General features: G+C 41.1%; 4 protein-coding genes, 1 long non-coding RNA gene and 1 pseudogene across 10 annotated transcripts; 3 read left to right on the top strand and 3 right to left on the bottom strand.

Moving 5' to 3' along the window:
* Positions 1-50,594: 50,594 nt before the first annotated feature.
* Positions 50,595-74,893, bottom strand: MSL3 (MSL complex subunit 3). Of its 4 annotated transcripts, none has more exons than XM_071213151.1 (13): positions 74,765-74,893; positions 72,890-72,972; positions 72,401-72,496; positions 72,004-72,104; positions 71,354-71,442; positions 70,692-70,814; positions 70,046-70,206; positions 67,189-67,347; positions 65,342-65,604; positions 61,249-61,358; positions 57,167-57,266; positions 56,324-56,408; positions 50,595-51,102 (listed from the first exon to the last, which is right to left on the bottom strand). In XM_071213151.1, the coding sequence occupies exons 6-13, from the start codon at positions 70,779-70,781 to the stop codon at positions 51,003-51,005; spliced, it is 1,068 nt and encodes a 355-aa protein (XP_071069252.1). In that variant the 5' UTR covers positions 70,782-70,814; positions 71,354-71,442; positions 72,004-72,104; positions 72,401-72,496; positions 72,890-72,972; positions 74,765-74,893; the 3' UTR covers positions 50,595-51,002. The 4 variants fall into 4 exon arrangements, with proteins under 4 accessions (XP_071069252.1, XP_058148130.1, XP_058148129.1 ...); XM_058292147.2 differs by lacking the exon at positions 74,765-74,893 and adding an exon at positions 74,390-74,551; XM_058292146.2 differs by lacking the exon at positions 74,765-74,893 and adding an exon at positions 73,543-73,695.
* Positions 74,894-113,818: 38,925 nt separating this feature from the next.
* On the top strand, positions 113,819-173,159 carry LOC131277286 (uncharacterized). The gene is made up of 3 exons (XR_009184467.1): positions 113,819-113,905; positions 168,207-168,298; positions 172,119-173,159. It is a non-coding gene; the product is annotated as an uncharacterized lncRNA (long non-coding RNA).
* Positions 173,160-225,442: 52,283 nt separating this feature from the next.
* On the top strand, positions 225,443-760,653 carry ARHGAP6 (Rho GTPase activating protein 6). Of its 2 annotated transcripts, none has more exons than XM_058291579.2 (13): positions 225,443-226,943; positions 646,366-646,525; positions 686,340-686,411; positions 697,279-697,535; positions 699,914-700,109; positions 716,872-716,927; positions 719,500-719,650; positions 720,672-720,820; positions 729,422-729,601; positions 740,530-740,627; positions 752,641-752,906; positions 756,169-756,249; positions 758,641-760,653. In XM_058291579.2, exons 1-13 carry the CDS (start codon positions 226,377-226,379, stop codon positions 759,300-759,302), a joined length of 2,895 nt encoding a protein of 964 aa, XP_058147562.1. In that variant the 5' UTR covers positions 225,443-226,376; the 3' UTR covers positions 759,303-760,653. The 2 variants fall into 2 exon arrangements, with proteins under 2 accessions (XP_058147562.1, XP_058147563.1); XM_058291580.2 differs by lacking the exon at positions 225,443-226,943 and adding an exon at positions 474,925-475,157.
* Positions 544,229-545,450, top strand: LOC139438036 (ribosome production factor 1 pseudogene; annotated as a pseudogene).
* On the bottom strand, positions 602,400-608,698 carry AMELX (amelogenin X-linked). Its single transcript, XM_058291582.1, has 6 exons — positions 608,660-608,698; positions 607,667-607,732; positions 605,740-605,787; positions 604,213-604,254; positions 603,531-603,944; positions 602,400-602,611 (listed from the first exon to the last, which is right to left on the bottom strand). Exons 2-6 carry the CDS (start codon positions 607,718-607,720, stop codon positions 602,606-602,608), a joined length of 564 nt encoding a protein of 187 aa, XP_058147565.1. The 5' UTR covers positions 607,721-607,732; positions 608,660-608,698; the 3' UTR covers positions 602,400-602,605.
* Positions 760,654-769,312: 8,659 nt separating the features above from the next.
* On the bottom strand, positions 769,313-781,022 carry HCCS (holocytochrome c synthase). Of its 2 annotated transcripts, none has more exons than XM_058290946.1 (7): positions 780,926-781,022; positions 780,171-780,328; positions 777,400-777,551; positions 774,370-774,518; positions 773,694-773,813; positions 771,420-771,506; positions 769,313-770,827 (listed from the first exon to the last, which is right to left on the bottom strand). In XM_058290946.1, the coding sequence occupies exons 2-7, from the start codon at positions 780,280-780,282 to the stop codon at positions 770,629-770,631; spliced, it is 819 nt and encodes a 272-aa protein (XP_058146929.1). In that variant the 5' UTR covers positions 780,283-780,328; positions 780,926-781,022; the 3' UTR covers positions 769,313-770,628. The 2 variants fall into 2 exon arrangements, with proteins under 2 accessions (XP_058146929.1, XP_058146928.1); XM_058290945.1 differs by having other exon boundaries at positions 780,886-781,016.
* Between the last annotated feature and the right edge of the window lie 48,566 nt (positions 781,023-829,588).

Genomic DNA, 829,588 nt, shown 5'->3' with positions numbered 1-829,588 from the left:
AAGTCACATCTATAAGCTTTTAATGTCCAGAAGGAGAATATGGGATAGACACAAAATGTTAAAACTATCCACACAATTACAGGAATTCCTCTCTGAAGAATTAGGAAGATTTCCAACAACGTGCTTCTGTGTCTAGTGCTTTAATACCCAGAAGAAAATTTAATACTGATGACATAAGAATTCAATCCAAGGCATAACACAAAGGAGTGTGTGGTACAAATATTATCTTAAATATGAGATCACCAAGATAATGGGAAAAACCACATATGTTCTCAGGAGCCCTTGGTCAGTGTGAGGAGTTGTTATTTAGGAGAAAGTAAGGATGTAGAGACACCCAGACTGAGGTTCAACCAAGGAGGATATATTAGGTATCTCTCCCTGTATAGCAATTACTGCAAAGGTTAGGGGCTTAAAATAGCAAACATTTATGGTCTTACAGTTTCCGTGTATCAGGAACTTGGGAGCCGCTTTGCTGCGTGGTCCTGGCTCAGGGTCTTTTCTGAGATTGCAGCCATGATGCCGGCTGGGCTGCAGCCATCTGAAGGCTTTGGTGGAGCCGGACGATCTGTTTTCAAGAGAGCTTATATGGTAGACAAGCTAATGCTGCCTCTTGGCAGGAGGCCTAAGTCCCTGGCCTCATGGGCCTTAACAAGAGGGCTGCTTTGGTGTCCTTACCACCTGGCAGCTCTGCCTTCCCTCAGCAAGGGATGCAAGAGCGAGCAAGGGCCTAAATGACGGGGTAGGAAGTCTTACAGATGGCTTCCTCTACTAGAAAAATGAATGAGCTGGAAAAAGAGATTGGAACTAACAAGGTGATAACCCGGGAACCAGACTGGACACTGAGAACAACTACGGGAGTGCCAGAAGAAGCCAGAGACTACAGAGAATTCCGTTTTTGAAAGTGAAAGCCGGGATCCGCCACCAGTCTGCTTTCTCCAGCTGCAAAAAAAGACCCAGATTCTGAGAGCAGACAGCTGGGACCAGGGCAGGCAGAGAACAACAGGGCCTCCAAAAATTGGCGGTGGGGGTCCCGGTGGGCCTGGGAAATCTCTGCAGGCCCAGCGCTGACTCGGCCAATGGCCTGTTTAGGCCCTCGGGGCAGCAGTAGCTTCCGCTTCCGGCTTCGGGCAGCCTACCAGCATCCACCGGAAGCGGAAGAGCCCATGCACTTTTGTTGGGGGCGGTTTTCATTCTTTTGTGCTTGGGTGTTTCCCAGTCTGGCAGATTCCTGCGGGTCCAGTGCGGATGCTAGCTTTGGTTTCAGCCCTCTGGGTAGCAGCAACTTCTGCCCTTACACAAGCATCTATTTGGGAGTGTTTTGGTCTGGTGGATTCTTTTTGGTCTAGCAGATCCCTGAGGGACGAACCTGCCCGCTGCCCGGGTTTCTGCGTGGACAGCAGCAGCTTCTGGCTTGCCACCATTATATAGAGACTAGGAGAGTCTTTACCCGAACAATGGAAGTCAGAATAGTGTTTGCTTCATAGGTCACTGGGTGGAGTTGAGGAGTTGTTACTTCCTTATCTTTTTAAAAGTGACAGACAACAACAACAACAAAAACCACTTCTTGTTAGTATGGCAAGGTATTCCAAAGACTCAAACTCATTATTTCTGAACCTTTTTACATTCTTATATCAAGACCTGAATCATATTCCTTGGGTAGCTTGTGACCGCTTTAAAGTCGCAAGACTGAAATAGCAAATGTTAGTAAGTGTTTTTGCTACTTCGTCATATCAGCCTTTGCATGCAAAAAAAATATTTAAAATTACTTTGATATATTAAAAAAAGATGTTTGTCTATTAAAGAGAACTATCTCCTTAATTAATGAGCTTCATGTTTTCATTCAAGCAGTTACGGCATCTCCAAATATGTTGGGTTACCTCCTTAGGTGATGATTGGACGCTTTTTCCAGTTTCCTAAAAAGAAGTCCAGTCCTCAGCGACTGTGAGATTCTCCTGTGCAACAGTGAAGAAACACACTAGGTGCTCTTTATAACCACCACATTACACTCTCCAAATGGGGTGCTCTCCCAGCCCAACTCCCATATAACCAAATTCTCAAGTCTGCTCATGGAAACCTGGAAAACCACCCCCCAAACCTAAATGATTAAGTTTTAAATTTCTTAGGCTCAAAAAGATACCTCCTAGTCCTCTAGCTCTAATGACCTTTGAACTTATGTGATCCCTGTCCTCTTTTCATATGCTTACTATTTAGTCAGTAGACAATGAATTGTAAAGAATAGAAGGAGGGGCAACAGTTAGGATACTATTTCAGCAGTGCAGATGAAGTATGACAGAAATTTGGAGGTGGGTGAGATTACTGGAGATAGGCAAATGTGGAGAGATCACGATATGTTCTTGAGGTAACCTTGACTGAGCTTGATGATGGATTGTAACTGTTGGAAGGATGACATGAAGGAAGGAATAGTGCCTAGTTACTTGCAACCAGGTGGCTGGTGCTGCTGTTTGCCAAGGTGAGAGAAAGTGGGGTGCTTCTAGAATGTCCTTTTAAACACTGTAAGGTTGAGATGGCCCTTCCCTTAGATAATCAAATGGTGATGTGATATTGCAAATTTAAGCCTGGAGGGCTGGGGAAAAGTCTTGGCTGGAGGTATAAAGTTGCAAGTCAGCATATAGGCAGTAAGTGAAACCAGGAAACTGGGTAAAGTCTCCTCTGGAGTTAGTATAGAGAAAGGAGCCTGGGAGGCCTCCAACCATCCCATGGAGCGGTATTTATCTCCAGAGAAAGATTTTTTTTGTAAGATGAAGCATTAGTAGTTTTACAGACAAGATGGAATTTGGAGGTTCCTGGGCTGGGGGAGAGAGGCAACAGAATGCACTCTGAGGTCAAGACAAAATTCTGGAGTCTTTTTTTTTCATCAAGCAGTCCAGCTCTTCAGCTTTATTTACCAAAACACAGACAAGATTTAGGTTATCCTCTGTTACATATATCTGCTGCCTGGATCCAAGAGAAAAGGCTTACTCCCCTTTATGATTTAAGCCACAACTTAATGCCCATAGTAGACACTGTATACTTTCAAGTAAGCAGGAACATTCTCACTATCCAAAGCTCTGAATGCAGGCAGTTTTCTATCCCAAGAATTGATAATTTGGATTTCTTGCATCCAGTATCCATGTGGAATCTAAGCCCCGTTGATATAGATGTGGAGTGGACACAAGCATTCCAGGGTCCACAGGATGGAGGAATAGAGTATGGATTAGAGTGAACTTACTGATATTCTATTCATGAACTATTATGATTAGTAATAGAAGAAAATGTGGCATTGGTGTGGAGAAAGTGGCCATGGTGGCTGCTGGGTGTGGGGAATGGGAGGAAGAGATGTGATGTGGGAGCGTTTTCAGGACTCGGAGTTGTCCTGGGTGGTGCTGTGGGGACAGTTACCAGACATCGTATGTCCTCCCATGGTCCACTGGGTGGACTATGGGAGAGTGTGGGCTATGATGTGGACCATTGACCATGAGGTACAGCGGTGCTCAGAGATGTATTCATCAAATGCAATGAATGTCTCATGATGATGGAGGAGGTTGTTGTTATGGGGGGAGGAGTGGGATGAGGGGGGTGGGGGGTATATGGGGACCTCATTTTTTTAATATAACATTAAAAAAATAAAAAAATAAAAAAATAACGATTTTGATTCAAAATGATCTAATAGTCAATGAATGAACCCCTATTTGGTTTTTTTAGCCATGTCATTCGTGTGGGTAAAAATTATTTCAGAAAATTACATTTGATTATCAAGAATGTATCCTTGCTTCTCCAATTATGTTTGCTACCCCTGATATGTCAGAGGTGATGCATAAATCTTTGGTGAAGGGAGGAAACAGGGAGGGAGGCAGGTGGGAGGGAAGGAAGAAGCATTTCCATCTGTAAACAACTCTGAAGTTTCTGCTTGGAAATAGAGATGTAGGTCATCTATAACAGCTGGCCTTGCTGCTAATAAAAACCATCCTCAGCACCTCTTTGAGGGTTCACCATGTGCCACTTACAAAAGAAAAGGACTGATGAGTTCTGCATAGAAGCTAAGGAAAGAGATTTCCAAAACCCTAACTATTTCTAGAGACAATATGCCATTGATAAGAAATTATTTCAATTTGTAAAATGCATCTGTGAAAAAGAAATGCATGTAAAAACCTGCATGTTCTTTTGTTAGCAAGACTGAATTCAGTTAGATAATCTTTCCCATATTATTACAATGTGAGTTTTATGTTAATTAGCAAGCTCTCCCAACAGAATGAAAGGCAGCTGATTTTCTAATTCACTTGCTTACTAATGCAGGCTTGCAATTTAATAGGCCACTATGAATAACTTATTTTTAGGACATAACTTTTGGAGGCCATTATTTTCACAAAGAGGTAGAAATTGCTTTTCATGTCCCTTACAAATCTGTGTATAAGTAGTAAATAAGAAATAACTTCACAGGATCATAGACCTAAACAGAAAAGCAAAAGCTATAAAATTTCTCAAGTAAAGCACAGGAAAATATTTTCCTGACCTTGCTTTAGGCAAGTAATTCTTTAAACAGGACCCAAAAGGCATTGACCATAAAATTAGAAGTGATAAATTGGACTTCATAAAAATTAAAAACTTCTGCTCACCAAAAGTTGCCATTAAAGAAATGAAAAGGCAAGTCATACACCATGACCATATTTGCAATACTTAATCCATGACTAAATACATGAATCCAGATGATAAAAGGAACTCCTACAAATCAATAATAAAAAGACAAACAACTTAATTTTTAAAAATTTTAAAATAGTTTGAGAGTGGTTGAGATGGAAAAGTTTATGCTGTGTATGTTTCCAGAATTCAAAAAATAAAAGGTGACTAAAGAGATAACAGCAAATAAAAGCAATTCATGATCCCTGGAAGGAGCTAATAATGGAGGAGAAAATGCCCAAGAGGACATTATTGGGACATAGGAAAAAACTGGAACAGAGACCAAAAGCTTTATATCAATGTTAAACTTCATGAACTTGATAACTATCCTTCAGGTGGTTACATAAGTAAATATCCTTGTTCATATGAAATGTACATGTTCAAGAAGCATGATGTATACTATCTACTCTCAAATGTTAAGAAAAATAGACAGATAGATAGATAGATAGATAGATAGATAGATAGATAGATAGATGTTAAAAGTTAATCTGGGTATCTGTGGGGGCATATGTTGGAGTTCTCTGTATGATGTTTATATTATTTTTGCAACTGTCTTGTAAGTTTGAAATGATTTCAAAATAAAATGTTAAAGAAAATGGTACTTGAAAAGGCACTTAAGAAATAAGATGTACTGATGGCCAAAACAAACATGAAAAGATGCTCAGCATAATTAGTCATCAGGAAATATGACTTAATACTACAATGAGATACTAATATAAACCCAATAGAATGGTTAAAATTAAAAGATTGGCATAACCAGATGTTAGCTAGGGACTAACTGGAACTCACACATTGTTGGTAGAGGTATAAAATGGTGCAACAATTTGGAAAAGAGTTTGACAGTTTCTTATAAAGTTTCCATGCACTTACCATATGACCCAGCATTTCCATTCTTAGGTATTTACCTGGCTGGCCATAAACCTATAGACTAGGTCCCTCTGATGTTCAGTGGGCGCTTATAACCAAAAAATGAAGCTGGCCACTCCATATAATAAAATGGTTACCATTTATTAAGGAACTTAAAGACTGGGAAGCTGGTCCTGGGTGGCTGCATTATGTTTAGAGTACTGCTCCACACTGCCCAGCGGGCTACAGAGATTTACATAGGACAAGAACAAAGAAGGCGCAGAGCCAAGTTGGGATTTGCAACTTTCTTTGAAATTACTAATCTGTAGCAGGGGTAGTTTAGTTCAGATAGCTATCATGCTTAGGAATGTGCATATGCATTTTATGAAGCATTTACAGAGGGGTTTTTTTTGTCTTATCTAAGAACTTATGGCTTCTCTGGTTTGTGGCCTTATATTACCCTATGTAAATGAAAGCATTACAGGGAAAGATTTGCATGTAAATGTTCATAGCATTTATTTATGGTGGCCAAAAACTGGAAACTACCCAAATTTCCATTAGCAAGTGAAAGGATAATTAATTGTGATATATTCCTGTAATAGTGTATTACTTAGCAATAAAAAGGAACAAATTATCGATACATGCAACAACATGAATGAATCTCAAAATCATTGTGTTGAGTGAACAAAGCCAAACTCAAAAGCCAGACACAATATATTGTTTGATTCTCTTTACATGAAACTCTAGAACAAGCAAAGCTTCTGTAGTGGAGAAATCAAATGAATGGTTTCCTGGAGTTGAGAGTGGGAAAGTAGAGGGTGGGCTTTGACTGGAAAGGGACATGAGGGAATTTTGTGAGGAGAAAAATATGTTCTATTTCTTTGTTCTGGTGATGGTCGCATGGATGTATAACATTGTGAAAACTCAATAAACTGTGCACTGAAGATCTTTGCATTTTGCTGCCTGCAAGTTATGCCTAAATAGAAGTTTCTTCTTCACATGTAACACACATTGGTTGCTTCCATGTTTTCCCATTCATAAGAAATTTTCCAGAATTTTTACAAAACAGTTGAAATTTTAGAGCATAAATTAGATTTTTTCAAAGGCTCTAAACAGAGCAATATCTTTAAGAAATTGTGACAACAGTTCTAACACTAGGTTACTTATATTTACCATATATAAAAGAGGCAGAATATAATAAGTTAATATTCTCTACTGTGTTTCTGTGGGCTGTGATAGCATGGCGATTATAAGCATGCATGGGCACATAGAGAAGAGCAAAGAGCATTCTTTATAGTTCGCCTATACATTTCAGGAACACGTATACTCATCAATATAATTTCACTGGCCCCAGACCATATGGCATCTTACACAAGAGTTTCTTCATGACGGGGTGCAGCTCTCAGTAGTCTGTTGCAGGGACTTTTGGGCCAGGTGGCTGTGGTTTCCTTCTAAGCCTCTGCAGTGATCACCTTGGTCAATCCTAACAAGTTTCTAGGCCAACAAGGGCAAAACTAAGTGGATATCCAAGGACAGCTGGGATGACTTTCAGCAGCCTGTGGGGGCACTCTCTTACTTCCAGAAAGATTCTTTTATTTTCGTTCCGTCCCTTCTCTCTAGAGCTGTGGTGTATGTCTGTGGACTGTGGATTGAAGGACAATCTGAGTGATATGCAAGGAGTCATTCTTACAATGGTTCCTCCATTCTGGCCTATCCCAAACTTCCTATCCATACTGGACTCAGAAGTATGGAGTCTTGAACCTCTCCCTACTCCACCTCTGCCCCTCTGGGCCTGCTCTTTGAACTTCAAGGTGTTTGAAACTCAGTTGGTTCCTCCTTGGACTTGGACCTCAATAGATGTCTGGCTCTCAGCATCCCTGGTTCCCCCTGCAGATCACAACCCCCGATGCAGTTTCTGGACCATCACCAAAGAGGCCAGTCCTGCCCGTCTTTGTACCACCACTCATTACTACAGATTTGTTCCTGATGTAGATTGAGAAATGATGTTTACTGAGTACTAATATTCTGATAAGAAAGCTAAATATTTGAGAATTACTTAAACAACTCAAAGATTAGCAGGTTAACATAACCACAGATTTATAATTCAGATTTTCATATTTTGTAAATGTAGTTTAAAAACTTCCCACCTTACTTAACATTTAGGGCAGGCAGATTGCACAGGAATTTTGATACAACGAAATCTTTTTTTTCTCAATTTGGTAGTTGGAGGTATGGACCTGAGTGGAGCTTTTCTTTGAAATGCTGTAATTCCAAACACACAAACTCTATTACAAGAAAATAATAGATTTTCATAAATTAGAAACTAGATTGGGAAAATGACAAATTTTTCTATTATCTAAGAAAAGTATTTTCTTTCACATACATTTATTGACCCTGAACTAACTCACTATCTAAAAATAAAGAGGGCTTGTTTTGATCTACTGCCCATATATCTACATGAAGGAACCAACCTTAGTGTATAGCCTCTTTATAGACTGAAATAAAAAAAGAAATATCTTCAGCAAAATTAAGTATGCATCACACATGAATACACTGATGTCAAAGAGAAACTTAGACAATCTAAGGAAACTCTTTTGTCCAAGGCTAAAATGCAACAGACTGAAGTTCAATTTAGAAGGCTAGAACTATAATCTATTGTTTTTCACCCTAGCTACTGCTCTGTTAAAATGGAAGATGTGGCTAATCAATTACAACAGCTCAAATGGAATATTGCATAGCTTGCAGTCTCTGAAGCTTAAAAGAAAATCCGTTTACAAAAATTCAGAGATACATCAAAATGACAAGGGGAATAAAAGTTCGTTCTTTTTCAATTAACACCAGCAATCATTTTAGAAAGCTGTAACATCCTTACTCCCCTTTTTCTCACCTCCTCTAACGTCATCCAATTTGACCATAAACATGTCCTGGAAATAGAATTGATGGGATGTTTACAAAACAGACATTTTCAAGGGATGCTAATAATATATTTAAACCTTAAGATCTACTTTTCCAAAGGTACATAAATTACAAGTGACAGAATACAAGGCACACAAGAATGCATTAAAATATACACCACGGAGCAGACGAAATTGCAGAGGTGTTGAACACCCATTATATGATAGCAAGTTCCCAAATTTCTCCCAAATAATTAATATTCTTTCACTCTGCCAAACTAAGCAATATCTGTTTCAAAATTGGCTCAGAGAGATAAATATATTTCACCCTACCCAGAAGCAAAGGGGGTAGAAGACACAAGAATATTCAAAATACTATCTTCTTATGAATGATTAAATGAAAGAAGGAAGGAATGTGTGTGTGTCTTAACAATGATGATGTGTTTTTTCTTAATTTCCTCACAAATGAACTCTGCTTGCATCTCCCAATGGTGAGTACCCTCAACAGTAGACTCTGGTTTGCCAGTGTACAGAGGACTGGTGTTGTTGATACTTCGTTCTTCCTATCTCTTTTCTTCTTTGATTATCTACACGGACATACCCTCCTCATACTAAATACAAGTTTTTGACCTAAAACTGTTCACCCAGCACACAGCAGGAAGACTATTCTTCTGATAGCTCATCCACAGTTTCACTAGCACCACTCTTTAAGTCAGTGGTTCTCAACTGGCTGTTGAACAAACACCAAGGCCGTTTAACAATGTCTAGAAACATTTTTGATTGCTCCAACTGGAGGCGGGGTGAATGCAGAGGGATGCTACCAGCATCTAATGGGTAGAATCCAGGGACAAAGGTAAATATTTTACAATTCACAGGACAGTCCCCCACAACAAAGAAAGATCTAGTCCAAAATGTCAATAGTGCTGATATTAAGGAACCCTGCACTAAAATTAGCTATAACTAATTAGGTATAACTAGGTCTACTGTGTGATTGGCTGAGTACTAAGCAATTTTATTTTTGGATCTCAGATGCAGACGGTTGAATTAATCAAACTCCTTGGTTCTTGACACATCTCATCATTGGACTTTACAAGGTCTTATTTTATTTAATCCCACTCTCCACTCCACCATGCTAATGTATTTGATGGGTATCCTTTTATTTGTACATGTCCTGGTAAAACATTTAGTGATGTGTTTGTGTACATGCATTTTATGTTACATACATGGTACTGGGCTCTAAACCCATATCATTTTGTTTCTTACTTTTTTCCAAGGCACTGTTTTTAAGATCTATCCATGGTGATGTGTGCAAATTTGGCATGTTTCTTTTTCATTGTTAAGAGATATTCCAGAGTGTGCTTTCATCAGCCCCCTGCCCGTAGTGGTGTTTCCAACACTCTACTACTGTAAATACTGCCATGATGAACATCCTCCTAAATGTCCTTTACATATCTTTGTGAGAATTTCCCTGAGACATATACTTAGGAGAGAGATTTCTCAGCAATTTTTCAGATATTATGACAATTGCTCTTCATGCGATTATTTGAGATAGGCACTGAACCCAGCTGCCTGGTCCCAGACCAACATGCTGAGGGAACAGGGAGCTAAAGATTAAAAAGTCATCTGGAGATGGAGGGAAGGTTGGTGACCTATCGTTATTTTCACATATCCGCAAATTGAATCATGTTTAGGGTCTTCAGAACTGGATTTGGTCCATGTCTCTTTGAACCTAAAAAGGCATAATGGGATTAGTAGGCTAGTGGAAAAAACCCTGGCCTGGAGACCCAGAGACCCAGGTCTACTCCCAGCATTGTTATTGAAGAGCTGATCTTCTCTGGGTCTCACTGGACTTCCCTGGGAAAGAGGTGACTTTTCAGATTATGTTCCTATCAGCTCTAAGAGTCAGTGAAGGTCCTTCAAGGGCCATTCCAGATGAGGGATGTTTGAGAATGGAAGCTCTAGCACCGACCCACATTGACAATTTGGTCAATTTTCTATACTTACATCATTTGTGAGAATTCAACTTTTTACAAAAAAGGGTTCCAATGCGAAGGAATGATTTTGAAAATGAGTGATCATGATGACTTCAAGACTCTTTTTAGCACTAGACATCCCTTGCTTCTATGACTCACTCCTCTTGATCCTCAAGATCTGGCTTCCCTTAGTTTTCTCTTCTCATATAAACAAGGAAATTGAATGAGGACTCATGCTACAATGGGCAGGGCTGACTTCTCCATTAGGCTTGATCAGCACAGTCTCCAGAACTCACAATTCATTTAGAAACCCACAGAAATGTTTTAATTTTCTTTTTTTTTTAATCACAGGAAAAAGGAATACAATAATAATGAATCCAACCTGGATCATATTTGTCTTTATATCAACATATTTATAAAGCTACAATTAAATATATATAAATGAATATACAATTAAATATATAAAATGGAGGAAGGGGCCCATGGAAGCAAAAGTACCTGGGGCCCATAAAGTTCTCATGAGGCCTGGTAGTGGGAAACCCGTGGTCTATAGACACACACAGACCAGGGCTCAGATCCCTGCTTGTCCCTTATTTGCAGCATGTTCTTTTATTTATTTATTTATTTTTATCTTTTTTTTTTAAGATACCTAGATCACACAAAATGTTATATTAAAAAAATAAGAGGTTCCTATATATCACCATTCCAGGGTCCTCAGGATGGAGGAATAAAATGTGGATAAGAGTGGACTTACTGGTATTCTGCTGCAGAATTATTGTGGTTCTAGCAATAGAAGAAATGATATCATTGATGTGGAGATCGTGACCACAGGCATTGCTGGGGACAGGGATAGGGAGGAAAAGGTGTGATATGGGGGCATTTTCAGGACTTGGAGTTGTCCTGGATGATATTGCAGGGACAGATGCTGGACATTCTATATCCTGCTATAACCCACTGAATGGACTGGGAGAAAGTATAAACTACAACATAAACTATAATCCATGCTGCGTAGCAGTGCTCCAAATGTACTCATCAAAGGCCGCATGTTCTTTATCTCTCCATGTCTGTCTCCTCCTCAGGGAATTGAGGATACACATTCCTCCCCAGCCCATCAGGTGCTAAACAATGGTGGATTCCTCTCCTTTCCCTTCCTCTTTGCACAAACTCTCAACCAGATCGCAGAGGTGAATGTTTTCAGAGGCACTGACACAAGGTTTGCTCCATGTCCTGACCTCAAAGCTTCTAAAATCCCCTGCTTTTGTTCTCTCCATAGGAGGGATTAAACACAATTCATTTAATGGTCTTATAATTGCCACTTGCTTCTCTGTGGAAAAACCCCAATTTTGACTAAAATAAACTAAGGTAAATGAAGGAGCTATGGCCTGGACCTCACCCTTTCTCATTTTTATCCCTAAGAATTGAGAGGTAGCAAGACCTGACAATATAAATAGTATTAGCAGAATGTGCGATTTGTTTGACCACAAAGCCCTGTCCCTGGAAAAAGGTGCACATGAATCCAGTTTTCAAAAATTGGGTTGTGCTTACCTACCAAAAACACACAAAAACTTTCACATTTAAATATGATTATTTGCTGTCTAAATTTTAAAATAAGACTATAACATTAGCTAAACCACTCCAAATTAAGAACATACTACAAACAAAGCAGAATTAATAGGATGCTTTAAAGGTGTGGAGGAAAGATGGAGAACTCTGTTTGGAAGTGAACAAGAATACAAAATTCACTGTAGAAACAATGGGGAATGTGTGTATATATATCTGTATGTTTGTACACACACCCACACCCACATATATTTTTGTATGTATATTGGTATGTGTGTGAGTATAAATCAACTAGAAGGAAATTGGGATACAAAAGTGACCCCAGGAGCCCAGTCCCAGCTAGTCCACCTGGACCAAAAGATGGCTGGGATCATAGTTTATGTACAAAGGATGCTTCTAACCCTTGTCCTCCCAGTGAGAGAGACCTCAACTGAACTCAGCTTCCCATAGGTCCATTGGTTCCTCTTCTCCAACAAGAAAAGGGTATAGGTTCCCATGGATGCAAAGTCCTCAGGTCCTGAGCCACTGGCATTTCTAGACCAGCCCTGCAAAGAACTGGCACCCCAATCCGGACTGCCCAGGCCTCTCATCTCTTGCTGACCCTATCTTGTAAGTTTACCCTTTCCTTCCAGGCCCTACTCCTTAAACCATACTGCGTAATGTACTGTTTATCCCAAACCCTGATCACTACCTGTAAACAGCCAAAGGAATTGCCTGGCGAGACAGAAGGAAGCTGAAATACCAGTGGTGATCATGCCTGAGTGATGGGACTATAGACCATATCTAGTTCCTTCCTTCTACTTTTCTGACTTTGCCACTCTTAGAAATAAGGGGAAGGGGATAGCTATTCTTTAAACTGAACTTGAAATCACCACATAGTAACCCCTCCAAAGAAACAAATCTACTTGGTGCTTTGGTCTGGAATTAACTACTGGTGCCTAACAGATGTAATCTATGAGATACTGATTTTAAAGGAAATCTGATCTCTGCCCCAAATTTATCACCCTAAAATTTGCTAAAAGAGAAATTAGTCCATGTCTGTTTATTTTAGAGGAGGAAAGACTGCCACAAAAGATAATTTCTTATAAAATGTCTTGTTGCCTCTTTACAAGGATGCTTCCTCCAGGACTTTCAGGGAAAGCTATTCTTATGAGAAATAATAAATCAAGCTAAATGAAATATGGCCTAAAAAAGGATTTACACTTGCATTTACGAGAATGGATAGTGGCAGTAGATGAATCAAAGTCACCTCATTTTATTCATAGTTCTAACAAGGGTGGTTATCTGGTTTCCCAGCCTATAGGAAATAAATGCTGTGAAATAGGAGAGGATGGAGAAAGATGGTTTGGAGAAGCAGACTACAGGGCCAGCAGCGGTGAGCACACACAACTGCCTGCCTGGCCCCAAGGGGAAGAAAGAAGACAGATAAAGAGATAATTTTTAAGCATATATTTAAAAAATTTAAAAATTAATGCAGTGTCATTGGACCAGGTAAATAAAGAGTGCTGTGTGTTCTTGTTTTATTTTAAGAATAGCACCTGGCACATAGTAGGCACTTTGTAAATCTTGGCTGAATGACTATTGAATGGATAAGTAACACAAAGCTCCAACAAGGGATGCAGTGAAACGACCACATAAACATTGTTGGTGCTGGAGGAAACTATTTTTTCTTCTGAAAATAACTTAGAAAAAAGTATTGAGCCTTAAAAATGTCCATAATCTTGGATCGAGCAATTGTATTTCTTAGGTATCTGACCTAAAGAAATAGTCCTAAAATTAGAAAAAGGCTTTACAAGATAGTTCCAATTGAGAGGCTATTAGCAGTAACATTGAAGTCAAATTTTCAACTAAGAGGAATCATTAAACTTTAATTGAATATTACACAACCAGTAAAACATGACATTCAGGACAATATGTAAAAATATTCTTTAAATCTTTAAGTTCTTTAAATTTATCTATCTATCCATCTATCTATATATGCACATATATGTACATATGTGGGTATATGTATAAATATGTACCCAAAACATATATATATTATTATTATAATCCTGCTTTAAAAGATGATGGATTATTTCCTATAGCAACTTTACTTCAGAGTTATCAAATAGTTGTTGAGATAAAGTTTCTCTTTAAAAAAACATCCCAGCTAGTAAATGAATACTGAATGAAGAAATTAGAACACAGAATTAGTTATCTTTGCTGAGTAACCAATTACCCCAGAATGTAGAGGTTTAAAGCAACACAGCTTCCATCAGCTGAGAATTCAGGAATGGCTTAGTGGGTGGTTTCGACTGGGCATCTCAGCCAAGGTTGCGGTCAAGATGTCAGCCAGGGGTGCAGTCATCCAAAGGCTTGGCTTCCCAGCTCACTCACACAGCAGTTGGCAGGAGGCCTCAGTTTCTCTCTACATGGCCCTCATGACATGGCTGCTAGCTTTGCCCAGAGCAAGAGTGAGAGCAAGAGCAAGCAAGGTGGGGGGGGGGGACTACGCTGTCTTTTATGGCTTAACCTCCAAAGTGATATCCTATCCCTTCCACCACATTCTATTGGTCACACAGACCAACCCTGAAACCATGGAGGAGGACGTTACACAAGAGCATGAATACCAGGAGTCAGGGACCACTGGGGGCTGTCTTGGAAGCTGGCTACCTTAAACACCATTTTGCAAGCCCTAATGAATGAATGGATCTAGGTTATGATCACCAAGGGCTGCTGACATCACAAGAGAGACAACCATATGTGAGGTGCCACTTGACATAAGCAACAATAGCAGCTAGGAAGTAGTCTTGCCAAAAAAAAAGTTGTACTTCAATCCAACTAAGCCTCTGGTTCTATCTACTAATGCACAGGAACTAGCGAGGACAAAGGAAAATGTTATGGTCTATGTGTATGCAATTAGCAAGATCCATACTGTGAGCAATTGTACAAGACAAAAGAACTAATTCCTTAAAAAATAAATTGCAAGGAAAGGACAAAAAAGGGGAGGGAGGGAATACCTAAAGATTAATAGACTAAGGGATAGATCAACAATTGCAATGTTTGAGCATTATTTCAATCCTGATCTGAATAAACATTTTGTGAAAAATAAACTATGCATGCAAACATAAAAAAGGGGAAATTTAAATGGACATAAATATAAAATACAACACACTGGCACCAGGGAGCCAAGAGTGCCTACAACTACAAGTAGAATTGTATCCACCATCCATATGGAATCTAAGCCCCCTCTCGATATAGAGGTGGAGTAACATAACCATCCCAGGGTCCACAGGATGGAGGAATAGAGTATGGATTAGAGTGGACTTACTGATATTCTACTATGAAACTATTGTGATTAGTAATGGAAGAAATTGTAGCACTGATATGGAGAAAGTAGCGACGGTAGCTGCTGAGGGCAGGGAGAGAGAAGAAGAGATATGATGTGGGGGCATTTTCAGGACTTGGAGTTGTCCTGGGTGGTACTGCAGGGACAGTTGCTGGACATTGTGTGTTCTGCCATGGCCCACTGGGTGGTCTGGGGGAGAGTGTAAACTACAATGTAAACCTTTATCCATGTGGTACAGCAGTGCTCCAAAATGTATTCACCAAATGCAATGAATGTCCTATGATGATGAAAGAGGTTGTTGATGTGGGAGGAGTGGGATGAGGGCTGTGGGGATATGTGAGGACCTCTTATATTTTTTGAATGTAACATTTAAAAAATAGATAGAAAAAAGAATTTTAAAAAATACAATATACTTAAATCATTCATTTTAAGAGGAGAAATATTCCTACAGATGCTGATATCTTAAGAAGGCATTATAGTGTGAATAAATGTTCATTTATCCATGCATTTAGCAAATGCTGATTGAGTACCTTAATTGTAACAAGGCATGTAGTAATCATCCTGAGTCTAAATAAGAAAGGTTATATTATGCTTGATACCCAATGTTCAAGAAGACAGAAAAATACAAGCTGCATTTTTGAAAATTGGTATAAAAATGACTGAGCCTCAATTATCTAAATTTGATGTTAAGTAAATCTGCATATCTTTCTTTAAGTGTTTACTTTTATAACATATATTTAATTTTTTTTCACCATTTTACCTTGATGATTAACATGCTTACCCTAATCCTTCAAGCTTTTAGTGGCAGAGTAGATCTATCTACTTTCCTTTGGTGTGATGAGATATTCTTATTTCCATAGCACTTTAAAAAATTGAGATATGTGCTGGTTTGAGTCTTCTATGGACCCCAGAAAATCCTGTTCTTAAAGAAAACCCATTCTCGTGCCTGTAAATCCATTGTAGATGGGACCTTTTGATTGGATTCAGTTAAGAGATCTTTTGATTAGATCTCTTTTGATTAGATTGCTTCAGTTAAGGGCCTTTGATTAGATTGTGGGACCCAGCTGTGGCTCTTAATCCTCTTACTGGAGTCCTTTATAAACGGAGGAATAAAAACTTCAGATACAGAAAAATGCAGGGACAGAAAAAACTCCAAGAGGCTGAGAGTGATGTCCTGGGAACTGGAGACTGGAATGAGCAGAGCACAGAAGCACAGAAGGAGGCCCCCAAGAGCTGAAAGAGATGAGGCCCAGAGGAGAGGGGTGAGATGAGCCTTGGGCCTGATGGCCCACAGCTGAGCTCAGGGAGAAAACATCATCAGATGTTGCCTCCATGTGCCTGATCGCCCACAGCTGCAACTAAATGAAAAAGCCTTTTTTTTAAAGAGGTACCAGAGATTGAACCCAGGACCTCATACATGCAAAGCAGCTGCTCAACCACTGAGCTACACCCGCTCCTCTCAACATATCTTGATGATGCCTTGATTTGGATACTTCCAAGACCTCAGAACTATAAGTTTTTAACCTAATAAATTCCCTTTATAAAATCCAATCCATTTCTGGTACATTGCTCCCAGCAGTTTTTAGCAAACTGAAACAAGATATAATTCACATACCATAAAATTCACCCCTTTAAAGTGTACAGTTCAGTGGAGTTTTAGGTATATTCACAGATGTGTGCAAACATCATCACAATAAACTTTAGAACATTTTCATCACCCTCAAAAAAGAAATCCCACATCCGTTATCACCCATTCCACATCCTCCAATCCCCAGGCCCTGGCAATAACTAATCTACCTTCTCTCTCTTTGCGTTTGTCTATCCTGGAAATTTCATATATATAGAATCACAAAATATATGGCCTTTTGTATCTGACTTCTTTCATTTGTATAATATTTTCGAGGGTCATCCATGTTGGAGCATGTATGTGAGGACTTCATTCCTTTTATTGAGGAATACTATTTCATTGTGTGACTACACCATGTTTTAGTTATCATTCTGAAGTGGAGGGACATTTGGGTTGTTTCCACCTTTCAGCTATTATGAATAATTTTGCTATGAACATCTGTGCATGAGTCTTATTCTAAACACGTGTTTTCATTTCCCTTGGGTATGTACCTCAGAGTGGAATTGCTGGGTCACATAATTCCATGTTTAATTTTTTGAGGAACTGCTTTTATCAATCCCACATCTTATCCATGCATACCTACTCTCCTTGGTCACATGACCAACCCTGAACCAGTCACTGTGCATGGTCTAGGGTATAGAAAGAGAGATCTGGCTAGTCCATGTCCAGTGCCAGACCCTGGAGCTGGAGAAGAGGATGCCGTCCCCTCATGCAAGCCGCTGGGAGTGGGTGTAGGGAAAGGAGGTAGTCCCCCCACCCCAGCAGGAAATGTGGGGAAGGGGAAGCAAAGAAGGGAACAAAAAGCAAAATTGTCTGCTACACCGGTTTTCCATGAGTACAGCTCTAGCCAACGCAAATCAATCACAAACTGAGAATCTGGGACTTTGCACAATAGTTTGCCCATAGTCAAAATCATTTTTAATTTTATTTTAAATGACTTCAGAAGCAATACTTCTCATTGCAAGAAATGTGTAAAACAAGGAAAAGCATGAAGAAGAAAGTTTACCTCTCACAATTCCGAGCTAACCATGGTGAAAATTTCAGTGAATTTTTTCAGTCCTGTTTCTATGCATATATAAAAATGCACATATACAAAATAAGTATTTATTGACCAGTATCTATTTGCTAACAACAATTTAACTGGCTCCCTGTTTACAAGTAATTCATTAGTTTGTAAAAGCCAGACTATTCCATCAGGTTGACTTTTTAAAATGCCTGATCTCTCTCTATTTTCCTGAATTATGTTGACATCATAGCTATTATTACCTAATATTTATACTTCATTTTGTTCAACTTTTAAAACGTTTTTTCTTTTTAAACATACTTTTCACAAGATATATCAGGAATTTACTTCAAAATAATATGAGAAGTGGGTGAAAAGATGGATCAAACAGGATGAAACAAGATTGGCTATGAGTCAATAATGGTTAAAGCTGGTCATCATATCTGGGGCTCAATATTCTACCAGGTAAACATAAGTATATATTTAAAATTTTCTGCAATGTTTAAAAATAAATAGATAAATTGATAAATGACTATCATAGACTTAAGGCAAGTTTTTAAAAGTCACTGAATTTGTATTTTTCATTTGCCCTGAAAAAGTATTATACCATCCTCTTCTGCCACAGGACATGAAATATATTTCCTTAGATGGACAAATGATCTCTTTTTCCTTTGTTCAAGAGGCACCTGGAATATATACATTTTGTTTTAAGAGTCAATGTGGAAGGAAATTCTTTGTTAGAGCAATGAACAGGGAATATTACAGATCATGTAGCGACGCCCAAGTTAAAACACTTAATTTAATGCAATTTAGGACAGACTCCATCTTGACAAACTGGCTACAGAACCAACTATGAAAAATGGTGCTGTGATCCAAGGGGCTCTGGGATGAACTATTTATCAGCTTGGTCACTGAGAAGCCCGTTAGGAACCATTGGCCTTGAAAGCATGTAACATTGCTTGGGCTGACTGGAGGCAAAGCCCCAATTCTAGTAAGTCCCTGGCAAAAATGATATGATGGCCACTAATTACTAGGGACTATTTGTGTAACAGTGTCTTAAATAATTCAATATTTTAAGGTGACTAAAATATGCTCAGATGCCCTTTGGCTGACTTGCTTCAAGTATACAATTTAATCATCAACACTGGAAAACACATTTCTCATCAAGTCATAACATTTGCATGCCTGGTGAAAAGCCAATTTTGTAGAGCACCACACGAAAAGATATTAGATTTGGTTCATTTAGATGTAGAAAATTGGGGAAGCAGGAGAGGATCCTCAGGAAAAGAGTATCCTTCTAAAGAGTATTATTTACAAAGAGATATTGAAGTTAAAATAATCAGTTTAGAATAGAAGTAGGAACAGTCTGTTGGGAGAACAATTTCTCAAATATATATACATTACAAAATGCCTATGGAAAGCGTATGGATGTTTCTATGAAGGAAACTGGGTTGAAAAGTGAATGGCATGTTGTAAACTATTCATTTTCCCATTGCAAAGACCCGGATCCTTCTGAATAGCAATTTACCCAGGAAATGGAAATGAGATAACTGTCATTGCTAGGTCTTCAACAACCTCATTACCGATACTGGCACAGTACTTTGTGGCTTTTAGGAAGCAGAGGAAAAGGGGTGTTCTTTTTCACAGTGGAGCCTTTACTGTCCTCCAAGCCTTGACTCGCCAGCAGCAGCCGCCAGCCTCACAAACGTGGTCGATGCCGTGATATTGGCATCTATAAAGAAGATGCTTCACCAGGTGAGAGAAAAGGAACTAGGACAAGAATCAAAGGAAAGGATTCCCAAAGAAGCTTTGGAGAAACTCACCCAAAGGTGTAAAAAAGAGCCAATCAGCAGGCTGGTTGATCAAACAGAACAATATTAGTGCATCATTGTGGGCTGACTTCCCTCAAGGAAGCTGAAAAGAAAAATGGCTCCTTGCAAACAAACAAGAGATGCTGCTGGTGTGCTGGGTTCTAGAAGCCTCTACCCAGCAAGTTGGAGAGGAAGAGCTGGCCCTTGGGATGAGTGCTCAGGGTTGAAGGGGAAATCTCGAAATGAAACACAAGAGAAGCATCCATTTGAAAGGACCAAAGAAGACAAAAGCCCTTCCAATTTTATTTATTTTTGTTTTTATTTTATTTTTGGGACAGTTCCTGCAGTCTCAGAGGGCCACAGGAGGCGAGAGGAGGGATTTTTTAGAAGCCCTTTGTGGCAGGAGTCGGGCAAGGTTAGGCAACAACTGCTCTTCTAGGAATGTCTGGTTTTCACCCTAAAGCACTACCTGCTTTGTCTGCTTGAAGCAGAAAAGAGAGAAGTTGAACAAATCCCTTCTCGCTTACAAAGCAGGCCCTCAGTAAAAGCGATTCTCCAGGAAGGTGTGGGTTTTCTCGCAGTCCCCTGGGCACACAAACCTCCAAACCTCTGCTGAACCTTCCCAGGGGGCAGAGGCCTGCAGCTCTGCCTGAGGCGCCCGCCCTCTGCCGGCTATCGGGTCGTGTGGTGCCAGCCTGGCCCAGGTGGCCGGCTGGAAAACATGAGGACGCAACCCCCCCCCCCCCCCCAATAAAAAAGGGCCGCCTAGCTCTTACAGACTGTTAGTAACTGTCATTCAATAGCTGAGAAAAACCAAGACCGGAGGGAGCAATGTGAGAAAGCACTTCTATTCTGGTGTCTCATTTGCAACTACAAAATAAAATATGACCTCATAAAGCACTAATGTACCGCTGATGAAATAGGAGATGTTAAGGATAGGCAGAAAAGTGCAGAGGTCAAAAAAATCATTAACTACGAAAAAGTGGTCAAGAGGGTTTTGAAATCATGTCTTTCCTTTGGCTTCATTATTAACAACTCAAAGAGTCGGCGTCAGGGAACATAAAGCTGGTAAATGTGTTTTGAAAGCAGCAACAACTCCAATGTTTATCTTTCGCTTTCCAAATAGGATTTCGCATTATGAAATGTCCTTTGTCCCAGGACATTAAGTAATTTCACAGACCCTAAAAGGCAATGATGGTAATCAAGTAAGGAGAAACGATGTGCCTCCCTGCACCGTTCTCAAGTAATAAACCTATTCAATACGTGTTGCTTTACGCTATTACTATGGGGTGATGTTAATGATAAAAAATAACAAGCACAAGCTCACTATTTGTCCATTTTTATATTACCTTGAGCTAGTTTCAGACAGCTTATATGGACGTTTTTAGAATCTGAAAGCTCATCCTTACCTAATTAATTTAGAATCTATTTTTTTTTAAAGATTTATTTATTTATTTAATTCCCCCCCCCCTCCCCTGGTTGTCTGTTCTCTGTGTCTATTTGCTGCATCTTGTTTCTTTGTCCGCTTCTGTTGTCGTCAGCGGCACGGGAAGTGTGGGCGGCGCCATTCCTGGGCAGGCTGCTCTTTCTTTTTCACGCTGGGCGGCTTTCCTCACGGGCGCACTCCTTGCGCGTGGGGGCTCCCCCACGCGGGGGACACCCTTGCGTGGCACGGCACTCCTTGCACGCATCAGCACTGCGCATGGCCAGCTCTACACGGGTCAAGGAGGCCCGGGGTTTGAACCGCGGACCTCCCATATGGTAGACGGACGCCCTAACCACTGGGCCAAAGTCCGTTTCCCTAGAATCTATTTAGAATACAGGAAAAACACAATTTCTCCAAACCAGGTATCAGCAAAATCCAGCCCACTGGCCAAATCCTGCCCACCACCTGATTTGTAAAAGTTTTACTGGCTCATGGCTGTGCCTGTTCCTTTCATGCTACTACAGCAGAAAAGGGCAGTTGCAAAAGACTGTATAGCCTGCAAAGGGAGAACATTATTTACTACCTGGCCCTAACTTAGAGAAAATTTTGCCATTCTGTGCACTGGACATTTAAATATTTATCCTCGGGAAGCGGACTTGGCCCAGTGGTTAGGGCGTCCGTCTACCACATGGGGGATCCGCAGTTCAAACCCTGGGCCTCCTTGACCTGTATGGAGCTAGCCCATGCTCAGTGCTGATACGTGCAAGGAGTGCCTGCCACGCAGGGGTATCCCCCGCGTAGGGGAGCCCCACGCACAAGGAGTGCGCCCCGTAAGGAGAGCCGCCCAGCGTAAAAGAAAGTGCAGCCTGCCCAGGAATGGCGCCGCACACACGGAGAGCTGACACAACAAGATGACGCAACAAAAAGAAACACAGATTCCCATGCCGCTGATAAGGATGGAAGCGGTCTCAGAAGAACACACAGTGAATGGACACAGAGAGCAGACAACTGGGCGGGGGGGTAAGGGGAGAGAAATAAATAAAAAATAAATCTTTGAAAAAATTTTAAAAAATAAACATTTATTCTCACTGTTCCTATGGCACAATAAATAGTAGATATGTAAAATTTCCAAATATATTGTATTTTCCTGAAGGACATTAATGAGGTTTACCTTAAGTTTTGATAGTCTGTCTGCAAATATGACTGCCAAGGAGTCCTCCTGTCCCTGTGTTCCATGACACTCTCGCCATGAAGCAGAGTCCATTTTCCCTCCTCCTGAATCTGGGGCAGCCCCGTGATTTGCTTTGACAGTAGAACATGGCAGAGGAGGCCTGGCAGGTTCTGCTTTTGCTCTTGGAGCCCTGAGTCACCATGTGGAAAGTTTGTCTGCCCGGCTGGGGCGAGAGGTCCAGGCAGTTCCCAGGCATTCCAGGCACTGCCAAGGGGCCAGTCTGGACAGTGAAGCCATCTTGGACATCCCAGCCCCTGCTGAGCTCCAGCTGAATGCAGCTAAGGAAACCACAGCAAACACCACCTGCAGCTGCCTAGCTGAGTCTAGCCAACACGCAAGGTTGCGAGAAAAAATCATTGCTCTTTTAATCCACCAAGCTTTGTCATGATGCAACAATAGATTAACTCAACATAAGGTTCTGATGCTCCGTTTAGTATTTAAAAGCTTATTTTAGGATATTTTAAAGCAATTCGAAAACAAGCCAACTCCATCTTCTTTCATATATTAAAAGCAAGAAATAGGGTTCCATTATGATGGCAGTGTGAACAGATAGGATGCAAAATGCCTCTCCTAAACTGCACGCAGGACATGGAGAATTGCCTACGAAAGTAAAATCATTTGGTAACAGCAATAAGATAGAAAATATAACCATTCTCTACACTTTGGAAAGATGCGCTTAAAAATATCCATCTTCTCTGTGGTCAGTGTTTTCAGAATCTGATCTTTCCCCCCGCTACTTGCCTTGTGAAAAAGAAAATAGGTCAGGATAAAAAGACATCACTGAATCCCAGAACAGAGTTGTTGAATTTAAGTCTGCTGATGACAGGTGACTTGTAATTGACTAATGATATAAGGATCAAAGTTGATAAATACTCCCAGAAAAGGGGGGGGAAAGGTCAAGGAGAGAAATAATGAGAGAAGAAGTTGATGCAGATATGAAAAAAAAGTCTCCTTGGATTCACAGAAACTTGGGACAGGAGATCTGATTCCACAGGGTATGTATGGGTAAGGAGGCTTGGAAATTTTTATTTAAATCTCAAAGAACAGCGTGACCTCAACTAACCCCTGTAATGTAAATGACCCAAAGAGAAAACTAGAAGGAAAAGCTCTGAAATATGATGGATGGTGACCTGCTGTGGTGCTGGGATGAGGGATGTTTTTTCCTTCCTTTTATTGGGGCTTTGGGGTTCTAGTTTGCAGTTCATTTATCTTTTTGTTTTTTGTTCTGAAAATGTTAGTATGTCTGTTTTTTTAAAAATAAATGGGGGTTGATTGGTTCAAAAATAATAATAAAGGGGAAGCAGATGTGGCTCGACTGATAGAGAATCTGTCTACCATATGGAGGGTCCAGGGTTTGAGCCCCAGAGCCTCCTGACCCATGTGGTGAGCTGGCCCACGCGCAGTGCTGCCGCATGCAAGAGTGTTGTGCCACGCGGGGGTGCCCCTGTGTAGGAATGCCCCACACACAAGGAGTACACCCTGCAAGGAGAGCCACCCTGTGTGAAAAAAACACAGCCTGCCCAGGAATGGTACCATACACACAGAGAGGTGACACAGCAAGATGACGCAACAAAAAAGAGACACAGTTTCCCAGTGCCGCCAGATAATGCAAGCAGACGCAGAAGAACACACAGTGAATGGACACAGAGAGCAGACAACAGAGGGAAAGGGGAGAGAAACAAATAAATCTTTAAAAAATAATAACAATAAAGCACTATCTTAAACATTATTAGAATATATTTTAAATCTAATCTACAGAGCATGAAGGAAATGATAATCAAAGCAAAAAAGTAAATATATTGGAAAACAGAAAATATGGCCATTAGAGGTTTCTCCTTTACAAGGTTTATAATGATTAACTGATCACAAGGTTTACAATGATTAACAAATAGTGATTGCTTTCCTGTGACTTAGAGCAGCCCCCCCCCATGCAGAGACTACGTGCTCAGATACAGCTAATTTCCTCACAAGAATAGACAAAGGAGCCACATGGCATCACCAACCCCTCCCGCACCCCTAGAATTCACTGCCCCTAGCCCACAGCCCCCCAGCCACCCCTGTTGGCCCTCAGGTCTTACCCAAGCCCCAACCCCCTCCCACTGACTAAGCATGTTCCCATCTACAGATGTAATGTATAAATTCATGACTGCCTCTGCCAGGGGCAGGTTGAAGTCTCTCTCCAGACCCTCACCATGCCAGCAGGGGGGCTGAAGTCTAATCTTCAGACCCCTTCCTTTGGGACAGCTTCCCAATAAACTTTCTGCTTGCAATCATCAGTCTCCATGTCCCAGTGAGCGCTGTTTTTCTCTAAAAATAGGATTATTTATAAATCCTAGAGAAAACTTCTTGAAAAAAAGAAAATATATAGGAGACCATCTTTGCCAAATACAATCAATAAAAATGGAGGAAAATGCCCATTAAATAAATTATGGGTATTAAAATGGACATAACAGCTACTTACAAAACCTTTTGAAACTGTTAAGAAATAACTAGGCATGCACCATTGTAATATAGTTGAAAATCTACATCAAAGTCAGCAAACATTATCTGTAAAAGGCCAAATGAATATTTAGGCTTTGCAGGCCGTAAGTTATCTGTCACAACCAATCAACCTATCATTAGAGCATGAAAGTTGCCACAGACAATGCATGAAGCAATGGGCATGGCTGTATGCCAATAAAACTTTATTTATAAAAGGAGACATTGGGCTGGATTTTGCCCTAGATGAAAAGACTTAGCAGGGCTTCTCCCTGAAAAAGTTGCAGTAACGTAGAGATGGTGAATTAAGAGTGTCTCTCAAATGTTAGGATATTTTGTTAATTTGGGGACATCTAATGCGATCATACAGGCACGAAGTACAAATTCAAGCCTAGCTCAAAAGGGCAACCTTCCCTGAAGTGATAGAACCTGGGCCCATTTTCTCTCATGTTCTCTTATCCCCTAAAATTTGACCTCCCCCTACAATCCCACAATCAGCATGCAACCTTCCCCAATGTTATAAAGAGCCAGAGCTATTATCTTTTTCTCCTGGAAACCTGACATTCTCACCTACAGCATTCCTAATTAGACACCACTAAATAAACACTTTGATTCTGGTTGCTCAGAATCCATACACACACCCCTCAATATTTCATGTTTTATATTAAGACAACTAAAGTGTCATAAATCCCAGAGGGAAAATGAAAACTGTATCGTTGCCTGCCTGTACTCATAAGGAGTCAATTTCCAGGAAATAACTCAGATCCAGTCTTGGGATAAGGAAAACTCTAGACTATGGGAAGCTGTCATCCTAAAAGCTTTTGAGCAAGGGAACTATGACTCCAGGTCTTGGAGAAAGTATTAATTAGAATGAGGGACTCCCATCAGGGCTCAAAAGGAGAACAAATACATAAACCTAGGCTCACAGTGAGTGGGTGGGGAGAAATAAATACATAAAATAAACCTTTGAAAATTTTCTGGAGGTAAAACCTGGGAACATACATTCCCTGATGATTCTGATGTAAAGTGCCCTGGGGTTCACATATGAGAACCGCTGAATTAAATAGTTAAATGTAAAAACAGATTAAACATCAATAAAAATTAGGCAATTAATAACAACAACTGCATGGGAGGCTTTCTATAAGCATTTTCACCCATAATCAATGAGAGCATAAATCACAATAATTCGTCTGGAAAGTAAGCTGGCAGCGGAGAAATGCATTTTGCAGAGTCCCATCTTCAGAAAAACAGAGCAAGGCAGAACAGTAGACTTGGAGCTGAAAGACAGCTTAAAAACTGGCAAAACCTGATACCTCTTTATAAAATTTCCCTCAAGTGTACAAAATATGCTGGATTTTTCAAAAACCAGAGGCTTGATTCCAAAAATCTTAAAGGACAAAACTAAAAAAACCTAATATCAGATGTTCTCTTTAGAGAGATTTCTGGAAAGAAGCAGAATTTTGTCATATTAACGTTATTATTTTACTACTAATTGTTATGAGTTTATGATCAGTCAAAAGCTTGGAAGTTTTCAGGCCAGTTTTTCCATAGTTTTATATCTCTTTCTCATTTCTTCTACCCAAAATTCATGATATAGTATTCCTTCTACAAACCAGAAATTCTTATAGCCAGTTATAGGAATTTAAAACTAAGAGCATCTACTCTATAGAAGAGCTATAATGTTACCTGACACGAATCGAAGAACCTCATCAATTCTCAGACATGGTTACAAATTGAAAGCATTAGGGTGATGTTGACATCATTCTATTATTGTCAGCTGGTCTGAACAGAACCCAAAGGACAGAAGGTACACGCAGAAGAACATTTATTTTGAGAACAGACTTCTTGTGTGCTAATTCACTTTTGACAAAGGATGTGTAAAATCGAAGAGCACTTAGCCACTTAGTGGTTAAGCAACAAGGGTAATTTGCTCCTGTTCACAGAGGAAACATTTTTGACCAGGTCCAGCATGGTGAAAAAGGACGATTTTTAAAAATTGTACATCTCAAGCAATTTATGAAATATTTCAAATGAATAAAAGTTATAAAGAATACCATAAGGAACACCCATGTACGTAGCCCCACCCAGAATAAGAAGGAAATCATTACCAATGTAATTGAAGCCCTCTGTCTACCTCTTCCCAGTTGAATCCCCTTCTGTCCACTCCCTCATCCCCCCTTAACTGTTACTCTGAATATTGTGCAGTACTTTGTCCTTCCCATGTAAGGGTTTTCATACACTTCAAACACACGTAGGGGGTTTTGTATACTCTTGGTACATTTGCGTATAGTAGTGTTTTGAAGCTTTTTTTTAATTTAAAAATTTACAAACACTCTATACCCATCAAGCAACAACTCCCCCCGTCCCCTTTCTCCTTGCACCTCATTCCATGGTAACCTCTAATCTACTTTCTGTCTCTATGATTTTGCTGTTTCTAGATATTTCATGTAAGTGAAATCATACAGTATTTGTCCTCAGGTGCCCTGCTTATTTCACTCAGCGTAATGCTTTCAAGGTTCATCCCTGCTGCAGCAGGTCTCAGAACTTCATTCCTTCTTATGGCCAAATAACATTCTCCTGGGTGTCTGTACTACATTTTGTTTATCCCTTTACCTGTTGATGGATACCTTCTGGCTATTGTGAATAATGCTTCCATGAACATCAATGTACAAGTGTCTGTTTGAGTCCCAGTTTTCAATTTCTTTGGGCATACACTTAGGAGTGGATTTGCTAGGTCATGTGGTAATTCCATGTTTAACTTTCTGAGGAGCCACCATACTGCTTCCCACAGTGGCTGCACCTTTTCACCATTTTACATTCCCACCAACAATGCACCAGAGTTTCAATTTAGTACAATTAGAATAATCTTTCATCAATTATATTTTTTAAAAAGGCACCACACTTAAGCTAAGTGTTAATAATAAGGGGGTATATGGGAACTCTGCATTTTCTGCTTGATTTTTTTGTAAACCTACAACTTCTGTAACAAACATTTTTTAATTTTGAAAAGAAGAAAACAGGCAGGAAAAAAAAGTATATGGGTCAACTGGGTGATTCTGCTAACTTGACTAGGCTTGGCTGGTATATGTCGCTGTGGTTTGCTGGTGGATAAACTGGAGGTTTGCTAGTTTAACATGGTTTCACTCATGTGTGATATAGTTGGCTGGTTGTTGGCTGGGGTGAGGAGAATAGCTGGGACACTTGTTTCTTATCATCCAGCAGGTTAGTCCAGGCTTGTTCACATTGCAGCAATGTTCCAAGGAAGAGAATGGAATGGAGTCATTTTTGCCATATTTTCTTGGCCAAATCAAGTCAAAACACCAGATGAAATTCAAGGGGAGAGGACTGATAAGAGAAACTGCAAGTTCACATTTCAAAGGTCAGGGATGTAGAGGGAGAGGGGGTGCAGATTTAGAAATATTTTACAATCAGTTTCCCATTCAATGGCATCTTAGGGAGAACTAAATTAATGAAGAATTTCAGTACCATAACTGGTTAATAATTAATTACATAAAATATTAAAGATCAAATGAAATATCATATACCAAAGAAAATCTTACTAGACTTCCCCTCCAGTAAGTGTTTTTTTTAGTTTATGTATTTTTTTGTCTTTATTTTTTTAATGTTAAATTAAAAAAAATATGAGGTCCCCATATACCCGCCACCGCCCTCACCCCACTACTCCCCCCATAACAACAACCTCCTCCATCATCATGAGACATTCATTGCATTTGGTGAATACTTCTCTGAGCACTGCTGTACCGCATGGTCAGTGGTCCACACCATAGCCCACACTCTCCCACAGTCCCCCCAGTGGGCCATGGGAGGACATACAATGTCCAGTAACTGTCCCTGCAGCACCACCCAGGACAAATGCAAGTACAGAAAATGCCTCCACATTTCATCTCTTCCTCCCATTCCCCACACCCAGCAGCCACCATGGCCATTTTCTCCACACCAATGCAACATTTTCTTTGATTACTAATCACAATAGTTCATGAATAGAATATCAGTAAGTCTACTCTAATCCATACTCTATTTCTCCATCCTGTGGACCTTAGAATGGTTGTGTCCACTCCACATTGATATCAAGAGGGGGCTTAGATTCCACATGGATGCTGGATGCAATTCTCCTGCTTTCAGTTGTAGCACTCTTGGCTCCTTGGTGTGGTGGTTGAACTTCTTCGCCTCCATGTTAGCTGAGTGGGGTAAGTCCAATAAACCAGATTGTAGGAGTTGCAAGTCTTTTGAGGCTCAGGGCCTGGCTATCACATGGTCAGTCCAGAGATTCTGGTCCCCTGGGTATACACTAAACCCCAGCACCAACTACAGTTCTGGTAGAAATAACAGGAGAGGCTTGTGGACAAAGATCACATCTGAGTCCAGCTCCATCACACAGAAACACAAACTCCAAAGTAGGGCAAACTGACATGGCACTGAACTCTATCTGCCATGACCGTAGAACCTGTGGGTCTCTGTAGCCCTAAGAAGAACAAATACCTGGGGTTGTATCTACTTTATCTGTCTCTGAGACTCTGCTCAGGTGTGTCTGATAACCTCCAGACTCTTTTTTAGAGACTCATAGCCATATAAACTCATTTGTACTTTTCATTTCCCCCTTTGATTCAGGTCAAAAAGCATTTTTAATTCCTGGTATTATATGTAGACTGAGATATTTTCCTGGTCCGAATTGACCCTTTTATTCAAGGTCATTTTCTAGTTACATCATCAGCTGGTACTTGGCAGTAATCCTTCAGCACCAGGAAGGCTCATCCCCAGGAGTCATGTCCCATGCTGGGGGGAAGGCAACACATTTACACGCTGAGTTTGGCTTCGAGACTGGCCACATTTGAGCAACACAGAGGCTCTCAGGAGGTAACTCTTAGACACCCTGCAGCTCTAGGCCTTGTTCTTATTTCAGGTGCACAGGCTTACAAGCATAGTCATTAGTATCAAGGCCTCATTGTTGGACCTTCCTTCTTTTTTGGTCTTTGCCGTTGCACTTGGGAGATTGTTGCTTTTCCTTTAGGGACTGTGATAGAGTTCCCCTGGCTAGGAACTCAGCACTCCCTCTGTTGGTGTTTTTAATTGTAACCACTATGAAAATATCCAAACATTTTTATGTACCCTGGATACATGCCCTGTAGAACTCCCTGCCAACCATGTGTCCCCTGTCAATAACATCCCACACCAGTATTCCTCCCCTGCCATTGTTGAACCTCTCTGTGATCCAAAACTTCTTCAAAATTGAAGCCTAATATATTGCCAGGTTCCATTAATAGTAAAATGGAATATAGTAATGACTTTAAAGGTTAGATATAGAATACATATTAATTTAGAAAAATTAAGGTAAAAATAAATTGGGGTATCAAAAAATTTAAAAATGCAAAAGCTTTGTTTTTGATGTTTTGCCTTCCATCACTGCACTAAGTGTTGTGCTCTATGCAAATTGGCAAGGCAACTTCTTCCATCTTTTCCTCAGTGTCTACGTCCTTTCTTTCTTTTTCTTTTACTTTTCCTAATTATTAAGCTTATCTTCACAAAAGTTTTGGATCACAGTAATTCATATATACAATACACAGTACCCCCACATATCCAAAATAAAACCCCTTTCCCTTCCACAGAAATAATCTTTATACATATTCATACTATATTTACTGAAACTGATGTACAGATATTGAGACAATATCTTTATATTTTTTATTTTTTATTCATTTTTTTAAATATTACATTAAAAAAATATGAGGTCCCCATTCACCCCCAACCCCCCACCCCACCACTCCCCCCACAGCAACACTCTCCCCCATCAACATTACACATCCATTGCATTTGGTGAATACATCTCTGGGCATCGCTGCACCTCATAGTCAATGGTCCACACCATAGCCCACACTCTCCCACAGTCCATCCAGTGGGCCAGGGGAGGATCTACAATGTCCGGTAATTGTCCCTGCAGCACCACCCAGGACAACTCCAAGTCCCGAAAATGCCTCCACATCTCATCTCTTCCTCCCATTTCCCACACCCAGCAGCAACCATGGCCACTTTTTCCACACCAATGCCACATTTTCTTCGATTATTAACCACAATAGTTCATGAATAGAATATATATCAGTAAGTCCACTCTAATCCTTACTGTATTCCTCCGTCCTGTGGACCTTGGATTGGTTGTGTCCATTCCAGATCTATGCCAAGAGAGGGCTTAGAAGAATATCCATGTCTACATAAAATACCATGACTTTAAAATGCTGTTTGACCTAAAGTAAGGGGGAAATGGAAAGGAGAAATGAGTTTATATGGCTACGAGTTTCTAAAAAAGAGTCTGGAGGCTGGCAGAAGGATTGCCCTCATGCACAACTGAGCAGAGTCAGAGAGACAGATAAAGCAGATACAACCCCCAGATATTGGTTCCTTTGAGGGCTAAAGAGACCCATGGGAGTTATGGTCATGGCCGATGAGGTTAACTACCAGGGCAGATGGCCCCTCTTTGGAAATGGTGTTTATGTGTGATGAATCTGGACTCAGATGGGATCTTCCTTCATAAGACTTTCATACTAATGTGCTGGCGGTGCAGTTAATGTTGGGGTTTAAGATATATTTAGGGGATTTGAATCTCTGGACTGACAATGTGATAGCCAGGTCCTGAGCCTCAACAGACTCCAGCACCTACAATCTGATCTATTGGACTTACCACACTCAGCTAAGATGGAGTTGAAGAAGGACAACCACCACACCATGGAGCCTAGAGTGATTACAACTGAAAATGGGAGGATTGCATCCAGCATCCAGGTGGAATCTGAGCCTCCTCTTGACATAGAGGTGCAATGGACACAACCAATCCAATGTCCACATAGAAGAGGTGGCATTGGATTGGGAAAAGTGGACATGGTGGACGATGGGTATGGGGAAAGGCAGGAAGAGATGAGAGGTGGAGGCGTCTTTGGGACATGGAGCTGCCCTGGATGGTGCTTCAGAGGTAATCACCGGACATTGTAAATCCTCACAGGGCCCACTGGATGGAATGGAGGAGAGTATGGGCCATGATGTGAACCATTGTCTATGAGGTGCAGAGGTGCCCAAAGATGTACTTACCAAATCCAATGGATGTGTCATGATGATGGGAACGAGTGTTGTTGGGGGGGGAGAGGGGGGGTGGGGGGGTGGGGTTGAATGGGACCTCACATATATATTTTTAATGTAATATTATTACAAAGTCAATAAAAAAAAAAGATGACGCAAAAAAAAAAAAAAAAAAAAAAGAAAGGGCTTAGATTCCACATGGATGCTGGATGCAATCCTCCTGCTTTCAGTTGTAGGCACTTTTGGCTCCATGGTGTGGCAGTTTACATTATTCAACTTCATGTTAGCTGAGTGGGGTAAGTCCAATAAATCAGAGTGTAGAAGCTGGAGTCTGTTGAGGCTCAGGGCCTATCTCTCATATGGTCAGTCCAGAGATTCAGGTCCCCTGGGTATACACTAAACCCCAGTACCAACTACAATTCTGGTAAAGTAACAGGAAAGGTTTGTAGAAAGAGATCACATCTGAGTCCAGCTCCATCATGCAGAAACACCAACTCCAAAGAAGGGCCAACTGACATGGCAGTGAACTCCATCTGCCATGACCATAAAACCTGTCAGTCTCTTTAGCCCTCAGAAGAACCAACACCTGGGGTTATATCTACTTTATCTGTCTCTGAGACTCTGCTCAGGTGTGCACAAGGGCAACCCCTCTGATAACCTCCAGACTCTTTTTTAGAGACTCATAGGCATATAAACTCATTTGTCCTTTCCATTTCCCCCTTTGATTCAGGTCAAAAAGCATGTTTAACTCCTGTTATTATATGTAGACAGGGATATTCTGCTGGTCCGAGTTGACCCCTTTATTCAAGGTATTTTCTAGTTACGTAATCACCTGGTACTTGGTAGTGATCCCTTGGCACCAGGGAGCCTCATCCCCGGGAGTCATGTCCCACGCTGGGGGGAAGGCAGTACATTTACATGCTGAGTTTGGCCTCGAGACTGGCCACATTTGAGTAACACGGAGGCTGTCAGGAGGGAACTCTTAGGCACACTGCTGCTCTAGGCCTTGTTCTTATGTCAGGTGCACAGGCTCACAAGCATAGTCATCAGTATCAAGGGCTCACTGTTGGACGCTCATTCCTTCCTGGTCTTTGCTGTCACACCCGGGGGACTGCCGCTGCTCCCCTAGGGACCGTGACAGAGCGCCCCAGCCAGGAACCCAGCATCCTCCCAGCTGTTGTTTTTAATTGTTTCCACTATGAATATATCCAAACATTTCCATGCACCCCAGACACATGCCCTGTATAACTCCCTGTCAACCATATGTCCCCTGTCAATAACATCCCATACCAGTATTCCTCTGCTGCCATTGTTGAACCACTCTGTGATCTAAAACTTCCTGAAAAGTGAAGCCCAATATAATGCCAAGTTCCCTTAATAGTAAAATGGAATATAGCAATGAGTTTAAAGGTTATAGAATACATATTAGTTTGGAGAAATTCTACATCTTATCTTTTTCTTTTCTTTTTTCTAATTATTAAGCTTATCTTCACAAGAGTTTTAGATCACAGTAATTCATATATACAATATACAGTACTCCCACATATCCAATATAAAACCTTTTCCTTTCCACAGCAATAATCTTTTAACATATTCATACCATATTTACTGAAACTGATGTACAGATATTGAGACAATAGCTTTCAAACAAGGTAACATTTGTGTTTACATTGTGGTTTATACTTTAGGCTATACAATTTTCTAAATTTTTAGTTATCCTATGTATTACATTATGATTTACATTATTAGACTATCGGCCCCTATATGTTTTTGGTGTAATATTACATGTTTTATATCCATCCTTGTGTATTCTTGTGAAACACTTCTATTGCCCTCACAGTTACGTTGATTCCATCTATTCAATATCTATTTCCCCCTCCCCTTAGGGCCCACAGTGACAGACAATCTTCATTTCTTGAAGAGCCATGTTCAGAGATATTTGCAACAGTGTTGAGGGCTTGACATGCTCAACTGCCCTAATGCCCTGGGAGCCACCATTTCTCTTGTGATATACAGTTCCCTCTATTTGATGGCATCACTCCTCCCCAGGATGTGGGTATACCTTCTCTCTCATTATATGGGTCTCTACCCAATGATATAACCCACTCTGGAAAATGAGCATTCACATATTCCCTAGGAGTCTGTCCTACATCAGATTATCCCCTTTAAGTATCTTAAACAGGTAACTTTCCTTATTATATTTTGAAAAGGTTTTCTTAGCATTATACTCTCAACGAACACCTGACAATCTCCTATGTCCGTTTGTTGCCCCACCCTCCCCCCAATTTCTTGGGCAATATTACCCATCTTCCAATCCCTAGCCCCCCTCAAGCCTGCAAAGCCCCACCCAAATGCCCCCATTTTATCCCTTCCTTGTACACATAGTTACCTCCAGCTTATCATAGATTTCACCCATGTAGATGTCAGCTTACATCCTGCCTCTACCCCCTGATTTCCTGTAAGCCTATCATCCAGTCTCTGGCTCTCTGAGGCAGCTTGGTTTACTTATTTCATATCATTGAGGTCATGTAGTATTTGTCCTTCAATGCCTGGGTTGCTTCACTCAACATAAGGTTCTCAAGATTCATCCATGTTATCACGTGTGTTTGCAGTGTATTTGTTCTTAAAGCCGAGTAGTATTCCATTGTATGCACATATCACATTTTATTTATCCATTCATCTGTTGATGGGCATTTGGGCTGATCCCAGCTTTTGGCAATAGTGAACAATGCTGCTATGAACATTGGTGTGCATATATCGGTTTGTGTCCTTGTTTTCAGTTCTGCTGGGTATATACCCAGCAGTGGAATTGCTGGGTCATATGGCAAATCTATGGTTAGTTTTTTGAGAAACTGCCAAACTGTCCTCCAGAATGGTTGGATCCTTCTGCATTCCCACCAGCAGTGGATGAGTGTTCCCATTTCTCCACATCCTCTCCAGCATTTGTATTCTTCTGTTTTTTTCATAGCTGCCAATCTTCTGGGAGTAAGATGGTATCTCATTGTAGTTTTGATTTGCATTTCCCTGATAGCTAGAGATTTGGAGCATTTTTTCATGTGCTTTTTAGCCATTTTTATTTCTTCTTTGGAGAAGTGCTTGTTTAAATCTTTTTCCCATTTTTTAAATGGGTTGCTTATCTTTTTTATTTTCAAGATAAAGGAGTTCTTTATATATGCAAGTTATAAGTCTCTTTTCCAATATATGGTTACCAAATATTTTCTCCCATTGTGTAGGCTCCCTTTTAACTTTCTTGACAAACTCCTTTGAGGTGCAGAAGGCTTTAATTTTGAGGAGGTCCCATTTATCTATTAGTTCTTTTGCTGCTCGTGCTTTTGGTGTGACGTTCATGAAGCCATTTCCTATTACAAGGTCTTGTAGATGTTTCCCTACACTGCTTTCCAAAGTTTTTATGGTCTTGGCTCTTATATTTAGGTCTTTGATCCATCTTGAGTTGATCTTTGTATAAGGTGTGAGATGGTAGTCCTCTTTCATTCTTTTACATATGGATATCCAGTTATCCAGGCACCATTTGTTGAATAGGCCATTCTCTCCCAGTTGAGAGGGTTTGGTGGCTTTATCGAATATTATATGACTGTATAAATGAGGTTCTTTATCCGAACTTTCAATTCGATTCCATTGGTCTGTGTGTCTCTCCTTATGCCAATACCATGCTGTTTTCACTACTGTAGCTTTGTAGTATGTTTTGAAGTCAGGTAGTGTGATTCCTCCAATTTCATTTTTCTTTTTCAATATGTCTTTGGCTATTCAGGGCCTCTTTCTTTTCCAAATAAATTTCATAGTTAGTTTTTCTAGTTCCTTGAAGAATGCTGTGGTGATTTTTATTGGGATTGCATTGAATGTGTAGACCAGTTTTGGTAGGCTAGACATCTTAATAATATTCAGTCTTCCTGTCCATGAACAGGGAATATTCTTCCATTTATTTAGGTCTTCTTTGATTTCCTTGAACAGTGTTGTGTAGTTCTCTGTGTATAAGTTTTTTACATCTTTAGTTAAATGTATTCCTAGGTATTCGATTTTTTCATTTACTATTGTAAATGGTATTTGTTTCTTGATTTCCTCCTGATCTTGCTCATTATTGGTGTACAGAAAAGCTACTGATTTTTGCACATTGATCTTATAACCTGTGACTTTACTAAACTCATTTATGAGTTCTAGAAGCTTTGTTGTAGACCTTTCAGGGTTTTCTATGTATAGGATCATGTCATCTGCGAATAATGAAATTTTGACTTCTTCCTTTCCAATTTGAATGCCTTTTATATCTGGTTCTTGCCTCAGTGCTCGAGCAAGTACTTCTAAGAAAATGTTAAATAGAAGGGGAGAGAGTAGGCATCCTTGTCTTGTTCCTGATCTTAGAGGGAAGGATTTTAGGATTTCACCATTGTAAATGATGTTGGCTGTGGGTTTTTCATATATACTCTTTATCATGTTCAAAAAATTTCCTTGTATTCTGATCTTTTGGAGTGTTTTTATCAAGAAAGGGTGCTGTATTTTGTCAAATGCTTTTTCTGCATCTATAGATATAATCATGTGATTTTTTCCTTCAGTCTGTTTATATGGTGTATTACATTGATTTTCTTATGTTGAAACATCCTTGCATAGCTGGAATGAATCCCACTTGGTTGTGGTGTATAATTCGTTTAATGTGTTGTTGAATTCGAATAGCAAGTATTTTGTTCAGTATTTTTGCACCTAGGTTCATTAGAGAAATTGGTCTGTAATTTTCCTTTCTTATGGTATCTTTGTTTGACTTTGGTACTAGGGTAATGTTGGCATCATAGAATGAGTTAGGCAATGTTTCTTCTGTTTCAATTTTTTGGAAGAGTTTCAGCAAGATTGGCATTAGTTCTTTCCAGAATGTTTTGCAGAATTCACCTGTGAAGCTGTCTGGCCCTGGGCTCTTCTTAGTTGGGAGGATTTTAATGACTGATTCTATCTCTTTACTTGTGATTGGTTTGTTGAGATTGTCAGTTTCTTCTTTTGCCAATATAGGCTGCTTATGTATTTCTAGGAATTAGTCCATTTCCTCTGAATTGTCATTTTTGTTGGAATATAGCTTTTCAAAGTATCCTCTTATGATAGTCTTTATTTCTGTGGAGTCACTGGTGATATCTCCTTTCTCATTTCTTATTTTGTGTATTTGCATCTTCTCTCTTTTTTTCTTTGTTAGTCTAGCTAAGGGTTTGTCAATTTTATTGATCTTCTCAAAGAACCAGCTCTTGGTCTTGTTTATTTTTTCAAGTGCTTTTTTATTTTCTATTTCATTTAGTTCTGCTCTTATTTTTGTTATTTCTTTCTTTCTTCTTCCTGTGTGGTTACTTTGTTGTTTTTTTTACTAATTCCTCCAAATGTGCAGTTAGTTCTTCAAATTTTGCTCTTTCTTCTTTTTTGATGTATGAATTTATGGCTATAAATTTCCCTCTCAGTACTGCTTTTGCTGCATCCCATAAGTTTTGGTATTTTGTGTTATCATTTTCATTAGTTTCAAGGTAGTTATTAATTTCTTTTGAGATTTCCTCTTTGACTCACTGTTTTTCTAAGAGTGTGCTGTTTAATTTCCATATCTTGGTGTGAAATCTGAGCCTCTGGCCCTTGCAGATTTCCAGCTTCACTCCACTGTGGTCAGAGATATTATTTTGTACGATTTCGATATTTCTGAATTCATTGAGCCTTTCTTTGTGGCCTAGCATATGGTCTATCTTGGAGAATGATCCATGTGCACTTGAGAAAAATGTATATCCTGCTGTATTCAGGTGTAATGATCTGTATATGTCTATTAGGTCCAGCTCCTCTAATATACTGTTCAAAGTTTTTGTTTCTTTATTGATTCTCTTTTGAGATGTTCTATCCAAAGTTGATAGTGGTGTATTAAAGTCTCCCAGTATAATTTAGAGGCATGTATTCTTTCACTTAGCTTTTCCAGTGTTTGCCTCATGTATTTGGAGGCACCCTTGTTAGAAGCATAAATATTTATGATTGTTCGTTCTTCTTGAAAGATTATCCCTTTCACTAATATGTCATAACCATCTTTGTCTTTCCCAATTGTTTCGCATTTAAAGTCTATTTTGTCTGATATTAATATAGCTACTCCTGCCTTTTTTTGGTTATTGTTTGCTTGTAAGATTGTTTTCCAGCCAATCACTTTCAACCTCCTTGAGTTCCTGGGTCTAAGATATGTTTCTTGTAGACAGCATATAGATGGGTCATATTTCCTTACCCAATCTTCCAGTCTGAATCTTTTGACAGGTGAGTTTAATCCATTGACATTCAGTGTTATTACTTTCAAGGAATTATTTATGTGAGCCATATTTTGTTTGGACTTGTGTTTGTCATATTTTGTTTTTTCCCTTCTCTTTTTGTCTTTTTTGTTGCTTTACACTCTCCTCCATCTCTGCCTCTCCTGTTTTTTTTTTCTTTCTTCCTGCAGCACTCTCTTTAGTGTTTCTTGAAGGGCAGGGTTCTTGTTGGCATACTCTTTTAATTTCTGTTTATCTGTGAATATTTTAAACTCTCTATCACTTTTGAATGCTAGCTTAGCTAGGTAGAGTATTCTTGGTTGGAAATTTTTTTCTTTTAGTACCTTGACTATATCATACCACTGCCTTCTTGCCTCCATGGTTTCAGATGAGAAATCATCATTTAATCTTATGGAGCCTTCCTTGTATGTGATGGTTCTCTTTTCTCTTGCTGCTTTTAGAATTTTCTCTTTGTCTTAAGCATTGGATAATTTGACAAGTATATGTCTTGGGGTAGGCCTGTTGGGATTTATGGTGTTTGGGGTGTGTTGTGCTTCCTGGTCATGTACATCCATCTCTCTCAGTAGATTTGGGAAGTTTTCAGCCATTATTTCCTCCAACACCCCTTCTGTTCCCTTTCCCTTCTCTTCTCCTTCTGGGATGCCTATAATACGTATGTTTGTGCATTTTGCATTGTCATTCAGGTCCCTAAGTCCCAGCTAGATTTTTCCTATCTTTTTATCTATCAGTTCTACTATCTGTTTGATTTCAGATGTACTGTCTTCCACATCACTAATTCTCTCCTCCGCCTCTTCTAATCTGCTCTAATTTGCTGAGAGTGTATTTTTGATTTCTTGAACTGTGGTGTTCATCACCATCATATCTGTTATCTTTTTGTGTATGTCTGCAATTTCCTCTCCAAGTATTTTCTTCATATTGTTAATCTCTTCCTTTACTTCATTAAGTTGGTCTCTGATATTTGCTTTGAGATCGTTAATTACTTGTCCAATGTTCTGCTCCTCTTCCTGGTTTTAAGTTTGTTCATTGGATTCAGCCATGTTTTCCTGATTATTGGTTTGGTTTATAGTTTTTGTTACTGTCTGGTCATCATTTTATCTTATGGGTTTAATCAGTTTATTAGCTTCTTTGTCTATTCTTGGGAATTAATTAGTTGTTGTTCATGCTTACGTGTTATATCTTCTCTATGTCACTTTGTTCTTCTTACTCTATTTTCTTGTTGCTGGCTAAGTTCACTTTGAAGGAAAATATTAAGGCTAGGGAAAGCAAAATGAGTAAGAAAAGAAAAAATATAAAGTAGTACGGGTAATAAATGTTAACAGAGCAACAATGTGAGAGCTAAGAGAATGGATATTAGACTCATGTAAGTTGTGTAGAGTTATAGCAGTAAGTAGCGTACTTATAATGAGATAGTCAACTGAATATGGGGAGGAATATATTATGAATTAAAAGGCCAGTGTTTTCATGAGAGAGGGAAAGAGAAAAGAAAGACAATAATATCAAGAATAGATAAAAGACAGAAAACAGAACAAAGGTATTAGAAATAAAATGTCAGACAATTTGGGGGCCAAAGAAAGGGAGGTGGGATGTAAGAGAAACAGTAGATGATGGATGATAGAAAGCTGTAGGGTAAAGGGGATAGTGTAGGTGGCCAAAATCAATACACACCGAAAAGAGGAAATGGAGGATGAGGAAACACAGCAAATGTGAAGCGCTCCCTGCAGCACCTATTATATGAAGAAAATAAAATAAAAAAGAAGAAAAAGAGAGAAAAGAAAAAAAAGAGAAGAGAAAAAAGAGGGGGCAAAGAAAAGGGCGTGGGGGGGGGCAAGGAAGAAAAAGAGAAAGAGAAAAAAAAACCTAAATAAATGAATAAAGGACCTTGGGGGATAAAACGGGAGAAAAGACCAGGAGACAATGCAATATTAGCAACCACGACAAAAACAAAAAACAAACAAAAAAGAACCAATGTTTCACACTAGGAATCCTCTTTGCAGTTAAATACTATGCTTAGGGATCTGACCTTCCCCCTTTCTCCCTTCCTCACTTCTCTCTCTCCCAGGGCAGCAGGAAAGTTGCCTGATAGGTACAGTAGGAGATTCAAGTAGGTCCTTGTTGAACCAACTCAACACAGAAGACTATCGCTCTTTATTTCCAGCGTGAGAGCACCCACACCACACCAGAAACCCCAAATATGCTATTGGAAGCTTGGATAGCATGTCCTACAGTCCCTCCTTCTTAGGTGTGCTAGGGGAGGTCTAATTGATTTTCTGACTCCACCTTCTCCCAGACCAAGTTTCCTATCCCAGGACGTTTAGGAAAATTGGGCTTTCTCAGCAGATTCACCTCTCCTTTCTTCCCAGACTCTCCCCAAGTTAGCTCGTATACTCCTCCAAGCTCAAGGAGAGAGAGAAAAACAAAAGAAAACAAAAACAACAACAAAAAACGCAGAGGGCTAGGGTAATCAAGGACCTCAGACAGACCTCAGGGCGTGGTGGATTTGGGCATGGGAAGTCTGTGATATTGCAGACTCAAGGTGTGTGAGTCTCTGGAGCGTGGGCCACGAGGGTTTAGGGGACACAGACCTGGGAACCACGCATCCAGTTAACACGGGGCCTGGGAACACCACAGCACAACACAACCTTCAGGGATCGCAGCGGCCGGGCCGCCAGCCCTAGGCGGAGGGGTCCCGCCCACTGTGTCAGAAACCCAGAATTCCACCTCTTGCAAGAATCTCTTCTGTCACTGTCTCACTAAATTGACATCCAGACACTTCCTGCCCTACAAGCCCCCGAAACAACCTGCTCAGGGTTTGGGAACACTGCAGCACAACAAAGATCAGTTTATGTACTTTTTGATCACATTTTAACAGCCTTTATCTTCTGACACTAAGAAGTCTGTTTTCATATAACTCACAAATCATCTCATCCAAAATTATTTTCTGGATAATAATGGACAACTAATGGAGGCTGGCAACATGAAATTGTCTCAAAAGTCACCTTTACAATAGTGAAGACTGAGGAGCCAATAGAACCTGCCGGCTGGTGTAATTTATAAACTTCGTGCCAAAGGAGATCTCCAAAATGACTTGTTAAATCATTCCACTGAAGGCTGTAAAAAAATGTACAAATCAATCGAAAAACAAGGCTGAGCACTTTCTACCCATGATTTTCACTACCATCTGGATTAAGATTGATGTTGCAAAGAAATCCCAAAGCATGAAAACTTGTAAAGATTAACTTGGCTTTAGTTTGTATACTTCTTAACAAATCATTTTATTTTTGCTGTCACTAACCTCTGTTTATTAACATTTTGTTTATATCACAATATCAGTATACCCATGTTCCTTATGTCCTCTCTGTCAGGCAGAGGGATTTGGAAGCCAAAGAAGTTTGAAGATTTATTAACCCATTTGCTTACAAAGGAAATTGTACAGCACTGGATTTTCTGGCTTTCAGGTGAAATGGGAAGTCAGAAAGGTATAGAAAAGGAACCTTGGCCTGTCTTGGGCAATGATGCATGAAAGAAACTCAGCTGAGGTATTAGATTAAATAGCCTTTCAACTCCTGGAAATGGGTTTTCATGGTGCATTTTTCTTGAGTTTTAGGCACACTAAATTCCCTCCTTTAAAATTGAGATTTAATTCATGTACAATAAAAACACACCCTATGAAAGTGTACAAATCAGGGGTTTTTAGTATATTCACAGAGTTGTAACCATCACCACTAATTCCAGAACATTTCTATTCCACCAAAGAAACCCCAAACCTATTAGTAATCAGTTCCAAATCCCCCTTCCCATGTCTCCTGACAACCACTAGTCTACTCTGTGTCTCAAGATATGCCTATTTTGGGCTTCTTATGTAAAGGGATTCATAGAATATGTGGTCTTTCGTGTCTGGTTTTTACAAATTCCTTTTGATGTGTGAAAGAACATATGAACCTGATGCCACTGATTATTGGGGATGCCTCTTCTCTCCATCCACCTGGAGGCCAGTTACAGCCTGGCAACACATCCCCATTGTTTTAGCTTGCTAAAAGCTGCCAAAAGCAATATACCAGAAATGCATTGGCTTTTACAATGGGGATTTATTAACTTATAAGCTTACAGTTCCAAGGCTGAGAAAAATATCCAAATCAAAGCATCAGGTGACGTTCTCTCCCCACAGACCCGCTGCTGGAGATCCTGGACTCCTTTGTCAAATGCAAAGCCACATGGCGGCATCTCCCTTCTCCTCTGGGTCTCACTGCTTTCAGCTTCCTGGTTTCCGTGGCTTTCTCTCTGCGGCTCCCTCAATCTGTGTTCATGTGTTCATCCTGTTTATAAAGGACTCCAGTAAGAAGATCAAGAATCACCTCGGGTCATGCCTTACTGAAGTACTGGAATCAAAAGGAAGGTCCCACCTACTGTAGGTTTACACCCCCAGGGGTGGATTAGCTGGAAGGACAGGATGTCTTCCCAGACCCACAAAAGCTTTAACTACCACACCCATGAAATCTCAAAAACACAAATCCATCTCCTCCATCTAAACTTGACCATCTCAATTTGTGGTAATTTTTTTTAACAACAGCCGTAGAACATTTCTAAAGACTCCAAAATGTGAAAGTGCCATAATTTGGGCACAATTGGAAATGACATTCACTCCTCTACACATGCCTTAACAGGACCCAGATCCCTTAAAACAGGCCATCCCCTCCCTTTTTTCCTGGGAGTCACTATAAACCAGTTGGCCAGTTATAGTTACTGTGCACTCTGCCAAACGCTTCCTTTCTGCCTTAGAGGAGGAGGATAAGGGAGACGAGGAGGAGGAGGAGGAGATGGTAGAGAAAGGAAGAGGGGCTGACTTGGAAGCTCCCTGACTTGTCCTCTCAGTGTGCAGGAGAACGTCAGCACCTGTACCACGTGCTACCTCCAGATGCTCCCCTGCTTGAGACTTCAAGGAGCCAGAGGAGTGTGAGCTGTGTGTCACCTTAATCATCTGGGACCCCCAAAGAGCTCTGCTTTGAGCTGAGTCTCAGAGCCCTCAGCTTCCTCCCTTCAACTTTGGCCCAGATTAGAAAGTCCTTCGGGAAACAGATCCACTAGTTGCAGGCTCTCAGCTCTCCATGGAGTCAGACAGGACAGATTCCATGCCATGTCCTCCCTCCCTCTACTCCTCCTATGTTCTCTCCTCCCCCCCAAGCCTCTTCTCCCAGAAACCAGCCCAAAATGAGCCCATTACATTTCAGTAGATGCACCCACACCCCAGCACAGGGTGGGGTGGGGGAGACTGAGAGAAAACCAGTGTCTAGGCCGGTGGCCTCTGGGCCCCTACTTGGATCGAAAGGCTTTGAAAACTGGGGCAGGGGACAGTAGAGGAAATCAACTATTACTTAATGATATAAACATGCACTTTCCTGATTTAATAAGTAAATAATTACAGATAAGGCTAATGTTCCCTTTGACCAAATCCCATCACAGTCCTTACCCCATATCCCAGAAGTAACTACTGATATGAATTTGGTATATGTCCTTTCTCACATTTTGTGTATATAAATAAGTTAGTCTTTGGGTCTAATTCTGCTATTTCTTTCTGTACTATCTTTTTTTTAAGTATAAAATTTGGTGACTTAAAGTTTTTTTATTAGCTTTTTAAAAAAGATGCATGGATCACACTAAATGTTACATTAAAAAATATGAGGTTCCCATATACCCCATTCCCCACACCCCCACTCCTTCCACATCAACAACTTCTTTCATTAGTGTGGTACATTCATTGAATTTGAGGAGTACATTTTGGAGCATTGCCACACAGCTTGGATTATAGTTTATGTTGTAGTTTGCACTCTCTCCCAGTCCATTCAGTGGGTTATGGCAGGATATATACTGTCTTGCCTCTGTCCCTGCAATATCAAGGACAACTCCAAGTTCCAAAAATGCCCCAATATCACACCTCTTTTTCCCTCTCCTTGCTTTCAGCAACTCTCGTGGCCAAAGTCTCCACATCAATGATATAATTTCTTCCATTGCTAGAGTCACTATATTTCTGTACTGTCGTTTGATGACTATAACTTTATAGTATGACATATTGACGTCTCATGGGAATACCCCTTTTTTCTTACCTTTTCTCTTAATGATTTTTACACATTTGTATTCCCGTATGAGTAAATGGCCCTTTGTCTTTTTAACATTTTTTTTTTTACTGTGAAGAGTCCCCCCACCCCACCCCAATGTTTATAATTTTACATGGGCTCTATTCTGTTACTGTTTGCCTGGTAAATATTTTTCCATTTCCTTATTTTCAACTTTCCCTGTGTCATTTTCTTTTCATGTATCTCTTTTTTTTTTTTTTTTTTTTTTTTTTTTTAAAAGATTTATTTATTTATTTAATTTCCCCCCCTCCCCTGGTTGTCTGTTCTTGGTGTCTATTTGTTGCATCTTGTTTCTTTGTCCGCTTCTGTTGTCGTCAGCGGCACGGGAAGTGTGGGCGGCGCCATTCCTGGGCAGGCTGCACTTTCTTTTCACGCTGGGCGGCTTTCCTCACGGGCGCACTCCTTGCGCGTGGGGCTCCCCCACGCGGGGGACACCCCTGCGTGGCACGGCACTCCCTGCGCGCATCAGCACTGCGCATGGCCAGCTCCACACGGGTCGAGGAGGCCCGGGGTTTGAACCGCGGACCTCCCATATGGTAGACGGACGCCCTAACCACTGGGCCAAAGTCCGTTTCCCTCATGTATCTCTTATAAACAGCATAAAGCTGGATTTTGGGCATAAAATCTGAAAATCTCTTTTAATAATTTCCATTGAAAATAAGATATAGGAAAAGGGACAAAATAATTATCATGGTAACCATGCCTGAAGAGACTCCTTGCCAGGTCTGTTCCCCTGCTTCTAGAAATTAAGCAGAGAATTAGCAAGCAAGCCCAGAAATGACCGATAAACTCAGCTCTTACAGCTGCTGAGAACCACAGAATGCCAGGTGCACAGTCTTGTCACACTCAACTCTGCAGTGTTTGGCCCAGGATGGAAGGCTATTATGACTTAGTATTGGAAGCTCATACAGTGGAGAGTCCTTAAGGGTGTGGCTGAGTCTGAAGTGATGGGAGATACTCAGTCTTTTTTTTTTTAAGATTTATTTATCCCAACCCCCTTGTTGCTTGCGTTCACCATCTGCTCTCTGTGTCCATCTGCTGTGTGCTGTGTCTGCTTGTCTTCTCTTTAGGAGGCACCAGGAACTGAACCTGGGACTTCCCATGTGGGAGAGAGGCATGCAATCACTTGAGCCACCTCAGCTCCCTGCTTTGTTGTGTCTCTCATTGTCTTTCCTCTTTGTGTCTCATTGTTGTGTCATCTTGTTGTGTCGGCTTGCCACACCTGCCTATCGCTGTCTTGCTTGTCTTATCCAGGAGGCACTGGGAACCAAACCTAGGACCTCCCATGTGGTATGCAGGAGCCTAATCACTTGAGCCACATCTGCTTCCCTGACTCTCAGACTTGACAACTGTTTCTGGGCAGAAAGTCTAAGTCTGAAATTGCTTTTACTCAGTGTTTTAAAGATATTTTTCATCACTGTCTTTTTTTAAAAAGTTTTAAAAATTAAAGTTAATAGATTACAAAAAACATTACATTAAAAAACGTAAGAGGTTCCCATATAACCCACTCCCCACCCCCCTATCCCTATCATTTCCGTAAAATTTTTTTTTAAAGATATATACATTTCAAAAAATGTTACATTAAAAAACATACAAGGTTCCCGTATACCCCCCACCTCTCCATCATCACTGTCTTTTGCACTTGGGGTTGTTGGTAAGAAAGTTGATGTGTTTCTTTTCTTCTAAAATTGACTCTCTGACCTCAGGCTATCTCAGAGCATTTACCACATGTGTCCTAGTAGCCTTCCCCAATTTTATTTCCCATCCCCATTGCCCTCCGGACCTACAACTCCCATCTTATGTCTCAAGAGTATTATTCTCTCCCCATCCCCACATTACTACTACTTTTGTTCAGTTGACAATCTCACAATGGGTCTCCTTTCCTTTCTCTTCCTAACCCATTCTCCACACTGTGATCAAGGTTCCAAAATCACAAACCTAATTATGTCATCCTTTAAATTCACTGTGCCCAGGATAACATGCTGGGCCTTAACTTGGTCTGCTGGTTCTCTATGATCTCTCACCCCACCAAACCTTTACCTCTCTGACCTCTGGAGCACCTCTGTGCTCCAGTCTCACTAGCCTCCTTGCTGTTTCTGAGCATGTGTAGAACACTCCTACCTCAGGCCTTTGCCCTGGCTCTTCCCTCTGCCTGGAATGCTCTCCCCCAGATATGCCTTACTTCAGATTTGTGCTCAAACGTCACCTTATCAGTGAGTGAGGCATCTCCATAGGACCACAGGACTTCTATAACTACTTAAGTATTTTGACCTTGCAAATAAGGTCTATAAACCAGTAATAGATTCACTGACATTCAGATTAAATACTGTTAACTTCAGTAGGAAAATAACAAAGGTAAAAATCATTTGATGATAAAAGTGCAAGACCCCACTGTTGTGTCCATTTAAGTAAATCAAGTTAGTCCAATGAAATCAGTAACTATGAGCAGAAATTATTTAATACCTGGAAATTATTTCATGGTAGTAACACAAAAAGGATTAGGATAATGGAGAAAGTAAAAAGTTTGTAGAGGGAAACGGACTTTGGCCCAGTGGTTAGGGCGTCCGTCTATCACATGGGAGGCCCGCAGTTCAAACCCCCCGGGCCTCCTTGACCCGTGTGGAGCTGGCCCATGCGCAGTGCTGATGCGCGCAAGGAGTGCCGTGCCACGCGGGGGTGTCCCCCGCGTAGGGGAGCCCCACGCGCAAGGAGTGCACTCATAAGGAGAGCGGCCCAGCGCAAAAGAGCAGCCTGCCGAGGAATGGCGCAGCCCACACTTCCCGTGCCGCTGACAACAACAGAAGCGGACAAAGAAAAAAGACGCAGCAAATAGACACAGAGAACAGACAACCGGGGGAGGGGAGGGGAATTAAATAAATAAATTTTAAAAAAAATAGTTGAAAAGGAAATTAGAACATTAAAAAAAAAACGTTTGTAGAAAACGATTCCAATCTTTCCCCTATTCCTACCTTCTACCCTTTGCCCAATAAGCCTTGCTTGTTTGTCTTGCCTCAACTTGGAAAAAATGGGTGGTGGTGGGGGGGAAGGCTTTAGATGTCAGTTTGAATTGTCTTTGTTTCTAACTAGTCTGAATTCTAACTCCTTGCTTTATAATGTATAATACCTTCCTTAGGCAGTTGTCCTGAGAACAAAAGGATATAATCAAGAAAGCACTAGCACAGTAGAATATTTCCATTTACCTTCCCCAGTTTTTCATATCCTATTCACTCAAACAAATCCTCTAACATATCTATTCAAATAGTGGTCCAAGGACCAGCAGCATAGCATGCTGGGAGCTTACTAGAAATGTAGACTCTGAGGCCCCTCCCCAGCCCTGCTGAATCAGAGCCCAAATTTTAACAGGATCGTACACTGAAGTGTGAGAAGTGCTGTCCTATAATGTCTCCATGATTTCCAACAACCTGTTAAACATAAGAAAACTTGCTTATTCACTCATATATAGTCGTTTCCATTGCGAGCAAGGAAAGATTCATCTATTTTCAATGCCATGTGCAAACTGGATGACTTCCTATTTGATGTGCTGTGAACATGCAGAAGGAATGAAGCTAGCTAAGCACATTACCCCAGGCCTTGCAGATGATTGATTCATTTGGGACTTACGTTCTCGTTAGTCAGGTGCTTCCCTATTTACACCATCAGAGGGACATCTGAGGCAAAGGAATGGCCATTTATACATTGTTTGAGTTTAGAAAATGTAGTCCAAGGAACAGAGAAGTAGAGCATCCTTTTTACTTGAAGTACATAAAAATGACACAATTCAATGAGCTTAAGTATGCAACTTCTAAGGAATTGTCCCAACATCTGGAAGAATGTGTTTCAAGCATAAGACTAGGTAAGGTTAAGCAGGCAGGAGGCAAAAAATGGTGTTTCTCCAATTGCAGCACTTTTCAAAAAAATAAACTGGTTTATTGAGGAGCCTCATCTCATTGGGATGTAAACACGATTTCCTCCCCCAAGGTACTGCTTTCAAAGTAATGTTTGGAAACCCCTTTCCCAACAGATATGGAGTCCCTTAACATCTTGGACAGATTGCAAAACTGGTGAAACCTTTTAATGATCAAACCTACTTAAATGGACATTCACAAACCAGTTAAAGTAGAATTACATGTTACTTTTTGGATAATGGGAAAGTTAATTTTGAAAATTACCACCGTATTTGGTTATAATTTTGCATATTGAGAGCTGGTTAAAGTAACACACTTTCTTAATATAGAACTTAATTTAGTTAAAACAACGATGATTTATACCTGAGAAATCATCTTAACTGTATTTTCCCAGCAAGGACCATATCTTATTCTTCCTCCTATTCCTAACACCTAACAGTCTTTGGCACCACAGTAGGTTGCTGTCAATCAATGTTCAGAAAATCTTAGCTTTGAAAAGTTAAATCTTAAAGGGAAAAGGCTACAGAGCTATTAAAAAATGGTGTCAAAATAGGGTAATTGCACTTACTCAAATGTTTATATAGAATTGATAGGTAATGACAAATGTTAACTTCCTAAATTTTCTTTTACTTACTTTGTGTATACTGTATCCTAGAATGATTTATCATTTATTCCCATTTAGATGTATTTTTTTGGTTCCCCCATTTCCTTTCAAAGTCCTAGTACAAAGACCCAATATAGAAGCTACTGAAATATTATTTACAATACACCTTTAAATGACTACTAAAAGGAAAAATCAATGCAACGAATGTGATACTTACAAAATGCAAGGTTTGGCACATTGGAAAAGTAACAATTTGAAGTAAAAATTTAAAATCAATGAAAGGTGGATAACTTGAAATTTTTAGGATTGTCTATACGTTTAAATCAAATTTTTAATCTAAGAAATTAGAAGATTTATTAATATATTGAAATAAAGAGATAACAGCTAGAAGAAAAATTAGTATTTAAATCAACTTAAACAGCACATAATCAGTTAGGGAAATGATTTAAAAATATCTTTGGAGTAAGAAAATAATTTTTATTGGAAAGGAATTTTAACCCCAAGGCATGAAAGCAATATAAATGTTCAGACAGTCTATACTATTTTCACTGGGAATTTCTGACGAGTAAATTCATATAAGGGGTAATTTTTTCTATTCTTTCCTTTTTTTTCTTCTGGCTAAACTTTTTCAAATCAGAGCACACCATGGCTCACTAAATTTAAGAAAACATTCTATAAACCAAATGGAGATGAAACCCAGTATGAACCAGAATGATTCTTTAGTGTAGACACCAAAAACCCGAATCTTACAAAGTAACTGAGTAAACATAAGATGAAGCCTGTCCAGGAGATTTAGAGGTCGTGATTCTCGCTAGCCATTTATGCAGAAGTCACGTTTATGGAACTATATGAAGATTAAATTTAAAAATCCCTGTGACCCTCATTGTTCACAGCCCAGTGGTCTTTGGAAGTTAACTGAACAATGAGGACTGTGGTTAATATCACAAACACAAGGACATCCTTTTATGAACTAGAACAAATGTACATTACTATTACAAGTGGTAAAACTATGGTGATGCATGGGAAAAATACAATTAATGTAACTTACGGACTATAGTTAACAGCAATATTGTAATACTCTCACACCAATGTCAAAGAGGGTACTATATCAACACTAAGGGCCAAAAGAGGGGGGTATGGGATTTTTTTCTTTTGGACTAAGGAAAACAGTCAAATATTTACTGAGGTGATGGCTGTACAATTCTGTGATGAAAGTGAGAGCTACTGAGTGTATACTTTGGATAGACTGTACAAGGCATGGGACTGTATAACACAGTGAGCCACGTGGTGGGTGATGGACTGTGGTTAACAGTACAAATAGGAAGGAGTGTTCTCTCATGAAGTACAACAAAAGTACAATGCTATTAAATGGTGTTAATAACGGGGGTGGATGGAAAAAATATACCAAATGTACAATATAGACCATAGAAAGTAGTCAAAGTCTGATCATATTCTTTCATAATCGGAAACAAATGCTCTACAGTATAAGGTGATGGTGGAGGGGTGATGTATGGGAATTCTGAACATCATGGACGATTGCTTTGTAAGCTCACAACTTCTTTAATAAAAAGGTTCAAAGGTAAACCAAAACAAAATAGTCATGCATCAAGAGATTACCTCAGTGTTTCCCTGTTATAAAGAGAGAGGACAAGAGCAGACTGAAAACTTTCCTGGTTCTCTAAAACGAGATAGGCAAACCCCTTACTTAGATAAAATAATATTTACAGAAAGGAAACCGAAACAAGTAAAAGTATCGTTGCCGATCTCAAAAAGATGGACAGCACTTTATTTAGACGAACAAAAGTAAGGTTTAACAGAAAGGGAACCTTAAGCAAATGCATAGTTATACATTTTCTTTTTGCCATCAATACCAATTCCCTCTAAAATACTTTGTGACCAAATCTGCAATTTCCAAGTAAAACTAAAATTTAAGAGTTTTTCAGCCTCAGAAAAATGAAAGTTCGCAAAAAAAAAAACTGTTGTATAATGTAAACAACTAAAAAATGTGTTTATTGCTAACAAATAACGGCAACTTCTACTCTTATTTGAAACAGCCTCAAGTATGTCCACTTTCATGACCCCACTGTCTTGTTAGTTCTTCACCTGCAATCTAGAGTGCAAAGCTGGATGAGAAACTGTTCTTACAGAAGTCAAGAGTTTTAATAAATTGCCCTGGGATTCTTGGTGCTGTAGTGTGCCTCACAGGCAGCAACATAAGCAGACTCTGGGAAGAAGTCGTCATGGTATTCTGCTAAAAACCTGAAAAAAAGAAAAAAAAAAAAGGTCCCAGTGATTATCTTACCAAGGACTAAATGCCATTTGGCCAAATATTAACTTCCAACTAACATTTCAACTCTTTTTGTCATTAGGATGAAAGAAATGAATATAATCTTGATTTGTATATACTGATTACTTTGATTGCACATATCTGGCTTCCATGGTAATTAATATTTCATCTAAATCCTTTCATTATCATCAGGTGTACTGAACCTTGATTACATAAATGTTTTTTTTTTTTTTCATTCAAAACATTTTTTTTTTATTATTATTATTTTTTATTTTTAATTTTTTTATTTTTTATTGACTTTGTAATAATATTACATTAAAAATATATATGTGAGGTCCCATTCAACCCCACCCCCCCACCCCCCCTCTCCGCCCCCCCCAACAACACTTGTTCCCATCATCATGACACATCCATTGGATTTGGTAAGTACATCTTTGGGCACCTCTGCACCTCATATACATTGGTTCACATCATGGCCCATACTCTCCTCTATTCCATCATGTAGGCCCTGTGAGGATTTACAGTGTCCGGTGATTACCTCTGAAGCACCATCCAGGGCAGCTCCATGTCCCGAAGACGCCTCCACCTCTCATCTCTTCCTGCCTTTCCCCATACCCTTTGTCCATTATGTCCACTTTTCCCAATCCAATGCCACCTCTTCTATGTGGACACTGGATTGGTTGTGTCCATTGCACCTTTATGTCAAGAGGAGGCTCAGATTCCACCTGGATGCTGGATGCAATCCTCCCAATAAATGTTTTTTTTGTGGGAAAAAACCCCTCAGTTATTATGTCTACATTTTCCTGTGTTTAAAATACACTATAAAAAAGGACAAATTATAAACTTAATGATGTCACTTAAGAAATTCACAATCCTAATGTGGGTTAAGTTAAACCAAAATTGAATGGAACAACTAGTACTATCATTTTGTATCCTAATATGCCATGCCAAGATTCTACAGTGCCAACTTAACAGTACCAAAACTCATATAAAGAAGACTAACTTATGTCTAAAGATGGATGTCAAAATGTGGTTGGTCCTTCAAGAGTCTGCAATATCCAGATGATATTCTGACACTGAAATTTCAACTGATTTTGCCATGGAGCTAAAATATTCTCTCAAACATGCAATATTAATTAATTGGGTAAATGGTTTTAGGTTTGTTTCCCAGGCTACTTCCATCATGACCAAATTGTTCCTAAAAATTAAGGACAAACCTCTGCAATACCTTCCCTCAGTAAAAACTGAGTTAAAATTCATTCAAAAGCTAAGTCTTTTTCTTCTTTGATTGTACCCTTTCTAGAGTGATTATTGTCTACTGTCTCCATAGTTGACTTCTTTTGATACCTCAAAAAAATTTCTTAGATCTTTCAAAGTTGCTTCCGAAACCCTAAATTCTGTATTTTGTACCTGACATACGTTAAAATCAGCAGGCTTTTCTGTTCTAAGTTAGAGGTGTCTCTTTACATTTTCTTGTACTATCTGATTTCAGTTTACAAAATTCTATGCCAAATAGGTTGCTGTTTTTTGTTTTATTTTGTTTTTGAGGGAGAAGTATGTGGTATTCTTTAATCTGTTTCCAATAAAATGTTCTGAAATCTAATTCCATTCATGGATACTTTATTAATGCTTATATGGAAGTATCTTTTAGAACTACAAGACCAATTCCTCTGGCTGTGGTGCTGTCCATTCTGTGTAAATCCTACTCAATTAGGTCTTATAGGGTAGGGGCTTGACAAGAGGAAAAAAGTACCCATTAAGGAGAAAGAAAAACAAGGTTAGATACATAGGGTGAGACGGACGATGCCAAGGAGAGGAACTGGTTAAAAGACATCTGGGATGGGAGAGCTGAAGAAAGTTGTACCAAAGGTCTAACCCAGGCTGGGACACATAGCTTGGGCCAGAGGGAAGAGCCTCATGTCACCAAGACTAGAAAGGCAGCAGGCAGAGATGGAGGCCCTGAGGACAGAGGACAGCTGGGCAAAGAGGAGTGATTCATACAAGGAGGTTTGCTACGAAAAGCAGGAGGCAGAGATGGCTTAGAGGAATGTGAATGCAGGTGCTTACAAGATGGCAGATCCTCTGAGAAAGAGGAAGTTGTTAAGTCAGCACTAACTGAGTGATGATGGTAGCAGTAGGAGAAAGTGAATTTCATTCATAACAGGGAGATAAAAGAGGGAACTTTGGGGGAGTGGATGTAGCTCAAGTGGTTGAGCACCTGCTTCCCACGTATGAGGTTCCAGGTTCACTCCCCAGTACCTATTTAAAAAAAAAAAAGGGAACTTGTGGTCACTATTCAGGATAACTGTTGGCTAAAAGTACCAAATTACTTTTTATTAAAAAAACAAAACAATTTTTATACAAACCTATGCCATTGGGAGGTAAGGGAATACAGAACAGCAAAATTCTGAAACCTAGTAAGAAGCAAAACTATAAAACCTAAAAACTGGTGGAGGCATCTTCGGGACATGGAGCTGCCCTGGATGGTGCTTCAGAGGTAATCACCGGACATTGTAAATCCTCACAGGGCCTACATGATGGAATAGAGGAGAGTATGGGCCATGATGTGAACCAATGTATATGAGGTGCAGAGGTGCCCAAAGATGTACTTACCAAATCCAATGGATGTGTCATGATGATGGGAACGAGTGTTGTTGGGGGGGGGAGAGGGGGGGTGGGGGGGTGGGGTTGAATGGGACCTCACATATATATTTTTAATGTAATATTATTACAAAGTCAATAAAAAATAAAAAAATTAAAAAAAAAAAAAAAAAAAAACCTAAAAACTAATTACAAGTTCTAGTAATTAAACAAGGTCCTAGAATATTAAATGAAGTGTCATAACTTTAGTAGAGGTGCTTTAAGATTAACACACATCCCCAAGAAAAAAACTGAGACCAGTTCCCAAAATGGATACATAGAAGTACTTAAAAGAATATAATTTCACCTTCTTGGAAATCATACATGGGAAGCAGATTTGGCTCAACTGATAGAGCATCCAGCTACCATATGGGAGATCCAGGGTTCAAACCCAGGACCTCCTGACCTATGTAGTGAGCTGGCCCATGCGCAGTGCTAATGCGCACAAGGAGTGCCGTGCGCATAGGGAAATTCCACACGCAAGGAGCATGCCCCTCAAGGAGAGCCGCCCCATGTGAAAAAAGTGCAGCCTGCCCAGGAGTGGCACTGCACACATGGAGAGCTGACGCAACAAAAAAGAGACACAGATTCCTGGTGCCGCAGACAAAGAACACACAGCAAATGGACACAGAGCAGACAACAGGGGTGGGGGTGGGGTGCGGGCGGGGAAGGGGAGAGAGGTAAATAAAAAATAAATCTTTAAAAAAATACAAGAAAAACTAAAACAAGTTACATGTAAATTTCCATAGACACTGTAAACAGCTGCATAAATCTTAAAATTCACTAGCAAAAATACAATACAAACATGCTCTGGTCTACATTCTATCTGCAGGGATTATATCAGAACACAAAGGCTGTCAAACTGTGTGAATATCACGTTATTACAAAACTGAAAAGCCAAGGATATGTACCCATATAAACCAAGTAACACTGTCCTTCCCTGTCTGTCCTCATGTTGAATAAGAGCTAGGATACTTTTGTCATGAGAAATACTAAAATCTATAGGGGCAAAAATTTTGCAAAATGTGTTTGGAGAAAATAGGACACTGCAATTTGCAAGAGGCACAATGAAAACAAGTATCCTCCTATATAGCAATTATTTACGTAAGTTTTACTTTAAGAACCTGGTGAGTATTGAAAACAGGGTCCTTAAATGGTTAAGTTATAAGGCATCTATGAATTGTGACATAATCCTATCATATAATTACAATGACTGGCTTTGTCATGTGAAGAAAGCGATACTTTTCTCTGACTTAATGTCAGAACATACTGGTGGACACTTATCTTAAAAATCAATGCCAAAATCTACCCATGAAATAATAATACTGAAGTTAATTTATATATATGCAACAAGAGTCCAATACTTAAGGTACTCCCAAATAAAAAATGTAAAACTAAGTATTAATCCCAATTATTTCTACTCTAGAAAATTTTCTGTTGCACAGTTACCCAACTGGATTCTTCCAGTGACTTAAAAAATTCCTCTCAGGGCTAAAGAGACCCATGGGAGTTAAGGTCATGGCCGATGGGGTTAACTACCAGGGCAGATGGCCCCTCTTTGGAAATGGTGTTTATGTGTGATGAATCTCGACTCAGATGGGATCTCCCTTCATAAGACTTTCATGCTAATGTGCTGGAGGTGCAGTTAATGTTGGGGTTTAAGATATATTTAGGGGATTTGAATCTCTGGACTGACAATGTGATAGCCAGATCCTGAGCCTCAACAGACTCCAGCACCTACAATCTGATTTATTGGACTTACCACACTCAGCTAAGATGGAGGTGAAGAAGGACAACCACCACACCATGGAGCCTAGAGTGATTACAACTGAAAATGGGAGGATTGCATCCAGCATCCAGGTGGAATCTGAGCCTCCTCTTGACATAAAGGTGCAATGGACACAACCAATCCAGTGTCCACATAGAAGAGGTGGCATTGGATTGGGAAAAGTGGACATAATGGACAAAGGGTATGGGGAAAGGCAGGAAGAGATGAGAGGTGGAGGCGTCTTCGGGACATGGAGCTGCCCTGGATGGTGCTTCAGAGGTAATCACCGGACATTGTAAATCCTCACAGGGCCTACATGATGGAATAGAGGAGAGTATGGGCCATGATGTGAACCAATGTATATGAGGTGCAGAGGTGCCCAGAGATGTACTTACCAAATCCAATGGATGTGTCATGATGATGGGAACGAGTGTTGTTGGGGGGGGGGGGGAGAGGGGGGGTGGGGGGGTGGGGTTGAATGGGACCTCACATATATATTTTTAATGTAATATTATTACAAAGTCAATAAAAAATAAAAAAATTAATTAAAAAAAAAAAATTCCTCTCAGTACAATGAAAGCCCTTGACTTAGAAACCAGATAAATTATGGGGGAAAGAATACCAAAAACACCCCTCCATTACAATTACGGTTAGAAGCAACCATACTTAGGATAACACTGCTACTTTTAAAATATCACAGAGCTACCTTCCACATTTGTTAAACAGGATTAGAAAAGTCACATATAAAACAGCAGAGGCACTTTTTGATGAATTAATACAAATACCTCAGAAAGAGATCAAAGTGCTTCAGTAAAGCCTTCAGATTCTTCTCAGAAAAGGACATCTTTCCAAGGATTTCTGGAAGCTTGACTGAATTTAAAAAAAGAGGCAAAACAATTTATAATCGTTAGAATCTGACAATGGATAGGACATGTTCAAGGATGATCTATTCCCTTTTCATTCTTATTGGAACCAACAGTGACACCCACAACAAAACAAAAGCAAAAATTCTTAGCAATCAAAGAATGTAGTAGTACAAATATTCAAAACCCAATTTGTGGAAGCGGATGTGGCTCAACTGATAGAGTGTCCATCTACCATATAGGAGGTCCACGGTTTGGTACCCAGGGCCTCCTGGCCCGTGTGGTGAGCTGGCCCACACACAGAGCTGCCATGGGCAAGGAGTGCCTGCCATGCAGGGGTGCCCCCCCCGCACAAGGAGTGTGCCCTGCAAGGAGAGCCACCCTGTGTGAAAAAAGTGCAGCCCGCCCAGGAGTGGTGCCACACACATGGAGACCTGACACAGCAAGATGACACAACGAAGAGAGAGACAGATTCCTGGTACTGCCTGAGAAGAATGTAAGCGGACCCAGAAAAACACACAGCAAATGGACACAGAAAGCAGACAATGGGGGAGGGGGTAGAAAAATAAATCTTAAAAAAAAAAACATCAAAAAAATCCAATTTGTATAAATTGAAGAGGTCAATTTTCATTGAATTTTCTTAGACCCCAAAATTTCCATATTAGTTAGATACAGTCAAAACCACAAGATGTACATGAGTTAATGAGTGTTAAAAACACAACACAACAAACAATACATTGAGGAAAGCAGGACCCAGTTTCTTACCGAACAAGCGCAGCAGATGTTGTGACCCATAAATGTAGGAGGGTGGAGGTGGCTGGTCACTCGGGGGGTAATTGTCAGGCATGAGTTTCCAGGAGAGGACCTGGAAAAAGCACCGATTGAATGCTTTTGCTATTTACTTCTTAACACTCCATTACCTACGACCTCAATATCTGGAATCCTTGCAGGAGCACATGGGATTGAACATTCTTGGGCTGGCAGACAGACATCACTAATCAAGTGCCATGTTTCCAACCCCAGGCTTACAATCTCTCTGCTCCTCAGGAGAACTTCACAGATGGGTCAGGAAATGGGAGGAAATTGGTAACAACAATTCTATTAGTTTGCCCCTTACTTTGTAATGATGCACTTTCTGTGTCTAAGGACACAGAACAGCATGGTGTGTTACACTTAAAGAGGATCAAGTTACAAAATAGTTAAGTGCAATACTTGTGAAAAATATATACACAAGGATGTGTATAATTACTAGGCAAACGCACAAACTGCCAAGGTGGTTCCATATGACTCCATGCTAGAGGTCCTAGCTTCAGCCCTTCTCCTCATCAACTCAATACTCTTACATAGACTCCCCCATTCCCATCCTTCTGTGCTGTGAGAGCTCTGGGGCAGGGATACAGTGTCAGCATCTTTACATCATCTACCATACTTACTCCAGTGCACACAGCTGAAGTTCAGGAACTGCTTTGAAAGTAATACTCAAAGTGAACACACAGAAATTTGCTATCATCAGATGCAATGAATCACACACACATGTGCAAAAGCAGATCATTTGGCTAGTTAGCAAGTGAGTCTACTTCACTCAGTCTTGCATTTCAATAGTTTATAAGCTTTTGTTTATCAAAGATACATTTTATGCGGAAAAACTATAGGCTTATAGTGAAGGAATTCTCAAAGGAGGTATACATGGGTATCACCTATAGTTCTTAAATGGAAATATACATGTACAGACCCTCTCCTTATCAGTGGTGCATGGGATTGGTATTGGGAGAAAGAGCCATGGTGAACTGGATGCACAGCCCTGGTTAAGAAACACTGACGATTATGATGTTGGTGGTGGACTTGGCCCAGTGGTTAGGGCATCCGTCTACCACAGGGGAGGTCCGTGGTTCAAACCCCGGGCCTCCTTGACCCGTGTGGAGCTGGCCCATGTGCAGTGCTGATGTGCGCAAGGAGTGGCCTGCCACGCAGGGGTGTCCCCCGCGTAGGGGAGCCCCACGCGCAAGGAGTGAGCCCCGGAAGGAGAGCTGCCCATCGCGAAAGAAAGTGCAGCCTGCCCAGGAATGGTGCCGCACACACACAGAGCTGACACAACAAGATCACGCAACAAAAAGAAACACAGATTCCTGTGCCGCTGACAACAACAGAAGCGGACAAAGATGACACAGCAGATAGACACAGAGAACAGACAACCAGGGTGGGCAGGGGGGAGAAATAAATAAATAAATAAATCTTAAAAAAAAAAAACAAAACATTCATGTAGAGGCACTTAATGTGGGAATTCACTAAGGTCCCAGGAGTCACTGTGAAGGGCCTTCTAAACACCTGGTTTTACCAAAAATTCTACTTTTCACTACAGCTTGCAGCTATGCCTATAACCACCAGATGGCAAGCTCGCACAGCTGCCCATACTGGGACCAGCCATTGAACGTTCAGATGCCTTTTTAAAGAAACATGACTCCCCATAAATAATAAACCTTGCTGTGCCTTGTCTGAAAAAAAAAGGGAATGTTAGGGACTGCTTGTACTGGGAATTTCCTAATCTCCGTCTAGTATCATCAGAACACAATTGAGCTTTCTAGCTTCTACATCAGGGGTCAGCTGCTACCACCGCCTCCCCCCACGCTCCCCCACCTGCTGCCCAAATACTTCCTGAAGTCTGAGCACTAAAAATGTTTTTTTCCTTTTTTAATGGTTAGAAAAAACCCAAAAGAATATTTCATGACAGTTAAGAATCAGATGACATATGCTTACTACTGTTCCAGAATGGATTTTTACTGGCACTTAGCAATGACAATCCATTTATGTATCATCCTGCTGTTTCCCTGCTACAATAGAACATTTGAGTACTCCTGAAAGACAGACTGTATGGGACACAAAGCTGAAAATAGTTACTATCTGGTCCTTTACAGAGTCTGCCAATCCGTTTCTCATGATCAAATAAACACTCTGCCTAGAAAACTATCTTGTCAGATCCTACCCATCTTATAGAAACAACTACATCCTCGCTCCTATGTGAAATTTACAGAATTTCCCAATGGAAGAAGACATCTTCTGAACCGCTGAACACACCCACCCGCAGCACTTAACTGGTTCTTACAGTTTTAAAATTTGAATGAACCAAGAGATTACACTGATACAAAATGATACTGGTTTACTTTTTTGATATAATTTTTTGGATCTTTGGAGATACACATGTCATCTTCCCAACTAAATTAGAATTCAAAAATCCAAGGGGGTTGGGGTCATAGATAGATGGCTAGTCCCCCAATTACTTTTGTGCAACAAACAGCCCCAGGAAGGGTAAGTGACTTGCCCCAAGTCCTGCATGGAGGATGCCCGCCAGTGAGAGCCAGAACTTGCTGTCAACCCTGCTCATCCACCACACCCCCTGGACTTTGAGCAGTCTGTTTGCCCCATTAAGCTCTCTGCTTTGTTTTCCTCTTGTACTCCTTGCTCTCAGGCAGAGCTCTTTCTTCCCAATAGGAGGATACAACCCCAACTGGAGAGCCTATACAGGGTCAGAACCAAACCCTAGGCCCCACTCCTCTGTGTCACCATCCTTGACCCAGCATGCTAGGCTAGCCCCACAGGGTTCCAGGCCCCTTGGGCCAAGGACTGTGTTGAAGGGAAGAGAGAAAATCTACTTAAAACTTTAACCCCTGCCTTACCACCTACAGATGCACACTATCAAGTACACAGTTATTTACTGAACAAAATGCTCAAAACTGTACTTTTGCTATCTATTAAAAAGATTACATTTCTAATAAAGGCTGTATGGTTATGCAATAACACAAACGGTCTGGATTCCTCTAGATTGTTTCAAATAAGCAAATGCTCCAATAAGAAACTGGGAAGAATATGTTATAAAGCAAAGACTAAAGGCATCGGTAAGACAGATGTGCCATGTATTACCCTGGGACCCTGGGCATATTTCACAACATCATGAGTCTCAGTTTCCTCATCTATAAAATGGAACCTGGCAAGGTCACTGTTCTCAAGGATTAGAGGTAATTTGGGTTACATATCTGGCACAATATGTGGCATATGGTATGTCTGCAAAAGAGACAACTAGTAGTACTACTGCTAATCATAAAGGAGAAAAAAAAATCTAAAGAAGAGGTGAGCAAAGGGCATTCACAGGCCAAACCTACCCATCCAGTGCCTGTTTTGTTCTATCCCACAAGAATGATTTTTCTATTCCTAAACGGTTGGGGGAAAGAATAATATTAACAAACACATGAAAATTTTGCAACATTGAAATTTCAGTGTCCATAAATAAAGCTTTATGGGAACCCAGCACTCCCATTCATTTACATCAGGGGTTTTTAACCTTTCCTGTTCCACGAACCTCTTTCCCAGCCAGGTGAAATGAATACACTCGTAAGGGAAGGAGATGCTAGATTTCATTTAGAGGTCAGAGGACATAAATGTTGAATTTCTTCAATTCAGGCTCATAGACCCCCTAATTTACATACTGCTTATGGTGCTTTTTGGAATTGAGCAATCTTGACCTTATGGTCTAAAAAGCCTAAAACATTTATCCTCTGGCCTACTGCGGAAAGTTTGCCAACACCTGTTCTCCAATATGAAAATAATGACATTTCAATGATTGCACTTATTCAAAATGAAAGATGATTACAAGTGTAGGGCTGAAACCCTAACAATTTTCTCATTTTAGAAACCAAAAACACAATGTTAAATATAATCACAGGAACGAGTTTGTTAATACTTATAGCAAAAACAACATTATACTTCAACAAACCTTTATTTCCTCCTACAGAACTTAAGCAACTACAAAATGGTTAAGGAATTATTGGGGATGAACATCAACACTAACTCTTTACCTCATTTATTTCATTATTTCTTCTCCCTTCAAAGCCAGCAAACACGGCACTCCCTTCCTTGTTAGGAGTCAGAGGAATAGGTGATGACGATCTGCTATGTACAGGAGTCTCTTTAAAAGAAAAACATTATTATTCACCTGTGAATTATATAGCTACTAAATTAAAGACTGCTGTCAGGACCAATATAAACTGCAGAGCACAAACCTAAAACTGGTTTGCAGAAATTTTAAATTTTTAACAGTATTTTTCCATCATAAAAAATCGTATATAGAATGTTATACAGGGGGGGAAAAGGAATGAAGTACTGATTCATGCTACAACATTATGCTAATCAAGAGAAGCCAGATACAAAAGGACAAGTATTATATAATTCCACTTTTAGGACAATATGAGAAGAGGCAAATCCAGAGAGACAGAAAGTAGATTAGTGGCTGCATAGAGCTGGGGAAAGGCTAATGGGTACAGATCTCTTTTTTGGGGTATTGAAAATGTTCTAGAATTGACAGTTATATAACTATACAAATAATAAAATTCTCTGAATTGTATTATTTAAATGGGTGAACTTCTTGGTATGTGGATTATATCTCAATAAAACTGTTTAAAAAAAGATAGCCCCTGACTTTTTTAGTACTTGTTTATTCAAAGGGCATTTTTAAAGGTATGCCTTTTTTTTTTTTTAGCTCTTCCCTGCTGAACCTCCCCAATCTTCTTTCAATCAACAAATACTTATTAAGCACCTATAACTCTGTGCCAAAGGCTGAGCTGGAGATGGAGGTGAAACCACCACCAAGCCAGTCCTTTCTCTCCATGAACTCATGAGTCAGGGACAAAATTTACACAAGTGAACAGGCTATTCAACAGAGCACACCACTGTTAGGAAAGCTTTGGGAGTTTAAAAGAGGCTTCCTGGCTAGGATGACCTTTTTGCACTAAAGGGTAGAACCATGTAACACTGAGCACCATATATTTTATTTGTGCACATGGTCCTAAATGTAAAGTGGAAAAACAGTAATGACAGGGATTAATTAGTACAGGTTAATCAGCCATATTTCAATTAAATTGGGAAAATACCTGATTAACGTGTATCAAGATAGCTGAGGTAAGTATCTGAAGTAACTGTATCCAATTTAATGGCATTTATTGTTTTAGCATAAATGGGTTTTTAATTTTGAGGTTCAGGAATATACTACATTTCTTTCCATTGAAAAGGACAGTTAATTACTTTTTTGACTTACAAAAATTTGTCCATGAGGAGCTTTTCAGGGATATTTAGCCTTGTGGGGTATGTCACCCCTTGATTCTTAGCCCTACCTGGGCACTATGAGGTTTTGCTTTCTAAAAATTGTGAACTTGGTTTTGAAGGACTTGATAACAACAGGCTCTGTGTCTATAAGGCTTTGAGATAGAAGACCCACACTTCCAGGAGAAGACCCAATTGGCTCCTCTCTCTAGGAGTGAGAGTAGGTAGGAACCACCACCTAACAGGGCCTTATCCAGTACTTCCTAGAGCAGGGGCTCTTAACCTGTTTTGTTCCATGGACCCCTTTGCCAGTCAGGTGAAAACCATGGACCCTTTATTAAGTTCACACTATACTGTGTTATTTAAGAAATATATCACACCTGCACCAACATGTCCCCACAAGAAGAGTGATTTTTTGAATTTCAATTCAAGCTCATGGATCCCTTAAGAACCCCAGTCCTAGAGACTTTCTTCTGCCCTCTCAATGAGCATTTGGGAAGTCCTGATTCCTCCAGTTAAAACACTGCCTTCAGGTCTCACACACCCTACCTGCTCCCTCCCCATTTCCTGACCAGTACTGACTGTGGCTTTTGAGTGTGTGGACCGTATTTTGGCCTAAACCCAGAAGTAAAGTATTGCACAGCTTAAGCAGGCCATGCTGGCTGATGGGGCATCTGGGGGACATACCAGAATACGTAAATCCCTTCATCCTCTTTTGGGGAAAAGATGCAAATTAGGCTTACAGTTAGCATTAGGGATGGCAAATTGTCTGGGTCCATATCCAGCAAAGGTGACCAAAGAACCACACGGGATGGACTCTGCAACAAGACTTCCCGGATTCAAATCCCAACTCCACCTCTGATGCAGAACCCCGGGCAAGGCACACAAGCTTGCTGTTCAAGGTAATGCACCTCTCCTCTACCACATAGAACTGCTGTGACAATTAAATGAGGTAACAATGTACATAAAGCTCTCAGATCAGGGAAACTGCTCCTGGTAAACACTCCAACACAAAGATGGATGAGAGCCCATAAGCGGTACGAAAGCACCCCCAAGATCCAGTCCTGGCCTACTCTGGATGTGTCACACAGCCTCATCTCCTCTGTATGTCAGAAACAACAACACAAGATCTTCCACATGTTCATGAGGAGATACAATTGAAATCAGAGTGAAAGCACTTTGTAAATTAAAAAGGGCAAAGCAAAAATATTTCTTCAGTCTAGTATTAGTTAACATTCTTCTATTACTCTCCTGTTTAAGAACTGAGTTTCTCCTGCCCATAGGTCAAATATAAGCTTCCTTGGGATACTACTCTATTGCCTTCCAGCAGTCAGTCCCACTTCACCTGACTCCATTTCTCAGCATTTCCAAACACAGGCCCCTTATCAAAGTTGGTCTTTCAAACCCTGCTTCCTAGAATGCTCTTCCACTCCAATCCAAGTCTTGAACTTCTCCCAACACCTAGTCACAAATCCTTTTCCTTCATGAAGTCTACCTTAGTCCATGGGTCAGCAAAGTAGGGTCTGGGGGCAAATCTGACCCATTGTCTGGCTTTTGAAAAGAAAGTTTTATTGGAACACAATCACTGGTATTCATTTATGCATTGTCTATAGATCCTTTTGTGCTTCAACAACAGAGCTGAGTCATTGCGACAGAAACCATATGGCCTGCATATTCAAAATATTTACTATCTGGTCCTTTACAGAAAAAGCTTGCCAACTCTTAGCCTAGTCCATCAGTCTATATACTGAACTGTAATTTTCAATTCTGAACATCTTAAGAATTATATATATAAATGAATTAGTCTCTAATTCATTTTATCTTGATATATTTTGACTTCCCCAATTAGCTCTCTAATAGGGAGCCAAAATGTCTTCTATTTATCTTTGAAAACTATAATTCTAGGCAAACACAAATTAATGGTTATTGACTTGAAATTCTGATTTAGACTAATATAAAATTGGAGAATTTGGAAGATAGGAAATAGTTCATTCCTTTATACCTTTTACAAAGTTATAAACTGAATATTACTGGCTTATAAGTTTTATATTATAGCAAACAAATCTTACACATATTTTGCAAATAATAGTAAACACATAACGTATCTACTTTTTCAAAAAGTAACAGCTCAAAATCAAGGTGAGCAAATATGATGGAGTCTGGCTGAGGCTGAGATGACATAAAAAGGGACAATGGGGATCTGATCATTCTCACTTTATTTCAGAAGGGAACTCTCAAATCAAAATTTAGAATGAACATTGAGACATTACAAAAAAGAATGCCAAATGACCTATTAAGAATAAAATCCATTAAGGGGTGCTCATTTTGAAATAATCATAAGAATTTTCTACATAAAACAAAAGATTCTAATAATTTAGCTTGCTCAAAAGAATCAACAGACTGATGGTTAAAATAAAGCCTGGGGGAATGATGTGGTTCAAGAAGTTGGGTGCCCACCTCCCATATGGGAGGTTCCAGGTTCAGTTTCTGACGCCTTCTAAAGAAGATGAGCTGACAAGTGGACACAATGAGCAGAGACAACAAGCAGAAACAGTGAGCAGATAGACAAGGGAGCTGTTTGGGGGGAGGGAGGAAAAAAATTGGAACAGTCAAATCCTGGCTCCACCATTTCTTCACTATGTGTGACCTTGCCCAGCCCAATTACCTCATCTTTCTATGATTCAGTTTCCTCTTCTGCAAAGTGGGGACATAACAGTACTTTGGGCATATTAGGAGACTCACAGACATTGGACATGCACAAACATAAACTGAACACAGTGCCTAGCAGAGTAAACAGAAAAGAGAGGTCAGCCCTCTGTGGCATAGTTTTCCCAAAACCCATAGGAAACCTACTCTTTTCCAGGTGCAGGAACAGCTTGGGCATGGTGGCAGATGAGTCTGGATGCCGGCGCTTGGGCTGAGGTGATGCACTACTCTCAGAAAGCCTGTCACAGCTGGAGGTATGACGTGTAGACCGCCTCAGAGACTGTAATGCTTCTGGCTCAGCTTTGCGCCTTTTGGGTGTGGCTGGTTCGCCTGTGGTAGGCTGACTCTCAGTGGATTGTGGAGTGGACGGATTCAACAAAGGTGGGCTTGGAGACAGCTCCTCCTGGTTCCTGTGAAGTAGAGGGGTGAGCTTACACACAAAGCCATATCCACAGAGCTTCTGCAAAACATGGAAGTGTTATTCAGTGACTTCCTTAAGATAGAACAGGAAACAAACGACTCTAGGAGAATTATAAATCTGTAACTCAAGTAAGTACCATGACAAATATTTTCTTAATATAGATTAACTAAATATATAAAGTCATAGCAATTCTCTCAATTTCCCTAAGAGGTACATAGCTTTAAGACCGTGATGCCCACTTTATATTTCTTAGAACAGTGGTTCTTAATTGGGCACCATTTTGCCTTGTGAGGGGACAGCCAACAATACCTGCAAATAATTTTGGTTGTCACAACTGGGGAGGTATTACAAGCATCTAGAGGGCAGAGTCCAGGTTTGCTGCTAAACATCCTACAATGTAGAGGACCACCACAAAGAATTACACAGTCCAAAAATGTCAAGAGTCCAGGTTGAGAAACTCTGGCCCAGAGAATAAGAGATTAATATACAATTTCATGAAAATGTAACTACTGGTAGAACTAGGAAAAAACCCCACAAGCATCAAGGGAGCTTTGTTCAGCACACAGGCGTCCTCCCTGGACATTCAGAACCTCAAGGTTGGAAATACGGCATGTGGACCTCAAAACAGGTCCCTAGTGGTTCCTACAGGTCTATACCTGAGGTGAAACCAACTGTGGAAAGGAAAGAGACAGAGAAACCAAATCCAAGAAGGGCTGAGAAGACTGTCATAAAGCAGACAGTGGACCACGAGAGACAGCGCCTTGAAGGGAAGGGAGAAGGGGAGAGAGGAGAAAGGTGGCCAACACAAGGTGCAGTGTGTAGCGAGTGGCAAGTTACTAGTACCTTGGAGAAAACACTTTGGTCAAGGGGTAGGGGCAAAATAAAGCCAGATGGTTAGGGGATAGACAGACAGATAGACAGACATACAGATAAATAGATAGATAGATGAGAGTAGAGTGAGAGTGATAGGACAGTAGCTTATCAGCGATGAAGGGTAAAAACAAGTTCGGGGACTCCCCTTACCACCCAAACAGCAGCAATTTAAGCATGCTCGTTCACTAAGGGAAGAAAGTGGTGATGTGTCAAGAGGGAGGGAACTAACCTTTACTGAAGGCCAACTGTGGCTGGCTCTTTATCAACAGTCTCACTTAACGAAACCAACTGTGGAGGCATATTCATTCCATTGTGCAGATGCAGGAGGAGGAGGCTGAGAAGTAACCTCCCAAGTCCTACCAATAGTAAGTGAGGGAGCTAAATTCAAACCTACAACATCTGCCTGTATTCTCTTCACCCTACCTCACTATTTTCAGGAAGATGGGGATGGCTGTTCAGAATCCAACCTAAATTCTCTACATTAGTCTTCAGTTGGTAAATCTTTCAGAGCCATTTAAAAGGAAATGAAGACTTAGCATACCTTAGAAAGAAGAAAATCGTAAGTATTGATACCTATCAATCTTTTACCTTACTCCATACATGTTTGCACCATAGCATTAGATTAAAATCTTCAAAAAAAAATAATGTAATTGTATGACTGCTAAAGTCTGATGGTCAGACTGCAGGCTTTCTAACTTACCTGGTTGTGTTTGTGGCACTTTCCTTAATTGGAAGGAAAAATTTTGACGAAGTCACCTTTTTATACTGAGCTTGTTCATATGGATAGAGCAAAACCAATGGGAGACTGTAATCAAAGGTTATTCTTAATCCATCAACCATCTCCTTACAAAGGTCAACGCTAGCAGAAATAAGAGGAAAAGATTAGCAATGCATAACTAGTAATAGTTATGTACCTTTCAAAATTTCACAATGAAGTACAGTTGTAGTAAGATACAGTTTCAAACTTAAACACACTATATATTACACACATGTAAAGAACAAAATGAATGTGTCAAGGCTAAGAGTTAAAACAGGGAAATACAGCTACAACATAAAGTGCAGAAGGTGCACTAGTAATTTCAATTTACCATACTCAACACAAATACATTACATGCCAAGTGAAGAGTCCATGTAGGATGTATTCCAGGTGACAAAGCTACAATCCCTGAACTGAAGGGCAGCTGACCTCAATGAATTCTTAGTATCTGTTTTAACTCTAATAATCTACTTTTCTGATTCTACTTCAGGTAGGCTGTACATACAAAGCAGCATATTAGGACGATTACTCTGAATGTAATAAAGAGCTGTTTGAAAAACAAGCTTTGATAAAATTCTCCTCACCCACTTTAGTGCTTCTCAGGATAAAGCTATAGCCCTAAATAATATCACTTACAACCTGGTCTCAGGCCTGAGATAGTAGACACTTTAATGCATCCAGACCAGATAGCTAAATATTTATTATTTCGAAAAAGGGAAAACACTTTGAAAAGTGAGAAGAGCTTCTAGTATCATCAAATTGTATCTTCCAGATCTACCTGTGACAGCATCTGGTTTTTAAACAATTAAACTAGAATGCTTTCCTCAAGAAGAACATGAAGTTATTAAGGTCAAGGTTACAGGTTGTAGTCACAAGAAAATAACCCTGGCCTATCTCAAAAATTCATGCACATAGTTACAAGGATGGGGGACAGAGAGCTAAACGATTAGCAAAAATCCATTACTACAACTATAGAGGAAAATGGCTTTAGAATAAATTTGATGAGAGAGACTCAGGGCCTAACTGGGAAAAAAAAACTCAAAAAAGATCAACTGAAGGATATAAAACAAGAACTGAATATAATAAAAAGGCAAACCACATCTTAAATGGGAAGGCGTATCCAAAGTACAATCCTCCCCCAAAAGCACTATATATGTTAATATGATTTCGACAAGAGTCTCTGTCTCTGAGATTTGAGGGGTCAAGTGGACACGATTATTTTAAAGTTCTTAAGGAAGAATAAATGTCCAAAGATAACCAAGGAAATCATGAAAGAGAGGACTTTTCATTACCAGTAATCAAAGATGAAAAGACTCGCCTCAGAGGAATTTAAGAGTCCCATGAGGAGGTATTTTAATTCATTGGGAAATGATCATATGGTTTTCAATAAATTGTGCTGGCATAATTGACTATCCAGATTAATAAAAACAAATTCGCTTCTATATCACACATATGAAAGTAAATTACAAATGAATAATGATTTAAATGATTTAAAGATGAAAGAAAATTGAACCTAAAAGAGAACATAAGAGAAAGCCCAGATGCTGATAAAGAAAAAAGAACCACACATTTTCCTATAGGAAAGGATTAAAATTGTGGTTATTAAGATTTGCCACAGCCTTTGGGAAAAAATATGCCAGTGCTATTTATAACAACATATTTATTTGATCCACGAATCACACCCACATCTGGCCTTCCAATAGAAAAATGATTGACTAAATGGAGCGTCAGCAAACCATTTCTGTAAAGGGCCAGATAATAAATATTTTAGACTTTGTGGGCCATATAGTTTCTGTGGAAACTCCTCAACTCTGCACTTATAGTGAAAGCAGCCACAAATAACATGTAAGCAAATGGCTGTGTTCCCATAAAACTTTACAAAAATAGGCAGCAGACAGGATTTGGCCCATGGGGCACAGTTTGCCATTACCTCAATTAAACCATAGGACAGCCATACCATGGAATATTATAATGAAAAACTACATAGAGATCCATACAATGAATTTGAGAGTTTTCATTGCCCTGTTAAACAAGTTGCAAACAAATATAGTAGAAACCTATTTTCAAAAAAGTGATGTGATAATATATGTATATTTAAAACACCCTACACTTCTAATTATATGATTGTGGAAAAAGGTATGAAAAACTCTACTCCAGGCTGTTTTTAGTTACTAAGGGGGAGGGGGGAGACAAAATTTTAAAAAAACTACACAAAAGACAAAGTAAAATAAAGAAAAAAAATATTGCATAATATTAAATGAAGACAGAAAATACCATTTTATCTTGTATTTTATATATATATATATATATACTGAATATAAAGACTACAAAGTGTCAAAGGCAAATGAAAACTTATATTTTGGTTTGTCTACAGGACAGACCTATGCATAATCTTTAAGATTTCTGTTACTTATAAATAGTGTCTATAATACAGTTATTAAAAAAAAAAAAACAACCATTGACAGTGTGGGCAGTTTTCTAACACAGATCAGGTTAAGCATGCTCTTAGGTTTTGGTTTGGTGCACTTAGGAAAAGAGTAAACTCTCTAAGCCCAAGTTTTCTCATGTATAAAATAAAGAGCAGTGAGTCTAAATTACTCCCAAAGTCTCTTGTAACTGGATATACTTTCTAATCCTCCATTCTCTGAGCTCATGAGCTAAAAGATGAAAATATGGAAAATGATGAGAATTTGTAAAATGAATTCAAAATAAATGAAATGGAGAAAACTGCCACCTGTTTAACTGAAGTCACTTCTCAAATATGCTGAGAACCACAAAATGCAAAACATCCTGTACTTACTTCTTCTCTGCTGGGATATAGTGTACATTCATGTTGGCGTGAGACATGGTGTGATGGTGACGAGGCCTTTCATTGGCTGAAAAGGCTGCATTGATAGCAAAATGCTTCACATAGGATTCCAAAATAGTTATGATGTTGGTTTGGCATGGCAATTTCACTAACTGGCAAAACAACAAAAACAGATGTGATGTATACGTATCATCTAAACCATTTACGCCAAGAAAAAGTGGCTATGTCTACACCAACTTTTAAACTCAATGATAAAAGTCAATTCTGTTCAAGTAGAAGCTCTCAGAGAAGTATGTCCTGATATTCTTTGATTTTTGTTTCCTATTGATTGTTAGTATTAAGTTTTCAAATAAATGGAAGCAGTGGTTCTCAATCTTAGCAACCCATTAGAATGACCTGGGAACTTCTAAAACATACCCACTGCTGGCCCACACCTCAGATCACTTAAGTCATAATCTCTTGGTAGAAGCACAGGCATCAGGATTTTAGAAAGCTTCCTAGAGGATTCTAATAGGTGGCCAGGGCTGAGAACTGTTAGCTTTAATCAGCACAACAGAGTACTTTAAAACTTGCAATTGCAAAATATGGCTGACAGCTCTACAACAAGCCTATCTTTTAGAAGTTCTTCTTGTTATACCCGTTTCCTCCTGTTAATGTAGTAACAATCATCTTCAAGCTTTTTCTTCAGAACTTCGGGGATATCTATAGTTATTGTTCTTTCTTCCATTTCTCTTTTTGTGTGCAGCTCTAGTTCTTCTTTCTGCAACATCATAATTCCATTTTTAACAATTTATCACAGTAGAAGAGTCTATACCCAAAGAAATACTAACAAAATGCCTAGTTTGACACAAACCCAGTGAAGCCTCAACACCTACAATACTAATTATACCATATGTTGTATTGAAAGGCACATTAAGGACCAAAAGTTAACTTGAAGGCAATAAGCATATTTCAAATGATTATTTTTCTTTTCCCTGTTTATGAATGGGTTTTACATTAACTTTGGAGGCAAACAGAATCTTCTGGTAAGATTCTGAGATACCCCAGTTAAAAATTAATAATTATAAAAATAAAGTTCAAGACTTCATTGGAAAGAAAGGGGCAACATTACAACCTATAGACACAGCTTCTGGGTACAAAAAGCCAATGAAAGTACTCAGGGTAACTATAAATAAGTGGTGCTTTTCCTTAAATGTCAAGTAAAAATTTATATTATCTAGGAAAAAATGTATTTTTTAGAAAATTATTTACCACTAAAGTATATACTACAAAGAAAGTGTTTTTACAAAAACTTTATACCACTTCAGTCTTTTCTTCAATATCACTTTCTTCACTTCTTATTCCCGCATCTGTTTCTTCACTACTGTCAGCAGAGGAACTGCTTATTGCTATACAAAACAAAAACAGCAGGCAAACCTGCATTATATACTTCCCTAACCCTTACACTGACAAATCTTTAGATATAGTTTACATCCTACTGGTAGTAATAAACTGCAATCCTATATAAACTTCAAATGCTGAAAACGCTGTTATCCTTAAAATAGGAATTTAACCTTATAAATATACCAATTTCAATGGATGCAAATTTCACACAAGCTAATGATCTGTATATATTCAGTCAACAAGATTCTCTGGTTCTGTTATATTCCGAAGTTGGGCCAAGGCCCAGGAGGTACCAAGGTGAACACATAAGAATGTACCTGTGAGGTGTTATAAGACACTGGCTGTGAAGGCAATAGCAATGAACAGGACTCTGATGAGATCTTAGAATAATACTGAGTACTACTTGAAAAGTCAAAGACTGAGGGGGGGATGGGGCACAATTGTTACACATAATGAGCTTAAGAAGTTTCCTTTCCTATAAATTCACTGAATCCTCCCATCAGCCCTGACATCAAAAGACAAGGTGAAAGTTCTTTAGTCAAACAAACTGAAGTCTAGCCACTCACAGTTTTCAGCATTTTCATCTTTTTCTTCAATGGGGAGGCTTTTTAAGACACAGTCAACACCAGGCAACCTACAGCGCTTCTTCTTTCTTCCTTTTCTTCTCCTTCAAAAGATAAATAAAACTTGAGATTGACTGCTAAGCGTCTTGAGATCAAATACAAGCTACAATATACTTCTTAAATGAAAAATAAACTTTAGAATAAAATTGTAATCTACATTTCAAAATATTATACAATAACTATTCTGAATCTGCTGCATTTACAACAAAATAGAAATACTTGTTATCTACATTTCAGAGTGTAAAATTACTTAGTAAGCCATATTTATACCACTTTATTAATTATATATAAACAATTCTAAACACAAATACAATTATTTGTAACTTTTTCAGGTTCTTACAGGCGAGCTACAGCTTTTCTTGCCAATTTACGCTGTAATCTTCGGTTTTCATCTGTGTCAGGAAGCACATGATCTTCAGCTGCCCACCTGTCCCAGCTAATCAAACAAAAAAGGGAAACAAAGTAAAATTTAGTATTTAAGTTTGATCTTGAAATAAATTCTAAAAGTATGGTCACAGGAACAGAAGTGTCCCAGAATTACTTACGTGTTAGGAAATTATTTAAATATTTTAAAATAAAAAACAGGATGCAAATAAACTAAAAAAGTTACTCAATCCAGTAGAAAAGACTGAAGTTCCTAGAATTACCCACAGAGAATCCAATTAACATCGAGTTAAAAAGGCTCATTCCTTAGTAAAGGGAAGCTTGATAACAAAGCAAAAACAGGAAATGAAAGTTTTCAAGTGTTTCTAAAACTTAAAAGAAACTTGCAATGCCTCTTCACTGCAAAGATGATCAATATTCAGTTTGCTTTAACAAGTACACTCACCTTCTGTTCCAACCATTAAAATGGATCAGATATTCAGGGATCTTTCTTCCTTTTTCGTCTTTCCCAACAATAACATCGACAATCTGAAACCAGGAAAAATTGCTCACAAATGATAGACCATATAGAATATCGGAAGCGAAATCAGGAAAACTAGTTCATAGTGCTTTTTTTCAAAAACAGGAAAGCATTCTCTCCTTTTTTAGACTGAGAGCTGGGTTGAAACATTTTCAATTCCATTTTTTTTTCCCTGAGTGGATGCCTCAAAATAGGAAGCATCCGTCCAACGTCCCCTTGATTGGTCTCTGAGTTCGAGACGGGGTGAAGCTTCTGTAGCCATTGGTCGGTGAAACTGTCATTGAGGAGAGTCCGGGCCAGAGAAGAGAACTGCATCTCTGCGGCGTCTGGGAGTTGTAGTCCCCGGTCAGGAAATTCCTCCATACCCCCTAAACCCTGAAGTGTCTCCAGAACGACGCTCGAGGGAAAACGATGCCCCCTTAACCCCTGGGGAGAAGTAGAGTCGGGGATGGTGAGGAGGGAAAAGGGAGAGACCAGAGACAGGGGCTGCAGATAAAGGGTCCGTGTGGAACACACACAGCCCAGGGGTCGTGGGGGGACCCCGAGGGACAGTGCCGCCTAGGTATCCAAAGACGCACCCGAGGCCGCACTTTGCCCGGCCGCCAGCGACTTCGCCCATATGACCGGAGTGTCTGGGGCCAGCTCCACCCCCTAGGCACTGAGCCGCTCATTTCTTAGTCCTCTGGAGAGAGTTGCATTCTCCCTCCCTCCTGGAATACCCGAGTAGCTGCAGGGTGGGATTGAGCTCCCCTGGCCTGAGGTGAACGGGCCCGGGGCGCCTTTCGACTCAAGCCTGCCTCAGACCCCTTAAATCTTTCGAGGAATAAACAGGCAAGGGCTGAAAAGCACGGAGGGGCGAAGGCAAGGGGCCTCATTGCCCTCGAAGTAGAAGCACGGCCTACGGGACAGGTCACGCTCAGTCACGTCTGGGGTGCCAAGACGGGATGTCGCGAATAAGCGGCCAGCGCGGGACAGCCGGTGTCAGGACCTGAGTCCGTCGGTCACGGCGTCCCAGAGGCGGCCCTCGCGCTAGGACGCGCAGGACGAGGAGCGAGTTAAAGCGCAGGGCCAGGCCCACCGGCTACAGGCCTGCCCGACGCGTGCCCCGCGCTGGCGTCCCGTGCGAAAACCGACGCCGCGCTCCCGGCGTCGCAACACCTCACGCGCGAGGCCCCCGACGGCGCGTGCGCAGCCCCGCGCGCCGAGCGGAAGCGGAAACGGAAGCGCCCCGTCCCCGACTCCCGCAGGCGGGGCCCCGCGAGCGCCCCCTGCCGCCCCCTGCCCCGCGCAGGCTGAGGAGCGCGGGGAGCTGGCGCCCCCGCCTCGCGCTACCCGCGCGCGCGGCGCCCCAGGGGCCGCCGCCCGCGCCCGCCTCCAGGCCCCGGCCCCGCCCGCGCCTCCTCCCCGCCCGGCCCGCGGCGGCACCTTGGCATCGTACAGCACTCGCGCCTTGGTGGGGTCCGGCTCGAAGCACAGCACTTTCTCCCCCGAGTGGAATTGGAATTTCATGCCCTCCCTCGAGCTCATCTGCTCATCGTGGCGGAGGGAGCGAGTCCAGGCCGGGCGGGGCGCAGCGCGGTGGGGGCGGGGAGGGTGGGGGCGGGGAGGTGCGGCGCCGCGGCCCGGGGACAGCGGAGGGGGCGGGGCCGTGGCGCCGCTCCCGCCGCCCCTCCCCCGGCCCCCTCGGCCCCGCCCCCTCCCGCCCCACGCCGCCCCACGCCACCGCGGGGGCCTCGGACCGGCCGGGCGCGCGCTCACGGCCCTTCCCGCCCCCAGGTCCCCGGCGGGAGCGCGCCCTACCCGCACGTTCCCACCGGGGGTCCGGGACGCGGTGCGGGCGAGGAGCGCGACCCCCAGACGAAGTCGTCCCGCAATCGTCCCCACCCCTCTGGACGGACAGGCAGTGACGCGGGGTGCGGGAAAGTCCCCGCGTCTGCCAGACCGCGCCTACGTGCGCGCGCGGGCACCACGCAGGGCACGCTCTCCCCGCCCGGGGGCGCGCTCTCTACACGCGGGGACCGCGACCCCTCCTGCAGGGCGGCGCTCTCTCCGCCCGGGGGCGCGCTAACCACATGCTGGGCCCGCCCGGCTTCCTCCCGGGGGCGCGCTCCCCAGACCTCGGGGCCCTCTCTCCCGTCCCGGGGGCGAGCTCTCCGCTCCCCGTGGACGCGCGCTCTCCACCGAGGGCGCGCTCTCTGCGGCCCGGGGAAGGCGCCTTTGCGCGCTGGCTGGCGGGGCCGCGCGGCGAGGGTGCAGAACGGCCCCCGTCCTCCAAGAGCACCCCGGCAAGCGCCCTGGCGAGCCAGGCAGACCCGGAGCGAAACGCACGCGCAGCCACCTCCGCTTTAGCAGAGCCGCGCGCCGCCGGGAGTCGGGGCGCGCGGAGGACGCGCAGCTGAGTGGGGTCGAGGCGCGCAGTTGTTTGGGGCGCAGGAGAGGTGCCTTCCAAGCAGTGACGAGAGAACGCCGGCGCCCAAGCAGACCCAGAGGCCCTAGTGCTGGGCGCAGGCGGTGGGAGGCGAGGCGGGCGGCTCCTTCCCAGGTCCTTCACATCTTAGGGCTCAGCGTCCCGCAGTTTCACATTCCCAGGCGCCGAAGGTCTCTATCTTCTCCGGTAGCTTGACAACTCCCTAAAGGCGGGAAGCACTGCTGAGGCCAGCACTAGCACCGCGCCTGCACATTTAGGGCATGCTCAGGAACTGAGATGGACGAATGACAAGTGACTGGAGACTCCTCTGGAAGGGCAAACAGTCTTTGGACAGCGTGCAAAGTGGATGCAGGCAGGCTGGCAAGCCAGCTTCGAGGCTGACCTACGGCCCTAGCTGATCATTGCATTTGTAGTGAACTGCCAGTTCATCCTCTGCTCTTTCTCGCCTCCGGAAAATGCACTTGCCTTCCCTTCCCTACTTCCCCTTCAACGGCTTCCTGGTAAGCATCCGACACTTCTCCGCTTGATCATTACCAGGAGAAAACGCTCAGGCCTCCCAAGAGCGGGTCAGATACCCCTCCCGTATTCCCTCCCAGCCCTCCACTTACCCTTTTCTTGCATTACTCCTCTGTGGTAGAATTGCTTATTTGCAAAATGCCTCATTAACATGGGAAACGCCTGGAAGCTGGACGGTCTCATCTAGTACATTCGTTGTATACTCATGCCATATAATAAATACTTTTTAAATGATTGAATGAACAAATTACAGATTTATGAAATAGAATCCACCAACCTCAGAGACCAATTGGTGATGAAAGGGAAAGAGGAATCTTGGAAGATACCAGGGTGTTTTTGCCCAAGGAGTTAGGTGACTGATTTGGTAGTTCCGTTGGCCAGAAGAAGGGTTATGGGAGGAGGGACAGGTTGGAGGAAAGTGGCCAAATAATGACATGTGTCTGAGGTAATACACTGGAGAAGCCAGGACTGAAACAGTGAATCCTCCCCAGGGCCTCTGGCAAGAGTGATGATTTATCTGCGATGAGGAAAAGAGGCGAATGGCTGGGGGAGCTCTGGGCCTCAGGTAATTTGTTAGTAATGTGTAACCTTAATTGCAGTAATAGATAGCCTATTTGTTCTTGCCCAGAGATGGAAAGTTCTGCTCCAGGCTCCCTTCAGCAACAAGATTTTAGATGATTTCTTTTGTGTCTCTTTGTCATTGAGTATGTCTTCCCCTGCCCCCATCCTCCTCAAAAGCTCCAGAAGTGCAAAAGACTTCAGGAGCCTAAAAGCCACACATCCCACAAATGGTAGTACCTTTGCAGCCCTCCTCCGGATTAGGATCCCCATCTGGAATTCAGGTGGCATATCGGTTCCCTCTCACCCCTGCCTGCCACATTCGGAGAGGGCAGCAGTGTAAAGTTAACAGAGCCCCCTCTCTGGGATCCAGTCCTGCGCTTGTCACTTCCTAGCTTGTGACATGGACAGTCATTAGCCTCTGTTTCCTCACATTTGAAATGAAGCTAATAGTGGTCCCTACCTCAGGAGGTCGTTTGCGCATTATCTATTCAATATCCATGACTGGCACATCATAAATGCTCATTAAACGTTTACTGTTCACAGTTGCCATGTCTCATTCATTTCTCTTGTCCCCATTTCCATTCATTCAACAAATATTTGAGTCTCCTTGTGTGCTAGACGCACAGATATATATGTAAAACAAGCCACAGCAATTTATAATTTTTGTTAAAGTCTGTTTGGGCAACAAAGTAGTTCCAAATCCGGGAGGAACGTAAGGAACTCCATCGCCGGAGGGGAAGGGGAAGCTTAAAATAAGGCAAAGACGGAAGCAAGTGAGGACTATTTTCTGATTGGCTTGCAAAGTGAGGTCTATTTTCTGATTGGCTCGCTAAGTGAGGACTATTTCCTGATTGGTTCGCTGAGCTGCATTGCCTTATGGGGCGATTTCCAGGGCCAAGCCCTACCCTCAGGGGTTTATTCCTGGTTGGCCCAGGTGAAAGCTCCATCTTCCAGGCCCACAGGCATCTCCCAAGATTCCATCTTGCTGCTCTGGTAAGGGATTGGTCCGATGTAAAAGGCCTCCTCCATTATTATTATTATTTAAACAGTTTTAGTTACACACTAGCTTATCCATCCAGATATTTTATTTTAACCTGTACTTTACTCCTGGCCTCAAGGGGGACACACATAGAGGAGACACAAAATGCTTACTTCTCCCTGGGGCTTTCCTCTTCCTCAAGGGGTGTTCTTGTGTGCACGGGGTTGTGGGTAAGGCCCGCAGCCATCTTGGCACCACGAGGCTGGCCTCGCTGTAGTCCTGCAGCTGACAGAGCAGAGCAGAAAGGTAGGGCCAGCTCCCGGGTGCCAAGCTCTAGGCCCCTTCCGGTGTGACAGAATAGATCCCTGCTTTATTTAGCCACTTTTAGTGATTTCAAGCCCCCCAAACATCAGGGTCGCTTTGTAGAGAGTTTAGATATTGGCATTTAGAATGATCTGGACTGCTAATGGGGGTGAGAAGGTGTTCTGCGGCAGACAGGGTGCCACTTCCCGTGGTTAGCTGCATTTGAAATAGTACTTCACGTGTATTCAGTGTCCATTAGGCTTCAGGGATGAAGGGTGGACTGCATGGCCATCGGTGATGTAATATCTCTAGGAATCTATATGTTATATTAGAAATAAGCTTTAAATGAACTTCTGATGTAACCCATTTATAAACTAGAAGCAACCTCTGACCTTACAACTTCAACTAGAGCTATTTTGCTTTGTCTTAGGTAATATGCAAACATACATTTCAAGAATGTGTATTGCGTTTATTATATTCTGATACAAAGTCATAGGTTACCCTTTTACAAAATTTGCAGTGCGTCTTAATTCTCCTCAGTGCTTCTCTAGTCAAGTGGGGGTGGCCGTCTTTGTTTCTTGGCTCCGCCCCTGGCTTTTCAAATGATGAAATTCCAAGGTAAAACCAAGCTCATTACACTGCGGTTGATTAGGAGGAAAGAGTTCCATACTAATACTGGCAATATCCTCCATTCTGGAATTGCAGAAGTTGGGTTTAGTGCTCATTGCAGGGAGGAAGAGGAACACACATGATGGGAACTCTGGGTGCATCTCAGTGATGGGGTGGTAGTCTTATCATAGGACTGGGCTTGCCTTAGGTGATTTGGAAGAGGGGTTAAGGAAGCAGGGTTTTCCTCTGGATTGGGTGCTGTCAGGAAGAGGGGATAAATTTATGATTTGGTATATGAATAAATTTTATCTAGGAGGAACGAGGACTAGACGAACCAAAGCTGAAGTCCCCCCCCTCCCATGACTCCCTCTTCTCTCTACTCGTTACATCTGTTTGTTGTCTTCTCCTCTTTAGGAGGCACCAGGAACCACCCCCCCCCAGAACATCTGGGGGTGGGTACCCAACTTCTTGAGCCACATCTGCTCCTTCCTCATTGCATCTGCTCGTTGTGTCTGCTCATCTTCTTTAGGAGGTACTGGGAACTGGACCCAGGACCTCTCATGTGGGAGGCGGGTGCCCAACTTCTTGAGCTACATCCCTCCCAAGCTGAAGTTTTAATTGATAAAGAAGCAGCCCTCATAATTACCCGGAGAAGAGAATGTTTCGTATTTTGTGGTTTGGACCATGTTTATGTTTTGTTTGAGCATCTATGTGATTACAGAGTGATCTTGATTTTTTTCTGGATCCATCATAATCAGAGAGTGGCCTTGTCTGATGTTCCATGAAATTGTTCAAGGCCAACTGGCAATTACACAGGCTCATCTGGGAGTACCCACTGGCTCCTGTGTGTCAGGGACTGCTTTCGCTTCCTCAATAATTAAGGTTTATAGAGTGCTTCTTCTGAACTAGGCCATGGGTCATGCAGTTTACATATGCTCATTTAATCATTACCTTAGCCTGGAGGTAGTATTCTGGTAATCCTCATTTAACATATGAAGAAACTAGGATGGGGGAGTGGATTTAGGTCAGTGGTTGAGTGCCTGCTTCCCATGTGTGGGGTCCTGGGTTCAGTCCCCAGTACCACCTTTTTTGTTTGTTTGTTTGTTTGTTTTTTGGAACATTAATTTTTTATTGTATGTTTTGAGGATTCGTAGATCACAAAAGATGTTACATTAAAAAATATAAGAGGTTCCCACATACCCCTCGCCCTCCCCACTCCTCCCACATCAACAACCTTCTTCATCATTGCAGCACATCCATTGCATTGGTGAACTGGTGAATACATCTTGGAGCACTGCTGCACCACATGGATTATAGTTCACATTGTAGTTTATACTCTTCCCCAGTATATTCATTTTTAATCTCACCCATTGTGAATTTCATTTCCATAAACTCTGTTACTTTTCTTTGCAGGCTTTCGAATTTTTCTTTTTGCTCACCCAGTGTCTTCCTTCCTTTATTTATTTTTTCTTTTTTTTAAATTAAAGTTAATAGATCACAAGGAACGTTGCATTAAAAAACATTAAAAAAAAAACAAAAAATATAAGAGGTTCCCATATAACCCACTCCCCATCCCCCTACCTCATTATTTTTGTAAATTGTATTTTTTTAAAGATTTATTTATTTATTCATTTCTCTCCCCTTCCCCCCCACCCCGGTTGTCTGTTCTCTGTGTCTATTGACTGCGTGTTCTTCTTTGTCCGCTTCTGTTGTTGTCAGCGGCACAGGAATCTGTGTCTCTTTTTGTTGCATCATCTTATTGTGTCAGCTCTCCGTGTGTGTGGCACCACTCCTGGGCAGGCTGCACTTTCTTTCGCGCTGGGTGGCTCTCCTTATGGGGTGACTTCTTGCGCGGGGGGCTCCCCTACGCGGGGGACACCCCTGTGTGGCACAGCACTCCTTGTGCGCATCAGCACTGCCCATGGGCCAGCTCCACACGGGTCAAGGAGGCCCGGGGTTTGAACCGTGGACCTCCCATGTGGTAGATGGACACCATAACCACTGAGCCAAGTCTGCTTCCTATGTAAATTGTATTTTTTTGAAGATATATACATCACACAAAATAATGTTACACTAAAAAATATAAGAGGTTCCCATATACCTCCCACCCCCATCTATACTACCACCTTAAAACAAAACAAAACAAAAAACTAGGACCTGCATTGCTAAGTGACAGGCCTAAGGTTGGTGTGTGAGTTCAGGTTGCCCACTGCCATGTGGTTTTGTGCGGAAGTATGGGCTCTGAAACTCAAAGGCTCAAGTCACTGTCTCTTTATGACTAGCAAGGGTATGGATGTATGGGATGCCTCTCTTAGATTAGAAGCCCATCACAAGCCAGAATCAAATGATAGCACACCAATGTTTTGAAGCCATTTAAAATTATATGGTAGAAAAGTACATGGAAAAACTGCTAACGATTTATTAATAATTATGACAACAGAAGCCCATTACAAAACAGGATTTAGAACACTTTGGGAGCCTTTTAAACATGTGGTTTAGACCCACTGAATCAAAATATCTGAGGGTAATTCAGACTGTAATGCCGATCTAAGAGTTTGAACTTACTGTATAAGCTAATCCTAGTGTTTGGTGGAGGAGAGAGGCAATGCAGACTTTCCTGCTGTATGATAGGAACATGAATGGCCAAACTCAGCATATAATTGGATTCTGACTAATTCAGAGCTGTGAGAGATAGTTATTTAACATTCTGCTTCTCTTGAGACTATACCTAAGTAGGAGCAGTTGGTGTTTTTGAATATGGTGAAGACGATCATTTTCATTCATTGGCAAGTATGGATAAAGCCATTGTTTGCACAAGATTTGTCCTTGGTGACAAGCCCCCAAAATAAGTTTTGGCCCTCAGCCTTCTTATTTGAAATTAAATGTTTGAAGCACAGGCTCCCTCCCTGTACCAGGACAGATAATAATGGCAGCTATTTATCAAATGGTTACATGTCATGTTTTCATTTGTCATTTCATGTAGCCCCATAAATAATCCATTGAAGTAGGTATTATTATCCTGACTTAAAGACAGAAAAACTGAGGCTTCAAGGCGGTAGGGAACTTGCCCAAGATGGCACATCAATCAATATCAGAACCGCACTGTGTTTTCCAACCTGATTCCAGTTCCTGTTACTTTCTCAGTTTACTTGCTAATTATCCCAAAGGATTTTGGAAGCTTTGAAAAGGCTGGTAAAACTCTAAAGTGGTTTTAAATATCTGTCTTTGTAATGTTGTATAATCTATGCTCTCTGCACCTGTGATATATCAAATTAGCACTAGTGCAGAGAATACTATTTGCATAACAAAAGGACACTGACCTTGCAGGGAAACAATCATTTCATTCTTTATGATATTGAGTCATATTAGCTACAATAGTCAGATTAGAAGTGTATCCTTACAAGAATTCCAGAATACTTTACAGGAAAGAGTTTTATGAAATTTGACTTAATAAAAACAATAATTAGAGTCTCCAAATTCCAACGCCTGTGAAATAGTAAAGCACATTTGAAGTTTGGTGTAAGAATTTTAAAGGAAGCATTGAATTTTTTGGAGAGCTTTCGTGTATGTTAGTTTTATTTAACAACTCTTCTAAAAAACTAAGTTGTTTGAAGAAATAGAACCAAAGTTAGGGTATTACACCAAGGTTGTTACTGGTAACAACATTGTGATAGGTCAAAGTAATTGTACAGTTCATTAAAGGAAGCAGTGAATGTCTTATTCACCTGCAATTTGCTTTACCTGAGGTTCAGATGTTTTTTCTTAGTAAAATGACCATACTTTGACTGATTTCATATAAAAATGGCTTTGTATTATGAATGATAAAACCACTTCTATTAATTGTATATTGCACATTATTGGTGAACCTTGACTGGGCAACCAAATTTATATCAAGTTGCGACTTTTGCTGTAAACCATTTTCTGAAAATTGTTTGTTTCTCAGATCATTTGTTTTAACATTCCAGTCAGTGAAAATTGAAAGCAGTGTTCTTGATTTGATCATGTTTGAAAAATGGCTTTCTAGCCCTCATAATTAATTTGTATTTTTAAGTTTTTAAGGAAGGAGTGGTAAAGAGAATGAATCTACTTGAGTATTATTAGCTTTCAGTTCTCACAGGAATCATGGCTATATGTATGCCCCCTCTTTACTCAAATGTATAATTAACATTTATAAGATGTCCTGTCAACATTGTTTTTAAAACAGGGTCTCATGAAGAAAATACCGCAGGAGTCAGTTGTTAATGGATCATGAAAGAAATGGACTTAATAGCCAAAGTAAAAATTACTCACCCGGATTAGCTTTCCTTATACTTGTGTTGCATATAATAAAACCTAGACTAAGCATGGCAAATTCAAACTCTGAAACAGGGATTCTGTTCTGAAACAGGGACCCCTAAGAGGTCCATGGAAAGATTTCAGGGGGTCCATGAGCTTGAATTGAAAAAAATCAACTTATTATTATCTTTATTTTCTCTAACTTCTAACTGAAACCTAACACTTCTGTCACTTAGGAATATATGCAATAAATAAATTACGGTAGTATTCACTTCACCTGGTGGGCAAAGGGGTCCATGGAACAAAAAAGCTTAAGAACCCCTGCTGTAAAGTATCTTAAAATAATTTCCGTATCCCATTTTCAGACATTGTTTACTGCACATACAGTCATTTTGAAACTTGCAAACCTTTAGGGGATGTTCAGTGACAGATGTGATTCAGGCCCCAATCTTTTTCTGCATCTACACAATCCTCCCCAGTAAGATTTATCCTCTCCTTTATAGCACTTTATAGCACTGATTCTGAGGTATTATCAGATCCTTTTTCCACCCAAAAGATTGGACTCTCATCATCACCGTTGCTTGGATTGTGACAGGGACTGTGTTTAGTCTGCCTTGCAGGAGTTACCATTATCCTTCTTCTGGTAACAGGCCTTCCCCATAGCCACAGGTTAGGCATGTGGCCCAGGTCTGACCCAACATAATATCTCATCTTTCTACCAAGGTGACGGGGCAAAAGACGATCACTTTGGTGGGGTGCAGGGTTAGTAAGAATCCCTCCCTGGAGTTGCTACTTGGACATGGGAACGAAGCAACTCAAGTGGATAGGAAGTGGCTAAATTGGGCCTGGGGTAGCACCTTCTCCACTCTGTGGAGAGGACAGTCAGCAGTAACAATGTATGAAACTAATCCACAAAGAGAAGCAGAAAGAAGTTGTTGAAGTTCCCATGGATAAAGCTTCCTGGGGGTGGTAGTCCCTGAATTCTTAGATTCTGCAGCTTTTTCTTAGATCCAATGAGCCACCCAGCTATCATGGCAATAAATTCTTTTTTCTTTAACTTGAGCTAGTTTCAGGTGGGTTTCTGTGTCACTTGCAATGAAGAGTCCTGAGAAATGTAATAGCTGACACACTGAGCACCTAGTGACATGGCCACTATTTTGAATGGAAAGAAAACAGGTAACTGAGCCTGTTTAGTTGAGAAATATTTTTAACAAGGTTTGAACCATAAAGGGTTCCTCAATATTTGTACCAAATTAAAATTTTCAGTTTATTGGTACCCAATAAAAGTGTAATAATGACAAATATTTGTGATCAGTGTCTTCATCTTATCCCCGGTTTGCAGTTAGTCAGGATTGTGTGTACTGTTCCATTGTGTGTGGGTTTGTTGCAATAGGAGGCTAGAAATAATGGTGAAAGACCAATTCTCAAATGGGAACAGAAAGATTACAGAATTGGTTACAGTGGGAAAATAGTTTGTCTGGTTTTCTTTACTCAATACTTGGCCCCGCTGTATTGGAAGAATTTAGTAACTGTTCATTCTCTACCTACCCAGGAAGGGCAATGGTTGAACTTATCTCTACTGACAGCATCTAGAATTATTTGGGCCTACATAAATACATAGCTGAAAGAAGTTGGACTCTAATTAATGTGAGAGACGGTCAGACCTGACAAGCCTAGTTCTTAATAATGGTGCTCCCCCGGAGTCTTATCTTAACCCTATCTATGGGGTCTACTGTAACCTGTGAAACCATGTGACTCCCCACATCTTTGCTCTCCTCCAGACTTCTCCCAAGTGTCAAGACTGCCATTACTAAAATAGAAAAAACAAAAGAAACAAAGGGGAGAAAAACCCATGTGATGCAAAAGAAAGAAAAAGGGAGGCAAAAACAGAAAAAACAACAAAAAAAAGACTGCCATTGCTAAACAGCCTGCTTGCCTTGTACCTGGGTGCAATGGGGTTGAATAGTATCCTTCAAAAAGATATGCTAAAGTCCCATCCCTCAGAATGTGACCTTATTTGGAAATAGGATCATTGTAAATGTCATTAGTTAAGATGAGGTCCTCCTGGAGTAGGTAGGCCCTTAATGAAATCTGACCAGTGTCCTCAGAAGAGGTAGAGACACAGACTTCAAAGATACAGAGGGAAGATGGTCATGGGAAGACATGAGGCAGAGATTGGAGCTATGCTGCCACAGGCCAATAAACACCTGGAGCCACCAGGAGCTAGGGAGAAACAAGGAAGGATTCTTCCCTCGAACTTTCAGAGGGAGCATGACTCTGCCAACACCTTGGTATTGGTCCTCCAGCCTCTAGAACTGTGAGAGAATCAATTCCTGTTTTGTTTTTTTAAAATTTTATTTCCCTCTCCCCTTGCAGTTGCTTGCTTCTGCTCTCTGTGTCCATTCACTGCATGCTCTTCTGTATCCTTACTTGTCTCCCTTCTTATGTTGTGTCACCTTGCTGAGTCGGCTCTCCATGGGTCTGCGGGCGGGACGGTGCTCCACGGCATGTGGGTGAGCCTGCCTTCACAAGGAGGCCCCGGGACATGAACCCAGGGCCTCCCATATGGTAGACGGGAGCTCATTTGATTTTTCCACAGCTGCTTCCCCAGTTCCTGTTCGATGAAGCCACACAGTTTGTGGTAATTTATTATGGCAACCCAAGGGAGCAAATATATATTCCATGGAATACCAAAAGTTTCTCAAATGTATCAGATTCAAAATGGAATTCATCATCTTTCATCCTAACTCTCCTGCTGCATCTGAGTGATTCTCAGTGGCTGTATCACCAACCACCTGATCGTTTAAGCCGTAGAGCCACATACCATTTGTTCACTCCTCCTCTTCCTCACCCCTAGTGTTCTACCAGTTCTACTTTCTGATCAGCTCTTATAGTTTGGAGGTATTTTTGACACTTCCATTCTCTCAGCCTTGTCTGTAATTCCTCTCTTAGACCCAGCTCCTAAATAGCATCCCAATGCATTCATTTTCTATACCATCTCTACTGCCACTACCCTGGTTGAAGCCACTATCACTGTTCTCCGGATTAGGGCAGTAACCTAATTGGAGAGAGGTTCTGCATGCAATCTGTTCTCTGTGGGGGGTGGAGGTGGACCGTTTGAAGTGTAAATCTTCCCCGATACTCTACTGCTTTAAAAAAAAAAAAGGACTTGGATTGCAAGACACTGCAGTCTGGCCAAGGCCTTTCTCACACCACTCCCCTCCTCATGTTCCCTATGTCATCTACAATGATCTCTTCCCAGAGAATTTCCTTTCTGGAATGTCCTTTTTTGCACCCCATTGCCTGGTGAACTCAGAGTCCCAAGCTTCAGAAAGATGTTTCATTTCTACCTTAAATTTCATACAAGTGCAGCTCACTGATGAGATTTAACATGTGCCACAAATCCTAGCTGCACAAGACTATGGTAAATGTAGTTTTTAGTCTTCTAATCCCTTGTGATACAGGGTAGGAAAAAAACAGAGGGTGAGAAAGGATGCTAGCACTTATATCAGACATTTATATTGCTTGCTACCTTTTGTTATTACAATCCTGTGGGGAATATCTTTGTGTACACTACATTTCCCACATATGCAAGAATTAAGGAGGATAAATTCCTAGAAATCATACTGTTGTTCTAAGGGAGTATGTGCCTACTCTCAAGCAGGCCCTGCGGGCAGCCGGTACACTCACCCCCTCCCGCAACGCAACGTGCTTGGCCCGCTCCCGCCTCCACCGTGCCTTCTCCAGCCAGGGCCAGAGCAGGGCTTACAACAAAAATGGTGCAGCCAGCTCAGGATAAGGAGGAAGAGCTGCTGCCGCCTGGCCTGAAACAAGACAATTTCCCCATCACTGAGTCTCCGCTGTTTCCTGGCATACATTCCCATCATGCCTGAACTCCCTGGGAAGCCATCCTCCAGGAAGCAAGGAGCTTCCCCTACGGAACTGAAATCGAGGCCTGGGTGTTTACCCTGCACAGGACTCTGTGCGCACGACCAGCGACGGGCCAGGGGCTTCTATGAGCATGCTCATGGGCATTTGAGAACTGGGCAGCAGTCTTGAAGATAGCATTGGCATTCCCAGTGTGAATTCCTGGTGCCAGAGGGAGCAGAGCAGACTTTCTTCTCAAAGAATTGAGGTTGGACTCATGCAAAGAGGTTTCCTTTGTTTTACCTGACTTGGAAATCTTCCAAGATAGAGGTGACTGCCTGAGAGGAATTTTTCAAAAATATTTAAAGGCAAATATATTAGTCACTGTCGCCTAGGGCAAGGAATAACAGTTGAGACAAACAGTAGCAGACAACAAAAAGTATGGGAAGAAAGGTTAGGGATCTTAAAACTTTGCAGAATAAGGGCTCTTAAAAGCTCCCCACTTACTTTTGTGACTCTAAAAGGCCATATGCATACTGAGAGTGGGGCACATGCTGAGAAAAGACCTGAGAAGGTCCTAATTCCTCACCTTTTACTGACCTTCATGCTTAGCATCAGCAGCAAATAAAGGCTAAGGTAGCTGTGCCCAAACACACAGAGCCCACTGACAAAAGATTGGGAGGTTTTTAATTGTTCTTGCTCTTGTTTTTCAGTCCCAGGTCTTTTAAAGAGATTGTTAAATCACTAACTGATCACTAAGCTAACCAGAGACATATTGCAAAGAATAGGGACTTTACAATATTAGTTCTGAAAAGTCAGTAAACAAACAACAGCCATCACAAAAGTCAGCAAAAACAAGGAGGGAAAAGAATCTCATTCCGGAGTTTACACATTTGTAATATTCAGAAGGTCCAGTTTTCAACAAAGAATTACAAGGCAGGCAAATAGGAAAGTATGGGCTGTATTGGGGAAAAAAGAAAATAGAAACTCTCCCTGTGAAACCCCAGCCATTAGAATCAGAACATGATGTCTCATGCCATAATTGCAGACATGATCATAGAGCTAAAGGAAAGCTTGGAAAATGATAGAAAGGAACTCAGAGAATTGCTCCATATATAGCTGTAATTTGTAACAATTAACAGGAGTGGTGGGGAATGGATGCATGTAAGAGTAGTTTTTTGTGTAACAGGCAGCAGTGGAGAAATTGAACAATTAAAATATGGCCTAGAAAGCAAATGGCAGCCTAACTCCTTTACATTAGATGTAAATCATTTAAACTCTAATTAAAAGGCAGAATGGATTAAAGAAACCATGAGTCAACTATTCCTGTGTACAAGAGACTCACTTTAGCACCAAAGACATAAGTATATTGAAAGTGAGAAAATGAAAAAAAGATACTCTATGCCAACTTTTGAAAGAGAACTGGAGTGGCCATACTAATATAAGACAAGAAAACCTTAAGGCAAAAATTGGTGTAAGAGATAAAGAAGGACATTATATATTGATAAAAGTGGCAAGCCATCAAAAAGATAAAACACTTATCAACATATATGTACCTACCAGCAGAATCCCAACATATATAGGTGAAGGGCAAAATAACAACTGTGACTGGAGACTTCACCCAACTGTCTGTTGCACAGACCAACTGGACAAAAGATAAACCAAGAAAGAGAAGACTTGAATAGCATATAAACCAAATAGACCTAACATAGAACAATTTACCCAATAACAGCAGAATAAACATTTTTCTCAGTCCACATGGAAAATTCTCCTGGATAGATAATGGTAGGCCACAAAATATGTCATTTGATTTTTTTTATCCCCTCTGCTTGTGGCTTTTTTTTTTTTGGCATGCTGTCTGCTCTCTGTGTCTGTTCACTGTACTCTCTTCTGTGTTTTTTGCTTGTCTCCCTTTTTGTTGGATCACCTTGCTGAGTCAGCTCTCCATGGCATTCGTGGGCCGGGTGGCACTCCTCAGCACTTGCTTGCGGGCTGAGCAGCACTTGGTGCCTGGGCCAGCGGCTCTCTGCAGTGTGCGGGTGAGCCTGCCTTCACAAGGAGGCCCCAGGACACGAACCCAGGGCCTCCCATATGGTAGACAGGAGCCCAACTGATTGAGCCACAGCTGCTTCCCTGTCATTAGATTTTAAAAGACTGAAATAATACAAAGTATTTTCTCTGGCCACAATGGAATGAAATTAAAAATCAATGGAAACTTGAAAAATATGTGGAAGTTAGAAAACATACTCTTAACCAATGCATCAAAGAAATTAGTAAATGTTTGCAGGTGAGTGGAAATGAAAACAAAACATACCAAAACTAATGGGATGAAGGAAAAGAAGTGCTCAGAGGGAAATTTACAGCTCTCCTTACATTAAAGAATGATCTCAAACCAATAACCTAACCTTCCACTTTGATGAATTAGAAAAAGAAGAGAAAACTCAAAGCAGAAGGAAGGAAATAAAGCTTAGAGTGGAGATAAGTGAAATAGGAAAGCAATAGACTCAATAAAACAAAATAGACAAACTTTTATCTAGACTGACCAAGAACAAAACTCAAATTTTTAAAATCAGCAATGTGCAAACAATACTACCAATGTTTACAGGATTTTAAAAGGATTATATAGAAAATGCAATGAACAACTGTATGCCAACAAATTAGGTAACCTGGACAAAATGGATAAATTCCTAGAAACAAACTGTCAAAATTGACTCAAAAAGAATAAGAAAAATCTTCCAACAACAAAAATGTCCAGGACCAGATGGCTTTACTGGTTAATCTGTCAAATACTTTTTTTAAAAAATCAATCTTAAACTCTGCCAAAAAAAAAATAGAGGGAATGCTTCCTAACTTGTTCTCTGAAGCCCATATTACCCTAATACCAAAGATGGCACAAGAAAGGAAAACTATAGACCAGTATTGCTAGCAAGTATGTGTATAAAAATCCTCAACACAATGAGCACATAGGAAACTGAATTGAGTAGAATATTAAAAGGATTACTATACACCATGACTAAGTAATTCCAATCTGAAGTATATACCCAAGAGAATTAAAATTAAAAAGTTGTACACAAATGTATGTAGCAGCAGTTTTCACAATAGCCAAAAAGTAGGAACAACCAAAATGTGCATTAACTAATGAATGGATAAACAATATGGCATATCCATACAAAAGGTTATTCAGCAATAAGTAGGTATGATTTATTGATACATGCTACAACATGGAACCTTGAAAACATGTTATGTGAAAGAATACAGGGAAGCAGAGGTGGTTCAAGTGAGTGGGCTTCCGCCTACCATATGGGAGGACCCACGTCTGATCCTTGGGGCCTCCTGGTAAAAAAAAGAAAAAAGGCATGCCCGTGCTGCGAGCTGTGCAGCAAGATGATGATGCAACAGAAAGAGAGACAAAGGGGAGAGTCAAGGCGAACCGCAACAGAAACTAGGATGCAACTGACAGGGAACCTTTCTCCACATCGGAGGCCCCCAGGATTGAATCCCAGTGAATCCTAGAGGAAACAATGAACAGAAGACAAAAAGAGAAACAGACACAGCGAATGGACAGAGATAGCAAAAATGTCAGGATGGGGTGGAGGGGGAGAGAAAAAAAAGACACAATATGAAAGGCCACATGTAGGATTTCATTTATATCAATTGTCAAGAATAGGCAAATCCATAGACACTGAAAGCAGATTAGTAGTTGCCAGGGGCTGGGAAGAGGGGTAATGGTATGTGACTGGTAGGTATAGCAGTTTGATATTATTGATGAATTCCAAAAAGAAATATGGGATTATGTTGTTTGTAAACTGGTCTTTCCTCTGGGCATATAAGATTATATTGGATTCAGAGGATTACTTGATTACTTGTGTCAGTAGGGCATTGAGTACTGCTCCTTGGTGGGCGGAGACTCACAGATAAAAGGCATGGCAAGGGACAGAGTTGAGGGTTTTTGATGTTGGAGTTTTGATGTTGGAGTTTGATGCTGAATTCTTAAACCACAGCTCCAGGAAGTAAGCTCACAGATAAAAGAGAAGCTAGCCCCAGGAAGAAGCAAGCCCCGGGAAGAAAGGAACCTTGAACCCAGAGAAAAGCAAGATCCTGGAAGGGAGGAACCCAGAAAGCCTGAACCCTCACAGCCATTGGCAGCCATCTTGCTCCAACATGTGAAAATAGACTTTGGTGAGGGAAGTAACTTATCCTTTATGGCCTGGTATCTGTAAGCTCCTACCCCAAATAAATACCCTTTATAAAATCCAACCAATTCCTGGTATTTTTTTTTTTAAGATTTATTTTTATTTATTTCTCTCTCCTTCCCCCCTGTTGTCTGATCTCTGTCCATTCACTATGTGTTCTGTATCCGCTTGCATCCTTGTCATGCGGCACTGAGAGACTGTCACTTTTTTGTTGTTTTTGTTGTTGCATCATCTTGCTGTGTCAGCTCTCTGTGTGTGCAGCACCTCTCCTGGGCAGGCTGTGCTTTTTTCACACAGGGTGGCCATCCCTGCAGGGTGCTTTCCTCGTTCGTGGGACTCCCCTATGCAGAGGACACCCTGGTGTGGCCTGGCACTGCTTGCGCACAGGCAGCACTGCATGTGGGCCAGCTCACCACATGGGTCAGGAGGCCCTGGGTATCGAACCCTGGACCCTCCATATGGTAGGCAGATGCTCTGTCAGTTGAGCGACAGCTGCTTCCCAATTTCTGGTATTTTGCATCAGCACCCCTTTGGCTGACTAATACAGTAGGCATGGGGTTCCTTTTTCGAGGTGATGAAAATGTTCCGTAATTAGTAGTGATGGCTGTACAACGTTGAGAATGTGCTGAAAGTCACTGAATTATACACTTTAAATTAGTTAAAATGGTGAGTTTTATGTTATGTGAATTATACCTCAATAAAAAGTATTTCTCCTCAAAAAAAGAGTATGGGCCTTTAAAATTTTGTTAAGTATTGACATATTACTAGAGCATCTAAAACAGTGTGGTCTTTGGATCAGCAGTCTTAGCACCACCTCAGAGCTGGCTAGAAAGGCCAAATCTCAGGACCTACTCTCAACCTGCAGAACCAGAATCTGCATTTTAACAAGATCTCCAGGTGATTGGTTTGCACATTGCAGTTTGATTAGTATTGGGCTAGAGATTGTACACATTGCATTCCCATTAGCAATGTGTATATGGTATTCTACCCCCTACCTTTACTAAGACTCAGTCTTCTTGATATTTGTCAAATTAATATTATTAATATTATTATAAAGTTGAACATTGTTTTAGAGATTATTTTCTGTCAACTTGCTCTTCACATCTGTTGGGTTATTGATCTTTTTATTATCAACTTAAAAATGCTTTTATAATAAGAGAATTAGCCTTTTGTCTTTGATATGAATTGCCAGTACTTTTTCCCACTTCGTCATTTGCCATTTTTTTAAATTGACTTAAAAATAATTTTTTTATCCCCCCCTTGCGGCTTTTGTGTGTGTGTGTGTGTGCAGTCTGCTCTCTGTGTCCATTTGCTGTACGTTCTTCTGTGTCTGTATTTATTTATCCTACCCGCCTCCCCCCCTTTGTGGCTTGCTTGCTGTCTGCTCTATCTGTCCATTTGCTGCAGGATCTTCTGTGTTCTTGCTTGTCTCCCTTCTTTTTGTTGTGTCACTTTGCTGAGTCGGCTCTCTGTGGCGTCTGTGGGCTGGGTGGCACTCCACAGCAGAGTCTGTAGGCTGAGCAGAGCTCCATGGCATGTGGGCAAGCCTGCCTTCACAAGGAGGCCCCAGGACTTGAACCCAGGGCCTCCCATATGGTAGAAGGGAGCTCATCTGATTGAGCCACAGCCGCTTCCCATGCCATTTGGTTTTATGGTTTCATATCCACAAAGAACACACAAACATGTGCATGCACACACATACACACATATTTCTATTTTGTTGAATTTATTAGTGTTTTTTTGGTTTATATTTGGAAAGGTCTTTCCCACTTAAAGATTATTCTTAAAATTCTCCCATATTTTCGTTTGTAATGATCAAATCTTTAGTCCATCAAGAATGTATTTTGGGGAAGTGGACTTGGCCCAGTGGTTAGGGCGTCCGTCTACCACATGGGAGGTCCACGGTTCAAACCCTGGGCCTCCTTGACCCGTGTGGAGCTGGCCCACGCGCAGTGCTGATGCACGCAAGGAGTGCCCTGCCACGCAGGGGTGTCCCCGTGTAGGGAAGCCCCATGTGCAAGGAGTGCGCCCTGTAGGGAGAGCTGCCCAGCATGAAAGTTCAGCCTGCCCAGGAATGGCGCTGCACACACGGAGAGCTGATGCAGCAAGATGACACAACAAAAAGAGACATAGATTCCTGTGCCGCTGACAACAACAGAAGCGGACAAAAGAAGAACACACAGCAAATGGACACAGAGAACAGACAGCTGGGGTGGGGGGAGGGGGAAGGGGAGAGAAATAAATAAAAAATAAATCTTTAAAAAAAAATAATGTATTTTGGTGAGAGGTGTGAGGTGAGGCTCCAACTGAATATATTCGCCAGATGACTACATATCAGAGATTCTTAACCTAGAATCCATGAATATCTAGAGTACTCAAACCCCCTGAGATTGCATGTGGAGTTGTGTGTGAATTTGCATTTTTCTGAATCAAAGATACAAGCCGTTTGTTAGATCCTTTTTAAAAAGCAGTTTTATTGAGATATAGTCACATACCTTATAATCCATCCAAAGTGTACAATCAATGGCTTTTAGTATAATCACAGTGTGTTAGATTCTTAAGAAAGATTAAAAACCATTGCTCTATGCCATTTCCCATGAATTAATATGGCTTCATTTGCTTTTTGTATCTTTATTACCTCCATGTCTCCAGTTAGATTCCTCTCTTGACCCCCAGGCTTGTGCCTAGCACAGTGGTTTAATAACTAGTTCTGGAATGAGACTCTCTTGTTTGAGTCTCAGATTTTCCTTGACCATATTATTTTATTCTCTCTGCCAGTTTTCCCCTCAGTAAAAAATGGAATTAATATTGTACTTACTTCAGATGTTAGCTGAGACAGTTTACATGGGATAAAATGTATAAATGCTGGGACATGGTAACCACTCCATATACCTTCACTACTCTTCTAGCCAAACATTGGATATCACCATGTAGAAGAGCTCAGGATCTTCCAGCTTACAGTTGGCCCAAACTGAACTCTTGGGTCTTTCAACTCATAAGTGATGCCTAGAATTCTTTAATTGTTCTTCCTGCCCCTAGCCCTTTGCACTTTCCAGGATTTATGTTTGGAGCATCTTTTCCATTATTTGCTTGGCCTCTCTCCTATGAACTCTTGGTATGTAGTATGTTGAATAATGCCCACCCCAAAGAAGTCCACATCCTAAGCCTCAAGACTTTGGTAATGTGATTAAGTTAAGGATATTACACGGAACTTTTCCTAGATTATGTGGTGGGTCCATGGTACAAGGGTCCTTGTATGAGGGAAGCAAAATGGTAGTAGAAAAAGGGGACGGAATGATGGAAACAGAAATTAGAGTGGTGAACTTTTTAAAATTTATTGAAGTATATCACTTATACATAAACATACAAAATTATAAGTGTATAAAAATTGTTGTGAACTTACAAAACAAACATATATAACATCATACAGGAAGCTCATAACTCACCCTACCACAAATAACTTGCATTGTTAAACCTTTTTAACTAATGATTAAAGAGCATTCTCAAAATATTACTACTAACCAAAGTATTTTCCCCCAACCAACACTATTATTATTATCTTTGTATCATGTATATATGAACATACATAAACAATTAAGTGTATAGTAAAAGTTTTAAACTTGCAAAGCAAACATGCATAACATCATACAGGGGCCGCATACATCAACCCTCCACCAACACCTTGCATTGTCATGAGACATTTGTTATAAATTATGAAAGAATATTGTCAAAATCTTACTACTAATCATAGTCCTTATCTTATATGTGGTGTGTTTTTCTTCCAACCCACACTATTATTATTTTTTAAATATATTTTTTATGACAGAAGTTGTAAACCTATAAAACAATCATGCACATGTGCGGAATTCCCAAGCAACACCCTTCCATCAAAATACAGCACTGTGGAGGAACATTTGCTACAAATGAGATAATATCATCTGATTGTTACCATGTCCATAGTGTATATTTGGCTCACATTTACCATAATGCATCATCAACACAGTACATCTTTCGCTTAGATGCTGGAGTATTATATTATTACTGCTAACTACCATCAGTACTTCACTCCAGCTGTGTTTTTACCATGCTTCTCCACATTCCCAACACCCTGCAGTAGGGACGTGCGTTTGCTCTAGCTCACAAAGGACACTCTTGGCATCTGTACAATCAACCACAATTCTCATCCACCTCTTGGTTTACTGTGCTGTTCAGTTCCTAGATTATTCTCTAGCATTCTGTCAATTGGCATTTATGTACCTAGACTACCATTTTCAGCCACATGCACATTTATAAACCAGCTATTATTCTCTGTGTGTTACCATCCACTCTATACATTTCCACACTTTTACAGTAAAGCTAATGAAAACTTCTACATACACTAAACATCACTAATCAATCTCAGTCCTCTTATTTCCTTTAAGAGTCCACCACTTACCACTGGGTCTTGAAGGTATTTTGCTATAATTTCTTCTAGAAGTTTTATGCTTTTTGTTCTTTTTTTAAAGTTTTTGATCCATTTTGAGTTAATTTTTGGATAAGTTGTGAGATAGGGGTCCTCTTTCCTTCTTTTATCTATGGATATGCAATTCTTTCAGCACCATTTTTTTTTCAGCACCATTTGTTGAATGGCCTGTTCTGCCTAAGCTGTGTGGGTTTGCCAGGCTAGTCAAAAATCACTTGACCATACATGCGAGGGTCTGTTTCTGAACCATCAGTTTGGTTCCATTGGTCTATGTGTCTGTCTTTATGCCAGTACAATGCTGTTTTTACCACCATAGCTAGGTAATATGATTTAAAGTCTGGAGATGAGGGTTCTCTTTTCCTTTTTATGATGTTTCTGGCTATTCATGACCCCTTACCCTTCCAAATAAATTTGATGACTGTGTTTTCAATTATTTTTTTAAATGCTGGTCGATTTTTTAAAAATCAGGATTGCATTGAATCTGTATATCAATTTGAGTAGGATTGACATCTTAATGATATTTAGTCTTCTAATCTATGATCATGGAATGTTCTTCCAGTTATTTAGGGCTTTACTGATTTCTTTTAACATTGAGTTGTTGTTTTCTGAACGTAAGTGCTTTACATCGTTGGTTAAGTTTATTCCTGACTATCTGAGTTTTATCTGTCATATTTTATTTTCACCACTCTTTTGACACTTTTAGTTACTTTTATTGATATAATCTTCATTTCTAGACTCTCTTCCAGGCCTCTTTCTCTTGTCTTTTTTTTTCAGGCTCTAGTATACCCTTTAGTATTTGCTGAAAATCTGATCTCTTGCTTAGACATTCTCTCAGTTTCTGTTTATCTGTGAATATTCTAATCTCGCCTTCATTTTTGAAAGACAGTCTTGCTGGATTCTTGGCTGGAAGTTTTTCTCTTGTGGTATCTTAAATATATCAGACCACTGTCTTCTTGCCTTCATGGTTTCTGGTGAGAAATCAGCACTTAATCTTATTGGGTATCCCTTATATGTTATGCATTGCTTTTCTCTTGCTTTTCTCAGAATTCTCTCTTTGTCTTTGGCCTTTGACATTCTGATGAGTATGTGTCTTGGAGTTGGTCTGTTCATATTTTTCTGGATGGGATTACATTGTGCTTCTTGGACATGGATATCTATGTCCTTCAATAGGGTTGGGAAATTTTCTACCATTGTTTCTTGAAATACTCCTTCTTCCTCTTTTCCCGCCTCTTCCCCTTCTGGGATACCCATGACACGTATGTTTGCACATCTTTTGCTGTCATTTAGTTCCCCGAGACCCTGTTCAATTTTTTTCCATTCTTTTCTTCACCTGTTCTTTTGTATGTTCACTTTTCAGTGGCCATTTCTTCAAGCTCACCAATCCTTTCTTCCGCCTCCTCAAATCTGCTATTATATGATTCCAGTGTTTTTTAAATTTCATTTATTGCACCTTTCATTCCCATAAGACTTACTATTTTTCTGTGTATGCTTTCAAATTCTTCTTTGTGCTCATCCAGTGTCGTCTTAATATCCTTAATCTCTTTAGCCTTCTCATGAATTTATTAAGGAGATTTGTTTGAACATCTATGATTAGTTGTCTCAACTCCTTTATGGCATCTGGAGGTTTACCTTGTTCCTTTAACTGGGCCATTGCTTCCTGTTTCTTGGTGTGGATTGTAATTTTTGTTGGTGTCTTGGCATCTGATACTAGAGTATTTATTCTGGGTGCAGTTTTTTCTCTTTAGTTTAGGGCTTCCTTCCTTTTCCCCCTTTCTGGTTGTGCAATAGGAGCCAAGGTTGTAATTGGTGCTATAAGCTGTGGAGGCTCAAGCTGCCCTCATTTCGCCAGGGACCAATGAAGCTACGCCAAACTTTTTCCTTTGCCAGGAGTAGGGACAGAGTCACAGCTGTGTGGAATAATCCAAGTTGTGCAGGTCTAGACTGTAAGTTGCCCAGAGAGACTGGTGAAGCTTCACGCCCCTTTCTCCCCTGCCTGGGGTGGGAAGTGGAGCTGCAGGTGTGGACAGCAGTGTATGCAGTGCGGGTCTAAGATGACCGCCATTGTTCCGGTAGACTTCCAATTTTCAGTCTGTGCCAACCAAAGGTACCTGTAGTTACCTAGATAGGCTGGTACAGGGTCTGCCAGCCTCCTCCCTGCCAGAGGTAGGACTAAAGCCTAGTCTAGGTCTGCAGACCAGACTGGGTGAAAGAAACTGATTCTTTCCTGTATTAGTCTGCCAAAAGGGGTGCTGATGCAAAATACCAGAAATTGGTTGGTTTTAATAAAGGGTGTTTTGGGGTAGGAGCTTGCAGTTACCAGGCCATAAAGCCTAAGTTACTTTCCTCACCAAAGTCTATTTCTACATGTTGGAGCAAGATGGCTGCTGACATCTGTGAGGGTTCAAGTTTTCTGGGTTTTTCTGGGCTTAGCTCCTTTGTTTCCTCTACAAGGTCAGCTATAGACTATGAGGCATTCTAGGCTTTGCCTCTCTCCACAAGGTCAGCTGTAGACTATCAGGCGAACAGCTCTATCTATTTCCCTGGGGCTCCAGCTTAAGACTTCAGCATCAAACTCTAACATCAGAAACCTTCTACTCTGTCCTTTCCATGCCTTTTATCTGTGAGTCCCCACACACCAAATTGTGGGGACTCAACACCCTAATGACATGGCCCAGTCAAAGCCCTAATCATAACTCAATCATGCCCAGGTACAGACTGGATTACAAACATAATCCAATATCTATTTTTGGGATTCATAACCATATCCCAACTGCTACACTACTGTCACTGTGATTTCCCATCCTGGCTTCCCCTCAGGTTGGGGGCAAAGTCAAAATGTCAACCACTGACCTCTGTCCGACTTGGACTGATTCATACCCCAGTTGTTCCTAAGGTTATACCTTAGCCAGCCGAGTTTACCAATCAGTAAGCAAAATCGGCAGCCAACAGTCTCTTCCTCCCCTGTTTTTGAGAAAAGGAGCTTCCATTTCCAGCCACAGAATCGCTCCTGGAGCAGTTTGTGCCGCCAGAGTAGGATAATTACTGGCCTCTGCAGCTTGGCCGGTAATTTCCTGGAGATCTGATGCAGGTCCCCACAGCTTCCTCCCTGCCGGAGGTGGGACTGGGGCCTAGGCTAGAGCTGCAATCTGACCTGGATGGAGAGAAGCCAGTCCCCACCAGCACTGGGATCTTCAGTCCACCCCACTGCCCCTCATGCCAGGCGCAGAGTTAAGATGGCGGCTCCTGGCCTCTTTCTACTTGGAAAGGCTCAAACTTTAGCTTTTCTTAGGATTATACTTTAGCCCGCAGAATTTACTCATCAGTAGCTGAAGTTGGTGCCCAACCCTCTCTTCCTTCCCTGTTTTTGGGAAGTGGAGCTTTGAATTCCAGCCATGGAACAGTTCCTGAGGCAGCTTGTGCCTCCTGTGGAGATGGGTACCAGCCTCCATGGCGTGGAGTGCTCTCTGTGTCTTTTGACATACGACACTTTTCTGTGAACACTCAATGTTCCAGTGGTGTCCTATATTTAATATATGGAGAATCTGAAAGCAAGAATTCCCAGGCAAAAGGGAATAATACAATTTCTTACTAGTGAGGTATGCTCAAAGGTAAGGAAACAGAGGGCATTAGAGAACTGCCACTGAGTTTAACTTGGAAAAAAAGGGAGCGATACTCTAGCCAAGATGAGTTTGACTTTAGGCCTCCAACCCCTGCAACTGGGTACCTAGTATAGGTTGGCCCCATGCCATCTAAATATCTCTGTTCTAAAGCCTACCCTAAAATAGTGTGGCTGTGATGGGATGGTCAGACATCCAGACTCTAGCAAGGCAGAACTCTACAATCAGGGTTAGCTGGTAACTCCAGCCCATAGCTGCTCGAAGGAATCTACAGGGGTAAAAATGACAAAGTCAGTATAGGCTTTGGGAAAGGAGAATCTCAGGCAACATTTAGTTCTGGATGTATCCCATCTTACCCTGATTATCTCTTTGCTTCAAGCTAGAGAGATCTACCATTCTCTCTAACCAGGGAAAGCATTTTGTAGAAGGTATGGACAGAGTGACAATATTAGCCAAGCCAGGTGTATTTTAGTATTTGGCAAGATGCAAATAGGAACAGAAATTGCTAGAAGGATGTTGAAGAGTCTGAAATGCCCGAGAACAGGCATCACCTCTGTGGCGGGCCTGGGACTGAACACAGGGGCCAAGAATATCAAAGGAGACTTTTAATGGAGCCATATGTTTGACTGTCTTACAATGAGAATGCATTTATGTAGTCACATAATTAAAATAGATTTGCAAAGAAAGTGTTTATACTGTTGAAGCTGAAAGTTGATGAGCTACAGGCAAAGAGACTGAGAACTTCTCCATTCATGAATCGACCCAGATAAAAGGATGCAAATGACTTGACATGGACCTGCGTAATCAGCCTGGTTGTGGATTAGCAAGGAAAGGAGAAACATATGACATTCAGATGGTGAAAGAGGAAGAATTCAGAGCAGAATCAGAGCAGATTGTGAATTTCCAGAGGGAAGAATCTCTTATTCAACTTTGTTCCCCTTGTCCTAGTCAGTGCTGGTTCCTTGTAGTTGTGTTTGTACCCAAATGATTGCTGGTTTCCTGACTGACTAGATAAGCAAATAGACAGATGGCACAATTCCATCCACACCTAGCTAAGTTTTCACATATCCCTAGAGAGAAAGGATGGATAATCAGTACTACTTGGAATTTTATAGACTTTGTGGCCCCTGCATGTCTATTACTATTGCATACTGGTTTTCTACTCACTTCCTGGAACAGAATAAGGATTCTCAATGAACCCTTTTGTTCCTTTCATAAAAGCCTACTTTAAAAGAAATGTCAGTTATCCCGACTCTAACCCTAGTGAAAAATATAGAAAAATCTGAAAAATATCAAATACAAAGCAAGGCGTAGCAAAAGAACTCAACAGATTACTTGATAAAGACAATGAGAAAGTATTTTGCATGTGGTAGCACTCTATGCAATGCGATCTGTAATTATGGTCACTCAGTCTCACGTGACTTGCCAGCGCTCTTGGTTCCTAGACCTGAGTTGATGAACTGTTGTTCTTGGTGGTTCCAGTTTCTGCAGCAGGGTCAATTGTCCCATACAACCCTCAATTCTGCTCCCCATAGGCAGCTTCTGCTTCCTTTCAAGGAGTCCTTCTTCACCAGTGTCATCAATTTAAAAAGATGGTGAAGCTTCTTGCAATGCCCATCAGCATATGGTGATCCTAAGTTGACTGAAATGAATAGAATTGAAAGATAGAAAAAGACACAATGAGACTCCAGACTCTGTCATTAATTGTGTGTTTGTATCAAATAATTAAAGGGCCCTATAAGAATGTGCATGGTTACTTGAGAATTTTAAATACTTTGCTATCAGTGATCAACACCTTCAGCTTGAATTGACTCATTAGGTTTTCTATGTAGTTACTTAGAGTGGTGTTGAGAAAATGAGGTAATAAATACGTAAGTATTGATAGTGGGGACCAGGAAAGGATTGTCCAAAACAGGAATAGCAAATTCAAGGCATGCATGCTTGCCTTTTCCTCTTCCCACCCCCATGGCAATCATCGGTTTCTTCTCAGCCTAGGCCGGATAGAGACTTAGAATCCTTCTCAATACAAGGCTCCAGGAAACAACTATGGATTTGTTGGTATTGGAAGAGTTGAAACCTATTGGTCTTATCTGGCCTAAAATATGAGGAAGAGTGCCATGTCCAGGAGGGTATAGGATTACCACACTGGAGGAAGGTAGGCAGGGGCAACAGGAAGAGGTCGAACTGCTGATGACCAAATGGATGATTTTCTTTCCATATGCATCGAACTGAAGAGCAACCCCTATCAAAATTTAATTTTCATAGGAATCAACAGGGGGTCTTGTTAAAATGTACATTCTGTTTCAGTAGGTCTATATTCTTTATTTCTTTAAAAAAATTCTTTTTGTATTCTTTATTTCTAACAAGCTCATAAGTGATACTGAAGCAGCTGATCCAAGGATCACCTTTGAGTAGTGAGGATGGAGAGTTACTTAATGAGAATGAAACATGTCTTGGGCATGGGACTCTGCTCTTTCCTCTCTGCTGGTAGAGATGGGAGACAGGAGTAGGAGTTAGAACACCCAGTCCAAATTTGGATCTGCCACTTATTTGGTGACTTCAGTCTTGGACACTCATTGCCCTTCTCTGTAAGTGGGAACAAAAACACTTAACTCATGGGATGATCATGAGAATCAACTAGATGATGAATGTATGGTATTTGGTAATGCTACTTAACTCTGAACCAGCCACGTTCAATAGTAATATCCAAGAAGACACAGAAGCTCCATCTGTGTACCACCAAAATGTCCAGAAGGAAAAATTATATCATTTTCCAGATGGCTGTCGACATGATGCCAAACAACCAGATATTTGGAACATGTTCAGAACATATTTGACAAGCATCTTTCTCCCTTTCAGATGGGGGTTTTAGCCTCAAAAAGACAGAGGATGGGGGGTTTTAAGTAAAAAGATGTAATCTATCTAACCTCACTGGCTCTTTTGTATACTTTGGAGCAGCTTACAGACAAATTGGAAAACGGTAATGCATGCAACATGGATAATCTCAATTTTCAGAAAGCCTTTGATACTGTTCCATGTAGTGGGCTGCTTAAACTGAAGACAGCAGGAATTCTTGATGGAACTCTGGGAAAAATGAGAAACTGGCTTGAGAACAAAACAAAAAGTTCAGAATGAAACAGAATGGAAAATAGATAGAAGATGGGGTTACATTAAAGGGTGGGAGAGGACATTTTGATATTGCAGTTGTTATGGTTACATAGGTTGACAGACAAGTTGGAGCATATAGTTGGTGATTAGGACTGTAGCAGCATGCTTGACAGTGACATGAACTCTAAATGGCAATATCGTAACATTACAAGAATGGCGTATTAACTAGACTAGGAAGACAGTTAAGGATGCTTGAAATGATAAGAAACCAGTTCTGATTTGTTAGTAAAAATATCATGCAGCCATAGCACAAGACTTTTAGTAGAAGTTTTATATTTTGAATTAGTTATATTCATAAAAACCCCAAGGAAATAAGAAATGCATATTCTTTTAAATCATTGGTTCTCAAGCAGGGGCAATCCCTACCCCGGGGGACATTTGGCCATGCCTGTAGACATTTTTGGTTGTCAAAACTGGGAGGTAGGGTGCTACTGGCATCTAGAGGATAGAGGCTGGGGTTGTTGCTTAACATTGTACACAGGCACAAGACAGCTCCCCACAACACGAAAGTACCATCCACAAATATCAGTAGTGCTGAGGCTGAGAAACCCTGGTCTAAACCATTGCACCCTTAATTATGTACAGGAGGGGAAACTTCATCATCAGGTAAATTTTTCCTATACAAAACATTTCTCTGAGAAGTAAATATCATTTGTGTAATAAAGTATTCATTATTGCTCAATGATAATATGGTGCTCTAAAACTAGAAACTGCCTAGGAGAAGGGATAGAAGGACAGCAGAGAAATTTGAGAAGAAAGCGATAACAGGAGAGAACAGAAAACAAAGACGCTTACCCTCTTCTGGGAAGTGTCACTGACCCCCCCCCCCCACGTTCCCTTCCCTGTCATTCTTCGTTCTGCTCAGTTCACGTCAAATGAATGGTCTGCAGTTTGCTACAGAACAAGATCTGTGAAAACCCTCCATTCCAATCTGGCACACAGATGTTTGAATCTACATATGCCAGCTGGTCTTGCAGACATCATTTCCTTTTAGAGAAAAAAATAGGCCCAATGAGAGAATGAGGAAGGTAGTTGGAAAAAAGAATTTAAAAACTTTTAAAAATATATGAGTTCTTAAAAAAATTTTTTTTCATTACTTTCTGGAATAGAAATCAGAGAGACAAGTAACTCTTCTGGGTTTTTCTGCAGGTACATTTAAAAAAAAAGTGGAGCTTTCGATAACTGCTTTCTAGGGCTAAGCTATCATATGGTATGTCTGCCTTGGTTTCAGGAGTTTGGGAGAGGTTGTCAGCTCTACCTCTTGCCACCTCAAAAGGATAGCCTGTTTTTCAGAAATTTTGTCACCTGTTGTGGCACCACATTCCTTGCAAATGTTCCTCCTTCAACAACTTTCTCAGCTAATTATTTATTACTTAACATGGAATATGAGCAAGAATAGAACACAGCTTGGGAGTTGAGGAGAAGCAAGAGAAACAATCTGGCTGAGAATAGATAGCAGAAAAAGCTTCTTGATTGACAATTTCCTCATAATTGAGACTTTGTAAGAAGGCAGGGCACTGAATCATTCAAAATTACCTCTAATTCAATGGAAAACAAAATATACTTGTGACAAGTCCTTGACTATCAAAATGGGACCTGTTGATCTTTGTTTAATTCTATTTACAAAATTGTAATATACAGCCCAGGAACCTCGTCTGGTGTCTTACAATGAAAGAGTTCATCAAAAAGGGGTGAATTATATTAAATACTGGCATGCTGAAACATCAAAGTCCTGCAAAAGCAAGCATAGCCGAGAATCCTTGAAGCAACTGCAAGAGAACTATAGTTGTACAACTAAACCCCTTGACATGTACAGATGTTCACACAGATGGTATTGCCTTGAGTTTCAGCACAATTCCAGTCATTCTTGGCTGAAATATGTAGAAAGATTAATTGATAGACCCCTGTAAATTTATTTCTTGAATTGGTTTGTGAGATGTGTATGGGTGCATAAACACAAACCCTGACATACCTTAACAGCTGAATTTGAGCATTGCTTTAATCCCTTTCTTCATTTTTTGATTAGTGTTATGAAGTTAATGGACTCATAGGTACATATTTAATATGTTAAGGAAAACACATTTCACATTATTTTACCTGTGGATCCCAGCTCTTTACTGAAAAATCTATACCTTTGTTCTTAAGTGGGAAGGAATAAAGAGACAGTGATGAATCCATGCCACCACTTATCCTCAACTGACCTCTTGGTGACAGGTCAGTAAAAACATCTCTGTACATAAAGGTGAGGGCATCTTATATATATTTAATATACCAAAAATTGTTCTCAAAGTTGATAGGTGGTCAGAGTTTATACCAGCCACTAACACTGAGCTGCCAAGATTCTGATAGGAACTAGTCTGTCTTACAAACATGTCATATAGTTTTATCAGTGTAATAGAGGTGGCCAATTGAGGGGTCCTCAGTGATGGTTTCTCATTGCTCCTCTAAATACTTGTGATCTGTTTAGAAATCCATTTTGCATATGAACAAGCTTTGGGGCCATTTTCAATCACCACTAAGGCTCCATTTGTTTGATCTTTTGGCTGTTTTTGTCATTTACTTTTGAATGCTTAAGGAGGTAATGAGTAGCACTGATAATATAGGAACTTCCCAAATAAAAGTAGTAGATTGCTGCTCATTTTGCATATGGTGATTATCAAATTACATTTTGGTCATATGTCATCATCGTCGTGAAGCATCATTTAAGTTTTAGCATGTGGAGAAAAAATTAACTTTCCACATGTGAGGGAATGACTCATGACTTTTAGAGTCAACCAGGCAAAGGAAATACAGAAGAAAATAGAGAATTGCTGATTTCCAATAGCTTAATAAGGAGAATAAATATTTATTTTATGCATTGGTCTATACCCACAATAGCCAGTTTTTAAAATGTGCTGCTGGCACTAATGCTTACTAAATTTTTTTGAAGTTAATGCATATGTTCTGAAGAAAAAAATATCAGGGATCCACACCTGCATTATTCTCTAATGCGTTGTATTCTTAGACAAAGTCAAATTAAGCCCATCATCGTTATTAAGCACTTACTATGTGTGAAGTCCTGAGCTAGATCTTAGAGGGGACAAAAATCTCTTAAGAAAGGATCTGTAGCCTTAGGGAAACCATATTAATAATGGTGGAGAGAAGACATAAGTTTGGAGAAGTTAAATAGTGATAAAATGTTTTACTTATACACCAAAATATTAATAGAAGATGTTGTCAGAGACAAGTACAGCTAATACTTGTTGTGATAGGCAGAATCCACCCCCCACAAAGATGTCCACATCCACATCCTAATGTCTGGAATCTGTGAATGTGTTATCTCATGGTAAAGGGATTTTTTAGGTGTGATTAAGTTAGGCATTTTGAAATGGGAGATTATCCTGGATTATCCTGGTGGGCCCAAAGTAATCACAAGGGTACTGATAGGAGGGAGACAGGGGCATCAGAGTCAGCGAAGGAGCTGTGATGATGGAAACAGATTAGAGCAAGTTGGGGCCAGGAGACAAGGAATTCAGGTGGCCTCTAGAACCTGGAAGTGGCCATGTAGTGGTTTGAAGCTGCATGTACCCCTGAAAGACATGTTCTTAAATTTCATCCCTTCCTGCGGGTGTGGACCCATTGTAAGTAGAACATTTTGACAAGGCTACTTCAGTTAAGGTGTGGCCCACTTTATTCAGGATGGGTCTTACTCCTTTTACTGGAGTCTTTTATAAAGCAGAATGGAAATTCTTTATAAGTGGAATGAATGGAGAGAGAGAGAGGGAGAGAGCGAGCCAACCATGGGAGCAAGCAGCTGAAATCAATAGAACTCAAAAGAGAAGGAAAGACCAGGAGACGCCGCCATGTGGCAGAGCCGAGGATTGCTGGCAATCAGTCAGGGCTTCGGGAAGAAAGCACCGCCTTGATGATGCCTTGATTTGGACATTCTCACAGCCTCCAACTGTAAACTAATAAATTACATCTGTTTAAAGCCAACCCATTTCATGTTTATCTGCTTTGAACAGCCTAGGAAACTTAAACAGGCCAGGAAAGAGAGTCTCTACTAGAGCCTCCGAATGGAATGCACTCCTGCTGGCCCATTTTGTACTTCTGACCTCCAGAACATTAAGATCATAAATTTGTATTGTTTTAAGCCACTGTGTTTGTGGTAATTTGTTAAGCAGCCATAGAAAACTGATGCAGTAGATACAATTCACCTCATTTCAGTGGGTCCCAAAGTCCACAGCTACCAAAGGGGGGAGATGAGACTAAATCAATATTCCAACATCCCCAATTAATGCCCTTGATAATGAAATTTCTAAAGATGCTATTATCAGAGAAGAGGAAAGGAGTAGAGAAAAGTCAGCAGAAGTGCAGAAGAAAGGAGATGGAAAGTGCTGGTCAGTTTCTCTCTCTGGGCTTCTGCTAGTTGATTTGCAAAATGAGGAACAAATGCAATGTGATTTTTCAGGGCTTCTCCAGTTCTAACCTTACATGACCTCCATATCCCCTACTCTGATTGGTGGACCTCGGTAATGTTTTGGGTCTCCTGAAATTATTGTCAGTTCTGAGCCAGTGTTATAATTCCTGAAATGTGTGATCATTTCCTTTACCCCAATGCATAGTAACCCTGGCAAAAGGCTGTAATCCCTTTGGGGAAGGCTGGGAAGAATATTAACAATATAAAATTTTGGCAGTGTTGCATGGTCCTTCCCAAAGGGTTCCAGTCTTTCCTTCAGTCACGGGCTTCTGGGTCTGTAAACTCTCAAGTTTGGGAATTGATTGAGGGGATGTGACTTTCTGTTTTTGTGATTCAAGATAGACTTTTGTTCACCTGACCTAGAACTCTCCAGCTTATACAGATTAAGTAAGAATTTAGTATATTGCCCAACTATTTCATTTCTAGGCACCCCATGATCAACTAGCTAGCACTGTGGGTCTCTGTAAGCCAGACTATTCTGATTACTATTTCGACTCTATTGTTCATTGTGGTAGCCATGTCTACCTTGTCTGGTGATTAAGTGCTGCCAGTTATCTCCTGTGAACCTGGGTTTGATCATCCCCTTTGTGTTTAAGGATCCAAGTTCAATGGCAGCAGTCCCCGCAGTAGCATCTGACCTACAGAGAAGAGTAATCACCAAGATTTTAAGGGATGAGGGAGCTGCTCTCACAAAATTATTCCTTACATTCTTGGTGAAAGGTGAAAAGTGTGTGCTCTGGACATTCCTGGGGTGGGTGAGCATGTCTTAAAATGATAAATCCACTCTAATATTCTAAACCTTTGCATCCTCTCATCTATATTTTACCAGGGCAGTTCTGATATTTCAACTTCAGGCAGTGGAGGCCACCTTTTGGCCCGTGCTTCAGCCAGCCACCCAAACTGTTAGAGCTCTCTCTAAACCCTTGAGTTACAACATCAAATCCAGAATCTCTGCTTAGTGGATCCATATCAATAAATTCAGCCTGATCCAACTTTGTTCCTCCTCCCATTATTTCACACCTTCAATATCCATTCCCACACATATTCCCCTGATTTCTTTATATAAATTAGGAAAGCATTTAGTTCTTTTGGGGTGTAATATTACCTCCTTATGGGTCACATTTTATACCTCACCTTTCAGGGACTGTTGGTACATCATTCTTTATAGATCTGGGGGAATAAAAGGGATGGTGGGGGAGGGTCATAAGAAAAATTATCAGTGTCTTGCAAACCAACTACCCCATGGCATTCCTTTACAGTTTCATCTGGTGAAAGAGTTAATCTCTTCAGGAGAAGGTGTGAGGGCTGTTTTTTCAGGGAAAGCAGTTACAGGCTTATCAGGGACAGCGGGGTTACTCTCTTGAGATGGAGGCAGGATGGCCAACTCCTTGAGGCAAACTGGAGACTGGGTGGCTGATTCTTTAGGGCAAGCCATTGCAGTTTATCTGGAAAAGAAGACTCAGCAGAATCTCAGGTTTTCATTGCCCCCACTGTTATTATTATTAGCCCATATGTCCCCATTCCAATATTCAGGATCCCATTCCTTTCCTTTCCAATTAATGTCTTCACTTTAACAGCAGGCACCCTGCAAGGTTGGGAATTCCAATTATGTTATAATTTAGCCACTCATGCATTGAGACTATGGGCCAGTTTTTCAGAAATCTCAAATGTGCATCTATAAGAAATAAGAGTTTCTTTCAGGGCATACATAGAAACTTTCATATCCTTCATGTGGCACTTGAACTGGGAATTTGAAGCCTTGAGCTCATCCCTTTCTTTAACAACTATATCCAACATATTTAGAAACAACCAGCAAACATCATTATTCTTTTTAACTCTATAAAACTCTGTTAAGGTATCAAATAAACTGTCACCCAAAGTCATGCCTCTTAAAAGCATTTGAGTAGTGGTAGCAAGTATCCAGTGGTGATATTTTGTGTATCTCTATTGCATTTTCATGCCATGGACTATCAGTGCCATCTTGATCATTGGTAATACAGTCAATTAATGCCTTTTTAATCTAATAAGTTTAGAGAACTAATTCCCCAAACCCTAGATCCATCTTAGAAATCTCCTCCTTAAGATTCTGTTTCTCAAGAACCACTCTCCCTACCATGATCTCTATTAGGGTTCACCAGAGAAACAACTGACAGAATATATATGTGTGTATTTATATAAATATTAAGGGAATTAGGAATTGGATCACATGACCACAGGGATTGGCAAGTCCAAATTCCATAAGGCAGCCTGCAGGTTGGGAACTTGGATGAAGGTTTTGATCAATTCCCCAGGAGAAGCTGGCTGGTTGAAATAGAGATAGAAATTCTTCCTTCTGAATACTAAAATATCAGTTCTTCTTTTAAGGCCTTCAAGTGATTGGTTGAGACTTCTCACATTACTGAAAACAGTCTCCTTTGTTAGATTGTAAATATAGATTAGCCATAGATGCAATCAACTGATTAATGATTTAAATCCACAAAATTCCCTCACAGTAACAATCAGGCCAATGCTTGCTTGATCAAACAAGCTGGCACATGAACTTACCATCAGAAGGAGTAAACGAATACATATTTGAAAAGCTTTTAAAATAGTGCCTGAATATTTGTCAAGTAAATAAACAAGACTCTTTTATTACTTCGCACTGACTTTCAAGACTCTGTCACCAAGTGAGATCTAGGTCTCCTCAAGTCCAGCAGAATTAATCCTAGACACAATCATCTAAACATTTCAGTAATCTCTCATAAATTGCCCTGTGCTGATGAGAAGATAATGACTGTCGTTTCCCAAAGTTAAGGAGAAATAGTGTTTCTGACAGAAAATGGAAGGCACCCTTACAAAGGAGACTACCGAAGGTCTGCATTTATAGCTAGAGGTAGTGGTTCTCTTCCCAAAGAGACCAGCATCGTCCACATCACTGAGAAGGTGGTTAGAAATGCAAATGCTCTGGCATATCCCCAGATACGCCAAATTAGCCATTTGGGGGTGGGTCCTACATTCTGGGCTTTAGTCTCCCAGGTAGTTGTGGGATGACTGAACAGTTGAGAACCACAGGTTTAGGAAAACTACAAAGGAAATTTCAGTACCCTGGGACTGGAGAAAGTGTGATGCTGCTAGTACCCCTGAAGAGGGGTTGGAGGGAATGGTTTCCTGATCCTGGTGGCTAGGAGGTTGAGTGGAGATGGTCACCTGACTGGGGTTGCCATCTTTAGTGGGACATGGCCAGACTAGCAACCCTGTAGAATTGAATCCAAGGAAATAAGTGCTCCCATCCTCCTTTGATTGCTTAGACTATGCTTTGTATTGAACAAATTCAGCTGCCAGAGGGCAAAGAAACCTCTTGGGAGAATTTGCACAGTCATCCTTAGGAAGAAAGCAGAGTGCAGTAGAGTGGAAAATGATTTGGAGAGGCAAACAAAGGATATCCAGCAAAGGTCATCAACATGTCTATGTAATACACCCCCTGAAAAAAGTCTCCCCAGAGAATCAGCAAATAAAAGGGCAAATCCCATTTGCTTAGAACTCTGGAGGACAGTAGAGCATGAAAAAGGACTCCACAACTGCTAAACTGAAGGAAAAAAAAAAGATCAGGTAGGAAATTTCCATCCCAGACCCGCCCGTCTATACCCCCCCCACACTCAGTCCTCTGCAGCTTGGGAGTCATTCAGAGGCAGCAGCCCAGGTCCCTCCTGCCTCAGAGGGAGACTGTAGAGCTGCTCACAGCAGCAAGTAAGAACCCCACACATACTCAGGCACAGGGAGTCAAGTCAGCAGAGACCTGGGGTGGACCACAAGCTTCTTAGTCATGCTGCATACAGAAGGGCCCCCCGGGAAGGGAAGGAAAGGGAAGAGGAGGGGAGGGGAGGGGAGGGGAAGGGGAAAGGGAAAGGAAAGGGAAAGGAAACAGTGGAATAACTGTTGGCAAGAAGTGTGCGGGAAGGGAGACAGTGGAATAACTGTTGGCAAGAAGTGTGCTCAATCAATTCAGTTTGTGTTGTCTAGGCTGCTCAAACATAAAACAGACTTTCCTGGAGTGACCCGCCTTTCTGGATTGATCTCACCTGGCTCCCTGGGGTGGGATACCCTAACAGGGCCGAAAAGCCTCACAGAAAAAAAGGGGGGTGTTTAAAGTGAATTGCTGTAAGACATGACAGGTACCAGAACTGAAAAGTGTAAGGAGAAGTGGGCACTAAGTGAGGGAGAGGATTTAAACAAATCATAGGTGCTGGGGAGAAAATTCTGCACAAAAACAAACAGAACAGGGAAGCAACTGTGGCTCAATCACTTGGGCTCCTCTCTACCATAAGGGAGGCCCTGGGTTCGCATCCCGGGGCCTCTTTGTGAAGGCAGGCTCTCTCGCACACTGCGAGCCAACTAAGCAAGGTGATGTGACAAAAAACGGAGACAAGCAAAAACACAGAAGAGTGCGCAGCAAATGGATACAGAAGCTTTTTGCTTGTCTTCCTTTTTTTTGTTGCATCACCTTGCAGAGTCAGCAGGTGTTGGAGAGGATGTGGAGAAATAGGAATACTCATTAATTGCTGTTGGGAATGTGAAGTGGTGCAGTTGCTGTGGAAGACAGTTTGGTGGTTCCTTAGGAAGCTAAGTATAGAACTTCCATATGCCCCAGTGTGGTATTTTGAGACTGTATGTTCTTAAAACTGGGCTATTCTTGTATGTGTGAACCTATTGTGAGTGGGAGGTTTTGATTAGGTTACTTCAGTTAAGGGCCTTTTGATTAGGTTACTTCCATTAAGGCTTGGCCCAGGGTCAGTCTTAGGTCTTAATCCTCTAACTGGAGTCTTTTATAAATGGTATGAATGCTGAGAGAAATACACAGAAACAGAGAGAAACCCAGGGAAGCCAGAAACCTTGAAAGCAATGAAACCCAGAAGAGAAGGGAGAGACTAGCAGATGCTGCTGTGTGCCTTGCCATGTGACAGAGGAGTCCTGGATTGCCACCAGCCAATCTTCTGGGAGAAAGCATCAACTGATGATGTTTTGATTTGAATATTTTCATGGTCTCAGAACTGTAAGTTTGTAAGCTAATAAATCCCCATTGTAAAAGCCACCTCTTTTCCAGTATATTGCATTCTGGCAATGTGGCAGTTTGATATTATTTATGAATTCCAAAAATAGATATCAGATTGTGTTTGTAAACTGGTGTGTTCCTCTGGGCGTATTAGATTTTTATTAGATTCAGAGGTTTTACTTTTATTAAATCAAGATTAGGGCTTTTATTTGACCATGTCATTAGAGTGACTTGAGTTGAGTACCCCCCCCCACCTTGTGAGCTATATAAACGGGTGCACAATCAAAGATGGAAGTAAATACATTGAGAAGGAGAACACAGAGTTTAGTTTGGGATGCTGGAGCCCCCGGGAGAGAGCCAAGCTGTTTGCCTAATAGTTTGCAAATGAAGAGACCAGAGCCCTGAAGAGCTGAGAAAGCCTGGAAAGAAACAGGCCCAGGGGAGAGAGACAAGTCTTATGCTAGCTCACAGCTGAGATCAGAAGAAACTGGGACCACGGAGCCTTAGGGGGAAGAGGAAGGCTGAATCCTTGCAGAGACCAGCAGCCATCTTGCTTTAACACATGGCAACAGACTTTGGTGAGGGAAGTAGCTTACTTTATATGGTCTTGTGATAAATAAATACCCTTTATAAAAGCCAACAGATTTCTGGTATTTTGCATCAGCACCCCTTTGGCTGACTAATACAGGCACCTTACCAAACTAAAACACCCAGCAATCCTGCTACTAGGTATATACCTAGAATTGAAAGCAGGGTCTTGAACAGGTATTTTCACACCAATGTTCATAATAACATTATTCACAATTGACAAAAGATGGAAGCAACCCAAGCGCCCATCACAGATGAATGGATAAATAAATAAAATGTGGTATATACTTACAATGGAATAATACTCAGCTGTAAAAAATAATGAAGTTCTGGCTCATGTGACAATGCAGATGAATCTTGAAGACATGATGCTGAGTGAAATAAGAGACACAAAATGACAATTTTTTTGTGATCTCACTGATATAAAATAATTATAATAAACTCGTGTTATAATCTAGAATATAGGTTACCAGTGGACGGATTGGGGGTAGAGAATGGAGAATTAGTGCTTAATTTGTACAGGATTTCTATTTAGGTTGATGATTAAGTTTTAGAAATAGATGGTGGTGATGGTAGCACATTATTGTGAGTGCAGTAAGCAGTGCTGAATTATATATGTGAATGTGGTTAAAAGGGGATAGTTTAGGTTGTATATATGTTGCTAGAATAAAAATGGAAGTATAAAACAAGACTGTATAACACAGTAAATCCTATTGTAAATGATGCACTGTATATATATGGACTATAGTACTTGGATTTATAGTACAAGAATGTTTTTCATTAATTATAACAATTGTATGACTATAACAGAAGGCGTTAATAATAAGGTGGTATATGGGAAAAATACCCCTAATGTATGTTAATTGTTATGGACTATAGTTAATAGCACAATTTTAATATTCTTTCATTTGTAACAAAGTTATCACACTAATGCAAAGTGTCAACAATAGGGCTGTATATGGGAACGCTTTATTTTTTACGTAATTTTTCAGTGAACCTGAAGCTCATCTGATGAAAAAAAATTTAAAATTTCTCCCCCACCAAATGTATACAGTACACATATGCAGCAGGTATCCTCTGCAGTCATTCTGAAGTAAGGCAGTTAATAGGAAAGTTTCTAGGCTAAACCAGGCATCACAAATTATGGCCCACTGGCCAAATCTCACCTGCTGTCGGTTTTTTGATAAGGCCCACAAGCTAAGATATGTTTCTTTTTATATTTTTTAATGGTTGAATCAAATCAAAAGGTATGACATTCAAATTTCAGTGTTCATGAACATACTTATTGGACACAGCCATACCCATTTGTGTACATAATGTCCATGGCTGCTGTTATTCTACGAAGGCAGAGTTGCATAGTAGTCCCAGGTACCAGATGACCTGCAAGTCGAAAATATTTGCTATCTGGCCTTCTATGGAAAAGGTTTGCTGTGCTAGATCATCGCATTGAAATCATTGCCTTTTGTGGAAGTATACTTTGAATGAAGTACACTGCACAACTGTGTGTCAAAATTCTCTGCTGATGAAAAACCAGAGCACCTAAGATAAAAAAAGAAAGCCACAATGGCCAGTTCCTTGAAACCAAGAGCAATGCTTTGAGGAAGCATTTGAAAACTCCCCCAGTTTTACAATGTTGCCTATCATATCCTTAGAAAACTTGCCTTTATCTACTGTGGCCACTAGATGGTGACTCCAGCAATGGTTCAATTGTTACATCAGCATTTACTTATACAGATGTCTTTGCACATAATTTAAAAACAACACTTTATGAACAGTATGAACTTAGATATCAGCTACATCCTGTCAAACTCTGAATATCTTTGGTGCAGAAAGAGGCTGGGGTCCGAAGCTTAGGTTTTCACAAGATGAGAGCATCCCAGGATTAAGGTATGCTTGGTCTAAGGTCGTGGTCCCAAAATGTAACATGCAAAGAATTCCCTAGAATACTTGCTAAAAAGGCCCATCTCCAGGCCACACTGATAGACTGCTTTTGCTTTTTACTGACACTTCATTTGATTTCCATGCAGGTGATCTGATTTAAAGATTTTAAGACACTTATCTAGGGAGATTTCTTGCCATAAGTCCTAACTAGAAGGGTGGTCAGTTATCCAAATGAAAAGTCCCATGGAGTACAGTGAACTTGGGATCCACTTTATGGGCAGAGGTCCAAATTTGTGGTCAAGAGTGGAGGCCCAGTGGCAAAAACCCCCTCTCGATTTCAGCGCCCAGCAAGAGGTGCAGATAGGATTGGTATAGCCCCAACCAAATGGAATGGTCCTCAGGAAGGGCTCCTGTGGATTTCTGTGGGCTGGGGCATAACTTAGGGAGATGCTGGCATGGCTGATGACCTCTTTATGAAGAGAGGCAGCTAGACCCATCCTAGACCCCCTGAGGCTCTCCTATCAGACATAGTTAGGACTGGCCCAGGGGTAGCTGAGGCTAAGCTGGCAGTCAGAATGATGAAATTCCTTTAACTCTTTGGCATGAGAAAGACAAGAAAGAAACTTCCTGATAGTGTTTCTTTTGTGATCTTATGGTGGCTCTGCTCTCTTAATTAACTGATTGAAAAGAATATGTGCCTCCCTAAAAATATGTAATCTTTTGTAACAAACTGGAGAGTAAATGCTGAAATTTGTACATCTCACATTGGTCAATCTTCTAAAGTGGTTCTCTTTTCTTTTCCAAGTGTAATATTTAAAATCAGCTCCCAAAACATAGATAGACCCTTTTAAACATTTGGTCTGAAACAGTTAAAAATTATTTTTGTTTGCAGCACACTAGATTTTCTGTGTTTGAACCACTATGAAGAACCATACAGGTGCTTGTTTTAATTTGCTTGTGCATGGCTGCTCAAGCAAATACCATGAAACGGGCTAGGTAGAACAATGGGAATTTTTCTTTTTTTGCTTATGTTGTTGTTGTTGTTTTCTTTTTGTTCTCTCTTTAACAATGGATATTTATTTGCTCATGGTTTGAGGCTGGGAAAAAGTCTAAATCAAGGGTTCTTAACCTTTTTTGTTCTACGGACCCTTTTGCTAGTCATGTGAAAACCACAGACCCCTTACTAAGTCCATACTATACTGTGTATTATTAATAAATATATCACACCCACACCCAGCATGTCCCCACAATAATAATGTTTTTTTGGATTTAAATTCAAGCTCACGGATCCCTTGTTGAGAACCCCTGGTCTAAATCAAGGTATCATCAAGGTGATGCTTTCTTCCCCAAGACTTGCATTCTGGAGCTGGCTGCCAGTGTTTCTTGGTCCTTAGCTTGTCATATGGCAAGGCTCATGGTGGCATCTCTTGATCTCTCCCTTCTCTTCCAGGTTCTATTGATTTCAGCTTCTTTGCTTCCTGTGGCTTTCTATCTCTATCTGTCTGAATTTCATTCTGTTTATAAAGGACTCCAATAATAGGATTAGGACCCATTCTGATTGTCCTAGGCCATGCCTTAACTTACAATGTGTTCACACCCACAGTAATGGATTAAATTTAAGAACATGTTTTTTTGGGGGTACCACAGTGCTTAAAAATGCTTATTAAATGAAGGACTAGAAGAAAGAGTAACATTTGATTTTAAAAGGAACAAAATCCACCATTTTTCTTGTCCTCGTGCTTTCTTTTAGTGTCATTTCTTTTAACATTATAAGAAGAGAGAAGACTACTTGACTCTACCACTCACTTCTTGTTTCATAACTCCTAGGTCTTTATTTCTAGCTTTGTCCTCTCTAAATTTTCGGTTGCCTCCTGGATGTTTTCACAAACATGCCCAAAATGAAAGTCAGCAAAACTAAACTCACCATTTTCTCCCTCCAACAGTCTCATCTCTTAGGATCACCACCATTTTTCTGGTTTACCACACACACACAAATATTGCGCCATCTTTACCTCTCCCCTCTCTCTCATCCACTGCAGCGCACTCCTTATCGTGCACCAACTTGACAAAGCTAGGACAGAGTTTCCCAGCATTCCTTTTTGTATTTAGTTCTAGGTAGTGTTGGCCACCTAAGAGGTGGTAGTGGCCACACAAAGTATCTTGTGTGCAATTTGGAAAATGGAAGTGAAGCAGGGGTGGAGAGAGGTCATATCTTGTACATGCTAAAGACTGGTGCAGAGCTCCAGGTACTGGGGAAGCTGTAGCATGTTGTCCTTGATCTGCTTCCTCCTGTAGTCAGAAGGGGGCAGCATATGAACCACAGCTCCTCCAGTTCTTGCCAAATGCCCCCCTCAGCTTCCCTGAAGCCTGGGCCAAGTGCACGGACAGTTGGCTCTGTTATAAGACCACCACCTTCACAAACAGCATTGAGCTCTCCTTGTGCGCTGTCATCTCACACAGTTGCATAAAACTTAACCCCCATAAATGCATCCTTATTCTCTATCCCTTATAACAGTTCTCTGATTGAACTCTTGCTGTTGCAGATGATCTTACTACTCAGGAAGTTCTATAGGACTTTTTGATTCCTTATATCTGCTCATAATCTCAACTGCCTTTGACACTACTCCATTTCAGAATCTCCTCCCTGGGTCTGGATTTCTTTAGGAGCTTCCTTCCTGGGCCCCTGCTACCTCTGCCTCGAAGGTCAATCATCTCTCCTGACCCTGCTGGACTATTTGGGTCTGAAAAACTTCTGTGTCTCACCAGATTCATTCTAAATGTGTTTGGCTTTCCAGGCCTTTTATAATTTGCCCCTTACATATACTTTCTTACACATTTATTACTGCACATGTATGGGCCAGTTTCATTACTTCTCTGAGCCTTGGTTTCCTTAGCTATAAAATTGGGACATTAATGGTGTCCACTTCAGAGGGTGGTTGTGAGCATGAAATGAGTTCATATACGTGGCATGCTTAGAAGACTGCCTGCCTGCCTCTGAGAAAATGCTTTGTAGGAACTAGTTATTAGTATGTGTAGCAGTTTGATATTGTTTATGAATTCCAAAAATAGATACGGATTATGTTTGTAAACTGGTTTGTTCCTCTGGGTGTATTAGATTATATTGGATTCAGAGGTTTCACTTTTACTTGATTAAATAATGATTGAGACTTTGACTGGGACCCTTCAGTAGGACATTGAGTCCCTGTCCCCTTGGTGGGTGAGGACTCACAGAGAAACCACACCGCAGAGAAGGGAGTTTGGAGTTTTGATCCTGGATCCTGGGAAGTAAATACATAGAGAAGCAGATACATGAGGAAGGAAGGTTCAATTGGATACAGCAGAAGCCGCGGAAAGAGAGACAAACCGTTTGCCTAATAGTCTACAGCTGGCCTTGCTTAGAGAGCAGAGGAGCTGAGCCAAAAGAGAAAGGAGCCCCTGAAAGAGGTTCATTTGCAGATGTTGGCAGTCATCTTGCTCCAACAAGTGGCAACACACTTTGGTGAGAGAAGTAACTTATACTTTATGGCCTGGTAACTGGAAACCTCTACCCCAAATAAATACCCTTTATAAAAACCAACTGATTTCTGATATTTTGCATCAGCACCCCTTTGGCCGACTAACACAGTATTACTCCAGTCACATAGACGACTAACTCCCAAAAAGTCCAGGCTTTGCTTTTGTGCCTTGACTCATGTTGAACAACTGTATCCCCTCAAGAGATAAAATGACATGGATCAAGAAGAAGCAATTTAGATGGAGGAAGGAGCAACAGAGCATTTGTTGGGTCTGTGTCAGACATGTCAGATATATTAACCTGCCAAGTCTAGAATTCCCTCCTAGCTGGCCACACCCACACACAGCAATCTGATGGAGAATCAGTGGTGGCCTGTTCTTAGTACAGATGTGGCCACCTGGAAGGAGCTGAGGTGGTCCAAGGATGAAGGGTGGAGCCTCAATAGATTGGGAGTCCCATGAGGTACCCTGGGGTAAAGGCTTTACCCAGTAGGGTGATAGTAACCAACTAACCCACTGTGAATATCTCCCAGGGAATCTGGTGGGAGAATTCAGCAAGCACTGGCTGGTCAGGACATGTAGAAAATGGAGCAGACAGAAGCCAACAGAGGTGCCACAAGGGAAATGCCTTGGGAGTCATGGAGAGACAGAGACGCAGGACCTGAAAGCAGCCTGGGGGCATGGGCAGATGAACACTTCTATCCCAATACTGTTCATTACCTCTTACAATAAATCCTCCTTTTTGGAAGGAAGTCAGGAGGCTCTCTGTTCTTACAACTACAGAAGGCTAAATACACAGGATCATTTTCAAGAAGTTCAAGGAAGAGATGGAGAAAGACATGCACTGAGACATAACTGCCTCTCTGAGGAAGCCTGAATGAGGCCAGTGAAATCACAGCAATAGTGCCTTGTTTGGGCAAACCAGTTCCCCTTCCCTTTATGCCACCTTCGGCGGTGCTTCCTTCAGTAAATATAAAGCAGAAATGCATGCGAATCAAAGGCAGGCAGAACATGTGGACCCAGGGAATTTTTTGTTGGTTTGTTTTTTGAGGTACTGGGGCTAGGGATTGAACCTGGGACTGGGACCTCGTATGTGGAAGCCAGTGTTCGACCACTGAGCCATATTGGCTCCCCTGAGTTAGTTTTTTCATTTGTTTTCTTGTTTTTTTTGTTGTTGTTGTTGTTGTTGCTTGTTTGTTTTAGGAGGCACCAGAAACTGAACCCAGGACCTCCCATGTGGGAGACAGGTGCTCAACCACTTGAGCCACATCCACACTCCCCCAGGGAGTTTTTTTTTTTATGATGAATTGTGTTTCTTTATTATTTTTTTTTATTGACTTTGTAATAATATTACATCAAAAATATATATGTGAGGTCCCATTCAACCCCACTCCCCCACCCCCCCTCCCCCCCCAAAACACTTGTTCCCATCATCATGACACATCCATTGGATTTGGTAAGTACATCTTTGGGCACCTCTGCACCTCATAGTCAATGGTCCACATCATGGCCCATACTCTCCTCCATTCCATCCAGTGGGCCCTGTGAGGATTTACAATGTCCGGTGATTGCCTCTGAAGCACCATCCAGGGCAGCTCCATGTCCCAAAGACACCTCCACCTCTCATCTCTTCCTGCCTTTCCCCATACCCATCGTCCACCATGTCCACTTTTCTCAATCCAATACCACCTCTTCTATGTGGACATTGGATTGGTTGTGTCCATTGCACCTCTATGTCAAGAGGAGGCTCAAATTCCACATGGATGCTGGATGCAATCCTCCCATTTTCAGTTGTAATCACTCTAGGCTCCATGGTGTGGTGATTGTCCTTCTTCAACTCCATCTTAGCTGAGTGTGGTAAGTCCAGTAAATCAGATTGTAGGTGCTGGAGTCTGTTGAGGCTCAGGACCTGGCTATCACATTGTCAGTCCAGAGATTCAAATCCCCTAAATATATCTTAAATCCCAACGTTAACTGCACCTCCAGCACATTAGCATGAAAGTCTTATGAAGGGAGATCCCATCTGAGTCCAGATTCATCACACATAAACACCATTTCCAATGAGGGGCCATCTGCCCTGGTAGTTAACCCCATCGGCCATGGCCATAACTCTCATGGGTCTCTTTAGCCTTCAAAGGAACCAATATCTGGGGGTTGTATCTGCTTTATCTGTCTCTCTGACTCTGCTCAGTTGTGCATGAGGGCAATCCTTCTGCCAGCCTCCAGACTCTTTTTTAGAAACTCGTAGCCATATAAACTCATTTCTCCTTTCCATTTCCCCCTTACTTTAGGTCAAACAGCATTTTAAAGTCATGTTATTTTATGTAGACATGGATATTCTGCTGATCCGCATTGAACCTTCCATATAAGGTCCTTTTCCAGTTGCATCATCAGTTAGTATTTGATAGTGGTCCCTCGTTGCCAGGGAGGCTCGTCCCCGGGTGTCATGTCCCACGCTGGAGGGAAGGCATTGCATTTACATGCTGAGTTTGGCTTCGAGACTGGCCACATTTGAGTAACATGAAGGCTGACAGGAGGAAATTCCCAGGCACAATGTTGCTCTAGGCCTTGTTCTTGTTTTAGGTTTATCAGCTCACAAGCATAGTCATTAGCATCAGGGGCTCACTGTTGAACCCTCACTCCCTCCAGGTCCCCGCCGCTGTACCTGGGAGACTGTCGCTGCTCCCCTAGGGACCGCGACAGAGCACCACTGGCCAGGAACCCAGTACCCCCCCTGCTGTGGTTTTTAATTGTTGCCACTATGAGTATATCCAATCATTACGATGCCCCCTGGATATATGTTCTGTACAGCTCCCTGTCAGCCATATATCACCTGTCATTGGTATCCCATACCAGTATCCCTCCATTGCCATTGTTGAGACACTCTGTGGTCCAGAGCTCCCCGAAATTTGAAGCCCAATATAATGTCATGGTCCCTTACTAGGGAATGGCATATAGCGATGGGTTTAAAGGATAGATAAAGAACTTGGATAAAGTTAGATAAAGAACTTAGATAAAGAATGTTGACTTGAAAAAATTCCACATCCTATCCTTTTTTTTTTTCCCCCCCCCTAATTATTCAGCATTTCTTCACAGGAGTCCTAGACCACAGCAATGCATATATATAATATACAGCACTCCCATACATCCACCACAAAACCTTTTTCCTTCCACAGCGATACTCTTACACCCTATTCACATCATATTTACTTAAGGTGATGTACAGAGTCTGAGATATTAGCTTTCTAACAAGGTAATATCTGTGCTTACATTATGGTGCATACTTTAGGATACACAGTTCTTTACATTTTTAGTTATCCTATGTTTTACATTATGGTTTACATTATCAGTCTGTCATCTCCTATATGTTATGGTGTAATATTACATGTTTTATATCCATCCTTGTGTACTCTCAAAAAACTCCTCTCTTGCCCCCCTTTTACTTTGGTTCCACACATTTAACGTCCATTTTCCCTTCCACCTTGGTGCCCACAGTGACAGCCAACCTCCGTTTCCTGAGGAGCCACTTCCAGAAATAGATGGAATAGTGTTCAGGGCCTAACTTGCTCAACTGCCCCAATGCCCTGGGAGCCACCCTTTCTCTCGAGGGATACAGTTCCCTCTATTTGGTGGCATTAGTCCTCCCCAGGATGTGGGTCCACCCCCACTCTCACTACTTGGGATTCTACCCCATGGTGTCACACACTCTGGCAGAATGAGCATTTAGGCATTCCCCAGGAGCCTGTCCTGCATCAGACCCTCCCCTCCGAGCATTCTAAACAGGTAACCCTCTTTATTATATTTTGATATGATTTTCTCGGCATTTTACTCTCCACCACCTCCTGACCCTCTCCTGTGTTCGTATGCTCCCCCTCCCTCCCCCCACTTTTGGGCAACGTTACCCAACCATCCCTCCCCAGCCACCCTCAAACCCGTAAAGCCCCAACCAAAGGCAACCCCTTGCCCCCATTTTATCTCTTCTTTGTGTTCATACTTACCACCACCTCGTCTTAAATTCCACCCCTGCAGACATCGGCTCATATCCTTCCTCCACCCTCCGATTTCCTGTAAGCCTATCGTTCAGTCTCTTGCTATCTAGGACAGCTTGTTTATTTCATATCATTGAGGTCATGTAGTATTTGTCCTTCAATGTCTGGGTTGCTTCACTCAACATAAGGTTCTCAAGATTCATCCATGTTATCACATGTGTTTGTAGTGTGTTTGTTCTTACAGCCGAGTAGTATTCCATTGTGTGTATATACCACATTTTATTGATCCACTCATCTGTTGATGGGCATTTGGGTTGATTCCAACTTTTGGCAATAGTGAACAATGCTGCTATGAACATTGGTGTACATATATCGGTTTGTGTCCTTGTTTTCAGTTCTGCTGGGTATATACCCAGCAGTGGTATTGCTGGGTCATATGGCAAATCTATGGCTAGTTTTTTGAGAAACCGCCATACTGTCCTCCAGAATGGTTGGATCCTTCCGCATTCCCACCAGCAGTGGATGAGTGTTCCCCTTCCTTCATATCCCCAGGGAGTTTTGATTATGAGTATTCCATAGTTGATGTTGCTATTTGCAAAGTCTTTTTTTTCCCCAACCTGCTTTTAAATAACTTTATTCATTATGGCAGGATGGCAATGTGTCCAGCAAGCACATGTGCTCCCCTTCCATCATGTGGCATGGTTGCTTCAAGGCAGCTTTCCAGCCAGTCTCTCCATTTTCTAGCTGCCCTTGCTTCCAGGTATGACTATGGCTGGTTCTCATTAATGGAATGGGGATAGAATTGAGGTTGGTTGGTTCTAGGGCTGGATCGTCAGAGAGACTATGCCTTTTCTAGTCTCTTCTCCCTGGGGCAGAGGGTCTTAAGAGATGATAGGTTTCCATGGAGAAAAACTACCTGCCCAGCAACCAGAAATATCCACATTAGTCTACTATGATACTGAGAACTAAACATCTTTTTTTGTTTAACCATTGATTAAGTGGTTTATTTGTTATAGCAGCGAGCATCACCCTAACTAATACACTCAAAAGGTATTATTGGTTTTCTTTTCAATATCTTCTCATGGGAGTTGATATTCTGCTAAATGTACCTTTAAATTCCAATATGGCACAACACAGTAAACCCTAAGTTAAGCCATGTACTATAATTAATAGTACAATTATAAAATTGTGCTTTTATCAATTGTGACAAATGTTCCATACCAATGCAAGGTGTTAATGGTGGTAAAAGGGAATCCTGTATTTTACAAATGATTGTTCTATACATCCAGAACTTCTCTAATAAAAAATTTTAAAACTCAATATGATGTTAAAACAATAAAAGGAGAGCAAAACAATATGATAATATCCCAACTTTATACTATGCTTCTTCCTCCAATGCCAAAAGTGCTTATATATTCCAGATATATCAGTTTTATTAGTCATTTAATTAAAACAACTAAAGTTGTTTCTTAACTTTATTTTGCCATTAATGGAGTAACTCAAGGATTTTATATTGCATAAATAAGGAGAAGATTAAAGAGATGGAGGAGGCAATGTGTTCTTCAAAGGTCACTTTATTTTCATTCATCATTCCAACATTATGTGGTCCTACTCCAGTTTTTGGAAGAGAATGCAAAGATGTTTTAATTTCCAAATGCACAGACTTTCAGCCAAACATCTTCATTATGTCCCTCTTTGTTAAATCCTTTTGGATCAGATGTCTCTGGTGATTAGTTCTGGTACTGTCCATGTTTCAGGATCTCAAGAAGAACCTGAGGACACTTAAGAGACTTCTCAGGAGAAAAGACAACCTCACACTGTATAGAGATTTCAGAATAAAACACTCTTATCAAAAATTTGGAGATGGCAGAGATCTTTATAAGGGAATATTTTATGGTTTCAATAGATCTTCTAGCAGAGCTTCTCTACTTGGGGTGATTCAGCTCCCAGGGGACATTTGACCATGTCTGGAGACATTTTTTGGTTGTTACAGCTTGGAAGAAGTGCTACTGTCATCAGTGGATAGAGATCAGGCATACCGCTAAACATTGACAATGCACAGGTCAGCCTCCCACCAAAGAATTATCTGGTCCCAAATGTAAATCACACTGAGGTGGAGAAACTCTGACCTAGAGAAACACAAGTGAAAGTAATTCATATTTAGGTATGCCTTTGATGGCGTTTTCTTCCTTTACAATGCTGAAGGTTCAAACAATAATATTGAGAATAATAAGAATGATATTGACTTTCACTAAGATCTGAATATGTGCCAAGCATTATGATAACTAGTTTATATAATAGCAGAGAATGATTTACAAGTTCTCAAATCTAAGCTTTGTTTTTGAGGCAAAAATTACAGATGACAGTCTGGAAAATAGAAAATTAGAGAAAATTTTTGAAAAATTTAATTTGAAAGTTAATTTAAAAATCAAAGAAACACCGAATAAGCCACTAAAGCAGCAAATGTGAGTGCTACTGATTTTAGATAGGATAAAGAAAAAAACACTTTATTAAGAATAATACTATGCAAACATGAACAAGTCAAGACTGTTATATCATTTTGAAGAAGAGTTAGTCTTATGAGAAAATATGCATGATACAACGTTGAAAAAATTCAGCTACAAAACTTAAGGAAAATATTATTTCAATTCATAGCTATGCTTTTTAGATGAGTGAATACACTGACAAAAATATTGAAAAGTAAAAAAAAAAAATGCTTTCATGGAATACACCCAGAGTCCTCTGTTTTTGAGATTAGTTTCTTCTTCCCTGTTTCTTTTATTGCGTAACTTTTCTACAAAGAGCATGTAGTATGCACTACAAAGAGAGGAAGGGAGAAAATTAACGGGAGGGAAGAGAGAAACCAAATCTCCTTGGACAGAAACTCTTTTAATACCATCAGTGAACAAAGACATGCTTTACATTGAACTATTTATGAGTGTTGTTGGCCACATTCATTCATTGTATGGAATAGCTGTGGCCAGAGAAATTAGCCTCTTTTAGAATTTAAGTAAATCTGAGCAAAACATGACTAGTTTAATCAAATATACATTTGAAGTCTTCATTTCCTTGCATTGTGTTTATTTCTGTTGGGTTTGCTCTTGAAAACACATGAAAAAGGGAGACACAAACATTTCAAGATTATGATAGAAACATTTCAAATATTCATTGGTAGTTGGCAAAATAGAAAAAAATGGGAAAGAAAACTTTTACATTTTTAATATTTGTGTTTAATGCTTCCTTCACTTTGCTAATGAATCTGAAAACTGATTGTTGGGAAAAATTCCTTCCCACTTTCACCTACCACTTTTTTTTTCTGTTTGAGTGCTTTTACAACTCAGACTTCCTAGTGCTCTGGCTTCCAACCACAGTAGCCTAAAGGAAATAATATGAAGTGGTTAATTAAGGACAACAGCTCAGTAGTTGAGCTTCATAGTTGAAAATCCAGCAAGGACTATTCAGATTCAGGAATACTCTGTTTGGTAACAATTATAGATTAAAAGACCAATGACTCTGGCCCAAATATAGAAAGTCTTCCCAAAGATGAGAAATCATTACTCCCAAAATGAAGCTGACAAGGTTTTGACAACTAGCTATAAATTTCATATTGAGTTAAAAGATAGGCTATTCCACTTAAACTATGATCATAGTTGGGACAGATATATTAGGAGTCTACCAGGTACAAAAGAAACAGTTCATGTTTCCTGGGTGGAGGTGAATGCCAGATTAAAGATGTGGATGCCATGACTTAATTGAAAGGTACTCTGAAATATCAGCTGAAGGCTTACAAAGACTGGCAATTGCTTACTGGAGAGTGAGCTCCTCTACTTTACTGTTTGTTTGCTTGCTTGATTTTAATACTTTCAGTTAAAAAGAATGCTTTAGAAAACATAAATGTTACATAAAAAAATATAGGGGATTTCCATAAGCCCCATTCTGTACGCCTCCCACACTTTCCCACATTAATAACATCCTTTATTAGTGTGGTATACTTGTTAAACTTGATGAATACATATTGGAACATTGCCACTAAGTGTGGATTACAGTTTACATTCTATTCTGCACAATTTTCTAAGTTATCACAAAATATATAATGGTCTGTATCCATCATTGCAGCATCATTCAGGAGAATTCCAATGTCCCAAAAATGCCCCTATATTACACATATTTTTCCCTCTCCCTCCCCTCAGAACCTCCAGTGGCCATTGCCTCCACATCAAAGATAAAAGTCTTCCATTTCTAGAATAACAGTGTCTTTAGTAGAATACCAGTCTACTCTAGTCCATCATTCATTCCCCAATCCTGAGGATTCTAGGATGGTGATACCCACTCTACCTCTAATAGAGGGGGCTTAGATCCCATGGGGCAGGTTGATGGAACTATCTTGCTTGCAGTTGCAGACTCTCTCTGTTCCTTGGAATGGTTGTTGTCTACCTTCATCTCCTTGTTAGTTGTCCTCGGTGAGTCCAATGAACTGGAGAGTAGGTATTGCAATGCTGTTGAGATTCAGGGCCCAATTGGCACATGGAGGGCCCAAAGATTTAAGTCTCTTGGACATATACCTATAAAGTCTAGTACTAGGTTCAACTAGAAGGGACAGAAGAGCCATGTGTAGGGAAACCACAAATGAGTCCAACTCTGTCACACGGGGGAGTGTACATTATGTCCGTCATCACTGTAAGATCTGTTGTTTTGTATGTACAGTGACGTTTTCTTCTATATATTTCCCCAGTGTCTCATTTTTTTTCATTTTATCTTCAAAGAGCTTTAGGTTATAGGAAAGTCACGTACAGAGTATAGGGGATTGCCATATACCCAACATCTTCCCCCTTTTCCCCTCTCCCCTATTAATACCATTTTACATATGGATGGTACATTTGTTACAATTGATGTACAAATCTTGAAGCATTGCTGCTAACCATGATCAATGGTTTACATTTTGGGCCATACACTTTGATAAATTTTGATGAACTTTAAAACGGCCTGTATCCATTATCGCAAGATCATGTAGAACAATTCTAATGCCCTAAAAATGCTCTATGTTTTGTCTATTCTATTCTTCCCTCCTCTTCCCCTTGTGACCTATGGTCACCACTAAGTTTCACTTTTTGAAGAATAGGATTCATAGCTACTTGCAACAATATTGAGGGCTTGACATATCAGTCTGTTTTCTTTCATTAGGCACTGCCTATGTTCTCAAGAGACTCTTGCCCCTCTATCTGAGAATATAGCAGGACTCCCCAAGAAGAGAGTTCAATATTATCGTGTTTTTTGTGAGGGTCTTCATCCACTGATATAATATACTATGCTTGATAGATTTTTAAAAAAATTATATTTAAAAAGTAGAAAACCTTGGTGTCTCACATGCTCACATGTATCTTCTAATTTGTTCTTTGCTTGCTTTATGACTATAAATTTCTAGAGTTGCCCGGGTCTCTTTTTAATGCCTCTTGGGTTTTGATTTAATAGCAGTTAAACATGTGTGTTTTGTGTTAGTTCTCTAGATAATTTTAGAATCATCCTCCTGAAGTCCTGAGAGGTTTGGCCACTTGCTTCCTTAAGTGATAGTGGCACTGAATTCTTCCCTGAAGCCAGGGCCCCCTCCACTAAGGATAAGTCTCTTACTATGTCCTTCCACTCTCAGTGGTTCCCAGCTCTCAATGCACCCTCATGAGGTAGCTAAGGCCATGGTGCCCTGCACCCACAGCTTGCCTGTAGCTGAGTGCTCCCTTGAACAGAGCCCTTATTCCGAAGGAAGCTGGAAATGACAGGTCGGGAGAACTTGATATTCCAAGATCTAAGCCAGGACTACGGTAATATTCTAGTCATATAAATGACCTTAGACTTTCCCTTTCAATCATGGAATACCCATATATTAGCACTGCTTGCTATAAACACTGATGTGCTTTCACCATTTCTATTCATTTCCAAAGATTTACAAACAACTTTTTACCATTCTGCACAGATTAACCCTCAGCTTTCCATTCTCTATAATCATTCTCATTCTATTTTCTGGTGCCCTATATTTTAGTTATTAACTCCATGAGTTTCACAATAAACTTAGTTCATAATAATGCAGTCATACAGTATTTGTCCTTTTGTGTCTGGTTGCTTTACTCAACATAATGTCTTCCAGGTTGCTCCATGTCATCACATGTTTCACGACTTCATTTCTTCTTATAGCTGCATAATATTTCATCGTATGTATATACCACAATTTGTTTATCCACTTATCAGTTGATTTTTAACTTTTACTTTTAAATGGATTCACAGGAAGTTGCAAAGAACTATACAGAAGTCCCTTGTACCTTGCACCCAGTGTGGTGGACTGAGTAGTGGTCCCCCAAATCCATGTCCCCTGAACCTCAGAGGGGGACCTTATGGGAAGTAGGGTCTTTGCAGATGTGCTTAGTTAAGATGAGGTCATAGTGGATTAGTGTAGGCTCTAAATTCAGTGACTGGTGTCCTTAGAAGGAGAGGAGAGAACACAGAGAGCACAGAGGAGAAGGCCATGTAAAAGAGGCAGAGATTGGAGTGACACAGCTACAAGCACAGGAGTGCCAAGGATTGCTGGCATCTACCAGAAGCTAGGAAGAGGCAGAGCAGGATTGTTCCCTAGAGCTTTCAGAGGGAGCATGGCTCTGAGGCCTTCATTTCAGCCTTCCAGACTCCAGAAGTGTGAGAAAACAAATTTCTGTTGTTTTAAGTCCCTGGATTTGTGGTACTTTGTAACAGCAGACACAGGAAACTAATATACCCAGTTGTCCTCAATGGTAACAACTTACATAATTATGGTATGATAACATAACCCATGAATTGACATTGGTCCAATTCTCAGAGATTATTCAGATTTCACCAGTTTGTACATGCACTCGTGTGTGTGTGTGTGTAGATCTATGCCATTTTATCATGTGTAGCTTTATGTCACCACCAAGACAATCAAGATACAAGGGTCCTTGTGTATCATCACAAGGATCCTTTGTATTACTTCTTTATAGATATACCCATCTTCTACTTTTCATTCAAAAAAATATTCAAGGACTATTTATTGAGCATGTGGTATGTCCCGGGCACTGCTGTATGCCTTAGGGATATACCAGTGAACCAACAGACAAGGACCTTCACTCTTACAAGAGCACACTTTTAATTCTCTTCAAATGTGCAACATTTTAGATCCAGTGGTAAGCGTGGTACCTGGAAAATGATAGACATCTAAGGAATATGTTCTGAGTGAATGGAATTTAAAATGTATGCCTATCTACATGGAGGGAGAAGCAGCTGTAAAGAATAAGAATGGATCCAGTCCTAGTCTTGTTTATAATGAATTTCCCTGTTTCTTTTTGTTTGTTTTGCAGTAGTTTCAACTGTTTGTTTTTTTTTTCTTTATTTTTAAAGAAGCTTTAGATTACATAAATGTTACATTGAAATAGAGGGGATTCCCATATACCTCACTTCCTCCCCCATCTCCTCGTTTTTAGTTTGTGTTGCTTAGAAGAATACCTAAGACAAGCATTCAAGGACAAGACATTTATTTATAACCAGATGCACTGAAGGTGAGTGGGGGATGAGGCAGGGAAGGACAGGCCACCAATAAGGTGTGCATTGCCAAGCAAGTTCCCACCATGGACAACTGGAGCTGGGGAATTCTGGGAGTCAGAGTGCTACCCAGGCCTCAGGGTTATCCCACCTGAGGGGTAAGGGTAAGGGAGCTGGGGTATTTTCCCACCAATCCTGATGGTCATTGGTTGAGGGCTGCTGGGGAAGAAGTTATTTTAGTGACCAGAAGCCCTCAGGCACAGAAATGCAGGCCCTGGCTATTGGAAGTGGGCCCAGTATACCTTGGTGTGCACTGATGCAAGGGTATGGGGAAAGTGTCTGCTGGACTCAGTGTGAGTCCTAACAATGTTGGTGATCGATGAGGTTCAGTCCACTCAACACTTTTGGAAAATATGACCAAAGATGGTGCCAGTCTGAGCCTGGAAGGGGCAGCATAAGTAATTTGGAAGGCTGAGTGGTACAGATCAGTAGACCCTGGAGAAGGCAAGAGCACAAGACAGTGCCAGCCAGAGAGAGTCCTTTGTAAACTAATCTCAGAAGTGACGTCTCATCATCTTTGCCATATTCACTTGGTTAGAAGAAAGTCACTAGGTCTATCCCACAGTCCCTAGACTGTGGGGATTACGCAAAGGTATGGAGATCAGGAAATGGCATGCTTGGGAGCCATTTCAGCAGCAGCCTACCACATATCCCATAACCAGAAGAATCGCATGATCCAGCCCCCACCACCTCTCTAGCAACATCAACCCTTTGCTCTCTGCTCTAGCCCTGCAGGCCGACTTCTATTTTTGTCCCTTGAACACCCCAAGGTAGTTCCTGCTTCAAGGCCTTTGCTGTTGCTATTCCTTGAACCATTTCCCCTCTCATTGTGCCTCTTCACATCCTGCATCTTTGCCATCCTTCAGGTCTGAGCTCTAGACTTAAAACCTCAGGGAGGCCCTCACTGACCTTCCACTTTGGCACCCTTCTACCCCTTCAATCACTCTCTGTTGATTTCTTTCATAGAATCTACCACTGTTTAGAATTATCTTACTCTTTCATAGTCTTGTTTATTATATGTCTCCTTTCAGTAGATGTAAGCTTCTCAAGGACAGGAACTGTGTCTCATTTACCACTTTATCCCCAGTTTCTACAACAGTGCCTGGACAGGGTAGGGGATTCAATGCATGTTTGTTGAAAGAAGATGAATGCATGAATTTTAGAAGCTCAACAAATGTTGGTTAATGTTTTCATATGGTACAGGGAAAATATTGTGTGTTTAGTAGATATATGTATCAACATTGATCCTATTCCCAAGTGGCATTTAGAATTTTTAAGGCATCTGTCACTGAGAATCATCTGTTACTGAGCTCTAAAATCAGGAATTCAGGATATTCATGTGTAGAATATTTAACTTTGTAATTGTAAAAGCTGATATAATTTCATAATTAAAATTTGTATAACTTTGTTCCTAAGCAGGACTTTTTCTTTCCTTAAACATGGACTTAAATATTACAAAGCTACAACTATTAAAGTATTGTATCTCACCCCCAAGCCCACTCTTCCCTACTCTTCTCTAGGGTGTTGGGGCTGAGATTCTGCAAAGTTCATTTCTCTTTTGTCACTTGCCTCCCTGTTAGGTTTGGCCAAAAGGCAGGCTGCAGGGAATCTGTGAGGCTGGAGAAGGCAGAAGGAACTTGCCCTCCCTGTTCGCTTCTTAGAGCTGTCAGTATTACCCCAGCATCATCTCTTTACCTTCGCAGTGGCCATTGTTTTAAGTTTGCAGGTTTTCTTTTCTAAAAAATATTTTTTTGAATATGGCCAACAGTGACTCCTTTTCTGAGCTCTGAGGGCCTGCGTCCTGGCTCCATGGGGCCCTTTCTCTGTTCTTCTAGACTCTGTTCCCTCTGCCCTAGAGTGGGAGCTGCTTTGTGAAGTTCCTAATTCTGCCTTTCCTCAGTGATCCCTTTTTGTCTCTTCAGTCCTTAGTACCTGATTAAAAAATTCCATATAATAAATTTACTCTGTTAAAATACCTGGTGTAATTTTCATTTTCCTGACTGGACTCTTAGTGAAAAACTAAGCTTTTTATAAAAGATCATCACAGTATAGTTGTTTATCCTGCTCTGAAATATGAAGAAGTGTGAAAAACTTGTCAACCCTGCTTGAACTTTGTTTCTTAAAAAACAAAACAACCATAAAATTAATGAGACAGCAGGTAAAGCTCCAGATATTGTCATTTATAGTCTGCTATTTTATACTTGACATCCTCAGGCTGAATTAAAATAGTGGCACATGCATGGATTACATTTTATTTTCCCTATGAAAACCTTTGGAAGTGTTCCCTGGTCAGTCAGGTTTTGGTGAAATATTCCTGTTCCCTTTCAGATTTATCAAGTCCAACTTAAGGTTCATGAGAGATGGGTGGGAAATGGATGTGGCTCAACTGATAGAACATCTGTCTACCGTATGGAGGGTCTAGGGTTCGATCCCCAGGACCTCCCGACCAGTGTGGTGAGCTGGCCCATGCGCAGTGCTGCTGCGCAAGGAGTGCCGCGTGATGCAGAAGCGCCCCCACGTAAGGGTGCCCCATGCACAAGGTGTGCGCCCCACAAGGAGAGCCGCCCAGTGTGAAAAAAGTGCAGCCTGCCCAGGAGTGGCACTGCACACACAGAGAGCTGATACAGCAAGATGATGCAACAAAAAAGAGAGACTCAGTTTCCCAGGGCCGCCTGATAATGTAAGCAGATGCAGAAGAAATACAGCAAATGCACACAGAGAGCAGACAATGGGGGGAAAGGGGAGAGAAATAAAATAAATCTAGGGAAGCGGACTTGGCCCAGTGGTTAGGGTGTCTGTCTACCACATGGGAGGTCCGCAGTTCAAACCACAGGCCTCCTTGACCCATGTGGAGCTGGCCCACGCGCAGTGCTGATGTGCACAAAGAGTGCCGTGCCATGCAGGTGTGTCCCCTGTGTAGGGGAGCCCCACGTGCAAGCAGTGCACCCCGTAAGGAGAGCCACCCAGTGTGAAAGAAAGTGCAGCCTGCCCAAGAGTGGTGCCACACTCATGGAGAGCTGACACAGCAAGATGACGCAACAAAAAGAAACACAGATTCCTGTGCCACTGACAACAACAGAAACAGACAAAGAACACACAGCAAATAGACACAGAGAACAGACAACTGGGATGGGGGCGGGGGGAAGAAGGGGAGAGAAATAAATAAATAAATAAAAATAAATCTAAAAAGCATATATATATATAAATATATATGTATGTATATATATATAAACAAAACATAAGAGATGGGTGGCCATTATATTTATATAATATAATCATTATTATGTTCTACATCACTGTGTACCCAACTTCCCTTCTCTATTATCTAGAGTGACCAGACACAAAATAAAAACTCACTATCCTCAGGGAATAACCCAGTTCTACTCCTGGACATCAGGACTTTGGAAGGAAGTACTTAGGAAGGCCTGTGAAAGTCTCAACTCTTTCTAGAAGAGGCACCATGATGCAGTAGCGTAAATATTGGTGGATCCTCCAAGTAGAGCATCATGCTCTGTTCTTTAGTTTTCCCACACATAAAATAGACAAAATGAGGCAATTGGAATAAAGATGACCTTGAAGTAACTTCCAACGCTGACTCTTCTAAGCTGTGATACCTTAACTCAAAATGCTTTGATCATTTTACGTTTTGCTGGAGTAATAGGGGAGTAATTTGGAGCCTACTGTCTGACTGACTCATGATGACTGGAAGGACAGTTAGGTGAAGAGAAAATTCGGCATAATGGCATTGAGTAAACAGAAAGAAGAAGGCATAGAATGGCTTTCTCTCAAAGACATAATACAGGAACCAAGTATTGCCTCAGAAAATTCATTTGGACAGATGTCCACTGTTCCAGAGCCTTTTGGTAAGCCCAAAGCCTGGGCTCTGCAGCTATACCTACACTGGCTTTGAAGATTTGTTTCTCTGAATGCAACTTCTTGTAAACACGGCCCATGCCTTCAAGGACCTCATAGCCTGGGTGGGAAAGAGTTATAATTAAATAACTACATGATGTAATACATGTCCTAATAGACACAGATGTAGGAGCAACTCATTACATCTGCAGGGGTGGTGAGTTTCAGCCAAGGAAGTGGGGGATTGTTGAGAGAAAGAGCAGTGTGAACTAGAGGTCAGAGGGAGGGATGTGGGGAATTATATGACCAGTCTGGGGGAATGCTCGGTGGGGAATTGGTTGGATGGGCAGCCTGGGAAGAGAGGGCAGGGTATACAAGATTGTTCCTGGTGGAAATGTGGACTGTTTGGAGAACTTAGGTGCCATGTTAAAGAGGAGGGTTTATTTCAAAGGCAATGGGGAGCCATTGGATGATTTTAAACAGGGAATTGACATGAACAGGTATGTACTTTAGGAATAGAAATAAGAGGATGGACTAGAGGAGATAAGGATTTGAGGCTGTCTGGGACACAAGTGAAGAGCCATCTCCTTGTCCAGCACTCAAAGCTGGGAAAAGTGGAGATTACTTTTCATTTGACACTCAGACAACTGAAAGAAAGCTCCTTGACCAAATGAGAAATAGAAATAGGGGGTGGGGCAATTTCACCTTCTCTCTTGTCCCCAGTGTCCCTCTCCCCATCACTTCCTCATCATGCCTTACACATACTAGGCATTCAACAAGTATTTGTTGAATGATTTCCTTAATTAGTCCAACCTTCTTCCATTGCCATTCTGGCATCTTGTTTTTAAAGGGGAAATATTGTTATTTTAGTTTTAATTGTAGCATTTGGATTTTCTATGGATGATACGGATAATTCATGACATAAATGAAAATATTGACTTGTCAGGAATAGGAGATAGTCTTCCCTCTTCTTTTTTGACATTCACTTTAACATTCTAATTAAATGTAAAAACCAGAAATGACTCAGTGGGAGGTTTTTATTACCATGAGTATGGCAATGCCCAAATTTGCCCTCAATGGAAGACAAGAGCAATTCAGTGGTGAGCTTTTTTCTTTTTCTTCACAAAAGGTAGCATTCTATGTACCATGTTAGGTGCCTTGTGTTTTTCACTCAATGGTATACACTGATCATCTTTCCACATTGGAACATAGAGTACTTCCTGACCCTTGGATTTCCAGCTGCATAGTATTCCATTGGTGGAAGTATTTAATTTATTTAATCAGTTCCTTGCTTTATCTAATTTTTAAAATATGAAGACACAGTTTACTAGAATTTCAAAATGTTAGTGGATAAAAAACACACATACAACTCTCACACATGATTTCGAATATCTTGGCCCATGGAATGAATAGAGGAAAGAAATTTAATTTTAGTTTTCAAACTAATCTTTTACAGAAGACTGTAGAAAACTCATTTTAAATCAAAACAGTACCAGTTAAAGAAAAAGCTCAATAGGCATAGAGAAATTATTTTTCAATATTTTAAATGAAGATATATTTCTTATTAAATATATTAAAAATTCAAATAATTTAATGGTGCTAATTCTGTAATTTATTGTTAAATAGTAAAAAAACAAAAACGTTATGTGTGGGGAATGACTGTAGTTCAAGTGGCTGAGTGCCTGCTTCCCATGTACGAGATCCCAAATTTGGTACCCATTACCTTTTAAACGAAAAAACCGACTCTCATTGGGGAGTGTATGTAGCTCAGTGGCTGAGTAATTGCTTCCCATGTATGAGGTCCTGGGTTCAATCCCCAGTACCTCCTAAAAACAAAACAAAACAAAACAAAATAACTCTCACGTGATAGCAGATTTATTTTATGATGCCTTACTCAAAGTTATCCTGGAATTATTTGAAGATTTTGAGGTATAAGCATCAACTTTTGAAAATAAGCCAGGAGGTGTTGTCAGCAAATGAGATTCTTTTCTCTTCATTTCCAAAAAAGTACTGCCTTTGGATCATTTGTCCATTTAGAAATTATACCCTGTTGTGAAGGAAATAAGAAAATGTGGGGAGAAATTATTAAATTAGATGACTGGCCAGAAAGAACAATGGCTTAGTTTCCCAGGCTGCTATGACAAATACCACACAAAGGTTGGCTTAACAATAGGAATTGATTGGCTTATGGTTTGGAAGCCTGGAAATCCAGCATCAAGGCATCAGCAAGGTTGTGCTTTCTCCCCAAAGTCTGCAGAGTTCTGCTGATGGCTGGCTGCAGTCCTTGGGCTTTTTGGCTTGCATCTCTGCGTCCTGTCACATGGCCATCTCTCCCTGTCCTTGTGTCTGCTCTTCTGGTTTCTGCTGACTTCTGACTTCTCGCTCTTCTTTATAAGGCCTCCAGTAATATGGATGAAGATCCACCCTGATTCACTTGGCCACCCCTTGACTAATGATTACATCTTCTAAAAGGCCTATTCACAAATGGGTTCAAATCCACGGAAATGTGGATTAAGATTAAGAACATAGCATTCATTGAAGTACATAATTCAGTCTTACCGCAATCAGTTTGGATGTTTGCTAGGTAGTTATTAATGATTCAGCCAAGCTAACAGTGGTTTTTGAGAATATTATCTGTAGTAAAAGAATACATTTCCCAAAGAGATAATGGGTGAGATAGGGCTTTTGACAGGTGAATCTTTCAAAATCTCATTTAATACCTGTTAGTTGTATTCCATTCATTGTACATTAGGAAATTTTGAGCCCAAATATGGCATCTATGACTTTTAAAGTATATCTGATAATCATCAAAATAGTCTCATTTATAATCAATCGTGATTTTTAAAAGGAATCAATTTTATTACTTTTCCATCCATGGCTTGGGAAGTTGTTTATGAGAATTATTTTCCCTTGTGTTCTTTGAAAGGAAATGTATTTTCTTTCCCTGGTCTATAAGGTAACACCACCAATCATAAGACAGTTCCTCTTCCATTGCTGCACCACCGTAAACTGCTTCCTCAGGCCCTTATCACTGTACCTTCCAACTGTTAATTATCTAATTCAATCTATTATTCAACTAATATCTTGTAAAAGTCTATTATAAGAAAAGCCCATTAAATTGCTTTGTATACATGTAGTGTAGCAAAACAGAAACACACCAGAATTTAAATTGCATATTAAACTAATACTGTGAAATACAGCAATATAAGAGGAGAAGGTGAATGTAGGTAGAACATACTTGATTACCTAGTACATGGAATAAAGAGATGCTGTGGGCATTCAGAGAAGAGCAAGGGTAGGAGTAATTGGGGCAACTTTACAGGGAAGGAAAGAGGCCTATAGGCCATGGGCAGAATTTGGGTGGGAAGAGGGGAGGTGTCGCCATGAAATGTGGGACACTCAGCAAAAAAACCTAGGTGCTGAGGAATTCTAAGACCTCTGTGGGCATCAGTAACAGGGCAAGTGTGGCTGGGCTCAAAGTCAAAGGAGGCGAAAGATCAAGCCTGGGAAATTGAGGTTGGAGTCAGCCTGTGGAAGGTCTTGAATAGGAAGATAAGGAATATTTTGGAGTTTATCTTCTCAATAGTGGAAATGAGTCAGTCATTTGCCAACTAGTTATGGCAATGGCGCCAGCTTGCTGTCTTGCTTGTCTTCTCCAGGAGGCACTGGGAATCAAATCCAGGACCCCCCCATGTGGTAGGCGGGAGCTCAATTGCTTGAGCCACATCTGCTTCCCATAGAGCTTTTGATCCAAGTAGAAAAGTTAACAATTCAAGGCAATGTGTGACCGACCCAACATCAACAGGATGTTTCATTTCTTGTCATTGTTCATGCTGTTGCTCCTGAAGGGGCCAAGGCTTTTGGGGAAAGGCCAGGAGGCCCACTATTGGGTCTCCCCTCAGTCTGTAGCATGTTTGTGAATGTCCAGGCCTTCCCCCACGGTCATTTCCACTGAACACAGTCATTCTTTTTGAAAAGGAAAAATAAATATGCCCTAACACTTATCTAGTTCAGTTTGTGTTTTCATAGGTTATGTGAATCACTACCACTTTAGATTTGCACAAACGAGGCCCCCTGACCAGATGTGCAAAGCCATGCCAACAGTACAGTCAGCAGGACTGCCTGTGAATATCAAGGAAAATGAGTGGGTCAGATAAGAAACATCTCTTGGTCTTTGTGCCAGAAAACAACAGCACAAGCTTAGAATTCTGGCTGAGGATTTCCGAAGCAAGTCGATTTCATCATGTTGGTGGTTGCTTCTTTATCCTTAACAGCTTTAGTTTTTCATCTGAATTAAGTGTGTGCCTATAATTTGCCATTTAAAATGTTAACTCCCCTTCTCCTCCATATTTTCCCATCCTGTTCTTGTCCCCCAGAAACCTTTGATCTTCCTAATCTCCTAAACTCTGCCCACAGATTCAGACATTAGCAGTTCATTCCACTGGTCCCTCACCATTAACCCACATCTTCCCTCCCTTCAATAGTCGTAATCACTTTCTGGTTCCTTTCAACCTATAGCCCAGGGGTTCTTAACCAGGGGTCCAGGAGCTTGAATTGAAATTCAAAAAACATTATTCTTGTGGGGACATGTTGGTGCAGGTGTGATATATTTCTTAAATAATATACAGTAGAGTGTGAACTTAGTAAGGGGTCCCTGGTTTTCACCTGACTGGCAAAAGGGTCCATGGAACAAAAAAGGCCAAGAGTACCTGCTATAGCCAAAGGATCAATATATTATAGCAGAATGATAGTAGGCTGTGAAGTTAGGAGGACCTAGGTTCAAAAAACAGCTCTGCCTGGAAGGCTATATGTATCACTTCACTTTTTAAAGCCTCATTTCCTCACCTCTACCATATGGATTGATAATTTAATGTCTATAATGATTGTTATGAGATTTATTTATTTATTTTAATTTTTTTCTCTCCCTTCCCTCCCCCCTCCTCAGTTTTCTGCTCTCTCTGTCCATTCACTGTGTGTTCTTTTGTGTCTACTTCTATTCTCGTCAGTGGCACCGGGAATCTGTATCTCTTTTTGTTGCATCATCTTGCTGCATCAGCTCTCCATGTGTGCGGCACCACTCCTGGGCAGGCTACACTTTATTTTGCACTAGGCAGCTCTCCTTACGGGGTGCACTCCTAGTGTGTGGGGCTCCCCTACACAGGGGACACCCCTGCGTGGCAGGGCACTCCTTGCGCACATCAGCACTGTACATGGGCCAGCTCCACACGGGTCAAGGAGGCCCGGGGTTTAAACCTTGGACCTCCCATGTGGTAGGTGGATGCTCTATCTGTTGAGCCAAGTTTGCTTCCCTGTTATGAGATTTAAATGAAAGAATGACTATAAACTGTGGCTAATATATGTTAAAAATGCCTGCCACATGGAAGGTGGTGTACAGACAGAAGTTTGAATTAAACCCGTGTGCTCCTTTTTTCCCCAGTTACTTTTTTTTTTTTTTTTTTTAGCTGTCAGGGGCTGAGTGTGAACCCCGGACCTCTTATGTGGTAAGCTGGCACTCAACCACTGAGCCACATTGCCTGGTTTCCTATGTTCCAGAGTTGGTTTTTTGTTTGTTTGTTTTGCCTATTGTTGTTTTTTTTCAGGAGTCACTGGGAAATGAACGCAGGACCTCCCATGTGGGAGGCAGGTGCTCAACTGCTTGAGCCACATCTACCCCCTTTGATGTTACTTTTTGCATGGGAAAAGTACTATTATTATATATGTGTACATATAGCATATTTTCCTTTCTTTGTTTCCATAATGTAGTAGAACCATGATTTTCAAGCATACAGATAACTTATGGATCTTGTTAAAATGTAGATTTTGATTCATGGAGTCTGAGGTGGGGCCTGAGAGTCTACATTTCTAATAAGCTCCCTAGTGATCCTGAGGCTGCTGGTCCATAGACCACAGTTTGAGTGACAGAGTTTTAGAAGGAAAGTTCACTAGTATAACAGGAATGCATTTGACCACATGTTAACAGAATCCCAGTTAAGGGTGTCTTGTTGGGATTTATTCTCACATATCCAGAAGCCTAGAGGTGGATAGGCGGCTACTAGTAGCATCAGTTTTGTGTCTCCATGATGTCAAGGCCAGCATCTCTGCAATTCTCTTGGCTTTCCCTCATGCTTGTTGGTGAGTGGCCACAAAAAGGATGTTGTAATTTCAGAACTGATGTTCACATTCAAGGCAGGAAGAAGGGAGGAGGAGCATGCCAACTGTCCTCTTTTAGCAGAAGAACTTATGTTATACTGAATCATCTTGCTGTCATGTGACCAACACTTCACCCCAGGGCAGGCTGGGAAAATGAGCCTTCTGAGAAGAAGTGGAGAGTGGGTATTGAGTAGGCAAGTAATACAGTCTGCTCTATCTAGGTTTATTCTACCTATGCTAAATAATTTTCTTAAAAATTTCTTCCAGTCCCCTACCTTATAATATATGCTTAAAAGATATGGAGTACCTTTAGAAGATTTACTTTACTGTCCCAATGGATCAATGCTTTTCACAGCTCTTATGTCATACAAGATTAATATGATCTTCATTATTATGCAAAATAAACTTGTGACTTAATGAAGCCAGAGTTCAACGCTTTAAGAAAACTTTCCAATTCTTTCTGAACACAGATCACATCTCTTCATCTAACATAATTTGGGCTCTTAAATAAAATAATTTGCATTCAGTTAGATTGCAGGGAAGGAATTAGATGTCCAGAATAATAGGTCAAAGGGAACATGGGAATGTTAATTCCCTGGCTATAAATAGAAGACAAGTGATACACAGTAAACACAGATGAAAATTAAGTTCAAAAGGCATGCCTAAAATAGACTTTTGCAAATGGGGCTTCTTAGGAGGAATTCTAATAGTAAAAATAACTTTAGCTCCTTTTTAAAAAAACTAATATGCATGGTACAGTAATATAACTAATGACAAATTAGTTGATGTCTAATTCTTGAATAGAAATAATTCTTAATAAAAAAATGCAGATTTTACTTTACAAGAAAGTTGAACAAACTGGAAATGTGAGAAAGAAACAAAATTCATATCGCATAGAGAAAAATTAGAGATCAATCATACAATCAGATTTAAGTTATCCAAAATTATATGGACATTTTCACAAACTTTTCTTAAAAAATTAGCCAGTCAGTGTGCATGAGATCTTTAAATAGTCAACTAGAGGCTATACATTAAAATTTTAAGTCAACAAAATTACCTCCATGTCCCAAGACACTATGAACCAAATCAAAACAAAACCCATTTGCAGAGATGTTATGGAGTGGGAGCAAGGACACACATTTGGCTTGAGAAGAACTTGGCTTTGAAATTAGCTTCTGTCACCTGCCTCAACCATCTGACCCCAGACAATTCAATTACCCCCTCTGGCAACAGTGACCACCTAAGATTGTTCTGAGGATTATAAGAGGGGATGTAGTAAGGTTTCAGATACACAGTGGGCCATCAAAAATGTTCTTCTTTCCCCCTGTGCACCTTCCAGAGAACACCCATTCTGCTTTCTTTTGTGGCTTCGTTTTTTTGATAATAGAATATCAGAAAGGTGCTTCCAGGTAAAGCATAGTAGGGAAGAGCAGAGATCCTAGCCAGGCAATTCCATTATTTTAAAGTATGGTAAATCCCCAGGACATCGGAGAGAAGGACTAATATGCTACCAAACGGCAAATGTCAATTGTTTTCCAATTGTTTTCCAATTCTCCACTATTTCATCATTTGGAAGTCTCAGTGTTTATCACACTTAGGGATAGTGCACAATATTAAGAACTGGTGTGTTCCATAGGCCAGATTAGGTTCCATGACAGCTTGTTTCACTTCAGATTTTGTTAAGTAAGATCTTTTAAAAATTCATGGCAATTAGTGTCTTAGGAAGTTTTACAGCAGGCAGAACTTGGAGAGCAAAGATGATTTTCAGAGAAAGTAGGTGCACCCACACTGCAGAAATGAGAAGCAGCTGCCTATTTGATTTTGGAGGGGATCAAATATGACACATTCACTATTATAGCAATATTGAAAAGGCTATTTCTTCTTCTGGGACTTAAGTGATCATCCTTGCCGGGTGTTCCTAAAGTTATAAAAATGATTGGTCATATTCCTGATACAGGATTAAAGCAGGCAGGGGATGGAGGTGAGGCCAATTAATTCATTAGAACTAATATGCCTGTAATTAAGTCTTTGGAGATTTCCAGGGACTTAAAAAATGTTCAAGACATCAAATAGAACTTATGGGCTCAAAAATACAAAACAAATCTGTGAAATAGAAATGAATAAATGTTTAATTATATGTCTACAAAGCCTAACACTATGTCAAATTCAATAATTAATGAATTTAGTATCCATAAGCATTTCATAACACTTGAAACCATCTGTAGGCTATATTTTCTCACTTGGCAAGAGCTAGTGAGTATGCATGATGATTTGAGAAATTGTGATCGATTCATAAATCAAAAGTTACTTGTAGCCAGACATCATAAAGCATAATTATAAAATCCCTTAAGAATTGTATAGTAATGAGGCACATCTCACTCTGCAGCATGCCTGTGGGCCAAGCCTCGGCCATGTACTTTTCTCATTTTTTTTGTTTCTTAATAAACTCTTTACTCCCTTTTGCCTAAAACAAAACAAAACCAAATTAACCATATGAATTATGCTTCTTATGGATGTGGGTTTAATATATTTTGTATAATGTAGAATATAGACTCCAAAAGTAAGAGAGCATAGGGCTAGAGCAGACTTAGACCAACCTTGGTGGGAAAAACATGGTATGTATTAAAAAGTATGACCTGGTGAGCACCCAGCTTGAGGAAATTCCTGTAACTGAGTAAATAAAGCATTATTTGATATACAGGTATTGCAGCTATTGGCCGAAGACATCTCTAAATTCTATGTTTCAATGAAAAAAGTAGTCATCCATAAAATCCACTCTCATCACTTCTGTTCTCTGTCCAAAGTCCTTACTGATCACATATTCTAAGACTTTTCAAATATGAAATTCTATGATTGGCTTTCATGGAAGGTCATAATTGGTCCAGTTCTCTACACCAATCAGACTTAGTGTTTTGTCTCCTAAGAAACGACTTGTGCTCTTTCCCAAGGCCTTTCTAAATGAATTCTTTTCTTGAAATGATATCCTTTCTACTTAAACATTCATTTGTGAGTTCATTTGGCATGTATTGAACTTACTTTGTATCAGGCATTGTACTGGGCTTTGGAAACTGGAAGGAGAGTCATTCATGGTCCCTGTCTCAGAGAACTAAGAACCTGTCACATTACTACGCAAAGTGTGACCTTAGGACCAGTGGCAGCAACAACAATGCCTTCCCCTTACAGAAATGCAGAATCTCAGTCCCCACCCCAGACCTATTCAACCACAATGAGCACTTGACCAAGATTCCCATGTGATTCATGTGCACATCAAAGTTTGAGAAGTGCTGCAGTGTAAGCCATGGTGGGCACGTAAATAGCTAACGATTAAAAGAACAGTACATTATACAGTAGATGAGTGTACTATTCAAGTGCTACTCTTTGGGCTTAGCTTCTCCCTCTCCTATGAAGCCATTCCAGTCCAACCCAGTTCATGATTCCCATCTCTGAACTTCTACAGTGCAGCTTTACTCCTATCCACCTTAGTTCTTAATCATACACCTTTCCCTCCTTTGCTGTTGTTTTAGGCATGCAGTGCTCTTCTTCCCTAATGGAATTTTCATTTACCAAGAGAAGAAGCATACCCCATGAAAGCAACTGGTATTTGCTGTATCTATACAATTAGTAAATACTTTTGCTTCATCATCTTAGTGCACCTTCTAAGATAATGTAGGCTTCACCTGCTGAGGAGTCTAGAGCAAGTACCAGCGGATACTGATTAGATTGGGACTACTTACCCATGTGAATGAAAATGAATTGAACTCAGATATTTCTCCAACTACCTACAACTGCTGTCATGCAGCCATGAGCAACTATCCAAGCAAACACATGCCAGGCCTTTGGGAGTGCAATTTATTGGGGAAAAGTCAAGGAAGCAGAAGCAATTGCTGATGAGCAGGTCCCCAGTGCCCCATCACACTTGCGGGCAGGGCATGGCAATCTGGCAGAAACAGACATCAGACCCTAGGAGAGGAGAATAATAGAATGGGAAGAAACTGTAAACAACCCAAAGGACTAGAAAAAAGGACTAGAAAAAAGGAAAACTGAGAAAAGGGAATAAAAGGAAAAGCGGGTCAAAGGAAAAGCATAAAATAATATGGAAAAATGAACCCAAATAGTTTTGTAATCACAATCATTGTTACTCAGCTAAACTCTTTACTTGAAAAGCAGTGATCAGAAGCCTGAATTTTAAAAAACTTCATAAGTTATATTATTTACAAGAAACATATCTAAAACAAAAAAACACAGAAATGTTGAAAGACAGATGATTGGAAAAATTATACCAGACAGATATTAACCAAAAGAAAGTTGATATATTTATAGTACTATCAGACAAAACAGACTTTAAAGTAAAATATATTACTAACAGGGTCATTAGTTTTTTTTGAAGATTTATTTATTTATTTTCCCCCTTCCCTGCCTCCTGCCCTGCTGTTTTTGCTGTCTGTGTTGTCTTCTCGTTTTCTCTCCTCTAGATTTCACTGGGATTCGATCCTGGAAACTTCTGATGGAGAGAGGCATTCCCTGTCAATTGTGCCACCTCAGTTCCTGGTTTCTGCTTTACTTCACCTTGACTCTCCCCTTGTCTCTCTTTTGATGCATCATGATCTTGCTGCATGACTCGCTTGCGCAGGCACTGGCTCACCACACGGGCACTCGTGCGGCCACTGGCTCACCACATGGGCACTTGGGTGGGCACTGGCTTACCATGCGGGCACATTTTCTCTTCTTTTTTTACCAGGAGGCCCCAGGGATGGAACCCAGGTCCTCCCATATGGTAGGTGGAGGGTCTATCACTTGAGACACATCCACTTCCCATAACAGGGTCATTAGATATTAATAAAAGGTTTGATGCATCAGAAACTTGGAGATTTTAAATCTTGTATTACCTAATAACATAGTGCCAAAATATATAAAGCAAATATTGATAGAATTATAAGGAGAAATAGGAGATTTAGATTTAGAGCATGGGCAGCTTTTTCATGGGAGAGGTTGGGAGGCAGACTACATGGCGCAGATGGAGGTGCAAGCATAGATTTAGTGCTGAGACAGTAAGGGTGGAGTCTTCTGATTTTCATGATGAGATAGGAAAAAGGGCACAGCTGAGAATGAGGAGGGCAGACAGGGAGCCAGTGACTTGTCCTGCAGAGCACTGTGACTGATTTATTTTTAAACTTTATTTCAACTTCCAAAAATAAATTATCAGACAAAAGCAACTTAACAAATTATGGAAGCATTACTTTAAAAAATCCTGTCCAGGCACATTTATCTTATTTAATCCTAAAAACAAACTCAATTGTTTCTCCAGTGTTTTGAAAAATGAATAAATGAGCGCAGATTGGTTAAATGACATGGCTAAGGTCTCCTTGTTAATGAAAGTTCTAAGTTGACATTGGAGGCCCTTTATTTTAAAAAGTTTCATATATTTTAAGCAGTGACAATATGGTAGGAGGTAGGGCCTCATCTCCATAGTTGATTATGCTGGAAAACTCACTCAGCTGACAGGTTTTTTAATAAAAGAAAATCAGAGTACCTTACTCAGAGTAATTGCTCGTTTGTTTGTTGGACTGTGGAAACAAACTCATAAACCCATTTAATACTTCACTTGTATTCTATAAATGGTAGCTATTTTAGCAATTTTTAAATTCTTTAATGTCTCTTAAAGAAAACATATGTTTCCTATCCTCAAGAACTTATTTCTTGATGATCCAATAAAGAAAAATAGAAATAGACTGGGGTGAGCATTGTGATCTTTATTTTATTATTTAAGTTTTAGTACCTGAGTTAAATTTAAAGAAATTGCACACACATATAATGATCATAAAAAATTCAACATAGTCCAATAGGAAGATCAATCCCTATATTCTTCATCATGAGTTTTTTCTGTGCTTATCTTCCCAGAAGAGGGTGACATGTTGCCAATGGATTGCATTGAATAGGCTGGGAACTGGAGGTTTAATTTTCCTCATACTGTACTGGAACAATCAGATTTATCTATTTCAGTTCATATCACCATTGTTCCTTTCCAAATGCTTTATAGTAAAAAAATGTTTTGTGCCTTTGGAATGTGACTGTTTAAATTGAGTGGAAAACAGCCCATTTATTAGTCACTTGAAGATTATGGCATCATGAGGTTTGTGTGGTGAAAGAATGCACAGATCACCACGTGACTACACACTCAGCATGGAAACTGATTTGTCCAAGTACTGTATGTACATTGGTAGGGATAAACATTTGTATCCTGTCTTCCTCTTTATACAGCCAATAGCTCACAGAACAGTGCTTTTCCATTTGGATTTCATCATTTATTTTGTTTATCACTTCCTGATCCTTTCCCACAGGACAACTCCAAACTGATGACTCAGATTTCAAAAGCCACTCAACAGGTCAAAGATAAAGTTATTTTTCTTCTCTAACCAGCCCCCTCGTTCTTGTTTTGCTTTTACATAAGTGATGTTGAGCTGCACCACACCACACACACACCACCACCACTACCACCATCACTGCCAACAACAAAATATCAGCATCCTCTTTGCAACTTGTCCTTTCATCTGCCAATACAGTGCCCCACTTTTTTTCATATTTAGCCCAAAGTCAGGAATTTTTGCATACAGAAAAATATACCTTTTGACCTCTTGTTATTCCTACATAGAATAATTGGCATCATTAAACAATAAGAATAAGCCAGGTTACTAAGATCAGCTGAGGTTTGGGTTCTAAACTCTACTCATGTTGATCAAGTCTCAACATGAGCTAGGTTTAGAACAGCCATTTTCTTTTCAAGCCTTTTTCCATTGGTCACTCACCTGCTGTTGAAGGCATGTTATACAGCTCTATAACCTATGGCTTGCAAACAGTTCCCTAGAAAAATCTAACAAATAAGGCATTATCAGTAATAGCTCATGAAAAGACTTCAGGGTAAGTAAGTACATTTGGAAGAGTTAGTTTTTAACACAGGTTGAACCATTACTAGCTAAATAAAAATTATTGTTCTCTTTGTCTAAAAAGAAGTAATTTTGAAGTTTTTTTCAAAAATTAAGTTATCATATTTTAGAAATATTTGCCTTCACTCTAAACTATAGGACATACTAACTATAAATTGTGTCAAAATACCAATCCTATTTAACAGATCCAGATGTGCCATGTCACATAAAAGTGAGGGTTTTCTTTACTTATGTTGGCAGATAATGGAACCAGGTGAACCTTGCATTAGGGCCCTCAAAAGTAGTTAACAGTTTCTCTTCCATGAAAGCAAGAAGGAGATTTTGAGGGCAACTCTCCTGCATGGGGACCCTTTGTCCCTTGAAACCTAAGTCTTAGGCTCTTTCTGGGTGACCTCTATCTGACCCCCATTGTCCAGAGACGAAATGGGAGTGAGGGAAATGTCCAGTAGTTCAGAAGGCCCAGGTTATATTATTGGCCATGGGTCCCCCAGAGACTGGGTGATTGTGCACATACACATGTATGGCCAGTTAAGTGACTTGCCATGGGTCCCATGATAAAGGCTAGGAGACAACACTTGGGAGATTTCAGTGGGTGGGTAGGCCATTTCTCTTTCTAAGCCCCCTCCTCTTTTTGCTAATTCCAATCCAGTGGCTGCAGGCTTCTGACAATAGGGAGCATGTCAATGTTCTGCTGACAGTGTTCACCCATGAGCTTGAGTCCCCTCTATTTGTTTAATGTATTAAATATTTTTGGGGAAATTGGTCTCTTGTAAGGTACAGTCCCTTCTGCTTGCTCTCCTCACAGCCCTCCCTGGAGGTGCATCAGTATTGTTATCTTGTTATTCTGATAAGGAAGCAGGGCCTGGAGGAGTGGAGTGGCCTGTTTGGGATCACACAGCAAGTCCCAGGCAGGGCAGGAATTAGAATCTTCTGCCCATCCCTTGGCCTGTTCTACATCACTGCCCTCTGAAGTGATCCACCACCTGGTCTTTGGATTCAAGAATAAGACATCACACCATGAAGACAACTGTTCTGCTGCCCTAGAAACCCCACTGATTTATGGTACCAAAATTTAGATATTTCGCACTCATATAGTTTTTATTTTCATTATTTAGACCTTACATGCACAGCTGAGTTACTGATATCCCTCAGTGTATAATATATCATCACTTATAATACAATAGCCACTTAAAAACTGTTCTTATTTTCCCCCTTTATTTTCCTCTTGCCATAACAGGTTCAACATACCTCTTTAGATATGAACATACCCTGAAAAGTCCTTATCCACAGTTTGTTATTATCAGTCCAGGCAATGTGTCTCTCTTGTAATATTTTGTTCCTTTTCTTCTTTGCTCTGTATCCTATCACCTTAGGTATACATCCTAAATTGGCTAATGTATTTCTTTGGATGAGAATGTATCCTGGAAACATATTCATTGCTGTGTTGCATTTTATATTTATGATTTTACTCTATATAACTGCTATTGTATTTTAGATCTCTTTCTATTTCTTACTGTTTTACTTAACCTTATGCTTTTAAGATCAGTCTATTTTTATATATTTTTCAGTTATTTGACTCTGACCACTGCTTATGTTTCTATCTTATGCTTTTACCACATTTCACTGGTTTATTCCCTTAATGATAGATAACACTTATTTGGATTTCCTAATTCATTTTGTGGTAACATTCGTCTATGGTTTGAAATAGTGATCCAACATAGTTTTCTTCATAAATTCCTGTTTTCCCAACATTATCCAGTAAAAATTGTTTCCATTAGTTTTGAATGAAATAAATCAGGATCCTTGGGAAGTGGACTTGGCCCAATGGATAGGGTGTCCGCTTACCACATGGGAGGTCCGTGGTTCAAACCCCAGGCCTCCTTGACCCGTGTGGAGCTGGCCTATGCGCAGTGCTGATGCGCACAAGGAGAGCTGTGCCAAGCAGGGGTGTCCCCCGCGTAGGGGAGCCCCACGCAGAAGGAGTGCTCCCCGTAAGGAGAGCCGCCCAGCGTGAAAAGAAAGTGCAGCCTGCCCAGGAGTGGTGCCACACACACGGAGAGCTGACACAAGATGATGCAACAAAAAGAAACACAGATTCCTGGTGCCGCTGATAAGGATAGAAGCAGTCACAGAACACACAGTGAATGGACACAGAGAGCAGACAACTGGGGGCAGGAGGAAAGGGGAGAGAAAAAAATTCAGGATCCTTTCTCATCCCTTATTTTAAGGAGATATAAGTTGAAATTAATTTAAAAAGCTTAAAATAGTATTTTTAATATCTTCTTCTCTTTCTTTTTTATGGCTTACCAAGCCTACGCCTATTCAATTTAATTCAACAAATATTTATCAAGCATCCACTCACAGCTAAATACCATGTTGAATCTCAGGGAAATCCCAATAGATTATAGCCAATGTTCCCTTGTACTCTACAGTCTAGTAGGGGAGCTTCAGCCACATGAAATAATGAAGGTAAGTACTAAAGGCTATGTGAGCCAACAGGGAAGAATTAATAGAAGTGACATTTAAGCTGGACCCTGGCTCTTGAAGCAGGTGTGTTAGACATTTTAAAGAAAGGTATGTCACATTCCAAAAAGAGGAAAAATCATCTTTAAGATACCAGGGTGTGCAAGGAGAAGGTGTATTTTAATAGCAGCCTGGGGATGTCATTAAGAGCATGATAGGGGGTGAGAGTGGAATGGTAAGCTAGGGCCAGTTTGTGACTGGTTAAGACCACATGTACTTCTAAGAGCTGGTGATGGTCACTGTGATGCTTAACTGGTGGAATGTCATGATAAAATTTAAACTTTGAAACAAAACTCTGGTGGGCAGGTGAATGGCAATAAAATGGGAAAGAGAGTGACGTCATGGAGACAAAGTTAGGAGGCTCTAATCATAGTTCCTCAGGTGAGATGATGAGGGCCTGGTCCAAGGCAATGGCAGTGGTGATGCAGAGGAGGGGATGGGTTGAAGAGGTATCCAAGAAACAAAATTAATTTGTAAACTACCAATGTCTCTGAAAGATGAGCCAGAAGGCCTCTGGACTGATGGTTTTGATATGTCAGATTTTTATTTTGTTTAACATGACCATGGCCTAAGAAGAAAACAGTAGTGTGTTTAAGAGCTACGGTTGTGTATGTATGGTAGGCGACACAATTCCGGAAAATAACTCCTCTTATTTATAGGAAAACATTTAATGGGCCTTTGGGCTTTCAAAGGCCATGTCCCTGGACCTAGTCACAGATCAGAGTATGAGAAAGATGGAGCGACCAACTTTGTGCTCTGAGAGAAATGGAGTTAACATCTTAGAAGTGAGGGAAGAGAAAAGAGGCAATAAAGTGATGTCTAAGAGAGTCAGTAAGTGATTCCTCAATGGCAGCTATAGCTGAGGAACTTCAGAATGGTATTAATACCCAATTTTAAGACATTTCTGGGACTATGTGGCAATTCCTCTCCATTTTTTTCTACCTTTGGTAGACGTTGTTATACACTATGACACTTACTTTCATTGTATCTTGCTGATGAAGAATTGTCTGTGTCCATCCAACGTGGGGGAAAATGGTTTGGGGACATAGGTAGCAAGAAGCTAGGAGAAGTAACTGAAGATGGGTTGTAATCAGAAGTCCTAGTAAGGACTAGCAGGTGTCACCAGTACATTATAAAGAGTCCCAGAAATCCTTAAAGATTGGAATGGGACTAGGGCTGGGGTAAATGAAAGAGACCCTGGATTAAAGTTACTTTATTTGAATGTCCAAGGAAAGGGTAACCAAGAAGGTCAGAAGATTTGGGGCTCTCCAGTTACACATAACCAAACCATGTAGACCAGAACCCAAGACACAGACTCTAAACCCCAGCTCAGAGTAACTTTCATGGAGTTATTTATTATGTGACCTCAGTTTCCTCATTGTCTGGAAGAGATGGATTACACCAAGTCCAAGATAGCTTCCAGTTCTAAAATTCTGTCATTTCAAACTAGTCTGGTTGTTTTCATTTTTGTTCCACCATATTTATACATGACTGTCAAATGTGTTTTTTGGTGTTTTCTTTCTCCTGTCTTCTTTGATGCTTTTATTTCACTTTGATGGGGCATTATGCTTACTTAACACCCCAAATCTTCAATCAGATTTTTTTTAGCAACAGCAGAAAAGGAAAGAGTGAGTCTTGTTCTTTTAAATCTAAAAATGGTTTCAAGTGTTCACTTTGTAGCTGGAGGGTGGTCTAACTCTCCTTTTGCCTGTGGTGGCCCTGCTTTCTGTGCTGGTCAGGGCCTTGTGAGTCTAGAATACAGAGCATCCTTACCCGCTCAGTTCCATCTTAGGTTCACCAGACTATTCATGACCATCCTGAAATTCCTCAGCACCTTTGTAAGCTGACCCCTTATTCCACCTCAGGTCCTTTGGGGCGACTGCTTTTTATCCCCCCAAACTGTGTACTTGATATTGCCCTCAGAATAACTTTTACTATGAAGAATAACTCTTTTCTTACTGTGCCAGAAATAAGTAATATGTACAATTTTTATTTTCTAAAAACAGACAAAAAGTAGAGGGAAATGATTCACTTTTCCTTTTTTTTTAGCCAGTGATAGAAAGAAACTATGGTTTTATTTAACGTCCATAATTCCCATTAGTAGTACTATTCCCTAGAATGCAGCCATCACTGTATGTGCCCTAATGGGGGTAAGAAGGACCACTGGAAATAGGAACATGTCTGGTCAAAATTTAACGTCCAAATCAATCCACTTGCACCCCAAACCTACAGTTTGGAGCATTTGAATGAATTCTAAAAAGACTAAATTAATGAGCATGGCACACTCAATAAGGAATAGGTTTGTGTTGATCTGTGCAAGTGTGAACTTCTGCGAACCAAGGGAGGCTGTTGGTTGTGTACTTGGAGGAACACTCAAGGGAGCTGGGTGTCAAGAGCCTTTGTGACTTGCTTCTTAGGTTTCATGCATCTGACTCTCAGCCACAGGCATGAGAGGAATATAATTATTGGCAGAACAGTATACCTTTAACCGAGATTTATGCTAATTCCCTGTAGGGAAGGAGCCCTTAGGAGGAAGGGCATTTGACTTGTGCATATGCCTTTGATTTTTTTTCTTTGGCAGTGCTTATCCCAGCATTCTGAGCAGACTTTATATTTTCTGTAACATAATATGCTAAAGCTTGACCTGCTTAATGGGGAAATGGTAGTTAAATGAGCAATTTTCTTTGAAACCTGCTTAGGTGTCTTCCGACCTTTGTCAGAAATCACTTGATATTTATCTTTCTTGTTGAGAACAAAGGGTGAAATTTTAAAGTGTCTGCATTGAAGACCACTGACATAGTTCAGTAAAGAGAAATTATTTCCATTTTTTAAAAAACGTTCTGAAAATATTATATATGGAAGAAAGTTAGGTAGGAAGATTTATAATATCTAAGCTGTGTGTATGTGAATATTCTGAAAGACAATTGGGGCACATTAAGGATTATTATTTAGAAGAGAAATCCATTCTGATTTTTTCCTCTAAATAACCTAGCGGCCTAGAAGGAAATCTGTAAGAAATTACTGTAGTGAAACAATTATTTTGTTCTGTTCCTTTGCCAAAATTTAGTATGATTTCATTCAGAGTATTCTCTTTGGCAAAAAAAAAAACAACTTTGGCATTAAAATATGTCCAAGGAAATAAAATTCATCGTATGTAAATTGCTTACTGCGTATTCAAGTCGGAGGGGTGAGGAAACTCAGCAAGTAGGTAGAACGATAGAAGCAAGGAGCATAAGAAACGAAGAAACTGAATAAACTAAAAGAGTGGTATTAGCTTGAAAATATCTTTTCCAAAATATGAAGAATAATAAAACAGCTCTTTTACATTCTGCCAAAACAGTTTTGAGTTAACGAGAAGTCTGGCTCCAACAAGGACCACCAGACTAGAAGCTAAAGATAGTGCTAAGAACACATTGGTTCACCCAGCTCACATTCTTGTGGCAGCCCAGTAACAAAGGGAAAGCTTTATGGGATCTTTTATGTTGTTGTCAGAAATGGATGTAGGTCTTAGTGTTGAGGGCAAAGCTCATTTTCTTATATATCCTAAGATCACTGGTGCAGATCTTTTGTGGACAAATATATAAATATTTGGGTTTATTTCTGAGAATAGTCCTGCTCTTCTCCATGCCAAGCGTTACTTATATTTTCCACAGAATGAATGTATTCAACTTCAAAAGCGGTACCATTCACCAGAAAAGTTTCCATAAAATCACAAATGGACTCTTAGAAAGTCCCAGTAAGAGAGAAAGGCAGGGTGGTTCCCAGAGGAAAAAAAACCCTCAGTCCCTATAATGCATTGTTGTATAAATGCTATGCTCTGCAGGAAAAAAAAATTGCATCACCATCATGGAGTTAATCAACTTTCTGAATTCAGTTTCATTTCAGAAAAAGAAAAAAAAACTGGTGGAAATTTCTATCACAGAATTTTTCCAGGAATTGTAAAAAATTCTAAAAAATAAATGGAAATATTATAACCAGTTGCTCTTTATAAACAGAAACACTTGGAAAGAAAAAAAGTTGGATTATAAATGATCGGCCCTCAAAAGTACTTCCTGCTTTTTATCAGCTGATAAAGCTATCCAGACTTGGAAGAAAGAGTGCTGGGTGTAATTGTGCTTATTAATTTAACAGATGCTTCTACAGTGTTCACTGTGTGTCAGACGTGATTCTAAGCATTTTGCAAGAATTAGCTCTTGGAATTCCAGTAATAACCCAGGAGCAAAGACTGCTATTGCCCCCATTTTACAAGAGAGGAAATGGAGGCACAGAGCTGTAAGCAGCAGAGCTGGAATTCAAATTCAGCTGTGATTCCAGCAGCCATGCCCCTCGCAGATGATGGATGGTGACCTTTGATGAAGGCAAACAAAGCAAACTGTCTGGCACTGCAGTATTCACCAGTCAGCAATGCTAGTAACACAGGAAACTAGAGAGCTTTCTCGTTTGTCATCTCTCATTCTATCCCTCCTTCCTGAGCAGATGCAAGCTCCTTTGCAACCTGTCAGCCCACAATTTCTGACCTCCCCCCATCCTTATTTCCCTCTCTTCCCTTGTTTCTAAGGCCAAGAGCCCAGTTGGGTAGGACAGAAAACAGTCGGGATTGGAGGAGGAAAATCTCTCAGTTGCTTTCCCCCTCCCCGCTGTTTCTCTTTGTTGTAGAGGGCTATCTTCCTAGGGCAGGGGAAGCAACCATGCATTTATCTCTCAGTCTGCTAGACAGTTTGGGCTCAAGAGCCTAACCTTAGGGCTCATCCACTGATATGCATGAACTTTATGTGGTCCAGGAGCCAGTATCTTAATTTTGCTTGCTTCAGTCCTGCTTTTTAAAAGCATTCTTATATGACATCCCTGTGGTGATACAATTCCCAGAATTTCATTTAAAAAGCTCCTATTTTTTTAATGTGAATTAGTCAAATAACTGCCCAGCCCTCCTATTTAATTCCCCTTGTGGTCTCTCTATGGAAATAATGAGGCAAAAGACTTAGAAATTGTGTTCTACAAATTATCCTTCAAAGCCTAACAAGTAATGAAAGTTCTGTACTGAAGCCTGATTTGGTAAGACACATACTTCTTTTTTTTTTTTAACACTAGAGTGAAACAATTCTTTAAAATGCTGCTATGGCATCTGACATTTACCTAGCGCTTAGTGTGAAGGAGTGAGTGAACACAGATGTCAGATATGTTAGTGTGCTTTTATCGCTGTCCTCCCCATCAGACTAGCAAGCTAAAGGGCTGCAGGCATTTGGAGATTCGACCAAAAATAACCTGGTTGGTTGGGGTCAGGAGTAGTCTCTTGAATCTTGGAGTCATGCTTACTTAGTACCTTTACTAAGTTCTCGTGTACATTTGTGCCAAGAAATCATAACTTTGGGGGTGGTTTTTACAGCCCAAGGTGAAATAGTCTAGAAAATACCAGAAATGATTTAGGCAGATAGACAATTCAGTTTGCGTTCATAGAGATCTCTGTCATCTATTTCCACAAAAATAGATACTCCCATTGAATATTTGTTTATTTTCCTTCCCCAAAATAGAGTATTTTATTTCCCCCTTGAGTATCGAGACAATTGTAGCTCTGTTGACCTGGCCTCAGAAAACTGGAGAAGATCCTGACTTCTATTTCATCATTGGTTTCTGGATCTTGTCAAGTCTTATATTTATTTAAAAGATGATATATTATGAGATCAATGTACTCTGAGCACCAAATTTAGGATTTTGTGAAAGAAAAAAAAGCACAAGGGCAAAGGTTTGCAAAACCTAATATGAAGAGAAATGTTTGCATAGGGTTTTTTAGGAATTAAGGAAAACATGGGAGGTTATTTAAACACTGCCCCTGCAGGGTTGTGAACTCAACTAGCAGCAGTGTTTGAATGCATGAGAACTAGAAAGTGAATGTGTCCTTAAAGACAAATGTAATGCAGAAAGATAGCCAAGGGCATACGTGCCCAAACTGTATTCAGTTCTGAAACAGTATTTCGAGTGTAAGTGAAGTATTTTTACAAAGGTGACTTTTTAAAAATCAGAGTACTGTTGTTGTTTGTTTGTTTTTTTCAGAATGATTATAGATCTGTGGGTTGAATTGAAACACCTGCCTTTTTAAACATAAGAGCCACTGGCTTAACCCAAGGCAAGTGATTTTTTGAAATCTGCAACAGGTCTCTTAAAAGAGAAGCCAGACTTTTTTTTTCTCAAAAGGACAGCAAAGTGAAGCTTTGTGAAACCTTCAGGGTTATTAAGGCTCACCCGTTAAGTTGTCCTTGGTTGCTCAGGGCATTTAGGGTTACTGCCATTCACCTTTTGAATTACTGTCTTAGCCTGAGTCCCTATGTGCAAGCAGAAATCAAATTGACTGCCTCTTCCTCAGAGAGGTCTTTTCCTACAGCTGTAGCTAAAGCAACCCACTTGTTCCTCTATTTTACATTCTTTACAGCACCTATCAGTTCTTCAAATGATGTATTTACCTGTTTTTGTGTTTGTCATGTGCCTTTACTCACAGCTCAGTAAGCTCTTTGAAGGCCGGGATGCTTTCTTTCCTGCTTACTGTTATATTGCAGGACTTCAGAGAATTCCTGGTGCACAATGGTTACTCAATTAGTATTTGTTTTTGTTTTTGTTTTTTTTAAAAGATTTATTTATTTATTTAATTTCCCCCCCTCCCCTGGTTGTCTGTTCTTGGTGTCTGTTTGCTGCGTCTTATTTCTTTGTCCGCTTCTGTTGTCAGCGGCACGGGAAGTGTGGGCGGCGCCATTCCTGGGCAGGCTGCACTTTCTTTTCACGCTGGGCGGCTTTCCTCACGGGCGCACTCCTTGTGCGTGGGGCTCCCCCATGCGGGGGACACCCTTGCGTGGCACGGCACTCCTTGCGCGCATCAGTGCTGCGCATGGGCCAGCTCCACACGGGTCGAGGAGGCCCGGGGTTTGAACCGCGGACCTCCCATATGGTAGACGGACGCCCTAACCGCTGGGCCAAAGTCCGTTTCCCTCAATTAGTATTTGTTGACTGACTAAGAGTATAAAGCCATGAGCACCCATTTTGGGGTGAAGTATCTCACCAGATGCTTAAATAAGAATTTTTATTTATTTATTTATTTTTTATTGACTTTGTAATAATATTACATTAAAAATATATATATATGAGGTCCCATTGAACCCTACCACCCCCACCCCACCTCTCCCCCCCCCCAGCAACACTCCTTCCCATCATCATGACACATCCATTGCATTTGGCAAGTACATCTTTGGGCACCTATGCACCTCATGGTCAATTGTCCACATCATGGCCCATACTCTCCCCCATTCCATCCAGTGGGCCCTGTGAGGATTTACAATGTCCGGTGATTGCCCCTGAAGCACCATCCAGGGCAGCTCCATGTCCCAAAGACGCCTCCACCTCTCATCTCTTCCTGCCTTTCCCCATACCCATCAGCCATCATGTCCACTTTTCTCAATCCAATGCCACCTTTTCTATGTGGACATTGGATTGGTTGTGTCCATTGCACCTCTATGTCAAGAGGAGGCTCAGATTCCACATGGATGCTGGATGCAATCCTCCCACATTCAGTTGTAATCACTCTAGGCTCCATGGTGTGGTGGTTGTCCTTCTTCAACTCCATCTTAGCTGAGTGTGGTGAGCCCAATAAGTCAGATTGTAGGTGCTGGAGTCTGTTGAGGCTCAGGACCTGGCTATCACATTGTCAGTCCAGAGATTCAAATCCCCTAAATATATCTTAAACCCCGACACTAACTGCACCTCCAGCACATTAGCATGAAAGTCTTATGAAGAGAGATCCCATCTGAGTCCAGATTCATCACACATAAACACCAGTTCCAAAGAAGGGCCAATCAGACCTGGTAGTTAACCCCATCGGCCATGACCATAACTCCCATGGGTCTCTTTAGCCCTCGAAGGAACCGATATCTGGGGGTTGTATCTGCTTTATCTGTCTCTCAGACTCTGCTCAGTTGTGCATAAGGGCAATCCTTCTGACAGCCTCCAGACTCTTTTTTAGAGACTCATAGCCATATAAACTCATTTCTCCTTTCCATTTCCCCCTTACATTAGGTCAAACAGCATTTTAAAGTCATGTTATTTTATGTAGACAGGGATATTCCGCTGATCCGCGTTGAACCTTCCGTATAAGGTCACTTAAATAAGAATTTAAAGTCCAAACCTACCTACAGAAAACAGTTGCATTTAGTTTAGGTTGGTCAAGATACCTGTGCCAAAATTTCTCTTTCTCCAGGAAGGTCAAATATGAAAATCAGTATTTCAAAGGTGTACTGTGGTTGCCAAATAAAAGGGGATTAGATCCTGCAAGCAGTTTCACATACTTCAACAATAGAACCTAAAAGCTGGCCAGCAAATGGAGCAGAAAAGATCTTTCTCAACAGCATGCCCCTTTCACGTGGCTTTCATTCTTATCAAATGAAGGTTCCATTGTGTCCTATGCTTGCCTTTAGAATGTTAAGGGTGTTCTGCATTAAGCTAATAATTTGAGTTCCTAGAAGAAAAAGAAACTGGCTGACCATGGACTCAATCTTCTCAAAGAAAGGCCCCAAATAGTCCTCAAGGCCCTAGTCTGTCCAGGGCTGCAGAAGGAGGCTTGAGGTTACCATTATCAATTACTCCATTCCTCCAGGGTGGTTTGGAATTGTTTTATCTGGCCCTCTCCTTTCCAGTGTTTTTAATTTGCCTTTTAAAACAACAGCCAATGTCAAATCAGGACACCAAAGCAATCTGTGAAAACAAATGCTTATCTTGTTGGAAATCAGTAATAATAAATCCATCTGGCTCCTCCTTAGAAGTCCATAGCCCTGGATTTGGTCAATCATCTGAGAAGCCTTTAATTTTCCTTTGAAAGCTCTTCTTTCTAGCAAGATGCTGACTCAAACAAGCAATCTCCTTATCATTGTAATTATTTTTCCACTAAATTTAAAATGAACATCAAAGACATCTTTATATTTTGGAAATATACTCAGTTCTCAATTGGCAGTGACGAGGGATGCATTGACAAACATATCAAGAGATGGATTTCGAAACTAGTTTTAGCTAAACATATTCACCTTATCTCCCAGCAGATTTCTCTGTAGACTTTAAATAAACATATATAACTCATCACTACTCAGCTAAATTGAGCTACAATGAACTGAGCTGGAAATGGGTGAATTTTATGGCCTGTGAAGATATTAAGAAAAGTGAACCAAACTGAGTGAATCGATGTCACAGACGCAACTCAGAATAGCATTATGCAGAGTGACTTTTATGTGATAGATGGCAGGAGTTCTAATTCCAACAATCTCTCATTCGTTTAAATGAATGCCTAGCTTGTGTAAGGCATTATGGAATATTCTGGAGATAAAATAGGAATAGAATCCAGTGTGTGATATCGTGCCACATCACTTAACATTTCTGGGCCATAGCCTTCTCCATTTCTAAACTAAATGGACTAGAAGTCATACTTCTCCTACTTCGATGAGTCTTGTTACTGCTGGAGGTGCTGACAGGTATAAGGGGGGGGGCATAGAGCCACGTACATTCTGAATGCTTAATAAACTGCCTCATCAATAAAAGATACTATGTGGCAACAATTAAAAACCACAGTAGGGGGGGTACTGGGTTCCTGGCCAGTGGTGCTCTGTCGTGGTCCCTAGGGGAGCAGCGACAGTCTCCCAGGTACAGTGGTGGGGACCGGGAGGGAGTGAGGGTTCAACAGTGAGCCCCTGATACTAATGACTATGCTTGTGAGCTGATAAACCCAAAATAATAACAAGGCCTAGAGCAACTTTGTGCCTGGGAATTCCCTTCTGTCAGCCTTCATGTTACTCAAATGTGGCCAGTCTCGAAGCCAAACTCAGCATGTAAATGCAATGCCTTCCCCCCAGCGTGGGACATGACACCCGGGGATGAGCCTCCCTGGCAACGAGGGACCACTATCAACTACCAACTGATGATGCAACTGGAAAATGACCTTATATGGAAGGTTCAATGCGGATCAGCAGAATATCCATGTCTACATAAAATACCATGACTTTAAAATGCTGTTTGACCTAAAGTAAGGGGGAAATGGAAAGGAGAAATGAGTTTATATGGCTACGAGTTTCTAAAAAAGAGTCTGGAGGCTGGCAGAAGGTTTGCCCTCATGCACAACTGAGCAGAGTCAGAGAGACAGATAAAGCAGATACAACCCCCAGATATTGGTTCCTTTGAGGGCTAAAGAGACCCATGGGAGTTATGGTCATGGCCGATGGGGTTAACTACCAGGGCAGATGGCCCCTCTTTGGAAATGGTGTTTATGTGTGATGAATCTGGACTCAGATGGGATCTCCCTTCATAAGACTTTCATGCTAATGTGCTGGAGGTGCAGTTAATGTTGGGGTTTAAGATATATTTAGGGGATTTGAATCTCTGGACTGACAATGTGATAGCCAGATTCTGAGCCTCAACAGACTCCAGCACCTACAATCTGATTTATTGGACTTACCACACTCAGCTAAGATGGAGGTGAAGAAGGACAACCACCACACCATGGAGCCTAGAGTGATTACAACTGAAAATGGGAGGATTGCATCCAGCATCCAGGTGGAATCTGAGCCTCCTCTTGACATAAAGGTGCAATGGACACAACCAATCCAGTGTCCACATAGAAGAGGTGGCATTGGATTGGGAAAAGTGGACATAATGGACAAAGGGTATGGGGAAAGGCAGGAAGAGATGAGAGGTGGAGGCGTCTTCGGGACATGGAGCTGCCCTGGATGGTGCTTCAGAGGTAATCACCGGACATTGTAAATCCTCACAGGGCCTACATGATGGAATAGAGGAGAGTATGGGCCATGATGTGAACCAATGTATATGAGGTGCAGAGGTGCCCAAAGATGTACTTACCAAATCCAATGGATGTGTCATGATGATGGGAACGAGTGTTGTTGGGGGGGGGGAGAGGGGGGGTGGGGGGGTGGGGTTGAATGGGACCTCACATATATATTTTTAATGTAATATTATTACAAAGTCAATAAAAAATAAAAAAATTAAAAAAAATAAAATAAAAGATACTATGGCTGCCTTTTTTTTTTTAAGATTTATTTATTTTATTTAATTCCCCCCCTCCCCCGGTTGTCTATTCTCTGTGTTTATTTGCTGCTCCTTGTTTCTTTGTCCGCTTCTGTTGTCGTCAGCAGCACAGGAAGTGTGGGCGGCGCCATTCCTGGGCAGGCTGCACTTTCTTTCGCGCTGGGCGGCTCTCCCTAAGGGGTGTACTCCTTGCACGTGGGGCTCCCCTACGCGGGGGACACCCCTGCGTGGCACGGCACTCCTTGCGCGCATCAGCACTGCACATGGCCAGCTCCACACGGGTCAAGGAGGCCCGGGGTTTGAACCGCGGACCTCTCATGTAGTAGATGGATGCCCTAACCACTGGGCCAAGTCCGTTTCCCTGCTTTTTTTTTTTAATTTAAGACTTTTGAAAAAAAGTTTACAGTCAAATCAAAGTTGATTATTTCATCAAATTAGGCTCTCAGTTTAAAATTATTTTTTCTTTATTTTTTTAAAAGATTTTATTTTTTAAAATTTATTTCTCTCCCCCTCCCCCCAGTTGTCTGCTTTCTGTGTCCATTCGCTGTGTGTTCTTCTGTGTCTGCTTATATTGTCAGTGGCACCGGGAATCTGTGTCTCTTTTTTTTGCGTTATCTTGCTGTGTCAGCTCTCTCTGTGTGCGGCCCCACTCCTGGGCAGGCTGCCCTTTTTTCACACAGGGCAGCTTTCCTTATAGGGTGCACTCCTTGCACCTGGGGTTCCCCTACACAGGGGACACCCCTGTATGGCATGGCACTCTGCGCACATCAGCACTGCACGTGGGCCAGCTCACCCCACAGGTCAGGAGGCCCTGGGTTTGAACCTTGGACCTCCCATGTGGTAGGTGGATGCTCTATTCATTGAGCCAAATCTGTTTCCCATATTTTCTTTTTCTTAATGATCCAGGTTGGATCATGTGTTTGTGCCAAATAGGACCTTTCTTGGCCCTCCCCTTTACCTGATAAATCTCCATTGAGAAAGACAACATTTGCTCCATTTGGAAATGCCCCCAAGTATCATCTGGCTTGAATGCACTGACTTTCCATTGATGAAAACTTATTTGGACAAAATGGAAGTATTCTGAATAATAAAAGGGAATTTAGGAAGAGCAACTTCTCGCAATCTTGGAATCCAATTTATCAGGATTGCCCACCACCTCCCTCCCCATTTTGTAGATATCAAGAATTTGATGTACTTACTGCCACCCTAAGGACATCAGGCAAACCATAAAGGGTGAGTAAAAGCCTTTTATACAACTTTATATTCCGCACTCATGAATCAAACTAAACACAAATTGAATACGTCTTTTATAAGACTACTGTGTCCAATTTGGGGCCTGACAACTTAAGAGGAATATGTAGTATGTGAAAAACCCCCAAAAGAATATATTTAAAGCACTGGACAGTGAGACCAGAAAATAAAATTGTAAAGATTTACTCTGGAGGAAAGAAGGTTAGAACTCTTTTAATAAGTGAAAACATGCACACAAAACCCGGAGCTGAGACTGCCCAATTCCCATCTGCACTCAGAAAATAAGAAGGGCAAGTACATGACATTTCTGTTTGTTTTATGCTGCCTATGATATTTTAGCTTTGTTACCCAGATTGAAGAAGTGTAGTGGGCAGCAGAAAGGTTTTGACATTGGTCAGGCCTGGGTATAAAGCAGTTATTATAAAAATGGAAATAAGAATATTAACCTCACAGCAATGTTGTGAAGAAACCCTGTATGTACAGTTCTTGGCACAGAATAGGTGTCAGGGAAATGTTAAGCTCTCTTTCCCGGCTCTCTGATCCCCCACCCCGACACTCCCAGTTCTGGCCCTGTGGGCTGAAAGAATGTGAATGGAGAGATTAGTATTGACTTTTTAGTTGTCATACATTTTCCATTGAAAACATGCAAAAAATATCGAGTTAAGGTAGTGTATTTGCTGATGCCATCATTTACCAACTAACTTCAGCAAATCCAGGTTCCACCATTTACTAGCTCGCTTAGGCAAGTTAATAACCTCTCAGTTGCATAGTTCCTTTATTTGGACAATGAAGATAATAAGAACTACATCACTGAGTTGTGAGAATTAAATAAAATCACCCTTGTAAAGAACTTGGCACATGATTTAGTGTATATTAAGGGTTAGCTATTATTAGTATTACTACTATTGCTATTAAGTATTAGATTTTATGATGATATGTACACTAGATAAGTCTAGGCAAGCTGCCCTATGTGCATTATTCCTACACCTACACATCATGCTAATAAATTTTAATAACTTTAACAGTTATTTTGTGTTTCTCTGTGCCAGGAAAAGTGCTAACTAAATTTTTTACATCTTATAGTTATTAATCTCATACATCAGAGGAGGAAGCTGAACCTTTGAAGAATTAAATAACTTTACCCAGGGTTGATTGTGCTCTTGCTTGCTCTCTCTCACACATAAACACACACATGCATGCATGCACACCCTGCCTAGGACTTGAATTTGAAGATGTCTGACTCAAAGGCTGTGTGTTTAGTGAAGTATCAGCAGTCTTAATAAATGGACAGTATCTTCATTGCTCTCTTTAGTCCTGTCCTCCACAGTGAGTCAAATCAACAAAGGTACCTCCCACAGATGCCCCAGGATAACTGAGCTTCCTGAGACACAGGAGAAAAGAGCTGGCAAGGACCTGCAGAGCCAAGTGTCATAGGAGGTGGCTGAGGCTGAGGTTGATTTATGGTCATTGATTTAGCCCTTACTCTTAAGTGATATGAGCTATTCTAGCACTAGGACTACAATAGGAAACCAAACAGTGATGACTCACACTTCATGAAACATACGGTCTTGGGGATGTTAGATATTGAACATATATAGATACACTAATAAATACCATATAATTACCATTTTGATAAGTGATATGCTGGTGGGAAAGTTTCAAGTCAAAGAATGTATAACACGAGACCTAATTTATCCAGGGTAGGAGGAGTCAGGAGAGTTGCTCAGCAGAGTGACAGTGAAGCCAGGACCTGAAACATGAGACAGGGTTTACTTTGCATAAGGTTAGGTGACTAGGCTAGTTAGTGGCCAAGCCTTGTACTGAAGGTTAGATCTGTGATTCTTTTTTTTTTTAATTGATTTTGTAAAAATATTACATTTGTGATTCTTATTCCTGGGGTTTTCCCACTGCCCCGTAAACCTTCAGCAACTTCTAACAGTTTGCATCTGCCAACTCCACAATGCTGCTTTATGAAGCCATATCTGTTTAAAAGGGCGAAAGTCCCTTAAATTTAGTTCCCTGGTCCACAACCTGCTTATTAAAATCCTTTTAGTGTCTTATTTTCATTCCTGTATCTGTAAGTGGGGGTGGGGGTTCGTTGGTATGTTTCTAATCTGTGTCACACCCCAGAGCAATGGACTGTGAAAAATACCCAAGGAATTCTCAGTAACTCCTACAAGCAGCAAGTGAAAGGCATGCAGTTACGAACTTGGGCAGTTCTACTTTTTAAACTGGGTCACTCTAGGTTTCTCGAGAGAAAACCATACTAAGCGTTGGTTCTAGATGTGCACCAAGCAGTTTTATCAGCTCCCATATGTCATTTTAAAGGCATTTCTCTCTGCCTGTGTTATGAGCCTGTCCTGGAACTTGGGCTCATGCTATCTCAGGTGTGTGCTCAGCCAGTTTAATGCAGAGGGGATTAAACACCAAAAAAGGCAAACTACAGCCTCCCAGCCCTGGGGATTTGATTGTCTCTTTCTGGCTAGAGCCTGTGATACGCTTCTCTGCTTGCTGCTGCTGAGCTTTTCTTTAATAGATTTTAGTTTTAGAGCAGTTTTTAGATTTATAGAAAAATTGCACACAGAGTTCCCATATACCCCTCTCCCCCACTCCCTGCACACAGTTTCCCCTATTATTAACATCTTGTACATGTCTTACAATCAGTGAACCAATATTGATACATTATTATTAACTGAAGTCTGTCTTGGCATTAGGGCTTCCTCTTTGTATTGTACCATTAGTTCTATGGGTTTTCAAAAATGCATGTCATGTGCTCACTATCACAGCATCATACAGAATAGTTTCACTGTCCCCAAAACGCCCTGTGCTCCACCTATTCATCCCTTCCCCCTCCCATGAACCATTGACAACCACTGATTTTTTTTACTGTTCTTCTAGTTTTGCTTTTTCCAGAATGTCAGATAGTTGGACTCATAGAGTGTATGTAGCTTCTTTCCCTTAGCAATATGCATTTAAGGATCTTCCTTGTCTTTTCATTACTTGATAGCTCATTTCTTTTAATTGATGAATAAAAGTCCATTGTATGGCTGTATCACTGTTTATACATTCCACTTAACTTTTGAAAAACATCTCGGTTGTATTCAATTTTTGGCAGTCATGAATAAAACTGCTGTTTTAGTCTGATGGGCTGCTGAAAACAATATACTAGAAATGGGTTGGCTTTTACAGTGGTGATTTATTAGCTTACAAGCTCACAGTTCTGAGGCCATGAAATGTCCAGATCAAGGCATTATCAGGTGATGCCAGGTGATGCTTTATCTCCAAAGACCAGCTGCCAGTAATCCTGGACTCCTCTGTCACATGGTAAGGCACATGGCAGTGCCTGCTGGTCTTTCCCTTCTCTTCCAGGTTTTGTTGCTTCAGCTTCTTGCTTCCATGACTTTCTATCTCTCTCTCTCTGTATTCATCCCATTTATAAAGGACTCCAGTAAGAGGATTATGACCCACACTGGGCTATGCCCTAACTGAAGTAACCTAATCAAAAGGCCCTACTTATAATAGGTTTATTTCTACGGGAATGGATTAACTCTAAGAAGATAATTTTCTGGGGTGCATTCAGCTTCAAACCTTCATGGCTACTAACGATATTTGTAGGTTTCTGTGTAAACACAGTTTCAGTTCATTTGGGTAAATACCTAGGATTGCAATTTCTGGATCGTATGGTAAGCCTGTGTTTAATTTTGTAAGAAACTGCCTGATTGCCTTCCAAAGTGGCTGGCATATGATGTTGAGCAGCTTTTTTTTGAGTTAATTTTTTTATTTTTAAAGCTTTAGATTACATAAATGTTACATAAAAAATATAGGGAATTTCTGTATACCCCCTTCCCCTACACATACTTTCCCCTATTAACAACATTTTTGATTAGTATGGTACATTTGTTACAATTGATGAACACATATTGAAGCACTGCTACTAACCATGGACTATAGTTTACATTATAGTGTACACTTTACACTGCGCAATTTTACAGGTTTTGACAAAATGTATAACGGCCTGTATCCATCATTGCAGTGTCATGCAGGCAATTCCAATGTCCCCAAAGTACCCCATGTTATGCAGAACAATTGCAATGTTCCCAAAGTACTCCATGTTACACCTGTTCTTCCCTCTCCTGCCCCTCAGAACCTCTGGTGGTCACTGCCTTTGTATCAATGATACAAGTTCTTCCATTGCTAGAAGTCTACTTAAGTCCATAGTTGCACTCCCCACTTACATTTGTTCATTCCTCAATCTTGAGTATTTTGGGATGGTTGATGCCCACCCAGTTTCTGACTGAGAGGGGACTTACATCCCATGGGGAAGATGGATGGAACTGTCTTGCTTGCAATTGTAGATAATCTCTGTTTTTTTGGGATTGGCATTGTATACCATCATCTTTTTATTAGATGTCCTGGGCAAGTCCAATGAACTGGAAAGTAGGTGTTGCAACTCTTGCTGAAATTCATGGCTCAACTGCCATATGAGTAGACCAAAGATTTAAGTCTCTGGGAGATATATTTAACAAGTATAGTGCTAATTATAGGTTCAAATAAAAGGGGCAGAAGTATCATGTGTAGGGAAATCGTAAATGATTTAACTTTGTTACATTGGGGAGCATATATTCCAAAGGTAAGGCCCACTGACAGGGTGCCGAATTCCTGAGATTGTCTGCCCTGCCTATAGTGTCTGGATGTCTCTAGAGCCCTTAGAAACCCCGTTGTTTGAAACACTGTTTTCAATGATATCCTGCTGAGACGTGCATAAACGTAACCTCTGGAATGACCTCCTGACTCAGTTTGAAGTCTCTTAGCCATATAAACTCATTTGTCTTTACCCTTTCCCCCGTTCAGTCAAGGTCTTTTTGTAGTTGCATTGCTAGTTGGTGCTTGGTAATTAGTAATCCCTCAGTGCCAGGAAGGTTCATACCTGGGAGTCATGTCCTATGCTGGGGGGAAGGGAATGCATTTATATGCTGAGTTTGGCTTAGTGAGAGGCCACATTTGAGCAATGAGGAAGGAGCCTACTAAACTGAATGAAGATCCTGTTTTCCAAAATCACATACCCCCTAAAAATAACACCTCAGACCATCCTCAAATTAAAGTTCTATTGGTCCCTAACACTAACCCCTTACCCTTAGCCTTTCCGTCTCACCCCTTGCAAAATTGTATAAATACAGGTGCTAAAATTCCCAACAGTGGGCTGAAGTCTCTGTCTTCGGACCCCTTCCTGTTGGATTTTCTAAATAAATCCTTACCTGCAGTTGCTGGTCTCTGTGTCCTAATTGTCTCGCACCATCACCCTAACTTTTTGGTGCCAGAACCTGGTATCTGGGAAGAGGAGACTGCCCCCATTATACCAGGCTACCTGGGAAACAGTGAGCAGTGGTAGAAGTGGTAGCTCACTTGGGCTTACTCCCAGATCCTGGTTGGTAAGCTTGTTGCCTGATCTTGGAAAGAGGAAGCAGTGGGCAGTGGCAGCTTACCAAGGCTTACTCCTCGATCCTGATCATGCACCTCTGTGTCCTAGCCTCCTTTTCACCCTTTCCCAGAACTCCCCAGAGACTTTTTGGATTGTGCTGAGACCAGCAGATTGGTGAGAGACCTACCCTTGCTGCAGCTGTAGCTCCATCAAACACTGGACTCTAATTATCAGCTGGATGAGTTGAGGGAATTCTCCTCTGGAGGATCCTGTTCTTTCTCCCATTGTTTTAAACAACTCTGCAAATCTTAGCTACGTCAGTGATTCTCTCCATTTTGTGGACCATGACAGGCACCTGATCTGCATCCCTAGAAGCCCCTCAGGAATCAGAGATATCAGAGACATCTGATCCTGAGTGAGGACTTCCTGCTGATAACGTTCTCTGACTAATTTGGGTTTTCCCAGCTTGCTCAGTTAACCTTCAAGATTCCCTAACCCCATCCCAGCTTCCAAAAATGGCAAACACTCCTTCGGCTTCTCTGAAAACTACACTGCTGGGCTGCCTTCTCCAGAATCTTAAAACCTTATATACTGAAGGAGATATCAGACCCAAAAACTTATCTACTGTTCTGCTGGAACATGGTACCTTTGACACACAGATCCTTAGAGATCTGGGAGACTTCATCCAACGCAACGGCAAGTGGCTAGAGGTCCCTTACATTCAGGTTTTCCTATTCCTCTATAACCACCCTTCCCTCTGTCAGTCGTGTTCCTCTTACCAAATCCTATTGCTCCATTAGAAACCTCCTCACAAAACAGGCCCACCTAAAGACTTCCAATTTTGATTCATCCAAACATGCACCCCCTCTTCCGTATCATCCACCAGCATCCCCTTCTGAGCCTTCAACCTCACCCTACTCAGACTCTCTGCTTCCACCCCCTCTCTCTGCTCCTACCTCCATTTCTCCTCCTCATACTCATTTCTGAGGATTGCCTCCCTTCACCCCACAAGCTGAGCCACCCTCCGCCCCCCTACTTGCCCTTAGGAAAGTGGTGGGAGCTGAAGGAATCATCTGAGTACGAGTTCCTTTCTCAATCTCAGATCTTAGATAGAACAATTAGGCTCCTTTTCAGAAAACCCTGCTGTATTCATTAAAGCATTCCAACACCTTACTTGCTCTTATGATCTCACATATCCATGTCTTAATAACTTCCTCTACCACCCCCGAAGAAAAAAAGCTGCATTTGGGCCACAGCCACTGCCTTTGCTGATTCCTTACACACACAGGACCTCCTTGACATCCTCCTGGCACTGACATAGTTCCTACAGCCTCCCCTCCATGGGAATATCAGGTAGGCTCTAGAGATTTCGATCACATGGCACACATTCTAACCTATGTTAATAGAAGGCATGAGAAAGGCAGCCCTCAAAGCAGTAAATTATGGCAAAAGCAAAGTAATTTCCCCAAATCAGATGGAACCCCGCTGCTTTTATGAACAGATTAACTGAATCACTCCTCAAATACAAATTTAGATCCCAGATTCTGAATCCAGATGACTATACCTACACATCCACTTCATCACTCAGGCATACCCGGATATCAGAAAAAAACTGCAAAAACGGAAAGAGGGCCCTCATATCCCTCAGAAAAATGTAATTAAAGCAGCCTTCAAGGTCTTACCAATAGAGAGCAGGAAGCCAAATTAGAAAAACACAAACCAGGTCAGGCTAAAGCCTCCCTCCTTGCTGCTGCCCTAAAACTCAATTCTTGAAAACCCTATCCCTCTTCTTCTTTGCGGCCACCACCCGGACCCTGCTTAAAATATGGGAAGGAAGGACACTGGGCATGCACATGCCCTAATCCAAGACCCCTGCTGGAGTCTTGTCCAGTGTGCTGGCATAAAGGCCTTTGGAAGTCAGATTGTCCTGAAAACCCTGTTTCCAGAAAAATCCCTCTAACACAACTTACCAGCCTAGAATCTAAATCATCTTCCTTTCCTGATCTATTTAGAATAACAACAGAAGACTGACAGTTCCTGGGTTTGAAAAGGCCTTGCATCTCCATCAGTAAGTCCGAAACAAGGGTTATCATCAAGGTTAGAGGTAAGCTGATCTCCTTTTTAATTGACACAGGGGCCACATATTCAGTCCTTTCAGAACATTTAGGACCTTTAACATCTTCCTCAATCTCTATTGTGGGATTTGACAGTATTCCTTCCTCTCCTTTAATCACACACCCCCTTCCTTACACAGTAGAGAAAATCACATGTTCTCACACCAATTCCTAGTTATACCATCCTGCCTCTCCCCACTCTTAGGATGAGACATTTTGTCCAAACTGCACTCCTCTATTTCCTTTTCACTACCCTTCCCCCAAGCTAGCTTCCTTCTCCTTTTGTCACCAGCCCCAGCCTTAACCTCTACTTCCCCTCCTACTGATATCCTCCTATCTTACAACAGGAAGTAACCTCCCAAGTCTGGAACACTGACTCTCCCTCAATAGCCTCACACCACTCCCCTGTGAAAATTACCCTGAGAGACAGCTCTTTTTCCATCAACATTCCCCAATATCCTCTCTCCCTCAGTGCCAAATGCAGACTTAAACTCACCATTGACAAACTGTTTGCCGGGTTGCTTTGCCCCACTAACTCCCCATTTTGCATGCCTATCCTATCTGTGCAAAAATCAAATGGCAGCTATCATCTAGTACAAGACCTGAGAGCTATCAGCCAGGAAACCCAGCCTATAGTCCCCTTAGTCCCCAAACCACACATTACACAGTAATAGACCTCAAAGGTGCCTTTTTCACAATCCTCCTAAGTGAAAATTCTCAAAACATCTTTGCTTTTACATGGACAGACCGAGATGACACCCTAAACCCTATACAACTAACTTGGACCGGTCTTCCTTAGGGTTACAGAGATAGCCCCCATATATTTGGTAAGCACTACATCAAGACCTCTCTGCTCTAAACCTTCCCTCAAGTATTCTTCTCCAGTATGTGGATGATCTTCTACTCTGCAGTCCTTCTTATCCATTTCTATCTCTAATACTGTTAACCTTACTCAATTTTCTTGGAGAAAAAGGTTATTGGGTATCTCTTAACAAAGGACAGTTTTTCAAAACAGAAGTTACTCACCTAGGGCTCTTACTGTTGTCCACTCATAAATATATTACAACAGAATGAATTCCATTCATCCAAAATTACACCCTACCTCAAACAAAACTGTCCTCTTATCTTTTCTGGGTTTTGTTAACTTCTTTAGGCTCTGGGTTCCTAATTTTTGTCCCATATCCAAACCCCTTTAACAAGCTGCCTCTGGAAACCCTCATGAACCTCTAGAAAACCCATGAAACCTTTCACGTCCTTTCAACCAACTCAAAAAAGCTCTTTTACCAGCTCCTGCCTTAGCCCTCCCTGATCCCTCCAAACCTTTTTCTCTTTACATAGATGCCCAACAAGGCTATGCAGTAGGACTACTAACACAACCACAAGGACCAGATGACCACACTATTGCTTACTTCTCAAAACAGTTAGACTGTGCCACTCTGTGTTGGCCTACTTGCCTTAAGACCCTCACCGCTGCAACCCTTCTCATACAGGAAAGCTTTAAATTTACTCCTATCTTACACCTTGATGTTTTCCCCTCTCATTCCCTTTTTCCCCTTCTTGCACACCAGGCTATAGGCTCCATCTCATCTACTCAATTACAAACTGTCTGTATTAGTCAGCCAAAGGGGTGCTGCTGCAAAATACCAGAAACTGGTTGGCTTTTATAAAGGGTATTTATTTGGGGTAGGAGCTTACAGATACCAGGCCATAAGCATAAGTTACTTCCCTCACCAAAGTCTGTTGCCACGTGTTGGAGCAAGATGGCTGCCGATGCCTGCCAGGGTTCAGGCTTCCTGGATTCCTCCCTTCCAGGGTCTTGCTTCTCTCTCGGTTCAGAGTTCCTCTTCCTGGGGCTTGCTTCTCTTTCCTCTGTGAGCTTACTCCCCAGGGCTCCAGCTTAAAACTTCAACATCAAACTCCAACATCAAAATGTCTCAACTCTTTTCTTTGCAATGCCTTTTATCTGTGATTCCCTAACCACCAAGGGGTGAACACTCGATGCCCTAATGATGTGGCCCAATCAAAGCCCTAATTACAACTTAATCACGCTAAGGTACAGACCAGATTACAAACATAATCCAATATCTATTTCTGGAATTCATAACCATATCAAACTGCTACATTCTCCATGCTACTCTATTACAAAATCCTGGTGTCTTCCTACACTGATGTTCATCCCTTAATCCTGCCACCCTACTTCCTAAAAAAACCTCCCCTTCAAACTCCTGTAACTGTCTCGAAGTTCTGGATCTTTTCCTGCAACCACTTCCTAATATCTCTGACAACCCACTCTCCACCCAGACCACACATGGTTCATGGATGGAAGTTCCATAAAAACTAATGGTACCACTCAGGCACTGACGTAATTGAATCTGGCCCACTTTCCCCAGGAACTACCTCTCAACAAGCTGAACTTAATAGAGCTCTGATTAGAGGCAAAGACCAGACTCTCAACATTTACACATATTCCAAATATTCTTACCACATCATACATTCACACATCCCTATTTGGAAAGAAAAGGTTTTCCTGACTTCTAACGGTTCCTCAATAGTAAACAAAAATCTTATTTTACAACTGCTTCCGGCTGCTTCACTCCCCATGTGTGTAGCCATCCTTCACTGCAAAGGATGTCAAAAATTACAAACCCCAATAGCCAGAGCAAACCACAAAACTGACATTGAAGCGAAAACCCAAGCTATGAACACTTACCTGTCCTTACACCAAGTCAATACCCTCATTCTTTTAGCCCTTCCTTTTCCAGCTCCCCTCTACTCTTCTGATGAAGCCTCTGAATATTCACAAGAAGGGGCAGTTCAAATAGAAGTTTGGTTTGTTAAAGATGGCAAGGTCTTATTATCAGAATCTGAAGCACATAACATCCTCACTACTCTGCATAACCAATATCACCTTGGAAGTAAAGCACTCTCCCGTCTCTTATCCAACTCCCTAACTTACACTCATCTCTCAAAGACACTAAGATAAATCATCAAAAATTGTACAATTTGCCGTCAAACCAACACACAAGGAGTCCACTACCCCTTACCCTTTAAAACACACTAATATGGAGGATCAGCCCCGGGGCAAGATTGGCAAATAGAATTTACTCACATGCCCCCAGTAAAAAAGATCAAATATCTTCTAGTGTTGGTAGATACCTTTTCAGGATGGGTTGAAGCTTTCCCTACAACATCAGAGCATGCTGATGCTGTTATTCAGATAATATTAAAGGAAATCTTCCCAAGATTTGGACTCCCCACTTCATTATAGTCAGATAACGGACCCTCTTGTTTCACAAATCACACAAGGGATCACAAGTTTAGGAATACATTGGAAACTGCATATTCCTTACAGACCAAAGTCATCAGGAAAAGTAGAGAGAATGAACAGGCTAATAAAACATTTAACTGTATTAACCATGCAAGTACAAATCCCTTGGACCAAGTTACTACTCTTAGCCCTATTAAAAATTCACACAGTGCCCCAAAAATCACATTTTCTGAGCCCTTTTGAAATAATATATGCGCAGCCTTTTCTACTTTCAAATGTTCCCCCTCAACAGTCTGATTTTGACCAGGCCATCATTGAACTCACATAAACATGCTCCTTCCTTCAGCAACTGGCAGATTCTACTCTCCCAACACAGAAAACCCAGTGCCTACTTTACCTGTAAGTCCTGGTGACTGGATATACCTCAAGACACTACATCCTGAACCTGTGACTCCAGTGTGGACAGGCCTCTTCCTTGTCCCTTTAGCACCAACAACTGCAGCAAGGCTCTTAAACCATCCTTCCTCGGTACACTTTTCCAGGTTGAAACCAGTGCCACGTCTGCCAGATTCCTCCATCCCCAGCCCTGACGTCGTGAACCAGCCCGACCAACTGAACTCTTCAGATAAGTATTTCTGTGAACCTCCTAAAGAAACCCAACAGTCATGTCTCACGATGCTGAAACCTTCTGTGGAATTGTGTTGGAATATCTTTCTTACTTCGATGATGCAGAAGTCATTACCCTTAACGAATATTTAGATATTATCTGGGATCTCTGGCTACAGGGAGATTTTTCTGACTTCCTGCCTGAAGAAATCATGCTCTACTCTTTTATCACTTCTACTTTCCTTTTCCCTCAATGATGAATCTTTTATACTCCCTCCTCATATGCTGCCTCACCATGTTCACTTTACAGACCACCCCGTACTATCACCTAACATATACTATCCAATCTATAGCTTCAGTTACTAACCACTCCAATTGCTGGATTTGTCCCGAACACACTCATGCTGAAACCGTCTCCCTATTAGCATTCCCGCTTAGTCCTGAAGCCCTAATATGCATCCTCCCTCAATACACTGGTTTTGGAGGCTGCTGGGTTACTACTTCCCCTCCATGTTTGCCTGAATGTGAAGATATTCTCATTTTCTGACAGGCTTTAAACTATTCACAAAAGGAAGACAATTTACATTCTATTGGAATAATCATTACCCTCATGAGTAAACCCTTCTTATGCTTTAAATACATCTCATCTCAATCCTATGCAACTAACTTGGGACACATCTCTTCTCACTCTTGTAATCACACTATAATTTTCAATACAACCTCCTTAACTTGGCAAACCAATTGAAAAATCACTAGAAAACACCTCAGTTCTACATGCTTATGTAATGACAGCAGTATTAACCAAACAAAACTACCTAAATTTATCAAAGAAAAACAAAAAACTAGTGAGGACGTCTTGTGTTTCAATAGTTCTAACCAGAAGAAAGAACTATTTTGAATTGGTATTCAATCTGGACAACTATATGACTCTGTTCGGTCAAAAGCTAAAAAGAATCCAAAAAACCTCTTTACCTTTCTATTCAGAAATCTTTTATGCCAAACCGATCTCACTTACATCCCATCCAAATCATACTATTCTCCACTCTGTGTTAATGTGGTATATGGTGGTACCCAAATGTTCCAGGTCCCCAGTCATCCCAAGGCTTACTTTATCCCTTCTAGTTCCTCCATTGCTTTAACCCTGGCAGGAACAGAATTTTCCTCTCTTTGGGGGTAACTCAGCATACTTAGTTTTGTCAGTAGTCTGGAGAGGAACCTGTACTGTTGTATCTGTAACTCTCAGCACTAGAATCCTCCAACCACAAGACATGGTCACCTCCAGCTTAATCCCCAGTCTTGGCTCCTTCCTTGAAACCTCACTCTGCCCAAAATGCGAATGCAGATAAAGATACTTTTTCGGTGGTCCAGAGTTTAGTTATCATGCCCACAATAACCCGATCCTAGAAAAACCCAGAATAGGGCATACTATCTTCCGGAGCCTTTTCTGGTCTGCTGGAATTCCTCTCCTGGAATGAGCTATTTTAAACATCTCCTTACAGCTACAACTATCCTAGAATGCAACAGTACAAGCAATTAATAATCAACAAATGGAAATCAATAGCCTAGCCTCAGTAGTCATTCAAAATCGAAGAGCTCCTGATGTTCTTACTGCTGTAGACAGAGGCACGCGTGCTATCATTAATGAAACATGTTGCTTCTACAAAAATAAGACTGGACAAGTAGAACAAAACCTAAAAGTCCTAAAGGAAAACATTGAAATTATTCATAACAAGAGATGGAAATTACGGAAGCCAGTCCTGGTTCTCCTCTTTTCTCTTATATTTTTCTTTACCTTTAAAAACTATATTAATGCCCCTAATAACCCCACTAATTATTTTTCTCCTTCTCATATGTGGCCCCTGTCTCCTACAGCTCCTTACCCGATTTATCCACCGGATTGTTCACACAATCACCCAAGAATATATAAATGCGGCCTTCCTGTTATGAGAGCAACAATCAATATCCACTTCAGAATACAAGACCCCACCAGCTGAGCTGCATGAGAAGGAAACCCCCCTACAGCCCCTGACAGCAGGAAGCAGTCAGAATGAGTCGACACCCCCTTTCCTCCACCCTTCATGTGCAAGCACAGCTGCCCACTCTAATGCCTACTTTTATTTTTTGTTATAACCTAAACCCGAGAATGACAGGACTAGGCCCCATCCCTAGCCCCAGCCTGGATAATGGCCATGACTTGCAAAAATTGCAAGTTAATTATTAACCTGCCCCATTGTGCAAGTGTGACCAGCTGTTAACTCAGAAGTAGCCTACTAACCTGGACAGAGATCCTGTTTCCAAAACCATATACCACCATCCCCTAAAAATAACCCTCAGACTATCCCCAAACTAGTGTTAGTCCCCAACACTAACCCCTTACACTTAGTCCTTCCTCTGAACCCTCACAAAGTTGTATAAATAACATTGCTAAAGTTCTCAACTATGGATTGAAATCTCTATTCCTTCCTGTTGGATTTTCTCAATAAACTGTTGACTGCAGTTGCTGGTCTCCATGTCCCAATTGTTTCACACCATCACCCCAACACCTAAAGCACCTGTTTGGGGGCCCCACACCAGAAGAACATCCTGCAACATCCTTGAAAGAATGAAAGGAGGAAACTGCCCATTTGAAGAGAAGATTCATAATTAGACACTCCATGCCACGGAAGCCAGTGCCCATCCTCCACTGGAGGCACAAGCTGCCTCAGGAGCTGTTCCAGAGCTGGGATTGGAAGCTCTACTTCCCAAAAACGGGGGAGGAAGAGAAGGTTGGTCACCACCTTCAGCTACTGATTAGTAAAGTCAGCGGACTAAAGTATAATCCTAAGAACAGCTAAAGTTTGAACTTGTCCAAGTCAGAAATAGGCTAGTAGCTGCCATATTAACTCTGTGCCCCGCATGAGGGGAAGCAGGGGAACTGAAAATCACAGTACTGGTAGGGACTGGTTTCTTTACATCCAGATCAGATTGCAGTCTAGCATAAGCCCCAGCCCTAACTCCCACAAGGAGAAAGCTGGATGGACCAGCATCAGCCTCTCTGGGAAAACACAGGCCTCACCATGGAGGCCAGTGATCATCCTACTATGGCAGCACAAGTCACCTCAGAAGCTGTTCTGTGGCTGGAAGTAGAAGCTCCATTTCCCAAAAATGGCGGAGGGAGAGAAGGTTAGCCACCAACTAGAGCTATTGATTACTAAATTTGACTGACTGAAATATAACCCTAAGAACAGCTAAAGTTTGAACTGTCTGGGTCAGAAAGAGGCCAGAAGCCACCATTTTGACTCCTCTCCTGGCATGAGGGGAAGCTGGACTGACTGAAAAATCACAGTGCTGGTAGGGACAAGCTTCTTTCACCCAGATTGGACTGTAGCCCTAGCCTAGACTTCAGCCCCACCCCTAGCAGGGAGGAGGCTGGCAGGCCCTGAACCAGCCTATCCAGGTAACTGCAGGTACATACAGCTGGCACAGGCTAAATAGTTGGAAGTCTACTGGGGTATATTAGCCAAAGGGGTGCTGATGCAAAATGCCAGAGATCTGCTGGGTGTTATAAAGGGTATTTATTTGGGATAGGAGCTTACAGTTACCAGGCCATAAAGCATAAGGTACTTCCCTCACCAAAGTGTATTTCCAAGTGTTGGAGCAAGATGGCTGCTGACATCTGCAAGGGTTCAGACTTTCTGGGTTCCTCTGGGCTCAGCCCCTCTGTTTCCTCCACAAAGTCAGCTGTAGACTTATGAGATTCTCTAGGTTTACGTCTTTCCACAAGGTCAGCTGTAGACTATCAGGTGAATGACTCTGTCTCTTTCCATGGGGCTCCAGCTTCAGCATCAAACTCCAACATCAAGACTCCAACATCAGAAACCTCAACTCTGCTCTTTGCCATGCTTTTTATCTGTGAGTCCCCACTCACCAAAGGGTGGGGACTGAATGTCCTAATCATAACTCAGTCATGCCCAGGTACAGATCAGATTACAAGATTAATCCAATATCTATTTTTGGAATTCATAACCATATCAAACTGCTACACTGGGGTAACGGCTGTCATTTTGAACCCACATGGCATAGACTGCTGCCCACATCTGCAGCTCCATTCCCACCCCAGGCAGGGGAAGAAGGGGCATGAAGCTTCATCAGTCTCTCTGGGTAACAAGAGTCTAGGCCTGCATGACTTGGACTATTACACATGGCTGTGGTTCTGTCCCTACCCCTGGCAAAGGAGAAAGGTGGGAGAAACTTCATCTGTCCCTTGGGCAATGCAAGTAGCTTTAGCTTCCATAACTTATAGCACCAGCTATATTCTCAGCTCTTACTACACACCAGCAAAGGAGAAAGGGTTAGAAAGCCCTAAATTAAACCAAAAAACTACACCCTGTATAAATACATCTAGTAAGCCAGATGCCAAGACACCAATAAAGAACTACAATCCATATGAAGAAACAGGAATATATGGCCCAGTTAAAGGAACAAGGTAAGTCTCCAGATGACATAAAGGAGTTGAGACAACTAATCATAGATGTTCAAACCAATATCCTTAATAAATTCAATGAGATGTCTAAAGAGATTAAGAGATTTGGATGAGCACAAAAAAGAATTTGAAAGCATCTTAGAAAAATAGCAGATCTTATGGGCAAGAAAGGCACTATAAATGAAATTAAAAATACACTAGAGGCATATAAAAGCAGATTTTAGGAGGCAGAAAAAAGTATTGATGGGAAGTGGATTTGGCTCAATGGATAGAGCATCTGCCTACCACATGGGAGGTCCAGGGTTCAAACCCAGGGCCTACTGACCCATGGAATGAGCTGGCCCACGAGCAGTGCTGATATGCACAAGGAGTGCCATGCCACACTGTGGTGTCCCCTGCATAGGGGAGCCCCACACGCAAGGAGTGCACCCCGTAAGGAGAGCCGCCCGGTGTGAAAAAATTGCAGCCTGCCCAACAGTGATGCCGCACACATGGAGAGATGACGCAGCAAGATGAGGCAACAAAAAGAGACACAGATTCCCAAGGCCGCTGACAAGAATACAAGTGGATACAGAAGAACACACAGTGAATGGACACAGAGAGCAGACAACTGGGGGGGAGGGGAGAGATAAATAAAAAATAAATCTTAAAAAAAAGTATTGGTAAGCTTGAAGAAATGGCCACCAAAAGTGAACATACAAAAGAGCAGATGAAGAAAAGAATAGAAAAAATTAAACAAGGTCTCAAGGAACTAAATGACAGCAAGAGATGTGTAAAAGTATGTGTCATGGGTGACCCAGAAGGGGAATAGAAGGGAAAAGGGGCAGAAGGAATATTTGAAGAAAGAATGGTAGAAAATTTCCCAACCCTACTGAGGGACATAGATATCCATGTCCAAGAAGCACAATGTACTCCCATCTGAATAAATCCAAATAGACCAACTCCGAGTAAAATAGTAATCAGAATGTCAAATGCCAAAGACAAAAAATTCTGAGAGCAGGAGAAAAGCAATGCATATAAGGGATACCCAATAAGATTAAATGCTGATTTCTCATCAGAAACCTTGGAGTAAGAAGACAGTGGTATGATATATTTAAGATACTGCAACAGAAAAACTGCCAGCCAAGAATCTTATATCCAGCAAGATTGTCTTTCAAATATGAGGGTAAGTTTAAAATCTTCACAGATAAACAGAAACTGAGATTTTCTAACCAAGATAGCAGCTTTATAGGAAATACTAAAGGGTGTGCTACACTCTGAAAAGAAAAGACAGGAGAGAGAGGCTTGGAAGAGAGTCTAGAAATGAAGATTATATCAGTATAAGTAACTAAAAGTGTCAAAAGAGTGCTGAAAATAAAAAATGACAGGTAAAACCCAAAGGTCAAAATGGGTGAAATAAGAACTGCCTTTACAGTAAAAAACATTGAACACTAATGGATTAAATTACCTAATCAAAAGACACACACTGGCAGAATGGATAAAAAATATGAGCCACCTATATGCTGTCTGCCAGAGACTTACCTTAGACCCAAGGATACCAACAGATTAAAAATGAAAGGCTGGAAAAAGATATTCCACCCATTGAGCAACACCACCACCAACAAAAGTCAGAGTACCTGTACGTATATTAGATGAAATAGACTTTAAAAGACACAAGTAATGTATAATCTGAGGAGGAAGTCAGGGGAAAAAATTTCCATTTACAGTAGAGACTAAAAGAATCAAATAATTAGGAATAAACTTAACCAATGATGTAAAGCACTTGTATTCAGAAAACTACAACTCATTGTTAAAAGAAAGTTTTGAAAGATCTAATAATTGGAAGATCATTCCATGCTCACAGATTGGAAGACTAAATATCATTAAGATGTCAATTCCACCCAAATTGATATACAGATTCAATACATTCCCTATACATTCCCAATAAAAATTCCACCAGCATTTTAAAAATAAATGGAAAACATGATTATCAAATTTATTTGGAAGGGTAAGCTGTCCCAAATAGCCAGAAACATCTAAAAAGGAAAGGTGAAGTTGGAGGAGGACTCTCACTTCTGGACTTTAAATCATATTACCTAGCTACAGTGGTAAAAACAAAACAAAACAAAAAACAAAGCAAAAAAGAAAAAACCAAAATGGCATGGTAGGCATGAAGATAGACACATAGACCAGTGGAATTGAATTGATAGTTAAGAGACAGACCCTCACTTCTATGGTCAAGTGATTTTTGACAAGCCTGTCAAACCCACCCAGCTCGGGCAGAGAAGTCCATTCAACAAATGGTACTGAAAGAACTGGATATCCATAGCCAAAAGAGGGAAAGAGAACCCTTCTGTCACACCTTATACAAAATTAACTCAAAATGTTATCAAAAACCTAAATATAAAAGCAAGAAGCATACAGCTTCTAGAAGAAAATGGAGGAAAATATCTTCAAGACCTGGTGGTAGGTGGTGGATTCTTAGAGGAGATAAGACTATGACTGAGATGGACTACTGAAGTTTAATGTACATCAAAGTTTTAATTAACATTTTTTGTAAAAGTGTGGAAATGTACAGAGTTGATGGTAACACATTATAGTGAGTGCCAGCTGCTTTATAAATCAGAATGTGGCTGAACTGGATAGTCTAGGGATGTAAATGCCAATTGAAAGAAAACTAGAGAATAATCTAGGGACTGAAGAACACAGTAAACCCAGAGGTGGATGAGAACTGTGGTTGATGGTACAGGTGCAAGAGTGTCCTTTGTGAGCTAGAGCAGATGTACATCACTATTGCAGGGTGGTGGGAATGTGGAGAAGCATGGGAAAAATACAACTGGAGTAAACTGTGGACTGTGGTTAATAGTAATAATGTAATATTCATGCATCTAAGCCAAAGATGTACTGTGTTGATAATGGCAGAGTATGGAAAAGGTGTACCAAATGTACACAATGGACCTGGTAATAGTCTCATTTTATTATAACCTGTAACAAATGTTCCACCATGGTGTGGTGTGTTGATAAAGGGGTGTTGTATGGGGATATTGCTCATGTGCATGATTGTTTTGTAAGTTTACAACTTCTGTCATAGAGATATATTTTTAAAATAATAATAGGGGGTTTGGGGGAAATACGCAAATATAAGGTAAGGACTATAGTTAGTAGTAAGATTTTGATGATATTCTTTCATCATTTGTAGCAGGTGTCTCAGAACAATGCAAGGTGTTGGTAGTAAGTTGATGTATGGGACCCCTGTATGATGTTATGCTTGTTTGCTTTGTAAGTTCACAACTTTCACTATACGTATTATCCATGTTCATATATAAATGACATGAAAATAATAGTAATAGGGAAGTGGATGTGGCTCACCTGATAGAGCATCCACCTACCATATGGAGGGTCCAGGGTTCAATACTCAGGGCCTCCTGACCTGTGTGGTGAGCTAGCCCACGTTCAGTGCTGCCACGCACAAGGAGTGCCATGCCACACAGGGGCACCCCTGCATAGGAGTGCCCCACGTGCAAGGACTGCACCCTGCAAGGAGAGCCATCCCACGTGAAAAAAAGCACAGCCTGCCCAGGAGTGGTGCCGCACACAGAGAGAGCTGAAGCAGCAAAATGGCACAACAAAAAGAGACATAGTTTCCCAGTGCCACCTGACAATAAAAGCAGACGCAGAAGAACACATAGCTAATGGACACAGAGCAGACAACAGGGCGGAAAGGGAAAGAAATAAATAAAAATGAATATTTAAAAAAAAAAAGAAACCAAAAGACAACCCAAGGGATGATAGAAAATACCTGATAAAGATAAAGAACTCTACAACTCAACAATAAAAAATAATAATAAAAATAATAGGTGTATGGGAGGAAAATACACCAAATATAAGATATTTTGTTGGTAGTAATATTTTGAGAATGCTCTTTAATCATTAGTTAAAAACATTTCACAACAATGCAAAGTATTGTTGGTAGATTGAGGTATGATGTCTCTGTGTGATGTTATTTATGTTTCTTTTGTAAGTTCACAGCTATTACCCTACACTTACTGCTTATGTATGTTTAATATGTGTGATATACTTCAATAAATTTAAAAAATTAATCAAGCCAACAAAATAACACAATACAATAAAAGAAAGTGAAATAATGATATTTTTAAAATAACAAAATACAAAAAATTGAAAATAAATTTGCAATAATAAAATATATAAATTTTTAAAAATTTGACATTATGTCTTTCATCACTGTAAGATCTATTGTCTTGTTTTTACAGTGACATTTTCTTCTGTTTATCCCTCAGTGTATTTTTTTTTTCATTTTGTCTACATAGAAGCTTTAGGTTACAGAAAAGTGACGTACAGAATATAGGGGATTGCCATATACCCAAAATCCTCCCCCTTTCTCCTTTTCTCCTATTAATAAAATTTTACAGGTAAATGGTACATTTGTTACAACTGAAGTTCAAATATTGAAACATTGCTACTAACCATGGTCAATGATTTACATTTTGGGCCATACACTTTTATAAATTATTGATGAAATTTTACACGGCCTGTATCCACCATTGCAAGATCATGTAGAACACTTCCATCACCCCCAAAATGCTCCCTGTTCCATCTATTCTATTTCTTCCTCCCCCTCCCTTTGGGACCCATGGCAACCACCAGGCTTCACTTCTTGAAGGACAAGATTCATAGTTACTTGCAACAACACTGAGGCCTTGACACACTGGTCTGTCCTCCCCTTTTAGGTACTGCCTATGCTCTTGAGAGACCACTGCCCCTTTATTTAAGAACATAGCAGGCCTCCCCATGATGGGAGTCCAACACCTTCCCGCTCCTTATGTGGGTCTCCACCCACTTATAGAACACACTGTGACAAGATGAACACTCACATACTCCCTAGAAGTCTGCTTCAGGTGTGCCCTGTCTGCATACCCCCCACATTCAACGCCCTAAACCAGTAACCCTCCCCTGCTATATTTGCCAAAAGAACAATTCCATTGTTGTAGTATCAACAGCATACCTGCAAATCCCGTTTTCACTTGCTCCAACTTCCCCCAGTTCTATGGACAGTCCAACCTACACTCCCCATGCTAACACCCTCACAAACCAGCACTGCTTAACCCAGTAGCATCACTGCACCACTGTCATGCCCATCCATTACACAACTACACCCACCTTATCATAGATTTTGCCTATATTGAGTATCAGCTCACCACCATTTAATCCATTTCTGTCTTCTGATAATCTATCTTCCAAACTCTGTGAGTCTGCTCAATTTGCTTGAACAATGTCAGTGAGATCATGCAGTATTTGCCCTTCAGTGAATGGCTGACTTCATTAAACATAAAATCTTCAAAATTCATCCATCTTCTCCCTTCTGTTAATACTGCCTTTCTTCTTATAGCTGAATATTATTCCATTGTCTGAGTATATCACAATTTGCTTATCCATTCATCTATTGATGGACACTTGGGTTGCTTCTAACTTTTGGCAATAGTGAATAATGCCACTATGAACACTGGTGTGCAAATATCTGTTTGTGTACCTGCTTTCAGTTCTTCAGAGTATATACCAAGAATTGAGATTGCTGAATCATATGGCAGTTCTATAAACTAGCTTCCTGAGAAACTACTAAACTGTCCTCCACAATGGCTGCACCATTCTACATTACAACTAGCAGTGGATAAGTGTTCTCTTCCTCCATTTCCTCTCCAACGCTTGTAGTCTTCTGTGTTTTTTTTAATAGCCGCCAGTCTAATGGGTGTAAGATGATATCTCATTGTAGTTTTGATTTGCATTTCCCTAATAGCTAGTGATGTTGAGCTTCTTTTCATGAGTTTTTTGCCACTTGTATTTCTTCTTTGGAGGAGCATCTATTCAAATCACTTGCCCATTTTTTACATGAGTCATTTGTCTTTTTAATTTTTTTTAACAAATCAATTTTTTAATAAAGCATAAATCCATCCAAAGTGTACAATCAATGGTATTCGCTGTAGTTACATATTTGTGCATTCATCACTTCATTCTTAAAGCACTTTCATTATTCCAATAATTATAATAATAAACAAAAAAAAAACCCACAAAACTCATCAACTCTCAGTTTTTCTGTTTCCCCTGCCATAAATAGCTGCTATTCTTTCTTTTATTCTTTTTTCTTTAATTTTTTTGTCTTTATTTATTTTTTTAATATTACATTAAAAAAATATGAGGTCCCCATATACCCCTCACCCCCCTCACCCCACTCCTCCCCCATAACAACAGTCTCCTCCATCATCATGAAACTTTCATTGCATTTGGTGAATACAACTCTGAGCACTGCTGCACCTCATGGTCAATGGTCCACATCATAGCCCACACTCTCCCACAGTCCACCCAGTGGGCCATGGGAGGATGTACAATGTCCAGTAACTATCCCTGCAGCACCACCCAGGACAATTCCAAGTCCCAAAAACGCCCCCACCTCTCATCTCTTCCTCCCACTCCCTACCCCCAGCAGCCCCCATGGCCACTTTCTCCGCACCAGTGCCACATTTTCTTCAATTACTAATTACAATAGTTCATTTCTTTATATATGCTGGATATTAGACCCCTATCAGATATATGGTACCAAATATTTTCTCCCATTGAGAAGGCTGCCTTTTCACTTTTCTTGAACAAATTTCTTTGAAGCACAAAAGTTTTTAATTTTGAAGAGGCCCCATATATGTATTTTTCCTATTGCTGCTCATGCATTGAGTATAAAGTTCATGAAACCATAATACAAGATCCTGTAGATGCTTCCCTACATTATCTTCCAAGATCTTTATGGTCTTGGCTCTTATATTTAGATATTCGATCCATCTTGAGTTAATTTTTATATAAAGTGTGAGATAGTGTTCTTCTCACATTCTTTTGGATATGGATATCCAGTTCTCCAAATACCATTTGTTGAAGAGGCCATTCTCTCCCAGTTGAATGGGCTTAGTGGCCTTGTTGAATATCAGTTGATTGTGTATGTGAGGATCTATATCAGAACTCTCAATTCAGTTCCATTGGTCAGTATGTCTATCCTTGTGCCAATACCATGCAGTTTTGACGATTGTAATTTTGTAGTATGTTTTAAAACCAAGTAGTGTGATTCCGCAGATTTCATTCTTTTTCAATATGTCTTCAGCAATTTGGGGCCCGTTGCCCTTCCAAGTAAATTTATTTTTTTTAAAGATTTATTTTTCATTTATTTCTCTCCCCTTCCCCAACCCCCCCTCCCCCCAGTTGTCTGCTCTCTGTGTCCATTCGCTGTGTGTTCTTCTCTGTCCACTTGTGTATTCTTGTCAGAGGCATTCAGAATCCATGTCTCATTTTGTTGCATCATCTTGCTGCTTCAGCTCTCCGTGTGTGCTGTGCCACTCCTGGGCAGGCTGCACTTTTTTCACACTGGGCAGCTATCCTTATGGGGCACACTCCTTGCCCATGGGGCTCCCCTACGTGGGGGACACCCCTGTGTGGCACAGCACTCCTTGCATGCATCAGCACTGCGCATGGGCCAGCTCATCACACGGGTCAGGAGGCCCTGGGTTTGAACCTTGGACCTCCCATGTGGTAGGCGGACGCCCTATCCATTGGGCCAAATCCGCTTCCCCCAAGTAAATTGCATATACCTTTTCCAATCCAGTAAATAATGCTGTGGTAATTTTTATTGGGATCATGTAAAATTTGTAAATCAGTTTGAATAGGCTAGGCATCCTAATGATGTTTAGTCTTCCTATCCATGAACAGGGAATATTCTTCCATTTATTTAGGTGTTCTTTGATTTCCTTTAACAGTGTTGTGTAGTTTTCTACATACAAGTTGTTTACATTGTTAGTTAAATGCAATCCTAGGAATTTGTTTCTTTTAGTTGCTGTTTTTTTCTTGATTTCCTCCTCAGATTGCTCATTATTAGTGTACAAAAATGCTACTGATTTTTGCACTTTCATCCTATAACCTGCCACTTTACTGAATTCACTTATAAGCTCTAGAAGCTTTGTTGTCAATTTCTCAGGGCTTTCTATGTATAGGATCATGTCATTTGCAAATAGTGAAATTTTTACTTCCTTTCCAATTTGGATGCCTTTTTAATTTTTACTTTTTAAAATTTTTCTATTGTTCTTTATTTTTTAAAGATACATAGATCAGACAAAATGTTACATTAAAAAATATAAGAGGTTCCCATATACTCCAATCCTCACCTCCCCTACTCCTCCCACATCAACAATCTCCTTCATCGGTGTGGCACATTCATTGCATTTGGTGAATACATTTTGGAGGACTGCTATGCCACATGGACTGTTGTTTACACTGTAGTCTACACTGTCCCCAGTCCACCTAGTGGGCCATGGCAGGACATACAATGTAGTGCATCTGTCCCCTCAATACCATTCAGGACAATCGAAGATGGCTTTTACATCTTTTCTTACCTAAGTGCTCAAGCATGTACTTCTAACACAATGTTAAATCAGAGTCATGAAAGTGGGCATCTTTGACTTGTTCCATATCTTAGAGGGAAAGCATTTCAGATTTCATGATTGAATATGATATTAACTGTGGGTTTTTCACATATACTCTTTATCATGTTCAGGAAGTTTCCTTGTATTCCTATCTTTTGAAGAGTTTTTATCAGGAAAGGATGCTTTCTTTTGTTGAATGCTTTTTCTGAACCTATAGAGATGATCATGTTATTTTTTTCTTTTGGTCTGTGGTATATTGTGTATTACATTGATTGGATTTCTTATATTGAACCATCCTTGCATACCAAGGATGAAACCTACTTGGTCATGGTTTATAACTCATTTGATGTGTTGTTGAATATGATTAGCAAGTATTTTGTTGAGGATTATATCATGTAGGTTCATTAGAGAGCTTGGTCTATAGTTTTCCTTTCTTGTGGCATCTTTGTTTGGCTTTGGTATTAGGGTGATATTGGCATCATAGAATGAGTTAGGCAATGTTCCCTCCAGTTCTACTTTTTGGAAGAGTTTAAACAGGATTGGTGTTAGTTCTTTCTGGAATGTTTGATAGAATACAGCTGTGAAGCCATCCTGGGCTCTTCTTAGTTGAGAGGTTTTTGATGATTAATTCTATCTCATTACTTGTGATTGGTCTGTTGAGATCATCAATTTCTTCTTTCATCAATGTAGGCTGCTTGTGTGTTTCTAGGAATTTGTCTATTCCTCTAAATTATCCATCTTGTTGGCATACTATTTTTCAGAGCATCCTTTTTTGATACTCTTTATTTTTGTTGGGACAGTTGTGATATCCCATTCCTCATTTTTTATTTTATGTATTTGCATCTTCTCTCCTTTTTTCTTTGTTAGTCTAGCTAAATGTTTGTCAATTTATTAATCTTTTCAACAAGTTGTTTTGTTTATTTTTTCTAGTTCTTTCTTATTTTCAATTTCATTTAGCTCTGCTCTAATCTTGTTATTTCCTTCTTTCTACTTGCTTCAGGGTAGTTTGATATTCTTTTTCTAATTCCTACAGGTGTGCAGTTAGGTCTCTAAGTGCTTTCTTCTTTTTTAATATAGGCATTTATGGCTATGAATTTCCCTGTCAGCACTGCTTTTGCTGCATCCCTTAGGTTTTGATATGTTGCTTTGTCATTTTCATTCATTTCAAAGTAGTTACTGATTTATTTTGCAATTTCTTCCTTGACCCACTGATTATCTAAAGTGTGTTGTTTAACTTACATATCTTTGTGCCTAATTTGCTTTTCTGCCCCTTACTTATTTCCAGCTTCATTCCATTGTGGTGAGAGAAATTACATCATATAATTTCAGTCTTTCTGAATTTATTGAAAGTTGTTCTGTGGCCTAGCATGTGGTCTATCCTGGAGAATGATCCATGTGCACTCGAGAAGAAAATGTATCCCACTGTATTTGGGTGTAATGTTCTGTATTTGTCTATTAGGTCCAGATCCTGTAATGTATTATTCAAGGCCTCTGTTTCTTTATTGTTCCCCTGTCAAGATGTTCTGTCTAATGGTGATAATGGTGTATTAAAGTCCCCCAATATAATTTTAGAGTCATCTATTTCTCCACTTAGTTTTTCCAACATTGACCTCATATATTTTGAGGTGCCTTGGTTAGGTGCATAAATGTTTATACTTGTTCATTCTTCTTGGTGGATTTCCCCTTTTATTAATATATGGTGTCCTTCTTTGTCTTTTCAATAGTTTTGCATTTAAAGTCTATTTTGTATGATATTAGTATAGGTACTCCTTCCCTTTTCTGATTATTGTTTGCATGTAAAATTGTTTTTCAACCACTCACTTTCAGCCTCCTTGTGTCCTTGGGTCTAAGGAGAGTTTCTTGTAGATAGCATATAGATGGGTCATATTTCCTTATCCATTCTGTCAATCTGTGTTTCTTGATTGAAGAGTTTAATACATTAACATTCAATGTTATTACTGTCAAGGAATTACTTATATTAGCCATATTTCCTTTATTTTATGTATGCAATTGTTTTTAATTCTCTTCTTATCTTTTTAGCTATTCTTACACTCTCTTCCAAAACTCTGTTTTTTCTTAATTTCTGTTTATCTGTGAATACTTGGAACTCTCTTTCATTTTTGAATGAAGCTTTGCTTTATAGAGAATTCTTGGCTGTAAACCGTTTTCTTCTAGCACCTTAACAATGTCATACCACTGCCTTCTTGACTCCATGGTTGCAGGTGAGAAATCAGGACTTAATCTTATCAAGCTTCCCTTGTATGGGCTGGATCTCTTTTCTCTTGCTGCTTTCAGTATTCTCTCTTTGTCTTGAGCATTAGGCAATTTGACAAATATATGTCTTGTGGTAGGCCTGTTAGGATTTATACTGTTTAGGGTGCACTGGACTTCCTGGACATGTACGTCTATGTCTTTCAATAGAGTTTGGGAATATTTTCAGCCATTATTTCCTCCAACACTCCTTCTGCCTCCTTTCCCTTCTCTTTTTCCTTCTCTTATCCCTCTGGGATGCCTATAATATGTATGTTTGTGCATTTCATGTTGTCATTCAAATCCCTAAGTACCCGCTGGATATCTTCTATCTTTTTATCTATTTTACTATCTGTCTTATTTCAGCTGTACTGTTTTCTGCACCACTGATTCTTTTCTCTGCCTGTTCAAATCTGCTCTTATGTACTTCCAGTGTATTTTTTATTTCTTGCATTGTGCCATTCATCACCATCAGGTCCATTATCTTTTTATATATTTACAGTTTCTTCAGTATGTTCCTCCAATGTTTTCTTAATATCCTTTATCTCTTCCTTCCCTAAGTTGATTCATAATATTTGTTTGGACTTCCTTGATTACTTGTTCCACATTCTGCATTTCCCCCTGTTTTTTTAGTTTGTTCTTTAGAGTGGGCCATGTCTTCCTGTTCCTTAGTATGGCTTGTAATTTTTTGTTGGTATCTAAGCATCTGTTTATCTTGATGAGCTTATTTGATTGGTTATTTTCTCTTTCTATTCTAGAGTTTTATTTTGTTTTTTCTTTGTGTGTGGTAAGGTTAATTTTTTAAAAAAGATTTTTAGAAATTAATTTCTCTCCCCTTTCCCCCACCCAGTTGTCTACTCTCTGTGTTCATTTGCTGTGTGTTCTTCTGTGACCACTTCTATCCTTATCAGTGGCACCAGGTATCTGTGTTTCTTTTTGTTGCATCATCTTGTTGTGTCAGCTGTCCGTGTGTGCAGCACCATTCTTGGGCAGGCTGCACTTTCTTGCTGGCTGGGCGGCTCTCCTTACAGGGCATGTTCCTTATGCGTGGGGTTCCCCTACCGGGGGACACCCCTGCATGGCAGGGCACTCCTTGTACGCATGAGTGCTGTGCATGGGCCAGCTCCACACGGGTCAAGGAGGCCCGGGATTTGAACCATGGACCTCCCATGTAGTAGGCGGACACCCTATCCATTGGGCCAAGTCACTTCCCAGGTTAATTTTTGATACTTGGTTCTTCTTATTTTATATCCTTGCAGTTGTCTCTGTTCCCTTGAAAAAAATATTAGGACCAGAGAAGAGGAAAGCAATAAGCAGAGACAAAGGATAATAGTAATAATAATACAAAAAAGGTAGAAAAGGAACCATACAAGAGCTACGAAGCTAAGTAATATGAGTAAAAAATCATAAAAAATACCAAGTAATAATAATATAAAGAGGTGGAATAGAAAAAATATAAAACTGGAAACAAAATAGAAAAAAATTGAATGAATTATAAGTCCAGACAGATGAGTAGAAAAAAATAAAGAAAAAAAATAGAATGAATTAAAACGCTGGACAGATGAGAGGATTCTAGAAGGAGAAAAAAAGAGAGAGAGAGAAAAAGAAAAAATGAAGACCAAACAGGAAGTGGTGGAATGAAAGAAAAGCAACTGAAGTCAAAAGACAGAAAAATGAAGGAAAGAAGAGAAATAAAGTGTGTTGAAAACATAAGTGAAAGAAAAAAAAAAGAAACAAAGGGAAACGAACAAACAAGAAAGAAAACAGCAAGAAATAAACAACCTAGGAAAAACAGGCTTCCCTCTCAGGTTCCCAGGGATCTTCTCGGGCTGCTGGAGCTCATCGATTAATCACACTGTGGCATGCCCTTTGCAGGTGAGGTATCCAGTTTTAGCGAATAAAAGAAAGGGGAAAAATCCCAAAAAACCTGTAAAACAAAACAATAGAAAATCAGTCTTTAAGTTCTATATCTTAAGGTGCTAGCTGTGTACTTTCTCTCTCCCTGGATCCCTTCTCTCAGGAGGTACTGGGACTCAAACTAGGGACCTTCTACATGCAAGGTAGGAATTTTCCCCCTCTGTTACCACAGCTCTATAGGCCAAATGGGCTTTGGAAACTTATCTGGCTCTTCCTTTCCCCATTTCCCTTAGATGAGTTGGACTTCTAACAGTGTTCAGGGGTCAGGCTAATTAAGTTCCTGTCTCCACCCACTCCCTGACCAAGTTCCTTTCTCCCAGGGTGGCTGGGTATGATAGCCTGCCTGAGCAGATTCCCCCTCCATTCTCCCCGGGGCCATGTCAGTGCTTGTTGGTATCCTCCTCAGCTTCAAAGAGGGCACAGGTGGCTAAACGCACAGAAAGGAAACCACCCCTTGCCAGGCCCTCCTTCTTCCCAGGGGTTCCACAAGGCTATTTGCCTTGAGGGTAGTGTTGACATGCCCACTGTTTCCAGTCACAGGTGGGAGCAACACACGGTTTTCCCTTGGGCTCTTTATCTCTTTGTCCTCCTCTCTCCTGAAAGCTGCCCTGCAGCCTCCTGCTCTGTGGATTCCCAAAACAGCTCACTCTGGTTGGCCCCTATCCCCTCTCTGCCATTGTTTGTGGAATAGCTCAGCAGTACCCACCTACATTGATGCTATTTTCCCAGAACCTCCTCCTGAGCTTCTTTTCATGTGCGTTTTAGCCATTTATATTTCTTCTTTGGAAAAGTGTCTATTCAAATCTCTTGTCCTTTTTAAAAAGGGGTTGTTTGTCTTTTTATTTTCAAGATGTAGGATTTCTTTTTATATGCTGGATATTAGGCCCTTATATGTTCTCCCATTGAGTAGGCTGCCTTTTCACTTTCCTGACAAAATCCTTCAATGTGCAACAGTTCTTAATTTTGAGGAGGTCTTATTTATCTGTTTTATATTTTGTTGCTCGTGCTTTGGATATAAAGTTTATGAAACCATTTCCTACTACAAGATCTCATAAATGTTTTGCTACATTATCTTCTAGGAGCTTTATGGTCTTGGCTCTTATATTTAGTTTTTGATCCATCTTGAGTTAATTTTTATACAGGGCATGAGATGGTGATCCTCTCTCATTCTTTTGGATATGGATATCCAGTTTTGAGCAGCTTTTCATATGGCGATTTGCCATTTGTATATCTTCTTTGGTGAAGTGTCTGTTCAGCTATTTTTTCCATTTGAAATTGAATTGTTTTCTTATTGTTGAGTTTTAAGAGTTTTTTATATTTTTTAGATATGTCCTTTATCAAACATGTTTTTCAAGTATTTTCTCCCAGTCAAGGTTTTCTCTTTTCATCCTCTTAAATGCTGATGAATTTAAAAAACCAAGCTCCAAACATGTTTCACTGAACAAATGTACAGAAAGACAGAATTTTTCCAAGGGGAAATGGGGACTCCATCCTAAAGGGGGACTGGGGTCATACATGGGACCTACCTGACAATGATGACACCATGCTTAGCACCTAGGCAGGATGACCAATCGATTGCACTCTTCTTTCTTTGAAATGAAGCACTGGCAAGCATTCATTACCCATTTTCCTGCCTTATTTAAAAATTTCTGAGGTTCCTTTTCGCTGCATGAAGTCCTTGGCTCTGGGAATTATTGAATTGTTTGAAAGAATGAGAGCCAAGTTGTGCATGCTATGCTTAAGAAACAGAAAGCTCTGCTCTCTCTCCACCCCTGCCCTCTTCCTTTCTTTCTTCTTTCCTTCCTTTTGTCCTGCCATTCCTTTGTACCTCTGTCCCTCCGTTTCTGTATTGACTGAAGGCACAATCCAGCCATTACACGGTGCAAAATTCTGGTTGTCAATGCTCATCACACATTAAGAAAAGCAGTGCAGGAGGTGATGGGAATGCTCTGTATCTTGATTTTAGAGTTGTTCATTTACAAAACAATCATGCATACCATATAGGATTCCCATACATTACCCTACCACCAACATTTTACATTGTTTTGACATATTTGTTACAAATGGTGAAAGAACATAATCATAATATTACCACTGTCTATAGTCCATAGCTTATATTTGGTGTGTTTCCCCTGCAAACCATCCTACTATTAACACCATGTATTAAAATTGTATATTTCTTATAGTTCATAAGAGAACATTCTCATACTTGTACTGTTAACCACAGTCCATCATTTACCATGGGGTTCACTGTGATATATAGTCCCCTGCATTGTTAAGTCCATTCAAAGTGCATTCTCAGTGGCTCTCATTTTCATCACAGAGTTGTGCTGTTACCAGCTCAGTCCAATTCAGAATGTTCTCATTACCCCAAAAGGAAAAATCCCTTTCCCCCTTATAAACCACATTATTGACTCTTGGCATTGATATAGTACTGTCTTTGCCATTGCTGTAAAAATATTACAATATTGCTGTTTACTAGAGTCTATGCCTTATATTAGTTGTATTTTTCCATGTATCTGTATATTCTTAACACCTTGTAATAGAGGAACATTACAATAATGTTTGTACTATTAACCATAATTATAATCCACCACCAAAATCACTATGTTATACAGACCCTAGGTTATCCTCTATCTTTCTTTTGATTGAAATAAACCTCCCTAGATTACCTCCATTATACTCACTATAATGTGTTACCATCTACTGTATCCATTTCCCCACACTTACAATCCACTTTATTAAACAGTCTACGTATGTTCAGGATCATCTCCTCTTCTCAACCCACATTCTGTCTCCTAGTAACCTATACTCTAGAGCAGGGGTTCTTAACCTTTTTTGTTCCACAGAACCCTTTGCCAGTCAGGCGAAAACCACAGACCCCTTACTAAGTCCATGCTCTACTGTGTATTATTTAATAAATATATCACACCCACACCAACACGTCCCCACAAGAATAATGTTTTTTTGAATTTCAATTCAAGCTCATGAGCCCCTTGTTAAGAACCCCTGCTCTAGAGTCCATCAGTTTACTCATTGTTTTTAGATCATATTAGAAAGACAGTATAATATTTGTTGCTTTGTGTCTGGCTTATTTCACTCAACATAATGTCCTCAAGGTTCAACCATGTTGTCATATGCATCCTTCATTTCTTTATTCTTCATTTCTTCTTACAGCTTGCTAGTATTCCATTATGTATATATAGCACATTTTGTTTCTCTTGATGGATACATGGGTTGTTTCCTTATTTTAGCAATTGCAAATAATACCGCAATGAACATCGTTGTGCAAATGTCAGTTTGTGTTCTTGCTTTCACTTCTTCTGAATATATTCCTAGTAGTGGAATTGCTGGATAATATGGCAGTTATTTAGCCTCCCGAGGAACTTTCAAACTGTCGTCCAAGGAGGCTGCACCATTTTACATTGCCACCAACAGTGAAGGACTGTTCTGATTTCTCTACATGGAGAAGTGATTCCAGCACTTGCAGTTTTCTTAACTTTTCCTTTTATTTTATTTTTTAAATAATGGCCATTCTGTAAGGCATGAAATGATATATCATTGTAGTTTTGATTTTCCTTTCCCTAACACCTGTCGATGTTGAGCATCTTTTCATATGCTTTTTGGACCATTTATATTTCTTCTTTGGAAAAATGTCTGTTCAAGTCTTTTGCCCATTTCTTATTGGGTTGCTTGTCCTTTTATTGCTGAGTCAGTGTACATACAGGACAACAGATCTTACAGTGATGAAAACCAAAATGTCAAAAAAAATTTTTTAACATTTTTTCATTATCCCAGATTTTTTTAATTAAAAAAAAATTTGTATTTTATTCAAAATACAAATTTTGTAATTTATTGTATTTTACTTTAAAAACTATCATTATTATTTCATTTTCTTATTAGTTGTATTACTTGGCTATTTTATTGGCTTCATTTTTTAAGAAGTTTTGGATCACAGAAGGGTTAAAACTGTGGCAGGGTTGGATTATTGATGCAGGGTGTCAGTTATGGGGGATACATGGGAGGAAGTTTAACTAGGTATATGCGTAAGTCATATAAATGTATTCATATATTCGTGGGGCATTGTCATGGTTGGTAAAGATTCACACAATAACTGAAAGAATATTGAATTCCCATCCTGAGGAGCACTGCCTCATTCTCTAATGGAGCAGCAAGAATCCTCCAAGTACAGGGGCAATGACTAGTGAAGGAGGATGGTCCATTGACAGGTCCTTGATATTGATGACTATGCTTATGAACCATTACTCTTGAAATGGAAACTTAACCTAGTATTATAGGGCGCTTAAGAGTTACTTCCCGAGAGCCTCCTGTTGCTCAAATGTGGCCTCTCTCTAAGCCAAACTCAGCATATAAATGCAATAACATCCCCCCAGTGTGGGACATGACTCCCAGGTATGAGCCTCCCTGACATCGAGGGATTACTACCAAGTACCAATTAACTGCTACTGGAAAAAGACCTTGACCAAAAGGGGGAAAAGGTAAAGACAAATTAGTTTATATGGTTAAGAGACTTCAAAGTGAGTCAGGAGGTCACTTCAGAGGTCACATCTTGGCAGGATCTCACTGACAACCAAAGTAGATAGCCCAAACAGCAGAGCTTCTGAGGGCTCTGGAGACTTCTAGACACTATAGTCAGGGTAGATAGCTCAGGAGTTTGGTGCCTTGCTAGTGGGCCCTACTTTAGAATTTATGCTTCCCAGTGTGACAGAGTTAGACTCAGTTGTGGCTTCCCTACACATAACTCTACTCTCCCTTCTATTTGAAACTATAATTAGTACTAGAGTTGGTAAGTGTACGTCCAAGAGACTTATATCTTTGGCCTGTCCATGTGCCAGCTGAGCCCTGAATCTCAACTGAGTTGCAACACCTACTCTCCAGTTCATAGACTCACTCAGGACAACTAACAAGAAGGAGATGATGGACAAGAGAGTCTACAACTTCAAGCAAGAGAGTCCTATCCATCAGACATGTGGGATCAAAGCCTCCTCTCAATTAGAGGTGAAGTGGACATCACCATCCCAGAATCCTCAGAATTGGGGAATGAACTATGGACTTACTGGTATTATACTATAGACTTGTTTTGATTCTACCAATGGAAGAAATTATATAATTGATGTGGAGGCTGTGGCCACTGGAGGTTCTGAGGGTAGGGAGAGGAAAAATAGGTATAATATGGGGGCATTTTTGGGACTTGGGAATCATCCTGAATGACATTGCAATGACAGATACAGGCCATTATATATCTTGATATAACCTACAGAATTGTGTGGGAGAGAGTGTAAACTATGATGTAAATTTTAATCCATGATAAGTGGCAGTGCTCCAAAATGTGTTCATCAATTGCAATGAATGTACTGCACTAATGAAGGATGTTATTAATATGGGCCAATGTGGGAGATGTGGGGAGTGGGGCATGTGGGAGACACCTATTTTTTTATGTAACATTTATATAATCTATCTTTTAAAAAATAAAAATATGAAATAAATTTTATTGAAGCATATCATTCATACATGAACATACATAAACAATAAGTGTATAGTAAAAGCTGCAGTTGCCCTGAGACGCAGAGGAAACACACCTCCTTTCCTATCCTATTGGGGTGTGGTGATGGAGCCCCAGGTATCTGACTATTCAATCTGTGTTGAGTGAATGTACCTGCAGTTACCCAAAGAGGCTGGTGCAGATGCCGCCAGCTTCCTCCCTGCCAGAGGTGGGGCTGAAGCCTAAGCTAGGGCTGTATCCTGATATGGGTGTAAAGAAGCCCGTCCCTACCAGCACTGTGATTTTCAATCAGCCCTGCTTCCCCTCATACCAGGGTCAGAGTCAAAATGGCAGCTACTGGCCTCTTTCTGACTTGGACAGGTTCAAACTTTAGCTGTTCTTAGGGTTCTACTTTAGCCAGCTAAAGTTACTCATCTGTAGCTGAAGTTGGTGGCCTACTATGTCTTCCTCCCCTGTTTTTGGGAAATGGAGCTTCCAACTCCAGCCACAGACTAGCTCCTGAGGGGGTTTGCACTGCTAGAGTGAGATGATCACTGGACTCCATGGCTTGGCCAGTAATTTCCTGGAGAGGCTGGAGCAGGTCCCCCCAACTACTTCCCTACCAGAGGTGGGGCTGGGGCTTATGCTAGAGCTGCAATTTGATCTGGATGGAAAGAAGCCTGTCCCTACAAACGCTGTGATTTGCAGTCCACCCAGATTGCCCTCTTGCAGGGGGCAGAGTTAAAATCCCAGCTCCCGGCCTCTTTCTGACTTGGACAGGTTCAAACTTTAGCTGTTCTTAGGATTATACTTTAGTCCACCGAATTTGCTAATCAGTAGTTGAAGGTGGTGCCCAGTCATCTCTCCCTACCCCGATTTTTGGAAGTGGAGCTTCCAGTTCCAACTGCAGAATAGCTCCCAAGGTGCTTTTGCCTCCAGTAGAGGATGGGTACTGGCCTCTGTGGTGTGGAGTGTTCTACTTATGAATCTTCTCTTCAAATGGGCAGTCTCCTCATTCCATTCTTTTAAAGATGTTGCAGGATGCTCTTCTGGTCCCCTGGAGCCCCCAAACACGTGCTCTAGAGAGCTCTGGGTGATTTCTAACTGCCCTGTAGCATGAGCTGATTCTAGGAGCTCCTTATTCTGCCACCACCTTACTGGTTGTTCAGTTGGGAAATTTTTGATTACTGATTCAATCTCTTTAAATTTGATTGGTTTATTGGGTTATTTTATTTCTTGTAGTGTCAGTATAGGTTGATTGTGAATTTTTGGGAATTTGTCCTTTTCATCCTGGTGGTCTAGTTGGTTGGCATACAGTTTCTCATAACATGCTCTCATGATCCTTTTCATTTCTGTGGGGTCAGTCATAACTTTCCTCTTTCATTTCTGATTTTATTAGTTTGCATTTTCTCTTTTTCTTTGCTAGTCTAGTTAAGACTTTGTCAATTTATTTATTTATTTTTCTAGATGAGGGATTTTTTAAAAAAAGATGCATAGATTACACAAAATGATATATTAAAAAATATGAAGTTCCCATATACCACACTCTCCATCCCCTCCCACTCCCCCTATATCAACAACCTCTTTCATCAGTGTGGCACATACATTGTATTTGGTGAATACATTTTGGAGCACTGCTACACAGCATAGATTATAGTTTGCATTGTAATTTACACTCTCCTCCAGTCCATTCAGTGGATTGTGGCAGGATATATAATGTCCTGCATCTGTCCCTGCCATATCATTCAGGACAACTCCCAGTACCCGAAAATGCCCCCATATCACACCTCTTCTTCCCTCTCCCTGCTCTCAGCAAACCCAAACCCGTGGCCACTGTCATCATATCAGTGGTACAATTTCTTCCATTGCTAGAGACACAATATTTCTATAGTAGAATATCAGTAAGTCCACTTTAATCCATATTTTTTTCCTCCATTCTGAGGACCCTGGGATGGCGATGTCCACTCCACATTTAAATAGAGAGGGACCTTAGATCCCACATGGCTGTTGGATGCAATTCTCCTGCTTGCAGCTGTAGACTCTCTTGGTTCCCTGGTGTGGTGGTTGATCATTCTGACCTCCCTGTTACCTGACCTGGGTAAGTCCAATGAACTGGAGAGTAGGTGTTGCAACTCTGCTGAGGCTCAGGGCCCAGCTGGCACATGGACAGTCCAGACATTCAAGTCTCCTGAGCATATACCAACCCCAGTGCCAACCATAGGTTCAGTAGAAGTGACAGAAAAGGCATGTGTAGAGAGGTTACATTTGAGTCCAACTCCATCACACTCAGGAGTACAAGGCACTGAACTCCAGAGCCAGCTGCCATAACCATAGGACCTGGGTGTCTCCATAGCCCTCAGGAGCACCTCTACCTAGGGTTGTATCTACTTTGGCTGTCTCTGGAATCCTGCTAAGATGTGCATAAGTGCTACCCCTCTGATCATCTCCCAACTCATTTTGAAGTCTCTTGGCCATATAAACTCATTTGTCTTTACCATTTCCCCCTTTTATTCAAGGTCTTTTTCTAGTTGCATCACCAGCTGGTGCTTGGTAGTAATCCCTTAGTAGCAGGGAGGCTTATCCCTGGGAGTCCTGTCCCACACTGGTGGAAAGGTAATGCATTTATGTGCTGAGTTTGACTTAAAAAGTGGCCACATTTGAGCAACATGTATGCTCTCAGGACCTAACTCTCAGGCACCCTGCAGCTCTAGGCCTAGTTGAAATTTCAAGCCCACAGGCTCATAAGCATAGTCCTTAGTATCAAGGGCCCATCATTGGACCATCCTTCTTCACTGGTCTTTGCTTTTGCACTTAGGGGATTGTTGCTGTTCCAGTGGGGAATGCAGCAGAGCTCCCCAGGATGGTAAATGAGCACTCCCTCAGTTTTTGTGTGTAATTCTACCCACTATGACAATACCCAACAAACATGCATATCTATATACCCTATATGCATGCCCTGGAGAACTCCCTCCCATTCATGCATCCCCCATCAATGACATCCCATACCAGTGCTCCTCCCCTGCCATAGTTGAACCCCTCTGTGATCCAAAACTTCTTCAAAAATGAAGCCTACTATATTGCCAAATTCAATTAGTAGGAAAATGAAATAGTAATGACAGTTTTAAAGATAAGAAATAGAAAACATAATAATTGAGAAAAAGTAAAATAAATTTTAAAAAATTGGGGTATTAAAAAATGAAAAATATCCTAAAATTTTCTTTTGATGTTTTGCCTTTCATCACTGCAATAGATGTTGCCCAGTATGTACAGTGGCAGGGCAATCTCTTCCATTTCTTCCTCAGTGTCTACATCCTTTTTCTTTTTAATTTTTTTTATTATGTCTTCTAAAAAGTTTTAGGTTACAGTAAAGTCACATATAGAGTATAAGGGACTTCCATATACCCAACATCAAACTCTTTTCCCCCTTCCCCAGCAATGATCTTTTTACATGTGGATATTACATTTGCTACAACTGATGTACAGATATTGAAACATAACTACTAACCATGGTTCCATTAGGGTTTACATTATGGTCTATATTTTGGACTGCACACTTTTATATATTTTGGTGAAATTTAACATGGCCTGTATCCATTGTTACATGAGTTTGTAAACATTTCCATTGACCCCCAATTACCCCCTCTTCCATCTATTCTATTCCTCTCTCGCTCTCCCCTCGGGGCCCACAGTGACAACGAAGCTTCACTGCTTGAAGGGTAAGATTCATAGATATTGTAACAATGCTAAGGGCTTGACACACTAGTCTGTCCTCCTTCATTGGGAGCCACCCATGCTCTCAAGAGTCACTCTCCCCTCTGTTTGAGAACATCAGACCTCCCCAGGATGGGGGTACAACACTTTTCCACTCATTGTATGGGTCTCCACCCACTGATATAACACACTATGACAAGATGAGCACTCACACACTCCCTAGATGACTGCCTCAGGTGCACCCTGTGCCAGATACCCCACATCAAACACCTTAAACCAGTAACCCTTCTTTATTATATTTTCTAAAGAGTTTTCTCAGCATTATAGTTTCGACCACATACCTGATAATGTCCTGTGTTCACCTGCTTTCTCCCAATCCTCCCCCCAATTCCATGGACCATCTATCCCATCCTCCTAACCTTAGCCCGCCTCAAGCCTGCAAAGCCCCACCCAATACTATTGCTATGCCCCTGTCTTATTCCTTCAGTGTACAACTACTTACCTCCACTTTATCACAGATTTCGCCCTTGTCAGTGTCAGCTCACAACCTTCCTCTGTCCCCCTATTTCCTGTAAGTCTACTAGTCTCTAGCTCCATGAGACAGCTTGATTTGCTTAATTCATATCAGAGAGGTCATGTAGTATTTGCCCTTCAATGCCTGACTTGCTTCACTCAATATAAGGTCCTCAAGATTTATCCATGTTATCCCATGGATTAGTACTGTACTCCTTCTTACAGCTGAGTAGTATTTCATTGTATGTATATACCACATTTTGTTTATCCATTCATCTGTTGATGGGCATTTGGGTTGATTCCAACTTTTGGGAATAGTGAATAATGCCACTATGAACAATGGTGTGCATATATATATCCTTGTTTTCAGTTTTTCTGGGTATATACCCAGCAGTGGAATTGCTGGGTCATATGGAAAATCTATAGCTAGTTTTTTGAGGAACTGCCAAACTGTCCTCCACAATGGCTGAATCCTTCTACATTCCCTCCAGCAGTGGATGAGGGTTCCCATTCCTCCACATCCTCTCCAACACTTATAGTCCTGTTTTTTTAATAGCCACCAGTCTAATGGGTGTAAGATGGTATCTCATTGTAGTTTTGATTTGCATTTCCCTAATAGCTAGTGATATTGAGCATCTTTTCATGTGCTTTTTAGCCACTTGTATTTCTTCTTTGGAGAAGCATCTGTTTAAATCTCTTGCCCATTTTTTAAATGTGTTGTCTTTTTATTTTTGAGATATAGGATTTCTTTATATATGCTGGGTATTAGGCTCCTAGCAGATAAATGGTTACCAAATATTTTCTCCCATTCAGTAGACTGTCTTTTCACTTTCTTGATAAACTCCTTTGAGATGCAAACAGCTTTAATTTTGAGGAGGTTTCATTTATCTGCTTTTTCTCTCGTAGCTCCTGCTTTGGGTGTGAAGTTCATGAAGCCATTTCCTATTACAAGGTCCTGTAGATGCTTTCCTACATAGTCTTCCAAGGTCTTCATGGTCTTGGCTCTTATATTTAGATTTTTGATCCATTTTGAGTTGATTTTTGTGTAAGGTATGAGATGGTATTCTTTTCTCATTCTTTTGCATATGGATATCCAGTTCTCCAAGCACCATTTGTTGAATAGGCCATTCTCTCCCAGTTGAGTGGGCTTGGTGGCCTTGTTGAGTATCAGATGACTGTATATATGAGGGTATATATCAGGACTCTCAGTTTGGTTCCATTGGTCAATATGTCTATCTTTGTGCCAATACCATGCTGTTTTGACTACTATAGCTTTGTAGTATATTTTAAAGTCAGGTAGTGTGATTCCTCCAATTTCATTTTCCTTTTTCAATATGTATTTGGTTATTTGGGACCTCTTTCCCTTCCCTATAAATTTCATAGTTACTTTTGCCAGTCCATTAAAAAATGCTGTGTTGATTTTTATTGGGACTGCATTAAATCTGTATATCAGTTTGGGTAGGATAGATGTCTTAGTGATATTTAGTTTTCCTATTCATGAACAGGGAATATTCTTCCATTTATTTAAGTCTTTGATTTCCTTTAACAATGTTGTGTAATTTTCTGTGTATAAGTCTTTTATATCTTTAGTTAAATTTATTCCTAGGCATTTGATTTTTTAATTTACTATTGTAAGTGGTATTTTTTCTTGATTTCCTCCTCAGATTGCTCATTATTTGTGTACAGAAATGCTACTGATTTTTGCGCCTTGATTTTTAAAAAGAGATTTATTTCTCTCCCCGTTTCCCCCCCCCCCAGTAGCTTGCTCTCTGTGTCCAGTCGCTGTGTTCTTCTGTGACCACTTCTATCCTTATCAGCGGCCCCAGGAATCTGTGTTTCTTTTTGTTGTGTCATCTTGTTGTGTCAGCTCTCTGTATGTGTGCAGTGCCATTCTTGGGCAGGCTGCACTTCCTTTCGTGCTGGGTGGCTTTCCTTATAGGGCACACTCCTTGTGTGTGGGGTTTCCCTACATGGGGGACACCCCTGCATGGCAGGGCACTCCTTGAGCATATCAGCACTGTGCATGAGCCAGCTCCACACAGGTCAAGGAGGCCTGGGGTTTGAACCATGGACCTCCCATGTGGTAGGTGGACACCCTATCCATTGGGCCAAGTCCATTTCCCTCGCCTTGGTTTTATAACCTCCAACATTACTGAATTCATTTATAAGTTCTAGAAGCTTTGTTGTAGATTTCTCAGGGCTTTCTATGTATAGGATCATGTGGTCTGCAAATAGTGAAATATTGACTTCTTCCTCTCCAATTTGGATGCCTTTTATATCTGTTTCTTGCCTCAATGCTCAAGTGAGTACTTCTAACACAGTGTTAAATAGGAGGGGTGATAGTGGGCATACTTGTCTTGTTCCATATCTTAGAGGGAAAGATTTCAGGATTTCACCATTGTAAATGATGTTAGTTGTGGGCTTTTCGTATATACACTTTGTCAAGTTCAGAAAGTTTCCTTCTATTCCTACCTTTTGCAGTGTTTTTTATCAGGAAAGGGTGCTGTATTTTGTTAAATGCTTTTTCTGCATCTACAGATATGATTGTGTGATTTTTTTCTTTTGCATCTGATTATGTGATGTATTACATTGATTGATTTTCTTATGTTGAGCCATCCTTGCATAACAGAGATGAAACCAACTTGGTCATGGTGTATAATTCATTTGATGTGTCATCAAATACAAATAGCAAGGATTTTGTTGAGGATTTTATCATCTAGGTTCATTAAAGAGATTGGTCTGTAATTTTCCTTTCTTTTGGTGTCTTTGTTTGGCTTTGGTATTAGGGTAATGTTGGCATCATAGAATGAGTTATTTCAATTTTTTGAAAGAGTTTAAGCAAAATAGGTGTTAGTTATTTCTGGAATGTTTTGTAGAATTCACTTGTGAAGCCATCTGGCCCAGGGCTCTTTTTAGTTGGGAGGTTTTTAATGACTTATTCTATCTCTTTACTTGTGATTGGTTTGTTGAGATCATCAGTTTCTTCTTTTGGCAATGTCGGCTGCTTATGTGTTTCTAGGAATTTGTCCATTTTTGTTGGAGATTTGGACCCAAAGCGTATCAGGAATGAAAGAAAGTGAAAGAAAAAAAAAGAAAGAATGAGGGAGCTGGGGTCAGGGGGTCTGTGAGTAATAACTCCTCAGACAACTTTATTGTTTACAAGGGGCTCTCTATATACCCCAGTGTACGTGCCAATAAGCAGGTACACGTACCCTACGTGCCAATAAGCAGTAACACAGCATACATGACATCAAGCAGCAACACATATTAACTATCAGCATTACCCATAGTCTAAGAAATTTTTAAAAAATCTTATCTCAAGGTATAAAGTCTAAGTGTTCTATTCACTACAAAAGGTATGTGCTCATCTTTTCTTTCAGCCTTTAACAGCTTCATCCCATGTACTGGGAACTCTTAATTACCACATTCCTTAGGTTGCAAGTGTAGCCATGGATACAGCACATCTCTCCTTGTGAGGCCACTGTGCCTCAGTTTCCAACATCTCCCCCTTTTTGTTTTAGTCAAGGTGATCATGCCTGTCTTAGGTTGCCCTCCTCTGAGAGTCTTACCCGTCATTGACTACCGGCCAAGCTCTTTGACTTGGGGAAATTATTGAAGTGCTTTTGCTAGCACCAGATTATTTGCATGTCCCACGGCTGTTACACTTTGCAATTTTCTTCGAAAGCACTGTCCGGCACAGGCGAGAATCATGAGCAACAGAACAAATATGATTAGCCCTATTCCTAAAACTGACAGGAAATGCTGTGATTTCCACCAATTAACTGGATTAAATTTTGTAATATGTGAAATCCTATCTGAGAAAATACCCTTATCATTGGCTACATGAATTTGATTTTGAGACATTTCTATTTTTTTCCTTTGTCATTCCATTATTTCCAGAGAGATATTACTTTTATGGCCTAATAAATGATTCTTAATTTTTTCCATACTATATCTGATGAATTATAGGCAAGAGGAGTAATACAAAAGTTGCTTTCATTCCAATCACATGTCAATCCCCTTAACAAGTTTAAATTATACAATTGATCTCTAATATGCAAAACAGCAGATTCTAAATCATTAACCTGATTATTTAACTGTTCATCAATGTGCTCTTGGTTATGCCACAAATCACTAGCATTTTTATGCCAATCATGCATGTATTGTTGAGTCTGTACTTTCATGTAAAGCTACCATAGCAGTAGCAGCAGCTATAATGTTTCCAATCAGTCCCAAAATGCTTATAATAAGCAGTCCAATAAAGCAGTTAGTCTGTTTTTAAGAATTCTCATGCAGCAATAATTGACTTTCAGAAGACTGCCAAATCTGCATCATCCTAACCGGTATCCAGATGCATTTTCTTCTTCTGGCCATTGCGATTGTTTCTTCATCCAGTTATGAAAACAGATGGATCTCCAACACAGGTTTTAAAATGCTATGTTTAAGGGTCAAATACTGTCCTGTCTTATTTATATTTCCTAGCTATTCATAAGAAGGGGCAATTCCAAGAAATATTTTCCACAAATTCTTTTGCAGGTTATGACTATGAGTGCCATTAGTCCAAGGGGCTGGTATCCATTCTCCTTTGTAATGTTAGCATAAGGAGAGACAGCACACAGGCCCAAAGTCCAAAAGTCCATAGGCAGACACAAGCTGCAAGTCACAGTTCCAGAATTTGTAAAGTTAATGTGATGCATGGCAGCAATTGCCACAAGTCATCTGAGGGCTCATTCCTCTCAAGAGCAGGAGGGATCTGATGTCAGTCATTGGAGTAAGCATGAAGGTACTTATGGGGGATGTCTATGAGCTGTTGGCGAGTAACAGGCAGCTGGAACTGCTGGGCTAGGCACCACAAGGTTTGGTACTCACGATGTTTGCCTTTTCAGTGGAGCCACTCTGCCTTTTCTCAGGTTTCAGTGGTAGGGCCCTGGATCTTCACAAAGGCATCTGCGTCAACAGTCGTAAAAGGGATGTTAGTGGAGCGGGCAGGGACATGACAGTCACCTGTTACTACTAGCAGGTATCCCAGTGTTTTTTCATCAGTTTGAAGGTGATTTACAGCAGTTCATCTTTTCTGTTTTGCTTTTAGTGTTTGCAATCACTCCTGGATAGGGATGGCAGTCTTTAGTTTAATATTTGAGTTAAATGAGGGATGAAAGATTTTTAGCACTTCAACATTATTACAAACTCTATTAACATGAGAAAACATTGCATTCCATCAGTTATAACAGAGGGCATAATTTTATCCCACCCAACCAAACCACATTTAGGAATTTGATAGAGCAGCAGGGACTTTGCAACCTGTCCCAATTGTTTGCTTAATTCAGGCTCTTAAAATAAGATAATGTCTCTGATGTTTCTTTTCATTCTGAAAAAAGGATTACTGGGTAACATAATGTCATCAGTAGAGTTTTAGCCACAGATTTCTTCTACACAGGTAGATTATTATCACCATGCCAGGACAGATGGTTGGGCTATGCACACAGCCTTGGGGAAGCACTGCAAAATTCCATTGTTGGGTTTTCCGTAGGTAGGAAAATGCAGGCTGTCTTGACTTTCCTAAGGAAATACTAAAGAAAGTCTTAGCACATTTTAAAACAAAGTGATAGTGACATAGTTGGATATTAATTTTTTTTTGCAACAAACAAGCAATATTTGGGACTGCTGCATACTACAGTGTTGTTATTTTAATTTATGATAAGAGGTTGTTTCTGTGACATACACCTTTTTATGATAATTAAAACCATAATTAACCAAATTATACTTCTGTTTAATATTATGCTGAAATGTTGGTAAATTTATACACTCTTAGGTACTCATTTGAAACTTTTACTCATACAACTTTAATTAACAGGGGGTTAAAAAATCTTGTTAATTTTATAACACTTTTAAACACTCTCTACTTAACTTACAACATATTAAATGAACTTAGCTGTTACTTTAATTTTTCTTTCAAGGTAAAAGAACAAATCTCTTGTAATTAGTTTGAATAAAAAGATACTTTTCACGATTTGATTTTTAGAAAGCAGGTTAGAACATTATGTTCCTTTAAAAGAGATAAGACCTTTTCTTCCCTGAACACTGAGGAAATGATGAGGTTAAAGCACAAGAAGCTGTTTTGATAAAATAGACTTTCTTCGTATACTGATTATTCAGGAAACTTACTAAAACAGACTAATGACTTGAGAGACTGAAAAAGGACAAAGTTTTTATCTTTGCATTAGTATACTATTTGATAATAAACCTTTTAAAACTTTATAGACAGACCCATCAAATCTTACTCCACTTAAATCATAAAAATTTCTTTTCCATGAACCTTCTACACTTTCAGTATTCATTAAGGTTTTGACCCACATTTTACTCTTTCCCAATAATCAATCATTTTATCTTAGGACAAAATCATCTCCTGTTTCCTTAACAATAAAAACACATTCCATATATCCTACATATTAAGTTACCAGGCAAACTTCTTACTACATGAAATTGCCATCAACACTAAACAAGCTTGTTAAAATAATGAACTTTTCTTCACTTTAAATACTTAGTAGCATGTAATACCAGAAACAGTCCCCTAGAGGCAAGTTGGCAGGGGAGACTGGCTGCCAACAAGTTTTCCTGTTATAAAATTACCTTTTATTGGTAGTATTATCAATTCAGGTTTTGTTTAATAATGACTTTTTGGAATTAGCCATTTAAATACCTTAATTTAAACAATGCTTTATTAAAATTCTTATAAGTATTTAAACCATATAGACTATAATTATATTATTTTAAGACAAATTTTACCTTCACAGAACACATTTCCTTACTTAAAGTTACCACAATACCTTCTACAACTTGCCACATGCATTTGAGTTCCAAGAGTTTATGAAAATTAGCCATCCTACTTTAGGACAAAACACACCTTTTAGAAAAAACTTATTAAATTTCAGTCAGCATTCCCACAAACTTTTAACCTTTAATATTCATTTAAGTTTTACCTCCTTCATTTTATCCTATGAAGAAAAATAAACTATTCATTTCAATCTAGGCAAGAACTACTTTTTATGAAAAAAACTTATAGTAATTTTGTTAATCAAGACTTACAATTTTTATCATTGTAGATATCTTATTAACATTTAAACTTATGTATTAATATAAGTGCTTATTTAATTTTTGGCCATTTGAATAGAGCTCTTTTAAAAATTTTTACTTATTAATTTATATTACCATCCAGAGGTATCAAAATATACACTGCCATTGAACAAACAGACAAACACAAAACAATTACAACACATTAACAGAAACTTATAGTTTACAGTTGACTCATAATTCTTACTTTCTTGGTATAGCTGCTTTTAAGTCCTCTGTTATATCACATCTTAGATTTTACTTTTTAAGATTTCTTCTGGAATCCATGTTGCCTATAAGATGCAAGCTTGTGCTTGGAAACATTTTTATTAGTTATCAGCCATCAGTTAAGATAATTTGAGCAGTATAAATGTAGTTAAGTTCTTATTTAGCAGTTTAGACAGACCGTTAACACACATTTTTGGGTTACTACTCTGTAAGATTATACTGAGCACCTCAAGCTCCTGTTCTTGTTCCAATTTACTTCTTTTCATTTCAAATTTACTTATGGACTTAGGAAATATAATAATTTCATCTTTCTCTCCTTCAGACCGTAAAGGATCTAAAGCTGCCACTACATGGTGGCATAAAGCCCATACTGATAATGGAATGAATTCCCTTTTTTGATATGCTCTTCATAAAGCTTTCATTACACATCTCCGTTGTTTCAAATTTAAAACATTATGCCCCTGAGGCTGAAGCCAGCAACAATGCTTTTGTATTAAAGCAAACAATTCTAGTAATTCATAGTTTTTTACAGGCACCCCATTAACTTTCAGTAAAGTTTCTAACACTTGCGAATATGCTTCCACACATACCATTTGATTACCCATTACCCTGATGACTTTGCGGAAAATGTTTCTTACTTAAAAGAAGACTTGAGTCACACTGCTTTGGATATCACAAGACTCTCAATGAGGTCTTTTCTGCGGTTCCTGATACTAATTTGGAAGACTCACTAACTTCTTCAGGCCCCACATTGGGTGCCAGATGGTGGAGATTTGGACCCAAAGGGTATCAGGAATGAAAGAAAGTGAAAGAAAGAAAAAGAAAAAATAAGAGAGCTGGGGTCAGGGGGTCTGTGAGTAATAACTCCTCAGACAGCTTTATTGTTTACAAGGGGCTCTCTATATACCCCAATGTACATGACAATAAGCAGGTACACGTAGCCTACATGCCAATAAGCAGTAACAGCATACATGACATCAAGCAGCAACACATATTAACTATCAGCATTACCCACAGTCTAAGGAATTTTTAAAAAATCTTATCTCAAGGTACAAAGTCTAAGTATTCTATTCACTACAAAAGGTATGTACTCATCTTTTCTTTCAGCCTTTAACAGCTTCATCCCATGTACTGGGAACTCTTAATTACCGCATTCCTTACGTTGCAAGCATAGTCCATGGAGACAGCACTAGCATGGAGACAGCACGTCTCTCTTTGTGAGGCCACTGTGCCTCAGTTTCCAACACATTTCCTCTAAATTGTCCTTCTTGTTGGCAGATAGTTTTTCAAAATATCCTATTATGAGACTCTTTATTTCTGTGGGGTCAGTGGTGATATCCCCTTTCTCATTTTTTATTTTGTGTATTTGCATCTTATCTCTTTTTTTTTTCTTAGTCTAGCTAAGGATTTGTCAATTTTATTGATCTTCCCAAAGAACCAGCTCTTTGTTTTGTTTATTTTTTCTAGTGCTTTCTTATTTTCTATTTCATTTAGTTCCACTTTGATCTTTGTTATTTCTTTCTTCTTCCTTTGGGGTTTGTTTGTTGTTTCTTTACTAATTCCTCCAAATGTGCAGTTAGTTCTTCAATTTTAGCTCTTTCTTCTTTTTTATATATAAATTAATGACTAGAAATTTCCCTCCCAGTACAGCTTTTGCAGCATCCCATAAGTTTTGTTGTGTTGTGTCACCATTTTCATTAGTTTCAAGGTAGTTACTGATTTCTTCTGAGATTTCCTTCTTCACCCACTGTTTATCTAAGAATGTGTTGTTTAACTTACATATCTTTTTTCCTAATCTGGTTCTCCAGTCCTTGCAAATTTCCAGCTTCATTCCACTGTGGTCAGATAAATTATTTTGTATGAATTCAATCTTTCTGAATTCATTGAAACTTTCTCTGCGGCATAGCATGTGGTCTATCTTGGAGAATGATCCATGTGCACTTGAGAAAAATGTATATCCTTCTGTATTTGGTTGTAGTGGTCTGTATATGTCTATTAGGTCCAGAAGTCTAATATATTATTCAAAATCTTTGTTTCTTTTTTTATTCTTTGTTGAGATGTTCTGTCTAATGGCAATAATGGTGTATTAAAGTCCCCATTATAACTGTAGAGGCATTTATTCCTCAACTTAATCTTTCCAGTGTTTGCCTCATGTAATTTGAGGCACCCTGGTTGGGTGCATAAGTGTTTATGAATGTTCTTTCTTCTTGAAAGATTACCCCTTCTACTAATATGTAGTGTCCATCTTTGTCTCTTACAATAGGTTTGCATTTAAAATCTATTTTGTCTGATATTAGTATAGCTACTCCTGCCCTTTTTTGGTTATTGTTTGCATGTAAGATTTTTTTTCCAGCCATTCACTTTCAACCTCCTTGAATACCTGGGTCTAAGGTGAGTTTCTTGTAGACAGCATATAGATGGGTCATATTTCCTTATCCATTCTGCCTTTCTGTGTCTCTTGACTGGTGAGTTTAATCCACTAATATTCAGTGTTATTACACTCAAGGAATTACTTACATTCGCCATATTTTCTTTGGATTTGTGTATGTCGTATGTTGTTTTTATTTCTTTTTGTCCTTTTAGTTGTTCTTACACTCTCCTCCAACTCTGTCTCTCCTGTTTTTTTCTTTCAACCTGCAGAACTCCCTTTAATATTTCTTGAAGGGCAGGTTTATTATTGGCATTCTCTCTTAGTTTCTGTTGTCTGTGAATATTTTGAACTCTCCATCATTTTTGAATGCCAGCTTTGCTGGATAGAGTATTCTTGGCTGGAAATTTTTTTTCTTTTACTACCTTGACTATATCATACCACTACCTTCTTGCCTCCATGGTCTCAGTTGAGAAATCAGCATTAAATCTTATTGAGCTTCCCTTGTATATGATGGTTCTCTTTTCTCTTGCTGTTTTTAGTATTTTCTCTTTGTCTTGAGTATTGGATAATTTGACAAGTATATGTCTTCAAGTAGTCCTGTTGGGATTTATATTGCTTTGGGTGTGCTGTGCTTTCTGGACATGTGCATCTATCTCTCTCAATAGGTTTGGGAAATTTTCCATCATTATTTCCTCCAACACCCCTTCTGTTCCCTTTCCCTTCTCTTCTCCTTCTGGGATGCCTATAATTCCTATGTTTGTGCATTTTGCATTGTCATTAGATCCCTAAGTCCCTGCTAGATTTTTTGTATCTTTTTATCTATCAATTCTACTCCCTGTTTGATTTCAGATGTACTGTCTTCCACATCACTAATCCTTTCCTCTGCCTGTTCAAATCTTCTGTTATTTGCTGAGAGTGTATTTTTTATTTCTTGGATTGTGCCATTCATCCACCATCATATCTGTTAACTCTTTAAATATGTTTATTCTTTCTTCATTGTGCTCTCCAAGTGTTTTCTAAATATCCTCAATCTCTTCCTTCACTACATTAAGTTGGTCCATGATATTTATTTGGACAGCTTTAATTAGTTGCTTGATGTTCTGCTCCTCTTCCTGGTGTTTAGTTTGTTCATTGGACTGGAATATGTCTCCCTGATTATTCAAGTGGTTTGCATTTTTTTGTTGCTTTATAGTCATCATTTTATCTTGATGGATTTGTTCAGTTGATTAGCTTCTCCCTTTAGTCTCAGGTTTTATTTATTTCCTCTTTTCTATATGTGTGTTAAGAGTTCTCTTTGACGCTTTGTTCTTCTAATCTGCTTACTTGTTGTTGTCTAAGTTCCCTTGAAGGAAAAAGTTTATGGCCAGGGAAAGCAAAAGAGGTAAGAAAAGAAAAAGTATAATGGTACTATTGATAGTAAATGTTAGCAGAAGAACCATGTAAGACCTAGGAGAATGAATATTAAACTCATGTAAGCAGTATAGAATTATAGGAATAAAAAAGTGGATCATCTACAATGAAATGGGAAACTGAATATGGAGAAGAATATAGTATGAATTAAAAGGTGAGCATGATGAGAAGAGAGAGAAAGAGAAAAGAAAGGACAATAATAGAGTTAATAAAGGATGGAAAATAAAAGTGTTAGAAATAAAAAGCCAGAAAAATTAGGGTCTAAACAAAGAGAGGTGGAATGTAAGAAGAACAGAAGGTGGAAGATAGAAAGATGTAGGAAGGGATAGTGTTGGTAGCCAAAATCACTACACATGGAAAAGAGGAATTTGAGGAAGATGAAACACAGCAAACAGGAAACAAGCCAGCAGCACCTAATTTTTAAAAAAAGTGTGTGTGTGTGGGATAAATAGGAAGGAAAAAAAAGAAAACAATAAAACAGACAAACCCACAGGCAAAGAGTCAACCACCAAACATTAAGAAAAACCAGACCTCCTTCTTAGGCCCCTGTGGAGCTTGTCAGGTTGCTGATGTTTATCATCAATTACCCTGCAGATTTCTATCTGCAGATATTGAAGTGGGTTTTAGTGAATAAACTAAGTTAAATTATATAACAAAAGTAACCTTTTTTTTTGGAAAAATAAGAGACCCAAGGGAAGCTAATGCAAGGATAATGTCTATGTTTTCCCTGTCCTGAAGTATCAGCTAGATGTTTATAGCCCAGTGGGTCACTACTCTCAGAGAAGCTGGGAACTGAACTAGAGACCTTCCACATTTAAGTCTGAATCTCCTCCACTAAGCTAAACTTTCTTTCTGGGTTGATTTGCTCTTCAAAAAAGTCCCTTTTTCTGGGCAGGATCAAGTCTTTGCAGATGGATACACTGCTAATTAGGAATCTGTCCTTCCCTAGCCCCCCTCTTTTTTTCCTAACTGCTTTCTCTCCCAGGGCAACAGGAAGCCTGTGTGTGAGTACTCTTTTTAAGTTCAAATGGGACCCTGGTGTATTAACTCACCACAGTAAATAATGACTCTCAAACTCTTTGAGAGAGAGCACCCACATCTTGCTGGGAATGCTAAATATGCTCTTGGAAGCCTATTAAGTACTTCATACTGTTCCCCTCCCTTAGGTATATTGCACAGGAATAGTTAATTGCCTGACACCACCTTGCCCCAGACCAATTGTCCCTACCCCAGGGAGGTTAGGTAAATCAGCCTGCCTCAGCAGATTTGCCTACCCACCTTCCTGATTTCTCCTCAAGCCAGCTGGTATGCTCCTCAAAGCTCAAAAAAGTGGGTCCAGACAATTGAACCCACACTCATAGGACCCCTCTCCACCCTTCACCAGAACCCTCCCACTCTTCCAGTTTGTCTCCAGGGGCTGTGTGACCAGCAATGTTTGGGGAATGCCAAGGCTTCCTGACCTGGGGTAGGGGCTTAGCTGTGAAGCCTCAAGCACTAGAAACTCATGGTTTTAATTTGAGGTATCACTCTTTTTATCACACTCTCTCCAGATCAATGTCCTGAAGCCTCCTGCTTTGTGGGTTCCCAAAACAGCTCACTCAGGCAGGATTTGTCCCCACTCAGCCGTTTTTTTTGTAGAAGAGATGATGTGGATGCACTTACTCTGATACCATCTTGCCCCTCCCTCTCCAAGTTTGTCAATTTTATTGATCTTCTCAAAGAACCAGTTGTTGATTTTCTGGATTTTCTCTAATGTTTTTTTTTGTTGTCAATTTCATTTATTTCTGCTCTAATTTTTATCAATTCTTTCCTTCTGCTTGCTTTGGGAATGGATTGATCATCTTTTTCTATTTTCTCCAGTTGTTCAATTAGATCTTTGATTTTAGATCTTTCTTCTTTTTTAATACAGGAACTTGGGGCTCTAAATTTCCATCTCAGCACTGACTTTCCTGTATCCTATAAATTTTGATATGTTGTGTTCTCATTTTCATTCATCTCTGAATATTTACTAATTTCCATTACACTTTCTTCTTTTACCCACTGATTGTTTAGGAGTGTGTTGTTCAGCCTCCATATGTTTGTGAATTTTCCCCTTTCCCATTTAGTAATGATTTCCAATTTCATTCCATTATAAATTATACAAAAGAGGTTCTTTGTATAATTTTAATCTTTTTATATTTATTGAGATGTGTCTTGTGACCTAACATGTGATCTATCCTGGAGAAAGATCCATGAGCACTTGAGAAGAATGTATAACCCACTGGTTTGAGATACAGTGTTCTGTATATGCCTGTTAGGTCTAGCTCCTTTATCATATTGTTCAAGGTTTTTGTTTCCTTTCTGTTCTCTCTATTCATTCTATCTAATGATGTGAGTGGTGTGCTGAAGTCTCCAACTATTATTGTAGAGATGTCTCTTTCTCCTTTCAGTTTTGCCATAGTTTGCCTCATGTATTTTGGGGTACCCTGGTTAGGTTCATAGACATTTATGACTTTATTTCTTCCTGGTGGATTGTGCATTTTATTAATATATAATGGCCTTCTGTATCTCTTACAACTTTTTTTGCATTTAAAGTCTGTTTGGTCTGTTACTAGTATAACTACACCTGCTCTTTTTTGGTTACTGTTTCCTTGGTGTATTTTTTCCCCATCCTTTCACTTTCAGTCATTTTATATCACTTTTTCTAAGGTGAGTCTCTTGTAGGCAGCATAGGGTTGAGTCATGTTTTGTTTTGTTTTTAATTCATTCTGTCATCCTATATCTTTTGATTGAGGAGTTTAATCCAATTACATTTAATGATATTACTGTAAATGCATTAGTTAAGTTTACCATTTTATTCTCTTATTTTCATATATCCTACCTAATTTTCATCTTTTTGTTCTTTTGGTTATCCTTTCTGCTATTCTTGGCTTCTACATTATCCTCTAAACCTCTCTCTCCTGTCTTTTTCTTTCAGGCTGTAAGGCTCTCTTAAATATTTCCTGCAAAGGCAGATTCTTTATTACAAACTCTCCTAGTTTCTGGGGTTTTTTTGTGTGAGTGTGAATATTAAACTCACCTTCATATTTGAATGACAATTTTGCCAGATAAAGTATTCTCAGCTGGTAATTTTTCTCTTTCAGTGTTCTATTTGTATCATACCACTGTCTTCTTGCCTCCATGGTTTCTCATGAGAAATCTGCACTAAGCATCTCTTTTATATGATGGGTTTTTTTCTTCCTTGCTGCTCTCAGAATTTTCTCCTTGTCTTTGATGTTCTGAGTAGTATGTTTCTTGTAGTAGGTCTATTCAGATTTATTGTGTTTGGGGTATGCTGCACTTCTTGGACATGCAAGTTTATGTCTTAAATGACTGTTGAGAAATTTCCATCCATTATTTCCTCAAATACTCTTTCTGCCCCTTTTCCCTTCTCTTCTTCCTCTGGAACTCACATGACATATATTTTCTTGCATTTTGTGTTATCATTCAACTCTCTGAGTGCCTGGTCAATTTTTTCCATGCTTTTCATTCTCTGTTCATTTTTCTCTTCAATTTCAGCTGTTCTGTCATCTGTATCACTTATTCTTTATTCTATCACTTTGAGTCTGCTATTGTATGACTCTAATGTGTTTTTTATCTCACTTATCATGTCTTTCATTTCCATGAGCTCAATTGCTTTTCTACTTAGGTTTTCATGTTGTTTTTGTGCTCACTCAGTGTCTTCTTGATAGGCTTTCTCTCTTTAGCCATACTGTCTTTCAACTGATTAATTTGATTTTGGAAATTTGTATGACTCTCATTGATTAGTTGTCTCAAATCCTGTGTTTCATCTAGGTCTTTGATATATTACCTTTTTTTTCAAGGTCCTGGGGCCAGGAATTGGACCCCAGACCTCGTATGTGGGAAGCTGGCACTCAGCCACTGAGCCACATTGGCTCTCCTGAGTTGATTTTTTCATTTGTTTGCTTATGTTTTGCCTTGTTTTTAGGAGGCACTGGGAACTGAACCCAGGACCTCCCATATGGTAGATGCTCAACCACTTGAGCCACATCTGCTCTCTGATACATTCCTTTGCTTGGGCCATTTCTTCCATTTTCTTAGTATTGTTTGCCATTTTTTTTGCTGATTTCTTGGCATCTGATTATGATGGTAAGTTTACTTGTTGCTCAATTTTTCTCTCTTTTTAAGGGATTTAGTGGTGGGAGACTATACTATTGCTGTGTGTGATTCTTGATTCAACTTGTTCTAGGTGTTTAGGATTATCCCTATTAGCTGCTCAAACCTGGGTCCTGGACCCCGTAATGGGTTGCAGACCCACTTCCAAGGGCCTTGGGGAGGGAGGCTGTAAAGGCCAGAAAATGCCTCTCTTACTTATTTACTTTTATTTCCCTCACATTCACTTCCTTGGTTGACCAGTAGATGGTGCTCTCTGGCACGCCTCTCAGTTCAAAGCCTGGTCAGAATGTCTTTGCTGCAACACTTACTGGATTGATGTGCGGAAGTTCCTGCCTGGAGGCCAAGATCCTTACAAACAAACTTTCTCAGAGATAGTTCTCCAACTTTTACTGGCATTCCCCTTTTTTACTGGGTAAGAAATAATTTCATTCCCTTCTGCATTGTCAACAACCAGACTTGGTCAGTAGGAACGGCATTTGAGAGGGTTGGATCTCTTTAGTTCTCCTGCTGGCTCCCAAGGCAAACAATAGCATGGCTCCTTCCAGCCTGGGAGGGCTTGTGGGACACAGCAGACCAAATGATTTAGTCAAAGGCTGAATCAGTCTTAAGTCATGCCCCTTTCTCTCCCATTTCCTGGGGACAGGGATCCCTGGGACCCCCTTTGTCTGTAGCCACAGGCTCAATGCTGGAGAATTCAGTGCTTTCTCCTTGTAGGTTGGGTGAGGGGCACTAGCAGCTATAGTTGCAGTCTACTCACAGTTTTAATGTCGAGGTTCCTTTACTGATCCTCTCTTCTGGGTGGTGTGTAGCCTTCTTCTGGTGTCCTACACCCTAGAACTTTTTTTCCCAGGCCATTTCTGCCTGTCCTCTAGCTATTTTTACCTGAGAGGAGAGAGTCCTTTGTCTTTCTAATCTGCCATGTTCCAGGAAGTTCTTGCCCAACTCCTTCACAAGGAGGCCCTGGGATGCGAACCCATATGGTAGACGGGAACCCAGTCGTTTGAGCCACATCTGCTTCCCTCCTCTAACATATTTTTAATCTCATCCATTGTGTCTTTCATTCCCATAAGCTCTGTTACTTTTCTTTGCAGGCTTTTAAATTATTCTTCATGCTCACCCAATGTCTTCTTTTATTTTTTTTAATTTCTCTCCCCTTCCCTACCCCCCACCCTGGTTGTCTGCATTCTGTGTCCATTTGCTGTGTGTTCTTCTGAGACCACTTCTATCCTTATCAGTGGCACTGGGAATCTGTCTTTCTTTTTGTTGCATCATCTTGTTGTGTCAGCTCTCCGTGTGTGTAGTGCCATTCCTGGGCAGGCTGCACTTTCTTTCATGCTGGGTGGCTCTCCTTACGGGGTGCACTCCTTTTGCATGGGGCTCCCCTACAAAGGGGACATCCCTGCATGGCACGGCATGATACTCTTTATCTCTTTATCCATATTTTCCTTCAACTCCTTAAATTGATTTTAGGAAATTTGTGTGATTATCATTGATTTGTTGTTATAAATCCTGTGTCTCACCAAGATTTCTGGTTTACTCCTTTGGCTGGGTCATCTCTTCCTGTTTCTTAGTATGGCTTGTAATTTTTTGCTGATATCTAGGCATCTGATTATGTTCCTGGATTTTCTCTGATAGTCAATTTCTCTCTTGCCTTGTTGTTGTGTTTCATGGCAATTTTTAAAAAAGATTTATTTATTTTTATTTATTTCTCTCCCCTTCCCCCACCCCCAGTTGTCTGCTCTCTGTATCAATTTGTTGTGTGTTCTTCTGTGTCCACTTGCATTCCTGTCAGCAGCACCCAGAATCTGTGTCTCATTTTGTTGCATCATCTTGCTGTGTCAGCTCTCCGTGTGTACAGTGCCATTCCTGGGCAGGCTGCACTTTTTTCGCACTGTGCGGCTCTCCTTACGGGGCGCAGTCCTTGTGCATGGGGCTCCCCTACGCGGGGACATCACTGCATGGCACAGCACTCCCTGAGCGCATCAGCACTGTGCATGGGCCAGCTCCACACGGGTCAAGGAGGCCTGGGTTTGAACCTTGGACCTCCCATGTGGTAGGTGGATGCCCTATCTGTTGGGCCAAATCCACTTCCCTCATGTCAATTTTTAATTTTTGGTTCAACTTATTCTAAGTCTTTATAATTGCCCAGTTCAAGTTATTAAAAATAGGGCCAGATACCTACTAATGGGGCACAGATCAGATCCAAGGTGTCTCAGATATGAGATTCCAAAAAGGGGTTTTTCTTCCTGCAGTTTTCTGGCCTTCCAGCAGGTGGCACTCTTTTGCGAATGGTTCCACGGAGGTGTCACTTTCATCCACCACTCACAGGTTTTTCTGGTCTGGCCACAGCTGAGATTCAAAGCAGACTCTGCTGGCCAACCTCACTGAAGAGAAATTACCCTCTGCCCTACACTGCACCCTTCCTCTTGGGGAGGAAGACTTCTGTTGCTCTCTCAGTTGACTGCAATTTTCCACTGGTTTCATCCAGGCTGTTCACCTTGAGGGTGAGGGATGAATGCCATTCCTGGTCGTGGGGGCTAGTAACTTATGATTTTCATTTTGGCTTATTTTCTCTCTGTCCTTTGCCCTCCTGGAAAATGTGTAGTGTGCTCATGGTCCGCAGCTTCCTTGGGTACTTTTTTGCCCTTCCTCCATTGTTTTTGTAAGGGGGTTAAGTCCTGCCTACCTACTCTGATGATATCTTTCAGAAGTCCCCAATTTTGGTTTTATCTTGGTCATGGGTATATGCAGCTATGAAAACTCACTGATACAGTTCATTGTATGTAAATTGCTCCTCAGTGAAGTTGATAAAAGAAATCTATACCTGAGACAAAATAACAGTCACTTTTTTCCTCCTCCTTCCATACCCCACCCCATTTTGTCCCTTCAGAAAAGGTGATAGGAATTCTATTCAGTAAGAAGAATGAAAATTCTGGGGGCAAAATGAAAATTTCAGTGATGAACTCCACATTATTTAGTGACTTTTAATGTTGAGAAATGTTTAGATTATTAAAAAATTCTAAATTAATAAATGAAACATTTACTTAAATTGTTTATATTATTACATATTTTGAAATTATTTCTAAAACACATGGTATGGGGAAGTTTCTAAAACCAGTTTAAGTAACTAGTACAGCTGATCCATATATCAGTTTCAGATAAACTTTATGTATTTTGGGACTTTAACTGCATTTTCACCCAGAGGTACAGAGGAAAGTAAAACTAAGGAAGAAAGGAATGCCACTGACATATAGTGTGTGTTCAAAATCTTTATGTAGACACATTTTGAATTTAGTTTGCAGTTAATTTTATGTTACTAAAAATCTCTTGAGATCAAGTTTCAAGACCCAAAACCCAAGTGATGATAGTCATACATTTAGGACTTGATGCTGGAAGGAGTCTTTCAATTGTCACAGATAACAATTGTTTGCTTTGCGAGGGTTCTGTGGAACCCTGCTAAATACACTCACATTGCAATTTAGTGTAAGACTTCTATGCTACCTTGCTTCTGGCCTGCCCCCCTATCTTGGGTACCATGTAAACAAAACGATTGACATGCAGACATACTATACTCATACCAGCTCAAGAGATAAACATATAGGAAGCGGAATTGGCCTAGTGGTTAGGGCGTCGGTCTACCACATGGGAGGTCCGCGGTTCAAACCCCGGGCCTCCCTGACCCGTGTGGAGCTGGCCCATGCGCAGTGCTGATGCGCGCAAGGAGTGCCGTGCCACACAGGGGTGTCCCTGCATAGGGGAGCCCCATGCGCAAGGAGTGTGCCCTGTAAGGAGAGCCGCCCAGCGCAAAAGAAAGTGCAGCCTGCCCAAGAATGATGCCGCCCACACAGAGAGCTGACACAACAAAATGATGCAACAAAAAGAAACAGATTCCCATGCCGCTGACAACAACAGAAGCGGACAAAGAAGATGCAGCAAATAGACACAGAGAACAGACAACCCGGGGTGGGGTGGAGAGAAGGGGAGAGAAATAAATAAAATAAATCTTTTTTTAAAAAAAGAGAGATAAACATATAAATGGAAGCACTGAAAAACATGCCCATGCAAAACACTTGCTTTAAAAGTCTAGGAGAAGAGAAACATGAAGCCTGAGAAAACATAAAATATGTTTCTAGTATTAGCACAGAAAACAAGAAAGAACAGACTATGTTGCAAGTGGCAAAAGTGATGCAATTGACATTTTTCTTACTTTTTTTCCTTCCAGAAAGCACTGAAAATGAGAGCTTTCTGCAGCTACTTGTCACTGACTAGAGTACTAATTCCAGAGAACATAAACACCAATTCTTGTTTACTACAAAGTTGAAGACCTTTATGTGCTCAAGATTTTACACTTGTAAATGAAGAGATTCTAGGTTCTTCTAGGGGTCAGTAACATATGGGCTCAGTTCTAATGAATGCTAAGGCATTGATATTCAAATACTATATTTGGTATTGCCTAAATAATCTTTAAATTTAGCATAGAAAACTTGGTAATTTCAGAAGCAAAACAAGTTACAAACAGAATATTTTCATTTTCTATAAAAGGATATAAGTATTGCAGAGATTACTTTTGATGAGATAAGAGATAGCATCACCCCCACACACACACAGACACATAAACATACACATACATTAAAAAATTAGATTTAAGTTTTCCTCTTCATCAACTCTGTCAACATTTCTGAATCTCTGCCTCTGGTGACTCAGAGTTCTGACCCCACATTATCACCAACTATTTGCTTATTTGTTTGAGTCTAGACTTTCAAATTTCTCCTCTTCTAATCATTTCCAATCCTGTAGAACTGTAGTGCTGTTTGGCTTAATGAGATGCCATTGTTTATCACCATAGCAGAAAACTATATAGTGAACACTTCTGCACCAAACAAAGCAAATTTTCCAAGATATATGAAACCAGTACTCCAAATTTAGGGTAGTTGCCTCACACCAACAGTGTTTGTGGGACCTCTTGGAAAGACAAATGATAATAGGCCCTTTAAACTGTCAACAACTATAAACCACAATGGTAGGCAACTTCTAAGATGGTGTGCAATAACCCCCACCTCCTGACATTTATCTGCTGTGTAATCCTCTCCCCTTGACTGTCAGCTGGACCTAAGGACTTACTTCTAATGAATAGAATATGACAAAAATGATGGACATTACTTTCAAGATTAACTTATAATGAAAAGACTCTAGTTTCTGTCTTGCTCATTTCCTCTGACTTTCTCACTTGCTTGTTCCGATGTAAGCTAGTTGCCGTGTTTAAGCTGCTCTATGGAGATGTGCACTTAGCAAGAAATTGAGGGAGGTCTCTGGCCAACAACCAGTGAAGAACTGAAGCTGTCAGCCCAATAACCTTGAGGAACTGAATATTTCCAACTACCCCAGTTCTGAGCAATATGAAAGCAATTCAAAATATTGAGCCAAGAAACTTGCCAATTGGTGTAGAAATGTAATTAAAGACAAAAATTTCCTATGCTCTGCTCTGAATATAGAGAATCCCAAATTGTCATTCATTTAACTAAAAAAAATGCCCCAGTTTGAAAGGACATGTTCATATTGTTTAGTTGGTGTTACCCCCTCACAAGCACTTGGAGATAGTGGCAAAGATCCCAGCTATGATCATTCACTTAGTTGACTATGGGTCTCTGTCAAATAAGTTTAGGCAAATGATTTATTTGCCAATTAGAAAGGTTTGAATTGCTCTTTTGGGCGTCAGGCCAGGTGAACTGACATCAGAGATGATCTTTCAATATATCTGATTTAATAAAGTTCTCCCTGAAATGCCCTGTGTTAAACGTGCTGTGTGTATTAGGTCCTTTAACCTTGTCTACAACCTTTGAAGTAGACATGAGTTTGTACATGGAGAACTGAGAATGAGAGCTGTGAAATAATGTGTCGCAGGTCACACGGTTAGATCAGCAATCAACAGATTGAAATCCACCCAGAAAGGGTCCCAAGGCATCTCCAAATTGAATGGCTTCTTAATCTGCAATTCTATTCCTATAAGAATTTGAATATTAGCTTTACCATTTAACCTGGGGCTGATCTGTGGGATTCTAATAGTCTTGGTTTTCATCATCTATAAAATTAAGGGTTGATTAATGCCAGATATTTGTGTGTGAGAGAGTATTGATTTGGATAATGCATGCAGGGTTTCAGTATAGTGCCTGGCACATAGTAAGTTCCAAGGAGTGTGGGTGATTGCTATATTATTATGATTAAAGGGTCAGGACGAAGCTTTTTGAGTAGGCAATCTTGTGTACAACACTAAATTCAGGTTAGCAAGAGGTATAAGCCCCGTTCAGTATTGTTTTCCCTCTAGTATCAATGTACAGATTTTTTCCCCTGATTATCTCTCTTAGCATTATAATATTAAATTTTTGTCTAAAACAGATAATAAAACTTCTGTGTTAGTCTTTTCACATCATAGTACCAATTAGGGCACAAGCTCTCAGATACCCTTATATCTTGAACTCATATGATTTCACCTTCCATAGAATAACCATGAAAACATTCCCATCTTCGGAAAATGATCTCTGTTCCTCACCATAAGTTGGTGTTTAGGAGCGCAAGTATTTGATACTCCTACTCATATGGAGATATTCTGAGACTCTATGTTTACTTCCAATGACATATGTCAATTGTGGTTACTTTTTTTTATTTTTAAAGCAGCTTTAGATTACATAAATGTTTCATAAAAAATATAGGAGATTCTCATATGTCCCACCCTCTCTCCCTCCCACACTTTCTCACATTAACAACATCCTTCATTAGTGTGGTACATTTGTTACAATGGATGAATACACATTGAAGCATTGCTACTAACCATGAACTATAGTTTACATTATAGTTTACACTCTGTCCCGCACAATTTTGTAGGTTGTGCCAAAATGTATAATGGCCTGTATCCGTCATTGCCATGACATGTAGGACAAATCCAATGTCCCCAAAATGCCCCCAAGTTGCACCTATTCTTCCCTCTTCCTCCCCTCGAACCTCTGGTGGCCACTACCTTTATATTATATCAATGATAAAAGTTATTCCATTGCTAGAATAATAATAAGTCTTTAATAGAATAATAATAAGTCCACTTTAGTCTATTGTTCATTCCCCAATCTTGAGGATTTGGGGATGCTGAGGCCCACTCTGCTTCTAATTGAGAGGGGTCTTAGATCCATGGGGCAGATGGACGGGACTATCTTGCTTGCAGTTGCAGGCACTCTCTGTTCCTTGGGATGGGCGATGTCCATCATCATCTCCTTGTTACTTGTCCTGGGTGAGTCCAACGAACTGGAGAGTAGGTGTTGCAACACTGCTAAGATTCAGTGGTCAACTGGCACATGGACAGACCAAAGATTTATGGCTCTGAGACATATATTTGACAAGTATAGTGCTAATTAGAGGTCAATTGTAATTTAAGTGCCTGAGCATTTGCATACTAGGGAGATTCTAGAATACAAATGTAAAGAAACATTGTTAGTTTAGCTGCAAAAAATCCATAGTTTACAATCAAGAAGTAGTTTAAGCATAGGGCAATCTGACTGTTTAATAAAATTAGTATTCTTCAGTTCTGTAAAAATTCTCCACACATGTCTTGTATATTCCACAATCACACAGATTAAAATGGACCCCCATCCCATTCATGTTTCAGGAGCTTGAATGCAGAACTCTTGACTTCTTCTATGGGAAAGTGAGATGCTGTGAACTATTTACCGCAGATACTGCTAAGAATGTAGAAATGCTATCAGAGGGATCACAATAAGGTTGAGAGACATGGGCAGGATGAAACAAAAACCAGTGATGCTGACTGAGATTTTGAAGCCAATCAGATATAAGTCTGAAATATTATATGGCAGTCAATCAGAAAGGTTAATGTGATTTGGGACTATATAAGCAATGGGATTTTATAACAAACAGGGGCAAAATAAGATGCCCTAACCTGGAATATTGGACCTCAGAAATGAAAAGAAATAAGCAAACTGGAGGGATTCCAGAGAAGATCATCTACAAAGATGGTTTTTAAAGCAAAATATGAACTTTATAGTGTAGCCAAACCACAAAGTCAGACCCAAGGCTCATGATAAAAATCTACAAATAACTCGAGGGTCTTACACATTAAGGGTAAAAAGGAGTTTTGGCTGGAGATATGAAAAGACACCATGGGATAAAGTTAAGAAAAGGGAAACTTAGTCTAAGCATCAGAATACATCTTTTGATAGTAAGATGCATGTTTGTAGAACAGTCTCTCAAGGAAATAGAAAACTGATGAGTTTTCTAGGAGCCCGGATAAGATACCTTGATGTCAGACCAAGGATTCTAGTACGTTCATTAGAATATTCCTGTGCCATGACAAGATGGAATAGATATTGTGAGTTACTTTTTTGTTCTATCCTGAATTTTTAGGATAACTATGATGGGTAATGGATAACCAACAGACTATTTTGCCCTTTAATAAAAGCTATCCTAAGGCTTTGATTAACTTAGACCCTGAGAAAAAGAAAACACAATAAACAAATATGGACACACTACATTTCAATAGCCAATGCCCTGATAAAGGAGCAAAGCCTTAGGCACCCAGTTCTGAATGTACATACATGTAAAGCCATTTATTTCTAGACCATCAGTTATACTGCTTCTGAAGCTAGGTGATGAACTGTAAGAAGGAATTTGGGGATCATTTTAGTGAAACCAAACAGTTTTGAAGTTTGTAAATGAAACCCATAGATCTTCCTTAATCAAGTTTGTCATAATATGGCAGTCAATCAGAAAGGCCAATGTCAGGTGGCTCTATATACGCAAAGGCATTGTTATGTAACAAGAGTAAACCAGGATGCCCTAACCTGGAGTGAAAGAATATGCCATAAGCCACAATGTCTGCAGTATAAATCTAATAGCAACTAGGTTGAAAAGCAGAATAGTTTAAAAATGTAAAAAATAAATAATTTTCGTACAATTTTTTTCTGTCCAGAAGAGCCATTACATTTTCCTCTGTCATTTAAAAACACACATACTTAACCCTGATTTTTAAAAAGTAGCCTGAGCTTAATGAGTATTTAAACCAATTTATTCATTGTTCACCACTGTGAGGCAACTCCAGACTAATGGAGGGTCAGGACCCCTTGGGAACAAGATGATGAATTAACTGGCACATGTCTGTTCCCTGCCCTGAGTACCAATAGAAGAGTCCCTCTGCTCATTGGTTCTCCAACATCCATGACCAAGAATGAATGGCTACCTGCTGGTGGGCATGCATATTAGCCCTACATGACCCTGGCAAGGTTGTACTTTCTTTAAAAAAAAATATTTTCTATTTTTATTTTAAAGATACTGAGGTTACATAACTGTTACATAAAAATATAGGGGATCCCCATATGCCCTGCTTCCTACATCGCCTACATTTTCCCCTAGTAACGACTTCCTTAGTGGGGTACATTTGTTATAATTGACGAAAACATTTTGGAAAGGTTACTTTCAACGCATGTTCCTCATATGGGCTTAAAGAAATTGAATGTATATAAATCGTAAATTACATTTGCTCAATCACCTTGAGTTGCAAGTGGTTCTGTGAAGTGAAACTTTGTTAACCATCTACCCCAAATGCCAAAATCCAGCTAGGCATAACCAATCCCATGTAACATTATCCAAATACTAGCGACATTAGGTGATTTTATCACTTGACAAGTTACAAGGTATTGTTATTAAAGAACAGGCTGGCAAAACCTGCCCACCTTTACTTCCCTTGTGGCTTGTTTGAAAAGGGAAGAAAACAAGAGTCAACAGTCCCTCAAATGTAAACAGCTCTCTGAACTGCTTACAGTGCCTCTTAACAGCACACCTGATTGGTAGCCACTGAAAGTACTTAACGGGGTCAGGGAAGAAGAGGGAGGCAAGAAGACATGAACCCAGGTGAGTGCAATGGGAAGCTTGAAACTCCTTGTGTTCAGCCGAGGGATGGCTCAGAAGCTACTGGAAGGAACTCCCTGGGTGCAGTCTTTCCCCGCACCTTTACAAAAACTTGTATACCAGAGACACTGGAGTTCCAAGCCCTTTGGAGAGGCATCGAATTCTCCTTCCTTGGATTTCATGACGTGCCTCCTCCTACATAGTCCACGATGAGTAAACTTTTTAAAAAGTCAAAGTAAATTAATAGCCCCGCCCCCCAAGAATTTCAAAGGGAATATTTGAGAAGTCTTCCAAAATCAAATATGGACAAACCTGATATATACGTAAGGCGAATATTTGCGTCAAACACCTATATTTAGAAGCTTCAGGGAAAAAATTTTCCCCATTAATAAAAGAAAGAGCGAAGGCAAGTCACCTTTGCGTTTGTGTTACATTCTTTTTATCTTGCCATGGAAAAAGAGGACACGCAAAATAAGCAGGGATTTCCCAAATCCTGTCTCCCCGCTTGCTGAGATGGTGGAAAGATGAATTGCAAAACGTAAACGTCAGGTCAAAAAGCTCTCCCAAAGGGCGGCGAGATATTGGCCTTCCTAGTCCCCTGGGGTCGGACAGTCGCGGGAGAAACTGCATCCCCACTCGTCGTCTCCAAGCAGAGAACTGGAGCTCGCGAGCGATTTCCAGCTTCCCAGGAATGCGGCTGCGGCGCGCTGCGCCCAGAGGCGTCCCAGAGCCCACCCGGGACTCAGATGGCTGGGAAGCCCCAGGCCCGACGCTGCGCGGGGAGCCTGCCCCCTGCCAGGCCTCGCTCCACCTCGTGGCCTCGCTCCACCTCGTGGCCACACTTGCCAGGGCCCTTATTTGAGACCACCTTCCCCCCTCCCCCCCAACCCCGCCTTATTCGGCCACAGCATTTGATCTTTCCCTAGATCTGCAGCCCGGGCAGAGTTTGAACTGAGTCTCCATCCTTACTCTTTTAAAACAAAATCGGGGGGGGGGGGGGGGGGGGGGTGCAGGAGATTTAACTCCTACTACAGGGCAACCGTCCTGGGCTGCCTATCTGACATCAGTGGGTGGGGTGCAATCTGACACTTCCCTTCCTTTCCAGAAACGTGAGTGGAGCTGGCGCCCAGACCCCTCGATCTGGGGGAGGAGGAACGGGGGCGAAGGCCCGCACTTCCGTCATCGCGACTTGCTCCCCAGGCGACGCAGCCTTCGCGCGCGCCTCCTGGGCCCGGCGCCTAGAAAACTCCTCCACGCTGGGCTTTCTGCGGCTCCTTGCTCCGCCCCGGCTGTCCTCCAGCTCCACGCGTCCTGGCCACCTTCTTCCCGCGAGCGCCTAGCGTGAGCGGACTGGGACGGCTCCCGCGCCCCCCTCCCCCCAGGGTCCAAGGCGGGGCCGCGACTGTCCAAAGTGTCCCTCCTCGGCGGGGCGTGCGTCCCCGCCCCCGGGCTTCTCTCCTTAACTGCCTGCCCCGGCTGCGCGACGAGCGCCGAGTGCAGCCGCGGCCACCTAGCTCTAGGCAAGCCGTGGGCGCAGCGCGCCCTCCGTCCCCGCTCGGCCGCGGCCAGGGCGCCCGCGGGAAGCCGGCCCTGGGGGACCGCCCCTGCGCCTCGCCAGGCGGAACCGCGGGTGGCGGCGGAAAGCGAAGGCGCGGCGAGGGCTCCCGGGCGCCCAGCTCGAGCGTCGGAGGGAGCCCTGCTCGCGGCGGGCCGAGCTTGGCGCGCGCTCGGGGCGCACGCCCAGCCCGCCTCCTCCCCAGCCCTCGGGACCGTCTTCGGGCCGCGAGGAGGAGCCTGCTGGAGACTTCGAGGCTGTCCCGAGCCAGCGAGCCAGAGCGCGGCGGCTCCCGCCACGACTGGGAAGGGGGAGTGGCGCTGGCAGCCTGGTGCTGGGAACCGATCGAGCGCCTGACCGTCCTCCTCCTTCTGCCTTCCCCTCTTCCCAATTTGGGCTCGGGGGAAGCTTCTAGCAGCCGCGGGAGACCCCCGGGCCCCCTTTCCTCGAAGGCTGGCCATGGCTCTGCTTCTGCCCTCGCCGGGGCCCTTGAAGCGCGCTGGTGGCGCGTGAGCCGGGGACTGCCCTCCACCGCCCTTGGCGAGCCAGCGAGCCGACCCCGCCTAGCAGTGCCGTCCGAGCCCCCTGCCTTCCAGGCGCGAGACAGCCAGTGTTCCGGGAGGGCCACAGCGGTGGCCCTCGAGCCCAGCTCCGCCGAGATGTCCGCGCAGAGCCTGCTGCACAGTGTCTTCTCCTGCTCCTCGCCCGCCTCGGCCAAGGGCTTCTCCAAGAAGAAGCTGCGCCAGACCCGCAGCCTGGACCCGGCCCTGATGGGCCGCTCCGGGGGCGAGGTGGGCGCCGACGGCGAGCCCGGCGGGGCCGCGGGGAGCGGCGCTCGGGGGCCCGCAGGGGGCCGCCTCTGCTCCCCGCCGCCCCTGGGCGAGGGTCCTGGCCCCCGCGCGGCGTCTTCGCTCCGGGGCCCGCCCCCCAGGTCCCTCTGCTCGTCCTTCTCCACACCTAGCACCCCGCAGAAGTCGCCGTCCGGCAGCTTCCACTTTGACTACGACGTCCCCCTGTTTCGCGGTAGCCTCAAGAAAAGCATGGCCTGGGACTTGCCTTCGGTGCTGACCGGGCCGGGCAGTGGCCGCAGCGCGGCGAGCATCCTCTGCTCCTCCGGGGGAGGCCCCAATGGCATCTTTGCTTCTCCAAGGAGGTGGCTCCAGCAGAGAAGGTTCCAGCCGGCATCCAACAATCGCAGCCACTCCTACATCGTGTGGAAGTCCAAGGTAGGCACCAGCACCGCCCGTTCTGGAGCCCCAAAGCTGGACGCCTGGCCAATTCCGGGGGTTGTCTTTATCCCATCACGTTTACAGAGGCAGGGGACCCGCTGACGGGCTTCCGTGGTGTGCCTGTCCCCCTTGGGACGTTAAATGGTGCCTGGAAATGGGACAGTCCCTAGCGGCCACCAGCTTGTGTGCCTTTGTGGTTCTTCTTGGCTCCTTTTTGGAGCAGTGATTGGAGCTGGACGGAGAGAAGGTGTTGTGGTTTTGGGTTTGTGCTGCGGGCAATTTCAAAGGGTCATCCTATCCCTTCACCCCTTGTTGATAGTTTTGGGGAGCACAAATGGCCTATTTCTATGCTGTTTGTAAGGACTGAAGGAAACATGTTTTGAAATGTCTGTCCACTGGCTGTTCTTACAGGAAATTCTGGAACATTATTCTGGAGGGTGTTGTGAACAGTGCTTGTGTTTGTGAGTTTGTGTAACAGAGGGGAGTAACTACTAAAATTCTCTAGTATTGATCTCTTCTTTACCCTACCACTACAAAGTCCAATTGCAGAAATCTGTGGTACTAAGTACTGGCCTAATGGATAAAAAGAAAAAAAAAATTCTCTTGAGGGGTAGGAAAGATCCTGGAAACATATCAACATCCCACCAAGGACTTTAGCGAAATACAGGTAAAAAGGAAATTGATAATTAAGAGCGCGTATCTTGGTACCTCTGGCTAATAATGGCCAATAGAGCTATTGGGAAACTGATTCCTGGGTATTTAGAAAGATCGGTGCCTTTGGAGAATAAACAGCAGTTGTCAAAACTAACAGCTCCCATCCTCAGTTCACAAACTCTGTATGTTTGCCTTAAATCTGTTCCATAAGGGAAGGGCGATTCAATCAGTTGTAATTAAATATTTTAAAGTACAGTTCGTATTACAGAAATGTAATAAGATACCATGTAATTGTTTGAGATTAAGGCTAAATAAAGGAAACACAACCAAGAAAAACAGCTTGAAAATAGCATCCAAGATCATACTTAGTTCTGTTAACATGAGTTAAATATTAGCTTTTAGCATTTTAATAGAGAGCCTTAAAAATCAACATAATTTATTAGAAACATTAGTATCACATGTTAATAAACTGTGAGTTACTGTGGTAGAGTAACTGCTCCTGTTTGGTGGGGAGTATGGATTACCCATTTTCTTGAAGAAGATAGGCTGTAAAAGAAAAGTCCAGGCAGAGAGCAAGAGCTTACCTCCAAACCACAGAATTTGGCATTAGAAAGATGATCAAAACTCAAATCGTTGAGCTTCTCTTGAGCTCCAGCAAAGACTGGATACCTGTGTTCTTTTGGAGTTCCCATTATCAGCTGCATCTGTTGGAATTGAGAGAAAGAGGGAAATGCAAAAGCAAGCCAAATTCTTGGATTAGCTAGCCACTGATATTCACATTTAAAACCAATGACATCCTTAAAAATGCCCCTGCTTTTCTTAGCAACCACACATGCCTGGATTATTTTATGTGGATGCTGTTCATTGCTGTTAGGATCAAAAGGCATTCGACTGTAGATGGTCCCAACTGGTAGAAAATTTTCTCATTATCCATTCGAATCACGTAGTCAATGGACAAGTATCTGAACTGCAGCAATACTGGGTGGCTTCTTGACTGTTCCGTGTAGTGCTTGTATAGTCTACACAGAGGTCACCTACCATGACTCTCATTTTTTTGCAATGGTTAAAGCTAAGAACATAGCCATATGGCAAAAGAACACAATTTTTTCCCCATAAAATGTATATGTACACGTGTGCATGTGTGTATCAGAAATCCGTTTTTGCTTGAGACAGACATGGAGTGATTAGATGGGATCCTGGTGTGTAGGACCAAGGCTGGTTTTATTTAGTAGAGGGCCAGGTATCCTAACATAACCCCTGGGTCTGGAATTTAAGGGCCTGGATTACCTTTCAAAGGTTTTAACGCTCTGGAATCCTCTCACAAGCCAAGGGAATTCATCCTATGGGACGCGGCTTGTCCTCACCGGCAGGCAAGCTGGATCCTTTGTCTGAAAAGAGAATCTTTACTAACGACGTCAAAAGTCCAGCAGATGAGCATTCTTGCAAGGTTACTTATAGGCCCTAGGGGGAGATATGGTTCGCGCACGTTTGGGTTTCGGACTTTTCCTGGTTGCTCTCGCTCAGGGTTTCTCAGCCTCCACACGCTAGACATTTGATGCTGGCTAGTTCTCTATTGTGGGGGACTTCCCTGTGCACTGGAGGATGTTGAGCAGCATTTCGGGCTTCTATCCACCAGACGCCAATAGATTCCCCCTCCCCCATTGGGACAACCAAGAATATCTCCAGACCTTGCTGAATGCCCCCTGGGGAACAAGATTGTCCAGGGTGAGAACCACTGCTCTAGTGAAGTTGAATGTAGCACCTCGTGCTGGCATCTAGCAAGTACCCGCAGCAGTTTTCAGGTGGCATCAAATTTCCCTGGGGCCTTTGTCCTATTCCCAGGCCACAAGGACCCTTCTTGAGTCTTGCCTGCAGACTCCATGTACCCCTTCTGGTTTGCACACATTCTGTTTCTCTTCCATTGGGTCCACAGGAAAGCCTGAGCATTGACCTTCAGGTTTAGCCAGGGACAGATCACATCAATTTCAGCTTAGTTCTTTGGGCAGATTCTCTGGTCATAAATGAAATTGTTCCTATAACGGCTCCTGCTCCTGAGAAATGGCCTATACTTAGGAGTTATTAGACAAAGTCAGCTATGACTCCCTTCATATTTGCTCCCTCTGTGTTTTGAGGTTGCTGTTACAAAATCTGATTTGTGGGCATCCTGTGTAGAATTATCTACTGAGTTAAAAAAAAAAGGTGGGGGGTAGATGACAAGGGCTTAAATGGTGCCTGATGGTGGAATTGGTACATGTCCCTCGACTTGTATTCTTAGCAGTTGAGCTCTGTGCCTGACTCTGATTACAGGTAGGGGAATAAGGGGTTCTCCTAGTTCTCGTGGATGGGACCTGGGGTTATATGTGTCACTGACCTGGAGTTTGCCAGCTTCTGTGACCCATACTTAGAGTGATTTCTAACTACCTGTGACTTCCATACTTTTCTTCATTTCACAAGAATTTCCTGGGCATAAGCAGATCTCTTGGTGCCAGGAATGCTAAAATGTAACCAGCTCTGAAAGAGCTGCAGGTCTAAGGAGGGAGATGGATGAGTCGCCCGATAGGTACAGGGCAGAGGGATCAGAGAGAGGGATGAATCGCTGTGTTTTGGGGGAGTCTTGGAAGGCTTCACTGAACAGGCAACATTTAAACTGAATCATGAAGGAGGAGAAGAGGGGGAGTGATTTCTCAATAGAAGCCAAGGGCTTGGATATGCAAAGGCACAGAAGTGTTGATGGGACTAAATTTCCAGTGAAGAGGATTTAGAGGGCCTTACGCCTGGTAATCTGTTGGCAGGGAAGGTTAGGACACCAGGACACCTGTAGCAACCAAATGACTTTTTAATGTAGTAACCTAATGAAACCAAAAATCGGACCCATTTGGGGGGGTACCTCTGTGGACAGATGAAAATGGCAGTGGGGCCAAAGCACATTCCACATCCTCCAAGCCACCCCTTGGCACCACCACTGTGGAGGGGTGACAGGTTGTAGAGTGATTTTGAAGTGAGAAGTGTGATGGGCCTGGTGCATAGAATGTTTCTCGTTGTATCTCGGATGATAGTGTGATGTATATATCTTAAAAAAAAAGAAGGGTATATGGGAGAAGGGTATATGGGAACTTCTTCTGTTTTTTAATGTTTTTTAATGTAACGTTCTTTGTGATTTATTACTTTTAATAAAGTGTAAAAAAATAAAACAAATCACAACTGTTTAAAATAAATAAATAAGGTATCTACCTCATAGTGTAATTGCAAGGATTAAATAAGGTATTTCAAATAAAGCACTTAGAGCAGTGCTTGTTCCATAGTAAATATTTAAATGTTGATTACTGCTATCATTTAATTAAAATACTATCTCATTTTCACTTAAAAAAAAAGGTAGGGTATTGTTCATTATGAAGACTCCCACTGTTCTCTTCTCAGAGGTTTGGCCTCTATATTCTCTAGAGCTGTAGTTCTCAACCTGGGGCCGATTTTGCCTCCCAGGAGACATTTAGCAATGTCTGAAGATAGTTTTGGTTGTCAAAACTAGATGGAGGGGAATGGTGTATTAGTTTCCTATTGCTGCTATGATGTATTACACGAACAGATCTCACTGGGCCTAAATCTAGGTGTTGGCAAGGCTGCATTCATTCTGGAGGCTCTAGGGAGAATGTTTGCCTTTTCCAGCAGTCTTCTTTGTCCATTTTCAAAGCCACTGCATCTCTCTGGCCCTTCTTCTATAGTCACAGCTCCCTCGGACTCTCTTAAGGACCCTTGTGATGACATTGGGCCCATCTGGATAATCCAGGATCATCTGTCCATCTGAAGGGCAGTTGATCAGCAGACTTAATTCCATTTTCAACCTTAATTCCCCTTTGTTATGAAACCCAACCAAATTCACAGACGTTTGACAATGTCTGGAGGTATTTTTGGTTGTCACGATTGGAGGGGGATGTGCTACTGACATCCAATAGGTAGAGCCTGGGATGCTGCTAAACCTCCTACAATGCACAGGACGGCTCCTGCCACCAAGAATTATCTTGCACAAAATATCAATAATGCTGAGGTTGAAAAACTCTGTTTTTAGCAGATATGTGCTACTCTAGTCAGGAAATTGAATTTTAGGCTTTGCTTTCCACTTCCATTTTTCCCTCGTGCTTGTGGCTTTACCTGCATCATTTTCTTTTTCTTTCCTGGTATATGTCAAACAAGGCATTGAATCAGAAGAAAATGCCCATTATAAAGGTATTCAGGATAGGAAAAAAATGTGGGATGTCTAAATATATCTGTAGGGAAAAATTAAATGCTCAATATATAATGATGGAAACTGGAATTAAAATTTAAAATGTCAGAGAGGAGTATGTGATTAAAAATAGAGGCTAACCCATATCACCAGAGGAAATAATTAGAGTAAGACCTCTTCAAACAGGAAATTGACAAAGGACGTTTTATAAGGAATTATCTCTGAAATCAGCATAATGCCATAAGAGTTTATAAATTTGGAAAGTAATCATTCAACTTTCATTTCTAACAGTATCTCTCTGTTAGAATTCCTTTCTAAGTTAATTTTTAAAAACGTAAATAGGGAATAATGTAAATATAGCTTCCTTTCAGATGCCTTGAAGTTGAGCTTTCACCAGCATTTGGGATTTGAGGTTTGGAAAGAGCAAATTTTAGCCCCAGGAAGGGCCTCGGGTAGCATCTAACTCCAGCTTCTTATTTTGGAGTTAAAGAGAAAGACAGGGAAGGTTACATACCCCGCCCAGACTCTGACAACAAGCTGAGGGTAGGATCAACCTTGACAGCCACTCTTCTCGACTGCCAGTATAAACTGCCAAACTTCTGAAAGAGTAAGCTACATTTGCCGTGTCTACTTCCACTTCTCCAACAAGCACCTCAAACCTTGGAAATCTCTTTTCTGTCCCCTTTACGTACTGAAACAATTCCCTCAAAGGCCTCCAGCTTTGGAGACTCTTCTTAGCTCTCCTTCAGCTGGACCTCTGAGCAACATTAAAACACTGCTCCCCTCCACACCACCTCGTCCACAACACACATAGAAGCCTCACCTGGCTGGGCATCTCCCATGTTGCCTGCTTCTTCATCTCTAATGTCTCTACCTATTTCTTTGACTTGTCTTTGTCCATCTGTCCCCCATGGTTCTGTATTTTTCTGGCAAAGCTTTCTCCTTTAATTATCTCATTCACTTTCGTGACTCTAGCCATCACCTCTCTAGGTGAGACTTCTAACTCTGTTTCTAGCTGGGATCTTGTACTTGAGTACCTGACATAGATTTCTGATTTACTTTTAAGTGTTTTCTCCTGGATGGCCCCTGTTCTTCAAATTCTCCATGTCTGAAACAGAAGGAATCAGCCCCCTTTCCTCTGAACATGTTTCATTTTGTGTATTCCTTGTTTTGGTTGGTGTCCCTGTTCTTCCACTTACTTAGGTTTACCATGCGAGAGAAGTCTTTAGTTCTTCTCTTTTCCAATAAGTTATCAAATCCTGTTGTGTTTACTTCTAATTTTCTCCAATCTAGAATGGATTGTGAAGCAGAATGTATCTGAGTTCTTACATCTCTCCAGCTCTTTATTCTCATTGCCACTGCCTACTTTGGGTCCTCATTTGCTATGGACTCCTGCTTGGTACCCTGTCTTTAGTTTCTCCCTCTTCCTATCTGGCTTATAGACTGTATACTCCAAAGACAGATTTTTCTTTTCTTTTTCTTTCTTTCTTTATTTTTTATTGTCTTTTAAAAAAAGATACATAGATCACACAAAATGTTACATTAAAAAACATAAGAGGTTCCCATATACCCCCCACCCCAACCCCCACTCCTCCCACATCAACCACCTCTTTCATCATCGTGGCACATTCATTGCATTTGGTGAACACATTCTGGAGCACTGCTGCACCACATGGGTAATAGTTTGCATTGTAGTTGACACTCTCCCCCAGTTCAATCAGTGCGTTATGGCAGGATATATAATGTCCTGCATCTGTCCCTGCAATACCATATGGGACAACTCCATGTCCTGAAAATGCCCCCATATTGTACCTCTTCTTCCCTCTCCCTGCCCTCAGCAACACCCATGGCCACTGTCTCCAGTGGTACAATTTCTTCCATTGCTAGAGTCACAATAGTTCTAGAGTAGAATACCAGTAAATCCACTCTAATACATATTTTATTCCTTCATCCTGTGGTCCCTGGGATGGTGATGTCCACTCCACCTCTAAATCGAGAGGGGGCTTAGATCCCACATGCCTGATGGATGGGATTCTACTGGTTGAAGTTGTAGACTCTTTCGGTTCCCTGGTATAGTAGTTGACCACCCTCACCTCCCTGTTAGCTTTTAAAATTTTCTCCTGGGAAGCCGATGTGGCTCAGCTGATAGAGCATTTGTCTATCATGTGGAGGGTCCAGGGCTCAATCCCCAGGGCCTCCTGACCCTAGTGGTGAGCTGGCTCATGTGCAGTGCTGCTGTTCACAGGGAGTGCTGTGCCATGCAGAGGCACCCCCGTGTAGGGATGCCCCACTCGCAAGGAGAGCTGTCCCAAGTGAAAAAAGGCACAGCCTGCCCAGGAGTGGTGCCACACCCAGAGAGAGCTGACGCAGGAAGATGATGCAACAGAAAAGAGATGTAGTTTCCCAGTGCTGTCAGATAATGCAGGCTGACGCAGAAGAACACACAGCAAATGGACACAGAGAGCAGACAACGGTGGGGGGGGGGGGAAGGGCACAGAAATAAATAAAACAAATCTTAAAAAAAATTTTTCTCTTCTGCTTTTTGTGTACAATAATTTATATTTCTACTTAATTTTTAAAAAAGATATATTTATTTCTCTCCCCTCCCCCCTCCCCTGGGTTGTCTGTTCTCTGTGTCTATTTGCTGCGTCTTTGTCCGCTTCTGTTGTTGTCAGCGGCACGGGAATCTGTGTTTCTTTTTGTTGCGTCATCTTCTTGTGTCAGCTCTCCATGTGTGTGGCGCCATTCCTGGGCAGGCTGCGTGTTCTTTCGTGCTGGGCGGCTCTCCTTATGGGGCGCACTCCCTGCGCGTGGGGCTCCCCTATGTGGGGGACACCCCTGCGTGGCAGGGCACTCCTTGCGCACATCAGCACTGTGCATGGGCCAGCTCCACACGGGTCAAGAAGGCCCGAGGTTTGAACCGTGGACCTCCCATGTGGTGGGCGGACGCCCTAACCGCTGGGCCAAGTTGGCTTTCCCTACTTAATTTTTTAATGCTGTCTTTCCCTTAGTTTACAGGATTGGATAAACCATTCATTCATTTTTTTTTAATCAGATTTTTTAATGTCTTTTTTAAAAAAGATACATAGATGACAGAAAATGTTACATTAGATTCCCATATACTCCCCTCCCCACCCCCCTACCCCCACTCCTCCCCTATCAACAACCTCTTTCCTCATTGTGGCACATTGATTGCATTTGGTGAATACATTTTGGAGCACTGCTGCACCACATGGATTATAGTTTACATTGTAGATTACACTCTCCCCCAGTCCATTCAGTGGGTTATGGCAGGATATATAATGCAGAGACAGAATTTTAATCAGGTTAATCCCTGACCAAAAACCTTTGATTGGTCCCAGTGTGTACAGAATGAAATCCAAACTCATTAGCTAGTCATTTCAAAATCTTAGACAATATAATCTTAGCCTCCCCCCCATCCCCACTGTCCCAGGAACTCTAGTCCAGCAAAGCCAAACTGGCCACTCAGGCAGGCATCGAATTTGTATTGAGTGCCAGCTATTCAGTTGACACTAGTGATGCAATGGTGAGCTAACAGGCATGGCCCTGCAAGGTGCTTACAGTCTTATGCAAACAATAATTTCAGATAAATAAATCACTTCACGTATTCAGAATGCTGTGGAGAAAAGTACATTGTTCTGTATTCATACTGTCACGTATGACAGGAGGGCTGCAGTAGACAGACTACTGGCCCCCAAAGAGGCCTGTGTCCTAACCCCCAGCACCCATGAATATGGTGCTCTACAGGGTGAAAGGTAATTTGCAGCTGTAATTAAGTTAAGGGTCCTGAAATGGCAAGATGATCCTGGATTATCCATGTGGGCTGCTAGGAACTTTTATATACAAGTTTATGTGCAGGTGTATGTTTTCCTCTCTCTTGGGCATATAGCTAGGAGTAGAATTCCTGGGTCATATGGTGACTAGAATTTTTTTCAGAAACCACCAAACTCTTTTCCCCAGAGACTGTGCAATTTTACATTCCCGCCAGCAATGGGCTCCACTTTCTCCACGTCCTGGCTGACATGTACTATCTCTCTTTTTGATCATAGCTATCATAGTGGGTATGAAGCAGTATCTTATTGTACGTTAGATGTACATTTCCCTAATATTTAATGAAAATATCCTTCTTAACTCTATCAGTTACCACAATAACTAATTTCATGTTTTCACACGTTACATTCAAAGCCTTTTGGACATCTTGCACCACATTTGCGATCATTGTCTCACTGTATTTATGACAACCAATGGCTCAGATGGGATGCAGTAAACTTTAGAAGATGTTAGGCCCTAATGACACATCTCTGGGATCTTGGAGAGCCACTGCTAACATGTAGCCTCCCTCAGTTATTGATTGGATTCTGATATGAACTGAAACATGTGTTCACACGAAAATTGTACAAGAACATTCGTAGCAGCATTATTCATACTAACTAAAAAGTGAAGACAACCGAATGTCCATCAACCAATGAGTGGACACACAAAATGTGAAAAATTCATACAATAGAATATTATTTGGAAATAAAAAATAATGAAGTACCGATGTATGCTACAATATGGATTAATCTTGAAAACATGATGCAGAGTGAAAGAAGCCAGTCACAAAGAATCACATTTTGTAGGATTGCGTTTATATAAAAAATGTCTGGAGTCGGCAAATCCATAGAGACAGAAACTAAACTAGTGCTTTGCCAGGGCTGGGGCCAAGGAGGAATGGAGCATGACTGCTAATGGGTACACTGTTTCTTTTTGGGATAATGAAAATATTCTGGAATTAGTGGTGATGGTTGCATTACCTAGTGAATATACTAAAAAGCACAGAATTGTACACTCTAATAGGATGAATTTTAAGATATGTGAATTCTACCTAAATTTTTAAAAAGAGTGATGTTCATTCCTTTTAGAAAATATACAGGGTATTGTTGCTATATCGTCTTTTCAATAACATAAAAATAAATGAGTTCCAAGATTTGTGCAGCAGGCCCAGTCCTAATGTATTTTACCTGCTGTCTTTGAAGATTCAACAAAGGAGGTAGTAATGCTCTGGCAGACTCAGTGGAGGAGTCAATGGCCAGCCCTGGGAGTTTTTGAGATTAGTTACTGTGGAAATCCTCTGTCCTGATTGTTGTGCTTTAGAAGCAAGCACAGAGAAGCTATTACAAAGAACATTTTTCAGAATAGGCAGAGATTTTACAAATAGTTACAAAGTTGAAAAATTGCCTGGTCATATCACAGCAGAGCTATTAAATACCCAAAGATTTTCAGGAGCCATTAGAACTAAGAGTGATTTGAGAAACCACCTATTAAGTGATGTGCTGATGGATCTAAGAGGAGAAAGCTAAACCTGGAAATTACCCATGTCCTTGGAGAAATTGGAAGCAAATTGAATTGTGTGGCCTCGTGCCTTTATTTCTGTAGACCAGGAGAACTCATGGGAACAGGGGACTTATTACACCTACAGGAGCTCAAGTGTGAGTAAGAAAAGCATAGGACCAGTTCTTAGCTTGCCCCTCTGGTAGCTTCACGTCTCAGAGGTTGAGAAGCAATTAGGCAAGCTGATATTCTGAGATCCAGATGTGGATGGAGAATGGGAACAAAAAGGCTAGGTGCCAGTAGCCATGCCCAGCCCCCTTGGGGTTTATTACAACAAGGCTTCTGATATAGGTAATAATTTGGTTCAAGGAAGTCCTGACTGGGTCACCAGGTTTTCTGGCTTTTAAGTAAAGTAGAATTCTGCTGAAATGCGAACTGCCGATTGTTTCCTTGCTCACTTATTTCAGTTGAACCACAATTGACAGGGGATGATAATACTGTAAGCAAAATAACAATTTATATTTGTAGAATGCTCACCAGTTTTCTGTTATTCCATTCCTGTGGGGTGAGAGATGAGGACACTAACACTCAGATTGAGGGAGTGAGACTTAATTGGACAGGCAATCAAACATGTTGTTTAGAGCTAGACTCTGAACCAGACTATCTGGATTCAGATTCCAGCTCTGCCTTGTGCCCTTGAACAAGTTACCAAACATCTTGGTACCTCAGTTTCCTCATCGATCAAATGGGGATAATTAAAATGCCTACCTCAAAGAATTTTTGTGAGCATTTCTTGACTTAATATCTGTAAATTTTTGGCAAGTGCCCAGCTCGTGGGAAGTATGAAAAAGTACTAAAGAGGGCAATGTTAAATAAAATTGAAGATGTGCCCATGTCATACAGCTAGGAGGCAACATAGGACTTGAACCAAAGTATTAATTTAGTCAAAAATATTTACTGTGTACCCACTGTTTGTGCCAGGAACTTCGGTCTTTCTACCATGGCAGTCAAAGAGAGCTTAGGGAGATCAACAATGAATAAGTAAGCCCAGCAGGGTTGGAAAACAGCAGAAGGCAATTGGAAATTTATTTTGCAAGCTGTTAAGTAAAGTATAGATTTCATGATAGACATTCAAACAGCAGACTGGCAATCTAGGCGTTTTGGCCTAGTGACTTGGAACATAGGAATTTGCCAGACTTGCACTGAGGATTTGGTGTAACCCAAGACATGCCAGCAGGCCAAGGGGCAGCCTTCATTTCAACATACCAGTCACAGTAACTTCATTGCATCACACATTTTTGGTTTATGGAATACTTAGATGTTTGGGAACTGATTATCCCCCAGTGTGGTCCTCGATCTCAAGCAGGTAAATGGCAGTGTGCTTTCTCACTTCAAGCCTGGTGTTCTTCTCACTACTTCTTACTACCACTATTGTGTGAGACCAAGTTGACTGCTTTTCATGACCCATATCCTCAAGATCTTTCCAAGGTAACAAAGAAACATCACTAAATTGAGATGATGCCATCTATACTCATATGAATTTATTGCTCAAAGACTATCTGTAAGTCATAGAATGATGTCAGCATTCTATGAACAAAATAGAATCTTAGGTGGCAAAGTTCCTGGAAAGTCTTCATTCTAATCCAGACATCCATGTGATATTTACACCCTATCTATGGCCCCCACTTCCCCAAATGGAGACCTTCATAGTTCTGCCTCTAAATTATAATGGAAATAACAAATTCTTCTTGAATTTGTGTTAAAAACCTATCTCCCTGGGACTTTCATCAAGTTACAGATAAATTATGGCTCTCCTATTCTACAGATTATCACCAAAATGGCATTATTATTGCCAGTAAGGAAGTATGGGTGGCTTTCTGAGAGTTAACACAAACATTTGGCCATGTTTTCTTCTTGGCAGGTAAGAATTGTGAATAGATCAAACCAAAATGGAAGAATAGTTTACAAGACCCAAAGACATCTTGTAAAGTACTTATAGAAATCCAGGATTAGAATACACTGTCCTGAGGGTCTTACTGTGGCCCCTATGAGTCAGAATTCTTTCCTTCATAATTTATAAGAGAGTTCAAGGACAGGTGAGGTTTCCATATTATATCTCAGAGTATTGCTCTGGGGCTTTCCCAAAGCCCCCAAAGAGGCATGCTGAATCTGGGCTTCTAATGTTAATATAATATCAATTAATGAGGCTGTCAGAATGTGTTTGTTAAAATGCCAAAGAAACAAGTGTGAAAGGGGATATGGAGATGGTACACTGACTTGAAGGTCAAGAAGTTTGAGATGAGTAGTCCCAGACTAACTCCAGAAGCTGTGCATCATGAACTCAGCAAATGTCTTTCCACTCTGCTGTGAAGATGATGCTTTTATCTTTCATTTTATGTTGTCCCTGTGATTATATTGGAAATATATAACTTTTTCTCATATAGCTAAAAGCGCACTGTTAATGCGTTATGAAAATGATCAGATAGATTAAGTTCTTGTGCAGATTCTTTTAGCTGAAATTGGTTGTTCAGAGTTACATAATAACAATAAATGTAAAGAGTTCATTTCTCTTTGAGATCTTATTCTGAGTTGTGGTTCTCCCTGGTGGAAAGAGATGCAGGAGAGCTAGTGGACTGTGATTGTTTGCTTTGCCTTTCCTCATCTACAAATAGCCCTTTATAGAAAATGTGTAAAAGTCTGTATTTTACTTTCCTCAGAAGGTATCATTTCTGACTTATGTAAAGACATTCCAAGTTGTACTCTCAAAGAATAATAGAATTTATACTCCAAATCGTGTATTTTTGTGTTTTTTTCCCCCTAATTTTTGGTAAAGATGCAGTTACTATGGAGTTACGTCTGGGAAAGATACATGTTGCACATATAAACATTCATTGAGTAAACCTAAAACTGTTCTACAACAAAGTTTATTGTAAAAAAAGTTCATTGAGTTAAAAAGTTTAATTGTCAAGGGGATTATTAACTTAGTATACCTACAGTGATTGCCTCTGATTCATTAATTCTGTTTTTTCTATGCAACATTTTTATAGCAGAGAAAGGTTAGTTTTTAATTTAATTTTGGAAGACTTCTGGCAGAGTTAATTATATTATGAATTAATGTAATTTCATAATCCCCTTCCTATCTCTATCCCTATCCCTATCTCTATCCCTATCCCTATCCCTAACCCTAGACCTAGCTTTAGCCCTAGCCTTCTCTATCTCTGTCTCTACCTATCTCTATTTCTATCTCTATCTCTATCTCTAGCTCTAGCTCTAGGCCCTAGCCCTAGCCCTAACCCTAACCCTAGCCCTAGCCCTAGCCCTATCTCTATCTCTAGCCCTAGCCTTGTCTCTACCTATTTCTATCTCTAGCCCTCTCCCTAGCCCTAGCCCTATCTCTATCTCTACCTATCTCTATCTCTATCTCTAGCCCTAGCCCTAGCCCTGTCTCTACCTATCTCTATCTCTAGCCCTAGCCCTATCTCTATCTCTACCTATCTCTAGCTCTAGCCCTAGCCCTAGCCCTATCTCTAGCTCTACCTATCTCTATCTCTAGCTCTAGCCCTAGCCCTAGTCCTAGCCCTAGCTCTAGCCCTAGCCCTCTCCATCTCCATCTCCATCTTTATCTCTATCTCCATCTCTATCTCTATCCCTATCTCTATCCCTATTCTACCCCCCCCATCTATCCAACTCTTAATGTCATTATAACATCTTGTTTTACAAATAAAAAAATGGTTGGCCATTACCATATATAATTGGAGCAATGCAGAGAAATCATTTTTGGAAAATTAAAGTTTTTAAAACTCCTTGAAAAAACATAGAAGGGGCAAAATTTCACTTCTACCAGATGCAGAGTCTGGGTTCATGCAGTTTGAGAGGTGATCCCAGGAAGCAGGAATGAAGAAAATGGGAGAATGAAATGGCAAAGGAGGAAACACCATTGTAAGGCTGGATCATGGGTGTCACAACCGTGGGTACTAAGGTCCACTGAGGTTCCACCAGGACAAAGGGAAAGTGTATAGAATGCCTTTCAGAATAATCTACCTGCTTTTTGGTTATCTACTGCTACATAACAAACCACCACCAAATTTAGTGGCATAAATCTGTGGGTCAGGAATTAGGTCAGGGTTCAGTTGAGCAGTTCTGCCCCACGTGGCATCAGTTGCACTCAAACATTTGGTTGCTTTCAGCTGGTGTCTGGGTTGGCTGGAAGATGGAGAATATCTTTACTTGCAGGTCTGGTGCCTCGGTGCTCCTCCATGTAGCTGCTGTCTCTCCAGTTGGCTAGCTTGGGCTTCCTCACTGTATGTTGGTCTCAAGGTATGTAATCAAAGCAAGTCACAGGGCCAGCCCCAATTCAAGCGCAGGGGAAATAGATTCCATCTCTTGATGGGAGAAACAAAAAGGTACCCGTGGCCTTCTTTAATCCACCACAAGCTAAAATATGGGAAGCCAAAGAACAGGACAGACAACAACTATGTAAAAAACTTTCTATTCTGAAATAGTTTTAGATTTACAGAAGAGTAGCAAAGATAGTACAGAGGGTTTCCATATACCCTTTGCCCAGCATCCTGTAATGTTACCATCTTAGATAACTGTGGTACACTTATCAAAACTAAGGCAAGGGAAATGGATATGGCTCAACCAGTTGGGCTCCCGTCTACCATATAGGAGGTCCAGGGTTCAATGCCCAGGGTCTCCTGGTGAAGACAAGTTGGCCCGTGTGGTGAGGGGGCCCACGCAGAGTGCCAGTCCATGCAGGAGTGCTGCCCTGCACAGGAGTGCCACCCTGCACAGGAGTTCTGGACATCACGGAGAGCTGGTGCAGCAACAAAGAGACACAGAGGAGAGGAAATAAGAGACGTAGCAGAACAGTGAGCTGAGGTAGCACAAGAGAATTATTGCCTCTCTCCCACTCCAGAAGGTCCCAGGATCAGTTCCTGGCATCACCTAATGAGAATACAAGTAGACACAGAAGAACACACAGCAAATGGACACAGAGAGCAGACAACGAGGGGGGGGGGGTGGAGAAATAAATAAATCTTTAAAAAAAACAACTAAGGCATAAACCTTGATAACAATACTTTTGTTTGAAATACGGAACTTTCTCAGTTTTCACCAGTTTTCCCATGTATGCCCTCTTTCTAGTCCAGGATCCAATTCAGGAGTCATGCTCTATTTAGTTGGCACGTCTCCTTAGTCTCCTGCAATCAGTCGTTCTTTGTCTCTTATAATCTTGCCACTTTGGAAAAGTACCAGTCAGATATTTTGTAGAATGCCCTCAATTTGGTTTTGTCTGGTGTTTTCTCATGATTAGCATGAATTGGGGCATTTTGTGAAAGAATACATGCAACATCATTTGAACACAAAACGTCACTTTTGTTTATCTACATTAGTAGAGTAGAATGTGTCTATTAATGGCTTTTGCTTTCACCAGCCACATCCTCCTGTCCTGTCTGTGAGGTAGCATGATCATTTGCTTGTTGGGCAGATGCAGTTTTGAAGGTAGAAATGGTGGCTAGGGGACTAAAGAGAGCCCCCTCGTGATAGTGGCCTCTCTACAACAACCTACTGACTGGACTGGCCACGTTCTTGTTCTGCATGAGAATCTACAGCTACACTTCTTTTCTTGTAATTTGGATTTGCCCATACTTCTTCCCCATCACATGCAAAGCTCTCATAGGCTGATGCTTTGCTTGTACTTCTAGCTACCCTGGGTCATCAACAAGCATCTCTTTGCGTGTTGCATTTGTTGGTGTGTGAGGCAGGGAGAAATCCAAGATCTAAATGCCGTTCGTCATTCTCCTGTCAGAGGGGGGAGGAAGAGCTGGGTTTTGAGTAAATATTCATCTACAGAAGCAGCATTCCTTTGTCCTTGTTCTATGCTTACTTCTCTCTTGTTAACAGTACTAGAATAAACACAATTCTACCAAAATATTAGCAGTGTGTGCTGTTCTCTTTCACTTGCCAAGATTGTTTGATAATAAATACCATTGGAAAAAATACCATTGGCCAGCATCCTTGCAATTACATTAATATTCCTAGAGCAGAAAGGATGGATTTGGGAGGTACTTTGCAAAGAGAAGCAAAGTATGTCTGGTTTGTAATGCATTCCTTGAATATAATGATATTGTTACCTTTGAGCTTGATTTTAATTTAAATGTTTCCCTCAGTTGACAATAGTTAATGTCATGTTTTTCCTACAATATTCATAATTATCTTTTAGAAGGTGTATCTGACATAATGTATCTTTTAAAATTGAGTGATACTGATGAAGCAGATGATTGTACTGTGTTTCTGTGCTAGGAATCTGTAGATTAAACTAATTATTTTTGTCAAAATTAATTTTAGTCAAATGGAGAAATGGATTTCCCCCTCACAATTTTGTTCCCTTGGCTAATAGCATAGCTTATTATAATTTCACCTGTTGCTTCTATACTTTAGAGGTCCAAATTTTTATCTCCTGTCCCAGCTAAATCCTAGTCCCATATTTCTACTTGCCTACAGGATGTTTCTCCTGGTAGGTTCCACCATCACTTCAAACTTTAATTGTTTAAAATAATAGGTGATGCATTCCCTCAATATCAGAAAATGAAACAAGTGAATGAACAAACCACAACCAGCTCTTTCTCTAAACTATCTTTTCTTATGTGACAACTCTTTTCACAACCTTGGAGCCTTGAAGATGTTTTTATTGTTCTTCTCTTTTATATTCTGTATTCAAAAGGCCACCAAGGGGAAACGGACTTTGGCCCAGTGGTTAGGGCGTCCGTCTACCACATGGGAGGTCCGCGGTTCAAGCCCCGGGCCTCCTTGACCCATGTGGAGCTGGCCCATGCGCAGTGCTGATGCGCGCAAGGAGTGCCACGCCACGCAGGGTGTCCCCCGCGTAGGGGAGCCCCACGCGCAAGTAGTGCTCCCCGTAAGGAGAGCCGCCCAGCACGAAAGAAAGAGCAGCCTGCCCAGGAATGGCGCCGCCCACACTTCCCGTGCCGCTGACGACAACAGAAGCGGACAAAGAAACAAGAAACAAGACGCAGCAAAAAGACACAGAAAACAGACAACCGGGGGAGGGGAGGGGAATTAAATAAATAAAAATAAATCTTTAAAAAAAAAAAAAGGCCACCAAGACATCCTATTCATCTTCCTTTGAAATATTCATATTTCTCCTTTTCTGTCTGTTTATCTTGGCACTGACCCTCGTTTCTTGTGCTGGGTGTACTAACTGGTTTCTCAGTTGATGGGTTCTCCTCATCTTAATTCATACTCTCCACTGATATCATCATGTGACTTCCTGTTATGAAGTCCCTGTTAGCATCTAGACAAAATTTTAGCTGTCATGCAAACCTGACATACAGTCATATTCCTATCACCAGTCATTCTCCAGCAGGTCTCCTTTGTTCCCACTCCTTATTCTCCTCTTTTCTAACTGCAAGCTGCTTCTTCACCCTTCCCCTCACCCTGAATGCCACCTTCTCTTAGCTTTATCCAAATCTAGAACACGTCAAAGACCCAGTTCAAATTCCACAGTCATTCTCTGAGCTCTAAAAACCAAACAAAAGAAAGCACCCAAGTAATTTATTTGAAAAGAAATTCAAAAAAGGTAAAATAAATGTGGTTTGTTTAATTCCTGAGAGAATGACAGAAAATGAAATTGTTTCCCAGCTAAGTCCTGACAGGATCTATGGAGGAGGATAATTGAGAATTGCTGAAAACCTGGGTAGCCACTTAATATGGTCAGAGGAAAGTTTTTCTTGTTTAGAACTGAAGTGATTTCTCATCCCCACCCCCCAAAACCACTGTGAATGAGATGTATAGAGTATTTCATAGCTCATAGAAACATCAGAGACAGAAAATTTTTAGATGTTTTTCTTTGGGGATACAGGTCTAAGAATTTTTTTTATTAGAGAAGTTGTGAGCTTACAAAACAATCATGCATAATGTGTGGAATTCCCATACAACACCCCTCCACCAATACTTTACATTGTTGTGGAACATTTGTTACAGGGTATGAAAGAACATGATCACATTATTACCACTATCTATCGTCTATAACATACACTTGGTATATTTTTCCATACACCCCCTATTATTAACATTTGGTTTTATGAATTTTAACACGTACAGATTTGTGTAACCACCACTACAATCAGGATACAGAATTATTCCACCACTCTAAACATCTCCTTCAGATTGCCCCTTTATAGTTCTACTCTGCCCCCCCTGGTAATCACTGATCTGCTCTTTATCACTATAGTTTTGTCTTTTCAAGAATGTCATATAAATGGTATCATATACTATGTAATTTTTTGGGACTGACATCCTTCATGCAACATAATGCCATTGTGATTCATCCAAGTTGCGTGTATCTATAGTTTGTTCCTTTTTATTGCTGAGAAGTATTCCATGGTATGGATGTACTGCAATTTGTTTATCCATTTTGCCCATTAAAGAACATTTGGTTTGTTTCCAGTTTAGGACAATTATGAATACAGCTGTTATGAATATTTGTATACAGGTTTCTGTGTGAACCTGAGTTTTCATTTTGCTAGGGTAAATTCCCAGGGGTAGGATTGCTGGGTCATATGATAAGTGTAAACTTAACTTTGTGAGAAACTGCCAAACCTTGTTCCACAGTGGCTTTACCATTTTACATTCCCATCACCAACACGTGAGAATTCCAGTTGCTCTGTGTATTAGTCAGCCAAAGGGGTGCTGATGCAAAGTACCAGAACTCTGTTGGCTTTTGTAAAGGGTATTTATTTGGGATGGAAGCTTACAGTTACCAAGCTCTAAAGAGTCCAACTCAAGGTACCATAAGAGGTACTTTCTCACCCAAAGTCTGTTGCCACATCTTGATGCAAGATAGGGGGTGATGTCTGCAAGTGTTCAGCCTTCCTCCTTCCTCTTAAGGTTCCGTGGTTCCAGGTTCTTCTAATCTCAGCTGTAGCCTGGCATAAGGTTCGCATCACTCTCCCCAGGGCTCGTTTCTTTCTGGACTCAGCTGCTCTGGTCTCTCCACAAGGTCAGCTGTAGACTATCAGGCTCATCTCTCTTCCCTTGGCTGTGCCTATGGAGCGCTCTCTCTTCCTGCTTATCTGCATCTGTGTATTTACTTCCCGGGGCTCCAGCATCAAAACTAAAACTTCTCTGCTGTGTCATTTTCTGCTGCGGTCAAAGCAAAGCCCTAACCATAACTTAATCAAACAAAAATGAAACCTCTGGATATAATACAATCTAATGTGTCCAGAGGAACAAACCAGTTTACAAACATAATCCAATATCCATATTTGGAATTCATAAATAATACCAAACGGCCACTCTCTGCATCCTTTTCAACACTTGATATTGTTAGTGGTTTCTTTTTTAGCCATTCTAATAGCCGTGTAGTGGTATCTCATTGTGATTTGGATTGGCATTTGCCTAATGGCTAATGATGATGAACATTAATAAGAGAAAAATCTTCCTAGGTTTCTCCAGATAAGAGCATAATGAAGGCATCCATTTCCTAGCAAGGGCAGAGGCATCTAAGTTTTGGAGTTTGCAGTGGCTATAAGGTTGAGTTCCTGGAGAGAATAGCATCTGTCTGGTGACAATGTGTATATTAGTCAGCCAAAGGGCTGCCAATGCAAAGTACCAGAAATCTGTTGTCTTTTATAAAGGGTATTTATTTGGGATAAGAGCTTACAGTTACAAGGCCCTAAAGAGTCCAACTTAAGGTTGCTTTCTCACCAATGTCAGTTGCCATGTATTGAAGCAAGATGGTCCCTGATCTCTGGCTGGTCTCTCCTTCCCCTCTGGGCTTCCTCTTCCTCTTGAGACTCCATGGGCCCAGCCTCTTGAGACTTCATGTTTAAGTGATCCTGTAGTCCTCTCTCTCCTGACATAGGCCTTGTTTCTTTTCAGGCCTTCTATCAGTCTCAGCTGTTCTGCTGTCTTCTCAAGGTCAGTTGTAAACTATCTCGGGAATTGCTTATCTCTACAGGGGCTTTAGCTGTTTGAGCCTTCTCCTTTCTGTCACATGACAGGATCAAAACTGACAGAGCTCTCTCTTACAGTGCCTGTATGTGTGAGTGTCTGTTTATATCAGACCCAATAAGGTGGTGGGGACTCAACCTGAGACACACCCACTGACATAGTCAAATCAAAAGGCCTAATCTTAACGGGTAATCTAATTAAAGGCACCTCAGCTTAATTTAATACAGTCAAAGGGTATCACACCCAGAGGAATAGATTAGTTTACAAACATAATATCTCTCTTTTGGGGGATTCATAAAATAATCTCAAACTGCCACAGGGTGGTTGCAGAAAAGTTGAGTTTAGAGGCATCATAGACATCAGAAGCTTGAGTGGGCCATATGAAGTTTACTTACTAGGTTAGTTTCATGATTTCATTTTGGGAATTGCTCCCAGAAGCTTGGTTTCTAGCCACTTAATGATTCTGTTAGCTGCACAGTATTCTCTTCACCCTTTTCAGATTAGCTGGAGTTAGCATCTAGGACCTATGCTACAACAATAAAGCAGTATAACAAACAACTATAAGCACTGATAGCTTATAACAATAAATACTTCTCTGCACAAGGGTCTGTGGTTCAAGCACAGTAAATCTATTGATCTGGGTAGAAGTTGGTCAATCTAGGCTGGGCTTGCTCATGCATACGCAGACAGCTAATGTGTCAGCAAGGAATAATTCATCTCTCTTCCCTGTAGTGCCTCATCCTCCAGCAGGCTAGCCCGGGCTTGTATTCCTGGTGGATGCAGTGCTGTAAGAGATGGAGAAGAAGCCACAAGGCTACTTGAAGTATATCCTGGAAGACGCCACACCATCACTTCTGCTGCTGATAATTGGTCTAGTCACAAGGCCAGCCCAGATTCAAGGAGTGGGGACATAGTTTCCACCTATTGACAGAAGTTGCTGCCATTTTGCAAAGAGCTTGGGCAAGAGGGAAAGGTGGAGAAATGGGGCCAGGTCTGCAATAATTCTACTTCATATATAAGTGACTAGAAATTTTTAAGTGACTGTGTATAAAAACAGAATCTAGAGGGAAATACATCAAAATATTAAATTGTAATACCTCTTGGTGAGTTTACATTTCCCTTTTATATTTTTCCAATTTTCTATAATAAACAGGTATTACATGTGTAAATTAAACACTAGTTTTAAAAATTTTTTACAAAGTATGTTGGGGAATAGAAGGAGTGGTTTCTTCTGTCTGTGAAGGAGGGACTAATATCTTCCCCCAAAAGCAAGAATTGTAAATAGCAGTCTAGAATTTAAAAAAAAAGTTCAACACTGTATTTTTGGATGGGAACCTCTGATTTTTTACCCAACCTTAGGAGTTCTTATAGTCTAAAATAGCGATCTACCAAGAAGTAAGAACGTAGAAGAGGAAAAATTGTAGTGTTAGCCTCTTAAATTTGAGGAGACTGGAATCATGCAGGGGAAGGAACCCTACACTGTGGACTTTGCGGGTGGTTTGATGTTGACTGGCTTGGGGAATCAAGGATGGGCCAGTGTCTACAGAAAGCTGCTTTTCTTCCCCACTGCTTTCTGACAAATCTCAATGTGTTCTTTTTTTTAAATTTTTTTATTTTTATTTTTTTTTATTGACTTTGTAATAATATTACATTAAAAATATATATATATGTGAGGTCCCATTCAACCCCACCCCCCCACCCCCCCTCTCCCCCCCCAACAACACTCGTTCCCATCATCATGACACATCCATTGGATTTGGTAAGTACATCTTTGGGCACCTCTGCACCTCATAGACAATGGTCCACATCATGGCCCATACTCTCCTCCATTCCATCCAGTGTGCCCTGTGAGGATTTACAATGTCCGGTGAGTCCCTCTGAGGCACCATCCAGGGCAGCTCCATGTCCCAAAGACGCCTCCACCTCTCATCTCTTCCTGCCTTTCCCCATACCCATCGTCCACCATGTCCACTTTTCCCAATCCAATGCCACCTCTTCTATGTGGACATTGGATTGGTTGTGTCCATTGCACCTCTATGTCAAGAGGAGGCTCAGATTCTACATGGATGCTGGATGCAATCCTCCCATTTTCAGTTGTAATCACTCTAGGCTCCATGGTGTGGTGATTGTCCTTCTTCAACTCCATCTTAGCTGAGTGTGGTAAGTCCAATAAATCAGATTGTAGGTGCTGGAGTCTGTTGAGGCTCAGGACCTGGCTATCACATTGTCAGTCCAGAGATTCAAATCCCCTAAATATATCTTAAACCCCAACATTAACTGCACCTCCAGCACATTAGCATGAAAGTCTTATGAAGAGAGATCCCATCTGAGTCCAGATTCATCACACATAAACACCATTTCCAAAGAGGGGCCATCTGCCCTGGTAGTTAACCCCATCGGCCATGACCATAACTCTCATGGGTCTCTTTAGCCTTCAAAGGAACCAATATCTGGGGGTTGTATCTGCTTTATCTGTCTCTCTGACTCTGCTCAGTTGTGCATGAGGGCAATCCTTCTGCCAGCCTCCAGACTCTTTTTTAGAAATTCGTAGCCATATAAACTCATTTCTCCTTTTCATTTCCCCCTTACTTTAGGTCAAACAGCATTTTAAAGTCATGTTATTTTATGTAGACATGGATATTCTGCTGATCCGCATTGAACCTTCCGTATAAGGTCCTTTTCCAGTTGCATCATCAGTTGGTAGTTGATAGTGGTCCCTCGTTGCCAGGGAGGCTCATCCCCGGGTGTCATGTCCCACGCTGGAGGGAAGGCATTGCATTTACATGCTGAGTTTGGCTTCGAGACTGGCCACTCAATGTGTTCTTAACAAAATCAAAAGCATGGAAAAATATAGGAGAACCCATTTGTTAAATAGATTTTAGTTATAGTCATTATTCCCTTTAACTTAAAAAAATGATTTTATTCGACTTTAATGACATGCCATACAATTCACCCATTTAAAGTGTATGATTCAGTGTTTTTCAGTATATTCACAGGGTTGTGAAAACATCCCCACAGTCTAGTTTTAGAACATTGTTCCTCCCCACCCCCCACCAAAGAAACCCAGCATCCATTAGCAGTGACTTTCCGTCCTCCCCTTTCTCTCCAGACCCTGGTAACTACTAATGTACTTTATGTCTCTGATGGATGATTTGCCTATTCTGGACATTTCCTATCAATGGAATCAGGTAATATGTCACCCTTTGTGACTGGCTTCCTTCACTTAGCCTAGTGTTTTTAAGGTTCATCCATGTTGTAGCATGTATCAGTACTTTTTTCAATTGTGTTGCACAGTAGTATTCCCTTGTATGGCTAGAACACACTTTGCTAATCCATTCGTCAGTTGATGGACATTTGGGTTGTACCCACCTTTTTGCTATTGCCAATAATGTTGCGATGAACATTTGCATAAAGTCTTCCTGTGACCATGTTTCTCAGTTCTCTGGGGTATTTTCTAGGAGTGGAATTTCTGGATACACTGAGGTTTGAACAAATTCATCAGTAGGCTTGTTTGGAAAATAAATAGTTGATTTTGCTGGGGCATATCATATTTTGGCCTAACCAAGGTGTGGCCATAAGGCATGTAACCAGGAAACATCTTCTGAAGAGAGTTCCTGCCAAACGGCTCTACAGGTGCCTTTAAGGGATGGCATCAAAGCTGGAATAAATGTCCAGCATCTTCAGGTGCTATTTTTCAAGTGGTTTTAGATGGCTACTGCTTGTTTCTAATATGTATTACATACTGAAAAGTTAAAAGTTCCATTTAGTGTTGAATATATAGTGTATTGCATTTAGTTGGTATTGACATATGTAAACACATGGATAGAACAAGATTAAGTGGTGCATACCCATGGCCTGAAAATAAGTAAATCATAGACTAATCGTTGGCCTGTGAGCAATGTACAAGAAGTCCGGCCTGTCAAACAGTGTGTGTTACTTAATTTTTTGAAATTATATTTTTCCATAGGGAGAAAAAGCATGATGAGTAAAAAAAAGATGAGGAAGCAAGCAATTCTGTCAAGCTTTTGCTAGAATGATATGATTGATAATTACATGCAGCTGAACAGAAACAACATGGGCATGCTTAGAATTTACTAAAGTAGTATCTATGCTTTCCTCCCTGTGGGCTGTTGAAATTCTTTAGCCTAAGTGTGTTGGAACAAGGAGAATATTGCTTTTTCCTCACTGAAGCTATTCAAGCATGCAGAATGGACGTCTTGTTGAAATGTCCCAAAAGTTGTGAAAATATTTATAATGTGCAGATCAGCTTATTTACATCCAGTGATTTAAATGCATGCTGTATTTTGTTTTTATTTTTTCTCTCAAGTTTTGCCATATCTCTATGAGCAAATTTATTGCATCACCTGTTACTTTATCACAATGGCATGTGTAATGTGGACTTCTTCAGGCTGAAAGTCTGATATGCCGTTCAGCATATCACAACTAAAAGGTTCTTCCTCTTAATGTTGAGGCTTAGAGGTACGTACCCTAAGGTTGTAGGTAAGTCCCAGGCTCCTTGCTGCTATTGCTAAGGACAAAAGAAATACTTTTGGACAAACTTCTCTCCTCTTTGGGCAATCTTTTGGGAACCACAAATGCTCCCCTTCTTCTACAGGAGAAAATAGATTTTACTTTCTCCACTCCTGGCAAGTGTCGCTTTGGCAAGCCTTTGTTGTCACTGTTAATTCAGGGGCACTGCAGATTTGAAGGATTCGGTGAATGCCAAAGAGTCCAATTTTGACTAATATTTCCCCTGGAGCAAAATATGTCTCTTACACTGTGATCCTTTGTGAAATCAGATAAGAAGGGGACCACTTGTCCCAAGGAATCTTTGTCTTCTCCCTGTACTTTCTCCCACATGCCTGCCAGGAAAACAACATGATGAATCAGTCCCTCAAGACCAGCAAGTATTCCTTAACTATGTGAGACCTGCCACTGTGGAAAGCCTTGTGACATAAAACCACTTAGCCTTCATAGAGCTTACAATTTTAGTTGGATAGTATGCAGGAAAAAATATAGAATAACATACCAGTACTGAGTTCGTGTAAAACTGTATGGGGATGCCTGACAAGTTCATCTAAATTTAGAGAAGGGAGGATTTGGGGTGTTTGGGAATGATCAAAGAAGGCCTCATAGAGAGCGGGGAGGGGCCCTTGAACTGCCTCTGGAAGTGGACTAAATTCCAATACGTGGACGTGTACAGACTCTTCTAGGTGTTTGAGGTCAAGGCAGCAACATGAGCAATAACTTGGAGAGATAAACAACCTTAAACAACAATCCCAAGGAAGAAGCCATCACTGGGGCGGGGGGGGGGGGGGTGTACGATGGCGTCCTAGTTATAGGATAAAGCCTCCCAACCCCTGAGTGCGTTTTTAACCATCCGAGCAAACCTATTTTCTGACATATTCTTGTTTGTCCCTTCACTTGCTTCTTTACAGAATGAGGTCCTTTCAGGTGAGGGCAGTGCTGTTTTTCACGAAGTTTGCACTGATGTATTCAATTTCTAAAATGCCATGAGTTTGGAAGAAAACCAATGCAGAGAAGATTCTCCTTTGATGCAGTGAAAAAAATGAGTAGTTGGGGTTTTTTGTTATATTCAGATGCGAAGCCAAACACAGACGTAAGCCTAGAATATAAGGCAGACACCAAGTTTGTGTTTTCTTGAGCAATGGATGTGGAATCAACAACTTCAGCCCCATGAAAGAGCCGTGAGGGTGAACTGGGGAGTGCAACCTTCGTGTTGGTTCCCCCAGGCCATTGCTCTTATGTCTCTATGACATTTTCTTAGCCTTTATAATGAAGGAAGCAGAAGCTTTTCAAAAAATATTACTGTGAGGAAGCATGTTGAATAAGATGGCACAGAGAGGATCCCTGCCTTTCTTAGCATCAGCCGTCATCCGAATATGGACTTTTCTCTGGCACAAAATCATAGCTGTAGGATGACCATCTTGCTTACTAAAACTCTCTTTAAACTTCAGTAAAAATTGGCCTAAATGTTAAAGGAGGCTTTAAAAGTGTTGCGTGGTGCTCATCTGCTTTTTATTTTTATTTTTTTATTAAAATTATTTATTTTTAAAAATTACATTAAAAAAATATGAGGTCCCAATCAACCCCACCGCCCCCACCCCCCACTCCCCCCACAGCAACACTCTCTCCCATCATCGTGACACATCCATTGCACCCGGTAAGTACATCTCTAAACATCACTGCACCCCGTAGTCAATGGTCCACATCATAGCCCACACTCTCCCACGTTCCATGCAGTGGGCCCTGGGGGGATCTACAATGTCCCGTAATTGTCCGTGAAGCACCACCCAGGACAACTCCACGTCCCGAAAACGCCTCCACATCTCATCTCTTCCTCCCATTCCCCAAACCCAGCAGCCACCATGGCTACCCTTCCCACACCCATTCCACATTTTCTCTGTGGACATTGGATTGGTTGTGTCCATTGCACATCTATGTCAAGTGGGGGCTTAGATTCCACATGGATACTGGATGCACTCCTCCTGCTTTCAGTTGTAGACACTCTAGGCTCCATGGTGTGGTGGTTGACCTTCTTCGACTCCATGTTAGCTGAGTGGGGTAAGTCCAATAAATCAAAGTGTAGGAGCTGAAGTCTGTTGAGGCTCTGGGCCTGGGTGTCATATTATCAGTCCAGAGATTCAAATCCCCTAAATATATCTTAAACCCCAGCACCAACTACAATTCCAATAAAGTAGCATACAAGTCTTGTGAAAAGAGATCCCCTCTGAGAGCAGATGGATGATCTCCCTCTCTCGTACTCTCGAAATTTATATACCAAGAACAAGCCCTCTGAAAGTTTACTATTAAACCACACTGCAGTTGTCTAGTCTGGAAGAAATATTTTAAAATAATCTGCACTCCTTTTATCATCTGTCCCAATGTCCCTCTTTTTGGTCCCAGACATTTCTTTCTGCTTCTTTCCACTCCTGCTACCTTGTTCTCTTACCCTTTCGTATTCCTTAGACTCTGTGTTTCCATTCATGATTTTTGGCAGTCAGAAGTACCTCCAGATGAGACTGTCAATTCATGCTTCCTGAAACCTCTAATTTCCAGATTAGCTAAATTATGAACTTTCCCGTTTGTAAGTGTGGCATTCCTCTGCAGCCTAACATTTCTCTAAAAATAGTGTTCATTATCCATTATTAGGTCTTATTCGTAATAATGTACAAAATTAGTACTTTCTCCCTTTCTTTCTTACTAGCTAATAAACTTTTAAGTTTTTAAATTTAAGGTTTTGAATTAATAATTAGACTGACGCTATGTATGGTTTTTCTTTTATCTGGTAGAAAGTGACATTTCCTTCTTTGGGGTTTGGAATCCACAGTGGGTTTTGTATAGGGTGAAGTAATTTGGCCCTGTATTCTCTGCATGCCAGCATACTCCTTGTTCTCAGGCCAGACACCAGGAATAATTACTGTTGCAACTGAAAACAAATGCTTTTAATGGAGGGTGTAGAAGGAATTTTAGATTGCAATAAATACTAAAAATGTCTAAACAGTTCAGCCATGCCGGATATGTGTTATGTAGACAACTTCTCTAAATGCCTGATGTCGGATTATTTGCGCATAGAGCCTAAACATTATTTCAAGCTTCATTTTTCACAGTGTGCTGACCTACAAACAACTTTCAAAGATTTGGGGCTGGCTGATTTACCTCAGCCCCCTGAGTTTGCATTGCCTCCATCTATATTTTTCGGTATTTCACTTGCTCTTTCTTGGCTTTACCATTTTCTTCAGTCCAACTATAAATGTTGTGTCATGTGCTCAGAATTTATTTTACATGTGATTAGATATTCCCAGGTACCGAATCCCCAAGAAGAGTCTCTTCTACCCACTTGCTGTTTCTTCTGGTGCTGTTTGTTTGCAGTTTGTTTTCAAAAGGCAGCTTGCCATTATATGTCAAACTTGTGCTGTTAGTTGTCACCATCTGCTCAGCCCTCTGTTTTGTTTCCTTGATGGAAGAAAAAATAGAACTTCTCCTCATTACATTAAAAAATTGCCATCCTTTTATCTCTGACCATGTTATTTTGATAGGTAAACAATCTAATTGTATTATTGAGCATCCTTTCTCTTATATATTTCTCTGTAAGGAGAAATTCATCACAATTTATTGCCTGAAATGGATGAAATTACATTGATGAAATTACTCAAACATTAATTTCAAATTGTCCCCAAAGAGTCATTTTATTTAAACCAGTCAGCCAGGTAATTAGGAAGATTTTTAAATGCCAAAAAAAGACATTATCAAGATTCATACTTATTACATCGACAACTTCACAAAACAGTGTAAAAAAATCACTGAAAAATTTAATTAGATTTGGGAAGAACTTGGGAAGCAACTATTCAAACTCAGTGAAGTGACTTTTGTGCTTTTCATATAGAGAGACTTGTGTTCAAACCCTATTATAAAGTGATTTTTTATCTTTGTTTTCTATTAGTGTATTAGGTTTTTTTCTCGAATTGGAGCTCACATAATAAAACTGATGTTTTTTGCCTCCATACAATATTAGAGGAATAGTCAAAATGGAATGAAAGTGAAAACAAAATTTATAATAAAACTTTTTGTAAAAGTTTTCAAATTGTTAAAATTAATTGATGCAGTCTTAGAAAATCCTTAGAAAATGGGCAGGATTTTGTGTCAAATAATGTTCTTGCTACCTTTGGCCAGATTTTAATGGAATTGCCCTAAACATAAGTTTACCATTTCAACTCTTCTGTTTGAGGTTTGCTGCCAACCACAGTCAGATTATGATAAAATCCATCATGTGCCATATAACGAATGCTATGCAACAAGGGTTATTTTTTGTTTATTTTTAAATAATGGCTTTTCAGAAGAAAATGTATCTTGAAACTATAATAATTGAATAAATTATATGTTCCTGTTGGGTCAAGTTTTCTGTTTAAATTTACAGCTTACATGTTTATAAGTAAGGCAATACCTTGAGGGAACATTTTTATCCGAAGGTAGTTCAACTTTCATTTTATAGGACCTTTTCATTTCACCTTGTACAAAGTCAAATTATGCAAATATTTTAATAAGATGGGTCCTGCCCTTTTTTGGTTATTATTTGTCTGTAAGATTGTTTTCCAGCCATTCACTTTCACCCTCCCTGAATCCCTGGGTTTCTTGTAGACAGCATATAGATGGCTCATATTTCCTTATCCAATATTTCGGTCTGAGTCTCTTGACAGGTGAGTTTAATCCATTGACATTCAGTGTTATTAGTTTCAAGGAATTACTTATTTTAACCATATTTTCTTTGGATTTCTGTTTGTCATATTTTGTTTGAATTTTTCTTTTTTTTTCCTTTTTAGTTGTCCTTACATGCTCCTCCAAATTTGTCTCTCCTGTTTTTTTCTTTCGTCTTGCAGAACTCCCTTTAGTATTTCTTGAAGAGCAGGATTCTTGTTTGCATACTCTCTTAGTTTCTGTTTATCTGTGAATATTTTGAACTCTCCATCATTTTTAAATGCTAGTTTAGCTGGATGTAGTAACAAAGAAGACTTTGTATTTTATAGAACAAAGAACACTCTGTTCTTATTCTATTTCCTTGTTGTTGGCTAAGTTTACTTGAAGGAAAATATTAGGGCAAGAGAAAGCAACAGGTGTAAGAAAAGAAAAAAGATAATAGTAGTATTGATAGTAAATGTTAGCAGAAGAACCATGTGAGATCTATGAGAATGGATAGTAGACTCATGTAGGTTGTGTAGAGTTATAACAGTAAGAAAAGTGGAGTACCTATAATGAGACAGTAAACTGAAGGTGGGGAGGAATATAGTATGAATTAAAAGACCAGTGTGGTCAGGATAGAGGGGAAGAGAAAAGAAAGGACAATAATATAGAGAGTGAATAAAAGACAAAAAACAGTAGAAAGGTATTAGAAATAAAAAGTCAGAAAAAATAGGGGCCAAACAAAGAGAGGTGGACTGTAAGAGAAACAATAAATGATGGAGGATAGAAAGATGTAGAGGAAAGGGGATAGCATTGGTAGCCAAAATCAGTACACACAGAAAAGTAGAAATCAAGGATGAGGAAACACAGCAAATGTGAAGTGCTCACTGCAGCACGTAATATAAAAAATATAAAGAAGCAAAAGAAAGAAAAAAAAGGATAAAAGGGGGAAAGCAAGAAAGAAAAAGAAGAAAAGAAAAAGAAGAAAGGGCCTTGGGGGGATAAAGAGGAAGGAAAAACAAGAAAACAAACCAACAAAAAAGACCAGACAAAGTTTCAAGCAAGGAATCTCTTTGCAGTTAAATAAAATGCTTAGGAGTCTGACCTTCCCCCTTTCTCCCTTTCTCAATTCCTTCTCTCCCAGGGCAGCAGGAAAGCCGTGTGAGGTGTCCAGTAGGAGATTCAAGTGGGTCCTTGGTGTACCAAATCACCAGAGGAAACAATGTCTCTTAATTTCCAAAGAGAGAGCACCCACACCTCACCAGGAACCCCAGATATGCTATTGGAAGCTTTGAAAACACGTCCTACAGTCCCTCTCCCTTAGGTGTGCTACAGGAAGGCGAATTGATTTTGACTCCACTTCCTCCCAGACTAAGTTTCCTATCCTAGGGTTTCTCGGCAGATTCTCCTCTCCTTTCTTCCCAGGCTCTCCCCAAGCCAGCTAGTATGCATCTCCAAGCTAAGAAAAAAAAAGGTGGGGGGACCAGAAAATTGAACCTACACTCATTTGACCCCTCTGCACCTCCCACCAAAACCCTCTGACTCACGGAGACAGTCTAAAACCAGAGGGCTAGAGTAATCCCGTACCTCATGGAGCACTGGATTCGGGAGAGGGAAGTCCAGGATATTGCGGCCTCGGGGTATGTGGGTCTGTGGAACGTGGGCTATAGGGGCTTAGGGGTCATGGACCTGGGGACCACGCATCTGGAGAACATGGAGCTTGGGAACGCGGCCGCTCTACCGACAGTTCAGGGAATGCTGCGGCTGCCAGCCCTGGGGGGAAGGGTCCCACCTCCCCACAGCTTCTGACCTCAGTGCTAGAAACCCACAATCTGTAGCAGTCTCTCCAAATCAATGTCCAAACACCTCTTGCCTTGCAAGCTCCAGAAACAGCCCACTCCGGCATGATTCCAACCCTACTCCTAAGGATTTATTAAAGAGGATTAAACAGACTTTTTTTCTAATTATGAAAGTCATATATGCTCATTATAAAAAGAAAATCTCATAGAATACCCTAAGGTGCAGAGACAAAAACTAAAGCTCACCCATAATCCTTTATCTTTGAAATAATTACTTGGGATCTTGTGGCATATTTCCTGGCAGTAGTTTTTCTTTGTGTTTGTATATTATATAGTTGTATAAATGTATATTTATTAGTGTGGTAGGCAATCTCTGGGAGGGCCCCCAGTGTGTCTTCTGGTATTCACAACCTCGTCTAATTCCCTCCCTGTGAGTACCTCACTACTAACCGTAGAATACGGAAACGTTGAGGGGATGTCATGTCCATGATTAGTTCAGAACAGATTGTGAATTTCATCTTGCTGATAGACTGTCTCTTGCTGACTTGGATGAAGAAATCTGCCTTGCTGGAGAAGCCCACATGGTGAGGAATTGTGGGCAGCTTTGGTTCAACAGCCAGCAAGGAGCTGAGGCCCTCAGTTCCAGAAGCCTTGAGGAACTGAATCCTGCCAACAACCACGTGAGTGAGCTTGGGAGTCCCTCCCCAGTAAAGCCTCCAGATGAGACCCCAGCCTTAGCAGACATCTTGATTGCAGCCTTGTGAGTTCCTGAGCAGAGGACCCAGCTAAGCGAGGCCCATATTCCTGACCCACAAAACCTGTGAGGTAACAAATGTGTGTTGTTTACGCTGCTAAGTTTTGAGGTAATTTGTTATGCCGAAGTAGAGCACTAATACAATTAAAGAAGGTCTTATTTATGGCTTTATTGTGTTTTTTTACTTAAAATTCTCTTCTAAAAAATCCTTCATGTCAGAAAGAATTATTGAAAATGTCATGTTTTTATGGCTGTAAAGAATCACATATTATGGATGTGTCACATTTGAATTATCCCTATATTGCTGACTACAGTATCACTAAGTACTGGCTGCTGTACATAATGAACATCCTTGCACATCCATCTTTCACTACACATCTTATTCCATTAAGGTTCATTGCTTAAATAGGCATTAATGATTCAAAGGATATGATTAATATTCAGGATTTAGGAATATTGCCAAATTACTGAAAGACTAGGCCATTTTACATGTCTGAATATTTCACTGTACCCCTGTCAATACAGAATAGTTCTTGTTTTAAATTAGCCAAATTGAGGAATAGAATCTATTTGTTATTATAATTTTTTATTTCTCTCATTATATTTCCATATGATTATTAGTTGACTAAAGCTCACTAAACATTTAAATAAAAATAGTTAGCTAAGTATGTAGCTTAAACCATGAGATCTACAAATAAATATATCCATGTGAATTTGTTTTTAAGTGAACATTTATCAAGTGCTTCTTATGTGCTTTACAGATATTAACTGATTTGAGCTTCATGACAGCTGTCAGGCAGAAACCACAATAATCCCTACTTTACTGCAAATAGGCAAAGAGCAACTTGTTGAAGGCAGCACAGCTAGCACCTGACAGAGCTGGGAGATGGAACCTGGCCCAAACAGGAAGTTGCATCAGTTCACTAGCCTGTACAGGAGGTGTTCCCATTCCTTCCTTATAGAGCAGTAAAATGAAACCCAGCGCATCATACCTAGTGAGTGATTCAAGAGCATACAGCTGGTCAATACTGAGCTTTGGAACTCAAAGCTGGTCTGTCCAACCCCTTTCAACTCCACATTTCCTGTGAGGAATGCACACACAAAGCAGGTGCTCGTGAGAGTAGGTAATGGCCGTGGCAGTAGAAGGGGGGGGATGCCAAGTGGGAGGATGCTAGGAATGACCCAGCATGGCAGGTCCTGGGCGTCTACCCGGTGGCCTGACCCTTTGGAAGAAGATGAGGAGAAAGGGTGGGGGAAAGTGGAGAGAAGAAGGGGACTGGGGAAAGTTGGACTAATTTAAAGGGAACCTGCTCACAAGCAAGCTTATAATAGTTTCTGCAAAGACACCCATGGCATTGGGACTGAGAATATATACTGGCACACTGCCAATACTATAAAGGACAAAAACCATCACAGGCATGTTTGTCCAGGTAGCCACAGCTGTCACCAGCAATGATTAGACAATTGTACATACCTTAGGTTGGGTTCTCCCAGAAGCAGACTCGGAGCCAAGGGTTTGGGTGCTAGCAATTTAGGAAGGAAGGACTCCAAGGAGAAGCCAGCCCAGGAGCAGGATAGGAATGGGGAAAAAGCCAAGCAAGTATGCAATGTGGGGGACAAGTACCAGACTCAGCCTGATCCCATGGGCACTCAGGAGGGTAAATTACACCTCAGCGTTTGTCCCACTGTGAGGTAGGGCCGCTGGGATTTTATACTCTTACACCAGACAGTCAGTGGTGAAGGGTCCCAGGCTCTTCTGGCTTGGGCGAGCTGGCTCTATCATCCAAGTGCACAGGGGCCAGCTGCTAGCAGCAAAGCATAAAAAAGCCAGGGGCTGGGCACAAAGCTGCTAAAGGGGATCAGTGGGCATCACTGGGCACCAGCATTCTCCACCACAGCATGTTTGAACTACGTACAGCGATGCAATGTATCAAGAGTACAAATCATATCCACCTAAATACTGTTTCCGTACATTTGTGAAAACTGGCAGTCATAATGTACCAGTCAGAAGTAGAAGTTACATTAAGTTCTTTACACTGTGACCCTTTATGCAGAATCTGTGGGAGTTAGAATTAGTGTAATTAAAAACACAACTTTCTAGGGGGGGAAGTAAAGGAGAGGACAAATAATCCCAAGTCTCCAACTTAGAGAGTTAATGTGCAAGTCAAATTGGAGCTTTGCAAATGATAATTATGAAGCTATGCTTGGTGCATTTCAATTCTCTGCCCCCAAAGGCAGGTTTTAATCAAGTCATGGAAGTAGTAATCCCAAAGACTTTTCTAACAGCAGGATAGTAAACTGTTATGTACTATTTAATATATTAGGAAGGGAAATACGTCTTTCCAGTTGTCATCACCGTACAACACACTTCAATAATTAAGCTGAAACCAGAAGAAAGTTGTTTTCTCTTCCTGTTGTTCTCTTTGCCTAATGTCTTTGCTAGTATATGTAGGTGTTCGCTCAGCTGATCCCTCTCCGGCAGCAAACGTGTGCACCCTTCAAGTGTTCCCAAACTCCACAAAGAGAGTGGCTTGACAGCAACACTTCATTTCTGGGTAAAATATTAAATATTATATATTTTTAATCCTTGCCATGGGATCATTGGGGGAACATCTAGGTCATTTTAAATGCAGTTACTTCTGAGACATTAAAATACCCCAGGTCTTAAAACTCTGCTTGCTCTATACCAGGGGTTGGCAAACTATGACCCACAGCCAAATCCAGCCTTTGTTTTTGTACTGCCTTTAGCTGAGAGTCGTTTTTACATCTTTATGTGGTTAAAAAAGAATAAAAAGAAGAATATTTGGTGACACGTGAAAATTAGATGAACTTCAAAGTTCAGTGTGCATAAATGAAGTTTTATTGGCACACTGCCACACCCATTTGTTTACACATTGTCCCTGCTGTCTTTGCACCCCACCACTAGAGCTGAGCAGTTGAGACAGAGACCATATGGCCCTCAAAGCCTAGAATAGGTACTCTTCGACCTTTGGCAGAAAACATTTGCCGATTCCTGCTTTAGACTTTTGGACCTCTGCTTGCCCACACTTTTAGAACACATGTGACATGGGGAATCATGCTTTGGAGACATTGTGAAAATCCATTTTCCCTTTGTAAGGAAGAGTTGATTGTAGTTCATTTTTATGGGCATGTTGCTTAAAGACATAATGTGAGCGCTTTTATTTAAACCGTATGCATATTTGAAACGAGAGTTAGAATTCCAGAGGCCTGAATTGTCTGAAGTATTATCTCTGTTCCTTGTATATGACTGACTCATCCATCCTTGGTTCGGAGGCAATCATCAACTCTCTTTAATTTCTCTCTTTCTGGCATTTAAAAATTGTAGGGCCTGTCAGTACAATGGGTCCTTTCATTGTTATTTCACTTCTTCTCAACAACCCTATTAGTAAATTTTATTCTTCAATTTTAATGATGAGGAAATGGGCCAAAAAGAAACAGAAAAAAGGTGACATTATTTGCCTAACATCATGTAGCTAATCAAAGGTTGCTCTAGGATCCACACCTTAATCCTAAACTTAATTTAATTTAATTTAATTCTAAGCTTTGCTCAGAATTTAATTTAATTCTAAGCTTTGCTCAGAGTATTTTATCTTATTGCCAAAGGATGGGTGTTATTAAAATGGATTAGAAATCTTTTTTTTTTTTAGGAGTACTGGGGATTGAACCCAGGACCTCATTCATGGGAAGGAGGCACTCAACCAAGCTACATCCACTCCCAGAAATCTTTTTTAACTCATGGATTGTATTTTAACGCCTCACCTGCATGTCCAAATCAAGAAGAATATCTATGTGTTCATCTGTCTTTATAGCCATCCACTCATCTATCTGTCCCACCTCTGCTCTAACTCTCATTCACCATTAACTCAAGCACCAAATATTTACTGAGCACCTAGTTCATGCCAGCCATCTTGCCAACTGCACTAAGCATTAGGCATACAATTTTGAACAGAAGAGACATGGTCTGCCCTCATAGAAGTTACAGTCCTTTTTCACCTTGCCAGAGCCGCAGAGGATGAATTTTATTTGCCCACAGATTTGTTGAGTCCAGACATCACCATTACATGTGGGCTCAAATGTCTACACAGTTCACAGTCTGCCCTTTCAGAATCCACTTGATGTGGACTTCTTGCATGTTTCATTTTTCTAGATAGTCTAAAGAGTGGAATGAATCTGTTATAATTTGATTTTTATTTTTGAAGCATGAGAAATATATGAGACCTTCCCTTTTTGTGGTTAACTAAATGTAACACTTTAGATAAGTATTTCCTTCCAAGCTACCAAACACATGCCAAAATCTACTAATAACAATATAGAGAGAGTTTGAAAATATTTGGTTATATATTATTCTTGATATTTCCAAAATATTTCATAAAAGTATGATACTTCACGCTTTGAGGGAACAGAAGCTTGCAGGAGGTGATTAATAAATTTGACCTCTAAGGGTGCACAGACACACAAACACACGCACGCACACACACAGGTTGGTGGAGCCTCAAATTCTTTTCAGAAAACTGCTGGTGAAAATTGCAAGTGCCATGTAGCTGCTGGGAGAAGTATGTTTTGGTAGTAATTACTGGTTAGGCTCTGTAAATTTTTTCTTTTGGACTTCTGGCAGCTTCTCAAAAATTGCCTTGAAGAATTGTATTTTGTAAGTTAAGAGCAGAAGCTATTATTAGCTGTGTGTTTGTGGTTGCAACATGAGGTCAATTTTGGCAGGGAACCCTTAAGGGTGTGTGAAGGCAAACCTCAGCCCAGCCATCCACTGCCTCTTGGTGCCTTGGGAATCAGCTTATTCCTGGGTGCAGGAGGAATGGTTTTACCTTCTGGTTTGTGGGAGCATGTGTTTTAATAATGGAATGCAGCTTTTGAGAGCTAGGAATGACTTGTGGTGAATTGTATTTGGAGTCCAGTGTCCTAATGAGGATATACATATATATGAATCTATGTATATATGCATATATGTGTGTACATATTATGTTCAATATCATGTCATATTCGCAACTGATTAATTATGTCAGGGGTCATGTTGGTCTTGTTCACTCTTGTATCCCGCACTCCAAGTACAGTGCTTGGCATAAATAATAAATATTTGTTGAATGAATGTATGAGTAACTATGTTAGAAATGACAACAAAGGGCAAGTTTAGAAAGATTACAGACATATGTTGAATTGAAAATTTAGAAGTTTGTAGTCAGAGAACCTTAGTAGGTCAACCACTACCAAATAATGGAAACTATCCAAGGTAAGGTGACTGTGTCATGAATGGCACCATTGGAATAAATAAGGTGTTCTCTGAGCAAATTGAGGAAGTAGTGAGGTTAGGGATGCACTAGAATTGAAGTAACTAAAGATAAAGACAGAAGAAGGCGGTGGAGATGGAGGAGAGTAGGAAAGTATCCTCCTTTCCTATCTCTTGGGATGAATTTACCAATTTCACATAAATGTATAAAGATCTAAGACTTGCAGGACCCCTCTCCAGTGTGTGCATACACACACACACACAATAGCATCTGAGATCATCATGTGAAAATAGTAATAATTACTCATTGTAGGCAGAAAACCAAAATTAGCCATGGTTGGAAGCTACATCATTGCTTCCTGCTAATTACAAAGCAGGATCTATTTCTATGCCTCTGAAATATTTAAATGGAGAAAGACAATTCAGTTTTGTCAAAATATTCCTATACCTATTTTGTGAAAAGGCCTAGTATTAGTTAGGAAAGAGTTGATCAGTCCATTGCCTGCCAGGTTTGATGGAATAGCTCTTTGGTGGCTTGCACAGAGGCTTTCTAGAGAAAGTGCTTATCACTTCCAGTTACCCGTATACAATTTTGTATGGTTAGAATCTCTTATTCTCTGATGACCTGTTTTGCCGTAGAATAACCCAGAAGAGAACATAGCCTTGCCTCCATTTGTGCTCGTGCAAAATATACAAAGAATGTAGCTATTTTAAAAGGAAGCTTTCAGTGAGAATTCCTTTAAATCCCCAACAGTAGATAATAATGCAGTTCCTTTTGTACAGATTCACTTACACCTTTTCCTGAATCAGAAGATGATGTTGGGGGACAGTTGTCTTTCAAATATAGCAGTAATATAATTTTCTCTGTAGTTTTCAAATGATTGTCTGGGAAATCATTTTGTGATTTCTATTTCAGAAGCTTAACCATGACAATGGAATCATAAATATTTTCCTCTGTGTCAGACATTTTAGTTGATGGTCAGAGTCACCTAGTACATTTTGTCTTCCTCTAAAATCTCAAATATTACATAAGCCAACCCTTTTCAAGTCTGTGGCTTAATAAAGAAGTGGAGAGCAGTGTATTTTATTGCAAATAAAATGGCTCATCTTTGTTTCATTTTTCTCTCTAATTTATAGTGACATTCACTAATTTTTTTTATATTACATTGTTAAAGGAAGTTTACTTATCAGTTTAAAAATAAAAACAAAAGGCAGCAAGTTGATTAGAAGACTAAGGTTTAAGATTTGGATTTCATGGAAGCAGGGAAACTTTTATTCTAAATGGTTCGTGTGTCTGAAGACAAGAAGGTCACAAGCGCTGCAGTCTCTGAACTCCATAGGTGAAGTCATTTCTATGATGACAATAACCATCATTTACTGAGCTTCTTATTTATCAGGCCAGGTACTGAGTGAATTAGATCAGTTAATGCAGGTAGTCATCCCACTTACCCTATGTAATAATATTAATACTTCCCTTTTACAGATGAGGAAACCGAGGCCCAGAGATTAGGTAATGTGACTAAAGTCACACAACCAATAATTGGCAATCACATAACCAATAATTGGCAGAGTCGAGACTTTCATCTAGGTCTGTGTTCCTAATCACTTTGACCTAATTACAGTGTCGCTACTATTGTGTTATTATTCATTCCCTTGTGAACAACCAGTATACCTGAAAACCCTGGAATGATTAGCAATAGTTGATTTGAAAGTCTACTAAGCAGAGGTCACCCAGTACAGTCCAGCTTCAAGCCTAGAGCCTGGATTTAGCCCCTCATATTAAGTAGAGGACTTTTTATCCCCCTGGCTCCCACTGCCTGATTTGGGGCACAGCACGTGGCAGGTTGTGTCTCTAGCACACATTCATCTCTACTGGTCCCTGGTAAAGTTTATTTTAGTTCGTATTCTGGCATTGTCTTTTAAATTTCATTTATCACAGCCACATGTTTGGGGTAAGGAAGGCGCCACATAGCATGAACTTAAAACTCTTTCTTGACCAGAAGTCATGGAAGGAAGTTTTTAAAAAACCTTGATTGTTTTTCATTGCTCTTGTTGATATAGTGTCATCTTATATTATTACCTTCCTGCCCCAACTTGACTATCCTTTTGCTGCTGGTGGTGATGCTTCTGTTTCTACTTCTGCTTCTTGTATTTTTAATGAAAAGCCTGCATAAAACGGCTTCATTTTAAGCTAAATTTTGTTTTTGGAATATTTCTCAGAAAGACTGAAATTTCTAGACGTTTTCGAATAACCTATACAGACATCTCTGTATGACTATGTATTATTTCTGGGGGACTGAGCACAGGCATTGCATGTCACAAATCAGAAGACTGAAGCGATTGTCCTTCAAAGTAAGGTGTAAAGCAAAGCAAGGTGCCTGCAAGTTACAATGCAGAATAGCGAAGTCTGCGAAGGAGAAGGAAGAGGGCAGTAGGAGGTTTAGACCTTGCTGGAAAATTTTCAGGAATGAAGCTAAATGCAGCCAAGCTGGAACCTACCCCAGCCCTTTCTCCCCATGTTAAAGTTAGTTAACTCAGTTCCAGTGCCTATTTATAGTTAAGCCTTGGTTTTGACTAATGATATTGGAGAGGGATAGGAAAAGGGGGAAGGGACTGCGAGGAAGAAGGGAGGTGGCAAAGCTGCTGAAGCTGATCTGTTGATCTGTTGTTTGGACCATACACCTCATCACACACAGATTTCTGGCCAAACGTAATAGAAATTATTTTTGTTAAAGGGCAGTAATCCTTTTCAACATTTTCACTACGAGCCACGTGAAGACATGAAATCCCTAAACACTAAATAAACTACAATAAACTATAGGACAAATCATGCTGCTCTTTTTCATTGAGTCACCTGCCATGCCTTGCTGAGGATGAAACCTAGGCTTTAAATTCCTTTACACATTGTATTTTTCTACTTTAGTAAATCTGAAATTTCTAAGACAAGCCTATATTAATGTTTAACCATAGGTGTTTTCTTTTTTTTCTTTTTTTTTTTTTTAAGCTCAAAAGAACTTTTGGGCCACCCAACTGGTTCAATACTCTAAGACTGTAGTGGAGAAAACCAAGATTTGAGAGCCCAAGGAACAATTTAAAGTTGCCCAGAACCTTGGTTGCGGAACAGGGACTAGATCCCTTGTCTTCCCCACCCCCAGTCCAAGGCCCTTGCTACTTCTGCCCAAAAAAGAGTCAATTTTAATTTTGGTAGCTAGCCATAAATACTTTTCTGGTTGACTTATGTTCTCTGCTTTTCAAGTTGGAGATAGATTAAAGTTTATAGTTCTCATAAATTAGCTTAGTTACTAAGGAGATTAGTGTGTTATTAATCTCTCCTATTTTATTTTTCTTTTTTACTAAAGCCCACCTTCCATGAAAAGTGATAGGATCCAAAGGATTAACCCTAGCTATCCACTCACTCCCAGAGGTCTGTGAACAGCGCTGGTCTTTAAATAAAGATGTTGGCCCGGTAATCACATGAGTTTAAATGTTATAGGAATGCAGAGGGACTTACAGTGACCATGCTTCTACTTCCACTTTGGTGTTTAGAGAAATGCCTTCCTCATCTATGTAACGTGTTGTTTGCTCAAAGCAATTTGCTTTTATACAGGCAATCTCAATTGCCCAGGTTGGGCAATGCCCATGCACTTAACTATCTATGAGGCAGGGCATTGTGTACGGAGAAAATCTTTTATATATATATTACTCCTTTGCCTCCTCCTCTTTTACACTTCAGTGATTTCTACCTGTGGCATCAGAAATGTTGTACAAATCAATGTAACCATGCATGGGCCCTATTCAATTTACAACAACACATGAGGTAAAATAGTTTTAGGGAATGCATTGTATCATAATTGTGGAGATAGTATAGAACCCCAGAATATATCAGTTATCAGTGAGTGTCTTAAAACTTAGTCATATTGATTTCTACTTCCTAACCTGGAATCATGTATTTTGGTAATCTTCAGTTTTGAAGGAAAGCAGATGTGCAACATAACCCACCTGAATGTATGTATAATGTCGCATTAGTTTCCTCTTGCTCCTATAACCAGAATTACCAGAAATTTTGTGACTTAAAACAACACACATTTATTATCTTACAGTTCTTGAGATTAGAAGTCCAAAATGGGTGTCCTTGGGCTAAAATCAAGGTATCTATCAGTAGTGCTACATTCTTTCTGTAGACCCAAAGGGAAAATCCATACCTTTGCCTTTTCAGCTCATAGGAGCCATCTGCACTCCTTGGTTTGTGGCCCCTTCCTCGATCTTGAAAGCCAGCACTGTAGCATATTCCAGTTTTTCTCTGACTCTGCTTCCATCACCCTATCTCCTTCTTTTACTCTACTCTCCTGCTCGCCAGCCTCCCTCTCTCCCTTATAAGGAGCTCACCCAGATAATCCGGGATCATCTCCCAATCTCCAAACCCTTAACTTAATCACATCTTCAAAGTCCCTTTTTCCATGTAAGGTAACATATTCTCAGGTTCTGGTGATTAGACTTTGGGAGGGGCATCATTTTGTCTGTCACAAATGCATATGGAATTTGGAGATTGCTTTGGAATAGCCTGTTCTCATGCTATTTTGCATAATGAATATGATATATACTGTTTCTACAAGTTATTTTCTTAGCAGTAATGTCTATAGCACTGATGTCCAAAGGAATATAATGCAAGCCACAGATGCAAGCTGTGATGGTTAGGCTATTTTGTCAACTCAGCCAGGCAATTGTGCCCAGTTGTTTGGTCAGGCAAGCACTGGGCTAACTGTAATACAAGGGCATTTATGGACTTCAGTCACTGTAGTAGTTTGATATGGTTATCAATCCCAAAAATAGATATTGGATTATTCTTGTAATCTGATCTGTACCTGGGCATGATTGAGTTATGATTAGGGCATGGCATAAAAGGCATGGCAAAGAACAGAGTTGAGGGTTTTCTGATGTTGGAGTTTTACCAATCCAATGTCCGCATAGAAGAGGTGGCATTGGATTGGGAAAAGTGGACATGGTGGCTGATGAGTATGGGGAAAGGCAGGAAGAGATGAGAGGTGGAGGCGTCTTTGGGACATGGAGCTGCCCTGGATGGTGCTTCAGAGGCAATCACCGGCCATTGTAAATCCTCACAGGGCCCACTGGATGGAATGGAGGAGAGTATGGGCCATGATGTGGACGATTGACTATGAGGTGCAGAGGTGCCCAAAGATGTACTTACCAAATCCAATGGATGTGTCATGATGATGGGAACGAGTGTTGCTGGGGGGGGGGGGGAGAGGTGGGGTGGGGGGGTTGGGTTGAATGGGACCTCACATATATATTTTTAATGTAATATTATTACAAAGTCAATAAAAAAAAAAAAGACTTAAGCTGGAGCCCCAGGAAGTCAGCACGCAGAGGAAAGAGAAGCAAGCCCCAGGAAGAAAGGTACCTTGAACCCAGAGAAAAGCAAGCCCCAGGAGCGTAGGAACCCAGGAAGCCTGAACCCTGGTAGACGTCGGCAGCCATCTTGCTCCAAATAGACTTTGGTGAGGGAAGTAACTTATGCTTTATGGCCTGGTAACTGTAAGCTCCTACCCCAAATAAATACCCTTTATCAAAACCAACCAATTTCTGGTATATTGCATCAGCGCCCCTTTGGCTGACTAATACAGTCACCATTGACTTTACTGCAGTGGTAAATCATAGATAGCTGGTTATAATTATATCAACTAGGGAGATTGCCATCAGCAGTGAGTGATGCTTAACCCAATCAGTTGAATGCCTTAAAAGGGGAAGTGATTCCAGCATAGAGAATTTCCCAGCTCGTCTTTGGACAGCCAACATCTTCCAGAACTTGTCAAGAAACTTCATTGGACTTTAATTGCAGCCCCGTTGCATCCTGTTTGCAGAACCTGGACTCGTGCATCTCCATGGCTGCATGAGAGACTGTTATAGAACCGCATACTATTGACAGATATCTCTTGTTGATTCTGCTTCCCTAGAGAACCTTGACTAATACACAAGCCAAATGAGAATTTGAAATTTTCTAGTAGCCACATTAAAGGAAGCAAAAAAAAAAAAAAACCCAAAAACCATCTGAACTTAATTTTAATTGTATATTTCATTTACCTCAATGATCCAAAATATTATCATGTCAAAATGCAATCAATATAAAAATATTAAAGTGGTAATTTATATGCTTTATATCATACAAAGTCTTCAAAATCCAGACTGTATTTTATATTTACAGCCTATCCACTACAGAGTAGACATGTTTCTTGTGCTCAACAGCTGCATATGGCTTGTGGCTCTCAATTCGGAAAGTACAGCTCTGTGGCCAAAGTTTTTATAGCTCCCTACTCATTTAAGAGCCAGGTTGTCTCTTCAAAGAAATGTGATATGATGGCTAACGTATTGGATTAGACCAGTGTTTCTCAACCTCTGCACTGATGACATTTTGGACTGGATAACTCTTATTGGAGTGGGGGTGGGGCTGCCCTGTACATTGTAGAATGTTTAGGGGCCTCCTTGGCCTCCATCCACCAGATATGAGAAACCCCTTCCCCCAAGTTGTGACAAAATTGTCTACAGACCTTGAGAACCAATGGACTAGGCATAGACTTGGGTTTGGGTTCTATTCTCCATACATTACTCTGTGACCTTGAGGGATCCATTTGAACTTGTTAAATTGTTTCATCCTCTTTAAAATTAGTAAAGTAGTATCTAGGCTGTCTGAGTCCAACAAAGTAAAGTGTACATGAAACAACACTGTAAAGTGTAGGTACTCTTCAAGAGCATTACTCACATTTTATTTATGTTTAGCACTTGGGTTTAGATACATCTATGTCCATGCTGATGTCTTTTCTCATACTATTTGACTTATTTTACTTTTTGTATTCCTTTTTTCTTTACTAGAGAATTTGTGGGTTTACAGAATAGTCATGCGTAAAATACAGGATTTCCATATACCATCCCACCACCAACACCTTGCATTGGTGTGGAACATTTGGTACGATTGATGATAGAGCATTTGTATAATTGTACTGTTAAATAAAGTCCATGATTTAACTTAGGCTTCACTGTGTGAGTAGAGTAGTTCCATGGATTTTAAAAAAATTTTTATTCTGTTACCATATATATAATCTATCATTTCTCCTTTTAATCACATTCAGTGTGTTTCAGTGCTGTTAATTGTGTTCACAATGCTCTTCTACCATTACCACCATCTGTTACCAAAACATTTCCATCATGCTAAATAGGAACCCTGTACATTTTAAGCCTTAACCTCTGTATTAGTCAACCAAAGGGGTGCTTATGCAAAATACCAGAAATCTATTGGCTTTTATAAAGGGTATTTATTTGGGGTAGAAGCTTACAGTTACCAGGCCATAAGGCATAAGTTGCTTTCCTCACCAAGGTCTTTTGGCACGTGTTGGAACAAGATGACTGCCGACACTCAGCCTTCCTCTTCCTCTTAAGGCTCCATGGTCCTAGCTTCTTCCAATATTAGCTGTAGGCTGGGATAAGTATCGTCTCTCTCCCGGGGCTCATTTCTCTCAGGGCTCAGCTGCTCTGCTCTCTTCCATGTTTTTACTTCCTAGGCTCCAGCTCAAAACTCCAACCTCCCTTCTCTGCAGTTTGGTTTCTCTGTGAGTCCCCACTGGGAACTCAACATCCTACTGATGTGGCCCAATCAAAGCTTTAATCATTATTTAATCAAGTAAAAGTGAAACCCTGAATCCAATATAATCTAAAATTCCCAGAGGAGCAGACCAGTTTATAAACATAATCCAATATCTATTTTTGGAATTCATAAACAATATCAAACTGCTACAACCTCCTATTCCCTAAAACCAGCCATCTCCTGGTAACCTTTATTCTAGATTCTGACCCTATGACTTTGTTTCCTCTAATTGTTTCAAATCGGTGAGATTATACAATATTTGTCCTTTTGTGTCTGATTTATTTCATTCAATATGTTGTCTTCAAGGGTAATCCATGTTGTCGCATGTATAAGTACTCCATTCCTTTTTATGGCTGAATAATATTCCACTGTATGTATATACCACATTTTATTTATCCATTCTTTGGTTGATGGACACTTGGGTTGCTTCCATCTTTTGGCAATTTTGAATAATTCTGCTATGAACATTGGTGTGCAAATATCTGTTTGATTCCCTGCTTTTAATTCTTTTGGGTATTCCCTAGTAATGGGATTACTGAGTCATATGGTATTTCTATACTTAGCTTTCTGAGGAACTGAAAAATGTCTTGAATGGTGGCTGTATCATTTTACATTTCTACCAACAGTGAGTGAAGTTGCCCATTTCTCTGCATCCTCTCCAACACTTGTTATTTTCCACTTTCACATTAGTAGCCATTGGAATAGGTGTGAAATGGTATCTCATTGTGGTTTTTATTTGCATTTCCCTGATGGCTAATGATGTTGAGCATCTTTTCATGTGCTTTCTGGCCATTTGTATATCTTCTTTGGATAAATGTTAAAGTTTTTGTCCATTTTTTAATTGGGCTGTTTGTCTTTTCATTCTTAAGTTGAAGGATTTCTTTATAAATATTGGATATTAATCCTTTATTGGATATGTGGTTTCCATATATTTTCTCCCATTGTATAGGATGTCTCTTTACTTTCATGATAAAGCCCTTTGAAGAACAAAAGTTTTTTTTATTTTGATGAGATACTATTTATCTGCATTTTTTTTTTCTTTTGTTCCTTGTGCTTTGGGTGTAAAGTCTAAGAAACTATTGCCTAACACAAGGTCCCTAAGATGCTTCCCTACATTTTTTTCTAGGAATTTGATAGTTCTATTTGTTACATTGATGTCTTAGATCCATTTTGAGTTGATTTTTGTATATAGTATGAGGTAGGGGTCCTCCTTTTACTTGTAAGTGGAAATCCAGTTTTCCCAGCTCCATTTGTTGAAGAGACTGTTCTTTCCCAATTGAGTGATCCTTCACACCTTGTCAAAAATGAGTTGGCCATAAATGTGAGGGTTAATTTCTGAACTCTCAATTCTATTCCATTGGTTTTTGTGTCTGTCCTTGTGCCAATACCATGCTGTTTTGATTACTATGGATTTGTACTATGTTTTAAGATCAGGAAATGTGAGTCCTCCAACTTCATTCTTCTTTTTCAAGGTGGCAGACTTGGCCCAGTGGTTAGGGCATCCGTCTACCACATGGGAGGTCCATGGTCCAAACCCCGGGCCTCCTTGACCTGTGTGGAGCTGGCCCATGTGCAGTGCTGATGCGCACAAGGAGTGCCATGCCACGCAGGGGTGTTCCCCGCGTAGGGGAGCCCCACGCACAAGGAGTGCACCCCATAAGGAAAGCTGCCCAGTGCAAAAGGAAGTGCAGCCTGCCCAGGAATGGTGCTGCACACACGGAGAGCTGACACAACAAGATGATGCAACAAAAAGACACACAGATTCCCATGCTGCTGACAACAACAGAAGTGGACAAAGAAGACGACACAGCAAATAGACTCAGAGAACAGACAACCAGGGTGGGGGGTGGTGCAGGGAGAGAAATAAATAAATAAATCTTTAAAAAGAAAAAAGATGGCTTTTATTACATGGGGCACTTATCCTTCCATAAAAATTTGATGGGTTTTTCCATTTTTCATGTGGTTTTGTCCATTATGGTAATATGGTATATTACCTTAATTGATATTTTTGTGTTGAACCAATCTTGCATACAACGGATAAATCCCATTTGATGATAATATATAATGCTTTTAATATGCTGTTGGATTTGGGTTGGTAGTATTTTCTTGAGGATTTTTGCATCTATATCCATAAGAGATATTGATCTGTAGTTTTCTTTTCTTGCAGTATCTTTATCTAGATTTGTATGGGGGTTGGCCTCATGGAATGAGTTTGGGATTGTTCCCTTCTCTTTAATTTTTTTGGAAGAGTTTGAGCGGAATTGGAGTTAAGACTTCTTGAAATGTTTGGTAGAATTCCCCTGTGAAATCATGTGGTCCTGGGCTTTTTTTTTTTGTTGGGAGTTTTTTTTTTAATTAGAGAAGTTGTTAATTTACAGAAATTTCATATAAAAAATACAATTTTCGCATGTTACCTTCACCCATTATTGACACTCTCCATTAGTGTGGTACTTTGTTAATACTGATGAAACAATATTAAAATATTACTGTTAAATATAGTTAATAGTTAACATTAGGTGTATTTTCCCCATATACTACCCTATTATTAACACCTTATAATAATGTCATTCATTTGTTTTAGTTTAGGAAAGAACATTCTTAGAGGAGGTTTTTGATTACTGATTCAACCTCTTTTCTAGTAACTTGTTTGCTGAGATTTTCTATTCTTGATATTGTAGGTAGTTTGTGTGTTTCTAAGATTTATCCATTTCATCTAGGTTATCTACTTTATTGTAATACACATGTTCATGGTATCCACTTATAGCCCTTTTTGTTTCAATGGGGTGTTGGTAGTAATGTCCCTCTTTCCATTTCTAATTTTCATTACTGTGTCTGATCTCTTTTTTTCTTTGTCAGTCTAACTAAAGGTTTACTGATTTTATTGATTTTTTTCAAAGAACCAACTTTTGGTTTTGTTGATTCTCCCTATTGTTTTTTTTTTCTATTTATCTCCACTGTAATCTTTATTTCCTTCCTTCTGCTTGCTTTGGGTTTAGTTTGCTCTTCTTTTTCTAGTTCTTCCAGTTTTGGGGTAAGGTCTCTGATTGAAGTCTTTCTTCTTTTTTAATGTAAGCATTTAGAGCCGTAAATTTCCCTCTCAGCACTGCATCCCATAAGTTTTGATATGTTGTATTTTCATTTTCATTTGCCTCAAGATGTTTCCTAATTTCTATTCTGATTTCCTTTTTAACCCATAGGTTTGTTTAAGAGTATGTTGTTTTAATTTCCACATATTTGTGAATATTTCATTTCTTCCTTTGTTATTGATTTCTAGCTTCATTCCATTGTGGTCAGAGAATATATAATAGATTGTATGATTTCAATATTTCTGAATTTACTGAGACTAATTTTGTGACCCAATATATCATCTATCCTGGAGAATGATTCAGGAGCACTAAAGAAGAATGTATTCTATTTTTGTTGGGTGCAGTGTTCTATTAGGTTCAATTAGTGTGGTGTATCATTCAAGTCCTCTACTTCCTTATTCATCTTCCGACTAGATGTTCTATCCATTATTGAGAGTGGTGTGTTAAAGTCTCCTATTATTAATGTAGAACCATCAATTTCTTTATTCAAATATGTCAATATTTGCTTCATATATTTTGGGACTCTGCAACCACATGCATATATATTTATAATTGTTACATCTTCCTGTTGAATTGTCCCCTTTATCAGTATATAATGACCATCTTTGTCCCTCAAACCTGTTTTTGACTTAAAGTCTATTTTATCAATATTAGTATAGCTACCCTAGCTTTCTTTTGGTTACTGCTTGCATGGTATACATGTTTTCCCATCCTTTTACTGTCAATGTAATTGTATCTTTGACTTTAAGATGAGTCTCTTGCAGAGAGCACATAGTTGAGCTATGCTTTTTTATCCATTCTGTAAATCTCTGCCTTTTGACTGGAGAGTTTAATCTGTTTACATTTCAACTCACTACTAATAATACAAAGTTTTCTTCTATTGTTTTGCTATTTAGCTTTTGTAAATATTATACCTTTGTTTGTCCCTAACTTCTGTTAAAGTTACTTTTGTATTTATTTGCTTTTTTATGTTGTACCATATTGAGTGCCTTCTCATTTCTATCTGGATATATTTTTCATTGGTTCCCCTTGTGGTTACCACAGGGTTAAAAGTTAACATTCTAAATAGATAACAATTTATTGGGTTTGATACCAACTCAACTTCAGTAGCATGTACCTATACTTTTCCTATACCTCTCTGTCCCCCCACCAACTTTTTATACTTGTTACCACTTATATCTTTGTACATTGTATGTCTGAAATTCCTAGATTTATCATTACTTTTTATGCATGAGCATTTTAGTACCTGTAGGAAATAAATGGAGTTAAATACCAAACAATACAGTTCAATAATACCAGCATTTATAATTACCCAAATAGTTACCCTTATTGTAGGTTTTTATTTCTTTATGCTGTTTTGAACCACTGTCTAGTGTATGTTCATTTCATTCTGCAGAACTCCCTTTGGCATTACTTGTAGGGCAGGTCTAGTGGTGATGAACTCCCTTAGCTTTTGTTTATCTGCGAATGTCTTAATCTCACCCTCGTATTTGAAAGCAAGTCTTGCCAGATACATAATTCTTGGTTGACAGTTGTTTTCCTTTAGCACTTTAAATATTTCAGCCCACTGCCTTCTTGCCGCCATGGTTTCTCATGACAAATTGGCACTGAATATTATTGGGACTCCCTTATATGTAACACATTGCTTTATTCTTGCAGTTTTCAGAACTTTCTCCTTGTCCTTTGCATTTAATCATATAGTCAATATATGATGGCATGTATTTTTCTTTATGTTTATCCTATTTGGTGTTCTCTGAGCTTTTTGGATGTGTATATTCACATCTTTTGCTAAGTTTGGGAAGTTCTCTGTCAGGAAGGTCTGCCCAAGATGAATGCACTATGCAGGGTTTTCCTTAGTCTTTGTGAGCCTCTGTCTTTTCCTGGACTTTTGCTTATTTTAGAGTTCCCTTGTTTACAGGAGTTTGGTTGTCCCCTCTGTTTTCCAGAGGACAGACCTCTCCTCTCCTAGGTATCTGAAGCTCTCAGGATTTTGTTCCAGACTGTCCGGCTCTATTTTTTACATTCTTTACATTGTTTCACCCTACTTTTGCCTGGAGGGCAAATTCTGGGTGGAGGTTCACCCTGGGGAGGACTTTCCCAGCCAAACTAGTGCTGGAAACCCATGCAGGGGGCGCAGACTGTCTCAAAGTGCCCTGTGAAGTGGGTCAGGAGGGGTGCCAAAAACTTCTCTGATGGCTCAATAAAGCCAAGCTTTCCTGGCCTGCTCAGCAAATGCAGCCCTTCAGCTGTTCTTCCCCCGCAGCCCTGAAGAAGCATTGGGTCTTTAAATCTCCACCGATTCTGCCTCTGTCCAGGGAGAGTTGAAACAATAGCTGCCATCAGAGCTGGGTCTCATTGATCTGAGTATACTAATCTAAAATCGTGATCAGTGATCAACCATGCACACCCTGGTTCTTGGTAAGAGGAGTTTTCTGTCATTTTCTGTCACCAGCGAACTAGTCAGGGACTGGAGTCTGTGGCAGCCTGCCACAAGATTGAGGAATAGGCTCTTGTGGCCACTGTGTAGAGAGAACTGTTTACAGTTCTTTATTATAATTTACCCTTCTTTTCCTCCCGCTCTTCCCTGGATGCCGTACAGTGTTCTTCTGGCCTCTGGAATTTCAAAATAGTTGTTTCGGACAGTTCCTGCTTGTTTAATAGTTGTTTTGGTAGAAGGACCGAGTCCTGGAGCTCCCTACTCTGCCATCTTTCCCAGAAGTTCCTTGACTTATTATTATTTTTAAAATATTTTTTTTTACCTTTTAAAAGATACTTAGATAACATATGTGTTACATAAAAAATATAGGGGATTCCCATCTGCCCTGCTCCCTATGCCTTCCACATTTTCCCACATTAACAACATCCTACATTAGCGTGGTACATTTGTTACAGTTGATGAACACTTTTGGAGTATTGCCACTAAGCATGGATTATAATTTACATTGTAGTTTACAGTCTCTCCCACACAGTTTTGTAAGTTATGACCAGATATATAATGGCTTGTATTTGTCATTCAGGACAATTCCTAAGTCTCCAAAATGCCCCCATATTACACCTGTTTTTCCCTCTCCCTCCCCTCAGAAACTCCAGTTACCACTGCCTCCACATCAATGATAAAAGATCTTCCATTGCTAAGAATCACAATAAGTCTATCCTAGAATACCAGTAAGTCTACTCTAGTCCATCATTCAATCCCCAAACCTGAGGATTCTAGGGTGGTGATGCCCACTCCACCTCTAATTGACGTATTTTTAAAATGCTCTATTTATAACAATAAGATTATAACTTGGATAGAGTATTGAGGTGTTTTATTTTCCTGGGTGTTGGTGCTAGTGAGAGCACAAGAATAACTAGAACTTGGTCTTTTCAGTGAGGAGACCCAACATTGAAACAATTGGGAATTACTTTGTGGTCTTCTGTTGTCTCATAGGGTGCAGATCTTGTAAAGATCTTGTAAAGATGTTCCGTAAAGTACTTTGATCGATTTAATATTTATTGAATACTTGCTACTTCCAGGAACAATGATAGGTCCTTGGAGTACAAAAGGGAATGAGGCAAGGTTCTACCCCTTAGATTCATTATGAGAATAATAGGCAGAAAAGGCATATAAACTAGTACAGTATTCAGATGGAAGTGGTGCTTGCAAAAGTCGGGAAACTGTAAAGAGAAGGTGTAGATTGCAAAACAGACAGTAGATTTGGGGAAAGAGGGTGCAAATGTAGAAGTATGTGGACTAGTTCACTCTTCGTGGAAATAGAGCAAAGCATGGAGGAAAGAGATTGAGAAAAGGTAAGTGGGATCATAGTCTCCCTGGGAAAGGTGGTCCTCTTCTGCAAAAAGCAATTCTCAGGGGCAAGGGCCAACTGGGAATTATTAACAGCCAGCCTGCACACAGCTCTGTGTACATAAAAAGAGTTTTGTTTGCCTGAATCAAGAATCTATTTCCATCCTCTTGGTGGTGATACCACCCCATTGAAAATGTATATGCTACACCCTTCACTTTCACAGATCTTTGTGTTCTTTGTCCTTGCTTCTCTTGAACCATAATGTTTTGCATACTCATTTCGTGTTTCAGGAACTGCCCTGAAAACAATTCCCTTTTTGAATCTTTAGAGAGAATGTGGGAGTTGGAGTTTCCAGGAAGCATAGGGTCAATGATCCTGCTGGAGTGTGGTGTGTCTTCCCTGCATGTCCTTGATATCAGACTTGAGGTGGAGGCAGCTGCAGAAGCCATGGAGAAGGTCTCATTTGCTGAGGTTGAAGTGTGGGGAAGTGGGTGCTGCCAGCAAAGTTGCCTACCTTCCAGTGGACTAACCATGTGTGCCCATGCAGCACACGCTGGGTGCAGCACAATGAAGGCCTAAAGACCCAAACCTTTATGTTTCTTGCCAAGTGCTCCAGGCTTCATCTGTGGTTATTAGAAACAGACCCAGTAAGGTTCAAAATAGAAATAGAAACTTATTGTCTATTTTGCTGTTTTTCTTTGTGCATGGAGCTCTCCCAGGAATTTGGTGGTATGGTGTGAGGGGTAGATGACAAACAGGATTTAGTGCAAATCCATCAAATAACATGAAACATTGACTATTCCTAACAGAATGATTCCATTCCCTCTTTTCACTGAATGACAACTTGACCACAAACTGCGGTCCCAGAATTATGTTGGGACTGACACTCAAATGACTTACAGTTTGAGTACAGATAAATGCCCATGAAGTAACGTTGTATGAAACTCCCCAAATTTGTCCATTATCATTTGCTGTAAGGACTTCCGGGAAGATGGAGGCTTAGAGAGAAAGAGGATCGATCACTTCTTTCCCAGGAAAAATAGCTAGAGGACAGGTGGATATTATCTGAGGAATGCTCTGGGGCTCAAAACACTGGAACTAGAAACAAAACTAGGAGAGTTCATAAACTAGAAATCAGCTTTGCTGGAAACACTAAAGGGAGTGCTACAGCCAGAAAAGAAAAGAGAAGAGAGGCTTGGAGGAGAGTATAGAACTGAAAATTATCAGAAAGAGTCCACAAATGTAAAAAAATGAACAAAAATAAGGTAGGACATATGAAAGCCAAAGGATAAAATGGTTGAAGTAATGCCTTTACAGTAATAACGTTTAATGTTAATGGATTAAATTCCCAATCAAAAGACATAGGCTGAAAGAATGGATAAGGAAACATGAGCCATTTATATGCTTTCTGCAAGAGACTTACCTTAGACCAGGGGTTCTTAACCAGGGGCCATGGACCCCCGAAGGGGTTCATGGAAAGATTTCAGGTGTCTGAGAGCTTGAATTGAAAATAATTAACTTATTATCTTTATTTTCTCTGATCTCTAACTGAAATCTAGCATTTCCTTCACTTGTGAATGTATGCAATAAATAAATTACAATAGTAGTCATTTTACCTGACTGGCAGAGGGGTGCATGGAACCAAAAAGGTTAAGAACCACTGTCTTAAACCCAAGGATACAAACATAATGAAGGCGAAATGTTGGGAAAAGATATTTCATGCAAATCATAGCCAAAAGAAAGCAGGGGAAGCTATCCTGGTGTCAGACAAAACAGACTTTAAATGCAAAAATTGATAAGAGATGCAGAAAGTCATTATATATTAATAAAATGGAAAATACACCAAGAAGGAGTAACAGTTGTAAATATCTATGCAACTAATGAGGTGCCCCAAAATACATGAGGCAAACTCTGGTAAAACTGAAGGGAGAAATAGATATCTCTACAATAATAGTTGGAGACCTCAACACACTACTCATGTCAATAGATAGAACAACTAGATAGAAGATCAGTAAGGAAACAGAACTTGAACAAAACGATAAATGAGCTGGATCTGACAGACATATACAGAACATTGCATCACAGAGTGGCAGGTTATACATTCTTCTCAAATGCTCATGGAACTTTCTCTAGGATATAGACCACATGTTATGCCACAATACGGCTGTCAGTAAATTTTAAGAAGATTGAAATTGTATAAAACACCTTCTCTGATCATAATGGAATGAAGGTAGAAGTCAATAATAGGCAGGAAAGGGGAAATTTTGCAAATATAGAGGCTAAACAACATACTCCTAAACAATCAGTAGGTCAAAGAAGAAATTACAAGAGAAATTAGTCGCTATCTTGAGTCAAATGAAAACAAGAACACAACTTATCAAAACTTATGGGAGATGGAGGACTTGGCCCAGTGGTTAGGGTGTCTGTCTACCACATGGGAGGTCCGCGGTTCAAACCCCAGGCCTCCTTGACCCATGTGCAGCTGGCCCACGCACGGTGCTGATACGTGCAAGGAGTGCCCTGCCACGCAGGGGTGTCCCCCGCATAGGGGAGCCCCATGTGAAAGGAGTGCACCCCTTAAGGAGAGCCGCCCAGCACGAAAGAAAGTGCAGCCTGCCCAGGAGTGGTGCTGCACACACGGAGAGCTGACACAACAAGATGACACAGCAAAAAGAAACACAGATTCCAGTGCCACTGACAACAACAGAAGTAGATGAATAAGACGCAGCAAATAGACACAGAACAGACAACTGAGGTGGGGGGGGTGAAGGGGAGAGAAATAAATAAATAAATAAATCTATATTTTAAAAAAAGAGAGAGCAAACATATCTGAAAAAGAAAACTTATGGGATACAGAGAAGTCAGTGCTGAGATGGAAATGTATAGCTCTAAATGCCTATATTAAAAAAAGAAGAAAGAGCTAAAATCAAGGATCTAACTTAACTGGAGAAAGTAGAAAAAGAAGAGCAAACCAATCCCAAAGCAGGCAGAAAGAGAGAAATAACAAAGATTAGTGCAGAAATAAATGAAACTGAGAACAACAATAACAAAAAACAATAGAAATCAACAAAAACAAAAGCTTGTTTTTTGCGAAAATAATAAAATCATCGAACACTTACCAAGACTGACAAAGAAAATGGGAGAAGATGCAAATAAATAAAATTGGGATTAAAGGGGGGACATTATGACTGATCCCACAGAAATAAAAAGGATTATAAGAGGATATTGTGAGAAGATGTATGCCAAGAAATTAGACAACCTAGATGAAATGGATAAATTCCTAGAAATGCACAAACAACCTACATTGACTCTATAAGATATACAGGAACTCAACAAAACAATCACAAGTAAAGAAATTCAATCAGTCATTGAACATCTTCCAACAAACAAAAGTCCAGGACCAGATGGCTTCACAGGTGAATTCTACTAAACATTTCGAGATTAATTAATACCAATCCTGTTTAAACTCTTCAAAAAAGAGAAAAGGAGGGAAAATTACCCACCACATTTTATGAAGCCAGCATTACCCTAATACCAAAGCCAGATAAAGATACTCAAAAAAAAAAAAAAAGTTACAGGCCAATCTCTCTAATGAACATAGATGCAAAAACTCTCAACAAAATACTTGCAAATCGAATCCAACAGCATATTAAAATAGTTTTACATTCATGATCAAGTGGGTTTTATTCCTGGTATGCAAGTGTGGTTCAACATAAGAAAATCAATGATCATAATACACCCCATTAACAAAAAAGGGGGAAAAAACCACATGATCATCTTGATTGATGCACAAAAGGCACTCAACAAAATCCAGCATCCTTTATTGATAAAAACACTTCAAAAGATAGGTATAGAAGGGAAGTTCCTCAACATAATAAAGGGCATATATGAAAATCCCACAGCCAACATTGTACTCAATGTGCAGCAGTTGAAAGCTTTTCCTCTTAAGATCAGAAACAAAACAAGGATGCCCACTGTCACTACGGTTATTATTTCTTTTCAAAGATTTATTTATTTATTTATTTATTTTCCCCCCTTGCCCTCCTCCTGCCCTGCTGGTTTTTTGTTTTTGTTTTTTCTGTCTGTGTTGTCTTCTTTTCTCATTTTCTTTCCTCTAGGATTCACTGGGATTCGATCCTGGAGACCAATTGACAATTGCACCACCTCAGTTTCTGGTTTTTGCTGTGCTTCACCTTGACTCTCCCCTTGTCTCTCTTTTGATGCATCATCATCTTCCTGTGTGACTCACTTGCATGGGCACTGGCTCACCACACAGGCACTTGCATGGGTACTCATGTAGGCACTGGCTCACAATGTGGGCACTCGTGCAGGCACTGACTTGCCATGTGGGCACTCTTTCTCTTCTTTTTTTCACCAGGAGGCCCCACGGATCGAACCCAGGTCCTCTCATATGGTAGGCGGAAGCTCTATCACTTGAGCCACATCTGCTTCCCGTACCACTGTTATTTAACATTGTGCTAGAAGTTCTACCTAGAGCAATTAGGCAAGAAAAAGAAATAAAAGGCATCCATTTGGAAAAGAGGAAGTAAAACTCACTATTCATAGATGACATGCTCCTATATTTAGAAAATTATGAAATAGCTATAACAAAGCTATTAAAAGTAATAAATGAGTTCATCAAAGTGGTGGGATACAAGATAAACATGCAAAAATTTCTGTACACTACTAATGAGCAAGCTGAGGAGGAAATTAAGAAAAAATTCCACATACAATAACAACAAAAAGACTCAAATAACTAGGAATTAATCTAACCAGGAATGTAAAGGATCTGTATTCAGAATGCTACAAAACAGTGCTAAAAGAAATCAAAGAAAACCTAAACAAATGGAAAGATATTCCATTTTCATGGATGGGAAGACTAAACTTGGTGAAGATGTCAATTCTACCCAAATTGATTTATAGCTTCAATGCAATACTTTTCAAAATTCAGAAATAGAATTAGAAATCCTACAAAATTTACAGAAATAGAAGTCAATTGCCAAATTTATTTGGAAAGGAAAAGTGTCCTGGATAGCTGAAAATATCTTAAAAAGAAGAGCAAAGTTGGAGGATTCACACTTCCTGATCTTGAAGTGTATTATAAGGCTACAGTGGTCAACAGCATGGTATTTTTTTAAATTTAATTTAATTTAACTTTTTAAAGATTATTTTATTTATTTCTCTCCCCTCCCCCCTGCCCCGGTTGCCTGTTTTCTGTGTCTATTTGCTACGTCTTCTTTGTCTGCTTCTGTTGTTGTCAGCGGCACAGGAATCTGTTTCTTTTGGTTGTGTCATCTTGTTGTGACAACTCTCCATGTGTGCGGCACCATTCCTGGGCAGGCTGCACTTTCTTTCGTGCTGGGTGGCTTTCCTTACAGGGTGCACTTCTTGCGCGTGGGGCTCCCCTATGCGGGGGACACCCCTGTGTGGCAGGGCACTCCTTGTGCGCATCAGCACTGTGCATGGGCCAGCTGCACATGGGTCAAGGAGGCCCGGGGTTTGAACTGCGGACCTCCCATGTGGTAGACAGACGCCCTAACCACTGGGCCAAGTCTGCCACCAACAGCATGGTATTGGCATAAAGATAGACTCCTTGATCAATGGAATCAAATGTAAAGTTCAGAAATAGATTCTCACCTCTATGGTCCACTGATTTTTTAAAAAGATTTGTTTCTTTATTTATCCTCCCCCTCCCCATTGTCTGTTCTCTGTGTCCATTCGCTGTGCTTTCTTCTGTGTCTGCTTGTCTTCTCTTTGGGCAGCACTGGGAACTGATCCTTGGACCTTCCAGAGTGGGAGAGAGGTGCTCAATCTTGTGTGCCACCTCAGCTCTATGATCTGCTGTGTCTTTTATTGTCTCTTCTCTGTGTCTCTTTTTGTTTCATCATCTTGCTGCACCAGCTCTCTGCTCAGGTCAGCTTGCTGCACAGGCCAACACTCCTGCATGAGCCAGCACTCTGCTCAGGCCTGCTCACTACATAGGCCAGTACTCTGTGTAGGCCAGCTCTCTGCTTGGGCCAGATTGCCATGCAGGCAAGCTTGTGTTCACCAGGAGGCCCAGGAAATCGAACTCTGGACCTCCTGTATGATAGATGGGAGCCCATTCGCTGAACCACATTCACTTCCTGTCGACTGATTTTTGATAAGCCTACCAAGTTGACTTTTCTGGGATGGAACAGTCTCTTCAACAAATGGTACTGAGAGAACTTGGTATCCGTAATCAAAAGCACAAAGAAGGAACCCCATCTCACTTCCTATACAAGACTCAACTCAAAATGGATAAAGGTCTAACCATAAAAGCTAGAACCTTAAAACTCCTAGAAGATAATGAAGGGAAATATCTATGAGACCTTTAGTCATTGGGAGTCTCTTAAACTTTGCACTTAAAGCAGGAGCAACAAAAGAAAAAATAGTTAAATGGGACCTCCTCTGAATTAAACACTTCTGCATCTGAAAGGACTTTGTAAAGAAGGTAAAAAAGGCAACCCACTCAGCGCAAAAAATATTTGGAAATCACACATCTGAGAAGGATTTAATGCCCATGATATACAAAGAGATCCTATACCTCAACAATAAAAAGACAAATGACCCTATTAAAAAATAGGCAAAAGACCTGAATAGACATTTTTCTAAAGAAGAAATACAAATGGCAAAACACACATGAAGATATGTTCAACACCACTGACTATTAGGGAATACAAATTGAGCTACAATGAGATATCATTTCACACCTACTAGAATGGTCACTATTAACAAAACAGAAAACTATAAGCATTGGAAAGAATGTGAAGAGATAGGAACACTTATTCCCTGCTGGTGGGAATGTAGAATGGTACAGCCACTGTGGAAGTTTGTTTGGTGGTTCCTAAGAAGTGAGATATCAATCTACCATGTGATTTGGCAATACCACTACTAGGTATGTACCCAGAAGAACTGAGAACAGGGACACGAACAGACCTGCACACCGATGTTCATAGTGATGTTATTCACAAATGCCAAAAGATAGAAACAACTCAGGTGTCCATGAACTGACGAACAAACAAACTGTAAGTACACACGATGGAATGCTATGCAACTGTAAGAAGAAATGAAGTCATGAAGCGCATGACAATGTGGGTCAACCTGGAGCACATTATTTTGAGTGAAGCAATCCAGGCACAAAAGGACAAATATTGTATGATTTCTCTATTTTGAGCTAACTATAATGAGCAAACTCATGGAGTTAATATCTAGAATAGAATTCACCAGAGAATAGAATGTGGTTAGAGAATGGAAAGCTGAGGCTTAATCTGTGCAGAACTGGTAAAAAAGTTGTTTGGAAATGTTTGGAAATGAATAGAAATGGTGAAAGCACAATTTAGGATCTATAATTAGTAGCACTAACATATGGGTATGATAGTGGTTTTTTTCATGTGTTTTTTTTTTGAGTAGTGAAAATGCTCTAATATTGATTGAAGTAATGAATGCACAGCTCAGTGATTATACCAAATGCCACTGATCATCCACTTTAGATAAATTATATGGTTTATGAACAGCAACAACAAGTTATTTGTGGTGGGGTGATGTATGTGAGGCCTGTACAATGATGTGCATGTTTGTTTCATAAGTTCATAAGTTTTACTACACACATTATGTAGTAGTTAAGGTTCTCGTTATTAGTAACCTAAGCCAGTCCAAAGTAGGTAAGGATATTTTGTAAAATTATACAGGGATGTCCACAGATCCCAAGAGCAGGGATGAAACCAGATTTCAGGAAAAGCCTAGAACCTAAAATTAGAATTCTACATGTACTATTCTAGACTTTCTCATTGCTATGCATCTGTTTTATTCATCTTTCACTCTTCACCTTCCTTCTGAGTTTCCAAGTTCCCTCAGTGGCCAAAAAGTAACCTCCCCTCAGAGGTTCTATCAAATGGGCCGCACTGCCCACAGAACCTGATAGTAGCCTTCATCCCTAGAGATAATATTAATAGCAATGTCTTGTTGGCTCCTGAAGGTGTCTGTGACAGGCACCCATCACTTGTTTTTTGACCTGGGTCGAACCATTCAATTTAAGGAAATTATAGGTATTTTAAATAATGGACACATAGTGTGTAAAGAATGTCTTTTTTTTAAAGCATCTGTATCTGGTAGCTCAGTTGGTTGGTACATAACCAGGGAGTATTATCCTGGTTTGAGTTTACTTTCTTGACTGTATATTTCATTATTAGTCCTGACCAAACTTCTTATGAATACCTGCTATGGAACCAAAAGGGAGTGAGTGAGAATGCAGAAGGGTTTTCCAGGGTTATAGTGTTACCAAAAGAGCAAAACTGAAACAGCAGTCTGTATAGGTCATGGGTTACGGTAGACAGCCCTCCGTGAGAGCCATTCTTTCTTCCCATCCCAAGGGATGGGCCCCAACAGACATTTGTTGTTTGTGTAGTGATAGCCAATTGGATCTGAAGAGGACACCTGACCCGAGCTGATCACTCTCTTTTTCTCTTCTTAACTTTAGGATTGGAGCTGGGAGACCTTAGTTTGGGCACCTACAATGTGCCAGAAGCTAGGGGGTGGATGTGCAGTGCTGAACAGAAGAGAGGTTTTGTTCCCCTAAAGCTGGCGTGTTGACAGGCAGTTTAGGTTCCACCATGTGCAGTCCAGCAGCTGCATGGAATCATGATGATTTCTGCTTCCTCCTGGGGCCAACCGTACTGTATCTTTCCAATGACTGTTTTTGGAGGATTAAGCTAGTTTGAAGTGAATTTGTATTCCTTACAACCAAAAGTGTAAGTTCATATCTCTCTATATGAAATGTTTTTGATTATATTATTGTACTCCTTGATTAGCCTCCATCTTTTTCTGCAGGTACAGACCTCGTCTGGTTTAAGAACTTTTCTGTCCCCTATCTTATTTGATGCCCCCAAGTACTTAGTGGAATGGTATGAAGAAAAGAGTCCAATTTGGGGGAAATCCAAGAAAACTTGATGGTAGAAGTAGCCTTGAAGATTGAAAAAGTCTTAAGTGGAAATGGGAGGTGGAGAGTGAAAGAGGATGTTGTCAAGAGGGGTTTTATGAAATTTAATTATGCTTGTTCATTTTTAGTTGAGAATAATCAATGCATTGCTTTTGGAAGGTGTATTAGTCAGGGTCCTGTAGGGAAACAGAGTCAACAGGAGGTATCTGTAAATAGTATGAGATTTTATGAGTCTCTCACGTGACTGTGGGGATGTACAAGTCCAGGTTCCACAGGCAGGCTGGAACCAGGGGCTCCAATGAAAATCCAATGAAGATCCTTGATAAGTTTCTGGGAGACATTGCTGTCCAAAGAAATTCTCTCTGAATGCTGAAAATTGGATAAAATGGCACTCATTGCTGATAGCAATCTCCCTGGCTGATCATAGATGTAATCAGCCACCTATGCAGTAAACTCACTGATGACTAAAGACTATAAATGCCCTTGTATTGCAATTAGCCCAGTGCTTTCTTGACCAGACAACTGGGCACAATTACCTGGCCAAGTTGACACATTAGCCTAACCATCACAGAAGGGTTTTCCTTAGCTGTTGAGTGAATGTCAGGTAGATAAATATAAACAATTGGATCCTTACTAGGGCCTAACTGATTCTAGCCTTGGGAAGATGAGTTTTAGCAACTACATCTTTCACCTAATGGGAACAATCCTGTTGTTCTGCATCATGCCCTATATCCAGAGCAATGTATGATGGATAACTTCTTCTCATTGTTGTATTTAGAAATTTATTTACACTCTGACTTCTTGCTGTTTCTCTTAAAGCTTCAATTTTAGTCCCTCATAAGGCTTTGAATGTATCTTCTATAATATTATGAGTTCTAATTATTTGTGCCCTTTATTTGTTAGAAAAGTTGCATTGTAGGGTCCTAGCTTTAGGGATATTCCCTCTTTAGGCTATCGTGGATGATATGAAAACAATCTGATGGAAAAAATATGTACAAAGAATTAAAACATAAAAACTTGTACTCAAATGTTCATAGCAGCATTATTCATAACAGCCAAAAAGTAGAAACAAGCTAAGTGAACATCAACTGGTAAATGAATAATTAAAATGTGGTCTATCCATACAATGGACAATTATTCAGCCATGAAAAGGAGGGTTCTGATACATGCTGCAACATGAATGAACCTTGAAAGCATTATGCTAAATGAAAGAAGGCAGACACAAAAGATTACATTTTGTTTGATTCCATTTGTACAAAATGGCCAATACAGGGAAATCCACAGAGACAGAAAATAGATAAGTGGTTTCCAGGAGCTGTGGGGAGGTAGGGGTAGGGTGTAGAGTGACTTCTATTGGGTATGAAGTTTCTTTCTGCAATGATGAAAGTGTTCTAAAATTGTGACAATGGTTGCAACATACTAAAAACCATTGAACTGTACACTTGAGATTGGTGATTTGTATGGTATGTGAAGTATATATCAATACAGCTGTGAAAAATTAAAGGCATATTTCTGTGTGCGTGCATATATATGTTTCTAGTGTAGATATACTTCCATCAATATGCCATGTTTCAGATTTTGGCAAGGGCAGCAAAAAGCATTGGCACTGGAGGAATTCAGAATTTGTGTAAGAATTTGGGACTCTACCATTGGCAGTGTGAATTCCACCTTCCAAAGCCTCAGTTTCTCATCTGATAAATGGTTATAAGATAACCATCTTTGCATGGTTCTCATAAGAAGTAAATGAAATAATGTATGCAAGCCATTTGGGACAATATCTGTCATATGGGATGCTCTTGTAAAAAGTAATGATGGAGGTGGTGATGATAGCGGTGGAGGTAGTGCTGCTGACAATGAAAAGGAGGAGTAGCCCCATGGTTGCACTTTTTGTCAAAGGGACTTTGACAGTTTGAAACTTTTTGTGGATCCCAGAAAAGGTCATGTTCTTGAAGCTAATCCATTTCTGTGGGTGTGGTACCTTTTGATTGTGCTGGATTCAGTTGGGGGCCTTTGATTGGATTACACAAGTGAGGGATGACCCAGGTTGGGTCTTGTGCCCTGCCGTGTGCCTTCTCCTCAACCTCCCCGCTCCTCCTCAACCTCCAACCCCTTCTGCTTCTCCTCCTCTTCCTCCTCTCCTCCAGTCGTCTTCCTCTAACTACTTCTAGTTCCCACCTCAGGGATCTGCTTTCTCCTCCTCTTCCTCTTCCTCCTTCTTTTGTCTGCCTGAGGGCTTCTTCTACCATCCCAGGAGCTTGTTTTTCTGCCTGCAACCCAGAAGTGCCGAGGAGGGTTAATACCCCCCCAGGGACAACCCTCCACCAGAGGCGGATGGAAGTAAATAGAAAAATGCTGCATTGCCCTTCTCTCCAGTGGCTGATTCTGAAGCATGTTCTTTGTGGTTTCTCAGAGGGTCCGCACCTGTCCACAGCTGGCCCACACTCATGAATGCACCATTCATTGGCTTCTTTCTTCTCTGCCTCACCTTCTCCACTCCCTCCGTTGGACTTCTTGAGATCATCCTCACATAAACTACCTGAATCCACATCCCTCTCAGGGTCTTCTTCTGGTGGAGCCCAAACTAAGATAGTAAGTTTATAAGTACAAAAACTAAGGCTCTGAGAATTTGAGGAATTTTCCCAGAGCCCACTAGGCAGAAATAATGGTGTGCCAGGTTTGCAATCCAGCTCTATCTGGCCATGGGCATTCTGCCTTCCAGATGTCACAGTGACTATTATTACAGGCCAGGAGTCTCTTTCTAAAGTACCATAGAATCTGCCATTCAGGAAGCTACATAGGTGTCCAGCTGTGCCCTGGGGTGGCAGACTACACAGCAGAAATGACCTGAAGTCAGCATGACTCATAACCAGATTTCCAGCTCCAAAGCTTGTGTGCCTTTTCCTTGGACCCCATGCTTCTCCTTGATAGTTATGATGTTGGTGATGATGATGATGATAATAATGTTGATGATGGTGACAAAGGTTTGGTGAACACCGTTTCACTAGACCTTTATTTTGAGCCAAGCAGTAGGCATGGTACTCATACTTAATACATTCCACTATCCAATTTTATAGAAAAGCAAAAAATGACATCTTTTACAGTTTTGAACCCTAAAATGTATCAGGACCATGATTTTCTCATTGATAGTATTGTTCTATTACTTCAATTTGTTGGCATTTGTAGGAAGAGTATAGTTTCAGCCACTGTACTCACACAGTCCTGCCACTTTGGCATGGTTGTCCTTTACTTCCTCTAGAGTTGTAGCTGTGAAATATCACTTGGTAACACTGAAATATATTTATGAAATGGTAATAAATAGCAGATTATTGAACACCAAGCTTATATTTTTTCCAGGAAGGAGGGCAAAATATTTTTAAATAATAGTCTTTTTTATCCCCAAGTAACAATTACATTCAGATTGCTGATTTAATTCTTAAGTCAGTGTTTTTGAGGCAGATACACTAAGGTGAACCAAAGTACGATTATTTCCCCTTAATTCCCTTTATAGAATGTAGTGTCGCTGAGCTGTTAAGCTTTTGCTCTGGTTCACTCAAAACATTGTTGAAAGAAGCCAGAAGATTGCAAGATATTTGTTGGCCCAGCATTTTGGCTGCAATTAAACATAAATTTAAAGTAGAATATAAGGTCGCTGTGACACACTATACTTTTATACATGCCCTAATTTAACAGTAACCAAGCAGCTAGGAATAAGAACTAGCTTACATTCCTTAGTGGCTATTTAAAAATATGTATTTAAAAAGAATGGTGGTGATCTTAAATCTCAAACGTAACCTCAAATTGTCAGTTACTTTGCCTGCAATTCTAATTCTGTTGACTTCATGAATTTTTCTGCTGGCAACTCAAACATCACCTGACCTGTGTCTGAACGTTGATTAGTTAATGGTGGGAATATCTTCCTCATTTGCTTTAAACAAATAAAAGGCGTGGAATCAACTACTGTGCTGTAATCATCACCAGCAATCTCTCCTTTTATAGCCACTCATTTCTAGATCCATCTCTTGCAGTGAACTCTGGACCGAAAATGATGCATATGAATGAGCTCCATAAACTTACCATGCGAGTCGCGCTTGGGCCATGTCAGTGGACCTCCATGGATATTATTATTTAAGTTGGTGGAAATCATGATAAGGGAGATGAGATTCTTCACAAGGCAGCATTAAATCCAGGAAGAGGTGAGAATTGTCAATTGTCCTGACCCAAAGGAGCAAAAAAGCATAGTCTGCCAGCAACATGTTTATACAGATTATTATACATTCTGTCTCTAAGTAACAGCTAAGCATTAAAAGCCAATAATGAAGATGGCTTCCAGTATTTTAAATAAAATAGAGAAAACTCATAGGCACTCTGGATATAGTTCATAAATTAACAACTGTAAGAACAAATGTCTCACTAAATCAAATTAATGGTTACTGAGGGAGAAATATTTGAGCATCTTATGGGAAAGGGGAAGAGCAAAGGAAATAAGAAACAGATTGGAGAGAATTAAGCTTTGAACTGAGTTGATTTCACAATGCAGCATGTTTAATCACAACATTTTGAGCAACATTTATGTTCTGCTAAGTGGTCTTCCTAACATATTTAAGCATTTAAACTACTCTTGCTGTTCGGTTTCATTTGACGTGAAAGTGAACCTAAGTTAAATGACTAAATTTACATATTGGGTCCAGCTGGAATTTTAAGATTTTTAAAAAGTAAAACTGAATCTCAAGAGATCGAAAAATAATTTGAGAACTACTATAATTCACACTAATAGGATGTTCCCACTGTACTTTATGCGACATGTTCCTGAGATTATGCCTAAGGGAGACCCTGGCCACTGATTTCAGTTTCACTTTAACAAATGATGTGATCTCATCAGGATCCATTCATCCACTGATCCTGTGTTCTACAGGGATTGCTAAGAACCCGGGATCTGCATGGGCAACACTTGTTCTCAAAGAGATCCTAGAACATGCACGCACTATTAATAGTATAACATAGAAGGAAGAGAGCCTTCTAGGGGCTTTCAGAACTAGAGAGTGTAGCATAGAGCTTAATAAAAATGCAAGGCCACCCTTTGAGACTCATCACAAGGAAATTCGCTAAGTGTAGCATCTCTAACCTTGTAAATCTTTGTTAGTTCTCTTGCTTCGTTAGAGAACTTGGATAAAGCTAAACCACTTCCTGTCCATTGTTTGATGTCACATTCAAACAAAGGCACATCTGACCAACTCCGAAATTGAAAAGCATCTTAAATCTTTGCTGCAGGCTTCTTTAAAGTGAAATTGAATTGCATGACACGTGGAAAACATTCCATAAATCTACAATGTTCTTAATTCCTAAATTATACTCATCATAGCATGGTAACTGCCTTCAGATAAATTTTTCTCTCCTCCCTACTATCTTCTTCCCTGCCCTCTCCTCCTTTTCCTCTGACTACTCAGCCTATTCAGGATCTTGTATCTCTCTGAGCACCATCTCCCCCATTTTCTTTCTGGATCTATCCTTTTCTCCCTGGATTGGGGTTGCTCTTGGCTCTGATCTAGATCAAGCTCTCTTCTTTGGGCTTCTTTCAGTTCTTGTTTCTACGCTTTACACAAATCAGTATAGACAATGGCCAGAACCTATCCTTTCCAAGCAAGAAGCGCTCCATCCTCTCAGGGATTGTGAGGATGCTGTGAGTACTCAAACGTTATTATGATTTTTGCCCCATCACATTAGCTACATGGAATATTTCCTGGAGAAATCCTCAGTACTTTTAGGATAACAGGAGCAAAACAGCAGCTCTTGCAGTTGAAAGTTACAGCGAGGCATTTAACAGAAAGGATGTTGTCTCCAAATGCCTGCCTAGCCCCCATTTGGCAGTAGAATCCTATCAGTTTTGTTTGGGGGAAGTGTCCAGAGAGGTGTGGCTCAAGTACCACAGGCTGCTTAGCTGCTGCCACCACTGTGCACTCGCCCTGTACTTTCTCTCCAGCTGCCTTTCTCACTTCCTGCAAAGCCACTTGGTGAGGCCTCTGTTGTGTCCAGCTGATCCAGCAGCAGGCCTTTTCCTGAGAGAAGAAATAGGGGAAGACCCAGACAGGACTGCCCCAAGCCACCGTACAGTGGGGCCACTTGAGTGTTTGAAGAGAGAGGCATTAATCGGCAGGGTGGTCCGTCTAAAAGCGTTTATTAGGGCAGTTTAGAGAGAGCCTCAGCTACCCTGTGACAGATAGTGAGACTGGCAAGAAGTTCACTGGAGTCTGTCCACACCTATGGCAGCCATTCTACAGGTCACATATGTCTGGGGAACAAAGGTGGCTGAATGCTAGGGACTTGCGTGCAAGTTTTGGGAAAACATCTTGGTGTATGGTCTTTTCTCAAAGCCAGATTGCCTGGGGTGGGCAGCTTTAAGGGTTATAGAGCCAAAGCTCAGGAGATTCCAGGGAGTTATGGGAGGAATGCCTGGGGAGAGGGACAGGCAGGGTTGAGGTCAGGCATTGGCTAGGTAGGAGATGTCACGTTTCACACAGCCTCATTCCAACCCCTGCCCCGTTGCAGAATGCCAGTGTCTCTACTGGATGCTCCCAAATTTCCAGTCCCTTGCATGCCAGCAGTCTGCTGGTTTCCATGAAGAAGGAGGGCAGAGTGAATGGCACCCCAGCTCTAAGCCAGGCTTTATCCTTTTGACCTGTGGTTTACGTGCTCATGTGCACATCATCTCATGGAAATGTAAGGGCCCTCACCCGAGAACGTGAACCCAATCCTAGGGACCAAATTGAGAACCTTCCCCCTTTCTCCTCTTCTCTCCTCCTGTCCCCTGGGCACAATCACAGACTCTTCTCTCACCCCCCAGTTATCTAGCATAGGTTCCCAAGCAGATTGGAAATACCAACTGTAGTAGATACTGTGGTACTCCACCCAGGTTCCTCTTCAAGGGTAATCCGCTATCCCCCAGCTGCTGGAAATGTTGTCTGCTGATCACAGCTGTGCCCCTCTCTGAAATTGCCCTTGGCCCCAGGAAACTGCCTTTCTCAAGGTTATGCTCCCTCTGAGAGGGTCATCTGAGGCCAGCAACTGGCTGATTAGGAGATACAAATGTCTCTGGCCTTCTTTGCTCAATTTGGGATGACTGAAGATCTACCCCAGCTCCAGAGCTCCCTGGAGGCTTTGCTCAGGCCTCCGTTGTAAAAGCATTACCCGCTGCCACCTCCCTCTGCCTGATCCTACCTTCCTCACTTCTTTCTGGGAGTGTCTCCCGAGAGGACTCCCTAATAAACATTCTATGGGCAACTCCCCGCCTCAGAGTCTATTTCCAGAGAACATGATCTAAGATCCCAGGGATGCTGCAATTTGGTGAGGGAGGGGGTCTTGGAGGAAGCTCCACATAGGCCAGGTTTGAGCCCCATCAAACAGTCAATTATAGCTGCATCCTGCATTAAGCATGCAGATTTCCTTCGGACACTGAGAATTTCTGGATGTTTGTAGAACCCAGCCTCCTGACTCCTAACTGAAACTTGGAGCAGCTTTGTGATTTAAGTGCTCAAGTTTCCCACTCTTGGACAACTCCGTGAATAAGCCATTCATTTCTGCTCTCCCCATGAAACTGCTCCTCACCCAAATGTATTTTGAGTGTTCAAGTTGTGTTCTTTTGGGGCCATAGTGATGAGGTCCTTGCATAGTGTGATAACTTAGGTTGTGTACTCAATTCTTCTCTCCCTCCCTATGTAATATGATCTTGCAGTCACTCGAGTGGGCAGAGTATATTTTCTTATCCCACTGATATTGAACTTGGCCATATGACTTGCTTTAGCCATTGGAAGGTTAGTGAATGTAACACACGTAAAGGTCTTACATCTGCTTGCATGGGACAGGGCAGCAGCTCTGGCTTTAAAGGGCCTTCATTTGATAGTAATCAGGCCCATTCAATCTCCATTTGCCTGTGGGGTGGGGTAGGGTGGGGGGATGGCTTCTGGTGTCAAGAGTGTATCTGAATGCTCTGGATTTCTGATTCCTACTGCCACCCTGTGAACTTTGGGAAATTATCGCAGTAATCCCAATTGGTTAGACTTATTTTAACATGAAAGAACTTTGTTTAGCAGCCAGAGTTGCTGATCCAAAGTAAGAAGTTGGAAACATATTCTAGGAAAACATTTTTTTCTTGATTTTAATCTCAAATTGGGCAATGGGGAGATATAACAAAACAAAGGAAATGAACATCATAATCTTAAGTGTGTTTCCTCAATCTGAGTCTTTGCCAAATGAGGACAATGTTCACATCAAATATTCACCTCTACAGATCCTCTAAATCTAAACTGCATTTGCTGTTTCCCAGGATAAACATTTATACTCTCATCAGATTAAATTGCTTGAAAATTGATTTAGGAATTTCACAACTTCTACTCGAGTTTAAAGACCATTTTGAGAGACACTAAGAGTGGGATGGCCTGGTTTCCTCGGTGTTAATTTTCAGGACAGGAGCCAGTTGCTGTGAGGATTAGATGAGGCAGATCTCAGCCTGACCCATACTTTCAACTCAACAAATACTGACCTTTTGGTTAGTGTTTTTAATGGCTTCATCTCTTTAAAAATTTTAAATATTTTTCATCTCATTTTTGATTTGCTATACTCCTTCATCCTGTTAACTCAGGTGAATATAATAGAGAGTACTCATACAGACCAGAAAAGTGCACCTTTAAGAAGATTTTGTTTTTTATGTGTCAGTCTATGTACAGTACGCACAATCCTGTTTTCTTCTTCAAGGATAAATTCCATTATTTTTCTTGATACATTTTTTTCAGAAATGCAATCCATCTTTCCCCACTATGTGAATAAGAAAAAGAAATGTCCTGTTAAGAAATCACAAATGACCACTTGTATTAGAGACACAGAAGCCACAGACACTTGAATGCACCAAGTGTGATGCATTTAAAGAATCCCCCTGTACTCGCACATATACACACAAACTCTATTAACTTGGCAGCTCCCACCCCCAAAATTTGTAAGCCAAAGCAGCAATTGACTGAGAGTAGAACACATTCCAGAGCATTATTTTGTACCTTGTTTTGTGTGAGAAACAAAAAAAACTTTCACATAGAAGCTCAATTAAAAAAAAACTTCACATGAACAGGTATGGAATGTACTAATCTATAGATTCTTTTAATATGAGTTGCATTTGCTATTTCCAAGGATAAAAATAATTCTCTCCGTGGATTAAGTTGCCTGAGAACTGACTTAAGAGTTTCACAAGTCCAGCTCAGGGTTTAAACGCCTTATGAGGGCCACAGCCAGCAGGATGGGTTCTAGACAACTTGGGTGTTAATTTCCAGGGTAGATGCTTCATGCCATATTTCAGAACCACAATCATGTTCTCATTCATTTCTTGAGAGCATAAATCCAATCGAAGCTATGATGGATGTGGGTAATGACAATCTCTATGACTTGAGAATAATTATAAAGAAAGGTGGGCCATTTCAGTGGTACTGTCTTTGGAAAAGTTTCATGCCTTATTGCTTTATTAATTTAATTTAATTTTATTTCCCTCTCTACCTTGTGGCTTGCTTGCTGTCTGCTCTCAGTGTTCATTTGCTGTGCATTCTTCTGTGTATCTGTATTTATTTTTTACTTATTTCTGCCCTTCCTGCTTATGGTTTACTTGTTTGTCTGCTCTCTGTGTCCATTCCCTGCGTGCTCTTCTGTGTTTTTACTTGTCTCCCTTTTTGTTGCGTCACCTTGTTGAGTCGATTCTCCGTGGCGCTTGCGGGCTGGGCGGCACTCTGTGGCACTTGCAGGGTGGTGGCTCTCTGTGGCTTGTGGGCAAGCCTGCTTTCACAAGGAGGCCCCAGGATGCGAACCCAGGGCCTCGCATATGGTAGACAGGAGCCAACTGATTGAGCCATAGCCACGTTCCCTCTGTTGCTTTTTGTTCTTACACATGCCATGATTTTCGGGGTAGAGCGTGAGTCCACAAACACTCAGGTCAATTGAACTAACCATCCACAGTGGGAAGGGTCCTCAACTTGGAGTTGGAAGACTTGTGTCTGAATCCTGATGCTAATGCTTGCACTTATCCACTCTGATTTGTAGTCTATTCTGATGTCAGTTGGGAATGATGGTAACTCACCACGTAGAAGTTTAGTGAAGCTCAAAGGTAGATGATGAGTGTAGAGATTTAGCACGGACCTAGCAGATAAGTAAACCTGAAGGTTTGTATGGTTGTTACCTCTTTTAGCTGTGTCACTTCTCACCCCCTTCCTAGATTTGGGCAGTATCCATTGTGTCAGTCGTGATGGAAAGCAGATTCTCATCTCCTTATGTGGGAGGATAAGGTCAAAGGTATTTCCTCTTCCACCTGCAGTTGGGCAGAACAAGGGCATGCAGCCTCGACTTAGCCAATCAGATACTTCCACCTGAGCTTGGAACCTTCAGTGAGGAATGTAAAACCAAGAGACCTTGAGAATGGTGGCAGAGTGGAGTAGCCACTGGGTTCTGAGACAGTGGCCCTGCATAAGGGATGTGGTGGTATTTGGGGTGGACACATTTATTACCCAGCCTCCCTTCATTCCTGTGCATTTTTGGACCCTGACTCCCCAGAGCACACTGATCTTTTTTTCAATAGATTCCCTTTCTTATTAAGTTAGAGTCAGATTTCTGCTCCTTGCAACCAAGAATCCTGATAAATACCCAGGCATATGTTTTGTTTGATAAACTCTAAAGCACGTTACCAAGTTGAGGTATTACTATTTTCTTGTTGATATATATCATGATCTAAGGAACAAATTAGAAATACATAAGAAGGATCCAAGATAAGGCTTTGTTTTTGAAGTGTTAGTTACATTTTAATGTTATAGCAAAATGTCTAGTTGTGGGCAATATTTATGATGTCCACATATGTGATATAAATATCCCAGGTTTTTTTTGCCACTTTCCATCAACTCTTTTTTTTTTTTAAGATTTATTTTTATTTATTTAATTCCCCTCCCCTCCCCCGGTTGTCCGTTTTCCGTGTCTCCTTGCTGCGTCTTGTTTCTTTGTCCGCTTCTGTTGTCGTCAGCGGCACGGGAAGTGTGGGTGGTGCCATTCCTCGGCAGGCTGCTCCCTCCTTCGCGCTGGGCGGCTCTCCTTATGGGTGCACTCCTTGTGCGTGGGGCTCCCCCACGCGGGGGACACCCCTGTGTAGCAGGGCACTCCTTGCGTGCATCAGCACTGCGCATGGGCCAGCTCCACACGGGTCAAGGAGGCCTGGGGCTTGAACCGCGGACCTCCCATGTGGTAGACGGACGCCCTAACCACTGGGCCAAAGTCCATTTCCCTCCATCAACTCTTGAACTCGCTGCATTTAGAGTTTTTGATCAGCACCCTGACCACACCTCAACACACATAGCACCACTAAGACCAACAAAACCCCAAAGTTACTATGATTTTTTTAAAAACTTTAAATTTTCAGTCTTTATCTTCTTATTTATTCTCCTCCTTTGATCATTTTTTCTTGATTTCTTTCACATGCTTTCCTTGCTCTTGTTGCCTCAGATGTTGGAATAGCTCCAAGTTCTACTGTTCTCAGGGTTCACATTCTCCTTGGGCATCTTTTCAACCGTCATGGTCTGCCAACATCTGTAATTGGCGGAAACTGCTCTGTACTCTAAGCTCCAAGAGGGCAGGGGCACTTCTTTCTTTGTACTCAGTGCTGCAGATCTTTTCTGGCTAACACAATGCCTGGCACAGAGTGAACATTTAACATATCTTTGTGGAATTAATTTTGTTTCATATTCTGCTGATAGCAAGTCTTTTATCTTTAGTACTCTTGAGTTCCTGCTCAAGAGTTTAGTGCTCTTGAGTTCCTAATCAATAACACGCACAGCATATCTCTACTTGGATACCCCAGAGGCCTTAAATGCAGCACATTAAAAGAATTCAGTGGGGATGTTCCCTGCCTGCACCACTGTGCCCTGAACAGTGACCAGTGCAGCCACCTGGGCTCTCGAAACAGACACCTAAGAATCTCCCTTTTTGTGATTCTTTACCCTCAAATAATTGATGACATTTTCTTGATTATCATTTTTAAAGTCCCCAAATCCATCCCCTCTCTCCTACTCTACCACCTGGTCCTGGCATCAAGCTTGCTCTACTTCTCTTTTGGATACTTCTAGCAGCTTCCCACCTAATGGGCCTCCCCTCTAACTTACTCAACTCCCAGCTCCTGCTCCTGTCCCTCTCTCCAAACAAACTTGTTCCTACTTGTTCTTCAAGACTTACGTCAATCAGTCACTGGGAGTGATCTCTGACTCCCTTCGTAGGGGTTGCAGCTCTTCATAGCAGATGCTGTTGTTGTCTCTTGGAATTTGCTATTCCCGTGCACCCTGACTCTTTGGCTTCCACCTCCCAGTCCATGCTACTCTACCTCTCTGGATGTTGCAAGCTGCGTGGGCTTGCACCCTCAACCTATAACTGGTGGGCATTGGGCTAGAAATATGCCAGCTTTCCTAGCCTTGTTGGGATAACTCTGAGGCGTGTTCTACACCATCTCCCAGAGGTCTCCAGTAGGACTGAACACCAGTTGCTCACATTGGTGATCTGCTTTAGTGGCTTCCCTCTCTTCCTTATCTCGCTTCACACTCTTCTACTAGTGTCTCCTGGGAAGGCCTCCAGAACAAAGTACATGCACTCAAATACTTTCCCTCTACCCATAACAGGGGCTGGATATTGTGGAAGACTTTGAGAGACAGTGTTGGACACTCCTCAGAGTTATCCCACCTAAGGGCAAGGAGGTTGATATATTTACCAACCAACATTACATTTGCCATTGGTAAAGCCTGCTTCCAGGGGCATTAACTTTCTGGTATTTCCAGCTTGCCCTGTGCAAGGACTTCTTGCTCCTTCAGCCAGAAAAAGCCTTCAGGCAGAGAGTTCCAGCTGTTCCCAGTAGGTAGCCTTCAGCAGGTAGAATGAAGGTCATGGTGGGACATCAAAAATATCTGCTGTACAAGTTGAAATTTTATAAAAGATTTTGTTATATTGCTTAAACACTGAGGTTTCTCCTATTTGTTCCTGGTCCCAGTGTCTAGGAAATAGAATGCAAGTTTTTTTTTTTTTCATATTAAACAAAGAGAGCATCTGGTTCTTTGGCAATCTGGTCGAACTGGTGCGTTATTGTCCAGATATGCTCTGGGCTTCTTATGTGGTCAAAATTACAACTGGAGGATTTTTCTTTCTGGATAAGATTTTCCTTTGGCTTGCCTTGGATTACCAGGAATTCATGCATGGGCAGCATCCTGAACCTGTTGTTCTTGTCAGACAGCTCTTGTGAGTAGAGCATGGTGTCTTGGCTCTCACTCCAGAGCCACTCTAAGGGCTATCAAAAATCTACATGGTATTGCAGGGACAGATGCAGGACGTTATATATCCTGCCATAACCCACTGAGTGGACTGGGAGAGAGTGTAAACTACAACCTAAACTATAATCTATGCTGTGCCTTATGCACACCTGAGCAGAGTCTCAGAGACAGAGAAAGTAGATACAACCCCAGATATTGGTCCTTTTGAGGGCTAAAGAGACCCACAGGTTCTATGGTTATGGCAGATGGGGTTCACTGCTGTGCCAGTTGGCCCTTCTTTGGAGCTGGTGTTTCTGCGTGATGGAGCTGGACTCAGATGGGATCTCTTTTCACAAGACTTTCATGCTACTTTACTGGAATTATAGTTGGTGCTGGGGCTTAAGATATATCTAGGGGATTTGAATCTCTGGACTGACATATGATAGCCAGGCCCTGACCTCAACAGACTTCAGCTCCTACACTCTGATTTATTGGACTTACTCCACTCAGCTAACATGGAGTTGAAGAATGTCAACCACCACACCACGGAGCCTAGATTGCCTACAACTAAAAGCAGGAGGATTGCATCCAATATCCATGTGGAATCTAAACCCCCTCTTGACATAGATGTGGAATGGACACAACCAAGCCAAGGTCCACAGGAAGGAGGAATACAGTAAGGATCAGAGTGGACTTAATGATATTCTATTCATGAACTATTATGGTTAATAATCGAGAAAATGTGGCATTGATGTGGAAAAAGTGGCCATGGTGGCTGCTGGGTGCAGGGAATGGGAGGAAGAGAAGAGATGTGGAGGCATTCTCGGGACTTGGAGTTGTCCTGGGTGGTGCCCCAGGGACAATTGCCGGATGTTGTATGTCCTCCCATGGCCCACTGGATGAAACGTGGGAAAGTGTGGGCTATGGTGTGGAACACGGGACATGGGGTGCAGCGATGCCCGGAGATGTACTCACCAGATGCAATGGATGTGACATGATGATGGGGGAGAGTGTTATTGTGGGGGGAGTGGTGAGGTGGGGGAGGTGGGGGCGAATGGGGACCTCATATTTTTTTCACGTAATATCTTTTAAAAAAATGAATAAATTGAGTAGAATTTGAAAAAATACTCCATGCTGTGTAGCAGTGCTCTAAAAATGTACTCATCAAATGCAATGAATGTGCCACAAGGATGAAAGAAGTTGTCGATGTGGGAGGAGTGGGGGGTGTGGGAGTGGGGTATATGGGAACCTCTTATATTTTTTAATGTAACATTTTGTGTGATCTATGTATCTTTAAAAAAAAAGATAATAAAAAATATGAAAAAAAAACCTACATGGAACTACTACAGATTTACACAACATCTTCTGACACCAAGACTTCAGTAACTCAATCGATTCAGTTCTGACTCCACCCAAAGTTAGGCCAGACCCCACAGGTTAGGGATATCCACTACAAGATTCCCCTTCCATTCCCCTTCAGGTACTGGACTCAAGTTCATAGGCCCAGGCCACCAGCACATCTAACCAATTGGCTACCAATTTGGGGGTTTTCACCCCACACCTTGGGTTTGATATTCACTCATAGAACTCTTTGAAAGTGTTGTCCTTATGATTATAGCTTTATTTTAGTAAAAAGATACAAATTAGAAGAAACCACAAGAAGAGGGCCATAGGGCAAGGTCTGAGAAAGTCTCAAGCACAAACCTCGACATCTACTCCATGTGAAGTCAGAAGGCGCCACCCTCCAGGCACAGAGATTCATTTTCTCAATCACAGAAGCTCATCGGGTCTTCAAGTGTCCTGAGTTGATATGGGGTCTAATCATGTAGGCATAATGGATAGACTTAGTGTCCATGTGGTTGAGCTAATCTGCAGCCCCTCTCCCCTCCCAGAGGTCAATATGATGAGGCCTGAAACCCCAACCCCCTGATCACCTGGTTGGTCTTTCTGGTGGGGCCAGCCCCTACCCTAAAGCTTCACGTGTGACTGTCCCCTTCCTGTCATGAGGGTGTGAACTATCAGGTGTGGTTCTGGGCCCACCCTGAACAGCACAAGATACTCCTATCACAGGAAATTCCTAATTTCTGAGGTTTTCTCCCCAGAAACTGGGGACAAAGATCAGCCAGTTTTTCACTATGGTACAGGCTTTCACCTATGAGATAATTTCCAGAAAAAAGCTGACCCAGAATGCAGGGCACTTCATCAGTGAAGACCCAGTGTCATTACAAATGGCTATTTCAGCCCCATTCACTTTCACCATTCTTTATTTTGTACAAATGGAAACATTGGTTTTGAAATCATGCATTTGGTTGTTTGACTGTTTCCTAAATGGAAACTATTTTTGTGGAATATAAGCATGGTAATGTAAGGTGCTGTTCCATGTAGGTGTTTGTCAATTTAGGAGTCCATGTATAAGACAACTGAATTCATCTTCTCCCCCAACTCCCCCCACAAAGACATGTTTGAGTCCTAACCCCCAGTCCTGTGGGTGTAAATTCATTTTTAAATAATATCTTCAAAAATCCTATTAAGATGAGGTCAAACTGAATCAGGGTGGGCCTTAATCTGGTATGACTGGAGTCCTGATAAGCAAAGGAAATTTGGACATAGAAGTACAAATTACAGGAGGAAACAGAGACAGAAAGAGATAGATGGCCACGTGATTGTCAGCAAGCCACCACCAGAATGCTACAAACTTGTGGTATTTGTCATAGCAGCCCTGGCAGACATTTCAATGTCAGTTTTGACCCTTCTCATATGTTCGCACCTCACATCCAATCTGTTATTAAGAAATATCTCACCTGCTTGTTAACCATCCTTCCAGTCTCCTCCTCTGCATCCTTTTTGTCCTATGATAGATCTTAACGCCATCTTCTCACTTGTGACAGACTCATGACTACACTCCTTGCCTTCAATCTGACCCATGTTTTGTAGTTTGAGTGGCTTTTTAAAAATGAAAATCTAGGGAAACGGACTTTGGCCCAGTGGTTAGGGCGTCTGTCTACCATATGGGAGGTCCCCGGTTCAAGCCCCGGGCCTCCTTGACCCGTGTGGAGCTGGCCCATGCGCAGAGCTGATGCGCGCAAGGAGTGCCCTGCCACGCAGTGGTATCCCCCGCGTAGGGGAGCCCATGCGCAAGGAGTGCACCCATAAGAAGAGCCGCCCAGCGCAAAGGAGGGAGCAGCCTGCCGAGGAATGGCGCCGCCCACACTTCCGTGCCGCTGACGACAACAGAAGCGGACAAAGAAACAAGACGCAGCAAAAAAAGACACAGAAAACAGACAACCGGGGGAGGGCAGGGGAATTAAATAAATAAAAAATAAAATCTTTAAAAAAAAAAATGAAAATCTAAACAGCCACTCCCTGGTGCAAACACTTTGATGGCTCCCCATTGCTCTTAGACTCAAGTCTAAATTCTTTGACCTTGTTTGTAAGGCCCTCCTAGATCCGTATGCCATCCACCTTTTTATTTTATCACCAGTCCCCAGCCATGTGTCCCCTCCCAAAATTCTATCTCATGCATAATAAACTCTTTGAATATGCCTTGTGGTCTCGCAATTAAACGTCTTAACATACATTCTTCCCTTTGGCTGGAACGTTATTGCTTAGTTTAGATGGCTGGTGTTTGTTAAGAGCCAAGTTTGAGCCCTGACCTGCTGTCAGTTTTTGATTAAAAATGTTGATTTTGGCTTTTCTCTTTATATTAACAGTGATAAACTCCATAATTCCTTATAGCTTACAGAATGATATTTGCTTATCCCATGGGGATTCAACATAATTTTGAATGGAACATATTTGACAAAGGAAAAAGTGTAGATTCAGTACCCTACTATCACCACCAAGATAAAAGGGGTAGAAAAGATGTTAATCAGCTATATTTTTAAAAAAGATTTATTTATTTAATTATTTCCCCCCTTCCCCTCTCCTTCCCCTTGCCCTGCTGTTTTTGCTGTCTGTGTCCATTCGTTGTGTGGTCTTCTGTATCTTTTTCTCTTTTTGTCTTCTCTTCTCATTTTTTTCTCTTCTGGGATTCACTGGGATTTGATCCTGGAGACCTCTGATGTGGAGAGAGGTTTCCTGTCAGCTGCACCACCATAGATCCTAGTTACTGACTCTCCCCTTCGTCTCTCTTTTGTTGCGTCATCATCTTGCTGCATGACTCACTTGCACAGGCACTGGCTCACCACGTGGGCACTTGCGCAGGCACTTGGCTCACCATGCAGGCATTCACATGGGCACTCAGCTCGCTGTGCAGGCACTTGTTTCACCACACAGGCACTAGCTTGCCATGCAGGCACGCTTTCTCTTCTTTTTCACCAGGAGCCCCAGGGATCGAACCTGGGTCCTCCCATATGGTAGGTGGAGGCCCTATCACTTGAAACACATCTGCTTCCATTACTCAGCTATATTAACTGGCCATAAACTTCAATCCTGCTCAAGTATTTCTCTGTGGTCAGGGATAAACCGTTGACTCAGTTAACAAAGGTTTTCCTTGCTCCACCTTATTCTTAAAAAGCTATTCACATTTTGGCTTTGAACAGCTCTTTTTCCCTTCATATCTAGGTGGCCAGAACCTCATACACCCTTTTGTCTATTTTTAAGTATGCGGCAACTTAGGATGAATTCGTAGAAAATCACTGTTTTTGAAATGGCTGCTTAGAAATCCAGTGAGACGATGATGGAAGAGTTTGTTGATATGGGAGGGGTGGCGTGGGTGGGGTGGGGGTTATATGGGGACCTCATATTTTTTGAATATAACATTTAAAAGAAAATAAATAGAGAAAGAAATCCAGTGAGAGATATGTGCAGTTGAAATTAGTCAAAAATATTTTTGAGTAAACATTGTGCTTAAAGCCTTCTGTTAAGTCTGTGAAAGATACAGATAAGATCACAATTTACATCAGAGTTTATAGGGTGACCAGTTGTCCTGGTTTGCCTGGACCTGAGGGGGTTTCTGAGACCCAGGGCTTTGAGTGGTAAAACCAGAAAATCTTGGGAAAACAGATAAGTTGGTTTCCCTAGCTATACGTCCAAATATAGGTTAAAAGCATGAGCTCTTTTATGGCAAGTTCCACACAATTCGTTTTAACAAACAATTAAATGCTTTATGACATTCTTGGATCAGATAGGCAGAGAGAATGGTTTATCAAGATGCTCATAATCCAGGAAAATTGTGAGAAACCATAAACAGTAGGCAAGAAACTAGTTTGCCTGAGCAAGACAATACCTGTAGTCAGGACAGCAGAGAATTAAGTGGACGCCAAACTGTGAGCACACTTCAAATATCCCAAGCCTGGAGGCCAGATCTTATTCTCTAAGACCTGTTTGCTATTCGATGAATTTGAGTAGAATTACAGTATAAGAAAAGTGATGTTTTGGGGACTGTAGTCAGCATTTTTTTGATACTTCATTTTTAAGAGAATGGATAGATTGACAGGGAATTGCATTCATCAAGAAGACAATGTCATATTGAGCTTCATTTTTTTCATTTTGTAAACAAAATAAATATTCACAAATTTGTTCTTCTTAAACAACTTATGAATGATACTACAAGTTATATTGAAAACTACAGGTGTGCTTTATTTTATGACAGCTTTGTGAACAATCCAGACTTATGTATACAGAAAATTAGAAGGTTATTGCATGTATAAAAAAGGTATTTTCCTTTCCTAAATTAAATAGTATTTTAAATTATATTTTCAATAGTTTTAAAAATGTTTAATATGTTAATTAAATATAACCATTGACTTATATAGCTATCATTAGTAGTTGAGATGATGAAAAATTGGGGGAATTGTGGTCCAGGCATGCTCTGCTCTTGCCATCTTGGGATTCTGAATAATTTTTGAACAAGGGTTCTCCGTTTTCGTTTTGCCCTGGGCCCCACCAATTTCACAGCTGACCCTGGCCAAGGCACTAGGCAAATGGGGCATAGAGAACTAATGGCATCCTGTGGGATAATTTTTCTCCTTTCACTCCTTTTTACTCCTGCTAGTTCTGGATAATTCTGCAGGTCACTCTATGAGGACCAAGGGTCACATTTATACTCTTCAAGGAGTAATCACAGGAACAGGAGATTTTGCAGGAGCAATCAATTTTAGAGGATTAGAGGACAAATAAATGCTCCAGTGGTAGTGGTGTTCCTGAGAAATAATGTCAAGAAAGCACGGGCCCATGTGGGAATTCTTATTCTGAAATTTTCTTCAGGCTTTTTTGTTTCCAAGTTAGTTCACAGTATCTACAGGGGTTGCCAGATCTAATCAAGTGGTCATTCATTGAATATTCCAAGGAAATGAATTTTCAGAAAGCAACTAGCCAGTGAGATATAGTCAGTATACCTTCTTAGATCCCAGAGAGTAAAGTTATTTTGCATGCCAAACTTTTGCAATTAGCAGTATCACATCTGGGGTCTGTCAGAAATGAAAGGTGAAAATATACTCAAAAAGAATGCTGGTCAACAGTGAGGACCATCTTCTACCTACCTGGTAATTCATCAGAGGCCCTTTAAACCAACCATCCTTCTCCCGTAGTGTACCCACCCCCCATCAACTGGTTCCATTGAGGAGATTATATCTTGCCTTCTGTGCCATTTTGGATCTTCGTTCTCTCTTCTTTAGAGAAAACACCAATTGTATCTTTTTTTGCCTTTTGTCCATATTTTATAGAATGTATCAGAAATACTGTTAACCTTTATTATGTACAGCATATCGATCATATCATTAATATATTTTGTTTTTGTATATATTTTATACTATTTTCTAAAATATTTTATTCTTTTTCCTGCTTATGTAATTAAAACTTACTTGTTATAGATGCCACCCATGCTCCCCCATATCTCTTGCATCTCCATACTGGTTTTGTGCATTCTGGTTCCTGCTTTCATTCCCAGTAGCAGCACATGTGTCTCTTTGATGGTGGGCCACCACGAGGCTGTCAGAACAGACTTTGCTGGTACACAAAGATCCACAAATTCCTGGGAATTGATGTTTCCTGCATGGCAGCCTTCTACCAACGATAGGCTGATGGTGTGGGGAGATGTGTGGGGTGGTGATGTAAGTATTCCCAGATCAGAAGACTCTGCCATGGGATGCACATTGTCTCCACAGCTCCCCCACTGCGGGACTGAGTTGTTGAGTGGAGCTCTTTGCCTTGAAACTGCAATTTGGCCTGGCCTCCTCTTCTCTGTCTTCCACTTTCATATTCTGCTCTGGTTTTTCCTGGGAACATTTCCTATGAATCACTTTTACCCAATTCTTCACCTCAGGTCTGCTTCTGGGGAACTTAGCATAAGACTCAGCCTACCTAGAAAATTTGCAAATCATTTTAAGGGTTAAAAAACAGTTAAAGTCACATACCTTTCTCCCACCTCAAGGTACCCACTGTCGTCTTATTCTATGAATTTTTAAAAACTTTATTGAAACACATTTTTGCATATCATATAATTCACCCTTTTCAAGTGTATAAAATTCAGGCTTTTTTCCAAACATTTGCTAGGTTTTCCATCCATTGCCACAAGACAGTTTTAGAATATTTTAGTCATCCCAGTAAGATTCATCACACCTATTTAAATACGATGTGACTCTTCATTCTCCTCTGCCCCAGCTCCAAGCAACCACTAATCTACTTTCTACCTCTATGGATTTGCCCATTCTAGACATTTCATATAAACTAAATCATATAATCCTTGGTCTCTTATGTCTGGCTTAATTTAGCATGTTTTAGATTTGTCCATGCTGTATCAGTTCTTAATTCCTTTTTATTGCCAAATAACATTCCATTGTATTTTTTTTTTAAAGATTTATTTATTTATTTAATATCCCCCCCTCCCCTGGTTGTCTGTTCTTGGTGTCTATTTGCTGCGTCTTGTTTCTTTGTCCGCTTCTGTTGTCGTCAGCGGCACGGGAAGTGTGGGCGGCGCCATTCCTGGGCAGGCTGCTCTTTCTTTTCACGCTGGGCGGCTTTCCTCACGGGCGCACTCCTTGTGCGTGGGGCTCCCCCACGCGGGGGACACCCTTGCGTGGCACGGCACTCCTTGCGCGCATCAGCGCTGCGCATGGCCAGCTCCACACGGGTCAAGGAGGCCCGGGGTTTGAACCGCGGACCTCCCATATGGTAGACGGACACCCTAACCACTGGGCCAAAGTCCGTTTCCCTCCATTGTATTTTATACCACATTTTGTTAAACCATTCATCAGTTGATAGACATTTGGGTTGTTTCCACTCTTTGGACTCTTATGAATAATGCTGCCATGAACATTCGTGTACAAATCTTTGTGTGGACATATGTTTTCATTTCTCCTAGGTGTATAAATAGGAGTGGAATTGCTGGGCTATATGGTAACTCTGTTTATCTGTTTGAGGAACTAGCAGATTATTTTCTAGCACCATTTTACCATCCTACTGACAATTTACAAGGAGTCCAGTTTCTCTATGTCCTCGCCAACACTTGTTATTATATGTCTTGTTTTTATTATAGCCATCCTAGTGGGTGTGAAGCTATGTCTCCTTGTGGTTTGAATTTATGTTCCTCTAATGGCTAATGATGTTCAGCATCTTTGCATGTGCTCCTGTGAATTTTAACATAATTGAGATTTACTATGCATCTGATGTTGTATTCTGCTTCTTTCACTTACTAAGAAGACAAAAGTGTCCTCCTATGTCATAAAATTGTGTGTGAACATATTAAATTATGGGAAAGGATTCCAATATATGGATGTGCCAAATTTCAAGTCATTTCTTCTTAGTATTTGACTTCAGTTGTTTCCTCAGTCTTTCAAATCAAATGATTCCACTTTCATTAAGTTATTTGCATTCATTTATTGATTCATTTGTTTAAGCATTCAGCAAATGTTTTCTGAGTACTTCTCGTGCCAAGCATTGGCTTGATGTTGTAGAAATATATGGTCTTCTTCTCTAAACCAAAAATCATGGTGTGATGTGACAACGACATAAGTACTGATACAGATGGTCATAGAAAAGAGGGTATACAAAGTCTTATAGTCTTGTAATTGACCTCTGAGAGACTATATCCATTGTAGAATTATGATCTAGATTTCCCTCAAAGCTGAATAAATTTATTTAACCTCATTATCAGTATAGTATATTTAAAAATATCACATTCCCATTCAGGGCCATAAAAACTTCAGAACATAAAATCTGGGTCTCCTCTTATTCTATCTTTCTTCACCCCACGCTTCTCTTTCTCATTTCTCTCTCAGCTCCTCTGTTTCTTCATATATAAGGTTGATACTGAATAGCATGCCTCATTAGTCTTGTCTTTTCTTTTTTCTTCTCAATAGGTGAAAGTGCCCAATTACCTTTGAGATTTTGAAAGGAGTGTGTGTGAGTCTGTCTCACTGCCGAGTTTTAGGCTCATGTCCAATGTTCTCAGAAGCTAGCGATAAGGTTCGCACAGATGAAGGGGGACTTGGGAAGTGTGGGCAGAAGTTTTTGCAATGAGGTAAATTGTCTGCGTGCCTCTTAATGAGCCATCACCACATGAGCGGGCCGCTCTGGATCTTGTCACACTCCTGCAGCAGCCTTGGCCCTTCAAACCCGCCTATCAGGTTCCCCATTAGATAATTTCGTCCAGACTCAGCATTTCAGCAGATAGTCACTAAAAGCCTTCTCTCCTTCCCTCAGAAAAGCTCCTTGTTTTTATAGAAAACAAGAAGCACTTGCTGATATACTTCTCAAAGGCAAGCTTTCCAAGTGAGTATATTTTCCCAGGCTTTTTATAGTTTAATCTACTCTCAAACTTCTAGAAACAAAGTATTCCTCTTTCTATGCTGTCTTCTGCCTTATATACATGTATGAGAAGCTGTAAAAAACGGTTTTATGTTTGATTTATAAAGGTTCTTCATTATCGAAAAGTATAGTAGAACACATCAATATAAATTCCAGTGCAGCAGATGGATATATCGTACCACTCCTATAGCTATTAACAATACAATTAGACAAAACAATATGTTATGGGATTATTTTTTATTAACAGCTTTAGGGATATCTAATTCACATACCATAAAATTCATCATTTTAAAATATATAATTTAGTGGGTTTTAGCATATTCACAGAGTTGTACAACCATCATCACTATCTAGTTTCAGAACACTTTCATCACCCTAAAAGGAAACCCTGTAACCATTAGCAGTCACTCCCCATTTCTCTCCAGCACCCCAGACCCTGGCAAATACTAATCTACTTTCTGTCTCTATGATTTCCCTAGTTGGGACATTTCATATAAACGCAATCCTACAAAATGCGATCTTATATGTCTGGCTTCTTTCACTTAGTGTATGTTTTCAAGGTTCATCCATGTTGTATAATGAATTAGAACATCATTCCTTTTTAGTGCTGAATAATCTTCCATTGTAGGAATATACCACATTTTATGTATCCATTTACCAGTTGATGGACGTTTGGTTTGTTTCCGCTTTTCGGCTATTATGACTATTGCTGCTATGGACATTCATATACAAATTTTTGTTTGGACATATGCTTTGATTTTTTTGAATGTATACCTAGAATAGAATAGCTGGCTAACTCTATATTTAACCTTGTGAGGAATTGCCAGACTATTTCCCAAAGCAGATGCACCATTTTATATTCGCTTCAAGCAGTGTATATTAGGGTTCCCATTTCTCCATATCATTGCCAACACTCATTATTATCTTTTTTGATCTTAGCTGTTTTTGTGCATGTGAAGTGGCATCTCATTATGGTTTTGATTTGCATTTCTCTGATGGCTAAGGATGTTGAAGATATTTCTTGTGCTTATTGGCTACTTGTATTATCTTCTTTGAAGAATTGTCTGTTAATTAATATCCTTTGCCCATTTTTAATTGGACCATTTGGTTGCTTATTTTTATTATTGAGTTGTAATAGTTCTTTATATATTCTCTATGCTAATTCTTCATAAAATATATAGTTTGAAAATGTTTCTACCATTCTATGGATTGTCTTTTCACTTTCTTGAAACTCTTTGGTGTCCTTTGAAGCACCAAAACTTTAATTTTTGATGATGTTCAGTTTATATCTATTTTTATTTTATTTATTTTTTTAAGATTTATTTTATTTATTTCTCTCCCCTCCCCCCAGTTGTCTGTTCTCTGTGTCCATTTGCTGCGTGCTCTTGTTTTTGTCCGCTTCTGTTGTTGTCAGCGGCATGGGAATTTGTGTTTCTTTTTGTTGCGTCATCTTGTTGTGTCAGCTCTCCGTGTGTGCGGCGCCATTCCTGGGCAGGCTGCACTTTCTTTCACGCTGGGCGGCTCTCCTTACGGGGTGCACTCCTTGCGCATGGGGCTCCCCTATGCGGGGGACACCCCTGTGTGGCACGGCACTCCTTGCGCACATCAGCAATGCGTGTGGGCCAGCTCCAGACAGGTCAAGGAGGCCTGGGGTTTGAACCGCGGACCTCCCATATGGTAGACGGACGCCCTGACCACTGGGCCAAGTCCGCTTCCCTATTTTTATTTTTACTTGTGCTTTTGGTGTCATCCAAAGTTACAAAGATTAGCACCTATGTTTCAATGTAAGAATTTTATAGTTTCAGCCCCTACATTTAGTTCTGTGATCAATTTTGAGTTAATTTTTGTATATGGTGTGAGGTATAGGTCCAGCTTCATTCTTTTGCATGTATGTATCCAGTGTTCCCTGCAATATTTGTTGTGAGGACTCTTTTTTCCTCCATTTAATTGTCTTGTCATTCTTGTTGAAAATCAATTAACTGGGAAGTGGACATGGCTCAACTGAGAGAGCATCCATCTACCATATGGAGGGTCCAGGGTTTGAGCCCCAGGGCCTCCTGACCCGTGTAGTAAGCTGGCCCACGCACAGTGTTGCTGTGTGCAGAGAGTGCTGTGCCACTCAGGGGCACCTCTGTGTAGGGGCGCCCCACTCACAAGGTGCGTGCCCCACAAGGAGAGCCGCCCCAAGTGAAAAAAAGTGCAGCCTGCCCGGGAGTGGCGCCACACCCAGAGAGAGCTGACGCAGGAAGATGATGCAACAAAAATAAGATGTAATTTCCCAGTGCTGCAGGATAATGCAGGCTGACGCAGAAGAACACACAGCGAATGGATACAGAGAGCAGACAACGGGGGAAAAGGAAGAGAAATAAATAAAATAAATCTTTAAAAAAAAAGAAAATCAATTAACTGTAAATACAAGGGCTTATTTCCAGATTCCCAGTTCTATTCTATTGATCTATATGTCTATCCTTATGCCAGTAGAGTGTCTGTTTTAATATTTAAATTAAATGAACTTAAATTGGCCAAAATTGAAAATTCATTTTCTTACTCATGTCTAACATGTCAAAGATTCAATACCCAATGGCTAGCAGCTGCCATATTAGATAGTCTAGGAGCATAATACCTTGTCCAGCTCAGTTAATCTGTTTGTATTTTTTAATTCGATTAATGACTGACTCCTTCCCAGTAGAATATTTTAAGGCCATTACATGTTCTGAATTTTATGTGTCCCACTGCTTCTGCTTAACTTGGAATACTCTTTATAATTACTGAGTAGCACTCCTTAATGCTGAATCTGTTGCAGAAATGAAAATATGTTGATTTTGTGGATTTCTTTGGTGAATAATTATCATCAAATGGAAACAGGACTACCACTAATGTAATGATTACAGGTGTAATATAAAAGTATAAAACCCAATATAAATTTAAAAGTAACGTGTTTGGTATGCCATGTAGAGAATCATGGATGTCAAAGAGAAAGAAATTCTAGATACATACTTGTGTATATATATATATGCACAGAGGAGAATCTAAAGGAAGATTCCAAGACAAGATCAGTTAAAGCACCCCAAAAGCTAGAGCCAGCAATAAAGAAGAGTGAGACTGAAATGGAGGAATAGAAGTTAGGAATGCGGTTATAAGGGAAAGTAATTGCCATGGTTCTGAGCCATCAATCCCCAATAACGTTAAAACAGGAATAGAATCTGGGGTATTTTCTCTCTTTAAGAAAAGATTGAGCTGTGACTCTCCCATCGGGTCAGCTGGGGGAAGAGGTCTGCTAGGAATGTTTGGCAGGTCACATATGCTGTTGAGGGACTGGAAAAGTCAACCTTTCAGCAAAAATGGATTTTCTGAAAAGAATTAACTCCTTAATGTCCTACAAGGTGGAGAGAACTGTAAAAATCTCTGGACCACATGGAAAAAGCAAAGTGACACAAGTTAGCGATATTTAATAGAATGAATCTTTACAGTATGACAATTTCAGTGGCATGAATTTTTCTGTATATTATACCCCTTTCCCTGATTTCCCAAGTGATGTGTTCATTTTAGAAAGGATTTTTTCCATTGTTAAAAATTCATGTGATTTTTATGGATGTGTTTTTTAAAAATATATTTATTTATTTCCACCCCCCACCCCCACCGCCGCCCTTTGTCTGCTCTCTGTGTCCATTGGCTGTGTGTTCTTCTGTGTCTGCTTGTATTCTCATTAGGCAGCTCCAGGAACCAATCCTGGGACCTTCCAGAGTGGGAGAGAAGTGATCTTTCTCTTGTGCCACCACAGCACCCTGTTCTGCTACGTCTTCTTATTGTCTCTCTTCTGTGTCTCTTCTTGTGTCATCTTGCTGCACCAGCTCTCCACATTAACCAGTACTCCTGTGCGGGACGGCTTTCCTGCATGGGGTGGCATTCCCATGTGGGCCGGCCCTCTGCGTGGGCCAGCTCGGCACACGAGCCAGCTTGCCTTCACCAGAAGGCCCTGGGCATCGAACCCTGGACCTCTTATATGGAAGACAGGAGCCCAACTGCTTGAGCCACATCCGCTTCCCTATGGATGTGTTTTTACATTTATGGATTTATCCTTGAAATGTTATAGTTTTCAGATTTTGAGGCAGACACACCCATTACTCAGGTCCCAGACCTCCTGGCTTCTGTATCTGTTTCTGCTCATTCTTAAAGGAGTCTGAGAAGGCTTTACTTCTGGGGTGAATTCAACATTTTGGGAAATAGTGGCTTTACACTTTTTAGCTTAGGCAAATCTTTAAGCTGCCTGGACTACCAGTTCCTGATCTACAAACGTATATCCTCATCAAGTTGCAAAATTACTGTGAGTTTAAGAGAGGCCACGGTACATAGTATGCTCAATACTTCATAGTACTCTTGGGTCTTCTCATTCCTTGTATGGCTTGTTTTTTGTTGTTGTTGTTGCTTTTAAACCCTTCTTGCCCAAGGGAAATTGTATACGAGTTTTTCCACTGAGCTCAGAACTCTACAAACTGGCTTTTGTGGGGTTGTTGCCCTTTCTCTCCACATCCACACCCTCCCTTTCTCCTTCCTCCCTCTCTCGTAAATATATATTTAACAGTTTTACCTTAATACAATCTTGTAATAATAACAAATTCAAAGAAAATAAATATAAAGTGAAAGGCCTCACTCTTTACCTTTACCCATCTCTACAATCCTTCCCCTCCTCAGAGGGAAACATTGTTTAGAATTTGGTGAGTATCTGTACATCCCCATTTTCTATGAGTTTACATACCTACATTTGCACATACATATTTAAAACAAACAGGGGTCTTTCTGCAGGACTCTTCTGCAGCTTGCTTTTTGTCTTCTTACACTATACAATGGGAAAACTTTTGGAGATAGTCTATCATCATGCTTCCCTCTTTTCAAGACTTGCACCATATTCCATAGTGTGGATGGATTGTCATTAATTAGCCATTATGCTGTAGGATACTTAGATTGGCACCATTTGTTCTCTAGTTCCAATAATGCAGAGAAAACATACATGTCTTCATGGAAACGTGTATGAGTATTTCTGGAAGGTAGCTTCTTAGAAGTAGAATTGCTGGGCCAAAAGAAAAACATCCAAATAAGGGATTGTAATAATTTTATATTTCTACCTAGAGTGTAGAAATCAACAATATAGAAATCAGCAACAGTGGACATGATCAGTCATCTAATGGCAAAAATAGAAAAAAGAGATTTTATCATTTCTGTTTGTGTTTCCCTGAAGTGGGCTTTTACTTTTATGAAACAGATCATTTATATGACTTATTTTGTGAGTTGTCTGTTTGAATTCTTTGCCCCTTTTTTCCCAATTAAGCTGTTTGTTTTGTGTATTATTAATTCCCAGGAGTGCTTTACATATTCTAGATATTAAGCTCTTATCTATTATTAATTATATGTCATAAATATTTTCTTCCATTCTGATTCTAGTTTTTTGTATTTGGTTTTTGGAGGATTTTGTGATATAAACATTTATAATGTAATAATTAAAAAAATTTTTTAAATGTAATAATTTTATTAAAATGTATTGATATGTTGTCAGTCTTTTCCTTTAAGTCTTCTCAGGCTTGTGACTTTCTTGGTAAGGTTTCTCAAGGCAAAGTTTAAAAAAATGCTGTTCTATACTTTTATCACAGTATTTTATATTTTTGCTTTTAATATTTAGCTCTTTAATCACTCTGGAAATTATTTTTATGAACCTTATTTTACTTTTCCACTAAATGATCTCACCCTCTTGAACTCCCACTGATTTAGAATGGCAACTTTACCATATATGAAATTGCCATGGATTTGTGAAGTATATGAGTCCAGTTCTGGATTGACTGTTTTGTTCCAGCTAACTTAGGTCTACTTCTTTGCCTAAAGAATGCCATTTCAATCACAGAACTTGGTGGTATTTTCAGTGTCTGGAAGGGCAAGTCCTCTCTCATGGTTCATTTTTCTTTACTATTATTAACTTTCTTGGTTATTGTGGCACCTCTCCTCTTTCAGGTCAAATCTGATCTCCCCATAAAGAATCCTAGTGGAATATTGGAGAAGCCTTCATTAAATTTATGAATGACCTTGGAGAATTGACATCTTTCCAATACTGAGGGTTTTTTAATTTAATTTTCTTTTAATTACCAAGAATCATTATATACCTTTCTGTGGACTCTGGTGTTCTTTCATGTCTTTCAGCTGAATTTTATATATTTTTTTCTCATACAGACCCAGCACATTTCTTGTTAATTTTATTCTTCAGTACTTTGCAGATCTTTTTTTGGGTTGTTTCTTGGTTTATTTTTGCTTATCAGCTGAAATCTGTTTTTCCAATATGTTTAAATCTGATTATAGATGGTACATAGAGAATCTATTAACCTGTATGTTGGGCTTGTATCTGGTGACTTTATTGCTTTCTTATGAGTTCTAATAAACTTTAAATTGCAGACTTGGTTTGTAGAAGGAAATCATTTATTTGACACTAATGACACTTTAACATAGTCTTTTCCCATATATATAGCTCCTTTTTATCTTCTCATTTTATTGTATTGATGAGAACTTCTGGTAGGATGTTGAATGTGGGCCTTTCTGCCTTGCTCCTGAGTTTAATGGGACCACTTCCAACTTTCTATTATTAAATAGGAAGGTTCTTTTGTTTCTTGATAGATGTGTGTACCAACTTTAGGTAGTTTCCCTCTATCCTGACTTATTTATATTTTTCTTTTAATCTGGAATGCCTTTGAAATTTTGTGAAACATTTTAGTATCGGTTGAGATAATCATGTTTTCCCCCTCCTTTAATATAAAAAGATGAACATTTCATTAATAGCTTCCCTAATATTGAGCTTCCTTGAATTCCTGGGATAAACCCTACTTGATCATGATTTATTTTCATGTAGTTCTTTATTTACTTAGTTTTAAAATTATTCTCCATTAAAATAGTACTTGTTGTCTGAGAGTTTAAATACCAAAATATCCAATGAGCTGTGAAGTTCTTTGCAATTATAGTAAGGAATGCAAATGCATTAGTTGGCTATACTGCACACTGTTACTTTCTGAATAATTTCATTCCTTGTAAACATGAGCAATAAGGATTTGATCATAACAGAAGGGTTACTTCTTGACTGTGAAGGCCATTTTTTCCTGATAATACATCTGGTGTGTAATATTTTGTATATTTAATCAACCTGTTCAAGTTCACCATCATTGCAGCAGAGCATCACTTATTGTCAAAACCCTTTTCTGAACCTACAGAACGTATTACAGTGGTGAAATTAGCTTGGTATCAATACAGTGCATTAATCATTTCCCAGTAATCTCTTGTTGCAAAGGCTATAGCTTTTTCTTCCATCAGTTTTATCTTTGAGGGCAATTAATATGGTATAGTAATTGAGAATGTGAACTCTGATACCAGACTGGTTTCACAATTCCAGCCCTGACATTAACTCCCCATGAATACTTTAATTCCTCTGTTTCATCCTTTGTAAAATGACACTATTGAAACTGACATATGGGTCATTGTGAATATTAAATGGGTAAATGTAAAGCACTTAAAATAGTACCTGGCACATGGTAAGTATTATATATGTAGTATCTATGATTTTAAATAATTATCAAGTCAGAATTATGAATTTGACAAGAGTTTTTGGTTCAGATGACAGTGTCTTAGGATCACACAGGAAATATATTTGTTTCTTATATATGACTCATGGAAACATATCCCATGTGAAATTTGACCAGTCGTTTATTCATTCAAGGCATACCTGGAAATAGGCAGTTTTGCAATTAAAAACAAAAGGGCTGGCAGATTTTGCCAAAATATTTTGCATTTTGAAAAATTCAGAGGGATGATGTTGAAGCTGATTATCCAAATGAGCCAAGCTGTCTACTGGTAGAAAGAGAAAATCATTTGACTTTGGCCAACTATAGTCAACAAGCAATAGAACATGTAGAATGTTGAGTTATGAGTGGCAAGGAATTTCACCCCTCTCCTTGCTCCTTATGGATCTCTTTTACTGTCTATTTGTTGACTAGGGCAGTTGACAATTAGCAAAGATATATTAGAAAGAGAGAGAGAGAGAGAGATTGAGTGCAGGCTCTGCTCCCATACTCCCTGGGTTCAAATCTGAACTGCATCATTGTTCTTCAGCCAGTTGACCTTGGGTACATTCCCAATGCCTCAGTTTTCTCATCTGTAAAATGGTGATGATAATAGTAATCACCTCACAGAGCTGTGGTGAGGATTACAAGGGAAAATCCCTGTGCTGGAGAAACAAAGGATCTGGCATAGACAGTGTGCTAATCAGTGACTACTCATTTGGCACAAAGCAGGGTTTTTTTTCACAAGTTTTCTTGTGAAAGTCATCTGATAAGTCATCATAGCTTCAAATAGGCCACAAGCCACACATGAACATTTGTGGGGGAGCTCACTGCTCCTTTCCACTGAATGCTTATTCTCTGCTTGACCAATTTTGCTCACACTTGACTGCACACAAATCACCTGGGCACCTGGTTGAAATGCAGATTCTGCTGTACTAGAGCCAGTGTAGGCCCGAGAGTCTGCATTTCCCACAAGCTCCCAGTTGGTGCTGCTGGTTCATGACACTCTGCTTAAAATGCTTTGCACTTGGCTTATTATTGATCATTCAGAACAGTCAGGTGAAGAGGGAAAAATGAAACCTTTATTTTTGTCTACTTTCCTTGCTTTACCAGCCAAAATGGAACTATTAGGGAACGTAATCTGTTCTTACTACTTATCAGTGAGACCATACAATATCTGTCCTTTTGTGTCTGGCTCATTTCACGCAATTACATAATGTCTTCAAGGTTCATCCATGTTGCCATATGCATCCCAGGTTCATTTCTTCTTACAGTTGAATAGTATTACATCATATGTATATACCACATCTTGTTTATCCATTCATCGGTTGACAGGCACATAGGTTGTTTCCATCTTTTCGCAATTGTGAATAATGCTGCTATGAACATTGGTGTGCGAATATCGGTTCAAGTCCTTGTTTTCAATTCTCCTGAATATATACCTAGTAGCTGGGTTACTGGATCCTAATGGTAGTTCTGTATTTAGCTTCCTGAGGAACCACCAAACTGTCTTCCACAGATGCTGCACCATTTTACACTCCCAACAACAGTTAAGAAGTGTTCCTATTTCTCTCCATCCTCTCCAGCACTTACAGTTTTATATATATATATAAATATATATATATATAAAATGGCCATTCTGTAAGTCATGAAATGACATCTCCTTGCATTTTTGATCTGCATCTCCCTAATAGCTAGTAATATTGAGCATCTGTTCATGTGGTTTTGGCCATTTGTATTTCCTCTTTGGAAAATGTTATTCAGGTCTTTCGTCCTTTTTTAAATTGCATTGCTTGTCTTTTTATCGTTGAGTTGTGTGATCTTTTTATTTGACATGGAAATCAAACCCTTATGGAATATGTGGTTTCCAAAAATTTTCTCCCATTGTATCGGTGAGACCATACAATATTTGTTGTTTTGTGTCTGGCTTATTTCACTCAACATAACATCCTCAAGGTTCATCAATGTTGTCATATGCATACCAAGTTTATTTCTTCTTACAGCTGAGTAGTATTCCATCAGCTGACTTTTTACCTTCTTAACAAAGTTAATTGAGGCACAAAGTGTTTAATTTTGAGGAGGTCCCATTTGTCTCTTTTTCTTTCATTGTTCATGCTTTGGGTAAAAGGTTTAAGAAACCACCACCTAACACGAGATCTTGAAGATGTTTCCTACATTTTCTTCTAAGAGTTTTATGGTTTAAGTTTTATATTTAGGTCCCTGATCCATTTTGACTTAATTTTTGTATGAAGTGTGAGATAGGGGCTTCTTTCATTCTTTTGGATATGGATATTCAGTTCTCCTAGCACCATTTGCTGAATAGACTGTTCTGACCCAGCTGGGTGGGTTTGACAGCCTCATCAAAAATCACTTGACCATAGATATGAGGGTCTGTTTCTGAACTCCCAATTTGATTCCATAGGTTAATCTATTTTTATGCCCTTACCATGCTGTTTTTACCACTGTAGCTAAGTAATATGCTTTAAAGTCAGGAAGTGAGAGTCAAAGTTGGAGGGCTCTCATTTCATTTTTGAGGGGATGTTTATGGCCTTTAATGAGTTGTAGCAGTGGTTAATGTTAGTGGCAGTGGCTGGTGGTATAATTCAGAGGCGCTGCCTGCTCTGTTGTTGTGACTTTAGAGTGGAAAATATGAGCCCAGAAACGATTTCTGTGGGAATGCACATAAATAGTTACCGCCCATAATGGACTTGTCAACGCCGCCTTCTCCTCTGCCCTTCCTTAGGAGAGATTTTGTGTCCTGACTCAGTTTCGAATGAGCGTTTCAAAAGCGCTGAGTCCCATACCTTTTACAGTAAAATATTTGCCCAGATGAAGTCATCTTCCTTGGAATTTGAGATTTTCCTCTGAAAATATGGCCAAGCCCAGAAGCTGTGAAAATATCATAATAACTCATCTAGAGATACCTTCTGGGAAACTGGAACAGCTGGGGATTTTCTTGGGTATAAATTCTGGAAAGTTGGGCATGCTGAAGATCTCTGTCCTCAGATAAGTGGTCCTTAGGGAATTTGCTATAATCCAAGGTGAGAAGGACTATGGGAAATGGCTCCATAGAGAAAATTATTTAATCAAGGTCTATTTCCTGGGACACTTCAATAATTAATATTTATTGTGCACTCAGTGATAAAATTGAAAAATATTTACTCTAAGATAATGGGACTATAGTTTTCAATTTAACTTAATAATGTTGTCGTTTATAACTTTATACTAGATTAATACTATTGTATTACTATACAGGTAATACTATGAGGCTTAGGAATTGTTACCTTCTCTTTCTCTCTTAGCTCAGAAGGCAAGTATAGATATTTAGTAATCTGTTCTTGAATTATTTTCCCCAAGTGAGCCCATGATTGTCCAAATGTTTCTCTAAAGAAAGTTCCCTTGAATAAGAGCAGCTTCTTTGGTCACAAAAGCAAAAAAGATATTCCTTGTATACAGTTAGCGTTGAAGTGATAATCCTTCATTTCTGAAATAACATTCTCTTATTTAGACATGGGATCTTCATAGTGCTCTCCATGTGCTGTGGGCCTTGGGGGGATGTGCCCGTGACTGGCAACTGGGACCCTGTAGCCTCATCTCTCCTGAGCACAGCAGTTCTGCTTTTACATCTTTTTTCAACCTGGAATCCTCCACTTTTTTAGCTGCTATTTTAAAAGTATTAAAATTTCCCTATTCTCTTTCCTTTCTCATCCTTTCTTCTCCCTTCCCTCTCCCCCCTTCCCCTCCTTTTCCCTCCCTTTCCCCTTCCCTTCCCCTCCCTTTTTGTTGTGAGTCCTCCTCCATGCTAGCCAGGCATTAAGACATATGTGATCCCTCAAGATGATGATTATGATGTGGTCTCTCAAGATGTACATAGACTGGTGATTATAATGGAGGAAATGCAGGTTTGAGCAGAAAGAGAGTGAGTTCCATTTTGGCAGTGTTGAGTGTTTAGGGCTAGGGAACCACATAAGCTGAGATGCCCCAGAGGCAGCTGTAGAGTTGAGAAGTGAGGTTAAGAGCTAGAGATAAAAATATTTAGTACCCTTGATTGGTGGCCTAAATATAACAAAATGATTGCAATGGAGATAAATGAAAATTCTTAAAGATAAATGCAGAATAACCACCTTATAAATATGTGAAGGAATTTAACTTAACAAGATAAAATTACATTTAGATGTTTTAACTGACAGTAGGTTGGCAATAGAAACTAACTCGAAGAGGTAATTTCCAAAAATAAATAAATAAATAAATGTTTTCTTGGAGCCAATTAATAGAAGCATAGCATCTAGAATTAGGAAGGTGCTGTAGTCCTGCTGTATTTTAGGCTGATCAAGACTACAACCCAAATAATGCATTCAGTTCTGGGCACCACTGAAAGATCGAGGTGGGGAAATATAATTCTGTAAGCAGAGACTAATCAGAATGTTGACAGGTTTAGAAAGCATGACTTATGGTTGAAGAAACTGTGGGGAGCTGAGCTTAGATAGAGCAAGCTAGCAGAGTTTTAAAAATTTTCGATAAAAGACTATTTTTTCCTGTTTATAAAATGCTGTGAAATATGCATGGGGACTTACTTTAATTCTTAAAAAAATATTGAGGTAACATATATAAAACAAGACTTCCCATATGAATCATTTTAAGTATACACTAAGGTGGTGTTAATTATATTCACAGTGTTGTGCTGCCATTGCCACCATCCATTACCAAAATATTTTTCATGACCTCAAACAGAAACTCTCTACTAATAAGCAATAATTCCTCTTTTCCCCCTCCCTCTGGTCCCTGGTAACCTCTAATTTACTTTCTATCACTTTGACTTTGCTTATTCTAGATAGTTCAAGTAGAATCCTACAATATTTGTCTTTTGCATCTGGCTTATTTCACTCAACATAATGCTATCAAGGTACATCCATATTGTTGCATATATCAGAACTTCATTCCTTTTTATGGCCAAATAATATTCATGTGTATATATATACCACACTTTGTTTATACTCTTATGGGTGATTAATATCCCATTGTTTGTATGTAACACGTTTTGTTTATCCATTCTTCTGTTTTGGGGCACTTGTTTTGCTTCCACTTTTGATCTTTTGGCGATTGTGAGTAGCACGGCTATGAACATCAGCATGCAAATATCTGTTCAAGTCCCTGCTTTCTTTTTTTTTTTAATTATTTATTTATTTTTTAAAATTACATTAAAAAAATATGAGATCCCATTCAACCCCACCACCCCCACCCCCCGCTCCCCCCACAGCAACACTCTCTCCCATCATCGTGACACATCCATTGCACCTGGTAAGTACATCTCTGAGCATCACTGCACCCCATAGTCAATGGTCCACATCATAGCCCACACTCCCCCACGTTCCATCCAGTGCAAGTCCCTGCTTTCAGTACTTTTGGATTTATACCTAGAAATAGGATTTCTGGGTCATATGGCAATTCTATGTTTAGCTTATTGAGGAAACCCCAAACTGTTTTCCACAGTGACTGCACCATTTTACAGTCCCACCAACACTGCCTGAGGAGTCCCTTGTCAACACTTGTTGTTTTCACTTTTTAAATACATCCTACTGGGTGTGAAGTGTCATCTCATTGTGGCCTTGATTTGCATTTCTCTGATGACTAATGATGTTGAGCATCTTTTCTCTCTTTTTGTGTGTGTCTTTGTTTATTTATTTTTTAATGTTACATTAAAAAAAATGAGGTCCCCATATATCCCCCCACCCCTCTCACCCTACTCCTCCCTCAACAACAACCTCCTCTATCATCATGGGACACTCACTGCACTCGGTGAACACATCTCTCAGCACTGGTGCACGACATGGTCAATAGTCTATATTTAAGTTTACACTCTCCCCCAGTCCACCCAGTGGGCCATGGGAGGACACACAACGTCCAGTAACTGTCCCTGCAGTACCACCCTGGACAATCCAAGTCCTGAAAATGCCCCCACATCACATCTCTTTTTCCCACTCCCCACCCCTAGCAGCCATCATGGCCTCTTTGTCCACCTCAATGCCACATTTACTTCTATCACTAATCACACCAATTCCAGAATAGAGCATCAGCAAATCCACTCCAATCCATACTCCACTCCTCCATTCTGTGGACCCTGGGATGGCTATGTCCACTCCACCTCTGTATCAAGAGAGTGCTTAGATTCCACTTGGATGATGGATGCAGTTCTCCTGTTTGCAGTTGTAGGCCCTCTTGGCTCCCTGGTGTGGTGGTTGACCTTCTTCACCTCCCTGTTAGCTGGCTGGGGTAAGTCCAATAAACCAGAGTATAGGATTTGCAAGTCTTTTGAGGCTCAGGGCCTGGCTATCACATGGACAGTCCAGAGATTCAGGTCCCCTGAGTATACACTAAACCCCAGTGCCAACCACAGGTCTGGTTAAAGTGACAGGAGAGGCTCGTGAACAAAGATCACATCTGAGTCCAACTCCATCACGCTCAGGAACACAAACTCCAAAGTAGGGCCAACTGACATGGCACTGAAGTCCATTTGCCATGACCATAGAACCTGTGGGTCTCTGTAGCCCTCACGAGAACCAATACCTGCGGTTGTATCTACTTTACCTGTCTCTGGGACTCTGTTGAAGTGTGCGTAAGGACGACCGCTCTGATGACCTCCTGGCTCTTTTTTGGAGACTCATAGCCATATCAACTCATTTGTCCTTTCCATTTCCCCCTTTTATTTAAGGTCAAAAAACATTTTTAACTCCTGATATTACATGTAGGCTGAGATATTCTGCTGGTCTGAGTTGACCCTTTTATTCAAGGCCATTCTCCAGCCACATCATCAGCTGGTACTTGGTAGTAATCCCTCCGTCCCAGGAGTCGTGTCCCACGCTGGGGGGAAGGCAATGCATTTACATGCTCAGTTTGGCTTCGAGACTGGCCCATTTGAGCAACATGGAGGCTACCAGGAGGTAGCTCAGGCACCCTGCATGAGCATCTTTTCTTATGCCTGTTGACCATTTGAGGATCTTCACTGGAGACTAACCATTTAATATTTGTGGAGGACTGACTTGAGCATCAAGTGAATGACACTTAGCAGGGATGGTGAAGAGAAGATGAAAAAACTGGATGGGAGGGTGGGCCAGATGGCCTAAAAGACTCTTTTTTAGTTTCTGTGATTTGGTGGCTTAAAGCAGAGGTCAGCAAACTATGGCCCATAGGCCAACTCTGCCAGTTGCCTGCTATTGTAAATAAAATTTCATTGGAACATGGCTCTGCCCATTCATTTACATATGGTCTATAGCTACTTTTGACTTGCAAAGGCAGAATTGAGTTAGTTGCAACAGAGAATTCTGGCCTACAAAGCCAAAAATATTTACTCTGTGGCCTTTTACGAAAAAGTTGACTGACCTCTGGCTTAAAGGGTTACATCTCCTAGAGTGTTTGCCATTTAATAAAGAACAACGCTTCAGATCAAAGGAAGGAATACTTCTTCCTGCACTTGTAGCAAGTGGGAAATGGGGGGCAGCCTTAGAAGAGGAAGTCTCATAGTAATTATGTAAATTATACTGTAGAGCAGGAGATGGCAAATATTTTCTCTAAAGGGCCAGAGAGTGAATATTTCAACTTTGCATGTCATACTCAATTCTGCCATTGTATTGAGAAAGCAGCCATAGAAAATGTGTACACGAATGTATGTGGATGTGTTCCAATAAGACTCTATTTATGGTGACTGTAAGTGGAATTTCATAAAATTTTAAAGTGTCATATTATCCTTCTTTTGACATTTTTTCAACCATTTATAGATGTAAAAAGCATTCATAGCTTGTGGGATATAGAAAAATAGGTGGCGAGCTAGATTTGGCCTGTGGGCTGAGGTTTTCAGGTTTCTGCTCTATAGGCTTCTGTTCTACCAAATGGCCACTTATTACACATAAAGTTACACTTAGGTATATGATCTTGGCCATGTTTGTCAGGAAAATATTAATACCCACATCAAAGGGCTGCCTCGCTAACTTGCATTTCTTTGGCCTCTTTTGTTCCTGTGTTTTCCAGTTTCTCCTCCTGTGCTAAACAGAATAATGATCCCCCAAAGACATCCACCTCCAAATCTTGAATATATAACTTTACATGGCAAAAGAGACTCAGCAGATATGATTCTGTTAAGGATCTTGAGATGGGGAGATTATTTTGGGCCCAATGTAATCACCAGCATCCTCCTACGTGAAAGAGGGAGGCAGTAAAGTCAGAGTCAGAGAAGGAGATATGACATAGAAGTAGTGTCAGAGAGAGATTTGAAGATGCTACCCTGCCATCTTTGATGACAGAGGAAGAGACCCTGAGCCAAGAAATGCAGGTGACCTCTAGAATTTGGGGAATTCAAGGCAACACATTCTCCCCTAGATATCCTGGAAGGAACACAGCCCTGCTGGCTCAGTGATTTCTACCCAGAAAGACCCATTTTGGACTTCTGATCCTTATAAGATGATACATTTGTGTTGTTTTAAGCCACTATGTTTGTGGCAAGAGAAACATATTTAGGAGAATATACCTAAATAAACTACTCGTGCTTGGGCCTTTGCTTCAGTGTCTGCTTCTAGGGGTTCCCAAATCGAGACACTCCCAAATCTGGCCATATATGCTTATTTCTATCACAGCTAAAATATCCATGTTTTTTCAGTTGTTCAGTGAGCAGTTAGTTATTGTATACTTCTACAGGCTAGATGCTATTCTAAGGCTTGTCACAAAGCTGAAATGAACTCAGTCCTTACCTGCATGGAGCTTACAGTCTAACATGGGGAATAATAAATGCCACCAATAATTCTATCATGTGCTGTATACTATTGAATGCTTTTCTTCCCAGTAGTCATATAACCGTAAGTATTTATTGAACATCCACTGTGAGCCTTGGTCAGAGGAAGTGTATATAAACATATTATAAGCTATAGTTATGGCCCACAAAAATAAGCAAATTCTCAAATTTTTTGTCAATTATAGTAGCACCCTAGAAGAGGCCAATATCGTTTTGTCAGTAAAAAAAATGAGAACAAGAAGTCCTAAGTGAAAACAATGCAAGGATCCCATTTTAGGGAAACTGAAGTCTTAAGCTCACTCTCTAGATTCCCTTAAAAAGAATGGAGAGTTTGTTTTGTTCCCAAGGAAATTCACTGTTGCTTAGCTCCTGAGCCATCAGCACATTAAAAAAATTATAATTTACTGCAGCATTTGGCTGTGAAATGCACTGGAAGAAATGTGAAGTCAGATACACAAGATATGAGTTCAAATTCTGATTTTTCTGTCACTTCATCAAGTCATGAGATATCAGGTGAAAATTTAACTGCTCTGAACTGCGTCTGTTAAATAGTAACAGGCATGGAAACTTCTAAAATCAGTCAACTGGTAGAGGACAGCACACACTAACATTCAAAGCCTTTCTCTATTTCATATTGTTGGGATTCTAGAAGCAGTCCACCTTTTCTAGTCTTTTAGGATCAAATTCTGGAATCCCTCTTCCTTTCATTTCTGCTTGCAAAATGGCCAAATATTCTGCCATGTTCACATTTTCTTGCAACCCCTTGCTAAATGCAATCAAGAATAGCCAACATATGCCAATACTTCCATTTTAAAGATGCTGGGTTCAAAGGTGTGTGGTCTGCCTTCCCGGTTACCATAGAGGAACATTTCAGCAAGTGTTTTTCTCCTACCTGATATGAGTCACATTCTTCCTAGCCTCTGGTATTTATTTCCTCTCTGCCAGTTACCATATATATTAGGTATATATATATATATATATATATCTGCAATTCCATATATATTAGGTCTGGCTTATAGCAGCATCTCACTTTAAGTTTCAGATTTCTCTGCTAGGATAGGCTAATTGTTGCAACAAAATACTAATTGCTGGAAGAAGCAATCTGAACATTTCCATGGCTAAACACAACAAATGTTAATTTTCTTGTTTGCATTGGAATCGAATCAGTTGTTTGGAGAGCAGCCTTCTATGTGGGACCCATTCAAGGATTCAATCTCCTTCCATCTTTAGGCACCTCTATGTTCAACCTGTTTGCTCCATGGAATAGCACATGAAATAATGGTGGAGCTCATGAGTCTGACCTGGAGGTGACCTGCATCCATGGACCAAAAATGGTCCCATGGCCCCATCCTAAGTGCAAGAGAGGTAGGGAAATGTGGACCCTGGCTCAACAGCCACTTGCCTGCCAGGGGGCCTTGGTAACCAGTTAGCCATATCAGCCTCCCAGCACTTGCCTCAAAAAGTTGCTAGGTGGGTTAAAAATGGAAAATGGATGTGGGACTTCCTTTTATACTAAAAGGTGTAGTATGAATGTGAGGAATTGTTTCCCTCAAAGAAGCACTTTTACCATTATGATTTGGGTTCTCCTGATAGAACATACATTTCAGCATGGAATAAGTTAGTGGGATTAAGTGGGCTTGAACCCTAATCACCAGATCGTAACATTGTTCTTATGGGAAAATGCCTTTCCATTTCCCAACCCCTGGCCTAAAACAGCTCTTGGAATTTATTTCATGTTAGTAGCTTCCTGTATTAGTTTTGTGTAGTGAATACTCAGTTTGATTTAACTTCCACTTTGTCATAGGTCAATTCAAATTTATGTTTGGTCTGTGGTATTATGCCAATTTCATGTCTTGTCTTTGTTGAAGTGGAACTGCCCCCTGAACTTGACTTGCACAGTCATTAGTGACATTTATTGACTGCCTACTGTGTATCAGGTTAATGCTAGGCACACTAAGCACATTGTCATTTTAATTGTTTTGGTAACTCTGCAAGGTATGGATTATTGCCTCCATTTTATGATTCAGGAATCAAACTCAGAGAGAATCACTGTATTAGTTTTTTATTGCTGCTTTACAAATTACTACAAATTTATTGGCTGCATTCCTTTCTAGGGGCTCTTGAGGGAGAATCCACTTTCAAGCTCATTTGGCTTGAGGACTGAATTCAATTCTTTGTGGTTGTAGGACTAAGGTCCCCATTTCCATAACAGGTGTTTGCCAGGGGTCAATCTCACCTTCTATAAGTTACACCCACATTCCTTAGCTCATGGTCACTACATCTTCAAAGCCAGCAATGGTGTGAAATCATTCTCATACTTTCAATCTTTCTGAATTTTTTTGCCCTGTCTCTCTGACTTCCTCTTCTGCTTTTTAAAGGGCTCATGTGATTAGAGCAGGCCCACCAGATAATCTCCATATCTTAACGTTAAGTAACATGGGGCTTTAATAACACCTGCAAAATCCCTTTGTAGCAGTTCCTAGATTAGTGTTTGATTGAATGGTCAGGGAACCAGATTGTTGGGGGGTATCTTTAATTTCTGCCTACCACAGTAACTAAGTTGCCTGAATCCATACCACTAGATCATAGTGAAGCAAGGATTTGAACCCTGATCCATCTGGCATCAACGTCTATGCCTTTTCCACCTACCAGGCTGATCCTCTATGAAAGCAGGTGGTAGATAATACCCAAAGAGAATGTCCTAGAAGGAAAGCCCATCCCCAATTCCTAATCTGGAGACACATAATTTTAAAAAGTGTTATAGGCATATGGGTCTGCGGTTCAGCCAAGATGGCACAGAGTAAGATGCCCCAAGTTTCCATTCCTCCACAGAAACTTTGAACAACTAGCAAAAGCAGCCAGAGACAGCCTCCTCAAAACTCTGGAAAATATTTAAATGGTTTCAGTAACTTAGTGGGTACCTAATCAAGAAAACACAGCACTGAAAATGGTAAGAGAAACTTGTAACACTCTTGGTCACCCTTCCCCTATATCCTTTCCAGTACAGTGTGGGGTAGGCCTGAACTCCCATTGTGGGTCCCTGGCCTTGCTCTGGAGGGAGCAGAGTAACTCCTATGTGCACACTGGGGTCCCTATATGTTGGTGTCAATTTATTGGGTGGCAGCCTGAAAGACTGAACCAGGCTACTCATCTCTATCTTGCCCTCCCAGAACTCACCTTTCAGGCAGAAGCAGCTTATCCACAGCTAAAGCAGTGTAAGAAGCAATTAAATCAGAATTGCCTGGGCAAAAGATTACCTGCTTTGGCTTTAAGACATTCAGTGGAGCACCTGGGAGTAGGAAAAAGACTATTGCATAGGGAGTAGAAAGGACATTTGGATTCCTGTAAATGGGGGTAGGGGGATCTAAGGCTACAGGAGAGACCGAGTCCAGGATAAGACATAGGCTCAGAAAAGACAGAAAGCATCCAACACTATTGCCTCAGGCTGATCTTCTTGATAGTAGGACTAAACTCTGAAGGAGAGCTCCAGCCAATGCAGAGCTGATTTGAAAATCTGTGAAAGGTGTGTTTTGCATTTGTTTGTTTATTTTTGTTAACTCCTGGCACTCAAAGAAATCTCTGTCATATCACTAGCTGGATACAAACTTCAGGAACAGAGAGCTCAGGGACTAAACCCCACAATCAACCCTTTAAAATATTAAAACACACAGTGTGCAACAAAAGATTACAAGACTTATGGAAAAATATACCAAATATATGCTATGGACCATAGTTATTAGTAGTAGTCTGATCAAATTCTTTCATAATCTGTAACAAGTTTTCCACAATAACTTAAGGTGTTGGTGGAAGGGTGATATATGGGGATTCTTCACATTATGCACGATTGCTTTGTAAGCTCACAACTCCTTTAATAAAAAATACAATTGAAAGATTACAAAACTAACACAGAAACAGGAAGTGATGGCCCGTGCAAAGAAACAAGATAAAAATTCATGCACTATCAATGAAGAAGAAAGGATGTTGGACATACCAGACAGAGACATTAAAAAAATGATCTTCCATATGCTCAAGGAGATTACAGCAAACGTGGAGAAAGAACTAAATGCTATCAGGAAAACTGTAAATGAGCAATATGAGAATATGAATAAAGAGATAGAAAATTTAAAAAGGAATCTAAACAGTAATATTGGAGACAAAGACTACAATAACTGAAATGAAAAATTCCTTAGAGGATTTCAACAGTAGAGTGGAGCTAAAAGAAGATAGAATCAATCAACTAGAATACAAGATAATAGATATGATGTAGGTTGAGGACCAGGAAAAAAAAGAATGAAAAAAAAAAGACGGAGTCTGTGAGACCTGTCAGCTCCATCAAGCTTGTCAATATATGCATTAATGGAAATCCTAGGAGGAGAAGAAAGAGAAAAAGTGACAGAAGGAATACTCAAAGAATGAATGCAAAAGATTTACCAAATTTAACAAAAGACATGAATATACACGTTCAAGAACTCCATTGAACCCCAAACAGGATAAAATTGAAGAGAACCTCATCCAGACACATAATAGTCAAATGGCAAGGACAAGGAGAACCTTCCAAAAGCTGCAATAGAAAAGCAATGTGTTATGTACAAGACAGCCCAATAAAATTAGGTGCCAGTTTCTCATGAGGAACCATGGAGGCATGAAGGCAGTTGGATGAAATATTTAAAGTGCTGAAAGAAAGCAATTGCCAATAAAGAATTTTATAGCCAGGGAGACTGTATTTCAAAAACGTGGGAGAGATTAAGAAATCTCCACATAAACAAAAGCTGAGAGAGTTTATCACCACAAGACTTGCCCTACAGGCGATGCTGAAGGGAGTTTTTCAGAGTGAAAGAAAAGGACACTAGGCATTAAATTGAAGCAATATAAAGCAATAAAGATCTTTGGTAAAGGTAACCATATGGGTAATTATAAATGACAGTAATATTGTATTGCATTTTTAGTATTTAATGCACTTTTACCTCTTACAGATTCTAAAATGTGAAAGCATAAAAAGTAATGTTTTCTTTTTTAATGTAAGCATGTAGGCTTATAAATTTCCCTCTCTTCACTGCCATCACTGCATCCCATAAGTTTCTGAATTTTTGTGTTATCAATTTTATTCATCTTAAGGTATTTACTGATTTCCCTTGCAATTTCTTCTTTGACCCACTGGTTGTTTAAGAGTGTTATTTACCTTCCATATATTTGTGGGTTTCCAGTTCTCTGCCTGTTTTTTGATTTCCAGTTTCATTCCATTATGGTCAGAAAGGTGCTCTGTATGATTTCAATCTTTCTCAATTTTATTGAGACTTGTTTTGTGACCCATTATGTGATCTATCCTGGAGAATGATCCATGTTCATTTGAGAAGAATGTATACCCTGGTGCTTTAGCATGCAATGTTCTGTATATATCTGCTCAGTCTAGTTCATTTATCATATTATTCAAGTTCTCTATTTCCTTATTGTTCTTCCATCTTGATGTTCTATCTATTGATGAGAGTGGTGTATTGAAGTCTCCAACTATTACTGTAAAGGTGTCATTTTTCTCCCTTTAGTTTTCCCTGTGTTTGCCTCCTGTATTTTGGGGCTCCGTGGTTAGGTACATAAATATTTATGATTGCTTTTTCTTCTGGGTGAATTACTTAAATATTTTTTGGTTACAATTTACATAGAATATGTTCTTACACTACAAGGTGTTAAGAATGTGGTGATATATGGGAAAATACAGCTAATGTATTTTATAGACTATAGTTAAGAACAATATTGTAATGTTTCTGTAGCAAAAGCAAAATTGGTACTATATTAATGCTAAAAGAAAGAAATTGGGGTTTGGTTTTGTGAGATATGGGTGAAATTAAGCATTTTTCATCATCTTCATCTTTTCATTAATAAGGAGACCTTCACTATGTCATTTAAGTAATCTGTGTTCATCTGTGTATCTTTCTGAACACTAAAGAACAATTGAGTTAGTAGTTGGAGTTTGATGAGATAAAAGTCCCTGAACAGAATTTTTAGGAGTAATGCATTCATAACTTGTTGAGCAGCCTCTTTGTCTATATAGTAGATCTTTTGTGATATATCTGACTGCTCCCTTTCACATTTCAGTTTTTGTATATATTTTAAGTATGTTCTTTGTGGTTACCCTGGAGTTTATATTACACAACCTGCATCTATATCCTACTAATTTTTAAAGATACCCACATAGCTTTAATACCATACACCTTCTCTGCTCCCACATCCCTCTGTTTCCCCTCTTTATTTTGTTTTTGTCTCATTTTATCACTTATACTTTCAAGCCACTTAGTATGGCTTGTAATTTTTTGATGATATCTAGGCATCTGATTATCTTGATGGTTAACTCTTAAGGTCTGTTTCTCCCTCTTGTCTAGGATTTTATTGTTGTTTGATTTGTGTTAAAGCTCATCTTTGATGCTTGGTCCAACTTATTTTAGATCTTTAGAGTAGCCCGTGTTTAGCTGTTCATATTTTTTCTGCTCTTCTCTATCTGATTCTTGCCATGGATATGCAGTCTAAGTTTTTTTCTGTGCAACTGTTTCATCTCCAGGTGAGAACTTCCTTTCCTCTTTTCCTTCTCCAGGGTTATTTATCTGTTCTGTTTGGTTTTGTGCATACTTTTCTCTCCAGATCCTATGATTTGTTTAGATTCTCTCCGTCACTCAGTGCCCCATTTTCTTTATACTTTTTAGTTTTGAGACCTATCCTACTGTACAGAAGTTCAGTTTTAGCCCCTTTTAAATTTTTTCTCTGAGGCTTTTCTGCCTCTGGTTATTTCCCCATTAGGCTTTCCCACTCCAGGAAGCCAGATGGGGTCAATCTAGAAAGGTAGGTCACTCCAGAAAAGTTCAGTTTTCCTTTGCATGCTGCTGAAACTGTATTGTGTTAGGGCACAGCAGTTCTTAGCAGCCTTTCTATCATGGTCTCTCCCCACCTAGGCCATTTTGTATGTAGCACTCTGTAATAGCTTGTGTTCCTCCCTGGGTTTCTACATACTTAGGTCCCTGTAGATGGATATGTGTGGAGTTCTAACTCACTGCTGCAAGTTTACCATCTCAGTGTTCGATTGGAGGGAGCTGGGATATGCTCCCTCTGTGTGACTCCCAAGCTGTTGGGACTAGTGAGGGGAAGGGAATGAAGACCAACCAGCATCTGGGATGGAATTCTCCTACCTGAGATTTTTCTGTTTCTCCAAATCAGCATTTGTGGAGTCCTTCTATGGTCTCTACTGTCCTCTAGAGTTCTAAGCAAGTGGAGTTTGTCCTTTCATTCCCTAAATCTCCTGGGGTGGCTTTTTCAGGGGATGACATCACCTCTCAGTCTTTCTTGAGATTTAGTTTTACGGTAAGTTTGTCTAACGAATACTGTCAATGTATCCCCATTTTTCCTCAGCATTCACCCAATACCTGAAAGGATGATTACTTAGAATACCTAGAACTTTGTATCTGAGGGCTTTGTTTTTAAGAAAGGGAAGTGCTGGGGAATTAATGACTTCAGAAGCAGCCCTCAACAATTGATGAATGAGAAGTTTCCTAATCCCTCAATCAGGACACTGCTGAAGCATGTTCTGTACAGTCTCCTGGCATTCTCCAATGGGATCGTGCTACAGTTGCCCACAACAGAAACTTATTTGATAAAACACCCTTGTTGCTTTCCTTCCCTTCTCTATCTTGCCTCCCAAATAAACTACTTACACTTGAATCCTTGTCTTGAGGTCTATTTGTAGGGGAACCCAAACCATGACTCTGTGTTACAAACTTTGCAATTCAATATGTTTAGAGAAATCTTAAGGTAATTCAGAGATTTGTTCATGCAATGCTGTTGATTGGTGTTGTCACCAAGTGCTCTAATGCAAACGCTTTGGGTGGGCCAAACTGCATTGGGGATGGATGTGCACTGATGTGTATGCCTGTGATGTTGTAGACATTGTTATTGCTCTTGGGGTTGTTCTGAGTAAAGCTTTTTGAAATTGTGTTTTCCCACAAGTTCCACAAATGTTTCCACATTTTCAAAATTGTTTGAGCATGCTCTAAGCCATAACTCTGAAAGTCAAACAGTTTTGGCTAGTGATATTATTCTTAAATAAACAAATCTTTTTTGTTTTGTTTTTAATTTTGGATTTTGTCATGCTTTGCAATCATTTTCTTCTCTAAAGGCTTAACTTCCTTTGACTAGTGCTTTGCATAATGCTCATGGATATATTTCATAGACATTTTTATATGAATATGATTGCAATGAATCTTTTCTCTTAGTACTTTACATTCTCAAGTTCTTATTCACATAATATTTCGTTTATCCTCACAAAAACCCTGAATAATAGTATTATCATCAGAGTTTAATGAAGGAGGAAACCAAGTCCCAGAGAGTTTGAGTTTCTATTTAGCATGCTCAACTCATGTGCTTAATGAAGAGAATGTAATCTTCAAGGGAAACAGGGTGTATATTAACAAAACTGTAGGAAGTAGGGAGTTTATTAGGGGTGACTGGATACAGATCCCAGCAATGGCCATAGATGGTAACTTCTTTTAGGTTTGTAAATTTACTATGTTGTTATGTAGGGGAGAAAAGCAGGACTAGCAAACACTCTTCTATAAAATTAACATTAGTGAGTTAGATGGTAAATAAGTCTTTTCCCAGGTGCTGTTCTCACCTTCCAGAATATTGCCTTCACTGTTGCTGTTAGTCTCCCCTGGCTTATCAGCACCATTAAAACTATATAGTCCATCTTTCCTGTGTCACTAACCAGACAGCCTTTACCTGTTCCTGGGGTGAAAAGAAAGTACATCACTATTTCAAGTATCAACCTTGGCTTTTGAGGTCATTTTCAAAGTTAGTAGACTGTTCCATCAAGGAACTAGAATCTCACCTCTGGTATCCAACTTTTAGTCAGGGTCCCCACTGACAGTTTCCACCCCTGTTGTAGAGGTCAATCTGATTTCCTGAGCCTTCAGCTCTTGTCTGCGCTGCTCCTGTGGAGCCCAGGCAATCCCGTTGGTCCTTCTACCAGCAGTGTACCCAAGTTTTGACTAAGTCATTCTGTGCCAACCAGGATTGTGTTGGGAAACTAGAAAACTGGAATATATTTCAAAAGGAAGTAGAATACTGGGAGTTTAAGGATCGGTAGAGAATAGAAAAGGGCTACATCTAGCATTTGAGAAAGTAGGAAGATTGTAACTGCAAGAAAACATCATGGATGATGGCAGTTGCTTGCTTCACAAGGAAATACCTGGCAACACCTCACACTGGTTTTCTACTGGAGCTTATACACCTGCCTGCCACCACCATAATGGAGCCACCACCAAACTGGCTTCAGCTTCCCTTCTGCCTTGGGAATGTGTTTGATTTGTGTGGTCTCACCCTGAACTGGGATGCAGGGAGTCTTGAAAATGTAGGGATACAGGGAAAAGTATGAAAGAGAGAAAATGGTATTGAGTGACCAACTGATAGTTCAGCACACTCCTGTGTTTAGAAATTTTCTGAAATTGATTAGTGATTCTGGGGTACCCAACTAAGAGAATGTTATTCCTTTAAAACCAAAGGTGCTGAGAAAAACATTTCTGATCTGAGAGGAGCCAATAGAAATAAGAGAGAAATAGCAACTGGGGACATCACGACCGCCCACATTAAAATTCAGTAATAGTTGTTATAGTTGTTGATGTGAAATACAAAGAGACTAGGACCTATTCTTCCAACAGAGCTGCCAGGAAAATTGCACACCCTTATATCCATGTCTTGTTCTGACTATATCTTGCTTGTATTCTGACATTTCCTTACTTTCTGGTAAAATATTTATGGACTTCAATCAGCTGACTATGTGTCTGCTCTACTTCTGTGTGCCAAGGGCCGAGTCTTTGGCTAATTCTTCTTTTCCAGAGATAAGCCATGGACAAGTCTAAGCCGAGGGGGCTGTCCTTGGATAGCTGCTCCATTGCACCAGTCCTACAGGGCATGGGACCTGGCAAGGAATACTTGAACCATGGTTGGAATTGTTTTTAATGGAATATTCTAATTGTCATCTAGTGTAAAACATTTCCTTACAGAAGCTTCTGCTTTTGGCCTGGATACAACACGAGAAGGCTGAGGCATCCGTGAAAGTGACCTAATATTATAAAAAATGTTACTGCATGTTGCAAGTCACAAAATCTGATTTATTCTCCATAGAATGTTAGTAGTCAGTTTTTTTTTCCATTGCAATGTAAAACAGGTTTTTCCCTTTCTGTTTTATCTTTTTATTTTGAAATACTTTCAAACTTAACAGGACAGTTACAAAAATAATACAAATCCCATACAGAGACTCCAACATACCCTTACTCCCCCAGATACCAAGACACACCCATTTTAGGGTTTTGCCACATTTGCCATATCATCCTATCTATCCATCCATTTTCTGAACACTTAAGTAAAGGTTGTACACATCATGCTCCTTGAGCACTTAATACTTCCATTTACATTTCCTAAAAACAAGCATATTCACTTATGTGCAGTTTGCAAATTCAGGACATTAAAAATTGATATAAAGCTTACAGTCTGTATTCCAAATTTCCATATATCCCAATAATACCCTTTTGAATCTTTTCTCCTCCCTTGATAGATCCTATCCAGGAACATGTATTGCATTTAATTGTCATTGCCTCTTAGTTGCTCTTTAAAAAAAAAAGAATTGTGGGACAATATATACAACATAAATTTTCCCATCTCAACCATTCCCAAGCATGCATTTCAGTGAGATGAATCACATTCGTGATACTAAGATACCCTCAACAACTTACATTACTAGAACTTTTCCATCTTCTCAAACAGAAACCCTACACCCATTCTGCCTGCTGTCCCCACCCCCAGCCCTGGCAACCTGTGCTCTAATTTCTGTCTCTATGAACTTGCATGTTCTCTGATAGTTTCTTTGGAGTTATCAGGGGGATTAAATTTAGTATCCTAAATCTATAACACTCTTGTTTGCTTTTTCAACAGTGCACACAGACTAGGTACACTATGACTGTTACTTCAAACATTTAGCTGTTTTCTTGACCTTTCATAAATGTGTTTCTGCCTGTTCTTGTTTTTCAAAGCTTCTGTAGGAGGACACAGCCCAGAAGCATCTTTGAATGGGTCAGCAGTCCTGGGAAAATGTTTATATTTTGTAAAATAGTTTTTGAATATTTTTATTAGGTTTTGTGAAGGAATTTTACTCTATTTAGCTTAACCAGTAGTAAATATCAAACTATGATATATTTTCTGTCAGGGACACATATGGCAGGGAGAGTGAAGTAGAGATGAGATGTGGGGGCATTTTCGGGACTTGGAGCTGTCCTGAATGATATTTCAGGGACAGATGCTGGACATTATATATCCTGCCATAACCCACTGAAAGGCCTGGGGGGAGAGTGTAAACTATAATGTAAACTATAATCGATGCGGTGCAGCCGTGCTCCAAAATGTATCCACCAAATGCAATGAATGTGCCACGATGATGAAAGAGGTTGTTGATGGGGGAGGAGTGGGGGTGGGTGGGAAGTGGGGTATATGGGAACCTCTTTTATTTTTAATGTAACTTTTTTGTAATTTATGTATCTTTTAAAAAAAGACTATTTATATAAAAAATAAATAAAAATAAAGAAAATATATATTTAAAAAAGAGAGCACATTATAAAACCAGTTTTCATAGATAACTCAAAATAAAAGTATTCTAATAAGTACTTAGGGACCCTCACTGTAATCTAACAAAAATATTAACTTTACATTATCTTACTATCTTGATATCTAATACCTTTGATCTTTTTCTTATAGGAAATTTGTATTGGAATTCTAATTAATATTATTTTGAAGACTTAAAAAAATATTCTGCTTGGAGTATACTTCATAGAGAAATATCCTATACTGAAATTTTGTTTCTTTGATAATGATTAGCAAGCATACAGAAAGTTATACTAATTATATAGTAATGAAAATATTAAAATTTAAGATTATTTTCCAAAGCAGACCTAGTTAATTAATTGGAACCTGTGATTTTCATCTGAATATATTGGAAATCTCCCTTAGTTGCATGGAATCTTAGTTTATTGTCTCTCCTTGTTGCCTATCATTTTATTTTCTTTCTTCCAATACAGGCATTTTTTGCCCTTGTATGAATTTTTCTGGTGGCAATAATAAGATTGGTAACATGTCAAAAGTGATTTATAAGAGAGTAGATTTGGAGCTGCATCTGATTCTTTTTTTTTTTTATTGACTTTGTAATAATATTACATTAAAAATATATATGTGAGGTCCCATTCAACCCCACCCCCCCCACCCCCCCTCTCCCCCCCCAACAACACTCGTTCCCATCATCATGACACATCCATTGGATTTGGTAAGTACATCTTTGGGCACCTCTGCACCTCATAGACAATGGTCCACATCATGGCCCATACTCTCCTCCATTCCATCCAGTGGGCCCTGTGAGGATCCACGATGTCCGGTGATCACCCCCGAGGCGCCATCCAGGGCAGCTCCACGTCCCAAATACGCCCCCACCTCTCATGGCCTTTAACATGATGCCTTAGATCCTTCAACTGATAAAAAGATGATAAATTAAAACCAAGAAAACTTGAAGTCATGTTACTGAAAATAACTTTGATAATAATGTCAAAGGGTATCATGTTTCAGTATAAGAGAAACTAAGAATACCTGTAGTTTTTGACCCAGTTTTTAATTGCTGGAGAAATGTTAATTTATGCCTGTTTCATTTACACTTTTTACATTGTGATTTGAGATTAATAACTGATAAGTATAATCAAGTTCCTAGTTTGTATAAATGATGAGTATATGGTAAGTATGTTTATAATCTTATATATGTATTGTTCTCATTCATGGGAACATTTTTCTGTATAATCAGTGGATGTATACTTATATGTGTGTGCATGCATGTGAGAGAAAGAAAAGGGCTTATGCTTCCAAATGAATTTGCTCCCAATTATATAAAATCTGTGGGCTTTTGTAAAATTGAAAATTAGCCAAAACTAACAGTAATACTCAGTTTTGTCAGGACACATTTTAGTAATATATGCTCTCTTCACCACAGCATTTATATGTCTGAAATTCTTTATTATTATTAAATTATTGTGAACTAGGTACTTCTATGATTTTTTTTGCATTCTTCTACGTCTGTATTTATTTTATTTTATTCCCCCTCCCCCCTTGTGGCTTGCTTGCTGTCTGCTCTCTGTGTCCATTCGCTGTGCGCGCTTCTGTATTTTTTTTTGCTTACCTCCCTTTTTTGTTGTGTCACCTTGCTGAGTCTGCTCTCTGTGGCTCCTGCAGGCCGGGTGGCACTCTGCAGCATGCAGGCGAGCCTGCCTTCACAAGGAGGCCCCGGGATGTGAACCCAGGGCTTCCTATATGGTAGATGGGAGCCCAACTAATTGAGCTACAGCCACTTCCCTTCTATGATTTTTTTTGTGTGGCACATTCATTGCATTTATTTACTTATTTTCTTTTTTTCTTCATTATTTTCTTTTACATGTTACATTAAAAAAATATGAGATCCTCATATACCCCCCAACCCCCCTACCCCACTCCTCCCACATCAACAACCTCTTCCATCATCATGGCACATTCACTGCACCTGGTGAATACATTTGGGAGCACTGCATTTTTTAATATATGAAATATACCAATTCTTGGTTCTCTTAATTCTTCTTGGTGAATTAATTTCTTCCAGGAATTGTTATATTGAAATGGCTTATTTCAAATTATGAATTCATTAAAATAGTTTGTTTTCTTTTGAGTTTTCTAATAAAACAGTCTTTTCTTTCTTCCTTTAGACTTTTGCTCAATGTCTTTTTAAGAAATGATATAAATTTGTGGTTACTTGTGTGCATATTTTAAAATAACTTTTACTTGTTGTGGTTTTTCTCCAATAGCAGAAATTAGTCAGTCCCATATATGTAGCACAGAAATTTCACAATCAGGCAATTAAATTAGAAATATGGCAGCTGGCATCTTTTCAAAGTAGTAAAGTTCCAAAAATAGAAAGTGAATCAAATGAACATAATGGCATTCACTTTTTCAGGGTGGCGTGAGTTTGCAAAAGGCTTGGATAATTAGATTTGCTTATTCTCAAAATAGCCAGAACCTTGAGGGACATTGTATTTCAAAGGTGGGAGCCACAGGAAAGGTCATTTTTGGTATGTGAGTGGCAAATAAGAAGAGATTTCATTTCCAAATCACCTAGGATAGTACATGCTACTCCATTTCAAGATTTTAAACTAAATCTCATAAGGAAGTTCTTGTGTGTGTGTGTATGTGGTGGTGGTAGGGCTCAGAAAGAGAGTTACTATACATTCCATGAAGGTGGAATTTTAGTTGTTTTTAAACTCTTTCTCTATCTTTTTAGTTTTTATGTTGTTTATATCTTCCTACTATTAAAATAATAATATAGTTATTTCCATTTTGAGAAAGAAACAACTCCAAATAATATTCCTATTGTGTGGGATCATTGACTCTAAGCTTCATGTTTTTTTCAATACATCAATTAGATGAGAGCATGCTTTAAAAAATATACATGGCCATTTTATGAATAAATGAACAAGTATGCCATTTCCATTACAAACTGCTTGACTTGGTGTTTCACAGACTCCTTATGTGGATCTGAGGGCAATTCGCAAAAATTCTATGAAAGTTTCAATGTTTTGAAAGACAGTATTTATCTTCCATAACTTCGGCATGCTGTTGTAATGAATCTAGTCACATTCCACACACACACCTTTTAATTAATCCCCCCAGTGTGGCTGGTGTTCATTTTGTTGTTGTTGTTGAGGTCAGGGCCAGTCCCAGGGTGATGGATTTTTTGTGTCACCCTTGCTTCCTTGCCTTGCCTGGGAGCTCCTGCTCTTTTTCTTTCAATCAAGGGTTGACAAATGCTTTCTGTGAGGATCAAACAGTAAATATTTTAGGCTTTGCAGGCCATATGGTGTCTGTCACAGCTACTTAAGCCTGCCATTGTATTGTGAGAGCAGTCATGGATAATGCGTATATTGGTACACTTGATAGTGTTCCACAGGTTCCTCAGACTCTGTTCACTTTTCTTTCTTCTTTCTTCTTTCTGCTCCTCAGGCTTGATGAATTCAATTATCTTATTTTCAAGTTCACAGATTCTTTCTTTTCTCTGCTCCAATCTGCTCTTGAACCCCACTAGGGAATTTTTAATTTCTGTTGCTGTGGTCTTCAGTTCTGTTTGTTTCCTTTCCATCACTTCCCTCTCTTTATAGATATTCTCTTTGTATTCATCTGTCCTTTTTTTCTGAGTTTGTTTAGTTCTTTGTCCCTGTTTTCCTTTAGCTCTTTGAGCAGGTTTAGGGCCATTTTTTAAAAGTCTTTGTTTGGAATGTCCCACATCTGTTCCTCCTCGTGATGGTTTTCTAACCCTTTATTCTCCTCCATTTCCTGGGCCATGGCTTCCAGTTTCTTTATATGTATGGTAAACTTTTGTTGAAACTTAGGATCAGGCAATTTAGGGCAATACTGTCATAGCACTTAGCAGTGTGCCTGACCTACAGCAAGTGCTTTAGAGATAGTGCTTGATTGGTTGGTGTGTCGTTTTATGAAAATTTGCTCCTGAGAATAAGGAGACTGGTAAAAACACGAAAAATTTAATAAAGACATTGGTATTAAAAAAGACTTAAATGAAAAATACATGACTTTAAGAACATGTTTTTTTCAATGTTAAAAGAACTTTTTAAGGTGGTTCTTTGACTTCTTTTTTATGCGGAGTAAACTTGAATGAGAAAATTTTCTAATGGATAAGTTTTAAACTATGCTTCCTTATGCTATTACTCTGAAATTTTGTTTCCTGCCTTTATGGATTCTCAGTCTCATTTGTAAACTTAGAATCACCCCCAAAACTGGATATGGTGATATATCGCATGTGCATTAAAGCCATTTGTTTTTAGATGGTAAGTGCATCTTCTTGCAAAAGAATATCATCCCTGTGATGTCCACTTTTTTTTTTTTTTTTGAGATACCAGGGATTGAACCCTGGATCTCATATGTGGGAAGCCAGTGCTCAACCACAAAACTACATCGGCTTTCCTGAGTTGTTTTTATTTGTTTGTTTGTTTTCATTTGTTTTGCTTGTTGTTTTTTGTGTTTTTGTTTCTAGGAGGCACCGGGACTGATCCTGGGACCTCCCATATGGAAAGTGGGTACTCAACCACTTCAGCCACATCTGCTCCCCTGATGTCCACTTTTGAATGCCTCCCATAGACTTTTTCCTCAATCTCACGCTTGTCAGGAGTTCTAGGTATCACTAACAGTACTTCCCTTTTCATCACACAGGACTTCATGCTTTTGAATTATTTAAAGTTCTAGATCAGGGATTGGCCAGCTAAAGCCTGCTGGCCAAATGCAGCCCACCACTTGTTTCTTTTTCTTTTAAGAGGTACTGGAGATTGAACCCAGGACCTTGAACATGGGAAGCAGGCGCTCAACCACTGAGCTACATCTGCTCCCCATTGAAAGTTGGGTTTTTTTCATTTGTTTGTTTTGTTTTCAGAAGGTACTGGAGATCAAACCCAGGACCTTGTACATGGGAAGCAGGCACTCAACCATTTGAGCTACATCTGCTTCCCCCACCACTTGTTTACTTAAGTAAAATTTTATTGGAACACAGCTGTATCCACTTGTTTATGTATTGTCTAGGGAATGCTTTTATACTACAACAGTAGACAGGCATAGTGGTGACAGAGACTGTGGGGCCTGCAAAGCTGAAAATATTTACTATCTGCCTCTTTATAGAAAAAGTTTGCTGGCTTCTCTTTCAGATGGCAGTATTCCTTTCCCAGCTTTGAGAATCTGTGGTCCCTTCTCTGAAGTTGAGAGTATCTGATCTTATTTTTCAGGACTGAGACCTTGCAGTCTGCCTGTTTCTTAGGTTTTTTTTAAAAGATTTATTTTATTTTATTTTATTCTATTTTATTATTTATTTCTCTCCCCTTCCCCACTGTGTCTGCTCTCTGTGTCCATTCACTGTGTGTTCTTCTGCATCCACTTGCATTGTCAGGTGGCACTGGGAAACTGCATCGCTTTTTTGTTGCATCATCTTGCTGGGTCAGCTCTCCGTGTGTGCGGTGCCACTCCTGGACAGACTGTACTTTTTTTCATGTAGGGCAGCTCCCCTTGAGGGGTGCACTCCTTGTGCATGGGGCACCCCTACATGGGGGCGCTCCTGCGTGGCATGGCACTCCTTGTGCCCAGCAGCACTGTGCTTGGGCCAGCTCCACATGGGTCAGGAGGCCCTGAGATTGAACCTGGGACCTTCCATATGGTAGATGGATGCTCTGTCAGTTGAGCCATGTCCGCTTCCCTGTTTCTTAGTTTTTAAAGAATGGGCCAGGCTGATTGGTTGATTTTTCTTTTCATCATAGTGAATTCCATGTGTGGTCATTCAGGAGATAGTTATAGAACACCTGCTATGTTCAATCCTGGGACTATGAAGACAAATAAGATATGTTTGTTATATAAAATCGTCAAGCCTAGTGGTGGAGATATAAATAAATCATTGATTACAGTCAGTAATAGAGGTGTGAAGGGACTGCTATGGAGGGGGAGCCATCCATGTTGTTCTAGAGGACAAAAAAGCCTTTCCAATGTGGGAAGGTAAAGCTTGAGCTAGGTTTTGAAGGATGAATAGGAGTTGGACAAAGAAGGAAGAAGAAGGCATTCCAGGGAAGCAGAGAGTACACTTAGCATGTGCAAACGTGCTGAGGCCTCAAACTGCTTTAAATGGGCTGAGGTAATGGAAGAAGAGGTGAGAGAGAAAGAAAGGGGCCTGATCATGATGGACCAAAGACGTTGGTAATGCAAGAGTAAAATGAAACCACTGCCTCTACGCTCCCTACCACCACCTGCCACCAGGGGGCCGTGACCTAGAAATTGCTGGCCATGAATGACTGCTCTTCGGGAGGTACTGGTGCCATCTCTGACCTCTTCAAAGGAAGGGAGGATGAAGATCTGATACTTCAGTTGAAAAGTAGCTGTGGCCAGAGCAGCCAAGTTGCGGGTGGCAGAATGACACGTCCCAGCAAATCTCAAAAGCGGCTCATCTGGAGGTAGAGGGAGTCTACATGACTCTAGGTGTCTCCAAGGGGTTAGCATCTTCTTGGAACTGAGGAACAATTCTCCTTTTCAAACTCCAGCTGCAGCTCTTGATCTTAAGAGGGCAACTAGAGTTGATAAAGTCGTCATTGCCCTCTGTAGCCCAGTTCAAGTTAAAACCAAGAAAGGAGAAAAAAAAAATCGAATCAAGTCCATGCCTTGCCAAGAAGAGTTGTTTGATTTTTTATTTGCATCCTGGATGTTCCTTGGAAAAGAACATGACAATTGGCAATGTCCCAATGCCTGTTGACAATCCTTCGACATTGTTTTCCATTTCCATTGCCTCACTCACTCGGCACAAGGCCTCTCATAAGCTTTCCAGTTAACAATGAGGCCCAGATGTTAGAGATAAACCACAGGCTTTAGGGGGAAAGCTAAGACCTGCTGGCTAAAACCAGCCCACCACTTGTTTTTATAAGTAAAGCAAACACCAATGGTAAATAATGCCAGGAGGTCATGCTGTGGCCCCACCTAATGTGCCATGGTGGTCAGGCTGCATCATTCCCCTAGACAGAGACTTTGAAGTTTAATTTTGGCAGCAAATACCATGGAGCATACCGGCTTGAGCATGGGAGCTCCAGCCTAGTAAGCGCAGGTGATGGTCCTGTTGCATTTTTCTCTTGGTGGTTTGAGTGTGTGTTATGGTGAGTCTATTTGCCATTTCTGTCTGGGGTGTCCTGGAAAAACTGTTCCCAGTGTGGGTCATCTCTCATCCATCCAAGCCTTTGGGGGCCACATTCGCTTTAGGGATACGTTTAGAGTTAAGATTTATTCAGAAGCAAGCCTGGGTTTGATTAGCAGTTTGTAGGTTAGAAATTTCCCTTTCCAGCAAAGTGATCCAAAATTCCCATTTCATGTTGTTGGCACCTATAAATACTTCTCTAGTGAAGGGTGTCTTCATGTCACCTACTACAGGGACGGTTTGGGGATGATATTCCTTGTGCTTGCAGGGTTTTCCATGACAATTAACACTGAGATGAATCACCAGGCATATCTTTGGAAAAAGGCCATATGCCTCCTTTTTCTAAAGGATTATTCCGGAAATGACATTGTTCCTGCTTTTGTTCCTATATCATAACTATTCATTCCTCTTGTGGAATGTTTTTTCCATGTGTCTTTTTCCATATATATTTTTGCATTTCAAAAACACGAAGAAGAAGGAGTTGAATTTCAAGGGATTGCCTTGGCTCTGAGGATAAAACTGGCAGCCTGTCGGTGCCATTTGTGGTCCTTTCTAGCTCGTCGTGTTTTATTTCTGTCGGAGCATTGGACTGCTATCTTTCTCATGATGAGCAAGCTGATATTCATGCTGCATTCTATTCATAGCTGTCTAACTGTCTCTGACAGGGCAATTTCAAAACTTTTGATCTACTTCCAGAAAAGACTTTTACAAGGGTTGTAGGATTTAGAGAGGGAGCTGTGAACTGAGTAACAGGTATGAACTTCTTGAAAGGAGGAAAACACCAAACACCAACATCTCTTCCCCTTCCTCCGCCTCTTCTCCTCCTCACTTTCTTTTAGCAAAGCTTGGTTGGCAGCACCTTTTTGATTTCCTTTTTATTACAAGAGCAGCTTTGCCCTCTTCAATAGCAAGGTCCTTGGGTAGAAGAATTTATTATTGTTTGGGGAGAAGGAGCAGGAAAACCGCTTAGTTCAACAAAAATTTCATGAGCACCTACTTATGTGCCAGACACTCAGCAAGTTATTGGTGGTACAGACATGCATAAGACGTGATCCCTAGCTTTGGGATTTTCAGCACCTTTTAGGGAGACAGTCATATAAACAGAAAACTTCTGTATAAGATAGGAAGTAATAAACAGGATATTTTAGAGGCACTGAAGACTGTGGAAGCAAAGTCATTTCTCCATGTGGAGAAGAAATGTCGACCCTTAAATTAAATTCCTGAAATTAAGAGCAGCCCTAGAATCATACCATAAGACAACTACAGTTAGTTATCCTAATAGTAACTGATAACCTGTCCTGGAGGAACTCCTTTCCTTCTGTCCTCAAAGAGTCTCACCTCTTGGGAGATCTAAAAGAAGGAACTGTAAGTTTAGAGGGGGTCATGCTGATCTTTTTGAGAAACTATTATCCACAGAGAATGGGCCTGTTGCAGAAAGCTGCCCGGTTGGGTGCTGGCTGGTCAGATCGTCTGTGCCATGGTATGGTTCAGGTTGGCTGATTTGCATTCACATGGGCACTGGCCTCTGGGGCCTTGCTCATAACTCAGATCACCTTGCAAGCCCTAGTAGCTGCATGGAGGCAGATATGCCCGCAACTCTGACCTCATATGCCCATCTTTCATGGAAAGAAAGGCGTTGGCATTTTGGCCCACAGCGGGGCAAAGTGTGCTGAGTACCAACGTACATAGTAACCATATTTGGAGAATAATGATGCTGATGGTCATTGTGATGGTGATAATGGTGATGAATGTGGGGGTCATGATGGTGATGGTATGGTAATGATGATGGTGATCTGATGGGTGGTGATGGTGGTGAAGGTGTTGATGCTGCTGATTATGATGGCGATGATGAGGTGATGGTGATGGCGGTGCTGCTGCTGGTGGTCTTGATGATAAGGTTATTTAATAACAATAAGGTAGGGACTGTTTCTTTGTTATCCTTGTATGCCTAGTATCTGGTAGAGTAGGCAATTCATAAAGTTAATTGAAGTATGGCATGAGCTGCCAGTTTCCTCTTAAAACCTAACTTAGAGCCTGCCACCCATCTTGCTCAACACCCTCCCATGGCCTTCTCCTTTATCAACATGCTGTCCACTTGTCTTTCCTTGGCCTGTGTACTCTGGTTTTCTTCTCCCATGCCTCTGACCTCAACTCTTTTCACTCCCTGGAGACACTGGCTTCTTTGCTTTCCTTGAAGCACCCATACACAAGTCCTTCTCAGGATCTCTGCACATGCTCTTCCTTCTGCTTAGAATGCTTTTCCCCAAAATATCAATTTGGCTTACCCCTTTACTTTTCTCAAATCTCTGCTCAAATATTATCTGCTTGGATAGGCTTTCCCTGACTACTGTGTATAAAAGAGCATCTCCCCTGCCTTCCTCCCATGCCCCTTTATCTGGTTTTATTTCTCTTTGTCATATTTACATATTATGCATGATTTATGTATGTATTTATTTACTACCTATCTCTCCCCTACTCCGGCCCCACTGAATCTAAGTTACATGAGGGCAAATGCTTTTTTTTCACAGCCATTTCCCCAGAACCTAGAACAGTACACAGTACATAGGCACAACTCTTAAAATATTGTTGAAGAATTTGAAATGAATGAATGAGTGAATGAATGAACAAACTAATTTACTTCTAACATCAGAGGACGTGTTTTACATACTGGCTTGTATTTCTAGATACCTTTCTGAGTTTGTCCTTAATCTCACCCTCTGGGTTGTATGAGTCCCTTCAAAACAGACCCCATCAGAAACTTTTTGGTTTCCCAAATGGAGACCAGCACAGACTCATTCACACTGTAGTTGCTCAATAAATGCTTATTTATTGATAGATTGTTTAAATGAACCAGTTTGGAAGGATTAGCCTTCTTCCCTTGGTGTGCCTCACCACCTTCTTCAGTCACCTTGTTTTCCTTCGTGCACTTTGACTTATCATCAGACAGTTTTTTCAATGTAGACATCTATGGGAGGAGGAGATTACACAAACACGTTTGTGTCTTCATTCTCATGTAGACATGGTGGATTTTGGCTTAATTTTGTATTATTCATACCACCACCACCACGACCAACTACCAGGAAGGCTAAAAAAGCCAGAATGTATTTTTTTCTATTTTTGAGGAAATGAAAAAGCAAATTCCTACTTTCAAAGGACTGAACTGGATGATATTAAATGCAAATTCTAACTGATTATATTTAGGCACAGAATCAGATTTTTGCCAGGATTTTTTGCATTTTTAGTACCTTGTGAATCTAGTACATTATCACTAACTTGGTGCCCTGGAAATATTTTTCTGAAGTGGTTAAACCCAGATTGATACTCATACTGGATTCTGTATCGCTGCCTCCCTTACCCCAAGGAGCTTGGCCCGCTACTTGCCAATTGAAGCTGGCCTGGTACTTGCTGACACATTTTTTCAAGAACTAGTTGTGCAACACATGTTGATATTTTCTGTTCTTCTTCCTTTCCTTATTAATCCATTTGGCTCCTTGCTCTTTCCCTGGCTCCCCTCTTCCCCCTCCCCACTTGGCTTTTTGGAAACCATTATCTGCTTTAGTAAGTCCAATGGTGAATTGCCCCAAGGGTGAAAAAGCTCTGCATTTCTAATGGGAAATGACTGTTTCTGGTATTTCTTAGGGGTTTTATTCTGTTCCAAGCAAGTTTTGTTATTGTTGTTGTTCAAGATTGGATTTTTCAAGCCTGATTCATCATAAATAAAGCTTTCATTTTTAAGAATTCCTCATATCCTTCTTCAGAAAACATTATTCTCAGCTAATAATTATCATTTTCATTAGTAGCATTGTCGTAACTTAACAAATAAACTTCCCCTGGTTTTGATTCCACCCACAATATCTTCTCTTATAGCTCATCTTCTGAAACATGAAACTCTGGTGTTAGTTAAAGGAATCCATTCTCTTCTTTCTCAAATCTTTTAACTCTGAATCTAGATACAGCACAGCTTCACCTGATTAGGATGAAAGGTTCTAATGATGGCATTTTCTAATTTACTGAGAATTAACCTGTCAATGACATGGTGAGAAGCCAGCTTTGGTTCCACAGTTGGTTCCACAGTTGAACTTTTGATGACTCTCTCTCAGTTTAGCTCATGGTTTCCATCCTGACCTTGTACCCCTCATCTAGACCCACATTCCATTTCACAAACCACCCTGCCCATTTGGGCAAACTCAGGTTATCCTGATGTTGTCCATGCCATTTGTCTCAGTCCCTTCTTCCTTATTTTAACCATTTTACCAGCTCCTTTATCTTGCTTCTCCCCGCCTCCCCCCCCCCCATTTTTATAAGTTGTTATGTGTTTTTCTGGATTTCTTCACTCCCCTCCCCTAAGGAATTTGTCTTGGACAAACTCTAGTGGCTCCCCTATATTCAGATCAAGTTGTTGGATGTACCACCTACATCTAGCCATCCCTTGGCCAATCAGTCCAACTGCCAACAGGCCACCTACCAGCATATAAACTAAGGGGGGAATTTAACAAGAAAATAGATTTCATCCCTTGATGAATATTGGGATAGCCTCGTAGGTGATTTTTCTCATGGCTAGTCTCTACCTTCTTTGATTAAGTCAATGTACAATTATTTGAATCACCTTTCTAATAAGTAATCTGAAAATGCAATTTGCTGCTCTAAATCCATCAAGGCCCCTCTGTCCATTGCTCATTCAATGAGTGCAAATTCCTCAGTCAGACGTTTCATCTTCATATACCTGCTAGAGCTCCAAAACAGTGGTTCTCAACCCTCATTGCACACCGAAATCACCTGGAGGGCTTTACAAATTACTGTTGCCTGCCCCTCCCCCACAGATTGTGATTTAATTGGTCTGGGGTGTGGTCCACTCATCAGGATTTTTAAAAGCTCCCTAAGTCAGTCTAATGTTCATCCTGAGTTGAGAACTTCCTTTTAAGAAGGAGTCTAGTATGTACCTTAATTGCTTTATTCAAATGCTGATTCTGATTCCCTAGGTCTGGGACCTGCTGAGATTCTGCATTTCTAAGTAGCTCCCAGGTGATGCCAGTGCTGCAGGTCCCTGCACCACACTTTGAGTAGCAGGGTGGTAAAGTGAGCTTTCTCTGGTCTATGACCCTTTTTTCCTATCTGCATTTCTCCAAAGTTTAGTGTGGACACTCTCAGCAAATGTTCGAAAAACCAAATTCAGTTTCAACCTACCCCCAACTTTCCAGCCTCTTTCTCTGCATATTGAAGTCCGCATCCACTTAGGCCTTCTCTTTTGGAAATGTATTTCTTTTTATTTATTTATTTTTTTAATTGACTTTGTAATAATATTACATTAAAAATATATATATATGAGGTCCCATTCAACCCCACCACCCCCACCCCACCTCTCCCCCCCCCCAGCAACACTCATTCCCATCATCATGACACATCCATTGCATTTGGTAAGTACATCTCTGGGCACCTCTGCACCTCATGGTCAATGGTCCACATCATGGCCCATACTCTCCCCCATTCCATCCATTGGGCCCTGTGAGGATTTACAATGTCCGGTGATTGCCCCTGAAGCACCATCCAGGGCAGCTCCATGTCCCAAAGACGCCTCCACCTCTCATCTCTTCCTGCCTTGTATTTCTAACCACAACCAGATGGCCAACATTTTATTCATTCACTCATTCGACTAACATTGCCTAAGTGTGCCCTCGATGGCATTCAGTGGTCAATAAAATGTGATTCCTGCCCTCAAGCTCAGAGGTCAGTGAAGGGGGTTACCCTCTAGGGTAGTGCTTTTTAAATTATCAGTACTAATGTTACTGAATTTGTCTAGGTTCTTGGCTCTGCAGCAGAAATGAATTTCAAGAGCATACCATGAGTTAGGCAAGTAATTTATTCAGGTAGGGAGGGAAGAGAGATGGGAGAAAATAACAAAGCAGGGGTCCCAGGTAGAGAGGATGGGGCTGAAAAGGGGTAAATAGGGTGATTTACAGGCTACAATTCCCTATTATAGGTTATAAATGCCTAGGTTTTACTTGCATGGCCACGGGGCAGAGGGAAAACGGCAAGAAAGGTGTGCAGGAGCAGGGATGGTCCACAGGCCAGAGAGTGGAGAGGGAGAGGGCATTTAGACCTCATGTTTGGCTTTTTGAACTGTTAATTTTTCCACCCCCTTTGCTAATGGCAGGGGAGGGGTTCCAGCTGTTTGCTGCTTTGATTGATTACCCCACCCAGCAATCCCCAATGAGGGCCCAATGATAAAGTCCTTGGGGAATATCCAGGTTTTCTCCTGGCTTCCAGAAGCAGTCTTTGTTCTGGATAGGATAGCAGGATCTTGTGTGCATGTGGGGGTTCTCCAGCAGCCATCTTGGGGTTATTGCTGTCCATGTGAACTCTGCCAGGGTCCAGACCCATTCATTGATTCCCTATCTTACTAGCCTGCTTCATTAAAAGGCCAGTTTTTTTTTTTACCCCAATTGTTTTAATTTTGTAAAATATAAAATTAAGCACCTGGGTGTCTCAGCAATATCAAATTGCTATAAAAGTTTTTAAACAAGGATTCTCAAATTCACTACTTGTCATGGGAAGGCAATGAACAGTTGTCCGACTGCCACTGGTCTGTATACCACACTCTGAGTATCTCTGTTCTAGGGCCTTGCTTGTCAAAGTGGGGACCATGGACCAGCAGGATCAGTGACCCTGGGCAGCTTGTAAGAAATGCTGAAACTCAGGGCCCCACTCAAGACCCACTGAATCAGAATTTGCCTTTCAACAAGACCCGAAGGTGATTTGAGTACAAAGCACAGCTCCACGGCAGTGCCTCTCCCCGCCCCCAGCCCCGGCTGCATATTAGACTCACCTAGGAGTTGAAAAATTCCACTGCCCAAAATGTAATCCAGGCAAATGAAATCAAACTCTCTGGGGTGGCCCCCAGGCATCAGTATTTTGTGGAGCTCCCCAGGTGACCCCCGTGTGCAGCCCAGGGTGGGAACCAGTGCTGAGTGCACCAGGGTGAGTCCAGAATTCCTAAAGCCCCAGAGAATGGCCAATCTGTTCATCTAACTCTCACCATCAGCCTAGGTTCCCATGTACTTATTTATCACTCCTTTCTCTTTGCTTAGCACACTCAAGACCAAATCCGGGTTATTGTTTGGTGGGCATTGCCGGGAGGACTGTTGGATACATGGTTCTCCATCTTTCATTGAATAACAATTCGTGAAATTGTTATTCAGGGGCTTTGTCACTTTGGGGTGGAGCCCAGCAGTGGGCCTGTCATTGCTGGTTACCTGACACATAGCCATTCTCTTCCTCCTCCTTCCTAAGGTCACAGTGTGTCTCTCAGAAAAGTGTCTGGAAACACCAGATGCTCTCCTTGTCGGCCTCCCTTGTAGTTCTCAGATGGCCCTGTGGCTGCATTCTGGCCAATAAAACATAAGGAGATTCTACTGGGACACCTTCTCCCTGTTAAAAAGAGGAACATAAGGAATGCTGTTAGGGGTCCACTGTAATGCTTGCTCATGTGGACCTTTTAGTGTCTCAGTTTCTACTCCTGTAAACTCAGGATTGCTAGTGGTTCATCAGAGAGAAGGGACTGGATTGTATTGCCAGATCTCTTTATAGAACAGACCCTGTTTAGAAACACTCTATCATCTTACTTCGAGTGGAGGCCAAGGACCCTCAGCATCAGCCCCACTTGGGAGATCGTTAGAAATGCAGACTCCCAGGCTGCATCCTAGACCTGTGGAGTCTGCAAGATCCCAGGTGATTCTTAGGCCCGTGACAGTTTGAGAAGTGATGATTTTGTAAGAGATAAAATTTTCCCTCGAACCCCATTTCAATTCCCTCCTCTGCTTCCACTTGCGTGGAAGAAGGGCTTGTCACAAAGGGAAGAGCACATTCTTCACTTGGGAATTCAAACAGCCGTTTCCACACTGTAGTGGAAGCACTGTGCGATATGTCACTTTGGAAAGCCACTACCTAGATGCCATCATGTGGAGCCATTAGCTATTTTTAGGTTTTCTTGACAGGCCAGATTTTCTGATGTCCAAATAGTCCCAGAGGACATGAAGCCAAGCCATCCTGGATTTTCTTGTAACCCTTACTCTTCCAAAAATGTCTTGGGTGCTTACTCTAGAGTTCAACCCTCTTTTACTGACTGGAAAAGCTTGTGTACTTACTATGATCCAGTTACTAGGTTGTCCTTTTCCCCTTCTTATTTCCAAAGACATGTCATGCATTTCCTGAGACTGTTTTACTAGAGAAATGGAACCAGAAATCCATTCAATGTGTATAACATTGGATGGTCACCCCAACCCCAAAACTTTCTTGGGTTTCTTGAGGTAAGGAGGAACATTGGGTGTAAACCTGGAAAAGAGAAGTGGTGGTGGAGGGTGGAATTTGGTCATTTTTTAGGGAAGTTTGGAAGCTGCTGGGAAGTGTTTACCAAATAAGCTGGCAGCCGCCTGAGACAGTTCATCGAGATGGAAAGAGTGCCTGTGGGAAATAAAACAAAGAGCAACGTGTGAGCCATCAAGGGGGGGGGGGGAAGAGAAAAGAAAACCTGTCAGGGAAGAAGAAAATTAGTAAATTCCTTAAGACTAATGGAATTAGCTGAAAGTGGTTTCCAAATGCACATCCATAACACTTGCTTTGCAACCTTCTGAACACCAGACAGCACTCTGGTGGAATTCCAGAAAGAACAGATGTGAGTTTGGGCTTAACATTGCCCTAATCCTCACTCTGTTATTACACGTTATAGTATTTTGGAGATAGAGATAGTAAAGATTCTTGCCACTGTAATCAAATTCTGCCCAGAATGATGATCAAAAGGCTCATTGAGTGGGTTGAGCCCAAAACCCAGCAGCTTTGGGGCCATCTCCTACTCTCCAGTTCCTCAGGCCTGCCCTCGACAATTAACATAACAATGGTGGACCAACTCCATCCCAAAAGCAAAAAGTGCAAGCAAAACAATTCCATTCCACCACCCCCTAATACCTCTGTCCCTTTACAGTCTGAAACAGTCTGAGCGGACATCATCCCAAATCCCTCAAAAGTGAGGGATGAACAAAAATGCAGTGTGTGGGGCATGGTGACCAAAGCAGATTTATTGTTATTGTAGTTATTACCTTGTGTTAACTGAGCATTTTGTGACATTGATATAACAAATTTTTAAAATTTAAACAAAGCTTATTAGATGGAGAAAGACATGTGTATACAGTTAGCAATCTTTTATTGCAAACCCAATAAGTCCAGGCATTAGGAATATAACTACAAATAAAATATTGTTCCAGCGTAAAAATCAAAGACCCAAACTATCTATAAATCAGGATTTTTCACAGAAAACAATGAAATAACCTTTAAATCATAGTTCATGTCAATTCTCCCTGTAGGAGAAGGCTCATTTTTCATATTTTCTTTAATATTTTGAAGGCAGGACTTCAAAAAGAATGAAAAACAGAAGGTCAGCTTCAGGGCAAATTGCAATGGCTCCATTCTTGTATGTGCAAATGGCATCACCGGTATTCACCTTCCTAAATTGTAAATTCTTGCACCCTTTCACAAACACATAGTCTATAATTATTTTGTTCCACTTTACTTTCTTGAACTAGGAGGAAACATACCATAGATGGTAAATACCCGTTGTCTGTTCTCTGTGTCCATTCGCTGTGTGCTCGATACTCTGTGAATAATAAAATGACTGCTTTTTGGAGTCTTTACCTTGAGTTGACATTGGCCGACCTTTTTTTTTCTTCTTTGTTTTTTTTAAATGTTACATTAAAAAAATATGAGGTCCCCATATACCCCCACCCCCCTTATCCTACTCCTCCCACATCAACAACCTCTTTCATCAGTGTGGCACATTCATTGCATTTGGTGAATACATTTTGGAGCACTGCTGGACCACATGGATAGTGGTTTACTTTGTAGTTTACACTCTCCCCCAGTCCACCCAGTGGGCCATGGCAGGACATACAATGTCCGGCATCTGTCCCTGCATTACCACCCAGGACAACTTCAAGTCCTGAAAATACCCCCACATCATATCTCTTCTTCCCTCTCCCTACCCTCAGCAGCTACCGTGGCCACTTTCTCCACATCAGTGCTACAATTTCTTCCATTACTAATCACAGTAGTTCCAGAGTAGAACACTAGTAAGCCCACTCTAATCCATACTCTATTCCTCCATCCCGTGGACCCTGGGATGGTTATGTCCACTCCCCATCTATATCAAGAGGGGGCTTAGATTCCACATGGATAATGGATGCAATTCTTCTGCTTGCAGTTGTAGGCACTCTTGGTTCCCTGGTGTGGTGGTTGACCTTCTTCATCTCCCTGTCAGCTGGCCAGGGTAAATCCAAGAAACCAGAGGGTATAAGCTGCAAGTCTGCTGAGGCCCAGGGCCTGGCCTTCACATGGACAGTTCAGAGATTCAGGTCTCCTGAGTATATACCAACCCAAACACCAACCATGGGTCTGGTAAAAGTAACAGGAGAAGCATGTGTAGAAAGGTCATATCTGAGTCCAACTCCATCACACTAAGAAACATAAACTCCAAAGTAGGGCCAACTGACATGGCCCTAAACTCCAGAGCATCTGCCATGACCATAGAACCTGTGGATCAGCTCATGCCTTCTTCTGAGCAAATCTCTGAACTAAACACTATTTTCTCCCCGCATTAGAGTTGTTCAGGCTAAGGTTTAAGGCATACTTTTCTGCAAATCTCAGCTGGAAATAAAGGTTAGAGCCAGCGTGTCTGCCTGACTTACATGTTGCTCAGGCTTCTGTTTTGCATGGGCCTTTTGTAATTGCCAAGAATCACCTCTTGTATCACGTAGAACTCCCCACCCTCTTCATTTTATAGATGAGGAAATCAGAGAAGGAAAGGCATTTGCCCGGGTGGCATAGCTAGCTGTTGTGTGAGGTGAGTTAAACCTGAGAAGTTACCTAGTCCTATAATGTGATGCATTTCCAACTGAACTGGAAATGTAACCATGAACTATCTAATTTTTTTTTTGCGGGGGGAGGGTTGGTAAACGAGATTCAGAACAATGAGATCATTTCTTCCAAGTTTTTGTTTGTTTGTTTGAGATAATGTGTTTTAGTTTTTGCCAAGTAACATCAACCCTATTGGAAAACTTGCATTATATAAGCCTGGCATAAAGTATTTCATTTCCTCTATTTGTTGAAATGTTTAATCTTCTTACCACTGGGTGCTAGTAGGCTGGGTTCTGAAAGGCTGATGGAGAATTAGTTTATGCACAAGACATAAATCATACAATTCGAGTGACCAAGATTTCAGAGTGAAATTAATTTCCACCAGAGAACTGATGATACTGGAGTTGACCCTTGCTTGAAGCAAATCAACAAGAAGGATGTTGGAGTGAACTCCATTAAGAAGAAGGCCTCAACAAACATAATAAAGACTTAAAAAGAGTCTTGTTCTGAGTGTCAGATTTTTCTGCCTTGGAAGTAAAGTGGTTATGGAGCCTATTTCAAAATGACAGGTAGAACCCAGCTTTTAGGGTTGGTTGAAATCTTGGTCGTATTTTAAAGACCACTCAGATTTTTGGCCTGGTTTAAACATTTGTCACCTTGCCCCCACATATGGCAAATTTGTAGCTTGTGACTAAAGTCTAGCCAACAGATCATTCCCCGTACTTGGATTTTAAGCTTTTATATATGTTGCTTTCTCCTAAATAAACAATAGATCAATGTAGATCCTGTAGTCATGTATTTATGTTTATCATTTCATTCATTACTTTTCTTCATCTCTTACTAAGCATTAGCCATTGCAAGGACAATGCAACTTTCATAGTTGTATGTTTCAACTCTTAAGGCTTCATAATCGTCCCACATAACTGAAAGTATTTGAACCAACCGAGATAAATATGAGGAAAGGACTGCTGGGAGTCCAAGGCTGGTGGTACTCTAAATTATCAGTTACATTTGAGAGGTTTTTAGGGTTAAGGAGATTTCCTTTTGTCTCATGCTTTGAAAGTTGGTAAGCCATCTACAGCAAGAATATATTTTCAGCTGCATTGCTCTGTTCCTTGGGGAAACTTGACTTTAAGGAGACATTTCAGAAATGAATCAAATTAACCAAAATGAGCACTAGAACTTAAAACTCTTTCCTCTTTTTCTACACACACACACACACACACACACACACAATTATTTACAGAGTTTCTGAGCCATGCATGTAGCATACTATAGAATAGTACAGGCTTTGGGGTCAGACAATCTCAGGTCTTGACTCAGCTTTGTCACTCATTTGTTGACAAAGACAGCCTCCCTCCATCTTGTGAGCCACAAAGAGGGGAGAATGATACTCACCTCTTGGAGTCGTTAGGATTTAGTGAGATGCTTTGAGCAAAATCCTTTCACTTCATTGTCAGTCAATGGCAGTGGTTAGTCCTGTATTCTAAACTAGGGTTTCTCAATTTCAGCACTATTGATATTTGAGGCTAATCAATTCTTTGTTGTGGGGACCACGCTGTGCATTGTGGGAGGTTCAGCAGCACCCCAGAGCTCTTCCCACTAGATACGAGGAGCATTCCCCTACTTGTGACAACAAAACATGTCTCCAGATGTGGTCAAATTTCCCCTGGGAGGTAATATCTCGCCTAGTTGAGAACCACTGTTCTAAAATTAGAAAAAAATCACCCCCTTTTTAACATGAATCAAGCCACTAAGGACATTTGAACTGAGAAGCTGCCCAGAGCAGATGCTTTTAGGGGTTTCCTTAGGAGCCCCGAGGGTCTTCTCTCTAGATTTCCTGCCCTTCTGAAGTCCTGTTCGGATCTGCAGACTGCCATCTTTGGGTCAATTCTACCAGCTTCATTTCTCAGGTCATTGCTTCAGCTCTCATTTGAAACCCAGGTAGTGAAAGCCATTCCTTTTATTACCCCCAGATATGATATGTTCTTTCTACCTGCAAGAGGCCCATCCCATCCTGTATCCTAAGGTGCCTACATGTTGACTTATAGTCAAGAAGGTGGTTGCTTCAAAGATTAATGTGTGCCAGCTGATGCATGGGGCGGCAGCACCAGCCCCTGATTGTCAAATCTAGAGGGTTCTCTAACTTTGCATCTCAGAATCAGACTCTTCATCCTCAAGGTAGACTCTTTGCATCTCCGAATCAGACTCTTCATCCACACCAGTCTTAAGGTCGTGTGTGAGAGATGACAGATTGTGTGTACTGGGGGTAGGGGTGACAGGGAAGACGAGAGGAGCAAACAAACTCATGTTCAGGGAATGGAGTCAGTTCTCAGGCTTCCCAGGGTGCTTTTCTGAAGGCCAGTCCTGAACTCAGGCCTGAGGTCCAGCAGATAGCTTCAACGAGGGGATTGGAGATGGGGTGGGAATTATCTGTCCACAAGCCATGGAATGTTTCTTCCATCCCTTCCCTCCTCCCCCTGCCCATTCTTCCTCCTCTGATACCATCGGCATGAGGACTGGCTTCCAGCAAATGAGATGACTGAAATAGGATTTATTTGAGCTGAGCTGTCTTCTCCCTTGGGGAGAGCTGAAAAAAAAAAAAGAATGACTTGCCCCACCATTCTCTACAGCTCCAGAAAACAAACACAGCCTTAATCTAAGTAGGAAGATGCAAACACAACCTTAGTACGTAGACATTGTTTGCAAAAAGTTGTTTCATTCCCATTCCAGTGCATGGCACTGAAATGCCTTCCATTCAGCTCAACAGACATTTTGAAAACCAAACACTTATATGGCATTTTCAGTGAATTTTATAAATATTGACCAACTTAATCCTCATATCAACCCAATGCAGTTGGTGATATTATTATTATTACCATCCCCATTTCTCTGATAAGAAGACTGAGGTGCAGAGAGGTTAAGGAACTTGCCTACAGTCATGCAGCTAACAAGTGACAGTGCCAAGACTCAAATTTTTGAGCACCTACTAGATGTAACATGTCCTGGGTTACAAAGACAAGGAAAAAGTCTGTGGTTTTGTGGGGGAGACCTCTAAATGGTGAATCCTGTGACAGGGTGGCAAGTGCTGCTGGCACTCAGGAGAGGGCACAGTTAGACACTGCTTAGAAACTGCTTAGGCCTGTGCCACAAACTGCAACTCTTCTGCCCTGGCTGGTCCATGGCAGCTGTTTGGGTTCCCACTGACATGGCTTGTTGTGAGTGTAACAGATGACTTGCATGTTGTTCATAAATTGCAACCCAGAGAAACAACAGTTTGCAGAAAACAGTCCTGTTTATAAACTGTTCCCAACACCCTACCTACGATTGCTCTGTTCTGTCCTTATTTGAAAGATCACTTTGCCCTCATTTAAAGAAATGACTTCCTGTAGAATGGTCCATGTGTTCTCTTGGGGCCATCCTGGTGCCAGGGAGCCAACTCACTGGTGGAAAGCCATGGGTGGTGGGTGGGAGCTAGTCTTCTTTGGAGGTCTCAGAAAGGGGTGGAATGCTCTTTCATTCTGGAGGACATCACAATGACTGGTCTTCTGGGGGAGGAAAGACAGTCACCTGTCACATAGATAATCTAACTTGGAAACCTCCCCAGCCTCCCAAAGGTGACCACTTGCCACGATTGTTGATAAGAGGATTCTCGAACTGGGTGAGAGAAAAGGAGGAAATTTGAGGTCTCCTGTATCTTTGGGACCCCTCCTCTTCCTACCAGCTGCTCTCTCAAACAATACTATTGGCCTCATGGTGAATTTCCTAATTTAATTCTTTAAAATATTGCACTTTTCCATTCCCCCCCCTCCAGATACCCAATACGCTTAGAGCTAACTGGTCTTCTGGCTAGCTATCTCTATTTTTTTTTAAAAAAGATTTATTTTTTATTTATTTCTCTCCCTGCCCCCAGTTGTCTGCTCCCTGTGTCCATTTGCTGTGTGTTCTTCTGTGACCACGTCTATCCTTATCAGTGGCACCGGGAATGTGTGTTTCTTTTTGTTGCATCATCTTGTTGTGCCAGGTCTCCGTGTGGGCAGCGCCATTCTTGGGCACGCTGCACTTTCTTTCGCACTGGGCGGCTCTCCTTACGGGGCGCACTCCTTGCGCGGGGGGCTCCCCTACGCGGGGGACACCCCTGCATGGCACAGCACTCCTTGCACGCATCAGCCCTGCGCATGGGCCACCTGCACACGGGTCAAGGAGGCCCGGGGTTTGAACCGTGGACCTCCCATATGGTAGACGGATGCCCTAACCACTGGGCCAAGTTCGCTTCCCTATTAAGCTTGTTGATTTTCAGTCAGCGCAGGTTTAGAAGATTTGCTGTAGGGCTGAGAAAGGGGGGGAGGGGGGCATGAAAACATGGGCGCCGTGATTGGAAAGGCTGTGTTCTTCCCAGTGAGGGTCAAGTCACCTTCTTCTTTGTCTCTCCAACACCTAAAACATTGCCTGGCAACAGTGGCAGTTGGACACTCCACGAACATTTACTGAATGAGGGTATTCCCTGATGGAAGAACCTTTAGGCTGGCTCAGCGGAGGCCGTGTGGGCTGGGTCTCTGTGAAACATTTCCTGAGAAGATGGAAAGAAAACACTGACCTCCACGTGTCCGAGTTGGTGCCTGTTGGGTCACTACGGGGTCAGCTGTTCAGGAGGGTGGGAAGCTCTGCACAATCACGGGGAAATGACCTTTCTTGGAATCAATGGAATAGTTTTAAGTTGAATTCATAGTAGTGAAACAAAGCTTTCATGTCATCCTGCCAAGAGACTACAGGGCCTTATTTCCAAGCCTTCTAAATTTGCATGTGATGAGTAAAGCAGCTGTCTCATTTTGACCCCTTTCTTAGATAGTTGAATGGTAAATTGAAGGACCCGTATCTGTGTTTCACAACTGGGGCAAATTTGTTTCCCAGAGGGCATTTGGTAATGTCTGAAGACATTTTTGGTTGTCACATCTGAGGGGTGAGTGCTATTGGCATCTAGAAGTTGGAGGCCAAAAATGCTGTTACACCTCCTTCAAGTCACTGGACAGTCCCAAACATCCTACAGTCTACAGGCCGGGGTGCCATTGAGAAACCCTGATCTACTCTTAGCTAATAATGGTTGAGTTTCAAGGAATCTATGCTAAAAATCATGCCTAGAATAGTAAAAGATGGAGAAAATGATTGTTTAAAAATGAACTACTTAAAAATTTTAAAAGTTAGAAACATTTCTTGAAAAACCAACTTGTTTCCATCTACTGAAGTCTTAATTTTGAGACTACACATAGCTCTCTCTATGAGGCATTTCTTATTTTGTTGTTATTGTACACAGACAAAGTAAATTCTTTATCAAATAGGAAAAAACTAACAAAATATTGAGGTTCTCCTGAAATCTTGCTAAAGAAAAAAATGTCCTGGGTCTCTTTTCTGGACATTTGATTTGGGGGGGGTGCACAACTTGATTTGCTCTTCTCCTAGAGAAAGCTTTGATTGGGAGATGCTCAGCTATGAAGGGCTAGATAAAGCAAAGAGAAATATAGTTCAAGGTATGAATGTCCCTTTTCATTACCAGACTGATGAGCATATATTGACAAGGAGAAAGGCCTCTTCTGTTATGAGGGATTCTAGAATAATTGCCCTTGTCCAGGCCTTTAAAGTGGCTTCTTTACCAAAGTTCTCAATGTATGGTCCAAAGAACACTTGGGAGTTTCTGAGATTCAGGGGTTCTGTGAAGTCAAAATTATTTTTATAATAATACTAAGACCTTATTTGTCTTCTACACTCTCATTCTCTCATGAGTATACAGTGGAGTTTTCCAGAAGCCACCTGCTATGTGATGATGTCATCAGCCTGAGAACTAATGGAATGTGTGATTAATGTATTTTTGAGATTTACAACTTTCTCAGTTTTCATTTCTAATTCAATAAAAAGCAATAGATAAAACCTGCATAAACAAAAGCATTTGGGGCCCTCAATAATTTTACAAGTATAAAGGGGTCCTGAGGCCAGAGTATTTTGAGAAGCAATGATTTAATGAATGATGGAGAAAGTGAAACAGTTTAAACAAAAGTTCAGGACTCAGGATACTTCAAATTCCATGGCAAGAGACAGCACCGTGGAAGCAAAAAGCCCTGGAATTATGTGCCAGGGCTTGGAAGAACTAGAAGCAATTGTTCCTGAGTTGATGTTTCAAATCCAATGTCTAACTCAGGGTTTTGCAACCCAGTGCTGTTGACATTTTGGACAGGAGAAATCTTTGTTGTGGGGGCTGCCCCGTGTACTGTAGGATGTTGAGCAGTATCTCTGGCCTCTACCTACTAGATGCCAGTAGCCACCTCCAGTTGTGACAATGAAGATCATCTCTGGACGTTGCCGAATGTTCCCTGGGCAGGGGCAAATCGCCCCCCAGTTGAGGACCTCTATCTCTTAAGGTAGATTTTGTTTCATTGTCACAGACCACTTCTGTGTCCATCCCATCTTTCCAGTGTTTAATCATGTTGTCCACACTGAACTGTATGGGAGGCTGTAATCCTTATTCTGGGTGGGTATATACCAGCTAAATATTGAATCCCCTATTACTGTGGCAGAAATTGAGAACAGGTATTGGAGGTCAGCTCCAAGTCTCCATCATGCATGGAAAGAGAACCTATGTCTGAAATGTTTGTGATTGTGATAGAACATTCTTTTTTTTTTTTTTTAGGAGGAAAATGTTCTTTTTTATTCTTTCTTTTTTTTATTGATTTTGTAAAATTCAGTCTTTTTTAATAGTAGCCATTTTAGTGAGTGTGAAATGGTATTTCATTGTGGTATTGATTTGCATTTCCCTAATAGATAACGATGAGCATGTTTTCAATCTTTTGCCCCTTTTTTTCTGTATTTTTTTATTGATTTTGTAAAAATATTACATTAAAAAAAATATGAGGTCCCATTCAACCCCACCACCCCCACCGCACCCCTCCCCCCCCCAGCAACATTCACTCCCATCATCATGACACATCCATTGCATTTGGTAAGTACATCTCTGGGCATCTCTGCACCTCATGGTCATTGGTCCACATCATGGCCCACACTCTCCCCCATTCCATCCAGTGGGCCCTGGGAGGATTTACAATGTCCGGTGATTGCCCCTGAAGCACCATCCAGGGCAACTCCAAGTCCCAAAGGCACCTCCACATCTCATCTCTTCCTGCCATTCCCCATACCCATCAGCCACCATGTCCACTTTTCCCACTCCAATGCCACCTTTTCTCTGTGGACCTTGGATTGGTTGTGTCTGTTGCACCTCTATGTCAAGAGGAGCCTCAGATTCCACATGGATAGTGGATGCAATCCTCCTGCTTTCAGTTGTAGGCACTCTAGGCTCCATGGTGTGGTGGTTGTCCTTCTTCAACTCCATCTTAGCTGAGTGAGGTGAGTCCAATAAATCAGATTATAGGAGCTGGAGTCTGTTGAGGCTCAGGGCCTGGCTATCATATTGTCAGTCCACAGATTCAAATCCCCTAAATATAATGTGATAGAACATTCTGTCCACCCTAGAAAACCAAAAGCAACAGTCAATTGGATTTTACTGAAGCACTGATGTATAGAAATTTGGAGTCTTTTCTATTGAGAAATTTCTAATTGGTAATTTTATTTTTGCAAAATCCTGTTTTGCTATTATTTAGGAGAGTTCAGGCCTACGATTTATCTTTGGTAGATATTGCACACTACCAACTCCAATACCAGAGACATACAGACAAAACTGTTTGGGCTCTTTGCTTTGTCCTAGTCACATTTCTGTCCAAAAATAGGGTTTTCTTTTGTGCGTATTTTCACATGAGTTAAATTTTTTCCAGTCCTCATTAAGGATTTATCTCTCACTTAATGGTTATTTGCCACAAAGAAACAGAATTTTCTCTTCTAATGAAACTTGACATGTCTTGGGTGGAAATCTTGCAGAAGCAGGCCCTGAGTTAAGGGTCTGCATTCAAGAGATTTAGTTGGGCAATACAAGTGGAGGCATAGAAGCATGAGACAGGGAAGGGGGGCATCTGATACAGGGTGCAGTATCACCAGCAGCTTTCCCATTTGGCCGATGGGACACAAGCCCATTAGGGAACCCTGGGAGCCCAATGTAGAACACATCTCAGAGCTATCCCACTTGAGACAAGGATGCTAAGGTATTTACCCTCCGACTCCCATGCACCATTTGCTGAGGCCTGCATCCAGGAACACTAGCTTCTCGGCACTTCTGCTCTGTCATGTGTGCTCTGGCAAAGAGAGAGCTGTGAGGCCCAGAGCTGCAGAGATGTGCGGTAGGACGTCATCAGCGAGGACTGGAACACTGAGTACCGGGAGGATGCAAAGGAGCACCGACAGCCTCTGCTCCACCCTGCACTCTGGCTCGCGGGCGCCCCTCACTCGCCAGGCTCTGGCCCCTCAGCCTCGCTGCAGGGGATGCTGTGGATGATTATGGGTAGGACGAGGAAGAGCCGCTGAAACAGGACCTGAAAGGGATGCTGACAAAATCCTTGTGTAACGAATACATGATGAGCAAATTGCATCAAGTCGAGGGTCAGGAGGACACAAACTTTCACAAAAGCATGAAGGGAACTTACAAGGGCCATAGAATTATACATTTTAAAATTTAAATTCTAGCCCAAAGGAGATGTGCAGAGTGACAAAGGAAAATTGAGATTTATTTTTCTGTTGTTTGACTTGAACCTATCACAGATTTATCCTCGCCTGTATGTCGATTAGGGCCATCTTTGCATCATACCTGCTGTCAGTTGTAAGCCAGACGATCATTTCTGAGCTTCTGGAATGCAGCCCCAGAATCAGTGCCTGCTTCAACACAGATGGGCATGGAGATGGGAAGGTGGGTGATTGCAGATGTGAAGGCAGGCTCACTGGGGGCTACATATTTCGGCAGGGAAGCTCATTATTTTCACCGTAAGGAAACCAGACAGCCTCACGTCAGTACCAAGTGTTTGTCTGCAGATCTTGGGTCTTGGTTGACTCCATATTATTTGCAGAACATCACTTTACAGTTGCTGACCCCTGACATAGGAGATATAAGCAATTTGCCCATAAGCTGTAAGCCTGACTGCCTGGAGTCTCCAGGTGGGGCCATTGGCCATCAGAGAGCAGAGGGACTACATAAAGATATACTGAATTCTAAGGGCCATGGGGGTGGGGGAAGGGTCAGAAATATGCAGGAAATGGCCCTTGCACAAGGATGACACGCAAATTCATGAAGCGTTCCATATTTTTGTGCCGCTGACAACAACAGAAGCAGACAAAGAAGACGCAGCAATTAGACACAGAGAACAGACAATGGGGGGGGGAGGGGGAGAGAAATAAATAAATAAATAAATCTTTTTAAAAAATGTTTTTAAAAAAAGAACAGATTATTAAAAAAAAAAGAAAGAAATATGCTGGAAGGAGGGTGGCAAATTTCAGGTTGTGTTTTAGGCCTGCAAGGGTGGCAGTGGCCTGATGTAGAAGGACTAGAGAGAAGCACAGCTTGTTTAAAATTGATTTCTTCATACCATACAGCTAGGAAAAAAGCATACTTAGAGAAACAGCTCCAGTCTATAGTTGAACATATAAAAATAATTGGATTTATGGGGATAGAGGGAAAGGGGAAGAAAATAAGATATCAGTATATAAAAATGCCATTACAAGATGCTGTCCCTGTACTGTCCACTGCACCTGCGCCTGACCGCACTTAGGAACCGAGCCCTGGCAAAAGCAGTCGGTCCAAACTGAGATGTGCTGCCAGGGTTAAATACACCATACACCATATTTCAAAGGCTAATGTGAAAAAAGAGAGTGAAATAGGCCGGTGATCATTTTTATATGGATTACATGTTGAAATGATCATCTCTTGGATCTACTGGATTGAACAGGTTATAGTTGCAAATTTAATTTCACATGTTTCTTTTAACTTTTTTAACATGACTACTAGAAAATTTTGAATTACGCAGTGGCTCTCATTTGTGGCCCGCCTTTTATTTCGATTGGGCAGGGCTGCCCTAGACCCTGTCCTAGTCCAGTGGTTCTCAATGGGAGCACATTGCCCCCCCAGGGGACAAATGGCAATGTTTGAACACGTTTCTGTTTGTTCCAGCTGGTGTTGGGGGTGCTGCTGCCACCTAGTGGGTGGTGGCCGGGGATGCGGCTAAACATCTTAAATGCGGTGCAGGGAGCCGCCCACCACAAGGAGTGATCTCACCCCAAAAGCCACTAGGGCCTTGGCCAAGACATCCTGCCCTATGGATGGCTGTTGGGTGCTGGGAGACCCAAGAGGGGGCTGTAGGAGTAGCATAGATGTGAAAGTGTTGAGAAATTTCCCTAGAATGGAGTCAGTGGGGTTAGAAAATCATCCTTTTTTCCCTTTCCCTCTGCCAACTGCCAGGCAGTACATCCAGCACCTTCTATTGATAGTGTCTTATTTAACACCATGACTGCGCTGGTGAGGTGAGCGGTATCTTCATTTCACCCCTCGAAGTTGCTGCCGTTCAAAGGGCTCAGGGAACTTGGCTCAGCCATTGCAGTTAGGAAGTGGGGAGCCAGATTGGAATCATAAATTCGTTGCCAACGGCATGTGTGCCTTGTCCACCACGTGGGCAGGGGCTAGAACCGGTAGATAAGGTTCCGGTCACCGAGCCCATTTCTGTCTTTCCATTGACTGGGCCACTCCCCTAATTGCTTTCCAGACTTGACCCCTTCGATCCTCCAATTCTTTCTCCAGAGCAGAGTGCTCTTTCTAAGAAACCACAACCTTTCAATAGTTCTCTACCCTCAGGATGCAGTCCTCACTCAGTCATAGCCTAGAAACTGTGATGCAAAATGTAACAAATGTTCGTGAAGGCTGCACTACCTCTTTGGAGAGAAGTGGGCTAAGATCAAAACATGATTGCGACATGTTACATGTTAATGGCCGTCGCTGCATTTCGATGTCAGGGTCAGGGACATCTCTTTCCTCTGCAATCAAAGATTTTAGTCAGCACTGTGCTTGTGTGGAGTAGACCTGTGACCACACCCGAGAGTTAGGGAATTATCAAGCCAGTAATAAGTTTATTGAAATGAGAAAACTTCAATTTGGGGGTTAGATAGGAAGATTTATGTATTTGTTTTACTTTAAGTAGTCGGTTCTTCAGAGGGATCTTTTTCTGGATCTCCAGCAAAAATAGTGAATATACAGTAGACAGCAATAAATACCAGTTTAATTAAATTGAAAACCTCGGGATGATCCTGCAATAGTACAGTTTTAAAAGTGTAATGGCTCCAAAGCGCCACCTAGTGGGAAAGAGATGATATATTCACAAGGTGTTTTAGAGTTGAAAATTTGTTCTCTTCATAGTGGTAGCCCAACCCAACTGAAGACGCGAGAAATGCAAAGTATAAATGACATCTCTTTAAAAGTATGCATTATTAAATATTCTTTGTTCAGTTTACCTGACTTAGTCTCATTCGTCTGCCTGCCCCCCACTCCCTGTCCTGGGTATCAAATAAAAAGAAATAAATCTTTGTATTAGTGGGGATAAGCCTACGTTCTTGTATTAGTCAGCCAAAGGGGTGCTGATGCAAAATACCAGAAATTGGTTGGTTTTTATAAAGGGTATTTATTTGGGGTAGGAGCTTACAGATACCAGGCCATAAAGCATAAGTTACTTCCCTCACCAAAGTCTATTTCCATGTGTTGGAGCAAGATGGCTGCTCACGTCTGCAGGGGTTCAGATTTCCTGGGTTCCTCTCTTCCCAGGGCTTGCATCTTTCTGGGCTTAGGGTTCCTCTCTCCCCAGGCCTCCAGCTTAAGGCTTCAGCATCAAACTCGAACATCAAAACTCCAACATCAAAAACCCCCTTCAACTCTGTCCTTTGCCATGTCTTTTATCTGTGAGTCCTCACCCACCGAGAGGTGGGGATTCAGTGCCCTACTGAGTTCAATATAATCTAATATGCCCAGAGGAAAAGATCAGTTTACAAACATAATCCACTATTTATTTTTGGAATTCATCAATAATATCAAACTGCTGCAGTCCTGAAACAGGTGAACCCAGCAATCTGAGAGGGAAAACAAAATGAAAGCTTATTTCTCCCATACATACCAATGGGCATTGAAACCTTACTGGGAGTGATTCAAGGACCCAGACCCCTCCCATCTTGCAGCTCTGTAGTCTTCTAAGGCAGAGATCAACAGACTTTCTTTGAAAATGAACAGAGAGTAAATATTTTAGGCTCTATGTCACAATTACTCAACTCTGCCATGGTGGTATGAAAGCATCCTTAAGAAAATATGCCAATGAATGGGTGTGACTGAGTTCCAGTAAAACTTCATATATGGAAACTGAAATTTGAATTTCATCTGATTTTCACATATCATGAAATATTCTTCTTTTGCATTTTTTTTGGCCCTTTAAAAATGTAAAAACCATACTAAGCTCATGGGCCATACAAAAACAGGCAGAAAACCCAGTCAGGGATAAGAAGCAATAAAGTTGAGCATCATTCTGATTATAGAAACAGTTATGGAGAGATGGACATGAATTGCTTGAAGAGCAAGAACATTTACTGACTCTGTTAGCTATGCCAGATGCTGTATATTCAAGGGCTGAGCAATTTCTTATGAAGAGACTTTAAATATTCAGAAATGGAAAGATCAGCGAGAGTTAGAAGAGAGTCTCCTGGACTAAGGTTGTGTAGGACTTAGGGAGAAGAAGACTTTGGAACAGGGAGGACCCAAGGGGTACTTAGATTGTGGTGACAAGTTGGCTACTTCTTAACTGCTAATTAACTTCAGTTTTGACAGGTAGTCGATCTCAGAAAGAGTATCTACAAATTCTAACTATCTCTTGCAATGTACATAGTCTGATATTTTAACAATTAAGATGAACCAGTTTTGTCAGTTGTATTTTATTTGGATAACAGATTGATTGAGCCAGACATGGTGTTGGGGTGGCAGACATTGTCTCTGCCCTCAGGGTGCCAGTCTCATGGGAAATTAAAGCAGCTAGTGAGTAATTACAAATGTACCAAGTGATAGAGTACAAAGAGCAGAGGCCTTTCCTTTAGTTGAGATCGAAAATGGGCCCCAGGAAAAGGAGATGATGAAAGCATCCCAGGAAAAAGGAACTGAATAAATGAAACCCCAGAGCAGGGAAACACTGTGAGTTGGAGGAACTAAAAGAAGTTACAGATGGCTGGAACTTTGAGAACTAGGGGAGAGTGGCAGGCTTTAATGGTAGAGAGATAGACAGATCTTGGAGGCTGGTATGCTGTGTTAAGAAATTGGGATGTAGGCCACGAAGGCAATGAGAAGACACTTGTGCAGAGAAGTGATGGGATATTTCTCGTGATTAAAGAAAGTGTGGAGAAAAAAACTGGGAGGTGTATTGGTCAGCCAAAGGGGTGCTGATGCAAAATACTAGAAATTGGTTGGTTTTTATAAAGGGTATTTATTTGGGGTAGGAGCTTACAGATACTAGCCCATAAAGCATAAGTTACTTCCCTCATCAAAGTCTATTTTCACATGTTGGAGCAAGATAGCTGCCGACATCTGGGAGGGTTCAGGCTTCCTGGGTTCCTCCCTTCCTGGGGCTGGCTTCTCTTTCCTCTGTGTGCTTACTTTCTGGGGCTCCAGTTTAAGGCTTCAGCATCAAACTCCAACATCAAAAATCCTCAACTCTGTCCTTTTCCATGCCTTTTATCTGTGAGTTCCCACCCACCAAGGGGCAGGGACTGAATGCCCTACTGGCACAAGAGGTTTACCTGATTACTTAATCAAGCAAACCTCTGAATCCAATATAATCTAATATGCCCAGAGGAAAAGATCAGTTTACAAACATAAGCCAATATTTCTTTTTGAAATTCATCAATAATATCAAACTGCTACAGGAGGGGAGAAAGACTCGCTGAAGAGAGACTAGTTAAGAGGCAGGGGTGATGGTAGCCAGGTCTAAGGTGGTGACGACAGGCCAAAAAGGTTTAATATTTTCTCTCTGTCCTCATCTATCTTTGCATATAAGAGCAGCCCTGAGCAAAACCCCCAAATACTGTGTGGTGGTGTCCCATTTTGGATTAGCAATTTAGGGATGGCTAGAGTCTTGATAATTTAACAGCATGTTTGCCTTTTTAACAAATGTAATAAAAGCTTTACTTTTGGAATTAAATTGCCATCTTTAAATTACCAATATTGGGTGTTGCACTGGTAACTGACTGTCCAAAAAACAAAGAAGAAACCCCTGATTTGTAGCTTTTGGCATTTTCAGCCGTGTGAATATCCCTATCATGTTCAATTTCAAGGTACCAACTCTTTAACCACTGACTTGCAAAAACCGCATCTGTTTGACAGTTTCCTCCCACAATATTGCAATATAACCCAAGATTGGAACAGAAAGAGTAAATGTGAAAATAAATAGCCACCAGAAAACGCACATCACTATGAAAATTTGCAGTGCATTGACCTTACCTTCATCATTGCTTAAAAAAAGTCGTCCAAAGAGACAGTGAAATCTACAAAGAAATAATTCAATTAAAAGCACAACACATGTATATTATTGGACATTTACCTTTGCAGTATGAGACATCTGTATTTAGGAAACATCATAGTTTGTCCCAAGAATCTTGCATGTGTGACAGCCTTACATTTGGAATATTAAAGAGCCCTTTGTCATGGCTTTCTTAGGGCAAAAGAAAGGTTTACACAGTGGTGAAATCATCTCTCTATTTCCTGTAAAACAGGGTGTATATAAGCTCGAAAAATCCATCTGTCACCCCTACCAGCATAGTGGAAAACAAGCAAGCCTTCGAGGCCCTGCTCACTGTAGCCCTGATGCTTGCTGTGCTTCCCCAAGGTAAATGATGTGCATACACTCACCTGGGGAGTTTTATCAGCATTGCCCTGGAGCAAGAGAATCTGCGTTGTTTTTCTTGTCTGTGATGCTGAGGTTGCTGTTGAGTGACCATGCTTTGAATAGCAAGAGTTAGAGTACTGTGCTTAGACAGGCAAAATCGGTTTTTTAATCTCAGTAATCTTATATCCAATTGACTTTAATGGGCGACACCCATTAAAGCTGTCTGGTTCTTGGGCAAAGAGGGAGAATAGGAGTGTGACTAGAAGCTCAAGGCCTGGGAGATAGCTAACACCGAGCGTCTTTTTTTTTTTCCCCTGAGAAAAAGCAATTTGATCTTTTCTTTGCCTTCCTCACACTGCCTTGTAGGGTTTTGAAAGGGTGGGGTGTGGGGTATATAGGGACCTCTTATATTTTTTAATGTAACATTTTTTGTGATCCATGTATCTTTGAAAAAAAGACAATTAAAAATTTTAAGAAATAAATTAATTAAAAAATAAAAATAAAAAGAACAACTATCTAGGAAAAAAAAAAAGCCCAGACCAACTTAATACTCCTGCAATGGACAGAGAGAATTAATGATACTGCTCTGATATTCCTGGTTATGTTTACTTTGCCACATTTGAAAAAGAAAAACTATTTTTGCTTTGTTGTGCTATTATCCTCTGGAATGAGCATTTTAAATATTTCTCATATTTATGCATTTTCACTGGTTACTGTAATCTACAGTAGTTTAGATCTTTTTCAAAAATGAATTTCACTGCATCATTATCACTGTCTTTTTTCTATGATAATTAACCCACTCTTGACAGAGTACTTAGGATGTTTTTAGTTGAAATGTAGGCATCTTCAGAAGTGCAGGAAAACCTAATAGAGTTTGGCATTAATTTTTGGAGAGGGATTTTCTCTTGCTGTTCATCTAAGCATGTTTGCCAATGACTAATGATATCCACTGACTTTAAAAATAAGTTCTAACCAATATATAATGTGACCAGCAGCTATCATATACTCAGCACATGAGATGAATGAAGACATGATCCTAGTAGGTACAACTTGTGTATGGATATAAGATAGTCTTGGCATACTGTAGACTAGAACTGAATGGAAAAGTAAGTATAAGGTGGGTTCCATCTGAAGAGAGAATGAAATGAAAACAGAAGATATTCCTGTATATTTAGATAATTTTGGATTATAACCATTTTAAAGCAAAAAATGGCAAACAAACAGGAATTGAATATGTGGTGCAGTTCATGTTTTAAAATAAATCTTCTAGCACAAAAAGGAACCCTTGTTATTAAGCCTACTTTGAAAAACTGAATGTAAAGTATATCCAGGAAAGAAAGAGGAATCTGTGTGATGGGAGGGATGGAGGATGGATGGTATGGGGCATCCTAGATTAACTAAAGAATCCCAATTTTATTTCGTGTTATTTTTCACCTTGCCAGGAGAGGGCAGGCAGTACCCTGACTTGGCAAATTAAACTTCCATGTTTGCACCTACCATTTCCAGAAAGTATTGTGATACACAGTGTTTTCTTTTTAAATCGCTCCATTCTGTTGATCATAATTGGAAGCTTAGTGTATAAAAAGGACCCTGAATCAGGAATCAATCAAACAAACAAACCTGCCTTTAGAACACCCTTCGCTAGATGTTAGTAATTCTTTGACTATGGGGCAAATTGGTGAACATTCTAGATTTCACTATCTGCAAAATATACGTAGTAACACCAGACCTGCCTCCTCAAAGGGTGGCAAATAATTAATGGAGTAATGCTTGAGAAACACTGTATTTTTCATTCATCCATTTACTTTTCCTGTCAATGCATTTACCTCTTAATATGTCACAGGGCTGCGTGCAGAAATACAAAGATGAGTACCACTCAGACTGCCTTTGAATAATTCATTTATAATGAATAAAAACACACACCTGACTATGAGTTAGGACAGTTGTGCTATAACTGAACTGCCAATGAGGTGGTGGGCCAGCAAGGCTTGGTGTGAGTGCCTCACTACTTCTAGCCCTCACCTGCTGACCTGACTGCAATTACTCTGCCCTTCACTCACTCCCCAACAACATGAGGCTCCCAGCTGTTCTTCAGACTCAACAAGGTCACTGTATCTTTGGGGATTTGTATTTGCTATTCCTTCTGCCTGGTCCATGCGTACCTTAGTTATGCCACACAGCTCACTCTTATTTTCTTTTAGATCTCTGCTTACTTGTTTGATCTTTAGAGAGGCCACCCTGAGCACATTATCTCAATAACATCTCAGGCACTCTCTATTCCACTCTCTTTCAGGGACAACTGAGAATTAAGACATCATTCCCTAAGGCACACATTGTGTGTAATGAATTAACTTCCCTTATATATCCAGAATGGTAAGAGTTGGACACTGTCTTTGGGAGAGCTGAAAAAATCATCTCTCAAATCCTTTTTTTCTGTTCTATGGTTGAGATGAAGGAACCACGTTGAATCTGTGCTTTCCTTTTCTTTATAACACTTATCAACTACCAGACATTCTATTATGAATATATCCTTTCATTCGTTTTTCTCCCCTTTTTCAATTAGAACACAAGCCCCAAAAAGATACAAACTATGGTTTGTTCATTGTTGTGTCTCCAGCACCTAGAACAGTGCCTGGTACATGGTAGGGACTGCAATATACCTTTGTTGGATGAATGGATGAATGAGTGATTTAGTGAGTCAGTGAGTGAATGTTGAGAAAGCACTCAAGAGATAGCTCTTGATTTGGGTCTATTTATTAATATAGTTTTAAATTTGTTTCTTTTCCCCTTTTCCCCATTTGAGAGTGCTATATCCAGTTGTTACAGATCTACAATGAGGTAAACAAAGCAAGCAAGAGTAGGCATTTAGAAAATTTTATAGAAATTTGACATCACAATTGTATGCCCATTGGATCTAGCGAAAATGAGTGTTTATACTGTATTCTTTTTTCATTTTTTAGTAATTTATTTTTATTCAGTTTTACAAAAGTCTAAGTCTGCAATGGATTGAAAATAGAAAAGCAAAACCTGGTCTTTCACTACGGTATTAAAGAAGCACTGCTTAGAGCATGGTTTGTGGACTGCCTTTATTCACACCTAGTCAGAATTCCAGAGGACACTACAAATCAGCTTGGGGTCCACTAGACTTAAGCTTCATGTGGCAGTGCCTGTTAATTGTGTTAAGAGCTAACATTTATGGAACACGTACGATGCTCCAGACATCATGCTAAAGACTCAACAGATTTTCTTTGGAGCAAGAGACTGAGGAAAGTAAAAGTAGATATGACTGGGTAATATCAGAAGCACAGATGTTTCTTGGTCTGTGCCAAACTTCTTTCAGGGATATTTTACTATAGAAAGTCTAGAATGTTAGCCACTCCATTGATAGTTATGTTGATTTGGACATTGATTTTCTTTCATTAGTAGATTGATTATAGTAATTTTCAAGAATTTAAACCATCAAGCTTAGACATAGGTGCAGGTAAGGTTCAAAGTATCAGATTCTTTGTACTTTTATTTGTTTGTTTATGTCTCGAAGACTTGGTGGAGAAACTCAAAGTTGAACAGAGCCTTTGGCTTGTACCAGAGACAAAGCCATTAGCATCTAGATCCTGTGCTTTGTCTCATGAAGAGCCTTCTGTAATTGGTTCTAGGTGGGCTGGGGGCCGTCTGGTTAAGGAAGCCCTGGAATTCACAGCTTCATTTCCCATGTGGTCTAATCAAAGCATCCGAAGAATCTACATTCTGTAGATTAAAAGGAAAGGCAACTTCTTACATAGTTTTCTGTGTTTGAAAACCTTGTGGACCTGCTAGGCAACCCTGCTAGTAAAACGCAGGCAGTGAAATGTGAGGATCAGCAGAGCCTACGTCATTCCCAGGCTGACTCAGATGTGTGCCTGAATGGAATGGGAAGATGTGCCCTAGATAAGCTAGACTTCAATCATGCTGTTCCATCTCACTGTGCTGTAAGGTTAGCAAATATTTCATGTAAACGTGTCCCAGAAAGACACAAACAACACTGTCTATCTGTAAAAGAAATAGCTCAATAAGCCACCTCTTCTCAAACAAGGCTTCAGAATTTGGGGTCCTGGTTCTGCAGTGCTTCCTCATCCAAGGATATGACTCTTTCTACTGAGCCTCCTGAAAGAAATCCAGCAACACTTAATAAAATCTTTAATAGAAATTATGAACTGAAGTAAAACTCATATCCAAAAATCCCAAAGGCTTTTGTGCCTCATGATCACACATATTCATCTAATATAGAATTGCCAGATTTAGCACAGGGAAATATAGGATGCCCAGCTGAATCTGAATTTCAGATAAACAAGGGTTTTTTAGTATAAGTGTATCCCATGCCACATTTGGTATTTAGTTATAAGTATGTACCATGAACTACTTTGGAAAAGATCACAATTGACAATGAACTTGTGAATTCCAGGGTTTCTCAAAAACATACTGCCCCCATCCCATCTAAAACCATGCAATTTTTGGGTTATACTTATACTAAAAACAGTCCTTATTTATCTGATATTCAAATTTACCTGGGTGGTCTGTATTTTTCCTGGCACTAATCTAGTGTCATTCATAAGAAGATGTGGGACTAGGTGAAAAGATGCAGTAGAAGAGCAGTTAAGCTGTCATGTATTGAGTATTCACTGGCTACCAGGTTCTGAATTGAGAGCCTTATACATGTATCTCATTTAAACTTCACAACACTCATAAATATTCATATCATTTAAAATAAAACTCCCCTGCAATGATTGGTTTAGAGAGCAAAACGGGTGCCCGCAGGTTTTCTCCCAGAAGAGGAAGCTGGTGCTTCCGTCCTCTCCCACCGTCTTTAGGGTGCTTGTTAATCAGGAATTCAGCAGGACCCTGTTGGACCATCCTGGCTAGCTTCTCCCACCTCCCCCATAAGGGTTCAGATCTCTGCTTTTTCCTCGTGGAGGCCCTGAGACCCTTCTGCACCCCCAGTCGTGATGTCGTGGAGCCCAGGGCAGGAGTCATCAAGGGCCTGCCGGCCTGCCTTGCTCTGCCCACCAGAGCCGCTCCCCACTTCCTCGCAGATCCCAAGTTGAGGGAGTGGTGTCCGGGCAGGGAAGGTCAATGTCATTGACAGTTTGCCAATTGGAGGCTCCCAGAAGTGCTGCCTCATGTGTTGGTTAGGAGGGCTGCCCCGCCCCACCCCTGGGGAGCACCTCTCTATCTCCCAGGGTTGTCAGGCTCAGGGCCCTCTAATCATGGGTTGGTGCAGGGGCCCTGGCTGCTCTAGCTAAACCCACCTTCCTTGCCCTTTGGGTGGGCTGACTCTGAGTCCAGCCCTGCACAGTCTTCCAGAGATCCCCAGCAGGACTGAGCCCCAGTTGCCCACTGCGGTTACCTGCTCATGAATGTACTCTACAGTGACCACCTGCTCTTCCCTGGCTCACTTCTTCCTCCCCTCCCAGTGCATCCTGGCACCTTGCCCCAGTTCAATGACTTGCATTCAAATTCTTGTCTCACTGTCTGCTTCTGGGAGAAACCAATGTTAAGATGTGGACTGAGATTTCTCAGATTTTAGAACTCTGCCCTACATACCAATACTAGAAAAGGATAGCCCTCGGATTTCTTTTTCTGAGGGCTACTCTGTGCTTTGAGAATAAGTGCAGCCTTTTCAGAGTGAGTAGGTTGGTGAGCCTGGTTAGTATCAATTCTTGACAGAGGGGCCCATCTAGTTACTAACAACATGTGTAAATAGAGCCTGATGTCAATTAATTATTCTTGGGTAGGTTTTTTTCCTCTCTAAATTTTGGTCATTGTAAATTAAAGAATTGACAGATCATTATATACAGTACATGGTGAATAATTGCTATCCTTTAGTCCCTCTCTCCTAGCATCTCTTTTTGGGCATGTTCTTTTAAACTAAGATAAATTAGATATTTCTTTTAGTGAGTAAGTCATCGAATAATAAACAGAACAACATATCCACTCTGCAAATGACCTCAGTCTCATGCCAGGCAAGTAGAATTGGCCGGGAGTTAGGAGCCTTGATTGTTGTATGACCTTGGGAAAGTCCTGTAATGTCTTGCAGTCCTCTTTTCCTCAGAGACCAGATGATTTCTAAGAATCCAGTCACCCATACATCTATGATCCCTTCCAACAGTATAAGTCCTAGTGTAATAGCAGATTTGAAAGGGATCCTTAATCATGGGCAGACTTCAACATTTCAAGATTCTCTCTTCAGTGACCCCTAAAAAGAGATATGAGTGCAGCATCTTGAATGCCTGTGAAGATGGGTATATTGGTGAAGGTAGGCTAGATCAGTGATCCTCAACCAGGGTAATTTTATTCTGCAGGTGAGATTTGGCAATGTCTGGAGACGTTTTTGATTGTCACAATTGGGGGTGTGTGTAAGTGGCATCTAGTGGCTAGAGATGCTGCTAAACCACCCCTAATGCACACGACAGGCCCCCACAACCAAGAATTACCTGGCCCAAAATGTCAATAGTGCTAAGGTTGAGAAACCCTAGACCAAAGCATCTGTTGGCTCAATACAATAGAGATTTATTTCTTACATATATAGCAGTCAAGAGTAGTTCAAGCAGCAAATTGAAGAGATGTGGTGTCCATAGGAAAAGTCCATGACCTGTGATGTTTTCCCCAGGGTAACTGATGAATTTCTCTAACTATTAATGAAAATTGCAAAGACAAGAGGAAAAATTGGTTTAGGTTGGTGTGTGGATGACTGAGTGAGATAGATGATGATGGTTTCTGATTGGACAGTTCTGAGTTTAAGGTATTTGGGGGAAGGATATTATCCTGAAGGTGCCAAACCAAACTCATGGGTTTGGAGCTTAGGAGAAGGATGAGAGCATTTGGACACTCTCCTCATAGACATCAGAGTTGAGTCTGTGGAAGTGGATAAAATTCAGGATAGTGAAGAAAACAGAAAGAGAAGATAAGCCCCAAAGTAGCATTTGGTGGGTTCAATTGTGTTATTAGCCCCAATTCATCACCCATTCCTGCATCCACATCTCTTTTTCATGTAGACTTTCTGTGCACTAAAGGGTAGAGTCTAATTCCCTGTGCTCTGGTTTGTTATGGCCAATAGAAAAAGGTGAAAATGATTGAGCCTAAGAAATCTTGTACATGTCTGCTTGCTCAGTTGAGATCTTGAAGAAGAGCACACCTGAGCTTGTCCAGATGGAGGATGAACAGCACAGGGAGCAGTGCCGACTTTTGAGCAGCCAGCCTTAGTCTATCCAGAGACTCAGGAGCTAACTCAGTGCCTATTGTTATATTTGTGTGCCTCTGAGATTCTGTGATTTCCTGGTTGTTTTTATAGTGTGGATTCGGAGTTCTGGAGAAAGGACTGGGGGTAGGCATTGAAGATCATCTTCCTAGAAATGATAGCTGAAGATGTGAAAGCTGATAGAAGCCCTGCTTGGGACTATCACCTGGGAATGCCTACATTTAAGGTTCTAGAGGAAGAACCAGAGAAGGTCACAGCGAAAAGGGCTAGAGTGCAAAAGGAGAGGACAAGGCTAGCATAGATTTTGGACTCAGGAAACCTCCAAGTCATGTCTTTACCACTTTCTAACAGTGCGACCTTGAGCAAAGTATTTAAACTCCCAGGACCTCATGTGTAAAATGGAGGAAAAGAAGAAGACCTATCTTGAAGATTACCGGGAAGAATAAAGAAACTTACCATATAACCTAATAAATCTAATCTAATAGAATGCTTGGAAAATGTTAGCTATTATCTAAGAAGCATACAATAATTACAATAACTAACACATGCATACTCAGGGTCAGATATCCGAAAGGTCTTTTAAGTAAAAAACAGTCCTTTTCCAAATCAAAGACAAAAACATTTCAGTGAAAGGAAACATGTGAAATATAACTTGTGGGAAACAATGGGTGCTAAACTAGATTCTCAAATGGTGAGTACTAGATCTGAGATATAGTAAATGCTCAATAAATGCTTTTGCAAATGAAAACGTGTGAGTGTCGAGTGAGTTCTGAGTTCCTCCAGAAACAGGTTTGGAAATCACCGCCCTAGACTGAGATGACACTTTGAGAGTCTGTGTCTGCTCATGGACAGTCAACTTTAACAGGATAATTGTTGGTTTCCATGGGGATTTCATTTGTGGGGGTTGCCTGGCAATGCAAAGACTCATGGGATCTTTTGACTCTGTTGCAGTCTTCATTTCTTGTTTTAGAACTATCAGTAAAATTTCATGAGTTATATGAGGTTTTGAGATAAAACTCAACTAAACTTTAGAGAGTGTTTTGAGCCAATGAATTGTTTACTGCTGGTAGAGGGGAACAGATCTCTTCCAGCATTAAGTTGTATGAATCATTTATAATAAACAAGAAAATGATTTTGTGCCCACGACAATGACAAATTTGGTCTTTTTAATACAAAATATGTTTTAAAAGAAAAAATAACAAAAGAGAAACATTTAGAAGGCAAGTGCCCAAACATTATTTTTAAAGATATAATTTACCATGTTCTGTATTTTCAGCCAAGTTCTTAAATGTGACCAAGAGTGTTAAGGGGAACTCTTGGTTGTTAAAAAAAAGGTGGGGGTAGGCATGTTTTTATCCCTCAATAAATTTATAATATATATTTCTACTCAAACTGATTTGAAGAAGTCAAAATAAAGCTCCTCAGTATGATAGTGTGCTTGGCCCAGGGCCTTGGATATGACTGCATCAGAGTACAGCTTTTTCTTCTTCGTTAAAGAATTAGTAGAAGGTTTTGTAGTTATTTTGGAAACTTCTCTGTCCTTTTAGTGACCTATAAACCAGCATTTTATTTTCTGACAGATATCATCTTCTTACCATGTAAAACATGGGTCCTGCTTTTAAGGAAATTATAATAGGACAGGAAAAAGGGATCTGAAGCAATAGGAGGCAATCTAGGATGGCATGGATCCCACCATTCTCTTTCAGATTCATGGCAGACATCACTAATTGAGCACAACACACTGCTGCTGACCCCGTATACAGCCTCACCTTTTCAACGCCATGCTCCAGGCAGCTTCTTTCAATCAGTTATAGTTTGCCTGTGAGATGAAACCAATATTTTGGCCCATATTAGATAACTTTATGGTTCCAGGAGTTTTTAGAAGGGAGAAATCAATGAGAAATCCCCCACCATCAAAGAAATCCTCATGAGAGTGACGGGTAGGAGCACATACACAGAGATGGAAATGTATGTGGTGTGTATGTGTAAGTGTGTACAGTGCATAAGCAAATGGGAAGAGGGCAATATTCAGGCAACTCGCTTGTTGTATTGAGTGGTAATTTTAAAGAGCACTGGAAAGCAAGAGTGAGTCAAATTAAGAAGATATTGAAAATCATCTAGAAAACTTTGGGTTTTTATGGTAAAAATGGAGAACTGTTTGATATACTAGAAGAGAGAAATCTGTGCAAACTAAATGGATCAGCATTAGGGCATATTAAGCAGTAGAGGTCAGTGTGGTTCCTAACAAAGGTGATTTTGTTGCAACCTCCTAGTAAATCATAATCTCCTTGAAGGTAGCCTTGAGTGCCTTGCCTACATTCCAGCAGGAATAAATGGATATATGGGAAGAGAGAAAGTGAGAACAAAATATGTGTGTGTATAATGGTATTATATTGTTTGTGTGTTTTGCTGGGGGTTCCTGGAGGAGGAAATGATGATTTAAGATTTAGAACTTGATGAAGCTTCAGTAAATATTAATGAAATTTAAAAATGGTTAAATATTCATACAGAGTTGGACCCAAAGTACTTAGATAAGGATGTACCATCAACGCTGCAGTTTTGGAGGTAATCATTGGTTGAATGAATTTCACTGCTATATCCCTAGAGCTTGCTTCCCTGTCTAGCACAGAATAGATGATGAAGAATAGTTTGTCAAAGGCATGGATCAATGTATATTTGAATATTAGAAATGAGAAAAAGAATAATTTTCCCTCCCATTAGAATGGTGGAAGAAATTATATTTATATGTCTGTGTGTCAGTTGGTTGTTGATGCATAACACACTGCCCCAAAATTCCATGGCTTAAAACAATAAGCATTCATTATTGGTCACATGTGCATGAATCAGCTAGATGGTCCTTTTGTCTCAGCTGGACTCTTTCATGCATCTGTCATCTGCTGTGGGCCCTGTAGTTTACTCTGCTGATCTTGGCTGGTTCTCTCACATGTTTGGAAGTTGGCTGGCTGTAGGCTGATCTAGGTTGTCATGGCTGGGCAACTGGACTCCTTTCCATATGGTTTCTCATCTTCCATCAGACTCTTCTGGTTTTTTTTCATGGTGGGGTCAAGGATCCATGAATGGAAGCCCTCAAGATCCTTTAAGGGCTAGGGCCAAAACTGAAGTGCCATCATTTCTGCCACATTCTGTAGCCAAAGTAAGTCACAGGCCCAACTCCTATTCAAGAGTTGGGAAATAGGTCCATCTCTTCATAAGAGTATTTGTAGAATGATATTGCAGAGGATGTGGATTCAGAGAGGCGAATTGGCACTATCAACAAAATCAATGTACCACAGACTAGAAGGAGGCTGCCATGTAGTGTGAAAAGAGAACTAAGCTTGATGTGTCCACTTTTGAGCATCCTAAACTCCAGGGCAATTAATGATGTTCCCCAAATAATTTCAAGGACATTCATTATTATTCTTCATTAGTGAAGATTTAATTTTTATTTTAATTTCAAAAGCCTGTCTAGTATATTCCCTATACTTAAACAACCAGCAGACTAAAATAATCTCCTGTGTTAGATCCTGGCTTAATTTGCCCTAAATGCATCCTAACCATTTTCATGTCATGGCACATAGAGGAAATAATTGTAGATTTGTGGCACACAAGGGTAAAAGGACAATGCTGCTTGCAGCTGGGGGGACTAGCATTGGGAGATGTTGTCCCCATGTCCCATCTGGCTGCCTGAGGAATGAATTGATCACCATCTCCACCAGCAGAGTGGGCTGCTTAGGATGTTCTGTGATGGATCAAAATATCAACGGATCCAGTGAATCCCTCAGGTTGCTTGCAGGTTCAGGCATAGAAGCTGGCCTGTGGACAGCCAGTCTCATGCACTTTCCATAAGACCATGTTGTCTTCACAGATATATCCCGATCAACACCTATTTATCAAGTACCCGCTGTGTGTATGGCAATGGGCAAGGCACTGGTTGTGGGGGGGATATAGCAGATGTATAAAGCAGGGTCCCAGACCTCCCAGGGGTTAAGGAGGGAACTCTCATGCTCCCACTTCTGTCTCCTCTCTGGGAACAGCATCGTCTGCTATCCAATCTAATGCAATGTAAGGAAACAAGAGCCGATGTCTTCTGGAGGTGCAAGGGTTACATAGGTGTCTTCTTCCTCTCTTTTAGTCACTGCGTTTGGACACAAAGTAATCCACCAAAGTATAGGAAAAATCAAGAATTTACTCAAAAATCTATGGCACTGTGAGGCACTATGAGGCTTATATAGTCCATTCTAATGGATCCTTTGATTCTATACTTTTGTGTTATTTTAAAAAGTGATACAATTATTACTAATTATTTACTGTTTTATTGTAAGGGGAAAACTTCTTACATCTTGATGCACAGCAAACCACTTTTCTCATCTTCCATCAGACTTTCAAGCAGGGTTGACAAACGTTTTCTGTACAGGGCCAGATAGTAAATATTTCCAGCTTTGTGGGCCACGTGGTCTCTGATGCACCTCCTCAACTCTGCCGTCATGGTGTGTCACAAAATAATCTTTTCTTCTTCTTCTTCTAGTCCTTTAAAATTTAAAAGCCATAATTAGCTCACTGGTGGCTGAGTGAGTGGTGACCGGATTTGTCATGCAGACCATAACTGCCATCTCCTGGTTTAAAACAACTGCCATTATCACTCAACAGTCTTCAGCCATTGTAGGTTTGGACCCAGGTAATTCTGCTTCAGGTTCTGGATCCAATTGGTCTTGGCATCTCATGGAGGTAGAGGCCAACCCAATATGTTCATTCTGGGTCCCAAGCTGAGTGGCAGCTGCTACCCTGGGGAGGCTCTTTTCAAGCCCACGGCAGACACATAAGAAATCAAGGCCACCAGGTGATTAGCTGCATCATGTCAGCCAACATTCCATTGGCCAGAGCAAGTCGTGTGCCAGATCCAGAGTCAACAGGCAGAGAAATATATCCTTTAGGGGAGGAACTACAATGGGTGTTGATTCAGGGAGGGGTAAAACACTGGGGCCATTAGTGTAATATTTCACCCTCACCTTCCCTTTCCTTTACTGAAAAATTTAGTAATCTCTGTCTTACTTTTCCTCAAACCTTTTTCAAGACAGGAAAAGAAGGGAATTAAATAATCCATCTTAGATTTATTTTTTTCAGGAGAGAATAGCTTCCTACAACTATTGCTCTTAGTCATTTGCAGAAAAATGCCATTTATAATTTTGCCCTCATTTGATATCTCTTTTACGGGAAAGTACACATGACTGGGCATTCCAGGGCTTAATCTGATATGCTAAAGGTCAGCCGAATGTTTTCCGTGAGAGAATTCCGCACCATCAACTGCTGTCTGTGAATATCCTTTGTTTAGCATCTGAAGGTTCCTTGTTGCCCAAGAGGTCCACTCGTTTCGCACACAGGGAGGTGAGAGGAGTTTATTCCTGGAAGTGGGGCCCATGAAAGCACTGGACCCTTTCCTAACGATGGCTCTGCTCACGTCAGCCACAGAGCACTGTTTAACATAGCTTTTCTTGCCTTTAGCCACATTCTTTCCACTTCACCATTTGTTGATGCAACTTTTAACACAGGACAGAGTGTCTTATGTTTTTCTAACCTTTCTCACTTTCTGGATTTCTTTTCTGATAACCTTCTGGATTTTAGACTTATGACTTGAAATTCCTGAATAGAACATTTCTCAAAACAACTCTTCTTTTTTTTTTTCAAGCATGCACCCTGAATTTTCAAGGTAATAAATCAATGAACAGTCATCTCCCTGCAGGGAAACATCAGGAAAGACTGAGAATGGACACAGTCCACCTGCCAGGTGGGAGGATGGGGCAGAGTGGGGAGGGGCACTTAGCTTTTGCAGAACCTCAGCGCTTGCATCTGAAAATAGTGGATGATCTCGAAGTCACTTCCAATTCTAAATGCATGTGATTCTGAGGTTCCACAAATAGCCCAAAACCAGAGTGCTGCATAGTATGTGACGTATTTTTCCAAAGGTATTCCTATTTCCTAGACTTAGGCTATATTATATGTTGGACTAAAAAATTATTTTTGAGTCCCAGACTCCCTGCTTCTTGTCTAACTACATTCCTCCCTGGTTCTAGGTACAAAAATCTCAAATTTTATTTTGTTTAGTTGAGTAAGATGGCATGAGACTTTGAGGAGCTCTTTAATATATAATGAGTGGCAAAGAAATAATTTTGGGAAACAGTCACAGCATGGAGAAGTCTGTTAACGGGCATTGTAGGGGATGAGATATGTTGATTTAAAAGCTCTCATGGAGTTATGATCCATACTGTAAGTAGATCCCTGCTTTGCAGAGGATTCGAATCGAAAGCATAAACTATCTCTCAAACTCAGATGCATATAATTGAATTTTTTCTTGATGATTCCAATGCCGTGGGATGTCATGGTTATCACTATGCTGGCAAACCATGGAGGTTCTTGTAAATAGAGATAACTGGATGACAAAATGCCAAATCATGATGAGAGCAGCCTACTGTTTGCATGTGTGATGTGTGTGTCTTTGTGTGTATGTGTAATAACATGAGTTGGCTGGGACATGGGGCATATTTGGAATTTCAGCAGTATTTGCTGTCAGTGAAGATGATGGGAAGCTGAGATGTGAAGGGATGGTTTCTGAGAAAATGATAATAAACAGGTTATATTTCCAAGTCCAGGGGCCACGGCAAGTACTGGAGACACATGGGGGAGACCAGCTAGTGGAGAGGAATGCATGTCCTGCATAAGAACAGCCAGTCCCTGGGGGAAGTGAGACAGGCAGGCTAGCAGGACATGAGTGAAGTGCCTGCAGCTGGATCATGGCTCCATTCCTAGAAGGAAACATCAAGACAAACTTAAGGTGGAAATCCTATAGCCTTGGTGGGGGTGAGTGACTACTTGGGTTGGGGAATGGGGCAAGCCTGCACATCTGAGATCACCAGGGAATCTAATACCCAATAGCCCCCCAGGGTTGCATGACAAAGTACAAGACACCTAGTTAAATTTTAATTTCAGAAGTACAAGAATTTTTTTCAGTATAAGTATGTCCCAAATATTGTATGAGACACACTTACACTAAAAATGTCATTGCTTAGCTGAAATTAAAATTGAACTGTGGGTCCTGTATTGTATTCACTAAATCTGGCAACCCTACCTACCCATCCCCATACTAGGTAAACACCTTGTACTTATCTATTTATTTGGTGATTCCTTCATTTAGCAACTGCCTCCCCTACTAGACACCAAGCTCCATGAGGGTGGTTTGATTATTGACATATCTCCAGGGCAAGCATGTAGGAGGGTTTGACATTATTGATGAATTCCAAAAATAAATATTGGATTATGTTTGTAAACTGATCCCCTCTGAGCATATTAGATTATATTGGATTCAGAAGTATACTTGATTAAGTAATCAGGTAAACCTCTTGTGCAAGTAGGGTGTTTGATGCCCACCCCTTGGTGGGTGGGGACTCATGGATAAAAGGCATGGCAAAAGACAGAGTTGTGCATTCTTAATGTTGGAGTTTTGATGTTGGAGTTTGATGCTGAAGCCTTAAGCTGGAGCCCCGGGAAGTAAGCTCACAGAGGAAACAGAAGCAAGCCTCAGAAAGCGAGGAACGCTGAGCTCAGGAAAAAGAAGCCTGAGGAAGGGAGGAACTCTGGAAGCCTGAACCCTCATAGGCATTGGCAGCCATCTTGCTCCAACACGTGGAAATAAGACTGATGAGGGAAGTAACTTAGGCTTTATGGCCTGGTATCTGTAAGCTCCTAACCCAAATAAATACCCTTAATAAAAACCAACCAATTTCTGGTATTTTGCATCAGTACCCCTTTGGCTGACTAATATAGAGGAATTCAGGAAATATTTGTTGAATGAGTGAATACTAACCTTATTAGCAATGGGAATTAATTGCACGGCCCACTGGATGGTCTCTGCAACTTCTGGCAAAACTGCTCCATAATAAGGGCCAGAGCCTACAGAGGGTTTTGTCAGTAGCAGCATCTCCAGAGAATTGGCAAAGGGTCAAGGCAGGGGCTGAAATTGCCCTTACTTTATCGTCATTCTCATTGTTAAATAAATTCTCTTAAGCAAACTGTGTTGACATAGCACTGGAAATGTCGCATTCTAGAACAAATCTAGCGCAAGAATCTTTTCCTTTTTGATCTGGATCATTTTTACAGCTCCGACTGTGGTCAGACTCCTTTTTTAATTTCAAAAACGTCAAGAGAGGCAGCAGGGAGGCTGAGAGTGGAGGTGCTGGGGGCAGCTTGCCCAGGGAGATTGGGTCATTGCTTTCCTTCCAACTGGCTGTATGAGCTGTCAGGTTGCTTGAGTTCTCTGAGCCTTGTCTGTAAAATGGGGGGAATGATCACATCGCTCTCCTAAGATTGTTGTGTGGAAATGAGTGAATATTTGTAAAGCTCCTACCCCAGTGTCCAACGTACAGTGAGGCTAATCTCTTTGTTTGCCAAATAAAATAAAAATGAGTGCCAAGAGCTATACAAATGCATTCATAAAAAAGGTGAAGGGAGCGAACATTTGGGGTTTACATGGTAACATGCATGTGGGGTAAGAGGGGGTTCTGTGCAAACATTGCTATTTCTCCCACCAAGACTGGACTCGGTGGAAACATGAGAGAGGCAAGGTAGGGGTGGGGGCAGGTGGTGCAGACATCTGGGTCGTAGCTCTGCCTTTGCCACTGGCTGCCTGTGAGCCAGCAAGTCACCTACCCTCTCTGAGATCTACTTCCTCATCTGTCTAGAAACAGTTTGACTAGATCTCTATCGTGGTTTGTTCCAGGACTGGAAAAGGAAGTTCTTTTGTGATCCTAAAAGCACATTGGTTCTTGTTGGTTATGGCTGAAAAGAAAGGCTCTTACTTAAATGGCAGGCAAGTAATAAATGATCCCAGCTATTTCAAGGGGTAGTGAAAGGGGAGAATGAGAGAAAATCTAAAGAGGTGCTGGTACCTGAAAGCTTGAAGTAATTTTTCAAAGATGGTTTCTGTGCTGAGCATTGGGCACTGGAGAGAATAATTTGTAAATCTTCAGAATTTGTCTAAGGGCATCTTTGTGACTACTCTTGAGAGAAGACTTCCTAACAGAACTCTGTGTATTCAAACAGTTGAAGACTGGGGAAATGGTGGCCACCCACAGAGAGTGAAAGAACTTGGCCTGGAGACATTTTGAAGGGTGATTGGGTAACACTCCTGCTCATTCCATGCCAGCCTGCTGCCTTTTATGGTGGCATTTGCTGGGGGGCCTTCCAGCTGCAGGACTTCCTGAGGATTCGTGGGTCTTCTGGGTGACTCCCCAGGCTGTGGCTGCAGTGGTAGGACACCTGGTGGCTCAGGTGGGTTAGATGGCATGGTCGTCCATGCTTCATTCAGATGCGGAAGTGAGCAGCAGAAAGGGGTACCTAGACCAGGGTCACTTAACCAAATCACTACAAACATTTGGGGGCTGGACAATTCTTTATGTCCTAGGGACTCTCCTATGCATTGTGTGGTATTGAGCAACATCCCTGGTTTCTACCCACTGGATGCCAGTAGCACCCCCCCCCAACCCCAGTTGTGACAACCAAAACTGTCTCCAGTTATCACCAAATGTCTCCTGGGGTGCACAGTTGCCCCCCACTTGTGAAGTGCTGCTCTAAACTGAGACCTGCTCTATCATTAAGTGGCAGAATGACTTTAGGGTCTCTCTTCAACCTTGTGCCTTCTGGCTAAGCCAGCCAATTGGTGTGCATGTGTGTTTCTCATTTAGTTAAAGACCTACTTCTTCATCATCACTCAGTGCTGCTGAAGGATGTGGCTGTTTTTCAATTTTTTAATGAATACTTTGGATTGCATCTTGTTTAATAGCAACTTGGTGAGCAAGTTTAGGGATGGGGACTTAAAATAGACATATTTATTTATACATTTAAGACAACGGTTCAGTTCTCAACTGGGGATGATTGTGTCCCCCAGGGAACACTTGACTATGTCTGCAGACACTTCTGGTGGTCGCACCTGGGAGAGAGGGGAGTTGCTACTGGCCTATGGTGGATAGAGGCCAGGGATGCTGCAAAAATCTTACAACAAAGAACTATCCAGCCCCAGTTGTCAACAGTGCCAAGTTTCAGAAACCCTGATTTAAGGTATATGTTCTACCTTTTTTCCATAGACTATGAGCAGGTGAAGAAATTAAACATAATAAAAGGGGGCAATTAGCAATAAAACTGGAACTGCAATTTAATAAAAGGAGCAGAAACATAAATGTCCCTGGGGGCCTGAAGGGACTTAATCATTAAAATTGAACAGTGATTGAATTCTGAATTTCCTAACAAATGAGAAACAAAGAAATGAAGAAACAGCTCTTGGCTTCCCCAAAGCAAGCCTTAATTTATACGTTTATCAAAAAACAAAGATAACTTGTATTTTCCCTGGCACTGAATTCAAAGAGGAATTTGTCTCATGGCTTTATATATGTAACATTGTATAATAGAACAGAGATTTCCAACTGTGGTTTTGCAAAAGACACAAATTGTGTGTCTCTGTGTATGCACATGGGCAAATGGATGTTTCTGGTCTTGATCCTTTACTAAAAAACAAAAATAACAGAGGGCATGACATTAGGTCTTGTGAAATTAAAGGCATTTCTTTGAGGAGCTGAACTAATATGATTCAGTGACTGCCCTTGCTTGTGATCTAACAAATAAAGGGTGGAGTCTCTAAGGATCCAAGAAGGAGAGATGGGTGATATTTCCATCAGACTCTGGGAATCTCTCTCTGCCTTATCAAATATCTTCTTTGAGAGTCTTTGGCAAAGACTCAAAGTAATCAACTCATGGTGGAATTTTCTGATGAGCTCCCAAAGCGCCTGGGCTCATCTAATAGTGTTTATTATTGGTCTCCTTTGGATCAGCCAGTGTGTTAGGCTTTGGACCCCCAAAGAAGATTAAAATTTAGTCCCTGCCCTCAAGTAGCAAAGAGTCTAGCCCAGGCAGGAAGATATATAAATAGTTACGAATAGTATTCATTGGAGAAGGGTGAGCAGTATACCATGAGAACTCAGAGGAGGAAGAGATTCATTCTGTCCTGGGGCCTTAGGGAAAGGTTTGGTGAGGAAGTGGAATTGGACCTGTGTGGGTTATTGAAGAAGTTCTCATGGGCATAATTTGTAAATTTTTATTGATGTAGAGCACACAGGCAGAAAAGTGTACAAATAATAATTTACACCTCTACCCATTTTCACAAAATGGACCCATCCTTATAGCCAGCATCCAGGTAAAGATAAAGAATATCACCATAAACTGAACCCCAGAAAACCCTCCTGCCCCCTCTCCAGGTACTCTCTGCCACACCCACCATAGTTCACCACTGCCCTGACTTCTAATCACATAGATCAGGTTTGCCTGTTTTTGAACCTTATATTAATATAAATGTAATCACACATTACGTATTATTTTGCATTGGACTTTTTGTAAAAGATTTATTTTATTTAATTTATCTCCCCCCCACCACCAGATTGCTGCATGTAGTTGTAATTCACTCATTTTCATTGCTGTGTAGTAGTCTCTTGTATGAATATACTATAGTTCGTTTATCCTACCGTTGAATAACATTGTGATTGTTCCAAGTTTGGGGCTATAACAAGTCATGCTTCTATGTACATTCTTGTACACATTTTTTAGTGAACATAGTTACATATCGCCATGCCTATATTCCTAGAAATGGAATTGCTGAGGCTTTGAGCATGCGTGTGTGTTAGATATGTGTGTGTTCAGCCTTAGTTTCCAACCCAATTGTACAAATTTACTATTTCATTGATAATGCATTAGAGCAGGAGGCTTCAAACTATGGCCCATGTGCCCATTTTTGTAAATAAAGTTTAATGGGAACACAGTTGTGTCTATTTTCTATGCCTGCTTTCATGCCAGTGCCATGTGAGTCGTCACAACAGAGACCATATGGCCCACCAAGCCAAAAGTATTTACTTTCTGCTTCTTTATAGAAGGTTTCTGGTTCCTTGCCACCACTTGCACTCTCTGTGCTTTCATGTTAGCTGTTCTTATGGCTGTTTCATAGTAACATGTTATGGTATTAGCATGCACTTTCCTTGACATCTTCATATACATTAGATTTGAGGCTTACAGGACAGAGCTGCCACTGCTTGGTTGAACATTGAAGCCAACTTGAGGTTTTGCACACCACCACCCCCCCAACCCAAATAGATTTGATTATTTTGTGTGATTTTTCTAAATGGCATGCTAATAATTTCATTTTGAAATAAATACTTCTTCTTGCTTCTTTTTTTTCTCCCCCTCCATCCCCTGTTGTTTGGCTCTCTGTGTCCATTCACTGTGTGACCTTCTGTGTCTGTTTCTTTTTGTCTTCTCTTCTCATTTTCTCTTCCAGCCTTCATCAGGATTTGATCCCGGAGATCTCTGATGTAGAAGAGAGTTTCCCTGTCGCTTGTGCCACCTCAGTTCCTGATTTCTGTTGCATCTCACCTTGACTCTCCTCTGTGTGTCTCTCTTGTTGTGTCATCATCTTGCTGCATTGCTTGCTGTGCAGGCATGCCTTTACCAGGAGGCCCCGGGGATCAAACCCAGGTCCTCCCATGTGGTAGATGGAAACCCAATCACTTGAGCCACATCCTCCTTCCTTTTCTTGCTTCTGAATATTAGGTTTGGGGACTTAAGGAAGAGCTTTAAAAACATGCTTTGGAAAAGGGTAGTTTGTTCTCAATGCGATGCAGAGTGGAAGCAAGTTAGTGAGCTGCTTGGGAGAAGTACAGACAGAGTGGGAGCCTCCACTGGTTGATGAGGTGGGAAGATGATAGAGGGTCTTGGGAGGTGCTTTCCAAACAAAGGAAGGACCCAATAAACATTTATCAATTAAATAATCGTAGGAAAAGGTGAGCCAGGTGACTCTTAATGCCTTTTTGAGTTCTTTCATTCTATCAATTCCCAGAGAAGTTTTTACATATGACTAGACACTTTTATCCCTTTCTTAGATACCCTCCTGTGCTAAAGACTTTGTGAAGAAATAGCAATACTCTTCTAATAAGAAAAATAAGTGTGGTATATTGAATTATGTATGCCAGTTTAGAAATGTTCCTCTTAATTTGCATTACTATGTGTGTGGACCATTGTAAACAAGACCTCTGGAAGATGTTATTTTTAGTTAAGACAAGGCCCCACTGAATGAGGGTGGCTCTTAATCCATATTGCTGGAGGCCTTATAAAGAGAAGAAAGCGGAAACCAGAAGTTGGAAAAGGCCACATAGGAAGAAGCCGAAAGTCAGCAGAAACCGGAAGAGCCAAGGAAAGGTGAGGTATCCCCATGTGATAGGAGGCAGAGCGCAAGCCAGGGAGAAGCCCAAGGGTTGCCAGCAACCAGGACCAGAACGCTACAAACTCCTGGAAAAAGCAAGCCTTGCCGATATCTTGATTTTGGACTCTTAATCTCAAAACCATGAGCCAATAAATTCCTGTTGTTTAAATTAACCCACTGTGTGGTATTTGTCACAGCAGCCTAACAAACTAAGACAATAAGCAAATAATCAAAATAATCCACAACAAGTCAGGCATCTGAATCTGTCTTTAAGAAGAAAGCTGGTGTGGAAACACATAAAACTGCAGAATACAGCTCAAAAAGTTCTCGCGCCTCGAGATTGTTTCCAGCTGAAGTCACACTTGGCAAAACCAGATGCCTCAGAATGTAAAGATGGCCCTTGTCCAGGGGCAGACCTCTGTGTGGCTCTTTCCTCTTTCCATTTGCATCCAGCAGCGCCTGGGAGAGGCTGGGCTGAGTGCCTTCAGGCATAAGAATGAGATGGAAGAAAATGAGAGAGCATTACCACCGGGAGGAGAGGTCAGAGAACCTGGAGCCGAGGGTAGCAAGGAGATGTAAGAAACTGAAGCATTTTATAAATACCTAAAAGCCAGGGAAACCTTTTGCCCTCTGGACAAAGAATTACTGGGGAAAAATTCTGAGGATCTATGAAGGGAGAATCTTGAAGGGAAAATGAGAGGGAGACTATGGAGACGCCATTTTAAGAAAGGAAAGGAATGGAGAAGCACTGAACTACTATTTTGAAGATAAATGAATTATATAGGAAAAAAAAGTCCTTTGTTGTGCTTAGAAGGAAGAAAAACCAGGCTTGCTTGCTGAAGTTGAGAAAACAGTTTCATCAACGTAAACTTTGCAAATATTTTCAGATCCAACGCATGACTGAGGCCCTGAATTTAACTGTAAACACCAAGATTATGTCTACACACAAAAGTTGGCTTGACTCAGGGTATTAGAGACGGGTGTAGGGGGGTTTAAGTCAATAAAACGTATTTTTAAAGTGCCAAGTACCTGGTTTGTCTGCATGTTTTTGTTTTCATTTGTTTTGGCATCCTGTAGGCACAGCCTGAGAGTATTACAACAGAAGCGTCTCATTCCAGGATGTTGTTTTAATTTCTGGGCCAGGGAAAGGGAGAAGAGCTTTCCTAGATATAACTTAGTAGACAGGTGCCCCAGGTCCTTAAAATCTTTATCTGAAGATGCCTGAGAACCCACTTCATTGCAACTTAGTTTATTCATTCTAAAATGCTTCCCAGAGAATGGCCCTTTACAAAATGGTTTCAAAACATGGAGTCACCTTTTCTTTGTGTGCATAATTGCTTTATTTCAACAGCAACAAAATAGTCTTTGAGGACTGGGAATGTCTTATCCTTTCTAAATTCCTCCTCCTTCAAAGTAGGAGAAAGAGGGTCTTATGACCACTAGTCTGAGGAGATACACATCTATGGCAGAAAAAACAGGGTTTTGAATATGGGCTACCCCAAAAGTCTTCAAAGTAGGCACTCCACATTGCAGGCCGATGTGTGATAGAATTGCTTTCCACTAGGCAGCCCTGTCCTGCTTCCAGGAAAAGGGCAGAGGGATTTGATGGGTGATGAATCTCTGGTATTTTGCTCCACTCCATTGGACCCACCTGCTGATACGTGTATAAACCCAAACAAATAAACACTTTAAATAGAGCAATAAATGCATCTCACATTAGCATTATTAATTTAATGTAGCAGATGATTTAATTTTGCTAAAAGGATGATGAAATTATGCTAGAAAAAACAGAAGACTTGTGTCCAATTCCATGCTTTGATTTCAACAGTGCAAATCTATAAAATGTTTGTTTAAGAATGCTGTAAAAATGGTATTAATAAGTACAGTATATATTTTTTGATTAGTTCAAGATAATCAAAATGCATTCAACCAAAATGAATCACCCTCAAATGTCAATGCTAATGAGAAGCACATAATAATTCTTTAAATCTGTCTCATTTATTTGAATATAAAGTTAGCACAATGGCTTTTTTTTTGGAATCTCATAAGAGCAAATTATAACAATAAACCTTATAGTGAGCAGTATTTCATTATTATGCTAACAAAATATTATAAGTACAGAAAGAGAGGATCTACACCAGAAATCTCCCTGTCTATCAGTCAGGCTGCTTTTGGCTACAAGTAACTGTGTATGTGATTAAACAGTAAGGACACTTGTTATCTCACATAGGTATTATATTAGTTATCTATTAGTATGTAACAAATTTCCAAAAACTTAGTGGCTTAAAACATCACACAATTATTGTCTTAGCTTAGCTGCTTCCAATGCTTCCTGGCCTTTCACAAGGTGACAACCAAGGTCTCAGTCAGGGCTGGGCTCTCATCTGAAGACTCAGCTGGGGAAGGATCTTCCAAGCCCACTCTGGTTATTGGATGAACTCTGTTTCTCCAGGGCTCTTTGACTGAGGGCCTCACTTCCTCATTGGCTGTTGGCTGAACACCACCCTCAGATCCTTGCCACATGGGCCTCTCCAACATGGCTTTTTACTTCAGCAAATTATGCAAGCTGAGAAGGCAAGAGAGAGTCTGTTAGCAAGACAAAAGTGGCAGTCTTATGGAGCCTAATTGTAAGAGTGACAACTCATCACCTTTGCTGTATTCTTTTGATTAGAAGCATGTCACTAGGCCAGTCCATCCTCAAGGGGAGGGAATTATTCAAAGGCATAAATACCAGGAAGAGTGTTGGGGGCTACCACAAAGTCAGCATACCAGAAGCTACACCTGCAGCAGCATCCCAAGGTCAGTTCAGGGACTCAGGGACACCAAGCACTCAAAGGTTGTTTATCTCTCTGTCCTGGGTCGGGGATGTCTCCCTCCACATTGGTGGCTATGCTGTATGCAGATAGAGACACACCCAAGCGAAGGATGGAGGACATCTCCACCTTTGTTATTTTCAATGAAAATCTTTCCTGGCAGTCCCCTGGTGGACTTCCCCTCAGATTTTATGGGTCAGGATGGGTCATTTCCTGTATCCAAGTGTGAAGGAGACTGGGGAGGTGAGGGCAAATATCTGGCATTTTTGTCCTTAGTGGGAAGTTGGTCTCTGACAGCAAGGAAGAGGCAGGGGGAGCAGGAACTGGGGACTGCCTGTTGGGGAGGCAGCCAAAAGTATCTATCAAAGACTGAGGGACAGGCCCTTTTGGGTGCATATATCTGTACTACCCTGTGTCATTTGATGACTGAATTCCCACCTCTTTGTTCTCCTTGCTTGAATTTTTTTTTAGATAGTGTGTTATGATGTCATTGAATCTTTACTTGGCTCAAATATCATTGTACAAACAAATGCAAATATAGATTCTGAAGCTGCCCAAAGTTCTCTATTGTGAGGATTATTTTTAGTCCAATGTTTCCTAAATAAGTTAAAATTATTAAATTAGTTATAAACTCCTTGTGCTCATAATTCTTAACTTTTAATTGCCTATTATTATTATTTTTACTTCATCACACAAAAATGACTGGCTCTGTCATGAGCCATTGCCTTCCAGTTCTCTAAGTTACTTCTGTGGGACACTCAAAGATAATGAGTAATATAAAAACAAGCTGTCAGTTGGGCCTTTTATGACCCTCAATTCTTAACTCTTCAAGAAAAGTCCCCAGATAGGTGCATGAAGGGTGGGTTGGTGACAAACCACACGATGTGAAAGGGCAGCCTGTATCATCAGAGCAGAGGCCTGTGATCTGAAACTATGAGGCTTCCAGACCATCTGGTGAGTCACTCAAAATCCAGTGAGCATCTTCCACAGCCCACCTAGCCGACTGCCAAGAGTCTGTAAGTATCCACACCTCTTGGTAGCCCCATTGCAAAGTTTGCTCTTGATGGTCTGACCTCAAGTGAATAAGCTTCTATTGATCCCTTTCAAATAGTATCTCATTTATGAGTCCCATTTGCCTTGACCTTCAGAGTCCTGATGCTGTAATCTCCCTTAATTACTGTAATGCTCAGCATTATGTCAGCCACAACTTTGTTGAGCATGTCCAAGCATATTAACTGACTGAGCTGATACATGGTTACATCCCAAAAGGTCTGGCCATTTTGTGGAATGTTAAAAGAAAACCATGTTAGAGGGAACGCAGTGCCTTTTATTAATTCATTTAATGAAGTGGTTCTCAACTGGGGCAGGAAGGAGGATTTCCCCATCAGAGGCCACATGGCAATGTCTGGTAGCATTTTTGGGTGTCTGCTGCTACTGTCGTCTAGTGGATAGAGGCCAAGATGCTGCTAAACATTCTACACTGCACAGGGTGGTCCCTCGGCAACAAAGAATTGTCTGGGCCCCAAATGTCAATAATGCCGAGGTTGAGAACTATTGATTTAACTTAAGAAATGATGCCCAGTTTTGCATGGGAACTCTTACACAGCCTCCTGCCAATTTGAACTTGATTTCCATGAAATAATTTAAGTTTGAATGTATAGCTCAGTTCTTGTCATTTTCCTCACATCATCGTTCCAAGTCTCTATTGAGCAATTCTTTGAATTATTTCATCTGGACGCCATGGCTGAACCCTCTCCAGCTTGTCTGGGGTCCAGACACCCTCAGGAGCCTGGCCCTTTGCTCCATACCCCAAGTCATTAGCAGCTGAGAACACAAACACAGTCATACCAAGGAATAGCTAGGTAAGGAAGTTGCCACTCAGGGACACTTGCCACCATATTTGCTAGACTCTAAACGCTACTGTCAGGACTGTAAATAATCTCCGATTGCCCCATGACCCTGCGACACTGTCTACAGATGCAGAGCACTGGTCAGAAGCATCTGTTGGCTAGGCCTTGTTCGCAGGACTGACCGGAGCATTTGGGATGGGCTGCTGACCAGGGGTTCAAATGCATTGCCCTTTTAATCTACCCAATAATTCCCATCCCCAACTCCATGTTGATTCCCCAGAAATAACTGCTGTTGGCAGTCTGTTAAAGATCCTTGCAGACACATTCAGTGCATATACAGATACATATATTGTGTATCACCTCATAGCCTAGCACTGCCTCCCTCTGTCTGTCTCTGTCTCTTTCTTTCTCTCCTCTCTTAACGTAAATGTGACTAAATTACTCAAAAACTTTCTTTAATCTCAGACATTTTCCAGTTAGTACTGGAATGCCTACTTTTTCAACAACTATATTAACTTGACTGCATGGATGATGTATTCTTTACTCTCTTGAGTTAAGTGTATAACTTTTCCTCCATCAGGTTGCCTTTTTGAGACTTTCTGCCTGCTTAATTGTTGATTTAATGCTCAGCCCATAGAAGAGCTGGCCAATATATGTTAGTGCTTTTTGAATGACTGACCGGGGTTTCCTTTTTAGTCGCCCCTTTTCTCGTCTAAAAATTTGCATTCTGATAGAGAATGTTTGGTTTGTAATTTTCCAAAACTATATATGAAGGAATTGTTCATTTGTTCTGTCTGTAATTTCACAGTTAAGTGACAAGGGTAATTAAGACAATACACTGCTCATTGTATTCGATTTTCCAAGAACTCGAGACAAGTCTAAATTCCTCTGAAGTCTGGAGCTGGCTTGCTTTTTCACTGTTGACATTCTTCAGAAGAGGCTGCATGGGTGGGTGAAGAATAAGACGATGCCCATTTTGGTTCCGACCTATTGGCTGCTTCATTCCCACTCTACACTGTTCATCTTTGGCAATACATGTGTAGAAAAATCTATCTGATCTTTTTATCATGCCCTAATATTGAGAGATTATTGAGTGGTTTGTATTGTGTCAAGTTGAGTTTAAGTAAAACAATTTTGCTATGATTTCCTTCTGCCTCCCTCTCACTATTTGTAAAGCAACAAGAAAATGAAAAAAAGTTGGTAATAATTGAGGAGTTTCTGGGCTTGGGTTTTCTAATGACTATGAATAGCCGTAAACTGACCAACAGAAGCAGATCTGGAAATCAATTGCTAACTGAACCAGCATTGCTGTTTGCTATACTTTGTTCCTAATTGTTATTTTATTTTTACTTTTTTAAAGATTTATTTTCTTTATTTCTCCCTGACCCCTCATTGTTTGTACTTGCTGTGTCTGTTCATTGTATGCTTGTCTCTTTTAGGAGGCACTGGGATCTGAACCCAGGACCTCCCATGTGGCAGGGAAGTACATAATCACTTGAGTGACCTCCGCTCCCTGCTTTGTTGTGTCTCTCATTATGTTTTCCCCCTTGTGTCTCTTGTTGTGTCACCTTGTTGCATTAGCCTGCTGCTCCAGCCTGTTGTATCAGCTTGCTGTCTTACTTGTCTTCTTTAGGAGGCACGGGGAACTGAACCCAGGACCTCCTATGTGGTAGGTGGGAGCTCAATCACTTGAGCCACATCCGCTTCCCCCTAATTATTTTAGTAGTTTAATTTTCTAAAAACGAAAATTGCATTATAAATGACCACAAACGTAGAGGCTTAAAGCAGCATACATTTATTACCTTACAGTTTCCCTGGGTCAGGAGTCTAGGCACGGCTCTCCTCAGGCTTCAGTCAAGGGCTCTATTCCTTTCTGGGGTCTGGGCTCCTTTTCCAAGCCCATACACTTGTTGGTAGAATTCATCTCCTTGTGGTTGAAGGACTGAGGTCTCTGTTTCCATGCTGGCTGTCAGTTGGGAATTACTCTCAGCTCCTAGCATCCACCCCTATTCCTTATCATGTGACCCGCTCACAATATGGCAAATCCTTCTTCAGAGCCAGTTAAGAGAGTCTCTTGCTCCAGTCTGCCAAGATGGTTCTGGAACATAGTCATGGCAGTGACTTTGTATCATCGTATCCATATTTAGTTGGTTAAAAGAAAGTCATAGGTTCTGCTGACACTCGGGTGGGGGTGAATTATACAAAAGGGGGAGATCACCTGAAGGTGTGTCTGCTACACTGCTTTTCTGGTTTAATCATGGCCTTCTTTCTGCTTCATCTCCAGTGCCCCTCTGACACCTGTCTGGTGCCTGGTTTCAAACCCTCATCGGTAGGGTCTACACATTCTCTGCACTCCCATCTGCTTCCTGAATCCCCAGCACCTGCAAAAAAATGCATCCCTTTGCCTGTCTCCATAATCTTCTCTTCCCTGTGGTGAAGGCATTGATCTCTTGACCCCACCCATTAACTCCTTTGAGTTTTCAGCTGCAACATAGGTAAAATGAAACTGATATCATTCCAGCAAATAACTCCTCTTTCTGACTTTTCTACTTATCTCAGTTGTGTGATCATTCTTCAAGTCACCAGGGATCAAAACTGGAGAATCATCTTGGACCCTTCTAAATCAGAAGTTGGCAAATGATGGCCCATGAGCCACATCTGCTCCCCCCCCACCCTTTTTTTTTTTTTTACAAGTTGTTTCTGGCTGCTTTTGCACTACAATGGCAGCATTGAGTAGTTGTGACAGAGCCCATCTGACCTGTGAAGCTAAAAGTATTGATTAGCAGGTCTTTTACTGAGAATGTTTGCTGAACCATGCTCTAAACTAGAGAAGACCAAGTCTTGCTTCCTTTTCATTTAAAATTCTGATAGTATCCACTCCTGACATTCTGTTCCTTCTGCCATTACCCACCCTAGTTGACTCTTGTTATCATACACTTCAGTGGACTCAGCCATCTCCTCTTTGGACCCCAGCAGAGCAGCTGATAAGCGTTCTTCTCCTTTGAAGCTTTTGGTGGATCTCCATTGTATGAGCGTCTAAAACTCTTCTCTGTCTGATGCCAAAGTCTCTTTTCTCCCTCTTTCCATACTGCTCTTCAGTAAAAATCCGTCTTTCATGGGCAGGCTGACTGCAAACTCAAGCTCAAAGACTTTACCCATTTTGCATGTATTGGGGATAAGACTCATTTAGTGCTTCTCTTAAATTACCCCCATATAATCCCTGGATAGCCTACAGGCTATCAGATCATTGCACACAGGAGCTGTGCCAGATACTTGGCATCCAATAAAATATCACTTGTTGAGTTGGACAAAGAGTTATCATTGAAGGTGTAGACTGTTGATAGGTCTGTGTGACAAATTGCTTTACTGTTAAAAGCAAATAAAGCTGTGTCTTTCCTTTGTTTTGGTTACATACTATCTTTAATGGTGGTGGTATTTTAAAAAATTATTTTAAATAAATTCAAACTTATAAAAGGTTGCAAGAGTAATACAAATAATTTTACCCCTAAAGTACTTCAGACTGAATTGCCAGCATGATGCCCAGCACTCCTACTACTTTGGTGTATCATTACTACAATGACAACAATGCAACTATTAAAACAGGAAATTAACGTTGGTACCTTACTTCCATTTAGTTTCCAGAGCCTATGCAAGTTTTACCAACTTTCCCATTAATCCTCTTTGTAATGCAAAGATCCAGTTCAGGATCAGAGTTGGATTTAGATGTGATGTGTCTTTAGTCCTTTTCAATCTGGAACACTTCCTTAGTCTTTCTCTGACTAGTAAGATCTTTACACTTTTGAAAAGTACAGACCACCTTGTTTGGATGGATACCCCTAAGTTTGAGTTTTCTTTTTTTTTTTTTAAAGATTTATTTATTTTATTTAATTTCCCCCCCTCCCCTGGTTGTCTGTTCTTGGTGTCTATTTGTTGCGTCTTGTTTCTTTGTCTGCTTTTTTGTTTCTTTGTCCGCTTCTGTTGTCGTCAGCGGCACGGGAAGTGTGGGCGGCGCCATTCCTGTGCAGGCTGCTCTTTCTTTTCACGCTGGGCGGCTTTCCTCATGGGCGCACTCCTTGCGCGTGGGGCTCCCCCACGCGGGGGACACCCCTGCGTGGCACGGCACTCCTTGCGCGCATCAGCACTGCGCATGGCCAGCTCCACACGGGTCAAGGAGGCCCGGGGTTTGAACCGCGGACCTCCCATATGGTAGACGGACGCCCTAACCACTGGGCCAAAGTCCGTTTCCCAGTTTGAGTTTTCTGATGTTTCCTCATGATTAGGTTCAGGTTATGTTTTTTTTTTTGTCAGGAACATTCCATTTGAGAGTATGTAAATATCCCATTCCTCATCAAACTTCCATCCATTAGTTTTAGCATCCATTGATGTTTCTTGGCTAAAATTAATTATTACTGTGATAGTTGCCAGGTGATAACTTTCTACTTCCATTATGCCTTCTACAATTAGGATTTGGCATTTCACCATGGGGAAAACTTTCTACTCTTCCCATTTGTTTATTTATATCACTCTGGACTCATGAATTCCTATTTTATTCAATGAATTATAATTCATTACTCTCATTTATGATGATGCTTAAATGGTCCTACATTCAGCCATTAGGATAGGATTTCCAGATAAGATACAAGATACCCAGCTAAATCTGAGTGTCAGACAAACAAATATTGCACAGAACTATTTTTACAGTTAATGCTGCATGGACATACTGATACCTAATTATTCATTGTTTATGGAACATTCAAATTGAACTGGGCATCCTGTATTTTTATTTGCTGAATGTGGCAATTCTTCCAGTGGAAGTCCCTTCAGTATGCTTTCTGCATCCTTTTGTCACATGCCCATCATTTGAGTACTTCCTTGTTTGCTGGCCCAACAAGACCTTCCAGGATCATCTTGTACTTTTCCTGCCTCAGCCCCTGGAATCAGCTGTTTCTCCAAGGAAACCTGGTTTTGCTTAGTAAAAAATGGTATTTAGAAACAAAACCAAGATGTGGACACAAAGTATACTTGCTGCTCTTGGGGTATCACAACTCTTAGACCTTCTCAGTGTACAGATCCACGGAAAAATTTATGTGTTTATTTATATATATACATACACATACTTACACCTACACATATATTTATTTCTCTCTCTGTCTCTATATATTGAGAAACCTGAGTTCACACCAATACCTCCATTTTCAATCCATTACCACATGGATAATTGGAGGTTTTCCCTTTTCACTTCTCCGATGGTGAGAGATTTGGCTCCTTCCATCCTCGGTGACCTATCGGATCTTACAACCTCCCGTTGTCATCACCGGTCCTTAAGTGGATGCCCTTCTGCTCTCTTTTGGGCTCTGGTAGTCCACGCCTGACTGCTTCTTACTGCCTTAGGCTCCAAAACCCCACACCAAGCCGTCGCCATCACGACTTCCCCCCGTGTGGTGTATGGGCAGCCTCTTTGCCCTGTTCAGGCTCCACTAGCTCATTCCAGGCCACCACATCTCCCCATCTGGTGTGGATGCCCTCCCCATGCCATTCGTTCTCTGGCCCCCCCGCAGCAGGCCACCCTGAGCAAATGCCCTCCTTGCCGTGACTGGGCTCTGATACTCTGTGCTGGGTCATCACCTCTGCCCCAGCCCATACAGATAACATACCTTACACAGCCACTCGCAAATGTTCCTTGGATTGAATTGTTCAGGAAAGTAAGGAAAGGAGGAAGGAAGGAAGCTCTTCCTATGCCTCTCACCACGGGAAATTATAATTGATTTATTTTTCAATTTTCTGTTTCCCCCTCTTAACATAGCTTACTCACCAGTATATTACCAAGCCCTGGCCACAGTGCCTGTCCTGTAATAGGTGCTCAGAGATTATCCAGTGAAGGAATGAGTGAGTGAATGAATGAACAAATGAGTACATGGACACCTAAATTTTGCTCCTCTCATCCAATAATACATCTTAACACCCTACAAAAGTTCCTTTCTTTTGGCCCTTGAACTCATTTGACTTCTGATGTAGAAATCACCCATGGTCACCCAATGACTGTTTTTCGTTTCCCACCTCACCTTGCGTGACGTCTGGGCAAATTTATTTTCAGGTCACCATAACCCAGACTTTTTCCTTGCAAGAGAATGGCAAAAACATCATTTGTCCTTATTAGGAGGTGGCTCGTGTGTGTGTGGTGGGCTCACATTTCATGCCTCCCATGGTTGTCCCCGGTCCCAGCCCCTGTGTGGACTTAGTAGCATGCCTAGTGGTGATTTCTACAGGCTGAGAGCAAAACCAACTGGTGCTTCTCTCTGAGAATCAAAATGCTATCGAGTAAGATATCTGTCTCATAGTGCTACTTCTGCACATACAGAGAAAGACTTGGGGATCACTTTCTGTGATTGGTATGAACGGGTTGGAGAGAAAGAGCACTGAGGTCCCCAAGGTCCAGAGGCGGGGTTCCAGCTAGAGTCCTGGGGGAAATTCATTCCTTGTGAACCTGCAGATTGGGGAGATAAGGCCCCTGGGCTTCCTCCACCAAGTCATCATAAGGCAAATGAATGAAGTATGTGGACGAGCATTATAATTTTTACCAGTCTGTTTTCATTTTGTATTCATTATAACTGACTCCAAAAGAAAATCACACGAAACTATTATAAACCGCAGTGCGTTGCAAAGTTTCTTTTACTTTTGTGTGTGGAAGAGGGACAAAAGTGGAGGGACTTTTAAAAATGATGTTTATTTCACGATTCAGAATGGTCTCAGGGGTTGAGAAGAGAGGCTGTCTCACATGAGGTAGGCTCAGAATATTTGGGGAAGTTAAATGGCATTTCGTACAATTTTACTTAAGTGCCTTCAGCTGCTCACCTCTCTCAAAGCACCATGTGCCTTGCATGCCTTCTGGAAAACTACCTTCTTCCCTCCCCTTTCTCTTCTAAGACCCTTTCCCTGGTAACTCCTCACTTATCCGGTAAGACTGGGCATGAAGAACATTTCCTCAGGGAATCTTTCCACGGCTTTCCAGCATGTTTATTAGAACAGTTATTGTGCTCTGAAACTGTATATTTGCTTCTGTCTCCACCCTAGGCCATGTTGCATTTCACTTTGTTTTCTAGTATTTATGATAAGGATCTCAAGTGTACAGAACTGAGCTAATTGCCCCGGGGTGATGTGCTAGGTATCTTTCTCTTCTCAGTAACTGGTGTTCAGTGGCATTTAGCACCAGGGTGGCAAAGAGCAGGGCATGGGGACTTTAGGACACCTAAAAAGAAACTCCCCCATCCACTGAGCTGTGTGACTTGGGGCAATTTATATGACCTTTCTGATCTTCTGTTATCTCAGATGTAAAATAGGAATAATAAGAGCTGCTATTTAACAGGTATTTTAAAAAAACCCACAATGAGATACCTTTCATTTCCACTAGAATTGCTACTATTTAAAAAATGGAACATTACAAGTGTTGGAGATATGGAATGAATGAGAAACACTTATTCAATGCTGATGGGAATGTATTAATAAAATGGTGCTTCTGCTGTAGAAGACAGTTTGGCAGCTCCTTGTAAAGTTAAGTATATAATTATCATATGACCTGGCAATCCCACTTGTAGGTATATGCCTCAAAGGATTGAAAGCAGAGACTCAAACAGATATTTGATATTAATAAAAGCATTATTCCCAATTGCCAAAAGTTGAAAGCAACCCTAATGTCCATCAGCTGATGAATGTATAAACAAAATGTGATGTATTCACATGATAGAATATTATTCAGCCTTAAAAAGGAGTGGATTTCTGATATGTGTGTTAACATGCATGATCCTTGAAGACATGTTGAGTGAAGTAAGCCTGACACAAAAGGACAAATATTGTCTGATCTCACTGATATGAAACAACTAGAACAAACAAACTCATAGAGTCAGAATCTAGAATATAGGTTACCAGGGGATGGGGTGGAGGTAGGGAATAGGGCATTAAGGCTTAAAATGTACAGAGTTTCTCTTTGGGATTATGGAAAAGTTTTGGTAATGGATGGTGGTCAGGTTAGCAAAGCATTGTTAAGGTAATTAACAGCACTGAGTTATACATGTGAATGTTATTAATGGGGTAAATTTTAGGCTGTATATATGTTACTAGAATAAAATAAACAAAATAATATTGGCAATTAAAGGCTGAACGGGGTACCTATGACAGGAAGCCGCCGGTAAATCTCAGCTCTCTTCTTTTACTTCATAGATGGGGTTCCAGAGATCCTCCATGAAGGAGAGATCCAAGAAGCTTCTTGGGATTCTAATCAAGTGTATCAGTTGCAGATTCTTTGTTTCTTTTCCCTGTTTTTTTTTTCTTTTCTCTCTGCCTTGCTTTTCTCTTTTCTCCTCTTTCTTTTTCCCGTCTCTGAGCACAGCTGCTGCACATACCAGAGTTTGCTCCAATGCCAAAGTCTTTTTCAAGGGAAGCCTGTTTTCAAGTTCAGGCACACGGACTTCCAAGAGACAACCCAAACACTATCAAATAACAAAGTGTTAAGCTTCTTTGCAGATAAGGCAGGAATACCTCATTCTGGCAGGTTTTTCAATTTAAGGGAAGTGGAGCCAGGCGCTTCACATAAGTCAGTTTAAGTCAGCCCGGTAGCTGTCCTGCTTGGTTGCAGCCATTATTCCTCTCTGACAGATAACAGGATGGAAGCCAGTGTCACGATGAGAGGTACCACTGGTACAGGAGCAGTGTTTCGGCTCTGTTTTCCTCCCTGGTGGATTTGTTTGCTCCCACTGCAGACCTCTTTCTCTCTCTCATTATGGAAGATGGTCACTGGCCATCAGAAATGTCCATCTCTTCAGCTCATGGTCCCAAAGGGAATGAAACCCTCCCTCTTAGAGCATCCAATTTTCTGATCCAATTTCATGTGCGGACTAGGATTGACCTTTGTCTCAGGATGTTTTTACGGTAAGCAACAGAGTCTTTGGCAGTCGCTTAAGGGAAAAGAAGACATTTAATCATCTCATAGAGCTAGAGGACCGGAGGTAGGGGGCTCCTGGGTTGATTCGATAGCTCAGGGATGTGGGGGTACCTGGGCAGCCTATTGTGCTCCTCCTGAGTTTCGGTCCGTGGCTGCAGATGTTGCTGCTAGCATCATTTCTTCATCTCCGTGTCCTAGGAAGGAAGGAAGGATAGAAAAGGCAGACTTTGTCCTTTCCTTTCTTCAGCTTTTCTGCCCTTCCTCAAACTCACCCGATGAATTTAGACTTTTAAAATCTGAAGAAATTGCGTGTGTGAGAAAAAAAAGAAGATCGCCGTTCTTCATAGAATCTCATGGGAATGGAACAAATGAGTAACACAGCCAGGAAGGACCCTGGGAAGGAATTCTCCAGCATTTCACAGTAGCCCCTGCTCTGAAAGCTTCCAGGCAGCATAGCCACAAAAATATTAGAGGCAGAGGAAAAATTCTCTGTAAATAATAACGCTCCAGGGGATATCCTACTAGTTTGTATTTTCGAAGACCACATGCAGTTAACCTTTGATAAACTGTACGATCTTTAGGAGGAGGTTTTATTTACTAATTCCATCACGGCCTAAAAAGCAGCTGACTTTTGTGTTGTATGAATTTAAAAAAGCAAAAAAGAACTTTTTTGGCTATCATTTTCCTTAAAGTTGCTTCAGGGCTCTGTCCCCTCCCCCTTCGCCAGGAGACACATCTCTCTTAAAGCTCCAGACAACAATGAAAGGACTGCAGTAACAGGGTGAGCACTGAGTTAGGACAGAGGCCACTGAAAAGCCATAGGATCTCAGGGCGCCCTGGCCGGCTCCTGCCCCATCCCTCACCCGCGTGGATCCCTCATCCCTTTTTCTGGAGGGAGCAGAGTGACCCCCGTGCACATACTGGGAGCAGGTTTGTCTGGCCCAGGCTGTCTGGTGGTGGCCTCCGGGACTCACTGTCCCAGAACTTGCGCCCCCCTCCGTGTAGGTGGCTCACAGAACTCTCCTCCAGAATGCTGTAGGATAGCTGTCAAGCAGAGCTCCCTGGGACAAGGGACTGTTGGCCCTAGGATAGACAGTGCAGTGAGTGGAAAGGGGAGGAAACTGGTTCCTACAGGATCTAAAAGGCAAATGCATGAAAGGTCATGAGAAGTCAATTGCTTTGGACTCAAAACATACAGATGTAGTTTGTGACAAGAACTACGTCAAGATGGAGGGGCAGAGGGTTCTACGAACAGTTTGTGTATACTATTGGAGTTAATTTGATATCAAAGCAAATGAGATTCTTACAGATTTAGCACGTTAAACTTAATCCCATAGTAACTACAAAGAAAATATTGGACAATGCACAAGCTCATAAGAGACGGAAAATAGAGTATAGGTTGCCCTGGGGTGAGGGGCAGGGGGCATGAGGAGCTCATGCATAATGGGTATAGGGTTCCTGTTGGGGGGATGGGAAGGTTTTAGTGATGCAAGGTGGTGAGGGCACTGCAACACAGTGAATGTGATTCATCCCATTGAATAGTAAGCTTGGGAGTGGTTGGGATGGGAAAGTTTATTTTGTATATATGTTCCCACAATTTAAAATAAAAGAGATACACTAAAGAGCCGGTGACAAGTAAATGTAAAATATGACCCTGGATGGGAACAAACAAGGGAGGAGGAAAGGCTCAAAGGGATATCATTGGGACATAGGAAAAATTAGAGTATAGAGTGTCAGCTTTATATCAACGATAAATTTCTTGAACTTGATAATTTCACTTAAGGTAGTTACGTAAGTGAATTTCTTTGTTCTTAGGAAATGTACATGGAAGCGTTAAGTGTTCAAGGAGCATGATGTGTATAACTACACTCAAGTGTTCAGGAAATGGATTGATAAATGGATGTGTTACTGGATTTTATCTAGGTTCTTGACTGTGCTGCAGAAAATGAATTTCAAGAGTACATCGGTGAGTTAGGCCACTTATTTATTCAGGCAGGGAGGGACAAGAAATGGCAGAAAATAACAGAGCAGTGGTCCCAGGTAGAGAGGAAGGGGCTGAAAAGTAAAGAGGGCTGATTTACAGACTACAGTTCCCCATTAGAGGTTATAAATTCCCAGGTTTTACTTGTATGGCCATCATGGCATGGGGAAAATGGCAAGAGCAGGGTGCAGAGGGCAGGAACAGGGGTCCAGAGGTGCGAGAGGGTGAATTCAAACCTTGTGCCTGCCTTTTTGAACTGTTAATTATTCCACCCCTTGGCTAATGGCAGGGGAGACATTCCAGCTGTTTGCTGCTTTGATTGATTACCCCACCCAGCAATCCCCATGAGGGTCCAATGATAAAGTCCTTGGGGAATATCCCGGGTTCTTCTGGCTTCTTGAGAAAATTTTGTTCTGAATGGCAGAATCTTGGGGAGGGTCTTCCAGCAGCCATCTTGGGGTTATTGATGTCCACGTGGACTCTTGGCCAGGTTCCAGATCCATCTATTGATTCCCTGTCTTACTAGCTGGCTTTAGATGGATGTATAGAATGAGACTGTGAATGTGGTTAAAATATTAAAGTTGGTGGATCTGGGTGTCTGGACGGGTAGGGGTATGTAGGAGTTCTCTGTATGAGATCGTATTATTTCTGTGACTGTCCTGAAAGTTTGAAAATACTTCACAATCAAAAAGGTTAAAAAAAAAAAAGGGTGGGCATGGCCTGCCGTTGGGGAGGCAGATCTACTCAGTGCCCTGCTTGCAGCCCTCCTGAATTGAGAGCCTGCCTCTTTAACATTGCCTGGTTACTGTACCTCTCTGGGCCTTGGTGTCTTCTTCTGTCAAATTAGTATATCCCTTACTTTATAGTCCTGAAGATCAAACAAGTTATGGCCTGCAGATCCCCTAGTGTGTGGCACACAGGAGGTGTTCAATAAATGCCTTCCATTGTCAATGTCCAGGCCCACCCTTGAGGCCCCATTCCCACTAGATCACTATTCTTGGGTCTCTCCTGTGGATGAATTCTCAAACTGCCGCTCGATATTTAGAGATGGGGGACTCCCTAGACATAGACTGTAGGTCACTAGAGAGAAGCCGACAGAGACATACAGATGTCAGATCTACATGTAAGATGGCTGTGTTGCTGTTGCTCAGCTGTAGAGGTATCTTGCCAAAGAGGCCTCTCCAGGATGGAGGCACCTGAATCCCTTGTGAAGAACAATGAAGTGGCCCTGGGGAGGCTGGTGTGGGAGGGAAGGTCAAGTCTCCCCAGGGCCAAAGCAGTAGGAGCCTTGGGAACCTCGTGGCAAGCCCTTGCAGTTGCAGGTTGCTCATTGTCACTGAAGTGGGAGAAAGAAGATGCTGGAAGGGCCTGAGTATGCTGCCCTGATAGCAACCATAAAATCCCACAGGCAGCACACTGCTTCTTGTGTGGCAAGCACTGTTTGTCCAAAGGCATATGAGAAACCTTTTGACACACTCAGCCCTCAAGCCCAGGACCCTGCAAATCAGATTAACTGGGACCACAGAGTGCACGGGTTGTTATGAGTAACTCTGGGAGAAAGCCACATTTGTTTAAAGTGGGACTGAGGAGATTCAGAATGCATTTTAAGACATCTCTGATGACCAGACTGCTGCTTCAAGAGCGTGTGGCCTGCTTGAAGCCTCTGCATGTGTACATATTTCTGCTAGGAAACAGAAGATGTTTGGGTTCCCAATTTAGAATTTCTTATTCTGTGAGTTCAGAGGTTTTGGGCTTCCACATCTCATCAAGCTCCTGCTTTCCCTTCTTTTGCCCCAGAGGCCTAGAGCTCTGGGTCACTTTGCTCTCTGAGGAACTTGCTGTTTGTGAAGAATATTCTTGATAATCAGTGTCTCTGGCATCTCACAAAATGAGAAAACAAGGACAAATGAACACAAGCTCTGAAGAACTCATCACCCCCCAAATCTGCCTTGCTTCAAATGTTTATTTCTATGGTTTTGTCCCATGTTACTAGTACTTTAGCAAGGTATAATTTATATTCAGTAAAATGCACCAATCTTAAAGTGTACCACTCGATAAATTGTGAGAAATGCATACACCCATTTCCAGATTAAGATATAGAACCTCTCCATCACCCCCCCAAATTCCTCGTGCTCCTTTCGGGTCCAGTCCCCTGCCCCTAGATCACCACCATTCATGTTTCTCACCACATACATTAGTGCTGCCTGTTTTTGAAATCCATATACATGGAGGCAACTAGGTGTACTCTGCGTCTTTTGCATCACACGATGCTTTTGAGCTGCATCCGTGTTGTTCTATCATTAGCTTGCCCTTTGATTGCTAGCAGTTTTCCATGATATAAACACAGCCTGATTTGTTTCTTCTCCTGTTGATGGATATTTGGGTTGTTTCCAGTCTTTGTTGTGAATAAAGCTGTAATGAACATTCTTGTATGGGCCTTTTGGTGTACATATGCATTCACTTCTAGTATAAAGCTAGGAGTGGAATTGCTGGGTGGTACAGTAGCTTTAACTTTAACTGCCAATAAGTTTTCCATCAATGTGCAAGAGTTCCAATTGTTTTGTGGCCTTTCTAACCCTTGGTAATGTCAGTCTTTTTAATTTTAGTCATTCTGTTGGGTGTGAAGTTGTATCTTGTGATACCATGTTTAAGAGTAAAGTTTTGTATGTTTTGACACATGTATATACCCACATAACCACAACGATCAAAACATCAAGTAATTTGATCACTACAAAGAGTTCCTACATTACATTTCTCAGTCAATGCCTTCTTCTCCTCTGGTATCAGGCAACCAACCATTCATTTACTTTCTAACCCTATGGATTAGTTTTCTTGTTTTAGAATTCCTTGTAACTGGACTCATATGGTATGTGCTCTTTATTGTCTAGCTTCTTTTGCTTAGCTTATTTTTGAGATCCATGTCTGTTGTATATATCAGTAGTTTGTTTCATTTTACTGTTGAGACATAGTCCACTTTGTGTATATGTCACAATATTCTTATCTTTTATCTGTTGGTGAACATTTGAGTTGTTTCTAGTATTTGGCTATTATGAATATGGCTGCTATAAACATTTGTGTACAAGTCTTCTGGGAACATATGGTTTTACTTCTCTTTGGTAAATACCTAGAAGTAAAATGGCTGGGTTATATGGTAAGTGTATGTTTAACTTTATAAGAAACTGCTGTACAGTTCTCTAAAAGATTGCCACTCATCAGCAATGTATGAGAGTTCCAGTTGTTCCACATTCTTACCAACATTTGTTTTTCAGACAGTAATCATACAGTGTGTTTTAATTCTAGTGGATTTATAGTGGCGTAGTATAGTAGAGTGTGGATTAATTTGCATTTCCCTCATGACTAATGATGCTAAGTATCTATCATGTGCTTATCAGCCATTCATGTATCTTCTTTTATAAAGTTTCTAAATCTTTTCCAATTTTTAAAAATTGGATTGTCTGCCTTCTTACTTTTGAGTTGTCAGAACTCTTTCTGTATTCTAGAAACCAGTCTTTTGGCAAATATAAGTATCGTGACTATTTTCTCCAGCCAGTGTCTTGCCTTTTCTGTCTTTAGCACTATCTTTGAAAGAGCAGGAGCTTTAAATTTTGATGACGTACAATTTTTAATATTTCCTCCTATGGTTGCTGCTTTTGTATCTACCATGAAATTGAAGAGATTGCCTTCTATATTTTCTTCCAAAATTTTTATAGTTTTGACATTTACATTTAGGTCTATTCTTCCATTTTGAGACCATTGTTGTGTATGGCATGAGGTAAGAGTAGAATTTCATTTTTTCAAGAAACTGCAGGTGTCCAGTTATTCTAGCACCATTTATTGAAAGATTTATCCTTGCCCCATTGGATTACTTTGGCATCTTTGTTGAAAATCAATTGAGTATAGTATATGTGTATGTTTTTATGGATTCTCTTTCTGTTCTATTGATCTGCATGTCTGTCTTTATGCAAATATCACCGTCTTTATTTCTGTAGCTTTAATAGCAAATCTTGAAATCAAGTAGTATGAGTCTTTAAACTTTGTTCTTCTTCAAAATGTTTTTTTAAATATAATAAAATTTATTTTTTTAATTCATTTTTTAAAAAAATATTACATTCAAAAAATATGAGGTCCCATTCAACCCCACCGCCCCCACCCCCCACTCCCCCCACAGCAACACTCTTTCCCATCATCATGACACATCCATTGCACCTGGTAAGTACATCTCTGGGCATCGCTGCACCCCATAGTCAATGGTCCACGTCATATGGTCCACGTCATAGCCCACACTCTCCCACATTCCATCCAGTGGGCCCTGGGGGGATCTACAATATCCCGTAGTTGTCCGTGAAGCACCACCCAGGACAACTCCAAGTCCGGAAAACACCTCCACATCTCATCTCTTCCTCCCATTCCACGCACCCAGCAGCCACCATGGCCACCCTTCCCACACCAATGCCACATTTTCTCTGTGGACATTGGATTGGTTGTGTCCATTGCACATCTATGTCAAGTGTGGGCTTAGATTCCACATGGATACTGGATGCAGTCCTCCTGCTTTCAGTTGTAGGCACTCTAGGCTCCATGGTGTGGTGGTTGACATTCTTCAACTCCATGTTAGCTGAGTGGGGTAAGTCCAATAAATCAGAGTGTAGGAGCTGAAGTCTGTTGAGGCTCAGGGCCTGGCTATCATATTGTCAGTCCAGAGATACAAATCCCCTAAATATATCTTAAACCCCAACACCAACTACAATTCCTTTACTGGAATAAACTTTATTTTTAAAGAGGCTTTAGATTACAGAAAAGTTGCATTGAAAGTATAGGGATTCCTTTATACCCCACCCCTCCCCCTTCTTACATTAGTGTGGTACAATTGTCACAGTTAATGAATAAATATTGAAGAATTGCTACTAACCAAGGTCTATAGTTTACATTGTGGTTTACACTTAATTCCAATGCCCTAAAAATGCCTTATGTTCCACCTATCCCCGCCCCCCCCTCAGAACCACTAAAACCACTATATTTTTAAATCATTGTTACATGTTCTTCTGTTACTACAATATTAGTTTACTTTGTCCATGGTTGCATTCCCCCCTTAAGTTTGTTCATTCCTCAACCTTGAGGATTTGGAGATGGTGATGCCCACTCTGCCTCAGATTTCGAGGGAGCTTAGATCCCATGGGGCAGATGGAAGGAAGTGTCCCGCTTACAGTTGTAGATACTCTATTTTTTGGGATGGGGGTTGTCCATCATCATAATTTTGTTAGTTGTCCCGAGTCTGATGAACTGGAGGGTATTGGATGCAACTCTGCTGAGATTTGGGGCTCAACTGGCATACGAACAGACAGAAGATTTAAGTCTCTGAGACATATATTTAATGGATATAGTGCTAATTATAGGCTCAAATGAAAGGGGTAGAAGAACCATGTGTAGGGAAATTATAAATGAGTCTAACTCTGTTACATTGGGGAAATATGTTGTCATATATTCCAGGGTAAGGCAAGCTGACAGGGTGCTGATTTTGAGGGATTGTGTGTTTTAGGTTCTTTGCACTTCTACAACATTTAAAACGAAATTTGTAGATTTCTGCAAAAACTGCTGCTGGGATTTTTATATGGATTGTCTCGGATTTACGGAGCAATTTATTTATATCTTGTTTCTTTTCTTAGTCATATTTTTTTGGTTTTCAGTTTTTAGGTCTTGTACATATTTTGTTAAATTCGCTCCGAGTATTCTGCTTTTATATTAATTATAAATTGTGTTGTTTTCCTAATTCTGTTTTCCAATTCTTCCTTGATAACAAATAGAAATACATTGAATTGTGTAGTAATTTTACCTCCTGAGACTTTACTAAATCCACTTGTGGATTAGTGGCTTTTTTGGTTACCTTCTGGATTTTCTTCCTATACCACTCATTCATATTTGTGTTTTCTGTGAATAAATTGTCTTCTTGGTTTCCAGTGTGTATGTCCTTTATCTTTCTTGCTTGTTGCACTTTCTGGAACCTCTTATTAAATCTGATTCTGGCTTTAATTTGCACTTCCTTGTTGAGCATCTTTTCATATGTTCATTGACCACTTGAATATTTTATTTTGTGAACTGCCTGTTTTGTGAACTATCTTAATTTTTTCCCTTTCATTATTTGGTTGCTTCTTTTCATTATTTATTTGCAGGGATTTAAAAAAATATTCTGAATATAAGGCCTTTGTTAGATGTTGTTAGGTGTCTAAAAATACACTGTAGGGAATGGTTGTGGCTCCCATGTGCTTCCCACATGGGAGGTCCTGGGTTCTGTTCCCCCATGCCTCCTAAAAACAACAACAGCAACAAAACAAACAACAAACAAACAGTTGAAAAAACCAACTCAGGAGAGCTTATGTGGCTCGGTGGTTGAGCACTGGCTTTCCATATATGAGGTCCTGGGTTCAATCACTGACCCTGGTAACTCAAAACAACAACAACAACAACAAAACCCCCACACAAACACTGTAAACATTTCTCCTGGTTTAGATATTGTTAGGAGTTTAAAAATACACTGTAAACATTTATCTTGGTCTGTGGCTTGCCTTATTCACTTTAGTGATAGTGTAAAGAGCAAAATTTTAATTTTATTTTATATTTTGATGAAGTCAAATTTATCCAGTTTTTTTTTTTATGGCCAGTGCCATTTGTGTCCTGGGAAAACTTTGCCTACCCTAAGGTCACAAGGTCATGTTTTCTCATAGAAGCTTTTAAGTTTACCTTTTACATTTAGATCTATGATTTTTTAAAAAGCTTTTTATATATGTATAGTCTTTAAAATATGTCTTTCTAATGTGTCATTTTCATTTTCATGGTTAAAATGGACAAAGATGAAAAATGTATAATACATAATATTTTTGTGATCGAATAGGGAAAGGAGCACTCAGAGATCCAGCCTTTTGGAGTGGGTAGAGCTCCCATTCAGCAGTACAAATCAAAAGTCTTAAAGATGTTAATTCTGTGAGATCCCATAAGTCCACATCCAGGAACTTATCCTGTTGAAGTACTCCTGGATGTGTGCCAAAGTTTAGCTTCAAAGATGTTCATCACAGCCTTTTTAAAAATAAGGGCAAAGAAAGAATGGAGACAGCCTATAAAATAGTGGATTGGTTAACTTAGCACTGTTATGGGACACCATGTATATTAGTCAGCCAAAGGGGTGCTGCTGCAAAATACCAGAAATCAGTTGGTTTTTATAAGGGTATTATTTATTTGGGGTAGGAGCTTACAGAGACCAGGCCATAAAGCAGAAGCTACTTCCCTCACCAAAGTCTACTTTCACGTGTTGGAACAAGATGGCTGCTGACGTCTGTGTGGGTTCAGGCTTCCTACGTTCCTACTCTCTTCCCAGGTTTTCTTCTCTTTGGGCTTAGGGTTCCTCCATTCCCAGGGCTCCAGCTTCAGCATCAAACTCCAACATCAAAACTCCAACATTGAGAATCCCCCAACTCTGTCTTTTGCCATGCCTTTTATATGTGAGTCCCCACCCACCAAGGGGTGGGGATTCAATGCCCTACTGGCACTAGAGGTTTATCTAATTACTTAATCAAGTAAACCTATGAATCCAGTATAATCTAGTATGCCCAGAGGAAAAAATCAGTTTACGAACATAATCCAATATTTCTTTTTGGAATTCATCAATAATATCAAACTGCTATACCATATAACCATTGAAGAAAATCCTGTGGAATATCCTTAGATGGTGGTCATAGACATTATTTTTTTTACTGAAAAAACAGACTATGGAATGGACTTTTTGGGTCGATTACCTTTCTATTTGTGTGTGTGCACATGGATGCCTATACTCTTACCCTTGGCTTTCATGCTTATCTTTATTTTCTAAAGTTTTTATTTTTAATTTTTTCTTTATTAGAGAAGTTGTGAATTTGCTAAAGTACATGTATTCCAGGAAAAAATATCTTGCACATTTTTTCACTTCAGAAGAATAGGGGGTGTTTGGGAAGGGGAAACTTGAGGTAAATAATAACTGAAAGTAAACGTATTCCATTGAGAATTTTCGTGACGTTTTAATGCTTAATAAACAGATTCAAGCATGCATTAAAATGTTAAGTTGCCATTTGTTTGCTGCTTTTATACTTCTAATGTGTACCTTCGCTTCCATGTCTGTGTTCTTCTGTATGGCTGAGAAAGGAGGCTGCTAGTCCCTGCCCACCTGTTGAAAGTGTGACAGGGAAGCCCCACCTTTCCATAACATTTTCCCTACTGTGCCTAGCATTCCATCATTGGTGCTACAAAGTCTTGGGTCCTTTGTAATTTGGGGAGATTTATATCTCCATTTAAATTCCCATTGGATGGAGATGGAGGTAGATCTAATCAAGAAAACTGTTATCTAGGGAAGGAGGTGTGTGGACCCAAAGGAGAGACAGTAGGTGGCGCCGTAGGTGAACTTGGTTATGAATCCCTGGTGGACTTCCTGGCCTTTTGCGCAGGGGATGGGTGTGCCTTATGGAGCTTTTGGCTCATGGGAAAGTGCAATCCAAACTTGCAAAGGCTCAGTCCACATTTTCTGAGTCATCCTCCCCCACAAGACTGTCTTCAGGCCCGTTGAGCTTCGATGGGTCAAGAACACAGCAGCTAATGGCAGTGTTGAGAAGGTGATTGAATCAGGGTACAGGTGCATAATGCTGGTTGAATTCAGAAAATCAAACTGCTGGAGTTCTTCACCTAGTTAACCTTCACCTGTCAAATGTGCTGTTACAACACTTCAGCATAAAATCCATGTGTTGGTCAAATGTACATTTTAGCCCAAACTGTCCAAAAAAGCATATATGCTAGAAAAAGCGCTGTTTACATATTCCTTCTTGGACTGCCATGTTGTGTAGTCAAAGCGCAGGTCACTCCATTTTCTGGTGTTTCTGACCTCTACATCTGTCTTTTGTTCATAAGATGAGTCAAAGAAATCCCCTAGGCCCTTCCTCTGGAATCCATGGTGGAGGTCGTTAGTCAGTTTCTATATTCGTGGAAACAATGTTCAGTTTGGCTCCCGAGAGAGTTAGGATGCTGGCAGTGTTTGGCAGGACAGTGGATGTGAGGGAATGGCAGGAAGGCTAAGCGAAGACGAAGACCCTGACCGGATGTGGAGCTGACCAGATCAGGGGCCAGTGGCAACTAGCCAGAAGATGAGGGAGGAACCAGGAATCAGAAGTTGAGCCTCAACAGAAACGTGGCACATCTGGCCCAGTCGGAGAAGGGGTACATTTCCAATGGAATATAGAAGATGGGGCCCCCTTCGGGGGACAAAGGGGAACTTGTCCATACCCAGCTGTCAGCATGTCCTGTCAGCTCTCTGTCCACTTTCTTCCCATCTCCTGCACTAAAACCTCTTTCCATCCCCTTCTGTCTCTCCTAGACTACTGATGTCCTTCCACTCCTGCCACCACCAACCAGTCTCCACAGAGCAGTCTGAATCATCTTTTAAAGTATAAATCTCCAGTCGCTGCATGATCCAGCCCCTGCCCACCCTCTTCTGTCATCATACTTCAACCACTCTGCTTTCTTGATGCCCTTTTAACAAGCCAAGCTCCTCACCACCTCACGTTCCCACTGCCTGGAACTCTCCACGCCCACTTATCAATGCCTGCTTCTGGACCTCCTCTCTTTGGAGCGACCTTCTGTGACCCACCATTCATTCTAAAGTGGCGCCTCCCGTTGCTCTCTATCCATCACCCAATTATCTTTTCTCCATACCACTTCCTACCTGAAACTATCGAGTTTGTTTATTTGAGTGGTTTTCAAAAAAGGAATGATTTTTGCCTCCTAGGGGTCACTTAGCAATGTCTGGAAACATTTTTGGTTGTCATGACTGCAGAGCAGAAGGGGGCAGTGCTACTGGCATTCTCAACATCCTGCAACGCACAGGACAGCCCCTAGCTCCCACAGCACAGAATCATCTGGTCCCAAATGTCAACAGTGCTGGGGCTGAGATGCTCTGATTTGTTTGCTGCTTTCTTATTGTCTATCTCTACCCTTTGTTTCCTTTTTTGAATGTGTGTGCCAAGAAAGCAGGAGACTGTCTGGCTGTTCTTGTTCAGTACTCTATTTCTGGACCATAGAACAGTGCCCGGGCCATGGTTGGTGCTCGAGAAAGAACTGATGGTTGAATGAATGAATACTTTCCATCCCTGCATCTGCCCCTTACTAGGTTTTTGAGCCTTGGAAAGTTGCTTAACTGCTCTAAGCTTCAGTTGCCTCCTGTGTGAAATAGGGATCATGAATGTGCTAATTTATTAAAGTTGTTTGTGCAAATTGAATGAGAAGAATGCCTCTAAGACATTTGACAGCATGCTTAGTATGCAGCAGGCCCTCGGTTCACGTTGCTCTAATGGCTGCCACCTGCTCCTTGTCCCCAATTTTTGCCTCCATGTGCATTTCCCTTTCCATGTTTAGAAATTTAAAAAGCCCTTCTCCCAGGCCCCTTGGCCTCAGCTTTGAAGGCTCCCTTTGCCTCACCCCAGCAGCCATTCTCAAGTCAAGTTCTCCCTCCTGCCAAAGTGCAGACAAGGACAGGGTCTACTCTTTCTGCTGTAAACCGTTACACACTTCTTAGAGCATACTCACACAAGAGGTACTGCCTACAATTTTTTAAGTTAATTAAGCCACTTTGATCTGGTTCCACTTCAGTTCTGGGCAGGCCTTGTGTCCCCTGGGTCTCAGGGGTCAGGCAGTGACCCTGCCCTTACCCACGGGATGTTTTCCTGACCCTCCCCAGGGGTTGGAAGGGTTTTTCTTTTACTATTTTTTTTTACAATAAGAATTTAGTCTTATGTATTAATTTGGGGAAGGCTGATCTCTTTTTCAAAATTAAATCTTTTTATCTAGCAATATAGTTTGGGTTTTCATTTTTTCAAGTACTCTTTAGTATCCTTTAGTAAGACTTTATAGTTCATGCCCATATATATTGCCAATGCACATTTCACACTAATTCTCTTCATTGTTCTTTTACAGTATTTCTGGCAATTACAAATGGGATAATTTTTTTCTTTCTTACTGATCTAAAGGAAAACTCTTATTGATTTTTAAAAATTTTGCTATATCTAATCATTTACTTAAATCCTTTAATAGTTCTGATCTATAATAACATTAGCATTATATTGTCAATTTTGTACTTTCCATTTTTGATTTATCTTTGTTCCAGTATATATTTAGAGGAATGTTATTGTTTCCTTTTTTATTTATAATTTTCAAGGTTTGGGACTTTGTAAAACACTGTTTTTTTTTAAAGACACCTGTTTTATTGTTTTAATTCTGATGACCTATTTGTTAAATAAATTCTTTTTGGGGAAAAGTTTTAGATTTACACAAAAGCTGCAAATATAGGACAGAGAGTTCCTGTATACCCACACCCAGTTTCCAGTCCCCTAAGGTTATCATTTCACATTTCTGCTTTTCCACCCTAGCTTTTATCCTTTCTTTGGGCCAGACTTTTCAAAGACACTGCATTTCTGAAAAATGAATTTTTATTTTAAAATGAATAGAAAATCCTGTATATGCATACGTGACAAGAAGGAAAGGTATCCAGGAAGGAAGTAGAAGTAAAATCAAACTGCTGTTTCCAGGGATCACCATATAATTTGTGAGGTCCAGTGCAAAATGCAAATGCACAGAGAGTTAAAACCTAGCGTATAGGTTCCTAGGAGATAGGATGAGGGCTGAGAAGGAGTACTGATGCTTAATGCATATAGAATTTTTAATTAGCTTGACTGTGAAAGTGTGGAAATGGATAAAATCGATGGCAACAAACTATAGTGAGTATAACTAACAGCTGGTTTATAAATGAGATCGTGGCTGAAAGGGATAGTCTAGGGATGTAAATGTCAATTGAAAGAAAGTTAGAGACTATCTAGGGACTGAATAACACAGTGGACCCATGGTGGATGAGGATTGTGGTTAATAGTACAAATACAAGAATGTTCTTCTCTGAACTAGAACAAATGTCCATCACAATTATAAGGTGCTAAGACTATGGAGATGCATGGGAAAAATAGTTAATGTAACTTATGGACTATAGTTAACAGCAATATTGTAATATTCTTGCATCAGCGTCAAAGAAGGTACCATGTTATTATTAGTAATAGGGGGGTCATGGAAACATACCGAATGTACACTATAGACTATAGTTAGCGGTAATAGTCTGGTGAAGTTCTCTCATAATCTGTAACAAATGTTCCACAACAATGTAAGGTGCTGGTGGAGGGGTGCTGTTTGGAAATTCTGCACATTATGCTCGATTGTTTGTGAGCTCACAACTTCACTAATAAAAAAATGTGTGTATATATATATATATATATATATATACACACATGTATATATAATGCATAATGCAAAGGCAGAGCCCCTTGTTCCAGAATATTGAGAATTTCAAGATGGTGACAGCAGGGCATTAAACCAGCACGGGGTCCTTCTCAGTCACACACAAATCACATGCCCATGAAGCCAGCCCTGACTGTTCCTGCCAAACTTTCCACTTCCTCCATATTCCAAATACCTCAGTAAGTTAAGGGAAGGCCTCACGCATGACCAGGGCAAATCAATGCATACGTGAATTTTTCTAGAACAACATTCAAAGTCACAAGCTTTGCAGCTTGCCCGCCTTCTAAACCTCAGTTCCGAAGATTTTGAGGTGAAGACCATGATATCAACTACCCAGAAATGGCAGCATAGCTATTTCTAAAATAACATCCACATTAGCTCACATAGGCTATTTTCTTTGCTGAACATCAGGCAAATAGAGTGTTTGTTTTGATCCCCTTCCAATAATACTTACAAGTAGCCAAGAATGCTTGGGCTCTTAGAAACTGTACCCTATGCCCGGAGGCTCTTGGTGAATGTATTGTTTTAACCAGGTTTACTCATTTAACTTGTCCAAATGGGGCACTTTCACAAGAGAACTCGTCATCGAGCCATTTCTGATGAAATCCCACAAGGGCCTGTGAGGAAATGAACTCTAAGAGGTCTTGATAAACTGGGATTTTAAAAGTACCTGGAAATCACATAGCTGGAAATTGGTTTACGCTTCCTCATTACTTATCAACCTTCAGCAGCATTGTATTTTGAAATTTCAGGGCATGATATCCACTTGCAGTATTTGCTTAGTGGGTGAATCAAATGGTTGCATGCCCCATGCGAGCTACAGCGCGTGCTCCAGGGTGTCCATCAGTCCCTGCCTCCTTTTTCCACTTGTGTTCTGCTTCCCATGCTAAAAGGTGGTGTCCTGAATCTGGGGCTGCTTCCTCCTATTTATACAATATGGGTACTGGCTCTACTTTGGAAAAAGAATACCACCAGACAGAAGAGATGTGCCCATCTTTTTCTTCCCCACCACCTCCTTTGGCTCACAGTCAACTTCCCACTGCCTTCTGAGAACCGACTCCCGCCAGGAACAAATGGGCAGGTGACCAAGTGAATGATACCAGGATAGGGTTTGTTCTGCAGACATCCTCTTCTCTGTGTGCTGTTGTTGGTTGCAGCTGGTGTGAGACCTAATACTTTGCATCCTCCTACCCTTGAACCTTAATTCCTGATGTGCAAAGTTGTCGTTTTCACTCAGTGACTGTTTAGGGACTGAGATTTAGTTGCTAGAAGTCTGCAAGAGCCTTGAGACAAGAGACTGCTTAAGAGATTATATTGGCATTTTCTGGAGAGGATGTCTGAGCATAAATTAGACCTCCATTCTTAAAATACACACGTTCACAGACACACACACACATTTGAATGTATTATGCTAGTTGTAATGTTTAAATCATATTGATTTAAAATAGTACAGAATAAGTTAGTTAGAAGATCAAAATAAAAAAACAATTTATTTCCTAGAATTAGAAATTTGCATCAAAATTACATTGAATCATTTATTCTACTAACTTCATCAAACATTTCTTTTTTTGAGAAAGGGGGCCTAATTTATGTACAGTTTCTTTTCATAAAATGCTGATTAACAGTGTTTTGTTGTTGTTGTTGTTTGTTTTAGGAAGTACTAGGGATTGAACCCAGGACCTCATACATGGGAAGCAGGTGCTCAACCACTGAGCTACATCTGCTCCCCAATGAGAGTTGGTTTTTTCATTTGTTTGATTTTTTTAAGAGGTACCGGGGATCAAACATGGGACCTTGTCCACGTGAAGCAGGAACATAACCACTTAAGCTACATCTGCTCCACTGATAGTGTTTTACGAGATGTCAGTATAGTCTAAAAGTCGTTATCTCTTCCTTGATGTTATTAAATTTTTACTACTTTCACTTTTTGTCACTTAGAAATTCCATATAGAGTTAATTCTACATTTGGGATCCACATTTGGGATTTCCATCTCAGACAAATGTACTTCTTTTAAAAATATTCCTTTTATTTAACATTGAGAAGATATAAAAGAATATTCATGGTTAAGAAAGGAAGAAGGCCATGGCTAGAACACAAGAAAGTACTAAGAATTAAGGAACAGGGAGAAGAGAAGAAGCCAGTGAAAGGGGGATGATGCAAGAATTACAAAGAGTATTGAGAAATGTAGGGGCAAAGACTGCATTGCATTCAGCATAATTTCTTCAAATATATCCTCCAGGTAATTGATTCTCCCTTTGGCCCTGTTTAATCTGCTCTTAAACTTGTCTACTGAGTTTCTATTCTTTTCAGTTTTTTAGTATTACTGATTTATATCATATATACAGAAAAGTATGCAAATTATAAATGTACAGCTTAATAGATTTTTACCAAGTGAACACAGGTATGTAACCATGATCCCAATTGAGAAATTGAACATCCTTGGAATTCTACCAGGCCTCTCTTGGGCCCCATCATGTTCTCCAATCCACCTTCTCCAAGGTAACTGTTATTCGTTATATAAATGGGGTCATATAGTATGTCCTCTTTGTGTATGAATCTACTGCTCTTCAAGATGTTTGTGAGGTTCATCCACAATGTTCCATGTATCTATAATCTACTGCTTCTTCTTGTTTTGTATGACATTTCATTATATTTAGATATCACAATATATTCATTCTCTTGTTGATGTACATTGAAGTTGTTTCCACTGGCAAGGTTGGAGTCAGGAAATTTTCCTGCTTGTGGTTGGAGGGAGGATTGCTTACTCTTACCCCAAGGGTATATCCCTTTGGAATTCCAGCTTTATGGGAAGGTGTGTTCTATTCAATTTGCCACTTTAGGCAGATCCTGGAATTTGCATTTTGTCCTGAGTCCTATGAGGCCAGGAAAACTAGAATTTAGGTTCACTGGGTTTAGCAAATGCCTTCAAGGCAAATGCTAGTTGTCCTCACTTAGGAGACCTAAGCAGTCCTTACTTTCTTGACCACTCATGCATATCTGTAATACAACTTTAAAGTATTTTGTCCAACATTCCCAGTTGTTTTCCATGGAAGGTTGATCTGGGTATTTATTCTGCCTTAGCTGTGAGAAACATATCTTAATATGAACTTTTAAAATATCCCTTGGTTAGTGAGACTAGTGTCTCTGTTATGAAACTTATGAAAAAGGAGTTACACTAATATTTCTTTATTCCATATCTTTCTCAACTTACATATGTACACCACAGAGATTAGATCTTCATTTACCAATGATATTTTCCTCTTCATTTGGTATTGTGTGTGGAAAATATATATATTCATTTCAAAGGCTTAGACTTGTCTCTTTTTAATACTTCTTCTCAGATTATGTTAGGTTACTCATGCAAAAAAATATATTTGAGGAGCTACTTTTTACAAGAATTTGAGATAGGCCTTTCTGGGTTTCCAAAGATGGTCGTCCAGGAGACAGAAATGAAAGGAAATGTCTATCATTCAAAGTTAGAACAAGATCATTGCCATTCAAGAGGCTCAGAGAAAGTGCTCTGCAAGTTCAGAGGATGATAAGCTTACTTCCTTTAGAGTGGAAAGGGGAAGTCTCAGTGTAGGAGGAGGCATCTGAGCTGGGTCTTGGAGGATGAGCAGTGATTAGCCATTCTGCTTTGGGAGCAGGAGACATACTTGTTGCCTGAGTTGAGGTGGGAAAATGTAGTTGAATTTGTTTGGACTGACATATTCATAGATCTAGAGGCGCACTGCCCAATATGGCATCACTAACCCCTCATGCCTACTGAGTCCTTGACATGTGGCTAGTGTGACTGACAGACTGATTTTAATTTCACTTCATTGTAAGAAAGTTAAATTTAAACTTAAGGGAAAAAAGAAATAACTGATACTCAATTCAATTTTTTGGAAAAGCTTTATGTATGTTTGGAACAACTTGGATATGTGAATCTACTTTTTTAATTGCATATTTTATAATCATTACATCCAGATCAAGTATTTCTGATGCAGATTTAGTGTCTGAATTTAGATGTGCTGCAACAATGTAAACTAACTCACTAAGAATTTTTAAAATTGATTGCATGTGGAAATTATGACATTTGAGATAGTTGGGTTAAATAAAGTATATATTGTTCAAATAAATTCTATCCCTTTACATTTTACTTTTTTAATGTGGCTACAAAAAATGTAAAATAACATGTATGACTGCATTATATTTCTTTTGGACATCCCTGCTCTAGAGAGTAGGTTGAAGCACAAAGTGGAAATACAGAAGCCACACAGAGCTTTTAAGAGGACAATAGGAATGTGTGGGAGCCCCTGAGACAGAGATTCTAGGCACCAAATAGTGTGTTGATGGTTGGGGGGAATGGCAGGTAAACTGGAACTAACTTGGAAAAGAAGAATAAAAGAAGTATGAAAGAGGAAAGAAGAGTAGCAGAAGCAGAGAGCTCTGTAAGGAGAAATAAAGGTAGAATACTCTCTGGCTTGCCTCCTCTCTGCCTTGAAACACACCTTTACCTCTTCCTGTCTTCATGCCTTTCTTCCTGGTGCAGAGAAAACTGTGTTTTTCCTCCTGCTGTCTCTATTCGACTCTTCTTTGCCCATGAACTTTCTCCTCCCTTACACCTTCCAACCCTCTCCTCTGTTTTTTAAAAATTATTTATTTATTTTTAATGTTACATTAAAAAATTATAAGAGGTTCACATATACCCCCCCAACCCCTCACCCCACTCTTCTCAACTTAGAAACCTCAGAATCACCTCAGTCTCTCCTCCTTCAATTTGTCATCAAACCATGTTGCTTCTACCTCAGAAATGTTTTTCAGATAAATTCCCCACCCTCAAGGCTTCTATCATTGGTCACACAATCATCATTTTTTTACCCAGTTTCCCTGACATATGTCTCCAGTCCTCCCTTGAATCCTTCCTCTACATTGTTACTTGACTTTTATCTCGAAAACAGATCTGATCTGCTTGTCTACACCATACTTCCATCACTATATATACATGCATTTTCAATCACAGGTATTATCACCAACAATTCAACACTGCAGTGTTAGTTGGGTGACAGTATCCTGAATTAAAATACATATTTTGATCATATTTGTATCCCTAGGTCCAAAAAAGTGTCTGTAATATAGTAAGCACTCAATAAGTATATGTGTAGCAAATGCCTAAGGCATGCTATGTTCCTTTTTAGACACTAAAAAACCTTAGTGATACAATAAGCACAAATACACACACACAAGCACATGCAAATCCACACAAGGAAAATATATTTTGTAGTAATTATAGAGAGGAGAATACTTCTCCATACCATTGATGACAATCTTGGCCACGTGTGTCTTGCTTTGGCCAATGGGATATAGGCAGAAATGATAGTGTCCTCCTTTTAGGCCAGAGCATTAGGGGACATCATGTTCCCACTCTTTCCTCATGAGTGTCTGTCATTGCCAAGTGAAGAATGTGATACAGAAGCCTGTGCACCCAGAAGTACTTCAATTATGTGGAGTATACCAAGATGCCAGCAGGAGCCCGGGGCCAAGTCCCTGTGGCCATCCTATCTCAGTCAAACCCCAACTTACCCGTGTGTGTGTGTCTGTGTGTGTGTGTGTGTGTGATAAAAATGCAGATGGTTGTAGGGCTCTAACTCTGGAGTGGCTTCTTACAAAGCAAAAGCTGATTGGCATAGTAAGGTGAGAGACTACAATGAAAAAGAAGGCAGGAGAGTAGGTTGTAGAAATGGAAGAGTACATATAGCTTAGGAAATCAGATGGCATTGGAACAAGAGAATGTGTGAACATGCACAAGTTCCTAACTTCTCTGAGCCTTGGTTTTTTCATCTCCTGTGGTTCTTCCTTCTTACAAGTGTCAAGAAGGTTAAATTAGGTCCCACAAGCAAAGCCCCTGGCAATGCAGTAACAACTGGCTCGAGAAGCGGGTGCCATTATTCTCACAGTGTATTAGCCTGCCAAAGGGGTGCCAATGCAAAGTACCAGAAATCTGTTGGCTTTTATAAAGGGTATTTATTTGGAGTAAAAGCTTTACAGTCTCAAAATCATGGAAAGTCCAAATCAAGGTACCATGAGAGGTATTTTCTCACCAAAGTCAGCTGTCATGTGTTGAAGCAAGATGGTGGGCAATCTCTGCCAGATTTCAGCCTTCCCCTCTTGGCTTCCTCTTCCTCTTAAAGCTCCATGAGCCTGATCTGAGATGAGATCTTCCTGATCTCAGCTGCAGGCTGAGATAGGGCTTGTTTCTCAGGGCTTCCTATACCAGTCTTGGCTCTCTTGCTAAGGTCAGCTGTAAGCTGTCAGGCAAATGGTCCTTCTCTCCCTGGGTCTTTAGCTGTTTGAGCTGTCTCCTTTCTGTCACATAGCAAGATCAAAACTGGCCAAGTTCTCTCTTTGTGTCTTCTTGAGTGAGTGTCCATTTGTATCAGACCCAGCAAAGGGATGGGGACTCAACCTGACTCATGCTCTCTGATGTAGTCAAGTCAAAAAGCCTAATGGGTAATTTAATCAAAGACATCTCAGCTAAATATAATGCAATCTAAGGGTATCTCACACGCAGAGGAATGGATTCGTTTACAAGTATATTGTTTTTTGGGGGATTCATAAAATAATCTCAAACTGTCATATACATTTAAAGAGATAAAGAAGAATAGAACCAAGTTTTGCAGAAAAGGAGGAAAATAGGACTGTCTGATTGGTAAAATATGTAATGGAATGGATAATTATGAGGATCAACATCCTGATGATCACTGAATAGTGAAGTGTGATATGGGGCTGAATTGGCGAATGGAATTGAGAATGCCCAGAAGATGCCAGGTGAGCAATGAAAGTGGTGTGATTGGCCAAGGGTTGTTCTGGACATGGAAGCCATTTGTGACTTTGTCATGAAGAGACTGGGTGAAGGCAGGGAAGCTGGCTCACCAGTTATGCCTCCAGTTTCATATCCGCAGAATGACATATCTGGAAGAAAGGGCCACCCATATTCCTTTTGTGTCAGTCGTTTAGGTCAGTGGACAGAAGTCAAAGGCAAGTTATTCGATAAATGTTGGATTTGCTCTTTGTAGGAGAATCATTATGGGTAAATAAAACTAGGCAATTTATCAAAAGGTACGTTTACGGAACTTCTGATGAAATACTGAAGAAAATGGGCAGTGAATACAAAGAGGAATAAAATTGTGAAAGAAGAGATTGGCAAATTTTTTAACTTTGCTGTTGAACTTGCTTGGCAATTGCTGGAGATAAGAAAAAGAAGGAAGTTTGGCTGAGGTTTGTTAATTTTTATAAACAGGTAGGAACATCCTGTGCCTTTTTTCCTTCTAATTATAGTTTATGAATATTTTTGTTCTAGCATCAGTACACCTGTTTCTTTACTTTTTAATATATTCTTAGGCATACTCCTTTTGTTTATCTGTGATTTAGTTGCACTTTTCATGTCTATGTGCTTTAGACCATCAGAAAAATTAACCACACGAACTTAACATTCTTAACAAGAAAAGCTCAGGAAGTAATCTTTGTGTTGAATGCACAGCAATTTCTTTCAGAATAAGAGAAGTAAATAATTCCTGCTTACCTGGAGGTAAAGCAATAGCTTTGTAAATATTCCCTTTGGGAGGAGAGTGGTATCACATTCTGTCTTCCGGTACAAGGAGGGCATGGTTCTTATTTCTCAAGGTGGCATTGATTTTACCTATAAATGCTGTAAATGAGGTTGCAGTTTAGCTGTGTATAGCAGAAACTTGAAAAAACAAGGGCTTAAAAAGATAGGAGGTTATTGTTCTCTTATTTCAAGGAGGCTGGAATAGTGGCTCCTCATGTACCTGGGACCAGGTGTCTTCTCTCTCCCTCCTACAGCTTCCCCGCAAATCCCCCATCTTTTCCCTCAAGGGCACATTGCAGGCAGAAGAGAATGTGGCAGTATTGGTGGATTTCTGAGAGGGCCATTTACAGGGACTGGGCAGTGGCTACGAACCTTCCCAGAAATCTACCCACATTGCTGCTCACTTTTCACTGGCCAGATATTTGTGACATTGCCATCCCCAGGGAAGAGAGGCTGGAAAATGCAAGTGTTTTCACTGGACACATTGCCCTCCCGAAATAACAGTGGTGTTGTCTAACCAAGGAAGACGGGGAGAGTGAACAGCCAGCAGTCCCTTCTACATAGAGGAATAAGCTTACTCTACCTCCCGGAGCACATTCTCTGCCCACGTGGGTGCTGGGTCCACCCTTTCTGAGGTGAAGTAGTTTTATGCATTCCTCTCCTAGCCCCCAGTCTGATGTCTAGATCACTTCCAACTAGTCCTGCCATGTTCAAGATGGAATTTTCAACCTCCTTTACTACTGAACACTTTGCTAGTTTATTTTCAGACAAGGGAGAGGATCTCAGGTCTTTGGTGGAGCACTGCCTGAGGTAGTTAGCGCAATGGAAGACCTTATTGTATTAAAAAATGCATGACTTTGAGCTCTAAATTCAGCTCAAGGAATTGAGATAATTTCTCCAGAGACAGTCACCAGCTGAACCAAGAGGAAAGTCACATTTTCCACCTTATGTGCTGTCCTGGAGGGAACATGCTCATTGAGTAGAATGGAGAGTGGGATCAATATTGAAATGCTGCTGCTGCTTTCTCCTGGGCTCTCTCTTCTTTTGCTCCCTCATCCCTCTCCACATACTGCCCCATGTCTTTTTCCAGAACACCTGTAGTTGACTTCAGGGCAGATATATTTGCATATTGTGTAACTCCACTGGATGGCGAGGTCTCCCTGCCTGTCTCCCCACTCCCCCACTTCCCCCTTCCACTCTGCAGGCGGTGGTGAGGGGCAGGAACACACCTAAAAGGCCACTATCACACAATAGAAAGTTGGTTGCCCGGATCTCGCTCAGGGACTAACCACATCTCCCTCTACTATGAGGCCAACAAGAGCAACGAGATTTGGCAAGATGGAGTCTCATGTACATTCAAAGTCCTCACCATTACATTTTAAAAACCATTTGAATCGACCATGCAGTAGTGGAAACACCTTTGAGAATCTGGCAGAGAACTGGTGTAGGTCCAGCTCTTGCCGGTGCTGCATGTTTCTGCCTGTTTCTGTGACTCCACAGGTATTTTAGTTAGAAAGGTGGGAGAAAATGCATTATAGAGTGCTTGCCAGACAGAACTGTAAATCCAAATCCTGTCCAGGTACATTCTTCATAGTTGATTTGAGGGAAGAAATGGCTGCTTTCGAAAATTTGGGGCGCTCAGAAGGTCATCTTCAACTCATTATAAGATCACAATCAAGTTGGACTAAATCTTCAATCATGAGCTTGAAGGTAATGTTTTCTTCTTGAGTCATTAAGCCTATAAAGTCACTGTGATGTTCCTACTGAGTTGTTCCTTGATCACAGCTGAAATGTATTTAGAAGGGCTTTTTAGAGGATTGGGAAGGAGAAAACACAGGGAAACACACCATACAAAGCAAGGATATGGTCATTTTCCCACATCAACCCAAGATTTGATGTTAACCTGGTGCCTTGCCAGTGGGCCCTACTTTGGAATTTATGCTCCCCAGAGTGACAGAGTTGGACTCAGTTGTGGTTTCCCTACACATTGCTCTTCTGATCCTTCTATTTGACCCTATAATTAGTACTAGAGTGGATAAGTGTATGTCCAAGAGACTTAAAGATTTAGGCTGTCCTTATACCAGCTGGGCCCTGAATCTCAACAGAGTTGTAACATCTACTCTCCAGTTCACTGGACTCACCCAGGGCAACTAACAAGGAAATGATGATGGACAATGGCCATCCCCCATCCCAAAGAACTGAGGAAGTCTACAATGGCAAGCAAGAGTCCTATCCATCTGCCCAATGGGATAGAAGCCCCCTCTCAATTAGAGTGGGCATCACCATCCCAGAATCCTCCGGATTGGGGAATGAACTATGGACTAGAGTGGACTTACTGGTATTCTACTATAGACTTATTGTGATTCCAACCATGGAAGAAATTATATCATTGATGTGGAGGCAGTGGCAACTGGAGATGCTGAGGGCAGGGAGAGGGAAGAAAAGGTATAATTTGGGAACATTTTCAGGACTTGGGAATCATCCTGAATGACATTGCAATGATAGATACAGGCTATTATATACCTTGCCATAACCTACAGAATTGTGTGAAAGAGAGTGTAAACTGCAACGTAAACTCTAATCCATGCTTAGTGGCAATGCTCCAGAATGTGTTCATCAATTGTAATGAACATGCCACACAAATGAAAGATGTTATTTATGTGGGAAAATGTGGGAGATGTGAGGAGTGGGGCATATGGGAATCCCCTATTTTTTAATGTAACATTTATGTAATCTAAGTATCTTTAAAAATATATATGCATATATATAAACCTGGGACAAAGACAGTTTGATATTTGTGTATATACAAGGCAGTGCTGTGGGTGGAGGAGAAATGGGACAGCTCCTTTTGACCCAGGTGTAACTCAGCTCAGGTCACATCTCTTGGCCTGAAATCTTGGAGACAATTAGATGTATGAGCTTTTGTGAATTGGTCTTTCTTTTTAAAAAACTCTTCTTTGTTTTAGATAAATATTTTATTGTCTTTTTAAAAAAGATACATAGATCACACAAAATGCTACATTAAAAAATATGAGGTTCCCTTATACCCCCACTCCCCACCCTGCCCCCGACTCCTCCCACATAAACAACGTCTTTCATCATTGTGGCACATTGATTGCATTTGGTGAATACATTTTGGAGCACTGCTGCTCCACATGGATTATAGTTTACATTGTAGTTTACACTCTCCCCCAGTCCATTCAGTGGATTATGGCAGGACTTATAATGTCCAGCATCTGTCCCTGTAATATCATTCAGGACAACTCTAAGTCCCGAAAAGGCCCCCATATCACACCTCTTCTGCACACAGTGCAGTTACTGTGTGTTAAAGGCCGGCAGACAGTGTTGCTGTTTGTACACCTATAGTTCCTTTTCTGTCGCATAAATAAAAGAATTTTTAAAAATATGGAGAATGTCCTTGCCCTAAATTAGAAAAGCAGCTCTGCTTTAATTTCCTTCCCTGCAAGTTGGCAACTGAGTAAAAGAAAATATTTTGACTTCCAGAGATGCTATTGTCCCTCCCCCAGATTCACTCCTGGCCTGGGACTGTGGGCAGTCTCTGGCCAGTTCCTGATCAGACCTGATCTGTTTCTCCTTGACCGGGGGCCCCTGGTTCCCTGCCAGCAGAGCCTGCAGCAGGAAGCTTTGCTGCCAGCAGGAAGTCGAAGCTCCAGTCACATCTTTCAGTTCCACCCTTAGCCTACAAGATAGGAATGTGGTTTCCTTGATAACGTTCTGCTGAGCTGTCCTGTTCACAAGATAATTGGTTTGTTTCATCATCCCTGGAATATGTTTCCTAAGCCTGGTTGTGATGGCTAAGAGGAAATCTGTACCTTGGAGAGATCTAGGAAAGAAAATTCAGGGAGGCAAATTTTTCCAGCACACCACCTCATTCGTTGAGTCCTTTGGTTAAGCAAAGCATCTTTGAGCTTTTTCTGCTCTATGCCCAGCAACTTGGGGCAAATGGCTTTATGTCACTGAATCTCCATTTCTTTATTGATAATATTGTGATGGTCATATCTATAGTTAAATATTATTGTGAGAACAAATACAAATTATTGTCTATTGCTTGGACCATAGAAGATATTTCATAATGAAATACATATATATTTTTCCAGGAAAGTTAGTTTAGACTAAACTGATCCTCAGCGGCCTGGCAATGTTCAGGCAGCTCTCAGTTTGAAAGACTCCAAGGGAAGAAAGTTTGCATTTCCAAAAACTCAAGGGTCCACTCTGTGTTGAGGGCAGGTCTGCCTGAGAATAAGTGTGGCTTCCAGAATCAAGAGATTCTCCATATTAGGTATTATAAGGGACCACTGATGGAAGGAGCCAAGTGACACTCACTCCTGCACAGGTCTGTTTCTTTATCTCACTGGAAACACCATGGCTTTCAGACGTGAGAAGTAGATGTGTTTCTGGCCGTCAGCTCCTATCAGGACCTAACACGCTCTCTGGTGATTAAATTCTATAGAGTTTAAATGGAAAAATTGTCTTGGGATTGCCTTTGAGGTAGACAATGCATTCATTAACTGAACTCATGAATTTAATATACAGAAGGAAAACCGAACTATGTATTCATTCATTCATTTATTCATTCAATGAATAGTTATTGAGTAAGTCTCTTAGGTTCCAAATACTGTTCTTGATGCTGGGGACACACAACAGGAATCTCTGCTCTTATGGATTTTACTTTCTAGTAAGGGAGACAGTCAATAAGCAGCAATAAATGCATAATACAATTTCAGATAGAAGCAAGTGCAATGAAGGGAGTTAAGCAGGGTAAGGGGGTGGGGGTCACTGGGAAAGGAGAATGTTAGTTTAGATAGGGATAGTCAAAAGAAGCTCAGAGATGGAGACAGGCTTGTGAAGGGCAAGACTGTCATGTGGGTTATGATGAGACTGTACACAATCTCACCTGTCACTTCCTCTCCAGTGTTTCCTTCCACTGGTCTTGCCTTAGTCACCACACAGTTGTTACACTGAACTTCTGACTGTTCATTGAACATGCTGGTCATTCCCTCCTCAGAACCCGTACACTTGTTCTTCCCTCTACCTAGAAAGACATACACACTGTGGGCTTCTTCTTGGCTTAGATCTCTTTCACAACCAACTTGAGTCATGTGGGCCAGGTGACTATTTTTACTGCTTGGATTGTGAGTGGCGGTAACATGTATTATGTCCTGGTTGAGGTTGTAAATGACCTCTGACTCTCTCTAGACCAAGATGATGGCATCTCACTTTGGGGGACCCTCAACCAGCCAGAGTCCATGAGTAACCACGAGGAGTAGAACTCCCTGAAAAGTCATGCTGAGCACATAGCCTGAGTGAGAAATATGTTTGCACTGCAGTAAGCTAGTGAGGTTCTATGGTTAATTTGTTACCCCAGCATAAACTAACCTACCCTGACTAATATATGACTTATTTTAATGGGGTAAAAACTTGTTATCCTCATTTTACAGGTGGGAAGATGGATGTACAGAGAGGTAATAAATTACCCAAGTTCACACATCTAGTAAGTAGTAGAAATGGGATTTGAACCCAGGTAGTCTGGCTCCCAGGACTGTGTTCTATCTCCCATGATAAGCTCACAAAGAACAGAGGGGACACACTTAAATATAATTAGGTTAACCCAAGTGGAGTATGGTAGAAATGGCTTTCCAGCCTGAGCAAGTTGCTCTGAGGTGGCTGGCGCAAACAGCAGGGGGCTCAGGAAATGTTAATAATAAATAAATATAAAAGGAGTGACCCTTTTCAGGAGTATATTCGGTGCTTTCTTCTGACTGCATAGCCAAGTACCACAAACTTGGGGTCTTAAAACAGCACATATCACAGTTTCCATGAGCCAGGAGTCCAGGTGTGACTTAGTTGGGTCTTACAAGGCTGCAGTTAAGGGATGGGCTGGGATGCACTCTCCTCTTGAGCTATGGATCCTCCTCCAGGCTCCATGGTTGTTAGCAGAACCCAAATCCTTGCAGCTGTAGAACTAGGGTCCTTGTGTTCGTGCTGGCTGTCAGTCAGGTGCTACTCTCAGCTCCTGGAAGCCACACAGTTTCTTGCCAGGTGGCCATCTCACAGGCGCTTTCACGACATGGCAGCTTACTTCTCCAAAGCTAGCAGGAGCGTGTCTCTCTAGTCTACTACTCTGGAGTCTTATATAATATGATGTAATCATGAGAGTGACATGCCATAGAAGGTAACCTAACCGAGAGAGAGACCGTCGCATCACATCCTCAGGTCCTGCCTACACTCAAGGGAAAGGGAGTATACAGGGTATGTATACTGAGGGTGGGAATCTTGGGGGCCATCTTAGGATTCTGCCTACCACAAGCAATAAACAGAGAGAAACTGTTATGCTATTTTTTTTGGTTGGCCAATGTCATTGGCTACTCACTCATTAAATGTAGAGCCCAGCCCTGGAGTCTGTGGAGAGACACAAATGAAATAGTCCATATAAGTCATACCTCAAAGAAAAATAAAGCAGTTAAGATCAAAACATGTAAATCAAATTTGGCTAACTCATTAGAAACATGGTTAGATAAAGGCAGATGTTCCGTAGGGTAACTGGAATGAATGGAATTGGGGATTTCAAGATATGCATTGCTAATCTTTCTAGCATCCTTTAAAAATCGATTTTCTTGAGGAATAATTTATGTATGATGTACTGCATTCATTTCAAGTGTCCAATTCAATGAATTTTGATGATTGTATACACCTGTGAAACCACCTCGATATTTCCATTACCTTCAAAATAGCCCTCCTGCCCCCTTGCAGCCAAGACCTCCTTCCATGCCCCCACTCCTACTCCAGGCAACTTTTCCAGCACCCTTTAACTGCCCTTTTATTTAAAAAAAGGCAGTGTGATGTAGTGGTTGAGAATTCAGTGCTTAAGTTAGAATGCCTGGGTTAAGTCCTGGTTCCTCATCTTACTAGTTGTTTGACTTTGAGCAATCTACTAATTTCTCTCTTGCCTCAGTTTTTCTCATCTGAAAAATAGAATAGTACCTATATCAAAGATAGTATCTGTCCCAAAGATGTGCTATGAGAATCAATTTAGTTAACATATGGGAAGCCCAAATAGTACTTGGGACATATTAAGCACTAAACAAATGTTTCCTGTTATTGTTATCAACATTGCTTAAGTCAATGAAAAAAAGCCAATATAAAGATGACTAATGAAATATTTAGTGTACATCAAAGTATATTTATGCCTCTGCTTGTAACACTCTTCTCCTCAATATTCGTGGTCCAACTCCTCCCTCTTCTTCAAGTATTTTCTCTAATCTCAACCACTCTGTGAGGCCTACCCCGACCACCTCAATCTGATACTGAAAGTTGCCCCACCTCACCCTCCTCCCACACTCCTGATTCTTCCCTACCTTGCTGTACTTTTAATTTTTCCCTAGCATCTACCGCTGTCTAACATCCTAAATAATTTACTTATGGGCTCTATTTACTATTTATTGCCTCTCTCTCCTGCTAGAGTATAAACTCCATGAGGGCAGGAATCTTTGTCTGTTTTATTCCCTGGTATATCCCAGGCTCCTAGAACAATGCCTAGCATATAAACAACACTCAGAAAATACTTGCTAAATGAAAGAAATGAACATTGGTGGTATGAGCTTTATATATATGATTGTATATAACCCTCACAAAACCCTGAGATGTAGGTGCTATCCTCCCCATTTGGTAAATGAAGAAAGTAAATCTTAGAGAGATGCAGTAGTTTGCCAAAAGATAACTGCTTAGTTGGTACCACTCCAAGACAATCTCTTGGCTGTACTATGCCATATAAAAGAGCCTGGACGTGATGAGTCAGTCATTATTGCCCAGTGCTGCTAAGCCCCAAGCAATTTGTGTGTTTATATATTTCAGGTTTCAGACACCCTGGCTTATGCCAAGCTCATTCCTTTTTCTTGCCCTGCCACATTTCCAAATACTGGAGTGACACGAAGCAGAGACATATTTCTGGGGGATGAGCTCATTTCCCAGATGGCAACTCTGCCAAGGTATGCAGTAAATCTATTGCATGAGTTTGGACTTCATCAAGCTTAGGGTCCTCTTGACTAAATATACCCAGGACCCCAGGAGGATCAATATTTGGGTCATGATGGTAGCTTTGTAAACAGGAGCAATGCTATGACAGGAAATATTTTGTTTTCATTCCAAGATGTTTAAATTAGTATGTCCTTCCATTTCTTGAGGCCACATCGACACATCACAGGATAAAGATGTCATTTATATGTACTGAAAGTTCAGAATGGGCTTATTTCTTTACTTGCTCTTTCTAGTGTGGATTTCTCCAAACTAGACCCTAAGACTGGGGATCAAGTGCAAATACTTTATTTAGGAGGTGATCCCAGGAGCACAGTGAGAGAGTAGGGATTTGAGACAGGAAAGGGAGGAAATCCAGGAAAGGGAGTTTTAATGAGTTGGTTACTTCTGTGGGCAACTGCAGCTCAATCTTGATGGGGCGCCTTTGGGAGACTGTGTAGAACACATCAAAGAATTGTCCCAATAGGGGTGATGAAGCAGAGGTATCTGTATCAACTGTAGTCTCTCCTGGGCCCTCTACTCACCTGTGCTTCCAGCTGCCCTGTGTGGGGATGAAACACATTCCCAGGGCCAGAGACTCACCTCAGACAGACACAAAAAGCCCCCAAAATATAGGGAAATTGTCTGCAGGTGACCACTCTTGGGAGACATTTCTCCATGGGTCTCTTAGGTTTCATACACCTTGTGAGCAGGGATGCTGATGGCCTTTGTTCTAAACTACCTTTTCAGGATGTTCATATAGCAAACAGCCTTGAGAGCTAGAGGTAGTGTTTTGCTCCACAGCAAGGGCAAGTTTGTTTGCTGCCCAGTATAATAAACGTAATGTCTCCCTCTGACCATTATCATAGATTCAGGCTCTCTGAGTTTGGGGATCCTTTCATATAAATCAATCCACTATTTGGTCATGTGTCACCTAGCCCTCTTTATATAACCTTGTGGGAATTGGGGCTCAGGGAAACTGGAGTAAATGTTGAGATTTGGCTCTGTTGTTGCTGTGGGTAATAAACTGTCCTTTGTCTCTGACCGAGGAGTCTTGTGCCTTCTGCCAACATCCATGAAACTGTGGCAGGATGACTTGGTAGCTTGCAAGTAGGGTAAAATTTTGAACTCTACAGTTCTTGCTACTTCCAGGGTCAGTCTAGGAGATATAGCCAAGGTTCTGCCTGTGACTCTCACATTCTGTGCTTCTCTTAATTGTTAATAGTATTAACTTGATAGTATTAAATTTCTATCATTCTTTATGCTTGACTTAGCCTCAGAGTTAAACATTCTGATCTTCTAAGTAGTACTTGCCCCCTATTAAGGAAAACAACAACAACAAAAAAATATTTGGGGGAAACTTATGAGCATATAAAAATATATTGCCTATTTAATACTTCATTAAACATTTCATTTTCCAAAGCAAGACACCTTTTCTATTTTTGGATTGAATAAATTCACTAATAAGTGAAGTTGAAATTATTGCTTTTTCAGAGTTATTTATGTTGGAGATATTAGAAAAGCTCTCAGGATTGTCTTTTCTAATGAAGGTTTTATGTTCTGATTTTGAAGTAGTGTTCTCATATGCTGTGATATGGGTCCTAGGAGACATCAGTGGTCTTCGTACCCTTCCCCACTGACCACCTTGACTGGGTAATTGAAGTTCTTCATTCCAAGGCACCAGATCTGTCATATATCAAAACTCCATAAATATGTGGGTCTGTAGCAGAATTCTCTTCTGTTCCAAAGTTGTTGTGTTTTTTTTGTTGTTGTTGCTGTCTATTCTCTCACCTTTGCCACATTCTCTTTTTTTTTCAAATTCTACTCAATTTAATAATTTTTTAAAAAATATTACATTAAAAAAATATGAGGTCTCCATTCACCCCCACTGCCCCCACCCCACCACTCCCCCCACAGTAACACTCTCCCCCATCATCATGACACATCCATTGCATCTGGTGAGTACAACTCTGGGCATCGCTGCACCCCATGTCCTGTGGTCCACACCATGGCCCACACTCTCCCACGTTCCATCCAGTGGGCCATGGGAGGACATACAATATCCGGCAATTGTCCCTGGAGCACCACCCAGGACAACTCCAAGTCCCGAGAATGCCTCCACATCTCATCTCTTCCTCCCATTCCCTGCACCCAGCAGCCACCATGGCCACCCTTCCCACACCAATGCCACATTTTCTCTTTGGACATTGGATTGGTTGTGTCCATTCCACATCTATGTCAAGAAGGGGCTTAGATTCCACATGGAGACTGGATGCAATCCTCCTGCTTTCAGTTGAATGCACTCTAGGCTTCATGGTGTGGTGGTTGGCATTCCTCAACTCCATGTTAGCTGAGTGGGGTAAGTCCAATAAATCAGAGTGTAGGAGCTGAAGTCTGTTGAGGCTCAGGGCCTGGCTATCATATTGTCAGTCCAGAGATTCAAATCCCCTAGATATATCTTAAGCCCCAGCACCAACTACAATTCCAGTAAAGTAGCATGAAAGGCTTGTGAAAAGAGATCACATCTGAGTCCAGCTCCATCACACAGAAACACCAGCTCCAAAGAAGGGCCAACTGACATGGCAGTGAACCCCATCTGCCATGACCATAGAACCTTTGGGTCTCTTTAGCCCTCAAAAGGACCAATACCTGGGGTTGTATCTACTTTATCTGTCTCTGAGACTCTGCTCAGGTGTGCATAAGGGCAGTCCTTCTGACAACCTCCAGACTCTTTTTTAGAGACTCATAGCTATATAAACTCATTTGTCCTTTCCATTTCCCCCTTACTTTAGGTCAAACAGCATTTTTAACTCCTGTTATTATATGTAGCCAGGGATATTCTGCTGGTCCGTGTTGAGCCTTTAATTCAAGGTCATTTTCTAGTTACGTCATCAGTTGGTACTTGGTAGTGATCCCTCGGTACCAGGGAGGCTCATCCCCGGGTGTCATGTCTCACGCTGGGGGGAAGGCATTGCATTTACATGCTGAGTTTGGCTTCGAGACTGGCCACATTTGAGTAACACGGAGGCTGTCAGGAGGGAATTCTTAGGCACAGTGCTGCTCTAGGCCTTGTTCTTATTTCAGGTGTATAGGCTCACAAGCATAGTCATTGTATCAGGGGCTCACTGTTGGACCCTCATTCCCTCCTGGTCCTTACCGTTGCACCTGGGGGACTGCTGCTGCTCCCCTAGGGACCACAACAGAGCCCCACTCCCGGCCAGGAACCCGGTACCCCCCCAGCTGTTGTTTTTAATTGTTTCCACTATGAGTATATCCAAACATTTCCATGCACCCTGGACACATGCCCTGTATAACTTCCTGTCAACCATATATCGCCTGTCAATAACATCCCATACCAGTATTCCTCTGCTGCCATTGTTGAACCACTCTGTGAGCCAAAACTTCCTGAAAAGTGAAGCCCAATATAATGCCAGGTTCCCTTACTAGTAAAATGGAATAAAGCGATGAGTTTAAAGGTTAGATATAGAATACATATTGATTTGGAAAAATTCTACAGCCTTCTGCACCTCAAAGGAGTTTGTCAAGAAAGTAAAAAGGGAACCTACACAATGGGAGAAAATATTTGGCAACCATATATCCAATAAGAGACTTATAACTTGCATATATAAAGAACTCCTATATCTTGAAAATAAAAAGATAAACAACCCATTTAAAAAATGGGAAAAAGATTTAAACAGACACTTCACCACATTCTCTTAATGAAATTTGTAAGGAATCTTTTCCTGATTCCTTTCATCAAGAAAATCTTGGTGCTTCTTGGCCCTTTTCTTATCAACTTCCATAAAAAATAATCAGATGGGATTTTACTTGGAATTTTATCAAATCCATAAATATATTAAGAATAATTGACACTTTATGATACTATTCTTCATATTCATGAACATGGTATTTCTCTTACTTTACTTGAGGTTTCTTTAGTGGCTTTCAATAATTTAAAAATGTGTAATTTTCTACATAAAATATTGTCTATTTTCATAGACTTTAAATAATACTTTGCAATTTATAAATGGCACAGTTTTTAATATTATATTTTATAACTATTGGCTGCAAGTTTATAGAAATGCAGCTTATTTTTGTATGTTGAAATATTACAGTTACTATGCTGAACTCTCTTGTTAATGTGGATAATTTAATCCTAATAAATGAATGTATTAATCTATTAATTCTAATAACTATAGAGTCTCTTAAGTGTCTGTGTAGACTATTATCTTGTCTGCAGATTATGACAACGTGGTAGATCCCTAACTAGCAATGCAGCTGGAAAAAGACCTTGACCAAAAGGGGGAAAAGGTAAAGACAAATGAGTTTATATGGCTAAGAGACTTCAAAGTGCGTTGGGAGGTCATTCCAGAGGTTACACTTATGCATGTCTCAGCATGTTCTCATTGACAGCCAAAATAGATATTACCTCAAATAGCAGGGCTCCTGGGGGCTCTGGAGACATCCAGAAACTATAGTCAGGGCAGATAGCTCAGGAGTTTGGTGCCTTGCCAGTGGGCCTAACTTTGGAATTTATGCTCCCCAGTGTGACAGAGTTGGACTCAGTTGTAGTTTCCCTACACATGGCTCTTTTGATCCTTCTATTTGACCCTATAATTAGTACTGGAGTTGGTCAGTGTATGTCCAAGAGACTTAAAGATTTAGGCTGTCTTTGTACCTCTTGGGCCCTGAATTTCAATGGAGTTGCAACACCTACTCTCCAGTTAATTGGACTCACCCAGGGCAATGAACAAGGAGATGATGATGGACAATGACCATCCCAAGGAACCGAGACAGTCTACAACTGTAAACAAGAGTCCCATCCATCTGCCCTGTGGAATCGAAGCCTCCTCTCAATTAGAGGTGTAGTGGGCATCACCGTCCCAGAATCCTCAAGATTAGGGAATGAACTATGGACTAAAGTAGACTTACTGGTATTCAACTATAGACTTATTGTGATTCTACCAATGGAAGAAATTATATTATTGATGGTGAGGCTGTGGCCACTGGAGGTTCTGAGGGCAGGAAGAAGGAAAAGTGGGTATAATACAGGGGCATTTTTGGGACTTGGAAATCATCCTGAATGACATTGCAATGATGGATACAGACCATTATGTTTCTTTCCATAACCTACAGAACTGTGTGGGAGAGAGTGTAAACTACAATGTAAACTATAATCCATGCTTAGTGGCAATGCTCCAAAATGTGTCCGTCAATTACAATGAACGTACCAGACTAATGAAGGATGTTATTAATGTGGGAAAATGTGGGAGGTGTGAGGAGCGGGGCATATGGGAATCCCCTATTTTTTTTTTAATGTAATGTTTATATAATCTAAGTATCTTTTAAAATACTTTAAAAAATGTGAATTGGCCAAGTCTCCATTTCATGACCATGATGACTTACAAGGCCCTTTTCCTTTTTTCCGGTGTGCAAGGTTCAATATCATTGCTGTGTTTACAAATTTTATCATTTTAGTCTTGTCCCAGTGTTCCTGAAGTGATGAAGACTTTGGCTAAATTTACACAACTGCAGCAAGATCAGGTTGCTATAGTTCTTATGGTCACCTCTTAAGTGGTAGGAACTGGTGTCATTAAATGTCTTCTTTCCCAAAAGCTTTGTAAAATGACAATGATGTTACCGAGTCCAGCCACGTTGATATAATCCTAACCATCATTCCATGTGGAAAGTCACAATTGCATCTTTTGTCTTCACACTGCAGAATCTGCAAAAGTACTTAAGTGTTTGGATTCAGTAAGAATATATCCCTTTTCTTCCTGTGGCTATTTTCAAGAGAGGTCTGGAAAGCAAATGGAGAAATTGAGAAATTTCCATTTGGTAAATATAGGAATTTCTTCCACTGCCTTGGAGAATATGTTTCCTCTCCAAAATGAAGTAAATATATTAGAATCTGCCCATTGGGTAGTAAAGGAAATCGAGAGTACAGGAAAACTCATGGGAGATTAGGTATTGGTTTTCATGTTTATAATAAAGACCTGTTATCTCCCAAGTTGTGCTCGAAGAAATGTGTCCAAACAGCTCCCATTCCAAGGTAGTTTAATATTGCTCCAGACTCTGCAGTAATTCCAAACATGAGGCCAAACTAGATTGAGGTGCATATACTGAATAACTAATATTTTGAATAACATGTGACCTATGTTACGAGGTCCCATGCCAAATGCTATCTAAAGTGCCCAGTTTGGATCAATGACTTCTCAAGTGCCCAAGTTAAACCATTTGTTTCACATGGAAGTGAAAATAGAGGATTTGCAAGAAGGTCTTGCAGATGGGACATATGAGGCAAAGTTGCACAGGTCTGTACAATTAGTAAACAAAACGCATCATGGGTCTAATCAACTCCAAGATCTGAGAAACCACACTCCTCGACTCTTGCCAAGGCAACCCCATGTGGAAACTTACTATAGGAAATATTCCAATAAACTTGAGGTCAGATTGTTGGAAAACCTCCTTAAGGAAAAAAATCCCTTTTGTTCAGGTACTTACTTTCTTTTTTAAAAAATACCTTCCGTTTTATTTCGGAATAAAATTATGCATTCGTTTTTTTCTCTGTACTCTGAGTGCTTCAAGGAAAGTATTTCAGAAGGGTGATATTATCACAAAGAAAACTTCATCACGGATGATTCTGGGAGTGCACTAATTACAGAAATCAGTCTTCAACAAAGAGCTCGCCTCAGAGGCTGACCCTTCTTCCGGTTTCCCAGACTGGCATGAGACAAAGTCAGACGAAGAAGATGAAATAGACCTGAAGTGTAAAACCACAGGAGATGCTCAAGAAGATGTATTATGATAGCACATTAAAATCTAAAATTTACCACAAATGAGTTGGTATACTCTGCAAGCTACTTGGATTACTCTTCTTTTGGAAAGGCTAACAAACAATTGAGGTTCCTCTCAATTCAACAGGTATTTATTGAGCCCTTGAAGGTCCTATCTGTACCTTCATGGAGTATCTGTCTAGATGTGAATTCAGTCCTAGGAAGTCAGGTCAGTCCAGTGGGGCACATAGTGAGGTCTTGGTAAAAAGGGTATCATCATAGCCTGGGAGAATCAGGGAGGTGACGTCTGTGCAGGGGGCTGAAGGGACAACAAAAGTAAAACTGAAGATATGAATTAGTGTTGTTGTGAGTCTCCTGAACTTTGCTCTTCCAAGGTTTTCCTTGTCCTAAATTTTGCCTTCGTCTGGAAGTAAACTCAACAGTCTACATGAAGCCTCCAAGGTTGGCAAAGGCCCTTGGAATGTTCTCCAAATATAAAGTCCCTTTTCAGCAAGAGGAACCTCACATTCAAATCACCATCCTTACTTGTAGCTGAGGTTTTATTTCTTGACCCTAAGACTAGATGACACCAGGAGCCTGTATTGTGAATGCAACACACCAGGCCTCCTTTGCTATGGCTACAAGTGGGTCTCCTGCTTTGTGTTTCCAACACAGGCCATTGTGATAACTTTCTTTCTATGGGTCATTGTGAAAAGAAAGTGCAAGAGAGAACATCTTGGTGCATGCCCCTATATTTCACAGTCAAATCACATTCCTGCGATTTTCAAAGTTATCCAAATTAACTCTTTGGAGGGGCAGCTCATGTTGGTAATTCTCCAGAGGCTCTCCATAGCATCAAGAGACAACTTTAGGACAACTTTTGATGCCTGCAGAGTGCACAGACGCTAATCATTGTGCACCAAGTGGTGCTGTGTGAGCAGATTCTCAAGTGCTGTACTCAAGGCTCTCTATCTTGGCTTCATACTAACGCATATCTTGGATGATTCTCTGGCAAGATTTCATCTTTTGGATCAGTGTTTCTCATCAGCGGGTAACCTTAACATGCCAGGGGGGCATTTGGCCATGTCTAGAGACATTTTTAGTTGTCACAACTGGGAGGGGGTTGTTCCTGGCATCTAGTGGGTAGAGGTCAGGGATACTATTCAATGTCCTACAATGCACAGGACAGCCCCACAGCAAAGAAGGAGCTGGCCCTAAATGTCATAGTGCCGAGACTGGGCCATCCTGCTTTTGACCCTGAGTTTCATGGCTTTTGAATGGCTGGCATTCAGAAAGTAATGGCAGGGTCATTGTATGAATGTGATACTGCAAAAAGGATTTCTGTAGGGCGGGTTTTCTGTAACTTCTCAGGGAATGGTCAGTGACTGTCCATCTTGGAAGAACATGCGTTATAAATGGCAACCTTATGAGAACCTCAAAGTCAAAGATTCATCTCGAAACTGGTGTGACTCAGAAGCCTGACAGGCTTAAGTGCTAGATTCCAGAAATAAATTCCCCTTTTACCCCATGCTGTGTTACTTGTTTAGAATTTCACCTAGGTAGCAAAGCACATGAAAATGACATGTTCATGTACTCAAGTTGAGCACCATGCTTCGAAATGGCTGCAAGATAAGCAAGCTGTATTTCATGGAAATTCAGTCACCACCCTTCTCACCAGCCTGGGATCAAGCACACAGGGGATAGCAATGGAAAACACACAAACACACACACACACACACACACACACACACACACCTTTGTTTTCAAAAAGGGAATTCACGTATAAATCATTTGTCAAGTGCTATGCAAATATTAACTACACAGCTGCCTATCTGTTATTATTTTGAAAAGTACTCCCTTAAAGGAGCAATGACAAACTGTCTTGGTTGTATCTGGGGACAGTTTTATTGACAACTAGCGGCGTAAACTGCTATGGATGTACTACTTATCTGCCATTGCTGTCAATGTGGCCACCTCACCTGTCACAGGGAAGTGATAGCACACCTGTGTAATGTAAGTCTTTGGGTGTTCCCTGGCTGTGTGGTGGAAGTTTATAGCCTGTCATTTCTGGCCAAGATGTTCCTGGCATTTTGGGCCACAACTGTTTACTCACATATCTGCCCAAGGCATCTGTGCTCACTGTGTCAGCCAGATACGAGTTGTCCTGGAATTCTTCTGAATTTCTGGGCTTCCATTTATTAATTCATTGAGCCTTTATTGTCACGTCTCCTGCAGTGTGCCAAACCCTGTGCTAAAGGATGCAGATAGAAAAATCAGAAAGGTGTGGTCCCTGCTTTCAGGGAAACTCAGGGGAAGATGGCAGATGTGGAAAGTAAATGATGAATTTTAATCCAAAAAAGATGGTAAGTGCAAAAGCAGAAGCAATTTTAATCCAAGAAAGGGTGATAAATGCAAAACCAGAATTACATTACAGGGGTAGGGGTAGCCAAAGGAGAGAGAGGTATGCTAGCCTTTCGCTGCCAGGGGATGCTTCGCAGAAGAAACGTGGCTTTAGAGCTCAACCCTCAAAACCTAGTGAGAATGTACCTAGTGAGGGATGAAAGAAAGGGCACGCAGCCATGGAACTGCACAATAGCTTGGTGAATTCTGAGAACGTACAAGCAGTGTTCAATGGCTGCCCCACTTCTTAGGGTGCCTCAGACTGTTGCCAATGGGATGTCACTGCTCCAAACAGCATTTTAGAAATTTGGTTCTGGTAGTGGAGAGAACACATGAACTGGGGCTTGGGAAAATGGCAGAGGGGACTGACACCAGGGAGATCAGGGAAAAGACTATATCCGGTGATGACAAGAGGAAGGAGCGGATTTGAGTGTGATCTGTGGCTTAGGTCCTACCAGTCATGCTGCCTTGTTGGGTATGGGAAGAGGAGTGTCTTGGACGACAGTGCCAAGGGAAGGCTAGTAGGGGATCTGTCTTACCATAATTCTTGAGCATCCTGTTCCCAGCCATCTCAGGTAAGCCATGAAACCAAGTAAAAACAGCTTGCTCCCAGCCTCCAGACCCAATCCAAGTTATTGTGTACAGAGACATCACTGGCCCTTGAGTTGGGAAACTGTGTACAGGGTGAGGTTTTCTAGTGAAACAAATACATTATGGTGGGAGAGAGGTGCAAATGTTTGTTTTTTTTTCAAACTTTTTCTTTTGAAATAATTTCAAGCTTAAAGGACAGTTGCAAAAATAATGCAAACTCCAAACAGAGAACACCAACATACCCCACTACTCCCAGATGCCCAGATCCACCAATTTTAGCATTTTATCAACTTTGCCCTTCCTTCCTTCCTTCCTTCCTTCCTTCCTTCCTTCCTTCCTTCCTTCCTTCCTTCCTTCCTTCCTTCCTTCCTTCCTTCCTTCCTTCCTTCCTTCCTTCCTTCCTTCCTTCCTTCCTTCCTTCCTTCCTTCCTTCCTTCCTCTCTTTCTCTCTTTCTCTCTTTCATTCTTTCTTTCTTTCATTCCTTCTTCCTTTACTTCCCTTCCTTCCTTTCTTCCCTCCCTCCCTTCCTTCTTTCTTTCCATCTATTTTCTGAACATTTGAGAGCAGTTTGCACACACCCATAATCCTTGAACACATATTAATACTTCCATGTACATTTCTTATGAACAAGGCTATTTGCTTATGTAATCACCTTAAGTGCAGATAACAAGTTTACAAAATTTATCATTACTCTAAAGCTTATAGTCTATATCACAATTTTTCTTATGTCCCAATATTGTACTTTTGAACATTTTCTCCTCCATTTTTAGATTCCATTCAGTATCATGAATTGCATTTAATTGTCATTATCTCTTTAGTTGCTCTTTCTTTTTAATTGTGGAAACACATATACAACATAGATTTGCCCACCCCAAATCCTTCCAAGCATACCATTGAGTGGGATGAATCACATTCACAATGCTTCAGTATCATCACCAACTTCCATTACTAAAATTTTACCCCAAATGGAAACCCTACACTCATTTTGCATTAACTCCCCAATTCCCTTGCCCCCTACCCCTGGTAACCTGTATTCAACTTTCTGTCTCTATGAGTTTGCATATTCTCCCATATTTTCTTTTCAGTTACCATGGAACTTAAATTTGACATTCTAAATCTTTAGCAATCTCATTTGCTTTGATATCAAGTTAACTTCAATAGATTACATAAATTATGTCCCGATATCCCTCTACCCTTTATGTAGTTCTTGTCACAAATTACTTATTTATATGTTATGAGTCCAAAACCATTGATTGATCATTACAGTTCATGCATTTTCCTTTTAGATCCCATAGGAAGTAAAAAGGTGGAGTTACAAATTAAAAAGTATAATAATACTGGTATTTATACTTACCCATGTCATTATCTTTACCAGAGATCTTTATTTCTTTACATGGCTTCAGTCAATTATCTAGTGTCCTTTCCTTTCAACCCAGAGAACTCTCTTTAGCATTTCTTGTAGAGCTGGTCTAGTGGTGACAAAGTCCCTCAGTTTTTGTTTACCTTGTAATGTCTTGATCTCTCCCTCATTTTTGAAGGATAGTTTTGTCTCATATAGAATTCTTGACTGGTAATTTTTTGCTTTCAGTATTTTAAATATGTCAACCCACTGCCTTCTTGCCTCCATGGTTTCTGGTGAGAAACAGGCACTTAATCTTTTTGAGGCTTCTTTGTACATGACACGTTACTTCTTTCTGGCAGGTTTCAGAATTCCCTCTTTATCTTTGGTATATAAAAATTTGATTATAATATGTCACAGTGTGGGTCTATTTAGGTTTATCCTATTTTGTGTTCATGGAGTATGATTAGTATTTCATATGTTAAATTGGCATGCCTGTGGAAAGCCCGTGCTTTTTGGTAAATCACCTGGAGCTCAGGTGGGCTAGGATAAAGTTTGGGAAAAAGCAGGGTCTAGATCAGTAGTTCCCAGTCCTAATTGCACACTAATATCACTTGAGAAGAGTTTAAGAATCCTGATGCATAGGCCAGACACCAGATCAATTAGATCAGATCCAGACATCAGTGTGTTTTAAGGGGAAGAGAAAGAGTTCCCACCAACAGCCCTTGGGTCTCAGTGATAGAGGAGGTAACTTCAGGTGGCACAGATTTGGGCAGGGGCTTGAGAAAGGGAGTGGAGTGGAGATTAAAGGCTAAAGGAACTGGAGAAGGGGAGGAACAAGATGAAAAATGATGGCTATGCAGGACTCCAAGATAAGAAATGCATGTTTGTATCAATCCTGCATATCTGTGTGATTTCCTTCCAATGTACATAATATCAAACTTGAGGGACGGAGTGTGGTCTCGTGTTGGTTGGAAATGAGCTTTGCTGAATCACAGCAAGGAGGCAAGAATGGTTCCTGAAACTGACTTTGGAATCCCAGCTGAATAAGGAAGGCACTGGATGGAATCAGGAGGATGCTGATTATCTGAAAGAAAATAGAGAGAGGTGGGAGAATTGGAGGCTGTGCTCAAAGTTTGGAATATTTGAATTTCATATTCTAAAGTAGCACAATTAGGATGGATGCTTGAGAGAGTGTGGCTGAATTTGCTTAGAGGTGAAAGCCATTACAGTGGAGCTGGAAAGTATAAGTGTGGAGAGATGTGTGTTCAATCCTCTTGTATTCCTTTCTTCTGGAAGTCTTTCTTTGGTTAATGCCAATTTCCTTAATGTAGTGGGTGTCTGAAGGTGGCCTCAGAGCATTTTAGCATAGCTATATTCTCTACAGTAGATTATTATATGTTCGTTATTTAAGAACACCCAGAACAAACCATAGATCCTCACCCTTGCATCTGGAAATGTACATATCAGCCAAACTCTTCATGTCAATTGCAAAGTGTATATGCAAATTGCATTGCTGCAATCTAATGCTTTGCAGAGTCAGAGCCCTTTAGAAACACTTTTCATGCTAGGAACATGAATTCTTGATTTATGATTATTTGCATATTTTGTTGCTAAGTCTATAGATAACATTCTTTACTGATTATATGTGTACCTATTATATATATACATATATATATGTACAGTATATACATGACCCTACACAAAAGTGTCCACTTGAAAGAGGTCTAAGAATCTAAGCAGGGGGTGAGCAAACTTTTTCCGTAAAGGACCAGAGAGTAAATATTTTTGGCTTTGCAGGTCAGTTGGGATGGTCAACTCTTCCTTTGTACAGCCAAAAAAGACATAGAGACAATATAAACAAATTGGGTGGCTGTGTGCCAATAAAACTTTATTTACAGAAACAGGCAGTGAGCTGGATTTGGCCCATGGGCTGAGTTTGCTGATCCCTGATCTACGTTAGTGAGAGACTCCAGCAGGTTATGTAATTTTGTGGTAAAGTCTCCTCAAGCCCTTATTTTAATGGGCTTGACTTTTCAATTTTGGCTTTTTTATTTTGGACATTTATACCATAGTTTGTTATGGCTCTTGAGAAGTGAAGTAACTTGTAAATGATAATGAGACCTGGAAGGTTTTAACTGCAGGTGGGTTCAGGGAGATCTAATATATCGTGATAGTGTGATGTAGACTGTCATCAGGCTTGACATCTTAACTTACTTCCCTGAATGCTCAAGTTCTTTCTCTCTGGTCCTGAAGAAATGTCTGATGCTGCAGCCTCGGTCCCTTTAACCAAGTAGCTCCCACACACTGAAACACAGTGTAATTCAGAGTTTACTGCCTTAATGACTGTATTCTAAAATATTGCCTCATGGAAATTCAGTGCCTTCTAGGAAAACTAACATTGGACTGAACATCTGTTCTCAGCTTTTAGAGATTCCTAATTAATAGGCAACTTTTTTATTTTTCGATGGTGAAATACGGCTTGGCAGAAAATATTTCTGACAAGATGTCAAGACTCGATGTTGTTCTTTTGATTTAAAAGACAGTCTGATGTGGGAGGTTACACCACAAATAAAGTAAATATTCCTTAAAATGTCACTCAGAATAATGTGGTTTCATTGTTCCCCTGAAAGTATTTAAATATTAACTATTAATATTGCCACACTCTGTGGTGGTTTGATATTTCAGTTTTTGATATTTCAGTTGGGACCAAGAGGGTTGGTTTTGATCAGTCATTCTTCTGATATATATGTACTTTGGTAGGGCAGGAAAAGAATGTGATGTCAGCTTTCTGCCAGTGACTCTTCTAAGTGTAAGAAAATTTCCCAAATAATCTTTTCAGTGTGAGTCAAATGGACAAGTTATCCAAGGAGGGCATTAAAAGAAGTGGAAAATAATTGGGGGAGATAAAAGAATCCTGACATCCCATGCTGGTCCTATTACCACTGGAAAAAGGGGAACCAGGTAGTATCAATGATGATGTTTTTTTTCTTTATAAGGGAAAATTCCTGAGATTTTCATTTCAAACATATCCAGATGGGATGGGCCTTACTTGGGCCCCATTCAGAAAGCAGATCCAAGAAGGCACAATCTTTGCTCACTTTGGAAATGGAAATCCTCATCAGAATGTTCCATGAGGATGACTTTAGGGAATATTATCTGAAGGAATCCTTTTATTCCAGATTGTAGAGTAAAACCAAAAGAATTCATTAAGAACAATTGACAACAGGATGGAATGAATGAGACATGCATTCATTTAGACATTAGACATTTAACTTGAACAATTACAATAAGAGTTCTGTCCCTGATGTCTAACGTCTCTGCATGAAGCAACTGGTAACCTCTGAATGTGGTGTGATGGGAAGTTAACTCTGCCCAACTCATGACTGGTTCTTCCCTCTGCACACTTCACTGGGCATCACAGACAGAGGATGTTGTTCCCAACCCCATGCCCATGTGCTTTGGACTGGGTGTGACCCACCCTAGCTATTGCTCTAGCTTCTGCTGGCTCTAATTCAGGATTTCTCTACCTCAGCCCTCTTGACATTTGGGGCTGGATCATTCTTTTTTGTCCTCTGCATTGGGGGATGTTTGGCAGCATACCTGACCTCTACCCACTGGGTGCCAGTAGGATACCACTCCCCACGTTGTGACAACCAAAAGTGTCTCCAGACATTGACCAATGTCCTTGGGGAGCTGAATTACCCTGGTTGAGAACCACTGCTTTAATTTGATATTACAGTCCCAGGTTTGCTATCATTTAACTGATATTTTTAAAAGTATTGCCTTTGATCTCAGCTTTGCATTGAGTAGTGGAGAGAAGGGGCCACTTGGGTAGGGCATCTACACATCCAGGTTTACCTGGGATGATCTGGTTTTTACCTGTTGTCCAGCCGTAATTATTAAGTAGCACCACCCTCAAGAATGTGCCAATAGGGGTGAAAATTACACAGCCATTTTGGAAAACAGGTAAGATTTTTAAGGGCTCCTGAGATCTCAAAAGTTTCTCCTACTCTGCAGAGGTACTTCCTGTGCCTCTTTGAAGTCTGGAACATTAACCATTTCATGCCCATACGGACTACGTGCTTAAATCTTTTTGTATTAATTCCCCAAAGCTTCAGTTTTTGTACAAGTAGGCACAGTGAGCTCAGACAACAGGGAAAAGAACAGCACTTTAAAAAATATATTCTTCTTTTAATAAAAACAGAGTCTAAAGTTCTAAGTCAAGAGTTACTGCTGAGTTTATAATGGCTTTTATACTTGCTTTTATAATCACAGTATTACTGAGAACAGGCTTCCTGCTTGGAAAAGTGCTTTGCAATGCTTTATGCAGAAGAGAACAATTTTAGAACAGCCTAGGCTATAATAGAAGAGCGTTGAAGAAACCAGAGGTGATCTGGAAAGCAATCATTCCTTTGGTCTTGAGAATAGGAAAACCAATGTTTCCTTCAGTACATCTTGTCACACGTAGAAGAGGCTGCTTGGTAAATCTGTGAGTGGACATTTTCATTGTGGTTCTCTGGCATGTACTTTTGCTAAAATAAGCCCGCAAAAAATCTCCAGGTAGTAATGTACGCTCTAACTTGCAATCAGAATTGGCCTCCCACTTAAAAATATGAAGAAAAGATTTTCATCCCATAATGAAGGCAAAGTAATTATGTGGTACCACTCCATTCAAAAGGTCAGCATTAATTTAATTGCCTGCAACTCAATGCCAGCTCATGGATTTGATTTGTTAAATAGTACAAATTGATATAATCTATTTAAGATGTTAGATATACAACATTCCCCCCACCTGCCTTCGTTTGTCAGCCTCATGAGCCATTATCTTCTTCTTAACTCATTCAAATCCCTCTAGGTCTGGAGGGCCAAACCAAAGCTCTTTGATAGAAGAAAAGCTAAAATAAGCCCAGATGGCTTCACCATCTAACCTTTCCTTGCCCCGATTTCTTTAGCTTCACACCATGATGTTTTCTCTTGGGATTCACCTGCCATAAAAATCAGGGTGGATATTGGGGCTAAAACTGTAATTTTAAAAAATGTTGTGTCTTTGTCTTCAGTTGGATTTCAGTAACTTTTTCAGATCTTTCATATGTTCTTTTTGCTCTTCCATCCTGACTGTGAAATACCAGGTGGCAAAATGTGCTGTATTCCCCTGGTCATTTTCAGTCCAGTTGCCTTCCATCAAAACAATCTGTGCAAAAAATTATCGTTGGCCCGAAATAAAGGCACCTTGTAAGCTGAGGGAGATAGACTATGGATAATAGGAAAGAAGTGGCTGTTGTAAAATTGTTGAATTGGATTATGCTTGAGAAAGTATAGCTCATACTTTCAAATTCTCTAAAGTACTGTGTTAGGATGTAGTATTTGAAGAGTATGTGAGCTCAGCTCTGAACAACCAACTGCAAGGGACAGAAGTCGGGAAAGATGAGTCCCTCTACACTCATTGCTAGAGATGTCACTCAATGATCACCTGAGCTTCAGCTTAAAGGTACTCAAAACTATGAGAAATCCACCTCATATTTGAGGACAAATCAATGCCAGGTAAGCCCATAAGAGTCAGTGCAATTTCCTGACTTGCCTCAATTTAAAGTACTAATATTCACAGAGCCATATGCCTGTAAGCTACCAAGCACTGCCCTTTGCTTACAGACCCTCAAATTTTCCTCTCTTAACTGGCTTTCTGATTTAAAAAAAAAAAAGTGTATCTTTTTGTCTAAAGAAGATGTTCTTTATAATCTTTAACATCAAGATTATCATCACAAAGCACTACTTTTGGGAGCACCAGTTACACATGATGATGTACTTACTTTCAGGTACTGAAGACACTGGGAAATAGAAGATATTTCTCCTCCATCAAAACATTTATGACCAAGGGGAGGAAATGGAATGCAAACAAAGAGATAGAAAACACAAAGAGATGGGCTACGTTCCCAATGGATGATGTAGTTTTAAAAAAAGAAAACTGAAGGATAAAATTTCAGTAAGGAGCTAGAAGGAGTAAAAATATAATGATCCAGAATGGGAGTTTCCTTTTATCCATTAGGAACTGCACTTGATTGCCAATGAAATAAAAGGGTCTAATGCAAAGCAGGGGATATTTCTTGCACATCAAACAAATGAAAGGATATGCAGCATTGAGCTGGCTCCACTGTATCATATATGTCCTGGGTTCTTTCTGCTTTGCCATTCTTAGTACCAGATTTCATCTTCTATGTTGTCTTATGCTCACAGTATAGTTGCTGCATCTCCAGCCATTGTGCCCTTGTCTGAGACAGAAAAACTATGGAAGAGAGGAGTTCAAAAGTGCATCCTTGATGAGTCAGTTTCCCTTTAGTAATTTCTTAGAAGCCCTCCACCAAACACTTGGTCTCTGCTATCTATAATTTTTTTCACCAAACCCTTATGGCCTCCTTTCAGTGTTACAATATCAATGAATAATAGAAGAATGGATTTGGGGTAGACATTTAGCAAGTGCTGATACATAACTTATCTGTTGCTAATGTTAAAAATCAAGAACATGTAGAGCTTCTAGACCAGAGGTGGACAAACCACAGCCCATTATCCCAATTCAGCCCACTGGCTGTTTTGGTAAATAAAATTTTATTAGAACCCAGCCACACTCACTCACTTATGTATGGTTTGTGGAGTTGAGGAGTTGTTACACAGCCGAACATTCTTTCTGTCCCTTTACATAAAAGAAGATTGTCACCCCGTGTTCTAGATGACAGGTTAATGGAAAAATTGGGGAAAGACTTGAACAGGCACTTTACAAAAGGGATATCAAAATGATTAATGCACATATTAAAAGGATGCTACAACTCATCAGTCATCAGGGATATGTTAGTTAAAACCACAAAGAAATACCATTGCATGTCCATCAGAATGGATATAGTTTAAAAAAAAGACAGCAGGACTGTGGATCATGGTTAGCGGTAATAGTCTGATCATGTTCTTTCATAATCTGTAAGAAATGTTCCTCAACAATGTAAGGTGTTGGTGGAGGGGTGATATATGGGAATTCTACACATTATGCATGATTGTTTTGCAAGCTTACAACTTCCTTAATTAAAAAAAATAGCAGGAAAAAAAGAAAGCAAGAAATAGCAATACCCATTATTGCAAGAATATGGGACAACTGGAATCTCCTGCATTGCTGGTAGCAATGTAGGTGGTAACCACTTCGGAAATCTGTTGAGCAGTATTGGCTCCACTGCTGGGTATATACCCACCAAAAATACATACATATGTTCACCAAACCACAATGTTCATATCAGCACTATTCATTAATAACTACAAACAGGAAACTACTCAAATATCTGTCACCAACAGAACAGGAAGACAATCATGTTTTCTTATACAATGGGATACTTCTGAGAAATAAAGATGGGTAAAGTACCTCTACATGCAACATAGTTGACTCTCATGAAAGAGGCCAGACAAAAAGAGCGTCTACTACCACAGTGAGACACCACTTCACATCTACTAGGATGGCTATAATAATATTTTAAAAACGGAAAATAGCAAGTGTTTGCAAGAGTGTGTAGAATTGGAACCCTCGTATACTGCTGGTCAGAATGTAAAATGGTGACCTGTGGAAAACAGTTTGGCAGCTCCTCAAAATGTTGAAAATAGAATTAGCATATGACCTGGCAACTCCACTTCTAAGTATATACCCTAGAGAAGAGAAAACAGATTTTCAAACAAATACTTGTATATTGAAGTTCATATCAGCACTAGTAACAATAGCCAAAGGTGGAATGGACCCAGATGTCCATCATTGGATGAAAGGATAATCAAAATGTGGTATATCCATACACAATGGAATGGTAAATATATATCCATGCAATGGACTATTATTCAGTCATTAAAAGGAATGAGTACAGAAAATGCTACAACATAGATGAACCTCAAATAAATTATGCTAGGTAAAAGAAGTCAGGCACTAAAGGTCCTATGATTCCATTTCTGTGAAATATCCAGGATAGGTAAATCCACCAAAGAGACAGAAAACAGATTGGTGGTTGCCAGGGGCTGGGGGACTGCAGGGAATGGGGAAACTTCTGCTTAATGAGTCCAGGGTCAACTTTGGGGGTGATGAAATGTTTTGAAAGTAATAGAGGTGATGGTTGAAAGTAACAGAGATCATGAATATACTAAACACCACTAAATTGTACACTCTAAGTTGTTCGTTTTACGTTATATGAATTTTTTACCTCAATTTTTAAAAAAAGAGTGTCTACTGCATGATTCTATTGATCTAAAGTTCAGGAAAAGGGAAAACAAATCCATGGTGTTGGAATTCAGGCTCATGGTTATTTTTAGGGACTTGAAATCAGGAGGGAGTTTCTGGGGGGCTGGCAATGATCTCTATGGTCTCACAAAAATGCACTTTACAAGGGAACCTGACATTATATTGGGATTCACTTTATGGGAAGTTTTGGATCACAGAGTGGTTCAACAATGGCGGCGGAGGAATACTGGTATGGGATGTTATTGACAGGCTATATATGATTGACAGGGAGTTATACAGGGCATAGGTCCAGGGTGCATGGTAATGTTTAGATATACTCATAGTGGAAACAATTAAAAACAACAGCTGGGGGGGTACTGGGTTCCTGGCTGGGGGGGCTCTGTCGTGGTCCCTAGGGGAGCAGCGGCAGTCCCCCAGGTGCAACGGTAAGAACCAGGAAGGAATGAGGGTCCAACAGTGGGCTCCTGATACTAATGACTATGCTTGTGAGCCTATATGCCTGCAATAAGAACAAGACCTAGAGCAGCATTGTGCCTGGGAGTTTCCTCCTGACAGCCTTCATGTTACTCAAATGTGGCCAGTCTCGAAGCCAAACTCAGCATGTAGATGCAGTGCATTCCCCCCAGCACAGGACATGACACCCAGGGATGAGCCTCCCTGGCACCGAGGGATCACTACCACATACCAGCTGAAGATGCAACTAGAAAATGACCTTGAATTAAAGGTTCAATGCGGATCAGCAGAATATCCCTGTCTACATATAATAACAAGACTTTAAAATGCTGTTTGACCTAATGTAAGGGGGAAATGGAAAGGAGAAATGAGTTTATATGGCTACGAGTCTCTAAAAAAGAGTCTGGAGGTTGTCAGAAGGATTGCCCTTATGCACAACTGTGCAGAGTCTAAGAGACAGATAAAGTAGATATAACCCCAGGTATTGGTTCTTTTGAGGGATAAAGTTCTATGGTCATGGCAGATGGGGTTCACTGCCATGTCAGTTGGCCCTTCTTTGGAGCTGGTGTTTCTGCGTAATGGAACTGGGCTCATATGGGATCTCTTTTCAGAAGACTTTCATGCTACTTTACTGGAATTGTAGTTGGTGTTGGGGTTTAAGATATATCTAGGGGATTTGAATCTCTGGACTGACCATACGATAGCCAGGCCCTGAGCCTCAACAGACTTCAGCTCCTACACTCTGATTTATTGGACTTACCCCACTCAGCTAACATGGAGTTGAAGAATGTCAACCACCACACCATGGAGCCTAGAGTACCTACAACTGAAAGCAGGAGGATTGCATTCAGTATCCATGTGGAATCTAAGCCCACACTTGACATAGATGTGCAATGGACACATCCAATCCAATGTCCACAGAGAAAATGTGGCATTGGTATGGGAAGGGTGGCCATGGTGGCTGCTGGGTGCGGGGAATGGGAGGAAGAGATAAGATGTGGAGGCGTTTTCGGGACTTGGCGTTGTCCTGGGTGGTGCTTCACAGACAACTACAGGACATTGTAGATCCCCCCAGGGCCCACTGGATGGAACGTGGGAGAATGTGGGCTATGATGTGGACCATTGACTATGGGGTGCAGCGATGTCCAGAGATGTACTTACCAGGTGCAATGGATGTGTCATGATGATGGGAGAGAGTGTTGCTGTGGGGGGAGTGGGGGGTGGGGGCGGTGGGGTTGAATGGGACCTCATATTTTTTGAATGTAATATTTTTTTTAAAAAAAAGAATTAAAAAGAAAAAAGATGTTCCCTGTCAAGTATCTCAAATCTTCAAAATTGTGTTACCTGATAAATATATAATAAAAGTTATTTTTGAACAGAAAAAAAATGCACTTAACGATCTCCACACTTTTCTGTTTGCATCATATATTTCAATAAAAAGTTTATCAAAAGAGAAAAAAAGCATCCATATCTCTTTAACTCAGAGACCTAGCAGTGCTGTTCTCAGCCAGTTTTCTATAAAAAATGTTGCCTGTGATGATGTGATTTTCGTCCAAGAACCACATGGGGCTACCCAACAGGCCTGGCTATTTGCTTGAGACTTGTGTTTGGGTTCTAGTCTCAGGAGCAAATGGAATAAATATTCTCATTCCATCTCTTTTGCGTACGAGTGTGTCCAGCCCACCGTTGTGGCCAGGTTGGTAGTGGCCATTCCAAGCAGCCGCCCAGGACAATGAAGGCTGTATCTATGCTGGGTAGCGAGTCATTAACCCACCGAGCAGACGCCATGCCATTGGGCTTTCTGATCAGTAGAGAAAGCGAAGGCTGCGAGGATAGCTGGATGCTTGCAATTCGTGGACCCCAAAGAAGGCAATTTGGGAGGAGGATTTTTTTTTCCATTTCTGGTTTGTAGTAACTTCATGAAGTTGTAAGAAGGCACTGGCATATATATACATAAGATGCACTCTTTTTTTATATTGCATGATTATTCAAAATATTTGATTTAAAAATGCTTGTTGGCCTTCCTCTTGACATAGAGGTGCAATGGACACAACCAATCCAATGTCCACATAGAAGAGGTGGCATTGGAATGGGAAAAGTGGACATAGTGGACGAAGGGTATGGGGAAAGGCAGGAAGAGATGAGAGGTGGAGGCGTCTTTGGGACATGGAGCTGCCCTGGATGGTACTTCAGAGGCAATCACCGGACATTGTAAATCCTCACAGGGCCCACTGGATGGAATGGAGGAGAGTATGGGCTATGATGTGAACCAATGTATATGAGGTGCAGAGGTGCCCAAAGATGTACTTACCAAATCCAATGGATGTGTCATGATGATGGGAACGAGTGTTGTTGGGGGGGGGAGAGGGGGGGTGGGGGGGGTGGGGTTGAATGGGACCTCACATATATATTTTTAATGTAATATTATTACAAAGTCAATAAAAAATTAAAAAATTAAAAAAAAAATAAAATAAAATAACACTCCAAAAAAAAAAAAAAAAAAGATGTACTTACAAAATCCAATGGATGTGTCATGATGATGGGAACGAGTGTTGTTGGGGGGGGGGGGAGAGGGGGGGGTGGGGGGATGGGGTTGAATGGGACCTCACATATATATTTTTAATGTAATATTATTACAAAGTCAATAAAAAATTAAAAAATTAAAAAAAAATGCTTGTTGATAAGCAAAGTGTTGTCTGCCTCAGTTGTGCTCTTGAATTTTGTCTGGCTGCCCAGTACTTATGTGGGAGGCTATTTAAAATGTATGTACTTCTCAAAAAATTAATTTTAGATTTTATAAAAGGATGTAGTATAATTCCCCTAAAGGAAGGCATTGAAACAATTTTTTAAAGAGAAACGCGCAGGAAATAATCTCATCTCTTTTAGGAATCCTCTCAATGTTTGGAGGCAGTGTAACTTTGAGTTAGTTTTGTCCCCTTCCAGGGATATAGGTGATGAGTTGTAAAGGAAAGAAAAATATTAAATGCTAAAAAAACAATAAAAGGGAAGTAAGGGATGAATAGACCAAACATTTAGGTAACTGATGGCCTTACTCAAAAAACAAATGACAAAAAAAGACACTGCTATAAATAAAATTTAAATAGCTATAAATAAATCTAGAACTTCAACCCAAAACTTCTAGCATATATATACATATGATGCACTCTTTTTTTATATTGCATTATTCAAAATATTTTATTTAAAAATATAACACCATTTTAATGTATCTTACTGAGATTAGAGAGATGTGTATATATATATGTGTGTGTGTGTATATATATATACATGTGAAATCACACATATATATCAATATATACATATGTATTATGAGATTTTTTAAATTACCATCATCCAAAGGGAAAAAAAAACCTGCCAAGTGATGAGAAGGCATTTGAGCTGATTGTTTATAAGAATATCCGAAAATTTAGATTATCTTGTTGCAGGCCCCCAGGTCTGGTGCAGCACCTCAAAGGACAAGTTTCTAAAGATCCAAATATTAGTTTAGAGGAGACACAGAAAAGTCATGAGTCGTATTTTTGTGGAAATAAAGATCTGACTGCAGAAGGCCAAGTGGCACCCACCCAGCTGCCTCAGCCCCCTGTTTGGGTTGCTGCTTCTGACTGGGCTTCCTTTTGGGGAAATCACTTCCTTGTCCTCATCTTTTTCTTTTAGCAGTCCCAGGAGGAGAGGGGCGCTGGGGGTCTGGTCGCAGCGGAACAAGGGTCCATTGTTGAAGCTTTGTGGCCAGAGACTAAATAGGCTTCTTGCTTGGCCAAAGCATTTGGAGAGCCTCATCTTGGGAGGAGCAAATTATTCTGCCCCCGGTGGCTTTTCATTGTGAAAACATCAAGGGGTTAAGTTTCAGTGTCTGAAATCAACAAGAATGATTAAGCAAAGGTAGTGCCCACAGTTAACAAAGCTCAGCCTTTTCAAAGAGTTTTGGGGTGGGTTCCGTTTGCTCCAGTGAGAAACCAAATTAGAGACCCGTGCCTCTGAAACTCTCCATAGACTGATAGGCAGCTGGGAAGCCCCCAGTTCTGTGAGGCATGTCTAACTTTTGGGCTGACTGAATTCCCTTGTGGGGGGCCCGTTAAGATATTTCATTCCATAACCTCAAATGGCGGCTGTGACTTTGGACAGAGTCCCTGTGATATCCGGTGGGCTGTCCTTTTCTAGCAAAGTGGTTTATTCCTTCCTAAGGGCCAGGATTATGATTTCAAAAGCTTTTGCTTTTAACTAGTATGTCACAGAGTCCTGATGATGATTGCAAGCCATCTCTTGTACAACAGTCAGCCCCTGGGCATGGGATTCAAGACTGGACCCAAGGAAATGACCTTGTTTGATAAATCAGCAGGGCTCACTACCCTTGTAAAGAACTAGATTCCAGGTTCTCTCTATCCTTGCTGGTGCCATCACCACCATTGCTGATATTCTTGTGCCCTGGAATCATATTTTACAACAGCCGTCAGCAAATATTGCTCAAGTATTTGCTGTATAACAAGCTCAAGATAGATCCTGGGGGCAAAAAGATAACTGACCATCTCTGCCATCAGAGGAGTGCCCTAACTCTCAGGTGACTGCCCTAACTCTCAGATGACTGCCCTAACTCTCAGATGAGTGCTCTAACAGAGGTACAAACAGGAGGCTAGTTGAGCACATGGGAAAGGGAAAGATGCTGAATTTGGACTTGGAGGGTGGTGGGGTGGCTCAGGGAAGGGTCCTTGAGGAAAGTCCGAGAGACTAGTGGGAGTTACATAGACAAACGAAAATGGAAGAGGTGGGGAAAGTAGGGTGATGAAGGTGATGGGGAAGGAAAGGCATTATCAGCAGAGGGAATTTTCCCCTTGAAAACAGAGGAATCATGTGCACTGCATGACCTGGAATTTCAAAGGGCATCTCCCCTAACAAAAAACAAAGAAGGTGGCTGGCAGCATTTGGAATGTGTAGAGTAGAAAGGATGTTATATGAACTATGCTATTTGCAGAAACTGGGGGTGGGTGATGAAAATCTCCTAGTATCTCAACCAGTTTGACAATTTTATATACATAGCTATTTATCTATACAGTGCGACATGACCTAGAAGTCGCAGCATATTGAAAAGTTTGTGCCATAACAAGGCAAGTTCACATCCTCTAAGTGGCCCTGGGTTTTTAAGGCAAGACAAGATCATAGGATTCCAAGAACCATATATGGGCCTGGGTATTTTAGAACCCTCTGCTTTTCTGATCTCAGAGCGTGTGGCGTGTAATTGAATTTAGTGCAGATGCATCCGAGGGGAGTTCCACTTTGGGGTGAGGGATACAAGTAACATGCATTTGTCTGAAAGCTGATTATACTTCTAAGGCCGAGAACACAGATAAAGCTGGGCTTCTGATGACATGTGAAACCATCAGTCGTTGGTAGTGAAATACTCTATTGAATGGTTTGAAAATAGTAAATACAAATGAAACAAAGGAACATTTGGTTTTAGTCATGATTTATATTGCTCTGGAAGAAATTGGGGTGGAGGTGCTTTCTACAGGCAAAACAAATCCCAAATACATTTACCTGATGCTTCTAGAAGTAATGTAAGCATGCCTCTTAAAATGCTGACGTGTGGAACAGGGGAATCCAATTTGGAAGTCTGCCTGACCTTGTTTATCTTTGACAAGTTGTCTGCCTGCTCCTTCAAGGCTGTAAATGAAACAAAATAATTGAGATATTAATAGAAACGAATATATGAGACCTATGTTTTGTCTTTGGACTTGTAAAACTCCAGGAGGAAGAAGATGAAATAAAAAAGGAGATAAAAAGAAGCAAATGAAACAAAATGGTATTTCAATCTTCTAAACCAGAGGGCCATGAACTTTTTCTGTAAAATGCCATATATTTTAGGCTGTGCTGGTCAAACCTTCTCTGTCACAGCTATTCACCTCTTCTGTTGTAGTGGGAAAGCAGCTCTCAACAACAGGTCAATGAATGGGCACGACTGGGTTCCAATAAGGCTTTATAGACACTTGAAATGAACTTGTAAAATTTTCACACAAGATGAAATCTTATTCCTTGATTTTTTCCCAACCATTTAAAAATTAAAAACAAAACAAAACCATCCAGACAAAAAGCAGGTGACTGGCCAGACTTGCCCCATTGGTTGTAGTTTGCTGACCCTTGTTGCTTGATCAGAGACAAACATCTCCTTGCAAGTTTGTTCTTTGAGAGACTGCTGATCGAAGTGCAGAATGTTTCTTTTCAAGTTGTTTATAAATTAATCCCATGAATCCCCCTCCATTGTTATTTTCCTGGGGTTTTCTAAAATGCTTTGTGCTCCTATTGCAACAGTAACACTTTCTAATATCAGCCATCATGCATTTATTAAGTGCTCACCATGAACTGAAATGCTGAGGATAAACGTCAGCGGAAAAAATATTTTAGCAATAGAAAGTGGTACAGAAGCTCCTCTATTTATGGAATTTCAACTTGGGCACTTTCATAGATACAAACAGTGGTGCTCTGGAGTGAGGCCCTCTAGCTCTCCTCACTGCCAAAATATGCGTTAAGAGGTTCTGGGAGCTCTTTTTCTCTCTGTCCCCTTTGAATTTCTTGTTTTTAAGTCTACCAAATGTTTGCCGTATTTCTGCTCAGTGCTGAGGAGGTTTTGCCATCAACCCCATCCGATCTGATAACTTTAAAGGAAACGGAGAAAAGACAGTGCTATTAAGAAATAGCAAGGCTACAATTCTTTCCATTACAATCACAATAGAAACTGTAGCATTGATGTGGAGAAAGTGGCCATGGTAGCTGCTGAGGGTTAGGAGAGGGAAGAAGAGATGTGATGTGGGGGTATTTTCAGGATTTGGAGTTGTCCTGGGTGGTACTGCAGGGACAGATGCTGGACATTGTAGGTCCTGCCATGGCCCGCTGGGTGGACTGGGGGAGAGTGTAAACTACAATGTAAACCACTATCCATGTGGTGCAGCAGTGCTCCAAGATGTATTCACCAAATGCAATTAGTGTGCCACGATGATGAAAGAAGTTGTTGATGTGGGAGGAGTGGGGTGAGGGGGGTGGGGGGTATATGGGGACCTCATATTTTTTTGAAGTAACATTAAAAAAATAGAGAGAAAAAAGTTCCTTTAAAAATAAGGAAAATATTATTTTTTTAAAATGTAGCAAGGGAAGGTAAAGGGAGAATTGACTTAAGCAATTACAGTAGGTCATAAAAACGATTGCAATTCCTTTGGTGGTAAGAAACAATTTTCAGGGCAAAGACCCCATCATGCAACCTGGGAAAAATTCTACTGTACCTATGTGATAATAGCAACTATCGATACAAAGCTTATATGTGAGCTGCACTGTTTTAAGTGATCTATCCATCTGTCAACTCGTTGAATCCCCACAACAAATATGGCCATCAACAAATGACATCATGGAATGATTAATGAAACAGAGAAGCTCTGAGTGTAGGTCTGGGGGGTGGGGATCAGCATCTCAGTTCTCTTTGTATTAATTCAGGAAAATGAAAGAACTTAGATAAGTAACATTCAAGACTGGTCAAAGAGACCCAACTGTGGATGGTTCCTAGGGTTCACTGTGGCGATGGGGGGTGCTGTTGGTGCTGAGAAATCCACTTCAGAAGATTTTCTGTGTACGTAATGAAGCAGGTTTCACATAGGCAAAGAAGCCCAGTAAAGCCAGGAGGGGTCAAGCCAGACTGTAAAGCCTTGGGAGACTGACTCCTTCTTCACCTTGGTGGAAGTACGTCTGGGGGATGCAAGTTTCTACCCTTTTCAGTACCTCTGGATGTCAGGAGGGAGTTACAAAGAGCCTTTAGAGTGCAACAAGTTTTCTACCAAGAGGTGTAGTGCCCACTGGTGGTGGTCTGCCCAAAATATCTCAGATCTTTGTCCAGTTCAATGTGTCAGTCCCATTCCCCAGCTGCTGTGTGGGTTGTTTCTAAGGACCCACATCTGTGAACTTCTTCAGAGGACTTTCCTTGGGGTTCTGGAGCAGTTTCCCTATACTCACAAAAAGCAGAGAGGGCCGTAGGTTTAGATCAGTCTGGGGCATCCCATAGCCCATCACTTGATGGACTTTGCCTGAAATCACGCCCTTTACTTGGCTTCCCCCTCTTTCTACTCTGTTATGCCCACCCCTTCCCCATTGTTCTTGGGAATGCATAGCTAATATATCACTTGCATATGAATCTTACCTTTTTTTTAATAAGGAAATTTTTTTTTAAGATTTATTTTTTATTTATTTCTCTCCCCTTCCCCTGCCCCCAGTTGTCTGCTCTCTGTGTCCATTTGCTGTGTGTTCTTCTGTGTCCACTTGCATTCTTGTCAACAGCACCGGTAATCTTTGTCTCCTTTTGTTTGATCATCTTGCTGTATCAGCTCTCCGTGTGTGCAGCGCCACTCCTGGGCAGGCTGTGCTATTTTCATGCGGGGTGGCTCTCCTTATGGGGTGCACTCCTTGCGTGTGGGGCTCCCCTATGTGGGGGACACCCCTGCATGGCAGGGCACTCCTTTCACACATCAGCACTGCATGTGTGTCAGCTCACCGCAGGGGTCAGGAGGCCCTGGGTTTGAACCCTGGACCTCCCATGTGATAGGCGGATGCTTTATCAGTTAAGCCAAATCCACTTCCCATGAATTCTTACATTAGTGTTTCTTTTTGGGGTACTCTACCTAAGACAAGAAGCAATTATATTAAGAGGGAAAAATCACACAAGGACTTGCCTATAGTTAGCATTGAAAGGATGAGTGAAAGAATGGATACATGAATTAATAGATGCTGGTCTTTATCCTTAACTGCTCATATTATAGTTTAGGAAACAGGAAAGGGATAAGCATCGAAACATTTACTATTAGCTTTTAATGTTGGAGGTCCTATAGTCAAATTACCCACAGTGTGGCCCCTCTAGCTGATGGTCACCCAGTCTTGGCTTAAATATTGCCAGGGAAGAAGGTATCACCACCTCCTGGGACAGCTGCCTTCCTTCTCTTGTGTCACTTGATTTATTATCAAGGCCTCCCTCCTTCCCTCCCTCCCTCCCTCCCTCCCTTCCTCCTTTCCTCCCTTCTTTCTTTCCCTCACAACTTTATTTAGATAGAATCCATATACCATACCATTCACCCATTTTAAGTGTACAATTCAGTGATTTTTTTAGTGTATTCAATATTGGCAAACTTCACCACAGTCAATTTTAGGAAGTTTTCATCACCCTAAAAAGAAACCCCATCACCTTTAGCTGTCACCTCCTCAGTCTTTATCCCCCACAGCCCTAACAGCCACCAATCCACTTTCTTTCTCTATAGATTTGCCACTTCTGGATATTTCATATTAATGGACTCATATAACATGTGGCCTTTTGTGTCTGGCTTCTTTCTCTCAGCATGACATTTTTTTTTATCCCCTCCCTCCCCCCCCCCGTGACTTTTTTTTTCTTCCTGTCTGCTTTCTGTGTCCATTCACTGTGCATTCTTCTGTGTATTTTTTATTATTTATTTATTTCCCTCCCCCACCTTGTGGCTTGCTTGCTGTCTGTTCTCTGTGTCCATTCGCTGCGTGTTCTTCTGCGTTTTTGCTTGTCTCCCTTTTTCTGTGTGTCACCTTGCTGAGTCGGCTCTCCATGGCACTTGTGGGCCAGTGAACCTGCCTTCACATATGGTAGATGGGAGCCCAACTGATTGAGATACAGCCGCTTCCTGTCAGCATGACATTTTCAAGGTTCCTCCATGCTGTGTCATGTATCAGTATTTCACTCTTCTTTATTGCTGAATAACCTTCCACTATGTGGATGTCCCACATTTTTGTTTATCAACTAATCAGTGGATGGCCATTCTGGTTGTTTGCACCTTTTGGCTGTGATGAATTGCGCTATTATGATCATTGGTGTACAAGTTTCTGCATGAATATGTATTTTCATTTCTCTTGGTTATATAGCTAGGGGAGGAATTGTGGGGTCATATGCAGAAAGTTCTTTCTTATGTTGAGCCAAAATCTTCATAACTTCTACCATTGGTCCTTATCCAGCCTTCTGGATAAAAGCAGACAAAGGTTTCCCTGCTTAGGCATGTCATTCCTTCAAATCATTCATCATTGACTTCATGTCCTCCTTTAATTTTCACAGACTGAGTTTCCTCTGGTCTTTCAATCATTCCACTGTAAAAATGGAACTATGCAAACTGATCGACTTGAAATTGTCACATTATTTGTTATTATGTACAAAACAGCTTTCTTTTGTTCTAAATCTTAGATTTTCCCATCAACAAGGAACTAGTGACAGCTATAATTTGCCAAAATGGGAAACTACAGATTATTTTCTAGGTACGAAGGGTTTTCCAGGGGCTTTCTCTTCAGAAATTCTAAAAGGGCTAATAATTGGTCTAATTTATACTCATCTGTCATTTCTTGACATGTTAATGTGAGAAAGAGAATTCGGGTTTGAAAAGTAAAATTTAAAGGAAATGAGTTATCCTAAGAGCTTTGAAAGTAACCATGTGTAGCAGTCTTTTCCCTCTTGGTGACGAAGACAATGGGTAGAAAACCTAACAAAATCACAGGAAAGTGTCCCATGTTACTTAGCAGGCTCTGGGTTAATTTCAGCTGGACCAAGTGCTGTGTTCATTTCTTCACCAACTACAAGACGGGGAGTCTGCCTTTGACTTATCAGTCCTAAGCTTAGGGAGATTTTCTACTTTCTTTTAGCATTATATCTGGAGTTCTAATGAGTTTTGGCCTGGTTTCGTGCTAGCTACATAACTTTGAACAAGTCACTCAGTCTTTTTAAGTTTCAGTGTCTGCATCTTACGGAAACCACATTAGTGGTTCTCAAACTGTTTTGTACATGATAATCAAACAATCTCTCTAAAAATGTTAAGCCTTGGAAAAGGAACTCCCAGAGTTATGATTCAGTGCGTTTTGGGGAGGGCCTCACAGTCTTTTTTTTTTAAAGATTTATTTTTTATTTATTTACACTCCCCTTTTGCGGCTTGCTTGCTGTCTGCTCTCTGTGTCCATTTGCTGAGCATTCTGTATCTGCTTCTCTCCCTTTGTTGCATCAGCTTACTGAGCCAGCTCTCTGTGGGTGTGGGCCATCAGCTCTCTGCAGGCGTGGGCCAGCCTGCCTTCACAAGGAGGCCCTGGGTTCACATCCCAGGGCCTCCCATATCGTAGATGGGAGCCTGATCGATTGAACCACAACCATTTCCCTCACAATCTATTTTTGTAAAGTCCACCCCACCGCAAGTGATTCTGATGCACATGATCTTGCAGACCGTACTTTCAGAAACACCGATTAGCCATTTCTTTTTGGTCCCCTTTCCTCTTGTCCTGCCATGTGCTGAAAGGGAGAAGAAATCCTATAATCCCTCCAGATAATATCTTTCCATATAGATGCTGTGTGCATGAAGGCAAAGAAAGATGGCAGCCAAAGGCAAATTGGAAAAGTCCTTGTCTAATGCTTCATTTCTGATATATGAGAAGTATTTTGACCAGAAAAATTTAATTCATAAAGCAAGGGCTCTCAACCTTGGCACTCTTGGCATTTGGGGCCAGGTAATTATTGGTGGCAGGGTTGTCTTGTCCGTTATAGGATGCTTAGCAGCATCCTTGGCCTCCAGCCATCAGATATCAGTTGTCACCCCAGTTGTGACAAACAAAATATGTCTCCAGATATTGTCAAATGTCCCCTGGGGGGCAAAATCACCCCTGGTTGAAAACCACTTTCAGAAAGCACATTCCCAAAGAACAAGAAACAAGAAATGAGGCACGGAGCAGTTTTCTTTTGGTTGGGTCCCATCGCAGAGCAGGGGAAAGAAGGTCTTGCCAAACTGCTGGTGCTCAACCTTTATTACCAAGCATTCCTTGGGGACCTGGTGAACTTCTTGGCCCATTTTCTTTATTTTGTATATTAATGGGATGCAGACAGGTTAAGTGATTTGGCAGGCGAAGGATACTCACTGTGTTTCATTCTCCTCATTTTATTACATTCCTGACAACAAATTCCTAACTTTTCCTTATATGTTCTGCTCTGTATGAAATATAATAACCATAAACTCAAGATAGATTAATTGATTTGGGGGGGGGGGACACCATTATATGGGAAATTGCATTGAAAGCTCCAGGTACCACAGTGATGCTGAGTGTTGTTGTTCATAATCCTGTTGAGCCTCTGAAAGCAGGATGTTTTTGGAGTTTATAACAGGGGTTTCTTTGAGTGAATATTCAAGTACTCCAAGGGACTTCATAGCTGTTGCTTTTGGTAACACAGATTGTCATTCTTCACTCAGTGTGTTAGTCTTTCAACCTGCTGTGTTGAAGGGCTGATGTACTCCTTTAATAAGAGTATTGAGTCTTAGGGTGGAGCCCTACTCTTCTCTGGGGAGCTTTTGCCTTCTTTTCTTGCCTGGTGCAAGGCCCACTCCACTGAAAGAAACCATGTTACTGGTGTGAAATGTGCTACTGTACTAGTCAGCTAAAGGGGTGCCAATGCAAAGTACCAGAAATGTGTTGGCTTTTTATAAAGGGGATTTATTTGGGGTAAAAGCTTACAGTTACAAGGCCCTAAAGAGTCCAACTCAAAGTTGCTTTCTCACCACCGCCAGTTGCCACGTGTTGAAGCAAGATGGTCGCTGATCTCCGCGAGGGTCCAGCCTTCCCCTGCGGGCTTCCTCCCTCTCAGCTGCAGCTGGCACAGGGCTTGTGTCTCAGGGCTTCCTCTCTCTCCTGGCACAGGGCTCGTTTCCTCCCAGGCTTTCTATATCAGTCCCAGCTCTTCTGGTCTCTTCACAAGGTCAGCTGCAGACTATCCCGTGAATGCCTCCTCTCTCCCCGGGGCCCCAGGATCACAGATGACAGAGCTCTCTCTTCTGGCCTTTCTTCTTGAGTGAGTGTCTGTTTCTATCGGCCCACCAAGGGGGCGGGGACTCAGCCTTACTGATGTGGTCGAATCAAATCCCTAGCCTTAATATCTCAGCCGAATCTAATGCAATCAAAGGGAATAACACCCAGAGGACTAGATTAGATTATAAACGTAATCTTTCTCTTTTCGGGACTCACAGACATAATCCCAAACGGTCACAACTACTAAGTGAAAATTGTTTAAGGACCAACTTCTTGAGTCTTTGCAGGGTTTCTCCACCTTGCCTCCATGGACATGCGTGGTGGGGGCTGTCCTGTAGGCTGCTTAGCAGCATCCCTGGCCTCTTTCCCTTTTCCCTCCTGTGGTGCCAGCCAACAGGGGCTCCAGATATTGCCAAATGTCCTCTGGGGCAGCAAAACTGCCCCTGGTTGAGAACTACTGGGGTAGGAAATATGGATGGGGCACTGGCAGTGCCTACTGCTCCCTTTCACATGAAGTAACTATAGCAATCTAATGAATGAGTCTGACATGTCCCAAAAGTCTCTGCTTTGAGATGTCGAGGAATAGAGTAGAAAGAGATTTAGTCCAACTCTATTTGCATCTTGATTCCATCATTTACAAGGTATGCAAAACAAGTTAATTACCCTCACCAATAAGATGGGGCTAACCATACTTTCTTCACACCATTATTCTGAGGATCCATATTTGCTGTTTGCAAAGCATCTAATTCAGCACAGGGCCTATGATCTCAGAGCTCCATAAATAGTGGAATCGTTATTGTTTCGAATCATAATTCTAGCACCTGCAGTGTTGATATGTTGTCATGGGCATTCCCCTGGGTTGGATGCTTGCAATATTGTGCAGAGGAAAGGACGTTGTAATCAGAGAAGGGAGGGCAATTGACTAACACTAGATGATGGATAGAAATGAAACATAGCTTATTGATTCTCAAATTGTTATTTGGAAAGTCATAACGGGAGGGATAGTGGCCTCTCCTTTTTTGCCTAATGACTCTTGAATAGAATATTGATTTTAGAAACATCTCGCTGTAGATGCTTTTAAGGGGACCCTCCCTGGCTCCCTGGCATTTTGTAGAAATGGAAGCAGTTCTTCGGTGTAAAGAGCAAAATGGCAAGAACAGGAAAATAATATGAAACTGAACCTATACTACCAGTCAGTTTTACCCTCAACCTCACTTGCCTCATTTTCCTGCACCACGTTCTCACCTTGAGTTGATGTCAAACATCTAGCTGTTCTCTGTACTAGGGATCCAGGCCCAGGGCAGCAGTAGTAGGCTCCGCTAGGGCATTCTTCCCTCCCTTGGTCTGTCCTATGTGACCATGGCTACTACCTCATCCTTGGGATCACCTGGAATTCCTCACTCACTGGCCTCCAGCCCAGGTCTGTCTTCAGAATGGAGGTTGTCTCTCTAACTTACCTAGAAAAAGGAAAGGGGCCCTTTTCCCTTCCTTGGGTGCTGTCCACTTCCATGTCCCTGTAAGGGTTCTCCCTTGACCTAAGAGTGAGATAAGAGGAAGGGGAATAATTATGGCTGTGGAGCAAAATGGTAATTGCTTAAGTGGCACATAGGTTTAGAATTGGTGCACTGAGATTTTTCCCCCAGTATGCTGAACTTCTGCCTGAAAAAAATGTCCTCCCTCAAAAGCCTAAGCCATGTATCCATTGCTCCTGCCCATACAAGTAGATGGGGTCAGCAATGGCATTTCCAATGCCAGGGCCCGAGCAGGGCTGGCAGGTCTTTCTTTACTTGCAGGAGGCCTGTGGATTCAACAAGGAGAACCTTAAGCTCATTCCCTAGCTCTCCTTCCTGATCCTGGAGTTTAAATTCCCTAATTTTATATTTGGAGCCCCAAGAAAAAATCTAGAAAAGGGATAACTCTAAACTATGTTCTGCCTTGATATAAACTATGTTCAGTCTATTTATATTGTAGTGTAAATAAAGATACTAATTGGTAAGATCACTTTGGAGAACTTTTTGGCATTGTCCAATGAAGTCAAAGATCTGTATACCTGTGACTCAGCAATTCTATTTCCAGGTTTATACCTTATAAAGATGCATATACATGGATACAAGGAGATGTGCATAATGATGTCCAAGCAGTATGGTTTTCAGTACTCTAAGACTGGAAAGAACACAGATGTCCATCAGCAGTTGAAAAGCTAAATAGGGATAAACACATACACATACTAGACAGCAATGGGAATGAACAAAGTGCAGCTCCATACAACTGGGTTGCTCCCTAAAACCATGATGTGGAGAAAAAGAAGCCAGATGTACTGAAAAAAACCTACTGTATGAGTCTGTTTATGTGAAGTCAGAAAACTGGCAACCCTAAGCAATAATATTTGTGGACACATAACTTTCTAAACAACAACAACAACAACAACAACAGTGGTTCTCAATCAGGGGTGTTTTTGTCTCCCTATCCAGGGGACGTTTGGCTATGTCTAGAGATACTTTGAGTTGTCACAACCTGGGGTGGGTGCTATTGGCATCTAGTGGGTTGAGGCCCGGGATGCTGCTAAACATTCTATCATGCACAGCACAGTCTCCCCACAGCACAGGCACACAGGTCCTCAAATGTCAACAATTCGGGTTGAGGAACGGGAAGCAAGGACGTGAACAGCATAAAAGACGACAGTGGCTGCCAGTGGGAGAAAGGAGATTGTTAAAATTGCAGCTGAGGGACATGGGGGATTTCTGGGTTACTGATCACATTCTATTTCTTGACCTTGGTAATGGTCGGATGGGTGCTTATTTTGTAATCATTCATTAAGCTGCACATTATGTGTTATCAATTTGTTTATTTCTAAATTTTTTAAATACTCTTGGAGCAGGCTCGACAAGATGATGGGATGATAGAAGGGCATGGGCACTAGGTTTGGGGGAGGAAGCTCCCCACCTAAGAGGATCTCGTAGCCTCTCTCCTAACAACAATGGGACAGGGCTTCCAAGAAGGGCCTCATCCTTGAATTCTAAGTGGGTTTTAGTGGTTCCTCAGCTCCTCCTAAATGCTGAAGTTGAGTTTGCTGCATTGAATTTAGGCTCTGCTTTCCCAAACAAAGCAATCACCCTTGGGTTAGCACCAAATGTGGAAAATGTTCATTCAACCTATAGGCCGGCAGAGTAAACACAAACAAGGGTTTTAATTTAACTGCTCTGGCAGAAAGAGCAGAGCTCAGTCCTGGAAATGCCAGCACGTTTGGTGGCAGGAAGCCGTGGAAATTCCACTGTTCTCGTGACTCGTTTTCTCTTAAAAGTGATGTTGGTGGAGTAACTTGCTGAGATTATTTTTGAGTCCTCTTGGGGGAAACTATAAACATCAGAGAAATGTATTTTTAAAAAATGACTAACTGAAAGGGAACATGAGCCAAGCAGGCTCTTAACCAGCAAACTGGATTAATTTCAAGCCTCCTTGAGGTACAGTTGCATGTGTTTCTGACACTCTTTTTAGCTCCCCCAACACCCCAAAAGATCAAACCTGAATTTTAAAACCACCTGCAATAGTAATAGATATTTTAATTGGTCAAGAACAAGACCTGCACATAGTAGGTCCTGATAAATATTTGTTGAAAAGTGACCACGTGAATAAATAAATAACACAAGATAGATATTGGGAGTAGGGACATGGACATAGGAACTTTTTATCACAACAGTGTTTAAAATGTACCTTGAAATATATTTCAATAGAGATAATGTGTGGAATTCAACATGGTTAAGATTTAATAGAGCTTTTAAAGTTCTGAGCAATTTTCTAGGTCCCTTCTTGATCCTTGAACAAATGGACTGAGATTTGAAGAGGTGGATGATTTCACTCTGCGGTGATGTTAAGAATCTAATAATATGGACTGACACTTCCTTTTCTTAAATGCTCTGTCCTACCCCACAAAACCTTTCCAACACAGAAAAACAACCCTAATGCACTTTAAAATTTCACTCAGGCTTAGTGATGAAAATCTAACAAGAAATATGCTAGCAGGTAGAAGTGGTTCATGAAATGTAAGTTTGGGAATGATAGATTATTTTTGGCCTACAATACGACCCTTTAGTCACTTAATGCGTTTTTCAAAGGTGGAATTCAAACAAAATCTAAGATGACCTAGTTTTAACATGGAGCTGACTTACTCAGAGGTAAAGGCCAGAGGACCACGGCTAAGGTTTTGAAATCCAGGAACCTGCCTCGTATTGCTTAACTATATTAATAATTCAACACGTCGTGTGGGGAGAGGGATTTCCAGCTTTGGGGGCTTCTTAAGGGCAGGTTGGAGAGAGTAAGAAGTCCTAGAGACTAGAGAGTCCACTTTTCTAGATAAACCACAATGATGCAAATGCCCCTACATCGGGGCATGTCGAGGTCATTAAGTCTCATTTATGGTCACGTGCCCTTCCTCTGCTGCCCCACCTGCAGTCTGTGACGGACGCAAGAAAGCGCTCCCTGGTTCTCTGCCTTAAAATATTCTAAGGGGCTTTGATGACTGTGCTCTAAAGGTTGCTTCCAGCAGCAGAGTGGAGTGGAAATGAATGAAGGGACTTCAGTGTGTCATTTTTTCCCAGCTCATCTGGGACATGTCGCGGAGCAGAGAGGGCCTCCAAGGTGGCGGAGGGAAAGGAGACGTGAGCAGGCCGGGCTACAGGGAGAACCAGAGACAGTGGGCAAATGGCTAAATTGCCTTTCTCTTAAGACATGCAACACTCTGGCTGGAAGTTGCTGTGGTTGGCAGGGGATCGATTTTAGATGTGTTTTTATGTATTTTTTATTGCAGTCTAAAATAACACACAGTGAAGGACATCTGAACTGTATGGCTTGATGGAGTTTTATACATGGGGATAGCCAGGTAGCCACTCTACAGATCAGGATCTGGAATGCCTGCAGCACCGGACGGCTCCCTTGTACCCCGTCCCGGTCAATAGTACCCTCCCACCCTTGCTAACTCCTACTCCAGTCTCTGTCACCCAAGATCTCAGGTGCCTATTCTTGATTTCCAGCTCAAGAATAAATGTGTTTGTGAGATTGACCCATGGGGTTGTGTGCCCTGGCAATATTTTCCTTTTATTGCTGAGTAGTCTCCCATTGTATGGCTAGACATAGCAAGTGATTTACCTGGTACCAGTTGACAGGCATGTGGGCTGTTTACCTTTGGGCAATGATGCCTACAGATGTTATGGACATTCTTGGATGCCAGTGGCCTTCTGCACACGTTTCTCTATGCATCCAGGGGTGGAATCAATGGGCCATACAGTAGCATATGATCAGCTTTCATAGATATCTGCCACTTAGTTTTCCAGGAGGACGACCTGTCACAGAATGATCTTGTGAATTCTTCAGGATACTTACACTCTTGGCTGCACATTCCCACTGGTCCCAATTCTGTTGCCACTTATTTTAATATATGCTATGGGATGGTCCATCCTACTAAGTCATAAGGACTTGAGGACAGGGGCCACGTGCTGACTTCCTTCACACTCCCCCTCCCATGGCGCACCCAGGACCTGCTGTTTAGCAGGGCAAGGGCCACTCAACAAGTCCAGTGCCCAGTGGGACTCTTAAGATTTGGCACAAGCCACCCATTAGTTTCCTGCTTAAAGAACACCCCTCTTGGACTTGGATTGATTGATCGATCTTACGGGGGCGGGAGTCTCCACTCTGTCCTAAAGCCCTGCCTTTGTCTGGGTTCAGCTCCTGGGAAGCGACAAATAAATGAACTCTAGGGCTGGGGAGGGTACTTTGGGATCTTCTCCAGGGTGCTTTAAAGTGGGCACGGGGGGTTCCACTCAGGTTTCCATGAGGGGGTTTCATAGTGGAGCTTTGTTTTAGAGGTTCTTATGAGTCTCCAGTGGTTTACTGGGCAGTGTTTGCAATTAGATTGGACATTTCGTCTTATTTCCAAACCATCCTTGCGATGCGGTTTTCTGATTTGTGTCCAAGAAGGAAGACAAACAGCAGTGCATCTAGTATCCCCTTCTCCTCCTTAGTATGTACTCAGATGCTGCCTGGCTCGAACGCCAGTCCTCCCATTCCAGCAGATTCTCCCCGGCTCCCCCAACCAGTCGGGTTCCGCGAGTGGGCCCCTCAAGCCTTCTGGGACCCAGTTCTCCCAAAGTAGCCCGTCGGGACCGATGTCCTGCCCGGCCTCCCTCCCCGCAGCTGCTCCTCCCCGCAGCATTATTTGGGCCCTGCAGCCCTGCCCTCTCTGAGGGTCCCCGCCGTTGAGACTGTCCCAAAGAAGGGCTTTCCAAAAGGCCAAAACTCCGCTCTTGCGGGAGATGGCTCCGAATCACCTCCCAGCCGACAGGCCCACGCGTCATTCAAAGTTAGTGGAAGTCTTTCTTGGAAACCCCAGCTCGCCTTCTCGGGGGAGTTGGAGACTTTAGCAGCTCCCAACCTTGACAGCCCGGGTTTCCCGGGTCCGAGGAGGGGCAGGGTGGCAGGAAGCAGGAGGGCCGGTCGGCCCCACACCTGTCATAGACGCGCTCGGTGGCTGCAGCCCCCAACAGCTGGCGGCGGTGGTGGCCGCTGCGACAGGGGCCGGTCAGGAGCGGAAGGAATTAAACGCCCGCCCATCGCATCTGACTCGGCCGCTCCCTCCTCCCTCCCTCCCCCTTCTCCTCCTCCTCCTCCTCTTCCTCCTCCCCCTCCTCCCCCCTTGCCGCCGCCTCCTCCAGGTCCCCGCCGACTGCGCGGCAAGCGCTCTGGTAGCACGGAGCAGGGCTCGGCCGGGGAGCTGGCCGGGGGATGGCGGTGAAGTAGGAGGCTTCGGAGGGGTGCCGCGAGCCTAGGTGGTGCCCGGGGGACCGCCACTCCTCCCCAGCGGCGAAATGGGGGACCCGGTGTACCGCACAAAGCCGCGGCTGTACTACGCGGTGAGTGTCCCGACGCGCGCAGAGGCGACAGGGGGCGCCACTTGGCCGGCCTGGGAGGGGACAGCACGGGGGTGATTGGGCGTCCTGACTCCCCAGAAGTCCTCGGTGGGGGGGGACTGGGGGGATTAAGGGGTGCCGCCTGTGTCACCCCAGGATGTCACCTGCTTCGGATCCTGGCGGCGCGCCTCCAGGGCTGGAGCCCTTTGCCTCGCGCCGTGCTCACTGCGGCCGGGGCAGGGGGCTGGACCCCCGCCGGCCCCTCGCAGGCCGGGGCTGAGAAGTGGTGCTCCGGGGCTGGGCCCAGGCCGCCCACCCAGCCTTCGCTGGGACAAGCTGCCAGGACGGGACTGGAGCTGGACGGGGTGCGGGGCCGCGTGGGACCTGCGGGCTCCGAGGGGACTCCGGGAGGAATGCTGCGGGGCGCGCTGGGCGCGCAGGCTGTTGGCCCCTGGGAAAGGGGGTGTGTGTTGCCCTGCGAGCTTGTAGCCAGACAAAAAGTTGCACATTTGTGATTAATCCGAGAGGCTGCGGGGGTCTCCTGTCGGAGCCGCCCCTTCGCTCAAGGCAGCCTCTCACCTCCGGGTTGACTCAATACTTCCACGAATATTTCCTGGGGGCCTGCTACGTGCCAGGCCCTGCGCTAGGCGCTGGGGGCCACCGCGGGGAGCATAGCGGGCGCAACACCCCAAGCCGTGTGCCTCCTTTGAAGGAGTCAATGCTTCAGGGTCAGCGCCCGAGCCAATCTCCATCCAGGATGGAGTTGATTTTTGAGAGAGAAAAGGAAGAAGAAAGCGATTGCCAAGGACTGAGCATTCTTTCTGAAGAGCCTAAAATACTCCTCCGCGAGGGGGGCAAGGCTCCTTGTTGACTTCCTGCAGCCTTTGGATTTTCCACTTGTCAGGGGTGCCGTTTTGAGGTGGGACCTTGGCAGTCTTGGTGTCATCTCCCGATTGACCGACTGAGCTTGGCTTGACACGATTTTCACTGTGGAGAATGGAGAGGAGCAGGCAGGCAGCAGGTGAGGGCGAGGATCCTCAAGATTTATAATAAGGCAAAGTCAGTTGCCTTGTTTTCCGCAATTCGTGTCTGACAAACTCCATTGCCCAACTCGGGACCCCCTCTCCCCCATAAAAGGAGTCGAGGTGGTCAGGGATGGCAGGCCCAGACGTCGGCGGTCTGCCCTGGCGGGTTTGCACTGCCACAGGGTGGGGATGGGTGGGGTGGGGACCAGCCCATCAGCCCCTTGCTCAGAGTGCGCTCCCCAGCCGCGTCTCTTTTTCCTCCCCTGGGAAAAAAAAAATGAGGGCCTGAATTAGAAAAGAGTTAAGGATCCTTCTGTTCCACATGCAAATATTCTAGAACCTGTGACAGCTCTTTTTTCGGTTTTGCCATAGCTGCCGTGAAATGCCAAGTGACTTACTTACTTGTGAGTTACTAATGATTGTTCATTTCTTTGGCGATACTAGCGGTTCAGTGATTTCCCTTGTAAAGCGGCGTCAAGTGTTAACTGGATTGAGTCTGTAGAGGTTTCTTCGCCCCGCTAGAGCCAGTGTCAGTGCTCATTATGCCCTGCAGGCACCCTCACCCATCAGTACCGTAAAACCTTTTCCAGATTGTGAACTGTGCGCTGCTGGTGCCCTCTGATTAGAGTTGTGGCCCGAGATCTCCTTAAGCCCATTTACGTGAGGGTGGGGGTGGGGCGAGTGAAAGGCGGCTCCTTAATTGTATAGACGTAAGGTGAAAAAGAGAGTTGAGGAAAGTGGTTATTTCCTCAGTTATTGCAAATACATCCAACCTCACAAAACAATCTAAAATTTGTCATTTTAATTCAGCTGTCTCATTTTCCTAAAATCATAAATTTAGAGTCAAGCTGATGCTAATGTCCCCTCTTGAGCGCTGAAGGAGGAGTTGCTGATGAAATAGCCCTTTATTCTAGCACAGAGCACTATATATGTTTATTCTGATTGAAGGCAATTAAAGTAAGTTTGTGGGGGGGGGAATTTGTTAGGATTTCATATTGGAATAAGTCATACACATGTTGGAGTGATAAAGCAGCAGCGTCAGCCGCTTTGTATCAATCACAAGTGGAAAGAATGTTCTTTATTAAGTGCGACCCATTGCTTTCCATATTAGAATAACCCTTTGTTGCTTAATCTTTATCTGAAATCGAATTCTTGTCTCTACCCACGCTTTGTCTACTCCCCCCATTTGGGTTTTGACAACCTCCGAAGCTTGTTTTGCTTTTTAGCACAAATGTTCTGTTTACTTTTATTCAACATAGCTTTGCCCATGGTCCTGAGGTCTTCAGGCTTTTTTAAATCTGTTTTCTTGGAAAAGAATTATCCTCCATGTGTTATGAGCACCTCTTACCTCCTCTGAAGTATAATTCAAGCGGCAATTATTTAATGTAATCTCTTCAGGGCTTTTTCCATTTGTCCAAGGTGAGACTGCATATAAGCAAGTAACGGCTCGTAGTGTATTGGCTCAAAAGACAATTGCTGAGTGGCAAGCAGGCCCTTGGTCAATGTTGTAAAGAGAATCAGATAGCAAGGAAAATATCAAGAGTAGCTATGAACACCTCACTCATCTTTATAAATGATAATGATCACAAAGAGAAAAACAAACATTTAAGTAGATAAGAGGATCCTGCATTTATAGAATCATTTACACTCATTTTCAAAGTATAGTACAACTGTCTTCTTGTTTTATTGTCATAACAAAAATGTGTGTTGGCAGCGAATGTTCTCACAGTCTTTCCTCCCACACTCTTCCCACATGCAGTTTATGTCCACTCCATCTTTTCCATCTGGATGTTGTCCTTGACGCCTCTTTGGGGCCCTCATCAGATTTGCTCTGGTTCCAGGAGGGAGTCAAGGGTGAAGAGGAGCTGAAGTGCAACCTGGTGTTTGGGCCAGGGGGGAGTCAAGAGAAAATGACCTGCACTCTAGGATGGCGGCAGGGTTGGAGGGCAAGATCAGTAGGCAGATTTGTCAGACGCTCAGGACATTGAACCAGCCAAGACTTAGTCTGGATGGGATGTGGAGGTGCTACAGTGCAAGGGTCAAGGGTGATATGAATGAATTGATGATTTTCTGGTAGTCCTTCTAGAGACACTGCAAGGGCATGATAATGGTGCCTTCATTGCTACTGTTTTCAGCAAACTGCAAAGTGTTTGGACACAGTCCCTATGTCAATTTCATCCTCAGATCCATCTGGTGGGGTAGACGGGTGGGTGTCTTTTCTGTTTGGTCATTGAAGAAGTCCAAGCTCAGAATAGTGGTCAAGTTCAAGGTGGCACAGGTGTAGTCAGTGACGGAACTGAGAGCTTTGCCCAGGTCCTCTGGTCTCACATTGTTCATTTGACTCATCTGCACAATGCAGGTGGATCAACCAAATTATCTTCTCCTCTGTCTCCTTTTGTCACACCGTCTTAAACCAATACACATAGGACCTTCGGTGATTTAATGTAGCCATCTATATTGTTGAATTGCATTGTGAAACCACTCCTTAATTTGGCTGGTAACAAAACAAAATTTTCAGTATCCATCAAGTTCAATGCCATATCTTCAAGGTTTCTCAGGTTCAGCAAAGAATGAGACAGTTCTTTGCTGTGGGGGCTGTCCCGGGCGTTGTAGGGTATTTAGCAGCATCCCTGGCTTCTGCCTATGAGATGCCAGTGGCATGCACACATCCCAGTTGTGACAAGGCAAAATGTCTCCAGACGTTGCCAAGTGATCCTTGGGGCACAGTTGTTTCCAGTTGAGACCAACTGGCCTAGCTGATTCTCATGCTTGTTTTTAAGAAGATGTGACCATTACAGTACAATAAAAAAATCTGAAAAGAGAAAACAGTTAATATTGTGTCTATTGAATGAACACACGCAACTTCAGGGAGAGTCCAACAGCCTCAAACATAGCCCAAGGCCTGGCGGTGTAGTGATTTGTCACCCCAGTTTGACAGCATTCTCCCGTTTTGGTAGGTGGACACGTGGTGACCCTGCCAAGCAGGTGTCTTGGCTTGGGTTAAAGATAACATTCAACCTGCCTTCCCCAACAGTCCTCATATGTTTTCTTTCATCAACCATCACCAAAATATTTTAAACCTTGATTGTCTGCCAAGATCATCTAACATATGCCTAATTTCATGACTCCCATGCAATTAAGTGCAGCAGCTTCTTTGGCAGAAGTACCACACTGAGCCTCAGTTTGATAGTAAATGACCAGAAGAAGCTCTTCGGAGCATTTCATGAATACTGTGTAGCCCAAACAATTCCCTGGAGGCACATCTTTATTTTTATCTCCCTTCTATAGAGAGGGAAACCATAAAATTATGAGATTCCTTGGCTAAAATAAATCTGTGAGTGGTGCCTGCTCTGTTTTCTGAGTTGAGGTTACAAAGCAGCAGGTTTTGACTCTGAGGTTGGGCCAGTCCCCATGGCATCCAGCTTGCTAAGATGCAGCCAGCGTGATTTCTCAGACCTCCACATAGGACCAAATTACTCTCTTGCTAAAAAACTTTCTATGGCTCCCTATTGCCTTAGGATCAAGTCCAGCCCTGCTGGGCATGACTTATGAGACCCTTTACAAACTGTACCCTGCTACCCTCTTCAGCCTTATCCAGTGCCATTTCCTCCTTCACTCCACATGCCCCAGTGGCTTGGAAGCCATCCAATTCATTCCCTCTTCTCTTTTTTTATGCTACAAAAATATCCTTTATTTGAAAATCAATGTCTTGCTCTTCAGAGAAGATCAGTGACAAGAATTGCCAGAAAATTATTTTGTTAAGAGTATAAGGAAAATTTAAATAAAACATTCTATTATTTCATTGCCATATGCATAAGCAGAATGCAGTGGTAAATCATTTTGATCCCTTATAGCACAGAATATTGTTATTCACTGGATTTATTCTCAGTGGAGGGATACTGAATACATATTTGGTGTCATATAATGAACATATACATAATTTAAAGAAGAAATACCTTTCTTCTGATATGGCCCATTAATGACTTAAAGCTTTGATAAAAGGTAATTGATAGTATAGGTTCCCATTTATATTAGATAAATAAAATGTGGCTGTGATATTTTACTTTTATGCTTTCTTCCTATATATTTTTCATTGCTTCTATTTTATAAGGCAGGTTTTGACTTTGTTTTAAAGCAGTTTTAGGTTAAAGAAAAGTTACATAAAAAATATGAGGGATTCCTGTATACCCCACACCCTTCCCGCTCATATTTCCCCCTATTAAAAACATCTTACAGTTGTGTGGTACATTTGTTACAATTGATGAACAACTATTAAAGAATTGCTAATAACCGTGGTCTATAATTTACATTACAGTTTACATTTTGCAACATACAATTTTATGAGTTTTGACAAAATGTATAATGGCCTTTATCTGTCATTGTAATATTGTGCAGAACAACGCCAATTTCCCAAATATGCCCCATGTTACACCTATCGTTCTCTCCCCCTTCTCTCAGAACCTCTGCTAATCACTACCTTCTTATAAATGTTACAATTTCTCACATTACTAGACTATTAAGTCTACTCTGGTCCATAGTTGTATTCCCCCTTGTGCTTATTGATTCTTTTTTAAAAAATGTTTAATTGTCTTTTTTAAAAAAGATACATAGATCACACAAAATGTTACATTAAAAAATATAAGAGGTCCCCATATACCCCCCACCCCCCACCCCCACTCCTCCCACACCAACAACCTCTTCATCACTGTGGCACATTCATTCATTTGGTGAATACATCTTGGAGCACTGCTGCACTGCATGGATTATAGTTTACACTGTAGTTTACACTCTCCCCCAGTCCATTCAGTGGGTTATGGCAGGATATATAATGTCCTGCATCTGTCCCTGCAATATTATTCAGGACAACTCCAAGTCCCCAAAATGCCCCCGCATCACATTTCTTCTTCCCTCTCCCGGCCCTCAGCAACTCCCATGGCCGCTGTCTCCACCTCAATGCTACAATTTCTTCCCTTGCTAGAGTCATGGTAGTTCTATAGTGGAATACTAGTAAGTCCACTCTAATCCATGTTTTATTCCTCCGTCCTGTGGACCCTGGGATGATGATGTTCGTCCCCTCTTCTTAACCTCATCGTCTTTACTCTTCCTCACTGCCCCTGCTCCAACCGTGCTGGCCTCCTTGATGTCCCTCCAACTCTCCAGGCATGCTTGGCCCAGAAGGCCTTTGTCCTAACATTCCCTTCTGCCAGGAGTGCTCTTCCCCCAGTCATCCTCACAGCTCCCTCCCTCCCTCCATTCAAGTCTTTGTTCAAGTGTCAGTGTCTCCATGATACCCCTGACCACCCCGCCGCCTTTCCCATCACTTCCCCAACCTACCCACTCCTGCCATATTCCTACTGCTGCTTAATGGGATCCCAACTGAATCTTTTTCCTTGCCCCCAACACTTTTCACCACTATGCAAATGACCTACCTACTCTGTGTCCCTCTTCCCTTTGTCCGTCTTTCCTTTGTTAGACTGTAAGTTTTGTGAAGGCAGGACTCTGCCTGTTTGGTGCACTGATGTGCCCAAGCACTTAGCAGAGTGCCTGACACCTGGCAGCGCCCAATAAATATTTGTTAAATAAGTGGTGGAGCAAATGGACTTTCTGAAATGCACCATGTTCTCTCTCGGCCTCTCAGCTCACTCCTCCCTCCATCAGAAACTCTTGCCCTCCTCATTTTGTCTGGCTCCCTCTTGCCCTCAAGATCTCCGTGGGCTTAACTTGAAAAGCTTGCTTTCTTCTCACCTCTGAGTCAGAGTTTGATGCCCTTCCTTTGTGCCACCTAGTCGCCTGAATGGCCCCAGTGTGGCACTAATCACGCCATGCATGCCCCTGCCTTTGTCTCTTCGTCGCCCGCCAGCCTGGAAGCTCCCCGAGCACAGGTGGCATGTGGGTGGCACCGATTGCTGCTTCCCCAGCACTAATGCCATGCCAGCACCAGGACAGGTCCTCTGTCAGGAGTGAATGCAAGAATGAAGACAGGCCACGGTCAGGCTCCTCTCAGCCCCTAAATAATTTGATCCCCTTTACACTTGCTTGGGTTTCCCCATCCATTAAAAGTGAATAGCTTATTGGGTAACTGGGTAAGTGTGCTTTAAGGTGCTGTAAACACTAAGTGTGATACAGGTTTACTTTTCTTTTTAAAGATTTATTTTTTATTTATTTCTCTCCCCTTCCCCCCCCCCCCCCAGTTGTCTGCTCTCTGTGTCCATTCCCTGTGTGTTCTTCTGTGACCACTTCTATCCTTATCAGCAGCACCAGGAATCTGTTTCTTTTTGTTGCGTCATCTTGTTGTTGTGTCAGCTCTCCGTGTGTGCGGCGCCATTCCTCGGCAGGCTGCACTTTTATTCTTCCGGCATTGGATTCGACTTGCCAGGGTCTGTGTCTTACTTGGGGAGGAGCGAGGCTGCAATTTAAAGTTATCCATCAACATGAGCCTGCCTCAATGTGATCTCAGCTAGAACCGATTTCAAGGGAATATGGGATTCCCAGGATGTTTCACAGTCCATCCAGTAAAGCAGCAGTTTGAGGTATTCACTGTTTTGCTCTGATAGTTATATTACTGTTTACCTATCATTTCCTGGTCAGAACTAATTAGCATCCCAATTAAGCACTGTTTTTTTTTTAATGCGCCATGATGAGCTGAGGAAAAAAAGAAACCCTAGGTTTCAGATTCATAGGAAGAGGAGTTTGGAGAGAACTAGCATATCATCAAAATTAATCTAAAATTGGCATTAGCCTAACAAATTGTGGGGTTCTCTGTAAATATCCACATAACATATTGCACCAGGACACGGGTTACTATTTAACAATTTAATTAAATCTTACCCTGTAAATTCTCCTTAGAATAACTTTCATTCTTTGGGTCTGCCTAGTCATCCATTTCAAACTAGTAGCGATTTTAGCCATTTCTAAATCTTTCTTTCAAGAATTAATGGCTTGCTCGTTAATAGAGTCACTTTCTGTGTGAACATTGACACGGCTGCTCCCTTGTGGTACAGTGGAAAAAGAACTGGATTGAGAATCACAGCTCTGGATTGGGAGCCCTGACCTGGGGACTTACTGGATGACCTTCAGAGGGTCACTCTTCCCTCCAGGCCCTGCCATGTCTTTGGCTTCGGGCTGGGCAAGGAAAGGAAGATGGCAGTCCCCTGGACTGAAGGCATTCACTTTTCTCTCCTGGCAGACCAAAACCCTGAAGAGGGTCAGGCAGTGTGTCTCATCCCTGCTGCGACCGCAGCATCTAGCAGAGTACTTCGAGCATGCTAGGTGCTCCATCAATATCTGCGGCAAGACTGCGTGAATCTAGTAGGTGGGACCCAGCTTTGGAGGCCTCTCGCTTCCCTTGTCTTCTCTTGCACCCATCTACTTCTGAGCCCCTCCAGTGCTGAACTCACTTCCTGTTTAGGGCAGTCTCCCCAGCATCTGTGCTTTTGACCACAGCCTCATAATCAGACACTGACTGTACCCTTGCGCCACTTAACCCCTCCCGAAGGAAACCACCAGAAGGGCTAAACTGCTTACCGTGACAGGCTCTCCTTTCCCAGAATGGTTAAGATCTTAGATGGAAGCTTCCAGATTTGCTCTCTCTGAGCATTCAATTTTCAGAGACTCAGAATTCATTAAGTTCACTTCATAATTAAGTGGTGTTGATGACAGGATTCTTTGATGATTCCAAAGACGTCTAGAAACTGGGCACTGTTGCAGGTGTGGACTGATTTAATCAGTTATCATTCAATCAGCCCCGCCATTGTAGAAATCTGAGGAAATTTAGCAGAACTTGTACTGACCTGTGGCATGGCCTGGAATTCACTTTTATAAACGTATTTTTTATATCACTCTGTTTACTTGTCATTTGTCTCCTTCTCAAAAATTATGTAAGTGACATGTGAGTCACAAATAAGTCAGAGTTTATTGAATCGCCTTAAAGTGCACTGCTACTAATCCTGCTCACTTTTTGGCAGCACTCAGAGCTTTTCCTGGATGTGGCCATTTGGGTCTGGAATCTCGCCCCCCTCCCAACATCACCTAAGGAAGCCACATCCCCCGTTATTAAAACCACTTCTAAAGTACCCCTGTTATTTGATAAATCAACAGATTCCTGCTGGGTCTTGTATGACAGAGATATCTACCGATAGTATGAAAACAAATACTGCCTTTTGGCCTGGTAATAAACTTCTATTATTTGTCCTCCATCACCTTTCTATTCCCCACATTGTGACAACCCTGAGTTGTATGCACTTAACTCTCAACTTGGTTGTGATTTTCTCATCTGGCCATATGCAATCTTCATTGGGTTCTTGGTCCTTCACTTTCTCCTCACATGTGTTACACCTGGCCCTCTCCATCTCAGTAATCAGTTCCCTTGACCAGTGCTTCTCAGCCAGGGGCGATTTGGCCCCCAGCAGGGGATATTTGGCAGGCTGGAGACATTTTTTGGTTGTCACAATGTTGAGGGGACAGTGCTACTGAAGGGTAGATGTCAGGGGAGCTGCTAAACATCCTACAAGATGCAGGACAGCCCCCACCACAAAGCAGGATCTGGCCCCAAATGCCAACACTGACCTAAGTGTTTGTCTTTAGACATCAAAAGCTTTAACGCTTTCGAGAATCATTTTGTATGGCACTGTCTAAAATGCATTGTACACTTCCCTGCTTTTTAAGAGATGGATGTGACAAAGAGTGAGTTACCTTTTCCGTATGCAAATCACGGTTCTGAGCAGTATGTTTCATACTGTGCTGGGATTATTCTAGAAGAGTGTTGGTTGCCCTTCTAGAAGCCTTGGTGACTAGGGCTCTTTTGCTTGTACATTTTTCAATTTGCATGTCCTTCATAATCTTGGGGCTCTTTTTTTTTTGAGGTGTGTTTTCTGTCTTCTCTCCTATGTCAGATTTTGGCTGACTTCTTGATTTATTAATTTATACCAGCCTTGTCTAATTTGCTCCCTCTATTCTGATTTAGCTGGAAAACCAGTTTATCAAAATTGTTAGTTCTGGGTATAAGCTTAGAATTTGAAATCTCCAAATGAGGATGTGAGGGATTCTCAGAAAGCCTTCGGGCATGAATGTTGGGTCTGTGAGGAGCTAGAGTGCCCACTTCTGAGCAGCAACCACTTGTTGAGGATATGGTGTGGACCAGTCTGCTGGAGGGACAATGCAATGACACCGAAAGACAAACCAAAGGAGGGAAGAGCCCTTCTCCCTCAATCCCTTCAGGGTACAAAGACTCCCAAGCAGTTGGGGGTGGCTGGTGTGTTGACGGTCCACTCCGCCATGGACAAGGACTGCCAAGCTCTTTCTTAACTCCTGGCCACGTCACTGAAAATTGATGAGCATGGTCTGTGTTAGATTTTAAACTCTGAAATGAAAGGTAGAAAATAGATGGGAAGACTTTAGATTTATGAATTTCAGACTGAGATCAACAACATTCACGAACAAGAACAATTCATTTAATAACTTTGCATGTAGCTTATCTTTATAGATTTTCTGGTTCTAACCTGATTTTCAAGGACCAATTTTTCTGATTATTTTACTCTTAAATATATAGTGACTACTTACAGATTTACAGGTAGATAAAATGAAACAATTTCTTCCATTACTAATCACAATAGTTCCATAGTAGAATATCAGTAAGTCCACTCTAATCCATACTCTATTCCTCCATCCTGTGGACCCTGGGATGGTTATGTCTGCTCTACCTCTATATCGAGAGGGGGCTTAGATTCCACATAGATGATGGATGAAATTCTCCTGCTTGCAGTTGTAGGTACTCTTGTCTCTCTAGTGTGACAAGTGTGGTGGTTAACCTTCTTCACCTCCCTGTTAGCTGACCTGGGTAAGTCCAACAAACCAGAGGGTAGAAGTTGCAATTCTGCTGAGACTCTTATGATGTGGGGGCATTTTCAGGACTTGGAGTTGTCCTGGGTGGTACTGCAGGGACAGATGCTGGACATTGTGTGTCCTGCCATGGCGCACTGGGTGGACTGGGGGAGAGTGTAGACTACAATGTAGACCACTATCCATGTGGTGCAGCAGTGCTCCAAAATGTACTCACCAAATGCAATGAATGTGCCACAATGATGAAAAAGGTTGTTGATGTGGGAGGAGTGGGGGGAGGGGGGTGGGGGGTATAAGGGGACCTCATATTTTTTTAATGTAACATTTTTAAAAAATAGAGAAAAAAACCCAAAAAACGCAACAATGAAGACTCCCACCAATCATTATGTGTGACTGACCACCATCACCATCCTCAAGGATGTGAATATAGTGTACATCTCAGTATCGATGTCATATCCAAAGAATAAGGAGAATTTGTTCACTATCACCATTGCTACTAAGGGCACTTTGGTTTCCTATTTCTTCGAAGGATGCCATGGCACTTGGAAATGGAAACCTCTCAGGATTTTCTCCCCTTCTTTTTGGCTATTTGATACATTCTTAGAACACTTCTAACTTAAAAAAGTATTAAAGTAAAATTTCAGTGTTTAGGATGTTGGTTAAACTAGATTTCTGCTTTCAGAAGGATTTGGGGTTGTGGCTTTGGGGAAAAGTTGCTCTGGGAACAGCAGAGGAAGTTCAGATGAATAAACTTTTAAAATATTTTTGAATGACCCCTCTCTGCAGCTGACTGAAATATCTGGTAAAAAAAATGACTAACTGAGTCCAAGTAAAATAAAGAGGCTAAAAGCCTTCTGCCAGCTTGGGCTCCCTATGTACTGAGCTCCCCTGTGCCAGCTCGGGGGCTGCTCTCATGGACACCACGCCTGGACATTGCTCTGAGTCGCTAGCTTGGCAGTGCCGATTTACCTAGCACCATGGAGTAATAATCATCCATCCAGGGAATGGAATGTTGAGTTTGTTGGAAGCATTTGAAAATGGTAACGCATCGCATTATTTATATAAATATTTATGCACATGACTTTCAACAATCCCGTTAGTATCATGATGTCATTCTGAGCATCTGAGCAGACTATAAAACACAGTCTTAACTTCTAGCTCAAAAGATAAGGCACATTCCCACCTTAGCTACTGCCTTGTCAGTTGCCTGGCACCCAATAGGAAAAGAAGAGCTTTGGATCAATTAGAATGTAAGCGGGAACCAGATGACACAGTCAAAAAGGCTCAGCTGGAGAGAATTTAAGAACTGAACTATGACTGAAGTGTAGACAGACTTAAGGGAACCATCGATGAATGGGTGGTGGAGCACCCAGCAATTAGCAACACAGAGATGCTGTTATTAAGGTAGCCTTAAGGAGGTGGGGGACAGGGACGGACCAGTGTTAGCAGAGCTCAGTGAGGGCTGAGGCTGGAAGAGACCCTGGAAATGTCCCCAGAAAGGGATCCAGCAATAGTAGACCATGGAGAAGCAGCAATGGAGGAGGCATCAAATACCCTGACCTCTTGGTCTTCTGCTCTCCCCTCTTCTTCCAACCCCACACCCCACCAGTCCATGAAGAATTAGTCAACTGAGATCAATCCCTCAGGGCACAGAGCAGTACAGAGAAGGTGTGTGCATGTATGTGTGTGTGCACATGTTTGTATATATATGTGTGTGTATATATATGTATTGATATGTATGCATCTGTCTATGAGTGGCCATATATATGAGTGGGCAGAGTTGGAAAACAGAAAATATTATCACAAGCATGTTCAGTCTTGTTTGGTGTTGGCTTATGTTACAAAAGACCCTAAATTCTGAAATATATAGAAGACTCCTATATTGCTTAGAACATCTCTTCCCTCTCCCCTATATCACCACGCTTCAGTTAGTGATGTGTTATGCCAACTCCTATATGTGATGTGCATGCTTTTAAGAATGTTCACATTACAAGCTCTTAAAGCACTTCCCATTAACTTGATTTATAGTGAAATAGTTTACATATATTTTACAATTAATTTAATATTGGGACACTCCATATTTAATTCAGAAGTACTTTGGTCTAAATGTATTGATATTGATGCAAACTGCAATAGATTTTTTTTCCCCTCTAAGTCTTTGGGCAGGCTAATGTAATTATTTTCCCCAAACAATGAAAGAGGAAGAATAGGTTTAGCTCTTTACTGGCTCATGGGTAAAGGACTTTAACCCTTAAAGGTATATATCAACACACATGGGTTACCCTGGGCTTGACTGAAAAGTGATTCTCATTTATCTTTACTGGTTAAGGAGGGGATGCACTGGAGGACATCCATTTAATCTCCTGTACTCCAGTTAGCTTCGCAGAGAGAAAATTCTTATTTTAACCTGGAATGCAGAAAGTGCCTCTCATTTTTAAGTTTGTTCCTCCTTGAATCCCCTGTGTGTTCAATTTCATACCCTCTGCCCTGCTTGTAAGCGATGCTTTCAAGACTCCATTGTTTGCAGAACTAGAAAATCTAGAGGGTCAGAGGCTAGAACCAGGGAATGGACCCAGATGCCCTGTCCTTGGCCAGATGGTAAGGGCTTGAGCATCTCACATTAGTCAGTGACTTACAGCTCCTAGGAAGGTTTAGGCTGATTTGGCGTCATCATAATAAGAGCCAATATTTACTGAGTGTTTTCCATAAGCCTTGGACACTCTGCATGTCTTATCTCATTTAATCCCCTGCAAGGCGCCTGTAAGGTAGGTCCTATGAGATCCCCATTTACAAGGTGAGGAGCATGAGGCAGAGAGGTTATGTCTGGTTCAGGGACACTTACCTGGTACCTAGTGGGGATGGAACACAGGTCTTGTTCGTTTGAATGCTGAGTCTGAATGTTTGAACCACTACACAGTGGTTGACTGTTAAATGCCACTGACTTAAGGTAATACCTTAAAGAGGATACTTCCGCTTTTCTTTCTATTTTGAAATAATTATAAACTCATGGCAAGTTGCAGAAACAATATACAACAGTCCCATGTACCCTTCCCCTACCTTCCCCTGATGGTGGCAACTTATGTAACTCTAGTAAATGATCAAAACCTGGAAACTGACACTGGTGCAATACTATTAAGTAGACTACAAGCATTATTCAGATTGCGCCAGTTTTTATATGTACTCATTTGTGTGTTGTGTGTGTGTTTAGTTTATAAATTCTTGTCACATGTGTAGTCTATGTATCCACCACCACATTCAAGATACAGAACTGTTCCATCACCATCAAAGAGCTCGCTCCTGCTCTCCCTTTGTAGTCACGCACACCCCACCTCCTTTTCCTATCCCTAATCCCGGGCAGCCACTGACCTGCTCTCTATAAGATGGCACTTTTTAAATTACTCCCTCTGTCCTTACAGCACAGTGGGGACATTCCAGTCAGCATTGGTCACTTAACGCCAAAAAAGTCCGGAAACATTACAGGCAAATCGATAACAAGTAGATCAGAGGGAATTTTGTTGTTCTTGTTGTTGGTAATGTATACACAACCACAAATACAGAACATCCTGTTTGGTAGTTTTGACTGTGTTGTGGTTGTTTTAAAATTCCAACTCCTGTGTTTTCTCTAGCAAAGTGCTTTTGATGGAAACCACGTGGAGGTTAGCTTCTGCCTGAGTGCTCCGCGCTCCCACTTTGCATAGCTATTCTAATAGAACATCCATTTCAGGAATGACAATGGCATGGTTGAACTTGCAGCAGCCTGGAAAAAGGTACATGAGAGCTGGCACTCTGCCCCAGGCATGGTTTTCCCAAAGTTTTTATGAACACGAACAAACATAAAGTCTGCATTGCTTGCAGTAGCCACGACCCAGTTGTGCTTTGAGCAGCACACGCAGCAGTTATGTAAACTCTGGGGTTCATGGGATATGTGCATTTTTGTTCATTCATTTCAAAGGGAGTGGCAGTCTGTAGACCTCCCTTGGGGAAAAGTTTGAACCTTATCAAGATTCACTGGTTAAAAAAAAAAACAAATCTTAATAGCTGTTTTTATTCAGTGTGACTGCAGAGTGAAACCTTATCACCGGGACACAGTTATAAAGACTTCCTGCATTTATTTGGTTCCCATTATTTAATAAAAGGTGTAAAAAGTGCTGATGCTGTCTGATTCTGCAAACATAGGCACACTCTTAATGGATACTTCAATGATTGCCAAGTTTTGATAGATGATGATGATGTCTTGATCTTTATTAGAAAAGAAGAGTATTGTTTGATTCCCAGACATACCAAGCCCAACTTATTGCTTTGAATCAGATTGGCAGGTAATGTCATATCATTACTGTATTAGTACTTCATATCACTTATAGTGCAAACTTTTGTGAAGGGCCATAACCTCTTCCATGGAGCCTAAAGAGAACTTGGATTTGAAGGCCCCTGGGACCCTCTGTGAGCTCTCTGCACTGCAAAATACTTTTAAATTGGAGGTATCTTTCGAAAGGAATGAAATCTAGAACTGCTGTCGGGCTTACCCTTGTGTCTGTCGGGCTTCCCCTTGTGTATATAGACATACAGAGTGATGCTTCGTGTTATAGCTTTGTTGTCTAAAATGTAGACCTGTGTTTTATCGGTTAGCTATTGCCTCACTAATAATGTATAGCAAACTACTCTGAAATTCAGTGGCTTAAAACAACCATGATTTAATCTCATGCATAGGTGGGTCAGCTGGGGTTGGCTTATCTAGGCAGAGCTCAGCTGCGTGACTCGAGGTCTGGCTGCCAGTCCCACAGGGTTTGGCTCCTTTGTCAAGTCTGCTCCATGCATGGTATTCTGGGATCTAGGTCGGCAGGACGGCATTTACCTGCAGAAGTGAGGTGATGTAAAGGTGCAAGATGGCAAGAGGAATCGACAGGGTATAGGCTAGGAATTGCATGCTGTCATCTCCACCCACTTGCCATTGGCCAAGGCAAGTCACTGTCTGAGCCTAACATTAGTGGGTGGGGAAATGCACTCCATCCAGGATCGGGCCATGGCAAGGGTGGGAGTGCAGCGAGGGGTGAAGAATTGGGTGAATAATTCACTGTACCACAGTGTTTAGGCAAATCCTCCTCAAATATTGATTTTTTTTTAAGATGGTGCGAATCTATCTAGGTCAATTAATTTCGTCTGTTTTGTTAATGAGTTCTTTCTATCATGGATGTGGATATATATTTCCTTATAACCTAATTAAACAACAAAAGCAGGATGATGGGGCTGTCCTACCAATATCAGTCCCCACAAATCCACACTGACAATTAGCTACAGGAATAGATGGAATGATACTGAATTTTAAATGGAATTGCCACAGTCCTCCCCCACCCCCTTGTGTTTGTTTAGTAGCTCTTGTTTGCTTCTTGGACTATACGAAGGAAAGCATTCAGAACTACCTCCCAAGAGCCACGTATACATATATATATATATATATATACCTGCTTCTAGATAGTACAGTGTTGATTTGAAAAGATTTGTGAATTAGACTCGTGTTTTAAAATTTAGAAGGAATTATAGATGAGGTGATCTGCAGTCAGAAAAAAAAATTAATCCATTAGGCCAAACAGAGCAGAGCCAACATTTGGCAATAAGCTGATTAATTTGATTAATTTTGACATGTAAGTGGATCAGCTGTACTTAAAAACAATGTACTCAGCCCTTATCTCCTGACTTTGACTTCTGAAAACCTTTGCCTTGTCTTCCACCATTACATCAACCTGAATGGACAGTTGCCAGATCCCTGATTTTTCAGTTCGCTCTCCATCTGATCATATCTAGCAGAGGCCGGCCTATTGCTGCACTCAGTTGTCTAAATCAGGAGTAGGAAACTACAGCCCACAGGCCAAATCCTACCTGCCACCTGCATTGTACAGCCTGTGAGCTTTACATTTTTAAATGGTTGAGAAAAGAAAACAGAAGAGACGAATGAAAATTATATGGAATTCTAATTTGCGTGTCCATAAATAAAGTTTTATTAAAACACAACACACCTCTTCGTTTGTGTACTGTCTATGGCTGTGCTCCCATTATGACAGTGGAGATGAATACTTGAGATAGACCATATGGCCTGCAAAGCCTAAAATATTTATGATCTGGTCCTTTACAGAAAAGGTTTGCCAACCCCTGGTCTAAAGCTATAACTCCACTTAATACAGATACAGATACAGTAGATAATTCTTTGGTTACCAAAATGTGAGGGCCAAAAGAGAGGGAGCCGTGTGAGTGGTGGGGAGGGGACTGCTGGGTACACATACAATAAGGGTGAAATGGCAACCGATTGTTCATGTACTTGCCAGTGTCTGTGGAGAACTGAGTATGTGTCCAGCACCAAGGGAGAATTTTTTTAAAGAGGATACTATCTAGCTTCTACTCTCAAGTCTCCTCTTGAATAAAAAGTAAGGTGCACCCGCAAATAGGTGATAATGTCTTTAAGCTGTTTGTTTGAGTAGCTTGTCCAATTCTCCTAGGCACTGGAAACCTCTTTGGAAACTTTAAGTTAAAAATAATCCTTTTTCATGACTTATTTCATAAGTATTCTAGGCAGAATACCTTTTGCCAGCATTACTCTTCTTACCAGTTCAAAGTGGAAACTGAAAAATCTGAAAAGTGGCATTTCCACATTGGTTTAAAAGGCTGCTTCTCTTGTTTATGCATGTGCTGCCTTTGCATTACTGTATCCAGGACTCCCTCAGAGGAAAGAATGCGAAGGGCCTCCCTGGGCTGACCATAAAAACACCACCCACCTGTCCTTTAGTCTCTTGGTGCAGGGATGTCACTCTGGCTTACACTTTGTGATGTTTCTCTTGGCTGACTCCTCCACGTTCTTGTGACCCATTGAATGGAGTGCTCCAAAATGTACTCACCAAATGCAATGAATGTCCCACGATGACGAAAGAGGTTGTTGATGTGGGAGGAGTGGGGTGAGGGGGGTGAGGGGTATATGGGGAACTCTTATTTTTTTAATGTAACATTTAAAAAAATAGAGAGAGAAAAAAAGAGAAATTAAATAAATAAATACCATGCAGCAGCCCTAAAAAAAAAAGTGTAAGCTCTCTGTCATGGCCTCCAGCTATCATCTCCCGTAGGTCTCATCTCAGACCTTAGCCGCTTTCTAAGTAAATGTCACCTTGGTGTCTTCTGAGGCAAGTTCGTGGAGGCTTACAAAACCCTGGTTCCTTCCAGATTTGAAGCATATCATCCGTGAGTGTTCTTCTCCCTGGACTGTGTGGGAGAATGAGCCTGGAAGCCTCATTGGTTCCAAAGAGAGGTACTCCTTGGGGCCCTGCACAGAGAACCAGGAAGATGCCTCTAAGTGTGGAGACCAAGTGACCTCCTGGGAGGAAATCGCAGTTTCAGTCAGAAGCTGGGTCAGCACCCATGTAGGAGCCCCAGAGGGAATTGGGGCCTGTGGTGGGTGAGGCTGGCATCAGGAGTCCATGAGGTGGCCTGAATAAGGGATTTGCATTGTCCTGGCAGTTCTTGGGTGGTGCAAACCCAAATTAGGACATTTCTCCACATTCACATTCTCCGTGTTGGAGAGTTACCGGGAAATACCTCAACTTCATATATTGACCATACTCACAGTGGTCAATTCTGTAGTAGGGAATGGCGAATTGGGAACAATATTTTCTTGAGAACTATGGTGTATGTGGCGGAGGCAACTTCCAATTTACAGTGATAAGAATTTCCACAGCTGGTTGTTATGGGACACAGAGTTATTTTTGGAAATGATATAATTTCCCCTCATTGATCCAATTAAAGCATCCAACTAATGATTGTTCCTTAAAATGATCAATCTGTAAATAACTGGGAAATGCCCACAGAATTATCAGTTTGCTAAGAAAACTGGTGGCTTTTTGACTAATTGGCAAAAGTGAGATGGCATTCACACAGGTTACAGTTCATCCATCTAAAGTGTATGATTCCATGGTTTTTAGCATATTCACAGGATTGTGCAATCCTCACCATCATCTTGATCTTTTATGCAGGAGTCAACAATAGCACCTTTGGCCAATGGACAGATGAATTATGTTTCTATTTTCATCAGTTGTTTGGTTGGTTTTGTTTTAAGTTAAGGTGTTGAGATCATTTGTTTTCTTTAGTTATTAATCGTATTGGTTCCTTCAATGTTTTGTTGACTAGTGTTTCAACATGTTTTGTTTAAGTGATTTATAGTTAGCTCACAAATTCCAGTCTCAAGATTAAAGCTACTCACACATTCCTTAAGACATTCATGATGCTAGCAGAAAGGGGGAAAAATGAACTGTGGGATCACATTCCTCCATCAGATTCCTCCACCATTCTGTTGAATTCCATTACACACCTCCACCCCATTTGCTTCCATCATCCACTTCATGAGAGCTTTTAAAAGCCAACAAAAAATATACAAATGGCCCTTAAGCACAGGAAAAGATGCTAAAATCATTAGCCAGATTCTAGTTGCATGGCAAACCATATGAGATGCAACTTGGCACCCACTAGGATGGCTACAGTCAAAAGACAGATTGTAGCAAGTGTTGATGAGTATGTGTAGAAATTGAAACCTTCATACAGTGCTGGTAGGATTGTAAAATGGTGCAGCCACTTTGGAAAACAGTCTGGCAGTTCATCAACAGGTTAAATATGGAATGGTCATATGACCCAGAGATTCCACTCCTAGACCTAACCCAAGAGTAAAGAGAAATGAAAACATCTGTCCACAGAAAAGACGTTTAAATGGATGTTTATAACAGCACTATTCATAACAGCCCCAAAGTGGAAATAATGCAAATGTCCATCAACTGATGAATGTGAATGGATAAATAAAATGTGGAATATTACTCAGGTATAAAAAGAAATGAAGTCCTGATACATGCTAGAACATAGACAAATCTTGAAAACATTACTTTAAGTAAAGAAGGCAGGCACAAAAGACTACATACTGTATGATTCTATTTCTATGAAATGTCCAGAAAAGGCAATTCCATAGAGACAGAAAGTGCATCCGTGGTTGCCAGGGCCTGGAGAGGAGGGAGGAACGGAGTGGACTGCTAATGGGTACAAGGGTTCTTTTGGGGATTATGGAAATGTTCTAAAATTGATTGTGGTGATGGTAGCACAACTCTGTGCATACACTAAAAATGAGCGAGTTGTATACTTTAAATGTGCTAATTTTATAACATGCGAATTGAGTCTCAACAAGGCAATTATTAGAAAATAGACAAACAAAGAAAAGGTAACCAATGCTAGACAAAAATGATCTGTTCTACTGGATGGTAGTCGGCACATTTAGGAAACAAAAGCTTCCCATTATCTATTTATGTGTGACTTTGCCATATATGTACTTGAGCAACTTCTCGGTTTACTTACAAAACGTACACGACAGCCAGTTTATCTTATGTCATGGGAAACCGAAACAGAGTGAGTGAGGACTGTTTATGCAAACATAATGGCCTTTTGCTGGAGACTCAGATATATTTTAATGCCCCAGATCCACATAGTGCACACATTAATCGGGGCCAGCATGCTGGGATAGACCATGACTGCCAACCACAGGAAACTAGGATGCATTTTATGTGGACACTAGTGGGCAAATGTAGCACAGTCTATTGAATTGGGTGGTGGTGGTGGTGGTACTAGAGGTGTGTGTGTTTATGTGTGCACTGACAGCAAGCTCAGTCAGAATGTTGCATGCCAAACCATATATGAGCCTCTAAAAAGGATGAAAGACCAATAGCTTTGGAAATGCACTCTTGTGTGCTCTCAGTTATTCAAGGATTGCTGTTTCTGGTTGAGGCCTGGTTTACTCTTCTGCTGTTAAGGAATCAGGAATGGAGAAAAATTGCTCCTCCCCACTCTGTGTTAGACATTTTATTCGATACCTTATATGTATAATTTCTAATCCTTACAACAGCTCTGTAATGGAGTTTATTTGCCCCATTTTATAGTGGAGAAAACAGAGACTAAGTAACTTTCAGAGACTAAGTAACTTTCCCAAACTTTCAAAGATATTAAGTGGTGGAGTTGAGATTTGAACCTGGGTCAGCTGATTCTGAAGACCATATTCTGACTCCCTGGTGTTCAGCTGCTTTTCCTTCTCCAAAGGAGAAATGATGCCCTTTACTCTTTTGCTATTGACCTCATTCTAATTATGAATAAAACAGAAGCAGAAATCAATGATTTGAATACATGGCAATTCAGAGTTTAGACTGGGAAATAAGGACTTGCAATATCCATGCCAAAATTTAGCCATTCGAATTCCAAAATTTGTAGTGTGTTTGTTTGCTCCTGTGAATATATAATACTCCTATAGTAAACCCTTAGTTTTTAGGATACCAACTTGCTGGAGTGGCTAGCAATTCACAAAAAAGAAAGAACAACAAAAAAAGAAATTCTCCGAAGTAGAGTTGGGATCCAGAGGAGCATGTGTTTTGATCCAGCTGTGTCTTCCTTCATGAGCTTGTCTTATAGAAGGAAAGAACCCTTCCACTCATATGGTGATAGATGTATGAGAAACTCATCTTGAGAAAGTGTGGAAAAGCAACTGTAGATAAAGAAGGGGAAGCAGAGGGGAGGAGAGTGATAGAGATTATAGGGCTGACAGCATTGGGGTCACCTGGAACTACTGGGTGTGCACCCTTGTATGTGTAATAGAGGGGAAAATGAACTGTGAGGAAACAACTTGCCCATACTTGGCTATGGAGACAAGAAAAGGTAATGAAGAGAAAGAACCAAGGACTGCTTTAACCTGTGCAGGAAAGACAGCCATCAGCACCTCAGACTTAGCCCATAAACTCACCAGGCGCCATATTGAAAAGACACATCAGTTTTACTAGATTGTCACTGTGGGTGGCAGACTCATTCAGCTCTTTAATCTCCATTTTTATCTTACTATTATAAGACAAACTGGTTTAATTGTTTAAAAAGACAAGGAAATGTCTCCATTAGAAAAATAAAACCTCTTACAATAAGATAGAGCATAAAACCAGGCTATCCAGGATGTGTGTTTATCTAGAATGACTCATTCCCAGATGATCCGTGGTAGCTGAGGATTAACTGCACTTGGCCTTTAGAGTTATGACCTGTTCTTTATATATATATAATATATATGTATATTCTTTATATATATATATATAATATATATATATTCTTTATATATATATATAATATATATATTCTTTATATATATTCTTTATATATATTCTTATATATTTTATATATATATATATATATATATATATATATATATATATATATTTAGGGGGAGACATTTTTCCTTCCTGAGGTTACCCGCAGTAGTAGCCTTTGACCACACTTTGCTTGAGCTCTAAATTAGAAAAAAATTATAACCATCCTCAAATACAAAACTCCGTAAGATGAGAATTTGGGAGACATAAAAATTATGAAACTGAAAAGAAAATTTGGTTCTCGTTGGCAGGCATTGTCACTTTGAGTTCTAATTACATGGCAGAGTGTTTTAAATGAATCAAACAAATGCAAAGCAAAGGGATTATTTTTATATTTTAATTTATATGTTGCATCGCAAAAGACTGAGGATCAACTTAAATAGATTGGAAGACTTGGCTATTCCTAATTCTCACAGTCATTTTTGGAATTTTGGGCTTGGCTGAGTTAAAGTGGAGTCAGACTATAAGGCTTCGATGCAAGAATGACCTTGATTGTAACTTGAAGGCTGCTTGCTACTCTTGTAGCTTCTTGAGCCAAGGGAATGGTAATGATAAAAATTAAGGAGCAATGAAGGAGAGTCGGGAAGGTTTATGGTGGTGGGGTATAAGATAAATTGGTAATAGGAGATGCAAAGAAAAGAGAGGCTAATCAGAGCAATGAGGAAGATGGCTTTTGCCTCTGACCCAGGCCTGAATTAGCAAGGTGATGGCGGTGAAAATGGAAAAGAGATGCCGAAAACCTCGTAGTATCAGGAAAGCATAGAATGGTGGTACTTGAATATCTGTAACATATTGCCATTCAAATATGCAATGTTTTCTTCTCCCTGTCTTGTCCAGGCCTGGGCTTTCTCTATCTTGGTCTCTTTTTGAAACAGTTTGGGATCTTCAACATTAGCACCTAATTAAGAGCCTCTTTCAGTGTTAGAACCTGTTTCATCTCTATCTTAACATGGCTTAAGTATGCCTGCAAAGGAAGAAAATTTAGTTACATTGTTAACCATCCCCTTTCATGTCTCAGAACAGCAAAAGATTTGTTTATCCAACAGGTTTTGCCAAGAAGGCAGTGAATGAAATTTCAGTTTTGAAGTAAGTTTGAAGTTAACATTTTGCAACTGGGAGCCAAGCTCTGTCAAACAACACTTTTCTATGGAAGGGCCTTCGAGCTCAGTATAAATCACATCTTTAACGTAACACTCAGTCTCAGACCAGTTCTGTCCAATAGAAATACAATCCAAACCACATATGTAATTTTAACTTTTCTACTAGCCATGTTTAAAAATTAAGAAGTAAAAATAACAAGAAACAATACTGTATTTTATTTTTTCTAATATTTCTAAGAAAGTGTCATTTTAATTTACAATGAAAATAAAAATTACTAATGTGATGATATATATAATTTTCATTCCAAGTCTTTGAAACCCAGCCTGTCTTTTACCCTTGTAGAACATCTCAATTCTGACTGGCCGCATTTTAAGTGCTTGAGTGCCACATGGAGCTAGTGGCTACCATATTTGACAACATGGCTTTAGAGGACTGAATTAGGAGCAAGAAAAATGATAGATTGAATCCATCCCCTTGCTGGGGAAGTTTTCATGTCAATTGGTAGGATCCCCAACTCTTCCTATGCCTGTGCCCTGGCTCTGGGCATCCCAGCATCACTTTGCTCTTTGTCTACTGACATAGGAGCTCCTATCTGCTGGATTCAGAGGTGTGATGGGTCCGGAGTCATATGTTCACATAGCTTGGTAAGATTCAGCTGCTGTGCTACTCCGCTTTGGATTTCACCCCTTTGGTTTTCTCACACTGTGCAACCAAAGCAAAGGTATTGTTTACCAGGATACCTGTTTCTTTTGAAGAAGATGAGGGCAGTAACCAGAATTATATTTAGTAGAACTTGTTCAAATAAAACTACCTGCTTGTTTTGGTGACCCTCCTCCCAAATTGTTGGGGTATGTCTTCCTCTGGGGTTATATAAATAGGAATTGCCCAACTCCTAAACAGAGTGGGTGATAATGGAGGTAACCTAGGCATCCTCCTACATCCTGCCACAATTGATGCCCGATTATTCCCCAGAACTACTAAGCTTTTATGTAATAGGGCCCTGGGAAGCAAGGGAAATGGCAGACAAAAGTGGAATAGATATTTCCAGCAGCTCTCATTTGTGAAGCCATTAGATCTGGCATTTAGGTGTAAGGCTCTTTGGCTTCTAGGTGCAGGATTTTGCACACTGCCAACATCCCTCTGTATTGTAAGGGCAGCATCTTGGAACTGATATCTCGCAGAGGGAGCTGGGTGATAAGCAGACTGCCCTGTATGAGCTCGACTGTGGACAAAACCATCCCCAAAGAGAGGCGACTCCTGTGTGATAAAGCCCAGATGCATTTCCCTGTGCAAAATGAAGAGGGCAATCTTCTATTTTGCTAATTAATCTGCTATCTAAAGGTGTGCTCAGATTAGGCCTGGGTTGAAAGTGTGACTCACTGAGTCTTTAATATTTTGAAAATGTTCAAAGTTGATGGAACCCAAGTGGATGGAAACACTAGGTGCATATTTGAGTTGTTTCATCATTCTTCTTTCAAATGAGACAAACTTAAGGTGGATATGTACAGTGTACTCTTGTGGCCGAGAGCTTGAGAAGCAGACCCTAAATATCGGGGCAATGCCATACTTTTGGGGTTTGGTATTTGGAGTAGGGCATGGATTTCAAATCATGACTCTGCTACCTACTAACTGAATGACATGGAGCAAGTTCTTTGTGAGCCTTAGCATTATCCTCTCTGTAGTGAGTCAGCAAAGCTCTCTCATTGGACTGTAGTAGGAATTAAGTACAGTGATGAATGTAAAGTGCTTGGATAGAGGCTGGTAGAGAGTATACCCTGAATAACTGACAGCTATCGTCCATTTTATGAGTTAATGGGCTATTGCTTGTATTTATATTATAATATGCATTTAACATGAGAACATATTCCCTGTTTACTTCATTCTTATTCTAAAATATGAATTATGATAAATCATGTGTTTGTATTCAAGTCACAAACATTTGCTGAGTTTGGGTAATGTCAAAGAACTTATCGTCGGGTGATGAGGGCACTTGTCAAGTTAGGTGTTAGGTGTATCCCCACACCCTGTTCGTGGGAATGGCTGTTTGGTCAAAACTTCCTTCCTGTGGCACTTAGAACTTAGTGCCTCTAGCTCAGTGGTTCTCGACCCCAGGTACCTTTACCCCCTCCCACCCCTCAGGGGACATTCGGCAATGTCTGGAGAATGGGATGCTGCTGGTATCCAAGGAGTAGAGGTCAGAGATGCTGCTAAACAGCGTACAGTGTGCAGGACATACCCCACAACAAAGAATTACCAGCCCATGAATGCCAGCAGTGCCAAGGTTAAAAACTGGGCTAGTTCTACTCCACCTCACCCCCATTCCTGTTGTACAAATATACACTCCAAGTTACCAGTGGGAACACCACTGCTTGCTGGTGAATGGGTCAAATATTCCATACAGTGAATGCCTTGCTACCTCTCCTCTCCCCTCCTCTTCCCAGCCTACTCCATTCCACTTGGAGCAATTTATTATCGTGCATATTAGTCTTACTCTTCTTTCCCTTCCTTCTTCCAAATGTCAGCCACTTATTCTTAAAACTCCTCCTGCTCTTTCTGTTTTATATGGGAGCCAAAAAAATGACCTTGATTTTGATCAAAGATAGGATGCTAGTGAAACACCAGTATTAAGACCAATTTCCACCAACTTTTAAGTCCTTCAAGTTGCCCAAAAGGCCATTTACGAACTATATCACCTCAGTCTTATATCTCTTTCCTCATCTTTTCCTTATTAAATCTCTTTGTCCCCAGGCACCAGGCTTTAAGGCAAACACAACAGTCATATTCAATATTATTTTACTGTTTTATATAATCAAGTAACATCATTGTTTTCTGCAGTTCTTTGCTGTATATATTTTACATCTCAGCTGAAATACAGGTTAAGTATTTTTCCAGGTTAAGCTTAGAACTCAGGCAATCCTTTATTATATTATTTTAAGAGAAAATGTTTGATGAGTGTCTCAAGAAGTGAGAAAATTCAATTTTGAAATATCACTCATCTCTCAGTGGACGTTGTCTGCTGGGGGAAGGACATCTGGCCACAATGTCAACCGTGCCGAGCTTGAGAAGCCCAATTCCAGACATTATGTGTTTTGCTTGAGTTTGTATTGTCTCTTCATTGGAGGCTTTGACCAGGAAATGGCTTTGGCCATGAGAACTGTCCAGTCATGGGGTGGCTGGACATGAGGCTGTGGGTGTTAAAGCCAAGATGATACCTCCCTAGGAGGGTTGTCACTGAGAATGTGTTTATTGCATTGGAGACTGGCTTAAGCTGCCTTTTCATGTCCTCCTGAACCCGAAAAGCGCGGGCTTTCTCTCTTTTGCCCCATGGAACTGTGCTTCAGCAAGAATCCCTCCCAAACGTCATGCTCATCGTGACCAGCCTATTCTCAGATCCCAGCATCAGAGCCAAGGAGAATATTTTTGGAATGTTGATGAATGTGCTGAGAATGTTATTTTAAAATAGCTTTTTGCTATGCAATACCATGCTACAGTCTCCTGAATGGAGCTGGTTCCAAGTGGAGGCATGAGCTCTTACTGTCTGATAGTCAACTACTGAAAACCTAACAAGACACACCGCGTCAGGGCCTTCCCTTTTCAGTTCTATTTGTGTGACTAGAAGCTGTCATTGCTGTCCTCCCAGCTACGTGGACCCTCAACCATTGGGAAAGTCAAATCGAATATTTGAATTTATACATTATACAAGGAAAGGTCAAGTTAGGAGCCGGTTAGACATTAAGAATCTGATCCTGAAATGTTTATGAATGTTATGAAATGATAGGATGTTGGGGATTTCTTTCAATATGATCTGCTGGGGTGGACATCTATATGTTAAGCACTTTAAAGTAAAAATGCGGGGCCACACTTTGTGGAAAGATGGAGGCTTTGGTGGTTTGCATTTTGGCTGCCTGTTCTTTGGCTACGAATTCTATCTTGAGGGGTAGGCATAGATGGACTTTTAGCAGGGGAGGGCACAAGTTCCTTCACACTACTACCTACTGTAGTATGCTGGTGCTCCTTTTCATGATTATTCCAATGACCAGCCTTGCTTTCATCAAACAGCCTCCATTTCTCATCTTTCTCATTCTCTGAATTGACTTCCCTGCTTCCCTCCTGGCCTCCTTGTGCCTAAATCCAGGGCATCCCCAAAAAACTCGCTCAGGTCTCATCCTCCAGGAAGGTTCTGAAGGTCTTCTAAACTTTATTAATCTTTCTCTCTCAATAGAACACCTGCAGGTTGTAGCACCTTATCTTTAAGCTCTTTTTTTAAAACTTGAGATATAATTCACCTACCATAAAACTCACCTTTTCAACGTGTACAACTCAGTGGTTTTTAGTATATTCACAAGGTTGTGTAACCATTGCCACATTCAATTTTAAAACATTCTATCACCCCACAGGAAATTCTGTACCCCTTAGCAGTCATCTGCATTTCCCCAACAGCCCCCCTCCCCACTAGCCTTAAATGGCTACAAACCTACTTTCTGTCTTTACCGATTTGTCTTTTCTGGACACTTCATATAAATGGAATGCAGACTTTTGTGCCTGGCTTCTTCCACAGATCATACTATTTTCAAGGTTCAGCACGTTGTAGCACGTATCAGCACTCATTCCTTTCTATGGCTGGATAATATGTCCCCGTGTGGTTAGACCACATTTTCTTTATTCATTCATCTGTTGGTGGACATCTGGGTCGTTTCTACCTTTTTGCTATTGTGAACGGTGGGTGCCACTGTGAACATTCATGGCCAAGTTTCTGCATGGATGTGTGTTTCCATTTCTTTTGGTTAGGTACCTAAGAGTGGAACTGCTGGATCATTTGGTAACTTTATGTTTAACATTTTGAGCAACTGCCAAATGTTTTCCGTAGTGGCCGTACCATTTTCCATTCCCACCAGTAGTGTATAAGGATTCCAGTTTCTCCACATCCTCGCCGACATCTTGCTCTGCACGAGTCTGCTTATGTCATTACTTGTCTTCAGGATAATCCTACAATTATCCCATATATGTTAGGCTCACCTCCCTGACCAGATTGCAAGCTTCTTGAGGATGGTGATCCATTTGTTCCATCTTTATTTTAGCAAATGTTTCTAGATTGCCTACTATGTACCAGGAACTACTAAGTGCTGTGACTATGAGTATGAATAAGACATGAAACTAGATGGCCAAAGGGGGATGGGGGCTCATGAAATCTCACCAGCCCATTTCAGGGCGACAGTAATGCCCCATTCAAGTCATAGCCTTTGCTCTTCAGAAGTCTTGTGGATTGTCTGCCTCCCACAATGTCATACTTACAAACACCACGTAACTCTACTCTTTCATAAATTCTATTTTAGAGAAAGAACAGATTGCTGTATGCGTCCGCTTTTTAGTCCACATGCAGAAGCTCTGATTTTTCTCTTGGGATTTGGTGTTTCAGTACCACTTAAACATGCTTAAGAAAATAAATGCCAGTATTATTTCTAGCTGTACCATTGGAAGTACAATGTGAGTTATTTTGAAACAGTGAATCATCAAGAGTGTTAATCTGTTGACTTGCAAGTATAAAAGCTGCTGGAGACTCTAGGCTAAGGGAAGAAAAGACAACTTCTAAAATTTTAATTCCTCTGGACTCAAAATTCAATTGTCAGGGAGCTAGTGTAGCTCAGTGGTTAGGTGTCGGCTTCTCATGTACGAGCCAATCCCTGACCCTGGTACCTAAAAAAAAAAAAAAAAAAAAAGTCATTTGTCCATGTGCTGCTTTCACCTGCAATTTCAGTCTGGTTTTATGTTTGTTGTTCCTCAAGCCCCAGTTAGCAGTTGGGAGAAAGTTCACAATCGCTAAAGGATGTCCAAGGATAAAAGGAAATGCACAGCAAATAGTGAAAATGAAAGCCTTGTAACACCACATGCCGTCCCAATTATACGAATTTAAAAATATAATAGTTAAAACACATCTTATTCACAATGCTATGCTACCTTTGAGTTGTGTATGTTGCCACAATAAAGTTAAAATGCACACGCATCTTATATTGTGCCTTTTAGCGACTTAACAATAGTGTCCAATTGTGTTCATCTGATTTCTTAATTACCCAGCATAAAAATGTCAATTTCAATAATGCCAAAGCAGGCACAGAAAGAAATTTCTTGTATTTAGGAAAACATTTTGAGAACCAGTTACATTCCAGGAAAGAGAACGGAACTTCTTTCCCAACTACAAATCACATTAATTTTGCTGATAACTTAAAAATTGCTTGGTGATTTGTTTGAACTCTGAAAAGAAATTTGTTTATGAAAAGAAAAAAAAAACCTAAGAAAATGAGAATGAGTTGTGTATTCATATCAGCTATACGTGAGTGAAATGCTTACCAACTCTGTGGAACTGGGAGAACAATAAGACACTCCCACAAGTCTAATTAAAAAATTTTTAAAAACCAATAGAAATGGCTTACATGGAACTATTTACCAGGTTTAAGAGTTTTACAAATAGGGAAATGGATGTGGCTCAAGTGATTGGGCTCCTGTCTACCATATGGGAGGTCCTGGGTTCGATTCCCAGGGTCTCCTGGTGAAGGCAAGCTGGCCCACCCTGCAGAGAGCTGGCGGCCCATGCCGCAGACAGCTGGCACAGTGATGACACAACACAGGGAGACCCAGAGGAGAGACAGTGAGAGATGCAGCACACCAGGGAGATGGGGTGGCTCAAGCAATTGAGTGCCTCTCTTCTACAGAGGAAGGTCCCGGGATCAGTTCCCGGTGCCTCCTACAGAGAAAAACAAGAAGAGAAGACAAGGAGACATGGAAGAGCACACAGAGAGCAGATGGTGAGCACAAACAATGTAGGAGGGGGAAATGCAAAAAGAAATAAAAGAGTTTTACGAATACTAACTCCTTTAATTCTCGTAACAGCCCTGGGAGACATGAATAAGTTTCATCTTCATTTTTCAGATGAGGAAACTGAGCATTTTAGTAACTTGCCTAAAGTCACCCAACTGATTAGTGGAACCATACGTGTTTTATTACTAGAGTGCCCACTCTGGTCTGTCTCACAAAGAATGAACTTGCTGAGTTGATAAGGGGGGACAATGCAGGCAGGGGCGGGGGTGGTGGTCTGTTGGCCTAGAAACAGTCCAGCTTTTAAAGGAAAATTTGCCACAGGTTTGTTCATATAGCCCAGCTGAGCAATGAAGTAAAGCATAGGGGGTAATATACATTATGCCTTGTAAGCTGTATGCTCTATGGTCTATAGAATGTTTTATCAATGCCGTATACTATACATTATGGATGATATGTTATGCTTTATATGTTGAGTTTTATATGTATTAATGCTGCACATTATCCACATATGCAAATTTATTATACACATGCAAACATAAATGCTTTACCCCTTGCAGGCTACACTTTCTGATGAGCATCCACGGGCTAGCTTATAACGTGGGTTCTCCATCCCTGTTCTTTGCGTCTCAGACTTTTGGCATCTGCGATGCTATCACTATTCTTGGAACATACCTTTCTTTTTTTCTTGCTGAGAAGTATACTGAAAGATTGACAATGCCCAGCTATCGCCAGATAACAGGGATGACTAGTCAATGAGAAGTCCAGAGACCTGGGGGATGTCCACAGCTTTGCAGCCTGACACTCATTTTTCTGCTCCAGGGGCAGCTTCCACCAACAGGAGTTTCAGGTTACAATTCTTCCAGGCTGGGACATCTCCTGACAGTTGCTTTTAATGGTATCAGCTACTCCCAAGAACGACAAACCTGTACTCATCTCCTCGGCAGAGGCTTCCCAGAGATGGGACCCCCATTGGCCAGTAGACTTTACTGGCCAAAGTTCCCTTAGGGGATGTGTACATGTGTGTGTTTGTATGTATGTGTATTCTTTAAAGGTCCAAAGTAATGATTGTTACCAAGTAGTATGTTATTGCCCTTCTATTATTCCATGCCTAGAAGATCTCAAATGAAGTAGGACATCTCATGTGCTCATAGCAGTGGGCTATAACGGCAGAGGAGAGACTAATTAAAACTAATAATCTCCATATAGGTTCCGAGATATTAACAAGACTGATTGTATGTCAGTATATATAATGAGGACAATTACAATTGTGTAGGCTTCCTGTAACATAAGTCTGTGTTTCTCATTTTGGCATTCATTCCATAACTTATTTTTAAACAGGCTGCTACATGCTTGGTGTATTACCTTGCCTTTCCAATTCTGTGACAGAGTTTGGGTTCAGTATATAACAAGTATAGCAAAATTCTGAGTCAAGGAACAGTAGTGGGAGTATAATAAGCACTCAGCAAATACTTTTGAAAGAATAAGTGAGTCGACTGCAGTTTCATCAGCTAATGGGGAAAGATGACTTTAACCCCTGCCCACTTTGAAGGAAGGAGCAGCTACCTTGAGAGGGGGCAGTCACCCCATTTCTCTCTTTTTTGCCTCTGGATGGAAGGACACTTGCAGAAGTACTGATTGAGCAAGATATGGCTACTGGCTTAGAGACCTCCTTCCAGAAGTATTTGGCACGGTGTTTCAGTTTCTCAGCTGCTAAAACAAGTACCATATGGTGAGTTGCCTTTTACAATGGGAGTTTGTTGGCTTATGGTTTTGAGGCTAGGAGATGTCCAAAACTGAGGCCTCAGCAAGGCAATGCTTTCTCCCTCCCAGTAGACTGTAGTGTTCTGGGGCTCACTGCTGGTGATCCTTGGTCCTTGGCTTTTCAGTCACATGGCAATGCACATGGTGGCATTTTTCTCGTCTCTTCTGGGTTCTGTTGACTTCTACCTTCTGGCTGCAATCTGTGTGTATTAGTCAGCCAAAGGGTTGCTGATGCAAAGTACCAGAAATGTGTTGGCTTTTATAAAGGGGATTTATTTGGGGTAAAAGCTCACAGTTACAAGGCCCTAAAGAGTCCAACTCAAAGTTGCTTTCTCACCACCGCCAGTTGCCACGTGTTGAAGCAAGATGGTCGCTGACCTCCGCGAGGGTCCAGCCTTCCCCTGCGGGCTTCCTCCCTCTCAGCTGCAGCTGGCACAGGGCTTGTGTCTCAGGGCTTCCTCTCTCTCCTGGCACAGGGCTCGTTTCCTCCCAGGCTTTCTATATCAGTCCCAGCTCTTCTGGTCTCTTCTCAAGGTCAGCTGCAGACTATCTGGTGAATGCCTCCTCTCTCCCCGGGGCCCCAGGATCACAGATGACAGAGCTCTCTCTTCTGACCTGTCTTCTTGAGTGAGTGTCTGTTTCTATCGACCCACTAAGGGGGTGGGGACTCAGCCCGAGTCATGCCTTACCAACATGGTCGAATCAAAGCCCTAATCTTAGCAAGTAATTTAATCAAAGACACCTCAGCTGAATCCAATATAATCAAAGGTTAATCGCACCCAGAAGAACAGATTAGTTTACAAACATAATCTTTCTCTGTTTGGGATTCACAAAAATAATCTCAAAGTGTCCCATTGTGGCTTCCTCTTCCCCCTAACCAACCATGTGGAGTCATGCCTGGAGCCAGAATTTGGTTGACTTTTCAGCTTTTAAGAGGTTTAAAAGTTCTTCTGAGGTGAGAGCTGTGGTTTGGGTTAGTGATTCTCAACGTTGCCTATGTTGATTTGAAATGTTCCCATTTCAATGTCCCACTTAGCCTCACTTCTATTGGAAGCAATTAAAACCTGTGTGATATCTTGGGCTTTTGCTATAAAGAGTAAGGGTTCCATGTCCCTACTATGTTAGTACTCCTATGATGTGATTCATTGGTTAAACTATTAGGAAAGAAAAGAGAAAATAGTTTTACTTGGCCATGCCCTCCTTTTTAGAAAATAATATAACTGTTTTTCAAAAGTCATATCACTGGCATAGTTTTCAGTTCTTTTCGCAATCGGTTGCTCTTTAGGCATACAATCTATAACTGTGAAATCATTCAGAAATAATTATTTTGGAAGGAAAATGACAATGGAGTTAGTTATGTAGTCAGATCTCAAGTCTCCATGATGATGTTGCCGTTGGAATTAAAATCCCACTTGAGCAAATAGCAACAATTACCTTCTCTTCTTTGCTTACCCTTGCAAAATGTATTTTAGGAAAGTGAACTGAATTTTATTTCTCCTCCTGGGCTTTGGGCCTATTTTGTATTTTCACTGACTGTAGTGCCTAATGTTTTCCTCATTTCAGCAGCCTGCTGGAGCTGATGTGCTCTGGCTGGAAAACCAAAAGATCAATGGACATCTTTTCCCAATTCCACGTTCAGTTTCCTTACATTGGTACCTTGAAATCTGCCACTGTGCAAGCATTTACACCAGAGAAATTGGCAAATGCTGCCAATCTGGGCCCTCCCCCCCAGAGAACCAGTTGTCACACATTTTACCAGTACATGCTGCCCCATTCAGTCCTTACATTTTTTGATAAATATTTTTGTGTAACTATGTTACACAGTACCCTCTTTCCAGAGGGTGCAGTGGGAAAAGTTTCTGGGCCTTGTTATCATAAATTTTATATCTGGGTCTACTTTTTAGTGTTGATTTTTTTCACTTGTCCAATTCTGATTTAATTGGTCTGGGAGAGGGGTCTGGACATCATTAAACAAGGGTTGCTGACTTCCCCTTTCTGACAGCCTTCACTCACTTATTTGTTAACTCTGATTGTCCAAAGCCCATGAACTCAGATAACCAAGTCTGCCAGGTATGTGTATAGAAGAAAATCAGAAAAGAGTTTGAGGAGTTCTGTGACAGAATCAAGTTCTTGAATGAAATACATAGCTGTGGGCCAGGGCTTTTGTGGTATCTGGTTTGGTTGCCAGGACCAGCTTTGTGGGTATAAGACCTGTGCACAGCACCCTGAACTCAGAAGAGCCCTGTGTGCAGGTTCAGGCTCTACTGTTTCCATCTTGAAATTCTGAATAATTTTTCAACAAGAGGTCCTGCATCTAAATTTTGCACAGGGCCCCCAAAATTATGTGGCCAATCCTGATGGCTTTTTAGATGTCTTATTTACTTCTGATTTTAGAAAGTTGAATTTCTTAGAAGGCGGGTGTCTAGATCAGAGGGATGTTTTTAACTACAAAGGGATGCTTGGTCAAAAATCATGGTGAATCCTGAACAAGTAGTAAAATAATGGGTGTTTCCCCTCATTTGTTATATATTTTTCTTTTGCTAAGACGGTGGCCTAGAAAGGAAAAACGATATACTGTGATGTTACTAATTTATTTCAAGTTTGAGTTATCAGATTGATTTTGCAAATAAATACTTTGTAATTCCCTAATTAGTACATACTTTAAAAATAACTATTAAAGTATAATTTACATTCCATAAAATTCATCCGTCTTAAGTGTACAATTCAGTGATAAATTTACTACAGTAAATTTTTAGTAAATTTACTGAGCTGTGCAGCTGTCATGACAATCCAGGTCCCTTGTGTCTGCTTACAGTCACTCCCTGTCCCCCACTCCAGCCCCAGGCAACCAATAAACTACTTTTTGTCTCAAAAGATTTTTGTTTTGTGGACATTTCACATAAATGGAATTATTCTTTCACTTAGCATGAGGTTTTTGAGGTCTATTCATGTTGTAGCATGTAAATGCACACATTTAAGCAACAATTCATAGGATGGGTGTAGTTCCAGGAGATGAAATAAATGCTAATATATTTATCTGTGAGTACACATTGATGTATCTGTTTCAAGTGGAAAAGTCACTTCAATCCATTCTAAAGGGAACCCCTTTTCAACATCTAATCACGTAGTATATTGGCAGCTTCCGGGTCAGCCATTCACCATATCTTCTGAGAAAGTTTATGCTATTCCTAAATGTCTAAATGAAATTAATGTTTTGCTTTGCTTATGACAAAGCACACTTTCTGGAATTAGAACTCAAGAGCAAAGAGATTCTGGCAGTTATAAATCAGTTGTTGCTGTTGTTGTTGTTTTAGTTAATGTTCATCAATATTAAAAACGTATTTTCCAAGACATTAAAACAAATAAATTAGAAATCCCCTGGGTGAGAATTTAGGTTCTGGACTCAGCTATCAGTTGAAAGACCAGCTCTGCCACTCAAAGCTGTGGCCTTCGGGTAAGTGATTCATCTTCCCAGGTGATCTGTGTGCACATTGAAGTTTGAGAAAGGCCATAGGATAACATTCCAAAGGCCACGCCCCACCTCTAGTAATTCTGATTTAATTGGTCTGGGAGAGGGGTCTGGACATCATTAAACAACAACAAAACTCAAGTGATCAGAATGTACAGCCAAGTTTGAGACTCTCTGCCTTGGTGCTTCCCACTCGCCAGGCCCCCAATAACTGATAACTATCAGACACTTGGAAATGGATTGGTTGGTTATTTAAATGGCCTGTTCTAGAACTCCCAGTAACATTTTAATATGTTTTCTGCCTTATACAAATAATCGGAATAATATGTAAGTCTTTCTCTAAAATAACCTTCTCATCCCCATTTAATGTTTCTCTTATCGTAGATTAAGCACTGGAGATGAAGAGTCAGTTTGCTTTCTTTTTCTAAGCAGGTAAGGCTTTCCCTTCAGGTCCAACCACAACCATTTTCTCATGTCTGCAGTTCTATTATTTCTCCAGGAGAAATATCTTAATAGCTCACTTTCATTTTGATTTCCATAAAATAAATAAATTCCCTCAGTGGTTTGGTAGAAATTAATATAACTATATGGCTTTTTTAAAAAACCTTCAGTATTTCTACAAATTTATGACTTGGGGAGTTCAAAATTTAATAGTCTATAGGGGTATTTTCTTTAAGCATCCTTTATTCAATACCAGTGAGAAAGGGTACTCTCTAGAAGTCTTCATCTAAAGGACTCTCAAGTTGAGTATAAAATCAACCCCAGCAATAAAACTCAATGTGAAATACAGTTTTCACTTTAGCATGCTGGTTGGCCAACTTTCTGATTTCCCCAGTCCTTGATGTCTCATCGTGGTAAACCCACAAAATAATTGCATTAGTAGTTTGATTTTCTTTGAGAGGCATTTTTATTTTTCTTTAATTCAGCATTAAATTTGTTCATGTTGAAACTTTGTTTTCCCTACTTTGAAACTGGAAGGCAGTACGTATTAGTTATTATTTATGGAAATGTTAACCATCTTGTCTAGAGCAGCTTCTTCTGGGGTTGGTTAATTCTGTGTTGTAAGACACTTAGCAGCACCCTTGGCCTTAGCCCCGCAGATGCCAGTAGCTTCCCCCACTGCCCCAGTCGTGACAACCAAACAAGCTTCAGACATTGCCAGATGTCCCATGGGGAGGGAAGGATGAGCGTGTGGCAAAATCACTCTGGCGGGGAACCACTGCTCTGGGGCAGCAATGAGAACAGAAAAAGGATCTGTAATTATTTTATGATCTAAGTGCGACACTCTTATTTCTTATTGCTGCCAGTTTTTATTTTGCGGGGAGAACTGTTATCCAATGAAGAACACTGGTATATTGGATTTCTATTTCAAAATGGTTCAAAACATGTAAAATCATTGATATTTTCCAGCCAACCAAAAACAGTTCCCATTTCCTTTTTTGAATTTAGTTGAGAAAACGTTCTTACTCTCTTCTGAATTTTAAAGCTCCTTGAGTCAAGTGGAAAATCAAGTCATTTATCTGCAACTTACAAATAAGGATGATTGGAGTGCTTCAGGCGGCTGTTTTGGGCTGATAATTCAGATATGGACCTCATGTGTTCACTCTGTACGTGTAAACCAGTGGCGCTCAACCCTAATTGCACACTGGGATCAGCTGGGGAGCATTAGAAACTCTCCACGCTCAGGACCCATCCCCGAGTTTCAGCTCAATGGTCCAGGGTGGGGCATAGCCATGGGTAGTGCTTAAAGCTCCCCAGGTGAGTCCAACTTGCAGCTAGGGTTGACACCCGCTGATATCGCTACATATGGCTTCTTGGTCTTTATCCCAATTGATCACTTGCCCACATTTACCTGTGGCCTGCTTTCTTCCTGACTGCCAACTGCAGGTCAAATGCTTTTGCCTGTCCCTTATTAACTATTATTATTATTGTTACTACTTACCAAATGGTTTTTTCAAGTGTTTTTCCTTGCTGACAGCTGAACTTGCAAAGACATTTTCTTTTGACTGCTGCCATCTTTCAACTCTTAACTTCATTCCACCTGAAAAGCTTTATTGTGTGTAAATGGGTTTTTCTTCTGCCAGTGGATCTTTGTCCCTATTCCAGCTTATGTTTCCCATCATCACTTGCCTCTCTTTTTTTCTTTACTGCTATTTATAGCTTAATGTACTTTCTTTGCTTTTTGCTCCCTCATTCATTTTTTACAGCCTTCGATGACATGCTCACATTTTGCAAACTCCTAAGTGTGTTTCAAGATGCAGGGAGAGTGTGTTTTACTTGACCCCACTCCCTTTGTGTTTTGGACCTCAACCTGTCTGTTATTTTTATCTTAAAACCAATGTTTTGTTTGTGAGTTTTGTAAAGTGTGTGCTCTGAGGTCCCTGTTGGCCCCACCTGAGGCACTTAAATGGGACACCTCATGTCTGCAGTCTCCCAGGTTCCTATTATGGCCTGTGGATCTGGGCGAGGTCACCCATGCCAGGCCTCAGGCATCTTGTCACTTCTCCGTTCACCTCTCCCTATCCAACGAGACATGCTCACCTGCCTTGCAGCCTGGTAGTCAGCCTCTCTCTAAACCTGCTTGTCTCTAGCAACCTTTGCACTTCTAAATCCTATCTAAAAGAGCTTTAGCCTCAGCTTGCTTGAGAGTATTTCTGCTAAGCCCTGCTCACAATTTTCATCTTGTTTCTTCAGATAACCCTTCCCAAACAAATCAAAAACTGTCGCCGTGCTAGAATTGACGTCACTTTCCACTCTGGCATCTGAATTACTGCAGAAAGGCCTCTTGGACTCGTCTTGGTGATTTTGCAGTGGAGGTTTTCATAACACGATTTTGGCCTTTCCACTCAAACTTAAGGATGGATGGGTTGTGCCTTCTCTGTCCTTTCCTTCTAATTTTTGAGGTATCTGCTTTCTGCTTGCCCTCTATGAGATGAGACCACACCACCACACTTGTTCCAGAAAGATCATACCACTAATGTTTCTAAATGCCTGAGCTTTTGTTTGTGTACACATAAATATTTAAACTGACCCCTGCTTTGATTAATATTCAGTATATCAAAGTCATATTCTTAAAAACACCTTTTCACAATTTTATTTGTAAATCTTATAATTTTGTGTATTAACATTCAATAAATCCCTTTCTGTTGGTCCGGTAAATATCAGCCAGACTTTCAAATCTAACATTTAACATTTCTCTGAGCATCTAAATATTCCTTAGAAAGCCTAAACTTCTAGATTTAATAAATCACATTTCCCCAAATATGTAAACAGTGATTACAAATGTAAGCCATTAAATCCCAAACATTTTCATTAAAATCCTACATTTAGTAGGTCAGATTCTGCCAAATATTTCAAATAGTTCAAAGAACAAAATTTGCATCCACATGTAGAAGTTATGTTATACCTGGGTCAGTATTATTAAGAGCAAAGTATGATTCATTTTTTCACCAGCTCCACATTTTTTACTAGTATTAGTACAAGTCCTAGTACCTGTATAAGTACTGCTGCTAGTGCCAAAATTAGCAGTACCATTAGCACTGGTGCTAGCATTAGCATTGCTGCTCATGCTAGTATTGGTAATACCAGTAGTGCTAGTACTAGTGCTGCTAATAGGAATATTATTCCTAATAATATTAGTACCAGCACCTGTATTAATACTAGTACTAGCAGCAGTGCTAGTACCAGCATTAGCATGAGTAATTATAATAGCCGTGGTATGTTACTAGGAGCATTAGTACTAGTGCCAACACCAGCATTAGCGTTGCCGTTAGCATCAGTATTAGTCCTAGTCCTAGTATCTAGAGTGGTGTTAGCACTAGGCCTGGTATTGGCATTAATACTAACATTAGTTCTAGGGCCAGCGCTACCATCGATTAGGACTAGCATTAGTACCAGTACCAGCATAAGCGGTAGCAGTAGCCTTTGTCTTAGCATTAGGATTATTATATTAGCACAGTTGCAAGGTTATTGACCCCAAATAAGGAAAACAGAGATTGTAGATACAGAGTTATTGGTTGTGAGAATCTGGATTCTGAGTTACCAATTTGTGGTTTTCTGTCAGAGATTTTGGATGGAGACACCATGAACCCGGGTTTGCCGACCCAATGCTTCAACCCGAGTGGGCCTTTAGCTGGACCGTAGTCATTTACTGCATAGCAGGACTTGCCAAGCCTTAGCTTTTCTTGCAGTCTGGAGAATCCTGAGTCACCCTTATCCAGTCCATTGCCAGTATTCTTTTATGTAATTTTTAATCAGAAATTTCTGGGACAATGTTTTGTCACCTTATCAGAGTGGCTGAGATTTGTAGGTGACCAGTCATCCTTGTTTGTTTGCCCAGGACCGAAGGGTTTCCCAGGTCATGGGACTTTCAGTGCTAAAACCAGGACAGTCCCCAAGAGAATAGAACAGTTGGTCACCCTAGATTGTAGACCAGTGGTTCTGGAGAGTTTATCAAACATCCCAGGGCCCAAGCCCTACCTCCAAAGATTCTGATTTAATTGACCTGGACATTGGCATTTTTTTTTTAAAGATTTATTTTTATTTATTTAATTCCCCTCTCCTCCCCCGGTTGTCTGTTTTCTGTGTCTTTTTGCTGCATCTTGTTTCTCTGTCAGCTTCTGTTGTCGTCAGCAGCACGGGAAGTGTGGGCGGCGCCATTCCTGGGCAGGCTGCTCCCTCCTTCGCGCTGGGCGGCTCTCCTTATAGGTGCACTCCTTGCGCGTGGGGCTCCCCTACAGGGGACACCCCTGTGTGGCACAGCACTCCTTGCGCGCATCAGCACTGCGCATGGGCCAGCTCCACACGGGTCAAGGAGGCCCGGGGCTTGAACCGCGGACCTCCCATGTGGTAGACGGACGCCCTAACCACTGGGCCAAAGTCCGTTTCCCATGGACATTGGCATTTTAAAAATGTTTTTAAAATCTCTCCAAGTGATACTCAGGTTTGGCCAAGGTTGAGAACCACTGACCTGCCCTCTCTATCCAGTTGTAGCACCCTGTGAAATGTTTTCCTGCCTGCTTTGACCCACTGGAATTTGGCAAAAGTTGAATTTGACATGCATACCTCCATTAAGCATTCTTGGGGCGAAATCATGTAATTTACCCTTTTCTTGAGCTTGTCATGTTATGTGTTGCTTTTGTGTTCTCGTGGCTTTTCATACAATTATAGCTGTCTTGTTGATGTGTAAATCATCACACCTTTGCCAATGAGCACTCCCTAAAGCTGGCCCCTTTTCCTTAAAAGCTTCCGTGCTTCCTGGTGACAACGAAGTGTTCCAGACCCATTCTGATTTTCTCTGCAACATGGCATGGAATCCAAGGAGCCCTAGTTCTATTTAATGGAGAAGAGTTTTAGAGATGAACTCTTGACTCTAGAGGTACACGTCAGGTTTTTTTCCATGAGTGTTGATAGTAGGTAGATCTTGTCCGCAGCTGAAATCCTAAATTCTCTCTTTTTTGGTGCATCTTGTCAGTCATTCCATAGATAATTTTTTAAATCTATTTTAACCTATTTTTAAAATAAACTGATAGGACCATGTTCTTTTTACGTTTTCAAGCATTAAAATACCCTCACTCTGTTATTTACACTTCTTCCCCCCTTTCAACTACATTTGAATCAAGAAAACTATGTGAGTCTGTTTTGTGTGTTTTATAGTTTATACTTGGAGGCAAACAGAAACACCCTGTTCTCTTTTCTAGGCCCAAACTCCATTTCCTTTTATAGTCTGCTAATTTCTCCCTGCTACAGTCCTTGTATTTCCTGACATTTGGTCACTTCTTAGTCTATGCCTTCATAAGCCTTAACCAACTGAGTATTAGACCCTAAATGGAAAGTGGCTTTTCCTCTGAAATGAGGGAAGTAGCTCTTTTGTCACCATTTTAAGAGGGATGGAGATAGATGAATGGACCACTCAGTCATCTCATTGGCTGGTAATTTGTATCTGAGGCTACCGATTCAGAATATGGGTTCGAAATGTAGGTTCAGAAGGGCAGGCTCTATAAGGTTGCCCATGTAAATTTGGGGGATGAATTTTATACTCTCCTTGGGTTGTCTTATAGGGAGAGTGAAGGGAGGAAGGTGACATATCCAGGAAGGCAAGTCCCATAAGCATCTTGTTGACTTGCTCTTAAATGTAAGTCTTAACTCTAGAATTTACTCTGAGGAGACAGTAGGCGAACCCTCACTATCCAAAAATTTCCCCTCATTTGGGATCCTGATTTTCGTCAAGTCACTTTGGATCAGTCATAAAATCCCCTTGAGAGTTTCCAGATTTTTTTCTACAAAGAATCATAAAACAAGTTGTGGAACTGCCAGTCCTGGTTCCTCAGAACTCTTTCATTCGCTAACCTAAAGATAGCCAAAAAAAAAAAAAAAAGATTCTTAAAAATAAATGCCTTATGGATTTTGAAATGTTTCTACTCTGATGTCTTTTACTTAAGCATGCCTCTTGGACTCAAGCCCCAAAGTGATTGTAGCCAAGAGGAAATGGAGTATCTAACAAATAATGTGGATTTTACATCTCCAGTCCACAAATAAATATTGTTGATAACATGACTACAGATGCATGCCCACCTCTCCATGTGGGCATGGATAAAAGGGTAAATCCAAGTGAAACTTGATGTAAGGATAAGCTGCTTTGGCCTGATATTTTTCTCTTTCGTTACAGGTGCATTCATTTGTGTTTTCCTGTTGGTTTCATTTGTACTTTGCCCTGTTGGGGGAAAACTCAGTGACTCTTTTGTGACTGAGGAAATGGTTTAATAAATAAGCATGCCTATGTCTCAGACTCTTGAATACAGATGATGATTACACTGGGTATATCTTTGGAGAGTACATCTTTCGTTTGTTCTAAGTTGACAAAGCTGTATTTTTTAGTTGTACATATGATGCTTGCTCTTTGTAAAAAAAAAAAAGCTGCGACGTTAGAGAAAATTATAAAGAGTGGATTGCAGTATGAAAAATTCCAGGTATATGGCTGGATTCTTACAGTATGTGTGTTTTTGCTTATTTTATCTGGACATCAATGAAAATGGGTCAAGGACCCATCAGCTAGAGAGACGACCTCAAAAGACAGTACACACAGACACATAGAGAGTGTTATGAAGGATCAAATTCTTTCAACTTTTATTGACTCCTGATTAGCTATTTAACACTCTCCTACATGCTAGGAATGCTGAACTGCTTACCTTCGAGGAGCTTGCAGTCCAGTGGGGAGAGATTTGAAAGCGGTAATTCTAACAGATTATTCTAAGCCCTGAGGTGGTGTGGTGGGAGGTCACAGGAGCAAGTGTCCACGGGGCATCAGGAAGGACTTGGAGCATATTTTTTTTTGAAGTACTATTGCCTTGGGCCTTTCCAGAGAAGGGAGACAGTACAGAGTTTGCTTATTCCTACTGCAGTGTTAGCAGTAAACATTGGAATAATGGAGGTACTAATTTAATGCTCAGACATTAATGATGAATTTCTTTATTCCTTGACAGTTCCTTGAGTTCCTTGCTTTTATTCCAAAATTATCACTTTGTAAGACTCTTCTTTTGAATGTTATTATTCCTCTCCTCATGAAGCAAATCTCAGAGTACACTGATTTAAAATTCAACAGCTACTGTAAACAACCTTTTTCAAATTTTTGTTTGTTTGCTTTGACTATTTGGCGCTGATATAATTGCTTTTCTTTCACGTTGCCAAAGGGACCTTAATACTTGGTTCTCTGTTTTAAGTAGACTCATTATTTCTCTAGCCCAACCACTTAAAATAGCAAAGATTTAGAATTCTGTCTCCTCCTACTTTGATCACAACATCCTTTCTTTTTCTGCTTGCAATTAGAGAGCATTTTCAGCCTCGTGACTGAAAAGGCCTTAGAGTTGGGAAAATAGGTACATCAAAGGCCAGTCTCTCTTGGTGAGTCATGGAAGACCACGTTTAGGCTTAGCAGGGGTGTGTTCAAAAAGAAATTTAATGAATATTATAGAGCTAAGCCAATATATATATATATATATATATAAAGTTCAAACATGATTAAGGATCCCAAAATCCTTGGATAAAAGTATCCCATGGGTCTGTTTTGTCTTCCCAACATTGGTTTTTCTCTGGTTCCTGTTTCCTAAGAAAAATAATCTGGAGGTTAGATAACTTAATTGTGTTTGTTAGAAAGGGATATTTGCTGCATAAATCCATGCACTTTCAAACACAGATTCTTTCCTTCTAGGCTATAAATAACAAATACTTCAATTGGAAACATCTCTGATAGAATCACTAAGAAAGTATGTCACTCTTGTGAAAAGGATTAATTGTAAAGCAGATTGTGTTTCTCCAAAAGGACAACTCATATAATTGCATTTCTAACCAAGAAAAGCATCTGCGATATCTGACAAAGTTTTAGAAAAAGCTACAATGTCTAAGACTTAACAGTCATTTAAAATAGATAAATTTGCTCCTAACCCTTTAAAATGGACATATACATAGTACATAAATTAATTCACCAGGGCACCTTAAAGAACTCTAAAAGGTACGTGTATCCTCACAAGTACAGCTCTGTAGAATTTTATCTAAACATAAAACTATGCTCTATATGATACTTCATATTTAATGAACAGTAACTTTTTATCTATTTATTGATTTATTTGTTTTTGCCTTTGAGGGCCTTGAAAGGTTTTTGTTTTGATTTTTTAAAGTTATTTTTTTTAAGATTTATTTTTTATTTCTTTCTCTCCCCTTCCCCCCCTCCCCCCAAGTTGTCTGTTCTCTGTGTCCATTCGCTGTGTGTTCTTCTGTGCCCGCTTGTATTCTTGTCAGTGGCACCCAGAATCTGTGTCTCTTTTTGTTCCATCATCTTGCTGCATCAGATATCCACATGTGTGGTGCCACTTCTGGACAGGTTGCACTTTCTTTTGCGCTGGGCGGCTCTCCTCACGGGGCGCACTCCTTGCGTGTGGGGCTCCCCTACATGGGGGACACCCTTGCGTGGCATGGCACTCCTTGCGCACATCAGCACTGCATGTGGGCCAGCTCACCACATGGGTCAGGAGGCCCTGGGTTTGAACCCTGGACTTCCCATGTGGTAGACGGACGCCCTATCAGTTGAGCCAAATCCACTTCCCCTGAAAGGTTTTTGAGAATGATTGAGATGCCCAAATGTTGCCTAACTTTAAAATTTTAAGTAAAATGAAGTAAAGCTCTGTACTTTCATCATAGGATTGGGGTGAGGTTTTAATTCACTACCAATGTCACTTGTTTAGCCATTTATCTGTCCTGTGGGAGGCAGGCTTTCATTAAGTTTGCCTGAACTCTCCATCACCTTCATCACCATCACCACTATTATCTGCATCATCATCCTCACCACGATGGTGCCGCCACCACCACCACCCAAAACATGATCACCACCACCGTCACCATTACCTCCATCAGCTCCACCATCACTGTTGTTATCGGTCTTATGATTCTACATTTAGCAGGCAAAGACATTCGATGCAACTTGAAGTTCTAACATATTCTACTGACATAGAAATGATCTTATAACTGTTTTGGTTCCTCTGCTTGTAAGGTTTTTGTTATCTCTCGGAGTACTTCATTATTGATTGAAAAGCCAAAACAACTACCAGCATATTAAAACATGTTCTAAAAGTAAGGGACTTTAGATTTTTGCTCTTGGATACAGATGTGAGTGGCATTGTCTTTCAATACTTGTGTTTTAGATGCTAAAGAGAGGCAAGTGGACGTTTCTCTTCACATTGTAATTTTTCAATTTTTAATTTTTCTGAGCCACCTCTTCCTGTCCTCTTCCCCATGATAAATCTGTCAGTCCCTGGCCGTGCACTTTTCTCATCTCTAAATTGCAGAACATTTTCTTATGTAACATTAGTTTTTATTTGTCTGATTCCTAATGTTTCATCTTGACTGTAAAGAAAGAAAGAGCTCCAAGAGACCGTTAAATTTGCACCTATTGCCACTCCAGGATCGAAAATAGTTGTTGCTGCAGTGTTTGGAATAAAAAAGCTTAAAAGGAGCTTGTGTACAGAAGTGGGTTGCACAGCATTCTCTCCTGAATCCATGCCAGCAGATATTTTTGTCCTGTTAGGAAGTAACTAAAAACTTTATTCAACTCTGGTCCTCCAGACTCTGTAATGCCCTTCTGACAAACTGGAATTGAAAATTCTGCACTCCTCCTGGTGGTGGAAGCAAAAAACTGTCGATAGTGTTCCTGAAGGGAGAGTCTGGCCAGCATCGATGCTATTTAAATGCTGCCTTACCCTCTTTGCCAATTTCTTGTTAAGTTTTATCTCGGCTTCTTGGGGCAACTTTTTGTTTTTTGGAATTTTCTCTTCTTAGATCATTGGGACAAAAGAGATTTGATAAACCTTTATTGCATTTTGCTTTAGTGGCAACTTGAGAAACAAATCTATGTCCTTAATGGAGATTTTTTTCAGGATCACAATGATATATTCAGTGTGTTCCACAACTAATTTTTTTTTCATTTTTCTTTACTTTTTACTCTTTATTTTTAAATAATTTCAAAGTTACAGGACAATTGCAAAAATAATACAAAACCAATATAGAGAACTCTGATATACCCCCATCCAGATACCCAGACTCACCAACTTTTTCCATTTTACCATATTTGTTATTTCATTCTCTCTATTTTATAAACATTTGAGAATAGGTTGCATACATCACGTTCCTTGAACACTTACTACATCCATGTCTATTTCTGAAGAACAGGGATATTCTATACATAAAATATTAATACATGATGGTTATGTAAAAAAAAAAAACCTCACCCCACTCATATGGGTTTCACTATCTGCACTGTCAATCCCTGGGCAAATAAATTTAAATATTGTTGAAGTCTGACTGAGAGAATTGGTATCAATTCTGAGCCAGCTTGATTTACATTGAAAAGTGCCAAGAATTCGTGGTGAAAGAAAAATGATAGTACAGGAAAGGTTAGGTTTGAGGAAAAAACTTGGGGAATTTTCAGAGAGAAGGAAGAGATTTGGGGAAGGTAGCTATTGTGCATGTCCTCTTTCAGTCTAGACTTTCTAGACTGATGTCATTCTGTAGAACAAGGTTCAAACCGTGGACGTGGGGCCCATGAATCTGTGTTTTAGCAAGCTCTCCAGGTCTTCTTGCACACTCTAATGGGAGAATGTCTGCTCTAAAACACTGGCCTGTTTTGCCTCTTATTGAGCTGGACACAATCGTATGGTTTCCTCATCACATTCCGGTGTTCCATTGTCTAATAAAAGTTTCTCTTCAAGTGTCCATCCTCTGGCTCTTTGGGCATCTGAAAGGGGAAAGTCTGGCATATATTAGGAACAAGAGTGACTCATGGGGAAATCAATGCAATGACAAATTCAGGAACCACGCCCAGTTGAAAATCTAGGGAGTCGATTTTTCTTGTTTTCTCCACCTTTGGAACAAAGTCTGGAAGGTTCAGAAAATACCTACATCTATACTGGTTTGGTTTTAAGTTTGATTATCTAAAATTAAACTTAAAATTGAATCTAGTGAAATCCCTTTTGAAGAAGATAAAGACCACAGAATGCTAAATAACAAATTGAGTTTCTGATTCCTTGCCAGCCTCCAAATAAATCTTCCTCTCTGTGCATTTTTCTTATGACAAATTGTCTCCTGGAGAACCAGTGGAATAGTTATTTTGATCTGGTTCTTTCCTCATAAATGCTCATTGCTTGGTATTTTATGTGATTTTTGTGGGGAATACATAATAGGCAAGGATGCATTGTAAAGAATACAAATGTTCATCAAAAAGTTTGTGTTCAGGAACTTTTTACTCTGGTCCCACATCATTCTCTGCCTCATTTCTTAAACAACACTGGGGGAACATAAAACATAATATATTTTCAAAATGTGGAGAAACGAACAAAACGATATCTCCTAGTTTAAAACCATTAGATATTGATTTCAAAGAGCTAGACTTTGTATAATCTTAAAAGTGTTTGCTAACTTGTCTGTTTTGTCTTTACTATGTATATTATGGTTAGAAAAATCATGTGAATTCTTCTAGAGATATTTTTCTAGAGTATTCCGTCAAGGTTGGCTGCATTAAAATCATCTGGGGTGGTGGACAGATTCCCTGGTTCCTTTCCACTGGGATTCAGATTCAGTAGCAGGGATGTTTAGAAACCACATTTCACAAAGCAGCCAAGTTAAGGAATCAGACTTGGAGAGTGAGCTACCCACATCAATCATTTCTTATGGTGAAGGAGTCAGAGTGATGCATCTTAGACTGGGCTTTATTATTTTTGTGGCAGACTATTCCCTGTAAATATTTTATCCTCTTGTTAGGCAATTAGAAATACTAGTCAATGAACCCACAGGCTGACAGATATGTAGAATTTAATGAGAATTTAAACAATTCACCTTTCTGCACAGTTGCTATGATTCTGCAAAGTGAAGAGAAAAGACCAAACCATGTCCCAGACTGAAGATTTGGGGATAGCAGCATCACTGGTAAATGTAATCTAGAAGGATCTTCCATCAAACAGACACTGCTATGGAAGGCCAGGAAATGAATGCATTAGTTTTCCAGATAACTGAAGTTTTACCCTTTAAGTGTTGATTTCTGTTTTCCTCAATATCATTAGCCTAAGAACGTTTTGGAGTGTCAATTTAAGTATGAACTGTGCATCTACCACATGCCAGACACTTTGCTTGGGTACAGCCTTGGCTAAATCACACTCTTTCAGCTTTTGAGAGGCCCGTGTTCCAGGGAGGAGCCTGGCCCCTGAACCACCCCTCCCAGGGCAGCAGGCTTCATGATAGAGTTTGCTCTGGATGAGTGCAAAGATCCACAACAGCCTTCCCCAGCTTCTGACCAGTGTCCTCTGAAGGTCCTGTCTCTTGTCTCGGTGCATCTGAGTCTCTACTATGGATTAACTTGGTAAACCTGCTGTAGGGGTTGGGGTTGGTGCTTCTGGGAGCCTTGAGGTGTGTAGGAATGGCTCCAGATGGTCTGCCTGCTCAAACTGCTTTTCTTTTCCCTCGCCTATCACTGCCCTCCATCCCCTCTCACAGACTCCTATTACTTGGCTCTAACTGAGGGTAGAATTGAAGGTTGCCAGAGGAAACCAGATAACCAGGCTCATTAAGTAATTCTAGTTATAAACACATTATGAAGCCCATCAACTCTGGCCAGAGGGGGTCTCAGAGCTTCCTATTTTGAGAAGAAAGTTCATGGGAAAGCTTTGGGGTCATTTCCGGTTTTAAGATTATGTTCTGGATAGTTCAAGACCCTAAATGGCAGACAAGTGGATAAGTGGAGGCAGTGAGCTGGAAGGAGCGGGTTGGCTGCTCCTGGAGATATTACTGGTGAGGTTACTGTACTGTTATGGGACTGAGATTGTGGGATCTTGGGTAGGGAAATAACAAGGAAAGGACAAAATGAGTATTGGGTAAAGAACAGAATTCAGCGTATCTGTGGATGAAACCTGTGGTTTATCTCCTGGTCACATCTGGAATTTAATGGGGTCTCATGAAAAGAAATCCATGCCCTGGAGGGATCTTATTGAGGTGAAGAAAATATTCTAAAATTGCTTTATGGTGACGGTTGCACCACTTGGTAAATTTACTTTAAAATCATCATTGAACTATATACTCGAAATGGGTGAATTTTATATGGAAAAGATACCTCCACGAAACCATTAGAAAAACCAAAAATAACTGTGCTCATTTCACTGCCTTATACCAACTTGCTAACATAGGAGCCAGCCCCACCTGTAATCCCCCACCAGTTATGTCCCATAGTTCCCGGGATTGGGGGTGGTCAGATTTGAGCTCATAAAGTCATTCTGTCAATTCCAGGTGACAACCCCCCTTCCTTTCTCAGATGGCACTCTATGTGGGGAACCCTTGGGGCACCCACATGTGTCACATGGGCTTGAGCCACCACTGTGCCCAAGCCCCGGGTTCTCCACACAGACATGGGAAGAGCCCTTGTTCCCCATCCAGACACATGCTTTGTCAGTGAGTGACAAAGTGATGCTGCTTGTGTCCATTGTGAAATCAGTTCCTTCCCTCTCTGTCTGAAGTCCCTCTCCTGAGATCTCAGACTTAAGTCCCAGTGCTGGGCCAGGGGGCCAGTTCATGAAGCAGCCCTTGCCAGGCTCTCCTTCACCACCCCACCTTCCAGTTGCCATCCTTCCTACTGCTTCTGCCCAAAGGAAATCCTTCTGTACTGCATCCAGATTCCCAATGAACCCACCTCATTCTCTTACCTCCAAACCCCATATGAACTGTAGCAATGGTAGAGGTGAATAGGAAGACCTTCCCACCAGGATATTATTCAAAGATGACATAGAGATGTGCCTTCTGGATTTTAAGATGGCTGTGGAGTAATGCCTATGTATTCTTTTTTAAAAAATCAGCTTAATTGAAATATATAATTCACATACCATACAGTTCACCCATTCAAATACAATTCAATGGCTTTCTGCCATCCATCACCACAGTCTATTTTAGAGCATTTTCATCCCCCCCAAAATAAACCTTGTATCTCTCAGCCATCATCTCCCAATCTCTCCATGCCCCCAGCTCTAGGCGACTTCTAATATGCTTTCTGTCTTTATGGATTTATCTATTCTGAACATCTCATATAAATGGATTTTTACAAAGCCAATCCTTTGACATTGGCTTTTTTCACCTAACATAATGTCCCTATGTGTTCTTCTTTTAATTAAATTAACCCATAATTTCAGCACCAATTTTGTGCCAAGCCCTGTACTGGACACTAGTTAGTCAACAAACTCACACTTCAGGGACAAGTAAGCAATGAATCACAATTTAGTTCAAAAGAGGGACTAACTATGTGGGGTGCAAAAGTCAAGGCATGGGGTGGGGGCCCACAAAGAAAGATTCTAACCCTGCAGACCATCACAGTCCCACAGTATTGAATGGGGCATGCACTTCCAATTGTGCTTACTGAGCTTAGTAGATGTGAACATTCTGCTGGTGATCAGGATTTTACCATGGGGGTAAACAGAGGTCTCCGAGAGCTCAGTCTAGCCTTAACTCTGACACTTAGTGCCATGCCCTCAGAAATGTGTGCCTTCTCTGGGCCTCCCTTGTCCCATCTGCAGGGGTAGAATTGGTGGCCTTAGCTTACATCCCATGGATCTTGGAAAGAGCAGATGAGACAAATGTACAGGCAAGGGTCTTATACACTGTAAAATGATACCTGAGCGTGATTTTAACTCTTGTGCTGCACAAAAGACACATCTGGTTGTAATAATTTTGGACCCCATAAGTCTTAGTTTTCTATTGCTTCTGTAACAAAGTATCTTATTATCTCGCAGTTCTGTAAGGTAAAAATCAAGGTGTCAGTGGGATTATCTTGCAGTTCTGTAGGGTGAAAATCAAGGTGTGGGCAGTGATTGGTTCCTTTTGGAAGCTCTAGGAGAGAACTGGTTCCTTGCTTTTTGAAATTCCAGAAGCTGCCCCCCTTCCCTGGCTTGTGGCCCCTTCCTTCATCTTCAAAATCAGCCATGTTGTGCCTCTCTGTGCTGTTGTGTTTTTCTTCCATTATCACATCTCTCGCTGACGGACCGCAAGGGAGGGAGGGTCACTGCTTTTAAAAATCCACCCTGTTAAGCCAAGATAATGTCCCCATCTCGAGGCTCCTACTCTGGATCACATCTGCAAAATCTCCTCTGCCGTGTTAGGTGATGTATTCATGGGTGTCAGGGATTCCAGGGGCTGTTTCTCTACCACCCCATATTATTGAATAGATGGGTGTCTGGTTTTGCTTTCTTCACCCCACCCCACTACATCTGTGAGCATGTGTACGTGATCATCACTGATTTTCTTCCTTCTGGAAGGTGGTGTTTTCTCCCTTTTCAGGCTACATCACTCTCTGCTCTCTTTTTTATCTTCCATTTATCCCTTGCTCTATTTTCCTCCCCCGTCATTATCACAACTTGGTTTTTTTCCTCCTTACCTTTTTCTTTGCATTTCATATTCATGGGTGATTTATGGCTGTTTTGAACTTGTTTTATCTTTCTGCTCTTCTCACTAATTTAATTTCATTATCACTTTCCTCTGCATACACTCTGTCCCTATTTTTACCGAGCACTCACACAATCTCTTTTGCTGTCCTTCTTCAGCTTCCTCTCCTAACCCTCACTCTCTTCCACAGTCCTTATCTCCACTCTCACACGTTGTTTAACTTCTGTGGCCCCTTCAGCCCCCACTGAACAGTGTACCTTGTAAAAAGCTTGGGAGGTGGGGAAGCAGACACAGCAGAGAGAAGCCATGGCTGCTCAGAAGCACAACCAACGTTGCCCAGGGCCACGTTAGAATACCCCACATTCTGTGGCCAAGCTGGAGCCTGCTGGAGCTCCTTGAGAACCTCTGTGGGAAACCTGGAAAAGACAAAAGGTTCATAATCATTGAGTGTACATACGTAAACATAAAGGTATATGTGGTAATGGGTCAGAATAGAGTTTGGAGTGATGGAGATACTGCAGTATGGATTAAGTTCTTTTCTGTATCCATTTTGCTACATTAACAACACCACCAAGTCTTTAACATATCCACATCATTGCTTTTACAACTCGTATTTGCTCATTTTGTATGACTTTAATAAAGTTAGCATTTTACCATTTGCAGAATTTTCATTTGTGGTCATGGCAGATAATAATATTAATGATAAGGATATGGGATTATACATGTCGAGCCAGAGGTTCCTAATCATTTTAGGTCACAGACTCATTCTACAGGATGAGATCTAAGCTCGGAATTTTCTTTCCAGAGACATGTACACACCCAAAATTTTGCATCCAATTTTAGGAGGTTCCATTCATAAATTCATTCTATAAGTATTAAGCATGTACAAAGTGAGAGATACTGTTCTCGGCATTATGGATACATCAGTGAATAAAAGAGTTCAAATGTTTCTTTTTAAAGAGATTACTGTGTAGAATAGGCACACAGGCAGCAAACCAATATTTAATATGGCAGTTGGGGATAGGCAAGATCAGGGCAGAGAATAATGGCAGGAAGTTGCTAGGATGGTCAGAGAAGCTTTCTGAGACAGTGACATTTAATCAGACATAAAGGGGAGCTGATCTTTAAAGGATGAGTCATCCGCTGTAACAGTTTGCTGTCAATTAGGTTCCTGTGTGGGAAGTCAATTTAGATATTCAGACAAAGCCCTTTTTGTCTATGAATGACAAGTACAGGTTTTAGTTTAATTTCCTATACACAGGCATGAGTAACTGGAAATTAGCACATTCCAGAGAAGACATACTCTTTTAAATTTATTTGGTTTTTCCAATTTGGCTAAGCAAACAGATCTTTGCCCATTGAAATAGTAGGTCCAAAGGAGGTATTAGATTGCCCACTTCTGGGGAATTGAGAGAAGAAATGACACTAGATTATTTTGCAAAGAAAAAGTTTAAATGCCAACATCTTACATTTTTATAGGGTCTACATATACCACATGGTCCAATAGAAACTTTCACAATTCTGGAAATATTCTGTATTCTCTCTGTCTAATATGGTAACCACCAACCACATGAAGCCAACATTTGGAACATGGCTGCTGTGACTGAGGAACGGAATTTCTCATTTTGCTTAATTTTAAACAATTTATACTTTAATTTCCATAACCATATGGGATTAGTAGCTACCATATTGGATGGTGCAGGCAAAGTAAAAAAAGACATCTCTTAAGTTTGGGCAGCTGGGGTGGTGATGCACATAAATACAGTCACAGTTATTATCTGAGGGAAATCCATCTGAAAACCAGCTCAGTCCATGATATGAAGACTTGAACGCAGAATTGCCTTAGTTGTGGTAACATTAGGAAATAGCATTCCATATACTGTTTCAGAAAATGGGATTCTCTAAAAGTTTGGGCTTGGGTGAGGGGTGGGAAAGGGGAGGAGGAGGAGGTGATGATAAGGACAAGGCTAAATGCTTTCTAGAAGCATCTCAGATCCATCTCATGCTGTGTCCCAGGCACTTTGCTGGATGTTTTCCCTACAGTAACTTTATATTTAGACCATTGCTCCTTAAAGTCTGGTCCTTGGACCAGCAGCATCAACATCCCCTGGGAGCTTGTCAAAAATGCAGAATCTCAGGCTGGACCTGCAACCTGCTGAATCAAAGCCTGCATTTTAACAAGATCTCATGTGATGACCACGCCTATTCAAATGTGAGAAGCACCTTTCTAGACTCCATAGCTGTTGTAAATTTCAACCCCAGGTCTCTGATCTTTGGGTTCCACCTCCGTGTTGGCCTCCTGGCAACCAAGTAGGTCTAATAATGCTAACATTGCCTTCCTGGTGTGGCTTAACTCAAATAGACTCAAACAGGGATGCTTATCACTTACCTGACATCCAGGTGAACCAGACCAGGTGCACCTTTCCCTGCACTGTTGGAGTTGAGAGTTAAAAGTAAATAGCCAAGTGTGAAGACTCAGCTTCGCTTATCAAATGGTTGCGGGTCAGCTACATGGTTGCTCACCAGACAGTGGCAGTTGTTCTCAGCACTGGGTGCTCTTTGGAATCACCTGGGGAGCTTTAAAAAAGAATTATAGAAATAATTAATTATTGATGGATTACGGGAAATAATGGCTGATTAATTATAGATCTTACAGATGCCTGAGTCCCATCCACTGAGATTCTGATTTAATTTGTTTAGGGTTTGGGCTGGGCAGGGCATCAATAATGTTTAAAGCTTGCCAGGTGATTCTAACGTGGAGCCAAGGTTGCAAACCACTGCTGAAGCTACTCTATCTTGTAAACAGATGAGGAAGCCCCCAAGGTCAAGAAGTGTTGAGGTTGGGACATCAGGATAGTCCTGGAGAATGCCCCTATATGGAAGATAAGTTTCAGTGGTGTTGGAAAAATTATTTTTGAGTTATTTGCAACACTTGACAGAAACTTAAAGCACTCAAAGAAGCTAGGATCTGCTGAGGAGCTGGTGAACTCTTCCTAGTATACCTGGTATACCTCCTTATAAGGAGGTAGGGTTAATTTTTGAACTAGGATGGGGGATATTTTGGGCTGGTTTGTTGGGATTGGGTGGGGTGTGGGCAGCCTATTGGAAGTGGTGAGAAAGGAGCTCAGATGAAGAACTGTGGTCAATCTGACCTCCTCCCCACCATCCTTGAGGGTTTCTGAATTGGGAAAAGGGAGGAAGCCAGCCTTTACTGACCACCAACTACTTCTCCCTCATTGTGCTCAAGGCAGCCCTATAGACAGGCATTGTTATCCCCATCTTTTCAGTTCAAGAAATTAAGACTAATAGCTTCAGTAGTTGCCCAAGGTACAACAGCTGGTAAGAGATGGAAGCAAGGATTTCAGTCTGCACATGCCTGACTCGAGTGCTCTTAAATAGTCTATTAACATTAGGATCCTTTAGCAACGGAATGTGTTATTTCTTCTCTCTCCCTCTCTTCCTTTTTTTCTGTGATGCTTCTCTTTCCTTTTTAAAATTTTCTTTGAAATTATCCTTTCTTTCCTCCTTTTTCTGTAATATTTTTTCTGTAATCTTTTCTTTCTTTCCTTTTTCCAATAGTTCTTTTTTTCCTTTCTTTTCTTGTAATATCTTTTCTAGCTTTGCTTCTTTCTCTTTCTGTAATCCATTTTCTTTCCTCTTTGTTCTTTCAATTTTCTACAGTTCTTTTTTCTTTCTTTTCTTCTTTCTTTCGACATTTCTTTTCCTTTCTTTCCTGGCCCTGTTTAAAACAATAGAAGTTAAAGGATAATGAGGCCTAACCCCTACTTTCTAGGAGCTGACCTTCTATAGACGACACCCATCTGGATAGACAGAGCAGCTTCTAGTAAGGGGACAGAGGCCCTGCAACTACAACTGTGACACCCCCTCTTCTACTGCTGCAGATGTCTTGTACTAGTTTAGGTTTGCCTGTGCCAAGTGGTTAGTAAGGCATGGACAGAACAGAAGAAGGACAGAGTCTAGACCCTCCTCTTATATGGTCTCTTTGCCTGGCTCTTTCCCTAGGTTTGTGCCCATTGTTAATCTTGCCTTGGAGGTTTTCCTTTATAATGTTTGAGGAGCCCCAGGGCCACAGAGACTGGCTCTCCCTTAAGATCTAAACAATGGCTCCTGAGTGTCTGGCCATTGGTGCTACAATATTCCTTGCTTCAGTTTTGAAATGTCCAGGGGCTCCATCTTGGGCCCCCTGCATACCTAGTACCATGGAGAGTGCAACTGGACTGAGGTTCTTCTATGAAGGAGAAAGGTCTCTCCAGAAACTTCATTTCTTTACCTCAGCAGGCCTAACTATAGAGATGTCTCCTCAAGCTTGTGTTTACATCTTTGGATAATTTCCATGGGATTTTGGTCTCAATTCTTTTATTTTAGGTTATATAGCTAAAAGGTGGATAATTGTGTGTGGTCTCAATTAAAAACAAGTAGTTGCTTCTACTAGGAATATTAATCACAAGGGTGGGTACCGCTGTTTGTGTAAAGGGCCAATCAGTTTAACTCTATTTGGATACATTTTGAAAATGGAGGAAAGAGAAAATTTATTACAAACACCATATTTTATTTTTTCAACACTCAGTCCCAATCCAAAGGAAATAAATCATGAATCAAATTTTCCTGACGAATGCTACCTGTGCCTACATTACCTAGGAGTTCACACCTGTTCCGTCATTCCATTTTCAGTGAAGCCCAACTGAGAAAAGCTGGTTACACTTGATCTGTGTCCTCTGCTTAAATTTCATCCCAAAATGGAGGTTTTGGAAAGTAGCATTCTTTCTGTATTCAAATTGCTTTTCAAAGTGAAGACAGAATTCCTTTGTATTGTTTCTGTGCTTGCAAATGAAGACGATCTGTTTTCCAAATCCACGGAAACAATGATCTGATTTTCTGAAGTTAAGAAGTTCTGGTATCAAATTTTAGCCCTTGTGTTTTGTTTAGAATGCTAGCTACACATTGTTATTGTTTGCCTTCATTTTTAATTTATTTTTTTAAACCGGTTTCATTATGATGAACTTGGGACTATGAGGGCAGGTGATGGCTCTCTACCCAATGTAGAGAAAACAAGATCTATTTTACTTTTTACTTTACTTACCAAGCAGGAATCTGTGGGGCCATTTACTTACCAGCTAACCTCTGTGCATTCTTGGATTGAGGATCTGTTCTCTAAAGCTCTTTAAAAATATCCACCAAGTGCAATGAATGTCTCATGATGATGGAGGAGGTTGTTGTTATGGGGGGAGGAGTGGGGTGAGGGGGGTGGGGGGTAAATGGGGACCTCATATTTTTTTAATGTAACATTAAAAAAATAAATAAAGATAAATAAGAAAAAGAAAAAAAGCCAATATGGAGGGGTGGAGATATAGCATCCTCATTTTTAAAAATATGGGCATTAGGGAGTGGATGTATTATAGCTCAGTGGTTGATTGCCTGCTTCCCATGTATGAGGTCCCAGGTTCAATCCCTGGTACCACATAAAAAAGAAGAAAAAAAAAATATATATATATATAGAGAGAGAGGCATGAAAAAACTAGAAAACATTCATGGAAAAATTCATGGAGAATTTTAAAAATAAAGCCATTCTTTATCAGTATCTGCTTGGTACATAGTTCATCACTGACACATTAATCAAGAATTATTTACAGTTAGAAGAGAATGTCTACTTTTACATATTGAAATCAAGTGAGGAAAAATCTGGTAATTAATAAACATAGGTATTTAGTATGTAACTCATTTACCTAGAGAAAATGTAACTTTGTTAAATTTGTGATCTGATTATAATGACTCATCTGGATACTTTAATACTAAAACTTTAGCAGATACTTGAGAGCATTTGAAAGGAGAAAGAAGGACTATATTTAGAAAGTAGCTTGGACTTAAGTTGCAAAACTATTCTTGGCAGATGGTCTTGTTCCCCTTTTTGTTTTACTAAATGTAAGTATTCACATCTTAAAATGACTAAAGGAGAATGCAGGGATGACCCTCTTCTCCTTTTAAATATAATTTTTCTTTTTTGGCTCCATACCTTTACATAATTTCACATTTGCATTGATGAAAAATATGTTGTGGCAGTTTGATATTATTTATGAAGCCCCCCAAGAAACAGAAAAATTATGTTTGTAAACTGATCCATTTCTTTGGGTGTGATACCCTTTGACTGTATTAAATTCAAAGGTTTTAAGTATACTTGATTAAATCAATTTAGGGCCTTTGATTTGATTATGTCAGTAAGACGTGACTCAGGTTAAGTCCCCGCCCCCTTGATGGGCTATATAAATAGGCACTCAGTCAAGAAGAGAGCGAGCTCCATAGATGCCAGAGGAGAGAAGCTCTGGGAGAGATGAGATATTTGCCTGATAGTTTGCAGCTGAGCAACTGATAAAGCCTGGAAAGAAACAAGCCCTAAGCCAGACTGATATAGGAAGCCTGAGAGATGAACCCTGTGCCAGCCTATAGCTGAGATCTGAAGAAGCTGGGCCCATGGAGTCTTAAAAGGAAGAAGAAAGGAGAGGCCAGGCATAGATTGCCTGCCATCTTGCTTCAACAGTTGGCAACAGACTTTGGTGAGAAAGTAGCCTTGAGTTGGACTCTGTTTTTTTAAATATATTTTTTATTTTTTTTAAAGATACTTAGATTACACAAAATGTTACACACAAAAATATAAGGGATTCCCATATGTCCCACTCCCTACACCTCCCACCCTTCCCCACATTAACAACTTCTTTTGTTAGTGTGGTGCATTCATTGCAGTTGATGAATTCTTTTGGAACATTGCCACTAAACCTGGATTATAGTTTACATTGTAGATTACACTCTCTCCCACACAGTTCTGTAGATTAAGGCAGAATATATAATTGCCTGTGTCAATCATTGCAATGCCATTCAGGATGATTTCAAGTCACCAAAATGCCCCTATATTATACCTCTTTTTCCCTCTCCCTGCCTTCAGCACCTCCAGTGGCCACTGTCTCCACATTAGTGATATAATTTCTTCCATTGCTAGAATACCAATAAGTCTACAGTAGACTTTAGTCCATATTTTATTCCCCAATCCTGAGGATTCTGGGATGGTGATGCCCATTCCACCTCTAATTGAGAGGGGGCCTTGATCCCATACAGCTGATGGATGGGACACTCTTGCTTGCAGTTGTAGACTCTCTCGGTTCCTTGATGTGGTGGTTGTCCATCCTCACCTCCTTGTTAGTTGTCCTGAGTGAGTCCAATGAACTGAAGAATAGGTGTTGCAACTTTGCTGAGGCTCAGAACCCAGCTGGCACATGGAGAGCCCAAACATTCAAGTCTCTCGGACCTACACCTACCAAATCCAGCACCAACAATAGGTTCAAATAGAAGGGACAGAAGAGGTATGTGGTGAGAAGTCACATCTGAGTCCATTGAGTTGGACTCTTCAGGGTCTTGTAACTGTAAGTTTTTACCCCAAATAGATTTCCTTTATAAAAGCCAACAGATTTCTGGTACTTTACATTAGCACCCCTTTGGATGAATAATAAGGGATGTTAAATCTAAATTAAGATAATATTTCACTTTTGTAGAGACATCTCCTGTGTTACAGTGGGGTCATTTTGAAGAACTCATCTATGCCAAATTATTATGTAGATACTTAGGATTTGACAATAAACTCAAGTACTAATATTAATGCTATACTTGCAGAAATCAGAGATATTGAATATCTCTGTTTACCTATTATCTGTTTTTCCCCCTTGAATTCTAATATGTAAAACTAGGCATTATCTTTCTCACAAATAACATTTGATTCATTTATTAGTGTTTAACAATATACCAAAAGGTATAGAAATTTTCAGTAAAAAAACCCTCCATATTAGCTCTTTAAAAAGACTTTATTAAGAATTATAATGATTTTAAAATGTTAAAAGTGCTTACAAATTCCTCACACTAAATCATTTATTTGTCCCAGGGAAAACTTAAAAGTTTTTTGGTAAAAGAACATGGTATTTTTGTTAGTCTGGGTCAGATAGTAAGTATTTTAGGCTATGCTGGCCATGTGGTCTCTGCTATAAACTTTTCAACTCTGCCTCTTGTAGCACAAAAACAGCCATAGATGATACATAAATGAAGTGTGTGACTGGTTCCAATAAAATTTTATTCACAATACCGATGATGGTCTGGATTTGGCCCATGGGCCATAGTTTGCTGACCCCTGGCTTAGAGGATAAACAACAGATAGCAATGGGTCTCAAGAAACATGCCCTGATCGTTCAGTGAGCTCCCAGTTGGGAGGGTAATTTCCTTATGTTCCTCATGCCATAGATGCCATGGCCAAAGCAGGTGTCCAATACATGAATCAATGAGTTAATTGGTAGAAAATTATGGTATATTGTAGTTTTTTAAATTATAGGAGGTACAAATGCAGCACCTTCAAAATACAGTCACTTCAAACTCAGCATCCAATTTTACAATGACTAAATAGTAAGAGGTTAATTTTCCAGGGGGTTAAGTATCCAACTATCTGATCTCCCTTTTCTACTTCCATTGTTGACTCCACCCTGAAAACACTGGCCCTATATTAGGACTGACATCAGAAGAAAGAGAAATGTTTATAGCTGAAAAGGACCTTAAAGATGAGGAAGAGGGTAACAATTTTGATGACCACACCAACAATTGTGACCCCATAGATTTAAATAGCTAGCTATTGTTTACAAAAAGACATTTCAATTCCCTAACTTTACATCAACTAAATCAATGGTTCAGGTTATGAGACTTTTGAAAGGCTAAAGGAAAGAAAATGGAACTGAAATACTTAGAATTTTGCTACCTGGTACCCAGTTAGGAAAAGAAGACAAAGTTTACAACAAGATCTAGTTGGAAGAGTCTGTTTGATCATCCCCCCTAATTTTCTCATATTATCTGTTTCTCCTGCTTGGCAATACTGGGTTTTAGAAGAGTATGTACTGTCCAGTTGTTCCCAGCTGCCACTGCTGACACATGTGATACAGAGAATTTAATTCCCCCAAGCAACAGTTAAATATCAATGAACTTGGTTAATCACAAACTTTCAGCCAAGAGGTATGTTCTTGCCTTCTGAACCTTGGTTGTAATACTACAAGTATTGACAACATAATAATTGAACATACCAAAGTACCCATTTTCAAGGCACTGCTCAAAGTGGGGCACTATTCATTATTGCATTTAAAAATTGTAAAACAAGTACCCTCTGATGTTAAGCTCTGAATAAAAGGGGAGAAATGGCAGGGAAGCACTGGCTAGAGTAGAAGGGGAAAGAATTCAAACTGCCCTCTGATAACTATACTGATCATTTCAACTACCACCACGTTTGAACATTTACGGTGGGCCAGGACAGTACTGTTTTGCATTTATTGTCTCACTTGATCTTCCCATCATCCCTCTGAGATAGATAGATTATTCTTTCTATCTCATATATAAGAAAACCAAGTCTTAGGAAAACCGAATAACTTGTTTAAGGTCACAGAGTTATTAAGTAATGGAGGCAAGATTTGATGCCAACTCTCTGGTCTCCCAAGATAACCTTGTTGAGCACTATACAATATTCTGTGGCTGGGCCCTAAGATGTGGCTAATTCACAGGGGACCATGTAAACTCTCAGAGCAGCAGCAGCAGCAGTGGCAGCAGCACTGAGGTGCCTGTCAACAAAGGCAAAATCTCCAGCCCCATTGTAGACCTGCTGAATAGAATCTGTATTTTCGCAAGAGCTCCAGGTGATGCGTATGCAACATCCAACTTTGAAAAACACTGTCTTAGACTCATCCTAGACAATCCCAACCCAGTAGTCTCTAGGTTCATATGGAATCACTTCTTTTATCATCAGGGAGGGTGCTGGGAAACAAAACAAACAAGTAAATAACCAGAAATGTCTACAATGTCCTTATATACATGAAAAGTTTCACCCATTCTGGAAGTTCCATCTGTAGAACATCATAAAGGGCTCAAGGAAGCCCAGGGTGGGTACCGGGGATAGGTTTAGTCAAGCCAGTGCACTTTTTAAAGGAAAAAAGACACTAGGAATAAAGACTCTGGGACATTAGACATAAACTATAACTGCCCTAAGTAAGCTGGGGCATATGGGCACCTCAATTATAGCACAGAGGTCTTGTTTGGTGAGAATCTACCAAACAATTAGCCTTCTTTAGCCCATGAAAAATGAAGGCAGAGAGAAGCAAAGTTGTAAGCCTACAAATTACAAAGGATGACCACTACTTGTTTATTAAATGCTTTCCACAAATATCTATTAAGCTCTTTCCTTCTTTGTCAGGTAATATTTTATAGGCCATGAGGTTACCAATGTGGGCAATATACAGTAGAACTTAATAGAATTAGATAATACCTTTCAGCTAGACACTAGCGCTATTAGGAAGTACTATTATAGAATAAGAGTTAACCTCATGGAAGTCATAAACAGAAAGCATCTTTGTTCTATTTTTATCCTCTATCTTAAGAAGTGATAGTGGCCAAATTTTTTCAAAGAAGAATTTTTGAAACACTTTTAGATAAATTCATGGAAGATGAATCCAAATGTGTTAATTAAGGGAACTTAGTACCAGGGGAGGATTGGTAATGCTATTTTAGCTGAGCATAAAAAGAAACTGACTCTCCCTAATAGGTCACCTGAATCATATGACAGATATTGAACCCTGGGTCAAGTGGGCCATGATAAAAATTAAAACACATGCAAGCTTTGGAGTGCATCACTTTTTGTGTGTTTTAGAATGGAGTGTTTACCCTAAGGGTTTGTCCACTCTGACTGTACCTTGTAAATGAAAAGTACAATGTGTGCATCCTCCATGCTGAAAAATAAACAGCAGCGTCATCCATTATAAACAGTAATACAATACGCTTGGTGAGATTTACGGATGCAGCCGTTTGGATAGAGTAAAAATCTTTATTTATAGTTAGTCATTCTGAAGGACACATGGCAACCTATATTCCATAGGAAAATTAGTCTGTGACCACAGCACTTTCCCCAGTGCCTAGGACAGGGCCTAGCACATAGTAGGAGAACAATAAAAATCTGTGGGATGAGCAAACTAATCAGATGACCAGGGAGGGATTCCAAAAGAGGAAAGCCATGGTAGTCATTCCTGTTTGTTGCTTTAGTTCTTTTCTCAGCATGCACAGTTGCTCCAAGGCAGCTCATATGGCAGGAAACCAGGAAAGAGAGGGCAAGGATCAACCTTGTGGCTGTGCCAACTGGTTCTTCTATTCTGGTTTTGTTTCCTTCATCTGGAGAAGCAGATGTGCCTGCTTGATAGGGCGGAAGCCTGGAAGCCCCAAGATCTGTAGGTAACATCCTGGTCTCTCAAACTTCTGGGTGATTCATCAACCAGCCACAACTGCTAGGTTCGTCATTGCCATCAGTGACGATGGGATATGGGCTTAAGTGTCTTAGCAAGGAAGGATAATTGGCACATTATAGATGACCTTTTTGGTTAGTCATAATATTTTCTGAGCTTAAAGCAAGCTAATTTAAAGCAGAAGATATCACTTTATTATATCCAGTTGCATACGAGAGCCCTGGCTCAGTTTGTCCTTGTGGTAAAAGTTTATTACAAATGAAATTCAAATATGGGCAGCCCTGGCCCTATTTCCTCCCATCACAGAGATAAAGGTGTGTGTCTTCATGTCCAAATCCCATGCAATCCTGTTTCCTCAGGGCCCAGTCCAAGTAGTAGTATCTCAATTATCTCTTGATCTTCAATTATCTCTTGATGTCAAAATCTTTCCTTGAGGTTCACCCAGGACCAGGGTTGAGAATTCGAATATGTCTTTATGGGGAACAAGATTTTGCCCTGACATCCTTGTTCCAAGTATGTCACCCCTATTCAGAGATGATCCCCCCCCCCCCAGACCGTCCTCAGCAGGCCATGTGTCTTCTGTATTGTGGTGGTGTGTTGGCTGAGCCTGCCATGTTTTGCGCTTGCCTCTTCTCATGACAGCAGCTGGAGATTAGAACGAGAGGTGCTGAGCCTTTTAAATAATTCGAGGATTTACAAATTTATGGCAGATGCAAAGAGGTGGAACAGTCTTGAATTCTGAGATGCATCGTGTTTTTCACACGTGCGACTTATTTCCCTGCTGTGTTCCCTCTCTCGGTCTCCTAGGCAGAAGAACTGCTCCATTATCCGGTCTGTCCACCGCTGGTACAGCTGGAGGGCCTTTGTTGGGTCGCTAACATCTGCACAATGCACCATATTCTGAAGGACATAAAGAGCTAAATGAATTCTCTATCCTTTCTCCCCCACAGAAGCCCTCCTTGGGCCAACCTCTCCCCAAATCCACCCTTCTATCTTGTACAGCAGGTCCTCTTGTAAGAGTACTTTCCATTCAGAGCTACTTCAAATGCTCATCTCTATTCATTCCTCAACCCTTCACTCTCCAGAACCTTTTTTTCTCCCAGGTTGGGGAAGACCTCCTCGCTGAATTCATGAGAGTGAGCCCTGATTGTATTTAACCTCTGCAGCCTCTGATTCCAATTGTTTCTTCCTGACAACCTCTTTTCATCCATTTCCCACCACTCCTTTATTGCTCTTTGTTTCTCCTCCTACCTCTCTGAGAGATACACCTTTGCAGGTATCTTTCTCCTCATCTGCTTCTTCAACACATTTCTGACCCCATCCCTCCTCTGTTCACACTTCACACTCAACTTTTTCAACCTGTCATCAGCTCCCTGACTTCAGCTACCATACACCTTGTTTTAGAATCTCTCATGTTACCAAGACCAGAGAAATGCTTGGTTATTTCAGGTAGTAGAGATTCCCGGTCAAGTTACAAGGGAAGGAATGTAAGAGGGGAAAAAACATCTTGCCCCTGGGAGCCCTGGAACACCACTCCCTGCAGGACTCAAAGGGAGTTCACTGTTGTGCAAACTAGGACTTTTGAACAACGTTTAGACCCATACAGGCTGGAAACTCATCTTCACTAACTAACTTAACAACCATCCAAATAAATTCTTTCTCCCTCCCCCCCCACTCCTTCTTCCTAGTCTACTCGCAAATATGTTCTCTGATTTTCCTTCCCTTCATGGTTTCTGCTCATTTGTGTCTTCTGCCACCTCCTGGTCTCTCCTCTCTCTTTGACTACCCTTAGTTTCTTTGTTATACTTGCCCTATTCTGTACCTTAAAAAATTGCTATAATTTTTGTATTTGCCTTCCAGTGCCTTCTGGAACTAGGTGGGATATTGCATTTATGAAAGTATCTATGTATACATGAACAAAGGGAAGAATGAATGAGTGAAACTTTGAACCCGACCTTCTGGCTTCATCTCTGTGTCCTCAGTGAGCACCCCTGATAATAAGAATTGTCTGTTACTGAGCACCTACTGTATGTCTACCATTATGCCATTTTCTTTACGTACATTCCTGACTTTCACACACTCCCTAAAAGAGATGGTATAAAGAAATGGTATACTTACAGATTAAATTCATTGCCTTAGGTCATGGTGCTAGTAAGTGTTAGAGCCAGGGTTTGAAAACCATTACGCTTTTTAGGAAACGTTTGTATACCTGAAAAAATGAACGTGTATGGTTTTCTGTATTTGTTTTAATAAAAGCAAGCCAACAGGTAAATGAATAGTTAATGTATTAATGAATGTAAGCATGGCATAGTTAAAGAATTTTCTAATCTTTTTCTATTTTGGGCTGGATACTCTAACACATCACTATGGTCACATGCGTTTCTTAATATTTGTAAAGCAGTAGCCAAGGAGTATTTTGATAATCATGATTTAAAAGATGACTGATTGGTCTTTTATGTCTCTAGAATGTTGCATTTAAAGACAGGCAAAGACCTACAATCTGATTTATTGGACTTACCACACTCAGCTAAGATGGAGGTGAAGAAGGACAACCACCACACCATGGAGCCTAGAGTGATTACAACTGAAAATGGGAGGATTGCATCCAGCATCCAGGTGGAATCTGAGCCTCCTCTTGACATAAAGGTGCAATGGACACAACCAATCCAGTGTCCACATAGAAGAGGTGGCATTGGATTGGGAAAAGTGGACATAATGGACAAAGGGTATGGGGAAAGGCAGGAAGAGATGAGAGGTGGAGGCATCTTCGGGACATGGAGCTGCCCTGGATGGTGCTTCAGAGGTAATCACTGGACATTGTAAATCCTCACAGGGCCTACATGATGGAATAGAGGAGAGTATGGGCCATGATGTGAACTAATGTATATGAGGTGCAGAGGTGCCCAAAGATGTACTTACCAAATCCAATGGATGTGTCATGATGATGGGAACGAGTGTTGTTGGGGGGGGGGGAGAGGGGGGGTGGGGGGGTGGGGTTGAATGGGACCTCACATATATATTTTTAATGTAATATTATTACAAAGTCAATAAAAAATAAAAAAATTAAAAATAAAAAAAAAAAAAAAAAAAAAAAAAAAAAAAAAAAAAAGACAGGCAAAGGGTCTGTTTTCCAACTTGGAAGGCTTTTTGGATAGGTTGACTGGGTTAAAAGACATACAGCTGCAAGTAAAAGAACACTTTCTCTCTAGTAGGTGTAAACAGCCGTGAAAGTGCAGTAACATGAGAAATCCAGAGTGGCGTGGGATCTGTACCCACAATGTTAGGAGTGGGGCAGATCATCCCTGTGGGCCCTGATCTGCATGTTGGCTTTATATAAACTCAGGCTACTAGCAAAAAGGCTGCCTCAATTCCAGACATCATATCAAGTTATGAAAATGAACAGAGGAAGCAGTGCAGGCCATTTTTTCCTCTCTCTCTTTCTTAGCAGAGAACTCTTTCTCAGAAGCTTCCTCATATCTCATTGGCCGAAATTGGGTTACATGCTGTGGCAATAACAGCTGGGTGCCTCCCCATCTCTCTGCTTACATTTCACTGCCTCCCCTACAGCTAGATGTGGCCATGAGACTAATGAGCACTTCTTGTTGGCTGAAGTTCAGATAAATTGTCCAGAGCTTGAGCAACCATTTGGACCAGCAAAATGGCAAACAAGTCAGCTAGGAGGAGCCTGGGCCCTGATGCCATCCCAGCCCTAGGTTACCTCACACCTGACTTGTTTTTCCAGACAAAGACTTATAGTTGCATCTTATTTAAAGCCACTGTTACTTTTATTTCTTGCTCTTTTTTTGCAATTTTCATGCAGCCAATTAATCTGGTATGCATTTCCCTTCTTAAAACCATCCTGGCTAATGAATGGCCTAACCACATCAGAGTTCAGTTTGGAAGGAGAAGGAAAGGGAAATAATGGTTGGATAGGCAACTAACAGAGACTGCTAACATAGTGTCTTTACAAAGTCATATGGCTAATTATTAGTAAAAGAGTAATTCCAATTCAGTTTGTCTAAAAAGCAAGTTCAGTGGTCTTATCCATATAAGCCAAGGTTGGATGATAATTTGCCATTGATACAGTATGGGAAATTTGTACATACCTGGGAGATTACTTCCGAGTTGTCAAACATCGAATTGCTTTACTAATTCCCTCTTAATAAGATATAAAGGGTTAGTAGTTACCTTTACATTGGTGAAAATCATATACATACAGGGAAATAGTATACTTGCAAGGAAAAACTAGCAGGCAGAGTAGACCATCCCAAAGTTATAAATTTGGCCATGGGTAATAATGTGTGTCCAATTCCCCTTGTTCAGGTTGTCATGAGCTAAATATTGGAATGGATGCATTTCCCTCGTGGTGTGAACTGGGCTGTGGGAGGAGGAGGGGGGAGAGGGATTGATGTGACCTGGTATTGTTTTGAGCAGTGGGCAGAAGGCAACCCAAAGGTGAATTAGTGTGCTTGTCAAGTCTGAAGCCAATTTGAAAAAGAGCCCCCACTGTGCCATGTGTGTGGGTTTCCTTGTCAACACCGTCCTGCTGCTGACTCTAGAAGTTTCACTTCCTTTTAAATACTGTGACTCCATTTGGGGATAGGTCATAGCACTTTGATTTCAAGGGTAGTTGGCCTCATTAACTATTTGTGGAAACTCAGTCGACATCTTCAAAAAAAAAAAACAAAAACAAAACCAGCAGGAATAACATTGCTGGAACATTCTCTGTTGCAACTTTATTTTATATGATTTTATTTTTTTCTTCTTGTTTTAATGGGGTGTTTCAAGGTATCAGAAGGAATGTATATGTATTTTTTTAAAAATCCACTCACACAATTTCTCTCAGTCAACTGTAAAGATGGAAAAATTATTTTGTGCTTGTGGACAGTATTCATGTGAAATTCAAAGGCGTATTTTATCTAGGTGACTGATAAATTGCTAATGGCCATCAATCCCAGTAGATGATTTCATGTTTTCTGAGGGAGTCAGGAAAAAGAAAATAAATTCTGTAAGGTGTCTAGAGGAATATCATCTTAGTAGACAAGGGAGGTTGTATTTTATAAGTGTGATGCAAATGCAATACAGAAATACAGTGTTTAATTTAACAATGCTTATGCTAAGATGACAAGAACTTGTATGTGTTTGGAATAAGGTGATAGGAAATGTATTACTGATGCAGAGATTTAACAGGGCTTTTGTTATAGGACAAATAAGATCTGGGGTTATATTGACAATACTGAAGAACAGAACTGGTTATCTTTATTCTTCCTTTAAGTGCCATTTATAGAATTAACTTGTTACTTATAAATAATTCTCTTTTATTATCTACTGAAGTTTCTTTTCTTAGCTGTTAGAGTAATTACGTTTTCCTGGGGGGGAAAAAGTTGCATTTTAAAAAGTTCTTTCTGACATCAGTCATTTAGGTTGATCTTTATTTCATTTATCTCATGTAAGCAGGGTTTTATACTGCCAGCAGTTTGGATGAGTAGATAGTGGTTCTGTGTAGATAGATGTCATCAGCTCTCAGAGGACTTGATGTTCATCTAAGGAAGAAGTGATTTGTAATACCCAGTGCCTAGATGTTTTCTCTCTTTTTTTTTAAAGATTTATTTTATTTATTTCTCTCCCCTTCCTCTCCATCCCCAGTTGTCTGTTCTGTGTCTATTTGCTGCATGTTCTTTGTCCGCTTCTGCTGTCAGCGGCACGGGAATCTGTGTTTCTTTTTTTTTTTTTTTTTAAAGATTTATTTATTTATTTAATTCCCACCCCCTCCCCCAGTTGTCTGTTCTCTGTGTCTATTTGCTGCGTCTTGTTTCTTTGTCCGCTTCTGTTATCGTCAGCGGCACGGGAAGTGTGGGCAGCGCCATTCCTGGGCAGGCTGCACTTTCTTTCGCGCTGGGCGGCTCTCCTTACGGGGCGCACTCCTTGCGCGTGGGGCTCCCTACGCGGGGGACACCCCTGCGTGGCAGGCACTCCTTGCGGGCATCAGCACTGCGCATGGCCAGCTCCACACGGGTCAAGGAGGCCCGGGGCTTGAACCGCGGACCTCCCATGTGGTAGACGGACGCCCTAACCACTGGGCCAAGTCCGTTTCCCTGTGTTTCTTTTTGTTGTGTCATCTTGCTGTGTCAGCTCTCTGTGTGAGCGGCGCCATTCCTGGGCAGGCTGCACTTTCTTTTGCTCTCCTTACGGGGCGCACTCCTTGCACGTGGGGCTCCCCTACACGGGGGACACCCCTGCGTGGCTGGGCACTCCTTGTGCGCATCAGCACTGCGCATGGGCCAACTCCACACGGGTCAAGGAGGCCCGGGGTTTGAACCGCGGACCTCCCATGTGGTAGACAGACGCCCTAACCGCTGGGCCAACTCTGCTTCCCTTGATGTTTTCTCCTTTGATGAAATGTTACCCCAGGTGCTAATATAATTTAAAGTATTGTTAATCATTGGGGAATGTTACCCATTCTGTGAAATATAGAATTCTTCTCAATCAAGATGAATTTATTTTTAAGAGGACAAATATCTATGATTTAATTTTAACTTTCTGCCAAACTTTGCATTAAACTGTTCATGGTCTTGGACGGTCTTTATTATGATAAAATAGAAGGAAATATCCTAAACTGATTTTTCCTAGTATAAAAAGGTAGTAGAGAGAAGCAGATGTGGCTCAACAGAGCATCCACCTACCATATAGGCGGTCCAAGTGTTTGATACCCAGGGCCTCCTGGCTCCTGTGGTGAGCTGGCCCACGCGCCGTGTTGCTGCACACAAGGAGTGCCAGCCCATGCAGGGATGCCCCTGTGTAAGGGTGCCCCTGCGCAAGGAGTGGCCCCTGCACAAGGAGAGTCACCCGGCATGAAACTGCAGCCTGCCCAGGGTGGTGCCACACACGGAGAGCTAATGCAGCAAGATGACGCAACAAAAAGAGACACAGATCCCCAATGCCGCCTCATGAGAATGCAAGTGGACACAGAAGAACACACAGCGAATGGACACAGATAACAGACAACGGCAGGAAGGGGGAGAGAAATAAATAAATAAATCTTTAAAAAAAAGCAATAGTGACTAAATTATAGGGGAATTTATACCCAAGACCATCGATAGCCAGTGAGTACTAATGAGACCATAGTAGGCCCTAATGGCAAAGAGTTTGTTCGTTCATGATGAAGCTCCAGATGAATTTGCTTCTTACTTCAACAGACTTCTCCCAAGATTCTCATCACATCAGAGAGCCCTTATGGGAGAACAGTACGGCTCTGTGAACAGCTCTCTACTGTTATACCAAACTCACATGTTTATCACAGAAGAGGACTGGCTCTGAAAAAATTTATTCCACAGTGCATCTCAAGAGATGTCACAAATCTGACCATTATTTAAAAAGATCATAAAACACCAAAGGGACTTATTTTGAGCCACTTGCCATGTTTGTGGAAAGAAATTAAGAGAAGAGGCAAGGACCCCACAGAGCGCATTCCTGAAATAATTCTGAATAATTTTACAACATGTCTGGGTCATTCCATTGGATGTATGTTTCCATCTCTGTTTCTCCATAATCCTCAATTCATCGTTAAAGCAGGTTGCCACATTCCACAATCAGCGGGATTATATCTTCTTCAGATTTCACAGATACATAGCTAAGAGTGAAAAGAAAGTAGGAATGCAGGAACTTGAACCACATTTTACCTTAAAATTAAGATCACTTCAGAAAGGAACCTTTGATTCTAAATATGGAGACTATGGAAGGGCCCATAAGCCCCAGGAGATGGATACAAGTAGAGAAAAATTCCATTTATAAAGTACTGAAGGAATAGTACTACATTTTGCTAGTGGACTGTCCTGAACTTGGTAAATTATTTCTGACTGAAGACCCTTTTCAAAATGGCATTTACTGAATTCATAAACCTTCTTCCCATCTGGACAAATCATAAGGTGTCATAAACTGCCACTGATTATTCCTAGCAAATATGAATAAAAGTCATTTTGGCAAGGGTTTAAAAAAAAGGCAGTAGAGTTACTAAATTATAAGGGAATTTACAGGAGAGCACTCACTCCTGGCTACCTGAGGAAAACAATTAAAATATAGTTAAGACATAGAGTTATCATACTACCAAGCAATTCCTCTCCTCAGTACACACCCCTGAGGGATGAAAGCATCTATTTGTGCAAAACCTGTACGTGAATATTCATCGTGGCATTATTCCTAATAGCCAGAAAGTGGGAACAACCCAAATGTCCATCAACAGATGAATGTATAAATAAAAGGTGGTCTATCCATATAATGGAATAGAATGCAGCCATAAAAAGGACTGCAATACTGATGCATGCTACAATGTGGACAAACTATGAAAACATGCTACGTGCAAGAGGCCAGTTGCAAAAGGCCACATATACTGAGTCAGTCCACTTACATGAAATGTCCAGAATTGGTAAATGTACATAGACAGAAAGTATGTTAGTGGTTGCCAAGGACCAGGGGAAGGGGGGGATGAGGAATGACAGCTAGTGGGCATGGGGTTGTAGTTTTGGAGGGGCTGACGAAAATATTCTGGATTAGATCATGGTGATGGTTGCACAATTCTGTGAATATACTAAAAATCGCTGACTTGTGCACTTTAAAATGGTGAATTGTATGGCATGTGAATTATATCCCAATTATAAAAGAAAATATAATTAAGACCCCAGGTTTGAGATAAAGCAGATCTGGTTAGGGTTTCTAACTCCTCTATTATCCATGCATCATGTATTTACCAAGAAACTCATGGGCTCCGAGTGCACTGCTGGTCATGACTTGTAAGGCACCCAAGATCATCGATGGGCTTTAAGTGACTTTGCAGCGCAGGGTGCAGTGCTCTCCGTCACACAGGCAGAAGAGGTGCAGCTAGCCACAGAGACCCCATCTCTGAAAAGTGCTCCCAACTTTGGAGAAAGAAAGGAGGGAAAAAAATCCTATTGCTGTTTGAATTCAATGGATAGAACTAGCAATCTGGTCCGCTGACACTCGCAAAGGAGAGTATTGGATGCTGGCTGCCTAAACAACATCTATCCTTCATTCAGCTTAAAAGAGAAAGCATTTCCCACCAACAGAATGGGGGAAACACCAGGAATCCTACAAATCACCCCGATGCTCTTGGATTTCATCCATCCCTATTGCTCTGGAAGCAATCAAGTCCATTGATGAACTGGTGGCTGTAAAGAATGATCCGCTGGGTATCTGTCTGTCATTTGAAGTTAATTATTAAAGGTAACTGAAAGAAAATGACTTCCAAATGCAGTGCAGTTTGGGGCTGTTCATAAGCACAACACCAATGTAATGAAAACCCACAGCAGAGTACTTGGATATTGCAGGAGGGAGTGTTCTGGCATTTTGATTTGACCTGAATATCATGCTACTGGTGGGGAACATGACTGAGATGAAATTCCCCAGCAACAAAAGTTTGAAAATGAGTCGGTAAGAGACGGAGGCCTATCTAGTACTGTGTGTGTAGACAGCACAGCAACAAAGATGTAAAGGGGAGACTTGAAAATGTAGGGCATGTACAATAATGTTCTAACCTCGCTTTACCCCTGTGGCATCATTTTACTCATTTCTGGGTCAGAGTAATGTGGTAAATATTACTTAATTATGTGATAAATTCTCAATTTGCTTTGGCATAATTTAAGTATCTAGTGCTTAGATAGGCATGAATCTTCTAGAAAATGTTGTTAGGCATTAAAAGGTACATAAACTACATTAACGTATACTATATAATTTACAATGTTAAGTCACATAGATCACTGCAGTCTTTTATAGTAGTGTGGGAAGATTCTTTAATGTCCCCCCCATGCATAAGAAAGTACTTTTTAAAAAAAAAAAGAGAAAGAAATATTAACAGCGATCAAAAGATTTAAGAAATAAAAGCACATTGATACACTATGGTGATATTTTGTCACCAAACAGCAAAACTGTGTTTTTATCAGCTCGAGGTCAAAATCCTTCAAATTAGGTCAGGGTCATCATATACGGGTCATCATATACCTTGGTGAAAGCAGTCGAGCAAATAGCCACTTCGCCAAACTAGAATTTCCACTGTTGACTAATTATTCCTCGTTCTTTAACCTGAACCCCCTGGAGAAAAAGGAGAAAGTTACCCAAGCATCAAACAGTCAGAGAGCACCTGCTCCATGCCTTGTACCTAAGGTGTTGTGGGGGACATGGTAAAACAGAGGGCATCACTCCATTCGACACAGGGGATGGATGAGTCCATAGGAAAATACTCGATGTCTTTGAGACTGGATCAGCATTAACAAAACTCTAAAGTTTGGGCTGGATCTTTATTACTTAATTAGCATAAATCCATTTTATCTTTGATTTATGCTAATTAATTTATCCAGTACCTGCTATACTCTTGAGCCACCAGTGACTCTCTCGTCCCCCATTTTCAAGGGGGAAAGCATCTCCTTCCGCCTTTATGAACCTCTCCCTCCTCTTCCTATTGCTCACTGAAACTTGGCAAAGAGAAATCATCACAGTGGTTGGGACCCTCAAAGGTCACATATTTGGCTTCTCACCCAAAGCAGGAGTTCTTTTCACAGCATTCTGGATGGATAATCAAATGGCTGTCTGGATGAACCTTTGGGTGATATGAGTCCTCTTCCCCCTAAGTCACTTATCCTTGGGTGAATGTTTTCTTCAGAAAAGGTCTCCTTGGGAGAGACCTTAGGCCTACTCCCTGGAATTCCCATTCAGTCATTTTAACTCTGCTCTTGAAAGATAGGCCAGATCTATTACTGCATCCCCCTGACAGCTATTTGAATATTTTAAGTCAGTTTTTCTGTTACCTCCACAGTCCCCACACCTACAGACTAAGCAACACCATGTCCTTTTGTGAACTTCAAAGGTTTGTCAAATGGCAGTGTCCCCAGAACCTTTCTCTCCCCATCCACGCTGTCTTCCTTAGGGCTTGCTGGGTGCATTCATGTCTTTCAAGGGCGTGGCCCCCAGAACAAAGCTTAGTCCTGCACGTGTTCTGTTCATGTAGCCCAAGTTCTGTTCATGTAGCCCAAATTTCCATTACCTATTCTAGCAGCTTTGTCAGATTTTGGGGTCGTTTGAGCTTAGTGGACAATGCAAGAAATCTAACTCTTCTTTTTCACAAAAATTAAACTCAAGTCGCCTCAGCATGCCCGATTATTTTGTTACAGTTTAAATGCCAATTTATCTCAAATTTCTTGAAGCTTTTTGTTTTAGTTGGATTCAAACCTTTTGATCAAATAACGTTATTATATAGAAATTAAAACTATATTTGAAAGTCCTAGTTCTTCTGTCATATTATCTATTCTTCCATATTTGATATGGAATATTTGAATATTTCGTAAGCACAACCTATGCCTTTATGTAAGTCATTGATGAAGATGTTGTGCCTGGTGGGACCCAGTGCATACCATTGTGGATTCACTGTCTTGGTTAATTAGTGCCTGACATCTGTAGTTCTTCCATCCATCTGAATTATTTTGGCTTACTTTTGCTGTCTGGTGCACAAAGGTGCCAGAAAACTTTGTCCAGTGCCACACTGAAATCTATCATTCATTTAATGGGGTCAGACTCCATGGTAATGGAGAAAGGGCATAGATGGACTGTGGGGAAAATATATTGATGCTTATGAACTAAGGGGCATCCTTTTATACAGAAGAACTATATACGTGAGTCTGTTTTCCTTTTTTAGTTTACTCTGTCATGGTCACGTTCCCTCTGTAACTAAAATTTATAATGTAGTCATCCTCCTTTCTTAACAACTGGTAATAGTGCTGGTGGTGCTGGTGCAGTGAACATTTAATGGGCTCTTTTCATGTTCCTGGCACTGTCCTAAGTGCTTTGTAATTATTATCTCATTTTATCATCACAGCAAACTCATGGGGTAAGTGGTGCAACCTGGCCCAAGTCAATTTGGACTGTCACGACTGTTAGATTTTCTTTGGTAGATAATGAAACCAGTGAAGAAGTGCAAGCTGATAAAGGTTGACTACCACGCCACAATGTAGCAACCAGTTTGCTGGAAGACCAAATTCTGCCGAATATATAACCATTCATTAGCCAGCAGACATCAAAAATCCAACCTGTTTTCTTAGCTTTAGGATGACCCATGTCTGTGCCCTTTCAAGTATTCTCACCATCTCTTTGCATAAAAGGTTTGTTTGATGCAGTCACAAAAGATTGTTGGCTTGCTAGAAATCCTGGGCAATGACCTTTCTAGAATATGGCTGCACCCACTTTATGGGCACCCCTTCTCCAATAATGATGTCAAAGAGAGTGGCCAGAAAGTGCTGAGAGGAGGCAAAACAATTAGGGAAAGGGGAATTGAAACAAGGAGGAGTGAGGGGGTCAGGCAAAAATTCATTTGGGCTATTTGCCACAGAGTCAAACTCCTTATCCTAAACTGGATTTGCTTAACTACCAAGAAATGAGTGTGGGGCACTTAACCCAGATTGACATATCTGCCACAGCATAAGCATTACTGTGCAACTGAGATAGTTGCCCCTGAGCAAACAAGGTCACCACAGCAAATATCTGAACGCTAAAGACTGCTAAGCACTGGTCAAGACTGGTACATTCTCTGAAAGGAAGGAGTTTAGTACACAGGGTGACTTGAAAATAGAACTTTTTTTTTGCCTTTTTAACCTAATTTGAATGGGAAAATTATTTGTTGCCTTCTTTCCAAACGTCTATCAGAAAACCCTTTTGTCTAGAGGTCACCTCCATTCGTTAATCATACTGAACAACTTTCAAGGAGCTGCAGCTTCTCTGCAGGGTGGTTTTATGTTGACACTTCCACGATAGTGCAAAGGATGATGCTTTTCACAATGATGCAGATGTACATGATTGCAACTTATGTTCAGTTTGGGAAACATCTTAATTAGTGAGGCAGTAATTTCAAATAAGCTACTTACAGATAGATGTGGTACTAACGTTCAGACTGAATAACATTTGAAGGCCTTTTCAAAGATCAATTGACATCCATATAGCATGAAAAATATATATATATACACATATATATACATACACATGTATATGTAGTATATGTATATATACACACATAGATATATGTTCATCTTATGTGTCGATTAAAAGATCATTTTCAGGGAAGGAAATGTGGCTCAATCCATTGGGCTACCATAGGGGAGGCCCTGGGTTCGCGTCCCAGGGCCTCCTTGTGAAGGCAGGCTTGCCTGCAAGCACTGCGGAGAGCTCACAGCCTGAGCCTATGGATAGCTGGCATAGCAAGATGATGCAGCAAAGGGAGACAAGCAGACACAGAAGAGTGCGCAGCAAATGAACACAGAGAGCAGACAGCAAGCAAGCGGCAAGGTTGGGGGGGGGGCAGGGAATAAATAAATTAAAAAAATAGATCTTTAAAAAAATCATTTTCAGGCATTAATCTTTAAGAAATCAATCCACTTCCATTCATACTTAATTTCAGATTCCTTTGGGTGCTAGAATTTTTATCCTTGGTGACAATTAAGTCAGAAAGGTATCTAACACCAAAGCCAAAGTATCATTATTGACTGTGTAATGGAGATGGGAGGGGAGATTGTTCAGATGGCCCAAAGTCTCTGTTCTGGCCCCTTCTTTGGAGGACAAATCACTACATTGAGCTTGACCCTCATCTCAGCTCTCACCATTTGATCAACTGACCTAAGAACTCATTGCTCTTTAATGCACTACTCTGGTCTCCAGGGTTTTCAATGTTGTCTTTAATTAAATAAGGCCTTGGCCTCCTTCTGATGAATATACAGAAGGTATACCAGAAGTATCTGCTTCAGTGTCCCCATTGCTTCGTTTAGATGTGTGTTTCTAAGGTTCTAGGCAGTAAATATCCTTTATCCCCTAACACATTACAAATTCTAATGTAATCATCTGGCATCTCCTCTGTTACATTGTTAGCTATCTATATATGAATATGTATGTGTGTATAAAACCATTTGAATTCGTAATTCTTCAACTTGTGCAGAACTATTTCTTTGTCATTGAGCGCAGTATCTTTGGCACACATAAATTCCATTTATTCAAGAGGACTGTTATGTAATAGTAAGTTGATTTGAAGTCAGATGATTTGAACATGGCATTACTGTGGTCCCAAGTCTAATTTGGTTACAAGTCATTCACTTCCTGTCCCATGGCTGAACATACCCAAGCTTTGGCCAGTTGTCCTACGGTTGTCTTTTTGGTCTCAGGAAGGCCACTTAAGAATGTGGATGAATGAGCACAAATAATTCCCCGCCATAAGATAATGACATTTAAGTGCACAGCTTGAGCTTGGATTATTGTTCAGCTTTCCCCCAAGAAAAGACAATTCATTTCAGTATGGATGAAAATTTATATTTGCATGGAACACCGTATGGTGGAGTATGTATGTTTGTGTATATGTGTGTGCCAGGAAGGGGCAGATCTGTTCCCTTATTAATCATGAGAGTAACATATTTCCATCACTTCCCACAGAGCAGGTCATGTGCTGAGTGTTGGACCTGTCTTAAGTCTATCTGCACAAGGTTTACCATAATGATTACCCAAGCATTTCCAAAAGGGAGAAGTGAGGAATGATTGGTAAATGCCTAAGGGTCTCCAAACATATGGTCTAAAACCAGTTTGTCAGTCGGTTGTTTGGGATTCAGCAGGAATTTTCCCACAGAAAGGATGTTCTAACTGGCAGGCTCCCAGGACCGCCCACAAGTCCATTTAACCATAACAGAGCTGACGAGCACTGTCAGGGCTAGGGTTAGGTTCCAAGTGGGAAGTCAGCCTAGTATTAATAGCACAGTTCCAGCTGCACTGTGGGTCCAACAAACTTCTGATGGACTGGCCTGGGAACCGAAGCCTCTTTGTAACATTTATGGGAAATGGATTCCTTGGTGAGAGTGGTACGAAGGGAGTACTGCAGTGACACAAGAAACATGGATTCCCACTTCCCCTTTCTACTCTAATCACTACCAACTCTGAACCTTTGCCATCCAGCAGGAAGAGATCAAAGGGAATCCTAGGGGAATCCTTCTCCCACCTGGAAATCTGGAGAGAGCCTTCCCTGTTCCTGGTGTGGCTCTCTTGGGCGGTCTGTTCCCATGTACAGGATATTTGTAAGTTGGGTGTTTCTAGGTCATCTGTATTTAATTATTCGATATGAATGTTTATTTTAATATAGTAGCATATTATCTAGGCAAGAATATATTAGAGTTTAAGGTTTATTTTTATTTTTAAAATTGTTTTATTCATTTTGACTAATTTCAGCCCTAATTATGTCTTGTTATTGTTTAATGGGTTAAAGCCATTATCTTCGAGGAAGTTGAAAAGGTGTGCATGGTTCCAATAGAAAATTCCATTTTCTGGTTACAGGAGGAAGTGGGAGAAGTGGGTGGTGTATTGTGTGTGTTATTTGAACATGACCCGAAGGTGTGTTTCTCACATCAAGGCATTCATTAAAAAATTAAAAATTTGTGTTTTGACTAAAGGGAGGGCTTTTCCACTAGTGTATTTGGAAATATTTCATACCCTTTTTTTTTGTCAAAAGTAATAGAATTAGATTTTTTCTCCCTGGGAACTCTTTGAATATATACCATTTTAAAAGGATTTTTATAAACTAGATGGGAACTCCCAAATTCCTTTCTGCTAATCTGAAGTAAATGTCTTTGTAATGTAAACGCTAACTTTAAGCTATGTTATGGATTCCATATGACTCAAAGAGGAACATAATTTGTCTAGTAACTTTATTGTCTTCTGTTGTTCCTGATTCACAAGTTGTGAAATTCTTCTTGTTTTGGGCAGTAGAAAGGTGGGAACTTGTAAACGAATACCAAATTTAAGGTGTAAATAAATGAAAATCTATATAAAACCCTGCTGGATTCTTAGGAAGTCTCTTGATATTTCTCCACCACACTTCTATAGGATTCTAATTTGGGATGTAATCATAAATACAAAAGGAAGATTTCAGCACCAAATTATATTCATCTTTTAAATATTGGACTCCCTCAGTCCCTTCCAAATATTGGAAAACTCTCTGGAGTTCAAACTGCTAAGAAATGGGAAACTTTTCTTACAGAAGTCTTTTTAAAGAATAATTTTAAGGTTATGAGTATGTAATCATAAAATGAACAATTCACAATACTTAATAAGCCTCTAAACCTCAGTCTAGTTTCTATTTAAAAGATCTTGTTATTTCACCAAGTCCCATTATTACATATTTGGGGAAGCAAAATTCTGCATACAGGATTTTCATATTGGAAGGTCTATTTGGAATCATTCTAACCCAACCTCTTTATGCTGTAAGAAAGGGACCTGAAGCCCAGGGGGACTAAGTGACTTGAGCAAGGCTACAGCTAGTAAGGGCAGAGCTAGGGTGGGTGATAGCAACAGATAAGCAACAGAGAGAGTGTCCATCACGTCTCTTGTGTTCCAAATTCTGGGTTTATTACATACACCATTTCATTTCGCCCTCACAGCAATCTTGTAAGACATGGCTTTATAAAATGGGAAAACTGAAGCTTGGAAGGTTCTCTAACTTCTCAGACTCTACAGGCATTAAGAGACAGAGCAAGGGGGAAATGGAAAGGACAAATGAGTTTATATGGCTATGAGTCTCCAAAAAGAGCCGGGAGGTTATCAGAGGGGTTGCCCTTATGCACACGTGAGCAGAGTCCCAGAGACAGATAAAGTAGATACAACCCCAGGTATTGGTTCTTCTGAGGGCTACAGAGACCCACGGGTTCTATGGTCATGGCAGGTGGAGTTCAGTGCCACGTCAGTTGGTCCTACTTTGGAGTTTGTGTTTCTGTGTGATGGAGCTGGATTCAGATGTGATCTTTGTCCACAAGTCTCTCCTGTTACTTTAACCAGAACTGTAGTTGGTGCTGTGGTTTAATGTATACCCAGGGGACCTGAATCTGTGGACTGACCATGTGATAGCCAGGCCCTGAGTCTCAACTGACTTGTAACTCCTACACTCTAGTTTGTTGGACTTACCCCACTCAGCTAACATGGAGGTGAAGAAAATCAACCACCACACCAGGGAGCCAAGAGTGCCTACAACTGAAAGCATAATTGCAACCAGCATCCATGTGAAATCTAAGCCCCCTCTTGATATAGATGTGGAGTGGACACAACCATTCTAAGGTCCACAGGATGGAGGAATAGAGTATGGATTAGAGTGGACTTACTGATATTCTATTCATGAACTATTGTGATTAGTAATCAAAGAAAATGTGGCATTGGGGTGGAGAAAGTGGCCATGGTGCCTGCTGGGGATAGGGAGTGGGAGGAAGAGATGTGATGTGGGGGTGTTTTCGAGACTTGGAGTTGTCCTGGGTGGTGCTGCAGGGACAGGTACTGGACACTGTATGTCCTCCCATTGCCCACTGGGTGGACTGTGGGAGAGTGTGGACTATGGTGTGGACCATTGACCATGAGGTGCAGCGGTGCTCAGAGATGTATTCACCATATGCAATGAATGTCTCACGATGATGGAGGAGGTTGTTGTTATGGGGGGAGGAGTGGGGTGAGGGGGGTGGGGGGTAAATGGGGACCTCATATTTTTTTAATGTAACATTAAAAAAATAAATAAAGACAAAAGAAAAAAGAAAAAAAAAGAGGCAGAGCAAGAATTCAGATGTACAGCCCCAGATTCTGAAGACCTGGTGTCTCCTGGCTTGGGGTGTTTTTCCTTGTCCAGGCTGACACCTAGCCTCAATATAGCTGTAATACAAGCAACATCCCTTCTTTATACATGATAATTTCTAGTATTTCAAGAACTTCTCCCTCTAAGCAACCACTGTGTTTACTGTATTTGATAGGTAGTGCTCTGGGGAATGGCATCTCTTTCATTCCCTTAGTTTTTCTAACAAAAACAATTGATCTCTTCCTAGTATATTAAAATATATTTTTCAAATTCTCTTCAACTAATGCTTCCTTTTTGTCTTTGGAAAATACAATCTCTGCAATGTCTACCTCCTTCATTTAGATCAAAGGAGAGTATATTCCTTTTCTCTTGTTCATGGATGTACTCAATATTTATTGATAGAATATGTACTACGTGCAGGCACTCTTCTAGATTTTGGGAATACAGCTTTGAGCAAAACAGATACAAAACCATGCCCTGGTGGTACTTAACATTCTGTTATGTCAGGGATAGCCAACAAGTAGATATAAAATTTAAAGTAAGGGTGATGGTGACAAGCATGTTAGAGTCATGAAAAAGAAAAAGAAATTAAAAGAAAAAAAAACAGCAGGGAAGGGAGATGCCAGGAAAATGGGGTTGAGGTTACTAAGGAAGATCTCACCAAGAGGGGGAAATTGGGGAGTGCTTTATCACACTATCAGTTCAGTGGGTGTCCTTTTTTTCATCAAATTCTTTCCCAAATGCATGTATTACTTCAAATCACCACCAGCGGTAAAATGCTTATCCAAGCTCATCTCCATCCTCATGATGCACCTTCCCATCCACCTTTGAGGAAAGAGTTGTCCCTTTTGTGCAAAAAAAACAAAAAAAAAAAAACAAGAATAAGATGATTTGTCCATGGTTCTCTGGCTGCCCAGCCTCCCAGATATTGACCATCTCCTGGGGAGCACAAAATCTCCTTCCTTTCTGAAGGCAATGTCAAATGCAGAGTAATTGTTTCTTCAAAATTATATGGAACAAGTTTTCTTCTCTTCACTATGAAGTTAAGCTGATTACCATAAATACTCATCTTTAAGGGAAAGTGTCCATGAGTGGTAATATGTAGAGAGTGCATACCAGCCATTCTGTAGAGTTTGGCATAGCTCTGGATAGTCATGGGAATCTACAAGGGGCTTGCCTTCATTTAACCAGTGGTTATTACATAGTCTACAGGTGGAACCCACATTTCTATGCATGGCAGTAAGTAGCCAGTATAGTGCCACAAATCCTTGTGGAATGGAATGGAGTGGGGGGAAATGTTCTTGTGGCTCTTGCGCATATTCACAAGCGGCAGTCTCCCATCTCTCTTCCATAATGGGAATGTCATGGGCATTTCAGTTTCTCTATGCCCTGTCATCACCTGCCTGATTAGAATGACACGGTTGTATATAATAAGGGCTTTGAACTTATATAAGCTTCCTGGGGAAACATGACCTTGGATTCAACTGCAGTGGATATTCCACCAAGGTTCAAAGGAGAGATGATCATGGTTGCCTTGGCAACCATAGCTTGGTACTCTTTTTCTTTTTATCACTTACTCTTTTCCTATTTTCTGGTCATTTCAAGAAGAAACAAAGGAAAGAATATCAACGAGGTCTCATTTTCAATTGATGAGGCTGCTGGCAATGATACAATTTATGTAGCTACAAGAGCACCTCTGTTTCTTCAATTTTCTCCAAGCAATGGAATGTCCAGGCACATGAAATGAATTAAACATAGGCTATTAGTTACCTTGAAACAGCAATATCATCTTTACTCTCTGTAGAGGTAATTATTTTTAAAGGACTGAAAGAAACAATTATTTTTATATTTCTCCTGAGCTTGCAACTACTACTTCTTTCTTTAAAAGGGGACGATTCTGAGTCAATAAGTTATCATAAGTATTTTTGCATGTAATGTAGTTATTCAAGTAAAAATAACTCTACTAATAAAATCATTTTACTATAGGAAGAAGCCAGGTTTTGAGATTGTCAAACAGTGATATTTTAACAATGTGTTGAATTATTAATCATCACCACATTCCATTAGGCTTCTTTTGTAGACCACATCTGACTTTTAAAGATAGCAGGTAATAATTAATAATTATTAATTATATTCGAACATTTAGGATTGGCTTATTGGCATTATCATTCTATTTGATCTGATTTGATATAGTTTTCTGTCCCTGAAGGATTAAATAATGACACAGGTTTACTCTCAAGAGAGACTTTGTGAATTCTTCACCTCTCTTTCCTATTGTGAATGGGCTCAGGTCTCAGAGTCAATGATTGTAAAGCATCCTAATTCATAACAAAGAACTGGATACAACCTTTCATTTTCATGGCAACTTTTAAAAATGCATTTAATTTTCTCAGCTAATTTTAACATCAATGCTTTGCATCCCAAATGCTTCCTAGAACCATCTTTCTCACCATATCCCTGTGTGGTGGTTAGAACATGTGGTATTAGACCCATCTCCCAGGTAAGGACTTGAAGGCACAATGATGTCAGTACAATGCTTATCTGTCTTGGCTGCACCTTAGCACTACCTGGTGAGATTTTAACAAATACTGATCACTGATCCCCACCCACAGAGATCTGCTACAACCAGGATGGAATGGCTGTAGGCCATCAGGATTGGTTCTACTGTGCAGCTAGGGTTGAGAATCCGTGTGTTAGTGGAACTGGTCCAGATTATTTAATCCAGTCATTCTCAGCCGAGATGACTTGTCTGCCAGAAGGCATTTGGCAATATCTAGACATTTATAGTTGTCAAACCTGGGGGAGCGTAGGGTGCTCCTGGCATCTAGTGGGTAAAGGCCAGGGATGCTGCTAAACACTCTGCAATGCACAGCATAGCCGTCACCTGCAACAAAGTATTATCTGACTCCAAATGTCAACAGCACCAAGGTTAAGAAATCTTGACTTAGCCTGCAAGTGCTTGAAGGCCTTTGTAAGTGCTGAAGTCCCTCTGACCCCAAGCCATTATTCCTTCCTCTGTTCTGAACTGCTAGTTTATTCAAATTAGCATCTTCTCATAACTGCTACTAATAAAATATATTTTAAGTAGATTACCCCTAGAAACTAGTGTTTACAATGACTTTTTAAAAAAGATTTATATTAATTTTTCTCCCCTTCCCCCTCCCCCCCATTGTCTGCTCTCTCTGTCCATTTGCTGTGTGTTCTTCTTTGCCCGCTTGCATTCTTGTCAGTGGCACCAGGAATCTGTGTCTCTCTTTCTTGCATCATCTTGCTGAGTCAGCTCTCCATGTGTGCGGCGCCACTCCTGGGCAGGCTGCGCTTTTTTCACGTGGGGTGGCTCTCCTTGAGGGGCTCACTCTTTGCACGTGGGGCTCCCCTATGCAGGGGATACCCCTGCATGACAGGGCACTCTTTGCACTCATCAGCACTGCGCATGGGCCAGCTCATCACACAGGTCAGGAGGCCCGGGGTTTGAACCCTGGACATCCTCTGTGGTAGGTGGACAATCTATCCATTGGGCCATATCTGCTTCCCTACAATGACTTTTTAGCTTATCAGAAACTAGTTGATCTTGTGCCAGAACCATACTAGGATTGGCACAATTCATCATATTTGGATATTTTCTATTACTATTGTCAGTATAACAAAAGTAACACAAAACAAACACAGCAACACAACATCAAAAAAGAAGAAAAGGGTTATTTCTTAAATTATGTGTATGTATGAACTCATATAAGAAATATGTACTTGAATAGTTTATAAAGCAAACCACAAGGCCTGAGCACACTCTTGCCCTGCTCTCTTGCCTCTGGACCTGTTCCTGCCCTCTGCGCCGCTCTCACCATTTTTCCTCTGCCACATGGCCATGCAAGTAAACCTGGGGATTATCATCTAAAATGGGGAGTTGTAGCTTGTAAATCAGCCCTCTTTATCCCTTTTCACCTCCTTCCTCTCTACCTGGGACCCCTGCTCTGTTGTTTTCTCCCATTTCTCTTCCCTCCCTACCTGAATAAATTACCAACCTAACTTAAAAAAAAAAAAAGAAAGAAATTTGTACTTTATAAATCAGTGGTTCTCAAACTCCAGTGTGCATTGGAATCTCCTGGAGGGCTTGTTCAAGCACAGCCTGCTTGGCCCCACACCCAAGGTGTCCAATTCAGTAGGTCTGGGGTAGGGTTCAAGCACTTGTATTTTTTTTTATTCATTTTGTAAAAATATTACATTCAAAAAATATGAGGTCCCATTCAACCCCACCACCCCCACCCCACCACTCCCCCCCCCCCCAGCAACACTCACTCCCTTCATCATGACACATCCATTGCATTTGGTAAGTACATCTCTGGGCATCTCTGCACCTCATGGTCAATAGTCCACATCATAGCCCATACTCTCCCACGTTCCATTCAGTGGGCCCTGGGAGGATTTACAATGTCCAGTGATTGCCCCTGAAGCACCATCCAGGGCAACTCCAAGTCCCAAAAACGCTTCCACATCTCATCTCTTCCTGCCCTTCCCCATCCCCATCAGCCACCATGGCCACTTTTCCCACTCCAATGCCACCTTTTCTCTGTGGACCTTGGATTGGTTGTGTCCGTTGCACCTCTATGTCAAGAGGAGGCTCAGATTCCACATGGATACTGGATGCAATCCTCCTGCTTTCAGTTGTAGGCACTCTAGGCTCCATGGTGTGGTGGTTGTCCTTCTTCAACTCCATCTTAGCTGAGTGGGGTGAGTCCAATAAACCAGAGTGTAGGAGCTGAAGTCTGTTGAGGCTCAGGGCCTGGCTATCATATTGTCAGTCCAGAGATCCAAATCCCCTAAATATATCTTAAACCCCAACACCAACTACAATTCCAGTAATGTAGCATGAAAGTCTTGTGAAAAGAGATCCCATCTGAGTCCAGTTTCATCATGCAGAAACACCAGCACCAAAGAAGGGCCATCTGACATGGCAGTGAATCCCATCTGCCATGACCATAGAACCCGTGGGTCTCTTTAGCCCTCAAGGGAACCAATACCTGGGGTTGTATCTACTTTATCTATATTTTTAACATGTTCCTTAGCTAAGGTTGATTCTGCTGGCTCAGGGACCACATTCTGAGACTCACTGATGTTGAGCTTAAGTGTTTCTATACACTTTCAAATGATTATTAACCTCAGGGGCCATCCATTAAAACTGCAAGTTAAAATTCCTGAAAATGCAAGAATGACTTCATCATAGTATAGAAATAACTTAAAAATAAGATTCATCAAGAAGTAGAAAGGGACTTCTGGTTCTGTGGTTACCATCAGGGCAGTCCTATGGAGTGAACGTTTTGCTTTGACAGTATACTAAGAGTCATAGGAGCCAGCTTCCAGACAGCTTTGTGTCAAGAACAAGCCTTGTGTCAAGAAAACAGAACCAGAAACCTGATCAGAAGAGAAAAGATGCCCATTCACTGAGACATTTAAAAATGCATCTGGTCAATGAGAAAGTCTATACCTTCTACGATACCTGATGTATATCCTTCAAATTATCAGTAGATGCTTAAATGGTAAATGACCAAAATTCATCTGCTTCAGATGGATGCCTTAACCATATGATCATGGAAGGGTGGATGAGCTATCTAAAATTTTGATGAAATTTATTGCCCAGCTATAAAAAAATAAGTCTTAATTCCTTATTATAATTTATGTTATAATAATATAACAATTCCTTATTATATTAGCACAGACAACTAAATCATGTTAATATGAAGTATGGACTCCGATACCGATTCTGGGCATTTCAAGAAGTCATTGATCCATCCAGTCAATCAGCCAAAGATATTTTACAGATAGCATTAGTTTAGATAGTATGCTTCACAAAGGGAATTTCAGCAGTGTGAGTACTCTCATTTTTTGGTCAACCAGGTGAAAAAAAAAAGCATACATTTGGGAAGAAACCATACAAGGATAATAAAAATGTAAAGGATTACCATTTTCCCAATTTATATTGATTTTACCTAAACTAGTCTAAAGTCAGATATTAGAACATATTTTGTAGGTGAAAAATCTAAACCCCACAGTGGCAGTAGAATTTAAGAGTACCCATCCCTTATTTTCTCGAGCAAGAACTCGCAGACACAAGATGCTCTTAGGGCTGCCTCTGCGGGGTCTTCAGAATCCCTTGAGAGTAAAGATTTTGTATTATTTCTTTCTGGAACCTAGCACAGTCCCTAGTACATAGCAAGTGATCATTGCACTGTCACTGAATTTACTTTAAAAAGTATATGAGAAGTTCAAGCATTTCTACATTTCATCAGATCATGAATTTTAAGTCATATAGTTTAGTCCCAATTAATTTAGGATCCTCATAAGGAGGATCCTATACTATCTAATGTACAAACTTTGAATTTGTCATTTAGAGAGTGGGAAGAATAAAAGGAAACTATTGGAGACTTTTCCAAGAGCTAAGCATTGGCATTGTATACGTATAGATGATATATGTGGCAGTTGGTAATGACAAGACTCCAAGATCCTGTGCTGTAAAATATGGACTAAAATTTTAACTACTAAGAAAACAAGTAAAATCGTTTATTAGTGCCGTTTTGCTGTTGCATGTTTAAGAGCAAACTGGGAGGTTGCTATGGCATTGACTTGTGCGTGCATAGCAACAGAACTAGTTCAGTGATTCAGCCTGATAAAAGAGGAAATTAGCTCACCATTTCCCTTTCCCCAAACCGAGTCAGATAGCCAAAAATGTCATTTTGAAATGGTATATCCATCAACATGTTCTAATGGATGAAAGTCAGTAGTAGAGGAAGATGGAGGGGGGAGGTCACAAGATGAAATTCATGTGCTTACTTTTAGAGAATGCCATTTGTGTTTAAATCATTTATTAATATCTCTGCATCCTGCATTTCCCATGATAGACGGGGTATTTCAGTAACATATGTTGGGTGATATATAATGATGAGTAATAATTTGGCATAAGACACCAATTTATCAACCCATATAAGTTCGTTTTAGGGAAAGTCAATTGTGATATATTTTGAGAGAGAAACGTTGTCTGGCTGTGAAACTCTAATTCCTTGTGTGTAACAGCCATCCCAAGAAGGGATAGCTCTTGCCATTATATTGTGTGAAGTTGAGTCATTATCTCCTTCACAAAGCAGAGGTCAGCCGTGGGTGTATACATGGGAGGCACCGTTAGGAAATCAACCCACAGCCGCTGCATGGCTGGGGTGATCCAATACAAACAGAGCCAAATGGCACAAATACATGCTGACATTTTATCACATGATTATTTAAAATATTATTTTACCACGATATCTTTTCTTGTACTGTTTATCATCTGCCTCTTTATTTTGTTTCCCATTTCCTTTCTTGAAACTGATAAACGAGAACTGGGGTAGTAAGGTCTGAATCAGTATTTGACCATGAACACAGAAGTTAACTGACTCCCTCAAAAGAGTCCCAAACCCAGGATCCTTGGATTCTTAGAGTTTTCTGGGTTGACTTGGAGTATAAAACCATAATAATTTTATTAATTTATTGTTTTAATTTACACACAGTTAAATTCCCCTTCTGGGGGGTACAGTTCTATGAGTTTTGACAAGTGCCTGGAGTCATGTAGCTACTACTACCACAAATTGGAATGCACAAGGGTTCCATCAAACCCCCCAGATTCCCTCATGCTGCCCCTTTTATAGTCAACCCCTCCCTCCACCCCCCAATCCTTGGTGACCAATGCTCTGTTAGAACCATACTAATTTAACTTGTCCTTCTCTCTTCATTCACACAATGACTATTTATTGAGAATCTCTTATGTGCTAGGCTCTGTTTTAGGTGCTGGGGATGAAATGGCCAATGAGACCAACATGGTCCCTATCTTGCTGGAGCTTTCCATTATTTCCATCTTGCTGGAGATAATTAGCAATAGTAAATTAGTAATCAGTGATTCCTAATTTTTGTGGTCAATGTTAAGAAAACAAACAGGCTTCTGTGATAACAACTAGTAGAAGGTGAATTCTAATTGAGCTAGAGTGTTAGGGAAGGTTCCTCTGAGAAGGTGGCATTTAATTTGAGGATGGAATGACAAGGAGCAGTCAGCTATGTAGAGTGGGCAAGAGGCTGGGAGCACATGGAACTATCATTCCAGGTAGAGGGAACAGCATGGGCAAAAGGGGGGTTGGGAGTCTAGTGAGAGAAGGGGCCAGTGGTGTGAGGCTCTGTGGATAGATGGGCAAGGCCAAGGTAAGGCATGTGTACTTCATTCCACTGCAGTGAGAAGCCACTGAATGGGGACCAGTCCTTAATTAGGTGTGATTTGATGGATGTTTTGTGTTCTATATAAGAGAATAGGTTGATTGTAGGAGAATAACCAATCATAGGTGACACAGAGGACCATTTTAGCTGTGGCAATCATCCTGTTGACTGTTGATGGTGGATTGGGTTTGAGCTGTGGCTGTGGATGTGGAGAAAGAATTGAGTAGGATTTGAAATATATTTTAGAGGTAGAAGCAAAGGACTAGGTTCTTGCTTTGATATGGGAAGAGGACCTGGGAAGGAAAAGGAGGAATTCAATGTGACTCCAAGTTCTAGCTTGAGTGACTGGCTGGGGAGATGGCATTTACTGACTGGAAAAAGTATTGGGAAAAAATGTAATTATGGGGGGAAAATTAAGTTTGGTTTTCGAATTGGTTGAAATAGAAAATCCGTTAAATACCCACGTGGACATGTAAAGCTCCTAGATGGAGATGTGAGTTTGGAATTCAGAGGGGAGCTCTGAGCCAGAGAGAGAAATGTGTGCCATCCTTTAAATATTAATCATATTATTCCATATTTTTCAATATTAATGGAAATATATTTTATAATATATTCATATACTTTTGATGTATTAAGATCAATATAGTATTACTCCAATATTAATATAATACTGATTCCATGCTATTTATTGAAAACCCCCTCTGAATGAGTCTTAGATGAGACAATGGAGATATGATGGGTGAATAAAAGTCTTCATGATCTGATCAGAGGCAGACTGGCAGGAGAGGAAGGGATTCATTAAACAATCATATAGGTGTGTGTGAAATGATGGTAGTGATGAGTTCCGCAAAGAAGAGCGAGTGCTATAAGAGGGGACAACAGGGAGATTTGCCTTGTCTGGGGTGGAGGTGTAGGTCTGGAAAGTCTTCTCTGGACACTGAAGAATGAGGAAGAGGGAGAGAGTATTCAGCCAAGGAAAGCATGATGCAGGACCGGGTGGCAGAAGATCAGAGATTGAGGTCCTTAGATGTACTGTGATTCCAATTTAGCAGTCCAGGAGTGTATTCCAGGAGCAGATATTTTCCCAAACACTTCAGGCCATTCCTTTATTAATCAAATATTTATTGAGCACTTGAGGTATGCTTGGAACTCTTCCAGGTGCCATGAATTCAGCAACTAGTGTAAAAAGTTGCCTATCTTCATGCAGCTTGTTTCTTAGTGCGTCTGAGTCAGGTGGGTCACAGGTCACAGGCGCATCACAGGAAGGCCTAAATTAAGAGATTCAGGCCAAGAATGGAGTCATGAGGAACACCACCACTGAAGGAGGAGAAGCAACAAAAGGCTTAGATGAAGTGGCCCGTGGGAGAAGCCAAATCAAGATGGTGGGTGAGCTAGGCCTAATGCTGCTGAGAGGTCAAGCCAAGGGAAGACAGAACGATTCCCCTGGAACGTTACAACATGGATTTATGGTTAATTTTGACCAAGCCTGTTTTTGCTGAACAGTAAGAATAGAAAACAGATTGGATTATGTAAAGTGACTGGGAAGTGAGATGTGAAGTATTGGAAAATGAGAAGATGTTGTCAATGGGAAACTGAGAAATGATTAACAACTCTGGAGAATTTGGCCTTCAGGTTGGGACTCCATTAGACCCTAATTCCATCAGGTTACTTAACTTCTTTTAGCCTAATTTGTTCATCTAAAAGGAAGAGAGTTATACTAGTTTAGTAGATTGAGAGTGTTGAGGTTGAAATGAGGTAGTATATGAACATAATAAAAACTCACTGAAGTATTGGCTTGCATTTGTAGAGTGCTTTAAGTTTATCAATATAACTTTACATATGATATAAAATTCTCTACCAGTATCTTATTAAATACCAGGTGAGAGAAAAGTGAGGTAAGAATATTATCATTATCTGATTTTCAGGTGAGGACATAGGGGTGGTCAAGCAACATGCCCAACATCATCCTGCTAGTAAGCCTTGATCCCCAGAATTGGAATCCATGTCTCTGACTCAGTTCTGTTCTAGGATTGGTCTACCTGGTGTTGTGGTTTTATTCCCCTGTAGAATTGTAATCTGCTTAAGTGAGACTTGAGTATTCATCTACTTTGTATTCTAGCCACCCACACTGCATTTAGCCCATTACCTGGCCCAAGGAAAGTTCTCCTGCATGAGCAGCCATGAAATGGACTTCACTGGGCCCTTGGCTGAACTTTCTTGGGCTGCTCTTGTTACTAATGCCCCAACTTGTATTCAGAAGAAATGCTTTTGACTTCAGTCCCCCGAGCTAACTCAGTTATCTGTGCCAGCAGCAGAGAAAATGGGACAAAGGGAGGGAGGTAAAAAGCTCTGAAAGTGAAAGGGAAATGGTGTACTGTTAGCAGAAAATTAACATGTGTGTGTCTCTTATTCAAAAATGAATGTGCTTGTAGTAAAACAGAAGGAAGCAAATACAACTCACCAATCACTGATAGGTCTCCTGTTATATCTCCATCTTGATGCATGTTTTGCCTCCAAAAGAAACACTGTGACCATCAGCAAGTAAGAGTAGGAAGATTCCCAGAAGAATGAGAGTTCAAGAAGCATTCTCATGACCATCTCTCAGCCTTTGAAAGAGAGGACTGTGAGAGATGAAGTAGATTTACTCTGGGTATGGCTACCTAGGATCTTATTTACTGACTTTGGACTTCTAACGAGGACAGTCCTGTGGAGGATGGCTGGGAAGCCTTCTTTGCTTCATTATACCCCTGCCACGGTAAGGGTGGTCTGCACAAGGTGCACCTCAGAGCCATCACTAAAGCCTGAGTCCCTCTTGCCTGGAGAAAGGAAGTGGAACCAGAGCACAGAGCACCCCCAGATTCCTTTCCACATCTCTTGGGCTGAGTTATTTGAAATTGCCATTTGTATAGTTCTCAGCTGGTCAAATTCTAGCCATGCAGTTCAACCAGTAAGTGTGATTCTCATTCTACATTGGCAGAGCTGTGCATGGTAGGAGACCTTCTTGTTGTTGGTTTAAAACTTGACCAGTGTTCGAAGCCCAGGGATGTATATTAAAGCCTCTCAATTTTATGTGTCTTGTTTCCAAGTCTATTAGAATAGTATCTTAGGTGAGAAGTGCCAGTATCATTTATTTATGACCTTCTACACTCAGTGACTGTGTAAAAAGAAAGGAAGAGGCCTTTCAAGCTGGGGTGATTGTCTAGACAGTCCTAAAATAGCTGCTCTCAGGTGCAAAGGAAGCAGTAAAATGCAGACAAAGCACAAGGGTCCTTTGCCAAAAGTACAATGTTTGAACTCTCATGAGCTCCCCATAGATTCAGAAGGAGCAAATGGCCAGAAGACTAAATAATCCTGATAATTATGCCCACCAGTTACTTTATCACCACTTACTTCACTAAGAGCCTTTCTCTGTGTGCTAAATGAAAGTAAAAAATGTTTTCCGATAATTGTTTGGATAATTCAGAGGGAGAATAGTCCAGGCTGAGGTATTTAGCTGGCTAAAATATCTGTGCAAGATTTAATTTAAAATATGCAGAAAATTGACTTCATTTTTCATTTCATTGTGAAGTTCTAGGAAGCAAAATGGTAGTTTCTATAATTCTCCATCGAGTCATATCACAGTCTATAGCATTGGTGTAGGTCATAAAATCACATTGAGCTCAAAATACATTTTTTATTAAGCAAACTGTGGTAGGGGCATAGAATATGACTCAGCAATAACATGGAACAATTGAGACACAACAATGTGGATGGAGCTCAAGGACATGGTGCTGAGCAAACAACTCCAGGTGTTTACAAGCCACATGTCATGTAATTCCACTTATATAACATTCTTGAAATGAAAAAAAAATTATAAAGACAGAGAACAGATGAGTGGTTGCCAGGGGTGAAGAAGGTGGCCAGCAGGTACAGAGGTGAGAGTAGCTAGAAAGGGGCAATATGAGGGAGACTTGTGGTGATGAAGCTCTTTTGTATCTTGACTGTTGTGGTGATCATACAAATCTGCACATTTGATAAAATTACATAGAAAAAATACATGCATGCACACACACACAGATAAGTGTGTATAAAACTGGTAAAATCTGAAGAAGGTTCTGTGGATTTTATCTTCATCAGTTTCCCGGTTGTGGTATTGCACTATAGTTAGGCAGGATGTGATCACTGAGGGTGAAAGGCACAGAGTATCACTCTGACAACTGTATGTGAATCTACAGCTATCTCAAACCAAAAGGTTAATTTAGATGATGTATTTTCTTGCAGTGGTTGAAATGGAGTCCAGCCGCTGCTGTGAATGTTAGAGAGAGACTCGTTGATTTCTTTATTCCACTGGGTGTGGGGTGAAGGACTCCTATATCACCAACAATCCAAACAACACGTAATATCAGCACAGTGGGCTTCCTACTGTCGGTGTCCCCATGGCCCTGCTCTGCAGACAAGGGGATGCATGCACCCTTTAGAACATTTAGTGTGCTTTGTGATCATTCACATGGTAAAAATTTGCAAAAGAACGTGAGTGTGTGCATGTAAGATTCATCAGCACACAACATATAATGGTGGACCAGATATCCCAATAAGGCTCTTTAAAGGGAGGTACAGAAAGGAATGGGATGATTTGTGTTTACTCAGAGAAGGCATATTTCTGAGAGATAGATGAAAGAGGAGCTGTTTTATGAAAATGGTGAGAAAAGTATAGCTGAAAAAGCAGCACTGAGTACAAGCAGTGGGTCTTGTGAGAAGTACTCATTAGCTAAACCTTTCAAATGCAGTAAAGGAACTTAGCCAAATCATTAGAGAAGAAGGTAAATGTGTCATTTGAAAATGTTATTGTCCTCACCTACTTGGCTTTCATTGATTTGCCCATATGCTCAATTTGGTAGCTTCACAGTTAGTGTGAAATTAAGCCATAGTCTGATGGCTATGTTTTCTCTGGAATCAGTTACATTTGCCCACGGAAGCTGTATCAACAAGTGATTAAAACAGTTGGTGAAGCAAATCACCAGGATTAGACTGAACAAGCCTAAGATGGCCTCAGACCTCCAAGATTAATAAAGTGCGAGAATAATACATAGCAAAACAGTAACAAAGCAAAGATAGATGAGACAGAGAGAGAGGGAGGGAGAGAGAGAGAACATTTGAATTCACATGAGGAGTTTGGTATCCTGGGCCTGACTAAATTCCTTTAGTTTGCAGCTCAGCAGAGCTTTGAGTTTATTTTGCCTATCTTAATCTTAATCACAGTTTTACTCATTTAATGGGTGAGCAGTTGGCTCCTTTCTTTTACTTATTTTATTTAACAAAATCTTCCAAAGTGTGCTATGTGCCAGGCTCTATTCTAAGACCTTTAATCCTCAAAACAAACCTAGCTTATCTGTATTTTGCAGATGAGAAAACTGAGGCACGGAAACTCACTGAAGTCATGCAGCTAATCAAGTATAGTTTCCTTTGTGAATTCACCCCCAGATACTAGTCTCTAGGATCAAGCCTTTAATACCTGCTCAGCTAGAGTCCCAAGGAAGGCGTGAATGATGAATCTGATTCAGAAAGGAAAGAGGATGCTTGCGCCTGATGTTCTGGCCCTGACTACAGGCTTCTTTCCTTCAGTCAGTCAACAAATCATCTTTAAATGTCAATTATGTTCAAAGCTTTTTGATGGGCCATGCAAACACAATGTGGCTTTTGCCTTCAAGGCGTTCCGGCTTATAAGAAGGATGAGATTTATTCACAAATTTTTAGAATCAAAGGTCTTTTGGGGCAAATGTCCTAACAATGGCCCTTGTTAGGACATAGGGGATAATAAAGGAGCAATTGCCTCCAGCCAGGGGAAGGAAGGAAGCATCATCGCAGCCAGTCTGAAGCACAGGACATTTGAGTGGACCTCTGGGATAGGAAGAGTTTTGATATGTGTGTAGGGGGTGGGGGGGTGGGATTTTAGTTACATGGTCTGGCCAGGTGCATTAGAGACACATTCCAAAAACAGAATATGTGCTCTAGGATTGGAGTCTGGAACAGTGGAGTGGTCAGGGAGGGGAGGGAGGAAGGGAGAATATGAGGAAGGTGGACCATACTCCAAGAAGTAGGTTGAGACCAGTGTGTTGGGACCAATTCATGAGGGGGTCCTGTCCATATTGGGGCACTATTGTAAGTTTACAAGCCATGGATTAGCATCAGTAGACTTCTGTTTCACAAAGATCATCCTGCTGACAGTGAGCAGGAGGGATTAGAGAAGGAGAGGCTTCAGGTAGGGAGACCAACCTGTCCTAGGAGCCCATGCAAGAGCTTACATGGGCCTGGACTAAGGGCATGACATGGAAATGGAGAGGAAGAAGGGAGAGAGGTTTGAGAAGCCACTTGAGAGAATTGGCCAGTTTCCTATAGATAGAGGGTGAAGTGGAGAAGGAGGGATTCTGTAGTTTCCAACTTGGGTACCAAGATGAATGGTGATACCATTCACTTACTCAAATGATCACCTAAATCTCTTGTCTTCATTCTTGACTCTGCCACTTACCAGCTGTGGGTCTGTAGGCATGTTTCTCCACCCGTCCTAGCTGTGATATGAGAACAATGGTGTTGGGATGTTTAAATGAGTGCACATTTTAGAGCACAGAGCTCAGTGTCTGGCACACACAGGAAACCCTCCAATAATATTTGCGGAATGGGGGCAGGGCCAGTCAGAAGACCATCCTCCTCAAAGATGCCAAGATGGAAGTCGCTCTGTTTCCTGGAGGTCTAGCCCCCACATGCACCTCATTCATGCTTGAGAAATTTGGTGGACATCCTTAGGATGTTTAACCAACATGAAGCTCACCCTGGGATATGGTTAGAACAACAGTTGGCCCAAAGAAGGTGCTAGATATTGTTATTGATATTATTAATATTATTACAATAAAATTACGGCCAGAATCTACTTTAATCTTAAATACATGAATCTACTTTAACTTAGACACAATCCTTGAACAACTCACTGTAATGTAATAGGATAGATAATAGAAATGAGTTAACTAGTTGGATTATTTAATAATTAAATCAATTCATTCAAATTGCTATCACATTCATCACTTAATATCAGGTTGGTGAGGGGAAAATGTGCCTTGAATTTTTCCAATTTGTCACTCATCTATTTTCCCCCTACCTAAATATACATTCATTATGCTGCTGACGATAAGAATGTTAGATTGTTGAATACCCAACCACATTTGTGAAATACTGAAAAATGACTATTCTGATATCGATCCATGAAATCTTTAGTGTCTTGCAGAGAGTGTATGAATCACACCCCTAGGCTCAACTGCAGGAACTTCCCATATGACCTCATCACCCTGGTGCCAACCATTGCCCAGGGTTGTCTGCCTTTGTAAAGTTATTACTAAAGTTTGGGATCTGTTTGGGTGTAGGTGTAATTGGAATAGTTGAATTTCAAATATGCCAGTGCTTCCATCTAGAGGAAAAGCTCATTTCTAAATTTTGCCCTTTCTGATGAGTCACCATAATACCTCTGTGGTTATCAAATTTTGTCTTCCATAAAATTAGCTGTTTAGTAACCTGAGAGATTTCGATTAGAACATTCAGTTATTTGGTCTGAGGATTTAATATTCTTTGAATTGAATGTGTTGAAACTTAGACTGAAATGAGGATTTTTATGCATCAGAACCTCATGCGTCTTTTAGCAGCTTTGGGACACCAAAATAACTCTAAACTTGGAAATAAGGCTCTTTAGCATAAGACTGCATGCAAAAGTCATGTCATGTTTGAGCCAAAAGTCCTAAGTACTATTGTGAAGGCAGCCTCAGGTCTAACTATTCAAATCTTTTTATCCCTGGTGCTCACATTTCAGGCACCTAACCGGGGCTTGGTAATTAGTCATCAAATGAGCCCAGAACATCTGTGTTGAGGTGGAGGGATGTTCCTTGCTTACCTTTTGGTATCCAGGTGCCTCTCTACTTAATATCATTGGGAGCACCCCTCCGTTTTATGGCACTCACTTGACATGCTCTTCCCAGAGGTGGTCACCATTCCAAAACCATTGGATACATTGAAAAACTCCTCCTCCAGCCACGTCAAGCCTCTTCCACTTTTTAAATGGCTGAACTCAGTTTGACCTTAGAGAACAAAAGAATCTGGCTAAGGTAACTCATACTAAAGGGTGAGTGACTGACACATTTCATTCCGGACTATTCACAATTTAAAAGAGGAAAGTTATTATTATTACTATAATTATTTGCTTTTTTTCCTTTCAAGTCTTTGCAATGGAATGTGTGAGCAGGATTATTTTTTCTTTCTTAGCAGGAATGCACTCCAGATGGCCTCTGCTTACCCCAGCCTCTCACTACTACCTCATTGAGAAACTTAACATCCCTCTTCTGAGATGGTGATGAACCATAATCTCAAGAAGAATATCATAAACGCTCCAGAAAATTACACATGCCGGAAACATTTTTTTTTCTTTCTAGCATTAAGTTTCCTATTTTCCTTTCCTTTGGGTGGGGTGAAACAGGAGTAATTTACACAGCGCTATTCCCTAGAGTAAAATTATAAAGCAATTTATATTGAGCAGTGTAGGATGGTTTGTTACTTAAAGTGCACTCATCATGCAATCGGTGGATTATTTGTGTCAAGTCCATCCGTGATTTAATTAAGTGGTCGGCCGTGGCATTATTTAATGAAGTAATAAAAATGGTTTTATTTGGGAAAGATAGCATAAGCCATCAAAGAGAGATTTTAGCCAACATTTAACAAGTGTTTAGTTCATGATGAGGTCATTTGCAGCTGTAAGCAATCACTTAGTTTCATGGCAAATGAAGATGCTTACTTAGGTCTGTTAAAAGTTTGATTTTAACAGTGTCTCCTAAGCAATACAGAATATCACTTATGTTTGACACCAAGAAATAAAAAAAGATAGCTATTCAAACTCATTGCTCAAGCTTTTGCTATATTGATTTTTAAGAGGTGTTTTTCTTAGCATATCAAGCAATTCCCAATTCACAGCAAAGGCAGTGCTTTGACTCAGTATCCAACTACACACTTGCTGCTCACATAAGAGAGTTCAAGGGCAAGGCTTGCTCATTTGGGACTGTTTCTCCTGTCCCCTTAATCTCCCATTGTGTTTCCTGCTCCATGAGATTCCAGCAATAGCAAGGAGGGCTAGTGAAAATTCCCCTTTCCATGCAAGAAGAAAAATCCACCTGCTCTCCAAATAGAGATTCTCACCAGATGTTCCAGACTGGACCCTCCTTGCTTTGTTGCACAGCTTGAACCAGGAAGTAGTTTAACCTGGAGCAGGGTTTCTCCACCTCAGCACTATTGACATTTTTGGACAGGATGCTTCTCTGTGGTGGGGACTGTCCCGTGCAATGTAGGCTGTTCAGCAGCATCCCTGGCCTTGACTCTTTCCCTCCCATCCCACCCCTGCTGCCCAGTTGTGACAAACAAAAATGTCTCCAGTCATCCACAAGTGTCCCATGGAGTGTAACATCACCTCTGGTTGAGAACCACTAACCCAGCAAGAAAAACATAACTGTTAAAAATAAAGGACTTTGGTCCAGGATGTTCTTCTCTTTTAAATGAGGTATATTTTAGATAATTTATGATTTCAATAATAAATGTCAAATAATTACAGAAGTCAAAATTGAGGTTTCAGATTTTTATATGTGTGGGAGTATGAATAACATAGTGACGCTGTTTTCTGAGCCAGTAATTTATTTGTTAGTACAGACTAACAAAGATTTTTTTTCTAATTTGTTGTGCATTTAATGATATGAAATGTCTTTTGTTGGGCGATAATGTGACTCCATTTAGTGATAAATTAAATGAATCATTTTCTTTGGAAAATAATAAAGGGAAATGGAAAAGCAGTGGATGATTCAGAAAAACTAATAGTTTTCATTTCTTGTCCTTTATTAATGAAGTAGACATGTTGTTCCACTTGACCGACAAGAATTATTCTTAGAAGTTTCTGGTATTTATTGGAAGATCTGAATAGTTCCTGTATCGTTAGTGAATACATTAAAATTTTAAGTGTTTGATAAGCATATTGATCTCCAGATTGATCATGAAAACAATGTAGACATGTCTTTTTTAATCAACTTAGCTGAGAATTTGCATCTTTCTCTTATTTGGATTATGATTTTCTCAGATTAGAAAACTAAGTAGAATCAACTACCTTTGAACTGAATATAGTTTCTCTCTCTCTCTCTCCTTTTGTTTTTGGTACCAGGGCCCAGGATTGAACCCGGGACCTCATATATGGGAAGCTGGCGCTCAACCACTGAGCCACATTGGCTCCCCTGAGTTGGTTTTTCAGTTTGTTTGCTTATTGTTTGTTTTTGTTTTACGAGGCACCAGGAACCGAACCCGGGACCTCCTATGTGGGAGGCAGGTGCTCAACTGCTTGAGCCACATCTACTCCCCTCTCTTTGTTCCTTTTGCTAGCATGTTCTACTAAGACAAGTTTTAAGGGCAAAAATCTCACTTAAATTGTTATTGTAATTGAACATTTCTGTCATATTCCGTATCATTTCCAGTTCATTCCAGGGAGGACTTTTTCCCCAGCTTATTGCTGAATAAATGATATAAGCTATCAATATTTATCTTGGTTCTAATAACTAATGCCAGAATCTGCAGAATTGCAGGGAATACTGTCCTCTGCCATATTACTTGGGAATTCTCTTTAAACAGCCAAGACAGATTGTTTTCCTTCATCTAAAGTGTAACATAAGCAACATCATTCTCATGTAGTTTCCAACACTATCACAATCTGTGCTTCCATTTTGGAGAGAACATTATGCAAATCAGTGTTAACATTCTGCTTTAAGCCCCAAATCACAAATTCTGGCTGAGAGTCCTTGGAAATTTTCATAATATTATCAGAAGCATTTTTAGTGGGTTTTGAAAATGTTTAGACTCCAACAAACCTAAGAAGCAGTCACTCCAGATTTGTCACTCTGTTGTGATTCACTTGGAAAGAAAAAATTGACAAAATTCACAGAAGGGGTGACCATCCTGGTTTGTTCCACATGAATATAAAATTTTGGAATATTATATTATCTACCATCAATTGATCCTGCCCCCAGGAGACACTTGCCAGTATCGGGTGACGATTTTGTTGTGCCGATTGGGAAGGGGTGAGTGGTGCTGCCGCGACTCAGAGGGTGGAGTCCAGGGACCCTGCTAACCCTCCACCCATGCCTGGGACAGCTCCCTGCCCCAGAAAAGGAGCATCTGTCTATAGCACCAAGCTTGAGAAGCCTTGTGCTAGCTAGAGGATGCACAAACATATTTTCCTTGGTTCCTCAATGGTTTCTTGAGACCTTCCTCAGATCTGGGGCATAAAATTGGCATCAGCAATTCAGTGGCCATGCCAAACGTCTTACTCATGGATGGCCCTGCAAATACCAATAGAAAATACAACTACAAAAAGAGTCACTCTTATGTGGTCCCTTATTGAAGCAGGACCTTGTTTTCTACAGTTGGCGCTTCGACTGCCATTCCTTCAGAAAGGTTTCTCACTAGGATATGGAGAATCTCTGATATTTGTATTAATGAGGAGAGGAATTAGTTTTTGCCCTGTTCCTGTGGGAAAGTTTTTTGAGTTTCTGATTCGAACCTGTTTTGCCCATCTATTTTGCATTTTATTCATTCGTTTTATTTATTTTATTTGCCCTGATTGGCAAAGGGGTCTGTGGAACAAAAAATATTAAGAACCCCTGGTAATGGAAATGAGGGAACCTTATAGTTAAACATAAATTGTTGCATAAAGTCTAAGTGAGTGTGTATATGTATATTAAAAAGATACTTCCCACAAACTGATCAGCAGACACATTTTCCCCCTCTCACCATTAGGGTACAATTCCTCTAAATACTAGATGATTTCCTTTTCCTATTCCTACATCTAGCCCAGGGCTTCTTTTTTTGTTCCACAGATCCCTTTGCCAGTCAGGTGAAAACCACGGACCCCTTACTAAGTCCAGACTATTACTGTGTGTTATTTAATAAATAGATCATCCCCTCACCAGCATGTCCCCACAAGAATAATGTTTTCTTGAATTTCAGTTCTCAACCACAGACCCCTTGCTAAGAACCCCTAATCTAACCTGACCTGCCACCATACCAGATGGTTCTGCTAGGTTACAGGTGGCCATCAGTTATAATCATTTCAGCAGTGAAAAGCATCATTCCTGAGATTATTCCCACTCTTGTCCCATGTTAACTCTTGACTCCAGACAGTCTTTGCTTTAACCTCATCTGTTAAAATTTTCAGAGGTTTCCTCCCACTTCAGTGTCACATTTTGCTTTCTGGAGAAATCACCTATGTTTCTCAAGGATTTGATGAAATAGATATGAAAATTTTCCCAACAGCATCAGCTCAAAGTGACTTCCGTCTTTCTCAACTATGCAGCTGTTTATCCATTAAAGTTACCGAAGGCATTTTCTTGTATATTTTGCCTTGTCTGCCACTAATTGGTCCCCACCAGGGTTCAAGACAGCACAGTCCACGTTCTTTAAGTTGACCTGAAGAGATGCTAGCTTTTAATGTGATGGTTGGTACCTGTGGAACTGTGCTCCCCCGGAATGCTACAAACATGATTTAGCTAGCCTTCAAATCGAGTGCAGAAAAACTAACATGACGAAGCAGGCCACAGGGCTGTCTCCGAGAGTCTTTGTTCTTTCAGCCACGTCTTGAATAAGTCTAACGTAGTTGACATCCAGCAAAGCTAAAATTTACTTGAAGTAATGGGGTTGTTTTCAGTACTGTAGACAATAATTGTAGACCTGGAAAAAAGAAGTTAGGAGACTAACATCTGCTTTTCTGTGTGATATTTTCCCCCAGCCGTTTAGAGAATTATAAATTGCTCTGTCAAGAGGCTTGTTTACAAAATCCTGGCCAATTTCAAAACTAAGCTGCCTTTGAGTCGTCCCTGTTTCATCTCACTGTTTGGGGAATAAATCGGAATTGTTAGGTTGTAAATACATCAAGTTAAAAGCCACAGGTGGTGAAAACCAAGTAAAAGCAGGAAATGTACCTTGGTTAACCATTCTACTTGGAGGGAAAGAGAAAAATGGTAATTTTATTATTAAATTAAGGGGTGAGAAATTTGAAAGCACCATAATATCTACATTGTGTAGTATTTAACCTATGGTTTATATGAACAATTCATGATAATTAATCAAAGTCAAAGTAAGTTGAGTAGCCATCTGTTCAATGATAGACTGATAGGGAGCTAGAGATAGCAGTATAAGTAGTGGTTCACTGTGTGGTCCTCCAGCCAGGAGCCTCTGCACCACCTGGGACTTTGTTAGAAATGCAAATTCTCAGGCCCTGTCCCAGGCCTACTGAATCAGAAGCTCTGGGGATGGAACCCAGTGACCTGTTTTAAGAGGCCTCCAGCAGATTCTCATGCACATGCAAGTCTGAGAACCACTGATAAATAGATGAAGAGAAAGATGATTAATAGATGATAGATAAGCAGGTACAGTTACAGGTATGTATATAGATAAGGTATAGATAGAAGTATAAATACAGTTATGAATACAAATATGAATATAAATATTAATGCAGATATTTCAAATTATTATCACGCAGTTCTTGTAGAGGAGCAGATTATTTCTTTTTACCAATTATCTGATTGAGCAATACATGTTCCTTTCTTTAGGATATGGGTCTATGCCTGACTTATAAAGTGAGAAAATCGTGGGTTCTGTAAGTGCTACAAAAACCTCCTTCAGCAACTTCTATAACCAGCTACAATTCAATTCTGACTCTTAACGACCCATTCGATGGCCCTCAGGTTCCGGGCCATCCTGTACAAGAGGGTCTTCAGGCATCAGTGGCAAATACAGGGGCCCAGGCCACCTGCACTTCTGACCAACTGGCTGCAAATTTGGGGGTTCCTATCACCCCCCTCAGTTTGATATTTCACTAGAATGTCTCAGAACTCACTGAAAGCACTGTAGTTACAATGATTGATGGTTATAGTCAAAGGATACAAATCAGAAGAAGCCAACAGAAGAGGAGCTGAGGGCAAGGTCTGGGAGGTCTCAGGTAGAAGCTTCTGGGCCTTGCCAGGGAAGAGGAGCAGTGTCATTAGCAATTCTCAGTGTCCTGGAGGGCATATGGGGTTTCTTCACGTAGGCATGATTGGCGGAATCAGTGCCCACGTGGTGGAACGCAATCTCCAGGCCCCTAATCATGTGGATTGGTCTTGCTGTGTGGTCAGCCCCTACTCTGAGATTCCATTAGGGGTGCCAGGGCCTAAGAAAACATCAAAATTCCAAGGATATAGAGGTTAGATCTCTAGAAACTGGGCAAAGACCAGCCAAGTTTCTGTAACACTACAGGTTCATTTGGTGAACACTTCACCGTTAGGTTCATTTAAAGTGTTTGCTCTGTCCTGTGGCCGCCTGTCACAAGGGAGGATGCCTTCCTGTCAAGACTGGTTTGCTCTTCCTTCCTCTTTGCCCTCTTTGGGCCTGTTGTCTTCTGCCCTCTCTCTATCCATTGGAGGTCTTCTCACTCCAGGACGGGATCCACAAAGGAATGCCAACAAGCCTGAAGGCAGCGATACCCAAAGCCTGGGACCGTTTTTCCAGTGTTTAAGTGTCGTTTCTCCTTACATTTTTGGTTATAAGCATGTATAATTGATTTTCAGCCAACCATTCATATGCAGCATTGTTTACCATGGAGGATAAGTTTAAGAAACAAATACCTAACAAAAGGGACTCTGAATTATAGAAGATTTCAAAATAGCATGATACTACTCAGAAAGAGAAGCTCAATATGCAAGGAAAATATTGGGGTAGAAACTTCACTAAGATATAATCCATGATTGACTCTGGGAGGGTGGGGTTATAGATGATTTTAAATATTTTTTGGCTTACCTCTGCATTTCTGATTTTTTAAAAAAGGAATAAGCATGTCTTGCAAGATAATTCACAATTTACATAGATGTGAAATAATAAAAACAATAAAGAATCCATTACAAATTTTTCTTCTCTCCCTCCCCATTATACCCTGAATTTAATAGTCAGCCAATTATGCCAGTTCTGTTTGTTCATCAGGAGTTTTCACCTTTGAAAAATGCTGCTAGATGGTAAATTGAAATGATAGCTCTGCCCTTGGTAATGACAGGAAGTCCACTTTAAATATATCATTTATTGAGAAGTTAAAACCATGAAGGATTCCCATTTAGAAAGAAGAGAATATTAAAGTGTGTGTGACTATAACAAAATGCCTCCTCTGACTTTTACACAAGATGTATGGTGATTTGTCATTCTCAGGAAGTGTTCTGAAGTGGATAATGGCACTTTTCCTGATATTTGCAGACACATAGCTTGATCCTGTTTTGAAGACTTTCCTTTGAAGATAAACATAGACATTCATTTTAGCTTAATTCTCCCTCCCTAAATTCTCTTCCTGCTCTAAAATTTTTCAATTCTATAACAAGCGTGTATAGGCAACAGTTCCCAAGTGGGAAAACGAGCCATTTTACTGTCCCTCCTACACATAAAGCCACGCCCATGGAATCTGCACCCAGCGTGGGCCTGGGTCATTCCTCCAAACTGCCTGATAGCCTGGAACCCAGCAATGTGCTGTGAGCTGTGACGGTGGCCTCCAGACCACTTTGGATGCCCCTGCCTAGTAACAGCAAGAGACATCACTTAAACCAGCTTGAATATTTAGGAATTTTAGAGGTTCGTGACCAAAATTCCACAGGAAGGATGAGTTTCATCTAGTGACTCTGGATTTTTATTTTCTGCAATTCCCTTTAGTTTTCATTGCTCTATGTGGCATGTCTAGGCTGGTAGTACAAGAATCTGTGGCAGTTTGGGGATAAATCTGACAATGTTTAGGCCATTCGTCCTCACCCAGAGTCAGTTTTGCCTCCAAGATGAAGCATTTTTGGTTGTCACGATGTGGGGTTGGGGAGGGGGGTGGTCGGTACTCCTGGCATCGAGTGGGAAGAGGCGAGGAATACTACTCAACATCCTACAATTCACAAGACAGCCCCCACAACAAAGAGTTATCCAACACAGAACGTCAATAGCACTGAAGTTGACAAAACCTTGCATGGAGGAAGAAAAAGCTTTCTTTTCCTGTGTCTTTCAGTTATATTCAAGGAAACATTTTCCAGAAGCCTGCAGCAATCTTCTTTTCATGTTCCACCAAATATGAGTGGAGGAAAGGCTGATGGATTTAGATGTGGGTTCTGGGATCAATCATTGGTAGGGGGGTGATGTTACCAAGGTCAGCTGACTAAGCCCCAGAGTTGATGGGGAATGCCCATTCTATATAGCCTCCACGAGAACAATAAATGCATATCATGTACTAGTACTCTTTTGTTACGAGCAAGTGAGGGAAATTCAGGTATCACTAAGAATCCTGTGAGCTACTAAACACATACACACGCACATACACACATACACACATACACACACTCCCCTCTCCCCTTCCCTACAGCAATTCAAGCTCTCACTGTGGGATTTTGGAAAGCCCTCTGTGCTTTGGGGATTTTTTTTTTCCTTTTGAGTTATCTGCATTAACACTTTTCTAGGAAAGGATATGACCAAAAGTGACTCACTGAGAATCCAAAGATATTCTCCAAGAAAATTCTCTTTAACCACGAGAAATTACTTCTGTAAAGGAGGGTTTTGCAGAACTGGTCTCTCTACTGAGTCATGCAGCAATTTTAGTTTTAATGGAGGTGAAGGATTATGTTAGCTTGGACCAAGGTGGAAGCAGTGGGAATGATGAGAAGTGGGCTATTTTAAGGGGAAAGGGGGGCAAAAGGGCTACTCAGAGAAGGGAAACAATATAAGCAAAGACAGAGAAGGAGACTGAACTGGGGCAAACAAGTTGTTCTGTCCAAGTGAAGGCAGGTTTTGCTGGGAGGAAAGGTAAGAGAAGGGGTCAGAGGGGCGGGTTAGGGCCATATCGTGGAAAACCTGGGGACCCATGCTGAGAGACCTTGATTGAGGCCTTGTTGAGGAATGGAAGGGTTTTGAGCAGGGAAGGGACATGTTAAGAGAAGACTGTCAGGGAGCGGGGCATATGGGAATCCCCAATATTTTTTTGTGTAGTATTTATGTAATCTAAGTTTCTTTAAAAAAAATTTTGAAGTGTTTTTAAAAACAAGAGAGAGAAGACTATCAGAGCAGGCAAGGAAGGAAAATGTCTTGGAACCTGTTAGGCACAAATAGTGAATGTGGATGAGTGTCGTGGAGGTGTCAAGGACTGGGGAGAGCATTAGGGTGAAACAAGGAAAAAGCAAGCCCTGAGAAGATCCTCATCAAAGCTCGCCTTGGCTCTTTGGACAGCAGTGTGGTTTATTTCCCCATTGTTTACTTGACATCAAAACAAGAAATATGGTTGGTTGCTTCGTTTTGAACTTGAGCTCTATCATATTCTGGAACTTGGGTATCTTTCTTTGAAATAGAAAAATAAGCCTCTTGTCTTTGGAGCAATCCCGGATGCCTCTTCTGGCCTTCAATTTTAATTTTCTTAACATTATCCCCTCAAAGCCAAAAACAGAGCTAAGTAAAGGGCTGAGGTACTTAGTTTTTCTTTCCATCTGGCCAAATGGTTCATTCATCCTTCACCTCCAAAGTGAGAAATTCCTATCTCCTTTCTTCCCATGTGTACACAAAGGCTGACAAATATCAAAGATGATTTATTTTACCAAAAAGTTTATTTATAATCTGAATTTCTGGACCCTCAGTGAGTTGACCATAAATTAATACTCTATGTTTTTCCTTTGTGTGATGCATTTTCTTGGATTTTTCAAAATTAAGCCAGGTTAATAATGAGTGGATGCTGGATTTCCATTGTATATTTTTCTACAACAATATATAAAAACCTAGATAGAGAAGTAATTTTCAAATTTTATTTTGCATAAGAATTTCTTGAAAAGTTTCTTAAAATGCAAATTCCTAGGCTCCAGTTGTGGTTAACTCAGGAATAGACTCTGGTCCATTTGGGCCATTGAGCACCATTATCTGATCATAAGACCCAAGAGCCAAAAACTTTCCAGTGGCTCACACCAATGTCTATGAACCAAAAAGAAATCCTTCACTGGCAAGGAGAATATTTAAATGATTACCTATGTATCTAAATGCATCCATTTCATTGTGAATTAGTGTTTTTAGCAATTGCATCACATGTGAAAACAATTCCTTATGTACATTTTTCTCTCAGCAAAAATTCCTGAACATGCACCACAATTACTTAAAAATCACAGGCAAACAAGAATTCTGAGTCACTCATTGCCATATCACCACAAAATCAAATTTATAAAAATTATTTAGAAACAATTCATGGCAACACAGGCACACGGTGTGGTGACTGGCCTCAAAAGTAAGTGCTTAACATGGCTCAGAGCCCCAGTACTCTAATTTTGATAAAAAGCATCCCCAGATGATGCTGATCAAGCTGTCCCTATGGCTATACTTGGCAAAGAGGGGGCTTAGGTCAATGTTTCACATCCCCATAGTGTTGTTCGCTCCATTCAGTGGGTTGTCATTTTTTTTCTCAGCACCTACTGTGTGCAAGGTACATGATACTAGATGGCAGAAATACAGTGGGGACCAAACAATCTTTATCACTGGAAAAACTTCCTGACCATGGGAAAGACAGTCAGTAAACAAGTGTACAAAGATAAAAAAAAGAATTACAAGTTGAAATAAGAAAAATACATAAGGTGTTGAGATGGAGAAGCACCAGGGAACACCATGTTCGGGCTGGGGAGGTCAAGGAAGGATTTTTTTTAAGAAGAGTTATTTATTTATTTATTTTCCCCCACCCCCACCCTGCTGGTTTTTTTGTTGTTGTTGTTGTTTTTTGCTGTCTGTGTCCATTCGCTGTGTGATCTTCTGTATCTATTTCTCTTTTTTGTCTTCTTGTCTTTCTCCTCTAGGATTCAGAGGGATTCGATCCTGGGGACCTCTGATGTGGAGAGAGGTTCCCTGTTAATTGCGCTATCTCAGTTCCTGGTCTCTGCTGTGCTTCACTTTGACTCTCCTCTTCGTCTCTGTTTTGTTGCTTCATCATCTTGCTGCATGCCTCACTTGCGCGAGCCGTGGCTCACCACATGGGTGCTCGTGTGGGTCCTTGGCTCACCACACGGGCACTCGGCTCACCACATGGGTACTGGCTCACTGCACAGGCATGCTTTCTTTTATTCTCTTTTACCAGGAGGTCCCAGGGATCAAACCCAGGTCCTCCCATATGGTAGGCAGAGACCTTATCACTTGAGCCACATCTGCTTCCCAAGGAAGACTTTTATGCGAGGGTAAGATTTAATCAGAAAACAGAAACTGGAGGAGCCAGTGAAGATGCCTGGGTAGAGCAGTTCATGCCCAAAGAACATCATGTACCCTAAGCAGTCCCAAGCTTGCCCTGTTCATGAAGTGAGCGGTGGAATGGAGAGCAGTGAAGAAAGGAGAGAGGGTCAGGAGAGCGGAGGTGAAGGAAGTAGGTCCAGCTACTTTGGCATAGGGAAACCCTGCATGGATTTGGTTCTAAGAAGCCTCTTAGAGGGCTTTGCTTGTTTCCTATTAATTTTTTAAAGCTTGGGTATGGTGCAGTATTTTATGTAGGGGTTGAACCCACAGCTCTGGAGCTAGACTTCTCCAGTGAGAATTCTGGCTCTGCCGCTTAGAGGCAGAGTAATCGTGGACATATTCCAACCTCTCTTCACTCAATCCCTTGCCTATAAAATGGAAGTAATAGTAATAACAGTACCTAAGTCATAATGTTGTCTAGTGGATTTAATAAAAGCATGACAAGCACCTTATACGGGTTAGTTATAAAGACGTAGTTTAAGGTGATCACTCTGGCTCCCCCCATGGATGATTAATTGGGCAAGGGCAAAAGTAGACATGGTTTAGCTTGGCTAGAAGGCTGTTAAAGTAATGTTGGAATATTTTTACAGCAATGGCAAAGAAGTATGGATTGTGCAAGGCAGGGAATTGTACAAGCCAGCGAACCCCGTGGAGAAGGATGGTCTTAGGTTAACAGCACAAATACGGGGACATTCTCTCATGAACTATAGCAAGTATACAGTACTAATACATGTTATTAATAATAGGATGGTTTATGGGCAAAATACAGCAAATGTAAGCTATCGACTATAGATAGCAGTAATATTATGACAAGTTCTTTATCATTGGTAGCAAATGTGTCACAACAATGTAAGGAGTTTATGGTGGGGCAATGTATGGGAATCTTGTATTGTATGCATGACTGTTTTGCTAACTCACAACTTCTCAAATAAAAGAAGAAATTAAAAAGGAAAGTTGTTAAATTTGTGCAGGCAAAAAAGGATGGAGGCCAGACATGGGGTGATAAAAGTAGAGAAAGAGGGATCAGTTTTCTGATTTATTTTGGAGGAAGAGTTGACAGAACTCTTCATCTGATGGATGAAATGTGGGGCATGAGGTGAAGAGAATAAATAAAAGCTACTTGGTTTCTGGATCAGGTAACTGGATAGATTTTAAAAATCAACCTCATCATCACTGTCCTAAGGAACATTTATTGAGTGGATGCTGCATGCCAAGCTCCGGAGTAAATTCTTTATAAACACTTCATGAGGTGTGGGAGGCTTGGGTACAAAGACATTTGCCAGAAGAGAGAGTCAAGAGTTCAGTATTGGATAAGTGAAGTTTGAGATGACCCCAAGATACCAGGTGGAAGAGTCAAGGAGTCAGTTGGATAACTGACTCTATAAAACTCAGAGATGACTGGGTTGGAGATAATATTCATAAGTCATGAACTTTGCAGTGGAATTCACATCAGTGTTCTTTTATGCAATGATTTTGGCTGATACAATAATATTTATTTCTTTTGGCCTAATTCTTTTCTTTTCTTTTTTTTTTTTTGAGTTCAAGACCTGCTTCTCAGCAACCTTAGTGTCAGTTGAATTTTCACTTGATTCTCCATAGTGTAAAACAGAGTATCACATCAACAGTTCTGACACTGAAACATAACTACTTGAACTCACCTTGCTTAGTCACAGGTTTGTGTTGTCTGTGAAGCAGTTCCTAATTAAGGCTCAAGGAAACTTTAGTTCATGTTATGGTTGGTCCAAAATAAATAGAATTATATGAATTCATTGGGGGATAGAAAATCATTTATTTACAGCATTTAAATGGACTTTTAAATGGTTCTTCCAATCCCACACAGTTAGTGGCAGAAGGTCTTGAGAAAGCATGAAGCATTTTTTTATCAGCCTGATAGCTTGTCAAGCTTGCCAAGCACAGTTCATTTTCCATAGAATTTCACAAACCTGAGCAGGGGCCAAATTTTCAGAGAGGCTGAATGTAAGCCAGTGAATCAAACTGTTAATCCCTTTGATTTCCCCCTACTTTTTTCCCTTAAAAAGTAACATAGCATGTGCCTCAGAGTTTTATTGTTTGCTATTGCCCACAGCACTCAAGTGTGTTTGAGAAGCCTGTATGAACATTCCAGGAGAGAGGGACACAGGTGGGCTCTTTGGGGAACATTCATTTGCAGCCTTACTTATCCTCAGACAGGACAGCCTACTTCTTCGTAGTTCCATCACCGTCCTTCAGAGGGCCATGATGTCAAATTTTAAAAATGATAATGTTCTGAAAGGTTTTAATGGTTAAACATTTTAAAGACAAATCCTGAAGAGGTAACCGTTAAATGTCAGCCTCAAAATGAGATCAAGGGCAGAAGCTACACAGTCAATGTTGCTGATGGGTCAGGGCCACAAGCAAACCTTTTTCTTGAGACTGCAGTCCCGATGGCAGAGTGCCCTGATTCAAACACATCCTCTACTCAACAGGGGCCCTCAGGAAAAGCGATCACCACATTGATTCATCACGCCCTAGAATAATTTGAAAAGATGAAGGAGATGGAAATAAAACAAAATAAGTAATAAAGTAATACTAATGAAGAATAATAATTAAAATGGGCCAGTAATGCCAATGTCATTCATTTCATGGGGGGTAATAAAGGTTATATAAGAATCTTTGGTTTTGGTTTTTTTAAACCCAAAGTCCACTGTGGCATTCTCTGCATTGGACTGCTGCCTTCACTGGCATCGCCTGCTAATTTCCATTTTACTAATAATAGTAAAAATGCACCATGGCTGTAGAGTCAGAGCTCTCATAGAAAAGGTGAATATTTTTCTCAAAAAAGGAAATTTTTTCCCCTCCAGAAAGGCAGAGAGTAGGCTTATTTATTGAATTGCAGCTAGGATAACGTCGCAGAGCTGTGAGGGTGTGCTGTGCTTAAGTTGCATTTACTCTGTTTGGAGATGGCAGCCACATGGGATCCAAGAGCATCCATAAGTTCCAAAGGACTCTCACAGATAACAAGCATGGTTGGGCAGAGGAGCCACTGCTGTGGGCCAAAGGAACCCAAAAGGAGCAGGGCTGAACCGTGAAGCTGGAGCCGAATCCTTGCAGTTAACACCGTCGATGGGAGGCTGCAGAGATGGACCCAGGTGCCAGGGGCAAGTGGTTGTAGCTCTAGGCTCCGATGGAAGCCCTCTCTCCCCATGGCCCTCTGCCAAGCCATATGGAGGCCTCTCCAGGAGTACTGGTGACCTCAGGAGAGTCCAAGGTAACTTGGGAAGGGTTGAGACAAGAAATAAGAGCCAGTGTTTCATTTTTCAAATTCAACAGCTTTATTGAGCTGTCACTCACATATCATACCACTTACCCATTTAACCTCTAGGAGTCAGTGGCTTTTTATATCTCCACAGAATTGTACAATGAAGACCATAGCCAATTTTAGGATATCTTCTTCACCCCCAAAAGACTATCTGCACCCCTTAGCTCTGACCCCACGAACTCCCTCAAACCCCTCAGTCCCTGGCAACCACTGATCTCCTTTCTATCTCTATGGATTTGCCTATTCTGGACATGTCATAGAAATGATATCAAGTAATTTGTGATCTTTTGTGACTGGCTTCTTTCACTTAGCATAGTGTTTTCAAGGTTTATCCATGGTGCAGCATGTGTCAGCACTTCATGCCCTTTTAAGGCCAAATAAAGTTCCATTGTATGGATAAACCACATTTTATTTATTCATTCATCCGCTGATGGAATTTGGGCTCATTCCACTTTGGGGCTATTATAAATAATGCCGCTATGAACATTTATGTACAACTTTTTGTGTGGCCATAGGTTTTCAGTTCTTTGGGGTACATACTTAGGAATGGAATTGCTGGCTCGTGTGGTAATTCTCTTTAACATTTTGAGGAACTTGCCAAACTGTTTTCCAGAGCATTTTGCATTCCCAACAATAGTAGTATGTAAGGGTTCCAGTTTCTCCACATCTTTGTCAACAACTTATTTTCTGCTCTTTTTGTTATGTTATTATTAATTTTAGGCATCCTAGTGGTTGAAAAGTGATATCTCATTGTGGTTCTGATTTGCATTTTCTTTTCGGCTAAGGTTGAGCATCTTTTCACGTGCTTCTTGGCCATTTATAGAACTTCTTTGGAGAAATGTCTATTCAGACCTTTGGCCCACTGGATTGCTTGTCTTTTTATTATTGAGTTGTAAGGGAGTTCTTGAAATATTCTGGAAACCAGTACCTTATCAGCTATATAAGATTTAGCATTTCACTTTAATGATTCCTTTACTGTGCACTGGCCAACATCTGTCTGTGTAACCATTCGCCTCCATGTTTCCCCTTTTAGACTTTTCCCCCTAGGCAATGCCCAGAGCCTCTCAGCTCCCCAGGGTGTCTGACTCAGAGGATGGTGGTGACCTGAGGCTTTCCCCCTCCCAGGCCTCTTGCTGCGCTTTCCAGCCTGGAGCTTGCGTGGCAGGCTCCTCCTGGTCTTTGAGTGGTCTCCCTGCCTCCTCTGTTCCCACACTGGACAGGGGCTCTGAGTGGGGATGGGGAGTCAGTTCTCCTTAGAGCTTTGCTACTGCTAAGGTTTAAGGACCCTGGAGAGGTAAGAAGACAGACTGTGTGTTTTGTGCTTCCTGGTCATTAGCAAAGCAGGGCAAGACCCAAGCTGTGGAAGACTTCATGGGGTGATGATACTGGAGCAGTATCGAAAAGCTGGAAACAAGGAGAAAAGAGTGAGAAAAGGCATAGCATTAGAGGGATTCAGTCAGCTTTTTCCAGTACTTGAGTCTCTTTTAACTTCAAAGTTCAGATGGTTCAAATGACAGTTAAGTTGTCTCGGACTGTTGCCTTAGGAAAAGGTTCGGAGCCTCTGAGCCAGGGTAACTGGAATGTTACATAACATTGCCAAGCCACTTGTATTTTTACTGAAAACTTAGAGTGAACTTGGTAAGGACCCACCATCTTTTCAGCACCTTTCTTTTTGGCTCTGTCAATGTGTTTAAATCAATGCAATTTGGCTTTAACTATATAGAGTGGCTTATAAGGTTACTGTAGCATAGAAGTTCCCCATTTCTAGTTCATTCTTTTTCTGTTACAGATAAGGAAACTGAGGGTCTGAGTGGTTTGGAGCTCTGACAGTGTCACCAGACCAGTCCATGACAGAACTACTACACATCACTGCTATTGAGTCTCTCTTTGGGCACCGATCTTTGGGTGTTATATAATGACTGATGATAGGCCATATGGTACATCATCTTTCCCTGAAAGTGATGCAGCATCTAGGTGGTCGTGACATCTACCAAAAATATGGGAACCAATATGGAACCACAAAATGTGGTCTGACTTTTTCCTTGTGACTGCTCCATGCAGCACAAACAGATGGCCAGATCAGAAAACCTTGTTTTGCTGCTTACATGCAATAAAGGCAACCTCTGGTGCAAACCTTTATTTTTATGATTCCAGTTTTTCATGAAAATCCATCCTTTTTTACTGTTCATTTAGAATATTACCAAAGTGTTCACAAGGCTTAGATACTAAATAATTTGATGGTCATAAAAGTTTCTTTAAATCTTTTCCTAAAATGACAAAGAGTATCATATTAGAGTAAACAGTAAGTTATTTGATGAGTTGTGTTTCTTTAAATACCAAAAAGGTGAAATCACAAGCTTTTCTGTAGTTTGGTTATCTATTTATTTACCTTAAACTATGTGAGAATCCCACTTCAATTCCTTTGCAAGTTTCTCCCTCTATTATGTGCACCTGCCACCCTATGTATAAAGTAATTAGAAATAAATATTAATTATGTCATTTGTTAAAAGTCACATTGGTTTCAGTTTTCTGGGTCTCCTAAAATTTTTTATTTTGATAACTTACATGCCACATAACATTTCCCCATTTCAACCACTTTCAAGTATATGATTCAGTGGTGTTAATTCCATTCCTTCACCACCACCTGTAACCAAAACTTTTCCATCATCCTAAACTGAACCACATAATTTTGAAGAAAATTGGCTGCCCTTTGGTCATGATCATTGACAATCTGTTGAATGATTCCATTTTGTAGGAGGGGAAAGCCTTTATATTATGCTTCTGGTTACAGCAATAGTAACGATAAAACACATCAATTCTGATATCGCAGTGCTTGCATGTTTCTGGATGTATATTACTGCTCTTCAGAAATCTTTGTTTTCTGTAACTGATTGGGAAAATAAGCAACAAAGGCATTTTCCACCATTTTTTTTCAAACTGTCTTTGTAAATCATGCTGATGGAAATGGTACCTTTTAGCAATGCTTATTGAGTAGTTTAAATATCTTCAACTGTCTCTAAAACCAAATAGATTTTCAGGTTGCTCTGCGGTACAGAGATTGGCTACCTCTTTTCAGATTAAGGAACATCATTCGTGGAGACCAGGTTGAGCCAAGTTCCTCAATGCAAAGAGAAAATGGGATTTTGTAAAGCTGCAGAGCCTGCATTTTTCATTGCATGCTTCTGTGCATACTTGCAAACCTTTCCTTCTCATGTCAGAACTGTGTGGAAAGAGTCAGTTTGGGTTGCTGCCTTGGTAGCTAATGTTTGTGGAAGGTACAATGCAGGAAGCTAGTGAGCTATTTGAACCTTTCTGTGTACTTTAATCTGGATATTAAATGCCAGGAACAGAGAGTATCCAGGCCAATTAGTCCTGCTCTAATGTCATGCTAGCAGTACATCAGCAGCCTTCCTATTCTGGTCATCCCAGGTGAATTTCAGAATGCCGACCTGAATTTGCCCTTCCATATGTGCTGAGTATGCGTTCACTGGGCGATCTGGGAGGCCTGAATTTTCTAACAAGTCACCATTATTCCCCACGGTAACTTTCTCTGAACTAATCAAAACAAGAAAGGAGATATAATACCTTGAAGTTCCTAAGAGGATTGGAGTTTATTTGTTTCCTATCCATCTCTTGGAATGAGGTTTGCAAGGTTTGCACCCACAACTGGGATGGATGGTCTTCCCTGGTTGCCATAGCGATGTTGCCCTGGTATGGTGTGATGTGGTGTGGTGTGATGATGCTTGCCCATACTTGTGGAGGTTTTCTCCCCTTCTGTGGTGGTTTGGAGAGTGCTGGCTCTGAAAATTGAGAATGAATGCATCTGAAATTCCTGCCCGCACCATGGACAAAACTGCCTATTTCTCATTATTCTGCCAAATGGCAGCAGACCCCCAAACAGGACTAAAGGAGCTTTAATTCAGTAGTTACATAAAGGCTAATGCTCTGGTTATTTTTCTCCTCTTTATCACTCAGGTAACACACCACTGTAAGTAACTTTCCAAGGAACAAATATCACTCTTTAAAAAATTTTATTTTAAAACACTTTCAAACTTACAGGATGGTTACAAAAATAGTTCAAACCACATACAGAGGACTCCAATATACCCTTGATGTCCCGGATACCCATGTTCACCATTTATAATATTTTGCCACATTTGCCATGCCATTCTATCCATCTGTCTTTTTTTCTTTGTCTGCTTGTCTGTTTATCGATCCTTTTTCTGAACACTTTGTGTTGACTGTATACATCTTGGTCCTTGAACACTTAACACTTCCACACACTTTCCTAAGAATAAGGATATTCACTTATGTAACCACCTAAGTGCTGTTGTCAAGTTCAAGAAATTTAACATTGATGTAAAGCTTACAGACTATATTCCAATGTTTTCATATGCCCCAATAATGTACTTTTGAGCCTTTTCTTCTCCATTGTTTGATCCCATCCCAGATCATGCATTGTATTTAAATGCAGTTGTCTCTTTCGTTATTCTTTTTTATTAATTACAATAACATATATCCAATATAAACTTTCTCATCTCCACCACTCCCAAGTATACTATTCTGTGGAATGCATCACCTTTACAATGCTGTGGCGCCCTTACCACCTTCCATTACTAAAACTTTTTACCTCCCCAAACAAAAATCCTACACCCATTATGCATTAACTCCCTCTTTGCCCCTGCCTCCTCCCCCCAATCACCTGCACTCTAATTTCTGTCTCTTTGAGCTTTAATAGTCTCTGATATTTTCTTGAGACTTAAATGTGACATCCTAAATCTGTAACAATCTTGTTTGCTTTGGTACCAACTTAATTTCAGTACTATACACTCACTTATGTGCTTCCTAGATTACATGTTTATAAATTATGAGTCCAGACCCACTGATTTATCATTATATTTTACACCTTTGCTTTTAGATGCTGTAAGAAGTGAAAAGTGGAGTTACAAACCAAAAATGCAATAGTCTTAGCATTTATATTACTCATGTCATTACCCTAACTGGCTTCAATCCATTGTCTTTTGTCCTTTCCTTTCTACCTGCAGAACTCTCTTTTGTATCTCCTCTAGGCCTGACCTAGTGGTGATGAATCCCCTCAGCTTTTGTTTATCTGGGACTGTCTTAATCCCTCTCTCATTTTTAAAAGACAGTTTTGCCACATAGAGAATTCTTGGTTGACAGTGTTTTGTTTTCAGCACTGCTTTCCACTGCTTTGTAGCCACCATGGTTTCTAATGAGAAATTGGCACTTAATCTTACTGAGGCTCCCTTGTATGTGACATGTTGCATCTCTCTTGTGGCTTTCAGAATTCTCTCTTTATCTTTGGCATTTGACAATTTGATTATAGCATGGTATGGTGTAGGTCTATTTGGGTTTAGCCTGTTTGGAGTTCATTGAGCATCTTTGATGTGTATATTCATTTCTTTCATTAAATCTGAGAAGTTTTCAGCCATTATTTCTTGGAATATTGTTACTGCCCCTTTCCCTCTTCTCCTTCTGGGATTCCCACAATGCATATATCAGTGTGCTTGCTGGTGTCCACCAGGTTCCTCAGGCTCTGTTCACTTTTCTTCATTCTTTCTTCTTTCTACTCCTCAGACTGATTTCAGTTGTCTTATCTTCAAGTTTGCTGATTCTTCTGCCAGCTCCAATCTACTGTTGAAACTTTCTAGTAAATTTTAATTTTTTGTTACTGTTGTCTTCAACTCTGTTTGGTTCCTTTTCATAATTTCCATTTGTCTGCTAATATTCTCTTTGTTTTCCTCTACCTAGATTTCCTTTAGTTCTTTGTTCATGTTTTCCTTTAGCTCTTTGAGCATATTTAGGACCATTTTTTAAAAAGCCTTTGTCTGGAATGTCCCTGGTCTGATCTTCCTCATTGATGGTTTAATCTCCTTCTTTGCTTGGGCCATCGTTTCCTGTTTCTTCATAAGTTTAAAAATTTTTTTTTGAAACCTGGACATTTTTATCTTTTAAGTGTTATTGCTGGAATTTAGACTCTGAAAAGTCTGTTCCTTAAGTTTGTATCCATCTAGTGTTATGACAGAGTTTTCCTTGAGTATCAGGAAATCACCAAAAAGAAGGAGGAGGAGGAGAAGGAAATCACCAAAAAGAAGAAGGAGGAAGGGGAGGAGGAAAGAAAACACCCTTCCCTGTCTTTATAGACTGACCTGTGATCTGTGCAGGTGCTCTCCTTCAGAACTCATCCATACAATGAGTTTTCAGAATAGCTCCAGGCTAAAACATAGGAGCTTCCCTGCTCCTTTCTGAACATCTTTCTTGTTTTGAGCAAGCACACATGACCCTAGGAATTTACACATATAGGAGTACCCCCTCTTCCTTAGGAAACAGTTTCCTCAGGGTCCTGGGCACTGCACTGTCCCCAGGCAGCCATTTGACTGCTCTCCCAGAGAATTCTGTAGGGAGAGTTCTGTGAGCTGCCTTCTGCATGCAGTGCAAGTTCTGGGACTGTGAGTCCCTCAGACTACCACCAAACAGACTGGGTCAAATATATATGTTCTCTCCAGTTCCGGGGCCATGATCTGCCCTGGGAATGTGGGCTGACTTTGTGCCAAGCCAGTGAGGGACGGGAGAAAGGCCAGCCAGGGTGCCAGAAGAGCCTACTACTTTTAAGTGGCTCTTTTCTTGATTTGGCTTTCACCCTGTAATGAAGTCCTTTAACTGTTTTCTGGAGCTTTGAGAAAGATGTTTCTTCCAGTTCTTGCTGGGAGTTCAAAGCTTCTTTGGGGGGACAGAGACCTAAAGCTTCTCATTCTGCCCTCTTAGCTCACACTCACTTTTGAAAGTTATTTCCAAAAAAGATAATGACTATTCTAATTTCTGGGCATAGTTTTGAGTTAGAGGCACCAGCTGATTAATCCTGGGACAGCCTCTCTTTATCCTACTCTTTATTCAGCCACTCCCCAAGCTTTTTAAATTTTTTTCTGATGCAGTCAGTGCAGAAGTGAAAAACCTTTTGTGTGTGGTCCTATATCAAGTTTATAATTTTCAGTTTTAATCTATTGCTTTTTTCTTCTCAATTATGTAAAAAAAATGCATATAGACCTATAACTTTGTTCAGAGTTATTTTCCTCCATATGTTAGGAAGTTCTAGACACACAGCCTACCTCAACATTGGCATTTTTTTCTAGAGCAGAGCTTCTCAGCCTCTTCATATTGAGATTTGAGGCCAGAAAATTCTTTCATGGGAACCCAGGGATTCTCAGCCTCAGCATTTTTGACATGTGGGGCCGTCCTGTGCCCTGTGGGATGCTTATCAGCATCTCTGGCTTCTATCCACTAGATGCCAGTTATACCCAAAGTTGTGACAGCCCAAAATGTCTCCAGACATTGTCAAATGTCCCCTGAGTAGCACAGTTGCTGTGGTTGAGAACCCGTCCTGTAGAGGAAAACGTTTTGGTGAAGAAATCACTAAAGAGGAATACCTGAACCATAATCAACACCAGAGTGACAAGGGAAGGGGTAGACATGGGTGTCTTTCTACACAGGGCCCCATCCTGAGGAAGAAGTTGAAGGTATTCAAAGGGAGGTGGTCTCCTGCCCAAGCCTCTACAAGAAATTTTCTGCAGCCCCAACACTTTTCTGGTGGATTTACTCTCATGTTACCCTTGGGATGTGGGGAGAATTGAGGATAAGGGCTAGCATTTTGTATAGTCTTCCATTTGGGGGCCCACAGAACCACAAGAGGACTCCCTTCCTGAGAGTAATAACTCTAGCAGGCTTTACAACTGCCAGCTCTGTGTTGGACCAGTGGTTCATTGCATGAAGTTACTCAGCCATGGATATTACTACATTTCATAGGTGAGGAAACTGAGGCACAGAGAGGCCACAGAACTTATCCCATCAGATAGGTGTAGGTCAGGACTGTAACTTGGGCAGTCTTTTTTAGAGTCTGCACACTCAACCCCCTCGCCAGGAAGCCATCTGTATACTTGTATGGACTCTTAATTCACCCCACAGCCAAATGCAAAGCACAGAAAAGTCCTCGGAGAGTTAAAGAAAAACGATTTGGCTATTCTAAAGAAGTGGAGCTTACATTAACATCATTAACTTTTTTCCTTTGGATTAGCAAGAAGAAAATAAATACCAAGCCTTGGGATGTTTTCTGTTGACCATAGACAAATATTATTTGTATAGTGGGCCTTTATTAATCTTTTTTTCTCATTTTTTATCTTTTTTTTTTAAGATACATAGATCACACAGAATGTTACATTAAAAAATATAAGAGGATCCCATATACTCCACTCCCCACACCCCCACCCCTCCCACATCGACAACTTCCTTCATTAGTGTGGTATATTCATTGCATTTGATGAGTATATTTTGGAGCATTGCTACACAGCATGGATTATAGTTTATGTTGTAGTTTGCACTCTCTCCCAGTCCATTCAGTGGGTTATGGCAGGATATATAATGCAGGGCATCTGTCCCTGCAGTGTCATTGAGAACAACTCCAAGTCCCAAAAATGCCCCCACATCACACCTCTTCTTCCCTCTCCCTGCTCTCAGCAGCTACCATGGCCACTTACTCCACATCAATGCTACAATTTCTTACATTACTAATCACCATTGTTCCATAGTAGAGTATCAGTAAGTCCACTCTAATCCATACTCTATTCCTCCATTCTGTGGACCCTGGGATAGTGATGTCCTCTCCACCTCTAAATCGAGAGGGGCTTAGATCCCACGTGGCTGATGGATACAATTCTCCTGCTTACAGTTGTAGGTACTCTTGGTTCCCTGTTGTGGTGGTTGACCTTCTTCAACTCCCTGTTAGCTGACCTGGGTAAGTCCAGTGAACTGGAGAGTAGGTGTTGCAACTCTGCAGAGGCTCAGGGTCCAGCTGGCATACAGACAGTCCAGAGAGTCAAGTCTCCTGAGCATATACCAACCCCAGCGCCAACTACAGGTTCAGTAAAAGTGACAGAAAAGGCATGTGTAGAGAGAAGAAAATAAATACCAAGCCTGGGATGTTTTCTGTTGACCATAGAGAAATATTATTTGTATAGTGGGCCTTTGTGAATCTTTTTTTTTGATGGAGGGTTCAGGTATGATTTACTGAGGTAAATGTTTCATGCCCCAAACGACCATCTTTTCTTTCTTCTCTCCTGGCCCTCACTCTTCACCACTCCCAGCCCAATCCTATTTCTCAAGTGCTGTTTATTTTCTAGACTAAAATCAGGTGTTTCAGATGAGGCCAAAATAGACTATTCCCAACAGGGGCATATTTTTAAATAACTAAATGTCAGCCAATGAGCCCTGCTGATAAGGCTTCCACACCAAATGGGACAAAAGAATTAGAAGTGAAATCACAAAATAATAAGTAAAAACTCTAATTAACAAGACTCTTACAACAAACAGGTGGAAGACTGTTTATTAAAAGCAATGTGAAACAAAATAAGATGCACTGTGGTCTAGAAATGTGAAAAATTGGTTGAAATGGTGTTCTCTTGTGATTCCTGTTCTAAGCAGTTCACAGCAGACTCTCTTAGTTTTTATTAATACTGTTTTTTGCTCTGTTACATTCTTTTTAAGTCTTGGTCTTAAACCCAATCTTGGTATTTTCAGCTAGTGTTTCCCACTAAGGGGAAAACTGATTTAGGGGAACAGTTACTGTTTTCATTTTTCTGTGGCTTTGAAAGAAGCAGCAGTCAACTTGACATTGTTTGCACATAAAATGAGCAACTTGACCTTTTTTTCTTGACAGAATTTTCTATTGGACAAAATGTACTATATCTTGATGATGATGAGTGACATGATTGGTATATATTTTCAAAATGATGGGAATTGAGAGATGTTTGATTTAAAACCTCAAGTTGCTGAGATGGTACCTGTCTCCCCATGTATCCCGTTACTAAAGGTAAACGCAGCAAGGGGAGTGGCTAGGGTGCAGGGGTGCTCTGTGTTAGGCTTCTTTTTTGTCTGAACCACAAAATAAAAAAAGAATGTAAATATTTTCAAATGTTTATAGGCAGTAAACCACCCTCAGGGATGGACAAAAGTTTTGTGGTTGGTTTTTTTTTTCTTGTTTGTTTTGTTTTGCTTTGTTCTGTTTTCTTAGTTTTCTCTTTCCATCAGCTTAAACTTTGGCCTCTTCTCAGACCTAAGCTTGAACCGTCTGGAGGTGGATACAGGTCTGAAAAGAAATGGTAGTTCCTTTGGTGGTAAAATGGTTTCTCAGACAAACAGAAAATTTCATTTGTTATTTGAACTCTGCATTAGTCTGTTTAAAAGGAAAACTAGAGGGGAAAACGATTTCAGTGTATGCAGTTTGGCCTGAGAAAGATAACAGCACTTCTGAAGTATTTAGAAACTCCCAAACAAGATCATGGTTACAAGAATGCTTGAGACATGACCTGTTATGGAGGGTTGAAATCTCAGTTTTAACCAGCAAATCTGTTTTATTTCATCTTTTGTTTAAAATCTTTGAGTTAATAGGAATCATTCTTCTACCTCAGGAAGTAGTTTATAGAACAGCGCTGCCTAATAAAACTCAGTGATGATGGAAATGTTCTGTATCTGTGCGGTTCAGCATGGTAGCCACTAGCGACATGTGGCTGTTTAGCACTTAAAATGTGGCTAGTGGGACGGATGAGCTGGATTTTTAATTTTATTTCATTTTAATTCATTTCCATTTATATAGCCACATTTATTGCACTATAGTGGATAGTGCAGGTATAGAGTATAACTACTAGTTAGTACACATCTCTGATTTCTAATATTCCATTGTGTTACTACCCTTTTTCCAAATTTTGATTTGGAAAATGTGGTGACTCTTAATGTCATTGTCTGATGAGTGAGGATTATTTCCAGATAATTCTTTGAACCTCTGCCCTCAGTACATACTATCAAGGTAAGCACTGGAAATTAGCTTCTTAGCTTGTATTTTCCTTAGTCCTTTCTAATATGTGAGCTGGGAGGATTTTCTCATTAATTGGAGTTGTTATTGATTGAGGTTGCACTCTTTGGGCTGATTCAGACCCTATGTAGTTAAGCATAAGAGAAAAAGGCACATTATTGTCACTTGACAGCCCCAAAGTGTAATTAGATAATTAATGAGCTTTAAGTCATCGGTTCATTTCTTGGCCTTTAGTCTATTGTCATTTCATTCCATTTTTCATTCAAATGCATACAACGTTGGGCAGTTGAGAAAGCCTGGACTTTCATGAATTAGAAATGTGGTTTGCTTCCATTTACTTCACCTGTGTTACACTGCCAAACGACAGTCACATACATCTGCACGGCAGAATTTTGCTATTAGCAGTCCTCTGCCATAGCAGTGGAATCAGGAAGATGGAAAAAATAGCCTCCACATGACCTTAGAATTTTCAGAGTAACAATCTTGAGGTCAGTGCACTTCATAATATTAAGGAACCTGTGTTTACAATTAAGCTACATATCCGATGATGTAAATGTGCAGTAACAAAAAGAAGACTATGGCCAAACACAGAAGAAACAGAGCAGGAGAGGCAGTATAGGGCAGTTTAAAACAGCCATGAGAGCTTTGTTACCTCCAAATTTCCCAGGCAGTACAACCCCTGATAAATGTTCAGAAGTCTCATTCTGGATCATTAAGAAGATGCTGAGTTGTGATTAATACACATTGCTTGATGCGGTAAAAACAATATCCATTGTAGAAGACTGCCATCTAAATGATTATGCTAAAAATACATTTTGGCATTTAGTGGACAATTTTAAGATACTTGCTAAGTTAACTTATACAGTGTACATCCCATTCTGTAGTAAATAGGTCTTTAGAGTCCAAAAGACTTGATCTTTTCCTGTAATTCAAAATGTCATTTAAATATAGTTTTATGTGTGTATGTTTTATATCTATGTCATACATTGATATATGTGTGTGTATTTATATCTGAGAGAGAGAGAAAACTGTTTTTTCAATGACTTTTCCAAATATGTATATGTATATATATATAGATGGAGGTAAAGTCTCAATCAGAAAAATTGAAAGCAACACCTTTCTGACTCCAAAGTTTGTACTTTTTCCAATATCTCACATAGTCTCCAAGTGACATCATCTCTTAAACCCTTAAAATGTTCTTCAGTAGGAGTAAAAGTAATGGCAGTGTTTCATGAACTATAGAAGTGGGGTATATATATCATGGGGCATATACCAAAAGATATATAGATATATAATCAAAAGACATTTCTTCAGGCATGTCACTGTCAAAATAATTCTCCTTAGTCCTGTCCAGATATGTTTGGTGTAGTTGGGAAAGACAGTTTGCTGGTGTGGTGTAAATTGTGAGGGTCCTGGTGTTGATGTCATTACCCATTAGTAGGTTATGACTCACAATTGAAAAATGCTAGTATCAAAACAAAGTATTGAGGTAATAATGCCAGGGTTGGTTTAATGCAGGGTACAATGATGCAAACAAGGACCAAGAAGCTTTCCATCTTTCCGCTTCCACTTTCTGGTCATGAAATGGCTGCCACAGCTCCAGACCTCACATCCTGAAACAAATAGATCCAAAAACAGAAGGAGGGATTTCCAGGAAGATGAAGGATTAGAGAGGCAGAGGGATGACTTCTCTCCCAGGAAAAAAATAGAAATAGGACAGGCAGAGACTCTCTTGAGGGCTGCTTTGGGGCTCAGGACACCAAGGGAAGAGGAGACACCACCCAGAAGAGAGAGCGGAGAAGGAAAAGAGTGTCAGCTAGCTGAAAAATCCCATGAGTAAAGAAACAGCAGCAGGTATCCATCTCCCCACCCTCAGAGCCAACAGCAGTCTGCAGACTGCAGCGGCTGTGAACTGCAGTGGCTGTAGACTGAGGGGGTTGCTGGGCTCCTCCTCCCCAAGATAGCAGAGAGGGAGGGACACAGCCTACAGCAAATCCAGATTTTGGCCAGTGAACTTTGTCTGTTGCAGTGGAGGGGTCACACACTTACAGGCTGAGTGGGGCTGCAACAATGTTTGTCCTGAGAGCCAGCAGGGAGCTCCAGACAATTTGCCTTCTCAAACAGCCTTCCTACTGCCGGGGGCTGGCTGCTGAGGAGGCAGAGGGAAGGAGGGTGCAGCCAGCCAAGGGAGGAGAACAGCCTCTGTGCAAGTTTGTTCCTGAAACTTGGGCAGCCCTGAGGACATTACTTCTGTACCACCTACCATGGGGTTGCACTGAACGCATTTCCCCCTAGCATCTAGGGTCTGAGCTGAGACATCTGCCAGAGCACCCCAAAACCATTCTAAAAAAGAAGAGGCAAGTGAGAGGACTCACACTTCCTGACCTTGAAGTGTATGGTAAGTCTTCAGTGGTCAACACAGCATGGTATTGGCATAAAGCTAGACACCTTGATCAATGGAACTGAACTGAGAGTTCAGAAATAGACCCTCACCTCTGTGGTCAACTGATTTTTGATGAGTCTACCAGGTCTAGGACAGAGCACTCTCTTCAACAAATGGTGTTGGGAGAAGTGAATATCCATAACCAATAGAATGAATGAGGACCTCTATCTCACTCCCTATAAGAATCAACTCAAAATGGATCAAAGATCTAAACATAAAAGCCAGGACCATAAACCTCCTAGAAGATAATGTAGGGAAACATCTCCAAGACCCTGTAGTAGGTGTGTGTGTATGTGGGGTGGGGGTGGGGGGTGTCTCTTAAAATTTACACCCAAAGCATGAGCAACAAAAGGAAAAATAGATAAATGGGACCCCCTCAAGATTAAACACTTCTGTACCTCAAAGGACTTTGTGAAGAGGGTGAAAAGGCAGCCTTCTCAATTGGAGAAAATATTTAGAAAGCACACATCTGACAAGAGTCTATTATACATGATATATAAAGAGATCCTACAACACAATAATAAAAAGACAAATGACCAGAGGAAAAATGGGCAAAAGACCTGAATAGACATGTATCTAAAGAAGAAATACAAATGGTGAAAAAACACATGAAAATATGTTCAACATCACTGGCTACTAGGGAAACGCAAATCAAAACTACAATGAGATATCATTTCACACCTACTAGAATGGCGACTATTAATAAAATAGAAAACTACAAGCATGTGGAGAGATAGTAATGCTTATTCACTGCTGGTGGGAATGTAAAATGGTTTCAGCCACCATGGAAGTCTGTTTGGTGGTTCCTAAGGAACTTAAATATAGATCTACCATGTGACCTGGCAATTACCGCTACTAGGTATAGACCTAAAAGAACTGAGTGCAGTGACATGAACAATCATCTGCACACTGATATTCATTGTGATATTATTCACAGTTGCCAAAAGATGGAAACAACTCAAGTGTCCATCAGCTAACAAACAGATAAACAAATTGTGGTATACGCATATGATGGAATACTATTCAGCTATAATAAGAAATGAAGTCATGAAGCATATGACAACATGGATGAACCTGGAGGACATTGTGTTGATGAAGCAAGTCAGACACAAAAGGACAAATATTGTATGATTTTGTTATTATGAAGTAAATATGATGAGCAAACTCATGGAGTTAATAGCTAGAATTTAAGTCATCAGAGAATAGAGGTTAGAGAATAGAAAGCTGAGGCTTAATCTGTGCAGAATCGGTAAAAAGTTGTTTGGAAATGTTTAGAAATGAATAGAAATGGTGAAAGCACATCATAGGATTTGTAATTAGTAGTGCTAACATATGGGTATGATAGTGGGTTTTTTGTTCTTTTTTGAGTAATGAAATGCTCTAATATTGATTGAAGTGATGAATGCACAACTCGGTAATTATACCAAATGCCGTTGATCCTACACTTTAGGTAAATTATATGGTTTATGAACAAAACATAATATACCAAATGTAAAAAGAGCTCTTTTTCTTAGCATGCATTTTGAGGGAAATCTTTTTCCCAGAGACTCCTTCTTTTCTCTACTTTTGCCTTCATCGTTCAGGTTCCACTACACTCCTATCCTTAAACCAGTCCTTGGTAAGGAGAATAGAGGTACTGTGTGTAACTGGTGCCCTAATTGGCATGGAGGAATGCACCTTCACTCCCTGGGATGGGGCACAGGTGGTCATCTCTCTTGAGCTCATAGAAAGCTGGAGGCTGAGATTAATTCAAGCCCTGCTAACGAGGAAGGTGTGGTGTGGAAAGTTGTTGGACAGCTAGTTAATGGTGTCTGCCATATTCGGTCAACCATTTTGAATGTACCTTGGTCGTATCATTAATATGATTAGGCCTTCTCTTATAGTTAATTGTGAATGTATTTTATTCCTTTGGTAGATTGTAGATTCCTGACTGATGGAAACTTTCTATTTTCATCAACGCATAGAACAGTATTTTGCCCTAGTGGGTACTTAAATATTGACTAAATTGATTAGAATTGATCCATGACCATTGATTAAAACTTTCTTACGGTTTTATTGAATCCAAATTCTTTATAATCCCATTATCTGTTTGAATATTGACACCCTCCCAGTAAAGCTATGTTTATTCATTCCAGAAAATGATTAAGCAGCCTAAGCTGTAAAGGTACTGGAATAAAGTTGCTGTCAGTGCTGTGTAATATAAACCCTGCAAAGACTGTTTACAATTCTTTGTGGGTGCAGGAGGAAAAAAGGATTCAAATATAAATATGAGTAGGAAAGAAACCTTGTTCTGAGTCCATTATATGCATTTGTTAACATTTTGAAGACTGTGCAGTCAAACTTATCATGCTAAAACTTATAAAGTGAAAGAAGTGACTTGTATATAAAATTCTTATGATTCTCTGTTAGAAGCTCCATTTAGTAAAAGTTTACTTAGGCAAACTAATTACTTTAGTGATTTTAAGTTCAATACCTTATTACACGTCTCACATGATTTCATCTAAAACAGAAAGCTTTTCAGTAGAATGAGATTGAAAGAACAGATTTTGATTACTAATAGGATATGAGGGATCAAACCCATGTTCCAAGTCCTAATCTGTTTTGTAATATAAACAGTTTTCTAAAAAACAAGGAGTATCTTCAACTGCAAGCAAAACAATTCCTTCCATCTGCCCCATAATATCTAAGCTCCCTCTCAATCTGAAACAGTTAGAGCAGTCTTTTTCTGTGTAAAGAATGCTCCATAGAAAAGTCTCGTAATTTGATTCATGTTCAGTGAATGTCCATGTCTGTAATGTTTCACTTTATCAACTATTCCAACTAATATATAAACCTCCTATTGAAGAAGATTTAAGATTGTATAATTTAAACTTCTCTAAGAAGAAATAGAGTCCTTTACTGCCTGCCAAATATTTAATTGGTAAGTTGTAAATGAGCCATTCATACCTTATTCAAGAATACGCCTTATATATATATTTTCAAGTGACACAGTTTATTAAGATTCAACAAAAACATGGATTGTTATCATTTTTAAAGCAATTTATTATCTGCTAATGGTAATTTTTTTAGTTACAGAATTTACTAAGTAAAGTAGTCGTTGGCACAAATCACTGTGTTCTTGTGTCTTTCCTGAAAGCAACTGAAATATCTAGCTTAGTTCTTCTCTCATTTTATCTTTTAATCCTGAAAAAAACAGCAAAGGAGCAATTAAAGTAATTTACAAATATTCCTAGTGAGTGCTGTATATAAAGACATATATGACTTAGCTATCTTTTAGATATGACATGTCCATGAAAGAGACCTCTGACTTCAGGACATTTAAAACCTAGTATTTAAAAATATAGTGCTTCACGGACAATTACGGGACACTGTAGATCCCCCCAGGACCCACTGGATGGAACGTGAGAGAGTGTGGGCTATGATGTGGACCATTGACTATGGGGTGCAGTGATGCTCAGAGATGAACTTACCAGGTGCAATGGATGTATCACGATGATGGGAGAGAGTGTTGCTGTGGGGGGAGTGGGGGGTGGGGGCGGTGGGGTTGAATGGGACCTCATATATTTTTTTTAATGTAATTAAAAAAAATAATAATAAATAAATATTTAAATAAATAAATAGAAATAAAGTAACAATAGCTATCTTTCCATTTTACACAGATAATCTTCCCTTAGTTTTTAAAGAACTGTACCACCCACATTTTTAAAGTAATTTTAAACTACTCTTTTTTTTTAATCTTTCAGTACAATTCTAGCCTACTTCTGCTGGACTACCCCATGAAAAATAAGAAGGAGAATGGATAGTTTATTCCTTATACTGTTGCCCTTAAGATTAACAGGCTGTAGTAATGTATATTCTGATTGAAATTCAAAATAATTGTGGAATTTGAACCTACCATAAAAGCTGTGGTCTTTATTCCTAAGCCAGATAGACAACATCTTTTACAATACCAAAACATGTGCCTTGGACTAATAGAATTATAGACCTGTAGCTGTTGCAACTCTGGGCCCTGGATTGTTTGAGAACCCAGAACTTGGGTGGGGGTGGGCAACCTTACTTTCCCAATTCCACAGGACTCGTGCTGCCTTCAAGGTGTACTCACCACTTCCTCCCGTTTGGTCTTGTCGGTCGCTGGCCAAGCCTCCAGAGGTAGATCACCAGGAAGCATGGGGGCCAGGGGCTGCATGGCGAACACCGGAGGCAGAGGAGGCTGGATGGGCTGCATGGGTGGCTGGGGCTGGATGGGCTGGTGAGGCTGGGGCTGGGCGGGCTGGGGCTGGAAGGGCTGCTGGACAGGCAGAGGGAGGTTTGGCTGGTGGTGCAGGCTTGGAGTCATGGAGTGCTGGCCAGGAACTGGCATCATTGGCTGCTGGGGGACCATGGGCTCCTGAGCTGGCATCATGGGGATGTGTTGATGAGGCTGCAGGGCGTGGCTTGGGGGGTGCTGCTGGGATAGCACTGGGATGATTTGTTGGTGCAGCCATCCGCTCATGGGTTCATAACCGTAGGAAGGGTACTGGTGAGAAACAGAGTCAGGTTTACCATTGGCTCCATTGACTTCTGACTGGAAAAGTAGTAATGTTTTCTTTGTCATTATGACCACATGAATGTTTAAAAAAAATTTTTTTGCCAGAACGTCTAGCTGCGTATACAGATATGACTTATTACAAACTAAATTCCCCACTCGTGTCTCTATGTGGAGTAGACATTCTAGTTCATGTACTGAGGACATTTAAACACATGCTTAATATTTTAAGGGAATAATGAACAGAATCTTTACATACCGGCTGCCTTATGCTCTGATACCACTTCAAAGGGCTAAGCACCTTCAGAGAAAGATATTAGAATACATATGATTTAATGTAGTTTTATGGGGAAAAGTGGGAGATATGAGGAGTGGGGCGTATGGGAATCCTTTATATTTTTTTTGCTTAACATTTTATGTAATCTCAGTATCTTTTTTAAAGATAAAAAATATATTTAAAAAAATTTAGTTTCAGGAATTATAGACTCATTAATGCAGTCTTGTCAATTGTGATAGCCTGAAAATGTGAGGTCTAAGAGAGAGAAGAAGGTAAACATTTATGGGGTGCTTCCTGTGTGTCAGGAATTGTACTGCATCCATTGCACACAGGTGTTTTGTTTTCTTACTTATGCTGTGAAGCTACTATCATCATCTGCACTTTTACAGTCAAGTGCGTGTTGAGTTAGAGGTTCATGAACCTGACCACAGTTACAAAAGCAATAAATCTGTTTATTCCACAGCTCCTGCTCTTCGTTGCAAGAGCAAAATTAAGAAGAAAAATGTGACGTAATATTCATTTCATCCTTCTTGATTTAATGTCACAATGAAAATAAAACAAGAGACATGAGCACTGTCTCTCTTTCTAGACACATAGGTTTAAAGGTCAAGTATGTCAACCTTGTAAGGTCTACAGAAAATCTTGCTCCAAATTCTTGTTAAAGTTTGTCTTTGGCTCGTGTGGGTAAACAAACTCCCACACCATTACCTGGACCTGGGAGAGAAGAGTTTCATTCCCTTCTGCACAGTGTCACCTGAACTGGTTAATCTCAGCTTTGGGGCTTCCTTCATGTAATAGGAACGTTTTAATTGGTAGAACAAGAAAATGATTAACCTTGCTCAAGATGTACTCAACAAAGCACTTTTCACATTCATTAACTATTTTTCTCCCCAAACAACATTTCCAGATGTGGTTTCCTTTCTCCAGATGATGGAACCAAAGTTCCAGAAAGAGAAAATGATTTGCCCAAGGTCACATGGTTCGTTTAGTTTGAAGCGCACCTCAAACCCAATTCCAGAACTCTTATGTTTGCCAAAGCACTGCAGATACGCTCATATACCACTTGGTGGCCCACCGTTCAGTAATGCCAAGTGAGGGAGAGTCAGGAGTGTGGACGTCTTGAATCTGGTTTTTGAGCTGGAAAGAATCTTAAATTACATCTTACCCAATGCCCACCTTTCACAGGCGAGGATAGAACAAGACCATTTCAGCCACCATTTGTGCTCTGCTTTACCATAGCACTTCCCTGAATGGTATTTCATAGTGGCTAATTTTCAAGCCATTTATATAGGAGGAGAAACCGAGTCAGAGAGGCCAGGTAGGTCAGTGCTGGGTCAATGCAGGCTTGAGGCAATCCATCAGAGTTTAAACTGGGAAGCTGGTGTTGGCAAATGAACAAGGAGGCCATTTGAGTAACATTTTGAGTGAAGAGTCAACACACTATTCTTTACAGAGCCCAGTCATTGTTAACGCAAAGCAGTACCCAAAATTAGTAAAAAGAAAAATTACCTCATAGCTGAAGTTGATATAACCAGGGTGCCCTGGATGAGGTGGTAGCTTTTACAGGGAGGGAAAAATAGAAAAGAGATGGAGTAATTCAATCAGTGCACAGTTGCTTACACTGAGGGAGCCTGAAGCTATTTCCCCAAAATCTATGTAGTGCAGGATATATTTGAGGCTTACTTTTAGTTTGAACAGGTACATTACGTAGAAGAGGGGTCCTCTCATTTTAAAGAGGTCCAGAACAGCTAAATGACTGTTGTGGGAGTTTAATCTTACGATGGGAGACCTGGAACCAGACATCGGCACACACTTATTCTCCAGTGCTCTTTGGACCCCTGTGTTGTCAGGAATGTGGTTTTATCCCATCTGCCATCTTATTATGGACAAAACTCACTCCGTGTGGGAAAAGAGCTATGTTTCTCTCACACGATTACAAAATTAAAAGAGAATTATCTTACAGACCTTCCCTTATCGAACAGGAGGCAGCTACATACAAAAGTATCAAAGGGATTCCTCGTACTTGGCATTAGAAGAAAATAACACCGCAGCAACAAGAAAGGGAAACAACCGGGTGGAAATTACTGATAAATATGAGAGCAGGATGGGGCGCAGTAAAGAAGAAACATTGCAGATCCCATGGAAAGTGAAAAGATGACTTATGAAGTTGAGGACAATTCTTTTTATTCTCCTGTCAACATTTTTATAGTAGAAGAATTTTAGTGTTCAGAATAAAGAGCAACTTGAGTAATTATCTAGACCAGGACTATCTGTCCTTTCAAAAGTGATTGCCAACTGGCTGAGGCTTGGATTCTGGAATTCTGCTTGGCCCTGGAGTGGGAGAGGGAGTATCTTGTGGAGTGGACAAGGGGCAAAGAAGCTCTCTCTCAAACTGGCCAAATAGAAACATTGGCTCTATTCTCTAAAACTGCTGGAGTTCATAAGAGGTTGAATTCACTCTCATCCCAGTGTGAATTATTTAGTTAAGGAACAGCTTTTCCTTGATATAATTGAGACTTAAGAGAGTGGGAGTGTTGAACTGAGGAGAGACCCTCTTGGAGTCTAGAAGCATCCCAGTGCAGGGTCCTTGGAAGACCTCAAAGCACAGACTCCTGGTCTCATGGGTGAGAGAGGAGGAGAGGAGGCAGACATGCAAGCTTTGCTGGCCTCTGGTTCTAACAACTGCTTCGATGCCACTGAAAGGCAGAGGCATTCACTTTGGCTGCATGGAAGCTGATCGGTCTGCCCTTATATACCTGTCTAGAGAGGGAACGGGTCAGACTTCCTTCTTTTCAGTACATTTGAATATAAAATATATCAGTATGCATTGGGCATAGACAGAATTCCGTACAACCCCACAGAAGCCTTATGTTTAGAAGATGCACCCAATTGGATGAGACCTGTGAGAACAGTAAGATGGTTCCAGAAGGGGTATTCCTAACACAAAAATCTTACCCCTGAAGGATGGCAGCAGGGGGATTTGGAGGGCAGGGGGAGATTTGGAAATTTGTGAGAAGTTGGGTTGTATGGAAACCTCGTGTTTGTCTTATAGTGTCTGCCTAAGACTGGTGATCTTTCAAATGTCTCTTTCAAAAGTTTCCTCCATCTAGAGATGGGCCAGCATCTTTCCAGGCTAATTATTTCTCATAGCATGATCCATGGGCCACCTGCAACAGAAGTCTGCTGGGATGCTTCTTAAAATGCAGAGTCCTGGGTCCCACCCCAGCTGTATGGAATCAGAACCTTTGGGGAAGGCATATCTGAGAATCTATTTTTTTTAAACAAGTCCCACAAGAGTTTCTTAAAAACAAGGGCAGTTGGACACATCTGATCTTGTGCTGTTTTTAAACCCTAAAGTTTACCAACTGTGGGGCAGGTTTTTATTTCCAAGCTTGTGATGTTGGACAATGACTTATGCAGGGGCCATGATACTCACTGGCATAGCAAAGGCTGCTCCCAGGAGGCAGGCAAACAAAATCCAGTTCCCCATTTCTTGATGGTCCTGCAACAAAAAGTCAACACCTGCTTTTCTGCTCTCTTCTCAAACATGGATATAATTAATGCTCCCTAAGATACACATAATCCACATTGGTCTGTTGCTGGTAAAAAGGATGGGATCATCTTTTATGAAGTCACTTCATTCATGTTTGATTGCTTCTTTGCAGCCCTTGACATTGTTTCTAGAGTCACGACAGTGATAAAGATACTTTTCATTTGGATTGAGAGCTGAAAGAGTTGTATGGATGTGAATAAGCTATCATTACATGATTTGAAATGATGCCCTTTTTCTGTACCGTGTAGCCTGTGGAGTCATAGAAGTGAAATGTAATTCGTTCATTTTTAAAGGAACAGGATTGGCTCTGAAAGTTGGAGAGATCATCAAGGTCTTTCAGTAGAAGGACCTTATATTTTTTAAAGCAAGTGTATATAATGTGTAATATTGCTGGAGATCAAAACTACGTTTGAAGTTCCCTACCTCCTAAATCTGTTTGATTTTTTAAAGGCTGAATTAATGAGAAAAAACATGGAGTAAACATTTAGTCGATGGTTCTTTCTGATGCAATTAAACAAAATGTTTTTCAAAGTTGTGGATCACAGCCTGTGAAAGTATTATTTTACCATATTTGATACGTAATTAAGAAAACTATTTTGCTGTAAATTCTTGCTCCCAAAAGAACTTATTGGTTCTGGAAGATAAATTAAAAGAAACACAGATAAACATTTTGCTTTTTTAGAAATTAAAATAATTGATTTAGATAATCAGAGCCTAATTTAATTATAGTTCCACAGAAGAAGTAATTGAATATTGATGGCATGAAGTATTAGAAATGTAGAATATATTTGCATCTATTAAACACGAAATACAGAGAAAGAAATAAACACAATATAAAGGATACCAAATACCAAATTATGAATAAAATCCACATACCTTTAAATGTACCAGACTAAATTGATGTCTGATACTCAGGGATGCTTGATCCTTTCGATTTCTTCCAACTTCAAGCTCAATTTATATCATTCATGGCATCTAGAACAACCAATCAGATTTCTAAAGCAAGAATGTGTTGAGTATAACTAAAAATCCCTGTCTCATGAATTTTTAGCAGCTACCATCAAACATAAAGCTGTATGTTGTGATTAGTGCATATAGAGTCTTTCATTATGGGCAATAACAGCTTTAACAGGCAAAAGAAGTATCATTGGTCTGTTTTCAAGTCAGCAAATTAGTTGCCTACACTTGCTGATATATTCAGATTTACCCTTAGGAAACTGCTATGTCATTGTCTATCCTCTGGTTCTAGTCAATGTTACATTGTCTTTACAGGAAAAAGCTAGATGGTTGAGTTTCTCTAGTGTAATCAAGATGTCTGCTTGGCTTTCCCAACCCATTAAGATCAAGATAGATTGACTCAAACCCCATTCTCATAAGAATTCAAAGCCCTTCCCTAATATTTCTCTGAGGGATTATAATTTCAGAGTCGCCACTGTTCCATTTTCTGCTTCCATGATAGGTATATTCTCTGTTTCCTGTGGCTTCTCCTTTATCACTACTCTAGTGTCCACCCATAGAGGGGACAAAGTACCTTCTCCTTGGCACCATGTGACTCCTGTCCAAGCCACCATGAACTCAAAGCTATGGGAGTAGCAAAACTTTTACTGATAATCTGAAAGATAAGCAAGAGACATATCACACAGCAGACAGTACTCCTAAAAATGTAGTTTAATCCTTACATATCTTACAGAGGATATGGTCCTGGCTACCCCATCCCACAAAGCAATGCAGCCTCACTCAGTATGATGGACCTTCTTTGCCCATGCCTTTCTATCCCATTCCTTTTTCCTCTCATAAGCAATCCCAAATCCCCCACCCTTTTTCAGAGCTTCTCAACTATTTATTTTCACTGTTCCCATGTTGTCAGCAGCCTCTCCATCTCTCCTTTACCTAAACAACAACAACCAAAGCCAATCTCTCTCTCTCGGAGAGCCTCTGATCTAGCTATTAATAAATTCATGGGGTTTTTTAAACCTCTCTGTAAGGTACATGGATTTATTCTCTTATTCTAGAATCTGACCAACTAAAAAGGGCAAATTCATAACCAGTGACAAGAGGTAACTGATGAGTTGCCTGTCACTATTCGATCAATAAAGGGAATGCTGAATATATACCCAGATACAGTTGGTGTTATAATCAGAGGTCTTCAAATATGTAAATAATATTTATAAAGTTTGTACATGTACATATATTTTTATATAGAGACTCCACATCTGCTGAATTAAAATCAAGGAACAAATATTCAAGAAAGGCCACTTAGTAATGATTTATAGCTGGGGCTTTGATTTATTAAGACATGGGTTCAGAGTCCAACTTCACCACTGGAAAAGGCACCATTGACAAGCTGCTAAGTCAGGGTGAGCCTAGGTTTGGAGGTGGGGAGTGAGGTGGTAAGGGAGTGCAGGAGGGACAGGAAGTCCAGTGTACATCACGTTATATTCTCTTGCCATCTCCCCCCCCCATTTTATTTAATTATACATATTGGACCTCCTGAAAGAATTCAGGACATATTTTTCTTCTAAAAATAGAAGTGGGACATCTGCTAATGAAGTCCCAGCTGAAATAGTACAGGTCTTGTGATTTCACAAAATTTATCTCTACTTTGTCTCTCCTTTCAAGAATGAGAGAGTGATGTATTTGACCTCACAATCAATAGAATGCTTCCTCGTTGTGGCCCTGGTTAGTGAGTTACTGCCAATTCCCCATGGATGGTTGCCCAGGCTTTGATGATCAATGCCATGAAACCATACGGTCTTTCTATTTTCTCACACTATATATCCTGAATCATAGGGTCTTAACATATGGATCCCTCTGCCTGAAATCTCTTCTGTTAAGTTAGTTCCCATTTATACATTTTTAAAATATTGACTGCTTTGGAAAAGAAAACAAAATTTCAATTGAAAAGTTTTTCCTATAAGCAACTTTTAGTTATGAATAAGATGCTTTTATAAGGGAAAATAGAACACACTAGGTGGGCTGCTTATTTTGTTATGTAGAAGCTATGAACATTTCTAGAGTATTTGTGTTCTTGTTTTTCTTGTTCTTTGAGGTCAAATATTTTCTTCTCTTACTATTTCAAAACAAATCATAGGGGAAGCAGCTGTGGCTCAATCAGCTGGGCTCCCGTCTACCATATGGGAGGGCCTGGGTTCACATCCCAGGGCCTCCTTGTGAAGGCAGACTCGCCTGCATGCTCTGGAGTGCTGCCCAGCCCGCAAGTGCTGCAGAGTGCCAGTGGCCCTCCAGCACCATGGAGGACCAACTCAGCAAGGTGATGCAACAAAAAAGGAAGACAAGCAAAACACAGAAGAGTGCACAGCAAATGGACACAGAGAGCAGACAGCAAGCAAGCCTCAAGGGGGGCGAGGAAATAAAATAAAAGAAATACAGACACAGAAGAACACACAGTGAATGGACACAGAGAGCAGACAGCATGCAAAAAGCCACAAGGGGGGGGGGATTAAAAAAATGGATCATAAGCATAAATTATTTTCCTCTATGGCAGTTCTCTGGGACAACTCTGGTAATACAGCCCCAGAATGTATCTTTGTTCACTTAAGCCTTCATTCCAAATACATATGGTGAATACCCATGAACCTGCAGCTGTTCTTACTACCTTAGGAGTTGAATACATGTTCGCATGTATTACTGTTTCTAAAAGCTCTTTTCCAATACGACGAGTGAAGAAATGCCTTTACCAATTGTAATCATGTTCTTTTGCCTATTTTTTGTAATTTTCATTTTTTCTAGGCTTGCTGCCAATTACATTTTGCTGTCCATACGACGCTTGTGCTAGCTACCTCTTCCCTTCTAATTTTCTGCTTCTATTTTCCTTTCTGTGTGCTAGAAAACCTTATGCCCCAGCTTGTTAGAAGTAGGTATGGCCTGCAAGTAATGGGGCCCTCTAAGTGATGGTGGCCTGGACAACTCACCTGTGAGAAAAGAACAAGAGGTTCATTTTGTGGCACTGGTATTTAACTGCTAGGAGTAAACAAAACTGTTTTGCTTTGTTTGAGGTATTGTCCCCTGCTTACTTCCTAGTTCTCAGCAGTTTGGGGGGTATGTTTGTGATCTTTGAATAAGTCAGATAAGCCTTTCTTATCATCTGTAGGAACTTAACTGTTGAATCTTCTTTTAAGGCAGGTTTAAGATTTTCCATAACAAAATAATTTTCTGGAATAATTTCAGAAGAGAGATTTCTTAAGTAACTGGAACCAGAGTTGGCTTCTAATGAAATGTTTCTTGTGTACACCTTTACTTGTAATAAAATATCCTTCTCTAAGATGGCTTTTGTGCTGAGGTGTAACTGTACCCTCTTCAGAAGCTAGGCATGCCACAACTAATTGATTCTGATAAACACTCTAATATGACTTTGACCACGTAACTCTTGAAGTCAGGTGTTGTGTCTTAGATTTCCTTGGGAGTTACATTTGGCTCTGATGTCTTAGTGAAATTATAATATACTATAAGCAAATATACCTTGATAGATAAACTAGATTTTTTTCTTTTTCATGACCGAATTTATTTGCTTCATATAATAAAGCTTTATTGTTATCACCATCATAACCATTTGAGTCTTAGGTTTCTAGAACTACTTCAGCCCTAGGAATAATTTGAAAAGAAAAGAAAAAGAAAAAGAAAAGCAAAGAAAAGAAAAGAAAAGAAAAGAGATCTCCCTTACATACTTCAACATGCTTTATTGATTGCAAATAAAGAGCACATATGCCAGAATACACTGGAATGAACTATGGCCTACGGCTGTGGTTTTTTGAAGCCATGAAAAAAATGAAATGAAAGAGGAATCTTCTCTTATTTTTGGCTAGCAATGTTTAATTAGGGGATGGACTCGGGACTGGAAGCATAAGGGAAGCAATAACAGAGAGAAGGAACCTGGAAGAAGATTGGCACAGTCTTGGTAGTGGTAATTCAAAGTGGTGATCAGAAGTGGGGATAGGCTCGACAAGCCACAAATGGTCTGAAAAGAAAAGGCAGAACATTAATGTCACAATAAGAAATATAACAGCTGGGTAATCAAAGGAGGCAGTCGTTATGAGAACTTAGTGGGTGTCTAACACCACCGTTGGCCTTGGAGTTCAAAGATGAATAGAACACTGGTCCAGTTCTCCAACTGCTCGTGGCCTCCAGAAAAATCCTGTGCTCTGGGTTGGGGCAGAGAATGCCAAGATGGGCATGGAAGCAAATCTTCCTCACCTCCAGGATCTTCATACACCCTCTGCTTATATCTGTGTTTATAGGTGAGAAAGGGATGTGGGCGGATGAGAGGGAAGGTGGTGATCCCAAAAGGCATCAGGGTGCTGTGCTGTAGGTGGGCCAGCTGGTGGATAGCAATGTCCTTTGGAGTGGGGTGGGAAGGGGCATTTTGATTGTATATAGGACCATTCCAGTCTTCCAGCATTGGGCCCTACATCTCTGCTTCTGCAATGACTATGCTTTGACTAATACGCACATCCTGAATTATCAGGGGAAGATGAATTTATAGTCAGCGCCTGCTGATTTCAGAAGACAATATAAAGTAGCTAGAGATGCTTTTGAACTAACATTTAAAATTACAGGTCTAGCAACAGAGAGCTAGTTCAAATCAATTATGTCACATACAGCATTTTAAGTGAGGTTGTCGATCTGTATTTGTTGACGTAGAAATATGTTTATGATATATGATACATTGTTAAGTATAAAATAGAGTTTTAAAGTCCCCTTTCTCTAAAATTCTTCTCTCCCTCTCTCTCCATTGAAAAGCATTTACATAGATAGTCACTAAAACATCCACAATGGGATTCAGTCCCAAAAGTCTCTAAGTAGTCAAAATTTTATTTCTTTTAAATAATCTGTGAATGCAACAAATGCAGGGAAAATACAAGAAGTTTGACATGCAGTATTTCTCATACGTGTTCAGCAAGAGTGATGAGTAAATGATATAGCTAGATCTCCCAGAAGCCCTGGGTTTATTGAATGTTCATTCTCAGGGGAACAAAATGTTGAACATAAAATCAGAGAAAAAAGATAATGATTTGTTTTTTAGTGATAGAGTCCGTTTCAGATTACTAGTAGAAAATATCTTAATGATATAAGCATTCATGAAAAGAGTTCATATAGCTTGCAATTTGAAAAGTCTGTAGGCATTTGCTAAGTAGCTTGTGGGGCAATTTTCAGTAAGGGAAATTATATACAGATGGATAATATGTATTTTAGGTCATAATTAACCAGTAACTGTTGGAGGTGAAAATGTTTCATCCATGATAACAGAGGTAACATAGTAATGTAAAAACAAGCATTTTTATTTCTGTTTATTGGGCAAAATACACCAAGTAAGTCATTCCTTCCTACTGGTCTTCAGCATACATGTAAACAGATTGGTAGTTTTGAAACAAAAGCAGTATGGTATGGTAGAGAGAATGTGGCCCTTGGCAGCAGACGGCCTGGGTCAGATTGTGGTTGGGCCATTGGCCCATGATGCATGACCTTAGTCAAAGTACTTGACTTCTTTGTACACTTGCCATAATGCCTGGAAAATGGGAGAACATCAGTAAGTGGAAACTATTAACGTTACTTAATATACATTGGACTCTCTTAGACATGATTTCCAATAGTAAGAGTGACAATTTCAGAAATTGCTGGCAAGGGAAAGAGAGAGCAAATTCAAGGAAACATAGGAAAAAGCTCCTAAAAGTTCAGAAATTATCATTCTCATATATTTGATATACCAGACATTTTTCTATTGTTCTTGGAAAGGAAATTATTTTATTATTACATCTTAATAAAATAGCTTCCACCTTCAGTTCTTAAGGAATTTCCCACAGGGACATAAATGTAAAATGTCAGAAGACTATATTGACATGACGTGCTAGTTCTACAGCAAACAAGAAGTTTGTGCTGGGCCCTCAGAACAAAGGATGGTACCAGTTCCGGCTGTGTTGTCATTATTGTTTTAGATAATGGCCCCCATAACACGAACAGAGCCCTGAGTGGCTTTCCAGCTGCTCTCCTCTTCCTCACGTCCCTGAGTTAGAGAAAATGCAATGACAGCAGTTAAGAATGATTTCTAGACATCTATTTTAAAAATCACATCATGAATGGCATGTCTGCCCAGAATAGTGACTAGATCTGAAGCTATTAGAACTCTGAGGAATGAAGCAGATCACAAAGAGACCAGAAGTTAATTTAATTCTACTCACAAAAATTTTGTTACAGGGAATTTTTCCTTGAAATGGAATTAAGCAGGTAAATTTTTAAAATCATTATAAACTTTATTTTTAGAGAAGTTTGAGATTACAGAAACGTTACATCAAAATTATAAGAGAACAGTTGGGCAGGAGTAGAGGTTTTATAGGGAGAGATAGCAGTGCAGATGGCCTTGAATGCCAGGGCAAGGGATGGGGTTGTATCCTATCAGTTGTGGTGAAGCACTGAAGTTTGTCTGCTCTCACCATCTGTGGTGGTTTGTAACTATGTACCCTTGACAACCATGTTCTTAATCTTAATCCACTCCTGTGGGTGTGAACCCATTGTAAGTAAGACCTCTTCATGAGTTACTTCAGTTAAGGTGTGGCCCATCTCAATTGGGATGGGTCTGAACTGTATTGCTGGAGTTCTTTCTTAGCAGAATGAAATTCAGAGAGAGAGAAAAAGCCATGGGAAGCAAGAAACTAAAGGACAACAGAACCCAGAAGAGAAGGGAAAGGTTGGAAGAGGCTGCCATGTGCATTGCCATGTGACAGAGGATCCGAGAACCAAAGATCACTGGCAGCCAGCCCCAGAATGCTAATCTTTAGGAAGAAAACATCACCATAAGGACACCCTGATTTGGACTTTTTCATAGCCTCAAAGCCATGAGCTAATAAATTCCCATTGTTTAAACCAATCCATTACATGGTATTTTCTTGAGCTTCCAAGGAAACTAAAACACCATCCTTGCTTTCTTTGGTTCATCAGGAAGCTGAGACTCATATCAGGAATGAAGAAGGTGCAAAACTTTGGACCCTAGGCCCAAAATTCTGTGATTCCTTCTAGTAAATAGTGAAGAGATGACTAGGGAAAGGAGCACATTAGTAACCTAGATGAAATTATTGTTTAAAAATATTTGGTAGGGGAGAGCACCCATATTTTGGCTTATTAAGTATATATATAAATCATTGTTTAGAAAATAAAATAGTATGAACCAGTGGTCTTTACTTTGGTCAAGTAAATGTAAATAATTCAAAGAATGTACAGGCATACCTCATGTATTGCTCTTCGCCTTATCGAACTTTGCAGGTACAGCGTTTTTTCAAATTGAAGGTTTGTGGCAACCCTGCATCAAGCCAAGTCTATTAATGCCATTTTTCTAACAGCATGTGTTCACTTTATGTCTTTTTTCATTATTCTGTTATGGTGATCTGTGATCAGTGATCTTTAATGTTACTATTATAATTGTTTTTGGGGCCCCACAAACCACACCCATAAAAGATGGCACACTTAATTGATCAAAGTTGTATGTGTCCTGACTGCTCCACAGACAGGCCATTTCCCCCTTCTCTCCCTATTCTCTGAGAAGCGACAATATTGAAATTAAGCCAATTAATAACCCTACAATGGCCTCTAACTGTTCAGGTAAAAGGAAATGTCCCTTTAAATCAAAAGCTAGAAATGATTAAGTTTAGTGAGGAAGGCATGTCAAAAGCTGAGAGAGGCTGAAATCTAGGCCTCCTGTGCCAAACAGTTAGGCAGATTGTGAATTCAAAGGAAAAGTTCTTGAGGAAAATTAAAAGTTCTACTCCAGTGAACATACAAATGATAAGAAAGCAAAACAGCCTTATTGCTGATATGGAGAAGGTTTTAGTGGTCTGGAAAGAAGATCAAACTGGCCACAACATTCCCTTAAGCCAAAGCCTAATCCAGAACAAGGCCCTAACTCTCTTCAATTCTCTGAAGGCCAAGAGAGGTGAGGAAGCTGCAGAAGAAAAGTTTGAAACTGGTAGAGGTTCATTCATGAGGTTTAAGGAAAGACGCCATCACCATAACATAAAAGTACAAGGTGAAGCAGCAAGTGCTGATGCAGATGCTGCAGGAAGTTAAGATAACTGAGGAAGGTAGCTATATTGAACATATTTTCAATATAGACAAAAAAGCCTTCTATTGGAAGAAGATGTGATCTAGGATTTTTATAGCTAGAGAGGAGAAGTCAATGCCTAGCTTTAAAGCTTCAGAGGACAGGCTGACTCTCTCATTAGGGGCTCATGTGACTGTCAACTTGAAGCTGAAGCCAATGCTCATTTACCCTTCTGAAAATCCTAGGGCCCTTAAGAATTATGCTTAATGTACTCTACCTGTGCTCTATAAATGGAACAAGAAAGCCTGGAGGACAGCTCATCTGTTTACAACATAGTTTACTGAGTATTTTAAGCCCACTGTTGAGACCTATTGCTCAGAAGAAAAGATTCCTTTCAAAATATGACTCTTTGACAATACACCTTGTCACCCAAGAGCTCTGATGAAGATGTTGTTTACATGCCTGCTAATACTACACCCATTCTGCAGCCCATGGATCAAGGAGTCATTTCGACTTTCAAGTCTTATTATTTAAGAAATACATTTTATAATGCTATCACTGCCATAGATAGGGATTCCTCTGATGCATCTTGAGAAAGTAAATTGAAAACCTTCAGGAAAAGATTCACCATTCTAGATGCCATGAAGAAAATTAGTGATTCATGGGAAGAGGCCAAAATATCAACATTAACAGGAGTTTGAAAGAAGGTGATACCAACCTCCAAGGATGACTTTGAGGCATTCAGGACTTCAATGGAGAAAGTATCTGCAGATGTGTTGGAAATTGCAAGAGAACTAGAATTAGAAGTGTAGCCTGAAGATGTGAAGGAATTGCTGCAAACTCATGATAAAATTGGAACAGATGAGAAGTTGCTTCTTATGAATGAGCAAAGAAAGTGGTTTCTTAAGATGGAAACTATTCCTAATGTAGGCACTGTGAAGATTGTTGAAATGACAAGAAAGGATTTAGAATATTACATAGGCTTAATTGATAAAGCAGTGACAGGGTTTGAGAGGATTGACTCCAATTTTGATAAAAGTTCTACTGTTGGTAAAATGTTTTCAAACAGTATCACATGCTACAGAGAAATCTTTTGTGACAGACTCAATCAATGCAGCAATCTTCATTGTTGTCTTATTTTAAGAAATTGCCATAGCCACCCCAACCTTCAGCACCCACCACCCTGGTCAGTCAGCAGCCATTAACATCCACCAGCCAAAACACTGTGTCTCGCTGAAGGTTCAGATGATAGTTATCACTTTTTGGCAATAAGGTACTTTAAATTAACATATGTACATTGTTAGACATAGTTTTAGGCATAATGCTATTGTACACTTAATGGACTACAGTAGAATGTCAACATAACTTTTATTTGCACTGGGAAACCCCAAAATTCATGTGACTTGCCTTATTGTGGTGTTCACTTTATAGCTGTGGTCCGGAACTGGACCCACAATATCTCCGAGGTATGCCTGTAGAAATTTAGATTTTAGCGATGTTTTGTGCTGCAGCTTCAAGAGCATATTAATGATTCTCAAAGCGCTTTACTTAAGTTGGCCTTAAAATTATTCCACAGCCCCTGAGCAGCACAAGGAAGCATGAGATTTGATTTATACCGTGGCTAACAAAAACAAGTGGGCAATCACGGTTTGATCTTACCATACTAAGCTAACTTAGTTTTAGGAATGAAGGAAAGAGAGGAAACACGTGGGCTTTAGAAATATGTAAATTTCCAAAAGTCCATTTCTAAGCCTGAACTCTTGTCTTTTCGGCATTGTGTGAGTGAGGAGCTCACATCCTCCCTGGTAAACCCATTGATCAACGAACGGGCTGAGGAAAATAAAGTCTAAGGCCATTTGTAGCTCTCAGAATCTCCCTGCACAGAACAGGGATCTTAAAATTACTGTTGTAATAATTGGCACATTTCCTGCTCCCAGTTTTTTTTTGTAGGAGGCCCTGGGGATTGGACCTGGGACCTTGTATATGGGAAGCAGGTGCTCAACTACTAAGCTACATCTTCTCTCCTCCTGCTCCCAATTTTAAGGAAGTGTTTTCTCAAGTTGCCTTGGTCTGCATGTAACCTTGACCCTCTAGGACCTGATACTCTGTGTATGACAGTGATAGACTAAAGATAGTAAACGTGGATCGTATTTGTAAGTAGGCTGCCCTTACACAGTGGCTTCTCTGTAAATAGAAAACATAAATTTTCTTATTTCTCATGGATGATAGAAATGACAGGATTTTGCTTTTACCTCTTGTTTATATTGGGACTATTATTGAGTTCCATTAATCTGAGTTGACTTGAGTTTGTTTTAAAAAGATATATTCCAAATATGTTTTCAAGATTGAAAATGTGTATATTTGTAAGATATTTTCCCCTTACCTCTTCTCCCAACCTGTCATTTAGGAAGCAGAATAGATAGAGCATCTGATGACAGTTAGGTCTAACAGATCCGCTGTGAAATTGGCTGAGAGCAAAACTTTGGGGAGGAAAAAAAAGCCATCTGTGGGGTGGCTCATCTGGGAAGACCTATTTCCCAGCTTGAAGTAATCATGTGACCAAACTTAAATTCAGGAATCTTAGCATCTTTGTTCAAGGTGTGCTGTGGGACCCAAGTGACTTCTTTCCACTTCTTTCTGTTACACAGTAACAGTCACATCTTGTTTTAAAAAGAAAAACATTCATGAGAATCAGATAGATAGACTGGTGGTTCTCCACCAGGAGGCACTTGGCAATAACTGGAAACACCATTGGCTGTCATAACCGGGGATGGGCAGGGTGTCACTGGCATTTAGTGGGGAGAGGCTAGGGACACTGCTGAGCATCCATCCCCCAATGCAGAAGGGCAGCCCCTACCACAGAGAATTATCCAGTCCAAAATGTCATAGTGCAGAGGCTGACTGAATCCTCGGTGTCTCAGTTTCTATAGTAAGATGTGGAGGATGTCATTACCCAAGCTCCCTATTGTGACCCTTGAGATGCTGCAAGAAGAAAATCAGGACACACAGGAAAAAGCCCTTTAAACTCTCAGGGAGATAGATGTCTCTGGAGTAGGTACATCAGGGTTCCCAGTGTGTGGCTACCTTTGCCTACAAGTGCTACCCCAAACCCTGGGGCTCTGTGGTGCCTCGTGCACACAGCTGCACATGAAGTACAGCCTGTTAAACAGCTCACACGGCTGCTAATGAACTGTCAGTCACGAAGGTCGTGTCCTGCTTTGAGTTTAGTGGTATGTGTCACTTCTTTCCTCTTATCTTATACATGTGTTGCCTAAAGCCATGGTTCTCAGTGTGGTCCCTGGACCAGCAGCAGCTGCATCACCTGAAAGCTTGTTAGAAATGCAAATTCTCAGGCCACACCCACACCTACTGAATCAAAAGCTCTGGGCGCGGTGGGGGCCCAGCAGTCTGGTTTAACAAGCCATGCGGGTGGTTCTGAGAAATGCTTCAATCTGGGAATCACTGCTCCTCAAAGAAATGCTTCAATCTGGGAATTGCTGCTTCAAATGGTGCTGGGTCAACAGCATCTGTAGCACCTGGAAACTTCCTAGAAATCATATGAGTAGCCAGAGAAACTTGTTTAAAAGGCAGATGCTTGTTCAGTAGTTTTGAGGAAAGACCAGGATTTTGGACTAGAGATATGATAGCTTGGGTAAAAACTTCAGGGATTAATCTCCTCTTCCCTGCCTGCTTTTTCCCTCTTCCAATATTGGTAAGGCCAAGGGTATCTGTCTCCTGTTGCTGCTATAACAAATTACTACAAATTTAGTGGCTTAGAAAAACAACACAAGTTTTATTAAAACAACACAAGTTCAAGAGGTTGTAAGTCTGAAATGGATCTCACTGGGCTTAAATCAAGGGACCAGCAGGGCTGCATTCTTTTCTGGAGGTTCTAAGGGAGAATCCATTTTCTTGTTTTTTTGAGCTTCTAGAGGTCTCCTCCATTCCTTGGCAGGTGGACTGCTTCCTCCATCTTCAAAGCCATTAATGGTCAGTGGACTCTTTCTCACCAAATTGTGTCACTCTTTCACTCATCTGCATCTCTCTTCCACATTTAAGGAACCCTTGTGATTACAGTGAGCCCACCTGGATCACCAAGATAATGTCTTTATTTTAAGGTCAGATAATTAGTGACTTTTATTCCATCTGAAAACTTTATTCCCTCTAGCCATGTAAAATAGCATATTCCCACGTTCTGGGGAGTAGGCATGGACATTTTTGGAGGCCATCATTCTGCCTCCCACACAGGGCATTCTTTTTCCTTAAAACAAACAAACAAAAAACCTCTGTGTCATACAGAAGTATCTTGGAGGGCATCCAGTCTGGTCCTACCTCCTCTGAATTTCAAATCTTCCTGCAAAACCCTCTAAACTGGGCCATCTGATATTGGCTTCTCAGCTAGACTATAAACTATGGCCTACAATAGGCCCACATCTTCCACTTACTCTCCTCTCCTCCTTGCTTAGAAGAGCATTTAGGTTATAGGAAATGCTCAGCAAACACTCTAATTGATCCACTGCTTCTTATCTTGACTTCACCCTTTGTGAAATCATGGGATTGTTGCTAAATCTCTTCAAACCTTTGTTGCCTTGTCTGTAAAAGGGGGATAATAATATGTTGTTTATAGAAATGTTGTGGGGATCAAATGAAATTATGTAAATAAAACACTTGGAGCAGTGTTTCAATGGAGTAATTGCTCATTAAACCAGGAGCCATAAAATATTCTTAAGTAGAACATCTGAAACCCTAAAATTGTTGAGTATCACCATGTCATCATTTTCCAGCAAAACCGCACAAACTGGAACTGGATATTATTCGGTCTCTTTACAAAATGATTTTTGAAGGGCCACCTACTACCTCTTTTATAATGAATTTTAGAAGGAGTGGTTCTCAACCCTGACTACATTTTAGATGAACTTGTTCAGGTTTTTAAAAAATATCCATGCCTGGGTCTCATTCCCAGATTTAAGCTTTGGATTTAATTGATCTGGGGTTGAAGGTACCTTGAAAACAGCTGAACACACACACACATAACTACAACTGCAGGTGCTTCTAAGTTGAAGTCAGGGTTGAGAACTAATGTTTTGATTGAGCAGTGGCCCCTATCCTCTTTGTGTTTCTGAATCACCTGGGAGCTTCTACAACTGTAGATGCTCAGGTGCCACCTCTAGAAATTTTTAGTCAACTGTACAATAATGTGCAGCCAGAGTTGGGATCTATGTAATACATTTTTTTCCACCTTATGAATTGTTATATTTGACTATTAGGCTTTTACTCTGTGTGGCAAGTTGTAGTGTTATCAAATTAGCGCTGTTGTAGTATTGTTTTTTGCTTTCAAGTAAAGTGGCATAGGCTGAATTAAGAACACTTAAACATGATGGGATTTGCGATTATAAAGGAAGCATCAGACCCACAGAGTATCAGAGTTTTAACCCAATGGAAGAGCCACAGATCAGAAAATGCTCAGAAAACTTTTGCTGATGGTGGGCAGCTAGGTGTTTTTGTGGTCTCTTGGCTTATTCTGGAGTATTTCATTTCAAGCAGTTTTTCAGTGTCCTCCTAAGGTTGCTAAAATGTTGATTCAATGAATGGGAGCATTTCATGAACCACCCGTCTGAGCTTTGGGTGTAGCTGTTTTGATATTTCTTCCTCTGAATATATATGACGTTGTTCATTTAATCAAACAAATCCAGTTGTTTTGCCATTTTGTAGACATTCTTTGTGTGGCCATGGATCTTGTTTGTTGTGGCCACACCACAACTAGATTTGAATGTGGAGCAGCCCAGCAAACAAGTGCTGATTTAAATCAATTGTTCAAGATTACCAGCAACAAATCAATGTGACCTACTTCATTGGGTTCAGTTAACAACCCATCCAGGAAGGCAAAATGTTTATTCCATTATCATTTCCTTAATGCATCAAAAAGCACAAGCTTTGTGAACAAGGAAATAACGATCTCAACCATTTTTTTCTTGTGAATTTTCTATCTGTCCTTTTTTTCTGATTACAAAAGTAATGCATGTTTGTAAATAAATTCAAGCAATATAGATTAGGCAGAATTTCAAAGTCCCTAAAAAATCCACCCTCATGCGATAACAACTATTAACCCTTTGGGAAACAATTCCAGATTTTTCTAAGCATGTACAAATATGTATTTCTTGTAAAAATTATAATTGACATAATATTTCATGCTTTCTGCATCTTCCTTGTTTAGCTTACTAGATCGTGGACATCGTTCCAAGTTTTTACAGAGGGCAACTTCATTTTCCTTAATGGCTGCAGATAATTCCAATATATAAATGTGTAGAGAGTAATTTGTTGCCCACTGATGGTCACTTAGGTTGTTATTTCATATATACATATGTGTGTGTGTGTGTGTGTGTAAAGTATGATACACACTTAGAAAAGTGCACATATCATAAGTGTACAACATACAACATAATTAATTTCCACGGAGTGAACACCCTGTACCAGATAAAGAAGCAAACCAATCAGCAGCCCCAGAGACCCAGAGGCCCCCTTGGACTCCCTCCAGTCAGTTCTCCTCAAGGGTAACCCCGATTCTGTATTCTTACAGCAAGATCGGCTTTGCCTATTTTTGTACTTTGTATTAATGGTATCATACAGCATGATTTTTTTGTGCCTGGCTTCTTTGCTAAACAGGATATCTGTGGGATTGATCCGTATTTTGTATGTGGTTGAGTTTGTTCATTCATTCCTCATTGCTCCATAATATTCCATTTTGTGGATATTCCACAATTTATCCATTGTCCTTTGATGGATCTTTGGGCAGTTTATGGTTTTCCACTATTAAGAATAATGCTGCTGTGAACTTCTAGAACACATCTTTTAGTGAATATATGCAAGCCTTTCTGCTGGTTTTATTGTTGACTTTTTCGTTTCCTTTTTTTGCTATCAAAGAGGGTGGAAGTGACTATCTTTGTGAATGTATCTTGCACATTTTGTAAATATTTCTATAAAATAGATGCTTTGAAGTAGAATGACTGGACCAAATGATATGCACAATTATATTTCCCCCCTCTTTTTTTTACACACAGTTCCATTTTAAGTTAGATAGAGCAGAACTTCTCCCTGAAAATATTTTGACTTGTAAGCTCAGGTTGCACTCCAAGCAATCCACTGCAGCTGTGTCCCTCTGCTCTTGCAATTAGCTCTGAGGCACATGCTGCTGTTAGTTCTTCTGAATTACAAGGCAAGGTTAAAGAAAACCAGAATCTTCTTTCTGGCCCCTTACAATTCCTTATGAGCCAATGCCTCTTTCTTCTGTCTAGTGAAGGACAAAAGGATAAAATGACCTAGTGCCCAAGGACGGTGAGGCATGGCTTGACACCACCAGCACTGAACCCTAAAGAAGCACTCAGTTTTCATTCTTAAAACTTTGATGCAATGAGAAGATGTACTGCACAGAACCTGTAGCCCTATCTGTCCTCTCCTGAGCTTGGGATTGCCTCAATTCCCGGATGGTGATAGAGGTTTCTAACCCAGAAATGAGAATTCCACGTCTTACTGACATATGGCCCATGCAAAATATCGTTCCATTGGGAGGCATCAGGCTAGGATATAGTTTCCAAACCTTGGAGCTATTGGCATTTTGGAGCAGATTCTTATTTATTGTAAGGGGCTGTCCTGTGCATTGCTGGATATTTAGCAGCATCCCTAACCACTAAACACAAGATGCCTGTAGCACCCCCAAGGTGTGCCAAACAAAAACGTCTCCAGATAGTGATAAATGTTCCCTGGGGGCCAAATCTCCCCCAACTGAAGACAACTGGGCTGGTGTTTCCAGAGGGCTCTGAGATCAGATGATATTCAAATCCTGGCTCTCCCACTTATTGCTGTGTGACCTTAGGCAAACTACCTGTTTTAGTTTCCTAGGCTGCTTAAAGAAAATACTATGAAATGGTTCAGCTTGAACGATGGGAATTTATGAGCTTACAGTTTTAAGGGTGAGAAAATGTCCAAATCAAGGCATCCTCAAGGAGATGCTTTCTTCCCGAAGGCTAGCTGCCTGCCATTCTTGGTTCTTCTGCCACACGGCAAGGCAGAGGCGTTGATTTCAGCTTCTTGCTTTCCTGGCTTTCTCTATATATTCATTCCATTTATGACGGACTCCAGGAATGGGATTAAGACCCATCCTGATTGAGGTGGGTCACACCTTAACTGAAGTAGCCTCATCGAAAGGTCCTACTTACAATGGGTTTACACCCACAGGAATGGACTAATTTTAAGAAGATGTTTTTCTGGGATACATACAGCTTCAAACCACCACACTACCTAAACTCTCTGTGCCTCGGTTTGCTCATCTGTAAAATAGGGACATTAATAATAAGACATATGGCAGTTGTAAATATTTAATGCGGTTCTTTATGTGAAACACTTAGCATGTTCTTTGGCACAAAGTAAATCTTCAAAGCTGCTAGCTTTGTTAATCGTAGTATTTATTATTACTATTATTATTTAAAAACTGAGGTGGTGGGAAAACAATTTCTACTTGTGTATTCCGGAAAAGGCTGTGGATAATTATGTGTATCTGAAATCATCCAAAGACAGTGGGTTCCTAGCTGTTGGCACAGGCAGTGGGAAATGTGGAGAAAGCATTATTTAAGTGCTGCAAAGGAAAACAAAGACGTTAGGTTGTGTCTCTCTGTTCCTTCTCAAATTAGCTTTTATAAAAACCAGAATTTGTAGAAAACGGACGTTGACAGCAGAATTCTGCATTTTTAGAAACATGCTAAATCACTGTGGGGAAATGTTTTATTGCCTTTCTTTTGCTAATATTAAATTAGTAAATTTTCTGTAGTCTGTTGAACACTTACGTTGAATATAATTATGTTTGGTGCTAAGGCAGTCATAGTGTTTTTAATATTACTTAGTGGAGGAGGATTTTATCTATTTTGAGCTTTGTTAAGTGGATTCTCACAAAATACCCTCTTCTCGCACCAGAGGCCAAACTTTCTTAAACTGGGTGCCCTGGGAACCCTGTCCTCCTCTTGTCAGTGGGACAAAGTAGAATTCTGGACCAGATTCTGCAGCGGGAACTGGAGCCCAGGCTGTGTCTGAGTGCTGCCAAGGGGCAATCTTGGCGAGTCACTTCTCTTTAGGCCTCAGATTCTCAACCAAGCAGGCAGGATTAGATCAGTATTTCTCAACTAAATTCCGAAGACCCTGAGCGGTGCAAAGAGTTCTTCTAATAGTTTTTAAAAAGAAGAGGAAGTGGATTGACAGCAAATGTATTTAGGAGGTACTCTGAACTACAGCTTGGTTATTGTTGATTGGGACTCTAGGGTGGGGACACACCTTTCTCAATCTTATTTGACTATGGAACAGTTTGGAAAGTGCTGTGTTAAATAATTTGTTTCCCTTCCAGGCCTAGAAATGCATAATTTGCATCTGTATTAATTTTTCTTTCACTGCCATAACAAATTACCACAAACTTAATGGCTTAAAACAGAGCAAGTTTTATCATCTTACAGTTGAAGAGGTCAGAAGTCTGAAATGGGTCTCACTGGGCTAAAACCAGAGTGTCAGCAGGGCAGCATTCCTTTTCTGGAACTCTAGGGGGGAATCTGTTACCTTGCCTTTTCCAGTTTCTAGAAGTCACCCACATTCCTTGGCTCCTGGCCCCTTCCTCCATCTTCAAAGTCAGCAATGTTACATCTCTAGGACCCTCTCTGGCCGTCCATAGCCATCTCTCTCTCACACTCTGAACTCTGCTGTGAAAGTTTCTCCTCTTTTAAGGACCCAGTGATTCCACTGGCCCACACACATAATCCAGGATAATCTCCCCGTCTTAAAGTCCTTAACTCAAGCACATCTACTAAGTTCCCTTTGCCATGGAAATTAACCAATTCTTAGATTCTGGGGATCATGGCCTGGTATCTGTGGAGGGCCATTATTCTGCCTCCCATACCATGTTGTCCGAGGGGCTACCCTCATTTCTCAACCCTGGAGCATGTGGGGTAGTGTTCTGTAGAGCCAGAAAGAAGCTCAGCTGATTATTGTTGTGGTTTATTGGCTTCGAATCCTATCATATCTATGTATTCATGGAATGACTCTCTTGCAAGAGGTATTATGTTCTTCTGGCTTTTTATCACCCAAAGAGCAATAGAATCAAAGAACACAAAAGTAATTAAAACAAGGCTATTGAGCTTTTCTGTGTAGCATTTTATTTTTAGCCCCTCTTTTGATAGAGACAAGAATACCCCAGTGAAAGGAACTAGGCTCTGAACTGCACTTTATTTTAACATGTGCAATTGCCGTGCTGGCTATCAGCAGTTTTTGGAATTAAGATATGAACATAGAGGGATTAAATGAGTTTATCAGCTCTTTTTGTTTATCCGTTTCAGTTTAAAAAAAAAAACACTTTTAATTTTTCTAGTCAGTCATGCTCACCATCTTGTAAAATGAAAAGAAAATGAAGGATCATGTCCCTTCTCACCACTTTGCCAAAGCACTGATGATAATCTGGAAGAAGTGGACACATCACGTGGGTTTGCTCGATACTGGACAGAGACTTGCACACCAATGTTCATAGCAGCATTATTCACAATAGCCAGGAGGTGGAAGCAACCCGAAAGTCTATTAACAGATGAATGGATAAACAAAATGTGACAGATACACAAATAGAATATTATTCAGCCATAAAAAAAGAATGAAGTTCTGGTACATGTGACAACATGGGTGAACCTTGAAGACACCATGTTTAATGAAATAAGTCAGACACAAAGGGACAGATATTGTATGATTCCATGTGTAAGAAATAACTAGAATGTGCAAATTCATAGAGTCAGAAAGTAGGTTGCAAGTTACAAGGGGTGGAGAATGGGGAGTTACTGCATAATGGAGACAGGATTTCTGCTTGGGTGGATGGGAAAGTCCTGTGCAGTGGATAGTGGTAAGGGTAGCACAACACTGTGAGTGTGATTAATCACACTGAATGAATGGTATACTTGGGAGTGCTTGAGATGGGAAATTTTATGTCATAAATTTGTTTCCACAATTAAAAAAACAAATAGACACCTAAAGAGACAATGGCATTTAAATGCGATACATGGCTTGGACTGGCTCTAATAATGGCAGAAGAAAGACCCAAAAGGACACTCTGGGGACATGGAACAATTTGGAATATAGACTAAATTTTATACCTGTTAAATTTCTTGAAAAAGAAAACAACATAAGTTTCAGTATGTTTCTTTGCTAAGAGGAAACTTTATTTTCTATATATCAAAGTCTGGTCTGTGAAACCATTTTTAATTTATCATTTTAAAAGTAGTATATTGAGGAGAAACCATTTGTGAAAAAAAGTCAGAGAAACAAGTAAAATATCAGATTTATACCAAGGAGTGCAAATCGTTTATTTTCATGTCATTCCTGGCATTTTGTGTCATCTACAAATTAGTTTCTCTCTGTTCAATTGTCACTTTTATCTGTTTTGACGCTTAATAGTGAAAGTTTCTGGGAAATGCGTTTTTTTTTTTCATTTTCACTGGGAGTGATTTTAGCTACTTTAAAACAAATGTCCTAAATATAATAATGCCTGCTAGTCTTTTTGTTTGCATGCTAATAAGCACAAATGGTTTTCTGCACAGACCCAGATGTGCTCCTGTCCCCCAAACTTCCTTTTAGCCAAGAAATGTGCAAGAGCAGACATACACACACACACACACACACACACACGCTCAAGGCCCTCTTCTAAGTGCTCTTTCTCTCCTCCAGGAACACGCAGTGTAGCCAGGGAGAGACAGCCCAAACACAGAAGCCAACATCTCTCAGTACTTAAATAAGAGTCAAGAGAACACCCAAAATGTCAGAAGTAATCCATAACTTGTTAACAATTTGGAGCGCAACGAGGGTGGTAGTTATGCAGGACGGAGGTATCTTCTGAGCATCGAGTTTTCTAGGAATATAGCTGATGTTTAAAGGAAACCTCCCTCTTGCTTCCCTCAATGAGCCATCACAGACGCTTCTCTATGCCTCTCGAGTGCCTGGGTTATTTGGGGCCTTAAACGAAGCATGTTTGCCTCCCTTTACCAACATCAAGTGGATTTCCTGACGTTTGCCCTCTTTTACAAGCATGAGGTGTGTTTCCTTTGGCCATGTTTTAATGCATTTCTCAAAGCTCTACAGGAAACCCTCCTGTGTGCCACATGGTAGGATTTTCTTTTTCTTTTCCCCTTTTTTTTCTCTATTTTTTTAAAATGTTACATTAAAAAAATATAAGAGGTCCCCATATATCCCCCACCCCCCTCACTCCACTCCTCCCACATCAACAGCCTCTTTCATCAGTGTGGCACATTCATTGCATTTGGTGAACACATCTTGGAGCACTGCTGCACCACATGGATTATAGTTTACATTGTAGTTTACACTCTCCCCCAGTCCATTCAGTGGATTATGGCAGGATATACAATGTCCAGCATCTGTCCCTGCAATATCATTTAGTACAACTCCAAGTCCTGAAAATGCCCCCACATCACATCTCTTCTTCCCTCTCCCTGCCCTCAGCAACTCCCGTGGCCACTGTCTCCACATCAATGATACAATTTCTTCCATTGCTAGAGTCACAATAGTGCTATAGTAGAATACCAGTAAGTTCACTCTAATCCATATTTTATTCCTCCATTCTGTGGACCCTGGGGTGGTGATGTCCACTCCACCTCTGTATTGATAGGGGGCTTAGATTCCAATGGCTGATGGATGCAGTTCTCCTGCTTGCAGTTGTAGGCACTCTTGGTTCCCTGGTGTGGTGGTTGACCATCCTCACCTCCCTGTTAGCTGATCTGGGTAAGTCCAACGAACCAGAGAGTAGGATCTGCAATTCTGCTGAGGCTCAGGGCCCAGCTGGCACACGACCAGTCCAGAGATTCAAGTCTCCTGAGTTTGCACCAACCCTAATGTTCCTGCAGGTCTTAATTAGAGGTTTCTCAGGCTTGCTATAGTGATTGGTTAGGCACCGCTTTCTGTGGATACCCTTTCTGTTGAAAGAGTGAAAAGCTCCAGGAATCTCTGTCACCCCTGAAACTCAGTCATGTGTTGCACATCAGGTGATTTCTTAGCAGTGGGTCGAGATCTAGGGTCCACAAACTTTCTCTGTGAAAGTCCAGATAGTAAATATTTTAGGCTTTGCTGGCCAGTCTCTGTCGTAACTACTCTACTCTCCCACTGTAGCAGGAAAGCAGCCATAGATAATATGTAAATGAACAGATGTGGCTGTGTTCTCATAAAACTTTGTATTTACAAAAACAGGTGGCGTTTAGGGGCTGTAGTTTGCCAGTACTTGCTCTTAATCAACAATTTGCCACCTCAGGGTCAAGGGTATGGCGCATTCATTATGTTGGTAGTAATTTATGACTGATAATAGCTCAAAATTTACAAACTTAGAATTTTACTTTATAAGAAAACTAAATGGGAGAGGATTTGGGGTTACCCTAGACTCACCTCACGCTGACTTCATTCTGATGAGCTTTGTTGAGTAGGAGGGAAAGGCGTGGTGCTTATGGAAGGTAGCATGGGGCAGTGGTTAAGACCACACACTCTGGTTAAAGCACCTGAGATTGAATCCCAGCTGTGCCACTTGCAATCTGTGCCCTCAGGCAAGTTGTTTAACCTCCCTGTTGTCTGTGTTTCTTCATCTGTAAAATGGGTATAATAATAGAACTTGCCTCATAAAATTGTTTAATGATTAAATCATTGAGTACATGATATGGGCTTGGAATAAAAGGAGGCATATATTATGTCCACAGGGAAATGCTAATTATTCCCCACGAATCAAAATTCCCTGGGGGTGAGGCGGAGCTCCCTGTTTAGCTCTGCCATGCCTCACCTATGAGCAAGCCTCACCAGGCACTGCTGTTAGCAGGCTGCAAAGCCTCATGGTGCTAATGGGTTGTAATTTATAATTTCTTACATTTAAACATTTTTTTCATCCAAAGATGAAACTTAATCAGCCAGAAGGCGGGGAGACTCAGTGTAGAAAGTGTGACTATGCATAAAAGAGTAGTGCCTATGAATGAAAATGACATTTGAACCTGTTGTTGGGCTACCACAGTGGAAATTGCCAAAAGGGCCACAAGGTGATCATGTGACTGAAAATTGGACATTATGCCCTTGGAGTTAACTTCAGTGAATTCTGGAACTCTGAGTCTTGTGACTTTTACAAATGAAACGATGTTTATCTACATTTATTAATACACACCCCCCATGTCTAATTAATATTAACTTGTGGAGTGGAAGTCAATAAAAATGAAGACGTTAAAATTAGTTCAATATTTTTTAAAAACCAGATTAGCATTTTCCTTTCTTTTCCTTGTAACAGTTTTCTAAATGGCCTTCACAATGCCAAGTTAATGAATCATGTGCTTAGAAATGTTTTAATGAGGTCCATGACTTTGTCCCCCAAAGGTTTGCCCTGCTATTTGCTTTCCTCGCCCCCAAGTTGTCTGTGTATGTTGTGAGGGGTGGGTAGCAGGGATAAAAAAACGTCAGGGTCTAAGAGAATGTGGGACACAGATGTCATTCATGACATATGGGACAAGCTTTGCCTGACTCCCTCCTCCCCACAGGACTATTTTTACCCCATTTGACAGAGCAGGTAATTGAGGCTTCGACTGATTACAAAGTCGCATGGCTAGTTAGGGGCTGAGTTGCACCCAGGTGACTGGCCTGCACAGCTGTCCACCTAGCAACTGTACCCCTCTGAATAAACCAGCTGTGAAATGAGCAGATGAGCCCTGTTTAACCAGAGGCTAGCATTGGAAATATTCCCCAACATGCCTGTGGCAGGCTTCATAGAAACTGGCATCTGGATCAAGTTTGTGCAAGTGAAAAAACAAGTTAAAGTCATGGTTGCACAAGTCTGGGGATTTATTTTCTTAGACAGTAGCATTATTTGGTTTTATGTCTGCTGCCGGTGAAAAAGAAGGGAAAGGACTGAGAATCTGAGCTTAGAGATGGCAGTGTCACGTACTAAGAGCTTCTTAGAATGTTATGCCCTTGGAGCCAGAGAAGATCTGGCAGGTGGGTCAGTAAAGGAATACATGGATAGCATGCCCTAAGCATGGAGGAGAGGCAGGTGGGAGACAGGCAAAGGTGGCTACCAAATGTCCAGAGGAATTTGGGGAAAAGTAATGCCCCCTGGGAAAAGTGCAAAGAATTTGCTGCCCCTGATGGGTGTGTTGCCCTCAGGCCAGTGCAGTAGTTGTCAACCTCGAGATGGAGCATTGGAATTCCCCAAAGAGCTTTGAAAGCTACCATTGCCTGGGCCCCAACCCGGAAGAGTCGAACTTCATAGGTCAAGATCTACACGGTCCAATACAGTAGCCACTAGGAACCAGTGGCTATTTAAATTTAAACCTAACCGTTACTCTCCCTGCAATCAGTCACAGAAGCAGCAGGCAGTTGAAAATAGACGAGGGTCAAGGTGCTAAGGGTCGGGAGGTCAGACAGCTAAGGTTAAGGAAGCAAGTGGCGGCCAGGAGAGAAGGCAGCAAGCCCCATCTGTGCTTCTGCATGTCACCTTACCTCTGGAAGTCCTGAGCAATCGAGATTGGAATCTGGCAATGAGAAGACTCTACATTTTCACAGAGTGCTTTAAGCTAGCACCAACATGTCCTTTGCAATTTGCATTTTTAATTTACACTCTTCAAAAGGTATTAAGACCCTAAGTGCCAACTCTATGCTACCAGGAAAAAAAAAGGTTAATTGGGCCATGAAAGCTTTCTCAGGAGTGAATGTGACCTAAAGGAAATTTCTATCTGATTGATAAGACCTAATTCTCAAAGATAAAAAGCACTGCCTACTTCTACCCATTGCCTATCCATTATTTAAAACCCCAAGGGTGCAATTACACAAATGTTTATCTTGTTGTTCCCAAAAGACTTTCTACATGATCTGCAGCAGAATGTATACGTTACAAAGAGTAATTTTTATTTTATCATCCCGTGGGTCAGTCAGTCTCTTTCCAGGTGAAAATGTAAAAAGTGAATGACTGGGCAGCTGTGTATGTCAGTGAGGAGAAACAGCAGAGGGGTTCCAGGGGCTCGGGCTCCAATTCAGACGGGTTCAATGTCTGTGTTTTCAGTATGCCCACGGGGAGTCAGGAAGGCAAGATTAGCGGCCCTAGCAGATACGTCCCCAGTTTTCAGTGTCCCCAGTTCTCAGTCACTTAACACAATCCAAGCTCACTTCTCACTCATATTGTCAGTGTCAGTGACTGGCAGGACAGCTGTCCTCCAAGCAAGGATTTGAGGACCTAGACTGCTTCTGCCTTGTGGTCCTGCCATCCTCCAAACGTGTTGGTTTGGTTATCAATAGCTCACATTGTCTCCCAAGGCCTGACTTGGTTCCACTCTCAAAACAGATCGGGAATTTCCAAGATGTTGTTTCTTGAGATTATTTGTTTAAAGAAGTAGTCACCTTCTGGTGAGGCAACTAGTTGATTGAGAGGCCACGCCAGTCTTCTATAATGATCTTATCAATCCGCTTGTATCTCTCTCTCATTGAACACTTAGAACACAGCTCCTAATGCCAGCTATGGGTCTGTGACTCATCTTCCAGTTAATTTGTAAACCTCGTAGTGTTTGGGCAAGTTGTTTAACCTCTCCGAGCTTCTGTGTTCTCATCTGTAATGCAGGGATATAATGTAACCTACTTCTTAAAATTCTTGTGAAGATTAAATGAGTGAATGCTTAGAATAATGCCTGAACTATGTGCTGGTTTCATCTGTTCCTAAATGAGAAGGTCATTTGCCTAACAATGAGGATGTGAGTTGCATATTTAGAAATTTCAAGTTCAGTAATACAGTAAATAAATTTATATGAAGATCTTCCTTCTATCAGTGATCCAGAATTTGGGATTCCAGTATTAAGTAAAACATATTGTCTATGTACTGGTTTTATGAGGATTTTCAACGTCCGAGTTTTTGAAGTGCTAGAGGCATATGCTATTAACAGGTAGATTTTACTCCGCATTTTTCTTTATGTTTAGCCTGTCTACCTGCCTCGTGTGGAAAATCATCTCACATGCTTGATCGTTTTAAATCCCTCCCTCATGCTAAATAAACACCAATAGCCAAAGAGGTTGACATCTAGTGATGATCAGCCTCACCAAATCCTGGTAAAATCCTACGGAATCCCTTCCATTTGAGTCAGTAAGACCGTCCATGGAATCACTTCTCAGTCCCTCAGGTAGTGACAGTGATTTCTTTGGTTGGCATCCACTCGAGCCCATGAAAGAACTGTAAGAACATTATATTGCTGGGAAAACAAAGATGTCTTTGAGAGTTTTATTTGGTGCAACACCACGTGGAATCTAAGGGGGAAGAAGGTGATCAGGAATCCTCTCCCCTCTGCGTGTCAGAGTCCACCCCTCACCCCCACCTGCAGCCTCTTGAACCTGGCCATGGGCTGACATTCACGCTGCCCTCTGTTCAGAAAATGGGCAACTCCTCGAGGACTATTGTTCCACAAGGAGCATAAAATTCAGAGCATATGGTATGCCTCAGTGTAAAAGAGAAGGAAACCTTTTTTTTTTTATGTTTGTGGCGAGTGTGAGTAAAATGAAGAAGTCAGGGGCTTTAAAATACCCTTTAAGAATTGAGAATTTGTCCTCAACAAAGGAAAGCACCCTCTGTGCTTTATCATGCTCTCGGGGGTTTGCGTCCAGCATCCTTGGGTTGATTCCTAATAAGGACAGTTTGCACAGTTACAATCCAATTACCATTTGTAGATCCCTGTGGAAGAGAGGGATTTTTTTAGAAGAATCCTTTTCTAACTCAACTACGTTTCTTCAAAATAGTCTTATTAAAATAAGAAGCAGGAAATCTAGTTTCAATTTCTCTGCATTCTTTCTGTCCCTTCTCTCCCCCTCCTTCTCTCTCTCTCTCTCTCTCTCTCTCACACACACACACACACACACACACACACTCTCTCGCTCGCTCACTGATACAGCCTGCCTCCGTTCTGAAGGGACAGGAACTTCTCAATGGTCCGATGAAAAGATTGCATTTGTTTGGACCCAAGATTCACGGTAGCCGTAGCGGAGGTCTCTGGCAACAAAAGGTACTGTGGGAGTCGCAGCTAGGCCAGCTGGGCCATTTCTCAGATACTTGATACGGTATGCTGTTTGAGGATGCATTTTTTCACCAAAAAAAAAACAACAACAACAACAATAATAATAATTGTTTAAAAAACAGACTCAAGTTCCTACTCCCAGCTTAGTTCAGTTAAATTAGAGAGAACAGCAAAAGAGGCAGCCAAGTATAATTCATGGGTAAGCAACATATATGTCTATACTTACATACTTCTTTTCCAGAAGATTATCGTGATAATATTTCATGATCCTTCCACATCCATCTTGCAATTTGGGAAAGAAAACTGGATTAATCAGTGTCTGATTAATGTGTGACAGCTAAATTCTATCTGTGCTGGTTGAGATTTAGGAGAACTTTATTTTTAGATTGATTGATAATGTCAGAGCAGCTTGAAATGAGCAAATTTCGAGCAGGCAGGAGTGTGCTGTGCCCAATTTCTGCAAAAGATTCAGACACAGGCTGTTTCGAGCTCTGGGAGGGTGAAGTGCCTTATCTTCTTCTGCCTTCTTAACATGGTGTAACAATTTCGTTAGTGTTCTTAAACATGAGTTCGGGTAATAGATAACGCCGATAGTAAATCCAATGTGCTCTGTTTTCCAGAGGAGGAAAGCCTTAAGCTTTGGGGTTTTTAAACACTGACTGGCTTACCTTCACAGAAGGTACACTTCCTAATGAGAAGGCTCGGTGCTGGAAAGAGGCAGAAAGCTCCCGCTCTGCTACTGCAGGAGGTCCCTCAACTTCTCTGGCTGTTGCTCTCCCCATTTGTAAAGCGAGGGGGCTTGACGCGGTTTATCACGAGAGGCAGTGAAATCGAGTGGTTACGAGCCTAGGTTTGTAACTGGCTTCGAACGCTGCCTGGCTTCGAACCCCACCTCTGACATTGACTGGGTGTGTGATCTTGGCAAGTTCCTTAAGCTCCGTGCCTCAGTCTCCACATCTGAGACGGGGACAGTTGTGGCAACATCGCCCTTAGGGGTAGGCCTAAGAATGAAATGAGTTCATCTCAGATGGAGCTAAGAGCAGCAACCAGCAGGGAATGCACCAGTGGGCAGTGTCCCCAGTGTCCAGTCCAGCTCTGGGGTCTCTCGTCTGAATTTCAGTCAAAGCATTTAATTATAGAAAGCCAAACCCATTTCACAGATGAGGAAAATGAGGCCTGGGGAAGGTGAGAAGCTTGCTAAAAGCCCCCTGGCTGGCTGCCAAGTGGCAGAGTTGGGATTCAAACCCAGAGAGCCCAGCTTGCCATGCCTAAGGGCAAGCAGTCTCTCACCTGGGATGCTGGCCTCCCAAAACCCCTTACCTCTGAAAGCGTCAGCTCAAATGTGCACTCTCAGTGAGGCCACCCTGGCCACCCTCTCTGCCTTCCTGCGTGCCCTCACCCCTTCCTACCTGCTCTTTTCCTCTAGCACTCCTCACCTTGCAACTTGCAGAGGAATTCACTCATTGATGAGCCTTCTCGTGACTTCGTTTCCCTCCACCTGCAGGGACGCTCCAGGCGGGCAAGGTTCTTTGTTTCATTCACTGCTAAATCCCCAGGCCCTGGCATCCCAGAATGTAGAAGGTGCCCCTTATATATATGTTGAATGAGTGAGCTGAGGTTTCCCGTGGTGTTTCCAGGGCCTGCTGTGACAGTCCTCGTACAGGGATAAATGCCTGATATACCGAGGGGAGGGAGAACACAGACTGCCATCACTCCTGGCTGCGCAGCATTTTCTAAAATTCCTGCTTATTAAAAAAAAAAAGCTGGGATAGAGAAATCAGATGTAGACATGATGTCTGCTATAGGAGACGTGTTGAATCTTCTTCAAGAAGAATCTGTTGAGAAGGAACGGCTGGAGAAGCAAGAGAGAAAGGAGCCAATGTTATCCTGCTGAGTTCATCAAGGAATCACCTCTTTTAAGAATCACCCAGGGGTGTGACAGCTAGGCAAATACCCTTGGCTTGGCCCGGAAGCTCGTGAAAAAGGGAGTTCCCTGTCTTTGGAGATGTGTTTATTTTGGAGTTGGAAAGAACTAGGCAGCCCTTTGCAGAAATGCTGGTTGTGGGCCTGGTTTTTAAACAGATGCCAGTCTTCAGCAACACATTGTCACTGTGTGGGGACCTCAGCTTTACTAATGACTAAGAAATGATGACTGGCCACATTAGAAAACATTTAAAGAAATGTAGCCCCCCTGTCTTTGGCCATTTTAGAGGCCCTAGCCTCCTTCCTGCTCTGGTCTTGCCTTCTGCTCCTCGCCCGCAGGGAAGCATGGTGGCTTACACATTGCAGGGCCATGAATTCTTCACAGCTTCAATGCACATTTCTTAAAGAGTCCTGGGGATCACCGAAAGTGCTGTGTTTTGGCACTTGATGTGAATTTCAAGGATTAATATAACTAATGCAAATTACTGCTTCTCCAGGGCCTGCCAAGAGCTAATAAGACATGCCCTTGCATTGCCTCCTATGATCCCTACACAGCTGAAAGATGAGTCCTGTTCTTTGCTCCAGCTTGTTGATGGGAAAACTGAGTCTCAGAGATGGTCCATCTCTTACCAAAGAGCTCACAACTATTTGAACCTGCGCCTTCACCACCCCCCGTGGGTCTTGGGCTTCTTCATGGAAAAATAAGACTCATTCGGGGATGCTCGCTTACAATGGAGCTGCAGGGGGCCCCTGCCTGTCATCCTCATTGCACACATCTGCCTTAGAGCCCAGGAATCTGCATGTTTAAGCAGTGTCCCCAGTGATTCCCACACCCTGGGTCTACAGGCTGCCCTTTGAGAGCCCTGCCTCGCTCCTTCCTGGTTCCTTTGGCCTGGGGGACTTTACAGATGGCCGAAGTTCAAGAGATGCTGCAATTAGACACTTGCCCAAGGACATAAGAAAACAGCATGGTGAAGTCCGCAACCAAAATCATTTCAATCAATTCCATTTCATGGGAAAATCAAGTCCGTTTGTGAAGATATGATTCACAATGACCTTTCTGAGTAAATCACAGATATTGGATTGTTGGTTTTTCGGTTTGTCTTTTGTGTCTTTTTTCTAAATGTGGAACATGTACTTCTGGTAGGAAGAAAAACTCTTTAGTTAATGCTTTTCATGAGTTGTTCTCCACTTAATCAAGATTTGTTTCTGTTGAAATTTTCTGTTGGTTTGCTCGTTTTAAATTGCTTTGTAGTGTTTGTCTCTCTTAATGCTAGTTTGAAAGAAAGTAACCCTTAGGATTCTGCTCATCTCCATAATATCCAACAGTAATACATGCACGCTGTACATAATTATGCATAATGTATGTGGGGACATAGAATGCCTGGCTTTGATGATAAGAAAAACTTGATAACTGATTGTTCTTCTCTCCTGACATATCATTTGAAGGTGATTCTGTGTAATTTGTATTTAACAGCAGACTTAACTTAATGCTGTGCCAGGGTTTCCCCACCTCGGCTCTACTGACATTTGGGGTTAGATGCTTCTGTGTTGTGGGGGCTGCATCCCTGGCCTTTAGCACCCCCCCCCCAAGTCATGACCACCAAAAATGTCTCCAGACATTGCCAGATGTTCCCTGGGATGTCCAAATCACCTCTGGCCGGGCACCACCATGCCAGGCCTTTTAGATCACATTGTTAGCCTTTATCAGTGCTGTCACGCAGGACCCTGCAATAAAAGGGTGTTTTTACAACAATCAAGGCCTTAGTCTATCCAGACACCGGGTCAGTTTCAACTTCGCCTGCATTTGTGAAATTGAAACAAGTCTGAAATCATCCATTTTCAATCCTTACCAAAAAAATCCCACTCAAAAGACTGGATCCAGGGAGGCTTAACGTGAGTCATCCGTCTATGAGCTAGACAGTCACCAAAGAAAAACGCTGGCCCGGAGTGCATATCTGAGGATTGAGGAACAGCCAGAAGTGAGCGGTTTGGAGGCTGTGCTGGTGGGCTTTGGAGCTCTGCCCCTGGGTGCTGCTTAGTACTTCGTGGGCACAGATCAAATTGGAGGGTCAGCAGGGTGACACTGACCTTTGTGTTCATGGTTTACTGCCCTCAAGAGGCCTGATGGGGTGGTCATCGTGGTTTTGCTCTTCCCCGGTTCGGATAGTGTAACGTTTATTTTCTTGCCTCATCTGCTGGCACTTTTGGGCTTATCAACAAGCTGTTTCCAAAGACTGTTTCTTAGCCGTTTATTCCAATTCAGAATACCTTTTTCCATCTCATAGATACAACATTACACAGGTTGGTTAAGTTTCTAGGCAGGACCATAATACAACTTCTTATTTAACTCACTGTGTTCCTGATTCATTCAGTCCCCAAATGACAGATATTTATTCCGTAACGAGTGTGAGGCCCTGTCTCCGATGCCTGGACCACCCAGACAAGGCCCTTGCACTCGTGAATTTAGCTGGTGTTTAGCTGGCACCTCGGAGTCCTGTGAATGAGTCCCTGGCACGCAGTAGTGGATGCTGCCTAAGTATATACAGGGTGCCTAGTGACCCTAATCTCTCTATATCAGGGGTCAGCAAACTATGGCCCACGGGCTACATCCAGCCCACTGCCTGTTTCGTGACGTGTGAGAATCAGAGGAGATTCAAATGTTAAGTGTCCACAAATAAAGTTTTATTGGCACACAGGCTCACACCTTCATTTACATATTGTCTGTGGCTGTTTTTGCCTGACAACTGCAGATCTGAGTAATTGCCACAGTTGCTATCTGGCCCATGAAACCTAAAAATATTTACTTTCTGGCCCTTTATGGAAAACCAAATAGCTGTCTCCTGCTCTCTACACTGGTGTTTTGTGAGAAGGATGCTTTCAGAATTCCAATCTAGGGATCTTCTGCAGCGCTAAGCCCTGCTGCTGGCACCTGCAGCGGGAAGCAGCAGCCTAGCCCCGGGTAGTGGGAAGATAAGAATCTGATGGGGAAAGGGGTCAAGATCTACTTCATTTTTAAGTGGCTGGGAGCACACCCTCCTCTAAATTCAGTCCCCTATACCCCACCAACCGCCCTTTTTAATGTTCCTTCTGTATTAGTTTCCTGTTGCTGCTGTAACAAACCACACACTGTAAACAGCACACATTTAGTATCTTACAGGTACAGAGGTCAGAAATCTGACATGGGTCCCACTGGGCTACAAGCCAAGGCTGTGTTCCTTCTGGAGGCTCTGGGGGAGAAGCTGTTCCTTGCCTTGTCCAGCTTCTGAAGGCCACCTGTATTTCTTGGCTCGTGGCTCCTTCCTCCATCTTCAAGCCAGCAGCCTAGCAGCTTCAAATCTCTCTCGAGCTCAGACCGCTGCTACCATCATCACAGCTCCTTCTCTGACTCTGCCACACCTGCCTTCCTCTTCAGGCCCACCCAGATATCCCAGAATAATCTCCCTGTTGCAAAATCCATAACTTCCATCACATCCACAAAACACCTTTGGTCATGTAAGGCAGCATATTCGCAGATTCGTGGCATGAGGACGTGGGCATCCCTGAGGTGACCCTTTTTCAGCTTACCACACCTTCTGTCCAATAACTCTTGACTCTACTTCTCTCTGCCTCTGCAGAGCAGTGTGCAGGCGGCAGGGCCTCTCTCACTACTAGTGTGGGCTGTCTGTGCTCAGAGTGTCAGGTTTGCTTTGGATTGAAAGACGCGTTCAAGTCTAAGCTCTGGTTATGTGAATGTGGACTTATTTGTACATAAGTTCTCTGAAGATGTTTTTGTGAAGAAGAGGCCAAACTGCATTAGAGCGGGCCCTAGTGCAATAAGACTGGTGTCCTTACAAGGAGAGGGGATTTAGACACAGTCGGAGAGAGATGGCCGGGTGACAAGACCAGAGATGCAGTTCTGCCACAGCTGGCCCCAAGGCCCTGCCAGAGCCCTACAAACTTCAGAGGAAGCCTGGCCCTGGCCATCGTCTCGGCCAACTTGTCTGTGGTACTTTGTCGTGCCTGGCAAACAGGGGTCAAGTCCGTTTTTATGTTGTGTGGCATCATTACTTTTGTCCTATAAAAGATGACAGGATCATGATGGTGCCCAGGTGTCTTTAGAGCTCAAGTTTTTGTTTGAAAATGTAACGTCTTCACTATTACCATTCGCAGAATCAACCTCATTTCTGGTGGTGAATAGGTAGCCTTCTTGGGTGGCGTGAGAACTGCTTGGATTCCCTAGGATCTGTACACTTACTACATCCAAACCAAGCAAGGCAGCGCAGACTCGTTGTTGGAGGCTTCCTCTAGGTGATCCTCAGCCCTGGCTGCACAAGAGAATCACCCAGGGAAGCTTAAAAATTCCAACCTCCCTGACTGTGGGCCACCAACTAAATAGACCTCCGGGGTCCATTTGTCTGATCTCAGTGTATGCATATATGTGACAATTTCCAGAATGTAAAGGTAAATCTATCTTGAGCACAAAAATAAGGTGGCCCCAGGGAGCTCTAGGAAGAGGGCAGCTGAGGAGTTGTGGAAACTCTTGGTGGTTTTGCTCTGCATTTCCCCCACATCTGATCTGTGTAGCTCCCTGGGGTAGCCCCATCTGGGGACACCATCCTCACCTGTGATTCCCTGCAGTCCTGCTAGGTGATGAGGCCGGAGAGAAACTGGCTCCTGTTAGACTTCTGGGCCCTTAATTGCGAATCTTCTGATTTGAACCTTGTGCTTATTTGGATAGGAGCTGGGTGAATGTTTAAAAAAAAAACACAAAAAACGATCAGCTTTATGAAAGATGGTGTGGGTTGAATTTAGGAAGGTAGGATTCCCCTTCCTGTGTGTTTGGCCAAGTAATTCATCATTAGCCAAGAGTGAGTTATTGCCTGTATTAAAAAAAAATAGCAACACAACTGTATGTTTAAGACAAAATGTTTATGATGTTTCCTAGCCATTGTGTTCTGACATTTATTTAACTCTGTTTGTACTTAGCCCTGAAATTAGGCCTTTCATGTCTCTAATCTTCTACATGGACTTAAGGATAAAAATTAAAATTGGGAAATTCTCCTCTATGTCAGAGTAGTCACTGATATGCCCTGATTTTATCCCATGACTTTATGAACAAAGATGGTCCTATCCTATGTGTTAATTTTTATAATTTCTCAGTAATGGACTTGCCTGGAAGCCTAACATGTTTTCAATTTTAGAAACCTGTTGAAATTGCAAGTGCTTTGAAAAAAAACATATTAAAAATCACACTGGCAGATTTATAAATTGGGAGCAATGAAAGAATTGGGGGCTAGGGGAAGATGTGGATTGTTTGATGTAGTCATTACTACCTACTGGCAGGGGACAAAATGAGATGGAGGGATGCAAGGTATGAGATACTGGAACAGCCCTAAGACTTTCCAGGACCTGTAGGAACTCTTTAGTCTTCAGCTATTCGAGTGTGTGGTAAATAATGGATTATGAAACAACTTGTCTATTACCCATAATAAACAAAGACATAAGTGGATGATTTCATAATTATTTTTAACAGTCCCTGTAGATGATAGCAGGGGCCTTTAGAGGCCACCTTTAGAGTTCCTTTTTTGTTACTTACTTGACAGCCTTCTCTCCCAGGAAAAATGATCTTCTCAGCCATGGCTAAGGATGAGTTTAAGAACAAATTGGCTTGGGAGACAACATAACCTTCCTCTCTGAAGTGCTGCTTCCAAGGGCTCTCCAGTGCAGCTGCCAGGTTGTCAAGAAAGCACCTTCCACTACTCTCTTCCTGGTGATCGGTTCAGCCTGTAGGCCTCCTCTGGAGCCACCACTTGCTCCAAGCACTAAAGCCTAAGAACAGGATAAACTCCACAAATTTAAGTCACTGTGAATAACCCAAGCTGTTCTCTCTCTTTGGGCTAATAATGCTCAATTTATCAAAGAAGTTTCATAGACCGCAATATGTAACAGACTAAGAGAAACTCAAAACATCACACTTTGCTTTTTATTATGCTAAGTGTAGTCATTTGTGAACCCTTTCACCACTATATGACTTGGCTGTGTTGTAACTGCTTTAATCAGAATGAAATGAAAGCCCAAGAAAAGTATAAACTGGCCAGAATCCATTATGTGAGATTTGGGAATATGTTTTGTTCCTATTTTCTTTTCTTTCTCTTCTTTTTTCAGATAAAATATCATTTATACCATATACAAAACTGAACATCTTCCTTCTCCCCCACCAAACCTAACTTCCTGCTGCTATCCTCTCTCTTGGTGATTAGTGTTACCATCTGCCCAGTTGCCTCAGCAAGGCACCTGAGAGTTGCCCCAATTGCTCCTTCTCTGCTCCCCACTATATCCAGTCTGTTCCCAAGCATCTATCTACAGGGTCTGTTCAAATTCAAATCAGCACCATACCTAGCCCAACATCTTTTCTGATCTCTACAACTTTGACTTGCTCTTGCCCCTGACTCCTGTTAAAATGTGTTCCCAGTCATCTTTCTCCCATGCCAATTTGACCCTGTCCCTCTCCTATTCAAAGTTTGTTCATGGCTAGCCATCCATCACCTACTGCATAAACTCTAACCTACTTTGCATTGCCTACAGAAAAGGCCCTACAGGAGCTGGCCATGCCTTCTGCTCTTTCCCTCCTTCCAGCCTTGTATTAATAATTCCCTCAACAAGTCTGTTCTCTCAAATTCACGTGCCTTGGCACTCACAGTTCATTTCAACATTGCATCTATCCTGGGCAATCCTTTACCCATCTTACTCATCTGTCAGGTCTCCGTTGTAATACTGCCTTCCCTATAAAGCCTTCTTTGAGCTCCCAGACATATAGGAATGTCTTTTCCTTTGGGGCACCCACTGCATTGTCTATGTACTTTGAGTATTGCAATCTCTCTTCGATGGATTGCATGTGTTCTTTCTCCCAGGTGGTTAACTCTGTGAGGACAAGGACTGTTGTCATTTTAGTAATCCCAAACTTAGTACAGTGCTTAGCATATAATAGATGCTCAGTAAATATTTTGTTTGAATTAATTAATCATGAGGACATTGTAAATAGGAACAAAATGTAGCCTCCAGGGACTAGTTTACACCAGTCATAAGCTATCACTCAGGCCCTGTGCCTGTTTTTGTAAATGAAGTATTCTAGAAACACAACCATGCTCATTCCTTATGTATTGTGTATGGCGGCTTTCGTGCTGCAAAGGCCCAGTTGAGTAGTTGTGCCAAAGACCACTTTCGGCCTGCAAAGCCAGAAATATTTACTACCCAGCCCTTTATGGAAAAAGTTTGTCAACTCCTGCTATAGCTACTTGAGCTCATCAGAGTTAGCATTTTTAAATACTTCTAAAGAGTTGGTGTGCAATTCCATCTTGATACTTCAAATAGCAATTGGTTCCCTTAGATAGTTTCATATCTAAAAGTAACAAAGTCATCTGGGACTCCCTATTTGGTGGGAAAAATATCTAAAAGCAACTCATAGATGTTGTACCTTGTGGTACCCTAAGGTTAGAGGGTGTGAGTGAAGAGCATGTCCAAGGCTTGAACTTCAACCCCTAATGCTTTAAACTTGTGCTCAGTCCAGTTATACTGGTGCTACACTTTGGAATCAGAAAAATCTTACTCAGTTCACAAAATATGCCTGTGGCCCACCTACTTCCTCTAGATTTTTTCGTCCATCCTCTCTCCATATCCCTACCCACCTCATGTTCTCAGAGCCCTTCCTGAGCTCCTGTTAGTCTTTGTCATAATTCACTGGAATTAGAATCATACCCACCAGAACAAACCAAAACAACTGTAACAGCAAAGCCCTCACTCACTTTGGCTCTTGCTCAAGTGTGGCCTCCTCAGAGAGATGTTCCCCAGCTACACTAAGACAGCAAATCTCCCTCCTCTCCCCACACTGCCAGCCAGCTTCCCTGCTTTTTTTTTCTTTTCTCCTTAGCAGTTATCATTATTTAACACACTATACCCTTTACTTCCCCTGTTCATTACTCCCCCTATTAGAGTATAAGATCTTCATTGGTCAAATGAATGGATGAAGGAATGAATGGTTGAATGAATATCCCCAATAAAGAAGAAAAAATTCTGGTGATAGTGCCATTCACAGTTTGGGATGAAAATTCTAGGCAAGATTTTGCTACCAGTATGAAATAGAGGTGCCTCAATAGTTGCTGGGGCCAGTCTTTCTTTTTCCCTTCTTTATGGTGAATAAAGAAGATACTGCAGTCTTAGGGGCCCCCTTAAGTGTTCCATATATCTACGCAGAGTTCCCAGCACTGCACACATAGACCCGTACATCTCCTCCCCACCTAGGAACTTCTTCATTGGTGAGGAAACAGCAGCCACCTCTTTGAAAGTGTTGCGCTGTGACAATTGTCTGTGATTTGCAGGAAGTTCTCTGTGGTTAGGGGGATGAGGACACTGGGTGATAGAGGATTTTGAAGTACGGTTCCTTAGGCCATCACTCTCTCACTGTCTGCCCTTAGGGTGGAGCCCCTCACTCATCAGGCAGTAGAGACGTGTGCATGCATGCACCCAAGTCTTAGGATGGCAGACACGCTTACCTCTTGGCTGAGAAGTGTCTTAGCATCAAATGTCTTTATAAGTATGTGGAGGTCTAGCTGCTCAAAATAGCTCACTGGAGCGCTGTGTAGTTACTCTTTAGCATAGAGGTAAAGGGAGTGAGTCCTGAGCTGGAGCTCTGGCTCTGAATGTTACAAGCTTCATGCTTTGAGGATAATTACTTAACTCCCTAAGCCTCAGTTTTATTATTTATATTATTGTATATTACTTTGTTGTGCTATAGTATATTATGTTACATTACATTACTTTAGATTAGATCATACTGTATTAGATTATACTATATTAGATTATAGTATAGTGTAATATATTATACAATAATACAACAGGGTGACTACAAATATGTATTAAAATTCTATATTGTGCATTAGATTATGCATTATATGATATGTGTTATAAATACATATTATGAATATACTAGATTATTCTATCATTATACAATGTCATTACATTATTAAATATTTTATAAGACAGGATCAGAAATGGTAACCACCTCATCAGGTTGTTGAAGAGACTAACGAAGAAGCCTTGGCACAGTTGCTGGGATGCAGTTGGCTGTCAGTACCCACTCTCCCTCCAGTATCTAGTGGACATGCACACTGCCCATATGATGGCATTAGCATGGCACAGTTTTTCCTATTACTGAGATATGAAGATAAAAAGTGCCCATGTGTTCTCATAACAGGGACCCTGTGAGAGTAAGTAGGACCCTCGAAGCATTTTTCCACATAGTTTTCTTTGGCTGATGTATGTGTTATTAGATGGGATCAGGTACCCCAAAAGAGACTCAAGATTATGACTTTTGCAACTGATTGAGGAAATCCACGGTCAACTGAGTGGGCTTGGTTGGGAGAACTGACAGCCAATTTTAGAACACAAAGGTGAAGTTTGTTGGCCTTGATTGCCAACCGAGAGGGTGATGCTTGTGAGAAGGAGATACACCCCGTAACTCTCGATGTTTTTCCCTTGGCCTGCAGGGTGACTTCACCTGGAACAGCATGTCCGGCCGCAGCGTGCAGCTCAAGTCGGTCCCTATCCAGAGTCTGTCTGAGCTGGAGCGAGTCCGGCTACAGGAAGTGGCTTTTTATCAGTTACAGCAGGACTGTGACCTGAACTGCCAGATCACCATTCCCAAAGGTAAGGCCCTGTCTGCCATCCCACGGGGGAAGAGGGGGGAAGCTGCAAGTCTAACATCTGCTCTGGCAAAGCCACCCGCCGCTCACTCATCTCACACCTACCATTAACACAGGAAGGAAACGGCAGCTTCTTGGTCCTTGGCTGGCATTACTATGTATTTTGAAATACATGTTCAGGCAGAACAATTTGCACATCAGCTGATCTGTTTATTTAAAGGGAAGGGTCAACTCAGGGCATTAAAAAGGAAAGTCGCACATATCTCAACAATCTACATGGCTTCACAACAATCAATTGAAAAGAACTTTCAGAAAGGTCAACTTAAGGGTTTAAAAGAGGAACTATGCCTATCTGACCAAAGTTGCAGAATAACCAGTGAAAAGAATGGGCTTTAACAATCTGTTAAACGCATCGTTTGGCCTTATACACACCTAGAATCAGGGATTACACTGACTGTAGCTCATTTTTATCTGGTCTTTCACCGGGTGCTATATGGTGGGACTCACCTCTATGACATTGGAGTCGACAGACCTGGGTGACTGATGCTTTTGCAAATGCAGATCCTGATTCCAGTAGAAATGAGCAGCATATCCTTGAATTCCTTTAATCCATAAAAGTCCTTCTGAATTTTTACTGTCCTCTATAAATGTACTTTATAATTTGTCTTATAAATTGTGAAGTGGAATGAAAAAAACTGTGATGCCATTCCAATAGAGTAAACCTTCCATACAAAGCAGCATTGGCTGATGTGCCTGAAACTTCAAGGAAAGCAGAAGAGTGGGTCAGGAAGCTTCTAAAACAGGGGTTCTTAACCAGGGGTCCATGAGCTTGAATTGAAATTCAGAAAACATTATTCTTGTGGGGACGTGTTGGTGTGGATGTGGTACATTTATTAAATAATACACAGGATAGTGTGGACTTAGTAAGGGGTCCATGGTTTTCACTTGACAGGCAAAGTGGTCTGTAGAACAAAAAAGTTTAAGAACCCCTGTTCTAAAGGTAGAAGATTGCCTTGAAGGATTTAAGCATCTGCAGAATTTCTCTTCTGCTTTGTTTTCTATTGCAGGGGCTTGAAGGGATATTATGTCATGAATATTTATTCATAAAACACATATGTATACATATACCCACATACACAAATATATGTGGGTCTTAACCAGGAATGATTTGCCCCCCACACCCAGGGGACATTTGGCAATGTCCAGAGATATTTGAGGTTGTCACAATTGCAGCAGGGGAGGGGGTCTACTACTGGCCCCTCGTGGGTCAAGGCCAGGGATGCAGCTAAACCTCCTACAATGCACAGGCAGCCCCCACCAAAGAGAATTAACCAGTCCCAAAGTGCTGAGGTTGAGCAACTGTGATATAGCCACGGATGTATCCTCATGCTCTCTCAGCAGCAGTGCTGGCCATGCCAGTTCCCCAGCTCAGCTGGGAGTAAGGGCAACATCACTGGTTCTGTAGGCTAAAGACCAGGATTAGAGAACTTGTTCCATCATGTTGCACACACCTCTGCAATAGGAGGCTCCATTTCTTTGCCTGGAAGGAAAAGGTCAAATACAGCGACCTCACTGAAGTTTTCTTGGAATGGTGACTCTCCGAACAATGTTTTCTCTTTAAGCTTGAGTTGGAGAACTCTGCTGGAGGTCATGAAAGAGGTCAGGAAAAGGCAGATGTGGGCAAGGCCAAGGGTCTGGCGAGACAGGACCATTGCATGAACTTAAGTCTTGCTCCTTGAGCTTCCAAGGCACCTTTTTCTTTCCACCACAACCACTTCCTCCCAAGAACAAATCCTCGCCCCTCTGGAGCTTTTCACAGGACTCTCTCACTCAAAGAGCCTCAGCACAGGTGAGAAGAAAATCCTTTGGGCAGTCGGTGAACAAATGAGTCCTAGTTGCTGTGGGCGGTGCTGCTGCTGACTCTGCAGGCCTAGCAGTCCTGCCCTGGCTGTCTCCACTTGGTTGGAGGGTGGAGGCAGGGCCACTGGCCTTCCCAGGTAACTCACAGCATGGCCCAGGTGGGGTCCAGGAGCTCTGTCCCCCATTCACGAGCACAGCTATTCTTTTATTCCTTACAAAATCAAAATCTTGTTGGCAGACCCAATTTGTGATGAGGGGAGTGATGGCTTTGAAGAGTTAGCTGAAACCTGGGTTGAATGCACATCAGATAAGATATCATGGAACAGATATTCTTTGTGGCTTTGTTTTGAAATCCAGTTTGTTTGATGTTTCTCTTTGTCCCTATTTAGAAGCATCCACTAAATAAATAACCTTTTTCCAAACAGACAATTGTATAACACTTGTTTGCTGGAAGAGCTGTCTCCATTGTTTATCTCAGAGACCACGTGGTCCTTGGTGCATTGAAGGAAAGGTCCACACTCTTGTGATATTAGAAGATCATGATGTTGTTGGGCCACAGGGTTATTTTTATCAATTCTATCAAAATGAGAACTAGTGATTTACAAATAATTTCCCACTTGTGGAGGAGAGAAGGAAATGTGTGAGTGGGGGAAAATAACAGACATCACCCAAGGGATTTCTGAAGCTATCATTTTGGACAGATGACTAGAGACGTAAATATTTACTGGGGATCTCCAGATTGCACGGCCTGTGCTGAATGCCAGGATGGCATTTTTGGTCTGAGTGTGGCCACTCTGTCCCCATGCAATCCTCCAAGTGGAGGTTCTCAATGGTTTTCTGTGTGAATACTATACCCAGGAAAAGAAATACAGCTGCCAGAGCCTGGAACCTAAAATAAAAATGGCAAGCCCAATGAGTCGATGGACAGAATGAAAATGGAGCCATATCCCAGCTCAGTATTTCTGTTCTCGGCCACTCAAAGACAGCGTTGTGGGAAGTTCTTTACGGGCATCTGTTTGGAGAACACTCTTCTGTGAAACTAGTGCTTCCAGAGCTCAGATAAATGATATCATATCATACTCATTGACTGCTAGGAGTCACCACAGAGAGGGAAGAATTGAGGGTCTGGAAGAGAGGAGGAAGCAATTATTGGCATGATTTCTTGCGTGAACTGCAGGGATGGTGTCTGCTGATGCAAAATATCAGAAATTGGTTAATTTTTATAAAGGGTAGTTACTTGGGGTAGAGCGTATACCAGGCCATAAAGCAGAAGTTACTTCCCTCACCAAAGTCTATTGCCAGATGTTGGGACAAGATGGCTGCTGAAGTCTGCCAGGGTTCAGGCTCCCTGGGTCCCTCTCTTCCCAGGGCTCAATTCTCTCCGGGCCCAGCTGCTCTGCTCTCTCCCATGTGTTTACTTCCCAGACTCCTGCTCAAAAACTCAAAACTCCCTTCTGGGCAGTGCAGTTTCTTTGTGAGTCTGCACCTACCAAGGGGACAAGGACTCAATGTCCTACTGACATGGTCCAATCAAAGCTCTGATAATTATTTAATCAAGTAAAAGTGAAACCTCTGAATTCAATATAATCTAATATGCCCAGAGGAGCAGACCAGTTTACAAACATAATCCAATATCTGTTTTTGGAATTCACAAATAATGCTAAACTGCTACAGATGGGATGCAGTGCACAAGCAGAGGGTTTAGCCTTCTCCCAAGATACAGTAAGAGGCAGGTATCAATTATATGGGTGTAGATGCAGGCAAGTTGGAAGATGGTGGGGAAAGCATGTGAAACTTCATTCCAAGTTGCTTCTCTGCTCTCAGTGAAATAGGATGCAATTTCAGTTCTGGGAGGGAGGAGTGGAGTGGAAGGGGGAAGAACGAATGAATGGGCCAGCAATGTGTCAGGTCACTTGAGGGCTACTTGAGGGTGGTGGCTGGGAATTCAAAATGCAGAACATACATCCTGGCAGCTAATTCTGTTAAAGCCAAACACACCATCTTGCACTTCAAATTCTCCAACCTTGGTTAAATTCCAATTGCCTCTCACTAGGGTTGGAATTTTCTAATTAAGTTCAGTGATGGTAAAGAGGGACATGGAAATGAGAAGGAATCTGGTCAGCAGAATAATATCCCCGCCCCCCAAAGAAGTTTGCTTCATAATCCCCTAACTGTGGCTATGTTAGGTTAAATGGCAAAAGGGACTCGGGCAGTGTGGTTAAGTGGAGGTCCTTGAGGTGGGATGATCATCCAGGATTGTCTAATCACATGTGCCCTTTAAGGGGGAGAACCTTTCCCAGCTGTGGTCAGAGGGAGATGCAGCTAAGGAAGCATGGTTGGAGAGATGCTACACGGCTGGCTTTTAAGATGAAGGAAGGGAGGCAGGAGGCAGGAATGTGGTGGCCTCCAGAAAGTGGAAGAAGTGAGAAACACGTTCTCTGCCAGAACCTCCCGGAGGAGTTCAGGCCTGCAGACACCATGATCTCAGTCCACAAGACCAAATTTGGACTCAGAGCTTCCATGACTATAGACCAGTACATGTGCATGGCTTAAGCCACTAAACATGTGCTCCAATAGAAAATTAATACATTATCCAAGGGAGTGGTTATAATCCTGGACTCGAAAATGGATAAGAAGGGATGTCAGGAATAAATGGAAAAGACAGTTTTCTTGGCTATGAAGAGTCGATCATATAAAGATGTCGATTATGCCGTTAACTGCAGACTCAATGTGATTGAAAAAGAGGTTCTAACAGCTTTTTTTTTTTACAAATAACTAAATTAATCTAAACTTCATCTGGGATAAAAATTGTATGATGGTAGACAGGGAAAATCTGATAAAAGAAACCTAATGGTCATTGTCTCTATCGATTTATTAAAGTATTTCTAAAGCTCCATGAATTAAAAGAGAACTGTACTACCTCAAGAACAGACAAGCAGGCCAATGGGAGAGAAGAGACTTCAAACATGTACCCCAATATATATGACAATTTTATTCTATGACAAATATGGTAGTTCTGGGGTGGAAAGGGGGATTATAACTGAATTGGAGACAACGGGAACCATTGGGGAGAAAAAAAAATCTGGATTCTGACCTTACTCCTTTCATAAAAATAATTTGATAGGGATAGAGATTTTTTAATTAAAATTAATAGATCACAAGGAATGTTCTATTTAAAAACATTAAAAAAGCAAAAAACATAGGTTCCCATATATCCCATTCCCCACCCCCACCACATCATTTTTGTAAATTGTATTTTTTTGAAGATATATGCATCACACACAAAAATGTTGCACTAAAAAATATAAGAGGTTCCTGTATAGCTCCCACCCCCCACCCCACTTCTCCTACTCCCACAACCTCCCTCATCATTGTGGAACACCCATCGCACTCGGTGAACACATTTTGGGGCACTGCTGCACTACACAGATAATAGTTTACCCTGTAGTCACACTCTCCCTCAGTACATTCAGTGGGTTATGGCAGGATATTTAAAGTCCAGCATCTGACCCTGAAATATCATTTAGGACAACTCAAAGTCCCAAAAATGCCCCCACATCACATCTCTTCTACCCTCTCCCTGCCCTCAGCAACTACTGTGGCCACTTTCTCCACCTCGATGCTAAAGTTTCTTCTATTACTCGTCACAATAGTTTTATAGTAGAATATCAGTAAGTCCACTCTAGTCCATATTTTATTCCTCCATTCTGAAGACCCTGGGATGGTGATGTCCTCTCCACCTCTAGGTCAAGCAGGGGCTTAGATTCCACATGGATGATGAATGCAATTTTTCTGCTTACAGTTGTAGGCACTCTTGATTTCCTGGTGTGGTGGTTGACCATCTTCACCTTCCTGTTAGCTGACCTGGGTAAGACCAACTAACCAGAGAGTAGGAATCGCCACTCTGCTGAGGCTCAGGGCCCAACTGGCACATGAGCAATCCAGAGATTCAAGTCTCCTGAGTATGGACCATCCCTAGCACCAAACACAGGTTCAGTAAAAATGACAGAAGAGGCATGTGTAGAAAAGTCACATCTGAGTCCAGCTCCATCTCAGGAGCACAAATTCCAAAGTAGGGCTCTCTGACATGGCACAGAGCTCCAAATCCATCTGCCATGACTATATACCCTGTGGATCTCCATAGCCTTCAGGAGAACCAGTACCTAGGGTTGTATCTACTTTGGCTTTTTCTGGGGTCCTGCCGAAGTGTTTGTTAGTGTGACCCCTCTGATGACCTCCCGACACTTTATGGAAGACTCTTAGCCATATAAACTCTTTTGTCTTTGCCATTTCCCCCTTTTATTCAAGGTCAAAGAGCAGTTTTTAACACTTGATCCAACATGTAGGCTGAGATATTCTGCTGATCTGAGTTGGCCCTTTTATTCGATATCTCTTTCTAGTCACTTATCCAGTTAGTGATTGGTAGTAATCCCTCAGTGCCAGGGAGGCTCATCCCCAGGAGTCATGTCCCACATTGGGGTGAAGGTAATGCATGTACATACTGAGTTTGGCTTAGAGAGTGGCCACATTTGAGCAACATGGAGGCTCTCAGGAGGTAACTCTTAGGCACCCTACAGCTCTAGGCCTAGTTCATATTTCAGGAACACAGGCTCCTAAGCATAACCATCAGTATCAAGGGCTCATTATTGGACCATCATTCCTTATTGATCTTTGCTGTTGCACTTGGGGGGATAGAGATTTGAAGGTAGAAAAATGGAACCATAAATATTCCAGAAGAAAACATAATGGAATGTTTATGTATTTTTACATTGGGACAGGTTTTCTTAGCAGACCCACTCCCCTGAAACCATAAACAGTAACCATTTTCACTACTTAAAAATAGAATCTTCTGTGTGGTAAATAAATATGTAAATGTATATAAAGGGATACATTTATAGCATATTTGACAAGCAAAAGGCTAATTTCTCTACCATATAAAGCTTTACTGTAAATTAGTATGAAAAAGAAAAAAAACATCTAATTAAAATAGAGGCAAATTAGAGGCAGTTTATAGAAAAAGAAATACAAATGGCTTTTAAATATTTGAAAAGTTGCTCAGCCTCACATTCATTAAAGAAATGCAAGTAAAATAAGGAGCTTGTTCTCTCTCTCTCTCTCTCTCTCTCTCTCTCTCTCTCTCTCTCTCTCTCTCTCTCTCTCTCTCTCAGTTGCCATGGCTCCAAAACTTGTTTTTGGGAAACAGGCATTTTCCTATACCATTGTTGGGGTTCTAAACTGGGAGGCAATTTGGGAGGCAATTTGACCATGACTACCTCAGGTTTTTTTAAGATTCATTTTTTTAATTTATTTATTTCTCCCCACCCCCTTGCCATCTGCACTTGCTGTGCTGTATGTTGTGTCTTTAGGAGGCACTGGGAACTGAACCCAGGAGCTCCGATGTGGGAAGGAAGCACCTAACTGCCTGAGCCACCTCTGTTCCCTGTTGTGTTGTGTTGCTGTCTGGCTCATTTTTCTTTAGGAGACACCAGGAACCTCTGCTCCCTGCCCTGTTGTGTCTCTCATTATGTTTTTCTTCTTGTTTCTCTTGTTGCATCATCTTGCCACACCCACCCATCACACCAGCTCACTGTCTTCCTTAGGAGGCACTAGGAACTGAACCACGGACCTCTCATGTGCTAGGTGGAAACTCAGTCACCTGAGCCACATATACTTCCTCTAAGTTTTAAATGGACCAACCATTATTCTAAGAATTTATCCCACAAATATTCTTAGGGGTTGAATTGTGCCATTCCCTCCCCCCTCAAAAAAAAGTCATGTTCAAGTCCTAACTCCCAGTCCCAAGAATGGGACCTTATTTAGAAATAGGGTCTTTGAAGATATGATTAGTTAAGAAGAGGCCAAACTGCATTAGGGTGGGCCCTGACCCAAAATGACTGGCATCCTCATAAGAAGAAGACATGTACACACAGGCATAGGCAGACAAAGGGGACAAGGCCATGTGACGATGGAAGCGAGGCATTTATAAGCCAAGGGTTGCTGGCAAACACAAGAAGCTAGAAGAGGCAAGGAAGCACTTTCCTCTACAGGTTGCAGATGGGGTATGACCCTGCTGACACCTCCACTCCAGACTTCTGGCATCCAGAACTGTGAGAGAAGACATTTCTGTTGTTTTAAGCTATCCAGTTTGTGGGACTTTATTGTGGCAGCTCTAGAAAACTAAGACAGAAATACTTCTATATTAGTTGGGGTAACATTATGAAAGTATCTTTCTTACTCACCTCCCCATCCAATACAGGTTGGTTTTGAGTGTGGGAAGGGCAGACTGTACTCCACACATCTATTCAGGGACCCATGCTTCTTGCATCTTGTGGCTCTTCCTTCCTCTACATCCACTTAGCCAGCAGAAGTGGAAATTAAATAACCAATAAGTTTGACGTAGTCCTTATAAAAAGACTGATCAGCTAGATTTATTATCCCTTTTGAAGTTACAATATTTTGAAGATGCATTTGAAGGTGCAGTAGAGAACCTAGAATCCTGTTTAGTGGTAGAAATCAATCAGGTGGGTTTCCAGTGAGACTGATCGTATCTATCAGGAGCTTTTTCCCTGTGCCCCTGAGAATGTCCCATTGAGGCACCCATAGACTACTACTGGTTGTTCCAACAGCTGCTCCTGGTATAGCTTCTTGACCAGAGTAGACAGGAAATGGTCCAATCCTTAGCAACAAATCCAGGATATAAATGCAGAGGTTACAGTCAAGGAGTTAACAGTAGTTAAGCATGAACAGTAGTTAATGAATTTGTTCATAGACCCACAATTCATTCATTTATTCAAAGCACATCACCAGAATACCTTTCACACATCAGCTAGTGCATGAGGCTTTATTAATATTATTTCAATAAAAGTTTGATACAAACAGTCTAAGGCAGAGGTTAAAGAACTGGCCATAGGCCAAATCCAACCCACTGCCTGTTTCTTGCAAATAAAAGTTTTATTGGAACAGAGCCATACTCATTCTTTTGCATATTGTCTATGGCTGCTTTTGTGCTGCAATGGCAGTGTGGACTAGTTGTGACAGACCATACATCTTGCAGAATCTCGAATATTTACTTTCTGGCGCTTTACTGGAAAAGTTTGCTGACCTTGGTCTAAGGTAAAATGAAGAGAGGGAACTGATTTCTGCCATGGTCAATATTGCAGGGCATCATAGTCAGTATATTATAACCACATTTCATTGTTGACAAGTCTATAAAGCCAGATGGTTTCAGCAGAGGAAAATGTGTATTCAAGTTTCCTCTAGTGTTCTTTCCTTTTTAAAAATTTTCTTCCCTCAGTTAATTTCTGATATCGTGATTGAGAAAGGCTTTGTTTGTGTATTTTGAAAACAGTATTGTGGGATGAGGAAGAGCCTGCTGGTTTAAGAAAATGTAGATAATAGTTCAATAAAAGAGTACCCTGATGCCTCAAAATTGCTCAATTACATTGCTTATAAGTGATCCCAATACCATAGTCCCTTAGGCAATGTAAAACCCAAGTAAACAACTCAATGAAATCAAGAAAATGATATTCTTGGTGGGCCATCGTTGCAGTGGTCTTTGGTTTGTGATTTAAATGTTGATTTAGAAAATAAGGGATAACCTGGTGGACAAGAAATTGAAGTTGGTTGTTTATATAACACCCCCAGATCAAAAGTATCACAGTCCTATTTCTACCTTATCCTCGTTGGCAGTGTCCTGTGAAGGGGTCGTACGCCAGAACTGTTTGTCAAAGCTTTTTCTGCAAGTAAAAATGAAGTTGAAACCTCGGGCAGAATCCACAAACTCCCCTGTAGGTAGAAATGTCAGTAGGAGGCAAACACCCAAATAGGGGTGAGCAAGGAATAATGTGAGCCCTCGGCAAATGCCTGTATTGTGTGAGCTGCAGTGTTAGGTATGTCTTCGCAGTGTCCACAATCACCTTTTCTGTGATTTCCTGTGGGGTAGGACTATGTCTTCTTTGTCTCTGTATCTCCAACACCGGTACCCCCTTGGCCCTCAGCAAATGCTGGAGGAGTGACCCAGTGGATGGATGCATATTCTCTGTTTTAAAATCAAGCTCCTCCTTTCATCCTTAAGGAACTCTCTACAGAGCACTACCTTGCTCTCATTGTCCCCCATAACGATTTGAAACATCAGTGCTTCCCCCCATGCCCAGTCAGTTTCCAATTTTGATCAATTGCCTCATAAATTTGATGTGAGAGGTTTAAATGAACTAATAAACATCATGAGATTAAAATATCTCTTGACATCTTATAAGGTCGCAACAAAAGTTACCCATCACCGCCACTGTCATTAGCATCATCACTCCATCTCTTTGTCATGTGGCTCTCCCTTGTTTTGCCTTTATACTACCCACATGGTAGCTCTCGCCATCATTAGGGCACACTTGGTCATGACCTACTAAATTTTCATGATTCATCAGTAAGTCTGACCCACAGTACTATAGCCATGAATTCCCCAAACTGCCTTCAATTCAGGGCTTCTCCCCTCTTCTGCCCACCATGCCTAATACCATCAGAGTAATCTTCTTCAACTATAGAGACTACTCCTTTGTTGGAAAAAAAACATGAAATCATCCTCCCGAGGCTCCCCATCTCCTACTAACCTGCCTATCAAAGCCATCTATGATACTATTTCATATAAAAGAAAAGGTCCATTCTGTCTGTAGCATGTTCTTAGGATGTCCCACAGACTTAAGTTTATTTGTCTTAGAGCAGTGGTTTGCAAATATTTTATCCATCATCCACAGTGAGAAATTCATTTTGCATCTCAACCTGGGAAGCACATGAACTGAACAGTGCTTATCTTTATCAGAGTTACAGTTGGATGTTCTCTATAATATTCTCTTAGCCTCTTTGGTTTACTTATGTGCCATTTTCTAAAATCTGGTGGCCATGGCCTACTAAATCTTCATGATTCATTCATAGGTTATGACCAACAGTTTGAAAAATGTAGTCTTATGAGGCAGGTGGGATGAGAACCGACAATCAAGAAGAAAACAACAAAAATATCAGTATAGAAAGTTTTTAGTTGTTCTTTGATGTGGCACGTAGGGCCTCTTTAAACTGGATGATGGTATTTTATTCCCATGGGGCTGTGGAAATGAGGCTAAGGCTAGATCCATGACATAAGCATCTAGTGCCTTCTCTAACTAGAACCCATCTGTGAGAGTGACACCCAGGGGCCTCCCTGCACTGCTTCACTTCACTTTCTCTCTCATTACACCAACCTGGGGACACATCCATGAGGACATGTGTAGGATGCTAGGATCTAGCTGCAGTGGAGGATACAATGCCATGTCAAAAGGAGTCCGTATTCTCAAGGAGTTCCTCATCAGTTGGTAGAGAAAACACAAACACCTCAATTATATTAAAAGGTAGAGCAGTGGATGTGGCCTGTGTAAGTTATCGAGGTGACCCTTATAAATTGAGGCTACCTCATCTATCTATCTACTCAGGGAAAGGCCAGGAATGACAGAGAGATTTCCCTGTAGGTACTTTTGTAACTTTCTTATTGGATGCTCTCCTCCATACCTCATAAAGTTCTGTGCTGCTGTCTGATCCCAAGCTGGTACCAATCATTACTTGTGATTCTTTAAGCCATGTGCTTTGTGCCTCAGCATTCACAAGCAGCTTCCCTTACATTCTCAGACAATATCATTTTCTATCCAAAGCCTTGTCTCTGCCAGTCACACTTACACAATATTTATATATCTTTGTTGGAGCAGCAACTACTCTTGCACAAGGCTTTGGCATCTTGAATAAAACTTTTGTCACTGCAGTTTCTGAAATATTCTGGCACATTTCAAAGATTTCATGACTCTACCAATCTCTCTTTTGGGAACAAGGCCCAAAAGCAAACTTGATAATTACAAAGAAAGGCCCATCCTTGAAATATGAATAAGAGCTTCCAGTTTTGCTTTTTTCTTGGTTCTCCCATGAGTGAAATAAAGGCAAATAAGTATGTATTGAAATTGAATACTGAGCTGAGTATTGTTGTTGTTGTTGTTGTTGTCATTGTTGTTGTTTTTAACCAACTTAAGCTTTCTGGATAATTTGAAACCAAGCCTACACATTTATTTCAAAGTTATATTGGTGGGTGTTTATAAAACTCTTACAAATGGAAAGCTCTGGAATAGTAGTTTAAGAGGTCTACACTTAAGACAGGAGTTGGCAAACTACAGCCTGTGCACCAAATCTGTCCCAATACCTGTTTTTGTAAATAAAGTTTAAACAAAACACAGCCATGCCCATTGGTTCTGTACTGTCTTTCACTGCTTTTGCACTATGATGACAGAGTTGAGGGGTTCCCATACAGACAACATTCCCTGCAAAGCCAAAAATATTTACCATCAGGACCTTTACAGACAGCATTTGCCAATCCCTGATTTAACAGATTAACACTGATTATATAAAATAAGTTATAGTTATTGGCAATGAGTTGATCAATTATACTATGTTACTCTTTTACATTTTTCCAGTCTTTTAAGCGTTTTCTGCAATAATCATGTACTTTTTAATGATCAGTCCTTCATAAGTCTCAGGTGTTTTAGTGTTTCTATTACATGTGATCAGCTATGTCTTCAAAGTGGGGTAATAAATCTCTTAGTGACATTAAACAAGAAAGCAAACAATATTATTTGTATGAATTGCTAATAGTGATGCCATTATTTAGTCTATAAGTACATAATCTGCATTGAAAGTGGGTGACTCTAATGAGTCAGTCTCTAGTAGGCGTTGATTATTAGCTTTACTCTTACTATTTGCTTTGATAACTGAGACATTAGCAACATTTCTTCTTAGGAACTTCACTTGTTTACAACCACAGTCCTTTGTAATCTATGCTTCCTCCTTCCCATACCCTCCCCATCTAAGATTCCAACCAACACACACAAATTCAAAACTTCTAGAGATATCTTGTAAGGATACCTGGCATTATGTGACATAGCTGGTGCAAATTTAAGTAGAAAAACACCTCCCACCCCCGAGTTTTAGATTTTCCACTGTTAAGATGCTTTGGCTGAAATTAATGTAAACCTAACTAAAAGAGGCTTAATTAGTAAAGAAATGAATTATCTTATCTTACTAGAAGCCCAAATGTAGAGCAATTCCAGGGCTCATTAATTCAGTGGTCTAGTGATATTTTCAAGATTCCTTCGATCTTTGCTGTCTGCTATACTTAGTGGATCACCTTAATCTATGACTGGCTTTCTTCATTGTCACAACGTGGCTGCAATAGCCTCTGACATCACTGCTAATACAGCAATAGCAAGAGGCAGGGAAGTACAGTGACTCCTCCATGAGTATCTTTTAAAGAATAGGAACTATTTTCACTGCTTCCTACCAGTAAACTCCGCCTTCTTCTCACTCTTTAGAATTGCCTGTTCCCAAATTAATACTGGCAAGCAGAAAAAAATGAGCAGGATTGGATGGAACTAAGATTCCTTTCCTGAGGCTAGGGTGAGGACCCATCCCAGGATACATGACCACATGGAGGGTGAGCACCCAAAATCAGGACGCTGACAGCAAGGAAGAGATAGAGGAGGGGGTAGGTGGAGGGGAGTAGAATAGAGATGGATTTGGATAGGAAACCTTTGGTGAATAGCACGTAATATCAATGTCATGTTCTGCCATTGCAGCCAAGCAGCAGGGAGGAAACCATTTTCATACATTCATTTTCTCCAACACCTACCACAAGGCCTTGCATATACTTGCTGTTCAATACATATCTGACAAATTGACTGGAATGTATTAAAAATTCAGTCCAAGCACGTTTATTTAAGTAGTGTTCCTATGTCATATAGAATTCCTTCAAGTGGCTCAAAGAGTAATCAGAATATAAGAATGGAAGGGAAAAGGATAAGGAGCTTAGTAGTGTTTCATCTAATCGGATCATCTGTCCACCTACTGAATCAAAGAGAGCTGTTTTCATGGGAGCAACTCACAAATTTTAAGGAGTTCCCAAGCCTTAAAGTCTTTAGCCTAAGGCTATGTGATCCCTTCTTACATGTGCATTATAAAACAGTATGTGTTGGGAAGCAGACGTGGCTCAACTGATAGAGCATCCATCTACCATAAGGAGGGTCCATGGTTCGATCCCCAGGGCCTCCTGGCCCATGTGATGAGCTGGCCCATGCACAGTGCTGCTGCACGCAAGGAGGGCCGTGCCATGCAGGGGTGTCACCTGCGTAGGGGTGCCCCACACGCAAGGTGTGCACCCCACAAGGGGAGCCGCCCCACGTGAAAAAAGCGCAGCCTGCCCAGGAGTGGTGCCACACACACAGAGAGCTGATGCAGCAAGATGACACAACAAAAAAGAGACACAGTTTCCCAGTGCCATCTGATAATACAAGTGGACACAGAGGTACACACAGCAAATGGACACAGAGAGCAGACAATGGGTGGGGGGAGGGAAGAGAGGAGAGAAATAAATAAAAAGTAAATCTTTTTAAAAAAATTAAAAAACAGTACATGTCAAGAGAAAGTAGGTAGAATTAGCCCCCTACATAGATCAAAAATCACACCACATGTTGGCACCACTGCCCAACTCTACCTTCCCTACTTGAACTAAATAAAGCTTTGGCTTTAAAACAAGATGAAACTCCCATAATTTCGGATTTCGTTCCCTTGAGTTAATAATCCAGAATATTTCTTTTGATAAGTAATTTCTTTCTTTTTGTTCTCCTACCAACTTTCTTTCCTTTATGCTCCTGGAAAGAAAGATAGCTAAAGGAAAAGACTTGTCAAAAGCTGTTTTTCTTTCTCTGATATTTGGAAACTTCTTTCTCTGCAAATAGAATACCTAGACCAAGTTAAAAGTGCTGTTTTCCGTTTAAGGAATGTGTGATGAGAGATGCAAATTCAGAGGTCTGGAAGAACAACTAGCTCCTAGATGCCCTTTTGGAACGTGTGCTTTTAGCTTTGTTTGTTTGTTTGTTTTGTTGTTGTTTTAAACTCATAGCACTTGAATTTGGAATAAATGATGGCTAATAAAAGATACTTCTAGGGCATAATTTGATCATGACAAGTTGCTACAGCAAGCAGTGATTATTTTAAAAATCTGATTAAGTAAAAAACGTAGCTGAACTTTTAAACCTTTGGATTCCAATCCTTGAGATCAGCTTCCTTACCTCACATTTTAATAGAACAAGGGGGTACACTAAACAAATCAAATATCTTAATAATTTTCTCTAATAGAAAAATACTTGCTTTGTAGTTCAAGATTCTACAAGGTTTTCCTTTTCCTCGTGAGAATGATGGAGAAAAAATGTACAATGTACCTTGCCAACATCATTTACACAAAGCAGACAACGGGTCTTAGTGTTTAATTTAGCTGTAAGCATGGCGACCTCCAAGAGTTGACTCTCTTTACAGCTGTGAGGGACTCACAGAATGTTCTTATTTTCTGACCACAGCTTTGATAATTTTGCCACCACTTCAAATGTAAACCTTGGGGATTAGTACATTTCATAAGTACTTGTGGGAGCCTTGGCTTTAAGAAAAGGCATGTCTATTGCCTAAGAATATCATAAAATATTACCTCCCTAGGGAAATGTAGACACTTTGGAAACAGATTTTGGGAAACCTTAGCCCTCAACTTGCTAGCAGGATAAAGAAACAGTGTTTAATTCACTGGGGTTTTTGTCAAGAAGATGACCCAATCACCCTGCTCCTGCCTGCCTTCTTCCATTTTAATCAAGGCTAATGGAAGGATTGATAAGGATTAGTGATAACTAAATGAGAATTTTAACCTATAGATTTAGTTAGTTAAAACCACAGTGTCTATATTTGGGCTGACTTCCTGAAAATGACAGGAATATGTATTCTTAGTGAGGTCCAAAGTTGACTGAATGATGGAGCCAGTTTGGCTTGAATATGTTGTTTCCATTTTTTCTGTAGATTGTTTTCTTCCAGAACTCCTGTTTGTCCCTTTCTTGAAAACAGGCTCCCATTTAAGAAACTATCAGTCTACTACTGAATTTGTAGTTTTCTCATCCCTTTTTTCACCAGTAGAATGCTTGCTTGATAAAGTTTTAGACTGCTAGGAAGAAAATATTAAGGGAACTATAGCAGTTTGATATTATTGATGATTTCCAAAAAGTAATATTGGATTATGTTTGTAAACTGGTCTTTCCCCCTGGGCATATTAGAGTGTATTGGATTCAGAGGATTTAATTTTACTTGATTAAATAATGATTAAGGCTTTGATTGTGCCACGTCAGTAAGACGCTGAGTCCCTACCCCCTTGGTGGGCAGGGATTCACAGAGAAACTGCACTGCATGGAAGAAAGGTTGGAGTTTTTGAGCTGGAGCCCCAGTAAGTAAGCACACAGAGGAGCTTGGTCGTGAGGAAGGAGAGAAGTTCCTAGGAAAAGAGATGATAGCTGACAGTTCACAGCTGGCCTTGTGTAGAGAACAAAGCAGCTGAGCCCAGAGAGAATCAAGCTCTGGGGAGAGAGGCAAATCCTAGAGAGCCTGACCATGGAACCTTAAGAGGAAGAGGAAGGCTGAATGTCGGCAGCCATCTTGCTCCAATACATGGCAATGGACTTTGATGAGGGAAGTAACTTATGCTTTATGGCCTAGTAACTGTAAGCTTCTACCCCAAATAAATACCCTTTTTAAAAAGCCAACAGATTCAGTGAGGAAACCCCCCACCAATACTCAGAGGCCCCTGAGAAGGGTAACTAGTTAACTGTCCCTCATCCTGATTACTGAACTCAAACATTAGTCCTTGCAAGCAGAGTTGAGGGTAGCCTTCTCTCTTCACACCTACCACTTAGTAAAGGCCTCCACTGAACATTTCTTCTTTAGTTTTAATTATTTTTCCACACATCTGTCTCTAGCACTAATCTCCAAGTTCCTCAAAGACAAAGGTAGTGTTCATTCATCTGGGTCCCTAGCACCTTGCCTACAGTGTATCACCCAGAGTGTGTGTGTCATCAGTGCTAGATGGCTGGCTTGACCTACTTTCCAGGGGGAAGATGGACATTTAAACTGATAACTGAGATACTGTCAATAATATTCCCAAGCCATGGAAACACTATGATCTATGACACAACGTCCCTGGACAGAGAATACTTGCTTTAGAATGGAGAAGAATCCCTGCTTTGGCTAAATATCTGGCGTTCATTCCAGTTCACCTCTTGGACCAGAGTATTGCACTGGTCCCATTGGCCCCCTAATTCTAGGACTTGGCTCCCACGTTCCCTGCCAAGAAGCATTGGTGGCTATTTTCCTGGGTAGCTACTTCCTCCCTTCTGTCAAGGGTCCTCTCCCTCCATTTCTTTTGGATGGACTTTGGATATAGTGCACACAACCCAAGTAACAGGGGCAGTTTTGAATTCATTCCACTGAGGATGGGGATGGTAGTAAGTGTCTCCACTATGTAGCCTGACTTCCTTTTGACTGGGGTTTTGGCTCCCCGACTTCCTTCAGTCTCTGTTTGTTTACCAAGGTTCTCTAGCCTTTCATCACTTTTGCAAGCTCCTAGTATCCTTCCAAGGAGTTATTTTTATTCTTAAGTTACTATGGTGGGCTTGGGGTTATATATGCCAGAAAAACACATTCTTAATCTTAATCCATCCTGGTGGGTGTGAACCCATTGTAAATAAGACCATTTGATAAAGATTACTTCAATTAAGGTGTGACCACCTGAATCAGGAGGTCTTCATTCCATTATTGGATGCCTTATAGAGAAGGCCACAGAGAGGGCAGCCACAAGGAACAGCCAGAAGCTGGAAGTCAACAGAATCCAGAAGAGGAAGGAGAAGATGCCACCTCATGCATTGCATGTGACACAGAAGCTAAGGATCCCCAAAGATTGCAGGCCAGCCAGAAGATACTAATTGTGGGAGGAAGCAAGCCTTAGCTAGCCTCTAAACCATGAGCCAGTAAATTCTTGTTGATAATTTTGTATGGTATCTGTTTTAGCAGCCAGGAAACTAAAACAGTTATCCAGATGTGGTGTTTGTCCTCTGTGTCCAATAACCATGATTAGTACAGAAATCTGTACATTTTTCCAATCCTTATGTCTATGCTGATAAACCAAAATATTTTTGAATAAAATATATATATGAGAATGTGAATTATGTGAGACTACATGATTTGTGGATGACCTGTCATTTTTTTTTAAATAAAACTGTAGTTTATCCATTACTAAAACTAAAATTTATTCTTTAGTCTCATTTACTTCCCCTTCAGAAGGTTCTGAAGACAGATCTTCCAAAACTAAGATAAGAAAAAGACTAAACGAGGCAGTTTATTTCCAGTTTGGAACAGGAGTTTTACTAAAGAAGTGAAAATACGATTGATGGCTCCTGCAACTTAGGGTTCATTCACTGTGCCCATACTCCTTATCTGGGGCTTTCCTGTGTGATTAGTCATGTCGATGTGAGTTAAACTGGCCCAACAAGTCAACGTTTACTAGTTATGAGAAATAATCTCTGAGACAAGCCTTAGTTCATTAGTATGCTAGTATCCTGACAGTCACCATGCTTAGAATTGAACCAGCCATGCTGGACATTCCAAAATTCTGTGTAGAAGATTCTGTTTCCATTATGGTTCTAACAATGAGAAGATAATGGAAGATGCAGGGGTGAAATGTCTGCCCTATTACAAAGGATTGCACTGTCCAGTTATTTCACATTATAAAAAAAATTTTAAGAGAAATAAAATTTAAAGAAAGCAATCTGAACACACAAAAGAGAAAAGATATTATACTTATCACAATCTGACATACTATATATTTATGTTTATTTTTTGCCTAGTCTCTTAGAATATATCAGAATGTTTTGTTTTAGTTTGTTTTCATCTCCAGTACTTGGAACTATGCTGGCATCAAGTAGATACTCAAATATTTATCAAATGAGTGACTTTTGTTCTATTTTTTATGTCATACTTCAATTTTTTGGTGGGAATGAACAATGTTTCTTTGGAAGTTATGGGCAACTATCTGAACTTACTCCAAATATTGATCAAGATCTTTGTATTTGCAAAGGATCTTGTTTAATAGTAGAACAGAAACATTTTCTGTTCATTTGTTGTCCATGTGCTTCCCCATATTTCTTGGCACCTGGCTGGGGCCAAAGGATTTGTCTGGTCCATGTGATGTGAACAGAAATGGCATGTGACCCTTCTGGACTAAAACAGTTAAGAGCCAATGTGTCGCCTTCTAGTTCCCTCTCTTCCCCTGCTATAGCAACCATGGAGGCCCTCTCTTCCAGATGGTGCAGCCACGATATGGCAGAGCATCTGTCAGCTAGGTGCTAAATGGCAGTGTAGCATGGAACCCCACTTCCCCACATGCCTAGCTTTGTTAAGTCGAGCCTGGCCTAGTGTGTCCTTCTCTACATCTACATAGAATGTCCATCCATCCAAAAAGTCTGCTGTGCAAGCTGGATATCAAATATATTGCTGCCCAGTGATAACTCATAAAATCTGTAACTAATTGGAGTTTTTTAAATATCTTATAGAAGCAATTTCATGACCCAACTGAACTTCAAGTTGTGTTTTTTTTATGGCTACTGAAAAATGATGGAAACTCACAGAACAGCTCAGATTTCATAAACACTGAGATTCAGGGAAAATCTTATGACAATCTAATCAACTGCCTCTGAAAACATCACCAGGGCCATGAAAGCAAAACTAGTCAAGCCTCTTAGCCATCTGCGGCCTTTCCAGCAAACATGGTATACTGGGATGGCAGACATAATGGACATTTTATATTGACCTAGATGCATGTTTTCTCTCAGCTCAGGGAGTTGTGAACGGAAGGTTATTTCAGTACTTTCAGCCAGGTCAGAAACTCTGGCTTGTGAGTCACCTCCTTTCTTGCCATAAAGTTGAGCTCCCAATTCTCTCAGTTTCGGAAGTACTTCACAGAGCAGAATTTCACAGTCACAGCTTGTGTAGTAAGAAGAAAGAAGGTAATCTTCCTTGGAACCTGCCCTCTAGACAGCCTTAGTTTTTTGGTTATTTTCTGAATCAATACAAATGAGCATTATTAAAGATTCCATATTCTCAGGGAAAATGAAGCAGTCTTTGAAAATCAACAAGAAAGCCTATTCAGCATCAGTTCTACTTGAGGTTGATCGCTAAGCTTTATATAACTTAGAGTCTCCATGATTTCCTTTTATGTCGTGCAAAAGTAAACTTTGGTTGTAAAACAGGCTCTCATACTCCTTTTTAGTTGGTCAAGAGACACGACTCACACAGAACACCAAATAAATGTCGTTTTTCCTTCCACTAGACTTACTAACCTTTTAAGGTAAAGTCTCCATTTCTTAGCTAACAGAAGTTAAGAAATCATAACAGCAAAGAAATCTCCGGAGTTCATTACTCATTTACTCAAAAAGCACTTACCGAATGTTTACAGAGTGCCTAGTTCTGCAACTCATTCACAGGGCACCTTTGGGCACAGCACAAAATGGCACCCCCTCCAAGGAAATGAAATACAATCAGGTGCCCCTTCCACAGGGAAGGATGACCCCACACCAGGGGCAGAGCTTGGTGAGCCAAGTGCCAACCAGCTTCTTTGGGCAGGCCATTTGGATAGGCTCAAACCTTCCCAGCCTGCCTTGGCAGTCCTGTGAGTGCCAAGCTCTGCGATGGGTTGGGGGAGTTCTAAACTGGACAAGGCATATCACCTACCTCACAGAAGCTGGTAGTCATTTAAATTTTATTGGAGGGCTTATCCTTATGGCAGGTTCTGGGAATTTGAGCCAGAGGCTGTAGGAATATTAAGGACTGAACAACAGCAAAACCCAACTATGCTCGGGCATATGGAAGACTTCGTCCAAGTTGTTGTTACATGTGTTATATCTATTGAGGTTTGCTTTATTAGAAATGAAAAATAAACTAAAATACCCAAACACATTCTATTAGCTGACATATCCATGACATCATCACACATTATAGGGTCTCTGGAAAACTCTACAGTGCATAGTGTATGTATGTGTGTGTGTGAGAGAGAGAGAGAGAGAATGAGAGTATAAAAGGCAAATAGTGTCTTAATGTTATGATGAAAATAATTTTAACCTCAGGTAGCCTAAATGGATCTCAGGGGACCTCCAGAGAGCCTCAGCTCAACTTAGAGAACCACAGACTTAGCAGGGAAAGAGGAGAAAGTGCATGTCAAACAAAAGGATATGCAAAAGCATGGTGTTGTGAATGGGGCAAGTGTGTTTGGAAAAAGTTGGCTTAGTGGAGCTAAAGTGAAAGGCTAGGAGGTCTGGCAAGAGATGAAGCCAGACAACAATTCTGGGTCGTGTCATATATGTGCATGTTGTATATACATGTAAATGAAGCCAAGCAATTGGACTGGCTCCAATAGGCAGACACGTTTTTGAAGCAGGGGCATCACGAGAATGCAAGTTATAGGAAGACAGTTCTTTCAGAAGTACAGAGGACTTGCTGGGTGGAGAGGAGGACCAAATGCAGGCTGTTCAGGTAATCGGGCACTAAATAATGCACTAAGCTAACAGCGGGCAGGTCCGTGGAGAAGGAGACAAGGGCATGGATTTAAAGGTCCTTCCAAAGACAGGAGTGACCTGGCATGATTACTATTTGGACATGGTTGAGGAGTGAAAATCAGGTTTTTGTTTTTTTCCTTCTCCTTTTGGTAGGAATCCTCTATACAGGTTTGCAGCATTGTTTGAACTGGCTCCATAAGATGACACTGTGAACAGTCTCTCAGAAGATGTTCACGGCAAACCAACCAAAACTGTCCTTGTGACTGTGCGTGGTCCCAATGACAGTGTCTTAGACTCCAGGGAGAAAGTGAATTGGCCACCTCGCTCACACACTCGAGCACGGCAGGCCTCCATTTTCACATGTGCTTGGCAAAGGACTTTCCAACCTTTGCTGGAATACATCTGGCACCTGGGAGGGGGCAGGGGGATATGCTCTTATTTTACAATAATATTAGATTCACAGAAAAGTTGTATGGACAACACAGAGTTGCCTTATGCCCCTCACCTGGTGTCACTCGTGGTAACGTTTTACATAACCACAGTACATTTCTCACAACTACCAACATTGCTATGTTACTATTAACTGATCTCTAGACTTCATTCAGATTTCACAAGTTTTCCCAAGAATGTCTTTTTCTGTTTCCAAGGATACCCCATTGCATTTAGCTAGGCATCTTTTCTTTTGTAACAACAAAGCCTTTATTATCCTACACAGCTTCCAGGAGTGGCATAGCTGGGTGTTTCGGGCTCAGGGTCTCTCCTGAGGTGGAGATCAAGCTGTCACCTAGGGTTTCAGCCATCGGAAGGCATGATGGGAGCTGGAAGAGCAGTTTCCAAGCTCACTCTTGGGGCTGCTGGCTGGAGGCTGCATTTCCTTACTGGGTAGACTCTCCATAGGGTTGCTCGTGGCACGGCTTCCCCAGAGTGAGGATGCAAGAGAGAGAGACAGAAAGACAGAGACAGACACAGACAGAGAGAGAGAAAGAGAGAAAAAGCTCAACCAAAAGGGAAGCCTCAGTGAACAGGCTGTTTGACACAACTCCTTCTGTCGCTGGCAAAACTGTCTTCTTAGAATATCTTGTTGAATTCTTGTTCTAACCCAAAGAGGACAAGCCAGTAAGTCTCTTTGCCCACCATGGTTAGTTCTGTAGATAATAGGAAAGAATTACAGCCGGAGCTGAGTCTGCCCTGCGTGCTAAACAGTATCTATTCTCATAATTATTCATAATTAGTCGCTGTCCCAGACTTCATCTTGACCCCTATGAGGAGAAAAAAACACTTAAATAAAAAAATTGAACTTGCTTTATCCTGACTTAGAGTCTTCGGAAATGAGAATAATAGAAAGATAACTTTAGGTAGACTGTCATTTCTTTGTAAATGAAGAAAATGTTATTATGTCTAAAAGTGAACCTGATTTATAAAGGTTCAACTATTTGTAAACATTTTAATTTGCTCTAGTTAAACCCGAAACTGAGATTGGCTATAAATTGAGCATCGTGGCAAGTGAGAAATTGTGAAGGCTTTTGTCATTTGGCCTTCACATGCTTTGAGTTCATAGCTGCTCTGTAGGTAGGGTTATGAACAGAGCTCGCTGGGAGACATGCAGCAGTGCGCGGTGATGTTATTGGTGTGACACCAGGGCAGGGGAGGGGTGCCCCTGACATCTAGTGGTAGAGACCGAGACTAGGGGTGCTGCTGACCATTCTACTGTGCACAGCACAGCCCCCAGCAGGGACTAATCTACCCCAGAGGGAAAGAGTGCAAGGCTGAGAAATGTTGGCATAGATTATATGCAGTTTTGAAAGGGTCACTAACCATTCTGCCACCCAAGCATCTCATTTTATGCCATTTTTTCCCTCACTTTTTAAATGAGCTCTCCCCCCGCCCTTGCCTATGAATTCCTTTGGTTTGCTTTCTTTGGGAGTCTGTTTTTCTGGTTCAAGTCAATAGAGAGGCAGCTGTGGTTGGGAAAGGCGGGGTTGAGTGGGGTGGTGCCAAAAAGCATTCCTCCAAATTTTTCTCAACAGGACTTTTTTTTTTTTGAAGACTTAAGACAAGCTGGAACCTTCCTTTGAGACTAGAACAGAGACTGCTGGGTAATAGAAATGAGTTCAGTGACCTGGATTTAGGTGCTTAGGTAGACCTGGGGCACATGTGAGGATCACAGAGCCATGTGCGGCCCGCTCTTCGCTTTTCACAAGAGGCAATATATTCCGATGCCTAGGGGAGACCGCCAAGAATTCACCTTAGGGCTCAGGTGTTTATGAACCACCATGTGGACAGCTTACCACCTGAATAGCAGAGGCAGAGGCTGGACATTGCCCAACCCTTGGACAAGTTCTTTGCCTATGCCTGTAGTGGCACCAGAAAAGGGTCTTCTCCAGAGTAGACATTTAGCAACTCTTTTTTGTTGTTTTTGTTTCCTATCTCAGAGCAGCCCATTTCTTCACCTTTCTAGTAATGTGATCACTACTCTGTGAGTGACGAGATTTAAAAGGGCTTAAATGTTGGTGCCATGTCCCCTTATCCAGTTGTACCTGTGAATTTCATCTGTTTACACTCATTTCCCGTGATGACCCCAGAGTCCCAGGAAAGAACCTTAGTGTCCTCCAGGAAGGAAGAATCCAAATATACCTGGCAGATGGACATGCGTTTTTGTACAAATGGCTCCTAGGCAGGAGAGTCTAGAACCATCTGTCATGCTGCAGAGGCACAGTGACCTTAAAGTAACGATTTTCAGCTTTTCTTCATGGGCATCTGGGTTCTGCTCCCAGCCATACTGTTCAAGACACAGCGGGGTTTATTAGAAAAAAACGGGAACTGAATTTGAATCCCAGCCACACCACATACCAGTCCTGTGATTGTGTACAATTTTCTTTAATTATCTGCTTCTCATTTCCCTCAACTGTAGAATGGATGCGTCAAAAATCTACCTAAGCATCCAGTATCCATGTGGAATCTAAGTCCCCACTTGACATAGATGTGCAATGGACACAACCAATCCAATGTCCACAGAGAAAATGTGGAATGGGTGTGGGAAGGGTAGCCATGGTGGCTGCTGGGTTTGGGGAGTGGGAGGAAGAGATGAGAGAGAGGTGGAGCCGGTTACGGGACGTCAAGTTGTCCTGGGTGGTGTTTCACGGACAACTACGGGACATTGTAGATCCCCCCAGGGCCCACTGGATGGAACGTGGGAGAGTGTGGGCTATGATGTGGATCATTGACTATGGGGTGCAGTGATGCTCAGAGATGTTCTTACCAGGTGCAATGGATGTGTCACGATGATGGGAGAGAGTGTTGCTGTGGGGGGAGTGGGGGGTGGGGGCGGTGGGGTTAAATGGGACCTCATATTTTTTTAATGAAATTTTTAAAAATAAATAAATAATTTTAAAAAAACCTGAAAAAAAAATCTACCTAAGCAGATTGTGTATTGATGTGTATTAAACAATATCATGTGTGCAAAAATTACTTATACCAGTCTTGGTGTAAGCCTATTTAGAGCTTAAAAATTGTTGGGGAGAGCTGATGTAGCTCAAGTGTTTGAGCGCCTGCTTCCCATATGTGAGGTCCCAGGTTCGATCCCTGGTACCTCCTCAAAACAAACAAACCAATGGAAAAACCAACTCTCATTGGGGAGCAGATGCAGCTCAGTGATTGGGCACCTACTTCCCATGTATGAGGTTCCAGGTTCAATCCCTGGTAACTCCTTAAAGAAAGAGGATTGAAAAAAAAATGCTGATTTCCCTTTCCCCAGCCTCTCTCAGTCAGTGTTGCCTTGAGCATGTCAATCCATACATCTGGTCCTTAAGGTTTCATTCCTCAAATAGATGCCATGTTTCCTTCTCTACAGCATAGACAGAAGTTGGGAGAACCAGCTTTTGATGTAGGATAATGCCAGGTGCAAGTTCTGAATTCCCTACTTTCAACTTTTCTTATTTTGAACTCCCCAACTTCTGCTCTTGGACAAGTTAGTTAACCTCTTCCAGCCTTGGTGTCCTTATCTGTACAATGGGAAGAATATTAGTATAGTCTTCACAGGGTTGCAGGGAGGATTTAATGAGGTCACAGGTCCCAAGCCTGGATTGTAGCATAAGCCCAACAAACCTCAACAATTCATTACTAGTATATGCCTGTGTCACCGGGAAGTTGTGATGCTTGGATGAGATCACAAGAATTTAGATATTTAGAAAAGTTAAACACACAAGAAACTTTAGGCAAAACTTTCTTGCCAGGGTTCAAGATAACATCTCGTTCTTATTTTTTTTGAGGAATAAAATGATACAGTAATGTGCACAAATTTGAATGTGCACAGATACTACTCGGTGGGTTTTAATTTTGTGTTCACCATATAAGCACCAACCAGATCAAGAGAGAACATCCTGGAAGACTCGCTTCCTCATGCCCCCTTTCAGGCACTACCTGTCACCCACAGGTAACCCTACTCTTCACTCTATCATTAAAAATGAGTCTTTCCTCAGACAATATTTTTATTATTATTACCTCTAGGATCAGTTTAATATGAAAAATATTGTTTCATAACCCACACATTCTCTGTATCCGATCGCTCTAAAATTAGGAAGTATGTACTTCATTGGACCTGGGTTCTCTCAGACCCAGCCCCAAACTTCCATCTGACTTCAGGCCCTGGACAGTACCAACAAGCCCTCACCATGTGCCCCAACCCATGCCCCACCTGTGCTATGCACTGGGAAGGAGACAAAACCCTGGGGGCTGTGGTTTAGTTCTAGTATAGCTAGGAAGGCAAGCAAGCCACTTAAAACAGAATCCCACCCAACAGCTAAAATGTCCATGAAAAGCATCCTAGAGGAGCAATCTCATGTCTTCTTGTTCTCAACACTCCAGAAGACCCGGTTTAGTATGCCCCACGCCTCCCCCCCCAGCTCCCCTCCAGCAGATGCCCAGATTCACCATACCCTGTACTGATGTTTCCTTTGCTTGGGAGTCACCAGGATGTGGAAGACTTGCTGCCTAGCCTTCTGCTGTTGCAATAGGTGTGTCTGTGGGTTCTTGTTAGAAGGTGCTGTCGATCAGAAGGCATTACCCAAGTTCTCCCTACAGGTCACTGATAGCTTGAAGGCATCGTACCCCTGGGAGCCATTAGCAAGTGCGTGCGTATCACCACTGGCACTATAAAAACATTCCGTGCCTTGGGTATTGATGCATGCAGAGCTTGAATTGCTTTAAAAGGCAAAACGGAATCTATCACACTTATTGTCACCTGCGGAATCTGAGGAATCAGTTGAACACAAGCTGTTCTGTATGGTGTGGAAACACGTAATACGGCAGCCTCTCGAGCAGGTTTTCTGCACTCTGTGGGAACAAAAGACTCATTTCACATCATCCAACATTTCACATAGTTGTCTATAAATAATATGGACCTCTCTCTAATTGAGAAGAAAAGATGATATCTGATGTACATAGTTCAGCATTATTTTACGGTCGACCAGTATCCACCAAGACCACATTTTTCCTATAAAGAGACTTTGAGATATCATTTTGGGAATTTGAAGGATATATTATCTTTGTGGGACTGTGTAAACTCTCATGCTGAGAGGAATGTAAATTCACAAAATTACTTTGAAAACAGGTTGATGTTGCCTAATAAAGCCTAAGATTGCAGAAATCCCCATGCAGTGCTGCAGCTTCCAGGTAGATACCCTAGAGAAGTGGCTCTGAAACTTGGGTGTCAAACAGAAGCCCTTAGAGGGCTTGTTGAAGTGGAGTGCCAGACCCCACCCATTCCAGCATTTCTGATCCTGCAGGTCTGGAGTGGGGCCCTAGAATATGCATTCCGAACCATTTCCCAGGCGATGCAGACCCTTGTCTGGGGAGCACACTTAGACCTTCTGCCTTGCAGAATCTCTTGTATACCCACATCAAGAGACATGAACGTTGTACCCAGGAGCCGCAAGCTAGAAATAATGCATATTTTCATCAATAGATCAGTGGATAAATTAACTGTGGCATATTCAGGTATTTTAAAACTCTGTGTAAAAGGACCTGCAACCACCTCCCTCAACACTTTGAATCTCATAAAGTGTTGGTGAAATGAGCAAGGCAAGAAAGAATACCTACAGTGTGATTCCATCCAGATAAGTTCAAAACCTGGGAGAACGAGACTGTTGTCTTTATGAGTGCATACATAGGTAGTAAAACTATACAGAAAGGGATATACTTGATTATCACAAAAGTGGGAATGGTAATGACCCAGGGGGTGGGGGAGGAAAACATACTGGAGGTTCCTTGGGCACCCGCAAAAATCTACATCTTATCTCAGCTGTTGGTTTCTAGGTGTTTGCCTTCTAATTATTACATGAACTGTACACTTAGATTTATATATATTGACACTTTGGGTACATTTTATAATTTAAGAGTTTTGAAAAATAATTTGACCTTAAAAGCAATGTATTCCCTTCTCCCATACGTGTTCTGTTTTTTTCACAACTTGTTGGAATTTTAGCATCTGCCTATTGGTTATGAAAATAAATCTCTCTTGGGGAAGCGGACATGGCTCAACTGATAGAGGGACCGCCTACCATATGGGAGGGTCCAGGGTTCGATGCCCAGGGCCTCCTGACCCCTGTGGTGAGTTGGCCCACGCGCAGACCTGCCACGTGCAAGGAGTGCCATGCCATGCAGGGGCGACCCCACGTGGGGGTGCCCCACGCACAAGGAGTGTGACCTGCAAGGAGAGCCGCCTCGCAAAAAGAAAGTGCAGCCTGCCCAGGAGTGACGCCTCACACACAGAGAACTGACGCAGCAAGATGACACAACAACAACAACAAAAGACACAATTTCCCGGTGCCACCAAGGGTGCAAGCGGACACAGAAGAACAAACAGCACAGCGAATGGACACAGAGAGCAGACAATGGGGGAGGGGGCGGGGGAGAAAAATAAATAAATCTTTAAAAAAAAAGAAGAAAAAGAAAAAATCCCTTAAGCTTGAATATATTGCTTAGTTATTCTGCTGGGTCATCTATTAAAATGTAGGAATTAGAGGATGTTTTAAAGAAAGCCAATTTTGTTACTCTGAAATAGATATGGTGATATGAACTAATTATGAACAAAGCACAAAGCATTACAAAGTAAAAGATCTGTCAGTCCTATGTAGAGAACACATTAGATTCTGGTGTAGTTAGCACATTTGTTATCTATGTGTACCTGGTAAGTCATTGGTAGGCTCTAGTAACTAGATCATCTTTTATACACTGAGGGTGTCAGATAACTTAGATGGCTTTTTACTGCCTTAAATTGCTTTAAATAATTGTTCCCTAGCCAAATCTCCCGACTTTGAGGAGGACTCTTAGGATCTCCCTCCATTGCCTGAAATTTTTGACATCTTGCTTTGCATTTTGAAAGGGAAAGGGGATTGAATGTGCCTGTAGATTATATTGTGATGTGCTTTTGCCCTCCAAAGTTCAGCGGATTTGGGAATAGCTGCAGACCCGTGAGGGTCTCAGGAATGCTCATGATGTGGGGGCATTTTCAGGGCTTGGAGTTTTCCTGGGTGGTACTGCAGGAACAGATGCTGGACATTGTATGTCCTGCCATGGCCCACTGGGTGGACTGGGAGATAGTGTAAACCATTATCCATGTGGTGCAACAGTGCTCCAAAATGTCTTCACCAAATGCAGTGAATGTGCCATGTTGATGAAAGAGGTTGTTGATGTGGGAGGAGGGGGGTGAGGGGGGTGGGGAGTATATGGGGACCTCATATTTTTTAATGTAACATTAAAAAAAAATAGAGGGGGAAAAAAAAAGAGGCTCACTTCGTCTTTTCCTGATACTGAGAGTTGATCTTTAACACTTTATTGGGCTGAGCTTCTTTCTTTACTATACTTTTAGTAGGTTACTTTAAAAAAAAAAAACTATTCTTAATCCCCCTTTCAAACATGAGTTGAGTTTCCTTACAGCGTGGGCTGCAATTTCCCCAATTTGATCACAGTGTGGATTCCTGATTCACACCTCCCACATGTTTGGTTGACAGCTGCATAATCCTGAAATGTATTCCGGCAGTGATGAATGCCAATATTTTATGATGACATCTCAGGAATTCAATTACAGCTGCCCACTGATATGTGTGGTATCCTTATTGTTTGTATTAAGTACATTTGTTGCAAGTGCCAGGTGCTCAAAGGCTATATGGCTTACTTTCTATGGTGAAAATTTAGAAACAAGCCAGATGTCCATCAATTGGGGACTGGTTAATTAAATAATGACACAGCTATACTATGAAATATTATGCAACTCCCCAAAAGAAAGTAGATCTGAATCCATGGATAGGCTCCAATTAAGCACTTCATATGCATCGTTTCATTTATTTTTCATGCCACCCCATGAAGTTTAGGTACTGTTATTCCCATTTTTTAGATGAGGACACTGAGACTTGCCCAGAGTCACACAGTTAGTAAATGGTGTGGCAACAGTTAGATTTGAGTTCTGTGGGTCCCAAATCCATCATTTCCCCATCCAGCTACACTCTACCAGCTCATGAATGTCAAAGCCATCAGTAGTGTTGACACTCCTCTCCTGAATATTTAATTCAATCTGGACATTGATTTGCATAGATACTTAGAATGTGAAGAGATACATGTAATAGTAAAAGAAAACATATCTAAATGTCAAAACTAAATTGCCCAAAAGAATGAAAGAGGACCCCTATCTCATTTCCTATACAAGAATCAACTCAAAATGGATCAAAGACCTAAATATAAAAGCCAGGAGCATAAAACTACTGGAAGAAAATGTCGGGGAACACTTTAAAGACCTTGTGGTAGGTGGTAGTTTCTTGGACCTTACACCCAAAGCACATGCAGCAAAAGAAAAAAATAGATAAATGGGACCTCCTCGAAATTAAACACTTTTGCACCTCCCATGACTTTGTCAAAAGGGTGAGAAGGCAGCTGACTCAATGGGAGAAAATATTTGGAAATTGCATGTCAGATAAAGGTTTATGACAAGGATATATAAAGAGATGTTACAACTCAACAATAAAAAGACATACAACCCAATAAAAAAAATGGACATTTATCCAAAGAAGAAATACAAGTGGCAAAAAAAAAAAAAACATGAAAAAAATGCTCAACATCACTAATGATTAGGGAAATGCAAATCAAAACACAATGATATATCATTTCACATTGATCAGAATGGCCACTATTAAAAAGACAGAGAACTACAAGTGCTGGAGAGGATGTGGAGAGACAGGAATACTTATTCACTGTTGTTGGGAATGCAGAATGGTACAGCCACTGTGGAGGACTTTTTGGCAGTTCCTAAAGAAGCTTAATATAGACTTGTCATGTGACCCTGGAATACCACTATTGGGTTTATACCCAGAAGAACTGAGAGCAGTGACACAAACAGACATCTGCACACTGATGTTCATAGTGACATTATTCACAATCGCCAAAAGTTGTAAACCATACAGGTGTCTATCAACCAACAATTGGATAAACAAACTGGTATATTCACAAGATGGAATATTATGCAGCTGTAAGAAGAAATGAAGTTGTAAAGCATATGACGACATGCATGAACCTGGAGGACATTATGCTGAGCAAAGCAAGCCAGACACAAAAGGACAAATACTGTATGATTGCATTACTATGAACCAAATATATTGTGTAACATATTGTATGATAAAAAAATATGTATATATCCAGTACATTTAATTGAGAAACATATGTTTTTATTCAAGTGATTTCTTTTATTTTTAAATTATTGCTTATATCTTCAATTATTAAATGTAAAAATTAAGTTTAAAAAAATTAGAAAAAAAAACTAAATTGCTCCAACTTCCAGGAAGATGGAGGATTAGAGAGGCAGAGAAATCACTTCTCTCCCAGAAAAGAATAGCTAGAGGGCAGGTGGAGACTGTCTGGAGGGCTGCTCTGGACTTTAGGACACCAGGGGAAGGTGAAACACCAACCAGAAGAGAGAGGTCCAAAGGAGTCTCAGCTGGCTGAAAAATCCTGTGATCAAAGCTGCAAAAGCAGCAGTGGGCGCCCTTACCTCCTACCAATGGAGCAAATAGCAGTGTGCAGACTGAGGTGGCTATGGACTGTAGTGGCTGCAGACTATGGGAGTTGCAGGGGTCCTCTTCCCCAAGAAAGGGGAGAGGAAGGAACACAGCCTACAGCAAATTCAGATTTTGGCCAGTGAACTTGGTCTGATGCATTGAAGGGTCACATACTTCCAGGCGAGGTGAAGTAGTGACATTATTTGCCAAGAGAGCCTACAGGGAGCTAAAGATAATTTGCCTTTTCAAACACCGTCCCGACTGTGCTGGCTTGGTTTTTGAAGAGACAGAGGGAGAAAGGGTGTGACCGACCAAGGGTGGAGAACAGCCTCAGAAGGTTGTGAAGTTTGGCCAGTACTGAGGACATTGCTTTTGCACTACCCACCCACCTGAGTAGTTACACTGAATGCATTCCCCCCTAGCACCTGGGGTCTGAGCTGAGAGGTCTCTCAAAGGGTGCCATCTCTCGCCAGACAAGAAAAGTTCATGAAAAAGGGAAAAAATAATAAAAGAGGCAAGCATGTGTCTTTACTGCCTCCCTCTCCAAGGACCTTGGAAATTGGTCTTTACCCCATTACTGGGTCCTTAGCCCTGGTATGAGCAGTGAACAGGGGCAATCCTAAATATCTAGAACAAGTTTAACCAAGAGTCAAAGAACAGTGGTAGTACACAGCTGCTTAATAGTAAATCCCAAGGCAAGAGGGAGAAACTGAATGTAAGAGTAAACTCAGCATTATAATTAAATGCCTAGACATCTGCAAAAAATTACAAGTCATACAAAGAAAAAGGAAGATATGAGTCAGGCAAAGGAAGAAATCAAAACTCCAGATGAGACACAGGACTTGAAACAACTAATCAATGAGGCCATACAAATATTCTAAATCAAATCATAGAGGTGAAGGACAACATGACTAAAGAAATAAAAGACATAAGAGGACACCAAATGAGCACACACACAAAAAAATTGAAATCTTGGATAGAAAATTAACAGCTCTTATGGGAATGAAAGACATAATAAGTGAGATTAAAAACACAATAGAGGCACATACAGCAGATTTTAAATCATGGAAGAAAGAATCAATGATGCATAGGAAAGAACAACTGAAATAAAAGAGAAAGAAGAACACAGAGAGAAAAGGAAAAAATTGAGAAGGGGCTCAGGGAATTGAATGATAACATGAAGCTCACCAACATACATGTATGGGAGTTGCATAAGGAGACAGGAAGGGAGAAAGGGAAGAAAGAGTATTTGAGGAAATAATTGCCGAAAATTACCCAACTCTCATGGAAGATATGCATATATGTGTCCAAGAAGCAGTGTACTCCAATTAGAATAAATCCAAATAGACCTATCCCAAGACACATAATATGCAGAATGCCAAATGACAAAAAGAAAGAGAAAATTCTGAAAGCAGCAAGGGAAAAGTGAAACATCACATATAAGGGATGTCCAACAAGACATAGTGTGGATTTCTCTTCAGAAACCATGGAGGCAAGAAGGCAGTGGTATACTATAGTCATGGTACTGAAAGAGAAAAAATGCCTGCCAAGAATTCTTTATTGGACAAAACTGTCATTCAAATATGAGAGTAAGCTTTAAATATTCACAGATAAACAGAAACTAAGAGTTCATAAGTAAGAATCCAGCTCTGCAGTTCTGCAGCCAGAAAAGACAAGACAAGAGAGAGAGGCTTAGAGGAGAGTGTAGAACTGAAGATGATCAGAAAGGGTAACCAAAAATGTAAAAAGATGGATAAAAATAAGATATGACATATGAAAGCCAAAGGATAAAATGACAGACGTAAGTAATGCCCTTACAGTAATAACATTAAATGTTGATGGATTAAATTCCCCAATCAAAAGACATAGGCTGACAGAATGGATAAGAAAACATGAGCCATCCATATGCTGTCTGCAGGAGACTCACCTTAGACACAAGGATGCAAATAGATTGAAAATGAAAATTTGAAAAAAGATATTTCATGCAAATAGTAATCAAATCAGAGCAGGAGTAGCTATACCGGTGTCAAACAAAACAGATTTTAAATATTAAGAACTGATAAGAGATGCAGAAGGCCATTATGTATTAATAAGAGGGAAAATCCACCAGCAAGGAATAACAGTCATAAATATCTGTACACCTAATCAGGGAGCTCCAAAATACATGAGGCAAACTCTTGCAAAACTGAAAGGAGAAATAGATATCTTTACAACAATAGTTGGAGACCTCAACACACCATTCACATCAATAGATAGAAGAGTAGAAAGATCAACAATGTAACGAGAACTTGAACCATATGACAAACAAGCTGGACCTGACATATATACAGAACATTGCACCCCAAATCTTCAGGTTATGCATTCTTCTCAAGTGCTTGTGGATATTTTTCCAGAATAAACCACATATTGGGCCTCAATATAGCCCACAATAAATTCAAGAAGATTCAAATTATACAAAGAAGCTTCTCTGATCATAATGGAATGAAGTTGGAAATCAACAATAGGTGGAAAATGGGAGGGTGGGATTTGCCAATATATGGAGGCTAAACAACACAGTCTTAAACAATCAATGGATCAAAAAATAAATTGCAATAGAAATTAGAAGATATCTCAAAATAATGAAAACAAGAACACAATATTAAAACTTATGGGATACAGTGAAGGCAGTGATGAAAGGGAAATTTATAGCCCTAAATGACTATATTAAAAAAAGAAGAAAGAGCTAAAATCAAAGAACTAACTGAATAACTGGAGAAACTAAAAAAAGAACAGCAAACCAATCCCAAAGCAAGCAGAAAGAAAGAACAACAATTAGAGCAGAAATAAATTAAATTGAAAACAAAAAACAATAGAGAGGGTGGCGGACTTGGTCCAGTGGTTAGGGCATCCGTCTACCACATGGGAGGTCTGCGGTTCAAATCCTGGGCCTCCTTGACCCATGTGGAGCTGGCCCATGTGCAGTACTGATGCGCACAAGGAGTGCCATGCCACACAGGGGTGTCCCGCACATACGGGAGCCCCATGTGCAAGGAGTGCGCCCCGTAAGGAGAGCTGCCCAGTGCAAAAGAAAGTGCAGCCTGCCCAGGAATGGTGCTGCACATACGGAGAGCTGACACAACAAGATGATGCAACAGAAAGAAACACAGATTCCCGTGCTGCTGACAACAACAGAAGCGGACAAAGAAGCAGACGCAGCAAATAGACACAGAGAACCGGGGTGGGATGGGGGGGAGAGAAATAAATAAATAAATAAATAAATCTTAAAAAAAAATAGAGAAAATCAGCAAAACCAAAAGCTGGTTCTTTGAGAAAATCAATAAAATCTACAAACCCTTAGCAAGACTAACAAAGAAAAAAAGAAAATGTGAATAAATAAAATCAGGAATGAAAAGGGAGACATTACAACTGACCCCACAGAAATAAAAGGAATAAGAGGATATTATGAGAAAATGTATGCCGACAAATTAGATAACCTGGATGAAATGGACAATTCCTAGAAGCACACAAACAACCTACATTGACTCTACAAGAAATAAAAGAACTCAACAAACCAATCACAAACAAAGAGATTGAATCAGTTATTAAAAATCTTCCAACAATGAAAAGTCCAGGACTAGGTGGCTTTACAGGTGAATTCTACCAAACATTTCAAGAAGAATTAATACCAATCCTGTTTAAACTCTTCCAAAAAATTGAAAAGGAGGGAAAATTACCCAACACATTTTATGAAGTTAACATCACCCTAATACCAAACCCAGATAAAGATACTTCAAGGAAAGAAAATTACAGACCAATCTCTCTAATGAACATAGATGTAAAAATTTTCAACAAAATTCTTGCAAATCGAATCCAACAGCATATAAAAGCAACTATACATCAAGTTCAAGTGGGCTTTATTCCTGGTATGCAAGCATGGTTCAACATAAGGAAATCAATTAACATAATAAACCACATTAACAACTCAAAGGGAAAACAACCACATGATCATCTCTTTCCATGCAGAAAAGGCATTTGACCAAATCCAGCATCCTTTCTTGATTAATATTCTTCAAAATATAGATATAGAAGAAAAGTTCCTCAACATAATAAAGGGCATCTATTAAAATCTCACAGCCAACATCATACTCAATGGGGAGAGGTTGAAAGCTTTCCCTCTAAGATCAGGAACAAGACAAGGATGCCCACTGTCAACGCTGTTCTAAAACTATTTCCTATAGTACATAGGCAAGAAAAGGAAATACAAGGCATCCAAATTTGGAAAGAGGAAGTCAAACCTCTCATTATTCACAGATGACATGCTCCTATATTTAGAAAATCCTGAAATATCTATAACAAAGCTACCTGAGTTAATAAATGAGTTCAGTGAAGTGGCAGGATGCAAGATCAATATGCAAATATCAGTAGCGTTTCTCTACACTAGTAATGAGCAAGTTGAGTTGGAAATCAGTTTAAAAAATTCATTTATGGGAAACGGACTTTGGCCCAGTGGTTAGGGCGTCCTTCTACCATATGGGAGGTCCGCGGTTCATACCCCGGGCCTCCTTGACCCGTGTGGAGCTGGCCCACGTGCAGTGCTGATGCGCGCAAGGAGTGCCGTGCCACGCAAGGGTGTCCCCCGCGTGGGGGAGCCCCACGCGCAAGGAGTGCGCCTGTGAGGAAAGCCGCCCATCGTGAAAAGAAAGAGCAGCCTGCCCAGGAATGGCGCCGCCCACACTTCCCGTGCCGCTGACGACAACAGAAGCAGACAAAGAAACAAGACGCAGCAAATAGACACCAAGAACAGACAACCGGGGGAGGGGGGGAATTAAATAAATAAATAAATCTTTTTTTTAAAAAAATTCATTTACAATGAACAACAAAAAGACTCAAATATCGATGAATTAATTTAACCAGGAATGTACGGGATCTGTATTTAGAAAACTACCAAACACTGCTAAAGAAATAAAAGAAGACCTAAACAAATGGAAGGACATTCTGTTTTCAGGGATTAGAAGTCTAAATGTCATGGAGATGTCAATTTTACCCAAACTGATTTATTTTTTTTTATTTATTTTTTTATTTTTTTATTTTTTTTATTGACTTTGTAATAATATTACATTAAAAATATATATGTGAGGTCCCATTCAACCCCACCACCCCCACCCCCCCTCTCCCCCCCCCCAACAACACTCATTCCCATCATCATGACACATCCATTGGATTTGGTAAGTACATCTTCGGGCACCTCTGCACCTCATAGACAATGGTTCACATCATGGCCCATACTCTCCTCCATTCCATCCAGTGGGCCCTGTGAGGATTTACAATGTCCGGTGATTACCTCTGAAGCACCATCCAGGGCAGCTCCATGTCCCAAAGACGCCTCCACCTCTCATCTCTTCCTGCCTTTCCCCATACCCATCGTCCACCATGTCCACTTTTCCCAATCCAATGCCACCTCTTCTATGTGGACATTGGATTGGTTGTGTCCATTGCACCTCTATGTCAAGAGGAAGCTCAGATTCCACATGGATGCTGGATGCAATCCTCCCATTTTCAGTTGTAATCACTCTAGGCTCCATGGTGTGGTGGTTGTCCTTCTTCAACTCCATCTTAGCTGAGTGTGGTAAGTCCAATAGATCAGATTGTAGGTGCTGGAGTCTGTTGAGGCTCAGGACCTGGCTATCACATTGTCAGTCCAGAGATTCAAATCCCCTAAATATATCTTAAACCCCAACATTAACTGCACCTCCAGCACATTAGCATGAAAGTCTTATGAAGGGAGATCCCATCTGAGTCCAGATTCATCACACATAAACACCATTTCCAAAGAGGGGCCATCTGCCCTGGTAGTTAACCCCATCGGCCATGACCATAACTCCCATGGGTCTCTTTAGCCCTCAAAGGAACCAATATCTGGGGGTTGTATCTGCTTTATCTGTCTCTCTGACTCTGCTCAGTTGTGCATGAGGGCAATCCTTCTGCCAGCCTCCAGACTCTTTTTTAGAAACTCGTAGCCATATAAACTCATTTCTCCTTTCCATTTCCCCCTTACTTTAGGTCAAACAGCATTTTAAAGTCATGGTATTACCCAAACTGATTTATAGATTCAATGTAATACCAATTAAAATTCCAACAGCCTACTTTACAGAAATAGAAAAGTCAATTAACTAATGCATTTGAAGGGCCCCAAATAGACAAAAACATCCTAAAAAAGAAGAGCAAAGTTGGAGGACTCATGCTTCCTGAACTTGAAGTGTATTAAAAAGCTACAGTGGTCAAAACAGCAAGGTATTGACATAGAGATAGACACCTTGATCAATGGAATCAAACTGAGAGTTCAGAAATAGACCTCACCTCTATGGTCAATTGATTTTCTATAAACATACTAAGTCTGCTTTTCTGAGACAGAACATTCTCTTCAATAAATGGTGCTGGGAGAACTGGATATCCATAACCTAAAGAATGAAGAGGACCCCTATCTCACTCCCTATACAAGAATCAACTCAAAATGTATCAAGGACCTAAATATAAATGCCAAAACCATAAAACTCCTACAAGGTATCATAGGGAAACATCTATAAGACCTCATAATGGGTGTGCATCTCTTAAACCTTGCACCCAAAGCATGAGCAACAAAAGGAAAAATAGATAAAAATGGGACCTCCTCAAAATTAAACACTTCTGCACCTCAAAGGCCTTTGTGAAGCGGGTGAAAAGGCAGCCTAATCAATGGAAGAAAAAATCTGGAAATCACACAACTGACAAGGATCTAATATCTGTGATATATAAAGAGATCCTACAATTCAACAATAAGAAGACAAAATGAATAAGAAGTAAAAAATGGGCAAAAGACCTGAATAGACATTTTTCTAAAGAAGAAATACAAATGGTGAAAAAACACATGAAAAAAAAATGTTCAACATCAGTGGCTATTAGGGAAGTGCAAATCAAAGCTACAATGAGATATCATTTTACACCTACTAGAATGACCACTATAAACAAAATAGAAAGCTACAAATGTTGGAGAGGATGTGGAGAAATAGGGATGCTTATTCACTGTTGGTGGGAATGTTGAATGGTACAGCCACCTTGGAAGTCTGTTTGGTGGTTCCTAAAGAACTTAAATATAGATCTACCATGTGACCTGGCAGTACCGCTACTGGGTATAGACCTAGAAGAACTGAGAGGAGTGACATGAACAATCATCTGCACACTGATGTTCATAGTGACATTATTCACAATTGCCAAAAGGTGGAAACAGTGCAAGTGTCCATAAACTGATGAATAGATTTTAAAAATTGTGGTATATGTACATGATGGGATATTATTCACCTGTAAGAAGAAATAAAGTCATGAAGCATGTGACAATGTGAATGAACCTGGAGGACATTATGTTGAGTGAAGCAACCCAGGCACAAAAGGACAGATATTGTGTGACTTTGCTATTATGAACTAAATATAATGAGCAAACTCATGGAGTTAATAGTGAGAATATATAAGTCACCAGAGAAAAGAAGATGGTTAGAGAATAGAAAGCTGAGGTTTAATCTGTATAAAATTGGTAAAAAAAAAATGTTTAGAAATGAATAGAAATGATGAAATTACAACAAAGGATTTGTAATTAGTTAGCACTATCATATGGGAATGGTGGTTTTTTGTTGTTGATTTTGAGTAATGAAAATGCTCTAATATTGATTGAGGTGATGAATGCACAACTCTGTGATTATACCAAATGACACTGATTCTGCACTTTGGATAAATTGTATGGTTTATGAACAAAAAAAGAATAGGGTGGGTTGGAGGTAAAATACACCAAATGTAAGTAATACCTTGCTATTTTAATTTTTATAAGAAAATTAGATTACATAAATGCTACACAAAAATATAGGGGATTCCCGTATGCCCCACTCCCTAGTCCTCCCACATTTTCCCACATCAACAACATCCTTCATTAGTGTGGTACATTTACCACAATTGATGAACACATCTTGGGGCAGTAATACTTTGATGATGATCTTTCATACTTTGTAACAAATGTTTCACAACAAAAGGCATTTGTTGTGGGATGCTATATGCGAGCCCTGTATGATGTTATGCATGTTTGTTTTGTAAGTTCACAACTTTCACTCTTTGCTTATTGTTTATGTTTGTTCATGTATGAGTGATATACTTCAAAAAGTTGTTTTTAAAATGAAAAAAATAAATAAATTGCTCCTGAAGGAGGTAAGTTTCCTCTACTCTATGGGACTGAAACAAAGTTTAAGGGCATGGTCTAAGACTGATTCTGTGCACTATCCAAGTTGGGAATTTTCATGTGTTCTCAGAGTCACTACTCTGTTAAAAATGTCAAATTTTGAACAAAGTAACCAAATATTCCTACTTTGGCTCAAACTTAGTTATTGTTAACTTAAAGTATCATATGTATGCTTGCTTTTAAGACTTCTCATTCTTTTAATATTTACAGATGGACAGAAGAGAAAGAAATCTTTGAGAAAGAAACTGGATTCACTAGGAAAGGAGAAAAACAAAGACAGAGGTAAGGAGCAAAATGTCCTAAAGTGAATGCTTCTTCCATAAAGCATAATGGTTGAATGTGGTGGACTTTTTGAATTGCATAGATTCACGCAGTTCAACTCCATTATGTAAATTGTTTTCTCCAATAGAACATCACTAAGGCCTGTTTTGGTGTGCTCATCTGCATTTGAGTGGCCCTGTACGGAATTGATGAGTTCAACTAGTTTGAACAGGGTTTGGCTTTGGCCAAGTTTATGGTTCCAATTATGATTCTGGCCAAGCAGCTCTGCACAAAGAGAAGCGGGGTTGAGTAGCCAAGGATGGCATCTCTAACACTAACCAGCTGTCTGGCAAGTCCAGACCGTGAGGAAGAGCTGGTTGAATGAGAAAGAGTTTGGGTTCGCCTACCATGACTACTGGAAAAGAACAGTCTACTACTCCCGGGTTACTGAGGATGGGCCATTCTCAGCATTTTGATATGTGATCACAGCATGCTAATTTTTTGTCCCAGACCTACCTTTCTCTGTGTTTTGGACATTGTTGACTCTCTCCAGATTGTTTTGGGTTGGCTTCTTGATCTTTTTAGGGAAATGATCCTTCAGCCACCTTTCCAGAGGTGTTTTGTGGTCCTTTGAGACTAACTGTCATCAAGCCTGTGCAATGAGCACCCGAGCCTCATCAGCATGGCCCCATTTTTTCATGACTTTTTCTCTGGCCCCTTGCAGGGTGGCTGCTAAATGCTGTAGTCATATCGATGTATTTTCATTTTGTGTGACATAATGAATGAGTATTGAGTGAGGCCAACCATACGTGTCACCTTAGAGCTCTTTTATATGGTGATCGAATTTCTGCCTGTAAAGAATTGGAGGGCAGTGAAATTGAGAGCACTAAAAATAAATGCCTTGTGATCAGGACAGGACCAGACCTATTCCACACCAGCAGCCCCAGTCTCTCCACCTGTATCTTGAACTGCACCTTAAGGGTCATGACATTTGGTTCTTTGGAGCCAAAGGAGATAAAGTGTTCTAAATAACAGGCAAATGTTATACTTTCCTTCGAGGAGGTTCTCTCAGTCTCAGCACTATTAAAACTTCCAGTGGGCCCACTCTTCATGGCGGGGACTGTCCTGTGCATTGCAGTATGCTTAGCAGCATCTTGGCCTCTACCCTCTCTACCCACTAGATGCCAGGAGCAGCGCCCCAAATCACAACCTCTCCAGACATTTCAAATGTCCCTTGGGGGAAAGGGGAACAAAAGTGCCCCTGGTTGAGAATTGCTGTTGTAGCAAGAATTTGGACACAAATCACAGAAGCAGTCCACAGATTCTAGTTGTTCTAATCTAATCTAATTTCTCTATGGTGAAAGGTCAAACCATAGAAAATGCTAATTGGTTTGGTGCTTGCAAAAATAAGTCAAAGGCTTTATTCTAGAGGCAAGCAGAAAACGAAACATCTCCCTCAGATTATTGCCTTCAGAGGTAAAAAAACAATGACAGAGGGCCAAACCCTTCATCCCTGCATTGAGTCTGCATTCTACCAATATTCTTCTTACATGACTATCTCCTGAAAAAAGTCTTAGCATGACAAGGGACACCCCTAGGCTAGTTATATCCAGCGCACAACGGGGACTTTTCCAAACACTGCTGGATAATTCCTAAGTGGAAAAGGAGATGCGAATGTCCTCCTTTCATTAGGTTGGCCACCTGAAAGCCAAATAGTTTCTCTTAAATTGGAGAAGAGTAGGTGAAAGCATCAGTGGTTCCCACCTCTAACTGCATGAGACAGTCGCTTTTAGAACCTTTTTTTAAAAATGCCATTGTCCAGATCCCCATCCCAGAGAGCTGGATTCCATTGGTCAGCACTGGAGCCGGGAATTAATATTTTCTTGAGTTTCTCATGCACAACTTCTAGCCCAGAGAACTTTGGTCCAGATTAACAGGACACCCCCCCAGAACACACACCATCACAGCAGAGCAGACTGTGCTGCTGGTGTGATGACGGCAAAGGGGAGTAACTCGTCTCCAGCTCCCTATCGTCATTATATTATATTTTATATTTATTTATTATATTGAAAAATTATATTTTAGTTAATTGGTTGGTGTGTTCTTACCCGTGTTTTTTAATAACCCGAATACTAGTAGTCAGCATAGCTCCTTTAAACTAGAGTCTGTGATCATTCTATTCCTGCATTAGAACACCTTTTCCTTGCTCATCTAGAGCAGTTGCCTGCGTTTATAGAGCATATGGAAGGGATCGCTCTGGTGGTTATTAGCCATGTCACTAGTAATTGTTTAAAGTTGGTCTGTTTAAGGATGGCAGTGTTGGTGCTAGGATTTAAATACTCACAATGTAGACTTTAGGTGCTTATTCACAAACAGCTCATTTGGGCTAGACTAACTAGAAGGAACACTTTTGTAGGTGGAGATGTTTGTCTTTCTGCATCAGAGAGGGGAGGTGTGTATGTTTGCACATAGTATATAACAGCAGGAGACAAGGACGTGAATGAGCAGGGAAGGAAGGGCCATAGGAAGTAATCAGCCAACATACAATTGGACCCTTAGACATTTTTCAGTCATATTTGCATGAGCTCAGGGAAAACTTGGGTGTGTTCTCTGAGAACTCACGTGTGACTCAATGAGAAAAGGAAGGCAGGTCCTGGGTGGTTCCAAAGAAGAGACACATGGCCTGTCCAACTAAGGAGGGTAGAATATCCAGCATCATGGAAAAAGAGGTTTGCTTTTTTTTTTTTTTAAGTATCTTTGATGTTTAAAAACAGTGTACCCTAGGCTTCTGTGAAGTTTAATTATGTGACATTTTTTCCAAACATAAAGTCCCATCCATGTGAACACAGGGAGTCATTGCTTGGATGTCCTGTGAACAGGGTGTGAGGGCGAGGGCATGCAGTCCTGGCACGGGTGTAATTTGTTCACATTATTTCCTCTCAGTTAAATATTAGCCTTTGGGTTCATAGCAGCTGCACATGTGAAAAATGATAATCATTTGAATCCAATAGTAAAAGAAGGAAAACAGGAAACTCTAAGCGACCTCTTTCACTGGGTCATCTAAAAATAAATAAGAACAGCTTTTCAGAATCGAATTTCTGTCCCAATGAAACATGTGGTTCATAAATGTTTGATATGCCCGTAAATTAGTTGATTCAGTCAAAATGAATCTCGGCTTGTATTTTATTATAATTAATTGTGTTGATACAGTATATAGCAGTTCAGGTGACCCTTGGGCGTCCCTCCTGCCACTTAACAGTACATTACTTTTTATTTCCATATGGAAACAAATTCAAGATTGAAATTGAGTCAGAAAACCTATTTTCATACAGAATAATTAACTAACTAATAATTGATTTCTCTTTGTTGAATTACTTAGCCAACAAAACTATTTGCTTTTAAAACTTTCAGAACTTCAGAAAATGTCTTCCTTGTTTCAAAAAGAAATAGCTTTGCTGAGGGCAGGGAGAGGAAAGAAGAGATGTGATGTGGGGGCATTTTCGGGACTTGGAGTTGTCCTAAATCATATTGCAGGATCAGATGCTGGACATTATATATCCTGCCATAATGCACTGAATGGACTGGGGGAGAGTGTAAACTACAATGTAAACTATTATCTATGTGGAGCAGCAGTGTTCCAAAATGTGTTCACCAAATGCAATGAATGTGTTACAATGGCGGAAGAGGTTGTTGATGTGGGAGGAGTGGGGGGGTGGGGTATATGAGAACCTCTTGTATTTTTTAAAGTAACATTTTATGTGATCTATGTTTCTTCAAAAAAAATACAATTGAGAAGGGAGGGAGAGCTTTTTGGTGGGGCAAGGTTTAAAAATGGTTGCTTTGTTTCAGTGAAATGCTGTCCCTGATCAGAGAACATGGGGAATAGGTTTACTGTGGCATGACTGTGGGAGATAGACAGGGCCCCTCCCCCCAGGATATTTTGCAATTTTCCCAGATATTTACTAGCTACGTAAAATCTGTGGGTAGTTAAGGTTTGGCACCTTTCAATATGCTGAAATCATATCCTGCAATGTTTTATTGCTTCTCATCACAGTCTAAGAATGTTGCTATAGAATATTTGTGAAATAGCCCTATGAAGGAAGGTATTGATAGAACTTTTAGTTTTGTGCCCTATTAAATGACAGTTGGAAGATCAAGTGTCAGCTGTATCTATGTTGATTCTTAAAGAAAATATATTGAATGCTGTCACTGAATGGGATTAATGGAGAAGAGAGAACCAGGGGAAAGACTGGTTCGAGGTAGAGAGAGGGAAAGGACCATGTGGGCCACAGCACAATGTCTGGTCTGCAGGCCAAGAGCACCGAGATGCCATCGAAGTATATGTAGGAGGGGGAGGCTTAATGGCGCCTTTTCACGGGTTGCTGGGCTTCAGTGTAAAACAGGAACCCAGGGTAGGTGAGGCAAGAGTGGAGGGAGGAAGGCCAGTTAGAAAAAGGTTGTTTAGAAGTTCAAGAGAAAGAGAACAGGACCTTGGACTAGGGTGGCACGATGGTGGAAGTGGAGAGAAGTAGATGACGATGAGACAAGGGGTGGGTAAAACAACAAGGACCTGATGCTGGTGTGGAAATGGGAGGTAAGCAGGAGCACCACATAGGCCACTGGAACTCAGAGTAGGCCCATGTAGGGAGAAGAGCAGGTCTGAGAGTTGCCTTTGGGACATCCAGGTAGAAAGATGGAGGACGTGGTTGGTGCTCAGAGGAGAGGTCTAGGGCTAGAGGTCGCAATTAGGTGTCAGATTCCTGTGGTTGGAAATTAGAGTGATGGCCAGGGATGATATGGAGGGCCTGAAAGTTGCAGTGGGGAGCAAAGAGGATGCCAACGCCACCTCCTGACCCCTTGGTTCATGGGGCAGAAGAGTAGACAGCTGCTTCAAATGAGGAGAGAAGAGGAAGTCTCTTCAGGGAACACATGCCATGGATTAGAAAATGACACACATTGTCTCCAGCCCCAGCACAACGGGTCTGGGGTAATTTCTTTGCCGTTTTCAACACTTATTATAAATTTGATTAGCCACTGTCAAGCCAGAGTCTCAAGGTTCCTTTTTCCCCTGGAAGTTCGGACCCACAGATCCCTAAACCTGTGTTTCCAACCCTCTCTTTACATAGAAAGGAGGATTTTGCTTCAGAGACTTGTATGTAATGTGATGAGTCCTCAATTTCACAATAGCCATGTTTTGAGAAGAATAATATTCAGGAATCCTGCCACAAATTTTCCTAAGAGATTGAACAGAAGTTTGGAGCAAAGAGAGGTCTCTTTCTGAAGCATATGAGTCCTCAAGGGAAAGCAACAAGCAACTTAAAGAGAGGACATCAAAACTCTTTAGTGTAACATTTTGTGTGATTTATGTATTTTTTTTTAAAAAAGAGAATAAAAAAGGGAACAAAAAGAAACATAGAAAGATAAAACACAGAGATATAAAATTCACCAGTTTATATAGAAGAGCTTTACGTACTTGCCCTATTTAATTTTTAATTTTTAATCATGCTTTTGTGGTGTTTTTGGAGATGCTATTTTAGGATTGTTTTATCTATTAGAAGCTTTTGAATATTAAGTAAAGAATAGTTTACGAAGAAATCTGAAATGAGAAGCTAGGGACTCTCTCCAAAGAAAGTCCAGACATGTGAGTTATTGAACCCGCTTTGATGTTAACTAGCTGTATGTCTCCAGGCAGGTCTCCTGATCTCTCTGAAACTCAGTCTCAACAGTTAAAAAGTGAATTGGTTTTCCAGGGGTTCTTAACCAGGTGTCCATGAGCTTGAACTGAAATTCAAAAAAACATTATTCATGCAGGGACATTTTGGTCTGGGTGTGATGTATTTATTAAATAATACATGGCATAGTGTGGACTTAGTAAGGGGTCCGTGGTTTTCATCTGACTGGCAAAGGCGTCAGTGGAACAAAAAAGGTTAAGAACTCCTGTAGACAATTCTGAGGATTATTTCACCTGTGATAGCCTCTGTGCTTATGTCTCTACATTGTGGAGTCTCCATCAGCTTTCCTCACAGCATAGTCTGAAGCATGTTAAACATCCTTTGAACAAGTGCTACAGGCAGTAAACTATGTAATGTAAACTACAGTGATATGCTACTTGTGTAGAATCATTATCTGACTGGAAGAGTGTTGAAAATTTCCTAGTGTTTGTCAGTGATTTCGATTAATGAAAGTTGTACTTCTTCCAGCCTGCTCCCCTTCCTTTTCCTTCCCTATTGATTATTGTGTCCATATAACATTCCTCGAAGCTAGATTCTGAGGTGTCTACAGCCTCTGGGTAAGTTTACCTCAAAGATATATTCGATTAGGTATGAATAATGGTATTTATTTACTACAATTATTAAATTGTAATAAAAGTTTAAAATTAAAAAAAAAAAAAAAAAAAAAGAATGCATCTTTAAAAAAAACGCAACTCTACCACTGAAAGAATAAATCAACTCAGCCAGAAAAGGAGGCCTATTAGAATGAAAAAATCCACTACAGGTGGCTACATCTCTTGGACGGGAAAAGAGAGAAATCAAAACTGGGTGTATTAGTCAGGGTTCTCTAGGGAAACAGAATCAACAAGAGGTATCTGTCAATAGCATGTGATTTTATAAGAGTCTCTCACACAGCTGTGGGGATGCACAAGTCCAGGTTCTGCAAGCAGGGTGTAACCAGGGGCTCCAATGAAAGTCCAATGAGGGTTCTTGACGAGTTCTTGGAGATGCTGGCTGTCCAAAGACATGCTGGGAAATTCTTTCTATGCTGGAATCACTTCCCCTTTTAAGGCATTCAACTGATTGGGTTAAGCATCCCTCATTGCTGATGGCAATCTCCCTGACTGATGTATTTGTAATCATCTACGTATGATTTACCACTGCAGTAAAGTCAATGGTGACTAAAATCCATAAATGCCCTTGTATTACAGTTAGCCCAGTGCTTGCTTGACCAAACAATTGGGCACAGGTACCTGACCGAGTTGACACAATAGTCTAACCATCACACTGGGCAGAAATGACTTCACAGATTTCATCTGTTTAATTTGTATTTGATTATTGTATTTTAGAAGCAGAGTGACAGGCTTTCAGATTAAAAAAAAAAAAAAAGACAGATTCGGAAGAAACCGTTTTCTTCTCCCCCGCCCCAGAGCTACTAGAAGTCTCTAAATGAGTTTGCTCAGTTTCCCTTACTTTGAAAAATGACTAGGAAAAGAAGCAATAGCCCCCATCTCATGTTAAATCTGTGCTATTATTTTGCCTGCATAGACAGACACTGCATGTCACCCAGTACATTTGTCATTGTCCTTTTTTAAAATTTTTTTTATTTAATTGACTTTAAGATACATAGATCACAAAAGATGTTACATTAAAAAATGTAAGAGGTTCCCATATACCCCCCCACCCCCACTCCTCCCACATTAACAACCTCTTTCATCATTGTGACATATTCATTGCATTTGGTGAATACATCTTGGAGCACTGCTGCACCACATGGATTATGGTTTACAATGTAGTTTACACTCTCCCCCAGTCCATTCAGTGGGTTGTGGCAGGATATAACACGTCCAGCATCTGATCCTGCAATGTCATTTACAACAACTCCAAGTCCCAAAAATGCCCCTATGTCACATCTCTTATTCCCTCTTCCTGCCCTCAGCAACTACTGTGACCACTCTTGCTGTATCAATGCTACAATTTCTTCCATTGCTAGTCACAATTGTTCTATAGTAGAATACCAGCAAGTCCACTCTAATCCATATTTTATTCCTCTATCCTGTGGACCCTGGAATGGCGATGTCCACTCCACTTATAAATTGAGAGGGGACTTAGATCTCACATGCCTGATGAATGTGATTCTCCTGCCTGCAGTTGTAGGCACTCTCAGTTCCCTGGTGTGGTGATTGACCATCTTTACCTCCCTATTAGCTGGCTTGGGTGAGTCCAACAAACTAGAGAGTAGGAGTTGCAACTCTGCTGAGGCTGAGGGCCCAGCTGGCACATGGTTAGTCCAAAGATTCAAGTCTCCTGAGTATATACCAACCCAAATGCCAACCACAGGTTCAGTAAAAGTGACAGAAGAGGCATGTGTAGAAAGGTCACTTCTGAGTCCAACTCCATCACACTCAGGAGCACACATTCCAAAGTAGGGCCCACTGATGGCACTGAACTCCAGAGCCATCTGCCATGACCGTAGAACCTGTGTGTCCTCATAACCCTCAGGAGCACCAGTACCTGGGATTGTATCTACTTTGGCTGTCTCTGGGATCCTGCTGATACATGCATAAACACGACCCCTCTGATGACCTCTTGACTCATTTTGAAGTCTCTTAGCAATATAAACCCATTTGTCTTTATCATTTCCCCCTTTAATTCTAGGTCTTTTTCTAGTTGCATCACCAGCTGGTGATAGGTAGTAATCTCTCGGCACCAGGGAGGCTCATCCCTGGGAGTCATGCCCCATGCTGGGGGGATGGTAATGCATTTACATGCTGAGTTTGGCTTAGACAGTGGTCACATTTGAGCAATATGGAGGCTCTCAGGAGGTAACTTTTAGGCACCATGCAGCTCAAGGCCTTGTTGAAATTTTAGACACACAGGCTCATAAGCACAGTCATCAGTATCAAGGGCTCATCATTGGACCACCCTTTACTGGTCTTTGCCCTTGCACTTGGGGAATTGTTGCTGTTGCATTGGGGAATGTGACAGAGCTCCCCTGGCTGGGAACTCAGCACTCTCTCTGTTGTTGTTTATAACTCTAACTACTATGAAAATACCCAACGAATATCCAAACATTTTTATATACCCTATATACATGCCCTGAAGAATTCCCTCCCAATCATGCATCCCCCGTCAATAACACCCCACACCTGTGTTCCTCCCCTGCCATAGTTGAACCCCTCTGTGGTCCAAAACTTTTTCAAAAATGAAGCCTAATATATTGCCAAATTCAATTAAGAGGAAAATGAAATAGTAATGATAGGTTTAAAGAATGCATACTAATTTAGAAAAACTAAAATGAAGTAGAAAAGAAATTGGGGTATTAAAAGATGAAAAATATAATAAAACTTTGTTTTGTCATTGTCCTTTTTGCTGTTACCATCCCCTGACAGTTTCTGTATTTTTCATATAGCTGTCAGCCTTGCTATCTGCATATTTCTAGAATTTCTCCAACCTTTTTGGAGAAATAATATTTAATTATTTCCACAGACAGACAGGACAGTTCTGACTTATATAATAAATCCTCAGTGTTCAAAGCCAATGGGCAGGTTTTGTCCCCTTTTGTTGGCTTTTGATTTTGTGAGTAGTAGAAACAGCCTTTTAGCAATGGGAGCTATTGGATCTCACTGCACTCTCCATACTGATCATTCCACAGAGAATGTCCTCAGTTTTCCTTAGTATTTGCATGTGCAGCCTCTGGTTTGTTGGTGGAGAGTGGCAAGCATCCTCTGAAAGACCCAAAATGCTGACATTTTGATTTGTTACTTCAAAACGAATTGCATATTTTCATAGAAGCATAAGTTCAGGCTTTTCAAGTACTGTTGCCACTCTTGATGTAGTCTTGGCCGTTTGTCCAGGGATGTTAAAAATGTTACTATGGATCAAGGCAGAAAATGTTTAAAGCTACTTTCTACCTGACTAATGTTAGCTTTTTCTTTCAAAGAACAAACAGTCTTAGAATTATTTTCCCTTGGTCATTCTGGTTTCACTCATAGGAGTTATAAAAACAAGGGAGAGGCTCAACTCCAATTTTCTGCTTCTAGGAGGCCTTCTTATTTGGGGTCTAAAGGAAATAATGCATTTAATTAAATTTATCAATACTTCTCAGCAGGAAGCTAAAATATTGCCAATAAAATGTCTTGCCCTGAGGCTCAGCATGCTGGCAATGTGTGTGTTGATAAATAAATTTACTATAGCTATCCAGAAAGCAACTCTATGTATATCTCCAAGTAAATCCATAGAATACAGCACCATGCCCCTTCCCCAGAGTTGTCCTTGTTAGAGGATTTCATAAACTGTTCCCTGAACCCTGTGCTGGGGATGTCTTGGTGGAGTCCATGCATCCCTGTGGTGGGCAGGATGGCTTGAGTGTCGATCATGGCAGAGATAGCCCAACCTGCTTGCTGGAGATAGAATGTGGGGACAAGGCGCACAGTGGAAAAAGAGCTACCCTCTTCCCTAGATGCTCCTGGGCCTCCCGGGCTGTCCTTTCATCTGCTGACACTTTTATTGGGGACCCCAAAGCATATTCACTTAACTGAGTTTTTATCATTACCTCCTGTATGACTTGTTTGTAGTGCATAGTAGACATTCTCTTAAATTTTTTTGCATATCTGACTCTCCACTTCCCTCACACACCCCCACATGCTGCACCCTTCAAAAACGAGGAATGTACCTTTTATAAACTTTGCACCCTCCCAATTGTGTAGCTTGAGATGACACATAGTAGGTATTCAATAAATGCCTGAAAAATGAATGGATAAATACAGAGTCTCCCCACGCCTTATAGGCTCTGGAAGCCTCTGAGACATATCATTCCAGGAGTAACTGCTTATAAAATGGCATATTTGTGATTAAAAAAAGTATTATTTACAGTCCATCCAAAGAGTCACATTTCTCTGTAAAGTTTATTTCCTTTAAAACAGACTCAAAACACATCGGAGAAAAAACTTGAGACCGAGATTTCCTATGTTCTTTATGTCTGCTAGCTTGTTTTATTTAAGCATATCTTTGGCCACACTGATAAACACAAAAGTCACCTGCATTTTGGGGTTGATGACTCAGTTCTTCAAAATACAATCGTTTGAATATATCTGGCCTTCTGTCTGAAACCCGAGTGAGGGTCTTCACTGGCTCAGCCTTTCTCTGCAAGTGAATGTTTGTTTTTTCCATTCCAGAATTCGTCCCACAGGCATTTGGAATGCCCTTATCCCAGGTCATTGCCAATGACCGGGCCTATAAACTCAAGCAGGACTCACAGAAGGACGAGCAGAAGGACACAACTGATTTTGTGACTTCCCTCCTGCCATTTGGAAATAAAAGACAAAACAAAGAACTCTCAAGCAGTAACTCATCTCTCAGCTCAACCTCAGAAACACCAAATGAGTCAATGTCCCCTGGCACCCCAGAGCCGGCTCCTCGGGCCAGGAGAAGGGTGAGTTGGCATGTATTTTCTCTGACACCAATGTTAGGAAAACTGAAGATGCCCTAGGTCATTCCCTGAGTCCTCACCCATGTGAACACCGGAAGAGTAGCTTGTGTCTAGAGGTCTGTCCGCAACCCCATTCAGGGAGAATTTGCAATGGGCACATGGCCCCCGGCACCCTGTGGAAGGCTTTTCCTGACCCCTCTCAAAGCGGTTGAGTGCCCCCTCCTTAGTTACCCTCATCCACCATGCTCTCCTGAACATTCTGCAACACCAGCGCTGATCCTGGTCTACTGTAATCTTCTGTTGTCTTCCCAGACTTTCCCACCCCAATGCGAGGCCTAAGGGGAGGGACCCATGTTTGTTAACCTCTCTGTGCCCAGTCTGAGAACCATGCCCAGCCAGATGAACTGGCTGCGGGGTTCATGACAGTGAGAATGTTCTTTATCGAGGAAAGAATTTTTGGGGGTGGGGCTCAAAGAAAACTATAAAAACCAATATATATCCTCTCTCAAATCAATGCTGTAGTATGGTACTGTTTATAGAATGAGTACTATGGTCTAGGCACTTCGCTATTATTTGTTTGTTAGGCATCTCAAATTTCTGATCAGACAAACTGAGTTTTTCAGGCAAACTGGTTGGTGATTGACCAAGCCAGTTGATAAGCATCTCTCAAACATCCTAAGTGCCTGCAGGATCTCCTCCACCTCTCTTCCTCTTGCCTAGAGGCCCCAAATCTTTGCAACCTACATCCATTGACTACTGCCCTCCTTACAACTCTAGAATCTCCCCACTTAAAATCCACGTTTCTCAAACAGTCCCCAACCCTCAGGACCTCTCCAGGTTCAAAAGAGACTTGCGCTTCTACTGTTTATCGAGGCTGCTGTTCTGTTTAAAAACGAAGAAATGTCAAAAACTTACGCACTATTTGAATGTGCATTATAAGATTGTACTTCCAATCTTGTCATTGTCTCTCAGACTGTGTGTAGAATCCCATTTGGCTGTAACAGTCTAAATCTGAGCCTTCTGGGAATCTAAGACCCAAGCAATGGGCCACCCAAATGCTGCTTACTCTAGGTTTCATCAAACAATGGGTGGCTCTAGCAGACACGGTTGGTGCCCTGCTCCCTTCCCTTCAGGCTCTATCCTCCTAGCATGCCAGCCTCTCGTCCACCTTCCAGCACTTCATCTCTTTGCTGAAGGCTTGCTCTGACTGCTGGAGCCACCCAGCCAGTTCATATGGCTGCAAGAGCTGAGACCTGAATGACATCTCCCCTTCCTTGCCAGGAGATACTCTTAACCAGTGAGCTTAAGAGTTGGTGTATAAATACCCCAGCTCCCTCGCTCCTTAACAGAGATAGCTCTGTTATCTCTGTTACAGAGGTAACAGAGGAGCATGTTCTCCACTCTATCCTAGAAATCCCGAGGGAGACTGAACTTGTTTCCCACAGTAGCAAGGGGCTTGATAATGCTCTCTGCATTGGCTGCCTTCCCTTCCCTGTCTCACGTCCCCACTCCCCAACAGGTGTTTCCTGGAACCACTTCCCTAATAAAGTCCTTGCTCCTGCTTCTGGGGGAAACCACACTAAAACGGTTTAATGGAAGCCTCCCTGTTTCTGCAAATCTACTTAACTAGATGGTTTTATTCACAAGACTTCTGTGACTTTATCTCATTCATTGAGCATGTAATTTTTTTTCTCTAATTTTTGTTTCCAAAAATGAAGTGGTTTGGCCCAAAAAGTTTATTGATATATTTCCCATCTCATTTACATTTGTAAAATGTAGTCTTTTGTTGAAATTGTAACTACTGTTACCTTACCCTTTGTTGTGAAGTTTCCCAACTTTTCAAAAGGCATGTAAACTTTCTACACATGCCTCTTCTGTTACTTTTACTGAACCTGTGGTTGACACTGGGGTTGGTATATACCCAGGAGATTTGAATCTCTGAACTGACCATTTGCCAGCTGGGCCCTGAGCCTCAGCAGAGTTGCAGCTCCTACTCTCAGCTTTGTTGGACCTGCACAGGTTGGCTAACAGGGAGATGAAGATGGTCAACCACCACACCAGGGAACCTAGAGTGCCTACAGCTCCAAGCAGGAGAATCGCATCCATCAACCATGTGGAATCTAAGCCCCTGATATAGAAGTGGAGTGGGTATCACCATCCCAGGGTCCACAGGATGGAGGAATAGAGTATGGATTAGAGTACACTTACTGATATTCTACTATTGCTGTTTTCTATTAACCTACAACAGCACAATTACATTGAGCAGTACCATTGCACGTGTGATAAATAGTCATGAGCAAAAGTATTTATTGGATAGAATCTGGGGGAGTCTGTTTTTATTTTCTCTGTGCTCCTTGTTCATGTCTGGGTATAATTTGCAGGGTGCAATGTCAGTGGATTCAATCACAGATCTTGATGATAATCAGTCTCGACTACTGGAAGCTTTGCAACTCTCCTTGCCTGCCGAGGCTCAAAATAAAAAACAAAAAGCCCGAGATAAGAAGCTCAGTCTGAACCCTATTTACAGACAGGTCCCCAGGCTGGTGGAAAGCTGCTGTCAGCATCTAGAAAAACATGGTAAGTGCACTTGTCTGCCAGTGATCAAGTACCCAATGCTTTCTTTTATTCGAGCCTCATTCATTTAACCACCCAATTTCAGTTCTTGTTCATTTGATTAGGCTCTGGGCTGAAATGTCCTTTGCCAAGAAAGTTTACAGATGGGAGTGTTTGTTTAAGAGATTACTGTGCTAAAAAGTAGTTTGGGAATGGGGAAGGAGGTGAGGGAAACAACTTGAAGCTGTGGAGACTGCTCCACCCGCAAGATTCCTCAAAGTGACCTTGGGGGCCCAGCAGTTTGGGGAAAGGGTGGGGCCTGTTCAGCTGGGTCTGTCCCCTGAATCTTTTCCTAAGGGAACAGAACAACTTATCTTCCTTAAATATTGAGGTTATTCACATGGTTTCCTTCAGAAAATGAGTCCAGCTTCTACAAAAGAAAAAGAAAAAAGAAATAAATGTTGCTTAAGTGAATAGGTGCACAGTTTTTGACAATAAGTTTATAAATTGCTATGCATTCATATGAAAGGTGTCCACTTAAGATTTGACAACTCGGTTTCAGTTTTTTTTTTAAGGTACCTGGGCCAGGAATTGAACCTGGGACCTCATATGTAAGAAGCTGGCACTCAACCACTGATCCACATTGGCTTCCTGAGTTGGTTCCCTTGCCTGTTTGCTTGTTTATATTTTTGTTTCTAGGAGGCACCTGAAACCGAACCTGGGACCTCCCATGTGGGAAGCAGGCACTCAACCACTTAAGCCACATCCGCACCCCAGCTCCTTTCTAGTTAATATGCCAACTTAAAAATAATAGGACAGTTCTTTAAAAGCTGTTCTGAAATTTAGACTTTTGGTTCATCAAACTGCCAGGTCCATAATCTAAATTTGTTTGCTATAGTGTTAGCAGGCATTTTTATGGACATGAGGAAAAAATTCTTAGTTGTTTCCTTACTATAAAGATAATATGGGGAAGCAGATGTAGCTAAAGTAACCAGGTTCGATACCTGGGGTCTCCTGGTGAAAAAGAAGAGAAAGTGTGCCTGTGCGGTGAGCCAGTGCCCAAATGGCGAGCCCAGCACCCATACAGTGAGCCAAGTGCCCGTGTGGCAATCCAAGTGCCCACATGGTGAACCAAGTGCCCACGCAAGTGCCTGTGTGGTGAGCCAAGTGCCTATGTGGCAAACTGAATGCCCATGAAAGTGCCTGCGTGGCAAGCCAGTGCCTGCATGGCAAGCCAGTGCCTGTGCAAGCCAAGTGCCCATGCAGTGAGCCAGTGCCCATGCAAGTGAGTCATGCAGCAAGATGATGACACAACGAAAGAGAGATGAAGGGGAGAGTCAAGGTGAAGCACAGCGGAGACCAGAGGTGGTGCAATTGGCAGGGAACCTTTCTCCACATCAGAGGTCCCCAGGATCGAATCCTGGTGAATCCTAGAGGAGAAAGACAAGAAGAGAAGACCAAAAGAGAAATAGATACAGCAAATGGACACAGACAGCAAAAAATAGCAGGGTGGGGGAGGGGGGGAAATTTTAAAAGATAATATACTCACTGTAAAAAAAGAAAGAAGGAAAAAAGGGAAACAGAAGAACAAATAAAAGTCGAGAGCTACCATGCAGATACAGCTATTCTTTCTAATAAGAGTGGGACTTTTTAGAGAAAATAATTTTTAAAGACATATCTAAATTTCTTAACTCATTGTATGTGGAAATCATAGGAAAACATATGGGTGACTTAATAAATGTAATATTTATTGAGATCTTTTTTGTTTTATACAAAATTTTAAGTTTGACATCTTTTCTTTTCTTCACTTTATCTTTCACTTGCCCAGATATTACTTCTGTATCATGAACACACTTCTATTTATATTTATCTGCAGATATATAGATATACATAGGTATTATATATCTGTCTCTCTCCTCCTTGGAAGGTAAATTTGAGGTCAAGGTCAATGTCTTAGTCATTTTGATTCCCCAACCCTTACTATCATGATTAACACAAGGTACATGCTCAATAAAAGTTATTTGAACAGAATTGTGTTTTTTTAAAAAATAGCTTTGCAAGTAAAGATGTCAGTACTGTGAAGATGAACATTCAGCCTAAACTTCACGATGAGGTAGGGAAAAAGCAGGTTGGGGGTCTACAACAATTACAGAGCAGACATACTTATATAATTATAATTTTTCCTTAAAAGAATGTACTGAATGAACTGTAAGCATTTTAAAGAACTTTAAGCCACGAACATTCTACCACAATCACACAAAAATCCAGTGCCAGGTTGAGTAACTGCTTTTGTGCAAGAAAACTTGATGTATCTTTCTAATTTTTTTTCTTTGCTCCTACTGTCCTGAATGAGTTTGTACAATAGTGTTTCCTTCAGGCTTATTCAAAAGCAGGACAGTTTGCTTTCTTGTTGGGAAGAATTTAAAAGGACGTTCAGGCCTAAAAGCAAGAGGATAACCTCGATAAGCTCTCAAGGCCCCGATTTTGTTGTGGGCTTCCACGGTATTTAGACCAGATGGCTCTGGGAAAAAGAAAGAGACACGCTCAAATTCAAACAGACATTAAGCTTGGTCACTTTCAACCATTGGTGGGGGGCGGGAGTGGCAGGGAAAGATTCAATGTCAAAAGCAATTCTTTCAAAAGATTTTATTTTCTAGTTTTTGAAATGAGTAGGCCAGGGGCTTGGGGCTTGGTTCATTTTAGCCTTATAAACGTAAGTGAATGTCAAACAACTTTTCACCCACTCACTTGAACTTGGAAAATTGCATTGACCCATCTATATTCATGTATGCCACCCTTCCCCACTGATATCTCAACCAAACGCTTTCTATAGAACGAGGTCTAAATTCTATGAGCATCCTCAATTTCCCACCCAAACAGACAAGGAGGTTAAAGGAAAGGTCCATGAGCTTAGATTTCTGGGCTGGAGGCTGTTCTTAAGATCATTGTTCCTGCCCTGGTTCCTCTAAATCCCGAAGTCTGAGATTCAGGGGCTTCTGGATCTAGTTTCCATTTCAGTATCTGATGAAAAGGAGGAAAGGTAATCAGCAGGTTTCTGGCACAGGACCACAGCAAAGTTCCATTTCTTTGCCAGACCTATGCCTTTTTTGACGTGCACCTGTTTTGATCAGTGACTGTCTTAAATCAAGATTGCTGAATGCCTAGACTGTATCTTCCCTTGGAGGAAAATCACCATAAAGTAAAAGGCTGATGTCAGAAAAAGGTAGTGGCCCTCTGAAGGCTGTTATTTGCCCTCCTAAAAAAAAAACCAAATCAAATCAAACTTAAAACAGTATAACCAATTGGGATACATATACAGTGGTCTATCACTAACTCATTATTTTTTACGACCATCATTTTTAATGACTGGAAAATATGATAATTAAGGAATTATGTCATAGAAGTGGGCATTTCTGAGCAATCTGGAGCAATTCAGCCAAATAATAGCCCCACCTATTTAGAAAATGTGCTGATGTGGTATCTCACTTACGTAGAAATTTCATCTATTTGGAAACCATCTGAAAATAAGAAAATAAGAGCAGCCAAAATTAAAATAACTGAGACCTAATATTATATAAAATTCTTCTTTTTTACACATAGTAGACACCATTCATTCTGAACCTATTTCTCTCTATATCATTAATATGTGCTGATAGAATTCTCAGCATTTTATATGCATTAATTAATTTCATCTTCCCCAAACTCTTTGAAGTGGGTACTTATTGTTTTCATTTTACAGATTAAAAACACTGTTCTGTAATTGATTCAAAATCACTTGATTAATCTCTTCCCAAGCCTCAGAGAAGTAGAAGCAATATGGTAAGTTGGGGATTGGCCACAGTTACGAAGCAGAAATAGTAATGGCTGAAACAAGAAGAGTATGGAAGTCTGCCAAAAAGACACAAAACGATACCATACCTAAAAGCAAGCACGAACATGTGCCTATCAAATCAACTATAACTAGCCTCTCACCATGATGCTCTCAAATTATTATGGAAATTCAGGATAACTTCTATAAGTGAAAGAGATGATAAGTAGGCTGTTTGTGGATGTTACCTTTTGTAAGTAAAAAAAATTCTAGAAAACCAGCTGAGAAAGTCTTGTATTTATTTATTTTATTTTATTTTTAATTCATTTTTTAAAAATATTACATTCAAAAAATATGAGGTCCCCATTCACCCCCCACCCCCCCACCCTACCACTCCCCCCACAGCAACACTCTCCCCCATCATCATGACAAATCCATTGCATTTGGATGAATACATCTCTGGGCATTGCTGCACCTCATGGACAATGGTCCACATCATAGCCCACACTCTCCCACGTTCCATCCAGTGGGCCATGGAGGATCTACAGTGTCCAGTAATTATCCCTGCAGCACCACCCAGGACAACTCCAAGTCCCAAAAATGCCTCCACATCTCATCTCCTCCTCCCATTCCCCACACCCAGCAGCCACCATGGCCAATTTTTCCACACCAATGCCACATTTTCTCGATTACTAACCACAATAGTTCATGAATAGAATATCAGTAAGTCCACTCTAATCCCTACTCTATTCCTCCATCCTGTTGGACCTTGGATTGGTTGTGTCCATTCCACATCTATGTCAAGAGGGGGCTTAGATTCCACATGGATACTAGATGCAATCCTTCTGCTTTCAGTTTTAGGCACTCTAGGCTCCATGGTGTGGGGGTTGACATTCTTCAACTCCATGTTAGCTGAGTGGGGTAAGTCCAATAAACCAGAGTGTAGGAGCTGAAGTCTGTTGAGGCTCAGGGCCTGGCTATCGTATGGTCAGTCCAGAGATTCAGATCCCCTAGATATATCTTAAACCCCAGCAGCAACGACAATTCTGGTAAAGTAACAGGAAAGGCTTGTGAAAAGAGATCACATCTGAGTCCAGCTCCATCACACAGAAACACCAACTCCAAAGAAGGGCCAACTGATATGGCAGTGAACTCCATCTGCCATGACCATAAAACCTGTGGGTCTCTTCAGCCCTCAGAAGAGGGTTGTATCTACTTTATCTGTCTCTGAGACTCTGCTCAGGTGTGCATAATGCAACACCTCTGATAACCTCCATACTCTTTTTTTTTTTTTTTTGCTATCCAAATCAATATTTTTTATTTAGGCAAAATATTTTAAGGCTATAATATACTTATTTACCTTAAATCTTATTTTTTTAAGAATTATTTTTGTCATTTCTGTGTTTAGGTTTCATATGTAAGGATGAAACTTTTTTTTTTAATTGATTTTGTAAAAATATTACATTAAAAAAAATATGAGGTCCCATTCAACCCCACCACCCCCACCCCACCACTCCCCCCCCCCAGCAACACTCACTCCCATCACTCCCATCATGACACATCCATTGCACCTGGTAGGTACATCTCTGGGCATTGTCCATACTCTTTTTTAGAGACTCATAGCCATATAAACTCATTTGTCCTTTCCATTTCCCCTTGATTTAGGTCAAAAAGCATTTTTACCTCCTGTTATTATATGTAGACAGGGATATTCTGCTGGTCTGAGTTGAACCTTTTATCCGAGCCAATTTTCTAGTTATGCCATCAGCTGGTACTTGGTAGTGATCCCTCGGCACCAGGGAGGCTCATCCCCGGGAGTCATGTCCCACACTGGGGGGAAGGCAGTGCATTTACATGCTGAGTTTGGCTTTGAGACTGACACATTTGAGTAGTACGGAGACTCTCAGGAGGGAACTCTTAAGCACACTGCTGCTCTAGGCCTTGTTCTTATTTCAGGTGCACAGGCTCACAAGCATAGTTATTAGTATCAGGGGCTCACTGTTGGACCCTCATTCCTTCCTGGTCCTTGCCGTTGCACCTGGGGGACTGCTGCTGCTCCCTAAGAGACTGTGACAGAGCCCCCCCGGCCAGGAACCCAGCACCCCCCCCCAGCTGTTGTTTTTAATTGTTTCCACTATGAATATATCCAAACATTTTGATGCACCCCAGACACATGCCCTGTATAACTCCCTGTCAACCATATGTCCCCTGTCAATAACATCCCATACCAGTATTCCTCCACTGCCATTGTTGAACCACTCTGTGATCCAAAACTTCCTGAAAAGTGAAGCCCAATATAATGCCAGGTTCCCTTAATAGTAAAATGGAATATAGTGATGAGTTTAAAGGTTAGATATAGAATACATATTAATTTGGAGAAATTCTACATCCTATCTTTTTCTTTTCTTTTTTCTAATTATTAAGCTTATCTTCACAAGAGTTTTAGATCACAGTAATTCATATATATAATATACAGTACTCCCACATATCCAATATAAAACCTTTTCCCTTCCACAGCAATAATCTTTTAACATATTCATACCATATTTACTGAAACTGATGTACAGATATTGAGAAAATAGCTTTCAAACAAGGTAACATTTGTGTTTACATTGTGGTTTATACTTTAGGCTATACAATTTTCTAAATTTTTAGTTATCCTATGATTTACATTATGATTTACATTATTAGTCTGTCGGCCCCTATATGTTTTTGGTGTAATATTATATGTTTTATTTCCATCCTTGCGTACTCTTGTGAAACACTTCTATTGCCCTCACAGTTACATTGGTTCCATCTATTCAATATCTATTTCCCCCTCCCCTTAGGACCCACAGTGATAGGCAATCTTCATTTCTTGAAGAGCCATGTTCAGAGATACTTGCAACAGTGTTGAGGGCTTGACATGCTCAACTGCCCTAACACCCTAGGAGCCACCATTTCTCTAGAGAGATAGAGTTCCCTCTATTTGATGGCATCAGTCCTCCCTAGGATGTGGGTATACCTTCACTCTCATTATATGGGTCTCTACCCAATGATATAACCCACTCTGGCAAAATGAGCATTCACATATTCCCTAGGAGTCTGTCCTACATCAAATTATCCCCTTTAAGTATCTTAAACAGGTAACTTTCCTAATTATATTTTGAAAAGGTTTTCTCAGCATTATACTCTCAATGAACACCTGACAATCTCCTATGTTCGTATGTTGCCCCACCCTCCCCCCAATTTTGGGGCAATATTACCCATCTGCCCATCCCTAGCCCCCTCAAGCCCGCAAAGCCCCACCCAAAGGTAACCCTATGTCCCTATTTTATCCCTTCCTTGTACACATACTTAACCTCCAGGTTATCATAGATTTCACCCATGTAGATGTCAGCTTACATCCTTCCTTACCCCCCGATTTCCTGTAAGCCTATCATCCAGTCTCTAGCTCTCTGCGGCAGCTTGGTTTACTTATTTCATATCATTGAGGTCGTGTAGTATTTGTTCTTCAATGCCTGGGTTGCTTCACTCAACATAAGGTTCTCGATTCATCCATGTTATCACGTGTGTTTGTAGTGTATTTTTTCTTAAAGCTGAGTAGTATTCCATTGTATGTATATACCACATTTTATTTACCCATTCATCTGTTGATGGGCATTTGGGTTGATTCCAACTTTTGGAGATAGTGAACAATGCTGCTTTGAACATTGGTGTGCGTATATCGGTTTGTGTCCTTGTTTTCAGTTCTGCTGGGTATATACCCAGCAGTGGAATTGCGGGGTCATATGGTAAATCTATGGGAAACCGCCAAACTGTCCTCCAGAATGGTTGGATCCTTCTGCATTCCCACCAGCAGTGGATGAGGGTTCCCATTTCTCCACATCCTCTCCAGCATTTGTATTCTTCTGTTTTTTTCATAGCTGCCAATCTCCTGGGAGTAAGATGGTATCTCATTGTAGTTTTGATTTGTATTTCCCTGATAGCTAGAGATTTGGAGCATTTTTTCATGTGCTTTTTAGCCATTTGTATTTCTTCTTTGGAGAAGTGTCTGTTTAAATCTTTTCCCATTTTTTAAATGGGTTGCTTATCTTTTTATTTTCAAGATAAAGGAGTTCTTTATATATGCAAGTTATAAGTCTCTTATCCCATATATGGTTACCAAATATTTTCTCCCATTGTGTAGGCTCCCTTTTAACTTTCTTGACAAACTCCTTTGAGGAGCAGAAGGCTTTAATTTTGAGGAGGTCCCATTTATCTATTTGTTCTCTTGCTGCTCGTGGTTTTGGTGTGACGTTTATGAAGCCATTTCCTATTACAAGTTCTTGTAGATGTTTCCCTACACTGCTTTCCAAAGTCTTTATGGTCTTGACTCTTATATTTAGGTCTTTGATCCATCTTGGGTTGATCTTTGTATAAGGTGTGAGATGGTAGTCCTCTTTCATTCTTTTACATGTGGATATCCAGTTCTCCAGGCACCATTTGTTGAATAGGCCATTCTCTCCCAGTTGAGAGGGTTTGGTGGCTTTATCAAATGTTATATGACTGTATATATGCGGTTCTTTATCCAAACTTTCAATTCCATTCCATTGGTCTGTGTGTCTCTCCTTATGCCAATACCATACTGTTTTCACTACTGTAGCTTTGTAGTATGTTTTGAAGTCAGGTAGTGTGATTCTTCCAATTTCATTTTTCTTTTTGAATATGCCTTTGACTATTTGGGGCCTCTTTCCTTTCCAAATAAATTTCATAGTTAGTTTTTCTAGTTCCTTAAAAAATGCTGTGTTGATTTTTATCGGGATTGCATTGAATGTGTAGATCAGTTTTGGTAGGATAGACATCTTAATAATATTTAGTCTTCCTATCCATGAACAGGGAATATTCTTCCATTTATTTAGATCTTATTTGATTTCCTTGAACAGTCTTGTGTAGTTCTCTGTGTATAAGTTCTTTACCTCTTCAGTTAAATTTATTCCTAAATATTTGATTTTTTTATCTACTATTGTAAATGGTATTTGTTTCCTGATTTCCTCCTGATCTTGCTCATTATTGGTGTACAGAAATGCTACTGATTTTTGCGCATTGATCTTATAACCTGCGACTTTACTAAACTCATTTATGAGTTCTAGAAGCTTTGTTGTAGACCTCTCAGGGTTTTCTATGTATAGGATCATGTCATCTGCAAATAAGGAAATTTTGACTTCTTCTTTTCCAATTTGAATGCCTTTTATATCTGGTTCTTGCCTCAGTGCTCAAGCAAATACTTCTAAGACAATGTTAAATAGAAGGGGAGAGAGTGGGCATCCTTGTCTTGTTCCTGAATTTAGAGGGGAGGATTTTAGGATTTCGCCATTGTAAACGATGTCAGCTGTGGGTTTTTCTTTTTTTTATATATATTTATTTATTTTTTTATTGACTTTGTAATAATATTACATTAAAAATATATATATATGTGAGGTCCCATTCAACCCCACCACCCCCACCCCACCTCTCCCCCCCCCCAGCAACACTCATTCCCATCATCATGACACATCCATTGCACTTGGTAAGCACATCCCTGGGCACCTCTGCACCTCATGGTCAATGGTCCACATCATGGCCCATACTCTCCCCCATTCCATCCAGTGGGCCCTGTGAGGATTTACACTGTCCGGTGACTGCCCCTGAAGCACCATCCAGGGCAGCTCCATGTCCCAAAGACGCCTCCACTTCTCATCTCCTCCCGCCTTTCTGTGGGTTTTTCATATACACTCTTTATCATGGTCAAAAAATTTCCTTGTATTCTGATCTTTTGGAGTGTTTTTATCAAGAAAGGGTGCTGTATTTTGTCAAATGCCTTTTCTGCACCTATAGATATAATCATGTGATTTTTTTCCTTCAATCTTTTTATATGGTGTATTACATTGATTGTTTTCTTATGTCGAACCATCCTTGCATACCTGGAATGAATCCCACTTGGTTGTGGTGTATAATTCATTTAATGTGTTGTTGAATATGATTAGCAAGTATTTTTGTGTCTAGGTTCATTAGAGAAATTGGTCTGTAATTTTCCTTTCTTGTGGTGTCTTTGTTTGGCTTTGGTACTAGGATAATGTTGGCATCATAGAATGAGTTAGGCAATGTTCCTTCTGTTTCAATTTTTTGGAAGAGTTTCAGCAGGATTGGTGTTAGTTCTTTCTGGAATGTTTTGTAGAATTCACCTGTGAAGCCATCTGGCCCTGGGCTCTTCTTAGTTGGGAGGTTTTTAATGACTGATTCTGTCTCTTTACTTGTGATTGGTTTTTTGAGATCATCAATTTCTTCTTTCATCAATATAGGCTGCTTATGTGTTTCTAGGAATTTGTCCATTTCCTCTGAATTGTCATTTTTGTTGGAATATAGTTTTTCAAAGTATCCTCTTATGTTAGTCTTTATTTCTGTAGGGTCAGTGGTGATAACTTCTTTCTCGTTTCTTATTTTGTGTATTTGCATCTTCTCTCTTTTTTCTTTGTTAGTCTCACTAAGGGTTTGTCAATTTTATTGATCTTCTCAAAAAACAAGCTCTTGGTCTTGTTTATCTTTTCAAGTGCTTTCTTATTTTCTATTTCATTTAATTCTGCTCTTATCTTTGTTATTTCTTTCTTTCTTCTTCCTGTCGGATTACTTTGTTGTTTTTTTACTAATTCCTCCAAATGTGCAGTTAGTTCTTCAATTTTTGCTTTCTTCTTTTATGATGTATGAATTTATGGCTATAAATTTCCCTCTCAGTACTGCTTTTGCTGTATCCCATAAGTTTTGGTATTTGTGTTACCATTATCATTTGTTTCAAGGTAGTTATTGATTTCTTTTGAGATTTCCTCTATGACCCACTGTTTTTCTAAGAGTGTGCTGTTTAATTTCCATATTTTGGTGTGAAATCTGGGCCTCTGGCCCTTGCAGATTTCCAGCTTCACTCCACTCTGGTCAGAGATACTATTTTGTATGATATCGATCTTTCTGAATTCATTAAGCCTTTCTTTGTGGCCTAGCATATGGTCTATCTTGGAGAATGATCCATGTGCATTTGAGAAAAATGTATATCCTGCTGTATTCGGGTGTCATGATCTGTATATGTCTATTAGATCCAGCTCTAATATACTGTTCAAATATTTTGTTTCTTTAGTGATTCTCTTTTGAGATGTTCTGTCCAAAGTTGATAGAGATGCATTAAAATCTCCCACTATAATTGTAGAGGCATCTATTCTTTCACTTAGTTTTTCCCATATTTGCCTCACATATTTGGAGGTGCCCTTGTTAGGAGCATAAATATTTATGATAGATCGTTCTTCTTGAGAGATCGTTCCTTTCACTAATATGTAGTATCCTTCTTTATCTCTCACAATTGTTTCGCATTGAAAGTCTATTTTGTCTGAAATTAATATAGCTACTCCTGCCTTTTTTTGGTTATTGTTTGCTTGTAAGATTGTTTTCCAACCATTCACTTTCAGCCTCCATGAATCTCTGGGTCTAAGATGTGTTTCTTGTAGACAGCGTATAGATGGGTCATATTTCCTTATCCAATGTCCCAGTCTGAATCTTTTGATAGGTGAGTTTAATCCATTGACATTCAGTGTTATTACTTTCAAGGAATTATTTATGTTAGCCATATTTTGTTTGGACTTGTGTTGGTCATATTTTGTTTGTTTTGTTTTTCTTCTCTTTTTGTCTTTTTTGTTGCTCTTACACTCTCCTCCAACTCTGACTGTCCTGTTTTTACATTTCTTTCTGCAGAATTCCCTTTAGTATTTCTTGTAGGGGAGGTTTCTTGTTGGCATACTCTTTCAATTTCTGTTTATCTGTGAATATTTTGAAGTCTCCATCATTTTTGAATGCTAGTTTAGCTGGATAGAGTATTCTTGGTTGGAAATTTTTTTCTTTTAGTACCTTGACTATATCATACCACTGCCTTCTTGCCTCCATGGTTTCAGATGAGAAATCAGCATTTACTCTTATGGAGCCTCCCTTGTATGTGATGGTTTTCTTTTCTCTTGTTGCTTTTGGAATTTTCTCTTTGTCTTGAGCATTGGATAATTTGACAAGTATATGTCTTGGCATGGGCCTGTTGGGGTCTATGATGTTTGGGGTGTGTTGTGCTTCCTGGATATGTACATCCATCTCTCTCAGTAGATTTGGGAAGTTTTCAGCCATTATTTCCTGTAACACCCCTTATGACCCCTTTCCCTTCTCTTCTCCTTCTGGAATGCCTATAATACATATGTTTGTGTGTTTTGCTTTGTTATTCAGGTCCCTAAGTCCTAGTTGGATTTTTTCTATCTTTTTATCGATCAATTCTACTATCTGTTTGATTTCCGATGTACTGTCTTCCACATCACTAATTCTCTCCTCTGCCTCTTCTAATCTGCTGCTATTTGCTGTGAGTGTATTTTTGATTTCTTGAACTGTGGTGTTCATTCCCATCATATCTGTTATCTTTTTGCATATGTCTGCAATTTCCTCTCCAAGTGTTTTCTTCATATTGTTAACCTCTTCCTTTACTTCATTAAGTTTGTCTCTAATATATGTTCTGAGATCTTTAATTACTAGTCCGAAGTTCTGCTCCCCTTCCTGGTTTTTAGTTTGTTCACTGGATTCAGCCATGTTTTCCTGATTACTGGTTTGGTTTATAGTTTTTTGTTGCTGTCTGGTCATCATTTTATCTTGATGGGTTTAATCAGTTCCTTAACTTCTTTGTCTCATCTTGGGGATTAATTAGCAGTTGTTCTTGCGTAAGTGTTATATCTTCTCTTTGTCACTTTGTTCTTCTTATTCTAATTTCTTGTTGCTGGCTGAGTTCACTTTGAAGGAAAATATTAGGGCCAGGGAAAGGCAATTGTGTAAAAAAGGAAAATGTGTAAAGTAGTATTGGTAATAAATGTTAACAGAGCAACAATATGAGATCTTGGAGAATGGATATTAGATTCATGTAAGTTGTGTAGAGTTATAGCAGTAAGTAGAATACCTATAATGAGATAGTCAACTGAATATGGGAGGAATTTAGTATGAATTAAAAAGCCAGTGTTTTCATGAGAGAGGGAAAGAGAAAAGAAAGACAATAGTATCAAGAGTGGATAAAAGACAGAAAACAAAACAAAGGTATTAGAAATTAAAAGTTAGACAATTTGGGGAACAAAGAAAGGGAGGTGGAATATAGGAGAGACAGTAGATGATGGAGGATATCAAGATGTGGGGGAAAGGGGATAGTGTAGGTGACCAAAATCAATTCACACAGAAACAAGGAAATGGAGTATGAGGAAACCCAGCAAATGTGAGGCATTCCCTGCAGTACCTATTGTATAATTAAGATAAAATAAAATAAGAAGAAAAAGGGAGAAAAGAAAAAAAGAGAAGAAGAAAAAAGAAAAAACAAGGGGGGGGGGGTGGGCAAAGAAAAGCAAGGGAAACAAGCAAGAAAAAGAAAAGAAAGAAAAAAAAACCTAAATAAATTTAAAAAGACCTTGGGGGATACAATGGGAGAAAAGACTAGGAGATAATGCAATATTAGCAACCAAGACAATAAAGAAAAGAAAAAAGAGAAAAAGGAAAGAAAGGAAAAGAAAAAAAATGCAAACGCCGAGGGCTAGGACAATCAAGGACCTCAGATGGCCCTCAGGGCATGGTGGATTCAGGGATGGGAAGTCTGTGATATTGCAGACTCAAGAGGTGTGAGTCTCTGGGGTGTGGGCCACCATGGTTTAGGGGACACAGACCTGGGAACCAGGAATCCAGTTAACAGGGAGCCTGGGAGCACCGCAGTGCAACACAGCCTTCATCCCCGCAGCTGGGTGCCAGCCCTATGGGGGGGGTCACATCTGCAAACTCTGACCTCTGTGTCAGAAACCCAAAATTCCCCCTCTCACAAGAGTCTCTTCTGTCACTGTCTCACCAAGTCAACTTCAGGACGCCTCCCGCCCTGCAAGCCCCTGAAACAGCCTGCTGGTGACACCTCTGTATTACACACAATTTAAGGACCACCACATTGGCAGCCAGCCCTAGAGGGTGGGACTCTAGCTGGAAGCACTGATCTCGTGTCAGAAACCCAAAATTCCACGTCTTGCAAAAATCTCCTCTGTCTCTGTCTCACCAAATCAGTTTCCAATCACCTCCTGCCCTGCAAGCCCCTGAATAGCCTGCTCAGGGCTTAGGAATTCCCCAGCGCAGCAGAGCCTCCAGGAATCGCCACCGCCATGCTGCCCGCCCAAGGGGAAGCATCCCACACGCAGCCCCGATCTCCACAAAAGAGACCCTAAATTCTACCTTTTACATGAATCTTCTCTGTCACCGTCCCACCAAATCAATGTCCAGACGCCTCCTGCCCTGCAAAACCCCAAAACAGCCTGGTCTACAAAAATTTCCAACATTGCCCAGCCGCTTCTTTGCAGGAGAGATTATAAGGTGCACTCACTCAGACACTATCTTGCCCCACCTCTCGAAAGCCTTGTATTTAATACATAATGTGGCAAGAGCATAAGATGAATATACAAAAAGATATCAGTTTCCTATATGAGAGCAATAATCAGTTAATGCAAAATAACAATAATAATTCATTCAGATTAACACCGAAATATAATATACCCAGAATGTCTGTAAGAAGTAACAAACTTCTATGAGGAGAAATGCAAAGCTCTACCAAGGGATATAAAACAGGACTTAAACAAAGGAAGGTATTTACTTTGTTTCTGGATGGAAATAAATAATACTGTATAGATTTGGAATTTTCCCGATTTAATTATATATTGCACTTGTAGGACCTCTTTCAGTTGCAAGAGAAAGGAATCCAAATAAAACTAGATTAAGCAAAGTCCCCCTCCTCTACCAAAAATTCTATTTATAAACCGGAAGTCTAAGTGTCAGGGCTAGAGTCAGGCACAGCTGGATCCGGGATGCAAGGTTGCTATTAATGCTCTCTGCTGTTTGCTGCCTGTACTCTCAGACTGACTTTCTTCACGTGGCCACAGGATGGCCTTTGCCATCCCAAAGCTGGTGTCATCCTCTCAACTGCTTATCCCAAATGGAGAGGAAATGAGCCACCAATGAAAGAAAGAACATAGACAATGAATCTTCAGTGGTGACGATTAAGAGTCTGCATAGAAAAAGGAGAGCCATTTGGACATCTTGTGCCCCTCCAAGGCAAAACACAACACTTCTTGTGAAGTATTTTTTTTTTTTGCTCCAAAAAATCAAAACTAAACCAGATCAAACTGTAGCTCTTTTATTTTATAGAAAATAAAGGGGAGAGAGGAACTTGTCACCATGGAGGGTCCAAATCCAGATGGTGGGGAAATCTACAATGGAAAATCAACTTGATTTCTTCATCAACAAACTATAAGGAAAGAAAAAAACAGATATGGGAAAATATATAGATTAAAAGAGACTCAAGGGAAGTAGATGTGGCTCAAGCAATTCAGCTCCTGCCTACCACATAGGAGGTCCCAGGTTCGGTTCCTGGTGTCTCCTGGAGAAGACAAGCAAGACAGCAAGCTAGTGCAATGGCAGATGCAGCAAGATGACACAAGAGGACATAACAAGGAGACACAGAGGAAAGACAATGAGAGACACAACAAAGCAGGAGCTGAGGTGGCTCAAGCAATTGAGCACCTCTCTCCCACATGGGAGGTCTCAGGTTTGGTTCCTGGTGCCTCCTAAACAAGCAGACACAGAGAGCACACAACAAATGAATGCAGAGAACAGACAACAAGCACAAACAACAGGGGTGGGGGTAGGGGGGAAATAATTTTTTTTGAAAGAGAGACTTAAAAGGCACATGGACTATCAGAATTTGTGAATGTGATGTAGATATTGACTGGAACTTTGATGATATTAAGAAATTATTGTTAAAAATTTTTAAGTATTATAGTGATATTTACTGTTTGTTTTAAGAGACCTAATCTTTTAGAGCAGGGTTTTGCACACTTGGCACTATTGACGATTTAGACCAGATAACTCTTTGTTATATGCATTGACTGTATAATTCCCCTTCTAAGACTTGATCCTAAGGAAATTGGAAATGTGACCAAAGACCTCTGCACAGAGTTGTTCTTAGTAGGGTAATTTGTAATGGCAAAAGAGTCGTGTTTGTTGGAGGGACCTATATGCCAGTCTGAGGGTAATATGACATCAATAGTGGGATGTTCACATAATAGAGTATTTTGCATCCATTTACATATTTACAAAGAATTTTTACTGGTATGAACATTATTCTGGTGGCATAATATTGGGTGAAAACAGTAGCATTCAAAAATATAAATAGGGGAGTGCATATGGCTCAAGCACTTGAGCACATGGGAGGTCCCAGGTTAGGTCCCCGGTGCCTCCTAAAAACAAAAAGAAAGAAACAATAAGCAAATGAAAAAACCAACTCAGAGGAGCCAATGTGCCTTAGTGATTGAGTGCCAGCTTTCCACATATGAGGTCTGGGGTTCAATCCCTGACGCTGGTACCTCAAAAGAAAGTATATATGTATCTATATGTATGGTATGTCCTCAACTTTGTAAAAAATATATGTTCATGGAAAAGAGACTGGAAAGAATAAACCAAAATATTAGAGTGATTACTTTAAAAATATTTTGTTTGCTATGTTTCTGCATTTTCTAGATTTTCTTCAATAAGCACATGGTTTTATTACAATCAGAAAAAAATTAATACAAAAGCTGAAAAATCCATATAAAATTCACTTTTGAATAATGAAGAAGGCATTATATATTTTTTTCATATTGAGAAGACATGGAAATATATAATATCACATGTAAAAATTTTCATCTGAAACTTTTAAACATAACATGTTCCTGAGGTTTAAAGGGCTGACCTTGAGGTACCTAGAGAATTTCAGTGGTATAGGATAAATAAGCATTGGTGTATGATAAGTTACCTTTGTTTGAATGTCACATCACTGTGCTGGCATTCTCTTCTATTTCTATTTTTATTTCCTCCAGTTTTTCAAGCAATAAGACAGAACTGATGGTTTTGTTTGCTTATTTGCAGGCCTCCAGACAGTGGGGATATTCCGAGTTGGAAGCTCAAAAAAGAGAGTGAGACAAGTAAGTGAAAAATGAAGATTATATTGTACTTTTCACTTGACTTCCAGTTGAATCACCTTGTACAAAGTTCGAGCTTATGCAAATTCATTTCTTTGCCCTCCAACCTGTTTAAGTATAATTGAGTCTCAGGAGCTGAAAGGCAACAACTCAAACTCACAAAGGTTGACATTGAACTAGGACCGAAAGCTTCAAATCAAAACAGCAGTGTCCTTACCATGTACAACCAAACAAAAGTAATTTATAAACATCTGATTGAAACTGTAACAGAAGTAGGAGATTCAGCAAATGATAGCAAATGGAAAATAAATGTAGAACATGCATATCACTGAAATACAATTTACAAAATATCACTAACATTCTCTTCATATAAGGCACTATGTTTATAGCTTTACTTTCTCAAAAGTAAATAATTGTAGTTAAGTTTCCCTGGAATCAGTGATCCCCAATTCATTTTCCCTGTGGGAATCTGTAGCCCTTGGTTACCTTGGCCACTCTGCCACATTCTTGCAACAGAAGTTTGATATTAGATCCTCTGGAACAGTTTCCTGTGACCAGGCAGGTACTTGCATCTATGATTGCTTTAAAAAAGGGAAAATCATCGTTTGCAGGAAGAATTCATTTTTTGGCTGAAAGAATACTAAAATGTTTTTTTTCCCTCTGTTGGTTCCAACAGAAGGAAATGAGGAACTCGGTGACCCAAGAATGAAGTCAAGTGAAAATACTTTTTAGTTGGATGGAGTTGAAGAAATGATATTTGTTCATAGCATTGAAACTACCTGAAATAATTGTCTCCTAATAGATCTTTTAGGCCATGAGAAAAAGGCTTTCAAAAGACGTATGTTTTCCGTTTGGTCGGTTGGTTTTTCTTTGTAATAGTCACACAAGAGAATATTGAAGAACACAGTGTTTTTCAGCACGATTTGCAGGAAGAAAGAATAGCTTTTCTTAGGTCTTAACCTGTGCAGAATTGCAGACTATTTCCACAACCATTATCTCATTGAATCCTCCCACCCGCTGGGAGAGGAGCTCCTTTCCCCCACTTCTGTCAAAGCTCAGAGTTAATTAAGAAACTTAATTCAAGGGCACACAGTTTAACCTGTCACTCCTAGTTGATAGACCAAGCTTTTTCCACAGTCCATTCTTTCTCTGTGCGTGTATGTGCACGGTCAGAAGAGAAGCATGGTGGCTTTGAATACTCTCAACTTGCAGTGGTGCCCCTATGGAAGCCTCCTTCATTTGGGGTGCCTCGAGCCTGATAATGGAGAGTTACCTGGGTTTCTAGGTGCATCAGTAGAATGGGAGTCTTCATTAGGTGGAGGGATAGCGAGTGTACAAAATTTCTTCAACAGTTATATCTGGATCCACCAAAGAGAATATTTGCATGGAGGTCAAAGGAGAAACATTTAAGGATTATCTGATAGAAATTGAATAGAAATAGAATTAGCATTCCAGTATGAGCTATGCTCTGATTGGCCATTTCATCTTGTTACATCTCCTCTTAGTACCCTGCACATTGCCTTCAGCACCCTAGTCACAATATGAAGAGCTAGGCATTTGTGGGATGGCCTGCTTATCACCCATCTCTCTACCAGCCTGGGGGCTGGGGAAGGGAAGGGAGTTTGCCTCTTTATTTGCCACCATATTTCCAGGGCCTACCCAGGGCCTGGTTATACAGGAAGTGAGCAGTAAATCTTTGTTGAACGAATGAATGAACAAACAACTGAAAATATAAATTCTTATAGAAGTTTTTACATAGTGTAGATTGATCAACTCATGTAATTATTTCTACAGGAGAAAGCACTGCATAAAAGAAGTTGAGCTGTCAGGGATGAAAGTAGGGTGTGAAATTATAACTCCCTTATTTTTGACATCATGTGGTCTTGCTTCTATAAATGCTAATAGACTGAGTGTAATGATTAAGGCAGGGAATCCTTGTGGGAATTGTTAATAAGGCTACATTAACAAATCTAAGGCAGCTTCTATTCAGTTATTGTCATCTTTCAGGACTTAGTCACGATTCGCTTATCAGGGTTTGAATTGCATTGTTTGCAGAAAAATCTCTTTGCTTTCTTCTCTAGCACCTCTGGAAAATGTCAAAATCCAGTGAATTGTCAGGGTTGCTGACACGCAGAACTGTTGTGTAATAGATTAATCACTCCCTCCCACATTTATAGCTGACCTAAGTTCTCTTCCACCCCTTAGCTCTTCCTCCCAACCTTCTGGTTGTCGTTATTGAGCCCTTCTGCTTGCATCATTAACAATAAACCCACGGATAGTTTTATTTAATAACCCACTTATTGTGTATGTACATATATAAATACATGTGTGTGTTGAATGAATGACTGAACAAATGTGTGTATGTATACACACACACACACACACACACACACATATATTCGTGGCTGACTTGCCTAGAACCTGCAAGATCAAGGCGACATATTGTTTGCTTTTGCTTCTTGGGGTCTGCACAAACTTAATACCAGATGCTGCGTGTCTGATCACTTCTTTTGCTGAGAACTGAATGTTAAGGTATGACATTACAGGACTGCCACTCAAACGATTATTTTTCCAGTTACGTGAGGAATTTGACCGTGGGATTGATGTCTCTCTGGAGGAGGAGCACAGCGTCCATGATGTGGCTGCCTTGTTGAAGGAGTTCCTGAGGGACATGCCAGACCCCCTTCTCACCAGGGAGCTGTACTCAGCTTTCATCAACACTCTCTGTGCGTACTGCAACCATTTGTACAACCATGCTGCAATGCCAGCCTGTCCAACTTACTCATCAAAGCCTTGGGCATGAGTTACCCCATAACATTTTTGTCTATCTGTTGGTCCCTAATCAGTGGGCAATTGGGGGAATTTTCTGAACTTTACCCTGGGGACAATTAGCAAGAAGAAAGTTGGGGGAAAAGCAAATGAAAATGGCCGAGAATTTGGATGCTTTCAAATGACCCCTGGTGCTGCAGAAAATGCTACAAATTGATGCTTTGTATACCAGTGAGAGTTCACATTGAGATTGTACCTAAAAGTAAGTCTGTTTCTCATATGAGGAAGGAGGAAGTCACAGGAACCCAGAGTGAGGAAAAGGGGCAGGAAACATTCCATGGGAAGGTAGACACTGTAGCCCGGGACCAAGACTTTCAGTGTGGTTACTTCAGGGCCATAGCTACAGCTCTCGTGGAGGAAAAAAGGAGGGCCAGGGAGAGGAGGAGGGAGAGACAAGAGTTCTGTCAGCATCCATAATTTCTTCCTCCAATGTTATAATTAAAAGGGGATCATGAGCACGAAGACTTGGTCATGCTGTGCCTTGGGCCAAGGGAAATTCTATCCCTTAGGTATTGTGCAACAGGAAAGGTCCCCAAATCCATCATAAACTTAAATTTTAGAACCTTCACCAAGTTTCAGCCATTGTTAGTAAGTATTTACTAACAATGACAGACTGAAACCCATCAAGTAGGTTAAGCCAGGGAAAGGAGGGAGAAGAAAGGAAGGGAAATTAATTTACCTTTCCAACTTGGGTTATCATGATTTCTCTAGATGCTTCATTTCCCCAGGTCTACCTCATCCTTATATCCTTCAGAGAGCTGTGCTGCTAAATTGCTAAAGGAATGGGAGAAGGGGTGAATGAATGAAATGTGGCTTTCCTTGATGACCCCTTTCTTATGCCAGGCGAGAGGGGACCTTTCGTCAGTGCCCGTACAGTGTGTCCCCCTTACCTAGAGTGCCTCTTTTTTACTTGTTTAGCGTTGGAGCCAGAGGAACAGCTGGGCACCTTGCAGCTGCTCATCTACCTTCTACCTCCCTGCAACTGCGATACCCTCCATCGCCTCCTGCAGTTCCTCTCCATCGTGGCCAGGCACGCCAATGACAATGTCAGCAAAGACGGACAAGAGGTACTCACTCCTCTGCTGCCAGAGACGCTATGGCTCTCCCTTCTCTTTTCCTTACAATAAATATTTATTGGGTAAATAACTAATACTTAAATCCTTTTCAGTGCTTTACACAGTTCTATCATCACACCACTAATCTAAGTTCTTAGGACTTTAACCTTACACATGGACTTCAGAACAACCTAGGAGTCCTTGGCTCCACTGACCAGATGAACGATCACAGGCCAGTCATTTAATTTCCCCCAGTCTCAGCTTTGTCTTCTGGGAAAAAGGCCTAATAATGTTTCCTTTTCCAACCTCCGGGATTCTTGTGAAGACCAAAGGCAATCACATAAAATGATTAGTTAACTGTAAATATCTACATAATATTTTTTGCACTCAACTGCTTTAAAAAGACGAGCCACTGAGATGGTCAAACCTTTCATCTAGAATAAATAATACCTCCCATCCCCCACCCCCACTTTCTGCCACCCATCTGTCTATATAGGAAAAGAACGAATGCATGGCTTTCTCTGAAGGGACATATTCTAAGAGCACATGGACCCCTCATCTCCGTAGGTTCTCAAGGATGCTTCCAATGGGGCTGCCCTTTTCCCCAATGGTCCTCTACTCAAGACCCCGAATTTCCATTTGTGTGAGGAAGACAAACAGAAAGTTAGAGAGGTGCTTGCAGTCAGGGAAAGGTGGAGTCATGGGAGTGGGAGGAGCTGCTGTCCTTGTAACTCATTCCATCTTCTCCTTTAACTTGAAGCCCAAATATGAGGTCACCTCTTTATTCTTCCAGTTTCTCCCTGGAGCCCCCATCTGCCCTGGTAGCTAAAAGTCTTCTACCTTTTGAGGCACTGTCGTCCTCCTTAAACCCTCACACCCAAAACACAGAGACTGGCTCAATCCAATGAAAGTCCTATTGCCAAAATCAGGGGTGGAGGAGACTAGAATGTCTGTGACCATTGCAGTTGTGCCTCAACTCCATGCGCTGTCAACTGTTGAAGGCAGGTTCTGCACAGAACCACGAACTCTTTAGTGATGTCCAAATTGGACCTGACCCCACCCATGCTCCAGTGTGACCCCATATCAGCATTCTTGGGCCCCAGTTTTCTTTGGTCTTTCTTGTATGCTCCAGGGTGTTTTTCATTTCACCCTTAGACAAGGAAATGCTGGCCTCATTTTAAAGCAACCTATAGACAAGTAACCTGTTTACTCTTTGCCTTAACTAGACACTTGTCTTCCTTATTGACATCATGCCATGCCATCATACTTCTCCCTGACCTCGGATTCACCAGGAGACATGAGATCCTTTAATCTGCTAACGTGCACTGAAAGTCAAGCAGAAGGGGCCAGAAGCATTCCAAACTCATTAACTTACTTAACTACAGAATTTTTTTTTAAGAAGGTACCAGGGATTGAACCCAGGACCTCCTACATGGAAGGCAGGTGCTCAGCCACTGGGTTACATCCACTCCCATTAACTACAGAACCTTTTCTGTACATCCTTCTTAAGCAGGACTCAGCTGCATTATGGATTCAGTTCTCTCTATGGTCAAATTTCTTTCCCAAAGGATGTGGTCATGTATAATTTCTTTTCCCTTTAATCCAGAAAGACAGTTCAGTGACTCTGAGCCTCATCTTCCGTATCTGTGTGAGAATGCAACATTCCCAAGTCTGCCATTTATCACTATAGCTGTTATACTTCCTGAAACCTCTGCTAGCTTTGGGTTTAATCATATGGCACCTACACATTATTTCAGCAGACTCAGTTTTTCGATGGCTATACTATCATTCTCTTAATTGTTAAGTAGTTATAGTATATGTCTGGTGTCAAGCTGTAGAATGCTGTGCATAATCACTGAGTAAAAACCGAGCCACGTGTTCCTAGGTAAGCCCTTTATTTCTCCGAGTACTCTGGGAGAAAGAGAAAGTCGGGTCTAAGGCGATTAAGAAGGCAATGAGGAAAGTGAAAAGCCCACTTGAACTCACTGTGGCCTTTTGAGATTTGTGTTCAGACACTGCCGCCTTCCGAATGCTGAGCAAGACTCCATTGCCTCAGCCCCAAAGCCAAAGCCAATATTCTCAGAGAGAAAGAAGTGAGACATTGTATGCTAGAGTGCTCGCTACCACTTGAGAACCTCTCCCATGTGCTGGCACTGGGTGAGGGGCTTTTCATATATTGTCGCTAATCTGCCTAACAGGCAGGAAAGATCTTGTTACCCCCAGGTTTCAGACGTGGAAACTGAGGGCTCAAGGGGTTAAGTAACTTAACGATTGTCCACTCTGTGTGTCCACTTGCAGCACCCCTGGCCTCCACCCACTGGGTGCCATTAGCAAACCCCTCCTCAGTCTTGACAACTAAAAATGTCTCTGGCCATTGCCAAATGTCCCCTGGGGGAGGGTCGAACCACCCCCGGTTAAGACATGTGGGAGTGCAGTAACTCAGTAGCCATGTGTCCTTGGACAAATCCATTAACCTTCCTAAACCTAGGTTTCCTTATCTGACATTTATGAATAAAAATTCCTGAATAGGCACTGCACATTGGTTGAGAGAGCTAGTTTGCTTCAAGGAATATGCAAACATCCCTCAGACAGTAAAATTGTACAAGGAAGCAAGGGCTCGCAAGTGTTTCTACATACTCTTGCCCTAAACCTTGCATCGAAATTGAGGTATAATCAAAGATTCAAACAGCAGGGGAAATATAAGGAGAGCAGTTGCTTCCATGAAATGCTTAGAAGTTATAGGAAAGCAAGGAATCCACACACCCAGCTTAGACTGGAGTAAAGGATATGAGCAGGGAGTACTGAGGGGTGTGAGGGGAAATTGGGTTCTATCCGTAGAGTTCTGCATACCTCAGTGAGAGGAAGGTGGTGGATTCCTTTAAACTGTAAGGCCTTGCATAAATTTGACTAGCAAGCACTATAATGCATGCTGTCGATTGGTTAGAGACAGGGAAAGTGTGTTAGGAAGCTGTCTTAGCTTCCTAGGGCTGCTCTAACCGATCACCACAAACTGGGCAGCTTACGAGACAAATGTCTTCTCTCCCAGCACAGGAGACCAGATGTGGGAAATCACGGGATCCGCAGGGCCGCACTCCCTCCAAAGGCTCTAGGGGAGAACCCTTCCTTGCCTCTTCTGGCTTCTGGTGAATCTGGGCTTTCCTTGGCTTCTGGCCACATGACTCCAGTCTCTGCCTCCATCTTCACATGGCTTTCTCCTCTGCCTGAATTCTCTCCTTTCTTTTCTATCATTGGATTCCAGGCCTATCTGGATGATCCAGAATCATCTCATCTTGAGATCCTGAATTTAATTATATCTGCAAAGACCTTTTGTCCAAATCAGGCCACATTCTCCAATTCTGGGACATGGATACATCTTTTGGGGGTCCACTGTCCAACCCACTACAGCAATTCTTGTTAGAATAGCAATATATAAAGTAGCCATTCATGTTATACATATTTCCATGTAAGGCTGGCCTTGGTATTGGAATCCAGTGTGTCCTGAACATCTGCCCTGAGTTGCACTCTAGCAATGATTGTTTTCCGGCATTTTCTGATTATTATTCTTGAGATGCTATGGCATCTAGGAGGTGGAGGAGGTGAGGACACATGTGACTAGAGAATTCAGAGTAGGTATAGTGCAGCGGTACAGAGAAAGAAGTGATGGGCACAGACCAAAAAAGTTAAGAATGGCTTCGTGGAGGAGATTGAATTTAAGCCATGCTTCAAAGGGTGTATAGGGATTGAGTAAACTGACCACATAAGTATGGCAGAGGGATGGGAAGTAGCTAAATTCCTTCCTGTAGAAGTTAGAGTTGAGGTAGAGGTATAAGAGAAGTTCCTTTTTTTATTTTTATTTTTATTTTTTTAAGGTGGCTTTACACAATCGGGTATAGAGCACAGAATGAACAGGCTAGAGTCAGGCTGAAAATCAAATTTTTAAATATGATCAAAAAACAAAATGTTCTTCAATTTCCCCTCATAGCTCTTTGTTGGTTTGTGTTAGTTGTGTCATCTACTTGCCAGGTCGTTGTTTTTAGGAATTGCAACCTGGAAGACAACTGAACCAGATGTCAAGAAGCTTGGAGGCACACATAGGCTCTGTGAGCACCTTGCTACATGATCTTATCTTTATAAAATGGGGGAGGAGGAAGAGAAACAGAGCTTGGGGGGAACATCTTAGTTTTCTCATCTGTAAAATGAACATCGTATTTCCTTTTTGAATAGTTGCTAATTTTTAAAATTCAATGCATCATTAACTGAAGGAATCTTAAAGAAGCCTAAAAGGAGTGCACGAGAAAAAATTGTAGGCTAGTCAATCAGTTCTATTTTTCGGGGGAAAAATAGTGTTATTTTATCAAATTGCAGTGTTTTTGCTATCAATTGTTTGTTTGATTTTATTCCATTTTGTTTGCATTTGTTATTTGCTTTGCTCCTTAAGGAAAAGAGAAATCTCCAAATGTCAGAGAGATTTCCTTTTTTCTAGTAAGAATATTGCAGGAACAAAACTGAAGCCTCTTGAGCAGTGATTTGTTTTTTTCCAGGGAGTCCAAGAACCCCTTGGTTTTGAATGGAAGGAAAAGGTGATAACAATATGCACTTTTCTGATGAGAGAGTTTACAGCTCTCATCCAGTTCTCAAAGAGCCTATGAGGCAAACAAGGATGTAGACCCGGGGTTACTGATCTTTGGGGAGGTACATGCCTCTTGGAACTGTTAGCAAGGCCAGATTCAGTTGAGGTGAGTGATGCACTCATCTGGGGTACAAAATATAAAGGGGTGCCATGGACCCGAACAATCAAGACTAACAGTGGTTTAATGTAAAAGGTTAAAAAAAATCAAATGAATGGGGAAAAAAACCTATGATGAATAAAATACAAAATTTTAAATAAGTTCAGGATCTGGCAGGGCCAGGATTAGGAAGAGACAAGCAAGTAAAAGTCACCCGAGTGCACTCTGTGTATGTATGTATACACACACACACACATACGCATGCATGCATGCACACAAACATGGAGAGCAAGGGTGGAAATGGTCTGTGAGCAAGTCTGCTTTCCAACTGAAAAAAAGGTTTTGTCCTCAGCTGGAATCTACATGCAATTTTACAGAGGGATTGTATTGCATTGCCAGAATAGCAGCAGAAGGACAGGACAGAAACAGAGCTTCGAATTGCCCTGTACTAAACAGCCTTTTAAAAGAAGACAAAATCTTCTATTGTTACTACTTTCTTTTAATGTGAAAGCCCCAATATTACTTTGGGGAGTGGAGGCTCTCCAAATGCCTCTGAGTTCTAAGAGGATGGGTTTGAGAATTGTGTGTATTTGATTTTATCCTTAACCATGAATTTTCCCAGGAAGAGAAATGAAAAATGAAATGAAAACTTGTCAGATTTTCTATCAATGAAATAAAACAAAGAAAAATAATAAATGGTCATACATAAAGGGCAGTTACTTTAAAATTCCCACTGTTTACCCCCAGGAAATCATTTCATTCACCCCTCAAACAATTCACCTGCAAACAGCCTCACTTTCTAAAAATAACACAACCCTTGTGTCACGCTGGGATCGCAGGGCAGGGCGGCCGCCAGCGCAGCGCTCCACAGGACAAGCGTGTGACTCAGGAGGCTGTGCCTCAGCTGTCAGCCGGGACGCTTGCATTCAAAGCGGCACCGATCTTCCCAGGCAGTCACCCCACCACGCAGCCCCGGTTTTCATACTTCTTTGAGTGTTCCGAGGTTTTCAACTAACGCTGCCAACAGAAATAAAAACAAATCAAACTTGCCTAGACAACCAGGGGCAATTTTGCCCCCCAGGGGACAGGCAGCCATGTAGGGAGACATTTGGCGTTGTCAAAACTGGAAGGAGGGTGTGTGCTACCTCCATCTGCCCCAGCTCCTGCAATGCACAGTGCAGCCCCCCACAACAAATGACAGGCAGCCCCCAAATGTCAATAGTGCCGAGGTGAGGCTCTATTCTAATCTAATCATAGATTAGATGGATAGATGGATGGATGGATGACAGATAGATAGATGTAGATCGTCCCAAGCCTTTTAAAATGTGCACATTCCATTGCTCCAGCAATTCCACTTTAGGAATTTCCCCTAAGTAATGCTCAATCAACCTCACAAAATGTCTTCAAGGATATTTTTGGTAGCATTGTTTATAATAACAGAAAAGTGAAAACAGTATGAATGCCCATGGGTTGGCCATGGTTAAAACAAATTATGGCCTCTTCTATGCTAGGGATCAATAGAGATTGAAGATAAAGGACTTACAAAAGTAGAAAGATGAATGCAACATATTATCAGGAGACAATAAGCAAGTTACAAAATCCTCAAGAGTCTGAGCCCAGTATTAGCAAGAGAAAATAGCCGCATAGGCAAAGACATTTGTGTGTGCATGGAAAAGAGCACAGTCTGCTGGTTCTTGGGGGAGGTGGGCCTAGGGGCACAACTTTTTTTTCCTTGATCGCACCTGTCCTTTCTAATTCTTAATGTATCGAACATGCCTCCTGTTTTTTATACTCCAGGTAAAATGTAGTTCCCCTCCTTCTCTGTACCCTCTTTCTGCTTGTGCCACCTTTCTTTGTCCTCCTCTGCCAACGTTTTTGAAAAGGGTGCTGGCATTCATTGCCCCCGCGTGTGCAGCCATGGCTCTTTCCTGCCACGCCACCGAAATGGCTGTCATCGAGGACCTGGGGACCAGCCTATCAGCCCAGCCTGAGGGCAGGATCGTATCTCCGTGAACATCCACCACGGGACCCACTCACACTCGAGACTCCCCTATCTTTTCTTCCAAGACGCCGTTTTCTCTTAATCTCCCATCGTCTGACCCATTCTCAGCCACCTGCAGCTCCCTCCTCTGCTGCTCCTCGAGGGTTGGAGGCTCAGCACCCCGTGGTTCACACGTACTTTCCTTCCAGCCCCCACAACTTAGACTGATGACCACATTAACACGGACAGCTCTCAGTCCTCACCCCCAGGCCAGACACCGCGCCCAGCCCCCCACCTGTATTTACAGCTTCTGTGGACTCCTCCACCTGGCTTTCCCACAAGTGCTGCAAGCTCACCTCAGGGCCACCTGAACGTATTAGCATCCTTTCCTACCATCTCCTCATGATTGGTCGGTGGCTCTGTGGTCCTACTTCCCACCCAAGCCCAAAGTCAAGGTCAACGGTATCCCCCTGGGTAACTTTGGCAGCTGCCCTACATCTGGGCTTCTTTGGTTGTAGCACAGCCCCTAGACTCTCTCTGTGGATTCGAGGTGGTCTCACTTCATTGTTTCCACCAGCCCCTCTTCTGTAGGTTGTTCATTCTAAAATGCAAATCCCATCTCCATTCTCCTCTGTTCTGCCTCCTCCTGCCTTTTTTTAAATTTATTTTTTATTTTTTAGTTATTTCTCTCCCCTTCTCCCCCCTTCCCCCCCTTCCCCATTGTCTGCTTTCTGTGTCCATTCACTGTGTGTTCCTCTGTGTCCTCTTGTATTCTTGTCTGAGGCACCAGGAATCTGTGTCTCTCTTTGTTGTGTCACCTTGCTGCATCAGCTCTCCATGTGTGTGGCCCCACTCCTGGGCAGGCTGCACTTTTTTCATGCAGGGCAGCTCTCCTTACAAGGTGCACTCCTTGAGCCTGGGGCTCCCCTACACAGGGAACACTCCTGTATGGCAGGGCACTCTGCATGCATCAGCACTGCACATGGGCCAGCTCCACACAGGTCAGGAGGCCCTGGGTTTGAACCCTGGACCTCCCATGTGGTAGGTGGACGCTCTATCAGTTGAGCCAAATCCATTTCCCTTCTGCCTTTAGATCACAATCTCCACTCCTCAGGCTGATACATAAGGACCATCTACTTAGGCCCTTGCCTACCTTTGCTGCAGACCTCCCTGCCACCCTGAGCTTCCTGGGGCCCCTTGACATATTTCGCACATTTCTGTCTTTGCATATGGGGCTCTCACCACTGAGAAGGTAGCCCCTGCCCCAGTCCCTCTGCTTTCAGCCTACCAAGTTCTAGTCTTCCTTCAGTATTTTGTGCAAATACTACTGCCTCTGTGAAAGTGTCCCTGGGGTCTCCAGAGTTGAGTGTGTCAAATTTTTAACCCCTGCTTGTAAACAGTAGGTTTATTTTCCCCCTCTAGAATGTGAGCTCTTTAAAATAAGGACTGTGTTGTGATAATTGTTGGGAAAAGAAATAAAAATAATAATTATGATCCAAGAAAAATGCCTAACCTACAGTAGGTGCTGTGTGAACGGATGACTGGAGAGATGATGGATGGATGGGCAAAGGGATAGATGGAGGCAGGGAGGAGAGCTGGATGGATGCATGGATGAGTGTCAATGTTTCTGAAGTGCAGACAGGATAGAAAGTTTATGTAGAACCAATTTCAGAAGAAACAACTTGGAATGGCACAATTTTACTCCATCTGGTGTTGAGATGACCACTGATATGACCAAGCTATGAAGCAAAAGGAAAAGGATGGGGCTTTTCATGGATTCTGACAGAGATGATCCAGTCCTCACAGGAAAAAAAAAATATGGAAAGGAAAAATGCCATAGACTATTGCTCCACCCAGCATTGTGCAAAGCAAAAATAATCCTCCCTGTATTATCTTCTCTCATAGGTCACTGGGAACAAAATGACATCTCTAAACTTGGCCACCATCTTTGGACCCAACCTGCTGCACAAGCAGAAGTCGTCGGACAAAGAGTTCACCGTGCAGAGTTCGGCCCGGGCTGAGGACAGCACAGCCATCATCGTGGTGGTGCAGAAAATGATTGAAAATTACGAAGCTCTGTTCACGGTAGGTGGCCCTTCTTCGGTAGGACATCTCAGCACATTGTCTATCAGTTGCCTTGAGGCAGCAGCACAAACCACAAGTACAAGTATGCAGCCTTTTGGTCTACAATGCTGTCCACTGAATTCATGATTTCACTAAAAGTTTGTGACTCCACGTTTAAACAAACTTACCCCAAATGAGAAATTTCATTTTGTTGTCTCCTCAACATTGGTCACCTTTTGGAGTCATCCAGTTATTCATGTGGCAGTGTCCTTGACCCAAGGGTTAATGAAACCCTCCCTTTTGGAATTTGATCTGTGGGTTTCACATAGTCTTGTAACCTCCTGAATGATGACACCTCCTCCAAAGTCAATCCTGACATTTTACTTCCTGTGTAATACCTCACCCGACCTTCCCATGTCCTTCCCATGTCACTTCTCTGTCCACTGGGCCCCATTGCTTTTCCTTATGGATATTTATCTTACTCAGCATCGTGTTCATGGTCATTTATGACTAATTCCCCTAGTAGATTAGGCATGCATCTAAAACACGGGCTGTGCGCTTGTTATCTCCTCTCTGTATCCTCTGTACATTTTTGGAAGGCCCTTCATCTGGCAGACACTCAATAAATCATTTTTTTAATTTGTATTGAATTACCAGTTCCTGTTTTCCTTCATAAAACTGCATTGCTTGTTCCAACTTCCCTTGAAACATTAGAACAAATGCCAACTCTCTTCTATTTATGTTCCCCACTTAACTAGCATGTCAGAATTTACAGAAACTTGTTCTGTGTTCCTTTTTCCATTTCTCTGATGAGTTTATGACACCATAAACCCTACCTATGACACCAGGGCCTTTTGTGACTTCTTCAGCCAAGCAGGCTAGTTCCTTCTTTTGAATCTCCTGAATTATTTTGGCTATACTTATTAAGTGCCTTGCATTAGATTTATTTCCATGCTGCTTTATACCAAGTCCTTTTTGTAAATTCAAGAGCCAGTGGCTAAGAATCCTTGCCCTCTCTAGACTTACCGATGTGATTCTGCTCAATTAATTCAATACTCAACAAGCATCAATTTCAGCTTCTGTAAAATGGGAGAAATAAAACGAAGGCCTCATTCACAGGGTGGTTACCAGGATCGTTTGACATGTGAAAGCCTTCTGCCAACTGTAAAATTTTGTGCAAGTGTTAATTACTACTTATATTCATTGAGAGACATGAGCTACCCTAAGCCTCAGTGCTTCAATATGATAGACATAAATATGTCACTGGTATAAAGCTGAATCAGATGTTTGGTGGAACAGCCTTCCAGATGGTGACTTAGAGACCCTGCATCCTTTCACATAGAGGCTCTGCCATCCCCTAGGATTTTATGGGCCAGACCTAGAAGGGGCAGCCACCACCTCTGCTCATTGGCCAGAAATCAGCCTCCAGGCACTCCTATCTTCAAAGGAGGCTGGGAAAGGTATTCTGGCTGGGTGCCTAGGAGAAAGAGAGAATGGAATTCCATAGCAAAAATCTAGCTGTTGCTCTTCTTCATGTCCTTGTGTTGCACATACTACTCAAAAAATGTTGAGCTGAGTCACTGACTCTATACAAATTTCACACTTCAGCCAAAATGCTCACAGTTAATTATGTATTTGGATCAATCTATGTGAACTTTTTGACAGTTTCCTCAGGTTTTAAGTCACACATCTTCTTGGCATTATTTTATGCTCCCTGGATTTTCATTTGAATAAAGTAAGTATCTCTCTTTGATCCTAATTTTGTCTTCTAAATTCTATATTCTTAGCAAAGTTCTTCTGTAATGCAACCACAAATCACCAGGCATTTCTTTTCACTTCAGATACTAACAAAACAATTCCTAGCCTCCTAACAGTAGAGCCACTGCCATTTTAATTGTGATGTTCTCCTTCTTCCCATTTCCTGCCACCTGGATTATTAAGAACTGCAGTAGAAATTTTTCCAACATTTTCTGAGTCTGATATTTGCAGTTCTCCATGGGATTGATGTCACTGTTCTCTTGGGGAGTAACCCATATCTGTGCTCCCCATTTCTGTTCCTTACTTCTCAAGGCAACCTTTCCTGACCACCTTATCTCAAATCACACCCCTCCCTCCCAGCTGCCACCAACACACACACACACACACACACACACACACACGCACACATGCACTCCCTATTCCCTTTTCCCCCTGCTTTGTTTTTTCTCCTTAGCACCCATCACTCATATAGGGTTTTAATAATTTCTCATTTGTTGTGTTCTACCTGCTAGAACATATGCCTCATGACAAGACGGATTTTGTTTGTTTTTATTTTCTTTACCACATTACCCCTGTGCCTTGCCCATGGTAAAGACACAATAAATAATGGCTGAATGAGTAAGTGGTTCAAAGGTAGTTCTGTGGCATATGATCTCCATAATACCAATCCTTATGCCTTCTACGTGTGAAAAGATTTGGGCCTGAAGGAATGAAAGATGATGTGCTCTGAGTAAGTTAACCTTTCACATAACCATTCTTGATCTCCTCAGACTTATTATGGGGACTCTATATAGAGAAAAGGAAGAGTGAAGTGGGAGGAGAGGTGGGTCAAAGATTCCGAGCTGGGTCAGTAGAAAGAAAACTGGCTCTGGAGCCAGAAAAACTTTGCTGTAGTACTATCTCTGCTACGCATTAGCTATGTTACCTCATCTCCTTAGATTTCTGTTTCTTTATCCAAGATATGAGTCAGAATGAATGATATCCAGGACTCCTACTAGCTGTAAAAACTGCATGATTCCGTGACCCAGCACTGACTTCCCTCTTTTATTTCCAGGAAGCACAGAATAAAATAATCTCTTCACTTTTTAGTTTCTTTTGGCATATTTGGCATTTCAGAATATACTTGGTTATACCAAGGCTGGTGGTTGGTTGACAAAGCTGACCTGTTTGAGTGGACAAAAATTTAACCATGTATATAGTTGGCATTTTTTAAGGAACTTGCAGAAGTATTACTGTAATTCCAAGCAAGGAAAGCTGACACTAGACAAGACCAGTTGGTTGGTGGTAGTTAGCAAATGAGCAGCTTCCCTGTCCTCGGAGAGGTTTCTGGGATTGGAAAGGGAGCATCGCTTCCTATTGGCAGTGGAAAGAAAGACTTGTTAGAGAAGGTGGCCGTGAGCTTGACCTTGAAGGCAGAATGCACCCTGGAGGCAGTGATTTCACGGAAGAACTGGGATAGAAGGGATATAGAAATCCACAGAGGCCTGGCAGGGGCCCATAGTTTGCTTTGACTGTTCAAGTGTCATCCATTTCCTGATGCTGAGAATTCCTCTCCCAAGTGGCCAGTATCTGAGTTAATGGGAAAGCACAGAAAAAAAATCTGGCTTTGTCTTATACAGAAGAGGCGCCTCCATCCGGAGGTTGACACATGGTTCAAAACTCTGCCTAGGACAGAGGCTTTAGCATTGGTTATTTGCTTTTCAGGTACTGGCTTGGAAATGTTAGAGCTGGAACAGCTCATGATAACCATCATGGCCACACTAGCAAAAGACAGAGGCAACAGATGGTAATCATGGGTCTCAAATGTGAATGTGAAACAGAGTCTTAAGGATATTTGTTAGACATTCCGATTCCTGAGCCCTTCTCCAGAGAGTTGGATTCAGTAGCATTGGCTTGGGGATCAGCATTTTCCAATGAGCGCCTCCAGGGGGCGTCCGAAGCACACCTTGGGAAGCACTGGTCTGGTGGAAAGACCTTGAGCTTTGTAGTGAGCAACCAGAATCCATATCTCCACTCAGCCATTTAGTTGCTCTGTGATCCTGGGCCCGGGCAGAACTTCTCTAAGCCTTCATCTTCCTCTTGTTAAAAAACAAACAAACAAACAAAAAAGGATGAAGTTACCTACTTTTCAGGATGGTTGTGAGAATTAGGAATAACATTTTAAGTCACCTAGAAGAGAAATGGGCATATAATGGACACTCAAAAAAAGAGAGAGAGCGAACTGCTATCATTATATTAAATTGATGAAATGCCTGCTCCCCTAAAACATGAGCAGGCCTTGCCGAGCACTCTGTATAATTCTGTGGCCTAGCTCCTCACCCTGCTTTCCTTTTTTTCTTTTTTGCATAACGTTATCACCTTCTCACTCACCATATAATTTACTTATTCATCATGCTTAGCAAAACCTATTAAAATGCAGACTTTATGAAGGCAGGGGTTTTTGTTTTATGTACTGACACCTCCAAAGCTGCTAGAATGGTGTTCGGTAGGTGCTGGGAGCGCAGGGATTATTTGATGAGTAAATACTGCAACCCTACACTACTGGGGCAAATGTTCTGGTTTTGGTTGGTTGGTTGGTTTGGGTTTAGTGCCCATATCGCTTAGATTCCCTGACCTTGATATCCTCACCCTCCATTTCTGATATTGTCAGCTATTAGCAAACCAGATAGCAGAAAAATTATCCTCTCTGGGAACCCAGGAAATAAAGCATATGAACAATACATACATAGAAATGGTCACTGTCATCACTGGAAGCAGGAGGCGGTCACCCACTAAATCTTCGAAACAACGATTTGTTCTGCAAGTTGTCCCTTCTCTAAGAGACGTTGGCAATCCCAGAGAACACATTTCATTGCTCTTGGAATTAATAAGTGCTTCAGAGCGGAGTGGAGAAAACTGTTGGCTCATTCTAAGGACTCAAATGATCTGATCCCTATTAGGGCTTCTTTCTCAGAGAAGGAGCAGGAGGAGGAGGCACCTCTCTCATAAGCTGGTGAAAAGTCCCGGGATGAAGGGGCGAGCGGGAGATGTGAGAAAGCCAGCATGTTCCCACCCCACTGGGTCGTCAGCCTGAGCTGGGGGCCAGCATGCGGAGCACGTGGGAGATTTCAAATGCGAACTACTGGGAGCAGGGGTCAAAGGCTGCGATGAGGATTCCAAGCTCAGCAGCCAAGCTGGGTTTGTGTTTTCTTCATTCCCTAATGTATTTTTCTTAAATCCTCTTTTGCCTGCAAAGTCAAAAGGAGTCAAGCAGTGATTCAAATCATGAAGCAAGAAACCACCCCCTACCAACCTAGTTGGATGATTATGTGTGTTTTCCGTTTCTCTTTTTTATATAGTCCAAGTAAGCACTCTTTACTGAGCATTGACTGTGTGCTAGGACCTGAGATACTAATTTTGTGCATCATTGGCTTAATTTTCACCACCATTTCATGAGGAGTAAGCCAAGTTCCTCTGCCCAAGTCATGCAGCTACCAAGTGAATCCTCTCTGCAGTGCGATTCCTACCCCCCCTGCCCCATGTGGAATTGGCACTCTGATGTAGCATCTCAGATATGGTCTCCATCTTGGGACAGGGCATGGGGTGGGAAGAAAGACAACATTGACTTTAGCCCATCTGAAAACAGGGCTCCAAGGAGATCTTTACCAGCACAGCCCCTCTGGACTCATCGTGGTAGGGACCCACTTGGTGCCCAGGCCTGCAGACGTCTGCAGGGGCCAGTGCACATCCCTGTGGGGCCTGCTCACATCGTCCCTGCGTGCAGTGAAAGATGGCATGTACTGTTGGTGTCACACAGGTGGTGGGAAGCATCCCGCATCTGGGCTGATTCCACTTCCTATAACCTGTCACCATGGAGCAAAGACTGCTCATTTTTCTTCTCTTCCTTACTTGAGCCATTCCCCACGGAGTTCCACAAGGCTTGGGCTCTTGCACTGTTTTTTTGTGCACCAAAAGCCTGCCCAGGATGCATCAGATGCTTGAGAAATGTTAATATTTGTTGAATTTAATGCAGCTCTCCCCTCTGAATGCATGGCAGACCACTTAAATCGTTAAACCACTGGCCACAACAGAGCCATGCAAAGTGTTCTTGGCTGGGCTTGGCTTTGTTTGAGCCTTTGCTCCATTAAACAGCAAAAGCAATTTCTTTCAATGTGTTTGTGAACTAAAAAAATGTCATCGTGACTTCCAGTGCCATTTACTTGTGCGGAGGAGTGTTTGAGATTTAAAACGCCAAAGCATTATTCTTGGTCAAATGAGAAGGAATAGATGGATGCGGAATGGTGTGCCAGGTCCTGAAAATTGCTTTTCTGGAAGTCCTAACGGTTTGGTAGGGCGACACAGGAAATGGAGAAATGGAGAAAACACACACCTTTTTCCCTGCTCTGCAGTTTATGGAATAACTTTGTCCTAGCAGTTATGCCCCAGGCAATCATTCAAGGTTTCTTATTTATATTTTGAAAGGATGGATTTCAATCGTGACACTTTTCTTCCTTCATATATATGGTCCTTACATTTTTCTCTGAAACATGAGAGTCAAAGCTGTTTTGATTTTTGGAAGAGCATTGTGATTTGAAGGAACACATTAAAATCTAGAGAGCTGAGTCTCCAGATAAACACACCCATAAATGGTGTCCTTAGTACATACCTAAAATCACTAAATAACTGACTAAAATCCAGTACAGATTTCAGTGTGAAATAATAAACTTTAAGTACAGAAGCTTTGGGGGCTGGGTTTTGTTTTTTCATTTTAACGTGCAGAATTGCTTGATTATAAAAAAGAGTAGCCCATTTTTCACTACCCTACCTCTTATTTCCATCTTGCCCTACAGAAAATCCCAGAAGCCAAAAAATTTTTGTTTGATTATCTGAGCCATACATTTCATTTTTCGAGTTTTTTATATTGATGGGCACAATAGCTTAAGAATTTGTTGGGAAAATGCTCATGATCCTCAGCTGGGAAAGGAAATTTAGTTTTCCAGCTCTAGAAAGGAATTGTGACATCAGGGACATCGTCAGCTGGGTATTGTTTATGAAGAACAACACTCCTGGGTTCTTTTTTTCTAATATTTCAGTGACATTTATTGAACATCCATTGGGTAGAAAGCACCAACCTAGCCTGTCCTCAAAGAGCTTAAAATTGAGTAAGTGGGTGAAGGGTCATGGATGGGTTGGAAGAAGCTTTTGGAAAGGAAAGACAAAATACAGGGAGGAAAAGGAGTTAAGATGTCCTGGACTGCAAGTAAGAGAATGTCAACCAGAGGTGGCTTCCCCCAGCAGGCTTGCTTGCCTCAGGTAAGAAGCAGCATGGGGGCATGGTTTCAGCAGCTCAGGGACACTTTTCTCTCTCTACTTCGCCATCTTCAGCTGGAAAATGACTGCAGATGTTACCGCCATCTCTGCTGTCATCATCACATTCAGTGACAAAGAGATGCCTTTGCTCTTGTGCATCACTTCTCAATATGGAGGGAAACCTCTTCCAGACTCCTACCAGCCTCGTGCCTTCAGGGGACCTTGGCTGGAGTTGGCACACATGACCTTGCCCTAGCTGTGACGGAGGCTTGCGGGCAGAGAAACCCATCCTTGGAAGCCTGCATCAGTTCCGGGTGAACAAGACAGGGAATCGCTGCCCTCCAAAAACTGATCTTCCAGTGCTGTGACCAACAGGAAGACTGGAGGTCTGGGGGAAGAGAAGTCACCAGAAGGAGAAGCTACGGGCAGCCTGGCTTCTAGAGCGTTGTAGTGGAAGGGCTGAGAGGTCGCCGGCTGGAACTCAAGAAAATCAAAAGTAGTTTGAGAGCAGAAACATATCGAGAGGACACCCACAAACATAATTACCCATGATAAGTGTTCAGCAAAAGAAAAGAGAGTGATGATTTTCTCTGGGGGTGTGGGATAGGAGACAGTGATGGCTGAAAAAAATCTTAAGAAAAACATCTGAGAACATATATTGGCCATCTCCCATGTTATTGCTTTTGTTTGTTTTTTAATTTTTTGATTTATTAAGTCTTTCATCTAATAGTGTTATTAGCCCTCTTTGCAATTCGTAAGGCACTTTCAAATCTGTTGGCCCTTTCGATCCCCGTAACACTCCCATAAAGGAAAATGGGACAAGTAGAGTATGCCTGGTTTTTAAAATGCAGGAACTGAACCCTAAGGACGGTGGAATAGTTTCGATGTAACAGTTATGTCATCCAAAGCGCCATTAAAAATGAAGGGAAAAAAAAACATTAAAAGAAGAAGGTGGTGGATGTGTCCAAGTTTTCATTTATTATAAGCGGCAGAGCCAAAATTGAACCTCAGGGCTGCATCCTAAATCCTAAAAAGGTGTGCATAAGTGAATTGTCATCTCATTTCTCAATTAAGTATCTAAATTAATAGCAAATAAATGCTCACCCAATTGAACTGAGCTGGTAGTTTGACATTTGTATGGAATGATCAGAAAGGAAATGTGCAATACAGAGGATGAAGAAGTATAATTAGGAAACAGCACCAGATGCTGTTACGTGAGCACTGAAAGTCAGCACCAGGCATCATTTCCAATTCCCTGCCCTTGTCTTCCCCCTGGCCTCAATTTCCTGATCCATTGCTTAATTAAAACAAACAAGTTTTATCTTATGAATTTTGAAACTGTCTTAAATTATTTTGTAACAAGATGGGATGTAGACGAATGACTGCATGAATGAATTGTATACCTGCAGTCACTCTTGAATAATACACAGGAAAACATTTTCTACCCTCCTGAAATAAATATATCGACATTTTAAACTATATCTTTTTATTTATCTGTAGATAGTATCTCCAAGCCAAAATGGTATCCTGGGCCTTTTAAGAAGAAGCTATAGATATATTTGTAGCCTTGACCTTTCTTATTTGCATTTGTTACCAAATAAGAATCATATATGCTACCTAAAATAGGTTTCAATATTTATAATTGGATGGGAGTTCAGCCTAGTTGAATGGGTAAAAATTCCTTTAAATTAAGGAATAATTTAACAAAATTTATGACAAGTTATTTTTGAAATAAGGATTGATACTTCCTCTAATTCCCAGATATTTACACAACGAATTGAAGGTATGGAAGTGGGAAAAAGCTCAAGTTAGAAGCACAGAATACGAAGGATGTGCATGAGGGTGACTGCCCAGGGAGAAGACAGGAAATACAGATTGCAGAGAGTAAGCAGTTGGAGGCCTTCAGCTTTAGGTATGAAAAGGTTTATGAGCAGGGAAGATCTTGATCTGAGCATTCTAACAACCATGTAGAGAAGAAATGTGATGTACATGTTGGAGGAAATCACTAGCGCACACGTTAACAAGCTGTGGCATCAAATGTCCATTAAGGATATGTCTTTCTTTTTAAACTAAGAACTCAACTCAAGCTGTCCTGAAGGACTTTGGGCCTCACATAGCTGCACAATCCAAGGGCAAATATAGCTTCATACATAGCTTTATCCAGGATTCACAATGTCAAGAGGCTCTTTTTCTCTCTCCCAATTTGTTGGTGCTGATTCCTCAAGTGTTGGCACAATCCTCAGAAGCCATATGGTCGTAGGATGGCTACAGGTGTCCCAGACCCTGGAGCTTCTCTCTCAGAAGTCTCAGGGAAATGCTCAAGATTTTTATTGCCTCTAATGGCAACCACAGGGGTGAAGGGAATGGCATGATAGGTTGACTTAGGCTAGGACACATGCTTCACCCTTGAGCTATGGCTTGGGGAGCAGTTGACTCTCCAGAGGGAAATTGGGACATATCAGTTACAAGAAGAGGGATATGGAGGCTGGCAATGGCCAACAGATGATCACTACAGAGGGGCAACATGGGCTCAAACTCAGGTACTTGCAGTTGGGATGGAAGAGAGAGGAGGGAAATAACAGGACTTATGGAGATGGAATCAAGTAGATCCCTTGGTTCTGAGTGGAAAGGGGAAAAAGGGCAGGGGACACAGAAGGGCTTGACTTCAACTCAGATTTTGAACTTGTGGGACTAGGATTTGGCAATGTCTCTAATGAAGTCTCAAGATGAAGAAGGAGGAACAGATTTATGAGAAAAAGAAAGAATTTTCTTGTTTTCTCATCCCTGTTTTTATTAATAAAATTGTTTCCAGCTTCTCAGAACTCAACAACAATAAAGTTCTGCAAGAGGCAGGAGACAGATTCTTCTACCAACCATTTATTCTCAGAAGACCTGCCCCCGTGGTCCTCAGTCTCTTCATGCCCATCCCTCATGGGAAAAGACTCAGATTGAAAATGTATTATCTCACAATAGTTTCTTTTTCCTTTGGTCAGGTTACCAGCCATCTACGGGGTGGGGGTGGGGGGCTGGGTTCAGTCTTCTTTCATAGAACATTTCCACATAGGTGGCTTAGGTGGGCGAGGCTGTCTTCTATCAAACTGTGGTTTGGGCTTAGAGAAATATGTGGCACGCATCTATAGAACTCTAGTCAACACCTCGTGGAATTACGGAACAAGAAACTTTTCATTGGCAATAGGCCAGGGCCAGGAAGGAAGTAATGGCAGGCAGGGAATGATGATGTAACGAGTGCAAAAGTAGTAGCCAGCAACATGTCATAACTCATTTAATCACCAAAGCAACCCTTTTTGGTGAATACTATTTTTGTGCCCATTTTGCAGGTGAGGAAACTAAGACCTAGAAAGATTATGTTCCTTATCAAAAGTCTCACATCTAGTAAGTGGTGGAGCTAAGGTTCGAACATAGACAGACTGGGTCAAGGGTCTGTTCTCTCAACAATCTGACCATATGTTCCTGAATGACCCAGGACAGTTGTAATTTATGCCTGTTGTCTTGGCATGATTATACATAGGAACTCTAGAAAGTCACCCCCTTTGGACAATAAATTGTAGCCCCCACTCCTTTACTTAATCACTGTATCTTGCTTATTCCAAGCCAGGAAAATCCAGTCTGAGTAACAAAGGCAACCAAATGATTTGGTTCTATCACCAGGCATAAGAGGTGTGACAGTTTGGATTAAACATGACTATCTGGTAATCATCCACTTTGTCCTAAGGATTAAAATGGCTGTACAAGTTGGCATGGGTCTGATTTTAATCAACAAATCACTCTGCTGTCTTTCGACCTTTGAGGCTCAGTGTCATGCTCTTGTAAAGTTGCCAGTGACCATGGTTTCCCTCTTTCCAGAATGGTTTTACCTATGCCTGAACATTTGGCCCCTCCAGGTTTCCCCGGATCTCCAGAACGAAGTGCTAATCAGCCTGCTGGAGACCGACCCCGACGTTGTGGACTATTTACTCAGAAGAAAGGCCTCCCAATCATCGTGAGTATTACAGGTTTCCGTCTTCTAAAGCCATGCTGAGAATGTCCTTTTCCACTTCTAAAGAATAAGAAAGGTTTCCATAGCTCTGTGCGTGGTGATGCCGAGTAGAATTTGGGCAACTTTCTGGCAAATTTCATTAGTTGACCTGACCAGAAAAATGCTTCCCTCTTACTAAAATCTACTTATCAAATTAGAAACCACTTTATGGGATTTTTCTGCTTAATTTTTTAATTTTCTCTATACCCTTGATGTCCTTTTGATTAAGTCTACTGGGAAAAAGCACAAACTCACTGGCCAGAAGTTCAAAGGACTGTGAAATGCTGCAGTGATTCTTCTGGAATCCAGAAAACTACGCTTAGAGGCCTGTAAGGCAGCCCCTGGAGGTGTCTTAAGGGTACAGCTTTCCCAGAGGGAATAGCACATTACCAAACTGCAAGATAGGTACTGGCTAAAACCAAGTTACCCACGGAGGTAGGCACCCTTTTGGCTCTCCCATTCTTCATAGCCAACATCCTTTTGATAGAAATGCACAATGGTCTCCGTGTGAGCCCATGTTTGCAATGAGGAAAATGGAAGCTGTGCTGCAGGCTATGGTTTCCTTCCATTTTTGCCCACAAAGAAGGAGCTCTGAATTTTCCCATGAGGTAAATTTCATAGTTAATGCCAGCACACACCATTTGCCACCTAGGCAGTGTGCATGAGGGGTGCTGTGCATTTGGCAAAACCAGTTAAGGAGATCATACCACACCATTAACTGGGAACAATGTCACCATGAAACCAACGCTCAGATGTGTGACAAGAACTTTGTCATTATTTTCTCATGAAAGTATCACTTGCATTGTACTTTTAATCGACTGAAGTTCTACATTTCTAAGAGGTACATTTTTCCTGTTTTATCACCTCTGAAACTGGGATGAATCTTACAAGGGAGAGCATGTCCTATTTTAATTCATAGCATTTTTCTTTCTTAGCCATATATAAAATAATTTGCCTTATATTCAATGATGTCTTAGAAATGAGGTTTGGCTTTAACCATTTAATTCATTTCATTTAATCAATGAACTATGGTAAGTTATTCCTATATATTGATGTTGAGTTTAACGAGTTAATTTCCACTTAATCTCAGATTTTTAAAAATTATTAGAATATTTAAAGAAAATTGGTAGAAAAAATTTTCCTAGACCAGTCAGTACATTAATAGCACTGCTAAATTCAACAACACTCCATTTTCTACTCACTCCTGAGCATGGAAGAGTATATAATTGGATCGCTCTTTCAAATGTATTTTTTTTTTAGTTCAATTCTGCACCCATCATTCTCAGACCAAATTCTGATTTGAGTAAGATGTTCTATCTGGATTCTGGCTCAAGAAACCTCTGGTGAATGAAAATCTATTCAAATTGCATAAACAAGCTGGCTTGCCATGGTCTTGCTTTTCATATCAGACATTTGGTTTCAGGTACATTTTTCTGAGATTCCTAACCCTCACTGAGATGGAAGTTCTCATTTAAGTGAACAAATGGCTTTTCTTCACAGCAAGTTCACATACCACCAGAACCTTAATGAGCTTACTCGTTACTCTCTCCTATGCACGAAAACAGACGTGGCGGCATTTCTGTTTGTGACACTTCCATAAGCTTCATTTATAACCAACATGTCATTGATTCTAGAAGACACACACCTAAGACACCCCTGGTGTTGACTGGCTGAATTTCTGCTTTTTTATGGTATCATTAAAGAGCTCAATATTGTATATTAAAGAATGGCTAATGTTAGTGATTCTATGTGATTTTCAAGTATGCTCTTTGCAGTAAGATGCCAGGATAAGAAGGGAGCCTCTGTTCCCCTGCTCTTTTGGGAAAGGGGAATTAAGCATATTAAGCCCAGGCTGTACAGTTGTCCAGGTTCTCATGTCTCCCACCCCTGTAAGAGAAAGAAGTAGAATTGTGAAGTCTAGACAAGTTGACTCTAGACCAAGATCTTAGGTGAGTGTCTGCTTCAAGGAGAAGGAAGTGAAGCTCACAGGAGCCGAGACCAGCCTCTGTGGATGGCAGGGGCTAGTTAGCAGAGATCCAAAAACATCTGGAGAAGATGTACTTGGAAAGTAGGAGAAGAAGAGAGAGCATTTTTCCCTCCAGACACAGGCCAAGGAGTAGACCAGAAAGATGATCATGACATCATGAAGGAAAAATATGTAAACTAATCAATAAATACTTACTTTTCATGGTCTTTGCGAGTATGAGCATCCTTCCCTTCAAGCTGTAGGTCATCTTCAGTCCCTAAGCACGCACTTCCCAAACTCTTCCATGCATACAGACCACCATGGTATCTCACTAACCTGCTGCTTCTGAGTCCATGCCAGTGGAATCACATTTCTAACAGGCTCCCAGGTGATGCCAATGCTTCCAGTCGTGATCCTCACTTTGAGTGGCGAGGGCTCATACTCTTGCCCTTCAGTGCTTGCAGACTTGCTGGAGGAGGCCTCAAAGGGTAAGAATGGTAGGGGCATGTTATGAGGTAGGTCACGGGTGCCAAGTAGGATGTGGCTGAGCCAGTGTTCTCAGACTTGCATGCTCACTGGAATCACCTGGGGAGCTCGAAGAAATGGTATTCCTGGGTGCCACACCCAGAGATTCTGACCCATTTCGTCCAGGGTGCAGCCTAAACATTGGGAGTTTTACATGATCCCCATGTGATTGTAACGAGCAGCCAGGGCTGAGATGCACCGAATTGGAGGCAGTGCAGCGGATACCACATGTTTACTAGTACATACGGACATGAGGAGATTGCTGACGCTGCAGAGGAATTCTTCATGTTGGGCAAGGACCATACATCCACTTGGAGTTTGGAGTAGGGAAACAGATGGACCCTGCAGTCCAGGGGGTGGCTTGCAAGTATAGGAAGTATTACAGGGAGCTTTGAGGACTGGGGGTGGGGGGGGTGTCTAGAAACAGTCTGGGGTGGACTGGAACACTTGAACCAAGGCCTGGACATAACAGTCACTGTGTCAGCTGGCCAGCACAAAGGACAGCTGAGGATGGCACTATCAGGGAGCAGTGATGAGACCTAAGAGAGAGTACAGCACCCCAGCTACCAGATGGCACTGGCTATGTTGGCATGACAATTGTCCATCAGTAAAACAGTTTTCCCTGGGGTACGCTTGGATGGTGTAACCCAATGTGTATGAGCTTCGGATCCAGAGCCAGTCCAAGTGAGTTGGGATTCCAGGTCCACTGCTATTAACTGCATGGACTTGGGTCAGTTAGCTCATCTCTCTGTCTCCATTTCCTTACCTGTAAATGAGAGATAAAAAAGTAAAGTAATGCCAACTTTATAGCATTGCTGTCCTCTTAGGATAGCATCTGGCAGAGTATAAATGCTTAATGAATGCTGATCACTAGGAGGTCACTTCAGATTTCACCAGTTTGTCCATTTACAACTTCTGACTGGAGACTTGGGCCTCACTCGATTATGCCTTGGATTCCATGAGACAGTGATCTATGGAGGCAATAGAGTGCAAGAGAGAAGCCAGGCACTCTGAGCTGTGGCTTAGTGTCTGGAAGAAAAGCCCAGCTGGGTGTGTTTACTCTGGTAGGCATCAGAGAGATGGTGTTCTTTCTGGAACAAAGGAGGGAGGAGGCCACAGCACTGACGTGGGAGCACAGCCCACTTGCAGTAGGCTAGGTACGTATAGGAAGGTAGCAGAGGCCACTGCATGTTGGCAGAATGTGGGGAAGAACGCGTGGCAAGCCAAGGCACAGTGGGAACAGACAAGTCTCTGGTTTTGAAGGTTTTATTTAGTAAAACCGCAGGGCAGACATTGAGCATTAGGCTTCGAAAGGCCAGAAGTGAAAAGATGAGCAGGAAGGTGACAGAGTGGGTGGTAGCGGTGGCTTCTAAAATGAGCACCATTGTGTGCATGCTCCCTCAGTATTTGCTCCCAACCCTTTGACCTTTGTTCCTGAAACTTCTGTCCTCTACTGCCAGTTCACATACAAAAGTGAAGCTTTAGAGTCCTGTGACATCAAATGAAAACCATGCAAGATTATCTTTGGAAGGGGAAAGAAGCAAGTTTTTAAAAGAGTGTAAAACCAAGAGCAAGAAAATATTTATTATAATTTCGGTGTGAAAGCTCAAACATTCCATGATACTTGGGACCTTAATGTTTTGCTTTAGTGTGCGTTTTTTCCCTTCCTTATGCAACATCAGAATTGGGGGAGTGGAAGGAGGATGCATTATTTTTTTCTTGTGCTTGTCTATTTAATATTTTTGGCTTCAACCAAAATGAGATGCCAAAGGGAGATTAGAGATTTTTTATTACTAAGGATGTAAGACTTCCAGGTTTGCTTGTTTTTTAATTGCTCATCTGGGCCATTTATTTATTAGAATGCTCTTTTCTTCAAAGGTACGTAAAATAGATTCCCCCTCCCCTCTTTGATGTAGGGACCTGAGGAAATGGGATGAGAATTGAAGGTTAATCAAAGAGGATTTTGATTGCAGAAGTTTGAAGCCGAACAAAAGTATCCTTCCTAGGTGGCAACTAGGGTGAGGAGCATGAGGTACTCTCCTCAGGCACAAAAGTCAAAGGGGTACCCCAAAACTCAGTCATCAAAATAAACAATAGTGTAATGCAACATCTGAAAAGAACAACAGTTTTAAATACAGACTAGCACCCAGCCGAGCCTTAATGGAACCTGAAACAAAAGGTAGACTGTGTGCCCTTGGCTTAAATGGAAGCATGCTCAGCAATGATAGTTTCAAAACCTACTTCGTTGCTTATTTCATTTTTAACCAAGAGAATTGCCGTGTTTGACGGTTTCCCTTGACCAGGTGACAATCTTACATAATTTTTAATTAACTTAAACTGAACTATAATTATTGTAAACATTGTTTGGACATACATGTAATATCTACACTTAAAATCATGTTCTGAGTTCTAGTGCATCTGCTTTTCAATTTTTCAGTAATTTTCCATGGCTTTGGTGCTCTGGGGGGAAAGTTATCCATGAAAAAATGCATAAAAGCATGTCTATAAGGGCACACATTTTTCTTTTTGCCTCCAGCTCCTCAGATTGGAAGGATTCTGCATGAGGGATGCTTTGCAGAAGTGAGCATCGTTAACATGAATATGCTCCATACATCCATAGCTGGTAGTGTTCAGGTCATCTGACAAAGTAACCAGCCCCAGCAACAGGTCTTGTCATTTAAACGTGAGTTGAGAAAAGGTATAAGGAACATTTGTGCTTATTCCGTCAAACCTCACAGATTCCACAGGAATATAGTGTTAATACGGCAAGGTTAAGTGCAACAAGCTTCTCTGCTACATTCTGGAAACAAGACCAAAATAAAACAAATTTACCTGCATCTGGGGAGAAGGCCCATATGGATGAATCAACCCCATCGGTACTTATTTTTAGATTTCATTGTATTTCTTTTAGTGACCTACACAAGGTTTTTACCAGAATTAATGCTAAAAAAAAAAATAGCTACATCGGTGATTAACTAATCTAGACCATGGATGATGACCTGGAGGAGGAAATTTCTTCTCTGGAGAAGAAAATTTCAGAAGGGGAAAATGACTGTTTTGTTTAGCTGGAGGTTCATCCTGTCAAATAATAAGTGTAATATCTTCATTCTGGGAAAGTGTTGGGCTTTCTTGTAATTTAAAAGATACCACATTTAAGTGATCAAATAAATAATCACAGAGGTCATTTATTTTAATCTTTCAAAGATCATCGTTAAAAATGTCTTTTGCCACAAAACCATTATATTGGAGTATTATGAGATGGACTAAATGTTTTTGCTGGTAAATGTATAAAATCAGAAAGGTTTTCATGAAATTTCCAGAGATAGGAAATTTGATTTTATCAGATGAGTATACCAATGAGGAATCCTATTGACTTGCAGTTGTAGCTAATGGCTTCAACCATCATTCCCTTCCAGTTCCCTGGAAATGAAAAAGCACTAACCACACACACACACACACACACACAGAGATACTACATTCAAGAAAACTTTCCAGACAAACAGTTTTCAAGAAAAATTTATTGTGGAATAGGGGATTTCGTTATGAAAAATTCCAAAGAGTCTGAATGAACCTACTATGGGATGTCCATTCAAAATGAAGGTTAATTTACCACATCACCTCTTGCTTTTCGATGTACAGCTTCTTTGTAAAGATTACTTTGAAGCTCGTTCATCTGGCCCACTGGAAAGAAGATGAAGTGGGCATGGTTTTAGCTTTACCTGTCAAAATGCCTCCATACCCCAGGCTATTAGGAGTGAATGAATAATGGATAAAACTGAGGGGAGAAATTTCACCCAAGTCCTAGGCAAGTTCTGATGTTGGGGGTCTGGCTTCACCGCCAGATGGGGCATTTAGAACCACAACGGCTCCTCTTTGGTGTGGGGTGCAACTGTCCCTAGGACTCTGCTGCTTGGCACACTTGAATGTGAGTAACATGAAAATCCTCCATAAATCCAGAGTTGCTGTGGCACTGGATTCCTTGCTCAGTACAAGGAAGTGTCCGGGAAGGTGATGTGCTTTGAGTTCCAACAGACTTGAGGCTTGACCAATCGCGCCAAGGACGAACCCAACGCAGGTCTGGAAACGCCCCTGGAGTTTCTCGCTGGGGATGCTCCGTGAGGGGCTGGGCTGGCAACATCCGGTGAGTGAACCGGAGTTTTCCGTTTATCCACAGAACAAGTTCTGTGCTTCCGGCCGCCGGGCAGGCCTGCCCCCAGTGCCCTGCCAGCGCGTTTACGCCCTGACCCGGAGGCACCACGCTAAGGGTGAGAATGCCATTTGGTCTCCGTGCCATCCCATGCTCGTGTGGTAGCTGAGCCTGCCCTCGGCGGTGTGGCCGGGCCTGGGTTTCCGGGTGTCCTGGGGAGACCCACTGTCACGGAGGCAGGAGCGTGTGCCCTGGCAGCCCCTCTACCCACCGCTCCTGACCTCAGGCCTTCAAGCCCTGAGACCTCGAGAGAGCGCCCCTGGGCTGTTCCCCTCTTCCTCAGCCTGTGTCGAACTGGTTAGAGCCTCTGGTGCCAAGAAGTACCTGAAAACGTTCCTGCAGTCCGCCAGGCCCTCAACTCAAAACTGTCTTCTTAGTGTTGGATCATCTTAGAGGCAAACTGTTGAGAGGACCTTGGTGGCTGCTTGTCTCACTGGGCCGAACTAGCCCAGGGGCCCCATTTTCCTCAATTTGACCCCGTGTGTCCTGTGGAAAATCATTAGAGCTCTTCCTCCTGGGCTCATTCTCCCACCGATGTGCAAGAATTTGAGACGGCGGCTAAGTGGGTGTGGGTCTGGAGGAAGGCAGTGCCCCCTGGGGCGTCCCCGGAGCTGACTCTGTGGTGGCTTTCAGTGTCCTTAGGGGACCCCGAACTTGGCTGGCCACGGCTCTGGCAGCTGTAAACTGGAAGGAAGTGTTTCCTTTTTTCTTGTTTTTCTCTCCAGGTTTCAGGCTCAGGGAACTTTTCTTTCCCGTCTGTCTCCTCTTGCCGTTCATGTTCCCAGTGCAGGACGCCGGGCTTCATTCACGCCCTGCCTTCTCATGGAATTTTGGGTCACAAGGACTTGTGTTCTGATTTGTGACTGTGTGTGAAAAGGCTCACAGAGCTCGGCAGGTTTTATGATTTATTTAGCCACTTGGCCAATGGCCTTCAGTGGAGATGGTCATTTCCATAGCATTAGGAATGTCCTGGAAACTTGGGGTGGAATAGGTTTTTGAAGACAAAATGGCCAGACTCATGGAGCAGAGATCCAAAATGAAGGTACCCGCAGCCCCAGGGACCCAAACCCTGCCAGGGCACAGGTGTGCTCCGCAGAGCCCGCCTAGCTCTGCTCGCAGGTGCCAGGGGTCTCTCCACCCGCTGCTCAGCCTGGGCTCTGCGTCTCCACTTCCCATTGTGTTGCCTAAGTGGACCGACATGTATGTGTGCATGTGTGTGCATGTGTGTGCATGTGTGTGTGTGTGTGTACATAGGGTTTTGGGGGTGTGTTATATATGCGCTTATGTGTGAATGTGGGTATGTGTCTATGGGCTTATGTGGCTCTGCAGTTGTATGCGTGTATGTATGTGCTCATGTGGGAAGGTGTGTTTATGTGCGCTGCATGTGTTCATATGTGGGCGTGTCTTGATCCTGGATTTGCTTCATACGAGTTTAATAACAAAGCAACAGGAGGACGTGAAAGTATTTTTTCAATCTCTGAACTGCCTGTGCTGCATAGTAAGAGTCCTGAGAAGTGAATAAAGTAGCTCTGCTTTGATTTTTAATCAGTGGGCTCTTGTGTGGGAAAACAATTCTTGGACATGGGTCCTTAGGCAAATTCAGCCCCCACCTTACCAACCTGAGAAAACAAAATGATACATGGGAAAACACTGTAAAGTTTCAAGAGACCATTAAATCTATCAAATGCAGCCCTTTACCACTGATTTTTAATAATGTTGACTACTTTTATTCATCAAGTATCTGTTGGAAGCGTTCCCACCCTGCAAGACATGTTTTGTTTTGTTTTCCACCAGCTCTTCATTTCCTTTGGTCATTTCTAGACTGAGAGCAGGAGCAGGGGGCGTCGTTGGCCAGTGCTCTGAACACTGCGAGCCAAGTCACGAACTCTGCGTCCATGCCCCCTTCTGGCCTTCTCCCAGGCCTAGGAGTTGTTTCACACCAGTGTATTTCACCAAGCCACCTGCATGCCCTCCTGGGGCCAAGACGCACTGGCTGGCTGAGAAAGGCAGATGTCCGCTCCCGATGGCTGGCCCTCTGCTGGGTGCCCTTGGCTGTGGCCCTGAGAGGCGCTGCGTCCACTGCACCCACCAAGCCCTGGCTTTAACCACCTTCACCGGTTTCTCCCCCATTTGGAACCCTAGCTGTGGTCGTGTTGGTGGCCTGACATAGGAGAATGAACCAGAAGCACAGAAGGGGGGGTTGGCCTCCCCTGCCCCCCTCACCTTGACAGCTCACATAGACCCAGTTCTCAGGACCCCGCTGGCTGGCGGGGCCTGCTGCCCTCTCTCCTTCGCCCAGGCTGGCCTCTGCCCCCCAAGCTTCCACGTCCCCTAGCGACCTCCACGTTCACACCCACTGCCAGCGTTGAGCTGGGTTTGCACTCCTGACTGGGCTCCGTGCACCTGTCCCGTCTAAGGCTTGAGGGAGGGAGACAGCCCTTGGTTATCGGTGGTTCTCAAACTTTCCCGGGCTTTGGAGTCGCCTAGACGGCTCGTCACAAAAGTTGGCTAGCCCCACGCCCAGAGTTTCCCCTTGGATGGCAGGGCAGATTTCAGGGGCCATGGCCTCGACAGTCCCAGCTGCGGGCGCCACCTTGAAACTCTTCCTTTTTAACATGAGGTGCTGCATATTCATTTTGCCCTGGCCCCACAAATGACGGCGCCCATCCTGTCAGTCAGTCTAGGATGGAGCCCAAGAGGCTGCTTTGCAAGCAAGTTCCCAGGTGCTGTGCAGGCTGCCCCCCAGGGAAGGAAGGACAGAGGGGAGGGCGCTGGCCCTGCCCCCGCCTTTCTACTTGGTCTGATCCAGTCGTGAATGTGAAAATGGCAGGGCATACCATGGCGCCTTCAGTTGTCATTGCTGTGATTGGCCTTTGTTTTACCGTGTTCTGTTTTCACCAAACTAAATGCGCTCACGAAGCACACTGCCTTTTCAATGCCCGCCCCTCCCCCCCCCGCCCAGCAATGAATGTAGGCGGGATGCCCCTGTCCTTAGAGCCCATCGGTCCAGCTTGCAAAATATGTCAAATAGAGCAATAGCACAAAGGGAATTTGAGAGACTGGAGCAAGAAGAATAGCGAAGGAACCCTGATAGGAAGTTGGAGGCGTGTAACACACAGAGCTGGATGGCAAGCTGCCAGACCCCCTCGAGGGCAGCCCCCATCATGCTGAGCCTTTCTGCAGTCTCGGCAAAGAGAGAGCCATTATTTGTTACATACTTCATCGTTCTGTGAGTTAATAACAACCTACTTGCTGGATGGTAGAAACTCAAATGCCGCCCCCACACAGCCCGTGCTGAGACTTAAGAGAGTTTCTTCCACGGAGTCTCGATTTTTCTGTGCATAACCCCTGACTGAAGCTGCAACTGACAACATTTCGTTTTAAGAATCCTCTTCCATATGTTTTTTAAGACAGATGAGCAAGACATGGGACAAAGTGTCAGGGTCCCCGTGAGCTAAAATCTCACCTTCTAAGAATTTTCCTCCACTTTCTTGAGGGACGAAAACCATTTCTATTCCTGAAGGGTGTTTTATTTTGGCTAATGAATAGACTTTGTTGAAAACATCCCACAAAATAAGGCTGGAGGCACCGATTATTATTGATTTAAAACCAATGACTTTTTCTTGGTGAGGAAGATACGGAGTTTTCCTTAATGACTGGAAGCATTTCAACAATACAGGGAAAGCAAATGAGATCAACCCAGTAATAAGATTTCTTGCTCTGGTCAGAAAATGGAACCCTGACTCAAGTCCACATGTTTAATTTCTCTCATTTTCCTAGTAAAATTTCATCAGCCAGAGACCACAACAATAGGCATGTGTCCATCTGTTTTGTTTCGTGTCCCCTTGGCTAAAATTAGTCTCTTCTCCTTGAATTAGATATGGTGGTTAGACACTTTTTCTCACTTCCCAGCAGAAGTTGAAAGTTCCTTTTTTGTTTTCCTTCAAAGTCTAAAGGTCTGGAAAATAATCCCCACGGTTGTCCTCTGGCTCGTTCCCCTAAGATTATCTGACATTAATTCAAAGATGAGGCAAGGAAAAGACTATTTATTCGATGTGGGTGGAAGCTGTCCTCAGCAAAAAGTGCTCAAGACCGTGGATGGGCCGGTGACAGGCAAGGCAGGTCAACCCTAGATATTAATCCCAGCTGAGAACCTGAGATGAAGCTACCTCCCCTTCCGGTGCACTTCATCCATTTTGCATGCACAAAACCATCTGGTTAGGAAAGGACTGCTCAGGCATGTGTATACCTTCTTTAGGAACACAAAGGATTTGTCTGGAAAAAATTAAACCAAAAGAAAGACTAGTGAGAAATGAAGTAGCGGTTGGGGGCGGGGGGCGGGCAGACACGGTACATAAGCAGGTTCTAGAACTTTCAATCAACCTGTGATCGTTTTCCTTTAAGATGTCAGGGCCACTGTTTTTGAGGAAGGTAGAAAATAAAGATATTTCAAGGTAAGAACTCACACACTCTTTCCATGTTCCTGAAATTCTTGTTTTCCTGTCCCGCTTACATTTTCACTGTTGTTTCTGTTGCTGTGACAACTCATACACGTGCAAAACTTACCAGGTATTCGAGTTAGTGTGTCAGTTTGTAAAAGCACTAGTGCCCAGTAGAATCATTTTAGATGTATTTAACTATGACAAACTCTAGTGAGGGTCAGATATTTATCTTTTGGCCAAACATTTTATATATTGAAAGAATTATACCCATCTGTAGCATCACAGAGAGGATGGATTTTCTTACCCTAAGTATTTTAGAGGGCGAGGTGCGGGGAGGGAGGAGTTGTGCAAAAAGCCAGAATGGGCTTCAGTTTCTATTGTAAAAAAAAAAAAGTTTCAATTGTAGTTATATCTGAATTCTTTTTAATTCAGCATAGAGAGGTAAAAGATTGATTCGCCGGTTTTTTCCTTGCTTAGCAGACACTGAGCAGCATCAGACTTTCAGTTTGAAGTGGAAACAAGCCTTAATCCATGAGCTATTTCAGCGACGCATGTTGGATCCTTCAGGGATCCTCCTTTCATGCTTGCCCCTTCCCAACCTGCCTAAGCCCTGGCTGCTGTTTCCCATGACATCTCTTGAGTTCGACTGCCCTCTGCTGGCCATTCCATGGAAGCTTTCACCTTATTTTTGTAGCCGTCGTGGACCATTGCTACAAAAGTCTTTGTTTCAGCGCCTGTATCCCTGCATTCTCCTGCTGTTGTTCGATTGTGCTGTCTGAATCTGGTGTCTACTCGTTGATACCTACTCATGCACCTCTCGTTGTCTCCTTATGCCAGAAGCCCTGACATGCTGCGGTCGGAAGTCTCCTTTTCCAGGGGCGGGAGACACTCGTCTACAGACTCCAACAAGGCCTCCAGCGGAGACATCTCCCCTTATGACAACAATTCCCCAGTGCTGTCCGAGCGTTCCCTGCTGGCTATGCAAGAGAATGCGGCCCCGGGGGGCTCGGAGAAGCTTTACAAAGTGCCAGAGCAGTACATGCTGGTGGGCCACGTGCAGGCGAAGTCAAGGGAAAGTTCTCCGGGACCGAGGCTTAGAAAAGGTACCTGGGGCCCTGCGGCACAGCTCACAGCAAGTGCCTCTCCTCTCCTGCAAGTGGGAGGGCGTGGGCGTGCCGTGGCCTTTCCATTCCCTTCGTTTGAAGTCGTTGTGTAATGCAATGAGCATTTACTGAGTACCTGCTGAACACCTACCTAGTCTAGAGAGAAGAAGGGGTGGCGAGTTGGAGGGCCCCTGCTGTCCACACCCCTAGTTTCAGACACCCAGGAAGCAAGCCCAACATGTGCCCAGAGGAACCATTTGTAGTCCTAGTTGACTCTTTCCCTCCAGCCTCCGAGGGACTTTGTGTATCCGGCTCAGTGAGTTCGGGTTGTGTATTTGTCTAAGATGTCACCATTCATCCAAGTCACTTTTATAAAGAGAACACGTGAACCAACCAAATGTGTAAGGACATGGCATTTTTCCAAAGGGGTCTCCGTGGAAAATTCACACTGTTGGGCAAGCTTAGCGTTCCGTGGTCAAATACATTTGGGGGATGCGGGGCAAACAAAGCTAACTGCTTTCTCTCCTGCACAATTTCTCAAGGTCTTTAACGGGCTAGGGCCTGAGAGAGTGGGTGTGCAGCTCCCAAACTGGTTTGATCATGGAATGTCTGGTTTTATTTTCTTTCCCAGAAGGCTAGTCTCTCAGGGCCAGGCTCAGCAGGTCATACAGTAAGAAATCATTGGTAAGCCCAATAGAACCTCACAGTGGTTCACCTGAAATTTAACATTCAATCTCAAAAGTTACTCTGAAAGGCCTTTTTTTGGCTGCTTTATCACAGTATCTTTGTTATTTCACAAATATGTATGTCAAAAAAACAATGGAATGGAAACATTTTAAAGGAATAATTAGCCCATGTTCCTACCATGCTAAAAATTTAGTTTTCAAATTCTTACATGTATTTTTCCTTGTTCTTGTCCATAGGCATACATGACTTTATATATTTGATACCATCACAGAGATCGTTTTGAACTAAACTTATTTTACTTAAAAGCCATATCATTAGCATCTTCCGTTTTGCTTTTATTTTTCATCCCATTTCCCAATAAGATCATGCATCAGATTGTTCCACTGTTACTTTTCCTTTTTTTAGAGATAAAAAGTAGATTCATTGTTTATTTTCATTTTTATTACCTTTTTTTTAAAGATACCTAGATCACACAAAATCTGTTACCTTTCTGACGTATGTAAATGAGTTCTAATTTTTGCCCTTTTAAATTAAAGACATATTCCCTAGATGTCATATTATCTACCCAAAAGAGCAGAAATTCTGCTTGTAGGAAATGACATGGCAGATTCGAATGTATAAAAAATGCCAAGTCAGAGATACTATTAGGCGAGTTCACGCAGGAAGGCTCGCGTGCTTCCTTCCTGGGCCAGTGTGTCTGCCTCGCGGTCAGTTAGCAGCTAGGCTCAGGCACACAGTTCTCTTTCTATCTGCTCATCACCTGTGGCAAACTACCCTGGTCGTTCTCAGCTGGGGACAATTTTGCCCCCAGGGGACAAGTGGCACCATCTGCAGACATGTTGGTTGGCACACACTGGGGGAGGCATGCTCCCGGCATCTAGCGGGTGGAGGCCAGGGAGGCTGCTGGCCAGCCTACGATGCACAGGCCAGCCCCCCGCAGAGAACCATTGGGCCCCACATACGTGTCGGCAGTGATGAGGTCGGGAGACCTGACTCGCTTGTCATTTTCTCCCTGAAAACAACTAAGCCCTGAGGGAACGAGAAGCAGCTGGCCTTAGTGTCCAGTGTTGAGAGCACTAGAGGTGGAGTGAGAAAGGCAGAGAGTGACTCCTGCTTTCCGTTTTCAACCTCCTGCTAGGAAAACCAAGCCAGATCAGAGGGTTGAACAGGTGCTTAGCACCAAACAAGCGCTCGGTACACCTGCTGGGGACCCTTGGGTGTGTCTCTCAGTGGCCCCCTACAACACGACTTCCAGCCTCAGCTGTCAAGTGGAGATGACGTTAATGAACCCAAACTCGTGGCTTTCCCCTTGGGATTAAACGCATTCATGGAGTGAACTGCTGAGCACGCAGAAGCTCCCAGGAGACGTTTGCTGCTCGCAGTAGTAATCATCATGGCATCGCTGGGTGGTAGCGAGGGTCAGAGGAGAGGACTCCGCGGAGGCCAAGAGCAAGGTGCTCCTGTGGCAGCGCCTACCCGCTCACTGCGGTCCCACCTGCTCAGGCTCCAGGTAGCCAGTGCCTAGCAGGCTGTTGCCATCCAGCACACTGTATTGTTTCCTGGTGCTGCTAGAACACACGACCCCGCCTTGGCAGCTTAAGGCAGCATACCTCTCTTCTCTTACAGTTCTGGAGCTCAGAAGTCTAGAATAGGTTTGCAGGGCCCCATGCCCCTCTGGAGGCTCGAGGGGAGGACCCGTGTCTTGGCCTTTTCTGGCCTCTCGAGGCAGCCTGCATTCCTTGGCTCATGACCCCTTCCTCCATCCTCAAAGCCTGCAGCATGGCGTCTTCTGGCCTCTCTGGCCTCCCTCCTCCCCCTTGTAAAGACCCTTGTCATAACCCCCTGAATTGGTCAGCCAAAGGGGTACTGATGCAAAATCCCAGAAATGGGTTGGTTTTCATAAAGGGTATTTATTTGGGGTAGGAGCTTACAGATACCGGGCCATAAACCATAAGTTACTTCCCTCACCAAAGTCTTTTTGGAGCAAGATGGCTGCTGACATCTGCCAGGGTTCAGGCTCCCTGGGTTCCTATGTTCCTGGGGCTTGCTTTCTTCCAGGGGCTGGCTTCTCTTTCCTCTGTGTGCTGACTTCCTGGGGCTCCAGCATCAAACTCCAACATCAGAAACCCTCAACTCTGTCCTTTGCCATGCCTTTTATCTGTGTCCCCACCCAACAAGGGGTGGGCACTCAACGCCCTAATCATAACTCAATTATGCCCAGGTACAGATCAGATTACAAGCATAATCCAATATTTCTTTTTGGAATTCATCAATAATATTAAACTGCTACATCCCCCTACCTGAATATACAGTAATGTGTTACAGGTTGTGGGAATGAGGACATGGACATGTTTGGGGCAGGGGGCAGGGGGTATTATTCTGCCTCCCACAACCAGGATATAGAATGAACTTTTCTGTAGGGTCCGAATGGAATCAACCTCCCAAAACGTATCCTGTTCCCTAACGCCAGTCCTGAATACAGTACTTCGCACAGAGGGGATGTTATACAAATATTTATTGCATTTTGTCCTTCCATTTTAATGTTGTGTTACCTTCTAAAAACCCTTTTTCCTAGGTATGTCAGAGGAGCCTTTCAATATCTGGGGAACTTGGCATTCAACGTTAAAGAGTGGATCCAAGGACCCAGGAATGAGAGGTAAAGTATTATTTCTTAAAGCATGTTGATCCCACTCACTTTTCGTTCTTTTTGTCTCATTTTCCTCTTACTATCAGCATAGTCCATGCTTGCCAGACAATATTTAGAAAATTCTGAAACGAGAGAGAAAAAAGATAAGCATGCCCTTCAGCTTTCCACCCAAATCCATCCATTTGGGCTATACTTCATTCCATTCCCTTGCAAAAAGTTTTAAACATAGTTATCATCTTCCTGTCTAGGCAAATTATCTACCATTTTTTTAACTTTCCTTTTCCAGTTTTTCTCCATTGTCATTTTCAGTGGCTCTGTAGTAAGTCCACAGAGGACAAGTTCAAAGCCTGCAGCCCAGGGCTTGGGCAGGGAAGTTATTTCCGTTGTGGTTGTAATAAACTCTGCTGGCAGAATCTCTTTTAGGTAAAGGCTTTTTGTTTGTGTTTTTTCTTTTTCATACTTCAAAGGATTTGCCACTGACACCATCCCTTGGTGGTGGCGGTTGTTATGGTTGCTTTTCCTCTTTTTTCCCTTTGGCTATCTGGAAATTTTTATTTTATTTTATTTCTTACATAATTAAGTCTGTTCCTGTCCCTTTCTGTGAATTCTTTCACAACATTTATCTTCAGATAAGCAACAGACAACTGTATTTAGCATCAGACATCTGTCTTTCTTTTATATTATTTCACTGTTTTTAACCCTTAACTCATTAACACATCTGGAATATAGGTGGATACATAGTATGAGGTGTTTGTTTTGTTTTACTGTTCCAAAAATTAACACACCATCCCTTTCTCATTGTTGTGTAAGACTTCCCATATTGCATTTTCTGTTGTTTTATTTTTTCAGTAGTACTTTTAAAGTCATAGTGCATATTTAGATTTAATGGCTTCTAACCCCACTGACTTTACCACTGAGGCATTGTCTGACTCTATCTCATTGTAGCCTATGAAGTGCTATACTGCTTTTTCCCCCAAGGAGAAACTATTCCAAGATGTTCTGGTCCATTTTCCTTCTTCCATTTCAACTCTGACCTTTGTATAGATGTTCTAAACAAATTAAAAAAAAGGTGTGTGGGGGGGTTCTTCTCTTTCCCTACCTATTCTTGAAGAAGTGAGGGCCGGCAGATCCTTTGGAAAATGGCAATCTGGAGACATAGATCCCAAGAACTCCTCATTTGCCTTTTGAAATGCTTTTGTTTTTTCTCTGCCTTCAATTTCCTGGGGAAAAAAATTGTATCAGTCAGGGAAGGGTAACTGCTGTAACAAACAAGCCCTAAATGTCTGTGGCTTAACCTACTACAGGTTGATTCCTCTCTCAAATCATGGTCCAGTGTGAGTTGTGCAGGGTGGGGAGGGGTGGAAGCATGTGAGGGGTGGGTGTGGTCTGTTCTATACAGTCAATCAGGGACCCAGGGTCCACCTAGTCACTGGCGCCACCATCCTCCAAGAGATTGAAGACTTCCACGGTTCGTCCATATTGGGCTCGTAGTTGAAGGAAGGGAGAGAGCAAGGAGGACCATGAATGCAGTTTCTTATTAGGCCAGGTCTACAAATGGCCCACATCCCATTTCTCTCCATACCTGTTGGCCAGAGCTCACCTGCATGGCCATCCTAATGCCAAGGGAGGGTGGGCAATGTTGCCGAGGAAGGAAGTGGAAATGGTTTGGGGAACAAGCCAGGCTTTCCCACCATGGTGGTGATAGAAGAGCCACACACTGTCGCCTCTGTTCATTCTCTTCTGGCATCGAATGGGCTATTTTAGATTCCATACCTTTACTCCAGCACATATTGCCAACACGACAGGCTCATGCCAACCTTTCCATTTGTATCACCTCTGGATTGCAAATGGCACTGAACAAGAAGGGAACATTCCTTCACCTTCTGGGTTCAGAAGAGTTTTCAGAGCCACTCATAGAAAGGGACTTTGCAAAAACATAGATTAGTGACAAGGATCACTTTGTCAAATTTGACGGCTAGCCTGTCCAGGCTTAGGCACACACGCTTGGAGCTGCATTCACCATCTCCTCGACCAGGAAGTTTTTTGGGTTTTTTTCCTTAGGTGGCAGCAGCTAAGAGTGTACCGGACAAAACAACAAACAAGAAAAAGAGAAAGGCATATATAAGATACATGTACCAAGATCAGACAGTAAGGTCAGAAGGTGTACCTCTATCAAGATGAGAGAAAACAGGATTAGACTTGAGGAAGGGGAAAGCTTTCCTTGACTCCTTACTATGACATAAATGAAAAAGAATAGTATTGTGTCCGGGGGGGGGGGGGGGGGCGGGAAGAGTGTACCGGGCTTTCTCAACTTTAGCAGTTGGCAGCGGGAAGGACAGGCCACCCCAGCGGGGATGCTGCCAGCTGCTGCCCCTTCTCACTCCTCTCTCTGGCTTTTAGGCTCCTATGGAGACATATTCGAAAGCAGCTCCCTACGCCCCGGGCTGTGTTCCCTTTCTCAAGGGAACCTGTCCCCGAACTGGCCTCCGTGGCAGGGCACGGCCACGGAGGACACGGCCACGGAGTGGGACAGTGGCTCGCCGGCCGCCCGGAGGACTCGGGCCTCGGCCCGCGTGGCGGAAGGCCGGGCCCACGCCCGCGTGGCCCGCGTGTGCAGCACGCCGCACATCCAGGGCAGCCGGCCGCCCGCCGCGCCCGCCACGGCCAGGTCGGAGCTGACCTTGAGCGTGAGCAGCGCCCGCGACCCCGCCGAGCCGCCCGAGCCGGCGGGGGCCCGGCAGCCGAGGCGCGCCCCGCCTGCGGACCAGGGGGCCCGAGAGAGCGCGCGCGGCGAGCCGAGGCCGCCGCCGCCGTACCCCGGCGCGGGGCCGCCCCCCGAGCCCCCGCTGTGGCGGCGGCAGAGGCCCGCGGCAGGCCCGGCGCCGGCGCGGGAGGAGCGGAGCCAGGGCCCACGCGGCGGCGCCTCCCCGGCGCCCGGCAGCGGCCGCAGCAGCCCCGCCGCGGGCGACCCCAGTTGGCTCGACTGGCAGAAAGAGCGGTGGCAAATCTGGGAGCTCCTGTCCACCGACAACCCCGACGGCCTCCCCGAAACGCTCGTCTGAGCCCCTGGCCGAGCCCGAGCCCTCCCCGCCCCGGAGATCTTCTCCATGCCAGAGGAGAACGGAGAGGTGGGCTTGCGCCCGTGGACACGCGCCTCTTTCTCTTCTTTGACACTCTTCAAAAGCCACACAGAAGAAAACTCCGTTCACTTCAAGATGTAGTCCACCGCCCCTCTCCATGTATAATCCAGTTCTGTTGCGTAGCCAGCCTTAGGGAAAAACCCACACCAAAGGGGATGGAACCACCCGTGTAAAAACCACCCACTGTTGGCTCTGTGTAAGATAAACCCCCTGCTTCCCTTGCGCTTCGTTGTATTTATGTGTCTTCAGATTTGATCATTGTATATTCTGTAACAGATAATGTATGATAATCGTATCTATTCACAGAGAGGAAACAAAAGAACAATGTTTTTTAATCACTTCACTTATATCCAGCAATGAGAGATACTGAGCAAGAAATTCTGTAGAATGTAATCGAAGGTGCACAAGCGGGTTTCTGTGCTTTTACTATAAGCCTTTTAACTGGGGGGTGGAGGGGTCAGCCCTTCCTGCAATGCCTAAGAAAAACACTAAAATTTTTTTTAAAAAACCACACAAACAAAATATGAGAAGCCATATTTTTATATAGCAGTGAGATATGAACGATATAGTTACTGAATACTTTTTCTTACTGAGGGTTGGAAGGAAAATATTCAATTTGATACATTATGAAATATATTTTTCGAATCTATTTAGAAAGGGGAAAGGCCGTACCTGATAAGAAAGAATAATTGAGGTGTTGTCCTTCCCATTCTAGATCAAATTCAATTTTATATAGACCATATATAATATATATTTATAACGTATAATTTTTATGTATTTTTCAAAGCTACAAACTGGAATCCAACTATAAAGTGTTTAAGAATCTAAATAGAGTATTCAAATCACAGAAGAACATTGCTTTTTCCCTTTGCCCCATAATCAGTATTAACCAAATTACATGCAATGCTTTATAAATCAAATGGTATTTGGGGGGAAAAAACGACAGCTTTTTATTTACATTGTGCCAAAGTCTGAGGAAATGTTTGCTTCGGTGATTTTTTGTTGTATGGTAAAATGTTCCTACTTCCTACTTAAGCACTTCAGGAAAAAGTTTGAAAGATTTTCGGCTGCAAAGCCATTTTTCGACCAGCAGGTGGCGATTTGCTTCAGTATTTTATGAGATTTGTTTCAATTCATAAGGGAAAATGTATTACAACAAAAGAATTTTTTTTTATAAAACATGCTACTCTTAATTTTCATGTTGGTGATGGCATTTTCAGTGGTGTTTCTTAAAGTTCTGTCTTGTGCCATAATGAATAAAAAGTTAAGCAAAGTTTTGTTCCCTGGCATTAAATCTAGTGAATGAACTCATACCCCATTCTGGACTTTCGGTCCGTTCACTACCCACAAGTTCAAGTGCAATAAATGATGATGCCATTATACATATACAGCCAAGGAGCTAGCAAAAAATATTATCAGATGGCTTGTAGGGCATTAACTCAAAGACACAGAAGCATTTCGAACCTTATAATAATCATTTCTTGAAGGTAAAGGCTGATTTCCTCAATTGTCTAAGAGGCAGGGATTTGCTACCAACCCAGGATTCAGGTTTCCCACCTGCATGACAGACATTGGACATTCTAACATTGGAACTGGGGGATGGCTAGGAGATACGTTCAGGCTCTGCCACTGGGTGGGGCCCCGGAAGCATCTGCTCACGGGTGCTGGGTCCTTCCTGGCTGCCCACACTCCATCAAACGTTGTAAACGAGATGCAGAGTAAACATGACAGGATGGTGGCTCCGAGGTCACCGATCTGGGTCACCCACACTAATCCTACTCCCATGAACCCTGTGCTTTCTTGGCATGACTTTCACCCAGTCCTGCCAGTTCCTTCCCTCCTTCCCGGACTGGTCTGCCTGATTTATGGGGCCCTTACCTGCCGCAGTCTTGCCAGTGGAGTCCTTTCATAAGAATAATTCCAGATCACATGGCCCTGAGGTTGATGTCTGTGTCACAAATGGTAATGAAAGGCATGGTCATCCGCTCATTGTCAGGTCTGAAATAGTCAGTCCCAAAAACTTTTTAAAATATTTTTTAAATAATTGAGTTGAGCTGCGCGCGCGCGCGCGCACACACACACACACACACACACACACACACAGATCTATGGCATGAACAACACGCATTCTCCCTTTCTCTGTATGGCTTAAATCCAATGGCAGTATCCTTAGCTGAGTGAATGAAAGTTTGTCTCTTAGATGCCTTTATCATACTGAGGATAAGCTGTTTTTAAAACACGCACAAGATCCAAAGAGCTGAGTGGAAACTGAAGTTCTTTTTAACACACTGTAAATGACCTAAAACATGGCAAGAAACATTTAAACTCTGTCAAGCTGGACAAAACACCTTTTACAGGCTGTTGGAATCCCTCATTTCTCACAAGAGGAAAGCTCCTTGTGGCCTGACACGTCTTTGCCTCTCTGAGTATTGTCATTATTTTTGCATCTCCGGAATGCAGCAGGAACTGTGATGGCAGGAAATAGCCAAATGTGACTTTTTCTTGGTCCATCCAAGTAGCTATTAACACATGTTTGTTGTGGGTTTTTATGGAAAAAAAAAACTCATACCAATGGAGTTTGTGCAAATGAGAAAACTTCAGAAGGAGCCCAGCTTGCTTCTTTTCTTATGCACATTTTAATCCATACACATCTGCTTGACAGAGAAATAGGATAGGGATTAAATATAAGGCGATGGCAGGACACAGTCCAGGCCTGCAACAACTATCGGTGTGATAACAAAGTGCAGGAGGTGCAAGACACTGAACTGAAAAGAAAGGCCAAGGCAGGAGAAGATTCAAGCAGAGTTTAAAAGAAGACAACCTCTCAGCCAGACAGAATTGTCAAACAGAAGAAAATCAACAGCAAGTGTTACTCAAGAGACAAATACCCAACCAAAGGGAAATGCTGCTAAACGTTGGAAAATTCTTTGGCACAGTCAAAGCCATGGTTGGAGTTGCCGTGATGTTGAGCTGCAGACAGCGGTCTCGAGTGGAGACCCTTGACCTGGCAAGGACCTTAATTCATGAGCACCCAACAGGAGGCCCCCACGAGGTTGCCAAAGGATGGGAAGATTCTCTTAATTCAGTCCTACCCGTATCTGTTCAGCTCAGGGTGACCAGCTCGTTCCAGTTTGCCAGGGACATTCCTGATTTTAGTACTGAAAGTTCCGTGTCCCAGGCAATTCCCCAGTCCTGGGCAAATGAGGACAGTGGGTCATAGCCCCATGGTGCACAAGCCAGGCTTCTACCTGCCGGAGTAGGGACATGGGGTGGGGTGCAGAGCCTGCTTCCTTGGTGCCTCTGAAGTAGGCTCGCCAGCTAAGATTCAGGGCACCCCGTTCAACTGGAATGGCAGATTAACAAAACAGGTCATTTTTAGTATAAGTATGCGCCATGCACTATCTCGGATCTACCTACAAAAAAAAAATAGATTTCATTGTCCCAGATAATGCATGAACAGACATACTTACACTGAAAACTGGTTTGCTGTTTATCTGATATTCAAATTTGAACTGAGTGTCCTGTATTTCTGTTTGCAAAATCTGGTGGCCCTAATCTCCAGTTTTGGTATCCCACCTGGACTCTAAGAGCCTGCTGGGTATCCTTGCTAACATCCCATGGGTGCTTCCACCGTCCTGAGGGACTGACTGTGCAACTCAGCTTCTCCCGGTCTCTAGCTACCGTCTGTCTCTTACCTCGTCCTTATGGGCACCCACCCCACACTTGGCCTTGCAGGGAGAGCTCCCCATTCCCACGCACGGTGCACTTTTGCATTTCTTGTTCCCAGGGCCTCGAATGCCATCTTGAAATTCTGAATTTTTTTTGAACAAGGGGTCCCTTTTTTCATTTTGCACTGGCCCCCACAAATGGTGCAGCCAGCCCTGCTTCCCATTCTTTGCTGCATAACGGGAAGCATCCATCAGAGCAGGAAGCCCTTGACTGGACAGGTACTTGACCTTGGACCCAAAGAGGTGAAAGGAGCTCTGCCTGAGGCCCCAGTCCCTGCTCCTCTGCCACGCTCTTTCCTATCTGATATTGTTCCCAAATACAGATGAAAGAACAATCGCCCCTTGTTCCTTCCCATAGAGTGTGGATTATGTTAATGAACCACTGTTTATGAAATCCATCCCTACTTTTCTTCTTCCTTTCACTGTTTCTATCTCTACTGTCCTATTTTTGGCCACCTTCCTTCATTTCTCTACCTTTCCCTCAATGTGTGCTTTTCTTGCCTAGTTTCAGGATGAAAATGTGGCGTTGGGCCAACGAGTGGAAAGGAGGGCAGCGGGAGGGAGGAAGCAGAGCCCTCAGATGTCCAGGGGGTGAGGGGTGGGGGCAAAACAGCTTCTGGTTTCCACACAAAGGCGATGACCACATTTCCTTGGAGGAAATGAATTAGAAAACAAATTAGAAACCTGCTTCTTCGTGCAGGAAAGAAACACGGCAAGTCAGCGTGCAGTGCCTTTCTGAAGTCAGCTGCTTCCCTAGGTCCGAAACACGGTCGGGGTCCGGGGTCTCTTTGGGAAAGTCAGGCCAGACCCGACGGCAGGCCGAACCACCTGGCTCTTTCCTTCCCCATCCCTGTGGGGGAGCAGACGCTTGCCTGGCCCGCTCCCATCTCACGTCCCACTAGAAGCTCCTATCAGAGGCCGAGCATGAGCTGGTTGTCACGTTCCTCAAGGGGCAGTCACCCTGTGGCCCTGAGCCCGGCTGAGCAAAGGGCGCAAACAGCTACAGTGGAGCAGCCTCAGCACCCAGGCACCAGAAGGACGAGCTGACCTGGCCCTGGGTCACTTTTTCCACAGCCATTCGGCAAACCGGGGCAAAGGTCAAGTTGCAGTGACAGCCAGGAACACCATCCAGCCCGGAGAGCAGCCGCCATGCAATAGTCCACGTTTAAAGACCACCACATGCGTAAAAGCAGCAGCAAGGGTAAGAGGGGTTTTTCTGTGGCCCTGCGGAGAGAGGCCATTTGACCTTACCCCATTGTCAGCTCCCTGAGAAGATGGATTTTCAAAGGGAAGCTTTTCATATTAGGACAGGAAACAAAGGTGTAATGAGGTGACAGTCAAAAACTGAGGGGAGCAGGGGGACTTGGAGGAAATGGGGGCCAAGCAGCATTGGCTTTACATTTAAGAATCCCTTTCCCATTTCCTACTTGGAGCTTGTGAAACTTGTAAATACATGGCAAAGACAGGGGCTGGGCGATGCCCAAAGGATACAAGAAGAAAAGTGGAGCTCAAAGCTTGGTCCCTGGACAAACAGGCTCATTGTCACCTGGAGCTTGTCAGGAATGCAAACTCTCAGTGCCACCCCAGCCCTCCTGAGTTGGGAACTCTGTGTCCTCCCAACACCCTCCCTCCTGGGAACATTGATGTACGGCAGAAGCTGGAGGTGCACCCTGCTGGGCGGGGGGCAAAAGGGAGCCAGGTGGATGGGGTAATGGCAGCAGGATGGAAAATGCTGATCTAACGCAATCCTTTAGCTGAGCAATGTCATATCATACTTTTTAAAAAGGCAGATGGAAGAGGACATCATAAAAGGATTGAATGTTACAGTTTAACTTAAAGCACATCAACGTACACTCCACTGCTAATCTTTGAGTGTGGATGGGTTGGCTGAGGGCAGGCCACTTTGTCCTTACATAAATGGCGTCTGAAATGCATCACCTGCGACTCCAGGTCTGGTCTCTTGAGAAGAAATTTAAGACATGACTGCAAAGCAGTGAGCGAAGAATTATTCTGGATTTTCCACATTTTCCCAACCCTTTGGCATTCCACAGAAATATTTTTTAGTGATTCTTCTTTAAATCCTTCCAAACCAGGCATTAGTACTTACAGACTTTGTTTATGCATTTACATTGCACTGTCTTTTGTCTTGCTTAATTAAGCGCTCAGGCTCTAGCTCCCTAAGGTGGGGACTCAATGGGTAGGAGCAGAGTGGGGATCAGCTAGTTGCTAGGGATTTACCATGGCGATTAGGATCCCTTGGTTTGGAAAGTTCTCCTTTGTTGTGATTAGCCACCTGGAGCCTGTAAAGGCCAGAGAGCCAGGAGGGAGATAAAGAGCTGCCTAGTTTGGAGCCTCTCTGGCGCCCTGGGGAGAGGGCTGGGGGCGAGACTGATATTTAGAAGAGTTAGGGTCTGATATTGTCGTTTATTCCTTTTTTCCCTTGCAATCCCAGTGGTTTTTCTCTGCAGTCCCACAGCCCCTGGATTAGTTTCAAGGTGGCCAGGATGGGGGAGGAAGCAGGCAGCTTGGTCCAGGGAAAGGAAACCAGGCTGGGAGGGCCACTCATTAGCGGTCATTTCCCACTCCTCCATTCCCTCAGCCCCTGGCCACCACCAAGCTACTTTCTTTCTCCGTCCACTCGTCAGCAGATGGCCCTTTGGGCTGTTTCCAAACCAACACATTTTATAGAGGGTCAGGAAGGCACTGGTTAAGTGAGAATTAGCTAAAGGGTCGGCGTTTGAAAAGAACTTCTACTGCTGCACTTTCTGTAAAAACTACTTTGAAGTAGACTTTCCAACCGCATTAGTTTCCCTTAGTTTAAAACTTCGTAACCAAAAGCATGGCAAGAGCCAGCCCACCCTAACGTGAGAGAAACAGGCCACCTAAACCGCACTATTTTGGTCTGGTAGGAACCTTTGAGGTGACTTAGCCCCAATCCTCCAGGAAGGGAAATGCCGCCCCCCAATCCCGGCATGTGCCAGGACCCTGGTGATCACCTCCAGATTCAAATCCCCGGCCTAAGGAAGGAGTCCGCGGGAAGGGCCCATATCGTCCTGAAATGCTGGCTCGGGGTGGGATTTTATTTTATTTTATTTTATTTACTTTTTATTTTTTTAATTTAAATTATTTATTTTTAAAAATTACATTCAAAAAATAAGAGGTCCCATTCAACCCCACCGCCCCCACCCCTCACTCCCCCCACAACAACACTCTCTCCCCTCATCGTGACACATCCATTGCATCTTCGGGGTGGGATTTTAAAGTAACACGAGAAACCATCCTACAGCGGACGCTCAGCTTCGCCCCCAGTGCCAGGTCTGCGCCAGGCAGCAGGAGGCACCCGTCCCCCGCCCGCCCCGGGAACGCGGAAGTCGGCGGCACCCTTTCTCAGCGCGCCCAGACTCAGGCGCTAAGAGCCGCAGGCAGCCACGCCCCCGGCCACGCCCCTCCCAGAGCATTCCACGCCCAGCGGCGCGGCACCATCTTCCGGTCCAGTCAGCCAATGCCGCGCCGGCGTGCCTCGGCCCCGCCCTCGCACGCTTACGCCGGCGCCGCCACCGCCCCGGGGCCTTCTCCGCTGGGGTGCGTGGTGGGCGGTAGGGGCGCAGCCGCTGTCGCTCCCCTGCGGCCGGCCCCGCGCGGCCCGCTGCCCTCGGCCCCGGCGGTAACGGAACTCGCAAACGCTGCCGCTGGCGCGCTCTGCGCCCGGCCTTCCCCCACCTCACTCGAGGTTACCCGAACAAAACGGGGGTCGGTAGGACACGCTCCGCCTTCCCATCCCACGCCCTGGGCGGGAACGAGGACCTTGACACTCGGGCAACCAGGAGCCATCTGGTGGCGATGTTGAAATTGAGTCCAGTTAATAAGGGGGGCAAAGGGATAAAGGATATGCTTGGCTTTAATACTGTGTGCCTAAGAAATTACATAAAAGTTTTCTTTAAGGAAGTTTTTAGATTACAGAAAAGTTACATGGAAAATATGGGGGATTCCCATCAACCCCACCCCCTCCCACACCTTCCCCTATGAACATTCATTAGTGTTCAGTTTGTTACAACTGATGAACACATATTGAAGCATTGCTACTAACCATGGATTATAGTTTACATTGTAGTTTATACTTTGCCCCACCTAATTTCATAGGTTTTGACAAAACGCATAATGAATGGCCTGTGTCCCTCATCGCAATGTCGTGCAGAGCAATTCTAACGTCCCCCTAATGCCCCACATTGGAATTAGGTGAATTTTTAAAGCTTAACTTACCAGGGATGCCTGTCCTGAAATAATTTTTGGTGCCTTTATTCACAGGAAACAGAACCTCCTATTGAATCTGGATATGCATTAGGTTTTCATGGAGGGGATACCTTCGCGGTCCCCAGGACAGTAGAGCTACATTGTGAAGACTAGGAAGCACACCTAGAACCTAATTGTAATCGTCACTTTGTCAAGTGGGACATGCATGTTAAGTAAACCAAATGTCACACTGCTGTATGTATTGATTTTAAGTTCAAAAGACTACCCTGTCGTGTCCTTTTAGTGATTTTAAATATTATGCACTTGCTTAGAGCGCCCAAGAACTTGGTTATTCTTACAGTTAACCCAAAGCAGGAAATTGCTGTTACCCCTCTAAATAGATTCTTGGGGGCACTAGGGACGTACGTCTACTCTGGATTTCTGACTTCCCCCGCCCTCCTCAGCTCCCCTTCACTTGCTGCTATTGCCTACGCTAGGTGCAGGCCCTCAGGGATACAGGCATCACCTCAGGTATCTTCAGAATAGGCTGCTCGATTTGACCCAGTATTGGTCAATGGAACTTGAAAAGTAACTTTCAGGGTATTTTCTGGCAAAGTTTTCCCCCAGAAGAAAGGGCTTTTTCCATTGTGGATGCTGTCCCCTGCATGTGAACCGTGGAATTGCTGCAGATGCACTGTAACCATGGGTGATGTTACCAAGAAGCCGGGGGAGGTCCAGCAGAGGAAGTCTCGGGATTTGATAGCATAACTGAGCCTTGAATTAACCACGCCATCCTGCCTCCAAATTACTTGTCATGTGTAATAAACCATTTATTATCTGACTACTGCTTTTGTTCCGACTTTCAATTACTTGCAGCTTAACTAATAAACATTTAATAGCCAACCAAAAGACAAAAAACAGGCTGTCAGGGAGCTTCTCTTAGTCTCACTGTATAGCCAGAAAGCTGAGGCCCAGGGACATCTGCCCCAGGACCCACCTTCTTAACCACCAAACCCGTGGCCTGAAGCCAATGGAGAGAAAGATGACCTGCACACTACAACTCAGTCACAGCAGCAGTGAGTGACCATGTGGATCACCAGACTTTAGCTAGAGGAATAACCCTGGTAAAGGAAAAACCATATTGATGACTTGGTAAAGAAATTTAAAGCACTCTTTACTCAGTGCTAATGTGATCTCACCCAACCCCCCCCCCCCCCCCCGAAAGATTACAACGCCTTCTTTAAAGCCAAATCCTAATACTAAGACCATTTCACTTCAAGAGTCTGTCCCTGTAAGAGTGAGCTCCCTGCAGGTAAAAGCTGTGCCTTCTGCATTTTCGTGACCCTGATATGATGTGCAGAGTGAGTGTATATAAACACGTTAGCTAGTGAATTAATAGGAAGACTAAGTTGTAATATGCAATCCCGGTTGGAATCTCCTCCGCCTTGTCCCCTAACACTTACTTACTGTATGATAATTTGTTCTATTTCCATAGATGGACTTATTTTATTTAAAATCCTCTAGAGTATCTAAAATGAATTTCAAGTTATAAATGTAATCTATCAGAGCAGAGAAATATCAATCCTTGAATATGATCAAGTCATGAAGCAGCTTTAAGTATCCAGTAGGTTATCTTTGCTAGTAGTAGTGAAAGATTTATACAACTGTTGATCTTGTCATCAAATTTCCCTGACCATTTTACTTTAGAGATGGTTCTTCTCAAGAAATACTATAGCCTCATAGAAGAGGTGAACCCCTGGCTGTGGTTTAATTTTCGGTTTCCAGTTATGACACTTTGTTTCTCATAAAAATACTTTATCCTTATTCAGTAGAACTTGGGGTAAAAAATGCCAAGAGTATTTCTTTTCATCTGTATTTAAAAAACATATTGTTAACAGATGAGAAAACCGCCTTCTCAAGTAAGGAGACTTCCATAAAAATTACATGACTGAATAAAAAAGTATAAAGTTACTCTTTAAAGTTTTAAAACCTGTCAACTATCAGCTTTATTTTTAAATACACAAATATTTTTCAATATACAAGAGTTTAAGGTTGTTGGATCTTAAAAACCACATGACAAAACTGGCCTAACAAAGAAAATCCACACCAAATGAATCACTCACATACTATCATTTCATGCAGTAATTTAACACTACAGTATTTAGGATAAATTAAAGGAATTTAACATTATCGACACTTTAAGTCATTTGTAACACTACTAGAATTAGAACAACCAGTTTATGGATTACTGGTTCAAAAGAATTTCAGTGGCAAACTTACAGAGCACCTTTAAAAAAAACATAAAAAAAAAACAAAAAGGAACTGAGAGTTTCAGTTCATTCAAATATTCTATACCTGAAAAAAACACTCCCCTTGTGAATTTTACCTCAAAATACAAACAAATGTTAGCACTTGGCCCACTTCTGGCTTTGTGGCTTGGGCCAGACTTTCAAGGTTTGGAATTCAATGCCCTAGCAATGGCTTCAGGCAGAAGGAACCAGACTCAAGGCTGGGACAGCCTGATAAATACCAAGGGACCATGAGGAGACCTGTTTGTTTGGAGCAGGGTAATGTATTAGAACACCAGCAGCAGGAAATATTTTAAAGTATTATATATTCCAAAGAAATATACCAAATCATGGTGTATTTCAAACTATTCTCTAACAAGGTCCAGTCTAGAAAATTCATACAAATGGGAATTTGGAACTCCAAGACACACCTGGGTTTTGCTGAATACATTCCCAATAGATACCTTTGCATTATGTTCAGGGGTCACTACTATATTGTAGGGACCTTAAAAATACTAGTACCTTTTTGAAAAGCATAACTATTTATTTGTAATGAACAGTTTTAGTTAAAATATCTTACCAGGTAAAAGCTCCTGAACATCCAATTGACTCAGCTTTTCCATATCAAGTATTCATGAAAAAACAGTAAGAAAAGCAAAAAGGGCTTTCTTCACATTTTAAAACAAAATTCTTTTTCAGAGGCTGTTCAAACTTTTCTAAATCAAATACAGAGGCAACAATGCAGTTAAAAGGAAAAACTAAGGGACCACTATTTAAGCTAAGTGGGAAGAAAACAACATTATCTGCTCTACACCACAAGGTAAAATGTGGTTCAAAAGAGAAGAGTGTATGGGACCCTTCTCTGGGTGAAGTAAGCAAATGTGATTACCAACTTGAAGTTCCCATTATACCAAGAATGCAATTCCGTTTGGGGAAAATAGTTTCATATCTCTCGGGGAAAAAAAAATAGTGTATATTTTCCTATCTCAGATAAAATAGTGATTATGAAGTCCAGCGCCACCAAGCAACTTTCATTCTGTCCCATACTGCTGAAAGAGAATCAAACGCGGGACGGACATCCAAGACGGTGAACTGATAGTCCTTATTCACTTCGCCACCATCATAGTAATCAATGATGTATCTAACTTCTGTTCCACAGCGGTTGATGATCCAATCGTGTCTATCGAAAGGTAATTCATACCTGGAAGGAAAACATGCTAGTGAGTGTTAAAACACTAACTGTGTGTTCAGTCCCTGGTTAAGCAGCGAGGAAGATCGAGAAGCGGCACGTGCAAATGCCTGCCTCAGAGTTAAACATTTAATTGGGAAGATATGACTCATAGAATCACATAGTCTTTATGCTAAGGGAACGTGGCATGACTGACTGTAATGAATTCAGATCAGATGATTGACTAGTCTATCTGAGAAGGAATAAGGTCAATGGGAAAAAGACCCAGGTTGTAGAGGTCAGCTGAGATACTACAGAAATCCAGGGGGGGAGCTAAGACTATTAAGTACCCTAGGGAAAAATGGAGACGTACGATTTGTGGATAGCTCCCAGGAGATCTATCATGGGAACAATAAGAGGATAGTTCCAAGAATACAGAAGACAAGTCAATTCAATCCTACAGTAATTAGATAGGAGGCAACTGACTAAACCCTAATAAATCAGTACTGACTATGTTTTAGAAGACAGGCACTGCAGTTTTTTTGACACGGGTTCCGTTATGGTACTAAGAGAAAGTTACCCTGACCTAAGACATGTCAAATGACATTTCTGCATTGGCACTCACCCCATCCAGGAACGAATTCTTGCCCTTGGTGAATATTCTTTAGCTTTACCTCCAAACCGGATCAATGACGGACCACAGGGACATTCCCTAGAATCCCCCAAATAAGGAAAGCCTGTTAAAATATTTTCCTTCCTTTGAAAAATAAGACGTTACAGTTTTCCAATAATGTACATTTTTTCTCTATGCATTTTATAAAAACATCACATTTACAGAGAAAGGTAACTGCTCATGCAGTTCAAAGAAACAGTCCTATTCATTAAAAATGTTCTTTATTTCTGGGTTGGTTCTGTTCCACTCTCTCCCCTTCCTTTCAAATATGTGTACTGCTCTTTGTAGGTAACAGGGCTTTCCATTCAGTGCAGGATATAGGCATATCTTCAGGAAGGAAAAAAAGAAAAGCGTCAAGTGTTGAGGAATCACAGAGCATGCCTGCAGTTGTTTCACATGAACCTGAGAAAAATCCTATAGTCTGTTACTTAAGACGAATGAACAGCCTTTATGAAGATCCCTAGGAGCTAACTCTAATTAGTGTTGGGCCATCTCCTTAAATAAATGACCCAACAAAAGCTGAGGGGTGGCAAGCTAGGAATTCCACTTGCTCCCTCCTTAGACTCCAGCTGAGGACCTAGAGGGTACATAGCAGTATCACACAAGTTCCTCCTAGCTCAGACCTCATGGAGTCCACCTGCACAAATACAGTTGTTTCCCAGAGGAGGAGGGAGAGCCGCCAAGACAGGTGGGCACCTACCCACCTTTTAGCTCCTTTCATTGATGAGATAGCCTTCCATCAGATGTGTCTCTCTAAGAGGGAGGGAGAAACCAATCTAAAGTGTAACTGACCCCTATTTGAGACTATTTGTGTTGTTTTACTTCTTTTTGGAACTGCTCTTTACAATCTCTTCCCAAGAGGGTCCAGGCAAAGAAGTAAATTTAAGTCAGGCAACCTTTCTTTTGGAGACTGGAACATGTGTTTTCAACAAGCCTACTGAATTTTAACAGAACTCCGGAAGAGACTGAAAGGGGAGTTGAAAGTAACTCTTAATTTTCCTTTTCCCTCTTCTCTTGGCCCCACAATACTGCTCAAATTAATGAGCAGAGGGTTTTAATTACAGTACTCTTTCAAAATCAGTCACTGCAGACACCTGTGACTCCTGCCAGTTACCGGTTCCTGAGGCAGAGAGTGGTTGCTGCCTCACTGACCCCTTGCACACCCACCCAGGCCCCCTGCCCAACCAGTGACACCCAGCGAGTGCTACTAATGGATTTCAGACTCCAATTAAAAAAAACAACTTAAAAAACCATTAAATGGGTTTTAGCTAAGAAATTAAGCACATTTTACAATGACGTACAGCACTGATTATGATACAGTCTGGCTCTTTCTGCACACACACCCCCCACCCCCTCACGGGGTCCTCGAACCAGCAGCATCAGCCTAGGCTGGGAGCCTGTCTGTTGGGTGAACAGAAATGTTTTGCCACCTCCTTTGCAGCAGAAAGTATTCTCCAAGATGGCTGCAACAGTCTCTCCCATCCCACATGCTCTTCTTTCAATTGACTGTGACATTCCCCCCACTGAGAGGTGGGGTCTGTGCCCCCTCGAAGCTGGCAGTCTGCGACACTATGGGATGCTAAGTCATAAAAGGTGATACAGCTTCCACCCAGTGCCCTCTGGAACTCTAGCTCTTGGGATGCAGCCACCATGCTATGAGGAGGCCAAAGCAGCCCCACTTAGCACAGGGAGGCGTCCTGGCCCTCAGCCGGCAGCCATTCCAGACCCGTAAACGGCTGAGCTTTTGCCCAAACTCCTGTTCAGCCCACAGCTATCGAATCATCCCTGACCACTGAGTCTTCACAGCTGAGGCCCCAGACATAGCAGAGGAAAGCAGAGTCATCCCTGCCCTGCCCTTCCTGAATTCCAGACCCACAGACTCCGTGAGCATAATGAAGTAATTGCTCTTTCACATGACTGAACAGAAGTAGTTGTCACAGAGCAGAAAATGCCACATAAAATGCTTGAAAGAGGCTAAAGGGAGTTTTGGAACATGGGAGAGTGTGGGCTATGATGTGGACCATTGACTAGGGGTGCAGTGATGCTCAGAGATGTACTTACCAGGTGCAATGGATGTGTCACGATGATGGGAGAGAGTGTTGCTGTGGGGAGAGTGGGGGGTGGGGGCGGGGGGGGGGGGGTTGAATGGGACCTCATATTTTTTGAATGTAACTTTAAAAAAATAAATAAATAATTAAAAAAAAAAAAGATCTCAAATATACTCACGCAGCATGAAGGGCTTCCCACTTCAAAATCTCCTTCCAGGCCTGCTCATTATTCTGATTGTGGATTCTAATAATATTATACATATCTTTCTGACTAATATCCTCCTCTTTCCATTTCCACCTAGGAAAGAATATTTGATAAAATTTGACAGATACTATAGACAATGCCATAAAGTTAATTCACATATTCATAAGATGACTTATTAAACACTACTGACCCTTTATGAAAGAATTAAGAAGGCTCAATTTCTATGAATGCAACCAATCTAAGGCTCATTTTGAAGATTTACTTGTGACAGCAGGTTAGTCCTAGAAATCCCAATGTACAATGAGTACACTGGAAACAGAGATTAAAAGTTCACCTAAATCTCATTTCACTGGGTCATATGAAACCAGAATTTCCCAAATATCAAGGAACCACCTATTTGTAGGGTGGTACCTTTTTAGTTAGTACCACTGATTAATGACTCCCTAACTTCTCCTAAGCATTTTATATGATGGTATTTTGGTTTTTTTTTCCTTAACTATTACTGACCTTGCACTTATAGTCAAATTGATTATTAGAAACTGATTAACTTATAACTATTTACATTTTGGGGACAAAAGCTTCTTATAACATTTAATTCTTAGATGAATCTGACTAGCAAATTTGGGTTCTAAAAGATCTGCTCACTCACCCTTTCTTTAACATTGCATTCCAGAACATCTGCTCTGACGGATAAACCCACTTTTTCTCAGAGTCTGCTCTCGGAATGGAGGACTCCTCTCTGACAGTGGACAGTGCAAATGGCTGATCGGGGGCCGGCATCTGATTAGGTGGTGGCATCTAAATAAAATATGCAGAATTTTAAAGTTTGGAAATATGATACATGATAAAAATAAGCAATATAATTACTTCCTGGAAAGAAACACATCACACAAGAGGCATAGGTTCCCCCATGAAACCAGTAAACGAGTGATTTCAAATTTCAGACCTCAGATAATTTGGCTGAAGAGTCCAAGTATTGAAGATGTTTTAAGTGGTGAATAAACACTGCTGTTAAATTTTCTGTTTCTTTCTCCCTTGAACAAATTTAAAACCAATGCCCCTAAGGATTAAGAAGTAAAAACGAATAGCATTGCCTGCAGGCATTTCTAAAATCCAGTTTACGAAAGGATTTTCAGAAATGATTATTCATGCTTCTAAGGAAGAGTCTCACAGAAGACATGTACAATGGCACTTTCTTTTAAAACTTTCTTTACTTTCAGGATCCTGTTTATGCTTTCATCCCTTGGGCTGAATACGTTAGAGATGAGTACTTACATCTCAACCCTGCCAGGTTGGAAGGTGGGGAAGAAACCCTTCTCCATGCATGAGGGATAGCTATCTGCTAATGCTCAGCCTACAAGGGCTCTCAACCTTGGCACTGTTGACATTTATGATTGGACAATTCGTGGTTGCAGGGGTCTGTCCTGTGCGCTATAGGAGCTTTAGCCACTGGCTTAGAACTTCTTTTGGTTTTAAAAGGATGAAGGATTTTCTAGCAGATCTACAATTGTTAAACGCCTCAGTCACAACGCGGCCCCTAGCTGGTGTGTGCTAGGCACTGCCCTGGGCATTTCACCTGCATCTTCACCAGAGCTGGGTTGCAGAACACAGGTGTGAGGCAGATGGGGACTTCGCTTTGGCTCTGCTACTTCCTAGCTGAGGGATGTGGGCAAGGTGCCTACTCTCTCATTCTTGCTATCTTCAGCTCTAAAATGGGGACACTAACGATACCAGCTGCATGGACTTGTTTTAAGGATGGAAGAGCATGCGTGGTACTCCAGCATGAGAGCTACATAGCGACTGAAATGAAAGTTAGCTCTTCTTAGTACTACTGCTATGTGTAACAACCCCATGGATAAGAGTCTAGGTCTGTAGGATTCCAAAGAGTGCGTGTTCTGAACCACTAAGCTGCTGGGGATTATCCAGACCAGTGGCTCTCAATTAGGGACGCTTTTGCCCCTCAGTGGATATCTGGCAATATCTGGAGACATTTTGGGTTATCACGACTTTGGGGGTGGGGTGCGGCTACTGACACTGAATCAGTAGAGGCCAGGGATGCTGCTCAGCATCCTACAGTGCTCGGATAGCTCCCACAACAGAGAACTATCTAGCTACAAATGTCAATGGTACTGAGGCTGAGAAATCCTGATCTCGCCCCCTCTTTTCCTCCTCAGCAGAGCAGTTTCCTTATAGTCCGGCTGGTGATACATTGAGGTTTGACCACAATTTGTTCCCTCTCCTTAATCCCTAACTCTAAGATATCAGTCCCTCCCAAATAACCCTGGGGTTCCCTTCATAAGCCAACATACCACACTGGAGTTGCCTATTTTCTTATGTCTTCCTTCTAGAATGTGAATCACTTGAGAGCAAAAATTGTACCTATTCATCTTTATAACCCCTAGCCTAGAAGAATCCCTAGCACACAGTGGACACTTGGCAAACATCTATTAAACAAATACTTCCACTGATGGGCAGCTGGCAAGTACATTTCATTGCTATAAAGTTCTTCTCTAATTTGCCTCATATAGTAGATACTACCCACTGGTCCCTGGCACTACACCAAGACTTCCACAGAGGTCTTCAAGTATTTAGACCAGGGGTCGGCAAACTGTTCCTATAAAGGGTCAGATGGTAAATATTTTTGGCTTTACGGGCCATACAGTTTCTGTTGCAACTACTCAAGTCAACTGCTGTTTTTATTTCTGTAGCATAAAAGCAGCCACCGACAATATGTAAGCAAATGAGTGTGGCTGTGTTTCAACAAAACTTTATTTTTAAATACAGGCAGTAGGCTGGATTTAGCACCCAGGCCATAGTTTGCCAACCCCTGAAGTGGACACTGCTATTGTTATCTTCCACACTCTTACTTTTCCAGGCTAAATATTCCTAATTCCTTCAAATGTTGCCTGATTTATCAGGATTTCTGGGTGCTCTTCACGGCCCTCTAAAGTATAAGCCCAAGTCTGTTTGCCTGTCTGTATCTCCATTAAAATGTGATTCCACTGTAACAAAGGTACCACACTAGTGCAAACTGTTAAAAAATGGGGGCAAGTATATGGGAACGTGGTTTTGTGCATGATCTTTCTGTACATCTACAACTTCTCTAATTAAAAAAAAACATTGTAAAAAATGTGATTCCAAAAAATTAAACCACAATCCCCCTTATGCTGTGCGACGATCACTAAATATAGGGAGGCCATAAAACATCTTGTCTTTGCTTTCTCTGAGGGCATTCCAGTGCTGGCAGTCACGTGACACTATGCCACACCAGGGACTCACATGCAGGTTGGTGCCCAATCAAGCCTGCAGAAGCCCCAATCTTGTGGTGTGCCTACAAGATTTTCCCATCTTCAAGAATACCTTCACTCACCCTAGCCACGCTACCACAGAATGTCCCAGGTCTACCACTTTGTAACCCTACCCCCAAAGAAAGTATTTGTTTGGCATGCTTCATTTCCAGTAAATCTACTCCAGCTCTTAGTAACCACTGTTTTCTATCTCAGGTGCTCTCACTAACAATACTGAGTAATATAGTCTAGATTTCCACTGTAGGTGGAATATTACATTTCTTTGTTTTAAAAGGACAGAAGAATCGATCCTGTCTGTGATTGGTTCTGGGAGTTCATAAAAAGCATTTCTGCATAATACATTCTAGGAAGAGGGGCTGAGTCCAGATTACCAGATTTGAAGGATCGAGGCTCTCCTTATTCTCAGATGCAGGGGCCTTAACAGGACACTCCACATACTCATATGCACGTTCCTGGTGAGCAGGCACAGAGTACGCTTTGCTCTTGCAGGTTGAATCAGAGGGGTTTGCACTCACTGGACAGCCTGAAATAAATCAGGTAGAAAAACGGTGTTACCACAGAGGCAGGACATCTGGCTCACTCAATAGTGCCCCTTGAGTGCTTCAGTTCTGACCAATGCTTACCACCAGGGGCAAAGCCAGGTTTCTACCATTTAAAGCTCCCAAGAGATAAGCTATTTAACATTCCAAAGTCCTAAAGAAGAGGTTTGTATAAATGTACTTTCCCTTTGAAACAGGGACCCATTCTCTTAATGTGTCATGCCTCCAACAAACATAAACCAAAAAAATCTCACCAGTGGCCAAGAGAATTTATTGACCATGACGTGGTCACCTAAGTGGGTGCTCGGCCTCATGTAACCAGGTCTCCCTGACTTTCTGTTTACAAGTTCCAGATAAGACCCTGCCCAATCAAGGTAGAGCTGGAGTCCAGGCTTTCTTTAATGATGCAGTCTGCCACGAACTGGGGACAGGAGCCTTCAAAAAGGGTACTGGAACAAAATCTGAATGCCACTAGGCTTGTGCTTTATTTCCAAAATAAGACAAAGCACAGTCAACTGCCACTCTGCCTAGGCGCTCTTTCCTGTCAGTAAACGGCAAGAGTTTAGCAAGAAAAGGCAGACATTAAGAAAATGTCCCACCATCAATGCAGATCCAGAAGTCTCTTAAGAGGGAAGGTCTGGACGCAAAGGGATGAGCAGCAGGCGTGACAGTTGAGGATCCAGGTGCTGATCTAAGCAAGTGTGAGGGCTGAGGAGTTGGTCTAAGAGTTAGGAGAGCTCTGGACAGGTACCTGGAGAACTATGGCCCAGGAAGACAGCTGCTTATATAACTGGATTCCTGTCCTGGGCAGGAGTGCTCTCCTGAATGCCATTCAGAGGCAGAAGTTTCCTTCCACTCCATTCTCTGTGCCTTTCCTCCTGGGCCTTCACTCCTTAGTGCTCCATGCAGCTGCCCACTTTAGGGGCAAGAGAAGACTTGCTATATCTCAATTCTCTATCAATCAAAGCTATAATCCCTTCCAGGCAGCCGATCCCAGCTGGGTGTTAGAAAGAAAATTACGTGTTTAAACCTTTCACATTATATGACTGGTAGCCCCTCAATCTCCTGTGAGTATCCACACTCCACACTCTTTACTAATGCAAATGAATCTGACTGACAGCTCTTCAGGAAATACCACAAATGAAATAAAACAGTAGACAGAGCTCTGTGGTGTTCCTGGGGATGCTCAGAGCAGAAGGACACATGCTTCGTCAGACTCTGAATTCTTATTGTATAGAAAAAGCTTTGGAAGAACATTGGATTTGCCCTTGTCTGAGGTCATAGAATTCTTTGATGGAATTTCTACTTATTAGCTGCAAGGCTTAGAGTATATCAGTTAGTCATTCTTAGCCTTAGTTTCCTTGACTATAAATTAGGGGGAAAACCTATCACAGTGTTAAGCAGACTAGAATGTTAGCTCCATTAGGCAAATGACTTTTGTCTGTTTGGTACACTGCTGTTCTCTCAGTACAAAAACCAACAGCCCACCAGGGCTTGGCACAGAGTCAGCATTCAGGGAACTTTGTTAACTAATGGGTGGAATGGATACTACAATGCAAGGAAGGCTGAGCACTCAGTAAGCACTCCCCATGAGTCCCTCCCTCATGTATTAAAAGTAAGATGGCTCAGGTCAGACTGATTAAGCCATAATTTTATATGAATGATCTAAAGCTGACATGGACCAAATAAAGATGAAAGTTTTTCCATTTTCATATGGCTCCTAAAGAATGAGCTGTGAGTCCATCAAGTGATGCCTCATTTTTACATATTACAACATATATGGGAGTAAAGTTTCTATATCAAGATATAAGGCAGCTGGTTCTAGAGCAGAGTTTCTCATTTTGGGCACTCTTGGCATTTTTGGGCCAGATTATTCTTTGTTGTGGGAGACTGTCCTGTGCATTGTAGGGTAATTAGCAGCATGTCTGGTCTCTACCCACTAGATGCCAGTGGCACCCCCCACTCCTAGTCATGGCAACTAAAAATCTCTCCAGACATTGTTGAATGTCTCCTGCAGACACAGGTGAACTCTGGGGACCGGGGGCTGATTTATGTAGCAATCACTAAGTGTTAAGCACTGTCTGAAACACATTCATGCATCACCTCAGTTAATCCTCACAACCGTGTAAGATGTATTATTAAACCCCCATCTTACTGAAGTATAGAGAGACTGAGAGGTGATGAGTTTTGGCTGTTTTACTGTTTGTTTTTTATTATTATTGGAATAATGCAAGTGTTCTAAGAACGACTGAAGTGATAAATGCACAAAAACGTGATTACACCGAATACCACTGATTGTACACTTTGGATGGATTTATGTTTTATTAAAATGTATCAATAAAATTGATATGTTAAGGGAAAAAAAAGAAATGAACCAGGCTTTTAAGAAAAAAACAAAAAACAAAACCCATCTTACTAATGGACTGAGACTTAGAGATGGAACTTATTTAAAGTCCTACACCTTACAAGTGGCAAAATAAGGAGAACTCAGGTTGCCTCGTTCCAAGGCCTAGGAGCCTCAGTGCACACTCTCCTGCCTCTTCCCTTAAAAAGCTTTTGAGAATTCTCATTTGTTTTTATTTTTTAGACAAGGAATAGATTACCTCTCATTTTCCCTTCATGCATTGGACATCCTGAAGGTGGGGATGCTGTGTGATGATCTGAAGCATTTGGGGTCTGAACTGCAACAGCAGGAGTAGATGCAGATAAACCCATGGTTGGAGGAATCACGGTGCTGAATCTAAAGGGTTCTAAATTTACACTGCCAAAGCAAAGAGACAGATTAATCCTCAAGTCTCATCTCAGAGTATTCCCTATTTATTCCTAATCTGGCCAACCCTTGTACTTCCTACATGTCATCCTTATGGGAACCTACAAACGGGATACCCACCGCTAGAGATTCCTTTACTGTATCCCCCACTTTGGGAAATACTAGTGTGAGATATATGCCATCCTCTGTGAGCACATTTCTAAGGGTGAAGGAGTTTCGGGAGGGTTGGGGTGAGAAGAGCGAGGTCTCTGAGAAACCATATCCCGAGAGGGTGCAGGCCTGCGAGGGGAGTCCTACGGGGCAGGGGTCTGAATGGGGGAGGGGAGGCTCACCGAGCCCAAACCGGACCCCGGCCCGGGACCTTAGCCAAGGTTCTCGGGCAAGAGTGCGACGCAGAAAGGGACTGCGGAGGCCCGGGTGCGACAGAGTATCCCTCGCCCCGTCCTGTGCCTCCAACTAGCTCCAGCCCGAACCCCAGAACCCAACTGCGGCAGCCAGCCCGCCCCTCCCCAAGTGACTCCTCCCTTGGGCTGCTCCGGGCGGCCAACCTCGCCTCAAACCCCCAACCCGAGACCGGAGCTGCGACACCTCGCCGCCGCCGTCGCTGCCGCCTTCCCCACGCCCGGTCACCGCTATCGCTGCGGTCACCGTCGGCGTTCCGGCCGCCACTTCCTCTTCCGAAGGCGGGACTTCCGGGCACGCGGGAGGCCAGGCGGGGCCTGGAGAGGAGGAGCTTCTGTCGGCTCACAGAGGAACGGGTCCCGCCCCCTCCCCCGTCTGGGCTTATAGCTGAGGGTCCGCTCTCTGGCCCCGCCCCTCCCGGCTGGGTGTGTTAATTGTTTTTTAACTTTTGAATGCTTTTTAAGAAAACCTTTTTAAAATTAAAGTTTATCATTCATACATGAACATACAGAAACAATAGGTGTATAGTAAAATCTGTGAATTTACAAAACAAACATGCATATCAACATCCAGGGCTCCCATATATCTATCTACCCACCACCAATACCTTGCATTGTTGTGAAATATGTTACAAACTATGAAAAAGCATGTATTATGACTAACTATAACCCATATCTTAAAATTTGGTGAATTTTCCTCCAACCCACCAGATCATTAACACCCTATATTAGTATTATGCATTCGTTATAGTTCAGGAGAGAACGTTCTCATGGTTGTCCTGTTAACCACAGTCAGTCATCCACCACTGGGGATTCTCCGTGTTATACAGCCCCATGCCTTGTACAATCCATTCAAAACGTACACTTAGTGGCTCTCATTCTCATCACAGAGTTGTGCTGTCATCACCTCAGTCAATTTTAGAAAGTTTTCATCACTCCAAAGGGAAAAATCCCATATTCTCTTATACGCCCCCATTGTTGTCCCTTATGATTAAAATAATATCTTCTTGCCATTGCTGAAAAATATTAAATATTACTGTTAACTATAGCCTATAAGTTACATTAGTTGTAACTTTCCCATATATCACCATATTCTTAGCACTTTGTAAAAGAAGAGCATTCTTGTATTTATACTAACCATAATCTTCATCCACCACTGAAATCACTTTGTTATACATTCCCTAGATTATTCTCTAGTTTCCTTTCAATTGACATTTACATCCACAAACTACCCCTCTCAGCCACCACTGAAATCACTGTTATACATTCTCTAGATTATTCTCCAGTTCCCTTTCAACTGACATTTACTTCCACAGGCTACCCCTTTCAGTCACAATCACATTTATAGACCAGCAGTGTTAGTTATATTCATTATAATGTGTTACTCTTTTTTAAAAATTTTATTTTATTTATTCATTTTTTTAAAAATATTACATTCAAAAAATATGAGGTCCCCATTCACCCCCACCGCCCCCACCCCACCACTCCCCCCACAGCAACACTCTCCCCCAACATCATGACACATCCATTGCATCTGGTGAGTACATCTCTGGGCATTGCTGCACGCCATGGCCTGTGGTCCACACCATAGCCCACACTCTCCCACATTCCATCCAGTGGGCCATGGGAAGACATACAATGTCCGGCAATTGTCCCTGCAGCACCACTCAGGACAACTCCAAGTCCCGAAAATGCTTCCACATCTCATCTCTTCCTCCCATTTCCCACACCCAGCAGCCACCATGGTCACTTTTTCTACACCAATGCCACATTTTCTCGATTATTAACCACAGTAGTTCATGAATAGGATATCATTAAGTCCACTCTAATCCTTACTGTATTCCTCCTTCCTGTGGACCTTGGCTTGGTTGTGTCCATTCCACATCTATGTCGAGGGGGCTTACTCTTAACTATATTCACTCGCACACTTTTACAATTAACCTTATTAATAATGCTGCATACATTAAGCACCAGGTCCCATTCTCAACCTACCGTCTATTTCCTAGTAACCTATACCTACTAAGAAGTTATACTAACTAGGAGTTAGCTTAGTTCATCACACCCGAAATGGGGTGTATTCTGGGCCAAAGACCTCCTGAGAGTGAACTTCTACTACTATAGGGGCTTTGAGCAGTAAAGGGGTTATTTTGGAGATGTTTTAAAATTTTCATTTTTAAAATTTTATCCTGCCAGTATTCATTATAGTAATGACTCAAGAAACATCAGAATGTGTCCAGAGATGTGGCCAATTCTGAAGATCCAAAAATGAACAAGACAGGGTTCTGGCTAACAAAGGGCTTTGCACCTGGATGTGTGGACTTGGATGGGGAAGAAATGACACCTTTGTTTTCATTTACGTCTTGTTTTCATTTACCAGGAATGTAGGCAGCACATCCCGATAGTGTTAGTTATATGTAGCACCAATAGAAACCCCAGGGAGATGATTTCATATATGGTTGTTGTGTGTCTGTCTCAAAATACCATTCATCCCTACTTTGAAATTAAAGTAATTAGACCCTGTTACTTAAGGAGTGCAAAAAGAAGCTTCTGCCTTTCTATGTAACTGTAGGGCAATGGTTCTTTACCAGGGTTCTGTGAGCTTGAACTGAAATTCAAAAAAGCATTATTCTTGTGGAGACATGTTGGTGCAGGTGTGATATATTTATTAAATAATACACAACATAGTGTGGACTTAGTAAGGGGTCGTGGTTTTCTCCTGACTGGCAAAGAGGTATGTGGAACACAAAAAGTTAAGAACCACTGCTGTAGGGGATCTGGGAAGTATCGCCTCCATCTGCCTCCAGGACCCAGGCAGTCAGCCAAGGGTGCTGAAAGTGTGGAGGCTGAAAGCTCTCAGGTGAGTCTTTCTCCAGGAATTCCCTCTGCTTAAGAGAATTGCCTCACGCAAAATCATATTACCTTCCTGGGGACAGGCTGCTTCCAAAGAGTGGTCTCTGCGAGAGCACATAAGCCCAGCCCCCTTGCCTCAAGGGTTTCAACTCAGAAGGGCCACCCCAGCATCAGAGGTGCCCACAGGATCACCTGAGACTTCCGTTGCAACTATTTGGTAGTTTAATTTCTTCTTTAGCTCAACCCTTCTTTCCTCACTCTCTCACAGTTGTTGTTCCTGCGGGCATCCCTGACACAAATCTTGGAACCTCAGAGGACATTTTCTGGGGAACCTGGCCTATAACAATTACAAATCTGTTTTATTGTTTTTAATTTTTTGATAACTGTATTTCAGTATACTTGGTTTCTTTGGAAATGCCTTGTATTTTGTTTTATATATGTAAAGGTATTATTCTCAGATGTTCATAAGCTTCACCAGACTGCAAATAGTTCTATGGCATGAAAGAGGTTAAGAACCCTTGCTAAGGGCAGAGACTGGCATGCATTATATATGTATGGACACGCTATTCTGGGGCAAAAGGAAGAAGTGACTATTGTGAGAGCAATATGTGGGGTAGGAAGGGAAGACTAAGTAACAGGAGTGCTTTATAGAGGAGGAGATATGAAAGCACGGTGTTTTAAGGGTGAGGGCAAAAAGACTGTAATGGGGGACACCTTCGCCCCCAAGTCCCACTCCCTGAAAGCAAAGGTTTGTGGCTCTTTAGGTATTTCTTCTGTTATGTCTCTCTGCATTCCAAACTAATATGCTAATACTAATATGTGTGTGTGTTTGTGTGTGTGTCTCAGCTTTAGAATGTCAATTGACATCCCATTACCGAGGATGAGATTTTGATTCTTGCAAACTCAGCCCTGCCCTCTCCTTAGGTAGTGCGTATACAAACATGCATCTTCCTCCCCTCGTCCTGCCAATAGCTATATAACAACTTTGGATAAATCACAGTTTGGCGTTTACATTATAATAACTATGAAAATATTTTTCCTAGCTGAGCCATATACTGAATGCTGATGAACTTTCTTTCTTGTATCAACTACTCTTTATGTGAGGGTGTGAGAGTATGTGAGTGTGTTTTCATTATTGTGTGTGTGTGTGTGCACACAGATACGAAGCAGCACGCCTGTGGGGTCCCCAACCCATAGTGATGTGATGTGCGCTGCTGCTGTCAGAACCAAGAGTTTCACAGAGAGTAAAAATCCGTAGCTCCTTTGGAGTTACAAACTGAAATTTATGACTCGTTCTGGTGAAATTGCTATAGTTCCTCATCTTTATAAAAGTGATCCTTTTGTATTTCCCAAGGATCTCACAATTCCCCATCCACTCCCACAGCTCTCCACCCTCTCTCGCAATTCCCCATTTCCCCCACAATTCCTTGTCTCTCCCAGAATTCCATGTCTTTCCCATAATTCTCTCAACACTCCAACAATTTCCCATCTTTCCCACAATATTCTCTCTCCCACTGCTCCCTAATTATCCCACAGGTTTTCTCCCACAAGTCCCTGGCTTTCCTACAGTTCTCCTGCCTCCTGCAGGTCCCTATTTCCCCCACAATTCCCCTGCTCTTACACAATTCTCCTCACGTCTACAAGTCCCCATCTTTCCCAGAATTCCCTGTCCCACAATTTCCTCTCTCCCGCCATTCGGTTTTCTCTCACAGTTCTCCTGTCTTCCCCACAATTCTCTGTTTTCTCCCATAATCCCTTGTCCCTCCCACAAGCTCCAGTCTTTCTCCCCATACTCTCTTCTCTCCCGCAAGCTCCGGTTCTTTCTGGCCAGTCTCTCCAGGTTTTGCCTGGTCCAGAACCCACGCGGGAGGTGTGGCCCAGCCGGGAGGGATGTGGCCCAAGCGGCGTGAAGAAGGAGTGGCTGGGGCGAGAGGGATGTGGCGCCAGAGGTAGGGGCTTGGTGTTGATCTAGCACAGCCAGCTTTGTACAGGAGAGGGGCCTGGCTAGGAGCAATCTGGGCAGAAAGCAGGGACTTGACCTGGGTAGAGTGCAGGACTGGGAGAAGGGAACGGGAGGAGAGTGGCAGAGAGTAAAGTATAGCAAGGAGGACAGGTAAGTGGGCAGGCAAGCGGAGGGGCGTGGCATGGAGGGAAGGTCAGGGGTATGGAGAAATGCAGGGTTGTGTCGGACTTTGGCTGGGGGCTGGTGGAGTCTTGATTATCAGGGTGTGCATGGGAGTGGCGGGGGGACAGGAGAGAGGGACCCACATAGGTGGAGCGCAAGGAGTCAGTTATCTGTGTGCCCCACAATTCCCTCTCTCTCCCAATTCTCTAATGTAGCACATGGCAAAACAAAACAGAAAACCTGTAATTGTGTCTTTTTTTTTCCTTTTTTCTTTTATTTATTTTAATGTTACATTAAAAAAATATGAGGTCCCCATATAGCCCCCACCCCCCTCACCCCACTCCTCCCATATCAACCACCTCTTTCATCATCGTGGCACATTCATTGCATTTGGTGAATACATTTGGGTCTTTAAGTGTTCATTGTTCTTACCTACTTATGAGTTTTCTGAAACTGGAAAATATCTTATTTAAGCTTTACTTATTAAGCTTTCTATCCTCTCTATCTGTGCTACACATGATGCAGCAGCCAGTTCACATACTGTTACCAGTCTATGAGTAGATGAGGAACTTGCACCTGAAGGGAAAGTCACACATTGTTTCCTACCTTTTTTTTTTTTTTTTTTTTTTTTTTTTTAAAGATTTATTTATTTAATTAATTTCCCCCCCTCCCCTGGTTGTCTGTTCTTGGTGTCTATTTGCTGCATCTTGTTTCTTTGTCCGCTTCTGTTGTCGTCAGCGGCACGGGAAGTGTGGGCGGCGCCATTCCTGGGCAGGCTGCACTTTCTTTCGCGCTGGGCGGCTCTCCTCATGGGCGCACTCCTTGCGCGTGGGGCTCCCCCACGCGGGGGACACCCTTGTGTGGCACGGCACTCCTTGCGCGCATCAGCACTGCGCATGTGCCAGCTCCACACGGGTCAAGGAGGCCCGGGGTTTGAACCGCGGACCTCCCATATGGTAGACGGACGCCCTAACCACTGGGCCAAAGTCCGTTTCCCTGTTTCCTACCTTGATTATGAAGTGGATGGTTCTAAGAATTGGGAAATTTGAAGGAAGATGAATCAAGGAGTGATTTTTTTAAAAATCTCACTTTAGTATTATTTTTTGGCCCCCCAAGTGGTGTGAATCATATCGTTAAAGAAGACAAAATGGTTACATTTTCAGAATGTAAATTAAGGGTACACAATGGATTAGATCCTAGGAACAGAAGTTTTGCTTGAAGAGTGATATATTTTAAACTTTTGTGAAGGCTAATGTGATTTCTTTGGGTTCTGCTTGTTCTTGCCTTCATTCATTCAACCATTTTCAAAAAATTTTATTCTGAAATTATTACAGACCCATGGGAATTTGCCAAAATAGTACAAAGAGGGCCCATATATCCTTACCCCAGCTTCCCCCAATGATAGCATCTTACATAATAACTGTAGTACAATATCAGAAACAGGAAATTGACTTGCATGTGGCTTTTTCAGAACTTTGGAAACAAGGCACTTATTAAAGGTAACGAGAAAGAGTGTTTGAAAGTATCATAAAGCAGGAGGAGTGCATCCAGTATCCATATGGAATCTAAGCCCCCACTTGACATAGATGTGCAATGGACACAACTAATCCAATGTCCACAGAGAAAATGTGGAATGGGTGTGGGAAGGGTAGCCATGGTGGCTGCTGGGTTTAGGGAATGGGAGGAAGAGATGAGATGTGGAGCCAGTCTCGGGACGTCGAGTTGACCTGGGTGGTGTTTCACGGACAATTACGGGACATTGTAGATCCCCCCAGGGCCCACTGGATGGAACGTGGGAGAGTGTGGGCTATGATGTGGATCATTGACTATGGGGTGTAGTGATGCTCAGAGATGTTCTTACCAGGTGCAATGGATGTGTCACGATGATGGGAGCAAGTGTTGCTGTGGGGGGAGTGGGGGGTGGGGGCAGTGGGGTTAAATGGGACCTCATATTTTTTTAATATAATTTTTAAAAATAAATAAATAATTAAAAAAAAAGAAAGTATCATAAATAATTTGTGCATGACTATAGTATTAGGCCATGGCTGACCATCATGTTTAAACAAGTATTAAAAATACTCCACTGAGAAGAGGGACAAATGGAAGATTGCTATAGTAGGGGAAACATTATGGTGAAGATCCTGATCTTTGGTCAAGAGAGGAATAGAGCCCTTTGCTCCCCTTCTCTCAGGTTTAAAGATCTTTCTTACTACCCCCCAGCCTTTCCCATGTCATTTTCTACCTTCTGATCTAAAGTTATTTTTCTGTACTCCTTTACTCTTAACTCTCCACCTCTGGGCAAGGATTGAAAACAGTGTTCTATTATGCTAATTCATGGAGAAAACCAATTTATGTAGAGAGAATAATGGAGTCAGAGGAGGAAAAATGCAGAGAAAAAAGTGGATTTTTCATCAACAATATAATGTTCAAAATAGGAGAGAATATAGATGAACAAAGGAGACAATATAAGGGTCATGGATTTTAAAGTCTTGGTACATTTTGAGCTACTGTTTGAGCCAATATGGTACACTCTCTATCTTTGTCTACATATATGTATATACACACACTAAGTGACTACATTGGGACACTTAAAGTTATCATCCCTGTTGGGTATTAAATCATGTCCCCCACAAAATCATGTTCAATTCTTAATCTGTGTTCCTGTAGATGTGAATCCATTTGTCAGTAGGACCCTTGAAGATGTTATTAATTAAGATATAGCCAAACTGAATGAGGGTGGGCCTTAATCCAATGTGGTTGAAGTCTTTAATTAAAGGAACCTGTACATGGAAAAAGAAGCCAGAAATCATAGAGGCCAGAAGTCAGTGGAAATCAGAGGTACAGACACAAGGGGAAGAGAGATTGCCATGTGATGGAAGATTGCCTGAATGCTACAGACTCCAGGAGAAAGAAAGCCCTGCCAATACCTTGATGTTAGACTTCTAGCCTTCAAAACCATGGGACAATAAATGCCTGTTGTTAAGCCAGTCCGTTGTGTGGTATTTATAATAGCAACCCTGGAGAACTAAGACACTCCCTTTTTCCACCCCAGAGCAACACACACAATCATTCTGAAGCTGAATGGGGAAAAATCTAATGAAGTTTAGTATTATTATTACTACTACTACTATTAGCTTGCTGAACCAATTGTTGCCACAATTGGGCCTTTATCATGAAAGGATTTAATATGGTGGTCTGGAAAGAGTAGGAGTATGGCTGATAATGATGGGTGAAATGGGCATTGCTCTGGAGAGGAACCACATGGAGCACATTGTAAATCACTACCTTCCCTGGAAGGAAACAGTCTTGCTAGAGGAAGAGGGATTTAATCTTCTCAAACCTGTGGAAATAATTAGTAGTGGATCTGGTTTGCTAACATTTACCAGTGTTACAGAGAAATGGAACAATGATGGGGTTATCGTAATGAAATTTCCATTGGGTATTGGATTCACCTTTCAATTTTTTCAGCATAAACTATAGCCAGGGGCTTTCCAGCATACTTGTTCTTTTATTACAGTTGTCTGAAATTACCATCGTACTATATAAAGAGAAAACTATGGTGAAGTAAGTAAGAAAGATGGAGTAAAAGAAATGGCTGCTCATGTTGAGAAATATAGATTTAGGAGCAAGGCGAACAATCTGTTGGACAGATTGTAGTTGAGATGCCAATGATTATTTAGGGAGTGAAATCCAAGAAGCAGTTCAGAACATAGAACTGGGACTCAGGAAAGTGAGGTTATTGCACTTAGAGAGGCGCAGAGTCCTCAGTGTGTGGATGGCCATTACCACCATGGTTATGGATGTAACATTCCCCTAAGGCTTTGTTTTTCTTTATCTTTCCATATTTATGAAAGAGCCTTCTGATATTAATTGGATTTCCTTACTGGGAAGAGAATATTTGACTAGTCAATATAAATATATTCCTGTCTGCTTGGCAGTTTTCTTATTGTAAGCATTGTAAATTAATAAGTTAGAGAAAAGAGAAGTAAAAATGAAGGGAAAATAGAAGAGGTGGAGTATGTGTTGCTGTGGAGGAAAGAGTGGAAGCTCTCTTGAATAGTTTGGACTTACTCCAAAGTGGAATTGAAGAATTAAAGCCGCAAAATCAAGCTGACAAGCCGTTCTCTACCACCACCACATCAAACCATGTTTCCCAAGCAAAGTGCTTTGGGGAATATGGAAACTCATATTTTAATTTTTGAATCCTAGTAGCTCCAGGTGTTTATTAAATTATTTTATTGCATGGTTGTAGCAGGTCGATATGGTTATGAATTCCAAAAATAGATATTGGATTATGTTTGTAATCTGGTCTGGGGAAACGGACTTTGGCCCAGTGGTTAGGGCGTCCGTCTACCATATGGGAGGTCCGCGGTTCAAACCCCGGGCCTCCTTGACCCGTGTGGAACTGGCCATGCGCAGTGCTGATGCACGCAAGGAGTGCCGTGCCACGCAAGGGTGTCCCCCGCGTGGGGGAGCCCCACGCGCAAGGAGTGCGCCCGTGAGGAAAGCCGCCCAGCGTGAAAAGAAAGTGCAGCCTGCCCAGGAATAGCGCCGCCCACACTTCCCGTGCCGCTGCCGACAACAGAAGCGGACAAAGAAACAAGACGCAGCAAATAGACACAGAGAACAGACAACTGGGGGAGGGGGGGAAATTAAATAAATAAATAAATCTTTAAAAAAAAAAATCTGGTCTGTACCTGGGCGTGATTAAGTTATGATTAGGGCTTTGATTGGGCCATGTCATTAGGGCATTGATAAAGACATGGCAAAGAACAGAGTTGAGGATTTTTGATGTTGGAGTTTTGATATTGAAGTTTGATGCTGAAGCCTTAAGCTGGAGCCCTTGGAAGTAAGCTCACAGAGGAAAGAGAAGCAAGCCCCAAGATGAGAAGAACCCTGAGCCCAAGAAGAAGCAAGCCCTGGGAAGAGAGGAACCCTGAACCCAGAGAGAAGCAAGACCCTGGAAGGGAGGACCCCAGGAAGCCTGAACCCTCACAGACGTCGGCAGCTATCTTGCTCCAACACGTGGAAATAGACTTTGGTGAGGGAAGTAACTTAGGCTTATGGCCTGGTATGTGTGAGCGCCTACCCCAAATACATTCCCTTTATAAAAACCAACCAATTTCTGGTATTTTGCATCAGCACTCCTTTGACTGACTAATACAGTGGTCTTCCTATGCACTAAAACCCAAAGATACACAGGCTCTAAATGTAATCGTTGTTACAAACCTTTAAAAGATAATAATCAAAATGTAGCAAAAGTTGGACTTTCCCCCTCTCTCTTTCTCTCTCTCTCTGTCACACACACACATACAAACACACATTCTTGCAACACAAAGGCAATATATGACTTTATATACCCATAATCTAGTTAGTGAGAAAGGCACACTTTCATGTAATTTCATTTATTGTATAAAGTTACTCTGGGTGTTGAGAGAAAATGTACTTGTCCATGGCTTTACTCTGGAAGAGATGATTTCTGAATTGACTTTTAAAGGCTGAGTAGGGTTATTCAAGTGTAGCAGACACTGCTAGATGCTACAGAACAGCTATTCTCTCCCCACCTCCATTATTTTTTTTCACAAATGGTAGCATAGTTTATGCAATATTTTAACCCCTTTTCACTTAAAATATCTTAGAGGTTTTCCATATTTATACATGTAGTGTTCCTTTTCATTTTGTTTAATAGCTCTTAACTATTCCATTGTATATATTAATATAATTTATGTAATTGATCCCTTTCTAATGAACTAATTTTCGGTTGTTTTTAATATTTTCCTGTTACAACAGTACTACAATGAATAATATTGTATTTTATCTCATTTCTCACATGTGTGAATGTATCTGTGGAAAAAATACCTAGAATTGAAATGGCTGGGTCAGATTTCTAAATTACCCTCAACAGGCAGTTGTAGCAATTGACACTTCCTCCAAGAATGTATGAGAGCTGGTTTCTTCACATCGTCGTCAGCACAGTGTATTGGTCTTTTTTTGTTGTTGATTTATAGGAACTGTTTACATAGTAAGGAAATTAACCATTTTTCCAAAGTATGAGTTAAGAGATTTTTTTTCACTTTTTTCTTTTTTCTTCATGTATCAGATGACTCATTTTTCTGAAGAATGTGCATCTTCCTAAATTAATATATAAATTTAACATAATCTATAACCATCCCGATTTTTAAAAATAATCCTAGATTAGCTGATTCCAAAATTTATTCAGAAATATAAACCAGCACCAGGAAATGGGGTGAGGATGGGGAATAGGGAGTTAAGGCTTAAATTGTACAGAGTTTCTATTTGGAACAATGGAAATGTTTTGGTAGTATTTGGTGGGTAATGGTAGCACAACATTGTGAACATAATTAATAGCATGGAAATATATGTATCTGAATATGGTTCAAAGGGGGTAAATGTTAGGTTTAAAAATAATTTTTAAAAAAATTCATGAAACTGCACAACACACAATGAACCTAAGTTAAATCATGGACTACAGTTAATAGTACAATTATAAAAATGTGCTTTCATCAGTCGTAACAAAGGTACCACACCAGTGCAGGGTGTTAATAATAAGATGGTATATGGGAATCCTGTATTTTATGCATAATTGTTCTGTAGACCCACAACTTTTCTAATTAAAAGAAAAAGAAATATAAATGAGCAAAAACATAAAGGAAAACTCTGAAAACAAAGAGTAATGAAGATACTGGCTTTACCAGATGGTCCCAATACTTAAACCAATGTAGGACATGGGTGTACATGAATACAAGAGTGATTGAGATTCAGAAGTCCAAAAATAGATCCAAGGACACATGGGGATTTAGTATTGTAATAATGAGGTGGCATCTCAAATCTGTGAGTGTGTGGGGTGGAATGGGAGGATGGCTTATTTAACAAGAGTCCTAGGACAACTGAATAGCTACTTGAAAAAAATGGTGTGTGTGTGTGGGGGGGGCTGTACCTTATTTCTTGCACCAGTTTAAATTCCAAATATGTCAATGATTTAAAGTAAAAAGTGAAATTTTTTAAAAATTGAAGAACCTTGGGCAAATTCATTTAGAACCTCAAAGAAGGAAATATATTTTCTAACTATTCCACAATACCCAGGAACCATAAAAGCAAAGATTAGAAAATCAAGGTACTTACAAATTACTCAAAGCAAAGCCACCAGAAGCATAAACAAAAGAAAAATTACTATACATCTGCAGTGGGTTGGAAATTTTTAGAAAACCACAGTTTGCTAGAGATAGTTTGAAAAGCACTACTTTGAAGTACCTCACAGAGAAAATTCCTTCTCCTCTCATATGGAAAAAGAGGATTTGTCTAAAGTTTTCAGTTACCCCAAATTAATTCAGCTTTATAATAATTTCATGAGTAAATAATAATATGATTGCTCCTAACTTTAAGTAATAATCTCAATTATCAATAGTGATAATATACTTGATTTAATTTAAAAATTACTTAATAATTACTAAATAATAATTTCTAAATAATAATTTACTAAATAATAAATTACTAAATAATAATTTCACAGGTCCCCTGTGCAAGATACTATGCTAGGCACTGACAAAAGAGAAGATGTATGTTGGCACTAATAGTGAAATCTCTAGACTATTGGGGTTTATGATTCTAGAACAAAGGGGTTTGGATGATGTTCACCCTCCCATGGTGAGGGTGGAAGGGTGGCAAGAGGAGGTCGATGTTCTGGCTGGAAAGGGGGAAAGATCTGAGTAAAGGCAGTTGAAGTACATACATTTCCTCTGAGGATTTGGGACTGGCAGGAATGTTTAGAGGGTAGGAGTTTGGTTCTACGTTAATATTCAAAGGACTGCAAGTCTGGCCTTTAATTTAAAAGGAGTGTGGAGGTGGGGCATGGCAGGTGCTGAACCAAAGGAATTTGCAGTGATCTGAAAAATAAGCTTAGGAATTAACTTCCTTGTGGGCAGGACGCAAGAGCCTTCCCTTTTTTTGCCTTGAAGATAAGCCTCCTCAGTCTGGACTTGCTTTCCTAAATTCCACTTCTTGCCCCATTAGAAAATGAGATGAAGTGCTTTATGCCAGTCACCAAAAAACAATGACTAAAATTAATGTGAATTTGTAAACTTAACGACTCTGTAAAAGTGTTGCCTGCCCGTGTCATCCTCTCCCTCATAGCAATTTGTGCTTTCTGTTTTTGAAATCCCACATAGTCCACACTTTGTGTTTCAGAGAAGACATTCAATAGTCGTGTCTGGCTACGTTCTGAATTCTGCTCTGTGCATTCAAGGCCTACCTGGTCTCTAGGCCCTGTTGATGCCACCCATTAGGAGTCTTTCCTGGATTTAGTGCTTTGTTGCTGGTCATTTCCACCTTCTTTGATGATGGATCTTCAGAATAGAGACCAGAATAGAAAACTCTAAAACATCTCTTCTGCAGTGAGCACCACAAAAGCAAATACTGCATGCTACCCATCTTCTATCCCTTGTACCTTACACGATGTCTGGCACACACCTAATGGATAGATGGATGAATGAATGGATGAATTACATGTTGTTCATCAATTTCTGCTGGTCATTTATACTGTTCAGCTTTATTAAACTAAAACTATCCATTTCTACTGACTTAACTGTAGCAACACTATTTCCGAGTTCATCTGGTTGAAGTTCAAAATCACTAAAACAATTATTCATTTGATTCTGCCACTTCACATACAACATGCTGAAAGTTTTGACAGAATCGGACAATGATATTTTTCTTTATTTTTGTGAGTCTTACGTAAGCGCTTGCAAAGTTATACCTATATGCTTTATAAACCTTCATAATTTTTGGCTTTAAATGTGCTCTCACCTCTGTGGACAATGTTAACAAAACATTTTATTTTTATGGTGGAAAAATTTACAAAGGGATAAAATGAACTTAAAAAGCAGAGTTAATGACAGTGATTTAATTGGACCAGAAAAAATGAAACTCAAATCCAGCATCTTGGGATTTAAAAGGTAATAATTTATTTGGTGCTAATCACTTTAAAATTGGGCTGTGTGGTTAAGACAGCACCCCCCCATTGGTGAGATCAGTCAATTGCTTGTTAGCCAGTTGCATGAGTCTGTGATCTTGTGTCCCAGCAGCTATTAACTCTACCTCCACATAAACAGTTCATAATCTTTAGAGTGTGATTTATTTATTTATTTGTTTAAAAATTTTTAAACAGCTTTGGAGGGAAGAACCATAACCTACATTTTAAGAGTAATAAAGTCCCTAACAAAAAGACTAAGAAATTGCCACTGGGGGGCGATGGAAGTTCAGAAATGGCCCTGCTAGTCCCTGAGGCAACTGAGCACTTTAAATGGTTTATTTATAGAAAGCTGGAATTTGGATGTGAGAACCAGCACATGCAGAGAGATTCCTGAATGGGGAACACAGTCCTGGGAGAAAAAAACTACCAAAGATGGAATTAGCACCTTGGCGGACCACCTTTAACACAAAAAGCTTCCCTTCTTTGTGCATTTTAAGAACTTCGGTTCCTTTCAATCTGTGACAGAGGAAGCCCAGTTAAACTGGCAAAGAAATGAGACAACAAAGACGGCGCTTTTTTTTTTTTATCATTACCTACAAACACATGTAAATGCGCAGTTGAAATGGCATTAAGGCCACTTGGGTCAGTTTTGGCTCTTGTGGGTGGCCTCTTATGGGGAAAGGAGGGAGATCGTAGAGTTTACCATAGGAAACTCTGAGTCACAGTTAACATTTTAGGTGACAGTTAAAGAATCTAGTGAAGGGGAAGAAAGACAGGTTTATGGAAAACAAAGGAGGAAAAACTGTCTTCACCACAGGAGTAATTTTGCAGCCACTTGGTGGTAGCTGTGGGGTTGTTACTCATTTCTGATTACCTCTGCAGTGCTTGGGTATGCTGGTAGGATGGGGTCCCATTCGTGGCCTCAGACTTTTGCCAGCCCATTATTTCAAGCATTATCAATGCTGGGGGTCCAGGCCCCAATCCTCCTTGGTCTTCTTTTCTTTCCCAACATTACCATCAACAAAATGTCACCAGCACAAGGATTTTATGTTCCTTCTACTCCAAGAAAGGTCCAGAAGATAGTGATACATGGAACTTAAAACAAGCCCAAAATGTAGTTTTCTGCCCAACAGAAGACATAAACATATCCAAGAAATGACATTGCAGCCCATATTTGTTCATAGGTTCTCCATTTTTAAAGCCCTCCAACCTGGCATGGGATGGCCTGGAGGTCCTAAGACTGCAGCTGGGAAGAAGACCTGTGGATCCCAATGCTTAGTACCCAGTACCCCTGAAGTTGTGGGACACAGGCTTGTTGCAGATGTATGCATGTAGGTTGTATTATTGAGGACATTTTGCATTTTGAGTTAAAGAAGCCCAGCCTGAATTACTTTGAGTAGAAAAGGGAATCTATTGGTTCACATCCCTGAAAGCCCAGGGATGGATAAGGCCTCAGCAAGAGCTGAATTCAGGGGCTCTGCCTGCACCGCTCAGCCCAGCTTCCCTCTGGGTGAAGGCCTCACCGTCTCTTCCTGTAGTGGAGATCCCTCCTCATGGCCAGAAAGATGGCTGCTTCTAGGGCTAGGCCACACCTACCCAGCTCAGCAACCACAGTAAAAAGAACAACTCTCTCTCAATTTCTTTACCGTGCTGTAGAATTAGCCCTGCCTGGATCATATGGTTTCCCCTGGATCAATCACTTTGTCCCGGGCCGGGTGTGTGTGTCACGTAATATGATGTAGGAGGCCTGGACTGTTGTGATTGCCGGCCCACCTAGGACCAGATGAAATGGGGAAGGAGTTATTCCTCAAAGAAATTGATGCTGGACAAAGGCTAAAACAGCATGGATCTACACACAAATAATGTGTGTGGACAAGATCAACAAGCTGAGTAATACTAAGAGATACATTAGTCACTGGTAAAACTAATCCCAATTGCATTTGCTTCCTTCAATTCTCCCATAGTTTTAATGAAAAGACTCTAGATTCTCTTGTAAATAATTTGGGGCAATGTCTCTACTAATTCAAAGGGGATCTTGGAGCTGTTTTCTATTGACAAACACCTCTATTAAAAGGAAACTGAGTTGTAATCACATGCTCCTTCTATTACTACGATAACAAAAGCACCATGAGTTCAATATCAAATGCTGAACAGAAAAGGGAGCAGACTGTCAAATAATGACAAGGACCAACAATTGAGTTTGGAGTGACGAGTCTAGAAAAAATCCCTGGAAATGCCATAAGGTCTGCGTAATTATTTGCAAGGCTCTCTTAATGCAAGAGATCTGCTTCTATGTAAATCCTAATCATAAAAAACACATGACATGCCCCAGTGTAAAATATAAACTGAAACAAAATAACATTTCCAGAAACCAAGGGCCTAAAATAGCGGTGGTCAAACACTAATAAAGTATGGAATGGAGACAGTGGGATGTTTGGACCTGAGTGATGACAGTCCCTGATCTGCAAGGCTGAGAGGATTGTGGGAAGCAATTTGCAGATGGGATAACTTATGCAGGCTGCAGTCCTGACAGCCACACCCACCCATGATTCTGAGGTTGAGGAGAAAGAGCTCCAGGCCCAGTGGTGAGGTGGCCTGGACAGGGTACCCTGCTGAGTCTTTGAGCTTCTATTCTGAGCTTCTCCCTGCTGGCTATGTAAATGTGGAAGTCTCTGCAGCTCTCAGAACTGTCACTGCCTCATGGGTGACATGGCAAGAATATCAATCTTATGGAATAAAGTGGATAAAATTAATGATCATAGATTGGTCAAACTCAGATGTCAGCACATTTTTTTCTTTAAATGGTCAGAGAGTCAATATTTTGGACTTTGTGAGCCATAGACTCTGTCATAACTGCTCACCTCTGCTGTTGTAGCCTGAAAGCAACCACATGTAAATGAACAGACATAGCTGTGTTCCCATAAAACTTTATTTACAAAAACAGGCAGCAGGCCTAATTTGGCATAGGCCTAATTTGGTGTGTGGGCCATGGTTTGCTTGACCCTGACCTGACAAATTGGTACTGCTCAACAAGTACTAGCTAATTATTGCTCATCCTATCAACCCTCTTCCCCCTTGCAAAGGAATATCCCCATTAATTAACAGTGTGAGTATTGATAGCACCTTAATTTTTTTGCCTGCCTTTCTCACTATCTTCCTTCCTTCCTATTTAAACATTTTTACATCTTTCAAATGGAGGTAAAAACACCTGCCCTACTTATCTAATAAAATTTTTGTGAGCCTAAATTGAATAGAAAATACAGCATCTGATATAGTATTGGTAATTAGTAAGGGATCTCTATTTTAGCCCTGTCACCCATATTTGCAAATGTAAACTACCACATGGGACAGCAAGTCTGGACCCCAATGTTGAGGCCTTTTTTCCTCTCCTGAGGGAGGTTACTTGGTCAGTGGAATGGTGATTGTGTTTATTTGATTGTTTGCTTTTATTTTTTGAGAGATTGGAGAGAGACAGGGAGGTTAGGAAAAGATGTGTTTAGAAATGATTCTAGTTCTAATCCAGGACAGTGTGGTTTTCCTTTTTCCTTTGATCATCAGTGGTATCGTTTCATTTATTCACTAGGTACTGATGGAGTAGTTATTCTGTGTCACGTGTCATGCTAGGTGAGGTAGAGAAGTGACGAAGACAGACAAGGCCCCTGCCTCCAAGGAGCTTGCATTCTAAAGGAGTGGGGGTGGGGAGAGGGGCTAGGGGAGGTTGGGCTCAGAACAGTGGACAATAGTTGAATGAATAAAATGATTTCAGGTTGTGAATAATGCCAAGAAGAGAACACACAGAGCCACGGGGCAGAAGTAGCAGATTTTGGGACTGGTTATAGACAAAATAAGAAATCTTTATGTTTTACATCCTCCTCATCTTCCCTTTCATCTTCTCTTCCTTCAAACCTAATCACTCATGCTTTCAAGCTCCCAGTTTCTCCTGAAAATGTTGACTCAAGATGATATTATTATTATTAGTAGTAGTAGTACCATCCCTCAATACAATTCAAAAGATTATGAATAACTTAACTGTACACTTCTTGGATGGACATTACTCTGCTAGGCATTTTTTGTAATAAACTAGTAATTTTAGATTTAAAGAAAAATTGTGAAGACATTACATATTGTTATCTATACCCCACACCCAGTTTCCCCTAATATTAACATTTTACATTTGTGTGGTACATTTATTCCAATTAATGAACCAATATTGATACATTATTCTTAACTAAGGTCTACATGTCATTGAGAGTTCCTTAGTTTTTAACCTTATGTCTGTTTTCTGTTCCAGGATCTCATCCACGATACTACATTACATTTCATCATCATATCTCTTTGAACTCATCTTGGCTGTGACAGTGTCTCAGACTTCCCGTGGATTTGATGATGTTGAGAGTTTTGAGAAGTACTGGTTAGGTATGTTGTAAAATGTCCCTTAATTGGGATTTGTCTTATGCAACACGTTGTTCTTCAATATAGGTGTTTTAGTCCGCTGGGCTGCTGAAATGCAACATACCGGAAATGGGATGGCTTTTACAATGGAGATGTATTAGCTTACAAGCTCACAGTTCTGAGACTGTGAAAATATCCAAATCAAGGCATCATCAGGCAATGCTTTCTCCCTGAAGACTGACTGCTGGCAATTCTAGGCTCCTCTGTCACATTGCAAGGCACATGGAGGCACCTGTTGGTCTCTCCCTTCTCTTCTGGGTTTTCCTTTCTTTCCTCTTCTTGCTCCTATGGCTTTCTCTCTCTCTTGTCTGAATTTCATTCTCTTATAAAGGACTCTGATAGGAGGAGTAAGACCCACCCTGGGCCACACCTTACTGAAGTCACCTAATCCAAATTCCCTTTACTGAAGTAACCTAATCAAAAGGCCCTACTTACAATAGGTTTACACCCATAGGAATGGATTAACTTTAAGAACATTGTTTTCTGGGGTCCATATAGCTTCAAACCATCACAATAAGTATAAATTATTCATCTTTTACAGATGAAAACACTGAGTCACACGGAGGTTAGGGAACTTCCTCAAAGTCACACAGTTAGCTAGTGGCAGAAGCCATGATTCAAACTCAGTTGACATGACTTCATGCCATATACTTTACCTTCTCTATCCCTCACTGCTAAATTCCTAATAATGAAATAGTTTCCCTGCAGGCTCCCAGGGTGATCTGGTTGTGGCTCTTGCATATAGTTTTTAGCAGCCCATTGATATGGTTGATTAGATTTGAACAATCCCTTACATCAGTTATCTGCTCAGCTGAGTATTAGTGCAACTTCCCAGGTTATTTTCTTAAAGCCATGGGTTAATCTAGGACATTGCCAGAAAATATGAGAGATCTTGTGTTTCTAGTAGTGGTCTTCAAACTATTCAGGAATGTCGCCTGGAGTGCTTGGTAAAAGTACATGGTCCCTGGGGAACGTTGCCCAGGACTGAGGGGTTCCTGGGATGGGACATGGAACTATAGGCACTAAAACCAGCACAGTTCCAGGCAAACTGGGAGGGTTGGTCCCCTTGCTGTGGAGCTACTGTGAATTGCTAGAAGCCAACATTCTGTTTCTAAGCAAACTGTCCTCTAGGTTATTCTAAATATAGAGAAGTCTGAGATCCACTGCATTAGATATTGGAATGAATTGCTCAGAAAACTGGTGTCATGTTCCTAGAGATACTGAATTAATTATCATTAATTTTTGGTATATTTGATTCTGTCTGAAGGTAATGGAGAAAAAGACCCAACCTCCAGCTCAGATAACATCAGTGGGATGGTTTTCTCCCTTTAGGTAAGAAATGCGTACCACTACCCTGGCAAGTATACATTCTAACCAGGGGATGACTGGACCTCCCCAAATATGTAAGGTCCTTGTGAGGCCATTATTGATCAGTGGGGATTAACCAACCCATAGTAACCTAGCACAACAAGGGAGAATTACCAGGGAGAGTTTAAAAATTCTGATTCTCAGGCCTACCCCAGACCAATTTCATCAGAATGTCTGGGGGCAGGACCCAGGTAACAATATTTTTTAATATATTAATATATTCAATCAACCTAAGTTTGAGGGAAATTGGAATTAAAAAATTTTTTTTTCATTATTAGAAAGTTGCCTTGCATACTCTTAGACATATGTGGTTATTTCCTTAGGCTGAAATATATAGGAATTGATTTATTGGCTAAATAGGTGTGAACGTATATTACCCTTTTTATATCCATTATCAAATTGTTTCTCAAAAATTTTATATCAATTTATATTCTCATCAGTAAGGTGTCAGGGTGTTGGCTTCCTTTCTTCCCACTGCTGAGAACTGATATTGTTATTTTACTACTTTACTTAGGCACTAGTATTTTTAAAGTTTGAGAAACAGGAATCTAGAGCAAAACTGTCCAATAGAAATAGAATGTGAGCCATAATTTTCTAGAAGCCACATTTTAAAAAGTAAAAGAGAAACAAGTGAATTTTAAGAATATATTTTATTTAACCCAATATATCAAAAATTTTATTATTTTAAATAGTAATCATCATTCAAATTATCAATGAGATATTTTACTTATTTTTTCCTATGAAGTCTTTGAAATTTGGTGTTTTTTGTACTTACTGCGCATCTCCATTTGGATGCTAAATTTGATCTGTGTTTAGATTCACATACTCAAGTTGTTCCAAACATACTTAAAAGTAATAACTGAATTGACTACCCATTTTAAAATTTAAATTTAAATTAATTAAAATAAAAATTTGGTCCCTCAGTTGCACTAGCCACATTTCAGTGGCTCAGTAGACACATTGTGCCTAGTGACTGCAATAATGGAAAACACAGATGTAGAGCAGTGTTTATCAGGCTTACTAATTTGTGCAACAAATCACCAGAAAATCTAGTTATTATAAAATGTAGGTTTTGATTCAGGCGGTCTGGGGTGGGGCCTCAGATTCTGCATTTCTGACGAGCTCCCAGGTTATACTGACGCTGCTGGCCCATGAGCCACAATTTGGGTAGTAAGAATCAAGGGTGATCTTGAGTGAAGACTATGTCAATTCTGCTTTCTCCACTTGCTCAGTGCTGTTCTCTCATTTCAAAGGCTCAATGTGAAAACAATAAGCCTCTTTGGTCAGGAAATATGTGTGTTTATGTGAATATACACACATGCATATAAATGTCTGGACTTGTCTAGAAGTATAAGTAAGTTGTGCAAATATAAAGAACACTTCAATTCTACACGTGTTATTTGTCTTCTTCACTTTATTTTAAGTTCAACTTACTCTTCTTTGGTTCACTGTTAATGAAAATAGTTGAATGTTTAATCTTGATTTAAGTCCCTATATTCATTTGTTTGCTTTTAAAAATAAGCACAGTAGGTTCCTGCTTTGTGTTTCAACATTTGAAGGTATTTAACAAGTATTTGATGGCTTTAGTGTATAGTGCTGAGTAAATCCCAGTCTCATTGCGTTCCCTTTTGTGCTGAAATTGTGCGCGCCCATGCTTGTGTTTCTCTCTGTAGTGCGTTTTCATTCTTCTTTTTACAGGGTATGGAATGGTTACAAATTGTTTCTAAAGTGTTCTTTCAACATTTAAGCAATTCACTAACTTGGTTTCTCTGAGCCCAAGCTGATTTAACCCCTTAGACTGGTTCTAAGAAACAACAACCAAACAAACCAAAAATCCTAAAATTAACTGAGTTCTCTTTTTAAGGAGTTAATATCTGAAAAAAGTTTTTGCACATCAATAGCAGCCAAAGTGATAGTGAAATTGGAAAAAGTGATCATGTTTCTTCTTTTTGTCCCTTAGTTTCTTTAAAGGGGCACTTTGCAGTGGGAAGCCACCCTTGTCTTCAGCAGTTATTGAAATCAGACAAAAGAAGATATGAAGGACATAGCTATTAAAAATTTGGGGGGGAAAATGAGACTGAAATAACCCATTAAATTTGAAGAAAATAAAAGAAGGGATAGCTGTTAGATGTGTTAAAGCAAGATGGACAGGAAAAATATAATTAAGTTTTCCTTTAATCCCATTTTAAACTATATCTATTACTGGCTATAGGAGATAGGAAAATTTTATTTCTTTTTCTTTATGGAACAGAATATTCTGTATGCAGTTTTTTTTAAAGACTTGAGTAGACTGCAGAATTTAATCCATATACACTTAACTGTATGCAGTTATAGTCCATAATAATTGTACAACTTAGCATCATCCATGAAAATGACTACTGATCCAAAAGCCTAATTCATTGGACTAGACTCTGGAGGAGTCTAAAGTTCCAAAGGAAATCAACCTGGATCTCAATATTTAAACAAATATCCTCTATTTTATTTCCTTTGTTTTGTGTTCATGGGTTTATCTCTGGGTGAAATTTGGAGTATACTCTATTTTTATTTCCTGTAGACCAGACTAATTTAATAATAGCTAATAATAATAGTAACGTTCTTTGAGCAATTAATATGTTTTAGGGCCTTATTAATTATTTATTTACCTTATTTTATTTAATTCTCAAAACACCCCCATTACATAGGTACTTATCAAAGTATAATTTTCAAAGAGTTAAAAGCATACAACTCCTACAAATATAGAATGAACATGTGTCAAGAATTTATACCACCATTCACAATAGGAACCATAAGAAGGTAAAGCTGATTCCAACAGCATTTTGAGGAACTATATAGTTATAGGAATTTTGAAGAATAAAGTGATGGATTAAGATTTCTAGAATAGATTCAAAACTGATTAAAGTCCTACAGGGCAGTAAAGCTAAACTTTTGAGGTTATCTTTTCTACTGAATAGAAATCTATGAATTAACATGTAACTTCAGAGCATCTGAATTCTAATGAAATAGAAAATAGAAATGCAAACACAAGCACATTCCCTAGATAATTAAATAACTCTTAGTTACTTGCAGCTGGGCCAGATAGTGCCCCAGTAATATTTTGAAAGGTGATACAACAATCCATTTTACTTGATTCCAAGTTTTGGATAATTTTTCTTAACAAAACTATAATTATCCACATTTTGCCGATGAGGAAATTGACTGTTTAGGGATGTTAAAAAGCATGATAAGGGATCCACAGTAAGGGGCAGAGCAAAAATAGAATGTAGGTCCTTCACTCTCTTATGCTAGGTGAAATCCATTTTTTCCCCCATGGACTTAAAATTGCTTAAAATAAATGAGCTCAGTATTTGTGGTTGAAAAACGTTTATTGTATGAATTTTTAAAAATGATGGTGTCAGTTACAATGTGAGTTGTCCTGTCAAGGATTTTGTTTTGTTTTGATTACCTTAACAAACATGCTCAAAATAGAGGAATGATACATTCTTTGCAAATAAATCAAGCTAGAACCAGAGGTGAATGAAGGAGAGCTAGAATGTAGGATGTTAAACCAAAGAGAGACCCTAAGCAGGATATGATCTTGGGCTAAAAGAGGAAGGAGGGAGATTGACTTTGGCAGCGATGACTTGAAGAGGCTTGAGGGAAGAAAGCTGAGAAAGAAAGAACCACAAAGCCTGAAATCTGCTTAGCTCCCACCTTTTCAATTTGAAGCTGTGTGTGGTGAACTCAGACAAAGTTCTAGCTAGACTAACACAAAAATAGATTAAAAATCTGGGGATTCTTAATATTGAGCTGATTTTCTAATGACCCAATTCCTTGATATATGTCTAAAATGTATCAGTTCTTGAGACTAATCTATAATTCATTTGTATTTGACCTTAGCTCTATGAATGTTATTTGTGATATTATTTATATCACCATGAATTTTGTGTGAGTTATTACACAGGAAAACTTAATGCTTCAGGCTAAGGGAATAGCCACCTCACTTTGTGAAAATTCTGACTAATAGACACTTAAATTTGTTTGTTGGCTTATTTTTAAAGACTAGAGGTAATATTAAGTAGTTTGAGAGATGGGAAACCAGTGATGTTAGTCCGATGATTGCCCAAGCTTACTGCCTCTGTAGAGCTTCCAGGCAACCACATGGAGAGGAGGAATCGAGGTGGAACCTGATGAACTCCCTGAATTGAGGAAATTCAGTTGAGAATCCTGGGAGAATAAGGAGGGTAAAGTGCCAGAGAGGAGAGAGCTGCATGGAGAGAGAATCCTGGAGACCTGCAGAGTACTCAGCACAGTACTAACCAGGGCATGCATGTGAGGAAGCTATTCCAAATCAGAGAAAGAATTGCCTGAAAAGATTTGAGAAGCAATACTTGGCACCCATGCATGAATGGGAATAGTGCCTCTTCTACCAGCAAGACTGGAAAAACCTTGTAATTTATGGAGCATTGAGTAGAACACACAGAATGGTCTTGCCTCTGTAGTGGGAATCATTAGCCCTAAACTAGATCTTAAGAGCAAGACCCAAAAAGGATCTAAAAGTTAAGCACCAAATGCAATGAATGTGCCATGATAATGAAAGAGATTGTTGATATGAGAGGAGTGGGGTGAGGGGGGTGGGGACTATATGGAGACCTCATATTTTTTTAATGTAACGTTAAAAAAAATTTTTAATGAAACCAAAGCAAAAAAATAGTAGAGACATGGAAGATACGAAAAAGACACCAATCAAACTTCTATAGATTAAAACTACAATATGTGAGATGGAAAAGAGGCTGCATGGAGTTAATGACAAATTAGACATTGCAGAAGAAAAAAAATAATAACTGTGAAGACATATTTATCCAAAATAAAACAGATAGGAAAAAGAGTTTAAAAAATTAACAGCACATCACTGATCCGTGAGATAATATTATGCAGCCTAATAAGTATATATTGGAGTTCTCGAATGGAGGGGAGGTGTGACAGGAAAATATATCAAGAAATAATGTCCAAAATTTTCCCAGTTTTGATGTAACTATAAACCCTCCTATCCAAGAAGGTCAATTAACCCAAGCCTAAGAAACATGGAGAAAATGACACAAAGGTACATCAAAACCCAATTGATTAAAGTCAGTGATAAAGAGATAATCATAAAAAGTAGCCAGAGAAGAAAAGACATCATATACAGAGGAACAAGGTTAAGAATGAGAGCAGATTTTACACTGAAAAGAATGCAATCAAGAAGACAGTGTAACTTTTAAAGATAGCTGCTGAGTAAGGATCTCCAAGAGTCAGCTTGTCCTACAAGGCAGTTAGTAATCACCCAGTGCTCTATGAAGCACCTGTTTGGGGGGCCCAGGAGACGAGAAGAGCAGACTGCAACATCCTGGAAAGGATAGAAGGAGGAGACTGCCCATCTGCAGTGAGGATTCATGAATAGAGCACTCCACACTGTGGAGACCAGTACCCAGCCTCCACTGGTGGTGCAAGGCTCTCAGGAGCTATTCTGTGGCTGGAGTTGGAAGCACCATTTCCCAAAAATGGGGGAGAAAGAGATGGTTGGGCACCAACTTCAGCTACTGATTAGTAAATTCAGCTGGCTAAAGTATAATCCTAAGAACAGCTAAAATTGGAATCTATACAAGTTGGACAGAGGCTAGGAGCTACCATTTTTTAAAAGTTTTATTTTATTTATTTATTCTCACTTCCTTCATTGTATGTGGTTGCTGTCTGCTCTCTGTGTCCATTTGCTGTGTGCTTTCTGTGTTTGGTCATCTTCTCTTTAGGAGACACTGGGAACTGAACCCGGGACCTTCCATGTAGGAGAGAGGTAGATGCTCAATCGTTTGAGCCACCTCAGCTGTCCTGGTTTGTTGTGTCTCTCACTGTCTTTCCTCTTTGTGTCTCTCTCTCTCTTTTTTTTAAATTTATCTCCCTCTCTCCCCCCCCCCCCCATTGTCTGTTCTCTGTGTCTATTTGCTGCGTGTTCTTCTTTGTCTGCTTCTGTTGTTATCAGTGGCACGGGAATCTGTGTTTCTTTTTGTTGTGTCATCTTGTTGTGTCAGCTCTCTCTGTGTGCGGCACCATTCCTGGGCAGACTGCATTTTCTTTTGTGCTGGGCAGCTCTCCTTATGGGGCACACTCCTTGTGCATGGGGCTCCTCTACGTGGGGACACCCCTGTGTGGCACGGCACTCCTTGCGCGCATCAGTACTGCACGTGGGCCAGCTCCACATGGGTCAAGGAGGCCCGGGGTTTGAACTGCAGACCTCCCATGTGGTAGGTGGATGCCCTATCCACTGGGCCAAGTCCGCTTCCCCTCTTTGTGTCTCTTTTTATTTTGTCTTTATTTATTTTTTTAATGTTACATTTAAAAAACATGAGGTCCCTATATACCCCCCCACCCCCCTCACCCCACTCCTCCCCCCATAGCAACAATCTCCTCCATCATCATGAGACATTCATTGCATATGGTGAATACATCTCTGAGCACCACTGCACATCATGGTCAATGGTCCACATCATGGTCAATGGTCCACATCATAGCCCACACTCTCCCACGTTCCACCCAGTGGGCCATGGGAGGACATACAGTGTCCGGTAACTGTCCCTGCAGCATCACCCAGGACAACTCCAAGTCTCGAAAACGCCTCCACATCTCATCTCTTCCTCCCATTCCCCACCCCCAGCAGCCACCATGGCCACTTTCTCCACACCAATGCCACATTATCTTTGATTACTAATCACAATAGTTCATGAATAGAATATCAGTAAGTCCACTTTAATCCATATTCTATTCCTCCATCTCTTTGTGTCTCTTTGTTGCATCATCTTCTTGTGTCAGCTCACTGTGCCTGCCTGTTGTGCCAGCTCACCTTCTCCAGGAGGCACCAGGGACTGAACTCGGGACCTCCAGTGTGGTAGGCAGAAGCCCAATCACTTGAGCCGCAACCACTTCCTATGTAGCCACCATTTAAACTCCATCCCCAGCATGAGGGGAAGTGGAGCTGATTAAAAATCACAGTTATGGTAGAGACTGGCTTCTTTCAACCCAGGTCGAACTGGTGTCCTAGCCTAGACTCCAGCCCCACCTCTGTCAGGGAAGAAGCTGGTGAGAACAGCAGCAGCCTCTCCAGTTAACTTTAGGCACTTTTGGTCCACACAAACTGGTTTGTTGAGCACCTTTGATTCCACCTTCACCCCTCCACCCCCACAGGATAGGAGGGGGCTTGTGTTTCTTCAGCCTCTGAGCAACTGCAGGCACTTTTGGCTGGCACATACTGAATTGTCGGACAACTGTAACTCCATCCCTGCCCTCCAGTAGGAGAGGAAGGGAGCTGTGTATCCTCAGCCTCTCCAGGCAACTGCAGAAGTTTTTGGATCTCACAAACTGGTTTGTTAAGTGTCTTCGATTCCATCTCCACCCCTGCCATCACTCCATAGGATAGGAGGGGGCTGGTGTTTCTTCAGCCTATCTGGGCAACTACAGGCACTTTTGGCCTACATGAATTTGACTATTGGGTGCCTATGACTCCACTGCCACTGCAGGTGCATTTGGCCCATACAGACTGAAGAGTTTAACACCTGTAGCTCCATTCCTGATCCCAAATAGGATAAGAGGGGAGCTGTGTTTCCTAAGCCTTTCCAGGCAATGGCAGGTACTTTTGGCCTGTATGGACTGAACTGCTGGGCACCTGTGGATCCACCTCCACCCCCTAGTAGGATAGAAGGGGCCTGGTGTTTTCTCAGCCTTTCTGGGCAACAGCAGGCACTTTTGGTCTGAATGGACTGGACTCTCGGGCACTTGTGGTTCCATCATGACCCCCTAAAGGACAGAAGGGACAGTACTCCCTCAGCCTCTCAGGGCAACTGCAGATGCATTTGACTCACATAGATTAGATTGTTGGGAATTTCAGAGGATTCATTCTCGCCCCTGGCAGGGAAGAAGGGAGGCCAGTGCTACGTCAGTCTACCTGGGCAACTGCAGTCATTTTGGACCCACATGGCATAGATTGTTGACCACACCTGAAGCTCCATCCCTGCCTCTGGCAGGGAAAGGAGGGGAATGAAGCTTCATCAGTCTCTCTGGGCAAATACAGACAATCTTGGCCTGAATACTTGGATTGTTACACATTGCTGTGGATCTGTCCCTACCCCTGGCAGAGGAGAAAGGTGGGTTGGGGCAATGCAGGCAGCTTCAGCCTCCAGTTTACATTACCAACTATATCCTCAGTGCCTACTACACAACCAGAAAGGGAGAAAAGGCAATAAAGGCCTAAACTAAAGGGAGAAACTGTGCCCAGAGTAAATACATCTACTAAGCCAGATGCCAAGACATCAACAAAAAATTACAATCCATACCAAGAAACAGGAAGATATGGCCCAGTCAAAGGAAAAAGAGAAGCTTCCAGATGACAAAAAGGAGCTGAGTAACTAACCATAGATGTTCAAACAAATCTCCTTAATAAATTCAATGAGGTGGCAGCAACAATCCCCCAACTACAAAGGCAAAGAACAGAGAAGAAAGATGGTCCAATGATGGGCCCTTGATACTGATGACTATGCTTATGAGCCTGTGTGCTTGAAATTTCAACTAGGCCTAGAGCTGCAGGGTGCCTAAGAGTTACCTTCTGAGAACCTCCATACTGCTCAAATGTGGCCACTTTCTAAGCCAAACTCAGCATGTAAATGCATTATCTTCCCCAACAGCATGGGACATGATCCTGGGGATGAGCCTCCCTGGTGCTGAGGGATTACTGCCGAGCACCAGCTGATGATGCAACTAGAAAAAGACCTTGAATAAAAGGGGGAAATGGTAAAGACAAATGAGTTTATATGGCTAAGAGACTTCAAAATGAGTTGGAAGGTCATTAGAGGATTTGTGTTTATGCACATCTCAGCAGGATATCAGAGACAGCCAAAGTAGATATAACCCTAGGTAGTGGTGCTCCTAAGGGCTACAGAGACACCCATGTCTTATGGTCATGACAGATGGCTCTGGAGTTCAGTGCTTTGCCAATGGGCCCTACTTTGGAATTTGTGCTCCTGAGTATGTTGGAGTTCACTCAGATGCAACCTCTATACACGTGCCTCTTCTGTCACTTTTACTGAACCTCTGGTTGGTGCTGGGATTGGTGTATGCTCAGGAGACTTGACTCTTTGGACTGTCTATGTGCTGGCTGGGCCCTGAGTCTCAGCAGAGTTGCAACACCTACTCTCCGGTTCATTGGACTTACCCAGGTCAACTAACAGGGAGGTGATGATAGTCAACCACCATACCAGGGAATCAAGAGAGTCTACAGCTGCAAGCAGAAGAAGTCCATCCATCAGCCATAGGGATCTAAGCACCCTCTCGATTTAGAGGTGGAATGGACATCACCATCACAGGGTCCTAAGGATGGAGGAATAAAATATGGATTAGAGTTGACTTACTGGTATTCTATAGAATTATTGTGACTCTAGCAATGGAAGAAATTATATCACTGATGTGGAGTCAGTGGCCACGGGAGTTGCTGTTGGCGGGGAGAGAGAAAAAGAGGTGTGAGATTAGGGCATTTTTGGGACTGGGCATTGTCCTGAATGATATTGCAGGGACAGATGCAGGACATTATATATCCTGCCATAACCCACTGAATGGACTGGTAGAGAGTGTAAACTGCAACATAAACTATAATGCAGGCTGTGTAGCAATGCTCAAAAATGTACTCATCAAACGTAATGAATGTACCACATGAATGAAAGAAGTTGTCAATGTGGGAGGAGTGAAGGGTGTGGGGAGTGGAGTGTATGGGAACTTCTTGTATTTTTTATTGTAACATTTTGTGTGATTTATGTATCTTTTTTAAAAAGATAATAAAAAAGACACTGGGTTAGCATAAAGAAGAATTTGAAAGCTTACATGGGAAACTAGCAGGTCTTATGGGAATGAATGTGCAATAAATGACATTAAAAATACACTGGAGCATCTCACTCTCCAGCATGCCCAAGGTTCATGCCTCGGACAATGTACTTTTCTCATTTTCTTGTTTCTTAATAAACTCTTTACTCCCTTGCCTAAAAAAAATGCACTGGGGACATATAACAGCAGATTTGAGGAAGCAGAAGAAAGGATTGGTGAGCCTGAAGACATGACTTCTAAAAGTTAACATAAAAAAGAACAGGTGGAGAAATGAATGGAAAAAATAGGGTCTCAGGGAACTAAATGACAGAGATGTGAAAACCTACATGTCATGGGTGTCCAAGAAGGAGAAGAGAAAGGAAAAGGGGCAGAGGAATATTTGAAGAAATATGGTAGAATATTTTCCAATCCTATTGAAGGACATAGATTTGCGTGTCCAAGAAACACAACATATTCCCATCTGAATAAGCCCAAATAGACCAACTCCAAGACACATACTAATCAGAATGTCAAATGCCAAAGACAAAGACTTCTGAGGGCAGCAAGAGAAAAGCGATTAATAAATTATAAAGGATACCCAATAAGATTAAGTGCTGATTCCTAATCAGAAACCATGGAAGCAAGAAAGCAGTGGTATGATATTTAAGATACTGCAAGAGAAAAACTGCCAGCCAAGAATTTATATCTGGCAAATTGTCCTTCAAAAATGAGGGCATGTTTAGAATATTCACACATAAACTGAAACTGAGAGTTTGTAACCAAGAGACCCAAGAAACTGGATTTATAGGAAATAGTAAAGGGAGTGCTACAGCCTGAAAAGAAGAGACAGGAGAGAGAGAGGCTTGGAAGAGAGTCTAGAAATGAATATTATATCAGTAAAAATAGCTAAAAGGATAAAAATAGTGGTGAAAATAAAATATTTTGACAGATAGAATCCAAAGTTCAAAATGGGTGAAATAACTGTTTTTACAGTAATAAAAAATTGGATGTTAATGGCTTAAACTTCCCTATCAAAAGACACAGATTGGTGGAATGGATAAGAAAATATGAGCCATCTATATGCTATCTACAAGAGACTCACCATAGACCCAAGGATACCAATAGATATTCCACATATGCAGTAACAACAACAACAACAAAAAGCTGGAATAGCTCTACTTATATTGGATGAAATAGATTTTAAAAGCAAAACTCCAAGTCCTGAAAATGCCCCCACATCACATCTCTTCTTCCCTCTCCCTGCCCTCAGCAACTACTGTGACCATTGTCTCCACATCAGTGATAAAATTTCTTCCATTGCTGGAGACACAATAGTTCTATAGTAGAATACCAGTAAGTCCACTCTATTCCATGTTTTATTCCTCCATCCCGTGGACCCTGCGATGGTGATGTCCATTCCACCTCTAAATCGAGTGGGGGCTTAGATCCTACATGGAGGAGAGTGTAAACTACAATGTAAACTGTAATCCATACAGTGCAGCAGTGCTCCAAAATTTATTCATGAAATGCAATGAATGTGCCACAATGATGAAAGAGCTTGATGATGTGGGAGGAGTGGGTGAGGGGGTTGGGGGGGTATATGGGAATCTCTCATATTTTTTAATGTAACATTTTATGTGATCTATGTATCTTTAAAAAAAGACAAAAATATTTTTAAAAAGGCAAAACTATTATTAGAGACAAGGAAGGATATTATATATTAATTAAAGGGGCAAGTCACCAGGAAGAAATAACAATCACAAATATATATCCACCCAACCAGGATGCCCCAAGTTATATGAGGCAAACACTGGCAAAACTTAAGGGAGAAATAGACATCTCTACAATAATAACTGGAGACTTCAGTACACCACTCTCCAGTTTCAGTATTGGATAGAACATCTTGGCAGAGAATCAATAAAGAAAAAGAGAGCTTGAATACTAAGATAAATGGACTAAACCTAATAGACATATACAGAACATTACACCCCAAAATGGGTGGATATACATTCTTCTCAAGTGCTCATGGATCTTTCTCTAGGATAGACCATATGTTGGGTCCCAAAGCAGATCTCAGCAAATTCAACAAGATTGAAATTATACAAAGCACTTTTTCTGATCATAATAGATTAAAGTTGGAAATCAACGAGATGGAAAAAGAAAACATTCACAAATATATGGAGATTAAACAATACATTCTTAAATAATCAGTGGGTCAAAGAGGAAATTGAGAGAGAAATCAATAATTATCTCGAGATGAATGAAAACAAGAACACAACATATTAGAACCTATGGGATGCATTGAAGGAAGTGCTGAGAGGGAAATTTATAGCTTTCAATGCTTACATTTAAAGATTTTTAAAAATTTATTTCTCTCCTCTTCCCCAGCCCCCAGTTGTCTGCTCTCTGTGTCCATTTGCTGTGTGTTCTGTGTCTGCTTGTATCCTTGTCAGCAGCACCTGGAATCTGTGTCTCTTCTTTTTGTTGCATCATCTTGCTGCGTCAGTTCTTCATGTGTGCGGCACCATTCCTGGGCAGGCTGCACTTTTTTCATGCTGGGTGGCTCTCCTTATGGGGCGCACTCCTTGCTCATGGGGCTCCCCTATGGAGGGGACACCCCTGCGTGGCATGGTACTCCTTGCACACATCAGCACTGCGTGTGGGCCAGCTCATCACATGGGTCAGGAGGCCCTGGGTTTAAACCTTGGACCTCCCATGTGGTTGGCAGATGCACTATTCATTGGACCAAATCCGCTTCCCTCAATGCTTACATTTAAAAAGAAGAAAGAGCTAAAATCAATGGCCTAAGTACACAGCTGGATAAACTAGAAGTACAGCAAACTATTCCCAAAGGTAAAAGGAATGAAATAATAAGAAATAAATGAAATTGAGAATAAAATAACAGTAGAGAGTATTAACAAGACCAAAATTTGGTTCTTCAAGAAGATTAACAAAATCGACGAACCCTTACGTAGCCTGACAAAGAAAAAAAGACAGAAGATGCAAATAAATAAAAAATGAAAACAGGGACATTACTACTGACCCCACAAAAATAAAAGAGATCATAAGAGGAGACTATGAATAACTGTACACCAACAAACTAGACAATGTAGATGAAATGGAAAAATTCTTAGAAATGTACACAAAACCTACACTGACCCTAGAAGAAATAGAAGACCTCAAAAAACCAATCACAAGTAAAGAGATTGAAATAGTCATCAAACAAGTCCCCAAAATGAAAAGCCCAGGACCAGATGTTTTCACAGGTGAATTCTACCAAGCATTCAAAGAGTTAATAACAATCTTACACAAGCTCTTCCGAAAAATTGAACAAGAAGGAATACTACCAAAGTCATTCCATGAAGCCAGTATCACCGTAATACCAAACCCATGTAAAGATATTGTGAAAAAAGAAAATTACAAACTCATTTCCCTAATGAATTTGGATACAAAGATCCTCAACAAAATACTTGCTAAGTGAATCCAACAACAAGTAGGTTTTATACCAGACATGCAAGGGTAGTTCAACACAAGAAAATCAATCAGCATAATGTACCTCATTAATAAATCAAAGAAGAAAAAACATATGATTCTATCAATTGACACGGAAAAAAGCATTTGATGAAATACAGCATCCTCTTGATAAAAATACTACAAAAGAAAGGAATTGAAGGAAACTTTCTCAACCTGGGAAAGGCCATATATGAAAAACTCACAGCTCACATTGTACTCAGTGGTGAAAGACTAAAAACTTTCCTGGTGAGGTCAGGGACAAGACAAGGATGCCTAGTGTCATTACTGTTGTTCAATATAGTGCTAGAGGTTCTAGCTAGTGCAAAAACAAATAAAAGGTATCCAAATCGGAAAGGAAGAAGTTAACTATTTGTAGATGATATGATCCTATACCTAGAAATTCCTGAATGATCTCCAACAGAGCTGCTAGAGCTAATAAACCATTTCAGTAGAGGTTTGATACAAGATCAATAAGCAAAAAGCAGTGATGTTTCTATACACTGGTAATGCACAATCTGAGGAAGAAATCAGGTAAAAATTCCATTTACAATAGCAACTAAGAGAATCAAATATTTAGGGATAAACTTAACCAAGGATGTAAAGCAATTGTATTGAGAAAACTACAATGCATTGCTAAAAGAGATTTTAAAAAGACCTAAATAATTAGAAGAACATTCCATGCTCATACATTGGAAGACTAAATATCCTTAAGGTATCAGTTCTACCCAAATTGATACTCAGATTCAATGCAATCCCAATAAAAATTCCACCAGCTTTTTTTAAACAAATGGAAAACACAATTATCAAATTTATTTGGAAGGGTCATGGGCCCCGAATAGCCAGAAACATCTTAAAAAGGAAAAGCAAAGTTGGAGGAATCTCACTTCTGGACTTAAAATTGTATTACTTAGCTACAGTGGTAAAAACAGCATGGTACTGGCATAAAGAAAGACATGTAGACTAAGGGAACTGAATTGATGGTTCAGAAACAGACTCTCACATTTATGGTCAAGTGATTTTTGATGAGGCTGTCATACCCACCCAGCTGGGGCAGAACAGTCTATTCAGCAAAGGGTGCTGGGGAAACTGGATATCCATAGCCAAAAGAAAGAAAGAGAACCCTTATCTCACACCTTATATAAAAATTATTTCAAAATGGATCAAAGACATAAATATAAAAGCTAGTACCATAAACCTCCTGGAAGAAAGTTGTAACAGTTTGATATTGTTTTTATGAATTCCAAAAATAGATATTAGATTATGTTTGTAAACTCATCTGTCTGAGGTTTCACTTTTACTTGATTAAATTATGATTAGGGCTACACTGAATGGACTGGGGGAGAGTGTAAACTACAATGTAAACTATAGTCCATGCAGTACAGCAGTGCTCCAAAATGTATTCACCAAATGCAATGAATGTGCCAGAGTGATGAAAGAGGTTGTTGATGTAGGAGGAGTGGGGTAGGGTGGGTGTGGGGTATATGAGAACCTCTTATATTTTTTAATGTAACAGTTTTGTGATCTATGTATCTTTTTTAAAAAAGACAATAAAAAATTGTTACCAAAAAATTATTATTAGGGCTTTGTTTGGGGCACATCAGTAGGATGGTTGGTGGGGACTCATGGATTAACACATGGCAAAGGACAGGGTTGGAAGTTTTGGTCCTGGAGCCTGGGAAGTAAACATGCAGAAGCAGATATGTGAGGAAAGAGAGAAGGTTCCATTAGACATGGTGAAGGCCCTGGGAAGAGAGATGAGCTATTTGCCTGTTACAACTGACCTTGTAGAGAGAGGAGAGCAGCTGAGCCTGGAGAGAATTGAGTCCTGGGATGGAGATGAGCCTTATCCCAGTCTACAGCTAATATTGCAAGAAGCTAGAACCATGGACCCTTAAGAGGAAGAGGAAGATGGAATGTTGGCATCCATCTTGCTTCAACACATGGCAACAGACTTTGGTGAGGAAGTAACTTAAGCATTAAGGCCTGATAACTGTAAGCTTCTACCCCAAATAAATACCGTTTATAAAAGCCAACAGATTTCTGGTACTTTGCATCAGCACTCCTTTGGCTGACTAATAAAAAAGTGTAGGGAAACATCTTCAAGACCTTGTAGTAGGTGGTGGTTTCTTAATCCTTACACCATAAGTACAACCAGTGAAAGAAAAAATGGATAAATGGGACTTCCTAAAACATGTTTGTGCTTCAAAGGACTTCATCAAGAAGGTGAAAAGACAGCCCACTCAATGGGAGAAAATATTTGGAAACCACATATCTAATAAGGGTTTGATTTCCATTCCAATAGAAGAACAAGCAATTCAATTTTTAAATGGGCAAAAGACTTAAGCATTTCTCCAAAGAGGAAATACAAATGGCAAAAAAAAAAAAAAAAGCACATGAAAAGATATTCCATGCCACTAGCTATTAGGGAAATGCAAATCAAAATGACAATGAGATATCATCTCATACTGCATTGAATGACCATTATTTAAAAAAGAAAACAAAACAGTAAGTGCTGGAGAGGATGTGGAAAAATAGGAACATTCCTTCACTGTTGGTGGGATTTTGATATGGTGCAGCCTCTGTGGAAGTTTGGTGGTTTCTCAGGAAGCTAAATATAGAACTGCTGTATGATCCAGCAATTCCTCTACTATGTATATATTCAGAATAAATGAAAACTGTGACATGAACAGACATGCACACTGATGTTCATAGCAATGTTATTCACAATTGCTAAAAGATGGAAACAACCCACATGTCTATCAACCAATGAATGGATAAACAAAATGTGGTATATGCATACAATGGAATACTAGGCTGCAGTAAGAAGAATTGAAATTGGGACACATATGATAACATAGATAAATCTTGAAGACATTATGCCAAGTGAAATAATCCAGACACCCAAGGAAAAATACTGCATGGTCTCACTAATATGAACTAAATATGAAGAATAAATGCATGGAGTTAAAACCTAGAGTATAGGTTATTAGGAGATAAGAGGAGGGCTATGAAGACATAATGATGCTTAATGTGTATAGAAGTTTTAATTAACTTCACTGTCAATGTGGAAATGGATAGAGTTGATGGTAACCCATTATAGTGAATAGCAACTGGTTTATAAATGCGATTGTGGCTGAAGTGTAAATGTCAACTAAAAGAAAGCTAGGGAATAATCTAGGGACTGAATAACAGTGAACCCAGAGGTGGATGAGAATTGTGGTTAATAGTACAAATGCAAGAATGTCCTTCTGTGAACTAGAATGGATATATGTCACTATTACAGGGTGGTGGGAATGTGGAGAAGCTTGGGAAAAATACACTTAATGTAACCTATGGACTATAGTTAACAACAGTACTATAATATTCTTGTGTCAATGCCAAAGATGTACTGTGTTAATAATAGGGGGATATGGAAAAAAAATATGCCAAATGTATATTATGGACCACAGTTAGTGGTAATAGGCTGATGATATTATCTCATCATCTGTAAAAAATATTCCACAATGGTGTGGTTTGTTGGTGAAGGGTTGTATGGGAATTCTACACATGTGCATGATTGTTTTGAAAGTTCACAACTTCTTTATTAAAATATATATTTTTAAAAATGGGGAAAATTAATGCAAAAGTCAATGATGAACAAAATATCAAAATGTTAAGTAAGGACAGGATCAAAAGAAAAAACGACACTTTCCGTCAAGTGGCTGCCTGATTTTAATTTGCCTGCTAATAACTTAAAGTGTAAACACTTGTTTTTCGAACAAAGCAGAATCCTAAATGCACAGCACTTCAGTACTTATAAATGTATACTTTAAAATGTTATAAATAAATGTATACCACTTGGTTACTGAAAAAAAAAAGACAGTAGAGCTGCATCTTTAAATACTGGAGAGGAAAATGTCAACCTTGAATTCTATACATAGCACGAATATTTCTGAAAAACAAAGGCAAAATAAATACCCTTTCTGATATACAAAACCTGAAAGAATTCATCACCAGCAGATCTGCTCTACAAGAAAATTTAAAGAAAGCCCTCTAAAGCGGAAGGAAACGGAAACCAGGTAAAATAATGGATCTATATAAAAGAAAAAAAAAACACTGGAAATTGTCACTACATAAGTAAATTTAGATGTTTATATTATTATTTAAATTTCTTTAAAAGATAAATGATTGTTTACAGAACAATAATAACAATACAGCATGGGCATTATACTACATTAAAAGTAAAATGTATGGCAACAAATGCACAAAGGTTGGGAGGGAAGAAATGGAAATATACAACTGAAAGATTCTTATTTTATATATTAAATGGTATAATATCACTTGAAGTTAGACTCTGATAAGTTAGAGATATATAGTATAAATCTTAAACTAACCACCAAAATAACAAAAGATTATAATTAATAAGCCAACAAAGGAGATAAGATAGTATCACAACAAATAATTAACCAAAAAGCTGGCAAAAAAGAGGAAAAAGAGAACAAAGAAGAGATGGGACAAATAGAAAACAAATAGCAAGATGATAGACATAACCCTAACCACTATCAATAATTGCATTTAACATAAATGAGCTATACACCCCATTAAAAGTCAGAGATTGTCATATTGGATAAAAGATCAATATCCAACTATGTGCTGCCTTCAATAAATCAACTTTAAATATCAAGACATAAATAGGTTAAAAGTAAAATGATGGAAAAATATAACATTAATCAAAGGAAATCTGGAGTGGCTGTATTAACTATCAGACAAAGTAGATTTCATAGCAAAGCTTATTACCACAAAGAAATAAGGTTATTTGTGGATATGGTTCCCAAAATCCTTGTCCCTTGGTGTACACACTTATATAATCCCCTTTTCTTGAGTGTGAAGAGGACTTGGGGATATGATGAGATATCATTTCCTTGTATGTTACGTTATAGGGCAAAAGAGAGTTTAAAGATCATTTGATTTGGTTTAATTGAAAGAGACCTTATCCTGTGTGCGTCTGACCTAATCAGGCAAGTCCTAAAAAGATACAAGAAGCAGCAGCAGGTGCTCTCCTCCTGACCTTGAAAGAGTTATCTACCATGTTGTGAGAAGAGGGGCTAAGTGACCAGGACCAGAGGGAGCCTTCTAGGAGCTGACCGACAGCTAGCAATAAAACAGGGACCTCAGTCATACAACTGCAAGGAGCTAAATTCTGCCAACAGTGAGCTAGGAAGAGGACCCCGAGTCTCAAGATTGCAGCCCTGGTTGACACCCTGATTTCAGCCTTATGAAATCCTGAGCACAGAAACTAGCTAACCCATGCAAAGACCACTGACCCACAGAATCTGTTACGATGGTAAATTATTGTTTTAAACTGCTTAGTTTATGGTAATTTTTTACACAACAATAGAAAATGAATACATCATTTCATAATGATAAAAGGGCCAATTATTCTAGAGTATATAACAGTACAAAATATTTCTCTGTTAGTAACAGAGCTTTATAATACATAAAGTAAAAACTAATAGAATTGCTAGGAAAAATAGACATTCACAACTGGTTGGAGATTTCAATCCCTGCCTCTCAATAATTAATAGAACTTGTAGACAGAAAATCAATAAGTAGTTATAGAAAACCTGAGCCAGGCTATCTACAAAATTGACCTTAGTGAAATTTATAGAACATTACACTCAGTAATAGCATTCCTCTTGAGTTCAGAGGGAACATTTACCAAGATATAGCATATTCTGAGCCAAATAATGTCTCAAAATTTAGTAGGATCCAAGTATTACAATATATACTCTCTGAACACAATGGAATTAACTTAGAAATAAATAACAGAAAGATTTCAGAAAATCTCCAAATGCTTAGAAACTGAATCACACATTTTTAAAATAGCCCATCAATCAAGACAAAAATCAAAAAGTAAATTAGAAAGTATTTTAAACTGAATGAAAATGAAAGCACAACATATCAGAATTTAGGAATGCTATTAAAGCAGTACTTAGGGAACCATTTGTTTTATTTTATTTTTCTTCAACAATTTTTAAGAGGTACCAGGGATTGAACCCAGGATCTTGTACATACGAAGTAGGTGCTGAACCACTGATCTACACCCACTTAGGGAACCATTTATAAAACTGAACTCCTATATTAGAAGAGAAGAAAGGACATAGGACCACTGGCCAAATTTGGGATAATTTAGGCATCAAAAGAAGGACAGTAATGGATTATAATAAGTAAAATAATCCTTGAGTGAGACTAAAAATAGGGAAATTGAGGGAGAAAGAAAAGCTTTTCCTTGCAGAAAAATGGCAGCTAATGAAAGAGAAGTAGCGATAGAATTAGAACATCACCCATTTTCATCCTTCAACATAATCACCAATACAGGTAAAGATCAATGGATGCCCAATTCATTAGATGATATTTTTGGAGGGGTGGCAGATAGGAATCCACATAGTCTACCTGTGGCTTGCAATTACAAAGGGAGAAAATGCACCTTCAGAATGGAGAATTCTAGAATATACTGCCTTATTCATTGATCACATTTCACATCAGCAATAATGGAACCAACTGAGATCACATCCTCCTAATGGTATGGACCAAGAAGGACTCGTCATCTCTAGAGTATTCTTGACTTGAATGAGGAAACAGAGTAGTCTAAGTGGTGGATCATTACATTAGTTTCCTAGCTGCTAAAAGAAATACCATATAATGGGTTGGCTTAACAACAGGAATTTGTTGGCTCACATTTTCAGAGGTTTGAAGGCTTACTCCCTCCTGGGGTTGATATCTTCCTTGGCTTTTCCATGGCAATACACAAAGTGGTGTTTTCTCCTTTCTCTTCTGGGTTCCATTGACTTTGCATCTTCTGGCCATTTTCCATGGCTTCTCCTTCCATATCCAATTTCTTTTGCTTATTAGAACATCAGCCATATTAGGTTAAGTCCCATCCTCATTCAGTTTGGACTGTACCTTAATTAATAATATCTTCAAAGGTCCTATCAACAAATGGGTCCACACCCATGGGACCAGGGGTTGGGACTGGAGCATGCCTTCTGTAGGGAGTATGATTCAATCTCTAATAATCATTATACAAAACAGCTTGCCTGAAAATGTATTACTATCCAAAGATTCTTTTAGATTAAAGGAGACTAAAATGACAACAAAATGCATTAGGTAATCCTTTACTGAATCCTGGATGAAAAAGCAGCTATGAAGGACATGATTTAGGTGGCTATGGAGAATGAATATGGACTGTATATTCGATTATATTTATTCGCTATTAAATATCTCAAATGGATAATGTTATTATGGTTAAGTGGACTAATGTCCTGTTCATAAGAGATGCATGCTGAAGTATTTAGAGGTGAAGTGGTGTAAGGTCAGTGGCAGCTCACTCTGAGAGAGAGATAGAAAGCAAATGTGGCAAAATACTAGCAATGGGTGGATTTAGGTGGCTGGGTATATATTCATTTTTATATTCTTGAAGTTTTTCTGAAATTTTAAATTTGTTGAAATAAATTGAGAGAAAAAGTGTTGTATGTCTTCAAAAATTGAAAGTGACATCTTGAGGGGAAAGAAATAATTTGCTAATTGATAGTAGGGAAGTGTTTAAAGCCCTAGTTAATTGCTCAAGTGTTGAAATAGGATTGCAGCCAGCTTGGAGAAGGCAGGAGATAAAAAATAAGGAGAATAAACCTTAGTGGGCTAAAACATTTTCGTCGTCTTTACTTCATGGTGGCTTCCTGTCTCCTCAGCACACCCCTCCCTTGAGGTTGAAGCTGGCTTTAAGACTCTTCATTTAAGAATCTTAGTTTTAGAACCTCACAGAATTTTGGTCATTTCACCTAAGCCAGCTTTCCAAATTGGCTCATTTTTTAAAAATTTTCCAAAGAATTTTTCAAAACCACAGTTTCTTGGGCCCACTCCTAGAAATTCAGATTCATTGTGCCTGGGTTGGGGCTCAGAAATCTGTGTTTTTTTCCAAAGCTACGCCAGGGAAGCTCATAAGTCACTCCTTCCCATTAAGTCAGAATTTCCAGGGGAGGCATTTGAGAAGCTGTGTTTTTACCAAGGGCCATTGATGCTTCTTATCATTAGGAGAATTTAGGGAACGTTGGCCTCTAGAACAGGGGTTCTTAACCTGGGGGCCATGAGCTTGAACTGAAATTCAAAAACATTATTCTTGTGGGACGTGTTGGTGCAGGTATGATATATTTATTAAATAATACACAATATAGTGTGGACTTAGTAAGGGGGTCTGTGGTTTTTACCTGACTGGCAAGGGGCCCATGGAACAAAAATGGTTAAGAACCCCTGTTCTAGAAAGTCCTCATGCAAAGAAAAATCCTGGGGCTTTACTCTGATATTCCGAATATCCTGATTCATTGATTTAAAATTAAGGAAAAGTATGTCTTCATGGGCACATTTGCATGTGGGGAAGGAGCTGGGGAGAGAGAGAGGATTTGTGAACTGGTCTTCTAACCTGGTTATCTTGGGGGGTTTCATTGATTAAGCTTATTCAGAGGATATTAACATTTTGCTCATTGTTGTTTCTTTTTGAAAAAGAATAAAATCTCATTACCCCTGTCCATTAAAAAATCTATCATTAAGGGAGAAGTCTTCTCTGTTGGTTTCTTAGGAATTGGGGGAGAGGGGTTCCATTGAACCATCATACATATTATCCTCACTGTTGACCACTAGAACACGTTTGAGAACTGAGTGGCTAGGGGAATTAGACTTTGAAATCCTGAAACAGGCTTCTACTTGGTACAAAACAAAATTTGTTCATGCAGAATCCAAATCCATGGACCCTAGTCTCTAATTAACTTAAATACACAGCTTAGATCAAAGAGAATTAATACTTGCCTTTTAGGTGTAATGTGAGTGAGGATACTCTCTGTGAAATCTATTGGATTTCTTGAGGCGGGGGGAGGAAGAAAGAGAGGGGAACAGGAAGGGGGATAGTACATTAGTTTAAGGCAAAGTTTAATTTTGTAGCTATGAAGAGGACCAGGGACCAGATTTGAAGGTTAAAACATGGGGGTAGATGTGGGAGGGGGATGAGGATTATGGGGACATGGCAACTTGGGTGGGCTAGGCTCCCCTTCTTGGCATGTCCAACTCTAAGCCCTTTGCCTGTCTTGAGCCAGGCAGTTTCCAAGAGGTGGGCAACTAGAGTGTGTGAGGCCTTGGGCTTTGTTGCAGTCCCTGAAGCTGGAGAGACCTGGGTGGGGCTACTGCTCAGAATGTGACCTGGTGATGACCAGAGGGCGTCAGATCCCAGTTTGGTGCTCAGTATAGATGGCTACCCCACTAGAGTGTACTGGGTGTCCATGATCCCCACATGGCCAGGAGGAAGTTGAATAGGTGGGCTGAGTGACTGGAAGGGAAGGGAGATACAAGAGCTTGGAGGCTTCCTCCAGGTGTCTTAGTATGGGGCTGAGAATCCTGCCCTTTCTTTGCAAACCCTCACAGGGAGACACCTACTGCTTCTTACCTCTTTGGAGCTACCCACAATTAAGACTGCACCAACATAAATAGATCTGAGTCGCAAAGAATTAATGGAGAAAAAAGTAACTACAACTCTGAGGGCCCCTAGCTTCCAGTGAGATGAGCCAGTTGAACAATCAAATCATGTGAAATATAATTGGTGGAGGTGGTGACCATTTGAATTTTTAAAAAATGATGAAACACTTAATAGATCCCACTGCAACACATTCGCGCGCACACACACACACACACACACACACACATACACACAGAGACAGAGACAGAGAAGACATCCTAGCAGTTAAAAGCATAAGTGTTTTGTTTTTATTATGGAAATCTGTTTTAATCACCCTCTATTTTTCCAAAATAATCATTAATTTGTTAAAGGCATTTGTTCCAGCGAGACCTTGTTTATACCCACTCATTATAGAAATGGGACATTAAAAACAATATAAACCTAGTTTGGTCTTCCCAAATAACTTTTTTCATATTCTTATTTTATTGTCACTTAATGAAAAATACCTGCTGAAGATGCATGAAGTTTTTATCATATGTGTCTGTTTAGCACAAAACTACTGTGACTTCAGTCACTGATATTCAAAAGTAAAATTTTATAATATTTATTACTTTTTAATGAACTATTTTAGAACAGTTTTATATTTATAGAAAAAAAATGTAAGGATGATACAGAGTTCCCATATACCCTAAACCCAGTTTCCCTCATTGTTAACATCTTACATTACTGTGGTACATTTGTTCCAATTAACGAACCAATATTGAAACAATGTTATTAACTGAAGTCTCTACTTCATTCAGATTTCCTTAGTTTCTACCTAGAATAGTTTTTCTGTTCCAGGGTCCTATCCAGGATAACATACTGTTTTAGTTGTCTTGTCTCCGTGACCTCCTCTTAACTGATAGTTTCTCAGATTTTCCCTCTTTCTGATGACCTTGACTGTTTTGAAAAGTAGTGACCAGCTATTTTGTAGAATGTCCCTCAAATGGTATTTGTCTGATGTTTTTCTCATGATTATTCTGAGGTGGTGGGCTATTGGGAGGAAGACAGAGGTAATTGCCATTCTCATCACATTGAATCAAGAGTATGTAGTAGCAACATGATTTATCACTGTTGATATTGACCTGGAATACCTGGTTGACATAGTGTTGGTCAGATGTCCCCTCTCTAGAGTTATTCCTTCCGCCATATGTTCTCTTTGGAAGGAAGTTGTTATATGCAGCTCATACATAAGGAGTGGGGAGTTAAGCCCCACTTCTTTTGAAAGCAATGATTTATTTATTTATTTTAAAGATTTATTTATTTCTCCCCCCTCCTCCATTGTCTGCTCTCTGTGTCCATTTGCTGTGTGTTCTTCTGTGTCTGCTTGTGTTCTCATTTGGCAACTCCAGGAACTGATCCTGGGACGTTCTGGACTGGGAGAGAGGCAATTGTTCTCTTGTGCCATGTCAGTGCCTTGGTCCACTGCATCTCTTATTGTCTCTCCTCTGTGTCTCTTTATGTTGCATCATCTTGCTGTGCCAGCTCTCCACGTGGGCCAGCACTCCTGCACAGGGCAGCACTCCTATGCAGGCCAGCACTCCGCTCAGGCCAGCTTGCCAGCACTCCTGCATGGACCAGCACTCCTGTGCGGGCCAGCACTCCTTTCAGGCCAGTATTCCACGTGGGCCAGCTCTGCTCAGGCCAGCTTGCCTTCACTAGGAGGCTCCAGAAATCGAACCCTGGATATCCCATATGGTAGATGGGAGCCCAATTGCTTGAGCTATATCTGCTTCCCTACAATTTCAAATAAATATGGTTATATTATACAGGACTTTTTATTGGGGACACCCCCTCCCCATTCCTATGTCAATGAGTAGACAGTGGGACAATGTGTCTTTTTACCATTGTTTCTGTATTTATAAAATAGCTAGAAACATAATCATGTTATTCAGGGGCTTACCACCTTATTGAGTATTCCAGGAGCCCAGCAATGTGATACTGGTCAATATAACCTTGACCAGTTGAAGGACAAGATGCTGTATCTGACAACTCCTCCTATTAAGAAGGAGGCCTAGTGGTTCTCTGTGGATTTAGAAAGCTGCATGTTCCATATTGGGCATGCCTCTCTGACCTGTTTACCAAGTAACCCATAAAAGTGCCAGTTTCACGTGGGGCCTAGGACTAGGGAAGAGTCTATAGCAAGGTCAGGCTATTGCAAAAGCCGCCCTGCCACTTGGGCCATATGACTTAGCATATCTGATGTGCTTGCAGAATCTATAGCAGATAGAGATGTTGTATGAAACATTTGTTGAATACCTATAAGGAAATCACAGCTCAGACATTTAGGATTTTGGAGCAAAGTCATGCCTTCTCCTTCTGATAAATATTATCCTTTTCAAAAGGAACTTTTGGCTTACTAATGGGCCCTGGTTGAGATTGAATGTTTGACTCTGGGCACCGAATTTGCCATGTGATCTGAGCTGCCTGTCATGAACTGGGTGTCATCTGATGCTTCAACCAGTTGCATTAGAACTGCACTTCATCATCAGCTCTAAGTGATTTATATGGGATCAGACTTGAGGTGTTCTCAAAGGTATACATAAGTTGCACAGGTAAGTGACAGTGGGATGCAGCTGAATGTTAGGCTAGGTTATTAATAACTTGGAAGGAACAGGATTATGAAATTGGTAGCAAGGAGGTCTAAAGAAGAGATATGTGGATGAACCTTCCAGAAAAAGCACTATATGTGAGAATATTTGTGTCCCATGCAAATGCCCACCAAAGCAACCACAGCAGAGGAGGCTCTCAGTATATGTAGACAGCATGATTATTCTGTGGATGTCAGTGAGCATCTTGACCCAGTCACCCAGTCCTTGCTAAATGGGCACATGAAAAAAAGTGGTCATGGTGGTAGGATGGATATTATACATGGTCCCAATCCATGGGTTCCATTTACCAAGGCTGACCTGGCTGTAGCCACTATTGAATTCCCAACTTGCCAACATCAGAGACCAACACTGAACCCCTACATATGGCACTGCTCCCCAAGGGACCAGCCAGCCACTAGTTGGTAGGTTTATGACATTGAACCACTTCCATCATGAACAACACTGTAGCCCTTTGTTCTCAACTGGAATAAACATTTAGTCTAAATGTTGATTTGCTTAACCTGCCCATAGTGCTTTTATATGAAATACCACTATGATATTCCATACAAAATTATTTGTGGCTAAGGAATTCATTTTTACAGCAAAAAGAGTGCAGTAATGGACTCATAACTCCAGAATTCCCTAACCTCGTCATGTACTTCATTACCCTGAAGCAGTTGGCCTGGTGGAATGATTATTTGAAACCTCTGTTATGGCAGCATCTGGGTGCCAACACGTTTTGAGCCTGGGGTAATGTCTTGTAGGCTGCAGTATGTACTGTGAACCAGGAATCAAAATTCAATGATGTTTCTCCTGTAGTCAGAATACAAAGTTTTGGAAACCAAGGAATCATTCTACTAGCAAAATCTTTGCCTCCTGTCCCTGCAATATTGGGCTATGCTGTTTTAGAGGGTCTTGGACTGTGAAAGAGGAATTCTTCTGCCAGGGGGAACAAGAATGTTGAACTGGAAACAGATATTGCCAGTTGGCTATTTTGGGGTCCTTGTGCCCTGAACCAACGGGGAAAGAAGGGGGTTACAGAACTGGCTTGCACCATGGTTCTTAATTATCAAGGGGAATTAGGGGTTACTACTACACAACAGGGGTAGGAAGGAATATCCTGAAACTCAGTGAATTCTTTGGGGCACATCCTAGGCCTCCCACGTTCAGTGTATAGTTTTATATAGAGAGAATTTGCAACAACTCAATGCCAGCTGGACTACTGATGTTACTGACATGGTAGGAATGGAAATTTGGTTCATCCCACTAGCTAAAGAGCTGCAATTAGCTTAGGTGCTGGCTCAAAGAAAAGGGATAAGGAATGAATAGTAGTAGAAGAAAGTTTGAATAATAATGATAGCCATATAATCAATTGTAGAAACGAGGTTTGTTGTAGTGATGCATGTTTTCATTTTTGTTTTGATATAGATATATCTGTACATATTAACAAAATGTTGCCCTCCTTTAGTCACCTGCTTGTATAATATAAGGTGTGGAGTTAAACCTGTATTTCAATATTTAAATTGTGGGATAGTAAAGAGTGGTTGTGATCTAACTAGAAGAGGAATGAGCGTCAACTAGTTATGGGTGAAAAAGCATATAGGAATTTGTAGCTCCACCTTGCTAGGATGGGTAGGTGGAAGAGAGGGAGAGCATGAGTAAGTTTTTGATGAGGGATAGTTGCATCAAGTAGGACAGAAGCATTTGTTTACTTTATTTAAAAGTTAAAAATAGGTTTAAAAAAAAAGGAGTGCGCATGGATGCTGTGTTGACAAAGGGGTAGGTTTTTGTCAAAACTTTCTAAGGTTTCTTTTTGCATTGCAGAAGAGAAGTTAGGTGCTACATATCTTGCGCTCTCCTTCCCTGTGCAGACACGAATTAGAGTTTGCCAAAAGCAACTTTTTTCAGGTGAAAGATAAGTAGAAGCTATTATTATGCTCAGGAGCGGGTGCAGTCAGACGGGTGGGCAGGCAGGAGAATCCTGGGAGCTTCTCAGGGAGAGCTTGAGAACCAGCTGCTTTGCTGGTATAGTCTGAGGCAGTTGGTGAGAAGTTTCTCAGATTCTTGAAAATTGGAACAGTTTTCTGGAGAGCTTTTGATAACCACCCATGCTGGAGATTCAGGCTGAGTTTTTTAGTGTTTGCTTTCCTGATTTTTTTATCTTTTTCCCCCCTTTTCTATGCATTACTTTAAAAAAAAAATTTTTTTTTAAAGATTTATTTATTTATTTAAATTCCCCCCCTCCCCTGGTTGTCTGTTCTTGGTGTCTGTTTGCTGCGTCTTGTTTCTTTGTCCGCTTCTGTTGTCGTCAGCGGCACAGGAAGTGTGGGTGGCGCCATTCCTGGGCAGGCTGCTCTTTCTTTTCACGCTGGGCGGCTAAAAAATTTTTTTAAAGATACATAGATCACACAAAATGTTACATTAAAAAATAAAAGAGGTTCTTATATATACCGTTCCCCACACCCCCTACTCCTCCCACATCAATAATTTCTTTCATTAGTGTGGTACATTCATTGCATATGATGAATAAATTTTGGAGCACTGCTACACAGCATGGATTATAGTTTACACTCTCCCAATCCATTCATTGGGTTATGGCAGGATGTATAATGTCCTGTATCTTTCCCTGGAATATCATTCAGGAAAAACTCCAAGTCCCGAAAATGCCCCCATATCACATCTCTTTTTCCCTCTCCCTGCTTTCAGCAACTCCAGTGGCCACTATCTCCACATTAATCATATAATTTCTTCCATTGCTAGAGTCACAATAATTCTATAGTAGAATACCAGTAAATCCACTCTAATCCATATTTTATTCCTCTATCCTGAGGACTCTGGGATGGCGATGCCCACTCCATCTCTAAATTGAGAGGGGGCTTAGATCCCACGTGGCTGATGGAAGGGATTCTCCTGCTTGCAGTTGTAGACTCTCTTGGTTCCTTGGTGTGGTGGTTGAACATCCTCACCTCCTTGTTAGCTGACCTGGGTAAATCCAATGAACCGGAGAGTAAGTGTTGCAACTCTGCTAAGGCTCAGGGCCCAGATAGTACATGGACAGTCCAGGATTCAAGTTTCCTGGGCATACAGCAACCCCAGCGCCAACCACAGGTTCAGTAAAAGTGACAGAAGAGGATTGTGTAGAGAAGTCACATCTGAGTCCAACTCCATCACACTCAGGAGCACAAATTCCAAAGTAGGACCCACTGACAAGGCACTGAACTCCAGAGCTATCTGCCATGACTGACCCCGGGGTGTCTCCGTAGCCTTCAGGAGCACCACTACCTGGGATAGTATCTACTTTGGTTGTCTCTGAGTTCCTGCTGAGACTGGCAGGCTTAATTCTTATATTAAATTCTTTATTCTTGGAGTATTTAGAATAGCTCTGTTATCTTGATTGAGCTTAAAATTATACAGAGAGTTTGATGGAAAGATGAACACCTCAGTGACACACTTAAGGAAAATGCTGTTGGAAAGCAAATGCCATAAGAACCATACAAGAAGTAGAGATACTACTAAGCACATTTTAAAATACAGGGGATTTAAAAACATTATTATTTTCTATTTGACCTCAAGATCTTCATCTTTCCTTAAGC

Source organism: Dasypus novemcinctus, chromosome X (assembly GCF_030445035.2).
Source record: "Dasypus novemcinctus isolate mDasNov1 chromosome X, mDasNov1.1.hap2, whole genome shotgun sequence".
NCBI lineage: Eukaryota > Metazoa > Chordata > Mammalia > Cingulata > Dasypodidae > Dasypus > Dasypus novemcinctus.
Note: the sequence above shows the minus strand (reverse complement) of the source record. Positions and strands in the feature narration are given on the sequence as shown.

Bases quoted from the DNA above. Each gene is read 5' to 3' on its own strand.
- MSL3 (XM_058292147.2), bottom strand. From the start codon at position 74,491: ATGAGCTCGAGGGAGGGCATGAAATTCCAATTCCACTCGGGGGAGAAA. The intron at 71,443-72,003 runs GTGAGTGGCTAG...TGTTTTGTATAG, and splicing joins AGATGAAAATGCTGAAAACT to CAATAAGCAGTTCCTCTGCT. The intron at 51,103-56,323 runs GTATTTGTATTA...TCTTTTTTTCAG, and splicing joins CACTTTGATCTCTTTCTGAG to GTTTTTAGCAGAATACCATG.
- ARHGAP6 (XM_058291579.2), top strand. From the start codon at position 226,377: ATGTCCGCGCAGAGCCTGCTGCACAGTGTCTTCTCCTGCTCCTCGCCC. The intron at 226,944-646,365 runs GTAGGCACCAGC...CTTGGCCTGCAG, and splicing joins ACATCGTGTGGAAGTCCAAG to GGTGACTTCACCTGGAACAG. The intron at 756,250-758,640 runs GTAAAGTATTAT...TCTGGCTTTTAG, and splicing joins CAAGGACCCAGGAATGAGAG to GCTCCTATGGAGACATATTC.
- AMELX (XM_058291582.1), bottom strand. From the start codon at position 607,720: ATGGGGAACTGGATTTTGTTTGCCTGCCTCCTGGGAGCAGCCTTTGCT. The intron at 604,255-605,739 runs GTAATTTTTCTT...CTTTCTCTGAAG, and splicing joins ATATCAACTTCAGCTATGAG to GTGCTTAGCCCTTTGAAGTG. The intron at 603,945-604,212 runs GTATGTAAAGAT...GTTTCTCACCAG, and splicing joins ATCAGAGCATAAGGCAGCCG to TACCCTTCCTACGGTTATGA.
- HCCS (XM_058290946.1), bottom strand. From the start codon at position 780,282: ATGGGTTTATCTGCATCTACTCCTGCTGTTGCAGTTCAGACCCCAAAT. The intron at 774,519-777,399 runs GTAATCTGGACT...TATTTTATTTAG, and splicing joins GCCTCGATCCTTCAAATCTG to ATGCCACCACCTAATCAGAT. The intron at 773,814-774,369 runs GTGAGTGAGCAG...ATTCTTTCCTAG, and splicing joins AATGCAATGTTAAAGAAAGG to GTGGAAATGGAAAGAGGAGG.